This window comes from Ornithorhynchus anatinus, chromosome X1, assembly GCF_004115215.2.
Source record: "Ornithorhynchus anatinus isolate Pmale09 chromosome X1, mOrnAna1.pri.v4, whole genome shotgun sequence".
In the NCBI taxonomy this organism is placed as follows: Eukaryota; Metazoa; Chordata; class Mammalia; order Monotremata; family Ornithorhynchidae; genus Ornithorhynchus; species Ornithorhynchus anatinus.
The window spans coordinates 93,684,045-94,837,477 of NC_041749.1; the positions used below are offsets into that span (position 1 = coordinate 93,684,045).

At 42.1% G+C, this 1,153,433-nt stretch overlaps 1 protein-coding gene, 2 long non-coding RNA genes and 25 other non-coding genes across 29 annotated transcripts; 3 read left to right on the forward strand and 25 right to left on the reverse strand.

Moving 5' to 3' along the window:
• Window positions 1-36,716: 36,716 nt before the first annotated feature.
• GRM7 (glutamate metabotropic receptor 7) lies at window positions 36,717-817,704 on the reverse strand. 2 transcript variants are annotated; one of them, XM_029052142.2, is made up of 11 exons: window positions 816,915-817,704; window positions 579,443-579,659; window positions 444,554-444,695; window positions 443,247-443,401; window positions 365,356-365,496; window positions 332,275-332,475; window positions 312,055-312,194; window positions 234,607-235,542; window positions 116,974-117,220; window positions 107,213-107,304; window positions 36,717-37,846 (listed from the first exon to the last, which is right to left on the reverse strand). In XM_029052142.2, exons 1-10 carry the CDS (start codon window positions 817,422-817,424, stop codon window positions 107,234-107,236), a joined length of 2,760 nt encoding a protein of 919 aa, XP_028907975.1. In that variant the 5' UTR covers window positions 817,425-817,704; the 3' UTR covers window positions 36,717-37,846; window positions 107,213-107,233. The 2 variants fall into 2 exon arrangements, with proteins under 2 accessions (XP_028907975.1, XP_028907974.1); XM_029052141.2 differs by lacking the exon at window positions 107,213-107,304 and having other exon boundaries at window positions 816,915-817,583.
• Window positions 205,310-205,447, reverse strand: LOC114807067. The gene has a single exon (XR_003755120.1). It is a non-coding gene; the product is annotated as a small nucleolar RNA SNORA7 (small nucleolar RNA).
• Window positions 420,052-420,189, forward strand: LOC114806814. Its single transcript, XR_003754872.1, has one exon. It is a non-coding gene; the product is annotated as a small nucleolar RNA SNORA7 (small nucleolar RNA).
• LOC114807204 lies at window positions 722,681-722,818 on the forward strand. Its single transcript, XR_003755257.1, has one exon. It is a non-coding gene; the product is annotated as a small nucleolar RNA SNORA7 (small nucleolar RNA).
• A 144,843-nt stretch (window positions 817,705-962,547) lies between the features above and the next one.
• LOC114806328 lies at window positions 962,548-963,823 on the forward strand. Its single transcript, XR_003754355.2, has 2 exons — window positions 962,548-962,703; window positions 963,691-963,823. It is a non-coding gene; the product is annotated as an uncharacterized LOC114806328 (long non-coding RNA).
• A 15,481-nt stretch (window positions 963,824-979,304) lies between these two features.
• On the reverse strand, window positions 979,305-982,832 carry LOC103168387. Its single transcript, XR_003754354.2, has 2 exons — window positions 982,729-982,832; window positions 979,305-979,708 (listed from the first exon to the last, which is right to left on the reverse strand). It is a non-coding gene; the product is annotated as an uncharacterized LOC103168387 (long non-coding RNA).
• A 62,829-nt stretch (window positions 982,833-1,045,661) lies between these two features.
• Window positions 1,045,662-1,045,798, reverse strand: LOC114807112. Its single transcript, XR_003755165.1, has one exon. It is a non-coding gene; the product is annotated as a small nucleolar RNA SNORA7 (small nucleolar RNA).
• A 1,684-nt stretch (window positions 1,045,799-1,047,482) lies between these two features.
• Window positions 1,047,483-1,047,595, reverse strand: MIR1422D (microRNA mir-1422d). The gene has a single exon (NR_034800.1). It is a non-coding gene; the product is annotated as a microRNA mir-1422d (primary transcript).
• A 1,440-nt stretch (window positions 1,047,596-1,049,035) lies between these two features.
• MIR1422J (microRNA mir-1422j) lies at window positions 1,049,036-1,049,161 on the reverse strand. The gene has a single exon (NR_034799.1). It is a non-coding gene; the product is annotated as a microRNA mir-1422j (primary transcript).
• A 2,591-nt stretch (window positions 1,049,162-1,051,752) lies between these two features.
• MIR1422A (microRNA mir-1422a) lies at window positions 1,051,753-1,051,859 on the reverse strand. Its single transcript, NR_034670.1, has one exon. It is a non-coding gene; the product is annotated as a microRNA mir-1422a (primary transcript).
• Window positions 1,051,860-1,052,759: 900 nt separating this feature from the next.
• Window positions 1,052,760-1,052,843, reverse strand: MIR1422E (microRNA mir-1422e). The gene has a single exon (NR_034671.1). It is a non-coding gene; the product is annotated as a microRNA mir-1422e (primary transcript).
• A 688-nt stretch (window positions 1,052,844-1,053,531) lies between these two features.
• Window positions 1,053,532-1,053,640, reverse strand: MIR1422Q (microRNA mir-1422q). Its single transcript, NR_034942.1, has one exon. It is a non-coding gene; the product is annotated as a microRNA mir-1422q (primary transcript).
• Window positions 1,053,641-1,054,289: 649 nt separating this feature from the next.
• MIR1422H (microRNA mir-1422h) lies at window positions 1,054,290-1,054,382 on the reverse strand. Its single transcript, NR_034672.1, has one exon. It is a non-coding gene; the product is annotated as a microRNA mir-1422h (primary transcript).
• A 578-nt stretch (window positions 1,054,383-1,054,960) lies between these two features.
• On the reverse strand, window positions 1,054,961-1,055,086 carry MIR1422B-1 (microRNA mir-1422b-1). The gene has a single exon (NR_034673.1). It is a non-coding gene; the product is annotated as a microRNA mir-1422b-1 (primary transcript).
• Window positions 1,055,087-1,055,465: 379 nt separating this feature from the next.
• On the reverse strand, window positions 1,055,466-1,055,603 carry LOC114806895. The gene has a single exon (XR_003754949.1). It is a non-coding gene; the product is annotated as a small nucleolar RNA SNORA7 (small nucleolar RNA).
• A 544-nt stretch (window positions 1,055,604-1,056,147) lies between these two features.
• On the reverse strand, window positions 1,056,148-1,056,277 carry MIR1422F (microRNA mir-1422f). Its single transcript, NR_034674.1, has one exon. It is a non-coding gene; the product is annotated as a microRNA mir-1422f (primary transcript).
• A 1,514-nt stretch (window positions 1,056,278-1,057,791) lies between these two features.
• Window positions 1,057,792-1,057,897, reverse strand: MIR1422B-2 (microRNA mir-1422b-2). The gene has a single exon (NR_034929.1). It is a non-coding gene; the product is annotated as a microRNA mir-1422b-2 (primary transcript).
• Window positions 1,057,898-1,058,924: 1,027 nt separating this feature from the next.
• Window positions 1,058,925-1,059,070, reverse strand: MIR1422G (microRNA mir-1422g). Its single transcript, NR_034675.1, has one exon. It is a non-coding gene; the product is annotated as a microRNA mir-1422g (primary transcript).
• A 3,408-nt stretch (window positions 1,059,071-1,062,478) lies between these two features.
• On the reverse strand, window positions 1,062,479-1,062,589 carry MIR1422C (microRNA mir-1422c). Its single transcript, NR_034676.1, has one exon. It is a non-coding gene; the product is annotated as a microRNA mir-1422c (primary transcript).
• A 271-nt stretch (window positions 1,062,590-1,062,860) lies between these two features.
• On the reverse strand, window positions 1,062,861-1,062,998 carry LOC114807200. The gene has a single exon (XR_003755253.1). It is a non-coding gene; the product is annotated as a small nucleolar RNA SNORA7 (small nucleolar RNA).
• A 508-nt stretch (window positions 1,062,999-1,063,506) lies between these two features.
• Window positions 1,063,507-1,063,608, reverse strand: MIR1422I (microRNA mir-1422i). Its single transcript, NR_034677.1, has one exon. It is a non-coding gene; the product is annotated as a microRNA mir-1422i (primary transcript).
• A 663-nt stretch (window positions 1,063,609-1,064,271) lies between these two features.
• On the reverse strand, window positions 1,064,272-1,064,369 carry MIR1422K (microRNA mir-1422k). The gene has a single exon (NR_034678.1). It is a non-coding gene; the product is annotated as a microRNA mir-1422k (primary transcript).
• A 6,007-nt stretch (window positions 1,064,370-1,070,376) lies between these two features.
• MIR1422L (microRNA mir-1422l) lies at window positions 1,070,377-1,070,475 on the reverse strand. The gene has a single exon (NR_034705.1). It is a non-coding gene; the product is annotated as a microRNA mir-1422l (primary transcript).
• Window positions 1,070,476-1,074,782: 4,307 nt separating this feature from the next.
• MIR1422P (microRNA mir-1422p) lies at window positions 1,074,783-1,074,896 on the reverse strand. The gene has a single exon (NR_034941.1). It is a non-coding gene; the product is annotated as a microRNA mir-1422p (primary transcript).
• A 687-nt stretch (window positions 1,074,897-1,075,583) lies between these two features.
• MIR1422M (microRNA mir-1422m) lies at window positions 1,075,584-1,075,687 on the reverse strand. Its single transcript, NR_034803.1, has one exon. It is a non-coding gene; the product is annotated as a microRNA mir-1422m (primary transcript).
• Window positions 1,075,688-1,078,658: 2,971 nt separating this feature from the next.
• MIR1422N (microRNA mir-1422n) lies at window positions 1,078,659-1,078,762 on the reverse strand. Its single transcript, NR_034804.1, has one exon. It is a non-coding gene; the product is annotated as a microRNA mir-1422n (primary transcript).
• An 817-nt stretch (window positions 1,078,763-1,079,579) lies between these two features.
• MIR1422O (microRNA mir-1422o) lies at window positions 1,079,580-1,079,668 on the reverse strand. Its single transcript, NR_034805.1, has one exon. It is a non-coding gene; the product is annotated as a microRNA mir-1422o (primary transcript).
• A 6,833-nt stretch (window positions 1,079,669-1,086,501) lies between these two features.
• MIR1376 (microRNA mir-1376) lies at window positions 1,086,502-1,086,600 on the reverse strand. Its single transcript, NR_034806.1, has one exon. It is a non-coding gene; the product is annotated as a microRNA mir-1376 (primary transcript).
• Window positions 1,086,601-1,153,433: the final 66,833 nt, after the last annotated feature.

A 1,153,433-nucleotide genomic window follows, 5' to 3' on the forward strand; every position in this document is an offset into this window, starting at 1 on the left:
CCTGCCTTGCAAGTCTCTGGATGTGCCAGGGAATCAGTGGCCAATTCTGTTTGGGCAGTGGCACATCCATGCCTGGGGTACCGCTTCTTATATGGAACAGTTGCTCTGGTGATTCATGCTATCGATCTGGTCACTGGTGACAACGACACCAGGGAGGGCAGGCGACGGTAGTGTGGGTCTTTGGAAATGCAGCCCTGAAATTACTTGGAAGTGTAACAGTGGCTGCTCCCTCTAGAAGCCCTGCTATTTTCCCTCGGGCTTCTGCAGTGAACAGCAACCATTCTTTAGTTGCCAATCACTGGTGGAAGCAGATCATTTTTGGCTTAGTTTTGTCTTGAATAATGTAGTCCACCAAGCATTGATAGGGCATTAGTCCCAGCCATAGACTGGCTTCTCATTTTTCTCTTCCAAAAAAATTGTAGATTAAAATGTTTTCTGAAGAGAATTCAAAAACAAATGTCTTGTGATTTTAAAAATGAACATATGCTTTATTGTCATCTTTAAGTTAACTTTACTATAGAGAAGCAACAGGGCCTAGTGGAAAGAGTGTGAGCCTGGGAGTCAGAAAATCTGGTTCTAATCCCAGTCCTGCCACTTATCTGCTGTGAGACCTTGGACAAGTCACTTAACTTCTCTGTGCCTCAGTTTCCTCATCTGTAAAATAGTGCCTAATATTGTGAGCCTAAGTGAGAGAGGACTGTTTCCAACAGTTCCTGGCACATAGTAAGTTCTTAACAAATACCACAAGTATTATTATTATTAATTATTGTTATTAATAACAATTAGCCAGCTGATAATTACCTTTTCATTCCAGTTTGCAAGTGAAATACTCTGCTAATCAATTCATATAGTGATTGAGTGAGTCTATAATTGCGTTTGCTAATTACTAAAAATATTTTCACTCAAGCAGGTTTTTTTCTCTTAGCCATTTCTACCTGGTCCTTTAAGCAAGTGCTTAGGAGAACACATTTTCAAGAGGATTTTGTATCTATTTTTATACACTGAAGCACAAGTTTATGCTTTAACTGGAGAAGGCAAACTAAAGAACATGAAAGAAAAATCCCTTACCTCACTATACGTAAATGGTAATAAGGGAATTGCATAGGTTATTTTGAAGGTATTTTTAATTTTTTTAGTACTTGCTCTCCATCTACATTCCTTCTTTGAGAATGAACTCTACCTCATAATGTTATATTATTTCGAGGCAGCAAAGATGTGGGTTACTTTTCAGAAACTCTTGTGCATATGCCAGTGGGGTTTTATGGTATTTAAGCAATTACTATGTGCCAGATACTGTTCTAAGTGCTGGAGTAGATACAAGACAATCAGGTTAGACACAGTCCATGTCCCACATGGGACTCACAGTCTTAATCCCCATTTTACAGATGAGGTGACTGAGGCACAGAGAAGTGGAGTGACTTGCCCAAGGTCACACAGCAGACAAGTGGCATAGCTGGGATTAGAACCCAGTTCCTTCTGACTCCTGGGCCCAGGTTCTAACAACTAGGATGCAGGATTCTGGCCTCCCAGCAACCAACGTGCCATACCCAGTGAGAAGTGCCAGAGGGCTGAAGGGATGGAGTGAACCCAGGGGAATTTAGGTAAGAGCAGCAGAAAGACTTGGGAGAGACCAACTGAACTGGATTCCCCATTTCCAGATTTCTTGCCTGTGGTGATGATAATAGTAGACTAGGAGTACTAGAAGCAGAATTGATTAAGTGCTGCTTGGGTGCAGTGCATACCTCATAACAAGCCCTTGGGAAGTACAAAACGAAAGCAGTTGGAGAGGTAGGAACAGAGCCAGATGAGGACCTAATTCAGTAAAATCAAGGCCAAACTGAGGTAAAAACCAAAGCGTTAAAGTAGAGCCCATTAGCTCTACTCTACTCTAATCCTCCTTGGTCTCTAAACTGCCTTTGGATTTGGCAATAAGGAGGAAATTGGTGACCTTAGAGAGTGGAGTGAAGGGGTGGAAGGCCTGATTGTTGTTGGTCAAAAAGAATGTTAATGGAAAGACAGTGAAGGCAGCAGATGTAAGTAAATAACCCACTCTAGGAGTTTGGATAAAAATAAGGCAATATATAGAGGAGGCTGTGAGATCTCAAGAGCTTTTTAACTATGAGGGAGACTTGGGCATACTGGAAGACAGAAGAGGAGCCAACCAAGAGTGAGAGATTGAGGATGACAGTGAGAGTGGGGAGGAGACTAGGGACGAGTGCTTTTCATAGGTAAGAAGATGTAGGGTCAGTGATCATTCTAAAAAGTCATTCTGAACATGTCTCCTCACTCCTCAAAAACCACCAATGTTTGCCCATCGATCTAATAATTGTGATATTTGTTAAGTACTTACCATGTGCCAAGCACTGTACTAAGCACTGGGGTAGATTCAAGCAAATTGGGTTGGACACAGTCCTTGTCTTGTGTGGGGCTCACAGTCTTCATCCCCATTTTACAGATGAGATAACTGAGGCCCAGAGAAGTTAAGTGACTTGCCCAAGGTCACACAGCAGACAAGTGGAGGAGTACAAATTAGAACCCAGATCCATCTGCCTTCCAGGCCTGGGTTTTATTCACTAGACCATGCTGACTCCTCTCATAGGCTTTAAGGCACTCAATCAGTTTTTCCTCTTCATCTTAACCTAGATCTTCTCCATTTTACGACCTATTCGGTACACTTCACTTCTCTAACACCAACCTACTCACTGTGCCTCAATTTTGTCTGTTTTGCTGTCGACCATTTGCTTATGTCATCTGACCTGCCAGTGTCCTAGCTCTATCCACGTGCAGCGGGCACTTCAGCCATCCCTGGCCCCTTACTTCAGTACAGTGCCTCAAAACCATTGTGGTCCAACAGCCACCCTCCCTACCTCCATACCTCCATACTTCCCTTCCTCCCTTCTCTCTTTCTACCGCCCACCCCGCACGCTCCGCTCCTCTGCCACCCACCTCCTCACTGTCCCTCGGTCTCGCCTATCCTGCCGTCGACCCCTGGGCCACGTCCTCCCGCGGTCCTGGAATGCCCTCCCTCCTCACCTCCGTCAATCTAATTCTCTCCCCCTCTTCAAATCCCTACTTAAAGCTCACCTCCTCCAAGAGGCCTTCCCAGACTGAGCTCCCCCCTTTTTCCCTCTGCTCCCTCTACCCCCCCTTCACCTCTCCGCAGCTAAACCCTCTTCTCTCCCCTTTCCCTCTCCTCCTCCCCTTCTCCCATCCCACTGTACTCGTCCACTCAACTGTATATATCTTCATCACCCTATTTATTTTGTTTATTTTGTTTAATGAGATGTACATCACCCTGATTCTATTTATTTGCCATTGTTTTTATGAGATGTTCTTCCCCTTGACTCTATTTATTGCCATTGTTCTTGTCTGCCTGTCTCCCCCGATTAGACTGTAAGCCTGTCAAAGGGCAGGGACTGTATCTGTTGCCAATTTGTACATTCCAAGTGCTTAGTACAGTGCTCTGCACAAAGTAAGTGCTCAATAAATACTATTGAATGAATGAATACTTCCTATTCGCAAGCCTTAAGGGTGAGATGCTGCCTTCTGTTGCCCCTGGAAGTTGGATAGGAACAGTCCTCTGCCCTGACCCACGGATCTGCTTTCCTGGTTCTCATGGCAAGACGGGGAGGGATATAGGCCCGTGCGGTCAGGGGATGGACAGCACCGGAAGGCACGGCTTTCAGTGCAGCTCCACCACCATATGGCCCGGAATGGATGCAGGGGAATGGGGTCAGGTGGGCACAGATGGTGAAGGCCAAGGGGTGCTATGTCCCAAGGTGAATCCGGTGTACCCACCATCTCAAGGTCAAATGCTATCTTGTGACCACCAGAGCCAGCAAGGTGGAACTTGGAAGTGCGGGTGGGATACCGTCCCCACAACCGAAACTGCTAGATTGGAATACAGAAGGTGTCCCTCACCCCAGTGCCAGACAAATAAAGTATGGAGGGTGGGGGGGGAGATTGGATAAACTGAAGCCGGAAGCTGGAGTGGCCTAGGAGCACAGGTGATAAATATCTGCGGCCTCTGACCTTCTGTTCGGTGGATCGAGACTTGCAGCAGCCAGTTCTGTGCCAACTCTGCCCAGAGCGTGAATTGCCTGCTCTGATTGCACCAAGTGAGGAGACATGGGATGAGTGAGTGTCCTGCTGGATGCTCGTGGGGTGGAAACTAGGCACTTCGCCACAGGTGGGTAATGCATAAATGGATTCCTCCCAAGTGGGAAGTGCTCATGGGTGGGAGCTAGCCACCTCACCATGGGTTTGTAGTGCATAAGGGGATTTCTTCCAAGTGGGAGTGCTTGCGGGTCTGGAAAGTAGACACTTCACCATGGGTGTGTACAGCATAAATGGATTCCACCCAAGTACGAAGCACTTATGTGTGGGAGTTAGCCACCTCACCATGTGCGACAAACCATAAGTGAATTCTTCCTGGGTGGGACCTGGGTGTTTTGTCATATGCGAGTAACACATAAGTATATTCTTCCTGATAGGGAAGCTCTAATATCATTAAATAATCATATTCCTCCTGAAAGGGAGGTTCAATTCACCACATCCAAAATAATTAAATAATTCAATTCCCTGCATCCAAAATAATGAAATAATTCAATCAGCTGTGCAGAATAAATTTTGTATAAAACTCAGCCTTTCTTTCCCCGGTCTCTCTCTCTCTCTCTCTCCCTCTCTGTCCCTGCACCAGTTCCCAGATCAACCCATCCCCGAAAGACAGTTGACAACATCTCATCCTTGAATTTATTCAAGTTCGTCTTAAATTTTCTCATATATTTCAGCCTGCTCAACTTCCTGTGATAGCAAAGGCGTTATATGTTCTACCCACTAAGAACAGAATTTATTTTCAACCTTAAAACTTCAAACTTCTATGGTTGCTCCCTCATTCTGATGTGAGATTTTGATCAAAGCAGCATGGTATAGTGGATAGAGCATGGGCCTGGGAGTCAGAACTAATCCCAGCTCCTCCTCTTGTCTGCTGTGTGACCTTGGGCAAGTCACTTCTCTTCTCTGTGCTTCAGTTAAAATGGGGATTGAGACTGTGAGCTACACATGGGACAGGGACGATTTGCTTGTATCCACCCCAGACCTTATTAAAGTGCCTGGTGCATAGTAAGCACTTAAATGCCACAATTATTATTAATTCATTCATTCAATAGTATTTATTGAGCGCTTACTATGTGCAGAGCACTGTACTAAGTGCTTGGAATGTACATATCGGTAACAGATAGAAACAGTCTCTGCCCTCTGACGGGCTTACAGTCTAATCAGGGGAGACAGTCAAAAACAATAGCAATAAATAGAATCAAGTGGATGAACATCTCATTAAAACAATAGCAAATAGAATCAAGGTGATGTGCAGCTCATTAACAAAGTAAATAGGGTAATGAAAATATATACAGTTGAGCAGATGAGCACAGTGCTGAAGGGAGGGGAAGGGAGAGGGGGAGGGGCAGAGGGAAAGGGGGGAAAAGAGGGCTTAGCTGAGGGAAAGTGAAGGGGGGGTAGAGAGGGAGCAGAGGGAAAAGGGGAAGCTCAGTCTGGGAGGGTCTCTTGGAGGAGGTGAGCTCTAAGTAGGGTTTTGAAGAGGGGAAGAGAATTAGTTTGGCGGAGGTAAGGAGGGAGGGCATTCCAGATTCATGGGAAGACGTGGCCCAGGGGTCGATGGCAGGATAGGCGAGAATGGGGGACAGTGAGGAGGTGGGCGGCAGAGGAGCGGAGCATGCGGGGTGGGCAATAGAAAGAAGGGAGGAGAGGTAGGAAGGGGCAAGGTGATGGAGAGCTTTGAAGCCTAGAGTGAGAAGTTTTTGTTTCGTGTGGAGGTTGATAGGCAACCACTGGAGATTTTTAAGAAGGAGAGTGACATGCCCAGAGCATTTCTGCAGGAAGATGAGCCGGGCAGCGGAGTGAAGAATAGACTGGAGCAGGGAGAGACAGGAGGAAGGGGGATCGGAGAGAAGGCTGACACAGTAATCCAGCTGGAATATTATGAGAGCTTGTAACAGTAAGATAGCCGTTTGGGTGGAGAGGAAAGGGCAGATATTGGCGGCATTATAAAGGTGAGACCGGCAGGTTTGGGTGACGGATTAGATGTGTGGGGTGAACGAGAGAGCTGGTCAAAGATGACACCGAGGTTGCGGGCCTGAGAGACAGGAAGGATGGTTGTACCATCCACAGTGATAGGGAAGTCAGGAAGAGGACAGGGCTTGAGGGAAGATGAGGAGCTCAGTTTTGGACATGTTGAGTTTTAGGTGGCGGGCAGACATCCAGGTAGAGATGTCTTGGAGGCAGGAGGAGATCCGAGCCTGGAGGGACGGGGAGAGGACAGGGACAGAGATGTAGATCTGTGTGTCATCTGCATAGAGATGATAGTTGAATCAGTGAGAGCGAATGAGTTCACCAAGGGAGTGAGTGTATATGGAGAACAGAAGATGGCCAAGACCTGACCCTTGAGGAACTCCTACAGTTAGGGGATGGGAGGGGGAGGAGGAGCCTGCGAAGGAGACTGAGAATGAACGACCAGAGAGATAAGAGGAGAACCAGGAAAGGATGGAGTCCGTGAAACCAAGTTGAGATAAGGTATGGAGGAGAAGGGGATGGTCTACAGTGTCAAAGGCAGCTGAGAGGTCAAGGAGGATTAGGATATGGTAGGAACCATTGGATTTGGCAAGAAGGAGGTCATGGGTGACCTTAGAGAGAGCAGTCTCTGTAGAGTGGAGGGGAGGGAAGCCAGATTGGAGGGGGTCCAGGAGAGAATTGAAGTTAACGAATTCTAGGCAGCAAGTGTAGACGACTCGTTCTAGGTGTTTGGAAAGGAAGGGTAGTAGGGAAATAGGGCGATAACTGGAAGGGGAAGTGGGGTTAAGAGAGGGTTTTTTTAGGATGGGGGAGACATGGGCATGTTTGAAGGCAGAGGGGAAGAAGCCATTGGAGAGTGAGCGGTTAAAGATAGAAGTTAAGGAGGGGAGGAGGGAAGGGGCAATGGTTTTTATAAGGTAAGCGGGAATGGGGTCCGAGGCACAGGTGGAGGGGGTGGCACTTGCGAGGAGGGAGGAGATCTCCTCTGAGGATACTGCAGGGAAGGATGGGAAAGTACGGGAGAGAGTTGGACGGGGGGTGGGAGGCAGGAGAGGGAGGGGTGACTTTGGGGAGCTCAGACCTGATTGTGTTGATTTTCGTGATGAAGTAGGTGGCCAGATCACTGTGGGTGAGGGATGGGGGAGGACCAGGGGGCCTAAGGAGAGAATTAAAGGTCTGGAACAATTGGCGGGAGTGATGGGCATGGGTGTCAATGAGGGAAGAAAAGAAGTTTTGCCTGGCGTAGGAGAGGGCAGAGTTAAGGCAGGAAAGGATATATTTTAAATGGATAAGGTTGGCTTGGTGCTTGGACCTTCGCCAGCAGCACTCAGCAGCTCGAGCATAGGAGCGTAGGAGGTGGACAGAGGCAGTGACCCAGGGCTGTGGGTTAGTGGAGCGAGAGTGGTGGAGGGAAAGGGGGGCGAGTGAGTTGAGATGAGTAGACAGGGTGGAGTTGAGAGTGGTAACCTCACCATCAAGAGAGGGAAGAGAGGACAGGGGGTCAAGGTGGGGAGAGATGCTTTCGGAGAGATGGATGGGATCAAGAGAGCGGAGGTCTCTGTGGGGGAGTAGTATAGATTTGCAGGTGGAGAGAGTGTGAGAGAGGAGACAGGTGAGAAGGTTATGGTCTGAGAGAGGGATTTCAAAGTTGGTGAGGGAGGAGATAGTGCAGCGGTAGATCGAGGGTGTGACCAAGTCGGTGAGTGGGCGAGGTATGGTGGAGCAGGAGGTCGGCAGAGTAGAGGAGCGATAGCAGGCGGGTGGCAGAGGAGTCACCAGTTACATCCATGTGAATGTTGAAGTCTCTGAGGATCAGAGAGGGCAGAGAGAAGGAGAGAAGGAAGGTGAGAAAGGGGTCTAGGTGGTTGAAGAAGTTGGTGGTGGGACAAGGAGGGTGGTAGATGACGGCTACAAGTATCTGGAGGGGGTGGTAGAGGCGAATGATATGGGCTTCAAAGGAGGGGAAGGAGAGGGAAGGGGGAGGAGGGATAGTGCAGAAGCGGCAACGGAGTGAGAGAAAGAAGCCGACACCTCCTCCCTTTCCGGTGAGTCTGGGGGAGTGGGAGAAGAAGAGGCCTCCGCTGGAGAGAACAGCGGCGGAGACCGTGTCTTCAAGAGTGAGCCAGGTTTCCGTAAGGGAAAGGAGGGAGGAGAGAGCGGGAAAGGAAAAGGTCAAGGATGAAAGGTAGTTTACCTGTAATGGAGCAGGGATTCCAGAGGCCACACTTGAGAGTAGTTGTGGGTGCAAGGGGCGGAGAGGGGGAAGAGAAGGGGGAGGGGAGGGTTTGGATGGGAACGAGGTGGTGGGGCCCTGGACAGGGGGTGGGGGAGGAGGGGTGGCGGTGGGACAGGAGGACTGGAATGGGGCGTCGGTGGGGAAGAGGGAAAGGGGGAGGGTGGGAGGAGGGGGTTGGGTGGAGAGGAGTATAGGAGGAGGGGGAAGGGGGTGGCGCTGGTAAAGTGGGGTTCTAGGGTGGGGGAGGAAGGGGGGGAGGAGGCAGAGGAGAGAGCGGGAAAGAGGTGGGCGAGAGAGGGGAAGGGGAAGGAGAGGATTGGGAGGGGCAGATGGGAGGAGGGGGTGTGGAAGGACATGGTGAGGCCAGAGAGGTAGGTGGCAGCACTGAGAACAATTAACACTAACATGCAAAAGCAGTAATATAGTAACATGATATAATAAAATTTTATTAATAAGCGGGTGATGACCAGGGTCGGGGGTTTACTTGACTAAGGGTCGACCTGATCAAAATCAAAAGGCCAGCGGCAAGGAGAGTCCTGGGGCTCATGTCCAATTATTATTATTATTCCATTGGTGATGGGGGAAGGGATGAAGTCTATAACCTTGGCATTATCACTGATCACTCAGTGGTATGAACTGAGCACTTAATATGTGCAAAGAACTCTACTAACTGCTTGGGAGAGTACACCACAGCAGAGTTGGTAGACCTGTTCACTGCCCACAGTGAATCCTCCCTGTCTTTCAATCTCCATATTCAGTCTGTCTCCAGATCCCACTGATTTTTCATCCACATTTCCAGGATCTGATCCTTTATCTCCATCTAAACAGCCATCACCCTGGACCAGGCATTGGTCATAACTCAACCTATTTCATCAGCATGCTCTCAGACTTTCCTTACCTCCAGTGTCTCCCCTCTCAAATCCATATTTCACTCCATTGTATGATTCATTTTCTAAAAAGGCAAAGACTCCTCCTATAGACTGGAAGCTCCTTGTTGGCACGGACTGTGCTTACCAACTCTATTGTGTTGTACTTTCCCAAGTGCTTAGTACAGTGCTCTGCACACAGTAGGTGCTCAATAAATTCCATTGGTTGTTTGTTTGATTGATGTTTCCCTACTCCTCAAAAACCTCCACTCCATATCTCTCCATATAAAGCAGAAGGTCCTAATCACGGGCTTCAAGGAATTCGATAAGCTCCCTCCCTCTAAAGCCTTCTTGCACTCGTAATTCCTCTCAAGATAACCTACTCACTTGGGTCTTGTTCTTGTTCATGTCCTCCCCCCTACCCTGGAACTCTGTCCCCATTCAAACCAATATGATCATAGCTTACTTCAATCAATTTCAATTGTCGAGATTTTATACCCCACAGCACCACTTCAGCCTTCTATTCCCTCTAGTCTGTAAATTCATTGTGGGCAGGGAATGTGTCGGATTATTGTTATATTGTACTCACCCAAGCACTTAATACAGTGCTCTGCACACAGAAAAGTACTCAATAAATATGATTGATTGACTTTCAGTCTCCCTTGGCACTTATTTTACATTCCCTAGTAATTCAACACTGACTTATGTACATATCTCCTTCTCTTTCTTCCTCCTATCTTTAAATTATTTTAGTGACTGTATCCCTGCAAGATTGTAAACTCCTTGAGGGCAGGGATCATAGCTTCTAATTCTATTGTAGTCTCCCAAGCAGGTAGTCTAGGGCTCTGCCTCCAAGATGTGCTTAATAAAGACCATTGATTGATTGATAAACCTCTTTTAATTCTGATATGGCTCCCCATATCACTCTGGAACACTTTTAGAATATTGATACACTTTCCAGGGCAGCAAAACGTTTTTAGTAGTAGCCGTACCCCAAGTCTTCAAATGTTTTCTAAATTTTTGTCAGGTCTAGGAGAACCTTTGGATAGATGTTGATGCTATTTCCTCTTCTGCTCTGGGACTGCATAATTCATGGGGTTCTTCAGTAGCTGGAAAAAACTGGCTAGGATTTTGCTAGGAATGGAGAACGACGAGATTCCACAGTAGTTTCTCACCTCTTTTGGGGGGTAGATGATGGTGATATTAGCACCTCTGAAATCCTTTGCCGTTTCCTAAAAAATCCAAATTTAGTGATCAGCAGTAAATCATCTCTCCACCTATAGAGTTAACCAGGTAAACCATCAGATCCATGAGTTTTACCTTTCTTCCTGGCTTTAACTGAGGTGGTGACTTCAGGAAATATTCATTCATTCATTCATTCAATAGTATTTATTGAGCGCTTACTATGTGCAGAGCACTGTACTAAGCACTTGGAATGAACAAGTCGGCAACAGATAGAGACAGTCCCTGCCGTTTGACGGGCTTACAGTCTAATCGGGGGAGACGGACAGACGAGAACAATGTCAATAAATATTGCCAATAAATGCCAATAAATATTGGAATAAAGGTTAGAGCTTCACATTTTGGTTGGTTAACCATGCTTTCAAGTGCTTCATTCTCGTAGTTTGAAGGTGTATTCAGAAGATCACTGAATTTCTGTAGCATCTCTGAGATTTATCTCATACCTACATATTCAGGGACACAAAAGAACCATCCTGTAAGCTGTCCAAAAGATTGTAAACTCCTTGTGTGCAGAGATCTTGTCTACCAGTTCTGTTGTATTGCACTCTCCCAAGAGCTTAGTACAGTGCTCTGTACCCAATAAGGGCTCAATAAATACCATTGATTGATTGATTGATGGGCAGCCCTATTTCTGGGGTGAGTTCTTTTGGGGGGGCCATACAAAAAATCTGGTCACATTGTGACCTATGAACTCTCTGTGTTGCAGTGTGTTCTGACTGTCTTTAGGGTACAAATTGTAAGTGAAGAAACATATTTACAAATATAGTCTATTATTGATCAAAAAGATTTTAGGTTTTTATTTGTTCTTCAATCATCGGTAGTTATTAAGCACTTAGTGTGTGCAGAACACTGTCCTGAGTTTTTAGGAAAGTTCAGTATAGCAGAGTTGGTAGAAATGATCCCTGTCTATAAGGAACTTGCATTCTACAGGGGGAGGACAGGCATTAAAGTGATATAGGAATAGGGGAGATAGTAAAGTATAAGGATAAATACATAAGTTCTGTGTGGTTGGAATGAACATGAAAATGTTTAAGGGGATCACAGCCAAGTGCATAAGCAATGCAAGAGAAAGGTCTGTTAGAGGAAATAAAAGATTTAATCTGGGAAGGCCTCTTGGAGAAAATGTGATTTTGGAGGGTTCGAAAGTGGGGAGAACAGTGGCCTGTTACATATGAAGGGGGAAGGAGTTCCAGGCCCAAGGCTATTTTCCTGAATAATAACCACCTCACTCCCCCACCTCCACCCCAAAATTACTGATCTAGGGTTGATGGAGTAACCTGTCACTGTGCATATCTATCAGTCAAGCAGCTGGTTTAGTGGATAGAGCACCGGCCTGAGAGTCAGAAGGTCATGGGCTCTAGTCCCAGAACTGCTACTTGTCTGCCATGTGACCTTGGTCAAGTCACAAGTTCTCTCTGCCTCAGTTACCTCATCTGTAAAATGCGGATTGAGACTGTGAGCCTCACATGGGACAGGGACCGTGTCCAACCCAATTTGCTTGTGTTGATCCCAGTACTTAGTACAGTGCCTGGCACACAGTAAGCGCTTAACAAATAAATTATTATTACAGTAGTATTTATTCGGAGAAGATATCCAGCAACAAAAACATTTGGAGTTCGTAGTACCTGATCAGCTGTTTTGCCTAATCAGTAGCACAGTCTGCTCTTCTGAGAGTGAACAGTTTTAAAAAATAAAGCTCTGATATAAAATTGTACTAAAATTCATTTCAAGTAGATCAGAGCTTTACTGTAAAGTTTCAAAAGAAGATTCTACACATACATGAAAGCATAGTGCAAAACAAGTACTCAGTGATAATCAAACCAGACAATATTGATTCCAAATCCTGAGGAAACATTGTATGCTAAAGGTGAGCTGTTAATATTTGATAGATCTTATTTTGCTGTTCAAAATTCTTCTGAGCAAGCACTGTATAATCATCAAAGTTCTTTGTAGGTTTACTTGTTATAAGTTGACATTGTCCAAAATCCTTAATTATTTATTCCATGTTGAATGGGTTTCTTTTTTCCCTGAAAACCACCTGCAAGAATGAATGTTAAAGTGGAAAGAAATCATTGTAAATACGTTTTCTTATCTAAGCTTTCCCCATGTTAATATCCAGGAAACTTCTTCAGCTTCAGTATAGTAGTTTATCTCGATTTATGAATAATAATGCAGCAGGAGGACACAGCATATTCAACTGAATGTTACCTGTATGGAAGAGCTGCCTTTTTTAAACTACGAACGTGATCACATTCTCAAATATGATTCACTTGTATCCCCAAGATTAAGAGAACTAGATAGGAAATACTTAACAGGCTCCTAGCATTTGAGCATGCAAAATTTTAGAATCTTCATTTTGCTTCATCCTTTTACATTCTGCATATTACACCGACACAGTTTATTTTAAAATAACTAAATGAGCTTGAAGCTTCATTTAGATTCTTCGACTTTTCTTCCTAATTTACTTTTTTGCAATTTTTGCAATTTTTATGGTAGTGTTGCTTGTGAATTCATTTCAGATCTCAATTATAATATTTATTTCATGGCATAATGCATCATTTGTTACCTAGGTAAAATGGTAACATTAAAATCAGGTCACCTCTAAGTGGCACAAACCAAGCCCATATAATACCAATGTTATTATTCTTTGTTCTTGCGTAAAAGCCATTTAGCATGGAAGGAAACATGGACACCAAATAACCCAAATTGGAGGGAAGGAGTAGTGACACTTTCAAGTCATTAGGGTATTATTTAGTGCATCTCTACCTTGCCAACTATGGCTTTGGCAGTGACAGACAATCCATAGTCTTGTGAACTGTCAGCCAATCATGTCATAGCGGATAGAGCCCAAGCCTAGGAATCAGAAGGTCATGGGTTCTAATCCTGGCTCCACCACTTATCTTCTGTGTGACCTTGGGCAAGTCACTTTACTTCTCTGTGCCTCAATTACCTCTTCTGTAAAATGGTAATTGAGACTGTGAGCCCCATGTGGGACAAGGGACTATGTCCAACCCAATTTGCTTGTATCCACCACAGCATGTAGAACAATGCCTGGCACATAGTAAGCGCTTAACAAATATTGTTATTATTGGGAGTAATAATATTAGCATTCTCATTTCAGGAATTCCCAAAGATGGGCCTATGGGTCAAAGGTAACCTGCCAACAGTATTTTGAGTGAATTTTTTGGAAGAAAGGAATTTTGGAAATTCAGACTCAAAGGTGGCCTCCCAAATCCACACACATCAGAAGTTTGGATGTTTCAAGAATCTTAGACAGTTTACTATAACTCCAATAAGAATTTTTCTCCTTTGCATGTACATTGCCCACACCTTTCCAGCCTCACGCTGCTGACATGCAGTCTGAACCACCGTTTCTCTGTAAAGTTTTTTTACAGGAACACACCTTTTTCGTATGAGAACTAGTGCCCATAATTGGGACTGGAAGTGGCTGTGACTTAAAGCAGAAGTATCACTCTGAGGGAACAGGTTGGTGTCTCCATCAGTGACAGCAGCCATAGCCACCAGTGTCAGGAGAGAGTCAGGATTGGGCAAGGAGGGAACTAAGCATGCATGCTCATTGTGGTCTGTGAGATCCTGTGGTGGCCGCTCGGATTCTCTAAATATTTTTTAAAAGTACTGAAATGTTAAGAAGCAAGGCATTATGGATTCTTGCTGTTTTACTAAATTTGGATATCTACTTAACTAGAAAGGAAATGAGCTAAAAGATATTTTGTTGACGCAAATGGATATCTGATGCCATCCAAAATATCAGGCTAAATTTAGTCAAGGCTATCATACAGCAGGCTTAATTCACTGTGGTCTTGAAATTAACACTTTACACATTCTCACTCATATAATTGCAGTGCTGAATGATACAAAAAATGGGGAATAACAGTGGTTTAAAAGCAAAGAAAGAGCAAGAGCCTGTTCATAATAAAATTAATTCTCAGAAGCAATCTCCTGAAAATCAGTCCATCAGTAGTATTCATTAAAAACTTCACCTTTGCAGACCACTGTCCTGAGCACTTGGGAGAGTCCAGTGTAGTTAGTGCACATAATTCATGCCCTCAAGTAGCTTGTTATCTAGTGGGAGAGACGGATACTAAAATAAATTAGGGGTAAGTGGAATCACCCCACCTCAGGATAGCACCTGGAGAGTTTCCACTACTCTACCATTCTTGGCTATGGGAGGGAGAGTCAAGAAGAGGCATACCAATTCCATTCCTAGCTTAGGCAGTGGCTGGCAAGTGGAAGGCAATCGGCTACAAGACAAAACTCAACCATGTTGAGCAGCAGCGGCATGGGAGAGAGTCAAGGGGAGAGACTCAAGTTTATTCAATAGTATTTATTGAGTGCTTACTATGTGCAGAGCAATGTACTAAGTGCTTGGAATGTACAATTCGGCAACAGATAGAGACAATCCTTGCCCATTGATGGGCTTACAGTCTACTGCGCAGAAGGCAATGGTAAACCACTTATATATTTTTACGAAGAAAAGTCTATGGATACACTACCAGAACGATTGCAGATGGAGCTGGGGCATTCTGGGAGAGATGTGACCATGGAGACAGCTCGACAGCATAAGACAAGACAAGGCAAGGAGAATTAAAGGGTTGATGGAGTTGTGAGTAGTAGTAGTAATAATATTTATCAAGCATTTACTATGTACAGCACTGTACTAAGCTTTGGGAAAAAGTATGCGAGTGGGAATTAGACATGGATCCTGTCTCTTGAGGGGCTCACAATCTCCAGGTTCCGGAGACTTTAGGTGAAGTGGAAGTGCTGAAGTGACAATGGGGGGGTGGAAATAGGGTTGGAGACACGAGGTTAATGAGAGAAGGATTCCTGGAGGAGTGGCACTTGGGAAGCAGCATGGCCTAGTGGAAAGGACATGGGCCTGGGAGTCAGAGGACCTGCGTTCTCTTCCCCACTCTGTCATTTGTCTGCTGGGTAATTTGGGGCAAATCACTTAACTTCTCCGTACCTTAATTACCTCGTCTGTAAAATGGGATTCAATTCCCCCTCCCTCTGATTTAGATTGTGAGCCCCATGTGGGACAGGAACTGAGTCCAACGTGACTATTACCTTGTTACCTTCACCAGCACTTAGAACACTGTTTGACACTTAGTAAGCACTCAACAAATGCAATAATAATAATGACAATTATAATGATAATCATAGGAATAATCATAATCATACTTCTCAAGTGTTTACTGTGTGTACTGCACTGTAGTAAGTGCTTAAGAGAGTACAACTGAGAAAGCTTGTCCTATTCTGTGGGTTGTTTATGAATTTGAATATGCCTAATCAGGACAATCAAAGCTCAGCAAGGTTTACTGCAAGCTAGGAAAACATTTGATTGTGGGGATTTCTGCTTCTTTCTTCTTGTTGCCATTCCACAGCATGAGGCTTCCAATATGTAATTCATTGAGTGATATAAGTGTATTTATTTGGCCTATCAGAATCAGGGATATTTCCAAACTTGGTTTTCAATAATCACCCTTTTCATTTATGTTGAAGCAACTGAACATGATCATCGTATTGGGTAATTATCACAAAAAATAAGGAGAAAAAAATTGAATCAATTTTAGAAAAAAGGTAAATATTACAGTCTCCACAGTTATGATGTAGTTTTCCTTGGGAACTTTTGGACCAAGAACCTGAGTGAAGGAATTGATTATAGTGATAGTGGTTTCTAAGGAAGCAGTGTTGTCTAGTGGATAGAGCATGGGCCTGGAAGTCAGAAAGACCTGGGTTCTAATCCTGGCTCCACCACTAGTGTGCTGTGTGACCTTGGGCAAGTCACTTCATTTCTCTGTGTCTCAGTTACCTCATTTGTAAAATGGGGATTGAGACAGTGAGCCCGAGGTGGGACAGGGACCATGTCCAGCCCTATTTGTTTGTATTCACCCCAGTGCTTAGTACAGAGCCTGGCACATTGTAAAAACTTAACAAATACTGCAGTTATTCAGTGTCGCCCCCACTCTATGATCCCTGCCAGTGTTGGGGGCTTAGGGTCCAACTTGTAAGTAGCTGGATTGAAGTCTTTTCCATGCAGGACCCATTTATTTACAAAGTGACCACAGCAAAGTCCCAAAACTGTGCCATAATGTGCTGACCCAGCGGGCAGTGGCTGCGATCTTCCCTGATCAAGTTAGCCAGCTATTTTTCAGAATTTCTGGGGGGTGGTATAGCTTATGGAATGCCCTAGAAGGCTTGATTGCTGATGGCCTAGCCCTCGCTTCCCCTATTTGCAATGCCAGGTTTAGAGCCCAAATCTCAATAGGCCATCCATAAATTTCATTCATTCATTCATTCTTTCAATCATATTTATTGAGTGCTTACTGTGTGCAAAGTACTGTACTAAGCACTTGGGAGAGTACAATATAGCAACAAATAGACATATTCCTGCCCACAATGAGCTTGCAGTCTATAGGTGGAGACAGACATTAATATAAGTGAATAAATAGATAAATGAATAAAGAAATTACAGATATATAGATATGTAATAATTATATTAATAATGATGTTGGTATTTGTTAAGCGCTTACTATGTGCAGAGCACTGTTCTAAGCGCTTTCTAAGCGCTGGGGTAGACACAGGGGAATCAGGTTGTCCCACGTGGGGCTCACAGTCTTAATCTCCATTTTACAGATGAGGTAACTGAGGCCCAGAGAAGTTAAGTGACTTGCCCACAGTCACACAGCTGACAAGTGGCAGAGCCGGGATTCAAACCCATGACCTCTGACTCCAAAGCCCGTGCTCTTTCCACTGAGCCATGCTGCTTCTCCGTGTGCTGTGGGATGGGAGGGAGGATGAATGTTGGAGCAAGTAAGAGCAGCGCAGAAGGGAGTGGGAGAAGAAGAGAGGAGGGCTTAGTCAGGGAAGGCTTCAATTAAGAGGAGATGTGCCTTCAAAAAGGTTTTGAAGTGGGTGAGAGCAATTATCTGTCTGATATGAGGAGGGAGGGTGTTGCAGACCAGAGGTAGGATGTGGGCGAGAGGTCAGTGACGAGACAGACAAGATTCCTTCATATTTATTGAGCACTTACTGTGTGCAGAGCACTGTACTAAGTGATTAGAAGATACAATTCAGCAACGGATAGAGACAATCCCTACCCAAAAACGGGCTCACAGTCTAGAAGGGGGAGACAGACAACAAAACAAAACAAGTAGACAGTCATCAATATCATCAAAATAAATAGAATTATAGATATAGAGACATCATGAATAGAGTAATAAATATGTACAAATATACACAAGTACTGTGGGAAGGGGAAGGGGGTAGAGCAGAGGGAGGGAGTAGGGGTGATGGGGAGGGGAGGAGGAGCAGAGGAAAAAAGTGGGGGCTCAGTCTGGGAAGATCTCCTGGAGGAGGTGAGCTCTCAGTAGAGCTTTGAAGGGGGAAGTTAGCTAGTTTGGCGGATGTGAGGAGGGAGGGCATTCCAGGCCAGAGGTAGGATGTGGGCCAGGGGTCTACCACAGGGTTGATAGGGCAAAGGTTGATAGTAGGCAACCACTGGAGATTTTTGAGGAGGGGATTGACATGCCCAGAGTGTTTCTGTAGAAAGATAATCCAAGCAGCAGAGTGAAGTATAGACTGAATACTGCATCTGCCTCCTTTCTGATCTCCCATCCTCCTGTCTCTCCCCGCTTCAGTCTATACTTCACTCTGCTGCCCGGATTATCTTTCTACAGAAACACTCTGGGCATGACACTCCCCTCCTCAAAAATCTCCAGTGGTTGCCTATCAACCTTCGCATGAAGCAAAAACTCCTCACTACTGGCTTCAAAGCTCTCCATCACCTTGCCCCCTCCTAACTCACTTCCCTTCTCTCCATCTACAGTCCACCCTGCACACTCCATTCCTCTGCCACTAACCTCCTCACTGTGCCTCGTTCTCATCTGTCCTGCCGTTGACCCCTAGCCCACATCCTACCTCTGGCCTGGAATGCCCTCCCTCCTCACATCTGCCAAACTAGCTAACTTCCCCCTTCAAAGCTCTACTGAGAGCTCACCTCCTCCAGGAGATCTTCCCAGACTGAGCCCCCACTTTTTTCCTCTGCTCCTCCTCCCCTCCCCATCACCCCTACTCCCTCCCTCTGCTCTACCCCCTTCCCCTCCCCACAGTACTTGTGTATATTTGTACATATTTATTACTCTATTTGTGATGTCTATATATCTATAATTCTATTTATTTCAATGGTATTGATGCCTGTCTACTTGTTTTGTTTTGTTGTCTGTCTCCCCCTTCTAGACTGTGAGCCCGTTGTTGGGTAGGGATTGTCTCTATCTGTTGCTGAATTGTACCTTCCAATCACTTAGTACAATGCTCTGCACACAGTAAGTGCTCAATAAATACGATTGAATGAATACAATAAAGGTTGAAGATATCCTGTCTTGAAGATATTATCCCATCCTCAAAGTGCTTATAGTATAAACGGGGAGACAGACACAAAATTATGTACAGCCAGGAGGAAAAAGAGAGATAAAAAAGAGAGATTTGAAAGATGGGTAAGTGAATAAATGTTTAAAGGGTGAAGTACACTAATTGATATGTACATAAATGCTCTCGGTCTCTGGAACTCCATCACTGCTGAGTTGGTAGTTGGGAGGATTAGACCTGGGAAGAAGAAAATTAATTGAGGAAGGTATCCTTGAGGAGGCAGTATTTCATGAGGATTTTGAAGATGGGGAGAATTGTAGTCTGACAGATTTGAAGTAGGAGGGAATTCCAGGTGGGAGGGGCAGGGTGCTGGAGTAAGGAGCAGCAGAGGTGCGAGAGAAAGACAGTAAGAAGATTTGTTTGGGAAGAGTGAAGAATATGGGTTGGGGAGTAGCAGGTGGTTATGTAATTTTTATTATTTCTGCTATGGAAACAAAGTGGTGAGATGAAGTGGCTTCAAAAGTACAAGGAAAATCTCACTTTTTTTTTCCTGTTGGCAAAACAGCACTGGGCACACATTTGTTAAAATAATCTTTCAGACCAAAACATTTCACTGGCCCCGTTTCAGAATTAATTCTAGTATTGTGGTTCTTGTTGTCACTTTTTATTAAAATTTTAGGCCTAATATAGATGACCTATGTGTCAGAGCTAATTTTCAAGACTAGTTTAATCTCTATCCTCATTTTCTTTAAAACTGAATTTCATTAAATCTTGATCAAATGTCTGACACATGTCAGGTGTCTTCAGTTTCAGATGACAACAATTCTACATCCTGAAATTTTGGATGGATTTTGAAAAGTGAAATGGCTATTAGGTAATGCAGGCAATTGAAATTTCCCCTTTATGAACAAAAGATATATGTTTTTAGATATGTATGTAATTTTGCTGTTGGCTTTGTTTTTTAAAGGGACAAAATAGAGAGCAGCACCATAGATCATTTTAATTTCTAATTTCCATGAATCTGTGATAAGATAACAAATGACTAAATTCCTGGACTCCTGTGGCTGTGTGGGTAAGGAGAAACACTGTGAAGTGCCTTAGGATTTAGGCGACTGTATATTCTTTGGAAAGAACAATTCCAACTTCTTGAAACTATTTTAAGATAAGAAGTCTCCCATGTAGGGCATCCAGGGTGCTTTTGTAAAACTGCGTTGAATATACTGCCTAGCTTTGGGAAATTCAGGCTTCACAAAGATGGCTTTGACCCTGGGATTCTCCTCGGATACAGCCAAGAGCAATGCCACAGGCAGGCACCACAAGTATAAATGCAAAATGTGTTCTCTGCTACTTCCCAAGAATAAGGGGTCTTTTGAATTATTCTTTACCTTAAAATCAGAAGTCATACATTTTTAGTGGGGTGCCCTCTTGTCCCCCCTAACAATTGTGCAAAGAAGGATGCTAACATGAACCCAGAGGAGTTGATGTAAAACATCAGAAATGAATTAGCCTGCACTCAGTAGAGGACAAGAGAAAGCCATGTAGGTTGTATGTATATGAGTGAGTAACATTGTTGAGTTATAAGTCCACCTTCCTTCCCCATTTTATCATGCCAGACTTCTTAGCTATTTAGCTGCAAAGCCCTACTTTCCTTCTCTCTTTGGCCGCGTAATCATTGAACTGAAAGCTGAGAGACTGCTGAGAAGGAGAGAGGTCAAGGCTGGTAGATTTGGGAATTGTCTGCAAAGAGATGATAGTTGAAGCCGTGGGAGCAAATGAGTTCCCTAAGTGAGTGGGTGTTGATGGGGAATAGAAGGGGACCCAGAACTGAGCCTTAAGAGGTTCCTCCAGTTAAGGAAATTAATTTATTTGATTACTATATTCATCCTGCTCATTTCCTAGGTTTCTCTGTCTTCAAAACAAGAGTCTAAAATCCTCTATGCATCTTTACTATGATACAAAATTATCTAAATGGGAAAAAAGTCAGGGAGGGAAGGGTATTGACAGAGACATGTAAGCATAAAAACTGATCCTAATCTTCTCCCTATTCTCTTCATGGCAAGAGATGAAAATTAGAGTTTTTAAAAGGTTCAGAGTCAATGGAAAGAAAGATCTGCAGGAGCCAAGTTGGTGGGATTTAATAATGGGAGGCAAAAGGGATTTGAGTTGACTGATTGGGTTATAACAGCAAATCATTAGAGTCTCTGGCATAAAATAGGGGTGTCCTCAAAGAAAAGGTTAATTTATTCATTCATTGATGCTTATTAATCACATATTCTGGGTGAAACATCATACTGAGGTCTGGGAAAGAATACAATACAGGATGAACAAGACACAGTTCCTGGCCCTCAGGGGGCTTATGATTTAAAGAGCATCTGGGCAGGTGTCAATGGGCTAATGTGTAAAGATCGAATAGACAAACACACAAATCCATAAGAACACAAGTACAAAAATTAGCACATTAAAAGCATAAGATCATTTTCATTGAAGGACCCTTTAGAGGTTCTGTACTGCCCAAGTAGGACAATCCAGCATGCAATAGTAATGGCAGCACAGCCAGCCAAAGACTTCCCAATATTTTCAAAGTAGTTCTGTAGACTGGAAGTTCCTTGAGGGCAGGGATCACACCTACCAACTCTGTTGTATTATACTCTCCCAGGTGTTTGATGTAGTTCTGGGCACACAGTAAGCACTCCATAAATGCTACTGATTGATTATTTGAAAGATTGTGGAGATGCTAATGCCATGTCTCGAGGCTTTCTCCACCCTGCTTAGGCAGGGCAGGCTGTACAAAAAGCCCTGGGATGACACTGGGGCAGGGTGGCGACAGGTCAGTGTAGGTCCCTGGCATCACGGTTCAGGTGATTTGGTGGCATGGCAGGTCCAGGGAAATATGTTTCTCCTCTAGATGGTAAGCTCTTTGTGTGCAGGAAACATATCTTCCAGTTCTGTTGTATTCTAATAATAATAATAATGATGATGGTATTTATTAAGTGCTTACTATGTTCCATGCACTATTCTAAGCGCTGGGATAGATATAAGGTAATCAGGTTGTCCCACGTGGAGCTCACAGTCTTAATCCCCATTTTACAGATGAGGTAACTGAGGCCCAGAGAAGTTGAGTGACTTGCCCAAAGTGACACAGCTGATAAGTGGAGGACCCGGGATTAGAACCCATGACCTCTGACTCCCAAGCCATTCTCTTTCCACTAAGCCATGCTGCTTCTACAACTCTGTTGTATCGTACTCTCCCAAGCACTTAGTGCAATGTTTTGCACATGGTAAGCACAATAAATATCTATTGATTGATATGCTGCAGCTGCTGCTTCCTTTATGCCCCTGCCGGAATCAATCAATAGATGGTATTTATTGAGTGCTTACTGTGTGTAGAGCACTGAACCAAGTGGTTGGGTGAGTACAGTGCAACAGAGTTGGTGGACATGTTTCCTTCGCACAATGGGCTAACAGTCTAGAGGATGGTTCAGAGGTTTGGTTCATTGGAAGGCTAGGGAGATGAAAAGCTGGGAAAGCTACTCCCCTTCGATCTTTTTCATCAGTGTTTCTGGCTCTGACAGAGGGGCCTGGCCTAAAACCGGATTTCCCAAATGTCCTTGTCAGACACATCCCATCAACAGAGTCAGACATAAGAGGTGCAATAGGCTGCTTAGTGAAGCAGCGTGGCCTAGTGGATAGAGGACGGACCTGGGAGTCAGAAGGCTCTGCCACTTGTCTGCGGTATGACCTTGAGTAAGTCACTTCACTTCTTTGTGCCTCAGTTACCTCATCTGTACAATGGGGGTTAGGACTGTGACCCCAAGTGGGACATGGACTGTGTCCAACGTGATTAGTTTGTATCTACCCTGTTGCTTAGAACAGTGCCTGGCACAAAGTGAGAGCTTAAAAATAAAAGGAGGAGGCCTCAGGGACAGTTTATTTGTGTGGCTGTGGCCAGGGGAGCCAGGTGGTCTTAAAGTACACCCACATAATAAATTATTCTCCATCCTGTGTTAGTGTAGTTTGTTCTTCTTTCTTCAGTGGACTTCCCTGTACTTTCCCTCATTTCATTTTATTCTGCTACTTTCTGTCACAAACAAGAGGTGATGGGGGCGGGGGATGTGTGAATATTGAATAAAATAGAATACAGTAGCATTTTCAGGGTTGAAGGGGTGGAGCGTGATTAAAAAAAACTGGTCTACCAACCCCTTAATGAAGGTGAGGAGAAAAATATATCATGGAGAGCAATTCCCACTGGATGGCACTTAAGGTTCCTGTAATTATAGTGCCTCAAGCCCAACAAAGAACATCCATCTTCAGCCTAAAGGAGCGTGATGGTGTTGAGGGGGTAAGAATCATAAAAGAAAAATAGGAATGGAGGTTGGAGAAAGGAAACTATCATTCTGAAACAATAGTAAATGATTTAGTATCTCTAAGATGCTACTCTTATCTATTTTTCATAGCATGAGTCAAAGTTGGTGGTGCCAGTGGGATTCCAAAGGGAAGCAGCCTTTAGGAAATGTGGGGGTGAATTGATGCAACAAAGTTGCATATGGGAATGGAGAAACCTCCTTTTGGTCCAAAGAAGAATTATGGAATGGTTTCTGATTTCAGAAAGAGTTAATCAGAACTATAGAAACCTGCCAACAGGATTTAACAAGTAGGAATGTATGAAGGATGATAATAAGAAGTCAAAAAGGTATTTGCAATTGAGTGAACTGGGTTTGGAGCAGGAGCCGAAGGACATGGAGGCAGCTGAGATTGTGTCCCAGAGCCCTTGCGTTTTCTGGTTACTATCCTTCCTGGTAAGGAACCTAGCCAGGGGGCTTCTCAAGGACCCCCTTAATCTGTGTCCCAGTTCAAGAAAGGCCTGAAGTAACCCTTAAAATGCCCCGACTTCCTTGCTCATTGTATTTATACCTCCTTGCTACTCAAGCCCCAATTTTTGGACTGTTCCCAGCAACCCTTAGGAACTGAAAGCAACATTTTGTTGCTGCTCTCATATTCACCTAATGTCAAGGAAGGAGGGAATTTAGGGCATAAGTCTTCTATGAGCTCATGAGTAAGTTGTTTTAGCTGGGGTGGAGCATTTAAACCCATGTTTGAGAGGAGTGAAAAGCTAGTGTCATCCCCAAATCCTAGATATAGGAGCTCTTACCCAACATTTGATCAGGCAGAAGTCACATTGAATAATCCCTTAAAAAACATCCTTTGACCAATTTAAGTAATATTTGAAAGCTCACTAAAGGGGGAGAGAGGATGAAGGGAAAGGAGGGAGGGAGAGAGATTTAACAGTTCAACTTAAGCATGTTTGAATGGAAATGGCTGATGAAAATGGAATAGCTCTTTGTGCTTCCTGTTCATAAGTGTCTGTATGTTTTAAAGATCTGTGTTTGAAGGAATGGCCAAAAATGTGTGTCTGTGATTAACAATCTCTTCCACACTGAGGCCATATGAATATTTTCCTCTGCCATGCTAATGTGTTTGCTGCTCACAGTGTCTCTCAGCGGTTTTGAATCTCTCTTGCTATCCCAAACCACCTGAAGGCTCTGCTCAAGGAGAGCAACCTGTTCCCCATAAACTCTTCACCAGGCTGGCAGGACTGCTAGGACTGCTACAAGGATCTTTCAGCAGCCCTCTTTTGTCCTCATTTCAATTCACTATGCAGTAGCTTCTTTGCATATCCTGCTGTCATCCGTTTTCTGACAGGACCCGCCCAGACAAGCTGTGTTTCAAGGAGCTTTTCCTCAGTGTTAGTGAGCTGACTGCATTCCAGCACTTCATTCGGGCCTGTCATTAGATGTTGATTTTGATTTTGATATAATAATGAAATAACTTCTTTGGATGCTTTCTTGATGATTGGTCCAGGTCTTACAGCCATAGAAAAACTATTTGGTGTGAGGTTTGATGCTCCTCTAATGCCAACCTTCTCACTGTATGAACTGCATCTCTATCTTGTCTATCTCGCCGCCAGTCTCTCTCCCACATCCCACCTCTGGCCTGGAACGCCCACCCTCTTCATATCTGACAGTCTATTCTCTCCCCACCTTCAGAGCCTAATTGAAGGCACATCTCCTCCAAGAGGCCTTCCCTGACAATACCTTCATTTCCTCTTCTTCCACTCCTTGTTTTGCTTTGACTTGCTCCCTTTATTCATCCCCTTTCCCAGCCTCACAGCACTTATGCACATATGTGTAATTTATTTATTTATATTAATGTCTGTCTCCCCCTCTAGACTGTAAGCTCATTATGGGCAGGTAATGTATCTGTTATATTGTTATATTGCATTCTTCCAAGCACTTAGTACAGTGCTCTGCACACAGTAAGTGCTCAGTAAATGCATTAGACTGACTGACTGTTGATATGACATTCTCTGTTAATCTTCCAAAGGACATTCAGGCCTTAATGAGTGCCTTAAATAGAAAACAACTTTGGCACATCTACTCCAAGAGATCTTTCCTAAGTCCTCATTTCCTCTTCTCCCATTGCCTTGTGTGTCGCCCTTAAACTTAGATTTGTTCTTTCTATTCACCCCTTCATTATTCATTCAATAGTATTAATTGAGTGCTTACTATGTGCAGAGCACTGTACTAAGCGCTTGGAATGAACAAGTCGGCAACAGATAGAGACAGTCCCTGCCCTTTGACGGGCTTACAGTCTAATTGATCTCTGGAGCACTTAGATACATATCCATATTTGATTTATTTATATTAATGTCTGTCTCCCCTTCTATACTGTAAGATCCCTGTAGGCAGAGAACGTGTCTATCAACTCTGTCATATTGTTATATTGTACTCTCCCAAACAGTACAGTCCTCTGTTCACAGTAAGCACTCTATAAATACGGTTGATTTATCATCTGAGCCCCATGCGAGAGAGGGACTGTGTCCAGTCTTTTTGACCTGTTCCTTCCCTAGCACTCAGAACAGTGTTTGACACATACTAAGCACCTAAAAATATAAAAGCAAACAAACAAAAAAACACCCACACTGCTGGGTGGCATCTTGCCTTCAGATTAGTGTTTTTTTAAAATAAAATCTCTCTCTTTCCTTATGTGTAATATGATTATCTGCATATGACTTTGGCAGAATTCTCTAGCTTTTCCACACCTCTTCCCACATCCATAGAATGGAGTTGATCCAAAATTTCTCTTGCAACTTCTTCCCAAAGATGTGGTAAGGCGTATAAACATAAACATCGAGAAGCAGCGTGGCTTAGTGGAAAGAGCACAAGCTTGGGAGTCAGAGGTCGTGGGTTCTAATCCCCACTCTGCCGCTTGTCAAGCTATGTGACTTTGGTCAAGTCACTTAACTTCTCTGTGCCTCAGTTACCTCATCTGGAAAACCTGATAACTAGATACCCCAGTGCTTAGAACAGTGCTTGGCACATAGCACTTAAATACCATAATTATTATTATTATTATTATTGGATTTGTCAGGGACTCTTGATTGGAAGACACATTGTGAAGATACATATTTACTAGTAGAAAGTACTCTGAAATTTCAAGTATTGTTCTGAGGGTATTTACAACTGCTAAAATACTTTTGGATAGTTGTTTTTGTTGCAAAACAAAAACGTCGTTCTTTCATCTCAGAACCATTCTGTACTTCACACTTTTGTTGGAGAATGCTTGTGCTTTCCAACAATGCTTAATTTATCCTTAAAGATGTAGCTATGCCTTCAAAGTGATTAGAGAAAGTAGATACTTCTATGAGATTTTGGTAAGTTATGGGCTGGATTTGGGCTGTTTTAAGCCATTTGATTTCTTTGTTGCAGCCACTTGGCCTCTCTGTGCTTTCATGTGTTATCAACCCAGAAGTCTCCAGAGCCATTTGAGTGTCCAGAACCTTCCTACCTGAGACATCATATTCAACTTTTTGAGCTGTTTTAAATGATTGAGAAAGTGCAGGACAAGAGAGATACATGTTTCCTGCCCTTAAGCAGCTTCTTTTTTTATGATATTTGTCAAGTGCTTACTTTGGGCCAGGCACTATACTAAGAACTGGGGTAGATAGAAGCTAATCAGGTTGGACACAGTCCATGTTCCACATGGGGCTCACATTCTTCAACCCCATTTTACAGATGAAGTAACTGAGACCCATAGAATTTAAGTGACTTGCACAAGATTACCCAGTAGTCAAGTGGCAGAGTCAGGATAGTAAATAATAATGATGTCTCACAATGTCAAAATCAAAGAATCCTGGACTGCCATCAGTCTACCAACATCCAAGCAATGCTCATCACAACATAGCTCTTTGGGGTAGCACAGGTGAAGAAAATGGATGGCAATAAGTATATCCAAGCATCTGCCAAAGAGTAGTGAGGAGGAGTCATTGGTACAAGGAGGACTTCCCTGACTAAGCCCTCATTTCCTCTTCTCCCACTCCCTTTTCACTCATTCAATAGTATTTATTGAGCACTTACTATGTGCAGAGCACTGTACTAAGCGCTCGGAATGTACAATTCGGCAACAGATAGAGACAATCCCTGCCCAATGACAGGCTCACAGTCTAAACGGGGGAGACAGACAGCAAAGCAAAACAGAACAAAACAAAAACAAGACAACATCATCAAGATAAATAGAAACAAGGGGATATACACCTTATATAGGTGTGTATATATCTATATCTATATATATGGATATACACCTTAAATAGGGTAATAAATAATATATACAAATGAGCACAGTGCTGAGAGGAGGGGAATGGGGGAAGAGCAGAGGGGAGGGGGGAGGGGAGGGGGAGCAGAGGGAAAAGGGGGGGGGCTCAGTCTGGAAGGCCTCCTGGAGGAGGTGAGCTCTCAGTAGGGCTTTGAAGAGGGGAAGAGAGTTAGTTTGGTGGACGTGAGGAGGGAGGGCATTCCAGGACAGCAGTAGGATGTGGGCCAGGGGTCGACGGCGGGATAGGCGTGAACGGGAGACGGTGAGGAGGTGAGCGGCAGAGGAGCGGAGTGTATGGGGTGGGCAGTAGAAAGAGAAAAGGGAGGTGAGGTAGGAGGAGGCAAGGTGATGGAGAGCTTTGAAGCCAAGAGTGAGGAGTTTTTGTTTCATGCGAAGATTGATAGGCAATCACTGGAGGTTCTTGAGGAGAGGAGTGACATGCCCAGTCCGTTTCTGTAGGAAGATGATCCAGGCAGCAGAATGAAGAATAGACTGGAGCGGGGAGAGACAGGAGGAAGGGAGATCCGAGAGGAGGCTGACACAATAATCCAGTCGGGATATTGTGAGAGCTTGTACCAGCACGATAACAGTTTGGTTGGAGAGGAAAGGGCGGATCTTGGTGATATTGTGAAGGTGAGACCGGCAGATGTTGGTGATGGATTGGATGTGTGGGGTGAATGAGAGAGCTGAGTCAAGGACGACACCAAGGTTGCGGGCCTGTAAGATGGGAAGGATGGTAGTGCCGTCCACAGTGACAGGGAAGTCAGGGAGAGGACAGGGTTTGTGTTGCCCTTGCACTTGGATTTTCTCTCTTTATTCACCCCTCCCTCAGCCCCAAACTCTTATGTACAGATCTGTAATTGATTTATTTATGTCAATGTCTTCCTCCCTCACTAGACTGCAAGCTCGTTGTGGGCAGGGAATATGTCTACCAACTCTGTTATATTGTTACATCATACTCTCTCAAGCTCTTAGCAGTGCTCTGCACACAGTAGGCATTCAATAAATATGGTTTATGGATTGATTGAGGACAGAACCATGTTTAACAGATTTAGGGGTATCCCAATCGTTGAGGAGTGCTGGGATGAAACAGAGGTAGGCACACCAGCTGGATGGGTAGGGCCAATTCCAGACATCTGACCTCCTTGACGTGGAGAAAAGTTCGATTCTCTCTCTAGCTCTTTATGCTGACTTCATGTTATGTTGTGTGTTTTTGCTAGGCACATAGCATTGTCACATATTAGGATATCATGTGGGATCCTGCCCATCCTACCAAAACTAGAGTGTTTCTCCAGGGGAACCCCTACCTCCACCTTATTCCAGAGCCATCATATTCATTTCCCAGGTCCCTGTTCACAGAGGTGGAAGGTCGAGTTAGCAAGTGGCAGACTGAAGAAGGTTGCAGACAAGGGCTGTAAATAGGAAATACATCAGCACAATCTGGAAAGCACTGTCTGTCTAACATCACCTTTCCTGCTTCATTGCCTGCATAACATGCATGAGGCTAGCAACCTCGCAGTCAGTAACACCATCTCTGAACACAAAGGGCAGCTCTCTCTCTGCCTTTGAAAGGAGTATAGTAATTCTTTATACTATATAAGTGTGTGTGTAAAACACTCTGAGCTCAGTGTAAGAAAGTCATTATGTAAATAGACAGAACTATTTGAAGGCAGGCATTCAGTGTGACATTCAAAGATCTGCCACTTATATGTTGTGCAACATTAGGAAAACCATTTAAAGTTCCATTATAAAATGTTTGGAATAATGGAGTGCCTATTAGCAAAGCATTCTGAGACCACTGGATGAGAGTATTTTGCTATTTAAATAGTAAGCCCAACCCTCTGATATCTGCTCTATCTACCTCCCAAGGACTGAACACCTAGGCAAAAAGAGATTATGCAAATTCAAGTTAGTTTCATTCTCCCAGAATGTGGGTTACTCCCTTAGAGTGCTAGGCACTTGTGGCAACTGGATTCACTTTTTTCAGGCTATTATGGTAGTTTCCTGAATGGGAGCAGACATTTGCAAAGATGGTATTCTACTCACCTGAAAGAATTAAGGCAGCTTCCAAAGGTTTCCAGCTAGCTTAAGTTTGAGAGTTTAATAAGAATATTCTAAAGTGCATCTTAAAAATTATGATGGGTTAGGTAGGAAAAAGATCAACCCTTAGAATTGCTTTTCAAGAAAATGCATTTTTATAAAAGTAATTTCTGCCTAAATATTCTCCAAGCTTGATTGAATTTAATGTCTAATGGCCAGGTACCTAAGAATGCATCTGGCACCAGTTAAAATTGAAAGTAATTTCTGTGATTACTGAGACTTTAGCTGTGTAAATAAATTTAAAATACTATGGTTTAGGGATTGGTACATCTTCAAATAATTATTTTATAGATACAAAGAGTCTCATTCATTAGGCAAAAGGCTAATGCCCTAACCTCAGATGCCAGACCTCAGCAAGATACACTTTGTAAAAATTGAATATTTAACCTCACCTGTTAGATTCTTATTATAGTGAAGTAGAGTGGCAGTTGACCAAATAGAGCAAGAACAGAAAGAAAGAGAAAATAGGGTAGAGAGAAGGGAATAAAAGGTGTTGTTTGGATTAGGAATTTGTCTGGGCATCCTATCAAATCTACCAATCCTTGGTAGAAGGGGTTGATCTATGATCTAACATGGCATCACCTTCTTCCACAGTCAAGTGATGCAATCTGACATGGTCCCTTCGCCTACCTCCTGCACACATCTGTGTGACCGTAATGGAGTCTGGACAGGAGCTGCTGGCCCCAGGGAATTTATTTTTGGTCAGGTTTTTTTTAAAAGAAAAGGGAAACAACAAGAGCCTTCTCATTTTGTTTCCTTTGCCTGCCCTGGGATCAGGGCCAGAGGAACCAGGTTTTTGAGAGGAGCCACAGGTAGTTTCCTGGTTTTCTTGCTCTGGCCATGGCTCTGGAACTCAGGCTGATAAGTCGGGAGTTGAACTTTGGTGTCCCCCCCACCCCCAGCCTCTCAATCTGCTGGTTCGGTGGTAGAAATCACACATGTATGTGCCTCCACCCCCACCCCCTTAACCCACATTGCTCTGACCCCTGGAGGGGCAGCAGCCCTGAGGCCTGGGGATATGCAGGGAAAGCTAGAATAGAGCTGCTGCAAAATCTGCTTGCACAGATTTTCCCCATTCCACAAACCCTCGGTCAGCCTGGCTCCCTTCCTTCTATGGAGCTTCGTGGCAAGTCCTGCCTCCCACTTCCCTGGGGCCACCCCCAGGTGGGAAATCGGGCAACCTAGTTTCTCCTCCACCCAGTTGCATACTTAGATATGAGAAGAATTGGTGGAATTGGAGTCTAGCTCTCCAGTGACCATTTTCACAATTAAAAAGACATATAACAAGTATTCATTTTACTTACAAAGGGAGAATTAGTTGCAATAACTGGGAGAATACAGTGGCTTTTATACATACATATTTGTTTTGAGCTCTCTATATCTCATCTGCCCAACTTTCTTTAGATGCCGATTACCTTCATCAGAGTACTGTACACATTTGATGGATAGCTAGGAAGACTCCTCCTGTGGAGTCACAACTTAGATAAATTCTCCATCTCTCCCTCCTTCTCCCTCCCCCTCTTTCCCTCTCTTCATTTCCCTCTCTCTCCATCACAATCTCTCTTTCTCCCTCATCCTCCTGCTCATTGCAAAATGTGTTTTGGCAATTCAAGGCTGGATATTACTTACCCCTGGAGTTGATTTTCACATGTCAAACTTGTTGACTCTGAAATCTATTGTCCAGATGAATCCCCAAATATTTTAAATGATATTTCGCAAAGCATAGTCTAGGCATGCCTGGTGACCCTTTGAGGTCAGGACAGATAGCCTGTAGAGATGGTGACATCATTTGATTGTCAGAAGGACCTGGGTTCTAATCCTGATCCATCACTTGTCCGCTGTGTGACCTTGGGCAAGTCACTTCACTTTTGTGGGCCTCATTTCCCTCATCTGTAAAATGGGGATTATGATGGATTGAGCCCAACCTAATTAGTTTGTATCCACCCCAGCACTTAGTAGAGTACCTGGCATGTAGTAAGCACTTGACAAATACCATAAAAAATAAAGGCTGCTTGATGGCAGGAAACATGTGTCTATCTTTTCTTGCACTTTCTCAAGCATTTAAAATGGCAGTGTTTTACACTCTAGAGCCACTCAGTGTATACTACTTACTGATAGATTGATCGATAAATTATGGGAGGAGGGTAATGAACAACTACTCTCCAATTTGGGTCTTCTCCCTCACTCTTGCTCACTCTTTGACTGAAACCTGTAACTCTTTGTGGAGTGGAACAGCAGTAACCCAGTAACCCAGGAACCCACTAATTAGAAATTAGTCATGCTCTTACACAAAGTTGATTTGACTGTTTTATGTAGGTGAATCACCGGAGGCAAGTTAATGGAAAGAGTTTGGGTCTGAGAGTCAGAGGAGCAGGTTTGTAATCAGAGCTCTGTCTGCTATGTGACCTTGGGCAAATCACTTAACCCTTCATCCTTCAGGTTCCCCACCTGCAGAATGGAGATAAAAAATATATTCCCCTACCTCATGGGGATGTTATGAGCACAAAAATGACTCAGATTATATGAAAATACTTTGGAAATTAAATGGCTACACAAAATCAAGGATTTCTTTTTATTCATGCAGAAACTGGAAATATTTTCATATTGAAGAGAAAGCTTGAAAGCAGATCTTCAGGTACTGGACAATAGTAAATATCTCCACATTTCTTTGTGCACACTTTAGAAAGAAACATTTGTCCCTCATCACTTTTTTTAGCCACAATCCACATGTGGATGAATTTAATTGGATTTCATGCTAGAAGAAGATTCCACTGGCAGGAAAGCTGACCTGCAGTTCAAAATATGTCTGAAAAGACTGTTGTGAGACTGACAGGGCCTACAGCACCTTACCCTCACACACACACACACACACACACACATGCACAGATATGTTCCCTTGTTGTACTGATATGTTGTTTTTATCACTTGACATTGTTTTCATTTTGACTCTCTGTCTTAGGACAGTCATCTTCAAATATGAAGGGTGACTACACAGCCATGGATATGGTTCTGTGATTTTTGTCTTGGCTGTGGGGTAAAATCCAGGCCTCTGTTTTGGAGAGTGTGTTGAAATGTTTTGAATTTTTAAAAATCTCCTTCAAGCATCACGATCTTACATACAGTGGTGATTATGATAGCATTCTGATCATTATGATAATATAATTGGAATTATCCTTATTAGAATGTAATTATTAGATATATTCTAATATCCAGCATGTGGAGAACCCAGAGTCCCTTAGTTTTCAGAGGTAAATGAGATTCCAGTTACTTTAACAATAGACTTAGCTAGTTTGCTGCTTGCCTCAATGATGGGGATAATTACTCTGCATGAAGGCTTTATTTTCCTGTATTGTCTTGAGTAGGTTCTGAAGGTGGAGAGCCAGAGTGTTTCTGCAATTAGGACACCAGCTGTGTAGATAATCGGGTATCTGCCCATTGAATCCATTTCAAATGTGTGCCACTTCCCCACTCACAGTGCAGTAGGACATTCAGGGCAAGCAAAAGAAAGGGGAAAGAGAGAGCAAGGTGTTTATGAGCTAAAATTTTCCCTGAAGCAGTGGAAAATGAGAAAAAAGTCTATGTGTTAGGGGTGCCGATATCTCAATACCAACACATCAGTCCCACTTTGGAATGATATGTCCCACTGTCCTACTCACCATCTTACTACCCATTCCTCCATCCAGTGCTACAACATCTGTATTTAACTCTAGTCCTCTTTCCTCTCCTCCCCTTGTCCTTCCACATTCCCTTCCTCCCCTTCCTGGATGCTCTCCTAGAAACCTGTGTGGATGTGATTAAGCAGTTACAGGGCAGGGAGGAACTGAAACAATAGAAAACATTAGTAAGGGCCAGCCTACTCTGCAGCAGAAAGGGAAAGGCAACACAACCCTTCTCCCTTTAATTATGGTTGACTCTCCCCTCCCCGCAACCATTGAGTGAATTTATAAAATCAGACAGCCTGTTTTCTCTGCAGGGTAGTGGCTGGCTTTGAGTTTGGGAAAATCTGATCACTTTGCTTTTAGCACTGTATTCAGAGTGAAGTGGGGAGTTAGTCTCTTTCCCAGAGAATTTGATTGATAGTCATAATTCCATAATTCCATAGCGATGGTTTGCTTTTCTTATGTATCTGGATAGTTTGCTCCATGCTCCATTTAATTTTGTCTCGGTAGAGCTAGCCTCCATTTCCACAGGCTCGAAGAAGCCTTGGCTGACATTATTGGGTGGAGTGGCTTTGTTCCTCATTATGATGTTGCCTACAGTGGCCAGATGTCTACTGTTTCTCATAAATTGCAAAACATGGTAGGGGGGTGTGTGTACGTGTGTGCATGCCCGACACCACACTTGCTCTGAAAATTGTTTTGAGAAATCTTAAATTCAGCATCATGAAGCCTGCACTGAGGGAAGAGGTGGTGGAGAGGTTTGACGAGCATAAATTCACCACTTTTGGCTGCTGCTTGCAAATGGCTTCTTATAGCTTCCTCCAAAGAACTCTGCAGCCGCTGACAGCTCTATTCCACATCTCTTCCCATGTGGCCATGGATGCAGTTCAACTCAACCCACTCAGCATCAGCCCACCAGGATTTTCCCATTCTTGGCTTAGATTCTATTCTAGATCCATCTCATACCTGGCACTCTGCCATCACTATTTCTCATGTCTTTTAAAGAAGGAAATTTCAAGAGACAGAACCAGACTTCAGAATTTTTTTTTAAGTGGAATATATTGCATCCCCATAATTTCAAATCCAGCATGACAACCTGGTGTAATGTTTTTGGGTTGCTGGTCACATAGTCTGATTTGCCAAGGGTAAAATGAGAGAAGTCATCATTGTCGAACTTCCTACAAGGGTTTGGAGTTAGAAATTCAGACAGTTAACTGAAGAAGTGTCTTAATACCTGATTCTCCTTTCTGTTTTTTTTTTCTTTTGGGTTTTTGTGGCCTGAAGGGTTATCAGATTAATATAGAGGGATTGGTGTGGTCAGGAAACGTGTCTACCACTTCTGTTATATTGCCCTCTCCTAAGCATTCACTAATAATAGTAATAATAATGATAATAATAATAATAATAATAATAATGGTATTTGTTAAGCACTTACTATGTGCCAAGCACTGTTCTAAGCGCTGGGGTAGATACAGGTAATCATGTTGTCCCATGTGGGGCTCAGACTTTTAATCCCCACTTTACATATGAGGTAACTGAGGCACAGAGAAGTGAAGTGACTTGCCCAAGGTCACACAGCAGACAAGTGGCAGAGCCGGGATTAGAACCCATGACCTCTGACTCCCAAGCCCATGCTCTTTCCACTAAGCCACCAGTGGCATTGATTGGTTGCAGGTTTCCATTTCCATTCTCTTAGCCTAGGCAAGGTGTACGGCAGATGGGTGAAATGGAGAATTGAAAAAATTATTCATCTACTTGCAACCAAAAATACACTTGCCTCAGTAATCCAGATATTTTAGTTGGAACCAGTTTGTGGCTAAAAGTATCCAGGTAATGACCTCTATTCCTCACCTCTTTTACCTGTGTAGCCCTCCCACACCTCAGGTGGCCTATAGGAGAGGATGGGTAGGAAGGAAGGGTCCCACTGATAGGTTTATGTTGGAGAGGTGGAAATGGGGAGGAAGCAATCATGCTTAATGGGCACGATGTTGAGTAAGGAGATTGGCATGTCAGGTTATTAGAGTCAGAGGCCTGAGAAAATCAGAAGCATCAGTTCATTAGCCCAGGAATTCAGAGCACTATGACTGAGATTCCCAGGACATGATCTAGAGATTGGGTAGAAAGACCAGATGCAGCCATAAAATATCAAGGTCTCTATTAAATACAGGCACTTTTCTCAAATTAAATCAACTTATCATCTCTAGGTGATGAACTCCCATGTGTCATGTAAATCTGGTTCCGATGACTTGCTTAAAGGGACTGGGTGACCCTGACAGAAGCAGCGTGGCTCAGTCGAAAGAGCCCGGGCTTGGGAGTCAGAGGTCATGGGTTCGAATCGTGACTCTGCCACTTGTCAGCTGTGTGACTGTGGGCAAGTCACTTAACTTCTCTGTGCCTCAGTTACCTCATCTGTAAAATGGGGATTAACTGTGAGCCTCACATGGGACAACCTGATTACCCTGTATCTGCCCCAGCACTTAGAACAGTGCTCTGCATATAGCAAGTGCTTAACAAATACCAACTTTATTAACATTATTATTACTAGATGCTCTCTTAGAGATGTCCCCTCCCCTCCACCCCCCGCAGCCCACCTGCCTGATGGGAGAGGAGGAAATGCCCCCAAAGTGTTATCCAGAGCTGGGTTCTTAAGAGAACTGATTAGAAGACAACTGCCAAGCCCAAGACTTGCCTAACAAAGTAAGTAGGTAGTCAGAGATCCTATTTGGAACCAGCGTTACCTTAACTTGGAGGAGAGGGGATGCTTCCCTGGTGGGAGACATCCTGGGTGTAATCCCTCAATCAATGATATTTATTGAGTGCTTACTCTTTGCATAGCACTGTACTAAGTAAGCACTTGGGAGAGTGCAATGCAATAGAGCTGGTAGGCACATTCCCTGTCTCAAAGGAGCTTACAGTCTTAAGAGGGTGACAGACATTAAAATAAATTGTGGATGCATACTTGAGTGATGGGGGGCAGAGGGTGGTGTGAGTATCAAATGCTTAAAGGGTATGAAGCCAAGTACGTAGGTGACACAGAAAGTATAGGGAAGGGAGGATATAAGGGTTTAGTCAGGGAAGGGCTCTTGGAAGAGATGTGATTTTAATAAGACTCTGAAGGTGGGTGGTGGTGGTGATCTGTTGGATATTCAGGGGGAGGGAATTTCAGGCCAGAGGGAGGACCTGTGCAAGGGAGAGGGGTATCTGAAGAGGGCAGGAGGGATTCCCTTGAAGAATCCTGATGTATGATTCCTGGGCAGTTCTGGAAGGGTGGGGATCCCAAGTTTGTGGCCTACTTCAGGTGAGACTGGCAGCCCAGGGGATTATGGGCAGAGGGAGAGTCTAGGTCTAGGCTTCCCAGTGGAGTCTCTAGACCCTTATAGTTTGTCCTGTGCCTCGTGGGAAAATCTGGGACACCATCCTACCCTGGTTTCTGGTTTGGGGAGTGAGGAGCGATAAACTGTAACTAAAAGGGGGAAAGAACAGCTAAAAAGATTTATTGCAGTGAATAAAAAAATTAACCAAAGTCTTTTATTGATACATTCTTGGACAATATCACAGGATCGAAAGAGAATGGAAAGGGGGAGCTTTGCGGCAAGGATTGATTCACTAAATTGGCACATAAGCAGCAAGATTAACGAAATTACTTATTACAAACAGTAAAAAACATACATGCTTTTTTTTAATTCCTTATCACACTGGTCAGTCATAGTGGGGCATCAACAAAACTTCAAGACATGTAAAAGCCATATTCTTTCTTCCAAATATCTTAGTAAGTAGTAAAATTATTGCAAAATATTCATATACCTAACTAAAATAAAATATAACACAAATACAAATATCAAACATAAATTGTTAACATGTACTGTAAAATACATTACTGGCATGCATTCCAAATATCAAGACCTCTATTCAATTCAGCCAATCCCTTTCTTCGTTGTTGTAGCCTATCGTGCTGAGGATAGGTGGGACATACTTTTGCAGCACAGTTTTTGGTCTTTAAATCTCTTTTTCTTAAAAAAAATAACATATATGGTTTGTTGTGATACGATAATAATACTTATACAGTAATATACAGATTCATTTTAGTCCGCCAAGATTTTTTCAAATGTCTGAGAGAATAGGGCTCCTACAGAACTGGGCATTCAAAACAAACAGTGACCTTTGAAACAACATTGGATGGCAATACGCAAAAATCCTCACAAACTGTACAGGAAGTTTTTAAAACCTTGCAGTCTGGAAGTACATAGAATGACAAATCAGCCCCTGTAAAGTCACCATCACTAAATGCAGTTCATTTATAAGGAGCTAGGTACCCATTCGTTGAGACGGTCTGAAGTCACAGCCGAGTGGCAGTGCTGATGCCAGTGACTTAATAAGCCAAGATTAATTAAGGATATTTCAAAAGCAGCTGTTTAGGACACTTAGATCCTCTAACATTGGTCTCCAGTAATTGCCCAGCCGTTAAACTCCTCCAGTGATGGGATGCTGCACGACGGGAAGAGTCCTCTGCCAGGTTGGATGACTGAATAATTGAAGGTCTTCTGCCCTCATATTTCCGTTGGATGGAACGGATTAGATGACTAGGTTGTTATAACTGACGTACTTCTTTTTTGTAGCAGGGCCTGAAAGAGAAAAGTCCAGTGAAAATAATCAATGATTGACGTCTGATTTGGGAAGCGCCTGCTATGTGTCAAGCGCTGGGTTAAGCCCTGAGATGTGCAATCAGATCAGACCCAGTCCCTGTCCCCCGTGGGGCTCATTGATCCATTCGTCTGAACCCGTGGCCCCTTATGAACAGACCGGAGTGCTTCTTGATGAGCCAGTACAAGGCTGAAAGAGATCTCCTTAGATGACAAGGTACACTGTCGTTGATGACTTCTTGAAACACTTCCAGGCCGCTCGTGTTCCTTGGAAAATGTATATTTTTTGCCTTGACGACATTCACTGTCATGGAGCACAGGCAACCTAAGTGGTGTCTCCAGTTCTGACTATCACCCAATTCAATTACCATAGATTTACTTTTACAGTGTTATAGCCTGCGAGTCTGTAACGGTAATTCAAGAAAAATAGATTCCATTAAGATTTTATACCAGTTTAAATACCCTATAAATCTTAATGCTGAGAGCTTCATTTGGGTTCTCCCATAGATTAAAATAAAATCTTTTCCACTTACTGCAGAGCTTCGCAGACTCTAGAGAGCCAGGTGGTTGGAGATCATGATGCCTTACCTACTAAGATGGCCCCGGGTTTATTTCCCACTTTGTTAAAATGTAAAGGGAGAGTGGTATTATTATTGAAGTTCTGCCAAACGATAGTAAATCCAAAGTGGTTGCACAGTAAATGGTGTTCTCAGCCCAAAGAATTGGTAATGCAGGCTAAGGGGTGGGTTTCATTGGGTTGGGGGCAAGGAGACAAAGTTGTCCAAATCTTCCCAGATGCATGAGTAATTCACCAATTAACCTTAGCTTGCCTGTCAAGCACAAGTCACTCAATACCAAGGAACACTCACCAAGGGGACAGAAACATTCTACAGTGATCTTAACAGAATCATTGCAACAGCCACACCGAGGTACAGGAGGATAAGATCTGAAAATCAGAAATGCCGCTGTAGGCTTTACAAAGGTCAGCTTGACTTCTTTTTATGGTATTCGTTAAGCGCTTATTATGTGTCAAATGCTGTTCTAGGCTCTGGGGTAGGTACAGATTAATTAGGTTGGACACAGTCCCTGTCCCACATGGGGCTCACAGTCTAAGTAGGAGGGAGAACAGGGATTGAATCCCCATTTTACAGTTGAGGAAACTAAGGCACAGATAAGTTAAACGACTTGCCCCAGGTCACCAGCAAGCAACTGGCAGAGTCAGGATGAGAACCCAGGACCTCTGACTCCCAGGCCTGTGCTCTTTCTGCTAGGTCTCACTGCTTCTCGACCTCTTGTGGCAGAAATACCTATAATTCACTTGGAGATTGAAAATATCTTTATAAGGGTGGTGAGGTACCAAGGTTAAAAAGAATCTTACCTAGATGCTGGCCAACATCTTATACCTCAAGAAGAACTGTAGTTTGCTAGATGTCACAACCCAGACTGGAACACCACCACTTGAAGATGGGTCTAGGGCTAGATGCATCTTCGTTGAGAAATTCAGTTGTTGTTAACTGAGACGTTCTTTGAGTGATGTGTTCAGTTTGAGAATGATGACAAGGAACTTTGTTATTTTACCTAGTCATTGCTGCAAAATGTCATCTCTGGTAAACCTCAGCTGACAGTCATGAAAAAGTTACAACTGACCTTGCAAAATAGAGTGATTATCTTTTAAGACTTAGAGGACTGACCTTTACAAATCTTATTTTGAAAACTCTGTTGTACTGTTAAATATCCTAAATAAATTAAAATATGCAAATATAATTATATGTTTAGAATTTAGCAACCCAAAATTATGTGAATAATTGCTATGGGGATGGGGGTTAAGGAGGAGCTAAATGTATTTAGGATGAACAGTGTTCATAGATTCTCAAAAATGTCCAGGAGGTCCCACAGTTATGTTATCAGATTCTTGAGTCAGAATGTTTTTATGATTTGAACAACTGGTAGTGTAAGGCTCATCTGAAAAATTAAGAATGAACTCAGTATTATTCCACTAAGTTATTTCATCTGCTGAAAAGTGAATGCCAAAAAAACCCCATTTGCATATAAGTGCTTCTATCTGTTACACCCTTCTCTTTCACACAGTAGTAGTATTAATGGGAAAATCCCACCTCCTCCAACAAGACTTAATTAATTTCCCAGCACCCTGAGTCATTTCATCCCTTAGGCCAACTCTAGCATTTATGGAACTTATTTGCACCTATCCTCAGCACTCATGTATGTATGTGTACTTGATCATTTATTTTGATCACTCAAGTTGTAAGCATAACATAATAATTTAAAGTAATAAAGTACTTATTTTCAAACCATTCTAGATTGTTGAGTGTTTCAAGTATTTGTACATGCATCTCCAGACAGTTCATTAATATTGATATCACTGAATTTTTTTAGCACTACAGGACAAGTTGAATGTTTGGGTTAAAATCATTTCTTCACTTCAAAGAGTGATTTACTCAGTGATTACTGTACTTTCTAATTAAAAATGAATTTTGAATTCTGAAAATTTCCCATTTTTGTACATCAAAGAACAACAAAATTTTTTTTGAGGTAGCTGTTAATTTTAAATCTGATAACTTGCATCATTTAAAATCTTTTTCAAAGCTGGAGACTGTTTCTTTGTCATTCATTCATTCAATAGTATTTATTGAGCGCTTACTATGTGCAGAACACTGAACTAAGCGCTTGGAATGTACAATTCGGCAACAGATAGAGACAGTACCTGCCCAATAATGGGCTCACAGTCTAAACGGGGGAATCAGACAGCAAAGCAAAACAAAACAAAAGAAGACAACATTCCCTTGGTTTAGTGGGTTTTCTACAAAAAAACTAGCTACAAATTTATTTTTTTCTACCCCTTACAGTAACTATGTTCTCCAGTTATAATCATTTAGGTTAGGTGAGTTCAAATAAAAAAAAATTTGGATTGTTTATCCTTACATTTGCAATGGGTCATTATATGCAGAAAGAATTCTTTGGTAGTCCACTGCTATGGACAACGGTGCATTTACTGTGCTGGATATTGTACTGGAAAATTGCATTTGGATAGATAAAAGATGAACAATGAGAGTTGATTAGTATCAGCAGACAGTAATTCCCATGCAGGACTTCCTTTCAGAACCCCTCCAGTAGAAAAAAGTAATGCATTACTAAAGAATTTTTCAGTAAATCTAAATTCCTTAATCTTTGGGTATTTTCCCCACAACAATGGTGAATTATGAGGCAAATGAGATGTGAAAATATGCACAAATTAAATTGCTCAAAGGAAGTGATTTACATAAAGTATTCATTCACCAAATTTAATTCTAATTAATGTGTATAAGATCTGAAGTCTATTTGTCCAAATCATGATTTGGGAAGTAGAGAAATGAACTGTGTTTGGATGACGACACTGTTTTTTCTTAATTCTGATTCCTTACCTTTTGACAACAATAAGGAACAGTAGTGAAAATGGGTGTACTCAGATGAACAACTAAAGATTACAAATAGTTCTCAGTTCAGATTAATTCAAGCTCCAGAATTAAACTAGCTGTCTTTCTAGCACCCTGTAGATTCTTAATGTATTACAAGCATGTCACCAAGGGGGTCGCATTTTCAATTTCATTTTCATTGAATGGAATTCTGTAATTCAAAAGGCTCATTACATACATTATAAAACACAATAAGGCCTATACATAGAAATACCGAGGACTTTTCAGTGCCTCTTAATAGCTAAATGACATATTACCACCATCATTATTATTATTATTATTATATTTAGGGAGACAGTGGACCTCTACACCATAAGAGTGCAGTCAAATTGAGCTCGATCCTGGGGTGTTATATGTGTACTTGAGTCTGATGAGCCACTTGGTTAAATTTGGGATTTCATCATCTGTGTGAGGTCTGCATAGTTTGAGATTGAGGGTTGAAACAGAGCGATGAATAAGATTAATAGTTGGAGTTAAATTATATGAAAATTAGTGTTAGGAATCGGGCTCACATTGATTTAGAGAAGGAAGAACTGAAGGTCTAGGCTTCAAGGCTCTCCATCACCCTGCCCCTTCCTACCTCTCCTCCCTTCTCTCTTTCTACTGCCCACCCTGCATGCTCCACTCCTCCTCACTGTCTCTCAGTCTCGCCTATCCTGCCGTCGACCCCTGGGCCACGTCCTCCCACGGTCCTGGAATGCCCTCCCTCCTCACCTCCGACAATCTAATCTCTTCCCCTCTTCAAATCCCTACTTAGAGCTCACCTCCTCCAAGAGGCCTTCCCAGACTGAGCTCCCCCCTTTTCCCTCTGCTCCCTTTACCCCCCATTCACCTCTCTGCAGCTAAACCCTCTTCTCCCCCCTTTTCCTCTCCCTTCCCACCCCCTCAACACTGTACATGTCCACTCAACTGTATATATCTTCATCACCCTATTTATTTTGTTTCATGAGATGTACATCACCCTGATTCTATTTATTTGCCATTGTTTTTATGAGATGTTCTTCCCCTTGACTCTATTTATTGCCATTGTTCTTGTCTGCCTGTCTCCCCCGATTAGACTGTAAGCCCATCAAAGGGCAGAGACTGTCTCTATCTGTTGCCGATTTGTACATTCCAAGCGCTTAGTACAGTGCTCTGCACATAGTAAGTGCTCAATTAATACTATTGAATGAATGAATGAAGTGTCTCATATGATAGATACAGACTCCTAGTCTCCATCTTCCCTATGGTCAGAAGAAGAACTGGTGTAGATTGCATCCAAAGGGTATGTAAAACACATGTAAAAATTTGTTTTCCCATTCAGGGGTGCTGCTTCAGTTCTTTGGGTTCGACCTGATTTGGAGTCAGGCAAATAATTGGCAAAGGCTTGCTGGAGGAGATAGGATTTTAGAAGGAAATCAAAGATGGAGATGGCTGTGGTTTGATAGATTGTGAGGGACGGTTTTCAGGCTAGGGGATTAGGATAAGCAAGGATTGGAGGCAGGAAAGTTGAGAGCGAGCTATGGTGAGGTGATCTTGAGAAGAACAAAGACTGCCAGTTGGGTAGTAGTAGGTAAAGAGAGCCACTATGTCAGATGGAGAAATCTGGTGGAGAGCCTTGGAGCCAACTGTGAGGAGTTTCTTTTTCATGTGAAAAGAGAGATGGGTAACTGTTGGAAGGTTCCAAGGCATGGTGGGACATATTGTTGAGCAGCATTTCAGGAAAACTCTCCAGGAAGCAGCCATAGACTGTGGAAATGGGGAGAGGCTGGAGGCTGAGAGACCAGTGAGAAGGCTGATTTAGTTGTCAGGTCATGACAAAAACTTGACCCACACGGGTGAATGTAATAATAATAATAATAATGTTGGTATTTGTTAAGCGCTTACTATGTGCAGAGCACTGTTCTAAGCGCTGGGGTAAACACAGGGGAATCAGGTTGTCCCACGTGGGGCTCACAGTCTTCATCCCCATTTTACAGATGAGGGAACTGAGGCACAGAGAAGTTAAGTGACTTGCCCACAGTCACACAGCTGACAAGTGGCAGAGCTGGGATTCGAACTCATGAGCCCTGACTCCAAAGCCCGTGCTCTTTCCACTGCGCCACGCTGCTTCTCCATATAGGTGAGGTATAGGTGGAAAGGAAGGGGAAGATTTGGGAAATGTTGTGAAAGGTGGGAAGGTAAGAATGTTGTGGAAGGTGCTTATGGGAAGCAGCATGGCTTAGTGGAAAGAACATGCTCCTGCTTTGGTTGTGAACCCATGTGGGACAGGGACTGTTCCATCAGATTAACTTGTACCCCAGAGTTTAGAACAGTGCTTGACATAGTAAGTGCTTAACAAATACCAATTTTCTTTAATGCTGTTTGAGCAATAATAATAATAATCCTGGTATTTGTTAAGCACTTGCTATTTGCTAAGGACTGGCTTAAATACAAGATAGCCGGGTCCCACATGGAGCTCACAGTCTAAGCAGGAGGGAGAACAGGTATTGATTCACCATTTTTCAGATTAATGAACCGAAGGGAAATGAAATTAAATGCTTGCCCAGGGTCACACAACAGGTAAGTGGCAGACCCGGGATTAGATTTAGGTCTGCTGACTCCCAGGCCTGTACTCTTTCCAATAGGCCACGCTGCTTCTCTTTGTTTGAATATGTTATTTGAATATGAGAGTGGAATGATAGTGAGGAGTCAAGGATGATCAATCAATGAATCAATCATCATCATCAACAGGTCTTTTTTGAGTGCTTACTGTGTGCAGAGCACTGTATTTAGTGCTTGGGCGAGTACAATATAACAGAGTTGGTAGACACATTCCCTGGCCACAAAAGGGTTCCAGCCTAGAGGATGGCCTAGGCCAAGGTTGTGGCCTTTTGATTGCTAAAAGTTTGATTTCTGGTCCGATTTATATGATGAGAAAGGTAATGTTGGAATAAAGATTTAAGAGTGGCATGGCATCACCTTATGGCTAGCGGTTTCTTTTTTTTTTAATTTAATAGACTCATTACTACATGAATGGTAGTGCTTCTTAGAAAGCTGAATTACAATAGCACAACACCAAGACTCTGGCTAAATCTGGAATTGTGTTGTGTAAAATCGAGACAATAACCAGATAACCAATGAGTGCTAGTACAGTGCTCTGTCCATAGTAAGTGCTCAATAAAAAACAGTGATTGATTGAATTCAGGCCAAATACATAGTATTTTCTGCAGCAGGAAAAAAGCTGAGGCACTGGTGGGGTTTTAAATTTGTTTTTATCTTGGCAATTGACTGAATTATCCATATCACCTTGCAAGTAGTATAGACAATAATAATAATAATAATAATAATGTTGGTATTTGTTAAGCGCTTACTATGTGCAGAGCACTGTTCTAAGTGCTGGGGTAGACACAGGAAATCAGGTTGCCCCACGTGGGGCTCACAGTCTTAATCCCCATTTTACAGATGAGGTAACTGAGGCACAGAGAAGTGAAGTGACTTGCCCATAGTCACACAGCTGACAAGTGGCAGAACTGGGATTCGAACTCATGACCTCTGACTCCACAGCCCATGCTCTTTCCACTGAGCCACACTGCTTTTCATAGACTTAGCCAGAGATGGGTGTGGGGGGGGAAGGGGAAGTGGAAGAGTATACATATGAAGCTGTTTGTTTTGCAATTATTTGCAAGTGCAAGCATGATGCTTTTATACAATGCTAAATCACTGTTATCAACCCATCAGATTTTGATTGTAGCCTTTAACACTCCTCTTACCTTTTGTCACCAAAGGATAGTAGGCCAAAACCAATCTAGCTGAAATTGAGAAATCTGTTTTTATTCCAATAGAGAAAAGAGTAAATGAATACACCAATGTTTCAAAGAAAATCTAATTTGTATTACAAGATATAAGACATCAAACATCGGTTGACATGGCTCTTAAAAGATTCATTTACAACACATCTCAATTGAAGGAAATAGACAGTTTATGTTATGGAACACCATGGCTGACTGCTATTTTCAGTTAAGTTTCTGGGTAATTTGATTGCTGCTGTATTTGTTTATTCAGTTTGTATTCTGATTGAAAAAAAGATGTTACTATATCAAAGCTTTCTACATCTTCTTTTTATCCCTTTTGCTACCACAATAGTAGACTGCCATAGATGAATAAGAATTGAAGTCTCCCATTGGAGGAATGACTTTCATATTCCTTAGACACACTCTGGATAGTTTTGCTTTTTTTATTGGCACACTTTAAGGTTAAAGTCAGTGAAGTGATGTATTTTTTAAAGGTCAAAATAAATCATAGCAATCCTGATGTGCCCTTCTATTAATTGAAGAATAGTTCAACATTAACCCCAATTATTTAGCCCTCTTTCGTTCTGTCTCCACTACTTCTTTATTCACTTCATTTGAATGCTAATATGGGTGTATGGTAGGGGTAGGGTCTTGGAGTCATACACTACCTCATGACAGCTTCAATTTACACAATAGGAATATTATGTAATATTCTACTATTAACAATAACATCTGGCTCCTACTAGATGCCAAGCACTGTGCTAAGAGCTGGGGTTCAGATAAGATTATCAGATTGGACACACTCCTTGTCCCACATGGATCTCACAATCTAAGAGACAGGGAGAGGAGGCATCATCCCTATTTAATCAATCAGTCAGTCAATCCATGGTATTCACTGAACACTTAACTTCGTGTAGAACACTGTACTAAACTCTTGGAAGAGTACGATAAAACAGTTGGTCAAGTACATTCCCTATTTAACAAAGAAAGAAACTGAGACCCAGAGAGATGAAATTATTTATCCTAGGTTACATAGGTCAGTGGCAGAATTGGAATTAGAATCTGGTTCTCCTGACACCGAGACCCATGCTCTATCCACTGGACTATGCTGCCTCTTTTTGGGATGTGCAGGAAGACTCTGGAGCAAATTTAGACTCCTGGTGATGCCCTAGGTTAGAGCAGACTCTTTGAGCCCTCCCGAGTTTGGGCTCAGATACTCATTGCTTGATGTCATTATGGAAGCTCTCAGGATGAGGATGCATGGAACTGGCACCCATTAGCTGGATTAAAAACCACTGGTAGTCAAAACAAAGCAGAGCTTGTTTCCACAAGCCCATGCTCCCATGCGGGCATTCACAATGGGCCTGGCTACCTTTGCACAAAACCACAATATGTAAAACACTACAGGACAAAAGGTAAGAAGAAAGTGACCCAAAAGAAAACTCTGCATTTTGCACTGGGTACAGTACAAGCATAATACTGTAAATTCCTTGAGGGCAGGGATCGGGTCTATCACCTCTATTATCATATACTCTCCTAAGCACTTAGCACAGTAAGAGTTCAATAAATTTCATATGCTTTGTCCATATAGACAGTGTGGAGATGGAAGATTGGGGAGGAGAGAGAAATGTCTGTCGCCACCTGCTAACATCTTGATCTGAATTTCAATGAATTCAGTAGTATATTGCAAGTGGGTAGGTCACGAGAAATCAATCGTATTTATTGAGCATTTACTATGTGCTGAGCACAATACAAAGCACTTGGGAAAGTGCAATACAACAGAATTAGCAGACACGTTCCCTGCCCAAAACGAGGTTTACAATCTAGAGGAAAGCCTTCTGTCCTCAAAGCATTCTCTTTCTACATTCTCATAGGCATCCTCAGTATTCCTCCATTTTCTCAAAAGATGTAAAAAGCAGGAATAGGCCTGAGAACAGATTTTCCTTCATGTTAATTCTAAACCTAGAGTAGAGACATGTAAAATGGAAATATTTCTGCTTCAATTTCAAATGGAAACACCCTTTTTGTAGAAATGAAGCTACATTATCATTATATTTTTAAAGTTGCTCTGAATCTCCCCTTTCTGATGGCTTTCCTGAGCTCAAGCATCCTCAAGGACAGACTATATGGAGCTTTGGTCCTGGACTGCAGATTTCTTTGCAGCATCTCATGATTTAATAGTGAAACAGGAATGTATTAATTTGCTGTTACAAAGATACATGAAGAGTGGGTCTCATCTCCGATCACTTTTATAATCTTCACTTCTAATAAATTATATCATTCCCAGCTGTAATGACTTCCTGTCAGTCTCAGTAAAGTTGAGACAATTAGTAATTCCACAACCTCCCCAGCTATAAATAGCAGTACTCTGTCAGCTGCCAGTGACGTGTATCACCTGGACACAAATTAAAATTCATTCAATAGTATTTATTGAGCGCTTACTATGTGCAGAGCACTGTACTAAGCGCTTGGGATGAACAAGTCGGCAACAGATAGAGACAGTCCCTGCCGTTTGACGGGCTTACAGTCTAATCGGGGGAGACGGACAGACAAGAACAATGGCAATAAACAGCGACAAGGGGAAGAACATCTCGTAAAAACAATGGCAACTAAATAGAATCAAGGCGATGTACAATTCATTAACAAAATAAATAGGGTAACGAAAATATATACAGTTGAGCGGACGAGTACAGTGCTGTGGGGATGGGAAGGGAGAGGTGGAGGAGCAGAGGGAAAAGGGGAAAATGAGGCTTTAGCTGCAGAGAGGTAAAGGGGGGATGGCAGAGGGAGTAGAGGGGGAAGAGGAGCTCAGTCTGGGAACGCCTCTTGGAGGAGGTGATTTTTAAGTAGGGTTTTGAAGAGGGAAAGAGAATCAGTTTGGCGGAGGTGAGGAGGGAGGGCGTTCCAGGACCGCGGGAGGACGTGACCCAGGGGTCGACAGCGGGATAGGCGAGACCGAGGGACGGTGAGGAGGTGGGCGGCAGAGGAGTGGAGCGTGCGGGGTGGGCGGTAGAAAGAGAGAAGGGAGGAGAGGTAGGAAGGGGCAAGGTGATGGAGAGCCTTGAAGCCTAGAGTGAGGAGTTTTTGTTTGGAGCGGAGGTCGATAGGCAACCACTGGAGTTGTTTAAGAAGGGGAGTGACATGCCCAGATCGTTTCTGCAGGAAGATGAGCCGGGCAGCGGAGTGAAGAATAGACCGGAGCGGGGCGAGAGAGGAGGAAGGGAGGTCAGAGAGAAGGCTGACACAGTAGTTTAGCCGGGATATAACGAGAGCCCGTAATAGTAAGGTAGCCGTTTGGGTGGAGAGGAAAGGGCGGATCTTGGCGATATTGTAGAGGTGAAACCGGCAGGTCTTGGTAACGGATAGGATGTGTGGGGTGAACGAGAGGGACGAGTCAAGGATGACACCGAGATTGCGGGCCTGAGAGACGGGAAGGATGGTCGTGCCATCCACGGTGATAGAGAAGTCTGGGAGAGGACCGGGTTTGGGAGGGAAGATGAGGAGCTCAGTCTTGCTCATGTTGAGTTTTAGGTGGCGGGCCGACATCCAGGTGGAGACGTCCCGGAGGCAGGAGGAGATGCGAGCCTGAAGGGAGGGGGAGAGGACAGGGGCGGAGATGTAGATCTGCGTGTCATCTGCGTAGAGATGGTAGTCAAAGCTGTGAGAGCGAATGAGTTCACCGAGGGAGTGAGTGTAAATGGAGAACAGAAGAGGGCCAAGAACTGACCCTTGAGGAACTCCAACTGTTAAAGGATGGGAGGGGGAGGAGGCTCCAGCGAAGGAGACCGAGAATGATTGGCCAGAGAGGTAAGAGGAGAACCAGGAGAGGACAGAGTCCGTGAAGCCAAGGTGAGATAAGGTATGGAGGAGGAGGGGATGGTCGACAGTGTCAAAGGCAGCAGAGAGGTCAAGGAGCATCAGAATGGAGTAGGAGCCATTGGATTTGGCAAGAAGGAGGTCATGGGTGACCTTAGAGAGAGCAGTCTCGGTAGAGTGGAGGGGACGGAAGCCAGATTGGAGGGGGTCTAGGAGAGAATGGGAGTTAAGGAATTCTAGGCATCGATTGTAGACTCGTTCTAGGATCTTGGAAAGGAAGGGTAGTAGGGAGATAGGACGATAACTGGAGGGGGAAGTGGGGTCAAGAGCGGGTTTTTTTAGGATGGGGGAGACATGGGCATGTTTGAAGGCAGAGGGGAAGGAGCCATTGGAGATTGAGTGGTTAAAAATAGAAGTTAAGGAAGGTAGGAGGGCAGGGGCGATGGTTTTAAGAAGGTGAGAGGGAATGGGGTCCGAGGCGCAGGTGGAGGGGGTGGCACTTGCGAGGAGGGAGGAGATCTCCTCTGAGGATACTGCAGGGAAGGATGGGAAAGTAGGGGAGGGGGTTGGTGGGGGGGAGGGGAGAGGCGGAGGGGTGACTTTGGGGAGCTCAGACCTGATCGTGTTGATTTTCGTGAGGAAATAGGTGGCCAGATCATTGGGGGTGAGAGATGGGGGAGGGGGAGGAACAGGGGGCCTAAGGAGAGAGTTAAAGGTCCGGAACAATCGGCGGGGGTGACGGGCATGGGTGTCGATGAGGGAGGAGAAGAAGCTTTGCCTGGCGGAGGAGAGGGCAGAGTTAAGGCAGGAAAGGATAAATTTGAAGTGTGTGAGGTCGGCTTGGTGCTTGGACCTTCGCCAGCAGCGCTCAGCAGCTCGAGCATAGGAGCGTAGGAGGTGGACGGAGGAGGTGATCCAGAGCTGTGGGTTAGTGGAGCGAGAGCGGCGGAGGGAAAGGGGGGCGAGAGAGTCGAGATGAGTAGAGAGGGTGGAGTTGAGAGCGGAGACCTGATCGTCGAGAGTGGGAAGAGAGGACAGGGCGGCAAGGTGAGGAGAGATGCTATTGGAAAGACGGATGGGATCGAGAGAGCGGAGGTCTCTGTGGGGCAGTAGCGAAGATTTGCAGGGGGAGGGAGTGTGAGAGATGAGGCAGGTGAGAAGGTTATGGTCAGAGAGAGGGATTTCAGAGTCGTTGAGGGAGGAGATAGTGCAGCGGTAGGAGATGACGAGATCGAGGGTGTGACCGAGTCGGTGAGTGGGCGCGGTATGGTGGAGGAGGAGGTCGGCAGAGTCGAGGAGGGATAGCAGGCGGGCGGCAGAGGAGTCGTCGGGTACATCCGTATGGATGTTGAAGTCTCCAAGGATCAGAGTGGGCAGAGAGAAGGAGAGAAGGAAGGAGAGAAAGGGGTCAAGGTGGTTGAAGAAGTCGGAAGTGGGACCGGGAGGGCGGTAGATGACGGCGACAAGTAACTGGAGTGGGTGGTAGAGGCGAATGATATGGGCTTCGAAGGAGGGGAAGGAGAGGGGGGGGGAGGAGGGATAGTGCGGAAGCGGCAACGGGGCGAGAGGAGGAAGCCGAAGCCTCCTCCCTTACCGGTGAGTCTGGGGGAGTGGGAGAAGGAGAGGCCTCCGCTGGAGAGAGCGGCGGCGGAGACCGTGTCTTCGGGAGAGAGCCACGTTTCCGAAAGGGCGAGGAGGAGGAGAGAGCGGGAGAGGAAAAGGTCATGGATGAAAGGTAGCTTGCCTGTAATAGAGCGGGGGTTCCAGAGGCCACACTTGAAAGTAGCTGTGGGTGCAAGGGGAGGAGGGGGAAGGGCGGGGGGAGGGGAGGGTTTGGATGGGAAGGAGGTGGCGGGGCCCTGGACGGGGAGAGGGGGATGAGGGGTGGCGGTGGGACAAGAGGACTGGGATGGGGCATGGGTGGGGAAGAGAGAAGGGGGGAGGGGGTGAAGAGGGGGTTTGGTGGGGGGAAGAGTAGGGGGAGGGGGAAGAGGGGTAGCGCTGGTAAAGTGGGGTTCTAGGGCGGGAGAGGGGACAGGGGGAGGAGACAGAGGAGAGAGCGGGAAAGAGCTGAGCGAGAGAGGGGAAGGAGAAGGGGAGGATAGGAAGGGGCGGGAGGGGGAGGGGGGGAGGAGAGGGACATGGCGAGGCCAGAGAGGTGGGTGGCAGCACTGACAACAATAAACAGTAATAAACGAAATCGGTAATATAGCAACATGATACAGTATGATATAATACAGTAGTGCTAATATAGCAACATGATACAGTATGATACAATATAGTCGTGTTAATAAAAGGGGTGATGATCAGGGTCGGGGGTAGACTCGATTAAGGGGCGACCTGATCAAATTCAAAGTCTGACGACAATAAACAATGACAAACGAGATCGCTAATATAAAAATAAGGAATCAGAAGTTACTAAGGAGAGAGAGTTTCTCTTTTTTCCTGGTTACTAATTAATCTTCTGCATAAATAGGCCCAAGATAAAAATGCAGAGGTCTGTAGAGAGAGTTTTTTTCTAACAAAGATTACAGGGCTAACAGAATTGTTCTCTTTCACCCCTGCTGTGGGTTGTAAGGAATGATCATTAAAGTGTCACGTTGTATTCCCAAGACCTCTGCTGCAGTGTTAACTCACTGGATCTCAATGCAGAGACATGGTTAAAAAGAAAAAAAGGGAAACTGAAACTGGCATGCCTCTCTCATCTGTGACTACTAAAAAGGGAGTCAGTCGGCATTTCATTTTTCAGTAGAATATTTGGAAAAAAAAAAAAAGAGCTATTTCATTTAAAGCTTCCTCAGCAACTCCACTCTTGCTCTCTCCCCAAATAATAATAGTCTCAGAGTAAAACTGAGTTACCTGAAAGTGTGGAAGAAATAGAATTCCTGGAGATAATGCAAAATAGGCAGTTGATCAGGTTTTTCACATTTGACTTTGGTTGCTCCTCAGGCCTAATCTTCGGGGTCCATCATTCCTCCTCCCACCTCTTCCACACACACCCCGCCCACCCTCCCACCCCAACACACACACACTTTATCAGGGCTCCTCCAGTTTGGAGAGAACTCAGCCTTTCCAATTGCTCTGAGTTTTATGGGACTTTCCAGATGTGAATTCACACAAGACACAGCATGATGGAAATGAGCTGTTGTAGTGGATAGAGCACAGGCCTGGGAGTCAGAAAGTCATGGGCTCTAATTCTGGCTCTGCCACTTCTCTGTTGTGTTTCCTTGGGCAAGTCACTTCACTTTTCTGAGCCTCAGTTACCTCATCTGTACAATGGGGATTGAGACTGTGAGCCTCACACAGGAATAATCCTATTTTCTTGTATCCACCCCAGTGCTTAGTACAGTGCCTGGCACATAGTCAAAACTTAACAAATCCCATAATTTTTTTCCCATTTGTGACCTGAACTCCAAAGCAATAAGAAGATGTTGCTGAAAAAATTTAACATCCTTTCTTGTCCTTCGTTATTTTCCCTAGCTATAAGGCTTCTCGCAGAGTTAGCTCTACAGAATACTTAATGTATAGGGATTTGAGCATTTTAATCTGCCCCAAACCAGAATAAAGAGATTAATAGTTCTGGTTTGTAATCAACTAATGCGGGTATCACGTTTATTGTTTTAAAGAGGAGGCACAACATGTCTAAGATGTTGAGATGTAAAACTCCAAACTGTAATGCTTATGGGACGTTAAATCTTAATTTTTATTTTTTGCACATACAACAGGTCCCTGCTTTCCAGCATTTCCCCCAAAAGAAACACTGTTGACAGCATTCTTTGAAAAGGTGTGAAAGGTAACATGCCCAAGATCCCATAAGAAGTCAGAGAGGACCCAAATATCTTGACTCCTAGGTCTTCAGTAGCATCTTCCGACATTGTTAATCATCTCTCTTATTCTCTGTGTGTATGTCTCTCTCCCTACTCTTTCTTTCCCTTTCTATCTTTCTGTGTGTGTGTGTGTGTGTGTGTGTGTGTGATTTTGTTACCGATTTTCTGAGAAGTGGAAAGGGCATCATTTAAGGTTGAAAAAAAGTGGGAATGAAATGGGAGGGGAGAGAATAGTCAATATCCTGAAATATTGAATCAATCAATCATTCAATGAATGGCATTTCCTAAGTGCCTTCTATGTGCAGAGCACTGTTGTCAGTGCTTGGGAGAGTATAATATAAGAGAAATCTGCAGACATGTTCCCTCCCCACAGTGAGCTTATAGATATCTAAACTTTAAGCTTGTAGTGGACAGAGAATGTGTCTACCAACTCTGTTGTACTGTATGCTTCTAAGCGCTTAGAACAGTGCTCTACAAATGGTAAGTGCTCAATGAATACCACTGAGTGATTGATACATGCAGCTCTACAAAGGCTCTCAAATTTTCCACCAAGCATGAGATACTTTAGCTTACGAACACATAAGAAAAGGAGAGGAAACCAGAGTAAAGCAGAGACTCCCTGTGGGTACAGATAGAGGGTAACAGGCCTCATTCCATCATCTGTTCTGCTTGATGGGCTCTGCCACTTGCCTCCTGTGTGACCCTGCGCAAGTCATTTCTGTGTCCCACTTTCCTCATCTGTGAAATGGGGATTCAATATCTGCCCTCCCTCCTACTTAGACTGTGAGCCCCATGTGGGACAGAGACTGTGTCCAACCTGATTAATTTGTTTCTGTCCCAGCATTTAGAACATTCAATCATATTTCAATCATATTTATCTAGTGCTTACTGTGTGCAAAGCACTGTACTAACAGTGCTTAGCACATAGTGAACACTTAAATATTATTATTATCACCATCATTATTATTATTACCATTATTATCATTGATTTCACACTGTTGATTTATTTAGCTGCCATTTGAACTTGGAGGTGATGCCTCCTTGTATTGTATTTGAAATTCCCATGAAGCTAAAGAGTTTGAGTGCTTTCCATATCTGCATCTTGCCCTTAAAGGGCAATGCAATGAACTAAGAAAGAGTTTGAGAAACCTTGAAGCATCAACCTCAAATTGATCAAAGTGATCATTTGAAGGTGGCTTTGGCATTGGGCTTTCTCAAAGTAAAAATAAAGCTTCCATGGAAAGAGGTGGGTCAGTGATATGTGGCAAAACTGCTTTTGACCACTAGTAGCAACATCAAAACACTTTCAGGGAATTTGTTGGGTCAGCAAGATATGGTAATGATGTAGTCCATTTTGAATGCGCACAAAAACACTTAAAATCCAATATTATACTATCTTTTACACTTCCCACCCAAAGTGGAACAAAATTTCAGGAACAAGAGGGTGGGCGTGGCATTATGCAAACCACTATCACTAGAATCAATTCTTTCATGCAGCTTTTCAGTCCTCAAGTCTCAGGACTGAGGCTCATCTGGTGGTATCAACAGGCTATTTCACCAAACGATATCTGTTCTGTGACCCAATGCAATGTGCTTATAGTCATAATCCAGGTGCTGGATTTACAAAATCAATCAGCTGCCCCAGTGGAAAAAAGACACTGATATGTGAGCCCAATCTTTGAAAGGGAGTAAACTAGACAGTATGGAATCCTCAATATTATTCACCCAATCTCATTCTAAAGTACGAAGGGACATTGAGGCTGAATTTTTGTTCCAGTCATTCGCACTGGACAACAGTGAATGGCAAAATTAGGATTTTTGTCTCCAGTTCATTTCAAATGCTAGCCATGAAGCTGTTGTACCTGATTATGCATTCTGTTTGGATTTTCTTCTCATCGTAGCAATGATTTCCATTCTTCTTTGCTGCTGCTAGATTATTGTAACTGATTTACTACAAGTTGCCAAGCCTGCACCAAAAATGAAATGTCACGGCTCAAAGGGATAATTGGTACAAATGTTTTAATTGAAATTAGATTTTGCCCTTGACCTTCTCATATTTTGGAGTGAGTGGAATGAACACCCCAAAGAAGGTATATTTATAGGCTGTTTTTCATTTTGAAAAACATTCCTACTGCCTCTAGAATAGCTAATTAAGATTGAGCATGGTTCATGACATCCCCCAAGGTTCAATTTTCAGAGGTAGCCTTCTACATGATTCATTCTGGAAGCAGACAAACTACAGGCTACTCCACCAACACACAACAGCAGCTTGCTTGGATCTCTAGTCAACCATTTCCATTTTTCTGACCTAGTTATGGTAAAAGAAGGGGAGTTTCTCTGGCTGCATTTGCCATAAAAATTGGATCATTTCACAGTATCACTTATGCCACAGGGCAACAGTATCCTAATTCATTCATTCAATCATATTTATTGAGCACTTACTGTGTGCAATAAGCACCCCAAAGAATGTATATTTATAGGCTCTTTTTCACTGTACTCAGGGAAGTACAATACAATAATAAACAGACATATTCCCTCCCCACAACAGGCTTACACTGAACTATTTAATGTGCCTTCAAGTCTTGGAGGTTGAAAAAGCATTCTGTTTCTATCTCTATGCTAACCTCAGGAAAATCAGTTCACATTCACTCATTTATTCTGACTATTTTATTTTTCAATATGTTTATGTCTGTCTCTCCCATTAGAGTATAAGCTTCTTATGGACAGGGAACATGCCACTCTTTTCCGTTATGTCTTTCTAAGTGCATAGAACAGTGTATTGCACTCAATGGACAGCTAAAAAATATTACTACCACTACTATTTCTATTTTCTCCTTTTGTAAATGACAGAATCATAGTATTTTCCATTGGTAGAACATTGAAGACTCATGGAGTATAACTGTGTCCCCGACGCCCAAGCCATTACAAGTCTATAGAGCTGTATTTATGTACCTTTAAGATAACTGGAGATTTTTACGTCATTACACTTTAACCAGGGTTCTGAGATCTTGATGGATAATCATTGGAACTATCTTGAATGGAAAACAAGTGTACTCTGTGGTGTTCAATTTACTATGTTTCCACTCCAGATATTGAAATGTCCTATTTTTCTTGTAGGATTATAGAAATTGAAATGATGGCAACCAATCAATCACTGTCACTTATTCAGTGCTTACTGTGTGCAAAGCACTGTAATAAGTGCTTGGGAGAGTACAATGTAGCAGAGTTGGTAGATGCATTCCCTGCCCACAATGAGCTTACAGTCTAGGGGCAGTAGGTTTATCCCATTCATCATGGAGGTTTTGAATGAGGAGGAGACTAACACTAATATAAAGAAATAAATTTATTTGGTAGAGTAATCTAGTGGAAAGAGCACCGGCCTGGGAGTCAGAGGACCTCAATCATTCAATCAATGGTTTTGATTGAGGGCTTATTATGTGCAACCCTGTACCAAACACCTGGGAGAAAAAGATACACAATTTGTCCCTCAAGAAGCTTCTAGTGTTGTAGGGGAGGCAGGGGAAACAGCAGAGTATAAGGATATGTACATAACGTGCTGTGGGGCTGGGATGGCATGCGTATTAAAGTGTCAAAGTGCTTAAGAGTGATGTGGGCTAGGCTGGGGAAAGAATCCAAGTGCTTAAGAGGTACAGCTGCAAATGTGGAGACACAGAAGGGAGGGTGACTAGTGGGGAAATGAGGGGTTAGTCAGGACTGGCTTCTTGGAGATATGCTTTCAGTAAGGCTTTGAATATGGGGAGAAAGGTGGTCTGTTGGATATGAAGGGGGAAGGAGTTCCACCATACCGGGAGGACATGAATAAGGGGATGTAAACTAGATGGATGAGATCGCGATACAGTAATTGGGTTGGTGTTAGAGGAGCGGAGTGTGCAGGCTGTTGTAATGGGGGATTAGCAAGGTTGAGTAGGAAGGGGAGAGTTGACTGAGTGCTTTGAAACCAATGGTAAAGAGTTTTTATTTTATACAGATGTGGATGGGCAACAATTGGAGATCTGTGACGACTGAGGCAATTTAGACTGAATGTTTTTGTTTGTTTTTTTTTTCAAAAAATAATCTGGTTACCAGAGTGAAGTGTGGACTGGAGTGAGCAGAGTACTGAAAGTCGGAATGCGAGGAAGCTGATAATAATAATTATTATGGTATTTGTTAAGAGCTTACTATGTGCCAGGCACTGTATTCCTTCAGTCATTCAATTCACTCAGTAGTATTTATTAAGGACTTACTGTGTGCGTAGCACTGTACTAAGCAGTTGGGAAAGTACAATACAACAATAAACTGTGACATTTCCTGCCCAAAACAAGCTCACAGTCTAGAGAGGGGGAGACAGACATCAATACAAATAAATAAAACTACAGATATGTGTTGTGGGGCTGGTGGGTGAGAGGGGAGGGCAAAGGGTGAGGCAGAAGGGAGTGGGAGATGAGGAAAAGTGGGGCTTAGTCTGGGTAGGCCTCTTGGAATAGATGTGCCTTCAATAAGGCTTTCAAGGTGGGGGAGAGTAATTGTCCTTCGGATTTGAAAAGGGAGGGCGTTCCAGATCAGAGGCAGGGCGTGTGCCAGGAATTGGTGGCCAGACAGGCGAGACTGGAATACAGTGAGAAGGTTAGCACTAGATGGGCGAAGTATGTGGGCTGGGTTGTAGAAGGAGAGAAGTGAGGTGAGGTAAGAGGATGCAGGTGATGGAGTGCTTTAAAGCCAATGGTGAGGAATTTTTGTTTGATATGGAGGTGGATGGGCAGCCACTGAAGATTTTTGAGGAGCGGGGTGATATGTCCTGAAAGATTTTGTAAAAAGATGATCTAAGCACTGGGGGGACAAGTACAAGCAAATCGGGTTGGACACAATCCCTGTCCCACAGGGGGCTCACAGTCTCAACCCCCATTTTACAGATGAGGTAACTGAGGCAGAGAAAAGTAAAGTGACTTGACCAAGGTCACACAGCAGACAAGTGGCAGAGCCACAGTTAGTAGTCAAGGAAGAGTAGTGTAAGAGCTGTGTCAGCTTAGTAGCAGTTTGGAGAGCAAAGGGTGGATTTTAGCAATGTCGTGAAAGTAGAAGTTATAGGATTTGGTGATGGATTTCATATGTGGGTTGAATGAGAGAGATGAGTCAAGGATAATGCCAAGGTTATGGGCAGGGAGATATGGAAAGGCTGGTAGTGCTGTTTGCAGTGATGGTAAAGTTGGTGGAAGGGCAGGATTTTGGCAGGAAGATGAGCGAAGACAGGAAGAAAACAAAGAATGATAGGGGAGACAGTGGCCAAGTTGACACACGCCTTAGGGATTGCTCAGTATAAATGGACCTGCATCATGGTTGTGTTCCTATAACGTTTAGGCCCAGTTAGCCTAACTGCCGAAGTAAATCAGATAAATCCTCTCAACGAGAATTTTATACCCAAAGGATCAGTATAATGCTGGGTCATAAGTAAAAATTACACCTATCCAATATCATAGGTTCTTTTAAGTGTTACTTCTTTGAAGTTCTCAGAGAAAATTTGAAAGGAAATAAAAATATGACCTTGCTTATTCTCTGAAGTAGCTAGGGGTTTGAAGTTTTTTCTTAAGTATTTTTCCTTTAGTTTACAAAGCCCATTTTAAAGATGTTATCATCTTTTAAAGGAAGTTTTAAAACTTTGCCAGCCATTCGTATTCATCATAATCAAACTGTTTTTGAGAGGCTGAAATTCTAGAAAGAAGAATTGATGAAAATATTTTCATTAAATGACCCCTGGACTTTAGAACTGGTTTTTAGTGGGCTAACACAAAATCTAAGGAATTACTTGTCAGAGCATGGACAGAATAAAGATATGTTAGTAACAGGCAGTAAGACCATTCCAATTTGCCATGCATTAAGTATTTAATATACATTTTCTCCCAGTTGAAGATGCACTAACAAATTCCCCAAATAATTCAGACTTCTTAAACACCCACTCGATATGATAATTCAGACAATAGGTCTGTTTTTGTACTTGTAATCCCAGAAAAAAGAATCCAAAATGGTGTCTTTTGGGCATAAATTATCTAGAAAGTTTGCTGGAGGATCACCTGATCTTTAGCATTGACCATCAGGAGTGCAGAATGACTCTGAATGGTTCAGTTATACAGAATGGAAGCTGTAAGAGGAAAAGTAATTACTATCTCAGACTGCCACTATCTTTGGTGATTATGGTGTTTTCCATATTTTGCTTTGGGTGGAGTAAAAAAAAAACACACAGTTATTTCACTATCCCAAATGTGGGGGATCATAGCGAAAATTAAAGACAATTCTGTGAGTAATCTATCAGTCTGTCAATGGTATGTATTGAGTGCTTATATTGGATGTTGACCTCACAATCAGGAGATTTCTTATTTCAGGTCTTCTGAGTTATGCAGAAGCATTAGTGAACATCTAGCAACTCAAGAATTATCTAGAAAATAAGTGGACCATGCTATGTAGCAGTGACAGCATCTGACAAGTTGATAGGCACTCATTTCGACACAGGTGTAGCAGGAATGCTGACACTTAGAGACAAATCACTGGACCACACATAAGTGGAAAATTGAAATAGTGTGAGTGTATCCAGCATCAGCATCACCTTGCTATTGCCAACATCAAATTTGTTTGAAAGATCTGCCAATCATTCATTCATTCATTCAATAGTATTTATTGAGTGCTTACTATGTGCAGAGCACTGAATCATATGGTGCAGCCTGAAGCAGATTAGAGGAGGGTGGGGTGCTGAAGTTTTATTAAAGTCCCTCCCACTTCTGGAAAATCAAAATCAATATCCTTCCCCATCCCAGCGCATATTGACCTTGCTGTGGGAGAGGTGTGAGTGGGAAGTGCCATGTCTCTGTGCCCTGAGAAGCTGTTGGGGGAGGGATTGGAGCCAGGGCCGCTGAGTTTCCATGCCCTGAGAGGCCACTAGAGAAATAGTGGGAGTGGGGGCCGCTGCATATCCACTCCCGAAGATGTTGCTGCGGGAGGGTTGGGAGCTGGGGGCTGCCATATCTCTGCACCTGCAAGCCGCCCTGTCTCCTTCAGACATAGAGCCACAGAGGGAGAAAGAGAGGAGATAGAAGGTGAGGCCAGGAGATGTAGAAGCTTGACTCCCCAAATGTCCAATCTCTTTCTTTCCCATTTTCATCTCCTTGTCGCTAGGCCAGTGGCGAACAGAGTTTTAAACCACTTAAGGAATGGATGAGGTGGTGAGAAACTGCAGCAGCGTATTCGATCATCTTGAAGGACTTGGCCAAATAATTAGGTCTTAGTTCAAAGTGACGGTTCTCTTTTGTGGAACCCATGGGTATATTTCTTTTGGTATATTTCTTCTGTAGAGACCTCCCAGTAGTCTCCCCATCTAGACTGTAAGCTTGTTATGGGCAGAGAATGTGTCTGCTAATTTTGTTGTATTGTATTCTCCTAAGCACTTAGTACAGTGGTCTGCACAAAGTAAGTGCTCAATAAATACCCTTGATAATTACCACTGATAGTCTTGCATCAGGGCTTCCCCTGGGAGCCCAAATGGCCACATGTTCCCCAATTGGTAGAGGATTTTGAACTTTCCTTGCCCCAGTCCTGACTCCCTCCCCACTACCTGCTGCATTAGAAAGTGGATGGGGAAGGAATATGATATAATAATTAATAGACACATTCCCTGCCCTCAACAAGCTTACAGTCTAGAGACAGTGTGTTACAGAGGCAGTACGGGGCCAGCCTCACTCTAGAATAGCAACAGTCAATCATGTAGCCCTATGAACTCAGAGGGTGCACGTGAGGGCAGCATCTCACTGAAAAAGATTTCTTATCTCTTCCAGTTCAACTCAAGGCTTCTGAGTCCTTCCATGATGATCTGTGACCAAACTATTCCAGTAGGATGGGTGATAGGTGGGATATTACTAAGGCAATGGTGGAGTCTGTAAAATGGTTTCAAGCTGCCGATAGGTTTAACCCTGCAGACTCGGTTGCTGTCTGAGGTGCTTCAGAGAGTGGATTAGTTTTTATTTAGACCTCACTGACAAGTGGGATTACTGCAGAGTGTACAATCATGGAAACATGAAAAGGAAGAAAGAAAATGTGTTTCACCGTTAAATCTGAAAGCTAGAAATACTGTCCTGAGATTGAATTTTCCTTCCACTGTTATATCACAAAAGCTGGCAACAAAGTCAGAGCTCCTTAATACAAAAGAAAGGAGAAATGTCATTTTTGTTGGTCTTCAGGTTTTTCTATCTTTACTTCATTGTTTAGCCATTTCATTCTTTTATTTAATGCATTTGACATTGGAGTATTTTCCAGGAACAAAACAATTTGGGGAGTTGAGTTTGGTAGAAAGGAACTTCTTCTCACTCTAAAAACTCAGAATTGAGAGTACTGTCTGACTTTTTCTGAAATTTACAGTTTTTCTACAGTGGTTAAAGGGAGTTAATTTTTAACCACAACTTCAAGTCCAATGGATTATTGTCAAATATATCAGAACATTTTCATGGTCTTTAATAAATCTGGATAATGATTGAGCCCAAACCTGCTGCCATTAAAGAGGTACCTGTCTGCCTTTCACTTTGCTCCTCTGTGAGAAGTTTGATAATTTTGCCTCCCTCATTTACTATCATTAAAATTTTCCCTCTTTAACAATGTAGACAATCCCTGAAATGGTCATTGGATTTTTTGTCTTAAACTATCTAGGTGATATGACTACATGAATGAGATTAACTGGCCTAGTGAAAAGACTAGGAGTCTTTTCTGGGAGTTAGGAGTCTTAGGTTCTATTCCCAGCTCCACACTTTGCCTGCTCTGTGACCTTGGGCAAGTCACTTTTCTGGGTCTCTGTTAATTCATCTTTTAAAATGTAGATATTATATCTGTTCTCCTTTTCCCCTAGATGTGAGCCCCATGTTAGGACAGGGACTGTGGCCAATCTGCTTGTATATTATCTACCCAAGCACCTGCTTATATCTGAATCTACCCCAGAGTTTAGTACAGTGTTTGGCCTAGTAAGTGCTTAACAAATATCACACAGTTTTAAAAAATATCGCTTTAAGTACTCAATAAATACAAGTGACAGATTGATTGGGCTGTACATGCAAATTATCTGGGCGATTCAGGAACCCCTCTCCCCTCGGAGGCCAGATTATCTAATTTTCTCAGATGAATGAGGTTTTCTGGTTTGAAATATCTAAGTTCAAATGTATTTTTATGTTTTAATTATAGCTAGTTCTGGTTTCACCAATGCATTGATGATATTGCAGGATGTCCCTCTGGCCATAAGAATGGGCAGCAGCCTATGTTGGCAGTCCCTAGATAGATGTGGCACTCTTGCCCTGATGGTCACCCCCAACATGTTATCCATCCTGAGTCCCTCCAGAGAGACAGAACAAGTGCATAGTGGCAGATTCATCTGTTGCCCACCTGGTCCTGGTGGCAAAGCTGCTAAGCCAGATTCAACTGGAACTGACACTACAGGACCTCTGGTGCTAGCTATTTATTTTATCACAAGACAGTGTTCCCTATAAATCTGAGGTTTGATAGATATATATGGTCCCCCAGAATCAAAGGTAAGTGATGGGATGAGATCTCTGGTTGCCTTAGTCTTCACAGCCTTAACAATGTTGCCTGTGCTAGCATTACTAGGATTTGATCTTAGTAGTTTTTGGCACAATTGAGCACAACAGGACTCAAAAACATTAAGATGAGCTACTGCAGAGTTTAGTGAGTTCTGCCATAACATGGGGTTTGAATTTTCATGAACCTCATGTTCTATAAAACTCACACGGTAGTTATCACGGTGCATCTGCCTACATGTACATGTGCACAGCAGTTTTTTTCTGACACCACATCATGCTGTATCCAGACTGTCACATTCTGTTGGAGAAATGCTCCCTAATTCCACAACAACATTCTAGTCCAAGCCCATAATGAAAACATGTTTTGGCAGAAATTATTCTATCTTTTGCTGTGAGGTGGCATTTTGGGGTTCCTGATTAAGCTGAGAGTTTGCCTTATAAGAAGCTGTTTCTGGATTTAGGGGAAGCTCTGTACTCTCCCCCAGCCCCCTTCATCCCCTGCTCCACACATGGCTTGCTACAGAGCTAAAGTTTGGTGACTACCATGAAGAAACCCAGGCAGAAAATAAAGTTGGGGGGATAGAAAAATTCCAAAATGCAGATGGCCAATCAGACTTGCATACTGACTGTTTTTTAATGGTATTGGTTGATCATTTACTGTGTGCCAGATAATGTACTAAGCACTGGGGTAGATTCAAGCTAATCAACTTTGTTGGAGTCCCTGTCCCACATGAAGCTCACAGTCTTTAATCCCCATTTTACAGGTGAGGTAACTGAGAGACAGAGAAGTGAAGTCATTTGCCCAAGATCACACAGTAGACATGTGGCGAGAACCAGGATTAGGACCCAGGTCCTTTTGACTCCCAGACCCATACTTTATCCATTAGGCGACACCAAGGTGGCTCCAAAAATGCTGGTCCTCTGTACAAAGTGCAATCCCCACTAACAGTATCTTGACATCTATTGTTAGGTATGTCCCATGCAGCTTCTGGAAGAAAAGTGGGCATTTTCCTATCAAAATTATGCTTTCCTATACAGACGTGGTCACTGCTTTTCCAATGTTTTTGCTCATGTTGTCGTGTAGGAAAAGGAAAAGTGAGGATCCAATTTTTTTTTTTCCTGAAACATAACTTTTCAGATACAGGGCTGGGTCTTTTTATATTATGAACAGTACCTAACACACTTTATGGGTATTCAGTTAATATTAATGATCATAATAATTGTGATATTTGTTAAATGTTTACTAAGTACCAAACACTATCGTGAATTCTGAGATAGATACAAGATATTCAGGTAAGACACAATCCCTGTACCACATGGGGCTCACAGTCTAAAGGAGAATACATACTGAATCCCCATTTTACAGATGAGGAAACTGAGGTTCAGAGAAGTTCATTGACTCACTCAAAGTCACAGAGCAGGAAAGTGGTGAAACTAAATTACAACCCAGGTCCTCTGACTCAATCAATTAGTCATATTTATTGAGTGCTTACTGTGCGCAGAGCACAAAAACTGAGTTGGTATAAATCATCATCAGAACCACCCCATAGTAAGTGCTTCCCAGTATCTGGGACAGACCAATCTGATATCAGGGGTTTTTTTGTTTTATTTTGTTTTATTTTGTTTGGGTATCTGTTAAGTCCTTACTGTGCGTCAAGCACTGTTCTAAGTGGTGGGGGTAGATACTAATTAATCAGGCCAGATACAGACCTGTCCCACATGCGACTCACAGTCAAGTTGGAGGGACAACAGGTATTGAATCCCCATTTTACACTTGTGGAAATTGAGGCACAGAGAAGTGAAGTGGTTTGTCCAAGGTCTCACTGCAGGCAAGTGGTGAGCTGAGATTAGAACACAGGTCTTCTGACTCCCAGGCCTGTGCTCTATCCACTAGGCCAGTCTCCACCTCCAAGCCTGGCCCAGGAAGTCTAGTATCAGAAAGTTGGTTGACGGGGAATATTTCAGTCTTTCCAAGCACAGCCCTCTTCCCACTTTTCCTTTACAATGCCGGATAACTTCAAATCAGTCAACTGGGGTCAACTCTGAGCATGGGGTTAAGAAGGCAGGGATACCATCATGCCTGGTCTTCTGTACTTAGTCATCCATAGTTCAGGGCCAATTGCAATGTACACCTAATATTAATGATAATAATAATAATGACATGTGTTAAAGTGCTTACTCTGTGCCAAGCACTGTTCTAAGTACTGGGGTAGATACAAGGTAATCAGATTGGACACAGTTCCTGTCCCACATGGAGCTCAAAATCTTAATCCCCATTTTACAGGTGAGGGAACTGAGGCACAGAGAAGTTAAGTGTCTTGCCTAAGGCCACACAACAGACAAGTGTCAGAGCCAGGATTAGAACCCATTACCTTCTGACTCCCAGGCCCATGCTCTATCAACTACACCATGCTGCTTCTCTGGAAATGTAATCTTCTGCCAAACCTGTCTGTCTGCATGGCACAACCTCTCAGTGCTCTGTTGATCTGCTTAAAAAGGCAGGCCATGTAATGGCCAGTAAGAAACTGGTAGAGTCTATGAGCTGTTTTCAGCCAAGCTTCAATTCAATTTTACCTACGCAGGGCCATCTCTCTTACATTCACTCTCAATACATGATTCTAAATCCTAAAAGTCACTTTTCATTCAAATTGCACCAGATAGTCCAGCTAAAAACACCTTAGGACCCAGAACCTGTAAGAGGGAATTGATTATAGCACTACTGGTTTGTGCTATACCAGCACCACTCCACAATCCCACCCTGCAACTCGGGTACCTGCTGGAGGAGTAGGTGCACGAAGTGAATTGGGGAGCAGAGGAGAGGCCCAGTGTATGCAAGGATTTCATGAACAAAAGCCATTCATAGCCAAAGTAATCACAGCATAGTTTCGGTGCTGAGCTGTGCTGCTGTGGACAAATAGGCAGCTTTCATGGTAGCTGCCATTCTTTGGTCAGAAAACTTTACCAATAATAATGATTATGGTACTTGTTGAGAACTTTCATTCATTCAATAGTATTTATTGAGCGCTTCCAATGTGCAGAGCACTGGAATGTACAATTTGGCAATAGATAGAGACAATCCATGCCCAGTGACGGGCTCACAGTCTAAATGGGGAGACAGACAGCAGAGCCAAATAGAACAAAACAAAAACAAGACAACATCAAGATAAATAGAATCAAGGGGATGTACCCCTCATTAACAAAATAAATAGGGTAATATATACAAATGAGCCCAGTGTTGAGGGGATGGGAAGGGGAAGGGGGAGAAGCAGAGGGTGGGGGGGAGGGGAAGGAGAGGGAAAGGGGGGTCTCAGTCTGGGAAGATATCTTGGAGGAGGTGAGCTCTCAGTAGGGCTTTAAAGAGGGGAAGAGAGTTAGTTTGGCGGATGTGAGGAGGGAGGGCATTCCAAGACAGCGGTAGGACATGGGCCAGGGTTCGACGGCAGGATAGGCGTGAATGGGGAACAGTGAGGAGGTGAGCGGCAGAGGAGCAGAGTGTATGGGGTGGGCAGTAGAAAGAGAGAAGGGAGGTGAGGTAGGAGGGGACAAGGTGATGGAGAGCTTTGAAGCCAAGAGTGAGGAGTTTTTGTTTTGTGCAAAGGTTGATAGGCAACCACTGGAGGTTTTTGAGGAGGGGAGTGATCTGCCCAGAGCATTTCTGTAGGAAGATGATCCGGGCAGCAGAATGAAGAATAGACTGGAGCGGGGAGAGACAGGAAGAAGGGAGATCCAAGAGGAGGCTGACACAATAATCCAGTCGGGATATTATGAGAGCTTGTACCAGCACAATAGCCATTTGGATGGAGAGGAAAGGGCGGATCTTGGTGATATTGTAAAGGTGAGACCGGCAGGTGTTGGTGACATATTAGATGTGTGGGTTGAATGAGAGAGCTGAGGCAAGGATGGCACCGAGGTTGCGGGCCTGTGAGATGAGAAGGATGGTCGTGCCATCCACAATGACAGGGAAGTCAGGGAGAGGACAGGGTTTGGGAAGGAAGATAAGGAGCTCAGTTTTAGACATGTTGAGTTTTAAGTGGTGGGCAGACATCCAGGTGGAGACGTCCTGGAGCAGGGAGGAGAGAACAAGGGAGAAGATGTAGATTTGGGTGTCATCTGCGTAGAGATAATAGTTGAAGCTGTGGGAGCGAATGAGTTTACCAAGGGAGTGAGTATAGATGGAGAACAGAAGAGGGACAAGAATTGACCCATGAGGAACCCCTACATTTAGTGGACGGGAGGGGGAGGTGGAGCCCGCAAAGGAGACCGAGAATGAATGGCCAAAAACATAAGAGGAGAACCAGGAGAGGACAGAGTCTGTGAAGCCAAGGTGAGATAAAGTGTGGAGGAGAAGGGGATGGTCGATAGTGTCAAAGGCAGCTGAGAGGTCAAGAAGGATTAGGATAGAGTAGGAGCCATTGGATTTGGCAAGAAGGAGGTCATGGGTGACCTTTGAGAGAGCAGTCTCAGTAGAGTGGAGGAGACGGAAGCCAGATTGGAGGGGGTCCAGGAGAGAGTTGGAGTTGAGGAATTCAAGGTAGCGAGTGTAGACGACTCGTTCTAAGAGTTTGGAAAGGAAGGTTATGAGGGAGATAGGACAATAAATGGAAGGGGATGTGAGGTCTAGAGAGGGTTTTTTTAGGATGGGGGAGACATGGGCATGTTTGAAGGCAGAGGGGAAGAACCCATTGGAGAATGAGTGGTTAAAGAGAGAAGTTAAGGAGGGGAGGAGGGAAGGGGTGATAGTTTTTATAAGGTGAGTGGGAATGTGGTCCGAAGCACAGGTGGAGGGGGTGGCACTCGTGAGGAGGGAGGAGATCTCCCCTGAGGATACTGCAGGGAAAGGTGGGAATGTAGGGGAGAGGGTTGGGAGTGGGGGGATGGAGAAGGGGGAGGAGTGACTTTGGGGAGCTCAGTTCTGATTGTGTTAATTTTCGTGATGAAGCAGGTGGCCAGGTCATTGGAGGTGAGGGATGGGGGAGGGGGAGGAACAGGGGACCTGAGGAGAGAGTTAAAAGTCCGGAACAATTGGCAGGAGTGACGGGCATGGGCGTCTTGCCAGCTGTGTGACTTTGGGCAAGTCAGTTAACTTCTCGGTGCCTCAGTTCCCTCATCTGTAAAATGGGGATTAAGACTGTGAGCCCCACGTGGGACAACCTGATTCCCCTATGTCTACCCCAGCGCTTAGAACAGTGCTCGGCACATAGTAAGCGCTTAACAAATACCAACATTATTAATGGGGGAAAAAAAGTAGTTTGCCTGGCAGAGGAGAGGGCAGAGTTAAGGCAGGAAAGGATAAATTTGAAGTGAATAAGGTTGGCTTGGTGCTTATACCTTTGCCAGCAGCGCTCAGCAGTTCAAGCATAAGAGCGAAGGAGGTAGACAGAGGCAGAGATCCAGAACTTGCTATGTGCCAATCACTATTCTAAGTACTGAGGTAGATAAAAGTTAATCATGTTGGACACAGTCCCTGTCCCACACGGAACTCACACTCTTAATCCCCATTTTACAGATGAGCTAAGTGAGGCCCAGAGAAGTTAAGTGACTTACCCAAGGTCACATAGCAGACATGGACCAGAGCTAGGGTTAGAACCCAGGTCCTTCTGACTCCCAGGCTGGTGCTCTATCCACTAAGCCATGCTGCTTCTCACTCCACTGGGAATCTTACCTCAGCAGGCACTCCTTTGCCTGACAGTTTCTCCTCCCCTCCTGCAGAAATATCTGAAGTCCCAATCAATCAATTGTATTTTTCAAGCACTCACTGTGCACATAGCACTGTACTAAGCACTTGGGAAAGTGCACTAGAACAAAGTTGGTAGGCAGGTTCCCTGTATTGCTGCCTAAAATGGCCTTTCAAGCCGTCAAGGGCAAATGGAAAGTATGGAAACCAGGTTTTGTTTGCAAGATGTTTTGTATGGTGTTCAAATGCTTTGTCACAGAAGGAGAACAGCTTCATCAACCTTGCTGGGAAATGAATCTGTGGCTTGACAGGGTTGATTAGCCCCAAACTGATACCTAGAGCTGTTTCTATCCCTTCTGGCTGAAATATTATTCTCTGGGACTCTACAGTACAGAAAAATGGAGGGTAGGCTGTTGTCTGATAAATGTGGGGCCTATAGATGACCAATTTGAATAATTTAGGTTGAAAACCCCACCATTTCCTCAATCCTTTGGAAAATTCAGGTAAAAAATGGGGTTTGACTGGATTAACCCAGATAAATGCTTCTGGTCAGATCTGGCCATAGATGAATCTCACTGACCTAAGTGGAGGTTCTTTTCTGGACTCACTTATGCAACACTGCTTGGTAAGATCCTGGCAACATGAAGGACAAGGCAAAGCAAGGCAGAGAAAAAATTACATATAATGAAAATGACTAGTAATCTATAGCTATTACCATGTTTGTGAGTGACAGTGTTGCCCTTTGCACAAAACCTTCTCACTGTGGAGGAAATGGTTTTGGTGTTTTTCAGAATGAAAATAACTTCAGATCTTTGGCACCTTGTGTTGTTCAGCCCAGTTAATGAAGACAATTACCTAAATGGCATTTTTAATGTACATCAGAATGCAATATAGCAATAGGACTCCTTTTCTTTTATGCTAAACCACTCTTTAACTTAAAACAAAAGCCGGCTACCAAATTGTATCTCACACAATGGAATAAAAAATGCTCTTTTGCATTCAGAATGGACTATTCCAATATGTGTTTGAGTCTTTAAATGTTTGTCAGGGTCAGAGAAAGAACAAAGGATCCTGGGCTCAGTTTGCTCTAACTAATACACCATGGAGCTCACATAATTAGCAAAGGAAATGTTATTTGCAGCAGGGAGATGAGAGGGGCATGTTTATCTTTTTGACACTCCTCATTGTTCTCCAACAGTATCAGCCCTCTATGGTTGGCAACAGCCTGCTATCAAACCAGTTAGATCAGAGATCCTGAGGCCTGCCCGTTGTCTGTCCAGGCATCCTCAAAGTTCAGGAGAGCAGGATGCATAGTGATTTTCCCCATCTCTGCCTCCACATTTCCAGTCTAACTCATCCAAACATTTGTCACAACTTCAGTTGATTCTCGGTGTTGGTTATGGGCCCAGCCTCCTGAGGAGCTAGAAGTCGGATCCCACTTTGACCTGTCGGCAGGTTGACTCTTGTTCAAGGGCTTTCATCCTCAGTGGTGCAAGGTGTCATCATTATTATTGTTATTGGGTATTTATTAAGTGTTCACTATTTGTCAAGCACTATTCTGAGTGCTGGGGAAAATACAAGTTAATCAGATTGGACACAGCCCCTGTCCCACATGGGGCTCACAGCCTGAGGAGGAGGGAGAACAGGTATTGAATCTCCATTTTACAGTTGAGGAAACTGAGGCTCAGAGAAGTTAAGTGATTTGCCCAGGGTTACACAACAAGCAATTGGCAGAGCCAGGATAGAACCCATGTCCTCCGATTCTCAGGCCTGTGCTCTTTCCACTAGGTCATGTAGCTTTGTACTCATTCAATCATTCACTCCTCTTTATTGAACCCTTACTGAATGCAAAGGAGTATACTAAGCACGTGGGAGAGTACAATATAAAGACAAAGCCCCTGCCCATAGCAAGCTTACAGTCTAGATACAACGAGCTTATAGTCTAGACTCTATGAGATCATGGAAGTTTTTTTCCATCCTTTCTTGTTGCCATTTTTCCTTTTAAGGTAGAAGATGATTAGTAACAAGAAACCTTCATTTCCCTTGACTCCTCTCTCTTACTCAGGCCACATATTCAGCCAACAGAGCAGCCATCCTCTGCCGCAGGATGGGAGAGGACAGGGATACCCAGACCCCAGTCCCAGGCATAGCCACTACTCATTCTCCTCGCCCTCTTACCCCCCGATTTTTTATTGTGCACTTACTGTGTGCAGAGCTCACAACTGAGCACTAGTGGAAGAGACACTAAAATCAATTGCTGCTAGGGGTGGGAGTGTATACACGTGCTTTGGGGGTCCAGACCCAGATGTGGGGGAGATGCAGAAGAGAGGTAGAAGAGGGTTGGGAGTCAGTCTTCCCTGCCTTTGACACCTCAAATTCACCCTCTCTTCTGCCCCCCACCCCCACTCAGCTCACCACAAGCTGACTTGCTCCAGCCCTCCCTTCAGGCTAGAACTCCATATCCCCATCTTCAGAGCCCTCATGACATCATTATCTCCTTAAGGAGACCCTCTTTACCCTTACCTTAACTCCCTGGTCTCCTTTTACACCCAGACCCACACACTTTATTCCTTTAACACCAACCTGCTCACTGTACTTTGATCTCACCACCAACTCCTTGCCCACATCCTCCCTTGGGCCTGGAACTCCCTCCCCATTCATATCCATCAGACCACCACTCTCCCTACTTTCAAAGCCCTCCGAAAACCACATATCCAAAATGTCTTCCCTAATCCCTCATTTCCCCTACTCCCTCCCCGTCCTGTGTTGTCTTTGCACTTGGATTTCTGACTTTGGGGCATTTGATATTTGCCCCACCCCCAGGCCCACAGCCCTTATACACCTATCTTTAAATTGTGTATTATAAATTACTTATTCATTTATATTAATTCCTATCTCCCCATCTAGACTGTAAGCTTGTTATGGGCAGAGAATGTATAATAATATAGATACTAGCTAATCAGGTTGGACACAGTACCTGTTCCGCATAGGACTCACAGTCTTAATATCATTTTACAGATGAGGGAACTGAGGCATGGAGAAATTAAATGACTTGCCCAAGGTCATACAGCAGACAAGTGCTTAGAACAGTGCCTGTTACACAGTAAGCGCTTAACAAATACCACAATTATTCATTCATTCATTCATTCAGTAGTATTTATTGAGCGCTTACTATGTGCAGAGCACTGTACTAAGTGCTTGTAATGTACAATTTGGCAACAGATAGAGACAATGCCTGCCCATTGACAGGCTTACAGTCTAATCGGGGGAGACAGACAGACAAAAACAATAGCAATAAATAGAATCAAGGGGATGTACATCTCATTAACAAAATAAATGGGGTAATAAAAATATATACAAATGAGCAGATGAGCACAGTGCTGAGGGGAGGGGAAGGGAGAGAGGGAGGAGCAGAGGGAAAGAGGGGAAAGGGGGCTTAGCTGAGGGGAGGTGAAGGGGGGGGCAGAGGGAGCAAAGGAAAAAGGGGAAGCTCAGTCTGGGAAGGCCTTTTGGAGGAGGTGAGCTCTCAGTAGGGCTTTGAAGAGGGGAAGAGAGTTAGTTTGGCGGAGGTGAGGAGGGAGGGCATTCCAGGACAGCGGGAGGACATGGGCCAGAGGTCGATGGCGGGATAGGCAAGAACGGGGGACGGTGAGGAGGTGGGAGGCAGAGGAGCGGAGCCTACGGGGTGGGCAGTAGAAAGAGAGAAGGGAAGAGAGGTTGGAGGGGGCAATGTGATGGAGAGCCTTGAAGCCTACAGTGAGAAGTTTTTATTTCATGCGGAGGTTGATAGGCAACCACTGGAAGTTTTTAAGAAGGGGAGTGACATGCCCAGAGCGTTTCTGCAGGAAGATGATCCGGGCAGCGGAATGAAGAATAGACTGGAGCGGGGAGAGACAGGAGGAAGGGAGATCAGAGAGAAGGCTGACAGAGTAATCCAGCCAGGATATTATGAGAGCCTGTAACAGTAAGATAGCCGTTTGGGTGTGGAGAGGAAAGGGAGAGGTCTGTAAATAACTGTAAATAACGGTCTCATTATAAAGGTGAGACCGGCAGGTTTTGGTGACGGATTGGATGTGTGGGGTGAACGAGAGAGCCGAGTCAAAGATGACACTGAGGTTGACGGCCTGAGAGATGGGAGGGATGGTTGTACCATCCACAAAATAGGGAAGTCAGGAAGAGGACAAGGTTTGGGAGGGAAGATAAGCAGCTCAGTTTTGGACATGTTGAGTTTTAGGTGGCGGGCAGACAACCAGGTAGAGACATCCTGGAGACAGGAGGAGATACGAGCCTGAAGGGAAGGGGAGAGGATGGGGCGGAGATGTAGATTTGTGTGTCCTCTGTATAGAGATGATAGTTGAAGCCATGGGAGCGAATGAATTCACCAAGGGAGTGAGTGTAGATGGAGAAGAGAAGATGGCCAAGAACTGACCCTTGAGGAACCCCTACAGTTAGAGGATGGGAGGGGGAGGAGGAGCCTGTGAAGGAGACCGAGAATGAATGGCCAGAAAGGTAAGAGGAGAACCAGGAGAGGATGGAGTCTATGAAGCCACGGTGAGATAAGGTGTGGAGGAAAAGGGGATGGTCTACAGTGTCAAAGGCAGCTGAAAGGTCAAGGAGGATTACGATAGGGTAGGAGCCATTGGATTTGGCAAGAAGGAGGTCATGGCTGACCTTTGAGAGAGCAGTCTCGGTAGAGTGGAGGGGACGGAAGCCAGATTGGAGGGGGTCCAGGAGAGAATTGGAGTTAAGGAATTCTAGGCAGCGAGTGTAGACGACTCATTCTAGGAGCTTGGAAAGGAAGGGTAGGGAGATGGGGTGATTACTGGAAGGGGAAGTGGGGTCGAGAGAGGGTTTTTTTAGGATGGGGGAGACATGGGCATGTTTGAAGGCAGAGGGGAAGAAGCCATTGGAGAGTGAGCGGTTAAAGATAGAAGTTAAGGAGGGGAGAAGGGAAGGGGCAATGGTTTTTATAAGGTGAGCAGGAATGGGGTCCGAAGCACAGGTGGAGGGGGTGGCACTCGTGAGGAGGGAGGAGATCTCCCCTGAGGATACTGCAGGCAAAGGTGGGAAAGTAGGGGAGAGGGTTGGGAGCGGGGGGGATGGAGAAGGGGGAGGGGTGACTTTGGGGAGCTCAGTCCTGATTGTGTTAATTTTCGTGATGAAGCAGGTGGTCAGGTCGTTGGGGGTGAGGGATGGTGGAGGGGGAGAAACAGGAGACCTGAGGAGAGAGTTAAAAGTCTAGAACAATTGGCGGGAGTGACGGGCATGGGCGTCAATGGGCGAAGAAAAGTACTTTTGCCTGCCAGAGGAGAGGGCGGAGTTAAATCAGGAAAGGATAAATTTGAAATGAATAAGGTTGGCTTGGTGCTTAGACCTTCTCCAGCAGCGCTCAGCAGCTCAAGCATAAGAGTGAAGGAGGCGGACAGAGACAGTGACCCAGGGCTGTGGGTCAGTGGAGTGAGAGCGGCGGAGGGAGATTATTATTAAATGACAGATTAGAATCCAGGTCCTTCTGACTCCCTGCCCTGTGATCTATCCACTACCCATGCTGCTCTCCTAAGTGCTTAGTACAGTGCTCTGCACACAGTAAGTGCTTAATAAATACCATTGATTGATTGATATTCAATCCTGTCAGTTCAACCTTCACACAATCACTAAAATCTGCCCTTTCCTCTCCATCCAAACGGCTACCACCACGTTAAATCCAAGCACTTATCATATCTTGCCTTGAATAATGCACCAGCCTCCTTGCTGACCTCCTTGTTTCCTCTCTCTCCCCACTACAATCCATACTTCACTCTGCTGCCTGGATCATTTTTCTAGAAAAACGTTCCTCAAGAACCTTCAGTTGTTGCCCATCAAACAGAAATTCCTTACCATTCGCTTTGAAGCACTTAATCACCTTGCCCTCTTTTACCTTACCTCCTTGATTTCCTTCAACTGCCCACACACTGCTCCTCTAATGCCCAGCTACACACTTCACCTCGATGTTGTGTATCTTGCTGCCAACCCCTAGCCCACATCCTGACTCTGGCCTGGAATGTCCTCCCTCTTCATATCCAATAAATGATCACTCTCACCATCTTCAAAGCCTTATTGAAAGCACAACTCCTTCAAGAGACCTTCCCCGAAAAAACCCCTCAATTCCTCTTCTGCCATTCCCTTTTGCTTTGCCCTTGCATGTGGATTTGCAGCCTTTATTCACCTCAGCCTCACAGCACTTATGCACATTAATTTATTTATTGATATTAATGTCCCTCTCCCACTCTAGATTGTAAACTCATTGTGGATAGGGAACGTGTCTACCAACTCTGTTGTATTTTACTCTCCCAAGCACTTGGTACAGGGCTCTGCACACAGTCGGTGATCAATAAATATGATTGATTGAAAACCATGTATTAAATCCTTAGGGAACATTCTTTTGAAATGGATGTTTACTGTGATAGGGATAACAAAACCTCTAAGGGACTTGTAAAATTAGCAATGGGAATAACAAAAAATATTTTGAAATGGATGTTTACTTTGATAGGGATTAAAAAAACTTTAAGGGACTTGTAAAATTAGCAGTGGGAATAACAAAAAATAAATTAACTTCTGGAAGTGTTTTTTCTAAGCGATTTTGCAACTATCTAATGAGTTTGAACCTTCATAAAATGTCAATTTTGCAATCAGCTTTTCATCCTTCCTAAGAAATCATATTATTCTAATCCTTTAAAAAAGTTTACATGCCTCATCAGTTAACATGCCAACTTAATTTGGGTATCTCTATAACAATAACATAAGCAAACGTACCATGCCAAGTGGCAGTAACCATGGCAACGTCATATTTATTGAGTAGCAGAATATGTATTAGAGTCATATTGAATAGAACATTCACCCAACCCTTCTTTCTTTTATTCATGTATCTCTGACTACTGTGCTTAAGGATTTTTTTTGTAGTGTCCAGGCTTTGACCTGAATATAGGAGAGAGGAGTGATAGAACTGAAAGATGAAGTTAGGGGTTTTGCAACAGAGCTACATTTTACTGTTTTAAATTTGTGATTGAAAGTTTATTTCTCCCTTTTTCCTTTGTCCAGTCACTTGCCTTCATTCTTTCAATGGTATTTATTGAGCACTTACTGTGTGCAGAGCATTGTATTAAGCACTTGGAAAAGTACAATACACAATAAACAGACACAGTCCCTGCCCACAGTGAGCTTAAAGTCTGGGTGGGGGGAGGGAGACAATACAAATGAATAAAATTACAGATATGTACATAAGTGTATTTGGGCTGGAAAGGGGGAAGAGCAAGGGGAGGAAGTCAGGGCAATGCAGAAGGGAGTGGGAGATGAGGAAAGGTGGGGCTTATTCTGGGAAGGCCTCTTGGAGGAGATGTGCCTTCAATAAGGCTATTGGATTTGAGGAGAGGGGGTGTTCCAGGCCAGAAGCAGGAAGTGGGCTAGGGATCAGCTGCAAGATAGGCAAGATTGAGGCTCAGTGAGAAGGTTAGCACTACAGGAATAGAGTGTGCAGGCTGGGTTGTAGAAGGAGAGAAGTGAGTGGAGGTAGGAGGGGACAAGGTGTTGGAGTGCTGTAAAGCCAATTGTGAGGAGTTTTTGTTTGATGAGGAGGTCTGGGGTCTCCCGAGGAACGGGGTGTCATGTCATGAACGTTTCTGTAGAGAAATTATCTGGGCAGCAGAGTGAAGTATGGACTGGAGTGGGGAGAGAAAGGAAGCTGGGAGGTCAGCAAGGAGGCTGATGCAGTAGTCCAGATGGGATCGGACAGCATTTTTTACTTGTTTCTGAGCTCCTCATTTTCCCAAACCTGGCAAAAAGAAGTTTATTATGCTCTTTTAAGAGAGAGATTGAAAGAAATACAAAGGAAAGACAGAAAAATGGCTGTTGGCTGCTATTGACACATATGCATTGTCTACCTATTATCGTTGTTCATCTACTCTGCTTCTCTTTTGGTAAAATGGGGTATACTTTAGATTGCATTCCAGGTATAAACTGAACATTTGTCTCAACTCAGGTTTAGTCACCCTTGTCACTTACAGCCTAAATTTCTAATGTGAAAGGTACATCCACAGCACTTTTAAATCCATGCATAAATGCTGCTAAAATATATATGCACTCTTGGTGAGTGTTCTTTTCAAATGCATCAGTTTTGTGCTTCTGAAAAATTGCCCTCTAATTTGCAGTGCAGATGAAGATAAAGAAGGAAAACAGCAAGGAATATAGATCCAAGAGAATGAACAGATAAACTGATTGACTTGCTTCTCCCTGACTCATCAGGGCCAATTATGAGGTTCTGGACAAGCACTCCACCCTGACAACCCATTGCAACCATTAAAAAGATGTGCTTAAACATTTTATCAAACCATCTGTGACATAGGTGTGCATTTCAGTGCCAACAGAAATTATTTCTTTGTGTCTTTCCCTTCTTCCTAACTGTTTCTTTCCCTCTTCAACTCCAAAAGTTCCATTTGTCAGACTTGGTTATGATTTAGTTCTTCCACCTTCTAACACGTATTTATCTCTGTAAATTAGTCAATTAGGCATATTTATTGAGTGCTTACTGTGTGCAGGGCACTGTACTGAAAGCTTAGGAAAGTACAATATAACAATGAAGAGACACATTCCCTGCTGGGAATATGGGACAGGGCCTGTGTCTGACCTAATAATATTGAATCCATCCCAGTGCTTAGTACAGTGCTTGGCAAATCATAAGCGCTTACCAGATACCACACATCATGATTAGTTTGAATGATGACTTCCAGTTAAACACAGTCAACTCTGTGTTCTTCTTTGTGTTCAGGAGGTGAAGTAGGAAGATGCTTCCTATGGGTATGGAAAGGTTTTGCTCATTGGAAAAGTATCATCTTCTAGTTCATAGGACATTGTCCCAGCCTATGCAGTTACAGAGCAGCATGGCCTAGTGGATAGATCATGGGCCTGGAAGTCAGAAGGACCTGGGTTCTAATCCCATTCTGCCCCTTGTCTGCTGTGTGACCTTGGGCAAGACACTTCACTTCTCTAGACCTCAGGCACCTCTTCTGTAAAATGGAGCTCCATGTGGGACATGGAATGTGTCCAACCTGACGATCTTGTATCTACTCCAGCGCTTAGAACAGTGCTTGACACATAGTAAGCACTTAACCAGTGGCATCATTATTATATATGTTGCCTTCTGAAGATGAACTATTTTGCAGGTGTGATTCCCTTTATAAGTGTCATGACAAGGAAAGGAAGTTCTTCAACACTGTATCTCCCACCACCCTCTTTTTAGCCTCATGCCCATTTAGGGGGAGAATTGCATCTGCTATCAAAAGGCACTCTCTTTCAACAACACAGCACGTTGGAGCTACAGGACTGTAGGGATGGGGGGTGGATAAGGTATATCCTGCTGCCAGCAGGACATGCACTTAACTTGCTGTTCCTGTGGTGCTGATAGATTACAGTGAGCCATCTGTACTCTCTCAATCGGTCCCCATGTGGCCAAAAGCCTATATTGTAAGATGACTGGCAAGGCAGGTCGGGTACAGTCTGTGATCTTAGAACCTAATGTCCTTGTGATACCTCAGCAGCAGCAGACACTATTATGTCCTCACCTTTTTCATAAGCGGTTGTGGCATGCGACACTCAGGTTGGCTATAACAAAGGTTAGGGTTCTTTTAGCTTCTTGCCAAAGAAGCTAAACAGGAAAAAGAAAACTGATCCTTACTAATCTGCCCATCTTTCAGAAAAGTATCTCTTGGATATTGGCTCTACCTCTCTCCTCGACCTGAGGGATGAGGCTCCATTTCCCTTCAAATGTGTTGATGCTTTTCATGCAGCGAAACTTCTCACAGCAGAATTGCTGGCTAGTAGATAGTTGTAACAGCTTGCAATCAGACTAAACTTTCCTCTGCACTGGGCACGTTTCAAGCCCTGGAGGCTCCGCTCTAGGTGCCATCTGTAACTGCAATGGGAAGGGAGGTGATGCAAAATCTTCCTCTGACTTTCAAGGTGCATAAAGCACATCTCCGAACCCACTTCACCAGTCTGACCACTTCCTAATTGGTGGAAGATTAGGATCAATTGTCCTTCCCTTGTCATCCTTTATATCTCAAATCTGAAGGCATACTGTAATTTCAAAGATGTGTTTTCTTGAATTGAATTATTTTGAATTGATTCACATTGCATAAATTGAATTGATGCTCATTGAAGATCTAAAGATTTCAAGTGCAACATTTCTGACAGTGCTGTGATTTTAAAGGAGGTTTCTGGCTTTTTAAAAGCTCCATTCATGTTTTTCAAATGAAACCCCCAAAGTCCGGCTTTCCATATTGACAAAATTGTTTGTGTGTACTGCTAAAACTCATGATAAAATGGTGATATAAGTCCAGCTGAATAGTTTTAAAGGCCCAGCAGAAAATGTTGGTGTTTTTCACAAATAATTCCCCAGGTGTGAAAGAAAATCCCATACCCTCTGAAGTTTTGTCAGAGTATACTTTCTATTACTGGTGTGAAATCTTTAATCGCAATTTTGTAAATGAAGAAGTCATGCAAAGAATCATCCTTCCACCGACTGACTGCCTTTTCCCTATCTACAGTCTTCTACTGTTGAACCCAAGATCATTCTCTTCCCTTCTTCCAGCCAATCTTCCTAACCAATCTGGTTCCACTAAGCTAATCCCAACTGTATGGCCAGAGATCCTTCTGTTGGAGAAACCCCTGAGATGGATGATTTTTTGAGGCGGCTTTACAAAGCAACTATTGTCATTCTGTGGTCTAGTAAGGCTAGATTTCAGCTGCCAGCAAAGAGTGGGGCAGAGTGGGGGATGGAGGCAGGGTGAGACTTCCTCCAATACAGGGTCTCCCTCCCCAGAGACCACCCATTTACACCTAGTTTTCCTGGAACTGGCAGCCTGAAACCTACCTGTTTGCCAACCCTTCACCCATCTCCCCCAGCAAGGAAGGAACTTACAGGTTTTTCATAGGGATCTGTGGGAAAACAGGAGAAATGGGGGCCAGCTCCACTCCTTGAGCAGGTGCTGGAGAATATTTTTCTGCTTTCCCTCCCTCTTGTTTGCAGGTTATTATTGGATTTCAAAAGCTACTGAAAGTCTGGCAGGCTTTTTCCTCTTTCCCCAAGCCAAACTCCAGCTATCACATTCAAACTACTCCCCCTCCTACCTATCCCCACCTCCAGCAGTTTCTGATATCCCTGTTCCCAGATATTTTGTTTTTGCTGTGGAAAGAACAGGGACTGGTAGTCAGTAGATCTGAAAAAAAGAATGCCTGCTGCCGTGAGAAGATCCAATGGGTGCTCTGCACCCACCCTACCCACTGTCCTGCGTTCAAAACCAGAAGGGATTGCATCATTGGTGTGGGGGACTCAAAGGCAGATTTTCTTCCAAATCACGCCTAGGCTCAGAGGGAGTGAACACTCGACAGGCAGATTTGCCCACCAGTCAGTTCCTGCTACTCCTTCTGTTTGCTATGAGGTTAGCTGGCCCAGTCGACATGCCTCCCAGCCACTGTGAGCAAAGCCAGTTCCACCTCCACTCCTCCAGCCCTTAGTACAGTGAGCGCTTAACAAATACCATTATTATTATTTATCATTTCACCCCAATCAATCAATCAGTGGTATTCATGGAGTGCTTACTGTGTGCAGAGCACTGTACTAAATGCTTGGGAAAGTACAGTACAACAAAGTTGATAGACACATTCCCTGCACACAACAAGCTTACAGTCTATGTTAGGAGAAAGACATTAAAATAAATGGTAGATAGGGGAAATCATAAAGTATAAGAATATTTAGATGAGTGCTGTGGGACTGAGGTGAGTATCAACGTGTTTAAGGGGTACACAGCCAAGTGCATAGTCAACCTGGAGGAGAGGGTGGATATGAGAAATGAGGGCTTAGTCAGGGAAGACCTCTTGGAGGAGATGTGATCTGGGGAGGGTTTGGAAAGATGAGGGTTTAGAAAGATGACGGTGGAGAGTGGTGGACTGACGGATGTGAAGAGGGAGGGAGTTCCAGGCCCGAGGGAGAATATAGGCAAGGGGTCAGTGAAAGGATAGACAAGATTGAGGTTCAGAGAGTGGGTTTGCGTTAGAGGCGTGAAGTGTGCACGTTGGATTGTAATAGGAGATCAGCAAGGTAAGGTAGGAGAGAGATCAGATTGAGTATCTCAAAGCCTAATGGTAAGGAATTTCTGTTTGGTGCTGAGATGGATGGGCAACCACTGGAGGTTTATGAGGAGTAGGGAGATAGGAATAGAATACTTTTTCTGAAAAAATGATCTCACCAGCCAAGCTAAATAGGAATTGGAGGCAGGGAGGTCAATGTGGAGGCTGATAAAGTAATCAAGGCAAGAAATCACAAGTACTAAGCGCCTGGGAAGGTACAGTGCAATAGGGTTGACAGAAACTATCCCTACCCTCAAAGAATTGGATCTCTCCTCCATGACTTTATCAAAACCCAACTTGAACCTGTTGATATATTTGGCAAAAGAAAGGGATCAAATTATAGCATTTCATTCAATAGTATTAATTGAGCACTATGTGCAGAGTTCTATACTAAGCACTTGGAATGTACAAGTCGGCAACAGATAGAGACAATCCCTGCCCAGTGATGGCCTCACAGTCTAATCACAGTCTAATCTAATCTAAGCATTTGAAAAGATACAGCAAACAATACTGTAAATGATGTCCAGAATATTTAATAATGTGAAGATGGATGCACCGAGACCCTGAATCAGATGTTGGGGACTTCTTGAGAAACAGAGCCATTCAAGAGTTTTCTGTAAAAAAAACTCCAAATGAGACAAATGGACTTACTAATAATAATTTTTGGCTAGATTCTCACTGCTTGCTCCCCAATGTTTCCAAAAGCTTAATGGGTATCATGAAGCTATGTAAGTGGAGCAGCTTTCTGCCACATCTCTATATTTTACAATGTTTGGGTTTTAATTAACAAATCATTTTGTGCGATTAATAATAGAATCTACATTTCCATATGCTATCACTATGGTTAGTAGGTTACTCTGGCATTGGAAAAAAAAAAATGAAGCATTTTGTACTGTGAAAATATTTCAAAGAAAATAATCCCCAACTCACCCCTATTTATTATTCATACTTAGATTTACCTTCTTGGAAAATAGTAGTAATTTGGTTAGAATTTAAAACTTATAATTAAGATTAGAAAATTTGAAAGTGCCAATTAGCTTGGAAATGTTATCAACTTATTTTTTTTAGGTTCTTTTAAAAGTTACTCATAAGAATCATTTTAAGTGTTGCTCAAATTAGGAGAGGGTCTTTGCAACAGTATCCAATAAGAGCAGTCAATCATAATTGTCGATTGTGCCCAGAGCACTGTACTAAGCACTTTGGAGAGTACAATATAACAGTTGGGAGACACATTCCCTGCCCACAAAGAGCTTACAGTCTAGGAGGGAATACTGACATTAGTATAAATAAATACATTACAGATATCTACAGAAGTGCCATGGGGGTGAGGGAGGGGTGAATAAAGGGTGCAAATTCAAGTGCAAGGGTGACACAGAAGGAAGTGGGAGAAGAGGAAATGAGGGCTAGGTTGGGGAAGGCCTCTTTGAGTAGATGTGCTTTTAATAAGACTTTGAAGATGGGGAGAGTGATAGTCTGTCAGATATGGTGAGAGAAGTGTTTCAGGTCAGAAACAGGATGTGGGTGAGTGGTTGACAGTGAGATAGATGAGATTGAGGTACAGTGAGTTGGTTTGCATTAGATTAGTGGAGTGGGTGGGCTAGGAAGGAAATCAGGGAGTTAAGGTAGGATGAGGCAAGGTGATTGAATGCTTTAAATCCCATAGTAAGGGGTTTCTGTTTGATGTGGAAGGTGGCTGGTCAACCACTGGAGGTTCTTGAGGAGTGGGAAAATGTGGACTGGATGGTTTTCTAGAAAAACGAACCAGGCAGAGTAGTGAAGTATGGACTGGAGTGGGGAGAGACAGGAGGCAGGGAGTTTAACAAGGAGGCTGATGCAGTAATCAAGGTAGGATAGGATAAGTGGTTAGATTAATATGGTAGCAGTTTGGATGGAGAGGAAAGGGCAGATATTAAAGATGTTGTGAGGGTTGAACTGACAGGATTTAGTGACAGATTGAATATGTAGGTTGATTGAATGGGATGAGTAAACGTGGCAGGCTTGTGAGAAAGGGAGGTTAGTGGTGTTTTCTACAGTGAAGGGAAAATCAGGGGAAGGACAGGTTTTGGGTGGGAAAATAAGCAGTTCTGCTTTGGACATGTTCAATTTGAGATGTTGCTGAGACATACAAGTTGAGATGTCCTTAAGGAAGGAGGAAATGCGAGCCTGCACAGAAGGAGAGAGATCAGGGCTGGAGATGGAGATTTGGGAATCCTCCACAAAGACATAGTGGTTGAAGCCCTGGGAGTGACTAAGTTGTTCGAGGGAGTGGGTATAGATGGAGAATAGATGGGCAGCCAGAACTGAGCCTTGAGGGACCCCAAATGTCAGAGGGTGGGAGCCAGAGGAGGACCCTGCAAAAGAGACTCAGAAGGAGCCATAAGAGATATAAGAGGAGAACCAGAAGAGAACAGTGCCAATGAAGGCAATCTTGGATAACGTTTCCAAAAGAAGAGGATGGTTGACAGTGTTGAAGACAGCCAGGAGGTTGAAGAGGATTAAGATGGAGTAGAAGCCATTGGATGTGGCAGTAAGATGTAAGAATGTCAAGGTTTTTTATATTTCCTCTATTGGGGAAAGCATAGAAATAATAATTTACTTCATGTTTAACTTTTGCATCACATTGGCAATGAGAACAAAGCCTTCCATTTCTGGCCTGAACAATCTGGATTGAGTTTCTAGGTCATTTGTACCAGAAGTGGCCTGGTCCTATTGACATTATCCTTGGGTTTCCCAGTGATGCAGAGATGAGTACTTACTACTTTTTAATGAAGACTCAGTGATCAACATCATCATTTTGATTGATTATCCAGAAAGTCCAAATTGCATGATTACCCAAAGGTGCTTTAGTGTTATTCCATATTGCTACTATGTAAAGGAAGTTTTGTTTGCCTATCCTTGGACCTGCCTTTGAGAGGGAAAATGAAAAACCCAGCACTGCGGTCTCCATGATTAAAGGAATTTCTTGCTTGACAGAGTTCTCAAAAGTTAATCAAAATGATCCTTTCATTTCAAAAAATCACCACAGTTTACTAAGCATTTTACATTACATAAGGTAAAAGCTCCTTAAAAAGAAGTTGAAATCTGCCTTCTACTTTCTGTGTTAAGCCTATGATGGCACGGAGGAATACTGCTAAAGAAAATGGTTTGAAAAGTCTATTTATTTTGCCAGAAGATCAACACTATAATACCCAGTCTTCCTCACCTATTGCATAATTCCAGTCACAGGTCAAAATACTGCTAGCTTCTAACACTACCATCGAACAACAGTCCTAAAATAGTCTAAATAATTTCATGTTCCTTTTGCCTGAGAAAAAAGTTCTCTTTTCAGATATGCCCAAGGGATTTTGTTGATTGAACTTTCATACCATATACATTCTGTTCTGTTAACATCTGTGGTGGATATGAAGAAAGCTTTTTCATTTCAGAAGGGAAAAAATAAGTCACCTTTTTGATGCAGGCTTTGCACCTAAACCTATGATCTCTATTTTTTTCCATTACATTCCTAAACTACTTACATTCACACCAGCTGTTATATGTCCTTAAAATTTCTCAGTGTCCTATCTTTCAAACAATATGAGACAGATGCTTTGGTTTTGATGTCTTTAATATGCTTTCATCAGACCAAAGACTGTACTTCTTACTAAATTGTATTTTCATACAATGGATGCTGTATAATGATTTATCATGTTTAATCAGAATTTGCAACTTGCCTCCAAAAACTAGGAACAAATTGCATATTACAAGATATTTGCTACAAAAACTGTTTACTATTTATGAAGATTCAAAAAGCTTAATGTGCTTCTCCAGAGATAAACTGCAAAGTTTGGAAAAAAACAGCTGTTTAAGATATCAAATCATTAGTGGAATGCATGCTTCAGGCTTAAGCATTATATTTGAATATAATTTTAACATAAAACAGTTGAAGATGATTTTTGGTTTTAGAGATTTTTTCCCCCTAAAACTACACAAGTTGAGAGCCTTTTGTTTTCCCTAGTAGAACTGATATCAACATGCTTGCTGTCAGAGAAAGAGACTGATGGAGAAAATGGAGAAGCACACCAAACCCTTGAAGGTTTCATTAAAAACAACATATTTGGGGGCAGAGAATGCACAGGTGGGAGTGGAAGTTGCTTCTTCTATGTCAAACTAGGAACCGGAGTAGATGAAAGATACTTTGTCTCTATCTGTTGCCGAATTGTACATTCCAAGTGCTTAACTTGTCAGCTGTGTGACTGTGGGCAAGTCACTTAACTTCTCTGTGCCTCAGTTCCCTCATCTGTAAAATGAGGATTAACTGTGAGCCTCACATGGGACAACCTGATTACCCTGTATCTACCCCAGCGCTTAGAACAGTGTTCTGCACATAGTAAGCGCTTAACAAATATCAACATTATTATTATTAGTACAGTGCTCTGCACATAGTAAGCACTCAATAAATACTATTGAATGAATACTGCTGGGAAAGAAGGGAGAGTTGAAGAAGTGGAAGGAGGATGGAGGGTCTGGAGAGAAGCAGGGAAGATATTAGGGAGATCATGCCTGTCGTTGGTTTCAATTTTCTCAGTAAAGTATGTGGCCTCGTCATTAGGGTAAGAGATTGGGGAGGCAGGGGATGGGGGTTGGTGAGGGCAACAGGCATAGGAGTCAAGGAAGATGAAGAAATATTGTTGCCGGGCAGAGGAGACTGCATAGTTAAAGCAGCCAAGGATGAATTTTAAAATGGATGAATTTAGCCTCGTATCTGGATTTCTACCAGCAGTGCTCTGCAGCTCATGCACAGGAACCAAGGAAGTTGACTGTGGAGTAAATCAGGGCTGTGGATTAGTGGCGTGAGAGTGGCAGAGGGATCGAGGTGGGGAAGTGAGTTGAGTTCAGTAGAGAGGGTGGTGTTGACGGCATCAATTTGGTCATAAGGGATGGTAGTACTCAAAACTAGTGAATGCTAAAGGTTGATGCTTCTCTCTTGCTTCTAAACATGCCCAGTGACCCATATGAAGGAGGCTAAGAACCATTAGTTTAATCAAGAGAGAAGCAGTGTGGCTCAATGGAAAGAACATGGGCTTGGGAGTCAGAGATCATGGGTTCGAATCCCAGTTCCGCTACTTGTCAGCTGTGTGACTTTGGGCAAGTCACTTAACTTCTCTGTGCCTCAGTTACCTTATCTGTAAAATGGGGATTAAGACTGTGAGCCCCAAGTGGGACAACCTGATTACCTTTTATCCACCCCCACCCCCCAGTGCTTAGAACAGTGCTTGGAACATATTAAGCGCTTAACAAATACTATCATTATTATTCCTCCTCCAGGAGGCCTTCTCAGACTGAGCCCTCTCTTTCCCTCTGCCCCTCCTCCCCAACCCATTCCCGCTACTCCCTCCCTCTGGTCTTCCCCCTTCCCCTCCCCACAACATTTGTGCATATTTGTATATATTATTTCTCTATTTTACTAATGATGTGTATATATCTATGATTCTATTTATCTTGATGGTATTGACGCCTGACTACTTGCTTTGTTTTGTTGTCTGTCTCCTTTGTTTAGACTGTGAGCCCATTTCTGGGCAGGGACTGTCTCTATCTGTTGCCGAATTGTACATTCCAAGCACTTAGTATGGTGCTCTGTACATAGTAAGGGCTCAATAAATACGATTGAATGAATGAATGAATGAATGAATGAATCAATCAATCAATCAATCAACTTTAAGCTGGAGCTGCCCCTGGGTGCTTTGTGGTACCCACAGGGTCTCATTTTTGTTCATTATGGAATTTATTGAACATATCCCTGTAGGATGAGGCAGGTATTATTAGCTCCATTTTACAGATGAAGAAACTGAGGTTAAATGACTGGGCCAAGTTTACCTACCAGGTCTGCTGCAGAGCTGAAATTAGAACTTTCTTTGGCTCTTCCCCCATCCTGAGATGGCTCTGCACTCCACTGTTTTAGAAGGCTGGTGAGCATGTCTCCATCTCGACTGTATTGTACTATCCCAAGAGCTTAGTACAGTGCTCTGCACACAGTAAGCGCTCAATTAATACAGTTGAATGAAAGAATGACTGGAGCCCATCCTGAGCTTGGATGCCTCTCTGACCCTCATGTTGGACCAGAGCTTTGGTCTTTACTGCCCTTTATCTGCATGGCTTACTAGGGAAGGTAAAAGTGCAGCTGAGTGTGAGAGAGGAGAGGGTGTTAATAGATGTGAGAAGTGATGTTGAATGAAATATATCAGCAACTTCTTCAGGCAGGTATGTTAGGGGAAAATCGACCATCCCCTTCTCCTCAACACGTTATCCAACCTTGGCTTCACTGATTCCATCCTCTCCTGGTTCTCCTCTTATTTCTCTGGCTTTTCATTCTCAGTCTCCTTCGTGGGCTCCTCCTCCTCCTCCCATCCCCTAAGTGTAGGGGGTCCTCTTCTGTTCTCTATTTATACTCACTCCCTTGGTGAACTCATTCGCTCCCACGGCTTCAGCAATTCATTCATTCAATAGTATTTATTGAGCGCTTACTATGTGCAGAGCACTGTACTAAGCGCTTGGAATGAACAAGTCGGCAACAGATAGAGACAGTCCCTGCTGTTTGACGGGCTTACAGTCCCATCTCTATGTGGATGATACCCAAATCTCTCCCTCCCTCCAGGCTTGCATCTCCTCCTGCTTTCAGGACATCTCCACCTGAATGTCCAAGCCTGTCCTAGACTGAGTTCCTTAACTTCCCTCACAAACCCTGTCCTCTCCCTGACTTTCCCATCACTGTGGACAGCACTACCATCCTTCCCGTATCACAAGACTGCAACCTTGATGTCATCCTTGACTCCAATCTCTCATTCACCCCACATATCCAATCCGTCACCCAAACCTGCTGGTCTCACCTTCACAACATCCCCAAGGTCTGCCCTGTCCTCTCCATCCAAATTGCTACCACCTTAGTAAAATCACTCATCATATCCCAAATGGATTACTGCATAGGCATCCTTTCTGATTTCCCAACCTTCTCTCTGTCCACTTCAGTCTATACTTCACTCTGTTGCCCAGATTAACTTTCTACAGAAATGTTCTGGGCATGTCACCCCCCTCCTCAAAAATCTCCAGTGGTTGCCTATCTACCTCCATATCAAGCAAAAGCTCCTCACTCTTGGCTTCAAAGCTCTCCATCACCTGCCCCCTCCTACCTCACCTCCCTTCTCTTTGCCTACATCCCAGCCCGCACACTCTGGTGCTAACCTTCTCACTGTGCCTCGTTCTCGCCTGTCCTGCGTTGGTCCCTGGCCCTCATCCTATCTCTGGCCTGGAATGCCCTCCCTCCTCAAATCCACCAAACTAACATACTTCCATCCTTCAAAGCCCTACTGAAAGCTCATCTCCTCCAGAAGGCCTTCCCAGACTAAGCCCCCCTTTTCCTCTACCCCCCCTTCCCTCCCCATAGCCCCAACTCGCTCCCTTTGCTCTACCCCCCTCCCTCCCCCACAGCATTGTGTATATATGTACATATTTACAATTATAATTCTATTTTTTTCATTCATGGTGTGTATATATCCAAATTTCTCTTTAAAATGATACTACTGATGCCTGTTTACTTGTTTTGATGTCTGTCTCCCCTCTTCTAGTCCCCTGCCCTCTTCATTGTGGGCAGGGACTGTCTCTATCGCTGAATTGTGCCTTCCAATCACTTAGTACAGCACTCTGCACACAGTATGCATTGAATAAATATGATTGAATGAATAAAAATAGGAAATGGGGAGGAAAACCATAATGCCCAAAGTCATATCCCCTTACAATCCTATCCTGAGGTCTGGCATCCTGAAAACGTGCCCAACCTGCTCTGAGGAAGTAGTCTCAACATAATGAAGCAATTTGGTGAACATTGTAATAATCATTACAATAATCATTAAGTGCATACTATGTGATAAGTACTATTCTATGTTTTGGGGAGGATAGAAGATAATCAGTTCAGATGCAGTTCCTGCCCCACACAGGGCTCACAATTCAAATGGGTAATAGAACAGGTAACAAATTCCTAATTTACAGATGAGGTAACTGAGAGATGGAGAAGTTGAGTCTTGCCCAAGGTCACACAGCAGATGCATGGCAGAGCCGGAATTAGAACCCAGGTCCTCTGACTCCCAGGCCCATGATCTTTCTACTGGGCCACGCTGCTCCTTACACCACTTAGTGGAAAAATAGTTTATGGTATTTAAAAGAGTGGTACAAAAAGTTCACAGTAAGAATGCTTAGCTATCAGAGAGAAGCTTATTTGCCTTTTGTCTTGTCTTCTTTGAAGACAAAGCCATAAGTAACCCATTACCATATGGTATGAAACATCTGTAAGACAGACTTAAAGCTATGCTGCATGGCATGAATCACGAAATTTAATTTCAGTGATAATGTAGAAAGGATATTTTGAAAATGTGTCCTAATGTGTCTTTAAGATGATTGAGCAACAAAATAAAATAATTTTAGATAATGGAACTGACATCCTATTAATCATGTTTTTAATGCTTTTATGACTAGGACAAGCAGTCTGTGAAACATTATATAGAGAGGAAAAAATATCATGCTTTAATGCAGTTTCTGATGGGACGATAGGTTAAAGACATTTCCATCAAGTCATCATGGCCTCGACATGAGGAGATTAATAAGAAATATGTGGAAGACAAAAATTCCAAGATCCTTCATACTTTAATGGTTTTTATAATTTATGGCTTTTCAAGTTCTCCCAGAGAGAATGTAAGACTCAGATGAATTGTTTGTTACCACGAAAGTTTATTAGGACATGGAACAACAGTAAGATTGGTACAAGAAATCATATGATAAATGTAAATGTTAAATCTCTATCTTCTTTCAAAACTCCTGGAAAAGGAGAAAACAAAAGGAATGATAAAGTTACTTGAGAAAGGAAAGTAGCAGTCTCAGAGAGACTAGTTTACTAATAATGTATTTAGGAACTAACTCAGAACAAAAATGGGACTTCATGGATGTCTGTGATTTAGCTCTTTGTTTCCATATGTGTTATTTTCAGGGAATGCAAATTTTCCTAGGGCACAGAAAGAAGTTGAATAATGGGTTAAATGAGTATTCCATTTCATTGGTTTTAAAAGAATGTACTTGCTTAAGCAAATTTTAATATTCCTATTTGAACTTGCTAATGAAATTGTCTAGAAAAAACTATTTAGAGGGTCATATGAGTGGCAGCTTGGTGGGAAGGTAGGGTTACCTTGTCTTGATAAATTTGGGGAAAGTGAAGAAAATGTTTGGAAGGAGGATTTAAACAGAATGCTCTGAGGGGTATATTAATGCCAGGATGTTTGTCTTCACATCAGGATGTAAGTCTTGATGTCATTGCCAGGGCTCACTGATTGCTTAATAATCCATCCCTGTCTGAAGTGCTGTTCTCTCCAAAAGGAAGAAGAGAAGGAGGGGTGCCCATCTGGGGCACTCATTTTGTGGGGCCCCAAAGTGCCTCATAAAAGTGAGGATTTGGTAAAAGAGTTGCTCGTGCAGTGATGGTCCAGGGCTCAGTGGCAGTTCTGGCTTTGAAATATACACAGACACATTCAACACAGGGGGCTCTGTAAGCTCTAAAACAAAATGGTTCAAATGCCAAGTTGAAGTTTATCTTCACTAATAACAGCCGAAAATGATTACTGTTAGCCTAGAATAAAGGCCCGACACCCTGGGCCAGATTTTCTGAAGGCTTTACTGTAATCTCTCAGTGAACTGCTACTATATCTTCCTCAGATACTTCTTTATTCGATAGTATTTATTGAGCACTTACTGTGTGTAGAGCACTGTACTAAGTGCTTGGGAGGGTACAATATAACAATAAACAGACACATTCCCTGCCCACAATGAGCTGAATCTCGTCCTCATCTTCAGGACCTTTAAGTCCATCCTGAAAGCCCACCATGACCCCACCTCCTCCCTTCCTAATCATTTGCAATCTCATTATTTGTTAGCCAAGTAGGGGATATCAGATGTGACCTTCCCCAAGAGCCATTCTCACCTCCTAAATGCTCTCCTATCCCTCTTCCCCATTCCCTTCTTTCTCAGCTGTCTCTGAAGAAAAAGGCTTCCATCTGTCTTTCCAATCTAACCTGTCTAGCTATTCCACTGCTGTTGCTGATTATGGATATTCTCCCTTTCTCTTTCTTCTTCTCCCCATTGAGCAAAATAGCAAGCACTAAATTCCGCTCTTTGAATGGAAACTCCCTGGAAGCCCAAAATGGTGAAGGCCAACAGATCAATGGTAGGGTGAAATGCCATGTTCCTTCTCCTTGGAGCCTGCCTGCACCTCGACTACCCCTTGGGATATAGGCCAAGACCAGAGTGTGGGCCTGAGGATACATATTTCAGCCTGACCTGGGACATATTGATCCTGAAGGCTTACCGTTAAGCACTCAGTAAATATGATTGAATGAATGAATGGAAGAGGTTAGGTCGACTGCTCAGAACCAGTCCAGGGATCCACAAGATACCAGAGTCTTTCCCATACCTGCCTTTGAGAGAATCCAAATTCTCCTGGGGAAGAATAAGATGGCTTCTAAGGATACTTCTTTCTGGGTTTGGTTCCAAACTGAAAGAGACTTGTACCTACCCCAGTGCTTGGCACCTAATAACTGCTGAATAAATACTGTAATTATTATCAGTCAATCGATGACATTTATTGAGCACTTAGTCTGTGCAGAGCACTATACTAAGCACTTAGGAGGGTACAGTGCAACGGAGTTATTAGACATTTTTCCTGCCCACAGTGAGTTTACAGTCTAAAGTCATGAACTGTCATGGCACCAGGTTTCAGTGTTTGTCTTTAGGATGGCTCTCTGGACAGTACAGGACTCAAATCTTTGTTTCTATTTGGTCATTCCCCAGAAAGCCATCCTGAAGATTGCAGTAAAACCCTGAAAAAGCATCATCCAAAAGAACTCACCTAATAATAATAATAATAATAATGTTGGTATTTGTTAAGTGCTTACTATGTGCAGAGCACTGTTCTAAGCACTGGGGTAGATACAGGGTAATCAGGTTGTCCCACGTGAGGCTCACAGTCTTAATCCCCATTTTACAGATGAGGTAACTGAGGCACAGAGAAGTTAAGGGACTTGCCCACAGTCACACAGCTGCCAAGTGGCAGAGATGGGATTCGAACCCATGACCTCTGACTCCCAAGCCCATGTTCTTTCCACTGAGCTACGCTGCTTATGCTTCTTCTTCAAAGACAAGTGTGTGTGTGTGTGTGTGTGTGTGTGAGTACAAAAGGCTATTCATAGGTCCTCTTCTGTTATGGAACAGTTTAATACCACAGTAGGTGAGTAGAACAATTTGCAAAAGCCTTCCTTTAGTGCTGACAGGTTAAAGACATGAAACTGATGAAATATGAATATAATTGACCTCTCATTTTGAGGTCTCAGCTTCATCAACTAGTTTCTAGATATTAGAGTGTTTCCAAATCCAAAGTCAGTTTTCTCCTATATTTCTCCCCAAAATCAATCTCGTTGTGAATGCTCTATAAAATATAAGGTTTTTCTCCATGATATATATTTTTTAAAGGATTCTTGCACATGATTTATTTTGAGTTTCATCAGCAATAAGTATGGCTTTGAATTGTTCTTCAAAATGATGCAAGGCTATGAAATCTCCTTCTATTTTTATAGGTACTTTTAAACTAAAGTTTTGGCTGTAAAAACTCACATTTTGAGTATGGAATTGCCTGAAGACACCCCATGTATGTGTCAACCAAGACAAACATTAATGACCACCAGCTCTGAGATTTAGTTTACTCTTAAAGGTCACCCTTTTAGTAGTTATTTAAACTTGTTTCTGTTTTGTTTTTTTTCACCCATGCATGAGAAGTTCTTTGGTTAATAGGATAATATGGCTGGCCAGAAACAGCTAGCCATCATTTCCCTCACATATGACAAAGTCCCCAAATTCATACTGAAAACAGAGTTGGTTGTTTCTTGCCATTTAATAACAAGCATTCATTGCTTATTTTTCAATTGGACTGATAAATTGGAGCACTCATAATATGATGACACATGTATTTTGTGAGCTGCACCTTATCTCTTTAGTGAGCAAAATCTAATTCCTGAGTAGGAGTCAGAAATAGGCATCCAAACCCTGCTCAGCTTTTTGCATCTAGGGGTTCCAGAAAAGGATATGATTCTCCCTGAATATATAAGGTTGGGGCTGGATTTGATTTTGCTTAAAATTCCCAAGGGGTGATTCAAAGTGGAGCTCAGGAGTGCAGAACATCTCTGGGCCTTTTGGGGAGCAGAACAAGCCTGTGCCTCCTGTGAGAATTAGGGTCACTATCCAGGGAAACCATGGAGGTTTTGTATCAAACTAGACCCTGAAGCAGACTGAACCTGATGATCCAAAACTGAGGATATGCAAGGCCTAATCTGAATCCCCCAGGATCCACAGGCCATGGAAGCAGATCTTTTGGAGGAGCTGCATGGCCTAGTGGAAAGAGCCCAGGCCTGGGAGTCAGAGGACCTGGGTTCTGATACCGCCTCCACCACCTGTCTGCTCTGTGACCTTGGGTGAGTCATTTTCTTCTCTGGGCCTCAGTTACCTCATCTGTAAAATGGGGATTCAATTCAATATCTGTTCTAATAATAATTATAATAATTATGGTATTTGTTAAATGCTTACTTTTGTGAAATGCCAGGCGCTGTCTCCTATTTAACTTATGATCCCTTTGTGGGAGAGGGACTGTGTCTGACCTGATTATCTTGTATCTTTCCCAGAGTTTAGAACAGTGCCTGACCCATTGTAAGCACAACTACCATTATCATCATCATCATCTCTACTTCTGGTAAGGTCCAACTCTGAGACATCCCACCTATTTTCCCGGACATTGGGAGCCTCCAAAACAGAAAGTGTGAGTCCTCTGGCAAGATCTGCTTTTGTGAAACTATTTGGGTAGTTTAAAATTCTTCTTCTTTAGAGGAAGGGGCATGAAAATTATCCTTCAAAAAAGGAATTGGCACTTGCAGCTGCTCAAACCACATGAAACCAAGCCTATTTTATCAGCGAGAGTTAATCAAAACTCTACACTAACCTGACTCTAACCCACCATTCTGGTCATACCCCATAGGCTTGAAAATGACTTTAAACTTGCCATCAGTCTGTAGTTCTCCCTTTGTGTTCATCAAGAATGAGTCTGATTTCTGACCTGCTGAGTGACTGATACTCCTATCAATTTCAGCAAGAAATGAGGCTAAGGGGTAAATAGAGCTAGGTTGGTGAGGGAAAAGAAGAACATGAAATTGATTCTTAGAAGAAAAACATTAAGGAAATATAGGAAGGGCAAAGCTAATAAAATATCTGGGCAGAGAAGAGCGATAAGGCAGTGGAGAGAGAAACCACAGGATACTACGTGCAATTAAATAGGTACTAAAATTACAGTGGTTTAATCAAACTAATAAAACTAGTGAAGCTCTTAGTTTCAAAATTTTTCTAGACTTAGACAAGGTCCCAGTTTATATATATTCCCAAAACCTCCTTCCTCTGAATGAAATGACCACTTATGATGATGATGGGAAAAACTTGCTACAGCTCAACACAATCAGTCTCATCAAATTATAATGTAGAGCAATTCGTAACACATGCACTGTTTCATGGAGGACACTTGGAACAAACACTTACAAAAACTTGATACTTGATGCCATCTTCTTCAAAAGTGCTGGAGGCTGATCCAGCTAAATTTGTATAGATGAGACCTGTTCACACCTCTTGAGCAAGCTAAGGAAGTTAACAATTACTCTGAAATGGGGCAAAGATATAAAGAGAATTTGAAACTAATCCTGAACACCATAAAAAAAAATGAAAAAAATGCATGCGAATCATAAAGAGAAAAAGATTACCTTTAAATCATAGAGAATAGATCATTAAAAATGCATCCACGTTCCATTGTACAGCATGACCTACCAGCAGAGTTTGTAATGCCCTTAGGCTTTAGAATTTATGGGCAGAAATGAAGCAGTCAACACTGTTTCCACACTGAGAAGATATATTCTAAAGGAAACTGCCGAAAGATGCCACAGAAACATTGGCCCAGTTTGGCGGTTGTGAGCTAAGGGATCACGAACCTTGTGGGTACTTGAGAGCACTGTAAGAGGTACAGGTATTATGGCAGAAAATGTGAACACTGGTGGGTTCAGCAAGGAGCAGTAGCAGAGGAGCAGCAGCTCATAAACTCCAGATGCTGCTTTCTGGAAATCGGAATTCATTCCATTTGTGTCTCACTGAGCTGACCTTCAGTGAGAAGCACAATCAGCACAGTCATCCCTTGACTCAACTTTTCAAAGCTCACTGATACGCAAATGGAAGAAGTAAGGGAAACTTTCAGAGTATTACTAAAATTCAATTGAGGCCAAATATGTGTGAGCAATATAAATAACCATGACACACAACCTGAAGTATTAAAAAATACAAGGGAAATATTCTTCACAGATGATAGAAATCCCTGGATACCATTTCACTGGCTATCAATTATCTGTTTTAGAATTGACAGATGAGACAAAAATGCATTTGTTGGAGGTGTCTATATTAATGTTTGTCTTTGATGAATTAATAATATAGAACAGTCCAGGTGAAAGCAAGGTTGTTTCTGCATACAGTCTTCCTAATTTACAATACTTAACACCCTAGTTTTGAGGTTCTTTTACCTTACAATTAGCGAATTTAAACAATACAACAGTAATCCCGGCTCCACTGCTTATCTGCCTGTGTGACCTTAAGCAAGTCATTTAACTTCTCTGTGCCTCAGTTACCTCATCTGTAAAATGAGGATTGAAATTGTGAGCCCCATGTGGGACATGACCTGTGCCTAACCTGACTAGCTTGTATCTACCTCAGAACTTAGTACAGTGCCTGGCACGCAGTAAGTGCTTAACAAATACCATTGAATAAAAAAATAAAAGTGATTATAGAACCCATAAATATTTTTAAAGAATCATTTGAACAGACTCCTGACATGGAATAAAAAGATGCAGTATTAAACTTCATTTTGCCAATTCTTTAGGTTTGTCCTGCACTGATTCCACTAACCAATTACAGATTTGGGAGACCATCAAACGGTGTGGTGGCAGGACAGTTTGTGGCTCCAGACCAAACCTAAGGTCGACAGAACTCTAGTACTGTCTATCTTTTTCTATTGCTGTGAGACTTGCACAGGTGCCACATCTGGCTCCTTGGGCTGTTCCATCAGTGTCATTTATAGGTCACATTTCAAAGAGCAAGACAAGTGATCAATCGATAAGTGATATTTATTGAGCGCTTTCAGTGTGCAGAGCACTGTACTTAAGTGTTTGGGGTAGGACAATATAACACAGTTGGTAGACATAGTCCCTGCCCTCAAGGAGCTTAGAGAACACAAAACAGTGAAGTTCTGGAAAATAATCAGTCAATAAGCACTCAATAAATAAGATTGATGCTATTGATGCCCGTTTACTTGTTTTACTTGTTTAGATGCCTGTCTCCCTCCTTCTAGACTGTGAGCCCGTTGTGGGCAGGGATTGTTTCTATCTGTTGCTGAATTGTACTTTCCAAGTGCTTAGTACAGTGCTCTGCACATAGTAAGTGCTCAATAAATATGATTGAATGAATGAATGAATAATTAGTCTCCTAGGAGCAAAGCAATGATCACTTCCACACAGCTTTACTGGGTGGGACATATGAGGAGAGTAAGCTGCTGTATGTAAAACTGACTTTGGGAAATCTGAAAACAAAGAGGGCAAGAGGTAAAACTTTAAGGATATAGTCAATCAATCAACCAGTTGTATTTTGGGAGTGATTCTGTGTTCAAGGAACATAGTGGTTGGGAAAATGCAATGCAACAGAGTTGGTAGACCTGATCCCTGTCCACTAGGAGCATATGGTATACAGGTGGAGCCAGACATTAAAATAAAATCAATCAATGACATTTATTGAGTGCTTACTAAAAATGAAAAAAAACCCCAAAATGCTTCAGCAATGCTGTGTCCCAGCTGAAAATTGGGAGGTGATTGCCGAGGACAATAAAGGTCAGCAATAAAGGAGTCGTTCTCCTTGAGCAAAAACTTGGTGTGTATAGATGAAGCAAAAGAGAAATTAGTGCCAAATACTGCAAACATTAAACATACAGTTCAACATGGGATGAGCTTTTTGTATGCCCAGTGTGCTCAGGATGGTGGGTCCCACATTGGCCTTTTCAGCTAAACAGACACTCATTCATAGGTGAACTTCACTGTCAGTGATGTCTCCAAATATAAAGGACAGCTATGTACAAATGTAATGTTTCACTCTGGACAAATATTTATGGAAATACAATATCAGGAATAGCTGTATGAACATTAATTTAATTACCTGAGCAATAGTGTACCAATATCAAAAGGAAATTGAACCACCCTTTTGAGAAGCAGTATTGCCTAATGATATGATTATGGGCCTGGGAGTCAGAGGACCTGGGTTCTCATCCCAGCTCTGCCACTTGTTTCCTATGTGACCTTGGAAAAGTCACTTAACTACTCTGTGCCTCACTTTCCTCATCTGTACAATGGGGATTAAATACTATTCCCTCCTACCTAGACTGTGAGCTCCATGCAGGACAGAGGAATTGTATTCAACCTGACCTCCTTGTATCTACCCCAGCACTTAGAACTGTATTTAACACATAATAAGCACGTAACAAATAGCATAAAAAATTCCCTTCCCACCAAAGCTTACAGTGGAAAGAGGGAGACTGAATATCAAGTGAGGATACACCCAGTACTCCTATAATATGGTGATTGCATTCTGTCATTCATTCAATCATTCATTCAGTCATACTTATTGAGTACTTACTGCGTGCAGATCACTGTACTAAGTGCTTGGGAGACTACAATATAGCAATAAACAAAACACATTCCCTGCCCACAGCAAGTTTACAGTCTAGAGGAGGAGACAGACATATTAAAGATATGTATATAAGTACTGTAGGACTGGGGGGAGGGGATGAGTGGAGTGGGGATGAATAAAGGGAGCAAATCAGGGCAACACAGAAGGGAAAGGGAGAAGAGGAAAGTAGGGCTTTGTCAGGGAAGGTCTCTTGGAAGAGATGTGCTTTCAATAAGGCTTTGAAGGGTGAGAGTGTAATTGTCTGTCAGAGTCAAGGGCATTCCAGGCCAGAGGCAGCATGTGGGTGAGAGTTCAGAAGAGAGATAGACGAGATCGAGGTTCAATGAGAAGGTTAGCATTAAAGGAGTGAAGTGATTGGGTTGGGTTGTAGTAGGAGAGTAGTGACGGCAAGTAGAAGGCGGCAAGGTGAATGAGTGTTTTAAAGCCATTGGTGAGGAGTATTTGATGTGGAGGTAGATGGGCAACCACTGTAGTTTCCAGAGGACTGGGGAAAGAGGTCCTGAACTTTTTTGTAGAAAAATGATCTGGGCAGCAGAGTGAAGTATGGACTGGAATGGAGAGAGACAGGAGACAGAGTGGTCAGCAAGGGGGCCGATACAGTAATCAAGGAGGGCTAGGTTAAGTGATTGGATTAATGTGTTAGCAGTTTGGATGGTCCCCACTTGGGATTGCACCTGAAGAATTTCCGGAACTCTATCTGTCTCGGATATAGGAAGGAGAGTCAAGCAGAGGCACACCCATTACATTCCTAGCTTGGGCTGTGGCTAGTGAATGGAAGGCAATCTGCTACAAGTCAAAACTCGCCTGTGCTGGGCAGCACCTGCATGGGAGAGAGTCAAGGGGGGAGACTCAAGTTTACTGTTTGGAAGAAGGCAATTGTAAACCACTTCTGTATATTTTCCAAGAAAACTCTATGGATACACTACCAGAATGATTGTAGATGGAGGTGGGGCATTCTGGGAGCAATATGTCCATGGAGTCACTATGGGTCAGAGATGTCTGGACAAAGTAGCGTGGCTTAGTGGAAAGAGCATGGGCTTGGGAGTCAGAGGTTGTGGGTTCTAATTCCAGCTCCACTTATCAGCTGTGTGTTTTTGGGCAAGTCACTTCACTTCTCTGTGCCTCAATTACCTTATCTGGAAAATGGGGATTAAGACTGGGAGCCCCACCTGGGACAACCTGATAACCTTTTATCTCCCCCAGCACTTAGAACAGTGCTTGGCACATAGGGCTTAATAAATAGCATCATCATTATTAAGACAAGGTTGGATGGAGAGGAAAGGGTGGACTTTAGCGATGTCATGAGGTGGAATCAACAGGATTTAGTGATAGATTTAATATGTGGGTTGAATGAGATAGAGGAGTCAAGGATAACACCAAGGTTTCATAACCCCTAGTTAGACTCTATTTATAAGGAAGAAAGTTTAGACTTCTGAGAATCTTTGATGAAAACACAAAGTCAATGTGTCAAATGGTGTGTGACTTGCCTCACAGAAGACCTCATAGTCCATGATCTAAAATTTATGTTGGCTTAACTGCGTTTTAAAAATAAACCACCCAGTAGAACAATCTTAGATTGCAAGTTTTTGTTAACAAGGTATGTCTTTGGTATTCAGTAAGCTAGCATGATTTTTGGCAGTCCTTATAAATGATTGAATTGTGTAGTGATTTCTAAAGAAAGCTGTGGGTTTTTTTAGTATAAAGGCATTACTTAGAACTTTACTTTTAAATTTAGGAGCATTTTGCAGTTGTTTAGCTGACTACATAAACAACATAATTTCATTGCAGTTAGTACATGAATACAGTATTTTAAAAATCCTGCTAAATTTCTATTATTCTGCCCTTGCAAAATGATGCCTATTACCATTTTGAAGAAATGTCGCTGCTTACATGGAGAACTACAATTCTAGACTTTTCTTTCAGATGAAATCAGTGATCATTAAAGACTCTTCTTTAAGACCAAGGAATCTAGAAGGCAGGAGTCTTTACAAATCTCTGAAAACTATCAAACAACAGATTTTTTTGCTAAGTAAAAAGGTCCCAAATAATATTGTTTAATTGTAGACTTTAAATATTTTTCTTAAACCCTTCATTAAAGTACAATCAATTTTAGTGGTTAAAGATCACATATAGAATTTTCAGCCAACAAAACTTCGTTCTTATTTATTCTCAAGCAGACGTATGTCAAACCACCACTGTTCAAGTGATAATCTACACGTTTTAACAAGCATTTGTTCTGAAAAAACTTTAAATCCCACTGGACAATAGTTATAGATTCACTAGGTTAAAAAAAGAAGAGTGCTCTACTGAAAAAGTAAGGCATATCATCAATCAATCAATGATATTTACTGAGAACTTACTATGTGCAGAGCGCTACACTAAGCACTTGGGAAAGAACAATTCAACAGAGTTGTAATGCAATCCCTGCCCTAGAGTGTACAGTCTAGGGGGATTACAGGTAATAGATCCACTTCACTGAAGTCTGCTTTCTTCAGAAATGGCTTTTGTCCAGAGAGCAGTTGTCATGCTCTCTGTCATAGTCTACAGAGATAGACATATTGCAATAGATTAGGAACAGGGGAAATAGAGTAGAAAACTATTTACCTATGTATTGTGAGGCTGGGGTGAGTTTCAAAGTGCTTAAGGGATCATCCACTAAATTAACACATAAAGGATGTTGGTAATGAGAAACCTCTCCATGAATAAGACCAGTCTGTTCTGTCACTCCATGAAGGAGCAGCAGAAAGGTTCGGGAGAGACCCAGCTGGTTGGTACTAGTGGTGTGGAGCAGTAAGGAGCCAGGGAAAGACCTAGCTGAGAAAGGCCACCAGAACCAACAATCAATCAATCATTTATTGAACAATTAACTATGTTCAGAGCACTGTATTAAGTGCTTGGAGAGTACAATACAACAAAATCAACAGACATGTTCCTGCCCATAGCATGCTTACAGTCTAGAGGGATAAGAATGTAGTAATAATAATAATTATGGTATTTGTTAAGTGCTTTCAATGTGCCAGGCACTGTTCTTAGTACTGGGGTAGATACAAGGTAATGAGGTTGTCCCACATGGGGCTTACAGTCTTAATCCCCATTTTCCAGATGAGGTAACTGAGGCACAGAGAAGTTAAGTGGCTTGCCCAAGATCACACAACAGAGAAGTGGCAGAGCCAGCATTAGAACCCACGTTCTCTGACTCCCAAGCCCCTGCTCTTGCCACTGAGCCACATTGCTTCTCTTTGTAGGAGGGAAAGGGAAAAAGGGGGGAAGGGTGTGGAGAGTGTAAGGAGCAGAAGCTCTTTGAATTCCTTTCACCATGCTTCTCTAACTAGCTCTGAGTTGTTATTTGCTTGCTTGGAGATGGAGCAAGTAAATAGCTTCTCAGAGCTAGACGCGGCTGATTCAGGCCCCCAGGATTTTCCCAGGATGCTGGTAAACCAGCCTAACTCTAGCCCCAGTGGGGCTTCTGACTGGCCCTCCTGCCTCTTCCTACTCCTCATCACCCAAGCATTTATTGAGCATCTGTTGTGTACAGCGTGCAGCCCTAGGCACTTGGGAACATGCAACAGGAGCAGTAGACACAGGCCCTACTCTCTAGAAGCTTTCAGTCTAACTGGAGAGTTTAGCTGAGACACATTGTCAAATATACAAAAGGTAAGATAGTAAGGGCCTAGATGCCAATAATAAAAATTGAAGCATTGTGGCATAATGGAAAGAGCATCTGTCTGTGTGACCTTGGGCAAGTCACTTAACTTCTCTGTGCCTCAATTCTCTCATCTGCAAAATGGGGATTCAATAGCTGTTCTCCTTCCTTCTCTGACTGTGAGCCCCATGTGGATCCTGATTCCCTTGTATCTACTCTAACGCTTGGTACAGTGCTTGGCACATTGTAAGTGCTTAACAAATACCACAGTTGCTTAATAAAAACAAGAACAAACAAATACAACAATAATTAAATAGACCACAAATAGTCAAATATGCCCCTGAAGCTAAGGAGGCTGATACAGTGACAAATTCTGAGAGGAGGCAATTTTTTATCAAATAATCCTTGCCCAAGTTCCCTCTTCCTCCTCCCCCAATCCCTTGCCACTGCCATATTGCACCTCTATCCCCACACCCTTAAGAGCAAAGAATGAAACCATATCTAAAATTGCATTTTGGCTAAAGATTTATTCCCATAACAGATATACATTTAAAATGAGGAGATAGAGAATGAGTGTTTGCCATTTATATGACCAATGGAAACACATGTTCCTATAAATATATGACTTTTGCAGAAATGGTCATTAATGGCTTCTCCGATGTTCTATTAAGCAGAGGGAGCATATCTGTTGAGAATTCTCAACAATGACAAGGTTGATGTCACCAGCATTTTTAGACTGATAACCTGGGAGTGGATTCCCCTGGAAAACAGCTCCCTTTCAGCACTCGGAAGCCAATTGGGTTGATTTAGACAACTATTAAGGGGGAAAAGAGAGTAGGCCATGATCAATCAATCAATGGTATTTATTGAGCGCTTGCTGTGTGCAGAATACTGAACTAAGCACTTGGGAGAGGACAATCCAACAAAGTTGGTAGCCACATTCCCTGCCTATAGTGCACTTACAGACTAGAGTGTGAGACAGACATTGATATAAATAAATAATTTACAGATATATGCATACATTATGTGGGGCTGAGGGTGGGGTCACTGCCAAATCCTCAAAGGGCACAGATCCAAATGTATAGACAACTCAGAAGGGAGAGGGATTTGGAGAAAAGAGGGCTTATTGAGGGAAGGCCTCTGAGAAGAGATGTGACCTTAATAAGGCTTTGAAGGTGGGATCAATGGTGATCTGGCATATATGGAGGGGGAGGAAGTTCCAGGCCAGAGGGAGGATAAGGGAAGGGGGCTGGCAGTGAGATAGACAAGATCAGTGCATAGCAAGTGAGCTGGAACTAGACAAGTGAAGCTTGTGGGCTGGGCTGGAGTAGGAAATAAGTGAGGTAAGGTAGGAGGGGATGAGTTCACTGAATGCTTTAAATCCAATGGTAAGGAGTTTCTGTTTGATGCAGAGGTGGATGGACAACCTCTGGAGGTTTTTGAGGAGTTGTTGACTGAGTGTTTTTGTAGAAAAATGACCCTGGCAGCAGAGCGTAGTATTGGTTGGAGTGGGAAGAGACAGGAGGTAGGGAGGTCAGTGAGGAGGCTGATTCAGTAGACAAGACAGGTAGAATAAGTGCTTGGATCAGCATAGTAGCAGCTTGGATGGAGAGGAAAGGATGGATTTTAGCAATGTTGTGAAAGTAGAACCAACAAGATTTGGAGACAGCATGGACAAGTGGGTTATATTAGAGAGATGTGTGGAGGTCAGTGCCTAGGTTATGAGTTCGTGAGATAAAAAGGACAGTGGTATTTTTGTGGGAAGATAAGGAATTATATTTTCGACATGTTTAGTTTGAGTAATCAGTGGGACATCCAGGTAGAGAAGGCTTGAAGACAGAAGGAAATGTGAGACTGCAGAGAAGGAGAGAGATCAGGGCCGGAGGTATAGATTTGGGACTCATCCATGTCCATGAAGCCATAGTAGTGAATGAGTTTTCTAAAGGAGTGTTTGTAGATGGAGAATAAAAGGGGACCCAGAACTGAGCCTTGAGGGACCCCCACTGTCAGAAGGTGGGAGGCATGGGAGGAGCCAGCAAAAGAGATTGAGAAGGAGCAGTCAGAGAAATGATAGGAAAACCAGGAGAGGACAGTGTCAGTGAACTCAAAGTTGGATAAAGTTTCCAGAAAAAGGAGGTGGTCCATACTCTCAAAAGCAGCTGACATCTTGAGGAGGATTAGGATTAAGTAGAGGTTTTGTCGGATCTGGCTAAAAAAATGGTCATTGGTTACCTTAGAGTGGGCCTTTTCTGTAGAGTTAAGGGGGGCAGTAACCAGATTGAAGGGGATCAAGGAGAGAATTGGAGAGGAAGTGGAGGTAGCAAGTATAGCAACTGTCCCAAAGAGTTTGGAGAGGAATGGTAGGAGGGAGATGGGCGATAACTGGAGGGAGCCATGGGGTCAAGAAAGTGTTGTTGTTGTTGTTGTTGTTTTTAGGATAGGTGATATGTGAGAACGTGTGAGAACAGTGGAGAATAAACCATGATAAGTTCTACAGATATAGTTAAAAAAATTAAATGGGGTCGTGGTGGTAAATGTGAATATGTAATCAGAATTTCTTCCAGATAATATTTCAGTTTTATTGTGAGATAATCTAGCAACTCCACAGTCATATGAACCAAGCACCCAACTTGGTATGGAGTGTATTTCAGAGCAGAGTACTTCAGGAAGATGTAATTTTATGAGCCATATGTTCTAGAATTAAAACCAATGAGATTTCTTTCATGTCTGCATGAGGGGGGAGTGAGGGCCTCCAGGGAAAAGGGTCAATAGTTCCAACTTGTGCTAGAGATAAGAAATAAAAGTCAAAAAATGGAGACAGACGGAAATAGAGAAGGGAGTTGTATATGGGGATAGGCAGAGGAATTGCTACTATTAATCACTTGGGAATCACCTACCTGCATTCAATCAAACCAGGTGGTGTTGAGCTCAGGAGGCAGGAGAGGGCATAGCTTTTTTGTAGTTGGTTTTTTTTTAAGTGAAAACTAATTCTCAGAGAAAAACCTTGCTGATTTTTCCTGGGGTGGCAGTTCTGCAGGGAAAATCCTTAAGAATAAACTTTCATTATCATTAATGATTCAGAAAGCCATAATCTCCTTTTTTCCCCACAACCTTTGCAGTTTTCACTGGCCTGGGATGACCTAGAACAGGCCACCTGTTACTTTTACACTCTTTCTCTCCCTCTTCCTCTCCTTCTCTCCCCTCCACATCCCCCTCTCTTTCTCCCATCTCCCCCTAAATTTCCCTAATAAATTCCTTCCATCTGTTGTAATTAAGTTTAGTTAAACTTTTATCCTAATTCAGTGCCTAAATTTATTGCTTGGTAGAAAATTGGGAACTTTGAGAACATCATTTACTTCATCAACCACTAGAGGACTGTTAAATGTATTGTAGTTCTTTCCAAAGCGTATTATACTTATTGATAGATATAGACATTGTGAGAACTGGTTTATTATTAGCAGTGCCAAGTTTTGAATTGGGAAATAGCAAATTACAATGAGAATAAATCCCAAAGGAGTTAAGTTCTTCCTCAGCCATTTCAACACTCATCTACTTCTCTGTTTATTTTATTATTAGTTTGTTAAATGTACTCATTCATCTGTGCTTATTATTTCTTTCTCATGCTCTTTTAACTATATTCATATAACACTTAACTATATTGTATTTCGATTATTTATGGCTCCTTTGTCTCAATAGACTGTAAACTCCTTAAAGGTGGGTCTCCTTGTACTGCCCTTGAATGTTCCCCAAGGGCTTAATATAGTTATCTGCACTCTAATGCTGACAATGTTGCTGTTGACAAGGGGTGGGGTGTGTTCTAGCTGTGGAAGTGCAGCTCTGGGCTGTTCCTCAGAAACTAGCAAGTTGCCTGTAACTCTAAAGAGCTGGAGAATTCTCACACCTGCCCATGTCACCTCCCCAATTGAGGAGCTACTGGTCCTGGGTTTCCAGCCCATACTTGAGGTGGAGAGAGACAATGCTGGGTTGCAGTAAATCTGGAGGAGGGAGTTTGGCATGATCAGTGGCTGAAATGTTACAGATCTCTGAAGCTATCAAGGAACTGCTGACCATCATGGGAGTCTGAAGTGGCAGCCTTTGGCATTAGAGTGTGGAGTGCTAGCCTCTGGTGTGTGGGCTTGATACTGAGAACTTTTGCCCTGGATGATTTATCTCCTTCAAGGCCATAGGGGATATCTTGGGGCCCAGCAGAAAGTCATTGGTTACCCCAAATAATGACCACTTTTTGCCATCCATGATAACGTGTCAAGACCCCGCTAATAATTTAGCCAAAATGGCCAGGGTTTTATTTGCTCCCCTAAACTAAGTATAGAGGTCAGTTTGGGAGGGGCATTCAGTCTTCTATGCCATTATGATTTCATTAAGAAAATGATTGCACCAGGACACTAAATGGCTATGTGTTGAGTTGAACGACTTCATACATTGCCAGAAGTTTCTAGCTATAACCAAGGAGTCATTTTTGCACTTTCATCATTTGTTTGCCAATATACTGTTTTTGGTGATTTTTTCCCCTGCAGCCTTCAAAAATGAGGTCTTATTTATCATCCATTATCAAACTTAAAATTTATTTACTTACCTTGTATTTCTATTATTTCTGCTTGGGATGTTTCCAGAATTCATTGTCCTAGTAAATTGATATCAGTGCTATCATTTCTAAGACCCACTTTGTTAATGATTATTAGCCAATCGAATCTATTTCCATCATTGGCAAATTAATTTCTATACTATTACTGTATGTATTTCATGACTAAATTGGATGCCTCCCTTCTCTTGAAAGTCAAAGAACACATACTGAAAAGTGATAAAGCTAGAGGAAAAAAAAAATTACATTTTATAGGGGTAGATGCTCAGGAAAAAATGATCTTTAGTTGAATCCTTGAAAATTAAGCTCTTACTATAACTGGCGACACATGGAATGGAGAGAATTGCTTGCATTATGGTTTAAAACTGCATATGAGATCCGTTATTCATAGCAGCCAATAGCACATGGAGAGACTACAGTTTTTCTAATTTTCAACAGTCATCGTGATTCACAGTTTGTAAAAACTCTATTATTTATATTTATCTGTGAAATAGCAGTGAAAATTGAAATACTTCCTCTTCTGCACCCCCTTCCTTTCCACGTCTCTCCTGTGAAGGGGAGTGACTATCCTGGCCTGGGAATGGGAGAATAAGGGTCTTTGACTTTCTCTAGGTAGAAAAATCCACTTTCTGCTGAATCACCACTGTAAATGCCTCCAGGAAATGCTCCAGACTTGACTGGATGGGTCCTTCGGCGCTTGAAACTTTTATTTCTTTTCCTCCCTTGGCAACATCTCCATCTAAGGTTTGTGTCTGCTTTAAACAAAAAGAGAGCTGGATCTTTTTTTAAAACTTTAAATGGTTCTTGAATGATCTTGTTTTCCAATATTTCTTAAGTTCCACATATCTCTGAATCAGCTAGTTGCTTTTGGACATGGCTGTTCCCCATGTTATCATTTTTCTTTGTCAGAAGCAGAAAGCAAAAGAACACTCTCTCCTTAAGTCTTCTCTGGAGAGATTCCTTAGATGTTTAGGAGCACATATAAGGAGAAATTATTCAGCTTTCTTCTTTATATTGAATATCCAGGATGATGGGACTTTATCCACAGTCTTCTCTGCAGTCCACTGGGGTACATTAAAACCTGTGATCTGTTATTTTGCCATGTTCAGTTAAGCTGTCATTCCTCATATCAGCTCTATTCTTTGAGAGCCAGGATCAGTATGCCCCTGCTCTAGCTAGTCTTTGGAAAACTTCTTTTGACTAGTGCAATAGTCTCATTGATCATTTCCACCTTCTTGGCTGAAAATGATTTAGAGCTTGGTTTATTGCTTTTCTGAACCAGAAATGTCAATCCCAAAGTTAAAGACTTTTCACAGAATGTCATATTGCTCACATTTGTGCCTAATGTGGAAAGCCATGGATGGACTTCTATACTATAAATAAATGGCCACAGCTCTGAAACTTAGGTTTTAGACTCACAAATCATTGATTAATGTATAACTACCAGTTATTTTACCAAAGAAATCAAACCACCATATTTGCCACTGCAACAGGGTCCATCTCAATAGGCTTGGTTTGCTGATAGCACTGATAAACCCACAGAACAATTGTTTGTAGGGATAACCACCTGTTTGACAATTGAATAATTTAAAAGAACCACCATCATATACTTTGTTGAAACTATTTACTTTCAGAGGCGAAAGTTCAGAAAGGCAAATTCTTTAGTGGATATGTACATTTTCCACTAACTGCCAGAATTTGGCCCCTTGCCCCTGTTTTCAGAGGTAAATGCTCAATTGAGATCCCATTTGGTGTATAATTAATTACAAATGCCAATCTGAGCACACAGAAAAGAAGGCCTACAGAGATCATCTTTGGAAATTTGGCCTGAAGGAAAAATACTTTCAGAGGTAATCATGCACAATTTTAAGGTTCATGTTTTTCTTTGCAGTCAAACTATTGGTCCCAATGATTTTGACATAGTCATTTTCTTAAAAATTCACATATAAAGATAAAAACTAGAGTTTTTTCTTACCTTTTGGACATCAGGAAAAAGCTATACTGTAGGTGGAATAGTGTACCAAGTAACAGATTTTTGTACACTCTTTCTTACTGGTGGAATGCAGTCTATAGGGAAAGTAAATATATTGGTATGTACAATATATCTATAGAATGTATAGTCACATAATATTCTTAATTCTTTTAGAGAAGAGGCTGCGATAGAGACAATTCAACTTATTCCAACTTTTTCAGTGAATATAAATTGTCACCTAGAAGGGTGGATATGTGAGTTAGGAATAGACAAACCAGTTCATCAATTCAGGTACCTCTGAACATGGGAACACTTGCTTATCTAAGAATGGGACTGGTATTTGACGTTCTGATTCCTGGTTGTTCATCTGTTGGCTAGACCTGTTGTTTAAACCAAACCTCGATCATTCAAACTGCTATGCCAAACCTTTCCTTTCCTTCTGAGGTCCCTCCTCTTCCAAAACCCTGCTCTGTGTGCAACATGTTGGAATCTCTCAGAAAGATGAGACAGGAAACATCATGTGATGTTAAGAATCAGAACAAATGAAGAAACAAGCCCCCCCAAAAAAAAGAAACAGATTAGCACATCGCAAAAGTGTTTAACACTCTAGAAATTCTGCCTAAACAAGTGTGCATAGATCTCCCACATATACTACTGGCGACTTCCTGATATAATTTTGCAGTATAATTAAAATAAAAATCCATTAAGAGTGACAGTTTTATTGTTTTGATCCCTCTAATTATATCCTATATTTTCTTGCTTCCATTGAGGCCACACCATATGTCCCTTCCCACTAATTCTTCAGAACCTGCAATCAATATCCAGTAGATATTGTCTTAATACCAAATCAAATGAATGTAAAAAGAAATATTAAAACACTTCTTGACCCAGATACTGTCTTAGATACGAATTTCATTCTCATTACATTCATTAAATTGCAACATCAGCTTCTCTCATCCTAAAGAAAAACAAATACGATTTCACTTTTTTTCCATATTGAAAGTTCTACCAAGATAATCTGCTGCAGACAGTTCCCATTCCAATGTGCCAGAAAATTACGCCTTTTCAATACGACCATTAGTTAGAGAAGAAACTTGGCTAATTGTTTATTTCATTAACATACATAAGATTCCATCATGCAACAGGCTCCTGGATGCAAACAGTCTGGGGCCAACTCAACCTCTATTTCAAAGTGATGGCAAAGGAAAAATTGCCACTGTATTTGGAGTCCCTGGGCCCTGCTCAAGAGGTAGAACTAGATTGGAAGAACCCTCAATCTATCTCAACAAAGCTACAAACTCTAGGAAGCTGCTCCAAGAAAGCATCCAACAATCCAGAGCACTAACTGAAAGCAAAAGCTCCAGCTCACTGGGACACTGGGTACTATATGCTTGAAAGATTCTTGTAACAAGTAACAAGTCTCACATTACTTTCTTGTATTGCCAAGCACACCATGAGAAAGGCAGCTATTTCTCTCTCACCTCGACCCACTAGAATCACTTCAATAGTATTTATTTATTCAATAGTATTTATTGAGCGCTTACTATGTGCAGAGCACTGTACTAAGCGCTTGGGATGAACAAGTCGTTCTGCCAGTTTAGTTAATATCTGCCTTCCATTTGCTACTAGCATGTTAGAAATCAGCAGTTATGGCTTGAGAGTTGACTGGTCCTCCTATTTATCATCTAGCTGCACCTCTTGCCATGAAAACTGCCACACCAGCTGTATAACAACAAAAAGCACTAAGAAACAAACAAAGGTTTTCCATCCTGGCCCCATCATTACTGCTCCTCTTTCACCCATGGCTGGGGGCTTTTAAAATCAATTTACCATTAGAAGGTCTACAACTGTCCAGAGTTATGCAGCTCACTTATTTTCTATTGAGCAACTATCTTTCTATTGTGTCTCATAAAGCAGAAAACCAGGTAAGTGGTTAAGTTTGGAAAGAAATGTAATCAAAGGCAGCATTATAACAAAATTAGGGGTTGGAGAACTACATTACCCAGTTCTACCATTTTTATTTCACTATATCTTCACTGAAGCCATGATGGCAATAGTCTTTTCAAAGAACCATGAAATTCAACTGAAGAAACACACGAGAGGTGATGAACTTTTTGAAGGAATAATAATGAGGTGTGACAGTTTCAGCTCTACTTAATCCACTAGTAAATAATTTTATGCAAACACGTGATTGCAATACAAAACTGTTAGATGAGTAGAATCATGCACGTACCAGATGGCAAACTGTAATGACAACCTGAGTTGATAAAAATAAAAACATTTAAGATTGAAATACATTGTGTTTCATAGCAACAGTGAGTATGGTGACTTTTTTATTTCATATTTTCTCTGAAGATCTGAATATAAATACTACTTTCAACTGGATTCCATGCATCCCTTAAATAATATTACATGGGACTTCATTCACCCAATTGGGAAAAAAGGGAAAGTAGAAACATTTCCCTTTATCTCTGCGTGTCCCTCTCTTAGCCATTTTTAACTTCTGTCTCTCCAAATGTATCACAATGGTATTGACTGAGCCTACCCTTTTGAAAAACACCCATCTTGCTTTTACATGTGGATCCACAATTTTGAGAACAAATTACATTTTTGCTTGTATTGTGGTTCAATTCTAGGAGGTCTAGGGATCACAGTGGTTGGGTGACTTTTTTCTTTGCGAGGTACCTTTCAAAAATATCTTAGTGTTCCTCCTGAAGGAATAGTAGCCTGCAGTTGGATTGCTGTGGTACTCGATGCTCTTGTTCCTATTTTTAACTTGAAGTGAAGGGAGAATAGGGGCAATCCAAGGAGTTGAGTTGGGTTTTTGGGTGAGTTATGAACTGGGTCTTAAGACAACAAAATGTTTGGAGGTACATGAATCACCTTACTGGTAGTCAGCATATCTGTACTCTCAACATTTTTGAGAAACATCTTTCCTCCTAAATGTGTTACCCTCAACACATGACAGATTTTCACAAGTATTCGAGTGGCAGATTCACCAGAAAGAAAAAAAAATCTTCTTAGGAGGAAAGGCACAGTAGCAATTCAAGATATGATTACAGTAATCTCTGCATGCATCAAAATATTTGAACTTTTGGATCAGTCAGATTAGCCTCTACCCGGGCAGCCTTCTGGAGTAGCCTGTGAATGAAGATTACCGCTTGATTTAGATGCACATAAGCAGATATTTTATATCATTTGGTTTGAAGATACAGGACCTGGGAGGTGTTCATTTCATTGGAAATGATGGTTGCAGCCCAGAAGTAACCACAATTTCATTCTGTAATAGCTGTCTTGAAAGGAGGAAGCAACAGGAATGCAATTGCTGCACCTAAAATGTTACATCTTCTATGACCCTTTCAATAATAGAAGTGTTTTAATCACAGCCTAAGCACTGAATGTTGCCCAGTGCCATAGAACTATGCATCTAAAGTTGGGATTTACTCTTTAAAAATTCTCAACAGTGTGAGTTACTCTAGAAACTGATGGAACTCCTAAAACCATAGCATGGAGTTTATTTTCTTCTCAGTAGGTATAACTAAGCAGGAAATGCTAAGGTATACCTCTAGATTGTAAACTTGTTGTGGGCAGGGAATGTTAGCCAACTCTATTAAATCATTATATTGTACTCTCCTAAGTGCTTAGTATAGTGTTCTGCACACAGTAAATGCTCAATAAATGCGATTGAAATCAACTAAATGTACTGGTTTTCACAATGGTTTATGTTTGGATATTGTTTTTAGGAACTTCTGGAATTCTGGAATATTTACCATAATGCTCTGAAATCAGGAGTGCTCTTTTGGTTGATACGGTTGCTTTTTCAGGCACTAAAAAGTCAAATCAAAGCCTCACCTTCAAGTCTATCTTGAGTCTTGGACTAGGAAGATGTCTGTTGATCATGGAAGATAGGTAGACAAAAAAGGGAGGTGATGTTGCCTGGAGAAACATGTCAGTCTGGTGATAATTCATAGGATGTACAAAAGGGGGTGCACCATGTCGTACTCCCACTTGTTCTACAGAATGCTCTGGCTACACTGTCATAAAATCCCATATAAGGGAAAAACCCCCCTGTGTCACTGTGTCCAATGCCATGCCCCTGTGCATATGCATATGAGCACAAACTTTTCTTTCAACACCAAGGCACACTGGATCTGTCCAGTGAAAGGTAAATCTAAGGAGCAAAGGAGCCCGAGAAAATGGGCTGATCTCCAAAAAGGCAGTACTTCAGGTTCAGAAACAAACTATACCAGTGCCTGGGCAGGCCAGAAAAAGAGAAATTACAAGATGGCTAGACCATAACTCCTGAGAAATCTGGAATGAAAAATAAAGAAATAGCCCAATTGTGTAGTGACACAATAAGGAAAGAGAAGAGTGAAAAGTTGATGCAACTAACATGAGACGTAAAGGGTAATGAAAAAAAAAATCTGCCAATTATATTGGGAAAAAGAGCAAAGAGGACAAACTGGGGAAATTCCTTCTCTTTAATGCTTCCCCTCCCCTCACCTGCCTCCCACATAAGAAAGGAAGCTGATTATATGACTGAAAAAGTCATTGTTATATGTTCTTTTTCAATTCTGTATTTTCAAAAAAAGATCAAAAGTGAACAGTGAGGATGAACAGTTGAATAGGCAATCTAGACTAGGAAAAGAAGGGGTTAAAATGGGAGAAATTTAAACCAGTGGGGCTTGATGATTAGAGAAGGAAAAAGAATGTAAAAAATATTGACTGGTCATCTTGCAAATCAATGCTTGGAAAACTATTAGAATAAATTATGTAATTAATTATCAATTTTCAATTAGAAGAATTTCAAATACTAAGAAGCAACCAACAATGCTATGTGGAAAGAAAGTAATCTCTTTCAATGAGAGAGTGAGAAGATATGCAGAAGGGAGAAGTATAAAGTATCCAGGCAATATTTGGATTTATGCTCTAGATGATAAGCTCACTGTGGACAGGGAATGTGTCTATCAACTCTGTTATATTGTATTCTCTCATGTTCTTAGTACTGTGCTCTGCACACAGTAAATGCTCAGTAAACACCATTGATTGATTGATTGATTGAAAACATAGTTGATTTCTGAAAACCACATCTAAAGCCACATTGTTGTACATTAGAACCATTTTTTTCAAAGGAACAGTGCTACAAATGGGGGATTGTTTCCTGAAACAAGGGTGGATGCACTATTTATATCAAAATTATCCTGAATTATGTGTTCAATCAATTATACATGAACAATATGGCTATATTAGTGTACTTATATCAATTCATAGAGGTCCTATGATAGGCTAACAGTGTGGCTTAGTGGAAAGAGCACGGGCTTGGGAGTCAGAGGATGTCGGTTCTAATCCTGGCTCCACCACCTGTCTGCTGTGTGACCTTGGGCAAGCTATTTAACTTCTCTGTGCCTCATTTACTTCATTTGTCAAATTGTGAGTCCCATGTGGACAACCTCATTACCTTGTATCCACCCCAGTGCTTATAACAGTGTTTGGCATACAGTAAGCACTTAACAAATGCCATTATTCTTATTCTTCTTCTTATTATTATTTTCATCAGAAGAAGAATGGACTTGTCATCTTCCCTGGTGACACCACCTTGTGATCAGGTAACCCTTCCCTCTTTCATTCCATGTCCTCCCTTTCCCCCACACCTACACACACTTCTGCTCTCTTTAAACTTTTTTCCCCTTTCCCTCCAAGGTCATGGCTTTTAAAATTGTTTCCCCACCTGCTTCCCTGAACCTAGTCCAATAAAAGAGGCTAGTGATGTAAGGTTAAAATGGTTGGAATGAAAGGCTGAAAGACTGTTTAAATTTAGAAATGTAAGTTTTGTTGATCACAAACTCTAAACATTTTAAGGTGAGGACTTCGTGCAGATGCAGTCCAGCTAGTAAAAATTTTGATTCTGTCCCATACAACATCCTCACAGAAAAGCTGAGAAAATATAATTTTAGATGTGACAGGTGGGTACACAGCTAGCTAGAGGGTTGCAATGAAAATCCAGGGATAGTAGGGCAATAGTAGTAGTAGAAATAGTATTTATTGAGCCCTTACTATGTGCAGAGCACTGTGGTAATCCCTGGGAGAGAACACACAGGTAGAAATTAGACACATTCTCTGTACCTTGGCAGGCTCACAATCTAAACATCAAGGGCAATCTAAGGGCAGTTTTTAAAAACATTAGTTAACAGTGCTCAAGCACTTAGTACAGTGCTCTGCACACAGTAAATGCTCATTAAATACCATTGATTAATTGATTTCTTGAACCAGGGGAGACACAATGAGTGTTGATCCATGACTATCGGCCTCTAGGAACAGTTCCCCAAAGGATCCAAGCATCTTATATAATATTCTGCACAGAATAGACACTCAATCAAGGCTATTGATGATGGATGATGAGGAATCTATTCAATATCATTATTGATGTCCTGGCCAAACGAATCTATAACACAGTCATCACAGTCACAAATGATTCTCACAAGAAAGATGGAAGTAGAATTGATACAGGCAAATTGAAAAAAAAAAATCCTAGCAAAGCAAGATTATATTCTCTAGGGGCAAAATCAACAAAATACAAGATGAAGAGAGTTTGGTGAGGGCATGGTCAACTGAAAAAGATCTGGAAGTCATGGTTGACCAGAAGCCATTATTAAAAACTATTATAAGAAAGCAAATATAATACTGGGATGTATCATCAGGGATACATCATGTTAGATTCTGGACATATACCCTCTGTTCCACTCTGTTCAAATAAATCCATTACTAGAGTCCTGGGTCTGGTTTGGGTCATCACTCCTCGAAAAAGACAAAGAATATACAAGAATATAAGAAACCAGAGAGGGTGTAGAGAAGAACAACAAATATTTCAAAAAATTGGAGAATAGATTCTATGAGAAAAACTTAAAGGAAGCCCAAGAAGAGAAGGTGAAGGGGTTACTTGATAACCATTTTCAAGTTTATTAATGTTTTCAGTGGTGCAGATGTTGACCATTTCCTCATGTCCATTTAGGATCAAAAAAAGGAAATGCAATTCAGTTAGAGTAGGGGAGATTTAGGCTGGACCAAAAATAAAACTCCCTGGTGATAGGGATGATAAAACATGAAAGAACTACCAAAGGAGGTTGCAGAGTCCCATTCCCTGGGGTTATTGAATAGAGAACCATCTGCTCTGGATACTTTAGTAGAAACAGGGGCTGGATCAGTCAATCTCTTCAAGTCCTCCAAGCTCCATGGTTCAGTGATTTGAGGAAAACACTCAACTCTGCTCTGGCAACTGTGTTTCTGAAAGCCCTGGTATTTCATTCTCTACTCCCCCCTAGCCCTCCCTCTTTTGACCCACTTTCAGAAGAGTGGTTGAAGCCCAGCACTGAGAGATCACATGTTTAAGGAGCATTTCTATCCCCTTCTACCTCATAGTCATGCTAAAATCAGGGAACAGGACCAAGAATAAGAAAATCTTCAGTGCACAAAAAAAACCCAAAACCCAACAACAACAAAAAACCTAAAGGTTTCTATCTGCTTTTTCCCTGTTTTTTTCTATATGCTTTTGGGTTTGCCACTTTCCCCATCCATGCTTTGTTCTTTCTGTTTCATCACCTTATATTTCTGAATCACAGTCTTTATTTTTCTATCTTTTCCTTGCTCTGTCCCTTTCTCATCTTTCTGAGTCTCTGTGCATATATATCTCCCTGTCTGTGACACTTCATCTCACCCGATGTCTCCTGGGAATGAGTACCTAGAAAACCTACCCTTTTTTGTGAAAGGGAAAAATAGGATGTTCAATGTCAAAGGGCTAAATAGGGTGATGGTATAAGAGAGGGGTGATGAAGAGAAGACTGCATAAAGATAGAAAGATTACTATTACCAGTAGGTGTGAGAAAAGAATGAATGAAGACTGAATTATTTATCCTTTCAGAGGCATCAGATTTTAGGGGTCATCAAATTCAGTGTTGTCTTGGTTGCAGAGCAGTATAGTGAATATTAAGACTCATGATTCATTCATTCATTCATTCAATAGTATTTATTGAGCACTTACTGTGTGCAGAGCACTGTACTAAATGCTTGGAAAGTGCAATTCGGCAACAGATAAAGACAATCCCTACCCAACATTGGGCGATACATTAAGGACAATTGGAAGAAAAAGCAATGAGTTATTCAGCACATATTTGTTATTGAAAAATCCTTACTACATCTGTGCCAAACTTTTAAAGATGTACAGTGAATGTGCACGTCCATAAGATTACTCTGCATTTTCCATTTTTCTTATGGTCCTCGTTGCAATCTCCTAGTCATCTTGGGCTATGGGAGCACCATTGGTGACTATTCATCTATTCATATGTCTGTTGGAATTAGATATTTAAAATACTTCACAATGCTCAACCAATTCAAGACCAGGTAAAATTTGGAGTTGGAAAGGCAAAATAAATAATCTGTAGAGGGTATTGCAATAATTTCACTGGGCAGACAAAAGTACCTGGTTATTTTACTTTTTGAAGATATAGTAGAAAGTTAATCACCTAGATCTGGACTAACACATGACCAGTTTATTTAAATAAAATGTAGCCCAGAAAATCATAAAGTAGTCTAGGCATTGAAATTGGACTTGCAACTGTTGGTGCTCCATTCTATTTGGTTAGTTAAATTTTGTATTATCTACATAAGCCTTGTTTCCAATTAGTTTGGAGATCACCTTTCTATTGATTATCTATACCTAGGATACTCCCCAATTCCAAAGTAGCCATGTTTGGGTGCTGTATTAATTCTTTCAGGAATATATTTAATAATGCTTTTGATCCTTGAAAGAATAAATGCACCAAAGTTGACTACATTACAGCTGGGGAGTAGAGGAGATCCTGGGAGACTCTCACTCATTTAATATGAAATGAATTGTAAAATGCTAGTGAAAAATAATAAAAAGAAGGTAACATTTTTCACTATTTGCATTTTTAACTGTTTTTTGAATCCCAGATTCAGTGAGTTTGTAGTTAGGTACTGCATTCACTTAAACCATAAATATATGAGAAAATTGGTCCATTCAGACTTCCTTCCAGTTTCCATTTGAATTGTTATTTTTTTTTATTTCAAAAGATGATTACTGCAGTATTGAAAGGTCTTCCTGATTCCTATATATGAAGGCTATAACTGTCTTTTATAACTCTTCATGCACTAATACGAGAACATTTATAGCTTTGATGATGACTGGAGGTCAAGATTGGGAGAGAGGGTTGAGCAAAATTAATGAATTAGAAGTTTACTGTGGTTTTTATTTTTAGAGATTTTGGTTAATGAAGAATAGTATAACAGCAGCCCAAATAACTGAACAGAGAAAAAAGACTGAACACCCACTGTTTTGAAAAATTGCAATTGGATTCCTACGGCTCCATTTCAGTTAAATTTGGAAATTCTGACTGCCTAGCCAGGAAGGGGGTGAGGATCTCAAATCCAACAGGTGTGTTTTGTCAATTGGAGGGTTCAGTACTGAGACCTGTTTTGCTCAGAGGAACACAAGGAAGAGGAAAGGGGAAGGAGCTGGCCACTGTGATGATTTTTTTTTTATTTTGTATTTGATTTTTCCCCAGTAGGCAGAGGCCGAAAGGACAGAAAGGAAAGTGGCAATGATCAGAGCAATGGAAAAACCGATTCTTCTAAATAATTTTGGGCCAAGGGATTGTCATGTTATACGATTTCTAAAAAAAAAGTTAAACATATCTTCTAAAGATTACTAATGGGGGAAAATAAAAGAAAATGCATTGAGAGGTACTTACTGTTTGGGTCTACATTTTCACAGAGCTCTGTTTTTGCTTCACCGTTGGGCCTGTCACTAGGTTTGTGTGAAAGCCGTGATGACATGGTGGCTGCCGTGACAACTGCCTTGAAGCTGCGCTTCCTTTTCTGGACATTCAGCTCAGGGTGGAAAATGATGATGTACACTTTCGGCATGTATAGCATCCCCAGCGCCACTGAAGCACTTAAGTTCATGGATATTGTAAGTGTGGTAGTTTGTATGTAGAGCTAGGAGACATAACACATGAGACACTATTACAGATAAAATGACTGCAAGCTGTGTGATAGCACTTAAGAATCTATGTCAAATACAGTGACAAGACTGATGATGGGCTGAACTTGGAGACAACAGATCAACAACTGTTTATGATAATGAGTGAGGAAGAGGTATAACTCTGCTACTCCTCAATGGGTCTTATTCATTTACTGTATACTGAAAATGATTGAGAGTAATTAAATGTCATTGACTTCATGGTAATGTTATGAGGTGGATATTTATTCCTTCTAACACACTGTGAAAATATGTTCTGTCAAATAATTATATCTTGCTCAAGGGTCACTAACGTATTCATTTTCTGGAACCCGAGTTGTTGCATATTTCAAATTTCTTCAATTTATGCAAGAATATTTTACCAGTGTCCAAAGATCACCAACCGATTAGCATACTATTAGCATTTGGGTAGCCTATGCACATGATCACAGAACATCCTACTAATGTGAAATATAAATGAATCTGTGAAAGCTAAACCCTGCTTTAAAAAAATATGTTTTACAAATCTTCACCCACTAGGGACAGTGAACTACAAATGTCATTATTTTTATATCTTTGTATTGCACCCTGACAAATTGCTTTATGTATTTCATACTGGTTTTGACATTCACTTCTGCAGTAGTCTGGACGGAGTCACTTAACCATTGTGCATCTCATTTGCTTTACCTGTCAAATGAGGTTGACAAAACTAATTTGCCTTAAAGGCATTTGCAAGTTTGCAAAAGCTCCATGCATATGGAGTGCACTAAGTATAGTTTCATGGTCATCTACTCTTTGCTATAGATTCCTCAGCAGTTATTATCTGGGGTTTTAATTAATCAAACGTTTTAATTCCCTGTACAAAACCTTGGGGTTCATAAAACCAAATATGTGTTGTTCTAAAATAACTGGAGTATGAAAAGACCCTCATTGTGCCTGAATTTTTTTAATGGTATTTGTTAAGAGTTACTATTTGCTAGACACTGCACTAAGTGCTTGGGTAGTTACAAATTAATCCAGGTTGCACACAGTCCAAGTCCCACATGGGACTCACAGTCTTAATCCCCATTTTAAGGAACTGAGGCACAGAGAAGTGAAGTGACTTGCCCAAGATCACCCAGCAGACAAGTAGCAGAGCTGGGGTTAGGACCCTGGTCCCCTGACTCCCATGCCCATGCTCTATCCACTAGGCAAGACTGCTTCCCAGGAGGCTTAACAATTCATTCATTCAATCGTATTTATTGAGCAGTCGAATGAATGAATGAATTGTAACTTGACAGTGAATCTTTGGGACCTCCAGCAATGTGGTCAGCACCCTGGTCCCCCTGATTTTGCTCCTGAAGAAGCAGGGTTCTGCCTAAAACAGTCTGTTTCTCTGGGAGATGTGCAGCCTTTAAGGCTGTCATGGTACATTCAGCTGGGGTTCCAAGTGCTTCCCACAGTGCAGATTTCTCCAAGATCCTAGAGATGATGCAAAACTCTATCTGGGGGTGGTTCACAGTTGGACACCATTCCAGCTGCTCTGTAGGTGGCTAGGGTAAACCTCCCTAGAGGTAATGCAGAATTCTATTCAGAGCTGGGCCCCAAGGCCCTCAGTAGGACACATAACTGGGATGTACAAAGATGAGCCCAGATTGAGGCAACAGAATCACTTCAACTTTCACCTCCTCCCCCAAGCAGTGCTTTGCACCATCAAAAGTCCTGTGAAAGAATGCTGAGCGCAAAGAGTCAGTCAATCGATGGGATTTAGTGAGTGCTTACTCTGTGCAGAGCACTGTAGTAAGCAGTTGGGAGAGTACAATAGAGTTGGTAGAAATGATCCCTGCCATCAAGGAACTTACAGTCTAGTGGATAAGACAGACATCAAATTATAAAATTGTGTGCTCTACACACAGCAAGTGTTCAATAAATACTATTGAATGAATGAATGAATAAAATACATTTGGAGAGCTAACTGAATGTATGGATATAGGGAGATATGTACACAAGTAACATGTATGTGTGTGTTTGTGTGTGGGGTGGGGGTAACTACCTAAGTGCCTAAAGGATATATACCTAAGTGCATAGGGTGATGCAGAAGGAAGGGAGAATGGGGTAGGGGGATGAGGGGTTAGGCAGGGAAGGCTTCCTGTAGCAGATATGATTTTAATAGGTCTTTGAAGATGGGGACAATGTTGGTCTTTGGGTATGAACCAATCAATCAATTGCATTTGTTGAGTGCTTACTGTGTGCAGAGCACTGTATTAAGAGCTTGAGAGAGTACAATGTAACAATATAACATGCCCATTCCCTGCACACAAGGAGCTTACAGTCTAGAGGATGAGCTTGGGGAAGGAAGTTCCAGGCAGAAGGGTGGAAGGGAGCAAGGGGTTAAAGGCTAGAGAGATGAGATGGAGGCAAAGTGGGGAGGTTGGTATGAGAGGAGCGTAGTGTGTGGGCTGGGCAGTGGTAGGAGAGGAACGAGGATAGGCAGGAGGGAAAGGGTTGACTAAGTGCCTTAAAGCCTATCACAAGGAGTTTCTGCTTGTTGCAGAGATGGATGGGCAACCATTGGAGGTTTTTCAGGAGCTGGAAGATGTGTGCTCTATTATTTTTTTAGAAAAAACATCATGAGCAGCAGAGAGAAGTATGGATTAAGGTCACATTTTCAAGAGGCCTTCCCCAATTAAGACTTCTTTCCCTCGACTCCCTCTCCTTTCTGCAATATCTACACACTTAGATCTGTACCCTTTGGGCATTTGGTATTCACCCCACTCTCAGCCCCACAGCAATTATGTATTTATCTATATTAATGTCTGTCTCCCCATCTAGGCTGTAAGCTCCCTGTGGGCAGGGTACATGTCTACCAACTCTGTTATGTTGTCTTATCCCAAGGACTTAGTACAGGACTATGCACATAGTAAGCTCTCAATAAATACCATTGATTGATTGACTGATTGAGTAGAGTGGGGAGAGGCTGGAGGCAGAGAGGTCAGCTAGGTAGTAGTTTGGATGGAGAGAAAGGGGCTAAATTTAGTGAAGTTGTGAAGGTAGAATTTACAGGATTTAGTGACTGGCTGAATTTACAGGTTTCCTGAGACAGAGGATTCAAATTTAGCATGTCCTAAACAGAACTCCTCATGTTCCAACCCAAAACCTGTCCTCTCTCTGACTTCTCTATTATTGTAGACATCACCACTATTCTCCCGGTTTCACAAACCACATATTCAATCTGTCACCAAATCCTTTCAGTTCTACCTTCGTGGCTTTAGAATCTGTCCTTTCCTATCCATCCAAACTGCTATCTTGCTGATCCAAACACTTACCCTATTAATGGAGAATCACATAAATGGGTGTAAATGGAGAATAAAAGTTTACCCAGCACTGAACTCCCCCCATGCATGGCTTCATGAGATCAGTGATCCTTCCTTAAGACATTAAGCTTATAGGGGGCAAGGGATCCTGTCCACCAACTCTTTTGTATTGTACGCTCCCAAGCATTTAGCATAGTGCTCTGCACACAGTGAGTGCTCAATAAATACCATTGATTGACTCTCCGGATGCAAAATATTTTAAAACCATATATGGCAAGTGTGATGGTTTGAAGAAGCTCCATTCTATCCTTTACACAGGAGGAGAACTGAGCTTAATGTTTGGAAAGCTTTAAAGTGCCTTCTTAAACCCCTTTATCCAAGGCACTGTTGAGAATCTAGTTCAGTAATATTCTGTAGAACATTTCAATTCATAAATCTCTGTTTTGGGAAAATTTTTAATAACTATTTGATACCCAAGACTTTTAAACACCTTCGTTTTACATTTTTAGTAAGCCATCTTTTCTTAAATGAATGGACTTAACTGAAAGGAAGGAATCTGTTGGTAAACTTGGCGGCCTCAGTTCCATTATAGTAACTCTTTTAACATATCTATAAATATTTCATTTTTGTTTAGCTTATAAAATCTGCAAGCATACTAGTAATTGTGGAGTCAAAATTTAGGCAAATGTACACATAATTATGAAACCATAGATTGGTTGACTGCAGGGAAAAAAAGCTGAATCAAAATGGAAATTACTAGCGGTGTGTGAAGAGTTACTCATTTTCATATTTTATTTTCCCTGGAGTACTGTACTGACTTTTTTGAGACCAGAGTTGAAATCTCTCCTTGCAGCTCCAGTGGTCACAAAGCCATGCCCTACAATGTAATAATTAATAATAATTATGGTACTTGTTAAGCATTTACTATATGCCAAGCACCGGTCTATGCACCGGGTAGATACAAGTCCCTGTCCCACACAGGGCTCACAGTTTTAATCCCCATTTTACAGAAAAGGTAACAGAGGCACAAAGAAGGTTTGCAACTTGTCCAAAGTCACACAGCAGACATGTAGCGGAGCTGGGGTTAGAAGCCAGGTCCTATGTGAAGATGGGGGATAAACTTCCAGCTTTTCTGCATCCTTGCTGAAATCTGGTCATGTGTAATTCTGGGAGATAGCCCTAGCATAACCTCTGCCTAAGCCAACTCACAGTGGGAAGTGTAATATGGCAGAGTCACCAAAAGTGTGTATCTGAAGCCCAGACCTCATTTCCAAATGACACACATCTTTGAAAATTAGGTTGGCCTAAAAGACAGCCAAGTAGATGTATGGATAAATAGATGGATCCATAGAAAGATATATTCAGGGTAGATAGATGGATAGATGAGAGAAAGACAGAGTTGGTGGGGGAAAGCATGTGAAAGAGAGAAAGAGAGAAATGTAGAAGCTTCACATTTTGGCATGTGTCTCATGCCATTCATACCATGTTGAGTTACTGTGGTCAACCATTCATCCAGGTTCACCAGACATCTTCAGGATTGACCTCTGAATGCATTTTCTGTTACCGTTTCTCTCTTTCCATCTCAATCACTCTTTCTCTCTCTCTGTCTAGTTTACTAGACTGTAAACTCCTTGAGGAGAGGGATCATGTCTACCAGCTCTATTTAAATGTAGTCTCCCAAGTGCTGCACAGTAATAAGCACACATTAAATACCACTGATTGACTGATTAAGCATTCAATAAATTAAGCACATAGCAAATTAAATACTTAACAAATACTAACATTATTATTGTTAATGAATGTCCATCTATCTCTAAATATATGTCTTGAAAGATAGAGAAGCCTTTAGCATTTCTACTTCTAATTTGTAAGATCTAAACCAATGTTAGTGAGTAAAATGAATTTTGCAACTTCATTAGCAGAATAGCAAATATTAATTTGAATTTCTATATGTAGGAGGAATAGGCAAAATAAACTCTCCAGTCCCGAATATATAAAAAAAAATTGAATGAAAAGGACAAAAACAATAGGCTTTCTCACTGATGAATTCTTTCCCATGTCCTTAGAATATATTTTTAAAGCTCTCTGAATATCTTTCAAGACATCCAATTTAAAACCTTCCCACTGGCCTACAGTGCTCATTAAAAACACATGCACTGACGTGTGGAATTTTTAGGCCACTGCTTCTAAGAAGAATTCTTATATACTCCATTCACATGCACCATCTATTTTAAAGAGGGATTTTCAAATTCAAGGATATCGTTAACATTAAAAACTTTGGGTTTGCTTCCTTTTTTATACTTCTACCTCAGCAATCCTATTTACAGAATTATCACTTTGAACATTTTGCTGAAGGTAGTTTTCTCTTCATCTAATGCACATATATGCAATGTTTCCTATTCTTTTTTTCTGGTACTTGTTTGGCTCTTTTAGCAAGTACCATAAAAAATATAGGCAACACTGAAACACTGGGTGAAACTATTCATTCATTCATTCAATAGTATTTATTGAGCGCTTACTATGTGCAGAGCACTGTACTAAGCGCTTGGAATGAACAAGTCGGCAACAGATAGAGACAGTCCCTGCCGTTTGACAGGCTCACAGTCTAATCGGGGGAGACAGACAGACAAGAACAATGGCAATAAATAGAGTCAAGGAGAAGAACATCTCGTAAAAATAATGGCAACTAAATAGAATCAAGGCGATGTACATTTCATTAGCAAAATAAATAGGGTAATGAAAATATATACAGTTGAGCAGACGAGTACAGTGCTGAGGGGATGGGAAGGGAGAGGGGGAAGAGCAGAGGGAAATGGGGGGAAAAGAGGGTTAAGCTGCGGAGAGGTGAAGGGGGGGTGGTAGAGGGAGTAGAGGGAGAAGGGGAGCTCAGTCTGGGAAGGCCTCTTGGAGGAGGTGAGTTTTAAGTAGGGTTTTGAAGAGGGGAAGAGAATTAGTTTGGCGGAGGTGAGGAGAGAGGGCGTTCCAGGACCGCGGGACCACGTGGCCCAGGGGTCGACGGCGGGATAGGCGAGACCGAGGGATGGTGAGGAGGTGGGCGGCAGAGGAGCGGAGCGAGCGGGGTGGGCAGTAGAAAGAGAGAAGGGAGGAGAGGTAGGAAGCGGCAAGGTGATGGAGAGCCTTGAAGCCTAGAGTGAGGAGTTTTTGTTTGGAGCGGAGGTCGATAGGCAACCACTGGAGGTGTTTAAGAAGGGGAGTGACATGCCCAGATCATTTCTGCAGGAAGATGAGCCGGGCAGCGGAGTGAAGAATAGACTGGAGCGGGGCGAGAGAGGAGGAAGGGATATCAGAGAGAAGGCTGACACAGTAGTCTAGCCGGGATATAACGAGAACCCGTAGCAGTAAGGTAGCCGTTTGGGTGGAGAGGAAAGGGCGGATCTTGGCGATATTGTAAAGGTGAAACCAGCAGGTCTTGGTAACGGATAGGATGTGTGGGGTGAACGAGAGAGACGAGTCAAGGATGACACCGAGATTGCGGGCCTGAGAGACGGGAAGGATGGTCGTGCCATCCACGGTGATAGGGAAGTCTGGGAGAGGACCGGGTTTGGGAGGGAAGATGAGGAGCTCAGTCTTGCTCATGTTGAGTTTTAGGTGGCGGGCCTACATCCAGGTGGAGACATCCTGGAGGCAGGAGGAGATGCGAGCCTGAAGGGAGGGGGAGAGGACAGGGGCGGAGATGTAGATCTGCGTGTCATCTGCGTAGAGATGGTAGTCAAAGCCGTGAGAGCGAATGAGTTCACCAAGGGAGTGAGTGTAAATGGAGAACAGAAGAGGGCCAAGAACTGACCCTTGAGGAACTCCAACAGTTAAAGGATGGGAGGGGGAGGCGGCGCCAGCGAAGGAGACCGAGAATGACCGGCCAGAGAGATAAGAGGAGAACCAGGAGAGGACGGAGTCCGTGAAGCCAAGGTGAGATAGGGTGTGGAGGAGGAGGGGATGGTAGACAGTGTCAAAGGCAGCAGAGAGGTCAAGGAGGATTAGAATGGAGTAGGAGCCATTGGATTTGGCAAGAAGGAGGTCATGGGTGACCTTAGAGAGAGCAGTCTAGGTAGAGTGGAGGGGACGGAAGCCAGATTGGAGGGGGTCCAGGAGAGAATGGGAGTTAAGGAATTCTAAGCAGCAATTGTAGACGACTCGTTCTAGGATTTTGGAAAGGAAGGGTAGTAGGGAGATAGGGCGATAACTGGAGGGGGAAGTGGGGTCAAGAGCGGGTTTTTTTAGGATGGGGGAGACGTGGGCATGTTTGAAGGCAGAGGGGAAGGAGCCATTGGAGATTGAGTGGTTAAAAATAGAAGTTAAGGAAGGGAGGAGGGCAGGGGCGATGGTTTTAATAAGGTGAGAGGGAATGGGGTCCGAGGCGCAGGTGGAGCGGGTGGCACTTGCGAGGAGGGAGGAGATCTCCTCTGAGGATACTGCAGGGAAGGATGGAAAAGTAGGGGAGAGGGTTGGTGGGGGGGAGGGGAGAGGCGGGGGGGGGAGGGGAGAGGCAGAGGGGTGACTTTGGGGAGCTCAGACCTGATTGTGTTGATTTTTGTGATGAAATAGGTGGCCAGATCATTGGGGGTGAGAGATGGGGCAGGGGGAGGAACAGGGGGCCTAAGGAGAGAGTTAAAGGTCCGGAACAATTGGCGGGGGTGACGGGCATGGGTGTCAATGAGGGAGGAGAAGAAGTTTTGCCTGGCGGAGGAGAGGGCAGAGTTAAGGCAGGAAAGGATAAATTTGAAGTGTGTGAGGTCGGCTTGGTGCTTGGACTTTTGCCAGCAGCGCTCAGCAGCTTGAGCATAGGAGCATAGAAGGCGGACAGAGGAGTTGATCCAGGGCTGTGGGTTAGTGGAGTGAGAGTGGCGGAGGGAAAGTGGGGCGAGAGAGTTGAGATGAGTAGAGAGGGTGGAGTTGAGAGCGGAGACCTGATCATCGAGAGTGGGAAGTGAGGACAGGGCGGCAAGGTGAGGAGATGCTTTTGGAAAGACAGATGGGATCAAGAGAGCGGAGGTCTCTGTGGGGCAGAAGCGAAGGTTTGCAGGGGGAGGGAGTGTGAGAGATGAGGCAGGTGAGAAGGTTATGGTCAGAGAGAGGGATTTCAGAGTTGGTGAGGGAGGAGATAGTGCACTGTGATATTTGTTGAGCACTGACAATATGCCAGGTACTATACTAAGGACAGGGATAGATACAAGATGATCAGGATGGACCCAAGCCCTGTACCATATGGGGCTCATATTGAAGGGAGAACAGGTAATGAATCCCCATTTTACAGATGAATGAACTGAGGCACAGAGAAGTTAAATGACTTGCCCCAGGTCTAACAGCAAGCAAGTGGTAGAGGTAGGATTAGAACCCAGGTCCTCTGATTCCCAGCCTAGTGTTCTTCCCCTAGGCCACACTGCTTCTCATATTCATTATATTCATTAGATATAACACCTGCCGTATTGTTCATCATGCCATTGTAAAAACATATGCATCCCAGATTGTCCTATATATAATAGTAGTAGTAAGTATGTTGTGGGCAGGGAATGTATTGGGTTATTGTTATATTTGTACTTTCCCAAGTGCTTAGTACAGTGCTCTGCACACAGTTACCACTCCATAAATATGACTGAATGAATGAAAGAGTAGTAGTATTCATTGAGCTCGGAGTGCAATGTACTATATTAAGCATTTGGAAAAGTATAATAGAAGCATGTGGCATGTCCCCTGACCATGAGCTACATTCTAATGAAAAACTAGACATAAAAATATTTACAAATGTGGTAATCATAATCAAGAAACTGACTCTATGATCAAACATAAATGGTAGGTGGTAGAAGAGCTAGAGGTGGTTAACAGGTTGATGTTACTTGAGGTTTTGGGAGTTAATTGTGGAAGAGTAGGAGGAGGACTTTAAGAGGGCTCTGAAAATGGGGAGAGCTGTGGCCTGTAGGATTGATCAGGGAAGGGAGTTACAGACTGGGGGAAGAGTTTCAAGCAAGGGTTGGAGGTGGGAGAATTGAGCATGAGGTAAGGATAGAAGGTTGGCTTGGGTGAAACAAAGAGAGCAAACTAGGGAGTAAAGAAGACTGATATGTAAGATAGGGATAGTTAGTTTAGAGCCTCAAAACCAAACACGGTGAACTTTGCTGATAAGGAGGGAAAGGGGAAGCCATTAGAGTTGTAGTGTTTCAGGAAATATATCATCCTCCCTCACAGGACTTTCCACTAATTAACAGAGTCATGAACTCATGATATAGTAGGATTGATTCCGGTGACCCTGAACACAGCTTCATTTTACTACTTCAGGATCATAAAGGAGGAGCATGTATTTTTTTAATATCTATTATTTGTTTGAAATCATTCTTCTATGATTCATTCCCAAGTTTGAAATTTCTTCTGAAAATGACATTCAAGAGCTAAATGGTAAGATGACTTGTCCTGGGACCCACTTTTTAAGTCAACCAATTATTAGGGCCAGAGTCAAAGGAAAGCAGCTTGGACTAAAGGAAGGAGCCTATGACTGGGAGGTAGGAGCCCTGGGTTCTAAACCCAAGTCCACCACTTGCCTGCTGTGTGACTTTGGGCGAGTTATTCATTCAATAGTATTTATTGAGTGCTTACTATGTGCAGAGCACTGTACTAAGCGCTTGTGATGAACAAGTCGGCAACAGATAGAGACAGTCCCTGCTGTTTGACGGGCTTACAGTCTAAGTTACTTCACTTCTCTGGGGCTCAGTTATCACAATTGTAAAATGGGGATTCCGAAACTATTCTACCTCCTATTAAGACTGTGAACCCCATGTGGGACCTGATTATCTTGTATTTACTCCAGCATTTAGTCCAATACGTAGTACATAGTAAGCGCTTAACAAATACCATGATTATTTTTAAGAAAGCGGATTATGCGTTATTGTGTGGGAAATTGGTATAGACTAAGCAGCCAAACAGGAAAAAGTAGCACTGGTAGAAGTAGTACCTATTTCTTATATTCTTGTAATTGATTCCAAGAGGGAATTTTCAGGCTAAAGAGGGAAAACATTAGAGATATTTGATGGGACATCCCTAAACAAGATGACTGTCAAGGTGAGCCACCATTACCTGGCTCCTCCAGCACCCTATTGTCACCACTGGGGACAGAACCCTGAGCTGGTTGGACTGTGGGTCTGCTCCGGTAATGACCTAGCTCATAGCCTTCTATTCTAATTTTGTTGAAATATTTAAATTTCACCAGTTAGGTGCACAGTTCTGTTTTGGTTTTGTTAAGTAGGGACTTAAAGAATGAGTCTATACATGAAAAGTCAAGTTTAGGACTGTGCACTCATGTGGTGAATAATTGGTGGCCCAAAAGTAAATACCAGGAATTGGCTTTTTTTTAACCTGAATAGCTTTACATAGGAAGTTCTGCTTCAATCCTGATTCCATTGGTAATAATAATAATAATAATAACTGTGGTATTTCTTAAGTGCTTACTATGTGCCAGAAACTGTACTAAGTATGGGGTGGTACAAGCAAATCAGGTTGGACACAGTCCCCGTCCCACATGGGGCTCACAGTCTCAATCCCCATTAGACAGAGGAGGTAAGTGAGGCTCAGAGAAGTTAAATGACTTGCCCAAGGTCACACAGCAGGCAAGTGGCAGAGTTGGAATCAGAACCCAGGTACTCTGACTCCCAGGTCATGCTCTATCCACTAGGTCGTGCTGCCTTTTAGAGCTTAAATGCTCAGTCCTTAAATAACTCCAACACATGCTCCAGGAACCCTGCTATTAACATGTAGCTCTGACTGATGGGGTACTCTTACAGGGTTTCCCCTTTCAACTCTGTTCTCTAGCCTCCTGCTGCCCTGAGTAACTGGGTGCCAGCAAACCAGTCTCCAGATCCCAAGTAGACTGATTGGAGGGTTGGTGAGATAAGGGCAGGACCATGGCAACTTGTTATATTAACTTTATCAATCAGTAGCATTTATTGACCAGCCACTGTTTACAGAGCACTGTACTAAGTTTCTTGGAAGAGTACAATAGATTTAGGAGACATGATCCGATCCCTGCCCTTAGGGAGTTTATATTCATTATGGGGATTACTGAGCCAGTCAGGAAGTATGCACAAGAAGCAATATCATGGCCTTGTTGATTTGCTTCCACAAATTTCATCTGGATACCTGAAGGCAAACTATGTAGAATTTTGATCAAGGAAATACTGGTTCTCACCCTCCTTTATCACTGAAGACAAAGCTGCAGCTATATTGGCTAAGCTGCAAGAAGTAACAGTATTTTTATTTTCCCAAACTTTTTTTTTTTGCTGATTTTTTGCCCCATATTATCTAGACAATTTCCACAACTCTACTTTTCTTTCTCTAGATAGACCCTGTTTTTGCTGTTTAAACAGGGGCTTGTATGCATAGACTGTAAGCTCCTGCTGGGCTACTAACTCTGTTGTATTGTACTCTCCCAAGAGCTTATTATAGTGCTCTGCACACAGTAAGTTCTTAGTAAAAAACATTTTTTGATAGATTGATAATATTCTCACTAGAATATAATTAGATCAGTGACTTTACACTGCCATCCAGTAAAATAAGTCAACTATTCCATTCAGAGCAGTGGAAAGCCCTTATTTCAGCCAGAAGTCAATTGGACATATATGTCACTCGAGCTAAATCCACCATGGGAAAGCATTTCAAAGGAAATAGTGGGTGTCTGCCACATTTTAGACTAAATTGGACAGAGCTATAGAAAGTGTAGTGTGAAAAGAAATATACAAAAAGACCAAATAGATGACTGAATGCTATATTTGCTCCATAAAGGAAATACTCATTTTAAAAATAGCTCTTGTTGCCTTCATCACTAATTTTTGCGATTATATCATTAAGACAACTAGCCATTTTGCCTGACAAAGTTACTATATTTTTACAATGACTTGTAAATTTGACATCCTCCTTTACCATCATCTGCAAATGAGATATCAGAGACCAGACTATCATATTCAGCTCTTAGGTTCTGGCTGCATAGCATCTACTCAAGAAAGACACTTGCAGGATATAAAGTGAAATTGAATTATGATAAAAATAGCAGATACAGGGTTAAACACGTTAAACAAGTTAAACACGGCCACCTTATTTGTAACCAAACGTGTTATCTGTGTACAAATGGTAAACCACCTCTCTGTAATAGATTGTATAATTTATTTCCTAATAATTTTGAGGTCAGTAATGGTCTGATTTAAGAGTGATATTTAATTGTTCTTACTTTAAACGGATAAAGGCCATTTCATTTTGGGAAGGGAAATTCACACATTTAAACCAACTCGTGCATAGGTGGAGCCATATAGATGACCATAATCTCCTCTAGCATCTTCCCTGATTCTCTGATTAAAGTAGGCCTAAGACATTCACCAGGCAGCTCGACTGTGCTCCCAGACAACATGGTCTATAAAAGAGTTGTATTCTAGGGAGTGCGAAAGCTTGACTCTCCAATTCCAAGAGTGGCTCCCAGGTTTTTAGGGCCGCCTCATAGAGCCTGATCCCAGATGCAGGTGTCTTGAGGAAATCCCAGGATGGCTACCAATTTAGGGGCTCTTGGTGGGGCTGGGATGGTTCTTCATGACTATTAAAGGCCCTGGGAGAATTCTGGAGAAATATCTTAACCTCCCATGGGGATGGTATTTTATCTACGAATCATTCTGCCTGGTTTCCTCCAGGAGAGGCTCCTAGGAGTTGAGAGAAAGAGAGAGAGAGAGAGAATGAATATATAGGACACATATGGTTGTCCTTTTTATTCCAAGAATATGCTACAAGTGTTGAAGTTCACCTACAGTTTTCAGGATCAGGATCACCAAGGCTTGCCTGAACTTCTGGCACAGTACCACAGTACCCCAACCTTTGGGCTGAGAGATTTTGACTGCCATGCTCCCTAGAAACATGGCCTTGACAGTAACATACCCTGAAACTCTTGAGCTAGTGGAAGGACCACCAGTCCAATGCAGTGCCTGACACCAATCCCCATATATTCCTTTACACCTTTGGGAATGAGTGCTATGCACAGAGACTGTGAAGAGTCTATGTTGGAACACAGAAGGATTTTCATCATCATCAGTTTAGATTCAACATATAAACTGAACACTCTAATGTTTATGTAGAACATTCTAATGGATATGAGTAATAATTATTACATGTATAAGCAATTACTATGTGCTAAACAGTGGGCTAGATATACAATGATCAGAGAGGACATAATATCTGTTCTACATAGGGATGGCAGTGTAAGAGGGAGGGACAAAAGGTATTTTATTTCCATTTTACTGATGAGGAAACTGAGGCACAGAGAAGTTAAATGTTGCCCAAGGCCACAAAGCATGCAAGTGGCAGAGCCAGGATTATGACCTGGGTTTCCAGATTCCTAAATCTGTATTCTTTCCACTTGGCCACAAAATGCTTAGGGGATGATGATGTTATTTGTTAAGCGCTTACTATGTGTGAGGCACTGTTCTAAGCACTGGGGGGGATACAAAGTGATCAGGTTGTCCCACGTGGGGCTCACAGTCTTAATCCCCACTTTACAGATGAGGGAACTGAGGCCCAGGTAAGTGAAATGACTTGCCCAGAGTCACACAGCTGACAAGTGGAGGACCCGGGATTAGAACCCATGACCTCTGACTCCCAAGCCCGGGCTCTTTCCACTGAGCCATGCCGGGATGTTCAGCAGAAATATAAAATGCATTCCCTGACCTCAAATAGTTTGTAGTCTAACTAGGGAGACGTGATTGAGGGAATTTTCCCCTCCCTCCCTGCATATGCAAACATCAACCTCCACAGATTTTATATGACCCCAATTTTCTTCTGTATAGGGAGGAGAACAGTATCTTTTTGCAGAAAATCCCTGTTACTCACAGAGCTGGTAAACTACACTTAGAAGATCAAGATCCACACAGCCATAAGGAAGAGGAGCTCTGGGATGAAAAAAGTCTAGAAGACTATTATGGGTAATTCAGGGAAGGCTCATTTGTTTTCTGCCTGAATTAACTGCCCAGGTAGATCTGTCCAAGTGACAAAATGAACTGTATAAACTCAATCTAAAAAAACAGTGGTCTATGGGACTAGAGAGATGGACATAAGTACTATAAGGGTTATGGGTTCTGAGGTATCTAGGTGGATGGAAGTGCTAAAATGCAGTTGGGAGATGTTTATGTCAGGGGCCCGGGGGCATAGAAATTAACCATGGAAGACATCCTGGAGTATATCTGATTTCACAAGAGCCTTGCAGATTGGGAGAGCAGTGGTCTTCCAGATGTGAAGGTGAAGGAAGTCCAGACAAGAGGGAGTGGGTGACCACGAAGTTGGCAGATAGAGGCAAATAAACTCTAGACTGTAAGCTTCTTCTATCCACTAAGCCTTCAGAAACAGCTTGGCTTAGTGGATAGAACACGGGCCTGGGAGTCAGACAGAAATGGGTTCTAATCCCACGTCTGCTGCGTGACCTCAGGCAAGTCACTTAACTTCACTGTGCCTCAGTTACCTCATCTGTAAAAAATGGGGATTAAGAGTGTGACCCCAATTTGGGACAAGTGTGTCCAACCTGATTACCTTGTATCCACCCCAGTGCTTAGAATAGTGCCTGGCACATAGTAAGTGCTTAACAAATACCATAATTAAAAGTATTATTATATCTTTATACTCTGTTTTGTCTCCTATCTGTAATTTGTTCAAATGTCTGTCTCCCCCACAAAATTGAAAGTTCCTTGAGGACAAAGATTGTATTTACCAACTCTTTTGTACTCTCCCAAGACCGTGGTATAGTTCTCTGCACAGAGTAAGTGCTCAATAAATACCATTGATTGATTGATTGATTGAATAGTACTGTGGTTTGAGGAAAGAATGATTTTGACTTAATGTTCTAGATGTCAAATTATTTTATATTTAATGAAAGAAGAATGTCAAGACATTTACCAGTCAGAGGTTTAGGCTTGGTAAACAGGGTTATTTATTTATTTATTGAGAGCAAGACCAAAAGTCAGATTTCTTATGCTCAAGAATCAATATCTTGCAGTATTGATACTTCAACAAGATAGCAATGCTGTCCATAGCTCCCCAGACCTCTCTGCCTAACCTAAACTTTCAATATTTGGGCTTGTGGGTTAGTTCCTGTTTTGGTTTTTGACTTTTCAGATTTCTGTTGCTGCCAACACTTGCTCAACAGGCAGCTAGATGTTAAGATTTGTTTGGTCTGCATTCTTCAACAAAAACGACCTCTTCATAGGCCAAAGTAGCATTGTGGCCTAAGAGAAAGAGCAGGGGTCTGGGGTTCAGGAGACCTGAGTTCTAATTCTAGTTCCACAACTTGCCCGTGGTTGACTGTGGTGAGCCCACAACAAGCTGCCTTATTAGTGACCGTTTGTGATCCCACAAACAGCAAGGAAGAGGCTCGCGAAGGCACTGCTGGGCTCTACTCAAGGGCAGGTGATTGCTGGTCTGTGAGGGCAGAGCATGGAGGGAGGCATGGCTTTCTCTCCCTGTTCTACCCAGTTATGGGCCTGGACCAATCAATGACTGCCACATAGCCACAGCTGTGATGTCTAAGGCAGATAAAAGGTGGTCATTTTGAATAGCACAGAGGCACACTGAGGCACAAATAGAAGCATGCAGACTGAAGTGCAAGGAGCAGCAGAAGGCAGCAGCACTTGGAAGCAGAAAGAAGAAGCATTGGCAGAATGGGCTTCTTTGACCACAGACTGGTATTGGACCCTTGGTGGAGTGGAGTGAGTGAGAGTGTGTGTGTATGAGTCACTCCCTTGCACGTTGGTAAGACTAAGTAAAAAATCTTTCCACAGTAACCTTGGTGATCAAAGGTGGGATTTGAACTCTACTAGGGGTCACCGAGGCTCCCCCGGTCCAGGAAGGTCCTGGTCAGTATGAACCATAGGCAAGTCACTTAATTTCTCTCTGCCTCAGTTTTCTCCTCAGAAAACTTTGATAAACAGATTTGTCTATTTGTAAAAATGGGGATAACTTACCTGTTTCTCCTTCTCCTTTAGCCTATGAACCCTAGGTGGGACAGTGACTGTGTCTGAACTACTTTTATTGTATCTACCCCAGCATTTAATACAGACCTTGGCACATAAGTGTTTATCGAATTATTATTATTATTAGTAGTAGTTTCATTATTGTGGCCATATAAAATTCAAATTAAAATTCTTACAAAATATAAATGATAACATTGAGATGCCTCAGCATTTGAATGCTATCCTTAGGGTCTATATTTCTTTTAATGTGTGAGGAAATGAATTTCCGGTGTCAGTATAATCTATTTAAAAGGGATTCCTAAAATTCTAGTTATAATTGTACCCACTAGTTTCATTATTGAGAATTCAGCGTGAGCCATTCTCTTAAAAAGTGAATAGATCCTGGGTTCTGGTAACTTCTTAGGAAATATGGCTGGCCATAGAAGTTCATCAGGGTCTTCTGACTACTCCACAGGTGTATGGATGGTCAAATTAGAATCGAATGTGCTGAGGCCGACTATTTCCCTATCTCTGAAGTAATACAAAACTATAAGGAATGTCTAACGATGTTTAATTATTCATGAGGGTGCTCGGATATCAGAATATGTATCCAATCCACTAGTAAATTCTTCCAATGCAACAGATTATGAGTACCATCCAAAATCTTTGAGATAGTTATCCAGGGATGAATTAATGTCAATGATTGGGGTGTGGAAGTACATTAGAAGAAGCAGAATGGCTTAGTGGAAAGAGCACGGGCTTGAGAGTCAGAGGATGTGGGTTTGACTCCCAGTTCTGCCACTTGTCGGCTGTGTGACCTTGGGCAGGCCACTTAAATTCTCTGTGCTTAAGTTACCTCATCTGTAAAATGGGGATTAAGGCTGTGAACCCCAAGTGGGACAACCTGACTACCTTATATCTACCCCAGCGCTTAGAACAGTGCTTGGCACATAGTAAGCACGTAACAAATACTATAATTATTGTTACTATTATTATACAACAGATTCTGAGCCACTTGATGGTGCTATTGTCTGACAGTAAGCCTCAAGATAACCAAAGTTCTATACAAGGCTGCACCAAGGAAGTTCTACACCCAACCAAAGACTTTCATCAGCAGGACAGATATTCATGCTGTCACTGAAGTCTACAGAGTACAGGTCTCAATGATGTCCCCAGAGACAACGGAAGAAAACCAAATCAAGAAGGCCAGCTTTCCTCGAGCAGTTTGTCAACAGTGGGGCACCAGGCTTCATACCAAGTTCAAGATCTATAAAGCTGGGGGACTAACCTACCTTCTGCACAACGGTGAGGCCTGAGCCTACCTACCCCGGAAGACATACCTTTATCATGCTGATGTATCTGCCACTCACAGAACTGGTCACTATTTCTGAGCCTGCCTCTTGATTATCTCCTTTTTCTGAAGCCCCTGAAAGTCATTTCCCTGAGCAACCCTTCCACACACAGTAAGCTCTCAATAATATGATTGAAACGGCTTGATGCAGAAGCTTCAGAAAAAGTGTATAATCAAGAGGCAGCCTCAGAAATAGTGACCGGGTTTGTGAGTGGCAGATATATCAGCGTGATAAAAGTCAATTTTTCAGTGCATCCACTGTGGAATGTAGTTGTCAATCAATCATAGTTCTTTTCAGCTTCACTTATACCTAGATGGACTGGAGAAACCTCACAATGCATCCATCCATCAATCAAGCAATGGTATTTCTTGAGCCTTTACTGGGTGCAGAGAGGACTGTACTAAGCGCTTGGTAGGATGCAATAGAATGGAGTTGGTAGACATGTTCCCTGCCCACTAGGAGCTCACAGTCTAGAGTCTAGTGGGGGAGACAGACATTAATATACACAAATAAATTACAGGTATGTACACAAGTACTGTGAGGCTCACCCATGGAGTTTGAAGAGAAGCAGCATGACCTAGTGGGAAGAACACAGGTCTGGGAGTCAGAGGACCTGAGTTCTAATCCCGGTTCTGCCACATGTCTGCTGTGTTACCTTGAGCAAGTCAGTCCACCTCACTGTACTTCAGTTTCCTCATCTTTATAATGGGAATTAATACTATGATCCTTTTAGACTGTGAGCCCATTGTTGGGCAGAGATTGTCTCTTACCGAATTGTACATTCCAAGTGCTTACTACAGTGCTCCGCACATAGTAAATGCTCAATAAATACGATTGAATGAATGAAGTGGCACAGGGACTGTGTCCAACCCGATATCTTGTATCTACCCCAGTGCTTAGTTTAGTGCCTGGCACATAGAAAGTACTTGACAACTACCACCATTATTTTCATTATTATTTTTAAGAGGCCCTTTTTGAGAGCTGAGTAGAAATGAGGAATTGCTGAAGGGGACTGTGTGTTGGCTTTGCTGTGGTTGTCCCTTTCCCTTGGCCATGACCCATTTGGGAATGTCCAGCTCTAATACAGTCAGAGGGCCTGCATGGTGGAGCCCTGGATGATTGTAAACCTATTGCCCACCCTTGGAAGAGATGAGCATTCTGAAGTCAGACAGGCTCACTACGTCTTTGTGGAAACGGGGACAGTTTGTTGGGAAAATAAGCCTCAAAGTACTTGTGAGAATTTTTGAACTTGTGAGCATTTTTGATGAAAATAGATTTGGTGACTTGAATCCTTTTCATATTTTCATTTTAAAATGGATTCACTAAATACCAAGGGATTCAGACTAAAGCAAATGATCTGCTTTGCTGAGTATTAATCTGGAAGACTGGTTTCCAAATTTTTAGGTTATTTAAGGAGAAATTCCTAAGTACTCAATAATGTGTATGGAATTCCTGCTGAGTTTGCCTTACGAACCATCTAGCTGAACTTAAATATAAGTCAAGTATGTTTAGGAAGAACATGTCCCTAACTACACTGAATCCATCCCAATCCATCAATTAGTGAGACGTTCAAATGCACCTGCACAGCCACATGATTCACTTTCAGGCTTGGAAGGTGGAAGGGCTCTCATAACTGGAGGTTTTTTGGGCCACCTAAAACACTTATCAATCAACCAATGAGTGGTATATACTGAAAACTTAGTGTGTGCAGAATACTGTACTGAGTACTTGTACTAACCATGGGTTGAGTCTCCCCAATCCAATTAATCAATCCTTGTTATTTATAGAGTGCTCACTATTTGCAGAGCACTGTACTAGGTGCTTTGAAGAGTACAATACAATAGACTTAGCATACTGCTGCGTGTTTACTTGTTTTGATGTCTATCTCCCCCTTTCTAGACTGTGAGCCTGTTGTCGGCAGGTATTGTCTCTGTTGCTGAACTGTACTTTCCAAGCGCATAATACAGTGCTCTGCCCACAGAAAGCTGTCAATAAATACGATTGAATGAATGAACGAGCTTATAGGCTAGAGGGAGAGACAGACATTAATATATACAATTTATAATGTCCGTGATTGGAGTGGATGTACTGTAAAGTCACCTACACTGCATTCCAATTCTTTTATCCAGAATTGCACCAATTTTGGAGGTCAATCTACACTGTCTCAATACTGACCCTCTAGCCAATAACTGCATCATCTGCACTAGCTATATGTGCTAGATGAAAAACAAGGTACCAACAAGACAAAGGCCAGGGTCATTAGATGGCAATCATATATTACTATTGGATTTTTTGCCAAGAAAAGCCTGAAGTCTACTCCTCTAGTCATAGTACCTTATTGCTTTTGTTTTGTTCTGTTGGTTTTTACTTTGCCAATATTTGTCCTTGTCCTGTGTTGGTTAAGCATTTTTATTGTTCATCTCTCTGTATGGATTTGGCACTAGTTCCTTCTCTCTCCTTTTATACTTAGATAGTGAAACCCTTGAGGGACAAAGACCATGTTTAATTCTCTCCTATGAACTCTTTTTCCAGGGCTTAGTATAGTGCTTTTCAAGCAATAAGAGCTTAATAAATATCAATCAGTGGTATTTATTGAGTGTTTACTCTGTGCAGACCACTGCACTAAGCACTTGGGAGCATAAAATATAACAGACTTGGTAGACACATTTCCTGCTTTCAATGAACTACGATTGGTACTTCCTGTGACTATTTGCCCTAAGAGAAAAGAAGCAGAGCATCTGATATATTATTCCATCCTTACAGGCCTACTTTTCATTTTTCTTCTACTCCAGTACCTACTGCTTTGTTAAAGTCTATTCTCTTTCTCTTTTATCTATTTTATGTTTGGAAATTTGTATCAGACTTCTTTTGCCCATTAGACTGTAAGATCCTGCCGGCTAGGAACTGTGGTTTTACCTTGATTGGGTGGTTCCCAAAATGCCTAGTGCAGGGGTCTTCCCACAGTAGGCATGGATACATGCACTTTTTCTGAAGCTTCTGCATCAAGCCGTTTCAATCATATTATTGAGAGCTTACTGTGTGTGGAAAGGTTGCTCAGGGAGATGAATTGCAGGGGCTTCAGAAAAAGCTGATAATCAAGAGGCAGGCTCAGAAATAGCGAACAGGTTTGCGAGTGGCAGATACATCAGCATGATAAAGGTATGTCTTCCGGGGTAGGTAGGCTCAGGCCTCACCGTTGTGCAGAAGGTAGGTTAGTCCCCCAGCTTTATAGATCTTGAACTTGGTATGAAGCCTGGTGCCCCACTGTTGAAAAACTGGTCGAGGAAAGCTGGCCTTCTTGATTTGGTTTTCTTCCGTTGTCTCTGGGGACATCATTGAGACCTGTACTCTGTAGACTTCAGTGACAGCATGAATATCTGTCCTGCTGATGAAAGTCTTTGGTTGGGTGTAGAATTTCCTTGGTGCAGCCTTGTATAGAACTTTGGTTATCTTGAGGCTTACTGTCAGACAATAGCACCATCAAGTGGCTCAGAATCTGTTGTATAATAATAGTAACAATAATTATAGTATTTGTTACGTGCTTACTATGTGCCAAGCACTGTTCTAAGCGCTGGGGTAGATATAAGGTAGTCAGGTTGTCCCACTTGGGGTTCACAGCCTTAATCCCCATTTTACAGATGAGGTAACTTAAGCACAGAGAATTTAAGTGGCCTGCCCAAGGTCACACAGCAGACAAGTGGCGGAACTGGGATTTGAATCCACGTCCTCTGACTCTCAAGCCTGTGCTCTTTCCACTAAGCCACGGTGCTTCTTATAATGTGCTTCCACATGCTGCTGCTGATGGTGGCGAGGAGGAGGATGTTCTTCCTTGCTGCCCCATGAGTAGGGAAGATATAAAGGTAATGGATTACTAATTCATTTCATCTGCCTCAGTCTCCTCATCTGTCAATAGATAGTCATTACCTGTTCTCCCTCCTACTTAGATTGTGAGCCCCAAGTGGGTCAGGGACTATGTCCTACATGATTAACCTGGATCTATTCCAGCACTTAGAACAGTGCTTGACACATAATAAGCATTTAAAATACAATAATAATAATAATCTGCAAGATGGGTCTTCCCTTAGATTGGATGCTCCTTGAGGGCAAGAATCATCTTTACACAGTCTATTTTATTCTCCCAACCACCTAGTACACAGGGGGTGCTCAGTAAATACTATTGCTTATGAACAGCCCTCTCTGAAGTAACCACTGACCTTCTTCTTGCTAAATCTGATGGCCTCTACTCCATCCTAATCCTCCTAAACCTCTCAGACACCTTTGACACTGTAAACACCCTCGCCCCCTCAATTCCCCTTGAAACTTTATCCAACCTTGGATTCACTGACACTCTCCTCTCTCGGTTCACCTCCTAACTCTCTGACCACCCCTTCTCTGTCTCTATTGCAGGCTACTCCTTTGCCTCCCACCCTCTGACAGTAGGGGTCCCTCGAAGCTCAGTTCTAGGTCCCCTTCTATTCTCCTTCTATACCCTCTCTCGGAGAACTCATTCACTCCCATGACTTCAATTACCATTTCTATGCAGATGATTCCCAAATCTACATCTCCAGCTCTGATCTCTCTCCTTCCCTGCTATCTCACATTTCCTTCTGCCTTCAAGGCATATCTCCTCGAATGTCTTGCCAACAACTCAAATTAAACATACCTAAAACTTATCTTCCCACCTCAAACCCTGTCCTCCCCATCTTTCCCAACACTGTAGAAAACAACACTATCCTCCCTGCCTCACAAGCCGGTAATATTGTTGTTGTCCTCAACTCATCCCTCTCATTCCATCCACATATTCAATTTTTCACCAAATCCAATTGGTTCTACCTTCATAACATTGCTAAAATCAGCCCTTTCCTCTCCATGCAAACTTCTACCATGCTGATTCAAACACTTATCCTATCTTGCCTTGACTACTGCATCTGCCTCCTCTCTGACCTCCCAGCCTCCTATCTCTCCCCACTCCAATCCATACTTCATACTGCTGTACAGATCATCTTATCAACAAAAATGTTCAGTCCATGTCTCCCCACTCCTCAAGAACCTCCAATGGCTGTCCACCCACTTCCATATCAAACAGAAACTCCTTACTATCAAATTGAAGGCACTCAATCAGCTTGCCCGAGCCTACCTCAAGTCACTACAAGAGAAGCAGCATGGCGCTATAAGTAGAGCATGGGCCTGAGAGTCAGAAAGTCATGGGTTCTAGTCCCAGCTCCACTACTTGTCTGCTGTGTGACCTTGGGCAAGTCACTTCATTGCTCTGGGTCTCAGTTACCTCATCTGTAAAATGGGGATTGAAACTGTGAGCCCCACTTGGGACAGGGACTGTGTCCAGCCTATTTTGCTTGTACCCACCCCAGCACTTAGTACAGTGCCTGGCACATAATAAGTGCTTAACAAATACCATAATTATCATTATTATTATTCACCAATTACAGCCAAGCCCATACATTCCACTCCTCTGGCACCAGCTTATTCACTGTGCCCCAATCTTGCCTACACTCTGCTGACCCTTTTCCTACATCCTCCCCCTAGTCTGGAAGTCCCTTGTCCTCCATATGCCAGACCACCACTCTCTCCACCTTCAAAGCACAATTAAGGTCCCATTTTCTCCATAAGGCCTTCCCTGATTAAGCCCTCTTTTTCCCAGCTCGCTCTCCCTTCTGCATTGTCTATACACTTGAATCTGTGACCTTTGAAAATTTGAAATTTGCCCCAACCCCAACCCCACAGCCCTTATGCACATATCTTTAAATTATTCATTATAAATGGCTCATTCATTCAGATTAAAGTCTGTCTCCCCTTCTAGACTGTAAGCTCATTATGAGCAAGGGTCTTATCCACCAATTCTGTTGTACTCTCTCAAGTGCTTAGAACAGTGCCCCACACATAGTAAGTGCTCAATAAATAGCATTGATTGATTATAGGTAAGGAATTTGTACAATGAAAATATATGCATATAATCACATATGAAATAGCCCCGATTTTCAAATCCCCAGGGAGAAAAAAAAGTAGATACTATATGTGCCACACTTCCCCCATGCCACCATCTCCCTCTTTCTTGACCCTTAGAATCTTCCTTTCATCTAGATATTCTAATCTCTATTTCTCATCAGCTTTCCATTGCCCTCACTAATCTCCCTAGGCCTGTTCAATCACTATCTCCAACAGAACCCCACTCCCTTGTCTTTAAAGGCCTTTAATGTAACAGTTCACACACATACACACTCACTCACTCAAGCATATTCATGCATGCAGGCTCACCCGGATGAATATTCTATGCCCTGGCTTCTACTCCACTCTTCCTCAGCGGTCAGAAGATACCCAAATTTTTGGTGGGGAATGACAGACAAGAATGATGTGAGAAACAAAGCCTGCTACTGCTTACTTGCCAGAAGGGCTGACAAGAGATAGGATGGGAATTATGAACTAATACTCTGGAAGAGCACATTTAGCAGTAGACGAACCAAAAATGGCCAAACACCACACCTCTGTTTAAAATTTCAAAGTTTTTCTCCTTAAAAGCTATGGTTGATACTCAGGATAACACCTGTGTGCATAGAATGGAAAATGGGAAGGTTGTCATGACAATCTTTTGATAATTGTGAATGAGAGCCTTTAGTCAAAGCAGCAGTTTTAACCATTTCAAGAACCACCTGAGATACTGTGTACGTGTGTTTTTCAAGTGAAATTCCAATCTGTGTCTTTTAGGATCATTTGCAACCGCTGGAAATACCAATTTTATTGGGAAGTATGCAAATGAGGAAATGTTTTGATAGAGTAGATGAGAGCTGAAAAGAAATATTCGCTCCTGTTCGTTCAATATTTGGTATATTGAAAAGGAACAAAAATAGTCTACATATTGGAGAGACTTCTTTAAGACACAAAAGTCCCATCATATAAAGTATATCACTTTTACTAATTGCTGATATTTTGAAATCAAATAGGGTAGCAAGTGTTTTGCTAAGAAAATCAATCAATCAACAGGATTTATTGAGTGCTTACCCTACGCAGAGCCCTGTACTAAGTGTTTAGGAGAACACAATAAATTTAATAGTCCCAATTCTTGCCCTTGAGGAGCTGACAAGCTAGAGGTTCAAAAATACAGATTTTACAGCAAATGATATTTCAATATTTGCCAAAGAGACTTACTTCCTATATGTTTTTTCTAAGAAAGGAAATAAGTTTTATAAGTAAACTGGGAAAGGTAGCGTGAATGGTAGAAGCAGCATGGCTCAGTGCAAAAAGCCCGGGCTTGGGAGTCAGAGGTCATGGGTTCTAATCCTGACTCTGCCACTTGTCAGCTGTGTGACTTTGGGCAAGTCACTTCACTTCTCTGTGCCTCAGTTACCTCAGCTGTAAAAGGGGGATTAAGACTGTGAGCCCCACGTGGGACAACCTGATCATCTTATCCCCCAGAGCTTAGAACAGGGCTTCGCATATAGTAAGTGCTTAACAAATACCATCATTATTATCATTATTATTATCTCACATTTCTCTCTTGCTGCTTCAGTCCTAAAGAACTAAGAAATCAATGTCAGAAATTATAATCCCATATAAATGATAATCCACCTTCCTATGACCTAAGAGGTATTTGCACATTACTGACTCTTAAATTGGAGGAAGAAGCACATTTTTACTCACCTAAAAACTGGGAATGCATGCTACTTTCCGAGCAATATGGTTTAAGACACTGAGATCTTCCTTTGGTTAAATGGTATTAAATAACACACATTTCTTGTATTTATATGCCCGGACTCAAACAGGGTCAAAGCGAAAGGTTTGTTAAGAGAAACAATGAATGTAATTTACCTTTCATTCCCCACTATAATAACCGATGTTGATTTCAATATCACTAAACTTTTTAAAAAGGACGAGTTCCTGTTTGTCCTTTTCCACAACATTATGTATTTTTTCCACTTCATTCATTCATTCAATCATATTTATTGAGCACTTACTGTTTGTAAAGCACTGTACTAAGAGCTTGGAAAGTACAATTCAGCAATAAAGAGAAAATCACTGCTCACAATGGGCTTACTGTTTACAAGGAGGGGAGACAGACATCAAAACAAGTAAAGAGGCACCATTATAAATAAATAGAATTATAGATATGTGCATAAATACATATATAGATAAGTGCCTTGGGATGGGGAGGGGGGAAGGACAAAGGGAGCGAGTCGAGGTAACGTGGAAAGGAGGAGGAGATGAGGAAAAGGGGGGGCTTAGTCTTGGAAGGCCTCTTGGAGGGAGTGAGCCTTCAGTAGGGCTTTGAAGGGGGGAAGAATGATCATTTGGTGGATTTGAGGAGGGAGGGCATTCCAGGTCAGAGGTAGGATGTGGGCCAAGGGTCAATGGCAGGACAGGAGAGAATGAGGCACAGTGAGAAGGTTAGCACCAGAGGAGCAGAGTGTGCAGGCTGAGATGTAGAAGGAGAGAAGGGTGGTGAAGTAAGTAGGAACAAGGAGATGGAGAGCTTTGAAGCCACTAGTGTGGAGTTTTTCTTTGATACAGTGGTTGATTGGCAACCACTGGAGATTTTTGAGGAGGGGGGTGACATGACCAGAATGTTTCTGTAGAAAGAAAATCCGGGCAACTTCAATATGAACTTAACTGGGGAGAGTCAGGAGGTTGGGAGATCAGAAAGAAGGCTGATGCAGTAATCCTGTCGGGATAGGATGAGTGATTGTAATAATAATAATGATGATGGTATTTGTTAAGTGCTTACTATGTGCCAAGCAGTGTTCTAAGCGCTGGGGTAGATATAAGGTAATCAGGTTGTCCCATGTGGGGCTCACAGTCTTAATCCCCATTTTACAGATGAGCCACAGAGAAGTTAAGTAACAGGTAGCAGTTTGGATGGAGAGGAAAGGGTGGATCTTGGTAATGTTGTGAAGATGAGACTGGAAGGATTTGGTGACGGATTGAAAACGTGGGGTGAATGAGAGAGCAGAGTCAACGATGATACCAAGTCTGTGGGCTTATGAGACGGGAAGGATGGTTGTGCTGCCAACAGTGAGTACCTCACCTTGTTACTCCCCTTCTACAACCCACCCCACACATTGGGCTCCTCTAATGTTAACCTTCTCACTGTTCCTCAAGCTCATCTATCTTGCAACGACCTCTCGCCCATGTCCTTCCTCTGGCCTGATATTCCTTCCATCTTCATATCCAACAGTCAATTATTCTCCCCACCTTCAAAGCCTTAGTGAAGACACATCTTCTTAAAGAGGCCTTGACTAAGCCCTCTTCTTTTTCTTCCACTCCCTTTTGCATCATCCTGACTTGCTCCCTTTATACATCCCACTTTGAGCTCCACAGCACTTGTATACATATCTGTAATTCATTTATTTATATAATGCCTGTCTCCCCCTTTAGACTACAAACTCATTGTGGGCAGGAGATGTGTCTGTTATATTGTTATATTGTACTCTCCCAATATTTTTATACAGTGCTCTGTACACAGTAAGTGCTCAATAAACATATTGGCTAACTCCATTGTATTTTATTGTCCCAAGCACTTCATACAGCTCTGAGCATTGTGCTCAATAAATATCATTGATTGATTGATTGAACTACTGCAAAAACTTTGTGTTTGCCTTTCTAGACATACCTTTCTCCTCATCATCATCATCAACATCAATTGTTCAATGAGTGCTTACTGTGTGCAGAGCACTGTGCTAAGTACTTAGGCGAGTATAATACAAAAGAGTTGGTAGACACGTTCCTTGCACACATCACTAGTGTCTGAGCTACAAGCTCAACCTGAATGGCAAAGCATCAGAAAAAGTTGCACTACTGTATCCTCTTGGGTGAAGTGTTTATAAGTGCAAGGGATTCTCTCCCAGAGACACTCCCACTATGGATGCAGTCTGTCTGTGGGTTTCATCTTTAAACCGAAGGACAGCTCTACATCAGTATTTACTGAGTGCCTACCGTACACAGAGCACCATGCTAGACATGCAATAAAAGTAAAAGACAGGGCCCCTGCCCACAAGATATCCTAAAGGTAGAGATAACCAGTGAACAGTGATGGATGGAACAGTGATAGAAGGGATCAAACCCAATCAGAAAGCCTAGAAATTCTGATACAGGGTGTAAATTACCGAAGAGATGTTTAAGCAAGCAGATAATTTAAGGGATAAGAAGAGATGGTCCATATGGGTATGGTTATGGTTCAATCTGGAAAAAAAATTCTTTAGCTACATTTGCAAATGCCCTGAAGTGAATCAATCAATAGTACTTATTGAGTGGCTACTGTATACAGAGCGCTATATACTACATCCTTGATCAAGTATAATGGAGGCAATGCACAAGCCCCACCCTCAAGGAGCTTGCAACCTCATGGGAAAGTATTCAACTGATGATGGTGGTCTTGGAAAAATATCTAAATTTTGAAGTTAACTGCTGAAAATAAAACAATCAACAACAACAAAAAAAACAAACAAGAAGATAGAAGATAGACTTGCTTGACAAAACAAATGTATTTAACTTTCCACATATGAAAGTGAACAAGTTGCTCCTTTCTTTATGAGGTAGCTTTAGCCAGTGAATATGTGTGTATGTGTGTTTCTTTGTCTTGTTGTAGGCCTGAAAACCAGAAATTCAAATAAGCACAGACCCACAGGCTCAGAACCTGAATACATTAGGTTGGGCATAAAATAAATCAGGCTTTGGGCAAGTTACAATCCCTTCACCGATATGAGTGAACAATCTCCTAACTTAAGCCTCTGGGACTTTCAAGTAATATTTCCTAGAATACTTGGCTTTCCCCCTTCTGTTCTATGAATAGTCACATTTCATCTGAAAATGCATTCTGCTTAAGCAGAATGGAACTTTAACTTGTAAAATCTCTGGTCACTCAGTCAAATAGTTTCCTTTTGCTCTGAATTCCTTCAGCAATCCTAAAGCTCTCCTCCAACAGGGGCATGACTGGATGTCATGGGTGTATATTTGAGAATGGAAAGTAGCTTATTCTGGTTTTGAATAGGGAAAATTGTTCATAATTTGATGTCAGGGTTAATAATTCCTTCACATAGCTTTCATCAGAGCAGGTCTTTCTAAGTGAAGGATAGAAATGGAAGTGAGCCGCATGGCCTAGTGGAAAAAGCCTGGGCCTGGGAGTCAGAGGTCCTGAGATCTAATCCTGATGCTATGCTTTGTCTGCTGTGTGACCTTGGACAAGTCACTTAACTTCTCTGTGCCTCAGTTACCTAATCTGCAAAATGGGAATTAAGACTATGAGCCCTATGTAGGACAGGGGTGGTGGTCCAACCTGATTATCTTGTTTCTATCCCAGCACTTAATACACTGCCTGGCAGATAGTAAGCGCTTGAAAAATACCATAAAAATGTTAGCCAGGAAAGATACCTTTTCTTAAAATGAAGTCATATCTGTGAGCTCCTTGTATGGGGGGGAATGTGTCTGCTTGTTGTTATATTGTACTCCCCAAGCACTTAGTACTGTGTTTGCACACAGTAAACGCTCAATAAATACAATTGAATGAAGTACTTGATGAACTTCAATAGGTAATGAACAATGTTTCTGTTCTTTCCAAATGTTCTTTTGGTTGCCTGATGCCATCTTAAGAAGTTTTAAAATGTTTGTTGTTCTAAACAAGTGTACTGTTCAGAGTATTCTTGTAAAATAAGGACTCAATTTCCTAAGCATTTTATTGGCTGTTTAAAATAATGAGAAACATATTCTAGGAAAGTACCAGTGCCAAATAAAAATTGGGATCATTTGAATCAAAGTGACTCAAAAAATTGTTTGATATACTTAAATGTTTTTCCAGTTTCCAAATTCACCCATTCTGCGTGACCTTTTCACTTTATTCAGTTCTCAGACATTCCCAGACATCTCTTCTCTTGCACTTGGGTTTCCAATTTGGCAGATTTCCTCTTCTCTCTGCTTTTAATAGTTATTTTACAATTTCCATGCCATCTTTGTCACACTGTAGAGCATCATGCTACTTGGTTAATCTGTTTCTATTGAACAAAGATTCTTCTAGACTGTAAACTTGTTGTGGGCAGGGAACGTGTCTACCAACTCTGTTGTATTATACTCTCCCAAGTGCTCAGGACAGTGCTCTGTCCACAGTAAACACTTAATAAAAACCACTGATTGATTTTTACAGTACATCCAATCCAGATTTTCCCATTTTATATTGTTCTAGCTTCTGGGAACTTCTACATATGTTGCAACCTTGAGATCATCATTGACTCCTCTCTGATTTCGCCTCCCCTATTCAGTTGCTTTTTATTTTCTGTTGGTTCTTCCTCAATAGCATTTTGAGATCATCCACAGCACTTTGCTGATTGTGAGAAATCATTCATAAGCAAGTGTAGAGGGGGGAGAGGAATCTGGGATGAGGAAGTCATAGTAATGGCCACACCTCCCAAGTGGGCAGGGGCCACAGCTCCCTCCTTTAGATAACCCCAACCTCCAGGAATACACTCCCACCACACACTTTCCTCTGATTAGGCCATCCACCCCAATGGGGCTGAAGCAGCAGTCCCTTTGGGCAAGGAATGTGTCGATATATAATGTTATATTGAATCAGTGTTACCTAGTGGATAGAGCATAGGCCTGGGAGTCAGATGGACCTGTGTTCTAATCCTGGCTCTGCCACTTGTCTGCTGTGTGACCTTGGGAAAGTCATTTAACTTCTATATGCCTCAGTTGCCTCAACTGTAAAATGGGGATTTTTAAGACTGTAAGCCCCACGTGGGACTGGGGCTATGTCCAATCTGATTAACTTGTATCTACCCCAGTGCTTAGAACACTTCTTGGCATATAGTAAGCACTTAACAAGTATGATCATTATTATTATTCCTCCAAGGACTTAGTACAGTGATCTGCACACAGTAAGTACTCCATAAATGTGATTGACTAAGGGCCATAGCTGTCACCTATCCTGCATGGGTGCTAAACACACTCTCCCTGAGCATCCCAGCATTTTATCAGCTGTAAATACTTAAATTTCCAGCAGACTAGGGTGTAGATGTGAATTAATTTATCAACTCAAATGCTAGGGAATTAGTTATCCTCTAGATAATCTCGCACCTCACCTTGACAGGTAATGTCCTGATATTTTAATGTAACACCCCAAAGTCCCAATTATTTCATTTTTCTAAGACTTCTCTCTACTTGACCTCTTTTTTGGTGCTATAATTCTCAAAAAGCATCCTTGACACAGACAGGAATCTTCACTTTTAAATGGCAGCATCATGTGGCTTAATCAAACATAAATGAATGCTGATGCTTAGCGATACAGGAATTTATGCCTTTCTTGTCACACAGCCCATAAATTCCTAACAGCTTTCCTTCTGATAAAAATACCCACTTGGAGTTTATTATTTTGTAGTTCCTAGCAAAAGCTGTTTAAAGCACATCAGTACAAACTGACTTCACCAAAAAGAAATCAAAAAGTATAGGATAAAAACCTATAGCAAAACACGTGTGTTTTGATTAAAGGGTTAACTTGATTGACCTGATTAATTTGTAGCTACCCCAGCCCTTAGAACAGTGCCTGACACAGAATAAGCATTTTAAAAATTCCATAAATAAATGATATGGGAATGTGAGGTTCCACATAACTTCTGTATGTATCAGGACATTACATTTTCATTCACCTGACTGGTTAAAACCACAGATTGTTATATGGTACTGAAGCCATTCTAATTGGCTTTCAGAATTTACATTGTCCTAATGCACATCTCCTTCAGCTGCTCTACTAAGAAAAGGTCAGCATCTGCTGCAGCGGATGCACTCAGCATTCCCCCACATGGAAATCAAAGAAAAATCAACCAGAAAAAGAGGACGAGTCAAATTTGTTTTTCATTAAAACCTCTTCTCTTTTTCATCAGCAGTACAGTCAGTTTTCCTTTCCGTGAGCTCCTTTTGGGCAGAGAACGTGTCTACCAACTCTTGTTGCACTGGATTCTCCCTAACACTTAGTTCAGTGCTCTGCACACAGTAGGTACTCAATGAATACCATTGATAGATTCATTATAGGGGTTGCACTCTTTAAGAGCACTGCATTGAAAACACATAGTAGTTGGCACGCCACACCCAATGTTATGCCCATGTGCACAGTCATTTCCTCTCACACCATCATCACACTCCCTGGGGGAATTTCATCTGCTCACACTGCTTCAGCTCCCAACCCACTCTATGCAGACGACTCCCAAGTCTACTTCTCTAGCCCTGACTTCTCATCTAGCCTACAATCCCACATCTCCTCTTGACTCCAATCGATGCTACATGCTGTTGTATCAATAAATCAATGGCGTTTATTGAGTGCTTACTGTGTGTAGGAAACAGAGAACTGTTATAAATGCTTGGGACAATACGATACAACAGAGTTGGTAGACACATTCCCCTGCCCATGGAATCATTTTCTTGAAGATTAAAGATTAAGATTAAAACCTTCCACCGGCTTCCTGCAACCCTCTTAACACAGCGTGGCGCAGTGGAAAGAGCATGGGCTTTGGAGTCAGAGCTCATGAGTTCGAATCCCAGCTCTGCCACTTGTCAGCTGTGTGACTGTGGACAAGTCACTTAACTTCTCTGTGCCTCAGTTCCCTCATCTGTAAAAATGGGGATTAAGACTGTGAGCCCCACGTGGGACAACCTGATTCCCCTGTTTACCCCAGCGCTTAGAACAGTGCTCTGCACATAGTAAGCGCTTAACAAATACCAACATTATTATATCAATCAAAAACTCTTTACGATTGGTGTTAAGGTTCTCCACCAACTCATTCCTATGTAGCTGCACTTTTTCACCTGCTATTCCCCAACTTGCTGCATTCATGTTGCATTCATCCCAAGCTAACTTTCTAGTTGTACATGGCTTTCAATTCTCCCACCTTATTCCCCTCACTCACACTGTTCCCCTGGCCTGGAACTCCGTTCCCAGATTTAACAGACAAAATCCTACCTCCTCCAAAAACCTTCCCCGATTACTTTACAGCATCTCATCAGTCACTTCTAGCACTTAGGTACCTATCTATACTCCCATCAGCACTTATGAATATGTTCATTCAAGTGTACATTCATTTGTTTTGATTACTCAATTGGTAAATTTGTTTATGGCTGCCTGTTTTCATCCTTTGTGGGCAACGGAATATGTCACTTCTCTGTTTTGAACTTCCTGAGTACCTAGTATCATTGTGCTGCTTCTACTCCTACTACTCAGTCTCTCCCCATTCCGGTGCATACTTCACTCTGTTGCCTGGATGATTTTTTTTCTACAAAAACATTCAGTCCATGTTTCCCTGCTCCTCAGGAACCTGTAGTAGTTTTCATCCATCTCTGCATCAGGCAGAAACTCCTTACCATCAGATGTGAAGCACTCAATCACTTTGCCCCCATCTACCTTAACTTCTTACTCCCCTACTATAACCCAGCCCACACACTTCTCTCTTCTAATTCTGACCTACTCACTGTATTTGGATTTCATCTATCTCACCACTGACCTCTCACCGACATCCTGCCTCCACACTGCCCTTACACTTGGATTTGTTCCCTTTTTCAGCACTTCCTCAGCCCCACAGCACTTGTGTTCTCATTGGTAATCGATTTATTTATATTCATGTTTGTGTCCCCCTCTAGACTATAAACTCTTTGTGGGTAATAATAATAATAATGTTGGTATTTGTTAAGCGCTTACTATGTGCAGAGCACTATTCTAAGTGCTGGGGTAGATACAAGGAAATCAGATTGTCCCACATGAGGCTCACAGTCTTAATCCCCATTTTACAGATGAGGTAACTGAAGCACAGAGAAGTTGTGACTTGCCCACAGTCACACAGCTGACAAGTGGCAGAGCCGGGTAGAGAACGTGTCTATAATTTCTGTTATATTGTACTCTCCCAAGTGTTTAGTACAGTGCTCTGCACACGGTAAATGCTCAATAATTACAATTGATTGATTGACTGATTGGAAGAACTTTCCCTAATTCTGCCTTCCTGTTTTATGCCAAATGGCAGAACAATTTATTGAGGCTGGACTGTAAAAAACCCCATAAAACGTTCTCGCCTCTTGTCTTGTCTTATGCTGTCGAGTCATCTCCGACCTATAGCGATGTCATGGACACATCTCTCCCAGAACGCCCCATCTCCATCTGCAATCGTTCTGGTAGTGTATCCATAGAGTTTACTTGGTAAAAATACTAAGTACTAAAGTAAAATACTAGAGAAGCAGCGTGGCTCAGTGGAAAGAGCATGGGCTTTGGAGTCAGAGGTCATGAGTTCGAATCCCAGCTCTGCCACTTGTCAGCTGTGTGACTGTGGGCAAGTCACTTAACTTCTCTGGGCCTCAGTTACCTCATCTGTAAAATGGGGATTAAGATTGTGAGCCCCATGTGGGACAACCTGATTCCCCCGTGTCTCCCCCAGCGCTTAGAACAGTGCTCTGCACATAGTAAGCGCTTAACAAATACCAACATTATTAAAGTGGTTTAGCATTGCCTCCTTCAGTTCAGTAAACTTGAGTCTCTGCCCTCAACTCTCTTCCATGCCCCTGCTGCCCAGCACAAGTGAGTTTTGACTTGTAACAGATTGCCTTCCACTCGCTAGGCACTGCCCAAGCTAGGAATGGAATGGATATGCCTCCGCTTGACTCACCCTCCCATAGTTGAGACTGGTAAAAGTACTGAAAACTCTCCAGGTGTGACCCTGAGAGGGATCTGGCCTCTAGGTGTTTACATGCCTGTCTTGTAACAAAAATTGAGCTTGTATATTACCAGATCCTCCTATTACTACCATTCACTTCTTACACCCTGCAGGCCAAGGATGAGTGATGAACCCAGGCAAAGTGATAAATGCAAATTATGATTTTATCAACTTTACTCCTTGTTATCTTCCAGGTGGAACTAGGACTAGTAAACAGCTTTGGTATGCTGGTCAAATGTCCATGCTAATCTGCAAGGCTGCACTGAAGTAAGAAAGATGTGACTAGGCAGTGAATTAGGAAAGAACAGGAAAGAGCAGAGTGACAACAAAATTAGACTAATCAATGATTCATTATTTTGAGTTGAAATATCAATAACACTTCAAAGCAAATTATATATATACAAGGAGCCCAGCCAAGTGTTTGAAGGTAATGAATTACAGTATGTTTTGTAGAGAAAAGAAGATCAAGTCTAGAGCATGTTCAGACTAACTCTTCCCCTCTCCACCTCTGTGTGAGGGCAAGCTGTCTTAAATCCAAGGGATATAATACAGCCCCTCCCTTCATGGAAGCAGCGTGGCTCAGTGGAAAGAGCATGGGCTTGGGAGTCAGAGGTCATGGGTTCAAATTCTGGCTCTGCCACTTGTCTGCTGTGTGACTGTGGGCAAGTCACTTCACTTCTCTGGGCCTCAGTTACCTCATCTGTAAAATGGGGATTAAGACTGTGAGCCTCACGTGGGACAACCTGATTACCCTGTATCTACCCCAGTGCTTAGAACAGTGCTCTGCACATAGTAAGCGCTTAACAAATACCAACATTATTCTTATTATTGCAAGGATGTTGCATTATGTCCTTGAACTGGAAGAGATTGCACAGTGCCATTTAAGGGCCTTCCCTGGGAGAGGATGGATAGATCTGTCATTAGAACAGATCTCACTAGTCAACTCCCTTCCAACATTTTTGGATAGAATGGAGCAGAGGAAGAAGGGATGCACTGAGGCGAAGACCAGTGCCCTCCCAAGCAATCATTCTCCTTTTGGGTAATAAAGACTCGGGGGTTAGAAATACTTGGTGACTCTGAGGGTCCGTTGCTGTATATTTGGGAGCTCCATACAGGATAAATAGGCTTACTAGACAGTTCCTTCCACCAGAGCATTCTGGTTGCTATTCTGAAGCGGTTGTAGTTTTTATAGCCCACAAATAAATATGTAGGGGAAATTCTTACTTTGTAGGCCAAAATATTGAGAGTAGATTGAAAATGCAAATTGTAGTTTGTAATGCTATGCAAATTGCTATGTAGTCAGTCAACTCACTGCATTTTAGCAAGGACAAAAGATGCCACCCAAGGGACATTTGATAAACAAATGATAGTAGTTATGATGATTGCTACAATTATTGTGCTAGACAGGCATGCAAAGTGACCTTACTCAGATTTCTATGGGACTGTCATGGTCTCAGTCATACCATTTGATTATAAATTCTGGGGTTTGTGATTATAGAAGTAGTCTTTTCACTTGTGACCAAAAAGGACAAGACTAAACTATAGTTGGATTTATTGTTTAGCAGTGAAATTGCTTTAAGAAATCAGGCATTATTTTCTTATTAAAATTTTATCTTTGCATTATCCCATTGACAATGCAAACACAGGGACTATTTATTTTACCCAAAATGGAAGTTGAGCGTCATGGTCCAGTGCTTTGATTAATGGTAATTATGTGATAAGCTCAGTAAATGTTGACAGTTAACTACAGCCTCCTAGGCTAGGAAAGCATTTTACAAGAGGGGAGGGCTTTTCAATGATGTCTGCCTCCCCCTCTAAACTGTAAGCCCGTTACAGGCAGGGAACGTGTCTGCTAATTGTGTTGTACTCTCCCAAGCACTCAGTACAGTGCTCTGCACATACTAAGTGCTCAATTAAAGATGATTCATTGATCGATGGCTCTCCCTGAAAGGTTGCCCAGCACACATTTCCCCCTCCTCAAAACTCTCCAATGCTTGCTTGTCTCCTTCCATATCGAGGCTTCCTTAGCACTGGCCTCAAGGCTCTCCACCAGATCCTCCTTACTTCTCGGCTGTCTTCTCCACATATTCCTCTGCTCACACTCATCACTCCTCCTGAGTTCACCTCTTAGCTGTAACTTGCTCTGCTCTTGTCCACCTCTGAACCCTTGCTCATGTTGGGTCTGGGATTCCTATTCCTCCCCTGCCCCAAATCCTCCCCTCTTTCAAGGCCCTCCTAAATTCCCACATCTTCCAACAAATCTTCCCTATCAGCACTCCAAATCTTATCAACCTTTAAGTTGCCTCTTGCTCTTATGTATTTATATATACCCTTCCTCAGCATTTGTGTATAGATGTAGATTCAATTGAATATTCTATTCTATTTATGATTACATTTTTTGTGAATATTTTCATAGGTCTGCCACTCACATTAGATTGTTAAGGTCCTAACAGTTGGGGGACAGAGGGGTGTTACATATCTTTTGTACTTCCCAAGCACTTAGTACAGTGGACTACACTCAGAAAGCACTCAGTAAATACTATCACTATTACCAAAACTTGATGTGGCTAGTATTGGCCCCTTACACAAAGAAAAATGGCCAGAGCAGAGAGAAAGGCACCACAGGGCCAAGAAGGTTTTTCATTAAGCCATTTCAATCCTGCAGTGGGTTAATAAAGTGATCAGCTAACACTACGAAAAAATTGTTCATTGTGGTATCTTCATCACCCACCACCATTCACGGCATATATTGAGCATCTGCTATGTGGAAAGCACTAGGTTAAGTAGTTGGGAGAGTACAGTAGAGGTAAAAGGCATTATTTTGGAGGTTTACCTCTAGCGGGTTGAGGGAGAATTTCCGAGGTACCTGCCTTTGTGTATCCTATGCCTAACCTATTCAAAAAAAATACATTCCCTTAACATCCCTCAGTTCCTTGTTTCAGGGTGTAACAAGATAGATTATTAGAAAGGTCCTCCTTGCCCTAGATGCACAGAATACAAAAATCATAAAAAAGGAAACTCCAGCAACCACCTGCTTGGAGCCTTTCTGCCTTGAGAGAGGCACCATTTAGTCTTTTTTTTTTTCATAAAGATTGAAGAATTTTACAGTGCCAGATTCCAGAACAAAAGGATTTTGAATATCTCCAAAGAGACATTTTGGAATTGATCTAAAGCAGATTCATTCTTTACCTGTCAAGGAATGAAACAGACAATGTTCTATTAACCATCATATTGGAAAAATTTAGTTGGACAGTTTAAATCTGATATACTTTTGTTGCCAAGGTAATTAACTAGCTGTCGTATAGTCCCAAAGAGGACTGAAAGATGATAGAGGCAGACTTCTTTTCTGTTTGAACCAAAATAAAATCTTTTTTATGATTATGGATAATTTTCCGCTTGATAAAATATGTATGTGCTATGCTTCTTCTTTAAATAGACTTCAATACTATCTAACAATAATTTCATACCTTTGTTCAGAATTAAAAAATTCAGTTCGGGTAGTATCCGTTGTTCAACTCCCACCAGAATACAGAGTATCATTCTTCTTACGATTCCTCAGGGAAATTGATTCACTTGTTATCAGTCAATTGATTGTATTTATTGAGCACTATGTGCAGAGCACTGTAATACATGCTTGGGAGAATACACTATAACATTGTTGGTAGGCATGTTCTCTGCTCACAATGACTTTACAGCCTAGAGGGGGACACGCACATTAATATCAACAAATTACAGATATGTACATAAGTGCTGTGGGAATAAATGAGTGAATAAAGGGTACATATCCAAGTGTATGGGTGATGCGAAGGAAGTGGGAGAAGAGGAAATGAGGGCTTAGCCTGGGAAGACCTCTTGGACAAGATGCTTGTTTTATAAGGTTTTGAAGGTGGGTAGAGTGATTGTCAGATGTGATGAGGGAGGGCATTACAGGCCACAGGCAGGATGTGGAAGAGATATGGGCAGTGAGATAGATGAGATCGAGGTATGGTTAGAAGGTTGGCATTAGAGAAGCAAAGCATCTGGGCTGGGTGTAGTAGGAAATCACAGAGGTAAGGAAGGAAAGGGCAAGGTGATTTAGTGTTTTAAAGCCTATGGTGAGGAGTTACTGTTTGATGAGGATGTGGATTGGAAACCACTGGGGGTTCTTGAGGAATGGGAAAATGTGAACTGAATAGTTTTGTAGAAAAATGATCCAAGCAGCAGAGGGAAGTATGGACCGGAGTGGGGAGAGACAAGAGGCAAAGAGGTCAGCAAGAAGGCTGATGCAATAGTCAAGGCAGGACAGGATACCTGCTTGGAGTAACATGGTAGCAGTTGGATAGAGAAGAAGGGGCAGATTGAATATGTGGCTTGAATCAGAGAGATGAGTTGAAGATAACGCCAATGTTATGGCCTTGTGAGACAGGGAGGATGGTGGTGCGATCTACAGTGATGGGCAAGCCATGGGGAGGACAGGGTTAGGATGGGAAGATGAGGAGTTTTATTTAGGTCATGTCAAGTCAGATGATTTATCCAAGTAGAGACATCCTGAAGGCAGGAGGAAATGTGAGATTTCAGAGAAAGTGAGAGATCAGGGGACCCAGAACTGAGCCTTGAGGGACCCCCACAGTTAGACTGTGTGAGACAAAGGAGGATCCCGTGAGAGGCTGAGAAAGAGCAGCTAGCGAGATAGGAGATCCGGGAGACGACAGTGTCAGTGAAGCCAAGTTTAGATAATTTGTTCTGGAGAAGGGGTTGGTCCACAGTGTCTAAAGCAGCTGAGAGGTTGAGGAGGATTAGGATAGAGTGGAGGCCATTTGGCAGGAATTTGGCAAGAAGAAGATCAATGGTGACCTCTGAGAGAGCAATTTTTGTGGAATGGAGCAGGAGCCAGATTGGAAGGGGTCAAAGAAAGAATTGAAGGAGAGGAAGTGAAGACAGCAGGTTTGGACAATGCTTGGGAGAGTACAGTACAAGAATAAACAGATATATTTCCTGCCCACAAGTGGAATGCTAGGAGGGAGATGAAGCGATGACTGGAGGGAGGCATGGATTCAAGGGAGGTTTTTTTTAGGACGAGGTAGTCATGAGTATGTTTGAAAGTAGTAGGGAAGAAGCCACTGGAGAGTGAACAGTTGAAGATGGTAGTCAGGAAGGGCAGAAGGGAAGGCACAAGCACTTTGATAAGGTGCAGTGGGATGGGGTTGGAAGTACAGGTGAAGGGGTGGATTTTGAAAGGAGGCAGGAGATCTTCTATTGACATACTGCTGGGAAAGATGGGGAAGTTGAAGAAGGGGCAGAAGGAAGAAAGGTCTGGAGAGGAGCAGAGGAGAATTTAGAGAAATCATACCTGATAATTTCAATTTTCTCAATAAAGTGCATGAGCAGTTCATTAAGGGCAAGAGATGGGGGACAAAGGGGTTGAGGAGGGAGTTAAAGTTCTGAAACAACTAGTGAGGGCAATAGACATGGGAGTCAGCAAGGATGGAGAAATAATTTTGGCAGGTGGAGAGGGCAGAGCTAAAGCAGGCAAGGATGAAGTTGAAGTAGTTGATGGCAGCCTGGTACCTGGATTTCCACCAGCAGCACTCTGCAGCTCATGCACAGGAGCAAAGGGAGTAGACTTTGGAGGTGTGCCAGGGCTGTGGGTCAGTGGTATGAGATCTATGAAGGGATAGGGGAAGAAGTGAGTTGATTTCAGCAGAGAGGGTGGTGTTGAGGGCATCAGTTTGGTCATCAAGGGAAGATGGTTTGGATATGGAGAATAAATTGGGCATGATGACTTGAGAAAACTGGATGGGGTCAAAAGATTGGAGGTCTCTGTGAGGAAACAGGGACTTGTTAGAATGTGTCATACACAGTACTGATTCCTAATCCAAAGAGCATTGTACATTCCAAGTGCTTAGTACAGTGCTCTGCAAATAGTAAGCGCTCAATAAATACTATTGAATGAATGAATGAATATATTTTTGAGACAGGAAGTTCAGCATCCTAGGCAGCCAAGAAGGCCTTTCCTATAGTATTGATGAAACTACAGACTTTGAGGGTGTCAGAATCTCACCCTTAGATCCAAGGCAACACTTTCTGAGCCTAGATGTGTAAACAAGTCATGGAGGGTTACTGAAGTGGGAGGCAGTATCATTTAGTGTACACTGGAAACTAGGAGACCTGAGTTCTAGTTTCCGTTTTGTCACTGGGTGACCTTGGGTCTCAGTGTCCTTATCTGTAAAATGGAGATAACAAGACCTTGTTTTTGATCATGACCTGTAGGATAGGGATTCAGGTAGGGGTTTCTGTTGGTTCTATTAGTAATATTAATAATAATAATATCTTTGAAATGCTTATTATGGATCGAGCACTATTATAAGTGCTGGAATAGATACAAGATAATCAGGTTGGACAGTCAGCCATCATATTTACTAAGTCCTTACTCTCTGCAGAGCACTGTACTAAGCGCTTCAGAGAGTACAATATAAGAGATACAGCCCCTACCCACAGCGAGTTTATAGTCCAGAAAGTAAAATGGACATTAATATAAATAAAAAATTATAGATATGTATATAAGTGCTGTGGGGCTGGAAGGAAGGATGAATAAAGGAAACATGTTAGGGCAATGCAGAAGGGAGTGGGAGATGAGGAAAAGTGGGGCTTAGTCTGGGAAGGCCTCTTGGAGGAGATGCACCTTCAATAAGGCTTTGAAGGTGGGAAGAGTAATTGTCAGATATAAAGAGGGCCAGAGGCAGTCCCCATCCCACATGGGGCTCACTGTCTGTGTCTTTTTCAGTTGCCATGGAATAATCTGGGCACCTACCATGAAGAGGAATAATGAGCGGCTGGAATTAAGGGGTACTCCCTGGGAAGTTGCATCTGGCTCACCGCTCCAAGGAATTTTAGAGGTGATTGATAATATTTGATTGAAAATCCTCGTACTGCAGATTTCAAGAATAATAAGGAAAGACTGCAGTGAAAAAGATTCTGCCTCACTTAAACTGGCCTAGATATTCTAAATTGCTGCTCCAGGGAGGTGAGAGCCTAATTAACATGAATGTTCTTGGTCGAATGCACCCTCTGTAGAGCAAAACAACAATTCTTGATCCAGGGCATTGACCCATTTGTCTTTAGTGAAGGGCTAATGAGAAGTATGTATGCAGTTCTTCTTTTCCCCTTTTCCCAGGCACCCAACCTGGGAAGAAGAGGAGCCTTGCCAGTTCATAAGCATTTGAGCAACTTGTTACTCTAGCCCAGCAAAAGAGACTGTAAGTGTGCTATAATTGTTCTATGCACACATCTCGGCAGCAACAGAAAGTGTGCAACAGAAAGAAGCAAGTAGACACAGAATATACCATTAAGAGAAGCAGCGTGGCCGGCAGAGCATGGGCCTGGGAGTCAGAGGATCTGGGTTCTAATCCCAACTCTGCCACTTGTCTGTTGGGTGACTTTGGGCAAATCATTTAACTTCTCTTGCCTCAGTTTCCCTATCTGTAAAATGGGGTTAAATTCTATACCCTTCTAGTTAGACTGTGAGCCCATGTGGGACAGGGACTCGTCCAAACTGATTATCTTGTATCTATCCTAGTGCTTAGAACAGTGCTTGGTACATAGTAAATCCTTAACAAATGCCATTAAAAAACAAAACTAAAAGCAATATTGAAATCTGAGGCTTAAATGGTGCTTTTGGAGCAGAAAGCATCTGAATAAAAAAATGCAGTAGAATGAAAAATTAATCTTTGGTCCCCTTTAATTCCTTTGTTAAATGTTCTTCCTTAGATGAGAGGAAAGGGATCATAGTAAAAGGATACTAACAATCACTAGAGAGAAGCCAACCCTGCTAGGTAACACATACATTAAAATATTATTGGATCATTAATCAAGTATCAATGTGTTCCTTGCTGTGACAAATGGATGATTTTTTTTCTTCACTAATAAACTGAATATGTAGGCAGAATGTTCCACTCAAAATTATGTACTAAGGGATCTAAAAACCAATAAATCATTATAATTAACTCCTCAAACAGTCCATTTGGAGTCTGGATAATGATGTGCTATAATTATTATGAAATCAACAATCTATTATAATGACTATGAAATCAACAATTATTATGGGATCAGAATTGTTTTTACATTTTTTTCTCCTTGTCAAACTGGTTTCCCAAGATATGAAAAATGATGATAGAAATACATTTTAAAGTGTTCAAATTGCTTGAGAAGCAGCTGGCCTAGTGGATAGAGAACAGTCCTGGGAGTCAGAAGGACCTGGGTTCCAATCCTGGCTCTGTCACTTGTCTGCTGTGTGACCTTGGGCAAGTCATTTCACTTATCTGTGCCTCAGTTACCTCATTTGTAAAATGGGGATTTAGACTGTAAGCCCTATGTGGGACAGGGACCTTGTCCAACTGATTACCTTGTATCTACCCCAGCACTTAGTACAGTGCCTGGAACATAATAAGCGCTTAACAAATACCACAGTTATTTCATTATTATTATTAGTGATGCAGTGAGGACAGAGAAGGGTAGCAAACCCTATTTCTGTACAATTGAGAAGCAGAGGGGCCTAGTGGAAAGATCATGAGCCTGGGAGTCAGCGGACCTGTGTTCTAAACTTGGCTCTGTCAATTGCCTGCTGAGAGACCTTACGCAAGTCACTTCAATTCTCTGTGCCTCAATTTCCTCAACTTTAAGATGGGAGTTGGCAGGGAATGTGTCTTCTTAGTGTTATGTTGTACTCTCCCAAGTGTGTAGTACAGTGCTTGGCACACGGTTTGTACTCAATAAATATGATTGAATGAATGAATCTGTTCTCCCGTCTACTGAGATTGTGAGCACCTTGAGGGACAGGGGCTCCGTCCGACCTAATCAACTCGTATCTACTCCAGTGTTTAGAGTAGTATTTGACACATAGTAAGCGCTTAATAAATGCCATAAGAAAGAAAAAAAATGTGGTTTGTCAATGTTTAGGGGATGAGTTTAGCTGATTTTCAAACGTGCTTTGAACAGCTGACTCCATGTGCCCACCCAAAAATCACACCCGCTACCTCCCACTCCTGTATTCAGGAGAATAGCCGAGCAGGAAAAGAAGTGGTGGAGCCAAAATGTATGTTTTAAAGGAAGATTAGGAAACCTCCAACTTTTAACCTCGTTTTACTTATTTTGTTGCCCTTTCCCCTTTTCCAGTCACTGTGTTCTTCCAAAACATCCATAGACCAGGTTTAACTGTGGATGACTAAGCCTAGCTATTATTCTCTGAACATCTTTCAGTATGGCGAGATCTTCTCTTCTGTAAGAGCCCTGTGGCTTGCACAGTGGATGTGATTGTCATATTCAATAATATAGGGCACCCAGAGCTATCCTGTCCCATGACCATAAGCTATACCCCTGACTCCCATCAGCCACCTCGTAATGTCTGCTACTGGTCACTTGGAGACTGGCTGAGAGAGTGTGGATGGCTCAGCACAAACCAGCTCCTTTACTGGAAAAAAACCAAAACATTTGAGAACACATCCTGCTAATGTTGGGTTGTCCTCTGCAAGTACACAGCCTGAATATTGGTTGTTCAATCACTGTAAGTTCAACTCTAGACTGTAAATTCATTGTGGGCAGGGAATGTGTCTGTTATTATATTGTACTCTCTACACACAGTAAGACCTCAATAAATAAGATTGACGACTGATGAGCCAGTGGTGGCCTTCAGTAACACCTCTTTAGCAGTTTTTTAGCCAACTCTCACTCTTATGAACTTATTTGCACCCTCCTCCTCATTCATGCATATATGTCCAGTCGATTTACTTATTATGACTACTCGAGTTATATTTTTGTTTATGTTTGCCTCCCCATTTAGAGTGTAAGCTCCTGTGGGCACAGGTGTCACTTTTCTATTCTTTATTTCCCAAACAGTACAGTGCATCGCAACAAGAGCGTTCTCAGTAAATGCTAATATTACCACTACTACTACTATTTAGGAAGATGGCCCTCATCTCGATGTAAACTTTACCCATCTCATCAACCTCAAAACTGGTACACCAAAGAACCATCCCTAGTAAACTCTAACCTTGCCGTGCAATGTCTAACCAACAGATAGGCAGAAAATAACCACTGTATCATGAAACAGAAGGATCCTATTTTATGATCATAATGGAAGTTTTGTGCCCAAAGAAAGATGACTCATGAAATGACTAGTTACAGAGGCAACACTGAGGCACTGGGTGAAACTAATGATAACTGGTATTTTTTAAGTGCCCGAACACTGTACCAAGCCCTGGGGTAAATTCAAGATAATCTGGTTGGACCCAGTCCCTGTCCCCCATGGGGCTCACATTCTAAGTAGCATGGATTAGTGGATATAGCATGGGCCTGGGAGTCAGAGGACATGGATTCTAATCCCAGCTCTGCCACTTGTCTGCTGTGAGACCTTAGGCAAGTCACTTAACTTCTCTGTTCCTCAGTTGCCTCATCTGTAAACTGGGGGTTAAGATGGGGAGTGCCTTGTGGAACAGGAACTGGGTCCAACCTGATTTGTTTCCATCTACCCCAGTGTTTAGTACAGTGCCTGGCACATAGGAAACAAATACTTAACAAATACCAGTTTTCAAAAAAGTAGAACCATTATTTAATCCTCATTTTACAGATGAGGAAACTTAGGCACAGAGTAGTGAAATGTCTGGCCCAATGTCATACAGCAGGCAAGTGACAGAGCTGGGATTAGAACCCAGGTCCTCTGATTCCCAGGCCTGTGCTCAATCCGATAAGCCATGCAGTTTCTAGTCTAACTGTTGAAGGGCATCTCACAGATAGGTGCTGGATACATCTGCTTCTAGAGTGGCCTTGCAACCTCTTCAGAAGGGATGTTTTTTGTGATTAGACATCATGAAATTATCTTTTTATAAAATAATGTATCCGTTAAGCGTTTACTATGTGCCAGGCACTGGACTAAGTGCTGGCATAGATACAAAGTTGATCCATGCCCCACGTGGGGCTCACAAGCTTAATCATTTTACAGATGAGGCACTTGAGTCATGGAAAAATAAAGTGACTTGCCCAAGGTTGCAGATCAAACAAGTGGCAGAGTCAGAATTAGAACCCAGGTCCTCTGACTCCCAAGTTCATGCTCCATCCACTAGACCATGCTGTATCTCTCTCTGGGAGCACACATTACACAAAACACTAGATAGATAGAGCCATCTGACCTTAAATCCTCAACATGTACTTGAACTTTCACTCCCTGAAAGTTACTTGTCTCCACAAGCCCAAACTAACAATTTCTGGCAAATCAGACCAAATTGCAACAAAAAATAACTAGTTCCCAATCTCCTGGCAATGACAGCTAAGCCACAAGAGGTATCTGCTCAGACCCCTTTGTTTTTCAAACTGTCATATCTGGTGAAGCAGGGGGTGACACACTTAAGTATTTTTTAGACCAGTGGTGGGCTACTAAATAATGACAGTGATGGCATTTGATAAGCATTTATCATGTACCAAGCATTCACTATACTAAGCACTGCAGTAAATAGGAGATCATCAGATCAGACACAGTCCCTGTCCCACATGGGGCTCCATTTAAGTGGGAGGGAGCACAGGTATTTAATCCCTATTTTGTAGATGAGGAAACTGAGACAGAGAAGTGACTATCTCAAGGTCCCACAGTAGAAAGTGACAGAGGTGGGATTAGAACCCCGGTCCTCTAACTCCCAGGCCCGTCTTTCCACTAGCCTATACTACTTCCCGCACACTGATGTCTATGTCTTGCGATGGACAGAAGAATTGAGAGCAGGAGGCAAGTTACCCCTACCTCTAAAGTAAACTGATGTGAGTGGGAAATTAGCCACTGTTTAACTTCACGGAGAGTGACACCACCTTTAAATTTAAAGGACAACTATATCATAAGTCTATAAGGTAAATGATCATGTTTAGGGAAGGATATCCCTAACTTTCTCTCATCCAAGAATTTGGCCAAATCCCTCGAGAACCTGCTGTTTTCAACCTGCAAACCTTCCTGGGGTGACACATTCCCCCCATTTACTACCTACTGGGTGAAAAGAGAGAAAGTGGGAGAGAGAAAGGCGGTTCATATTTTCAGTGTGTGCTACCTTGTTAAACTGCTTCGGTTGATACTTTGTCCAGGCTGCACTCAGCATCTTCGAATTAGCTTGCTGTGCAGTGCTGCTTCCCACCTGGCTCTGCTTTTGGTTCAATAGTCTGACTGGGCTGTCATATCCCTGATATTTCCAAACTGTGTGTTCTCTCTGTTCTCACACTGATTATAGTGAGAACCCTGTAACTCAGTGAGTCTGTGGTTTTAAAGTTCACACCTGGGGTGAAGAGTGAAACATGGAGTTCAGCACCAATCAACACCCAAATGCTGAATCTCATCCTCCACCAGCCTAAATTTGCTCAATTACCACCCCGCTCATTACATGATCAATGAGACTGAAGCTGGGAACTAGCAGTTCTAAAAGAACAGTCTAATCTAAAACTGCTTTATTGTGACTCCAGGCACTTCTGGAAGCTGAAATGATCAGTAGGTTCAGGAGGGGTTTGGGTAAATTCTTGGACAAGCGATCCACAAGGGATTACTAGAGGGAAAGTTAAGGATGTCAAAGATTTTAATGAAACCTGGATGAGGTATTAACTGAAACAGTTTAATGAAAGGAAATTTTGTCATTGTCCCTCCCTAACACCTCTCTTACTTCTAAAACCTCACTTACACCTTATCCTTCGACTTCATCAAACTATACCTACTGACTCACCCATTAAATTTTACATTCATTTGAATAGTTTGTCTAGAAAATGTGATTTCTGAGGTGCAAAATACTTGAAAATCTGTTGTTTCTTTGAGGGAGAGTGTACCCTGTCGTTTTCTTTTCTTTTCTCCACCATTTAAAATTTTCCAAATTCTTGTTGGTTTCCATCTCATCAAGATGACAGCTGACTCTCACAAAAGTCAGTCTCTACATTTCTGGTTTTTGTACCTGAATGATTGACTTTTCAAATATGATTAGAGACTTTATTTTGAATTGTTAATCTTGGAGTCTGTTGACTGTGGGGTTGGGGGCAAAGATTGGTATCTGAATCAATGCTCAAACATTCTTCGCAGGGCTCAGTGCCGAACACTGCATATTGTATGTGCTCAATGAATGTTATTTATTTATTGATAATATACCAAATTCACAAATGTGAGGAGGATTCACATGTGAATGTAAGCTCATTATGGGAAGGGAACATGTCTACCAACTCTGTTATATTGAACTCTCCCATGCTCTTAGTACAGTGCTCTGAACACAGTAAGTGCTCCCTTAATATGATTGATTGATTGATTGCATGGCTTAGAAAAAAAATCAAAGGAATGAAAGGGTAAAAAATAGAGAGAGAATTGTGGTACTGTGGCCATTGTATACTTTGCCTGCTTAGAGAAGGACTATTGTATGAGCTAGTGGAAAGAGCACAGGCCTGGGAGTCAGAGGCCCCAGGTTCTAATCCTGACTCTGCCACATGCCTGCTGTGTGAGCTTGCCCAAGGACACACAGCCTTGCCTGCTCGTCACACATGCCTGCTATGTGACCTGAGGCACTTATCTGTGCCTTAGTTACCTCATCTGTGAAATGACTGTGAGGCTATTGTGGGCAGGGATTGTTTCTAGTTATTGTTGTAGTGTACTTTCCAAACGTTTAGTACAGTGCTCTGCACACAGTAAGTGCTCAATAAATACGATTGAATGAATGAATGAATACTTGTTCCCCCTGCCTACTTAGATTGTGAACCTTGGGTTGGACAGGGACTGTGTCTGACTTCATTATCTTGTATCTTCCCCAGCACTTAGAACAGTGCTTGACACATAGTAAGCACATAACAGCTACCATAACTATTATCATTGCCTAGGAAGCAATATTGGTATATGTGGGTGAAAGGTAAACATTTAAAGTTTGGATCATATATAGGAAGGTATTTTGCTTTACCGTTCAGTTCTGAACTTAAGCAGAAGGCATGCTTAAATTTGGGATTATGGCATCACATCAGTGTATTAACTCAATGCACATATGAATTAAATCAGCAATTGTATTTATTGAGAGCTTACTCTGTTCAAAGTACTGTACTAAGTGCTCGTGGGAATACACTATCATTTGTAAACATGACCTCTGTGTCCCCAAGGATCTTATAATCAAGACGAGGAGGCAGACATTAAAATCAATTTGAGGTAGTGGGGAAGTCCCCCCTTGGAGAGTTTCCAATACTCTACCAGTCTCGGCTACAGGAGGGAGATTCAAGCAGAGGCCTATCCATTTGATTCCTAGTTTGGGCAGTGGCTAGCCAGTGGAAGGCAATCTGCTACAAGTCAAAACTCCTCTGTGCTGGGCAGCAGCGGCATGGGAGAGAGTCGAGGGTGGAGACTCAAGTTTACTGCGCAGAAGGAGGCAGTGGTAAATCACTTCTGTATTTTTACCAAAAAAACTCTTTGGATATACTACCAGAATGATTGCAAATGGAGAGCAGGGCATTCTGGGAGAGATGTGTCTGAGGTGTCTCTATCAGTTGGAAATGACTCGACGGCATAAGCAAAGGTAAATGGGGAAGTAACAGAGTTTAAAGAAAAGGACATAAATGCTCCTGGTGCGGGGGTGGGATGGGGGCAAGGGGGTGGAGTACCTCAATGTTAAAGGTGATTCTGTGGGCAGGGAACATGTCTACCAACTCTGTTGCAGTCTCCCAAGCACATTGCTCTACATATGGTAAGTACTCCATAAATGCCACTGATTGATTGATGCAAGGGCATGTAAATATTTTTTGGAGGCAAGAGGAGATGTGAGATTGTAGGCTACATGAGAAGGATATAGGCTGGGAAGGTGAGAGATTAATCAGAAAAGGCACATAGTAAGTACTTAACAAATACCATTTAAAAAAAAAAAGACGAGAAGAGGATTTGGGAAAGAAGATGAGGAGCCCAGTTTTGGACATGTTGAGCTTGAGGTGCTGGCAAAACATAGATGTAGAGATGTACTTGAGGCAGGAGAAGATACTAGATTGCAGACAAGGAGAGGGGTTGGGGCTAATGAGGTAGATTGGGGAGGCAGCTGCATGGAGGTGGTAGTTAAAGCCTATCTATTCATGGGGCACTGAGGAATTTACTGGAGGGTGCTGGAAATATTCCTTTGTTTCCCTTAGAAAGAATAGTTTGTAAATGCTGATTTCTCTCATAATGAGCTTGCTTAAGAAGACACTATCAGCATTACAGAAGGATTAGTGTATTTGTCTGTTTCTAGAGCATGACATACTCTCCTAGTTTAAATGCTCTTTCACTAGTTTGAACAACACATTAAAAAAAGCCCCTAACATTATATATGGCCAATTGTTGAATGGCATACTCAACAGTCAATCAATCGTATTTATTAAGTGCTTACTGTGTGCAGAGCAGTGTACTAAGTGCTTGGGGGAGTACAATCCTACAGATTTGGTAGACCTGCTCCCCGCTTAAGTGAGTTTACAGCAGTAGAGGTAGGTAGGGCAGGAGTCTTGCTGAAATTAGTGGTTTTTTCCCTAAAAGAAATTGTCCACAAGAGCAAACAAAGAGCAATGGGTGAAATATAATCTAGTCCTACTGTGATGAAAAAAAAGGGCGAGAGAATTTGACAACAGACACTGAATTGAAAGTATGTCTTTTGCTGACATGGACTGTGTGACACTAACAGGCACAATCAAGAACTTTGATATTGAATCTGACAGTTCTGGCCACACTGTGATACTTTGAAAATCAACTGCAGCCCACATAAGCAAACACATTTGAGAAGAAAAAGGAACCAAGATGACAGCTGTCAAGTTTGGACTTTATACCTTGACATGAACACTATTTTTACATTAAAAAGTAGATAGAGTTATAACCTGTAAGATTGAAAATGGAAATAGATCCAAATAAAAATACCAAGAGGATGGGAAGGGGTAATGAAGTGATAGCATCCTAAAACATTCTTATTAAAACAGCACAGATCTGGATTTAAAATAATGGCAAGCATTAGGCTGGGATGACAAAATTGTATATCTCATTTATTCAGGGAGCGTGATAAATTCTGCCTCAATATGTTTCTAAACAGCAGGAGGTTTGGGACACCAAATGAAAATTAAGGTCATACTGGAGAAGATTACCACCTGAGTAGGCTAACTACAAAGGCAGATAGCAAAACCATAACCAGGTCTTCAAGGACTAATTTTCAGTGTCTCCTGCCAGCACTGAATGCTGCTGCTTTCCCTTAACATTCCTCTCAAGAAACCAAGTTAAAATTTTATGTCTTACACTTCTGTAGCTTGTATATATTTAGCTTTTTTCAGAGGTTGTGATGCACAACTCTAAGATATAGAAGGCAGAAAAAGTAAAGGAATAGTCATATACATGTTTTCTTTGGGATTTCAGACCAGCAAGGGAGAAAGACTTCTGGAGAAAAATGAATACGAAGGTCAGGTCATCCTCAGAATAAAGTGAAGAATCGAAACAAACGTGAAGATATTTTATCCAAAAAAAAAAAATCCTTCATGTTTCTAGATAATTAAATCTGGGTCTACTATAGCAAATTATCTGGGAAATTAATGGCTGATGGATATACTGTTGTCTCCATTATTTGGATGTCCGGCTGAGAAATAAGTTAGAGCAAAAGCATGTCTTTTGGACCTGAATTAAACAGATAATTTGCTGGTGTGTTTCCAGCCTCAGGTCCCGTTTTTTAGTGTGGTCAATAAATCTCGAAGCTATAACTTTCCATGCTGCAGTAAAACCAAAGAAATAAACAATTGGGATTCTCTAATATCAGCATTTATTAATAATCCAGTATCTGAAGGGAATTCATTTTTTCAGGTAATGGAACTGAGCAAATTTAAAAAAAAAGGGGGGGCACAGAGTCCATGGCTTACCACCTGGGGGCAACAGAGTCTCCTTTTCACTGAAGTCAAGCTGCATTTAAAAAACTTAAAGCATGTGCAGATGAGAAGCAGGGTGGCTCAGTGGAAAGAGGCCGGGCTTGGGAGTCATAGGTCGTGGGTTCCAATCCCGCCTCCACCACTTGTCAACTGTGTGACTTTGGGCAAATCACTTCACTGGGCCTCAGTTACCTCATCTGGAAAATGGGGATTAAGACTGTGAACCCCACTTGGGACCACCTGATTACCTTGTATCTACACCAGAGAAGCAGCGTGGCTCACTGGAAAGAGCACGGGCTTTGGAGTCAGAGGTCATGGGTTCAAAACCTGGCTCTGCCACTTGCCAGCTGTGTGACTTTGGGCAAGTCACTTAACTTCTCGGTGCCTCAATTCCCTCATCTGTAAAATGGGGATTAAGATTGTGAGCCCCACGTGGGACAACCTGATTCCCCTGTGTCTACCCCAGCGCTTAGAACAGTGCTCGGCATATAGTAAGTGCTTAACAAATACCAACATTATTATTATTATTATTATCACTTGGCGCAGAGTAAGCGCTTAACAAATCTCATCATTGCATCATCATGGGACCGGTCTGCAGGCTGATCTAAAAGGGGGACCCAGCTCTGATCACCTGTTCCTCTTTACCTGGCTAGCCTATAGACTGGGGAAACTGGGGCCTAGTCTGTAGTGTCCTCTATCCAGCGCTCAGTAGAGTGCTCTGCACATAATCAGCACTCAATAAATTCCACTGGTTGATTGATCGCTTGATCAGTCATAGTCCCTTTTCCTGGGGAATGGCTAGAACTTCTGGGCTGGAAATGCTGATGGTGCTGGCCAGATGTCCCCTGGGATTTCCAGGGCTCCTGGGGGCTGCCCTACATGGAGTTTCCCAGCCAGAGAGCAGCTCCCAGCAGTAACAGGAGCAGGACCTACAGTCCTAAGTCCCTGGGGAACTGCTAGAGCCAGATGGCAGGCAGGAGTGCGGGGAGACAGGACTGTCTAGACTGTAATTCATTCAATCACCTTTACTGAGCACTTACTGTTTGCAGAGCACTGTACTAAGTGCTTATCCTCTTGTGGGCAGGGAATGTGCCAGTCATATTGTTGTGTTGTACTATCCCAAGCGGTTAGTACAGTGCCCTGCATACAGTAAGCACTTAATAAATACCATTGATGGGTTGATCGTCTGCTCCATCCTGCTTATGCAACCAACAGACCGTCCAAGATCATATCATTCATTCATTTGGTGATATTTATTGAGAGCTTACTGTGTGCACTTGGGAGAGTACAATATAACAGTAAACAGACACATTCTCTGCCCACAACAAGCATATCGTTGAGTGAGTGAGAGTGGATGAGAGTGAGGAAGAAGAGTGTGCCTCTCTCTTCTTTCCATGTCTCACGCTCTTCTTTCTGGGCCCTTAATCTTGGACCTCCATTAATGTCCTCATGGAAGCCCTGCCCAGCAAGATTCAATAATAAGAATCACGATTATAACAATGTTGTATATGTTAAGTGCTTACTATGTGCAGAGCACTGTACTAAGCACTGGGGTAGATTGAGTATATGAGGATTGGACATAGTCCCTGTCTCCTGACAAGTCGTCAGATTCCATAGTCTCCAGCAAACTTCAGCTCTAGGTAAGGAATCCCTGACAAAAGACACTTTTGGCAATCATCACGTTTTCTACCAGAGAGCCTATTAATCTCCAGGCATACAACTTTTTAAATCGCTCCAAAGAAACATCAAGCTTCATCCTTCTTATTGATTTAGAAGGTTAAAACTGCAAAATGTGAGTTCATAAATTGCCCTGTTGATGCCATTTTGGGTTCTGGATGTCATTTCATTTCTAGAAATAGACAAACAAGTTGTTTCAAGAAACACCTCCCCTTTACCACTGATTTTTGGTTTTAAGTGAAGGTTGAGGTATGAGTGTGTAGCGAGGGGGTGGAAAGGGGGAGTGGAAATGGTCTCAGAGTGCTAAGTAATGTCTTAAAAACTCGCTGATGTTTACAAATGCTAAGGTGTCCTAGGCCAAAGGCACGTGACAGCAGGTTAATAATGTTAATAATAATGTTGGTATTTGTTAAGCGCTTACTATGTGCAGAGCACTGTTCTAAGCGCTGGGGGAGACACGGGGAAATCAGGTTGTCCCACATGGGGCTCACAGTCTTAATCCCCATTTTACAGATGAGGTAACTGAGGCCCAGAGAAGTTAAGTGACTTGCCCACAGTCACACAGCTGACAAGTGGCAGAGCTGGGATTCGAACTCATGACCTCTGACTCCAAAGCCCATGCTCTTTCCACTGAGCCACGCTGCTTCTCTAGCCACGCTGCTTCTCTTACTTACAGGTTGGCTGCTGTAAGATGTTCTTACAGTATGTTTTATGAGGAAAATCACTGTGTGCCACTGCTTAGATATTCATAGGTATCATAGAGTCTCAATATGGCATTCATGAGATGATAGAGCATTTAAGTCCGTACCGTCAAACCAGCTGCTTTCTAAATTAAACGTTGGAGAGAGTTGTTCAGTTGGGATTATGTTCAATGCATCATCTCTGCATGTCAGTTTCATCACTATTCTTTCAAGGTTTTGCATTCTGCTGAGCATCGTTTTAAAAAATACATCATTAAGCCATATTGATTCTTCCATTCTAGATTACATGGGTACACACCTACATAGGTAAATTCACTGTATGAGAAATCTACCAAGGACACATCTGTGCTACAAAACAAAGGGGTGAACTAAAGCAGCTATTCACATCAGTCAAGTCAAAAACCCACTTTTTCCTCAATCATGTGGATTTTTGGACAATCGGATAGACATGCTGACATTAACACTCCCAGGATGGGATTAGCAGTGGCACAAGGCCTACATGGCTCTACTGAATGGTAATTTTGTTTCTGACCAATTGAATCACAGATTATATTAGGGAGGAGCTGGTCCTGAGATTTCCCTTCAAAGATTTGGGGCAAAAATAGTTTTTTTCTTCTAAAAAATGATCTTCAAAAATCACATTGGCCTAGGCAGACATAGTCACTGCCCAGTGACTGTAGTCACTGTAAAGAAAAAAGAAGTATGATATTTTATTCAGCAGCTATTTTTTGGATTACGTTTTTAATATACAGTAAGGAAAAAAAAGGTAAATTTAGAAACTCGTATAACATACTGTAGTATTTCACTCCTCCAACTTGATCATCTACATACCCGACAATGAAAAATTGTGGAAGAACAATCATATTGTTCTTGTGTGTACCTGCTTTAATGCTCAAATTGTGGTCTTGGAATTTTACAAGGAAAGTGCTACTAATGGCCAGCTTTAAAATCAAACAGAAGGACTTTATGAGAAAGAAGGCAAACATCAAAGGCAGTGGGGAAACAGAAAGGGGAAATAACTGTGTGCTCTGCACCGAGCTAGTGCTCAAAAATATGACTGATTGATTGATCCAGGTTTCGGAGCCTTAAGGAAGGTTGTATAGTACCTCAACTCTGTAGGTTTTAATTGATATCTCATTACTCAGCATATTCAGTGTTCATTCATTCATTCAATCATATTTATTGAGCGCTTACTATGTGCAGACCACCATACTGTTTGGAGTGTTCCAAAGGATGTGTTGTCCTTATTGATTCTAATTTCTCTACTTCCCTGTTTATCATTTTACAATGACCATTGTGCTGCGTAGATAACAGGATTCCATCACAGGTTTTTGTTCTTTTTGTTGATAGATATTTTTGACTGTGTGTGCGGCTTCCTTGGAGTAGGCTAATACAGTCAGTGTTTCATAGCAAATGGACCTTTTATCTCTGAGTCATTTTCATTAAACGAAATGGGATGTTTTTTTCAGCCCTGCCTGATGTCTTAAGTGCTTAGCATTGCTCTGCACATAGTAAGTGCTCAATAAGTATGATTGAATAAATGAATGAATGACAGCTGCCTGGAACATAGCAGCACGGAAAGATTTCTACTCATTGTATATATTTTTTATGGTATTTTTTAAGCACTTACTATGTGCCAGGCACTGTACTAAGCTCTGGAATAGATACAAGCTAATCAGGTTAGGCATAGTCCATGACTCACAGTCTTCATCCCTATTTTACAGATCAGGTAGCCAGGATGTTGGGGGTTGCAGTTTAATTTTCTTGTTTTGGCAGGGCTGTTGTGCTGCAGAGCTCCTGGGAGAAATCTTCATTCTCCAAGAGCTTATCATTCAGCTGTTTTGGTGATTTGAAGGAAGGGGAACTGTGGTCACAATAAGGAAGGAAAGAGAAGCACACAGGTAAAGGAGAAAGGAGGACAGGCACTGAAGGAGAGAAGGGACACCTGCAGTGTGAGGGCCCTGATCACTGCTGTACTCCTACACAGGCTCCTGGGAGGCTCTCTCCCTTGTGGTCAATCCTCAGAGAACCTTAGAAGAAGCAGGCAAAAGTCTAGAGGCTCACCCATAAGGATTTTTCAGGCAGCCTCCCAGTTTCCAATTTGCTGCTTCTAGGGGTGGCAAATTACAGGAGGGAAGAATGCAGAGTTTAGTGAGCTGCCAGGCACCAAAGTCTGGTGAAGATGGTGAGGTAACTGCTCTCATTTCCAGTGTTTAGTGCAGTGCCTGGCACATAGTAAGTGCTTAACAAATACCATCATTAATTTCCACAGCTCACACACACACACATTCCTAAGCCCGGCTCCTAGTGCTCCAGCCCTGCTCCAACAATGGCCTTTGTTTCATTGGAGAACTTTTTTCTCTTTTTTTTTCCAACAATAAATTTGTAAGTTGCTTCCATCCATATTTGGTGATGACATCATTGCAGAGAGCTGTTCAACCCTAGCATTATTCCTCACATGCAGTCATGGCCCATTAAATTGATTGACACACAATCTTGGCATTTTATGGTGTGGAGTGCCGGGCTGCAGTTATTACTATAAATCTTATTTCTCAAGCCTCTTTGAATCGGATTCACTTTCTACATGACCAGAAATTTCAAACGGAATATATTTCCCTTCCCTTTTTTATGTATATTTGAATAGTGTGCAAAATGTCTATTCTCTAACTTCAATGGATTCAATTATTCAGTGCAAAACAGTATCTTTCTAATGGTTTAGTTTGAGATTAAGACACAGAAGTGCCATGGAATTCAGCGCAGAGCAACCTAAGTCAGTTACTTAGTTTCATTACAATGCAGAATTTCCCTTCCAAAATCATATAATCCCAGAAAAAGGCTCTCGACACCCTCCCTCCCACTGAATACCAAAACTGTTTACTTGATCATCTGCCTACTCTTTTTGTCCCACAGCATATAAACCAATCTTGTAGTTTCTGCTTAGCCTCTGAACTTAATGAAGTTGTTTATATAGTGAAAGAAAATCAGAAGGTGAAGAACAGAGAATATGTGATCTGTTCATGTTCAAAGATGACACCATTGAGGATGAGATTTTAGCCATGTTTGAAAAGAATGAAGAACGACCAACAGACCCTTTAACTCCCCACACAAGATACCACCATTGGATTTGCTATCTGCAAAGGCCGGCACTAGTTTCATATAATAATATCAATCATAATAATGATATTTGTTTACTGCTTACTATGTGCCAAGCACTGGACCAAGCGCTGGGGTAGATACAAGATAATCGGGTTGGGACCAGATTTTGATTCTGTTTCTTGGTATCACAATCTTCCAAAAGATTGTGAAAGAATCTGAATCACCATACATTACTGACTGGTGAATGTAAGGATTACCTGACTGCTGCATGCTAGGCTTGTCTGACTGCTGCATGTTAGACACCCTGAGATTTGAGATTTGGGGATTACCATAAACAATTCATTTAGATAGGACCTGGAATATTAGCATGGCAAGATCTCCTGGGGTAATGCTTCACAATGCTGTGGATTTCATTGTTATATTCCATCTTTACTGTTGTGTGGTTTTAATATGTTGCTGCAGAGTCATACTCTGAAGATTGGGCTCAATTATTTACTGAATGTCCTCTGGAGGCATAGAAATATCCAGTCCAAGAACCCAATTCACTGGTTTTGTGTACCAGCACTGGGACCATCACTGAAATTTGTATACTGGAACATAAAATGGTATATATCACTTTCCTTTCCAAAACCTTAGAGGACATAATTTTCATAATTAAGCATTTTCAGAGTAATGAGCACATCTGATGGATTGCCCATGTCACACAAGTCAACTCGCTCTAGATAATTGTTACTCCTATGGTGCAAATAGCAAACTTGACTAGAGATTGAAATTGTTTTCCATTCAGCACTTAGAGCCTTAAATATGTTGGCACAACTCTGTTCAATGGTAGAGGAAGCTGCTGTTAGGGGAATTGCTAAATGCAAAGGTGGCAGGGATCACATGCCCTCAGTGGACAAATAATGGATTTCATTGTAAGCAGTGCCAACTCTATCAGAAGAGAAACTAATTAAATTTTCCCATTTCATTAAGGTGTTAGGTAGACATGACAGTACTGTGCCTCTGTGATACCTCCCAGTGTTCTGGGCACAATCGACATATTTCTTGATGTCCCCAGTATTGTCTTTGGCTTTTGGCCAGTATTTCTCCACTCATTGAAGAGTGCTAAGCAAGTGGAGGTTTTTATTTCTTTTCAAGCCCCACTTTCCAATGCACCTAACTGTAGTGTCTTTGCCCCACTGATATCTGCCTTTTCTTGGTTAAGATTTGATTCTTGATCGGTGAGCAGGAGAAATGTTACAGTATCACATTAGGGTTTCAGTATTAATTTTTCAATTGTGAAAGTAAGCTATTTCATTATACTCAAGTACTCCTCGATCAGGTAAAATGATATCCTCCACCAACATCCCCTTGGTTGATAGTCTTATAAAGAGGTTAGAAAATTGAATCCTCAATTCCCAAGACAAATACATTTGGTGTAATTAGGAGTCATGCAGCTCCACTCCTACTACAGTAAAATACATCTTCATTTTGCTGGATGCTTTTGTTTTTCAAGTATGAAAAGCGTGGGGGTAATCGCCTCAACTTCAATAATACTTTCTTTTGGGTCCAACATGGTCTATTTCTTCTGTGCTGGTGGCAGTTCCTTTTAGTGTACTGACCCTTCAGGTCAAGGACTGGAACACTGCTAATTAATAAAAGTCCTATTCACTGGAATGCAATTAAGTTAGCTAAAACAAGCTCTAAATAAAGCTACAAATGTGATTCATAGCGAGAGAAGGACAGCCTGCAAACGGCCTGCTTGGAATCATTCTGTTTATGCATCATATTTGCAATACACAAGATGTAAGCATTAACCCACAAAAGACATGTATTAACTTTTAAATTGTAAGCCCATTGTTGGGTAGGGATTGTCTCTATCTGTTGCCGAATTGTACATTCCCAGTGCTTAGTACAGTGCTCTGCACATAGTAGGCACTCAATAAATACGATTGAATGAATGAGTGAACGTGGATGTCCAAGGTGGATGTCCAAGGCAAAGAGGAAAATGCCCTGGTGTGCTTGAAGATAATCCCTGTTAAAAAGGCTATTTCAACTAAGCATACACAATGGGAAATAGTTTGATTATGATTTTGGAGGGAAGTGGAAACAAAGGGTACTCTGGCAGTTGAAACAGTGTTTACCCAATTGGCCATCCATTTTGATTCCAATTCAGTGGATAGGAGCTGTTTAATCTTTCATTTCGTTTTGTCACTGTTTGCCTGACTTGGGCCTGCCATCGGTTCAGTCATTCACCTGACCTGAGGGAGAGGGCCAGTCCAAATGTCATCTTGAGTTCACATTTAACTCTGTGATCTATGATTGAGTAGAAAAGTGAATAGAGAATTAAGGCAATTGTCCAGATAATTTGATAAAACATGTTGCGTCTCAATTACCTGAGTATTTCAGGCAGTAATTTCTTTGCTTTTCCTCAATAAAAATATGCTTCAGTGGCTTGAAAAGGTAATACATTCCCCCAAGACTGAAGCTGCCCACTAAAGGTAACATTTACACTGGAAAAATATGCTAGAATAGAAAGCCCAATTCATAGAGGTCATGAGTCACATGTCACAAGTGTTCATGATAATACCATACACACAGATGTACATACAAACTGAATATACGCCATGAACGATCATTGTTCCTTGAATTTCATCATTTGGCCAGACAGAACGGACATCAGACTTTAAACCCAATAAAAACTGAGCCACAGGATGGCCTACTGAAAAGAGTATGCAAACAGGAGTCAGAAGACCCAGGTTTTAATCCTAGTTGTGCTCCTTGCCTCCTGTGTGAGAGACTGGGCAAGTCACATTTCTTCTCTGGGGTTCAATTTTCTCATCTGAAAAATGGGGATAAGATACCTGTATCTCCTCGTTCTTAGACAGTGAATCCCATATGGGACAGCATTCATTCATTCATTCATTCATTCAATCGTATTTATTGAGCACTTACTGTGTGCAGAGCACTGTACTAAGCACTTAGAATGTACAATTCGGCAAGAGATAGAGACAATCCCTGCCCAACAATGGGCTAAAAGCCTAAAGGATCTGTATTTGATATGATTATCTTGTATCTATCCTTGTGCTTGGCACATAGTAAGCATGTAGGAAGTGTCATCATAAGCACTTAAGTACTTTGATACTCACCCCATCCCCACAGCAGTGGTGTGCACATCATTACACTCTACTCTTCCCCCATCCATAATTTAATTTACTGCCCATTGCCTCCTGTGGACTGTAACCTCCTTGTGGGATCCTATCTACCAACTCTCTTATACTGTACTCTCTCAATCACTCTCACCAACGTCCTGCCTCTGGCCTGGAGCTTCCTCCCCCTTCATATCTGACAATCACTCTCGCCAACTTCCAAGCTAATTAAAAGCACATCTCCTCCAAGAGGCCTTCCCTGACTAAGCCCTCATTTCCCCTACTTCTCCTTCCTCCTGCACTGCCCTTACACTTGGATTTGCACCCTTTATTCACCTTACCCTCTTCCCCACAGGACTTATGTATATAGCCCTAATTTCATTCATTCAATCATATTTATTGAGCGCTTACTGTGTGCAGAGCACTGTACTAACTCTAAACTGTAAGCTTCTTATGTGCTGGGAACATGTCTACCAACTCTAATTGTACCTTCCCAAGAGCTTAGTAGAGTGTTCTACACATGGTAAGTGCTCAAAAAATAACTGATTGATAATGACAGTGATAATCATCATCATCATCATGTTTGTTAAGTGGTTACTGTGTGCCAAGTATTACTGAGTCCTGGAAAGCCCAATTCCACCACTGTTCCCCTGGGCTCCTATGGTTTAAGCCTATCTCCAGTGTTCTGATTCATGAGGGTGCAGCTATTATCATCATCATCAACAGTAAGAGCAACAGCAACAGCATCATCACAGATGATGGCAGCCATCTAAAGACTCGCACTCTTTTTCCCTTCTTTTTTTAGAGGGGGAAAGCCAGTGCCTGAGACAACCTAAAGATAAGACCAAGTGGAATACAGGAAAGGGTCAAGGACAGACAAGGATTGGGAGAGGGTGGGATAATGAGAATGAAAGAGTGTGACTAAATATGTAGGCAAAGCACTATGAAGTTCAGTGAGCTTGAAGAAGACTGATATTTTCTATCAGCCTGCACCTGGCAAAGCTTACACACAGCCAAGGATCAACAATTGTTACCCAGAGGTTAATATTGTAGTTGAATTCAGTTACCTAACTAGCACACTGTCCAATGATACAAGGACAGACAAAGATGCAGAAATCAAATCAAGTGGGCTAATTTGTCCTGTGGGAAGCTGACGGAGTGTGGTTTTGATAAGGCATCTGTTGTCTGGTCCCTGCTTTATGTTCCCATGCATCTAGTTCACTGTTGGATTAATTATATTGAGGAGGAGGAGGAAGATTTGGCTGACAAATATTCCTTCCCACTGTTTTCCAAACTGATACACATATATACATAAAAATGTATGATACATTTTTATTCTGCTAAGGATTTTAGCTGTGGAATCTTTTTTGTAATTGAGACAAAATCAGAAATGGCACAATGAAATGCAAAGAATCAACCTTTCCATTAATGTTCCAAGCAACTTCAAAAGAGACTTGAATACAGATTCCAACAGAGTGCGAAGAATGAATTATTGGAACTGACTGACTCTCATATGTGGTCTCCCTCCCCTTGTTATCTTTCATCAGTATGAACGGGTGGAATAACAACTTCCAGCATGGTATGTGTTATGCAGGTGGTTTTGTCAAGTTGCAGGTCACAACTGACAACTTGCTTGATACTTGACAGCAGTTTATGAATTTGCACAGAGAGAGTCAAGCAATGGGGATGTCTAGGCAGCTCAATGATGCTTACTGCCATTTTTCCCTGAGAGAGCTAGAATAAGGTTTCAGAAAACATTCATAAGCTGCAAAAATAGAGGGAATAAAAACTCTTATTTTTTCCTTGCTGACTATTAAGAAAACTCTATATCAGAGATCAGTTTGCTTTCATTTTTGATTGCACCACATTTCACCTTAATAATTGAAAATCCTTTTTTCTTTGGCATGATTACTTCGGTAGATTTTGGGAAAAAAATTCAACCCCCAGAGATAGACCCAGGCCTTGGCTCTAACACTTTCAGCAGAGTTTACACTGGGTAAAGTGACTCATATTTTGGGGAACTGGATGTCAGGATGGAACCCCCAAATTTGTGACCATTACCACTGATGTAGCACACCTGGTCACATGTGTTCTGGACCCTGGGTCTAGCTCTGACCTTCGCAGGGAGATTTAAACCTCTGCTGGGGCTGGACTGGTACCTTTCTGGGCACACACAGGACCTTGTTTAACTTTTCCTTCTCCCTGATTTCTATAGGAGACCCCATCCATCCCCAGTGGGCTTTCCTGGGGCCTTGTTCCACATCCTACCTTCTGTGACTAGTATACTAGAGACTAGTATGCTTTGGAAGTCAGAAGGATGGCCACTTATCCCTAGTATATAACTTGAACTTAACATCCTACCTTCCTTTGCTTCATTCTAGCTCATCTTTAGCTATAGACCATCAGTGAAACAAAATCACTGCATCCCGGTGGTAGAATGAACAAACCAACATGTTTCAAATTTGCAAAATTCATTTCCCTTCCTAAATAGGGAAGAAGTACAGCTCCCCTGGTGACAGCAATCATTAGACTGACTCGGAACAAAGAGGCTGATCCAATAATCTGGCAGTGATATGAACAGAGCGTGAACCAGAGTTGTAGCTATTTGGGTGGAGGTAAAGAGACAAATTGAGTTAATGCTGTGTAGGAAGAACTGGCAGGATTGAATATGATTTCTGGAAAATAATGTGGAGTGGAGGATGACTCTGAGTTCTGGGCTCTTGGGACAGGGAGGATGGTGATGTTATAAACAGAGATGAAAAAGCTGGAAGAAGGATGGTATTTCCCGAGGGAAGATTGGTAATTTTACTTTTGATACTTTGAGTTTGAGTTACTTGGTGGGGGGGAGGGGGTGGCTCCAAGGGAAAGATGTGCTGGAGTCAAGAGGAGATGCAAAATTAGGTAAAATGAGAGGTCAAGGCTATAGAAGAATACGTAGATGCCTTTGCCTAGAAAGGGTAGTTGACACCAGATCGGCATATGACCTTTGAGACAGAGAGAGAGAGAGACTAAAATGCTGGGAGCCAGGAGCATGGGTATTTTTTTCACCTCTATAGATATGCCTTCAGACTTCAAGAAGCAAACAGGTAGAAGGAAAGATCAGGGTCCAGAGAGCAAGAGTGCATCAGCCTGGGGGTACACATTTGTACAAGGACTTGTCCCAGAACAGAACAGCCATGGACTTGAGGACTTTTACTCTGTTGTCATGCTCAGTGCCTGCAGGTGTTTATGGCCCAGGGCTATCTTTGAGGAATTTTCTTTAGGACACAATAGGTGTCCTATTCCTATTCCCTAATAGAAGGGAATAGGTATTCCATACAAAAGTGAGAATTGATTGAAGAAGAAAATAGGTCACTCTTTTTTTCTGGTGGAACAAGTCCATATTCTACTCAAAATTATATTTATAAACTTAACTAACAAGTGATATCTTCACAGTTAAACTCAAATCTCCCAAGCAGGAAGGTGGGGTGGAGGAAGTTGTTATGGAAAGTAATCATTAGATTGGAAGTTTGAGGGCAGGACAGGGAACAGATGTCCTGCTCCTTTTACACTGTTCCAAGGATTAGGCTAGTGCCTAGCCCCCAGTAGGCACTCAATAAATGCAATTACTTGGCTAAGAAACTTTGATTCATGGTACTGCCACCTTGCTCCTCTAGACTGTAAGCTCCTTGTAGTCAGGGAACAGTGTCTACCAACTCGACTTCATTGTACACTCTCAAGCATTTAGTACAGTGCTCTACAGTAAACACTCAATAAATACCATTGATGGATTACTCCTATTTGCCATTCCACATCCCTATCTTTCTTTAAATGACATCTCCAGGGCCACCTTCTTCAAGAAGCAAGCTCATTGTGGGCAGGGAATGTGTCTGGTTTTTTTGTTATTTTTTGTTAGTCTTGTTATATTGTACTTTCCCAAGAGCTTAGTACAGTGCTCTGCCCACAGTTAGCATCCAATAAATACCACTGAATGAAAAACCTTCACCCATTCTTTAACCCCCTGGCATGATTCTAATCCTTCATTCCTAAAATGGCCATCCACAAGGATACTGCAGGGGTGGCGGATGTGATTAGTGAATTTTCTTGTATTAAATTAACTAATATTTTTACGTTTTTCCTTACACATCTTTCAACTGCTTGTCAGAATTGGGGAGTCAAGTCAGTAAATCATATTTATTGAGTGCTTGTGTGCAGAGCACTGAGAAACAGCATGACATAGTGGAATGAGCACAGGTCCAGGAGTCAGAAGGTCATGGGTTCTAACCCCAGCTCCACCACTTGTCTGCTGTGTGACCTTGGATAAGTCACTTAACTTCTCTGGGCCTCAGTACCTCATTTGTAAAATGGGAATTGAGACCATGAGCCCCCCGAGGGACAGGGTTTGTGTCCAACCTGATTTACTTGTATCCACCCCAACGCTTAGAACAGTGTGTTGCACGTAGTAAGTGCTTAACAAATACCATTATTATTTTATTATTATTACTACTAAATGCTTGGGAGAGTACAATATAAAAACATAACAGATACATTCCCTGCCCGCAATGAGCTTACAGTCTGGAGTGGGAGAAAGCATTAATATAAATACATGAATTACAGATATATACATAAGTGCTTTGGGGCTGTGAAAGGGGATGAATAAAGGAAGCAAGTCAGGGGACACAGAAGGGAGTTCTGGCATTCCAGGCCAGAAGCAGGAGGTGGGAGAGATGTCAGCCACAAGAGATGAGATTGAGGTACAGTGAGTAGGTTGACATTAGAAGAGTGGAGTGTGCTTACTCCTCAAAATCAATCCATAAGTGCTCAATTGCTCAAATTTATTGAACTCTGTCTACATAACACTGTACTAAGTGCTTGGGAGAGTAATCAATCAGTCAATCAATGGTATTTATTGAGTGTTTGTGTGCAGAGCACTGAACGTAGCACTTGTGAGAGTACAAAATACCATTGACTGATGATATCCCATTACTCTATGATTAAGAAGTTACTCATACCTGGTTTTCATTGGTGAATGGCATCTGGGATAGTGCTGTAAAGACATGATGGGCAATTTAGAAAGTTTTGCTGGGTCATATGCTGTTGACAAGGAGGAGCTTTGTAATAACTCACTCTTTCTTTTAAAGAGTTCTCTCTGGAAATGTACAGTATCTGCTAACCTCAAATATTTCTCCTCTCCACCCAGGTACTCTCCCATCTGAAGGGGGCCATTGAAAGGATGAGAGATGGGAAAGAAGGCAACCATCTATGGATTCAAGAAGGTGAACAACAAAAACCCACCTGTATGTGAAGGGGAGTTTATCCTACTATCAGAAATACCAGTGCGATTGATGATTAAATCTATAATTTGCATGACCAGCAGGTCAAAAGTCTTTCTGTGCACATGCATGCTTATGTGATCTATGACTGTCTTCAGCTCAGCAATAAATCATATGAAACATTTCCCAGCATATATAAGCAGCATTTAACAATGGGAAAACACTCCTTTTTTTATCTCAAGTTGAGCTATTGTACTTCTGCTTGTCATTCTTGAAACCTTGGATCTTCTGTGATGTTAACAATGTATCTGTGATGCTACAGTTAAAACTGCATCAGCCCTTTCCATTATAAACCTCTATTTTCAGTTGCTATATGTGCTAGTCAAGGAACTGTGGATTCATCATCTGGTATAATTGCTGTGAGCTGGACTTCCCTCTAGCTGAAATCTAACACATCTTATTGGTTTGAACCAAAAAAACATGTTTCATTGATCAGTGCTGTCATATTTCATCTGAGTGAACCCTATAAAAACAAATTATAAAACATTCCCATAGTGGGACATGTAAGGCTAGATAAAACATGGGGAATACATAAACAATGAATCACTTCCTTTTTTCTAATGCACTTCACATTGTACAGGTGCATTCTGGTGGATGCTAATTTCATCCATAATTCCTTTGGCAGAGTCCAAGTTTGCTTTTAATTAACTAAATGGCTTGAGCCATCCAATTCTTGTTGCTACTAATGTATCATAATTAGAACAAACTGTAGTCACGGAAATGGCTAGATCCATCATATATTATAAAGCAAAGATGTTTGCTTATAGACTTCATAACTTCTAGTGACACACATCTGTTGTCATATTGAATGGAGATTTGTAGATTATGGGATACCACATAATGGAGATGATTATGACAAGAAAATTTCATTGTAAGAAGACTGTCATTTTACTTTTGAGTGCCAAATTCTATTCTCCAAATCCTTCATAAGTATATCCCCTTCATTTAGTTTTGACCCCCCTGACTGTAAAGATTTTTATGTTGGTCTCCCCATTTGAAGTGTAAACTCCTTATGTGTAGGGAACATGTCACTTTGTTATTCTCTACTTTCCAAGCACCTAGTACAGTACGCCAATCAATCAATCAATCATAATTATAAAGTCTTTACTGTGTGCATTAAAGACAATTTTTCTCTCCTGGGATCGATAATCAATAAAAAAATAACTAGTAGCCAAGAAATATATCAAAGATTAATGTTAGGAAGACTTGCTATGAAGAGCCTGGAAAAAGTCATGAAATGTGCTAAAGTAACAATTGCCACAAAAATGCAAATTATCAACTCTATGGTTTTCCAGTGACAATGTACGGATCTGAAAGCTGGACAGTTAAAAAACAGGATAGAAAGAACATCAATTCTTTTGAAATGTAGTGTTGGAGAAGGCTTTTGTGAATATCATGGATGCCCGAAAAACAAACAAATGGATTTCGGAGCAAATAAAACCAAACTGGTCCTTGGAAGGCCAAATCCCTTGATTTAGATTAGCATATTTTGGACACATAATCAGGAGGACTAATTCTCTGGAGAAGACACTAGTGCTAAGAAAAGTCCAGGGAAAACATAGAGGCAGACCAGCAGCAAGATGGATAGAGACCATAACAGTGATAACGAAAGAACCATTAGAAAGGTTGCAGATTATGGCAGAGGACAGGACATTCTGGAGAAAGTATATCCATGGAGTCGTTACAAATCGGAAATGACTCGACAGCGATTAGTAATAATAGCTGTGTGCAGAACACTGTACCAAGCAGTTGGGAGAGTACAATATTCCACGAATAAGTGCTGCTGCTGCTACTACTTAAGAATAAATATTAATTTAAGATGAAGAATAAAACACCATCCACCTGCTTAACTATTATAGGAAGTCAAAATGACATTGAGATATCAAAATAATGATGTCAAAATAAACTCAGTTTAATTTGAGCTAGGAGTTGCTGAGCCATCTCAGAACAAACACCTTTGACCAGAGCTCAGATATTGAGAGGGAAGATTGCAATTCTGGGTCTGCGGCAATGGAAATGAAAGTAGAATCCCCCTCTTCACCCCGCCCGCTTCTTCCCCTCCCACCCCTGAATGTACACTCATTGTGAACAGGGAATGTGCCTGTTCATTGTTGTATTGTTAAAAAAAAATGTTGGTATTTGTTAAGCACTTACTATGTGCTGAGCACTGTTCTCAGTGCTGGGGTAGATACAGGGTAATCAGGTTGTCCCACGTGAGGCTCACAATCTTCATTCCCACTTTAAAGATGAGGTAACTGAGGCACCGAGAAGTCAAGTGACGTGCCCAAAGTCACACAGTTGACAGGTGGCAGAGGCGGGACTAGAACACATGACCTCTGACTTCTAAGCCCGTGCTCTTTCCACTGAGCCACGCTGCTTCTCTACTCTCCCAAGCACTTAGTACAGTACTCTGCACACAGAAAGTTCTCAATAAATAGGATTGAATGAATGAATGAATGAATGAATGAATGAACATCTCTCCCAGTAAAACCTAAGCATTGGATAAACTGCACTGCAGCTTTGGAAATGCTAATCTTCTTTACCCACATTTTAGTAATGTAGCCCAGACAAATAGAATAGAATGCATTGAAGTACCTCCATTGAATCCATATGTTGGTAAATTTGGGGTGCCTATTCATAAGCCTTAATTGTTACCAGAGAGGTGCCGAGGCTCTGAAAATCTGTGCCTTTCCTGATGTCAATCATTCAAAGGTATTTGAGTTCTTACTGTGTGCAGAGCACTGTACTAAGCAAACACTTGGGAAAGCACAATAACATTAATAGACATGATCCCTGTCCTCAAAGAGTTTACAATCTAGAGGGGGAGATGAATATTAGAATAAATAAATTATAAATAAGGGGAAAGTGGTAGAGCTCAAGGATACATTCATAAGCACTATGTGGGTGGAGTGCTTAAGCGGTACAGACTCAAGTGCCAAGGTGATGCAGAGGGAGGGAAAATAGGGTAGGGGGAATGGGAAGTTAGTCAGGGAAGGCTCCCTGGAAGAAATGTTATTTTAGTAGGGCTTTGAAGATGGAAAAAGTAATGGTCTGTTGGATATGAAGAGGGTGAGAGCTCCAGGCAGGAGAAAGTCTCCATCCAGCTCTGTTAAAACTCCTGGTTTCAAGTCTGGAGGGGAGCGGGAGGACCAAGAAGCAGAATATCCTCTGCTTACTGGAGCAAGTGCTGTAGCACAGATCTTTACTGGGGACCACAATGGGGGTGAAATTTGCATAAGAAGCATTTGGTTGGATTACAAATTTGTCTGGCTGTCGTATCAACTCTACTAATCCTTAGTAAAAGGTATTGAACTGTGACACAACGTGAAGCCGGCTCCCCCGACAGTCATTATGACACAATCTGACACTGGCCTGTTACCCACCCTCTACATGCATCCCCTGAGAAAGGTCTGTTCCCTAGCTACACCAGAGACTCTGTCCCGCGACACTCCCCCACCCCCACCCCACCACGAGTTTCCCTGTTCCCTCAAGGGTTGTAAGCCCCAGAGGATACAGAGGGGAATGCCCTGCTGGACATGATCCCTCCTGAGGAGCTAGGACAGATTTGCTTCAGTTTGCTTCTCTGCCCCACCCCAGCAGAGGAAACCATGCATACCCTCTTTCACTCACACAGTCCCTCCGCCTCCTCTCTGTCCTCTGGAAGGATGGAAGCCCTGGGGCCCAAGAGATACAGAGGGAAATGCCCCAAGTGGGCATGGCCCCCCTCCCCTTGTGAGCTGGGGCAGAGTCACTTCAGTTTGTGCCCATCCCTGGTCCAGCTGAGGAAACCGTGTGCATTCCTGGTGGACAGTGCACCCCCCCACAGGCACAGCCCCTCCTGGCTATGGAGCATCCCTTGGTCCATTCTGGAGGAACTGTGCATGTACAACCCTGGTGGGCAGTCTGCTCCCTAGCACACAGCCCCTCCCAGTTACAGCAGGTACAACGACCACTCCTGAAGAAACCTGCACAAGCATCCCCTGTGTACACTTCTCATTTGCACAGCCCCTCGCCCTCCCGGGTATGGAGCACTCCCTGGTCTGCTCTGGAGGAATCCTCATATGTATACCCCTGATGGACAGTCTTCTTCTGTGTGCACAGCCCCTTCTGGATATGAAATGCTCCTCCACCCGTGCGCTCAGCATGGCCAGCCTGAATCTCTTCCTCTGTAGCTTCATGGAGAGTTCCACCTCCCTATTCCCCGGTGCCGCCCCCGATCAGAAGATCTGGCAACTTCATAATTTAAATTATAAAGATAGCCAATCACGATCTCCTATAAACTGCTTGTTTATCAGATCATCTTAAAGAATTTCCCCATATCAGAGACAAGATGCACTAGTCCCTGTCCAACCTTTTATTGTTCTCTCTAACCTGGTGTAATGGTGGGCTTTGTAAAGAAATATAAAATTGTTTTAATGATTGCCAGAAAGCTTAGACTGCAATTGCTTTTTTGCAAGTTTTAATTTGCACCTTAAAAGTCCCTGGGCTCTTCTCAGCAAAAAACACAACACAAATTAAGCCCCGTTACAGGCTACAATCAACTAAGAAGCAGTAAGATGGAGTTTTCTTATGTGAGGACTCAAGAGCTGTTGCTTGATAGCTATGTTTCTTTGCTTTCTAACCACCTTCTGTGGAGTTAGATATTGAAGAGAGATTGTAAACTTCTAGAAGTTAGAGATGATGTTTACTAATTTTCTATTGTAGTCTCCCAGGTACTTAGGGCAGTGCTCTGCACACAATAAGTGCTCAAAAAATATAATTGATTGGCTGATGGATTCAATTCCAAGGAAGCTGTTGATAAATGAATTGGTACCTGTATTTACTAGACAATGAATAAACAGGCTATTTTGAAGGTAAAATAGTGAACAACTTATTCTCTCACGTTTATTCCAGTGGGCATAAGTAACTAAAAAATAAGAGTCCTAATCCACGGAGATTTCTGCCTGTGATAATAAGGGAAAGTGTACCCAGTTTTGAAGGATTCTACTAATTGTCTCATAAGCTAAGATGCTTGTAGCCCCTTCTGCTGTCAGTCCCATAGTAAACTGTTATTGTGACCTTCCAATATGATTCCACCAATAAGTCCTCAGAGTAAAGGATATTTTGCTGCCCCTAAAAAAAATAAATCAACTAAAAATGGCAAACTGTTGCTTAGGGTTGCATTTCTTTAGAATTCCACAGCTCCTTTCAGCCCCCCACATCTTTCGTGCCCTAGACCTGGTTGAGATGGTTAGGGAAAACTTTTAGAGGCTGTTAAGCTGCTTGTGTGGGAGAGAGTTGTTGTTTTATAACTTTTCTACAAGACTGTATTAGTGGAGGAAAGTTATGATAATCATGTATGCATCTTCTTCCACAAGGGTCATTTTATTCTAAATTGTATTCACCTTTATGCCTTGGCTTAGTTGCAACAATACAATACTAGCTCACCCACTCAATCAACTGCATGAAAGAACATCTTGTACCCACCTAACCATTGGATTTATTTTCTACCACAGCCTTGCTTGCCTCCTGTTCAGATTGAAATTACTTAGTGCATTGACACACTTCAACAATTCTACTTGCAGTGGCAGTTTGAGTGTATCCAAACAACATTTCCAATTTGAATCTCTCCATCACTCTGGGGAACACACATTCTCTGGCCACAGGGGAAAAGAACCACCTCCATTTCCTCCCTGATTCTTCCCTTGGGCTGCTGCCAAGAAGATGCTAAGCCAACTATATTAATGGAAGGAAGGTTCCCATTCTACGGGGTCTTGGCATGGAACCTTTCCCATTGGGTACATTAGAGATGAAGGGGAACAAGAAATTACTCTGCAGAATGAGGGCTTGGCTTGTATGTGTTCTGTACATTCCAGCTCTACTTCCACCCTGTTCACCTAGCCGTAGCCTAGGGGGACCCTGCATACATACATGCTATGTTCAAGCATGTGTGTATGTGTATGTGGGTGGGGGTGATTTTCTACTCCGTGAACTGACCAGCCTGCATTTACATGTTCCCAAGATCCACCCTTTCCTCTCCATCCAAACTGCTACCTTGTTGGTACAATCTCTCATCATATCCCAACTGGATTACTGCATCAGCTTCCTTTCTGATCTCCCATCCTCCTGTCTCTTCCCACATCTGTCTATACTTCACTCTGCTGCCCAGATTATCTTTCTACAGAAACGCTCTGGGCATGTCACCCCCCTCCTCAAAAATCTCCAGTGGTTGCCTATCAACTTTTGCATGAAGCAAAAACTCCTCACTATTGGCTTCAAAGCTCTCCATCACCTTGCCCCCTCTTACCTCATGTCCCTTCTCTCCCTCTACAGCCCAACCCGCACACTCCGCTTCTCTGCCACTAACCTCATTCCCACTGTGCCTCATTCCCGCTGTCCTGCTGTCAACCCCTGGCCCACGACCTACCTCTGGCCTGGAATTCCCTCCCTCCTCACATCTGCCAAACTAGCTCTCTTCCCCGCTTCAAAGCCCTAGTAAGAGCTCACCTCCTCCTGGAGGCCTTCCCAGCCTGAGTCCCCCCTTTCCCCTGCTCCTCCTCCCCTCCCTATCTCCCCTACTCCCTCCCTCTACTCTACCCCCTTCCTCGCCCCACAGCACTTGTGTATATTTGTACATATTTATTATTCTATCTATTTTATTAATGATGTGTATAGATCTATAATTCTATTTATCTATTTAAATGCTACTGATGCTTGTCTACTTGTTTTGTTTTGTTGTCTGTCTCCGCCTTCTAGACTGTGAGTCCACCGTTGGGTAGGGATTGTCTCTATCTGTTGCTGAAATGTACTTTCTAAGTGCTCTGCACACAGTAAGCGCTCAATAAATACGATTGAATGGAAATGAATGAATGAATGAATCCCAGTGTTTCTTTTGGGGCCAGTGAGGACGAGGTAGAATCTGTCACAATCATTGCAAATGTAATTTTCCAAGGGCCAGATTTCCAGTGATGATTTGAAGACATCACTAGACTATAGTTGGTGAATTTAAAGGCGCTCCTCAGGACTTTTCCTCCCATATTTTCTCAGTAATAATAGTTCCTCAGGGAAGGTCCTCAAGAAGGAATGTTAAATGCACAAAAATCCCTAAGAAAAATTGGACACTCACCTCTCTCCACTCCCTCCCCTCCAAGTTCAACTTCAGATTGTAAGCTAGTGAGGTGACCACCTTAGGGCACTTTATTCATTCATCTCTTTCTTCAAATTAACAATGTTCATTATAACCAGCTTGTAAATAAGCACACCCTGACCATATCTGCAGCATTGCCCAATTTGTGCTTTTTCTTTCATCGACACTTGGCATTTTGCTGATTTTGTATGGATTTCTCAATTCCTTAATTTTATAAATTAGGAACATTTAGTCTTCATATTAAGTTGATAACCTAAATTGTTAGCCGGATCCCTGCCACCATTTAAGAGGAACAAACTTGTCTTCAAATTATATTTAATTACCTTCATTAAACATTACAGCTTTCTGTGACACACATATGCAAAGTGGTTGACTAAAAAAATCCCCTGACATATTGGGATTCTAACATTTAAATATTCCATCCTCTCCATATCCTTTGACGTAATACTTGTCAACGTTCTCATTGAAAGGGTGAACTAAGCCTTAAGGCTATAGGAAAACTTTTATAGAGCAATTAGTTCAGATTTTACCACCAGAAAATTCCTTTTACTGCAAGTTGGGACAGTTGGCTTTTGTGGCTATTCATGATTTGATATTACTTCAGGCAGAGGGTAATATTCAGATGTTCACCCCTCCAGCTAACCTCAAGAGGCACCTTAGTTGGTACTTCACGTTGCTTTCCAGAATCTCACTGTCCGCAGCATCTTTAAACATAAATTCATTCTTATCCACTTCACTCAGGCCCTCTCCTCTGCCTTACAACTATATTTCTCTTTCCTAATTCACTCCCATGCTCTTTCCACTAAGCCACAGATTATGCATAATATATATTAATGATAAATTATGTATTTATATTAATGTGTGTACCTCCCTCTAGACTGTAAGCTCATTATGGTCAGGGAACATGTCTGCTAACTCTGTTGCATTTATACTCACAAGCACTTAGTACAGTAGAGAAGCAGCATGGCTCAGTGGAAAGAGCACAGCTTGGGAGTCAGAGGTCATGGGTTCTAATCCCAGCTCTTCTAATCCCAGCTCTGCCACTTAGCTGTGTGATTTTGGGCAAATCACTTAACTTCTTTGTGCCTCAGTTACCTCATCTGGAAAATGGGGATTAAGACTGTGAGCCCCACATGGGACAACCTGATAATCCTGTATTTACCCAGTGCTTAGAACAGTGCTTGGCACATAGTAAGCACTTAACAAATACTAAAATTATTATTTTTATTAGTACAGTGCTCTGTACATAATAAGTGTTCAGTAAATACCATTGATGATGATGATGATGATGATGATGATGATATGAATAGTATGTGTGTGTCCTCTCATCTCTTCCCCCACCTCTCCCTTTCTCCCACCTCTCCCTCCACTACCTCCCTCCTACTTCACCTCACCGATCTCCTTACTACTGTCTGCCCCACACGCTTCACTCCTCTAGTGCCAGCTTGCTCACTTGCCCCGAACTTGTCTATTTCACCACTGGCCCCTTCCCACATCATCCTCCAACCCTGTAATCCCTCCCCCTCCAAATATGCCAGACCAGCACTCTCCCCTGTGTCTACCCCAGTGCTTAGAACAGTGCTCGGCACATAGTAAGCACTTAACAAATACCAACATTATTTTTATTACTATTAAGGTCACATCTCCTCTAAGAAGCCTTCCCCGATTATGTCCGCTTTTGTCCTGGCTCACTCTCTCTTCTGCTTCATCTATGCCCTATGATCTGTGACCTTAGGGCATTTGATATTTGCCCCACCCTCAGCACTGCAGCACTTATGAACATATATATTAATTATAAATTATTTATTTATATTAATGTATGCTCCTTAGACTGTAGACTGTAAACTCATTATGGGCAGGGAACATGTCTGCTAACTCTGTTGTATTGTACTCATGAGCACTTAGTACAGTACTCTGCACATAATAAGTGCTCAGTAAATACCATTGATGATGATGATGATAAGAACAGTATGTGAGTGTCTTCTCATCTCTTCCCCCACCTCTCTCTTTCTCCCACCTCTCCCTCCACACAGAAATTATAATTTTGATTATGTAGCATAATGGGGAAATGAGGAGTTCTAGGTAATGAAAAATTCCCACTAAGAGTTAGGGCTCACATGGAGTATATCAGTCAATGAATGGTAATTATCAAGTTTTTACTGTGTGCAGAACACTGTCCTTACTCCTTGGGAAAGTACAATATAACAGAGTTGGTAGAACTGTTCCCTGCCCACAGTGAGTTTACGATCTGCAGTCTAGTTCTACTCCCAGGAGAGGGCTTAGTGATATCAGATTAATAAAGAACCTATTTTCCTGTCCTATGTTATGTAACTCATCCCTGATAGCCTGTCTCAGGGAATGTTCATGCAAAAGTTCCAGAAGAAATACAATTTGAATTTCCCATTACCTCCTTACCACCATTCTGATCATTTTCAACTTCTTGAGAATTGCTTTTTTTTTTTGAAGCAGCATGATCTAGTGGTTAGAGCACTGGCCTGGAAGTCAGAAGGACCTGAGTTCTAATCCCATCTTTGCCACTTGTCAGCTGAGTGACCGTGGGCAAGTCACTTAACTTCTCTGTGCCTCAGTTACCTCATCTGTTAAATGGGGATTAAGACTCTGAGCCCCAAGTGGGACAGGGGCTGTCCCTAACCCGATTTGCTTGTAACCACCCCAGTGCTTACTACAGTGTCTGGCACATTTCAAGTGCTTAACACATACCACAGTTATCATCATCATCATCATTATCATCATCATCATCATTATTTGAGAAGCAGCGTGGCTCACTGGAAAGAGCACGGGCTTTGGAGTCAGAGGTCATGGGTTCGAACCCCGGCTCTACCACTTGTCAGCTGTGTGACTTTGGGCAAGTCACTTAACTTCTCGGTGCCTCAGTTACCTCATCTGTAAAATGGGGATTAAGACTGTGAGCCCCACGTGGGACAACCTGATTCCCCTGTGTCTACCCCAGCGCTTAGAACAGTGCTCGGCACATAGTAAGCGCTTAACAAATACCAACATTATTATTATTTGGGGGTGAGATCAGAAATTCCAGTTATGTGAGTTTGTGGTTGATAAAATGTCACATATCAGAGCTTTTACTGTTTAGTGTGTACTTGCTCTTGGGAGCCAAGCCTGTTCTATTGTTCTATAACTCTACTGAAGAAGCAACTGCCTTATGTTAATTTTCTGTATGTCGGGATGAATAATGCCACATATTCAAATCTCTCGTCAAATGCCCAATCACCATCTGGGTTTCAATCTAGTTGCCTTTACAAATGTTTTGTCAACTCAAATTGAATCTTGTTGACATATGCATGACATATCTTCGCTACTGCCCCACAGAGACCTCCGCTCTCTCGATCCCATCCGTCTTTCCAATAGCATCTCGCCTCACCTTGCCGCCCTGTCCTCTCTTCCCACTCTCGACGATCAGGTCTCCGCTCTCAACTCCACCCTCACTACTCATCTCGACTCTCTCGCCCCCCTTTCCCTCCGCCGCTCTCGCGCCACTAACCCACAGCCCTGGATCACCTCCTCCGTCCGCCTCCTACGCTCCTATGCTCGAGCTGCTGAGCGCCGCTGGCGAAAGTCCAAGCACCAAGCCGACCTCACACACTTCAAATTTATCCTTTCCTGCCTTAACTCTGCCCTCTCCTCCGCCAGGCAAAGCTTCTTCTCCTCCCTCATCGACACCCATGCCCGTCACCCCCGCCGATTGTTCCGGACCTTTAACTCTCTCCTTAGGCCCCCTGTTCCTCCCCCTCCCCCATCTCTCACCCCTAATGATCTGGCCACCTATTTCCTCACGAAAATCAACACGATCAGGTCTGAGCTCCCCAAAGTCACCCCTCCGCCTCTCCCCTTCCCCCCAACAACCCCCTCCCCTACTTTCCCATCCTTCCCTGCAGTATCCTCAGAGGAGATCTCCTCCCTCCTCGCAAGTGCCACCCCCTCCACCTGCGCCTCGGACCCCATTCCCTCTCACCTTCTTAAAACCATCGCCCCTGCCCTCCTCCCTTCCTTAACTTCTATTTTTAACCACTCAATCTCCAAGGGCTCCTTCCCCTCTGCCTTCAAACACGCCCACGTCTCCCCCATCCTAAAAAAACCCGCTCTTGACCCCACTTCCCCCTCCAGTTATCGTCCTATCTCCCTACTACCCTTCCTTTCCAAAATCTTAGAACGAGTCGTCTACAATCGATGCCTAGAATTCCTTAACTCCCATTCTCTCCTAGACCCCCTCCAATCTGGCTTCCGTCCCCTCCACTCTACCGAGACTGCTCTCTCTAAGGTCACCCATGACCTCCTTCTTGCCAAATCCAATGGCTCCTACTCCATTCTGATCCTCCTTGACCTCTCTGCTGCCTTTGACACTGTCGACCATCCCCTCCTCCTCCGTACCTTATCTCACCTTGGCTTCACGGACTCTGTCCTCTCCTGGTTCTCCTTTTACCTCTCTGGCCGATCATTCTCGGTCTCCTACGCTGGAGCCTCCTCCCCCTCCCATCCTTTAACTGTTGGAGTTCCTCAAGGGTCAGTTCTTGGCCCTCTTCTGTTCTCCATTTACACTCACTCCCTCGGTGAACTCATTCGCTCTCACAGCTTTGACTACCATCTCTACGCAGATGACACGCAGATCTACATCTCCGCCCCTGTCCTCTCCCCCTCCCTTCAGGCTCGCATCTCCTCCTGCCTCCGGGACGTCTCCACCTGGATGTCTGCCCGCCACCTAAAACTCAACATGAGCAAGACTGAGCTCCTCATCTTCCCTCCCAAGCCCGGTCCGCTCCCAGACTTCTCCATCACCGTGGATGGCACGACCATCCTTCCCATCCCGCAGGCCCGCAATCTCGGTGTCATCCTTGACTCGTCCCTCTCGTTCACCCCACACATCCTATCCGTTACCAAGACCTGCCGGTTTCACCTCTACAATATCGCCAAGATCCGCCCTTTCCTCTCCACCCAAACGGCTACCTTACTATTACGGGCTCTCGTTATATCCCGGCTAGACTACTGTGTCAGCCTTCTCTCTGACCTCCCTTCCTCCTCTCTCGCCCCGCTCCGGTCTATTCTTCACTCCGCTGCCCGGCTCATCTTCCTGCAGAAACGATCTGGGCATGTCACTCCCCTTCTTAAACAACTCCAGTGGTTGCCTATCGACCTCCGCTCCAAACAAAAACTCCTCACTCTAGGCTTCAAGGCTCTCCATCACCTTGCCCCTTCCTACCTCTCCTCCCTTCTCTCTTTCTACCGCCCACCCCGCACGCTCCGCTCCTCTGCCGCCCACCTCCTCGCCGTCCCTCGGTCTCGCCTATCCCGCTGTCGACCCCTGGGTCACGTCCTCCCGCGGTCCTGGAACGCCCTCCCTCCTCACCTCCGCCAAACTGATTCTCTTTCCCTCTTCAAAACCTTACTTAAAAATCACCTCCTCCAAGAGGCCTTCCCAGACTGAGCTCCTCTTCCCCCTCTACTCCCTCTGCCATCCCCCCTTTACCTCTCCGCAGCTAAAGCCTCATTTTCCCCTTTTCCCTCTGCTCCTCCACCTCTCCCTTCCCATCCCCACAGCACTGTACCCGTCCGCTCAACTGTATATATTTTCGTTACCCTATTTATTTTGTTAATGAATTGTACATCGCCTTGATTCTATTTAGTTGCCATTGTTTTTACGAGATGTTCTTCCCCTTGACGCTGTTTAGTGCCATTGTTCTTGTCTGTCCGTCTCCCCCGATTAGACTGTAAGCCCGTCAAACGGCAGGGACTGTCTCTATCTGTTGCCGACTTGTTCATCCCAAGCGCTTAGTACAGTGCTCTGCACATAGTAAGCGCTCAATAAATACTATTGAATGAATGAATGAATATGTTTGCTAGAGATATTATTGTGAATGCTTATACTGTGTCATGTTTAGCCTTTTGCAGACAGTAGTTTAGATAGATGTTACATTACTTCACATAAAGCCAAGCACTTTTTCTGCAGTTCCGAAAAAATCCTTCCCATGCAGCAAGTATGTTTGGGGGCACAAAACAAATATTGTTTCTTCTAAGAATATCGGTTCTCAAAGTATCGTCTTTAACTCACAAGCACTTCCTAATTGTTTCCAAATCTACCTCTACAGCCCAGACCTCTCTTCTTCTCTATAATCTCACATTTCCCCCTACGTTCAGGATATCTCTACTAGGATATACACACTTCCAACTTAAGATGTCCAAAACAGAACTCCTCATCTTCCCCTCCAAATCATGTCCTCCCCCTACCTTTATCATCACTGTAGGTGACACCACCATCCCCCTTATCTCATGAACCCGTAATCTTGGCATTATGTCTGACTCACTTCTCTAATTCAACCCAAATATTCAAACTGTCACTAAATCCTGTCAGTTTTACCTTCACAACAGCTCTAGAATCCACTCTTTCCTCTCCATCCAAACTGCTACCATGCTGATCCAAGCACTTATCATATCCCGCTTTTACTACTTTATCAACCTCCTCGATGACCTCCTGGCCTCCAGTCTCCCTCCACTCCAGTCGATACTTCACTCTGTTCTCCCAGATCAGTTTTCTAAAAAGCTGTTCAGTCTATGTCTCCCCGCTCCTCAAAAACCTCCAAAGATTTCCCAACCAGTTCTGCATCAAACTTCTTACCATCAGCTCTAAATCACTCAATCAGTTCTCTCTCTCCTGACCCAATCTTTTTCTACAACCCAAACTCTACACTTTGCTCCTCTAACACCAACCTACTCTCTGTACCTCAGTCTCATCTATATTGCCACCAACCCCTTGTCTAATTCCTCCCTCAGACCTGGAACTCTCTCCTCCTTCATATCTGACAGTTCACCACTCTTCCCACCCTCAAGTACTCCTAAAATCACATCTCCTCCAAGAGGCCTTCCCTGATTAAGGCCTCATTTTTCCTACCCACCCTCCCCTCCATGCTGCCTATGCTCTCAGATCTGTACCCTTTAAGCATTTTATATTCACTCCACCCTCAGTCCCACTGCAGTAGCTCATTGAGGGCAGGGAATGTGCCTGTTATATTGTAATATTATACTCTCCCAAGTACTTAGTACAGTGCTCTGTTGACAGCAAGTGCTCGGTATATATGATTGACTCACTGTCTTATGTACATATCCTTATACTCTGCCATTTCCTGTATCTGTATTTTATTTTAATGTCTGGCTGCCCATCTAGAGTGTAAGGTCTTTGTGGGCAAGGAGTGTGTCTATCAACTCTACTCTACTGTACTTTCCCAAGTGCTTAATACAGTGCTCTGTATACAGTAATCACTCTATAAATACCATGGATGGATTGTTCTTTTCTCAATCAGAAAAGAGAGTTTTAGCTGCCTCTATTTTAAAGGCAGTGTACTTTTGGTGATGCAGTACAGTATGTGATAAGTGTGGTAAACCCATACGCTAATTCTACTGTACTTAACTACTGCCAGGATGGCAAGGCACAGGCTACAAAAGGAGATAATGGAGTTTATTAGACATCCATCTTTCCTGAATGGTTCTATTCTCCAACTGCTTGGAGGCAAAGAGCCTGGACTTAATTATCAAGCACATAGGTCAGTCCTCTGCACAGAGTAAATGCTGATTGATTATCTCACTGAGCCCCTTCCAAATCTGGAATTCTAGGGTTTTGTGATTCTATCCTACATTTGGCCCAGACAGCTTTGTAGAAGTGACTTTAAATGGCCTTTAAAATAGGGGAGAACCAAGTTCACTGTGAGGTCCAAATAATTCTTCTCCAAATAATCCAGGAGAAGCCTTCCCAGACAAAGCCCTTTAAGCCCTTTATTTTACTTATTCAGCCTCCCTTCTGTGTCAACCAGGCACTTGGTTGTGTAGTGTGTCCCAAGCAAAGCAGTGTGACTTCAGTGGTAAGAGCACGGGCTTGGGAGTCAGAGGATGTGGGTTCTAATGCTGGCTCTGGCACTTGTCTGCTGTGTGACCTTGGGCATGCCACTTAACTTCTCTGTGCCTCAGTTACCTCATCTGCAAAATGGGGTTAAGACTGTGAGCCCCATGTGGGACAACCTGATTACCTTGTATCTACCCCAGCACTTAGAACAGTGCTTGGCACATAGTAAGTGCTTAACAAATGCCATTATCATTATTATTATCATTTTTATTACCCTTTAAGCACTTTGATCAATCAATGATAAATATTGAACATTCACTGTGTGCAGAGCACTGTACCAAGCATTTGGGAGAGTACAATACAACAGAGTTGTTAGGCACATTCCTTGCTTACAAAGAGCTCACCGACCCCAGACCCAGAGTCCATACCTAAATATTCTTGTACTCCACTATTTCCCCTATCCATAATCTATTTTGATATATATTTTGATAACCATAATCTATGTCTCCCCCTGTAAACTCTAAGCGTAATGTGGACTGTGATCACATCTACCAACTCTGGTGTATTGTATTTTCCCAAGCACTTATTACAGTGCTTGGCACACAGTAAGTGCTCAATAAATACCATTAATTGATTGATAGATGGAAGCCTTAATGAAATAATGAAACAACAACCTCATTAAAGTGAGAGAAAACCAAAATAGAGTCAAATCACTAATGCTACATATAAGGGAAAAACACTCAGATATGTTTTAGTTTATAACTTCTACCTAATGAAATAGTGATGATCAACATTGGGGAATGGCTTCACTGAGGTACTTTTAAGGAATTTCTCTTAGTGGATCAAAACCTCAAAGTGTTCCCTGTAAAGGGAAGAGACACTGCCTTCCCTTTCTCCCATCAAAATACAAGCAGTGGTATGATAACAAAACAAGATTTCCAGGGCCTTCCCTATCTTGATGCAGTAAAAAAAGAGCTTCTGGCTATTTGTATAACCTTTAAAACTCAAGCTTGAGTTGTCCAATCCCAGGTAATGTCTGGAGAAAATTTTAGTTATGCCATTAAATGTGTTTTCATTGTCCATTTCAGTTAGGACGTCGTTAGGGAATCAGGCAATGTTTGTCTCCTTCAGGACATCTCGGTCTGGATGTCCCTCCATCATTTCATACACAACATATTACTTCATTTTACTTCTCTGCACCTCAGTCACCTCATCTGTAAAATGAGGGATTGAAACTATGAGACCCACGTGTGACAAGGACTGTGTCCAACTTGATTTGCTTGTATCCACCCTAGCGCTTAGTACAGTGCTTGGCACATAGTAAGTGCTTAACAAATAACACAATTATTACCATTATTAAGTGCAAGGGTGATATATAAGGGAGTGGGAGAAGAAATTAGGGCTTAGGGAAGGCCTCTTGGAGGAGATGTGCCTGTATATTTTACTTTATACACTCTAAATTAATTCAATTCCAAGTAGAAAAATATTCTACCTTTTGGATGTAGGCTAGTCCATGTATCATGCCAAACCACTTCAACAACAACAATAAAATGTATTTCTATTAATCAGTACACTGATTGTGTCTCTAAACTATGTGTAGACAGACCAAGTGAGTGGGAGACTGGAACAATTATCAAGATAATTTAATCATTGCCAGTATCCAGTTAGGAGGATAATTCCTATGTCAGCTATCTACTCACAGTCCAACTACACCTCTTACAAAAATTATCATGGGGAGACCCTACTGGCAGAAATCCAAAAAGGTGAACACCTGTTTACCAGCAGAGGTCCCTTGTGATTATCATATCTTTAGTATTTATTCACTTGGTATATTGTATCCATATCTTCCCAATCAAACCCTGACGTGGCCCTGTCTTTCCCATCACTGTAAACAACACTACTTTCCTCCCTGTCTCACAAGCCCATAAACTTGACATTGTCTTGTACTCATCTCTCTCATTCAACTCACGTATTCAATCAGTCACCAAATACTGTCGGCTCTACTTTTATATCATTGCTAAAATCCACACTTTCCTCTCCAACCAAATTGTTACTGTGCTGATACAAGCACATATCATCAATCAAGCAATCAATTACATTTATCGAGCCCTTACTGTGTGCATATCACTGTACTAAGTGCTTGGGAGAGTACAATAGAAAAGCAGTGTGGTTCACTGGAAAGAGCATGGGCTGGAGAGTCAGAGGTCATGGGTTCAAATTCCAACTCCGCCACTTGTCAGCTGTGTGACTTTGGGCAAGTCACTTAACTTATCTGTGCCTCAGTTCCCTCAACTGTCAAGTGGGGATTAAGACTGTGAACCTCAAATGGAACAACCTGATCACCTTGTATCCTCCCCAGTGCTTAGTACAGTGCTTTGCACACAGTAAGCACTTAAATGCCATCATTATTATTATTATTATTACAACAATATAACAGAGTTGGTAGACACATTCCCTGCCTACAACAAGCTTGCAGTCTAGAGGGGGCGAGAGACAGATATTAATATGAATAAATAAACTGATATGTACATAAGTGCTGTATCATTCTCCTTGCTGATCTCCCTGCCTCCAGTCACTCTGAACTCCAGTCCATATTTCACTCTGTTGCCCAGATCACTTTGCTCAAAAAATAATTCAGTCCATGTCACCCCACTCCTCAAGAACCAAAGGTTGATCATCCAGCCCTGCATCAAACAGAAACTTCTTACCATGAGCTTTAATGCACTCAAACAGCTTTCTCCTTCCTAGTTTGCCTCGCTGATTTTTACTATAACGCAGCTTGCACACTTTTCCCCTTGAACACCAACCTACTCACTGTACTTTGATCTCGCTTACTAAGCCCTCTTTTCCCCTACTTCCTCTCCCTTCTTTGTTGCATCTGCACTTGGATCTGTACCCTTTAAGTACTTGATATTCACTCCACCCTCAGTCCCACAGCACTTATGCACATATTCATAATTTATTTTAATGTCTGTCTCTTCCTCTAAACAGTAAGCTCCTGAAGGGCAGGGAATGTGCCTACCAACTCTTTCGTACTGTACTCTCCCAAGTGCTTAGTACAGTGCTCTGTATACAATAAGGAGTCTACAAATACCATGCATGCATTGAATGATTGACTGATTTGGCATGGCCCTTCTAACAGAGGGCCATGTTTGCTGCTGGAATACCCTCCAAGTTTAAAAATAGGTTCAATCTGGAGAAAAATGGAACACGGATCACAGGGGCCAATGCCACAGGGATGACATTGTGAAGGTGTCAAGCCATCAGCTTCGTGATCAAAGCTTTTGGGGCAGGGCTGGAACCCTGTTATACCTAGCCAGTCCCACTCCTTGGAGCCAGAAAGGAATCAGAGGTGGAGCCCAGATCCTACCTGTCTGCAGTCAAAGGAAACAGATGTCATTGTTGCTGCTACTTTTCTCCTCTTCCCTGTGCTTCAGTTAAGTCATTGCAGGGAGCCATATTCAATTGTCAGGATGAGATCACTAACAATTGCATCCTTGAATGAGATGCATTCACCAACACTGAGCCAATATGGCTTCTGGGGTGGAGAATGTATGAGAACTGACTAGTCACAAAGTTGTTGCATAGTGAACCGAGAGGGAGCATATACAAGCTGAGAACAAATAATGAACACTGTAGAGAGTGAAACAGTATTGTACAGCATGCTTGGGAAACTACTGGGGCAAACAGACCACTCTGGCTTGTGGCAATCAGAAAATGAGTTTCTGCCCTTGAGCAGAGGCTTTGGGAAGGTTGAGAAACGAGAGATAGATTTAAGAACAGGGCCTGTTTCCACAAGTCATGAAGATATCATCCTCACAAAGAAACTAACTAAAATATATATAGAGATATCTGTGTATACACATACACAAACCCCCTTTTCATTGATTCTAAACAAAAAATACAAAGGTAATTGAAAAACACTTTTTTATAAAAATTATAGCATGAATGGAAGTGTGCTTGACATTACGAAGATTTCTAAAAGCTATCATAAAAGAGTGTTTCATCAACATTATAATTACTCCACTGGACTAAAACCACTGTCAATTGAGCAGCAATGATTTCATGGTAATGGGCTATCAGTTTATGGTGTGGATGGAAATTATTTTGAAATGCAGCTATATGACTGTGTAAATGTAAAAGCCCCTAGTGGTTCCATATTCTCTTAGGAAGTAATACGAAATGATTCCTGTGAACACTATTGATCAAGTATCTGGGCCATTTTAGGTTTAAAATTAATGTTACTTATTTTGCCAATGACAGTAAAACAAACATCAAAGACAAACAAAAACAAATACACAACAGCATTATTAGCCAGCACAGTACATAGAACGATTCAAAAAATACACAGCAACGTAACCTCATATTTACCTTGGAAAGCCTGACCCTCACATGAGAAAGTAATGTAAAATATAAGTCTCACAAGAACTATCTGTTGTGTTTCCTCTGAGGCCCAGTCAACGGAGAACTCAAGAGTTGTAAATTGCTCTCAGGCATTGTAGGCAGCCAAATGGGCTAATCCTGGCCATGGGTTTTTTTTGACAGATTGTTAGCTTTTAGGGTTGTTTTATGCAGAACAGCATGGTCTGTTGGAAAGAGCACAGGCCTGGGAGTCAGAGGACTAGGGTTCTAATCCCTGCTCTGCCGCTTGCCTGCCAACTGGCTTTGGGCAAATCACGGAACTTCTCTGGGCCTCAGTTTCCTCAACTGTAAAATGAGTTTAAATGTCTTTTCTCCCTCCTGCTTAGAGTAGGAGCCCCATACGGGACAGGACTGTGTCCTATGATTCTATTTATCTATTCTGATGGTATTGATGTCTGTCTACTTGTTTTGTTTTGTTGTCTGTCTCCCCCTTCTAGACTGTGAGCCCGTCGCTGGGTAGGGGCCGTCTCTATCTGTTGCCGAATTGTACTTTCCAAGCGATTACTACAGTGCTCTGCACACAGTAAGTGCTCAATAAATACGATTGAATGAATGACCTGATTAACATGTATCTCCCAGTGCATAAAATGGTACTTGGAACATAGTAAGTGCTTAACATATATCATAATAAAAATAATTCTTATCTAAGGCTAGAGTGTACGGAGAGGTCCCCTAAATGGATGACTGATTCACCGGTCCAGCCGTTCAGTCTTGGTAAACCATCAGGTTTTGAAAAAAATAAACTGCAGAGATTCCTGGATTTATCTTTTCTAGACCATCTGCCTAATTCCTACAGTGAAACCTGACCAGAGTTAGCCCTGAGAGCTCAGCTACCCTGGGACCTTGGAGGTTTCCTGAATCTCTGCAGGGTTTTGGGACTGTAACAGGGGCAACAACTGAAAATTGAAGGGAAAGGAGAACCAACCGTAACACTCAACACTAAAGGGGAAGGAAAACTGGAACACTGGAACACTAGACTAGCACTAAAAGCTCAGGCTCTCCCAGAGATTGGATATTACTTCCCCTAAGTTTTGCCCATGGGAGAGTAGATTAGTCTCACTTGGGTAGTGTATGACCCCTAGTGGGTTGCAACTGAGATGCACAACAAACCTGAGCAAGGAGTTAAGTGCACTCTTGTGGACAAATTGTAATATAGCCCTTTTTTGCCTCCTCTCAATTTTCTACTGATACATTATGCTTCCCTCCTAGCCTCACACTCACTCTGCACCTCTGTGTGAGATGCACCTTCTACAGGTAAAGGGAAGCACAAAATATTAAATAGGCTACTTATATACCACAACTGTGCTTCTGCTTTCCCAATCTCTCTTCTGGTGAATGCCTGTGATGATGAACAGTCGGTCAACAAATAAGATATATTTTTGACTATCTGTTAAGTGTGAAATTTTGATTAGCTAAAACAAAGGGTGACAATCTATTTGGCTTAAAAGTCCAAGGACTTCCCCTTCTTTAGTTTGGGGCAGCTTGGAGGCTGTCTCAGAAGTGGATTTTCTGGAAGCTGGACACCTATTTAACTAAAGTGACTTTCAGGTGAAATTGGATTTATAATTCGGCATATGAAGCCTTGGAAGTAGTTTTCTAAAGTCATCAGTCCCATAGAAATGATTTTGGGAAATCAGGTCATGGTAAAAGTCATATCTACCCATGATACCCCTCTCACCCCCAACTTAAAGCTAAAGAAACACAAACATCAACCTGAGGTTTGTCCCCATGAAAAAAGTACAAGAATCATAGGATAAGATTCTGTTGGGGAATTTATGATGATTTTGAATTTCATTTAGAAGTTGGATTCATATCTGCTGCAGGCCTTGGTGCAAATGTAAATTTGATTATTTTCACTATTTTTACTTACCAAAACAACCTAGGTAAAAATATCCTATAAAAATATCTACAGTGAAATTTCATTTTAAAAGGATTGGGACTAGGTACCTCACTGAGAGGTGCCCGGCGATTTATTTTGTGCAACCAGTAATAATTCCTAAATTCATAGATGTCTCACTGATTTAAGAAGTTTTTATAGATTCATATTTTCAATGGGGTAAACAGAACTTGAATCAAAACTTCAGCATCCTGTTTAAGAACGGGTCCTTTGTTTTATTCCCAAGAGTTGTTATTGACAAATAAGAACTATAGAAGAAAATTCTTACTATGGATAAAACAATCAAAATTCAATTTATTTTTCCCTACATCAGGAAATATGGGTCATAGTCTGTGCTCACCTGTTTTTGTAACCTTTGGTGATGAAGAAAAATCAATTTTTTGTCAGATTAAAAGTTCACTTCTTTTTAACAAATGCTGCATATTTCTGATCTCAACAGAATAAAAAGGACTTTATTTTGATTTTTTAAAATATAGTATAGGGAAATAAGATGTCATGGAGGTAATCATGTGATTTTTGGTAAGAATTACAAACACTAGGTAAATGACAAAATTCTTTGATTCTATTTATTGCCTTGATTCTATTTATTGCCATTGTTCTTGTCTGTCTCCCCCAATTAGACTGTAAGCCCATCAAAGGGCAGGGACTGTCTCTATCTGTTACCGATTTGTACATTCCAAGCGCTTAGTACAGTGCTCTGCACATAGTAAGTGCTCAATAAATACTACTGAATGAATGAATGAATGACAAAACATCAATTTTTTAAAATGGTATTTGTTAAGCACTTACTATGTGACAGACAATGTACTATGCATTGGGGTAGACACAAGATTATCTGGTTGGACACAGTCCACGTCCCACATGGGGCTCACAGTCTTAATCCCCATTTTACAGATAAGGTAACTGAGGCACAGAGAAGTAAAATGACTTGTCCAAAGTCACACAGCAGACAAGTGTTGGAGTCAGCATCAGAGCTCAGGTCTTCTGACTCCCAGGCCCATTCTCTTTCCACTAGGCCATGCTGCTTCTCAATGTTTATGAATTAGGAGCAGTCATGTCGAGAAGCATTAGGAGAAGCAGTACGACCTAGTGGAAAGTACATGGGCCTGGGTCTCAGAGGATCTGGGTTCTAATCCTGGCTCCACCACTTACCTATTATGTGGCTTTGGGTAAATAACTTGATTTATCTTTGCCTCAGTTCCCTCATCTGCAAAATGGGGATCCAATACCTGTCTTCCTTCCTACTTAAACTGAGTACTCCATATGGGACCTGATTATCTCGTATCTACCCCAGCGCTTGATATAGTGATTGGCACATAGTAAGTGCTTAACAAATACCACAGTTATCATTCTTCTTATTATTATTTTTATTATCATTATTATTAGTAGTAGTAGGTGCCATAAAGTTCTAGATCTGGAAGTGAATTTCTAAAATTCTCTAGTCTACTGCGTTGTTGTTGTCTTATGCTGTCGAGCTGTGTCTGATTCATAGCGATGCCATGGACACATCTCTCCCAGAATGCCCCACCTCCATCTGCAACCATTCTGGTAGTTTATCCATAGAGTTTTCTTAGTAAAAACACAGAAGCAGTTTACCATTGCATCCTTCTGTGCACTTAACCTGAGTCTCTGCCCTCGACTCTCTCAAGCTGCTCTGCCCAGCACAGGTGAATTTTGACTTGTAGCAGATTGCCTTCCACTCGCTAGCCGCTACACAAGCTAGGAATGGAATGGGTATGCCTCTGCTTGACTCTCCCTCCCATAGTCAAGACTGGTAGAGTACTGGAAACTCTCCAGTTGCGACCCTGAGAGGTGAGTCGGCTATACCACTTTCCTTATCCCTAATCTATTTTAATGTCTGCCTCTCCCTCTAGAAATCTAGGTTCCTTGTAGGCAGGGAACATGTCTACCAACTCTTTTGTATTGTTCTCTCTCAAGCACTCAATACAAGCACTTCTCCCCTAACTACTTAAAAATTCACTCCACGAATACAATGGATTGATTGGTAGCCTCCTTATGGACAGGGAACATGTCTACCAACTTCATTGCATTGTACTTTCCCAAGTGCTTAGTACAGTGCTCTGCACACAGTAAGACCTCAATAAATTGTGGAGACCACTGTACTAGGGCACTTAGCACTGCATACCATTGATTGCAATCAATGCCACTCACTGATAGTCAATTCCCCTGCCTCCAAGCAAAGCACAAGTCTTGCTTACTTCCTTGCTTCTAGTCACTCCCCTCTGCAGTCTTATACTTCAATCTGTTATCTATTTTTCTGTGCATGTCTCCCCATGCCTCTAAAATCCTAATGGTTGCCCAGACCTCTCCCCATCAACCAGAAACTCCTGACCATTGCTTTTAAGGAAATCACCTCTCTCCTCTGACTTATCCTTGTTCTTCTGCCATACAGGCCAGTTCATACATTTCATTCCTCTCAAGCCAAGCTACTCACTATGCCTTGCTTTCGTATCTCCAGCCACCAGCCTCTGTTCATCACAAACTCTTTCTTCCTGGAACTCCCTTCCACGTCACATCCGGCAGACCGCTACTTTCCTCATCTTCATAGCCCTTCTGAAATTGCATCTCCTCCTGGAGGCCTTCTCTGATTAAACTATCTCACCACCCTAATATTTTCCAACAGCGACATGGTTCTCAAAATCCCTTTACAGCTGTTAAACTCTTTATTCATGATACTCTATTTGTTCTTCCTACATCTATGTTTTTTAGTGACTGTCTCCCACACTACATTGTAAAGAACTTGAGGGCAGGAATCAAGTCTACAAATTCCATTCTACTCATCACATCCTATATTGCCTTGATCAATGTAATAATAACAATAATAATAATAATGGTATTTGTTAAGTGCTTACTATGTGCCAAGCACTGTTCTAAACACTGGGGTAGATACAAGATAAGCAGGTTGTCCCACATGAGGCTCACAGTCTTAATCCCCATTTTACAGATGAAGTAACCTGAGGCACAGAGAGGTTAAGTGAATTGCCCAAGGTCACACAGCAGAAAAGTGGCAGAGCGGGCATTAGTACCCACGTCCTCTGACTCCCAAGCCCATGCTCTTTCCACTAAGCCACACTACTTCTCAAGGAGGCTGTATCAGCCTCTTTGCTGACCTCCCTGCCTCCTGCCTCTCCCCACTCCATTCCATGAGAAGCAGCGTGGCTCAGTGGAAAGAGCACGGGCTTTGGAGTCAGAGTTCATGGGTTCATGGGTTCATGGGTTCGAATCTCGGCTCGGCCACTTGTCAGCTGTGTGACCTTGGGCAAGTCACTTAACTTCTCTGTGCCTCAGTTACCTCATCTGTCAAATGGGGATGAAGACTGTGAGCCCCACGTGGGACAACCTGATTCCCCTGTATCTACCCCAGCGCTTAGAACAGTGCTTGGCACATAGTAAGTGCTTAACAAATACCAACATCATCATCATCATTCTTCACTCTGCTACCCAACCACACTGTTCTACCAACCACTTTTAGTCCCTGTTTCCCCACTCCTCAAGAACTCCAGTGGGAGCCCATCCACCTCCACATCAAACAGAAACTCCTTACCATCGGTTTCAAAGCACTTGATCACCTTGCCCCTTCCTACCTCATCTTGCTAATCTACTACCACCTATCCTGCACACTTGGCTCCTCTAATGCCAACCTACTCCCTGTACTTCGATTTCATCTATCTTGCTGCCGACCTCTCACCTACTTAGTGCCTCTGGTCTGGAACGCCCTCCCTCTCCATAACCAAGGGACAGCAGCGTGGCTCAGTGGAAAGAGCACGGGCTTTGGAGTCAGGGCTCATGAGTTCGAATCCCAGCTCTGCCACTTGTCGGCTGTGTGACTGTGGGCAAGTCACTTAACTTCTCTGTGCCTCAGTTCCCTCATCTGTAAAATGGGGATTAAGACTGTGAGCCCCACGTGGGAAAACCTGATTCCCCTATGTCTACCCCAGCGCTTAGAACAGTGCTCGGCACATAGTAAGCGCTTAACAAATACCAACATTAATTAATTAATTAAAATGGGGATTAAGACTGTGAGCCCCATGTGGGACAACCTGATTCCCCTATGTCTACCCCAGCACTTAGAACAGTGCTCGGCACATAGTAAGTGCTTAACAAATACCTATATTATTATCATTATTATTACTCTCCCGACCTTCATAGCCTTATTGAAGGTACACCTCCTCTAAGAGGCCTTCCCTCACTAGTCCCTCATTTTCTCTTCTCCCACTTCCTTCTGCGTCACCCTCATTTGCTCACCCCTCCCTCAGCCCCACAGCACTTATGTCCATAACCATAATTTATTTATGTTAACGTCTATCTCCCCCTCTAGACGGTAAGCTCATTGTGGGTAGGGAAGATGTCTACCAACTCTGGTATATTATCATATTGTAGTCTTCCAGGCACTTAGCACAGTGCTCTGCACACCGTAGGCACTCAATAAATACAATTGATTGATTGATTGTACTCTCCCAAGAGCTTAGTACTGCAGGTCTAGCCTCTAACAGGCTTTGAAACCTGGCTAGAAGGAATTGCCGAAGAAGGATGGGAAATCTCCTTCTGTTAGGATTTTTTTTAAAGACCTGTATGGTGAATTACAGATCGAAATGCAGCTGAATTCTAGAACTTGGATTCTAGCATAATAATATGTTTGTAAAACATCCGCACTGTCAGATGTATCCTATCCCTGAAGATAAAAGTACCTCCTGGGAAAACCATGTATACTGAAAAACCTTTGGCATATTCTTCATTATATTATTGTGACCAGAATGCCCTGAGATAAGCAATCTGAAAATCCAGTATCCCCTGGGGCCTGGCTGCCACAGTTATATGAAATGACTTGATGCTGTTGAAGCTGACATGAGTAGAACTGGATATTTAAAACTATATCGAAAATGGCAACCACATCTTTTACCACTGGGTCCCTATAAAGTTTGGCAACACCTGTGAGTATTCAAGCAGCAAGGTTGATTAAAACAAAACAAAAAAATCAAAACAAAACAAAAAAGAAGCTGACTAGGTTTCTTCCACTTAATTTTGTGAGGACTTGCATTTGAGCGACGATGTTTGCTGAGACTTATGATAAATGTAAGATGGTCAGACACCCCCAGTATAGGGACTTGTCCCTTATTTCCTTGCTTTGATCTGAAGAGATCTATAGCTGAGGGGTGCAAGTCCCACATCTGCAGCTATTCTTAAACTGAAATCTAGCAATCCTAGTAAAAAGCATTAGAAGTGGCCACTGTTCTCAGCTTCATTGAGTGCTGATGTCTGGGGCATAAAGTGGCATGCAATTTTAAATTAGCATTAGTCATTTAATCATGTGTTTAGTACAGTGCTCTGCATACAGTAAATGCTCAATAAATACCATTGATGAACTGATTGATTGGATGTAAGAGATCTTTGGAAGCTGTATTGGTGTATTAAAAAGATTGCCATAGTCTTAAAACATGGACAAGCTCAATTGTCCACTAGCAAATGCTCTTCTAATAATAACAGCAATTATGGTATTTGTTAAGCACTTACTATGTGCCAAGCACCATTCTAGGTACTGGGGTAGATACACGGTAATCAAGTTAGACACAGTCCCTGAGCCCCACATGGGGCCTCAAGTCTTAATCTCCATTTTACAGATGAGGTAACTGAGGCCCAGAGAAGTGAAGTGACTTGGCAAAGGTCCCACAGCAGACAAGTGGTGGAGTCATATTAGAACCCATGACCTTCTGACTCCCAGGCCTGTGCTCTATCCACTAGGCCACACTAGGCCACACTGCTGCTCCTGGATGTGGAATGCAGTATTTTCCCTTCCTGCCAGGTATAAAACAGCACAAGATTCATGTCTGCCAGGAAATAACAGAAACTACTCTCTTCTCAAGATGAGAATCATTTTTCTTCAAGTGTAACTGCCTGGCAGTGAAGATCAAGTGCTTAGCACAGTGCTCTGCACACAGTAAGTGCTCAATAAATATAATTGAATGAATATGGTGGAAACAGGGTAGAAAGTGCATGCTCCTGACATCCCAAGTACATATGGACCACAGCACACAGAGCAGGTATCCCATGAACAAAGAATGGGGCTATCTCCTCTCCTGGTACCATAGAGCCACACCAACTTTATGAACAGAATTCCTCCTGCTTCACAAATGCCTCAAAGAATGACAATTTTTGAGAATGACCAATTTTGAGATGTCTTATCAAAGCATCTTTACCCTTTCTCAAGTATACTAGGTCTTGGTTTTCAGCAATGATAGCAAAGATGGATGGGGGAGGAAGTAGGAAAGGACTCACTTTACAGCCAGATAGCAGTAGGGGTGGGGGGGAGTGGAGGGAGGGCAATTGAGAAGCAGCGTGGCGCAGTGGAAAGAGTACGGGCTTTGGAGTCAGGGCTCATGAGTTCGAATCCCAGCTCTGCCACTTGTCAGCTGTGTGACTGTGGGCAAGTCACTTAACTTCTCTGTGCCTCAGTTCCCTCATCTGTAAAATGGGGATTAAGACTGTAAGCCCCACGTGGGACAACCTGATTCCCCTGTGTTTACCCCAGCGCTTAGATCAGTGCTCTGCACATAGTAAGCGCTTAACAAATACCAACATTATTATTATTAATTGTATCTACAGAGCATCCTAAGGGATTTTAGCTTCTCCTAGGGTTCTGGACTCGTTCCTCTCCCCCTCACCACCCCTGTGGGGCCAGGGACAGAACTCGGCTTTGGAATGGGACAAGCAGCAGTGAATATGACTCAGCTCTGACACCCTTCTAGTCACTCAAATCTGCAATCCCAACTGCAGTTTTCTTAGGACCAAACGTCAACTCCTCCCCTCCTCCTTCTCTGTTTCCCACAGTTCATTCTTTGGATAGAGTAACTGGTAACTTTAGAAAGGGACAGGTAGTCAAGATACTGGGGAACCAGAGTGCCTGATAACCCTCTCAGAATTTCTGCTTTTTTCCATTTTTTTCCCTAATTTTTTATGGAATTTTTACTTTCTATAAGCACTGGTGTAGGTACAGGGGTAGGTACAGATTTATTAGGTCAGACACAGTCCCTGGCCCGCAACAGGGCTCACAGTATAAGTAGGAGGGAGAACAGGTGTTTTACCCCCATTTTACAGTAGCAGAAACTGAGGCACAAAGAAGGTAAGTGACTTGTCCAAGGTCACACAGCAAACAATTGTCAGAGCAGAATTAGAACCCAGGTCTTCTGATTCCCAGGCCTGTGCTGCTTTTTGCTATGGAAAGAGCTCCTATGCACCCTAAAACCTGTGCCACCATAGCACAAGTGGCAGCTAGCGAGACTCAGCTCCAACACCCACCCGATCATTTCTAAGCTGTTCCCACCCATCCGTGTCACTGGCTCAGGGAACTCAAGAGTAAACTTTACTTGTCAATAAGATCCTGTCTAGAGGAACCAATAAGTGAAGGGAAACCTGTAAAGCAAGATTTTAACCAGTGGTATTTGAAGAACAAAGGCTTTTTCGGAATCCTCTCCTTTTTTGTGTGAGTCGAGGATTAGCGACCACTAACCTATCGTATACCCAATTAAAAACTCTGGGAGAAAATTCATACGGTACTTTTCAACAACTGTGTTTGCCCCAGGCACAACCAGATCTCTAGTGAGGGCTGATGATTATGTTTGATGCCTGGAAAAAGTTTGGAACTTGTAAGACTGCATTAGCGGAATCCACTGATTTTTACTGTCATGAGAATGCACAGGGAAATCTAAGATTCTAAAGGTAACCATGACTAAGTTCAGAACTGGTTCTGCAGAGTAGAATGAATGCTTCCTCTTGGATGCAAAGAGGTAACCAAGGCAGATTCCAGAGCACACGTGCAATATGGTCTGTGCAATTCCTACCCTTAAGCAGGTGGTTTGATGCACTCTGCATTATTGGAAGCTGCTGGGATGTTACCAGATGGTGGATAGCAATTTAAACTTCAGTAAGTCAGACAGCATGGCAATTACTGAAATCTGTCTTTCTGACAACAGTGTGTTAGTTTCTTTCCTCTACAAGTAAATTTTATAAAATAACTCTATTAACACATATATGCTGTCCCTGGTACAATCTTACTACAATACAGTTTACAAGCCCCAAACACAGTTTTTGATCTAAAATCCCTAATTTTGGACACTAAAGAGGACACTCAAATCTACCATCCCAACTGGAGTTTTCTTAGGAACAGACATCAAATACTGTTATTCAGATTTGGAACCTGGGCTAAACAGTTAAACTTTAAAGAAGGCTTTGGACTTTAGGATTGTGTTCTGTAAATGTTGCCATTTACCAGATTGCAAAGGTATTAAGAACCACAAGTTAGCACTTACCCTATACTAAATCCATAATTTAACATTTCTACAGTAGAAACAGCAAGATAATAATTCTCACAAGCTTCTGCAAGTTACAAGAGAGGGAAATAATGAATGTAAATGCTTTCTAACCTATTTAGGTGATATGGCTTATGAAAGTATGAATTGGAGCAGTTCTTTTCTTATATATATGTTTGTATATATAAATATGTATACATAAATATGTTATTTGAATATAATAATGTGAATATATTGCTTCCTGTCAATATCATCGTCATTGAATATTAAAGGAAAAACTGTAAGCTCCCTTTTTATGGTATTTGTTCAGTGCTATTTTCCAGGCACCATACTAAGCTCTGGGGTACATAAAAGTTAATCAGATTGGACACAATCCCTGTCCCACATAGGGTTCACAGTCTTAATCCCCATTTTCCAAAGAGATAACTGAGGCACAGAGAAGTTAGGTGACTTGCTCAAGGTCACACAGCAGACAAGTGTCAGATCAGGATTAGAACCCAGGTCCTTCTGACTCCCAGGCCCATGTTCTATCCACTAGACCATGTTGTCTTTGTGGGCAAGGACAAGTCTACCAACTCTATTATACTGTACTCTCCCTCAAGTACTTAATACAGTGCTAAGCAAACAGTAACTGCTTAATACATATCATTGAATGATTGATTGTCCCCTCTAAAATGGAATGGGATTAATGTTTCCCTGCGTCCATTTCTTTGGGGAAATGTGTGCCCTGGAACAGGCTTGTCACAGAAAGAAGCATATTGCCTATGAGAAAAAATGCCTGTGTGGTTGCCACAAGCATGGCATGAAAAACCTGTTGCAAGTGTTTCCACTCATCTGCCACAACCTTCCCCCCCCCCCCAAATCCCTGATTCTGGGCAGCACTAGTTACAAGACCTGGAAGAAGTGGAGCAGCAGTGGTATGATTCGGTGAGAAGGGAAAGCAGAGAAGCAACGTGGCTCAGCGGAAAGAGCCCAGGCTTGGGAGTCAGAGGACATGGGTCTTAAGCCCGGCTCCACCACTTATCAGCTGTGTGACTTTGGGCAAGTCACTTCACTTTCTGTGCCTCAGTTTCCTCATCTGTAAAATGGGGAATAAGACTGTGAGCCCCATGTGGGACAACCTGATTTCCTTGTATCAACCCCAACACTTAGAACAGTGCTTGGCACATAGTAAGTGCTTAACAAATACCATCATCATCAACAGCTGGGCCCACCACTGTCACTGGCAATCATCTGTTCTCTGGAGTTCTTGCCCCAACCACCTCCTATGAAGTTTGCCCCACCTAGTTGTGGTGGAAACTACAGAGGCAGCAGTAACAGCCACAGAAGCTGTAGTTTCCCTGGTCACCTTCTTCTGCTGTTGCTCCACTCAGAACATTTTTAGGGAATATGTGACTCCTTCCGTCTGACTCCTCTTGCTCTCTCCCCTGATTGGGTTGTATCCACCCCAGTGCTTAGAACCTGGAACATGGTAAGTGCTTAACAAATACCAAAATTATTATTATTATTTCTCTGCCTCAGTGTTCTACTTTCTATTTCTTCCTGAACCCTAGGAAAAGCACAGATATGGTCATACAAAAATTGGGCAACTGAAAATAAGTGTGGAACAAGGGAAAAATTTTAAGGTTATAGTAAAACAGAACCTCAGACAATATTTCATCTCAGCTGAGGTCTGGGAGAAACCTTCAGCAGACAGGCCAGCAGGACATACTGCAATCGAGAAGCTAGTGGCTCTTTTTGAGTTGGAAACCTCAAGAGGATTGTTTCAATATCATCAAATAATAACACTCAGCAATCATTGGAAGCAGCATGGTCTAGTGGAAAGAGCCCAGGTTGGGAGTCAGAGGACCTGGGTTCTAATCCTGGTCCTCCCCTTACCTATTGCATGACTTTGGACAGTCACTTAACTTCTCAACGTCTTAGTTCCCTCATCTGCAAAATGGGGACTCAATCCCTGTTCACCCTCCTACTTAGGCTGTGAGCCCCATATGGGGCTTGAATATCTTGTATCTGCCCCAACGCTTAGTACAGTGCTCGGCATACAGTAAGCATTTAGCAAATACCACAATTATAACAAACCTTCTTGGAATCTAATGGAGATAAGTTTAAACATAAGTTATTCCTTCCCCACAGTCAAAATATCAGGAAAGCTGTGACAAATGGCTTACTTATAGAGAAGCAGATCCAGGTGTGCTGGAGAGACATTCTCCCAAACCCCTAGAGTCAGCCTGACCTAATGGAAAGAGCATGTGCCTGGGAGTCTGAGGACCTGGGTTCCAATCCTGGCTCTGCCACTTGCCTGCTTTGTGACCTTAGACAAATGACTTGATTTCTCAGTGCCTCAGTTTCCTCATCTATAAAATGAGGATAACTGTTCTCCCTCCTACTTATTCATTCATTCATTCATTCAATCATATTTTTTGTGCACTTACTGTGTGCAGAACACTGTACTAAGCACTTGAGAGAGTACAATTTAACAAAAAACAGACACATTCCCTGTCCACAATGAGCTTACAGTCTAGATTGTGAGCTCCATTTGGGACAGGGACTGTTTCTGATCTCTCTATCTTGTATCTCAGCACATGGCACATTGTAATTAATTAACAAATACTGTTCTTCTCATTATTATTAGTATTACTACTACTACTACTACTAATAATAATAGATGACAATAACCCCCAAACTGATACTTCTGTTCTGATAGTCCATTCTTCACCTCTACAGAGAGGAGAATGCTCCCCAATCAAAAGAATATTTCCTTCCCCTTTCATTCAGGGGAACTCTTGACTTAAAATTTAGGAATGAATTAGGGACATGTACAAGGAAAGAATACTCCATTCCTCATTCCTAGTCCCTTGATCATTTCTAGTTACTTGATCTATCTTGATAACTTCTGTTCAAACCAACCATCTCTCCTTTGGGAAAGGCAAGTTGGATGAATATCACACTTCAAATTATTACTGGCCAGTTGTAATGCAAATTAAATTATTGATGAATTCTTAATTGATTTTAATATTTTGATCACAAAGAAATCCTGCCAAATATAACTCAGTCTAAGAGTCTTTGAAGCATCTCTAATTACAACCACTTGGTGTACCTCAGGAATCCTGACACTAGCATGAATGCCTGGCTCTCTCATACTCTCCCATGTGCTTAGTAGAGTGCTCTGCACACAGTAAGTGCTTAATAAATACCACTGTGGGATTAATTTATTAGTGGTAATGCCTCCAAGCAAAATCAGTCAAGCACTTTGTACAGTGCTTTGCACACAGTAAACTCTCAATAAATATGATTGAGTAATAATAATAATGATAATAATGCTATTTGTAAAGTACTTATGTGCCAAGCACTGTTGTAAGTGCTGGGGTAGATACGAGGTAATCAGGTTGTCCCACGTGGGGCTCACAGTCTTAATCCCCATTTTACAGATGAGGTAACTGAGGCACAGAGAAGTTAAGTGGCTTGCCCAAGGTCACACAGAAAAAAAGTGGCAGATCTGGGATTAGAACCCACGTCCTCTGACTTCCAAACCTGTGATCTTTCCATTGAGCCACGCTGTTTCTCTAATGAATTGTGGAAGTTTGTATTGTACTTTCCCAAGGACTTAATACAGTGATCTGCATGTAGTAGGGGTTCAATAAATACCTTGACTGACTGATTGATTGATTATATGCCCAGCACCAAACCAGATACAAAATAATCAGATCAGACTATTCAGTAAAACTCTTCCTTTGCAATTGTTAAGAGAATCCCCCATTTGACACTACTGGTTCCTGATGATTAAAGAAGGCTTCCTGCAGAAGCAGAACATAAGAATGAGCAACTTTAAATTTGAAATGCAGGTGATTAAGTATTATGGATGTTGGTTGCCAGAACTTATTGTCATTAGAACAGTGCTTGGCACATAGTAAGTGCTGAACAAATACCATTATTATTATTATTATCATGATCATTATCGTAATTAAATGCTTGCCATGTGCCAAGCACTTCTAAGCTTGCCATGTGCCAAGCCCCCTTCTAGACTGTGACCCCCTTCTAGACTGTGAGCCCGTTGCTGGGTAGGGATTGTCTCTGTTGCCAAACTGTACTTTCCAAGTGCTTAGTACAGTGCTTTGCATACAGTAAGCGCTCAAGAAATATGATTGAATGAATAAAGGATAATTAGGTGGCTACGGTTCCTGTCCCCCAAAGGGATCACAGTCTTTGCAACATATGAGAGTGCAGAATTTTTTAATAAATCTACATTGCAGCTGAAAAGTCAGCTATGGGGAGTGGTAGGGACCTGGGTCTCTCCCTGGCCACCCCTGTCTTTTGTTGAAGAGAGGTAGTTAGTAAGAGACCCTGCCCTCCTACTTCCTTTTTCCCAAGATCCTCCAGGCTATCTCCATTGCCCTCCTCAATAATAATAATAATAATAATGATGGTATTTGTTAAGCACTTACTATGTGAAGCAGCGTGGCTCAGTGGAAAGAACCCGGGCTTGGGAGTCAGAGGTCATGGGTTCTAATCCCGGCTGCATGACTTGTCAGCTGTCACTTAACTTCTCTGTGCCTCAGCTACCTCATCTGTAAAATTGGGATGAACATTGTGAACTCTACATGGGACACCCTGATTATCTTGTATCTACCCCAGTGCTTAGAACAGTGCTTGGCACATAGTAAGTGCTTAACAAATACCAACATCATTATTATTATGTGCCAGGCCATATTATGTGCCATTATTACTAAGGGCTGGGGTGGATACAGGCAAATCAGGTTGGACATAGTCCTTGTGCCAAATGGGGCTCACAATCTTAATCCCCATTTTACAGATGATGTAACTGAGGCATAGAGAAGTTAAGCACAGCAGACAAGTGGTGGGACTGGCTTTAGAACCCATGACCTTCTGACTCCCAGGCCTCTGGTCTTTCCACTACACCATGCTTAAGACTGCTGCTGCAACTTTGACTACTCTTTCTGCCACCAATAATATTGTCAGATCATATAATATTACTGCAATCTTTAGTTATTAATCAGCTCTATTCTCCTCTCTTCATATACAGAACCAGCTAAGTGCCCCATAGCCTCAACTAAATTGTAAGCACCCTGAGGACCAAGAAACACAGCCTAGTGGAAGTAGCAAGGCTCTGTGAATCAGAGGATCTGAGTTCTAATCCTGGCTCCACTACTTTCCTGCTGTGTGACCCTGGACATGTCACTCAACTTCTCTGTGCCTCAGTTTCCTCATTTGTAAAATGGGGATCAAATCTTTGTCCCTCCCAATTAGACTTTGACCCCTAGGTAGGACAGGGACTGTGTCCAACCTGATTATCTTGTATATATCCCAGTGCTTGTCACATACTAAGCACTTAATAAACCTTGCTATTATAATTATTAGAAGCAGTAGTCTTATTATTATTATTATGAAGATGCCTCTCAACAGTCTGGTGCATTGCAGTGAACCCTATGGGGGCTAATAAGTTTGTGAATTGTGGGCAGGGATGAGAAAAAGAGGGAGAAATGACCATCCTCCCAATCACTTCCAATGAACCCTCTTTTTCAGCTCTCACCTTCATCCAGGACTGTGGCTGGCTGAGAGGGAGGTAATAGGGATAGTCACAGTAGCCTGAGTATTCACAACTCAATCAACTATGGCAGTGTGGGGGAAACATACACTCATCACAGTTGTTTCACTCTTCAACTCACAGTCTTGCAGCTGCTTAAGTATCTTGCTGTCATCCATTCTCCACACTTGTCCAACTTAATGGAGCTGAGCTGCAGCAAGTATAACTTTGAATCTGGGTAGTGGAGCTCCTTTGGCGTAAGACTGCAATGCTAGAAGGCTTTTCCTACCAATTCATGTGAAGTAAAGTTGCTGAAACTGCATCTCGAGCGAGCCTTCCAGAGCCCAACCATCTGCACAAAGCACCATCACCATTAGCCATCAATATACTAAGTGGTCATTCTATCCCTGCTGTTGGTCCAGTGGAAAGAGGGCAGCTCTGAAAATCAGGAAACCTGGGTTCTAGGCCTGGCTTAGCAAGTAGGAAAATGCCTCTTAGGGCTATGCCATCAGTGGGGAAGACTTCTGGCCAAAGTATCAGCTAGGGCATTCTGGGAAGTGGACTGCCCAATAGGAGTCCTGAAAAATAGCTGGCTAACATGGGCAGCAAAGACAGCAGAGGCTTCCAAGGCACCCTGCTGCAGTTGCTGAGCTGTAAATGGGCTGTGCATGCACTTCTTATGTGCTGCAATCTGGTGGCACTTACTATGTACCAGGTACTGTACTAAGCACTCTGGCAGATATAAGTTAATCGGATCGGAAACAATTCATGTCCCACATGGGGCTCACAGTCCTAATCCCCATTTTACAGATGAAGTAACTGAGGCACAGAGAAATTAAGTGACTTGCCCAAGGATACAGAGCAGATACGTGGCAGAGTTGGGATTAGAACATGGGTCCTTCTGACTTTCGACCCATGCTTTTATCCACTAGGCCATACTGCTCCACATATTGCTTTTTGAACTCATGCTTCAGCAAGAACATTATTTGCAGGGAAGATAAAGTGAGCAATGTTGTTCAAAACTACTACCACCATAAAAAATTGCTTCACGTAGGTCCTTGGGACTGAAATTTCAGAACTGAGACTTGTCCATTGTTTTTGAAAAGAAACTTCATCATCATCAGTGGTATTTACTGAGAATTTACTATGTTCAGAGCACAGTACAAAGTGCTTGAGAAAGTACAGTGGAGTTGGTAGACACATTCTCTGCCCGCAATGAGCTTACAGTCTAGAATTATTATTGTCATCACATCTACGTGCTTTCTAGAGAGAAGACACTGTATTATAGGATGAGGGAATTCAGAGTATGGACTAGACATGATCCGTGTCCTTGGGAACTTTTTCTCAAGGTCTTTTGATGGAGCTTATGCTTTAATGAGATTGAAGAGTGTCCTAGAATATTAGAAGTCAAGCCTAATATTTATTTCCTGATTTCTTTTTGCATATTCAAGAACAGCTGCAAAGACTGAAACTGGATCTACTCCTGCTTCACTCATTAGATGACGAGATTGGATCGCAGAAAAGAGACATTCCTTCGAAATTATCAGCCCACATCATCAATAGTCTTCTTCAGATATAAGTAAACATCTGTGGACAGCACAATGTGACAATAAAGCAGTATCAGGTTCCACACCAAGCTAAAGGTCTACAGAGCTGTAGTGTTGTCCATCTTTTTCAATGGCTGAGAGACCTAGAACGCACCCAGGGGAGGTAAAGTGAAGTCTGGGCTGATGTAGGGAGAGACAGGAGGCAAAGAGGTCAGTTGGGAGGCTGATGGAGTAGTCAAGGTGGGATAAGTGCTTGGATGAGCATAGCAGCAGTTTGGACGGAGAGGAAATGGTGGATTTTAGCAATGTAGTGATGGTAGAACCAACAGGATATAGTGATAGACTGAATATTTGGGTTGAATAAGAGAGGAGATTCGAGGATAGTGGCAAAGTTATGGGTCTGTGAGACAAGGAAGATATTGGTGTTGTCCAAAGTGATAGGAGAATCCGGTAGATGACAGGGTTTGGGTGAGAAGGTAAAGATTTCTCTTTTAGACAAATTTAGTTTGACATGTTGGTGGGACATGAAAGTAGAGATACCTTAAAGGCAGGAGGAAATTCCAGACTGCAGCAAAGGAAAAAGAGCAGGGCTGGAGATGTAGACATGGACATCATCTTCGCAGAGATGGTAGTTGAAGACATGGGAGTGGATGGAGATGGAGAATAGAAGCGCACCCAGAAATGAGCTTTGAGAGACTCTCATAGTTAGCTGTTAGGACTAGAAGGAACCCGTGCAAGATATTTTTTTTTCTTTGATGATGCTTGTTAAGTGCTTACTATGTGCCAGGCACTTGAGGCTCACAGTCTCAATCCCCACATTACAGATAAGATAACAGGCACAGAGAAGTTAACTGACTAGCCTAAGGTCACACAGCAGACAAGTGGCAGAGGCAGGATTAGAACCCAGGTCCTTCTGACTCCCATGCCCATGATCTTTCCACTAAGCTATGCTGCCTGAGGAGGAACATCCAAAGAGATAGTTGGAGAATCAGGAGAGGACACTGTCAGTGAAGCTGAGGTTAGATAATGTTTCCAGGAGGAGGGCCTGGTCCACAGTGTCGAAAGGTCGAGAATTAAGATGGAGTACAGGCCATTGAATTTTACATAAAGAACATTGGTGTCCTTTAAGCACTTACTACAGTGCTCTGCACATAGTAAGGGCTCAATAAATATGATTGAGTGAATGGGAGGGTAGTTTCAATGGAGTAAAGGGGCGAGAAGTCAGATTGGAGGGGGTCAAGGAGAGAATTGGAGGAGAGGAAGTGAAGGCATTGGGTATAGACAACTCACTCAAGGAATTTGTAGAGGAATGGTAGGAGGGAGATGGGGCAATAAATGGAGGGAGCCGAACATGTTTGAAAGCAGTCAGGAAGAAGCTAGTTGAACAGTTGAAGATGGCAGACAGGGAAGGAAGAAGGGAGGGGTTAAGCGTTTTGATAAGGTGCCAAGGGAGGAGGTCAGAGGTGTAGGTAGAGATGGTGGATTTTGAGAGGACAAAGGAGATTTCCCCTTGGGATACTGCTGGGAAAGACAGGAAAGTTGAAAAGGGGCCAGGAGGAAGAAAGGATGGGAGAGGAGCAGGGGAGATTTTTAGGGCGATCTGTCCTGATGATTTCAGTTTTCTCAATAAAGTACATGGCTGGATCATTAGGGGAAGAGATTGTGGGGGGAGGGGTGCAAGGGGCATGGGGTTTGAGGAGGGACTCTGAAACAACTGGTGAGGGAAATGGGAACGGGAGTCAATAAGCATGGAAAAATAATCTTGCTGGAAGGAGGAGAAAGAGTTAAAGCAGGCAAGGATGATTTTGAAAGAAACAAACTCAGCCTGATATCTGGTTTCCACCTGGAGCGCTCTGCAGCTCACACACAGGAGTGAAAGAAGCAGACTGTGGAGGTGATCCAAGGCTGTGGGTTAGGGTTAGTGGTACGAGGTCAATGAAGGGATAGAGGAGCAAGTGAGTTGAGTTTAGTAGAGAGTTTGATGGTGAGGGTGTCAATTTTGTTGTCAAAGGAAGGTAGTTTTGGTATGGGGACTCAATGTGGCCTGATGACTTGAGAAAATTGGTACGGATTAAAATATCAGAGATCTCTATGGGGGAATGGGACAGATCTGTGAGCAGGCAGTTACACCGCCTCCCACTGAGTTTTCTGTCACTGTAGACAGCCCCACCATCCTTTCTGTCTCTCAAGCCAGTAACCTTGACATTACCCTTGACTCTTCTCTCTCATTCAACCCACATATTCAATCACTAAATCCTGTGGGTTCAACCTTCACAACATCATTAAAATTTGTCCTTTGCTCTCCATCCAAACTGCTACCATGTTAATCCAAGCACTTATCCTCTCCCATGCTGATTATCCTCTCCCATCTTGATTACTGTATGAGCCTTCTTGCCAACCTCCCAGGCTCCTGTCTCTCCTTACCATTGGCTTTAAAGAACTGAATCACCTTGCCCCCTCCTACCTGACCTCACTGCTCTTCTATTGCACCCTCTCCTACCTGACCTCACTGCTCTTCTATTAAACTTTCCTCCTCTAATGCCAACCTACTTCCTGTACCTCAGTCTTATCTATGTTGCCACCAACCTCTCACCCACGTCCTGTCTCTGCCCTGGAAAGCCATCCCTCTTCACATCCAACAGACAATTTCTCTCTCCACCTTCAAAGCAATATTGAAGGCACATCTCCTCAAAGTGGCCTCCCCTGACTTGGCCCTCAATTCATCTTTTCCCACCCACTACTGCAAAACCCTGATTTGCTCCTTTTACTGACCCTTCCCTCAGCCCCACAGCTCTTATGTACATTCTTCTCCTTCAAATGCCATCGAGCCATTTCCAACCCATAGGGACTCCATAGTCAAACCCTCTTCAGAGTGCCCCATCGTCTGTGATAAAGTCATTCTGGTATGTGTAGCCATAGAGTTTTATTGGTAAAGATACAGAAGTGATTTACCATTGTTTTCTTCCTTGCAGTAAAGATTTGAGTCTCTGCCGTTGTCTTTGATCAATGTTTTGATCACTTGATCATCTGCCTTTGACTCTTTCCCGTGCCGCTGCTGCCCAGCACAGGCGAATCGACTTTGTCTGATGCTTCGGCTTAGACCTTTCCATTATGGGCAGGCTTACGTGGCATAGCTCTAAGCTTCGTCAGCATACTCAAACTCTTCATTCATTCATTCAATAGTATTTATTGAGTGCTATGTGCAGAGAACTGTACTAAGCGCTTGGAATGTACAATTTGGCAACTCTTCTGCCATGTGGCCAGGGATTGTCTCTACTTGTTGCTGAATTGTAATTTCCAATCTCTTAGTACAGTGCTCCGCACACAGTAAGCGCTCAATAAATATGAATGAATGAATGAATGAATGAATGATAAGGCATAGATTCATGTGTACATAACTATAATTTATTTATTTATATTGATGTCTGTCTCCCTCTCTTGACAATGAGCTAACTGTGGGAAGGGAATGTGTCTACCAACTCCATTGTATTGGACTCTCCCAAGGGCTTAGTACAATACTCTGCATACAGTAAGAACTCAATAAATATGATTGATTGATAGTGAGCTGAGTAAGCTGTATAACCACCCATAGAAGTTGGAATTTGAACTCTCATATATGATTATAAAATAACATAAATACAAGGCCTATTAAAACACATAGGAAGTATTTAAAATGCAATACTGAAGCTCTGGAATAACAATAATCATTATGCGCCAAAAAATGTGTTATGTTATGAGAGTATTGATTCTGTCATTCCAAATGTGCCATTGCTACAGTAACTGCCACATCATTTATTCCCTCCCTGATTAAAACATGCCTTCCTTAAGAAAAGCCTACATTGTGTGCACTGTGATTTGATTAATCAATAAAGAAGAAAAGGCTAATCCATTATTAACCATGTCAATGGATCACTCACTTGGTAAGTGATAATTGTTTAATTTGTGGATGACTTCAATTTGTATGGACTTGACAGTTCCTGTTTTGGCAAAAGATGTATATCCAAACCAAACTGCATCCCCAGAACCCGTTCATTACAATAACTATTTAAGCCAATACAGGATTGGGTATGATGATGTCACAGTGAAGTTCATTGAAATTTTAAAAATACAAGAATTTTTAAAATGTCTCGGTATTAGGGAAGAGTGCCTCACTATAGTATTTATTCTAACATTTTTTTTTCCAAATCAAGATTCCTTTTAGGTTTTAATCCTAGAATAATATAGCACCCTATTCATTATAAGCTATAGAATCATTTTGAATGTCTTGCTGATTGTAATATTAAAGGAATGCAAGGTTATTTTATATTTCAGGCAAGATAGGAATCCAACTAGATTCTGATGCCTCTGCTATGTGGAGCAGATTGTTATTCAGTATCTGTTAAGGGAATACAGTTTGGGATATTTTATTCTAAACATTCAGAGGACCAAATTCAAATGGCAAACTTCATAATGTAATTTTTCAATTTCCCAAAGCCCTGTTAACCTGTTTATATGCCCAACACTATGCAGAAATTCATATCTCAGCATTAATAATGTTCTGCCATCACACCCATCCTATCTGATTTTAAAGTACACCAAGATTGTTATGAGAAAAATACAATGAACAAAATACAAAGTGATGGGTGTGTGTGCTAAGGGGAGATGGAGACAAGAGACTGAGTTCACCTAGTATCAACTGCATTAGGAATTACAACTAAATGATTACAAAATGATTGTTTAACATACTTCAAAAAGGAATCCAAGACTCCCAGTGTCTGGGTTCCACCTTGCTTCGCTTTAGACTATAAGTTCACTGTGGGCCAGGAACATTTTTACCAAACTCCATAATATTGTACTCCCCAAGCAGTAGGTACAGTGCTCTGCACACAGTAAGTGCACAATAAATATCATTGATTGCTTGATTGGCTATATGAGACATTTTTGGAAGTTGAATTAACTCTTTTAGACGAAGAGGTCCCAAGTAGTAATAATATTCAAGTGCTTACTGTGTGCTGAGCACTGTAATAATAATAATATTGATAATAATAATTGTGGTATTTCATTCAATAGTATTTATTGAGCGCTTACTATGTGCAGAGCACTGTACTAAGCGCTTGGAATGAACAAGTCAGCATCAGACAGATACAGTCCCTGCTGTTTGACGGGCTTACAGTCTAATCGGGGGAGACAGACAGACAAGAACAATGGCAATAAATAGAGTCAAGGGGAAGAACATCTCGTAAAAACAATGGCAACTAAACAGAATCAAGGCGATATACATTTCATTAACAAAATAAATAGGGTAATGAAAATATGTACAGTTGAGCAGACGAGTACAGTGCTGAGGGGATGGGAAGGGAGGGGGGAGGAGCAGAGGGAAATGGGGGGAAAAGAGGGTTAAGCTGCGGAGAGGTGAAGGGGGGGTGGCAGAGGGAGTAGAGGGAGAAGAGGAGCTCAGTCTGGGAAGGCCTCTTGGAGGAGGTGAGTTTTAAGTAGGGTTTTGAAGAGGGGAAGAGAATCAGTTTGGCGGAGGTGAGGAGGGAGGGCGTTCCAGGACCGCGGGAGGACGTGGCCCAGGGGTCGACGGCGGGATAGGCTAGATCGAGGGACGGTGAGGAGGTGGGCGGCAGAGGAGCGGAGCATGTGGGGTGGGTGGTAGAAAGAGAGAAGGGAGGAGAGGTAGGAAGGGGCAAGGTGATGTAGAGCCTTGAAGCCTAGAGGGAGGAGTTTTGGTTTGGAGCGAGGTTGATAGGCAACCACTGGAGTTGTTTAAGAAGGGGAGTGACATGCCCAGATCGCTTCTGCAGGAAGATGAGCCGGGCAGCGGAGTGAAGAATAGACTGGAGCGGGGCAAGAGAGGAGGAAGGGAGATCAAAGAGAAGGCTGACACAGTAGTCTAGCCGGGATATAATGAGAGCCCGTAGCAGTAAGGTAGCCGTTTGGGTGGAGAGGAAAGGGCGGATCTTGGCGATATTGTAAAGGTGAAACCAGCAGGTCTCGGTAACGGATAGGATGTGTGGGGTGAACGAGAGAGACGAGTCAAAGATGACACCGAGATTGCGGGCCTGAGAGACGGGAAGGATGGTCGTGCCATCCACGGTGATAGAGAAGTCTGGGAGAGGACCGGGTTTGGGAGGGAAGATGAGGAGCACAGTCTTGCTCATGTTGAGTTTTAGGTGGCGGGCCGACATCAAGATGGAGACATCCCGGAGGCAGGAGGAGATGCGAGCCTGAAGGGAGGGGGAGAGGACAGGGGCGGAGATGTAGATCTGCGTGTCATCTGCCTAGAGATGGTAGTCAAAGCCGTGAGAGCGAATGAGTTCACCAAGGGAATGAGTGTAAATGGAGAACAGAAGAGGGCCAAGAACTGACCCTTGAGGAACTCCAACAGTTAAAGGATGGGAGGGGGAGGAGGCGCCAGCGAAAGAGACCGAGAATGACCGGCCAGAGAGGTAAGAGGAGAACCAGGAGAGGACGGAGTCCGTGAAGCCAAGGTGAGATAAGGTATGGAGGAGGAGGGGATGGTCGACAGTGTCAAAGGCAGCAGAGAGGTCAAGGAGGATCAGAATGGAGTAGGAGCCATTGGATTTGGCAAGAAGGAGGTCATGGGTGACCTTAGAGAGAGCAGTCTCGGTAGAGTGGAGGGGACGGAAGCCAGATTGGAGAGGGTCCAGGACAGAATGGGACTTAAGGAATTCTAAGCAGCGACTGTAGACGACTCGTTCTAGGATTTTGGAAAGGAAGGGTAGTAGGGAGATAGGGCGATAACTGGAGGGGGAAGTGGGGTCAAGAGCGGGTTTTTTTAGGATGGGGGAGACGTGGGCATGTTTGAAGGCAGAGGGGAAGGAGCCATTGGAGATTGAGTGGTTAAAAATAGAAGTTAAGGAAGGGAGGAGGGCAGGGGCGATGGTTTTAATAAGGTGAGAGGGAATGGGGTCCGAGGCGCAGGTGGAGGGGGTGGCACTTGCGAGGAGGGAGGAGATCTCCTCTGAGGATACTGCAGGGAAGGATGGGAAAGTAGGGGAGAGGGTTGGTGGGGGGGAGGGGAGAGGCGGAGGGGTGACTTTGGGGAGCTCAGACCTGATTGTGTTGATTTTTGTGATGAAATAGGTGGCCAGATCATTGGGCGTGAGAGATGGGGGAGGGGGAGGAACAGGGGGTCTAAGGAGAGAGTTAAAGGTCTGGAACAATTGGCGGGGGTGACGGGCATGGGTGTCACGATGAGGGAGGAGAAGAAGTTTTGCCTGGAGGAGGAGAGGGCAGAGTTAAGGCAGGAAAGGATAAATTTGAAGTGTGTGAGGTCGGCTTGGTGCTTGGACTTTCGCCAGCAGCGCTCAGCAGCTCGAGCATAGGAGCGTAGGAGGCGGACGGAGGAGGTGATCCAGGGCTGTGGGTTAGTGGAGCGAGAGTGGCGGAGGGAAAGGGGGGCGAGAGAGTCGAGATGGGTAGAGAGGGTGGAGTTGAGAGCGGAGACCTGATCATCGAGAGTGGGAAGTGAGGACAGGGCGGCAAGGTGAGGAGAGATGCTTTTGGAAAGACGGATGGGATCAAGAGAGCGGAGGTCTCTGTGGGGCAGTAGCAAAGATTTGCAGGGGGAGGGAGTGTGAGAGATGAGGCAGGTGAGAAGGTTATGGTCAGAGAGAGGGATTTCAGAGTTGGTGAGGGAGGAGATAGGAGCAGCGGTAGGAGATGACGAGATCGAGGGTGTGACCGAGTCGGTGAGTGGGCGCGGTATGGTGGAGGAGGAGGTCGGCAGAGTCGAGGAAGGTATTTGTTAAGCACTTACTGTGTGCCAGGCACTGTTCTGAGCTCTGGGGTGGATACAAGCAAATCAGGTTGGACACCGACCCTCTCCCACATGGGGTTCACAATCTAAATTCCCATTTCACAGCTGAGGTAACTGAGATACAGAAAAGTTAAGTGACTTGCCCAAGGTCACGCAACAGATATGCTGCAGAGCTGGGATTAGAACCCAAGTCCTTTTGACTCCCAGGTCTGAGCTCTATCCACTATGCCATGCTAAAAGAATACACAGGTGAGAAATAGCCACAGGGTGGCATATAAGAAAGGGTGGCTCTCTAGGTCAGGCATCTGACACTTTTGAATCCCTTGAGGCTGGTGGTGGAAAGGGGGAATATGGGAAATGCGTGTGGGCACATGTCACTTCATTTAGCTGTGGGTTCCTGACTCCAAAGCACATTTGCCACTGCTTCTGTCACTCTCCTTCTTCTGGAGCTGTGACCTCCCTCACCCACTCTAATGACCCTGAACTTTGAGTTGACTGGAGGGAGGGGTGATCGGTCCATGACCCTAGTCAGGATCCAGAAGAATTGACATGGGCGGGACTGGAGGCACAGGCAGAGGGACAGGCCTTTTGGGTGAGGCTGAGATGGCCCTGCTCTGTCATATGTCCTTGGGGCTGCAGATGCCTGAACTATTCCCAGAGCTGCATTACCATTTACTAATTTGCTCCTCTGGTGCTCTTAAAAAAGGCTTTTCTGGCCAAAGTTAATGTAGCTTCCAAAACTGGTTAGTTTACAGCCAAGCAGGAATTCATGCATTTGGAGTATGCAGACTGAGCATTTTTACTGAACCACTTTAGTTGCAAAGCTTTCAGTTTGGTTTAATCAACTGGGCTTTCCTCCACCATACCTTGTGCAATGGTATGCCCTGTGTACTATTGACGTTGGGATAAATCAATCCATGGCATTCACTGAGCACTTACTGTGAGCTCTGTACTATGTACTTAGGAGAGGACAATATGAGAGAAGCAGTGTGGCCTAGGGGAAAGAGTACTGGCCAGGGAGTCTAGGACCTGGGTTCTAGAGAAGCAGCATGGCCTAGTGGCAAGAGCACATGCTTGGGAGTCAGAGGACGTGGGTTCTAATCTTGGCTCTGCCACGTGACTACTGTGTGACCTTTGGAAAATCACTTTGCTTTTGTGGACCTCAGTTATCTCATCTGTAAAATAGGGATCAAGACTGTGAGTCCATTTCTAGACTGTGAGCCTGTTGTTGGGTAGGAATTGTCTCCTTCTGTTGCCGAATTGTACTTTCCAGGAGCTTAGTACAGTGCTCCGCACACAGTAAGCGCTCAATAAACATGATTGAATGAATGACAGGGCCTGTGTCCAACTTGATTACCTCATATTTACCCCAGAACTTAGAACAGTGCTTGGCACGTAGTAAGCATTTAACAAATACCATAATTATGAGAAGTAGCATGGTGTAGTGGATAAAGCCCGGGTTTGGGAGTCAGAAGATCATGGGTTCTAATCCCGGGTCAGCCACTTGTCTGCTGTGTGACCTTGGGCAAGTCACTTCACTTCTCTGTGCCTCAGTTACCTCATCTGTAAAATGGGGATGGAGACCGTGAGCCCCATGTGAGACAAGGGACTGCGTCCAACCCAATTTGCTTATATCCACCCCAGCACCTAAAACAATGTCTGGTACATAGTAAGCACTTAATAAGTACCATAATTATTATTGTAATTCCTGCTATGTTACTTGTCTGCTGTGTGACCTTGGGCAAGTCACTTCACTTCCATGGGCCACAGTTCCCTAGCCTGTAAAATAGGGATTCAATACCTGTTCTCCCTCCTACTTAGATAGTGAGCTCCATGTGGGACAGACACTGTATCTGACCTGATTATATCTACACCAGTGCTTAATATAATGATTGGCATATAGTAAGTGCTTAACAAAAGCCATCATCATCATTATTACAGTAGCATTGGTTGGAATGATCCCTGGGGTCAAAGAGCTTACAATCTAGCAGGATCAATGTGGGATCCAGAACACCACCATTTCTTCTGTACTTGGGTAAGCATTTCTTTAAGGAAGATACATTCTGTTCAAAGTACGCACACAACCACTGTGAATTCACAATGGTTTAGTGTCAAAAACAATTATATCGAGAAAAGCCAAACCTGATGTTTTGCAGGTATGGACAGTTACTAAAGGTTCAGGGTTTCAAACAGTACTGTAATAAAGGACCTTAACTGGATAGCAGATGGTGTATGCACATTGTTAGCTACCGTGAACTCTGAAAACCCATACGTGTTTCAACTGCGGACAGCTGTGATCATTAGGAACTGCTTACAATTTGACAGCAAGTGACCCATTATCCTCAGAAGAAACCAGTTCTTGCTGCATCATGTGGCAGTCAACCAAGTGCACTTGAATATTAGAAATAATTATAGCATGTGTAAAGCCTTACTATGTGCCAACCACTGTACTAAGGTCTGGGGTAAACACCAGATAATCAGGTTGGACACAGTCCCTGTACCACTTTGGGAAAAATATGATGTTTAGGCATGAATTGTAACATTACCAGGGACCGGGGCTATATCCTTAAATTACCGTGTGCACTGTGCACGTTCTTACTGATGCTATAGGAATTGGGAGCCCCATGTAGGACATGGACTGTGTCCAACCTGACTACCTTGTATCGACAGGACAATACCCCAGTGCATAGTACAGTGCCTGGCATACAATAAGCACTTTATACATATGATAAAAAAGGGCATGCATTTGGAGAACTCTGACTATTTAAACAGTGTTCCCCAAAATTAACTGTGGAGATGCAAATGTGTTTCCCTGGCTAGGATATTAAAGCTTTGATTGTGAGGCATAATTTCCCATGTCTCCCTTCCCTGTCCATCTCTATATCCCTTCCTTTTTAATTTATGGTACTGGTTCAGAGCTTCCTATTCTAAGCACTGGGGTAGATACAAAATAACTGCTCTCCCCTACCTGGAGCACAGAGCCACCCAATATTCTTATGGTGGATTTGGAGTGAAGGAGACTGATTCATTCAATAGTATTTATTGAGTGCTTACTATATGTGGAGCACTGTACTAAGCCCTTGGAATGTACAATTCGGCAACAGATAGAGACACAGAGACACTCCCTGCCCAATGACAGGCTCACAGTCTAAATGATATTCAACTGATATTTAATATCAGTCTAAACTGATATTTCCCATCAGTTCTCCTGCTCTTTCCTTTTTCTTTTTATGGCATTTATTAAGCCCTTACTATGTATCAAGCACTGTTCTAAGTGCTGAGTAGATGCAAGTTAATCAAGCCAGATACAGTCCTGGGTTCTAATCCTGACTCCACCACTTGTCTGCTGTGTGACCTTGGGCAGATCATTTTACTTCTCTGTGTCTCACTTATCTCACCTGTAAAATGGGGATTCAATCCCTGGTCTCCTTCCTACTTAGACTATGAGCCCTGTGTGGGACAGGGACTGTATTCGGCCTGATCAACTTGCATTTAGAACAGACGCTTTTTTAGGCTTAATAATCATAATTTGTTCATTCAAAGATGAAACTAAGGATCAAAGATGACTCTTAGGTCATATCTTCCAAACTGACTCCAGGGTAAGGATTTCTCATTACACCTGGATAATGAGCCGGGAGGCCATATTTTATGTCCCTCTGGATTTTACTGATCTTCCAGGTGCTTGAGGCAAGGACATACAGTTGGAGAAACTGCTGATTAATCTGCCTAGTCCAATTAATTGGAGCAAGTAGATTTCTGAGATAGCAGCTCTTGTGAACTGAGCAGGTTATTTTGGTGTGGCCTCCAGAATACTCTGTGCTGGGTACAGAATCATGTCAGAAAAATGAGAAATACATTCTGAAATGGGTAATTTCCACTAGCATAAATGATCAGAACTAAAGATGTGGTTTGACTGCAAGTGTCAAGATATCACTGCTGAAAAACCAAATGTTTTGCCCTAAAATATCTGGATAATTTACGGCCCAGTGAAATCTGGGGTCTGAATTACAAAGGATATGTTCTAATAATAATAATAATGGTGGTATTTGTTAAGCGCTTACTATGTGCCGAGCACTGTTCTAAGCGCTGGGGTAGACACAGGGGGATCAGGTTGTCCCACGTGGGGCTCACAGTCTTCATCCCCATTTTACAGATGAGGTAACTGAGACACCGAGAAGTTAAGTGACTTGCCCAAAGTCACACAGCTGACAAGTGGCCGAGCTGGGATTCGAACCCATGACCTCTGACTCCAAAGCCCATGCTCTTTCCACTGAGCCACGCTGCTGCTAGGTCTTCTAGGGTAGACCTGGTTCGATCACAGATTGCACCTTTAGTTTTCGACTGAGTAGAAAGGTGGGGAAAGGAGACTGTATGTTCACTGACCTCTAACATGTTCCCCAATCATCCTTTCTCTGCCCTCTTTGCAAATCCCAAGCTGTGGTGGTGATGTGAATGCACTAGGTGATTGGTAGGTTCAAGACCCAAGTGGGGTATGGTGTCAGACACTTGTCAGGATCCTCCTGAAATTCCCACAAAAAGGACTACCTTCCCTTTGTATCCATAGGAACAAAGGCACCTGATCAGGAAAGGATGCAAATGGACTGGAGGACATGCAGGGAAATTGCTTGATTTTTAAAAATTAGTGGTATGCAGTTTGGCTGGATTTAAAATTCAACTAATAAAACATGTCATATCTTTTGAGCTAATCTCAGGGTTTTTCAAAGGGCTGAACATATCAAATGAACCGCCACACAATATCCCTATGAGATAGGGGGAAAGTATTATTATCCCCTCTCACAGATGGTGACATTGGTCCTTTAATTGAGTGGAAGAAATGCTGAAGTAGAATTTGATGAGAATTATTTTCATTTTTGTGATACATTGTGCATCGATCCTGATTCTCTGTTACTGAATCCTGAAGGGTGTTAGCTTTATGCCCAACCCGGGTATGCAATGAGGTAGGGGAATGATATTCTTCCTCCCTGCAGCCAGTAATGTAGTTGTAAACCTGGGCACCAATCATCCACCCTTTCTCTCTTGTCCTCTCCTTCTCCCTTCATCTCCTCTTTTCACTTACACACAAAGGGGAAGAAACAGCTATTCATCATCAGGTAAATATTTGGAATCCTTTGATAAAAGTCAGTTAGTTTGTTTGGACATTGGCACTATCTACTAAAATAAACTCATTGTCTTGGTCAGTGGCCTCACCAAGTGATCAATTCAAGGGATTGGTTATTACCTAGAGCTACACTGTAATTCCTTGATTTAAATCTAAATAAAACTGAACATAATTCTGAAAATTGAAATTGGGCTAAATGCCTTTGAGCTTACATGGATGTTTGTCGCTGCAAAATTATAACTGTAATTCCAGAGTTCCTTATATATATATATATATATTTATGAAAGAATATTTCTAAGAAATATCTTTTGGTTCTCTCTCCAGCTATGCAATATTAAAGAGTTGCATTTGCAATCCTTCTTATGAAGTTAATTAACCTTTTAAAATGCCACAATCCAGTACAGTTGTCTACCCATAGTAAGTGCTCAGTAAATACTATTGATATTGATAAGCTACAAGCACTCAGTACAGTGCTCTGCACATAGTAAGGGCTCAATAAATACAATTGAATGAATGAATGTGTAATCTTAAATGTAAAATTACAATGCCCCAAATCATTATATCTGATATTCATAGGTATTCCTCTGATCATATACTTCAATTTGGAATGCCTTATAAAACCATCGAAATCATCTAAACTAATACATGAATCCTTGAATTAGTTTGATCTTGCTGTCAGCCATATCATTGGCTATGTGGAAAATCCTCCAGTGTCATGGCTAGGAATATGACAATAAAAACCACAGAGCCCTGCTTCAGCCATTGAACTGCCAAGCCTGAGCATACTCTGTATTCTGTGATAGTGGAGCTCCTGGTTGTCTCCACTGTACAGACCATAGAATGCTTCTGGAACTAAATGACACAAGGTTTGGGCTTTAGGCTTGCCTAGAGTTTCAGGTGACACCCTGGGGTCTGCAGTTGCTTTGAGCCATGCAGTTGCTTTGAGCCAAATGGTTGAGCCATTTAGCTCAACCCAGGCCTGTGTGTTGGAAGGCTGTGGCTTTCCATATGGTCCTTGGAAAATAGGGAATCAGATCCATAATGGGAGAGATTTCCCTTGGAAAACCAAAGGTCACCCTAACTCTTAGGAAAACTCAAAATACCTGATGCCTCCTTTTATGTCATTCATTCAATTGTATTTATTGAGTGCTTACTGTTTGCAAAGCACTGTATTAAGAGCTTGGGAGAGTACCATATAACAATAAACAGACACATTCCCTCCCACATAAGGCTTGTGGAGTCCAAGTGAGAACAGCTGCACCTTTTTTCAGCTTGCCCCCATCCCCAAATGATACTGATGCACAGGGAGCGTGATTAAGCTCCATCCACAGAGCACAGCTTCAGGAGCAAAATATTCACAGAACTTCACACTCTATTTCTCCACCCACATTATGGGAGAATAACATTTGTTACTTTTTAAGATTTCCTTCTTTCCACCACCCAACATTTCTTTGGACTGGGGATGTGATGCAGTGAAATGGAAGGCAAGTTACCTTCGGACCCAATAAACAGATATTTTTTTAAAAAATGGAATGCATTGGTTTAGAAACCTGCTGTGACATCTGAACACACACTATGAAAACCATAACTAAGTTCTTGTAGGATTCTTTGTGAGTACATCCCTTTCTGAAAATAATTCATTGTCCTTGGCATTAAATTCCATAAGTGCTGGCTCAGGCACTATCACTCAGGTTTAGATAGAGGTTAAGTCTATATATCATATTCAAACAGTTTAAAATAAAATACATCTCTTTACCTAGAGACAAAGCCAACTCTCCCTCTTCTATTAAATATAAATGGATGGGGCACAGACACAATGATGAAACTAATGGTTCTACTAATAGCAATTGATTCATTACATCCCACCAGTAAAAGCTTTGTTATCCACCATGGGTAGGGAAATGGGAGTTACAGATGAGTACAATGCTCTGGTCATTTTGAGTCAGGGATGATCAGCAGAGGCCTGTGAACAATCATACAGTGGGCACCCATGCTTATATTTTGAAGTCTATCTTGGTTATCTTAGGAAATAACCTTCCCTACAGCTCCTGTTCCCCTCTCAGGGTCACACGTGGAAAGATTCCAGTACTCTACCAGTCTTGGCTATGGAATGGAAAGTCAAGCCTACCCATTCCAATCCTAGCTTGGTCAGTGGCTAGCAAATGGAAGGCAATCTCCTACAAGTCAAAACTCACCCATGCTGGGCAGCAGCGACATGGAGAGAGTAGAGTGTGGAGACTTGAATTTACTGCATGGAAGGCAGCAATGATAAACCACTTCTATATTTTTACCAAGAAAACTGTACAGATACACTACCAGAATGATTGCAAATGGAAAGTGGGGAATTCTGGGAGAGATGTGTCCATGGTGTCACTGTGGTTAGGAAATGACTCGATGGCATAGACAAGACAAAGCTCCTGTTAACAGTGAGAGCTGTTGGTTTATAAACTCCTTTTCTATGTGAGAATAATCAGTCTAAAATGCCCTTGTTTGGATTTAGGAGAAGTGCCAATTAGTAGCATCAGTAGCCTTACTGATCAGTGGCATTCTCACTAGTATGGGACAGGATACCACAGCTTTTACTGGTCACAGTACACTGTAAATTAAAAAAAATCAAAAGTATGACTTAGAAATGCAATGCACTTAGCCATTTTTGAATGTGTTCATTTTCACTTACCTTTTCAGCAGACTGAGCGGTGCCAAAAAATATTGGGATAAAAGCAAGCCACACTATGCAGGTCGTATACATGGTGAATCCGATGGGTTTGGCTTCATTAAAATTCTCTGGAACGCCTCGAGTCTTGATGGCATACACAGTACATGTAACCATCAGAAGAATGCTGTATCCCAAGGAACAGATGATTTGGAGATCTGTAATGTCACATTTGAGAACTCCTCTGGCTTGGTCGGGGTTCATTGTCTTCTGCTCATCGTAATCTATAATTATGTTAGGTGGGTCAACTCCAAACCAAATGAAAACACCTAGAAGCTGAACAGAAATTAAACTTGAAGTGATAGCTAGCTGTGATGTGGGACTAATGAGCCTGGGAGCGGTCACTGATTTCTTGCCCTGTTCAAAGATGCGGTAAATGCGGTTTGTTTTGGTCAAGAGCGCAGCGTAGCTTATGCACATCCCTAAGCCTAGGAAGATGCGTCGAAAGGAGCAGACGGCCACATCGGGTTTGGCTATCATCAGGAAAGTAATGATATAGCAAAGAAATATTCCTGTCAGTAACACATAGCTGAGTTCCCTTCCTGACGCGCGGACAATGGGAGTGTCATTGTAACGGACAAAGGTGGCCATGACAAAGATGGTGGCAATAATTCCAAGCATAGCCAAGAAGACAGGGATGACAGCCCAAGGGGAATGCCACTCCAATTTCACAATGGGAATGGCTTGGCATCCCGTGTGATTCTCATTTGGCCGCATATCGTAGGGGCAGTGCTGACAGCTCATTTCATCAGCTTGGAACTGATAGCCATCACAGAGTTCACAGTACCAACAGCAGGGGACCCCTTTCACTGTCTTCTTTCTTTCTCCAGGCTTACAGGGTAGGCTGCAGACCGATGATGGGATTTCCCGTACTCCTTTGGCCCACTGCATGTCCTCTATCTATAAAAGGCAAAGATAGAAAAGAGAAAAAAGAAGGGTTATGTTCATCTTCACCGTCAGACAAAGCTGAAGGCCTGAGCTAGGAAACCAAACCAATTTTTTTGTTCAGCCTAATGAAAACAACTGATACTCAGCTGGCTTGCTGACTTTTTGTCTGTGGAAATTATATATGTCAACAGTCATCCATAAAATCCTGCCAGCCAGGTTGTAATTACTGTTGCAATTTGCCATTACAAATCCCAAGCAAAATGAATTAATTCTCATATTCATCATATGAGGAAAATGAAGCTAATTATAGCAGTCCCATCATTAATGATAGGGGATCATTTTCTTGAATTTTCACAAGACTTTTTATTTGGGAATTAATATATGGATTTCAAGGAAGTCAGTCCACCGGCTTATAGAATCATACCTATTCCAAAAATTATAACAGGCATATAGAGCTTGAGGTTTAGTGCCTGAAATAGAATAAAAAATAAATTCTAGAGAAGAATGAATAAATAGCAACGGTTTGAAGGGTAATAACATTGCAAGTTGCCTGACTGATAGAAAAAATTGAATCAGTGAATACCGATCTCCCAGCCCAATCAATAACGTATTCCAACCCCTCAACTCATTGTGGTAATTACTTTATATGAGCCTCTTAATGTTAAGATTTCCTTTCTTCCCTCCCTTGTCGTGGGAAACATGGGCTGGGGGGAAGGAGGGACCTGTCTTGGAGAATGTGGGTAAGAGGAAATCTCCTTGATACTGGATTTAAACCGAGGAAAATTCATTCTAGCCCCAGAAGGATAGTTTTTGTTTCTTGGAGGAGTGGGTGGGGAAAATAGAGGGGAAAGGGAGAGGGAAGAATCCTGGGGGATTTACCTTAAAGAAAAATTACATTTACATTTTTTTAAAGTTGTTTAAATTTGTGTTGGTTTTCTTTTTAAGGGCCCAACTTCCTAGTTGTGGGCAAGGAACATGCCTATCAACTCTATTGTATTGTGCTTAGTACCAGTGCTTAGTACAGTGCTCTGCACATAGCAATCACTCAAATTCCAGTGATTTTGATTGATCAATTAGTAAAGACACCATCAGTGCCAAACTCAATTATGGCTTATGAAATAAGTGAGGGCTGAGTCGATCGCCTCAGAGAGTTCACTGAGAACAAACCTCACCCATGATCCCTGCAAGGCATCTCACAGTGTGTGCTGCTTGGCAGAGGAGAAACTGGATGAGAGAAAGTATGTGCTCAGTGCCCCCCATCACCACCACTGGGAAAAAAAATGAAACAAATATCCCGGTGATGGTAGGATATCTTTTTTCCCCTTTCCTGTCCCTAATCTTAAAGTTTCATATGATTTGGCAGCCTAGCATTGGTCTTTTGGCTGAAAAGAGAGCAGTCTCATTTGGCAGCCTGATGGCATGTAAGCAACAGTAATACAAGCAATAGTAATAGTAATACTATTACTACTAATATTATATGTAAGTAATAGTAATAGTAATAATAATGGGAAAAGTGTATTGGATGAAGTGTAATGTACTGATATAGTTGCCCTGCCCACAAAGGAGCTTACATTCTACATGGACAGAGAAATCGTGTGGCCTAGTGGATAGAGCTCAGGCCTCCACCAGTTGTCTACTGGGTGACTTTGGCCAAGTCACTTCACTTCTTTGTGCATCAGTTACCACATCTGTAACGTGGGGATTAAGACTGTGAGCACCTTTTGGGACAGGTACTGTGTCCAACCTGATTAGCTGGTACCTACCCCAGTGCTTAGTACAGTGCCTGGTGCATAGTAGTGTGGCTCTGTGGAAAGGGCACGGGCTTGGGATTCAGAGGTCACGGGTTCTAATCCCAGCTCCGCCACTTGCCAGCTGTGTGACTTTGGGCAAGTCACTTGACTTCTCGGTACCTCAGTTCCCTCATCTGTAAAATGGGGATTAAGATTGTGAGCCCCATGTGGGACAACCTGATTATCCTGTATCTTCCCCAGGGCTTAAAACAGTGCTGGGCACATAGCACTTAACAAATACCAACATTATTATTAGTAAGTGCTTAAGCAATATTGTAAAAAAATGATGGAATCAGAAGAAATAATTGAATTTACAGTTGAATCTACACATATCCATGGGTATAAGGATAGGTTAGAGGCCCTATGACATTATGTGGGTGCAGTATTAAACAGACTGCCTTTCAAACACACACACACACACACACAATTTCAACAGCAGCAGCACTGTCCTCAAAGAACAAAGAAGCAGCATGGCCTAGTGAGTCACAGTACCTGGGTTCTAATCTTGGCTCCACCACTTGCCTGCTGTGTGACCTCGGGAAAATCACTTAACCTCTCTTTGCCTCAAGTGAGCCGCATGTGGGACATGGACTGTGTCCAATCTTATTAGCTTTTATCTACTCCAGTGCTTTGTACAGTGCCTGGCACATAATAAGTACTTAACCAGCAATAACAAAAAAAAAGATATGCATAAATGTGTGGATATCAGAATCACTGTCAAACAGTATTTACTGCCAAATTCTTCTTGCCAAATTCAACAGTCTCTGTTGCATCCTAATCCTCCTCTACCTCTCAATTGCTTTCTACACTGTGGACCATCTCCTTCTCCTGGAAACATTACCTAACCTTGACTTCACTGACACTGCCCTCTCCTCGTTCTCCTCCTATCTCTGTGGCCACTAACTTTCAGTCGCTTTCACAGGCTCCTCAAACTTAACATGTCCAAACAGAACACCTCATCTTCTCACCAAAACTCTGTCCTCCCCTAGACATTCCCATCACTGTAGACAGCACCACCATCATCCCTGTCCCACAAGCCTGTAACTTTTGCATTATCCTCAACTTATCTCTTTCATTCAATCCACTCATTCAATTGGTAATAATAATAATAATGTTGGTATTTGTTAAGCACTTACTATGTGCCGAGCACTGTTCTAAGCGCTGGGGTAGACACAGGGGAATCAGGTTGTCCCACGTGGGGCTCACAGTCTTAATCCCCATTTTACAGATGAGGGAACTGAGGCACCGAGAAGTTAAGTGACTTGCCCAAAGTCACACAGCTGGCAAATGGCAGAGCCGGGGTTTGAACCCATGACCTCTGACTCCAAAGCCCGTGCTCTTTCCAGTGAGCCACGCTGCTTCTCAGCCACGCTGCTTCTCAATTGTTTCAGTTCTACCTTCACAACACCACTAAAATCCACCTAATCCTCTCCAATCAAACTGCCACCACACTGATCCAGCACTTGTCTTATCCTGCTTTGACTACCACATCTGCCTCTTCGCTGACCACTCTGCCTCCTGTCTCTCCCCACTCCAGTCCAAACTTCAATCTGCCACCTGGACCATTTTTCTAAAAAAAGCTCAGTCTAAGTCTCCCCACTCCTCATGAACCTCCAATGATTGCCCATCCTTCTCCACATGGCTTTAAAGTACTCAATCACCTTGTCCCTGACTATCTTACCGGGCTTTCTTCCTTCTATAGCCCAGAACTCTCACTTCATTCCTCTAACACCAACCTAATCCCTGTACTTCGATTGTGCCTATCTTGCCATTGACCCTTCGCCCACGTCACCCCTCTGGCCTGGAATTCCCTCCTCCTTCATATCTGACATGATCATTCTTCCCACCTTCAAAGCCTTATTAAAATTGGTTCTCCTCCACAAGAACCCTCCCCAAACTAGGCACTCATTTCCCCTACACCCTCTCCCTTCTGCATTCATCCTTGCACTTGGATTTGGATCCTTTATTCATTCCATCCTCAGTCCTGCAGCACTTATGTACATACCCATAATTTATTTTAATGACTGTCTCCCCCTCGAGGCTATCAGCTCCTTGTGGGCAGGAACATGTCTATCAAATCTTTTATATTGTACTCTTCCAAGTGCTGAGTACAATGCTCAGATTGATTGAGTTTCTAATGGGTCCAGGGCTGGGTACTAATAGTTTGTGGGTATATTCAACAAATGGCAAAGACTTAATCTCTGCCCTCAAGAGTTTACAGTTGAATGAGAGAGATAGTAGTTATCATTTGATGAATAGTGGGAGAAAAGATATTGACCTCTTAAGGTGAATAAATGAACAAATAAGTAAATAAACAACACATGAGTCCTAGGCTTACTGATTGAACTCCACCTGTCCAGGAAGGCGGCATGCTTATATTTGATTATCGGGCTTTTCAGAGTAGGGATTATACAATGCAACCCCTCCGATGGGTATTCAATTATCAGTAAATACCCTTGGGATACTCCGCCTTTGCTGACAGATTTACATATTTCTGTGCTAGTGAGCACACAGCCCTTGAAAATCAAAGAGATGTATTTTCTGAATCATAAATATGGATTAGAAAGTTAAAAAGCTGATATTTTGATACATTTCATACTTTCTAGAGTCCCATTACAAAAAAGTATCAAATACTGCCCCAGTGACTCAGCTTTTGTGCCAGAAAAACTAGCCTAAATAACTCAGGTAAGGACTATCAGAAGTATTTGATAAGGGCAGTATGAATTTGTCTGTTTTACATAAAACTGGGGTTAGAGCTTGTAAATCCAATAAAAAACAAATATAATCATTTCTTTTCTCACATCAACTTTTAACAAATTAAAATACAACTGTTGTCCCAAACGTACAAAGTTAAAGAAGTAAAACTGAGAGAGAATAAGGCACATCTCTTCCAAGAGGCCTTTAGTGAGTCATCTTTACACTTGGATTTGCCCCTTTTATTCAGCCCTTCCTCAGCCCCACAAAACATATGTACATATCGGTTGTCTGTCTCCCCTTCTAGACTTTAAGCTTGTTGTGGGCAGGGAACATATCTAACAACTCTTGTTATCATGTACTCACCCAATAATTTAATAAAGTGCTCTGCACACCATAAGTGCTCAATAAATATGATCGATTGACTGACTGGGAGAAGACCACTGCTGCCATCTGCGGACCCAGCCTTGGTCTGGTTCCTTCCCAACCCTTCAGCTTTGAAGGACCTGGGCTGCAAGGCACCGGAGGGCAAGTGTGATTTCAGCAGGACTGAAAGGAAGTAATAATTATGGTATTTGTTAAGCACTTACTATGTGCCAAGCACCGTTCTAAGCACTGGAGTAGATATAAGGCAATCAGTTTGCCCCACGTGGGCTCACAGTTTTAATCCCCATTTTACAGATGCGGTAACTGAGGCATAGAGAAGTTAAGTGACTTGCCCAAAGTCACACAGCTCACAAGTGGCGGAGCTGGGATTAGAACCCATGTCCTCTGACTCCCAAGCCCATGCCCTCTCCCCTAAGCCATGCTTCTTCCCAGCTTCTGACTTCCCAGGAAGTGTTGGGCAGGCATGAGAGGGAGCAATAGAATGGATGAGTTTATTCCTGGTCACTGATTTTTAGCAATTAGAGTGCTTGATTTTTATGAGCATACTATGATAGCAACTAAGTTCATCCCCAGAGATAAAAGCAAAGTGTATCAAATGTTATTTGTTCTCCATTGCTTGAGCCCTTGAATTGGCTTTTTGGGAGACCTTATATCCTTCTCTGTGATTATGCCTTTATTGTATAATTCTTTAATAAAATATGCATTTTCATAATCTCCTTAACATTCCACAACAATATCAATACTCCCCCAAGAGCTCCTAAATGGGGAAAGGGAGTCACCCCAAGTTATGGAAGGAGATTTTACTTTTCTTAGAATACCCTAAAATAACTACAGCATTTTTCTCAGAAAGATTGGCTAAAATACTATAAAGCTACTTGCTAGAAACTTAGTAATAGAAGCCGCTCTTCAGATAAGCTTCCTGGGACAGAGAGTGGGCCTGGCGAGATTAGGGTCAAGTTTCAGCTTCATGATACAAAGAGGCCTAAGTGAAAACAGTGGTATTTGCCACATATAACAAATAAGACAAAATGACAAAAGGCAGTGTCTATGTGTGTGTGTGATGTGGTCAGGACTGTGGGGCCCAAATTCCCCATTTGGACTCCATATGTCACCATGGATGACCTTCACAGTCTGTGGCATCATTTTCTAGCACAAAGATCAAATCTATCTATCTTTCTGTAGATTGATTTATTTGTTTTCTATCTCCAGCCTTATTTATTGAATATAAAGGATAAACTTCATAGCAGCTTGAAAAAATTTTCATAAAATTCCAAGAGAGTATAACTGTCAAAGCAACAAAATGAAAATAACTAAAATCAATTGTCTAAAAAAAAAAATCCTATAACATCCAATAATCAAAATCTAGACCAGCAAGGACCAAACTGGAGAGAGATACTCCTAAACTTGCCTCTTTAAGCAGGTATAGCTGTGCCTTCTTCACTTTAACCAGGAAATTCCTGTTATAATATCTAATATCTAATTTCATTAAAAAAACTACCTCCTCATTTAAACACCATTTGTGCCTTAAAATCTAATCATCTTGGATAATTTATGGACAGGAAGAATTGTTCTCCAAAACAATAGGATAGGGTTTTTTTTTTTCATTTTCAGAAAAAGCATTGTTCATGTTCTGTAAAGTGATGCTGAGGCTGAGGAAGGTTAAGAATCCTAAAGTTGTCATCAGTGCAGTTCCAGTTTTTATAGAGTTGTATAATTAGCAGGATTAGAATATGAACCACAGCTCTAATATTTTAACTGCAATTATATATATAAAAATATAACAAATTATGGTAGTTACATAAGGATTTCAGATTAATTAAAATGATCAATCCATGGTACTCTCCTACTACAACTCAGCCCTCACACTTTGTTCCTCTAATACTAACCTTCTCTGGGCACCTCGATCTCATCTATCTCATGGGTGACCTCTCGCCCACCTTCTGCCTCTGGCCTGGAACACCCTTCTTCCTCATATCAGAGAGATAATTGTTCTCCCCAACTTCAAATCCTTATTGAAGGCACATCTCTTCCAAGAAGCTTCCCCTTACTAAGCTCTCCTCTCCTCTTCTCCTACTCCCTCCTGTGTCACCCTGACTTGCTCCTTTCATTCATCCTCCCTCCAGTCCCCACAGCACACATGTATCTATAATGTATTTATTTATGTATATTAATGTCTACCTTCTGCTCTAAATTATGAGCTCGTTTTGGGCAGGAAAGGTGTCTGTGGTTGTACTGTTCTCTCCCAAGTACAGTGCTTTGCATACAGTAAACGCTCAATAAATACAATTGAATAAATTGAATGAATGAATGAATGCAGAGCATTGTACAAACAATGACAGTGAAGAACAAAAGCAGTGGCCCAGATTGAGGGGACAACTGATTAATACTTAGCCTGGGCCTATGTGAGTGTAAACCGCTTAAAAATGTACATTTAAAGATGAATAAACTGCATCCACTTACAGATAGTATTCAGTGGTCAAACCTAATTGGTCAAAATAACTGCATCATCCAAATGCTTCCTTCAAATGATTATATTCTGCCAGACCATGGAGAGATTTCCCAGCAAAATATTTCTTCCTCTCATGTTGCCAGCTGAAACCGGCTGCCTAGGTTTGCAGGAACTTTTTTCCCCATTCATCTTGGTGTTTTTTGAAAATTGTCACTTTTCTACTTTCTCTGAGTCAGGAATGATTTATTTCCATTAAGTGGCAAAGGATGCTGATTTCATTTATTTTATCACCTGGAGGAGGGGGGTCTCCTGTGGGAGAGGGGGCTGGGGGAAATAATGTCAACTGCTAAGTGTGTTTGTCCTCTTCTTGGCAACTAATGAGAAAAAAGTGTTTTGACAGGAATTGGGTGGGACACTTACCCATCAGTTCTAGAAAAACATGATATATACAGTCTTTTATCTGTGTAGCACGTCTCTTGTTTTCACACTATTCACTGCAAGACAGATCAAATCTGAAACCTCAATGTGGTCCCTTGCATTCTCCTCATCCATAGCAATGATGATGAAGATGAGGGCATTTGTTAAGCATTTACTATGTATCAGGCACTGTTTGAAGCATTGGGGTAGAATCAAGGTTATCAGGTTGAAAGCAGTCCACGTCCTACATGGGCCTCACACTCTTTATCCACATTTTACAGACGAGGTAGCTGAAGCATAGAGAAGTTCAGTGACTCATCCTAAATCACACAGCAGACAAGTGGCAAGCTGGAATAAGAACCCAGGTCCTTCTGACCCCAGGTCTGCGCACTAGGCCATGCTGCTTCCTCGGTGAATAATAGATAATCACAGATGAGTATTGGAAGATATTTGTTAACTGTTCAGTTTTTCAACTATAGGCAAAGTGTGATGACAAGGGATATGGTCCTGATGGGGTCCCACGCCGGCTGAGACCAAGTCCCCGCTAGCTGGGAAATAGGCAGCAGTGGCAAGATTGACTGTAGCTGAGGGAAGGAAATGGAGAATGTAGAAGTTGGAAAGCTCTCAGAAATGCCTACTCTGGGCCTCACCACCTCTGACCAATTTTTAACTCTGGGTATACTTTAATCACACCATGAAGAACATGGAAGATTCAGTAATACCAAAAACTAAATCCTGCTGGGCTATCCTCCCTATGGAGGTATCATCCAACTTCGGAAGTAAAGGTAATTTTTTATTGAGCTCAAATCTCCCCTATCTTGAAGAACATGTAAGTTTGGCTCTGCAGGTCATATTCCTGGCTTGCTCTCTTCTCCCCACCATTACCGAGACCTCACTCTCTCCTGATGTAGTCTCCATTGCTCCTGTCTCTTTATATGCTGCCTATTCCCCTATCTCACAGGGAGAGGGGAGAAGCAGTGAGGCCTAGTGGAAAGAGCATGGGCCTGGGAGTCAGAGGACCTGGGCTCTAATCCCAGCTCTGCCACGTACCTGCTGCACGACCCTTGGCAGGTCACCCAACTTCTCTGTGCCTCCATTCTGTCATACCTGCTCTCTCTCCTACTAAGACTGTGAGACCCATATGGGACCTACTCAACTTGTATCTAATGCAGGGCTTTGTACAGGACTTTATACATAATAAGTGCTTAACAAAACCACAGTTATTATTACTTTTTTCTTTTCAATCATATTTAAGTACTTACTGTTTGCAGAGCACTGTACTAAGCACTTGGGAAAGTACAGTAGTACAATAAACAGTAGCAATCCCTGCCTACACCAAGCTAACAGTCAATTACTATGATCTCACCCCATCCACCTCTCACCTTCTCTTCTTGAGGCTCCTACATCGTCCATCTCTACCATTCTCTGCAGATATCACACCCCTGGTCGCAGCTCTGCATTACTGACTTTGAGGCTTTTCTCTCCTTCCTACTCTTGCTCCCGCTTCTACTTTGATGCCTGGGGACTTCAACCTCCATTGAAGGTATCTTTCATTTCCCAACTATCCACTTCCTTTCACTTCTCAACTCTGCTGAGCTCTTGCTTCATCCTACCTCATCCTGCCATTAACAGGGACACACGCTAGATCTCATCACTTCCAAGCGATGCTCCACCTATAATATCACCAACTCCACCTTATTACTGTTTTATCGTAATCTTCTGCCCTGCAGCTTTACCCACAGTGTGAGTTCAATAACAACACTGACAGTAGAATTTTATCTCTATATGTAGATTTGTTTGCAAGAGCATGACTGACAGCCATTTTGTCCAGTAAAGATCTCTCTCTGTTAGCACTTTATACTGCTTTAGAGGCTGTCCATAATAACACCAATTTTGTCCCAAACATAACTTCTTATACCTTCATAGAAATGAAACCTGGTTTCATCATTTCAAACATTTCATAAGGAAAAGTACAGTGCAGGCCATGCTAAGCTTGTGTTGGTAAAAGATAATCAAAATAAATTATTAGGAAATAAATTGAACTAAAGGGCTGAGACACAAAACCACACCAAATCAGCCAGGGATGAGAAATCACCCCTTAACCTAACCCCGTCCAATTTCTACACCCAATTTCTCAGCTAGCTTCTAAAGAAGAAAACAACATGGGTCTTGGACTGCAGGATAAAAATATCAAAATTTTTGTCATCACAGCAGCATGTTATGTTCATATAATGAAAACTTTCTCTTCATGGAAAACAAAAATTACTGATATCCACTGCTGAGTGTTGGAAACAGCCTCTGATCATACTGGTGACTTAGCGATATAACCTAAAAACCAGCCCTCAACACCCAGAAACCTCAAGACATTTATGGAGGGAGAAAGACATCTTTGGAGAAAACTCCTTTCTTTTTCAGGTTTTCTCCAAGCAATCCTAAAGTACTGTTTACTTGTCAGCTGTATAGAGAGAAAGAAGTAATAAAATCCACCCCACTTAGCCCACAGTGACCTCAAAAAGTGAAGATTTAAATAGAGTTTTCCATTTATTTGGGGACCAGCAACCTCTGGCTTGAGAGCCATGCCTGGCTCTTGGAATCAAATGTGGCTCTCAAGCTGGCATAGAAAACCATTTGATTCACGGTAAAAAGAAGATATGTCTATGCGTGTTTCAATTGTTCAAGGTGGTATTTATTTGACTCCTCTGCACAGTCAAACTTCAAGTTGAAACCCCTGAATGCCAATCTTATGTGAAGATTGTGTGTGTTCACAGTCAGTTAACAATCTGCATTCTCTATGACCAACCACATAATTGCCAATTTTAATGAATAAAGTAATGAATAACATGCATTATTTAAATAAATTTCCCATTTCTGGCCTACCTGCACATTTCTACAATAAGCCATTTGATTTCAGGTCAATTCTTCTTTGTGGTATTTGATTAATACATTAGCACAAAAATAATTCTATTTGGGTTATTTGGCACTCTCCTGCAAGAAAATAGTCACTTTGCTGATGATTTCAATAGGCAGATTTGAAAACAGTTGTTAAAGATGGTTCTGAAGATTCATTACTACCTTACAAATAGCTTTTAAACAACAGTTAGCATGTCAACAGTTATTAATCCCAGAGTAATATTTGCTTGGCTTTACTACTACTTGCCATTCAAGTCTTGTAATTAATTTTTAAATCCTGGATTTAAAAAATGATCTTAGTGTTAAAGCCAAGCCTGTGTCAATAACACATAGTCAATGCAAAGCACTGTAATATATTTGCTCCCAAGACCTCTATTAAATATGTCAAGCAAAGACGAAATTCAAGCACCACAAATTAACCCACGGCAAACCAGATAACCCTGCTGAAAATGGTATTCATTTCTCTATTTCCTCTGGTTGCTTATTCCTGAAGAACAATTAGATGTTAACAGATTTGATGGAAATTGGAACTCTTTTCTTTTCTGATTGGTTAGAAACCCTTTCTTGTTAAGTGCTGCATTCAATACTGTCAGCATTTCAATTTAAAAACTTCCTCTCAAGGGTCAATAACTTAGAAGTTAGTTAACATTGTCTGGCTTCAGCTGCAAAATGACACAAAGGAATTTCATTTCATTTAAGATTAGTACAGTTATTTTATCATCTGTTCAATTTGTGTTGATTATGCAAGTGAAAAATAAATAGAAATAAAAAACAAAGTGTGCATGAATTTATGGTACAGTAACAGTGTTCTCAGTAGCTACTGATAATTTTCAAGGGTTCCTTTTCAGAATTATGTTTCAGGCTTTGTAATAGTGCATTCTAATGATAAAAGGGCTGAACCACTTTGAAATTAATAGTTGAGAAAAGAAAGGGAAGCTTTGCATATCCAACCTCTGCTGTAGAATTATTTTTGACAATACTGATTACACATTATGCCAACTGAATTGGGGAGCCTGAATCTTTTCTGTTGCTGAGCAATTTTAATTAGATTTTTCTCTCCCAGATTCTGATAGGATTCAATACCTAAAAGCAAGTCTGTCTCGATGAAAATTCATATTCTTAGTGCTACTAAATATTTACTTCTACCTGAGCCATAAGACCAGATTTCCTTCTCCAGAAGACTATGGTGTAGAGGAGTAGATGAAATCCTAGCTTTTTGACTCATGCCTAGCTGCAAATATGAGGAAATAAAAGAGAGATCAAGAGAGAAAGTGATTATTGCATGGTCTAGTGGATAGAGCATGGGCCTGGGTGTCAGAAGGACCTGGATTCTAATTCCAGCTCTGCCACTTGTCTGTTTTATGACCTTGGGCAAGTCACTTAACTTCACTATACCTCAGTTACCCCATCTGTCAAATAGGGAATAATACTGTGAGCTCCATGTGGGACAGAAAATGTGTCCAACATGATTAGCCTGTATTTACCCCAGCAGTTAATATAGTGCCTGGCACATAGTAAGCTCTTAACAAATACTATTAAAAAAAATGGTGCACAAACATGAGCACATTCCCTTTTGAGTCTGAAGAGGTTATTGTTGGTGAGATGTATTATCATGTGAACAAATTTGGTTCACAGGAGCAACAGTATCAGCACTTATTAAGCTTCTACTGTGTGCAGAGCACTGTATTAGGTTCTTGAGAGCAGACAACAAAAATAGAAGGCCTGGTCCCAGTCCTCAAGGAGCTTAAAATAGATGTGCTTGACATTTTTTATGCACTCTGGAAATATAGAAACAAAATTATCTAGCTAGCTAGCTATTTCCCTATACACGTATAAGAATAGCTCTAAAAAAACAGTTCAGAGACTTTTCTACACAATGCTGCTGTTCAACCAGCTGGGTGGAGTTCTGCCCCTCATCCATACAATATGTTACCTCCTTTCAGCACATTTTCCTTTGGGAAATTTTCATTATGTCAGTACTGGATGTAGCTTCAAAATAGGAATAATTCCTAAATGCAAATATACCAGAGATTAATGAGTAATTTTAAAATTCACAAATTCCAAACTATGCAATCTCCCACCCCCCAACCCCTGCAATTTCTAATTTATCCCTCAATGAGTTGATGAATTGGCCCGCTGTTTCCCACTCATCCACGCCCTTCCCAAATCTTTCTGCTCCTTCCCGTTTCTCACCCTTTTGATATTGTCTCACCCAAACTTCTCTTTCCCATTTACTTGTGTTCTAACCTTCTTTCTTTGAGGCCTCTTTACTATTTCCTGTTGATTTGCATCTCACTCATTTTTTTTCCCACTGACCTACCTGTCAACTTCCAAATTTAGTTTAGCCCTTGAGACAAGATGTGATTGGGGGCTACAAAGTCATAACTGGTGTTGACAGAGTGAAGAAGGAAATATGGTTCACCAAATCCTACAACACCAGGACCGAGGGGGAGTCCCTGAAGGTTGAAAATGGTACATTCAAAACTAGCAATAGGAAAAATTTCTTCACACATCATGCAGTAAGCAGATGGAATTCAATAGTACTAGAAGTTGTGCTAGCAGAAATTATTACTGGGTTCAAGAGAGCTGTGGATAAATTTACGAATGAGTGACAAATAAAGGGTATTACCTGTAGAGTGAAAGTTAGGGATGTGGAGGTGAAAATATGTGCATGTTAGAAGGTACTTTCCTAAACATTAAGGTGAATGATAGGGAGGACAATCAATACAGTTATCCTCCATGCATTCTGTATCCACTGTCAGACATAGACTAAAAGACTGAATGGACCATTAGGCTGATCCAGGGAGGATACCCCTGAATCTTTTTAGTTGGTGTATTTCTGATTTCCTCTTATATCCTCTGTTCTCCCTCTTTTTCTTCTCCCTACTCTGGTTTGATCATTTCTATTTAGCACCTTATTTTTCTTTTTACTCTGAGGGACTTTGTTCTTCCTCATCATACCAACCACGAAATCACTCTCCACTCTCGACTTGAGTAGAAAGGTGTCACAAATCTGGAAGCTCCAAAGAGAGGGCATTTACTGAGGCCCGATCTTCTCCTTCCTGGACAAGGCCAAACCCTCTCTCTAGGCCAGACAGCAAAGTGAGGAAGGCAGCTCATATGTTGATTTCCTGGAGGTGGAAAAATGAAAGGCCAGTCCTGACACACAAGGCCCACCCTCCAGATGGCCAAATGGCCTGACGTGCCAAATCAAAACATCACAAATGTGACCAAATGGGGTTTTTCAAAGGACACATAGACTCATAAGTGTAATGAACTGTTGATGATGAAGCATTTGGACAATTGTCAACTCCTCCTTAGAAAGAGTTGTTCAAATGAGGATCTCTTTAGGCTCAGTGAAGGAACCTCTGCTCATGGAAATACATCTGGCTGGTAAGTCTTCAAGAAGAAGAGAGCACATCCCAGAGATAGACAAATACACAGAGACTCCTGAAACATATCCCTCCCCTTCTACCTCTCCAGATATGTGTATATGTATACATTTGACTGTCTGAGTTAAAAGTTGAAACTCCTTATGGCAAATGGTATTGATATGACTCAGTGTGGTTGATAGATCCGATGTAACTAAAAATCCTCCCATTTCATGGGCACCGAAAGAACATCCCTTGTTGCACTGTTGCACTTGTGACCCAAAATGCCTTGCATGATTTCCATTTTTGTCTCAGTAGCTGCAGTCTCCTCCAGGTCTCTTGTGCCAAAGAGAATTATTCCATTCTAATTGCAATACCCCAAGCTGCTTTTTCTTCTGAGGCTTCCTTCCAGCTGTCGACAACTACACCACACTGCCTGAAGTTTGGTTTCACTGTATCATCATACAGAAGTTGCTTGGATCACTTGCTCTCATCCATTTTCCTCACATGTTCCTCTCAGTGAAGGATAGACATCATGTCCATTGCATGAAGGCTGGTAGACTTTCTGGGTTCCAGGCTGCAACTATTTGTGATTCTGCCTTTCCACTGGGTATAAAGTGTGGCATGAAAGTGACATTGATGGAACCACTTGAGAATTTGGATGTTTCTGTGAAAACTCCAGGTCTCACCAAAAAATAGAAGGTTGTACATTACAGTTGTTTTACAGACCCTCAGTTTGTTCCAAAACCTGATGCCACAGTGCTATCACACTGTGTCTTGTTATCCCAAACACAGGTTGAGCTTCTTCATTCAATTTTCTGCCTCTATCCTTGCTTGAGTGGACACGAGCTAAGTAACATATTTCAGTGATAGCTTCTGACTTGAGTTGTGAGTAGATCCTGTGAGATTCATATCCATTTGCTTGTCTCCTTGTTTAAGTACTTTGAGGACACAGACATCAGCATAGAGGAGCTCCTGTTTGAAAGATCCCTGGGCTTTTGATGATCCTCTTGGTGATTTGAGCTTCTCAGATGAGCAGTGTGATCCCACTAAGAGCTGCTCATATGCCAAGGTGACACTTGCAGGCTTTTCAAAGACCACGTGAACAACAATTGAGCAGGGTACTTTAATTGGACTTTGGTTTAGATTTTCCTATTCCTAGCAAGTCAAGTGCTTGAATTAGTTTTTTTCTGACAGTGGTTGTGGATTCTGCTGTGTTATCCATACTTTCTCAGCTGGTCTCTCCTGGATATTCTCTGGATTGCTCTGAGGGTCGGGGCACTTAATGCAAAATGCGTGAAGAAAACTGCATTGTATAATGAACCTTCCTAAAGATGTCTGGGAAAATCTGGTTTGACAAATTTTTCCACAGGGAATACAGGCCATGAAAACCAAGGCAAAGTTTGTGTGTGTGTGTGTGTGTGTGTGTGTGTATAAATGGTTAAAACAAATGAAGAGGCAGTGCGATTTAGTGAAAGGAAAGCAGGTCTGGGAGTCAGAAGACCTGGGTTCTTGTCCCAGCTTTGGCATTAGCCTACTGGGTGACCTCAGACAAGTCACTTAACTTCTCAGTGCCTCCATTTCCTCATCTGGGGATAATATGTGCCTCTTCCTATCACACATATGAGGATGAAATAATATAACTGATGTGAACATTATCTGGTTAAAGTTTTTTTTTAAAAAAAAGCACTATAAATTCAAGGCATTATTATAAATTAGCAATCAAACCAGTGGTACTCTGGTTAATAGTTAATAGTTCAAGGGGTGGGCAAGAGTGGGCAAATGGAAAATTGCATTTTTTGGATTGCTAGGAAAAAGTCTGATTTCACTGATTTTATTCTGTGTACCTTCCAGGGAGAAGGATTGATGATATAGAAGCTGCAGAGTTATAAGTTAATGGTACTTAAGGGTACAAAGAGCCAGGGCTAGGCTCTGCTCCCATTTGCCCCCCTGCTCTCTTGGTCAGAAACCACAGCCCCCTGAAATTCTTTTACCAGCAATGGGAAATGACACCTCCAATCTGAATGCTAATTTCCTAGCCCCATTAGGCATGGCTCATGATTGAGCATTCTCAGTGGTGTTGCACAGATGTGTGATGAAGCAACACCATCCTATATTACATTAATGCCATGATATGAAAACAAAATTGATGTTAGAACTCTCACTAGGGTTTGGGTAGAGGCAGGCAGGATACAACTCCAAAGGAAGTGAAATTAGGGTTGTCGTAAAATTCCAGCATCAGAAACTAGCGGTTCTATATGAAAATCTTTGTGAATTAAGATAGAATGACTGCAAGAACACCAATGGGCAGCAACAGAGCTCCAGGCATGACTATTATATTCCAAAGGAGTATTGATTATATCATTAGAAAGCAGATCATGAATTCTGCAGCTGACTGCTGAATTTTCTCCCTCAGCATCTTTTTCTATTTTGAATGAGGTTCTGAGGGAACACTTTATCTCACTTCATTTCCTGAGCAACTTTACTGTTGTGGTCATTTTTTTTTTTCCAGCCTGCCCATGCTGCTGAACCTGGGCCCTGCAACATCCTAGTCCCTCTTATTCATGGCCCAGGTGCTTCCCTGCATTCTTTCCTTGCTCCAGGTGGCAGCTAGTGGCACCCTGAGGCACTCTGAGCTCTAACCCTTTACCTATAGGTTGAGCCTATTGCCTGACTCTATGCCCCTAAAAGATGGCTCCCTTTCCACATTGCTGATTCGGTGCACAGAACTGGAAAACAGGCCTAAGAAAATTTGGCTGAGACGATCACAGGATGGAAGACCCTTGCAGTTTGCTTTGCTTTTCCTTCTTCTTGCATGTGACAGAAACTTCAATCGTCTTTAATCAATCGTGGCTACTGAGTACTTACTGTATGCAGACCACTATACTAAACAAATGAGAACATACACTATAACAGAGATGGATTGTGGGTTCCTGCCCACAATGTGTTTCCAGTCTAGAAGAGCTCTATGAACTCCATTTCACAGGACCTGGGAGTTCAGAGGACCTGGGTTCTAACTGCACCTCAGCCACTTGCCTACTCTGTGACTTGGGGCAAGTCTCTTAACTTCTCCAAGCTTCAGTTTCCTCATCCTTAAAATGGGGATTCAATACCTGTTCTCCTTCCCAATTAAAGTGTGAGCCCTACATGGGATGGGGACTTTGTCCAACCTCATTATCTTGGTTCTATCCCAGTGCCTCACATAGTGCTTGGCACTGAGTAAGCACTTAACAAATACCACAGGAATTAATAATTCTCAATGCAACATCTATTTCAAACAGACTTTTGTAAGTTAAAGGTATATTAGGAGGGAAATACCAGCATTAAGGTGTTGGTTTGGGAAGTGGGACCTTGATGGGACTTTCTCTGCCTAATACAATTGATTTCCTTGTCAGGCACACCACATCATTTCTACTTTGGTACTGGTGTTGAAGGGATCTTACTTTTTGGTTCTAGTGACTTAGTTAAAAAAAGTAGTTTAGCAAAACTATTGTACAAGTTTCCCACTTTTGAATCTCTAATGCCTATTAACTTCTTTAAAACTTAGGTAAGACTGATGACATATGCTGGGCAATAAAAAATGTCGCTTCAACACATATGAGAAGACACTGCACCCACTTGCCGAGTGACAGACTCCTGAGGGTACATGAGAAAGGAAGTCCTAACTATCTACTTATGGGACACTCAAAAGGCTTGGCTGAAGACACTGCTCACATAGTAATGTTTTTGCAGAATGTATAGGTCATCAGTCTTAATGAAGAATAGCAATAAACAAGCACCATGTGGTAGAGCAGATTAAACAGCAGTTATAGATATAAGTATTCCTGAGCTGATCTCTTTTGTGATGGAAGGATCCCCTGTTTGCAGACTCTCTAATCTTATATTCTCATTTTTTCCTTCAGTATCGAGATATCTCCTTTTGGGTATTTCACCTTACTTCACATTCAATACATCAAAAAATTTAACTCATCATCTTTCCTCTCTTTGACTTTCCCATTCCAGGTGACAAAAAACTATCCCTCAGCCTCATGTGCTTAAAGCCTTGAAATTATCTTTGACTTCAATCTCCATTGCACTCCATATGTTAAATTTTTCATCAAAAGCTGATGATTTTATCTCAGTCATAGTTCACAGGTGTGCCCTTTTCTTTCCCCTTTCCCAACCACTACTGTCCAAGCCCTTATCATCTCAACAATGGATTAGTGCAATAGCCTCCTTTTTGGCCTTTTTGACTCCCTATTTCAATTAACCTATCAATGGAATTTATCAAATGGTGACTGTGTTTACTATGGTGACAAACACTGTACTAAGTGCTGGGGTGGATACAAGCAAATTGGGTAAGACACAGTCCCTGTCCCACATGGGGCTCAAAGTCTCAATCCTCGTTTTACAGATGAGGTGAGTCAAAGAGAAGTGAAGTAACTTACCCAAGGTCACACAGTGGACATGTGGCAGAATCAGGTTAGAACCATGACCTTCTGACTCCCAGGCCTGAAGTCCATCCACTACGCCATGCTGCTTCTTTGAACCGTGCTGCTTCTCTTAGAAGAGTAGGATAACATGATCCCTGCTCACAAGAAGCTTACTAAGTAGAGGAGACTCTTACAGACCAGAGGAGGAGCTTACAGACTAGAGACTATATCTCCCTTTCCAAATGATTCTATGTTCAATGGCACAAATCATCCTTCTCAAACACAAAATCACTCCCTTACACACCCCTCCTCCTACACTATTTTACATCTTCTATTCTTCTCTGTCAAACCTCCTTATCTGTGCTTCAATTTCCCACTTCTTTCTGAACCCTGGCCCACATTATCCCTTCTTTCAGCTCCTCCACACCTCATCCTTCAGAACCCTAGGAGCAGCATGGCGTAGTGAATAGCGATGGGCCTGGGAATCAGGAGGTCATGGGTTCTAATTCCAGCTCCGCCGCTTGTCTATGTGACCTTGGGCAAGTCATATCACTTCTCTGGATGGGGATCAAGACTGTGAGCCCCACATAGGACAGGGACTGTGTCTAACCTAATTACCTTGTATCCACCCCAGCACTTAGTACAGTGCCTGCCACACAGTAAGCACTTAACAAAAATCATAATTATCATTGTTATTACTAACCCTACAAAAACTCATCTCTCAGTGGAAGCCTTCCCTTACTGCCATGATCCTAACACCAGCTACATCTTTCCTGGTACCGAATGTACATATCCACAAATTTATGATAGATTGCTGTCTTGCACTGCCCAAGTTTTGTGTTCAGTCTTCTCCCCCCATTACATGTAAGATTCTTGAGAACGGGGCCCCATCTAGGGGTCAGCATGAGCAAATCTCTTGTCTCCAAACCTTGGCAAGCTCTGGGACCCTCCAGGAGCTGCACAATGGCCAGAGTTGCCCCTCCCTTCTCTCCCTCCCTCCCCCAATCAGCCCACTCCAAGTAGAGGAAGCAAAGCCAGCAAAACTCTCACGGGCAAAGAATGTCCACGCCAGTGGGTCTGCCTGACCACCACCACCACCGGGGACCAGCCCATCCCATTCTAAATGGCAGAACTGTTGGAATGATGGTCAGGCTAAGCCACAAATTGTGGTGTGATCCAGTGCCACTTCCCACCACAGAGTCTTTCCCCATCTAATTGCTACATTTATCAATTATGTGTTTTCATTTTGGCTGCGGTTGCTTGTGATGGTGCCTTTTCCACTTCTGTCTACCCCTACTTAGATTGGGAGGCCCCTCAAGGTCAGAGACAGTGTCTGGTCTGTTTTATTTGTATTTTTTCCACCACAACACAGGGATCAGCACACAGCAGCCACTTTCTAAATACCAGAAGCTATCCATTGTAATCCCCATTCATGCTTAATACAGTGCTTTGCACAAAGTAGGCACACAGGAAGTATTATTGATGATTGCTGTTTCTTTTTTAAAACATGTATCTACTTCTATCGGTGGTAGAGGAACTCTTCACGTTTAACGATTCATAAAATTTCTCCCTATGGTAGCACACAAAGAAATTGTGCTTCCATTCTCTTTCTCTGGATCCCAGAAGACCACTTGGCTCCTTTAAATCCACATAGACCTTGAGGTTTAAATCCTCAGTTGGAAGAAAAGCTCTTTGCCCTCTGAGAATCTGCTGTGATTTAACCTCACATGTGACTAGAGAATCTCAGGGATTAGTTAGAATGTCTGTTATTTAAGGCTAAGCCAAATGATTCTCCTTCCCTAGCTCCTTATTTTATACGTGTCTCTGGAGGCAGTTCACTGTGGCTACAGATTTATAAGTTGATTTATTGCCTCTTAAAGTATGTTGAAGGTATTATAATCTCCCATTAAATTCCAGTTAATTCTCCTTTCGCAGCTTCTTTGTAATGTTCTTCAGAGAGTCTATATCAAATTGGCAAATCAGAACTGTTGATCCCTAGGCCTTCTTTCAACACCAACTTCATAGTTATAAGCTTGGAAATAGAGTTTTAATGTGCCCTTTCTCAGTTATTCAACCAAGCATGATAGTTTCAGCACACAAAGTTAGTTTTCTGCCCTGAAAATGATATTTGAGTTTCTCTTTTCTATTACCAGATCTCTAATGGAAATAACATGCTGTCCTACACATGTTCCCTATTGCTGAACAGCCCTCTGGGCAAAAATGTCTGTTAGGTTTGTGAAGCTAAACTTGCCTCTTGCTGGTACAGGCCATAAATAGGCATTTTACATGAAAAATACTCCTCCCAGACAATAAACCTATCGTTTGCCGATTTGGTCATTAAACAAACATCACACTAATACATCAGACAAATTCATATTAGTGCTCTGGGCCCTTTGGATGCTCAATAAAAAACCTGCTGTTGAAATACCTGGTGTTGCTGATTAAATAAAGAATTTGACACATGGCAGAACAATAGGCTAAGTGTTCATTAGGTGTGGTGTGGTAAAGGTGTGGTAAATATTCAGATAGAATTGTTAGGGAAAGAAATAATCTCCTTAGGTGATGGAGTTGGAACTTTAGGAGCTATTTGAATGCATCATTCATTCATTCAATTGTATTTATTGAGTGCTTATTGTGTGCAGAGCACTGTACTAACCACTTGGAAAGTACAATTCACCAACAAAGCGAGACAATCCCTGGATGACTGGCTTGTAGTAGAAATCAGAGCTGTTATTCTTGTCAATACAGACTACTAACTAATTAATAATTATGGTATTTGTTAAGTGATTACTATGTGCCAAGCCCTGTTCTAAGCACTGAAAATTTTGATACTTATCAATAGGGAAGAAAAAAATCAACCTCTGGTCAAATACTGTACTCTTCCAATTATCTGATTTCTTAAAGAGAGGCCCAGGTCAGGTTTGCTCCTCTCCTATTTCAACCCAGCCCACACACTGCATTCCTCGAACACTGACCTACTTACTTCACCACAATCACTTCTCTCTTTCGCCACCAGCCTCTTGCTCACATCCTTTCTCTGGCTTGTAAATCCATCTTCCTTCATACCCGAAAGACATCTACAGAGTTTTCAGGGACTAAAATCATCTTGCTTCCAGGAAGCCTTCCCTGAATAACCTCAGTCCCAAGAATTTAGTCAAGTGCTCTGCACACAGTAAGCACTTAATCAATACAATTGATTGGCTGGCAAATATTGAAACACTGACTTTCACTTGTCCTATTGTTTTTTAATCCCATTCTAAATGTCTTGGTGATTTTTTTATGAGATTTTAGAGTCCTGGTGAGAGGAATGGAGGAAGGGCTAAGACAAAGCTCGTGCAGAAGGGTATGGACAAGAGGGTGGAGTACCAGGGGTAGGGTAATAGGGAATTATGAGCTGAAAGAGGTTACCACCTATCTATGAGTCCAGAAAAAATAAATGTCTCTATCTAGGACTGCAGCACATTTACATCTCTGAACACTGGTTACCAACGTAACTTTAGTGATCAATTATATGAGTTCTTACTCCAGGTATCTCTTCCACTTCTGAATCTCCCATCCCTTCACAGAACTCTCAACAGGGCTCATTTTCATTGTAAAGGGACATTGGTCTATCTGTTTCCCCTTTTGGATTGCAAGCTCCTTGAAGGTAAGAAATCTAGGCTTTGCTTCTGTTGTACTCACCTAATCACTTAGTTTAGTTCTTATTCAGCGCGTGGTCAATAAATATCACTGCTTGATTGGCTGAGTGATTGAGTCTTGTTCACAAAGGACATCTCAAATTGATAGAATTTGGCTCCTTTATCAGAATTGTAACTTCCTGGATTCCTTCACTGGGAATACATTAGTAATTTTCTGCTCTTTCAAGCCAATAGGGGACCACTTAGTGCACTGAAGCAGTAATTTACCATTGGTGATGTCAAAGAATTATTGCAGATTTCAAAACGTCTAAATTTACTCTCCTGGAGTAGTTTATCCTCTGGTAGAATCTGGCTCATTCAGCATCATTCACGTTTTTCTTCTTAGCACCCCTTACAATATTAGGCCAAGCTATTTGTATTGTACCTTCAGTTTCTCTAGAGGTTTGATTCTTCTGTCACTTTTCATCTTTTGGTTATGGGTTTTTTTCCCATTTCCTTCTCCATTTAATCTGTGCTGTCAAAATATCACCACTTTCCATTTCAACATCCCTGACGAACTAAATCCATTAGACTGAATTCCCCTCTGTATAGAGGGTGGGCACACTTACATCACAGTTACCCCAGGAGACTACCATGGGTGTTTGAAATAGATAGAGAAGAATTTGAATGCATCCCAATACTGCTGAATGCCTACTGTGACCATAGCTTTGTTTCCACCCCAACAAAATGGAGTTGGTCACTAGTCATTTTCATCATAATTCAGGAAAATTCGACTAGGTGACACCAGTTTGCTTTCAGAAAGGCATGGTTGCAGGTGTATGGTGGTTGTTTCCTCGTGTCATTTTGTGATGGACCTGGTTGTCTGTATGACTTGAGAGAATCACCTAACTTGCCTTCCGTTTGACACCATGTTGTTATCCTGCCGGGATTCTGGGGATGGTCCTGTCGCCGCCCAGTATGACCGAAGGAAAAGGAAACAGAAAGAGACAACTTCCGAGATGCTCTCTATTAATCAGGGTGATGCAATGGCATCCGGTTTCCTGGGATTCATTCAATCGTATTTATCGAGCGCTTACTATGTGCAGAGCACTGTACTAAGTGCTTGGAATGTACAATTCAGCAACAGATAGAGACAATCCCTGCCCAACAATGGGCTCACAGTTTAAATGATGAGCTGTACAGTTACACAATCCACAGCCCAGTCAGATTTCTTTAGGGTGGTGCTACATATCAGATTTGCTCTTCTTTTTTGGGCAGGGATCACATCTATCAACTCCATTTTATTGTACTTTCCCAAGTGCTTAGTTCAGTGTTCTGCACAGAGTATGTGCTCAGCAAATACTATTGACTGATTAGATACAAAACTAAAATGGTGCAGTGGCTTCCTGGGTTGGGCTCAGAGACTGGGCATCTTCAGAGACTGGGGTTCAGGTTTTCCCTCTAGGGAAGCACATCTAAAATGCACAATTCTACTAGGAAACTCAGTTGTCAATACTATCACTTCCTGGAGAGATATACTGCATTTATTCTCAGGAGTCACTTACAAAAGATCCTCGGCATCTAAGAGTACTCTGCACACAGGAGTCTTCAATCAATAGTATCAGCTGAAGGAATGGGCACATACCCAGCATTCTAGCACTCCTTAAGCCTCAAAGGAAGCTGTGGAAACTACCAACTCCATCACCCAAGTCTCTAACCAGATGTTGCAATTCAGTATTTAATTCTGACACCCTGAGTCTGAGGCAGAGTCAAAAACAGCACAGGCAAATAGTTTTCACCACAAACCCACAAACCAGGCTGTTTTTACCCATGAGGAAATAACTCTATCACTCTTTTCAGGTACGCCCACCCATAAAACTGGGTTCATTATTATCACTGTTATGTTCCACCCCAAAGGCCAATTAAATAGTTGTGTAATAGGGAATTCCCCTCCATTACACTGAAGTTCCTCAGAGGTATTCGCTCAATTCCTTGACCATGAAATCACTGGGGGCTCTGAAGAACCACACCAGAGATAGATATGCTGTTTCCAATATTGCTCGCTATGGCCTCAACCCAATTTTCTGGTTCTTCTCATTTCCCCAGAATACCCCTTGAAGAGCCCATTGTTTATTACCTTCCCCACATTAAGAATAGGTGCTATTTGCTGACACCTTTTTTCCTAGACCATTGCTTTGACTCATCTGAGATAAGCTACCTCAGAATCCTTCTAATTTTCCACTTCTTTGCTGATTTCACTTGTAGTTGCATACAGGATCTTAAGAAATGCAATCCTGCTAAAGACTAATAGTCATTTTAGCCCAATAACCTGTTTCAGACAGTGGAAACAAATGATGATTACCCTACTCGATATTCATCCTCCTTTTTAGGGATGGTAAATGGTAAACAGTCTTACCTTTCCCCTTTAATGTCATCAGGAACCTATCATCTATAAATCTATTTCTCTACTTGAATTTTCTAACATCTCTGACATTTTCCACTAATAGTCTGCTATTGACCTCACATCAATCTATCAGTCAGTAAGATTTGCTGAGTGTACAGAGCAACATACTAAAAACAGAGGAGAATATGATAGAGAATAGAAGACCGTATTACTGCCTCAAGGAGCTCATCCAGAAATTTGTCCACACCCTTCTTGAACCTGTTCATAGTTTCTGTTCACATGACCTCCTGGAGACCACACATTCTATATGTTTACCATCCTCTGTGCAGGGGAAAAGGTTTTCTTATTATGTGCTGTGAACCTATCACCTTAAGGTTTCAACAGGTAATCCTACATTGTGTTGTTGTGGGATGTGGTGTACAGGATGGGTAAGAAATGTATAAGGTACTACTGGAATTCCAGACATAGAGGAAGACATAAGCAAGGGGTTGGTGGCAGGAGAGACTAGAACGAGGCACAGTGAAAAAGTTAGCTTGACAGAAATGAAGGGTGTGAGATCGGGTGAGTAGAAGAAGAGAGTGGATTAGAAGGAAGGGAAAAACTGACTGATTGCCTTAAGAGCACAGAATTCCAGAAAATTAGTGAAGCATGATTTCTCCTTACAGAATTCTCTCATCCTTCAACAGGTTGTGTTTCCCTTTTTACTCACTAATCTTAAAATGTATTATATTAAAGACATTTTCCAGGTTTATAATTCCCAGAGTGACATCTAGAACTCTACTGAGAGTCAGGAGTTACATTTTGATTCAACATTCATTTTTAACAATAGGTTACACATCCTTGCTAGGAGTTTTCCTATGTCCCATCAGAGGCCCTTCAGAATTCATTTTAGGTCATTTGACCCAGCTGCTAGGCACAACGATTTGGATTAGGGCTCCACTTAAAATTTTCTAAGTAAAGAACAAACTAAAGAAACTAAAGTTATCTCCTCTTCATTGTTGAATACACCTTTAATGTCAAAATCATCAAATGCTCCCAGTGATCCCCTTGCGAACTTCCTGTTTTAATACATTTGAAGATGTTACTAGTGGTCCAGGGGGCCACTGGGTACAAGACATGCAGCTGCAGAATAAGTATAGTAAGATATCCACACTGAGCCTGCATCAGTCTAGGGCAGGCAATCTGGTCCTCTCTGGAACAGCTCAAGGAGAAGGTTCATGCATACTGACACCTTTTTATGGGTTTTTTTTGTATTTGTTAAATGCTATGCCTCAGGCACTGCACTAATCTCTGTGGTAGATACAAGATAATCAGGTTAGACACAGACCCTGCCCCACATAAGGCTCATAGTCTTAATTACCAGTTTATAGATGAGGTAACTGAGACACAGAGAAATTGAGTTGCACAGTGAAGTAAAAAATGCTGCAAGATCATACAGCACACAAGTGGCAAATCACGATTAGAACTCAGGTCTTGTGATTCCCAGGCTTGTGCTATTCCTACCAGACCAGGCTGCTTCACAGACATTGAAGCAGCAGCGTGGCTCAGTGGAAAGAGCATGGGCTTTGGAGTCAGGGCTCATGAGTTCGAATCCCAGATCTGCCACTTGTCGGCTGTGTGACTGTGGGCAAGTCACTTAACTTCTCTGTGCCTCAGTTCCCTCATCTGTAAAATGGGGATTAAGACTGTGAGCCCCATGTGGGACAACCTGATTCCCCTCTGTCTACCCCAGCGCTTAGAACAGTGCTCGGCACATAGTAAGCGCTTAACAAATACCAACATTATTATTATTATTATTATTACATTGAAACAAGCATCAAAATAAAGATCTCTCAATGAAAGTGTTCTCACACACTATTAACGAAATGGGAGAAATCAGCACTGTTTACATCATCCGGAGAGAGATTTCCTTTAAGAAATGTTCCCGCATAATATCAGAAGAAAAAAAAAGAGGAACTTGCTTAGAATCCAGCACTCTTTGTTGGACTAGAACTGAGAAGAGAGGTCTAGGAAGCATTTGGGAGTTTGGATTTCTTGGTCTATAAAAGGCACAAGCTTTTGCTGCACAGGTGTGCATCTTCCTGATGATGCTGGGACAGCACACCTTGGCATGTGGGACCACTGGGTCGCTTAAATAAAGGGGTTCTGTCATAAACCACAATCCTGGGGTGTGGTCCCTTCGGTAAGGGTTATCTAGTAGGACAGTCCTGTTAGACCATCCGGTCAGTGCTAACAGAAGACTCTTTCGTTATTAGCACTGATAACCCCTGTGAGGTATTCTTCAAACTCCTTTTTGTCTCATCTGAAGCATTCCACCCGAGGCAGCTATTGGCCTGGAAACTAAACATAAAAGCAGCCAGAAAAGCCCCTGTCCTTTTTTTTTTTTGACATTTGTTAAACCCTTACTATATTCCAGGCACTGTTCTAAGCGCTGGGGAAGATACAAGATAATCAGATGGGACACAGTCCATATCCCACATGGGGCTCACAATTTTAATCCCCATTTCACAGATAAGGTAACTGAGGCACAGAGAAGTGAAGTGATTTGCCCAAGATCACACAGCAGACAAGTGGTGGATCTGGGATTAGAGCCCACAAACCTCTGACTCCCAGGCCCATGCTCTATTCCTACCTGGGGAAAGTCCAGAGAAGACCAGTCTAGAGTTCAGGGATGAGTATAGAAAAGCATGAAAGGAGAGCTGAGAGTCATCAAGAAGCTAATGATCTAATCATCTCTGGAAGTTACTGAAAAAAGGCTGGAACAAATCCCCTCCTGACTCTTTTTCCCATGAAAGGCCCAGAACTATTCTCCCTTAAGGAAGATTCAACAGTGAGAATGCCAGGTTGCTTGTTTCCTCAGAAGGCAGAAGGCAAAACTGAGCATAAAAGGACTTGCTGCCCTTATGAGCATAGGATTGTAATAATCACAATAAGAATAATAATGATAATAATGCTATTCTTTAAGCTCTTGCTATGTGCTAAGCACTGAACTAAGGGCTGGGGTAGATACAAGATCAAGAGGAAGGACAGGTTTCCTAATCCTCATGGGATTCATAGTGTAAATGGGAAGGTGGATGGGTACTGAATAATAATAATAATGTTGGTATTTGTTAAGCGCTTACTATGTGCCGAGCACTGTTCTAAGCGCTGGGTTAGGCATAGGGGAATCAGGCTGTCCCACGTGGGGTTCACAGTCTTAATCCCCATTTTACAGATGAGGGAACTGAGGCACAGAGAAGTTAAGTGACTTGCCCACAGTCACACAGCCGACATGTGGCAGAGCTGGGATTCGAACTCATGAGCCCTGACTCCAAAGCCCGTGCTCTTTCCACTGAGCCACGCTACTTCTCAGCATCCCCATTTTATGAAACTGGGGCCCAGAGAAGTTAAAGATTTTTCTCAAGGTCATACAGCAAGCAAATTGCAGAGGTGGGATTAAAAACCCACCATCTGAATCCTAGGCCTGTGCTCCTTCCACTAGGCCAACCTGCTTCCCGAAATGGAGAGCTTGTGGTCATGGGAGTTTGCTGCGTATTTAGGGACCTGACCATCTGTGAAGCCTGTAGCTCTGTGAAACATGGGTCTGTCAGTCAATCAGTTAGTCAGTCATATTTGTTGAATGCTTACTGTGTGCAGAACACTATACTAAGCACTTGGGAGAGTACAATATAACAATATAACAGATACAGTCTAGAGGGTCCCTACTAGATGTCAAATCAACCTTCCTGAGTCCCATCTAGGCCAACAGCCTGCTGAATCAGAATAATAGGGTCCTGCAGTCTCAGCAGACCCTCAGCCTCCCACCTACTGGACAGCTGGACTGTCTCGTCACTCCCCTGAGCTGGGTTCCTTCACATCATCTTGGAGTCTTGTTCTCATCCTGCCTTGCACCACCCCAGTGGGGAAGACACAAGCAATAGCAGCACATAACCTCCACAAAACACAGAACTTTGAAAAGGTTGTGGCAGCTACTAAATACCATAATTATTATGGTATTTGTTAAGTGCCTACTATGTGCCAAGCACTGTTCTAAGCACTGGGGTAATCAGGTTGTCCCACGTGGGGCTCACATTCTTAATCCCTGATTTACAGATGAGGTCACTGAGGTACAGAGAAGTGAAGTGACTTATCCAAGGTCTCAAAGCAAACAAGTGGAGGAGCCAGGATTAGAATGCATGTCCTCTGACTCCTAGAGGTTACTATGACTGTTGGACTGTGAGATGCAAGGAGCCTGAAACTACTCCTATAAGCCATGGTATCTTACAGCTTTTTTTTTTTATTTCCTGCATCTATCCTTGGCTTTTATGTTGTTGAATGTTTTCATTGTTTTACCTTTCCTCTCATGATACTTAAGATTCTTTTCTTTTAGCTATTTCAGTTTTTTACTTAGATTTGCCTTCTGAGTAGTCCACTTTTTCAGACCACTTGTTTTGAGTTAATTCTGGCTTCCTGTGCAAGAATATTAAATGTACTTATTTTGTGATCACCACTGTTCTCGGACTTAGAATTCCTGCATCAGTTCCTCCCCACCAATCAGAATTAAATCCAGTAAATTATCTTTCCTTGGGGCTTCTAGGAGTAGTTCCAAAAACTACTTTTATCCTATCCAAAAACCTTATCTATACTTCTTGTCATGATGAATTATTTGCCCAATTTATGTGGGGATAATTGAAGTCTTCCACTTTTACCACTGACCTTAGTTTCACAGCTTCCCTAGTATCATCCATTATGTCTTACTCACTTTCTTCACCCTGGTCATGTGGTTTGTAGGCAAGCTTATTACAATATTTTGTTAAGAAAATAATTTCTCTCCAGTGGGATTTCATGTTTTGTTCTGTTTTGCTTTGCTGTCTCTTCCATTTAGACTGTGAGCCCGTTATTGGGCAGGGATTGTCTCTATCTGTTGCCGAATTGTACATTCCAAGCGCTTAGTACAGTGCTCTGCACATAGTAAGCGATCAGTAAATATGATTGAATGAATGAATGAATGACACTCCTCTTGCTTGGTGGCAATGTGATGGGACAGCTTGGACATCATATGTCTCATAATGCCCTTCATGAGATCCAAAGGGCTCATATCCTGACTATTTTTAACAGGACACTGCTGCCAGAAAAAGTGATTTACAGTTTTCTGAAAAATTGCTTATTTCCTTAAAATTTCATTGATGTATAGTGTAAAATAGGGTGTTAATTATTCAAATAACTCTGGGTCTTATTTTTCCATTGGTCAGAAATGGAATGGGGAAAGACATTGCCATTCTCTCAGAGTTATTTTCCCTGATGTCGCTAATGTGAATCTCTTTAGTGCAGTGCAACAAAACTTATTGCAAATTAAACAAAAGCCCTTCGATGTTCTGTCTTATCCCCCATCTGTTACAAACTACTCTGGAATTTGCTTTTGTGATTTTTTTAAGAGTCTATTAGAAAAACTAGAGTGGGAAAACTATGTGCGTGAAAAGACATTCTACAGCATCTGCTCCCCCCACTGCTTTGACCTCTTGAAGCAGCAGGATATGTAAGGAAGCAGCAGGATGGGACACAATAGTTGAGAGCTCATGGCCTCGTTGTCCTTGAAAGAGTTACTGCACCACACTGGACCTCAGTTTCCCCATATGAAAATGAATATTATAGTAACTGCCCCCTGCCCCTGCCCCCAACCCCCCATCCTCCAGTAGTGTTGGGAGAACAAATGAGCTAATTTATCTTAAAGCTCTTTGAAAGATTCTGAAGAAAGAAAAGTGTGTTTTCTGGCACTTTGCCAACTTGAAAAAGTTTATCTCAACTAATGAATCCCTTGGGTGAGAAAAATGCACGGTGTTCAAATCCTTCTCATTGGGTCTGGAGCTCTCCTATAGTTTTTACATACACTCTCAGTTAATCTGATTAGCAAACAGCTTCATCTAATGCCAGTAAATAAACTACCTCTCTTTGGCTTCAGGGCTGTCTAACATTTCAAGGGCTTCGGCATAAACTTCCATAGGAAAGGGCTTGCTGTTCTGTTTACTGTGATTAGCAAGCAGCCCCAATCTCTAACAATAGCTTTAGTTATCTCCTGATCTGATCAGCAAACAGTCCGATCAGACTGTGAGCCCCCTGTGGAACCTGTTTATTTTGAATGTTCTCCAGAACCTAGTACAATGCTTGGCACAGAATAAGTGCTTTACAAATACAATTATTATTATTATTGTTATTATTATTAGGATTGGACAGCAGTGTCTTTCGACCCTTCTCTCTTTCTACCACCCACCCCGCACGCTCCGCTCCTCCGCCGCCCACCTCCTCACCGTCCCTCGGTCTCGCCTATCCAGCCATCGACCCCTGGGCCACGTCCTCCCGCGGTCCTGGAACGCCCTCCCTCCTCACCTCCCCCAAACTGATTCTCTTCCCCTCTTCAAAACCCTACTTAAAACTCACCTCCTCCAAGAGGCCTTCCCAGACTGAGCTCCTCTTCTCCCTCTACTCCCTCTGCCAACCCCCCTTTACCTCTCCGCAGCTAAACCCCCTTTTTCCCCTTTTCCCTCTGCTCCTCCACCTCTCCCTTCCCATCCCCACAGCACTGTACTCGCCCGCTCAACTGTATATATTTTCATTACCCTATTTATTTTGTTAATGAATTGTATATCGCCTTGATTCTATTTAGTTGCCATTGTTTTTACGAGATGTTCTTCCCCTCGACTCTATTTATTGCATTGTTCTTGTCTGTCCATCTCCCCCGATTAGACTGTAAGCCCGTCAAACGGCAGGGACTGTCTCTATCTGTTGCCGACTTGTTCATCCCAAGCGCTTAGTACAGTGCTCTGCACATAGTAAGCGCTCAATAAATACTATTGAATGAATGAATGAACAACAACCCTAAGGTCCAGGCAGTTCCTTAGAGATGCAGTGTTTACCCTTCAATAACAGTAGGCCAGAGAAGGAGCCCTACTGTATTTTCACAAACACAGTGTTCAAGAGCTTGTCTCTTGATCTTTGATCAAGAGCCAATATGTATATGAGATGTTCATGAACATGCACATACTTATGGATTTATCCTTTAACTCTCCTGTTAACAGCATCTGCATTTGTTCTTTCTTTTGCCTCTTCCAATTATTTATAATTGTGTCTGTCAGTCTCCCCTTTAAATTGTAAGCTTCTTGAGGGCAGGGACTGTCACTCAATTCTCTGGTTCTAAACACATAGGTCACTTCTCAGTTCCATGATGGATGGACATATTATGCATTTCAAAATGTTAATAAGGCAAAATCCTTCAAGATGATATTAGAAATGAGCAGTTTATAATGGCTACTGATCGATCGCTCATTGTCTGAATTAGTAGGTCACCCAATCTTCTGAGCAAGTGGTGACGTCAGGAAGACAGATGACGGAGGCAAGACTGTCCGTGCAGCTCAGAAGGAGGAAGAGATTCACATGTGGGAGCTCATCGTAGGCAGGGAAAGCGTCTACCAACTCTGTCATATTGTGTTCTCCCAAGCGCTTAGCACAGTGCTCTGCACACAGCAAGCACTCAATAAATTCCATTGATTGATTGATTGAGTCAACTGTCCCACTGAGGACCCAGGTATGTGGTTTCCTCCAAAACTGAAGCACATGTGGGTGAAGGGGGATGTGACTTCTCGCCAGATCCTGAGAAGCGCTGCCCAGGCCTGCTTCCATTATCAAACGACTGGAAGATTGTACCATAGGGAGGTAGTGGGAGGCAATGCCATGTTTGATTAGAGTGAAACCCCTTCTTCCTGGGATTGATAGAACTGACAGGATGCCCAGACAAATCCCTAAGGCAACCAAATGCCTAGCAAAAACAGGAATTTCTGCTGTAACGCCATAATTACGCTATTGAAGAACCTCCTGCTATGGTAAACTGTGTTGTTAATAGTCATTGATTAAATGGGAATTGATGGGTTAGAGACTAGACGGTTTCTGACAGCTTTAGACACAGATTCCTATATTACTGTAAAGTCCACCACTAGCAGAATGCTTTACACCCTTGCCAATTATTACTACTTTATTGTATTAAAATTCTGTGAAAGCATATGTGTAGAAATTGACATCAGCTACTTATTGTACGGAATGTAACCCTGCACACAACACTCCAAGTCTCTGGACTTCATTTTAGAACCTAGGGGACTCAGGTAAAAGATGAAAACAACAAAAGAACAAAAGGACAATGGCTGATGCAGGAAAGCACTATATCTGTCTCTTGTGGATGATCACCTGGATCACCTGGATGGTTGAGACCTACCTTTCATTCATTCATTCAATAGTATTTAATGAGCGCTTACTATGTGCAGAGCACTGTACTAAGCACTTGGAATGTACAAATCGGTAACAGATAGAGACAATCCCTGCCCTTTGACGGGCTTACAGTCTAATCGGGGAAGACAGGCAGACAAGAACAATGGCAATACATAGAATCAAGGGGAAGAACATCTCATTAAAACAATAGCAAATAAATAGAATCAGGGTGATGTACATCTCATTAACAAAATAAATAGGGTGATGAAGATATATACAGTTGAGCGGATGAGTACAGTGCTGAGGGGATGGGACGGGAGAGGGGGAGGAGCAGAGGGAAAGGGGGGAGAAGAGGGTTTAGCTGAGGAGAGGTGAAGGGGTGGGTAGAGGGAGCAGAGGGAAAAGGGGAGCTCAGTCTGAAAAGGCCTCTTGGAGGAGGTACCTGTACTCCAGACCTACCTGTACTCCACTGTACCAGCTGTAATAGTGAATGTGTAGGAAGCCACAACTCTATGGTAATTCTCAAGTTGTATGCATGGTATTTTCCCCACAGATCATCTATCCTGCAGAAGATACCCATGATGCAACTTTAAATTTGCCCCCAAACTACAGAAAACTACAGGAGTTTACAATCCACTAGAGAGGAAGCTCTAGTTTTCCCTCCTAAGTGAAGGAAAACAGAGTACAGGTTGTTGCTCTTCAGGATACCATTTGACACTGCTCCCTCATCTCAGCATAGAGTCTAACTTTAATCATCTTACTGTGCTCCTAGTTGATCTTTTCCACTGTACTTTCTGTGTTTGAGATCTCGCATGTTTGCCTTACATTCCACATGTTATCAATAGTGATTCTCCACTTCTCAAGACTCATTCATTTTCTTAGGGGCCTCCTGTAACGAAGTAACCCCTCCAATTGGGAGGACTAAAATTGATTTTCCACTATCAGAAAGACTTCCAGGTTTGTGCTCTACCCAGTAGGCTATTTCTTCTCTATAATGACAAAATAGTAATGATAACATAATGATATAATGATAATCATAATGACAATTTCAACTCTGAGAAATTTCCAGGAGTTGCAAACCCTCCGGATAACTGAACTTAAGCATAGCCAAGCTTCGGCAGGACTTTATTCTTAATTACACAGTTCTCACTAGTGTTCCTTAAGATTTCATTCATTCATTCAATAGCATTTATTGAGCACTTACTGTGTGTAGAGCTCTATACTAAGCACTTGAGAGAGTTCAATACAACAATAAACAGACACATTCCTTGCCCACAATGAGTTCACAGTCTTTATGGGGATGATATACAGTAATATAAATGAATGCATTACAGATATATACATAGGTGGATATACTATGGAGCTGGGAGGGGGGATGAATAAAGGGAGCAAGTCAAGGCAGCGCAGAGGGAGTGAGAGATGAGGAAAGGGGGGCTTAGTCAAGGAAGGCCTCTTGGAGGAGATGTGCCTTCAATAAGTATTTGAAAAGGCGGGGAGAGTAATTGTGTTTCCAAAGCCCCCCTCCTGGGAATGTTACCTGTGGACAACCCTTATCTTTTTTAACCCTCACTCTCAACTAACCAGACTTTTGAACTAACCAGCACCTCCCACTGCTCCGATATGCTGCAAAACAAAGCTTTATCTGTACCTTCGTATAGACTAATATTTCTAGGGCAGCATATAACATGACTTTATTGATATCACCCCAACCTAGAGTGGAATCCCAATTTAAAGCCATTTCACAACTCTTTAAATCATTTCTGTTTCGGGGAATAAGGGACATAATAGGAAAAGCTTGTAAGCATATTGGAATGAAAATAAATCTACCCAGCTGATGACAAAAAACATTTTTCTACATTGTAAAAACAACTAAAGGATATATTATCAATGCCCTGATAGTTTCTCATGTTGGCATTTCCAATTTCTTCTAACTCATAGGAATAATCATCTTTAATGCAAAGTACTAAGCTGCGAACATCAAAATGTATTTACTACACTACATCCTTTCCTGAAAAGACTTATATATGTAATTGCATTATCACAGGTGGCATATGAAACATTTGTTTCTATCTAGGGCAGTTCTAATGTTTCACAACACAAAGTGTGCATATATTTAACCCTGGGACCTGCTATTTTAAGAGGAAACAGTACTTACTTATAATGGGATTTACACTGATACACACATACATATCTAGGGATGGAGACAGAGAGATGTATTTCAGGTTACAGAAATTGGATGTGTTTCTCTGCACTCATCAGGGAAAGCAATTAGGATGGAAATTCTACACATTTGCATATATGATTAGATATATCTATCAATCTATCTATAGCTATATATTCTATCTATAGCTATATATCTATCTCTTATATTACTTATCATTACTTATACATACATAATCTAGTCTACCTAGAAAGAGTCAATGGCTCAAATGGATTCATCATCTAAATCCCTAAATCCCTTTATATTAACAGTATTTAACAGTAATGGCATAGGCTATAGTAATTCCAATCCCTTCTAATTCTAATTCACAAGTGCAATCATCTTTAAAACACAGTATTAGGAGTAGAAATGTAAGGATATAGCAGTTATTAACATCCATCGATGGATCAACTGATATACGATTAAAATATAATGTGGCAGCTACTATTAAGTCAAAAAGGGAGCAACAGTAATAGACCTGTGTCAAATGGTACATAAGGAACTGGAACAGCATGACTTTGAAAGAACTCAGCAAGTTAAAAGCTAAGGGAATATACTGATACCGATTTAATTCCCAGATAAAAACTTGAGACAAATCTTGAGTAAACTTCAGTTTTATAGTCTGATAGAAAGAGAACAGTTTCTTTTTACAAATAATTTCTACCTATAATTTATAATAATGGCAAACTGAATATTTAGAAGAAAAGGTTTTTAAAAAAAATCTTTGTGAGCTCTGACTAGATTAATGCACTTATGGAATTCTCTAAAGGGCTTTCCAATTCTCTAGAGAATCTGTGGGTGTTCTTAATACCCAAACAGAGAGCACGGGCCTGGGAGTCAGTGTCCCTGGATTCTAATCCACCACCTGTCTTCTGTGACCTTGGGCAAGTCACTTAACTTCTCTGTGTCTCAGTTACCTCATCTGTAAAATGGGGATTCAGATTGTGAGCCTTATGTGTGATAGGGACTGTACCCACCCTGATTAGGAAAGGGGGTATATCTGTTTATTGTTGTACTCTCCCAAGTGCTTAGTACAGTGCTCTGCACATCATATGCACTCAATAAATATGATTGAATGAATGAGTCTTGTGTATACCCTTAGTAAAGTGCCTGACTGTGCATTTACATTTAAGAGATGCATTATAAAAACCAATGCCAAAACAAACAAAAAAAAACCCCAAAACCCTTTCTTTCAAGAAATTAGAAGAAAGAAATATTTCACTCTAATGGTTTTGCCTTTCCTTCTGACAACAGGCACCTATGCCAGCTGAGTCTTTTTGGAAGCTAAATTTAGAACTTCATCCTAGCTGGCACTCCTACATTCACCAGGTGACATTCCACTCAGCAGTCATCTGTAAAGCTGTGGTGAAAAGGAGGTGGCATGAACCCATTTCCATGCTGTCCTTGTTGCAAGGAATTGCTTCTGGGAAGGAAGCAGGACCACTGAAGCTATCGAGCCTTGCCATGCATCACACAGGGGCATTGTTCTCTTACATACTGGGAATGAAACCTCATGCCATTTTCTATTTAACTATAATTTCAGAGCATGATGGAGGCTGCTGCCCCGGTAGTCCCTATAAATTACCAAGAGAGGCTGACCGTATTGGCAAGCTTCCTTGGTGAATTGGGACTAATGGAAGAAAGTCTCTAACACCAGAGATGCCAATAGAATAGTTCTCCAATAAACAGAATAGAATTAGGTTGTTTCTGTTATATAGCACCAGACTAACAGGAGATTCAGTTTGACAAATTAAATTTAAATCATGCCTTATTTAGGGAATGGCCTTCTATCGAAAATGAAGTTGTTTCTGGCTAAAGCAGCAACAAAGAGCTCAGTAAAATCCCTCTCTTTCTTTCTCTCTCTGTACATATTCTGCTGATGGTGAGATCGCATCCATTTGTGAGTGTCTTGGAGAAACAATTTCACCCTGAGGGTACCCATGCAAATACAGTAAGATATTTCCTATTCAGAATGAGCATGATGTCACCAAGTAGGCCTTCTGAACCACCTACAATTTTGCCTGCCCGTTCCCCCTTTGCACAGCAGCACATGCTGCAAAGTATAGTGGGTGCATTTTGGGGGGCAAGGAACAGAATATATCTTTGTGAGACCACTAGCAGCAGCAGCCTATCACCCATTACATAAGCCATTGTCGAGTACAGTACTTGGGATGGATTAGTAAGGGTTGAGAAGCCTTTTTTTTCTGCTTCCTTTTACCAGAAATCACTGGAAAAAGCAAAATAAAAAAAACAGGAAAGCAAAAAGAAAAGCATGAGTGCATATGCAGAGGATAGCATAACATAATGAACTCAAGGTTGTAGCTAAGGAAGCAAAAACAGAAGGAAAACATACAGTTTCCCAATTGTTGAAATAACTGATTTAAAAAAAATTGGAATAACAAATATTTCCATTACTATCAAAAGTTGTATCATCAAAATACAGCAAGATACTGATATAGTAATCATATTTTTGCAATATGAGCATTCCTAGAATCTGTATGATTTTTATGCTGTCATCAAGCCTCAGGGAAGAAATTCACCTGGTTTTCACTGCTGGTCCATATCCATTCCTTTACAGTACTTTCAAATTCGGGGGCTTCATTTGCTGATTGGATGAACAAAATCCTGAGATTCCGTGCTCACTGCAATCCCTGTGGTGGAGGGCCTGATGGGCTGGAGGGCCTAGAACAGGGGCCAATTTGCAGTTGGGTTAATGGGGCTTAGGAGCTTTTGAATCACAAATATTAAGTTATGAGAATTATAGAAATAATAAATAATAATAATAATGGTATTTGTTAGGCGCTTACTATGTGCCAAACATTGTTCTAAGCACTGGGGTAGATACAAGGTAATCAGGATATCCCACGTGGGGCTGACAGTCTTAATCCCCATTTTAAAGATGAGGTAATTGAGGTACAGAGAAGTTAAGTGATTTGCCCAAAGTCACACAGCTGATAAGTGGCAGAGTAGGGATTAGAACCTACGACCTCTGATTCCCAAGCCTGTGCTCTTTCCATTAAGCCACACTGCTTCTCTAATAACCATGGTACTCATTAAGTTCTTACTATGTGCCAAGCACTGTTCTAAACTGGGGTAGATATAAGTTAATCAGGTTGGACACAGTCCTGTCCCCCATCGGGTTCACACTCTTAATCCTCATTTTACAGATGAGATAAATGAGGTACAGAGAAGTTAAGTGACTTGTCCAAGGTCACACAGTAGACACGTGGCAGAGCCGGAATTAGAACTCAGGTCCTTCTAACTCCCAGGCCCATGCTCTATCCACTCAGCCATGCCACTTAGTGGATAGAACAATATCTATTGTATCAATAATTTATTTTTCACCAATTTGTTTTCCTCCCATGCTTAAATCCAGGAACAAAGCAAGGGAAAGATGGGAGGGGGGCGAGAAGAGATTGGAGAGAGAGAGAGAGAGAGAGCCAACCTGCAAGTCACAAGGCAATATTTTCATTACACATATTTTGGAAACTAGTGATCTTGGTTTTTCTGTCTAACTTGTGGCACTTTCAACATGCATGAGAAAAGATGAGAAGGTGGAAGAAAGATGGGGAAGTGGAAATATTTGAGCCTCAGAACAGAGTGGAAGTGGCTCAGCAACCCCTCCCCCACAACAACCCTGAGTCCCCCAGCCAAATTCTCCATCTGTCCTTGGTTTAGAATAGTAACTGTATGTACTAATATAGGCAAAGGAATTGGTAATTTCCTTGTTGATGGTAGCCAATACTAGAATCCTGTAAGCTTGTTATGGGCAGGAAACATATCTACCAACTCTGATATATTGTACTCTCCCCAATGATTAGTACAGTTCTCTACACAGTGTAAGGACTCAATAAATATGATTGATTGATTGATTGATTGACTTGGATTGATGAAATCCCCTTAACCTGAGTTTTAGATGGAACACACGAACTTAGGCATGACTACTTAGTGCTGAGTTGACCAGTCATTTAAGATTTCATTCATGCTTCCCAAAAGCAACTTACATAATTTCTTTGGAGGGAGGCTGGAATCTTCTTCTCTGATGGCCTTTTAAAATAGCATGAGTGCATGACTCTAGGAGAGTCTACATGTGACTATGTCTAGAGACAGAGGGACTAAGATGACTTTTCCAGCCCTCTGAGTCTGTAAAGAACCCGGGCTTGGGAGCTCGAATCCCGGCTCTGCCACTTGCCAGCTGTGTGACTTTGGGCAAGTCACTTAACTTCTCTGTGCCTCAGTTACCTCATCTGTAAAATGGGGATTAAAACTGCCCGACGTGGGACAACCTGATCTCCTTGTATCCCCCAGAGCTTAGAACAGTGCTTTGCACAGAGTAAGCGCTTAACAAATACCACCATTTATTTTTATTTATTTAAATAAAGGCCATTTCATATACTGAATTTTAATTGTAAAAAAGATAAAGCACAGGAATCCATAAAATAGACTAACTAGAAAGAAGTCTACAATTAAAATCAATTATAAAAATATAGTAATTTATCGTGCACCATAGATCATAAAAATGTTAAGCCCATATGGGTGATATATATTTATAGTTCCTTATAACCCTTAGGACTCCCTCTATTATTTTCACTTAATATTGCTTTTTGCCATAGAGTAAACAGTGATTTGCAGTGCCTGGGCCCTGGAAATTCCTCTCTTTAAATTCACTGGCATGGACATAAACCGTCAATTATCATTTTCTGGCTCAGTTTCATGCCAAATTAAGAGTCTATTATTCAACATTATGCCACATCCATTCCATTTCAAGATAGGCTGCTTCTCTCAGAATTTCACAGTTCAAATGCATATATTTCTTTAGCCCAGTTATGTCCAGGCAACAAGCATTTAGGTTTCATCTGTTTGCCATGATTCTTCGGGTGAAAATTATCAAGCTAAGGATGAGTTGAGGCAAGTGCAATATTTTGCTCTTTCTCTCTAATGAATGATGATGATGTTAAGTACTTATTGTCTAGCACTATTCTAAGCCTTGAATAATGAGGATGGAATGTATCTAGTAGTTATTACGTGCCAAGCACTGCGTGATGCACTGGGGTGGATAATCAGATTTGACCTAGCCCCTGTCGTACCTGTGGGTTCATGTTCTAAGCAGGAGGGATAACAGGTATTTTATCTCCATTTTACATGTGAGGAAACCAAGGCACAAAGGAGAGAAGTGACTTACCCAAATTCACATGGCAGGCAAGTGGCAGAGCCAAAATGTGAGCCCTGGGCTCCTTACTCCTATGTTATGCTCTTTCCACTAGGCCATGTTGAAATGAAGACATGACTGAGGAGCTATGAAACTTGAAAAATGGACTCAGGAAGTGATCCCACTAATGCTTTGATTTAGTCTTCACAGTGTATTCCATGGTGCAGTGGATAGAGCCAGGGCCTGGGAGTCAGGAGGGCATGGGCTCTAATCCCAGCTCCGCCACTTATCTGCTGTGTGGCTTTGGGCAAGCCACTTCACTTCTCTGTGCCTCTGTCACCTCATCTGTAAAACGGGGATGAAGAATGTGAGCCCTACGTGGGACATAGACTATGTCTAACTGGATTTGTTCGCATCCATCCCAGTGCTTAGTACAGTACCTGGCACATAGTAAGTGCTCAACAAATACCATTATTATTATTATTATTATGTTGGGTTATGTAGTTTCAGGCTCGAGGAGCAGGCAAGCATGGTCTTGGCCCTTGCCCCCCACCAGATTCCTGTGCTCCCCTGTCCCTTCATTATCCTAGGGCCTTGCTCCTGACCTGCCTTACCTGAGCAGGCTAAGAGGATTCAAGCAGTAACAGCAGCAGCAGCCCCTCTACAAGTTTGAGAACACTGGAAAGATTTTGGCCATGGCAGTTGGGATTATTGAATTCTGAACAAGACTTGCCTTGGGGACAAGGAACCTAATGAAGTCTCCTTTAACTGCACTGTTCTGCTTTTCGAATTGTGTTAATCATTGTCTTTGTGTTCTTATTTTATTGTGTCCCTATGTATTCAACAAGTGCTTAGTAAAGTGTTCTGCATCCAGTAAGAGCTACCTGGCCTAGAGGATAGAACAGGGACTTGGAGTCAGAAGGACTTGGGTTCTAATGCCTGTTTGCAACTTGTCTTCTGTGTAACCTTGAGCAAGTCACTTCACTTGTCTGTGCCTCAGATACCTCATCTGTAAAATGAAGATTAAGATTTGGGAGCCTCATGTGGGACATGGACTGTGTCCAACATGATTAACTTGTATCTACCTTAGCCCTTAGTACAGTGCCTGGCACATAGTAAGTGCTTAACCAATACCATTAAAAATAAAGAAATATGACTGATCTATTGATTGAAAGACTGATAACCTCAGGTAAACATGTCCAAAACTGAGCTCCTTGTCTTCCCACCCAGAACTCAACTTGCCGCACCTTCAAAGAATTATTACGGTCACATCTCCTCCAAGAGGCCTTCCCTGATTAAGCCCTCTTTTTCCCAGCTCACTCTCCCGTCTACGTCATCTATGCCCTTGGATCTGAGACCTTTGGACACTGACACTCACCCCACCCCCAGCCCACCAAACTTATGTACATATCTTTAAATTATATATTATAAATTATTTATTCATATTAATGTCTGTCTCCTTCTCTAGACTGTTAACTCGTTATGGGCAGGGATTGTATCTGCTAATCTGTTGTATCCTATTCTCCTAAGTGCTTAGTACAGTGCTCTGCACATAGTAAGCACTCAATAAATACATTGATTGGTTGGTAGATTAAAGGGGTAAAAGTTTTACTGTGGGTGTGAATTTCCAGTCACTTGTAGTTCAGTGTCAACCACACTTGAAAGGAAGGTGTGTGGGGAAACGGAAGGCCATCCGGAACTGGGCCCAAACCCTGCTAGGTTTGACTTTGTGCAGGTCTAACCTGGCCCTGAAGACCTAGGGTCTCTGGGACCTAACATTTTTCCAGAGCCTGGGCAGACCTCTAGTGTGATGATCTGTTGACTGTACATTTCTAGCTCTGGCAAAGATACAAATTTTCCTGTTCATTAAGTTCAAATGCAAGTGAGAAAAATTCTGTACAGCAATGACAAGCTTATTCAACAACTGTCCACCCTTAATTAGTTAATTGTGCAAAAGCTACGCTCTTCCCCTTGGGAGCTTAAAATAATGGAAAGGGTCATTAGAAAATGATCTTGACAGTCTCACCATCATCTCTCCCCCTTTTTCCTAAATAACATTCCTTCTGGATGATCCTTATTTTGATTCATTTTAGTGTTTCCTTAAACATATAGCCTGAATGATTTAAATTTCAGGAATTTTTAGCCTGTAATACAGTTCTCTTGGGCCTGATTAAATGTTAAAAAATTAAATTTTTAAAAAGCATTGTGTGGGGAACCCATTTACTTGTTTCAGTAAGGATGAGCAAACTTGTTTTTTCAACATAATGTTTTTTTTTCTAGCTGCCCTTCAAATATCTAACTGAAATTAATTTTCTTTGGAGTTTTACAAAATGAGGATAATGAAGAAATGATCCAAGAACACATTTAGGGTCTTCACAAAGCACCTGGCTAATTTTCTCACCCCCACTGTTAACCTCATGTTATCCTCAGCTGTCCATTCACCAGGATAATCTGGGGGCTGATCTAATATAGATCCCTGATCTTTTCAAAGTGTGACTACATCTGGGTTCAGGGTAGTTGAAGGATTTCTAAGAGAACCCCCTGTAATGCCACAGTGGTTGTGGCAGAATAGACAATGACTGGCCTGGAGAAGATTTATATTACCCTAATGGCTGCTGGTGGATCACTAGAAACACCCCAAACAATCTCTTCTTCAAAGGCTGCTTTTCCTGCTGCCCCTGAAATTTCCTGATCATGCCAGGAGTTTGCAGGAGGCCTCCCCTTTTCATCTCACAGAACATGTGCAAAAATGTCATCAGGATATTAGAGGTAGAACCTCTTTGTCTGATAAACCTGCAAACCATCAAACTATCCACAGCAACCTGTTCTCGAAACATCACATGGAGTTGGAAAAATATTACTTTTTTTTATATGTTTGGGTCAAGTTTACTTTTGCAAAAGTAGTGACATGGCTCCAAGAAGCACAAGGGAATGGAATTCAGTTCATTCAATTTGAAAAAAATTGAAGTCTTTTTAAGCACCAGAATGCCATATGTTCAAATAAATATTATGTACAGGCTTCAAGGTTCAATCCCACACACAAAAAAATTCTACAACAGTTCTATTATTGTACTTATTGTAGGCGATTAAAATTAACCTTCTACAGAGTTGTTATATACAAATATGTATATTCATCATGGTGTTTGAAAGACACTTTCGTTTGGTCCCTTGGGATTTGCTGAGTTGATTATTGGAAACAAAAATATGTCAAGTACTTTTAGTTTTAATCTACACCTTTGCTTGGGTTTATGTGTTGTGCCTATGAATATGAATTCATAATTTGTACCATTAGCTTCCTCTGTAGTGACACAAAAGACTCTGGAGGCACTGTGCAAAGAGGAGCAGTATGTGAAGTCACTTCATAAAAATATCACACCTTTAACATAATCTTTGAACAGGCAAAAATTAAGGCAGTGAAAACTCTGTTTCACTGAAAGCTGTGCTTAATAATTGTAAGTGTGGTTAATTTTTCTTGGTTCATTGCAACTTGCTAGCTTTTCCAAAGAACCCATAATCATTCTTATTGAGTAAATGCTTGTCCTGTTAACACATTCAAATTTAATATGCTTTTTGTTTTAATTTGTCAATACAGATACATTCAGACCATATTGTTTTGGCATATTTTAGCCTATAAAAAATAACTTGAACCTTAAATGCAAATTAGAAAAATCTAGGGAACTGCAAAAATGATCATTTTGTCATGATTGTCCTTTCCAACTGTAAAATTATCATCTTCTTCTCCCCTTTCTGCTCCAAATTCCACTGGATTAGGCAGATAGAAACATATGCTTACTGCTGAACATTGGTGGTCATTGGGCTCTCCACCTATGGAGCTCTTTCAAAATATGATTGATTCTCACCTTCATGGGATTGTTCCTTTTGAGTTTGTTCTCCCTAAAGGAACAGACTTTCAGATTCCGGTATTCCTACTACTGAATCTCTCTTCCCATTGCCTACCAACCGAGCCACAAAACTTTGGCAAGAGGGGATTCAGAGAGGGTACTGACAAGATAGCAGAAGCAGCAACATTAGTTGAACAGGTGGAGACGTTATACCTGTACCTGTACTGACCCTGGGCTCACCCAACTCTGTGATCCAATGGAAACACAAGTGGCAAGGATGAGGGATTGCGAGTAGTGTTGCACAAATAATAATAACAATGATGCCATTTGTTAAGCTCTTACTATGTGCAAAACACTGTTCTAAGCACTGGGGAGGATAAAAGGTGATCAGGTTGGCCCACGTGGGGCTCACAGTTTTAATTCCCATTTTACAGATGAGGTAACTGAGGCACAGAGAAGTTAAGTGACTTGCCCAAAGTCACACAGCTGATAAGTGGTGGATCCAGGATTAGAAGCAGTGACCTCTGACTCCTAAACCCATGCTCTTTCCACTGAGCCATGCTGACTTATCTACTCCTGTTGGGCTACAGTAAACCACCCAAGGCAGACTTTTTTTTATCCTCTTCCAAAATCTTTTCATCGGAACTGAATCATGTAAGGGAGGTACTTTGAAGTGCTTAACAAGCTTCACAATTACTACTACTTTATCAGCAGCAACATTCTTTGAGTAAAGTGTGCAGGGTACTGTACTAGATATTTGGTTGAAAGCATAAGATAGAAGAAAAAGACATGTCTCTGCCCTTGAACCTCATTGGACTTATGTCAATTCATTCAATCATATTTATTGAGTGCTTACTATGTGCAGAACATTGTACTAAGCACTTGGGAGAGAACAATAAAACAATAGACACATTCCCTACCCACAATCTGTTAGCATATGAGTATATTGGATAGATTTTTTTTTCAATCTCTACGATTTCTTGGAAAGCCAGCAGTTACAGAACCTATAGTTTTAAAATAATCACATTTATTCCTTAAAGCAATTAGAACTCCTGATCCTTAATACACCTTTGGACTGTATAGCAAGATACTAAGTGGCTTTTAGGATTTCAGGAGAGGTGACACCTTTGGGGTCCACTGAAGTACCCTTCTTCAATGTCAGATTGATGCTCCATCTGCTCCTACTGGCAGAAAGACTATCACCTATTCTATCAAGACTCAGGTGCTGTACAGGTAATGGGTGTTAAAAGACGTCAGCACTTTTGCAACTGCTCACTGCCATTCTTCAGGGAACTCACTCATCCACATCTACAAGGAATTAGAGTGGCACTGTTGGCAAAAATAAAGTATCTCAGTAAATACTACTGGCTGACACAGACTACTTTTCAAAGGGAATCTGCATTTGTGAGAAAACTCTGGAAAACCTGAGCTTTACTTCCCCACCTCAAGAAAAAAGTGGACTATGACCCACCGAATCTCTGACTGCCTCCAAAGTGGACAGTCCCATTTCAGTGAGGAATGGGCATGTGCAGAATAGTTAGAAGGTGTAGAACAGTCAATAAATCTGGGAAGAGATGCTTTTGGGTTAAGAGCTATACACCATGTAGAGAATTAATCTCAACAGTTGCAGAGAGTTCCTTGTATTCACTTAGCCACCTGAAATAGGGAGCAGTAGAAGGATATTGGGTTGACTAGATGGGCTGACACTCGGAAATGTGGGTGGATTCTTGTAAATTCAGTGTGGTGAGTAGCATATTGAGGGCCTTTTAAACTTGATATTGTAACTCTATTGATGGAGAATGGACTATTTTACATCACGTGTGTGTATGTATATGTGTGTGTGTGTGTGTGAGAGAGAGAGAGAGAGAGAGAGAGAGAGAGAGAGAGAGAGAGAGAGAGAGAGAGAGAGAGAGAAAGACTATACTTGTGTATTTATCTCTGTTTGAATCCTGAAAATAACCGGTTAATGTGGGCAGCAAAGATTGCAGCAGCTACTTATTATGCATGTAAACAGCTCTGCCACTTGCCTGCTGTGTGACCTTATGCAAGTCACTTAACTTCTCTGGGCCTCAGTTTCCTCCTCTTTAAAATGGAGATGAAATACCTGTTTTTCCTCCCTTTTAGACAGTGAGCTCCTGGGTGGTCAGGGATCAACCTGATCCCTGGGATCAACCGCTGGAACCAACCTGATTATCTTGCACCTACCCCAGTGCTTAGCATATATTAAATGCTTAACAAATAGCACCATTATTATTATTATTATTGGGTTCCAAAGTCCTCGTGACTGAACCAAGGTTCATCTGTTTATGATGGAGGACTTCCATCATCTATTGGTTTGTTGTTTTTTTTTGATTGGCCTCCTTATTTTTATCCTTTGCCTTTTTATTCTTATTCTTTGAACTACTGTATATTTCACAATTTAATAATAATAATGTTGGTATTTGTTAAGTGCTTACTATGTGCAGAGCACTGTTCTAAGCGCTGGGGGAGACACGGGGGAATCAGGTTGTCCCACATGGGGCTCACAGTCTTAATCCCCATTTTACAGATGAGGTAACTGAGGCCCAGAGAAGTTAAGTGACTTGCCCACAGTCACACAGCTGACAAGTGGCAGAGCTGGGATTCGAACTCATGATCTCTGACTCCAAAGCCCATGCTCTTTCCACTGAGCCATGCTGCTTCCGATTTGTTTCTGCTTGTCTCCTCCTTTAGATTGTAAGCATCTTGAGGACAGGGACTTCATCTTTTCTTACAGTTGCTTATTTTCAAGTTTATTTCCAGATGTGCAGTAGGCACCAGGCTCTCAACCAAGGATGTGGCAATGATGATGTCACGTATAGACATTAGGAGGCAACCCTATCTGCACAGAATGCAAGGACCCTGTATGGCAATCTTGCATAGGGTAACAGTAGGGACAGTGCATAATGGTGTGGGTGTGGCTGGGAGTACTTGTTCCTTGGGATTCTACTGTCTGCCTCACCATTTCCTTAATCTAACTGAACATAGAGGACAAGGTGTAAAAGCCAGCAGTGCTTATCTAGGAAATGATTCTCCCCTTGAAGAGGAGGGAGGTTACTTTCCAGTCTATTGCTGCATTGCTTGGCTTTTGGGGAACTCTAGATAGGAATATAGGGCTCATTGATTTGGAAAACCAGCATAAAGGAAAATAAGATTATACTACAGTGCCTGCCTATTCATTTCTGCAGATAACTCCAAATTGCCCAGAAAGATTCAGCCCACAAAATTGCATGGGCAAAAATTGCATTGTCAAGTTCCATACTTTCTAGTGCCATAAAGATTTTGTATCTGATGGCAGGAGTCACCCCAGTCAGTCATTCTGACAACAATCTTTAGAGGAGCAGTGTTGCATAGTGGAAAGAGCACGAGCTTGGGAGTCAGAGGTTGTTGGTTCTAATTCCTGCTCTGCCACTTATCAGCTGTGTGATTTTGGGCAAGTCACTTTACTTCTCTGTGCCTCTGTTACTTCATCTGTAAAATGGGGATTAAGACTGTGAGCCCCACATGGGACAACCTGATTACCCCCTATCTACCTCAGCACTTAGAATAGTGCTTGGCACATAGTAAGCACTTAACCAATACCATCATCATCTATCTTTATTGAGTGCCATCTGTCTGTAGACCACTGAGAGAGGTGTCCAGAGGAGTTACAGAGAAAATATAATTACAGTACCTAAACACGGATAAAAATACATGAATAAAAAATGGTCAGAAATATGTAAGGGAATAAAGGACAAATTCAATCGCAAACAACAGAAACATTAGTTTTGGACACAGATTGAAAAGTAATAGGGTGAAGGAAAAGTAAGTTCTTAATTTGAAAGAATCAGAGCATATGTTGTTGAGCAGAAAAGAGAGCAATTCCAATGGTATTTTAAGAGCAGCTAATGTCCTTTTCATCAATGGCACCATCAACAGTATTTACTGAGCTCCAACTGTGTGCAGAGTAGCATACCAGCTTCTTGGAGAAAATACAAATGATTCATAAGAAACAATCCCTGCACTGGAGGAGTTCATTTTCCTTATTACTTCAACTTCCTTTCCAACACCACTATTTTAAAAAATTCTACAAATTTTATATTCTGCTGCAAATTTTGTTCTGTCCATCAAATTTGAACTGAAACATTCACCTTTCTGAATTAAATTTTTAAAAACTAAAGAATCCTAAAAATGACATTTTTTAAGATACTATCAGAATTATTTCATCTGGCAGGCAACTAATCTTTTATCCTTTTGAAATAGGCAATTACTTTTCAATCATCCCTTACACAACTGTGTAGGCTGGAATGAATAAAGACCAAGTGGAGTTAATGTGGGAAGTGTTCATGAAAGAAATTAGGTTTCTGGAGAGTTTTATAGAAAGGAAAGGGTCACTTTCGATGCCTTGTATTTTCAATTTCTATTCAAATTCTTACTTTTGCCTAGTCATTGTCTTTCAGGGCTTTGACTAAGTGCCATCAAATTCCTTAAACATTTCTCTAGAGGCCAACATTCCAATCCTTGAACCAGTATGTGGCTTTTCTCTGGAATTATTTCACTTTCACTATTTCCTTTAAAAACTGTGGTGTCCTAAACTGGGACATAACCAGTGTGGAATAGAGAAGAAAGATTATATTCCTGTTGAAATAGGAGAAGCAGCATGATTTAGTGGATAGCACATAGGCCTGGCTGTCAGGAGGTCATGTGTTCTAATCCTGGCTCCGCCACTTGTCCACTGTGTGAACTTGGGCAAGTCACTTCACTTCTCTGGACCTCAGTGACTTCATCCATAAAACGGGGTTTGAGACTTCAAGCCCCACATGTAACAGGGACTGTGCCCAATCTGATTTGCTTGTATCTACCCCAGTGCTTAGTATAGTGCCTGGCACAATAAGTATTAAGTGCCCCAGTACCATGTTCGCTTTTTCACAAATGATCAAAAATTGCTGACTCAGGTTATTTTTTGCTATGCTTATGTCTAGTTATTTTTTATGGCATTTGTTAAGTGCTCACTATGTGCCAGACACTGTACTAAGCACTGGAGTACACACAAGTTAATCATGTTGGACACAGTCCCTGTCCCACATAGGGCTCACAGTCTTAATCCCCATTTTACAGATGAGGTAACTGAGGCACAGAGAAGTGAAATGTCTTGCCCAAGATCATACAACAGAAAATTGAGGGAGTTGGGATTACAACCCTGATCCTCTAACTCCCAGGCCTGTGTTCTTTCCATTAGGCACACTGCTTCTCCCACATCTGTTCATCTGCCCATTAAATTAGAAGCTCCCACAGAGCACTGTGTGTGTCTTGCTGTCAACCTGATTATCATTATTTATTCCAGTGCTTAGTACAGTGCTTGGCATATCGCAGTGCTTAACATATATCACAATTATTCGTATTATTGTTGTTATTATTATTCTATTGCATTCTTCCACTCACAAAGCACAGTGAACCCCCTCAGTAGTTCCCCAATAAATACCACTGCTGATGATTCACCATCCTTTGTGTTGTGTCTTTATAGCCAGCACCCCACACCTGTCTCCATTTGAATTTCATCCTGTTTTTCTATGACCATATTTCCAATCTGTCCAACTAAATGAATTAGGATTCCTTCTTCCAAAATTAACAGCCCTAACCAATTTAGTATCATCTGCCAATCTGATGAGGTTTTTCAGGCTCTGGGGCTGATGTTAATTTGCACAGTTTTCACAAAGTGTCAAATTACTTTTCTTTAAATCCTAAAAGTGATTAATTCATTTATATGTGGGGAACATGGGTCTAATTATTCAAACTTTGTTTTTATCAACATAAAAGTCAAGTTATGTTTTTCTGCTGTTCCTATAATTTGACATGCATTTAAAATATTGTGAAAATCCTAACAGTTAATAATAATGACGGTAACAATTATAATAGCTGTGGAATTTGTTACATACTTACTATATGCCAAGTACTGTACAAGGCACTGGAGTAGATACAACATAATCAGGTCAGACACAGTCACTGTCCCAGGAGAACATATGAGGAAACTGAAGCACAGTGAAGTTAAGTGACTTCATTTTAATGGCATTTGTTAAGCACCTCCTTTGTGCCAGACACTATACTAAGTGCTGGGATACATATAGGCTAATCAGGTTGGGCACAGTCCATGTACCACATGAGGCTCACCATTTTAATCCCATTTTACAGATGAGGTAACTGAAGCACAAAGAAGTTAAGTGACTTGACCAAGGTCATACAGCAGACAAGTGACAGAGCTGGGATTAGGACTAGGTCCCCTGACTCTCGGACCTGTGCCTTTTTCACTTTTTCTTTTTGACATGTGTTGCCTTTGGAAATTTGGCATAAACAGAGGGCCCTTCCAAAATAGACCAATACAATTCCTAAAAGAACAATGGCCATTTTAGAAGATTTTCCATCATCATTTATTTGATTTGATTTTTTGTTTGTGATGAACAATTAACCAAGTCAGAGTCTAATCCTCAAGACAGCAGATCCCTAATCCCATCTGCAGCCTGTTGCCTATTCATGTAGACTCTGCTGTAAGACTAAAGACTTAAATGAAGCCTATGGTTAATTCAGTCAGTCAATTATGAGAAAAATGTATTTCCCATTGGTTTAGTAGAAATAAAGTCTGCAGGTTAATAGTAACTGATAGTTTCTCTCTATAATCATCTTGGTTCAATCAAGGAAAGGAATTCTGCATCATTTAATGAGGAAATTGTTTTGACATCACCACTACTGGTGACACATTTCAAGATGAGCAATTATCCTTTTTTCAAGTTAATATAGCAACTCATTTTGATATCTTTAGTCGTCATTTTTGGGAACATGAATCAATGGAGATGGGTGATATGGAAAGACAGAAGATGAAGAAAGTAAATGGACAGGAGACATTGAAATACACCTAGAAGTAACTTTTTGCATTTTTTTCTAGCTTGATCCCCGATATGAATCGAGGAACAATGCATATCCTTTATATCCTTTATATCCTTTTACTTTTAATTGGATACTATACCATCTGAGTCAAAGAAATAAATTATCACTTGCATAAGAATTATTTTTACAAAGGAGTGTTTCTTTCAAGTTTAGTTTTTTGCAAGGTACTCTAAATATGGACTGGCTGTAAGTGTCTCTTTGTAGTAGTACAGCAAATTAAAGAAAAGTCCCTAAGGAAGGAGAAATGAAAATTCTAGAAATAAATTTTCAAAGCAGTCTCATAAAGACTAATGAAAACCAAATAAATAGGCCATTTTTACAGATCAACATCTCATTCCATTGCAGTAGCCTTTCAAAAACTGGACTCATAGTACCAAACCAAAGGGGTAATCTGGGATAATGATGACCTTTTTTGTCTTACAGAAGGAAGATGTGTATTTTGCATCTTTTCCTTGGCTTATGCATAATGAATACATTTCTTATATCTGAAGCTGCCTAGGATATGACATCACATTCCTAAGACATGAAAGGGAAAGCAATCCTCCATTGCCCCCTCTCATATTCTCTGTTGGAAATAGAAATACTCCTGCTTCTAGGAGAACATAGCAGCTAGGGTGGGTAGCTACTTGCCCAGTTACCTTACTCTGCTCCCTCCAGTAATGGCCATTTATGTTGCATAGAGAAAATGTCATGGGGGGGGAATAATGCAAGAATCACCGAGAGTGTGTATCTACTGCTCCATCTCCAGCTTGCCCAAATGGTTTTATGCCCCTCTGGGTGGATACAAGGCACCCAGATAACATTTTTCTGTTTGTAAAGGACAGAAACATTGTCTTTTTCTCTTCTCCCTTTTTCCCAATTTAAGGCCCTGTCGGGTTCACTGTTGATACTCTATATCATTCATTCATGTGAGCTCACAGTGGTCAGGGCAAGTGTCTCCCAACTCTGTTATATTGTACTCTTCCAAGCGCTTAGTACATTGCTCTGCACACAATAAGCTCAATAAATATGATTGATTTATGTATTTATTTCACACTCCTGTTCAAAAGTTATCTAGTGTTCTGGACATCTCATATATGCCTGCTTGTCTCAATATTACTCATTTTGAACTCCTAATAAGCAAAAACTGAGTCCGTCTAATGTCTTTTGTACCCTGATATCAGAGTGCTGAACAAACATAAAGTCCAAATAAATGCTTTCTCATGATGAAGGAGCCCTGCAGGTTTTCTGATAGCATTAAAAAGTTCAGTTGTTTTTGCTGACCTCTCAGATCCATAAAGTTTGACTGGAAATCTCACATCAATAGTCTAGAATCCAAAGAATTGAATAAACTTCAAAGAAACAGTACTTTTAAATGAAAAAATGATAGGCTTGGTGAAAGGCAACTTCGACTTCAGATCAAAAGGATGGCTTCTATAAGTTTGCCAATGTAAGGTACTGCTGAGCAGGGATGGGTCTTTTTAACTACACTTATGGATCAAGATAAGAAAGCAGTTATCAGTATCATCTCTGAATATGAAGTCAATAATTTGGGAAAATATAATGGAACTACTCCTTTGGCCAAAGGACAAGAGTCTTTCTGATGAATATTAAACTACAACAAAACAATAACCTTGATTCTTTTCTTTTTCTATAATAATAATGTTGGTATTTGTTAAGCACTTACTATGTGCCAAGCACTGTTCTAGGTGCTGGGGTAGATACAAGGTAATCAGGTTGTCCCACGTAGGGCTCACAGTCTTCATCCCCATTTTACAGATGAGGTAACTGAGGCACAGAGAAGTGAAGTGACTTGCCCAAGGTCACACAGCTGACAAGCGGCAGAGCCAGAATTAGAACCCACAACCTCTGACTACCAAGGCTGTGCTCTTGCCACTGAGCCAAGCTGCTCCAATAGTTTTACAAGATTGATTTAAGTGACAGAAAATTATAAACCAGTCTGTAGGCTTAAAAAAAAAAATCAGTACTGAAAATTTCTGCAAAGACACTATTCATTTAAATGAATTACTTTTTTTGTTACAAATACAGTGAGATATTATTTTCGGTCATGTTTGCCTTCAAAGTTGCAGCCCTTCAGCTATTTTGCAAGTAGGATTTTATTTAAGAAAAGCCACAGTTTGAGTTTCTGAGTCTTGAAATTTCCCATTTAAAAGCACTTACAATGCCAAATTTACCCAATGAAATTCCTGAGTGGAAATGTGCAAAGGGTCATGCAATTTTTCATCTGAGTTATACTACAGAATTGCAATATAATGACTGAAATACAACTCAGTTACATTTCAACTCTCACCCACTTGCATTACAAACTGCAACCAGAATGAAAATGGCACAATACAGACTCATTTGCGCAGCAATCATAGTAGTGAGAAAGGGGAATGCAATGGGTTCTGCCCATTTTTCCTGGAGCTTTGAAATCCTAAAGTCCCTGCTACATCCTATAAACTGCCACGTGGAGCTAAAATGATAAATTGATATTAAAATTTAACCATGCCTGAATATTAAGTAAAACATGCAGCTGGATAGTCACCTGGGCTTCAGAGTCATCCGTGGAATTAAATGGAGGAAAATTCAAAGCAATTTTGAGGGGATGTTTACTCCATCCTATCTATATTCACCAATCTACTCTTTCTAGCTTTGATGAGACACTTTAAAATGTCAGGCATCATACTGCCTGCTATGATAAAGACTCTCATGTTTTGTTTTGTTATCTTAGGGAAGCTTCCCTTGCAATATATCCGTGTTATGAATCATGCATGTTATTTTTGAGAGTTCGGTATTCCTTGATGAATCTCTGGTACATCTACTTTATCAGACACATATTTCCTATTTCATGGTAGGTGAAACAATTAAAAGCTTTAAGGAACAGAAACATGGAGAGGAAAGTAAGACTTTGAAGGGTGACCTAACTCTGCAGACATGAGTTTTGATTGAAAATTAATGACTGCTTGCTTCTCTTCATGCTATTTTCTCAGCAACTGGAAAGCATTGCTAGGTGGACACCCTCGTCAGTCAAAGGTGACTAACTCAGGCATTTCTATTTTTAACCATGGGGAAATTAGCTCATCCACTGTGTTCAGATCATCTGGAGTCCATTTCACAGGATGTACAGTACAGGTCTAAAGGAAGTTCAACTGAGGTTCAGTTTTCCAATGGAGCAGAAGAATCATAGGTTTTCAAAAAGCTATCTGGAAGAAAGATGCTAACACACATCCAATGAATGACGAGTCCAATCCTCCCAGTATGTACTTAGCCTCTCCCTGGTAGTCAATCAGGCATGTTCGATAGTGCTAGCAAAGCTAGAGATCTTGGGAGTCTGTTCCTCATCCGATTGAGAGGATGGCATGTAGGGGTCTCTTTCCCCTTCGATTCGCCTCTTGCTGGGGAGGAGGAGTGGGATGAATCCCCCGTGGATGGGGTCTCCATGCCCGCGTCTCTTGCAGCACGTGGACCCGAAAGACGAGGTGGTCTCCTGTGACTTGGTGCAGCCCTGCCCTGCTTGGTGGGGGCGTGGTGGGATGGGGCCGGTGGAGATGGGGCATCAGGGGTCTGTTGCGGGACCACTGAGTCAACCAGTTCCTTGAGATGGTCTCGCAGGGATTGAACCTGGGCTCGTGCCAAGGTGCCCGCCAGCGTGGGTACCTCTGTTGGCTTGGATGAGTCAGAGGATGTTGGTGGGCCCCGGGGGACCGGAATAGGGTCAGCTGGTGCTGTGGTCGGCGCAGAGCAGCTTACCTCATCTGGGGCTCCCACGGGCATCGGGGGGGTGCATCGGATTCCAGCAGAGGGGTGCGGCAGCATTTGCACTGCTCCATCGGTTGCTTCGAGAGCCTTGATCTGCATAACGCGCACTTTCGGACTGCGAGCTTAGTAGTCGAAGCCATGGCACCTACAAGCAGGAGGAGGGAAGCCGCCAGAGTAGTGAGAAGCCTGTAGCTCCTATTGGGGCAGACAGGCTGCTAGCTGAGAGGAAACAGGAGGAGCATCAGAAGGAGAGTGGAAAGGGTTCATCTCCCTTTACATTCTTATAATTGTTCTGTGGGCAGGCAGGGGGAGCAGGGATCCTCCCTTGGGGGTATGAGGAGCAAGAAGGGGTGTTGGCCTGGGGAAGGAGACTCCCCAGATGGGGGAGTCTGGGGTCCTTCCCCCACCCCACGAGTGGTTGGCAGCAGTGGGGGCAAGAAAGGAAGGGAGAAGAATGGATTCAGGCCTCTGCCTAATTAGAAGATACCATCAAACTGGCAGGAAGTCTGCTTTCCCTTGGGCGGGTGAAGAAGGCCTGATCCCATGTGGGCAACTGCTTTTCTTCCCTGCTCGCTGGGCTCTCTGCTATAAGAAGGGTTCAGGCTGGGCCTGAGTCCCAGCAGAGAGGTCACAGGGAGGAGAGGGTGTGAGAGAACCTTCCCTTAGCAGAGCAGAGAGGACAATAAGAAAGGGTCTTCTAGGGATTGTCTATGGAGGCCGGTAGGATCCCAGACTTGGAAGCCACCGTTCCCCAAACTCCCTTAGCAGAAAGGGGATGAATGGGGGCTGTTAGGTGTACCAGAAGTGGACTTGTGGGGTGAGGGTACCCCATGTGCTAGGTTTGGGGGGGAGGCGGTGATTATGTCCCCTTACCCTGTTCTGGGTGAAAAGTGTAGGCTTACCTTGCAGCAGGGAAGTTTCTTTTGAAGTTCACTGGAGGAGCTTCAGTTTGCAGAATGATTCCAATAGCGGCCAAAGGAAATCTGGAGAGGGAGGGGCTGCCCTGCCCGTATCCTGGAGGGTGGAACCTGGTGGACCCATCGGGGTGGATCCCAAATATCCTCCCTGGCAGGACAGCTCCTGAATTCTTTTCAGCAATTCTGAGACTCCAAAGTAACCAGGAAGGGGCCTACTTTATTGATGAGCTGACGAGATCTAGATCCACCTTTAAGAGAAAGGTGTATCTCTTGACATCTTCTCTAGCCTTCTCATCTGGCATTTGGTCCCTATTTCTATGTATGGGAAATAAGTTAAAGGGTTTGAAGAAATAGAAACATGGAGAGGGCAGAAAGAGTCTGAACGGTCATTTAACTCCCCAGAAATGAGTTTTGATTATGAATGAATCACTGTGTGCTTTTCTTCACACCATTTTCTAGGCCGTTAAAAAAAAAAAAAAACTGTTCGTTGAATAATCCAGTCAAACGTAACTAACGTAGACATTCTTATTTTTAGCAATGGAGAAATTATCTATTCCATTGTGAAACAATTATCCAGAGTCCATTTCAAAGAATACACAACACATTTCTAACAACATTCAACTGAGGTTCAATCTTCTAGTAGAGCTCAAGAATTGGGAATTTTGCATAAAGTTATTTGGAAGAAAGACACTGTACACATCCAACAAATAAGTGATGAGTCCAATTTTCCTACCAGGTATTAAGCTCTCCCCTGGGGATCAGTCAAGCATGATTAATAACTCTGTTAACATTTTTAAGGCCCCAAGAGGACCTTTCAGTGCAAATGGAGCAATTATTTACTGACTGTTCTGCTTTGGGACCTGAAAGAGTTAAAGGAACTTCCTTGGGAAGCTCCTTGAGGGCAGGGAAAATGTCTACCAATTCTACTGTACTGTACTCTCCCAACTGCTCAGTACAGTGCTGTGCACAAAGTAAGCACTCAAAAAATATTACTGATTGGATACTTAGCTTTCTCAGAGAGTAGTTAAAGCCAGAGCTGAAAAACAACTCCATGCAAATCATAGGGGTCAGTCATTCATTTTTAGCAAACACTAGCATAAACATCTAGTCTTCACCAAGATTCTATTGATGATAGACAGCCATTTCTCCTATAATACACATTTCACTCCACGTATTGAATAGAGAACCATTGGAGGGATTAGCAAACATTCTTCTGACGACACGTGTCCAAACAGAACACATTTCAGTGTTGGAAGTAAGGGTTGTGTGCAAGCGTATGACATTTTCCAAAGCATAAATGAGTTTTCCTTAATGTATGATTTATTAGGAATAGAAATAAGAGAATTGGTCATATTTTTCATTTTCCTTTCTCTTCACTCTCCTGATGTTCTTTTTTCTGGTGCCCTCTCTCTTTGGCCTTATTATTTTCTTTCACCCTCTCTCCAACTCCCATCACTGAATGTGTGTATATGTGTGTGTGTGTATGTGTCTAAGCTGTTTGGGAGTGTGCCGTTCGACATGAACTCTTGTCTTGGGGGGCTCTGCCTCCCGGTATCACTAAATCACCACTCTAGGTTACTGAAGCTCCCTGTTTTTGTGTTTATGTGATAATAATAATAATAATAATGTTGATATTTGTTAAGTGCTTACTATGTGCCAAGCACTGTTCTAAGCACTGGGGTAGATACAGGGTAATCAGGTTGTCCCACGTGAGGCTCACAGTCTATATAGTATATGTAGGTCTGTATAGGTTCATCCATGTATGTGCATATATGTAACAAAGGAAATGAGTACATGTTTGTGGATATATACATTAATTAATTCATTCAATTGTATTTATTGAGCACTTACTGTGTGCAGAGAGCTGTTCTAAGCACTTGGGCGAATACAATATAACAATTGACACATTCCTTGCCCATAACGAGCTATATGTATATACCTATCAATCAATCAATTGTATTCATTGAGTGTTCACTATATACAGAGCACTATATTATGTCTTGGGAGAGTCCAATACAAGAGAATTAGCAGACACATTCCCTGCCTATAACGAGCTTACATATGAAAGAGGGAGACACATTAATATAAATACATAAGTAATTTATAATATATAATTAAGTGCTATGGGGTTGGCGGTGGGGCAAATAGCAAATGCTCAAAGTTCACAGATCCAAGTGAATAGATGACACAGAAGGGAGAGTCATCTGGGAAAAAGAAGGTTTAATAGGGGAAGGCCTCTTGGAGATGTGGTTTTATTAACGCTTTGAAGGTGGGATGAGTGGTGGTCTGGCATATAAAGCAAGGGGGGGCGGGGAGGTGTGAGTTCCACACTGGAGGGAGGATATAGGAAAGAGATTAACGGTGAGATAGATGAAATAGGGGCACAGTGAGTAAACTGGCATAAAAGAGCGGAGTGTGCAGGCTGAGCTATAGGAGAAGATTGGTGAGGTGAGGTAGGATGGGGCAAGCTGTTTGAGTGCTTTAAAACTGATGTTAAAGAGTTTTTGTTTGATACATAGGCGGATGGGCAACCATCGGAAGTTGTTGAGAAGTGGGGAGATGTGGACTGAAATTTTTTAAGAAAAATGACCTGTGCAGCAGAGTGAAGTATGAATTGAAGTGAGGAGAGACAGGGGGCAGCAAGGTCACTGAGGAAGCAGATGCAGTAGTCAAGGTGGGATAAGAACTTGGATAAGCATGGTAGCAGTTTGGTGGAGAGGAAAGGGTGGATTTTAGCACTGTTGTGAAAATAGAACCAACAGGATTTAGGAGATAAGTCAAGAACACCATGATTATAGTCTTGTGGTATAGGGAGGATAATGGGATCATGTAGAGTGATAGGAAAGACAGGAAGGGCAAGTTTTGGGTGGTAAGATAAAGAGTTCAGTTTTGGACATGTTTAGTTTGAGGGGTTGGTGGGACATCCAGGTAGAGATGTCCTGAAGGCAGAAGGAAATGTGAAATTGCAGGGAAGAAGAGAGGTCAGGGCTGGCGCTGTAGATTTGGGAATCATCTGTGTATAGATGGTAGCTGAAGCCATGGGAGCAAATGAGTTTTCCAAGGGAGTGGGTATAGGTGGAGAATCGAAGGAAACCCAGAACTGAACTTTGAGGGACCCCCACTATCAGAGGGTGGGAGGACAGAGGAGGAGCCAGCAAAACAAACTGAGAAGGAGTCGTCAGGGAGATGGGAGGAGAGCCAAGAGAGGACAGTGCAAGTGAAGCCAAGGTTGGATAAACTTTCAAGGAGAATGGGTGTATATATACCCACGAGTATATGTATGTGTGGTTGTGTATGTATATATGTCTACATATATATTTTGATGAGCTGAGGGAGTTGTTTGATAAGAGTATGGGCGTACGTGTGCAAAATATATGAAAGTGTATGTTAGCAGAATGACGTATGGAGCATGTGTGTTTTTTTACAATTCAACAGGGACCAGCTCTTACCTAGATTGTGAGCCCCATGAGGGACAGGGACTGTCCAACTTAACTTACATCTACTGCAGTGCTAAGAACAGTGCTTGGCACATATGTAAGCACTAAACAAATACCATTAAAAAACAACAACAACAACCCAGTGTTCTGACCCAGTGGAAAAGCAATATGGTTTAGTAGAAACAGCACAGGCTTGGGAATCAGGAGACCTGAGTTATAATCTTTAGTCCATGATTTACCTTCTGTGTGACCTTGGGTAAGAAGCAATGTAGCTTAATGGAAAGAGCACAGGTTTGGGGGTCAGAGAACATGGGGTCTAATCCTGGCTCTGCAACCTATCTGCTGTGTAACTTTGGGCAAACCACTTAACTTCTCTGTGCCTCAGTTACCTCATCTGTAAAATGGGGATTAAGACTGTCATCCCCATTTGGGACAACCTGATTATCTTGTATCTGTCCAAACCCTTAGAACAGTGCTTGGCACACAGTAAGCACTTAAATACCATTATTATTCTTATTTTATCATTATTATTTCCTTCTATTCTCCACCTACATCCACTCCCTTGGAGAACTCATTTGCTCCCATGGCTTCAGCTACCATCTCTACACAGATGATTCCCAAATATACAGCTCCAGCCCTGATCTCTCCTCTCTGTAAAAAAAATTCTACGATCTATAAAAAAAGTCAACGATCCTGAGTTCCTGAGTTTATAACACTCAATTTCCTAGTACCATCCTCCCACTGACTTTCCCATCACTGTAGATGGCATCACCCCCCCCCACCCCACACACACACAGAGAGTTACCTACAATATATGTAGAAGAGTAGAAGATTCAAAGGCTGCAAGACGCTGGGAAGCAGCATGGCTCAGTGGAAAAGAGCCTGGGCTTTGGAGTCAGAGGTCATGAGTTCGACTCCCGGCTCTGCCACTTGTCAGCTGTGTGACTGTGGGCAAGTCACTTCACTTCTCTGTGCCTCAGTTACCTCATCTGTAAAATGGGGATTAACTGTGAGCCTCACGTGGGGCAACCTGATTACCCTGTATCTCTCCCAGCGCTTAGAACAGTGCTCTGCACATAGTAAGCGCTTAACAAATACCAACATTATTATTATTATTAATAATAACAATAATAATCATGGTTATCTGCTAAGTGCTTACTATGTGTGAGGAACTGTACTAAGCACTGGGGTGGATACAAGCAAATTGGGTAGATGCATTCCCTGTCCTATGTTGGGCTCACATTTTACATTTTACAGATGAGGTAACTGAGGCATAGAGAAAAGAAATGACGACCAAAATGGTACAGCAGGCAAGTGGCGGAGGCAGGATTAGAACCCAGGTCCTTTGGAGTCCCAGGCCTGCTACGCTACACTGTCTTTCAGCGAACCAGCCTGACCACTTGGGTTCCCAGAAACTTGCACCCCAAGATGTGAGGGCCTCTTATGCTGTGGAAATGCATAATCCATTCACCCCTCCCCATAAGGTTGGAGTGGAAGATTTACCTTCACAACTTTTAGAATGCTGGGAAGGTTCCAGTGGTTGAACACCTCACCGCCACAAGGGAAGACCGTGCCTCAGGTTGTCTACCCCACTAGGTCCTAGCCCTACTCCCATCTTCTCCTCCCCATTTCCATTATATTTTCTCCTGCCTCACTAAGGCCCTCAAGCCCCCTAAATACATTCCATCATCTCACCATCATTCCCTCCATGCCCTCCCACCATCAACTTTCCCCACCTTGACCTCAGTCTGCTGTGGTCTGTGGAACACCTGCTCCATCATGGGGCAAGCTTCCTTTCATCCTCAACCTGTTCCTGGATTGCTTACTCTTGCTTCTTGCCATCACCAAGAACTGGCTCTCCCCTGTTGCTTTCTCCCAAGGGGCACTCATCTTTTCCCAATGCCCCAGATTTATGGGGAAAAGGGAATAAGTCGGGCTGCTCCACCCTATCCCATTCCCAGTATTGCTCTCACTCTCTCACCCTGCCTTCAGTCTATTTCTTTTCCACATTGCCCACCTCTACCACCATTTCCAGCTCCTTATAACTGACATATACTGCCCTCCTGGCCTTGCTGACTTTGACACTTTTCTTACCTTCCTATTCTCATTCCCCTCTTTTCTTTAATCCCTGGGGACTTCAACTTACACATTGATGATCCCTCTGAACTTTCAGCCATCCTTTTCCTTTCTCTTCTCAATCCTGTTGACTCTCTGTTCTATTCCACTTCAGCCACACATCAGCTTTGACATCTCAAAGAAATGTCTTCAGTCTAACCGCATTAAGTAAACATGCCACTTTCTGACCATAACCTTCTAACTTTCCAAAACATGCACCTTGTATGTCCCACCAATTAGACCCTCACCTCCGCCCATGAAATCTCTCCTCCAAATCCACTCCATTTATCCCAGGTCATCTCAGCCCTCCTGGACTCTCTGCCAGATCTTCCATCCCTATCTGTAAAAGGACATACTTTAACACTCTCAACTCTGCCTTATCCACCAGTTTTGACTCCCTTCGTCACTCCCACACAAACAACCCCTAGCCCTGGATCATCACCATGGCCTGCTTCCTCCACTCTAAGCCTGTGTTGCTGAATAGAGCAGGCAGAAATCCAGGCTACAGGCTAACCTTTGCCATTACAAAATCACTGTCTTGTAATAACTCTGCTCTGTTTTCCACTGGCACTCTACTATTCCTTCCTCATTAACTCCTTTGCCCACAGCCCCCTCCCAGCTGTTCCTAGCCTTTAACTCTCTCCTGAATCCCCCAGCCCCCCCACCACATCCCTTCATCACTCATGATGACTTTGCCAACTACTCTGTCAGTAAACTGGAAAAAAGCAGGCTCAAGAACTCCCCTAACTCTCCATTACCTGTTCACCACTCCGCTGCCACCTCCTCAGCTTTCTTCTGCTTCCTAATTATTTCTCAAGAGGAGGTCTTCCATCTGGTCTTCAAATCCTCCCCGTCTACTTACATCTCTGACTTTATCCCCTCTCACCTCCTAAAATTGCTTGCTCCCACTCCTCCCCAACCACACTGCTATTTTCAACTCCTCACTCTGTAGGCTCCTTCTCCTCTGCCTTCAAACAGGCTCAAACTGCCCTCCCACCAACACACACACACACACCCAGGCGAAAAAGCCCTCTGTTAATGCCACAGCCCACTCCAACTTGCATCCCATCACCCTGCAGCCATTCCTATCCAAACCTCTGGAACAGGCCATGTATACAATCTATCTTAATTTCCTCTCCACCAACTCTCTCTTTTTGATCCACTGCAGTTAGGCTTTTGACGCCTTCATTCTACTGAGACTACAATCTCTAAGATCAGTAATGACCTCCATGGAGCTATGTCCAAAGGACTGTACTCTATCCTAATCTTTAACTTCTCTGTGTCTTATTTACCTCATCTATAAAATGGGGATTTAGTCCTTTTCCCTCTGACTTAGACTGCGAGCCCCAAGTGGGACAAGAATTATGTCCAACCTAATTACCTTGTATCTACACAGTGCTTAGTACAATGCCTGGCATATAGTAAGCACTTAACAAGTACTACTAACCAAATAAAAAATACCTCTTCAAAACCCTCCACTGGCTTCCTGTGTCCTTCTGAATCAAATAAAAATTCCTCAAACTCAGTTTTAAGATGTTCAATGAACCTGCCCTATGTTACACATCTGCTCTCTTCACCTGCTATTTCCCATCTTGCTCTATTCCCTCCTCTCAAGCTAACCTTCTAATTCACTCTTGCCTCTCCTGCCTTTGTCCCTAGTCTGGAACTCCCTCTCTCCACAAATCCAACTGACCACTGCACTCCCCACGTTCAAGGACTTCCTAAAATCCCACCTCCTACAACAACCCTTCCCTGACTAGTTCCCATAATCCCAAACCTACCAGCATTCCCCTATGCTATTCACAGTGTAAACTCCTTGTGGGCAGAGAACATGTTTCTTCTTTATTCCATACTTCCCAAGCATCTAGTACCGTGCACTGCCCCAGATGCATGCTCAATGAATATTAACTTATCCCAGGCCCTGTCACTGCCATTGGGGAGGTTACAATTCAGGGAGGAGAGAGGATGAATGCAATTCCAAATATCTACACATATAGATATAGATCAGGCACTGCAGCTGTACATGCATAAGATATTCAGGCATGAGCCACTTACTCTCCTATTGGTCTCAAAATGTTATTACACTCTGCAAAGAGTCTAATTTGTTAATAGGGAGTAAACTTAGCTGAGGGTTTATGTAAGTGCTGAGGGGAATGGCTGAAGTAATTGGAATGAAGACAGTCCAAGTTAGGGTCATCAGGAAAATTACCACTATGATTCACCCTGTGTCCCTCTGCTTTTATTTCCCCTATTGGGAAAAGGTGCCACTTTAAAACCAGCAGTTTAAACCTATCTTTACACCTAACTTTTCCAATTCTTTGAAATGTGTTTTCAACCCTTAAAAAATAAACAGATTAGTTCAAGCAGACTAGATACAGTAGGTGTTGAAGTACACAAGATTTGCATAAACATCTTAGCTGATTACAAAGATGTATTAAATTTCTATTTTGGGATATTGGAATTGCAATTTGCAAGTTACATGTTTTCCAGTGTCAATCATTTTGAAGGGAATTCAAATTACATTCCTGAATGATGTTTTCATCATCTAAATAAGTCAATCCTCCTCTTTGCCTTAACCTTTTGAATTTTCAGAGGGAAAAGTTAGTGAGTCAAAGCATAAATTGGGCTTTTTCTTTTTGATTTGTTAGATTTGGAATAGTGACATTCTCTAATACACTCACTCTGCTCACTAAATGATTCCTTCATTTAATTCCTCCATTCCTCTAATTTGTCTAAACCTGAAATGGAGAAAGTAATGCAATTCGACAGTTTCCTCAGAGAATATGAAGTGATTGACTTGAATGGCTACAATGAAAACCAGAATTCATGGGGGTATTAAGCTTATCTAATGTACATGCTTGTGGAACCATATTGATAATTATAAATGTAATTAATCTTACACATTCTTTAGAGGACTCTAGTTATACATTATTTATTGCTGAAAAAGATAATGAAAAATAAATAAAATCTACTGCCCAGCTCAAATCTTAATTTTTAAGTGTTTTCCTTTAGGTCAAACATTTTTTCAGTTTATATATAACGAATGTTTCCAAACCTAAAAAATTCATGGTTTCAAGGCATTCCTTTGCAGTTGACATGATGTATTTTTATGTCTCCATGCACAGAGGATTTCATAGTTTTTAATATAGCAAGCTAAAAAACTAAAATAAATATAAGCATCCATACTTTAACAATATAATTGTGTGTGTGTGTTGATATTTCTGTGAAAATGCTTAGTATTATCAGTAAGCAGCACTGTCAGAAGGTGCTGTAGTCAACGAGAAGCAGTCTCCAAATGGTACATTCTGAAAGAATCATCTTTATACACTCACACTCATGCATACCTATCCTTTGGGGATCAAAGATAATGTCACTGGTGTTGAGATTTTATCAGGAAGAGTAGGGCCAGTATGATTGACATGTAACTGACATTCCCATTGTGCATATTTAAATATTGTAGCTCTTCTCCACTGACTTTCTTCTTCTGCTCTGTTTAGTTTTCCCACTTCAGTTGACCAAAGATCAGCTCTTTTGGTATCCTGCTATTGCTGCTGTCCATTCTCCTTACATGTCCCACCCAGTGGAGGTGTGATGTGATGAGCCTTGCTTTACTACTGGTGGTCTGTGTTCTAGGCTTCAATTACTTCTGATCCTGTCATGCTATATGCTACTAAGTATGGTAAGAGGGTGCAGTTGTTGGAACTCAGATATAAGAATTAATGTATCACTGTATGTGTATCTCCAACTTAAAATATTAACAACATTTTACCAGACATCATAAAAATGATCCTTCTAGTAGAGCATCTCATAAGCCAAACTAAATGATCAAAGTAGAGTGATGATATAACATTCAGTATGTCTTAAGTCCAAAGACACTAACTCTAGTTGTCATGAGAAAATGTGACAAATTTTGAATCCTGTAGGTAGACAGAACCTCATGGAGTCATCTTATCCAGGCTTGTCTCCATGACTGCACTACCATAACTAAAACAAATTATTATTATTATTATTAATAATAAAATAAGTCATATTGGTTGAATGCTTACTATGTGTCAAGCACTAGAATAAATTGATAAAGAGTATAGAGAGAGAGATAATCAGGTCCCATATGGAGCTCATAGTTTAAGTAGAAGATAGAACAGACATTGAATCCCCAATCAGCTGATGAGGGAACTGAGGCACAAAGAACTGAAGTGACTTGCCCAAGGTCACACAGCAGGTAAGTGGCAGAACTGGAATCAGAACCCAGGTTCTCTAACCCCCCAGGCCCATGCTATTTCTGCTGCTTCTCAAATGGCACCCTATTCTCTTCTTTCATTGAAATTACATTTCCTCAAGTTCTGCCTATAGTGAAGGCAGAGGTTCACAGCTCAGCATCATTTTAATAATTGAGGACAACAAACTTTGCCCTCCACCAGCTGTCTACATGTTTTCTTTATGGTTTTTTTGCTAAGTTTTCCCTCTCCTGCTACCCTCTGGGGTCATATTTAGGTTGAGGGTACATTTGCAGTTTGAGGTGTTGCTAAGGTCAAAAGGAAAAAAAAGAGAGATCTTCCATGCTTATAATAAGTGTTCAAGTTAAAGAACCAACTACATTGAGGCTGGAGAGGAGGGCAGATAAAGGCAGGACTGTAATCTGCAGAAACGAGAATTCTGGGGACTTTTCTGTTACTAACCATAGTTCTGCCTCAAGCAGTTTTGCCCAAGCAGCATTTGTTTACATGTTTAAATATGTTAGTTTCCATGCATTACCCCTCCTAGATTGCGAGCTTCATGTGGGTAATAAAATTGTGGTATTTGTTAAGTGCTTACTATATGTCAAGCACGGTTCTAAGCCCTAGGGTAATTACAAGTTGATCAGATTGGAGACAATTAGTCTTTAATATAATTTTTTATGTATATTCATACACTATTGCTCAATGAATGTTAAAAACATTAATAATAAACTGCTCCAATATTTATCTTGCTAAGAGATACATCAGCTATGAAAAACATGATTATTTCACTAGGGCAACACTTCTATAAATGTAACTAACCAGATGTCATGCACAGCAGTGTCATCCATGAACGTGATTAGATTCTAAGAGATTTTTTATCATTTCTACTATGAACCATAATCAAGTGATTAGTAGTTAAATGGTGACGGATAGTTATTTTGAGGATATCTTGATTAAAACAAAATTATGATTCCTGTAATTCTCTAATTGTATTACCAGGAACTGTGAATGGTTATTTTAACAAATTGAGATATGAAAAACAAGATAACCACGCTATCACCTGAGAGAGTTGAAGTCTCTATTTCTCAGGTTGTCTTTCAAAATAAGTTACTGTCAAATAAAAGGTGGGCAATTTCTTTGCAGGAAGAACAGAAATTCGATTTTTTTTAGATTTATAAATAACAAAAAAGGCCTCTTAGAATGTTCTGTCATTTTCTCCACATTATGCCTGTACAGATTTATTTTCTACCTATTTTTTCTCCATCTGGCTTTTGGCTGAAGAGTGACAACATCAAAGGACATAGGAGTAGTGAAGAAGCAACATACTGTAATTTCTGGAACTAAAGGTTAATTCCATCTCTCTCCCTAACTTGCAGTGTGACCCTCACAAATTCACACGGGCTCTTGCTTTCTAATTTGTGCAGTTAGGAATCCCTTGTGGAACTGCTTCTCCGTTAGTTTCAGACAATAATGCAAATCTACTGGAGACTTTACACACATTACAATTATTTGTTTTTCCAACTCTAGATTTTCTGAAAGCATCATACTTGAAAGGAGGCCAAAAGGTCATTTCCTGGGAATATTGGAACCCCAATAAATTCCAAGTATCTATCAACCTCCTCTTTCTTCAACATTCTTTTCTAGTCATTCAGAATAAATGTTGCTTGTCCTAGACAAGGAAAGGAACGGCTCTTTGCAAGGGTGCCTAAAATATTATTGCCTGAAAGAAATGTACTTAGATTCCAGTCAGTATGTGATTATTTCCAGGGTACACAGAGCATATGCACGTTCTATAAATCACATTCATGCTTTTATTGTAATGGTCGTTCTCTCCTGATATTATGGAGGTAGATCAACTTTGACCTTCAGCTCATGCAGAATGTAGTTATCTATTTGAGGATGTCCAATTTTGAATGTTTTACAATACCTCAAAGTCCAAAATTTCATTCAAAATTCTCTACCAGAGCCACAGAATTCCAAGTAAAATTTGATATTCCCCGAAGTGAATTTTTTTCATGCTATATCTGTCCTTTCATTACACTCCTCATCCCCAGTTTTGCAGAAGACTGTTTTTTGCTCCGTGATTGTCCAGCTATGCATTGCCATTGCTGTTTCCTCTACCTCTCCACTAGTGTTTCTAAAACAGTCTTTTTAGAAACACCTAAAGATTTAAAGCTCCTCTCTTCTATCTCCTCTAGACAACCTGCACTGGGGCTCTCACCCTTGGGCATAAGCCTGTGCTTCATGTAAATGAATGAAAGCACCTTAAGATCATTATAAATATCCAAAACCAATTAGAATAAAACCCTTCTTAAGGAAAATATGAATGTACATTAAGATTGACACATACAGATGCATGCACCTGCCCTTTTTGTCCCCCCAACACACAGACATTGTTTTTAGTTTTTGTTTCTGTCAGCTCAAACTTTGCTTAAGTTTCTTCACTGAGGAATAAAAGTTTAGGACTGTATCACCATGTCATATCGTATTGCCATATGACTTCGGCCAGGACAACATCCAGCAATGGATTCATCATTCAATCAATTCATCAATCAACCAAAGTTATTGTGTGCATTCTGCATGCAGGGCACTGTACTAACTACTTGGGAGAGTGCAACCCAGCAATATAACAGACACATTCCCTGCCCACAATGAGATTATAGTCTAGAGGGGGAGACAGACATTAATATAAATAATTGAATTATGGATATGTACATAAGTAATGTGGGTCTGGGGGTGGGTAGTGAATAAAGGGGGAGCAAGTCAGGGTGACACAGAAGGGAGTGAGAAAAGAGGAAATGAGGGCTTAATCAGGGAAAGCCTCTTGGAGATGTGCCTTCAAGAAGGCTTTGAAGATGGGGAGACTAATTGTCTGTCGAATATGAAAAGGGAGAGTGTTCCAGGCCAGACGCAGGATGTGGGTGCGAGGTTGTCAAAATTCTGTTACACAGTTATCTGTAGCTGGAGATTCCAACAAGTAAACCTCTCTGGTTGGTCCCAGTATGGAACGTTCTGTTCACGGATGTGAGCTCTCTAATAGGATCCATCTTTGCCTTCCACTACCTTTCTTATGCCATAATATAATAATAATAACAATTGTAGTATTTCGTAAGTGTTTACTATGTGCCTGGCACTGTACTAAGCACTGGGGTGGACACTAGTAATACAGGGCTCACACTCTCAATCCCCATTTTACAGATGAGGGAACTGAGGCCCAGAGAAGTGAAGTGACTTGCCCAAGGTCACATAGCAGACATGTGGCAGAGCCAGGATTAGGATCCATGACCTTCTGACTCCCAGGCCTGTGCTCTATTCACTATGCCATGCTGCTCCCCTACGTTTGGTCTCAGAAGAAATAAATTGCAGAAACCACTAATGGAATTATATTGTGTGGAAAGCAATAGGGCAGTGGTTATGTTGCAGGGAATCACCCTCTGTAACCCAAACAGAAATATCCACTAGGAAATTGCTCTGCCAATTTGAGCAGCCTACAAGAGGATGAAGACATGTGGTTAACTTCCAAGCATGCTAGCACTGAATCTGTATGTGGGTATGCTGAGAGTTGTTAGCTGACAAAATTCAAGATTAATAAAAAAAAAGCAGCAAAGAACACTTGTCTGCACCTATTCAGTGTTGGAGATCCTGAGCTTCTAGTAACTGGCTTATCAGAGAAAGTGAGATGAAGCTACAAGCTCTTGAAGTTTTCATTTTTATACAAAGCAGAATATGGAAAATCATTCTCCTGGAGTAAACAAAGCAATAGTCGATTTTTTTGAGGTGATCCTTTCTTAAATAGATGTACGTGGCTCTACACAGTTAAAGGTAAATGAATTTCTCCAAACACTGAATCCAGAACTCAAAGGCCTGGAAATGCTTTGAGGGGACTATAGCCCAGTAACAGGTTAACAATTAAATCACATACCAAGATGAAAATTTACTCCTTTCGAGGTCTGCCAAATAGCTTCAAGCTTTCTCTGGTGATCTCTGCCATTTTTCTTTATAATCACCCCCTTGTTTAAGTCTGTTTCCTCTTGTTTCATCTAAAGTGGAGGAAGAATCTGCTAACCAATATTCTCTGGATTAGCGCCCTCCGTGTTCATGAATATCTTTTTTACAACTTCTCTCAGCCATCATCCCAGTTTTGTTCCTTGAATTGTACTTTCCCAAACACTACAGTGCTCTGAATACAGTAAGCAGTACATAGTAAGTGCTCAATAAACACCAGTGGTTGATTGATTTAATCTTTTCTTGGACTTCATATTGTCTAACCCTTTAGTCATCTTTCTGACTCCTGTTACATCCTTCCCACCTACAGAATCTGCTCCTTCCTATTTGCAAGTATCAGATCATTCATACTTACATGAAGTATACATTCATATAAACATTCATGCTTACTGTCTGCAGAGCACTGGACTAACCACTTGGGAAAGTATAATACAACAAGAAACAGACACATTTCCTGTCAAGGGTACACATCCTTGCCTGGTATTGTGCCTCTAGCCGGAGTCCTGCCCACTGTACTGTAATGACTGGTTTCACAGTATAGGACCTGCTGAATTGGGGCCACCTGTGCCCACTGGTCAACTTTTTCTCCAAGGAAAGGGTCAGAAAATGTACCTTCCTAAATTGTACACAGTGTGTACTATGTCACTTGAAAAATACCAAGAACAAACCTAACTCTTTTCAGAACAGCAGTTACTTTTTTTTGTTATTTTTTTCATGTTTCCATACTCTTTATTAGTCTCCTGTTGAGGGGAGTCTAGTATTGAAGAATACGGAGTTAGGTGTTGAATATCAATTGTTACAGCAGTGGCATTAAACATAGTCGGTGGCATGTAATTTTAACTTACCCCCAATTTACACACCTCTTATGTGTACCCTGGCTTGTCTGTGATACTGTGAGGCTGTCAGTGTAAATTTATGGTGATGAATTTGATTGAGAATGTATTATGGATTTTCCTTCCTTCCAACACTGTAATTCTTTCTTCATTACTATCATTACACACAAGTGTCCTCTCAGCAGCAGCAGAGTGAAATGCAAGTTTAGCTATAGGTAGTCTCCATTCCGGGTGGAATTGTTTTATTGTGTAATGGTATGTTATCTCTAATCTAAACAATTTGGCAGCAAGTGAGGGTCAAGGAGATACTGCATCTAGATTTTAGAAATTGGGTTTTTACATTTTATTCCAATAAAGTCTGTTCAGAGGCTGTAGTCTGGGAATGCACTGTACTTTAAGAGTTGAGAGAGAGAGAGAGAGTATTAAGATTGCATATTCTTAAGTAGTAGTAATAGTTTTTGTTAAGCACTTACTGTGTACAGAGCATTGTATTAAGTGCAGGGAGAGAATGCCCAGGTGGGAATTAGACACGGTCCCTGTCCCTCAGGGGTCTCACAGTCTAATAAATAAGGAATATAGGTTTTAATTTCAATTTTGAAGCATGGAAGTATCCCAAATAATTTTTTTTCTTCTTTTGGTAGGAAAGTACCACTTCTTTTGGTAGTTGTGTAGAGAACTGGGCCTAGGGCACTGGCTTAAATGCCTAATAACTAAGAGCCAGGATGGATGATAAGAAGTTTAACTCCTTGAGATGAGTGGTTTTGGAACAATGTTATTACACTCGGGAAGTTCTGATGTTTGCATCCAGCTGAAGTGATGTTGGCCCATAGGGGAAGAAGGCACTTAACCTGCTAGTCACTCTCTGTGAGAGGCATGGTTATGAACTATTAACTTTTTCTGGGATATCATCATCATCATCTTGTTGTATCCGCAACATTTATTATGTGTCTACTGTATGCAGAAAGTGCTGTCCTAGTAAGTTGTATGGACATACACGGCACAGAACCTTGCCTTTGAATAGCTTACAATTTAGTTGTGTATGATTTTGCGATTTAGTAAATCAACATAAAACCCTCTTAGGACCTTGGTAGTTACTTTTCTGACAGAATTCCTTTTTCCTTAGTATTACCCAACTACACCATTTTCCTGTCCTTGAAGTAGCTTCAGTATATCCTTGTTTCTTGCTGTTCTTGAGTGTGCTGATGAACCTCCTCTGCTTTTGACTACAATTTTCTAGTCTTTACGCCCCATTTGTTCTCCATACCTAAACTACCTCCTCTTTGATGAACAAATCCATGCACTGAATATTGCCGTTTCCACTGAACTCAGCTCCTTCACTCCCTTGTCCCTCCGTCAATCTCCTGTCACTGACTCGCACTCCTGGATCACCTCCACAATCCGCTTCTTCCTCTCCTTTGCATGAGCTGCAGAGTGCTGTTGGTGAAAATCTAGACATCAAGCCAGTCTCGTCCATCTCAAATTAATCCTCAACTGCTTTAACTCTGCTCTCTCCTCCACCTGGAAACATTATTTCTCCATCCTTATTAATTCTTATTGCCCAATCCAGCTGTTTTGGACTTTGAACTCCCTCCTCAAACCCGCCGTTCCCTCATCTCCTCCATCTCTAGCCCTTAATGACCTGGGCACATATTTATAGATGAAATTGATCTCCTTCAAATCTCCCCAGCTCCTCCTGCCTCCTTTTCGATTCTCAAATCTTTCCTAGCAGTATTTCAAGAAGAGATTTTCCACTTCCTTTAAAAATCTTCCCCCTCTACCTATGCCTCTAACCATATCACTTTGCACCTTATCAAAACACTTGCCCCCTCCCCTCGCTCCCTGACCACCATCTTCAACTGTTCATTTTCCAATGGCTCCTTCCCCACTGGTTTGCCCATCAACGTGCCCATCAATAAATCCATGATATTTATTGAATGTTTCCTGTGTGCAGAAGACTGTACTATTTGTGTGGGAGAGTACACTACAACAGAGTTAGTAGACAAGTTCCCTGCCCCAAGGAGCTTACAATCTTGAGTCATGGATTCCCCACTCTAAAAAATAAAAAATAAAAAACAAAAAAACTCCCTTAACCCCGCAGCCCTTCTCCCAGTTATTGCCCCATCTACCTCTTACCCTTCACTTTCCAAACTCCTTAGGCAAGTTGTCTACAATTACTTCCTCCACTTCCTGTCCTCCAGCTCTCTACTTGAGCCCCTCCGATCTCCAATCTGGCTTCCTTCCCCTTCACTTCACATAAACTGCCTTCACCAGTGACCTCTTTCTTCCTAAATCCAATGGTCTCTTCTCCATCCTCCTCCTCCTCAACGTCTCAGCTGCCTTCAACACTGTGGACCACCTCCTTCGCCTTGAAACATTTTCTAATATGTCTTCACTGACACTGTCCTCTCCTGGTTCTCCTCCTATCTCTCTTATCTCATCTTGATTACTGAGTCAGCCTTCTTGCTGACATTCCTGCTTCCTGCCTCTCCCCACTCCAGTTCTTACTTCACTCTGCTGCCCAGATCATTTTTCTGAAAAAAAAAAAAATAAATCCACATCTTCCCACTCCTCAACAACCTCCAGTGGTTGCCCATCCACCTTCAAATCAATCAGAAACTGCTTACCATTGGGTTTAAAGCACTCAATCTGCTCACCCACCTCCTACATTACCTCATTGATTTCCTACTACAATCCAGTCTGCACATTTCATGTGGGCAGGGAATATGTCTCATATTGTTGTATTGTACTCTCCCAAGTGCTTAGTACATTGCTTTGCACACAGTAAGTGTTCAATAAATATGATTGCCTGACTAATGCCAATCTACTTATTGTACCTTGATCTCATCTATTTGGCCACTGAGCCTTCACCCATGTCCTCCCTCTGACCTGGAACTCCCTCCCACATCATATTCAACAGACCACCACTCTCCCCACCTTCACAGTCTTATTAAAATCACATCTCCTCCAATATGCCTTCTCCAAGTAATCCCTTATTTCCCCTACTCTCTGTCCCTTCTGCATCATCTACTCTACTATTTAAGCATTTAAAATTCACCCCACACTCAGCAACACAGCACTATTATAAAAATTTGTAATTTATTTTAATGTCTGTCTCCCCCCCTAGACTGTAAGCTCCTTGTGGGCATGGAACATGTCTACCAACTCAGTTTTATTGTATTCTCCCAAGTTCTTAGTACAGTACTCTACCCACAGTAAGTACTTAATAAGTACAATTTATTGATTGAATGAGTGGCATCACCCAACACTGGTGTGCAAGTCATAGAAATATTTATCCAGCCTTCAGCTCCCCTCACTCCAATCCACATTTCCAGAGTCCAGACCAGTCCTACGGCTTCTAAGGACTTTAGGATTATCCCAGGGATGTAAGATCAAACCATGCTTTATGACCCAGAAAGTCCCTTGGAGGGTTAGTGGACTCCACTTTATTAGACTTCAAGAATCCCAGGGACTGCTTTGGAATAAAGTTTGTATTTGTCTCCCTACTCTCCCTCCTCTTCAATCAGCCAAGGACTCTGCTGGTGATCTCTGAATTCACCATTTTCCTAGTGATCCTGTAGATATGGATATAAATTGGATATACTGAATCCTGGTGGAATGGAAGGAATTGGGGAGTGACCCTGAAGTGTGGTGATTCAGTGAGTTATAGATGAGCCAAGATAAGCAACATATTTGGAATTAAATGAATCATGCAAACTTGAAAATTCTTTCAATGTATAATTATTTTCCCCCATAATTATTAAGAATCCTTCATTTTTGACAATTTATTTTGGGTACTGGGTGGAGCATGAGGCAATTAAAAGGTAAGGATTTTTCCATAGAACAATGAAAGAATAAGGGAACTCAGTGCTTTAATAGTCATAAATTCATTATCATGTGAGATGGCTTTTTCAGCAAGTTTGCTTCAGTAAGAATCACAGAATTGTGCAGCTAAACTGTACCTGTAGGTCAATAATAGCATTGCATAGGGAACCAATTTACAACTGATTAAAGTTTGTTCCATTGTTTAATAGAAAGAGTGAACTTCAAGCATTGAGCCCTAAGTGGGACAGGAAATGTGTCTCACCTGATTTCCTTGTAACTACTCCTGAACTTAAAACAGTGCTTGGCACATAGTAAGTACTTGACAAATAGCATATTATCATGATTATTGTACTTTGGTTATATGTAAGGCACTAATGAACTATAAAGTGTCGGGAAAGCATAAGACAATGCAGAAGGCTTGGAATAAGGTGTTTTTGTTGTCAATAATTATCTTGAGTTTCACTTGGTGTGGCAGAAGTCATGTACTATTTCAATCGTTTTCAAATTGTATTCTGCTTAGCTTCTGTTTCCCATTGTAATAATGGTTGACAACAAAACATTTTGATAATGTTGGAGTTTTGAGGAATACAACTTCTGTGTGGTAGGAGGAATGCTTGTACTGAAATTTGTTGTGATGTAGGGGTGAGTGCCAAATGTAATTAATTACTCTGGAGGATGCAAGCACAACCAAAGAGAAAAGGAAAATCACAGCAAATTTGGACATTGCTTTTAAAAAAAATATTGTGCTGAACGTAAGCATTCAGCAAGATTTTATATTAGATGATTGTGAAGTTATTTGGCAGCACTTTTAGACCCAGCTAGACTTCAGTTGAATTGAGTCAGGCAAACTGCGGATACCTCTCTAAGAGGGAGGACAATTACTGATTTTGAGGAGAAGCAGCACATACACGCTTTGGCAGTTTTGTTGGTATATGTGTTTTTCTTTAGCTTAGAAACAAAAAAAGAAGACAAAATACTGATCAGGGTGAGACTTGGGGTAAGGGATCCTAGGCAACATAACCTGAACAAGAGTCAACAACAAAGTGCTGTTATTTAAAAAGTAACAACAGGGTAAGGGGTAGATTGAAAGCATTGTGAAGTAATCCTTCTACAATGCTCTGGACTAGTCAACCTTTATAAGAGTATTTTATCCTGTTTTGGTCCTTGCATTTCTGAAAAGGTAAAGAAAAACTACAAAAGATCCAGAGATGGAATGATGCTCAGACAAACAAAAAAGTAGAAAACCAAATCTAGATGACACTGGTAAATTTAGCAAGTTTGGTGTCAATGGTGAATCAAATTCATACTAAATAGAGGTTCCTCAGAACAATGGTGGTGTCCCCAATCTCTATACTGGGGATATCTGAACATAACCAGAGTTACACCTAGCTCTTTGAAAAGTTTCATCAGCATCACCCACAAGCCATACTCAATGTCAAATGGTAGGACAGAATCACCAAAATGAAGTTCTGGAAAGCTGTTCATTTATCACTAGCATGCGGCAAGGCTCATTGCAACATAGCTTCACTAGGCTAGACACATGAAGAAAATAGGAGCTAGCATGTCACCCGTAAAGTAACTGTGTAGTACTCTGAAATAGGGCATAACCAAGCAAACAATTGAGCAAGTGCTTTAAATACAAAGTGTGGTGCATATCAACAATATGCTATATCAGGCCACTGCTGGTAGGCACCTGCAGCAGACAAACCAGTGTGGCCTGTGATAATCAGGAGGGAAGCTGATCTTCTTGAGCAGAGATATTTAGAAAAGTGGGAGACAATGAGGTAGAAAACAGTGACAGGAGTAAATACATCAATGCAGCACAAAAACTATCTTGACATGCAGAGAGAAATGGAATTTTAGTTACACAATGATCTCTTCAGTCAGTACTATGTTGCAGATCTCCCCATCAACAATATCATTGTTGAAAAGAAAAGACAGCTTCACCACTGCACATATATATCTGTAAAAGTGTGCATTTAATTATATGTTCACATTAATGCAGCAAGCACGTTGGCTTGCTTTTAGAAACTCCTGTGTGGGTATAGGAAGTTCTAACAAACCATCATTCTGCTGCTCCACCATGGGGGATACCTCTCTTTTGTTAACTTCAGGAAGGAGTGCTGGTCTAGTGGGAGAGACACCCCCCCACTCAACATGGATGCAGGGAGGGACCTATTGATCTAGACCAGGCCTACCCTCCCTCCTTCCAACTCTCATGTCTTGCTTTCTCTGATTCCCTTCCCTATATCTTCCAGCCTTCAGTGCTTTCAACCCCCATGGTTCCAGGCACCCTTCAGATGCCACCACCTTTATCATCAAAGCTTCCCAACTATCTCCCCTACTTCCAGCTTTCTTTCACACACCCACCACAACAGCTCTTTCGTTCCTCCTCCCCCCTTTCCTGATGTATCCTTTCCTATCAGCCTATCAATAGATGGGGCCATGTATAGGTACAGTGTATATGTGTGTGTGAGGGTGAGAAAGAGTAAGTGAATGCGTGGGTAAGGGCTTGTGTTGATATGCACGTTCAGAGCATAGGAAAGTAATATCAAATGGTTTGAAAAACTCCAAGCACCGCTTGGCTTACTGTACACTGATGAAAACAAGGAATGAATTGAACTCACATTGAGCTGTAGGTCATCGGTCCACTGGCCAATCAGATGGTAGCCAGGAGCACTGGTGTTTGTTGCCTGGTATTGAAAGATGTCATAACGTCCAGGTGCATCTCCATTTTTATTAAACATTACTGGAGTGCCAGCACTGCCTGAGGAAGTAAAAAACAAAACAAAACCCAAAGCTTGACAATATTCGTTTTAGTTCTCTTCCCTTAGTTGAGAGATGTGAGTCTAGCACCCTCGATGAAGCATAAGCCATCCGTCACCACAGAATTTTAAATGGGCACTTCAGGACACTGTGCCATAATCCTAGCCCTCTGTCTGTGATTAATTATCACGATTTAGCCCCGCTGGCTGAAAAAGAAAAAAAAACTGCAGTAGCCTTGCCTTATTTCAGCCCTTTACCCAGAGCATGAAATATCAGAAGGGTTTGTTTCCTGAGGGAGTTCTTTAGTGGAAATCAGCCCAGTGAATGGAGCCTTTAAATGATTTTTTTCCCAGAAAATGTTCCATCTGCTTCGCAGAGATACTGCCATCAGAAGACAGCCCAGGTCTAGTGAATCTTGACTGGCATCCAGAAATAGCTTCCTCCTCCACAATATGTTCTTTTTCCAGTAATCAGCATGCAAATGGGATAAAAAAGAACAGAGGAAACAATAGGAAAAAGGCCAGTCTTCTTTTCTAATGATCCCTTATTCATTCATACTATCAAGAGTTTTGTCATCATTTTAACGGTTGTTTTATGACCGCCATTAATAATTAAGTAGGTATACTTTCTTACTAAATGATATAGCACTTCTCCCTGAAAGAGCTCATAAATGCTTCTGAGTTTGTATATAATATACATTACTAGACAGGCACCCACACAAAATACACATTTGACTCCAGATATACAAGTAATTACAAATGGACACATTTGTCTGCATATAAAATAATTTCATTAATCACCACTGGGTTCAAAAAAGCATTATAAATATTTTCAGGCTTTTCTCTTGCCGCCATATTTAGTTCATACTATGTATACATTTTTGCTACATTTTTGCCTACAAAAAATCAGGGTACATCTGCTATAAAAGACTAAGTTTTTGATTTGGATGATTGAAGAGAGATGTCTTTGAATCTACTGCATGTCAGAAATGGAAACTGTAGCTCAAGAGCAGGGTCAGCAGGAGACTGGCTAGCTCTGAGGATGAACTCACTGCCCCAGCTTAGAGTAATTTGAGGGCAAATTGGTCATGGTGTGGTTTTCTGGCCAACAATGTAAGTGTATAAGTACAGTGAGTACTTAAGTGCTTAGATGGGAAAAATATGGGGTATAGATGCAAGTCATAACATTCATTCATAACATGCATTCAATTAGACTGTAAGCCCGTCAGTGGGCAGGGACTGTCTCTATCTGTTGCCGATTTGTATATTCCAAGCGCTTAGTACAGTGCTCTGCACATAGTAAGTGCTCAATAAATACTATTGAATGAATGAATGAATGAATGAATAACATTTTAAAAATCCACCTTGCCGCTCCAGCCGAACAGCTGCAAAGCTGATCCAAGCACTCATCATATCCCGCCTTGACTACCACATCAGCATCCTTGCTGACCTCTCTGCCTCATGTCTCTCCCCACTCCAGTCCATACTCCACTTCCTGCTCAGATCACTTTTCTAAAATAATAATGATAATGATGGTATTTGTTAAGTACTTACTATGTGCTAAGCACTGTTCTAAGTGCTGGGGAGATGGAAGGTTATCAGGTTATTCCAGATGGGGCTCACAGTCTTAATCCCCATTTTACAGTTGAGGTAACTGAGGCCCAGAGATGTTAACTGGCTTGCCCAAAGTCAAACAACTGACAAGTGGAGGAGGCGGAATTAGAACCCACGACCTCTAACTCCCAAGCCCGTGCACTGTTCAGTCTATGTGTCCCCACTCCTCAAGAAACTCCAGTGGTTGCCCATCCACCTTCGCATCGAACAGAAACTCCTTACCATGAGGGTGAAAGCACTCAATTAGCTCTCCACCTCCTACTTTAGCTCACTGATGTCTTACTTCAACCCAGACCACACACTTCGCTCCTCTAACATCAACCTATTCACCATATCTTGCCTATCTCATCACCAACTCCTCTCTCTGGCCTGAAACTCCTTCCACTTCCTATTTGACAGACCTTTCCCTACTCACTCTCCCTTCTGCGTCACCTATGCACTTGGATCTGTACCCGTAAACACTTGATATTCACCATACCGTCAGCCCCACGGTATTTAAATATATGTCCTTTATACCCTGTCATTTCCCCATCTTTAATTATTCAATGTGTGTCTCCTCTTCCATAATGTAAGCTCCTTGTGGGAAGGGAATGTGTCTACTAAGTGTATTGTACTCTCCCAAGTCCTTGATCCAGTGCTCTGCAGACAACAAGCACTCAATGAAGGTCATTAATTAATTGATTCAGTAGCCTCTCTCCTCCACCCTCAAAGTGTGTATAGAGTGCCTACCTGATAAATTCAAAGAATAATAATATACAACTAATTCTACTAGGGGATTTTCCATTCATCCACTACTTCTAGGTAATTCATTAACTCTCATTACCATCTAATGGAGTCGGGATGCAATTAATTGGATAAAGCTGTTTTAGGTTCGTAAAGAATTGTTACAGTTTTCCCAACCTATTACCTAGAAGTAGTGGATGAATGGAAAATCCCCTAGTAGAATTAGTTGTATATTATTATTCAGTTTATTCTGAAACTGTGTAAATAAGGCAAATGAGATTTGAATGGCAATATATTTCTGTTGAATATTTGCCTTAATGTTAAAATGGTTCTATGACAGATTGGCACATTTTGCATCAGGCAAAACCCTTCAAGATGGTTCCATAAATAAGGGGTTTTAGGGCCTCCTGATTTGCTGTCTGACCGGTTCACATTATGAAGTCATCCCACCTTCTGATCAGGAGGCGGCATCGGGAAAGAGGGAGGCGGGACTTTCTTCTGGAACTGACCCTCATGGTAAGGGCAGGGGGGCCCCCAGTCTGAGCTGCCGCAGCTGGGCCTCTCGAGGCCAGGTTATCACCACTGCCATGTCCAGAACTGAGGGAGGGATGGAAGCCAGAGCTCTCCCAATGGGGTGTGGAAAGCTGCCTCTGCTGCTGCTGCCATGCCGGGGACTGACGGGAGGGGAGGAGCTGGGAGGTGCACGGGGGAGGGCACTAGGCCGGCATCAGAATGTGTCATATGACTGGGAGGAGGAGGCAGTGCCATGTTAGATCATAGTTCGACTCCTTCGCCTCGGGATTGGTAGAATTGAGAGGATACCTGAGCAAATTTGTAAGCCAGCCAAAAACCTGTTATGGAAATTGTGGACCTGTTAAAAACTCCCTTACGTTTTCACTAAGCTGTTCGCAAAGCAGTATGTAAGGAGTAGGTTTTGTTTCTTCCCAGGGACACTAATGAATAGCTAGAGAAATAATTCTATACCACTTCTGAGAATCATGAAAAGAGGCCTCCCCTGGCCAAAGGGGTCATGTCCGGCAGTTTCCCAAATGCAATTAAGCACAGTCATACGTTCTGATTTCTGCAGTATTCTAATTACTATCTGAAGAGATTTCTTTTAGGAGTTCATTCATTTTGCTTCACTTGAAGCATAACTGGCCATAACAAGAGAGAACTTCTGAGAACGAGCTCTCTGTGTACAGAATCATGATGAATGGGTTAAAGCATAAGGGAAGGAAAAATGATGATTTTATACAAGATGTTTATGGAAGGATAACACGATAGGAGAATGGAGGGCCTCATTTCCTCTGCTCCCTTCTGTGTCACCCTTGCATTTGGATTTGCACCTTTTATTCACCCCTCCCTCAGCTCCACAGCACTTGCGTACATACCCATAATTTATTAATTTATATTAATGTGCCTCCCGTTCTAGACTGTAATCTCATTGTGGGCAGGGAACATGTTTACCAACTCTGTTAAACTGTACTCTCTGCTATATTGTACTGTACACAGTAAGAACTCAGTAAATATGATGGATTGATTTATTATTAACAAACACTGTGGGCAACTGCTGCCTCCATTTCATCTTCTCCAACTCCCTCCTTGGGCCTCAAAAGTCTGGTTCCCCATCTGCCCACCAGCCCCCTTTTATTCTACTGAAACTGCTCTCTCCAAGGCCACCAATGACTTTCAATCAATCAATTGATTAATCATATTTATTGAGCACTTAGTTCATAGAACTACAACAGTGCTTGGCACACAGTAAGCACTTAACAAATACCATAATTATTATTATTAATTATTATGTACTAAGCTCTTGGGAGAGTACAATATAACAGAGTTGGTAGACAATGTTCCCTGCCCACATGACCATGCAGTCTAGAGAGGGGAACTTTCTTGTCAAATGGACTCTATTCCAGCCGGAATTTCTTAACTCTCTGCTGCCTTTGATGTTGCCAGTCACTCAGTCAATCATATTTTTTGAGCACTCACTATGTGCAGGGTATTGTACTAAGCGCTTGGGAAAGCATGGTATAATGATGTAGCAGACACATTCCCTGCCCACAATGAGCTTAGAGTCTAGAGGGGGAGAGAGACATTAATATGAATGAATACAACTACAGATATGTACATAAGTGTTGTGGGGCTGGGATGGTGGGGATGAATAAAGGGAGCAAGTCAAGGCAGTGCAGAAGGGAATGGGAGAAGAGGAAAGGAGGGCTTTCTCCTCTTGGAGGAGATGTGCCATCAATAAGCCTTTGAAGAGGGGGAGAGTAATTGTCTGTTGTATATGAAGAGGGAGGGCGCTCCAGTCCAGAGACAGGATGAGGAAGTGAGTTTGGCGGTGAGATAGACGAGATCAAGGTACAGTGACATTATGGCCCATCCCCTTCTCCTGGATCTAACCTTCATTTCACTGACCCTATCCTCTCCTGGTTCTCCTTTTCCCTGTCTCGCAGCTCCTTCTCAATCTCTTTGACTGATTTATAATCTGCCTCCCACACCCCAACCAGGTATCTCTTGAGGCTCTGGTCTAAGCTTCTCAAATCACACTTTTGGGAGCTCATCTATTTTCAAAGCTACAACTATGTGGATGACTTCCAAATCTGTATCACTAAACCTGACCTCACTCTTTTTGTATGCAATCTCAATTCTCATATTACCTCCAAGACATCTCTACTCAGATGTCCTGCCAGCATCTCAACCTCAACAGGTCCAAAACTGAACTCTTTATATTCAATCAATCAGTCAATCATATTGAGTGCTTATGCTGTGCAGGGCACTGTACTAAGCACTTAGGAGAGTACGGCACAATATAACAATACTCCCACCAATATCCTCTCTTTCACCTAACTTTCCCATCACTATTGACAACACCACTTTTTTTAAATTGTAATTGTTCAGTGCATACCATGTTCCAGGCACTATACTAGAGAAGCAGCATGACTCAGTGGAAAGAGCATGAGCATGGGAGTCAGAGATCATGGGTTCAAATCACGCTTCAGCCGCATGTCAGCTGTGTGACTTTGGGCAAGTCATTTCACTTCTCCATGCCTCAGTTACCTCATCTGTGAAATGGGGATTAAGACTGAGCCCCACGTGGGACAACCTGATCACCTTGTATCCTCCCCATCACCTAGAACAGTAAGCACATAGTAAGAACTTAACAAATACTCAACTGTATATATTTTCATTACCCTATTTATTTTGTTAATGAATTGTACATCGCCTTGATTCTATTTAGTTGCCATTGTTTTTACGAGATGTTCTTCCCCTTGACGCTGTTTAGTGCCATTGTTCTTGTCTGTCCGTCTCCCCCGATTAGACTGTAAGCCCGTCAAACGGCAGGGACTGTCTCTATCTGTTGCCGACTTGTTCATCCCAAGCGCTTAGTACAGTGCTCTGCACATAGTAAGCGCTCAATAAATACTATTGAATGAATGAAATGCCATAATTATTATTATTATTATTAATATAATTATTATAATTATAATTATTATAATTATTATTACTAAGTCCTGGGGTAGATACAAGCTTAATCAGGTTGGATACAGTCCATGAGGGCTCACAGTCTTAATTCCCATTTTACAGATGAGGGAACTGAGGCACAGAGAAGTTAAGTGACTTGCCCAAAGATACCCAGAAGAAAAGTGGTGGAGTCAGGATTAGAATCCAGATCCTTCTGACTCCCTGCCTCATGGTTTATCCATTCAGCCACACTGATTCTCCTCTTCATCTCTTATTATTCTTTATTCCACTTTCAACTTTCATAGTCTCTCTGTCACCAAACCATGTCACTTCTTCCTTCATAACACCTCCAGAATCCATCCTTTCCTCTCCATCCAAACTGCCATCTTTCTGGTCCAATCATTTGCCACATATCCCAACTTGACTACTGCATCAGCCTCCTCACTAGCCTCTCTTCACTCCAGTCCTTACTTCACTTTGCTAATCCAATCATTTTTCTAAAAAAAGGTTTTGTGCATATCTCCCCACTCCTCAAAAACCTCCAATGGTTCCCTGTACATTTTCACATCAAACATAATCAGTGGCATTTGTTGAGCACTTACTGTGTGCAGACCACTGGACTAAGGAAATAATCTTTCTCATTTTCTCACTTCCCTAATCTTTAGTCAGTGTTTTCCAATAAAAAGATCTTGATGGTACAGACTCCCTTGGAATATCATTCACTCCACCGACTTCAACTCCCATCTCTATGCAGGTGATTTACAAATCTACATCTCCAGCCCTGATCTCTGCACCATCCCATTTTCTCCTGCCTTCAGGACAACAATACCTAGTTGTCCCACCAATACATCAAACGTAACATGTTCAAAATTGATCAATCAATCAATCCATGGCATTTGTTGAGCACTTACAATGTTCAGAGCACTGTACTAAGTGCACTAACAAAATTAGCAGAAACATTCCCTGCCCATACTGAGCTTACAATCTAGAGGGGGAGACAGACATTAACATGACCGGATAAATAATTTATAATATATAATTTAATGATGCATACACAAAAGCTGTGGGGTTGGAAGTGGGGAGAATAAGAAATGTCCAATGGTCACAGATCCAAGTGCATAGACGATGCATAAAGGAGAGCGAGCAGGGGGAAAGAGGGCTTAATTGGGGAAAGCCTCTAGGTGGAGATGGGACCTGAATAATGCTTTGAAGGTGGAGAGAGTGGTGGTCTGGCTTATATGGAGGGGGAGGGAGTTCCAGGCTATTTGGGGGATAGGGAAAAGGGGACAACGATGAGATAGATGGGACTGAGGCACAGTGAGTAAGATGGAGCTGGAGGAGCAGAGTGTGTGGGCTGGGCTGTAGTAGGAGACTAGTGAGGTGAGGTAGGATGAGGCTAGCTGACTGAGTGCTTTAAAGCTGATGGTAAGGAGTTTCTGTTTGATGCAGAGGTGGATGGACAGCCATTGGCATTCTTGAGGAGTGGGGAGACATGGACCGAACGTTTTTGCTGGTAAACGATCCGTGTAGCAGAGTCAAGTATAGGTTAGAGTGGGGAGAGACAGGAGGCTGGGAGTTCAGTAAGGAGGCAGATGTAGTAGTCAAGGCAGGATAGCATATGCGCTTGGATCAGCATCGCGTCAATTTGGATGGAGAGGAAAGGATGGATTTTAGCAGTGTTGTGAACTGACAGGATTTGGTGACAGACTGAATATGTGGATGGAATGAGAGAGATGAGTTGAGGACAATGCCAAAGTTATGGACTTGTGACATAGAAAGGAGAATGATGTCTACAGTGATGGGAGAGAGTACGGGAGGATAGGGTTTGGGTAGAAAGATGAGGAGTTCAGTTCTGGATATGTTTAATTTGAGGCGTCAGCAGGACATCCAAATAGATATGTCTTGAAGTTAGGAGGAAAAGTGAGATTGCAGGAAAGGAGAAATGTCAGGGCTGGAGATTTAGATTTGGGAATCATCTGCATAGAGATGTTAATTGAAGCCATGGGAAGAAATGAGCTCTCCAAGGGAGTGAGTGTAAAGGGAGAATAGAAGGGGACCTAGAACTGAGCCTTGAGGGATCTCTATTCTCAGAGGGTGGGAAAACAGAACAAAACAAAACAAACAAAACAAAACAGAACTCCTCATCTACGCACCCTAACCTTGTTTTCCTCATGTCTCTCCCATCATTATAGACAACACTCTGTTCTTCTCCATGTCTCTGAGCCCATAACCTCGGCATTTATCCTTGTCTCATTCAATCATATTTATTGAGCACTTACTGTGTGCAGAGCACTGTACTAAGGGCTTGGAGAGTACAATTTGGCAACAGATAGAGACAATCCCTACCCAACAATGGGCTCACAGTCTAGAAGGGACAAACCCACATATTCAGTCTGTCACCAAATCCTGTCAGTTCAACCTTCACAACATTTCTAACAATTGCCTTTTCTCTTCATCCTATCTGCTATCACACTGTTCCAAGCACTTGTCATATCCACCTTTATTATTGTATCAGCCTCCTCATTGACCTCCCTTTTTTATGGTATTTGCTAAGCGATTCCTATGTGTCAAACACTGTTTTACATGCTGGGGTAGATACAAGTTAGTTAGGTTGGACACAATCTCTGTCCTGTATGGCCCTCACAGTTTAAGTGAGTGTCCCTGCCTCCTGTCTCTTCCCACCCTGTCCAGATGTCACTCTGCTGTTTGGATCATTTTCTAAAAAATGTTTCCCCATTCCACAGAAACCTCCACTGATATCCCATCTATCACTACATTAAACAGAAACTCCTTGCCATTGTCCTTAAGGCAGACAATCAGTCCTCCTCCTCCTACCTGACCTCACTCATTTTGCACTACAACTCAGCCCACACACTTTGCTCCTTTGATCCCAACCTGCTCACCGTACCTAAATCTTATTTGTCTCACCACCAACCCCTTGCCCATGCCCTCTCTCTGGCCAGGAACTCCCTCCCCTCTTCAGATCTGACAGACCAGTACTCTTCCCATCTTCAAGAGCCTACTAAAATCATATCTTCTCCAAGAAGCCTTTCCTGAGAAACTTCTCATTTTCCCATCCTTGTATGTTGCCTATGCTCTTTGATCTGTACCACCTGAGCAATTTGATACTCATCTCAATCCCAGCCCCACAGAACATTGGAAGCAAGGTCACTCGTTTTGCTTTTTTCCTCTCAGGGACAGGAACCTCGTTCCTCCAGAGTCTGACTTTGGATCCCAGACCTCCAGGGTATCCTAACCCACCCCCAAGATCATCTCCAATCTCTCCAGGGTCCATTCAGGGTCACAGGTGAGCTCTCCCAAGTGTCTTGCTCTCCCAGGCACACAGCTCACTACCTCTTCACCTCCAAGATGGCCATGAGACTTCTTCTCTAACTACCTAGTACTTCTACTTCCTCTCCAATCCTGATCTCTGATTAGTGCAGGTAAGTATTTATACTTTCTTCGGGGAGAAGCACCATGCAGTATCTCTCCCTGCTTCCTTCTTCCCTTTCTAAGTGTGTAGGCCAGTGGAACTTCCTGTCACATACTTCCTTATGCATCATTAGGCTAAAATAATAAAGCCATCTGTCAGCAACAGCGTATTCAGCCCCCTACTCCCTGAGTACAAATACCCATGAAAAAAGGCCAAAAACGGACAAGAAAGGAGAAGTTGTGAGACCTTAGACAAGTCAGTTATCTGCAAAATGAGGATTAAATCCTACTCTCTCTTATTTAGACTGCGAGCCCCGGGTGAGACAGTGATGGTGTCAAAGCTGATCTTCTTGCATCTACCCCAGCGCGTAATATAGTGTTTGACATAATAAGTGCTTACAAGTGCCATAAAAAAGCAGGATACCCGAAATGTTATTTTAAGCCTGCAGCCTGATTCTAAAGTCCTTTTTTTTTTTCATTTAAGTTCCTGGTTCACGGTCTAATCTTTTCATGACTGAGATATAGAATTTTTGGCTTGTCTATAAGGAGACAACCTTTGTGACAGTGGAATGATTGAACACTAAAATAGGCTATCAAGGAAGGCTGTGACATCTGCCTTGAAGACCATCATAAATAGGACTGATAGCTACTTTGGAATGGCTTAGGTGCATTCCTGAGTAAAGGTAGGGAGCTTTTCCAACTCTGTGATTCTATCATTTAATCCCTCAATATTTTATGTTTAATCATCTCAGTTGAAGGAAATGTTAATAGTTTATGTGAAAAATAAGTAGGATGAGATATTTACTTTTATATTAGTCAACTCCTTAACCAAGAGGAATATATCATCATCCTACCAAAAGATTACATAATAACTGACATGCTTTCATAGAATTCTCATCAGGTATTTTGGCAATTTTAGGAACATCATCTTCTGTAATCTGGTTGGATATTAAAAATTGGTTCCTAGAGGCAAATGTAGTCAATGTGAACACAATCAAGCACCCCTTCGCAATATGAAGTCATTTAAAAGAGTGCCAAAATGGTATAATTGTAGCATTTCTTTTACACAGTCCCAAGAGACTCCTCAAGATAGACACTTTGTGAAGACTGTAAGGTTGTTTTGGGCAGGGAATGTGTCTACCAATTCTGTAATATTGTTATATTGTGCTTTCCCAAGCACTTAGTACAGTGCTCTGTAAACAGTATGGCATAGTGGATAGAGCACAGGCCTGGGAGTCAGAAGGTCATAGATACTAGTCCTGGCTCTGCCATGTGTCTGCTGTGTGACTTTAGGCAAGTCACTTCACTTCTCTGGGCCTCAGTGACCTCAACTGTAAAATGGGGATTGAGACTGTGAGCCTAACATGGGACAGGGACTGTGTTCATCTTGATTTGCTTGTATCCTCTCCAGCACATATACAGTGCCTGGCATATACCATTATTATTATTATTGTTGTTATTAATAAGTATGATAGATTGATAACATGAGGGAGGTATGTGGTCCTAATCTCAAACCTAAATAAGTGATTTTTTTGTATCTATGCTCCTGACAGGAATCTGCCAGGTCTACAAAACAAAAAACAAAACAAAACAAAAACACCATTCTTTACTTTTCAGATCATTAGCAAGAAAATAAAAGGCCTGTCACTTTAGAGGAGGCATTCATATTCTGAAGCACATCTCTCTTTTGTCTCAACAATTTGATATGGTACTGGAATTTATACTGAGTCTTCCTACAAATCTATGGCCTCAGATCACTGAAATAAAAAGACTTGAGTGCTTCATAGTCTTGGAAGGAGAAAGAGTATCTGAAGCAAGTGAAAGAAAGATTATTTCATTTGTTTAGTGAGAAAACATCCAGTTACGTAGCTTTCTCCAAAGTTGGAACACAAATAAACAGCATTAAGGTTCATGGGAATGGGGCTCATTGAATAATTTCTCTCTCCTCTTAAAGTATTTGCAAGGGGAAACGATTCTTGTCATTCTACTTTCTATCCTTATTAAAATCCTTGTTTAAAAATGAACATTAAGCAGTTGAATAGTTCATTTAAATGATGCCTTGCGATAGTGTATTGTATGTCTTTGACCTTATGATATGCACCACGATGCAACTGGACTTAGCATTTTAACCATACTTAGCTGCACTTGTGATTCACATAAAAATGGAAGAAATAATTTATTAAAAATGAACCACTGACATACACGAAGGAAAGTCAGAAAAGGACAAATAAAACCTCTTAGAGGGTATGTGATTAGCATGCCTATAATAAGGAAACAGCATGGCTTAATGGATAGACCACTGGCCCGGGAGTCAGAAGGATCTGGATTCTAATCCTGGGCTCTACCACATGTCTGCTGTGTGACCTTGATCAGTCTTTTCACTTCTCTTTGTCTCGTTACCTCATCTGTAAAATGGGGATTAAGAGCGTGAGCCCCATAAGGGACTGTGCATAACCTGATTAACGTGTATCTATCCCAGCGCTTAAAACAGTGCTTGACACATAGTTAGCGCTTAACAAGTAGCATTATTATAATAATAATAAAGATTAAAGTACATACCAAATTTTATGCATATGCATGCATGGGTTGGGAAAATGTGTCAAGCCCTCACGGAATCACGGAAACACTAATATCTAACTTGCAACAGGAAAAGGCTGACGACCTGGGAGAAACACACTGTTCAAATTTAGTAGGTCATATAATCCAGTATTTTTCACTGGAGGGATTAGTACCACCACTTCTAATTCACACCATAGCAGATTATCTCCTTAAGGAAATCACTGCATTGCTTGCTTTGCAATGAAGCAGCAGGAGAAGCAGCATGGTATAGTGGATAGAGCATGAACCTGGGAATCAGAAGGTCATGGGTTCTAATTCCAGGTCCACCACTTGTCTGCTATGTGACCTTGGGTGAGTGACTTCACTTCTCTGGGCCTCAGTTCTCTCATCTGTAAAGTGGGGATTGAGACTGTGAGCCCCACATGGGACAGGGACTGTGTTCAACCTGATTTGCTCATATCCACCCCAGCATTTAGTACACTGCCTGGCATATAGTAAGTGTTTAACAAGTACCATTATTATTATTATTGCTTTTATAATGGAGAATGAGCACAGTTATTATCTAACATTTGTTTCAGATAATAGCAAGGTATCTTTATCTTTAAGGTAATGTGAATTCCCTAAAAATCTCCCCTGTGTCTCAACATTCCCACCTTCCTCCTTCTCCCTCTTTTACTCTCATTCTTTTCAAGAGGTCTTCTGCCTCCTTTCAAAATCTTCCCCACATCTTTGCCTTTGACCCCATCCCTTCACATCTTATTAAAACACTTGACCTTTCCCTTTTTCACTCCATGACCACCTTCTTGAATCACTCACTCTCCAGTGGCTCCTTCCCCTCTGTTTTCAAACATGCCCATGTATGCCCTTATCTAAAAAAAACCAAAAAAACTCTCCCTTAACTCCTCCAGGTACTGATTCAACTCCCTCCTTTCCAAACTCCTTGAACAAGTCATTTAGATCCATGCCTCTACTTCCTCTCTTCTAACCATTTCTTCAATCCCTTGCACTCAAATAGAAACTGCCCTCTCTAAGGTCACAAATGATCTCCTTGCTAAATCCAACAGCCTCTACTCTATCCTAATCCCCCTTGACCTCTCATCTGCTTTTGATACTGTGGACAAACCCATTCTCCTGGAAACAGTATCTAACCTTGATTTTACTGGCCCTGCCCTCTCCTGGTTCTACTCCTATCTCTCTGGCTGCTTCTGCTCTGTCTCAATCCTCCTCTTTCTCCTGCCCCTTAATTGCGAGGGTCCCTCAAGATTCAGTTCTGGATCCCCTTCTATTCTCCATCTACACCTGCTCCCACGGAGCCCTCATTCACTCCCACACCTTCCACTACTATTTCTATGTGATGGTTCCCAAATCTACCTCTCCATCCCTGACCTTCTCCTTCTCTACAGTCTCAAATTTCCTTTTTGCCTTCAGGACATCTCTACTTCGATATCCTGGTGACATCTCAAACCTAACATACTCGAAACAGAACTCTTCATTTTCCCACCAAGAACCTCTTCTCCTGAATTTTCCTTCATTTAGAGACCACCACCTTCCTCCCTCTCTCACAAGTACACAATCTTGGTATTTTCCTTGACTCTCTCCTCTCTAATTCAGACCACATATTCAATCTGTAAGTAAAGCCTTCCAGTTCTACCTTCACAACATCTCCAAAATTTGCTCTTTCCTCTCCATTCAAACTGTCACCTTGCTGGTTCAAGCACTTGTAATATTCTGCCTTGACTACTCCCTCAGTCTTCTCACTGGTCTCCCTGCCTCCAGCCTCCCTTCTCCAGAGCATACTTCATTTTGCTGCTGGATCATTTTTCTAAAAGATTGTTCTGCACAAATTTCCCCACTCCTCAAAAACTGCCAATGGCTGCCAAACCATCTCTGCATCAAACAGAAACTCCTCACCATTGGTTTTAAGGTGGCTCAATCAATTCTTCCCCTCCTATCTAAAGTCACTTCTCCTTCCACTACAAGCCATTTTGCACACTTCGCTCTTCTAATACCAACCAATTCACTGTGTCTCGACCTCATCTCTGTCACTAATGACCCCTTTCTCATGCCACCCCACCTGCCCAGAACTCCCTCCCCCTTCATAGCCAACAGACCACCACTCTCCCTACTTTCAAAGCCCACTAAAAACATACCTCTAACTAAACCTCTCATTTCCCCACCCAATTCTCCCTCACTTGTGTGCTGCCCGTACACTTAAGTCTGAATGTTCTAAACCTTGTGATTTACTCCCCACCAATTCAGACCTTATGTACATATTCTTATGCTCTATTGTTTCCCCTTCTAGTAATTAATTTTAATGTCTGTCTCCCCGAGTAGGTTTTAAGCTCCTTTAAGGCAGGAATCATGTCTACTAACTCTATTGTACTCTCCCATGCACTTAGTACAATACTCTGCCCACAGTAAGTGCTCAATAAATACCATGAATTAATTGACTGACTAATTATATTTGGGGAAAGGTTGTAATGTCATTGTAAGGATCATGTTTTCTATTTTGGAGCTATCAGCTGTTTCCTCTTCCTCCTCCCCTACCTCCAATGGAACAATCAGTGACCAAAGTTTACCTGATGGGTATTTTCTACAAAATGTTGAACATCTCTAATGTAGTCTATCTCCAGTACAACATAGGGTTCTACAATGAAGAACACCTTAAAAATATTTCTATTGGACCTTTCCCTATCTCTTAGTCCATATTATTTTAGAGAAGTCAAATGTTACAGTTAAGTTTGTCACTGGAGGAGTACAATTTCTGATGATTGCACATTATAACCAAGTCATTATGTTTTCCAACAAAAAAAAATTTAACTTTGGAAGAGAAAAAACAGTATGTGTAAAACTTGTGAAAGGTGTTTCTGTTGAGATTTTCAAAGAACAGTACAGTAGAAAGGCAATTATATGAAATAATTGATGTTACTGGGGTTCTGGCTAGGACCAGATGGCTGGTTCCAAATTTGGCCCAAGGAGCAAGGAGTCGATTGCTTACTGGCTGACCTTTGATCTTCTCCCCCTCCTGCATACACTTCCCTCCCTCATTTCCCTCCTCATTCCTATGGCTCCCAACTAGTCTTCTGTGATCTGGGTAGTGGCTTACAGGAAGTTGGTGCACACTAGCCCTTTGAGGTCCAAAGGTGGCTCCCAGAGGTGTTCCCATGATGGTTGGGATACTTGGAGGGTGTAACCGTGTAGAACTTCTGCCCCTTTTTATGGTATTCATTAAGTATTTACTATGTACCAGGCACTGTTCTAAGCACTGGGGTAAATACAAAAAAATCAGGTTGGACACAGTCCATGTCCCACATGAGGCTTAATCTTCTTTTTATAGATGCGGTAACTGAGGCACAGAGAAATTAAGTGACTTGCCCAAGGACACACAGCAGGCAAGTTGCTGAGCTGGGATTAAAACCCAGGTCCTCTGACTATCAGATCTGTGCTCTTTCCACTATGCCATGTTGCTTTCTGCCTTTGTCTGGGGCAGGAAACTCATATTATCCAATTGCACCTACCTTGAATGGTAGGGCCAGCTTCATCTGGCAAAGATGGACTCAAGTAGGATTTATCGCATCAATTACCATCCTGTCTCTTTATGCCAACCACATACTCAAAAAAAATGCATCCACCTCTACCACTTTTGTATATACCCTATTACTTAAGCACTCATCTAAATAGCTACTTCTTCCTATCATTTTAGTGTCTGCTTCCCCCATTAGATTGTAAACTCTTTGAAGGCAGGAATCATATTTGCTAACTTTATTGTACTTTTTCAAGCTCTTAGGATTGTGTTTGGCAGACTGTAGGTAATAAATACTACTGATTAATTGAATGATAGGATAAAGGCAGTCAGCAAAAGATTCTTTACTAGACAACAAGCTGAAGGAGTGAAAAAGAGAACTAGATTGGCCTGGTGAAAAGAACACAAGACCAGGGGTCAGAAGACCTAGGTTCTAACACTGGCTATGCCACCTGCTTGTTATGTGACCTTGGGCAAATCACTTGACTTCTCTGTGCCTCCATTCCTTCATCTATAAAATGGCAATTAAATACCTGTTTTCTCTCCCCCTGAAACTGCAAAACTAAAGTCTAGGTCTTCCCTGACTAAACTCTCCTTTCTTCTTCTCCCATTCCCTTCTCCATCGCCCTGACTTGCTCCCTTTATTCATCCCCCATCCCAGCCCCACAGCAATTATGTACAAAGCTACAGTTCATTTATTTATATTAATGTCTGTCTCTCCATCTAGGCTGTAAACTCGTTGTGGGAATGTGTCTGTTTAATGTTATATTGTACTCTCCCAAGTGCTTAATACAGTGTTCTGCACAAAGTAAGTGCTCAATAAATATGATTGACTGACTGATTGATTCTAATTTGGAACACACTGTGTCTGATCTGATTGTGTTGTATAGACCCCAGCACTTAACTAATTGCTTGGCACATAATAATTGTGGTCTTTGTCAAACAATTACTAATAAAATTTCTACCTATAGGAAAATGAATCTGGGGGAGGGAATGAGGGCTTTAAACTGGAGGTTAGAGAGGGTGAAGCAAACGTCTGTACATGTCAAGGGCTGGAAAGGACTCTCCCAGGATGGGAGCGAAGATTAGTAAATAAATGCTCCTGCCATTCTTGAACTAGTGATCACTTTTCATTCAATCTGAACTAGCCATTTAACTACCGAATAAACTGACTCAATGATCAAGACTGAGATCTGCCCAAAATTGCTTGGTTATCTGTTATTTTTTAGTTATCTCAATCGGCAGCAGTTCAGATAATCAGTTTGGATAGGATAACAGGCCTTTGGAAAATTGTGTTTCTAATGTATTGGCACCTCCACAGAGGGTCATGGGTTCTAAATCCAGCTCTGCCACTTGACTGCTGCATGATCTTGGGAAAGTCACTTCACTTCTCTGTTCCTCAATTCCCTCATATGTAAAATGGGGATTGAGACTGTGTCTGACCTGACTTGCTTGCATCCACGCCAGTGCTTAGTATAGTGCCTGGCACATAGTAAGTGCTTAACAAATACTATTATTATTATTACTATCATTATTTTTATTATATTATCCTTTCAGAAAAATATTTCATTGCAGATCTTTATTCCAATAAATCTTGTTTTTAGCTTCAAGACAAAATAAACATTATTTGGAAACCTGCTCCCTTGACATTTCCTTACCATTTGCCCACAGGGGCCCATGCCTATAAGGTGGTAGAATCACAGAGTGTGTAGAGAGTTCTCAAGTATTAGGGTTAAGGTATTAATTATTATTAGTAATAATAATGATGATTTGTTTAGATACAAGATAATTAGATCATATGGAGTCCCTGTCCCAGTTGAGGGTCACAGTCTGAGGCAGAGGGGAACAGGTATTTTATTCCCATTTTACAGATGACAAAACTGAGGCACAGAAAAGTTAGGTGCCTCATCTAAGTTCCTACTGAAGACAAGTAGCAGAGCCAGGACTAGAAGCTGGATCTCCTGAATCCCAGTCCTGGGTTCTTTCCACCACACCATGCTGCTTCCCTACAAAGTTCACCCTCTGAAGGGACCCTACCACCAGAAAAAGCCCCATCTGTGGAGGTCCTGGTGAGTTAGGGAACATGAAGCTGTTGGTCTAGTTTCGTGGCTCTGTGCCTGAATGTGGGATGACAAGTGGAATCCAATAAGAGTTTCAAAATGTTGGAAGGGATCTTGGGAGCTCAACTGACTCAGTTTCCTAATTCTGGGCAGGTAAATCAGGAAAATAACCAGGAGTGACTATTATCTATTTTGTTCTTAAAGATTTTTGTGGGTGGAGACTCCACAATCTTTCTCAATAGACGGTTTCCCTGTTGTATCAACCTGACAGGCCAGCTGCCTTTCCTTTTAGGATGAACTCAATGGACTTGTAGAATAATTGGTTCACGTCCTCCTCAAAGTCCTTCTTATGTTCACCTTAGTTTTCTCTTCTCAGTACCAAAGAAACTCTTTTCCTTAAACCTTTCCTCATAGTCCCTGATTCCAATCCCTTTATTCATGTTTGCCACTCTTCTCTGGACCCTCTCCAGTTTCTCTACACCCTGTTAAAGAGTTGGAACTACAGTTGGATGCAATCCTCTAAAAGGCTGAGTAATGCAAAGTAGGGCAATAGGATCACTTCTCTACTGGGGGCCCATGTTATTGCAATCCACTAGATAATATTAGATTTTATAATATTAGGTTTCATTCACTACCATGCTGAAATTTTAAAAAAACAGCACTACATTACTGACCTACATGATCTTGTGGATCACTAGAACTCCACAATGCTTGTGCTCATTCCATAATGTGAACTGGAGTTTATCCTTTGCCTCTATGTGGGCTACTTTGGGTTCCGACTGAATGTCATGCTATTTTTGTAGGACCTATTTTCTCATTTCTCTGGGTGACTTTAAATTTTATTCCTATCCTCCAAGTTGTGAGTCATCAGACCCAACCTCAGAGACCTGTATTCCCCAGGGGAATTCATCCTAAGGGAGAGAGGTAGCATGTGTCTTTTCAAGCTGTTGGAACTCTGCCTCTAACATCCACACTGCTTTTGAAAACTCTGCCTTGAAAAATTCTCAGGCTTTAATGGAGGCAATTTAGAAATGAGATGTTTCCTCTCTTTGAAGCTGCATTTGTGAAATATGCATTAAAAGAATCCCAGAATGATTTCCTACACTAAGTCGGTCAATGTAATGAAATTTGCCAACATGACATGAAATGGTTACAGGCAAATTAGACCTTAGTGACAAAGGAATTGTCTTATAGAATTGGGGCATAGTTCTCCCAAGAATGCCTACAGATGTTACTAGGATTGATGAGCCAGATTCTCCTAATGTTTAAAATATTCTCAAAGTATTACAGACATCTTTGGAAGCTCTATTAACTCTTTCAAACCACTAATTTATCATTTACCATTCCAATTCCTAGTAGTGTTCGGTATATTAATGGATATGAGCTGAAAGAGTTAATTGAACTTTCAGACATACCTCATTTATTCCCTTGGAGTAGTTCATACATTGGGGAACTTGGCTTATTGGATCAAAAAAAAAAACTGAACCCCTCCCACAATGCACTTCAAAAATTATACAAATAAATGAAACGCTCTCAGTCTCTGTAGCCATTAGCTTGTATTATTTAGAATCTAATTTAAACAGCTTTACTGAAAGTACTATTTTTTTTATAAAAATAATTGAGTCCTTTTAGTCTAAATTCCATGAAATCCTGGAATAGTAAATTGCCCTAGTGGATTGTGTGAAGATTTCTTTTTATCTGATCTACATGGGAGGAAAGCACCCAGATCACAGAATTTGACTAGAATGAAAGAAAGCCAAGACAATTTATCCATTCTGTTCATATTGTCACTTGAATTATAAAATATTTCTTAACTAAAACAAGTAATGCAGTGTGCCCTGTTCTATATTTATTTCACTTGTAGAGACCTGAGTTCAAGATTTGAAATTAGAATGAGAATGGGTTCATTTAAACACTTTTTTTCATTGGTTCCAGTGTTTCATTTTTTACTATTTTGAAATGTGAAAGAGGAGGAGAGACTTCTGCAGTCATTCAAAACCCTCTTCTGTAGGGGCAAAAGACCCTGGGTTCTACCATCTTTGATAGCATTGGTCATGCAGAGAACCTAACATCCAAGATACTTGAAAATACAAAGCAATATTTTGAAACTTCCCTCTTCACCCTACTGTGTCACATAAAAAAGTGGAAAAGGTGCAGGGCTGGGAGTCAATACTGCTGGAATCTTAGCTCATTTCTGCGACTGTCCTGTTGTGTGATCTCGAGTGAATCACTTAAACTTCTCTGTGCCACAGCTTTCTCATCTATTAAATGGGGATAATTTTCTACAAAATTTACATTGGTGAGAAAGAGGGCTTCAAAATGAAATAAGCATTAACCTTTTCCCCAAAGTGAACAGCACTGTATGTCAGGGAATGGAAAAAGTGGCAGAAATCATTGATTTTGTTCCCAGTTCACTCCAGCCAGGAGAGTGAGGTGGGAAAACATTTTTGTGCATTGTTTAACATTTGATAATCGTATGCAATGTTTATATTAAAATTCTTGATAGACTAGGAATATGTTGGGTAACTGCAGGGACCGGCATTAACTCTTTAAGGATCTACATGATATCTTAGCAGCCCAAAGTGTTGGTGAATCATTTGTGAAATGACAATAATTTAATGACATCCAAGATAAAAGTGTTTGGTCAAATGTATATATACTGAATAAATACTGAAAAAGATATAAATACTTAAAGATACTCACCGTTGAAATTTACACCACGGATATACTTCAACAGCTTCTTGCCCCCTGCGTGCTCCATCTCTGGGCAGACACCAGGGTAATCAGCACATAGATCCTTGTTCATATGATGGAGGGCATGAGCCATGGCATAAACAGCATCAATCACAAATTGAACTTTACCCTCTTGCTCGTAATAGGAATCTTTTCCAATTCTCTCCTGTCCTGCACATATAAACAACCAACACAAAAAGAGGTTCATGGTGAGAATTTTTTTTCTGCTTTGAATTTCATTTTGAAGTGAATACCTGCATTTAGAGTGAGCAAAGTGCAACATCTGATGTCATTATTCCCGTAGTTATTTAAACAATTAACTATATTCAACAATTTCAATTCTGGTAAACCTTTGAATTACAGGAAACAAACATCATCAAGAACACTAATCAAAATCACAATGAATTTATACACAAGAGGAAAATATGGGTCTCAAAATGCAGCCAGTTCCCTAGAATAAAGAATACATTTTAAAACAAAGTACAGCGGGTATTTTAACCTGTGAAAACATGTTCTGCTTTTCAAATCCCTGTACCTAATTGAAGGGTATTGTTAAGGAGTTTTTCCTCTTTCCTTCATTTCCTGGCTTGCTGAATCCATGTTTTGTTGCTCAGTATTTTAATGCTGACATTTTGGATTGCTGAGCTGGAAATTGCTCTAATTGCTGTTAGCAAAGGTATTCTTATTTTTCTATACATCTGTCTGTCTTCCCTGACTTAGATTTTGAGCATTTCTGTGGGACACAGACTATACCCAACCCCCAACCCACAGCATTTATGTACATATCTTTAAATTATGTATTATAAATTACTTATTTATTCATATTAATGTCTGTCTCCCTTCTATTCATTCATTCATTCAATAGTATTTATTGAGCACTTACTATGTGCAGAGCACTGTACTAAGCGCTTGGAATGAACAAGTCGGCAACAGATAGAGACTGTCCCTGCCATTTGATGGGCTTACAGTCTAATCGGGGGAGACAGGCAGACAAGAACAATGGCAATAAATAGAGTCAAGGGGAAGAACATCTCGTAAAAACAATGGCAACTAAATAGAATCAAGGCGATGTACATTTCATTAACAAAATAAATAGGGTAATGAAAATATATACAGTTGAGCAGACGAGTACAGTGCTGTGGGGATGGGAAGGGAGAGGGGGAGGAGCAGAGGGAAATGGGGGGAAAAGAGGGTTAAGCTGTGGAGAGGTGAAGGGGGGGTGGTAGAGGGAGTAGAGGGAGAAGGGGAGCTCAGTCTGGGAAGGCCTCTTGGAGGAGGTGAGTTTTAAGTAGGGTTTTGAAGAGGGGAAGAGAATTAGTTTGGCGGAGGTGAGGAGGGAGGGCGTTCCAGGACCGCGGGAGGACGTGGCCCAGGGGTCGACGGTGGCATAGGCGAGACCGAAGGACGGTGAGGAGGTGGGCAGCAGAGGAGCAGACCGTGCGGGGTGGGCAGTAGAAAGAGAGAAGGGAGGAGAGGTAGGAAGGGGCAAGGTGATGTAGAGCCTTGAAGCCTAGAGTGAGGAGTTTTTGTTTGGAGCGGAGGTTGATAGGCAACCACTGGAGGTGTTTAAGAAGGGGAGTGACATGCCCAGATCGTTTCTGCAGGAAGATGAGCCGGGCAGCGGAGTGAAGAATAGACTGGAGCGGGGTGAGAGAGGAGGAAGGGAGATCAGAGAGAAGGCTGACACAGTAATCTAGCCGGAATATAACGAGAGCCCGTAACAGTAAGGTAGCCGTCTGGGTGGAGAGGAAAGGGCGGATCTTGGCAATATTGTAAAGGTGAAACCAGCAGGTCTTGGTAACGGATAGGATGTGTGGGGTGAACGAGAGAGACGAGTCAAGGATGACACCGCGATTGAGGGCCTGAGAGACGGGAAGGATGGTCGTGCCATCCATGGTGAAAGGGAAGTCTGGGAGAGGACCGGGTTTGGGAGGGAAGATGAGGAGCTCAGTCTTGCTCATGGTGAGTTTTAGGTGGCGGGCAGACATCCAGGTGGAGACATCCTGGAGGCAGGAGGAGATGCGAGCCTGAAGGGAGGGGGAGAAGACAGGGGCAGAGATGTACATCTGCGTGTCATCTGCGTAGAGATGGTAGTCAAAGCCGTGAGAGCGAATGAGTTCACCCAGGGAGTGAGTGTAAATGGAGAACAGAAGAGGGCCAAGAACTGACCCTTGAGGAACTCCAACAGTTAAAGGATGGGAGGGGGAGGAGGTGCCAGCTAAGGAAACTGAGAATGACCGGCCAGAGAGGTAAGAGGAGAACCAGGAGAGGACGGAGTCCGTGAAGCCAAGGTGAGATAAGGTATGGAGGAGGAGGGGATGGTCGACAGTGTCAAAGGCAGCAGAGAGGTCAAGGAGGATTAGAATGGAGTAGGAGCCATTGGATTTGGCAAGAAGGAGGTCATGGGTGACCTTAGAGAGAGCAGTCTCGGTAGAGTGGAGGGGATGGAAGCCAGATTGGAGGGGGTCCAGGACAGAATGGGACTTAAGGAATTCTAAGCAGCGATTGTAGACGACTCGTTCTAGGATTTTGGAAAGGAAGGGTAGTAGGGAGATAGGGCGATAACTGGAGGGGCAAGTGGGGTCAAGAGCGGGTTTTTTTAGGATGGGGGAGACGTGGGCATGTTTAAAGGCAGAGGGGAAGGAGCCATTGGAGATTGAGTGGTTAAAAATAGAAGTTAAGGAAGGGAGGAGGGCAGGAGCGATGGTTTTAATAAGGTGAGAGGGAATGGGGTCCGAGGCGCAGGTGGAGGGGGTGGCACTTGCGAGGAGGGAGGAGATCTCCTCTGAGGATACTGCAGGTAAGGATGGAAAAGTAGGGGAGAAGGTTGGTGGGGGGGAGGGGAGAGGCGGAGGGATGACTTTGGGGAGCTCAGACCTGATTGTGTCTAGACTATAAGCTTATTATGGGCAGAGAACATGTCTGCTAATTCTGGTGTACTGTACTCTCCCTAGTGCTTAGTACAGTGCTCTGTATATAGTAAGGGCTAAATTAATTCAAGTGATTGACTGATACATGAACTGTATATATCCCAGTGCTTAATACAGTAATTGCCACAGAGTAAGGACTTAATAAATGTCAGTAGTAATAATAAAAAGAATCATCAAATAACTGGCAGTAGGCCCATTCATGGACAAGGCTACTGGTGCTTCCTACTCTTAGCAGAATGCTGCAATCATCACATGTCATCAAAATCCTCAAGAGAAGCAGGTTGGTGCTTTTTAAAGGATAATGATGCTTTGGGCTGATGATGAAGGAAAGGAGTGGCTCAACAAGGTGAAATGGAAAGGCAAAGAGAGAGTTTTAGTCCCATATTAAACAGAGGAGAATTCTTCCCAAAGCCACAGTTTTTATATAGGCAGGTATTCAGATACAATGGTGACGGTTTCCTCTTTGGAATATATCTCTTTGGCCCTAAGACACATCCACTCAGCCTTGTGGGAGAAGAGATCTCATTTTCTTTTTTTTAAAGACCTTTTTATATATTCATTTGTGAAACTTCATTTCTCAGATCTCTAACTGTGAGTATTCTCACTCTATGCCACAACAGTGAATGAATTAAGTTTAGCTTTTCAGCATAATCTGATGAAGCTAGATCTTCCCTTCATGTTTATTTGCAATAAAGAATCAAGAGTTATGTTAACATTTTCCCACTTCTTAGCTAAACTACTAAATCAGGCTTCTCAAATAAAATTTGACCATTACCACACCTTTGTTAAAATTAGACTTGCCCGCTTGCACCTTGTCCCTCATTACCACCCACACTCACAATTAGGCATCACCCACTGCATGGTCATAGCACATGCACATTTTGGTGGGGGTAGGAAGAGAAAAAGGCAAAAAAGGAAACAAAGCTACACATGAGGGAGGAAGCAAAGAAGATATAGGATCTAAACCTGGGGGGAAGATAATAATAATTTGTAAGCACTTACTATGTGTCAAGCATATAAGCCCTGATGTAGTACAACCCAGTCCCTGTTCCATATGAGGCTCACAGGTCTAAGGGAGAGGGAGAACAGGGGTCTCATTCCCACTTTACAGGTGAGGAAAGTGAGGTATAATGAAGTTAAGTGATTTGCCCAAAGTCACACAGCAATTTGTGGCAAAGCTGGAATCAGGACTCAGGTCCTCTGATTCCCAGGTCCGTGTTCTTTCCACTAGGCCATGCTCCTTGAAGAAGGGAAAAAAGACATAGATAAAAAGAAAGAAAAAAGATGGGGGTGGGGGAAGAATGAAAGAGAGAGAGGGGAAAAGAAAGTGAGATAGGAATAGAAAGATTGAGATGCACAAACCCAAATGCAAATCCTACAGAGTTAGGGGGAGTTAGCAGTTGGGCAAGGCAGACAACGGCAACACGGCAACATCCTTCCCTGTCTAATCCCTCGTTTCCCCTATTTGTCCTGTCTTATGCATCAGCTATGTATTTGGACCTGTACCTCTTAAGCACTTGATATTCACCCACTCCCAGTCCCACAGCACTTATGTACCTATGCTTAAACTCTGCCATTTCCCCTATCTCTAATTTATTTTAATGTCTGTCTCCCTCCACTAGATTATAAATTCCTGGAAGGCAGAGATCCTGTCTACCAACTCTATTGTACTCTCCCAAACACTTAGTATGTAAGCACTCAATAAATACAAATGATTGATATTATTTCTTCTGCTCCTTTTTCTCTTCCTTCTCCACATATTCTTTCTCTTCTTTTCTTCCTCTTCCTTAGTGCAATTAGTACCAGTAGCATCCTCTCAATATCAGGGAGCCACTTTGTTTTATGAGCAATAGTCGTGATTACATGGTCACTGCGCATAAAGTAATGCAATACCCTCACAAAAGTGAAAGAGGTAGCAGCAGCAGTAGAGGTAGACATTTTGGCTTCACAGAAATCCCAATGCCTGAATTCTAGCATTGTCACACTGGCCAATCATATAATTATTCTGAAATCCTTGAGTTTATCTCTAAAACAGGGATGAAAAATACTTTCTGCTCTCTTTTGGGAGACATATGAAAATTAATGAGAAAAAGTATGAGATAGCTCTCTGAGTTTTAGCAAGAAAGAGACTATATGAATTACTGTTATTAGACACTCATAACAAAAATGGTAACCTTCACATATTTCATCTTAACTACAAGTTTTCTTCATGAAATATATTCACCCTCTTTGCGATTTTCTCCTCGGAATATGTGGCCTTTCTTCTTTAAGGTTAAAATATTGACATTTTTGAAGCTACAGTGTCTACAGCAAGAACTTACTTTGAACATTCTTATGCTCTCCTTTAATAGTCAAAATTTTTATTTTGACACAGATTCAGTACCCCTATGCACAAAATGGACCTTCTCCAACCTATCATTTCAACCTTCTAATTAAGGAATTATCAGCTGCAAAAAAAACCATTTATAATTCATAAGCATGATGGCATTATCAGAATGCTTAATGAGTCATTCTTCAGGTGAGGGAACATATTTAGAAGATCTGTCCATTGTCCTATTTCCTCACATCACTCTCCTGTATTGATTACAAACCATTTATTTTCTAGAGGTCAGACTCAGAAAATGCTCCTGAGCACCTTAGCTGAAATGCATAACCAAATTAGCTGAGCTAAAGAGAAGCACGCCAGGGGAGGGGAGCTCGAAACTGAAACTCTGAACCAAATAATACTGATTGATTGTGAGAAGCCGGAAAGAGTGTGGAGAAAGAAAATAAATAAAGGTAACAAAGATTTTGTGTAACATGATGTAAAGAGCAATCACACCAGATCCATTACCAAGGAGGGAAAAACAGTTGTGAAAATGTTTAAACTGTTCGGGGTCATCATTGAAAAGCAAATTTGTCAGGTTTTAGGAAATAACTAACCTATTCATTTGGAGAATGGAACTATTTCCAACTAGGGTGGCCAGTTATCGTTTTATACAGGACAGTCCAGATTTCTGTTGGCCTGTCCCTGAACCAGACCCTTGTCTGTCCAATTTGAAATCTTTGGCACCAAGCTTCCCTCACTGTGGCTCCTGAGGCTGAATTCTGTGGCTTGGAAGCTGAACCAGACATCACCCTGACCTGAGAGGGGAACATATAGGCTCTGGAGCAATTTGGGGCTTTAAAGCCCCCCCCACCTCAGAAACAAGGAAAGGCACATAATGTCATGAGCATCACCTTGGCCACAATATGAAAGGGCTGTCAGTGGCTACAGTAATAATGGAGATGAGCAAGAATGACTCCATCTTGTAACCAGAAGCCATTTTCTAAGAGACTATTCTTTGACCTTGTGGGCAACAAGGTCAAAGGAAGAATTAGAGGAGAAACCACACTGTCTTGCTGCAAAGTTTTGAGGAGGACTCAAATGGCTGAGGGGAAATGGAATTACTTCTGCAGGGGGGCTTGAGAAAGAGCTAAATTGCTCTGCTGGGCAGGAGAAAGGCTGTTGGATGGGGTTATGCCAGCGGGTGTAAGCACGGGGGGAGGGGTCGCCATCCCTCCGGCTTACCCAGTGACGAAGAAGACAACAGGCAATCGCCAGTAACCCCACCTGCACCCCTCCCTGAAACAACAGATAAAAGGGGGAAAGACCTGGTCCCGGGCCCCTCACGGCAAAATCACCTAAGCCACGATACGTCTGGCATGGCCATGGCGATGCCACCTAAGCCATGCACTGAGACACTTACTGGGGCCCTGGACAAACTACCTAAGACTTGAAACAGGATGATGTGCTGTGGGTGGCAGAACTCCTTGAACTCCTCTAGCATGGGATCATCCTCATAAAAACTTGTGGAAAAACATTTGGATTGATAAGTATAGGTCTTGTAATTTGTATTTGTGTGTGTGTGTCTGTGTGTGTGTGCGCGCGTATGTATGTATGTGTCTACCCTTTGCTTTTAATAAGTTAAGTATGAAATCAAGCTTTCTGCTGTACACAGTGGTGGTTTGGTTTCACTTTGAACTTGTCACTGAGCGCCTGATATTAGGAGGAGATAGAGTCCCCAGTGAAAGGCTTATAGGACAAGCCCCTAAGATCAGCGGGTGACAAAAATCCCCATCTCACAGATGGAGTATCTGATATTATGGGAGGCTGGAGAGACTCCCCCATTGCCTAGTATTAGGGGAGGACAAATTCCCTGACGAAGGGCTCGAGGTCCAGCGCCTAACATTAGTAGGAGACAAATGCACCGGCTCATAGATTGAGCAACTAATATTAGGGGGAGCAATCCCCATGGGATGGGCTCATGACAATAATAACTGAACATGTTTTGTGGTTACTTTTGTCCTCTATTCTTTTCTATTGCTCCTGATATGCCATTGCCTATGTCCCACTAGAATATTCCCTCTTAAATAAGGTTGCTGTATTGAAATTGTGAGTTCTGTCACTCTTTTTACTTTTGGTGCTTCAGGACACATTTAGGTCCTCAAGAAAAGAAGGAGAGGGGAACTGAGCTTACCATCCACCATTGTTCCCCTTTCCAGAATGTCAAGTCTCATATGGGAGCTCCCTCTCCCATCACCTGAACTGTGGCCTGGATAATCAAATCAGTTGTATTTATTGAGCACTTCCTGTGGGCAGAACACTGTACTAAGTGCTCGGGAGAGTACAATACAACAGAATCGGTAGACATGTTCCCTGCCCACAAGGAGCTTACACACTAGAGGGGGAGAGAGACATTAATATAAATTGCATATCTGTACAGAAGTGCTGTGGTGCTGAGGGTGGGGTGAATATCTTCAAGTGCTTCAAGTGTACAAATCCAAGTACTAGGGTGACACAGAAGGGAGAAGAAGTAGGAGAAAATAAGGGCTTAGTTTGGGGCAGAAGTGGGGGAGGACTTCTACCATAGTGTGGCAGGCCCTACACTTTTTCAGTATTCTGGATGGCAGGGGATGGCAGTTAGTAATAAGGATCAATCAGTGGTATTTATTGAGCTTTTACTGTGTGCAGAGCACTGAACTAAACACTTGGGAAAGTACAATATAATAGAGTTAGTAGACATTACCCTACCCACTAGAAGCTCTATCACCCTCCTACTTCCCTCTTTTCTCCTTTCCTTTCTTTTTTTTTCTCCACCTTCCTACCCTTTTCCTCTCTCTGCTATTTTGGGAGGGGGATTTCTGGTCACTTGACTTATAGATGTCCAACAAGCATTCAATGATATTCACGGTTTCCTCATTTTGAAAAATGCCTGTTTCATAATTTTAGTGCATCTCCATCCAGATTTCTAGCTCGCTGATCGAACGCTTGTCATGGTCTGCCTTGATTACTTACCAGTCTCCTCTCTGACCTCCCTGCTTCCCATTTCTTCCTTCTCCAGTCTATTCCTCACTCTGCTGCCCAGATCATTTTTCTAAAAAAAGTTCAGTCCATATCTCCTCACTCTTCAAAATCCTCCAATGTTTGCCCACTCATCTTCATATTCAACAAAAACTCTTTATACCAGCTTTAAGGCACTCAATCAGCTTTTCCCCTCACAATTCATCTTACTGATCTCTTACAACAACCCAGCCAGCACACTTTGCTCCTCTAATACCAACCTATTATTGTATCCCAATCTTGTCTGTCTTGCTGCCGACCCTTTGTCCATGTCTTCCCTCTGGCCTGTTTGTCCCTCCTCCTTTAATCTGACAGACCACCACTCTCTCCACCTTCAAAGCCTTGCTAAAATCATATTCCTTCCAAGAGGCCTTCTTGGACTATGCCTTTATTTCCCCTATTTGCCCTCCGTTCTGCATCACCTGTGCATTCAGATCTGTACCCCTTAATCAATTGATATTCACCCCACCTCCAGTTCCACCGCACTTTTCTACACATCCATTTCCACTATTGGTAATTTATACGAATGTCTGTCTCCCTTTCTAGACTGTAAACTCCTGGAGGGCAGAGATCACTTCTACCAACTCTATTGTATTGTACTCTTCCAAATGCTTAGCACACTGTTTTGCACACAGTATTCACTAAATAAACACCACTGATTGAGTGGTTGGGTGTCAAGGAGAGCAACCAATGCTCTGTGTGTAGGGCACTGTACTAAGCGCTTGGGAGAATAAAATACAACAGAGTAGGTAGACATGTTCCCTGCCAAAAGGAGCTTACAGTTGAGAAGGGAAGTCAAATATTAAAATAAATTATGGCTTTGTACATACATACTGTGGGACTGAACGTAGGGTGAATATAAAGTGCTTAATCTGCATGCCCTAGTGGAAAGAGCCTGGGCCCAGGAGTCAGAAGGACCTAGGTTCTAATCCTGGCTCCTCCACTTGACTGGTGTGATCTTGGGCAATTCACTTCACTTTTCTGGTCTTCAGTTCCCTCATCAATAAAATGGGGACTAAGACTGTGAGTGCAATGTGGAACAACCTGAATAGCTTGTATAATAATAATAATAATGATGATTGTATTTGTTAAGCACTTAACTATGTGCCAACCACTGTTCTTAGCACTGGTGTAGCTACAAGGTAATCAGCTTGTCCCACATGGGGCTTACAGTCTTAATCCCCATTTTACAGATGAGGGAGCTGAGGCACAGAGAAATTAAGTGACTTGCCCAAGGCCACACAGCAGACAAATGGTGGAGCCAGGAGTAGAAACCATGACCAGGTCCTTTCCACTGTGCCACACTGAGTGCCTGGCACATAGTAAGCACTTAACTGTTACCATTAAATGAAAAAAATAAAGATCCAAGTACATCCACATAATTCCACTGTGTATCCTGTTGCTACTCTCTGAAAGAGAATATTTGACTGGATGGGCTTTTGTTTTGCCTCAGAAAGGGCACTGTTCAAGGGCCTATGTTCTAAAATAGAATTCCAAGTTAAGAGATAAATAAAACAAGGCAGAAAAAGTTGAAATGACTTGCCCAAGGTCACATAGTAAGTTAGTGGAGGGTTTGAAATACTGCATTCCTGAAACCAGGGATGCTGTTCCATACATCCTGTTCAAGGCTGGCTGGAGTTCTAAATAATGTTTAATACCAAAGCAACAAGTATGATGCTATAGACTTGGGGAGGCTCCATCAATATTAATAAGTGATAACACTGTAGTGATGATGAGGATTCTTCAATAGCCATTTAATTTTATCATAGTGCTAAGCCTTTGTTATTTCTGTTAATGAAGAATAGGGACACTGGATAATTGAAATCCACAGATAAACACCACAAATCTCATTCATCTGAGCCATTAATTTTAAATACATTCTCCCCCAAAGCTTTTACTGTGGCTAAATAGTGGTAAAATTCTTGATTTTCATTTCACCTCCTTCTCCTCTGCAGCCCAAACTCTGGTATAGGTCTTAATGAATGGAGAAAAGGACGAGAATCAGGAAACAAAGAGATAATGTTGAGAAGCAACATGGCCTAGTGGATAGAGTATGGGCTGGAAAGTCAGAAGGACCTGGGTTTTAATTCTGACTCTGACACTTGTCTGCTGTGTGACCTTGGGCAACTCAATTAACTCTCTGTGCCTCCGTTACCTCATCTGTAAAATGGGGATTTAAGACTGTGAATCCCATGTGGGACATGGACTGTGTCCAACCTAAGTTCGTATCTAGTCCAGCATGCAATACAGTGTCTGGCACATAGTAAGTGCTTAACAAATACCATTATAATAAAAAAGGGGGAAGAAAGAAAGGTGCTGATTAATCTCCAGTGTGGACAATTAATCTTTGGGCAATCAAGAATTGAATTAATAGCAAGTATCACTTCAGAAAAATAAATGCTATGGAGAAATAAAAAAGGGAAAAACTATTTTTAACTGGGGGTTGGGGCACTCCTGGAGAGCCATTGAATTTTCACATATGGCTGCTTCTCTTCTATGATTTCGTTTTCAATTTCAAAGTAATTGCAAGTAAAGATGAATGCAATGAAGCAAACACTATGTGGACCAATTGTTCAGAGACTGATTTAGAAGATAAAAGTGAGGAAAGTTACTTCCACTATTTTCACATGCAAAGACTCATTTAGAGTCTCTGGGAATTTCAATTGGTTCATCAGGTATGTTTGTTGAGAGTTCTCTGTGGGTCGAGCACTGGACTAGTCTTTGTGGGAAGAGGTAGGGCCTTGTCAAGCTTATCACTGACATTTTAGGCAAATGCTTTTTCAAGACTGTGTCATTTCTGAGGCTATGGTGGAAAGGTACAGTTATACGCTAGCTTTCCAACAAAACATTGCTGATCATTGTGACAGTGTCACAGGGGCTGCTCATTGCCGAAGTAATTTTAGATCAGTGGCTGTTCAATAAACAAACAACAAAAAAACCCTTTGTGTGTATGTATGTGTGTGTTTGTGTGTATACATCAAATGAAAATAAAAATTCATATCCTCTCCCCCGCCATTCCCTGCCATCTATTTTTCCTCTCCTTCTTGACTGAATCGTACTTGTGTTTTTATTCAAGCGATAAAACCACTAAAGCATCTGAAATGGAATTGCTTCCACTGTCATTCACATTCCCCAGCGTCTCTGATACTCTCTGTTAGAAAGACTAGTGCACCATCTCCATCACCAACCAGGATATCCAAAGACAATGGAAGGCTTCTGGAAGTCATCCACATAGTAAGCATTTCATTATTATTATTATAATCATTATTATTATTACTTAGTCCATGCATCACCTCAGGTCAGTACAACACCTTATGCCATCCCAGAAAAGTAAACCCCCCACCCTTTCTTAAATCTGTGCCTGATGATCCCTGTATAGGAGGACAAGAATGAGTTGCTTCATCTAATTTGAGGGGGAGCTATTCCTACAAAGCTGTGTCACATATTCAAGAAATAAAACCCCTGGCTACCTTTGTGAGATACATAAACAAATCACCTGATTACTATTTTTTAGCATCCTAAATAAAGAATGTTTATGTTTAAAATGTGAGGTGAAGCTTATGATACTGGCTGGGGGATATTTTATAAAGCAATCCCTGTCTACTTTTATGGGATAGTTGAACAAACTAGATACTGGGGGGGAGAGGGGAAATCACATGCTACCACTGCAAAATAACTACATAATCTTCCTTGCAGAAGACCAACACCTCACAGTCATCCTACTATTGTCTAACTTAAATCACTCTTATTTCAATTTAAAGACATAATTTATTTTAATATTCATTCAATTCATTTAATTCATTCAATCATATTTATTGAGTGCTTATTGTACCCATTTCTCCCTCTAGACTATAAGTCCTTGTTGACAAGGATCGTGTCTACCAACTCTATTGAACTGTAGTCTCCCACACACTTAGTAGAGTACTCTGCGTACAGTAAAAGTACTCAATAAATACCATTGATTGATTTACTCTGTAATAATAATGATGCTATTTATTGAGCACTTACAATGTTCTAAGCAGTGTAAGCACCGGCTTAGATAAAAGACAATCAGGCTGGACACAGTCTCTGTCCCACATGATGTTCAGTCTAAGGGGGAGGGAGAACAGGTATGTCATCCTCTTTTTACAGAAGAGGAAAGTGAGGCACAGAGAGTTAAATGACTTCACCAAGGTCACACGACAGTTAAGTGGTGGAGCCTAGATTAGAACCTAGGTTCTCTGACTGCCAAACCTGTGCTCTTTCCACTATGCTATGCTACCTCCCCTGTAGTCAGAGGACACATGTGGCTGAGAGGGGAGTACATTTTCCTACCACAAGATTCTTCCTGAGAAATTAATGTAAACCTAGAAGGCCTCTGAATTTTGGGCTTACTAACTATGACAACCTAAAGTTATTCATCAGAAATCTAAGATGCAGTAAAAATATCTCTACTTCTTCTTGCGTACTACTTCTCATCTGACATTCCAGACAATTAAGAGTGATCCTACTGCAACATTAAGGTAGGGAAAGTGAACCTAGTGGGTGGGATGGTGATTACCAATAATAAGACAGGGAAGCACAGCAGTTTCTTGAAAATCGGCTTACCTATGGCAGGAAAATTAGGCAGGCACCTTGGAGCTACCCAGAGAAGACAAAAGCTTCATTCTAATGGCACACTACTGGCTTTTGCCAACCAGTGTATCTTACTGAAAGTCAGTCACACATTGGTCTTTTCAACACAATCATGCACACTGGTAAAATATCCCCATAATAATTGTGGTATTTGTTAAATGTTTACTATATGCCAAGCACTGGACTAAGCACTGGGATAGATTCTAGATAATCAACTCCCACATGGGGCTCACAGTTTAAGTAGGAAGGAGAACAGGTATTGAATCTCCATTTTACAGAAGAGGCAACTGAAGCACAGAGAAGTTAAGTTACTTGCCCAAAGTCACACAGCAGACAAGTGGCAAAGTAGGGATTAGAACCCAGGTTCTCTGACTCCCAGGGTCATGCTCTTTCCACTAGGCCAGGCTGCTTTCCCATCAGTGGTGTAATATTTAATCCCAATGGGCAAGGAGTTTTTTCTCTTTCTCCTGCTCTGCCTCTGTCTGTCTGTCTGTCTCTCTCTCTATCTCTCTCTATATATGTATACACACTTGTATATATATTGATTAGAGAAACCACACTTCAACACTCAATAGAGCAGCTATTTGTGCATCCTTTTGTGATTTATGCTCCTCACAGGTCCCACTCTGCAAAGGTGTGAGGGGACAAGCATTGTTTTGAGAGTTTCAACTGTATTCCAAGACTTTAGTGTTTGTCATCCTATCTTGTTACTTGAGGTTAAGTGTTGTGTGTAGGCACGCAACATAATGTGGACTTTGGGCTAGGTGCTAGGTCTCATAACTATAAAGGAGACTGGTTACTACAAATGTCCAGTATACTTTCAGTTCAGTCTGAATCTTGATGACGTGAAGATGTCACACTTCATCTTTGAGTCTCCCAGAAGGATATATTAGCCTGTTTAATTCAGCTCTTTACCTCTCTAAGGCCTGCTTTTGGTTCAAAGCAAAGAGTACAATGCTGGAATTAAAGAAAACTGTGCTCTAGTCCTGGTTCTACCTGCTTTTTCTATGCCATCGTAGCAGAGCCACCTAGGGCATGCCACAAAGGTGGACAGGTCCAGTAAAAATCCTGAAAAGGAGCTGGATAACATGACCAGAAAAGACCATGGTGGCTACCAAGCAACTCTATTTTGGGTCATGGTGCCCTGATTTGGGATCGGCATAAAGCATCCTGGTTTGTCTTACTGAGAAACTGAAGGCTGAAGGTGGATGGGATTTGTATTAATTTTAAGGCTTTGAGGGGATCAATGGCCATTCTCATTTGCTCCCTCCAAAGGGCAGCAGGGCTATTTTCCAGATTATGCATGGAATGCCTGTCACTCATACTTTGAGAGGGGCTGGGATCAACAAAGAAAAAGTCCCCTAGATGGTTACTTGGGAAATCATAGTTCAATCATGTACTGGAGCGACACTAACAATCTCATCAAGGCTTAGGGGACTGGTGGGGGAAGGGGAAAGACAAATTCTCCCAGTTGGTTGCAGTCTATTTTTTTTACAACATTTAAAGGGTCTATCAACTATTTACTACTCAACATCAAGAAAACCAGCATCATCTAGTGGAAAGACCCCGGGCCTGTGAAGGAGAGAACCTGGGTTCTAATCTTGGATTCACCACTTGTCTGCTTTGTTATCTTAGGCAAGCCACAACGTCTCAGTGACTCAGTTATCTCATCTGTAAAATGGGGAATAAGACTCAACACCACATGGAACATCGGCTGTGTCGAACCTGATTAGTTTATATCTACCTAGTGCTTAATACAGTGCCTGGCTCATAGTAAACACTTAACAAACACCATTACAACAAAACAAAAGAACCCCAAACCCCCCAATTCTAACTAGATGCAGTACACCTAAAGAGCTTCATCAGTAAAAAGAAGTTAGTATCCATAAGACATCCTTTGAAGTTTGACCTTGTGTTGCCATGGTGCTACCCCTAAGCTAGAGAAAATTTCAAAATTGAAAAACATCTCAAACACTGGCAGAACATGCATGTGGCCAGAAAGACTTCAAACAAATTCAGTGTCAGCTGAAAAGTAATATGAGAATTAAAGTTGCTGGGTCTAGCAAACACTTGGAAAGCTAGCAAGACGTATGTACCTAGTGGTTTTCTTAAATATGTATTGATAAAATTTGAATCACTGTTTGGCATTAAAGTAAAAGGCTCAGAGTTGGACCAATTGAGATTCACTCATTCAATCGTATTTACTGAACGCTTACTGTGTGTAGAGCACTGTACTAAATGCTTGGGAGAATACAATATAACAAGAAACAGACCATTCCCTGCCCACAACGAGCTTACAGTTTTGAATCTTTGAAATATATGCTTGCTTGACTGTTGCTTGCTTGAGACAGTTGCATTTTTCTACAAGGTAAAAGGGACAGCATTTTATAATTTGACATTTTCCCTCAGTGGGAATTTACACTTTCTGATAGTGTTTCAAACCACTTTGGTATCTCAATTTTAAATGGATACAGTCCTCCAATATCTACAGGCTTTTCCTTCAAGGTGCTACTTTACACATCTTAGATTTCTCATTATTTCTGCCTCTACACCTATTTCAAAAAGTGCCACATTTCACTGGTCCCACCCTCAAAGGCGAAAAGCCTCAAGGGATGAGGTGCACATTGAGAGAGTGCAATAACCACAGCTCGCTCAATTTACCTAGCTACCTAATCATTCTTCTCAGCCTAGCAGTTTGATTTCTTTCCCCACTATATACTATTAGGCTACAAGAGGCATAGCAAAATTGATACCTAACTTTGAAAATACTTAGAGACATTTGTATCACAAAGAAGGAAGAAATGGCAATGCACAAGAACAAGCAGGAACAAAATGCTGAAGTTTGTGAGTGGGAATGAGCTTCAATCAGCATCTTCCTCCTCCTTTTTAGCATCATTGTCATCATCATCATCATCATCATCATCATCATCATCAACAAATACCATCCACTATGTGTGTGATATTGGCCTAATCATTATTCAGATATAATTTACATTAAAAGTACCAAAAGAGATACAATTTTATTTCTGCATGGAGCTCACAATATGAAAAAAGGTATAAACAGGATGTTTATATATAAGGATGTTTCAAACAACTTAGAGGCCACAAGACCTGTGGGTGATGGCTTGCTTCAAGAAGTATTTTCTCAAAATCTACAGAGACATCTTTTTTGAAGTTATATATTTTCATATTATCTCCTCATTTACTTTTGTAAAGTTACGAGGTGGTCAGTGATAGAAGAGAATTTGGGAAGGGAACCAAGGGTAAAATACAGAGGGATGTAGTAGAAAGTCAGGAGGAAAGAGGGGAAGCAGTTGATATTCATTCCACCTTGGGTCCCACAGCATTAGTGTACGTATCTTTAGCAGCGTGGCTCAGTGGAAAGAGCATGGGCTTAGCAGTCAGGGGTCATGGGTTTTAATATCGGATCCGCTACCTGTCAGCTGTGTGACTTTGGGAAAGTCACTTAACTTCTTGATGCTTCAGTTACCTCATCTGTAAAATGGGGATTAAGACTATGAACCTCACCTGGGACAACCTGATTACCATGTATCTACCCCAGAGCTTAGAACAGTGCTCGGCACATAGTGCTTAACCAATACCAACATTATTATTATTATTTATTCTCTGCCATTTCCTCTTTCTCTAATTCATTTCAATGTTTCTCTCTCCCCCTCTAGACTGTAAACTCCTTGTGGGCAGGGATCTTGTCTACCTATTCGATCGTACTGTATTCTCCCAATAATAATAATAATGGTATTTGTTAAGCACTTACTATGTGCCAAGCACTGTTCTAAGCACTGGGATAAAAACAAGGTAATCAGATTGTTCCACGTGGGGCTCACAGTCTCAATCCCCATTTTACAGATGAGGTAACTGAGGCACAGAGAAGTTAAGTGACTTGCCCAAGGTCACACAACAGAAGAGTGGAAGAACCAGGACTAGAGCCCACTACCTCTGACTGCCAAGTCCGTGCTCTTGCCACTGGACTATCCTGCTCCTCTGCACTTAAGGGAGTGCTCTGCACAGTATAAGTGCCCCCTCTTCCCTTGCAGAGGTGAAATCTAGCCTTAGTAGACTACAGAAGGACAATAGTCACTTTGCAAAGCCATCTCAAAAACCATCTATTTTTGGCAATTCTCCAAAAAGGAAGCAGCATGGCCTTGGGAAAAGAGCACGAGCCCTGGAGTCTGAAGACCTTGATTCTAATTCTGGCTCTTCTACTTGTCTGCTGTGTGACCTTGGATGAGGATTGCCTAATTTAAACCTGAAGAATCAAGGTCTAGAAGATAGTCAATGAGTGAAGTTAACCCTAACACTGATCATACTAGGACACGCTTGAGTCCCCAGGTTTTTTTTCCAGAAACTTTACCACATGAAATACATGATGTCTTTTGACAAAGCCTGGCTACATGCTGAATCTCCATCTGCCGTTTGGAGGTGGGGAGGAAAGAAAATGGCCATAGTAGAGTGTGTGTGTGTGTGTGTGTGTGTGTGTGTGTGTGTGTGTGTGTGTGTATGGTGGAGTTGTGGCTAGGACCTCCACAGAAGTCAGTTGCCTCAGGGTCAAATCTGCCTTGGGAGTCATCTCCCCATGCTGGTGGGCCCTAGGAACTCTTTCACACCAACCACCAGCTGCCAAGGACTGCCGGGGGGCCGTCCCACTGAACGACAGCCACCTCGTGGTCCTCACCAGGAAACACCACCCTGCATTCCACTGTAGGGCCTGTGCTGAAGCTTAGGCTCAGCTCCCTCTGGCCACACCCCGGGGGACTTTATCTCTGGATTTAAGGGCTGACTGAAAGGCCTAGAAAGTGGAAAGCGTTGGGTGGGTGGGGGTAAGAAAGTGGGCCAGATAAAAGCAGAGTTTGATCTGTGGGTGTGTGTCTGTGTGCGGTGGGGGGGAAAGGGAAGGGAGGGGCATAGCGATATTGTCAATTACAGCTTACATTGGCTGAAGCTTTAAAACATCCACATAATTTAAATTAAAGGAGCCTCTAATCTCCCGCCCAGCTCCCCTTCCCCCAGCTAACTCCAGAAACCACAGGCCACTGTCTCCACTCCACCCCAGAGTGATTCCATATACCATAAATTGGGGAGGGTCATCCAGAGCTCAGAGCTCTCCACACTGGAGAGAAAGGGCTGCTTTGTTGGATGATGTCAGCAGAAGACCAACTCTACTTCTGCTCACCTCCTCCCCCACCCCCCATCCTGGGGGGTCAAACCCAATCATAAGCACTTTGGAGAAGAGTTGGACGACATGGTAATGTGGCAGGAAATCAGATTATCTAGAAGAGGTCCCCAAATAGCAGGATCTCCCTTCTTTAAGGCAGTCTTCCACCGTGGAACCATCTCAATGACCTGGGAGGGAAACACAAAGGCTCTAGACAAGTGGGTGTTTAGAACTTGCCCCAGAGAAATGCTCTAAGATCATGTGAAGTCTGTGTTCTTCTAAAAAATAGCACTCATATGACAATCGTATTCAACTCTATACCTAGCTTTATATGGGTAATGTCAGTTGCACCTCAATTAATCAATCATCAGCATCTATTGAGCAGTGTGTGCAGATTACTCTACTAAACACTTGGGAGAGTACACTAGAGTTGGAAAACATGATCTCTGCCCACAAGAAGCTTATAATCTTTTTGTCTGGAATCAGAAGGACTATCAGTGAACCATATATGTCAAGGATAGTTGCCACTGGGTGAACAATGACTTCACACCCCCACAACAATATGCCTCTTCACTTCCACTAGTCAATATAGGCAGTGCATGTTTTATTTAACCTCAAATAACTCTTTTAGTTATCAAATTAACTATGCCATGTGACACCCTCCTGCTACTTCTGTTGGCTCTCAGAATTCCCAGGAACTAGACCTTTCCCTCTTAAAGGAATACTATTCTTCACATCCCAGAAAGACACCCATGACAACCCCTTTTGAAAGCCACTTAGTCCCCCTCTCCATGCCAGGCCACACTAAGTGCGTTGCCTCAGGTTTGCCCCGGGCCCAGGTCAACGACCCTGAACTAGATGGCCCATGGGGACCTAGGGACTCTGGGAAAGTCTAAGGGGCTCCAAAAGCTCCCAGCCCCAGTGGCCTGTATGTCACACAGTGCAGCTTAACCAACACAGGACAGGGCCAAGTCTAATTCCCTGTTTTCTGATTAAAATGATGATGAGGATAATTATTTATTGATTGTCTTCTGGCTGCTTTACAGACTGAGGGAAATGTGTCATCATAAGATTTGGATTTGGATTGTTGGGTCAAGCAAACTAGGCTCTTCCTACACTATGCTAAGTAAGGCCTTGACCCAACAATCCAAGCTTGTGATGTTACACTGTTCTTAGCCTGTCAGACAGCAAAGTCTGCTCCCATTTGCTGCCTCAACCACTGAAAAACCACAAGAAAACTCAGCTCTGCTGAACGAAGATACCAGTGCAATAATAAGCTCTTGGGATAATGTAGAAAACTAAGTTCATAATGTGGGCTCTAGCTCTGAGTGACTGCTCTGCCAACCAATTGCCTGAAACTCATCATAAAAGTTTTAGAAACCAAGGGATGGAAGCCTAAATTTGGTTTGTCTGCGAAGCTTTGGAGAAGATTTAGGTGGGTAGATATAGGATTAAAGAGCGAGTAAGGAAGGCCATTAGCCCCATGGGATCAGCCCAGAGGGAGTGAAGCCATTAGTTTTTTGGGGGTGGGGGCCCAATTTCCTGAATATCCGTTTGAATTTTAGGCCTCTTTTGGCAGGCTACAGGCTGCATTTCTCTGTCAACTGGATGAGAAATGCTAAGTCACAGTAGGCTCTCTATGGGGCAATATCAAGACTGCCCTAGGGCTGAATGCAGTTATTGCTATGGCGGTAATAACAACAAGAACCGGAAGAACAACAAGAAAATTGAAATATTGGTTAAGCATTTAGTATTCACCAAAGACTGTGCTAAGAACTGAAGTAGATATCAGATAGGACATAGTTTCTGTCCCAACTGGGGCTCACAGCCCAAGTAGGAGAGAGAACAGGTATTTTACCCCAATTTCACAGAAGAGGAAACTGAGACACAGAAAAGTTAGGTGACTTGACCAAGGCCATCCAACAGGAATGTGTCAGAGCTGAGTGTCAAACCCAAGACTCCTGATTCCCAGGCCTGTGCCCTTTTTCCTCTACCTCTCTAAATCTCCCTCTAGTTACTCAAAGGTTTGTACTGCAGTAACATTCCTAGAAATTGATGGATTGATTGATTGGAGAGAGCCCATCCTAAGCTCCCAGTCCCCTAAGCCTCAACTGTTCTCAACATTCAGGGTAAAATCTTAGGTCTGAAAGAGAATTGAGAGATTGACTCCAGAGCTTGGAAAGTACAAATCATCATCCAAGTCAGGGCCGTTTGCAGCCCCTTTCTAAGCACTGAGTGGGAAAGCAAAAGTTCCCCAAAAGTCAGCTGAGATTTTTCCTGTTCATAGACTTTGCCCAGGTTGTTTTCAATCAATCAATCATATTTATCGAGTTCTTAGTGTGTGCAGCACACGGTACAAATTGCTTGGTAGAGTTCAATACAACAGAGTTGGTAGATATGTTTCCTGGCCACAAGGAGCATTTTCTTAGAACTAAAGGAGTGCAAGATTGTATCCAGGCACACTGGGTTATAAAACAACCTGCTCCTAGAAAGTACAATGTTTTTCCTAGTGCTTAGTATAGTGCTGTGTAAAGAGTCAGCGCTCAAAAAATACCATTGATTGATTGACTGATTTTCTTGGAGTGAGTTCAAACCTTCAGCAAGAAAAGGAAACGTAGTTTAGATACTATGGAACATTAAGAACCTAAAATAAGAGGGGAAATCCTTGAGGAAGTTTCAATTACTAAGCTAATCATTACTATTCCATTCATAGCAATGCTGTATGGTTGAATATACATGGTTTAAAGGCAGTTAAGCAAAAAAAAAAAAGTTTTTCTTCTAAGAAGCAATTGATGGAGGAGAGCCTTATGCCCCATTCTTATGTTGGGTCTCATTTTTTTCCAGGACACAAATAAAAACATGCCTCTGAACAGATCATTCCGGAAAATAGACTGGACAATGTGAGTGCTGAACTTAGGCTCAGGGGTAGGGAAAGCAGAAAAGGGCCCTAGGCACTGAGAAAGAGTATCCAGGTGGTAATTATAAATGGAACCTGTCCATTGAAAGGCTCCCAAGCTGTGAATATAGGTATGGGGTGGGGGAAGACTGGAGACAGAAACATTGCGACCCAGTGAAACACTAAAATGTTGAAACGGCATAAGGGATGAGGATAAAGATTCAATACACAAAATAAAATCAAAAGTGAGTAGGGAGCTATGGGTAGAGGAGCAGAATTTCTCCTCCTGATTCAGAGTCCACAGCAATGGCTACGCAGCCACTAGCTTTCCTGACGGTCTTTGCGACCTCCTGCTGCAGGCGCTGTGCTCATTCCCACTGGGTGGTGGACTGGGGTGGGGGTGAGGTAGAAAGCAGGAAGGGATGGGGTCTCCTTGGTGGTGCAGAGGGGAGCCAGTGTCAGCCCTGGGTGGTGAGGAAGGAAGACAATTCATTAGGCTGTGGTGAGGGGAGTTGAGAGAAGGCAGGGAAGCGAGGCTGCAAATGCCCCATGTTTCGTTTGGCTCTGAAAATGAAGAGAGCTCCACTGTATTGTACTCTCCAGAGCTTTAAGTGTGAGAGTACTCGCTAAGATACTCAATAAGTACTACTTACTGATGGACTGGTTGATTGAGAGGGGCACCAGAGCAGACATAGTGGATAGAGCACAGGCCTGGGAGTCAGAAGGTTAGGAGTTCTAATTCCGACTCTTCCACTTGTCTACTGTGTGACCTTTGACAAGTCATTTCACTTCTCTGTGTCTCAGTTCCCTCAACTGTAAAATGGGGATTGAGAGAGTGAGCCCTACGTGGGATGGAGACTGTGTCCAAATCGATTTGCTTATATCCACCCCAGAATTTATTACAGGGTCTGGAACACAGTAAGGGCTTAACAAATGCCATTATTATTATTAGTATTATTATTATTAAATAAGGGGTGTCCTAGGGCTGACTTAGAACTCTCAGACCCCCTGCCCATTCCACCATCCCAAACCTTTTACAAAGTGCTAGAGATGTTAGATTTTCCATCCTAACCATTAGAATGGATGTCGACAATCACAATTTGTCTAAGTAATGGTATTTAGTAATGGCATTTATTAAGCGCTTACTAGGTGCCAAGCACTGTTCTAGGCACTAGGGTAGATTCAAGGTAATGAGGTTGGACACAATCCCTGTCCCATGTGGGGCTCACAGTCTCATTCCCCATTTTCCAGATGAGGTAACTGAGGTACAGAGAAATGAAGTGATTTGCCCAAAATCACACAGCAGACAAGTGGCGGAGCCAGGATTAGAACCCATGATCTTCTAACTCCTAGGCCTATGCTCCATCCATTAGGCCATGCTGCTTCTTGTCAAGATATAAAATATTCTTTAAGGGGAACTCAACGTGAGCAAAAACTCCAAATATTTCTCCATGGGGGACACCATTTTTTCAAGGCATGCTGTAGTCCTGAAACCTAGTGCAGTTATTTCTCTACCTTCTCATTCAATGATTTTGAGCAACTACCCTTTAAGACCTCTTTAAATCACTACAGCATTCCTAAATCATCCTCTGGAGGGTGGTCTAGGGTTAAATAATAATAATACCTGTGTTGTTTACTGAGCACTTGCTCTGTGTTAGGCACTGTACAAGCACTGGGGTGGATACAAGCAAATCGGGTTGGACACAGTCTCTGTCCCATGTGGGCCTCACAGTCTCAAATCCTATTTTACAGATGAGGTAACTGAGGCACAGAGAAGTGAAGTGACTTGCCCAAGGTCACACAGCAGACAATTGGTGGAGTTGGGATTAGAACTCATGACCTCTGACTCCCAACCCCATGCTCTTGCCCTTAGGCCATGCTGCTTCTCTAAAGGATCAGCTACACTAATGTTGGAAAAGGAAACGGCCAGTTTACTTTATGAGGATGGGAAGCAGCATGACCTAGTGTATAGAAACTATTTCACACCAAATGGAACTAATTTAGGCTAAATTAAAGAAGGTTTGGGGTACCTTCCCGAGGACAGATGAACGATGATGTCTCAGTGGGGTTGCTCAGACACGTCTAATTGTGCTTTTTGTTAAGCACTCAACCTGTGCCAAGCACTGTACTAAGCGCTGGGATAAGTATAAGAAAATGAAGCTGGGCACAGACCCTGTCCCTTATGGAGCTCTCAGTCTAAGGGGGAGGGAGAACAAGTATTGAATCTCCATTTTATGGGAAGCAGTGTTGCCTAGTGGATAGAGCACAGGCCTGGAAGTCAGAAGGACCTGAGTTCTAATACCAGCTCCACCACTTATCTGGTGTGTGATCTTGGGCAAGTCACTTCACTTCTCTGTGCCTCAGTTAACTTATCTGTAAAATGAGGATGAAAACTGTGAGCCCCACGTGGGACAGCCTCATTACCTTGTGTCTACCTCAGTGCTTAGAACAGTGCTTGGCACACAGTAAGTGCTTAACAAATACCATCATCATCATCATCATCACCATCATGGGGATGAAAACTGTGAGCCCCATGTGGGACAGGGACTGTGTCCAACCCGTTTAGCAGCGTGGCGCAGTGGAAAGAGCACGGGCTTTGGAGTCAGGGCTCATGAGTTCGAATCCCAGCTCTGCCACTTGTCAGCTGTGTGACTGTGGGCAAGTCACTTAACTTCTCTGTGCCTCAGTTCCCTCATCTGTAAAATGGGGATTAAGACTGTGAGCCCCATGTGGGACAACCTGATTCCCCTGTGTCTACCCCAGCGCTTAGAACAGTGCTCTGCACATAGTAAGCGCTTAACAAATACCAACATTATTATCTATCCCAGGGCTTAGTACAGTGCTTTACAAATAGCACTTAATGGATACCATCCTTTTTATTATTATTACTTTACAGATGAGGAAGCAGGCAAATGGCAGAGCCATGATAAAAATCCCAATTCTCTGGCTCCCTGGTCTGTGCTCTTACCACAGGCCATGCTGGTTCTGAACTGTAGTGTGCTTGAAGCGATAAGAACATGATAAGTGATAAGTGATAGGAGCAAAAGTAATGCTATTATTAGGTCAGACCAAGGGTCCATTCATTCATTCATTCAATCATATTTATTAAGTGCTCACTGTGTGCAAAGCACTGTTCTAAGCACTTGGGAGAGTACAATATAATAGACACTTTCTTGCCCAAAATGAGCTCACATTCTAGAGGGGAAGATAGACATTCATATACATAAATAAATAGATAAGTAAATACATTACAAAAGCACACATATGTGTCATGGGGATGGGAAGGAGAATGAATGAAGGAGTAAGAGTGGCACAGAGGGAGTGGGAAAAGAGGAGAGAAGGGCCTAGACAAGGAAGGCTTCTTGGAGATGTGTCTTCAATAAGGCTTTAAAGTGGGGTAGAGCAATTATCTGTCCATGAGGAGCGAGGGTGTTCCAGGTCAGAGGTAGGATGTGGGCGAGAGGTCAGCGGTGAGATAGACGGGATCGAGGTACAGTGAGAAGGTTAGCATTAGAGGAGTGAAGTGTGCGGGCTGGGTTGTAATAGGAGAGTAGCGAGCTGAGGTAGGAGGGGGCAAGGTAATTAAGTGCCTTAAAGCCAATGATGAGGAATTTTTGTTTGATGCGAAGGTGGATCGGCAACCAGTAGAGCTTCTTGAAGAGTGGGGAAACAGTGCTGAAAAATATTCAGCACAGAATGCTGGATATGACTATGGCAGCAGGATGCTTGAAGGAACAGTGGTGACGGCTACCTTCGTTGACATCCATCCATTGCTTCCACTGCCCTATTTGACAATCCTAACTCTTTTCCTCCTACCACTCTATGTTACCCTCTTGTCACCCTTCATGGACCATCCCTTCATTAATTTATTTGTTTTTGTCCTTTTCTCCTTTAAGATCACAGACACTTCTGGAAAGGATCAAACAATTTACTTTGTCTGTAACATCGCACCTATTATTCACCATGCCTATTATAGTACTCTCCACACAGTGGGTATACAGTTAATGTTGCCAGCTTCCAGTGGCAAAGGCTCTGGGCTTGCTAGGAATGTGCAGCCCAAGTAAATAAATTCAAAAATGCCTTTGGTACAGTTTCTTCAATTACGGGTTATTAAATTGCATCACCATTCCAAAAGTGTTCGTGTTTGCCAACAGACGGTGCTGTGGGCTGCTCTGTGAGCAGGTTCTGGAGCTGAAGCAGCACAGGAGGATCAACCCCAGCTGTATGCATGTGTGTCAAGACCACTTAAGCTGCATTTGATTACATTCCTGGGTTTGGTGATTTAGTTAGAGCACTGGTGTCAATTGAAACACGCTTTCTCTGCCATTCTGTCATATTTATGTGCATAGAACTTTTTTTCTTTGTACTGTTCATTATGTTCAAACTCAATTTTTGATGTTTAGCACCCTGTAAACTGCTCTGCACACAGTAGGCTCTCAATTTTCTTCTGCAATTTACTGAGGGAGGGAAGTTGAGGTGAGGTAAGAGTAGGGCGGGGATCCCCCATGTGGATGGGATAGAAAGAGACTAGGAGAAGCTGAACATGGCACTATTGCTAATATGACAGACCGTGTTCACGGGGAGCTGGGAGCCATGGTAGCTGAGTGCCAGGCAGGGTATCATTATACCTTCCCTTATGAAAATAATTTTAAAACAAATAGTTTCTAGGGGATGAAATACAAGACAAAGGAGTGACTGATCTGGTCCCAAAACTGGCTCTTTGACATCATCTGTAATCCAAAGCAAAGTCCAAAAAGAGAGATCTGTCATTTAATATCAATCACAGAAGGACAGATAACCCTTTTAAGTCTGGCAGTACCGGTTGCTGTTGGTACAGGAGAAAAATCAGTAAGAACTAAAATCTGGAAATATTTTGACATCCAACCAGAGAATCTTAGAAATGATATCAATCTATCAATCAATGGTTTTTATTGAGTGGTAATTGTGTTTACCTCAATGTACTTAAGCACTTGGGAGAATACAACAGAAGAGAGAAGCAGCATGGCCTAGTGGAAAGGGCATGGGCCTGGGAGTCGGAAAGACCTGGGTTCTAATCCCAGCTCTGCCACCTGTCTGCTGTGGGACCTAGGACAAGTCACTTCACTTCTCTGTCCTTTGGTTACATCATCTGTAAAATGGGGATTCAGACTGTGAGCCCTGTGTGGGACAGTAAGCGCTCAATAAATACAACTGACTGAGTGAATGAATAAATGACAGGGGCCATGTCCAACCTGATTAACTTGTATCTACTGCAGTGCTTAGTACAGTGCCTGGCACATAGCATTTAACAAGTAACATAAGGATAAAAAAAATGGAGTTGGGAGGCACAATCCCCCCCTTTGAGAAGGGGTTTACAATCTAGAGGGGGAGAAAGACATTAAAATGGATCATGGGTGGGGAAGAAACTGAGTATATCAATATGTATGTAAGTGTTGTGGGGGTGGGGAGTTGCATTCGGCTAAGTGCTTCGGGAGTACAGACTCAAGTGCATGGGTGATGTAGTAGAGAGGGAAAATAGGAATGTGAAATAAGAGATTAGTGAGAGAAGGCTTCCCAGAGGAGAATTTTAATGAGGCTTTGAGAAAATTCCCAAGCACAAGTTTGTCCTCTGAAATAGTCTACAAAATTTCAATAGAGATTTAACATAATTAGAAGGGGTGATGAAAGCACAGTTCAAATAATTGATCAAGGACTTAAAGTACTATGGTATTATGATTTACTAAGAAATACCATAATAAAACCATCATATCTCAGTGGATCAACAAAAGGAGAACAATGTACATTTGTTCATACCACTCTTTGAAGAACAACGTAGCCTTGAGAAATTCCATCTCTATTCTCAGTTTAAATTGTTCTGTTTTTGCTTAGCAACATGCTTCCAGTGAATTTTCGAAACAGATCCCCAGTGTGAACTGACTTATTTATGCCAAAGATAGAGCCAAGTGTTACAGGTGGTTGCCTTCCAGAGTGAGCTAAGCGATCCCTCCAAATACAACCTGAAAATTGTAATGAAATCTTCTTGCCTGACAGATTCAAATGTAAGACATAAATGGTTCCTAATTTTCTAAAGAGTTTTACTTATTGCATGAATAACTCTGCTTTCAGGTTATTTTTTTACATTGAATTGTCAAAATGACCTTAATTTGGGGTCTGCCTATACAAATGTGTATCACACTTTTAAGGACCCTTGACAGCCCAAAATTCACCAACTTATGTAAGGAGCTCAGGTAAAGGTAATGCTTTCCACTATGGTAGACACAAATGTGGACATGATGTTAGTACTCAGAGGGAAATCACGATGGCACTCAACCTCCTATAGGGTACTTTATAGCAAAATAATGAGGGCAATGAAAAATGGAGAATCAGCATTGCTTAGTGGAAAGAGCATGGGCTTGGGAGTCTAAGGTCGTGGGTTCTAATCCTGCCTCTGCTACTTGTCAGCTGTGTGACTCTGGGCAACTCACTTAACTTCTCTGTGCTTCAGTTACCTCATCTGTTAAAATGGGGATGAAGACTGTGAGTCCCACATGGGACAACCTGATTACCTTGTATCTACCCCAGCACTCAGAACAGTGCTTGGCACATAGTAAGCATTTAACTTATACCATCATTCTTCTTCTTATTATTATTATTAAAATAGTGCCCAGAATCCCCAAAGTCGTACAGTAGACAAATGACAGAGGTGGGATTAGAAAACAGGTCCTTGTGACTCCCAAGACTGTACTCTATCCACTAAGTCACGTTGTGTCCTGGCGTAAGTCACTTTATTTCTCTAGGCTTCAGTTACCTCATAAAATGGGGATTAAGAGTGTGAGCCCCATATGAAACCGGGACTGTGTCCAACCTGCTTAATTTATATCTGCTCCAGTGCTTAGAACAGTGCTTGGCATACAGTAAGCACTCAATAAATATGATTTAATGAATATCATTATGTATTATTATATTCATAATTTCCCTGGGAAGTAGAGTGAGGCATGTAATATGCTCCCCATTTATACAGATAGAGAAACTGAGGCACGGCAAGGCTAAGTGATCTGTCAGAGGTCACAACAGTTGGTCTGTAGTAAAGCTGGGACTAGAACCCAAATCTTCCATTCCTAGATCTGTGCTTTTTCAAGTAGGCCCCATTGTCTTCCTATGGCCATTATGAAAATATTCGACATGATTGTACTAAGGACTAGTGGACAGAGTACGGGCCTGGGAGTCAGAAGGACCTGATTTCTAATCCCTGCTCTGCCCTTGCCTGCTGAGTGACCGAGGGGAAGTCAGTTAATTTCTCTGTGCCTCACTTATCTGTAAAATGGGGATTAAAGCTGTGAGCCACATGTGGGACAGGGGCTGCGTCCAACCTGATTAGCTTGTATCTACCCCAGCGCTTAGTAAAGTGCCTGGCATATAGTAAGTGCTTAACAAATACCATTAAAAAAAGAATGTGCTTGTTTCAAAGCCAAGTGTTCAATCAGAGTATTGCAAGGACAAAAGTGCAAATAACTTGTAAGAAAATCTGCATTTGGACTTCATTCTGTCTGACAATCAGTCTTTTTTCATGCTCATCATGTTCTTGGAATTGAGAGTATTTGTCTTGGAAACAGAAACATGAAAGACAAAATGCAACTAAATTCTGCCACTGGCACTTGAAATATTTCATTTTCATTGCTTTTGGTCCTGGAAATTGCATTGAACACCTATAAAAGTGGAATCAATTCATAATGGCTAACATAGGAAGTGTAGAGAGTACACTAGAAATTAACAACCAGCATTTAACATCCCCTAAATTGAGGTCTATATCTCCTTTAGTCGGTCATAATTTTTATTGGGCACCTACTTTGTGCACTGCTCTAAACCCTTGGAAAAGTACAGTAAATAGGTATGATCCCTGTAAGAATAATAATAACAATGGCAATGTGGTATTGATTAATCACTTAATATGTGTCAACCACTGTACTAAGTGTTGGTGTAAATAGAAGATAATCAGGTTGGATGTAGTCCCTATACCACATGGGGCTCACAGTCCAAGTATAATCCAGCAGAAGAGACAGACATTTAAATAAATCACAGACAGGAGGAAGAAGTCCTATGAGCAATTGTAAATACAAGGCTATGGCTTCTGAGCCACCAGAAGAGGTTGTTGGGAGATCATAAGAGTTGAAGTGGCAAGTGGGAGATATAGCCTGGGGAGAGTAAAGATTAATCATGGAGGGCCTCTTGGAGGAGATATGCTTTCGGAAGGGCTTTGAAGATGGAGAGAGTAATGATCTGCTGAATGTGAACAGGAAGGATGGTCCAGACAGGAAGGGGAGTGTGAGCAGGAGAAAGTAGAATGAAGACCAGGTTAAGTTGACAGAACCGAAGAAAGTGAGCTGGGGTGTAGTGGGCTAAGAGCAGGAAAAAGTAGGAGAAAGCTGAGTGAGTGCTTTAAAGCCAATGGTCAGGAAGGGACAACCATTAAAGGTATTTTTGGTGTGGGGAGTGTGGAGTCATATGTACATGGTGCTTTAGAAAAGTGATCTGTCAGCAGAGTGAAGTATGGACTAGAGCAGAAAGAGACTAGAAGCAGTGAGGAGGAAGAAGCCATAATAATCAATTAATCATGAGAAGCACCATAGCCTACTGGATAGGTCATGGGCCTGGGAGTCAGAAGGTCCTGGGTTCTAATCCCAGCTCCTTCATTTGTCTGCTGTGTGACCTTGAGCAAGCCACTTCAATTATCTGTGCCTGAATTTCCTCAACTGTAAAATGATGATTCAATACCTGTTCCTTCTACTTAGATTATGAGCCCTATGTGGACCAGGGACCGTATCCAACCTGATTAACTTGTATCAGAGAGACTGGGGTTCAATTTCCCAATGTGGAGAAAAATGAATTTTCATTTTCCCTCTAATCAGTAAGCTCCTTAAGGCCAGGGAACATGTCTATCAAATCTGTTATATTATACTCTCCCAGGTGCTTACTACAGTGCTCTGCACACAGTAAGCACTTAATAAATATGACTGTTAGATTGGCAGAGTGATGGTCTGTTGGCTATGAAGGGACAGGGAGTTGCAGGAAAGAGGAAGGACTTGGGCAAGGGGTCAGCAGTGATACAGACAAGAATAAGGTATGTTGAGTAGGTTGGCATTAGAGGAGCAAAGTGAGAATGCTGGATTATAGTGAAATCAGCAAGGTGAGGTAGGAAGGGGCAAGGTGAGTCAGTGCTTTAAAGCTGATGTTTAGAGTTTCCATTTGATGTGGAAGTGGTGGGCAACCACTGGAGGATGATGAGAAGTGGGGAGGCATGAACTGAACTTTACTTTTTTTTTTTTTACAAAAATGTTCTGGGAAGCAGAGTCAAGTTGGCCTGGAGTGGGGAGGGACAAGAGGCAAGGAGGTCAGTCAAGCCAGGGTAAGACAAGTGCCGTGAAAGTGCAGATCCAGGAAATGTTGTAGATGAAGCAGCAAATGAAAAGGAAACAGTCAAAATGATAAAATGGTGCTGGTTCACCAATGGTCAAAAGATGCCCTTTTGAATTTTCAGGTTCATTAGATGCTTATCTTTAGTAATGGTCAAAAATTGGAAAAAATAAACAAATATATATGTGAAGAAGCATCAGAACAGTCACCAAAATGGAAGCCTTGTGTAGAAAATACACTATCTTAACAACACTGGTTAAAAATGACCAATTAGCTTCCTCAGCTATCCAATGTTAATCAATCAATAGTATTTATTGAGCACATTCTGAATGTAGAGCATTGTACTAAGCGCTTGGGAGAGTACAAAACAATAGAGTTGTTAGAAACATTCCCTGCCCACAACAGGCTTGCAATCTAGAGCAAGGGCAACACAGAGAGGAGTGGGAGAAGAGGAAATGAGGGCTTAGTTGGGAAATGCCTCTTTGAAGAGATATGCTTTTAACAAGACTTTGAATGTGGGAAGAGCAATTGTTGTCAGATATGAAGAGGGAGGGAATTCCAAGCCAGAGGCAGGATCTAGGCTAGAGGTTGGTGGTGAGATAGATGAGAATGAAGTATAGTAAGTATGTTGGTATTAGAAGAGCGAATGGGTGGGCTGGGTTTTAGTAAGGAGGTAAGGTAGGAGGGGAAAGGTGATGGAGTGCTTTAAAGCCTATGGTTAGGAATTTCTGTGTGATGCAGAGGTGGATGGGCAACCACAAGAGGATATTGAGGAGTGGAGAGATATGAACTGAACGTTTTTGCAGAAAAATGATCCGGGCAGTAGAGTGAAGTAAGGATTGAAGTGAGAAGAGACAGAGTCAGCAAGGAGGCTGATGCAGTAATCCAGGAGGGATAGGATAAGTGCTTGGATTTATCTGGTAGCAGTTTGGATGGAGAGGAAAGGGTAGATTTTAGTGATGTTGCGAAGGTTGAACTGACAGGATTTGGTGACGGATTGTATACATGGGTTTAATGGGAGAGATGAGTTCAGGATAATGCCAAGCTTACAGGGTTGTGAGACAGGGAGGATTGTGGAGACTCGTAATATCCCGGCTAGACTACTGTGTCAGCCTTCTCTCTGATCTCCCTTCCTCCTCTCTTACCCCACTCCAGTCTATTCTTCACTCTGCTGCCTGGCTCATCTTCCTGCAGAAACGCTCTGGGCATGTCACTCCCCTTCTTGAAAACCTCCAGTGGTTACCTATCAACCTCCGCAAAAAACAAAAACTTCTCTAGGCTTCAAGGCTCTCCATCACCTTACCCCTTCCTACCTCTCCTCCCTTCTCTCTTTCTACTGCCCACCCCACATGCTCCGCTCCTCTGCCGCCCACCTCGTCACCATCCCTGGGTCTCGCCTATCCCGCCATCGACCCCTGGGCCACGTCCTCCCGCGATCCTGGAATGACCTCCCTCCTCACCTCCGACAATCTAATTCTCTTCCCCTCTTCAAATCCCTACTTAAAGCTCACCTCCTCCAAGAGGTCTTCCCAGACTGAGCTCCCCTTTTCCCTCTGCTCCCTCTAACCGCCCCCCCACTTCTCCGCAGTTAAGTCCTCTTCTCCCCCCTTTCCCTCTGCTCCTCCCCCTCTCCCGTCCCATCCCCTCAGCACTGTACTCGTCCGCTCAACTGTATATATCTTCAACACCCTATTTATTTTGTTTAATGAGATGTACATCATCCTGATTCTATTTATTTGCCATTGTTTTAATGAGATGTTCTTCCCCTTGACTCTATTTATTGCCATTGTTCTTGTCTGCCTGTCTCCCCCGATTAGACTGTAAGCCCGACAAAGGGCAGGGACTGTCTTTATCTGTTGCCGATTTGTACATTCCAAGCACTTAGTACAGTGCTCTGCACATAGAAAGTGCTCAATAAATACTATTGAATGAATGAATGAATGAATGAATGAATGGTCTTTTCTACAGTAACAGGAAAGGGGACAAGACAAGGTTTGGGTGGGAAAATGAGGAGTTCTGTTCTGGACATTTTAAGTATGGGATGTCGGGCCATCCAAATAGAGATATCCTGAAGGCAGAAGGAAATGTGAGAGTGCAGAGGAGAGAATACCTTGCACAGAATGTCATTCACAGGTTATTTTGAAATATTTAAGCAAAATTACATGTAAAACCAAATGTGTTCTTGGAAATACATTTTAAATTCAGGATGGTTCACTTCATTCAGGGTCTATTTAGTCATATGGAATTATGGGTACAGTGAATCACAATGCTTTGCCATAACACTAAAACTTTGGCTAGAATAGTAAATCAGTTTCTAATGTGGTGTTGCCAGATATTTGAGCCGAGGTGCAAAAGACTCCATCTTCTTGGCTAGAACGGGAGCTAATGTTTATCAGGATTTTCTCTTAAAAAAACTTTCAAAGCTAGATGACCTCTTCTGAATTCATGGATTCAATGGAAGATTTAAATTACTGTTCGATGGACAGACAGAAAAGAATATATCTTTGTCTTTCTATTTCTCTTGGCATGCAAGACTTATGTTCCTGTCCCATTTTCTGAACAATCTAGTAAAATTCAATTTATTATTTCAATTTACCTCCAACCAAGCTTCCTTCTGTCAGCTATTCATACATTTCAATGCAGGCCACGTAGAGTAGCATGAGAAGGACAAAGAGAATCCAATTACCTGTGCATTTGCGATCCGTATCTTCTTTTTTTGACCCGCTAATCGTCAACTTGCAATTGAAGTTTTCCTCCCAATATTCTGCAAACCACACATTTCTTCTGTTATTCTCAAGGGTCCGGGATGTAAAGTATGTATCAAACCCTAAATAGAATGGAATTGAAAGGTCAACTCATGTAGGGCTTTAGGGGAACATCTGAAAATAGAGATATCATTTGTAGTTTTATTTTAAGATCACAATGTGTTTTTTCATGACAATCAAAAAAAAAAATGGAACAAATAAAAAGAGCATATCTTCCTCAATCTAAAGGTTTTATAGCTAAATCACTAATGCAATGTCAACCATGAAAAATTGGTGTAGTCTACTAGCGTCAATTTCAAAATGAAATCTGAGGCATTGACTTCATGGTCACAACTAACAAAAATGATTATAATGCACCTTGAAAATGGAAAATACTATGTTAGTGATAAATAGTCAAAGTAACCTTGGCCACCCTCTAATACATTAATGTGGCCATGACAAATTCCTGATCAATGGCTATATTGAAACCTCTCATTTTACAGAATACGTGTACGTCAATAACTTGAAACATTTCTATTAGCAGTGCTACGCAGGTTTGTCTCTCATTCAGGGGTGGATGATTCATTTTGCTCCAGGACAGCTTGGTGTGGAGGGAAGCAGTCATGAGCTGTTATCCTGCTGACATCAATTCTAGTTTCACATCCCCTCCATCTCATCATTGGCTGTTTGAGCCACCTGCAGACACTGGAGGCTGAATATAGTTATGCTTGAAGGGGGCTGGAAAAATTTCCCAAAGCCTGAGCACAGGTCAGGGAATCATTTCCAGGCAACTACCCCTTCTTCTTCCCAGATAAGTGTGAACCTGTGCCTTGATGATTAGCTTTTGGGTTAGAGATTGCCATCCCAGATAGAGCAAATGGGACTTTCACACCAAAAGCTACAATCTGAGCTGCTTGTCAATTCCAAAGTCAGACTCCAACTGTGGAATGGATTCACCAGATAATAATAATTGTGAGATTTGGAAGTTCTCACTAAGTGCCGAACACTGAGGTTGTTTCAATAGAACTGTACCTATTAAGGTCTGTCTGCACTAGATTGTAAGCTCCTTGAAGGAAGCAATCCTGACTACCATCGTATTGTACTCTTCCAAGTGCTCTGCCCAGAGTAAGGACTCAATAAAGTCCATTAATTGATTACTGATGAAGACAAAAAGCAGAATACTGTGAGCCTTTAATGCCAACAATGGAAGAAAACTCCACCCTGCATATCCAATTTGAGAAACTGCTTCAGGGGCTGGCAGGGAGTGGGGATTTGAGTTTTGTGGAAAGCAAAGAAAAGCGATGGAATTAGCAGCTGGTCAGAGGCAGGATTTGGTGACAGAGGCCTTGGGAAAGCCTTTAAGGGAGAGGTCAGAGACTCTCTACCCTCTCAGGATTGCACTGGAGAGTTTCCAGTACTCTACCAGTCTCGGGATATGGGAGGGAGAGTCAAACTAAGGTATACCCATTCCATTCCTAGCTTGGGCAGTGGAAAGTGAGTGGAAGGCATTCTGCTACAAGTCAAAGCTCAACTGTTCTGGGCAGTAGCAGTCTGGGACAGAGTCAAGGGCAGAGATTCAAGTTTACTGCATGGAAGAAGGCAATGGTAAACAACTTCCATATTTTTACCTAGAAAACTAGAATCCATGGACACATCTCTCCCAGAATGCCCCACCTCCATCTGTAATCGCTCTGGTAGTGTATCCATAGATTCGCTATGGGTGGGAGACAACTTGGCAGCATAAGACAAGAAAAATGTTCTCCCACTGGCAGAAATCTGGCTATGTTGCTAGAATGAAAATTTCCTGAGGTGAGGGATCATCATTTAACTCTAGTGTACTCTCCGAAGTGCTCGATAAATACCACTGATTGACTGATTGTTACCCAGAATGAGAGAAATCCAAAAGGTGAGGTGAGAGTATGTCAGGGAAGAACAGCCATCTTCAACTGTTCGGTCTGCAATGGTTTCTTCTCACTGCCTTCAAACTTACCCATCCTAAAAAAACCCTCCCTCGACCCCACAACTCCCTCCAGTTATCACCCCATCTCCCTCCTACCCTTCCTCTCCAAACTCCTCGAGGAGTCATCTACACCTGCTGTCTCAAATTCCTCTCCTCCAAGCCTCTCTGGACCCCCTCCAAACTGGCTTCTGTTCCCTTCACTCCACTGAAACCGCCCTCTCAAACGTCACCAACGATCTCCCTCCTGACAAATCCAACAGTTTCTACTCCATCCTAATCTTCCTTGACCTCTCAGCTGCCTTTGACACTATGGACCACCCCTGGAAAGTTATTCCAACCTTGGTTTTACTGACTCTGTCCTCTCCTGGTTCTCCTCTTATCCTTGGCCATTCATTCTAAGTCTCCTTCATGGGCTCCTCCTCTGCCTTCCACGCCTAACTGTGGGGGTCCTCAAGGTTCAGTGCTCAGTCCCCTTCTGTTCTCCATCTTCACTCATTCCCTTGGAGAACGCATTCACTCCCACAGCTTCAACTACCATCTCTATGTAGATGATACCCAAATCTACATCTCCCCTGATCTCTCTGACTCTCACCAGGCTCAAATCTTCTCCTGCCTACAAGACATCTATACTTGGATGTCCTTCTGTCACCTCAAACTTAACACGTCCAAAACAGAGCTCCTTATCTTCCCACCCAAACCCTCTCCTCTCACAGACTTTCCTGTTACTGTAGATGGCACAACCATCCTTCCCGTCTCACAAGCCCATAACCGTGGTGTTATCCTTGACTCCTCTGTCTCATTCAACCCACATATTCAATCCATCACCAAATCCTGTCAATCCTACCTTCACAACATCGCTAAAATCCACCCTTTTCTCTCCATCCAAACTGCTACCACGTTAATGTACTCACTCAACCTATCCCACCTGGATTACTGCATCAGCCTCTTTGCTCACCTCCCAAACTGCTGCCTCTCCCCACTCCAGTCCAAACTTCACTCCACTGCCCAGATCACCTTTCTACAGGAACGTTCAGGACATGTCACTACCCTCCTCAAAAATCTCCACTGGCTGCCTGTCCACCTCTGTATCAAACAAAAACTGCTCATTGGTTTCTAAGCACTCTATCACCTTGCCCCCTCCTTTCTCACCTCAGTTCTCTCCTTCTACAACCTAGTCTGCATATTTCATGCTTCTGGTGCTAAACTTCCTACTATGCCTCGATCCTGCCCATCTCACTTCTGACCCCTGGTCCACATTCTACTTCTGGCCTGTAACATCCTCTCTCCTCAAATCTGCCAGACAATTACTCTTCTCCCCTTCAAAGCCTTATGGAAGACACATCTCCTCCAAGAGGCCTTCCCAGAATAAGCCCTACTTTTCCTCTTCTCCCACTCCCTTCTACATCGCCCTGACTTGCTCCCTTTGCTCTTCTCCTCTCTCCCAGCCCCACAGCACTTATGTATATATCTGTAATTTTATTTATTTGTATTGATGTCTATTTGCACTGATGTCTTTCTCCCCCTCTCTATACAGTGAGCTCATTATGGGAGGGGCTTTTCACTTTTTATTGTTGCATTGTACTTTTCCAAGTGCTCAGTACAGTGCTCTGCACACAGTAAACTCTTAATAAATATGACTGAATGGATGAATAGCAAATGAATCGATAAGGTACATGTGAAATAGCACAGAGAGGGCTAGGACAGGACCTGTAGAAATGGATGCTGCATATCAAATTTTATTCAACCACAGTCACAATTAAAAGTAACTAGCTAATTGATTTATAGTGGCTGCATGATTACCCAAGCAGTTGGCAAATCATTGTGGAGTACTGTATGTAGATGAAAGGTGCAGCAAGAAAGTTTGCTTTGGAAATCCTATACTCCCACTACTTCCTACAACAAAAGTACAGCCATAAACAGTGAGAGTGTAATACAGAGTTCTTGACTGGGTTTTTTGCAGCCACACAGTAACCAAACAGGGACAACATCAAGTGGCTGCAGAAATGCCCTGTATTCCATTAACAATAATAATAATAATAATATTGGTATTTGTTAAGCGCTATGTGCCGAGCACTGTTCTAAGTGCTGGGGTAGATACAGGGTAATCAGGTTGTCCCAGGTGGGGCTCACAGTCTTAATCCCCATTTTACAGATGAGGTAACTGAAGCACCGAGAAGTGAAGTGACTTGCCCAAAGTCACACAGCTGACAGGTGGCATAGCCGGTATTAGAACCCATGACCCCTGACTCCTAGACCCGTGCTCTTTCCACTGAGCCATGCTGCTTCTAACATCCACACCAGCACTAGGACTCCAAAAATTCCATTATTCTGCCTGCTCTTACCATGGCCCCTTTTCACCCTCTCAGTCATCCCTACCTCCTCCTGGTCCTCCCTATAGCACTAGGCTATGCATCAGTGCCTCATCTAGTGCTCCAAGCACAGTCAAATCTCAATACATTCTCCCCATTGTGCCGATAATTCAGTTAAAATTTCCATGAAAATGAACCCAAAGATAAATGGAAAGGAGCAACAAATGCATTCATTGTTTTCTAGGCCCTGGTGAGCCTACTAAGGTCAGGGTATGGTCTTGTTCTCATGGCAAGTCAGTTTCCAAAAATCAAACTGTAGTCCTTGTTGTTTTTGTTGTTGTTTTGGGGTTTTTTTTTTGGAGAAGCAGCAAGTATTGGAAGTCATTGACAGTCCAGTGTAATTTCTGATGAAAGACAGGTAGGATCCACAAATTTAAAGTGTTTTTGAAATGCCATGAAGTTGAGTTGGTAGTCCTCCTAGCCAGCCACACATCATAGAGAGCTTTGATTCATAGCAGCCCCTGGGATGATGAGGCACAAAGCTTTACCTTTCCTAGGTCTAAATGAATCGTTCCCCCTGGCCCTTATCCAATCTTTTCCTCTCAAAATTGAGGTGACGTCCTTAAAATCCACTGGAATCTTTGGCAAAGAAAAGTTTGTGCAGATCAATAGAGCTATAACTTAACACAAGCTTGATGTTAGAAGACTGACCTTTCCTTCAGAAAGAAATCAAGCTCAGACAAAAGTATGGTATGAAAACTAAAAGAATCAAAATGTCAAGGTGGGTCAAAGACCTTGGCAGCTTGCCCAGCTTGGCTGGTAGACTCTACAGACATACACTAATGGGACCTTCATGAAGCATGACAGAGCAATGACTAGCCACGATCACCATACTCCCCAAAACTATGCATTATGGGATTAGAAATCTCCTGCCAAGCTCAATGGTACAGTCAGCCTCATGCATCAACTTGACTGGCCTCTATTATCCCCTTCTGCCACAGGCTGCTTTCAATCAAAGAAGCTGATGAGAAGTAAGTAAGTCCAAATACTAAATTTTCCAGCCCTTTCCTGTTTAGAAATAATCTACTTGGAGAAAAATGTAAGAGCTGGGGTAATAGCATAGCCACGCATCCCATAATCTTGTTTCCTATATCTCCTAAAGTCATCTAAAGAGCTGTAAGTCAAATACCTGAGAGGCACTGGCATTCTCATGCTTTCTAGATGCTACACCTCTGTATGTGCACAATATTCATTCATTCATTCAATTGTATTTATTGAGCAGTTACTGTGTGCTCACTGTACTAAGCGCTTGGAAAGTACAATTCAGCAACAAATAGAGACAATCCCTACCCAACAACGGGCTCACAGTCTATACCTTGCTGGTCTCTGGTAATACTATGCTCGAAAGTACCAGTTCCATGAAAACTAGCGAAATAAGATCATGGGGTCTTAATAGTTTTCAAGCAGGCTAGCAACAGCTTTTCAGAAGCCATGATGTTCCAAACATTTTATTTCAGCCACAGAATTTTCATTGACCCTGTCTGCATGTATCTGAAGATATTATCTCACCATCTTTTACTGCTCCTCGTATCATTAAGTTATGAAAAAGAAGACATAGTTAACCACAAACACCTCAGTCCTCCCCTTCCACAGATTGCCAGGAAATCCAAGTAAAAGGGGATTTAAAAGGAGAGCCACTATGTGCTATTATTTTTAGGCTAGTTTCATGACTTTATTTGGGCTCAGGGCAGGTGAGCATGTTTCATTTTCTAACTGGAGAAGCAACATGGCCTAGTGGATCTGGGAGTGAGAAGGACCTGGGTTCTAATCCCAGCTGTGCCACTTGTCTGCTGTGTAACCTTGGGCAAGTCACTTAACTTCTCCATGCCTCAGTTATTTTACCTGTAAAATGCAGATTAAGACTGTGAGTCCCATGTGGTCATGGGTTCAAATCCTGACTCCACTGCTAGTCAGTTGTCTGACTTTGGGCAAGTCACTTAACTGTGCCTCAGTTACCTCAACTGTAAAACGAGCATTAAGACTGTGAGCCCCACGTGGGACAACTGATCACCTTGTATCCTCCCCAGCCCTTAGAACAGTGCTTTGCACATAGTAAGCACTTAAAAAAAGCCATCATTATTATTATTATTATCATTATATGGGACATGGAATGTGTCCAGCCTAATTACCTTGCATTTCTCCCAGTGCTTAGAACAGTGCCTGGTACATAGCGCTTAAAAAATACCAAAAAAATTTTAAAAACTAGATTTTGATCCCCAACTGCACTAGTTGCGGTTTCACTTACTCAGGTTGCACTCATCATGTATATATCTATAATTCTATTTATTTATATTGATGCCTGCTTACTTGTTTTGATGTCTGTCTCCCCCTGCTCCTCCCAGACTGTAAGCCAGTTGCAGGCAGGGAGTGTCTCTCTTTATAACTGAACTGTACTTTCCAAGCACTTAGTACAGTGATCTGCATGTAGTAAGCACTCAATAAATACGATTGAATGATTGAATTGAATGAATGAATCTTGAAGGCTGGAGACCTTTACCTGGTGTTAACCTGTCTTGGAGTTTCCTTCCTCGGGCAATGCTCTTTGGAACATACTGTAACTTGGATGTATAAGTGACAGGATGTTCATTCAACAATAATAACTGTCTTATTTGCTAAACTCTTACTATATGCTAAGCACTGGGTGTAGATACAATGCAATCACATCAGAAAGTCCCTGTCCCACATGGGGCTCAAAGCCTAAGGGGGAAAAAAAACCAGACATTTAATCCTTATCATACAGATGAGGAAATTGAGACACAGAGAGGTTAAGTGACTTTCCCAAAGTCACACAAGTCTCTTGACTCCCAGTCCTGTTTTCTTTAGGTGTTCAGAAGTTCCTAGCTTTTAACTCCCAACCTCCTGTCTCTCCCCACTTCAGTCTATGCTTCACTCTGCTGCTCAGATTATCCTTATACAGAAACGCTCTGGGCGTGTCATCCCCCGTCCTCAAAAATCTCCAGTGGTTGCCTGTCAACCTCTGTAACAAGCAAAAACTCCTCTCTATTGGCTTCAAAGCTCTCCATCACCTTGCCCCCTCCTATCTCACCTCCCTTCTCTCCTTCTATATCCCAGCCCACACACTCCACTCCTCTGGTGCTAACCTTCTCACTGTGCCTCGTTGTCGCCTGACCTGCCGTCAACCCCTGGCCCACGTCCTACCTCTGCCCTGGAATGCCCTCCCTCCTCAAATCCACTGAACTAGCACACTTCCCCCTTCAAAGCCCTACTGAAAGCTTACCTCCTCTAGGAGGCCTTCCCAGACTGAGCCATTTTCCTCTGATCCTCCTCCCCTCTCCATTGCCCCGACTCCCTCCCTCTGCTCTACCCCCTCCCCATCCCACAGCACTTGATGATGATGATGATGATGGTCTTTGTTAAGAGCTTACTATGTGCCAGGCACTGTTCTAAGCACTGGGGTAGATACAAGGTAATCAGGTTGTCCCACATGGGGCTCACAGTCTTAATCTCCATTTTACAAATGAGGCAACTGAGGCACGGAGAAGTTAAGTGATTTGCCCAAAGTCACACAGCTAAGTGGCGGAGGTTGTGCAAATATGTACATAGTTATTATTCTATTTATTTTATTAATGTGTATATATCTATAAGTCTATTTATAGTGATGCTATTGATACCTGTCTACTTGTTTTGTCTGTCTCCCTCCTTCTAGACTGCAAGCCTGTTGTTGGGTAGGGATTGTCTCTGTTGCCAAATTGTACTTTCTAAGTGCTTAGTACAGTGCTCTGCACACAGTAAGCACTCAATAAATACGATTGAATGAATGAATGAACTCCAATCAGCACGGGTAGAAAACTAATTCTGGGTTCTTTGGATTAGTTTTAAAGAAATAGCATTGGAGTAGTACAGAATAGTGATCCTTTGGGTTTGAAGATGATGCTACTGACTGTAAGATTTTCTTTGTTGTATTGTGCCACTAAGACCACAAATCGAATTGTATCATCGGTTACATGTGTACATGTAAGGATTGTTCCTTGATGACTGTTTCTTTGACCACCAGAACTTTATGGGGCCATTTACTTCCCCTTTGTGTCACGATCTGTCACCTCCGCTCCAAGTAAGTCAACTCATTTTTTATTTCTGTATGTCAGGCTGGTTTGTGTGTTGCTGCTCCCTCTAGCTATCCATGGTTGTGCCACAATTGTCTGAAGTTTTGCTTCACTGTGTCTATGATATTCAGGAGTAGGCATATGTGTCAATTTTGGTAGCTGGGGAGAGGGAAAGGGACAATAGTCTTCATGGATGACTGCTTACGGAGGAAGTGTACAAGGATATTGTTTTCATCCCCTTAATCTATCAGTCATTTAATTGATGGTAATTATTAAGCACTTACTGTGTGCAAGGCACTGTATTGAGAGCTTGGGAGAATACAATACAACAGAATTGGTAGACCTTATTCCTTTCCCACAAGGAGCTTAGAGTCTAAAGGGGATAGAGGTATTAAAACAGATAACAGAGAGTAATAATAATAATAATGATGGTATTTCTTAAATGCTTACTATGTGCCAAGCACTCTTCTAAATTCTGGGGTAGATGCAAGGTAATCAGGTTGGACACAGTCCCTGTCCCACATGGGGTTCACAGTCTCGATCCCCATTTTCCAGATGAGGTTACTGAGGCATAGAGAAGTGCAGTGACTTGCCCAAGGTTCACACAGCAGACAAGTGGTGGAGCCGGGATTAGAACCCATGACCTCTGACTCCCAACCCCGTGTTCTCCCTTAGGCCATGCTGCTTCACTAGGAGAAAGGAGGGGACTGCCGATCTGCTCCTTGTCCCTCTCTTCAATAAAACATGAGTGGTTGTGAAGGTTGTTCGGAGTCAGGATGCCCTCCTGCAGCATCCTGGCTGTTGCTCCCCTTCAGCAATGGCCTGACTCATCTCCGACATCTGACAACGGACTCAGGGAGGATGGGTGTGGAGTGGAGTGGGAGGGAAGTGCGGGAGAGGGTGAGATCCCATTTACCACCTCTGCTGTATTATACTTTCCCAAGTGCTTAGTAGAGTGTTGTGCACACAATAATCACTCAATAAACACCACTGATTGATTGGACACAAATGTGAAGGGGGTGAAACTCTCAAGATCTGTTTATGTCCATGTCCTTTTTGCCCTTTGTATTTCTGTTTATGCGCCACTGATGCCTCTCTTTTTTTTTTCTTTCCTCTCTTGGATTAATTCCTCGCTCACCTCTCTTTGCTTTCTGGGTCTCTCTGCTTCCTTTCCTTTATTTTCCATTCTCCTTCCTCTCCATCAGTCATATTTACTGACTGCCCACCGTGTGCAGAGCACTGCACTAAACACTTGGGAGAGTACAATACAACAGAACTGATAGATATGTTCCCTGCCTCCAAGGAGCTTACAGTCTAAAGGAAGAGTTTCTTCCCTCTGAGCCCTGTGTGAACATCAATCAAGCCCTCAGTGGTACTTATTGAGCACTTACTTTATGCAGAGCACTGTACCAAGTGCCTGGGACATACAATTGAGTAAGTAGAAATATCCCTACCCTCAAAAACCTTACACTATCCATCTACTCCTTTCTCTTTGGGTATTCTCTTCCTCCATCCTTCAGCAGACTATTGCTTTCGCCCCACTATACAAGTCCCATCCTGTTCCTGAACCCTCAGCTTACACTGTATTTTTTCACATTTGTGTCTTTTATTACATTATCAACCCATGGCTAATGTATTCCTATTCTATAAACAAATCTTCCACCAATTGGCTGGAAGTCATTTGGGGGAAAAAACCCTGCAGCTATGTAGACTTAAAGGTAGATAAATCAATTTGGAATGTAGGACATTGCTATCTAACTGGGACCACTCATCTCTTTTGGCTACAAGATTTGAAGACTCAAACTTGAGGCCTGTGCAGCATGACGACATGAAAGGAAACCAGTCATCATCAAAAGAGAATTTGTAATAGGCACTCTGCCTCTTGGAGTCCCTTCCAGGCCCATGATTCTACTAAGATTTTAAATAGCCCATAGTACAGAGCACATCTCAGTCGATAAAACACACCAAATTTTCCTTGAGCTATTATTGCCTGCTGCATAATGGTTGTGATGTGTGTCATATTCTCATTCTTGTAAACTGTCTGGAGAATGAAAAGAATCATTAAAAACAAGTTCTTTTATTTAGAAACCTAGGCACTTGGGTAGTTAAAAGTATTCACTGAGTTGAAAGGATTAGGTTGGGAATATTTTGGTAACATGCTCTTGTGAAACTCCAAGCATTTCTAGTCCCAACCTTGACATATTATGAAAACATCCTTTCTTATGGCATTTCATTCAATGACAAGAGATCTGTACTGCCTAGAGTTTTCATCACTTTGAATCAGTCCATACTACACCAAAATAAATTGAGTTGAAAAGAAAAAATATCCTCTCCTTCCCCCCTCCCACCTTCCCCGCAGTGGCTGCCTTGAAAGTCAAGCCAGCAAGCACTCTTGGGAGCTAGTGTAGTGGGGAGATGGAACGTAATGTACAGGAGAGAAGAGAAGGATGAGTAAATTGCAGTAAGGAAGAGAAGGACGAACATGCCTGAGGGAAAGATCTCCTTATCTCTTCGACTTCTCCTTATCAGAGTCTCCCTAGCAGTGATGTCAAAGGTTGCCAGGGGCTGCTGAAGAACCAACAGAGAACTCCCCTTTTCTGATAAACTGGGATTTTATCAGTAGGCTGGTCTCATTTCTGGGCACTGATGCAGACCTGATTCCTCATAAAAAAACATTTTATACAAACAAGGCCAAGGGAATCATCCATTTAAAATTTGGAAAAATCAGTCTAAATTATAATGCATTGATCCTTTCACACTAAAGTACTTCAGAAAATGTCTTGCTTTAACTAACTGCATGGGCAAGTTATATATGCCAAGCTATCTGTCCAATTAGTTGACTGGAGATGATATTATGAAATTAAAAATAATCATCTACAGTTGCCAGCTAATTTCCCTAGTGAATATTTCCTCTCAGAGTTTACAATGTTTACAGTGAGACCCATCAATTCTTCCATGCGATTGTATCACAGCAGGCAACTAAATTACTTGAAGAACAGCTTGTTGTACAAAAACACCCCTCTTCTTTGATAGTTTTGGTTAGAAACAGACTTTAAATAGGCCTAAAAATTGTATTTTCTTTCTGAGGGATGTTGAGGGAAAAAAAAATAAGCAGGACAACACAAGGATGCAGATTCTTACACTGGTCAAAACATCATTCAGCCAACCAAGTACTAAGTGCTTGGAAGCGCACAAGAGAGGTAGGGGACATGACCCCTACCCTTGAGGAGGTTACAATTTAATGGAGAAGACAGACAATGTACTTTAAAGAGAGGAGGAAGAATATGTGAGTCAATATGTGCCAAAGTGCTCTAGGTGGAAGGGACAAAGTGTTGAGGTGGTGCAGGGGTGCTGAAGTGGTCCAAATGCTTAGGACAGTACTCTGCACACAGTAAGCACTCAATAAATACAATTGAATGAATGAATAATACCTGGAGAAAATAAAATAAATCAGGGAAGACCTCATGGAGGAGGTGGGGGTTTTGATGGACTTTGAAGATGGGGAGGGCTTTAATCTAGTGGACTTGAAGAGGGAGGGAGTTCCAAGCACAAAAGAGGTTATGAACAAAGGGTCACACATGGGAAAGATGAGAATGAGGCACAGTGAAGAATGCAAGCTGTGGTGTGGTGAGAGAAGAGTAAGAAGAAGATGGCAAACTGAGTGCCTTAAATTGTCAGGAGATTCTGCTTGATGTCAAAGATGTGTGCACAGTGATGTCTAAGACAAAATGATCCAGGCAACAGAGTGATGTATGGCCTGGAGAGGGGAGAGTCACAGGTAAGGGGACTAGGAAAGGAGGAAGCAACCAGCACAGACTGAGGAAATTTAATGAGTAACAATAGGGCTTTTGGGAAATCTTTTTGTGTGAATTCACTACGTCGCAAAATCGTTTCAAGCGACATGAAAATAAATGAAAAAATAAATATGTGAATCATAAACTGAGTGATTAAATGTCTAGTGGCAAAAGTGAGTCGCTAAACATTTCAAAGAGGCAGTGCTTTTCACATAAAATTAAATATTGGTATTCTAATGACCTATGTAGTCACTTACAGGATTTCAGATTACTGAACATGTACAAGGAATAGCTTTTCAGAGGTTTCCTAATAGATGCTTCAAATTAGTTTGATAAAATCATAAGTATGCACAGTAGAGTGTGGACACATTCCATAAAATTTACTATGTGCAGAACTTTATAGGTGTGATATGCTACAGAGCATATTAAAACAGGTAATGACTTTTCATTCATCGCATGTGAGTAAATTATTCAGTAGATATAGTAAGATAAAATTTCATATGTTAGGGCTTTCCAAAAAGTTAAGAGTCTCTCCCCGCAACCCAATGAATTTGTGGATGTACCTGATCAAATATGACATACACATTCAGCTTGTTACAGAGAAATCAAAGAGTGTTTTGGGTGTTATTCCTCTACCCTAAAGTGATCTCAAATTTGAGCCTGAAAAACATATTCAGTGAAAATATATACCCAATAGAAGATCTGTACCAAAATCTATTAAGAACAGGATTTACAGGAGTTTAGTAAGAGCACAATCTGTGTGTCGTGATTACAAAACAAAACTGGAAAAAACTCCAAACCTTGAATGGACAAAGTTCCCTAGGATATAGAAGGATTTGAGCAATTATAGCAAGTGGAACATATGCCTTAGCTCTTACCAATAAAAGAATAAGAAAAAAAAAAACTTAAAGAGAAGTAATGAATCTAGTGAAAGCTTCATTTTTTTATTTTTAATAAGCATCCAAGAATCAGGTTGCCTAGTTACCACCTTCATTTTCAAGTGTCATCTAAAAATCTCTCTGCAACCAGTTTTCCTTGAGCAGAACACCTAAATTTATGTAAGCAAACTATTAGAATGCTCCAGAATAAAATTGAGAAAAGTGATATTTTTTGTCTTTTTCTGATTACAGAAAAACACAAATGCTGCACTTTGAAAATTTTAGGATGAGGTTTTCACCTACAGATCTCAAGATAGACTCATGATAGGTTAAGGCTAGTCTGGAAAAAATGGCACCGAGTTCCGCATTTCAATTCCCAGGGAATCACATGTTATTCCACTAATTTTGAGGGTCCACAATTGCTATTTCAATTCATTTTCAGAGCATGGGCTTGGGAATCAGAAGGACATGGGTTTGAGTACTGGTTATGCCACTTGTCTGCTGTGTGACATCGGGCAAGTCACTAACTTCTCCATGCCTCAGTTACCTCATCTGTAAAATGGAGATTAAAACTGTGAGCCCCATGTGGGACATAGATTAGCCCATATCTAGCCCAGTACTTAGCACAGTGCCAAAGGAGATTTCTGGGTTACTAAACTGGAAATTCACAAGAAAAACTCCCAAGCCATTCCCAATTCTACAAATTCAAGAGCTTAAGGTTCTTCAAGTAAGTCAGTAGAAATATTATCCATTGTAATTTCTCTCACAAAAAGCAGGAACTATTGAAATTTATTCCTTGCTTATATCATTATTGATTGAAAAAAATGTTTTTTCCACCAGCAGTTGAAATCAATTTGCTGCCCCATTGTTCAAAATTGAAATATTTTTTCTTATGGAAAGCAGCTTATCAATATATTAGGAATTCCTCAGGGACAGAGATTATGTCTTCTATTTAGTCGTACATTTCTAAGCACTCAGTTCAGTGCTGTGCATAAGGTAGGGGTTTGGCTCAATGAATGATGCTTATGATGCTGATGATGACAATGATAATGAAGTAAAATAGAGGAGCTCAATGTTCAAAAGACACGAGGCTGAAAAAAGATATATTTGTTTTCCCCACATGATTTGTCTGTCCATAAAGACTGTGGGAGAGGCTGGAGTTGTCACGGCAGCAGGAGAGCAAAGAGTTGGCTTAGGAGCCCTATACCAATCAATCAATCAATCAATGGTATTTATTGAGTGCTTACTGGCTTCAGAGCACCATCCTAAGCCCTTGGGAGAATAAAACAGAGTTGGCAGACATATCTCCTGCCCACAAGGAGTTTACTAGCTAAAAGGGGAGACAAACATTCATATAAATTATGGATATGTTCACAGGAGCTGTGGGACTGAGGATATAGTGACTATCAAGTAATAATAATAATAATGTTGGTATTTGTTAAGCGCTTACTATGTGCAGAGCACTGTTCTAAGCGCTGGGGTAGACACAGGGGAATCAGGTTGTCCCACGTGGGGCTCACAGTCTTAATTCCCATTTTACAGATGAGGTAACTGAGGCACAGAGAAGTTAAGTGACTTGCCCACAGTCACACAGCTGACAAGTGGCAGATCCGGGATTCGACCTCTGACTCCAAAGCTCGTGCTCTTTCCACTGACCCATGCTGCTTTTCTGCTTAGAAGGTACAGATCCAAGTGCTTAGGTGACGCAGAGAGAGAGGGAGCAAGGACAAAGAGGGTTTAGTCAGGAAAAGCCTCTTAAAGGAGATGTGATTTCAATAAGGTTTTGAAGGTGGGAAGAGTGAAGGTCTGTCAGATATGAAGAGGGAGGGAGTTCCAGGCCAGAGGCAGGATGTGGGCAAGGGGTTGGTGGGAAGGTAGATGAGAGAGAGGTAGAGTGACTATGTTGATGTTAGAGGAGCGAAGTGTGCTGGCTGAGTCATAGTAGGAAATCAGAGAGGTAAGTTAGGAAGGGGAGACTTGATTGTTTTAAAACCAATGATAAGGTTTGATTGATCTGTTTGATGCAGAGGTAGATGGCAACCACTGGAGGTTCTTAAAGAGTAGGGAGACATGAGTTGAACTATTTTTTAGGAAAATGATCCAGGTAACAGAATGAAGTATGTACTGGAATGAAGAGAAACAGGCAGCAGGAAGATCAGCAAGGAGGTTGATGCAGTAGTCAAGGAGGGATAATATAAGTGCTTGGATCAGTGTAGTAGCAGTTTGGATGGAGAGGTAAGGACAGATTTTAGTGATGTGAAAGCAGAATCAACAGGATTTGGAGGGAATCAAGGAGATGACCGGAGGAGGAGAACTGGAGACAGCAGTTGATGACGACTTCCCCAAGGAATTGGAGAACAGAGAAAAGGTGATAACTGGAAGGGAGTGGGGTCAAAGGAGGGGATTTTTAGGACAGGGCAGTCATGAGCATGTTTGAAATCAGGGGGGAAGAAGCCACTGGAAAGTAAATAGTTGAAGATGGTGGTCAGGGAGGGGCGAAGCAGCGTGGCTCAGTGGGAAGAGCCTGGGCTTCGGAATCAGAGGTCATGGGTTCGACTCCCAGCTCTGCCACTTGTCAGCTGTGTGACTGTGGGCAAGTCACTTAACTTCTCTGTGCCTCAGTTACCTCATCTGTAAAATGGGGATTAACTGTGAGCCTCATGCGGGGCAACCTGATTACCCTGTATCTACCCCAATGCTTAGAATAGTGCTCTGCACATAGTAAGCGCTTAACAAATACCAACATTAAGAAGAAAAGGGGCATGGGTTTTGATATAATGCAAAGGGATGTAGACTGTAAGCTCACTGTGGACACTCATTCATTCATTCAATTGTATTTACTGAGCACTTACTGTGTGCAGAGCACTTTACTAAGCTCCTGGGAAAGTACAGTACAACAATAAACAGTGATATTCCCTGCCTACAATGAGCTCACAGTCTAGAGTGAGGGAGACTGACATCAATACAAATAAATACAATTACAGATATGTACATAAGTGCTTCAGGGATGGCAAAGGGGTAGAGGAAAGGGATAAATAAAATAAATATGTATATAAGTTATTTGGGGCTGGGAGGGGGGAACACCAAAGGGAGAAAGTCAGGGCAATAGAGAAGGGAGTGGGAGATGAGGAAAGGGGAGCTCAGTCTGGGAAGGCCTCTTGGAGGAGATGTGCCTTCAATAAGGCTTTGAAGCAGGGGAGAGTGGTTGTCCGTTGGATTAGAGGAGGGAGGGCATTCCAGGCCAGAGGCAGGAAGTGGACTAGGGGTTGGTGGCAAAACAGGAGAGACTGAGGCACAGTGAAAAGGTTAACGCTAGAGGAGTGAAGTGTGCGGGCTGGGTTGTAAAATGAGAGAAGCGAGGTGAGGTAGGAGGGGGCAAGGTGATGCAATGTTTTAAAGCCAATAGAGAGGAGTTTCTGTTCGATATGGGCAACCACTGGAGTTTTTTGAGGAGCGGGGTGACGTGTTCAGAATGTTTTTGAGGAAAAATGGTCCTGGCAGCAGAGCGAAGTTTGGATTGGAATAGGGAAAGATAGGAGACTGGGAGGTCAGCAAGGAGGTTGATGCAGTGATCCAAGTGGGATAGGATGAGTGATTGTATTAACGTGGTAGCAATATGGATGCAGAGGAAAGGGAGGATTTTAGCGATCTTGTGAAGGTGGGACTGACAGGATTTTGTGAAGGATTGAATATATGGGTTGGATGAGAGAGAGGAGTCGAGGATAATACCAAGATTATGGGCTTGTGATATAGGAAGGATGGTGGTGTCATCTATAGTGATGAGAAAGTCAGGGAGAGAACAGGGTTTAAGTGGGAAGGTAAGGGGCTCTGTTTTAGACATGTTAAATTTGAAGTGTTTGCTAAATCTATTGCATTTTACTCTCCCAAGTTCTTAGTAAAGAGCTCTGCACATAGTAAGTGCTTAATAAATACCACTGATGACAATGACGATGATGGGTTCGTAGGCACAGACTGTGGAGGTAGATTTCGAGAAGAGATGGGAGATACTGTTGGCAAAGATGGGAGAGTAGAAGAAGGGACAGGAAGAGGGAGGGGCTGGAGAAGTGCAGGGGAGATCTTCATGCTCTTCTCTACACCAGTCAAATGGAAAGGCCTGAGATGAAAGAGATGAGCAGAAGGGAGACCAATTCTTCCAGAGTACAGTAAGCAATAAATCATGTAGTTATGAAGACAGAGAAAAGTCAAAGGTGCTAACACACTGTTAAGAAAGACTTATGATAGCTTGGAATGCTGCATAGTAGATTAATGGATTGAAGTTCCTTAATTCTGCAAGTGTACACATAAGCATCCATAAAATGCATTCCTACACGCTATTCAGAGGTGCCTGAAGCCAGCATGATTTCATTTTTTTAGGAATACTTTGTTATTTTTCTGATGGAAATTTTTTTTTTCTGTCACTGCATTTTATTTGTTTAGGCATGAAAAACTGCCCTCGTTGGAAATTGCCTGAAGGGTACACAGGTGAAATATTTTCCATTTAAAGAGAACTTTAAAAAAAGGTGAAATGTTTACCTAACATTCTATTCAAAGGTTCTTTCTATTTTCTGTTTTTCTAGAACTCATTTCTACAGTATTTTCCCTATGTTTATTTATTTTACTGTGAAACTGAAAGGGCCAAACACAGTAAGATTTTCAAAGTTTCTTATGTCCATAAGGGCTTTGTGATTCTCGGTAGGGCAATTTGATTTTAGCTCCGTGATACATTACCGTACCAATCATATTCTCCATATATCACACTTAGGAAAACTAATGATTCTAATAAGTCCTATTATTTTTCAGAAGATCTAAATAGTTATTGCATGGCATTTCACAAATGAATATAAATGTATTATTTATTCTGTATTCCTCTGATTTCATGAAAAGATTATTTTTATACTCAGATAAAGAGTAAGGTCTGGTAGGCTCATTTATTCCCAGATAATGTTATTAATACACTTAAATACTGAACAAAAGGAAGAAAGACTTGGAGTACTATAGTTCCATTAAGTAAGGTAAACATCCGGGTTAATTAAAATAAATTTCAAAGTATGGTTCATTACTATTCATGAGTATATAATTGTAAATGTATATTCTGGTGAGCAAATATTTGGAAGGCTTAAATATAATCGTTTCACTATGCACCAATATTGTAAAAGAGGTAAAAGGATTTGTTTAAGAGACTGCTAAATGACTCAAGGATTTATCATATTTTATATCAGCGTACCCATTTGATTAAACAAGGTAATAGCTCATGGCCTTGCAACCATTCACTCAGAGGTATTTATTGAATATTCACAGTGTGCGGAACACTGCACTAAGCGCTTGGGAGAATAACATACAACAGAGTTGGTGAGAGAGATCTCCACCTTCTTGGAACAGTCTAAAACTATACAACCAAAATTCATTCTAAACATTTCTATGTGATTGACAATCACGGAGAAAACCAGGTTGGAGTCAGATGCATATATAATTTGCAAAAATATCTTGTCCCATAAGATTTGCATTTATTTGAATATGCATTTCATTATTATTTGCATAGTACTTCATTTTTATTCTCAAGTGAATTTGAGAAGCAGCATGGCCTAGTGGAAAGAGCAAGGGCCTGGGAGTCCTAATCCCAGCTCCGCCATTTGTCTGCTATGTGACTTCGGGCAAGTCACTTAACTTATCTGTGCCACAGTTACCTCATCTGTAAAACGGGGATTACGATTGTGGATCCCATGTGGGACATGGACTGTATCCAACCTGATTAGGTTGTATCTACCCCAGAGCCTGGCACATAGTATGTGCTTAACAAATACCATTAAAAAAAAATCTCAAATGTGTCATAACATTTCGTTTATGGAAGATACTATCTGATGTCATTTGGCCTATTTCCCAGCCTCCAAGCAAGATTGTGCCCAGAGCACCCAAGAAGATAGGGGTATAATATATTTTTACTATCAATCAGTGGTATTTATTGAGCACATATTGTGTGCAGAGCACTCACTAAGAGCTTGGGAGAGAACAGTACAGCAGCATTGGCAGACACCCTCACTGCCCACAGTGAGCTTACAATCTACAGGGAAGAAGTACACTCCAATGTTCACTGTCTGGAAATTCTCCCTCCAATTTAATTTAAATCTCTCCTGCAATGCAATCTCATTTCCTTTCGTCCTGTCCTCAATTGAGACAGAAACATCAGGTGGTCATTTTTCTTCACATAATACTTCAAGCACTTGAAGATTGTTCTCTTCTCCACACTCAGCAGACTTGGAGCATCATCCACAGTCCTAGAGACAGTCATTCAAGAATTACTCCGTGCAAGTAACTGCAACCCTAGAGGTCCACACCTCAGAAGACATGCAAATGATCTTCAACCACTTCTCTGAATCAATCGGGCATTATGTGATGGTGATGAATCTAAAGAAAACTGAGGTGATGTATCAGACTGCACCAGGGAACTCATACACACGTCCAAAAACTCACATTGGCAACACAGAATTCTCTTTCATTCAATAGCATTTATTGAGCACTTACTATGTGCAGAGCACTGTACTAAGCGCTTGGAATGAACAAGTCGGCAACAGATAGAGACAGTCCCTGCCGTTTGACGGGCTTACAGTCTAATTGGGGGAGACGGACAGACAAGAACAATGGCAATAAGTAGAGTCAAGGGGAAGAACATCTCGTAAAAACAATGGCAACTAAATAGAATCAAGGCGATGTACATTTCATTAACAAAATAAGTAGGGTAATGAAAATATATACAGTTGAGCGGACGAGTACAGTGCTGAGGGGATGGGAAGGGAGAGGGGGAGGAGCAGAGGGAAAGGGGGGAAAAGAGGGTTTAGCTGCGGAGAGGTGAAGGGGGGGTGGTAGAGGGAGTAGAGGGAGAAGAGGAGCACAGTCTGGGAAGGCCTCTTGGAGGAGGTGAGTTTTAAGTAGGGTTTTGAAGAGGGAAAGAGAATCAGTTTGGCGGAGGTGAGGAGGGAGGGCGTTCCAGGACCGCGGGAGGACGTGGCCCAGGGGTTGACGGCGGGATAGGCGAGACCGAGGGATGGTGAGGAGGTGGGCAGCAGAGGAGCGGAGCGTGCGGGGTGGGAGGTAGAAAGAGAGAAGGGAGGAGAGGTAGGAAGAGCAAGGTGATGTAGAGCCTTGAAGCCTAGAGGGAGGAGTTTTGGTTTGGAGCGGAGGTTGATAGGCAACCACTGGAGGTGTTTAAGAAGGGGAGTGACATGCCCAGATCGTTTCTGGAGAAAGATGAGCCGGGCAGCGGAGTGAAGAATAGACTGGAGTGGGGCGAGAGAGGAGGAAGGGAGGTCAGAGAGAAGGCTGACACAGTAGTCTAGCCGGGATATAACGAGAGCCCGTAGCAGTAAGGTAGCCGTTTGGGTGGAGAGGAAAGGGCGGATCTTGGCGATATTGTAAAGGTGAAACCGGCAGGTCTTGGTAACGGATAGGATGTGTGGGGTGAATGAGAGAGACGAGTCAAGGATGACACCGAGATTGCGGGCCTGAGAGACGGGAAGGATGGTCGTGCCATCCACAGTGATAGAGAAGTCTGGGAGAGGACAGGGTTTGGGAGGGAAGATGAGGAGCTCAGTCTTGCTCATGTTGAGTTTTAGGTGGCGGGCAGACATCCAGGTGGAGACATCCCGGAGGCAGGAGGAGATGCGAGCCTGAAGGGAGGGGGAGAGGACAGGGGCAGAGATGTAGATCTGCGTGTCATCTGCGTAGAGATGGTAGTCAAAGCCGTGAGAGCGAATGAGTTCACCGAGGGAGTGAGTGTAAATGGAGAACAGAAGAGGACCAAGAACTGACCCTTGAGGAACTCCAACAGTTAAAGGATGGGAGGGGGAGGAGGCACCAGTGAAGGAGACCGAGAATGACCGGCCAGAGAGGTAAGAGGAGAACCAGGAGAGGACGGAGTCCGTGAAGCCAAGGTGAGATTAGGTATGGAGGAGGAGGGGATGGTCGACAGTGTCAAAGGCAGCAGAGAGGTCAAGGAGGATTAGAATGGAGTAGGAGCCATTGGATTTGGCAATAAGGAGGTCATGGGTGACCTTAGAGAGAGCAGTCTCATTAGAGTGGAGGGGACGGAAGCCAGATTGGAGGGGCTCTAGGAGAGAATGGGAGTTAAGGAATTCTAAGCATCGATTGTAGACGACTCGTTCTAGGATTCTCTCTTTCTGAGAGAAAGAATTCTCTTTCTGAGGCAGCACACTGACCAACCTCGCAGTGATGGATAAGGAAGTAGAAAAACAAATCACGAAGTCCAGCACATCCTTTGTGAGTCTGTCAGAGTGGGGTGGCTGTTTGGTATCAGGCTCCAGATCAATTTAAAAGTCTACAGAGCTGTAGAGTTGTTCCATCTTCTCTGCATCTGAGAGACCTGGATCCCATACAGTCATCACATCCAGCTCCTTATCCAATTCCACTGGCATCACTTATAGACTCTATTCAATACCCAATAGCATGAAAAGATCATGAACTATGAAGTTCTGAAATGTAGTCAGTCGTCTAGCATTGAAGCTAAGCTGCCTTAACACAGTTACACTGGATGAGACACTTGAGTGTGAACAATAGTAAAATAAAATAAAATTTTAAAAAATTAATATTCAGAGAGCTAAAATTTGGAAAACAGAAAGCAGGAACTCATTGAAACAAATCCTCCAACAATACTAATTCCCAGCTAAAAACTGGATGTCAGTTGTCGAGAACAGACCAGCATGGCACAGTACTATAATAAAAGATGCAACACTTTTTGAGCAAAAAATTCATAAAGAACAAAAGACAAGGAGGAAAAAGAGAAAATAGCACCACTAAGCATGAAAACATAATGACATAGAGAAATAGCATGATCTAGTGAATAGAATATGGGCCTGAGAGTCAGAAGAACCAGGGTACAGCACTGCTTAGTGGAAAGAGCACAGGCTTGGGATTCAGAGGTCATGGGTTCTAATCCCGGCTCTGCCACATATCAGCTGTGTGACTTTGGGCAAGTCACTTCACTTTTCTGTGCCTCAGTTACCTCGTCTGTAAAATGGGGATGAAGACTGTGAACTCCATGTGGGACATGGGCAGTGTCCAACCTGATTACCTGATTAGCTTGTATCTACCCCATCGCTTAATATAGTTCCTGGTACATAGTAAGAGCTTGAAAAATACCATTAAAAATAAAAAAAAAGAATAAAGGACAGCCTTTTTGGCCCACAAGTCAATTTCACCATCAGTGATGTTTTCTTCAAACATGAAGGACAACTATATATTCTCCACATTAAATAGACCCAATGATTACTGTTTCCTTTATCATGTTTGTTGCTCTCCATCTAACGTTCTCAAGTGGTCCTTTTACCAAGTAAGAATCCCAAAGTATGATGATTTTCTCCTGTTTCCTCCATGATACATACCTATTTATCATACTAGCTTTTAAAGGAATGATGGTATATTGTTGACAATGAAAAGCAGCATGCCTAGTGGAAACAGCAAGGGCCTGAAAGCCAGAATATCTGAGTTCTACTCTTTGTTCCTCCACTTGTCTGCTGTGTGACCTTGGGCAACCTTAACCTCTCTGTGCCTGGGTTCCTTTACCTGCAAAATGGGGATTCATTACCTATTCTCCCTCCTACTTATACTGTGATCTCCATGTGGGACCTGATGATCTTGTGTCTAGCCCACTGCTTAGCATATATTAAGCACTTAACAAATACCACAATCATTACAATTATCATTGATCAGCTTGTAACATGCTACAGTGACATCAACTGCTTTCTCTTCCCTCTGACTCACCTGTTTTTAAGAAATGGTATTTATTGAGCACTTACTATGTTCAGAACACTGTACTAAGCACTTGGGCGAGTACAATATACTCAAAGAGTCTATCATCCATTTATAAAAGACTTAAACTGCCCTCGCCTCCATCACCATAACTCCACTTTATTTAGTAAACATCAGAACAAAAATCCATCCTTTAATCAGGACTAGTTTCAGACATTTGGCCGCCATGAGGCGAGGAGACTGTGAGCCTGTCTTCTAGACTGTAAACCCATTATTGGGTAAGGATTGTCATTATCTGTTGCCAAACTGTACTTTCCAAGAGCTTAGTACAGTGCTCTGCACACAGTAAGCGTTCCATAAATACGATTGAATGAATGAATGAATGAAAACTTTTAGGCCCTCTTCTATATGACATCTATATGTTACCCTGTTAGTGCATGCAAAGTAACATAAATAAGGTCATGCACAACCAACCAATCAAATTTATTGAGCATTTACTGTGTGCAGAGCACTGCACTAAGTGACTGGGAGAGTATGATACAACAGAGGTGGTAGGTGCATTCCCTATCTACAGGGAACATCCACCATTTTGTTGAAGGTCCACCTGAACCAAGAGCGATTCTCTGACAGGACTTCTGATCTTCCATCCACCTGGTCCAAGAGCCACTTTGTCCCCCTCCTAGTTCTCTGTTAACATGTGGCACATCCAATGCATGGAGGGAGGTTGAGCTCTTTCCCACCCATAGCACCACTTCCTGACCACCCCAGGGCTGTCCTCTCTGATGGTGCATCGTGAAGCATAAGCCTCGATTCTTTCTTTTCTGAAATTGGTCCTGCACTAAGTAGAATCCTCTTCTGCCAGGTAATTTGATTAAACTTTGACACGGGAATGCCAATGGCACTTACATTCGTAAATAGTGCAGGATAAGAACAAGCAAAATCATCATCAATGGTACCCAGTGAGTGCTTACTATCTGCAGAGCACTGAAATCAGCAACTGAGTGATAAACAGACGATGCATTTTCTACCCTTGAGGGATTTACAGTCTCACAGGGAATATGAGCCTACATAAATTGATAAAACAGTAACAGAGGGTGAGAGTATTTATAAATAAAAAAGTGGATAAAAAGATAACTAGCGAGCTGAGGATGTTGTGGGGATTAGACAAATGGAAAGGAGGGGGGACTGGCTACTACTTAAGGCTATTTCATTATCCTCAATCGTGCAGAATGATATTGGAAACTGACCAAGTTTTGGGGTTTTTTTTAATAGGATTTGCTAAGTGCCTACTACTTGTAAAGCCCTGCTGTAAGCCCTGGAACAGATACAAGATAATCAGGTTGCATAGTCCCTCTCCCACATGGGACTCACAGTCTAAATCAGAGGGATGAGGATTCAATTCCTATTTTACAGATAAGGTAACTGAGGCACAGAGAAGTTAAGTGACTTGCCCAAGGTCACACAGAAGACAAGTGGGGGAGCTGGGATTAGAACCCAGGTCCTCCGAGTTCCATCCTCTTTCCATTAGGCCACATGGCTTTTCTTTCAGTTTAAGAGGAGAAATAGGATAATCATAATTTGATGCATTTATGCACAAAAACAGAAACATATAATAATAATAGTTATGGCATTTGTTAAGTGCTTACTATGTGCCAAGCACTGTTCCAAGCGCTGGGGTAGATACAAGGTTGTGCCTTGTGGGGCTCACAGTCTTAATCCCCATTTTACAGATGAGGTAACTGAGGCAAAGAGAAGTTAAATGGTTTGCCCAAGGTCACACAGCAGACAAGTATATAAGCACATACATGCTGTACAGCCTTATCCAGGAATGTAAGGGGTCCCCAAAATACTTGGAGCCCCTGGAGCCAGCTGGCAAACTATCATGGCAGAAGAGGTGACTCTCTAGCTGAGTTTAGCAGGATGAAAAGAACATGGAGTTATATCTTGCACTTGGATTTACAGCCTTTAAGCAGTTGATATTCAGCCCACCTTCAGAGCCATAGCACTTATGTAAATATCTGTAATTTATTTTAATGTCTCTCTCCCCCTCTAGACAGTAAGCTCCTTGTGGGCAGGGAATGTGTCTACCCACCCTGTTTTATTTTACTTTCCCAAGCATATAGTACAGTGCTCTGCACACAGTGAGCGCTCAATAAATGCCACTGATTAACTGATATGCAAAACAATAGAGCTCAACAACAGCTCACTCTCCGCCAACTGCCAAGACCCAACATAGGAACACCATATCATATTGTGTGGGTGGATGTCGAGTGTGATTTAAAAAAAAAAAAAACATTTACTGCAGAAAGAAAAATTAGAGAATTAGAAGTAAAATGACATGTTCTCTCCTTTTTCTAGTTGGTAATAATATGAATTACTGGTTTATAGGTAAAACAGATCTTTGCCGTGAGAAAAGAAAAATAAATTATTCTCTCCAGTGGAACTGCATTTGCAAAGTATAACTAGTACCACCTGTGATGAGGGCCATTTGTAGCAATTCTTGTGGTGCAGCCTAGGGATAATAGTTCAAAAGAGAAAAATGAAATAGGAAAAGTGGCAATTTAAACTCTTTCTTTAGTACTCTGCTGGTGTCTGCCTAGGATTGTATGAGTGAGGCTACATAGGAGTGTATTAAAATATTTGCTACAGGGATATAAAGAAAATCCATCACATCACCCTCACAAGCACACATGCACATTCTGAGACAAATATTGATCTTAAATAGCCACCTGTATAGATCAACAGGGCTGATGGCAAACAGTAAGATTCTCCTTCCCCTCTCTTGTTGCCTGAGTATTCTATTTAACAAAAAAAATCTGTCTTTTTTAGTAGCAATATGAAAAGACACTGAGTACAGCTAAACATAATTGTTCTTGGAAATTTTTCTATTGCAAGTATATTTTCTGCATGGATTTTATTGATTACACACCCCAAAAGACTGAAGACATTAGTATTACAGGGACTAAATCTGCTTTCCCCAGTCTACAGACTAAACCAATCGAGGATATGCTGTAGTTAAAGCATAAGGGGTTTAAAATACAGCAACCTGAAAGACCTCGGTGCAAAATATACAATTAATACAGTGCCTGAGGCTCTCATTAGCACTCTCTTGCCTGCAAGGGTCCAATATCTCAAGGGTGCCAATCTCTTCTTTCTAGAGTTGTGAAGCAATCATTTTTTTTCCTCCCATCTCAAAACGGGTCCAGAAAAGAGAGTGATAAAGAGTTAGCTTCATGGTTAAACTAACAGTTACCATCAAGTCAATTTTTCAGCTTTAAACAAATACCTGACTGGCACCGAATATGCACCTCCCAGGTTTTCTAAGTGGGGAACCTGAACAGCTGAGAATGGGAACAGAAAATTATTTTCCCAAATTACTGTCCTTTCCATAATTATGGGATTATTCCTAAGTAAATTATCACTGAATTTTAGAGCTGGAAGGGTTATTGAGAAGTCACCTCATTTATCCTCAATGCTCTGAGGCCAGATTGCACTCAATTTTTTTTTTAAACAGTACCATTTAAATGCATACTGTGTAAAGAGCACTGTACTAGGTACCAGGAAACATGCAAGTAAAATGTGTGATAGCTGTCCTCTAATTGCTTACACTTGAATTGATGAATTTAGCATAGATCGTTCCATAGAAACCTAATAACAATCTATTCATTTTTAAGAGGCGAGGGTAAAATTGTTACATGAGGGAGTGTTGGACCATTCCTGCAATTGAAGCTCACTGTGGACAGGGAATGTGCCTACCTACTCTGTTGTACCCTCCCAAGTGTGTAGTACAGGGCTCTACACACAATAAATGCTCAATAGACACCACTGATGATCAATTGATTGTGCTGTCCACTAGAAAAACACTAAGGGAAGATCTGGGGACACAGGTTATGAAAAAAGATGCTTGCAAGTAGACAAGGCAGATATTTGACTTCAGGGAACTGACATGCGGGAGATTTGGTGAGTGGGAAGGAAATGGTCACAGGTACACTATGTCCTGATTTGGGTGGGACAGTCATATTTTTCATAGTTAATAATGATCACAATGATATTTATTGATATCTTATCATGTGCCATTCACTTGGTTAAGCACTAGGGTATCTTCAAGACTGTCAGATCGGACCTGGTCCCTGTCCCACAAGGTCTACTGGTAAGGCCTAAGAGCTAGTCTTATTCAGAGTCTGGAGGCAGATGGGAGAGATTAGCAGCACACTGAGGAGGGCAGACATGGAGGAGGAGAGGGAGGAAGTACTAAGCCTATCCCTTTCTCTCTCTCCCTCTTGATTTTTCTTCTGCGCCCTTTTTCCTCACTTCTCTCCCCACTTTCCCTTCTACGTCTCACCTTCTGTCCCATCCCCAATCTACATTATTCTTGTCCACTTCATTCTCCGCCCCATTCTCCCTTTTCTCCTTGCCTTCTAATAATAATTATTATTATGGTATTTGTTAAGTGCTTATTATGTGCAGAGCACTGTTCTAAGCTCTGGGGTGGATACAGGGTAATCAGATTGTCCCACATGGGGCTCACATTTTTTAATCCCCATTTTTACAGATGAGGTAACTGAGGCACAGAGAAGTTAAGTGACTTGCCCAAGGTCACACAGCAGACAAGTGGCGGAGTCAGGATTAGAACCCATGACCTCTGACTCCTAAGCCCGTGCTCCTTCCACTAAGTCATACTGCTTTTCTTTCCCCACCACCTGTTTCCTTTCCCCCTTCCTGTCTTTCCTTCTCTCTCTGTCCCCCTTCTTCTCTGTCTGGCTAGCCCCATTTCCTTATTCTGGCCCACCACCTTTAAGTCCTAACCTCTTCCTAAGGATGCCTAGATATTTAGTCGAATTAGATCCCTCCTCCATAAAAACTCTTTTCCTTGTGGGCATAAGTGGAAATGAGGGCCCCAGGGCCCCAAGAGAGCAGGTTAATCATGGATTTGCTGCCCATAGCCTCAAGCCAGTAGAAATGTGTGCAACCATTCCTAGGTTGGCCAATGGTGCACCAAATACAGCATTTCATCTCTAATAGTGGCAACATGATGATTGGAGAAATGGTGTTCTGGTTGTCCCTTTGACATAATAATGTATTTGTTAAGCGCTTACTATGTGCAGAGCACTGTTCTAAGCGCTGGGGTAGATACAGGGTAATCAGGTTGTCCCACGTGAGGTTCACAGTTAATCCCCATTTTACAGATGAGGTAACTGAGGCACAGAGAAGTTAAGTGACTTGCCCACAGTCACACAGCTGACAAGTGGCAGAGCCAGGAGTCGAACTCCTGACCTCTGACTCCGAAGCCCAGGCTCTTTTCCACTGAGCCACGCTGCTTCCTGTGACATCCAACCCCATGGTTCAGAATGAGCCCTCAAACATCCCTAACTTTCTCCTGGTCCCTCCCAATTTTTCTTCTAATATCCCATTTTGGACTATTCTTCTCTGAAGTCAGTCTACTCCATTTTTAAACCATCTAATATTTTCACCCTGCACACCTTCCTGTGGTAGCAAATTTCAGCTGCTTACAATCAATCAATGGTATTAACTGAGTGTTTATTGTGTTCAGAGCACTTTACTAAGGGTTGGGAGAGTAGAGTAGCTAGACACAACCCCTGCCCTCAAGGAGCTTACAAACCCCACCACATAAAGGCCAGCAAGAATTTTAAACGACAAGCCAAAACTAGTTGCTATGCCAAATTTTGGATAGACCAAGAAGTGGGCGTATTGAATGCCCAACTCACACAGGGAGCTGTGCCACAATTCAGCTGCTGTTGCTGTTATTTTTTGTGGCCAGGAGGTTGCTGGGAGAAGAGGCTGGTGAGTGGTGGGGGTTTCTGGAACATCTGCTCCAAACCAGAATTGACACTGTGGATTACATAGTGGGGCTGTCTCTATAAAAGTGGGCATTGAGGTCCCTTTATTAACGTGACAGTCAGAATGATGGCATTCTGCCCTCTGACACCAGCCAAAGATTGTCAATTTCCACCTTTAATGAATGACCTGAAGGTGCTGTGAGCCTTGCAAGAAGAGTGAACGTAATGATTCTGGAATTTTTTGTGAGAAAAGAAATCTTCAAACATGAATGGAAAAGGTCACATACCTTTACACACATGAAAAAGAAATTCTTCACCCTGACTTTTATTAAGGGGGGAGTGGGTGCATAATAGCAACGAGTCAGGACTATCAAAATAAAACACAAGAGAAAGAGTTCTTGTTCTCTCATACTCAACTGAAAATACTTTTACCAAGGCAATGTGAGCTTTCCAATCCATGGAAGATTTACTACAGTACATATTTTAAAGAATCCTGCCTTAAGAAAAGTGTTGCAAGAATGTCTGGAGACCTCAACGATAAAAGAAACCTAAGACAAATCTGAAAGACATTAAAGATGAAATGCAGTTCAGCTTAACCAGACTTTATGGATAAGGTAGGGCTATAACAATCTGCTGGGAGAGAGAGAAAAATGTACTCGCCGTTCACAGGTTCTGAACAGTGACTTTACTGAGCAGAGCCTCTGGAACGTAAGCCCTAACATAAGCCTCTGGATGAGTTCTAATTAAAGAGAAACGAAGAAAGGAAGGTGCACATGATTTTAAATTAATGGAGTATGAGTAGGAATGTCTATGCTTGGTAACACTGTGACTCTACAGCAGATTGACGTAGCTAAGCTCTGAAAGACGGGTGGACTAGATTTTGACAAATCAGGGATATTTCAAATTTCCAACTGTGAGCAAGATTCAGGAATGCCCCAGAAAGAGATTTTTGGGAAGAATGTAGATCTATGCAATCAGAATAGTTGGCTTACCAAATTGCGAAGCCAAAACGTACTAAAAATTACTTAACAACTGCTTTGCTGTCAGTTGATATCAAAGTATGAACTAAGCACACCTGGTTTAGTTGCTACTAGTCCAGTGTATGACATAAAGCTTCCATAATGACTTATATGTTGAGCAGCTCATCCTCTCATTCCTGGTATGTTCAGAATAAGAACTGAACTATCAATTTCTAACACCTGCATGACAGAGACGACCTGCATACAGTGTGGAGATGACCTTCCGCTTTGGTTGTCTTTCGCTATGGTGTACTTCTTAATGCTGTAAAATTAATTTCACTGCCAAATGTTCCCATTTCAAAAAGGAGAAGAGTGAATAAAAATGGCTCAAGACTCCTGAGATGAGGGAGCTGCCCTCTCACTGTTTTATTCAATAATGCATTTTAATGGACATTGAAGTTTTCCTGAAGAATGCTGATAAAGAGGAAATATCTAGCAGTCCTCTGTAAGAAGGATTAAAGGTACCATTGAGGTAATGTAATTTGGTTTCTTTCCCCACTTAAAAAAAGGATTAGAAGAAAAAAGGAAAAAGCTTAGGTGGGGGAAATGACACTTTGGAATCTAGTGCAAGAAAATTGGAATTAAAAGAACATGACAACTATTAAAAATGAATAATAAAATTGGCCAAGTAAGGAACTTAGCATGTTGGGACCTTCAGAGAAAATCATAGTGAATAGGATAAGAAAGTCGGGGGTGCGGGAGTAGCGGTTGCCAAGATAAAACCCCAGAAACAATTGAAATAGGAAAGCTACAGTTGAAACTCTCACTTTGAACTATCAAACTTTATTCAAAATATCCTTGAAAGAATTAGACACTGATATGCTACTCAAGATTTCTTAAGTAGCTGGACAGAGTAATTCAAAATGAAATGAAACAGCAATTCAAATGAGATATATTTCATGGAGAGATCTTTAAAAGAGAACACAGAGTGGAAGTCCTTCTTGGAAGATATATTATAAAATAAAACCAAAATGATGAATTCCTGGAAAATTGCTACTGTTCCCAAAGAAATGAAATGAAAAGACAATTCTCTATTGAGAATATTTCGAGACCTGACTGCTTAGTCCACTGGGTGCTGACTTACTTTGTTCACCCAAACAATTTCAATATAAACAAATAAAGCAAAATAACTAAAACAAAATAGATTGAAGTAACCCATCACAGCATACTATTCCTCTGCTAAGCGTTTCTGCACCTTGGGAATGTTGATGAAACTGCCGAGCTCATGTAGCTTATCATACTAATTATTTATTGATCTGGGCTCCATATAGAAAACACTCAATATGACATAGGTCCTACCACCAGGAGCTTGCCTCAGTTACCTCATCTGTAAAATGGGGATTAATACTGTGAGCCTCATGTGGGACAGGGACTGTGTACAACCTGATTAGCTTGTATCTACCCAACTCTTAGAATAGGGCTTGACGCATAGTAAGCACTTACCACATACCATTATCATCATCACAGTCTTAATCCCCATTTTACAGATGAGGTAACTTAGGTACAGAAAAGTTAAGTGATTTACTCAAGGCCATAGAGCACACAAGTGGTTGAGCTGGAATTAGAACCCGTGAGCTTCTGACTCCCAGTCCTGGGCTCTATCCACTGCGCCATGCTGCTTCAATCATCATCATCATCAATTGTGAGCATTTTGTTCAATAATAATAATTGTAGCATTTATTAAGCGCTTACTAGGCGCCAAGTACTGTTGTAAGCGCTGTGGTGGATAAAGAGTAATCAGGTTGTCCGATGTTGGGCTCACACTTTTAATCCCCATTTTACAGATGAGGTAACTTGGGCCCAGAGAAGAGAAGTGACTTGCCCAAGGTCACACAGCAGACAAGTGGCAGAGCCGGGATTAGAACCCACATCCTCTGACTCCCAAGCCTGTGCTCTTTCCAGTACGCCACACAGCTCCAACTCATACTCATCCTGGGGAAGGTGAAACAGTTATAAGCTAAATTCCCAGAGGTCTGAGTCAGTTTAGGATCCCTTAAAACTTTATCCCCTAAAACTGGAGACTACCCTGACATAGATCTAAATCCTCAGATTGAACCCCACCATATGGCCTTGCCTTGTAGGGAGTTATTCATCCTAGGGATGACTGAGACCCAGAGAAGAACCCCCCTCCCCAACCATCCACACACCGAATTCACAGCTGACACCCTTGTCTCACTCCAGTCTGGACCTAATGAATGCCGGGACTGACCTGGAATGTTAAAGAGGTATACAGGTTCCTTTTCCTCATATAATGGCACTTTGCCATAACCTGAGAGTAGAAATGAGCCGAAAAATCTTATAAGATGTTTTTCAAAGACTTTTTTCAATATGTCAAAAATCCTACTACAGACTGTTCAGATTCTGGCTTTAGATTCTGGAAAAGATTTTCAGCTCTTTGACAGAGTTAATTGGAAACTTTTATTTTTAACACTGGAAAGTGTGGACTTTGTACAGAATATTCATTTCCAGCATTATACAATCATACCAAAACCTGAGTTAGGAATAATGGTTATAATTCAAACTTGGGATATTTGTTACAAAGAAGCACCTGTGAAGGTTACTCACACTCTCCACAATTATTTGCTTTATCAATAGAACACTTGGCAGGAAAGATAAGAAAACATGGAAAGGGAAAGAACGAAAGCAGGAGGCATAATCTAGGTAATATTATCCAACACAGATGAGGTTTTATTCTATTTCCATACCAACACAATCCATTCCAAGCCTATTTGGTATATTGAAACAATATAACTCAGAATTAACAAATGGAAAATAAAAGCTTTTTTGCTTTGGGGATATGAAACCAAATAATCTAAAAGCAACCAGATTATTTAGAGGAGTCAGATAGTTTTAAACCTTTGTGATTTCAATGGCCACCCAAGATATCAGACCTAGAGATAAATACATTAAAAATGCATGTCTAGACCAAATGGTCAATCTAGTTGCAGTGTTGTTCCTTTATTTAGATTGAGGGGGATTGACAGCAAGTTAGGAAATGCTTCTCAGCCTTAACAAGTACAATGCAAGATTGGATTGGATAAATGAAATGAGAGACCCTTAGCAAAGAAGTGCAGAGAAATAGCACAGCTATCAGCAATAACCCAAGAGCACAAGGTCAAAACCACCAAGAGGGATTAGAAATTGAAATGAACTTTATTCTGATGTCAACATGGGCCAACTGGGGTTCCCGAGTAGTGAAGAGGTACCCAGGAGTAGCTAGATGCAGCTTCTCTTTCCCTATTCTCCGACTTTGGGGGGCTCTAGGCCCTGGTGAACCAGGGTAGGATCAGCTTCAGATGCAGTGGGAAACCAGACTCCTTCCCTATTTGGCAAATCTTTGAGACATCTGCTGGGCAGGGAGAAATGAGAGATCCTGAATCAGTACTAATCTCCCTGGGATCCTTTCAGCTGGGTGTGACTAGAGGCCAGAGAGGAATGTCTGGGCTAGATTTAACACCTAAGCCTGTCCTAGTTTGGATCTGCAGTTTCACCTCCAGTCTAGAAATAAACTGGTCTTTTGGAGTTAAAAGGAATTGAATACCTATTTGACAGATGAGGAAACTGAGGACCAGAAAAGTGAGGCAACTTGCCCAAGGTCACAAAGCGGGCAATTGGCAGATCTGTGATTAGAACCTAGGACCTCTGATTCCCAGGGCCCAGGCTCTTTCCATTGGCCGCATTGTTTGTCAATCAAAAGGCAATTCACTTTTCTGAATTCCATTCCCTGTTAGCCCATTGATGATGGATCTTCCAGGCTCTCAACAAACAACCTTTGCCCATTCACAGAGAGATAGAAAAAATCATACATCTAATGCATTCCAAATGACTAATCATGAATGGGTCTATGAACTTAGAATTTAAAAATACATATATTCAGCTGTGAACCAGAAGCTCTCCCTCTCTATCTTTTTTTTCTCTTTCTCTCTCATACACACACATATACACACAGAGACTAAAAAAATGTCTGTGATAGGAAAACCTAGTTTAAAAAGAATAAATCTTCTAAGGTGGGTATAGTGAGTAAAGAATTCCAATAAAATGTATGTTGATGATGATGGTGTTGACAATGATAATTACATGGATTCCTAAAGATATTAAGCTCCTTCCGGGAAGGGAATGTGTCATCAGCTTAGTTCATTCATTCATTCAATAGTATTTATTGAGCACTTACTATGTGCAGAGCACTGTACTAAGCACTTGGAATGTACAAATCGGTAACAGATAGAGACAGTCCCTGCCCTTTGATGGGCTTACAGTCTAATCAGGGGAGATAGACAGACAAGAACAATAGCAATAAATTGAATCAAGGCGATGAACACCTCATTTAAACAATAGCAAATAAATAGAATCAAGGTGATGTACATCTCATTAACAAAATAAGTAGGGTAATGAAAATATATACAGTTGAGTGGACGAGTACAGTGCTGAGGGGAGGGGAAGGGAGAGGGGGAGGAGCAGAGGGAAAGGGGGGAAAAGAGGGCTTAGCTGAGGAGAGGTGAAGGGGGGTAGAGGGGGAGCAGAGGGAGCAGAAAGAAAAGGGGAGCTCAATCTGGGAAGGCCTCTTGGAGCAAGTGAGTTTTAAGTAGAGAAGCAGCGTGGCGCAGTGGAAAGAGCATGGGCTTTGGAGTCAGGGCTCATGAGTTCGAATCCCAGCTCTGCCACATGTCAGCTGTGTGACTGTGGGCAAGTCACTTAACTTCTCTGTGCCTCAGTTCCCTCATCTGTAAAATGGGGATTAAGACTGTGAGCCCCACGTGGGACAACCTGATTCCCCTGTGTCTACCCCAGCGCTTAGAACAGTGCTCTGCACATAGTAAGCGCTTAACAAATACCAACATTATTATTAAGTAGGGTTTTGAAGAGGGGAAGAGAATTAGTTTGGCGGAGGTGAGGAGGGATGGCATTCCAGGACCACGGGACAACGTGGCCCAGGGGTCAATGGTGGGATAGGTGAGAATGGGGGATGGTGAGGAGGTGGGCGGCAGAGGAGCGGAGCATGCGGGGTGGGCAGTAGAAAGAGAGAAGGGAGGAGAGGTAGGAGGGAGCAAGGTGATGGAGAGCCTTGAAGCCTAGAGTGAGTCATATTGTACTCTTTCAAGCCCTTAGTAAAATGCTCTGCACACAGTAATCTATCAATATATGACTGATTGATTGATTCCTATCCCACTGGGTAGGTTAAATCTAATCTCTGTTTGGTTATTATTTGGCCACCCAACTCACTTTTTATAAACCTCTAGTAGTAGGAAGAGTAAAAATAGTAGAAAAAGTAGAAAAGTGAAACTGAGGAACGCACCAGTTTTATAGTGATATTTTTATTATTAATGAAGGAAAAATTACAGTTACTAAAGTCATGCCATTTATTGTAAATGTGGAAATGTATACACTGATTTTAAAATACTAGAACAATTATGGATGCTTTGTAGACTTTGGTCTAGTGGAAAGAGTATAGGCCTGGGAATCGAGAGACTTGGGTTCCCATCCTGGCTTCATCATTTTCTTAATGTGTGACCTTGGGAAAGTCATAATTTTTCTGGGCCTCAGTTTCCACATCTCAAAATGAAGATTAACTACCTGGTCTTCCTTCCCCTTAGAATGCAGCTCCTTGTGGGCCAGGGGCTGTGTCTGATCGGCTTATATCATATCTTCCCCAGTGCTTGGCACATGACAAGGCACTTAACAAATACCACATAGTAAGCACTCACCAAATCCAGTTAAACAAAGTTTCCTGTCCTCTCAAAGTTCTGGCAGCCTATAAAATTACAATTTATCCTTTCCTCCCCCATATCAAAACAAAACTGTAATTGCTTTAGGGTATTTTAGGGGATGGAAAAGTTAAATATTTTTCACGTACATTTGATAAATACACACTTGTAGATTTGTGAACAAGTGCTTTCAATTAAAATCCAAATACAGTGCCCAGCACTTAATACAGTGCCTGGCACACAGTAAACACTTAACAAATACCACTGAAGAAGAAGTTTATCCTTAGTTAGGCTGGTGAAAGGCAACAAGTAGAGCTATAAATTCTGTGTAAACAACGACTGGATTGAGTTAGTTATTTATAGTATTCCCCATTAAGAAATGTAGAGATGCAAATCCTTCTCCTTCCACAAATCTACTCATCTATCGACTAATCTTCCATGATCCCTATTCTAGCTCCCTTCTTGTTAATTCTTGCTATACTGTATCCGTAGGGTTTTTTTTCCCACCTTCTGAACCTGCTATTACTATTTAGTGGTGATCCTTACTTTCTGATCCTTACTTTCTAAAGAAGAACCTTCCTTTTACATCCGCATTTGGCCTGGGGGATTATTTGAAACAATAACAGCAAACAGAGCATGAACACCTAAACCAGTGGTCTCTGGAGGGCCGTATAGCAGTGTATGACATAGTTAAGAGGGCCATGAGGGGATTTTCATGTACTCTGCACCTGCCTAAACAGAAGGTACAGTGTAATTTTAAGCAATTTTTAAGTTATGCTTTATCACTTCTATCTAGAAGGTTATAATCTCTTAATTATTCTTCTCCCTAGACCTTCTCATGCCCCCCCACTTCAGGGATGTTGTTCACCATCCCAGATATATATATTAGAGGAGATGGACAATGCTAAAGCCAGCTCAAATCATTGTCAAATTACAAGTATTCCCCAAAGCTATGGGCCTAGATTTAGGTCTCTAAACCGTGTGTCCTGCAGTTTATTAGAGAGTCTGGGATCCATGACCCTATGTCCCACAACAGTCTTCCATTCATAAATAGAGCCCATAGTTTGCATTTCAAGAGCGATGTTTCTGGGCTTCTCAGCCTGATATCCCTACCAAAACAGGCTCTGGAATCACTTGAGTAGTGTCTGGACCTTTGTTAGCCTCTGCTGGGCCCTAGTCTATCAATCAAGCATTCAACTGTGGTTTGGGTGAGTGTTTGTGCATTGGGTGGGGGTGGGGGGGAGCAAGGGGGCCATTGAGGCTTGAAGGTATTTGGTTCAAAACTAGAAAAAAATCTACTTCCTTCATAAACTGGATGGTAGCAGAGAGTCAGTCAATCAATCATTGGTATTTATTGAGCACTTAAATATTGAACAGACCGCTGTACTAAGTGCTTAGAATAATACAGCTCAAGAAGGTTTGTATAAATTAATAATAATAATGTTGGCATTTGTTAAGCGCTATGTGCTGAGCACTGTTCTAAGTGCTGGGGTAGATACAGGGTAATCAGGTTGTCCCACGTGGGGCTCAGAGTCTTAATCCCCATATTACAGATGAGGGAACTGAGGCACAGAAAAGTTAAGTGACTTGCCCATAGTCACACAGCTGACAAGTGACAGAGCCGGAATTCGAACCCATGACCTCTGACTCCCAAGCCCGTGCTCTTTCCACCGAGCCACGCTGCTTCTCTTACTGGAGGAGAGGTCCAGGATGAGTTATTGGAGGGAAAGTTAAGACCATAGGGAGAAAAGTTAGGGATGTTAGGAAGCCCATCTTTAAATCTTAGTACAGATGTCAAGGAGATCAACCATTACACTGTCACTCCAAACACTTTTGCTAAAACTGTTGGAGACAAAACACAGGCCTAAAGAGTTGCCATTAGATTGTAGGTTCCTTGTGGGCAGGGATCATGTCTACTGCCTCTGTTGCTCTCTCCCAAGTTCTTAGGACAGTGTTCTGCACACAGCAGAAGCTTAATAAATACTATTACTTAGTGAACTGATTGACAGGTCTGTTCCAGTAATGACATTTCTAAAGTTCTTACATTTTTACAATCTTTAATACTCTAGTGCTGAGACACTGGCCTTTCCCTTAACTGTGATATTTAAGTGCTTATATGTGCCAGGTACTGTAGTAAGCACTGGGCTGGATGCAAGCAAATTTGGTTGGGCACAGTCCCTGTCCCTCATGGGGCTCACAGTCTTAATCCTCATTTTACAGTTGAGGGAATGGATACAGAGACGTGGAGTGACTTGCCCAAGGTGACACAGCAGACAAATGACGGATCCAGTATTAGAACCCAGATCCTTCTGACTCCCAGGTGTGTGTGCTATCCACTAGGCCCCATGCTGCTTCATTCCCTTGGACTTACGTTTCCCTGAGAACTGACTTTCTTTTTCTTACTCTCCTCCCACTAATCTCCGGTTTTGTTCTTCTCAAGCTAGCCTACTTGTTCTCATTTGATGTTTCCATGGGATTTGGGTCCTAAATACAGGTTGAAAGAACATCTAGAGTCACTTTAGGAGTGCTCATGCCCATCACCCGGTCAGTCAAGCTGGGTCCTAAAGTTCTCCAGTGTCTCCTTCACCTAGACTTCAGCCTCAGAGGGCAGTGGTAGAGGTGCTGGGAATTGAGGAGCAGTGAGTAGGACACCCTCAAACCTGTGTTAGAAGAACTCCATAACACATCTGTGCATAGCTTACATACTTTAGTTTTAAGCACAAAATTCGTATGCATATCTACTTCTACTAATTCTACTTCTAATGAATTATTTTAGACATAATCTATCATCTTTTCCTTAGACTCTCAAGAATGAATAATCCAAATATCATTCATAAGATAATATTCCTAGAGAATTCCTTAACCTTTTAAAGAATTTGATATACAAGCCATCAATTGTCCTCTAAAATAAGGTTAATTAGAGCATTTTTTAAGCGTTTGGGTATTGAACCCAATTTTCCCAGTGCCTAAGGTACTCACTTCCTTGATGATCCTTTGGGAGGAGGAGTAACCCTTACAGAACTGTTAGGAAATGGTTTAGAGTATTGCTGCATTCATCATGCCAGCACTGCAGCAAATGGTTAACGTCCTCCTTATACCAGGGAGTAACTTGAGTCCAGTTCTCCAAAGTCTAATTAGCTATAACAATTCTCTTAATTAAATTAATAGCTCATTTTCAATACAGTATAAACACAATGGTCAAAATGCATGCATCCATGCATGATCACACAGACCTCTCCCCTGCATCTCCCTACGGCCAGGGAAGTCTACAATCATTGTCTTCAAATATCAGGGGAGTTCCTGGGAGCATGGATTTACTTCTATCTTAAAATGACTAAAGAAAAAGTCTTATAAGATTTCATGTCCTTTAACTGTATATTCCAACAGGGTTTTGTAAGGCTACATCATCTTTCCAGTCTATGGAGAAAAACAGTCTTCGGAGACCCTCCCTGTCATAACAGAGAGCTTCCTCCAGGGAATTGAATAACTTTGTTACTTAGTTTTCCTTTTGAGTGAATATCCTAGAGACCCCGACCATGTAAAGGAACTGAAAAAAAAAACAACAACCCATGAACGATAATGAGATACTCAACTCTCAGAGGCAACAAGCAAGAGTGGCCAGATTGAAAGTTGTGGATTAAGTAATTTTTTTTCATATGTCCTAAATACATATTTTCCTGCAGCTCTAAGTAACAGCAACATATACACACATACATATGCACACACTTTAATGGAGGAGGCTGAAGATAATTAGTTAACATGTATATAGATGACTTGTTGAGTGAGAGAATAGATATCTATTTTATATCTACTCCAGAGTTTAGCATATAGTAAACACTTAACAAATAGTATTATTATCATTATTATCACTATGATTATTATTACTGGAGGTAGCATGACCTTGGGAAAAAAAGGGAGTAGGTTCAAAAGATGGGGGAACTATGGGTGCTGGGTTTTGCATGATCCCATTAGGGCTATAGGATGTGAGGCAGAAGACCAGGTTCATTCATTCATTTAATCATATTTATTGAGCACTTACTGTGTTCAGAGCACTGTACTAAATGCTTGGGAAAGTACAAGAAGGGCCAAATGAAAAGCAAGGAATGTAAAAGTTGGGTGTAAGATAGAAGGCCAGGCATGCAAAAGAGGTGGAAGTCCAACTCTTGCAGCACAGCTATTGATCCCTCTGAAGAAAAGTTGCCATGTTAGATGGTGTGCTCCACAAGCCTCTATTTGAAACTGGTTGTGACCAGGCACTGGTGGAGGTCTCCCAGGGAAGATGAATGACAATGAGGGGAAGCTAAAAATCAGCCCTCTTTTCCTTTTCTTCAACTCCCTTCTGAGTCACCCTGACTTTATCTCCCCCCACCACCCACCAACCCACCCAAGCCCCACAGCAATTATGTGCATATCTGTAACTTATTATTTATATTAATGCCTGTCTCCCCCTCTAGGCTGTAATCTCACTGTGGGCAGGGAATGAGTCTGTTATATTGTACTCTCTCAAGCACTTAGTACAGTGCTTTGAACACAGTGAGTGCTCAATAAGTGCAAGTGACTGACTACACATAACGTGATCATTCAATCTGTATTCAGTCTCTTCTGTTGGGGCAAATTGAGCCCAATCAATCCATGTAATATGTATGTGAGTCTATAATTTTCATATTTTCTCATACATAAAATAAAGATTCAATACCAGTTCCTCCTCCCGTTTACACTTTGAGCCCCATGTGGGATAGGGACTCTGTCCAACCTATCTTGGATTTATTCCAGTGATTAAAACAAGGCATGTCACATAGTTAACACTTAATAAATACCCAATCATTATTATTACTATTGTTATTGTTTTATGGGAAAACACACCTATCATTCATTCTCAGCCTCATGAACATGCTAATAATTTAGCAATATGAAAGTAACTGAATCAGTTTTTCCAGGGTAAATGAACTCAAATACTGTGTGCCTGTATAGATATACACTAAATATAACGAAATGCTAATTTTGATGCTTCATTAAATAATAGCTAGAAAGAAAATGTGTCATAAGCAATAAATGTCCTCTTTGAGTTGAAACAAATTAAAAACCAGTCATTGTAGATCGGTGATAGCAGATAGTGCTCCATTCAATCAGATGGTACAATTATATAAGTAGGCACAATAGTGGCAATCCATGCAGCAACTCTATTGAATTTAATATAATTCATTGTAGATACAAAGAAAAATCATTTTTCTCTATTTCTGAGACTACTATATCCGACACCAATTTTATTTTCAAATCCCACTCTGATAATGACCTAGGAATAATTACCTCTAAGCTTGGTCATTTTGTTTGCCCTAATTTTGGGAAATAGCCTTTTTTTTTAGTGTTTTTCTTTTTTCTAAAACATCTTTGACTTCTGACAATAGATTTTTGAAACCATAAAAAAGTATTTAATGATGAGAACCAGCTATACTGTGTTTAAAGATTGTTCTAAATAATTATCATTGCTTTCTTCCTTGCCTCCTACAACTCCTACTATAGAGCTGAGAATATAAAGTTTCAACTTTCACTCATTCATGTACTATGCACATTAATCATGCTGTGTTACAAATGACTATAAAAATGACTGACTACTTCAAAAAGCGTGCTTCTAATATAATGCCATGAGGTAAATCTAAATTTCAAATCTCAATCTTCCATCTTCCCAAGCCAGCAGGACATCCAGAAGTCTAGCAATAACAGCTCTTTCAGCCACATAGGGTTTCAAGATCTGAACAACAATGAGCAAAACCTGCATAGGAGGCCCTGCTAATAAACAGTGATAAAAGGTTCATTGGAAATTTTAATTTGTTCTTTTTCCACCAAAAAACAACTTTGCACACTAATCGGGGGCAAGTAATATTAGGTAAATAGGTAACACATCTCAATTTATTATTGGCTGTGTACCACCTGGACTGGTAAACATGGCTTGTGGAGTGCTATCTCTATTGTGATTATTTACAATGGTGTGCAGGATATACAGTGACTAAGAGTTTTGGAGCTTCACTCACAACAGGCCTTCGACACCTTTGAAATTGAAATTGTTACAGATGAAGTACTTCTCCACATGATATTCTTTTACTGGGTCAAACCAATGGTCCTCTCAGCCTAGTATTTTGTCACTGACAGTAAGAGCGAGATATTTGAAGCAATAGGAATAGGGTGATTGCTCCCTTCCTTGACACCTAAGTAGCTTTCAGAATATAACCCAATTCAATTTATTTTTTCTTTACCATCTCTTTCACCCTATAATTTCAAAAATGAGAACTTATTTTCCCAAATTCCAAGTGGCATAAACCATCAGAAATAATGCACTGGGTCACTCAAATAGTCCAACATCCTACTCAGAAAGTGGTAATAGGATGCCTGGAAGATCTCCATTGTGACTGCTCTCTTTATACTGATGCTGATAGTTATTAAGTATCTAATAGTAATAATAGCAGTATTAATGGTAATAGCAGTAGCAGCCAGCAGCAGCAGCAGTACTAGTGTGTACCATTTATTGAGCACGGGCTCGGAAGTCAGAGGTCACCGGTTTGAATCCCAGCTCTGCCACTTGTCAGCTCTGTGAGCGTGGGCAAGCCACTTTACTTCTCTGTACCTCAGTGACCTCATCTGGAAAATGGGGATGAAGACTGTGAGCCTCATGTGGGACAACCTGATTACCCTGTATCTCCCCCAGCGCTTAGAACAGTGCTCTGCACATAGTAAGCGCTTAACAAATACCAACATTATTATTATTATTATTGAGCATCCATTTTGTATATTCTACTAACAGCAGTGTGATAGTCCAACCTGACTACTTTGTATCAACCCCAGCACTTAGTACAGTGCTTGGGAAAAGTACTTCACAAATATCATAATAATAATGACAATAATTGCTAATATAAGGAAAACTAATTTTAAGGCTAAGCACTTGAGAAGTATAGAATAATGAAGTGACACGTTGCTTGGTCAAAGAGGAGCTCACATCTAATGGGGGAAATAAATGAAAATATTTATAAACAGAGTGATGAAAAGAAACTGAACAGACATATCTACATGAGTGCAAAGGAGGGGGTGAATAAGTTCATAAGTGTTAGGGTTGGCTGAAAGGATGATATGATTCTGGGAGCTGGGAAATTATTTAGAGAAAGTTTGTTGGAGATGGGATTTTAGGAGGGCTTCGAATGTGGGGGTAGCTGTTATTGTCTGAGTTGGGGAAGGAAGGAATGGAGGTTGGGGAGAGTTGAGAATAAAGTACAGCTAGGGATGTAAGCATCTCTTAACTGATCCTTTCAATAAACCAGATAGATATATTTACCACAAATCCTTCTAAACCCTTCTTCAGCCTTCTAATTTATCTACTTCTTCAAATAATCTACAATGAATCGCTCAGGCATTATTCTTTCCTAAACTTTTTGGAACACTTCTTGAGCCTACCACTATTTTTGCTGAAGTAAATTAATTCTATATGCAAAGCTCTGGTTAAAGAAGTATGCCCTGCTATTTGTTTTGCAGTCAACTTCAAAGAGTACCTTCTGATCTTTCATTCATTCAATTATTTATTAAGCACTTACTGTGTGCAGAGCACTTTACAAACACCCTTGGGAAAGAACAATACAACAATACAGAGTGACAATCCCTACCCACAATGAGCTCACCGCTCACTGTCTTGGTGCTATGGGATTTAGACCTGACTGTAAATTTAGCCTCAAGACTGTAATCTCCCCCTGTAGATTCCTTCGGAGCAGAGAGCTTGTCTACCAACTCTGTTATATTTTACTCTCCCGAGCACTTAGTACAGTGCTCTACACACAGTAAGTGCTCAGACTGAACAACAATTCTGGGTATACTCTGTCTACCATCTTAATGATTTTGTAAATTTAAATCATTCCCCCTCTATCCTTCATCTTCTCACAACGAAGAGTCTAAATCTACTCAGAACCTCCCCTTATAAAGCTGCTTCATCCCCTTGATCATCTTTGGAGTTCTTCTATATACTTTCTCCATATCTATATATACAGTTGACCTTGTCCAGACCTATATATAATTGTCCTTCATAGTTGGGCCTGGGAGTCAGAAGGACCTGGGTTCTAATCCCAGCTCTACCGCTTGTCTGCTATGTGACTTTGGGCAAATTACTTAACTTTTCTGTGCCTCATCTGTAAAACAGGGATTAAGACTGTGAGCCCCATGTGGGACATGTACTGTGTCCAATCTGAATACCTTGTATCTACCCCAGTGCTTAAAGCGATGCTTGGTGCAATAGTAAGCACTTAAATACCATTTAAAAAGAGAAAAAAAAGCACTGGGGTAGATACACTATTCAAGTCTTCTATATACTTTCTCCATATCCATATATATATATATTCATATAGTTGACCTTCTCCAGATCTATATATAATTGTCCTGGCCACATCATGCACACAAAAAGGCTGTGCTTCATTGTGTTCTCATATTCAACGTTTGCAGTACTGGCATTCTTTTCTCTTTTGCCTCCTCGTCTCACAGACACTCCTTTATTAATACCAGTCCACCATACTGTCAGCAATTAACTCCCGGTTTACAGCTGGGAAGCAGCATTCTGTGGCTTTGTTTTACCACATCCTTAAAATGTTTCCTTATGTTCAGTTTCACAATTTCAGCTCCCCATACAGCATTCCTCTAGGCTGTAACCTCACTATGGGCAGGAAATGTGACTGTCTATTGTTATATGGACTCTCCCAGGCACTTAGTACAATACTCTACACACAGTAAGTGCTCAAAAAACCTGACTGAATTAACTGAATGAATTATTTGGTAATCTTGTTGTGGCTCATTCTGATCACGTGTCCCACCCAGTGTAGCTGTGTTAAAGTGAGCATACGTTGATTGCTAGGGGACTGACTACATTCTAGAACTTCATTGTTTGTGATTTTGTCTTGTCATAGGCCTGTAAATGATGCTGATGGAATGGCTTTGGGAGCTCCATGTGGTGCCAGTGTTAGGTTCAGGTCTCCCAAGTGTAGTGATGTTTTGCTAGAACTACCACTCTGTAGATCTTCAGTTTGGCCAGTAGTTTGATACCATGCTGCCATCACACTCTGAGGGTCTCTTAAAGGATGTGCTGGTCTTCTTGATTCAGTTTTCTACTTCCTTGTCTATCACTGAATCACTGATCACTGTGCTATCTAGGTAACATAATTCTGTGACAACAGTTAGTTCAATGTCAATATAGATTTTTCATTGTGGTTATGGCTTCACAGGTGCATCACCTTGTTTTTCTTTAAATTTAACATCAACCAGTAATGGTCCATATTTGGAGCCAAGCATCAATGAAAACCCAAGGAGAAGATACATAGCCTAGAAGAGAAATTACTAAGTGGAAAGGTTTTCACTGATTTTAAGAAGATATCTTCCATTATTCATCAGGTTTTACATAGTTCCTGTTCCACTTGTGTAGCTGTCCTACCTTCCTCCCTGTCTCCTGTCTTTCCCCACTTCAGTCCATACTTCACTCTGTTTCCCCGATTATTTTTCTACAAAACCAATCAGTCCATGTTTCCCCATACCTCAAGAATCTCCAGGGGTTGCCCATTTACCTCCACATCAAACAGAAACTCCTTTACCACTGGCTTAAGAGCACTCAATCACTTTGCCTCCTCCCATCTTACCTCACTTATTTCTACCGCCCACCCCACCCATTTTGCCTCTCAGAGCCAGCATGCTCACCGTGCCTCAATCTTGTCTATTTAATCAATCCATCAAATTTACTGAATGCTTACTGTGTACAGAGCACTGTACTAAGCACATGGGAGAGTACAATACAAAAGAATTGGTACACACATTACCTGTCTACAGTGAGCTTACCATCCAGAGTGGGAGACAGACATTAATCTAAATAAATAAATTACAGGTATGTACATAAGTGCTGTTGCATTGAGGGAGGGGTGAATAAAGGGAGCAAATCCAAGTTCAAGGGTGATGCTTAATGGAGTGGAAGAAGAGGAAGGCCTCTTGGTGGAGATGCGCTTTTCATAAGGTTTTGAAGGTAGGGAAAGTAACTGTCTGTCAGATATGAAGAAGGAGGGTGTTCCAGGCCAGAGGAAGGACTTGGACAAGAGGTTGGTGGTGAAATAGACTTGGTGGTGAAATAGAATAGAAATAGAATAGGCAATGCGCTAGATAGGCAAGATAGATAGGTCTATCTTGCTGCTGTCCTCTTACCCATGTCCTCCCTCTGAGATGGAACTCCATCCCCCTCCATGTACATCAGACCACCACTATCCCCATAATCAAAGACTTATTAAAATCACAACTCCTCTTCCTCTATTAAGCCTTCTTTTCCCCTACTCCCTCTTATTTCTGTGTCACCCATGCACTTGGATCTGTACCCTGTAAGCACTTGATATTCACTCCACCTTCAGCCCCACAGCCCTATGTACAAATCTACCATTCATTTATTTATATTGATGCCTGTCTCTCCCTCTAGACTGTAAGCTCATTGTGGGCAAGGAACATGTCTACCAACTCTCCTGCACTGTACTCTTCCCTGAGCTTAGTATGGTGCTCTGTACACAGTAAGCACTCAATAAATACCACTGACTGCTTTATAATAGACATACAAAAAAATCAAAGTATGCTAATGTGACCAGAAAATGAAGGCTTAAAGTATCACATCTATAAATGAATGCAGAAGAACATTTATGCTATTTTGTAACTGAGCATAGTGAAAAAAAAATCAAATTATAGTGAAGAGACAAATATGATAAATAAAAAAGTTTGCTTTGAGGAGTTAAAATACCCCAAATACTTGGATAGGGATTAAGAGTCTGATCAGACTGGATTTCAAAAGAATTTACTTCAAAAAAATATAAATATATACTGAGCTGGCTCTTCTGATAAATCTGGCTGAGTAAAATACTCCTTGGGAGAACAGTACACATTCACGCACATCTAAGCATCATTTACATAAGTGCCCAAATGGTGCATAGTCATTCAGGGTCATGGTCTGCTGAGGTAGTGAAATTAAAAAGTGTTTTGATTAATAAAGATGCATCAGTGATGAAGGTAGTTGAGGTTAAGAAATATTACTGAGGAAAATATGGTTGGGAAAACAAATGCCTTGATAATTTTTTTTCCACATGACCCTAATGTGCAGTCCCACAAAATTAGGAATTGAGAAAAAAGGCAATAGTCTAAATATTGAAATAGAGATATTTTTTATTTTTTCAGAAGTCCAGTACTGTCTACAAATGAGATGCATAGTATATACTACTGTTGTTGATGATGGAGACAATAACAATGATTTCCAAAAGCTATACCTTACTAAGCCTGAAGCCTTAAGAAGAGAAACTATGAAGCAAAGCCATCTTGAGAACACACAAACACAAAACTAGTATAAAGCTATGATAGTCATGGGAACCAAAAACTGTAAGAAGTTCCTCAATATCTGAAAGTAGTGTTGGGAACATATGTGTTGTTTCACATTTTCCAATTAAGTTGACTATTGTGTGTCCCAGAGGTTTTCCAGTTTTATTCACTGTATTAACTCAAAGTGAAAGTAGTCTGATATATCTATCAAAGGGGAAGTAAAAGGAACACATAACGAATGGCCTAATGTATGTGCATAGCAGTAAAGCAAACACTGTGCTAGGAAAAAAATATAAAGGTGGAGCTGACTTGAGGATGTGGGGTCCTGAAATAGATGTTATTGAATGGTCACCTCAATGTAATAATAATAAGTATTAATAATGGTTAAATGCATACTGTGTGCCAAGCATGAGAAGCAGAGTGGTCTGGTGGTTAAAGCATGGGACTGGAAGTTAGAAGGACCTGGGTTCTAATACCAACTCCACCACTTGTCTGCTGTGTGACCTTGGGAAAATCACTTAACTTCAGTTACCTCATCTGTAAAATGGGGATTAAGACTGTGAGCCCCATGTGGGACATGTACCGTGTCCGACCTGACTACCTTGTATCTCTCTGTGCCTCAGTTACCTCATCTGTAAAATGGGGATTAAAACTGTGAGCCCCATGTGGGACAACCTGATCACCTTGTATCCCCCAGTGCTTAGAACAGTGCTTTGCACCTAGTAAGCGTTTAACAAATACCAACATTATTATTATTATTCTTTGCTTGCAAACAACAATCCAAAAAATATTTTCTTGGTACCCTATCCAAGTCTTCTCTTAGAGAAATTGGCCTTTATCAGGACACTTGTCTGGATTCTATTGTTTGAGTCTATTACACACTTGGATTTATGGTTTGACAAATATCTGTCAAGAACTACAACCCACCAAATAGAGTGTCACTTCAATGGGACTCTGTGATTCAGTTAGTAACATTTCTGGTTGTTTAAATGAACATTTTTGCAATCACTATGCAGTAGGTATAGCAGGGTAAAAATCAGCTAAAAAAAAGATTCTCAGTGATAAAAGAGGCATGAGAGTAATAGCTATTTCAGCATTGTATCCCATGCCATCATATCTTGGGGCTGTATGAACAAAAACAGTTTGTCATGAAGAAATTGGCATCCATTTTGATTTGTTCACCTACTAGGCTGTAAGCTCTTTGCGGGCAGGGATTGTATTCATCAACTCTAATGTACTATCCCAAGCACCTAGTGTAGCACTCTGCACACAGTAAGCATTCAAAAAGATTGCCTGTTTGATTACTTTAAATACAATGTAGTTTCCAAATGCTTTAACCCAAAAATCTATTTTCATATTAAAAGGTAAGAAACTGTATTAATAAAATAAAAAATACAGTTCCCCTTCCATGGCTGACCTATGCAAGTGGCTCAACTAACAATTCTTACCCCCTTGAGTCCATACAAAAATTGCCTGTTCACATTTGATAACTGTGGTAAGCCTGTCATTTCAATTCCGCCCCTGGGAGTCAAGGAATTTTGAAAGCCTCCACTCTGAGAAAATCATTCCACTTTCAATGGCCAAATAGAAGCTTGTCTCTCTGTTAGTGTTATCTTCCACCTTTCCAAAGCTAATTGAATCAGCCCAGTCCTTAAAAATTTCCAATGACAATCTATTTCTCTGCATTAACCAAAAACTCCAAAACAATATCCTTACTAAAGCAAGATCTCTTCAACATGGTTATGTATGCAACAAATGGTTATCATCCCAAGCATATATTTAGCTATTAACTTCATGTGTAAATGCAGAAGAGTGATATTACCAAAGAAATATTAGCTATACTATATATATGCTATGTATATCTATATATATGCTATGGAGATGCTACCTGTGAATAATGATAATTAAGGCAAAAATAAATCCCCAAATATTTGAAGCAACCCAGTTTTTACCCTAATTTAAAAAGTAACAAAACCGTGTAATTACTCCTTGAATATATATATTCATTTAATCCCCCCAAATATATATTGTAAATGAAATAAGGCATGTAGCCTAGTGGAAAGAGCATGGGCCTGCGAGTCAGAGGACCTAAGTTCTAATCCTGGCTTCACCACATGCCTGCTGGGTGAACTGAGAAAGTCACTTCGATTCTCTCTACCTCAGTTTCCTCAACTATGAAATGATGATTCGATTCCTGTTCTCCCTTCCACTTAGACTGTGAATCCCATATAGGACAGAGACTGTGTCAACCTTCATTATCATCTTGTATCTACCCCAAAACTTAGTACAGCACTTGGCACAGAGTAAGTGCTTAACAAATACCTTTTTTATTATTGTTATTATTATTATCATCACCAAACAGTTGATCTACATTTGAAGGTGAATAATTAAAGAGACATAAGTCATCCAACAACAAAATAACATGAGAAATTGGATTTTTAATATGACTGTTCCTAGAGTTAATAAGATGATTGTTCATGCTTGAATGTCGTTAGGATACTGACGTGGACTAATTATTATATTACGTAACTAACCATAATTCTGGATTTGAAAGGGACATTACAGAGTGAGAGTTTTACTTGCATGTACATGGTCAGTGAGGTGTATGACTGACAGAAAATTCCTTCCACGCTGTGTGTATATAAAGATGAAATCTGGCTGCATGACTACATGCACTACCTTTAGCATCTGGCACTTTCTATATTTCTGCCTTTTGGTTTGGCAATTTTATAGAAGCCTCTACTCTTAGAGAGTCTTTCCAGTTCTAATTATGGCACACTAGGCTGGCTTATCTATTGTTGCTGTCTCCCAGTTGAACACAGCCCTGCCATATTGACTGAAATTTGGCTTCATTGACTTTAAAACGTTTCTTCTTCCAGCTTCTGGTTTCCCCACTTCAACTCAACATGCAATATTCTTTAGGGAATCTTTCTGTGATTCATCCTCCATTTATACCTTACTCAGTGAATTTGTGCTGCAACAAGCAGTGTTTCAATGTTTAACGGATAGACTGGCTTCAGGTTCTCATTATCTGGGATCATTTCTTTCATTTAAAAAAAAAATGTAATCATTAAGAGCTTACTACATGCCAAGCACTGTACTAAGTAGTGGGGTAGAGAGAAGATAAGCATGTTAGACACAGTCTCTGTCACCTACAAGGGAGTCACAGTCTAAGTAGGAGGGAGAAGGATTTATCGCCCAATTTACAGATGAGAAAAACTGAGGCACAGAGAAGTTAAGTAACTTACTCAAGGTCATACAGCAGACAAATGGAGGCAGAATTAAAACCCAGGTCCTATGACTCCCAGGCCTCGGCTCTTTCCACTAGACCATAGTGCTTCCCAACCTTGCTATTTGAGATTAAGGGTGGCACCTATATAACCTTGATGGAATGAATCAAGGTGAATCATTTGTTCTCTCTGTCCAGATCTTACGTTCACAAAGAAGGCTGAGCAATAATAATAACAGGGTCCCCATGCATACTGCTGCTCAATTAGTCAGTGGTGCTTCTTTAATGGGTTACATTATCTCTAGTTTTTTGGGGGAGAACAATCCCGGAGGCAGGAATTGCTTTAATTGATACTATACTGCTGGTTCAGGTAAGGTATATAATAATTTCATTATTTCAGGTTTTCCCTTGTACATTGCATCATACATTGCGAACATACGACTTCTCTAAAAAGGTGCAATTTGGAATGCAAGTTTTACAAAAAGGGTACACATGGAATGACTTAATTTATGTATGTAATTATTATTTATTTTCATTTTTTTCATCTGTGCCTTTCTCACCTACTGCAAATTTGACAATCTATTTCTGCCTGTCTTTCCAATTAGATTGTCAACAACTTGAGAGCAGGAAACTCATCTTTTATTTCTTTTGTGGTGTTCCCAAGCACTTATCACGGTGGTCGGCACCCACTAGGTGCTCAGTAAATATATATATTTTTAAAATGGCATTTGTTAAGCGCTTTCTACGTGCTAGACACTGTACTAAGTGCTGGGGTGGATACGGGCAAATCAGGTTGGACATAGTTCCTGTTCCACATGGGGCTCACAGTCTTAATTCCCATTTTACAGATGAGGTAACTGAGGCACAGAGAAGTGAAGTGACTTGCCCAATGTCACACAACAGACAGGTGATGGAGCTCAGATTAGAACCCAGGTCCTTTTGACTCCCAGGCCCATGTTCTATCCATTAGGCCATGCTACTTCTCTGTATCCCCCTCTAGACTATAACGTCACTGTGGGCATGGAATGTGTCTGTTATATTGTTGTGCTGTACTCTCTCAAACACTTAGTACAGTGCTCTGCACCAAGTGCTCAATAAATATGACTGATTGATTGATCCATATGAATAAGGAAATGGAGGAGTTTGCTGTTCTTGCTTTGGCAATTTTAACAATACCTTAAATACTGTAGTGGCCTGTTGGTATTTTTATGCATATACTGATATCATTGTAGCTATCAAACTCCCTTACGTTTCAGATTCATTTTCCTCTAACACACTTGAAGCGTTCTCTCAGACTGTGATGACACTTTATTGATTTCACTAAGTGACCTAGATTGATTGAAAAACTGGGGAAATTTAAAATAAAACACAAAACATTTCTCAAGAGTATTTTTCTCTGGCAGTTCTTCTTCTGTCTTTTAATACCTGCATTTTTCCTGCTTTGCCTTTTTTATTTAATTACTCTTGAAGAGTTCTGATATTAGGATATTGAGATCAGGGTAAATACTCCACTTTTATAGCAAAAGGTACAGACTTGAAAAAGTTGCAAATAGCACAAGTTATAGAGGTTCCAAATTAAATTTGAAAACAAACTGTCAAAATGGATGTGTCGTACAGCACAAGCTTACAGTGAGAGTTCAAAAAACAGAGATGATCCTGTATGATTAACAAATGGGAATTAACCACTATTTCCTGAAATGAATGGTGATGCATCTTGGAATGGATTTTTTAATTTTATCTTTATTGCACAGAAAAGGAGACAGTAAAGAAAACTAAGGTTACATCTACTTAACTCAAAATGGGGAGATTACTGTTGAATTGTTAATGGGCCTGGAGATGAGACTATTTTGAAGTTTTTTGTTAGTAACCTCTAGCTTGGAAAACCCTCTTCATTTGGTATGTGAGTTGACTTTTAGCTTGCTTTCCTTTGGCATGAAGTGGCATGACATGTTGGATAGTTTAAGCAGCTTTGATGTAAAGGGGAGTCATCAGTCCAGTTCAGTCCTTGATTTGTTTCATGAAATAGCTGGGTGGGTTGATCAGCGTTCTATTATGTTACAGGAAGGTAACACACACAGCCATAAATAACCAGTTATTAATACCTGGATAGAGTTAGGTTGAACTTTTTAGTCACAACTCATCTGGACCAAGTTCAAACTGCACAGTTAGAGAGTACTGGCACCAAAATCTTGAATATTTCCTTTACCACAAATGCTACTTTGTAGAGGCTACTTATTTGCAAACAGCAGCAAACATAGAGCAAAGAGCCTGATGGAAATATACAGAGGACAAACTAGCAGCTACAGTCATTTCAATGATGTGTGCTTGTCATAAGACTACGTAGTAGTATGGTAATGACAATCATTTCAAAGGGTTTTGCATTATTATGACTGTTTCACTTTTTAAAATATGCAATGTCAAGAAGTTTCAATAGTTTAGTCTTTGTCACCCACAACAAATTTTTATTTTCTTTAACTTTTAGAATGCATCACAACAACTAAAACCAGCTCTGCCTTGATATATATTCATGGCTTTCCCAAAGAGCAAAAACGACTGGCAAAATCATATTAATTAGCATATTAATTCAATAAAAGGGATTCACACATGATCTAAACGAGCTGGATTCTTTTCAAGATCTGTGTTCCCTGCTGTTTTCTTTCCTGGCTGGAAAATTCAAACTAAGATGAGGAAATATTCCCCAGCATCAGGAAGTTTCCATTGTTGAAAGATTTAAGGCCAACCCTTCATTTGACTCTTGCTTGGTGTTTCATTTGTGTTTCCTCTATTGCCTTGCTTGCAATGAGCCATGGCCACATAGATATGCCCACCACAAGGTCAGCCAATAATTATACCCATGCCTCAGTGGGGAATGCAACTGACGATGTGGCTACCAACATTCAGGGCTCAAGAGGAATGGGACCATTAGCTCAGATGGAAAAGGAATTAATCTACATTATACAAAAGGTCTGAAATTCTATTTGATAATGAGATGTAAATAAGATATCCCCTTTGTGAAAACAAAGTCTTTTTGCTTAAATTCAGTCCAGATCACTTGGCTACAGAAGTGAAATTCAAATCAGCACTAAGCTATGTGTCTGTAATGAGACCTAGCTTCATATTCACAACTAGAAAATTTTCTAGTTGACAAGGGGACCAATATATGAAAGGATGACTCAAAGTAACAAATCAAAAAGTGTTACAATCTGAATAATCTTCCCCCACCCATTGACGTACCTTTAAAGCATAAAGGCACATTCATATATGCATATAAAAGTATTTGGAGGTATCACTGTCCTTAAGTGATCTGTTTGTCTTGGAGACAGACCCAGGTGGTGAGTAACTGGGTGGATTAGAGCAGTGAGAAGTGGTTCATATAAGAGATTCACCTATTGCATGCCTCCTAGGCTACAGCATAATTCCAATCTCCACCCAATCTTCCCCATCAATCGACCAATGGTATTTATTGAATGATTATGGTGAATGGATTTTGCATTATTATTACTACTGTGTTTCACTTTTTAAAATATGCATTGTCAAGAAGTTTCAATAGTTTAGTCATTGTCACTCACAACAAATTTTTCTTTTCTTTAACTTTCAGAATATATCACGGCAACTAAAACCAGCTCTGCATTGATATATAATCATCGATTTCCCAAAGAGCTTAAACGAGTGACAAAATCATATTAATTAGCATATTAAGAGCACTGTAATCAATCAATTTTATTTATTGAGCTCTTACTCTTTGCAGAGCACTGTACTCAGCACTTGGGAGGGTAAAATACAACAAAGCTGGTAGACACATTCCATTCCCAGAAGGAGAAAGGGGAAAGGCACTGATGGGTTCTCTTGCCTAGGTTTTAAGCAACTCTTTAATGTACATCAAGCCTAGGAACGGAGCAGCAGCAGCTATTGAGAGAGAGGAGAAAAGTGATTGAGGATCCTTTAGGGCCATGTGGCTACATTACTACAGACTATCAACTCTTCATGGGCAGGGAACATGGCTACCACTTCTACCATGCCTACTAACACTTATACTCTCCCAACTGCTTTGTACAGTGCTCTACAGACGTAAGCATTCACTAAATATGATTGATTCAGGAAATGTTTGATTGATGGTTACCACTAGTTTCTGCTGTTAGATAGCTACCCCCACCCCCATGCACTAGTTCATCCCCCATCCAGCTGTCCACCATGACATAACCACCATCACACCCAAACACATTCATTTAGATTCCTACAATCACATACCCACACCCATGCACTTTCAGAGACTGACATACTCATTGTGGGCATGGCACATCTCTACCAACTCTCTTGCACTGTATTCTCTCAAGCACTTAGTACAGTGGTCTGCACACTTGTAAGCATTCAATAAATATGATTGATACTTACAGAGAGAATCTTCACATGAAGTAATGACAAATGAAGGCGAATGAAGTTATAGCGGCAGCTGTCATTTTGGTTGCTTCCAGTACCATTACTGCTGATGGGAAATCCCAACGCAGAACCCAAAGGAGTCAGCATGGGAAATGGACCAGCTGGTGGAAGAATTTACTTCAGTTTCACTTACCTTCCTCTGCTGCTGCTCTGTGGTAGAGTCCCAGCCCTGCTTTTAGGTGTGAGATTTCCTGTGCTGGAATTTCTGGACAGTCAGCTGCAATGCTGTCACTGGTTGGGAATGTAACCACTATTTCATTGAGTTACTATCATGGCTACCCTCTCAGGGTCACACCTGGAGAGTTTCCAGTACTCTAACAGTCTCGGCTATGGGAGGGAGAGTCAAGCAGAGGCCTATCCATTCCATTCCTAGCTTGGGCAGTGGCTAGTGAGTGGAAGGCAATCTGCTACAAGTCAAAACTCACCCATGCTGGGCAGCAGCAGCATGGGAGAGAGTCGAGGGCAGAGACTCGAGTGTACTGCATGGTTAGTGGCAATGATAAACCACTTCCATATTTTTACCAAGAAAACTCTATGGATCCACTACCAGAATGATTGCAGATGGAGAGTGGGGCATTCTGGGAGAGATGTGTCCATGGTGTCACTATGGATCGGACACCACTTGACAGCATAAGACAAGGCAAGACTATCATGGCTACTGCTTCAGTCCACTCTACAACTAGGACTTCTCATTAGATAAGTCTCTATCAGATTGTGGGTGAATGTTTACATATCTTTCTCTACCTCTACAGTCCCCTCTGACTTCTCTGTTTCTTCTGGGTCACCCCGTCATTTCTCCCTTTATTTTCTATGTCCTTCTGTTTTTCACTCCCTGTTTTCCCCTTCAAAGTACAGTAGTCCCTCCATATTCGTGGGGGATGGGTTAGAAAAATCCCCCCCAAAAAGATGAAATCATGAATACCATCTGCACTGGATGGCAAAAGTCTATTCAACAGGTCTCGACCATCTGGGCGTTACCGTGATAGGATGGAGGGTAGGGGTTGTCACTAAATAGGCAGGACTGCAGAAATAGAGGGCAGAGGATGTGGCAGTCTCCTCCTCTAGACTGCTGTGGGCAGGGAATGTGCCTATTTATTGTTATATTATACTCTCCCAAGTGCTTAGTACTGTGCTCTGCATACAGTAAGTGCTCAATAAATATGATTGACTGATAGCCACCGCTCAGCTTGAAGTTTGGGTCCAGCCAACTGCAGATAGGCACAACTGTGAATAAAAAAAAAGCTCCTAATGCCAAAGGACTACACCTCTTGATTTCTCTCACATTCCTTTCTCTTATTGTATCTTCAAGTGAACTCTGCATTTTGATTCATCAGAATTTTAATTCAGAAGCAAGTGGGATCCTGGAAATTGCAGCTAGATCTGAAAGGTCCTGCAGAGAGAGAAGGCCAGTAGGGAAAGGAAACGGGTTTAGTGTATGTGAAGGCTACTTCTTACGATCCTTCTTCTGGCTATCTGCTTTCCTATTTTTTCTTCATCTCCTAACCCTGGCACTCTGGTCCCCTTCCTCCTGGTCTCTATAGGCTGTGACTCTGCCAATGTGATAGCATGTCAAGATTTGTGTGACGAAATTATGAGGCTCCAGTGTTAGATTGCCAGAAGGGAAAAATGCATGGAAAATAAGCATATTGATTAGTGTGAACTTCTTAACTACTGACTGGTTTTCAATTTTACACATCCTTCATCCTAATGCCAAATGGAAAGGCTGGGAGTGATGGAAAAATCTACCTTATGATTTTCTTCTCTGAATTTTGGAGTTGGTTTCATAGATAACCATATATCTTTTTTAACTTGGCTATGCTTATGTAAAAGACCATGGACCCTTTTCATATCCTAACAATCATTACAAACACAAACTCTATTAATCAATTAGGAATGAAACTAAATTGCAGCATATTTGCCAATTTATGTGTGCTTGTCTTCACCATTAGATTATGAGCTTCTTAGGTACAGGGATCATATTTTTCACTTTGGAATATCTTCCAAGTGCTTAAAATTAATGATGATATTGATGATGCTGATGATTAGATTAGAAAGCTGATTATTCAAATCTCAGGTATCCAACAATGAGTTAGGAATACCTAGACTAACTTGGATAATCAAAATAAAAGTTAAGCAAAATTGGGTGCATGCTTATCTTAGTTAGCCAAACCCAATTATGTTCACTTGTCCACATGTTTTTGATTATGTAGACTAGTCTCACTCTCAAATCATCAGGTTAATCAGATTTCTCCTGACTTTGAATAGAAATCTGAGTGGGAAATAAACTAGCATGGTTCCAAGATGGCTCAACATTCTCCATCTTGATAAAAATAATCATCTGCTGATCTTGAATCAGATTTAGTATAGCATAAATACATTCCATCATGTAGTTGAACTGCATTAGTTTAGAGATTTGGCTAATTTTATTTCTGAGATTCCATTAGTAGATAGAAAGTTCCATTATAATCTTCCAATATACAAATAAAGCCTTTTTTTCCAGAGTGGGATGAAGCAGATGGCAGAAATTGTAACTACTCCCACGAGGAAATCAAATATGACACCTGTTATAATTATTCATAATGTTTTTTCTCCAAATATTTTCCTAGACATGGATATTCTCATATCAGTTTTCTCCAAGTTCCAGCCTTCTTGCTTATGCTCCAAATGTGTTCTCAGAAAGCACTGTCAACAAACTAAGGAAACAGTCTTTTGAGTAGTTCTGTGACCTCAGTGGGAGTTGGATGGGAGCTCTGGCCTGTTCTCAGATATTCACTTATTTTTAGAAAATAACAACATGAAGTTTTTTATTCTCAAGTTGACTTTCCTAAAATGGCAATTGTGCCAAAATTAACAATGGAAAAGAACAAAAGAAGGCATTCATCACTGTGATCTTGCTTCATTTCCTGCCTTTGGAATTATTTTATTATGATTAATCTTTTCTCATTGCTTTGTATCTACTGTAGCTCAGCTTAGAGGCTCCAATTCAAGCACATGCAGATGAAGGGATTAAATGGAAGCCAAGTTGGTAGCAGCACTGAGCTCTATTCAGGAGAACAACACTCATAGCGAGGCCTGTCAGGGCTTGGAAGGGATGGGATATGAGAATTCTTAGCTTTGTACAGTAAGGGATTGAGTGATTGTTTCTTTCAATCCTAGCTGGTTAAGGAGAGACATTTACTAACTCTCAAGTGAGCTGTCACTCTGTAAGAATCAAAATATAAGTGGTTCTGATTCAAAGGAAAGGTAAAAGTGGGGAATAAGTCAAGAATGCACTCTGACTCTCCAGAGGCAAATCCACTCTATAGATTTCCACATAGAGAACTGTAGCACAAGTCAGTTTGGCCAACTTTCTGCTTCCAGGAGGATGCACCTAAATCAACCCAACTAAAAGAATTGCCATCATTTTCTCAAATATCTTTTGGGCAGGAAATTTTAAAATCTTCACCTGTCAATCATTCCAGAGGCAGTTACCTTTACACTCAAAAAATTCTAACATTTATCTTACCTATGACCCATATTTTTAATCACTTTTTGAGCTTTCCTTTTGTTTTGGTCTCGGTAAAGATGGCAACCATTCAGATATCATGGCGGTACCTCAGTGGATGAGAAGCAGCGTGGCTCAGTGGAAAGAGCACGGGCTTTGGAGTCAGAGGTCATGGGTTCGAATCCCGACTCGGCCACTGGTCAGCTGTGTGACTTTGAGCAAGTCACTTAACTTCTTGGTTACCTCATCTGTAAAATGGGGATTAAGACTGTGAGCCCCACTGGGGCAACCTGATTCCCCTGTGTCTACCCTAGCGCTTAGAACAGTGCTCGGCACATAGTAAGCGCTTAACAAATACCAACATTATTATTATTAGCCTGATCAGCCTGACTTGTCCAGTATCTGGAGGAGTTTGTCCATGGAAATTGCTGACATACAGATATGTGGGAATAGCATTGATGTTTAAGAACTCTGATACTCACCACAGCCCCACAGCACTTATGTAAATATCCTTTTACTCTACTATTGCCCCTATCTGTAATTTATTTTAATAGTTTATTTTAATACTTGTAGACTGTAAGCTCTTTGTGGACAGGGAGCATGCCTACCAACTCTTTTGTATTATACTTTCCCAAGCGCTTAGTATGGGACTCTGCACACTGTAAGTGCTCAATAATGCCACTGACTGATTGATTGTGGAATAGGTTCAGAGTCTTTACTTAATCCTCCCCCTCCTGTCTTTCCTTCCACAGCAGCATGACCTCGTGTAAAGAGCATGGGTCTGGGAGTCAGAGAACCTCGGTTTTAATCTCACTTCTGCTTCTGACCTGTTGCATGACCTTGGTCAACTCACTTAATTTCTCTGTGTCTCAGTTTCTTCATTTGCAAAATGGGGATTCAATATCTGTTCTCCCTTCTATTTAGACTGTGAGCCCCAAGAGGGACCTGATTATCTTTTATCTACCCCAGCACTTAGTACAGTGCTTGACACACAGTAACCACTTAAATACCACAGTTGTTTTTATTATCGTTATTATTAGGAGTGTTGGCCTCAAGTCAAACTTCATGCTACCACCAATTTAATGATTGAGCATGAAATCTTTCACTTCCTTGCTGGAAAACCATTAAAAAAAAGAAAATATATCCTTGTGCTTGGGATAGTTCCTTTGGACAAGTGTGACTGTACTCTGGATGTTCCAGTAACTCGTGAAGCAGGGTGGCTTAGTGGAAAGAGCATGGGCTTGGGAGTCAGAGGTTGAGGGTTCTAATCCCGGATCTGCCATTTGTCAGCTGTGTGACCTTGGGTAAGCCACTTAACGTCTCTGTGCCTTGGTTTCCTCATCTGTAAAATGGGGATTAAGACTGTGAGCCCCACATGGGACAACCTGATTACCTTGTATCTACCCCAGCACTTAGAAAAGTGTTTGGCACATAGTAAGCACTTAACAAATACCATTATTATTACTATTATTATCATTATGTGGATGCCCAGTATATCTGGAATTTCTCACTGTGTACTGGTACATGAGAACAGGCATCTAATGGATTTTTCTTTCTTAAATGCAAGTGTAAAGGATTTTTTTATGTGTGTGTGTGTGTGTGCGTTTACTGATATTTCTGAGTGGATTCAGATATTTGAAAGAAATATGTACTTGGACCCATGCAGATAGAGACAATATGTTATAATAATAATAATAATAAAGTGTTTACTATGTGTCAAGCACTGTTTTAAGCACTGGGATCAATACAAGACAATTAAGTCAGATACAGTCTCTGTCCCACATGGGGCTCACAGTCTAATGGGGAGAGAGAACAAGTCTTGAATCCTCACTTTACACATGAGGGAACTGGGGCACAAAGAAATGAAGTGATTTGTCCAAGGTCACACAACAGGTAAACGCAGAGCTGGGATTAGAGCCCAGATCCTCCAACTTCTAGGTCTGTTCTCTTTCCACTAGACCTCACTATCAAATATGCTGTATTTCACTCTGCCTGAGTAAAAACTAACAGATTCTCAGCAGGTTTTTTTTTCCATTTATCAGTGTAGAAGTTCACCTTCTGTTTTGTCATGAGTTAGAAGGCAGAAGTAGATTTAATCGATAGGACGGTTCCTTCAGGTTTTTATTGCTTTTGCCTGCCTCAAAGGACTCAATAGTCTTTTTAAACACACCCATGAACCTGGTTAACCTCACTAACAACTCTGTGGTCTTTGGTATGTTAAAAGAAAATTAGACAGACTCAGGAAGAGATAATCCCAAACAATCTGAGTGACATGCTGACATCAGCAGTCATGGTATTTTGCAACTCTAGCACCTACCTCCTCTTCTTCAGCTCCCACTCCACTACCCTCTCTATTACTATTATAATATTGGCTCAGAGGTTTCACTTTTGTTTGGTTCTTTGCCAGAAAAAGATTCCCTAAAATACCAGCTCTAGGTTGGTGGCTCATTGTGTGTTTGTGTGTACATTAAGCTATGATTAATGCTAAATACTGGGAAGAATCAGACCTGGTTTTGTTTTTGTTTTCAAAGTTTTGTTTTTGTTTTCAAAGTTTAGAGGGCCCTAAGCTATTTTTATAAGGATGAAGACTTGAAAGGTGTCTAAAAGGCCCCAAAATATTAACATACTGGAGGAAGACATATTTAAATAGAATTGAAAGCATTCATAAGAACAGTGATCCTCTAAGCACTTGGGTGAGTACAATGCAATGGAATTAGTAGACCCGTTCCCTGTACATAGCAAACTTACAGTCTAAAGGGAGAGAAAGATGATAATATGAATAAATAATTTATATCATATCATTTAAAGATAGGTACATAAGTGCTGTGAGTTTCAGGGTGGGGAGAATATCAAGTAACCAAAGATCACAGATTGAGGTGTACAGACATCACAGAAGGGAGATCGAGCTGGGGGAATGATGGCTTAATCAGGGAAGGCCTCTTCAAAGGATCTTAGTGATGCTTTGAAAGAGGAGAGAGTGATGGTCTTGCGTATATGGATGGGGAGACAGTTCCAGGCTTGGGAGATGATGTAGGAAAGGGGACAGTGGCAAGACAGATGAGATCGGGGTACAGTGAGTAAACTGGCTCTAGAGGAGCACAGTGTGCGGGCTGGGCTGTAGTAGGAAATTAGTGAAGTGAGGTAGGGTGGGGTAAGCTGATTGAGTGCTTTAAAGCCAATGGTAAGAAGTGTCTGTTTAATCAACTTTTATATGACACTGTTGTAATTCCATTTCCAGTAGCAAATGTTTATAGCTAATGTGCACAATTTAACATTCTTATATAGAGGTACAGCTCAAAGTTAATAATTTATTTTCCATTAAAAAGTTCAAAAACATTATTCTTCTAGAAAAGCTTTCCATTGCAAATATGAGGCTATGTCTAATTAATCACATACAGACTATGGAGTTGCAGGAGTATTTTTGATTCACAATCATTTTTAAGTTTCTGTTCATTTATCATTGAGATTCAGTTCCTTACTGACTCCTATGCCCACTGACAGTGACAGCAGTTTCAGACTTTTTACTCCTTCCTCAAACTCCCTGTCCCCTTACCTCCCCCATCCCTTGTCCCTAATGACCTTGCCATTTCTTTCATAGATAAAATTGAAACCATGAGGAGTGAATTGTCACTCTATTGCTGTAAGGTACTTTCCCAAGCGTTCAGTACAGTGCTCTGCACGCAGTAAGCACTTAATAAATACGAATGAATGAATGAATGCATGATATTCCTAAAATCTCCCCATACCTCTCCAGTCCTATTCTCCTTCTGCCCCCTCTTTGCCTCTCCATTCCTTCCCAGCTATATCTCAAGAGGAGATCTCCTGCCTCCTCTTAAAATGTACCTCCTCCACCAGTGCCTCTGTCCCCCACTTTTGGCACCTTATTAGAACACTTGTCCCTGCCCTTCTTCCCTCCATGACCACCATTTACAACAGCTCACTAAGCAATAGCTCCTTCCCAATTGCTTTCAAACATGCCATGTGTCCCCATCCTAAAAAACAAACAAAAAAAACCCTCCTTTGACCCCATGTTTCCCTCCAATTATTGCCCCATTGCCTTCCTATGATTCCTCTACAAACTCTTCAAGTGAGTTGTTTATAGAGAAGCAGCATGGCTCAGTGGAAAGAGCATGGGCTTTGGAGTCAGAGGTCATGGGTTCGAATCCTGGCTCTGCCACTTGTCAGCTGTGTGACTGTGAGCAAGTCACTTAACTTCTCTGTGCCTCAGTTACCTCATCTGTAAAATGGGGATTAAGACTGTGAGCCCCACGTGGGACAACCTGATTCCCCTGTGTCTACCCCAGCGCTTAGAACAGTGCTCTGCACATAGTAAGCGCTTAACGAATACCAACATTATTATTATTATTATTATACCCACTGCCTCCACCTCCTCTCCTCCAATTCTCTCCTTAACTCCCTGCAATATTGCTTCCATCCACTCCTCTCCTTGGAAATTTTCATCTCCAAGACCATCAATGATCTCCTTAACAAATCCAGTGGCCTCTACTCCATCCTAATCCTCCTCAATCTCTAAATTGTTACCCTTTTCCTGGAAACAGTATTGAACCTTGGCTTCACTGATACTGTCCTTTCCTGGTCGCCCACATATCTCTAGCTACTCCTTTTCAATGTATTTTAGCTCCTCCTCTGCCTGCTCCCCTGAGGGAGCCCCTCACGGTTCAGTTCTGAGTCCCTGGCTATTCTCCATCTACACCCACAACCTTGGTGAACTCATCTGTTTCCAATGCTTCAACAACCATCGCTATGTAGACTGTTCCAAAATCTACATCTACATCCCTGACCTCTCTCTTTCTTTGCAGTTTCACATATTCTCTTCCCTTTGGGATGTCTCTTCTTGGATGTCCCACCAACACTTCAAACTTAACATATCCAAAACAGAACTTCTCCTTGTGGTGAGCCCACAATAAGCTGCCTTGTTAGAGACCATTTGTGATCCCGCGAACAACAAGGGAGAGACGTTGCGAAGGCACTGATGGGCTCTACTTGAGGCAAGTGATTGCGGGCCTGTGGGGGGTAGAGCATGGTGGGAGGCAGGGCTTTCTCTCCCTGTTCTACCCAGTAACCGGACTGGACCAATCATTGACTGCCAAGTAGGGCCACAGCTGTGACGCCTAAGGCAGATAAAAGGTGGCCCCCTTGAATCGCAGGGGGCACGCGGGGGGTGGGGGAGGCGTGGTACCTGGAGATGGCATGGAGGTATGCAGAAGGAGCAGGGGCACACGGGGGGCACCTAGAGGCACACACAGAGGAGCAGAAGCATGCATTAAAGCAGCAGAAGGCAGCAGCACTTGGAAGCAGAAAGAAGCAGCATTGGCAGAACAGGCTCCTTTGACCACAAACTGATATTGGGCCCTTGGTGGAGTGGAGTAAGCAAAATCTTTCCACAGTAACCTTGGTGATCAGTGGTGTGGTACGACATCTACTACGTGTCAACAAGGCTCCTCTTCGTTGGTACGAACTGGGGACGGCTTATGACACTCATCTTCCCACCCTAGCCCTGTCCTTCCTCAAACTTTCCCATAAATGTAGACAACTCCACAATTCACAATTGGAGAAGCAGCGTGGCTCAGTGGAAAGAGCAAGGGCTTTGGAGTCAGAGGTCATGGGTTCGAATCCCGGCTCTGCCACGTGTCAGCTGTGTGACTGTGGGCAAGTCACTTCACTTCTCTGGGCCTCAGTTACCTCATATGTAAAATGGGGATTAAGACTGTGAGCCCCACGTGGGACAACCCGATTCCCCTGTGTCTACCCCAGCGCTTAGAACAGTGCTCTGCACATAGTAAGCGCTTAACAAATACCAACATTATTATTTGATGCTTACTATGTGCAGAGAACTGTACTAAGCCCTTGGGAGAGTACGGTACAACAGAATTAGTAGACAAGTTCCCTGCCCATAATGTGTTTACTGTCTCCAGGGAGAGACAGACATTATGAATGAATAAATAATTTATAATATGTAATTTAAAAATATGTACATATTCCATATTTCACCCTATCCCATCAGTTCTTCCTCCACAAGTTCACTAGAATCTGCCCATTTTGTGTCCTTCCAAACTGCTACCACACTGATCCAAGTGCCTATCATATCCCACCTTGACTACAGCACCAGTCCCCTAGCACCAGTCCCCTAGCTGACCTCTATGCTTCCTATCTCTCTCCTCTTCAGTTCATACTTCATGCTGCCAACCAGATCATTTTTTACTCTAACACCATTCATCCCTTGTAACCCTAGTTTTCAAAAACCTCCAATGGTTGTTCATCCATTTCCACAGCAAATATCAATTCCTTACCATTGACTTTAAGGCACTCAATCAGTTCTCCCCCTCCTACCTTACTTCACTGATCTACTATAAACTAGCCCTCACATTTAGCTCCTCTATTGCCAATGTACTCACTGTACCCTGAATTCATGTTTCTTGCCACAATCCCCTGCCCATGTCCTCCCTTATGCACTTGTGTACATATTCACCTGTAGTTTATTTTAAATGTCCATCTCCCCTTATAGTCCTTAAGCTTCTGGCAGGCAGGGAACATGCTGACCAACTCTTTTGTACTGTACTCTCCCAAGAACATAGTAGAATGCCTTGCTCAGAGTGAGTGCTCAATAAGCCAGCTGCATGGCTTAGTGGCAAGAGCCCGGGCTTGGGAGTCAGAGGATGTGGGTTTGAATCCCATCTCCACCGTTTGCTGTGTGACCTTGGGCCTCAGTTACCTTATCTGGAAAATGGGGATTGAGTCTGTGCACCCCACCTGGGACAACCTGATTACCCTGCATCTACCCTTGGCATACAGTAAGCATTTAACAAATGTTATTATTAGAGAAGCAGTGTGGCTTAGTGGAAAAAGCACTGGATTGGGAGTCAGAGGTCACAGGTTCTAATCCCAGCTCTGCCACTTGTCAGCTGTGTGACTTTGGGCAAGTCACTTAACTTCTCTGTGTCTCGGTTACCTCACCTGTAAAATGGTGATTAAGACTGTGAGCCCCACTTGGAACAATGTGATTACCTTGTATCTACTCCAGCGCTTAGAATGGTGCTTGGCACATAGTAAGCACTTAACAAATACCAGCATTATTATTATTATTGATAAATACTGTTGATTAATAGCAAATCAGTCATAGACTACTATGTAATATTCAAAACCAAAAATGAAACCCTAATTTTGGAAGTTCTGATTTTAAAACACTATTTTGGATTGGGAAAGATGAATGCATTTGAAAGCATTTCTTCACATAACTTATTTATAACATTGATTAAAATTAGGAAAACACTTGAAATTGAGAAATATTAAATGTATCAATGCAAAATGAGTAAGCCTAAGTATACAAATCAAAAAAGTGCAAATTCCACTATTTTCCACTGGGCTCATTATCATCTAAGGACTGAGTTTGTTTTCGGAACAACACAGGAAGAATGTCCACCAGGATAAATAAACTTTGGCCTCAAAGACTACTCCTGCTGAGTTTTAACTGTGGGAACATTGGCTGTATTATTTTCACCATATTTCTGCATAAGAAAAATCAAGCATTAACCAATTTTAAGCCAATTTTGTGTCCTGAACTGAATTTCTTTTAAAGATGCAAACTAGAGTTTCCTGAAAATGGAATTGCATTATATTGATAATATGCTTCATAACTTCTCAATATACAAATGCTGAATAATAAAATTTATCTCCAATTATTGCATCCCAAAACCTGATCACATTCTCATCAAGGCCTTCATTCAAGCCTTTTAAAGTGGAACACTGCATTGCTTCAAAATGCAATACCATCTGAGAATACCATCTGTAAATGCAATTTGGAGACAGGTCTGTCTGCCTGACAAATATGGTATTTGGCTGAGAAGCCATTTCAGGAGGATTCTTGTAGCACTGAAAGGTAATACTTAAGCCAATGTGCAAATGTCAAGTGACCTTCAAGCTGAGGCTATAAACTAGCCAGCTATATATACGTGAAGGGAATTCCCAAAGTCATTATTCTAGGCCCCAAAATGATTGTTCATGCTAAACAATGAAATGCTTTTTCAGCATTTGAAAAATGAAACAAGAGTAACCAACCTGCATTTATATTTTGATTTAGCTAATAAGAATTCAAAAGAAAATTAGCCCATCATTGAAACAAATAAGATACTTATTCAATTACTAGCTTTAATTGAAGCTTTCAAATAAAACTTTGTCTGCTAAACTTGATTAACCTAGTTTTGTTTTGTTTTTCAAAAAAGTATGTCTTTGGATACTATTGTTCAACAGATGCTAATTTCTAAGGCTCTCATTCATCTAATTTAAGGATGATTTAACTTAACCATGAGGCAATTGTTGTGCATTTGAGTGGCAGAAGGGGTAGTGGGTTTTTTTTTTCTTTAGAAAAGTTGGGTTTCTTTTTCTCTCACTATTCCCTTGAGTAACCATTGATTAGAATATACCATGTGCCTGGTTCTGTTCATCAAATTCTGTTATTCATGATTTGATTTAAGCAAGTGTTTCTTTAAAGCCAAGAACAAACTCAGTAGCTAATGGAGAAAAAAGGAGCAACCCTCAAAGCTTGTGTTCATCCGTAGTTTGGAAAACTCTAAATAGCCAGAAAAATTCAATTCAGCAACTCATTGTTTAATTACTGCTCATAGGAAGCCAGTTTAGGGTTCAGGGTCAGCAACCATATTTGAACCCAAATAATCATTACATCCAGATCCATGTAATATTGAACTTCCCGGTGTAAGCAAACCTCTCCTTGTGCTGAACAAATCAATCCTTGTTTCTTCAGCAAGCAAACTGCAGGGAGCTTGGAAAACTAAAAAGATGGGAGCAAAGCCACCAGTCGCTTAAACATAATAATTGCCCCCAGTTTTACTTTCAATCCAATACAAGGGGAATTGATAACTCATGTGTGTGCATAAATCAGCACTCTTCCCTTTGAAAATGCTCAGTTGTATTTGTGGGAGCACAAATGAGTGCTCCTGATTGGTTCAGCAATGCAGCCACTCAACAGCTCATGTCTGTAAGTGCTCTGTCAGTCCTGTTCACCTCTTGCCCACCATCTTGCACACCACCAGCAGTGGGGTGACAGGATCTGAAAGGGACTGTGGGAGAGCCTGAGCTACTCTCTACCATCTAGGTGAGATTATCCCTATTATTAAGTCAGCATATTATTACCAGGAGCACTGTGCAGAGAGAGGTGACTACTGGCATGTGCCTTCATTAACACTAAGCTACAGATTGGGCCCCAAACCCAGTTTTTGATAAGATGGAAAAATGAAGTGAAAAAAAAAAAGAGTAACTGCCTGATGGAGGCACAAAAAGATGAAATTTTCTGCCCTCATGATTGATATAATCATTTCCAATCAAGTAAAACTGAAGATAAAAATTTGGAAAATTTAGAAAGTATGGCATACACTACAGAGGAAAAAGACTTCGGCTATCTGGCTTGGTGGGCTTCAGTACCCAAATACCAGATAAGTGCCAAATTTTCACTTCGCTTTGTATTATGAAATTCTGACTCCCAGGATGTAAATAAAACAATTCTATAAAAATGCTTTATACAGCAGAGAAAATTTGCAAAGGGATTCAATCAATTTCTTATAAGACTTCCCAGTGATTAGAATGACCAATTTCAATTGGCTTTTGACAAGAAAGTTTTAACCACAAGACCAAATGGCCAGTGCAACGTACTATCTAGCAATAAATCAAGTGACACTGGAGAGTCAAAGCAATAACAATGCCATCCCAGACAAAACATAAACTAGTTTGGAAAAAAAAATCATTCTGGGGCGTGGTGAGAGAATGACCCAGAACTGTTGTCGAATACTTTGCATAAGCGTAATTGGTGTAGGAAATTTACCTGAGGCAGTTCTAGAACATGGACCATTCAGGCATAATTTAGAAGGTTGCTATTACAGATAAGCATATACCTCAAAATTGGGAGATCTGTGATTGTAAGTGATATGGAGCATGCATTTCCAATCTAGGATGGGCTCCAGGAGATCCCAAATGGCCCACCAATTTGATTGGCTCTCATTCTGAAGTGATTCCTGGAAAAGAAAGCCTCCAGTTCTCTAGGAAATGTAGGTCCAAGCCAGACCTCATACTTCCCCTTAACCTCTTAATCTCGGCTCTGCCACTGATGGAAACGTATTATTTTTTATCACAACTAGATGTTGCCAACATGGAGTGAGGATAAAATAGTGGGAGAGGCAGGGCATCCCTAAATCCTGACATCCTGCTCAGACTCTGGAGTAGGCATGACTTGACCATCCAGAGTCAAACCTCAGATGGAACTCTGGGCGCAGGATTGTCCCATCTCTCCTGAAACCACCACACTTAGCAAGAGATCACATCCAGTGAAGCAGCATGGCTCAGTGGAAAGAGCACGGGCTTTGGAGTCAGAGGTCATGGGTTCGAATCCCGGCTCAGCCACTGGTTAGCTGTGTGACTTTGGGCAAGTCACTTCACTTCGCGGTGTCTCAGTTACCTCATCTGTAAAATGGGGATTAAAACTGTGAGGCCCACGTGGGATAACCTGACTCCCCTGTGTCTACCCCAGCGCTTAGAACAGTGCTCGGCACACAGTAAGCGCTTAACAAATACCAACATTATTATTATTATTATGTGTCTCTCTAGACCTCAAATTTTTAATCAAGCCATGGTATTTATGAAGTGCTTACTAAGTGGAGCCTATTTTCATAGCCTTTAGAACCTTAAAAAAAAAAAACCACCATAGCACTTTTGTACATCTCTTTAAGTCCCATTGCTCCTGCTACTTGTAATTTATTGTAATGTCTATCTCCCTCTCTAGACTATTAGCTCCTTGAGAGCAGCAATGTATTGTACTCTTTTTACAGTGTTCTCTGAACAGAATAAGTGCCCAATAAATACAAATTAATCACTGTATTGATATATAAATATATATACATATATATAAAATATTTGAAGTAACTATCTTTATTGCAACTTTTGGAAAAATAAGAGAGCTTTTTGAAATGATAATGGAAGGTAACGGTCCAATCAATTCTTCAATAATTTATTCATTCATTCGATTCATTCAATAGTATTTATTGAGTGCTTACTATGTGCAGAGCACTGTACTAAGCACTTGGAATGTACAATATGGCAACAGATAGAGACAATCCCTTCACTCAATCATATTTATTGAGTGTTTACTAGGTGCCGAGCACTGTTCTAAGCGCTGGGGTAGATACAAGGTAATCAGGTTGTCCCACATGAGGCTCACAGACCTAATCCCCATTTTACAGATGAGGTAACTGAAGCACAGAGAAGTTAAGTGACTTGCCCAAAGTCATACAGTTGATAAGAAGCAGAGCCGGGATTAGTCATTCCCTACCTACAACATAATAAACAGCTTTACTATGCCTCCTCGAGAGAATGTTGTTTAGGAGTTAAGGAACACTCTTCCAACATCAGAAATCTACATGGATAAATCATGGCATGATCTTGAAAGAAACAACTGTGCACATGCACTTTGCCACTTGTCTGCTGTGTGACCTTGGGCTAGTCACTTCACTTCTCTGTGCCTCAATTACCTCATCTATAAAATGGGGATTAAGACTGTGAGCTCTACATGGGACAGGGACTGAGTCCAACCTAATTAACTTGCATCTCTCCCAGCGCTTAGGAGAGTGTCTGCCATGTAGTAAGTGCTTAACAAATACTATAAAAAAATGGTGTTGGTCAAGGTGTATGCAGTATAATCAAATTTTCCTTAATTCAGGGTTTAAGAAAACAACTCCTGCATTAGAGAACTTAGTGTATTACCATCAGAAGTCATTTAACTTATCTCTGTCAAATGATAGTTTCAGAACAATGAATTCCTAAATGTTGATATCAGATGAAAACTGTTTCCTTGTCTTAGTGATAAGAAAATAGCTACTGCACTGGAAAGTAGATTTGTACCCGTTTGTTACTGGTAGTATTTCGTACAGTAAATTTCAGGTGGCAAGATGTCTGAACCCTTTTTTGTCTTTCACTTACTGAATTATTTCACTTTTTTGACTCATGTCGCAAACTTTTTTTTTCCACTCCAGTACTGTCCCTTTTTTGCTCATTCAACTAGTCAACCATCCATGCAATTCTTTTCTCTACTCCTTTATATACATAATGTTGGAATGAAATCCTTAACCTCTGCTGCTCTTATCTTCTCTAGCAACCTGCCTGGTACTCTCCAAGTCCTTGATTTCTCATCTCCTTTCAAATTTCAGATGAATACCTTTTCTTCTTTGTGATTACCTCTAAAAGTCTTACTCTTTGCATTTTCTAAAAAACTCTGACCTCACTGGTCCTCTTGCCTCCACAAAAATCTACAGGCAGATAACTAGTGGAAAGAAAGAAGCACATAATTTAAGCTATGTTTCATTGAATACCCTCCCAAGGAAGAGAAACCAAATAAAATAATTTTTTCTTGCATATTGTTAGAGTCCCTGTCCTGCACACATTTACCATTTTGGAGCCTGAATTTGAATTAAGACTATGGAGACTTCTAACCAAAGGCACCGCATTCCACTGCACCACATATAGCCATTTCAGATTTATGTTTGTCCTTTATCTGAACTGGACTTGAAAATTCCTTACAGGCAAAGGGTATATTCTATAAAACCACTCGTTCATCCAATACCATGAGTTGTGGGAGGATTTAGTAATCATTTATAGAATCATTACTAATAGAGATATAAAAAAATCCTGAGAGATGATCAGGTCAAGCCCCCTGATTTGAAATGGGAGAATGACCAAACTACCCAAGCCAGGTATGAGTCTCTTCTCCTTGAATGGAAACTCTAACACCATCCTGAATAGTCTTGCTCCTGTATTTGATCACCCTGAGAGTCAAAAAGTTATTTCTTAATACTTTGCTGTTTTAACATAAACCCATTTGCTCTTGTTCATATCTCAGTGGACATGGAAAACATGTGATCAGTATCATCTCAACAACTGTCTTCAGAAATATGAAGAGTTTTTTAAAGTCATCCCTAGACTAAGTAAAAAATACTAGGAGTTAAGAAACTTTAGGTTATAATTTGTAAAACTATTTTTAAAAATCAGGAATCTTGAAATTCTATGAGTTGCTGTTTAGGAGGCAGACAAAGAATGGGCTGAGGGCATTGAAGAGGGAAATGGGGGAATGGTGAAAAAACTTCTGGAATAAGAAAAAGAGGTGTGTTGTGTGTTGCCTTATTAAAATCACATGTCCTCCAAGAGACCTTCCCTGATTAAACCATCATCTCCCCTATTCCCTCTCCTCTCTGCTTCACTCTTGCACTTGATATTCCTCCTATCTTCAGCTCTACAGCATTTATGTACATATCTGTAATTCATTTTAATATCTACCTCTCCCTTTAAACCGTGAGCTCCTTGTGGGCAGGAAAGATGTCTACCAACTCTTATATACTGCACCCTCTTAAGTGCTTAGTACAGTGCTCTGCATACAGTAATCAATAAATATGATTGACTGATTAAAAGCTATCTAACATTATTTCCATGAATGGATTCTACAAGATGACTTTTTTAATACTAAAATGAAGAAAAGCTTCTCTTCTCTAAGTTACAGTTCCTAGTCCACTACCCTTTCCTCAAGGTACTCATTGAGGCTATCAATGAACAGTGAAAGTAACACACCCTGATGAAGAGCATCTGATATCGGAGGAGCAGTTTGAGATTTAGAAATAAGTATTTGTTTATTTGTGGATCCAGACAAATGCACATAAGTACATGCACATGATAATATTTGAAGATGGGCTGTCAGTTTATTTTTCTGATCTAGATCCTTATTGCAAGCCATTGAATGCCCTGCACATACTAAGTGCTCAATAAATACCTTTCATTGATTAATTAATTGCAACCCAGTGAAGAATAAAGTCAGAGACAGAGAAAATAGCCAATGCACAAGGAGTATTTATTGACTATGGACAAGGACCACTTTAAAATGTGGTGGAGATTAATCTAAGGATATAATGCTAGAGTGAAGAGGATGTTTCCAGAAAATGACCCTGCTCGGTCTAGAGAATTGACCAAAATAATCGAAAGTGAAAAAAGATATGTAAGGAGTAGGAGTCGTAGTAACAGTATTTATTGAACATCCACTGTCTGTAATGCACCATATTAAGCACTCAGGAAAGTACAACAACAAAAAAAACTCTAATGGAAGGAGATTGACAGAAAAATATTTAGAAGTAGAAATCTGACACCAAAAATGGAATTGGAAAATATTATTAAGCCTTTTTGCCATTTCTATGTTGTCTTGTTTGGGCCAAATGAGGGAACTGAAGTGTTTTCTTTTTTAAAAGAAAACATAGTTGTAGTTTAAAATGCATTAATATTTTCTTGATAACTCATTTACCAATTTCAAAAACCTTGACAAAAGGTTCATGGTGCTATAATCATTTAACACAGCTCCCCTCTCCCAATTTCATTCAGATATAAATTTCCACAAATTGCAGCTGAATTCCTTTTCTCTCTAACTCCTCTCCTGTCCAAATATAATCTCAGCAATGCTGATTACCACTAATTATTAATATATTTGCCCTTGAAATAGAAATTTTAAATAACTATTTAGGTGGTCCATATTTAGTACCCTAAAGAACGAGGTGATGTAACTGCTTGACCAAAGATATCCTGCTGAATTCTATCAACGAATTATGTTACCTAGATTGTACATTGTCCAATGATGAAAATACACAGATGTGAAAAATTGAATCAAGAAATTCAGCATGTTTGATGAGACTGTGCAATAGAATGAGATGTCAATCAAGCTTCACAAAAAACTGAAGGTCAATAAAATAAGTGCAGTGTCCAATTTTTTTTAAGGCTTTGAAACCTAGATTAATCACAGTTTCCACTATCAATGCCACTCTCATACCTTAGCTAATGTTAAATGGCAATATAGAATGATAATAATAATAATAATAGAGACAGTTGTAATGGCATACCATGGCGGCTAAGCAAAAGGAGTAGATGTAATAAACATAATAATAATACTGATGGTATTTGTTAAGCGCTTACTATGTGCCGAGCACTATTCTAAGTGCCGGGCTAGATACAAGGTAATCAGGTTGTCCCACATGGGGCTCACAGTCTTAATCCCCATTTTACAGATTTAGGGAACTGAGGCACAGAGAAGTTAAGCAACTTGCCCAAAGTCACACAGCTGATAAATGGTGGAGCCGGGATTAGAACCCACAACCTCTGACTCCCAAGCCTGTGCTCTTGCCACTAAGCCATGCTGTTTAATTCAATCAGATCAGCCATAGTCCCTGTCCCTTGTGGAGCTCACAATCTAATGGGGAAGATACTTGTTATGAGGAAACTGAGGCCCAAAAAAGTTAAGTGATTTGCCCAAGGTCATACAGCAGTCAAGTGTAGCAGCTATGACTAGAACTTGGGTCTCCTCACTGCCAGTCTTGTGCTTTTTCCACTAACAGTGAGGATCACCAACAGTGAGGTCGTGGAATGAAGGTCAATCCATCAGACTCAAAGCAGTGAACAATGAGGCAATTGAGCACTGCCTTACTTCTGATGTCTTTGTTCCAGGACCTCATTTTTGGTGACCAGTCTTTCCATAATAATGATAACATCTTTGGCATTTGTTAAGCACTTACTATGTGCCAAGCATTGTACCGAGAGGTGGAGTAGATACAAGAGAATCAGATCCCAAATGGGGATCACAGTCTAATTAGATGGGAGAACAGGTACTGAATCTCCATTTTGCAGATGAGGGAGCTGAAACACAGAGAAGTGAAGTGAATTGCCCAAGGTCACACAGCAGACAAGTGGCAGAGCTGGGATTAGAACCCAGGTCCTCTGAATCCAAGCCCTTGCTCTTTCCACTAGGCAACGCAGCTTCTGCGTGGCTCAGTGGAAAGAGCACGGGCTTTGGAGTCAGAGGTCATGAGTTCGAATCCCGGCTCCGCCACTTGTCAGCTGTGTGGCTGTGGGCAAGTCACTTAACTTCTCTGTGCCTCAGTTACCTCATCTGTAAAATGGGGATTAAGACTGTGAGCCCTACGTGGGACATCCTGATTCCCCTGTGTCTACCCCAGCGCTTAGAACAGTGCTCGGCACATAGTAAGCGCTTAACAAATACCAACATTATTATTATTATTATTCTCATTTAATGGTGCAGTGGCTTAGAGATCACACAGATTAAACTGCTCTATAAATCAGACGTTCCACTATCTTCACGTCTCTAAAATTTGCTCATTCCTCTCCGACCAAACTTCTCCCCTGCTCATCCAAGCATTATTCATTCATTCATTCATTCATTCAATAGTATTTATTGAGCGCTTACTATGTGCAGAGCACTGTACTAAGTGCTTGGGATGAACAAGTCGGCAACAGATAGAGACAGTCCCTGCCGTTTGACGGGCTTACAGTCTAATCGGGGGAGATGGACAGATGGATTATCCTCGACCCATCTGTCTTATTCAACCCATATAGTTAATCGCTTATGAAATCCTGTCAGTTCAACCTTCACAACTTCACTAAAAATCTGTCCTCCCCTCTCCATCCAAACTGCTACCATGTTAACCCAAGCACTTAACTCATATCACCTTGACTCTGCATCAGTCATCGTGCGGACCTCCCTGCATCTTGTCTTTCCCCACTCCAGCCCTTACTTCACTCTGCTGATCAGATCTTTTTTCTGAAGAAACATCCAGTCCACATCTCCGCACTCCTCCAGAACCTCCAGCAGTTGCTCATTCACTCCCACATTAAACAGAAACTCTTCACCATTGGCTTTAAGGCACTCAATCAGCTCTCTCCTGCCTATAATACCTTGTTGATCCCCTATTCCAAGCCAATCCACATACTTTGCTTCTGTAACACCAACCTAATCTTTATACCTAAATCTCATTTTTCCCACCACTGACCCATTGCCCACGTCCTCCCTCTCGCCTAGAACTTCTTCTCCCTTCATATTCTGTCACACCACTTCTCTCCCCAAGTTCAAAGGTCACCTAAAATCACATCTCTTCCAAGAGGCTTTCTTTAAGCCTTACTTTTGGGTAGCATAATGCCTAGGAAACACAACTCCTAGTTATATACTATAACTGTTTTGTTTTGTCTTGTTATGTTGTCTGTCTCCCCCGTTTAGACTGTGAGCCCGTTGTTGGGCAGAGATTGTCTTCATGTGTTGCCAAATTGTACATTCCAAGTGCTTAGTACAGTGCTCTGTACATAGTAAGCGCTCAATAAATACGATAGAATGAATGACCTAATAGCATTACATTCTATGGTGTTGATGAAAATCTTTGGTTGAGGGTAGGCTATCCTTGGTAAAGGTTAGTTCATAGCAGTTTTCTTCATTTTCATTGTCACATCTTGGGTTTGTACTGACTATTGCAACCAAGATAAGATTTATGTTGAAAGAGATTCATCAAGCCTAGTGGGTGGGGTATCAATTTGATCATTTTATCAATACATATCTGTTTTGCTCCATTAAATCACACACCACTGGGGATACAATGTTTCCAATTTAACTGTTTCTACAAGAAGAATCATTATCTCTGAAATTTTATAGTTTTGCTTCTGTGCACTTTTGAATATCCCCTTTCTCAGGAAGACCATCACAATATATGCAATTACAGCTTAGTGCAAGGACAATGTTTTTGATTTTTTTTTCCACCATCAATGAACACATTTAATAAAATATATAAAAGTCTAAGAGTGTCCTTGTTCCAGAAAGTAGGCAAAGAAAAGTGATAAAAGGGCTGCATTCCTGAAGTAGTTTGAGTCACTTAAAATGAGTAAATACGAAAATCTCCAGGGAAAATCTGATATCCTGCTTTGACAGGAGCAATTTTCTAAATATTTCAAATTTACGTCAAAACTAAACTGCTCTTCAGAACTATCTGAAAGTTGCCACCATTGCTGTGCCTTCTGAAAAACCATTCTTCGTTATGTCGGCTCTATTTACCATTATGAAATATGCTACAAGATGCCAACCATTGAGCCTAACCAGTTCCCAGCAGAACAAGGATATATCAAAGCACAATTCTTGGAAAGAAGCTCTTTAATGAAGTCTTGATCTCTTTCTACTTATGAAAGACTACAAAGCTGAAGATCACTGAATGCCTTGGTTAATGGGGCAACACCGAGCCAAAGATGAGGCCTATGATTTCCTGGCTCATCAAGCAGTGGGGAAGTAAAAATGACAAAAAAGGCCTGGGCTCATGAGATGAAACCAGTCAGTAGCCCCAAGATGCTGGGACCATAGACTTTTTGTGGCTCCTATCCTAAGAACAAAAAATATATAGGAAACATCATATGACATTAAAGTTATTCATAAACGAGTAATGAAAAGATTCTAAGGAAGAAAAATAAAGCTCTTCCTATTTAACACTTGGCTGTTGAGGTGACAGGTTCAAAGGAGTAGTTAAATTGAAAGGGGCCTGTTCAACACAGTGCCTGTTTAATGGCAGAGACATTTTCAAGGTATCAGCACTGTAGAATGAATTCAACAGTTGTAACACAACCTTCCATTTTAACCTTCACGTGTGTGGAAAATCCCTGCACTTAATTTACACTGCTGCTGCCATTTCCAATTGTCTTCAGAGAAAAAAGACCTGGAGAGGTAAATCAGTGCATAATCAATCTGATTTTGAGATAAAATTTTGAAGGACTGTAGTTCACCTGATCACTGTATTATTCCTTGACTAGACATCACTCTAAGAGAAAAAGCAAACAAACAAACAAAATTCAGCCTCCTTCTACCTGAACAGAAGTTATCAGCTGTGGCTTTGTTCACTGAGGGTTTCATGATAGAAGTACAGAAATGCTCTATGAGTCTATATTTTCATACTTCACTAGCTAATTACTCAAGGGTTCTAAAATGTTTACTGCAGGAAAGGGATGGAGGAGGAATGAGTCCACATTGAAAAGAACTAGCTTTCAATTGCTGGGTGACTACTAATTTATTTGTCCTGACTTTATGAAATACACTCTGCTTTTGGAAAATGTCTTGGGAGAGAGGACTTTGTGAATTCAAATTCAGTACCAACCATGTAACATGTAAATAATTCAAGCATCCTGTTTCTCCTGGAGAATGTAGGAATAGAACTTGGAAATACAAGCCACCTGGGCTTTCAACAAATCTCACACAGACCTTTCAGTTCCTGGTGGCCTTCTGAGTAGAATAAATAATTAGATTATAGTGGAGGCAGAGTAGAAAGGAATGCAAATATTTGATCTCTCTTTGAGTCAAATGATAGAGCTCATTTTAACGTGTGAAACATGTTCCAAGGAATCTTTGGAGAGCTGGCCTGACAAAAAGGAATACAAATCCAAGTACCAAAAGGAGGATTCTTTTTTTTTTTTCCTTTACACAGTGTCTACTTCATAAAGAACTTTTCTTTTTAAAGTAAATGAGAACATAAATTGGAATCAGCAAGTTTTGTTAACCCAGAAGGATATCAATTAGGCAGGATTTTTTTCAAAGCCCACTTAAAGGCAGGGCAGACACATAACTGCTTATTAGAAGCATTACAGGAAGTCAAAAGAGCCGGTATACTCTGGAAGGGATCTTGAAAGGGATTGTTAGGACACATTTCATGTCATTATCCTGCTACGAAAGCAATAGACAAATTAGAAGGAGGATTTATTTTCCTAGGTCATATATTATACTGTGGTGGGTTTTTTTTTATTTCTTATTAAGTGTAATGGTGTCCTATCTGAAAACTCCTGTGGCACAAATGTAAAAATACATGATAGTAACTTTGCTATTGTGAAAATAATGCATGACCTTTGAAATGGCAACAACAACTTTTAGGAACACAACAGGGTTTTTAGACTTATTTAGGTTTCATGGGAACTATGCTCTGTGCTAACTGAATATATAACAGATAAGCAGTGAGCCTGCAAATGTGTTTTGGTCCATATGAGAGTCATACAGTTACCTACTATCAATCATTCATGGCCCCAAATTGCAGACAAATTCCAAGAAAGAGAAACAATCAAAATCAGGGTCTTACCATCTATCGTTGCTCTCTTCGGCACAATGGTGATTGCTCCTTCAGCAATGTCTTCTTGCTGATTTAACAGATTTATTTTCGAGCCCCAACTGTCTGATCCCACCCACAGAAAATGACCCACTTGATCAGCTCTTTTTGCTGCTGCAAGGATCTGCCTGTGGAAAGGAGCATTAAATTCCACATGTTAATGCCAAATGACAGGGAACAACATTTAAGTATTTGCACTTTGCAAATCAAACAGTAAAAAACAAACAACAGAAGGCTGCTGAATAACCTGAAAGAAGACACTCATTAAAGTAAACAAATCCAGAGCTATTAAAATCCAAATGACAAATGATCATAACAACTTCTGAATAGGATCTCCCTCTTGGCTTTAAAAATCCAAAAGTTAATGTCATCTCCCTGATACTCTTGCACAAAATTAATGTTCCAAGAATGCACACGATGTGCTGCCCAGAACTCAAAGATTCTAAAAAGAAACATTAGGGTAAGGGTTATGAGCAAATTGAAATGCCAGTGTCCCAAATCATACTTTGGAAGACATGTAATTTGCCTGAGACAGCATAATTATAAATACTATGACATAGAATATGGAACAACAATAATAAAAATGGATGCAACTGCATGCTTATAATCTTTTATGCTGAGTACTTGGAACATTTTACAACCCTAGCCATTTCACTATATGATCACAAAGAAAGATTGTATACTGCTCTCCTTCTTAAACATTCTTATTATTGTACCCACTTTACAATTGAGTAAAATGAGGTACAAAGGGGTTAAATGACTTGGTTAGCCAAACATCACGCCCCAAAACAACACCCTCTTCTCTGCCCTGAGAATTAGGAAATGGCATTTCATAGAAGTGATACTAAATCAGTGGAATAACAATTGCAAAATAGATATTTTTCTTATGATTCCTTTTCTGTTACAAGCAACTATATGCATTTTGTCTGCCACAGACACTACTTTGCTGAAACATCTGCCTCCAATTTTGTTAGAATTGTAAAGCAATCATAAAACTTCAATGCATCTACTTGTCTTTTCACTCTAAAAATGATGCAATGCAGTTTGCTAAATGGGGAAAAATAAAAGAAAAAAGAAAAATGCATGCCAGTGACATGCTTTTTACATCATTCCCTATGATTTCATATATTGCAGTTGATATTAGATTTTGTGTATCATCTCTATGCATCAGTAGAGTAATATCTTTCATTCAGTGCTGTTTTCTTTTCCACTCCTCTTTATTACATAGTGCTTCAATTATTGTCAAGTGCAAATTAGCTCATTTCATCTGTCATTCTTACTTTATATCCTCATCGTTGGCAAAAATCACAATGACTCTGGAGTTGGGTGTCTCCAGGAGCTGTTTGATAATTCTGTCAAAATCAACGGACTTGTCTTTCCGATCCTGAGGGATTTTCAATGACTGTGCAATGCAGAGGCCACCTGTTTGAATATGAAAAGAAAAGAGGGGGGGGAAAGCCATCAATAAAATGCTGAAAGAAGTGTAAAAGGAAAGAAGAGCTTGATGAGGAAAAAGACCAATTCTTATTCTATAACACTTATGATTACCACCCTGATCAATCAATCAATGGTCATTATTGAGCTTCTACCGAGTGCAAAGCACTGTATTGAGTGCTTAGTAGTTGGAGGATGTAATGAGAGATCTGAGTGAGACTTCTGAATGATTCACCCCTCCTATATCGAGACATGCATAGCTGGAGAAAGTCTCCAGGTCTATTGACTCTAGAGGGAAAAAATCCAGAAACCCTGATTAGCAGTTAGTGGACTATTGTATACTTGATTTACTCTGAATCTTTGCTTCCATTTTTCCCTTCGCACCATGTCTTCATACCAATCAGGTAATTTTAAGACAGTAACCCTGCCTCAAAAGAGACTTTTCTTGAATATTCAAAGTAGAACTACACCATTCAGTTCTCCCATATAGTGGGTGTGCTATTTTTATAAAAGCATTAAGGAAAATTCACACTGCAGTAATCACTGAGCCTGGTGCTACACTTTCTTCTGATGCTGTATCCAAACAGGTACTTGTTGTCAGGCAAACATTCCTTAATGCCCTAACAACTTTCAAGCCAAAACATGCAGTGATAACATGCATTTTGGCAGAATGGAGTATGCTCTGTCTCCAGATCTCTAGGTCACTCAAGGCAGCTAACTGAATTGTCTATCAGAGACCATTACCCAAATAAATCTATTATTTACTAATAGTCTCCTAATTTGATTAGTCAAGGGAGTGACCATCAGGGCAGCCATTGTTCTGGGCCTGTTTGTTGTGAAATCCTTTCTCCATGCAACCAAGTAAATATCTCCCACCTTACCATTCCTTAGAGCCCAATTTCACTACTGTCTATGAAAAACTAAGATTTTAAGAAGTTTGACATGAATCTGTCCAGAGTAGAAAGGGCCATTTGGCATCTTCTCATGCACCGAAGGGAATAGTACTTAATCTAAACCCTGAATCCTATCATGATCCAATTACAGCTAAGTGATTAAGTAAATTGCAGTTAATTCCATTTTGTAGAAGGATTAGTAGAGGGGTGTTTTTTCACACATATATTTAATGCTCTCAATTTGCACAAGGAAGTGGTGCACGATGGAAAAAATAATAAAATGAATCTCCCCATTTCCTCTGCTTTACAATTTTTTTCACGTTTCATTCTCCATCAACGTCTTCACTACGATTATTCTCTCTCCTTGACAATTCTTTTTTTCTTTAACAACACTTGATGTGGCCCATCTGTAAGCAGATCTAAACCAGCTGCTCTTCTGGTTTATATCTGACTACAGGTGGGCCACATCAAATGTTGTTAAAGAAAAAGGAATTGTCCAGGAAACAGTTAATGGTACTGAACAAGTTCATAAAGAGTGAAATACGGAAAAAAGGTGGTTAAATAGGAGAAATGGAGAGATTGTCATGTTATTTTTCCATCACGCTTTTATAATACTTCAATTCCACATAACAGAAAAACAACTCCATGATCTAGAAATTTTCACATTACATAAATAAAGGAGCATCTGGCATCTTTAGAAATTAATTTGTGTTGCCTGTAGATAATATATGAAGACATTCACTTTAGATAATGCACTTAGTGCCTGACGAATGTCAGAGAAAACAATATGGTCTAACATTTACCAATGTCAAATAAAATTTCCTATGTTTGCCCTGGATATATATGGTTTTAAGGCAGGTTAGCCTGTTTCTAGACACAATGTTCAACATGAGGCTCATTAATCCTTTCAACTTAGGGGAGTTTTTTGTAATTTTTTATAGTATTTGCTAAGTGTTTACTTTGTGCCAGGCACTGTACTAAGTAGGTACAAGCTAATCAGGTTGGACAGAGTCCATGTCCCACTTGGGCTCCCAGTCTTAGTCCCATTTTACAGATGAGGTAAATGAGGCACAGATAAATTTAGTGACTTGCCCAAGGTCACACAGAAGACAAGTGGCCAAATCAGGATTAGATCCCAGGGCCTCTGACTCCCAGGCTTGTGCTCTTTCCACAAAGCCACACTGCTTCCCAAATCAGGACACTACCAAATCATCACCATCATCGTCATTATCATCTCATTATTATTATTATCTCCCTAATTATTCATAGAGGACACCAGGTGCCGAACACTCTGCAAAGCAAAGATAACAGTTTTATGAAAAGCAGCAAACACTGTCCCTGATATCAAGTTCAAAATCTAAAATCCGGGGAGGGAGAGAGGGTGGAGATATACATTCACTGGAAAAAATCCAACTCTCAAAAATGGACAGAGTTCATAAGAAAGAATGAGGAATTTCAAAAAAAAAAAAAGGCTTCAAACACAATTGTCTGTCAAGGGTCAGCTGTCTGTCTAGGACTTCAAGGTGTCCAATTTTCCAATGTTTTTTTCATGGATGGAAAGGGCTGGCTCTTGCGCTCTTATTCCTACTGAGAGAGAGTCAATGGAGTCTTGGCCCTCTGCTGAAATTGCTCCCTGCCAAGACAGTCAAAACATACAATACAGTGATGTCAATACCTCTGGTATAACCTTAGAGGCTCTTTTAATGTCGAGTTCCCTCCAAAACACAATCTGAACTTGAGGAACACCAATTATGTACTCTGCAACAGGTTTGACCCCATGATGAAATGTGGCCAGGTAGCAACTTTCTGGTGAAAAATGAAATCTGGGAAAGGCATCAATCTATCAGTGGTATTTATTGAGCACTTGCTGTGTGCACAACACTGTACTAAGCACTTGGGAGAGTAAAATATAGCAGATTTTATAGACATGTTCCCTGCCCACAAGGAGCTTACAGTCTGACAAAGTCTGAGGGGCAAAAGTGGAATTAAGAGGATATCCAGGGCTCTTCCCACTACCCCTATGCTCCTTCCAAGCATAATGCCACTGAAAAGTTTCTAGAAACTGCAGTAACTGGTCTGTAAAAAGGCTTCCATCATAACTTGGAGATCATATGCTGTATTTCCCCAACTCTGGATTGTAAGCTCTCCATCCAAACCGCTACCATGTTAATTCAAGCCTTTATCCTACTCCACTTAGATTGCTGCATTCAGCCCCCTTGCTGACCTCCCTGCCTCCTGTCTCTCTCTTCTTCAGTCCATACTTCACTCTGCTGCCTGGATCACTTTTCTACAAAACTGTTCAGTCCATGTTTCCCCACTCCTCAAGAACTTCCAGTGGTTCATTCATTTATTCAATCATATTTAGTGAGTGCTTATTGTGTGTAGAGCACTGTACTAAGTGCTCAGAAAGTACAATTCAACAATAAAGAGATACAATTCCTGCCCATACTGGGCTTACAGTCTATAAGTGGGGGAGACAGACCTCAAAACAGGTAAACAGGCTTCAATATAAATAAATAGAATTATAGATATATACACATCATTGCCCATCAACCTCCTCATCAAAGAGAAACTCCATGCCATAGGGTTTAAAACACTCAATCACCTTCCCCCCTCCTTCCTTACCTTTCTGCTTTCCTACTATAACCCAGCCCACACACTTCACTTCTCTAATGCCAACCTACTCACTGTACTTTGATCTTGTCTATCTCGCTGCTGACCTCTCGACTACATCCTGCCGCTGGCCTGGAAACTCATCCCTCTTCATAACTGACAGATGATCACTCTCCCCACCTTCAAAAGCTTACTAAAAGCACATCTCCTCTGTAATTTATTTACATATATCAATGTCTGTCTTTCTCTCTAGACTGTAAGCTCATTGTGAGCAGGGAATGTGTCTGCCAGCTCTGTTATATTGTATTCTCCTAAGTGCATGTACTGTGCTCTGCACACAGCAAGTGCTCAATAAATCCATTTGATTAATTGCCTTCATGTATTACAACAGACTCAAACAGCAGGCAAACACACAAGGAAGAGCCAAAACAAGTAGGTGTATGAAGAGAAGCAGGGACAAAGGGAAGTAACAGCTAACTCAAAAGGAGCAGCCAGTTTCTGTTTTAGCCTCCCCAAGGAGGTGTGAACCATGATTCAATACTTTCTCGTGTCCTACCGTCTAACTTGGAGGGAAGGCTGACATGTTGTGAGCTGGGAATTAAAATGTCTTGAGGCACCTTTCCTTTAGCCTTCTATTTTTAAAATCCATGATCTCAGTCTTCTCTGCTTCTTCCTGGCCTCAATGCTTGTCTTACTTTAAATGGGAAAGCAAAAGCTCATTGCTCCTGTGCATAGAGAAATATGTCCAAGGGAGCCCGTGGTCCCTGTTCTTCCCATTCTTGGGGAAATTTATGTAAAGGATGAAGCCAGTTACTGTTACTTATGTATGACAAAAGTGGATAGAAGGCAAGTTTACTTATCTTTGGTAGACCTTGCTGATATTTCTCTGTTTAAAGCCTTCAACTGTATTTGACACTGGAATGATTCCTCTCTTATGTCACACCCTTGGTCATCTTTTTTCCCTTATTTATTGACTTGAGCCCCCTTTTGCACCTCCCTCTCTTTTCTCATAGTTCTGAAGACCTAGCAGTCTTCTTCAAAGGGAAAATTGTGTCAATAGGGAGTCAGCATCCCCCTCTCTCAGTTCAGTTTTCTCCTTCTGCCTGCCACATTTCTTCTATTCTTTCTTCCTTCACCCCTGTATTATTATTTCATCATCTTTATTATTATTACTATATTTGTTAAGTGCTTATCGTGTGTCAAGCACTGTAATAACATCTGGGGTAGACACAAGTGTATCAGGTCAAACACAATCCCTGTTGCACAGGGGACTCAGTCTAAGTCGGAGGGAGAACAGATATTGAATATGCATTTTTCAGATGAGAAAACTGAGGCACAGGCAAGTGAAGTGATTGGCCTAAGGTAATACAGCAAGTGAGTGGCAGAAATGGGATTGGAACCCAGGTCCTCTGACTCCTAAACCCATGCTCCTTCCACTAGGCCATGCTGCTCCTCCATTAATTTGTTTGACAAAGAATCACATTAAATAATGTTATGAAGGAGTGGCCAATCTGTGGTTCTTCATCAATTGTTATGTCTCACATACATATGCTCTATTATTTATGATTTTGCTGCTGGCCACATGGGCCAGGGAAGGGTACATGATCCCCCTACCCCTCCACCGCTCGCTGCCAATCCCTCCCTCTTGCACAAAACCAGAGAGCTTGCTCACCATTCCAGTTAATAATAATAATAATAATGTTGGTATTTGTTAAGCGCTTACTATGTGCCGAGCACTGTTCTAAGCGCTGGGGTAGACATAGGGGAATCAGGTTGTCCCACGTGGGACTCACAGTCTTAATCCCCATTTTACAGATGAGGGAACTGAGGCACAGAGAAGTTAAGTGACTCGCCCACAGTCACACAGCCGACAAGTGGCAGAGCTGGGATTCGAACTCATGAGCCCTGACTCCAAAGCCCATGCTCTTTCCACTGAGCCACGCTGCTTCTCCAGCTACTGGGGCGTTACTGGGGTTACTGTTACTCCAGTCACTGGGGCGCTCTCATCCAGTTTGAGTTTGGGATTTGCAGCACTTTAGTTCATGAGGTCTGGCCACCCCTGTCGTAGAGCTTCATCGTATGTCCATTTGCCCAAGGTGAGATCAAGGATCTGGGGAAGGCAGGACTGGATTTTGGTCTATTTCCCTGGTCCATCGTCTAGGGCAGAACTACATTGATTTCTTTATCCACCTGTGTGTGCTATTTACATCTCTACTCACACACTTTTCATAAGATTAAGGGTCTTTGCCTTCCCCCCATTAATTTGAAAATTCTCAAGGCAGGGATTGTGCCACATTTTACCAGGATGTCCCTCAAATTCCTGTGCAATGAACAATGTTAATGATGAATAAAAGGGAATGAGGGAAGGAAATAGGGTTAGAGAACTTGGAGGGAATATAGACAAGGGAGATGCAGGAGTGACAACATGATATGGAAAGGCAAAGGGATAATTCAATTCAGTTGTATTTATTAGGCATTTACTGTGTGCAGAACACTGTACTAAGTGCTTGGGAAAGTACAATATAACAATAAAGAGTGACAATCCCTGCCCACAAGAAGAAGAAAAAAATAGGGTGCAAGTTAGGGAGTGGGGGAGTTATAAAATATCTGTGATTTTCAAGGGTAACTTTAGAATCAGTATTAATATTATACTGTTTTAGAATATTCAGATTGAAGTGACGATGTAATAAGCAGACTCTTAAACAGTAACCTCCACATGCTAAAAAATGTTCTTTCTCTGGAGCAGGGACAAATTAAATATAGCTCTTTATGAATTATGTCTTTCTCTAAGTATTTCACAGAACCCTCTCTATTTCCCTGGAGTTTTCCCTACTGACACATATCAGTTATAGTAAACTATTGTATCCAATTAAAATTGAAAAGGGCAAAGACATTTATAGGAGCCATTTTTAAAAATCTGAAAATTTTATCAGTATTACAGTGCATTATTACTCTGTGTGTGTGTGTGTGATCTAAGTGTAGAAGAATTTTTAATGCATAGATTGGGTACTGAATAATTTTAAATGCTTCTCATTATCAAAAATCAATATTTCTTGAGACTTTGCAAATGAGGGGACATTCTACAGCAAAAGAGAATATATAGAAAGAAGTCCTAACCTCAGCAGTACTCCCGTCCTCTAGATTAGGCCACAAATTAAAAGCAAGCTAAAGGTATCATGATACTGATTGATATAATCATATGTGATATTTTCAGAGCACCAATCTCTGGCTTCAATATCCTTTATAGATATCATTGCACAAATTTTCCCTACACACTTGTGAAGGGCAGGACTGTCATTATGATCCCTTATTTACAAAAGAGGAAAGTGATGCAATGAGTTTATTGATTTTTCCCTAGCATCCCTAGTGAATTAAGGCATCAAAAACCTCTTTCTCAGTGATTTGGTGCCCCGCCCACTCAGCCACATCAGGGCTTTTGGTCATTGTTCTTTATATGTAATACCTGAAGGAAATGTTCTCTACCAACCACCCAGTACAGTGCTTGGCTCCCAGTCAGCAGTCAATAAATAGCACGGATTGATCGACTGAGGGCTACGTAGGCTCAAGTGCTTGGCTCACAGTCAGCAGTCAATAAATAGCACGGACTGATCGACTGAGGGCTACGTAGGCTCAAAGGCCCACCCTCACTGGCTGTCTTCAGGTTCATTTATGGACAACCCCACTGTGTGATTCATCAATCAGTCAATCATATTTATTGAGTGCTTACAGTTCTATATTAAGCACTTGGGATTCTCAGTCTCCTTCACAGGCTCCTTCTCCCCGCTCCTCCTCCCCCTCCCATCCCCTAACTGTAGGGGTTCCTCAAGGGACAGTTCTTGGTCCCCTTCAATTCTCCATCTATACTCACTCCCTTGGTGAACTCATTTGCTCCCAACGGCTTCAACTATCATCTCTATGCGGCTATGCGGATGATACCCAAATCTATATCTCCTCCCCGTTCTCTCGCTGCCCCCTCCAGGCTCGCATCTCCTCCTGCCTTCAGGACATCTCCACTTGGATGTCCTCCGGCCACCTAAAACTCAACATGTCCAAGACTGAGCTCCTTATCTTCCATTCCAAACCCTGTCCTCTCCCTGACTTTCCCATCACTGTGGACGGCTCTACCATCCTTCCCATCTCACAAGCCTGCAACCTTGGTGTCATCCTTAACTCCGATCTCTCATTCACCCCACATATCCAATCTGTCACCAAAACCTGCTGGTCACAACATCGCCAAGATCCGCCTTTTTCTCTCCATCCAAACCACTAATATGATAGTACAGTCACTCATCTTGTCCCGAATGGATTACTGCATCAGCATTCTTTCTGATCTCCCAACCTCCTGTCTCTCCCCACTTCAGTCTATACTTCACTTTCCTGTCTGGATTATCTTTCTACAGAAACGTTCTGGACATGTCACCCCCCCTCCTCAAAAATCTCCAGTGGGTGCCTATCAACCTCCGTATCAAGCAAAAAACCACTTACTATTGGCTTCAAAGCTCTCCGTCACCTTGCCCCCTCCTACCTCACCTCCCTTCTCTCCTTCTACATTAAGGTCGCAAACTCTGCTCCTATGGTCCTAACCTTCTTACTGTGCCTTGTTCTCGGCTGTCCCGCTGTCGACCCCTGGCCCACGTCCTACTTCTGGCTTGGAATGCCCTCCCTCCTCAAATCCACCAATCACACTTCCCCCCCTTCAAAGCCCTACTGAAGGCTCGCCTCCTCCTGTAGACCTTCCCAGACTAAGCCCCCATTTTCCTCAGCTCTCCTCCCCATCGCCCCAGCTCGCTCCCTTTGCTCTACTCCCACTCCTGCCCCACAGCACTTGTGTACATGTGTACATGTACATATCTATAATTCAATTTATATTAATGCCTGTTTACTTGCTTTGATGTGTATATATCTATAATTCTATTCATTTATATGGATGCTTTTGATGCTTCTTTACTTGTTTTTATGCCTGTCTCCCCCCTTCTAGACTGTGAGCCCGCTGTGGGCAGGGATTGTCTCTTTGTTGCTGAATTGCACTTCCCAAGTGCTTAGAACAGTGCTCTGCACACAGTAAGCGCTCAATAAATAAAATTGAATGAATGAATTTATACAATTTATACTCACAAACACCTAGATTGTAAACAGTAAATCAATAGACTAAATATCTGTCATCTGACACTCAGTATCTGAATATCAGAACAATCAGCAAAATTAGCTCTGTGAGTCCACACAGCATTCAATGTGACAATATTCAACCGGTCACACGAATAAGAAGGTAACACCCTGAGTCTATTTAGCCAGAGGCAGAGTCAGGAAGATTCCTACCATGATCATAGAGTCATCAGTCAATCAATCAGTCATATTTATTGGACACTGAGAGTGTGCCAAGCACTATACTAAGCACTAAGATGAGTACAATATAATTAGTAGAAATGAACCCAGCCATCTAGAAACTTGCAATCTAGTGGGGAAAACAGAAACTAAAATAAATTACAGTTAGGAGGGAGCAATAGAGTGTAAAGATGGAGGTCATGAGTTCTAATCCCTCCTCTGCCCCTTGTCAGCTGTGTGACTCTGGGAAAGTCACTTAACTTCTCTGTGCTTCAATTACCTCATCTGTAAAATGGGGATTAAGACTGTGAGCCCCACATGGGACAACCTGATTATCTTGCTCTACCCCAGTGCTTAGAACAGTGCTTGGCACATAGTAAGCACTTAACAAATAGTATCATTATTAATAGTATTATTATTATAACAGGGGTGTGGAATATCCAAATGCTTAGGTATGCAGAAGTGCTGAAGTGGCAGTTGGTGTGGGATAGTGTTAAAATAATGATAATAATGGTACTTATTAAGCACTTACTATGTGAAGAGAACTGCATTAAGCTCTGGGGTAGATTATAAGGTGGTTACAGTCCCTGTTGCATTTGGGGCTCGAAAAGACTAGGATTTAACTCCCATTTTACAGATGAGGAAACTGAGGCACAGAACAGTTACGTGATTTTCCCAAGGTCACAGAGCAGATAAGTGGTGAAGGATTCTGATTCCCAGGTCCGTGTTCTTTCCTCTAGGCTATAATGCTTCTTAAATGATGCGAGATTAATCAAAAAAAGCCTCCCAAAGAAGATGAGATTTCAGAAAGGTTTTGAAGATGGAGAGAACAGTGGTCTAATGGATGGGAAAGTGGAGGGAGTTTCAGGCAGAAAGAAGTGGGTGAGCAAAAGATCAACCGCAAGAGAGGTGAGAATGAGGCACAGTGAATAGTTGGCTTATGAGGAATGAAGCATATGAGCTGGGGTGTGGTGGAAGAGAGTTATTTTAAAGCAGAAAATCAGGAGGTTCTGCTTGGTATATAGAGGCATGGGCATAGTAATATGATAATAATAATTGTGGTACTTGTTTAGTGCTTACTATGGCATTGTTCTAAGCGCTGGGGTAGACATAAGGTAATCAGGTTGTCCCACATGGGGCTCTTAATCCCCATTTTATAGATGAGGAAACTGAGGCACACAGAAGTTAAGTGACTTGCCCCAAAGTCACACAGTTGATAAGTGGCAGAGCCGGGATCAGAACCCACAACTTCTGACTCCTAAGCCCGTGCTCTTTCCACTAAGCCACACTGCTTCTCTATGTGTCAAGCACTGTTCTAAGCACTGGGGTAGATACAAATTAATCAGGTTGGACATAGTCTCTGTGCCACATGGGGCTCACATTCTTATCCCCATTTTACAGATGAAGTAACTGAGGCCCAGAGAAGTTGAGTGACTTGCCCAAGGTCATACAACAGACATGTGGCAGCGTCAGGATCAGAACTCAGGTCCTTATGACTCCCGGGCCCATGCTCTACCAATTAAGCCATGCTGGTTCTATACCTGCCATGGACAGCTATTGGAACACTTTAAGGAGTGGGGATACCTGGACTAAACTTTTTTTGGCTAAATGATCTGGGCAGTGGAATAAAGTATGGACTGGAGAGGGGAGTCATAATTCCCATTTTACAGATGAGGTAACTGAGGCACAGAAAAGTTGAGAGATTTGCCCAAGGTCACACAGCAGACAAGTGGCAGACTTGGAATTAGAACCCATGTACTCTGAATCCCAAGCCCATGCTCTTGCCACTAGGCGATGCTGCTTCTCCTGCTTCTTCAAGCAGGGTGAATGACTTAGTCACCCAGAACAGATAATTGCTTTTTCTTTTCTTACCTCCATTACCTCCCTTGGGGATCTGTTACACTAATTTATCACCCTGATAGTAAAGAAATTCCAACCAAATCTCTCCTACTTTCATTTAAGCCCATTTCAATTTGTTTGGTCCTCTGAGAATGTAGACAAACAAATGGTCAGTATCCTCCCTATCAAAGCCTTTAACATGGTTTCACAAGACCCATTTGTTAACTCTAATTCCCATTGTTTGAAGAGAATACTAATTCTGGTTAAAGGGTGATCCTTGTTTTTTGTTGTTATAGTATTTGGTAAGCCCTTACTATGTGCCAGGCAACCTATTAAACATTCATTCATTCATTCAATAGTATTTATTGAGCGATTACTATGTGCAGAGCACTGCACTAAGCGCTTGGAATGTACAATTACTAGGGCAGATGCAAGCTAATCAGGTTGGACACATTTCATGCCCCATGTGGGGCTCACAGTCTTAATTCCCATTTTATATATGAGGTAACTGAGGCACAGAGAAGTGAAGTGACTTTCCCAAGGTCACACAGAAGACAAGTGGTCGAGCTGGGATTTGAACCCAGGTCCTGCTGACACCCAGACCAGTGCTCTATCCACTAGGCAAGACTGTTTCTTTGGCACAGATATGGTGGTTGAGACTGATGGATGACCAGTTGTGTATCTGTAAACATTCTCCTTTGCTGTGTGCTGTTGCAGTTGCTTTTTGTACAGATTTCAATTTTCTCTTGGTTTCATGATCTCCCAAAGCCTTTCAGAAGCACTTAATAATGATCAATCAACCTGGACTGTCTGAGGTGCTATAAAAGTTTGACTTCCCTGAGAAGTTAATCAAGAGCCTACGATTACTCTTTGCTGATATAATCAATCATATCAGAATTAAAGATAACCTGATATCCTCTTCAGTTTAAATTTGAGAATTTAAAGGATTTAATCCATTCACAGAATTAACCTTATAAGAATGCAGAGGTTGGGGAATATGCCTCGGTATAATATTTGAAACTGTAATGTACTTCACATTGTTGAATCACTAAATTAAGGTAACATTCCCACCAGAAGAACTGGGTAATGTTACAGATTTGTACATATATTGAATTCGTATCAGTGGGAGATGGATTTAGGTTGAGAAGCTGTCATTGAATCCTGAAAGGGATATCACTCTCCCTGCCCTCTCCTCCCCAGTTTCTAGTGTGGATTTCCTGCCTTTCCTTGCTGCACCTGAACCTACCCACTCCTCCAAATCTCTCCTGTCTTCCTGCACTAATCCATCAATATTCTTCTCCTCAATTACTTTTCCCTTTCTAATTTTGAATAAAATATGTTCCTCAGCCACTGCTCATGCGCCCCACCCCCACAAGGGTCGATCCCCCTGCCCCTGCAACCAGGATTTTTCCCAGCCCGCACACTCCACTCCTCTAGCGCCAGCTTACTCACTGTGCCCCAGTTTCATCTATCTTGTCGCCGACCCCTTTACCACACCATCCCCCCCTAGCCGGGAACTCCTTACCCCTCCATATAATAATAAATAATTAGGGTGTTTGTTAAGCACTTACTATGTGCCAGACACTGTACTAAGCATTAAGGTAGATACAAGATAATAGGGTCAGACACAGTCCCTGTCCTATATAGGGCTCATAGTCTTTGTCCCCATTTTACAGATGAGATAACTGAAGCAATGAGAAGTGAAGTGACTTGACCAAGGTCACACAGCAGACACGTGTCAGAGATGGGATTAGAACCCAGGTCCTCTGACTCCCTACCCGTGTTCCTTCCACTAGGCCCCACTGCTTCTCAAACCACCATTCTCTCCACTTTCAAAGCATTATTAAGGTCACAATTCCTCCAAGAGGCCTTCCCCGATTAAATGCTCTTTTCCCCATCATCTATGCACTTGGATTTGTGACCTTTGGACATTTTATATTCCCCCCACTCCTAGCCCCACAGCACTTATTTACATACTTTTTAATTATGTATTATGAATTATTTATTCATATTTAATGTCTGTCTTCCCCTCTAGACTGTATGCTCATTATGGGCAGAGAACAAGTCTACTAATTCTGTTGTATTGTACTCTCCCAAGTGCTTAGTACAGTGCTCTGCACATGGTAAGCATTCAGTAAATACCACTGATTGATCAATTTTCTTTATAACCTATTCTTTTTAACTTAGTGGCTTGGTCACCACCAAATTTCCCTCTTTGTCATGGAGCTCTCCCCATCCAAAACCAGGGGAGGGAGACAGAGAGTAGCAGAGGGGGAGGAATAGCGGAGAGGACCACCGTTCCTTTCCCCAACCCCATCCCAGTTCATTCAATCCATCAGTGTCAAAGCCATACTGCATACATCAGGCTTTCACCACATGACACATGTGAGAAGAATGCACCACAGCAGGGAAGTCAAACGGCTGCTCTATAGTGACTTGAAATGGGACAATGATAAATGGAAGTAACGGCTTGAAGACACAGAGAAGCCAAACTTCAGACAGTGTGACAGTCAGAGGTTAGCCTCAGAAAGGTCAGTCTGGCCAACAACAAAGAGAAATGGAGTGAGTGTCTTTTAGCTTTGGAAGATTGTGAAACAAAGAAGGGAGCAAGAACAGCAAAGGACAATCTTCACATGCACACAGTGTACAAGTGATTATCACTCCCACACTGATCTTGTCAACCACAATCACAGTACATGGATGTTTGGCTGCTTGCTAACATACAACCCCCTAAAATAAATGATAGCTTCCAGATGACCTTGGTTTGCCAGATTCCACCAATTAAAACATTATTTTGTTTGCTACCTTCCTCAGATTGCTTCCCTGAGACAGCATCTGATAGGTGGGCAAACTTGCCTGTTGAATAATAATAATATATTGGTATTTGTTAATCACTTACTATGTGCCAAGCACTGTTCTAAGCGCTGGGGTAGATACAAGGTAATCAGGTTGTCCCATGTAGGGCTCACAGTCTTCATCCCCATTTTACAGATGAGGTAAATGAGGCACAGAGTAGTTAGGTGACTTGCCCAAGGTCACACAGCTGACAAGTGGCAGAGTCGGGATTAGAACCCATGACCTCTAACTCCCAAGCCCAGGTTCCCTCCACTGAGCCATGCTGCTTCTGAATGGTGGAGAAATCTGCCTATTGAGCCTCCTGTGACAGTTTGTTGGGGGCGGGGGGGAGCAGTTGGGAAACAACAGCTTTTGGGAAACCTAGGAGCTCTTTCTATAGCAAAAGCAGAAATTCTGGAGAAAAGGGCTATCAGTACTTTGTTTCCCAGAATTCCCGAGTACCAGTCCTGTGCCCTTTCCATAGCAAAAGCAGAACTGTGGGAGATAGTCCGAGGATGAGTTCAGATGAGACTGGGAAGAGGTCTGAGCAGAGTCATGCTCGCTGTCCAGTATTGCAGTGCCTGTTGGGGCTCTAGCCCCATGGGGGACTGGGGAGAAGAACAGGTCTGGAAGCTGGAAGCGTGGGGAAAGGGAGCCCTGTGGAGGAAAGGAGAAGCAAATCCTCTGGATAATGCAGGACAGTCATTCCTGAAACCCCTACCACCCACCTCTTCCTGCTTATCTTCCGCAGTCGAGGCTGAGCCCTGTCTCTGTACCCAACACTGCAAGTGGGGGGGATGAGGGGAATGGATATGGAGCCTGGGGGGCCCATGGAGGAGAGGAGAAGCAAATCCCCTGGAAAACATGGGACAGCCAGTCTGAACCCCTGACACCCTGCAGAGGGAGTACCACCCTGCCTTTTTGGACCACCTCACCCCCTCTTCATCAGCAGTGTGGAAAACGAGCCTTAGAACATTTGAGAAAGGATAAGCCAACTTGAAAGCAGCCAATCTTTGACAATTTGCCTAATGTGAGGATCGCTGTTATATAGTCTGACAGGCTTCATATAGTCTGACATACTTCCATGAGAATCTTGCTATATCAGTAGCACCCATCTTCAAACTCAAACACCACCTTCATATATTTACATTTGTCTACATGTGTACATATAAAAGCATGAATCCATATAAAACCACTGTGCACACTCATAACCACAAGGCAAGCCTGTGAAAGAAATCATAGTTTCAGGTTTTAGATCATTTAGGCACATGCGAGTGTAAAAAAAAAAACAAACCCCAGCCACTGACTCACGATACAATCACTTGGCATAACAAATAGCAAATTACATTTCAAAACATGATTATAGAAAACACAACATAATTAACCGGACATTAAATTTTCAAGCATAATTAACAAAAACACATAATCTTGTAACAATAAATATGTTTTAATTTAGGTTGAACTAAGCAGGCACCTCTATGATTATGTAAAATTTAACATAGAACTTTGATCTAAAGCAGATTTCTCCCCCCAAGAGAGGAAAATATAAATTCCTTCCCATTTGAGTCTATAAATTAGAACATAGGACCAACAATCTGGCTGTGTTAAGTACATCTGAAGCATCCAAGGTATTTTCACCATGACAACACATTTAAGATGGGTCATGTGACTGAATCATGTTTCTTGTTATTTGCTAAGGATGCTAATGGGATCAGAGTATTGGATACTGCATTTAGATGGAAATGATCCCCTTGGCACATATTCCTCAAGGTGGAAAGAAGAAGAGAGAAGATGTGTAGAGATGTGTAGACGCTGTGAAGGAGAAGCAGCATGGCCTGGTGGATAGAGCATGGGCTTGGGAGTCAGAAGGGCCTAGGCTCTAATCCCAGCTCTACTACTTGTCGGCTGTTTGACCTCAGACAAGTCACTTAACTTCTCTGTGCCTCAGTTACCTCATCTGTAAAGTAGAGATTTAGACTTTGAAACCCATGTGAGACAGGGACTGTGTCCAACCCAATTTGCTAGTATCTGTCCCAGAGCTTAATATGGTTCCTGGAACATAATAAGTGTTTAACAAATACCACAATTATTATTAAATGGTGTTCACTCCCCTCTCGCCAACTGACACAACAATCAATGCTCCCTTGCTCACAGGGCAAGAGTTACAATGTTTCTTAGTAGTCATTTACTGATTTGCTTGTTTCTACCCCAGTGCTTAGTCCAATGCCTTGCACCTAGTAACCACTAAACAAATACCATAAAAAAAGTGTCCAAGGTCCCAAAGCAGGCAAGTGTAAGCTCATCTTCTAAACTGTCAGCTCACTATGGGCAGAGAATGTGTCTATCATTACATTGTACTCTCCCAAGGGCTTAGTACAGTGCTCTGCACACAGTAAGCGCTCAGTAAATATGGTTGACTGGCTGGCTGAGCAAAGATTTGACCCCAGATCCCCAGACCTGTGATCTTTTCTCTACGCTATGCTGATTTCCCCCAGGCAGCTTTTTAAAACACCCCCACCCCTAGCCCCAGACCTACCTTAGGGGAACTAACATCTTCAAGGCTTGGTTTGGGGAGGTGACAGTTTGAGGAGCAAAACCTCTGGAGCAGCAAGCAAGTAGCTCCTCTCTTTATGCCTCTCCTTCTCTGCCAGGCTGCTAAACACAGGTCCCCCAGGGTCACCAAGCTGCTTGTGTTGGCCCTGCATATAGATGACTCCGATGGAACAATTCAAGAAGTCAAATAGTATGTGATGTAGAGAAATGGTCAGGGGGTAGGGAAACTAAGATCACTCTCCCCAGCTTCAATATCTTATTAAGATTACATCTCTTCCAAGAAGCCTTTTCCAACTAAACCCTCTCTTCCCCTGTTCCCTCTCTCTTCTGGGTTATACTTGCACTTGGATTTATACACTTTATCCACCCTAATGTCAACCCTGCAGCACTTAGGGACTTATTTGTAATTGATTTTAATGTCTCTCCCTCAAACTGTAGACTTCTTGTGGGAAGGACATGTCTACCAACTCTCTTATATTGCACTATCCCACGCACTTAGTACAGTTCTCTGCACACACTAAGTGTTCCATAAATACCACCTATTGATTGATGAAACTCCGTGGGGGCAGGGAGAGTGTCTATGAACTCTATTGTACTGCAATATCCCAAGTGTACAGTGCTCTACACACAGTAAGTGCTCACTGATTATTTGATTGGAGAAGGGAGGGGGAACTGCTCATTTATTCCTGTATCAGCATTTAAGTGTTTACTGTATAACACAGCATGATATTAGGCAATCGGAGCAAAAAAAAATGTAGAAGACATGGTTCCTGCCTTTGAAGATCTGTGATGAAAACAAGGTGCATGAGTTGGAAAGAGGTAGGAAGGGCCTGACACTAGTAGGGGCTGGTGGGGAGAAAACCAGGGAAATGCTAATACTTGGAAATATCTAGTGGAGGGGTCTTAGGGGTGAGACTGACTTGGTCAAGACTGGGGTTGGCATGGTCAATGCTCAGTCACTGAAAGTTGGGGTGGATGATGATGGGATTACTTCATTCCTTTCAAGCCTTTCTTCCATTTCTGAAAATAACACTCTTAAATTGATTTGCTAAGTGGCTGAGGTGGCTTTGGCCACCTCATATTCTGTGAGGCATATTCTGTGAGGCATATTCTGTGAGGCATATTCTGTGAGGCATATTCTGTGAGGTTAAAGTAGTGGTGAAGCTCCAGGTATACATGAGTGGCTCCGGAGATACATGGGCTTCGGGGGGCCCTGCCTCACTCGGGCAGATCCCCCCAAGGTGGACGTGATCCGTCACCCCGGCCCCGACGGGGAGGACGTCAGCCTGCGGTGCCGGGCCTTCGGCTTCTACCCGGCGGACATCAAGTTCAAGTGGGAGCGGGAAGGGAAAGACATGAGCCTGCAAATGGAGCTGGTGGACACGCGGCCCAGCGGAGATGGCAACTTCCAGAAATGGGCGTCGGTCAGCGTGCCCCGGGGAGAGGAGCTGAAATACGTCTGCGTCGTGGAGCATGAGGGCCTGGCCCAGCCCCTCGCCGTAAAGTGGGTTCCAGATACATCCCTGTCCAATAAGGCCACTGTGGGGGTTGTGATCGTCATCCTGCTCATCCTCGTGGCCGTGGTTGGGTTTGTCATCTGGAAGAGGTCCCAGAGGAGGGAACTAAACCCCTGCAAGCTCTGACTCTTCCATTCCCATGAAAGCCTCAGCCTGAGGGAGTGGCCTGCGTGGGACGGAGGAGCCGACCTCCCCCACCCTTCCTGCTGACCACGTTCTCCACCTGCCAACCTAAAAGTTCTGAACACTCCATCAACTCTCCTCGACCATGTCCAAGCACCCCCAGCTGCTCCTCCCCAAACCGTAGTGTCCCTTGATGAAGGTTTCAGCAAGAGCCCGTCCATATCCAATCTAGCTTGCGTCCCCTCCACTCTACCTTTTTTATTACCCTATTTATTTTGTTAATGAGGTGTACATCCCCTTGATTCTGTTTATTGCTATTGTTTCTGTCTGTCTGACTCCCCCGATTAGACTGTAGGCCCGTCAATGGGCAGGGATTGTCTCTGTTGCCGAATTGTACATACCAAGCGCTTAGTACAGTGCTGTGCACATAGTAAGCGCTCAATAAATACTATTGAATGAATGAATGAAAGGTATTTTCAGCTAGGCTAAACTGACAGCTTTGTCTCACGAGCCTACATCCACATGATTTGTCAATGATGGAGCTGAGCTACTGGGTTGATTTTCTATATTGTTGATGATTCAATCAATCAATTGTATTGATTGAGCACTTACTGTGTGAAGAGAATTGTAATATGCACTTGGGAGAGCACACCGTAACAGACTTGGTAGGTTCCCTGCCCATAAGGAGCTTACAATTTAGAAGGGGAGACAGATACAAAAAAAACCTAAATTATGGGTGTGCATATAAGTGCTGCGGGACTCAGGGAGGGGTGAATAAAGGGTGCAAATCAAGTGCAAGGACAACGCAGAAGAGAGTGAGAGATGAGGAAATGAGGGCTTAGTCAGGGTCTTGGAGGATATGTACCTTCAATAAGATTTTGAAGGTAGGAAGAGTCATTGTGGGATACGAAGTAGCAGCAAGGGAAGCAACATGGCATAGTTTTTCAGAGCACAGGTCTGGGAGTCAGAAGGTCATGTGTTCTTATCCTGGCTCTGCCACTTGTCTCTGTGTAGCCTTGGGCAAGTCACTCACTTCTCTGTGCCTCAATTACCTCATCTTAAAATGGGAATTAAAGCTGTGAGCCCCACGTGGGACAGGGGCTGTGTCCAAATTTATTTGCCTGACTACACCCCAGCACTTAGTACAGTACCTGGCACATAGTAAGCACTTAACAAGTACCATTATAATTACTATTATCATTATTATTATTTGAAGAGGAAGGGATTTCCAGGCCAGAGGAAAGTGCATGGCATAGTGGATAGAGCATGGGGCTGGGATTCAGAAGGTCATGGGTCTAATCCTAGCTCTGCCACATGCCTATTGTGTGACCTTGGGCAAGTCATTTCACTTTGCTGTGCCTCAGTTACCTCATCTGTAAAATGGAAATTAAAGCTGTGAGCCCCACGTGGGTCAGGGTCTGTGTCCAACTTTATTTGCTTGAATACACCCCAGCGCTTAGTACAGTACCTGGCACGTAGTAAGCACTTAACAAATACCACAGTTAGTGTTATTATGATTATGTGGGCGAGAGGTCAGCAGAAAGATAGATGAGATCCAGATACAATGAGCAGGTTGGGATTAGAGGAGCAAAGTGTGCGGGCTGGGTTGTAGTAGGAAAACAACAGGGTAAATTAGGTGGGGGAAGGTGATTGAGTTCTTTAAATCCTATGGCATGGAGTTTCTGTTTGATGCAGAGGTGAATGGACAAACTTGGAGGTTCTTGAGGAGTGAGGAAACATGGACTGAATGGTTTTGTAGAAAAATGATCTGGGCAGCATAGTGAAGTATGGACTCAAGTGGAAAGAGACAGGAGGCAGGGAGGTCATCATGGAGGTTGATTCAGTAATCAACACAGGAGAAGATAAGTGACTGGATTAATATGGTAGCAGTTTGGGTGGAGAGGAAATGGTGGATTTTAGCAATGCCATAAAGGTTGACCCAACAGGATTTGGTGATATTGAATATGTGGGTTGAATGAGAGAGATTAGTCGAGAATAATGCCAAGGTTATGGGCTTGTAAGGTGGGGAGGATGGTGGTGCTGTCTACAGTGATGGAAAGTCATGAGGAGCACAGGGTTTGGGTGGGAAGATAAGGAGTTATGCTTTGGACATGATACACATAATGATTGGCTTTGTCACTGGTTAATTAATCTGCAGGTGATTTGTGGCTCCCCCTCTCCACCCAGGCAAACATATCCTGTGGAGAATTTGTGGAGCATTAAGACCTTTAGAAAGCCAGAGCACAGCAAAGGCAGGGCTGTTCATGAACATGGACCAAAAGCAGAACAGTGTGAAGCCCTTTAGCACTCAATCACCTTGCTCCTTCCTACCTCGCCTCACTGCTGTCCTACAACAAACCAACCGGCACACTTCGCTCCTCTATTGCCAACCTATTCCCTTTACCTCAATCTCATCTATCTTGCCACGGATCTCTCGCCACAATCTGCCTCTGGCCTGGAATGGCCTTCCCCTCTTCATATCTACAACAATGTTTCACACATAGTAAACACTTAACAAATGCCATCATCATTATTTTTATTATCTGATCGACAATTACTCTCTCCAACTTCAAAGCCTTAGTGAAGGCACATCTCCTCCAAGAGCCCTTCCCTGATTAAGCCCTCATTTCCTCTTTCACACTCCTTTCTGCGTCACCCTGATTTCCTCCCTTTATTCATGCCACCCTCAGCCCCACAGCAATTATGTGCATATCTATTTTTTTTTATATTAATGTCTGTCTCCCTCTCTGAACTGTAAGCTCCTTGTGGGCAGGGAATATGCCTACCAACTCTATTCTATTGTAGTCTCCCAAGTGCTTAGTAGTATGCTCTGCACACTGTTAAGCGTTCAATAAATATGATTGATTTATTGACCATATCTGAGAGGTTGTGCGGGGGTTGAAGTTTGCTGAAAGCAGAGGAAAATTATGTAATTAGCGGCTGCTCAGAGTTGAGATATGGTAACAGAGTCCAGTGGTGGCAAAGCCTTTGAGGGAGTGGTCACTCACTCCCTTGCTGAAATCTGGTGTGCTGTTAGGCTGAAACTCCTTGAGGGCAGGGACTGTGTCTTCTAACTCTAGTGTATTCTCCCGAGCACTTAGTACATTGCTTGACACAGAGTAAAAGCTCAGTAAATACCATTGATTGACTGATGCCCAGAATGAGAGGAATCCAAAAGGTTAGGTAATAGTGTCCCAGGGCAGAATAGGGAGAGGAGTGATCCCTGTACAGGGGACATAAAATAAAAGCTGGTAGTGACTCACTTAAAACAGTCCTGTTTGGTGTTGCATGTAGCTAGGGAATATATTGGTTAAAATATTTTGTCCCATGTAAAAATAATAGACTGGGTAGTTGAGAAAGTTTTGAATTCAATACCCCCAAAACAGTAGTTATAATTATGGCATTGTTAGTGCTTATTATGTACCAAGCACTGTATTAAGCATTGGGGAAGATACAAGATAATCAGGTCCTGCCTGGGGTTCATAGTAGGAAGAGAACAGAGATTGAATCCCCATTTTGCAGATGAGGGAACTGAGGCACAGAGAAGTTAAGTAACTTGCCCAAGGTAACATAGCAAGCAAGTGGTGGCTCTGGGATTAGAAGCCAGGTATTCTGATTCCCAGGCCTATGATTTTTCCACTAGGCCACAGAGCTTCCCAAGTAAGACACCCCCACTTTCACCTACCTCTGTAAAGTTAAAAAAAAAATCTCCTGTGTATGTAAATTCCTATTTCAAAGCTAATTGCGCTGGCATTTTAGTAATCAGTGCATCATTTTGTGTCAACGTGAACCAGTGATTGTGAATATTATGATTCTCATCCTTGTGCTAATTTAACCTGGGTAAATTAGTATGTTTCTTTCAATTTTCTTTAAACTTCAATTCATATCACAACTTAATTGGATTATTTGGCTGCGATAGTGACAAATTAATTTTTTCAATTATTTTTCTATAAAGATATTGACTGCAGTTGTATTTGAATTATTACTTCAGAAAGGTATATAGTTTTAATTATTATAATTCATACTCTGAATTGATTTGATTAATGTGCTGTTCTGAATCAACATTCATGGAATATTGTTTCATGGTTGGATTTATCAGAACTTTTGAAGAGAGCATAAGCAAGAGACTCGATCGTCTCTTTTTTAAAATGAAGCAGCTTAAATGTATTAAAGACTTTAAGTGCTTTTGGTACCCATCACTTTAAAGAACATTGCAGCCATTAAAGTAATTCTATTTATTTGGAAAAGGGAAATTTCATCCAACTTGGAACAGTTGGCCCTACATGGGGCAAGTGCAAATCTTTGAAGATAATTTTCCTTAAAAAAAATTCCATATATGCATCGGGCACATCTAACATTAAGGGTCACTCATATTAAGGAGTATTGAGCTAGGCAGATGAGAACATCATTTCTATAGTTGGAGTAGTACTACTGAGTACCCATTTGGGAAATAGGATGTCCTAGAAGAAAGAGCATGGGCCTGGGAGTCAGAGGCCCAGGATTCTAATTCTGACACCACCTACTTGTCTGCTGTGTGACCTTGGCCAAGTCACTTAAACTGTGATGAAGCTGGGCTTCAACTCCTTCATCTGCCAAATGGGGATTCAGTACCTGTTCTCCCTCCCATTTAGACTGTGAGCCTCAAGTAGGAACTGATTATCTTGTATCTACCCCAGTGCTTAGTACATAGTGAGCACTTAACAGATACCATCATTCATTCACTGTATTAAGTACTTGGGAAATACAAAACCAAGATGTGACAACCTCACTCTGGTCTCCTTTTTTTTTGTTTTGGTAATGGTATTTGTTAAATGTTTACTATGAGCCAGGGAGTGTACTAAGGGCTGGGGTAGATACAAGCTATTCAGGTTGAACACAGTCCATGTCCCACATGGAACTCACAGTCTTAATCCCCAATTTACAGATGAGGTAACTGAGGCACACAGAAGTTAAGTAACTTGACCAAAGTCACACAGCAGATACGTGGCAGAGCCAGGATTAGAACCTACGTCCTTCTGACTCCCAGGCCTGTGCTCGATCCACTAGGTCATGCTACTGCTCCTGTTTAGCCCTTGCTCCAAACTTTCCCCTGTGTAGAAGTCCCTTCCACTTAAAGTTCAACAGACCACTATGCCCCCCATCTTCAGAACCTTATTTAAACTTCATTTCCCCCAGGAGGCCTTCCCTGACTAATCTCTCATCTCCCTACCCTAATTCCCCTCCATACTGTGTCATCCATGCCCTGGAGTTCTCAATTACTTGGGGGCTCACTCCACTCCCTCCTTCCACAGCGGGTAGATAAGCATCTTTAAAATTGATTGCTTTCCCCTACTTGTAATTCATTTTAGTGTCTGTCTCCCCTGCCGCACTGTAAATTTCTCGAAGGTAAGGATCATGTATACTAACTTGGTTGCGCTCTCCCAAGTGCTTAGGGTATTGTTAACCTTAGAATAAGCTTCCACTAAATACTATTGATTGAAATAAACTGATCCTTACCCACAAGCATCTTACATATTAACCCTCCTTGATGTCTCATCAGCTTTCGACACTGTGGACCATCCCCTTCTCCTAAAAATACTATCTACTCTTGGCTTCACTGACACTCTCCCCTCCTGGTGTACCTCCTATCTCTCCGGCCGCTCCACCTCAGTGTCTTTTGCCAGCTCCTCCTCTGCTTCCCACGCCTTAACTGTGGGAGTCCCTCAAGGTTCAGTTTTGAGCCCCCTTCTATTCTCTATCTAAACCCATTCCCCTGGAGAACTCATTTGCTCCCACGGCTTCAACTACCATCTCTATGCAGATGATTCTCAAATCTACATCTCCAGCACTGATCTTTCTCCTTCTCTGCAGTCTCTTATTTCCTCCTGCCTTCAGGACACCTCCACCTGGTTATCCTGCCAACACCTGAAACTTAGTATGTCCAAAACAGAGCTCTTTATCTTCCCACCCATACCCTGGCCTCCCCATGACTATCCCATCACGGCAGATGACACTACCCTCCCTATCTCACATGTCTCTAACTTTAACATTATTCTTGACTCATCTCTCTCATTTAACCCTCATATTCAGTCTGTCACCAAATCCTGTGTAGTCTACTTTCACAAATCCTCTAGAATCCACCCTTTTCTCTCCACTAATACTGCCACCTCACTGATCCAAGCACTACATATCCTATTCTGCCTCAACTATTGCATAAGCCTCCTCATTTACCTCGACTACTGCATCAGCCTCCTGCATCAGTCTCCTAGTGCTTTGCCCAAGGTCACACCACAAGCAAGTGGCAGATTCAGGATTAGAACACAGGGCCTTTTGAGTTCCAGGTCCATACTCTTTCCACTACACCACACTGCTTCTAAAAAAACACTCAGTACACATCTCCCCCTCCTCCAAAATTTCCAAAGATTACTCATCAGTCTCTGCCTTAAATAGAATCGCCATAACATTGGCTTAAGGCAGTCAGCCAGCTCCCCCCTTCTTACTTTTACTTCTTACTTCTTACTTACTACTTACTAGAGAAGCAGCGTGGCTCAGTGGAAACAGCACGGGCTTTGGAGTCAGAGGTCATGAGTTCGAATCCCAGCTCTGCCACTTAGCTGTGTGACTGTGGGCAAGTCACTTAACTTCTCTGTGCCTCAGTTCCCTCATCTGTAAAATGGGGATTAAGACTGTGAGCCCTACGTGGGACAACCTGCTTCCCCTGTGTCTACCCCAGTGCTTAGAACAGTGCTCTGCACATAGTAAGCGCTTAACAAATACCAACATTATTATTATTATTATTATTACTTTACCTCCCTGATCTCTACTACAAACCACCCCCCACACTTCACTCCTCTAATGCCAACCTGTGAGAAGGAGCATGGCCTAGTGGATAGACCATGGGCCTATGAGTCAGAGGGCCTGGGTTCTAATCCCAGCTCTGTCACATGTCTGCTGCATGACCTGAGGCAAGTCACTTCACTTCTCTATGCCTCAGTTACCTCATCTATAAAATGTGGATTAAGACTGGGAGCTCTCTGTGGGACAGGGAATGTGTCCACCCCAATTATCGTATAGCTACCCCATCACATAGTACATCGAGTAAGTGCTTAGCAAATTCCACATTTACTATTATTAATCTACTCACTATACTTCAAACTTGTCTTTCTCAACACCAACCCTACCTAATCCCATGTCCTCCTTCTGGCTTGAACTCCCTCTCCGCACATATATGTCAGACCACCGTTTTCCCCATCTAAAAAGCCCAAACCAAATCATATATCCTCCAAGAGGCCTTTCCTGACTAAGCTCTCACTTCTGTATTACCTCTGATCTTTGATCTTTAATCTTTACCCTTTAGGGTCTTTATTATTAACCTCTCCCACCCCTAGGGACATAGAATTTACATACATATGCATTTCTAATTTATTTCAATGCCTTCCTCTCCTTCTAGTCTGTAAGCTCCAAGTGGGCAGGAATTATGTCTACCCATTCTCTGGTTTTGTATTCTCCCAAATATTCAATGCAGTTCCTCTGCACACAGTAAGTGTTCATAAATACCATTGATTGATTGACAAACTTGCAAACATTTATCAATGGTTAGTCAAGATAAATAATTTGAATGAACAATTGAAGCAATCAAGAAATCAATCAATGCTTTTTATGGAGTGTTTAGTGTATGTAGAGCACAGCACTAAGCGCTTGGGTGAGTACATTACAATAGAGTTTGCAGTCTAGAGGGGGATTCAGGCATTAAAATAAATTGCACATAGGGGAAATAGCAAAGTGTGAGGATATGTAAATATACTGCAGATAGGGAAAATGGCATAGTGTAAAGATATGTACGACTGAGGTCAATATCAAGTGCTTAAAGGGTATACACCTGAGTTTTAGGTGACACAGAAGGGAGGGCTAGTAGAGGAAATGAGCACTAAATCAGGAGAGGCCTCTTGTAGGGGATGTGATTTTAGCAGGGCTTTGAAGCTGGGGAAATTGGTGGTCTGTCAGTTATAAAAGGGGAGGGAGTTTCAGGTCAGAGGGAGAATGTGTACAAGAGGTGGGTGGAGATATAGATAAGATCGATTTTGAAGCAGCTGACCTACTGGAAAGAGCATGGGCCTGCCAGTCAGAGGACCCGGATTCCAATCCTAGTTCCCCTATGTGACCTTGGGCAAGTCACTTAACTACTCTGTGTCTCAGAAACCTCATCTGTAAAATGGGGATTAAGACTGTCAGCTCTAAGTGGGACAGGGACTGTGTCCAACCTGATTAACTTGTATCTAAACCAGCACTTAGTATAGTGCCTGGCACACTGTAAGCACTTAACACAAATACAACTTAAAAAAAAACTGAGGTACAGCAAGTTGGGTGGCATTAGAGGAACGATGTGTGGGCTGGGTTGTAGTAAGAAATTGGTGAGGAAAGTAAGGAAAGAGGGGAAGAAGTGAATGAGTGCCTTAAAGCCAATGGTCAGCAGTATCTGTTTGATGTGGTGGTAGAGTGGCAACCATTGGAGATTTCTGAGTGGTTTTCTCGAGGTGCACCTATGTAAAGGGGAGGAGATTAAGGTGTTCTCTTCTCCCCTGACAACCCCTTTCCTTCAGAAACAATTCTCAGTCAAGCAGATTTCCAGTGCAATGGAAGTCACACATGCTATCAACACAACCTCTACCTACTGTTTTTCAATAAATCAATCAATAGTATTTATTGAACATTTGCTGTGCACAGAGGTCTATGACACTAACTGAGACAACAACTCCCTCACTTTCTCTATCCTAAAAATTGAAACCATATCCAGATCCCAGTGGACAATCCAACTATCATCCCATTCCCTTCTCATTCCTGTCCAAATTTTTCAAACGGGTCGCATAACCACTAACTTCACATCTTCTCCCCAGATTCTCTTCTTGACTCTATGTATTTCAGTTTCTGCCCCCTTTGCTACACTGAGACTGTTCTCTCCAAGTTCACCAATGATCTCCTCCTTGCCAATTTTTGTGAACTATTACTGTGTCCTCATCCACTTAGATGTCTCAGGGTGTCTGACACTGTGAACCACTCTTTTCTCCTGTAAACATCATCTAACCTTGTTTTTTACTGAAACAGTACTCTCCTGTATCTTCTCTTACTTCTGTGGCCGATCCTTCTCAGTACTTTTCCGGCTCTTTTTCTGTCTCCCAACACCTAACTGTGAGTGTTTCTCAAGGCTCTGTTCTTACTCTCCTTTTCCCAGTGCTTCAACTATCATTTCTATCTTCTATGTGGCTGACTCTCGAAGCTACTTCACTCTGTCTCCTGCCATTGACCTTGTGCATATACCCTGAAACTTCCTCCCCCAAAACTGATGAGTCCATTTTCCTGTTTGAGCATGTGTGTGAGTGGCTGAGAGCAGAGAGAGGGAGAAAGGCACACAGGTGCTAAAAGCTTATAAAGGCAGGAACAGGGAGAGAGGACCCAGAGGGAGGGACCTCTGTGCCCCCTTCACATCTGACATACCACAGCTCACCTCATTTTCAAAGCCTACTGAAATCTCAGCTTCCCTAGCAAGACTCTCCCTTTACAATTCTAATCTCCCCAGTCTATCTCCTCCCAACCATCACCTCAGCATTTCTGTACTCACAATCTACCATAGCACTTATTCCACATTTTACATACTCCATTACTTCCTCCTCTGATTTGTAATTGAGTTTAGGGTTTCTCTCCCCACACTAGACTGTAAACTCACTGAGAGCAGTCTATAAATTCTATTGCATTCCCCCAAGTGCTTTGTAGAGTTCTCTGCACACAATAGTGTTCAATGAATAACTGTTGATTACTAGTAGCAAATACTCTGTGCCTTCTCTTGGGTCCCTCCTCTGCTGTAATTGCCTTGCAGCGTTTCCTACCATTATCGTCCTTGTCCTCATCTGACTCATCTTCCCCTCTAACTGCCTTTATAAGCTTTTAGCACCTCTGAGTTTTCATCTCTCTTTCTCCCTCTTCCCCTCTCTGTTCTGCTCTCAGTCACACACACACACCCACATATCCTGAAATAGGAAAATGAACTCATCAGGTTGCAGGGAGCAGGGTTTTTGCCAGAGGGGTGACAGGAGTGAGGTATTGGTGTCCACTCCCTTCCCCGCCTCAGGTTTCATGTCTACTCTTTTGGAACAGGCTTTTGTCATGGGGAGAGGCTAGGCACCGCCATCAGGTTTCCCTCCAGTGTTTTGCCTTCCTTCCAAGCCTGCTTCTGAGGCATATCTAGGCCAGTGTACAGTATGTTCTCATGGGGCTACAAGGAGACTGTAACCTGGTGGAATTAGAGGTCATCTAGACCACGAGACTACACCTAAATCACCTTAGACACAATTATTTCTTAATTTTAAAATGTTCCAAGGCAACCTTTCACAGCCTCTTTCAGTAACCCATGTTGCTCATTGTTGATGCCAAGTTCTAAAGGGTTTCAATACTTACATCTGGATAAATTAATGAGAATAGAAATCAAATTTTTTTCTAGGCTTCAGTATCTAAGATGAGACAGAACCACAGAGGAAATGAAAAATGAACCTATAAAGATTAGTTGAAATCTTCCAGTTCTAAGACAGTACAGTTTAAAAGCATCAAGCTACTAAAGCAGAAATCTAGATATAATGCAGAAAAGTATGTCCTAGAGAATATTCTCTAAACAGTCATCGAAAAGTCAACATAGCATTCACATTCCTATGTTTGAAGAAGAATAGAACTGAAAATGCAGTAAACTGAACATGAAAGGGGGATTTGGGGATTTTCTTATTACCTTCTTTCATTAAAACTTTGCATTTCAAAAGAATGAAAATCCCTAATTGGATTTCCAGTGTTTCAAACCTGCTTAACTTGCATAGGGCTATGAGGTCCCATCAATAAACTTATTCTTTACCTGTCAGAAGGAAAATACAAAGTCTCAGATTAAATGGAAAATGCCAGCCAGAGGCCTTTGCTACACATTTCTCTGAGCACAAAAGGATTTTGCTTATTTTGTAACTGACTGAATTTAGCACTGGTGAATGGTGCCAGACTGAAAGCACTAGAGACTAACAGCCTCCTTGACTCCAAAGACATGCAGCTGTGATTACATTTTTCTCACACCACCCACTCATCCCTATATATAGGTGAAGGGAACATTAGACCTGTTCCATCCTTAATTGGACTTTCTGCTGTGCTAAACAAGGCACACCATGTCTACACAGCCATAGTGAAATGGAGAGTTGTATGACTTTCTGTTGTGTGGACATGGTCTGTCTTAGAGAATCGGGATCACATCCTTCGTTTAGACAATCAATCGATAGCATTTATTGAGCACCTATTGTGTGCAAAGCACTGCACTAAAAGCTCTTGGGAGAGGACAATATAAAAGAATTGTTAGACACAATCCCTGCCTCCAAGGATCTGGCAATTTAAGGTGGGGGAGGGGAAAGAGAGTTACTGGGAAGCAGCCAGGGCTAGTGGGAAAAGCATGGGCCTGGGGCCAGAGGATTTAAGGTCTAATCCTGGCTCTAACACTTGCCTGCCACATAACCCTGGGCCTGTCACTTCAATTCTCTGTGCCTCAGTTTCCTCAACTGTAAAATGGGGATTCAATGCCTGTTTTCCCTCCTACTGCAACCTAGCTGGCACACTTCACTCCTCTAATGCTAACCTTCTCACTGCACCTTGATCTTATTTTTCTCAGCCCTGACCTCTCACCCACACCCTGCCTCTGCCCTCCCTTTTCATATCCAACAGATAATTACTCTCTCCTGCTTACAGGTCTTACCGAAGGCACGTCTCCTCCAAGATGCTTTCACTGACTAAGCCCTCCTGTCCTCTTCTTCCACTCCCTTTGGCCTTTCCCTGACTCCCTCTCTTTATCCATCCCTCCTCCCAGCCCTATATCATTTATGTACATATTTGTAATTTAGTTATGTATATTGATGTCTGTCTCCCCCTCTAGACTGTAAGCTTATGTGGGCAAGGAACGTGTCCATTAGTGTACTCTCCCAAGTGCTTAGTACAGTGCTCAGCACACAGTAAGTGCTCAATAAATACGATTAACTGATTGACTGTGAGCCCCATGTCTTTGTCCAGGGACTTTGTCCAGCCTGATTACTTATATCTATTCCAAGGCATAGAAGAGTGCTTCTCTCTCTCTCTCTCTCTCTCTCTCTCACACACACACACACACACACACACACACACAAACAAAGTGCTTAACAAATACCTTTAACACTATCACTATTATTATCATTATAATTAAAATACATTATAGCTAGGGCAAGCAGACTAGTAAAAGGATATTTACATAAGTGCTGTGGGTTGGGGATAGCTACAGAAATGCTTAGGGGATTCAGACCCAGGTGCATAGGTAATACAGAAGGGAGGGAAAATAGGGTGAGGAGAAAGATAATTCAGCTAGAGAAGGCTTCTTGGAGGAGGTATTATTTCAGTAGGACCTTGAAGATAGGAATAGAGTGGCAAAAGTAGATTGAGGCTTATTAAGTTCAATCACACAGTCACACAGCTGACAAGTGGCAGAGCCAGGATTCGAACCCACGACCTCTGATTCCCAAGCCCGTGCTCTTTCCACTGAGCCACACTGCTTCTCTGAGCAATGCTCCTTCTCTCAGGGCTTTATTGAGGGCTAACTTTGTCCTGAACACTGTACTAAGTACTTGGCAGAGTACAATATCACAGAATTGGTACACATGTTCCTTGCCCATAATGAGTTTACAGTCTAGAAGGGGAAACAAACATCAACATAAATAATTTAGAGATATGTTCATAAGTGCCTTGGGCCTGAGGGTGGGGTGAATGCCAAATATCACAGAGGATACAGATCCAAGCACACAGACGATGCAGAAGGGAGAGGGAGTCAGGGAAAAGAAAGCTTAATCGGGGAAGGCCTTTAATCTACCTTTGATTAAATTAGATCTAAGACAAAATCTCTGGGTATAGTTAGTTGTCCTCAACTTGTTTAAGCTGTAGAGTCAAAGGAGTACCTCTGTGATTAGGGAAGAATGAACAACTTCAGAACAAATCAGAACCTTTGTGCATATCTTCAAATGAAATGGAAATCTTTCCAGGATCAAACTGTTTTAATCACCTATGTCTCTCAAAACTTCAACTGTCTTTTCTATTTTCTAACAGGAATGAAGGAGTAGTGATAATTATGTGAAATATTGGAAGAAATGATCAAGTTTCTTCATTCTTCAGTCGATATTTATTGAACACCTGTGTGCAAAGCATGACAGTAGGCACTTGAGAAAGTACAATATAACAGAGTTGATAGACATGAACTCCTAGAAAGAGCTTAGCGTCTAGAGGGGGAGACAGACATTAAAATAAATCGCAGAGAGAGGAAATGACAGTGGGTAAGGACATGGCCCTATTTGCTGGGGGGCAGAGGTTGGGGTGAATATCAAGTGCTTACAGGGTACAAAAGGGAAGGTGAGTAGGGGAAATAAGGGTTTGGGGAAAGCCTCTTGCAGTAGGTTGGATTTTAGGAGGGCTTTGAAGATGAGGGGTGTTGTGGCCTGTTTGCTTTGAAGAAGAGAGTTCCAAGTCAGGAGGAAGACATGGGCCAGAGGTTGGCAGCGAGACAGAACGAGTTAAATAGGTTGTCATTAGAGGATCAAAGGGTGCTGATTGGTTTATTAGATCAGTGAGGTAAGGTACGTCGGGGAGAGCTGATTGAGTGACTTAAAGCTAATGGTCAAGAGATTCCGTTTGAAGTGAAGGTGAATGAACAATCACTGAAGATTTTTGAAGGGTGGGGCGATATGGACTGAACAGTTTTTAAGAAAATTAGCTGGATAGCAGCTGAAAGTATGGACTGGATAGAAGATCCACCTACTCTATTGCCTCAGAAATCTCTTTTGACTTGAGGCCACGAAGTGTCATTGAAGGTTCCAAAAGGTGCCAGTTCCTGTATTGTGAGAATACAGACTATACCATACCATTCCAAAGCATATGCATTTAGGGAGAAGGCAGGTGCCAACTCTAGTTATTGAAATCCAATGGTGCCCCTTTAAATCTGTGCCTCTGTTTCTAGACTCAAAGGGGCCTTGATAAGTCATTAAATTCAACCCCTTTTATTCATTCAGGCACTTTATCCCTCCAAATTGCCACTTCAACAGTTCCACATCACCAAAGTATTTGGATTACTCACATTCCCTTCTACCTTGAGGCACTTGTGTACGAATTCTTAAATTCTGTTGCTTCCCCCTAACTGTAGTTTCTTTTCAAGTCTATCTTCCCTACCAGATTGTTAGCTTCTAGAGTGCAAGGATCATATCTACTAATTCTACTGTACTCTTCTAGGTATCTAATGCAGTACCCTGCATATAATAGGTGTTAGATATTGATTGATTCTTCTACTCATGCTAAATCTGATGCTAATACCCGTCCTTGTTCTCACCATGTTACCTTACCTTAGCCCCGGCCTACGGCCACGACCCACCCCGGACAACCTCAGGGCCCCCCCGCCGCCACAGGGTTATTTGGTCATGAGCTCTGGGACTCTCTCGGCCGCTGGCCGCTTGACTTTGAGTCTGATCGGGTAGGGTCGGCTCGTCCCCCGACCCTGGTCATTGCCTGCTTATTAACACTATTGTAGTGTGCCTTACTGTAGCATGTTGCTATATTAGCGATCTTGCTTGTTATTGTTTATTGTCGTCAGACTTTGAATTTGATCAGGTCGCCCCTTAATCGAGTCTACCCCCGACCCTGATCATCGCCCCTTTTATTAACACGACTATATTGTATCATACTGTATCATGTTGCTATATTAGCACTACTGTATTGTATCATACTGTATCATGTTGCTATATTACCGATTTCATTTATTACTTGTTTATTGTTGTCAGTGCTGCCACCCACCTCTCTGGCCTCGCCATGTCCCTCCTCCCCCCCTCCCCCCTCCCGCCCCTTCGTATCCTCCCCTTCCCCTTCCCCTCTCTCGCTCAGCTCTTTCCTGCTCTCTCCTCTGTCTCCTCCCCCCCTCCCCTCTCCCGCCCTAGAACCCCACTTTACCAGCGCTACCCCTCTTCCCCCTCCCCCTACTCTTCCCTCCACCAAACCCCCTCTTCACCCCCTCCCCCCTTCTCTCTTCCCCACCCATGCCCCATCCCAGTCCTCTTGTCCCACCGCTACCCCTCATCCCCCTCTACCTGTCCAGGGCCCCGCCACCTCCTTCCCATCCAAACCCTCCCCTCCCCCCGCCCTTCCCCCCCTCCCCCCCTTGCACCCACAGCTACTTTCAAGTGTGGCCTCTGGAACCCCTGCTCTATTACAGGTAAGCTACCTTTCATCCATGACCTTTTCCTCTCTCGCTCTCTCCTCCTCCTCGCCCTTTTGGAAACGTGGCTCTCTCCCGAAGACATGGTCTCCGCCGCTGCTCTCTCCAGCGGAGGCCTCTCCTTCTCCCACTCCCCCAGACTCACCGGTAAGGGAGGAGGCGTCGGCTTCCTCCTCTCGCCCCGTTGCCGCTTCCGCACTATCCCTCCTCCCCCCTCCCTCTCCTTCCCCTCCTTCGAAGCCCATATCATTCGCCTCTACCACCCACTCCAGTTACTTGTCGCTGTCATCTACCGCCCTCCCGGTCCCACCTCCGACTTCTTCAACCACCTTGACCCCTTTCTCACCTTCCTTCTCTCCTTCTCTCTGCCCACTCTGATCCTTGGAGACTTCAACATCCATACGGATGTACCCGACGACTCCTCTGCCGCCCGCCTGCTATCCCTCCTCGACTCTGCCGACCTCCTCCTCCACCATACCGCGTCCACTCACCGACTCGGTCACACCCTCGATCTCGTCATCTCCTACCGCTGCACTATCTCCTCCCTCACCAACTCTGAAATCCCTCTCTCTGACCATAACCTTCTCACCTGCCTCATCTCTCACACTCCCTCCCCCTGCAAATCTTCTCTACTGCCCCACAGAGACCTCCGCTCTCTCGATCCCATCCGTCTTTCCAATAGCATCTCTCCTCATCTTGCCGCCCTGTCCTCACTTCCCACTCTCGACGATCAGGTCTCGGCTCTCAACTCCACCCTCTCTACTCATCTTGACTCTCTCGCTCCCCTTTCCCTCCGCCGCTCTCGCTCCACTAACCCACAGCCCTGGATCACCTCCTCCATCCGCCTTCTACGCTCCTATGCTCGAGCTGCCGAGCGCTGCTGGCGAAAGTCCAAGCACCAAGCCGACCTCACACACTTCAAATTTATCCTTTCCTGCCTTAACTCTGCCCTCTCCTCCGCCAGGCAAAGCTTCTTCTCCTCCCTCATCGACACCCATGCCCGTCACCCCCGCCGACTGTTCCGGACCTTTAACTCTCTCCTTAGGCCCCCTGTTCCTCCCCCTCCCCCATCTCTCACCCCCAATGATCTGGCCACCTATTTCCTCACGAAAATCAACACGATCAGGTCTGAGCTCCCCAAAGTCACCCCTCCGCCTCTCCCCTCCCCCCCACCAACCCCCTCCCCTACTTTCCCATCCTTCCCTGCAGTATCCTCAGAGGAGATCTCCTCCCTCCTCGCAAGTGCCACCCCCTCCACCTGCGCCTCGGACCCCATTCCCTCTCACCTTCTTAAAACCATCGCCCCTGCCCTCCTACCTTCCTTAACTTCTATTTTTAACCACTCAATCTCCAAGGGCTCCTTCCCCTCTGCCTTCAAACATGCCCACGTCTCCCGCATCCTACAAAAACCCGCTCTTGACCCCACTTCCCCCTCCAGTTATCGCCCTATCTGCCTACTACCCTTCCTTTCCAAAATCCTAGAACGAGTTGTCTACAATCGATGCTTAGAATTCCTTAACTCCCATTCTCTCCTAGACCCCCCCCAATCTGGCTTCCGTCCCCTCCACTCTACTGAGACTGCTCTCTCTAAGGTCACCCATGACCTCCTTCTTGCCAAATCCAATGGCTCCTACTCCATTCTAATCCTCCTTGACCTCTCTGCTGCCTTTGACACTGTCGACCATCCCCTCCTCCTCCATACCTTATCTCACCTTGGCTTCATGGACTCTGTCCTCTCCTGGTTCTCCTCTTACCTCTCTGGCCGGTCATTCTCGGTATCCTTCGCTGGAGCCTCCTCCCCCTCCCATCCTTTAACTGTTGGAGTTCCTCAAGGGTCAGTTCTTGGCCCTCTTCTGTTCTCCATTTACACTCACTCCCTCGGTGAACTCATTCGCTCTCACGGCTTTGACTACCATCTCTACGCAGATGACACTCAGATCTACATCTCCGCCCCTGTCCTCTCCCCCTCCCTTCAGGCTTGCATCTCCTCCTGCCTCCAGGACGTCTCCACCTGGATGTCGGCCTGCCACCTAAAACTCAACATGAGCAAGACTGAGCTCCTCATCTTCCCTCCCAAACCCGGTCCTCTCCCAGACTTCTCTATCACCGTGGATGGCACGACCATCCTTCCCGTCTCTCAGGCCCGCAATCTCGGTGTCATCCTTGACTCGTCTCTCTCGTTCACCCCACACATCCTATCCGTTACCAAGACCTGCCGGTTTCACCTCTACAATATCGCCAAGATCCGCCCTTTCCTCTCCACCCAAACGGCTACCTTACTGTTACGGGCTCTCGTTATATCCCGGCTAGACTACTGTGTCAGCCTTCTCTCTGACCTCCCTTCCTCCTCTCTCGCCCCGCTCCAGTCTATTCTTCACTCCGCTGCCCAGCTCATCTTCCTGCAGAAACGATCTGGGCATGTCACTCCCCTTCTTAAACAACTCCAGTGGTGGCCTATCAACCTCCGCTCCAAACAAAAACTCCTCACTCTAGGCTTCAAGGCTCTATATCACCTTGCCCCTTCCTACCTCTCCTCCCTTCTCTCTTTCTACCGCCCACCCCGCACGCTCCGCTCCTCTGCTGCCCACCTCCTCACCATCCCTCGGTCTCGCCTATCCCGCCGTCGACCCCTGGGTCACGTCCTCCCACGGTCCTGGAACGCCCTCCCTCCTCACCTCCGCCAAACTGATTCTCTTTCCCTCTCCAAAACCCTACTTAAAACTCACCTCCTCCAAGAGGCGTTCCCAGACTGAGCTCCTCTTCCCCCTCTACTCCCTCTGCCATCCCCCCTTTACCTCTCCGCAGCTAAACCCTCATTTTCCCCTTTTCCCTCTGCTCCTCCACCTCTCCCTTCCCATCCCCACAGCACTGTACTCGTCCGCTCAACTGTATATATTTTCGTTACCCTATTTATTTTGTTAATGAATTGTACATCGCCTCGATTCTATTTAGTTGCCATTGTTTTTACGAGATGTTCTTCCCCTTGACTCTGTTTATTGCCATTGTTCTTGTCTGTCCATCTCCCCCGATTAGACTGTAAGCCCGTCAAACGGCAGGGACTGTATCTGTTGCCGACTTGTTCATCCCAAGCGCTTAGTACAGTGCTCTGCACATAGTAAGCACTCAATAAATACTATTGAATGAATGATTCTTATACCCCTGCTAATGCTGTAGTTTAAGCCTGTTTAGTTTTATTTTATTCTTTGTGGTGATTAAAAAAACAAAAAACTGTGGGATCTTTCTTCGCAAGTTGCAATGTTCTAAGCATAGTGGAAACCTTCTCATCAACACTATGTTTATTAAAAGTTCTGTAAATTCTGTAATAAAAGTACTGTAAGAGATATTCACTTAAGCTGCTTTTAGTCAGGCATCATGTCTACCAAATCTATGGTATTGTATTTTCCCAAGTGCTTAGTACATTGGGGTACATGACAGTGGTTCTAAATGTGTAAAGTTAGCTTTATTGGATTCCGGGCATAACTGGGCATGCCCGTCTGAGCCTCCTCCACCATAATGACTAAACTAGACATTCTCATCTATCTCATTCTCATCCACTGTATTAAGTGCTTAATAAATATCACGGATTTATCATTCAATATATGATATATAATTTGCATAAACTGACTACAAATTGGCATATTTTACTGTAGAAATTAGAAAAGTATAGATGTTTGAAAGTTTGTTAATTTTCCAACTAGGAATGTTCATTTCTTTCCAGAAAAAAAACAAGTCTTGCTTAAAGGCTGCCCACCCCAAACATGCTGTATCACTCTGCCCATAATTTTCCCCTATCATTCATCTCTCTTTTTTTCATGACAAAATTAATCAAGGATAAAATGAAACAGAGTCTTGGTAAACAAACTGGAAGAGAAATGAAGATTTCAAGGGCAGATTGATTAATTAAACTTTATTCTATTAAAGATGTCATTATAATGTTAGGTGCATTTTTAAAAGCTCTTTTATGCATTTTATCACCTCAAAGAATCTCTTTTATTGTGACAGTTAAATCAAGTCTCTCCAATGTAAAAAAGCAAGAGTACCACTGTCAGAATAAATTGAGTACTGTACTAGGAATCATACAAAATGATCATTGTGTAAAAGAAAGAAAAGACAACGTAGCTAAATTTGAAGGGCTGATATTCATACAGGATCATTTGGGTCTAAATTTCTCTTAATCTTGTAAAATCATCAAATATATATACTCATGAAAGTCCAGGAAGATATTTTCAAAATCATGTTGCAAAATAAATATGTAGAAAGTTGAAATCACAGCTCCTTAGTTGTAATGGGTTACAAATAGGAATGAAGAAACCTGTCCATGTGAGAAATAAATATAAATCATGCTAATAGGACCTCTGGCCAGGTCTAAGTGTACTATAAAGTTTCCAATCAATCAATTCATAGTACTTATTTTGCACTTACTCTGTGCAGAGCACCTTTCAACTGTGAGTGTAATAGAGTTAGTATACACAATCCCTTCTCTCGAGAAACTATCTGGGGAGACAGACAATAAAATCCCAGGGACTGTTGACTCTAAATTATATATAGTCATAAAATGCATGGATCCTCCAGTAGCTGCAGTCAAAGAAACATACCGTGGGGCAAACAGTCATAAGCTGTGGAATTGGAGACTCCTAAGCTCCTCAGGGCTTTTGGTGCTTCTATTCATTCATTCAATAATATTTATTCTGCACTTACTATGTGCAGAGCACTGTACTAAGCGCTTGGAATGAACAAGTCGGCAACAGATAGAGACAGTCCCTGCCGTTTGATGGGCTTACAGTCTAATCGGGGGAGACAGACAGACAAGAACAATGGCAATAAATAGAGTCAAGGGGAAGAACATCTCGTAAAAGCAATGGCAACTAAATAGAATCAAGGCGATGTACATTTCATTAACAAAATAAATAGGGTAATGAAAATATATACAGTTGAGCAGACAAGTACAGTGCTGAGGGGATGGGAAGGGAGAGGGGGAGGAGTAGAGGGAAATGGGGGGAAAAGAGGGTTAAGCTGCGGAGAGGGGAAGGGGGGGTAGTAGGGGGAGTAGAGGGAGAGGAGGAGCTCAGTCTGGGAAGGACTCTTGGAGGAGGTGAGTTTTAAGTAGGGTTTTGAAGAGGGGAAGAGAATTAGTTTGGCGGAGGTGAGGAGGGAGGGCATTCCAGGACCGTGGGAGGACGTGGCCCAGGGGTCGACGGTGGGATAGGCGAGACCGAGGGACAGTGAGGAGGTGGGCGGCAGAGGAGCGGAGCGCGCGGCGTGGGCAGTAGAAAGAGAGAAGGGAGGAGAGGTAGGAAGGGGCAAGGTGATGGAGAGCCTTGAAGCCTAGAGTGAGGAGTTTTTGTTTGGAGCGGAGGTTGATAGGCCACCACTGGAGGTGTTTAAGAAGGGGAGTGACATGCCCAGATCGTTTCTGCAGGAAGATGAGCCGGGCAGCGGAGTGAGGAATAGACTGGAGCAGGGTGAGAGAGGAGGAAGGGCGATCAGAGAGAAGGCTGATACAGTGGTCTAGCCGGGATATAACAAGAGCCTGTAGCAGTAAGGTAGCCGTTTGGGTGGAGAGGAAAGGGCGGATCTTGGCAATATTGTAAAGGTGAAACCGGCAGGTCTTGGTAACGGATAGGATGTGTGGGGTGAACGAGAGAGACGAGTCAAGGATGACACCGAGATTGCGGGCCTGAGAGACGGGAAGGATGGTCGTGCCATCCATGGGGATAGGGAAGTCTGGGAGAGGACCGGGCTTGGGAGGGAAGATGAGGAGCTCAGTCTTGCTCATGTTGAGTTTTAGGTGGTGGGCAGACATCCAGGTGGAGAGATCCTGGAGTCAGGAGGAGATGCGAGCCTGAAGGGAGGGGGAGAGGACAGGGGCAGAGATGTACATCTGCGTGTCATCTGCGTAGAGATGGTACTCAAAGCCGTGAGAGGGAATGAGTTTACCAAGGGAGTGAGTGTAAATGGAGAACAGAAGAGGGCCAAGAACTGACCCTTGAGGAACTCCAACAGTTAAAGGATGGGAGGGGGAGGAGGCGCCTGCGAAGGAGACCGAGAATGACCGGCCAGAGAGATAAAAGGAGAACCAGGAGAGGACGGAGTCCGTGAAGCCAAGGTGAGATAAGGTATGGAGGAGGAGGGGATGGTCGACAGTGTCAAAGGCAGCAGAGAGGTCAAGGAGGATTAGAATGGAGTAGGAGCCATTGGATTTGGCAAGAAGGAGGTCATGGGTGACCTTAGAGAGAGCAGTCTCTGTAGAGTGGAGGGGACGGAAGCCAGATTGGAGGGGGTCTAGGAGAGAATGGGAGTTAAGGGATTCTAAGCAGCGATTGTAGATGACTCGTTCTAGGATTTTGGAAAGGAAGGGTAGTAGGGAGATAGGGCGATAACTGGAAGGGGAAGTGGGGTCGAGAGAGGGTTTTTTTAGGATGGGGGAGACGTGGGCATGTTTGAAGGCAGAGGGGAAGGAGCCATTGGAGATTGAGTGGTTAAAAATAGAAGTTAAGAAAGGGAGGAGGGCAGGGGCGATGGTTTTAATAAGGTGAGAGGGAATGGGGTCCAAGGGGCAGGTGGAGGGGGTGGCACTTGCGAGGAGGGAGGAGATCTCCTCTGAGGATACTGCAGGGAAGGATGGAAAAGTAGGGGAGGGGGTTGGTGGGGGGGAGGGGAGAGGCGGAGGGGTGACTTTGGGGAGCTCAGACCTGATTGTGCTGATTTTTGTGATGAAGTAGGTGGCCAGATCATTGGGGGTGAGAGATGGGGGAGGGGGAGGAACAGGGGGCCTAAGGAGAGAGTTAAAGGTCCGGAACAATTTGCGGGGGTGACGGGCATGGGTGTCGATGAGGGAGGAGAAGAAGTTTTGCCTGGCGGAGGAGAGGGCAGAATTAAGGCAGGAAAGGATAAATTTGAAGTGTGTGAGGTTGGCTTGGTGCTTGGACTTTCGCCAGCAGCGCTCAGCAGCTCGAGCATAGCAGCGTAGGAGGCGGACAGAGGACGTGATCCAGGGCTGTGGGTTAGTGGAGCGAGAGTGGCAGAGGGAAAGAGTTGAGATGAGTAGAGAGGGTGGAGTTGAGAGCAGAGACCTGATCGTCGAGAGTGGGAAGTGAGGACAGGGCGGCAAGGTGAGGAGAGATGCTTTTGGAAAGACGGATGGGATCAAGAGAGCGGAGGTCTCTGTGGGGCAGTAGCAAAGATTTGCAGGGGAAGGGAGTGTGAGAGATGAGGCAGGTGAGAAGGTTATGGTCAAAGAGAGGGATTTCAGAGTTGGTGAGGGAGGAGATAGTGCAGCGGTAGGAGATGACGAGATCGAGGGTGTGACCGCGTCGGTGAGTGGGCGCGGTATGGTGGAGCAGGAGGTCGGCAGAGTCGAGGAAGGATAGCAGGCGGGCGGCAGAGGAGTCATCGAGTACATCCATATGGATGTTGAAGTCTCCGAGGATCAGAGAGGGCAGACAGAAGGAGAGAAGTAAGGTGAGAAAGGGGTCTAGGTGGTTGAAGAAAGTCGGAGGTGGGACCAGGAGGGCGGTAGATGACAGCGACAAGTATCTGGAGGGGGTGGTAGAGGTGAATGATATGGGCTTCGAAGGAAGGGAAGGAGAGGGAGAGGGAGAGGGAGCAGTGGCTAGCAAGTGGAAGGCAATCTCTTACAAGTCAAAACTCACCTGTTCTGGGCAGCAGCGGCATGGGAGAGAGTCGAGGGCATAGACTCAAGTTTACTGTGCAGAAGACAATGGTAAACTGCTTCCATATTTTTACCAAGAAAACACTATGTATACACTACCAGAACGATTGCAGATGGGGATTGCGGTGTTCTGGGAGAGATGTGACCATGGAGTCGCTATGGGTCGGGGATGACGTGACAGCGCAACACAAGACAAGACTATTATCATTACTGTTCCTGTCATTGTGATTATTAGAGAGAGGTAAAGATGCCTAAGAAGGGGAGAGAGGGCAGTGGCAAATTTGGATGGAAATAGTGCAAATCTTGTTAACCAAATAAAATGATCACTTCTTAACTTATGCTCTTCCCTCCTCCCAAGCAACCTTCCTAACTGTCCCTCTTTCCTCTCTCACTTTCAAACCAGGGATTTTACTGGTCCCTGGCCTGGAAGCTCTTTACGCTCAGATTGGCAAACCATATCCATCTGCTACTTCAATACCCTCCTGTGAAGTCATCTGAGTGGGGTGCATTTCCCTGAATAGTATCCCCATTTTCCAAGTATATATTTATCTGTACATTTGTTATTTCGCCGCTGACCCCTGACCCACGTCCTACCTCTAGCCTGGAATGCCCTCCCTCCTCAAATCTGCCAATCACTCTCCCCCCGCATCAAATCCTTACTGAAGACACATCTCCTCCAAGAGGCCTTCGCAGATTAAGTCCCACTTTTCCTCATCTTCCACTCCCTGCTACGTCACACTGACTTGCTCCCTTTGTTCTTTCCCCCCTCTCCCCACCCCACAGCACGTATGTATACATTTGTAATTTTATTCATATTGATGTATGTGTATTTGCATTGATGTCTGTCTCCTCCCCTCTAGACTGTGAGCTCATTGTGGGCAGGGATTGTCACACTATTACTGTACATTCCCAAGCATTTAGTACAGTGCTCTGCACATAGTAAGCACTTAGTAATTATGATTGAATGAATGAATCAGTTTATCCCCCTTGTCTATTATTTATGTTATTTTTTTACTCTTCATTATCTTAGCTTCATCAGTGTATGTCTGGCCAACTTTCACATTAGACAGCAAATTCCGTGAGAACAGGAATCAGGCCTTTTATCTTTTACATACAATCCCCATGAGGATGCTCAAGAAATGCTGTTGATATTAATGGTAATCTCTTGATTTTCAAAATGCTTTGCAAGACTGATCATTTGTACACATGATACATGATATGTAGTCTAGGTAGCTCATTCCATGCTAACACAACTGGCAAAAGCTCTATTTACTGGGCCAAATGGAACAGCGTCAGTCAACAGTGTAAATGATCCATTTGCTGTTGAACCATCTCCTACCTTTGTTCAGAAACTCTTTCATCCGTAGCATCTGGCCAGCAAAACAAGAAAGTTCAACTGATATTCTTGAGACTAAGTTTTGCTATTTGATAAATTTTGCATTTTTTAGGAATGTACTTTAATTTATAAAATAGTTTTGAAACAGTCAAACCATACAAAGGCATTCCATGCATTACAATGAAGACTTTCTTTCAAAAGCATTCCTTATTTTATAAAAGCTCACTGAGAGGCTATTAGCCAAGATTTGTGAAGGAGAGAATGCAGTGGAAGCAGATAGCCTAGTTGAATACATGATTCCTTCTCTTCAGGATCTGATTTGAGTTCAGGGCAAAGTTCTGAATGGTTTCACTGCTATAGATGGCTGTAGAGAAAGTTGGGAGATGAGTCAATCTGTTTTAAAGGGTACTTGCAAAACAAGGATAGTTTTCTGTTTGGGGAAAAATGATGAAGGTGACTTGTATGTGCTAACACATGCATATACATACATATTAACTTGTTTTCAAAGTTGATATTGTAAATGTGGAAATCTTATCCACAAGTGTGATTGAATAGCCACTTCTTTCTGCATTGTTTGCACATGAAACAGATCCCTGCCACACAAATTGCTTTAACAAGGCCTGTTCTTGTTGTCAAGTCTTCCTCTTGTTAGGCTGATCCTCATATGGTCTCAATTTAAAGAAAGTATATCCTAGTCCAACTGCTGCACAGCAAACTGGCTATCTCCAGACATGTTTTATAAGCGGAAGAGGAGTTTAAATTGTTTCTTGCTTCATGGGATTGGGAAAATCATTTTTGTTCTGTCTTTCCTGCTGCCCCAAGCTTTTGCTCTGTTGCCACTGGTATCTCTATTAGTTTTTATTGTTGTTATGGTTATCATTTTTGACTAGGCTATTGTATTAACATGCACAGATATTTGATGGAATGATGCTGCATTTTTAATAAATTGAGAGGCAAGCATAGCTTTACATATTAAAATCATCAAAGCAATGCCTGAAGTATCAAAACTAGAATGAGAGGGCATTTGAGAATTATTTACCAAGAAGCAAGATTTTTCCCATTAATTATAGTTTCATACAATCACAGAGCGGAAAGGGATTTGGAAATGCCCCGTTTCTTAGCCTCTAGGAAGGACATCACTAAAACCATCCCAGAAATTAGACAACTATTTCCTAAGCAAAGAAAGGGAATTCCACCACCTCTCAGTAAATTCATAATTCTCACATTAAGAAAGGTCTCCTTACATCTACAGTGAAGCAGCGTGGCTCAATGGAAAGAGCCCGGGCTTGGGAGTCAGAGGTCATGGGTTCTAATCCCGGCTCCACCACTTGTCAGCTGTGTGACTTTGGGCAAGTTGCTTAACTTCTCTGTGCCTCAGTTACCTCATCTGTAAAATGGGGATGAAGACTGTGAGCCCCATGAGGGACAACGTGATCACCTTGTATCCCCCCAGCACTTAGAACAGTGCTTTGCACATAGTAGGCACTTAACAAATACCAACATTATTATTATTATCTAATTAGGGGATAGAATTTCTGAAAGTAGGCGCATCCTTAGACACATATGAAAAGGGCAACTCTTACTTCCTATGGGCATGCATTGGGTATAATTCTATGTTGCAACACCTCCTGCCACCCAGGTAAACATTTTTATTTATTTATTTTTCTTATTCATGTGTTGGGCTGGAAGGAAGTTAAGGTATTCTGGTATTCTAAGGTAATAGATTGATAGCAAAACCCAAATGTGACTCAGGATTAATGCAGATCCAAGGAATAGTCCTGTGAAAATCAAGGGGCTCTTCTCTGACTTTCAACCCTATTTGGTGAAACGTTGGGATCTCAGATGTTGGAGAGAGAAAGAAAGAGAGAGACAGAGACAGAAAAGGGGGCCAAGCTGAGTCAGAGGCAGCCTGACTTGAATTTTGTTTCCTTTCCAAATCATTCTCTGCAAATGTGAACCCTTGAGCCAAAACAAGGTACTGGCTAGTGCTGACCCTTATAGACCCAGAGTATTTACGCCAGGGTGACTATGTTTTATGTATTGAAAAGTAATAAACCAAAAACATAAGATGGTCAAGAACTGCAGTTTATTTAACTGGGATAGTGAGCAGATGTTTTGAAGAGGCAATAGAGTGGAGGTGACCAGACTTTTCAGGGTGGAGATGGGGTTATCAATAAGTAGCAGAGAGCTGATCTTACCCAGGAATGCTGGGGGTTAGTGAGCAAGAGACAGGCAGAAGAGGAGGCGGGGCAGGTGCCATTCCACTCCCTGGACCCAGTTCCAGATGGTGGTGAAATGTGAGCCTCAAAGCATGTTACCTAGTTTGTGATGGTGAGGCACACAGCAAGCTAAGAAGAGCTGCAGGTCACTCATGAGCTGCATTTCGATCACTCATTAATCATATTTATTAAGCACTTACTGTGTGCAGAGCACTCTACTAAGTGCTTGGGAAAGTACAATACCACAGTGTCTACCAAGTCTTATTGTATTGTCCTCTCCCAAGTGCTTAGCATAGTGCTCTACACTGGGGCCTGGAATGCCCTCCTTCTTCATTTCCGACAGATGATCACTCTCTCCACCTTCAAAGCCTTTATTGAAGGCACATCTCTTCCAAGAGGGCTTCCCCAACTAGGGCTTCATTTCCTCTTCTCCCACTCCCTTCTGAGTAACCCTTGTACTGGGATTTGCACCCTTTATTCACCCCTCCCTCAGCCCCACGGCCTCATAGGTACTTATGTACCTATCCGGAATTTATTTGAATTAGTGTCTGTCTCCCCCTTTAAGACTGAAATCTCATTGTATGCTGGGAATGTGTCTACCAACTGTTATAGCATACTCTCCTGAGTGTTTAGTACAGGGCTCTGCACACAGTAAGCATGCAATAAATACAATTGATTACACTCAGTAACCACTCAATAAATACCACTAATTGACTGATTGATTGACTTTATCCACTCCTGCACTATGTGTTTATGTTTGGGGATGAAGTAGAGAAGCAGAGGGAATACATTACAGAGAGACAGAGACCAGAGGTGAGAAAGAGGGAAAGTGGAGAATGAGGAGGAGGGAGAGAGTGGCACAAGAAAAGAATATTTTTTGCCCCCCTTCTCTGGTTTGAAAATGAACATCATTTCACTGAGTCAAATTTATGGTTCATCCAGCCCAGTATTCTACTTCCGACAAAGGTAAAAAAGATTTTGAAGGAACTCTCTGTAGTTGTTCCATTCTTAGCATTCAGCACTCCTAATGTTTCCTCTTATAAACTCTTAAGGAATGACCATCTTCAAACTAATCAGATAAGCACTCTATTAAGTGCTTGCTTGGGAGTGTATAATATGGTTTTTAGTAGACATGATCCATATCTTCAGGGAGCTTACAATCTAGTGGTAGAGAAGGACAAATAAATTACAGATAGAGGAGGCTACAGAGTATAAGAATATGTACATAAGTGTACAATATAAACAGTCTCTAGAGGGTAAGTTTCTTGTGGTCAGGGAACATAACTCTATTATATGGTATGTACTCTCCCAAGCACTTAGTACAGCCCTCTGCTCTGTTAAACTCATAGATGGCCAGTCCATAATAGTTTATGAGAAGAAATGTTAGGGGTATGAGCTCAACAAAAACAATGGATTGAATGATAAGTGCTTTGGGGGTGAAGGTGGAACGAGTACCTGGTAGGAATATTAAGCACTTAGTACAGTGCTCTGTACACAATAAGCGCTCAATAAATACCATTGAATGAATGAGTACCAACATGCTAGCGAGTATGAAGAATGCTAGTGTATAGGTGATGTTCTTTCCTTCTGTTTCTTTTAATGACAAAACACCTTAAGGTGTGAAAGGGCACTTTGGGAACAGTCTTTCATCAGTTCCCATAAACATCTTGCAAGGTCAGGTCCCATAGTGAGTTTTGTTAACCCTGGTTAAGAATTTGCCATCTGAGGTTCAAAAACAATAGACTGGCTCAAGACTTCATAGCAAGATAATGATGGGGCTAAAAGTAAGGTAAGTCATCTTCCTGGCTGGGATGATTTTACATATTTTCTCTAATGCTGCTTCATCATATCACTGATGTGTAAAGTTGACAAAAGCAATGAATGTACTTGTAGCAGAAAAAAATTAGAAATAATGTATAATCCTAGAGAAAGAAGAAGAAATAAGATGCACTGATGCAAAGAGAACCAATAACACAGGACCCAACTGAAAATTAGAACTAATAAAAACTCAGGTTTCCTAGTGAGAAATAGTTCCAAAAAGACAAATAACAAAGATACAATATACATATAGCTATGCATATCTATATCTATCTATCTCTATATGTGTGTGTGTGTGTGTGTGTGTGTGTACATGTGTGTATCAATATCTAGAATTGGCTCTGTCTCCTAAATTACCGCATGAAATTACAAGAGCCAGCCTGGAAAAATAAAACCATGTCATGGAACACAGGATTCTTCAGTGTAGGTGGAGGTTCCTGGAAATTGCTTTTTTCAAGGCAGGCCAAACAGCATCAAACAGGATTTTTTGTGATCAGAATTGCACCAAGAAATTGTAGGCAGCAAACAAATAACTGTGAATTAGAAATGCTTGAGGAGCATTATCTACTGCCCTCAAATAGTGTGTGGGGAAAACAAAGCTCCCAAGTAGAAACTTTTATGGGACAGGAGGTCATTTATTTTTTCCAATTACATTACACCTCTTCACGGCTCAAATGAAACATGCAATCCAGAATTGGGAGCAAAAGCTTCAAATAACATAAAGCATCTAATTATAACTCATTTGACATGGATTGTTTTGGCTATGGGACGTTTTAGAGGCCCTGCAATAATATTGCTGGTTTTTATGTGTGTCATTTATTTTGATTCCTTAACAGTGCTAATAAATTGAGTTAAAGGAATTTATTGTTTTCTGACTTCCTGGCTACTTGTTATCTGTTTTTCCTTCTAAGAAGGACTTTCTGCTATTGCTATTGTTATCTGCTATTTGTTTGAATGGTGGAGTGGACAAGGTACTTATTCACTAAGTTCTCCTAGAATACGGGGAGTACATTCTTGCAAAACCCCACGTTAAGGAAGATTCATGTGTTGGTACTCACTGGGTCCAATGTCATGTGCATGCTCACATATGTAGAAGCCAATTCTCCTGACATTGTGCATCCTGAATGCAAACAGACTCACCATATCGGATGAACATTCCCTAATTCACTAACGACATTATAGCTGATATGCCTACAGAAAAAACACGTATTCAAGGCCAAACTGAATGTATCTAGTCACCTGAGTCCAAACCCAGAAAATATGGGTCACTAACATTTGTATACCAATCAATCAATGACAATTGAATGCAGAACACTGTATTAAGAGTTTGGGAGAGTACAGTCCAATAGATGTGATCCTTGCCCATAAATAGTTTATAGTCTAGAGGGGGAGACTTTGGGAAATACTTAAGTGTGCCAACAGATGTCTATAGCATTAAATGAATATTTTTCTTGGGAGGATGCTGCAACTTTTCAGATCTCTATAAAGAGGCTAAGGGATTGAAATGAGAAGAGAAAACTGAGGAAATACTGACTAGAAGCCTTCAAATTAAAGCATTTCTCAGCAGTAAATGATGATTAGTTGTACTCTAAAGAGAAGAAAATAACAAACAAGCTCTAACTGCCACATAAGTGTTTACACTTATATACACAGAGGTTCCTGGTGGTGGGGAAGGATTATTGAGGAAAAGGGCTGAGTTATTTTCACTGGAGGCCTTTAATAATGAGATAGTTTATCGTGTGTTCTGGAGGGTTAAAGGTTAGCCCTGACAGAAGTCAGGGAGTTGAACTAGTTATTTTGTTGTACTGTACTCTCCCAAGTGTTTAGTGCAGTGTTCTGCACCCAGTAAGCGCTCAGTAAATACTATTCATTCAATCATATTTATTGAGCACTCACTGTGTACAGAGCAGTGTACTAAATGCTTGGGAGAGTACGATATAACAATAAGCAGACACATTTCCTGCCCATAATGAGTTTACAATCTAGATGGGGAGACAGACATTAAGATAAATAAATAAGTTATTGATATGTACATAAGTGCTGAGGAGCTGGTAGGGAGGATGAATAGAAGGAGCAAGTCAGGGTAATGCAGAAGGGAGTGAGAGAAGGGGAAAGAAGGGATTAGTCAGGGAAGCCTTCTTGGAGGAGATGTGCCTTCAATAAGGCTTTGAAGGTCGGGCAGAGTGTCTGTTGAATTTGAGAAGGGAGGGTGTTCCAAATCAGGGGCAGGATGTGGGCAAGGGGTCAGCAGTGAGATAGATGAGATCGAGATACAGTGAGAAGGCTAGCATTAAAAGAGTGCAGTGTGTGGACTGTGTTGTAGCAGGAGAGTAGTGAGGTGAGGTTGCAGTAGGAATGGTGATTGAATGTTTTAAAGCCAATGGTGAGGAGGTTTTGATTGATGCAGAGGTAGATGGGTAACCACTGGAGTTTCATGAGGAGTGGGGAAAATGTCCTGAACATTTTTATAGAAAAATGATCCAGGCAGCAGAATGAAGTATGGACTAGAGTAGGGAGAGACAGGAGGCTGGGAGGTCAGCAAGGAGGCTGATGCAGTAATCAAGGCAGGATAGGATGAGTGACTGTATCAACATGGTAGCAGTTTGGATGGAGAGGAAAGGGTGTATTTCAGCGATGCTGTAAAGGTGGAACCAACAGGATTTAGTGATGGATTGAATATGTGGGTTGAATGAGAGAATGACACCAAGGTTAAGGGCTTGTGAGACAGGAAGGATGGTGGTTGTCTTCTACAATCTACAATTATTGGTATTAATTAATGGATCTCAGCTAGATTTAGAGGCCAGTTCACCTACTTATTTTTACAGATTCTCTAATCCATTGTTTCTGAGGGTCCAATACCAGAGAAGCAGCATGATTTAGTGGCAAGAGCACAGGCCTGGGAGTCAGAGGATGTGGGTTCTAATCCTGGATCTGCCACTGGTCTGCTTTTGTGACCTCAGGCAAGTCACTTCACTTAGCTGGGCCTCAGTTACCTTATCTGCAAAATGGGAATTAAGACTGTGAGCCCCACGTGGGACAGGGACTGTATCCAACCTGATCACCTTATATCTACCCCAGTGCTTAGAAAGGTGCTTGGCACATAGTAAGCACTTAAATACCCTTATTTTTCTTCTTCTTATTATTATTATCATTATTATTACCACATCCTTAACAGCAGAGAGAAACAGAACCTCTTTCATTCTCTCCATTACTGTGTCTGTTTCAAGCAGATAACTGATAGGTAAGTAGCTGTGGACACTGCAAACATGTTTTGGGGACCACAGGATCATTTGTTCTTCCTTCTAAGTGGTGATTTTCTAGGCATTCTGAAGAGCACTGGGCCTGGAATGGGAGGAGATTGAAGTTGGCATTTCCCACTATTTTTTGTGGGAATTGTCTTTACAGATTTTCTCTAGGAAAGAAATTCTAAGTGAAAACTTCCTAAGGGATTTTCACTTTCCCAAATACATTGGAAAGCTGCATTCCCTTCTACTCCTTAGTTCATCCTTACTCAGTGACAATGGAGGACAGGTCTCAGCTTCATGAGATATGAACTTCTAAAAATTGTGGAATTTGTTAAGTACTTACTATGTGCCAAGCACTGTACTAAGTGCTGGGTGTAGATTCAAGATGTAAGTTCAGACACAGTCCCTGTTCCATACTGGGCTCACAGTTTTAGGTAGGAGGGAGAAAATGGTTATTGAATTCCCATTTTACAAATGAGAAAACTGAGGCTCAGAGAAGTTTAGTGACTTGCCCAAGGTCACACAGCAGGTAAAGAAATGGTAGAGCTGGGATTAGAACCCAGGCCCTCTGACTGCCTGGCCTGTGCTCTTCCTAATAAACCATGCTGCTTTCCCCCTACAGCCAGCTGGGAAACAATCACAGCAGATGGAATAAGCACATAGAATAATACTCTGTACAGAATAAGCATTCCCTAAATAATATTATTACTATTATTATTTTTATTCCCTGAATCACTTAATGAATTAGATTACCTTCCTATTATGAGTGAAATAAATTATACCTTCAAAATAACATACAACATGCAGTACTAGTGGTAAACTGTGCAAATCACCAATTTCTCTGCAGTACCAACTCATTTACGATGACCATTTCCAAATGATACTTGCGCAGCTGTCATCATTTCTCACTGATTATGCCAACTATGAAGTATTTCAATTTTGATGTACTGATTTAATTAATCATCATACAATGGGATAATGAAATGACAATCATTATTCGCCATATATATCCTTTTCATAATGAACTTTAAGTGAACATTTTGAAAGCATTCTCTAAGTGGCCCATCACCCTCAGAGATAGATGGCTCTCTACTGAGATGTGTGGCTTAGTGGAAAGAGCATGGGCCCAGGAGTCAGAGCGACCTGGGTTCTAATCTTGGCTCCACCACTTCCCTACTGCTTAGCCTTGAGCAAGTCATTTAACTTCTGTGTCCCTCAGTTCCCTCATCTGCACAATAGGGATTCAATACCTGTAATCTCACCTACTTGCCTGTGAGCCTCATGTGGGACAGGGACTGTATCCAGCTCAATTATCTTATATCTACCGAGCACTTAAAATGGTGCTTGACACATAGTAATCACTTAACAAATACCATGAAAAAACAATCAAATAAAAAGTACTTTCCCACATCATTATCTCCCCTTCCACTAAAGGTCCTCACCCCTTCTTCTGGTTCCCTTTGCTTGGAGCTTCTGTCTTCTAAAAGGTTTATGTCCTATATCATCAAATCACCAATATTTTGAATTTTGAACATAGTAAAAAACACAGTGTGCAGGAAAGAAGAGAGGAAACAAATAAATGATTTACAATTAACTCTGTTCTAATGGTAATAGTGGTTAAAACTTAAATGAAAAATTTAGTAAAACGAGTGAAAAAGAACAACCACCATCCAGAAGAGCAACGAGGAAAACCATGGGTCTTCATTAAGGGGATTGCTTCTTGTTCCAGACTTTTTGGAAAGATTTTCTTCTTAAGAGTATAAGCAGTTTTAAAATTGAGCAAGTACCTGTTTATCTCCACAGGTGCAGTACTGTAAAATCCTGCAAATAACCACTTCCTACAAGAACGTTATCTACATCAACAACTTGGATTTCTGCAATTAAGCAATTTGCTTCTACATCCAATTTCATTTCCCTTAGTGTCAGTTCTCAATCTGTTAATCCATATTTAATTTTTAAATCACACTGCAGCATGGCTTAAAAGATAAACTTTCAAGATGCTTCCTACACATTCTTTCTGACTTTCTCTAGGGATTCTGCTGATGGCTCCTACTCTACTCTGTGGCACCTACTCTATTATAATCCTCCTTGACCTCTCAGCTGCCTTTGACACTGTCGACCATCCCCTTCTCCTCCACACCTTATCTCACCTTGGCTTCACTCTCCTGGTTCTCCTCTTATCTCTCTCGCTGGTCATTCTCGGTCTCCTTCGCAGGTTCCTCCTCCCCCTTCCCTTCTCTAACTGTTGGGGTTCCCCAAGGGTCAGTTCTTGACCCTCCTGTTCTCCATCTACACTCACTCCCTCGGTGCACTCATTCGCTCTCATGGCTTCAACTCTCATCTCTATGCAGATGACACAAAGATCTACATCTCTACCCCTGTCCTCTCCACCTCCCTTCAGGCTCGTATCTCCTCCTGCCTCCAAGACGTCTCTACCTGGATGTCTGCCCGCCAACTAAAACTCAACACGAGCAAAACTGAGCTCCTCATCTTCACTCCCAAGCCCTGTCCTCTCCCTGACTTCCCTATCACTGTGGACGGTACGACCATCCTTCCCGCCTCTCAAGCCCGCAACCTCAGTGTCATCTTTGACTCAGCTCTCTTGTTCACCCCACACATCCAATCTGTCACCAAAACCTGCCGGTCTCACCTTTATAATATAGCCAAGATCCACCCTTTCCTCTCCACCCAAACGGCTATCTTACTGTTACGGGCTCTCATAATATACCGGCCAGATTACTGTGTCAGCCTGCTCTCTGATCTCCCTTCCTGCTCTCTCTCCCCGCTCCAGTCTATTCTTCACTCCGCTGCCCAGCTCATCTTCCTGCAGAAACACTCTGGGCATGTCAATCCCCTTCTTAAAAATCTCCAGTGGCTGCCTATCAACCTCCGCACAAAACAAAAACTTCTCACTCTAGGCTTCAAGGCTCTTGATCACCTTGCTCCCTCCTACCTCTCCTCCCTTATCTCTTTCGACTGCCCACCCCTCACGCTCCGCCCCTCTGCCGCCCACCCCCTCACCGTCCCCCGTTCTTGCCTATCCCGCCATCAACTCCTGGGCCATGCCCTCCTGCGGTCCTGGAATGCCCTCCCTCCTCACCTCCGTCAAACTAATTCTCTTCCCCTCTTCAAAACCCTACTTACAGCTCACCTCCTCCAAGAGGCCTTCCCAGACTGAGCTCCCCTTCTCCCTCTACTCCCTCTACCTCCCCCCTTCATCTCTCCATAGCTAAACCCTCTTTTCCGCCCACTTCCCTCTGCTCCTCCCCCTCTCCCTTCCCATCCCCTCAGCACTGTACTCATCCACTCAACTGTATATATTTTCATTACCCTATTTATTTTGTTAATGAAATGAACATCGCCTTGATTCTATTTATTTGCTATGTTTTAATGAGATGTTCATCCCGTTGATTCTATTTATTGTTATTGTTGTCTGAACATCTCCCCTGATTAGACTGTAAGCTCGTCAAAGGGCAGGGACTGTCTCTATCTGTTACCAATTTGTACATTCCAAACGCTTAGTACAGTGCTCTGGACATAGTAAGCGCTCAATAAATACTATTGAATGAATGAATAATACAAAGAAGTCATCTGTTCTAAATAACAATAAGATATTTATTTGAAAACCTATCCCACCTCCATGCCTAGGAGATGCAAGATTAGGGGTACCAGTGATTGAATGATTGATGCTTCAGCTTCACCCTTACGAAGGCAACTCAGAATCAAACCTCTATCCTACATTAAGGCTTGTGGATCATCTTCTTAAAACGCCTCTTTGGAACACATCTTCAAAAACCTCCACTCTTCAAAAACACCCCATAACTACCTATTTCTCCTAACTGGAAACCATAATCATTGACCTTTGGTCTCTTCACCAATCTTTTCTTTCTTTCTTTCTTTCTTTCTTTCTTTCTTTCTTTCTTTCTTTCTTTCTTTCTTTCTTTCTTTCTTTCTTTCTTTCTTTCTTTCTTTCTTTCTTTCTTTCTTTCCTTTCTCTCTCTCTCTCTCTCTCTCTCTCTTTCTTTCTTTCTTTCTCTCTCTCTTTCTCTCTTTCTCTTTTTTTCTTCCTCTCTCTCCTTTTTTTTAACCTTTCTGCTCTCTTCTCTCACATACTCTAGCTCACACGCTCCCCACCCCTTTCAGCTATTTATCTCCTGCGACTCTCCTGTCTCTATGCCTTTCTCCCTGCAAAAAACACCCACCCACATCAAATCCACTAAATTCATTCCTAAGCTCCCAATAAATAAGATAGATTGATGATTGAGGAACCTCAGAGGTGTCTATCTCCAGTTTCCTGGTCATGTCACCTCACCAGCCATTTAAAGCTCACTCTTGACTTGTTAGCTATTGATTAGCTTACTTGAGTTACTTGTGTTTTTTAATCAATCAATCTCATTGTTGTACCCAGAGTGTATTTGGCAGTTTGTGTCTTCCTGCCTCCTCCATTCAACTGGAAACAACTCACTCCTTGAGGAGAGGAATTGTCTTTTACCTCTGCTATATGTTCACAAGGGCCTCAAATGAGGAACAGGTCAATGTCTCCTTTTTTGCTACTGATTACCCTAAAGGGGCAGAAATGGGACCCCGAGTGACCCAGGGCCAGCTGCAGTCCTGATATCTAACAAACAGTTGTGATAAATTTATATGGAGTCAGGAGCAGACATTGGGAGGGAATGGTGAATATTTTTTGGCACTTTGGGTGGGGGAGGAGGTTTACACCGTCTTGTCTTCCCTTTTACAGATTGGCCATGGCATGAATCCTCATTGGGACTCTTAATTAGGTGCCCGTCTGTTATTCTTAAGCAGTGTTAATTCCAGGTCAGTTGACACCACAAGGCTGTAAATTGCTCATGATGCCCTTGAATGCATTTTGATCTTGCCTTGGGAATAACCAGTGAGGGCATTGAGCCCAGCCTCAGATCTATGACACAAACAATGGCCTGACATGATTAGGAAATAAGAAAGTGACTTTATCGTGATCCTTTTATATGCAGGCTAGATAAGGCAACTTCTAGGACATTTCACCAATGCTCCATTCTTACAGTACTGGTAAAAAAAAATTGCATGTATGGGTGAAGCTCCCACCCACATAATGTTCTACAGAATGTGACTGGACATAAATCTTTAAAAAAAAGCCCTCAAAATCAAATTCAAGAATTTTCAACATGAAAGAAAAAAACATTCAAGCACTGGCAATCACCAATCAATAAAGAGTAGACTGCTGGCAGTCTGAGGTCTGTTCAGCAGCAGTCTGTTCTGCTTCCCTCAGGTGTGGCCAGAAGAAACTGTCATGCCCATAGTACACACCTGGGGCAATTTCAACTAGGCCACTAAGGCCTAAGATAGAAGTTGGAATCCAACTCAGAATCCTCAAACAGAGTAATGAAAGGGCAATGTCTCGATGACAGAATCTACATGAAATTTGGCCATAATAATAATAAAAGCAGCAGAAGTGGGCTGTTGGATCCAGGTTATGGTAAAGCCAGACTGTTAAAATAGAATTTTATCTTAAACTACTTTAGGCCCTAGCAACTGTGGCATTCCCCAGGCCAGGCACTTCCCAAGTGGAGGCTGCCAAAGTAAGATGGCCACAACAGCTGTAAGAGACCCCATCCTATACAACCATATATTGGACAAAGTATCAATGTGAAACAGGTGCATTTTGCTTTGAAATTTGAGACTGTAATAATAATAATAATGTTGGTATTTGTTAAGCTCTTACTATGTGCCGAGCACTGTTCTAAGCGCTGGGATAGACATAGGGGAATCAGGTTGTCCCACGTGGGGCTCACAGTCTTAATCCCCATTTTACAGATGAGGGAACTGAGGCACGGAGAAGTTAAGTGACTTGCCCACGGTCACACAGCCGACAAGTGGCAGAGCTGGGATTCGAACTCATGAGCCCTGACTCCAAAGCCCATGCTCTTTCCACTGAGCCACGCTGCTTCTCCAATGCAGAGACTGTGCATTCTCTTCTCCATGCCACTTCTCCCCAGCACTTAACATCAATCCTAGGTGAACTACGACAGTAAGAATCGTGGAATCCCAGTGACCAAAGAACTATCAAGTTGGTATATGATCTACCAACACACTCTGGGTACAACAATGAGATTGATTGACAGTTGAATGTCCAAATCATCAAGGTGATGTGGTTACCTCCCTTTTCATTCTGAAAGTCCTAATTTTTCTAGTCTTAATGTTTTAAGAGTTGACTTTCAGATAGTTGACAGATGTATGCTCTAGCCTAGGTAAGATGGATATGTAATTCCCACATATCCACTTATGCCATGACTGGGTATATCCTCATCTGCTTTGTCTGGGGACCAAAAGTAGATGCAATCAATCATACATTTTTTAATGGCATTCGATAAGTGCTTACTATGTGCCAGGCACTGGACTAAACACTGGAGTAGATATAAGATAATCATGTTGGACACGGTCCCTGTTCCACATAGAGCTCATAAGATAAATCCCCATTGTACAGATGGGGTAACTGAGGCACAGAGAAGTTAAGTAATTTGTCCAAGGTCACAAAGCAAACAAGTGGTGGAGCTGGAATTAGAACCTAGGTCCTCTGACTCCCAGGCCTGTGCTCTTTCCACTAGGCCATGCTGCTTGACTGCAATGTACATTTAAAGTGTAAAAGAGGAAGAGATGGTAAAATATACAAGGGTAATTACAGTTCCCAGAAAAAATGAATTACAAGTTGTAAGTCTTTTCTAAGATATGTGGAAAGAATATATCCTCTAAACTGTAAGGTCACTCTGGCCAGGGAACATGTCTACCAACTTTGTTATATTGTAGTCTCCCAAGCACTTAGTACAGTGCTCTGCTCACAATAAGCACTCAATACATATGGCTAATCGATCCTCTTCATCACCACATTCCTGAAATGCTGTTCTGAACAAATAACTCTGCTTCTCAAAATGTTGCAAAAGCTACCCATTTTTCTTCACATCAAACTCAAACTCTTGGGCATTCAAGCCTCCCCACCACTTCTCCTCTTATCTTTCTGCCCTCTTCTTCTATTATACCGGTTTGCATGCTTCCCTCCTCCCAAACTGAACTTGAAACTGTATCTCACTCTTAATTCTTTCATGTCTAACAAACTGTTCACATATTTTCTCCCCACTTTCCAAGCTCTCGTAAAAGTTACCTCTCTGGTCATCTTTTCCCATCAGCTATCTTTGCACTAATGTGTAGCTCTGTTCATTTGTTTTGTTTATTTATTAATTTTGAATTACTTTTTTATCAATTTCATCTATGCTTTTACTCTTGTTCCCATTGTATACATAAAATTTATGTCTGTCTTCTCTCATTAGATCATATTTGACAAACTTTGGTTTGAGAGATTGAGAATGGGGCTGCTTAGACTGAACTTAGACTAAAACTTTTAAAAATAAACACGGGAACCGTTAGCTATTCAGCGCAATCCAGAGAAAAATGGGATGTGGATATTGGTCAAGATCCATTTGCTATATCTGCATATCAACCAATCAAAGGTATTTATTGAGCTCTTATTGTGTGCAGAGCACTGTCGTAATCACTTGGGAGAGTATAATACAATAGAGTTGGAAGACATGATTCCTGTCCTTAAGGAGCATAAAGGTTCCACCTACCAAGGCAGAATGAGATTCCCAAACAGAATTATGTTCAGAGTCAAGATGTAATCAATATTAGAAACTGGAAAGGATTACAAGAGATCCAAAGATTGAGGGATACAGAATTATACATAAAGCCACTGAGATTAGAAATTGGTAGTTCACAGCTTGATTGCTTGATCATAAAGTTGCTCTTCTATGTGTTTGGTTCATATGGATGCCCTAGGGTTTGGCTTGCTGAAAGAGATAGGGGAAAGAATAAATGGTTTCAACTGAAATAACCCAACATTACATCACCTGTGACTTCCTTTACCCCAGGTGTAGCTTGAAGAGCGAAATAGCTCATCACATGCGGCACTTCATCTATTCATTATCCAGGCATGAGGAACAACAGAACAGTCAGGGCAGGAGCCTAAGCTGCATACCACTGAGGTTTTTTGAACGAATTTCCTCTGAGGAAAACCATGTCCCACCAAGAGGGGAGTGGAGTTCTTCCCCAGTTGACATCTTGAAGGAAGGAGGTGTGAGGGAAGTTATTAAAGTCTTTTTCTAGGGGAAATCCCTTTTTCTTCCTGTGTCCATTATAGAAAAGGTTCTTCATTGCAGTTCAGGACTGCATCAGGAGAACAGATGGTCTATGTTTCCCACAAAAAAAACAATGAATGAAGAGAGAGAGAAAAGTTGCTCCAATCTCTCTTCCCAAAAGTGGAGTGGGGATGGGGGAGGGCCTATTTGAATAGGCACAGGAAAAACTCACTGTGGATCAGAGGTAATGAATGCTATCTGACTTAAAGGCTTAGATAGTGAACTGTTTTTGGAGAAGAATTAACTAGGGTGGGGAAGAGAAGAGTGAATCACAAGGTCTAACATATATGTGATATGTGATAAATGTCTCTCTCTATAGAGAGAGAAGCAGCATTACTTGGAAAGAGCACCGGCTTGGGAGTCAGAGGTCGTGGGTTCTAATTCCAGCTCCGCCACTTATCAGCTGTGTGACTTTCGGCAAGTATTTAACTTCTCTGTGCCTGAGTTACCTCATCTGTAAAATCGGGATTAAGACTGTGAGCCCCATGTGGGACAACCCATTACCCTGTATTTATCTCAGTGCTTAGAACAGTGCTTGACCCATAGTAAGTGCTTATCAAATACCATTATTATTATGTGAGAAATTCATCAGTACTGCACTCCACCTATAGAGAGCTGTAACATGTATACACAGACACGTATCAATTTAAAATATAAATAATTATGCTAAATGAATTTAGTTATCTTCCAAGCCGATTTTGGAGCAATGGGATAATGAGAACATTGTCCAATCTTGGCGTCACTGATACTCTCCCCTCCTGGTTCTCCTATCTTCTGGTCTTTCATTCTGTCTCTTTCATAGGGTCCTCCTCTGCCTCTCACCTAACTGTGGGAGTCCCTCAAGACTCAGTTCTGGGTCTCCCTCTATTCTCTATCTAAAACCAATCCCATGGAGAATTAATTCCCTCTCATCGACTCAACAACACCTCTATGCAGATGATTCCCAAATCTACATCTCCATCCCTGACCTCTCTCTTTCTCTACAGTCTCACATTTCCTCCTGCCTTCAGGACATCTCTACTTGGATGTCCCACTGACACCTCAAACTTAACATGCCCAAAACAGAATGCCTTATATTCCCACCCATACCCTGTCCTCCCTCTGACTTTCCCATCACTGTAGATGGCACCATCCTCCCACACACTTCACTGTTCTAATGCCAACCTACTCACTGTACTCCAATCTCATCTATGTTGCTGCTGACCTCTTGCCCAAATCCTACCTCTGGCCTTGAATACCTTCTCTCTTCATATCCTACAGATGATCACTCTACCCGCCTTCTAAACCTTATTCAAAGCACAACTCTTACAAGAGGCCTTCCCTGACAAAGCCCTTATTTCCTCTTCTCCCACTCCCTTCTGCATCACCCTTGCACTTTGATTTGCACCTTTTATTCACCCTTCCCTCAGACCCACAGTACTTATGCACATAGCTGTAGTTTATATAAATGTCTGTAACACCTCTAGACTGTAAGCTCACTGTGCTCAGGGAATGTGTCTATCAACTCTGGTACAGTGTACTCTCCCAAGCACTTTCTACAGTGCTCTGCAGACAGTACTCAATAAATGTGATTATGTTGTACAGAAAGTAACTTGGAAATGAAATAAAAACAGCATTTGTCAATTTATATTATAAATTATGTGATCAGTATCACTTTCTAATAATAACTCTTACCTGTAGTGCATTATGTAGTCAGTCAATCAACAATATTTGCCTGTCTATTGTGCAAGCAATAATTGCTTTGACCTGGACAATTTGTAGGTGATGAAATATATCTTCAAAGTTTATTTAAATAGAACTTGATTTGCTTCACGTTGATTTAACTCAAGTTGAAAAACGTTCTTTTATAGAACAAACACTTACTATATGCAGCCTAGGGGAAAGAGCATGGGTCTGGGTGTCAGAGGACCTGGGTTTGAATTCCAGCTCTACCACTTCTTGGCTGTGTGACCTTGGGCAAAAACCTTCACCTCTCTGTGCCTCAGTTAGTTCATCTGTAAAATGGGGATTGAGACTGTGAGCCCCAGGTAGGACATGGACTGTGTCCAACCTGATTAGCTTGTTTCTACCCCAGTGCTTAGTACAGTGCCTGTCTTCTAGTAAGCACTTAAATACCATTAAAAAAATAGTTCATTTCCTTCATTTCTGTCATTTTGGTTTTCTTTGCACAACACCAATACTTGAACTTTATTTTTTCTCCACGATTAGTTATTCTAGGACAGTAATTTTGGAAAGCAGCATGACCTAGTGAAAAGAACTTGGGTCTGAGAATCAGAAAACCTATGCTCTAACACCAGCTTCACTGTTTGTCTACTGTGTGACCTCATGCAAGTTACTTCATCTTTCTGTACCTCAGTTACTCATCTGCAAAATGGAGAATAAGACTGTGAGCTCCAAGGGGGACATGGACTGCATCCAACCTGCTTAGCTTGTATCTACCCCAGTTCAGTGCCTGGCACTTAGCAAGCACTCAACAAATACCATTAAAAATTATTTTAAGCAGTATTCATATTCTATATTACAATTTTAAAAAGGATTTACATGTGATACATGGCATTTTATATATGATATATGATACTTTATTCAGGGAGAATGAGGACAAATTGTCCATTTATTTGTTTCTTTTAGGTAACTGGTAGGTCTCTTTAAAGTAAAGGGATTATTTAAGTTTGCTATTTCCCTGCAAATGTTGGCAGGCTTCTATGGTACATGACAAAGACTAAGTACCTTCAACGGTTCATTCTAGGGAAAAGAAATAGAAAAACATCACAGAGACAAGCCATTCTTCAAATATCATTCCCATTGGTCAGCATTTAGATATTTTGTGGAAACACGTTACAGAAATGGTGATCACTATTGCTGGGTGTAATCTCTAATAGGCTGAATGAACAAATAATTGATAAAGTGATAATGGAGCCATTCATCTCCTGGTCACCAGCTAAAATCTTATGAGTTGCTTGAGGCTTAACATAATAGGAAATATGATCAAGTACACAGCCATGACACTCTATATAGTCTGAAAAACTCAGATTTTTGTTTTCAAAGGAGAAAGAGCTCGTGGTTTGAAACCCTGCAAGTAAAATCCAGACACTGCTAAAAGCCTGGCTGGGGGTTACCTCCCTCTTTCATTGTTGATCATACCATATTGATTAAGCATTTACTGTGTTCAGGGCACTGTACTAAGCATTTGGGAAAGTACAACACAACAAAATAACAGATGTATTCCCTGCCCACAGCAAGCTAGTGGAGGAGTGTTTAGAGTGCTCTGTTACAGGATAGATTGATTCTTGGTGCAAAGAGACTCTCGAGAGAAAAACTCAATTTTTTAGACCACGTTCAAAGCGACCAATTATCATCTACCCCCATACATTTAATTTTCTTTCTCATTTGCATAATATTTTCATGTCCATTTCCAAACTGGTGAATATTATTTCTGAGTGCCGCTGAAAGAGATGATACAGTGGGCATTGGCCATATCTCACCTAATTGGGAATGCATCATGGCATGATGCAAATAAAAGAATAGAGACTTCCTGCCATCATGGAAGAGAAGCCTATTTGGTGACCTATATAAAATACTCTGGGGGATAAGGGTAATTCTGAGTGGTTTCTTTCTCTGTTGGTCTTGTTCCCAGGCCTGCTGATGAGTTGCAAGACTTAATGAGGCAGTTAGAATATCACTACTGTGTCAATTTTGCTCAAAGGGCAAAAAAACCCCACCCAACCCAAGTCCTTCTCCCTTGTTATGGTAGAAGGAGGAAGCTGAGGCGATTGAGAAAAAGAGAACAATGGCTTTAATACAGTAATTTCAGGAAGCATTTTAGCCAATGGAAAGAGAACGGGCCTGGGAGTCAGAGGACCTGGGTTCTAATTCCGGTTCTGCCAATTGCTTGCTGTGTGACCTTGGGCAAGTGATTTAACCTCTCTGTGCCGCAGTTCTGCTGTTGTCCTTCATATTTAGACTATGATCCCCATGAGGGACAGGGACTGTGTCGAATCTAATTAACTTGTATCCACCCCAGCACTTAGAAGAGTGTTTGACCCGTAGTAAGTGCTTAACAAATACCATTTAAAAAAAATAGAAAAGCCTCATACAAATCTTAGGAGAAATGTACATCCTAGAGAGTCAGACAATTAAGAGACAGTGCCTGAGGCAATACATAAATGGAGTCCCGAAGGTCTCTCTATGGACACAAACTGATTAAACACTTAAGGAAATCACTCTATAGTTAGAAAGGTAAAATATGTGGGTTTGTGGTGTACAGTGCTTAAATCCAGGATATTCATCCCTGGGCCTGCATTCACCTCCTTTGGTTACAGGAGGGAATATTAAAAATAAGCAACTTGAAATTATTGCTTGGAATAGCTTGAGAAACCACACTGTGCTGCCACTGTATTACACAGACACTTCTTCATCTTCTCTCAAGATCACAATGTTAGCCAGGGAAATGGAGATATGTGCACTGCTCCGTCTCTTTTTTACTGTTATTCAGGGTTTAAATAAAAATGTTTGGTTTTCAAATTTCAGAAAGTGATACCATTTAAGAATACTTTAATGGCCCATAAAGGTTGTTCTGATGTCAAAATTGCATGGATCATGTCATAAACTCTTATTGATTGCAGAATTAGAGATTCCCTTTGAATTGCAGGTATTCACACTGAAGCAATGAATATTCCCTTAGGCCTGTAAAGACAACTGCTTTTTGTGATGCATGCAGAATATTCATCTAAGATTTGAAACCAGTTTTGCTGAGGAATTTTAATTACTCAGTGCTTTCACAAAGGCTTGGAATAATTTGATGGATAAGGTAAAGTTAATACTAAAAGGACAAATATAAATTCTGAAATATGCTAATAAATCTTAGAAAAAAGGGAGAATTTAGGTTTTAATTTCCTATTGTTAATTGCATTTTAGCCTTTTATTAAAATAGTATGGACTGGGAAAGAAAGAGGAAAGAAGGAACATGGATTCTTTTTTAGCTCTGGCAATAACCAAGCTTACATTGCTTCTGCTTGGCTTCATATTTCTCTACACCTGCAAAGGGATTCTGAATGTTAGAGGAAAGGGATAATAAGGTAATTTTCCTTATTCACTGAAGGTGTTGTGATCCATTTTGCAAGACTCAGGTTCTAGTCGCAGCCCATATCAAATAACTGTTTTACCTAGTCAGTACCTTCCTTCTCGAATTTCAATTAGCTTGAGGACAATTTGATGGGGGGATTGTAACATGGCTGTTAGGAAGTGAAAACTGAAAGATGACAATGATCTCTGTTTAAAAACCAATGTTTGTTATGAATTAAGTTTGAACAGTCTATATAGTCTTATATCACCACAACTAGGATTTCTAATGATTCAAAATGGTCTCTCTGTTCATACCGGTAGGGTTGCCTGGAATTTGTTTCGAAACAGAAACGTGAGTGAGGAGCTCAGAGCTGAGTTGAACCCTGGACTATGTCTCAGAAGGGAAGAAAAATGCTGGCACAATGTGGGTGCCAATGTTTGCCCCTTTCATTGGGAAACTGTGGGGGTGGACAAGCAGGATTTGAAGAACAAATGCATCAGAAAGAGCCAAAGGGGATATTTTTTTACCTCCCTCCCCCAACTCAATCAGAAGTACTCTGCACTTTTTAGCCCTGCTCAGAAATGAATGTCTACTTATCAGAGATCCGGCATGGATGGGGGGGTGGGGAGTGCTAGACAGACCAAAAGTCTGTGGGAGAAAGGCAGTTGGCTTCACCTTCACAGGTGGAAAACATGGGGACAAAGGCCCCAAACAGCCCATAGAGATGCTCCTCCCGAAAGCTACTGAGCTCAGAAATGGGTTGGCACTAGAAATAAGGGAGGGAATGAGATTCTTGGAGAGAAATGATGGCATCCCCTCCCCTTTTTCCCCAACCCCATTCCTCCCAATTTTAGCAGGTAAGCCCAGGGCCAAGCCATAAAGTAGCATAGGTGCTGACTCCACAGGGGTGATGGGGCCAATCACCCCAAGGGGTTAGCGTTCTATTGGACATTAACTTCCTCTACAGCCTTAGGGCAACACAGGCAGCCATAGCTATCCTGCTCCACCCCTTTGGAGCCAGAGAGGGGCATGAGGTAGAGCGAAGATGGTAGCTTCCCATCTTGCCCCCTACCAGGAGGAGGCAGTGGAGATCATAAGCTAGTTGAGAGCAAGGAAGGTGTCTACCAATCCGTTATATTGTACTCTCCCAAGCACTTTGTACAGTGCTCTGCACACAGTAAGCGTTCAATAAATATGATTAATTGATTAATGAGGATGCCACTGCAATTTCTGCTTCTCCCAGGATACTAGGAGCTGGGCACAAGCTGTTTCTCTGGCTCCCGCCCTGTGAGAAGGGGCCGTCTGCCTACCGTGACTCAGCCCATTATATCCAGGCATTGCTAGGGTGGTGGTGCACACCCCATGAGTCTGCACAAGCACTGCTCTGGTTGGGTCAGCAGCTGCAGAAACGAAGCTGCGCTATTTCTGCGGCTGCAGTTGGTGAATCCTGACCCAAGAGCAGCAGCATCTGTCCATTCCCTTGAGGTGCTTGCTGCCAGCACAGTAGACCCGGAGCTCTGACTCCATCCCATCCTTGGTCAATTCCTCATGCTACCTGGGTGGATTGAAAGGAATGAGGTAGACAGGCTCTTTTTTCACAGGGCTACAGGGAGCGGTGAGAAGCAGCACTCATGCATAATCACTGCTGGCCCCCACTCCTGCTTCTCTCTTTTTCTCTTCTTCCCTTTCTCCTCATCAAAAAGCTCCACCCCCATAACACCACCCTCAAGTTAACCCCCATGCTTCAAATGACAAGTTGGTGCTCCTGTAAATCAGGTTGACTGTTTTTGCTCTTGTTGAGGCCATATGTTTGGTTTTTCTTTGGACCTCCAGCCTGTGTTTAAACAAGATCCCACAGTATGATACATTTCACTGTTTTCAATTCCTCATTTCCAATTTGCATCTATAATGCATTAAAATTGGTCCAAATGTAGGCTTATAAAAACTTTTCAGTGATGGGGAGGCTTTTTAATCAATGAATGTATGAATGGCATTTATTGAGTGTTTACTGTGTGCCAAGCACTTAACTAAGCCTTGGGAGAGTACAACAGAGTTGGTAGACATGTGCCCTACCTACAGGGAGCTTACAACCTAGCTTTTTGACTGATCTTGTCACATAAACCTGAAATAAACAGAGTGAATAGACACTCAAATGTCTTTGGTACTTTTGTCCTGATGGAATTTGCAAAGATTCCAAACTAAATCTGTCTTTTAAATTTGATATAAAAATCTGCCAATATTTCAGGGGCAAATATTTTTCCTCAAACTGGAATACAAACCCAGAGCTACAATTTAAGATGAACAGATAGCCAAGTACCTACTTGTAATTTCACTCTCTACCCTAGGTTTTGCCACCTTCGGGTCTGAGAGATTCAATCAATCATATTTGAGTGCTCACTGTGTATAGAGCACTATACTAAGCACTTGGGAGAGTACAAGGTAACTGAGTCGGTAGACATGTTCCCTGCTCACAAGGAGCTTACAAACTAGATGGGGATAAAGACATTAATATAAAGGATTAACAGATATGCACGTAACTGTTGGGCTGAGAGTGGGATGAATGAAGGGTGCAAATCCAAGTACAAAGGCAGTGCAGAAGCAAGTGAAAGAAGAAATGAGGGCTTAGGTTGGCATTAGAGGAGAAAAGTGTGTGAGCTGAGTTGTAGTAGAAAATCAGTGAGGTGAGGCAAGTGGGCAAGGAGACAGTGTTTTAAAGCTGATGGTAAGGAGTTTCTGTTTGAAGCAGAGGTGGATAAGCAACCACTGGAGGCTCTTGAGGAGTGGGGAAATATGGACTGAACAGTTGGTAGAAAAATGATCTGGGCAGCAGAGCAAAATAAGGACTGGAGTTGGGGGAGACAGTGGCGACAGAGATCAGCAAGGAGGCTGATGCAGATTCCCAGAAATCAGCATGGATTAGTGGAAAGAGCACAGGCCTGGGAGTCAGAGGACCTGGGTTCTATTGCCGACTCTACCACTTGTCTGCTGTGTGACCTTGGAAAAGTCACTTAACTTCTTTGTGCCTCAGTTTCCTCATCTATAAAATTCATTCAATCATATTTACTGAGTGCTTAGTGTGTGCAGAGCACTGTACTAAGCACTTGGAAAGTACAGTGGGGAGTCAATGTTTGTTCTTCCTTATACTTTAGACCGTAAAACCTATGTGGGATAGGGGCTGTCCAACCTGAATAATTTATATCTACCACAGATCTTAGAACAATGCCACACATAAATGCTTAGCAAGTATAAGGATCATAATAGGGATTATGATTATTATCATCAATACAGATGGTAACCCAAGAAAATCAAAAGCAGCATATTTAGATGGGGCAGCTGCTACACCCAAGACTTTTACTGAGGATTTCTCACCCTGGAGAGAAAGTCCAGTGAGTTATTCTCTTCAGCTACTTCCCTGATCCAGGGGCCAGACTGTTGGCTCTCAGGAAAGAGGCCTTTCTGACACAGTGATCTCCTGAGATATCCTGGCTTGGTTCCTGACACACACTAAGTATTTAACATGAACAAAGAAAATTAGATAAGGACTGCCAGAAGCTCCTCCCACCACAGCAGTTTAGACAACTCCATCTGATAAACCTTTTCTACTTGGAATTATGAAATAGATGGCTTGAATTTGAGGGAGGGGTGTGTGTGTGTATGTGTACTGTGTATCTGCATACTTTGTTCATGTGTTATTTAAAACCTCACTGTATAGTTTAAAATTATTATCAAGCATTTAGAAAGAGTCTCCTTCAAACGCAAACCAAAGCTTCCTCGAATCTTTAAAATGCTGACATAATCTAATCCCCCCTCACACCTATGTACCTCTTTCCTTGCATATCATTAATGATATCAACAGGATCTCTGTAATAGTTTGAATGTGGAAATAACTAAAGGCTTCATGGAAAGCCTATCCATTGGTATATTTTCAAACTGCATCTGAAACAGCATACCTTACAGGCATCGTATATTGAAATCACTTCATATTTGGAGTTTAAATCTATGCTCTTACAACAATAGATGACCCCATATCAATTGCCCTAGAGCTGATTTACTTTAAAACCCAGCTAATGCTTTTTTAAGAGATGTTTTTTTTTTCAAAGCAAGAGCTGTAAATTCCACAAAAATGAAAAAAACACTTCTTTTCTTTCTTTTTTTTTCCTGATGCATTGGAACAATTTCTGTTATTATGGCATACTTCCTATTTTCACCAAAAAAACCAAAAACTAAAAACCAACCCAAAAGTGCTTTTTGAGGCAACTCATCCCTTTAGTCTTTGCTATTACATTTTAATTGAACACAACCAAAAGAAAGCATTTCCAGACAAGATTTTATTACTTTTAAAAAAATAAATTTCTGAAACTTGTGCTTTAAAATACCAGTAATGAATGTCAGGGAGGATGGTTGCTAATCTGCCCATTCTGACACAACCACGTCAGTCTGAAATGGTGAGCTCTCTGAAATTTCCAGTCTTCCCACCCAAAATATGGTCTATTCCAGCACTCTGAGCCATATCAGCCCTTCTACCATCTTCTGCCATTTACAATTGCTTAGTATAGTGCTCTGCACACAGTAAGTGCTCAATAAATACAACTGATTGATTGATCAAACACTAATGAACTCATTTGTATCTTCTTGCACAATCATGAATATATGCCTGCTCCAATTCATTTACTCTGACAGTGTTGCAAATATTTTTATGGTTGGCTCTCCAGCTGGAATGTAAGCTGCTGGTGGGTTGGAACCTAAAACTCAGCATGCTCAAAACTGAGCTCCTTATCTTCTCTCCCAAACCCTGTCCTCTTCCTGACTTCCCTGTCACTGTGGACGGTACGACCAACCTTCCTGTCTTTCAAGCCCGCAACCTTGATGTCATCCTTGACTCCACTTTCTCATTCACCCCACACATCCAATCTGTCACCAAGACCTGCAGGTCTCACCTTTATAATATCACCAAGATCCGCCCTTTCCTCTCCATCCAAACGGCTATCGTACTGGTACAAGCTCTCATAATATCCCCGCTGGATTATTGTGTCAGCCTTCTCTCTGACCTCCCTTCCTCCTGTCTCTCCCCACTCCAGTCTATTCTTCATTCTGCTGCCCGGATCATCTTCCTGCAGAAACGCTCTGGCCATGTCACTCCCCTTCTAAAAAACCTCCAGTGGTTACCCATCAACCTCCGCACAAAACAAAAACTTCTCACTCTGGGCTTCAAGGGTCTCCATCACCTTGCCCCCTACTACCTCACCTCCCTTCTCTCTTTCTACTGCCCACGCCACATGCTCCGCTCCTCTGCTGTTCACCTCCTCACTGTCCCCCGTTCACGCCTATCCTGCCGTCGACCTCTGGCCTACGTCCTATCGCTGTCCTGGAATGCCCTCCCTCCTCACCTCCGCCAAACTCTCTTCCCCACTTCAAAGCCCTACTGAGAGCTCACCTCCTCCAAGAGGCCTTCCCAGACTGAGCTTCCCCTTTTCTCTCTGCTCCCTCTTCTCTCTCTCTCTTCTCCCCCTCCACCCTCTGCTCCCTCCCCTTTCCCCCTTCACCTCCCCTCAGCTAAGCCCCCTTTTCCTCTGCTCCTCCCCCTCTCCCTTCCCCTCCCCTCAGCACTGTGCTCATTTGTATATATTTTTATTACACTATTTATTTTGTTAATGAGGTGTACATCCCCTTGATTCCATTTATCTTGTTTATGTTGTCTTGTTTTTGTCTGTCTCCCCTGATTAGACTGTAAGCCCGTCATTGGGCAGGGATTGTCTCTATCTGTTGCCGAACTGTATATTCCAAATGCTTAGTACAGTGCTCTGTACATAGTAAGCGCTCAATAAATACTATTGAATGAATGAATGAATGAATGAACATGTCACTTCTTTATTCTGCACTTCCCCAGCACCAAGGACTGTCTACCGCATCAACTACATAACGTTGCTACAACCACTAGTTCTATGAGCGGGAACATTGATCACAACAGTGATGAGGGCAGAAAGTTGCTCCAGTGCTCCAATGAAATACATGCTCCAATGAAAGGAATTTCCAGCTGTGCCCACCAACTTGTTCATTAAATTCAATGGAGGACTCTCTGTGAGTTTTCAGTCATTTCGCTATTGTGTTCAATGAAATGGGAAAGAAACCTTAGAGGGCCTGGCTATGCCAATGGATTTCTGGAAAATACAAATCCCTAAGTTTCAAAATCATATCTACTCCTGGCTTTCCCCAAATTATGAGTGCCCTTGAAATAATTTATTTTCTTATTCATGTGTGAGAATCGTTTTGGGGGCAAAATTCCACCCTCATGCCTTTCTACGGTCTTAGTTTGAAGCAAATATTTATGATTAACCATAAAACTCTAGATATAGAACTTTATTGTAATGTAAATTCTACTGAAGCAGATTCCAAGAAGCTGACATGAAGAACTTCAGCAATACTAAAGCAGATGAACGAGAAGGGCAATTGAGCTTGCAAAGGAAAGGTGTTAAAATAAAATATGAAGTGTGTTATTCCACTGTCATATTTGAAAATGAAGGATGAATGTATATGCACTTAAAAGACAGCTAACACCATTGTGAGGGTTTTTTTCTGCAGATCAAAAGCTGTAAATTCCACAGAATCCATATATAGTTGGGCACACACACACACACACACACGCACACTGTTCTGTGATAACATGTGTTCTCATTACACCAGTTAGATATAACATGAAGATTTAGTAAACATTTTCCCACAACATGAGTCTATTTGGCTGTAGCACAATCCATAAGTTGGTGCAAGAAGATAAGGTGTAGGAAGAAAGGGTTGTGCACATTAATCAATCAATGGTATTTATTAAGCACTGCACTAAGAGTTTGGGAAAATAGAATTGGTAGACACCATCCCTGCCCACAAAGAGTTTATAGTGTAAAGGAAAGTGCTGAAGCAGCAGAGGTGAGGGAAATAGGGAATGGAGATAAGAGACATATCAGGGAAGGACTCTGGCAGAAGATACAATTTCAGACGGACCTTGAAGTTGGGGAGAGCAGTGGTCTGCCAGTGAAGGGGAAAGTCATTGCCAGCAGAAAGGGAGGGCGTGAGCAAGAGGAAGGTATCAAGAGACACAAGAACAATGCACGACGAGTAGGTTATCTTTATTCAAAAACATCCACTCTTATGTTACAGGAGAACAAAGTGCATATTTAGATTGAAATCGCCTATCAAAAACGATGCACGACCCTTTGTCCTGAGACTTTGGGACTCTTGATTGATTATAATGATGATTATAATGAGAGTGGCTTGATCAGTCCCACTCACACTCTCTTATCCCTGCCAAGTGTGTTCCTGCTGCTGGAAGCAGCACATTGCAAAATATACAGGAGAGGGGTTTTTTGTGCTTTTTTCCACATGCAGCCCATTTATGGCCAAAGTGACTGCAGCACAGTGTTGATGTCACACAGCACTACAATCCAGCAGGAAACTGTCTTGGTAGCCATTGTTGTCTGCGGCCTATTGGAAAGAATGTAGGCCTGGAAGTCAGGATTCCTGGGTTCTATCCTAGCTTGCTACTGACCTGCTGCGTGACATTGTGCATGTCATTTCACTTCTCTGCATTTCAGTCATTTCATCTGTAAAATAGGGATGAAATACCTTATCTTCCTGTTTCATAGGGAGAGACCTTGTGCCTGATCTATCTAATTCAGTGCTTTGCATAGTGCTAGACACAGAGTATTTAAAATATACCATCATTATTATTATATCAGGCAGTTATTTTTCAGGATTTCTGTCTGGGCACTCCACCTTGGAGAACACCCTAATTTTTTTTTCGTTGGGAATCTTCACCACTGATGGAATACCCCAGCCAACTTTCCTCTTTGGAAAAAGAGTCTGAACTAGAACCCATATCTCCTGATTCCCAGAACTGTGCTTTTCCAAACATGGGACTGTATGATAATTCATCATAGATCCATTGGTAGGCCTTAGAGTCACAGATTAAATTTTACTTTAAACAAGTTGGCCAGCTTCCTAGGGATATAGTTTGGCATTTACCTTTGATGAAAGAGAGAAGTGGAAATGTGTCCCTCTTGTAAGCTCATATGGGACTCATATGCACCCAGAAGAGAGCAATAATGATCAAAATGTTGAAAAACAAGATCTTGTAAAAAGGTTAAATAAATTGGTGCTCTTTGGCCTAGAGAAGTGTGACCTAATAATTGTCTTCAGAAATTTGATTTTTTTTTTTCTGGGATAAAGCTGTCCACTGCTCAGCTTCTACCAAGAGCTGAACAAGAAGTGATTTTAAACTCTAGCAAGAGAGATTTTCTTGGGGCATAAGGAAATACATGCAATTGCCCTATAACATGTTTTTGCAGAATCCCACATTAAAGAAAAGTCACTCTGTAGTACTCATATCTGTCCAATGCCATCTATTCCAACCCTGCATCGCACTGTATTCAGAGAGACGCACATCACTGAAAGAATGTCCCCTAATTCTGCCATCATATTCTAGCTAAACCATGGAGTAAAAAATTAATGTTCTAACTGAACTGACTGTATTTGACAATCACGCTGCTAAAACATTGGATCAGACTACCGAGAGTAGGGTGCTTCTGTTCCTGGAGAACTTTAAGGAAAGAATACACAACCATTCATTCATTCAATAGTATTTATTGAGCACTTACTATGTGCAGAGCACTGTACTAAGCGCTTGGAATGTACAGTTCGGCAACAGAGAAAATCCCTGCCCAATGACAGCAGACTCACATATGTCCTGGATGGCAAGTGGTTCGGTTATTCATTTGCCTAGAAGCAGGTGGCTAGGTGAGTATTTCTCATGGCCCAAGGCCAGCCTTAAACACTCATGATTCTGGTAATATTTTGCAAGAAAACATTTTGAGTCCACTTTTCAGTCTTGAGTTTACTCTGACTGAGTCCCATTGCAAGTTATTTGGGCTTGGTTTACCTGGCCTTGTGAACGTGAGTGATCAATTAAAACGAGTTAAGACAAAAATGCATCTTAAAACAAAATGAAGTTTAGTCCTGATTTCCTCTGACCATCTTAACTAAATACAGACTAGGTAGTAGTATGCATAATCTCAGAGTCTTCAACATAGCAAATATACACATTTCTTAAGTGCAGACATTGTGTTAAGGTATGTCACTCTCACTATGATGTTTTCAGCTGCACTTGCACACACAGATAATCCTTTCTTGCCTTAACTCTGCCCTCTCCTCTTTCATTCAATAGTATTTATTGAGCACTCACTATGTGCAGAGCACTGTACTAAGAGTTTGGAATATACAATTCAGCAACAGATAGTGACAATCCCAATAACGGGCTCACAGTCTAAACAGGGGAGACAGACAGCAAAGCAATACAGAACAAAAAAACACACATCAAGATAAATAGAATCATGGAGATCTACACTTCATTAACAAAATAAAGTAATAAATAATATATACAAATATGCACAGTGCTGAGGGGAGGGGAAGGGGGAAGAGCAGAGGGTGGGAGAGGGGGAAATGGGGAGGGGAGGAGGAGCAGAGGGCAAGTGGGGCTCAGTCTGGGAAGGCCTCCTGGAGGAGGTGAGCTCTCAGTAGGCTCTGCCAGGCAGAACTATTTCTCTTCCCTTATTGACACCCATGCCCATTTAAACTCCCTCCTCAGGACCCCTGTTCCTCCCCCTCCCCCCATCACTCACCTCCAGTGAGCTGGCCACCTACTTCATTAGGAAAATTAATACCATCAGGTCTGAACTCCCCAAAGTCACCTCTCCCCCTTCTCCATCCCCCCAGCTCTCGACCCCCTCCTCTACTTTCCCATCTTTCCTAGAAGTATCTTCAGAGGAGATCTCCTCCCTTCTCTCAAGTGCTACCTCCTCCACTTGTGCTTCTGACCCCATTCACTCTCACTTTATAAAAACTCTCACCGCTTCCCTCCTCTTTTCCTTAACTTCCATCTTTAACAGCTCACTCTCCAACAGCTTCTTCCCCTCTGCCTTCAAAAATGCCGATGTCTCCCCCATTCTAAAAAAACTCCTCCCTTGACCCCACTGCCCCCTCCAGTTATCACCCCATCTCCCTCCTACCCTTCCTTTCCGAACTCATAGAGCGAGTCATCTACACTCTCTGCCTCAAATTCCTCTCCCCCAACTCTCTCCTGGACCCCCTCCATTCTGGTTTCTGGACCCTCCACTCCACCGAAACTGCCCTCTCAAAGGTCACCCATGACCACCTTCTTGCCAAATCCAATGACTCCTACTCTATCCTAATCCTCCTCGAACTCTCAGCTGCTTTTGACACAGTCGATAGTCCCAGCTTTGCCACTTGTCAGCTGTGTGACTTTGGGTAATTCACTTAATTTCTCTGTGCCTCAGTTACCTCATTTTTAAAATGGGGATAAAGACTGTGAGCCTCATGAGGGACAACCTGCTTACCTTGTATCTACCTCAGCACATAGAACAGTGCTTGGCACATAGTAAGCACTTAACAAATACTATCATTTTTATTATTATATCTACTCCAGTGCTTAGTACAGTGACTGGAGCACAGTAAGCAACTAACAAATGTCATTAAAAGAAGGAAAACCAAAGAAACCTCCGGCTCCAGTCAGTGAGCAGATGATGTAGGCACCTGATTCTCAAATGCTTAGTACAGTGCTCTGCACATAGTAAGCACTCAGTAAATACAATTGAATGAATGAACATTATCTTTGATAGGTAGAGAGCAGCATCTCATAAGCGTTTAGTACAGTGCTTTGCACACAGTGAGAGCTCAATAAATATGATTGAATGAAGGAATGAATGAATTTTCAAAGATGATGTTACTAATGGTGAGTTCCTGGCAGTATGAGTAAGTGTGGCAGAATGATGGTTAACTAATAGGGCCTTCCACAGTGTTTCCCATAAAGAGAGATTCTGCCATTTGCCTGTCATATTACCTTGGACAAGTTATTTCACTTTTCTGTGTCTCAGATTCCTCATCAGCAAAATGGGGATTAAATACCTGTTCTCACTCCCATTTGTACTGTGAGCCCCATGTGGGAGAGAGACTGTGTCCAATCTGATTATCTTGTATCTACCCCAGGACTTAGTATATAGTAAGTGCTTAGCAAATACTATTAGTAGTAGTAATGGTCTGGTCTCTCTGCTCTAGTGATCGCCCAACATTACCCTACTACACTGTAGTGTCTGAAAATGTGGGGTCAGATTAACACACCCTCTATGTCTCACTGTTCTTAAACTTTTAGTACAAGGTTCTTCATATAAAACAACCAGGGTTATCAAGCCTCACTCTTTGATATGTAAACTGCTTATCAGCTGAATTTAGTCATTTTTTGACATGCTGAGACAAGTTTAGTTTTCAGCACTTCAGTATTCCCCCTGTAACGGTTAATGAGGCATCACTAACTCCTACAAGGAATCAGAGGTACACTTCATATTAATTGTTCAAAGAAAGGAAGGAGAAATCAAATCGATATTTGCATGCTTAATCTATGAGGCATATATCTCAAATCCCTCATATACTGAAAAACAATGGCCATCTTGGTAATTTTTTTCAGGCCCTATGTTGCATTATCATTTCCATTTAAATAGAAAACATTAAGATACTGAACCAGAACAGAAAATCAATTATAAATATTAAAGCAGAAAGAAAGAGCCAACAAACCACCACCAACAAGGAGGAATAGAGTCAGTTAGTTCACATGCAAATCGATAGGAAAATCCAAAGAAAGTTATGTTGTGGGAGGATCCCATTTGAAGGGACACTACTGACCCATTTGCCATCTTATTTTCTCCCTTACTTCAATCTTAATACTTCAGACCTCTTCAAAAGGAGCTTCCTTTGGGTAATGCTGAAGTGTTTCCCTTACATTTCAACAACCACCACAAAATGATAATGGCATTTGTTAAGTGCTAACTATGCACAAATTACTGTACTAATCTCTTGGGTAGATACAAGATAATCAGGTCTCACATAGGGTTTACAGTATCCATAGGAGGGAGACTAGGAATTGATTCCCCATTTAGCAGATGAGGGAACTGAGGCACAGAGAAGTGAAGTGAGTTGTCCAAGGTCACACAGCAGGCAAGTGGGTTTAGAACCCAGGTCCTCTGACTCCCAGATCCATGATCTTTTTCAAATGGTGTTACCTATAAACTTAAAATGAAATTAGGCTTCAACTCTCATTTACGCTAAGGGACACCAACGCTGGCAGATTAATTGTATATTTTAGGTCTTTAAATCTATGAGCCTGCTTGCCTTGGCTATTTCTAGTGGCAGTATTTCTTTTGAATCCAATTTATAAGATTTCATTAGATCTTTGGACAATCAATCATATTTCTTGAGCATCTGGAAGAGTACAGTACAACAGAGTTGATAGACACATCCAGCACTTAGAACAGTGCTAGGCACATAGTAAGCACTTAACAAATTAAGATCATTATTATTATTCCCTGCTTACACTGAATTTACAGTTTAGGGAGCAATAGAGGGCAAAATACATTTTGAGAATTGAAATTATCCAGGTAATTTGCTAGTGTAGGCCCAACTTTAGTATGAAAGCACAAACCGTTATGATCCTTAAAGAAACTAGATAAGATTTTCCAGTTTCAGCCATGTCTTGGTTACACAGATACCTGTGTTACATGTCCTGACATTTAAATAGGCATCTTAACCCATAAACTGCTTGAGGGCAGGGATCATTTCTTCAAACTCTTTTGTACTTTCCCAAGTGTTTAATACAGGGTTCTGTATATCGTAGGTGCTTAATAAATGCTACTGATTGATTACTGAAAGGATGTCTACCTGTAGCACCAAATGCACAGATTTCAAGAATTTTGTGCAAAGTTAAATTGGCATCTCAATTACCCTGAGACAGGATTCATCATTCCATTCTGTGAAGCACCATCATCAGCACTGTTCTGAAGATCAAAGCATCTACAAAGGCTCTTGGTAATGCTGCATCGTTCTAAACTAAGTGGCATTGAGTTAAGTCAAGTAATGTACAGAAAACTCTGGCCAAACAACATCTAAAGCAAACTAAGCAGTTGATTTTCACTTAGTCAATTAAACATGAAAAAAAGCCTCTGAAAGAAAGTTATACATTAGTGGCCAATTTTGAATGACTTCCAAAAGCAATCCCCCAAACTTTCAATGATATATATCCAACAAAAGAACCTTCTAATCTCTGCAAATTACGGTAAGGACCACATTACAACATTCTGTCATCAATTCTGCTTTTCCAGATTAACTCATAGATGTATTACCTATCAGCACTTAGGAGAAACAAAAGAATATATTACAATATGTTATGAATGTCACTTGCTCACTAAAGCATCCACATAAAATCCATAATGTCTATTAAAATTGTACAATACAGTTGTCTTATTTTAAAAAGTTTAGGTCCCTCCATCATTTACAGTATTTATTGAGAGCCTACTGTACTAGGTGCTTGGAAACATACAGCAGAAATAAAAGACATGGTCCCTACCCTATCCTAAAAGAGCTTAGAATCTAAATGGGGGGGAATGATTAGTAGGCAATCTATCACCGATGCCTATTATACTACAGACTTACTCCAGGTTAAAGCCACTCCATGATACATACAACCATTATTATTTGATAACTTTCCTCTAGCAACAGCCACCTCATAATACAATCCCCCCATGAAAATCTATATTCCTTATGATATACAAATACCTAAGTGCTCTGATGTTCTTGCTGCGCACTATAGGCAAGGAAACTCCTCCCCAAGTCCTTCCCATAATGGCTAAGATTAAGCATTCGACAATGAATGGATTTTGGAGGAAGCTTTGGCCACTGTATGTCAGACTTCCAAAGCACAGAAAAGACCCCTGAGTAGATAAAGAAATTACTGAATCCCAGTTCAGGGGTATTTAGTGAACACATTCCATGCTGACCATTTTACCAAGCACTTCATCAGGCAGCATCATCAATGGTATTTACAGAGTGACTATTATGCTTGGGAGTCAGAGGTCATGGGTTCTAATCCTAGCTCCTCTGCTTGTCAGCTGTGTGACCTTGGACAAGTCACTTAACTTCTCTGTGCCTCAGTTACCTCATCTGTAAAATGGGGATGAAGACTGTGAGCCCTAAGTGGAACAACCTGATTATCTTGTATCTACCCTAGCACTTAGAATAGTGCTTGGCACATAGTAAGTGCTTAACAAATACTAACATTATTATTATGTGTAGAGCACTGTATTAAGCACTTGGAATAGTACACTATAACCGAGTTAGCAGACACATTCCCTGCCCACAATGAGCTTACAGTCTAATGGGAGAGACAAACATAATAAATTGAAGATATATACGTAAGCGCTGTGGGGCTGTGGGTAAAATGAATATTAAGTGTTTAAAGGTATAGATCCAAGTATATAATCACTGCAAAAGGGAAAGCAAGCAGGAGAAATAAGGCATTAGTTGGGGAAGGCCTCCTGAAGGAGATTAATTATTGGTACTTTTTGAGTGCTTACGGTGTGCAGAACACTGTACTAAGCACTTGGGAAAGTATAATGCAACATAGTATACATGTTCCTAATCAGGTTGGACATAGTCCCTGTCCCACAGGGGGATTGAGGAAACTGAAGCACAGAGAACTTTAGTGACTTCCCCAAAGTCACAAAGCAGACAAGTGGCAGAACTGGAATTAGAACCCAGGTCCTCCTGATTCCCAAGCCTATGCTCTATCCACTAGGCCATGCTGCTTCTCTGAGTATTTCATGGTAAATGACAACCTGTCAAAAAGCTTGCTGTCTCAGAAGTAAAAGTGTCTTCACGTAACCCTTTCTTGTTTGAAAGCTCCCAAAGATCACGAATCACCTTTTATCCTTATTCTGTATGTTCCTTAAGCGCCAAATTCAATGTTCTATGCAAAAATAGGTTTTAAATAAGCATCATTGATGATGATGATACTATAATAACCCATCATTCAATATTATTTTCTGAATAAAACTGAGAGAAAAGTATTGTTCTACTTCTATAGTGAATGGACTTGATTATTTAAAATATGATTTCCATTTCTAATATCTGAGATTCCCCTTTTCAATGAATCATTCTTGTTAATTCTCTCCTCCTTAGTAGCATCAATGGAAAACAAGACAACACAAAACATTTGTCATTCCTCTTCCTCAAAAAGTCAAAATGTAAAAAGTATATAATTGCCTACATTGTTAAATCTTTTTTTTTTGTCACATCACAGAGATGCATATGTGATTTGAATCACTTTGTAATAGAGGTCTTTTGTGGGTAGTATTGTCCTTAGTTAATTTTGATGTTTAGCTATTCAGAGTTGCTATATTTTATTTTAAGCAACTCAATTTTGTTCCTCCCTTTTATTTTTAGAGAGGATCTCAAATTAGAAAAACATCCCATCTGTGATTCTTCCTGCATTTCTGTATCCTAAAAGTGAATATACTATATTTTCTCCTCATAATTTATCAACTATATGAGAAAAAATGCTTAAAATATCATTTTTATGAATGAATCATCTCCAAAAAACCTCCCTAACCATTAAAATGTTGTACGATATTTTATAATTTTCAGAGAAAATGGCAACAGGGCAATTTCTAATGCGTGAAGTCACTGAGATTAATAGATGAGAAATCACCTGGATCTCCATTTGACAAAATGACAAACCATGAAGTCATAGTTTCAGATCAAGTTTTGTAAATCCCAATTCTTGACTTAGCATTCTGTGAAAGAGGACTTCTTTTCTGTCATTATTTCCAAGAATGTTCAATATTTGGTTGTGATGGAAATTTTCTCTACCCGCAAATGACAATGATAGATATACCTAAATCAGGGATAATGAAGAGTAAGCATTTTAATTGTAATGCATGAAGTATTTTTATGAACATTAATGGATTGGCACACACTAAGTGGCTATCACGTTTAGAAGATCCACAGTCCAACCCTTTCAATGCTTCATATGAAACCAATCCGTTCATTGGTAAGGAGATTTCTGAAAACAGTTTAGCTCCCTTGGCCTCACCCTAAATACTTAATTGCTGTTTAAATGTACAGACCAGAGACAGATTTCAATGATCTCATAAATCTTCAAGCTATGATCAATAAGGAAAGGTGCTATCAGCTGGGGCTACTATTGCTGTTCAAATATGAAACAAAGGCATTTGAAAGAATTACCTTAGCCTTGAGTGTTAAACTTATTTTCTTGAAACATGAATACAAACATCTAAAAGTGGCTCTATTGGCATAGGGTAGAAAACTGCACTATCATTTGTCACAACGTGATGTGGTCATAGAGTTGGAAGAAAGGAAAAGAAGATAACAGATATAGAGTTTAAATATAGATTTGGGAGGGAAAACAGAACTGGGATTAGAACTCCCAGTGTTTGGAGTGGGGAAGAGAGGAAAGGGTCAGGAAATAAGGGATGTGGGCAGCTGTTCTCCTGGAGGAAAGACTTGACAAAGATAAGGATACTGAGTCAGGCTAAGATAGAGACAAAGTAGACTGATTCTGTCAGGGACATACATACAATTGTACTTTTCAAGTGCTTAATACAGTGCTCTGCACACAGTAAGTGCTCGATAAATATGATTGAATTAATAGAAGGATCTATCTTTATGTGCACGCCAAGCAGAAGGGAGGGTTGGGAAATACAAGTTTTGCCATGTTCATTTGCTCACATGGGTAGGATCTCGCTATCATTAATATCATCTTTGAAAATGAAGGTACACACACACACACAAAACACACATACACAGATCAGTACAAACTTGACATTTTCAAAATTAAGCAGCTTCATCATTGTATCAATAAGAATTTTGGAGTCATTTATTAGGAGCTTAATTTTTCAGGCTACAAATCATCATCTTGCAATGAGTGGATACAACAGATGATTGTTTTTATGAAAAGACTATTATTGGTTCATAAAATATTCGAGTAGTTTAGCAATTTCCCAAAGTTAATTGTTTACACAGAAAGCATTATAAACTCATTTTAATCTTATTTAGTTACCTGCTTCTCCAACATTTTCCTCAAATAAGTCATTTATACTTTGAACCAACACAGAAGGTGTACTATGTCAGTGAATTAAAGTCACTAAGCTTCATTATTAATGAAATATGTCTGGGATGATTACATTCTCCTTTTTCCCTAAATTTGCCTGTATCTATGGGAGCCAGCAAACTTATAATGTCTGAGGCTCATTTTATTTTCTTGTGCAAAAGGTAAGAAAAAAGGAGTCTTGAGAGGATATTGAAGGAAAAGAGAAAAAGCCCATAGATATTGGGTGGTGGGTTTAAAAATAGTTTCAGAAAGAACAGCTCCATTTTCTTTTCGCTCATACCTATTATGCACTCATTTGTGCTAGGTTGACACTAAATAGGACAGAAGCATGACAAAATCTCCACTTTTAAAGAGCTCATAGTCACATATTGTATACCCAAAGACATAGTATGTATACAGGTACCACAAATACTCCCATTAATCACATTTTAGAGCTCAGTTTTTGCTCAAGATGGCTGACAAAGTGCATCCCACGAGGAAAAAAAATTGCTATGTAGAGTTGGGGAGAGGTGGGCATCCTTTCCTAGTTAATTTGATCTGAGGAGACTTCCTGTTAATATTGCCTTATGAATAATATTCTGCTTGATTTCTCTGTGATAGAGTAAAGCTATGTGATCTAAAATGAAGTAGGCAGGTGGCTATTGTGGCCAGATCACCTACTGTCAATTCAGCCCAAGCAGAAAAGATTGCATTTAATTATATATTTCTGTATTTAAATCTAACAAAACACTCCTGCATGGCAGCACAGATACACACAAGGCCAGGGGGAGGGTGGCTCAAATGGGAAGCAGAGAACAGAAGAGACAGGAAAGGGAAGGGGAGACAACATGGAGGAAGAGACTCGGGGTGGGGGGCGGGGCCATAGATCTTGACCTCTGCTGATCCATTGGCTTGCTGGTTCATTCACTCATTCAGCCATATATATTGAGTGCTTACTGTGTGCAGAGCACTGTACTAAGGACTTGGGAGAGTACATTACAACAATAAGCAGACACATTCCCTGCCCACAATGAGCTTACAGTCTAGAGGGGGAGAGACAGACATGAATATAAATAAATAAAATTACAGATATGGACATATGTCCTGTGGGGCTAGGAGGGGAAAGAGCAAAGGGAATAAGTCAGGGTGACAGAAAGGAATGGGCAATGAGGAGAAGTGGGGCTTAATTTGGGAAGCCCTCTTGGAGATAATAATAATAATAATGTTGGTATTTGTTAAGTGCTTACTATGTGCAGAGCACTGTTCTAAGCGCTGGGGTAGATACAGGGTAATCAGGTTGTCCCGCGTGAGGCTCACAGTTAATCCCCATTTTACAGATGAGGTAACTGAGGCATAGAGAAGTTAAGTGATTTGCCCACAGTCACACAGCTGACAAGTGGCAGAGCCGGGAGTCGAACTCATGACCTCTGACCCCGAAGCCCAGGCTCTTTCCACTGAGCCACACTGCAGCAAGGCTTTGAAGGGGGGAGAGAGTAATTGTCTGTCAAATTTGAGGAGGGAGGGAAGTCCAGGCCAGAGGCAGGAAGTGGCCAAGGGGTCAACCATGAGATAGATGAGATTGAGATACAGTGAGAAGGCTATCATTAGAAGAGTGCAGTGTGAGGACTGGGTTTTAGCAGGAGAGTAGCAAGGTGAGGTAGAAGTAGGAAAGGTGATTGAGTGTTTTAAAGCCAGTGGTGAGGAGTTTTTGTTTGATGCAGAGGTAGATGGGTAACCACTGGAGTTTCACGAGTAGTGGGAAAACATGATCTGAACATTTTTATACAAAAATGATGCAGGCAGCAGAATGGAGTATGGACTGGAGAGGGGAGAGACAGGAGGCTGGGAGGTCAGCAAGGAAGCTGATGCAGTAATCCAGGCAGGATAAGATGAGTGACTGTATTAACATGATAGCAGTTTGGATGGAGAGGAAAGGGTCGATTTTAGCTATGTTGTGAAGGTGAGACTGACAGGATTTAGTAATGGATTGACTATGTGGGTTGAATGACAGAGAAGAATCAAGGATAATGTCAAGTTTGCAGATTGGTGAGACATGTTTGGCTAACCTAGTTTTGCTCCTGAGGGAGGTGAGGCTGAGGCTGTGGTAGAGGCTTCCAGAAGAGGGTGACAGAGAGGGGAAAGGTAATTGCTTAGGGACATTTTCCCCATAACTCCATTACTCCATGACACAGTGATGCAGCGAGCCTGCGAAGGGCCTCTGGGGAGCAGGAGGCGGGTGCCGCCTTCCTAACCATCTTAGACAATCACTGATGATGATAAGAATGTTAGCAGTATTTGTTAATCACTTACAATGTGCCAAGCACTTTGCTGGACACTGATGCAGATACAATAAAATCAGTCCCGTATGGAGTGACAGTCTAAGGAGGAGGGAGAAGAGGCCTTTAAATTCCCTTTTACAGATGAGGAAAGTGCGGTCCAAAAATGTTAAGGTCCCAGTGTCACATAACAGCCCTGCCCTATTCTTCTTCCCCAAGGCCAAGTCGTTTCACTGCCAGGAAACTATCTGCAAATCAGGTTGATTGAAACGGATGGACCCGAGTGGGTCTAGGCAGAGTCAAGTCTTCCTTCCTTCTCCAAGAGCCAGTCTATTAGAAACTGTTCCAAATTCAATTTCAGAGAAAAATCAATGATCCCAAGTACATGGCTCTGAAGCCAGTTCAGATATGTGAATATACCTGAGTTTTTTCTAGTTTATGAAAATATGTCTCAATGGATTTTGTGATCTGAAAATAAGACAATCAGGTCTGAGCAATCCAAAGTCACCCCTTCCCCTTCTGCCTCCCTCTCCCCGACCAACCCTCTCCCCTACTTTCCCATCATTCCCTGCAGTATTCTCAGAAGAGATCTCCTCCCTCCTCGCAAGTGCCACCCCCTAAACCTGTGCTTTGGACCCCATTCCTGCTCACCTTATAAAAACCATCGCCCCTTCCCTCCTCCCCTCCTCAACTTCTATCTTTAACCGCTCACTCTCCAATGGCTTCTTCCCCTCTGCCTTCAAACATGCCCATGTCTCCCCCATCCTAAAAAAACCCTCTCTCGACCCCACCTCCCCTTCCAGTTATCGCCCTTTCTCCCTCCTACCCTTCCTTTCCAAGCTCCTAGAATGAGTCATCTACACTCGCTGCCTAGAATTCCTTAACTCCAATTCTCTCCTGGACCCCCTCCAATTTGGCTTCTGACCCCTCCACTCTACTGAGACTGCTCTCTCAAAGGTCACCCATGACCTTCTTCTTGCCAAATCCAATGGCTCCTACTCTATCCTAATCCTCCTTGACCTCTCAGCTGCCTTTGACACTGTAGACCATCCACTTGTCCTCCACACCTTATCGCACCTTGGCTTCACAGACTCCGTCCTCTCCTGGTTCTCCACTTATCTTTCTGGCCATTCATTCTTGGTCTCCTTCGCAGGCTCCTCCTCCCCCTCCCATCCTCTAACTGTAGGAGTTCCTCAAGGGTCAGTTCTTGGCCCTCTTCTGTTCTCCATCTACACTCACTCCCTTGGTGAACTCATTGGCTCCCACGGCTTCAACTATCATCTCTGTGCAGATGACACACAAATCCACATCTCCGCCCCTGTCCTCTCCCCCTCCCTTCAGGCTCGTATCTCCTCCTGCCTCCAGGATGTCTCCACCTGGATGTCTGCCCGCCACCTAAAACTCAACATGTCCAAAACTGAGCTCCTTATCTTCCCTCCCAAGCTGTGTCCTCTTCCTGACTTCCCTATCACTGTGGATGGTACGACCATCCTTCCCGCCTCTCAAGCCTGCAACCTTGGCGTCATCCTTGACTCAGCTCTCTCATTCACCCCACACATCCAATCCGTCACCAAGACCTGCTGGTCTCACCTTTATAATATCGCCAAGATCCTCCCTTTCCTCTCCACCCAAATGGCTATCTTACTGATACAGGCTCTCATAATATCCCGGCTGGATTATTGTGTCAGCCTTCTCTCTGATCTCCCTTCCTCCTGTCTCTCCCCGCTCCAGTCTATTCTTCATTCTGCTGCCTGGCTCATCTTCCTGCAGAAACGCTCTGGGCATGTCACTCCCCTTCTTAAAACCTCCAGTGATTGCCTATCAACCTCTGCACGAAACAAAAATTTCTCACTCTAGGCTTCAAGACTCTCCATCAAGTTGCCCCCTCCTACCTCTCCTCCCTTCTCTCTTTCTACTCCCCACCCCGTAGGCTCGGCTCCTCTGCCGGCCACCTCCTCACCGTCCCCCATGCTCGCCTATCCCACCATCGACCCCTGGCCCACATCCTCCCGCTGTCCTAGAACACCCTCCCTCCTCACCTCCACCAAACTCTCTTCCCCTCTTCAAAACCCTACTGAGAGCTCACCTCCTCCAAGAGGCCTTCCCAGACTGAGCTTCCCCCTTTCCCTCTGCTGCCTCTCTGCCTCCCCCTCACCTCCCCTCAGCTAAGCCCCCTTTCTCCCCCTTTCCCTCTGTTCCTCCCCCTCTCCCTTCCCCTCCCCTCAGCACTGTGCTCATCTTGCTCATTTGTACATATTTTTATTACCCTATTTATTTTGTTAATGAGATGTACATCCCCTTGATTCTATTTATTGCTATTGTTTTTGTCTGTCTCCCCCACTTAGACGTAAGCCCATCAATGGGCAAGGATTGTCTCTATCTGTTGCTGAATTGTACATTCCAAGCGCTTAGTACAGTACTCTGCACATAGTAAGCACTCAATAAATACCATTGAATGAATGAATGAATACTATTGAATGAATGAATGAATGAGAGGGCCCAAGTTTTACTATTAACCAATCAATCGATGGTATTATTGGACACTTATTGTGTTCAGAACACTGAACCATGCACTAGAGTGCTGTCGATCACCTCTCATGTAGTCTCATTTTGACTACAAGGTTACTCATCACAGATATTCTACTATTTTTATGCTTCACCTCTGTAACAGCAACCTTAGTGAAGCACCATGGACTGATGGAAAGAGCACAGGCCTGGGAGGCAAAGTTGGCAACCACCACTTAGTAATTATGGTATTTGTTAAGTGCTTACTATGTGCTGAGCACTGTTCTAAAGTGCTGGGGTAGATACAGGGTAATCAGATTGTCCCACGTGGGGCCCACATTATTAAATCCCCATTTTTACAGATGAGGTAACTGAGGCACAGAGAAGTTAAGTGACTTGACCAAGGTCACACAGCAGACAAGTAGTGAAGTCAGGATTGGAACCCATGACCTCTGACTCCCAAGCCCGTGCTCTTTCCACTAAGCCACGCTGCTTCTAATCATGACTTCCCATCATGACAAAATTAGCTCTTCTGGGCCATGAATAAGAGTTTCTGGAGAGGTCACGTTGGATGCTGTTCTTCTGGCTACATTGAAAGCACAAATTCAGTTTAGCTCTGATGGTTGTGGTGGAGTATTCCACCCTTTCTTCAGCAGTGGACCAGCAACCGCAGCTGAAGTGTTCTGTGCTGCCAACCTGCCTGAGAGGGTGACCCTAATGGGGACTGGAGGCTCATTTTTCTGGCTCTGTTGCTATATGTTGGAGGCTTGATTCCCCCCAGAACAGGTTCCTTCCTTAGTAGAGCTGCTACTTCAGGGTAAGGAAAGGTACATGGCCTTGACCTGCCTTACTACACTTTGGAGCCAGAATCTACTACTGTATGATTTTTTAAGGGTATTTGTCAAGTGATTATTCATTCATTCAATCGTATTTATTGAGAGCTTACTGTGTGCAGAGCACTGTACTAAGCACTTGGAATGTACAATTTGGCAACAGATAGAGACAATCCCTGCCCAACAATGGGCTCACAGTCTAAAAGATTACTTATGCTCCAGGCACTGTACTAAGAATTCGGGTAGATATAAGATAGTCAGGGTGGACACTGTCCCTGTCTCACATGGGGCTTATGATCTTCATCCCTATTTTACAGGTGAGGTGACTGAGGCTCAGAGAAGTTAAGTGACTTGCCCAGGGCCACACACCAGATAAGTGGTAGAACCCAGGTCTTTATGACTCCATGGTCTTGCTCTTTCCACTAGGCAACACAGCTTCTCTAGTTGCCATAATTGCTATGCTCAAAAACAAAGTGACAGAGATCATAGTAGAAATTACTACTTTCCATTGCCAGTAAGATCCTAGTCAGAGTCCTGGAACAGTTTGCGAAGAACATCATTAATCATGTACTCCCTGAATGACAAGGTGGCTTATGAACTCAATGGTCCTTGGTAGATATGATCTTTGCAGTATGACAAATGCAAACAAAATGCAGGAAGCAACTTCAAGACCTCTATACTGTATTTTTAGACCTTAAAAACAAATTTCACACCATCAGTAGACCTGGGCTCTGGCAGCCATTAAGCAAATTTGTCTGCCCTGAGAAGTTTATCAGTGTCCTAAGGCTACTCCATGACAGTATGACAAGTTAGAGTTTGAGGTACCTATCCAGACTCAAGAGATGCCTTGCAAATGAGTATGAATCACCTCACAGAGTCAGTACAGCAAAATGGGACTGACAGTAAGAGTGAAAAAAAATAAAGACATATCAGTATGAACCAGGTAAACCCAACAGGGAAGCAGCATGACCTAGAGGATAAAGCATGGGCCTGGGAGTCAGAAGGACCTGGGTTCTAATCCCAGATCTGCCACTTGTCTGCTGTTTGACTTGGGGTAAGCCTTAACATCTTAACATCTCTGTGCCTCAGTTACCCTCATCTGTAAAATGGGTATTAAGATGGGGGGCCCCATGTAGGACATGGCCAGTGTCCAACCTGATTACTTTGTTTCTACACCAGTGCTCAAAACAGTGCCTGACACATAGTAAGGACTTAACAAATGTCATTTAAAAAAAAAGACAACCTAAGGTTCCAACCAGTATCACAGGACTAGGTATTATTAAAGGTAACTACTAATTATAATAAGAAGAATGATAATGACATTTGTTAAGGATTTTTTATGTGCCAAACACTGTACTAAGTACTGAACACTATACAATATTATCAGGGTGGACACAGTCACTGCCTTACATGGGGCTCACAGTCTAGATAAGAGAGAACTGGTGATGCATTCCCATTTTACAATGAGTAAACCTAGGCCCAGAGAAGTTAAGTGATTTGCCCAAGATCACACAGCAGGCAAGTTTCAGAGTTGGGATTAAAAGCCAGGTCCTCTGACTCCCAGGTCTATGCTTATTTCACTAGACCCTGCTGCCAGCAGTCCAGGAGGGTGAGGACAGAGTACAGTCTGCTAGATTTGGCTAAATGGCAGTTATTGAATATCTTGAAAAGAGAAGAGTGAAGGCAGAGGAAAGTGGGTTATAAAGGGTCAAGAAGAAAGTTGGAATAGAGTCAGTGAGTATTTATAACCCATTTGCGGGATCTGGACAGAAATGGGAAGAGGGAAATTGTGAGACTGTTGGATGGTGTAGTGGGATTCAGAGAAAGTCATTTTAGGAAAGAGAAGACTTGGCATTTTTAAGGGCAAAGGGCAGGAAATTGTCAATCAGTGAATGGTTGACTTTGGCAGTCAGGGAAGTAAGAAAAGTGGGCAAAAGTGGGTTTAGAACATGAGAAGTGATGGGATGTAAACTAATCCTCATCCCACATTTATTTCTATATAGATATATAGGTAAATACATATCGATCTGCATAAATACATATATTTGGTGTTTAGCTTCAGTTGTCCATGTACTAAAATTGGAAAGAAAATATTTTAACCAACTTCTCTGCAGGGGATTGCCAGTGTCACACAACAGTGTGTGAAGTTATTATCTCCCGACTAGACTGTAAGCCCCTTAGGGCCAGCATTATTTCTCCTCATTTTATTGTACTCTCCCAAGCACTTAGAATAATGTTCCATACACAGTTGGTGTTCAATAAATACTGTTGATTCATGTACATTATATGTTGAGATATCTAATCAGCTATCGAATAATAACAATGGAGTCATGTTGTTAACAAATTATTTGCTGAGTGTTGAGGTAGATGCTAAATAATCAGATTGCTAGTCTCTATCCCACATGGACCTCATAGTTGAAGAGGGAAGGAGAATGGGTATTTTATCTCCAGTCTACAAATGAGTTAACTGAGGCACAGAGAAGTTAAGTGACTTACCCTAGACCATATAGGAGGCAAGCGGCACAACTGAGATTACTTCCCAGGTTTCCTGATTCTCAGTCCTGTGTTCTTTCCACTAAGCTACTCTGCCTCTCTGTCCTGAAAAACTCATACCTGTTGTATGCTTGTTCTTCCTCATTCTCCCTCTATTTGTAAAGAATTTATGTCTGTCTTTCCCATTAAATTACTAACCCTCCTGTTGGTAGGGATCCTGCCTTTTGCTTCTGTTGTACCCTCCCAAGAGCTCTTTACAGTATGGTCTGCACATACTAGACACTCAATAAATGCCATAGATTGAGGAGTGAATCTGGTCCCACAAAGATACAATCAATTAGATCATTTTTACAGTGACAGTCTACAATCAGCTACGTAATAATAATAATAGCGGTATTTGTTAAGCACTTACTATTTGACAGGCACTGTTCTAAACACTGGGGTAGATACAAGATAATCTGTTTTAGACACAGTCCCTATTTTACATATGAGGGAACTGAGGACCAAAGAAGTTAAGTGATTTGCCAAGGTCACACTGAAGACAAGCTGATCCATGATTAAAATCCAGGTCCCTCTGACTCCCAAGCCCGTGTTCTATCCACTAGACTACCCCGCTCCTATACAGGGATAGTGGGCAGTGAAATAGTCAAGGTAAAATTGTGGCTGATATGATAAGCGATTAGATGTGAGATGAAGGGAGGGAAGAACTGGAAACAAGCAATCAATGCTATTGATTGAGCACTTACTGTGTGCAGAGTACTGTAATTAATGCTTGGGAAAGAACAATACAACTGAGTTGGTAGACATGATCCCTGCCCACCTGGGAATAACATGATACTTTGGTAAATGTTGTTTCCTTTTCCTCTGTGCCCTTGCTCAGGTAAACTTTGTTGTTTAGAGATTTGGGGAAGAGATGGACATCCCTTTTAATTGTGAATACTAATTAGAATCAATCTTCCAACAGTAACACTGTCTCATTCCAGGTTCTTTGTCTTATTCTTACCACACTTGATTTCTAAGTAACAGTCACTAACCACAACAGGCTTGAATGGTTCTGGATGACCTATTTAATAACATTTTCCTTTGCTCTTCACACATTCCTGTTTTTTAGGGAATGTGAATATAAATATATTCAGTTCTCATGGTTATGATTGCAGATGCCTCTGACAAGCTATAAATGTGCCATTTTAATCAAGCACTTCAACAGATGTAGCAAAACCAGTCCAATTTCAAAAGCGAACAATAAATTCTGAATTTCATTTTCCTGTCCTCCTAAAAAACCTCACATAAAATGCACATTATAATTCAGCTTTTCAGTACTACAAGGTTTACTACTGCATTATCCCAAATGTAAAAGGGATTGGTTGTTCAAACTTGCCCAATTGAAAAAGCCTCTTCAAGTTAAGTTGTTGACTTAACGATGATGAACTAGTTCCCTTTGGAAACCAAGAAGGGGTCTGATTGAAGGTGCTAGGAAGTACTCTTCATCAAGGAGAAGCAGCTCTGTTCTCTTCTTCTCTCCCATTTGAGAGGTCAGAATACCAGCAATAATTCAGATTTTCTTGTTAACTACAGAAGAAAAGTGAGAGGATAGAGAGTCGAATGGGACCTTGAGTTGAATTTGACTATCAAAGTTGAAAGTGGAAGGAAATGCGAAGAAAGAGGAGCAAGAAATAGTCAGGTGCACTGGGAAGGCATTCTAATCCTGGCTCCGCCACGTATCTGCTGTGTGGGCTTGGGCAAGTTACTTACCTTCTCTGGGCCTCAGTTACCTCATCTGTAAAATGGGGATTAAAAGTGTGAGCCCCATGTGGCCAACCTGATTAACTTGCATCTACCTCAGCACTTAGTGTTTGGCACATAGTAAGCACTTAACAAGTACCATAATTATTATTATTAATATCCCTAAAACTAACAATGACCTCTATCAAGTGCTCACTCTATATCTAGGCTAGAGGAAGAGCTAGACATGCTCCCTCTAAAATTGCCTCCCTCTGACCTCGTTCACATGAAAGTGTTTGGCATGGACCACTACTGAATTTGACAACCCTAAAAGGTAGCCTGACAGGCATTATCAGCTAATATATGCATTGGGTAGTCAGTCAGTCAATTGTATTCATTGAGAGCATACAGTGTGCAGAGCACTGTATTAAGCGCTTGGGAGAATACAATATAACAATAAACGGACACATTTCCTGCCCACAACAAGCAATGGAAGGTAGGGTCACAGTGAAGTCTTGAGCCTGGAGATGTTGAGGCCAGAAATGAAGCAGGGACAGGACCAGGAGAAATCAGACTTGTGTCATATGGCTCACGCTTTACATGCCTATACCAACATTCTTTAGCTTCTCTTCTCCCCCTGCCTCCCATCAGTATCATGGAGCTTGATTTCAATCAATGAATCATATTTATTGAGCACCTTACTGTGTGCAGAACACTGTATTAAGCTCTTGGGAGTACAACATACCAATATACCAACACATTCCCTGCCCACAGTGAGGTTACAGTCTAGAGAAAGAGGCAGGCATTAACATAAATAAATAAATTATGGTTATATACATTAGCATTGTGGGGCTGGTGGGGGTGATGAGTAAAGGGGGCAAGTCAGGGCGACTCAGATGCAAGTGGAAGAAAAGGAAATAAGGGCTTAGTCAGGGAAGGCCTTTTGGAGGGAAGGGACTTCAATAAGGCTTTGAAGGTGGGGAGAGTAATTATCTGTCAGATATGAAAAGGGAGGGTGTTCCAGGCCAGAGACAGGGAGTGGGCAAGAGATGGGCAGTGAGAGAAACGAGACTGAGATACAGTGAATAGATCTGCATTAGAGGAACAAAATGTTCAGGCTGGGTTGTAGTAAGAGTAGCTAGGTGAGTTAGGAGGGGGCAAGGTGATGGAGGGCTTTAAAGTCTATGGTAAGGAATTCTGCTTGATGCAGTGGTGGATGGGTAACCACTGTTCCAGAGCAGGGAGGGAAGATAACCATTTGGAAGACAGATAGTAAAGCACTGTTTCTGGCACATGATTGTTGGGAAACAACAGAGCAGTTTGACATGTAGCAGTCAGGAGAGGCATTGCCCTCCTGAAGCCAAGATTTCAGGAACATCAGCAGACTAAGCAGATCAAAAAGCTTCAGTAATCAGAAGGCAACCTTCTCTTTGCAACAGCAATTCAGTTTAGTTGCCCTTTTCCTGAAAGGTTAATCCCCCAAACATTTGGGTAGCTCACCAGTTAGCTCTCCTTTAGGTGTCAATTATTCGAAATTGCTCCAGCTGCCTTCATAGTCAATGATGATGTCACTGATAGTAAAAGCAATGTGACTGCAGCTGAACAGTTCAATGCATGGCCAGTAGTCCCTAACACAATATTTACATGTGGATGTACTTTGTTGGGATATTATGAAATATGCAATTTTTAGGAAACTTTTTTTGGGGGGCCCTTCCTCATTTAAGGAAGCAACATGATAGAGGCCAAAACAGAGTCAAGAGACCTGGGCTCTATCCCAGCTTTGCCAATTGACTGCTGTGTGACCTGGGACAAGTCACTTTATTTCTCTGTGTGACCTTGGATGTCACTTTATTTCTCTGTGTCTCAGTTTCCTCATCTATAAAGTGAGGAGTCAATACCTGTTCTTCCCCCCCGAAACTGTGAGTTTCTGATCAGATAGGGACTGTAACCAATCTGATTCTCCTCTATCTATCCCAATGCTTAGCACATAATAAGTACTTAAATACCACAATTATCATTATCATTATTAATATTATTAGTCAGCCAGTCAATCACATTTATTGAGCATTTACTGTGTGCAGAGCACTGTACTAAGTGCTTGGGAGAGTACAGAATAACAATATAACAGGCACATATGATAATGATAATTGTATTTGTTAAGTGCTTACCATGTGCCAGGCATTGTATTAAACACTGGGGTAGATATAAGTTAATCAGGTTGGGCACAGTCCCTATCCTATGTGGGGTTCACAGTCTAAATCCCCATTTAACAAATGAGGAAACTGATGCACAGAGAAGTGAAGTGACTTGCCCAAGCTCACACAGCAGAAAAGTGGCTGAACCTGGATTAGAAGCCAGGTCCTTCTGACTCCCAGGCCCATGCTCTATCCACTAGGCCATGCTATATTAATACATTCCTAAATAAGGCTGCTCAGTCATTCAGAGGTTGACCAAATGGAGTCACTGTCTCTTCAGCAAGTAAGGGACTAATAGCCTGGACTGCCTACTTGAACTGCACCGGCTCTCCTCCATGTCACTGAGGAAACTACATTCCAACCTGCCCCGCATCACCCCGGAGAGACAGAGAGAAGCAGATGAGGTCTAGTGCCGCCTCCAGAGAACCTCGGGAAGACTGAGGCAGCTGCTGCTGGACCGCTCACTTTGGCCGTGGATGGGGCTGTGGATTTTGACCTGGGAGGAGCGTGAAATTCTGCTCTTCCTGCCACAGCACCTTATATTCATCTTCGTTTTTGTCTCTATGTGGTCTTACATTTCAGTTTCACCTCTCATTATTTGCCTTCCACCAGTCCCCTCTAACCCATCTGATTTTCAGATTGTGAGCCCCTTGAAGTTAGGGACCATGTCTACTTCCCATCTGCCTATTCTTTCCAAGTACTTAATGTGCTGCTCTGCACATGACAAGTGCTTAATACAATTACTATTGAGTTCGAATCCCAGCTCTGCCACTTAGCTGTGTGACTGTGGGCAAGTCACTTAACTTCTCTGTGCCTCAGTTACCTCATCTGTAAAATGGGGATTAAGAGTGTGAGCCCCACGTGGGACATCGTGATTCCCCTGTGTCTACCCCAGCGCTTAGAACAGTGCTCGGCACATAGTAAGCGCTTAACAAATACCAACATTATTATTACTACTAGGGATTGTGTCTACTAACTCTCGTTTACTCTCCCAAGCACTTATTACAGTGCTCTGCACAGAATAAGCATCCTCTAAGTGCTATTTATTGACTGATTGGTGCTTTTTTGTTGATTTCTTTTTAGTAGTGGTGATGGCATGCCCTGAGCAACCCATCCTCTCTTACCCATGTGCCAAACAGTACAAATTGTGATATGTCTGTCCAGGGATGGAAATGTGGTCGCAGAGTAAAATATCTCTGTATGACCTTCTTAAGAGCAGACACAGCAATCTAGTACAGGTCTCAGTGCAAATGTACATTCAATTATTTAGACTCCTTTAAATATTTTTATATTTGACTCCCACATTAGAACAGAAGTTCCTTGTGGACAGGAAATGGGTTATTTCTTTTTTTCTAAACTTCCCAAGGACCAAATGCATTGTACCAAATAGGCACACAATATATAGGATTGCTGCTACTGCATACACATGGCCTCTAGACTGTAAGCTGGTTGTGGGCAGGGAATATCCCTGTTTACTGTTGTATTGTACTTTCCCAAGTACTTAGTACAGTGATCTGCACACAGTAAGAACCCAATAAATATGATTGAATCAATAATAATAATAATGATGATGGCATTTGTTAAGCACTTACTATGTGCAAAGCACTGTTCTAAGCACTCGGGAGGATACAAGGTGATCAGGTTGTCCCACGTGGGGCTCACAGTCTTAATCCCCAATTTACAGATGAGGTAACTGAGGCACAGAGAAGCTGAGTGACTTGCCCAAAGTCACAAAGCTGACAAGCAGCTGAGCTGGGATTTGAACCCATGACCTCTGGCTCCCAAGCCCATGTTCTTTCCACTGATCCCCGCTGAATGAACTCCACCCCAGAAAAAGTAGGCACCAAAATGCCTGACCTCTGCTTGCCACTGGGATCATAAAATCCCCTGTTAAGAGCTTGTGCTCTCCACCTGATGAAGGGGGGAGATTTTTCTGTATCCATGCAAGCCTAATATATTAGCAACCTTTTTTCTATTTCCTTTTCTAACTCGGAGAGTTGCATCTCAATTCTTATTTGGCTTTCTGAATACTGCCACCTTTTTTTGCCCTCAAAGAAGTGTTAGTGCTAATTATCACTTTATGTAAAATCCTGTTTTATTCTATTCCTCATGTATTCAACAAACCTGATTATTTTATCTGATATGGTCTCATATCATCACTTTTCCAGATGTTAGGGATATTTGGGAATGAAGCATCTACAATGAACCAAATAATATGAAAGAATAGAATATTGTTAAATTTCTATTTATCATTTCCTTCCTTATGCTAATTCTATTGTCAACTCCACAAACCAGCCTCAGAGAACTACCAACACCTTCTACTCCTGTCAGATGTCTTCCATCCTTTACGTTCTCTATTTTTCTCCAAGGGTTCAATACATATAGTGCTAATCTCTTTGGCTTACCCTTCCGAGACCACATGGATTTATTTTCCTGGCTGCGATTTTAGAATTTAGCACATTGGGATTTTGTATAAATGTTAATCCTTAGTCATAGCATATATTCTCTGAGTTATAAAGAAGTATAAATTTGTCTTTCATAGCTCTTCTATGATTACAAGGTAAGAGGTAAATACGGAGAAGGAGCTTGGCCCAATGGAAAGAACATGGGCTTGCTTGGGAGAGAGAGGACCTGGATTCTAATCCCAGCTCTGCCATTTCCCTGTTGCGTGGGACCTTGGCCAAGTCACTTAAGTTCTCTAGGCCTCAGTTACCTCATCTGTAAAACGGGGATTAAATTCCTGTTCTCCCTTCTACTTAGACTGTGGGATGGAGGTTGTTTCTGACACAATTATCTTGTATCTCCTGAAACGTTTAGTGCAGTCACTGTAACATATTCATTCAATAGTATTTATTGAGCGCTTACTATGTGCAGAGCACTGTACTAAGCGCTTGGAATGAACAAGTCGGCAACAGATAGAGACAGTCCCTGCCATTTGACGGGCTTACAGTCTAATCGGGGGAGACATGCAGACAAGAACAATGGCAATAAATAGTCAAGGGGAAGAATACCTCGTAAAAACAATGGCAACTAAATAGAATCAAGGCGATGTACATTTCATTAACAAAATAAATAGGGTAATGAAAATATATACAGTTGAGCAGACGAGTACAGTGCTGAGGGGATGGGATGGGAGAGGGGAAGGAGCAGAGGGAAATGGGGGGGGAAAGAGGGTTTAGCTGCGGAGAGGTGAAGGGGGGGGTGGTTGAGGGAGTAGAGGGAGAAGAGGAGCTCAGTCTGGGAAGGCTTCTTGGAGGAGGTGAGTTTTAAGTAGGGTTTTGAAGAGGGGAAGAGAATTAGTTTGGTGGAGGTGAGGAGGGAGGGCATTCCAGGACCGGGGGAGGACGTGGCCCAGGGGTCGACGGCGGGATAGGCGAGACCGAGGGACGGTGAGGAGGTGGGTGGCAGAGGAGCGGAGCATGCGGGGTGGGCGGTAGAAAGAGAGAAGGGAGGAGAGGTAGGAAGGGGCAAGGTGATGTAGATCCTTGAAGCCTAGAGTGAGGAGTTTTTGTTTGGAGCGGAGGTTGATAGGCACCACTGGAGGTGTTTAAGAAGGGGAGTGACATGCCCAGATCATTTCTGCAGGAAGATGAGCCGGGCAGTGGAGTGAAGAATAGACTGGAGCGGGGCGAGAGAGGAGGAAGGGAGATCAGAGAGAAGGCTGACACAGTAGTCTAGCCGGGATATAACAAGAGCCCGTAGCAGTAAGGTAGCCGTTTGGGTGGAGAGGAAAGGGCAGATCTTGGCGATATTGTAAAGGTGAAACCGGCAGGTCTTGGTAACAGATAGGATGGTGTGGGGTGAACGAGAGAGATGAGTCAAAGATGACACCGAGATTGCGGGCCTGAGAGATGGGAAAGATGGTTGTGCCATCCACGGTGATAGGGAAGTCTGGGAGAGGACTGGGCTTGGGAGGGAAGATGAGGAGCTCAGTCTTGCTCATGTTAAGTTTTAGGTAGCGGGCCGACATCCAGGTGGAGACATCCTGGAGGCAGGAGGAGATGCGAGCCTGAAGGGAGGGGGAGAGGACAGGGGCAGAGATGTAGATCTGCATGTCATCTGCATAGAGATGGCAGTCAAAGCCGTGAGAGCGAATGAGTTCACCAAGGGAGTGAGTGTAAATGGAGAACAGAAGAGGGCCAAGAACTGACCCCTGAGGAACTCCAACAGCTAAAGGATGGGAGGGGGAGGAGGCGCCTGTGAAGGAGACCGAGAATGACCGGCCAGAGAGACAAGAGGAGAACCAGGAGAGGACGGAGTCCGTGAAGCAAAGGTGAGATAAGGCATGGAGGAGGAGGGGATGGTCGACAGTGTCAAAGGCAGCAGAGAGGTCAAGGAGGACCAGAATGGAGTAGGAGCCACTGGATTTGGCAAGAAGGAGGCCATGTGTGACCCCAGAGAGAGCAGTCTCGGTAGAGTGGAGGGGACGGAAGCCAGATTGGAGAGGGTCCAGGAGAGAATGGGAGTTAAGGAATTCCAAGCAGCGACTGTAGACGACTCGTTCTAGGATCTTGGAAAGGAAGGGCAGTAGGGAGATAGGGCGATAACTGGAAGGGTTAGTGGGGTCGAGAGCGGGCCCCTTTAGGATGGGGGAGACGTGGGCATGCTCGAAGGCAGAGGGGAAGGAGCCATTGGAGATTGAGTGGTCAAAAATAGAAGTTAAGGACGGGAGGAGGGCAGGGGTGATGTTTTCCATAAGGTGAGCAGGAATGGGGTCCGAGGCATTTAAGTGTTTTACAAATACCATTATTATTATATGAATGCCCACATTTGCTCAATTGTTTCTATGTATTGGGAGAGAAAATTACTGGGAGAAAATATCAACAGTTAATACTAAATGGGGGATAAGGCTTGAGCCCCAGCTGGGTAGGGGGCTGAAGAAGCCACAGGACATCTCTAGGTGATGGGAAGAAGGGCCACTGGCTCAGCAGAATTTGGAGGGAGCCACCATTATGGATCAGAGTATTAAAGAGTAGAAAAACACTAGAAGGCAGGCAGATTCTGAGCTGGTGAAACTTTGAAGAAGTCAATTTTGAATACACAATCCACTTGTTCAATTTCAACAATTTTAAGAATTGTTTAATTTCTATTCCCGATAATGCCACTTGCCTGCTGTGCGACCTACAGCTAGTCACTTAACTTCTCGGTGCTTTGATTTCCTCATCTGTAAAATGGGGATGAAATACCTGCTCTCTTGCTACTTTGGACTGTGAGCTCCATGTGGCATGGGAAGTGAGCCTGACCTGATTAACTTGTATCTACCCCAGTGTTTAGTACAGTACTTGACACATAGTAAGCACTTAACAAATAGCACAATTATACAAAGGAGTCAGGAAATCTGAATTTCAATCCTGGCTACCCTGCTTGCTTACTGAGTAATCTTGGGCAAGTAATTTAGCTTCTCTGGGCTTCAGTTTCCTCAAATGTCAGATCAGGATACAATACCTGTTCTTCCTTGCCTTAGACTGTAAGACCTAGGTGGGACAGGGCTTGTGTCTGATCTGATTGAATTGCATCTACCCCAGTGCCCAGCACAGAGTAAATTCTCAACAAATACCACAATTACTGTTGATAATATCATCCAGTCAATTCAGAGTTTTCAATAACTGAAGTCATACATGGGTTAATTCCAATCAAATGTATTTATTGAGCACTTACTGGGTGCAGAGCACTCTACTAAGTGCTTGAGAGAGTACAATATAACAGACACATTCCCTGCCTACAACAAACTTTTTAGAGAGCATCAATTGTTATTTGTGGATGGTTCACTTTAGATGGATCATTTTGGACAGTCATTGCTCTCCTGTTACAGGCTAAACCAATCACTCTTAATTTTCCACTATTCATGAAAATGGGGTCTTAGGTTGGTGACTTAAGAGATAATTCCCAAGCATTATGTTAGCCAGTGGTCACAACTTCCACTCTCACTGACCTTTTTAGCAGAATTGCTTGGACAGAGTAAGCTCAGTAAATTTGGGCTTCTCCCCCTTTAATTTCCTCATCCTACTCTTAAATGCAAGTATTGACAATCAGTAAGCAGCATGAAAGAAGTATGGCTTAGTGAATAGAGCATGAGCCTGGGAGTCATAAGGACCTGGGTTCTAATCCTGCCTCTGCCACTTGTCTGCTGTGTGACCTTGGGCAAGTCACTTTGCTTCACTGTGCCTCAGTTACCTCCTCTGTAAAATGGAGCTTAAGACTGCAAGCCCCATGCAAGACAGGGACTGTGTCCAACCTGATTTTCTTGTATCTACCCCAGCAGTTGGTGAAGTGGCTCGTGCATAGTAAGTTCTTAACAAATACCACAATTAGTAATTGTAACAATTAGTAGTAGCAATAGTAGTTTTAAAATGGTAGAGTCAGGCATCAGAAAGAAGAGAAACAAGTGCCTCTGGGAAATACAGAGCTGACTGTAACATTCCCATTAACACATATTTCTCAAAGCTTGAGGAAGCATAGTTGCCCACTCCATGGGACAAGGAGGACAGAGGGCCTCACAGTTTTTGAACTGGATCCACAGGCCTCTGATAAGACCTTATGGCTAGAAAGACCCAACTTGGAGATTTATGGACTGTTAACTCTTAAAAATGTGCCACCTCCAAGTCCTCATCCTCTTTGAATTCCTGCCCCCTTTTCACCTCTGCATTCCAAATGAAAACTTAGCCCCTATTTCTAGAGTTCCTCTCCATTTCAAGAATTAATAGAGATTTCATTGAACAGACAAAATGAGAGTCTATCAGTCAATCAATGATATTTATTGAATGCTTACTGTGTGCACAGAATTGTAATAAGTGCTCAGGAAAGTATAGTACCAGAGTTGTTAGAGATGTTACCTGCCCACAAGGAGTTTTCAGTCTAGAGTGGGAGACAGATGTTCAAATGAATTACAGATAGGTAACTAAGTTCTGTGGGGCTAAGGGTGGGGTGAATAAAGGGTACAAATACAAGAGCAAGGGCAATACAGAGAAGGGGAGGGACTATGAGAAATAGGAGCTTAGTAGGGGAAGGCCTCTTGGAGGAGATGTGATTATAATAAGGCAGCGAAGAGTAATTGTTTATTGGACATGCAAGGGGAGGGAGTTCAAAGCCCTAATGAAGGCTCACCTCCTCCAGGAGGCCATCCCAGACTAAGCCCTCCTTTTTCTCTGCTCCCCCTCCCCTCCCCATCACCCCAACTCGGTCCCTTTGCTCTGCCCCCTCCCCCTTTGCCCCCTGGCACAGCACTTGTGTATATATGCACATATTTATAATTCTATTTATTTCTATTAATGATGTGCATATATCTATAATTCTATTTATTTATATCGATGCAATTGATGCCTGTTTACTTGTTTTGATGCCTGTCTCCCCTCTTCTAGACTTAGAGCCTGTTGTGGGCAGGGATTGTCTCTATCTGTTGCTGAATTATACTTTCCAAGTGCTTAGTACAGTACTCTGCACACAGTAAGTGCTCAATGAATACGATTGAATGAATAGCAGGACATGGGAGAGGGGTCGGTGGTGAGATATATGAGGTCGAGGTACAATGAGTAGATTGGTGTTAGAGGAGTGAGGTGAGCATGCTGGGCTGTAGAAGGAAATCAGCAAAGTAAGGTAGGAGGAATAAGAAATGCTTTCAGAAATAATGTTCTGATTTAATGACTTTACCTTCACTAAGGCCATCAGATGTGAGTGAATGGATATCATCACCAGAGAATACAAGTATTCCTTTTTGGAGATAATGCCCAAGATAAGCAGTATGGCCTAGTGGAAAGAGCATGGTTCTGGAAGTGAAAGGCCCTGGGTTTTAATCCTGGATATGCCACTTGTCTACAGTATGACCTTAGGCAAGTCACTTCCTTTCTCAGTGCCACAGTTTTCTCTTCTTTATAATGGGGAGTAAGATGGTGAGCCCCATATGGAACAGGGACCATGTCCAACTTGATTATCTTATATCCTCCCCAGCACTTAGTATAGAGCCTGGAACATAGTAACCACTTAACACATACCGTTGTTATCAACATTATTACTAAGTGCCTCCTGGTGACAATATTGAAGTGATTGAAATGAGCAAGGGCACTAATTCAGAAATGATGCTAATTGCAGAAATGAAGCTAATTGCAGAAATGAAAAATTAGCAAGTTGAGCCCAAAAAAGTATTTTGTTTTTAGGGCCCAGTCTTCTCACAAACTTTAGATTGACAGAATGACCTTCTTCGGGACCCATAAATGATGCAGGAATAAATTCACACTGATGGAATTTTTTATGATATTTGTTAAGAGCTTATTATCTGTCAAGCACTGTTCTAAGTATGGGGATAAATACAAATCAATCAGGTTAGACATAGTCCCTGTCCCACATGGGGCTCACAAAGAAGAAGGGAGAACAGTTATTCAATCCCCATTTTTCAATTAAAGAAACTGAGCCACAGAGAAGTAGAGTGACTTGCCCAAGGTCATGCAGCAGGCAATTGTCAGAGCCAGGAGTAGAATCTAGGTCCTCTGCCTCCTAGGCTTGTGCTTCTTCCACTAGGCCAGGCTGCTTCCCTATCTTATGTGAGTTCAGATATTTCAGACATTATGTCCAAGCCTTCCCCTCAAGTTAGTTCCCAACTACATTTGCACACTGAGCATATATTTAAATGGAACTTTTTTTAAAAAATGACCCCTAAAGATAAGATCATGAGTATTTCTCCCCAACCTGAGCCTAATTTTCACTTCTCTGTGGCGATTATCAATGCACTCTTCATTTGTAGTTCAAGACACTCTATTACATTGACCTAGAACAAAAATTTCATATCTACTAATGTCAAAATGCTATTTTTAACTTCAGTAATAAGGGATATACAGCAGCTTCTAAAGGAAAGTTGTTTTATGTTACAATCAAATTAATGTGGCATGGGTCCACTTATTTTTCTATTACTGTTTAAAAACAAGGAGATGTCTAAGGAAGGTCCTGATGTAAAACTATGATCAAAATAAAATCGGACAATATTTTCTGTTCTTCTTCCCTCTTCCCATGACCACATTTCCCACTTACGATCAAACCTCGGACAATCTGTCCCAATCTCCCCACTATTCTCTGTCCCTCCCGTTATTTATTATTCGTCTCAAAGCCCATCTTATCAACTTCATCAATTTTTATTGAAAAGCTACTCTGTGCTAGTGCTATACTAAGAACTTGGAAACACACAACAGAAGTCGAAGACTTTCTTCTCTTTCAATCTCTTCTCTTCTTCCCCTCTACTTCTTCCCAGTCTCTTCAAAGTCCTGCCCTCAAAGATCAACAGTCCCCCAAGTTCATTTCCACGCTCAAAATGAGAAGTTGGGGAGTAGGGCTTTCTTTTTTCTGCTTTCCCCAGAGGACGGTTTTGAATTGTTGAGCAGCTTCATCATCACTGTCTAGCACAAGACTTCCAGCAGTTGCATTTGAGGATGTCAAGGCTAAAGTGTCTATATTCCTTGAAGCGCAAACATGGAAATGGGAAGTGTTTTCATGACCGGATTTCCTTGGTAACCACACCAGTAGTCCAATAATAGGAGGGAAGGAAAAAGACACACAAAATAAAGGCAACAGAGACAGATAAGGATAAAGAGAATGACCAAGTGCCAGAGGTGACAGACTGTAAAGCTCCTCGTGGACAGGGAATGTGTCTGCCAACTCTGTCATATCTTACTCTCCCAAGCACTTAGTACAGTGTTCTGCACACAGCAATGGCTCAATCAACACCATCGATTGATAAATACACAATTTTTCTCTCTCTCTCTCTCTCTCACACACACACACACACACACACACACAGAAACGCTCACCCAGATGGTGGCTTAGGCACAGTATAGCCTGAAGTTTCAGCATCAAGTGTAGTAAAGCGACAGTCGCTGGCCATCTTCCACCTCCAGGTCCCTCCAATTCAATTCCATAGCTTTTCCAGAGTCCTGAAGTGGGATTTTTGTTAGAGAAGCAGTGTGGCTAAATGGAAAGAGCACAGGCTTGGGAGTCAGAGGTCTTGGGTTCTAATCCTGGCTCTGCCACTTATCAGCTGTTTGACTTTGGGCAAGTCACTTTTCTCTGTGCCTCAGTTACCTCATCTGTAAAATGGGGATTAAGACTGTGAGCCCCACATGGGACAACCTGATTACTTTATATCTACCCCAGAGCTTAGAACAGTGCTTGGCACATAGTAAGCGCTTAACAAATACCATCATTATCATTATTATTATTATTGAGGCTTCTCTTAGCTGTATTTTAGGTGGGACCAGAGGTGATGAAAACTCAGGACTCTCCCTCTTGGTTCGGGTCCCTCATCTTCTTAGTCACAGTTATTTATGAGCTTTGCTCTATGTTGGCAGCAGACATCGGCATCCTCTTCCTCAAGCTCCAACTGGCCAGGACTTGTTCTCTTGTTTTCAGAAAAGGTGCTCTCCTAGTGGGGATGTCACTGGTCAATGAACACAGCAGGGGCATTTTCCCACTGCAAGTATTAGATGGCTTTAGGGGCCTCCAGTTCAGGGCAGAGTGACCCTTGCTCTACCCACAAACTCTCTGGAAATGTGTCAGGTTCCTTATTAGCCAATCAATAATATTTATTTAGCACGTACTGTGTGCCAGGTACTGTACTAAACACTTGGGAGAATTACAGTAGAGTCAGGAAGCATGATTCCTAAACTCAAGGAGCTCACAATATGAAAACTGCATCCACTCTAGCAAATCACAAGACTGCCTTGCAATGCACTGCCAAAGTGATTACTTGTGTTGTTTGGAAGGATTTCACTGCATGGTGCTAAAAATTCAGTCGGTGTTCTGATGTTACTCTAAGCACCAGTTTCTCCCTCCCTTCACTTTCTGGCAAATGAGTCCATGAGCTCCTTTTGAATTTGGGGAAAGCAGAGGTTTTTCACACAATTTATTTTCATTGCTCACATCCAAGGTAAAGCCTCTAAACTAAATCAAGCAAGAGAAAAGCAGCTTGTTGTTTGGCTCAGTGAAGCAAGAAGACGAGTTAGGCTTCTTTTCAAGGAATTCACAGAAGTCAGAAGGTAATTCCAGTTTTCAATATTTCTCACCACGAAACACCTACCAGCCTTTTTATTCAGGACCCCAAAGCAATATCCAGTAACTTAATGCCAGTGTGTCAGGAAAAGATTGAGAGAGTCCGACCACGTAAATGTAGATTAGAGGCAAAACAGATTTGTGGGTCATTTGGAAATGGCAAACTGAGCAGATCAAAAAGTAAACAAAGCAAAATAGGCCAGAGAGTACATTTTACTCTGGTTAGCTGGTGCAATAAGAAATACTCGGGCTCTTGGGGAATAACCTGTTTGTAAGGAATGAACTTTAGATCTAAGCCAAGGTGTTTTAACCTAGATTCTCTAAAACATTCATGGAACTGGTTGAGAGCAGCAGTTAGCTGAGATATCTGTGGAGATGTTTGCTTTTAGTAAATTCAGGGTCTTCCCCGATGGCATCCCCCAGAATGCTCTGGGGCAAGGGATGACATCCCATGCACTTTTAAAGGTGATGTCCCCCATTCTTCACTCAGACATGAATGGCCTCCCAGTATGGGAGAGACTGTGGCACGGGAGAATTCTGGTACTGACAAATGAGCAAAGGTGCCAATTTAATAGGGCATAATCATCTCCAGAGGGGCTGTGAGGCTGAAACCACTGCTTTGACCTCCCACCATTCAGGAAACCTGCTCTTAATGAAACTGAATGGAAACCCAAGAGTAGGGAGAAGCTGCATGACCTAGTGAAAAGACCACAGGACTGGGAGTCAAGAGACCTGGGTCTTGATCCTAGCTCTGCCACTTGCCTGATGTGTGACCTTGGGCAAGTCACTTATTTTCTTTGGGCCTCAGTTTCCTCACTTGTAAAATGGAGACTCAATACCTGTTCTCCCTCTCACATAGATCATGAAACCCATGTGGGCCTTTGACAGGCTTGATTATGTGGTTATCTTGTATCTAACCCAGTGCTTAGAGATTCAAAGCCCCAAATCCCTTCTAAAAACACATCTTCCCTTTACACCTTTTATTTACTCCTTAGTTCCATAGCATTTATGTACATATCTGTAATTTATTTACTGATATTAACGTCTGTATCCCCTTTAGACTGTAAGCTCATTGTGTTCAGGGAACATCTCCACCAGCTCTTTATCTTGTACTCTCCCAAGCACTTAGTAAAATGCTCTACACACAGTAAGTGCTCAATAAATACAACTGATTGATATCCCCTAGGAGGCATCTCCCAACTAACCCCCAACTCTCCCAGGGGGCACCCCACAACTCAAGCTCTAATTTTACTTTCAGTATTATTTCAGGGAATTCCACCTCCTAGAAACTTCTCTCTCCTCCACCAGAAGCCCTGCCTCCCGCCCCCTTGCCCTTTCACCCTCTCTCAAATTGTAAAGTTAGATCTGGGTATCATTACCTGGTAAGGTATATCTGGAACTACAGGCAGACCTAATTGGCTTTTTAATCAGCTGTTTATGAGACACCCCACCTCAGTTTACCTCTACAGCCACATGTAGAGACAATGTGCTTCAAGTGTAAATGCTTAAATATTTTCTGGAGAAGCAAGTGAGATGAGAACAGAAGTCAACCATACCAGGATGGGGGAAAAGAAGAAAGGAGAAGAAAGAAAGGAAGACCGAAAGAAAATGACAGTAAGATAGAAAGGAAGCAACAGAAACAACAGAGGGGGTGGGAGGAAGAAGACGGGAAGGAACAAAAGAAACAGGAAAACAGAAGAGATAGAAAGCAAGAGAAAAGCACCTAGGCAAGGTAAACAGAAAATGCCCACTCACTGAGACAGAGACATACACACGCACACATTCAGAGAAACATGTACTCACCGTGACAGATGTCCTCGGCAGGAAATAGAGCAGCGGCAGCAGGAGCAGTTAAGAAGAGAAATAGAAGCCAATGCATTTGCTGCCAATGCTGGCTGCTCTGAGTTGCTGCTGGGGCTGCCCCGCCAGGAATCTGAAGAATTCAGTAGAGGAAGAAACTCTAGCAGCAGCAGTGGTGGCATTAACAGCAGGACCAGCATCAATAGAGGCCACTTGTTTATCTCCTACCTGCTCTTACCAGGATTCCTCTGCTCTGAACTGGACTCCTGCTGTCACCTCTGCTTTGACCTTAAGCAGGATATTTTCAATTCTCACCACCTGCCTTTCAGATGGCAGGAACTGAAGACAAAATTTGCAAGTCCATCTAATGTAGGACTCAAACCGGGGACATTGAGCCAATTTTGTCTCTAAAGTCTTTTTTTTTCCAGGGGATTAGTTAAGTGCTTACAATATGCTAGGCAGTGTACTAAGTGCTGGGGTAGATACAAGCTAATAAAGTTGGACACAGTCCCTGCCCCACATGAGGCTCACAGTCTTAATCCCTATTTGCAGATGAGGTAACTAAGGCACAGAGTAGTTAAATAACTTGCCCAAGGTCACCCAGCAGAACTGTGTGGCAGAACTGGGATAAGAGTCCAGGTTCTTCTTAGGCCCAGGCCCATACTCTGTCCACACACTGCTTCTCTGCTTCTAAGCTTACCTTAGCATAGAATGTGTTTACACAATTTCTTTAATGTTGTCTTATTCCTTAGAGAAGGGACTGTATCTAGCACATAGGGATTAGTAACAGTGGCTCACCAATTTGTTTTTAGAACCACAACATTCAGTAATGCATTATAGAGGAGAAATTTGCATATCACAAATCCTCTCTTGTTATAGGTCAAAGTAAGATTCAAATAATGGAGGTAACTCTAAAATTATTTTCGAAGGGCCTATCACAGATACAATAATGAGTTTTGAAAAGATTGGTTGATGAAGCCAAGAATCAAGAGTTGGGAATCTGAGATGTAGAGAAGAACTAAAATCCACACTTGTCCCAGTGCCATATTCTCAGCTCACCAGAATGAAGCTTAGTTTTCTGAAGTAAATCCAGAAGGCCCACATGTTCCTTAATGAAAACACACAGCTGGTCTGAAATCAATTCACATGCCCTTGTTTTATAACGATAACATCTGCTTGGGTATATTACCAGAAGGCTCATTGCAGATACAATTAAATGGGTAGTCTATAGGTCTATCAAGGCATTTCTATATTGATAGCTCTGACCTACAAAAAGATAGTCTTTCTGTTAGCAATACCCTTCCTTCATAACTGTATTAACGTTGGTATTTGTTAAGCGCTTACTATGTGCAGAGCACTGTTCTAAGCACTAGGGTATTCATTCATTCATTCAATAGCATTTATTGAGCGCTTACTATGTGCAGAGGACTATACTAAGCGCTTGGAAAGAACAAGTCGGCAACAGATAGAGACAGTCCCTGCCCTTTAACGGGCTTACAGTCTAATCGGGGGAGACAGACAGACAAGAACAATGGCAATAGAGTCTAGGGGAAGAACATCTCGTAAAAACAATGGCAGCTAAATAGAATCAAGGCGATGTACATTTCATTAACAAAATAAATAGGGTAATGAAAATATATACAGTTGAGCAGACGAGTACAGTGCTGAGGGGATGGGAAGGGAGAGGGGGAGGAGCAGAGGGAAATGGGGGGAAAAGAGGGTTAAGCTGTGGAGAGGTGAAGGGGGGGCGGTAGAGGGAGTAGAGGGAGAAGGGGAGCTCAGTCTGGGAAGGCCTCTTGGAGGAGGTGAGTTTTAAGTAGGGTTTTGAAGAGGGGAAGAGAATCAGTTTGGCAGAGGTGAGGAGGGAGGGCATTCCAGGACCGGGGGAGGACGTGGCCCAGGGGTCGACGGCGGGAGAGGCGAGACCGAGGGATGGTGAGGAGGTGGGCGGCAGAGGAGTGGAGCATGCGGGGTGAGCGGTACAAAGAGAGAAGGGAAGAGAGGTAGGAAGGGGCAAGGTGATGTAGAGCCTTGAAGCCTAGAGTGAGAAGTTTTTGTTTGGAGCGAAGGTTGACAGGCAACCACTGGAGGTGTTTAAGAAGGGGAGTGATGTGCCCAGATCGTTTCTGCAGGAAGATGAGCCGGGCAGCGGAGTGAAGAATAGACTGGAGCGGGGCAAGAGAGGAGGAAGGGAGATCAGAGAGAGGACTGACACAGTAGTCTAGCCGGGATATAACGAGAGCCTGTAGCAGTAAGGTAGCCGTTTGGGTGGAGAGGAAAGGGCGGATCTTGGCGATATTGTAAAGGTGAAACCGGCAGGTCTTGGTAACGGATAGGATGTGTGGGGTGAACGAGAGAGACGAGTCAAGGATGACACCGAGATTGTGGGCCTGAGAGATGGGAAGGATGGTCGTGCCATCCACGGTGATAGGGAAGTCTGGGAGAGGACCGGGCTTGGGAGAGAAGATGAGGAGCACAGTCTTGCTCATGTTGAGTTTTAGGTGGCGACCCGACATCCAGGTGGAGACATCCTGGAGGCAGGAGAGATGTGAGCCTGAAGGGACGGGGAGAGGACATAGGGTAATCAAGTTGTCCCACGTGAGTCTCACAGTTAATCCCCATTTTACAGATGAGATCACTGAGGTACAGAGAAGTTAAGTGACTTGCCCACAGTCACACAGCTGACAACTGGCAGAGCCGGGATTCGAACCTATGACCTCTGACTCCCAAGCTCGGGCTCTTTCCACTGAGCCATGCTGCTTCTCTGGAAACCAAGAGATTAAGGTAGTGCCCGTTTGGGGGGGGGGGGTGGCAATTTCCAGTTGAGATGTCACACTGGACAGGTATATTTTAGGAACTTTATGATATGCCTTTAGAATTTCAGCCCACTGTCGATATTGGTTTCATTGTACAATTAAGGTTATATACCCACTCTTGGGAACTGCTGAGTCAAATCTCAGCCATGATCATGCTCAGTCATACTGAACTGGGGGGCATGAGGATAGGTTTATGGTCACAGCCAATCCACCTTCCATCCCATTTACTCCCCTACTCCTCCCAAGTTATTTGAGCTTCAGATCCAACAATCTACCACTTTCCTCAACTTCAAAGCCCTCTTAAAATCACTACTTCTCCAAGAGGCCTTTCCTGACTCAGCCCTCATTCCCCCTAATTCCGCTTCCTTCAGCATCCACCATGAGTTTGGGTCTGTACACCTTAAGCACATTAATACTCACTCCACCTTCATTCCTACAGTACTTAGGTACATACATTTATACTCTGTCATTTCCCCTTTCTGTAATCTATTTTAACATCTGTCTCCCCCTCTAGACTTTACAATCCTTGTGGCCAGGGATTATATCTGCTGACTCTATTGTACTGTACTTTCCCAAGTGCTCTGCACACAGTAAGAGCTCAATAAATACCACTGATTGATTGATTAAATCAGGGGTTAGGAAGCAGGGTACCCACAGATGGCTAATGTGCATTGGATTGTCTTCCACCACACACATACACAAAAAAACAACAAAAAAAAATGATCAGGAAGCACTGGTCTAGGGTTAGATTGTTTGAAATATGGAAAGAGGATAAATGAGGTTGTCATCACATCTCCAAAGCAGCTTGCACAAATTGAGTAAATGCCCAGTAACATGGCCCCACTCATTACCCTCCAAAATTATGTTACTCTTTGAGGGAGTCAGAGCAGACAAGCCTGGGAGAAGATGTTCTAATTCTGTCCTAAGATCTGGCACAAAGAACAGGGTGCTTTCTCATCTAAAACATTCTAAAAACCCAGGAATGATATGTTGAAGCACCAGAGAGAACAACCCTTTAGTAAAGGGGGCAATCACCTACACATCAGGAACCCTGCTCATGCTCTTTGGTCCTCCCAGTCCAATCTCCTAATTGTCCCCACTCTTGCCTCATCTGCTTCTGACCCATTCCTTCCCCCACATAGGACATGGACTGCTTGCAACTTGATTATTTTGTATTTATCCCAGAACTTAGTACCGAGCAAAGTAAGTGCTTAACACATAACCCCATTATTATTACCCCTCAGTTCCACCAAACTTTATCTTTTCCCTCCATCACAGTCCTCCTGAACTGTCAACCACTTCATGGAGAAGCAGAATGATCTGGGAGTCAGAAGGTCCTGGGTTCTAATTCCACCTCTGCCAATTGCTGGCTCTATTACCTTGGGCAAGTTAATTCACTTCTCTCTGCCTCAGTTTCCTCAACTATAAAATGGGGGTACTTGTTCTCCCTCCTACTTAAGATTGTGAGCCCCATGAGGGACAGGGACTGTGTCCAACCTGATTAACTTGTACCTCCTCCAGCACTTAAAATGGTGTTTGATACATAGTAAATGCTTAACAAATACCATTAAAAAAAGAGGCCTTCCCTGATTAATTCCCCCAGATTCCAATTCATGCAATCCCAAAAGTCACTTGAGAAATATTAGAATGGAAAGTTGAGGGGAGTGGGGCAGAGGAGAGAGGGAAGAAAATAGGGGAAAATAATGGGAAAGGGAAAGAGAGATGGGGGCAAATGGGGAGAAGGGAAGGCAGGGAAAATGGAAGACAGTGAAGAGTTGGAGAAAGGAGGGAAAGAGGGAAGGAGAGGCAGAAGGGAAAAGGTTACTTATTCTCCAGTGTCACAGTCATAATGGGAAAATAGGGCTATTCAGTTCTTACCATTTATAGTCCACCCAGGTAATATAGATCCTTACTCTCTTTTGAGATTTGAGATGATTTAATATTTGGCTTCTCGACTAAGGAATTCATTTGACTCAAGTGAATCAATTATTGCCTATCATTATCCACAACTTTCACAATTTTTTGGGCAGTTTTGCACAATAATATATACTGCACTTCTCTAAGTAAGTTTTCCTAACCATTGTTCAAATGTGCCTACCACTTAAAAAAAAAACACTTAGGGATAAACTTTGCAAGCAGTACCTCACAAATAAATCTAAAAATGTATCCTGATTTCATTGATTTTCCACATGTATACAACTTGCAGTACAAGCAAGCTGGCAAAAAACAAAATAAAACAACAACAAAAAATTGCTTAAACTGGTTCATCCTTTGTTTCTAAAGATAACTCATGTTAGGAAATAAGTGAAAAGGCCAAAGGGGCATAAAATAAGAATTATTGGACAAAGCCAGAATGCACATTACTGGAATTCCCAAAAAGAGACAGCCTTAGTGGTTAGAGCTGTGTAAGTTGGACCAAGGATTAAATTGACCTAGAAAAGACCCTGAAGTATAATGCACATCTCTAGAATGAGACATTTGGTGCCCAAGTATGAGAAGTTCTCATCACTTGAAAGTGCACATGTGTGATTGCAGAATATGCAGTAATGTGTGCTGTTATGTAAGAGATGCCTAGAGGAGTAGGATTGAAAGGGGAAATATACATAGATGCCAACTGTAATAGCATTAAGCGGGTGATGGCTATTGTATGGTTTGAGGTTGCTTTACTGCTTTGTGGAATTGCTCAAGAAACCATCTGTGGGTAATCTCTCCCTAAAGGGCCTGTTCTGTTGCCCAAGTTAGGTAGTTGATCTGCAGCAGCAAACATTGGATTTCTGGGAATATTTTTTAAACTGAGTTTGTCCAGGTGTTTCCCAACAGCATGACATATTTATGTCCTTTGGGTGCTTGACCATTCTGCACTGCAGGAGTTTGAGAGGTTTCCAAAGTGAATTCCTGGTGCAGATCAACTCCATGTTTCATTATGATCAATTAATGCTTTTTATTGAACGCTTACTGTGTGCAGAGCATTGTACGGAGCGCATGGGAGAGTACAATACAATAGCATTGGTAGAAATGATCGCTGCTTGCAAGGAGCTTGTAGTCTAGATATGAGAAATTAAAATGAGTCTCTTTCCTCACCTTCACAGCCCAGGCCAGTTTCAGACTGAGCCGCCTTTTACATATGAATCAAGCTATTTCGAATATCCTTCCTCAAGAGGCCCTCCTGGACCTCACCCTGGGTTGGGATCTGTGACACAGATGGATTCAGGGCAATCAGTTGACAGTATCTGTTGAGAGTCTATAGTGGATGATCACTGTTTTAGGCACTGTGGGGGAGAGTGACTCTAAAATAATTTATAGATATCGAGTAATAAAGTGGATATTATAATGTACAATAAAAATAGTATTAAGTGCTTACTATGTGACAAGTACTCTACTAAGCCTTGGTGGTAGATATAATATAATCACATTGGACACAGTCCCAATCCTGCATGGGGCTCATTCATTCATTCAATAGTATTTATTGAATGCTACTATGTGCAAAGCACTGTACGAAGGCTCACAGGTAAGGTATACAAATGCTCAATGGGTCACCAAATCCTATCAATTCTACCTTCCCAGCATCACTAAAATCCACCCTTCCTTTCCTCTCTAACCAAACTGCTACTATGCCCACCCGAGCACTTATATCTCCTGCCTCCTGTCTCTCCCTAGTCCAGTCCATACTTCACTCTGCTCTCAGGATCTTTTTTCTAAAGAAGTGTTTTGTCCACGTCTCCCCACTCCTCAAGAACTTACAGGGGTTGCCTATCCACCTCCACATCAAACAGAAACTCTTTACCATTGGCTTTAAAGTGCTCAATCAGCTTACTTCCTCCAACCTCACCTTGCTGATTTCCTACTAAAACCCAGCCCACACACTACACTATGCTCCCCTAACACCAACTTCCTCACTGTACTTCGAGGTCATCTATCTCACCGCCGACACCATGCTCTTGTCCTCCCTTTGGCCTGGAATTCCCTTGTTCTTCACATTCGACATACCCCCCCACCCCCCAACTCCTTAAAAGCTTTATCAAAGTCATATCTCTCCCAAGAGGCCTTACTGATTAAGCCCTCTTTTCCCTTACTCCTTCTCCTTTCTGTGTCACTGCTGTGCTTGGATCTATTCCCTTTAAACACTTAATATTCACCCCTCTCTCAGCCCAACAACACTTATGTACACATTTGTAATGTATTTATTTTTTATTAATGTTTGTCTCCCCATCTAGACAGTAAGCTCTTGTGGAGTTCCTCAAGGGTCAGTTCTTGGCCCTCTTCTGTTCTCCATTTACACTCACTCCCTCGGTGAACTCATTCGCTCTCACGGCTTTGACTACCATCTCTACGCAGATGACACGCAGATCTACATCTCCGCCCCTGTCCTCTCCCCCTCCCTTCAGGCTCGCATCTCCTCCTGACTCCAGGACGTCTCCACCTGGATGTCGGCCCGCCACCTAAAACTCAACATGAGCAAGACTGAGCTCCTCATCTTCCCTCCCAAACCCGGTCCTCTCCCAGACTTCTCTATCACCGTGGATGGCACGACCATCCTTCCCGTCTCTCAGGCCCGCAATCTCGGTGTCATCCTTGACTCGTCCCTCTCGTTCACCCCACACATCCTATCCGTTACCGAGACCTGCCGGTTTCACCTCTACAATATCGCCAAGATCCGCCCTTTCCTCTCCACCCAAACGGCTACCTCACTATTACGGGATCTCGTTATATCCCGGCTAGACTACTGTGTCAGCCTTCTCTCTGACCTCCCTTCCTCCTCTCTCGCCCCGCTCCGGTCTATTCTTCACTCCGCTGCCCGGCTCATCTTCCTGCAGAAACGATCTGGGCATGTCACTCCCCTCCTTAAACAACTCCAGTGGTTGCCTATCGACCTCCGCTCCAAACAAAAACTCCTCACTCTAGGCTTCAAGGCTCTCCATCACCTTGCCCCTTCCAACCTCTCCTCCCTTCTCTCTTTCTACCGCCCACCCCGCACGCTCCGCTCCTCTGCCGCCCACCTCCTCACCGTCCCTCGGTCTCGCCTATCCCGCCGTCGACCCCTGGGTCACGTCCTCCCGCGGTCCTGGAACGCCCTCCCTCCTCACCTCCGCCAAACTGATTCTCTTTCCCTCTTCAAAACCCTACTTAAAAATCACCTCCTCCAAGAGGCGTTCCCAGACTGAGCTCCTCTTCCCCCTCTACTCCCTCTGCCATCCCCCCTTTACCTCTCCGCAGCTAAAGCCTCATTTTCCCCTTTTCCCTCTGCTCCTCCACCTCTCCCTTCCCATCCCCACAGCACTGTACTTGTCCGCTCAACTGTATATATTTTCGTTACCCTATTTATTTTGTTAATGAATTGTACATCGCCTTGATTCTATTTAGTTGCCATTGTTTTTACGAGATGTTCTACCCCTTGACGCTGTTTATTGCCATTGTTCTTGTCTGTCCGTCTCCCCCGATTAGACTGTAAGCCCGTCAAACGGCAGGGACTGTCTTTATCTGTTGCTGACTTGTTCATCCCAAGCGCTTAGTACAGTGCTCTGCACATAGTAAGCGCTCAATAAATACTATTGAATGAATGAATGGGTAAGGAACATGTCTACCACCACTGCTGTACTGCACTCTCCCAAGTGCTTTACACCCAGTAAGTGTTCAATAAATACCATTGATTGATTGACAGTGAAGTGCAGGTTGCTCTTTTTCACATCATTATATGCCATGGAGGGGTTTGTTTCCTGTTGACCTACACAATGGAAAATATGCTTTGGCTGTCCAGGCTATAGGCGAGAACTAGTTATCTCTCTAAAATTTCATTTCTAATTTAATGTCATTAGTAAGGTAAAGAGATGGGAAACTACACCAAACTCATCCAATTTCAAGGCCAATTTGAGGCTAAAGAACCAGGTCACTTCGAGGACATTGTGTAGGAGTCTACATAGAACAAAACTGCTAAGAGCAGATGCTTGCTTTGATAGGATGATGTCACCAGTTAAATGCAGGAAAGTAATTATTTACATTCATGTGACCAAGAGTTTAAATGCATGATCCAACGGCAAAATGAAAACATCAATTTCAAATCAAGTTAAATTCATATTTATCCTAGTTAGTGTATGCAGCTCTCTAAATGACAAAACTCTGAAGCTTTGTGATAGTGTTAATTGCACTGTTGTAAAGAAAATTGAATTTTCTAGTAGAATTCCAAATACTACATGGATGCTAAAATATCTTCAGAATGGTGTTTTTGCTAGTTCTTCCAAAAAGATGGAAAGGAAAATGAGATTTATAGTAATCAATGATAACAAAGAGAAGCAGCATGACCCATTGGATAGTGCACAGGCTCGGGGGTCAGAAGGACCTGGGTTCTAGTCCTAGCTCAGTCACTTGTCAGCTGTGTGACCTTGTGCAAGTCACTTAACTTTTCTATACCTCAATTACCTCATCTGTAAAATGGGGATTAAGACCGTGAACCCCATGTGGGACATGGATTATCTAACCTGATCAGCTTGTATCTACTGCAGTGATTACTACAGTGCCTGGTACACAGTAAGCACTTAAAAACCATTAAAAAAGATCAGATGAAGTCATTTTTGCATAACTGTGGTATTTGGAGCATTTGGTATCAGGAGCACTGTGGTAGATGCAAGATAATTAGTTCCCACAGGAGGCTCATAGTCTAAGTAGGAGGGAGAATGGTATTAAATCTCCATTTTGCAGATGAGACCTGAGACACAGAGAAGTTAGTGACTTGCCCAAAGTCACACAGCAGGCAACTGGTGGAGCAGGGATTAGAACTCAGGGCCTTTGACTCCCAAGCCCGTGCTCTTTCCCCTAGGCTGTTCTGCTGCATGTAGAAAACATGCAAAGTTACATTATGGCCTATGCACTCAGAACACAATGTAGGGCTATTGGGTTTCCTCAATATCCAGGGGATTGAGAGCAGCCAAACATGTTCATTGCTTTGTAATTTTACAACTAGAAATGTTTGATTGGTTTGTCTTTAATGAAATGGCAATGCTAAAATTTCTCATACTGAGAGGGTAGACATAAGCCTTTGGAGTTTCCAGACTCAAGCACAACCATCCTCAGACTGAGGAGAATCTGGCATAAGTGCTTAGTACATTGCTTTGTACATAGCACTTCCAGGGCCTAGCAACCAAGGCTTAAATTGATAGAATGGAGAACATCAATTCAGCAACTAAACGTTACAACATTTTGTTGTAGGCTATGAGCATCCTACATTCAATTACTTCAAAATCTGAACTGACATACTTTGGATTCAATTCCATCTTTTGTTAAAAATGCACATATGGTGTACCCAATATCGATGCAGGGAAAACCTATTCTGGGTCTTATTTCCTCCACAATCAAAGTCTTGTAATGGACAACTTCAGGCTCAGAGTCTGGATGTGAGGGTGCACCAATGTGAGGTGATGGAAGTATGGAGAGGAATGGAGGGAGAGATGGGTTATGTGTCTTTGTAAATTTGGGTAGCGGGAGCTGTTTTTTTTAAGACAACTTCGACTCCTCCATCCCCTTATCTTTAGCCAGCCTTGGGCTTTGTTCTTCTCTTGTACCCATTGACATTTATTGAGCATCTACTGTTTGGCTTTGTCACTTCTGCTTTTTTGTGACTATGTATTTTTGGTACCATCATTCCTGGAGTCAGATTGTATTCTAACCCTGCTCCTGAAGCATGGGAATAAATACACTGGGAGCTGTGCATGCTATTTTCACTTCATTGCTGATGTATGACTCTCCTAAGGGAAGCTGTGGAGAGGAAGATTTAAACTGTGAAGCCTTCCTGGCAGCACATAAAATGTAACACTGATTTGGAGAATGACACTTAACACCTGTTCTGGGCTATTATTTCCATTGGAGGTGCTAATCCCATTTTACAGATAATAAAAATAGAAGTCTAATGAGGTCAGGTGATCACACCTCTAATTTCAGCAGCATCTCATGAGGTCATTGTTCAAAACCACAAAGTCCAAGTGCACACTGAGGGACTGAGAACAATTTATGGAGGGTCCCTCCGATAGTCTCTGTATCACTCTCTCCTTCAACTTACCTCCAGAAAAATTCTGAAGCCCCCAAGTTCACTTTCCCACTCCAGAAGGTAATATTATTTATGTTCAAGCCACCAACTGCAAATCTGATTTAAAAAATCTAAAATTTGGACATTAATTAATTCTCCACAGACGACTACTGAGATCAAGGGACAGAAAGTAATATTACAATTGCACTGCCATTGTTGAGCTGAGAAGAACATGGCAATGCCACTGCTGGATCAGATCAATACACAACCAGTACTCAGTCTGTAACACTGGCTTCAGGATGCCTGGGGGACCTGTGTGATGATGACAATGATAATAATAGTAACTGTGGCAATCATTTTTTAAGTGCTTACTATGTGCTGGGCACTCTATTAAGAGCTGGAGTAGATACAAGAAAATTCATTACATCGTATTTATTGAATGCTTACTGTGTGCAGAGCACTGTGAGTTGGACACAGTCCCCATCTCACATGGGACTCCCATCTTAATCCCCATTTTACAGTTGAAGAAACTGAGGAACAGAGAAGTGAAGTGACTTGCAAGGTTGCAGCAAACAAATGGCAGAGCCGGGATTAGAACCCAGGTGTGATGATGGTTGCTTTCTTGGTGCATCCTTCACCAACAGAATGGATACCATCTACTATCCCTAACTTTTCACTCTACTTTCCTCTAGTCACTCATCATGAATCTCTTGTCCATGAACTTATCCAAGGCCCTTCTTGGTCTGAACAACTTCCCATGGTCATAAATTCCCCACCAAGTACGTGAAGAAGTGTTTCCTTTTATTTGCTACGCAGCAATCAATCATTCAGTGGAATTTCTTGAGAACTTACTGTGTGCAAAGCACTGTACTAAGCGCTTGGGAGAGTACAAAACAACATAACAGACACATTCCCTGCCCACAGCGAGCTTACAGTTTAGAGGATTTAACAACTTGAAGATTCGGAAGGTGCCCTCTCAACCTTGTGGTGTAAGATTTGGTGAACAACAATTTCACGTTTGCTCTGCCCCCACTAGTCATGGTTTTGTAGATTTTAATCAGATCCCCCTCAGCCTCCCTCATTTCAGATCATTTCAGATTGAAAACTCCTAACCTTTTAAAGCTATCCTCACAAATTGGTTTATCTATCTCCCTTAATCTCTCTGCATATTCTCCAGCTTTATTATACCCTTCAGATAAGGGCACACAAATTAATCAGTAATATTTATTGAGCACCTACTCTGTATAGGGCACTGTACTAAGCTCTCTGGAGAGGACAAGAGAGGTAAAGCATATGATCTAGGTACTCAAAGAGTTTACAATATAATGGGGAAGGCAATCACAAAATTAATTTACAGCTAGGAAGTGAAAGAGAAATGCAGTGGTTAAAACAATAGAATGTAAATTTGGGTAAAACAATTAATGAATGCTTAAATTCCTTGTGGGAAGAGAATGTGCCTACCAAATCTTTTATAATGTATTTTTCCAAGCACTTAGCACAGAGTTCTGCACACAGTAAGTGCTCTATAAAAATATAACTGATTGATCAAATAGTGTTGTAATCTAATTCGTATGTACATAAGTGCTGTAGGTAGCTGTGAGTACAAAAGTGGTGGAGCAGTAGTTGGGAGGACAGGAGTAGGGGGGGAGTGGGGAAATGATTCCAAGAATGCTTCTTGGGCATCACATCAAGTGGTTGTTCAATAAATAATATTGCTGCTACTACTATTTCTATTCCTGGAGGAGGTATGATTTCAGGCAGGCTTGAAGATGGGAAGAGCTGTGGTCTGGCAAATTTTAAGGGGAGGAATTACAGAAAGTGGACAGGGCACAGGCAAGGGCTGGAAGTAGGAGAGATGAGATTCAAAGGACAATAATAAGGTTCACTTGGGAGAAGCACATACTGCAGGCTGGGGAATGTTAGGTGAAGATGACAGATAAGTGAGAAAGAGAGAACAAGTGGAGAACGCTGCAGCCAAAGGTCAGGAATTTTTTGCTTGATGTGGAGGGAAATGGAAGTCAGAAGGATCTGAGTACTAATCCCACCTCTGCCATTTGTCTGCTGTGTGACCTTGAACTAATCACTTCACTGTGCCTCAGTTACCTCATCTGTAAAATGGGGATTATGACTGTGAGCCCCATGTGGGACATGAACTGTGTCCAACTGATTAGCTTGTATCTACTCCAGTGCTTAGTACACTGCCTGCTACATAGTAAGTGCTTAGCTAATGCCATTAAAACAAAAATGGGTAGCCATTAGAGGCTTTTTTAGGAAAATGATCCAGGCTGCCAAATCAGGTGGCAGTAAAGAAAGGAGAACTGAGTGGGAGAGAGCCCATTGAGGAGGCTTATTCATTAGTCTAATGAGGAAACTGTCAATGGTATTTATTGAGTTTGACTATGTGCCGAGCACTGGACTAAATGCTTGGAAGCATACAATACAGCAGAGTTGGTAGACATGTTCTCTGTCCACAAGACGCTTACGGTCTAGAGGAGTGATGAGGAGCTCACCCAGAGTAGTGGCTGTTTGGGTGAAAAAGAAATGGTGGATCCAAGAAATATTGCGGAGAAATAACTAGCAGGATTTATGAGAAGTGTGGCCCAGTGGAAAGAGCCTGGGCTTGGGAGTCAGAGGTCATGTGTTCTAATTCCGACACCACCACTTCTCAGCTGTGTGACTTGAGGCAAGTCACTAAACTTCTCTGGGCCTCAGTTACCTCATCTGCAAAATGGGGATCAAGACTGTGAGCCCCACGTGGGACAACTTGATTACTTTGTATCCCTGCCCCTTCAGTGCTTAGAACAGTGCTTGGCACATAATTTGTATCCCTGCCCTCACTATTATTAGTAGTAGTAAGAGGCTGAAGATGAGTATAAAAATTTAGTAAGGAATAAAGATGACACCAAGCCACAATCAATAGATCACAGCTGTTTAGTTTCCATCAGTCCCTGTCTAAGCTCAAATATTTTCTTATTGTAAGCTTGGAATGTATGTGTTGCTTTTTATATTCAATAGCTTTTTAAAAATATAGTTATCCTGATAATTTCCAATTTAGTTCTGTAGTCATGAAGTCTAATCTACTGATTAATTCCTGCCTTATTTCCAGCAATGCAGTTTGCCCTTACTACCACTGAAGCTCATCCACCAATTTTTGTATCTGTTCACTCGGCTTTGAGATCTGCCTACAGTTCCTTCCTATCTGCATGACATTGCACTACTCAGAAGAGCAGAATTCCAGCTACAAACATGGAAATTTCACTGGACTCTCCAACTTGCAGATCATTTATGAAGATATTGAGGCTAACTAGTACTACTGCTTCCTGTTTTTTTATTAGATATTTCGATGTTGCTCACAGACATTTAATACAGATCATTTTCCCAGACAAATTAAAATTCAAGAATTATTGATGGCTATGTATCATTTTTAGGTTAAATACAATTCCACAGCTCATCACTAGATTAAACAGTGAGTACTTTTTACTTACAGCTGGGCAACAGATGCCAAATTTTGCATGAATTGAAGTATTTACTATCATAAAATGCAAAGACAACCACCATGTGTTATTTATTTTCTTTCAAATAATTTTGCACACCCTCTTCATTTCCTGAAGCTAGATAAATGCCATGATGATGTGTACATTTATTGTTAAAAGAGGAAACAGGAATCCTATGGCAACAATTTACAGAAACTTATTTTCTACTACCCAGTGCCTGATTCTGGCATAATAATTATCTTTGATGGATGTCAGTACTATAGAGTGACATCTGTTCATTAATAATCAGCTTCACTGGAACTGGCTTCAAAAACAACCAATTGCGTACATGGTCTAGTGGTTAGAGCAACAGAGTCGACACTTCTGGGCTCTGCTCCCAGGTCTGTCATTGACATACCACATGGCCTTGGAAAAAATCACTTAATCTTAGGGTCCCTCTGTGGCTTTTTGGTGGGGAAGGTCTGCTGAACTCATAGGCTGTGTCTACATGGGCTGAATTTTGGGCAAAATTTTCAACCTGGGACAATGTGACAAAACTGAAAACCATGCCAGAATTCAAGAGCAAAAAAGTCAGCTCTGGCAGCCATTTTAACCATCTGGCTGATTCTAAAGTACAACAGAAAATAGTTCGCTTTAGAAATCAGATGGAGAGACAGAGGGGATGTGCTCCTTAAGGATAGGAAAGGATCTCCTGAATGTTTTGTACAGTGCTCTGAACAGAAAATGTGCACAAAAAAGCCCACTGATTATTTGATTGAGATAATATTCACCTCATTCTTATTGTTCGTCGTACTTTCAGGATCATTTGGAGACTGTCTTTAAAGTGCTTTGAGTTTCCTGGAGAAAACTGTTCTGAATTATACTCATTCAATTCTAAAAGTATTAAAGCACAAAATACTAGATTTCCCCATTTTGTGTTTGAGTTATTTGCATACATTTATTTTGGGAAAGAAAAAAATCAATATTTTTACCCAGCTCTTATTTCAACAGGCACAACTGACATCAAATAATTAAGACAATACTAAATCAGTAGTTTTTTAAATCTGAATTAAATATTTCACTGCAGCTGATTTTCACCTGCCTGATGTGAGCACCCATTTTTTTTTAAACACATACACACCCACATGCACTTAGACACATAACCCATCCCCACCTTAGATGCAACCTCTCACCCTAACTGGCTTATTTAACTCTTGCTCCAAGGAAATGAAGAGAGTCAAATGTAGGATCAGTGAGAGTAATTCTATCCCACACTTTTAGCACCGGTGGGGGAACTACAAAAAGCAACACTCGATCCTACTGCAAATGACTGCAAATTAGAGAAGCAGCATGACCTAGTGAATAGAGCACAGGCTTGGGAACCTGGATTCTAATGCTAGCTCCACCACTTGTCTTCTGTGTGACCTTGGGCAAGTCACTTAACTTCTCTGTGCCTCAGTTACCTCATCTGTAAAATGGAGATAAAAGTGTGGCCCCTCTGGGGGACAGGGACTGTGTCCAACCTGACTACTTTGTATCTACCCCAGAGCTTAGAACAGTGCCTGGCACTTAGTAAGGGCTTAACAAATACTATAAACAACAAAAACAAATCACAGGGACAAATTTTGAACACCCCTCTCCTTGTAATAATAGTGATATGTGGGAAGTGCCTACTATGTGCCAAGCAGTATATTATGCACTGGGTTAGATACAAGGTAATGAGGTCAGACACAATCTCTCACTCCCATGGGCTCACAGTAGGAGGGAAAAGAGGTACTGAATCCCCATTTTGCAAATGAGAAACTGAGGCACAAAGAACTTAAGTGAATTGTCCAAGGTTATTCATCAGGCAAGTGGTAGAGCTGAGATTAAAACCCATGTCCTCTGACACCCAGGCCTGTGTTCTTTCCACTGAGCCATGGTGCTTCATTCCTTTGTTTTAGGTTAACAGACCTAATGGTAAAACGGAATAGGTTCATTGCTATGGGACTCTTCTGGTTTCACTAAAATCCTTTTATTTGCCTGTTTTGTCCTCTCCTTCTATTAGTGAACTATTTTAGTCTTTGCAGGCAATTTGCTTTGACCAATACAATGACACTAAAGGAGCACATATCCTAAAGGCTTTTAATCATGAACAATGCACCCTAGTTCAGATTCTGTCCCTGTGTTAGAGTGAACATATCATTTCATCTCTCTGGACCTAGCTGCAAGATGAGAGGATAATAATCTCCACCCCATCATTCAAGATGATCCGATAAATAAGGGGTTTATGCCAGTTTCTTATCAATTCAATTGATCAATCTATCATATTTATTTAATGCAAAGCACTATACTGAGAGCTTGTGAGAATACAATAGAGTTAGTAGAAATGTTCCCTGTCCACAACAAACTTACAGTTTAGAGGGGGAAATAGGCTTTACAATAAATTATTGATATGGAGATAATCTAAATGGGAAGACAAACAAAAATTATTTATAGCAAGAGCAGGCCTGCATCAACCCCTACTGGGGCTCAGAGCTAATCATTTTTCCTTGATCCCCACCTGGTGCATTATATCATCATGTGAAGCAGTGTATAATTTCACTGGGCAATGGCAGCAGAGAAAAAGAGAAAAGGAGAGAGAGATTTGGAGAGCAAGAAAGAAAGCTCTGTGAAGCAGCATGGTCTAGTGGATAGAACATATGCCTGGAAGTCAGAGGACATGAGTTCTAATCCTTACTCCACCAGCAGTTAGCTGTGTGACCTTGGGCAAGTCACAACTTCTTTGTGCCTCAGCTACTTCATCTGTAAAATGGTAATTAAGACCATGAGCTCCATGAGGGGCAGGAACTGTGTCCTACCTGATTAGCTTGTATCTACCCCAGCACTTAGTACAGTGGCTGACACATAGTAACTGCTTAACAAATACCATTAAAAACAAAGCTCCCCTGAAATGAAACAATTACATTTACTGAGTGCTTCCTGCACATAAAGCACTGCACACTAAGCGCTGGGAGCATACAGCATAACCGAGTTGGTAGACACATTCATTCAATCGCATTTGAGTGCTTAGTGTGTGTACCAAGCACTTGGGAAAGTACAATACAACAATAATCAGACATATTCCTTGACTCCAAAAAGTTTACAGTCTAGAGGGGGAGACAAATATTCATATGAATAAATGATGGATATGTACAGAAGTGCTGTGGGGTCAAGGGAGGGTTGAATAAAGGGTGCAAATCCAAGTACAAGGGTGACACAGAAGGGAGTGAGAGAAGAGGAAATGAGGGCCTAATCAGGGAAGGTCTCTTGGATGAGGAGATATTCCTTCAATAAAGCTTGGAAGGGGGAGAGTGATCATCTGTTGGCTATGAAGAGGGAGTTTGTTCCAGGCTAGAGGCAGGATGTGGGCGAAAGGTCGGCAGCAAGATAGACAAGATCGAAATGCAGTTTGGATGAAGAGGAAAGGGCAAATTCTGGCGATGTGGAGGTTCAACTGACAGGGATTGATGACAGATTGACTATGTGGGTTGAATTAGCTCCCTTTCTTAACCCTTCCCTCAGCCATGCAGCACATATGGACACATCCATAATTTATTTATATTGTCTTCCTCCCCCTCTAAACTGTAAGTTTATAGTGGGCAGGGAATGTTTGTACCACCTCTGTTACATTTAACTTTCCCAAGCGCTAAGTAGAGTGCTCTTCACACCGACCTCAATACATAACAAATTAGAGAGATGAGTCAAAGTTTACTCAATAGAGGTTACAGGCTCGAGAGACAAGGAAGGATGGTGATGCTGTCTACAGTGAAAGGAAAGTCAGGGAGAGGGTGGGGCTTGGATGGGAAGGCTGTAAGCTCACTGTGGGCAGGGAATGTGACCTTTCATTGTTTTATTGCATTCTCCCAAGTGCTTAGGACAGTACTCTGCACACAGTAAGTGCTCAATAAATACGAACAAATGAATAAGCAGTTCTGTTTTGAATATGATGTTTGAAGTGTCAGTGGGACACCCAAGTAGAGATGTCCTGAAGGCAGGAGGAAATGTGAAACGGCATAAATGGAGAGAGATCGGAGCTGGAGATCTAGATTTGGGAATCATCCTCATATTTATGGTAGTTGAAGCCAAGCATGAATTAATTCTCCAAGGGAGTGGGTATAGATAGAGAAGGAAAGGGGACCCAGTAATGAGCCTTGAGGGACTCCCACATTTAGGGGGTGGAAGGCAGAGAAGGAGCACATGCAAGAGACAGAATGAGATGCTAATGAGATAGGAGAACCAGGAGAGTACTGTGTCAGTGAAGCCAAGGCTGGATAATGTTTCCAGGAGAAGGGGGTGGTCTACAGTTTCGAAGGCAGCCAAGAGGTTGAGAAGGATTAGGATGGAGTGGAGACCATTTGGCAAGAAGGAGATCAATGACAACCGTCAAGAGAGCAGTTTCCTTGGAATGAAGGAGGAGGAAGCCAGATTGGAGGGGGTCAAGGAGAGAATTGGAGGAGAGAAACTGGAGACAGCAGGTGTAGACAACTTGCCAAAGCAGTTTGGAGAGGAATGGCAGGAGGGATATGGAGTAATAACTGGAGGGAACCATGGGGTCAAGGGAAGGTTTTTTTTTGGATGATAGGGGAGACACGAGCATTTAATAATAATAATAATAATGTTGGTATTTGTTAAGCGCTTACTATGTGCCGAGCACTGTTCTAAGTGCTGGGGTAAACACAGGGGAATCAGGTTGTCCCACGTGGGGCTCACAGTCTTAATCCCCATTTTACAGATGAGGGAACTGAGGCACAGAGAAGTTAAGTGACTTGCCCACAGTCACACAGCTGACAAGTGGCAGAGCTGGGATTTGAACTCATGAGCCCTGACTCCAAAGCCCATGCTCTTTCCACTGCGCCACGCATTTAAATCTCCTCCTCTACCCAACCCGATCTGTAATAGAGACCAATTTTTCTAAAACATTGTTCTGCACATCTCTCCATATCTCAAAAACTTCCAACCATGGTCCATTCCTCTCTGCATTAAGCTTTAAGAGAATCAATTATTTCCACACCACTTCACTTTCATTTTACCCCAGCTTGCACACTTTGTTTCTCTCAAGCCAAACTACTCATTTTTCTTTGGTCTCATCTCTCCCACTGCCCATCTCTTCAACATCTGTCAGACCACTTCTCTCACCATCTTCAAGGACCTTCTGAAGTCACATACCCCCAAGGAGGCCTTCCCAGGTTTATTTCTCATCACTCCACTCTATTTTCCTTCCTACTGCCATTTTGGCATTTCTATGTCACCTAAGCATTGGTTATTCACCACCCCCTACTCCCTGTAGTTACTTATGTACATATCTTTAAACCCTATTTCTTCCTTCTCTTGGGTATTTTTTTTTTAGTGTGTCACTCCTGCTACACTATAAGGTTCTTGAGGGCAGGGATCATATCTTCTAATGCTACTGTACTCTCCCAATAGGTCAATATGGTTTTCTGCAGACAGTAGGTAGCTAAATATTACTGATTGATCACTCAATAGTATTTATTGAGCACTTACTGCCTGTATTCATTCATTCAATCATATTTATTGAGTGCTTACTGTGTGCAGAGCCCTGTACTAAGTGCTTGGGAGAGTACAGCAGAGAAGCAGCGTGGCTCAGTGGAAAGAGCACGGGCTTGGGAGTCAAAGGTCATGGGTTTGAATCCAGACTCTGCCACTTGTCAGCTGTGTGACTGTGGGCAAGTCACAGCTTCTCTGTGCCTCAGTTACCTCATCTGTAAAAGGGGGATTAAGACTGTGAGCCTCACGTGGGACAATCTGATTATCCTGTATCTACCCCAGCGCTTAGAATAGTGCTCTGCACATAGTAAGCGCATAACAAATACCAACATTATTATTATTATTATTAGGTAGACAAGATCCCAGCCTAAAAGAGCTGAAAGACAGGTACACCCACCACGTTGCCTCTGCTGGTAACTCCCAGTTTCCAGACACTGCTGAAGATTGGAGTACTCAGGGCCAAAGCTGCTTCACCCTCATCTCCCAGCTCTCTCTGACTCAGAGTACTCTGTGTTACTGCCTCTTTCTTGCTTTTGTAAACTCAACCTTGGTCATGGTGGAGGGTGAGGAAATAATCGGAGGACAGTGCATGGGGGTGAAATGGTAGATCAAAAGGTTGCAGTCTGAGGGTAGGCTGGAGTTGCTGAGGTTAGAGATTGAACCTTGTCTGGAGACAATGAGACCTCACATGTATCCATGCTGATGTGTGGCTAAGGTGGAAGAATATAAGAGGTCAGTAGAGTCAAGAAGAGAAATGAATGCTATGGCTGGAAGGGTGGGGGTGGGGGTCCATAGGGATCCTCAACTTGGAGGATAAAGTTCTCGAGGACCAGTGTGGGAGAAGGGAATGAGAGTAGAAGGAAAAACATCAGTGGTCTAGTGGAAAGAGCATGGGCCTGGGAGTCAGAGGACTTGGGTTCTATCCTGGCTCTGCCACTTGCCCAAGGTCACACAGCAGATAAGTCACTTTATTCTCTGGATCTCAGTTCTTCAGTTCCCTCAACTGCAAAATGGTGATCCAATACTTGTTCTCCCTCCTACTCAGACCTGATTTTCTTGTATCTGCCCCAGTGCTTGGCACATAGTATGAACTTAAATAGCATTAGTAGTGTTATCATCAAAATTAATCAGAAATGCAGCTGTGAGACCAGAGGGTGGTAGATAACAGGAACTACTAGCTGTAGTGTGTAGTACAGACAGGTGATATGGGTAGGATTCAAAGGAAAAGAAGGTGGAAGAAGGTGGGTATGTGAGGCAGTGAAAGCCATACCAGTCGGCTAGGAGCAGGCCAATTCTTTCCCCTTTCTCTGTGCGTTGAGGGGAGTGACAGAGCTGAGGCCCTCAAAAGAGAGATTGGTGAGGAAAACTGTCATCCTGTGAGAGTCAATGGGTGAGGCAAATAGGAGGCTGCTGTGTGACCTTGGCAAATCATTTAAATTCTCTCACCTTCTGTTTCCTCTACACTGTAAATTATTTATGGGCAGAGAACATGTATACCAACTTTGTTACATCGTACTATCCCAAGTGCTTAGTACAGTGTTCTGTACATAGTAAGCACTCAATAAATACCACTGATTGATTTCCTCAACTGGAAAATGGGGTTTCAATACCTGTTCTTCATAATCTCACTGTGGACTCACATTGTTTCGGGACATGACCCCCAAAGCCCAACTCAACAGTGCTGGTGGAGACTGTATCATTTACTTCTGTTTAATCTTCTGAGGCACCTAATACAGAGTGTTCTGCACATGGTTGGTGTTTGGTAGAATCAAAGATATTAATGATGATATTCAGTATTGCCAAATTTTGCTTAGGTTTTCCCTAACCCAACTTCCATAGGCGTAAGCCTTAGTCTGAATTTATCTATGCTTTTCTCATTACTCGACCTCTCCAGACTGCTCCAAAGCTGGCTTTCAGAGCTGAAATTTTAAGCACTCAACCATGGCTTAGAGGAGCAAGGCTATTAATGGAAGTTGAAGAGTGTCAGGTTAAAGTATATTTTACTATTATATACTGCAGTTTCATAAAAATATATGCATTTAGAATCTTATAAAATATTCTTCAACTTCAATGTAATTTTGCTTCATGCTGAAGAATTTGGTGAAGTATTTTAATGTGTTATTTTAATTGAGCATATTCTGATAGAAAATCACATGAAAATAACTGCCTATTTCATATGAAATATCTTTCTTCAACTATCAACACTACCTGTTTATTATCATGGAAAATAAAACTACATGAATTTCAATCTACTAGAGATAGCACATACAGGAGAAAAAGGGAAAAAAATGACTTTTTTAATGAAATCTGTTGATCATCAAAATCAGGGCATTATTGAAACATGTAATTACAGTATAGGAACAGAGTTGAAAAGTTGTTTGGTCCATCTCCCTGCCTTTAGGCAAATTCATGCCTGTAAAATCTCCAGAGGATATTCTATAATTATCTTAGTAACCTATTCAATTTTTTTTATAACTAGTTTAAGATTCTTACAGTACTTCCATTTTGCATTTTTACTGGGATCTTCATTTCATTTTTCACATGTTTCAAGAAGTTATGAATTTAGATATTTCTAACTGAAAGCCATTCATCATTACTGTGCTTATTTTTGAAAAGGTGCAGTCAGAGCAAATTATATTTTTCCAGAACCATTGATCTAGAAAGACCTTCCTTTTCATTCTCCAATGTTAAATGTATGCCATCTGTTCCTTTGCTTTAATCCTAATCCCACAAGAGACAGTCAAAATAAATTGGATAAATATTAAAAAAGCACTATCTTCAGTAGTCAAAGTGATTTCATTCCTGTGTGAAAATATATTACACCCTCCATTTAGGGAAGTAATATGATAGCAGTATCATATTGAGAAATCACTTGCACCACCAATTTTGGACATTCTTAGTATTGATACAAGAATTCCATTTTAATGTGCTTAGAATGTGCTGGTAATGTATATTCAGCAATTAGGGCATAACATGGAATTGTTTGCCCAAGTGTGTGAAAATGAAGTTGATAATAAATACTATATTGCGAGCAGTTCCCACTTGCATCAGAATGTTTTGAATTGCTTGAAGGGGACTGTGTGGATCAAGTATTGACAGTACCCAATCCCCATACTGCCTGGCGTGTTTAATCTTCAACCATGGCTCAGCTGTTTTCACCCACATTGGGGTTCAGGGGTTGTTGCATGTGTTTTCCTTCAGTGCTCAACCCTCAACAATTTCCTTCCAGTCTCACAACCCACTAAACTACAGAGGGTACAGAAAATGATACAATTAGCAGTCAGTGGAGGGATTATCACCACTACTCTCCATTCCTTTTATGCAGAGTGTGACAGTGTGAAAACCTGGTCTCTGATGCAACACAGTGCTTTAAGGTGTAACGAAGACCTGCTTTCAAAGGAGAAAGTTCCCATCTTTATTTTTCCAGATTTCAAGTTGTCATCATTTCTTGACTTACTTTACATATATGCATACTATATATCTACATAAATATAGATAAAAATAGATATAGATAAAAAAAATCAGGTGAAAACACAAACATGTCATGTATGCTCCCCAAACTAATTTTTATGTTTGAGCAATGAAGGAATCTTGAATGAGTATTAAGAGAAAGTCAAACTATGTGGATGGTGGTGATTGCCAAAAATAATTAGGAAATTCTATTGTATTTATGAATATTCACAAAGCATAGATTTACTTGTGAATTTCAAGGGTGTGAATTGAATTTGTGATAAAATGGTCTGAACTCATAACTGCCTGACTGTGAATTATTTCATTCATTTTCCACTCAGGAGGCTCTCTCCCAGCCCTCCTAAGGTCATTGGAATAGTTCTTTGTGCTTCTCACTGAATTGTGAACAGGTTTTCAAGTCTCCTCATGATAGATAAGAGGCATGGGCAGGTGGGGGGGCGGGGGGGGGGGGGGCGGAAAGCATCCCTGAGTAAAGACAGGACTAATGCCAAGAGCTAAAGAGTAATTATCAGTGAAAAACTGGTCATCTCAAAAATTGTACAGCTCTATGGAAGTGTTTTATGCTATTGATTCAGGTTATCACCTAAGGCTAAGAATGTACCTTGAGAGCAATAATCTAAGGCTGAGTGAATTTGTTAAGGAAAAATACATAATAGGCCCAAACCCTGCCCACATTTCCAATGGAAGTGTCTTTTTTCTCTATTTTGCTTATGTTTTTGTTTTGTTTCTAGCTTTAATTTTCTGTCACTCTCTTTGTACCAGATTGCAAAACTCAGTGCAATCCTAAGAAGTAGTTTTACCCCACAGGCTTTTAAGTGACCGTGTACTCATCTGGAATCCTATGGGCTCAGACTTGAGAGTTTTGAGGCTCTGTCCAGTGGGAGACTCGGGGCCGGGGGGGGGGGGGCGCGGGGGGGAAGGCATCTCTACTGTCCCCAAACCACATCGAGCTGGCCACAGGAACATAACTCCCTCCTTTGGAAAGTAAATCCCTGAAGACTTCTTAGGATTAATGGGGCTGCCTGGGATTCCTTGGAAGTAAAATGGATGGGGGCTCTCTACACTGAGTGTTGGCCAACCCCTAAAAGCAGGAAACAGTTCCCATTCTGGCTCTGCACTTTCAGGAATCTGCAGGGGCTGTAATGGGGGCAGGGGAGCCAGAACTCCCTAGGCTATCCTGCCATTGCTTAGGGTGGTAGGAGTCCCATTCCTAAAGACCTCCTCCCCATCCCACTACCCCCAGATTGAAACTTTCCTGTCCAGCCACCAGGGGCCTCACTAGGAAAGAGAGTAAATTGGGAATAATGCCAGAGAAGCCACATCAGTTCTAGCACAGTCTGTAATTCTGTTACTACGGCCTCCTGATGATTTACTCTGCGGCTAGATTTCACCACTTGATCACTCCATCTGTTAGAACTGAACATCAAGTAAGGGTAATAGGGAAAAGCTATGGCAGTGATTACCCCACACTATTGATAACTGACACAATATGCCAATTAGGCACCAATTCAAAGCATGAATTCAAATTTCCATTTTAACTGCCAGTTAAATTACATAACATTTCCAAATGCAGAAATCTACACTAGCATCAATTATTTGCAAAATGGCATAGTTCATATTGTAGAATTATTACTGACATACTGCAGGGAACTATTCTTGTTGCAATAAATCACTCAGAATTACTTAGGTTACACTGTTCAGTGTGGTTGTTTGACTAGAAGAAAACTCAGGAATCCTAGAGAATTAACACAACTGAATTTCTTCTCTTTCCTCTGCCCTCTTTTTGGAGGAGCTGCTAAAGAGGACAGTATTATGCCCAAAGGTTGGTCAAAGTAGGAGAGAATAGGAAATGTCATGGGGCTTGGATCATTCCAAACTAGATATCATTCACCCCCACAAAGAAACAAGTTTCCCAAATTAGTTCTTAAAATTCTAGTTTCTCTTGAAGTCAATCATGGTTCCAGCCACAGTATATACCCTTACTACTCTCTAAATAGAAAGTCTGGCTTGATCAAGTGCTAACTTTCCAAATATTAATCGGGGTGGGCATGGCCTAGTAGAAAGAACATAACCCTGGGAGTCATAGGATCTGGGTTCTAAACCTGCTCTGTGCCTTGTCTGTGACCTTGGGCCAGTCATGACTTCTCTGGGCCTCGGTTTACTCATCTTTAAAATGGGGATCCAATATCTGTTCTCCCTCCTGCTACACCTGTGAGACCCCAGTTGGACAAGCACTGCATCCAACCTGATTAATATGCACCTACCTGAGCACTAAGAATAGTTCTTGACCCATAGTAAATGTTTAACAAATAGCATTATCATTATAATGATGATGATGATTTGCCTTTAAAAGTACAAATAAGTCTGAGTTTACAACAGCCTCCAAAGCACCATTTTGGGAAATAGAATGTATAATACAACAGGGTCTAATTTGGCATGCCATTTAGCCATTAGCACATTTCGATAAAAGTACACCCAAACCAAGTGGGTTTAAGTGGTTTGCAAGCCACAGGAACAAAAAACAAGGGCCATGTATTAAAAAGCACTGTCATTATCATCATTTCTAAAAGCCACTTTGATGGTTTGCAAACATCCTTTAGCCATCATGATGGGAGAAACAGGAAGCAGATTCTGCTTCTGTAGGGTAAACATCAAAATTTAGATGCACATCCACTTTCTATGCCGAAAACAGGGCCTCTTCTTTTTCCATAACTCTGTACTACTACTAACTAGTGCAGGCAAGCATTTTACATAATCCAGAAAAACTATTTCCTGCACTCATCTCAATATTCCTTCACAGTAAAAGGGTCTCCTCATACTTATTTGGAAATCTCATTTAAAAATTAACATTTGGTTTAGCTCATCAGGCTAGATTAAACAAATAATATATATAAATATGTAAATGTATTAAACTTGACTGTTCAAATTGCTCTGGTCCAGTTCTAAGATAATTATAGTGTGAACTTTTAATTTTATAAACTTTTCCATTCAAAAGGAACTCCACCTTTCTGATTTAGACTTGGTTGTACCCCTATTTTCCAGGTCTCAGATTTTCTATAAATACAGCAGGAGTCTAATTGATGCATTAGGCCGAGCCATAAGATCCATTAATCTAATGTAAGCCATTTGAATTTTTATTCCATATCCTCACCATTCACTGGTAACTGACTGCAGATGGAACAAAGCATACTTAAAAATGAATTGAAATGAATTTTTACATTAGTCATTCCATTTTCCCAAATGATTCTAATGTACACTATGCATAGAAGTAAGTCTAACCTCATGAAAGGTTTTATCTGGAAAATACCCCCACAACTCTGGTCTAGTTCCTGGAATGTTTTCATATCCTAATGAATAATGAATTGAACGTGGTGCCATCTCTTCTGCTGTCTTCATGTTCACTTCCGATGGCTGCTGCTTCCACTGATTCCATCATTTTCTCCAAAGCCATGTCGGAAATTTCAAGGAGTAGCAATGAAAGAGGGGTACATGGCAGTGGAGGCAGTGGGAAGAGGCAGATCATCTGCACCACACTGATGATGGCCTTCTCCTCACTATGCAGCAAGTTGCCCATGAGACAATAAGTGTCTGACTGTGTGTGTGTCTGGCCCCTCTATTTTCTAAAGACAAAATTCAAATTGATTCACTGACTTTTAAGAGTTTGGAAACCAGTACTTGTAAAGGTATTGACTGGTGTACAAAGGACTACCTAAGTATCCCAGGAAAAAAATAGTTAAAAGAGTAGCTATGTGGTAAAACTATATTTAGAAAGGTTGTCAGCATTACAGTGCAGCTTGGAGTAGTGGAAAGAGCATGGGCCTGGGAGTCTGAGGACCTGAGACCTAATCCTGACTCGGCCACTTACCTGCTGTGAGACTTTGGGTAAGTCACAACTTTTCAGAGCCTCAGTTTCTCCACCTTGTAAATGGGAATTTAATACCTGTTCTCTCTCCTTCTTAGGCTGTGAGCCCATGTGGGACAGGGACTGTGTTCAATCTGAATCTCTTGTGTCTACCCAAAATGGGTAGGTAGTACAGTGCTTGGCACATAGTAAGCATATAACAAATACCACTATAATTACTCTAACAGCCTACAATTATAATCATTATAATTGTTACTATTTATATACCACTTTCAATAGGTTATCCTGGAACTTTTGTAGAATACCATCTGATAGTCTAGGATAAGGATGCAAATAATTCACCTGTAAATAATTCATGATGTCGGATTAGGTACACAGGATTTGACATTTACTGCTACAATCTGATAACATTTAGTTTCCTTTCACACCAAAAAAGAGCTTGTTGCATAATTTAGTAATTTGTAATTATGGGCATTATGATTGATTCGAATTTTAACACATAAAAGATATTGGCATTGTGTTACCTTCTGTGGTAATTAATGCCAAATACTTTGCTTTGATACTACATATGCATTGGTCATATGAACAGAGAGCTATTTTAAAAAATCCAAATTTTTTTTGAAATATCACCCAGAAGCTATTTGAGGTCTCTCAATGTATGTCTTCAAAGAGAAAGTACATTTATTCCTATATACATTTGTAAAGAGAAACTATATTACAATCACTCTTACCTGGATTATTCAGGATAGTGATATGTATGTGCATATGTGTGTGTGTGTGTGTGTGTATATATATATATTTACATTTAAATGTATTCATATATAGTTATATATATCTTGAATTTTTCTGGCCCTTTAGAAAATATGCAAACTGTCATCTACTTGCCAAACTTAATTATGCATGCTTTGATAAAAAAAAATTTGATAAAAACATCCTTCAGGTGTTGTGAGTTGAAATGAAGCCGAGGTAATGGGTGGTTTGGGGACAAGGCAAGAAGAGCAGAAGAATGATTTTCAAGATAGAGGGAAACACAACCTAAGTCTCTTTGGCCAGGTATTTCTGTTGAGAGATGACAGTAGCACACAGAGCAGTTTGGTGTGCAGCCATCAGGAATGAGGTGGCTATCTTCGAGCAGATGCTTTGGGAAGGTTGTGAAACCAATAAATTGACTGGGAAACAGCAGCAGATACTGCAGATAGCAAATGCAATAGCACAGCAAAGTGTGATTTTCACATGTGCACCATGTGGAAAGGATTGGCAGTTACAGTTTAATCATTTTTGGCCATACCCATCCTTACAGATAAAATTTTGTTTTGCCCCTTGAGTTTAACTGTGTATTTTTTATATATCTAGAGAATAGCAATCCTAAAAGGATTCTGTGTGTGTGTGTGTTTTCATTCTTTTGAAGATGACTCTAGTGATATGAATATCCTTTCCATGCTTGGGTTTGGCTGAAAAGATTGGCTTCCTTAATGCCACTCCTCATTGCTTGCAGATAAAGACAGTTCCTTGATGATTATTAAGAAGAGTAATCAGTGTTTAAATGTACATAAACAGTTCATAAAGATCAGGCATGGGTGTTAGGGATGCAACTTCACTTTGTCACAAGTCCTAAAAGAAGAGTACATCAATCCCCCTGTAAGCTTGCCTTGGAACCTGTCTGCTAATTCTGTTGCATTTTACTGTCCCAAGTGTTTGGTAGTGCATTCTGCATATAGGAAGTGCTCAATAAATACTATCAAAAGATGAAAAGAATAATCAAAGGCAGTTCAAGTCTGTGGTTCCAACCTCTGCCAACATGGTTTGGAAGCAATCTTCCTCCTTCATGTAACATTGTACCTGCTTCTAACATTCATGAATTAAAAGAAGCAAAAAACACTCAGGGCTCCTAGAATGTGACAGTTGTATTATTACCAAAACTTTTGTTAAGGAAAATTCATGCCACCTAACTCATCTGCTCCAAAGCCTCATCCCTGTGCACAAGTGGCTCATGTTGTCATAAAACTGTTCCCTAATTCCCTAGCAGCATTCAAGCCAAAATGTGTAAAGAAAACATGTGTAACATCTGAACTGAGTTTATCTGTACTACTTGCCTCATGACTATCCATAAACAGTGGTGGGGTCTATCCAGCCAGTTCAAGCAACATGGCATAGTGGATAGAGCAGAGGCCTGAGAATGAGAAAGGTCATGGGTTCCAATCCCAGCTCTGCCACTTGACTGCTGTGTGGCCTTGGGGCTTGAAATCACTTCACTTCTCTGTGCCTCAGTAACCTCATCTGAAAAAATGGGGATTGAGACTGTGAGCCCGATATGGAACAAGGACTGTATTCAACCCAGTTTGCTGGTATCCACAAGGTATAGTGCCTGGCACATAGTAAGTGTTTAACAAATACCACAATTATTATTATCATTATTATTCTATCCCACAAGACATATCAGAAAAGCCAATCAATTTATGGAAGCAGCATGCCCATGGGCTTGCTAACTATATATAGTTACATATACTTATAGCTTGTGTGTGTGTGTATATATATATATATATATATATATATATATATATATATGTCAACCTTGAATCCATGAAGGAGCAGCCAGAGGCAGAAAAGCAGCCACTTCCACCATTTTATATCACCTCCTCTGCCCCCTTGATTGCACCTTATTGCCCTTAATATCCACAAATAGTCTGTGTGAAGTCTATGATGTCTCAAATTTTGTAAGTAGCCTTTTTAGTAAAATTACCCACCTCTTCCCTGGACACTAAGAGAATTTGGGATAAACCAATTAAAATATTTTAAAGTATTGTTATTAAACACTTTGCAATAGCAGTTTATAGAAAGCCAGTCCTACGAATTTACACAACATGAAGCTTCCATCTGTGAATGCAGAAGAAAACTGTATTTTGCATCGCATATAATAGTAGAATAGTACATAATAATAGAGTGTGTACTATTAAACCAAAGTGACCAGGTTTAGTGGGGGGTTTTTGTGTTATTGTTGGCTTTATTTTTCCCACGAGCACTTTGCCACTTTAAATGTCACACCCATAAAAGACATATTTCTGAAACCCCAAAACTACTACAAATAACTAAATCCCAGATCTCTTCTTTATGTCTTGTGAAAATTATGAACTGCTGCCATGGTGGGTTAACACACACAGAAAGAAAAAACATCAAAAGCATAGACACTTTCAGGCTCTAGTGCCTTGATAATCCCATTTTCTTCCTACCTGCTTCTCTGGAAATCTGCATGAAAGATTCTACGCCTTTTTCGCCATAGCTTCCTTCAGATGCAATAGTGGACACAAAATTCCATCCCAGTGCCTTCACAATATCCACCATTGCCTGGGCTTGGAAAGAATCTGGTGGGACCACACGCGAGAAGAAATCATACCGTCTGTCATCGCTTAACTCGGGGGCAGTTGATGCATAACTGATCTGGGGTATCTGGAAAGAAAAACAAAATAATTGGTATATTTGAAAATGCACAGTTGTTTCACTAGCAGTTAGCTTCAGCAGATAGTTATGCAGTCTAACCAAGATGCTTCCATTCCTTCACTTAACTGGAAAAGTTAATTCATTTGGATATGACAAGGGGGAAGATCTTAACAAGGAATCTTTTAGTGACAATACTTGGAAACTGTTTTCAAGAGGTCTAGAACAATTCCCTGCACCAAATTTGAGAGGGAGATTTAAAGAAGGAAAGGGGTCGGGGTCAGTCTCAGGGGCCTGCAGTAGGGGCACAGTATTAGGGCAGAATTGAGGTAAAACAAGGAATGGGGGACTACAGTTGAGGAATTCAGAGTGGAAGTGCATACAATTCTAACAACACATTTTTGCCTTATTGGTTTTTGATGAGCAGAGACTGTGTTGATGATTAAGTCATCCCATTTGTCAGAACCTCCTCAAAGGACATGAAGCAATTCTTGCCTCATTTGATTCTGATAGTCAATCACCAAGATCAGTGATATGAAACTATCTTAAACTGCAGCTGGCATTGTTCAGCATCATTGGTTCCAGCTAGTCATCTTGGTTCTAAAAGATGATGTTTAAATGAATAGTTTAGCAAGATCCAGTTTCTCAAATAATGCCACTTGCTGGTTTTTTATGTGTTATTAATAGAAATAACCAGTCTTTGCCTGGGTTATAGAAATGATATACTTCTGTTTCACTCTCCTTTTTTTGGTTTCCTCTCCTGTCTCCAGTTTACTTGTGTTTTATATTGGCTGCTATCCTCCTCTGGCCTTGAACTCCTCTGTCATTCTCTCTGTCATGTGTGTATGAGTGAGTGTGTGTGTGTGTGTGTGTGTGTGTGTGTGTGTGTATGTGTGTGTGTTGGGGGGAGAGGGAAAAAAATGGTTATGTTTATGTCGGTGTTACAGCGTCTGTTTATAGGTCTCTACTTGAGATTTTTGTCTGTGTATAAGTAAATTTCTAAGGGTTCCCGAATTTGTATGCTGCTTTCCATATATGGGGGTGAGTGGTTAAAAGTTTGGAAGAGGAGGGGTGGGATCAGTACATATTTGTGACTGGTGAGTGTGGGTCTAAGGTGGCATGTTTAGGTGTGGGTGTGTGGAAGATTGTAGTGAGTGTGGAGGGATGTCTGTCAGTATTATGTATAGTGAGTGTGTGCTCAAGATATGGGCATATTTCAGGGGTGATCAATCCTCAGAAATCAAATAGATGCAAACCAAAGACCGAAAAAATGACCAACAGTCACGTAGCAAATGGAGGGTGGCTGTGACCAAGCAGTCATTCCCAGGGGTGGGAGGTGGCAAGCAGCAGAAGCAGCAGCAAGATATTCATTCATCTATTCCAATGTATTTATTAGATGTTTACTGTGTGCAGAGCACTGTACTAAGTGCTTGGGAAAGTACAATATAGCAATAAAGAGTGACAATCCCTGCTCATAAGCAGCTCATAATCTGGGGATGGTGGTGGGGAAACAGTTGTAAATACAAATAGACATCAATATAAATAAATAAAATTACACACAAATGCTGTGGGGCAGGGAGGGGGGAAGAGCAAAAGGAGCAAGTCAGGGTGATGCAGAAGGGAGTGGGAGATGAGGAAAAGTGGGGGCTAATCTGGGAAGGCCTCTTGGAGATGTGCCTTCAGTAAGTTTTTGAAGCGAGGGAGAGCAATTGTCTGGTGGAGTTGAGGAGGGAGGGCATTCCAGGCCAGAAGTAGCACATAGGACAGGGGACAGTGGTGAGACAGGCAAGAATGAGGCAGAGTGAGAAGGTTAGCACCAGAGGAGCGAATCATGCAAACTGGGTTGTAGAAGGAGAGAAGTGAGGTGAGGTAGGAGGGGGCAAGGTGATGGAGTGCTTTAAAGCCAATGGTGAGGAGTTTTTGTTTGATACGGAGGTGGATAGACAACCACTGGAGATTTTTGAGAAGGAGAGTGGAATGTCCTGAATATTGCTGTAGAAAGATGATATGGGCAGTGGAGTGAAGTATGGACTGGAGGAGGTTGGAAGGTCAGCAAGGAGGCTAATGCAGTAATCCAGGCGGGATAGGATGAGTGACTATATTACTTATATGGTTGGGAATGAGACTGGAGCTGGGAGTGAGTCAGGGAGTCAAGTCCCCTTCTGGCCCAGGCCCCCATGGACAGGGGAACCTCAGAGTACAAGGGCTGGAGCAGCCATGAATTTTTATACTTCTTGACACACAAATCCACACCATCCTCTCCACTGAAATCAACCCCTGAATTCCCTTGTCCCTCTGTTGATTGTGTATCACCAAACCACAGCCCTGTATCACCTCTACAATCTGCTTCCTCTGCTGCTGTGCATTCATTCAATCATATGTATTGAATGCTTACTGTGTGCAGAGCACTGCACTAAGCGCTTGGACAGTACAATTCGGCAACAGAGAGAGACAATCTCTACCCAACAACGGGCTCACAGTCTAGAAGGGGGAGACAGACAACAAAATAAAACAAGTAGACAGGTATCACTAACCTCAAAATGGATAAATAGAACCACAGATAAATGCATATCATTAATATATGCATGGGCTGGCAGGGCACTGATGGTGGAAATCCAGACACCAGACCAACCTTATCCATAGCAAACCCATCCATACCTGTTTTATCTATGCCCTCACCTCTGACTGGCAACATTATTTCTCCAACTTTATTGACTCATGCCCATTGCCCATGCCAGTTATTTCAGAAGTTTAACTCCCTCCTCAAATCCCCTACCCACTCTGTTCCCTCTAACTTTTGCCATTAATGCTCTGACCACATATTTTATTGATAAAATTGAAACCATCAGACGTGATCTCCCTGCAATCTCCCTTGATCCCTCTTTGAATAGCCTATCTTTCCTAGCAGTATCTCAAGAGATCTCTTGCCTAGTCTCCAAATCTACCCAGTCAACTGTATTTATTGAGTGCTTACTGTGTGTAGAGCACTATATAAGTACTTGGGAGAGTACAATTCAACAGATTTGGTACACATATTTCCTAACCACAAGGAGATTGCAGCCTAGAGGAGGAGATCAACATTGAAATAAATTATGGATATGTACATAAATGCTGTGAAGCCGAAGACTGGGTGAATGAAGGGTACATATCCACATGCAAGAGCAACGCAGAAAGGAGAGGGTTGTAGGGGAAATGAGAGCTCAATTGAGGAAGTCCTCTCAGAGGAGATGTGATTTTAATAGGGTGTGGAGAATGGTCTTCTGTCAGTTAAGAAGGAGGAGGGAGTTCCAGGCTAGAGTCAGGATGTGGGTGACAGGTCAGTGGTGAGATACACAAGATGGAAGTACACTGAGTAGGTCAGCATTAGAGAAGCTAAGTGAGTGTGCTGATTGTACCTCCATTTCATGTTTTCACCCTCACTAACCTTGCTTGATCTTTAAATATTCACTTTCCAATTGCTTCTGTTGCTTCTTCCTCACTGCTTCCGAACATGCCTAGCGTAAAAAAAAAATCTTCCCTTGACCCTCCAGTTCCCTCCAATTATCATCCCTTCTCCCGCCAACCATTCCACTCCAAACTCCTTGAGAGAGTTGTCTTCACCCACTTTTCCACATCCTCTCCTCCAATTCTCTTCCTGACATCCTCCAATCTGATTTCTATCCTCTTCATGCCACAGAAACTACTCTAAGGTCTCCAATGACTTCCTTCTTGCCAAATCCAATAGCTTCTATTACATCCTAATCCTCTTCAACCTCTCAGCCATCTTTGACACTTCTCTTTGAAACAATATCTAACCTAGGCCTCACTAGCATTGTCCTCATCTGGTTTTTCTCCTATCTTTCTGGCTGCTCCTCAGGTCTTTATCATAAGTTCCTCCTCTGTTTCCTATCCTAAGTGGGAGTCCCACAAGTCTCAATTCTGGATCCCTTTCTATCCTCCATCTACTCCAACTCCTTTGGAGAACTAACTTGCTCCCACAGCTTCATGTATCATTTCTATGTGGATGATTTCCAAATCTAAGTTTCCAGCCCTCCTGAACTCTCTCCTTCTCTGCAGTCTCCTATTTCCTTCTGCCTTCAGGACATCTCTACTTGGATGTCCCTCCGACACCTCAAACTTAACATTTCCAAAATGGAACTCATCTTCCGAGCCAAACCTCCTCCTCACATCTTTCCCATCACTGTAGAAAACAGCAAACGTCCATGTCTCACAAGCCTGTAAACTAGACATTATCAATTCATCTCTCTCATTCAACCCACCTATTCAATCTACAAATTCTGTCAGCAACCATGCTGATCCATGCATTTATATCCCATCTTGACTATTGTATCAGACTCCTTGCTGATCTCCCTGCCTCCTGTCTTTACCTTCTCTAGTCCTTCCAAGACTTTGCTGCCTAGATTAGATCATTTTTCTAAAAGCACTTTTCAGTAAACATCTCCTCATTCTTAAAGAACCTCCAGTGGTTACCCATCCACCTCCACATCAAACAGAAACTCCTTACCATCAGCTTAAAATACTCCATCACCTCTGGCCCTTCTACCTTACATGGCTGATTTCCTACTACAACCCAGCCCAAACACTGTGCTCTTCTAATGCCAACCTACTCAATGTACCATAATCTCATTTTTCTCACCACCAACTCCTTGCCCACATCCACCCTCTCGCCTGGAACACCCTCTCCCTTCATATCCAACAGATGACCATTCTCCCCACCTTCAGAGTTTTCTTAAAATCCTATCTCCTCCAAGAGGCCTTCCCCAACTAAGCCCTCATTTCCCCTATACCCTTTACCTTCTGTGTCTCTCTTCCACTTCTACCTTTAAGCACTCAATATTCACCCTACCTTCAGCCTCACAGCACTTACGCACATAACTGCAATGTATTTTAACATCTATCTCCCCCTCTAGCTGGTAAGCCTTGCAGGCAGGAAACATGTTTACCTCTATGTTGCATGTCCTCTTCTAAGCACTTAGTACAGTGCTCTGCACACAGTAAGTGCTCAATAAATACCATTGATTTATACCCAAAATCATTCTAAAAATTTTTGTTTCAGCCCATTCCAATTTCCTTTCACTCCTGATCGAGCTACAAAGCTTTTCACCACAAAATGCACAAGTGAAGAAGAGCCACATGTAACTTGGGAGTGACAGCTTGACAGCTTGGAGAAGCAGCGTGGCTCAGTGGAAAGAGCATGGGCATGAGTTCGAATCCCAGCTCTGCCACTTGTCGGCTGTGTGACTGTGGGCGAGTCACTTAACTTCTCTGTGCCTCAGTTCCCTCATCTGTAAAATAGGGATTAAGACTGTGAGCCCCACGTGGGACAACCTGATTCCCCTATGTCTACCCCAGCGCTTAGAACAGTGCTCGGCACATAGTAAGCGCTTAACAAATACTAACATTATTATTATTATTAATCCTGACATCTATGATGGGTCTATGGTCATGGGGTGGGGACAGTGAATTAGGTAGTTGGATGTATGTGAATGTTTGGGGAAAGGAATTTATATGTCCTTGGAAGAAGGAAAAAAAATGTGTGCATAAATGCTTAAGTGGACATCTGTATTTGAATTTGGGGGGTGAGGTGTCTGTGAGAGATACAGCAAGAGAGAAGGGGAAAGTAAATGGAGAGAGAATGAATGGAAGTGTTCAGGGGGGTGTATTAGAAGAGGAGAAGAATGGCTACACATGTGGTCGGATGTGACTTCCATTCTTCCTCAGGAAGACTGGCTGTTGGGGGCAGAGAATTCCTCTTCCCTGGGCAAATCTTTGAAAATCATGGCCACCTTTTTGGTAGCACTGAGATACAGCTATGTCTGTGAGGATAGGTCTCTGAGAAGTGTCACAGAAACCCGATAAACTCTCCAGAGAAAGGAGAAACATCTTTGGAGATGCTCAACAAATAGAATTGAAATTATTTGTGAACAGGAACCACTTATCTATTTTTATGGTATTTTGTAAGCCATCATTATTTGCCAAGTACTGTACTAAGCTCTGGGGTAGATAAAAGATAATCTAATTGAACATAGTCCCTGTCCCACATGGGGCTCACATTCAAATGGGAGGGAGAACATCATCAAAACCCTTTTACAGATGAGGAAACAGAGAAAAGTTAAATGACTTGCCTAAAATCACACAGCAGGCCAGTGCTGGAGCTGGGATTAGATCCCAGAACCTCTGACTCCCAAACCTGTGTTCTTTCCATTACACCCTGCTGCTGCTTCTCTAGTAAAATGGCAAAGCTTGCCCTATGTCTGTGGCAGGGGGTTGGAATAGTAGCGTGGCAACCTTAGCAACTACTTGCCAGGGAAACTGCAGGTGGTACCAGGCAAAATGCTCCCACAAATGCTCTACCTAAAGGTAGAGCTCAATAAATATTATTGATGATGATGTGGAAGATGATGATACACAGCACTGTACTAGATACTTCAGAGAGTACCAAAAAGAAAAAAGTAGCCAATCTTGGGCTCCAAGACTTTACAATCTAATGACGGAAAACTGGCAGACATATGTTGGGGGCAGTAAGAAGACATACAGATACATTTGGTAATGTCATGAGTATGGAAAAATGAAGTAAATGAATGGACTACGTAACAATCTCCGCAAAAGGTCATAAGATTTATAATGTAAACAGCAGATGGGCCCTTCCCTGTTGACCTATCCAGGAAAGACAGGTGCACCCAAACCTTTTGGCAGAATTTGTAGTACATGGCATCAGTCAGGGAGGCAGTGGAGCCTAGTGGAAAGAGCACTGAACTGGGAATCAGGTAGAACCTGGTTTTTGTTCCAGTGCTGCCACTGCCTTGCCAGGTGGCTTTTGGGGATGGCACAATCTCTCTATGCCTCATTTTCCTCATCTGCTCTTCCTCCCTCTCAGATTGATGGGGACTGTTTCTAGTGGAAAGAGCACGGGCTCGGGAGTCAGAGGTCATGGGTTCGAATCCCGACTCTGCCACTTGTCAGCTGTGTGACTGTGGGCAAGTCACTTAACTTCTCTGTGCTTCAGTTACTTCATCTGTAAAATGGGGATTAAGACTGTGAGCCTCACATGGGACAACCTGATTACCCTGTATCTACCCCAGTGCTTAGAACAGTGCTCAGCACATAGTAAATGCTTAACAAATACCAACATTATTATTATTAGAGATGATCTTCTATCCCAGTGTTTGGCACACAGGGTTTAATAAATATAATTATTCATTCTTACTATTATGCTGCTTGGGTGACACAGAGGGAAAGAGAGAACAAGAACATAAGGGGGAAAAAAAAAGACACACCCTATAGCTATCAGTTTTCTCTACAAAATATCAATTGAATAAAGACCACTGGGTAAAAAGATGGTGTTATCCTTCTTGCATAAGAGGTATGAAGAAAAGAAGCCAAGCAAAGCCATACTCACATGTCCATTTCCACTTGTGGAAATTTAAAAGTTTTTCATACTACAGCATAGAGGCTAAATTCATTTTCTACTACAGAAAGCCTCAGCCATCTCTCTAACAGAAAGCAGTGCTCTGTTGTGAATATACACTCCTGTCACTATTCTAAAATATAAGAATTGTGAAAGAGTCCAACACATTCATTTTCTGAACTGCACGCAAAATTTCTGTGATGAAATCCTCATGAAAGATGCTCTCTTCCTTTATGGAAATTCACTTTCAGGAAATGATGCACAGATATAGGCTGAGCATAATAATGAGCCACAATAACTCTTTCCTTTAAGACCCAAATGAACCTCCATCTCATATAAATCTAGTGTAATCTCACTGGTCATCTTTCCATTCATTTCTCTAAACCACCAACATAATGATGCTGCATCTAGACACTGGGATTTACAAAAACCTTCATGATACATATGTATGTGACTAGTGGCAGCTGTTGTAGAGTGATTGGAAATGGGGTACACACAGGTAAGGAGGGTGGAGTAAATGATTTAAAAAGAAAGTAAAGTACCGTCCCAAATGATGTGATAGAGTGGTGTAGGACTGGGAGTTAGCAGAAGCAATCAGACCAGCCTGGCAAAGTGCTGATCAGAAGAAGGGGTGCTCTCCTTAAACAGAGACTCTGGGAAGATCGGGAAGCCAAGAACAGATTTGAAAACAGTGACAGCCATTGCAAGTGATAAATGCAACAGCATGGCAAATGCCAGTTTTAACATGCACACAGGATGGAATAGAGGGTCAGTCACACATAGGTCTTTTCAACCATCCATTTGTAAGGATCTGCTCTCCCAGGCACAATGCCCACTTCAAATATTGCAGGACAGTTAAATAGTTGTACACATTTGAACATCCTTTTTTTTTTTTTTTGAAAGCTTATCCTCCCGGTAGTTAAAATGTACGCAGCAGAAACATTGCCCTTTCTTGCTAAGCTTTTCATTTGGGATGATTCATCATCTTACACCGCATGCTTATTCTATTTTGAAATTGTTTAGAGTAGAAAAAAGCTCACAGCCTACAAGAGTTTATCAATATCTGGGCTAACATTAATTATATATTTTTCAATGGAAGCTGGGTTTCTTTTTGTTTAAGGCATTTGATTTTATATTCTTTTCTAGACTTCAAATGTTTATCAAATCCACATTCTTCACTTGCATTCTTAACTCATTTCTGTGACTACAAATTTCTACATCATAATGAGATGTACGTCCCCTTGATTCTATTTACTGCGATTGTTTTTGTCTTTCTCCCCCGATTAGACTGTAAGCCTGTCAATGGGCAGGGATTGTCTCTTGCCGAATTGTACATTCCAAATGCTTAGTACAGTGCTCTGCACATAGTAAGCACTCAATAAATACTATTAAATGAATAAATGAATTCTTAAGATCAGAGTTGGATACATTTGCTTAAAACTGTGTAACCCAGCTTTGTCACAGGATGATGCATATTCCTGAGGGCTGTGCCATTTTCCTTTCTCATCGTCTTGCTGTACCAGATGAATAAACTGAACAATCTGCTCAACTAGTTAATTGAAACCTACTGGTTTTTTTTTCCCCTGTTGATTTTAGAAAGTGAAAACCATCACAAGTAGGAGCAGTGAAGCAAAGGTCCTTAGAAACGAACTAATGCAAAATAAGAAAAAGAAGGAACTCCTGAGTCACTTAGAGACATTCAGGACTTTACTGCTATTTAGCTTTCTATCTGTTGCCTGTATTTATGCACTAGATTTTTTTTTTGCTTTTGGCTTGAGAGTAAGACAAGTCAGAATGAGAAAAAAATTGGTGGAGGGAGGAGGAGAAGAAAAACTTAAAGAAGTAGAACATCAGAGTGGATATTTTTCCTTCTTTACAGATTTGAGTTAAAATGAGCTCAAATTTTGTAATTGCAGAAATAATTTAAATTCAATGACAAATATGTTCACATGTTGCTCCCCCGGTTGAACGTTAAAAAAAGATGATAAAAAATGAGTATCTTTAAAATTTATGTTAAAAAAAGCTACTCAAACCAAACTGACCTATTTTCAATTTTTATCAGAAACTGCAATCATCTTGCATTTGATACCTTATATTCTACTGACCTAGAATTACCTGGGTTTCCACAAGTCCAGAATTCAATTCAATGAGAAATATGTTCACATGGTGCTCCCCCAGTTGAACAGAAAAAAAAACATGATTATAAAAAATGAGTATTTATATAATTCATGTTAAAAAAAGTTATTCAAACAAAACTGACCTACTTTCAATTTCTATCAGAAATTGCAATCATCTTGCATTTGATACCTTATATTCTGAACCTAGAATTACCTGGGTTGTCACAAATCCAGAATTAAGATAGTCTCCTATTAAGTTGAATATCAGAGAAGAAACAAATTGGACTTTAGGTGCATTGTTCCACTGCAAAAAGTCTTTCATAATTCATTATAAAAGGGCTATAAAATGTTTTGACTGCAAAGACTACCTATTAATGTATTTTCAGAGTGCTATTAATTCCAGCTTGGCTTCCCCACTTTTCTGGGTTTGACACCCCATTGACCACTTCTGCACCCATCTATTTTTTGAAGCAGGGAAGAGGAAAGATTGTTATTGATTTTCCTCTTCACTTGTGCCTATCATTTATATATTCCCTATGTAACATATGTCAATTTATATCTAATGATTCTCCCTTTGGGTGATAAGATCCCCAATACTGAAAATACTGGGAACTCAATCAGTTCTCATGGACAGGTGGAGACATTTATACATTCATTAAAAAAGTAAAATAATAATGTTGTTGTGATTTGTTTGCATCTAGTTTATAGATTTCACTTAAGTACTCTGTGTTTACCACAAATTGATACAGGTCCTCTGATTTTCTACTATGAAAATCTATTTGGGTTTTGGAAATTTCCTAATTGTTAAAGATTAAAGCATAGAATTCATGGAGCTTTCCAGCTAACCTTTCATACGTGAATGCAACTTTTATTCCATAATCAGCAAGTGGCTCCACTGATTCTCTAACTACCTTCTATCTTTGCACATATTTGAATGATCTTTTATCATTAGCTAGGCAATTCTACAAACTACTTTTTGGCAAGCATCATGTCCGGCCTGTATCTCATGTGCCACTTTTTTTCTATTTTTCCATTCTCTTTAGGATCAGAGTTTTCATATTTAAAAAGTGACTTTATTTATATTGTGATAGCTTATTTTGCCAGTTAGCCATTCAAGGTTAAACTTTTTTAGCTTTACTTTCTGTTGCAAACATAATAGACTAGAGGGAGGCAAGACTGAAGGCTAAGCATATCATTGATGGTGGGCATCTTTATGGACAAGCAATCCAGTCACTGAAAGTTTATTAAAAAAATTCATTACAGCATTAAATTATTTAAAAGTAAGCTATCAAGCTCTATTCCGCTCTCTCGATATTTTCTGTATCCTTAAGATGACCTGATATCACATATTGAGATAGTTTTTCTACAAAAACGTTCAAGTCCATGTTTTCCCACTCAAGAACCTCCACTGGTTGCCCATCCATTTCTGCATCAAACAGAAACTCCTTACCATCAGCTTTAAAGCAATCGCCTGGCCTTCCTCCTCCCACCCCTCCACCTCAACTTGCTATTCTCCTATTACAACTCAGTCTGCACACTTTGCTCCTCTAATGCCAAACTATTCACTGTACCACAATCTTGTCTATCCCGTTGCCATCCTCCCTCCCATATCCTGTCTCTGGGCTGGAATGCCCTCCCTCTTCATATCCAACAGGCAATTACTCTCTCCACCTTCAAAGCCTTTTTGAAGGCATATCTCCTCCAAAAAGCCTTCCTTGACTAATCCCTAGTTTCCTCTTTTCTCACTCCCTTCTTTGTTCTGATTTGCTTCCTTTATTCACTCCTCCTCAGCCTCACAGCACTTATCTATATAAATATCTATAATTTATTTATATTGTCTGTCTCCCCTTCTAAATGATGATGATGTTCGGCCCGCCACCTAAAACTCAACATGAGCAAGACTGAGCTCCTCATCTTCCCTCCCAAACCCGGTCCGCTCCCAGACTTCTCTATCACCGTGGATGGCACGACCATCCTTCCCGTCCCGCAGGCCCGCAATCTCGGTGTCATCCTTGACTCGTCCCTCTCGTTCACCCCACACATCCTATCCGTTACCAAGACCTGCCGGTTTCACCTCTACAATATCGCCAAGATCCGCCCTTTCCTCTCCACCCAAACGGCTACCTTACTATTACGGGCTCTCGTTATATCCCGGCTAGACTACTGTGTCAGCCTTCTCTCTGACCTCCCTTCCTCCTCTCTCGCCCCGCTCTCCCCCTCCCCCATCTCTCACCCCCAATGATCTGGCCACCTATTTCCTCACGAAAATCAGCACGATCAGGTCTGAGCTCCCCAAAGTCACCCCTCCGCCTCTCCCCTCCCCCCCAACAACCCCTTCCCCTACTTTCCCATCCTTCCCTGCAGTATCCTCAGAGGAGATCTCCTCCCTCCTCGCAAGTGCCACCCCCTCCACCTGCGCCTCGGACCCCATTCCCTCTCACCTTCTTAAAACCATCGCCCCTGCCCTCCTCCCTTCCTTAACTTCTATTTTTAACCACTCAATCTCCAAGGGCTCCTTCCCCTCTGCCTTCAAACATGCCCACGTCTCCCCCATCCTAAAAAAACCCACTCTTGACCCCACTTCCCCCTCCAGTTATCGTCCTATCTCCCTACTACCCTTCCTTTCCAAAATCTTAGAACGAGTCGTCTACAATCGATGCCTAGAATTCCTTAACTCCCATTCTCTCCTAGACCCCCTCCAATCTGGCTTCCGTCCCCTCCACTCTACCGAGACTGCTCTCTCTAAGGTCACCCATGACCTCCTTCTTGCCAAATCCAATGGCTCCTACTCCATTCTGATCCTCCTATCTGCTGCCTTTGACACTGTCGACCATCCCCTCCTCCTCCATACCTTATCTCACCTTGGCTTCACGGACTCTGTCCTCTCCTGGTTCTCCTCTTACCTCTCTGGCCGGTCATTCTTGGTCTCCTACGCTGGAGCCTCCTCCCCCTCCCATCCTTTAACTGTTGGAGTTCCTCAAGGGTCAGTTCTTGGCCCTCTTCTGTTCTCCATTTACACTCACTCCCTCGGTGAACTCATCCGCTCTCACGGCTTTGACTACCATCTCTACGCAGATGACACGCAGATCTACATCTCCGCCCCTGTCCTCTCCCCCTCCCTTCAGGCTCGCATCTCCTCCTGCCTCCGGGACGTCTTCACCTGGATGTCGGCCCGCCACCTAAAACTCAACATGAGCAAGACTGAGCTCCTCATCTTCCCTCCCAAACCCGGTCCTCTCCCAGACTTCTCTATCACCGTGGATGGCACAACCATCCTTCCCGTCTCTCAGGCTCACAATCTCGGTGTCATCCTTGACTCGTCCCTCTCGTTCACCCCACACATCCTATCCGTTACCAAGACCTGCCGGTTTCACCTCTACAATATCGCCAAGATCCGCCCTTTCCTCTCCACCCAAACGGCTACCTTACTATTACGGGCTCTCGTTATATCCCGGCTAGACTACTGTGTCAGCCTTCTCTCTGACCTCCCTTCCTCCTCTCTCGCCCCGCTCCGGTCTATTCTTCACTCCGCTGCCTGGCTCATCTTCCCGCAGAAACGATCTGGGCATGTCACTCCCCTTCTTAAACAACTCCAGTGGTTGCCTATCGACCTCCGCTCCAAACAAAAACTCCTCACTCTAGGCTTCGAGGCTCTACATCACCTTGCCCCTTCCTACCTCTCCTCCCTTCTCTCTTTCTACTGCCCACCCCGCACGCTCCGCTCCTCTGCCGCCCACCTCCTCACCGTCCCTCGGTCTCGCCTATCCCGCCGTCGACCCCTGGGCCACGTCCTCCCGCGGTCCTGGAACGCCCTCCCTCCTCACCTCTGCCAAACTGATTCTCTTCCCCTCTTCAAAACCCTACTTAAAACTCACCTCCTCCAAGAAGCCTTCCCAGACTGAGCTCCTCTTCTCCCTCTACTCCCTCAACCACCCCCCCCTTCACCTCTCCGCAGCTAAGCCCTCTTTTCCCCCTTTCCCTCTGCTCCTCCCCCTCTCCCTCTGCTCCTCCCCCTCTCCCTTCCCATCCCCTCAGCACTGTACTCGTCCGCTCAACTGTATATATTTCTGTTACCCTATTTATTTTGTTAATGAAATGTACATCGCCTTGATTCTATTTAGTTGCCATTGTTTTTACGAGATGTTCTTCCCCTCGACTCTGTTTATCGCCATTGTTCTCATCTGTCCGTCTCCCCTGATTAGACCGTAAGCCCGTCAAACGGCAGGGACTGTCTCTATCTGTTGCCGACTTGTTCATTCCAAGCGCTTAGTACAGTGCTCTGCACATAGTAAGCGCTCAATAAATACTATTGAATGAATGAATGAATGAATGAAAGTTGAGAGGCTGAGCGAGAGGTGAATAAAGGGAGCAGGTCAGGGCAATGCAGAAGGGAGTGGGAGAAGAGGAAAGGAGGGCTTAGTCAGGGAAGGCCTCTTGGAGGAGATGTCTCGGGGGTTGGAGGTCCAGAGGTTAAGTGACTTGCACAAGATTTCACTAAGCCATGCTACTGGGAAAGTGTGATAGAAAAGGCACTATTATCATTATCAACTGCATTCATAGAGTGCTTTCTTTGTGCAAAGCGGAAGCCGCATGGCTTAGAGGACAGAGTACAGATCAAGGAATCTGAAGGATCTGGGTTCTAATTCCAGCTCCGCCACATGTCTGCTATGTGACCTTGGGCAAGTCGCTTAATTTCTTTGGTCCTCAGTTGCCTCATCTGTAAAATCGGGATAAAGAGGGTGAGCCTCATGTGGTACCTGGATTATGTCAAACCTAATTAACTTATATCTCCCCCATTTAGGTATATTTCCATTACCCTATTTATTTTGTTAATGAATTGTACATTGCCTTGATTCTATTTAGTTGCCATTGTTTTTACGAGATGTTTTCCCCTTGACTCTATTTATTGCCATTGTTCTTGTCTGTCCGTCTCCCCCGATTAGACTGTAAGCCCGTCAAACGGCAAGGACTGTCTCTATCTGTTGCCGACTTGTTCATTCCAAGCGCTTAGTACAGTGCTCTGCACATAGTAAGCGCTCAATAAATACTATTGAATGAATGAATGAATATGTACCAATCACTATACTAAGCACTGGGGTGAACATAAGCAAATCAGGTTGGTAACAGTCCCTGTCCCATGAGGGGCCCATAATCTCAATCTGCATTTTACAGATGAGGTAACAGGCACAGAAAATTGAAGTGACTTGCCCAAAGTTACACAACAAACAAGCTGTGGAGTCAAGCTTAGAGCCCATGAAATTTACCTGAAATTTGGAATTGGGCTAATCCAGGAATAGCCTACTCTCAATTATCCAGGCTGAAGTATTTTGAAATCCTTCAAAAATTTCATATACTCCCAATAGTTTTAACATACTTCTCTTACCCAAATTCTCTCCCTCAATACCTCCAGGACTTTTGTCCTAGCTCCTTACAAGTATTCATCTCTTTATTTCGATATTATGGTGCTTACAGAGGCAATCCAAATGTGCAGTGGAACAATCTATCCCTCCCTCTAGAACTGTAAGCTCATTGAGGGCAGGGAATGTGTTTGTTTACTGTGCTATTGTACTTCCCCAAGTGCTTAGTACAGTACTCTGCACACAGTAAACACTCAATAAATATGATTGAATGCATGAATTAATCCAAGGACCGGAAGCCAGAGGAAGAAGAAACAAAATGCACAGAAAATCCACAAAATGGACAAGTCCTTAAACAATCAAGACTTGACAGCCATTTTTATGTACACTGTTCCCACACTTCAACCTTGCCATTAGGAAACACTGGCAATCAATCTTTCTGAATCTTTTCAGATACAGAAAAGAGAATGGGCAGTAAACAGTATCACTGAAATAAATAATCTTGCAAGAGGCCAAATAGATCATTTTTAAGGTATTTACATTTTACAAGTGAAAAGGAAATGGTCCTCCTTTAGCTCTTAAAACAGCAATACCAATTTCGAGGCCTGAAAGAAATTTTCCCATGTCTAAAATAAAATCACACTCTGGGTAAATAAAAATGTTAATGGAAAATGAAAATATGATGTCTAGAACTGAGACTTTCACTCCTTAGGCTAATCCCGTTCAGTGCCATCTGAGGCCCAACAATACAAAAACTGATAAAGGTGGAAAGGACAGGCAAAACTTTTTGAAGGGATGAAGACTAACTATGCAAGACTTCCTGAAAAAAAGATTACTTTGCTTTATGAGGGAAATACATGATTTTACAGATGAATAAAATCTCTAAACTGGAAGCTCGTTATGAGCAGGGAAAATGTCTACCAACTCTGTTATACTGTTATTCCCCCAAACACTTTGTTCAGTGTTCTGAACACAGTAAATATGATTGATTGATAGGCATTGTAAGTCTCTAACTAAATTTGATATTTCATTTTGGACAGGATCGATCCTTCAAACCACAGCTTTAACCCATAATCATCATATGATCACACATTACCAGGCTAAAGATTTGTTGAACAGATGGACCTATCAGGTACCCCCAAAGATCAAGTGGGTTTTAACATCTGTTAAACAAACAGGAGTAAATGACAGATGTGGGATAGACTGTATTAGCAGCCATTATTCTAAAATACCACCACCACATGCTCATGATTCTGCTAAAAATCAGTAATAATCTATTACTAGATATTTGTCTAACAATAATGTTCCTTCCATTTGTTTTTAAAGACATCTTTGTATCTCTTTAACATGAAAGAAATGGAATGTGTAACATACTATGAATGCTCTACCATTTAAAATCAGGAATCTACACAAAGTATTCGGGCAGAATTGATTGTGTTTCTTCTAGCACAGATTGTCTGGGTCTCAATCATAAAATGAATAAGGATCAGACTGGCACAATTGCAGAAGCTTGGAACTTACGCAGATATATAATTAGAAGTTATGTTATTTGGAAAGTGACTTACAGGTGTGTCTTCATATATCCACTCTGTGACTTTGGGCAAGTTACTTTACCTCCCTATGCCTCAGTTTCCTCATCTGCAAAATGGAGATTAAATCCTACACCTTCCTATTTAGACTCTGAGCCCCATGCAGGACAGGTACTGTGCCCAACCCAATTATCTTGGATCTACCCCAGTACTTAGTACAGTGCTTGGCATATAGTAAGAATATTATCATTATTATTATACAGACACATACCTACACACACATATACACACACACACGGCTGTATTCATAGCAGTCTGTCATAATCAAAGATAATGCTACTAGTGGAGAGAATAGTATCCATGAACGCAAATGTGACTGAAAACACTGGTGCATATTCAACATACCTTCCCATATTCTTTACAAGTATGGGAAGAATGGTTCATTATATTCTTCAGTAATCTGTTCAAAGAGTTTTTCACTAGAATCTTTTTTGTGATATTTGTTAACCACTTACTATATTGTGAAGCACTATTCTAAGCACTGGAGTAGATACAAGTCAATCAGGAAGGACACAGTCCTTATCCTACATGGGATTCGCAGTTCAATTAGGAAGAAGGACACGTTTTTATGGATGAGGCAACTGAGGTACTGACAGGTGCACTGCCCAAGGTCACACAGCAGGCAATTGATAAAGTCAGGATTAGAACCCAGGTCCTCTGACTCCCAGGCCCGGGCTCTTTCCATTAGGCCATACCGCTTTTCAGTAATGGAAAGCAGGGATGTTCCCCTGTTGTTTCCACAGGTAGTTCTCCTGCTTTCTCTCTCCTTTTCTCTTTAAGATTATTATTTTTGAATTCCTATGGCATTTCTTCAGGAATCATATGTGCCATCAATAGTATTGGGTGCTTAAGCTTTGCAAAGCACTGCACCAGTCACTTGAGAGAGTACAGTACAATAGAATAAATAGACATGATCCCTGCCCTCAAAGAATTTACAATCTAGCAAGAAAGACAGACACTAAAATCAATTACAGGTCCGGGGAAGCAGCCCCATGTGGGACAGACTGATTACCCTGTGTCTACCCCAGCGCTTAGAACAGTGCTCGGCACATAGTAAGCACTTAAATACCATCATTATCATTCGTAGGCTCAAGGCAAAATGTCATCCCAGGATTCTGTTGATATAAAGGGTTGCCTGATTCCTCCATCATGTTATGCCTTTTCTGGTTTCATGGAAGCTCCATGATTTTCTCTTAGTCATGACCTCTAAGTGAAATTGTAAAAAAAGGCAAAGAAAGCTATTTCCCTGGAAAAAAGAGTTGAGTAGTTGTATAAGCACACTGAGAAGTTACATTTGTCAGGAGATATTTTTCTGTAGACTATACTGTGAGCATCACTGCTACTGGATCCAGAGTCCTTGATCGCATTGGTCTTTTAAGTCTCTGCTTTTAACTATTTTACTTTTACATGGAGCATGGAGAGTTTTAGGAAACTAAGTACAGCACTTGGCAAGGAAAAGCTGTGTGGGTATGTATATGCACGTGTACATATATACGCATGCAGACACACACACACATATACATAGGATATCACATATATCCATCAGTAGGGCATCTTTTAACTTAAAAGGCAGATATCTATTTTTCACGTTATTTTGCTTGTTGTGCATTTTCATTTATTTATTGGGACTAGACTGAGTTTCCTCCAGCTTGCCAAAACCCACTATTGCAGCACTCCAATGTAAGAGTAGATCAGAACAGTCTTTCCAAAGGACAGTTTCCATAAAACTTCAAAAAGACAATTTTTAGGACTATCATGTGCAATTAAGATAATGCTTGGGTGTACCTGTTGAGATATTAATGAGATCCCACGGGGTACTATTAAGTTAACAGTTTGCTGTAATTTCACTTCTGGTTTCCTATTAAGCTTTATTGATATGGCTCCTAACAAGAGAAAAATGCTTGAGTAACCCTTTTGAACCATTCTATCAGGCATCATTCTACTTGACTGACACATTCTTTCTTCTCCAAAAACATTCCATTTCCTATTGAGGTGGTTGTGAAAACATTTCCATGTTTGCCAGATTTTTTTATTTTTTTTTTTTGCTCAGAACCAAGGATTACTAACATTCCTGAAACAGTTTAAGTCTTGGATTTTACTCAAGTCATAATTACTCATGTCAGGGCTTAATCATCAATTAGTAGAACTATTCTTTGTTCTCATTTTGCTTCTCTAATTGCAGAATACAAACACCTTCAACATTCTGTGAACTGTATACAATCATTTTCTTCAGCTTCAATTAAAGTTATTTAGGGTAACGACTCTCTACATTATGGATTTGTAAAGGAATTGGAGAATTATTTTAGTATTATTTACACAGTATTTTAATCAGTAAGCTAACAAATGGCAGCTGTGATCAATTCATTTTATATCCATTGAGGGGGAAAATTCCTTAATTAGGGGATCCAAACTTTCATTTTAAGAACAGGGGAGCAACCAGGGCTCAGCCAAAAAATGAGCGATGTGGTCACACCTGGAGACCAGAGAGATGGACACGCAGATGCTCATACCCAGGTTTGGGAAGGTAGACATGCAGAAACATACAGATCGGTCAGAGAAGTTGACACCTTGCCCAAGCAACTAGACATGAAGACACAGACTCAAAACAGGGAGGGAGAAACAAGTCCACAGGACTAGCATGACACAGAGAAACAAAACCAGTCAGGGTTTGGCAGGAAGTCCCTACCCTAGTAAGTCTGGGGCCAGGCTAGACTGAGATACCTGCTCCCAACTCAATGGGGAACCAGGTAGTGCTGGCTGAATGTGCTCATTCTCCGCTAGGCAGAAGGCAGGGTTGGAAAAGAGCTACGGGCAAGACTGTAAAATCCTTTTTTATGGTATTTAAGCACTTACTATGTGCCATACTGTACTAAGTGCTGGTGAATATGAAAGGTAACTGGGTTGGACACAGTCCCTGTCCCACATAGGGTTCACAGTTTTAATCCTCATTTTGCAGATGAAGTAGCTGAGGCACAAAGATGTGAAGTGACTAGCCCAATGTCACACAGCAGAGAAGTGGTAGAGCTGAGATTAGAACCCAGGTCCTTCTGACTCGCAGGCTCATGCTCTATCCTCACACTGCTTCTCCTGGAGGGGAGGAATCATGTCTCTTCATCCATATTGTATTGAAGTCTTCTACAGACTTAATACAGTTCTCTGCGCACAGTAAATGATCAATAAATACAATTAAATAATTGATTGAAGAGCCCATTTTTATGGTATTTTGTTAAGTGCTTACTGTGTGCCAGGAACTGTACTAAGCACTGGGGTAGAAACAAGATAATTAGATGGACATGGTCCCTGATCCACATAGGGGTCACAATCTTAATCCCCATTTTACAGATGAAATAACAGGCTCAGAGACATTAAGTGACTTGCCCAAGGTCACACAGCAGATTAACAGAGAGCAGGATTAGAATCCAGGCCTTCCAACTCCCAGGCTAGTATTTTTTCCACTAGGCCACTCTGCTTCTCTAAGTCCTGTTATGGCTCCTTTTCTTGCTGGTTCACTGCTTACTGGGAAGGGAGCCCAATAAACTGTGGTGTGTGTGTGTGTGTTTGTGGGGGGGGTGGGTGCGGGGAAGCTAGTAAGGGCTCTGAGTCATTTAGGAGGCAAGCCACTAGAAGTGCCAAATTGACCTGAACAAGTTGACTAAGATTTCCTCTTTACCCAGGCCTGGCATGGATTTCATGGTTTCGTTCCTCCACCCACCCTTGTGGCCAGTGAGAGCTCAGAAAGTCTTACGTTTAACCAGGGCAAGAGAGGAGAATTCAGCATCATACATGATACATATGTGAACCTGCGTGAGTGATGGTACTGGTCTCCCCAGCCAACATGGTGCTCCCTCACTCTTGCTGACTCCCTTTACTGCCTTCTCTTTAACCACTGGCCATGTCCCCATAGAAGCCCAACTAGAAAACATAACCTCTCTACACAAATCAAAGAGAAAAAGGGCTTGGACCTTAATGTCTTCCCAAGTCTCAAGTAAAGTTGATTATCCAGAAAATTTAGGAAAGACGACAAGAAAGTATTTCTCTTCTTTTTCCTTGAAATTATCCATATTGGGGATTTATATTGATCAAATTCATTGAATTATTCCTTAGCTTTCCTTTCACTATGATTATGTGGAACCACAGTATGTCAACACACAGAAGTTATCTAGATAATTCAGGCTCAAAGAATACACATTGACCTGAATTATTTAAACATTTTAGATGGATGAAGCGTTTTGGCCTGCAATGGCTAGATAGGTGAGAACAAAACATATTTTTAGGTCTCAGTGATCCAGATAATTTGCATGAATAGACCTGTGCAGTGTTTACATGGTTCAATTATGATGCTATGCACACAGCATAACATGACCAGACATCCTACATTAGGCCAGACAGTTACAAAGTTTAGGGCTCCAGCTCAAGGAAGCAACAGGGCACTAGGGGAACCCATTAAGATTCCTCTTTCAGCTAGGCGGCAGGAAAGGACCTGACAACCATGACAATAGTGATGTTGACACAGAAGAGAAGCAGCATGGTCTAGTGAAAGATCATGGACCTGGGAAACAGAGTTCCTGGGTTCTAACCTCAGTTCTTCCACTTGTCTGCTGCGGCACTTTGAGCAAGCCACTCAACTTTCTTATCTGTGAACTGGGGATTCAATACCTGTTTTTCCCTCCTACTCAGAGTCCCAAGTGGGACAGGGATTGTGTCTCACCTGATTATGCTTTATCTATCCCAGAGCTTAGTACAGTGTTTAGCACATAGTAAGTCCTTAAAAAAATCACAATTATTATCAATTCCCAGGGAGCTATCAGCTACAGCCCGGGGCCAAGCCGTGAGACAGTGACTGGATACATTTAGGTCTCTCCTTCCCTTCCTCCTCTCCCCTCTGCCACTTCTTTCTTTTCTGGCTCTCTCTCCTTTCCTTTTCTTTCTTTCTCTCTCTAATGTTATTTCTCTCTACCCCCAGAGTGCCTTCCCCACTCTCACACTGTCCTTTCCCTTCTGTGTCCCACTAATCAATATTGTTTGTTGAATTCCTACTGTATGCAGAGCACTATACTAAGCACATGAGAGAGTACAATATAACAGGGTTAGTACACACGTTCCATGCCCACAATGAGCTTACACTCTGGTCTCCATTACTCTGTCCTTCCTCTCTTGCTTTTTTCCTGCCTTTTCAGCCTCACTCCCTGGAGACCCAACTTTGGCTATTTGAACTTAGCCCCCTACATATATTGTTTACATGTAATTTTTCTAAACTATTAATCTTTTATGAGACCGATGTGTTCCATATCACATATGAGCTTTGCTGAACTATAATAATACTTGTAATTATGGTGCTTATTAAGTGCTTACTATGTGCCAAGCACTGTTCTCTGTGCTAGGACAGATACAAGATAGTCAGGTCCCACATGGGACCTAAGTCTAAGTATGAGGGAGAATCCCCATTTTAAGGATGAGGGAACAGGCACAGACAAGTGACTTTCCTAAGGTGACATAGTGGACAAGTAGCACTTAGTACTGTGCTCATAGTAAGTACTCAATAAATATGATTGAATGAATGAATGAAATAGAGCCAGGATTAGAGCCCATGTCATTCTGACTCCTGGGCCCATGTTATATCTATTAGGCAACTCTGGAAGGACCAGCAATTTACTAGTTCTGGCCCCTCCAGTAGAAATCATCATTTCTGCCAACCTTTCCTAATTGTCATTAGGATGAGGACCTTTGTGTAAGAAAGCACTGTAGTCAAGCAGGGCAAAGACCCCAGACTTTAGACCCCTTATCTGATCAGAGTGAAGCAATAGGAAAAGGGATGGAGGGGAGGAAAAGATCACTCTCCTTCTCCCTATTCTGACATAGAGCAGCTCAAATACTTGGGTAAAGATGGCACACAAATTATTTTTGGTGGGACCAAAAGAAAATTCACATTGGATCATCAACTAATATTTCAGTAGAAGTCTATTGGGTATGTGTCATTGCCTGAGGCAATAGCATTTATATCATCCAATGGAGACAAGGTTCTTGACCTTGATGAATTGACAGCTATAGAGTTGGAAAGCATAATGTGGTAGTAGAGAGGGAGGACATTTTTTCATGATCAGAAATGAAAAGTTATGAAATTCTCTAACCCCAGAGCTCTGGATGGAGATTAACAGCCAAACAATCAGGATGATCAACATTTTTGCCCTGTACTGAGAGTCTTTTTTTGTTTAAGTCACCCTAGCAGATTCAATCCCACCCAGAAGAAAATGATTTCTGATTTTAGTACTCTCACAAATACACTTGATTTTTTTTGGTAAAATTCAGATATTACCATATTAGGTTATTCGGGAAATGATAGCTTGTTGGAGTTGCTCTATCTGCAATGTTGTTCTTTGTTTTTATAAAGTTGCTTTCTAAATGTTATCTGCTTCAGGGAGATCCAGTTGTAAACAACTTTAAGTTGACAGGTAAGCTTCTGCTGCTTATAGCTACCCATTTGCATTAGAAAGTCATCAGTCATTTCTACTTTGGCTACCTGTCCAATTTATTACCTGATTTGCCAGTGTAGAGAGGCTTACTGATGGGAGTTCATTTCACTAATGAAATCTGTTGAAGGCATTAATAGCAGCTCCTGACTCGCTGTTAGATTTTACTAATGGGGGTAGCCTTACAGCAAGCATAGATCTCTATATCCCAACAACTCCATAAGAAAGTTCACACGTGAGAAGAATCTTTAGATTTCCTCCCCAATAAGTCCCTCCAATAGGTACAATGTGACTGCCACCTGGATCAAATATGCCTCAGGGACACCCCTGGATAGGGAGCTGTTGCCTTCCTGTCAAGGCCCAGCATTGCTTCACCAGGTAATTACAGAAACATTTATCATCTTTCCAAGAATCATGTCAAAAAAGCAGACTGCACACTGCTGCTGTTTGGGAATTGGAGTTGTTGTGATTCATTCACATTGCCTAATGAGGATGTCTCTTGCATGCGGAACAAGGATGTTGATGAGTAAGGTCCAATGACTGCACTTTTGAATCTCTCTCCTGGTTGCCTCAGAAATGTTCATGCCATGACAAGATGTATCTTAACTCACCTGTTATCTTTCATTCCTAGGTGCTCTTCAAAGTCCAAAATGGAATCCCACTGATGTCTATATTGGCTATTAGCACTTTTCTAAAATCATTTTGGAGGCCAAACACAATATACGAAACCACAACTGGTGGGCCCTACCTTCCAGGGCTGCAAAGTCAGAGGGCAAAGGTCGGGGGCTGAAGTGGGTGATGACAGAGGATGGGGGCTGGGGGGGAAGGCACAGGTTCTCCCCCACCACCTTTCTTTTCCTCCTCTTCCTCCTCACTCCAAATACCTCAGTCCCCAAGTTTGACAGCCCCAGAAGACAGAGACTGCCAATCACCGAAGTGGCCAGGGTGGCAGAAGCAGTTGGGTTCATTCAATCATTCACTTGTATTTATTGAGGGCTTACTGTGTGCAAAGCACTGTACTAAGTGCTTAGGCACTGTATTAAGGGGCCCCAGTGGGACTCAGCAATATCGAAACTGTAGAAAAGAGAAATCAGTTAAAAGAGTAGATACAGGATAGAATGGGGAATATGCAGGGGCCTAATGTGAGGTGTGTAGAGTGAAGAGAGGAAAGCCAAAAGGGGCAGGACAGTGGAGGCTTAGCTGGGTTTATGTATCTGGATGGGGCCGTGGCTAGCTTTATGTATCTCAACAGGAAAGAAGTAGTGAAGGAAATTGCTGAGTTTCTTAACAAAGCAAAAAACACTTCATTGGTGGCTAACTATAATGCTTTTTAAGCATGCAAAGGACTAGCTGTCTTTCCAAGGATAGTGACCTACTGCTCTTTCTCTTACTGATATCAGAACAAGAGGAAATGGTCTTAGTCTCCAGAATGACAGAATTCTGTCTCTCTACCCAAGACATTCCTAACAAGGGTCATTGTTAAACCCTGGAATGAGTAATGGAGGAAGCTATGGAATCTCCTTCCCTGGAATCTTCCATAGCAGGATCGATGTTCTTCTGGCCGAGACATTTTAAGCATGAGCAGGAAAATGAACTCGATAATGTCTCAAAGTCCCATCCAACCCAATGGTTCTATGAAGCCTTTTTTTTATTGAAAAGAATGTCCAACCCAGTAATCCAGCTAATACTGTGCTTCTGTAACTAGCACCTGGGTGGAATGGCTGCTTCCACGTGCTAGGACCTTAAAGGGATTTTGATACAAATCCTAGATAGGCGTGTGCTAACTCAATATTTACCACAGTCCTTAGTACAAAGTAAATACCATAATTACTTTTAATTAATTTTAATACCATACTGACTTTAATAGGAATTTGTTACATCATGTATGCTGGAGCAAAATACTAGCACTTCACTAAGGTCTCATCAAGTGAGTGTAGAAACTTTATAACATTCTAATCAGGAAAACAAGGCGCCTACCATAGTACTGATGATTTCATGATATGTTCCAAGTAGGATAGCTGGCCGAACATACTAAAGGCCCTTCATGAAAACCAACTCTTGCCATGGGGCCTGACATTTAGACTACTTTCACCAGACTACTTGTCTTGTTTTGTTTTGTTCTGTTTTGCTTTGCTGTCTGTCTCCCCCGTTTAGACTGTGAGCCCATTATTGGGAAGGGATTGTCTATCTGTTGCCAAATTATACATTCCAAGCACTTAGTACAGTGCTCTGCTCATAGTAAATGCTCAATAAATACTACTGAATGAATTAATTTACAAATTCACAGCTCTAATGAGGAGATTGTGTCTACTTTGACCATCATTGGAGGAAGATGGCTATCCCTATTCTAAACTTTGCTCTTGAGAAGGGGAAATCTTGGTTTCTGAACTCTCCTAGAGAGGTGAAAATAGATTATTGGAGTTCAGCGAGGGATCTCTCCATCCCAAGGATCCCCCTAATCTGAAGAGTAGAATTCTCTGCACATAGTGAGCATCAAATAAGTACCACTGACTGAGTGACAAAGGATCAGAATGGAGTTTCTTCAACGCCTAATGATTCCCTTTTTCTCCTGCTTTATAAAACAAAGCCTTTTTTAAATTTAAGTGCTTACTATGTGTCAGGCATTATACTATGTGGTGGGGTAGATATGAGTTAATCGTTTTGGGCACAGTCCCTGTCCCACATAGGGCTCAAAGTCATAATCCCCATTTTACAGATGAGGTAACTGAGGTACAGAGAAGTTAAGTGACTTGCCCAAGGTCACACAGCAGACAAATAGCAAAGCCAGGATTAGAACCTAGGTCCTTCTAACACCCAGACCTGTGCTCTGTCCATTAGTCCACGTTGCTCCTCTTGCATACTTTCATGTTTCAGGGTTCTCTCACACTTGGACCTGTTAATAAGGGTATGATATCCTATTTTGCTCCTCTGTACCCTGTTCCAACAAATACATCCCAGGGCTATTGCAGACATCTGTACTGCCTTGGCCTCCCCAAGCACATGCAGCCAGTTGGTTGAGCCTTTTGAATCCCCTGTCCTATGGCTGTGATTTCATTCCAATTGAACTTTGGAAAAATAGCCAAGGCCCTACAAGCCTATGGCAACTGGATGCTCCTATGTGAATCTCTTGGAGAACTCAAACCCATAAGCATGGTTTTGCCAAGACATCACAGCATGCTTATTTGACAACTGAAATGTAAACTGCCATTGGGAGAAACTTGGCAAACTTTTTACCAGGCAACCCTGAGCCTAGTGGGCATAGCAGAGATACACCATTGGGACTAGTTTTGTGTTACAAATTTTACAACTCACAGCAAAATACAAAACTCATTGCCAGAACTGTAAACCCTTTTCAATGACTCATTCCAGAATCTTACAATTTTCAGTTAGAAAGTCCTTCCTACTGTGTAACCTGAGTCCCTGCTATAGCAATTTAAGCCTATTTCCTATGATACTGCCCTCAGTGGAGATGGAAACAACTGGTTGTCATCTTCCATGTAATATCCTCACCCAGTATTTAAAGGTGCTTAATTAAAATCCATCCCCCATTCAGCCTTATCAAACTTGCACTTTAAAATGTTATTCTTAAAGGGGAGGCATCATATTACAACAGTATGTTCAAACCCTTATAGAAAATGCAATTTGATCTATTAAAATAGATAATGGAAGCTATAGTTTTCATTATTGGCCATCATCTAATAGCCCATAAAGCTGATTTGCACCAGTAGGTGAATCAGCTTGCCATTGAATTCACTATTCTTCCACATACGTAAGCCTAGAAGTGAGAGGAAATTCGAAAGAAATTTCACTTGTCCTTACCTTTGGGAATTGGAAAGTTGGCATCAGTTGGTTTGAAGCAGTCAGACACTCCCTGTCCTATAAGGGATTTGATTCAGTAGGAAGCCACACAAAAACTTGATCAGAGAATTTCTCTAATGGACAATGAGGCCCTATGGAATTGGACAGATCAAGAAGTTGTTTTTCACACCAAGCTATGGATGGAAGACATTCTTTCCAGTTACATGGGATTGAAACGTTATTAAGGTTAAAACTTCTCCACTGAAGTTGGTCTTGTAAATCATGAAAGCAAGTATTTTTCTTAAATTGTGTCTCCAAAGGCAGAGGGAAGTACAATGTTGAGCAATTACCTAATGAATATAATCAATGTAGACAGTCAATATGAATAATGTGGGCCTCCAATTTGTCATTTTCCTCACTGATTTTAGTGTGAATTTTCTGAATAACTGTCTTAAATCCGTGCAAACCAAGAAACAATTTGGAAATCTACCACTAAATATTGAAAGCAGAAAAAAAGGCTAGTTGTTCCTTTGCTGTGACAAAGCAATTGAATTGTACAGATTTCCTACAAAACCTTTTCAAAATGTTCTCATTAATATGTTTAAGGTGCACATTCCCAAAGTTACATTTCTCCACTTCCAGCATTAAATAAAACCTTGCTATAGTTCTAGTTCCCTTTGTAGAAATACTGCTCCATATATTGTGATGACAGTTTCAATGACCTATTCCCCTTTGACCAATTAACAAGCTATGGTTCCTGAATGCTGTCATAAAACACTGTAAACATACCTGAGGCTATAAAATATTACTCTAAGTGGAGAAACTGTGAGTGACACAAGACACCGTCTATTAGTTGGATAATAGAGTAAAAAGCTATGGGAATTAGATGTCTGAGCTCAGACACACAATCAAGTCATGCTCACATTTATGAATGTAAAACAAAAGAAAGCGAATATGGGAAAATTACACAGTTTAAAGTAAAAAAATAAAGCAAAATACAGGAATTAAGGAAATAGAGATAATTATGGTCCTTCATTGGTCACCTTTGAGCTTTCTTTATTTACCTTCCTTTCAGGTGGCCTCTACAATGGCCACCATTCTATTATCAGCCTGGGTACATGTTTGCAAATAATTTCACACAGTTTCAGCTTAACAGCCACTAGGTTTGGCAACAAATTCAGACAGGCAAACACAGGTCACCCTAACAGCCAAATCATGTATTCTGATTGTTTTCCCAAATAAAATGTTTGACTCTCTTTTATCTGTGGTAACATGGAAAAGGGAAAGCCCAGATAACATAAAACCACACATGTAGAGAAGCACTATGGCTTAGTGGAAAGAGCATGGGCCCGGGAATCAGAGGGTCTGCATTCTAAGAGAATTGGATACTTCTGTAAATATCTTCATTATTGTTTGCTGCTTCCAAAACAGTAGCTAAAATGAAATTGAGTCTTATATTTTCCTATGGGAAATTATTTTCTAAAATGTAAAACAAATTCAGCTTGCTCTATGAATGTGGAGAACAATTATTTAAAATTTCCAAAATGCAGTTCATCATTATGAATTGACTAATTTACACCCCCAACAGACTTGATTATTATAACTCCTCTCAAAGACCATAATATACAGACTCATTATCTGATCCTAATCCAAATCCCCTGGGAAATACAGAAGGAGCTATGGTGAATTCTTCACTCTGCAATAATAAAATTATCCTTTGATAGTGCAAAAGTATTTCCAAATCTTACTCATTAAATAGCAATGAGAAGGAGTCCAATTATCTGGTTTAGGGGTTGTTGGTTTTTTTTTGTGGGGTGAGGGGTGGGGCGGGGCACATATTCACTCCCAACTTTACACCAAAACTTCCTTTTCTTAAGATGCTAAGAAATGGTAATCTGTGTAAGGACACTGGCTCAAATTTATAGAGACAAAAAATAGCCATCAATAGAGTAAGTCAATAAGCTCAATATCACATAGCAAGTCAGTGGCATAGTCTACTGAGAAACTCCAGTCTCCTGACTCGGTGCTGTTTTCCCGCACACTAAAATAATTCACCATTACACTATCTCATATCCTAACCTACAGTATGTCTGCAGTCCTCTATAGTAGAAACCAGACCAAGAAAGGAGAGATGAATTCTAATCACCACTGTGCCCCATTCATTTTTAAACATCTCTAAAACTACTTGGTAAAGAGATTAGAAAATTAATTTCTGACTGATGGTAGATTGTTCAGGCAACATCACAACAATTAAAGCATTACCATGGAGGAGCAGTGTGGCTTAGTGGATGGAGCATGGGCCTGGGAGTCAGAAGGATCTGGGTTCAAATCCCAGTTCTGCCACATCTGCTGTGTGACCTTGGGCAAGTCACTTAACTTCTCTGGGCCTCAGTTACTTCATCTGTAAAATGAGTATTAAGAGTGTGAACCCCATGTGGGACAGGGACTGTGTCCAACCTGATTAAATTGTAACTACTCCAGCACTTAGAACAATGCTTGGCACATAGTGCTTAACAAGTACCTTAATTATTAATTATTAAGGAATGTCCTTCATGTAAAAGCAGTTGTTTTTTCCTCAAGCCATGATTTTCACAACCATGACAACCTTCTTCCTCCCCTCCCTGCCAATAGAAACAATGATTAGCTCCATTTTCATCCATGGAGAAATAAAGATATAGAAAGGTTAAGCGCTACACACAGTAAAAACCTGACAGTACAAGACTCCTGCTGAATTTCTAGGGTCCTAATCATCCTTGTAATGCATGACCACACTCTCCTTTGGAGTAAACAAACCGTGAGAGGTCTGTATAGCCATATTGGTATCACACAGTTATTTAAATATGGACTTTTATTCTAGTACATTATAATTAAAATATTACTGATGATTTACTATTGACTGCACGGTGTGCATGAGCTTTGCATATTTTAGCTTCCATAAATATTTATAAATGAGAAGTTGAGTGCAGTTTTACAGTAATAGATGATGCTTTCATAAAGGTAATTTGAAATCTTCCCAAAGCATCAGGAGCACTTGCCTACTTTGGGCTGAATCTCCAAACTCGTCATAATTTCACCTAACTGCCTTAGCCACAGCATCACAGTAAGATGCTGCAACAAAGACTGCCCTCCTTCTATCCTGTCTTTCTCTCGACTGAGGTCAGTTTGCAGCAGTAACAGAAATGGAATACTTCTATTCTTGCATTCCCCGTTATTCTACCATACAAATCATAATTAGGAAAGGCCCCAAGGGGAAGGTGACAATTCTGTTGTCAATCCATGTGTCTAAATACCATTTATCCTCACAGAAGCAAAGCAAACTTATCATCTCTATTCTAGACACCTAAGGGACGCTGTAGTTAGCTGGTTCACTGCCTTTAGAAGTGAAGAAAGCAATAACAACAAACAGTGGAATAGGCAAGAAAACCAAGACCTCCCACTGCAGTTTCACTCACAACAAACCCTAATACGGTATGGGATAATGCAAAATACAACTATCTCGCAAAGCACTGTAATTAGACTAACTCCAAGCTGTCAAGTCAGCGAATTGAATGCATCTCAACAGTGTCTTCATAGTTGAATGAGTGACCATGTTCAAGTGGTGGAAAATAAGCAAATGTGCAGGTTGTGATTTGAATGCTTATTCAGACACACTCAATGTGTGGCCTTCGATTCAAATGAATTAAGGTTCTGTTATAGCCTTCTTATAATTATGGATTTAAAATCTGTCAGCCAAAAAAGCAAATTTTTTTTATGTTTCTAACCAATTTTCTATATAACGAATACACTTTGTTCTCTGAAAGTGGAAGTGTGCAGGACTTTCACTTTATTATTTTCTAAATCCAGGAAACAAAGGGGATAGCAACATGGACTAGCGGAGAGAGCACGCGCCTGGGAGTCACAAGTTCATGGGTTCTAATCCCAGCTCTGCCACTTGTCTGCTGTGTGACCTTGGGCAAGTCACTTCACTTCTCTGGGCCCCAGTTACCTCATTCGCAAAATGGGGATTAAGACTGTGAGCCCCTCTTCAAACAGGGACTGTATTCAACCTTATTTGCTTATATTTACCCCAGTGCTTAGTACACTGCTTCATACATAGTAAATGCTTAACAAATAGGAGGCTGATAGAGTAGTCTAGCCAAGATACAAGTGCCAGGACCAGGAAGAGTCCTGTTTGGATAGAGAGGAAAGCGTCGATCTGGGAAATGCTTTGGAGGAAAAATCGACAGGATTTAGCAACAGACTGTATGTGAGAGTTGAAGGAAAGTGATGAATTAAGGATAATGCCAAGATTGCAAGCTTCAGAAACAGAGTGGATGGTGGTGTTTTTAACTGTGATAGGGTTGCTCAAAATAGCATTCCTGGCATCTACATCATGTTACAACCAATTCACATCATTGTGGTAACTATGTTCGCCTATTCCCCCATTGCATTCCATCCAAATTGTGCTCTAAAACAAGCCACTCTAAAAAGGCTGCCCAGAACAACATTGGCACATATAATAGAAAGGAATCACATATAATCATGAAGCTAATGATTAGAGTACTGATTGCAAAATGTTAACACATTAATATAAGAAGATTTTCTTTCCACTTTTCTTTGGAAATTCATTCCATTCCCTTTCTCCTTAAACTCCCACTTCTTTCTTCTCTCTCTCATCAATAGCTCCAAGTATCCTGCTGCCAATATCAGTGGAAGAATACTGAGATAGCTGGACCATTGGTCTGATGCCACTAGTGGCATTTCTTATGATCTTGTACTCTCCCCCTCCCTTTTCCTGCAATTTTCTCTTCCTCTCTAGTCCCTCTTATCTCCTTCCTTTTTCTTGTGCTTTATTCTGTTTTTAAAAGTCTTTGTGTGTGTCCTGTTTCAGCTCATCATGTAGAAGCTACCTCGGTAACCAACTGGCTTCCATTTACTTCACATGCTCCAATATAGACAGAACACACACACAATATACATAAAATCCACACTGATTTCTTTTTAAGGCTAGGTTTTTCTTTTTTTTTTAGGATATCTGTTTTCATGTTTTTGTTTTCTTATAAAATAAGCTTGGTAGAGGTGTCATGAGAAATACAAAATGCTAAATACAGAAAATTGTGGAAGAAGAAAATCTTAACCCAAATGCCCTTGTCGGTTTCATTTTAAATGAATACAATTATTTGCGAAGTTAAAGTCACTTCATTTTCATGCAATTAAAATAAATCGCTCTTAAAAAAATTTGACCGGTCAGGCTAACCTTATTTGTAAGTGCACTGAGTGACTAAATACGTAGTTGAAATAACTCTTTAAAATGAATCATACTATGCCATCAGGATTTGCTAAATTTTGACATTTGTTCAAACTTAGCAAGAAAAGATCATTGAAATATTAAAATCTGAATTGCTGAATCACTGAAATTGACTGGTTTGATATTTTTCTTCTTAGGCACAAATATTTGAGTAATCAATAAAGATGTATATTTTATACATGCATATTATATATTTAGTGATATATATTATGAGAAAGAGAGAGAAGAGGGAAGGGAGATGAAGATGAAAGAGATAATTATCCTTTGTACTAAAATAAAGGTGCTACTGTTGGTGAGATTTACGCATAGGTGCATGTGTGAATGAAAAGGTCAATGCAGAACCCACAATTCCAAGTACATCATGCCCACACAAGAAGATTGTCCCTTATTGTGCTGTCATACTTGCTACTTGCAGTGTCTGGAAGTCCTTCCATTTTTACCTCCTTGTTTCACAATTCTTAGGGAGCTTCTGCTTTAAGAGAGCCACTGCTTTCCTGACTGCAGGTCACCATGCTGGTCTCACTGCAGTAACTGACTCCCAGTTTTCAACTGGGATGCAGCCTTGTATGAACCTTTGTTCTCCTATATTCTTTTTTTTTAATTTATTCTTCCCAATTTCAGTTTCTAATACAAAAGCTGCTTGTGTATCCTACTGTTATCCATTCTCCTCATGTTTCTCACCCAGAGCAGATGTTGTGCAGTGAGCATAACTTCAATGCTAGGAGACTGATTTTGTCCTAAGTCTTTGTTGTAAATGATCCTGATCTGCCATTTTATATTGAGGATACTGATATTGAGTCAGATGGGAAGTCTGTGCAGAGTCCACAGACTCATAGCCATAGAGGAAGTTAAAAAACACTATAGCCTACAGTTTTGTAGAACTTGAACCTGAATCACACTGCTGCCATACTCAATCTCCAAAAGGGTGAGTGGGTCTTCTTGATTCAGTGTCTACTTGTCTCTTGTTTTGTCATTGGCCAATGCTGTCTAGGTGTCAGAATTCCATCACAGCATTGAGCTCTATGTTGTCAAATAGATTTTTGGTTGGATGTACACTTCCCAGATATAGCCCGATACATTACCTCAATTTTTTTGTTGTTGTTCGTTTATCAACCCATGGCACCTGGGAGATCTGATAGAGTGGTTTAAAATCCTTTGAATGTCTGGGCACCATAGTGCTTTTTCTCCTGGCCTCAGGGTAATTGAGGCCCAGCTTTAAACCCAATATCCCAGTACAGGGAAGGAGGAAAGCGGGGTGGGGTTTAGGGGGAGCAGATGAGCTCTAAAGAACCAAAAGATGCTGAGCCAGGCAAGAAAAATACAATTTCAAGTGTTTTCCACCCTGCTCACAAGTATAGCCTTTTTGGCCATGCGCAAAGCCTTATGGAAACAGGGAACATGTCTATCATCTCTATTCCATTGTACTTGCCCAAGTGTTTAGCACAGGGCTCTGCACACGGTGTCAAATACCATTGGTTGACTGAAGACTGTGGCACATTCTGTACATTTAGGGGCACACAGGTGTGATGGCTTCATGACTCCTAAAGAGTTGAATGTTATATTAGTTTTCCACAATCATTCAAAAATTATATTTTTCCACATATATTCCTCCAGAAGCTATTCAAATCACCAAATGGCTTCATTCTCTTCAGATATTAGCTAAAGACTTTCTAATGTTATTTCAAAATTCAACAGATTTATTTACAGATCTCTTTTGCAAAAAGTCATAATTTCCTACCTTAATGAAAATTCAGAGAACCTCACAAAGGAAAAAGTATTAAAGACAAACGTCATGTACACACTTTTTTTTTTGCAAGAAAAGGAAATGAGCTATGCAAATCGCACTCACAAAGAATATTGAAATGTGAACTGTAAACATTCTCTTGAGATATGGTTCTGCTTTGGCTCTTCTTAGAAATGAGTTCACATTAAATGTATTCAATCATAATATAAACTGCTGTGACCATTTTGACAGTGGAACAAGTCTACTTAGAATGACAATTAGATCAATCCCTTAATAAAATGTATATAGGTACTTGGCTTAGTTTTAGCTAGATTCCAGATTATAAGTAGACCCTGCTCCTAATAAACTATTCAAATCCAAGTTAAGACCCTAAAGTCAGAGCCTGTTATGGGCAGCCATTGTCTCTATTGATATACTTTCTGAGCGCTTAGTACAGTGCTCTGAACACAGTAAGTGCTCAATAAATATTATTGAATTGAATGAATAAATGAATATCATAGTTGCAAAATCTGGGTTGGGTGTCAACTTCATTTGGTAACTTGCTAAAACAGGTCATCATATCCAAGGCTATGAGAGTTATTTTGAGAGCATAATTGCTGTTCTTTCTGCTACATAATCATGACACATCCAGTATCCAATTTGACTCTATAAAGTGCTTTTAGATTTCCAAGGCACTATGGAGCATTTGTCAACTCAGTTGTATTAACTCTGGGAAAAAAATCACTTGTAAAGTAAGCTCTCTTACATGGCAGCTACACAAAACTTCACTAGGAAAGGAGAATAAATCCCAAAATATTTTTCAAGGAATCAATATGTAAGACCTTTTTCAATAAAACAGCAGTATTTATTGAGTGCTTACTTTATGTAGAGCACTGTGTTAAGTTCGTGGGAGGTTACGGTACAATAGAATAGGTAGCCATGATTCCTGATATGAAAGCGGGGCCTCGGAATTCAAATGTGCTACATAAAAATATTAAGAAATTTTCTACTGGGACATCCAAATGGCTTATCAAGTACAGTAGTCTTTCTTTAACAATAACAAGGTGCACAGAGAAGATAGGTAATGATTGCTCTCTTGGACTTCATGACAATAACAGTGCTCTACACACAGTAAGCACTTAACTACCTTTGATTGACTGATAGATATACCATCTAATATTGCTCCTTTTTCTCAATTATCAACCCAGACATATCAACCCTCCTTGAACTTCTAACAGCCCTACTTTCCTCTCTACTAAGACAACATGGACCATTACTTTATCAGTTTCTCCAACTCTTTCTTGAAACTATTTATACCTTCTTCTTGCACATCTTCCTATAATAACAAATCCCCTATTTACCACCTCCTGTGGAAAAAAAAAAGTTATGTTATTTTTAGTTTGTCTGAACCTAATTCTCTTTGACTTCACTACATGCTACCTTACTCAGATATTGTGGGATTTGATAATGAGCAATTCCATGTCCCTCCTACAGATACTGATCATGATTTTATACATTTCAATCAATGTTTCATTCTTAATAGAGAGTATTTCCCTCTTCTCCTTGATGGCCTTAGTTGCCTTTCTTTGGCTCTGTTATACTGGCTTGGAACTCCTTCTCCAATAATTTTGTCAGACCACAGCCTTCCCCATCTTTCATCTCTAGCCCTCCTGAAAGCCCAAATCCTCCTATATATTCCCAGAATTCTGTCATATAAGCCCATCAGCTATCTCTAATGTACCTACTCCTATTTATCCTCAGCACTTTTGTCTATTCATTCAATCATATTTATTAAGTGCTTACTATGTGCAGATCACTGTACTAAGTGCTTGGAAAGTTCAATTCAGCAACAGAGAGAGACAATCCCTACCCACCAACAACAGGCTCACAGTCTTTATGCAACTGTACAACTAATTATTTTTATTACTAGATATTTTGTACTTATCTCCTCCATTAGCATGTAAGCTCCCTGTGGGCAGGGGATGTGTCCCGTGCTTGTTTTGAACTTCCCATTTGCTTAGTACAGTGCCTTGTGTACAGTAGGTGCTCAGTCAATATGCTACAGTACCACTACTACTATTTATTAAGTGGTGATGAGCACATCAGAGTATTTCTATCGTGGTGCCTTTTGCTTCATTTTATATCCCCTTCCTGATAGATTTTGGGGGCCATTCACATGACTGCCATTACTTACTAGACTTGTGATTTGAAAAAAAAAAAATATTCGACAATGACTCCAAGATCTCCTTCTTGAGTCATGACTAAGTTCAGAGCCCATCATTATGTAGCTATAATTTGTATTATTTTTCCCCTTGATGAATTAACACATGCTCACACTGAAGTTCATCCGTCATTTTTCTGCTATCCATTGTTTTAAAAGATCTCCTTAGATTACATCCCCCTGAGTCTGGCATTTCACCATCCAATCAATCATATTTAATGAGTGCTTACTTTCTGTAGAGCATTATACTAGGTGCTTGGGAGAGTACAGTACAGTAGAGTTGGTAGACATGCTCACTGCCCACAGTGTGCTTATATTATAGAGAGGAAAAAGCATAGTGATTTCTACAAACAAATTTCCCTGCACACTACCCCTTTTAGACAATTTAGGAAAAATTACAAAAATGGCCCTAGGCCAATCTTTGACAAATACTATTTACACTTCTCCATCAAGGAAATGGCTATGTTTCCCAACCATTTTCCTGTTTTTAGCCTCTTTTTTTCTCCATGACATTTCATTATTTCCACTCTCATAATTGCTAAGCCTATTAATGAGACATGATTTTCCCATATAGAAAGTTGTTTCTTTTCTCCAACAGGCTGGTTTTCTAAGTGCTCACTGGTCCTAAACCTGATTAAAGAGTCTACCAGCTTGTCAGGTGTAGAAATGAGACTCACCAGGTTATACGTCCAGAATCACTTCTGGAATACTAAGCTCATTGTGGGCCATGAATGTGTCTGTTTATTGTTATATCATACTTTCCCAAGCGCTTAGCGCTTAGTACAGTACACACAGTATGTGCTCAAATGATTGAATGAATGCTCATAAATAGGAATTACAATTATAATTTTCCAGACCTCTTCCAGTCCACTCAGTTGTTACACATTCTTCCTAATGACTCCATACCTATTTTCCCTATAATTCCTACTTGATGCTTTAGTGGCAGTCATTTATTCCCTGGGATTTGTTTATATCTAGCTTATCATTGGTTGAACACATTCCATGAGCTTTCCAAAGTGGGATCCAGTTGCTCTGACTGGTCTGCTAATAATGAAAGGTGATTTGGGTACGGTGACCTCCTCAGTAAAGACTGAACATTTCTGCTATCTCCTCTTGGCCTTTTCATCCTACTAGTTACTCAGCTACCTTACTGCTATTGATATATCTACAAATATTTTTATTACAATTATTTTGATACCAATATTACTATTATGAATTTATTATTTCACTAAAGTTCACAAGCAGGAGTTTCTAGTCAGTGGGGGCTGGGAATGGGTCTGTGAACTCTGATCCATTGTACTCTCCCCAGCCCAGTGCTATTTTTCTACAAACAACTGATACAGAACTGACAATTCTCTGATCTGAGCCAGATTGGGAGTGATTTGAGGGTGGAGTTATGTGTTCTGCACAAAGTGAGTGCTCAAATACTGATGAAGTAAGACTCCTTAATTATGCTGATCACAGAAAGCTAAGTTGGGAGATTGTGAACACCACTTGTGTTCTTACAAGACAAGGCAGCTCTCTGAGAATCTTGCTCTTTCCAGTTGTCTCTATCTAGTTGAAAGAGCTTGCTCTGCTGCTAGGACTTTTTATTGGACACCTTTTGGATGGTTTTCTCCTCCCCCCATTAACCAAGGTCAGGAACTCCATTATAGCATTTTCTCCAAAGTCCTTGATACTGCCACCACACCTGCCAATTTACCAGCAGTTTTCACTCATCCTGCCGCTTGCACACTTCTGTATCACCTAAATATTTAGGCATTCACACACCACCATAGCACTTAGAAACGCAACTTTCTATTCTACTGCTTCCCCCTGCCTGCAATTCATTTTAATCTAACTTATTAACGTTCCCCCACTGGATTGTAAATTCTTTGCAGTCAAGAATCATGTACACTAACTGTACTGTACACTCTCTGGTGCTTAATACAGTGCTCTCCACAGAGAAAGCACTCAATACACACTATTGATTTAGAGGAAAGAGCTCTAAGTGCAAATACTTTCAAGATGAGAGTACATGGGTTCTAATCCTGGCTCCACCACTTGTCTGCTGTGTGACCTTGGGGAAGTCACTTCACTTCTCTGCACCTCAGTTACCACATCTGTAAAATGGGGATTAAGACTGTGAGCCCCATGTGGGACTTCGAATGGGTTCAATTTGATTTTTTTGTATCTACCTCGGTGTTTAGTACAGTGCCTGGCACATAGTAAATGCTTAACAAATACCAAAGGAAAAAAAAGTCTAACTTTCCTCAGATGAGATTTTGCCATGCTATCCCTAATTGATGTGATGAATTGAAAGTTTTAAAAGGTTTTGTGTAAGGTCTCATTATTCTGAATGGTAGGGCAGGAAGGGTTATCTAGTCCATTTATCTCTTGCTCCCAGTAGGGTGACACTTAAATCAAGCTAGGCAATAGGTGATGAGTCCTATTCTGATTGAACACTAGACTCCACAACTTCTTTGCAACTCAGTTCTAGTATCTTACAAACAGCTCTTTGGATTTTGCAGATTGTCCTATATACAGATCCTACTTGTTTCTTTGTAGGAGTTTAGATGTTATTTTCAGCAAAGCTGTCTTTGTGGGAACATAACTGAGAATAGTTACTTAAAAAAAAAAATGCCCTGTAGGTGGCAATAGACGAATCAGCAAACTATGTCATTCCTTCCCTCAAAGTGGTCTTGCACAGAACTATGTCTCCCTTGGGATGTTATTACAGGGAAATCTGTTTGAGAACTATTTTTTTCCCATTCTGCTAGAAAGTAGGAAGTTTTATTTTATCATCTCTTTTGGAATTATTGAAAAAGGGTGAAATAGGAGTAGACAGTGTGATGCCAAGTTTGTTCTCAGATATTTTACACAAACCATTTAATCCAATTTTTTTGTTTGCAAACCATATTTTGCTGAATATGGGAATTGTTCCCATAGTGGAGAGACAATAGTTCCAATATGCAATTAAATGTGTGGGTCAAGGATTATTTCCTCTCAAAGTTTGTGGGGACTGAGAATGATAGGAAGAAGCTGCGGTCTCATGCCTCCTTTTGCTTCATTCTTCTCCCCCTTTCTCCATCTCACAATTTAGTCCTAACCTCCTCCTGATCATCAGCAACGATAGTATTTATCGAGGCCCTATTATGCACAGAACATTGTATTCAGTGCTTGGAAGAGAGTGAAGTAGAATTGGTAGAAAGGATCCCTGCCCTCAAGAAAACAATCTAGTGAGGGAGACAGACACTAAATTAAATTACAAGTAGGCAGGAATAAGAGTATGCAGGAATGTATATCCCCATATTTACACTCTCCTTTACTTTCCCCATGAGATTCCCCACAAATTGCTCTGGCCCCAAGGCAGTACTATTCTGGGGATGAGGAAGGGTAGAAGTGGCCATGCTAGCCATGAAGCAGCATGGCTTAGTGGATGGAGCTTGGGCCTGGGAGTCAGAAGGTCATGGGTTCTAATTCCAGCTCTGCCCCACATGTCTGCCATATGACCTTGAGCAAGTGATTTCACTTCTCTGAGCCTCAGGTATCTCGTGTGCATAATGGGGATTAAGAGTGTGAACCCTACGTGGGAGAGGGAATGTGTCCAACCTGACTACCTTGTATCTATCCCAAGGCTTAGAACTGTGCTTGGCACCTAATATGTGCTTAACAAGTACCATAATAATAGCAGCAGTGGGGTCCACTCCAGGACAGTTCTGCTTCCTAGCAGAAACTCCAGTCCATGTCAAACTCTAAACTGGACTCTCCCCACTGTGGAGCAGGGGCATACATATCATGCCATCACTGCATCATCTCAGGCCCTGCAACAAGTCCTTCCAGTTCTGCCCATATTTATCAAAAAGACTTCGGTTACATTGAACTCAACTTCCATAGTTTATTCAAGTCATTTAACCTTCCACCTTGAGTGTCATACAATGTTGAGTAGGGAGAGTGTATGCTAACTCTTATACATGCTTTTGTCTTTGAAATATTATAGTCCCATTTTGATATTTTCAGACAATAGAGATTAAAAGAAAAAAAATACCTGTTAAATGCATCATTTTGTTTGTCCAGTGGTGTACCACAGGAGGGCAAAAACGTACACTAACCAACACAAGGCAGTAAGAATTCTTACTCCTATGATTCTTTTTGAGGGTCAATAGTTTTGGATGAAATGACTTCACTTTAAAATGGTCTCTAACACTCTAGGACTATCTACTTGCTACTTTCACAGAAATATTCATTACCTATGAAATGATTTTGAACAATTACCATGTATACCTATGATCATTCCTGATTAGAACCCAGAAGCAAGTTCTGATTCTTGGAGAAAGTCTGACCCACGGCATTTATGTCAAAACTACCCAGCAACTGGGAAATTACCTAGTAAGTAGGAGAACATATGCCACATGATAATCACCTGATCATTGCCTTTCATTGCCCCTACTTTTATCATTCCATTCACTTCAGCTCTTCCCCTCCAACTTACTGATTTATTCTTCTGAAAATAGGTGTACCAACTGAAAGTATATGGGTTGAATCTCCAAATAGATGGATGGAAAAACAGCCCCTTCATATCCACCAGTTTATCCAGATGCACATACAATTCTCTCTACCATGCCACCTGAATTTAATCAAAAACATCATCACATTTATTTTCACCTACCCCTGCATTTACACCTTATAGATTCCCAGAAATCACTGGATTTTTCTCCTTATGCTTTTCTGATGGCTATTCTCTTTATTCTTTACCTTACTCTGGCTTCTCTGTCTTTCGTATCTTGTTCTTTGGTGTTTTTCCTATTGCCCTGGATATTTTTTTCCAATTCAATCAATTGCATTTATGGAGTGCTTACTATCTGCAGAGCATTGGACTAAGTGTTTGGGTAAGTACAATATAAACAGAATCTCTTACCCTTTTCTTCCTTCTTGATTAAAAAGGATTTAATCAAGAGTTTAAACAATGACATTGTCACAAGCCCAACGCCCAGGCTCTTACCAACCAGGACTTTCCTGGACCGGGGGAGGCTTTGTGACACACAGTAGGGTCAAACCATACCACCAACTGCCTAGGTCGCTGTGGAAAGTTTACTTTTACCAACATGTAAGAGAGTGACACATACACACTCTCACTCCACCAAAGGTCCAATACCAATCCGCTAGTCAAAGGAGCCCATTCTGCCAATGCTTCTTCTTTCTGCTTCCAAGTGCTGCTGTCTTCGACTGTTGCTGTCCTGCTTCTTTTTCTCTGCCTTCCTTCTCTCCACATGCCTCTTTCCTGAATGTTTACTTCTCCTGGGTGCTTCTGTTCCAGGTGCTTTCTGCTCTGCATGCAGACCACCTTTTATCTGCCATAGGCCTTGCAGCTGGGGCTCTATGTGGCAGTCATTGATTGGCTCAGGCCTTTTACTGGGTAGAACAGAGAGAGAAAGTGACGCCTCCCTCCATGCTCCAACCCAACAGGCCAGCAACAACCTCTCATCAAGTAGAGCCCATCAGTGCCTTCATGCGTCTCTTCCTTGTTGTTGTTTGCAGGATCACAAGCAGTCACTAATAACGCAGCTTGTTGTGGGCTCGCTACAGATATGACTGATCTTGGCTTTTATTTTTAATGTATGTCAATGCAATGTTCTAAGCACTGGGGTAGATACAGGTTAATCAGTCCATATACAGTTTCTGTCCCACATGGGACTTATAGGCTAAGTAGGAAGAAGAAGAGGTATTGAATCCCCATTTTGCAGTTGAGGAAACTGAAGCACTAAGAGATTAAGTGGTGTTCTCAAAGTCACACAGCAGGCAAGTGGTGAAGCTGGGATTAGAACCAGGTTCTCTGGGTCCCAGGCTCCTGCTTTATTCACTAGGCCTTGCTGTGTCCCATTGGTTCATTAATTAAACAGCACAAAGTAAGTGCTGAGTAAACATTATTGACTTACCTGCCTAACAAGGCCCAAGCAGACTCTCTTTGAAACCTCTTTTCCCTCCTAGGTCTACATGTATCATCTGGTTTGTCTAGACAAGGTGGCCTATTCATTAGTCTTTCAAAGTTGCACTATGATGATCTACTTATCTAAGATTCTTCAGGCAAGAAACAATGGTATGACTGACCTTGGCTTTTATTTTTAATGCATGTCAAATTATAAGTGAGGTAATGACCTCTTCTCTTGCTACAGAGGTGTTGGCTCTTCTTAATGCTCAATCAATAGTATTTATTGAGTGCTTACTATGTGCACAGCATTGTACTGAGTTTTTGGGAGGGCACAATACAACAGAAGTAGCAGACATTTCCTGCCCCAAACAAGCTTCCTTTCTAGAGAGGAAGGCAAAAATCTGAACACTTTCAAACAGAGCAAGAAACATTCATCAATAGGAGCTTTGCTACACAGAAGAGAACAACTGTCTCATTCTTCTTCTTTTCCTGTCTTTAAATGATTCTATGAATTAAAGCAACATGGCCTGGTGGATAGATCACAGGCCTGGAAGTCAGAAAGCTGGGTTTTAATCCTAGTTTCCTCACTTGCCTGCTGTGTCATTTCTCTGTGCTTCAGTTTCCTCATCTGTAAAATGGGGATTCAATGCCTTTTCTCCTTCCCCTTTTAGAATGTGAGCCCCATGTGGGACAGGGACTGTGTCTGATTGATCAAGCTGTAATCTACCCCATTGGTTAGAATAGTGTTCAACTCATAGTAAGCAGTTAAATAGCTTCCTAATAATAAGAAGTGGTAAAAGTAGGCCAGTATAACCCAACATGCAGTACCAGCAAGATGTTCCAGTATGAATTACTTGGGAATCTGGATTTTTTTTAAAAATTATAATCACATCCATCATTCATGCTACGTGCCTTTACGTAAGGCATGTGATGTCATGGGCATCTTCTTGTCTTTAAAAATGTTCAAAGAAATGGCAGTTTGGGAGTTTGTATGAAGAGGCTCAATTATGAAGGAAAAGGATTAGAGAGTGTTGTTGATTGGGAGTACAAATGGAATCTATGGAATCATGGTAATAGGGTAAAGATAAAGAAATACTGACTTTGGCATATGATAAGAGGACAGATAGAACTTTGACTTGTAGCAGCAGTAAAACTGTTTAGTGCCAAATGGGATTCTTGGACAACCACAAATACTGAGCATTTAACTCCTGCTCCCAGTGTAGAGAAATTAGAGTCTGATGTTCAGAGTCTGATTAGATCTTGTTGACTTCATCCCACATCTTTCTTACAATATCCATTTTGGATGTTGACTTGGAAAGCCATATATCTTTCATTTGAGTAAGACATCTTTTTGTTACAAGGGTCTCAGAGGACAGTGACTGAATATTCAGGAGCTTTATCAGTGTAAAATGGCCAGGCCCTAGAGAAAAGTGACCAATTAGAGGGCTGTTCTAGTAAATGCAATATATCTGTTCACACCATGGGAATAAAATTTTACTCAAGAAATGATATTTGGCTGCCTTTCCACAATCTGTTTGCACAGTCTCTGAGTGTCCCTATCAAATCTAACAAGCTATGTACCCTTGGAACATGCTGACATGAGCTGGGGAACAGGCTCTCAAAATTGATAACTTCTTAAAAACACCATACATTTGAAGTCTGCATTTGGTTACTGATGTCCCTAGCTCCCCACTTAATGGGTGATTTGTCTATGTCCTCAGGATGGGGGAAAAGAAACATTAGTTGCTTAGTTTTCTTCAATTTTCCTTTCTTTTATGGCCCTTTCCAAAGTAGGTAATATGCTGCGCTGCATTTTGTTGTAGTGTGAATTTGCAAGAGACCAAATGACTTCTTAAGTCCCTTTTGTCCCTGTTTTTGAAAAGTGAAAAATAAATCAAGGATCTTTATTCCAGTTGGTCTTGAACAAGAATGGGTCTAAATAGAGCTGGGTATCATTTACTTTGACTGCTGTTGGACTTTGTCGTGTGTAAATAGCTGCCCACCCATGTCTTCAGCAGAGGAGGAAAGTGGCTTATGTTAAGACAGATTGGGCTGTCATTAAGAATGTACTCCCCCTCCTGCATAAAAAGAAAGCATGAAAAAAAAGAAGGGAAGGAAGAGATATCATTTCCCTCAGTCCAGAACACTGAGAACATCATGGCCAAATAAGGTGCCCTCTGACAGCACTTGGGAATACTAGCCATGGCAACTGACCTATATTATTTTGGACCTACAGAGGGAGACACAGAAAAGAGAGGAGTGTGAATAGAAGTGGAGGAGGGCCAGGAAAGGCCAAAAACTATATAGCACCAGGAAGGGGGTGGGACCAGCTTGATGATAGGGAAGGAATTGATTGTATTTACTGAGTTCTTCTGTGTGCAGAACACTTGGGAAAGTACAAGATAACAATAAGCAGACATATTCCCTGCCCACAACAAGTTTACGGTCTAGAGAATGAGCTTACAGTCCTGATGCTCGTAAAGGAGCAAAATTCACCTCTCCGATAGTAATTGCCAGAGCTACTTTGTTCAGAGGCACAGAACTGAGGGAGTGACTTAAATTAAGTTTCATTCAATCAATCCACGGTCTGAGTGCTCACTGTACTGGCACTTGGGAAAATACAATATAACAGAATTGGTAGATTTAATTTCTGCCCACAAGGATCTTACCTCCTGGAGAAGAAAAGGAATATTAAAATAGATTAGAATTAGGAGAAAAAGCATGGCCTAGAGGATAGAGCCCAGGAGTCAGAAGGACCTGGATTCTAATACCAGATCTGCCATTTATCTTCTGTGTTAACTCAGGCAAGTCACTTCACTTCTCTGTCCCTCAATTACCTCATCTATAAAATCGGGATTAAGGATGTGAGCCCCATTTGGGATATAATAATAATAATAATGTTGGTATTTGTTAAGCACTTACTACGCACAGACCACTGTTCTAAGCGCTGGGGTAGATACAGGGTAATCAGGATGTCCCACGTGAGGCTCACAGTCTTTATCCCCATTTTACAGATGAGGTCACTGAGGCACAGAGAAGTTAAGTGGCTTGCCTACAGTCACACAGCTGACGAGTGGAAGAGTCGGAATCCAACCTTGTATCTACCGCCGTGCTTAGTACCATGCCTGGCACATAGTAAGTGCTTAACAAATACCATAAAAATAGGGGAATAGTAAAGTAGAATATGAACAGAGTAGAATAGAGGGGGATATGAAAGAGAACCACTTGAGTTCTGTTGCTTGTAGCCTCAGTGAGTTAGACAAATCCTAGGTGACCCCAATTGATATGAATTAGGACTAACACCTTACACTGTCCCAGTCACTGTATAATTAACTGATCGTCCATTTCTCTTTCACTATGGGAGTATGCCTTTATACAGCAGGGTATTAACATCTTAAATAAATATCTCCTTCATTCTGCCTTCTTCAATTCCTCCTGCAGTCACCTTCCTAAAATACCTTTGAACACCTTGATAGTTTTTGTTCTCCACTCTAGAGATAGCTGCATTTTAGGGCCCTGATAGAACACAGTTAAGTGAACGTTAAGGGGCTCTGAACCTTTCAGATGGAGAAGGCTAGGGGAAGAAGCGAGATGGTTAGAGGGGCAAGTCGCTTTCCTTTGAGGAGAAATTGACAAAATGAAGGGAATGGAGCAGACTGATCATGGAATCGTTCACCAAATCCTACAACAGTAGGATAATGGGGCACCCGCTGAAATATGAAGGTGGTAGGTTTAAATTAAAGAAAAGGAAACACTTTTTCAAGTGATGGGTGATAAACAGATGGAATTTGCCACCATGAGAAGTTATGCAGGCTAAAATTACCAGTATATTCAAAAAGTGTTGAAATAAATTTGTGGATATGAGATCCATGATAGGTTTCCAAAGAGAAAATTAGGTTTGCACAGGGGAAAGTTAGGGATGTTATATGGTTCAACCCATCCATTACCACCACGTGGTCCCACCGAGCATTCTGTTGCTTTAGTCGGACACGGTATGCTGAGTTGAAGAGATGGTTGGTTTGATTCAGTAAAGCACTTCTTAAGAGGTAAAGATGGCTTTTGGGTAACTATACCTTTAAGACATGTAGACATCATGATACATCTGATAAAGAGTAACAGTAGCTATTGATTCAATGAGGTTTGATTGTAAACTCCTCGGGGGGATGATCTCTTTCAGTGATCTTGTACAACAGCTAGAATACTCAATTATTCTATGAAGAACATGGATTGTAACTTCTGTGTTTTTTTTTTAAAGATTAACCTGTAATCCAAACCTATTGGAAGCAGATTATTTTGATGTACTACCAATACCTGATTTTCCAAACTCAATAACTTAATAATAATAACTCAAAAATAGTTTTAATGGTTAAAAAGAAAAAGAGAGAAAGGATAATCACTACTGTGGACATTGCATTTTGTGTTTTAATCCTATATAGTAAAAAGAGCACAAGCAAAGCTCTGGATTTAATTTTTATTTCTCTAATTTAAGGCCAACTAAACAGATTTAATTTAAAGAGCTAAGCAATAACAGGAAGAAGCAAAAGCAAATTGGGGATGAGAAGATAGTCTTCATAATGGGGAGAAAGGTGACACTGTAATGACTGTTGGTAATAGCTGCTTCCTCCCTCCCCCAAATAAATGTTGCCTGTGTTAATGTTGTAAGGAGGACCAAGGATTCAAACAGATGGTAGTGCATTTCCTAGCAAACTAATTAATGAATGCCTTCCCTTTATTGAAAGCAAGATCAAACAGGACAGATTTCAGTGCAAACACTGGGTTTGCACTGGGTGGAGCCATGAGGGGGTGGGAGTGTGATACCTAAAGAGGAGGGGTAAGTGCAAAAATCCTTGAGCTAGTTCTGGAGCCAGCTGTCTTTGGAGAGAAAAGTGTTAGACCCATTCTTGGAGACCAGTGGGGAATAGAATGCTCATGGCCTGGGACAGAGTCCAGTGGGGGTAAAAACTGTCCCATGTGGGCCTCAGGTTCCACCAAAGTCAACAGGAGAAGCAGTGTGACAGTGCAAAGAGCATGGGCTTGGGAGTCAGAGGTTGTGGGTTCTAATCCCAGATCTGCCACATCAGCTGTGTGGCTTTGGGCAAGTCACTTAACTTCTCTGTGCCTCAGTTACCTCATCTGTAAAATGGGGATTAAGACTGTGAGCCTCACATGGGACAACGTGATTACCTTGTATCTACCCCAGTGCTTAGAACAGCACATAGTAAGCACTTAAATACCAACATTATTATTATTATTAGGAGTCCCTTAAGTCCCCTCCAGTCTGCTTCACCTAATCAGTAGTAAGGCCAGTTCAACATGTTTCCGGGGTTTGTTCTATGATATGTTAATGAAGCGTGATCCTTCAAGATGATCCCATTAAGAATCGGTTTATAGAGTTGCCCCGCCAAATTTCAGCAAAATTTGAATTCTGAGGTCATCAAACTTTCAGAGCAGGAGGGTGGTGCCGGGTAAGAGGGAGGCCAGCCTTTGAGCCCGAAAGTCATATGATGCATTTCAGATCATCCCTGGTCCAGAGACCAGGAAGGTCTCTTTATTCTGCCTGTAATAGCAGTCCTGCATCCCAGGCAGAGCAACGTGGAAGTTGCTATTTGTAAGACAGCCTGAGACCCCAGAGGAAGAGTTTTACTATGGAGATAAGCTGGAGGTTAAGAACCAGGGAGTGTGCATGGAGGCAGGCAGGCGGAGAAGAGAGATGAAGTAGTAATTCTCTTCTCCATCTGCCTGCCCCCACCCTCCATGGCTGCTCCAAGACAACCAGGGATGCCAGAGGTGGGCACCATAGAGACACATCTGGACCTTGTTATGACAGGGAGAAGGGGAGGGGAGGAGGTGGCAGAACCATTTAGGAGAGTAATTTAACCCCTTTGCCTTGAGGTTGGTAGGTTTGATAGGGCAGCCCAATAATCTCAGAGATCCATCACGCAATTGTCATGCAAACTGCACCTCTGTCTCCAGTGCAGCAGAGAGAGAGTGAAGTAGCAACACAGGCATGGAGACTTTCTGACCTTTAGAGTGTTGGGGTGCCAGTGACTGTGCCTCCAGCCACTCCTTTTCTCCCCCTCACCCTCTCCAGCTCTGTAGGACACCGTGTCCTGATGTCCCTTTCCCTGCCCGGGCAGGCGGGTTAGTCACCGGTGGCTCAAGGCCCATTTAAGACTAGGGTTCCAGGATCTGCCACTGCTAGCCAGAGCAACCACCCCCAGGGCTACAGGACACCAAAATATGCTGAGACAGAAAGCTTGTTGTGGACAGGGAAAGTGTTTACCAACTCTGTTACACTGTACTCTCCCAAGCAGTGCTCTGCACATGGTAAGTATTCAATATGATTAATTGATTGACAGCCTAACTTTAAAATCTTTGGAAGTTGGGGAGGCTGTGATGGCTCACACTGAGCCGTGAGGAATCTGAGGATGCACACCTCAAAAATCCATTCTTTTACTTGCCTTACATTGTCATGATGTTGCTATTTAAGTGCTTATTCTCTTGGCTTGCTGACTCTGTTGCAATAATAACAATTATGATATTAATAACCCTAACAGTAATGTACCAAGCAATGGGGTAGATAGAAGATAATGAGGTCAGTCACAGACCCTGTCACACATGAGGAGGCTCACAGTTTAAATAAGAGAAAGAGCAGGTAGTGAATCCCCATTTTACAGATGAGGTAACTGAGGCACAGAGAAGTCAAGTGACTTGCCCGAGGTTAGACATGCAGCAGACAAGTGGCATAGTTGAGATTAGAACCAGGTCCTGTGACTCCCAGACTCGTGATCTTTCCACTAGGCCATGCTACTTCTAGCATAAATGCAAGCCATTCACTGTTAACATGCTCTGTCTCACCCCATCTAAATTGGGAGACCCATATAGGGCAGAGAACGTATTTGATCCATTTTACATAACCCAGGGTTTAACACATAGTAAGCATTTCATAAATATCAAAGTCTTGCCCTTAAGGCAACTTATCCAGGCTGGAGGTGAAAGGAAGTTTCCAGTCCAGTCCTGGAGCAAGGTGTGGTGAGAGAAACCTTTGTTTACTCCTAGAATTGCCAATGGGCTTCTTGGCTGGGTCAGACATGAAACAATCCTCTAGTTTAGCCTCAGAGCCATCTGGAAAGAGAACCTCAGCTAGTTGTAGGGCTAGGACAGAAAATTTCAGCCTGATAGGAGGCAGCCAATTAATAATGGTATTTAGTAAATATGTCTATATGAGACATTTACATATTTAGTAAATTCATTCAATTGTATTTATTGAGTGCTTACTATGTGTAGAGCACTGTACTAAGCTCTTGATATGTCTACAGTGCTATGTCTCAAGCACTGTACTAAGTGTTGGGGTACATGACAATCAGATTGGACACAGTCCCCTGTCCTACACAGGACTCATAGGCTAGGAGAGAGAATAGGTACTTTAATCCCCCCCCCTTTTTTTTTTTAAACAGATGAGGAATCTGAGGAACAGTGAGGTTAAGTGACTTACCCAAGGTCACACACACAGGTGACAGAGCCAATAATACAACCCAGGTCTACCGATTCCCAGTCCCATGCTCCTTCCATTAAACCTCACTGCCCTCCACAACAGGAGCCACTTCCTAATTGCACTTTCAATCCCAATCCATTTAAAGAGATGGGACAGGCCAGTTATTGCTATCTGACCTGCCCATAAAATCAGAGAGGCAAAACTATGATCTGTTCTCCCTCCTACTTAGAATGTGAGCAATACATTCATCAGACTTTAAAAATTAAAGTGACTACAAATTCTCCAGATACATGCCTATGTTGTGTCTGAGGCACTGAAAATTTCACAGTCAGAACTAATTTCCCCCAGAACAACTGAGGACCCCCACCCCCACCTAGGTCGGAAGTGCTCAGAGAGCACAGGCTGGGAAAAATTCCTCGTTTGAAGATTCTTGCTACAGGTCTGAGGCAGCTCTGAAGGGCCTTTAATGGGCTCCACAGAATCTTCTTGAAGCTTAGTGATCTCCTAATGTGTCCTGTCAAAGGATAACGAGGACAGAGGAAAGCTCTGTCCTATTTAGAATGTCCTGAGCTAGTTGTCATCCAGAACAGCTCCTCCAGGCCCACCACTGGCCAGTCAAACTAACGCAAAAACTACCACACAGTTAGGGAAGGCCTTCCTTAGATGTCATCTGTCGTGAGCTCACAACCAGCTGCCTTATTGACTGTTTGTGAGCCTGTGAACAACAACAGAAAACAGACTGGCAAAGGTACTGATGGGCTTTACTTGAGGGTGGGTGATTACTGCCCTGTGGGGACGGAGCATGGAGGGACGCTAGGCTCCCAGTAACAGGCCTGGACCAATCAACGATTGCTACATAGAGCCACTGCTGCAACACCTAAGGCAGGTAAAAGGCACTCATTTTTGAATCCTGGGGGGTACCTGGAGCTAAGCATACATGGAGGCACACACAGAGAAGGCAGCATTGAGGCAGAAAGCATACAGAGAAGCAAGAACGAAGCATTCTGAGAGCAACAGAAGCAACAGGAAAGCAGCATTTGAAGCAGAAAGCAGCAGCAATGGCAGACCAGGCTCCTTTTCACCACAGGCTGGAATTGGACCCTTAGTGGAGTGGAGTATGTGTCACTCCCTTGCATGCTGGTAAAACTAGCTTAAAAACTTTCCACATTAACCTTGGTGATCAGAGGTGTGGTTTGAACTCTACTACGTGTCACTGAAGCTCCCCCAGTCCAGTAAGGTCCTAGTTGGTACAAACAAGGGGCTCCTGACATTATCTAGTACATCTAGTTTTGAGAGCTGAGCTACATACAGGGTGCCGTAAACTGAAGGGTATAGGAAATACAATTGGGAATTTGTGTCATCGGATATCAGATTCCACTATCAATGTAGCCAAAGTGTTCCTGATGACACTGTGGGTTTTTTCCATTTGCATAGATTTTAAGATGCATATTGGGTGTTGAATTCCATTACAAAGTTTTGTGTTACATAGATCATTCATTTTAGCATGTCCTGAAAGTGACCCATAAAGAATATAAGAATATCATCCTCAAACTATTTATGAAGAATGGCATTTTATACCATGTCATCCTCCTCCATATACTACATACTACCTTATACATATACCACTCTTAGATGTGTTACTGATAGTGACATACCATGAGGCTGGCTTCCCACTTTGACTCTGCAAGATTTTCTCCAGCTTTTTCCCCCCCAAGAAACTGCAAAGTTACAACTCAAAGGACTGCTGTCCCTTGTACATTTTTAATCAAGATCTGCAATGCTCCTACTAATTGGTGCCATCATCATTACAAACTTGACAGAGCAGTTCAAAGGCTCTGAGTATTGGCCTTTCTAAGCCTGGTGTGCACACTAACCCAGGGGTTTACAAAACTACCCTGCAAGCCACATTTTCAAAAGTTGTGAAGCACAACTAGGTTTCAGAAATGTGATATTCTCATATCACAAGCAACCAACAGGAAAATTAGCATTGTAAAATGGCAACCTAATTTAGATAAGCACTATGTGAATCCATCTAATTTGTATATAGAGCCATTATATGGTCACAACCGAGCAGCTCTTGTCAATTTTTTTTTTCATAATGCAGCCCTGGGAACATCTTTAGCTACTGCTGCATTGCTGGGAGAAGCTGAGTGATGGCAGTTCACTGGCAGGCATAAATGGCAGAGACAATATTATTAATTACTGTAGATAGCTGTCGCGCGCGCATGTGTGTGTGTGTGTGTGTGTGTGTGTGTAGGCTTGGGGGAGATCATGGTGGATGAGTTGTATAGGTCTCATCAACTACCAGATAACTGAAGAAACTCCAAGCAAGTGTCAGTGCCATTATGTGCATATCTGCTTTGAACCCTTGTCAAGACATACTATATTTCCTGCCACACATAATTTATTCCTCACATAATATCTGACTCCCCCTCTAGACTGTAAGCTTGTTGTGGGCAGGGAATGTATCTGTTTATTGTTGCATTGTACTCTCCCAAGTGCTTAATATAGTACTCTGCACATAGTAAGGGCTCAATAAATGCAACTGACTCGCTCATTTGACCCTCTAAGCAATGCTCCAACTCAGATGATACAATGTTAGCAGTAATAAAATTTATTAAGCACTTACTGTGTGCAAATTACTGTACCAAGTGCTGGGTGAGAATGCACAGGTGGAAATTAGACATGGCCCCTGTCCCTTGTGGCGGGTTCACAATCTAAGAGTATAAATGAGGAAATGGGGCTGAGACAGACACATGAGGAGTCATGAAATGTAACACATACACAAAATAACACCCCAAATCTGTAGGATGTTGTAGCTAGAGGAACAGAATTTCAGACTCCCCAGGACTTTAGAGTTAAGGATATTTTCATAGCTACAGCAACCAGTACAGCAGCCACCAGTATTCTGACTGGAATGTTCATGTGAAGGTAAAAGCTTGGTAATATAGTATGCTGGGAGTAATTCTGTTCATTGGATGGTACTGGTTAAAATTCTGGTAAACTGAGTCTAGCTCCCTGGAACAAGCCTCTCCCAAATGAAGACTTTGCTTAAGTCACACAGAGGGCTAAACTGGCTGTGGGCAGTAATGTGTCTACCAACTCTGTTATACTCTCTCAAGTGCTTAGTGTGGTCTTCTACACACAATAAGAGTTCAATAAATCCCACTGATTGAGGACTAGTGGAAACTCCATAATTGGAGGTAAAATCCCTTCAGTAACCTGCTGAATCTGGAAAACCTGCTGAATCTGGACCCTGCTTAAATTCAGGTATCTGATGGGAATGTATTCCCTGGACATCCCTCCCCAGAACTGAAACATTGCTACCTGCTGCCAGTTACCCAGCAGTTTGCCAATATTGGTTGCACTTTCAGAAAAAAACATGCTGTTCATGACACTCTTTGTGTTGAGGTAAATTCTTCCCTATCCCTTCCCAAAATGCTTTCCAGTGAGGCTTTCCTAACCATTTCATCCCACATTCTATATTTGCCACTTTCCCTCCTTCCTCATATCCCTGGTTCTCCATGGTTCACTTTCTATCCGATGAGGTGGGGGGACAGCAATGGTTACTGTAAAAATAAAATGCTGGGGAAAAAAAACAAAATCACACTGGTTGGTTATGGAACTTGGGCAGAGGGCCAGTGGTGGAAGCCACACAAAAGATGAAAAAAGAAAAAGAAACCAATGTTGTGGGAGAGAGAAAGGAGCAGGAAAACCATATCTGGGGAACTTCCCCCAGTTGGTGACAGCCTCTGCCTCGGGGCTAAAACATTCTATTCATTGGGTGGAGTTTCCTCCATAAGAGATCAATGGCAATGGCAGTTGCTAGGGTTCTCTGATTGGTAAAATGCTCAATAATGTAGGCCTCACTGTACATAGAAGATTATTGCCAACTCAGTGTTTCAGGAGCTTTATTTCCCTTGAAGAATATCCAGTTAAAGATTTCAATTCTTCTGAAACTGTTAAATCCAGAGACGCCAAGAAGTGTTAAAATCTCAAAGCAAGGATTGTGAGCCTCCATTTTTGAAATAAACCATGAAAATAAGCACTGGTCCATTAGGGGAGGCCTAATAAAAATCAAAGTGAACAAAAGGGACAAACGAGTGACTCCACTGGACTCATAACGATGTTTTCATTTTGATGTGACTGTGCTTCATCTGTCCTGATTACCAACTCCCTTTCCCCACTCATCAGTTGGTTAGTAGGAAGAGTTTATGTAAATTGTGTTGTAGAAAGGAGTCACTGATTCTTGACTGTTTTTCAGAAGCCAGAAGGAAAACAGAGGTAGTACTGATTAATGCAAATTTGAGAGCCAAATGGAGTTTGGAGGAGGCTAATGATTTACCAAGCTGGCCTTTACTTCATTTTGAGGATAAAGAAGAATGTATAAGTCTAACTATTTAAGTAAAATAATGGTAATTATTAAACACATTGCTTAATTGCTTAAGGAGAAAGAAATATGTTGTGATTTTTTGTTTTGACCAATTAGTGATGAGAACAGCCATTTTAGAGACAGAGTGAAGCATTTAGAGACAGAGTGAGGCAACCTTAAATAATATGGTGTAGCAAGGGACTAGCAGGAGCTACCAATGACAGAATGACAACCTGTGGGCTGGTCCCTTCCCTTCATCAGAGAGTTAAGGAAGACTGAGTCACCAAGAGCCAGATTCAAGAGCATGAGAGGTGCTCTAATTGTAAGTGTCCAACACATCAAGATTATCTTTGCAGGTACCTAATGTAGAATGGAGTATCTATTGCACAAGTCTTTTCAACTATATAGAAGCAACTTGGCCTAGTGGCAAGAGCACAGGTCTGGGAGTCAGAAAGACCTGGGTTCTAATCCTGGCTTCACCACATGTCTGCTGTTTGACCTTGAGGGAGCAAGTCACTTCACTTCTCGATGCCTCAGTTACCTCATCTGTAAAGTGGAAATTAAGACTCTGAGCCCCATGTAGGACACTATGTCTATCCTGCTTAGGTTGGATCTAGCCCGGCCCTTTGTATGGTGACAGGCACATAAGCATTAACAAATAGCACTGGATCAAATGTCTAGAATCATACACAACTAGCACTGGAAGCAGGGTCTGGAAAATGCACTTTTTGATAGTTAAGAAAAATGAGAGAAGATCTAGCATTTGAATCTGATGTTTTTGTATACTATATGGCACCTATAATCTTGTCTCCATATTTTTTGAAAAAGATTACATACACAAACACAAAACCTCATTAGTTTATAAACACAGACTTCATTAGTGTTCATTTGCTGGTGTTCCTTAGCTAGTTCCCTTACTTAGAGATGATGCAGTATTTATCTTGCTTAAAAAATTTCCTTCCTCTATGCCACAACCTTTGAATTATTTTGACTGAATGATTCAAGCCCATAATGGATCTCTAATAGGCTAGCACACAAGGTAGCTTTTTGTTTAACGTATTAAACCACACTTTAAAGGTTAAGTATCTACAAAATATACACAAAAAACCCAAAATATTTTATTGGTATATTGCTATTTGATCATTTAATAATAGTCAATGTGTATATTGTATTTTAAAATCTTATTTTGATCACTTTTTAAATCTTGGGGCAGCATGGATGCTCTTCCTCTGAGAAACCATACTTTAGCACTTTTTCCACTTAACACTATTTTCACGCAGCCAATGAAAAGTGCTCTCCATGCTACAGCAGGAACTCATTTTGGTTCAAATCATTCCTGCTGAAGTTAGATTTTTACCTCCATGTTTGAGTGTGTCCAAAAAAACCAACATGTGAGTGACATCCCTTCAACATCATACACACACTAAGTGTGCCTCTTGCTCTACTGAAATTTATTATCCACAGTGTCTGGTGCTGATTTCCCTTTCCCCTCTTGGTGCCACAACTTTCCTGAAGCCTCTACCTCAGTCACCCCATTTCTGTGACACACCAAAGTAATAATTGCTGGAGAGAGTAATCCTGACTAAACAGACCTGGCAGATCCAGGTAACATTTAATTACTGCAATAGAGGCATAAACATTCAAGAATTCCTTTGTAAATAATGAGTTGTCACTGCACACTGTGTGTCCTTGGGTGAGCTGCCTTATTTCATTGCCACATAATCTGAAGTGATTTATTCTTCTGGGTAAAAATTAAATTTAAAAAGGTCAAACAATTTTCTTCCCAAATATTGAGTTAAGACAATATAAAATCTCTCTCATCCAGAGATATTAGGAAAAAGGAGGCTAAATCCACATTTGACTTGTTCACTTCACTCCTCTCCAAAAGCAGAATTTTCCTTTGCAAGAGGTCAACTCTGCTTTCAGTTATACATGGGCAGCTTCTACTGAAAGGAAATACAAGTTGTGCATATGGAACTTCCCATGGAAACTATTCAAAAGTAAAATGGATGTCGAGACCCTCGTTATTGGTTTTGTGACATCAGCCCTGTAGAAAGTGTATGCTATTCTATGATATGGTCTCAGAACTTTTCTGAACTGGTTTTTCTAATGCAGATCAATTCAATCACTGAAAATCCAATGGATTTCCAGCAACCCAAGGAAAAAACATCAGAAAGTTGATAGACATCACCTGCATCTGAAAAATGTCTTCTGCCATCCCTTGTCTGTTGCCATAGGCTCCAAGAGGAGAGAGATGAAGAAGGTGGATGAAATGGCAAAAGTATGTTGTCAGAACCTCAATTCCTACGGATGTCCCTGCTGTCACACTATCATTCCAAACACATGCACACTGGTGGATTAATGACTCAGATTATCTCTACCTTCCAGTTTTTCACCACTGGGATTGTGTCTACCAATCCTATTGTACCATACTACCCCAAGCACTTAGGACAATGCTCTGCAAACAGTAAGCACTCAATAAATGTTATTGATAATAATGATGGTATTTGTTACACGCTTACTATGTTCCAGGCACTATACTCAGCAGCGGGGTGGATACAAGCAAATTGGGTTGGACACAGTCTCTGTCTCTTATGGGGCTCACAGTCTCAATCCCCATTTTACAGATGAGGTAACAGCCACAGAGAAGTTAAGTGACTTGTTCAAGGTCACACAGCAGACAAGTGGCAGAGCTGGGATTAGAACCCATGACCTTCTGACTCCCAGGCCTGTGCTCTACCTACTACGCCATATTGCTGCTCTGTTTTCAGAACTTCATACAAAGATTTCATGAAACATTTGAATGAAGCCATGTCTTTCACTGCTTACTCTGAGTCAATTCTTGGAGTGTGGTCTCTGAACTAAGGGAGTGCCTCCTTTTCAAAATGTAAAGTTGAACAGGTTAATGGGCTCTTCGGACATGCTGAATGAAGTCAGAGTTGGTAATGACATATGTCGCTGTCCACCTGCATCACTTCAGGATCTTGAGCTACCTAGTAGTGCAGCAAGGACTCCTTTTGGGCTATTAAGTTGGACACCATCATGAAGAGCAAAGCTGTCTTGAAATAATTTTCCCATGAGGCTGGGGGAATTCAGAGGGGAAGGGGGACCTCCAAAATCATTGAAGGCCTAGTTTTAAATCTGAAATCAAACATCATGGTAGAGGCCTTTATTTACAGCCTAGAGAGACTCATCTCTTGTAATCATTACGTTGTCATATTAAATGCATATTTGTTTAAAATTTGACTTTTCATTTGAGGTGTTTATCATTGCATTTGGTAGAAATGTAAATCTGTTCCACTGGCATATATAAAAAGAATTGAGATCCTGTGTAATAAATTCATACACTCACAAATTAAAGCTTGGGAAGACATGCCAAGTTCACCCTCTGCTAAAGCAATTGGTTTCTGACACTGAATGCAGTCTATTTTCCAATAACAGAAAAAGCAATTAGGAGAGTAGCACTTTTAGATTCCCAGCCTAGTAGTGCTGAGGGGCCCTCAAATGAAAGCTGCCTGAACAGAGACCTAGATTAGACACAAACCTCATCCAGCGAGGATTGTACTCACTCTACCATTACCTCTTGATAAAGGTGTTTTAAGTAACTGTGAGAGCTCATACAAATGTTCAATTACTGTAATAAAGCTTTGAAATAGATTGAAAGGAATTTGACAAAGTAAAATATTTTCTAAATTTACTGGTATTACTGAATGACTGGTCTACACAGCCATAACTATCTGATAATTAATGAGAGTCTACTTTCCTAAATAAGTCAGACAAAAGCAAAATTTACAGACTAGATTTATCTGGGTAATTAGAATCTAATTATGTTTTTTTTTAAATGAACGGTTCAGATTCTCCAACGATATAAGCTCCTTCCTGGGTTAATTATTTTAGGACACAAAGTTTACAACATCAGGAATTTACTGAATAATGCCTTGCCTGAAATTCATTTAGCTTCCCAAAGTATTCATTTTATGCCCAGAGAGGAACCATGCACGGGGAGAGATTTGATTAACAGTCCAAAAACTACTTCGGTGGAATTTTCAATCCTAGAGCATTAATAGTAGGGAGAAGAAAATAATCTAAGTGAAAATATCCTTTTTTTTTCTTTTTTTATAAAACCATATTGTCCAGAAAAAGTCCCCCCCAAAGTATGCATGTTACTAAGTCTGCATGTAAATGGGGTTGAGGACCATCAACTCCTTTCATTGATTTCATATTCTGGGTTTAGCATACACATCTAGAGTTTGTGACCTATCATTTTAATGTTGCCTGGTGGCAGAGTGCCATCGGTCTCTGCAAAACATCTCGCATTTAGTATTGTCTCATGATAACAGAAATGATGCTCACTCCAAACATTATTTGGAAGGAGCATTTGTTCTGTTTACAAATGCATATGAAGTGATCATTCTTCACTGGCCTCTAGCATTTATATATTTATTCCCATCCTCAGTATTTGTGTAAATGTATTTCCAAGTGAACATTCCATTTTATATTTTTTGAGTAAACTGTTTTTGAATACTTCTAGGTCTCTCTCCCCCCATTACAGTGCAAGCTCCTTGCGGGAAGGGAATGTATCTCGTGCTTCGGTTATTCTCGAGCACAGTACTCTACTGCAGTAAATGTAGTTGGCACTCAATAACTACCATTTTAAAGTTAATTCAGATAAACTGTCATTTCTCTTTCTAACTTTCAGATCTCTGGTTGGGAGAGCATTATGCAGTCAATCGCCATTTTATAGATGAGGTAACTGAGGCACGGAGAAGTTAAAGGACTTGCCCAAGATCACACGGAATACAAGTACAGTGTTCAAAACAGAACTCCTTATCTTCCCACCCAAACCCTGTCCTCCCTCTGACTTTCCCATCAATGTAGATGGCACCACCATTGTCCCTGTCTCTTAAGCCCATAACCTCGGCCTTATCATTGATTCCTCTCTCTCATTCAATCCATCACTAAATCCTTTCAGTTCCACCTTCGCAACATCACTAAAATCCACCCTTTCCTCTCCATCCAAAATACCATGTTAATACAATCACTTGCACATAATAATAATGTTAGTATTTGTTAAGCACTTACTATGTGCAAAGCACTGTTCTAAGCACTGGGGTAGATACAGGGTCATCAGGTTGTCCCACATGAGGCTCACAGTTAATCCCCATTTTACAGATGAGGTAACTGAGGCACCGAGAAGTGAAGTGACTTGCCCACACACAGCTGACAAGTGGCAGAGCCTGGATTCGAACCCATGACCTCTGACTCCAAAGCCCGGGCTCTTTCCACTAAGTCACACTGCTTCTCACACATCTTATCCCTCCTGAATTACCGCATCAGCCTCCCTGCTGACCTCCCAGCTTCCTATCTCTCCTCACTCCAATCCATACTACACTCTGCTGCCCGGATCATTTTTCTACAAAAACGTTCAGGAGATGTCACCCCACTCCTCAAAAAACTGCAGTGGTTGCCCATCCTCCTCCACATCAAACAAAAACTATTAGCTTTAAAGCACTCCACCTTGCCCCTCCTACCTCACCTCACTACTCTCCACACACTTTGCTCCTCTAATGCTAACCTTCTCACGGTGCCTTGATCTCACTTATCTCACCACTGACCCCTCACACCCACGTTCTGCTTCGGGCTTGGAATGCTCTCCCTCTTCAAATCCAACAGTTACTCTTCCCCCCCTTCAAAGCCTTATTAAAGGTACATATCCTCCAGGAAGCCTTCCCTGACTAAGCTCCCCTCACCTTTCTTTTTTCCCCACTCCCTTCTGTCTTGCCCTGACTTGCTCCCTTTGTTCTTCCCCTCCCCCAACCCCACAGCACTTATGTGCATATCTGTAATTTTTTATATTAATGTCTGTCTCCTTCCCTCTAGACCATAAGCTCATTGTGGGCAGGGAATGTGTCCATTTATTGTTGTATTGTACTCTTCCAAGCACTTAGTACAATGCTCTACAGACAGTAAGAGCTCAATAAATATGATTAAATGAACAAATAAAGTGGTGGACCCAAGATTAGAACCCAGATCCTTATGACTCTCAGGCCCATGCTCTATACATGCTCTAGGAGAAGCAGCGTAGCTAAGTGGAAAAAGCCTGGGCTTGGGAATCAGAGGTCATGGGTTCTAATCCGGGCTTTGCCACTTATCAGCTGTGTGACTTTGGGCAAGTCACAACTTCTCTGTGCCTCAGTTACCTCATATGCAAAATGGGGATTAAAACTGTGAGCCCCTCGTGCGACAACCTGATTACCTTGTATCTACCCCAGTGCTTAGAACAGGGCTTGGCACATAGTGCTTAACAAATATCATAATTATTATTATACACTAAACCACCCTGCATCCCAATTGCTTCTGCAATCCTGATTGTCTGATTCTAAAATACATTCACTAAATGCTAGACCAAATGAGTGTTTTAGGGCCTTTGCTTGGGAAGAAAGGTTTTAGACTGAAATAACCCCAAATTAGCTTACCCTAGCCTCCCTTTTATCTCAGGTATAACAAGCAGAGTCACCTAACTACCCACACAAAAAAAACTTTAGGACTCAATCTTGACCAGGCTATGGAATAGGGAAGCAGCCACAAGCAAGAGTCAGAGCTTTACACAAGCCTGGCTTCAGGGAGGTGTAGATGAAACTAACTTTCTTTCCTTTCCTTCTCTCACTACTCTTACCTATCTTTTAGCCAAGTTTGTCTGAAAGTTTTCAAAGCACACCTTGTTGGCTATGATCTTGCCATCTAACAATGTGAACTCTCTTTGGATAAATGAAAACTGCTACACATGTTTGAGGTGCTAATAAATGCTTTGTATAAAACTTATCTCCCTTTTTATTCTTCTCTATCTCTGATTTCTAAAACAGTTCATTACCAGGAAATTTAAAAATTTCTCAATAATGGTAGAGGCAAAGGATGCAGGTTAGTGACAGCAGAAGCATACAAATTACCCAAGTCAGAAGTGTCAGACTGTCAACAATGCTACTAAATCTCCACCTGCCCATTCAGAATAAACAAATCACAAGAAATGAAAATTTCAGAAAAATCATTTTCAGAATGATTCAGTACATGAACATTGTAGAACACTTCAACTACCGGTAAACTGATTGTACTATAGCAAAATGTGGTTTACCCTACTGCATATAACTAGTGTGATTTTTCTTGTACACAGCCATTTGCTGGGAACCTACTCTTGGTTTCTTTCACTTATTGATGATTTTCAACTGCAGAAACACTAGTTTATTTTTTCAATGGTTTTCAACAGTATCAGATTTCAAGGTTGGCTCCAGTCAATCACAAATTCAATCAATCATATTTATGGAGTGTTTCTTGTGTGCAGAGCACTGTACTAAGCACTTGGGAGACTACAAGAGAGTTGGTAGACATGTTCCCTGCCCACAAAGAACAGCCTAGAGAGGAAAATAGACATTAAAATAAATTATGGATATGTACCCAAGTGCCTTGGGGCTGAGGGTGGCATGAATATCAATATTGTTAATGGTACAACTCTAAGTGCAAGGCCTATGCAGACAGAAGAGGGATTAGGGGAAATGAAGGTTTAGTTAGGGAAGGTGTCTTGGTGGAGATGTGATTTTAATAAGGCTTTGAAGGTGGGGAGAGTGTTGGTCAGATGTAAAGTGGGAGGGAGTTCCAGGCCCCAGAGAGGACAAGGGCAAGATGTTGGTGGAAAAATAGAGGACCAATATGTAGGTTGGTGTAAGAGGAGTGAAGGGTGCATGCTGAGTTATAGTTGGAAGAAATCAGTGAGGTAAGGTGGGGGGGGGGGGGGCGGCGAGTAATTGAGTGCTTTAAAGCCGATGGTAAGGAGTTTCTGCTTGATGCAGGGGTGGATGGGCACTCACTGGAGTTCTTGAGGAGTGGGGAAAGCATGGACCAACCTTTTTTTGTTGTTGTTAGAAAAAAGTTATTGGCCAGCAGAGTGAAGCATGGATGAGAGTAGGTAGAGACAGGAAGCAGAAAGGTCAACAAGGAGACTGATGCAGTACTTAAGGTGGGATAAGGAGAACTCTTGGATCAGCATAACAGCGGTTTGGATCAAGAGGAAATAAAGTCATTCAAAACACTATTTGTTCTGCTAAAAAGCTGTTCCTCTCTACGCACATTTTTCCAAATACAGTGTTATCAGAAGATGCATGTGGGAACCAAATTTACCTCTCTCATTGACTTTTATGATTTGTCTTTCAACAGTCGAATGCTATCACCATTTTCCTGAGAAGGTGACACATGAATGTGAGGGCTGTCTACATGTATTTTCCAGAATACAAATAATCCATACATATACCCATATTAAAGTGTTCTTTGCAGACACGAAACTTCACTCCTATAACTTGTTCATGAAAATCTCAACCTTTCAATGGAAGGACATGATAAGCATTCATCTAGCACTGTAGAAATGCAGAACAGATTGTGAAATCTTTTGGCTATTCTTAGGGAGGAAAGCCCTATTTCAGTTTACTCTTTCTTGGATTAAATACATGACACCTAACCATATTTCCAAACAGCCTTCCACTAGCACTGTAATTGCAATTCTATTGCAGAAGAAAATTATGTTATATATTTCATTTTGATATTTATATTAAGATATTGTTCCAGCTGTTTCAGAAGATAAACCCACCCACAAAGATATATTTCCTAACTGAAACCTACTTCATTCATTACTCTTACCCTGATAACTAATGGAGTACTATGAGACACAGGAAATGTACTTAAATGCCAATGAGTGGTGGTATAGTTACATGAAAGAGAAAAAGTTTGACTTAGCAGATAAGCTTAATTTCATTATTGATAAAATATAGAATTTACTCTTTTAAAGTTACCAGAGATGGATAATTCACTTCAACATTGCCAAGCAAATGTCAAGGTAATTTTTGTATACGTTCTTTCACTCAAAATATACTTTTAGTAATACCAATATTATTTTTATTTTTTAAGCACTTAATATCTGTCAACACTGTACTTAGCACTGGAGTAGGTACAGTACAAGCAGATCAGACATGGTCCCTGCCCCACATGGAGCTCAATTTAAGTGAAATCATTTGAGGAGAGATGAAGCTGCTTTGGAGGAAATCAGTAAATCCCATTGTAAAAATAGGAAATTCATATTTTGTAATTTCAGACTTCCCTTTTTGGTTTCCCTTTGCTTCTGTTCATCTTCTGAAGGAGTGGTGTGTGTCTGTATCAACTCTTTGCCAGCTTCTGTCAGGCTAACTCAGTTCTGTTTGAAGCACATATCTTTTTAAAACTATGGCCTTGATTCAAGAGCAATTAGTAAGAAGCCAAACCCTTTGGCTTTTCTAAAAGACCCACTGTTTTGACAAAGGGTGTGAAGTCAATGTCAATGATTTGTTAGCTTAGTAAGAGATGCCCAGATCTCAGAAATAAAACCAAGTGGGCATATTCATAACATGGTCAATCAATCAGTGGTATTTATTGAGCGTTTAAGCGTGTGCAGAGCATGGTATTAAGTGCTTGGGAGAGTACAGAGTTGGTAAACATATTCCCCACCCATAAGGAGATTTAAGATTAGTTTGCTAAGGTACTTTACCCCCAGTCATTCAAAAGTAGAATAGACTGATAAAGTAGGAGACGTATTAATGAGTTTAGAGAGGAAGGAAAGCAGGCTAGTGCTGTGAGCACAAGAGTAGAGTCTGGGGACTCATTCCTTCAGTTTCTCTCTGTCAGATAATGAAAGTTATTTACTTAGTTCTTTAGGGTTTGAGGGGGAATGAGAATTAGTTAATTTCAGTAAAGTACTTTGAAGGCAAAAAATACATTAAAGCAGGGTGGCTAGTGGAAAGCCTGGAAATCAGAGGTCCTGGGTTGTAATTCAGCTCTGCCACTGGCCTGCTGTGTAATCTTGGGCAAATCACAACTTCTCTGTGCCTTAGTTTTCTTGTCCATAAAATTATTATTATGCTACTTAAGTGTTTACTGTGTGTCAATTGCTGTTCTAAGAACTGAGGTAGATACAAGTTAATCAAGTTGGACACAGTTTCTGTCCTACATGGGGCTCAAAGTCTAAGTAGGAGGGAGAACAGGTACTTCATCTCCCTTTTACAGCATAGAAAACTGACCGAGAGAAGGTAAGTGACTTTCCTAAAATTACACAGCAAGCAACTGCAAGAGGCATGATTAGAATCCAGGTCTTCTGACTCCCAGGCCCATGTGCTTTCCACTAGGCCTTGCTGCTTCAATACCTATTCTCCCTCTCACTTAGACTGTAAGCCCCACGTGGGCCAGGAGCTGTGTCCGACCTGATAATCTTGTATCTACCACAATACCTAGTACAGTGCTTGGCACATACTAAGTTCATTTAAAAAAATACCACAAATACCACAATTCAGTGTTATCACCATTTTGGAACTCAATCATATTTGAGTGTTTATGGTTTGCAGAGGACTATACTAAGCTCTTGGGAGAGTACAGTAGAATAGAGTTGGTAAATGTGTTCCCTGACCACAATGAATTTACAACCTAGAGGGGAACTACATATTTTCTTATGGTCTATTGCTATTTATGAAAGGTGAGCCCCTTACCCTTGAAGGACTGTAAGATGAAATAGAGGGTAAGGAATAATCACACAGTAAGACCAGTTTCACAACAAACATTTGCTCTTCACAAGATACTAGTAATGGCTTGGAAAAAGCAGCAAGATTTGCTGTCCTGCAAACAGTGATGATGTATGTATCAAAATATGTGGTGTGGGACAAATGGGATGCATTGACTTCTAAGTAACGTGAGGTTTTGCCAAATGATTCCCATGGACACTAAAAAGTTAAGCCTCAACCATCAAGACTTAGGGTTTTTTACTCCACTGAAATTATATTTTATTGTTATCTGACCAGCTTTCAATGAATCATGTGGCATAGGGTAAATGACGTGTTAATCCTGAAAATTATCCGGGGAAATAATTTCCAAAAAATCATTTAGAACACAGATATGCAGAGTTCTACTCAACCCATGAGATTGCATTGATTTGTCCATATTTCCCAAATGCATCACTCTGTGGTGGATAAAGCACAGGCCTGGAAGTTAGACCTGGGTTCTAATCCCACTCTGCCACTTGTCTGCTGGGAGACGTTGGGCAAGTCATTTAATTTCTGTGTTTCAGTTACCTCATTTGTAAAATGGTGATTAAAGCTGCCCTGTGGGGGACAGGAAATGTGTCCTACCTGATTAGCCTGTATCTAGTCCAGATAGTAGAAAAGTGCCTGTCTCATAGTGCTTAATGAGTACTATCAAAAAAAAAAGTCTCAGAGCCAAGGTTAGAACCCTGCTCCTCTTACTCCCAGGCCCATGCTCTTCCCACTAGGCCATGCTGCTTCCCACTTCACTATTACACTCCTTTTCACCCTGTAGCCTCATTTCCTTTAGGTTCACCTAAAATCCTCTAGAGTCTTATACATGCAAGTCAATGTTCATTCAATGAATGGTATTCACTGAGTGCTTCCTATGTGCAGAGCACTGTGCTAAGCACTTGGGAGACTACAATGAAATAGAATATGTAAACAAGCAGACACTTCCTGCTCTCAAAGAGCTTCCTGTCTACTCGAGGGGTCTGGGGTGAGACAGACATCAAAAGCAACGTAATAAAATGATATATAATTCATTCGATCATATTTGAGCATTTACTGTGTGTGGAGCACCGCACTAAGCTCTTAGCAAAGTACAAAATAAAAATGAATAGAAATTTCCTGCCCACAGTGAGCTTACAGTCCAGAGGAGGAGACAGACAATGCATAAATTACACATATGTTCATAAGTGTTAAGGGTCAGGAAGAGGGGGATGAATAGAGGGAGCAAGTCAGGGTGACGCAGAAGGGAGTGGGAGAAGAGGAAAGGAGAGCTTAGTCAGGAAAGGCCTGTTGGAGGAGAAATGCCTTCAGTAAGGCTTTGAAAGGGGGGTGGGGGGAGAGTGTCTGTCAGATATGAGGAGGGAGGGAGTTTCAGGCCAGAAGCAGGACATGGGCAAGAGGTCCAATTGTTCCGCCAATTGTTCCAGACCTTTAATTCTCTCCTCAGGCTCCCTGTTCCTCCCCCTCCCTCATACCTCACCCCCAACGATCTGGCCACCTACTTCATCACGAAAATTAACACAATCAGGTCTGAGCTCCCCAAAGTCATCCCTCCCCCTCTTGCCTCCACCCCCCGCAACCCTCTCCCCTACTTTCCCATCTTTCCCTGCAGTATCCTCAGAGGAGATCTCCTCCCTCCTCGCAAGTGCCACACCCTCCACCTGTGCTTCGGACCCCATTCCCGCTCACCTTATAAAAACCATCACCCCTTCCCTCCTCCCCTCCTTAACTTCTATTTTTAACCACTCACTCTCCAATGGCTTATTCCCCTCTGCCTTCAAACATGCCCATGTCTTCCCCATCCTAAAAAAACCCTCTCTCGACCCCACTTCCCCTTCCAGTTATTGCCCTATCTCCCTACTACCCTTCCTTTCCAAGTTCCTAGAACGAGTCGTCTACACTCACTGCCTGGAATTCCTTAACTCCCATTCTCTCCTGGACCCCCTCCAATCTGGCTTCCGTCCCCTCCACTCTACTGAGACTGCTCTCTCAGAGGTCACCCATGACCTTCTTGCCAAATCCAATGGCTCCTACTCTATCCTAATCCTCCTTGATGCCTCAGTTGCCTTTGACACTGTTGACCATCCCCTTCTCCTCCACATCTTATCTCACCTTGGCTTCATGGACTCTGTCCTCTCCTGGTTCTCCTCATATCTTTCTGGGCATTCATTCTCAGTCTCCTTCGCAGGCTCCTCCTCCCCCTTTCATCCTCTAACTGTTGGGGTTCCTCAAGGGTCAGTTCTTGGCCCTCTTCTGTTCTCCATCTACACTCACTCCCTTGGTGAACTCATTCGGTCTCAAGGCTTCAACTATCATCTCTATGCAGATGACACACAAATCTACATCTCTGCCCCTGTCCTCTCCCCCTCCCTTCAGGCTCGTATCTCCTCCTGCCTCCAGGACGTCTCCACCTGGATGTCTGCCCGCCACCTAAAACTCAACATGTCCAAAACTGAGCTCATTATCTTCCCTCCCAAGCCCTGTCCTCTTCCTGACTTCCCTATCACTGTGGATGGTACGACCATCCTTCCCATCTCTCAAGCCTGAAACCTCGGTGTCATCTTTGACTCGGCTCTCTCATTCACCCCACACATTCAATCTGTCATCAAGGCCTGCCAGTCTCATCTTTTTAATATCACCAAGATCCACCCTTTCCTCTCCACCCAAATGGCTATTTTACTGGTACAGGCTCTCATAATATCCCGGCTGGATTATTGTGTCAACCTTCTCTCTGATCTCCCTTCCTCCTGTCTCTCCCCACTCCAGTCTATTCTTCATTCTGCTGCCCGGCTCATCTTCCTGCAGAAACGCTCTGGGCATGTCACTCCCCTTCTTAAAAACCTCCAGTGGTTGCCTATCAACCTCCGCACGAAACAAAAACTTCTCACTCTAGGCTACAAGGCTCTCCATCCCCTTGCCTCCTCCTACCTCTCCTCCCTTCTCTCTTTCTACTGCCCACCGCCCACGCTCCGCTCCTCTGCCGCCCACCTCCTCACCATCCCCCATTCTCGCCTATCCCGCCGTTGACCCCTGGGCCACGTCCTCCCGCTGTCCTGGAATGCCCTCCCTCCTCACTTCCGCCAAACTAACTCTCTTCCCCTCTTCAAAGCCCTACTGAGAGCTCACCTCCTCCAAGAGGACTTCCCAGACTGACCTTCCCCTTTTCCCTCTGCTACCTCTCTACGCCCCCTTCACCTCCCCTCAATTAAGCCCCCTTCCCCCCCACTCCTCCCCCCCTCCCTTCTCCTCCCCTCAGCACTGTGCTCATCTGCTTATTTGTATATATTTTTATTACCGTATTTATTTTGTTAATGAAATATACATCCTCTTGATTCTATTTATTGCTATTGTTTTTGTCTCTCTGTCTCCCCCGATTTGACTGTAAGTCCATCAATGAGCAGAGACTGTCTCTATCTGTTGCCGATTTGTACATTCCAAGGGCTTAGTACAGTGATCTGCACATAGTAAGCGCTCAATAAATACTATTGAATGAATGACTGAAAGGTCAGTGGCCAGATAGATCGAGGTACACTGAGAAGGTTATCATTAGAGGAGCAAAGTGTGTAGGCTGGGTTGTAGTAGGAGAGTAGTGTGGTGAGGTAGGAGGGATCAAAGTGATAGGTACTCACCCCAGCCACAAAGCACTTAAGAGCTTAGTTGCACAGTTGTTCCCAAGCAGATGACCTAAAAACCTCTCATAAATCAAGAGTACTGAATAATTGTGTTACTTGTTAAGCACTTACTATGTGCCAAGCACTATTCTAAGCACTGAGATAGATACAAATTAATCAGGTTGGACACAGTCCCTGTCCCACATTGGGCTCACACTCTTAATCCCCATTTTTTTACGGATGAGATAATTGAGGCACAGAGATGTTAAGTGGCTTGCCCAAGGTCACACAGCAGACAAGTGGTGGAGCCAGGATTACAACTCATGACCTTTTGACTCCCAGGCCCGTGCTCCACTACACCATGCTGCTTCTCAAGCACTTACTGTGTTCTTAACACTGTACTAAGCACCCAGGAGAGATGCAAGGCCTAGTGGAAAGAGCATGGGTTTGAGAGTCAGAGGATTGGGTTCTTATCCCAGTTAAGCCACTTGTCTGCTGTGTGACCTTGAGCAAGTCATTGTTGGGTAGGGATTGTCTCTCTATTGCCGAACTGTACTTTCCAAGCGCTTAGTACAGTGCTCTACACACAGTAAGTGCTCAATAAATATTATTGAAAGTCATTTCACTTCTCTGGGCCTCAGTTTCCTCATCTGCAAAATGGGGATTCAACACTTGCTCTCCCTCCAACTCAGACTGTGAGCCCCATGTGGAACCTGATTATCTTGTATCTACCCCACACTTAGTACAGTCCTTGGCACATAGTAAGCACTTAAACACTACAAAACCACAATTATCACAAAAAAGTAAGTGGTCGCAATCCCTGCCCTAAAGGAGTTTATAATTTACCGGTGGCAGGGTTGGGATCTCAAATAATGACATACAGGAGGAAGGAGGAAAAGGAAATAGGTACACAAATTAGTACCAGGGAGATTGAGAGAACTGAAGTGCTTAGGTGATGGAGAAACAATGAGAAACAGCAAGTGGGAAGATTAGAAATTAATCAGGGAATGTTTCTTGGAGGATATGTGATATCAGAAGGGTTTTGAAGCAGGGAGAGCTATGGTTGATAATATGAAGGCCAGATTTCTCAGAAAATGTGAGAGCTTGAGCAAGAACAAATCACAAATGCTAACAAATCAGTTCTTCTGCCTCCATAATAGAGTTAAACAAGAGAATTCAGACTAGCATAGCTGGTTCCCAAAGGAGAACATGTGGAGGGTTTTTTTTTTTTCTCTCCCATGATTCTGTACCCAAAGCAGGCACAGAATAATTACAGGCAAAAAATAGACTCTATGTCAAACCTAAAATAAAATACTGAAACACAAATCTCTTCCTGCATTAGTATAACAGTTTTTGTCCAAAAAAATCACTGCATAATGTATAACATGTCAAGGATCATCATTACGGAGTAAAGTTCAAATAGCCAAAATAACCAAGAAGATTGAGGCCAAATGCCCTGATAATTTAATTTATTTTTTTTTTGGCCAGAGAATCTGTTTATGTATCTCTGTGTATTTACCCTGTGGGATTTTTATAAATCTATTTCTAGAAACATAATATAATTCACATGTAAGGAGAAAGAATATTCCCTCCTTCTTAAAGACAGGCAAAAATGCTTGGCTAGGGCAGACAATTTAAACTAAATCCTAACCTGGTTAATTACAGAAGTGGGCACGGTCAAGATTTACCTTTTGGGTGTCTAAATCAGGATCTTAAGACTTTAGTGTTGACTAAAATGGCTCTGTCCCTCCAAAATTATTTTCAGTTTGTAACTCATTGGGATGTCAAAAAAAACAACAAACCCTCATTCTTGATATTAAGTGCATGATTTAATTAGGAGTTATTTATATAGGTTTTCTGCCAACTGTGTTGGTCTAAGAGGTTGGAAGACATCAAGAACAAATAAACTGTGATTTTACTATTCACAACAGCCTCTCTCCATGGTACAGAAATGATTTAATGAGATAATGGCACTCTAGAGGGGTGAGCAAATCAAAATGGGAGCAGGTACTGCCAAAAAGGTCATTTCTTGATGCCTATAGAAGAGAAATTTTCAAAAATGACTGGAGAAAACACACCAAGAGGCATTTCATAATTTGTTTTCTAACCATTTACAAGTTATTTCAGGTGGAGTATTTGATGAAGAATAAAAAAAGCCTCCCATAGCCCTTGGTAGGAAAGAGGTCTTAAAATTTCACTTTCCTGTGGAGATATTTTTCTGCTCCATACTAGGAGCTCAGAGTTCATTCACATAATATATAAGGCAAGCTCCTCCATCAACACCATTTCACAAACACACTATATGGTTGGATAGATGTCATCTCACTGGTTGCCCATGGCAAAAAATCCCAAATAAATTCTTCCAATGCTTATTAGCCATTAGCCCTTTCTTTGCATACTACTTCTAAAATAATTAATCATGGACTTATGCAGATCACTTCATAACAGTAAAAGGATAAAAGTAATCAAATTTGAAGTTATCCACAATAGATACGTTTATCTTCATAGGCTCAAAATTGAAACAAAAATCTATTTTTTCCACCCTTCCAGTTGTCAACACACCTATGTTATTCAGTCTTTAAAGTTTATCCAAAACAATGCTTGGACAGTATTAAATATTTGCAGTGTTTGGATGGTATTCAATATCACAAAAATTCTGAGAATATAAGACCAAATTTTATTGCAGGAATCCTGAATCATTTGGTTAACTGCTCCAATGTTCAAACGGCAACAGTTCAAAGTTTCAGTTTCGACAAATCTAAAATGAGGATAATAGTGAGTTCAGCACTCTAATTGAATAATTTTGAGGATTAAAGTATTTTAAGGTAAAGTGAACAGTTATATAGGAATGTCATATGTACTACAGAAAACAGCTCTTATACAAGACAATGGGAAAACAACATTGTTGATCTACATTTTTATACTTCCCTCATTAATTTTGTGACCAAATGCTTTCATCACAAAATTTTCCTTCACATGATTTTCTTGCTTTTTTTTTTGCAATACAGTTTACTATTTAATTCTTCGAAGCATTGGAGGACTAGTTGGAAAGGAAAGAATACCATAAAAAATGGAAATTTCCCAGGAGGCAATACTTTCCCCAGAAATATCAGGAATCTAGAGAATAAAAACAGGGAATAAATGGAAATGTGTAAAGAAGTCTCAGAATGATAGCTTTCAATGTGATCATTGTCAAAATGGGTCCTTTTAGAATAGTGTGCATATTTATCAAGCTGGAGTCTCCCAGTGAATAATATACTCTTTGGAAGAAAGTTGGTCATTTTTGCAGGCTACATTAGTTCTTTTGTGCAAGTAAAAGGCTGTTTAGTAAATTGTTGCTTCATTGCATTATATGCAGAATGACCAAGCATCCTAATTTGGCAGGACTGTCCTATGTTTTAGGGCTTGTACTGAAAACGAAGATATTTCTCCAAATATCCCAGATTTGTAAGGTATTTAAGGGAGCTTGCTCTCCATCCTTCATAGGAGACAAATGACATAAAGGAGATGGTAAGTAAAGTCAGACAACAGAGGCAATAAAACTGACCGGTCAGTTGAAGCAGAGAAGCTAGATTCCTAAACTCTATTTCCACCCCTGAATAAGAGGATTGAGTGGGAACAAGTTCAACAGGACATGTAAAGACACCCAGAAGATATAAGCAATTGGTTAAGACAGACACGGCCAGTGGAGAAACAGGAAAACACTGGCCACGGAGAACAAACTTTTTTTTTTTAAAAGCTGTCCTCAGGGAAAAGCTGAGGTAAATTAAAGAGCTGGCAGGAGAAGAAAAATGGAGTAACCAAGTGGAGACAAATACTATGTAAATATGATGAAGCTAGAGAGGCAGAATCCCAAAATCGGTTTTAAAAGAGGGACTGTCTTAACCAGTATGTTTCTCCTGCTTCCCTCCCCACTTATTTCAGTGATCTCATACTACAGCCCAGCCCGCACACTTTGCTCCTCTAATCCCAACCAATTTACTGTACCTTGATCTCATCTGTATCTCCACTGACCCCTTGCCCACATCTTCCCTCTGGCCTGGAATTCCTCCCTCCTTCATAACCAATAGATCACCTCTTCAAAGCCCTCCTCAACTCATATCTCCTCCATGAAGCCTTCCCTGATGATCCTCTCATTTCCTTTATCCACCTGTCCTTCTTGTTTACCTATGCACGTGGATCTGTACCCTTTATGCACTTGTTATTCACTCCACCCTCAGCCCCACAACACTATGTAAATATCCTTTCACTCTGCCATTTCCCCTGTCTGTAACTGATTTTAATAGGACTCCCTCTCCAGGCTGTAAGATCCCTGTGGGCAGGGAATCAATCAGTGGTATTTATTGAGTGCTTACTTTGTGCAGAACACTATACTAAACACAGTACAACAGAGCTGGTAGACCCATTCCCTGCCCACAGTGAGCTTACATGTATCTACCGATTGCTTATTGTCAAGTGTTTATTACAGTGCTTTGCACACAGCATATGCTCAATAAATACCATTTATTGATTGAATAAAGGCTTTTGGATTTATCTCTAATCCGAGTTTGTGTCAAAAATTAGAGCTAACAATTTACATGTATAAAAGACAACAGGGGTCATTTTGTTATAGTAGGGACAACCTCTCAGCTATGGACACTTCCCCCGTTTCTGTTGGGGCTTAGTCCACAACAGCCTCTTACGTGACTGTAAAAACTGATGCTGAAAATGTCATCAACCCTATGTGTTGTTTTTTTTCCATGACTACTTTTCAAATGCTTCATTGACCGTCTGATGCTGATTGTTGTTGTCCAGGGTTAATATTTTCAGCCTTCTTTTTAATTAAAAAAAAAATCCCAGCCACATTTCTAACCCACTCAGTACTTCTGTGCTTGAAAAAAAATTAATGAAGCTTCAGAAGGTTCCTTAATTATGTCTAGGGAGTATCAAACATTGCGGGAAAGTGTCTAGTTATTGATTTCTAGGTTTCCAACCTGTTTCTTTAAAGTTGACTCATTGCTATCAGCTTTTTGAAATTATCTACACAAATACATTTCAATTATAATTCAAGACAAAGATCTGCAACCAACCTTGTTCACAATCATGTTCACAAGCAGAGTAATTTTTATCCCTTCCATTTTGAAATAGGTATAAATAAAAATGATTCCTTTCTAAACATACGCATATTATTAGTCTTAAAAGAACATTCTAACTCTCCAAATAAAAGTAGAAAAACATTTCTGACTGAAAAAACAAAAATAAAACGATCCATATTTGGGGTGTTTTTGTTTTTTTTTTTTAAAAAAAGGAAATTATACATTGTTAAAAATGTCACTAGGAGAATGGCCAATTCTGTATTGAATTGATTGGTACCAATTTAGACTTTTAGATTATGAAAAGGTATGATGTGTGAATCAAATTTCACAGACAATTAGAATCCTCTGGTCATATCTCCATAAAAATAGCACTCTATGGATTTCTAAGAGACCAAGCCCCACAGCAAGCTATTAAACCAGATATACTGTAATATTTGAGGATATAAATGCTCAGGACACCCTTGTCTTTCAACATAATAATAGAATGACTTTAATTCCATGCTCATTAAAATACAAGCACTTTTTTAAGACATTATATTAAATGATCTAAAGTATATGACAAGTAGAAGAAATTAGTCTAGGGGAAAATTTAAGTATTCACTTTTCTTCTTAGACTAATTTTAAATATGCTGTTCTAGATAATTCTCTAATCTCTTCAGGTACTTTTCAATTTTCATTCTCTGCATTAGGAAAACCAGAGCAGTCATAGATCAATTCCCATAAACTCCAAGTGGATTTGGTAGGGAAGGAGAAGTTGTAGGATAGGATGTTTCAACTTCTTAATTTATGCTATACAGTATCTTTTCAAAGTATGAAAACATATGCTATACAGTAAGGTCTCTGGAGTTTTGAAAGTAAAATTTTTGGTGATACTTTAATAAAGCATTAAGCTGAGTGTCAGACAGCCTAACCTTCCATCATTGGCTAAACCAAAGGAACACTCTACATAGCAATCTTTTAAGTTCAAAGAGGATGCTACTGACAGTGAAATCTTAAGTGGTGATATAAATGGAATCAATAAGGCCAATGCATTGCCTGAGTTGAATTGCTTCCACACTGCATGCATGTAGAGAATGCCCCTTGTGCACACCTGCATTTGGTTCCAAGATGCCTGGTGTGGTTAATGATTTTCCCCACTTAAGGCAATAGCTTTAAGATCATAACACAGACTACCATCCCACTTCTACTGCTGGATACCAGACTTGTTTGCCCACTCCTGTCTTCCAATTATTTGTAGTCATGTCATTTTCAAAGTTTTGCTTCATTGAGTCTTTAGATCATTTTTTTCTATTCTCCTATTTGTGAAGTACAAATTTTAGCTCACCATAGAGTTTTACTATCCTGATGTTGTATAACGTTTTCTAAATTTCTATTCAGTGAAGTGTGATGTGATGAGCAGTGATTCATTATGCTCCTGGACCTCATTACCGACAATGTAAACCAGCCATTTGATGTTCTACCAGGCTGGTAGATAATACTGGTAAAACGGCTTAAGAGATTGGATACACTCTTTTTCAGTGGTTCAAGTTTGACACTCACTGCAATCTTGTTGTGGGTAGGGAATATGTTTATCAACTCTGTTGTATTATAATGATAATGATATTAATAATGATGGTATTTAAGAGCTTACTATGTGCCAAGTATTGCGGTAAATACAAGGTAATAAGGTTGTCCCACGTGGGGCTCAGTTTTAATCCCCATTTTACAGATGAGGTAACTGAGGCACAATGACTTGACCAAAGTCACACAGCTGACAAGTGGTGCATCTGGGATTAGAACCCACAACTTCTGACTCCCAAGCCCATGCTCTTTCCCAAGCCACACTGCTTCTCTGTACTTTCCCAAGCGCTTAGTACTATGCTCTGAACACAGTAAGCACTCTCTAAATCCCATCATTGATATATAGAGGAGGGTTGGCCATAATTAGAGATATATAATCCTTCAATTTGGTTTGAATCCTAGGGTCCTATTGTCATCAGACTTGGCCTTCGGGTCCCCAAAGGCCATGTTAGCCTACTTGATTCAGTTATCTACTTCATTTCTTATCCTTGCATCATTAGACAATGTGGTACCTAGGCAGCAGATCTTAATGACAGCATTTAGCTATGGGGAAAGGAGATGTTAGACTTTGAAACTACTTCATGTAATAAGTGATAATAATACTAATAATAACTTGTGGTATTTAAGTGTTTACTCTGGGCCAGGCACTGTACTAAGCACTGGGGAGGATACAAGCAAATTGGGTTGGACACGGTCCCTGTTCCATGTGGTGCTCACAGTCTCAATCCCCATTTTACAGATAAGGTAACCGAGGCACAGAGAAGTGACTTGTCCAAGGCCACACAGCAGACAAGTGGCGGAGCCAGGATTACTAGTCATGACCTTCTGACTCTCAGGCCCATGTTCTATCCACTATGCCATGCTGTTTCTCATATCTAGCCAAGTGGCCCCAAATCTTTCTTCAAGGAAGATGCAGAATTATGAACTCCAACCAGAACACAGTGGATAGCTCTGTGAAGAACATAGTAAACATAGCTGAATCAGATTCCCAAACAAGTTTATGACTGAAGTCAAAATTTACTCATTATTACATGTTGGAAAGAGTGCCAACAGAAATTGAAAAACTGCAAATGTTAAACTTGGTTGGGAAAAGTTTACCTATTCCATGCCCCACCCCTGAAAATATCTCTTTTGTCCAAGGCCACACAGCAGAGAAACTAGAAACTAATTTTAACCAATGTAAATTGTGAGGTACTAATGGACATATAGTATCAGAGAAATAAATCCAACAATCTCAGCTATTAAGGTCAAAACTTGAAGTGAGAGAAGAATTATAAGACTTTTTCATTTCTTCCGCACACTTCATGAATTTCACCCAGTGTGAAAGAAGCCCTATACTATTTCAGTTATTTTCAAACTACCTTCTCCTTCCTTGTTTATATCCCACTGAAACAAGCGTTGCCAGTACAATTTTGGGATAACGGGGTGGTTTACAGGAAAGTAACTACCATGAACCTTAGGTGGGACAGAGAATGTATCTGACCTGATTATCTTGTACCTACCCCAGCACTTAGTACAGTGGTTGGCACCTTTAAGTAACTTAATACTACTATCATCATTATTATTTTGTTGTAGAAGAAATGCTTAAATCTAATTTCCTCTGTTGTAACAGAATGGGGAAGGTATTCTTTCTTCACTTTCATAGATTGAGAAAAAAAAAATCAACCATATTGTCATATTATCTGAACCTGTGAATCCCTGCTCCTTCAGGGATTTTGTTTGAGAATGGCAAAATCAGTTATAAAACTCCAGGAGTAAGTAAATATGGACCCACAGTCTTTGGAATGGAATCAAATTAGACATTAGGTTGAGGTCCTGGTGATAGAATCATGGATTAGAAAAATTTGTGGAAGGTCTTTCCATCTCTCCAATTTTGTCATTTTATTCTTTTCCAATCTGTCATTTAAGTAATAAACATTTATTTTGAAAGGGCAACAGGTGTTTTCTATAAACGAACTGCCTTGAGAAGAAAAAGGTAAAGTATTTAAATCACCTACCTTTTAACAATTAACAACAACATCTTACTTTGACAAAAGGTATTCTCTTCAGGATGTCATTAGTGTTTTTCTAGAATGTAGTGTTAGTTGAGGCTGGTTAAAACACTAGGGATACATAAAAAGTCTAGGATTTTTTCCCCCCTTCATAACACCTGGTTCTCTCTCTTCAATTGGTTCCCCCACCCTCTATTAACATACATTTTTCCAGGCTTGAAATTCCCTCTCTCTCCAGTCAGTCCACGGCTTTCCTCACTCATTCAAAGCCCTCTTAACATTCCACTTCCTCAAACCAGCTTTCCATGATTAAATTTCCCAGAATCCTGAGCCATCTCTCTTCAGGCAAGTCTAGCATTTATTAACTTATTTACACCCCCTTAGTCAATGGTATTTGAGTTCTTACTGTGCACAGAGGACTGTACTAAGCACAGTAATTACAATAAACGGACACATTCTCTGGCCACAATAATCTTATAGTCTAGAGGGGGAGACAGATATTAATATAAATGAATAAAATTACAGATGTACGCATAAGAACTGGTGGGGATGAATAAAGGGAGCAAGACAGGGCAATGCAGAAGGGAGTAGGAGAAGAGAAAAGGAGGGTTTAGTCAGAGAAGGTCTCTTTGACGATCTGTGCCTTCACCAAGGCTGTGAAAATGGGGCACAGTAATTATCTTTCCCTCTTCAAAACCTTACTTAAAAATCACCTCCTCCAAGAGGCGTTCCCAGACTGAGCTCCTCTTCCCCCTCTACTCCCTCTGCCATCCCCCCTTTACCTCTCCGCAGCTAAAGCCTCATTTTCCCCTTTTCCCTCTGCTCCTCCACCTCTCCCTTCCCATCCCCACAGCACTGTACTCGTCCGCTCAACTGTATATATTTTCGTTACCCTATTTATTTTGTTAATGAATTGTACATCGCCTTGATTCTATTTAGTTGCCATTGTTTTTACGAGATGTTCTTCCCCTTGACGCTGTTTAGTGCCATTGTTCTTGTCTGTCCGTCTCCCCCGATTAGACTGTAAGCCCGTCAAATGGCAGGGACTGTCTCTATCTGTTGCCGACTTGTTCATCCCAAGCGCTTAGTACAGTGCTCTGCACATAGTAAGCGCTCAATAAATACTAATGAATGAATGAATCTTCGGGATATGGTGAGGGAAGGCTTTCCAGGCCAAAAGCAGAACATGGTCTAGAGGTTGACAGCAATACAGACGAGATCAAGGTATGGCGTGAAGGTTAGCATTAGAGGAGTGAAGTGTGTGAGCTGGGTTGAAGTAGGAAGTAGCGAGGACAGGTAGGATGGAGCAAGGTAATTGAGTGTTTTAAAGTCAGTGGTGAGGGATTTCTGTTTGATGAGGTGGTGGTTAAGCAATCACTGAAGATTCTTGAGGAGTGAGGAAACATGGCGTTATGACTGCTAAGGAAAGTGTAAACATATAATTGTTATATATTATATATAGTCAATCCAATTCATGTATTTTGTTCATTCTAGTTGTAAATATTTTAAAGCCTGTTTCCCCCATTAGAAGGTAGCTCCTTGTGGGCAGGCAATATAACTCTGCTTTATTCTGCACTTCCCAAGTGCCTAGGGCACACCACACCATGTTTAATCACTAAATGCTACTACTGGATTTCTCCCTCTCATTATCTCCCACTCAATTCTCTCCCCTTCTTCAGATTTATTAAATTGGAAACAAAGCAAGATTAAAGCTTGAAAGCTCAGACCATCTAAGAATACCTTTTCACCTCTAAGAGATCCATCCCCCAAATCTTAACATGATTTATGGAAAATTCCTATCATCCTCTCTTCAAAATAAACTAATAGGAAGAATTATTGAAATTGTTCAAGAATGTTGATATTCCCCATCAACATTAGCCTTAATTTATAGTTCAAGTTCGTTGTGGGCAGGGAATGTTCATTCATTCATTCAATAGCATTTATTGAGTGCTTACTATGTGCAGAGCACTGTACTAAGCACTTGGAATGTACGATTCGGCAACAGATAGGGACAATCCCTGCCCATTGATGGGTTTACAGTCTAATCGGGGGAGACAGACAGACAAAAATAATAGCAATAAATAAAATCAAGGGGATGTACATCTCATTAACAAAATAAATAGGGTAATAAAAATATATACAAATGAGCAGACGAGCACAGTGCTGAGGGGAGGGGAAGGGAGAAGGGGAGGAGCAGAGGGAAAGGGGAAGGTCAGTCTGGGAAGGCCTCTTGGAGGAGGTGAGCTCTCAGTAGGGCTTTGAAGAGGGGAAGAGAATTAGTTTGGCGGAAGTGAGGAGGGAGGGCACTCCAGGACAGCAGGAGGACGTGGCCCAGGGGTCGACGGCAGGATAGGCGAGAATGGGGGATGGTGAGGAAGTGGGCAGCAGAGGAGCGGAGCGTGGGGGGGGGAGGTAGAAAGAGAGAAGGGAGGAGAGGTAGGAGGGGGCAAGGGGATGGAGAGCCTTGTAGCCTAGAGTGAGAAGTTTTTGTTTCGTGCAGAGGTTGATAGGCAACCACTGGAGGTTTTTAAGAAAGGGAGTGACATTCCCAGAGCGTTTCTGCAGGAAGATGAGCTGGGCAGCGAAATGAAGAATAGACTGGAGCGGGGAGAGACAGGAGGAAGGGAGATCAGAGAGAAGGCTGACACAATAATCCAGCAGGGATATTATGAGAGCCTGTATCAGTAAAATAGCCGTTTGGGTGGAGAGGAAAGGGCGGATCTTGGTGATATTATAGAAGTGACACCGGCAGGCCTTGGTGACGGATTGGATATGTGGGGTGAATGAGAAAGCTGAAGCTCTTTCATTTGTGTTTGAAGCAGCATTGTCCAGATACAACTACTGTCATTCCCCATTATAACCCTTTATAGTATAGCTCTATTTGGTTTTAAGATCAGTATTACTTATGTATCTGCCTGAATCATCATCTTAAAGTTTTGCACTGAAAATCTCTCTCCATTCCTCCAAAACCTTTAATGGTTTTCCATATTATCCCATATCAAACAGAAACTCCTTACCACTGACTCCAAAGCACTACAAATCGCATTTCACTACATTTTAAGCTCCTTGAGGTCAATAGTACTTGTACTGTGCTGTCTATCCCCCCAACTAGACTGTACGTTCCTTGTGAGCAGAGAGTATGCCTACCAACTCTATTGTATTGTACTCTGAAGCACTTAATACAGGGCTCTGCACATACTATGTACTAAATACCATTAATTGATTCAAAACCCTAGAACTACACCTCCTCCAGGGAGTCTTCCCTGGTTAATTCACAACATCTCACTCTTTGTCAATCCAAAATCCAGATTTAAGATATATGTATTTTATTTCTGTTTTCAGCATTTGTATATACTTATATCTCTATAGTCATTCGGTCATATTTACATAGAGTGTCATATTTATATCTACATCTCTCTCTGAAGTCATGGTATTTGAGTGCTTACTGTGTGTGCAGAGAACTATACTAAGCTCTTGGGAGCGTGTGCGCGTGCGGATATTCATTCACAGAATTATTGAGTTATTTCATCTCGATACAAACGATTTACTGCTACATTCTCATTCCTGCTCATTATTTGTAAATAAGGGTCTTCCCTGTGTCCCCCATTTGGTTCTAAACTCCTTGAGGTCTTGTTTCTATTGTACACTCCCAAGTGGTTAGTGGAATGTTTAGCACTCGAAAGACACTCAAATACTACTGAGCAATTGATTTACTGAGTTCTAACATTTTAAGTTAATACTGCAAGGCTTACTTTGCCTTAAATATCTCCCTTTCCTTCAACATTTGCTGTATTTTGACTGACTTGAATTAGATTGATTAGAATCCATTCAATTAGCATGATTAATGAAAATCTATTTAGTATAGATAATACCTCTAGTCATCATCTGTAAGTATGAGTCTCCTAGCCTCTAGTCTCTAATCTGTTAGCATAAGGTTCCTTTTAGCTCAATAGGATGTGAAAGACTACACTTTGAAAATCAAATTATTTATAGACACACACAAAAAACATTCAAAATGTTTCATTGACACACATTTACATTGCTATTGGAGCATATTTATTGGGTTTATCACTTGAAATATATTCATATTGTTTTGGAAAACTGTGGATATCAAGAATGCGTTCATGAACTTACAATTGTCCTATGGGAAATTAAATATACTTTGTTGAATGTGCTTTTGCTTAACACTATTGTACCAGAATAAATGGCACAGTGGTAGTTTGAGCCCCTCAGGACTAAATATTTTGTTAAGAGGACCCACTTTCTATCCTTACAATGATAAAAAAAATTCCACCTCTTTCCTCAAATTCAGAAGCCTCATTAAGTTTAGACTCATGTATGCTCATCTCTAGACTGTAAGGTCACTGTGGACAGGGAATATGTCCAGCAATTCTGTTATACTGTACTCTAAGTGTTTAGAACAGTGCTCTGCATACAGTAAGTGCTCAATCAAAATGATTGATTGGTTATTGTTCTAGATAACATTATTTTTAGTTTGACAATTCTCTTCAGAACACACTAAATCATATCTCCTCCAAGAGGCCTTCCTTGACTAAGCCCTCATCTCCCCTATCTGCCCTTCCTTCTATACTACCTATGCACTTGGGTGTAGCCCTGAGCACTTGATATACACCCAAACCACAGAACTTATATACATAGCCTTAAACTCTCCCCATTTCCCTGATCTGTATTTCATTTTATTTTTATTTTCCTTATCTCCAATACATCTGCCCCTAACTCATAAGCTCCTTATGGGCAGGGAGTGTGTCTACCAACATTATTCTATTGCTTTCTCCCAAGTCCTTAGTATATTACTCTGTACACAATGAGCTCTCAGTACATAACATTGATTGACTGCTTAATAGGACTATAATTCCCTCAACAGTTTGGGGCAGAATCCACTGGAAAAATAAAAGTCAAATGATTCCCATGGACCACACCATTGACCTCCAGAATCTCTGCAGTAAAAGTGGGGCTTCAGAGTGGGATAAGAAGTAGGACTAAAATGGCAGGGAAGACAGAATGATAGAAAGCATCCATATATCAGCATGGCTCAGTGGAAAAGAGCATGGGCTTTGGAGTCAGGGCTCATGAGTTCGAATCCCAGCTCTGCCACTTGTCAGCTGTGTGACTGTGGGCGAGTCACTTAACTTCTCTGTGCCTCAGTTCCCTCATCTGTAAAATGGGGATTAAGACTGTGAGCCCCACGTGGGACAACCTGATTCCCCTATGTCTACCCCAGCGCTTAGAACAGTGCTCGGCACATAGTAAGCGCTTAACAAATATTAACATTATATATATATGGATGGAGAGAAGGAGACAGAAAAAGAGGGTTCTGTTCTTTGTCCCCTACATATTTCCATTTCAATTTGGTAAAGTTAGAGCTGTGTCCAAAACTTGGTAAAAATCGATCAATGCTATCTACTGAGAACTTCCTATGTACAAAGCACTGTACTAAATACTTGGAAGAGTACAATAGAGCAGAATTAGTAGAAACATTCCCTGACAATAATAGTAACGCAAAATACTACCCCCTCACCCCAATCTTCTTACTGCACTACTCATTCCTAGACGAGATGAAGATATTTATGTTTTATTCATAGTTCATACATATTTTGGAAAGTCATCCTCAAAATTAATCAGATCCACTAAACACCTCTTCAGACCATTCACTGTCTCTGACCATATTAATACCAACCCCGTCTTGCAAGCCAATTGCTACTGCTGGGATATCACTAGCATACAGGATCATAAACACTGCCTGCAAATATGCTTGGAGCCATTTCCCAGTTACCAAAGGCAATTAATAACCTAGCAACCTGTTTTCCCTTATGTAAATTACTCCAAAGAAATAATATATTTTAGTTCATTGAGATGCAACTGAATGCCTCACAGCTATAATCAACAGTGATCTGATGACCCTTTAGACTGTAAACTCGTTGTGGGTAAGGAATGTGTCTGTTTATTGTTATATTGTACTCTCCAAAGAGATCAAAGTGCTCTGCACGTAGTAAGCGCTCAGTAAATATGATGGACTGACTGATCTGGTGGCACTGGTACAGTACATACTTGGTTCAGCAAAAGGAATATAAGGGTCAACTAGTTAAACATTATTTCCAGAACCATAGATGGCTTCAATACCACCGTACTAGAAATATAACTGGCTACTCTAGATAGAGCCTGCCATATTCAGACTCCACTTTCAGAAAGAGTTTAAATTGTCATTACTAGCCCTGAGTCAAGCTCCTGCCTGATGTTAGTAGTAAAGTTCACTTTAGAATTTCAACTTTTAGGTTCTAACTCTTGCTGGTGATTACTTATTGAAGTTTAATATTAAAAATTTCAAATCTACTGCATACATAGAGCATTTTAAAGGAGTCAGGTATCAATCCTATTTTTGCTGATTAAAATTTAAAGCTCAGAGATTAAGTGATCTATTAATTTATTTTTGCAATGTAAATTATTCAAATTAGCTTTCAGGATTGCCCCTGTTCATTGTAATTCATTGATTCATTCAATCATATTTATTGAGCGCAGAACACTGTACTAAGTCCTTGGAATGTACAATTCGGGCAACAGATAGAGATAATCCCTGCCCAACAACGGGCTCACAGTCTAAACCAGTTAAACCAGTTAACCAGTTAACCCAGGTGTTCATGCACACACACACACACAACTTGCTTCTTTGAAGCATGCAAGGGAATTTCCCCCCGCCCCAGCATGCACAGAAAATAATCTTCTAACTTTCATACATAAACTCCAAAGTCATTGCTGAAAAACTTTTCCACTGGCCTTAAACACTAAGCCATTATAATAAGGGACAGTTTTGCTAAAGGAAATCTTAACTTTTCTATGAAAACAAATAAAATAGGATTCATACTGGCAGAATGGTGGTTTTCAAACAAAGCTTTAAAGGGCATTATATTGCTTTCACAGGGGTAGCTGCCAAGTATATTGATCCGACAGCAATGTTTTCTATAGATTGGTAACCCAATATGACAGTAAGAACTGTGTAAAGCGATAATAAATCTCATATAAGAAAGGAAAATTCCATTAGAGAGAAGGAATGATATGCTTTATTAATATCAACATACATTTTCAAGAGGATGCTTCTTCCAGAAACCTATATTTACTTGTGCTAAGACTTTTGGTTTAACTTGTCTTCTCAACTATCACAGTAAAGTTATGGCTATGTTACATTAAGCAGCCATTGCCTGCTTTAATTTACATGTACAATCACCTATCCTCTAAAGGGTGAAAACACAGTGCTGTTTCTCTTGCAGGACAAACAAAGCAAAAGTTACAATACAAAGGAACCATCCCTTCATCCCCTGCACACACAACCCAGATTAATAGCATGAGGGCATGGATCAGTTAACTGATTAAAGAGAGGAAAATTCCTGTTGCAGCAACTTGCTTCCTTTTGGTACTGGCTATCTGAGCTGAAAGGTTGAAACGATGAGGAATCAGAAGATATACAGTAAGGCAAGAATGAAGAAAGAGGGGAAAAAAAGAGAAGAAAGTCTAAGAGAAAAGACAGCATTATTTTCCTCCAATTCATATCAAATCAAAACCCCTTGAAAGAGTTCACAAACTATTTTTTTCAACACTCCAATGTGATTTCTCAGCTCTCTTATTAAGACTTTGTTATATGTCATTAAAATGTCCTTTGGGGTACAGATATTAGTTGGTGCCACACTATTGAATTTGACCAAGATGAAGATTAATAGAGCAATTATTGTCTAACCTTTCTATGCCTGTGAGATTTGAATTTCACACCATATCAGACTTCTAGAACAAGTCTACCAACATCACTAGTGTTTTGTTTTGTGTGTGTTTTTTTTTTTTTTTACAACAAATGATAAGACAAGATCACAAACAAAGAATTCCTTGAATGTAATCACTCTATAAGAATTGAAGTGATGTTTGCCTCATTACATCTTTGCTGGGTGGGACAACAAGGAGAATGGATGGCAGCAGGATATCCAAACAGTCCTTGTACAGTGAACAGAAACAGGGAAAATATAAGTAGGATAGACTGAAGAATCAATCATTGGCATTTACTGAGTGCTTACTATGTGCAGAGCACTGTACTTGGGAGAGTACAATACAACAGAATTAGCATACACGTTCCCTGCCCATAACGAGTTTACAGTCTAGAAGAAATGCTTTAAAAGACACAAGAAGCAGTATTTGAGAGAAATGTAATCATGGATGCCTGGAGATGGCAGAGAAGAGTGCAGCACATCCAGTCACTCACTAAAGATCTTTCCTACTACTACAAGCCTGATGTGCAGTGATTAGAAATGGGGTGAATTAGAACAGATGCTTTGAGAAGAGACATAATGAGGGCCAAAAAGAAACCGCATCAGTGCCTGTGTGTAAAAATACCACCATGAATCAAGGGGTGATCTTTATTTGCACATGATGAGGAAGGGTTGAGGAGCACCATGGTGTAGCGGATAGAACACAGGCCTGAGAGTCAGAAGGTCGTGGGTTTTAATCCCAGCTCCACTACTTGTCTGCTGTGTGACTTTGGGCAGGTCACTTCACTTCTCTGTGCCTCAGTTACCTCACCTGTAAAATGGGGATTGAGACTGTGAGCCCCATGTGAGAGAAGGACTGTGTTCAACGTGATTTGCTTATATTCACCCCAGTACTTACTTCAGTGCCTGGTGCACATAGTAAGTACTCCATACCACAATTATTATTATTATTGATTGGTCACCCACATTTGGACACACTGGCAAGCATCTCACTGTCACTAGTGCCACCTTCTGACTTGGACTTCTCTACTGGGGCTAGAGTGGTTACCTTGCCACCAGTTGCCCTTGTAGTTCCACATTCAGTCATTCATTCATTCACTCACTCATATTTGAGCACTTACTGTGAGAGCACTATACTAAATGCTGGGGAGAGTACAATACAACAATAAACAGATATTCCCTGCCCACAACATCCAAGCCATTAGAATGTTGGGAAGGTTGTGACCATTAAGTCCAAGGATGACCCCACCTGGAATGGTGAGAAGCCTGAGGACAGTTCTCTTTCAGCAGTAGTGAACTATTCTTACTGTTTTTGTTAAATTCACCCTTTATTCTAGCTATCTTTTCATTTTATCTCCATGTCCATCCTCCTGACAAGTTGGTGAAACCCTGTGGGCCAGAGGCCATCCTTGAATCAATGTACTTCTATTTCTCCCCAGTGGTTTGCATAGTGCTTAAGTGCTCAATTGATGTCACATGCTAAGTCAAAATGAAGACTGGCTTGAGGATCAATATTTTTGCATTCATTTGGAACTTTAGTGGAGGCTCTTAGAAGGATTAAGTTCTTTTCTGCCTAGATCCAGTCAGAAACCAGAGTCATTTGTGTTGGGCTTGGAAAGTAAAGACTCCAATTGTGTGATGTCCTAAAATTGCTAAGATATAAATAGTAACTTCCTAGTAGATATTTCTTGAGCGCTTACTGGGTGCAGAACAGTAAGCGTTGGAAAACAAATTCCCTGACCACAAGGAGCTTAGAGTCTGGAGGGAGAGACAGATATTACTATAAATAAATTATAGTTATATACATAAGTGCTATGGGGCTAAAGGTTGCTGAATAAAGTGTAATACTAATAATTGTGGTATTTGTTAAGTACTTACTATGTGCCAGGCACTGTACTAAGTGCTGGGGTGGATACAAGCAAATCAGGTTGGACATAGTTCCTGTCCCAAGTGGGACTCATAATCTCAATCCCCATTTTACAGATGAGGTAACTCAGGGCCAGAGAAGTAAAGTGACTTGCCCAAGTTCACATAGCAGACAAGTGGCAGAGTTGGAATTACAACCCATGACCTTCTGACTCTCAGGCTCATCTCTATCCACCATGCCATGGTATAAATTCAAGAGCAAGGGCAATATAGAAGGTAGAGGGAGAAGAGGAAATAATGGCTTAGTACATGAAGTCTTCTTGGAGATGTGCTTTTAATAAGGATCTGAAGATGGGGAGATTGATTGTCTGTTGGATATGAAGAGGGAGAGAGTTCCAGGCCAGAGACAGGATGTGGGCAAAAGACCAGTGGTGAGAGAGATGAGATCGAGGTACAGTGAGTAGGTTGGCATTAGAGGAATGAAGTATGTGGGTTGTGTTGTAGTAGGAAATCACAGAGGTAAAATAGGAGGGGTCCAGGTGATTGAGTGCTTTAAAGCCAATGGTAAGGAGTTTCTCTTGCTGCAGAGATGGATGTGCAACCAGTGGAGGTTCTTGAGATATGGGTAAACAGACTGAAAGGTTTTGTAGAAAACCAAACTGGGCTGCACTGTGAAGAATTGCTTGAAGTGAAGAGACACAGGAAGCAGGGTGGTCAGCAAGAAGACTGATAAGTAATCAAGGCAGGATAGGACAGGTGCTTGGATCAATGTGACAGCATTCTGGATGAAGAGGAAAGGACAGATTTTAGCGATATTGTGAAGGTTGAACTGAGAAGGATTTTGTGACATTGAATATGTGGGTTGAATGGGAGAGAGGAGTCAAGGATAATGCCAAGATTATGGGCTTGTGAGACAGGGAGAATGGTGATGCTCTCTACAGTGATGGAAAAAAAAACAGGGGGAGGGCAAGGTTTGGGTGGGAAGATGTATTATGTTTTGGACATGTTAAGTTTAAGATGTCAGCAGGACATCCAAGTCTTGAAAGCAGGAGGAAATGTGAAACTGCAGAAGAGGAGAGAGATCAGGGATGCAGATGTAGATTTGGGAATCATGTGCAGAGATATTGTAGTTGAAACCATAGAAGCAAATGAGTTCTTTAAGGGAGTGAGTGTAGATGGATAATAGAAGGGGATCCAGGACTGAGCCTTGAAGAACTCCTATGATTAGGGGGTGGGAGCCAGAGGAGGAGCCCATGAAAGAGATGGAGAAGAAGCTTCCAGAGAGGTAGGAGTACCACCAGAAGACAGTGTCAGTGAAGCCAAGGTTGGATAATTTTTTCCAGGAAAAAAATTGGTCAGTCATTCAATCATATTTATTGAGTGCTTACTGTGCAGAGCACTGTACTAAGCACTGAAGAGTACAATATAACAACAGACATATTCCCTGCACATACGGAGCTTAAAGTCTAGAGGGGGGACAAACATTAATGTAAATAAAATTACAGCTATGTATATAAGTGCTGTGGGGTTGGGAGAGAGGAATGAATAAAGGGAGCATGTCAGGGTGATGCATAAAGGAGAGAGAGAGAAGAGGAAAGGAGGGCTTAGTCAGGGAAGTCCTCTTGAAGGAGATGTGCATTCAAAAAGGCTTTGGTAGGGGCGTGAGGAGGAAGAGTAATTGTCTGTGGGATTTGAGGAGGGAGAGTGTTCCAGGCCAGAGGGAGGATGTGGGTGAGGGGTTGGTGGCAAGATGGGTGAGAACGAGGAACAGTAAGAAAGTTAGCATTAGAGGAGTGAAGTGGGCAGGCTGGGTTGTACTAGGAGAAGCAGCGTGGTTCAGTGGAAAGAGCACAGGCTTGGGAGTCAAAGGTCATAGGTTCGAATCCCAGCTCTGCCACCTGTCAGCTGTGTGACCGTGGGCAAGTCACTTAACCTCTCTGTGCCTTAGTTCCCTCATCTGTAAAATGTGAGCCTCATGTGGGACAACCTGATTACCCTGCATCTACCCCAGCACTTAAAACAGTGCTCTGCACATACTAAGCGCTTAACAAATACCAACATTATTATTATTATTCTTAGGAGGGTAGTGAGTTGAAGAGGATTAGGATGGAGTAGAAACCATTGGATTGGGCAAGAATGTCTACATCTCTTAGTTGTCAAGAAAACAACCATAAAAATGATTTAGCAAGAAACTTTGGCTATGTTTGTAAATGAAATTATATTTGATGTTCCAAAGTGAGTTTGACTGAACTCCAGTTGAAATGTGGGAAAGAGAGCCCATTACTAACCCTATCACCATGACAAGAAACCTTTATTTTTTTTGGACAATATGACAACTCAAATTCTGAGGGGTAAATGTTGAAAATGTTTGTGCACATAATGGAGCTGAGGTTTGGTTCCCCACATATTCATTCAAAATGATCCTAGCCAAATATCCATCATACTCTAAGTTATGTCAGAGTGGGGAATTGATTCCCATTACTTGAATGCATAGGCACATAAAGGAACAAAAATAGCTTGCTCTGCCTAGATATTTGACAACACCTTGGTAGCTCTAGGGAACATGCCTTCATTTTGTGACTATTAAATCGACTGGCTTGGATAATGCTACTAAATCTCAAAAGACTAGATCTCAAGCAAGTTTCTTGAGTCTACACATTTGGCTTAAAAATCTCATTAGAGTAGCCCTTTTTATTAATAATAATAATAATGATAATAATGGCATTTGTTAAGTGCTTACTATGTGCCAAGCACTGTTCTAATGGCTGGGGTAGATACAAGGTAATCACATTATCCCACATGGGGCCCACAGTCTTAATTCCCATTTTACAGATGAGATAGGCACAGAGAAGTTAAGTGACTTGCCCAAGGTCACACAGCAGACAAGTTGCAGAGCCAGAATTAAAACCCATAACCTCTGACTCCCAAGTCCAGGCTCTTTCTACTGAGCCACGTTCCATACTGATACTACTCTTTGATGTCATCAGTCATATTCAGAAAATAAAGAAGCTTGAAAACTAAAAAAAAAAAAAAAAATGAAACCAACAAATTTAAACCTCAAATCATTTGAAATTTCAGGTTTTTGGTTTTTTTTTTTTAATAAGGAAAAGTCTTTGGCAATAATCATAGTTAATACTGCAAAAATGGGAGAAAAACAAAGTTAAATGAGATGTTACAGACTGCCTATGAAACTACATAGAAAAATAGCATCCAGTTAGTCACATAAATACTGAGGATGATGATAATGACTTCCACCCCATCCAGCTTGGCTCCTCTGCAACTTCAGTTGGTGAAGACAGTCAGGTTACCTGAATCAGAAAGCTGTTCATCATAATACAACCATCTCCTCTCTATAAGAGAAGTAGCATGGCTTAGTGGAAAGAGCACGGGCTTGGGAGTCGGAGGTCATGGGTTCTAATCCCCACTCCACCTCTTGTCTGCTGTGTGACTTTGGGCAAGTCACTTGATTTCTCCATGCCTCAGTTACCTCATCTGTAAAATAGGGATTAAGACTGTTATCCCCATGTGGGACAAGCTGACTACCTTGTATCTCCCCCAAAAGCTTAGAACAGTGCTTGGTACATAGTAAGTGCTTAAACAAATGCCATCATCATTATTATTATTATTGTAAAAGTAGCTTCTATCTCTAGGACTTTGCTCAGTTCAATTTTACTCAGGCCCAAACATCCACTCGGACTCTAAGTAATCAAGGCCATCAAGTTAACCTGACACCTATTAATACTGAATGGAAAAAGGTGCAGAGAGAAGGCTTCACACCACTGTAAAGGGACTAGCTAAAATGAAGTGGCTTGTGTGCAATAAATAGATTTTCCCCATTCACCAGAATACTTGAGATTCATCATGGGTGGACTTGTAGAGTTTGCTCCCAAATCAAAACATCCCATCATCTACAATGCATGTGAAAGATTGCTCCGTTATCTCCAGTACTGTTGTTTGGTACTTCTTTCCTGTACTAAGACTGAAGTTATGCTAGTGAAACATCCCAACCAACTATTTGTGCTTCTTTACATGGGCAGAGTATGGTACAACTCTAGTATTAGGTTCATACCAACTGGAAATATCATCTGGCAGCTGATCTGCCATACAGCTTAACCTCTATTAAGTTCCATACACCATACTATGCACTAGGATAAATACAAGACAATCAGATCTGACATAGTCCCTGTCCCATAGTCACAGTCTAAGGGGTAAGACTGCTATTTTATACCCATTTTAAAGATGGGAGAAATGAGGCTCAGAGAAGTTAAGTGACTTGCTTGAGTTCACACAGCAGGCAAGTGGAGGAGCTTGGACTAGAACTCGGGTCTGCCAACTCCCAATCCTGTGCTTTTCTAGGTCACACTGACTGTGGATGGCTGGAAGCCTACCACAGTCAACTTCTTGAGTTATTTGGTTAATTCCTTCTACATACTCAACATCAGTAAGCTCCTCTATGAGACTGTAAATTTCTTGAAAGCAGGAACCATATCTTTTGCTTCTTCTGTAACTCTCCCAAGTGCTTAGTACCTTGAACTCTGCACCTAGTAGGCATTTAATACCATGATTGCGAGAAGTTAAGACAATAACTCAACGAGGTCTTAGAATGCAGTCAAACATACATACACACACTTAAATTTAACAGTTAAATCATTTCCATGTAAAAAGATTCATGCATAACTGATACTATAGTGGATCATGTCATGTAAGATATGTAATGTCATATATGGTTCATGTAAGATAGTTTGTTTCTTCCTTCATTGATGTCTTTGCCACAGAAATGACTAGTTGATTTCCTTTAGACTGGAGGAATTTCTTACCTGCCTTTTTCTGTTGGAAAGCCACTTTGTGGGATGTGAAGAGTCAGCTTTTTTAGGGGTTGATGTTGTTTGGGTTTTTTTCTTGTTGGGGGGGAGGGGTATGGTAAGGTTACTCCTCCCTTTCTATTTTAATTTTGTTATTGCTGGTTATTTTAAATATCTTAATTCAGGGCCTGTTTTATGGGCTTGTTCCCTGAGGCTTTTCTAGCTAAGTTTTCAAAGTTATCTAAATGAATCAGCAAAATAATAAACACATACTAGACCTGTCTAAGCCAAGAGTTTTCAATTAGTTTCAAGGTCCTTTAGATATTCTGAAGATGAGCTATTGTGGCAGAGAGCAGGAGGATGTTATTGGTGCCTGCCTCTCCTGAAACCCATTATGTATCTAGAGATCCACCATTGCTTCTATGTGAAAATTTAGAGAGCAAAGAGGAAAGAACAACCTCTCGTGTGTGCAGATCTCTCTCTCACATAAACACATAAGCACTCTTTGACATTTTGATCATCATACTGAAGCAGCAAAGTAAATTAAATCCAAGAGTGAGTCCAATATAAATACTACTTACATCAAGTTAGTGGGCTTGAAGAATCAAGGTTTTTCCATAAATCCAGAATGCTAATCTGAATTTTTAAATGGAACAGGATCGGTATCCAAATACACTCATATGATACCTAATGTAAAGAGTTCTCCTAGTCTCTGGGCTTTTCCCAGGAAATAAATTAGGTACCTTTAGATGCTGCATTAATTTCAGTTACTTAGTATAATCCCATCTCTAGTATACATGAATACATTTATACCCATCCTCAGTACTTCCATATATGTTGATTCAGTTGAGTGTCCAATTTTTTCATTACTCCATACATATTTTTATATCTCCTCAGAATAGAAGTTCCTTGTGGGCAAGGAATGTGCCACCACTTTGGTACTTTAAGGACTTAGTATCATACGTGTTATTTTTAACATGTTATTTCACAGTGAATTATGCTAGAATGTTGTGGCTTTATTATTTAATGCAACTTCCTAAAAAGCTGAATTTACACCAGAAAGTAGATGAAGCATTCAGAGACTGGCTCTAAAACGCATGAAATTGCAAATGTAATCATTGCCCCCCATATGTTGAGTTTCTATTTATAAAAATACTCAGGAACTTCAAATTATAAACCTAAAGCAAAATATAAGCAGGAAAGTTAACTTTTTTCAAGCCTACAGAAGGGTAATGACTTTTTCCACATGATTTATTATTTTGTTAGGGCAAAGATGTGATCTCTACTTTGGAGGGAGGAGGCTTTATCTTGCCTTCTGGCACAAAGAATTAAAAATTAATTCACATAAATATCCTTTACAGCTAAGAAAGTTAATTAGATTAAATCCATTTAGCTTCTAAACCATTAAATAAAGTTGCCCATTGATTTAGAGATTATAGGTTGATCTAGCAGGTCAGCTTCCTTTCATGTTTTCATTACCCCTGCCAGGTCCTTTAAAAAATACCATTCTGCTGAAATCAATAGAAACTGTTGCCAAAAGTAAGAAATTAATGTTCATGATTCTTAACCTAGACTTTAAATCATCAAGTTCATCTGAACCATATATAAAAAAATAAAACAAGTTAAAAAAAAACCATTTCAACACTCACCAGCCTATGATCCTGGATCACCTTTGAGCTGAGACATTCCTTTACATTACTGCCAGAGAAGACTGCAGAAGCCACTGTACAAAAAGCCCTCAACAGCAAGGAGCCATTTTAATGCCCTCCCCACAGCTGAGAAGAAACTTTTCCCAGTTATTCTGCCATATAAGAATCCATCCTAACAGTAGTAAGCACAAAGGAGCTGAGCAAGAAGTGGAGTTAGTTGTCATTTTAGCCCCCACCCGTAATTTCCTCAGTTCAGAGCTTCTGTCTCTCATCATGTATTGCATTCTCCTGAGATCTAGAAGAGTCACATGACTACCAACACCAAACAAAGTTAGAAAGGCTCTAATTTAGGGTTAGAGCTTTCTGCTGGCACCTGAGGGCTAATGATCAGAATGATAGGGCAGGCATCAATTGCTCTAGCTAATTGTAGTATTGATTGCTGTTTAGCTGTGATTTTTGACCTCCTGATTGGAGGGTTTGATTGCAAGAAGCTAATTAGAGTTGGCTCATTAAGCTCCTGGGACAACGATTAGATGAGAAATACTTTCACTTAGAAAAAACTGCAATTACATCCAAATGCTGGTGGTCTAACCATAGCAGAGAAGATTATATATAACTCAGTAACAGCCTCCCCCTCTAGATTGTAAGCTCAGTATGGGTAGGGAATGTCTATGCTAATTCTGTTGTATTGTACTCTCCCAAGCACTTAGTACAGAAGTGCTTTGAACAGAGTAAGTGCTCAATAAATCCACTGATTGATCAATCAGATGAATTTATAATAATAATAATGTTGGTATTTGTTAAGTGCTTACTATGTGCAGAGCACTGTTCTAAGCGCTGGGGTAAATACAGGGGAATCAGGTTGTCCCACGTGGGGCTCACAGTCTTAATCCCCATTTTACAGATGAGGGAACTGACACACAGAGAAGTTAAGTGACTTGCCCAGTCACACAGCTGACAAGTGGCAGAGCAGGGATTCGAACTCATGAGCCCTGACTCCAAAGCCTGTGCTCTTTCCACTGCGCCACGCTGCTTCTTCAAAAGTTCTTGAAGTTCTTGAAGCTGCTTCTTATAGTTCTTCAAAAACTAGAAAACAGTGGGGAAAATCCAGTATTCCAAATGGAATGCTGAAGGGGACGAGTCTTCCTTTCTAGATATAGGTGTGTCCATTTAGGCCTTATGACTAATTTATCAAGTACTTCATTAACAGAAGTCAGAGTAGTAAATCAAATGCATCTGAATGTTCTAAGAAGCCTAACAGCTACACTGACTTATGGAAACCAGACCAGATAGAGAAAAAGATGCAAATATATTGTTCCCTTTTGTTCTAATTTAATGGGATATAGTCTTTCATTTTGTATAGCTATTTATGGTGTTGATATATCTGTATATTCTCATGCTTGATGATCTTACTACTGAGTGAATATATCCAGATATCAGAGCAGTTGAAAAGACTGAGACATCATCCAGTCCCTTCCACACTAAGTCTATTTGAAGATGGCCTTTTGCTACTTTCTTACATTTGCTGTCAGCCACACCTGTTACCATTTTCTCTTTTGCCTCTTAGTATCAGGATTTTTCACAAGTTGGTTCCAAAAGAACTTGATTCCTGACTGCCTCTTACAAAGGTGTCCTGTTTTCTCCAAGCAGTTCACCCCTGTGAATCATTGAATTTGTGCTCGACTGCACAGTATATTTAAATCTGTAAGATATTTTAACTCGCTACCGTGAAAGAAAAAGCTTAGCTTAGTCCAAAATGCAATATAAATATTTTAATTTTGAATTTATTCATTATTAGAAATTGTATTATACTGAACACCCTCCACATGAAGCAAACAAGACTGGAAAGATTTGAGTACAAAATCCTACAGTGTTAGTTTTTAACCAAACCTGTAGTTTTATTGTTCTAAGATACCAACAGGATAACTACAGTTCCATTCTACTGGGAACGGAAGGGAAAAACCTGGCAAATAAAGCATCATTTCGCTTATCACTGGTGCCTTATGATGTAGGTCAGAGATAATTGAAAATATAGGAAATCAAACTTTAGTGGAGTGTTTTGATATTACAGAAACTGGATTCATATCAGCTGTGCTCCATTTCAGGGTGATGTGGAACTCAGCATAAGGATCATTAGTTACTTACATGTCATAGGAAGCTAATATCAAAATCTCCATATTGCCCATATAGATCAACTTGACAATATAAATGAAATGAAATATAATTAATTGTTAAAGGTCTGAATTATATTGGAAAAGAAGAAAATTGGAGGAGCCCTTGCTGTTTTTACCAAGACCTGCCGGTTTCACCTCTACAATATCGTCAAGATCCGCCCTTTCCTCTCCACCCAAACGGCTACCTTACTATTACGGGCTCTCGTTATATCCCGGCTAGACTACTGTGTCAGCCTTCTCTCTGACCTCCCTTCCTCCTCTCTCGCCCCGCTCCGGTCTATTCTTCACTCCGCTGCCCGGCTCATCTTCCTGCAGAAACGATCTGGGCATGTCACTCCCCTTCTTAAACAACTCCAGTGGTTGCCTATCGACCTCCGCTCCAAACATAAACTCCTCACTCTAGGCTTCAAGGCTCTCCATCACCTTGCCCCTTCCTACCTCTCCTCCTTTCTCTCTTTCTACCGCCCACCCCGCACGCTCCGCTCCTCTGCCGCCCACCTGCTCGCCGTCCCTCGGTCTCGCCTATCCCGCCGTCGACCCCTGGGTCACGTCCTCCCGCGGTCCTGGAACGCCCTCCCTCCTCACCTCCGCCAAACTGATTCTCTTTCCCTCTTCAAAACCTTACTTAAAAATCACCTCCTCCAAGAGGCCTTCCCAGACTGAGCTCCTCTTCCCCCTCTACTCCCTCTGCCATCCCCCCTTTACCTCTCCGCAGCTAAAGCCTCATTTTCCCCTTTTCCCTCTGCTCCTCCACCTCTCCCTTCCCATCCCCACAGCACTGTACCCGTCCGCTCAACTGTATATATTTTCATTACCCTATTTATTTTGTTAATGAATTGTACATCGCCTTGATTCTATTTAGTTGCCATTGTTTTTACGAGATGTTCTTCCCCTTGACGCTGTTTAGTGCCATCGTTCTTGTCTGTCCGTCTCCCCCGATTAGACTGTAAGCCCGTCAAACGGCAGGGACTGTCTCTATCTGTTGCCGACTTGTTCATCCCAAGCGCTTAGTACAGTGCTCTGCACATAGTAAGCGCTCAATAAATACTATTGAATGAATGAATGAATGAATGTTTTCAAAGTAAAAATAGACATGTGCAGAGACAATATTGTGGGTGAAATCAACTTTATGAAATCAATGGAAAGTGGCTCTTTGAATGTACTTCACACATCCAATACTATATTCCTCTTAAGTGATTGATATTTGGTACACTCTCTTACCTACACAATGTCTCTGCCACTTCCCCTCGATTCTCCTAAGTGCTTTAAGTGATAGAAAACCATGGGTACTATAAGGTGAAGGTTGTGGAGGGGACCAAGCTGACCTGATGTGTTTTAACTATCTAAGCTCTTAAGTAAAGAGGAGAGATGCCTGTCAGCATTTATACCAGGCAGACTGGTATTTTCCATCTGCACAGCTGCTGAAGATATTCACATTGGACATTTATAAAAATTGTTATTTGAAACCATTTTGGTAGATCCCTTATTACAGGTAAATGATACAGATGTAAACTGCCTAAACTACATTTGGTTGGATTAAGGCCATCCCTGGGCACCCTTATCTGATCTTCCTTCACCCATTGGTCATGGGAGAAGCAGCGTGGCCTAGTGGAAACAGCAAGGGTTTGGGAGTCAGAGGACGTGGGTTCTAATCCTACTCGGCCACTTATCAGCTGTGTGACTTTGGGCAAGTCGATTAACTTCTCTGTGCCTCAGTTACCTCCTCTGTAAAATGGGGACTAAGACTGAGAGCCCCACATGGAACGACCCATTACCTTGTATCTACCTCAGCACTTAGAACAGTGCTTGGCACATAGTAAGCCCTTAACAAATACCATCATTATTATTATTACGATGTGGTTATGAGCTACATTCTCTGATTGGCTTCTACATATGGGAGCTGCAAATGGGGGCATTGAACCTTTATAAAATACCACCCCCCCCATGCATTTTTATTTCTACAAAATCAAAATCAGTGTCAGGATCCCCAACCTTATTGACCCTACTGTCTCTGTGCTCCTAGAGGCTGCTACAGGAGGGGTGGGAGTGGGAGCCACCACATCTCGACACCCACAGCCATGCTGGCTCTTTGGGGTGCAGAGCCACAGAGGCGGGAATGGAGAAGAGGTGGAGGAAGGGCCCAGGATGGGTAGATGCCAGGTTCACCAAATATCTCCCTGGAGCTGGGGCTATCTTCAGCTGCCCTGGCTGGTTGGGGCAAAAGCCATGGAGGGGGACCTAGAAGAAGTGGAGGGGGGCACCAGGAGGGGTAGAAATAGGGTTCACCAAAGTCCAATTTTCCTCTTTCCCCTCTCCATCCCCCTTGTTTGAACCACTTAAAAAATGAATGAGGTGGCGAAAAACGGCAGCAGCTTGTCCGATTGTTTTAGGAGATTTGGCCATATATAAGGGTCATAGTTCAAAATGACGATGATGCTTTGTGGAATTCTCAGTACTAGTGTCCCAAGACATAGTATAAAATGATTCTATCCTTAGGTTTTCTCCACAGATTAAGATTTAATTGATCCTCAGAGCATTAATCTGTGACCTAGCTAATAATTAGATTAATTTCAGGTCTCCTATTTTCAGCTATAATGTATCAACATTATCCTCCCTATATTTTTTGTTTCTAGAATATATTTGCTTTTTTCAATTATCGAGTGCCTAGTCCCAGATGCAGCCTGCAGGTCAAGGCAGCGGTTGCAGCCGTACAAAGAGATGCCAAAGTCAAAATAGCCCCCTCCCCACTGCTCCTCCATCACCACCACATTCCTGGTGGTTGACCTTAAAGAGCAACATAATTCAGGGGAAAGAGCACAGGCTTGGGAGTCGTAGGACATGGGTTCTAATCCTGCTCCACCACCTCTCTTCTGTGTGACCTGGGGCAAGTCCTTAACTTCTCTGGGCCTCAGTTACCTCATCTGTAAAATGGGGATTAAGACTGTGAGCCCCATGTGGGACATGGACTGCATCAAACCTGTTTATCTTGTATTACCCCAGTGCTTAGTATAGTGCCTGGCACATAGTAAGTGCTTAGTAAATACCACAAAAAAAAGAGCAGCAGATGAGTGATAGGGCTATCTTGCTTGAAGTTAAGTCTTCCCTTTTGAGTACTAGTTTTAGTGCTGTGTCTGATTTTTGTTCATGAGGGGGATTTGAAGGGAAGAATGAGTTTCTCTCTAGCCTTCCACCTACTTACAGCCTTCAATTCTCCAAATTCTTAACCTTTCATTTTGTGTTCTTCTTTGTGTTATTACCATAATAATAATATTGTTGGTATTTGTTAAGCACTTACTATGTGCCGAGCACTGTTCTAAGCGCTGGGGTAGATACAGGGTAATCAGGTCCCATGCAGGGCTCACAGTCTTAATCTCCATTTTCCAGATGAGGTAACTGAGGCACCAAGAATTTAAGTGACTTGCCCAAAGTCACACAGCTGACAAGTGGCGGAGCCGGGATTAGAAGCCACGACCTCTGACTCCTAAGCCCGTGCTCTTTCCACTGAGCCACGCCGGCTTCTCATTCTCTAAGCTACCATATTCTTCAATTTGTGAGGTCTAAACTAATTGCAGTATTCTTTAATTAGACTTTAATTAGAATTAGAATTTAATTTAGAGAAGCAGCATGGCTTAGTGGAAAGAGCACGGGCCTGGAAGTCAGAGGTCATGGATTCTAATCCTGATCTTCCACTTGTCTGCTGTGTGAACTTGGTCAAGTCTTTTAACTTCTCTATGCCTCAGTTCCTTCATCTGTAAAAGGGGGATGAAGACTGTGAGCCCCACGTGGGACAACCTTATTACCTTGTATCTACCCCAGTGCTTAGAACAGTGCTTGGCACATAGTAAGTGCTTAACAAATACCATCATTATTATTATTATTTAATTATGCCAAGCACTGTGCTAAACGCTGGCAAAGGTATGAAATCAGGCACAATTTCTGTCCCATACAATGATCACAGTTCAAGGGGAGGGGAGAACAGAATTTAGTACTTTATTACCTAGTAAGAGAGAAGGATTTCCCACTATGATCTACGATCTCCTACTAATTCTTAATAAAAATACTGATAATGATGATGATGGTATCTGTTAAGCACTTACTATGTAGCAGAAGCAGCGTGGCTTAGTGGAAAGAGCCCGGACTTGAGAGTCAGAGGCTATGGGTTCTAATCCTGACTCTGCCACTTATCTGCTGTGTAACTTTGGGCAAGTCACATAACTTCTCTGTGCCTCAGTTATCTCATCTGGAAAATGGGGATTAAGACTGTAAGCCCCATGTGGGACAACCTGATTACCTTTCATCTACCTCAGCATTTAGAACAGTGTTTGGCACATAGTACGCGCTTAACAAACACCATAATTATCATCATTATTACTACTCACCAGAGAAGGAGAATCAACAGGTCCATTTTACCTCTGATGAAATATTAAAGGTGGTAAGTGGAGTTGGATCCATGAAGGAGGCTCACTTAGTGAAGCCAGAATTGATGCATTGTAAAGGGTTGAAGTTTAGAAGTGTGGAAAATATCATTCATTGTAACTGAAAATGTTGTAAATTGGAGACTGCCTGAATTAGCCTACTGTCCTTGTGCACTCCTTCAAGTGAATCATTCACATTAATTCTGTAGACCTTGATATAACAAATGTGGAATTTTGTGATAGGAACAATATTATAAATAGGGGATATTTTTAACAGTATTTTCAGCCATTTTCACACATAGGTTTCATCATCAATAGTGCCATTTTGGAAGGGATTGTGTCTACTAACTCTATTAGGTGTACTCTCCCAAGCACTTAGTACCGTGTTCTGCACACAGTAAGTGCTCAATAGATACCATTGATTGATTTGGAAAAATGAGGTAAACTCATGCTGTGTATAAAATCTAACAAATGTAGACAAGTAATGACAAATCCAATTTAGAAACTGAACAATTTCCAATTTATCAAATATACTTGACCTTCTGGATTGTAAACTTCTTGAGGGTAATGATTGGGTCTACCTACTCTATTGTACTGTCCCAAGCACTGAGTACAGTGCTCTGCACACTGCACTTCACCAATTTAGAAAAGTGATATTTTCTCTCACTAACAATAATAATTAAGATATTTCTTAAGTGTTTTCTATGTGCCAAGCACTATACTTAGCACTGAGGTAGATACAAGATCATCAGGGTAGGTACAGTCTCTGTTCCCTATGGGGCTCGCATTCTAAGTAAATGTTACATTTGTAGCGACTGATACATTTTTGCACTTTACAAAATGTGCTCAAATGTCAATTACTTGGTGGTGGCAGGATCATCTTTTGTTATATATGGAACATACCCTCAATGTATTGTCATTTTCCAGATGGAAATTAGCATACACATTATTCTAATCTCTTTAAAGTTGAATAGGGTCTCACCTTCACTAGTGTTTGGGTAATATACCTTTAGGAAAGGAATACTTTAGGGGGAAACAGAATGCTGCATGTTTACTTTTATAAAAAAATTTCAATTCACATCTCCCCACTACTCAAGAACTTCCACTGGTTGTCCATCCAGCTCCACAACAGACACACCTTACCATTAGTTTCAAAGCACTCGATGAGCTTGTCTATTTCGACCTTACCTTCACTTCACTCCTTGAACACCAACCTACTCACTATCTTGATGTCCTCTATCTCACTGACAACCTCTTGTCCACATCCTCCCTCTGGCCTGCAACTCCTCCCCCTCCATATCCAATAGACCAACATTCTCCCCACACTCAAAAGATTCATTCAAATCGCATCGCCTCCAAGAGGCCTTTCCTGACTAAACCCTCATTTCCCCTATTCCCTGTCCCTTCTGGTCATTTCTGCATTTGGATCTATACTTAAGCACTTGATATTCACCCCATCACAGCCCCACAGCACTTACGTACATATCTGTAGTTTATTTTAAAGTCTGTCTCTACCCGTAGACTATAAGCTCCTTGTGGGTAGGAAACATGTCTCCCAACTCTGTTGGATTGTACTCTCCCAAGCACTTAATACAGAGTCCTGCACATAGTAAGTGCTCAATAAATACCACTGATTGATTGATTGTAAGAGTGAGAACAAAGCACAGTCCACACCCAGCAGCAGAAATAGGCTTGCCATGGAATCACATGTGAATAGTAAATTGTTCTTATTGTTGCTATGAGTCATTCTTATTATTTAATATGTCTGTCTTCCTTAGATTGTGAGCCCCTTATTACTGTGCTTGGATCAGGTTAAGAATTGAACAAATACCATAATAAAGCAATCAATCCATGGTATTGATTGAATGCTTACCATGGGCAGAGCACTGTACTAAACACAAGGAAAGTACAATAGCATAAGTAGACATTTGTTTTATACAGCCTTTAGTGACTGGTTTGCTCTATTGTTAAGAAACAAAGCAATAAGCCATTTTTTTAAAAACAAATTGCTTCATTGAATAAGAGCATAGTATAAAAACATATGAACTTCTATACCTCTTACACATGAGACAGACATCCATGGGACCTTTAATAAACAAAGTCACTACTTGTTCTATACTTCTGAGTGAGTGTACTGGAATTAGTGGTTGAATGATGATGTGGCCTAGTGGAGGGAGTTTGGGAATCTGGGAGTCAGTGAACCTGGGTTCTAATCCTGGCTCTGCCATTTGCCTGCTGTTTGAACTTGGGCAAATCAGTTAACTTCTCTGTGCCTAAGTTTCCTCATCTGTAAAATGGAGATGAAATACTTGTTATTCTTCTCCCTTAGACTGTGAGCCCCATTTGGGACAGGGACTGTGTCCAACCTGATCATCTTATGTCTACCCCAGCTCTTAGTACAGTGCTTGGCACACAGTAAGCACTCAACTATTATTATTCTTATTATCATCACCATTATTATCATCATTATTCTGCACTCCTCACTAAAAGACAGTCTCTCTTTGGTTAGCGGCATGGAGTGAAAAGATGAGGGCAAGATCAATAGTGAATTAACCCCATAAATTATTTATGGTATATATGCTGCATTTTAATTGCCAACTAAGTATAAAGCACTGTTCTACGTGCTGGGGTAAATTCAAGTTTATCATGTTGGACACAGTCCCTGTCCCACTTGGGGCTAATAGTCTTAGTTGGAGGGAGAAGGAAATAATCCCCATTTTACAGATGAAGTAACCAGGGCACAGAGATGATCATTGACTTGCCCAAGGTCCTACAGCAAGCAACTGGTGGAGCAGGGATTAGAACACAGGTCCTCTGACTCCCAGGCCCATGCCCTTTCCACTAGGCCCTGCTACTTCTTAAAATTCCTTAAAATTTCTTTCATAAGAATTTTCGAAATCCCAGAGATAGTTTTTATAGCTATCTGTAAGGATGCCTCAATATATAAAATTTTACTACAGAATTGTTCATCCCTAGAATTCTTAAAAAGTGAAGAGAAAACGGGGATTAATTTGAATTTTTTTTTTTACCTAGTGATTCCATTCTATTATAATAAGCAAATAGAGATTATACAATGCTGGATACCCCTGTACAATAAGACTTTCTTTCAAATTAGTATGGAAAAGCTCTAGTACTTTATGCTCAGAATTTATTTCCATGTTTATGAGTTCTCTGTTTATTATTTAATAACTGGAGACTTGAAAATCTGCTTAATGTATAATTTCCCTTTGAGGTTTCTATGACTACTCTTTCTTTCATCCTTTTATTTTGATGAATAATTGTAGTCAGACTTGATGCAATTACTGTACAAAGTTTTATTTTTTGCAAGGAATTTCAAAATATTCTACCATGTAGATTTTGCATATTCCTATAGGCATTTAAAATACACATTTGTAGAAAGCCTATTAATTTCTCCTCTCATTCACAGTTGATATACTTTGAAGGATCGTTCAAATTTGTTCAAGTGCAGTAGGTATTGTGAATCTGCCCAGATGAGCCTCCCAGTCCCCAATTAAAATGATAAACAGAATCAAGGACATCAAACACAGATAGGCATGAAGTCCCAAGTCTAAGATTTTTCTAACAAGACACAAATGAACAATTTTATTAGGATTTCTAGAAAAATAAATTGGGATGCAAAAGTTTCTACTACCCATAAACTTGTTCTCAGCAAATTATAGATCCCTTCTGTTGAGAAGCTTGTACACTTCATGTAAATATTGACAAGTTTCTCCTAACCTCTAAGGAGGAATCATGAACCACTATAATCTCCTCTAGGGGATGACTTAACTCCTTTGGCAATGGGGTACTGCTACAGTGGAAAAAATCTGGCTCAATATTGATGTTAAATAGGTTTAGTGATTAGTGTAATTGTGTCCATTTTACATATAGGAGAAATTGAGTACAGATGGATTATATGACCTGGCTAGGGCTCACAGAAAATTCTAGCTGTTCACACTCTTAATGCCCTTTTCACTGTGCAATGTAATAAGCAATATTTTCTCTCAAGTTTGTGGAAAAGAATTTTGAGATACTGCACAAAACCAATATTTGGATGTGGGTCCTGATGGAGGGCTTGGGAATCTAAATTGCTCTTTAGAGACTGTAGAAATATTTCAGAAAAAAAAATTTTGAAAGCAAGTTTTCAAAAAGTTTCATCTTCATTCAGTGAAATTCAAATATAAAAGATTTGAGAGTAGAAATGTCATCCAATTAAAATAGTTGTATTAAAGTGCAATCAACTATCTAATAATTTATAATCTCTGATTTTTTTTATAGAGAACATCATTTCTGGTTGAAATAAATATTAAGATAATGAATATGGATAAAATCCCAATACCATGGTAGTCATTTCCTTCATGAAGCCATTTCTCTTTCCTGCATTTTCTATATTTCCCTTAGAAAAAAGTATTATTGAAGAAATTCAAATATGTCATTCGGCGTTTTGTATGTCAATGTCCTCTTTCAATGAGCAGAAACTCTATCTTCGCATCAAATTATTTCCTAGTACAAGCCAGCACTCTCACTTCACTCTTCTAATGCCAACTTACTCACTGTACCTTGGTCTAATCTCTCTCACCACTGAACCCTTGCCCAAGTCGTCCCTCTGTCCTGGAACTCCCTCCCCTTCAACAGACCACCATTCTCCCACCTTCAAAGCCTTACTAAAAATCACATCTCCTCCACATATCCTTCTCCAACTAAGCCCTCAGTTCCCCTACTCCCTCAGCCTTCTTCATTGCCCTTGCAATTCAATCTGTACCTCTTAAGCATTTGATAGTCAGCACCATAACACTTACATAAACATCTGTAATTTATTTTAAATGTCTGTTTTCCCATCTATTCTGTAAGCCCGTTGTGGGCAGGGAGCATATCTATCAACTCTATTACATTATAGTCTCCCAAGTGCTTAGTACAGTGCTCTGCACACAGTAAGCACTTAATGCATATGATTGATTGATTGATGTAGTTTTTATATTTGCATCACATCACAAGACTGATTTTGAGTCTCTTATTCGAGAAATCTCTCTTCTCCTCAAAACTCCCCACAGACTGCCCGTGTCCTTCCTCAGAAAACAAAGGCTCTTCGAAATCAGCTTCAAGGCTAGCCAATTCACCCCATCTTATCTATTAACTTTTCTCACCCATTCTTCCCCAACTCACTCTCTTCATTCCTCCCACACTAACTTAATGGTACTTTGCTCTCAGCCCTCCCAGCTCCATCTTTTCATTCACATGTTCCCCTGGCTTGGAACTTCCTCCCCAAATCCAAAAGATCACAGCTCTTCCCACATTCAAAGACCTCCTAAAAATCCCACCTCTTCCAACAAGCCTTCCCTGATAAATTGCTAGCACCCTAAGTCATATAAAATCATTGGCCATCTCAAGCACTTTTTTAAAAATCATACCCATCCTCAGCATGTTCTTAGGCATTTTTATTCAATTATGCATTGTAACAACTCTGTTGCGCATCTGTCTGTTTCCCCCCATCAGAGTGTAAGCTCCTTGCGGGCAGAGATCATGACGCTTCCTTGGTTTGTACTCTCCAAGTATTTATTACAGTGCATTACACCCAGTGTTTGCTCAATAAATAGCACTACTACTTAGTATTACTACTACAGCCACCAATTCATCAATCAATCAATGGCATTTATCAAGTGCTTACTGTGTACAGAGCACTGTAGTAAGCATTTGGAAGAGCATTTGGAAGGCAAAATTGGGACAGTTGCCTCTTGCCTCTCCCACTCCTTGGATCTTCTTCCTCAATGTCATTTGGAGATGTTGCACAGGAATTACTATTAGGAATTTCACCCCCTAGGAAGACAAGATCTCTGTTTCCCCAGAGAATTATTTGCAAGATCAGGAGCCCATTTTGAAAACGGTGGCAGTGCAGCAAAGGATCAACCTTTTCATCAACCCAGTTGGACTTTGATCTTTTGAGCCACATCAATTTATATAAGTGGCATCTCATTTTCAGTAGCATCATCTTTTGAATGCTAAGGACATCACTATTATCAAACCAGAAGTCAGTGATCAAACTCTCAGTTTGATGGGGATCTATGCATCTGCACCAAATAATAGATGTCAAACAAGTCCAAGATTGGCTGGCCGTTAATAAGAATTTTTTCTTGTGACGTTCACTTTCAGAATATTCCTTTCTATTAAACCTCAATGAGACTGAAAGGAGTTCATTAAAAACAAAATCAGTATCATTAATTTCCTTTACATCGTATGTTAGCAAATATATTGCACTTCTCTTGCAGTCAGTGATTTCTATTATCCATATTCATTAATGTCCAAGCAGCAGCATGGTATAGTGGCTAGAGCAGAGGCCTGGGAGTCAGAAGGTCATGGATTCCAATCCAAGTTCTGCCACTCATCTGCTGTGTGACCTTGGACAAGTCACTTCACTTCTCTGGGCCTCAGTTCCCTCATCTATAAAATGGGGATTGAAACTGTGAGCCCCATGTGGGACAGGGACTGTGTCCAACCCGATTTGCTTGCATCCACCCCAGCGCTTAGTACAATGCCTAGTACAATGTAAGCACTTAACAAATACCACAATTATTATTATTATTGTTTGAAGTGATCCTCTCCTCACTGATATAACTAGATAGCTTATCATTGCCTGAGTAAATGATACCTAGAGCTACCTCTGCAATTCATTTGAAGGTCCTGTTGAGTTAACCAGCTATTGAAGCATTTTGGGAATTGCTCTTATCCATAAATAAATTTGGCAATGGTTTATTTTGAAATTGATCTCCAAAATCCCACATTTTTTTTTCTGATGACTTGGGTTAGAAATTCCATAGTAAATGTTGGTCCAAGGTTCATATTTAATGTTCCATGATTCCTGACACATTTAGGGAGTTTGGTATGATTAGACAGGTGATGAATGTGAGTCATTTGCAGATACAGTATTAATAGTTCTTTTATTCGCTGTGACTACCAAAAATTGAGGGAGAGTCTTCACCAGGAGAATCCTATCCTTTTAAGGGTGGTTGGCAATAGTAGGGAGAGGTAAGGATTCTTACTCACCAGCCAGGGAAGGTTCAGTGGGGAGGAAGGGAGTTTAAAAAGAAAGGTCAGGCTTATACATTGTTGTAAACTTGCATCTTACCAATTATGTATTACATGCAATTTCTCCCTAAAACAGATTTCCTTAAATTAATCAACTCTAAATAATACCTTTCTAGATTGCCATCTTTCCTTTACCTCAAACTCTCTCTAAGTCAGGAGGATATTTTACTTTTATGCATACCTCATAGGGATAAATATATGAAAGTATCAAAAGTGAATTACGAGTTCTTTTTTGCTAGGATATATTATTGGAAGACTCCTGGAGTGACAGAAATCTTTGAACCTTTAACACTGAGACTTTTTTTTTCTTTCATTTGTAGCTCCTATAAAGAATGTGATTGGAACATAGCACAAGAATTTTTATTCAAGTTGTTAAAGTTATCCTCCAACTTTGAATGTGAAGACTAATGAGAATCATTTGATGGCATTTCTTCAAAACACCAGAGGAATGTTGAACGATTAGCCATTAATCCTAGTTCCACTGACCACAGGGAGCCTGCCAACTTTCAGACAGCACTGATATTGAACTTGTTTCAACGCTGTGCCCGACGCATTCAGTTTTTCCTTTAAACATTTGATGCTGCATGACTCATGCTACCAAAATTAACTGGTAGTGTCAGTCTCCCTCACACCATATTAGATGATTGACTATGCTGACAGAACCATTTTTTTTCTTTTCTGAGTAGAGACAGGTGATCAGGGAAAAGTAGATACTTAGTCATCATCTGTGGGAAGATAAACAGGTAACAAGTATTCACCCTGTCAAATTTAAATGATCTCGTATATTCTTGTATGGGTATATATGTCACAGGACATTAAATATAAGTGTAATAAATATAGCTTTCTTTGAGGTTCAAAAATGATAGGCCTGACAGTGAGATTTTTGTCAGTGTATGACAGTGTGGAGGATAAAACTGAAGCCTGGACAAACAGCTCCTTGTGGGAAGGGCTCGTGTATACCAAATATGTTGCACAATCCCAACTGCCTAGTACAGTGCTCTGCGCCCAGTAAGTGCTCAATAAGTACCAATGAATGGTTACCCCTCACTGCAGTGTCACATTTATGAACCACAGTGCCTGGAGGGGCATTTGTTTTCTCCCTCATTGTATACTGATCTGCTCAAAGCTTCTGTTCTAAATTATGATCTCCAGCCCACAGGAGGCTTCACAATCTAAAAGGGGGAGTGGGGAGGGCAATAAGAATAGAACGGTAAATGTATCTTATCGCAATAACCCTTTTTTTGGTGCTTTGTCAGAGGCCGATAAGGTTTCTTACTCTGATAGGAAAGCTTTGATGCAACCAATGTATAATGCAGCATTAATTCTTAAGCTGAAACGTCGATGATAGACAGCCAATAAATGTATTTTTCATGCAGCAAGATATTTATCCTTTCATTGCATATTCTGTAAATGCCACTTTGTCATGGTTACTTGATATTCTCCTCTGTCTTTGGACATGAGCCCTCGGGGAGTTTTCAGGAAAGGGTCATTGGAATAAGATTAATCAGAGTATGTAAAAGAAAGATGTAAAAAGAAAGAAACATTCAGAAGAGAAGCTGGAGAAGCAGAAGCAGCAATGTAGCATGGTCTCAGCTGTTCTCCCTCCATTGTAGTGCTGGGTCCTGCCAAGGCCTGTGACAGAAATGTGGGAGAGAAGTTGTGCCTTGCCATTTCTCCTTTCAGAAGGTCATAATTATTTAACTCTGTTGGCCCTGCTGGAGCAGTGAGGAGTCTGAAAACTGTTCCTCTAGCTATAATGTACTCTTTGCCCTAATGGTTTTTATTAATGTCTTTGCTTTCCTATGTGTTTCTGTTATTTTCTTTGGGTTTCCTTTGCCAACCCTTTCCTCTCCTATTCTTAGATTGCGAGCCCCTTGTGGGTGAGAGACCATGCCTAAATTATCAATTTGGAACTCTTTCCCAGCACTTAGTACAGTATTTTGCACATCATAGGGACTCAATAAATAGCACTGAAAGAGTATAGAAATCACTAATCCAAGCTGGTACCCATTAAATCTATCAGACTGGCAACACTGGAGGTTGTGGTCGAACTTTTGATGGGCCCTCTGCTCAAGGATCAGCAAAAAGTCAGGAAGAGGGGGCTCTTCTCCCTGGTTTTGTGCCAGTGAACCCTTAAGGTAAACTTTTGCCAATTCTACTCAAGCTACCTTAGGCACAACACCCTCTTGGCTTCAACCAAACATTACGTCTCCTTCCACTGGGTCAATACAGAACACAGAAGGCATCAAGTTGCACTATTTCACTTTCCTTCCCACTCACTATGGTGAGTCCACATAAAGTGTGGGAGGGATCTAACTGCTCTGAGACCCCCAGGTTATAGGTGACTTGAGTGACTCTACATTTACTTATTTACCTTTTGACAATGTATCCAGAACATAGCTCACTGTGGGCAGGGAATGTGTCTATTTATTGTTGTATTTGACTGTCCCAAGCACTTAGTACAGTGCTCTGCCCATGGTAAGCACTCAATAAATAGGACTGAATGAATGAATGAAAAAAATATAAATATGCAAATGTGTCATAGCTCTCACAATATGTCCTTTTCTAGTAGTGCACTATGTTTTCTCCAGAAAAATAAGAATTGTCAAAAGACGGTTCCCTAATTCCCTGACTGCAAGAAAAGCACACATTATGGAAGAATTGAGTAAGGAATATTTCTGGACTAGTTCATATGCAGTAATGCTGGGAGGCAGGAGAATGATCGAGATGGCTGCTCACCAATTCCCTCAGCCTTATGTTCTGATGATTCAGGTTCCATAATAAAAGTATAAGAATGGAGTAAAATGAAATTTAAACTCAGTCCCTCCATAAAAGATTGCACTCCAAAGGTGCCTCGCTATTTTCTGAAAATTGTATTATTCCTCATGCAAGTAATTTTGTTTCCTTTTTGTTTTCAGACACCTGAAGCACACCCTGCTTCCAAGGCTTCCATCCAACACCTCATATGCCTTCTACCTCTAGAGTGTGAGCACTTTACAGGCTGGCAATTATTGAAGCGAAGTTCATTCAGCAAAAAGAGGGTTTCCTTTGATGCATTAAGTAAACAATCAGGATCAGCATTCACCTTTTCCCAAGCAAACACAGTGGGAGATAAATTGATCAGGGCAAATTGGAGGCTTCATCTCTTAGGATGCTTTTGTTCATCCAGTTTTCAGTTATGCTTGTGTCCTTTTAATTCTTAAAGTTCTGAAATATTCCATCTCTAAAATATATTATTTTACAGGTTTTAATAAATAATTTCTTCCCAGGCAAATGGCAGTTTACTTTTCAAGTCTCTCCATTTTTTGTGTGTTTGCATTTATAAATATGCACATCTATATAGTGCACTTCTAAGCATATGACAGACAAATGCATACTGTATGTGTATTAAAATAAACTGAAGGTTGTACATCTATCACATTTTATATAAGTACAAATATTTGAATAAAATGGGACAAATGTGAATATGAACATATATTCATGTCATGCAAATATATGCAAATCGTGTGTGTGTGTGTGTGTGTGTGCGCGCGCGCGCGCACATTTCATTTGCAAATATGACACTAACTGTGAAATCCCAAATAATAATAAATACTGGCCAAGTTGATGTATTGTCACCACATAGGACTTGTACCTGCTTTCAAGACTGCATCTTGGAATCCAAATCATTGTAAAGTCTCCACTCAAGGAGGATCAATCCCTCTCACTGTTGCTATCCCCCAGGGTTTTTTGTCTGCTGCAGTGGTGTCCCAGCTGTCAAGTGCTCAATCACATTGTTTGTGACTGTGCTTCACTGTCTCCAAGACTTTTCATGAAGCTGATAACTTGAGTGGGAAAACCATCCTGAATGATCAAAAGCATATTCTGACTCCACCAGGTGGAGGAGAACTGGATCTTCGATCCAGTCCTCCTTTAATCTGATGGTGATGGAAAAAGGATTAGACCGGGCACCTTGAACTCTGTCATCACTGGCCCTATCATCAAGAAGTCTAAGGATCTTCATTCACAACTCAGGGCTGTGAAATTGCTTTGCAGATGCAAAAACCCAGGTGGCTATATGGTAAGATTAGAAATCAGTCAGGGAAGGCCTCCTAGAGGAGATGTGATCTGAGAAGGGCTATGAAATGGGAGAGAGCCACTATCAGATATGAAAGGGGAGGGAGTTCCAGGCAGTTGGGACTACATAACAATAATAATAATAATAATAATGGTATTTGTTAATTGCTTACTATGTGCCAAGTACTGTTCTAAGCACTGGAGAAGATACAAGATAATCAGGTAGTTCCATGAGGGGCTCACAGTCTTAATCTCCATTTTACAGATGAGGTAACTGAGGCACAGAGAAGTTAAGTGGTTTGCCCAAGGTCACACAGCATGAGCAAGGGGTCAGTTTTCAAGAGAGATGAAAATAAGACACAGTGAACAGACTAGCTTGAGAGTAGTAAGGAGTGTGAGCTGGGTTTTGATAGAAAAAGAAAATGGATAATTAAGAGGGAGAAAGCAAATTGAATGCCATCAAGCCAATGGTCAGGAGTTTCTGCTTGATGGGGAATGGAATGGGAAATGATTTGAGGTTTTTGAGGCATGTAGAGATAATTGCAGCATGATCTTTTCAGTTGAGAAGCAGTGTTGCCTAGTGGAAACAGCCTGGGCCTAAGAGTCAGAGGACCTGTTTCTAATCCCAGCTCTTCCACTTGCCTGCTGTGTGACTTTGAATAAGTTACTTTGCTTCTCTGTGCCTCAATTCCCTCATCTGCAAAATGGGGATTCAATACCTGTCCCCTCCCCTACCTAGACTGTGAGCCCCATGTGGGACCTGATTATCTTGTATCTACCCCAGTGCTTAATACAGTGTTTTGCACATAATAAGTGCTTAACAAATACCACCATTAATATGTTACATAATTTTTTTTCAATGTCTGCTGCTGGCCACAGTATGACCACATGACAGAGTAAAGGTGGCTCAGGGGAAATTATCAACATTACTAGAAAAACAGCTCAAATACAAGTCCTAATAACAGTGGAGCATTCATTCATTCATTCATTCAATCATATTCATTGAGCACTTTCTGTGTGCAGAGCACTGTACTAAGCCCTTGGAAAGTACAGTTCAGCAATAAAGAGAGACAATCCCTGCCCACACCAGGCTTACAGTCTAGAAGGGGGAAGACAGACATAAAAACAAGTAAACAGGCATCAATATAAATAAATAGAATTATAGATATATACATATATGAATAGTGCTTTGGGGTGGGGAGTGGGAGTAGGGAGAGCAAAGGGAGTGAGTAGAGGTGATGTAGAAGGGAGGGGGAGCTGAGGAAAAGAGAGACTTAGTCTAGGAAGGCCTCTTGGAGGAGGTGAGCCTTCAATAGGTCTCTGAAGGGAGGAAGAGTGATTGGTGGATTTGAGGAGGGAGTGCATTCCAGGCCAAAGGTAGGATGTGGGCCAGGGGTTGATGGCAGGACAGGTGAGACTGAGGCACAGTGAGAAGGTTAGCACCAGAGGAGTGGAGTGTGTGGGCTGGGATGTAAAAGGAGAGAAGGGAGGTGAGGTAAGAAGGGGCAAGGTAAGGAGAGCTTTGAAGCCAATAGTGAGAAGATTTTGTTAGATACAGAGATTTAGGGGCAACCACTGGAGATTTTTGAGGGGGTGGGTGACATGCCCTGAACGTATCTGTAGAAAGATAATCCGGGCAGCAGAGTGAATTATCCCTTCTGAACATTAAATAAAAGTCTTTATCTGAGTGGACAAGGCAGAATTTGGTGTCTGGATCAAGAAAGTGGCAGCCAGCAATGGCACTGATGACATCCTGCAGGTCTGAACAGCACCAATGCACTGCTCAAAATGCACTGGAAAGGGGCTAGAAAAGATCCCCTAAATTTCTCTGCCTCACCACCTCCAAACTGGCTTACCAGAAGACTGTGCCTGGTGAACTTTAATCATGCAGTGTAGTAATTGAAAGAAAATAACCAACATGAGGATTCTACTTCCAAAAAAAAGGCATTTCTCATTATAGAATAAGCAGACTATGCAAGTTTGTATTTAATATAAAACCACTTGTGAAAAATTCTGTTACCTAAATATAGTAATGCTAAAAATAGCCCAGAATCTCAGCTGACATTAGCCTTTTGACTGTCTAGCCAAGAGACTTTATCAAAATCAGATGGGAAAAATAGACTAAAAATGACAATTTGTGGGAGAAGCATTATGCTCATTATAATTGTCTCTGGTCACCAGAAAAACACTATAAATAAGGCAATAAATAACCTAAGCTCATATTGAGGAGTATAATATCTGAAATAACTGAATGCATATAAATTACGAAATACAAATTCAAGCTCTACAAACTTGGAGGGATCACTCTAAATAAACACTTGCACATATTCTTCCTCAACATTAGGACCTCTGAGGATATTCTCTGAGATCTCAGAGTTGCCACCATTATCACCATCTTCAAAGAGAAATGCAAAAGATTGGATTGCTGAGATTATCAGGGTTTCTCGCTATTCTCCCTTGCTGGCAAGATCCTAGTTACTAAAGAATATCATCGACCAAATGTTCTCGGAATTACAATGGGGCTTCAAACCATAATGTTCTTTGCTGCACCGTCGGATTCAGGAAAAGTGCAGGGAATAGCACCAAGACCTCTATTCAGTTTTCATAGGCTGTCCAACCTGATTATTTTGTATCTACCTACCGTGCCTGGCAGAAAGTAAGCACTTAATAAATACTATAATAATAATAATAATAATACCCCTTCCAAATTATAACCTGAATGTAGTCCCTGGAAAAATCAGACTCCAGGGCTTAGAAAGCAATGTGAGTCATGTGGAACATAGAGAGAGGCTGAAATAGGTCAAAATCTCACTTAATTCAGCATCCCAAATCATGTCTACTCCTGCTCATCCACACAGGACAAACCAACCTTCATGAAACTTCTGAAATGGAGAAAAGGACTGGTTTCCCACTTAGAAAAGGAGAATAGATCTATTTATGTTGAGCAATACTTCAGGATAGGCTTAATATCACTGGTGGTAGCTTAACCTGGGAACAAGGGAGATACGGCAAATGGAGGTAGGAAAACCCTCTCTGACTCCCCTCTCCTACCAAACAGATCCAGGTCACTGTTGGTAATAGAAGCAGTTCTCAATGATGCAATGTCAAAACCGCCTTTGCTGGTGCCTCTTCAGTTGGAAATTCTGGGGATGCGATCATCACTACAGCAGCATCCACCATTGCTTTCCCAGGCTTTCACAAAATACTTCCAGACTGTAACCAGACCTCAATTTCCAGAATGTCCAAATCCAGAACAGCCCTGCTTCAGATGGCGCCTTAAGTTCTATTTCAGCCCTGACTGTGAATCCCTGTTGCCTTCTTAGGACTTCTGGCCCTTGGGGGAGCAAAGAGATGATGCTGAAATTCTGTTTACAGAAAAGGAAAGTCACTGCAGAGGGGAATAGTCAACTGAGGACATTATCCACTATTATCCACTCAGTTACTCTCTCTAATTTCCTTTCTGCGATATCAATGAAAGTTCCTTGAGCAGTTCCACCAGTGTCACTTATGTACCCATACTCAACATCAAGTGGCAAAAAAACAGGCTAAGAAACAATGACATCCTGGAACAGAGTCTTCTGGCATCAAAGCTATGCACACCTTAATACTGCTTTGCTGGGTGGGACCTGTGAGAGAATGGATGAGAAGACTGGTTGAGCTGAAATGGGACAATCAAAAATAAGGAGAGAGAGGAATTGTTTTAAGACTGACAGTAAAGCACAGCTTCATACAAGGCTGCACCTCAGCTGAAAGTGGAAAGACAGCTGCGGCAGACATACCAGATTTTTGCACTGTTATCGACAAAGGAACAGTTCTCTTGGAGCAGAACTTTGTCAGGATCATTGGAGAGAGACAAAAGTGAAAACAGCTTGGGGTACTGCAGACAGCAAACACTTCAGCTGGACAAGGAACAATCAGCAGTATCAAGTTTGTAAAGAAGGACAGTATTTATACATCAGTGAAAATAAGGTGCTGTGACATCTTAAAAATCTCTTAAAAACAACCTTGACTGAGCCTTACTTCAAATTGAACACACATGTGATATATTCTACTACTAACTGAGCAGTAATTAAGCCTGTTGGTCACCAAGTTGATTTGCTATCAACTTAGGTGCTGACTAGCAGAATAAAATGAATGTATATTACAAAAACCTTTCCTTCCCCTTAGCCATGATGAAAATATATGGCAATCTTTGGAACCTCAATTCCAGGAACTCTCCTTCCACCTCAGGCCCCTTCTTGTCTCACTCTGGTCAACACCAGGTCGGGGAGTGCTGAGTTGGGACAGAGAAAGGCCTAACTCTACCTTAACCTCTAATGGGCTAAATTAGTTCCTCACAGTAGACTGGGCAAATGTTCATGGGTCAGGCCTGTGAGAAGCTAGGCTGTGAGCTCCTTGTAGGCAGCAAGGTGTTTGTTGTTACACTGTACTCTCCCAAGTGCTTAGTACAGTGCTTTGCACACAGTAAGTGTTCAAAAAATACAACTGAATGAATTAATTAATGAATGGTGCTTCTGGATAAAGAGGAGGGATTTCCCATCAATAAATCAGAGGCAGCATGCCCTAGTGGAAAGAGAAAGGGCCTGGAAGTCAGAGAATATGGGTTCTAATCTTGGCTTTTCCAATTGCTTGCTGTGTGACCTTGGGCAAGTCACTTAACTTCTCTGTGCCTCAGATACCTCAACTGTTACATGGGAATTAAATTCCTATTCTCCCTCTGTCACCCGTCACCGGGGACTGTTCTTTCGGAATCGGCGCGGCGAGAGAGAGAGAGGCTGGGGATGGAAAAACCCGAGTTTTGTATAGAATTTATTCCGCGGGGCGAGTTGAATTAATTAATTATTTAGACACGACAATCGGCCTTCCCTTTTGGGGGAAACATGGTGTTAAAGCTTCCCCTTTGGGAGGAATATGGTGTTAGAGCTTCCCTAATGGGAGGAATACACTGATATGCTACTCGCGTGTGGGCGGACACCCGAGCCCACTTATGATTTACTCACAACGTGGTGAGGCAGCTGGCTCCCACCATGTGCTCACTCCACCCAGGAGGAATCCACCTTTGCATTAAATACACTTATGCGTTAAACACTAATGAGTTACATACACATATGAGCTACACACAGTTATGTGTTAAACCCAGTTATGCATTACCCACTTATGGTTACTGGCACTCGGTGAGGTGGCTAGCTCCCACCCTGTTCACGTCCCACTCGGGAGGCACCCACTTAGACATCAAATCCACCTATGTGCTAATCACACTCGGTAAGCCGGCTAGCTCTCACCCTGTTCACGTCCCACTCAGGAGGCACCCACTTAGACATCAAATCCATTTATGTGCTACTCGCACTTGGTGAGGTGGCTAGCTCCCACCCTGTTCACGTCCCCTTGGGGAGGCACCCACTTAGACATCAAATTCATTTTAAACATTACATACCCATGGTGAAGCGACTGGCTTCCAACCCCACGAGCTCTCAGCAGGACAGGACACTCACCCATCCCATGGCTCCTCACTTGGTGCAGGCAGAGCGGCCTTCTTATGCTCTGGAAAGAGGCGACCTGCAGCCAGCTGCTGCAAGTCCAGTTCCTCTGCCCAGAAGGTTAGAGGCGGCAGGTATTTATCAGCTGTGCCCTTAGGCCATTCCAGCTTCCCACCTCAGTTTATCCAAACTCTGCCCTCCCCCCCACTCCATTCCTAATTTGATTGGCATGGGGGCGAGGGGCACCTTCTGTATTCCCATCTTGGGCTGTCAATCTGGCAGTTTTGGTTGTGGGGGTGGTATCCCACCCACACTTCCAAATTCCGCCTGCTGGCTCAGGAGGTCACAAGGTAGCATTTGACCTTGAGATGGTTGGTACCCCAGGGTCACCTGGGACACCCTCCTATACAAACGGTGAGCCCTATGTGGGACATTCATTCATTCAATCATATTTATTGAACTCCTACTGTGTGCAAAGCACTGTACTAAGCACTTGGGAGAGCACAATATAACAACAAACAACAATATAACAACAGGGAAAGGGACTGTGTACCTACCCCAGTGCTTAGAACTGTCTTTGACACACAGTAAGCACTTACAAAATACAAAAAAATCGATCTATCAGTCTAGCAGAAGCATTTATTAAGTATAATTGAGTTAGAAGACTGCCCTGGTTCAGAGATTAGAGACATTCCATGAAATGATATAAGGATGGTAGAGTTAGTTAGAGGTAGGGTAGAGGCTAAGATACAATGTAAACTGCTTGAGGGAATATTTACCAGTGCTACTGTACTCTCCCAGATGTTTAACACAGTGCTTTCCACTAGGCCACAAGAAGCAGTATGGCCTAGTGGGAAGAGCATGGGCCCGGGAGCCAGAGGACCTGGGCTTTAATCCCAGTTCTGCCACTTACCTGCTGTGTGATTTTGGTCAAGTTGCTTAACTTCTTTGGGCCTCAGTTCTCTCATCTGCAAAATGGGGATTCAATAACAGTTCTCCTTCCTACTATAAGCCCCATATAGGATCTCATTATCTTGTAACTACCAGAGTACTTAGAACAGTGCCAAACACATACATAGTAAAGACTTCATACCACAGTTATTAATAAGCACTCAAGGAATATTATAGACTGATTTAATAAGAAAACCAGTCACTACTTGTTCTCCCTACTCTGAAAAAGGTTAGCGTAAAATATTATACATAAACCCATTTTAATGCTGGATTTCCTTTTGAGGACACTCATTCCAGGCATAGAGCAGGCAGATAATCCTGAATACTTCATAGCCAGTCTTGAGTCAGAACTGACAGCTATGTACTACTAAGCAACTATCATCAGCATGAAAAATCACAAGAATAGTTTGGTGGAATTGACTGTAATAAGTGTCATTCTAGTAGAACAATGGGAGTTATAAGTGCTTGACTCTTTGCAAGCTATTGAATCATTTATCCACAAAGTTATGACACGTTTTCTTGTCCCAGGTTGGAATGAAGAAGAACTGAAGTAACTTGCATGACACTGAATGACTTGCATGATATCCACAGTTATTCCAACAGGAAAGCCGGTACAAAAGCATTATTGTGACCATCAAATGAGCACCCCAGAAAGTGCCCCAGACTGGCTGATGCTTTTGTTGTTGTTGTCTTATGCTGTTGAGTTGTGTCCAACCTATAGCGACGCCATGGACACATAATAATAATAATAATAATGTTGGTATTTGTTAAGCGCTTACTATGTGCAGAGCACTGTTCTAAGCACTGGGGTAGATACAGGGTAATCAAGTTGTCCCACGGGAGGCTCACAGTCTTCATCCCCATTTTACAGATGAGGGAACGGAGGCACAGAGAAGTAAAGTGACTTGTCCATAGTCACACCGCTGACAGGTGGCAGAGCTGGGATTCAAACCCATGACCTCTGGCTCCCATGCTCTTTCCACTGAGCCACACTGAGCCACATCTCTCCCAGAACTCCCCACCTCCATCTGCAATCATTCTGGTAGTATATTCATAGAATTTTCTTGGTAAAAATACAGAAACGGTTTGCCATCGCCTCCTTTCGTGCAGTAAACCTGAGTCTCCACCCTCGACTCTCTCCCATGTTTAGACTGTGAGCCCGTTATTGGGCAGGTATTGTTTTTATCTGTTGTCGAATTGCACATTCCAAGCCCTTAGTACAGTGCTCTGCACATAGTAAGTGCTCAATAAATATGATTGAATGAATTAATGCCACTACTGCCCAGCATAGATGAGTTTTAATAATAATGCTGGTATTTGTTAAGCACTTACTATGTGCAGAGCACTGTTCTAAGTGCTGGGGTAGCTACAGGGGAATCAGGTTGTCCCATTAGAGGCTCACAGTCTTCATCCCCATTTTACAGATGAGGTAACTGAGGCACAGAGAAATTAAGTGACTTGCCCACAGTGACACAGCTGACAAGTGGCAGAGCCGGAATTCAAACCCATGACCTCTGACTCATAAGCCCGTGCTCTTTCCAATGAGCCATGCTGCTTCTCTAACAAGTTTTTGCTTGTAGCAGATTGTCTTCCACTCGCTAGCCACTGCCCAAGCTAGGAATGGAATGGATATACCTCTGCTTGACTCTCCCTCCCATAGTTGAGTACTGGAAACTCTTCAGGATTGATGCCCTACTCATCACCTTTCTCGCTTCCCTCCTCCTCAGGTATCTCAATGATACTTTGGGATATAATGCACTTCCCGGAATAACAGTTTCCAAAACCTAACTCATGAAAAAAAAAATCAACTTCTCCAAAGCAAAGAGAAAGATTAAACAGAAGAGAAAATGTTTTCTTAACAATCATCCGTCATCTCTTCTAACTGTGATATCACCCTGGCACTGTCTCTCCATTGCTAAAGGCCATGACATCTTGATGAGATATTTTCCTTTAAATGAATGTGAAGGACACTGAGTACTCCACAGGCTATTTTCTGTATCTGTCAAAGGCAGTAATCTGTTTAAAGTCTCAAATCAAAAACACAGCTTTGCAAGAAAACTCCTGTTTTCCAGGAAAATTAATTTTCAAGGCAAAATATTGAATAAAATGAACACATACATCCAAATGACTGATCGATTTAGTGTTGCTTTGTTGAAGCTCCCCTATAAAAGTCAACTTTTCAAATGCATTGCTATCCTATATTCCATTTCCATATTCAGGGAATGCATTAGATTTCTTTTTAATCCTTACACACAGGACAAAAAGACTCCAATCATTCACACTGTATGGTATTTTATGGTTTTTTGGTATGATTGACTATACCTTTCACTACCTAGATTTCCTTTCAATTTTGACTATTGAAGAACTACTTTGTGGTGTTATTAAATGGTTTCCATTCTGGAGATAGCAGATTTTGCAATGCTAAAACTTAATTGGCATTAAGTGATATCTATGTAAATGAAAAAAAGAGATAATTGCTATGGCTATGCACTTTGTATTATGTTGGGAGGTTAGATTCAAGGAAAATTACATGCAAAGATTTAAAAAAAGGCAAAAACAAAGTGTCTTTAGTTATACCAGTGGAATAATAAAGAAAGAAAACCAGAAAATATTAATGAAATACCCAGTTAGTCATTAACTTGCTCAAAAAAATCATCATCAAATTGTCAAATGATTGGTTCTAATAAGAGAGTTGGCCACCAAGCAACCAAATGATAAGAAAAAAAGTGACCTTAGTTTTGTTTAAACAAATCTTTTGTGTTTTCTCAGTAGCAGAATTATGAAAGTAAAAGATTTGACCATGTCCACTTCTAGGGAGAGCCAAATTGAAAGGAGATTGAAAAATATTAATATAATCTGCCTAGATTTTAACAGTCCCAGTAATATCTGTTCCTCAGATTTGGGAATAAAACTAATGACAGTGAGATTTTAACTTCAGGGGTGTGTGTGAGCGACAATCCCTTTCATACACTATATATCTCAGTGCTGTGCTATTACATTTAGGAGAAGCAGCATGGCTCAGTGGCAAGAGCACGGGCTTGGGAGTCAGAGGATGTGGGTTCTAATTCTAGCTCTGCCATTTGACTGCTGTGTGGCCTTGTGCAAGTTACTTAAGTTCTCTGGGCCTCAGTTACCTCATCTGTAAAATGGGGATTAAGACTGTGAGCCCCATGTGGGACAACCTCATTACCTTGTAACTATCCCAATGCTTAGAACAGTGCTTGGCACATAGTAAGCATTTAACAAATACCATTATTATTATTATTATTATTAGCACCATCATCCATTCACCTGTTAATATGTTCTTCTTGGAGCCTTGGAGATAAGGGTCACCACATGCCAGGCTGGCCTTTCTCAATGGAGCATTGCTTCATTGTGTTTTAAAATATCTCTTCTTTCAGTCTTCCTTATGATTCTCCCTCTTCAGCTGAGCATAGAGCAGCTGTTTGGATATCTTGTTGTCATCTGTTTCCTTCATATGCCTCCCCCATAGAAAATGTAAGGTGGCAGACATTATGTCAATTTCGGGTATTGATGGATAGTAATTGTGGAATTTGTTAAGTATTTACTATGTTTCAAGTATTACATTCATTCATTCATTCAATAGTATTTATTGAGCGCTTACTATGTGCAGAGCACTGTACTAAGTGCTTGGAATGAACAAGTCGGCAACAGATAGAGATAGTCCCTGCCGTTTGATGGGCTTACAGTCTAATCGGGGGAGACGGACAGACGAGAACAATGGCAATAAATAGAGTCAAGGGGAAGAACATCTCATAAAAACAATGGCAACTAAATAGAATCAAGGCGATGTACATTTCATTAACAAAATAAATAGTGTAATGAAAATATATACAGTTGAGCAGACGAGTACAGTGCTGAGGGGATGGGAAGGGAGGGGGGAGGAGCAGAGGGATATAGGGGGAAAAAAGGGTTTAGCTGCGGAGAGGTGAAGGGGGGTGGTAGAGGGAGTAGAGGGAGAAGGGGAGCTCAGGCTGGGAAGGCCTCTTGGAGGAGGTGAGTTTTAAGTAGGGTTTTGAAGAAGGGAGGAGAGGTTGGAAGGGACAAGATGATGGAGGGCCTTGAAGCCTAGAGTGAGGAGTTTTTGTTTGGAGCGGAGGTTGATAGGCAACCACTGAAGGTGTTTAAGAAGGGGAGTGACATGCCCAGATCGTGTCTGCATTAAGTCCTGGGGTAGATACAAGATAATCAGGTCAGACACAGTCCCTGTGTCACATGGGGCTCACAGTCTGAGGGGGAGGGAGAGCAATCCCAATTTTAGAAATGAGGAAAATGAAGCACAGAGAAGTTAACTGACGTGCCTTAGGTCACCCAGCCGGCAAATGGTGGAGTCAGGATTTGAAGCCAGGTTTTTTCAGGGAAGTCAAACTTTTTTATGTAGTTGCTAGAGGCTAGTTCGCCGGATGGTGTCCAATGTTTATGTAAGTCTACTGACCACATAGAAATCTATAAGATATTGTTTCCTGAATCTTCTTATTCTACCATCCACACCTCCACTTCGGTATAAAACTAGTGTGTTTTTGAGGTTAAATGTCTTCAATCACAGTGCCAGGAGGGTGTTGTGGAAAATCTTTTTAATTTTTCTTTTTATGGTATTCGTTAAGCAACTTACTTTGTGTCAGGCACTGTACTAGGCACTGGGTAGATTCAAGCTTACCAGGTTGGACAAAGTCCCTGCCCCACATAGGGCTTACAATCTTAGTCCCCATTTTACAGAGGGTGTAACTGAGGTCCAGAGAAGTTAAGTGACTTGCCTAAGGTAACAGCACACAAGTGGCTGAGCCGGCAATAGAACCCAGGTCCCTCTGACTCTGAAGACCACGCTCTATCCCGTAGAAATCTTGTCAGAAGTAGGAAGGAATGAAGACTCCACCAAAGTTTTTGCAGTCAGCTTTCTAGAAACAGTGCGTGCTTGATTAGTATTTCACTATCTGTTAGTACTGTACTGAGAAGTTGTATGTCCTAATGGGAAAAGCATAGGCCTGGGAGAAAGAAGACACAATTCTAATCCTGGTTCTCCCACTTGCTTGATGTGTGTCCTTAAGGAAATCACCTGACTTTCTCTAGGCCTCAGTTTCCTCATTTGTTAAAAAGGGGATTTAAATGCCTGTTCTCCCTCCCCCAAGACAGTGAGCCCCACGTGGGACAGGGTATCATATTTACCCTAATGCTTAGCACAGTGCTTGACTCATAGTAAGCACTTAACAAATACCACAATAATCATTATTAGGTCATTTGCAGTCTTCCCTAAAATGATAAAAGTTTTGGAAATGAACCTACAAGGAGAGGTTTTAGGAACTGACATTATTTTAAATCATTTTCAAGTCACTGAAGAACTATCACACAAAGATGATAACCCACAGTTCCCCTTCTCCACTAAACAGAAAAAAAAAGAAGACAAAATGGGATTTAGCTGCAACATGAGTGTTTCAGGCTATATAGACAGAAGAATTTCAAGAGAGGAGAGTGAAGGCTGAGAGTAGTTAAATTGCAGTGGGTTACTGTGGGAACTTTTGAATCTTAAGACAATTTTACAAACAAAATTCCCGCAGTATGGGAAGGAGAAGGGCTAGTTAACTTTGCAAGATTCTTTATCACATTATGATTCTATATTGTAATGGCTTAGGTGTCTAAAATCATGCTATTTACTTTATTTCCCAGCTTCTATGGTTTTAAGATACTGGTTTGTCAGTTCAAATCTTTTACTAGGAAAGTTTCATTTTGTTTGTACATTGGAGTCCACACTGATTTTCAAGTAGGAGTTTTAGAGGAAGTACTTCTGGTTCAGGATAATTTTCTTAATTAAATGTAAACACTAGGCAAATGAGTGTAGTGAATATCTAAGGCTCCCCAGGGATCATTTTATTTATCAAAGTTTTCCATCCATGTTGAGTACTTAGTTTGGATATACAATTATTCTCTTAAGGACTACCTTGTAAACAAAAAGTAAACCCTTCACGGGGGTTCTCAGCAGGGCATTTTCCAGTGTCATAAGTGAAGAACAATTACAGGGAAATATTCAACATGGGTGCTATATGCACTCATTCCAATAGAGGGACGAATAAAGCAAGGGTGGTCATGTCTACATGCCTAGCCAAGAATGGACAGGCCAAGGATATGTATGGTATTGTCACAGGCTAAGTGCTCAGAAACCTGGATAGCCCAAGGTATTGTGTCTTTTAATATGTGTGTTCAACAGAAAGATGGGTGGTTGTTAAGTACTGAAGACTGGGTGAGGGGAGACTGGGGAAGGAGAAGGAAAAGGGAGGAGCTAAATACTAATAGCATTGGAAAAGTGCATACCTGGAAGCTCAGAAATAAAGTAAGACTCAGAAGAACCTATGCATGGCTCTGAAGCCTAGAGCAATATCAGCTACCAAAGGGGAGACTTCTTCTTATGAGAATCAAAAGCTAAAGAAGACTTTTTCCCCCTTACAGAATGCTTTCCCCTGGCATATCAAGGCTAATCCAGGAATGAAATTAAGTCCTTCAGGGATAAACCTCCTTTTTTTCTACATGCTCATCTTTTTAATTTTGTAACGGCATCCACATACCAATTCATTCACAACGGCTCATTTTGACTGCTAGTTTAGCTTCAAAGTCACTGAAACCAGCAAGATTTCCTTCCCATTGACAGAAATACACAACAGATTCAAATTCCCACACTGGAGGATTTCACCTGTGGCATTTCTTCAATGGAACTAATAAACTCACATTGTTTTGAGAAATTTTCCAGCAGATCTGTATAGTCATGACTTTAAGACACTATCATGATATGGGCAGCTTGTTAATATTATACACCATTTTTGAAAAAAAAAGTTTATCTGCAACACATCAGAAGATAATGATCCAGGTTCTTCCAGAGCATAAATTACTCTTGGGAAGAGGCATTAATTATTTCAGATCAGTAAGGTACTGTTCAGTATGCTGAAACAGAAACATGGTATTTAGGCAAAAGAGAGAGTTATATTTTATAGTTACAGTTACATATTTCACATATTTTCTATAATTGAATGTACTGACCTCTAAGGTTTAGATGAACAGTAATGCATTGCAATGTAACCAGGGTCAAATATCTCAATTCCAAGTAAATCAGAGATTCATGGGAGTGAAGGGCATACCGTAGCTTTATAACAGATCATCACAGATGGGGTAGTCACAGATGTTGGGGTAGCCACAGATGTTGGGGGTAGTATACTTTAAGAGACAGAATGTTGCAGAAGCACAAAAGAAGACTGTGAGAGCCAGTGGAATCAACAGAACAGAGTACAAAATAGGTTCACTTGTCATGAGGTTTTTTTTAATTAAAAAAAAATTCAGGGACTTGTTTGCATTTCAGTGAAGACACACAGTAAAGGCCACATCATTAGATTTCTACTCTAGTGTACTTTTTTTCTAAACTCTATTTTCTCTCCAACGAGATCATCCAAATCAATGATGCAATTTACTACAATCTGTTACTACATTTTGAGTGTGCATTTAATTATACATTTATTAAATTAACTGAGAGCCACGATAGTCACAAAATTTATACTTCATACTATATCTCTCTCTGCCCATCCTCTGTTCTTCACTCCTTATCTGTTTCTGTTTGCTCATTTGTTCCCTGTTTCTGCCACAATCAAGCATCTCCTTATCTCCTATATCACCCCACTAACACCTGTTCTCCTCTATTTCTCTCTGCCTCCTTGTTCCTAATTGGCCCACTTACTCTCATTTTCCTCTCTACTCCTTCCCTGCTTCCCTTCAGCACTCCTTTCCAGTAAGATCCCTGGGAAACATTCACAAGAGTTTTTTCTCCATCCACTTATGCCTATTTTCTACGCCCTCCTATCTCCTCCCTGTTCTTGTTTCCCTATGTTTTCTCTTTCTCCCACTGTAATCAGGTATCTCTCTTGCCTGTCCCTTCTTTTTCCCTACTTTTTCTTTTACTGACCCCAATCACTTTATGATGGTATTTATTAAGTGTTTACTATGTGTCAAACCCTCTTATAAGTGCTAGGGTAGATACAAGTTAATCCAATTAATCATTGTCTCTGTCCCACATGGGACTCGTAGTCTAAGTAGGAGGGAAAACAGGCACTCAAATCTCATTTTAGAGATGAGGAAACTGAGGCCCAGAGAAGTTAGATGATTTGCCCAAGGCAGTTGTCGCGAGCCCCCCAAGCAAATGGAAGAGATGAGCCAAGGTGAGGAACATTCTACAAAAAAGATAGCAGAGGAATCCTATGTAGATTAGAAAGAGTTCCAAATGCTTATATCTGAACTTCTTTTGAGCAGTTCCATCAGCATTTCTTAAGGGCTATTCTCAACATCAAATTGTAAGATAGAATCTCAAACAGTGATGTTCTAGAAAGAAGTCAATATTTTAGCTTTAAAACTATGCTCAGTGCAAAACAGATGTGCTGGGTGGTTTATGGGAAGGGAGTGGATGACAGCAGGATTTCTCAACAACTGCTCTATGATGAGCTGAAATTGGGAAATCAAAAGCAAAGAGCACAGAAGAAAGTTTTCAGAATACAGTACAACATTTATTTCATTCTCACAACATCCCTATGAAGTAAGAAAAGGGAGGTATAATCATTCTTGTTTTGTAGGTGAGAAAATCAAATAATTCTGAAAAACCCTTCAGTCCATATCTCCTTACTCCTCAAAAACCTCCAATAGATGCCCATCCATCACCACGTCAAACAAAAACTCCTTACCATTGGCTTTAAGGCACTCAGATACCTCTCTCTCTCCACGTTACACTGCTGATTGCTTACTACAACCCAGCCCATGCACTCCACTCCTCTCATGCCTACCTACTCTCTGTACCTTGATTTCATATATCTCACTGCCAATTTCTTGGCCACATTCTTCCCTCAGGCCTGGAATTCTCTCCCCTTTCATATCCTACAGTCCACCACTCACTCTTCCCACCTTCAAAACCTTCCTAAAATCACATCTCTTCCAAGAAGCCTTCCCTGACTAAGCTCTCATTTCCCCTAGGCACCCATGTCTCTGCATTGACTCTTTACTTGGCTGTGTATCCCTTACACTCTTTGATCATACACTCAGCTCCACAGCACTTTTTTTTTCATGATATTTGTTAAGCACTTATGTGTCAGACACTGTATGAAGTGCTGGGATAGATTCAAGCTAATCAGGTTGGACACAGTCCCTGACCCACATGGGGCTCACAGTCTGAATCTCCATTTTATTCATTCAATCATATTTATTGAGTGCTTACTGTGTGCAGAGCACTGTACTAAGCACTTGGAAAGTACAATTCAGCAATAGGGACAATCCCTGCCCACACCAGGATTTCAGTCTAGAAGGGGCAAGACAGACATCAAAACAACTAAACAGGCATCAATATAAATAAATAGAATTATAGTTATATACACATCAAAACAAGTAAACAGGAATTAATATAAATTCATTCAATAGTACTTATTGAGTGCTTACAATGTGTAGAGCACTGTACTAAGCACTTGGAATGGACAATTCAGCAACAGAGAGAGACAATCCCTGCCCAATAATGGGCTCACAGTCTAAAAATTTTACAGATGAGATAACAAGTACAGAGAAATTAAGTGAGTTGCCCAAGGTCACACAGCAGGCAAGTGGCAGAGCTGAAATTAGAACCCAGGTTCTTCTGACTCCCAGGACCATGCTCTATCCACTAGGCCATTTGTACTCTATTATTTCCCCTATCTGTAATTTATTTTACTGTTTCCCCCTGAAGACTGTAACCTCCTTGTGGGCAGGCATCATATCTACCAACTCTTTTGCACTGTACTTTCCCAAGAACTCCAGACAGTGCTCTGTGTACAGTAAGTGCTCAATAAATAGCATTGACTGATTGATTGATTAAGTGACCTGCCCAAGGTTACACTGAAGGATATTGGCAGAGCTGAGAGTAGCACCAGGGTCTCCTGACTGAGTTATGTGCTCTTTTGACTAGACCATCTCTTTCTTCCCTCATGTAACTTTCACTAAACTTTGTATGGAATGTTTGGGTGGTAATTTAATAACAGGGTATTTCTACCTGTCATATAAATAATCTAAATTGTTAGTTCAGGTTAGGAGTAAATCCTTCAATTACAGTCTAGGTCATTCATTTAGAAATGATGGACTTTTTTTGCCAGGTCATATAGGAATAGTGTTCTCAACCCTGTTGACTATATATCTATCTCAGCAGGTTGGCACCTATCAGTGAATTGGTACTTTTTATGATAAGGTTGCAAACAAAACAACTTTCCCTATAATCCTGTAGTCCTGCTAATGCTGCAGTAGAGGAAATTTAATTAAATTCATCCGTGTCTTTGATTTCTTTGAACTTCTAAGGTCAAGAAGGGTATGTGTAAAATCCTGAAATGCAATCTTTGAGTAGATAGCTATGCTGACTTCAGGGTTTCCTAGTCAGCATTGAAGACAGAAATGGTAATATATGCCTCTCAAACATTAGATTTATCTAACCATGATATTATCTGCCAACAATATGTTTGTTCCAAGCAGATTAGTTTTAAAAAAAGATTTTCTTGATTAAATATTTTTCTATTTTAAAATTCCTCTATTCAGTTGGCATGCCAATTAGTGGAACATTTTAACCAAAATAATTATAAGGAAAGCATACATGTTAGGTAACCAATTTAATATAGGAGAATGCTACCTCCATATGGGTGGTATGTTAAGTATGTATAGGGCAAAAACAAGTATGAATGTTAGGGTCCAAATCTAAAGACCAGAAAAGTTAAAAAGTGAAATGGAATATTGACAATTATCTGTCTCACAGATAAATCAATGGTACTTATTGAGCACTTATTGTGTACAGAGCACTGAACTATGTGCTTGGGAGAGTACAATATAACTGAGTTGGTAGAAATGTTCCTTGCCCACAAGGAGCTTACAGATACCACCCAGTGGGTATTGCTTTGTTTCTAGTATAACATAATGATCTGGTAGATACTCTAAAAACTAATTTTATAACATCCTTTGGTTCAATGGAAATTGTTTTTCAGTAATCTTTGTTGTTCAGGATTAGACACTGATATTTCAGAATATGAAGATATTCTCTACGTAGTCACACATCTAAACATTTTCTCTTTTCCTTATTCTCTTTTTTGTCTGTACAACAGTGTTGGCAAAAGCCTCTAAGATCATTTTGAGTGCATTGGCATGTACCATAAAAGATCCCAAATGGAATGTTTGGGCTGTAATTTAATCTCAGGGTATTCCTACCCCTCATATAAAATGGTCTAATTTGTTAGTGCAGGTTAGGAGTAAATCCCTTAATTAAAATCCAGCTCATTAATTTAGAAAACACTGGGGCTTTTTCTGCCAGATTGCATCGGAACAGTGTTCCGACCCCTTTTCACCCCATTCGAGCTTTTTGTGAGCTGGAGAGGCTAAGCTGCCAAGCCAGCTGTTTAACTAGAAAGGATCCCAGGGACTTGATAGGAAAGTCTCCACACTCTTTGAAACTCATGCCTGTGCAAGATACCGACATATGAGAACTGCTCCATTGGGCTGAAATTCCCAGAAGTCATCCTCAGAGTAGTGTTTCCATATATGTCGGAGTGCTTCTGATTTCATTACCTTGCCCCCATTTCCTGCAAAGGACTGTTTGGAGGCTACGTTAATTGTCCCCTATTAAAGTAACCCATCCCATAACTCTCCAGGTGAATCTACATTGCAGCTGGGGACCCATATTCTGCAAAATGAAGTTCAGAGACCCTAAATCCAGAGGCATCCTTTATGCTGGCTGCAATGGCCCTTAAACTCTTCTCCTCTCCCTCTCTGTCAGGGCTAGCTTCATACCAATTGGCCACTGTGAGGAATTCCCCCGCATGCCATTCCATATAACATCAACCGGAAGCTTGTTCAAACTTCTGAATCTTAAGCATTTTTCAGGGTGACCCTTAACCCCTCTGCCTCCAGAGGTGTCGTGCTCCCCTCCCAGATCCCTGTTCATACAGGATGGGACTTTACCATCATCAACGTCATCTTCACTATAACTATATATCACATATAATAAATATAATATACCATATTATCAATGGTTGTTACCATGTGAAAATTCCTGTGATACTTGTTTTCATTCCACACTCTATCTTCCCCCAATTTTCATCCTCTCCTACTTCCCCCCATCTTATTCCTTCTTCCCCCACCCTCTCCAAACCTTCATGCAACCTCCAGGGCAGGGCAAGGAAACTAGCCACAAATAAATGCAGCCTGTCAGTCACGTAGGCCTGCTAATTTTAGGGATCCCTGGGTAAGCTTGGAAGTGGGCCTTGTGGACCATGGTAATAATAATAATAATATTAACCAAGCTAATAATAGCTTGGTGTTGAAGATGGCACTAAAATCAAGTTCTGTAAAAGTGACTTCCATTTGCAGATTTGTCAAGTAAGAAACTTCTCCCCTTCCCTGTCCCACCAAGGACTTTCATGAACTCCTTCCCACCAAGGACTTTCATGACCTCCTTCCCAACCTCTGAACTCATCCTCTTCCCCTGTGTCCCCCGGCCTTTCATGCATCCCCCGCCAACCCCTGTAGTTAATCTATGTTATTAAACCATATATTTTTAAACAGCCACTAAAACTGTTAAAAGAATAGAAAAGCCCAGGGGAAGCATTGGTGGGTTACTGGAGACAGGGTGGGGAGGTGATGAGTTTGGGAAGTGCTGCTTGGGACAGAAAATTCATTGGCTGGGAACCCGAGAGGTCCAGGTAAGGAGAGAAGGGGCTGTGGCAGCTCTTAATGCAGTGTTCTGCAATCAATCAATGGTATTTATTCAGTGCTTACTATGTGCAGAGGATTGTACTAAACACTTGGGAGAGTACAATACAACAGAATTAGCAGACCCATTCCCCACTCATAATAATAATAATAATAATAATAATAATGTTGGTATTTGTTAAGCACTTACTATGTGCCGAGCACTGTTCTAAGCACTGGGGTAGACACAGGGGAATCAGGGTGTCCCACGTGGGGCTCACAGTCTTAATCCCCATTTTACAGATGAGGTAACTGAGGCACAGAGAAGTTAAGTGACTTGCCCACAGTCACACAGCTGACAAGTGGCAGAGCTGGGATTCAAACTCATGACCTCTGACTCCAAAGCCCGTGCTCTTTCCACTGTGCTCATAAAGAGCTTAAGAGCGCAATACATACGACTGATTGATTGATTGCCAGGTGAAGGGCTGGATTGAGAAGCAGTAAGGCATAGTGGATAGGGCCCAGTCCTGGGAGTCAGAAAGTCATGGGTTCTAGTCCCAGCTCTGCCACTTGGCTACTGTGTGACCTTCGGTAAGTCACTTAACTTCTCTGTGCCTCAGGTTCCTATCTCTAAAATGGGGATTAAGATTGTGAGCCCACGTGGGACAGGGAATGTGTCCAACCCAATTTCCTTGTATCCACCTCAGAGTTTAGTTTGGTGCCTGGCTCATAGTGAGCGCTTAACAAATACCATCAGTAATTAATTTACACACCTCAACGAGAAAGAGGTCATGTCCTTTGTGCTTTGTCTGATGATGCAGCAAAAGTCACTGAGCTGACAGGGAAATCTGATGATTAAGTTAGCCCTGTTCAGATTCAGTTTAAAAAGTGTTTCCGTTGGAAATAGTCCTGTCCTTTATGATCCCTGCCACTGGGGGGAAGATTAAAGGAATGGAAAGGATTCTCTATGTAAATTGAGAATATTAGTAGAGTATCTCAAACAGAAACACAACTTCTCTCCTTTTAACAGGAGGTATACATGAAGATTTCCCTCTGAAAGACTCACTCTGAATGCATCATTTATAATTCAGGGGTAGATGGAGAGGTTGCATATCACATTTCCTTCTGTGCTTTCCTTCTCTCTGATTTTTCATTCAGCTTGCAGGGAGTTGTTTGCCAGGGATTCAAATCCTGCTGAACATGACCCTCTCAGCCCCTCTCAGCTCTCATAAGAATCCTTGGCTCAGGTCTTTGTTTTTCAGACACAGAGATACAAAAAAAAACACATGAATGACAGACTGGAGATAAGAGGCAAAGCCTGTGAGGAGAGATATGTGTTGATTTTGTAAGGGAAATATAAGGGACATGATAAATACAACCAAGACGGCAAGTTCTCACTGCTGCCGAAAGACAGAAATGAATATTTTGTAACTATGGAGACATCAAGGTCTGTGATTTGATAGCCTTAAAATAAGGCTTTCTAAATAAAAAAGTGAAAATTCAAAGGAGACATAGACAGTGCCAATCTGACACAACCTACAGAATCCCTCAACTCTTATGTAGCTAGTTTAATACTACTGACCCTAGAATTCCCCTCTTAATACTATTCTTAAAACTAAGTTGGGCATTTAATATCAACTATTCAGAAAATATTGCAATGTTCTTTACCAGAAATTAAACCTCATTCTCTTCCATACGTGATCAAGGGAGAACACTGTGTTTTTTTTGGGGGTGTGTGTGTGTGTGTGTGTGGTGGTCTGTAAGCACTTTCTATGTGTCAGGGACTGTACTAAGCGCTGGGGTAGAAACAAGCTAATCAGGTTGACCACAGTCTTAATCCCCATTTTACAGATGAGGTAACTGAGGCACAGAGAAGTTAAATGACTTGCCCAAGGTCACACAGCAGACATGTGGCAGACCTCAGATTAGAACACAGTTGCGTGGCTCAGTGGAAAGAGCACGGGCTTTGGAGTCAGAGGTCATGGGTTCAAATCCCGGCTCGGCCACTTGTCAGCTGTGTGACTTTGGGCAAGTCACTTAACTTCTCAGTGCCTCAGTTACCTCATCTGTAAAATGGGGATTAAGACTGTGAGCCCCACGTGGGACAACCTGATTCCCCTGTGTCTACCCCAGCGCTTAGAACAGTGCTCGGCACATAGTAAGTGCTTAACAAATACCAACATTATTATTAACACAGTTCTTTCTGACTCCCAGGCCCTATCCAATAGGGCATGCTGCTTCTCTGTGCCTGTATCCAGAACAGTCTCTCTTCTGAGTGCATTGGGACACTTTGCTCACACTTTCACCTGCAATGAGCTTCTGCTCCTGATTAATTCCCCCCACCTTCATGGTCATGCCATTTCCTCAGCCACTTCTTTTGCACTTACTTTTTATTGATTTATTTTTCCACTGTGTCTATTATTTAGATCCACTCTCAGCCTCTTTCTAGCTAATGCAAATTCATCAATTTATGCATGTGTATCTTCCCCACTGCCAGGGATCACACCTTATACCCTTTTATATATTCCCCAAGTACTGTGCTTGTACACAGTAGGTGCTCAATGACTAAGGATAATGACTGTGATGATGGTGACGATAATGATGATGATAATAGGGAAAAGAGAATCTACTTTTCTAGGGCTACTCTTTGCCCTCCCACACCTATTTCTACTCAGCATCAAGCCTGTTCAGTTCTTTGACATGTCATCTCCTTTCCTCCCTCCCATGATCTACCTTAACGACTTTGCTAAGTGATAACAATGATAATTAATCTTTGTGGTATTTGTTAAGTGCTTACTATGTGCCAAGCACTGTACTAAGTGCTGGGGTAGATACAAGGTAGTCTGTCTCCACATGGGGCTCACAGTCTAAGCAGGAGGGAGAACAGGTATTGAATCCCCATTTTGCAGATGTGGGAACTGAGGCACAGAGAATTCAAATGACTTATCAAAGTCACACAGCAGACCAGTGGCAGAGTCAGGATTAGGAACTAGATCCTCTGGCTCCTAGGACCATGCTCCTTTTCACTAGGCCACACTGTTTTTTTGATAAAATCCACCGTTTCCTCTCCATCCAAACTGCTACTATGATGATCCAAGCACTTATCCTATCCTGTCTTGATTACTACATCAGCCTCCTTACCGGCTTCCCACGTCAGTCCATACTTGGCTCTGATGCCCAGATCATTTTTCTTAAAAAAAATTCAATCCATGTTTCCCTACTCCTCAAGGACTTCCAGTGGTTGCCCATCTACTTCTGAATCGGACACAAACTCCCTACCACTGGTTTTACAGCACTCAATTGTCTTGCCCTCTCCTATTTTATCTTGCTGATTTCCTACTAGAACTCAGCTGTTTCATTTTGCTCCTCTAATGACAACTTACTCACTATACCTCAATCTCATTTATCTTGCCTCCTACCCTTTACCCACATCCTACCTCTGTCCCAGAACCCCCTCCCCCTTCATATCTGATGGTCCATCATTCTCCCCAACTTAAAGTCTTATTAATATCATATATCCTCCAAGAGATCTTTCCAGATTAAACCCTCATTTCCCCTACTTCCTCTCCCTTCTGTCAGCCTTGCACTTGGATTTGTAATAATAATAATAATTGTGGTATTTGTTAAGTGCTTACTATGTGCCAAGCACTGCTCTAAGCACTGGGGTAGATACAAGTTAATCAGGTTGGACACAGTCCCTGTCCCACATGGGGCTGACAGTCTTAATCCCCATTTTGCAGATGAGGTAACTGAGGCACAGAGAAGTTAAATGATTTGGCCAAAATCACACAGCAGACATGTGGCAGACCTTGGATTAGAACCCATGTCCTCTGACTTCCAGGCCCAAGCTCTTTCCACTAGACCACTCTGCTACGTTTTATTCACCCCACCCTTAGCCCCCAGCACTTATGTTCACATGGCATAGTGGATAGAGAACGAGCTTGGGAGTCCACAGGTCATGGGTTCCAATCCCAGCTCTGCCACCTGTCTGCTCTGTGGCCTTAGGCAGGCCACTTCACTTCTCTGTGCCTCAGTTACCTCTTCTGTAAAATGGGTATTAAGACTGTGAGCCCTGTGTGGTACAGGGACGGTGCCCAACCAGATTTGCTTGTATCTGCCCCAGTGCTTAGTATGGTGCCTGGCACATAGTAAGTCTTTAACAAATACCATAATTATTATTATTATTATTAGCCTTACAATTTGCCATTTCCCCTATCTGTAATTTATTTCAGTGTCTGTCTCCACCTCTAGACAGTAAACTCCTTGGAGGCAGGGGTCATGTCTATCAATTCGGTTATATTGTACTCTCCCAAGTACTTAGTACAGTGCTCTGCACAGAGCTAAACACTCAATAAACAGGATGGATTTATTGATCGAGGCAAAAGGGAGGGTGGATAGGGGAAACGAGGACATAGGAAAGGCTCTGTAAAAAGTGAACAAGAGCACAGTAGTGTCTGCTGCTCCAAAGGCCACACAGAGATATTCTGTTCTAGGGCCACAGACTGCATCCTTAATCCCATTCAACTAACTCTTCATAAAGGGAAGAAGTGGACAAAGTATACTGTTCTGGGGGCTGCAAATCGGAAGCAGGTATTATAAATTATTAAGGGCTGATCTTCCACTGGAGATTTTTAGAGGAGAATGCGAGTGAAAATAACGTTAAGCTCTTTTTCTGGAATGTCAGTAAAGGAAATGCAAATTAAATAGATATAGTAAGATAGTGTAATTCTAATTTGAAATGCAAAAAATGATAAGTCTCGGGTTCCCTGAATAATATACATTGGACAAAAGTCAATAAAAGCTGATTTTCCAAGCATTATGCATTAATCATTCTAGGACTAATGTTACTCTACTGACATACTGCAATCGATGTTGGTGGAGGAAATAATTGCTTATAGAGTGAGAATAAACCATTTTTTTTGGAAAAGCAATTGAGGATCAGCTAGGCCAAGTGAGAAGAGCATGGGTATGGGAGTCAAAAGGACCTGGATTCTAATCTCAGCTCCACCACATGTCTGCTGGGTGACCTCGAGCAAGTCACTTCACTTCTCTGAACCTCGGTTACCTCAAGTGTAAAATGGGGAGTAAGACTGTGAGCCCTATGTGGGACATGAACTGTGTCCAACCTGATTAGCTTGTATCTACACCAGTGCCTAGAACAGTGCCTGGCACATAGTAGGTGCTTAACAAACACCATTACAAAAAAAGTTGGGCACTTTTCAAAGGTGAGAAAATGCCTTCAAGTCTCCAGGGAATCATGGTTTTCGGTAACTTTACATAAGTAACTAAAGTGTCTGGGACCAGATACCTGATTATGGATGGAAATTCCATACCTTGGGGAGAAATAACCTTAATAAATTATTGCATCAGTGGCATAAGTTCTTGTAGCTTCCAGAAAGACTAAATTTATTTTCAGGAGGCACTTTGTTCACTGGGAAAATCTGACTTGATAGGCTTCATTCTTCCCTTCAATCCCTGAGAATGCTAATATGAATCTACCTGGCCACTGAGAAGAGAAGACCTTTTCCCTGGCTCACCTCCACATAATTTTTTTCTCTGGTTAAACAGGGTGGAGCAGAGAAATGCCCTCTGTACACAGGGGAGGCAGCTCAGAGTGAGCAGCCCACTGGAGAGATTGCCTTATGACCACATGTTGAAAACATGTTCCTCTTCTTCCTGCCTTGCCCCAAGCCCCATTCTCCCCTCCTTCTGCCCCACCCACCCAGTTAAAGGCCCAGCAGACTTCTCTGATAGTCTACCTGCACACTTCACTACTCTAATGCTAACCTTCTTACTATACCTACAACTTGCCTATCTCGCCACCGACCTCTCACCCACGTCCTGCCTTCGGCCTAGAATGCCCTTCCTCCTCATATCCAGCAAACAGTGACTCTCCCCACCCTTCAAAGCCTTAATGAAAGCACAACCCATCCAAGAGGCCTTCCCTAACTAAGCCCTCCCTTCCTAACCTCCCACTCACTTCTGTGTCGCCCTGACTTGTTTCCACTGTTCATCCCCCCTGCCAGCCCCACAGCCTTATGTACTTATCTGTAAGAGTAGCAGCATGGCTTATGAGAAGCAGCATGGTGTAATGGATAGAGCTAGGGCCTGGTAATCAGAAGGTCATGTGTTCTATTCCCGGCTCCACCACTTGTCTGCTGTGTGACCTTGGGCAAGTAACTTCACTTCTCTGGGCCTCAGTTATCTCATCTGTAAAATGTGAATAGACTGTGAACTCCACATGGGACAGGGACTGTGTCCAACTCAATTTGCCTGTATCCACCCCGGTGCTTGGTACAGTGCCTGGCATGTAGTAAGTGCTTAACAAATATTATTATTATTAATAACTTATCCATATTATTGTCTGTCTCCCCCCAGACTGTAAACTTACTGTGGGCAGGAAATGTGTCTGTTTATTATTATACTGTACTCTACAAAGTGCTTAGAACAGTGCTGTGCACACAGTAAGCGCTTAATAAATACGATTGTCTAACTACCCCCCTCATCATAAAACAGGAAAAATTAGACCATGAATGGTTTCACATGTTTCGGGAAGGCATTAGTATGGGTGATACTTTTTTTAATAGGCTATCCAGTTATATTAATATGATTTAAATGGCTTCTCTACAATATATACTACAGAGAAGTGTATGAAGCAAAGGCATACTATTAATCAAAATAGCAAGGATAATATATCTATTGCTACTACTTCCGTGAACAATGTGATATTAAAACATTAAGTCAAAGAGAAAAACATTATTAATTATCCTTTTAATAACGGATGGCATGAAAGTAAGGTGACTATTAATAAAGAGTTGCATTGAAGTTTAAAGAACATGTCTGCTAATTCTGTTGTATTGTACTCTCCGAAGCATATAGTACAGTGCTCTGCATATATTAAGCACTCAATAAATACAGTTGATTGATTGATTTGGAATGAGATTGAGAATATATATTAGGTGGATAGATTGCTAGTTATTAAGATGTGCAGTTTTGATTGAATACCTTTCCCCAAATTTTCTTGACATTCTGAGATAAGTAGTGCTTAGAGAACATTTAAGAAAATAATATTACCTATCACTGTTTATTAAAATATAAATGGAGATATCAAACTGGAAAATGATAAAATCTTAACTTTAAGCTCTGTAAATTTTTAGGGTAATACATGTTTCAAGAATATTCTGTTCTAGAAGTTAGAAGAATTTTCCCCTCCATCTGTAAATGGCACTAGAAATTTGCATTACCAAAAGGTACAGATGTAAAAAGTTCTGAAATTGTAGAAAACTATTCTGCTTGTCATGAATCTATGGCATCCAAAAATAATACTAAGAGATGACATTAAGGCTGTCTCTGCAAAGGCAGTGAAGTGGAAAATTGAGGCAATTTTCCATTTAATTCAGATTTTTTTTTTAAAGCTTGCTGTGGAGGAAAAACAGTTTTGCGGTCTGAGTTATCCAGACACACCGTCTTCATTGTTCACTGGATGGTTGCTCAATTCCCCACTTTACTCACTTGGCATGGAATTTCTCCATTGCAGTTCTAAGCTATTTAAATGACTTCTCTGAGTGTGTCCTTGTGTTCCCTTTACAAATAATTATCTGTATCTGGCAACTGATGTTTGCCCAGATTCTTCTACCTTGTTTGTTAAAATTGCTTTGAGGAATAATTATTTTGGTCATACTGTTTCACTTTGGCAGAAGGAAAATCCCTCTCTTATAGATGCATAGCACCTTAATCACCTTAGAACACTTATAGCATCCTATTGACAGTTTCCTATCAGAAAAGAAAGCCTGATTTTTATTTTAATATCTTTATGATTTTTCAATATGGATGGTGAAGCAAATAAAATATAGGAGTGAACTTTTCAATAATGATGTCAATCACCACTGCATTCTAGTTTATGGTATCTTTGTCTCCCTGGACCCACAAACCTTCAGAATATGGAAGAATTAAATGGCAATTCCTAGGAAATTAACCCATCATTAGTGCAGATGAACAAGGCTCCACATAACTCTTTTAGGAGGAAATGCTAGTGGTGGCCAACAACATTAGATGAGTGGGCCCTATCCCATGTACTTTGCTCCCAATATCTACAGCATAATAAACCTTAAAAGTGAAGCATGGTAATATCTCATGGTAAGTCAATTGGAGTAGCTTGACTATGTCTAGAGAAACTGTGAAAAAGATACGTTTATCACCTATCCTTACATCCATTATCAATGAATCTCAAACTTGGAAGAGGTATAACTTTTATGTGGAAATCTATTTTCCAGTGTTCTGTGGCTTTTTTGTTTTGTTTTAAAGTCCCAGGGATCATTCACATTCTGAATAACATTTGGGCCATTGTTGTTCAGTCCTACATGCAGAGCTAAACTCAGCTGGACCATAACAGATTGTTGACTCAGAAAGAAGGAATGGAGAAAACTACTCAACTCTGAGGAATATCTTTTTAGCTAAAGTGGACATATAATGAACATAGCAGTTGGACTTGAATCTACGAGGGGTGTCTATATCTGCAACCAGAAAATTTTGTGGGATCTCCTGGATCACTGCTTGAGTGGTCATCTTGGTTACTCAAGAAGAGGCTCCATGAATATCTAGGAAGATAATTTACCACAGGTGATTACAACTGTTCAGTTAGCACAATGGTCTTGTCTTATGCTATCAAGTCATTTCTGACCTATAACGACTCCATGGACACATCTTTTCCAGAATGCCCCACTCTCCATCTGCAATCGTTCTGGTAATGTATCCATAGAGTTTTCCTGGTAAAAATATGGAAGTAGTTTACCATTGTCTTCTTTCACGTAGTAAACTTGAGTCTCCTCCCTCGACTCTTTCTCATGCCGCTGTTGCACAGCACAGGTGACTTCCGACTTGTAGCAGAATGCCTTCCAATCGCTAGCCACTAGCCAAGCTAGGAATGGAATGGATATGCCTCTGCTTGACTCTCCCTCCCACAGCCAAGACTGATAGAGTATTGGAAACGCTCCATGTGCAATCTTGAGAAGGGAGCACAGTGGTCCCTCCTCTTAAATGATCCAGGCACTTCAGATGCCCTGAGACCCAAAGGTCTTTAAACTAGGTTGGCCTGAACCATGGAGACAGTCACTGAATCAATCGATGATTCTTATTGAGCACATTCCAAGTGCTACACATTTGAGAGAGTAGCAGAAGCAAAACACACATTCCTCAAGGAGTTTATGAACCGACTTTAACCCAGAAACTCTCTCACAAAATGCACCCTGAAATGAAACAAAGCCATGGAAACACACACTGTCTTCTAGGAAGTTTTTATTATTATTATTCGGTGGCCACTTTTGGTCTGGATAAGGAGACGTCACACGTTACACCAGGCAACTAACATGATGCAATGACTTCATTTTGCAGAATAATAATAATAATAATACTAATAATCATGGTATTTGTTAAGCACTTACTATATACTGGGCACAGTTCTAAGCACTGGGGTAGATACCAGATAATCAGGTTGGATACAGTCCCTGTCCCACACAGGGCTCACAGTCTTAATCCCCATTTTACAGATGAGGAAACTGAGGCACAGAGAAGTCAAATGACTTGCCCAAGGTCACACAGCAGACAAGTGGCAGAGCTGGGATTAGAACCCATGACCTCCTGGCTCCCAGGCTCTTGCTCTATCCACTAGGTCATACTGCTTCCCTGAAGTAACTCCAAAAGTAACCCCAGAAGTAAGCCTGGGGTTATCTAGTTATCCTAGTCCCCCCTGGCCCCACCAACTTGTTCCAGAGCCTTTGTGTTCTACTCCCAGCTCTCTCTGAATATGGAAACCATTTCCAAGCCACAGAATCTGGCTGCAGGAGTCAGTGCAGAAAGAGGCTGGACCTAAAAATAAAAATACTGGACATAAAGGTGGCCAGTGCTCTTTTTTCACCAGGCAGGAGTCAGACCAGATGAAAACCAAGTGGATGTGCACCCTATTAAATTTCTGAACAGGTTAAAAAAATATCACTAGCCCAACCTTAAATCCCTACCCACTGTCTCTAAAATCAAAGGAATATTTTTTTAGAAGTTTATCCAAAATGCCTTCAGCGTCTCAGAAAAAAAAATGGAATTTTATAAATGGCTAATTAACATGGACAAATTAACCCTAACTAAGCAACACATTGCCTGCTGCTCGAGTTGGACTCATAAACATAAACCAGTGCTTTCAATAATAAAATGCTGTAGGAGGATTTTTCTTTCCCTGCCATGTTACTCCTATTTTCCTGCAGCACAGATAAAATGGATGGTCTTCCTCTCTCAGGGGAAACAGCAGGATAGGAAAGACTCTTTCTGTTATACAATTTTAACAAAAGAAACATTAATCTGTGCAACATACTTACCTACATTTGCAGACAATTATTCATTAAGGGAGTTGAGATCAGTGCCCACCAGCAATTTAATTGTTTGAATCAAGGAAGACAAAACTTAATACACTTATCCCTGGTGTTTACCTGGGGCCTGCACAATGAGACACAAAAGTGTTTATTAAAACTGGAATGTAGCTAGATTTTTTCCTGTTTCTTTATAGGAGAGATTTTTGTCTCCATAGAATCACAAATCTCTTTTAGAGTCTCATCTGGAGAGTTTCCAATACTCTACCAGTCTTGACAATGGGAGGGAAAGTCAAGCTGAGTCCTACCCATTCCTAGCTTGGACAGTGGCTAGCGAGTGGAAAGGAATCTGCTACAAGTCAAAACTCACCCATGCTGGGCAGCAGTAGCATGGGAGGGAATCGATGGCAGAGACTCAAGTTTACTGCACAGGAGGCAGTGGTAAACCACTTTTGTATTTTTACCAAGAAAGCTCTATGGATCCACTATCAGAACGACTGCAGATGGAGATGGGGCGTTCTGGGAGAGATGTGTCCATGGTGTCACTATGGATCGGAGATGACTCAACGGCATAAGAGAAGACAAGAATCACAAATCTGCATATGCCCGCAGAAGGAACTTGGGCCCTTCATCCCCCATCCTACCTGCCTAGGCTTAAATACTAGAGTGGCTGTGGATCTGTACCCTTTAGTCTGCCAACTCTGTTGTATTGGACTCCTCCAAGTTCTTAATACAGTGCTCTGCCCAAGATGAGCACTCAATAAATATGACTGATTTATAATGAATAAACCAGTGTTTATATGAAACCAGGTGCTTTTATGTCTTTAAAAAAAAAATTAAGCACTGAAGTCTTCCCCCACACCCCAGGTTGCATGGCTCCAGTGCAATAGTTGAATTCATTTGAACCTGGAAGGTGACTCAAGTTGAAGACAGTATGTAGGACCTGGATCTCACTGATACCAGGGGCAGACCCCACTGGCAACCTAAAAGCCTCAAACCATGCTGGCAGCAAGAAGCAGCATGGGCCAGTGGAAAGAGCATGGGCCTGGGAGTCAGAAGACCTAGGTTCTAGTCCTGTTTCTGTCACTTGCCTGCTCGGTGACCTGGAGCAAGTCACTTAACTGCTTCGTACCTCAGTTTACTCATCTGTAAACTAGGGATTAAATACCTGTTCTCCCTTCCCCTTAGACTGTGAGACAGGGATTGGGTCTGATCTGATAGCACTGAATCTACCCCATTGCTTAGTAGAGTACTGGGCATATAGTAAGTGCTTAACAAATATCACAGCTATTATTATTAAGCAATGCTTTCAGTTGTCTTTGGAGTGTTGAATTAAGGTTCATATAACTTTGAAAGATAATGTACAGGATTCCCAGGGTCACCATTAGAGACCATGGCAGCACTTCTAATCTTGTTGTGGGCAACAATCTAAATGTATCATTCAAAAACTACTTCTGTCCTATTTATTTGTTTCTCCCTTATATTATAAAAGACTAGAAAGTAGGGATCTTTCTGATTTGTTCCATGTAATTCCCAAATGTGTGGTTACATTAAAGGGGAACTCACTAAATAAATGGATGGCGGAAAGAATCCCGAGGTCATCTAGTCCAGCTTCCTTCCTATATATAAACAGGTTTTCCAAATCCTTTGCAAACAATCATAAGCCCAACAAAAATGCTATTTGCCTCACATAATTTGCATTTGCTCCACCCATATTTTCTAGATCCTCTTCCTCATAGTTTTGCACACCCTTACTCTTCCCCAGAAAACCCAAATACTTACTGACAGCAAATGCAATATCTTTACTAGGGTGAAATTTCCTTCTTGGCTCAAACCAGGCAAATTTTAATAGAGTATGGGGACACACTAACACTTGAAGGTGGTAGATCCAAGAAAGCGAAAAGGAAACATCTCTCTTTTGAGAGAGGAGGAGATGGGTAGGAAATGGGAGGGGAAGCAACGACTCATAAAAATGATAATTGTGGTATTTTTTAAGAGCTTATCTAGTGCCAAGCACTGTGCTGAACACTGGGGTAGATAGAATACAATCAGATCAGACACAGTCCGTGTTCCATATGGGGCTCACAGTCTAAAGAGGAGGACATGAATTGAATCACCAATTTACAGATGAGGACATTGAGGCCAAGATACTTTAAATTATTTGCCCAAGGTCATAACTCAGATAAGTAGTAGAGCAAGGATTAGAATCAGGTCTCCTGAATCCCAGTCCTGTGCTCTTTCCACAAGGCCGAGGCTCCCAGACAAAGCCTTGAAACTTTAGAAAAAAACATTTTTATATTCTCATAACACAACATGGAACATAAGGCAAATCGCCATGTTCCTTATTCCTTAATATATGATGAGAGAGAGCTCATTAAAGACTGAACTGCATTCTCTATTCTTTATCATGCTACCACATAAACGTGCCACTTTTCTAACATCTTCTCCCTTCCCTACACCTGCTCCCGTACCAATGTTTGACATCAAGCATTTGTGGTCTGAAGAAGATCACTAAGATATCTCTGGATTTATTACCCGCATCTTGATTTATTTTAGTCCAGTCTAATTTCCAGTTGCCTAGGAGCTATAGAACAATATCTCAGGAATAGCTAATTCCTCATCTCCCCACCCTCAGCACATGATAGGTTTACACTTTATCAGTAATGAAAGGCTGCTAGGAAATCATTTTTTGTTCAAATTCCTGCAATTAAAATATTGGTTTACAATCCACCTCTTTTGCATCCCCCTCTGATTGGTTCTTCCAGGCAGGATCTGATTGAGGGCTTGCCATGCCTAGGTAAGATCTGATGGTTGGGAAAATCTGCCTGTTGAGTTCCATGTTAGAGAGGCAATCCCCACTGGTTTTGAATATGGGAGGGCTGGTAGAATGGGCTTTCAGCACCCACCGTATCTTGATTCTCATGTCAGCAGATATTCTGCTTCCCAGGTTTTCTGACTACTAGCCCCATGCTTAGCAAAATTAAAAACTCTTAGAAAGAAGATATCAGAAACTGCAGGAGGTAGAGGTGTGGGCAATCTGGATGCTATTGCTGGAGTTTTGAGTGGAAGGGAGAGAAGTGTTTTCCTTCCCTTACAAGTCTAGAGGAATTTCAATACTTTTTGTAGTCTGTTAATAAACTGCAGTCCTCTCCCAGGATCACACTTGGAGTGTTTCCAGTGCTCTTCCAGTCTCGGCTACAGGAGGGAGTGTCAAGCAGAGGCATACCCATTCCATTCCTAGCTTGGGCAATGGCTAGCAAGTGGAAGGCAATCTGCTACAAGTCAAAGCTCACTTGTGGTGGGCAGTAGCGGCATGGGAGAGAGTCAAGGGGAGAGACTCAAGTGTACTGTGTGGAAGGAGGCAGTGGTAAACCACTTCCATATTTTTACTGGGAAAACTCTATGAATACACTACCAGAACGACTGCAGATAGAGGTGGGGTGTTCTGGGAGAGATGTGTCCATGGAGTCGCTATTGTTCGGAAATGACTCGACAGCATAAAACAAGGCAGGAAAAACTGCAAACATGTGGGAGGGAAAGCAGAACATTTTCTCGAGCCCTTGCCCAAGGACTAGTATCTTTTGTTAGGCAAGGGAGACTGCTGGAGGGGAGTCTGATTCAAGGCACACTAGCTCAGGACCCAGGATTCCAGCTCCAGGAAAATTTGGACTAAATGGATGGCCTCTGAGGAGATGGGGGTGAAGGGAGGCCCCAATGCTGAGAGGGCAGGACCCTGATCTACTCTGCTTCCAGCAAGGAAGAAACCTGCAAAATGGAGTTTTAATAGACTTAAGAAAGGGAATAATCACTTAGTAAAGCTGCCTCCAAAGCAATCAAATTGTACAATTCACCAAACCTGAGGATCTCTGTCCATAAAGTCAGATTAGGTTCAAGGTATCCCCCAAATTGTTTTCTCTTCCTACTGCATCACTTATACACTTATTTCTACACACTAAGCACTTTGATACTAACTCTACCCTCAGCCCCACAGCATTTATGTACATGTCCTTGTAGTCTGCCAATTCCCCTACCTGTAATTCATTTCAGTATCTTTCTTCCCTACTAGACTGTAAATTCCTTGAGGGCAGAAAGCATGCAAATTTTGAGAGGCAGCGTGGTGTAATGGATAGATCATGGACCTGGGAGTCAGAAGGTCATGGGTTCTATTCCGGCTTTGCCATTTATGATGATGGTATTTGTTGAGCGCTTACTACGTGCCAAGCACTGTTCTAAGCACTGGGATAGATACAAGGTAATCAGATTGTACCACGTGGGGCTCACAGTCTTAATCCCCATTTTGCAGATGAGGTAACTGAGGCACAGAGAAGTTAAATGACTTGCCCAAAGTCACACAGCTGAGAAGCAGCAGAGCCGGGATTAGAACCCACAACCTCTAACTCCCAAGCCCGGGTTTTTTCCACTGAGCCATACTGCTTATCTGCTGTGTGACCATGGGCAAGTCATTCATTCATTCATTCATTCAATAGTATTTATTGAGCGCTTACTATGTGCAGAGCACTGTACTAAGCGCTTGGGATGAACAAGTCGGCAACAGATAGAGACAGTCCCTGACGTTTGACGGGCTTACAGTCTAATCGGGGGAGACGGACAGACAAGAACAATGGCACTAAACAGCGTCAAGGGGAAGAACATCTCGTAAAAACAATGGCAACTAAATAGAATCAAGGCGATGTACAATTCATTAACAAAATAAATAGGGTAATGAAAATATATACAGTTGAGCGGACGGGTACAGTGCTGTGGGGATGGGAAGGGAGAGGTGGAGGAGCAGAGGGAAAAGGGGAAAATGAGGCTTTAGCTGCGGAGAGGTAAAGGGGGGATGGCAGAGGGAGTAGAGGGGGAAGAGGAGCTCAGTCTGGGAACGCCTCTTGGAGGAGGTGATTTTTAAGTAAGGTTTTGAAGAGGGAAAGAGAATCAGTTTGGCGGAGGTGAGGAGGGAGGGCGTTCCAGGACCGCGGGAGGACGTGACCCAGGGGTCGACGGCGGGATAGGCGAGACCGAGGGACGGCGAGGAGGTGGGCGGCAGAGGAGCGGAGCGTGCGGGGTGGGCGGTAGAAAGAGAGAAGGGAGGAGAGGTAGGAAGGGGCAAGGTGATGGAGAGCCTTGAAGCCTAGAGTGAGGAGTTTTTGTTTGGAGCGGAGGTCGATAGGCAACCACTGGAGTTGTTTAAGAAGGGGAGTGACATGCCCAGATCGTTTCTGCAGGAAGATGAGCCGGGCAGCGGAGTGAAGAATAGACCGGAGCGGGGCGAGAGAGGAGGAAGGGAGGTCAGAGAGAAGGCTGACACAGTAGTCTAGCCGGGATATAACGAGAGCCCGTAATAGTAAGGTAGCCGTTTGGGTGGAGAGGAAAGGGCGGATCTTGGCGATATTGTAGAGGTGAAACCGGCAGGTCTTGGTAACGGATAGGATGTGTGGGGTGAACGAGAGGGACGAGTCAAGGATGACACCGAGATTGCGGGCCTGCGGGACGGGAAGGATGGTCATGCCATCCACGGTGATGGAGAAGTCTGGGAGCGGACCGGGCTTGGGAGGGAAGATGAGGAGCTCAGTCTTGCTCATGTTGAGTTTTAGGTGGTGGGCAGACATCCAGGTGGAGACGTCCCGGAGGCAGGAGGAGATGCGAGCCTGAAGGGAGGGGGAGAGGACAGGGGCGGAGATGTAGATCTGCGTGTCATCTGCGTAGAGATGGTAGTCAAAGCCGTGAGAGCGAATGAGTTCACCGAGGGAGTGAGTGTAAATGGAGAACAGAAGAGGGCCAAGAACTGACCCTTGAGGAACTCCAACAGTTAAAGGATGGGAGGGGGAGGAGGCTCCAGCGTAGGAGACCGAGAATGATCGGCCAGAGAGGTAAGAGGAGAACCAGGAGAGGACAGAGTCCGTGAAGCCAAGGTGAGATAAGGTACGGAGGAGGAGGGGATGGTCGACAGTGTCAAAGGCAGCAGAGAGGTCAAGGAGGATCAGAATGGAGTAGGAGCCATTGGATTTGGCAAGAAGGAGGTCATGGGTGACCTTAGAGAGAGCAGTCTCGGTAGAGTGGAGGGGACGGAAGCCAGATTGGAGGGGGTCTAGGAGAGAATGGGAGTTAAGGAATTCTAGGCATCGATTGTAGGCGACTCGTTCTAAGATTTTGGAAAGGAAGGGTAGTAGGGAGATAGGACGATAACTGGAGGGGGAAGTGGGGTCAAGAGCGGGTTTTTTTAGGATGGGGGAGACGTGGGCGTGTTTGAAGGCAGAGGGGAAGGAGCCCTTGGAGATTGAGTGGTTAAAAATAGAAGTTAAGGAAGGGAGGAGGGCAGGGGCGATGGTTTTAAGAAGGTGAGAGGGAATGGGGTCCGAGGCGCAGGTGGAGGGGGTGGCACTTGCGAGGAGGGAGGAGATCTCCTCTGAGGATACTGCAGGGAAGGATGGGAAAGTAGGGGAGGGGGTTGTTGGGGGGGAGGGGAGAGGCGGAGGGGTGACTTTGGGGAGCTCAGACCTGATCGTGTTGATTTTCGTGAGGAAATAGGTGGCCAGATCATTAGGGGTGAGAGATGGGGGAGGGGGAGGAACAGGGGGCCTAAGGAGAGAGTTAAAGGTCCGGAACAATCGGCGGGGGTGACGGGCATGGGTGTCGATGAGGGAGGAGAAGAAGCTTTGCCTGGCGGAGGAGAGGGCAGAGTTAAGGCAGGAAAGGATAAATTTGAAGTGTGTGAGGTCACTTTCCTTCTCTGTGCCTGTTATCTCATCTGTAAAATGGGGACTTGAGACTGTGAACCCCATTCGGGACAGGAACTGTGTCCAACCTGATTTGCTTGTATCCACCCCAGTGCCTAGGTACTATGTGCCTGGCACATTGTAAGAGCTTATCAAATACCACAATTATTATTATTATTCTATTTTACTCTCCCAAGCAGGACAGTGTTCAAAAAATACCAGAAACTGATTGATTGATGCATGCTACTCATAACTTTTTTTCCTAATCATGTCCAGATTATTCACTGCTCTTGTTCAAAGCTCCAGAAAACTCTTAACATCATTTCCTGCCTACCCCATTTCTCCACCTTTCCCATTTCGCTTAACCCATCCCATACCTACCCCACACCAAGACACCCAATGGACTAGACCTACACAATAACTAGAGTAACCATAGTTTTTGAATTTACAAGTGGTGTGAATACCTAAAATGTTGGAGAAAATAAAGTTAAAGAAGTTGATCTGAGGAATGAATCTGTGAACAATTTTGGGGGTTGCCAAATTTTAGACTATAATTTTACTCTCAAAGCATATGCTTGAATTGCAAGACATTCACAGTGTTTTGAAAAGGCTGCTTTAGCAGTTGGAGCCCCCAAAATACCACACAGCTAGAAAATGTATTACTACACTACACTTTTGATCTATCAAAAAAGATCAAGTGATTATGAAAAGAAATTAGTTTTTATTCCCACTGTCTGCTTATTTTAAAGTGGTCCGATTGAAAGTGAGAATAAGGAAGAATGCCATAAATCAGGCACACACAAGTAGGCTTTTTATTTCTGGCTAGTCCATGGATTCAAAGTCAAATGAAGAATAGAGCATTTACCTCATCATTAAATACAGCAGAGACATTGTATACAGGCTTCAGAGTTTTCTTTTTTACTTCACTTATCAGGATTGACTTTGTACCCTTCCTGAATTCACCAATAAATGGTCAACTCCTCACTTGCTTCTTTCACTAGAATCACTCTCACCCCCAAATGCCCTCTTCAGTTTTTTAATAACCATTTTGAAGAGGGTAATCCAAGGCTAGATTATGTATGCAATTAATGAAAGTGTATAAGATGGAATCAAAGCATTATGATTTCAAGTGTATTTGCCTGACCAGTGGAATACATAAAAGGCTATGGCTGGTCATCTTTCACTAATTGGAAATGCAGCTACAAAGTTAAATTGCCACAGTGATGTTTTTATGTTTTACACAGATATGTTTCTCCAGAACAGTCATAAATTGGCAGTTACTTCCTGGTCCTATTTCTTCACTCTATACTTCGCTTGATTTCAAACATCAAATTTATGCCATGAGAGAAAAGCTTTCAATTATTTGCCAAGATGATATGAAGAGAGTTCTCTTAGAATTGTCTTTACGAATGTACATCAAAATGCTATTTCCGACCCAAAGTTGGTAGAAAAAATAATGAAATGGATTCCATTTTTATGACATGTAAATGTAATGGAGAACTTTGGTTGAGATTTATAAAGAATTGTGGGGAAAGCAAGTACCAGATTCATATATAAAGGAAATAGGCATAGTGGAAAAGTTCAATAACAGATCTCAATCTACTTTTGATGATCAGCACATATGACTTTCAATTATCTGTGGTAAGCGTGATAAAGATAGCAGTGAAAGTTGAAATCCCTAGAAAATACAAAACTCCAATTTAATCAAAAATTTCAATTCACCTTCCTTTCCATGTGCTCTGTAAACTTTACTTCCCTTTTTATCAAAGTTACTAAAAATTAGCAAATTGGTTCAAATTCCCCCATTTCATTTTCCTTGCCTCTTCACATAAGAACCTGGTTTTACCTTGAATTTGCATGTGATAAAACCAGCTGTTCATGCCAAGTTAACATGCAGACAAGGGGAGTGCTTCTAGCTCTCCATCACCTTGCCCTCTCCTACCTCACCTCCCTTCTCTCCTTCTACATCCCAGCCTGCACACTCCTCTCTTCTGCTGCTAAGCTTCTCACTGTGCCTCGTTCTTGCCTGTCCCACTGTCGACCCCTGGCCCATATCCTACCCCTGGCCTGGAATGCCCTCCCTCCTCAAATCTGCCAATCACACTTCCCCGCTTCAAAGCCCGACAATGCTCACCTCCTCCAGGCTTCCCAGACTAAGTCCCCCTTTTCCTCAACTCCCCCTCCCCCCTTTGCTCTACCCCTCCCACCCCTTGCCCCACAGCACTTGTGTACATATGTACATATTTATAAAGAAGCAGCCTGGCTTAATGGCAAGAGCCCAGGCTTGGGAGTCAGAGGATGTGGGTTCTAATCCAGCCTCTGCCACTTTTTGCTGTGTGACCTTGGGCAAGCCACTTCACTTCTCTGGGCCTCAGTTACCTCATCTGCAAAATGGGGATTAAAAGTGTGAGCCCCACGTGGGCAACCTGATTACCCTGATTCCACCCTGGTGCTTAGAACAGTGCTTGGCACATAGTAAGTGCTTAACAAATGCCATCATTATTATTATATTTATAATTCTATTTATTTATACTAATGTCTGTTTTAGTTGTTCTGATGGGTACATATATATATCTATATATATATATCTATATATATATCTTTAATTCTATTTATTCATATTGGTGCCTGTTTACTTGTTCTGATGTCTGTCTTCCCCTTTCTAGACCGTAAACCCAGTGTGGGCAGGGATTGTCTCTGTTGCTGAATTGTACTTTCCAAGTGCTTAGTACAGTGCACTGCACGTAGTAAGCACTCAATAAATATGATTGAATGAATGAATGAACCATGCACCAATAGACCTACCCCAGATTCCTTTGGGAACCCTAGCTCCAGTACACCCAGCTACCTGAGAGCTAGGTTTCCCAGTCTCCAGCCCTGTTTCCTCACCTTGCTCCTGCCCTTCCAGCAATGCAGGGAAAGGGATGACTAGCATTTGTGGATATAAGTTATCAGTGAGCAGTCTCACAACCCGATTAGGAGCTCCTTGTGGCTGGGGACCAGGTCTACGAACTCTATTGTAATGTACTCTCCCAAGCACTTACTAAAGTGCTCTGCACACAGTAAGTGCTCAATGAACACCATTGGTTGATGAAAAAGAACCTCATCTGCAAAGGCAAAATATTTCACACAGTTGAGACCTCTAGACTCTAAGCTCCCTCGGGGCAGGTAACAAGTCTACTAACTCTGTTTTACTATACTTTCCCAAGTGCTCAGTACAGTGCTCCACACACAGTAAACACTCAGTAAATACCACTGATTGATTGACTCTACTTATCTCCAAGTTTTATTCAAAATCACTTCTCTGCTGCATTGAGAATGAAGATGAATTTCCAGAATGGGAATCTGAATTCTGCTAATACCGGTGCCCAGATGTTGCTCTTAGCTAGCTGTATAGAACATACTCAAGATGATGGGGTAAGGAAAGCTCAAGAATAAGTACTGAAAGTCCTTAAAAACTCCAACTTTCACAGATTTCAATAGGCCCACAGTTGGGAATATAATTACAGCTCAACTAGCAAAATTGCAGAGGATTTATTTTGCACCAAGACAGCAAAAATGCCCAATTTATGAAACACTGGCCACCTGAAAGATACTCCAAATGAAATAAGGGATCCCATAAGCTATCAAAACTCCTTTTAATCTTATTTATCGAGGCTACAATTACATCCTGAAGAAGGACTATCTTAACATGGGCCCTTTGGAAGGCTGCCAGAAACAGACAGCTTTTTTTTTCCCCCCCTACATTTAACCTTGAGATGTACTTCCTACAATTACATCATGATTGATAATAGGAAATGACAAGAAAACAGTTTAAACTCGGAGAGTAAAATCATTACAGTTTGAAAAAAGAGAAAAAAACCACCACCAAGTTGTTATGGCAGCAGGATCGCAGATTGTTTACAGGGAAGTCTGAAGGCATTTTCATTCTAACCCGACATTCTGGGGTCTTCGGTTCAGCTATGCAAATCCGCTGCAGGCAAAAGCTTTGCATAAAAGGTCTTAGTCTGAGGAGGTGTAAATCCGTTCTGGGAAGAAGTCTTCCTTGAATTGCAAAGATGAAAAAGCTAGCCTTATTTATCTGGAAAAATAACCCGTTTTATATACACTTCATAGTTTGCTTGAAACTTTGAACATCTTCTTTTAAAAAATTCCTATTGAAGTCGTGACAGGGTTTAGTAGCTGTAGGAAATATTTATTAGCAAAACACTCTCAGTGGAGGAATTCAAGCATGGATTACTTCAGACAGTTGAAAAACAGGCAGAAATGTCTTGTACAACCCAAAAGACTATCCAGTGCTGCAAAATGTAATGCTCTGATTAGTTTTTCCCATGATTATGACTACATGTGTTTTATTTTTGTCCTTCCTTGCTGGTAGTTTCAGAAAAATCTTCAGGCCTACAAATCATTTTTTTTGTGCACATAATTTTCACTAGTTCTCATTATTATCAAAATTACTATTAATGCTACTCTTGATAATAATAATAATAATAATAGTATTTATTAAGCACTTACTCTGTACAGAGACCTGTATTAAGCTCTGTGAAAAAGTACACAGGTGAAAGTTAGACACAGTAATTAGTAGTTAAGTAGCCCATCCATGCTTCACAATCTAATTAATAGGGTGGGGACAGGCTTTGCGGCACAGTAGGCAAGATGCAATAATATAAATACAAAACAACATAAAAGTGTAGAGTCCAACCATTCTGCTGGTAAAGGGGAAGTGTAAAGATTGCATTCTGCCACTCCTGAATTCCCTTATACTCCAACTGGGTAACTGGGTGGTGGAGTATCCTGCTCTTACCAGAGTCACATGAAAGAGGCAACTCCTCTTAACAAATGTCAAAAGATTAAAGACATAGGGCAATAGGTTGGACTTTCTATTTGGCTTACATTTTACTTGCAAGTAGTGTTTTTACTTGCAAGCAATCCACTAGACTATAAACTCCTTGAGGACAAGGAACATGTTTGCTGACTCTATTGTATTATACTTTCCCAAGCACTTAGTACAGGGCTCTTCACACAGTAAGCACTCATTAATGATCATTGATTGATTTTTGACTTTCATATCTGGTTTTATGTCTTTTCGATCCAGGACTAGTGGAAATTTGCATGAAGCTTTATGTACTCCTTACATGAAGGGCAACTCTATTTAGCGAAGACTATCTAGATTAATTCAGGTTCTCCAACCTGCATTCTTTTCAATTATTCAAATTGAGTGGTGCTGAATCATCCAGACTTTGTCTGCAACATCGTAATTCAACAAATAATTACCAATCCTATGTTTTACTCTGTAGTGAGTAGACCTAGAGCCGAATTTCCTATCACTGTCAAATCCTGTCCTAAACTTGATATTATTTTGGATGTCTCCCTGTCATTTATTTCCCACTTTTGGTTGGTCTCTAAATTCATTCATTCATTCAATAGTATTTATTGAGCGCTTACTATGTGCAGAGCAATGTACTAAGCGCTTGGAATGAACAAGTCGGCAACAGATAGAGACAGTCCCTGTCGTTTGACGGGCTTACAGTCTAATCGGGGGAGACGGACAGACAAGAACAATGGCAATAAATAGAGTCAAGGGGAAGAACATCTCGTAAAAACAATGGCAACTAAATAGAATCAAGGCGATGTACATTTCATTAACAAAATAAATAGGGTAATGAAAATATATACAGTTGAGCAGATGAGTACAGTGCTGAGGGGATGGGAAGGGAGAGGGGGAGGAGCAGAGGGAAATGGGGGGAAAAGAGGGTTAAGCTGCGGAGAGGTGAAGGGGGGGTGGTAGAGGGAGTAGAGGGAGAAGAAGAGCTCAGTCTGGGAAAGCCTCTTGGAGGAGGTGAGTTTTAATAGGATCCTGGCCATTCTTCTAAATTTCATGGACCTACCCCTTCCTCCCCATCCTTAAAGACCTCCTGCTTCTTTTAACATTCTCATCACTGATTTTACTCTTTAACATTGTTTATTTGGTCATTCATGCCAATTTGCCTCTCCCATTCTATGTTTTGCTCCTTGAGAGGAGAGACTCCTGTCTTTTACTTCTTCTATGTGTTTCCAAGAGCCTCGTAAAAAGTCTGCTCACTGTAGGTCCTCAATAAATGCTTTGCTTCTGCTGTTGATGGTGAAAATGTTTTCTACAAAAATCTCTTTTTCTTCTACTAGCAGAATGTGTCTAGCCCCCAAGACTTCATCATTTAATGACTGGCTAACAATGCATGGGACCACCTCGTTAACTGTCTTGAAACTTACAAATTAGAACCATCCTGTAAATAAAATGATTGCCCTTTCCAGACTACAGAAATTTTATCCAGAGTGACAAGTAAGTATTCACTTTTACGGTTTGCAATTTGTTGGTTCTTTAAAAACGTCATGATGCCGGAGCTTGATACCACTGAAGTCAGCTATAATTTAGAGTATGGCCTGAATTTAATTAGCCTATAAAATACGTACTCAGGCAAGTAACACTTGCATGCACTCACGAAATAGGGGGCCTGATAGTTTAGACATTTTTCACCAGGATAAGGAATAAGAGAACTGATGGAGTTATCTATTTATGATGTGATGATCTATAACACGTATAGTCATAAAGACAGATGGATGCAGAACATATTGGATGACAGATTTCTGTTATACTTCTGGTTCTTTCCATGAAAATGAAGGGGAAGATTGCAACAAAATCCTTACTTAGCTAATATAGTTTATTATATTTTAGAGGGTTATATATAATATATATGTATTTCATAGCACTTTATGCTGATCCAAGCACTTATCAAAACTGTAAACTTGGCATTATTCTTGACTCATCTCTCTCATTCAACTCACATATTCACTCTGTCACCAAATCCTCTCGGTTCATACTTCAGATCACTAAAATCTACCCTTTCCTCTCAATCCAAACCACCAGGATGCTGATCCAAGCACTTATATCTCACCTTGACTACGGCATCAGCTCCTTCCCTGACCTTCCCACATATTGTCTGTCCCCTCTCCAGTCCATACGTCACTCTGCTGCCCTTTCTCTAAAAAAAGGTCAGTCCATGTTTCCCCATTTCTCAAAAACCTCCAGTGGTTGCCCACCCACATCTTCATCAAAGAAAACTGGCTTACCATAGGCTTTAAAGCACTCAATCAGCTATCCCTCTCTTACCTTACTTCGCTGATCTCCTCTTACAATTCAGTCATCACTCTTCACTCCTCTAACTCCAACATTCTCACTGTAACTTGATTTTGTCTATCTTTTCACCAGCCCCTCGACCATATCCTCCCTCTGGCCTGGAACTCCCTCCCCCTTCATATCTGACAGACCACCACTCTCCCCACTTTCAAAGCCTTATTTTTTCATGGCATTTGTTAAGCACTTACTATGTGCAGGCACTGTACTAAGCACTGAGTTAGAAACAACAGATAGGGTTGGACACAGTCCATGTCCCAGATGGGCTCACATTCTTAATCCCCATTTTTCAGATGAAGTTACTGAAGCACAAAGAAGTGAAGTAACTTGCCCAAGGTCACACAACAGACAAGTGGTAGAGATGGTATTAGAACCCAGGTCCTCTGACTCCCAGGACTGTGCTCTTGACACTAGGCCACTATTAAAATCACAAGAGGCTCCAAGAGGCTTTCCCCATCTAAGCCCTCATTTCCCCTGCTCACTTCTCCCTTTCTAATCATCTCTACACTTGGATCTATAACACTCAAGCACTTGATACTCACCCTACCCTCAGCCCAACAACATTTACATACACATCTGTAATTTGTGTTAATATCTGTCTCTTCCTCAAGGTGGTAAGCTGGTTGTGGGCAGGGAATGTGTCTACCAACTCTGTTTTATTGTACTCTCCCAACCACTTAGTTCACTGTTCTGCCCAAAGTCAGTGCCCAATAAATACCGTTGATTGACTGATTGATCGGATTAGCACTGAGTTGCTAGCACATTTTGGAAGTACTGCTTGTGAAATCTTTCTCCCAAAAGCCCAATAATTTTGCAGGTAATTTTGTAATGTCTACAAAACAAAAATGAGCAGATTGGACAATCCAGCCTCCCTATGTTATTTCTGTGTGGAGCCTGATTTGCCCTTCTTTACATTGGCAGTGGCCAAATGCATTTTATCTGCTGTCTACCAGTGTTTAGCACAGTGCTCCTTGTGGGCAGGGACCATGTCTACCAACTCTGCTATATTCTACTCACCCAAGTACTTAGAATAGTGTTCTCCAAGCTGTTTAAGTGCACACTAAATACCACTGATTGTCACCTAGTTTTATAAATTCGACAAAATATTTAAGATTATAAATATTATTATCATAATAATAATGATGGTATTTGTTAAGTGCTTACTATGTGCCAAGCACTGTACTAAGTGCTGGGGTAGATACAAGGTTATCCGGTTGTCCCACGTAGAGGTCACAGTCTTAATCCCCATTTTACATATGAGGGAACTGAGGCACAGAGAAGTTGTGACTTGCCCAAAGTAGTTGCGCAGTTGACAAATGGTGGAGCCCGGATTAGAACCCATGACCTCTGATTCCCAAGCCCATGCTCTTTCCACTAAACCACGCTGCTTCTTCTATCATTATGAGGGTGCCTCTGGACATACTCTTATATGCTCATCCAATATCTCTTCTCTATGCATTGTGAATGAAGCAGCTAAGCAGTCTGACATAGCTTCAGGTAGAAACATGGTCAGGGTGTGCTAGGTACAGGGTTCGGGTGAGGTTGGGCATGGCCGTGTTCTTTCCCTGGGCCTGTAATATTCAGAAAGAGAGTAAGAGATGCCCCTGTTCCTGGCAGCTGATGCACAGGTGGATGCTTGTTTCCAGTAATTCTCTTCTCTGGTGGGCAGGGAACGTGTCTACCAACTCTGCTATACTGTAGCTCCCAAGTGCTTAGTATTCATTCATTCATTCAATAGTATTTATTGAGCGCTTACTATGTGCAGAGCACTATACTAAGTGCTTGGAATGAACAAGTCAGCAACAGATAGAGACAGTCCCTGCCATTTGACAGGCTTACAGTCTAATCGTACAGAGCTCCGCACACAGTGAGTGCTCAAAAATGTAATTGATTTGTTGACTCATTGACTGCCTAGTTGGAAGAGAGGATCACAGTGAAAGTGTGATGCAACTCCTTTGTTTCAAGCACTGTTCTAAGCACAGGGGTAGATACAAGTTAATCATGTTGGACACAGATCATGTCCCACATGCGGCTCAAAGCGTTAGTCCCCATTTTACAGTTGAAGTAACTGGGGCAAAGAGAAGTCAAGTGATTTGTCCAAGGTCCCACAGTAGACAAGTGCTGGAGTTGGGATTAGAACCCAGGTCCTGCTGACTCTCAGGCCTGTGCTCAATCAACTAGGCCACACTGCTTCTCGTCATGATCTCATTTCTCCAACCAGTATACCTGTGTGGGAGGATAAAGGATTAATATCCTGATTTTTCAGAAGAGTAAACAGCAGCACAGAGAAGATCAGTGACTTTTTTTTTAAGACTTGGCTGAACATCAGTGTCAGAAGAGGAACTATAAAACATATTTCAGAATGAAGCCTGGTTTTACCAGAAGTGAGCATTCAGGAAGAGCCATGATCTAGTATGCCTAATTCTGGTAAAACCAGGCTTCATTCTAAAATATGTTTTATGAATCATACAAGTCTTCAAAGACACTCAATACCATTTGTAACTATAATCCAAGTAGGAGATGATACTGCTGGGATTCCAAAGAACAAAGCCAGCATTCGCAGATCAGGGATAGAGATGTAAGATACAAAGAGATTCTTCTGTGCATATGTTAGAAGAGGACTCTAGGGACCATGTATTCAGGAATGAAGCAATGTCACAGATCAAGCTTGTTTTACACACACTGATATTGAGCTGAGCATCGAATCTACGTTCCTCAGGGACTGTAGCAGGGTAGACACCTTAATATAGAATGAGAAGCTCTGGGTCCTAAGAGAAATGTCTGCAGTCAAGAGATTAATTTCTACTAAATGGAAACAGTGCGTGGAAGAAAACTTAGTGTGATATTTGAATGAAATTCCAGAATGAGTTGGTGGCAGTATCAAGCTTTAATTAATTGATTAATTATGGTATTTATTAAGTGCTTACTATGTGCTGAGCACTCTTCTAAGCACCGGGGTGGATACAAGGTAATCAGGTTGTCCCACGTAGCTTTAGCAAACTGGGTTCTGGAGGAAGTATTTGATGTGTAGCCATAGTTTAGAGAGGGAGATTGAATAATGGCACAAACAGTTTGGAAATGACAGGATGCAATGTCTTCCTCCTCATATAACAATAATAATAATTATGGTATTTGTTAAGTGCTTACTATGTGCCAAACACTGTTCTAAGTGCTGGGGTAGATATAAGGTAATCAGGTTGTCCCACATAGGGCTCACAATCTTAATCCCCATTTTACAGATGAGGTCACTGAGGCACAGAGAAGTTAAGTGGCTTGCCCAAGGTCATACAACAGACAAGTGGTGGGGCTGGGAATAGAACCCATGACCTCTGACTCCCAAGCCTGGGCTCTTTCCACTAAGCCACACTGCTTCTCTTTATAACGTACACATGTTATACTGTATCATTTTCCTTTTTTCCCCTTCCCTTGGGAGCCCTGGAGTAAACCTGTGTGGGTTATGTTTTAATCATTTATTCTAAATGAACATTTTATGGCCTACTAAATGTAAGAGTGATAGGCTTCCTTCCATATATAATACATGTCAAAAGCAAAATTGAGTTTTGATCTCTAACATTTCCATTGTCATTACTCTTCATAGTCTGTTCAAACTGCTGATCAGTATTAACCAGCTGCAAATCAAGGATGACGAAGTGTATGCCATTCAGTATGTATACCCACCTTTCCCTTCCATTAGGCTCAGAGCAACCTTTTTCCTTTCTTTTTCTCAGAAATCCTGGGTGCCAAAACAAAGAGAAGTTTCCTCCAAGATAGCCATATTTCACTAGGTCCCACTTCTTTGGTGAATTTGTCAGAGTAATTTTAATTTACCCAAAAGTTGTGGTGGTGTGCAGGCCTGAGGCACCTAGGGCAGACTTTATGCCCGTTTCAGCGTGTGTAATCTACCAGTTGTAAGCATGAGAGCTGGGGGAGTGAAGAAAGAGGAGGAAGATAGACTCCATAGAGTCTGAGCCCCCTGCTGGAATACAACTCAGTTCAGCCATAACATATGCTTTCACAATTCGTTTGAACTAGAATGTTAGGGCATTAGGGAATGCTCATCCAACAACAGGAACCAGTTTAGGTATGCCAGTGTTGGAAGAAATGGCTTTGGGCACATGCACCTGTGAACATGTGTACACACTCCAACATTGGAGCTATAGCATGAGGTTTCCTTGAGAGAATGTAATGCCCATATTAAAAGAGAACTGAATTTATGACATTGCCTTGAAATTTGTGTTATATAGAGAAATATGTATAAGTTATTTGGGGGATTCAAAGGAGACACCACTGATGGTTAAATTCACCCATGAATATGTTTGTGTGTGTGTGTGTGTGTGTGTGTGTGTGTCTAAAGCCAACACAGGACCACAGTCCTGGGAAAAAATTTGCACACAAAAAGATGTCCTTTCTGTCATCATGTTTAATGTTTGCAGTACCTGACACTTTTCTCTTTTGCCTTCTTCTCTCTCCTTCCTTATGTAGCCCTTGCTCAAAAAGAGCCACTTCTTTCTTGATAGCAGTATACCATGCTGGTCTATCCTCAGCAATTGACTCCAATTGCTGGGATACAGCATTGTCTAAGGCTTTTTTATTGCATCTTTAAAACATGTCCAGCCGTGCCATCATAAAATACTCTCAGAACCTTAATGAACTTCTAAGGACATTCAGATTTGCTTAGTAATTTTCAAAGCCCAGATCTACTGAGAGTTTTGAATGCTTTGGTTAAATCTATGGAAACCGTCCTGAACTTCACCTGAATCTTATGTGCAGCAAAGACCATGTCCACTTTGTACATTGTGGTCTGAAGTCACATGGTGATTCCTGGATTATCTGGTTACTGATATTCTTTAGCAGCTGATCCAGGACTCTAGATGAGATCTTGCTGGCAATAGACGGTAATGAAGTGTCTTAGTGAATGTCATGATCTGATCCTTCACCTTTCACTCAACGATGGTGATGATAGTTGCATCTTTGAGATCCTGTGGCATTTCCTCAATAGTTAAATAATAAGGAAGATCTATGCAGGTGTTTAAGTAGGTTGTCTCCTTCATGTTGGTAGCTGTCAGCAGGTAGACCTTGGCGTCCAAGTGCTTTGGAAACCCTCCTGTGAGGGCTCCTCGCTGACCTCCTCACTGACCTCCCTTCCTCAAGCCTCTCCAGTCCATACTTCACTCTCCTGCAAGGATCACATTTCTAAAACATCATTCTAATAATAACAATAATAATGATACTGGGGTTTTTTTTGTTAAGCGCTTACTATGGACCAAGGATAGCACTAAGTGCTGGGGTAAACACAAGATAATTGGTCCCACATGGAGATCACAGTCTAAGTAAGAGGGAGAACAGGTATTGAATACCCTTTTTAGAGATGAGGAAAATGAAGCCCAGAGAAGTTAAGTGACTTGCCCAAGGCCACGCAGCAGGGACATGGTAGAGCTGGTATTAGAACGCAAGTCTTCTGATTGCTAGTCCCATGCTCCTTCCACTCAGCCATGCTGCTCCTCACAGCATGTACACATCTCCCCATTCCTCAAAAACCTCCAAGGGTTGTCCATCCATCTCTGCATCAAACAGAAATCCGACCATCGGTTTCAAAGCACTCAATCAGTTCTCTCTCCCTCATATTCTCATTCTTCTACTACAACCAAGCTCACATTCTTTGTTCTTCTAACACCAACTTATTCACTGTGTTTCACTCATTTCCCTACCTATCAATCCCTTGCTCACTCTCTCACTCCTTCCTAGATCACCACGACACATCTAACAGAATACTACTCTCCCCATCTTCAAAGCCCTTCTGAAATTACATCTCCTCCAGGAAGCTTTCTCTATTATCTAATAATAATAATAATAATAATAATAATAATAATGGTATTTGTTAAGCATGTACTACTTGTCAAGCACTAAGTGCCAAGGTTGATTTAAGATAATCAGGTTGGACTCATTCCCTGTCCCACACGGGGCTCACAGTTTTAATCCCCATTTTACAGTTGAGGTAACTGAGGCCCAGAAAACTGAACTGATTTGGCCAAGGTCACACAACAGACAAGTTGCAACCAGGGATAGAACGTAGGCCCTTCTGACTCTCAGGCCTGTGCTCTACCCACTGGCCACGCTGCTCTTACATCTCCATCTTATTTTTTTCCTCTACTGTGCACCCATGGACTTGAATCTGTACCTATGAAGAACCCTAACCAGTGCACCCAACAGTACTTATGTACATATGTTTATATACATTTCTTCTTTTACCTGTAATTGATTTTTATGTCTGTCTCCCCTGTTAGACTGTAGGCCTCTTAAGGGAAAGGATCATGTATATATACACTAAGTACCCAATGGATACTATTGATTGGGAAGGATTCTGATCAACAAACTTCCATGAACTGTGAGACTACTTTTTCAGATTGCACAATTTGTGTGCTTCTGGTCTAAAGGAGGAACCAAGGAATCAATGATTGTGTACAGAGCCCTGTACTAAGTGCTTGAGAGAGTTCAATACAATAGAGCTGAGCAAGCGCTTTGTACAGTGGTCTGCAAACAGTAAGTGCTCAATAAATAAGATTGAATGAATGAATGTCCTCAAGGAATTAACAATTTAGTGGAGGAACCTAGCCCATTTGTCTGGAGGAAACCTTGATCCCAATCCCTTTCTTCAGAGCCTTTTCATTCCCTTTCCAAACCTCTGTGAATATAAATACCTCTTATAAGCTATGGAATGGGAACTCCGTAACAGGACCTACAGAGGAGTGAAGCTTAGCATTTAAAATAAAATAAAAATATGGGAAATAAAGTGTTTTTCAGTACAGTACCCATTCTGGGAAGGGATAAACCAGCTGGAAACTGACCTGTCAAGTATACAACTGGACAACTGATCACCATAGATCAAGATGAGACTTTGAAATTGTAAACGATTAACATGCACCACGGTGTCCATTTGGGTGAGGTTGGGATTTTCATTCAGGATTTTCTGGATTGGCAGTGCACACTGCCCAAACTCACCAGATATTGCTCATTATGGACAGGGAAAGTGCTGATTCTGTTGTAGCGTACTCTCCCAAGCGCTTAGTACAGTTCTCTGCACATAGTAAGCGCTCAATAAATACCACTGATTGGTTTTTTTCCCGTTGCTTTGATTAGGTAAACCCAGCTTCAGGCCCTTTGCGACTGAGATGACTTTCATTTTTAACTTTAACAGTGAGTTCTCTTTGCTGACATCTACTGGCGAGGCAGGTGAAAAACAAGTGAGAGTTGAGGGTTATGCCTAATGCTACCCAAGACGCATAGATGGACAAAGTAGAAACCAATCAATCAATCAATCAATCGTATTTATCGAGCGCTTACTATGTGCAGGGTACTGGACTAAGCTCTTTGGAGAGCACAACACAACAATATAACTGACACATTCCCTGTGCACAATGATCTAACAATCTGGAGGGGGAGGCAGACAATAGAAATTAAATCATGGATGCGTACATAATGTAGGTGGGGGTGGTTGGTGGTGAATAAAGGGATCAGGACAGGGCAAGTCAGGGCAAGGCAGAAGGGAATAGGAAAAGAGGAAATGAGGGTTTAGTCAGGGAAGACCTGTTGGAGGAAATGTGCCTTCATAAGGCTTTGAAGGAGAAGAGAGTAATTGTCTATCAGATCTGAAAAGAGAGGGCTTTCCAGGAAGGAGGCAGGATGTGGGTGAGAGGTCAGTGGTGAGATAGACGAGAATGAGATACAGTGAGTAGGTTGGCATTAGAAGAGTGAAGTGTGCAGGCTGGATTGTAGTAAGAGAGTAGAGAGGTGAGGTAGGAGGGAACGAGGTGATTGAATGCTTTAAAGCCAGTGGTAAGGTGTTTCTGTTTGATTCAAAGGTTAATGGGCAACCACTAGAGGTTCTTGAGGAGTGGGGAAACATGGACAGAACATTTCTGTAGAGAAATGATTCAGATAGCCAAGAGAAGTATGGACCCGAAATGGGGAGAGAGAGGAGGTAAGGAGGTCGGCAACGAGGCTAATTCTGTAATCAAGGTGGGATAGGATAAGTGCTTGGATTAACATGGTAGCAGTTTGGATTCAGAGGTAAAGACAGATTTTAGCGATGTTGTGAAGGATGAATGGATGGGATTTAGTGATAGACTGAGTATGTAGGTTGAATGAATGTCCCTGCCCTAAGGAAAACATTTCTTCACCCAGCATATGGAATTTGGTACTATAGGAATATGTGCAAAATAAAAATATCAGTAGATTCAAGAGGAGTTTAGAATATATTCATGGTAAAGAGGTTCAGATTGGATTACTAGAGCGAGGTTAGGGTATGCTAAAGATGTTAGTTGGTCTGTCATTAGCCATTAGAATGCTTGTCAAGACATGGTTCATCCAGATCAATCAATGATATTTATTGAATTCTGACTGTGCAAAGTACTGTACTAAGCACGTGAGACAGTATAATATAACAGAGTTGGCAGCTATATTCCCTGCCCACAAGGAGTTTACAGTCTAGAGGAGGAGACAGACATTGATATAAATTAATAACTTATATAATTTTAAAATATGTACATAAATGCTGTGGGACTGAGGGTGGGGTGAATATCTAATACCCAAAGGTCACAGATCCAAGTACATAGATAACACAGAAGGGAGAGGGAGTCAAAGAAAAGAGGGCTTGATCAGGTAAGGCCTTTTGGAGGAAATGTGACCTTAATAAAGGTTTGAAGGTGGGGGAGAGTGGTGGTCTGGCATATAGGGAGGGCAAGAGAGAGAGTATAAGAGAAGGATGAGGAAATGGTGTCGGTGGTGAGATAGACGAGATCGGGGCACAGTGAGTAAGCTGGCGTCTAGAGGAGCGGAGTACATGGGCTGGGCTATAGTGGAGAAGCAGCGTCGCTCAGTGGAAAGAGCACGGGCTTTGGAGTCAGAGGTCATGGGTTCGAATCCCAGCTCTGCCACTTGTCAGCTGTGTGACTGTGGGCAAGTCACTTAACTTCTCTGTGCCTCAGTTACCTCATCTGTAAAATGGGGATTAAGACTGTGAGCCCCACGTGGGACAACCTGATTCCCCTGTGTCTACCCCAGCGCTTAGAACAGTGCTCTGCACATAGTAAGCGCTTAACAAATACCAACATTATTAGGAGATCAGTGAGGTGAGGTAGGCGGGAGTGAGCTAATTGAGGGCTCTAAAGACAATGAATAAACCAAATTTCTTGCTGCCACTTCTGGTTACAGAAAACTGGGCAGGATGGACCATTTGACCCAGGAATGTTATTCAGTCAATCAATTGGTCAATTGATTGAGTGCCTTTGAAAGGAAAAGCACTATACTAAGTGCTTGGGGTAGCACTTCAGAAGCAAGACACACACATTCCCTGCCCTCCAGAATCTCACAATCTAAGGGCATTGTTCTCTTATGTTTGTATGCTAATAGCAACAGTAGGTAATGGGGCTTTAATCCTGATGAAGCTAATTCTCTGGGCAAAAATGGCTAGACCTGGAACACTTTATTTACCCCTCCCTCAGCCCCCCAGCATTTATGTACATATCCATAATTTATTTATTCGATAAATGTCCGTCTCCACTTCTAGAATGCAAGCTCACTGTGGGAAGGCAATATGTCTACCTAGTCGGTTATATTGTACTCTCCCAAGCTGTTAGTATAGTTCTCTGCACACATTAAATGTTCAATAAACACGATTGATTGATAGACCTTTGGATCCTGACAGGCTGAGTGCTGGAAATACAGGAGATAATTATACATTTTTTGTTTGTTTTGCATTCTTCTACACCAATCATTTATGCTTCATAGTTGTCCAAAGGGAAGTGTCTCCCCAGTTAAGGACATCCTCCTTAAATTGGAGTTTCAAATTTCTGGGTGGGCTGAGGTCATTTGGGAAGACATACAGCAGTAAAGCAGGGCTATCATGCTCAGACTGTGAATCAATCACTTTGTCTCTTTAGATGTCTATGAGAAATCAGTTTTAAAAAACAACCAAGAGTCTTCGAAAGAAGAGGAGAAGAAACATTAATGAAGTGTTTAGCTATCAAAATAATCAGGAGTGGAATGAGCATGGACCTGGGATTCAGAGGACCTGGCTTCTAATACCGGCTCTGTCAATTGCTTGCTGTGTGACCTTGGGCAAGTCACTTCACTTCTCTGTACCTCAGTGCTCTTGTTATCCCTCCTACTCAGACCATGAGCCCAAAGTGGGCCAGGGACTGTGGCCAACCTAGTTAACTTGCATAATAATAATAATGTTGGTATTTGTTAAGCGCTTACTATGTGCAGAACACTGTTCTAAGTGCTGGGGGAGACACGGGGGAATCAGGTTGTCCCACATGGGGCTCACAGTCTTAATCCCCATTTTACAGATGAGGGAACTGAGGCCCAGAGAAGTGAAGTGACTTGCCCACAGTCACACAGCTGACAAGTGGCAGAGCTGGGATTCGAACTCATGACCTCTGACTCCAAAGCCCATGCTCTTTCCACTGAGCACTTACAACAGTGCTTGACATACAGTAAGTGCTTAAAGAAGACCAAAAAAAAATCTGATGTCACACTTAATTATTTTGGGGTCTAAAAACAAAGAAAAATTTTAATAGGGACTTAGAGGAAAAATGCAAATGATTGCACCTTCCATGAGGAGCAGTTTCATTTTGGAGCAGTCTTGACAAGCTGAGGCTATGTAACCTAGGGAGAGTGCAGTAAACAAAAGCCACAGAAATTCCTAAAACCTAATGTTATCCAGGAGTTCCAACCTCTTCCCCTGCCAATCTTCTTACCAGAACTGCTATCAAGTAGCCAAATTGGCTGGTTTGAGTTTCATTTCCTCTTGTTTGTCGTTCCCAAGCTCCTGCTTAAGGACTAATGAACAGTGAAGTGGCTATGATCAACCATAACCTGACTAATCAGCTTCTGGACTCATTTAGAGTTGATTCTATGATGAAATACGTTTGGGATGTGGGGACGGAGCTGTATCCAAGCAATTTAACTCCTGCCTACTCTATAGAAATTAAGGTCAGAATGTGAGGCAAGACTGAGAGCTATTCAAAGGGCTAGGTAATTAGGACTGCTAGTGATCTCCTTCCTTTCATAGCACTCTCCAAGGACTGGTCTAAGGACCTCATCAAAAGATAGGGGGTGAGGATGCGACCGAAGTGGCGTGTGAGCAGCAGTTCAGGCACTGGGAGAAGCAACCAGAGAGAGTTTGGAGAGGAGGAGCAGGAGGGAATCTTATAATAATAATGATAATGATTATGGCACTTGTTAAGCACTTACTATGTGCCAAGCACTGTTCTAAGCATTGGGGTACATACAAGTTATCAGGTTGGACACAGTCCCTGTCCTGCATGAGGCTCACACTCTTGATCCCCATTTTACAGATGAGATAACTGAGGCCCAGAGAAGTTAAGTGACTTACCCAAGGCCACCCAGTAGATATGTGGTGGAACCAGGACTAGACCCCAGGTCCTTCTGACTCCCAGGCCTGTGCTCTATCCTCTTAGCCATGCCTAGGCTCTCTGCCGCTTCCATTATCTGGGTTGTTTCCCATCGCTCCAGCCACTCTTACCCAAAGACTGCAAGCTCCCTGTGGGCAGGGAACTTGTGTATCATTTTTGTTGTACCTTCCCAAGTATTTAAGTCTGTGCACTGCACTGCAGAGGATCTCAGTAAATGCCATCGATCGCCTCTAGTAATGATAATAATGATGGTATTTGGTAAGCGCTTACTATGTGCCTAGTACTGTTCTAAGCACTGGGGTAGATACAAGATGATTAGATTGGACACAGTCCCTGTCCCACACAGGACTCACAGTCTCAATCCCTATTGTACGGATGAGGGAACTGAGGCACAGAGAAGTGAAATAACTTTCCCAAGGTCATAGAGCAGATTAGAGGCATAGCGAGAATTAGTACCTATGACCTCCTGACTTCCAGATGTCACTACACCATATGGCTTCTGACTATTCCGACATACTTCTGACCTGTGCTATTACATCCTTTATGTCAGCTCTCTTCCCACTCTTTCTGCCATTCTTCCAGGGAAGTGGCAAGACAGATGTTGATTGGTCAGAAACTTCTGACACATGTTCAGGAGTTTCTAAGAACCAAATTCCTTTCTGCATTTATATGGCACAGGAGGTTAAAAACAAAATGCCAATCCCTCAAGTCTGTTGACAGGACAGCTTGGAAGAGAGGAAGCACCATAAAACCCCAAAAAGAGGACACCGGAAGGGAGAAGCCTAAAATAGATTGAAGTTGTTTACAGCACAGTCAGAAGGCCATCTTCTAAAAGTCAACCCTGCTGAGGTGGGGAATTCTGCCAAACCTCCACTCTGTAGGAGATCAATGCTTTGGGCTGATAGCAGCCAATGACAATCTACTGGACTTTCCTACCTCTTGAGCTTTAGTTTGTCCAGGTGTGTGAGCAGGGACAGTAGGGTGCAAATTCATTTGGAGAAATTCACTGGGAGGGTATTTAATGCAAGGCAGGTAATATTTGGAAAATCAAAGCATTGCCTAGAATTGCAGTTCAGAAGAGAGTGAGTTTGGGCATGATGGTCAAAACACCCAGGTTTAAGATCCACCCTTGACTAACTGTACAACTGATCTAGACATTTGAAGCCTTAAAGGGGGTCCCAAACTGCCTAAATGAAACTAATCCACCTGAACTATCCAGATAATTGAGAGCTGATTTGTTTTTGAATATCGTATACAATTGTCATGTGTAGACGCACCCTATGTGACAACTGCCCTGTCCCTCCTTCTATTTCCCTCTCTGTAAAATGTAGATGATAATATCTTTCCTCTGCTATCCACAAGGATGCTGTTATAATAAAATTGGATAATAGATGTGAAAGCACTTTGGAAATAAAGCCATTATATAAATACACTACATTTCAGGCAGCAAAACAGCATGAGAAGGAAACTGTAATGTTGTGGTAAAATAAGATTTACCTATAATGTAGATACCAGCCAGTACTCTTGCTAAAATGTAGGCTTTTAAAAATTGGCCTGTTTTTCTCTCTCATCCTCCCTAGAACTGATGCTTTGACCCATCTTTTCCATTAATTTCACTGTACTTTCCTCTCTCTGTAAGGCTTCAAGAATTAGAATCCCCCAGTGCACTAAGGGATATAATGCAGAGTCCAAAAGAATTTGGTTCCACATGACTTTGGGGAGACCAGATCGGAAGACAAAAACAACGGGATCACGTACAGTAAGTGGACTCTTTTGGTAAGATGATTTTACAAATATTTACAAATATTAAAAATATTTCATAATTTTGTTTTTCCCTGTGCAGAGAGGAAACACAGTCTCATGGATCTCTACTACTAATGGCTGAGAAAGACCGAAATATGAATTAATAATAATAATTATGGTATTGGTTAAGTGCTTACTATGTGCCAAACAGTGTACTAAGCACTGGAGTAGATACAAGATAATCAGGTTGGACACAGTCCCTGTCCTTCGAGGGACTCACAGTTTAAATAGGAGGAAGTAGGACTTAATTCCCATTTAACAGATAAGGAAACTGAGGCCCAGATAAGTTAAGTGACTTCTGCAAGGTTACTCAGCAGACAAGTGGCAGATCTGGGATTAGAAGTTGGGTCCTCTGACTTCCAGGCCCGTGCTCTTTCCACTAGGCCACCCTGCTTCTCCATATCTAAATATCTACTTCTGGGGGAGATCTGGAAAATGATTGAAATCAAATCTTTTCACAGTCATCCATTTCTTGATTCCCTAAATAAAGGATATTTTGTTTAAGATGAGGGGGTGCAAATGCACCCACATGCTTTGTGGCACAGTTTTTTGGATGCTGTAGAAAGAAACCAGTAAGGACTGGCTACTTTGACTTGATATCTAGGTATGTGGGTACAGCCTCACTTCAAAATAAATGATATCCTGAGTGTCTCACACACCGTGTGTACATCAACCAGTCTTGAATGGATTTCTTTTGTCGGTTCTAGAGGTGACAATTAATTCTAAGGGTGGGTCAACCTAAGGCAGCTACAATTCTTAGAAAGGTATTTTCCACTAGAAAGTTTTGCTTTTTGCTCAAATCTGCACAGTGATTGCTCTAGGCAGACAGAACTAATGTCACTGGGGCCATACCATGATGTCAGGTGGGCCACCTCATCAACAGATAACATTTTTGGCTTTGTCACCTCCCTGTTCCCCCGACTCTATTGCCCTGAAGAACCTACAGGGTAGTCCTTGGAATGCAGGAAAGCTAGTGATGGGATGAACAAGATCATGAGGCATCTTCAAAAATGTGATCTCACAATCAGTGATACCTATCTGCAAAGCTCAACCTGGCCCTTTGGGTCCTACAATGCCAAAACTGCAAGAGGTTATCCTACATTAGCTGGCAAACATGAATGATAAGGCCAGTGAGACTCACAAACTCTGCAAAATTTAGGCTAACTCCCTTTGCATTTGCCCAACACAGATAAGGCCAGAGTAGCAGTAGTAATGGATGTATTAAGTGCTTACTATGTGATAAGCACTGGGGAAAACACAAGACAATCATATCAGAAAAACTCTCTGTCCTACATAAGATTCATAATTGAACATGTCTGAGCCCACAACTCTTAAGTGATGAAAAGTTGTTGCAGCAAGGAAATGAAGGGACTGTCAATGCCACTGAAGCCTCAGATTCACTTTCCCATTCAATAAATCTGTGAGAGGGTTTGGCATCATTCCATTCATCTTCAGATGTTTGTCAGATTGTTGTTTTGCCTGAGAGGAGGTGGGTTTTTCATGGATCGCACTTCATACACATATGCATTTATATTGGGAAAGGTAACAAGGATGTCCTAGGTTAGTCATTTTATTTTTATGTTCAGTAAGCATTATGGAGCCTTCAGTAGGATTTTTTAATGCTCCCCCCCCCCCCGCTATATATATATATATATATATATATATATATATATATATATTACTCAAACATGCTGTTGCCAACCCCCAGGATTGAACATAAGAAATATTTTCTGTTTATATCATTTGCAACAACTTGATATCTACCTGTTTTTTTGTGAACACTCACTAAGATAGATGCTATCTTAGCAAGAGAAAGACACAGTATAAAAGGAAAAAATAAAAGGTTTGGTGTCAATGGAAAAACATATTTCAAATTATGTCTCTGAATCTTGGAAATAAATGAAAGAGTGAGTTATGAGTGGAAATATGACAAGAGTGAGTTATTATTTCAGTGAAAACCACATAGCCAGATGCTAGAGGGAGGAGTAAGTTTCTAAGATTATGAAGCAAACTGGTTATATTTGCATTAGGCAAAAAAATGCAGGATGATTTGCTCCCCACTAGAGCAATGCATACGTTTTCAACTGCACGTTGCTGTGGTCAATGTGTATTGAAAAAGAAGGTGTTTGTCTCAGGTTCCTTTGAACTTGGATTACTCATCTGATGTGCTGTAGAGGTGATAACACTTTATAGTTAGTATCATTGTGCTATATGTATTTGCTAAATACAAAATTGTTACCATAGGAGAGGGAGGGAGTGGCATTTGGCAAGATGGACCTACACTACGTATTTCATTAGCCACCTGGATTTTATTTTTCTCCCTATGAGCTGCCCCCATTGACTGTGCCAGTTTCCCTGGAGATCTTTAAGGAAAAAAAAGAGATGACCATCTGTCTTGGATAGTTTGGTCATTCACCCACCCAAGGGTGAGTGGGCGGGACCAGATGATCTCTAGAAGGCCCTTCCAGCTCTGATCATTTCATCTTTAAAATCAACCACCTGCTCCTCCTCTCGTTTTTCTCCCACCAAGTATCCCACCCATCTCTTTTGGTGGCTCTTCCATCCATAGAAAAGGGGAAGGGGAAGGCAGAGTCCTATGCAGGCCTAAAGTCAGTATTCTAGCCCATCTAGAGCCAGGCCCAGCTAGGGCTGAATCCTAAAACCAATGTGTTCTCTTGAGTCCAGAATGGGACCAGGGCCTCCCTTTCAAGGGTATTGCCAGACCTATATTATGAATTCATGCATCCATAGTTTCCTCCATGGTCTGCTAGACCTGTAGTCCCATAGACCACTGGAACAACCAAGCATGCACGATGCACCATGAACACGCAACAGTGTCTTAGCCCTTACATGGCCCTTACACAGCCCTAAAAGAGGGAGCGGGATTCTAGCCTGAACCAAAAAGAGTTGGGGTTTCATGGGAGATGCAATTATGACCCTTGGGTATGGAACCTATGGGCTGATTCAATCCCATGAAGGGCTCCAAGGGGAGGGGAATAGATTGGGTAAAGCATTTTCCAGCTCAATGGTAGTCTTTTTGACAAGAGGGAAGGGTGCAAGAGGATCCTGTGAAATCAGGAAAAGTTGCCTGATCCACCCCTCCTCCCAGAAAGAAGCTTCAAGACTTTTCCTAAAGCACATACCCAGGGATAGTCCCTTTTGACTTCATCCCTCCAGTTACAAGGATCATTCAAGAGAATTTTATCCAAGTCATTAACATTTGGGTAAAACTTTAATACACGATAAAGACTTTGTGCCCTGAATAAATAAATAAATTGTGGTATTTGTTAAGCACTTACTATGTGCATAGCACTGTTCTAAGCACTGGGGGATACAAGGTGATCAGGTTGTCCCATGTGGGGCTCACAGTTTTAATCCCCATTCGGCAGATGAGGTAACTGAGGCACAGAAAAGCTAAGCGACTTGCCCAGGTCACACAGCTGACTAGTGGCATAGCTGGGATGAGAACCCGTGACCTCTGACTCCCAAGCATGCGCTCTTTCCACTGAGCCACGCTGCTTCTCTAACAAAATGAGCTTTCAACTAGCTAATAAGAAAAATTCAACATCTGATTACCACACTTCCCCAATCATCATACACAGAAAAGGAATTCAGGTAAATGAAAGCATTCAAAATATATCATTTTTTGGTGGGAATATAGGTCCTCAGGGCAGTAATCATTGTGCTTTTGTGCATCAGTGTCTTACTATGAAGTCTTGCATACATTCTGGAAATTAATATCAAGTACAATTAGCTCTTCCTGCATGCATTTTTCACTGTGCATTTTCGATAGAACGTGACAAGATAATTCTGGGATGTTTTCCAAAAACAAACAGGTCAGTATTGAACAGTGTGGGAGTCATGGGTAGGGAACTGCCATGCCACCGTGAGCTCTGGAGGCCACTGCTACTCACAGCAGCCTCCTCTTTCTCAGCTGTCACTGCTGGACCCTGACCCCGACTACACACACACACACACACACACACACACACACACTAGGAGTTAGTGGTCAGAAACTGCTCCCAGCTAGACCCGTGTTTGTGAGTCACCAAATTACTACAAGCTCCACTCAAACCAGTCTCCCCAGTCTCCTGCCCAGTTCTCCATCCTCATCCCATCAGGAGCCAAAAACAATCAGCCTTCCAAACAGTTAAAATGCTGAGAAGCTGATGCCCTTTGAAAGGCTGAAGAGCATCAGTACTCCTCCTCCCAGAACTGTTCATCCACTTTGCCCTTTCTTTCTTGTATCTTTTAATTCTCTCATTGTCTGCAATTCATTTTTTTGTTCTATTGATTATGAGCCAGGTGTGGAACAAGGATCCACATCTGAACTGTTTATTGTGAATTCATCCTAAAATTTAGCATAGTGCCTGGCACATACTAAGTGCTTAATAATACCCACATGAACCAATTCACGGTTGTGTGCATGGGTGTGATGTCAAGCATGAGTGGCTACAAGAACATGAGTTTTCTTTAACGTGGGGTTCGGTAAAAAAGCAATTCATGTTTAAAAGAGACATCTGACTGTCTAGGATGATGGTAAACCTCACATACATTTTTCAGTAACCCATAACATATCTAATGATTTGTAGATGTGGGCTGCTTAGATTTGAAGGGATATTTTAAGCACAGCTAATTCAGAATGAGTGAAGTTTGGTCTTTCTTGGATTGCCCATATCTAAAGATGATTTATAGTTAACTCTCAAGGATCCACATTAATGAAGGGGAGAAGGGGAGGTTACTTTTTGGTAGAGAACAGGAAGTGGGTTTGGGTCAGAGGAATGTGAAAAAAATCACCAACCCATACTGCAGATGCTGCAGTGTAGGAGGGATTCACTGAGAAGGTAGGTTCACGCTGGCCAGAATGTAGAAATATTTCCTGGATAATCCACAAAGTCTATTCAGACTCTCATGAGTAGCCAAAACTTGACCAAAAGGGTCAATGTTACATTCCCCATTCCACTCCCCCATTACAATTATAGAGAGGTATGGTATAGTTGAAAGTACCAGTTCTCCCACTCATCTGCTGTGTAACCTCCTTGTTCCTCACTTTTGTCAACTATAAATAGAAATAATATCTGCCTCTCCTTACCTCAAAGAGATTTTGTGAGGATAAAATGAAATCACTGAAGAGAAGATACTTTGAAAGAATTTATGTTAGACAAATTCAGGATATCATTATTTGTCTTTCCTTTAGTAAAATATTTTCTTTCCCATTTCTTTCAAATGATTCTATATCCAAGGAGAATATGGACCTGTCCATACATTTAAATATTCTAGTGCATTGTTAAGATAGAAGATTAAAAGAGATGCATCCACTTTCAACAATGGGAAAACCCTGCCATTAACCACTAACCATTACTGTTCATATAGGCATAGCTAACTAACTAGGGAGCCTTAAGATTATGTATGATTAGAGCTATTCTTCTGACAGTCCAACTTGGTACACACCTTTGAATGACAGCCAAGTGCAATTCTGGTAAAGTTCTCTGACAGAAAGGCCGCCTTGCAAATATGTTTCAAAATGTCATCTGGCCTGGAAATCTGCACTAGTTCTGTTAAATTTCTCAATATCATCTCTTTCCGATCCTAGCTTCCATTTTAAAAAAATGGCATTTAAGTACTTACTATGTACCAGGCACTGCCCCAAGCTCTGGGTTAGGTACAAGATAATCAGGTTGGACATAGTCCCTGTACCACAGAGGGTTCACAGTCTTAATCCCTAATGTATAGAGGTGGTAACTGAGGCATTGAGAAGTTAAGACACTTGTCCAGTTTCACATGGCAAAAAATACAGGAGGTGGGATTAGAACCCAAGTCCTCTGCCTCCCAGTCCTGTGCTTCTCTTAGTAGTAGGCCACACTGATTCTTCTCATACCACTAGCTACAAGAATGCATGATCACACATTTACCTGTAGCATACATATAGTATATACTACCACAAAGATTGCAAATGAAGGTGGGGCATTGTGGGAGAGATGTGTCCACGGCATCACTATGGGTCGGAGACACCTTGACAGCATAAGACAAGACAAATACATGTAGTACATGTTTCTAGTAGTCTAACAAGAAGATGAATTGAGGCAACCAACCACATCATTCAAACAAAAAATAACTTTTTCCATTACAGTACAGCATCTGGCTGCTTCAGTGTTTTTGATTTTTTCATGTATTTGCTGGATAAATATTTAATTCTCCAATACACTTTCTTAGTGTAGGTCCTAACAATTCCACCACCATCAGATCACTCTGGAAATACATGAAAAGAAGCTTGTGTAGATAGAACTCAGTTGTCTAGTATAGACAGTCTCATTCCTCCTTCTTCCCCTTTTGCTATGAATGGAAGCCACACAAAAATACTGGTGCAGAGATCTCACAGTTTTCCCATGGATTAATGTTGAGTTTATGTATCTTCCTGACTGCATCAGTGAATTCAAACATTCACTTAGATGCATAGTTCTGAATGGAAAGTCTGGTCAAATATCTCCTCTAATTGTGACAATGTATGAATATACTTTGGTATACCCATGAACTCATTTAGACAACATGAATGTACAGTTTTTTTCTGATATATTCCCTAGCAACCTTTCACACAGGAGAAACTTATATGTTCAAACTGTAATAATTACCCTCAAGTCTACTTCAGTCCTGAAGCAGGTCAGGGTCCCAAAAGGGGTTATGTCCACATAAGGTCCAGCAGGAAGTAATTGCAGATGGAGGCCAATCAGATTCATTCTCCTGGTAGCACAAATAAACCTGCAAGAATCTCCCAGGTGCAACAACCCATTGAAAATCAGAAACTGCTTCTTCCCGAAACACAGCAACTGCTGAGAGTTGCACAGCATCATTGTAGAATAGCTCTGGACATTAGTTGAACACTAATTTATCCAACTGAAATTGTAGGTAGACGGAATGAAATCAGCCCAATTTGAATTTGCCTAAAACATTTGGATCGGCACTCCTCCTTTCTTTCTTTTTGTTTTCTAAATCCAACAACAAAACCTAGGATCATTTAATCTTTTTTTTTCTTTTACTAGTTCTTCGACAGAATAGATTCCCCAAAAGTAAAACACTGCAGGAGAACATTTCATCAGAACTGCATCTAGCAATGATTTATGATAATTGATATTTAATGGAATAATCTCAGCCTTGTTTCAGTTCATTGTGGAACGTGAGAGATTTTCAAACTCCTGCCTTGGATGCTCTCTGTATGAGAATAAGTTTTGAAGTTTGTTTTATGGGAGAATATAAATAGCACTGCTATTGTCTCTACTCGAATGTTCATCTGGTGCTTTATTATACCGCTGAATAAACAAACTGTGTCAGGAATCCTACTGTAAAAGATGAAAGTAGTGTCCAAATTGATTGCCTATACTTTAACTAAAATTTCCATTTTCTTAAAATAAAATGACCACATCTTTTGGAGCTCAATGCTTTGCAAGGCCAGTAAGAGAGGGAGCAGAAAAGACACACACACATACATATACACTCTCTCACACACACACACACTCACACAGACACACACCAGTGACAGACCTGCGCATAATACCTAGCTTAGTGGAAATAGTATGGGCTTGGGAGTCAGAGGTCATGGGTTCCAATCCCGGCTCCACCGCTTGTCAGCTGTGTGACCTTGGGCAAAGTCACTTAACTTCTCTGTGCCTCAGTTACCTCATCTGTAAAATGGGGATGAAGACTGTGAACCCTAAGTGGGACAACCTGATTACCTTGTCTCTACCCCAGTGCTTAGAATAGTGCTTGGCACATAGTAAGCGCTTAACAAATACCAAAATTATTATTATTATACCTAATTCGCTGAGATGGTATCTTCAGCATGGAGCAACCAGCAATGGCCTCCGCTCCTGAGTACAGAGAAAAGACATCAGATGTGGTGTCTTCCTCTCCATCCCAGCTGTTTCTGTGGTTTGTTTCCCCAGGGTTTCCCCAGCCACTTCTCTGTGGGCCCCAGCTCTCAGTTCCTATTGGCTATGCACAGGCTGACCATCGTGGAACTCTCCTTGTAACAACTCACCAAAGCAGTTATGGCAGCAGCAATCACCAGGAGATTGGAGAGGGAATGGGGTCAGTGGGTCCCCAAATTGGGGCGGGGGGGGCTTTGCATAAGAGATATTATGTTGGCTTGTGAATTTGTCTGAGTGTCCTATCGATTCTACTAATCCTGAGGAGAAGCTGTTGAACTATGATCTAACATGGCCCCGTCTCCCCTGAAAGTCATATAATGCAATCTGACACCGGCCTGGTGCCCATCCCCACAAGTGGCCCCACGACCACTGCAGGACTCGCCAGTCTGGGGGCTACCTCTGCTTCAGACTGCTGCTGTCCCTGGCGGATTTATTTTTTGTCTTTTTTTTTTTAAAATAAAAAGGAAATGAACACGAGGTTTCTTGATTCATCTCCACCGACTGCCCAGTGGGGAGACAGATCTTGGGCAGCACAAACCCTCCCAAGGAACTGGGACAGAGTTGCTTCTGCTTGCTTCACTTTCCTGCTTTGAGGGGAAGGAAAGGGCTTACCTGCTCCAGAGCCCAGGTTGTTGAGTGGGGAGATGGGCCCAGCCCTGCCCTTGCTGGAGCTGCTTCTCTATCCCCTGGTCCAGTGGTGGAATCCACAATCCTGCATTTCCCTCCAACCACAGTTCTGAGGATGGGAGTGGAGGTGGTGATAGTAGCAGCAGCTGTCCTCCACAACCGGTCGAGAGAGTCCCAGCTGAGGCGGCTCAGACTGGGGTCCTCCCTGCTCCTGCCATGGGGCTCAGATCCAGGCTCCTCCCTACACACTTTGGTTTTGGAGAAAACTGTGCTCACATCCACAGTGGACAGCCCACGCGCCCCACCTTCAACCCAGGTTTCTTCCTCCTCTGGAGCTTCATGGAAAGTCCCACCTCACTCTACCTCAGGGCCGCCTCCTGCTTTGAAGATCAGGCAGCCAAGTAATTCCAATTTTGAGACAGATCTTTCAGTAGCCATTAAAAAGTGCACATTAGTCATATCATCTTGAAGGATTTCACCTGAATAACATTTCATAGAGTAAAATGTGCTAACCCATTGTGGAACCATGTCAGCACGTGCTGTCTTACGTCCATCCTTTTTTGGAAGTATTTCCACTGATATGGCCTTCTTCACTTTACCTATTGCCAAAAGAGGCATTTTGAAGGGCTTCCCAGATGTCTTTTGGGTAACAGGACAGGTGCCAAATTCCAGGAGTGTTCCACCCAATACAGGGCTCCTGTTCACCTGTTCACACTACCTCAAAATGATCTTGGGCTAAACTGCCATCTGCTCTTTTATCAGCTAAAATTTATCTAGTTTTTCCATTTATATCAATTAATTGAGCTGCCTACTTGCTCAATTAATCATATTTTGTTTGGAGTGAATCATAAACACAGGAATAATGTGACAACTAGCCACATCAAAGCATAATTAGTAATACTATACTCCCCGAAAGCTCGTAATATTTAAAGAAGGTAGTTTAGGGGTTATCCTCCTGTCTGAGGGTGGAGAGACAGACTAAATGAACTTCCCAGAATCCTTAGAGCCCTAAGATTCCTTAAGTATTCACCATGTCCCTAGTTGGCCCTATCGCTTAACTGCAAGCAATCCTAATGAGTCAATGTGCTATATAACCAGCTATCTTGGTCGAGTGTATTACTCCCCTGTTACTCAGATTTGAACTGCATGAATGAAAATTTGGAAAGTTTTCATTTCTTCATGTTTGGCTAGAAGTTGGTATGCAATTCCGAGAATTACTGAAAAATTATTATTTAGGTAATATTTCCTACCTTCCCTTAATATAGCTACATTTAGGGGCTTCATTAAAAAGGTCTTTTGAAAAAAAAATGGAAAGGGACATTAGTGAGATCCTTCAGTATTTTTTACTTACTAGAATCTCTCCCTACCCATTCCCGCTGCCTTCGCCTTCCACCTCCCTTCGTTATTAGGCAGTCCAAGTATAATTATTCAAATCTGCATTTCACATTAGAGCCATACCATTCTCCAGCTAGAGTAGAACCAAAGATGCTACTGTCTTTGCATAAACCTTTGCACTTTAATTTCAAACTCGTTAAGAAGCTTTCATCTTTAAGCAACCAGCATGCATTTGATTTAATCTCTCCCCCTCCCCCTCCCTTTCCCTCCCTGTCTTCAAATGACTCCAAAGTTCATAGGCAACAGCTATTGGGATAGGCATTCAATTAGAATACTAGATACATTGTCCTCCAGAACATCTCCTAAATTACTAATTGTCCTGACAATTTATATTGAATTTTGAATAGGATCCTATATTTAAACCCCTTTCCCATACAAGATCTGGTCTCAAAGGATTTATCTTTGCAAAACACTGTCCTCCAGAACATCTCCTAAATTACTAATTATCCTGACAACTCATATTGAATTTTGAATATGATCCTATATTTAACCCCCTTCCCCATACAAGATCTAGTCTCAAAGGATTTATCTTTGCACAATGTTGATTCAGTCTGTAAATAGTTTGGAAAACACAATCTAACATAATCCCATCCAACTCGACCCAGTTATGACATAAGGATGTTTTCTTTTAGCTATTTCCTTTGATGAATACAGCACTTCACCTGCTGCATAGTGAAATAAAGTTTTAATTCATAATTCATCATTTCTGTCCTACAAATGTAAGAAGTAGAACTTCAAATACATTTTATTTTAAGAATTCCTTGCTAAGTGCTATTCTTTCATCATTCCCAAAAGCTGATTTGAACATTTGAAAAGGCATGTCTTTTTTTCTCCCTTTCACCATCTTCTTGTATTTATCAACCAACATATAGCATCTACAGTGTCCATAGTTCTTTGTTATCAGTAATAATGAGTAAGTATTTAGCTCTTGCTTTGTGCAATATACTGAGAGAGACTATTGGAAAAGTGGAAGCCATGGTTCTTGAGCCATTAGGAAATTTCCAGGCTGTAATCAATCAATCAATTGTATTTATTGAGTGCTTACTATGTACAGAGCACTGTACTAAGCACTTGGGGAGTGCAGTACAAAAGAATTAGCAGACACACTCCCTGCCCATAGCGAGCTTACAGTCTAGAGGGGGAGACAGACATTTATATGTAATAGAAGATACCGCAACACTTTACTGGAGGAAGGTAAGGAATTTTTTCACTGAAGATTTGAGAGTATGTTGTAGACTGCACAGGGATAAGAGGTAATTTTGACAGGAAGTAGGTGGAGGGATTTATATGACCAGTCCAGCTTTATGGTACAACAGGTCTGCAAAAAATACCCATTTATTTTGGTATAGGATTAGCAAATGCCCATTAAAGATAATAGGTTTTTCAAACAACATTTTCTAACAGAGTACACTTATTTTAGTTAACATTCGTGAAAAGCCAAGCAGTCTATTACTGAATGTAAAAATCAACAGCTTTAAAAGTAGTGCATGCAATCACCCAATCAATCAGTGGTATTTATTGAGCACTTACTGTGTACAGTGCTGTACTAAATGCTGACCTGAGAGATCAACTTAAATTGGTCAATAAAGATGAATGTAATCATGAGGAAAAGCATACAGGAATCTCTAAAGAGGGTTCTTAAGGAGAGTGGTGACTCCACTAAATATAACTAAATAAAATAATTTAGCCACCCCTTTTATAAATGTAAAGGCATTTTCCTTTATCCAGGTTGTTGGCTTAAGTCCTAGGAATTTAGCCCAAAGATAAATTGCTTCCCTTCTATAAGCTTCCCCCAGGAGGGATCTTTAAGGTATACACAGACCAGAGGGGTTCTCTCACTTTCATCTAAAATAACCTCACAGTAAACGGTTACTCATTTGATTTTATTTAGCATGATAAAGGACTGATTCATCCCCATGGGGACTGGATCCTGGGCTTCGATGCCATCTACAGTAGGTGTTCCAAAGCTGATACTTAGATGAGCAGCTGGTAAAATGGGGGAGGAGGACAAAAAAACAGTAAAGATCAAGGAGGAATAATCATGGGAACAGGAATAAAAATTGGATGAAAAGAAAGCTCTGGGAATTACTAAAGATAAATGTGGCCATTTTTTCAAACTAGATGTCACATCTCTATAGGATGGAAATGAGCCTCTTTTCCACACCTTTTTCAACTATGTGAAATGTTTTGGCTCAGATTTCTGTTTACAACATAGCATGAGCTGCTAAACTAATATAACACCAAATGAAACAGATTGATATCCCTCCAGATCTCACTCTTCCAGTACAATTTATACTCTGGTTCCCAAGATTGCCATGGATTGGCTACATTTTATTTATTTATTATTTATTTACCGTTAGAGGCCAAATGGTATAAAGGTTCTAACTGTTACTACCTAATCAACTCTTTTGGACAGAAATGCACCAAAAAGCTAGAAAATCACTTTAAATACCATAGCTGGCATTTTAAGCCTGTAAAGTTGCCAGTTCAAATAAGGGGGAACCCTATTCAAAGAGACTGACAAACAAGTCCTCACAAACCCAGTACTTATTAGCACAGCATGCTCCATTTAAAAGCAAATTTTCTAACAGTAAATACAGCAGAAAGCTACAATTACAAGCTTTCAATAACTGCAATGCACAGAAAAGCCATTTAGTAATAAATTGGAGGGTCGGAGGTGGAGGAGGGGTAGGGAGATTATCACCTGTTTAACTAAACCCCCATCAATGCTTTCAAGTTGTTTTCCTAGCATTATCTGGGCTTTTCCACAAGGTATGTGTTACTTGAATTGGCAGAAAATGATCTGCTTGGTGACTGCTAATTACACTAGTTGATAAATAATATTTATTATTTACATAATTATTCTCATCCTCAAATCACTTGGCAATTTTCATATGCTCACATCCCGGTGATGTTCATAAATGGAAAACCAGTGCAAACTAATAGGATAGCTAGCAATATAGAGTACTGGCAAAATAAGACTGAAAAGCAAGCTTTCATGCTTGAAAGTATGCAGCAAGAGATGAAATAGTTGTATTAAACATGTATCTTCTTAGGCCCTAGCTAACAGATTTTCCAAGACTAGATGGGTCAGTCATTCATTTGTCTGGTATCTGGGAGCTGAACTAAATGATGATAGTAATGGTAATTGTTTAGCGCTTGCTAAGCACTTAACATATAGAGAAGCTGCGTGGCCTAGTGGAAAAAGCATGGGCCTGGGAGTCAGAGGACCTGGGTTCTAATCTTGGCTCTGCCACTTGCTTGTTGTGTGGCCTTGGGCAAATCACTTAACTTCTCTGTGGTTCAATTAGCTCATCCATAAAATGGGGATTTAATACCAATACCTGTTCTCCTTCCTACTTAAACTGTGAGCCCCATGTGGGACCTGATTATCTTGTATGTTCCCCAGTGCTTAGAACAGTGCTTGGCACATGGTAAGCACTTAACAAAACCCCCTATTATTATTAACATTATTATTATTATGCACCAAACACTGTACTAAGCACTGGGGTAGATACAAGATGATCAGGTGAGGCATAGTCTCTGGCCTGCATGGGGCTCTTGAGATCTTTGCAGCTGTAGATTGTAAGTGAAATAAAGTTTTAATTCATAATTCATCATTTCTGCCCTACAAATGTAAGAAGTAGAACTTCAAATACATTTTATTTTAAGAATTTTATTTAGATGGTGAGCCCCCTTTTAGATGGTAAGTCTCTTATAGGAGAGAGATCATATCTGCTCTCATCTGCTCTAGATGGTAAGGGCTTAACAAATACCATAACTCGATATAATTCGACAATTTGATAAGACACCATTTTAAAAGTCTGGAAAAGGTGTCCTACATGGGATGTACCTAGTTCATGGTGGGTGTCTCAGCAGTGGGCTGTATGACTACACTCAGGTTGAAAATGTGCCATTGGTGAGTGTCAAGGTACCTGGATTATAGAGAAGCAGCATAGCTCAGTGGAAAGAGCCCGGGCTTGGGAGTCAGAGGTCATGGGTTCTAATCAGCTGCTGGCGCTGTGGAAAGAGCACGGGCTTTGGAGTCAGGGCTCATGAGTTCGAATCCCAGCTCTGCCACTTGTCAGCTGTGTGACTGTGGGCAAGTCACTTAACCTCTCTGTGCCTCAGTTCCCTCATCTGTAAAATGGGGATTAAGACTGTGAGCCCCACGTGGGACAACCTGATTCCCCTGTGTTTACCTCAGTGCTTAGAACAGTGCTCTGCACATAGTAAGCGCTTAACAAATACCAACATTATTATTATTATTATTATTATTATTAATCCCAGCTCCACCACTTGTCAGGTGTGTGACTTTGGGCAAGTCATTTCACTTCTCTGGGCCTCAGTTACCTCATCTATAAAATGGGAATTAAGACTGTGAGGCCCATGTGGGACAATCTGATCACCTTGTATTCCTCCCCCAGCACTTAGAACAGTGCTTCGCACATAGTAAGCACTTAACAAGTACCATCATCATTATTATTATTATTATTAGGACATGTAGGACCAAGCAGTGACTCAAGATGAGTAGTGTTCTACTGGAATCTACCCCCATTCCCCCAACCTTGGTATTTATTTTATGCTCCTTTTTCCTTCCTTCACTGTCTCTTTTTACTTCTTACACAACCCCAAAGCTAACCAGCCTCCCTTCCCCACCGCCCTGCCAAATTTCGAACTTTATAAGCATGATGAGTAGGGAGCTATTAGTTATGACAAAAGAATGTGATCTTGGAGTTCTTGTGGAATGTACATTAAAATAAATTGGAACTATATTTATAGGCAGCCATATAAGCCAGCAAAATGCTGGGCATCATTAAGTCAGCCATGGACAGCAAAATAGAAAGCTTGGTACTACCATTATGCAAAATATGGTAAATCTGCATCAGAAATACTATATGCAGTTCTGTTTACAACATCACTGACAGGACATAAGAGAACTAGAAGGGTAACTAAAATGATCAGAGATAGAGCAGATTAGTATTCCCAGAGGCAGCAAGGTGTAGTGGGTAGAGCACAGGCCTGGGAGTCAGAAAGTCCCGGCTCTGCCACTTGTTTCCTGTGTGACCTTGGACAAGTCACTTTACTTCTCTGGGCCTCAGATGCTTCATCAGTAAAATGGGGATTGAGACTGTGAGCCCCAGGTGGGACAGGAACTGTATCCAACTTGATTTACTTGTATCCATCCCAGCTCTTAGTACAATTCTGGCACATAGTAAGCACTTAACAAATACCACAATTGTTATTACTACTATTAAGAAGTCAAAGGCTAAGAGAGGACATGGTCGAAGTCTATAAAATCAAGGTTAGGAACAGGGTGATCCCCTTGCCTCCCTGTCCTCTCTTCCCACTCTCGACGAGCGGGTCTCCGCTCTCAACTCCACCCTCTCTACTCATCTCGACTCTCTCGCCCCCCTTTCCCTCCGCCGCTCTCGCTCCACTAACCCACAGCCCTGGATCACCTCCTCCGTCCGCCTCCTACGCTCCTATGCTCGAGCTGCTGAGCGCTGCTGGCGAAAGTCCAAGCACCGAGCCGACCTCACACACTTCAAATTTATCCTTTCCTGCCTTAACTCTGCCCTCTCCTCCGCCAGGCAAAGCTTGTTCTCCTCCCTCATCGACCCCCATGCCCGTCACCCCCGCCGATTGTTCCGGACCTTTAACTCTCTCCTTAGGCCCCCTGTTCCTCCCCCTCCCCCATCTCTCACCCCCAATGATCTGGCCACCTATTTCCTCACGAAAATCAACACGATCAGGTCTGAGCTCACCAAAGTCACCCCTCCGCCTCTCCCCTCCCCCCCAACAGCCCCCTCCCCTACTTTCCCATCCTTCCCTGCAGTATCCTCAGAGGAGATCTCCTCCCTCCTCGCAAGTGCCACCCCCTCCACCTGCGCCTCGGACCCCATTCCCTCTCACCTTCTTAAAACCATCGCCCCTGCCCTCCTCCCTTCCTTAACTTCTATTTTTAACCACTCAATCTCCAAGGGCTCCTTCCCCTCTGCCTTCAAACATGCCCACGTCTCCCCCATCCTAAAAAAACCCGCTCTTGACCCCACTTCCCCCTCCAGTTATCGTCCTATCTCCCTACTACCCTTCCTTTCCAAAATCCTAGAACGAGTCGTCTACTATCGATGCCTAGAATTCCTTAACTCCCATTCTCTCCTAGACCCCCTCCAATCTGGCTTCCGTCCCCTCCACTCTACCGAGACTGCTCTCTCTAAGGTCACCCATGACCTCCTTCTTGCCAAATCCAATGGCTCCTACTCCATTCTGATCCTCCTTGACCTCTCTGCTGCCTTTGACACTGTCGACCATCCCCTCCTCCTCCATACCTTATCTCACCTTGGCTTCACGGACTCTGTCCTCTCCTGGTTCTCCTCTTACCTCTCTGGCCGATCATTCTCGGTCTCCTACGCTGGAGCCTCCTCCCCCTCCCATCCTTTAACTGTTGGAGTTCCTCAAGGGTCAGTTCTTGGCCCTCTTCTGTTCTCCATTTACACTCACTCCCTCGGTGAACTCATCCACTCTCACGGCTTTGACTACCATCTCTATGCAGATGACACGCAGATCTACATCTCCGCCCCTGTCCTCTCCCCCTCCCTTCAGGCTCGCATCTCCTCCTGCCTCCGGGACGTCTCCACCTGGATGTCGGCCCGCCACCTAAAATTCAACATGAGCAAGACTGAGCTCCTCATCTTCCCTCCCAAACCCGGTCCGCTCCCAGACTTCTCTATCACCGTGGATGGCACGACCATCCTTCCCGTCCCGCAGGCCCGCAATCTCGGTGTCATCCTTGACTCGTCCCTCTCGTTCACCCCACACATCCTATCCGTTACCAAGACCTGCCGGTTTCACCTCTACAATATCGCCAAGATCCGCCCTTTCCTCTCCACCCAAACGGCTACCTTACTATTACGGGCTCTCGTTATATCCCGGCTAGACTACTGTGTCAGCCTTCTCTCTGACCTCCCTTCCTCCTCTCTCGCCCCGCTCCGGTCTATTCTTCACTCCGCTGCCCGGCTCATCTTCCTGCAGAAACGATCTGGGCATGTCACTCCCCTTCTTAAACAACTCCAGTGGTTGCCTATCAACCTCCGCTCCAAACAAAAACTCCTCACTCTAGGCTTCAAGGCTCTCCATCACCTTGCCCCTTCCTACCTCTCCTCCCTTCTCTCTTTCTACCGCCCACCCCGCACGCTCCGCTCCTCTGCCGCCCACCTCCTCACCGTCCCTCGGTCTCGCCTATCCCGCCGTCGACCCCTGGGTCACGTCCTCCCGCGGTCCTGGAACGCCCTCCCTCCTCACCTCCGCCAAACTGATTCTCTTTCCCTCTTCAAAACCTTACTTAAAAATCACCTCCTCCAAGAGGCGTTCCCAGACTGAGCTCCTCTTCCCCCTCTACTCCCTCTGCCATCCCCCCTTTACCTCTCCGCAGCTAAAGCCTCATTTTCCCCTTTTCCCTCTGCTCCTCCACCTCTCCCTTCCCATCCCCACAGCACTGTACTCGTCCACTCAACTGTATATATTTTCGTTACCCTATTTATTTTGTTAATGAATTGTACATCGCCTTGATTCTATTTAGTTGCCATTGTTTTTACGAGATGTTCTTCCCCTTGACGCTGTTTAGTGCCATTGTTCTTGTCTGTCCGTCTCCCCCGATTAGACTGTAAGCCCGTCAAACGGCAGGGACTGTCTCTATCTGTTGCCGACTTGTTCATCCCAAGCGCTTAGTACAGTGCTCTGCACATAGTAAGCGCTCAATAAATACTATTGAATGAATGAAAAACACCAATATATCAAATGTATAAGGTGGTGGCCTTAAGATAAACAAACAAAAAGACCCACTTCTTCAGAGTGGAAAATCAGTGTGAGTTATTCATCATCACAGGAATTTGTGAGGGCAGGAAATAGTAATAGTTTCAAGGAGGGTGTAAGGTAAGGATGGACAATATTTTCACACATGGGGGACATCCTCAGGGTCCAAATGTGAAAGGGAAAGAGAAGAGAATTTAGAATGTGGAAGTATGACTATCTCTGCACATGATAGCTCCTTCCCAACTTTGAGTTGGCTAGGGTATGGTTTGTATCTTTTATAAAATTCCAGCCTCTGCTCCTATCATTGTGAAAAGTCATCACTAACATTAGCAGGTAGAATAAAACAGCCTGAATCTGAAATATGGACCAATTTGCCCACCTCTGGTTTAGATAAACCCATAAAGAATAAAAGCATGGATTATTCAAGGAAAAAGTCAGGGAAGTTGAAGGGCACGATGCTTGACTTGTAGATGTATCACAAGGAAGGAAAGCATCACGTTTACACCCAAACCAAACACTGAGCAGAACACTCTTGCATTCTGATATCCCAACAGTCCCACATCCCAATAGCTGTTCTGAATCACAGGCTGGCCTTGACCACAACAGCGTCTCATCACCTTACTGGTAAAACCATCTTAAGTGGGATGATGTGGTAGGAGAGATCAAGAGATTTTTTCTTAGTATAGGAGGCACTTTGGCTTGTTTGAAGGCAGAAGGGCAAGACAGTAGTAATATCAGTAATCATAGTAGTATTTATATTTATTAAGCATTCACTTGGTGTGGAGCAGTCAGTCAATCATATTTACTGAGCACTTACTGTGTGCAGAGCACTGTACTAAGTGCTTGGGAGAGTACAGCCTAACAATAAGCAGACCCATTCCCTGCCCAAAATGAGCTTACAGTCTACAGGATGAGCTTACAGTTTAGAGGGTTTACAGTCTACAGCATTGTTTTAGGTGCTTGGGAAGTACCAAATAATGAAGTGACTTGCCTTCCCAGAAGGACCTTAGAGTGAGTGACAAGCAAGTCATTTCAGACTCGTTACCCAGGAATGGACTTTCCTTGATCAACAGGCCCAGGTCATTGCACAGAACCTTCAGGGGACAGGACATTGAGGGATTCAGGAGTAGAAGGAAAGAGATAGTGAAGGGTAGGGGTACAGCTCAAATGCTGGAAGCCAGCAATTTTACTCTTCCAGTGCAAGCAGCATGGCTCAGTGGAAAGAGCCCGGGCTTGGGAGCCAGAGGTCATGGGTTCAAATTCCAGCTCTGCCACCTGTCAGCTGTGTGACTTGGGCAAGTCACTTACTTCTCCATGACTCAGTTACCTCATCTGTAAAATGGGGATGAAGACTGTGAGCCTCTTGTGGGACAACCTGATTACCCTGTATCTACCCCAGCGCTTACAACCGTGCTCTGCACCTAGTAAGCACTTAACAAATACCAACATCATTATTATTATTATTATATTGGCATTTCCATGCCATTCCAATGCCAGTAGATTCAGGAGTACAGAAGAGAGTTCAGCATCCCTCATGCAGTTTTTCTGTGATACCTCTGAACATGCATCTAGGATTCGCTGTGCATAGAGGTCCAGGTTGAATATATTGATATACCAGGAACCCATCAAATGCTGTAAACAGAATGCCAAATACCCTGAGGTTTTCTCAATGGAGAAGAAAATTAAATGCCGTTGCTATGCTCTGCTCAGGAAGATTGGAGTAAGCATTTCTTTTGCTAGATTTAAAATACATTTCTTGGAGCAGTATTAAAATAAATGACTATAAAATTAGTAACTTCATTTTTCCATATGTCACATAATGTATCTTTTTTTTGCTTTATCACTGGAAATTAGATAATTTTATGTTCATTTAAGCTTAAATATTGACTGTCGGCCTACAGTTTTAATCACTTTTGAAAATACAGAACAACCCACCACTGTCTGAAGGGGTTTAAAAGACAAGCAATGAATTATTTGGGTTCCAACACAATTATTTGTTAAACTCTATTTAGATATGAGGTGATAAATAACTCCTTCCAGAGACACATCAATCCAAACTTTCCCTCAAATATTTGGGGTTTTTTATTGGTTTTAGTGACAAACTGTCCAAGATTCAGTTCTGGGTCTCCTTCCATTCTCCATCTTCAACCACTCCCTTGGAGAACTCATTCACTCCTATAGCTTTAACTACCACCTCTATGTGGATGATACCCAAATCTACATCTCCAGCTCTGATCTCTTTCTCTCTCTCCAGTCTTGCATCTCCTCTTGCCTTCAAGACATCTCTACTTGGATGTCCTCCCATCACCTCAAACTTAACATGTCCAAAACAGAGCTCCTTATCTTCCCACCCAAATCCTGTCCTCCCCTTGACTTTCCTATCACTGTAGATGGCACGACCATCCTTCCTGTCTCACAAACCCATAATCTTGGAGTTATCCTTGACTCCTCTCTCTCATTCAACCCACATATTCAATCTGTCACTAAATCCTGTCGGTCTCATCTTCACAACATCACTAAAATCCACCCTTTCCTCTCCATCCAAACTGCTATCACATTAACACAATCACTCATTATATCCCTCCTGGATTACTGCATCTGCCTCCTTGCTGACCTCCCAGCCTCCTGTCACTCCCCACTCCAGTCCTTACTTCACTCTGTGGCCCAGATCATTTTTCTACAAAAACATTCAGGACATACCACTCCACTCCTCAAAAACCTCCAGTGGTTGTCCATCCATCTCCACATCACACAAAACCTCCTCACCACTGGCTTTAATGCACTCCATCACCTTACCCCATCCTACCTCACCTCATTTCTTCCTTTCTACAACACAGCCTGCACGCTTTGCTCCTCTAATGCTAACCTTCTCACTGTGTCTTGATCTCACCTATCTCACCACCGATCCCTAGCCCACATCCTGCCTCTGGCCTGGAGAACCCTCCCTCTTCAAATCCAACAATTACTCCCCCTGCCCTTCAAAGCCTTATTGAAGGCACATCTTCTCCAAGAGGCCTTCCCAGACTAAGCTCCACTTTTCCTTATCTCTCAATCCCTTCTGCATCGCCTTGACTTGCTCCCATTGCTCTTCCCCCCACCCAGCCCCACAGCACTTATGTACATATCTGTAATTTTATTTATTTAATTATATTGATGTCTGTCTTCCCACCTCTACACTGTAACCTCATTGTGGGCAGAGACTGTGCCTGCTTATTGTTCTATTGTTCTCTCCCAAGGGCTTAGTACAATGCTCTACACACAATAAGAACTCAATAAATGATACTAATAATGACATGTGTTAAGCGCTTACTATGTACCAGGCGCTGCACTAAGCACTGGGGTGGGTACAAGCAAGTGGGGTTGGACACAGTCCCTGTCCCACGTGGAGCTCACAGTCTCAATCCCCATCTAACAGATGAGGGAACTGAGGCAGGCCCAGAGAAGAGAAGTGACTTGCCCAAGGTCACACAGAAGACAAGTGGCAGAGCCAGCATTAGAACATACGACCTTCTGACTCCCAGGCCCGTGCTCTATCCACTATGCTAATATGCTTCCCAATATGATTGAATGAATGAATTAATTAATTACACCTGTATATGCTTTTCTCTATGCCATCACACTTTAAATTGTGGCAATCTGGCAGAAAAAGAACGAAACTCTATGCTCCCCTAACTTATGCAAATCTGTATGACCTGGAACCTTGTTCAAATTTCAAACTACCTGGATGGGAATTCTCTGGGACATATGGGGTATTCCTGCAATAGGACTTGATGATGGAGCCTGAATGACTGTGGAGTGTAAAATATAATAACTATAATGATGATGATGGTATTTGTTAACTGCTTACTATGTGCCAAGCACTGTTCTAAGTGCTGAGCACTTGTTCTGTCAAGTATGAAGTAGGAGAATTTCATGTGTGCTGCTGCCTAAATCACTAGGATATCATACACTCCTTCTTTTACCTGCAGCTGTGTTGCAATTTGCCATGAAATCTTTTCACACTGGGTAGTCGAGGTACCCAAACAAGTAGCCTTTAGGCAGGCTTTGTTCCTGCTAGTGGCTATAGCTGTATTGTGCAGATAAGCCCATATAAGGGAACAACATGTTCTGATAGTTTAGTTGAAGGAATAGTTTCCTCCAAGCTACTGTTATTCCTGATTCACCTAAGACTTTTCTCAGCTTCTCTTAAATGATGCACTGCATTTCTATCACTCCATCTTCTATCCTGCCCAGCACTGTAGCACCTAGCTACTTGGATAAATATAGCATGAAGCAGTCTAAAGAAGGAAAACTATAACTTTTACCTTTCACCCATATAATCATGTTCCACCCAGTTACAAAAATGCCAACAGGTCTTTTTTTTTCTGACTTCTCCAAGGCTGTGTCAAAATAGACAAAATGCAGTGGAGAGCAGAAGCAAATAGGCAAATACTGAGCTAAAACAAGATAGAAAACTGTTATTGGAGGGAAAGGCCTAGGGGAGCCTCAGTGATCAAAATGGACTTGCTCTGTGACTCAAATTCACAGAAATAGTAAATAATTTTCCACTTTCCCAATGTGGACACACTTTAAGACAAATGATGGATCAGTAATGCAATAACGAATACGGTAATGACTCTTGTGACACTTCTCTGGGGCCTGTGGGCCCTGGTTCAAGGTCCCTGACACTCAGCCCAACTCAGCCCAACTGCTTTATGCTATCTGGCCCAAACTCCTGTCATATCATGGTTATCTTATCATTGGTCTTCCTGGCCTGCAGTCTCACCTCCCTCTAATCCATACTCCACTCTGATGCCATCAGCATGGCCTTGTGGAAAGAGAACGGGCCTGGGAGTCAGATGACCTGGGTTCTAATCCTATCTCTACCCCTTGTCGACTGTGTGACCTTGGGCAAGTCACTTTGCTTCTCTGTGCTTCAGTTTCCTCATCTGTAAAATGGGGATTAAGACTGTGAGCCCCATGTGAGACAGGGATTGAGTCCAACCCAATTATCTTGTATCTACCCCAGTGCTTAGTAGAGTGCCTGGCACAAAGTAAGCACTTAACAAATATCAAAATTATTATTATTATTATCTTGAAACGTTATTCAGCACACATCTCTTCACTTCTCAAAAACCTCCAATGGCTTCCCTTCTCTCTCTGTATCAAGTAAGAACCTCACAATTGCCTTTAAGGGTTCTTAACCAGCTCTCCCCATGTTATATAGCAGATTTCTTCTTCCACTACTTCCCAGCTCACACTCTTTGCTTCCCTTCTCCCTTAGCATCATGTAAAAATCCACTCATAGTTGACTTCACGTGTTCTTAACTAGCTCTCCCCATCTTATCTAACAGCTTTCTTCACTTGATACTTCCTAGCTCACACTCTTTGCTTCTTCCACGCCCAATTTTTAACTGCCCATCGCTCTTGACTCTCCTGCCTCTGAACCCTCACTCATGCTGTCCCCCTGGCCTGGACCTCCTTCTCTCCCACCCATCCCTTGCCAAACCACAGTCCTCTTCATCTTCATAGCCCTCCTAACCATCACACCAATGCCAAGAAGACTTCTATGATTGTCACAACACTCTAGTTGCATCAACCCAACCGCCACCCTCAGCACTTATGTATTTAATTCCTATCAACATTTAGAATAACAATAATTATGGTATTTGTTAAGCACCTACTATATGCCAAGCACTGTACTAAGCACTGGGCTGGATACAAGCAAATCGGGTTGGACACAGTCCCTGTCTCATATGGGGTTTACAGCATTAATCCCCATTATACAGAGGGAACTGAGGCACAGAGAAGTGAAGTGACTTGCCCAAGGCCACACAGCAGACAAGTGGTGGAGGTGGAATTGGAACTCATGACCTTCTGACTCCCAGGCCTGTGATCTATCCACTACGCCATGCTGCCCCTCTAACATGTATACATTTACATTCTTTTGCATACTCAATTATATTTCAGATATTTCATCCTGATGTTTGTACTACTTTTTGTGATATTTTTCCTCGTCAATCAATGAAATTTATTGAGCACTTAATGTGTGGAGAACAGAGTGCTTGGAAGAATTCAATAGAGTTAGTTGAAATAATCCCTTCTCTCAAGGAGTTTACAGATGCTTTTTCTCTGTCGTCCCCATTAGTTTATAAACTCCTTGAGGGCAGAGAACATGTGAGCTCATTGTGGGCAGGGAATGGGTCTGTTTATTGTTATATTGTACTCTCCCAAGTGTTTAGTATAGAGCTTTGCACACAGTGCTCACTAAATATGATTGAATGAATGTGTGCTGCTTTTGCTGCATTATTCAAAGTTCCTAATACAGTGATGGGCACTCAGTAGGTGCTCAATAAGTAATAAGTAAAAAAAAAGTGATAAGTAATAATAAAAAGTAGTATATTAAAAAAGTAATAATTGATTGACTGATGGTTCCCACTGCTCTATGCAACCGTAGTTTCCTTAGCCTTGCTTACTGTGTACAGAGCACTCTACTAAGAGCTTGGGAGAATACACGGCAACATTCCTTGCCCACAAGGAGTTTACAGTCTAGAACTGACATCCCTCCCTTGACCCTCTTTGTCTTACAGGGCTGAAGAATTAATTTTGTCACTGGTGGATTCCTACCCTATCAAAATCTTGGTCTGAAGCACAGGGATAGAGAAAAAAAAGACCTTCTTTTTATTCATTATCAGATTCTTTCTTTCCCCAAAATTATCTGGCTAATGACCCTCTCTCTCCAGTTAATTTAGCGTATGCCTAATAGCTTTGTTCAAGTAAACTGCTCCCAGATGTTAGAGATTTATGATATTGGACAATAGCAGTTGCTTAGTTGTGCTCATCTAGATTCAAGCAAAGTTTAAGGAAGGAAATGCTTATGGTTTCAGAAGAAACCATTTTGTACAGTACTTCTGTATAGCCTAATAAAATTCCAGAGTGGCATACTTTCATTTTCTAATCTGAAAGAACATCACTATAGAAATAAGTGAAGTTTATACACTAAGATTTCTCAGACATTTTATTTTAAGGGGACATTTTTCTGAAAATCTTCTGTTACCTTTCAGATCAGTTGAGCTTACATAATAATACTTGACCGTATTTCATTTCTAGTCTGGCAACTGATTTACTCAAAGGAGAAAATGCTTTCTTAAAGAAAACATCATCTTTGGGAACTTCAGGACTTTTAAGGAATATCACATCACACTATAAAACTATAAATTTGTGTTTGAATTCTTGCAGAATTTTGAAAAACACTCTTCCTTTCAGTTCCTGGTTAATATTTTTCATCTTCTCTTAGCAACAACAATTAACAAAATTTCCCTGATTTTCAACCTTCCTGGCTTCCTAGGGATTATTTTATAATAAATATTCTTAATCAGTTTTTGCCTTCATTTTATTTTTCTATTTTCTTGGCTATTACACTGCCATTGTATCTCATCATCAATTTCCTATTCACTTCCTCTGTGTTTTCTCTCCTGATAAACCTCATCTCTTCATTTTGTGTTTTTATTATGTTCTCTCCTCTTATGAAGTTCTACTTTTGATCCAGGAAACAATGGGGGCAAAATCCTTACATTATTATCCTCCACAAAAACTTTTCAAATGTTCAGGTAATGTGAACTTCCTTTGGGCTCTCCTCAGTAATGCTTCCTGAAGGAAAACTAAAACTGGTTTGAGGTAACTGATAAATTATGTGAGTTGTTTTAATTGATTTTACATCTATAATCCACATGTTATGTTGCCTTTGCAGGTAGGAAAAAACAAACATAACTATCCTGCTTGGCACACAGCTTCAACTTGTTATGGCTTGGGACTTTACTCAAGTTAAAAAACAGAACAAAAAAATACTACCAGGTAAGTGGTGATGAATTGACCAGCCAAGGGACTATACCAATTGCCAATATTGAGGCTATGTCTATATCCAGGATAAACATTTTACAAAGGAATCAAAGCTCATGCGGTCAAAGGGTATTGGGCTCTCAGGAAAGGAGCCAGTTCTTCCCTTTTTTTTTCACCCAAGTGTATGTCTTACAGAAGATGCTATTTTGAGGTGCTATTTTATTTTTAGGTGAAAAGCCTCCTGATTGGTTGTGCCTGCATAAAGCAGATCAAAAATAAATCATAATTTCAATGGTTCTTATGTTATTCTTCATATTAGTCAACTAATATTGGAGTGTTTGATAATCCATGGGATTTATTAAGTATTTACTGAGTGCAGAGCTCTGTAGTAAGCACTTAGGAAACTACAATAGATCTAGCCAGAAGAAGTCTACAATTCCCCTCTCTCCATCCATCCTGTTTTGACTCAAAAGCCTTAGGCTGACTTTGGGCAGACGGGTTATTTTTGCTGTAAGATTGTTTCATCATGTATGCCTTCTTATGGGGTTTGGAGTCCACCCAATTAACAGTTGGGGCCTGAGGACACTGGGACTTCTGCTTGAACACCTTCATTTATTATCGGCCTGCCGCGAATCTGGGAACAGTGATTTTGTTTTTGTTTTTGTTGTTTTGGTGGAGGGCAGGGGGAAGGGAGGAAGAGGGTAGGAGCTAGAAAAAAGGAGAACACTGTCAGCTAACATACTGATGTCAAGGTTCCCAGGAGTGGTGAGAGGGGAGGAGGCAGGACTAAGCCTATACAGTTCCAATGGTGTTAGGTCTGAAGGCGTGACATGATCACCACTATTGCTAGGACTTGCCTAATGCAAGTTCAAACCAAAAAAGTAATAATAATAATAATGATGATGGCATTTGTTAAGTGCTTACTATGTGCCAAGCACTGTTCTAAGCATTGGGATAGATACAAGGTTATCAGGTTGTCCCATTTGGAGCTCACAGTCTTGATCCCCATTTTACAGATGAGGTAACTGAGGCACAGAGAAGTTAAGTGAGTTGCCCAAAATCACACAGCTGACAAGTGGCAGAGTCGGCATTAGAACCCGTGACCTCTGACTCCCAAGCCCGGGCTCTTTCCACTAAGCCACGCTACTTCTCGTTCTGAAGGAAGTATTCTAAAGGAAAAGTAAATCCCTCAAAATTAAACTCTATAGAGATTTGGCCAGGGAGCCTTTCCCTGTCAGAGTCAGGAGACAGCGTGGTCTAGAGGACAGAGCACAAGAACTCACTGAGAGCAAGGACTGTATCTCCATTCTCTATTGTACTCTCTAAGGTGTTTAGTATACTGCTCTGCACACAGTAAGTACTCAATGAAGACCATTGATTGATTGACTGGGAGTCAGTATGCCTGCTGTTTAGTCCCAAGTCAACCACTGGCTTGCTGTGTGACCTTGGGCAAGTCATTGAACCTCTCTGGACCTCATTTTTCTCATCTTTAAAATGGGCATAAGGTCAGTTGTGAAGCCTGTATGGGACAGGGACTGTGCCCCATCTGATAACCTTGTATCTACCAGAATGCTTAGCATATAGGAAGCACTTAAAACCATAATTATTATCATAGTCTAAAATCTCCTGATTACTTTTCTGTGAATTAGGACCTCACCCTTCTTTATTTTTTATTCTAACTCAAAATATGTGTAAACCAGCAATTAGGGAGGTGTGGGGAAGAGCATTCAAAATCAAACAAAAAGTATAGTATTGTTGGAAAATGTCTGACTCATGTAAGCCTAACCTTTAACACACTCTTTGAGTAGGCAATCAAAATAGAAGGAGGAAAGTAATGTTTTAGGAAGTGTTTGTCTTGTATAGAGTCAGAAAAATAGCTAAAGTGTATACAAACATTTACACTTACTTTGTAAGTGCTCAGAATCTAATTTTAATATGCAGTACTCTTGGGGAAACTTCAATGCAGCTCTAATGCAAGGTATCATTCCTGAAAGCCATTTTAATAGTCCTAATTTTTCATTCATTTCATATTGGTTTGTGCTCCTTAGACCAAAACCATTCAAGTATTTATACCTCACTAATGAATTGCATATACAATGTATAGACAGAAAGAAATCCCCAAGTTTTGTAAAGGCTATACTAACATCAATTTATAAAATGCAACCTTCAAGTTCATTGATGTGCAGAATTGAGATACCTTTGTTAAACTAGGAAATTTGACAATGTTTGAAAAGATGCACATTGAAAAGGGGCTTTCTATTTTAATATCAAGAAATTAGAAATACTTTCATGAGTTCTGCTTCTTCACATCTACCATACAAAAGGGTGAATATTTAAACTTGGCATTTTAAAATATTTCCTACCTACTGCAAGAATCTAAGGATATAAGCAGAATGACTGAAGGTCCTAGCTCAGCATAAAGAATTAGGAACTAAAATGTGGTGAGATAGCCTAGAGTGACATCGGTTGTTCAAGAAAGAAAATAGGGGAAAAAAGAGAGGTGATTTTGTCTTATATATAGAGAATTATCTGCCCATGTTCAGAGGCCCAGGGGAGAGACTAAGACCAACTGTTAAAGATTGTCTGGGTTAAGGTAAAATAGGAAAAGAATGTAGGAAACATCAGAGCTACACCTGGAGGATAAAGTGGATATGGTCTTCCTTGGGTAACTTTGCCAAAACCAGCTGAGAGTCAGATCCTGATAATGATGGTGATGGGGAATTTGAAGTACCCAGATAACCTCTGGGAGAACAATTCAGGCAACCATAGACTGTCACACTGGAAAATTTGCATGTATGGGAGCAATTTCCCAATACAAAAAAGAAATGATTGAGAAGAGCTTGGCCTAGTGAGAAGTAATGTGGCTTGGTGAAAAGAATGTGGGCCTGGGAGTCAGAGGAATTGCTTTCTATTTATGGCTCTGTCACTTGCCTGCTGTGTGACTGTGGTCAAGTCACTTAACTTGTCTGTGCCTCAGCTTCATTATGAGCCCCAGGTGGGACAGGGACTGTGTCTGCCTGATTATCTTGTACCTACCAGGCACTTATTACAGTGTTTGGCATATAATGCCCCACAAAGGGGAAAGAACCCGGGCTTGGGAGTCAGAGGTCATGGGTTCAAATCCCGGCTCTGCCACTTGTCAGCTGTGTGACTGTGGGCAAGTCACTTAACTTCTCTGTGCCTCAGTGAGCTCATCTGTAAACTGGGAATTAAGACTGTGAGCCCCACGTGGGACAACCTGATTACCCTGTATCTACCCCAGCACTTAGAACAGTGCTCTGCACATAGTAAGCACTTAACAAATACCAACATTATTATTATTATCATTATCATTATTATTATGCTCTTCTTGATTTGATTTTTATAACGGGGAAAAATTAGTTGAGAAGTTGAAAATGGATGATGACCTCAATAGAAGTAGATGATCATATTCAAAATCCCAAGGAAAGGGCAGAAGGAAGAAGAAAAGAGGCAGAAGAGTATAAAACAGCAGGCTTTACTTCCAACACAGCTCTGCAGGCACTAGAAAAAAACACACCAGTTCTAATCTCCAAACTATACAGAAAACTGAAGCATAAATTAAAGAGCTTTTGGAAATTTGGCCAAACTGCAAAAGAAAAACGTGAATAGTCTGGCTGTGTTGAGTTAATAGTGGAAAAACTTAAAGCTGGAAAAAAAGAGAAAGTTAGCTCAAAATATATGTTAACAAAAAATTATACTAAAATGGAGGAACAGAAAAAGGTTCACTTCCCCTCTAGATAGGAAGAGGTAGTTTACAAGCACAAGTGCAAAGGTAAAAAGTGTTTTTGTTTTCCTTTTTTCACTTTTGCCTTCACAAAAAGAAGCACCTGTGGCCAGGTGACCAGAACTGTGTGGTCTAAGTGGAAAGAGCACATGCCTCAGAGAGAGGACAACTGGGTTCTACTTCCACCTCTGTCACTGGCGTGCTGTGTGACCTTGTGACCTTTAACCTCTCAGGGCTTCATCCTCATCTATAAAATGAGGAGACTGATATCTACCTGTCTATCTCAAAAGGGTGATGTGAGGACAAGAAAGTGCTTTGGTAAAAGAAAAGAGCTATTCAAAGTAAATATAAAATGAATAATGAGTGAGTGTCACATGAAGGCAGGTGGGAAAAGCAAACAGAATAGGGAAAGAATAGTTAAAAGGTACCTAGAAAACCCTGGGGTATTCCTATCAGGATATCCTGATGGCATGTACCATGGGGTATTTAAGGAATTAGAGTTGTAGCAGAGTTGTTAGAGAAGTAGCATGGCCTAGTTTAAAGAACATAGGCCTGGGAATCAGGAGACCTGGGTTCTAATCCTGGCTCTGCCACTAGCCTGGTGTGTCATCTTGGACAAATGACTGCTCTATGCCTCAGTTTCTTCACCTATAAAATGGGGATTAAATACTTGTTATCCTTACTCCTTAGACTGTGAACCTCATGTGGGACAGAGACTGTGTCTGATATTACTGTAATGTAGCTATCCCATCACTTACCATAGTGCTCTGCACATAAGTACTTAAAAAATACCACAATTATTGTTAGCAATTGTTTTTGAGAGCTCTTGGAGAACAGAAAAAGTAACTGAGAATTTAAAATGGGAAAATGTTGAATCCATCCTTACGAGAGAAAAATAAAAGATAATCCAGGAAATATAGATTAGTCATCTCAACAGCAACACATGGCAAGACACTAGAGGAGTTTATTTTGATACTAAAGACCAAGGTAAATAGTCTCCATTCTCCATTCTTGTGATATTCAAAGCTGCTTTTTTGTATGGTCCACTATCTTGCAAAAGAGGCAACAAGAGTTATATGGGAGATCCAAAAGAGAAGTGTACATCCAGCCTCCAAATCTCATTTCTCCTCACTCCCTTACATTTACCAATTTACCCTAGTTTTCCATCCCTCTCTGATACCGTTGGACTGCTTTTGAGTTTCCTCTTTTCCATTCTCTCTCTTCCTTTCTCTTGTTCTCCCCCCTCCCCACCTTTTCTGGGGGGCTTAGGAAACAGAAGTTGATGCATGTGGAAGAATATGGAAGAGAAATCCATAAATCCCTGCAGGCAGAAAAATGAAGTGCCCCAGCTTGAAGAGATCCAATGAAACAGGGACAAAAGGTCAGCCAAAGCAGCTCAACAGGAGCAACCCATATGCAGCATAAATTACAATGAAGAAGTCTCTATGTGTAGGAGTGCGTGTGTATGTGCCCACCAATATACACATGCATAGTCAAAGTTTACAGCCTGGTAAATATCTAATATAGCTCTTTAGGGCTGATTGTCCTATTCTGGACAGAGGAATACTTATGACCTTTGAATTTTTGTGTTTCTCCCTATTTTGAAGTTAGGGAGACCTGGTAACTCTAGAACTTGCACAGATTTCCTCAAACAAAAAATGGTTGGAAGACTGTGATGTGCATTTGTATAGTAAGCCTTCCTCTTGGCAAATTTAGTAAGCTCATTCAGGATAAAATGGGCAGCTCAAGAGAGTGAGCTGATTTCTCATATACCAAAGATTTTCTTCCACCTAGTAAAATGTCCAGGGCAACCCGAAAAACATTGTATTCCTGCTGCCTAGGGTATGTTCACCAAATCTCTCCAAAGATTTCCCCTGCAGTTTATTGTTGTCAATCTTGTATCGTTCCTGAGAATTCATTTTGTGACAGTGAATATAGAATTTGTCATTTAACATGTTAAGCAACCAGCCAAAAAGCAACCATGCCAATTCTCACTGACTTACTACCCCATGGTCTGCAAGAGATTATGATGAAAAGTTAAACATTGAAAAGCATTTTGAAATGTAAACTGGCTCACCATTAGCAAATTGGTCAGAAATGTATTTCTCAAAATATATTTTAGAGTTGATTCTTGATATTATAGACAAAAATGACCCTCTGGCCTGAAATATCCTGAAACCTGAAGCTAAAACTTATCTGGACCTGAATTATCTAGATAACTTGCTAAGAATGTAGACTCAGCCAGAAATATAGATTAACTAGAATGTGTAGGTCCTACCCAACTTGTAGTGAGAAAATGAAGTGTGTCATTAAAGGAATCTATGGAGATTCCTTTTACAGAGATTTTTATAAACTAGGTAGCTAGATTTCTGTCTAGGATGGTTGAGATTAAATCTAGTTTACCATAAAAGGTTTTGACCCTCTAGACTGTAGGTTCGTTGTGCACAGGGAATGTGCCTGTTATACTGGTGTGTTGTACTCTGCTTAGGTACAGTGCTCTGCACACAATAAGTGCTCAATAAATATGATCAATTGACTGACTGAGGACCTACTCTGTGCCAGGAATAGCATTAATCTTTTGGAGGTAATATGCCTTATGATCTCCCATATTTTAAAGGCAAAGTGAATTCAGCTCTTTGGGCCTACATGGAACAAAGATGCTACAAAGAGATCATCAGTATATTCAAGTTGGGATATTTTTGACTTAAGTCCTTGAATTGACATGTCCTTCGGGAATCAAACTCAATAGGAAGATGGGGTTCCTGCTCTCCGGGACTTGAATGGATAACCCCTTGAGAGGCATTTCAGCTCCATATTTCATAGGGAGCTTCAGTAATATTCCCAGCTCACTACAGGGCAAATTAGTTAATTACTGTTAAAGTACACCTGCAAATTCCTAACTTCTACCAAGGTGTTACTTAAGCACTGGGAGAGAAAGCCCTATTTGTCATTTAACATTAAGAGGATAATTATAGTAGAATTTGGAGCAGCCTCCAAATAAAGGCAGGTATACCAGACTAGACAAACTACAGGCAATTAAAAGTCAACAAGCACCAAAAGTACTGAAAAGGTCCCACTAGCCTTTTAGTTCCATTTTAATTTCATTCATAGACAGGTATGTCAGCCTGAAGTGATTTTCTTTGACTCCTATAATGCAAATGATTTAATATTACTAAGAGCTACTTGTTTTGCTGTCATCTGCTCATATAGGTTGTTTTTTTTAAATAATAGTAGAACTTCATAACTTTCACAACTCCTTTTTGAAAATACTTTTTTGAGCTCTGATGGATGAATCATTAGGATTATCTGCAGTGCCAATCATGAATTTACATTCACACAGTTAGAGGATAGAAACAATTAACAAAGACTAAAATAGAATCACCTGTATAGCAGCAAATCTCAGATTCCCTCAGCACTCATTACAGCAGTCAAGCACAAGACACATCTCTTTTACTGTGAGATACAGTTCTATGACTAAGATGAGAAAGACAACAGTAAGAAAATCATAACTGATGACTCAAATGTATTATCAATGTCAGAGAAATGGAGAACTACAGTAGTAAAACTGCCTCTTCATACACATCTTCTTGTATCTGATCCCTTTGTGGTGTCATTTTAGTTTCTGGGCCCAAAATATATTTCTATTAAAACTGCAAGACCCTAAACTTCTTTGTGAGGCAAAGAGGGCTAGTGGATAGAGCACCTGATGTGGGATCAGGAGACACAGACGCTATTTTTGGCTCTGTAACTGACTCACTGAGTGACCTTGGACAAGTCATTTAACCTCACTGTACCTCAGTTTTCTCATCTGTGAAGTGAAGAAAATAATGCCTTCTTCTTTCTTCTCTCCCGGGAATGCTTGGAAGATTAACTAGATCATGACACTTAAAGCATAGTGCTTTGAGTTCATGAGAAAAAGGCATTGTGTAAATTCAAGCTCTTCTTTTCATCATTCTTAATTTCTAAAGGTGAAGATAACCTTGCATAAGAACCCTGCAAGCTAATTGGAGTTAATTTTGAAACTAGAACAAAATGCTCATTGGTATCCTTTGATACAGCTAGAAAGAAATTACTAACTTAAAATTTTCCAGTACTCTTCTGAATACGCAAGTACAGCAAAACCTTTGTTATCCAGAAGGCTGGAGGGGTGCTGTGGGAAGGAAATTGCCAGGTGGTCCAAAATTCCAGTTACCTAAGAGTCAAGGTCTCCCAGGAGGAGATTTGGAATAGTTAGATAAAGGGCTAGTGAAAATTACATATTTAGGAATGAGATCCCTTCAAAAACCTGTTAGTCCACAAGGAGTAGAAATCAGTGGGGAGGGGAAGCTCTCTGATTAGGTGAATCTTGGCTGGGTTTAATTTCCGATATTTACTGGAGGTATAGTCCTTTAAAACCAGATACCCCCCTGCCCCGCTAGCCATTGAATCTGGTAAAGGGAGGACTATTTGCTAGTCAGACGACAATCATGCTGGGATTCCCCTGAAATAAATTATATAGAATATGCAGAGGAGTGCTTGCACTTTGACTTTACCAGACTCTTCCCTATTGTCAGGAGGCAAACCACTGTACTCCCCTCTGGCCAGGTAGAGGCATTCCCACAGAGGATCAGTTGGCCAATATTGCTCTGGTATTGTGGGTTACTCGTACTTCATGGTTGGTAAAATGCCCAAAATACAGCTTTTATCTTTATTGCCATCTTCATCATAACTGTGGTATTGGTTAAGCCCTTATTGTGTGCCCCAAAATGGTTCTATGCTTTGTTCTTGAGCACCTGCCTTACCATGGGCAGAGCATGATCTTAGATAATAATAATAATAATAATAATAATGTTGGTATTTGTTAAGCGCTTACTATGTGCCAAGCACTGTTCTAAGCGCTGGGGTAGACATAGGGGAATCAGGTTGTCCCACGTGGGGCTCACAGTCTTAATCCCCATTTTACAGATGAGGGAACTGAGGCACAGAGAAGTTAAGTGACTTGCCCACAGTCACACAGCCAACAAGTGGCAGAGCTGGGATTCGAACTCATGAGCCCTGACTCCAAAGCCCGTGTTAGGGAGCATACAATAAAAGCAGAAAACACCACTCCTACCATCAAAGAACTTATTCTAAAAAGACCCTCCATTATGTCAGGCTATATAAGTCACTTATAGCCTCCCTAAAAATCTGGAATACATTTCCCCAGTAACTGGACTTAAAAAAAAAAGTATGGAGTGAGTTAGAATAGGGGAGGTGTAGATGGCACTTCTTACTTTCACAGTACATAAAATACAACCCACTGCCAGTTTAATTGGAAATGACACTTATTACACCATTTGAAATGTAAGGATTTTTGGTCCCCCACTGATAAAGGGCACAGACTAAAGAGGAGAGTAGCAAGCCCCAATTTTGGCTAACTTCCTGTTAAACTTCTCCTCTTCTTCCTTTGTCTGCTTTCCCCCCGCCAACTTCCTCTCCCCACCCCTCTCTGCCAGCAGTCCCCATTCTCCTTCTCACCTCCTTACTATTGCCAAGCACGTTGAACTATTCAGTTTTTCCCCTGCCCTTATGAGCTACTGAGAGAGGACTTAGCTGGATCACGGCTACCCATGAATCCCAATTTATGGAAAAAGACCCCAAGGATGAAGAAATTTTCCTCTCTTTCCCCAAGTCTCTCATCATTTAGGGTCACCTCCAGTAGTTGTAAAGAAGCAGAGATAATCAGGAAACAGCTAGGAGAGCTGCACCTCCTCGAAATGTGTATCTCTGGTCAAAGCATATAAATAGTGATTATCATTCAATATAGCACTTGCTATATTTAAAGCAGAGTAATCGGAGACCGCTCTTATTGGTGGCAGCGACTGCATCAGTTTTTGGTTTTTGGTTTTGTTTTTTCCATATATTCTGAGTGGGATATTCAACTACTTCCTATACATTTGATTAATCAAATATCTACAAAAATTTAATAGTGGTGAATGAAGAGTGTTTGTAAGTGTTAAGGCTAGAGAAGCAGCATAGCTCAGTGGAAAGAGCACGAGCTTGGGAGTCAGAGGTCATGGGTTCTAATCCCCACTCTGCCACTTGTCAGCTGTGTGACTTTGGGCAAGTCACTTCACTTCTCTGTGCCTCAGTTAACTCATATGGAAAATGGGGATTAAGACTGTGGGACAACCTGATCACCTTGTAAACCCCCCCCCCCGCAGCGTTTAGCACACATAGTAAGTGCTTAACAAATGTCACCATTATTATTATACCCCAGCTCTTAGAACAGTGCTTGGAACATAGTAAGTGCTTAACAAGTACCATAATAATTGTTATTGTTATTATCTTTACTGTCAGGTTTTGCATGACCAAAATGTATTCACCTGTTAATGGTTCCTGTTTGATTCGAGTAAACCCCAAAATGACCTTAGCTTTTGACAGAATATCCTCACTGCTCCACCTGCCATCTTTACTGGCACTAATGCAAGCGGAAAAAAGGCTCTAACTTTACTCTCGCTTGAAATTTTTCACATTTAAAAGAAAAATCTTTTTAGAACTAAAAGCAGAGTGGAGCTGATACAAAAGCCTTTGTGAAAGGATAAATATGGAACCCCTCTGCATTACTTTTATAGCCACTTTTCTATAACAGCAATTTGCGATAATAGCATTTAGAACTTTTCAATATCTTTAACTAGTTTACCAGTGGGTAGTAATTCCAACTCACTTCAATATCTTTGGCAGTGTTCCCCTTCAAGTTTCTTTGCAGTAGGAGCATTAAAAAAATTAGGATAAAGAATACATACTGTGACCACCACAGAAGAATAATTCAAGAGCAAGCTAAATTGGAAGACTATGATAAACAGGTGGATGAAGTCTCTTAGTTGTCTTCTAGAAACTGTTATGAAATCTCGGAATCTGTTTTAGGAAGTCATTAATTCTCACTTTTCTCACTTTCTAGAAAGAAGGCTATTTTTTTCTTTACATATACAATTGCAGGTTTTTACTGTCATCAGAGTGGGAATGTACAGTGAGAGTTAGAAAAGGAAAGTCCCTTCCTGGAGCTTCTACTAAAACCTCAGTTAAATTTGTTTTTAATGGAACTTGGATTAGAAATATATTTAGTAATGCACTACACTGAGGCCCAGAAAGCCAGAAATAGAACAAAAACATGCCTTTTATTTTTAGACAAAGCACTGAACAATGAAATTAATAATGTCCTACATAATGGACATCAGGTGTTTAAAGCCTGCACAGAAAGGTAGAGCCCTGCATGGAGTGGGACCTGTGGCCCTCCTCCCTTTACAGCTGTTTCACGTTGGGCAGAAAGGGAGGAGGACAGTAATGTCCAAGCTTGGGGCTCTACTGTGACTGAGTGCCTTTTTGCTTCTGCATGCTTTGCTGATATGTTGCTAGAAATTCATTGCCTAGCAGTTCACTGGGAAAAATGTGCTTAGGTCCAAACGCTCCAGATATGCAGCAGTGAGACTTTGGGGATGAGAGTTAGTGCTCTCTCAGCCAACTTGGGACTCAGCCTGGCACATCAAGCTTGGATGCCATTGTTCTACAACTGTCACTGGCAGTCCAGGTAGGGCCAAGACCATGGGACTGGTGGGTTTGGTTTGTAATGTTTCTCCCTGTGCACTGTGACTCCTCCTTTGCCTCAGACTGTGAGCCCCTTGTGAGCCAGCTCATGTAGAGTTCATGGGTTCTAATCCTGGCTCTGCCGCTTTTCAGCTGTGTGACTTTGGGCAAGTCACTTAACTTCTCTGGGCCTCAGTTACCTCATCTGTAAAATGGGGATTAAGACTGTGAGACCCACGTGGGACAACCTGATCACCTTCTATCCCCCCAGCGCTTAGAACAGTGCTTTGCACATAGTAAGTGCTTAACAAATACCACCATTAACATTATTATTATTATTTATGTAACTTCACTTCCTCTGTACCTAAAACAGTGTGATGCACAAACTAGGGTGCTTCATATATGTGTGGGTGTGTTTGTGTGTGTAGCTGTCCTTTGTCTTCAAAGATGATGCTACTGATGATAAAATACTATTGATAGGTACGACTACAGCTAAAAAGACTGGTGTGTGACAAATACACTCTGCCATATTGTTTGCACTGAAGGATGACCTTCTAGACTCTAGAAGCCTCTATAGTGGAAGCTCTTTATGGGCAGGGAACATGTCTACCTAATCTCTTATACTATATTCTCCCAAATACTTAGTAGAGTGCTCTGCATACAGTTAGTGTTCAATATAGATGATTGATTGATTGACCTTTGAGTCTGTCTCTACTTTTCAAGTGTACCTCTTGGAATCCTGTTCTTTGTGAAGTTTTTACTTAAGAAGAGCATCCCCTCTCTAGTTGCTTCCCATCAGGCCTGTCTGTTCACTGCAGTGGGCTCTTAATGGTCCAGGACTATGATGGAATATTTAATGATAATAATAATGAAAATAATAATATGTAAGTGCTTACAATGTGCCAGACACTGTTTTAAACTCTGGGGTGGACACAGTCAAATCGGGTTGGACACAGTCCCTCTCCCACAGGGGGCTCACGTTCTGAATCCCTATTTGACAGATGAGGTAACGGAGGCACAAAGAAGTTAAGTGACTTCTTCAAGGTCACACAGCAGGCACATGGCAAAGCCAGGATTAGAATCCAGATCCTTCTGACTCCCAGCTCATGCTCTAGCTACTAGACCATGCTGACCAGGCTTCACTGTTTTTGTTTTTTTTTTAAAGCATATTTATTCTGCCCTTCTGGCAGGTGATCCCCTTTCAGGCGATCATACAACAACTGCTTGGGCGTACTAGTCTCTCTCATCTCTCACACTCCCTCCCCCTGCAAATCTTCGCTACTGCCCCACAGAGACCTCCGCTCTCTCGATCCCATCCGTCTTTCCAAAAGCATCTCTCCTCACCTTGCCGCCCTGTCCTCACTTCCCACTCTCGATGATCAGGTCTCCGCTCTCAGCCCCACGCTCTCTACTCATCTCGACTCTCTCGCCCCCCTTTCCCTCCGCCGCTCTCGCTCCACTAACCCACAGCCCTGGATCATCTCCTCTGTCCGCCTCCTACGCTCCTATGCTCGAGCTGCTGAGCGCTGCTGGCGAAAGCCCAAGCACCAAGCCGACCTCACACACTTCAAATTTATCCTTTCCTGCCTTAACTCTGCCCTCTCCTCCGCCAGGCAAAACTTCTTCTCCTCCCTCATCGACACCCATGCCTGTCACCCCCGCCGATTGTTCCGGACCTTTAACTCTCTCCTTAGGCCCCCTGTTCCTCCCCCTCCCCCATCTCTCACCCCCAATGATCTGACCACCTATTTCCTCACGAAAATCAACACAATCAGGTCTGAGCTCCCCAAAGTCACCCCTCCGCCTCTCCCCTCCCCCCCACCAACCCTCTCCCCTACTTTCCCATCCTTCCCTGCAGTATCCTCAGAGGAGATCTCCTCCCTCCTCGCAAGTGCCACCCCCTCCACCTGCGCCTCGGACCCCATTCCCTCTCACCTTCTTAAAACCATCGCCCCTGCCCTCCTCCCTTCCTTAACTTCTATTTTTAACCACTCAATCTCCAATGGCTCCTTCCCCGATGCCTTCAAACATGCCCACGTCTCCCCCATCCTAAAAAAACCCGCTCTTGATCCCACTTCCCCCTCCAGTTATCGCCCTATCTCCCTACTACCCTTCCTTTCCAAAATCCTAGAACGAGTCGTCTACAATCGATGCTTAGAATTCCCTAACTCCCATTCTCTCCTAGACCCCCCTCCAATCTGGCTTCTGTCCCCTCCACTCTACCGAGACTGCTCTCTCTAAGGTAACCCATGACCTCCTTCTTGCCAAATCCAATGTCTCCTACTCCATTCTAATCCTCCTTGACCTCTCTGCTGCCTTTGACACTGTCGACCATCCCCTCCTCCTCCATACCTTATCTCACCTTGGCTTCACGGACTCCGTCCTCTCCTGGTTCCCCTCTTACCTCTCTGGCCGGTCATTCTCGGTCTCCTTCTCTGGCGCCTCCTCCCCCTCCCATCCTTTAACTGTTGGAGTTCCTCAAGGGTCAGTTCTTGGCCCTCTTCTGTTCTCCATTTACACTCACTCCCACGGTGAACTCATTCGCTCTCACGGCTTTGACTACCATCTCTACGCAGATGACATGCAGATCTACATCTCCGCCCCTGTCCTCTCCCCCTCCCTTCAGGCTCGCATCTCCTCCTGCCTCCAGGACGTCTCCAGCTGGATGTCGGCCCACCACCTAAAACTCAACATGAGCAAGACTGAGCTCCTCATCTTCCCTCCAAAACCCGGTCCTCTCCCAGACTTCCCTATCACCGTGGATGGCACGACCATCCTTCCCGTCTCTCAGGCCCGCAATCTCGGTGTCATCCTTGACTCGTCTCTCTCGTTCACCCCACACATCCTATCCATTACCAAGACCTGCCGGTTTCACCTTTACAATATCGCCAAGATCCGCCCTTTCCTCTCCACCCAAATGGCTACCTTATTGCTACAGGCTCTCGTTATATCCCGGCTAGACTACTGTGTCAGCCTTCTCTCTGACCTCCCTTCCTCCTCTCTCGCCCCGCTCCGGTCTATTCTTCACTCCGCTGCCCGGCTCATCTTCCTGCAGAAACGATCTGGGCATGTCACTCCCCTTCTTAAACAACTCCAGTGGTTGCCTATCAACCTCCGCTCCAAACAAAAACTCCTCACTCTAGGCTTCAAGGCTCTCCATCACCTTGCCCCTTCCTACCTCTCCTCCCTTCTCTCTTTCTACCGCCCACCCCGCACGCTCCACTCCTCTGCCGCCCACCTCCTCACCGTCCCTCGGTCTCGCCTATCCCGCCGTCGACCCCTGGGCCACGTCCTCCCGCGGTCCTGGAACGCCCTCCCTCCTCACCTCCGCCAAACTGATTCTTTTCCCCTCTTCAAAACCTTACTTAAAACTCACCTCCTCCAAGAGGCCTTCCCAGACTGAGCTCCTCTTCTCCCTCTACTCCCTCTACCACCCCCCCTTCACCTCTCCGCAGCTAAACCCTCTTTTCCCCCTTTCCCTCTGCTCCTCCCCCTCTCCCTTCCCATCCCCTCGGCACTGTACTCGTCCGCTCAACTGTATATATTTCCATTACCCTATTTATTTTGTTAATGAATTGTACATTGCCTTGATTCTATTTAGTTGCCATTGTTTTTATGAGATGTTCTTCCCCTTGACTCTATTTATTGCCATTGTTCTTGTCTGTCCGTCTCCCCCGATTAGACTGTAAGCTCGTCAAATGGCAGGGACTGTCTCTATCTGTTGCCGACTTGTTCATTCCAAGCGCTTAGTACAGTGCTCTGCACATAGTAAGCGCTCAATAAATACTATTGAATGAATGGTCATCCATTCTTCTCACGTGTCCTGCCTAGGGGAGCTGTATCATTGTGAGTATTGTTTCAGTGTTGATGGCACAGCTGTGTTCATTGACCTCATTGTTGGTGATCTTGTCCTAACATTAGATATTAGATACATAGTTCATCAATGACGATGGTGAAATTGCCTCAGGAGCTAGACGTGTCTTCTGTAGTAGCGCCAGAACTCACAGCTGTATAGGACTTTAGATCTATAGATCTTCAATTTGGTATATAATGTGTGGCCCTATTGTCATAAAACTCTGTTTTATGGTCAGCTGAAAGGCATGTTAGTCTTTTTTTTTTTTATTTTACATGATGCTGACACTGATGATGATGGGTTAATAGACTTTAAAATATACAAATTCCTTGTTTTTGAAAATTCTCTCATGATGGTATTTGACAAGATCTTCTTTGGGACATGTCATATGAAGAACTTTCTGAAATGTTTTACATGCAGGGAAATCTTTTGTTTGGATAATATTTGAATCAAGGTCATAAAAATTTTTTAAAAATCAGAAGTGCCTAGTCCTCCTAATAGGACAGCATAAATTTGGAGACAAGTATAGGTTTGTGAGGTACTAGTATTTTCTATGGGGATTAGGAACGATGAATAGCTTCTATTTAGATATGAATGGAAAATGAGCATCAACATGAATTTAGGTTAAATTAATAACATTCCTCTTGAAAGACGACTTTGTGAAGCACAAAGAAAAGTCTCAAATTTTCCAATTTTTAGATGAAGCAGCACAGAACCTTTCAATAACAGAATCTGGACAACATTCCATGCACTATCAATCTGCTGTATATGGAGCTACAGTAAAACTCTGTTCTAAGGTACAGTAGAAATAAGATACCTAGGTTTAAGCTTATAAAACTCTGCATAGATATTGTCTCCAACATTAGCACAAAGATCTAAGCATTACATTTCTGTTGAAAAAGTCCTGCAAAATACCATTCACATTTTTGTCCAGGGTGAATATCAATTTACATAGAGAAAATTGAATCAGTCCTTTTCACTATCTGCGTGTCACCTGGAGGGAGGGTGGGCGGATAAAACCTTGTGAGCTGGTATATGTTTCATGTTTGTTTTAAACTTTATAAATGTATGCAATCAAATCAAGGAACTGTGTAGTAAACCATTTGTAGGAAAGCCCTTTCGAGGTTATCATCTATTAAATACTTTTGAACAGGGAAAACTTCTCAAAAGTGAAAAGAGAAGTTCTGATGTCATATCCTTAAACTCAGTTGCTTCCCCTACCTGTAATTTATTTTCCTGTCTGTCTCCCCCTCTAATCTGCAAACTCCTTGTGGGCAGAGATCATCTATACCTATTCTATGGTATTTTATGCTTAGTACAGTGCTCTCCACTAAATAAATGTCACTATCACACAGCTGGCAAATATTTTCTCCCATCTTATATTTAAATTTTGATGAGTCCTAAATTGAAATGCATAATCAAGTGCAGCATAAACAAAGAATATATTATTAGGTTTTCAGCCTCTTCCATCTAGGTTTCCAAATATCACTAGACCCCCCCAAATTCAAAATCTTCATAATATACACACCATTATTCCAACTGGGACATTCTCTGCTCCCCCTTCTCTCTGAGGCAGCTCCAGCTGACCTGTGCCTAATACTCTCGCTCCAGATCTTCCAGGTCTTCTGGGTCTCTGGGTATTTTGACCCCAAACAACAACAAACAATTCCCATTGCCTCTGATTCTCTGAGGATTTTACCTATGAAAATGTGGAAATTGTGATAATTATGAATAATATGAACAACTGGGCTATGCTCATCTCACAGGAACAAATGTTGTGATAGCACATGAATCACTGTATTTGATCATGGACATTCATTTTCTAGCAAACAGCGAGAGCTGCACCATGAGACATTGCAGTAAAATGTTTCAACCTGTGGGTTCTGCTGTAGCGAGAGGAAGTTTCCATCCCCAGTGTGTTCTATTATGGAGATCAAAGGTTTCCAGACACAATGCCTTCCGATTAGCTGTCATTGCACTACATATAAATCATGAATTGAGTGACAGAATGTAGAGGGTGCTAAAGATATGGCACACCTGACCAGGTATATTCTCTCCAGATCCAGTAAGAAAAATAATAGGGAAGGAGCAATGGGGAAAATCTTGCTTAATGAACAGTCTTAAGCATTCATTCAATCGTATTTATTGAGCACTTACTGTGTGCAGAGCACTGTATTAAGCGTTTAATAATGATGGTGTTTGTTAAGTGCTTACTGTGTGCCAAGCACTATTCTAAGCGCTGGGGGAGATACAAGGAAATCAGGTTGTCCCATGTGAGGCTCACAGTCTTAATTCCTATTTTATAAATGAGGCAACTGAGGCCCAGAGAAGTTAAGTGACTTGCCCAAAGTCAGACAGCTGACAAGTGGTGGAGCCAGGATTAGAACTCACTTTCTCTGACCCTCAAGCTCATGCTCTTTCCACTGAGCCACGCTAGGAACAGCAGAATTTCAAAGTTGGAATGCATTACATGGGAAAACTCTACAAGTGGGAGCATCTTTAGAGGATTTTACTGTTTTTTTAATCCTGAAAATTAAATGATTTCTCAATGAAAGGACAAATAATTTGAATGGAAGTGATGTTAGTGTGTAAAGAGTAAGAGTAAAATTATGAGTCAAAAAGGCAACAGGACATCTAATTTGGTTTATTGCCAGGAAACACAGCATAAAAAGCTTCTCACAGTTTAGGCATTCAAGAGAACTCTTCAAGTTGTTGTCCTTCCCCATTGCCTGATAGTGAAATTGATAGGAATGCCAGACAGTTCAGGTATAGCGGTTAATATTGCAGATCTCTGATGGATCTGGTTAAATAAAATGTATGCCTTTAAATGAAAGGAGGACATTTATTTTTTTTGCATCTGTTACCAAATTCAGCTTTAATAGGATAAAGCACTCTTAGCCAACTGTTAAGGAAAACAGAATGCAAATGCAGCATGCTTCACTTCATTTATTTCAGAGCTCTGAGTGTTAGGGAAGGCACCACCTGGAGAGCAAACTTGGATTTTTTTTTTCAATGTAAAGAAAAACAGCCCTCCCAGCTTCTAAGGCTAGGAATAATTTAGTGCAAATTGACGAAGAAATCACGAAGAAACAAACAGAATATTCCTTGCCAAGTTCTAATCCCAGAAATAAAGTAACTATTGCATTGGATTCTGTAAAAATAGTTTCTCTTCTAGAACTCACATGCATAGATCTTGATAGGAAAAAAAATAATAAACTGTGGATTTATATAGCTCCTTTGTTCTCTTTAACTCCAAGTACTTCCACACAATTTGGGCCTGGTTTTCCACTGATGAGAGGGAGCTAGAGTCACTCTCAAGGGGGAAAGAAGAGGATAAGCCTCTTCCCCTCTTTACCTCTTATCTCTAATTCTCAGTACAAATCATAATGTAGATGACACATGACTGATTGACACATAGCAATGACCAGAACCTCCTTACATAATTATTTTATCAGTCCATGGCTTCACTAGCTTACATCTCCCCAGAATGTGGAGAAATGAACTTACTGCATTTGTCAGAGAGCCTGGGTAAGATTGTTTTTCTGGGAATGTGTATACTGTAAAAAATGTTGTAAAGAATAACTGCCAATGTTGTTATAACTTCCCATCTAGTTCAATTTCTGAAATTCCTACTTTTCTTCCCTCTTTGTTTGCTAAGGGCAATTATTTCTTTCCAAGTGATTTTACATTTTGTATTTTCTAAAAATGATTTTACTGTTTGTAAAACATTCACTGCTGCACTTGTCCTCATTTTTTTCAATTGACAAGTACACCTAACTCTTTTTCACCTTTTAAAGTACCCCTTACAAGATTCTTTATCCTTCAGTCTTTTGACCCTTACAAATCGCTCCTTCTTATGATTGAGAGATTTTTTTCTCTTCTGTTCTTCTACCATTTTATTGCCTGGGACTTCAAAGGATTCAGCAAGTACCTCAGAAATACACTCCTCCCCATCTTCCTTTTTGCCCCTTCCAATCGATGCACTTTTCTCAATAATTTAATTCTTCCACCTCCATACCCATTTATTCCCATCCCTTTTCCTCCTTCCTTTCCAGGTTGTGTGTGACTTCCTAGTATAACCCAGCCCACCCCTTTCACTCCTCCAACACCAACCTACTCACTGTAACTCGATCTTTTATTTAACCACTGATCCCTTGCCCACCTCTTCCCTCTGGCCTGTACCTCCCTCCCCCTTCTTATACTACAGACCACCACTCTCCCCACCTTCAAAACCTTACTAAAATCACATCTCCCCCAAGATGCAAGCCCCGACTAACTCCTCATCATCCCTATTCTCTCTCCCCTCTGTGTCACATATGCACTTGGATCTGTACCTTTTAAGGACTTTAGACTCACTCCACAGTATTTATGTACATATTCATAATGTATTTTATTGTCTGACTCCCCTTCTAGACAGTAAGAGTTTTGTGAACAGAAGATGTGTCTACTCTATTGTACTCTCCCAACTACAAAGTACAATAATCTGGACACAGTAAGTGTTCAATAAATACCACTGACTGATTGTGGACAGGGACAGAGACAGGGTAAGCATCTAGTCCGAGTTATACAGCAGTTAGTGAGAGAGTCAGGATTATAACCTGGATCACTTTACTTCTAATGTATTGCTCTGACTCATTGCACGATGATGCCTTCAAAATCTATTCCATTTTAGTCTGTGTTAGGGGATGGAGAAGGAGTAAGTCAAGGTTCACATCACACCCCATCATAGAATAAATTACTATTAGTATGGTAATCAATCAATCAAATTTATTGAGCGCTTACTGTGTGCAAAGCTTGAAGAGCATACAATATGAGTAGCTGGACATGTTCCCTGCCCACAAATAGCTTACAGTCAAGTAGAGCATTTAAACTCTGGGATTGAGGACTGTGGGCAGATACACTACTGAGCCGCATGCATTTTTATTTAGAAAATGAAGACAAGAACTCTTAAACATGAAGAGACAAAAATGAATTATGGTGATTATGTGACAAAACTCTCCTATGAATCAATCATTATCGTGGTAGGAGGGTTTGCATAGGCTGATGGTTAGAGCTATGCTGTATAGAGCTGCCCATAATGGAAAGGTCAAAGCTGAAATGTCAGACAAAGTCAATTCAGCTGTGCTGGGCAATGGCAGCATGGGAAAAAGTCAAAAGTGGCTGATCAAGTGATTGAAACATTGATCAAAGACAAAGACAGAGACTCAAGTTTTTTACTGCGAGGAAGAAGGCTCATAAACCACTCCTGTATCTTCACCAAGAAAACTCTACGGATACACGTACCAGAATTACCTTATGACATAAGATGGGACATTATGACGAGGGCATGTCTATGGAGTGGCTAAGGGTCGGAAACAATTCGATGGCATTTGAAGAAGAAGATGTGACAAAAGGGTGTTTTTTCATTTACTTTTCCAGCTAAAACAAAAAGGATGATAGAAGCAAGATCATCTACCTGTTTCCTTATAAGAAAGAAATCTCTAAATCTAATGCCTATCTTTACAGCTGTATTAGCCATATAATCTCCTTTATTCCTCATTTTCAAAAGCCATAAACAAAGCCTTACAAATAAGCACGGAAACATTTACCAACCCTTGCCTTCCCTCTAAAGATATGCAAGTACAAAAATGAAAGAAATCTACTCACATTTGATTGATTAAATCATTGACATCAATGTTCTACTTGCTGAAACCTAATAGATGTTGACAATTTGACCAGCTCCCATAACACCCCGTCATAGCCCTGGTAGTGCTCGTCACTAATCCAATTGTAAATCCGGATCATCCCTTTGGATTGTAAGCTTCTTGTGGGAAGGGGACATTTCCACCAACTCTATCGTACTTTACTCTCCAAGCACTGAGTACAGTGTTCTGCACACAGTAAGCATTCAATAAATACCATTGATTGATTGACTGATCCAAGACACCCAGGAAATGAATGAGGAAATGAAACTGGCAAGGAGCCAGGATTCTGTAGCCAGGCGTTCCAACTGTTATAATTGATGGCCTAAAATACACATAAAATTATATATCATGCACCCCTAAATAGCCTACAGAAACAGGTAAATCATACATATCACAAACCCTGAAAATACATACTTTCTACATGTGCTTAATGTTCACCTCCAGTCTTGGTTTCAAACAAAACAAATTCATAGCTGTAAAAAATGCACCTGGCATCAAAGGAAAAGTACCTTGATTTTCTTTCCCAGTTACACAGGTCAAATTATAGTAGATGCTGATGATATGAATTTTTCCTGAGAGCCAGGCTCTCTCATGCTTGGTTATTTAGACTTGAATCACCCAACAGAAAGAGTGTAAACATTAGCAGGTTTGAAACCTGGGTTCTCATATTAAAGTTTTCCCAAGAAACTAAAAAGAAGAAGGGGGGTGTAGGAATTCTTCTAATCGAATATGCAACCTTATATGAGCAGCTCATTTTGAGCCTTTTCCAAAACTCACTGTTAAACATAGTATTGAAGACAAAATGGCCCATTAACCCTATAACACATAATGATTTTACCTGCAGATTCATTTTAAGAAAAATATTCAAATTGATGAGAAATATAATTTGCAACTTTATTTATGATCTACTTAGACTATTTTACGATCTTGTTCTATGGTGATGTGATCAATTATATAAGCAGCAATGTAAACTAATGCCATATTGTTGTGATGTAACTCTCATCCAATTAACATGGGATGAAAATTGAATCCAAAATGTCAACATATTCAACTCTTGGACTTATCTCAAAACATTTTTTACTGTTACTTCAACATAAAAAAAAAGCACATCTCTATGGAAACAGGTCAATAAATCCTCAAAAGTGTAAAAGTATTTCTTCATAGGTCAAGAATTAAATGGATTTTCAGGTCAACTTGGACTTTTTTATTCTTTATTGTCCAGATAATTATCTCAATTCTTGATTTCACTTCGTCTGTGGAGACTTGGTCATAGTTTAGCCTGTTAGGAATAATGGGACTTCAGGTATTTCTTTCTTAAATCAAAAATATACCATTGCAAAGAATAGAGCAACAGGATCAGTCCCTTATGAGTTTGCGATTCTACTTATTTTATATTTGAACCTACCAGTAAGAAGGAAATACATACTTTATCCCTTAGAAGTTGCATTAAATTATTAGGGCCACTAGGGACCTATTTAGTGAATTATTGTTTTGGTTCAATAGAAGGAGCCCAGGTGGTTTAAAATTGTCCATGTACCTCCCAAAGGAGAAACATTCATCTCCTCATCATTGACGAGGTCAGACTCTATATTCATATTCTATGGAAACCCAAGAAGTAATGGGATGTAAGTGTAGGGAGGGAAAGATGAAAAGATAAGTCCATACACAATCATCCATTTGGGTGTCCATATAACCGTACATGATGAGAAAGTAAAAAAACAAAACAAAAACAAGTGCATATTCAAACTTGCCAACCTAAATTTTTCATTACATTTACTCAATAGCATTTTGAATGTTGCACAGTAAAACATTTATTGTGTTTCATAGTGCTTTCTAAAGAAAGATGAGTTTTTAAAAAAACAACACAATGGGCAAACAAAAATAATCAATTAAAGCTGCAGTTCATTTTTTTCCCCATCATTTCTAGGGCTGATATACCATGATACAAATAGAAGGTCCTCTATCAGTACAAAATCATCATCATTTAGGGGAATTACTCTATTTTTTTTAACCTAGAAACAAAATTGGTTGTGATGAAAGAGGGTTTTTTAGCTCAGTTATTTTAGTAGCCTTTGTCATAAAAAAATGTTGGAGCTATTTCTTTTCACAATGAATTGCAGAGTTTCTCTCGAAGTACCAAGAGAGAAAAACAAAAAAAATTAGAGTGCAACTAGCATCGCTGTGTACTAATGCAACTTCCCAGGATCTTAGTGAACACTTGTAGCTGCTAATGGAATTTTCACTGTGGAAATTAGAGTAGCTTTTTTTCATGGTCTGAAGAATGATTTTTTCTTTAGCTACTCCACTTATTATTTTCTTGATTTACCCATATTACTACCATTAGCCTTCACAGGAGCAGCTTGTAGGAATTAAAGGTGAAATGAAAAGCTTAAGTAGGAAATGCTACAGATCTGTATAATTAAAGGCAATCCAACAAAAATTCAACCATGTAGTTTGACTCTTCCATAAAATGTGTCACATAATATTAATATTTTTCATGGAATCTATCTAGGTATAAGGATGATTAATTGCAGCATATATAGTCAGTATGTAGAATAACAACATTTCAAAGTGAAAAAAGTAAGGTTTACCATTTCATATGAAGACAAATTTATCCAAGAAGTGACGTAAAAACAACTCTACAGCACTTCTATATTTCCAATTGTGGCATTTTCTATTGAGATCAATTGCAACGCTGAGTAACTTTAAAAAAATCCCTACATCTCTTTCCCATGATGCATAAAATTTATTTTTGAGCCATTTTTGGACCACCTACATTTCATGAGAACACAATCTTCATTCCAAAAGATGAACAAAGAAAATCTAAAGGTTTGAGAACTGTTGACTTCTAGCTGTAAACCTAGTTTCGAGACAGAGTTTATATGTGCTCTTCATTGAGCACATATGGTGTGCAGAGAACTATATTAAGTGTTTGGGAGAGGACAATACAACAAGATTGAGAGACGCCTTCCCTGCCCACAGAGAGCTTACAGCCTATAGGGGAAGACAGGCATTAATATAAATGAATTATGGATATGCATATAAGTGCTGCAGGCCTTAGGGTGGGGTGAATATCAAGTGCTCAAAGGGTACAGATCCCAGTGCATAGGTGACACGGAAAGGAGAGGGGGCAAATAAAATTGGGAAAGCCTCCTGGAAGAGGTGTGATTTTATTAAGGTTTTGAAGGTGGGGAGAGTGATAATCTGTGGTCTATGGAGTGGGAGGGAGATTCAAGGCAGCGGGAGGATGTGGAAAAGGGTTCTTGTTGAAACAGACCAGGCACAATGAGTAAATTGGATTAGAGGAGCAAAGTGTGCGGGCTGGGTTGTAGTAGGAAATCAGCAAGGTAAGGTAGGATGGGGGCGAGGTGATTGGGTGTTTTAAAACCAATAAGGAGTTTCTGTTTGACACAGATGTGGATGGGCAACCTTGGAGATTTTTTAAAAGTGGGGAGACGGACTCAATTTTTTCAGAAAAACGAACCAGGAAGCAGAGTGCAGTAAGGACCGATGTAGGGAGAGACAGGAGGCAGGGAGGTCAGTGAGGAGTCTGATGCAGCAGTCAAGGCAGGATTGGATAAGTGCTTGCATCAACTTAATAGTAGTTTGGATGGAGAGGAAAGGACAGATTTAAGCAATATTACGAAGGTAGAACCAACAGGATTTGGTGACACTGAATTTTATGGGTTGAATGAGAAAGCTAAATCGAGGATAATGCCAAGGTTATGAGCTTGTGAGGTAGGGAGGATAATCGTGTTGCCTATGGTGATGGGAAAGACAGAAGGAGGACAGGGTTTGAGTGGGAACATGAGGAGGTCTGTTTTGGACATGATTAGTTTGAGGTACACGTGAGACATCCAGACAGAGATGTTCTGAGGGCAGCAGGAATCATGAGACTGCAGCGAAGGGGAGAGGTCAGGGCTGGAGAAGTAGGTTTGGGAATCATCCACATAGAGATGGTAGTTGAAGCTGTGAGAATGAATGAGTTATCCAACGGAACCCAGAACTAAGCCTTGTGTTAGAGGGTGGGAGGCAGAGGAGGAGCCTACTAAAGGATCTCAGAACAAGCGGCCAGAGAGGTAGGAAGAGAATGAGGAGAAGACGGTGTTGGTGAAACCAAGGTTGGATAATGTTTCAACAAGGGAAAATACTGAATATAGACTAGAGAAAATATAGATGAGAAAATCCATCCATAATCCTATTTCCAGACCAGTGGTGGAGGGCCTCTGAATAGCTGTTAGTCGGTGGCGAGATGTGGGTGGTTCTTAGGATAGAAACAAATTGGCTTCCACTTGACTTTTCCTAGGCTAGGTGTTCACCCTCCCTGCTGTGGTTATCAATGTTATTAGTGCCTTCTGTGTTTGTACCTCTCCAATTAATTTTTCATTCTATTGCATTGCACTTGTTGCTCAACAGTGTATAGGTATGCTATATTAAGTAAAATTTCCCAAGTTTACATTTAAGGTTTAAATATAAATGTGACCCATCCTATCCATGCTTGATGATTTGAAGGATTAAGAATAATGAAAAATGACAAGAAATAGAGTAAGACCTCATGAATTTGGACCACATTCACATGGAATTCATAATAATTCCGACTATATACTTACCCCCTGCGTCTTTCCTTTACCCTGTCTACTGCAGCAAAAGGAAGTTAGTTTAAAGTATGAAGGTTTTTGATTTATATTGGGGTTACAAAGCCTCAGGTGGTAGAATACGCAAAGGAGATGGGCAACGCAGCAGGGGAGAAGCCCAGCTTTCTACAGACAGTCAATGAAATAATCAGAGAAAAAGATAGTACAGTAGAGACACCACAAAGGTATTAAGGCATGCATGCACACACAAATCTAAAAACACATAGTCACAGTGGTATGTAAGAGATTGTAAGCTCCCCGAGGGCCAAGATCATATCTATTAATTATATGGGGATACTACTATACCATCATATATTATTCTACTGTGATGCTATCATTATCATCATCATTAATAATATGGATAATAATAGCATTTACCGAGCTTTTTGTTTTAAGCTTTAGCATTTGCCAAACACTGTTCTAAGTGCTGGGGTAGATACAAGTAATCAGGTTGGACAGAGTCCCTGTCCCAAATGAGGCTCACAGTTGAAGTAGGAGGGAGAACAAGTATTTAATACCCATTTTACAGATAAGGAATTTGTGGCACAGAGAAGTTAAGCAACTGGCCCGAGGTCACACAGTAAGCAGTTGGCAGAGCTGAGATTAGAACCCAGGTCCTCTCTCAGGCCTGTGCTCTTTCTCCTAGACCATGCTGCTGTTATTGTACTACTATTGGAATACTCTCCCAAGAACGTAGTACAGTTCTCTTCGTGCAGTAGGTGATTAATAATAATGCTATTTCTTAAGTGTTTACTACGATTTAATTTTTAGTGACCAGATTTTTGATCATCCATGGTGAACAAGGGATGGAGCCTAAAAGAGCAAGAGGGAAGAGAGAAAGGTTGGGGGCAGTAGAAAGGGACAGAGGATGAGGAAATAGGAGAACAGAAAAAGTGAACAAGAGAAAGAGGGAGGAAGGGAGAGAGAAAGAGGAAAGGAAAAAAGAGGCAGAGGAGAATAGCTCACCAAGTTTCTGACAACCTGTCCTCTGGTGCCATTAGTAGCCATAGTTGACAACTGCCATTACTCCCTCATAGTGGAAGAAGCAGCATTGGCCGAAATAGTCACCACCAGGTGAACTGAACCTCTCTGGGGCCTTTTTTGGTGGGTTTTTTTGTCTCATTTTATTTCTTTTTATGATATTTCTTAAGTACTTACTATGTGTCAAGCACTGTCCTAAGCACTAGAGAAGATTCAAGATAATCAGGTGGAATGCAATCCCTGTCCCACGTAGGGCTCACTGTCTAAGTAGGAGGGAGTAGGATTTAATCCCCATTTTACAGATGAGGAAACTGAGGCACAGAGAAGATATGTGACTTGCCCCAAATCACACAGCAGATAAGTGGAGAATCCAGGATTAGAACCCAGGTCCTCTGACTCCCAGGCCCGGGTTCTTACCACTGGGCCATGCTGCACAACTGAAAACATATCATTCCAGTCACCCTGGACATTCCCAGTAATAGCTTGAGAAAAACCAGTTGATCCCACCACTACTTCCACCACGACTTTTGCCCGAGTTGAGGTGGCAGTGGCTGCCCAGAGCTGGTTCTTTCCAGGCTGATACTGGGAGGCTGCAGCATAGCCTACTCCTACTGCAGCCTCCTCTACTAGATCACGAGCTCCTTGAGGGCAGGGGTTGTGTCAACCAATTCTGTGATACTCTCCCAAATGTTTAGGACAGTCCTCTGCACGCAGTAAGCATTCAATACTACTGCTTGATCGATTGATTGTGGTGTAGTCACATTATTAAAATTGCTCCAGAAACTCCCAGGAGAGGTCCAGGAAGTTTCATGTTGACATCAGCAGTGGAGTTGGCAGCAATTGTCACTGTCATTGTTGAAAAAGAGAAGTAAGAAGAGGAGGAAAATAAGGAGGACGATGTGGCAATAAATGAGGAGGAAGAAGAGATGAAAAGGAAGAGGAGGAAGAGAAGAACAAGAAAGAGAACGGAGGCGAAACAAGAGGAAAAAGGTGGACATTCTTTTCCCTATTCTCTCTCTTCCCTGTTGCCATGGGGTTGTCACTAAGACCACTGTTGTGGGGAGCCTACACACATATACACCCACACGTACACACACACAAACTCAACAAACCTATGGTTTCTAAAGTCCTTGGAATTAGTAAGAATTTACTGAAGTTAAAAAGAATATTATTAGAGTTGCTTTAGATTAAACAGTATTCTTCTTTAATTTGGCAAAATGCTGAAAGAAATACTTGGGGCTTTTACTTAAGAAGAACTAGAAATAACCCAATATGTAGCTAATGAAATTAATTAATGATGATTCTTTTCATAATTGGCCACACTTAAGACAAACTCTGCTGAAGCTACATTATTTATTATGATTTCCCTTACCTAGGGTTGCTTAGAACTTGAAAAAATCAGTTATCTTTGCTTTGAGGCCAAGACCAAGAAAGGATAACCAAAAATTCACCTTTCTTTAATATTTAAATGTGTTCCTGAATCTTCCAACCTTTGGTACTGAAGCAGGTGAATGAAAATGTTGAAACCACTGGGAGTAATTTGTTTCCTGACTTTTAGCTTTCCCTTTAGAAGATACAGGCAATAGAATTATTCGCAGAATGAGTCATAATATTTTCACTGCTTTCTTTCTTTTCTCTCTCTACCCCAACAAGACAAAAAAAAAAGGAAAATAATTTGTGGTGTTATTTTGAGCATAAATCTTCATATGCAGGGTGCCTAAGGAAGAGCAGGGAAGTCCAGAAAATCAAAGTCTTCTACACTCACAAGGTGAAGTGGCCTAAGTGATAGTGAAGTTACATTGAGGAGGAGGAGGAGGAGGAAAAGGTGGTGGATGGAAATTATCCAGTTCATCAGTGTAGAAAGCTGAACTACACTTTAGTCCCACCTCCCCCTCCAAATCTCCCCTGAGGCCCACCTTAGATATGTTGTTGGCAGTATATACTGGTTAGATTAACTGCCTATTTGACAATTTCCATTTCACATTGTACTGCACAGAAGCTGTATAGGGACTGTGGAGTGTGGATGGAAAAGAAAGAGTTTTCTGCATCACCCTCACCTCTCCACCCTATTCTTACTCCAGAAAAAGAATCAGAAAGAGCAGGGTACCTAGAAAGGCTTCCCTGCTAATGTTGGTGCCATTTTTCCCATGCTCTGTCTGAGGTTGTCCTTCACTCCTCTCCAGCCATCTCCACCTTACAATCCTCTGCACTTATATCCCAATGGGATATGGGGAGTGCCACCCCTGCACCATCAGGAGCTCAAGCTGCAGGCTATTGGCCCAGTAGGCTAAGATAGGAGGAGAGAGAGAAATTTTGCCACTGTGTCTCTAGGACACTGTGTCTATACCTACACAGGCCAGAAAATTTGGCACTTCTTTTGGCAATTTGATTTTTATCGACATTTGGTGTCAATGATCTTGTTGGCTCTCTACAAGGATCAGCTCAACTAGATCAGTGTCAAATGTGCTTTTATTGCTGCCTGCTATTTTTGGAGAATATCATCATGATGAAATAAATCTGTAGGTAAGGAAAGGGAGCCATTTCTCCAGCCATTAAACTGTCAGCTCCTCATGGGCAAGGACTATGTCTTTTATTTCGACTATTCCCCTCACACCTCATGTAATTCTCTGCACACAGTAGGTGCTCAATTCATGCTATTCATTCATTCATTCAATAGTATTTATTGAGAGCTTACTATGTGCAGAGCACTGTACTAAGTGCTTGGAATGTAAAATTCGGCAACAGATAGAGACAATCCATGCCCAATAATGGGCTTATAGTCTAAACAGGGGGAAAAGACAGCAAAGCAAAACAGAACAAAACAAAACAAGACAACATCATCAAGATAAACAGAATCATGGAGATATACTTCTCATTAACAAAATAAATAGGGTAATGAATGATATATACGAATATGCACGGTGCTGAGGGGGGGAAGGGGGAAGAGCAGAGGGTGGGAAGGGGGGAGGGAGGAGGAGTAGAGGGAAAGGGGGGCTCAGTCTGGGAAGGCCTCCTGGAGGAAGTGAGCTATTGGGAGTGATGAGAATGATGATGATGATGTTGATGATGATGATGACGATAATGATGACAAAGGGCACCATCCTGGAGAATATTATTTACCTGGCACTGGGACTTAGATACTCCGGCCATGGCTGGGACTGTGAGCCTAAAAGCCATCAGTGAGTTAACACCCCATCCCCCTGTTTCCAACTTGTTCTGCTGAAACTGGAAGCTTCCCCAGACCAACTCCTCTGGAGGTCCTCCTTACCCAGTCCCCCCATAAAAGAAGGATGATTCTCGGTCTAGTCACAAACACTTTGTGACTCAGTGGAAAGAGCCGGGGCTTGGGAGTCAGAGGTCATGGGTTCTAATCCTTCCTCTGCCACTTGTCAGCTGTGTGACCTTGGGCAAGTCACTTCACTTCTCTGTGCCTCAGTTACCTCATCTGTAAAATGGGGATGAAGACTGTGAGCCCTGTTTGGGACAACCTGATTACCTTGTATCTACCCCAGCGCTTAGAACAGTGGTTGGCACAAAGTAAGTGCTTAACAAATACCAACATTATCATTATTATTATTACATTATTGTTATTATTAGGACCTGTGTGAAGGAACTGATCACGAGGTTAGTGGCTGTGTCTGTGAGCTCGTGGGAAGAGAATGTGTCTGTTTATTGTTGTATTGTAGTCCCCCAAGTGTTTAGTACAGTGCTTTGCATGCAGTAAATGCTCAATAATAAAAATGATGATGATGGTATTTGTCAAGCACTTACTTTGTGCCGGTCACTGAACTAAGCGCTGGGGTGGATACAAGCAAATCGAGCTGGCCATGGTCCTTGTGCCATATGAGGCTCACAGTCTCAATCCCCATTTTACAGATGAGGCACCTGAGGCCCAGAGAAGTGAAGCAACTTGCCCTCCGTGAAAGCAGCAAGCGGCAGAGCTGGGATTGGAACCATTTACCTTCTGACTCCCAGACCCATACTCTATCCACTGTGCCATGTATGCTCAATAAATATGACTGAATAAATGAATGGCTTGCACGGTGTCATTTGCACTCTTCTTGTCCCTGCGGGTTGTCATATTTTGAGCATAAATGGGGCTATGAGAGCAACAAGTGAAGTGACAGTCATAAACCCCACCCTACCACCGGGTAATGGTGATTGGGTATGGAGTAGGACCAGCTGCAGGCATCACAGGAGGAGTGAGCTATCCTCACAGTGAGAGCACCGTGAAAGGCCAAAGAAGGGCCATAATTCAAGTCTGTTTCTTGTCGATGTCACTGTCTTTTTCTCACAAGTACCCAAAAGAGCCACCCCACTCCCTAGTTATGCCATATCATCTACCATTATCAATCAGTCACTCATATTTACTGAGTGCTTCATATGCCATTTCTCAATTTCTTTATTTTCAATTTTCAATTCCTTAATTTCTCTATTTCTTTATTTTCTCAATAGAGTACAGAGTACTCTATTGAAAATTGAAAACATCAGGCTTGAGCTCCTTAAAATCTTCTTCAACTCTTCCATCTTTCCCAGCATCTCAAGAGATCTCCCACCTCCTCTCTAAATCCACCCCTTCCACCTGCACTTCCAATCCCATCCCTTCGCACCTTATCAAAGTGCTTGTCCCCTCCCTACTTTCCTCCCTAACCACCATCTTTAACTGTTCACTCTCCAATGGCTTCATCCCCACTACTTTCAAACAAGCTCATGTCTTCCCTGTCCTAAAAAAAACCTTCTATTGAACCCCATGCCTCCGTGCTGGTATTGCTCCATCTCCCTCCTACTATTCCTCTCCAAACTACTCCACTTCCTCTCCTCTAACTCTCCTTGACCCACTCCAATCTGACTTCCTCCCCCTTCACTCCCCCTAACCTGCCCTCTCAAAAGTCACCAATGAGCTCCTTCTTGCTAAATCCAATAGCCTCTACTCTATTCTAATCCTTCTCGATCTCTTAGTTGCCTTTGACACTGTTGACCACCCTCTTCACCTGGAAACATTATCCAATCTTGGCTTCACTGACACTGTCCTCTCCTGGTTCTCCTCTTATTTCTCTGGCCACTCATTCTCAGTCTCTTAGGCTCCTCCTCTGCTTCCTACCCTCAAACTGTAGGAGTGCCTCAGGGCTCAGTTCTGGGTCCCCTTCTATTATCCTTTTAAACCCACTCCCTTGGAGAATTCAATTGCTCCCTTGGTTTCAACTACAATATCTATGAAGATGATTCCCCAATCTACATCTCTAGCCCTGATGTCCCTCCTTCTCTGAGATTTCATATTTCCTCCTGCCTTCAGGACATCTCTAACCTCAAACTTAACATGTTCAAAACAGAACTCACTCCTTATCTTCCCACCCAAACCTGTCATCCCCCTAACTTTCCCATCACTATAGACAGCACCATCATCCTCCCTTTCTCAGACACCCATAGCCTTGGCGTTATCCTTGTCTCATCTCTCTCTCATTCCACCCACAGTCAATCTACCACCAAATCATGTCGGTTCAACCTTCACAGCATCTCTAAAATCTACCCTTTCCTCTCCATCTGAACTGCTACCACATTAATCCAAGCACTTATCCTATCCCTGCATCTGGATGACCTCCCTGCTGCCTGTCTCTCCCCACTTCGGTCCATACTACACTCGGCTGCCCGGATCATTTTTCTACAGAACCATCAGTCCATGTTTCCCCACCATTCCAGAATCTCCAGTGGTTGTCCATCCACTTCCACCCGAAACAGAAGCTCCTACCATAGGCCTTAAAACACTAAATCACCTTGCTCCTCTAGACTTTAAGCTCGTTGTGGGCAGAAACTCTGTTGTATTTTACTCTCCCAAGTGCTCGATACAGTGCTCTGCGCACAGGAAGTGCTCAATAAACATGACTGATTTATTGATAGATTATGCAGAGCACTCTACTAACAGAGTTAACAAACACATTCCCCTCCCACAGTGAGTTTACGTTCTAGAGCTGGAGGCACACATTAATATAAATGAACAAATAAATAGTTCCAACTCTGAGCTCTCTGGCAACCCTGATGCTGTTACAGTTGTCTGTCTGACAGGAAGTATCTCAGCATATGCCTTATGGTAGCAGTTGTCAATGGTGCAAGGCCTCAGACCAAACAGGATGTATACAGTAGCAGTTTTAGAGCAAACCCAATTGCTTCCAATAAATACAGGCTAGCATTTTTCAGCCCTACAGAGCTGAAACACAACAAAAATTACTACTTGTCAAATTTCCTTTCGTTAACTGGCTAATAAGTCTGGTTATTAGTGCCAGGCAGAATCTCTGAAAGTTTTTCAGCCTGCTGTCAAGTTATCTTGGGGGCAGACACTTGCACAGCTGACAATTCCAAATTTCTAGATAGGTGTCCGCACCTGCACATTTTTTAAACTTCCAGAACTTCCAGAAACCTTCTTTTCTGCTTGAAGAATTTCTTACATAGAATTTCATTACTGCTATATAGAAGTAGTCTTAAACAGTGTTAAGGAAGTGATTTCTCTCTAATCGACCTTTCATTTGCAATTTTACACACTAAAGGGCTATAAAATTCATATAAAAGAAAAATATGCCCTCTTTACCTACCCATTTCAAGTTTATTTTAATTCATTCATTCTTGGAAACTGTGGGAAGTTATCCACTGGCTTGAAAAGCCTTAGAAACTGGAGGAAGTGAATTGATTAGATTTTAACTTTGGGCTACTTTAGGGTTGGAAGGGGTGCCCTATGGGTGGGCAACCTCTCTTAGATTGTGAGAATTATGAGGGACAGAGACCGCCTCTGATCTGCCCGAACCATGCTTACCCCAGAGCTTAACAACAAAAACAACAACTATGGCATTTGTTAAGCACTTACTATGTGCAGAGCACTGTTCTAAGCGCTGGGGGGGATACAAGGTGATCAGGTCGTCCACATGGGGCTCACAGTCTTAATCCCCATTTTCCGGATGAGGTAACTGGGGCACCGAGAAGTGAAGTGACTTGCCTAAAGTCACACAGCTGACTAGTGGCGGGGCCAGGATTAGAACCCATGACCTCTGACTCCCAAGCCCGAGCTCTTTCGACTGAGCTACTCTACACAGTGCGTGGCACATAGTAAAGCTCAACAATTATTATCATTTTCACCATCATTATTATTAATTGGTATTTCTTCTACTCTCCCTCATCCTAAGAAAGACAGCTAGGTTTTAATTCAGGACTAATATAGCACAGTCCTGCTGTAACCCTGCAAAAACATCTAGGGCAACCTATTCACTTTGTCTTCCATGTGTCCACCTATAGGTAATCTTCACCATCAGTGGCTTCTTCTTCAAGTATAAAGAATATCTCTCTAGGTCTCAATCTCTCTCTCACACACACACACACACACAATTACTCAGAAATTATCTCATTCTGTCTTTGTTGTGGTGAGCTATCAGAAAGAACAGAAAAGGAGACCAAATATGGAGGAGATAGGAGGGGAAAAGTAGGAGTAGCAATAATGCTAATAATATTTATTAAGTGCTTACTGTGTTCAGATCACTATCTTAACACTGGGAACTAAATCACAGTTGGGAACTAGACATAGTCTCTGTCCCTCTAGGGGCTCACAGTTTATATAAGAAGCAGTATGGCCTAGTGGAAAGACCACAGGCTTGGAAGTCACAATATGTGCGTTCTAATCCTGGCTCTGTCACTTGTCTGCTGTGTGACCTTGGACAAGTCATTTCACTTATCTGTGCCTCAGTTACCTCATCTGTAAAATGTGAATTAAGACTGTGAACCCCACATGGGACAACCTGATTACCTTGTAACTACCTCAGTGCTTAGAATAGAGAAGCAGCGTGGCTCAGTGGAAAGAGCCCGGGCTTGGGAGTCAAAGATCATGGGTTCGAATCCCAGCTCTGCTACTTGTTAGCTGTGTGACTGTGGGCAAGTCACTTAACTTCTCTGTGCCTCAGTTACCTCATCTGTAAAATGGGAATTAAGACTGTGAGCCTCACGTGGGACAACCTGATTACCCTGTATCTACCCCAGCGCTTAGAACAGTGCTCTGTACATAGTAAGTGCTTAACAAATACCAACATTATTATTATTACTATTATTATTATTAATAGTGTTTGGCACATAGTAAGCACTTAAATTGCATAATCATTATTATTATTATTAAAAAAATTAAAGGGATTTTTTTTAGAAAAAAGAGAGTTGGGTGCTTAGGTAGAAATGTGAAGACTAAAATAAATCAATCAATGGTATTTATTGAGCACTTACTGTGTGCAGGGCACTCTGCTAATCTTGCCTATTTGCAGGATTAGTATATATCTGTAATTTACTTATATTAATGTCTGTCTCCCCATCTAGACTGCAAATTCACTGTGGGCAAGGAATGTACCTGTTATATTGTTATATTGTACTCTCCCAAGCACTATGCCTGTGCACTGTAAGCACAGTAAGCGCTCAATAAATACGATTGGCTGACTATTAGCAGCTAACGACTTAACACTATTCCTTTCACTCTTGTCAGCTGCCTATGACTTGTGAACATTCACCCATTCACTCTGGGGATCCCTCTAGCTAGAAGTTTCTGGTCCCAATCAACTAGAAGAACCTTTGTTGATTGCTGGGTGCTAAAGATCAGCTGCTGCAGCTCTCTTCTTTCTTGAATGCCCTAGCCTTCCCCCACCCCAACACCACCATATCCTCTCAGTCCCCTCCCTCTGGTCACCCACCCCAACCTTACCCCTCTCACTCACTCCTCCCTACATGACAGCCCTCCCTCAATTTGCTCCATTCCAACCCTTTTCTACCGCTTGTGCCATCCCCTCCCCCCAGCATCACCCCACAGCCTCAGCCATGTGCTGCTTGTGGAACCTCCACTCCATCATGGAAAAGCTTCCCATCATCTTTGACCAATTCCTGACCCAGACACTGCTCCTCCTCACCACCACTGAAACCTGACTCACCCCAGATGACACTGTCTCCTCTGCCGCTCCAGTCAGGGAGACCTCATCTTCTCCCACTCCCCAAAACTCACTGAAGAAAGGAGAAGAGTTGGGTTCCTTCTTGCTCTCCAGTACCACTTACACACCATCCCACCTCCCCCATCCCTCTCTTCACCTTACTCTGAAGCTCATATCATCCCCTCTACCACCCATTCTAGTTACTAGTCCCTTCTGCTGCCTCGTCTTCCCTCTCCCACCTTTCCCAGCAATATTTCAAGGGGAGATGTTAAGATGTCATTTAAGAAAATTGACACCATCAGGTGTGAGCTTCCCCATATCGCCCCTGCCCCTCCTCAGTCCCTCCCCCTTCTGGCTCCCTCAACTCTCCCATCCTTCCCAGCAGTATGTCTAGAGCAGATCTCCTGCCTCCTCTCAAAAGCCTCAAGTGCTTTGTACAGTGCTCTGCACATAGTAAGTGCTCAATAAATACTATTGAATGAATGAATGAATGAATGAATGAAAAGCCACTCCCTCCACATGCATATCCGACCCCATTCCTTGGCATCTTATCAAAACTCTTGCCCCTTCCCATCTTTCCTCCTTAACAGGCATCTTCAACCATTTGCTCTCCATGGCTTCTTCCCCACTGCTTTCCGATATGCCCAGGTCTCCCCATCCTAAAAAAGACCCTCCCTTGACCCCTCAGCTCCTTCCAGTTATCGCCCCATGTCCCTCTTACCATTCCTCTCCAAACTCCTTGAGTGAGTTGTCTGAACACACTGTTTCAAATTCTTCTCCAATTCTCTCCTTGACCCCTCCAATCTGGCTTCCATCCCCTCCACTCCACATAAACTGCCCTCTCAAAGGTGACCAGTGATCTCCTTCTTGCGAAATCCAACGGCCTCTACTCCATCCTAATCCTCCTCGACATCCCTAAAATCCACCCTTTCCTCTCCATCCAGAATACTACCATGCTGATCTAAGCACTTGATTACTACATCAGCCTCCTCCCTGACCTTCCTGCCTCCTGTCACTCCCCAATTCACTCCATACTTCACTCTGTTTTCTGGATCATTTTTCTAAAAAATCCTTCAGTCGACATCTCCCCACTCCTCAAGAACCTCCAGTGGTTGCTCATCCACTTCTGCATCAGACAGAAACTCCTTACCATCAGCTTTAAGGCACTCAATCATCTCATCCCCTCCTACCTTGCCTCCCTGCTTTCCTACTACAGCCCAGTCCATACACGTAGCTCCTCTAATGCCAATTTATTCACTGTACTTCTATCTCATCTATCTTGCTACTTACCCCTTACTCCCTCTGTCCTGGAACTCACTCCCCATTCTTATATGGCAGACTACCACTCTCTCTTTCTGCAAAGCCTTGTTAAATTCACAGCTCCTCCAAGAGGCCTTACCCATCTAAGCTCTCATTTCCTCTACTCCCACTTCCTTCAGCATCACCTATGCCTTGGATCTGGACCTTTTAAGCACCTGCTATTCACCCACCCACATAGAGGTACTTTGTTCATGTATACTGATGCCTTTGTCCTCCTCTAGCCTGTAAGATCCCCATAGGCAGTCAATTGTATTTATTTAGCGCTTACTGTGTGCCGAGCACTGTACTAAGCGCTCAGGAGAGTACAACATAACCGATACATTCCCTGCCCTCAATGAGCTTATGGTCTAGAAGGGGCCGACAGACATTACTATAAATAAAGAAATTTAGTTAAGTGTAGTTAAAAGCAGCATGGCCTAGTGGAGAGAGCATGGACCTGGGAGTTAGAGAACCTGAGTTCTAATCATGGCTCTGCCATTCTCCTGCTATGTGACCTTGGACAAGTCACTTCACTGTGTCTCATGTTCATCATCTTTATAATGGGGATTAAATACCTCTTCTTCCTCCTCCTAAGATTGTGAGCCTCATGCGGAACAGACTGTGCCCAATTTGATTATCCTCTATCTACCCCTGCATTTGACACATAGAAAATGTTGAAAATATGTCATTGCTATTAACTGATATTGCAGTTAAAATGCATTGGCTTCATATATGCATGACCTATTTTTTAAAAATCTGCATCCTCAAAATTTGCATCCTTCATGATATAATTTTGGTACTGTGGGATTTTGAATGAGGAGACTTTGACAAAAAGCTTCTATCTTAAAGATTGACCTTACTCATTTTAATCAAGAAAAGCTGACTGATTTTTTTTCATTTCAAGTAGTACCCTATCAATCATGTAGTATTTTCTGCTAGAAATTTGCATCGCATCTGTTTCCACACATGCAAAGACATTGCAAATATGTTGCAAGTTTAAACAATAAAAATGTTGAACTACTACATTCACAACTGGAAATATTTTAGTCAAAACACCGATAAAAAGAGAATCACTGAATACTCTCAAGAAGGTAATTTTGCCACCTTACATCAAGAACAGCATAAGGAAGTATTTGCAAGAAGAAGGAAGTACATCAGGGAGAAGTGCAGCATTCTGTAAATGACCAATTATAAAACTATTAAGCAGCTACACTTTTATAGCAAGAAGCAAAATAATCCATTAAATTGTAAATTTGCCTCTGCTTCTTTACCCCTCACTCTGCCACCCACACAAACATTAAAACATTTATTAGAATGTATTTCTTCTGCTATATTAAATTTACTTTCAGCAATTATATTAATATATTCTTCACGTGCATCTGAATTATAGATTTCATCACTTAAGACGGCTGGAACAGAAGAGCGAGTGAAATAAAGTTTCAAAATAGGCATCATAATTTATAAGAACTGACACTGATCAGGACCTGAATGTTTATTGTCCTGATGAACAAATCCACCTGATGAAGAACGAATAAAAGAAGGCATTCCTTTGAACATTACTTTTGGTATGTTCAAGCTTTGCAATAATTCAATTCACCTTATTATATCTGTGAAACAAGGTGTTGATGACTTCCTCACAAAATGCACGTTGTTTTGCTTATTGAAAATAAAAAATTGATTTTATTTCATTCATTTTGGATATGACGTTCAATTATTGGGATTTGGCTATTACAGAACATCTGCACTACATAAATTACCAAAAATTACAATATATGATTGGCAACCTTATATATATTAATTATCAAGTATACCATATTAATATATTATATATCAACTACATATATTCAAATTATATATTGTAATCATATATATGTACATATATATTTCCAGCTATTTGAAGGTTATATTTTATAAAGTGGGTCATATGTTTTAAAGTGTGTTCATGTCAGTACTGAAACTAGGTAGAAGTAAACATACATTTCTGATAGTAATGCTATTTGCACACTGATTCTGAACTTAGATGCAAGTGACTAATATTAATCAATAAATTTGTACAATGTTATTATCAGGCAAATATTTACCTTGAATAATTTTTTTTGTTTTTTTAATCTAAAAACATATCCCAAGAAGCCAGTGCATATTACTCTCCATGCAAAGACAATCTTAAATCTTTACCAAGCACTTAGTATAGTGCTCGGAACATAGTAAGCACTCAATAAACATAACAATGAGATCCATAAATGTCCTTAAATATCACTACCACTGTACTATCGAAAATGTCGCTGATCCCCCGGAAGTTTTCACTGCGAATTTTAAATTGACATGGAAAATGTACAGGAAGATTCAGTGTTTGCACTAGAGGCATTGGGATCTCTTTGCATTTATACATTCTGTGTAGCACTCTTATACAAATTGGCTTCCCCCTCCCATATGTAGATTGAAAATTGTTTTAATTAATGGAAAAGGAACAAGGAGAATAGCCTCATAAAAGCCAACAAACATTCATTTGCTTTCTCCAAAGCTCCAGAGTCCCCAATTCTGAAGTCAGGAAATAGCAGTTTTTCATGTGACAAGAACATGCACTAAATATTAACATATTAGAATGGAAATAACTAGTGACAATGTGCTCCTACTTCGAAGCCACTGCAGTGGCACAAGAGAAAAGAAAAATATTTTAAAAGCTTTAAGTTTTGAATGCATCATTCTAAGGGCCATATAGATCATACAAGTATATGAAAAATGATTGTCCATTTTGAACTGTATCCTGAGAAAAATCTACAAGTAAACCTAAATGTCTAAGAATAAAATACTTAGATTTATCAAAAAGCAAACAGGTTGAAAGAAAAACGAAGTCTGACCGTGGAGGCAGAAGCTTGATTGTTATTTATCCATCCAAGAGCATGTTCACTAACCAGCCAGCCCTGTGGTACGATACTCCTTCTTGTTTAAAAAGATTTCTGAAACCCATTGTGAACTATAAAATGGGTGCTGGTTGGTGATGATGCATGCAAACCTCCAGCATCATCTCTAGTTTGGATATATCCAAATTTTCCAACTTGAGGGACGCATGAGGTGCAGGAGGTCTTTGTGAGGAAGACACTTTAAAAAATACAGTATTTTAATTTGATGGTGTTTACTATGGTTGTTTCAACAAGAGCCTTTAGTTCGGTACTTGCAGTTTTTTAATGGTATTTGTTAAACCCTTACTATGCGCCAGGTACTGTACTAAGCACTGGTGCAGATACTAGCTAACAGTTTGGACACAGTCCATGTCCCACATGGGGCTCACAGTCTTAATCCCCATTTTACCGATGAGGTAGCTGAGACACAGAGAAGTGAAGTGACTTGCCTAAGGTCACACAGCAGACATGTGAGAAAGCCAGGTTTAGAACCCAGGTCCTTCTGATTCCCAGGCCCAGGATCTATCGCCATGGGTTTGAATCCCGGCTCTGCCACTTGTCAGCTGTGTGACTGTGGGCAAGTCACTTAACTTCTCTGTGCCTCAGTTACCTCATCTGTAAAATGGGGATTAACTGTGAGCCTCACGTGGGACAACCTGATTACCCTGTATCTGCCCCAGCGCTTAGAACAGTGCTCTGCACATAGTAAGCCCTTAACAAATACCAACATTATTATCCATAGGCCATGCTGCTTCTCTAATCTTCTCCACATCTTGAGATGTAAGAATCCCAAAGGGGACAATTTTGTATATGGGATAAATATACATGTAACCTATCTGGGTGGTTCCTTCTCTTTTTGTCCTTTAACAAATACCCACTCACCATCTGCTTGTTATATTTCCTAAAACACAAAAAATGTACAGATGGGGTGGGCTATGATGAGTATCTCAGATAATACCTTCATTTACCAAACTTAAGAGTACAAGGAAGCTTTGTGTGCTCTCATTTTCCTACTCCTGCAAAACAGAAAAGGTGCAGGTATCTGCCTTTATTAAGTCTGGAGCCTAATGAGATTCAACAATAATAATAATAACTATGTATATAGAGAGAGAAAGAGAGAGAGAGAATTTAAAGAAGGGAAAGCAAAGAAAGATGGTTTTCTTTTTTAAAAAAAATCCAAAGCAATACTTTCATTTGAACTACAGTAGATAATTTATAAAGGTTTCTGACTGTACTTATATACCTTTCTTTCATTTATGGAACATATCGCATGTGCTTTGATTTTTAATGATGCATTACTAATGTGGGTTGGTTGACCACTGTTTCCATCCAATTGCTTTTGAAAAACTGAAGCACCTGCCTGCAATGCTAGGACCGCAACTTAAAATGTGCCTCACTACATGAAATATCGTACATTAGGAGTCAGGATGTAGCAAGGATAATTTACACTCTTGGAGTGTTTGTATTCAATTTAATAACTGAGAAACCTGGAATAAAAATGCTCCCATTACTTTCCGCAATAATATATCTTACTTATTGCAAATAATTCAGTGGTCAGGAGTTATCTTTCTCTACCTTATTACGTATCCTCTCAATGTTCAAGATATTCCCAAGCAATAAATTTTCAAAGTAATGCTCCTAATAGTTAATGCACGTTGACTTTTTCATGCCTTTAGTTAGGGTAAAGTGCTATTTTTGCAAGAGCTGTAGCGGGTTGACTTTTGCTTTTTCAATAAATCTCCCCCCAATCCTCCCTGATGCTGGTTAACGTTGCAGTGTGTTGCTATTCACTCTGTGAGGTTGCAGTGACTTTATTCCAGTTGCCATAACCTCACCCTCATACTAATTTCAAATTCTTGAGATTAAAAGGCTCACTGGATGTAATTCCTTTCCTTAGACATGCCATTTACAAGCTAACTCTCAATCTGTGCAGGGGAGAGAGGGGAAGATAGAAAGATTACTTAGTTCATATCTTGTGCCTGATACTGGCAGCCAAATGATAATAAGGAGCAAAAGTAATTATCTAGATCAGAACTGTGCGCTTGCCAGAGTGGTCTCTACAGGTTCCCTAAATCGCAAGGTAAAGGGATGGACCTCATACCAAGCCCTGCTTTGTTAAAGAAACAGAACAGACTCTGATTTTATTTCTTTTTCAGTACAATCTCACCACCCCTTGTAATTGGGTTAGCACTCAACAATTCTAGGCATTTCTTTTTATTTCAGCCTGGAAGCATATTTCATCATAAATTCATATCTCGAGAAGTAGTTGTGATGGCAGAGATCATAATGAACCCACAGCCAGAGCTGAAGTGAACCAAGCACCCGGAAATCCAAGACTACTGTTTTACCTTTCCTTCCCTGGGGAGTTTCTTTGACATAGGGCAATCCTAAACCGAGCTAAACCCCAAAGTCCCCAACCGCCACACTTTCCCTCTCCTCCTAACTGATTGTGCCTTTCCACCACAAGTGTGTTTACTATCATCTTTCTGTCATATACCTCTCTTCTGCCCATTTTACAGATAGGTGGCAAACAACTTGGGAAATGGAATTGTAATAATGACTCTGTTGGCTCAACTAGCGAGGTTGCAGCCTGAATCAGAAACATCAGAAGACACTGAGCCAATTAAAAAAAAAAAAGCCCAAACAAAATACAAAATCAACCTGATCAGTGGCTACCAATCAAGATATCACGAATAAAGGGCTGAATTCTGCCTGCATCTTAAGTTATAAATTGCCACAGTCCTCCCGCCTTCAGTCTCTTGTCTATGAACCCAGGTAAATGCCGGCAACTCTTTCTCCCGCAGAAGCATCAGCTGTTCAATCCAGTGTGAATAGCAGTAATTTGCAAATTAGAGAAAAATTACAGTGTTTACTACTATATCTTTTTGGTACCCGCCCAAATCGTTACCACTGGTATTTGTTTCCATTTCTCCTGCGACTGGGGGAACACGTTCTCGAACAGGTTATTTCTCCACCAGCCTTTTCAAGTTCACAGACCAGGAGAGCCATCGGGCCCCCTCGAGCAGGCTGGTTTGGGCAACATATTCCTTCCCACCTATTTCTGGTCGCAGCCCCTCGCTTACATTTGCTTTTACATTCTATTCACATAGATCCTTCCTGCAGCACCTACCACCGTGGGTAAGAGGGAAAGCAAAAGGAGAAGAAAAAAATACCAGCAGAGCCCATGGAAAGTCAGGCGGGTGCGGGGAAGAGACGAGACGGGACGGGACGAACGGATGGATAAAATTTCCTACTTTCCTTCTTCCCCCTTTCTTTTGCCAGTACTGCCCCCAGCCTTTCAGTTTCAATCTCAGCTCTGAGCCAGATAATCTGTCGGTTTGGCTCCCTCCCCGCCCGCCGCGCGCGCGCGCGCGCGCGCGCGCACACACACACACACACACACACACACACACGCACGCACGCACCCCCACGCACTTAAAAGTCGGAGCCAAGCGTAGTCGAATCCACATTCCCAATAACCAGAGGTGTCAGGGAATAAGAAGCTTATACTTGAACCTTAAGAAGGGAGCAGGAATGAAAAAGAGAAGGGAACTCGATCTGTGGGTACGATTATGGAATGGCATCCCCTTTCCTTGTCAACACAAACTTAATTCTCGCAGTATTGTCCCGACAGACAGAATTTCGGATTCGACGGACCCTCTAAGACAGCACTGAGGGAACGAGATATTTCACAGATATTCCCTTTAGGAATTGTTAAACGAAGGGTGAAGAAATGTATGCTTTGGCATAACGAAGGCACGACTTTTGGCTTTCCCTATAGATAAAGCGAATATGATGCTGAAAAAAAAAGTTGAAGGTAGAAGGAGGAATAAATCGGCTCCTGCCCAATCTTAACCGAGAGAGAGAGAGAGTCGCCTTTTTTTTTTTTTACACCGAAAGCCAACGGCTTAACCCAATGCAGTACGGTGGTGGGTTTAACACGGATACGAAGTCAAAAAGGAACAGAGGAGGGTAAAAGCAAAGAAACAGAGAAAAGCACTGCAGTATAACCAACCAACCAACCCACCCACCCCTACCCTCTTCTTTCCACCCCCCACCCCCAGAAAAAAAAATTGCTTTAATCTCATTTTCTCGATCCTGCCCCATTACTCGCAGAAGAAAAGACCCGTCTTCGCTCTTCTCGCTACGTGCCTGAGTCCCTCGCTCGGGGCTATTGGCTGTTAGGGATTTAGGTTGGGAAGGGATTTTTTTTTTTCCCCGAGGGGAAGGTTTATTATTTGTTGCTTTATTCACGACAAGTATGAGATGATTTCTGGAGGAGAGTAATAGGATAGAAACAAGCCTGGTGAGTCCTTTAAAGTGGCTCGATCTGGGAACATAATGTCGATGAAGTTGTTCCAACCAAAGCTCCGACAGTAATGTCTTGGAGCACTCCACTGTCGTCGTCCCCCCACCTCTCACCCCGCTCCATACCCTCCAGGATAGCGGCTACAGGTCTGGGCACGAAATCCTCAGGAAACATGATATTAAACCCCATTTACAACACCTCACACCTCCGCGCCCCCCCCCATCCTGCAGCCCCCCTCCCCGGCTGTCCTCCTCAGAGCCACAGCCCAAGGACTTTAGACCAGTATCCCTCTTATGAAACACGTTCTCCGAATTATCTTAAAATAGCCCCGAGGAGCTAACACTTCCAGAAACCGTCGGGTGGAAGCTGCGGTAGGGCGGAATTTTGGGTTCGCATCTCAGCTTTAATATTTCATGTGAGGAACTAGATCTGGTTCGGTGCCCTCGTACCTTTCAAGCCTGTTTGCAAGCCGTATTTCACTCTAACGCAAACCCATCATTGCCTTGTTTTTCAGCTCACTTCTTGCAAATGGGACAATAAATCCGGAAAGTGTCATGCATGGGAAAGTAGAGTGAAAGGGGGGAGAGACGGTAAACCGGGGAGTGAAATGGAAGAGACAAGAAAGATTACTCGGGAAGCACCCACATGAAAATGAACGTAGTTGAAATCGCATTGCAATCATGTAAGTCCCTGCAACCGATTGGGTCTGGAGAGCAAATTCTCCCCCACGCGCTCATTTTCAGACTCCATCCACCCACCGCTTCCAAACCCCTGATTGACGGGAGCCCTACCTGGAAGAGCCTTAAGATGTTGGCTACCATTATGGACACTGAACTTCCAGATGCCCCAATCACTCCAACTACTTTCTCGGGTTTTACAAAAACGGGCGGCTCTCCATTGGTGCACCTCACATCGGAGGTGTCCTTCTGAATCAGCGCCTGAACAAAAGTGAGCGACTGCTCCAACGCATAGGTGTCCCTGGAACAAGTGTCCAGGATCCGAGCCCCTAGCGTGATGTTAGGAAGTAGGTCCGGATCGCTGTTAATCTGATCCAGGGCATACAACATCGCCTCCAGCCTGTGGATCCCGTTCTCCTTTTTGATGTCCCCGCAAGGCACTCCGGTGGGTCCCTTGGCATGGACGGGGAAAAGCCCCCCCAGGGTGATGTCCCCCTCAAGTCTGATGGAGTGAGGGGCATACATTTCCTGCCCGTGAGCCACTGCAGAGCTGAACACCTCCAGCAAACAACAGGGCAACTTCATCAAAGTCAGAAGATGAAACAGTCTCCCCAAATGGAGCATGGTGCTGCCGATGCCGCCGCCGCCGCCGCCGCCGCTCCGGCTGCCGCCGCCGCTCCCGCCGCTGTGGCTGCGAACGCTGCGATGTCCAGTTGCCCCGCTCTGGCCACCGGACTCTCCTTCATGCAATGAACGGAGCGGTGTCCTTGGGGGGGGGGGGGGAGAGGGGGGATGCTCCGCGTTGCCGCCTAGAGCAGGGCGCACTGCGCTCCCGTCCGTTTGCCGGAGTCTCTTTCTCTGTCGCTCTCTTCCCCGTTCTCCTCGCCGCGCTCTCCAGCAGCTCAGCACTGGGGAGAGGTAAGGGATTGCTATCGCTTTAAATGGTCGTTCCCCTCCTCTCCTCCACCCGCCCCCTTCCCCCCCCCCCTCCGGCTTTCCAGGCTCGTCCTCTCCTCTCCCCCCTCGGGTTTGCATCATCACGCAGGGAGGGGATGCGTGCTGAGGTAATGGGGGGCTGGGAGAGAGGGTGCCGGGGAGCGGCGGAGCGCAGGTCGGGGGGCTCGAGGGAAAGATTGAGCCCCCGGGGCCCCCCACCTTAGAGGTGGGGCCAGGTAGAAGAGGGCGCGCCCCGTCCCAGCCCCGCTTTTGGTCGACGGCCGTCCCACTGCCCGCACTTACGGACGGCCCGGCCGGTACTTCCCCTCGTCCCGCCGCTTCTTTGAAAACCGACGAGGCGGAGGGAAGGGTATGGAGGAGAAGAGCGCCGATGCTTCGCCCCGTCGGCACTGCTCCTGCTCTTGTCTTCGGCGCCTTCGGCCCCACAGCTCCCAACCCTAGAGCCCCCTAGTCTGTGGACGGAGGCGACTCTCGGGACCAGACGTCGTGTTGGGGTCCGTCGTCCAAACGTCCAGGAGCCGATCGGGGAAGCTGCAGGAGGAGCAGCCGGCAGGCTGCGAAGCTCTCGCCCGGTCCTGCCTCGGCCGGCTAACGGGGCTGCCGTCTTTCCTCTAGCGTTTTCAGCTTCCTTTCCGCACCCCAAACCCGCTCCGCCTCCTGAGCCTGCCCAACTCCAAGGTGCCTTGTCTGGTTAGTGGGGGAAAGGTACAAGGGAGATGGCTAGAGCAACAGGACAATCTCAGGCTTGAAAGGGGAAAAGGCAAAGTAGGAATAGAACTGCCAGTGCAGTACAGTATTCCCAATACAGTATTGCCCCTAGGGCTCTCACCTCAGACCCCAAATCTACTCAAATAGGCTTTGGGCATGGGCGGGAGGGAGGCAGAGTATCCCCTCGCACCCAAAATGCACAACAGGCAGGCTTCGTTTGCGGGACACTTTGGGAGATTTTGGTGTCTTGTGGAAGAGGGCACTGATATATAAGTGAGAAGGGCTCTGTCACCCATCAGCCTTAGGTGGCACCGTACCTTTTCTGTCCATAGGAAGGCACTTGGCAGAGTACAGCTGTTAATGGAGGTGAAAAATCCACCCAGCAAGTGCTCAGTAAATGTCATCCGTAAACACCAGGAGTGCAAAGAGTCTATTAGGTATAGTGAAAAGAGATGATGTATTAAAGAGCCACCCTACTCTGGATCACTATGTAGTCAGTTATCCTATAATGTGGAGGCTGCATTCTTACAAAACCCAGTGTTGAGGAGAATTTGCCTTGTAGTCCAATGTCATGTGCATAACTGTTTCTTCTGACACTGTGACACGCTATATCCAGTCAGGCTTGCATTGTCAGGAAAACATTCCCTAATTCTGGCAGAACTAAGTATCTGTTTGCCGGGGGGAAAAAATGGCTTGCTTGGCTTGGGGAATCAGGTGGGATCATATGGCTTGGAGAACAAGGTGGAATTAAAAGGGAGAAGCCCCACCTTCACCTCCCTCACCCTCTTCTTTATCTGTAAATACTCTGCCATGGAAAACAGACCATCACTAGAAGTCAGGCTGGGACTGGGGCTAGAACTAGATACCTGGGTCAGGGAAGAAGGAAGAAGGAACTGGAAGAGCCCCTAAGGTCTAGCTGTAGGACCCCAGGTGATCTTAGGCCTTCAGCTATTTGCAAGGAAATAGCTATCTTTGAGGGGTTTAGGATCATCCTGTAAATTAATCCTGCTTTGCTTTGTGCTTAAATTACATAGTTGTGCTTTGGTTCAAAGGCAATGTGACTAATGGTGAGATGTTGTTCATCAGTGTGAATGTCACTGAGTGAGAATCTCTTGAGCCCTTGCAAACTGCTATCTGTGTTGAGTACTGCTCAGACACCATTCATTAAGAAATGAAAGACATGTCCTAATACACATAAATGATGTCATGAACACAACCTTTACTGATAATAATAATAATGATAATAAAATAATTGTGGTCATTGTTAAACATTTGCTATGTGCCAGGCACTGTATTAAACACTGGGGTGGATACAAGCAAATCTGGTTAGACACAGACCCTGTCCCTTGTGGGGGTCACGGTCTTAAGTCCCTATTTTACAGAGGAGGTAACTGAGACACAGAGAAGTTAAGGACTTGCCCTAGGTCATACAGCAGACAAATGGCAGAGCCGGGATTAGAACCCAGGTCCTTCTGCCTCCCAGGCCCGTGATCTATCCACTAGGCCATACGGTTTCTGTAACAGGAGGTCTTGCAAGAGTTTTTTTGCTGCCATCTAGGCTGTTTTTGCATGGTGGACAGGCTCAGCAGAAATCCTAGACAATATCTGGTTTAAATGGGTGTCAGGGACTGCAGCAGTTACCAAGGTGGCTACCCTGACAACCATCTGACGGTCTATGGTACTGTGGCACAGCATATGCACCAAGTTACGATCACTTTCACCATTATTTCAAGTATTGTGCAGGACACATCCGCTTTACCACCTACCCACTTGTTCTACAATGTGTCTCAACAGAAAAACAGATAGCAGGGAAGAAAGTGTGTGAGTAGTGTTGTGCAAACTGCTAGCACTTGATTCAGTGCCTTCGTGCAGGGTCTTGGTCCGAAAGCCTTTGTGACTGGACCAAGACTCATCTTTCTCTAAAAAAGAGAGATTCCCTCAGTGGTGGAACTGAGAGCCTTTATCTGACTGTACGTTTGATCTAGCTTTCACCCACTGATGAATCAACCAATCAATCGTATTGATTGAGCTCTTACTGTGTGCAGAGCACTGTACTAAGTATTTGGGAGAGTACAATGCCACAGAGTTAGTGAACATGGTCCCCCTGCCCTCTAGGAGGATTTGTATAGCATGCTCTTGCTAGGATCCCTGGATAAAAGACAGAGCCAACAAACTACCTTATGGAGGCAAACAAGGCGAGTAGGTACCCAGAGGGTGGTGTGACCTGGTTAAAGATTAACTGAGTGAGGAAAACGAGGTCCCCCATGAGGGAACTGGGATTGGTAGAAAGGACCAACTGGCTATAAATAGGCACTCATGAGCATTGACCAACCTCAATCCAGCCAGTCACTCTTGTTTGTAAAGAGGATAACTGATCCTCAAAGGTTGGCTGGGCCACCTAGGTCCCTCACCACGTGGAAAGTTTCTGTATCTGCAGAACAGAGCTAATACCACTCGAGGAGAGTTCTTGTTATCAGTGTCCATAACCCAGTGACATCGGAGGGATATCCACTGCCTCTACACAGATGAGGACAGAATCTGTACCACCTGACTGAGACCAGCAGCTAGCATGCCAAGCCCATGTGCAAGGTTAATTAGGATTCTGATGTGCTGTGAAGAACTGGGGTGGGTGCCAGAGTGGTCCGATGAAGACTCGATAATCTGTCCTTATCTCATGTTTGTGAGTGGGCATGTCCATAAAGGACTCCCAGCTCTAATCAATGTCCTAGGGTTCGAGTTTGGGGCATGGCTATATATTAGAAAGATGTCTTAGGATGATAAAGCCATCCATTACTGCCAAAGAGAGTGATGCCACAATGGTTCCATTTTTCTTTGGGTAACACACATAACATTTGATCCATGTTGTCAGTATTTTCCTTAGCATCCCTCTCATTGTCCTTCCTGATCCCTCGCTACAATACCCCTCTCGTTTTAAGTTTTGGACTCTGCTTGATGCCTCCTCTGCCCCGACATGTGCCTCTCCAGGTCTTTATTTTGCCCTAACAATAAAAAATCAGCACCCTCATTAATGCTAACGCAACAAGAATACCTGACTCCATGCATGATAGAAACATTTATTTTCCAGGAGTGAAAATAAAATCCATTTTGGAAGTGGAAAACACTGTTTCTCCTGCAGATCCTCTTTTATTAGATACATTGAAGTATACAACTACATTTGGATTTCCTCCATCACACACTTGCTTTTTAGAAAAATGAGATCTTGTGATTGTATTATAAATAGTTTGCACCAAAATAATTTTGACAAAACCAAGTCATGCTCCCTCACCTTTGTCACACACCCAGCAATTCTGAGAGAAGTTGTTGAGATGTGTGATTTTATTTCCCTTCTTTCTTTTTGGTAGACTGAAAATATTGCTCATCCTCATGTTGACACAATCAGGACAAGGTTTCAAGGTTTTAAAAACAAAAGAGCTTGAGATGGTGCGTTGAAAGCAGCTATACTGATCTGTTTGGAAGTGGGGAAGCTAGAAATTCCATTCCTTGGTTGATTCAGCTGCCACTCAACTCATAGCCATTGGCAGTTCTGACACTCACCCTACCAAAACAGTCGACTCAAATGATGCCCAGTTCATTTCCATACATTTTGCGTAGACTCCCCACCCTCTCCCCACCCTCTCCTCACCTCACAGTGATTTTCCTTGGAATTAAATGTTTCATTGCACTCACTGTTCAAGCCTTCAGAATTCATGTCTATGGAACATGTATTTGTCTACCCAGTAACACATGATTATCTGCAGTCAGTCTCTCAGGTATCACCATGCTATTTTGAGAAGATTAGCCAGATGATTCTGATATAGATGTCATTTGTAAATTCTTTATGGTTTAATTAAAGAAGCACATCAGTCTTTTTTTTTTCTTTCCTGAAGGCAGTGATGCTGAGCTTCTGGAACCCTTCTAATAATTATTTCATTATGGGCACTTTACAGATTTTGAGGCCAGAGTTTGAGGCCTTTGAATTGTTCTGTCACCAGGCTTACCCGGTGTTGTTCTTGGTACAGAAAATTGTGTCTGATGAGCAAATCCATATCTATTCTTTAAAGTGAATCTCCAGTGCTTAGTCAATTATTGAGTGTTTGCTGAGTGAAGAGCACTGTACTAAGTGCTTGGGAGAGCAGTCCAGATGATGTACATTCAGCTCTCAATGCTGCCTGTTTTCAACATGCATTCTGACTAGAATGCTGTTAGGGAATGTGGCCTAGTGGAAAGAGCATGGGCCTGGGAGTCAGAGGACCTGGGTTCTAATCCAGATCTGCCACTTGCCTGCTGTGCGACCTTGGACAAGGCACTTAAATTCTCTGCCCCTGTTCCCCCATTAAATGCCTCATCCCATTTAGATTGTGAGCCCCATGTGTGAAAGGGATTGCTATCTGATTATCTTGTATCTGCTCCAGCACTTAGTAAAGTCCTTGGCACATAATAAACACTTAAATAATACACTATTATTATTACTATTATTATTATTATTAACAACATGAGTCAGTCTATTTGGATTCAGCATGTATCAGAATAATTGTTTGTGTACCTATGTAGCATTAGAACATGAGCTTTCCTTAGCATCAGGTTTTGGAAGAATATAGCAGAGCAGGGTGTACTTGATCATGACTATTCTGATGAGTAAAACTTGAGGCCATTTTTGGAGAAAACCTAGGAGCTGGAAATTGTTTACAGAATTGAAGCGATGAATGACAGTGGCTGGAGAGATTAAATGAAGTGATGAAGTTGTGTGGGACTTCCCCTGCTCCCCCCCCACCCTCCAAAGTGACCTTGCTGAGAGGGAAGGGGAAGTCACACATGCTTGGGTAGGGTGTCTTGGGTTTGGAATTTTAAAAATATTGTCAGCCTATGTTAAGAGTGGCTGCATACGACCGATCATTCTGTAACATTCCTACTCACTGGATTTTCTTGACAATTCATCCATCCTTTAATAATCCCAGTCATCTGAACAGCTGCTCATCCTATTCAAGAACTTTTCTGTAACAGAATTGTTTTTTGTAATTTTCTTAGGTTTATAGCCTGTTTACCTATTCTTCATGAAGGCCATTTTGATACTGCAATACTGTGCTGGAATAGTTTTCAACTCTCCAGGGAACTCACTACTTTCTCTGTGCATCTGCCAGGATTGTGACATCCCAGCTATTTCCCAGGATTGACTGGCCTGGCAAGGTTAGGTGGAATTGATGCCAAAGAGTTTAAAGCCACTAGTAGTTCAACAAGTGTGAAGGTTTACAGCGAAGGCTTCCACTCCTAGGCCAAAAAACTCTGCCTCCCCCATGGGATGAATTCTACCTGGGGATGTTGGGAGACTTCCTACCTGATTATTGCTTTAGAATCCAATCTAGCCCTTCAGTACCAAAGGAACCCTTAAAACATTTAAAGGAATGTTAGGAGCCACTGCAACTGTGTTTTCCCTATGATAGTGAGACCCATTGCTGTACTTTCCTCTCTCTTCAATCAGATAACGTGAAGCTAATGGATCAATCAATCAATGGCATTTATTGAGCGCTTACAGAGTGGCCTAATGGATAGAGCATAGGCCTGGGAGTCAGAAGAACATGGGTTCTAATCCTGCCTCCTCCACCTGCCTGTTGTGTAACCTAGGGAAAGTCACTTCACTTCTCTATGCCTCAGTTACCTCATCTGTAAAATGGGGATTAAGACTGTGAGCCCCAAGTGGGACATGGACTGTGTCCAACCTGATTACCTTTCATCTACCCCAGTGCTTAGAACAGTGCCTGGCACATAGTAAGGGCTTAACAAGTACCATAAAACAAACAAACAGTGTACAGAGCACTGTATTAAGCGCTTGGGAAAGTATAACAGAATTAGCAGACATGTTCCCTGCCCATAACAGGCTTGCAGTCTAGGGGATGTAGTTGGAATTACATTTACCTAAAGGCAAACAGACAAAAGCAGAACCACCCTTCTCAGAACCTCAGTAGTGATAGAAGAGGTAGATAAAATGATAAGGTAAGTAAAATTTTCCAGCAGGATGTGGTGTTTTAGGAATAAACTTGCCAGTATGCTCTACTATTTGCTAGTTTAGTATTGGCCAGTCCTGGAGAAACTCTTAAATATTAGCAAAGAGTTTTACTTTAAAGTCTTTCCTTTTTACTTTTTGAGTTGATGCAGGCTTTCAACACCTCCCTCTAAACAAATCTTGGGGTCTCTACTGGGTCGTAATCTCCTTGACCTCTCAGCTGCCTTTAACACAGTGGGCCATCCCCTTTTGGAAGCACTATCGCCCCATGATTTCTCTGAGATAATCTTCTTCTTGTTCTCCTCCCACCTCTCTGTCTGCTGCTTCTCAGTCTTTTGCTGGCTCTTCCTTTGCCACTCACTCCTTTGGGGAGCAAAGCTGCTCTCATGGCTTCAGTATCACCTCTATGGTGATGACTCCCAAATCTACCTCACCAGCCCCAATCTTCCTTCTTCTCTGCAGGACATCTTGACATGGATATCAAACTCAACATATCTGAATTGGGACGACTCATCTTCCTCCCAAATCCTCTCCTCCCCCTACCTTTCCCATCACCCTTGACACCACTTTCTTCCCTGTTTTACAAGTGCACAACCTTGGCATTATCCTGAACTCGTCTTTGTCTCTCAACGCCACTAATTCAGTCAGTCACCAAATTTGTCAGGTTTCTCTTCAAAAACATCTCAAAAAATAACCCAAAAACATCTCAAAAAACACCTCCAGAGTCCATCCCTTCTTCTCCATCCCAATTGCCACCCTGCTGGCCCAAGTACTAGTCATATTCCCGATCCTACTACTACATCAACGTTCTTGCTGACCTCTCTGCCTCCAGCCTCTTCCTGTTCCAGTTCAAACTTGACTCTGCTACCTGGCTAATCTTTCAAAAACAATTCTCTGCACATGTCTCGCCACTCCTCAACACCCTCCAATATTTATCCATTCCTCTTCTGAAAAAAAACAAAGCTACTGACCACTGGCTCTCTCCCCTTTACTTATCCTCTCACCACTCCCACTACAACCCAGCCCACATGTTTCACTCTTTCAAGCCAACATATTCACTATCTCAGAGAAGCAGCGTGGCTCAGTGGAAAGAGCACGGGCCCTGGAGTCAGGGTTCATGAGTTCGAATCCCAGCTCTGCCACTTGTTGGCTGTGTGACTGTGGGCAAGTCACTTAACCTCTCTGTGCCTCAGTTCCCTCATCTGTAAAATGGGGATTAAGACTGTGAGCCCCACGTGGGACAACCTGATTCCCCTATGTCTACCCCAGCGCTTAGAACAGTGTTCGGCACATAGTAAGCGCTTAACAAATACCAACATTATTATTATTATTATCATTCTTTTCCCTCTTGATGTCGATCTTTTGCTCAGGCTCTCCCTCCTGCCTGGAACTACCTCCCACTTCACACCTGGTAGGAAACTGCTCCTCCTATCTTCAAAGCCCATCTAAAATTGCATCCCCTCTATGCACTCTTCCCCGATTAACTCTCCTTTCCTCACCCCTATTGCCACTTTATCACTTTATGTCACTTTTGCACTCGAGTACTCCCCCCCACAGCACTTATGTACATACCATGAAACTCTGTTGCTTCTCCCTACCTGCGATTTAGTATAGTGTGTGTCTCTCCTGCTGGATTTTAAGATCCTCACAGACAAGGATCGAGTCTAATACTGGTATTTTACCCTTTCAAGTGCTTAGTACAGTTCTTGACACAAAGTGCTCAATAAATACTATCAGTTCATTCAATCATCAAAATGTAACATCTTTAATGTGATTAGCTTATTTTATTTAGAAAGCATTGGAGGGTTTATTAAATTAGTCCAAGAAGAAAATGTATTTCCTCTTTTCAGGTTAGGTTTTTTTTGTATAAGGATTCTCCAGAGCATGAAAAAAAAAGAGTTTGTCATTTTTTTCAAGGAAGCAAATTAGAATTCCTATCACTGAAAGGCAGGAGAGAGTGGTTTCATAAAGGCTAATTCAGGAGAACGGGAAATACCAGTAGAACCTGGAGTTGAATATAATCTAAAATTTGAATGGGTGATTTACAAGCAATGCAATGTGAATTCAATTCAGTCCAGGCACTACGAGGTAGAGGATAAAAAGATTCATCCTCAGTTCATCGCCACCAAAGTCAGAAATTAATGCTGGTCTTATTTAGGGCATGGACTCCAGATGCCACAACTGAGACTTTCTGAGTATATTAAAGTGAATATAATGATGATATTTGTTAAGCGCTTACTATGTGCAAAGCACTGTTCTAAGCGCTGGGTGGATACAAGGTGATCAAGTTGTCCCATGTGGGGCTCACAGTCTTAATCCCCATTTTACAGATGAGGTAACTGAGGCACAGAGAAGTTAAGTGACTTGCTCAAAGTCACACAGCTGACAAGCAGCGAATCTGGGTTTAGAACCCGTGATCTCTGACTCCCAAGCCTGTGCTCTTTCCACTGAGCCATGCTGCTTCTCTAATCAAAGGGATCAATTGAGGATCTCTATTATAAGCACAGCAAGAATAATACAGATTAGCAGATCAATTAAACAAATCTTCAGGCCTACAGGAAGTTTTGCGGGACCACAACATTTTCACCAGGTCTCCTTTAATACTGAAATTCTTTGGCAGGGCCATCATTGTTTTAAGGTCCACTTTGATCTCCTTTAGGTTGTGGGTCTCTGGACCAGTATTAGACTGCAGAACAGGATTAATGCAATGTGTTTCTTCTCTATCTTTTATTAGGAAAAATTGTTGTTAAAAAATTACATAACACTGGCCTAATGGATTTCATAGGTGTACCAGCATAGGGCAAACCTAATGGCAGGTTGAGCAAATTTCAAGAATCTGCCTGGGCTTTAATGGTGCTAATGATATCTGACTTGTTAGCCAGCTAATGATAAGGGGGGATTTGCTACTTGCATTTTTTTCACACAATTCAGCATGGTAGTCCTAAAAATGATAGATTGAGTTCTTGCAGACAGAGGGGCTTGGAACAGGATTGCATCCTTGAGTGTACTACCTATTTAGCTTGGTAATTTGCTCAATCAATCAAGCATATTTATTGAGTGGTTATTATCTGCAGAGCACTGTACTAAGACCTTGGGAGAGTGCGCTAAGAACAGTGCTTGGCACATAGTAAGCACTTAACAAATACCATTATTATTATTATTATTATATGACAGAATTAGCAGAGATGCTCCCTGACCATAATGAGCTTACAGTTTAGAGGGGGAGACAGTCATTAATACAAATAAATATTTTTAAATGTATAATTTAAAGATATGTACACAGTGCCATGAGTTTGGTGGTGGGGAAAATGACAAGTGTCCAAAGGTCACAGATTGAGGTGCATAGACGACGCAGAAGGGTGAGGGAGCTGGGGAATAGAGGGCTTAATGGGGGAAGTCCTCTCGGAGAAGATGTGACCTTAATGATGCTTTGAAGGTGGAAAGATGGTGGTCTGGAGTATATGGACGGGGAGGGAGTTCCAGGCTAAGGGGAGGATGTGGGAAAGGGGTTGGCGGCAAGATAGATGAGATCGGAGTACAGGGAGTAAGCTGGCGCTGGAGGAGCAGAGTGTGTGGGCTGGGCTATAATAGAAGATTTGTGAGGTGAGGTAGAAAGGGGGGAGCTGATTGAATGCTTTATAGCCAACAATAAGGAGTTTCTGTTTCATGCAGAGGAAGCCACTGGAGGTTCTCAAGGAGTGGGGAGGCATAGATTGAACGTTTTTGTTGATAAATGATCTGTGCAGCAGAGTGAAGTGTGGATTGGAGTGGGGAGAGACAGGAGTCTGGGAGGTCAGCAAGGAGGCAGATGCAATAGTCAAGGAGGGATAGGATAAGTGCTTGGATCAGCTTGGTAGCAGTTTGGATGGAGAGGAGAGGGCAGATTTTAGCAGTGCTGTGAAAGTAGAACTGACAGGATTTTGTGACAGATTGAATATGTGGGTGGAATGAGGGAGATGAGTCAAGGATAACACCAAGATTTCAGGCTTCTTAGATAGGGAGGATAGTGGTGCTGTCTACAGTGATGGGAAAGACAGGAGGAGGACAGGGTTTGGGTAGGAAGATAAGGAGTTCAATTTTGGACATGTTTAATTTAAGGTGTCAGTGGGTAACCAAGTAGATATGTGTTGAAGGCAGGAAGAAATGCGAGATTGCAGGAAAGGAGAGATGTCAGGACTGGAGATGTAGATTTGGGAATCATCTATATAAAAATGGTAACTGAAGCCATGGGAGCGAGTGAGTTCTCCAAGGGAGTGGGCATTGACTTCTCTCTGCCACCTCTCTCACCCTGACACTAACCATCTTGGACTCCGAACACCGTCCTGAAGCCATCCAGAATGTCCATGGGAATGTAAAAGTGAAAAATGTTCTTTTCTAGGGACACATACACACACACAGACACACAGACACGTATCTTTACGGTGAGTGGTTTCTTTACAAAATATTTGGCAGATGACCTCTGCCCAGGTTGCAAGAAGCGTGAACCATGTTGCACTGCAAGTTAAATTTACCTGGTGGAATTTGAAAAATACCCCTGGCCTTGTGCAAAGTTGGCTAGCTGATTGTCCTTGTTGAGTTTTAATCTTCTTGTATTTTATAAAAGCTATAAAGCACAACCAGTTCCCTCCCTGAACCCACTCATGGAAATCTGTGTAGATATTACTTCTGGTATTTATTGAGGGCTTACTGTGTGTGGAGCATTATAATAAGCACCTGGGAGAATACAGTACAACAGAGTTGATAGACATGTTCCCTGCCCACAAGGAGCTTATATTCTAGAGCTATTTTGCTATTTGCTATTATAGCAAAAAAAAAGAAAATTAAACATTTACCGTTCTTACTTGGGGAACTCCCGCTATTCAACATTTTGCCTCTTGCCCATTTAATTCCACTCTTCTGCCTTCTCCCACTTATTTTTCACCCACCCATAAGTCATGTCTCCAAAATCAATGAATATCTCCCTTTCTCAGAGATCTGTAGCCTTGGAGTCATCCTGTGCTCCTCAGTGTCTCTCAGCCCTCTTTCAACTGCTTAAACCTGTCTCTTCTTCCTCCACAACATTTCTCAGATCTTCCCCTGCCTTCCCACTCAAAAAGCTACCTCCCCGGTCCAAGCTCTGGTTGCACTGTGTCTAGACTACAGTCTACCTGCCTTCAGCCTCTCCCTGTCTCCAGTCTAAATTACACTCTGCTTGCAGGGATCATCATCTTGAAGCATCACTTGTCACACATCTCTAAACTTCCCATAAGCCTCCTTTGCCTTCCCATATCCCTCCACATCAAGCAAAATTTCCTCACCATCGGATCCAAGGTTCTCCATCTACGTACCTGTGCTTTACCTGCTACTTCTCAGTTTGCTCTCTTTATTCCTCCCAAGTTTATCTTCTAACTCTACCTCTCTCTGGACTCTCCCATTGTCTTCCCTTTGCTTGCACTGTTTCCCTGGTTTCAAGTTATTTCCTCCCCAAATCCAAAAGACAACTCTCTCCACATCTAAAATCCTTCCTAAAATCTCATCTCCTTCAACAAGCTTTCCCCAATCAATTCCCCACATCCCAAGACATATCATCTCACTATCCATCTCTCTCATTGAATTTACCTATTCCCAGCCTCAGCAATTGTATTTATCTGTTTATTCAATTATGTGTTCTGCTTAATACGCCTTAATATTCACTAGGTATTCATATATAGATTGTATACTATAAATTGTTCAATGCACTGTCCTTTGAAAGTCCTTCATATACATTAGATACATTTAAGTAACATCTAAGGCTAAATTACTATTTTTGCAGATGTCATGTGATTATTTGTACTTTGATTCTTGCACAGGCAAATGGAGGATATGATTAAGGAGAGTAAGATTCTTAGAGCCAAGCAAAACACCAAATAGTGATGAAGTAGTGAATAAAGATGCTTTATAGTTCAAAATTTTCAAGAATTATCTCCCAGTGTAGTCCACATCTAGAGGTTATTTTAAAAAAATGACTAGCCTCAATAGAAGCAATTAAATCTCCTGGGTGCTGTTAGTGATAGGAGTAGAGGTATCACAGTTATCTGGCAGTGACAAAATAGGGACATTTTCTGGCTAAATCTAACAAATTATCTGTGAGTTCAGATTTATGGACATTTCTTGTGTAAAAAGATGCAAAAGAGAAACATTATAATAATTTAGAGACCCAGGAAATCAATGATTTCCCTTTAAAATCCTGGCGAGAGTATCTATAAATAATTTGGTGACCTTTATTCACCACATGCTCCATTAAGACTTAAGAACATGTGAGTGAATGTTTCTGAGTTTTCTTTTGAGGGCTCCCCCTATCCCTATGGCAGACAAGTTAGACTATGCCCACACCTAGAGAAGGGGGGAAAGTCCAAAATTTCTAGAGGAGGGTATAACTCACTCTTAATATTCCTCTCTCAAATGTAAAGCTAATTTCCATAGGTGGCAATCATTTACCTGGTGCCTTAAGCTGGAACACAACCAATTGCTGGAGAGGATTTGGGAAAAGGGGGGCTAGTTAGGTGGGGAAGAACGCCACAGCCATTTTAGAATCACTCGGGGCCAAGCAACTGGGGGCAATAATAATAATAGTAAGAATAATGATAACGATATTTGTTAAGTACTTACTATGTACCAAGCATTCTGCTAAGCACCGGGATAGATACAAGGTGAACTATTTGGAGACAGACTCGCAGTCTAAGTAGTGGAGAAAGGTACCTAGCCCCCATTTTACAGATCAAGAAACTGAGGCATCGAGAAGTTAAATGAGTTGCCCGAGGTCACACAGCAGGGAATCATGTGCGGAACTTGTTGTCCATCTGGGAGACCTGAGGGAAGGACCCAGGAATCAGGCTTGAGAAGCTGGCATTCTTTGAGAAAACAAAAGCCAGCAGAGAAGACAGTTCAGAGAGGCCTGTGGATATGACAGACCACATAAGACCTACTTGCAGTGAATTGCAGGGGGGAAGGCTAACCTATGAGGAAAAGTCTCCATTTCAGAGGAAGATGATTAAATCCCAGCTTTAGGTAAAGATATATTGCACATCTAACACAAATGTTGTTGATAAATCTTTTAAATGAGTAAAAGCTGGGTATTAGTTGATAACACGAAGTGCTGTGACTTCTGAGAATGTGTGTAACTCACAAGACTAGGAAATGTGGCTACTGCAGCAGCAGAATGGGGAGGAAGAGGAAGACTTCCCCAAACTCCTGAAACCAGCTCTTAGGGAAAAGGACAGGCTAGCTGCACCCTGGATGCAATCACTTGCTGTCTGAGCAGGAGAGCAGATCTTCAAAGTCATGGGGGTCATGGCAGCTAATTAAGGGGAACAATCTCAGGGGTACACAAGCGAGAGTCCCTAAAATCATTTAATTCTGCAGGTGAGAATTGGAGAGTTCTAGGACCCTGGAGATACCCCAGGAGATCTGCTACTAAAAATGGTTTTAGTGGGAAATTTGGAACAGGAGAGCAGCTATAGTCAACTCCACAAAGTCCATGTCTGCATTATTGATTGGAGAAATCACAATTCAAATATATCTATTCTCTGTTTTGGATTTTAAAATATCCTCACAAAATCCTGTACTGTGATAGAGCCTTAGCAAGCTGAAAAAAAAATCCTTGAAGTTTACCATTAAGAATTTCACAGATTGAAGTAAAAGAGTCTATAGTATTTTATTATTTTTTTAATGTGTCTGTTTGTTTTCTTGTTTATTTAAGCCAAACATACAGGCAAGCTTTTGAAAGCAAGTAATGATTTTTTTTCAGTTTAATAAAAGCATGATTGTACTTTAATGTGCAGCTAGTATAGCTTCAGTAAGACACACACTGAGGCACTTGTGAAAAATGAAAATTACAGTAGTTTAAAAACCTTTTTTAATAGGAAAAGTTTCCCATTCAATCGAAAACAACAGCACATTCCTTTCTATTCAATTTTTAGCACTTACTTCAAGATTCAACTAGCAAAAATGTGCTTTTTATGTAAAAGTAAGACTGACAGCTCGTGTTTTGTAAAATACCTATCTATAACCAGGTAGGACACAGCAAGCATATGTTTCCGTGGAAAATACATTTCTACATCAATATATACCTTGCTGTTCCTCACATACTCTGCTAACATCCATGAAAGCAGTTATTGCATTTCCATGATGGGAACATTATCTCACTGAAATCTCAGCTATGTATTTGCATTGCAAAGGTCATGGGTAGCTTCCAATCTTGGCTAGGTTAACCTGAAAACAAATATAATATCTCTTAATCTTTTAATTGGTGCAGAGGCCTTCCTTTGTAGTTTACTAACAATTGGGCATTTGATTTCAAATGAGATCTTCCCTAGTATTAAGCGAAAGAATGAACCATTTCATTTAAACTACTGCAATTTTTTACTACTGTAGATAAATAATTCTATACATTACTAAGGGGACCTGTGTCAGCCTGAAGAAAAAAAACAACTAATTGTGACAACCCATTTCAAACTAGGAAAATGGGGGTTTACTCTCAGTGTTGGACTTCCTACTAGTCTGGTTTTGAATGCTTCAAGGGGCTGGGAGGAGGAGGAAAGGAAATGGGATGTCAGAGTCACACCTCTGCATTCAGGTGATAGCTGAAGCCATGAGAGTGGATGAGCTCATCGGGGGAGTGAGTATAAACCCGGGACCTTAGTTCTAATCCCACTCTGTCTCTTGCCTGCTCTGTGACCTTGGACAGGTCATGTAATGTTTATGTGCCTTAGTTCCCTCCTCTGTAAAATGGGGATTCAATCCCTGTCCTCCCTCCTACTTAGACTGTGACCCCCATGTGGGACAGGGCCTGAGTCCAACCTGATTAACTTGTATTTACCACAGTGCTTAATACAATTCGTGGCACATAGCAAGCGCTTAATAAATACTGTTTAAAAAAAAGTGAAGAGAGATGTGGGACCAGAACTGATCCTTGAGATACTCCCATAGCTAGGGAATGAGAGGCAGAGGACTCCAGGATGGGAGGCAGAGGAGGAACAAGTGAAGGAGACTGAGATGGATCATCTAGAGGAATAAGAGGAGAACCAGGAGAGAACAGTTTCAGTAAAACCAAGATTAGATAGTGTTGTGGGGAGAAGGGAATGATCCATAGTGTTGAAGGTAGCCCAGCAGTTGAGGATAATTGGGATAGAGCCCATTACATATGTAGGAGGTCACTGATGATCTTGGAGAGAGTGGTTTAAATGGAGTAAAGAGGGTAGAAACCAGATTTGTAGAGGGCCAGGAAGGGTGTTAGAGGAGAGCAAGTGGTAGTCATAGCTTATAAAATCCATAAGAGGAGAAGCAGCATGGCCTTGGGGTTAGGCCTAGGGGCTTGGGACCTGGGGGCTAAACCTGACTTTCACACTTGTCTGCTGTGTGACTTTGGGCAAGTCACTTAATTTCTCTGCGCCTCAGTTACCTCTGTAAAAGGGGGATTAAGACTGTGAACCCTATGGGTGACATGGACTATATCCAACCTGATTACTTTGTATCTACTCCAGTGCTTAGAACAGTGCCTAGTGTACAGTAAGTGCTTAACAAATACCATTATAGAGGAGTTTGGCCAGGAATAGGAGGAGAGAAATGGAGTGACACCTGGAGTGTGCAGGAGGATTCAAGGATTCAAAGAGGCTTTGTTAGGAGAGATTTGGGTGTGTTTGAAGGCAATAAGGAAAGAAACCATCAGAAAATGGGCTGGGGAAGCACAGGTGAAGGGGGTAGATTTTGAAAGCAGGTGGGAAATCTCTCAACTGACATCTTAGAAAAATGAGACTGTGGATGTGAGGATGACAAGGAATTGGGGAAATGAGGAGAAGATTCTGTGGAGCTCATGTCTGAGGGTTTCAATTTGATCAATAAAGTAGTTGGCAAGATCATCAAAGACAAGATGGGGGCCCTCATTGTCTGAGGAAAATCGATTAACTGGTGGGGGCAATGGGTATGGAAGTCAGCGAGGGAGGAGAAGTAATGCTGTTAGAAGAGAGGTCAAAGTTATAACAAGTAAGGATTAATTTGAGTGACTGATGTGGGCCCAGTGCCTGGATTTTTGCCAACAACATTCTGTAACATGAACACAGGAGTGGAGGAAGCATACCTTGGAGGTGATCTAGAGCTTGGGGTTGGTGGTGCGAGATCAACATTGGCAGAGGGGTCAAGTGGGTTGAGTTCATCAGAGTATCAGTATTGAAAGTGTGAATGGGGTAAAATGGCCTGGGATAGGTGAAGGTGGTCTAGCAATCAGAGGCCACTGTGGGGGGAGAGAACAGTTTTGCAAGGCTGGGGACTGAGGGAGGGAAGGCAAGTTAGGGGTAGTGGTCAGACACTTGCAATTCAGAATTGGTGAGATTAGAAATGGCACAATGACCTAGTGATGATGAAATCCATCTTGTGCCCAAGTTGGTGAATGGTTGAGGTGGGGTGCAGCAGGAGGTCAGCAGAGTTGAGTGAGAGGAAGTGGGTGAGTGGGAGGGGCATTAGGAGCACCGCAGTAAAGTTGAAATTTTTGAGGAACAGTGGAGCGGAGGAGAAGGAGAAAAGGAAGGTAAGAAAAGCATCAGAATCACTCAGAAAAGCAGTGATGGGACCAGGGGTGTGGTAGATGATTGAAACTAGTACTTTTAGTGGATGTTAGAGATGGATGATGTGGGCTTCACAGAAAGCGAAGGTGAGGGATGGAGCTAGTGGGATGGGGAGAAAGTGGCATTGAGGGGACAAGGAGAAGACCTAATCCTCCCCTTGCCTCAGGGTGCCTTCTGCGTAGAGAGTAGCAAGGGAGACAGTATCATTTAGAGTGATGATGATTAGGACTCTTTAGTTAATGTTGTGATATTAAGCTGTGAATTTCTTCAACAGAGATTAGTAATGTTTACCATTACATTTATATGGCAGGTAAAGGAATTTCATATTACCTTTCCAAAGCTTCTGAAATGGATTCTAATTTATAGCATGTATGTCTTTGGGAAAGCATACCCTACGATACCTTCCATTGACCATACAACCACATTTTCAAAGCATATAAGCCAATTGATTGGCAAATGTTCCTTTAGCAGTTTAGGTGCACACTTTAGGCAAGAGATTGAGGGTTTTTTTGTTGTTGTTTTCTTTGCTTGTTTGTTTTTTATGGTATTTGTTAAGTGCTTACTAGGTACCAAGTACTGTACTCAGCGCTTAGGTAGATACAAGCTAATCAGGTTGGACACAGTCCATGACCCACATGGGACTTACAGATTTAACCCCCAATTTACAGATGAAGTAATTGAGGCCCAGAGAAGTTAAGTAATTTACCCAAGGTGACGCAGACGATGAACAGTAGAGCTGGGATTAGAACTCAGGTCCTTCTTACTCCTAGGCCCGGGCTGTACCCATTAGGCCATGCTGCTTCTCTGAGGTTCTGATACAATTGATACTAAAGTGACATGAAGTACCTGCTCAGATTATCTTTACTTTTTCCAAATTGCCATGCGGTTTAACTGATGTGGACACTACCTAAGTGTCAAGGACTGTTTTTATCCATAGTTCATTTTATTTTCTAGTATTGTGATTTTAAAGTTAAGGGTTATGATAGTTTTTTAAGTATTTATCTTTAACTCAGAATGTTATGTTTAAAATACTTTATTTATGGATAAAGATTAATATTTAGATGTACAGAATCACTCAGAGTGAAGTTTATCCGTATGTTGACCTCAATCTATATTCACTCTATGGGTTAATGAATCTTGACGACAAGTAGAATAGATGTTAGCATTTGGATCATTTTACACCATATTTAATCAGCAATGCCTTTGGCCTTTTCCAACTTATGTAAATAATAAATTATATCATTTAAATTCAGTGAAATTACATCATTGCATTTCACATTTTCCTACATTTCACTTTAATCTTTGAATGTCCCAGCCAGAGGCCAATAAACAGCATTACCTTCATAAGACATTTTTTTTTTATGAGCAACATGAAATACCCCAAGCTTTTGGAACATGCAGTAAGGTTTAATACCGGTTCGAATATTTTTCACTATATTAAGAAATTATAAAAATGATTATCATTTCTAGTTAGAGATTAAACAAGATCTTCCACCAGGTTAAAAGAGCTCAAGTACTATTCCAAATTCAGCAAACCAGGTCTACACTGCCAGAAGTTGTGGGCCAGAAAAAATCCTCCCTAGTGACATTAATCCCTTGAAAGTAACTATTCAATGTTCTAAGGGAAATTCATTCTCTGGTAAGATAAAATGGGACAATCAATTTTCTATGATCTAGATATTGTCAGAACACAAATTTGCTTCATCTGTTAAGACATTTTACTTTCTAATAAAGTCATACAAGGTAGGAGTCAGACCTACTTCCACATAACCTCTAATTTAGAATCTGGCATTACATATATGAAATTTGAAGCTAGAAAGTTATATATTTATGCATATAAAATGTATATTCCCCATAACAGTTACGTATATCTTATATACTTCGTTATTCCCCCATCAGCAATTTATTGAGGTGTCTGTCTTCCCCACTAATCTATAAACCCCTGGAAGGGGAAGATCGTGTCTGCTCACTCTGTGGTACTCTCCCGAGCACTTAGTACAGTGCTCCGATACAATCGGCGCTCAAAAAATGCTGGAGAAGCTGCTACCACCAGCTCTGGCCCCAACTAGCAGCCTGCAATGGGAAGGGCCATCAATGGTGGAAGTTTAACTTCTGCCCCTGCCCCTCTCCCTGGCTTACAGTTCCCACCCCTGGGACTTCTAGATTAGGACCAGGGCATTCATTCAATCGTATTTATTGAGCACTTACTGTGTGCAGAGCAATGTACTAAATGCTTAGGGCAGTGGTGGTCCCTCCCAAGTCATCCTCCTCCTCCTCCTCCTCCTCCTCCACTTGGTCTGGTCCTATTCTGGCAGGCCCAGGGGTAGGAGCTGCAAGCCAGGGAGGGGGGCGTTGGCAGCAGGGGCAGTTGAAAATGCAAGTAGCTGAATCAGCAAAGGGAGAGAGGATTTGCAAGACTGTGAAGATGGGGATGGGGTGAGATGGGAAGCTATAGTAATTGCATAACCAAGCATCTAAGATGTACATCCACTCACTAATATTCTCTCTGGCTTACAATTATCAGTAACACAACAGTGTCAGCTTCTGGTCTCCAGTTTCATCTTTCTTTTCCCTCTCCCCTGCAGTCCAACTTCATTTCCTCTCCATACCCTCCCAACCAATGGACAGCTGCCATGCTGGTCCAAGGTTGAAGCTTGGGCTGAAAATTGGGCGGCCACTATGACAAGACAAAAGCAGCAGGGCCTACTGGATAGAGCCAGGCCCTGGGGGTCATTAGGACCTAGGTTCTAATTCTGGCTCTGCCACTTGGCTGTGAGAAAAGAGAACTAGATGTAGTAATCCCACTCAGGGATATTGTATCATTTCCCACTAAGAAATGTAACAAGGTCCCTGGTGAGGGGTAATTTCTGGGTTAGAGAGTGATAAAGAGAGAATCCAAGCATTTGCTAGACTGAAAGACAATATCAAATACACAAGAACATAAGGTGCTCTGAGGTACAGTACTTTACCACTACTGAATAGACTGGCTGCTGAAATAGCATGCTAAGGGAGAGGAAGTACTGGTAAATCTTCCATCTTCCTCATCTCTCTCCTTCTCTGCAATCTCACATTTCCTCCTGCCTTCATGACATCTCTACTTGGAAGTCCCACTGACACCTCAAACTTGGCATGTCCAAACTGCCTCCTGTCTCTCCCCACTCCAGTCCATACTTCACTCTGTTTCTCAGATCATTTTTCTACAAAAATGTTCGGTCCATGTTTCCACACTCCTGAAGAACCTCCAGTAGTTGTCCATCCACCTCTGCATCAAACAGAAACTCCTTATCATCAGCTTTAAAACACTCAATCACCTTACCCCCTCTTACCTTACCTCCCTGATTTCTTGCTACAACCCAGCCCAAATACTTTGCTCCTCTAATACCAACCCGCTTACTGTCTTACTGTCCCTCAATCTCATCTATCTCACCACCTACCTCTCACCCACATCCTGCCTCTAGGCTGGAACACCCTGCCTCTTCACATTTGACAGACGATCACTCTCCCCACTTTCAAAGCCTTAATGAAGGTACATCTCCAAGAGGTTTTCCCCAACTAGGCCGTCACTTCCTCTTCTCCCACTTCCTTCTGCATCACCTTTGCACTCGGATTTTGCACACTTTATTCACCCCTCCCTCAGTCCCACAATACTGATGTATATATCCATAATTCAATTGTTTATGGTAATGTCTGTCTCCCTCTCTAGACTGTAAGCTTGTTGTGGGCAGGGAACATGTCTACCAACTCTGTTATATCGTGCTTTCCCAAGCACTTAGTACAGTGCTCTGCACATAATAGGAGCTCAGTAAACACATTCAATTGATCTTCCATTAATGAGAAATGTAAAATATCCTAATTTCCCAAGATATCCTGATTTTATGGCATGCAATAAATAACTGTAGCTGTATGTGTTAAATGTCCTATCTTTTTCAATTAGAATGTAATAATACACGGTTTAATTTTTTGTCAATTGTTTAAATTGTTATCTGATGTCAGGTCTAAATAACTAAAGTATTGCAAAGGATAAAACTGGTATATATCATCAAATTGAATGATAGACCTATGGCCCTTCTTTCCCCTCAATCATCAGGATAATTTAAGCCTAAATAGGATTTAGAGGGTGCATGAACTATTGAGATAATTGTGGTATAGACTCAAGCTGAAATAAATGATAAAGAAGGGAGATGTACCTTACTGAGTTGTAAGATGCAGTTGGATCTGTACCCTTTGGGAATTTGGTATTCACCCCAGCTTCACAGCACTTAAGTTCACATATGTAATTTATTTATTTGTCTTATTGTCTGTTTTCCCCCTCTAGACTGTAAGCTCCTTGTGAGCAGGGAACAAGTCTACCAACACTCTTGTATTATACTCCCCCCATCCATGCCCGTATCCATCCCAGTGCTTAGTATAGTGCCTGGCACATAGTAAGTGGTTAACAAATACCACTATTATTTTTTATTATTATTAAGTGCTTAGTACAATGTTCTGTACTCAATGATCCTCTCCATTTAAACTCATGCCCTTGGTGAACTCATTAGCTCCCACGGCTTCAACTATCATAAGCAGCGTGGCTCAGTGGAAAGAGCATGGCCTTGGGAGTCAGAGGTCATGGGTTTGAATCCCGGCTCTGCCTACTGTCAGCTGTGTGACTATGGGCAAGTCACTTCACTTCTCTATGCCTCAGTTCCCTCATCTGTAAAATGGGGATTAAGGCTGTGAGCCCCATGTGGGATGACCTGATGACCCTGTATCTACCCCAGCGCTTAGAACAGTGCTCTGCACATAGTAAGCACTTAACAAATACCAACATTATTATTATTATTATCTCTATGCGGATGACACCCAAATCTATATATCCACCCTTGTTCTCTCTCCCTCCCTCCAGGCTCGCATCTCCAACTGCCTTCAGGACATCTCTACTTGGATGTCCTCCCGCCACCTAAAATTCAGCATGTCCAAGACAGGGCTCCTTATCTTTCCTCCCAAGCCCTGTCCTCTCCCTGACGTTTCCATCACTGTAGATGGCACAACCATCCTTCCCGTCTCACAAGCCCCCATCCTTTGTGTTATCCTTGACGCTGCTCTCTTCTTCACCCCACCTATCCAATCCATCATCAAAGCCTACTGGTCTCATCTTCACAACATTGCCAAGATCCACCCTTTCCTCTCCATCCAAACTACTACCACATTAGTACAATCACTCATCCTATCCTGACTGGTTTACTGCATCAGCCTCCTTTCTGGCCTCCCAACCTCCTTTCTCTCCCCCCTTTAGTCCACACTTCCCTCTGCTGCCCGGATTACCTTTCTACAGAAATGTTCTGGGCATGTCACCACCCTCCTCAAAAATCTCCAATGGTTGCCTATCAACCTCCGTATCAAACAAAAACTCCTCACAGTTGTCTTCACAGCTCTCCATCACCCTGCCCCTTCTTAGCTCACCTCCCTTCTCTCCTTCTACATCCCAGCCCGCACACTCCATTCCTCTGGTGTCGCTAACCTTCTCGCTGTGCCTCGTTCTCACCTGTCCCACCATTGACCTCTGGTCCACAGCCTACCTCTGGCCTGGAACGCCCTCCCTCCTCAAATCCACCAGACAATCACACTTCCACCCTTTGAAGCCCTACTGAAGGCTTACTTCCTCCAAGAGGCCTTCCCAGACTAAGCCCCCCTTTTCTTCAGCTCCCCCTCCCCTCTTTGTCGCCTTGACTTGTTCCCTTTGCTTTACCCCCCACCCCCCGCCCCACAGCACTTGTGTATATATGTACACATCTATAATTCTATTTATTTATATTAATGCGTGTTTACTTGTTTTAGTGTGTATATATCTACAGTTCTATTCATTTATATTGATGCCTGTTTACTTGTTTTGATGTCTGTCTCCCCACGTCTAGACTGTAAACCCGGTATGGGCAGGGATTGTCTCTCTTTTTTGCTAAATTGTACTTTCCAAGGGCTTAGTACAGTAAGCGGTCAATAAATACGATCGAATGAATGAATGAATACCATTGATTGAATGATTAATAAGAAAATGAAATATCTGTGCATGTAGGGGAAACCCAGAGTGAAAAGCAATACAGTGGAAATCTATAAGGGGAAAACATAGCCCAGATAATTTTAACCATGGGGTGTTTTCAAATAATTATTGGAGTAATGGCAAATATGTCAGCAGGAGCAACAGTAACTCCACCTGTTGCTGACTTGCTGTTTATTGGGCTTCCTAATGAGGCAAGAAATTCTGAGAGCTGCTCTTGTGAATGTTCATCTGGGTGTGAGAGAGGAGAGGCTAGATGGGAGAAGGGCTGGGTAGATGACGGCATGTGGTGGAAGGCTACCTCAAGTGATACCGTTTTTAGAAAAGATTGAAAACCCCTGTCAACCAAACGCACTGACCCCAAACATAGAGGAATTTCCTTTAGTTGGGTATCCTTTTCATACCCTTAGACTCTGATAAGAAACATATTAATTATGATAATAAGACTTATGGCATTTGTTAAATGTTAAATGGTTACTACATGCCAAGTACTATACTAAGTTCTGGAAGACATCACCACTGTCAGGTCTATACTACAGAAATCCACTGGAACCTCTTCTAAGTCTTCAGAGGACATAGTTGTATTCTAAATACCTGAAAAAAAGGTATTTAGATTCCTTTAGAAAATGCAGTGTGTTAGACTCCTTTGAGTTCCTTAACAGTAATTGATGATGATGATGATGATGATACAAATTATGTTATTTATTAAGTACTTACTATGTGCCAAACCCTGTAAAATGTCTATGGCATTTGTTGAGCACTTACTATGTACCAGGAACTGTACTAAGCACTGGGGTAGATACAAGATCAACAGTCTCTGTCCTACGTGGGGCTCACAGTCTAAGGAACTGGGTTGGATACAATACAGTCAGATCAGACACAGTCCCTATCTCACATGGGGTCACAGTCTTTGGAGGAAGAGAGATGACAGATGAGGGAACTGAGTTGCAGAGGACTTAAGTGACTTGCCCAAGGTCACATCGATGGAGTTGGGATTAGACCCCAGGCCTCCTGACTCCCAGCCCCATAATATATTCACTAGGCCAGACTGCTTCTCGGTCATCTTTGAAGTGTCCTGATCCAGGTTTCATACTCAGGATTGCCATTGATATCCATGTGGCATTATGGAAAATCTGGTTTACAAGGGTTAGTAGTGGGGGAACCAAGGAGGAATTCACGGTTGTCCCTATCACTAAATTACCACAGAAATCATAGGCACTGAGGTTTAGTTTGAACACACAGGAAGAGAAAAAAGAGGAAAGATCCAGTGCTTACACTTCACTAATTTTATAAGCTTCCATAAATACACAAACTTCCATAAAAGCCCAAGAAAGCATCCATAAAAAGATAAAGTTCTATAAAGATACAAGCTTTCATGTTCAATTACAGCACACCATGTGGACAGAGAAGCTGTAGGTAGGAGAAACTGCAGGCTTAGCTGCTAAGTGAGTCAGGGAAGGAGTACAGCTGCTGCCTCTCCTTTCTGGAATTTTAAAGCCCTGCATGGCTTATTGATTGGCCTGTCATTATCTTTTCAGCAGGTTCTTATCTCTCAGAGGATTCTGGGAAATATAGCACTTCTGCCCCCTGGGAAATGTAGGTCCCAGGAGAAGGAAAGTAACAACTAGTGGTAGACAGAGGCTTCACTGAAGAGAAAAAGGACACACCCCTGCTTTCCACAACAGGAAAACTACAGCCTCAGGTGTAGCTAGTTGGTAGACCCTGTTCCATGGAAGTCCTGTGCCAAATATGTATGCGATAGAGTCCAAATTTCTGGATGAAAACTTTTTTGGCCCATATGAATAGCAGTAGGGGAGAAGATATAATTGCTAAGCTTCAGGTTGAAGGTCTCACAGAATAATCCTGCCCTACGTATTGAAACAGAATGTGGGCAAGAAACCAAGAACAGAAAACAAATATGGACAAACACTTAACATCTAACAGCATGTGTAAATAAATGTTGAAGTCATATCAAGTCCTCATATGTGAGACCCTATGTAAGTGGATCCATCCTATCAATAAATTGAGCACTGCTGCCAAGGGAAAGCTTCCGCCTCATTATTTATCAATGATGACTTGTTAAATGGAAATCTTTGCCAAACATTCCTTTTATCCTCATAACCTTAGTTGGTAACTATCGGAGGAGGGAGTTGGGGTCCTTGGCTGGAGAGGGACCCTCAGCCAGGCAGGGTCCCCACTTTGTGGGGAACTGGAAACCTTGGCAAAGAGACTTCAGGAAGCAGAAAACTCTTCAGATGATCTGGGGAGCAGGAGGGTGTCTGATCAGGGAATACATCTGCCGGGCCAAGGTAAAGTTACACTGGGGTGAAAAATCCCCTTTATCTCTGTCTCCATAGACTCATAATTGGGAAGCAGAGAGTTGGAATGCAACATCCTATTAAAAGGCAAAAAGACAATCAGATAGAAAGCAAAGTTCATTGCTGGCTGTAAAGTAGGCAACTGACACTTAAAGGATAATATGTCTTTCAAAAGGGAGGCAACGAAAAGAAATTTGTAGAGGATCTTACAGGCGTATTCAGAAGACCCCAAAGCCACCATCAACCCAGCATCCACCCTTAGAATTTATGGATTTATACAATGTGTACTTATTTATTCTGATTAATTATGTTATTTCATCCCACCATAATCAAGAACCTATCTGATCCTTTATTGTAGTAGTGGTAATGACATTTATTAAGTACTTACTGTGTGCAGAGCACCATACTATGTGCTGGGAAGGAGTACACAGCTGAGAATATTGTCCTTCCTACGGCTCCCCTTATAAGTACAAGGTTTTGTATATCTGCATCCCTCAGAGTGCAAGCTCCTTGTGAGAAAGAGATGCGTGTTTTGCTTCTATTGTACTGTCTGAAGAGCTTAGTTCCATATTCACGTCTGTCTCCCTTTCTAGACTGTAAGCTTGTAATGGGCAGGGAATATGTCTGCTAATTCTGTTGTACTCTCCCAAGTGCATAGTATAGTGCTCTGGACATAGTAAGTGCTCAATAAATACAACTGATTGATTTGTTCAATATATTATTACTAACAACTCCACCACCACCAGATCTGGGAGTCAGAAATGCCCAAGGCTGGGACCCTCATGCATAGTGTTCTACCCCCATGCATAGTTCTACAAAAACATTCAGGCCATGTTTCCCCACTCCTCAAGAAACTTCAGTGGTTGCCCATCCACCTCCACATCCAAGAGAAATTCCTCACCATTGGCTTTAAAGCTCTCAATCACCTTGCCCCGTCCTACCTGACCTGGCTACTCTCATACTACAACCCAGCCCACACACTTCGCTCCTCTGATGCTAACCTTCTAACTGTATCTCGATTTCATCTATCTTGCTACCCATCTCCCACATCCTGCCTCTGGTCTGGAATGTCCTCCCTCCTCATATCTGACAGACAATTACTCTCCCCACCTGCAAAGCCTTACTGAAGGCGCATCTCCTCCACGAGCCCTTCCCTGACTAAGCCCTCCTTTCCTCTTCTCCCAGTCCCTTCTGCATCACCCTTTCTCCCTTTATTCCTCTCCCTTCCCAGCCCCACAGCACCTATGGACATATCTGTGATTTATTAGTTTATATTAATGTCTATCTCTCTCTCTACACTGTAAGCTTGTTGTGGGCAGGGAATGTGTCTGCTTATTGTTATATTGTTCTCTCCCAAGTGCTTAGTACAGTGCTCTGCACACAGTAAGAGCTCAATAAATACAATTGTCTGACTCACCGACTACTGCTGTCATGCTACTGTTGGGAGCAGCCTCCTCACTCCCGTCTGTTACCACAGGAGTCCAGTTCCTGCCCCATCCCCAGAGCCAAGAGCCAGGAACAGCCAGCCTTCCCAACTGTTTGAGTGTTGGAAAGCTGCAGAGGATTGGAAGCCAAGATTGAGGAAACTCAGTACTGCACCCTCCTCTATTTTTATCCATTTCAGATTCTTGAATTTTAAAGTGTTCTCATTGTCTTGTCATTTATTTATCTTTTCTATTTGTCTGTCTTCCCCCACCTAGACTGAAAGCCCCTGAAAAAGGGGCCTTATCGATCAATCTATCAATCAGTTATATTTAAGAGCACCTGCTCTGTTCATCTTATATTCGTACCAGCACTAGCACAGTGCCTGGCACATGGTGAGGGCTTAATAAATAGCATCTCTAGGTAGGCACTCAATAAATTTGATTCAATCAATGTACTGTACTAAGTGCTTGATCAATTGATTTAGAGGATAATGATAATAATAATGATTGTGATATTTGTTAAGCACTTACTATATGCCAGGCACTGCACTAACCACTGGGATGGATACAAACAAATTAGATTAGACACAGTCCCTGTCCCACATAGGGCTCATAGTCTTAATCCTCATTTTAGAGGTGAGGTAACTGAGGCACAGGGAAGTGAAGTGACTTGCCCAAGGCCACATAGCGGAGTGGGGATTAGAACCTTCTGACTCCCAGGCTTGTGCTTTATCCACTATGCCATTCTGAATACCACAGTTATTATTATTAGGATCAAATACACTGTCCAGGCAGACACTGGGTACTTGTTTCTTGGATTAGGGGTGAGTGTGGGGGAAGGCAGGGTTCAGACCTCCTTAGCAAGCCTACCTGAAAATCTGAAAGGTGGTCTAGACCTCTGGGGAACGACCCAGGAGTGGTCCAACAATTAAGGAAGGATTATCTCCGGTTCTTCAAGATAGTTTGCTTGAGACAAGAGAGAGGAAAGATTATGGGGATTTAAATAGGATTAGTGCCTGTCATCTGGATCCTGAGGCAGGAAGCTGCAGATTACAGGGGAGCTAAGGAGACTTCAGGTTTCCCTAGGGCATCCTGTATCAAGTAGTATCATAGCACTATCATGATCACCCACCCCTAGAAAATGCCTAAAACAGACAAGAGTTAGAGAGGCCAATTAGGAGTAATTGATTAATCAGGATATTCCCGAGTTTAGGGTTGTGTAGAAAATACGTTTATACATCCTGGATACCTTCTGTTGTATATATGGGTAGAGTATTAGGATTGCTCTAACTGCTGTTGCAGAGTGTGTGGGAATTTCTGTAACATCTGTGTTTAGTCATTCAGTGCAAACAGAGGGCATGCTAAGGATAAGTTTCCTATTCCCTGTTCAGTCTCCTTTGACTTCAGTTCCACCTGTCCACAGGGATCTGAACATTTCTACAGTCAGGCTCTACCAAGACAGTGAGAAAAATTACTGGGAGATTTCAGGAGGAAGAGCATCTAAAGGGAAATTCTCCAGAGTTTAAAGCCCAAATAGGGACTGTCCCAAAGGGTATTTAGCTGGCCTACAGACCGTAATAAATTTATCAGATTCAGAGAACTACTTGTTTTCCATTTGGCTAAGGAGTCTCACTGGGGACAGACCTGAGAAGTGTGGGAAATGCAGAATTGCAGAGTATCCATAAGAGCCTTTCTTAAAAAAAAAAAAATGACCAGCAGCTATAAAATTTCAGCCCCAGCACCACAGAAGGTTACAGACCTTTTTACACAGGTGAATCGGTCAGTGTCAACTTAGATGCTGCTACTGAATTTAATGCTTGATGGTTCTCTGGGGTCACAGTTTATGGGAAACAATATCCTGCTATTTTCTCCTCCACAATATTTCCTGGATTCACCCTTTGTTCTCCACAATTATGGCCACTACCTTGGCTCAAGTTCTTGTCATCTCCTGAGTCTATGTTTTCCACCTCCTCATTGGTTTCCCTGTCTCAAGCCTAACTCCTCTTTATCTAATCCTCTATTTCTCAGATTGTCTTCCTACAACAGCATTCAAAATGCAACCTTCCACTCCTCAAAAACCTCCAGTGGCCATCCATATCCTTCCATAACAAACAGATGCTCCTGTCTGGCTTCATCAGCTTCAAACTTCTCCACTCCAGATGGTTCCCAACTATATAGTCCTTTCCTTCACCTGCTACACCTCAGATTGATTCTTCACTCCTCCCAAGATCACCTTATTACTCTACCTTGTTCTCAAGTCTGTCATCTCCCACTCTCTCAACTCCCACTCCTTGCATAAACTCATCCCTCTCCCTGGAGCTCCCTCCCTGTTTAAATCCTCCAAGTCACAGCCTCTCCACCTTCAAATCTATCCTGAAAACCCACCTTCTCTAGGAGGCATTCCCAAATGCATTTCCATCATCTCTTATGTTAACCCTCACAACACTTATGTATAGATCTTTAATTTATTCATTTAATTATTTATTCATATTAATGTCTGTCTCTCCCTCTAGACTGTAATCTCATTGTGGACAGGGAATGTGTCTGTTTATTGCTATATTGTACTCTCTTAAGTGCTTAGTACAGTGCTTTGCACACAGTAAGTGCTCAATAAATATGTTTGAATGAATTGAATGAACCCCAAAGCCACCCTTAGCACTTATGTATAGAATGGTGAAAATATTCCATTTATTTATTTTGTCATACTCTTGTTATTACCAGTCATAGCTCTATTTTTTCTTCCTGCTTCTGTTCCGTGCATAAAATTTATATGTCTCAGTTTCTCCTATTAGATTGTAAACTCTCCAAGGGCATGGACAGTAGCTTTAAGTTTTATTCAACTCTTCCAAGCACCTAGCCCACTGACAATGCACACAGAAGGTGCTCAATGCACACTGTTGAATGAATGAGTGAATCAGACACATCAGCTATAGCAGCAAAGGAAACACTGTGTTTGATGTAATTTCTTCCTGATTAATCATAGACTGCTTATCCAGGCCTTTCTACATCTCAATAACCTGCCCACTACCCTCTTATGATTGGGTATATGTGTGTGTAAACACGATAGTGATGATCCTGATAATGAACTCTTTCATCCAGACAACTTCACTCTGTTGTCCAGATCATTTTTCTAAAATAAAGGCCACATGTATATCTAAAATGGAAAATCTCAATTAAAAAAAAGGTATGCCTCAATTCATAAGTATTGCTTACATCTTTGGAAAGAAGAAAACACATTTTTATGAGGCTATACTAAAGAGAGATTTGCCTCTATTTCACAAGTAAAAAAAAATAATTTTTTAAAATAAATTAGTTTTTTAATCCCCAAAGAAAACAACATCCTTCTAAAACCTACATCAAAGTATTTTGGAGCTCTATTTTCCATCACTATACATAAACATAAGATCCTTCACATTTCTGAATTTTAAACACTTTCATGCTTTTCATTCAGATCCACATATCTTAAGTAAGACACCCATTAATCAAGTGTATAAGCTTGGCACACTCTTTGAGCAGTACTAGAACCTAAATGACATCAAGTTTAGTTTTCAAACTAGGAAGAAGTTTTTTCTCTGTAGTCTCAGAGAACTAAACCAACTTTGGCAGGCACTCGCCTAATGTTTGCTTATAGATTTGCGTTTGGTGGCACTTTAGAAATGTGGGGATGTATTGAAAATTTACTGACTGCTGAAGAACTGTCCTAATCACTGGGGGAAATAGAGGATAATTAGATCAGATGCTGATCCCATACCACCTGTGTCTCACAAACTAGTCATTGTATTTATTGAGTGCCTATTTTGTGCAGAGCACTGTATTATGCACTTGGGAGAGTACAATGTAAACAGACACATTCCCAGCTCTCAATGAGCTTACACAGTCTAGAGGCAGGGAAAGAAGATATAGCTCCATTTTAGAGATGGGGAAAGTGAGGCACAGAGTGATTAAGTGTCTATGAATCTCCTTGCTCCAATCAGGCTGCCAGAGGGTCTTTTGCAGGGGTCATCATTCTTGACATTGAGCTGTCCTGATATGTTAGATGTTATTTTGTTATACATTGGTTGTATTGCTATTGTGTGTTTGGAATATGGCATTCAATTAACTGAAAGTATTCATAGAACACCTGTATGCAGAGAGCTTAGGAGAGTATTTATGGTATTTGCTAAGTGCTTACTAGATGCCAGGCACTGTTCTAAGTGCAAATCTAGCAGGGGAAACAGACAGTAAAATGCATTTAGAGTAAATCAGACCCCATGATAAAGCAACAATGTATTCCTTGAAATCCCGGCCAGATTGTGAATGGCTGTGATGTGATATTCACCCACCACTCAGCCCCACAGCACTTAAGTTCAGACTCATAATTTATTTATATTAGGATCTGTCTCCCCCTCTAGACTGTAAGCTCCTTATAGGGAGGGAGTGCGCCTACCAACTCTGTTGTATTGAACTTTCCCATGTGCTTAGTACAGTGCTCTGCACACAGTAAGTGCTTAACAAATACCATTGGTGATGACTGGAGATGGGGTACATTTTCCCAAAGACTTATATTTTATAAATTGGGATTCTTTCCAAAACATCTCAAAACTATGAAACAGCACAGTGCTCTGCACTGTTACATTAAGCATCACTAAACTATTGTTTAGTCTTTGTTAAAGTAATTCAAAGCAGTAACATCACAAAAATTTCTAAGTGAGGAGTTGAAATCTAATTATGAATCTTTGTAGCAGGTTGCAAAAGGAGAAGCTGGTTCTACTATGGCAGTGATTTTTCAGCGTGACTAAAGATTTTGTCAATTTAGATTGAACACCAGTCTTTATCTTGTCTTTCTAAAGTACCTTGAAGCAGGCCACCTCCTTTTAGTCAATCAATTGTATTTATTGAGCACTTACTGTGTGCAGAGCACTGTAAGCACCTCTTCATACCGTTGAACTCCTCTCTCCATCAAGGTCTTCAATCATTTTTATAAATTCATTTGCTTATTTTAAAATTTATACGAGACTTCTTAATCAAAAAATCTTGGCTGGTGATGAATAGACCCTAACTTCTTCATCTTTGCATCCAGTGCGTCTTGCAATGATGCACTGGATTGTCAAAATATCAAATAATAAAGATCGTATCTTACAGTCATACTTATCACAGATGGGGTGATTCTAACCTTCAATATGCCAATAGAAAAGACATCATGCCCAAATGTGCTACTGGGGTTTGTGAGTATTTAAGTGTGTAGGTAGCATGGAAGGAGTGAAATGGCAGTTAATAATAATAATTTTGGTTTTTGTTAAGCACTTACTATGTGCCAAGCACTGTACTAAGCGGCTGGGGTAGGTACAAGAGAATCAGGTCCCACATGAGGCTCACGGCCTAAGAAAGAGGGAGCACAGGTATTGAATCCCCTTTTTGCAGGTGAGAGAACTGGGGCACAGAGAAGTTAAGTGCTTTGCCCAAAGACCCACAGCAGACAAGTGGTGGAGGAGGAATTAAAACCCCAGTCCTTTGACTTCCAGGCCTGTGCCTTTTCCACTAGCCCACACTGCAGGTGGGGAGATGAGAAATCAATCAGGAAAAGCCTCCACAGTAGTTGTGTACATGAAAATCCCATGCCAATCAAAACATTGCTTTATGTCAACAACTGTTACAATGGGAAATAAGGAGTTAGGGGGAAGATAGTTTAAGAACAGATAAAATAGAATATAGCTTACATCACACTAGGTGAAATTCAAGATGATTGTGGAAGAGGAAAAACTTGCAGTGAACTATTATACTTCAATTTTTTTTTTGACATCTATTAGTGCTCTTTAGCACTTCATTTCAGAACCTATTTGCAGTACTCAAATGAGCATTCCTGGCAGAGCCCATGTCCTCTTGTAACCACTTTACAGCTATATTATTGTAATTATGTTCCATCATGTTATATCCAAATCTCATAATGAAAACATGTCTTCTAAGCAGAAATGACTATTGCAGATGATGGCATCTTGCTTGGATACAGTGATCCACAAGTCCCATTACTGGAGCATGATATGATTGCCATTGTTCAGATTTTGGGTATGATCTTAAAATTACAGTACAATTAGAGGGTGGGGGAGAAGAGGCAGTACAGCTGTAGCTCTGGGCTACTCAAGATCCTTTCCCTACAGAATGGGGATACCTCAGGCCAAAGCGGGAGGAGATGCATGTCAAGACTGCTTGACCAGTCTTAGAGACAAATGAAGGAGTTGATGCAGTCCCTGTCCCACGTGGGGATCACTGTCTTAATCCCCAGGTTACAGATGAGGAAACTGAGGCAGAGAGAAGTGAAGTGACTTGTCCAAGGTCACACAGCAGACAAGTGGCAGAGCCGGATTAGAACCCACTGATTCCCAAGACCGTGTTCTTGCCACTAGGCCATGCTGCTTCTTTAAAAGAGAAAGCAAAAGTAATAATAGCAGCTGTAGAACTTGACAGGGATCGTATCTGCTTATTGTAGTGTACTCTCCTAAGTGCTTAGTACGATGCCCTGTACAGAATAAACATGCAATAAAAACTAACCAAGAAGCAGCTGGGCCTAGTGGAAAGAGGTCAGGCCTAGGAGTCAGGGGACATGGGTTCTAATCCTGACTCTGCCACTTGTCTGCTGTGTGACCTTGGGGAAGTCACTTAATTTCTCTGTGCCTTAGTTTTCTCATCTGCCAGTTCTCCCTCCCCCTTTCACTGTGAGCCCTGTCTGGGACAGAGACTATAACTGAGCTAATTATACCACATCTACTCCAGTGCTTTGTAAAGTGCTGGGCACATAGTAAGTGCTTCATGAATACCACAATTATGATTATCAAGCACTTACTAAGGACCAAGCACAGGTAAATATGAGATTATTAGGTCAGACCTGGTCCCTTTCCCACATTGGGCTCACCATTTAAGTAGGTGATTACAGATATAGAGAAAAATGAAAGTGAAGTTAATGACAAAAAAACAGTTACACATTTAATGGATCAAGATAACAATGGATGGTAAGCTCTTTAAGGGCAGGGGTTGTGTGTACCAACTCAACCGTATTGTACTCTTTCAAGTCTTTAGAACAGTGCTCTGTACAGAGTAAGCACTCAATAAATACCATGAATTGACTGATTAAGCAAATTAACAATTCTAGAATTTCAATGGCTGCAGCTCCCCCTATCTGAAACTAGGCTGCTGTTGTTGTGATGGAGATCTGTGGTAGCATTAGGGTGGTTGGTCTTCCTGAGCTCTGAAGTGCCTGGAAGATTGAATTTCAGTAGCCTGGTATTGAGTGGGTCTCCATGAGTTAAATCCAGGGTGAATGTCTGATGTGAAGATTGCAGATTTGTAAATTTTGGGTGGTCAGCATCATTGTGAGTTGGCTCGCATGATGACCTGGCATGGATGGGGTTAGCATCCAAGTGGAGAAGTCAGCCATTGTGTACGGAGGACCTTACAGCTCTAGGTGGAACCTGAGCATTTTCTTTGGCGCAAAATAGGGTTGAATGTCTGTGGTTTAATTAATTTGTTTCAAATGTTCTGGAATATTTTTTTCACTCCTCAGGAGTCCAGTGAATTAGAATAATGTGATTCTGAAAATCATTTATTTCTCTGTCACCAAAGGGAATAAAGCAGTTGAAGAATGCATATCATTTGGTGTGTGTTCTACATGGGATCGAAAGAACGGTTTAGTTGCTTCTGTGCATGCCAAAGTAATATTGGCACATAACTCTATTCTTCTTTAGTGAAATTGTCAGGCAAGACCTGTTTCTTTATTCTGAAAAATGGTTCATAAAGATCTTCATATCTTCTTGAATGTGGGCATCTACAGTGCACCCATCAGCCTTCTTAAAAACTCCTTTATTAATGAATCAAGGACTTTCGAAAGTTGCTCTTGGCCCGAGAGCAACACCAGATTCCTTACTGCACCTTCAGGCACTACATGGAGTAGGGTGAACAAGACTGGACTTTATCAATTAATGGTACCGAGTGCTTACTATCTGCAGAGCACTGGAATAAGCACCCGAAAGAGTATGCTACAACAGAGTTGTTAGGCGTGTTCCCTGCCCACAAGGAGCTTACAGCCTAGAGGGGGAGACAGAAGTTAAAATAAATTACAGAGGGACATGTATATAAATGCTGTGGGGCTGAGAGTGGAGTGAATATCAAGTGCTTATAGACTAGACACACAGCCTTGCTTTATCCCATTGGTGATGGGAAAAGCCCCAGACAACGCCCCTTCAATTCTGATGCAACATAACCAAATATATCATCATGGGGTCATTTTAGGCTCTTGATACATTTCTCAGAGGATCTAAACATTTTTAGAATTTGTCCAACCCAGGCCTACTGGTCATCTCAAATGCTTTTGTAAGGCCTATTAACATCTCTACATATATCAGAGCAATGGAATAAGCACTTATAAGAGTGTGAAGAATTAGAAGACACAATCCTGCCCTCACAGAGCTTCAAGTCTGGTCATAATGTTGTTTCATGCTTTTCTTCAGAACTTGATTTACAGCAAAGATCATGCCCATATGCCATCTGCCCTGCTATAGTATGAAGCTGCATTATGAGTCTGGGATTAATGATATTTTCAGTTGCGAGTTCAGAAAAACACTGCTAGACTCTTATCAGCAATGGTGAGTTAGTAGATTCTATGACAATTTGAAGAATCAGCTTTCTCACCTTTCTACTCAGTGATGGGGGTAGTTGTGTCATCTTTGCAATCCTGTGGCATCTCCTCAATAATCAATAGACTGATTAAATAGTATGCAGGTATGGGAACCATAAATCTCTCTTCTGCTTGCAGCTATTTGAAAGTATACCATCAGGTACGGACACTTTCAAATCCGTTTTGGCTTTGACTGCATTGGTAACTTCATTCACAGCTGGAATGAATGCCACAACTCCCCATGCTGGAAATTTAACTGCCCTTTGAAGGGTCTCATGTATTCAATAAGATGGCATTGCTAAGACCTTGAGTGGATATTAAATATGCATGGTACTTAACACAAAGTCCAGCACTATTTGTCTTTCCAAAACCCCGGCGTGCTTTGAATTTTTCTCCATGCTTCTGCATCACTACATACCCATGCACTGAAATATTCCATGCTAATCAGCTGATCAAATATTGAGCACTGTAAGGAGGGAATCTGTCTAAATCCTTCATGTAATTTGTCTTTTTTGCTGGTGTTAATCATGGAGGCAGGCACATAGTAAGCAGATACAGAATTGACATCTCAACACTGCATGAAACAAGGTTTCCTCAAAGAAGGACAACTCAAGCAAAAAGAAGCCAGATCCAACTCTTCCGAGAGATCTCCCCTCCTCTGAACACAAAGTTCACACAAGCTTAGGCTTTCTGCAATCAGACAGTCCTTTGCCCGAAGCATTCCAAATTGGTCTAGAGGTATGAGTGAATGTCCAATGAACCTAGGCCTTTCTCAAAAATAAATGTGCTAGCAGATTCTATAGAATTAACTGTGTTTTAGTAACTGCTAAAAGTGCTTATATTATACTCATATATTATAGTAAAAGTCAATTTTTTTGTTGCCTCTAAGCTGATTTAAGAAGCATATATATTGCTTTTCCTGCAGATTAAAAAGAAAGTCCATCTGAGTAGAGTCTTTACCAACTTTCATTTGTTTCTCATGGACAGCAGATGTGCCAATTTTCTCCATACGATTGACTTCAAAAATTTTTTCCTGACCCATCCCCCTCCCTGAAAAATGCCATGGCAATTTCAACATGGGAACCTCTGCTCCCTCTCATCAAAAATTGTTTTAAAAGCTTCACAGTGATAATATTGTGACTGTAATGCAAAATGTTCAAATGCTGACCATAGTAGTATGAAAAGATTGTATTTCACGACTCTTTGTAGCCCATTCTAAAGCCTGGAAATTTATAACAGAACAGTCATGAATTGCTGGTATCTAATATTTCCGACCAATTTTCACAGTGTTCAGACCCAAGAAACAATTCATGAACCTGTAGTGACAGAAATAATTATCCCATTCATCAGCACTCAGTAATAATTCATGAAGTTTGAACTATGTTACTGATCATGTGTCTTTTATGCCAGCTTTATTTCTGCTGGTAAATAACAATCCATTTAATTACAAAAATAAATCTGGGACGGCATCAGCATTCAGTTGAAAGTGATGAAAAAGTTTAATAAAATGAGTACCAGAAATAGGGAACACAATTAGATGGCACACTTTGGCCTTGGTTCTATTTTATTTTATTCCTTCGACAGTCCCATGGACCCAAAGAGCTCTTCCAAATGGGAATAAGGATGAATCATGGTCATTAGCAGTTATGGCTATTGTCTTTGCTTTATTATATCTATTTGGGTATTTTATTATTATTTTTATTATTGGTAACTCTATGTAGCCAGCACTCTTACACCAGAGGTTCCTTTCTTCTCTCCTCTATTTTTCCTAGGCATGGTCCTCCGATCCTAGGAAAGAGAATGTCGCACCTACTTAATGCCAACTGTTTCAGTCCATAGGAACATTAGAAAAAATGACCAAGTGGGGAACAGGTCAGGGAAAAGGGAACATCAGAGAAGGGCTAATACAGGAGTGAAACTACAAAGTTCAACCCAAGTCCCTACCTGGAAAGACGTGTGTATTTCTGGTGGACTAGGACCCTCAATAGTTTTAGGTAATTATAGGCTTTATTAAGAGTTTACTACAAAAACTCCTCACTCTTGGCTTCAAAGCTCTCCATCACCTTGCCTCCTCCCACCTCACCTCCCTTCCTCCTTCTACAGCCCACCCCGTACAATCTGCTCCTCTGATGCTAACCTCCTCAGGATCCCTCGTTCACGCCTGTCCCACCATCGACACCTGGCCCACGTCCTACCACTGACCTGGAATGTCCTCCCTCCCCACATCCACCAAACTAACTCTCTTCCCCTCCTCAAAGCCCTACTAGGAGCTCACCTCCTCCAGGAGGCCTTCCCAGAAGACTGAGCCCTCCCTTTCCCTCTGCTCCTCCTCCCCTCCCCATTCCCCATTCCCCCTTCTCCCACACTCTGCTCTTCCCCCTTCCCCTCCCCACAGCACTTGTGCATATTTGTATATATTATTTATTACTCTGTTTATTTTGTTAATGATATGTATATATCTATGATTCTTCTTATCTTGATGATATTGACACCAGACTACTTGTTTTGTTTTGCTCTGTTTTGTTTTGTTGTCTATCTCCCCTGTTTAGACTGTGAGCCCGTTGTTGGGCAGGGATTGTCTCTATCTGTTGCCAATTTGTATGTTCCAAGTGCTTAGTACAGTGCTTAATACAGTGCTTTGCACATAGTAAGTGCTCAGTAAATACGACTGAATGAATGAATGAATGAATGAATGAATGCATATGTGCCAAACACTGTAATAATAATGTTGGTATTTGTTAAGCGCTTACTATGTGCCGAGCACTGTTCTAAGCGCTGGGGTAGACAAAGGGGAATCAGGTTGTCCCACGTGGGGCTCACAGTCTTAATCCCCATTTTACAGATGAGGGAACTGAGGCACAGAGAAGTTAAGTGACTCGCCCAAAGTCACACAGCCGACAAGTGGCAGAGCTGGGATTCGAACTCATGAGCCCTGACTCCAAAGCCCGTGCTCTTTCCACTGAGCCACGCTGCTTCTCCAAATGTACATTTAGCTGTACTAAATGCTAGGGTAGATACACATATAACACATAAGATACAGTCTCTGTCCTACCAGGTTATTCTAGGTAGGGGTGCACAGATAAAAAATAACAGTAACAATAGACTGCAAACAGCAATGAGCAACAGAGTCAACAACCAAGACAAGTAAATGAATAGTTTTTGGAAGGGAGAGTCCTCAGATTCTCCCACTGCTCCAGGCAAACCAGTCTCTAGTTTTCCACCTTCCCTTGTTGGGATGGCTCTATCTCATGTCAGAATCAGGATGGCCTATCTCCCAAACTTTGGAAATCCCGAGAAGCTTCTTTCCACATTCTACATGAGCAAATCCCAAAGCCATACAGTCTGGAAGAGTGGTGGGAAACAGGTCTCTCTCTCAACCCCGCTGTGGGATGAGGCAGCTCATGAATCAAGGTCCTTGTGACATGACCAGCAAGACACTCTCACAATCAATCATTGCTTACCTGTCCCTTGCACTTCTTTCATCATCATAATCCATCATCCATTTATCCATCCTTATATTTAATGTATACAGCGCACTGTACTGAGCACTTGGGGAATGAACAGAAATAAAAAAAAAGACATTTGAGTCATTCCTTTGAGGAGTTCACAATCTCCTCCAGATAAAGGAATCTGTAAATAAACTCTTTTGCAGCCTGAGAGTTTTTGTTGAAAAAATCAATGCAGGAAGGGGTTGTCTTCCCACAGCAAGTTGTCATTTTATATTGGAAGTACTATTAGTCAGTCAATCGTTCATTCATTCAATCATATTTATTGAGCGCTTACTATATGCAGAGCCCTGTACGAAGCACTTAGAATGTACAATTTGGCAACAGATAGAGAAAATCTCTGCCCAATAACAGGCTCACAATCTAAACAGGGGAGACAGACAACAAAACAAAACACGTAATCAGGCATAAATATCATCAAGATGAATAGAATCATAGATATATACACATCATTAATAAAATAGAGTAATAAATAATATATACATATATGCACAAGTGTTGTGGGGAGGGCAAAGGGAAGAACAGAGGGAGGGAGGAGGGGGAATGGGGAGAGGAGGAGGGGCAGAAGGAAAGGGAGGGCTCATTCTGGGAAGGCCTCCTGGAGGAAGTGAGCTCTCAGTAGGGCTTTGAAGAGGGCAAGAGAGCTAGTTTGGCAGATGCGAGGAGTGTGCTTACTGTGTTCAGAGCAGTGTACTAAGCATTTGGGAGAGTACAATATAACAGTAAATAGATATATTCCCTGTCCGCAATGAGCTTACAGTCTAGATGACTGGTTGAGAGTAAAGGTTAACGTTACATCATGCCTACACCTTGACTGTGTTTGCACAGCTCAAGGAAAAGGGAAGATGGAGCAATTTCCTGGTTGATTTTCTGCACATAAGCAGCCCTCCTGGATAATTCCAATAGGTCCAAAGTGGCTTGAATGATATAGTTGATTAGTCAACTGAACTAATCACTCACCCTCCACTACGCTTGGCTTGTGCAGACCTAGACACCAGGTTATAGAAACACAGTTTGCTTCTTACTTCATAAAGGTAATGCTTATTCATTCATTCAATTGTATTTATTGGGCGCTTACTGTGTGCAGGGCCAAGTACAGATCAGCAATAAAGAGAGACAATCCCAGCCCACACTGGGCTTACAGTCTTGAAGATCTGCATTTTGGGGAATATCTTTCCTCCATCCTCCAGAATTAGTATAGAATCAAAATTCGTTGTGTTACAAGTTCCAGAAAAGGGCAGTGGAATCTTCTAACTTCAAGATCTCTTGTTCAGTATTCTTGTTGATTGTAATCATCATATATACGGAAGTACTTCAGTCATCCAATTGATACTAAGAATCACATCCTTGATGGCTCTTCCTAATCTTTTCAGAGAACCTTCTTCCTCTTCTGAAGATTAATTATTCTCTTCTATTACTCCTTGCTCTAAAATCTTATCAGTCACATTCGTTTTTTAGCCCATTTATATTTGCCCATCTTTGGTTTCAAGGGACATATTCCAAAAGAAATAGAGAAAAATAAGCAAATGTAAATATATTCTTGCAATTTCCACTCTCCCTTGCTTTTCCAGAATTATTGCTCTTTTAGACACTTGCCTTCCTGCTTTACTTTTTCTTTGCATGATTCTCAGTAGAGTTTAAAGATTCAATAGCAACTGTTTCTTTTCAGCAGGAAGTCTAGGTAGAAATAGACCTGATGGTTCATTTGGGACCTCCAGGAAACTAGAATTTTAGAAATTTCATATTATGTATAGAGAGAAGATAATGCTTATTTATTTAACAATTCTATAGGTACTTGCATGGTAGTAGCAGCAGTAATAATAGTAAACAAAGTAACAGAATTTATCAAGTGCCTACTTGGTTCAGGACACTGTACTAGGCGCTCGGGAAGACAGAATAAAGAAATGACATATTCCCTACCCACAGGGAGCTTATACTCTATTGGAGGAGATAAACATAAAAATATTTACAACTAGAGTGGTCAAAATAAAAAAAAATGAGTACACATATACATGAGAAGGAAAGAGCATGGGCCTGGGAGTCAGAGGTCATGGGTTCCAATCCCAGCTCCGCCACTTGTCAGTGTGTGACTTTGGGCAAGTTGCTTAACTTCTCTGTGCCTCAGTTCCCTCATCTCAAAAATGGGGATTAAGACTGTGAGCCCCATGTGGGACAACCTGATTTCCTTGTATCCCCCCAGTGCTTAGAACAGTGCTTGACACATAGTAAGCACTTAACAAATACCATCATTATTATTATTATGTGCATTGATGAGGGGTCATTATTAGGCTAAAGTTCTAGGGATCCCTATAGTCAATAAGCCACAGTATTGGTGGCAGTAGGTAAATTTTCAGAGTATTTGTCTTCTAAATTCAATAAATCAATGGTATTTGTTGAGTGCTTACTGTATGTGGAGCACTGTGCAAAATGCTTGGGACACTGAAATACAATAGAGTGGGTAGGCACATTCCCTGCCTATTGAGAGCTTACAGTCTAGAGGTCAATGCTCAAATGTTCAGAGATCCAGGCCAGCCCATCTTAATGGTCTGTGCATACTCAAATGAAGAAAGAAACTCTGTTGCAATCCAAGCAGAGTGGGGGGTGGTAAATTTCCCCATGACAGTTACCTGTCAGAGGAGTAAATTTTGTTGCTCTAGGAATCTTGGGATTTTCATATTCAACCTATTTCCTGTGGAGCAATGTCAAGCTCGCTCCATCCCCTCTGTGGTATGGATCCCCATTCATATCCTTTAGGGTGGCAGGGCATTTGGGCATTCCTGGAGCCTGTCTCTGTGTGCCCTGAATTCATCATTCATTCAATAGTATTTATTGAGCGCTTACTATGTGCAGAGCACTGTACTAAGCGCTTGGAATGAACAAGTCGGCAACAGATAGAGACAGTCCCTGCCGTTTGACGGGCTTACAGTCTAATCAGGGGAGACGGACAGACAAAAACGATGGCAATAAATAGAGTCAAGGGGAAGAACATCTCGTAAAAACAATGGCAACTAAATAGAATCAAGGCAATGTACAATTCATTAACAAAATAAATAGGGTAATGGAAATATATACAGTTGAGTGGACGAGTACATTGCTGTGGGGATGGGAAGGGAGAGGGGGAGGAGCAGAGGGAAAGGGGGAAAAGAGGGTTTAGCTGCGGAGAGGTGAAGGGGGGTGGTAGGGGGAGTAGAGGGAGAAGAGGAGCTCAGTCTGGGAAGGCCTCTTGGAGGAGGTGAGTTTTAAGTAGGGTTTTGAAGAGGGGAAGAGAATCAGTTTGGCGGAGGTGAGGAGGGAGGGCGTTCCAGGACCGCGGGAGGACGTGGCCCAGGGGTCGACGGCGGGATAGGTGAGACCGAGGGACGGTGAGGAGGTGGGCGGCAGAGGAGTGGAGCGTGCGGGGTGGGCGGTAGAAAGAGAGAAGGGAGGAGAGGTAGGAAGGGGCAAGGTGATGGAGAGCCTTGAAGCCTAGAGTGAGGAGTTTTTGTTTGGAGCGGAGGTTGATAGGCAACCACTAGAGTTGTTTAAGAAGGGGAGTGACATGCCCAGATCGTTTCTGCAGGAAGATGAGCCGGGCAGCGGAGTGAAGAATAGACTGGAGCGGGGCGAGAGAGGAGGAAGGGAGGTCAGAGAGAAGGCTGACACAGTAGTCTAGCCGGGATATAACGAGAGCCTGTAGCAGTAAGGTAGCCATTTGGGTGGAGAGGAAAGGGCGGATCTTGGCGATATTGTAAAGGTGAAACCGGCAGGTCTTGGTAACGGATAGGATGTGTGGGGTGAACGAGAGAGACATCCTCTTGTCTCTCTGATCTCCCACATATCCCTCTATTCACAGATCCAAAGTGATACCTCCTCCTCTGCCTGCTCTTCTCCCCATGATCCCCAGGATGGGCACTACTCCCTGACTTTGCAACCATAGAAGGCAGGGACTGAGAACCGGGGAAGGGGTTAGAGCATGGGAAGTGGCGGCAGTAGCACTGAGGTTTATAACCTTGGAGTTATTGAAAAAAACAACAAAGTTAAAAAAAAAATAGATGTGGAATGGAGGGGGTTGGGAGGGACCAAGAAGCTGGTGAGGCAAATTAAGGGTGCAAAGAGAAAGGCCATTCCCCTGGGAAAGTGGAGATCTAATCAAATATCACTCTGAGACGAGTAAGTACCTCCTGGCTGATGTGGAACACTCCAGAGGAGCAGAAAGTAGCCCATTCTATCAATGGGGGAATTCCACTCTGTTACAGGCGCTGTCTGGCTGCTCTAACAATAATACTAATAGTAGTGTTTGTTAAGTACTTACAGTGTGCCAGGCACTGGGATTGATCCAAGATAATCAGGTCAGACTCATTGCCTCTTTAAGTGGTACAAAGCCAAGAAAATGCATAACACCCCACGGGTTTGAGTACTCAGTATCCATCCCTAAACTCTTCTTACATCCTTCTGTATCAAGCAAAAAATTCTCACATTCCACCAACTCTCCCCATCTTACATATCTATGCTCTTCACTTGCTATATGACCTTGGATAAATCACTAAACTACTCTGTGCCTCAGTTACCTCATCTGTAAAATGAGGATGAAGACTGTGTCTAATCTGACAACCTTGTATCTACCCCAGCTCTTAATATGGTACCTGCCACATAGTAAGTGCTCAGAAAATACCATTTTTTTAGAAGTGTTTTAAAGCTAACGATAAGGAGTTTCTGTTCGATGTGGAGCTGGATGGCAACCCCTGGAGGTTCTTGAGGAGTGGGGAAACATGGACCGAATGTTTTTTTAGAAAAATAATCAAAGCAGCAGAGTGAAATATAGACTGTAGTGGGGAGAGTCAGAAGGCAAAGAGGTCAGCAAGGAGATGGATGCAGTAGTCGAGGCGAGATGGCATAAGTGCTCTGTTGGCATAGTAACAGTTTGGATGGAGACAGTAGGTGCTCAATAAATACGATTCAATGAATGAATGAATCAATGGAGAGGAAATGGTAGATTTTCACTATGCTATGAGGGTTATACTGAAAGGATTTGGCGCCAGATGGCAATGTGGATTGAGTGAGAGAGATGAGTTGAGGATATTGCCAAGGTTGGGGGCTTGTAAGATGGGAGGATGATGGTGGTGCTGTCTACAGTAATGGAAAAGTCAGGAGAGGAAAGCATTTGAGTGGGAAGATAAGTTCTGTTTTGGATATGATAGAGGTGTCAGTGAGACATCCAAACAGAGAGTCATGAGGAAAAGCTTGAGAAGCCACTACAGTTTGTCATAGCCTGAAATTTTAGGGCCTAACCTGAGCTTAGTTTAAGGAGGATTTGGTTCATATAAAGGGGAAGTGGTAGGCAGGAACAGCCTCATCTGACCCCAGAATAGTGTTGCTTACTCACTCCGAGGCTGCTGCCTCTCCAGTTGATTGGAGTCTGGACCGGAGGTCCTGCCACTATTGCCTATTTCAACACCACTGGACTCATTCTTCTCTTATGTTGTCAAGAATAGCTCTGCTCCTCCTAAATGAAGTGTTTGGAGTCAGAGAACCTGGGTTCTAACCTTGGTCTGCTGTGTGAGCTTGAGCAAGTCATTTAACTTTCTATAACTCATCTATGAAATGGGGAATCAGTACCTGGTCTCCTTCCCCCTTGGACTCTGAGCCCCATGAGGGACAGGAACTGTGTCAGGCCTGATTATCTTGTATCTACCCCAATGCTTAGTACTTAGAAACCACAATTACTGTTATTATGATTATCGTAAGGAAAAGGAGGAAAGAGGGGAGATGGAAGGGACAGGTAAGTGGGCACTGGAGATTGCATTTCCTACTTTTATTTCACTCTCCAAATACTGCATGTCCTAAGTGCTCAGTGAATTAGGGGAATTCTCCCTTCCCCTCTTATACTCTAGAGCAGCATGCATTAAAGAAGAAACTCCCAAACATGAACCTGTCTCTTCAGCATTACCAAGTTCTAACCCTGTCTCTCTTCCCATTTGGGAGTGTGCCATTATTACAGCTTACAATTATCAGCATGTGGTTCAAAAAATATTGTATTTCCTTCTTAAAAAATGGTGCTGGGGTGGGTTATGTGGTGGAGACAATTATGTAAGTACAGTATTATGTGTTTCATTTCAACCTTTGTTATAATCAAAATCCTTTTAGAAAAGGACCATTATGCTATGCTGCTATAACTTCTTTGAGAAATAATCCAAAACACAATGAAATTTCTTTACAATTCTAATTACGTTGGTCTTATCCACTTGCTATTAAATAATAATAATGATAATGATGGCATTTATTAAGTACTTACTATGTGCAAAGTCCTGGGCTAAACACCAGGGAAGGAACAAGGTCATGAGATTGGACACATTCCTCTTCCATGCTAAGGAGAGGCTAACAAAGTCTACTATACACACTTCAAATTTTGGACTAATTGGCCATTAGTCCAATACATTTCCCCATCATAATGAATAACCAAGCTTTGACTATGGGATTATTCATTTGCCGATATCAAATCTCCATTTACTTCACTCCTGACTCCTTTGTCAACTCTTCCATTTTGCATCCCTGTTTTGATCTATATTGCTCTGTTTCCCTCTTAGAATCTTCTGCTGGTTCTCATCTTATTCTACATCTTTATGGCTGCTTGAAACTATGGACATTGGCTGTGTGGCTGTAACAGTGACAGAGATACTTTGCACTTTCTAGCAACCAGTGCTGCCCGACTGTCTTTCTGGCATTAAACTTTGGATGGTATCCAACTCTTTTTTTTCCAAATGAATGTGGGAGAAAGCTGAGCTGTTGCTCACCAACTGTCTTCAACTTTTGTTCTTTCTTTCCTCTTTGACAACTGCTTTTAATGACCACAACATCTTTCTTCTGTTTCCATGGCCCGTCACCTTGAGGTCATTTTTGACAGAGAACTTTTTTTTTCCTCTGAGACACATTAGACTGTTTAGAATTTATGTATGGGCATATATAGTAGTTTCTATACTCAGACCTGAAGTAAATTGGGTAGCTTTTGTTACTTTCCATCCGTGTCATTGTTTATATATTTAAGTCTTCCTTCCTCTTCTCTGAACCTTTGCAGTCTTATACAATTTGCTCAGTAAGAGTCTCCTAACAAGAACTAACAACAGCAATCTCTTCTTTTCACATCTATTTCATAGGATCACAGTTCTCATATGATGACTTCTATTCTCTTCAGGTGGCAGCTACTAACCTCTTGGAGAGGCAGAGAGGAGAGCTAGGCTGATGCCTGCTTCAGTCACAAAACGATCAGTCCAGGAAGTGTGCTGAATTCACTGTACCTCAAACTCATCAATTTCACCACTGACCCACTGCCCAAATCTTCTCTCTGACCTGGAACTCCTTCCCCCTCCATGTATTACATATCACCACTCTCCCCACCATCAAAGCCTTTTTAAAACCATATCTCCTCCAAGAGACCTTTTATTTTATTTTTTTCTTATGGTACTTGTTAAGCGCTTACTATGTGTCAGACACTGCTCTATGCACTGGAGTAGATACAAAGTAATCAGGTTGGACAAAGCCCTATCCCACAAGATGATGATGATCATGATGGTATTTGTTAAGCCCTTACTATATGCCAGGCACTTTACTAAGTGCCGGGGTGGATACAAGCAAATTGGGTTGGACACAGTCCCTGTCCCACAGGGGCTCACAGCCTCAATCCCCATTTGACAGATGAAGTAACTGAGGCCCAGAGAAGTGAAGTAACTTGCCCGAGGTCACACAGCAGACAAGTGGCGAAGCGGGAATTAGAACCCATGAACTTCTGACTCCCAGGCCCATGCCTTATCCACTATGCCATGCTGCTTCACAATCTTAGTCCCCTTTTTACAGATGAGGTAACTGAGGCACAGAGAAGTAAAGTGACTTGTCCAAGGTCACACGGCAGACAAGTGGCAGAGCCGGGATTAGAACTCAGATCCTTCAGACTCAGCCCGTGCTCTATCCATTAGGCCATGCTGCTCCTTCCCTATTAAGCCCTCTTTTCCCCTACTCTATCTCCTTTCTGTTGTCATCTATGAACTTGACCTTTTACCCTTTTAGCACTTGATAGTCAACCCACTCTCAGCCCCACAACACTTATGTACATATCCACAATTTATTTATATTAATGTCTACCTACCATTCTAGATTGTAAGTTGCTTATGGTCAGGGAATGTGTCTACCAAATCTGTCGTACTATACTCTCCCAAGCTATGAGCACAGTAAGGGCTCAATAAATACTATCGATTGATTATTCTGCTCAGCTCATTCCCAGATCAGCTCCAAATGGTCCAGAATGCAATGTGCTAACTAGTCATTGAGTCTAGGTTCTGAGGCTGCCCTGCCTGGAATTTGGGAGATCTTGGTGGGTTTGGGGGTGCTACCGGCTAGCATCCAACCTGGTGCAGGTCCATTCTACTGTTCTTGGGAGCTAGCAAGGGTCCCAGGCTCCCCCAAGTTTATGAATGAAGACAGAATTAAAACAGGTGAGGAGGAGCTAGAGGTGAGATGAGGCAGGCCTGGAATCCGTATTTCTGCCAGCAGCATTCTGCAGTTTGTGCACAAGAGTGGAGAAAGCAGAGAGTGAAGGTGGTCTGGGACTGCGGGTCATTATCCAGAGGAAGAAACTGAAGCACCCAGAAGTCAAATGAGTTGCCTGAGGTCACAGAGTAGGTAAGTGGCAGAGCTGAGAATACAACCCAGGTCCTCCGATTCCCAGGTCCATGCTCGTTCCATTAGGCCATGCTGCTTTCCTCATCTGTAAAATGGGGATTAAATACCTGTTCTCTCCCTCTTTCGATTGTGAGTTCCTTGTGGGTAGGAACCATCTCTGAGCTGCTTATAATGTATTTACCCAGGTGTTTAGTATAATACTTGATACATAGTAAATGCTAAACAAATACCATGACTATAATTCTTGCTACATGTTCCCAAGTGCCTCTTATTATACCCTTCACTGTAAATAAATGTTGTTAATGATGGTGATGATGATGATGATGATGCTGACAGTGAGATTCTATTCATGAGTGAGTTTATGGCTTAAAAGGCTTATAAGTGATCCTCAGTCCCTTTAACATTGTGCATATCAAGATTGTCCTTCAGGTGCTGTCATTTCTTTCTAATTACAATTTTCCCATAGCTTCATAGAGTCTGCCACCAGTTTGCAGGACCCTTATTGCATCCACAAGCACGGTGCCACTTATGTATTTGTACCCATCCTGAGCATTTATTGTTTTATGTATATTCAATTAGTTATTCATAGATTCCATCCTTAGATGTTTTGCTGCTACCAGTCATAACCGTGTTCTTCCTCCTGTTGTGTGGCTTTGGGCAAGTAAATTCACTTCTCTGTGTCTCGCTTTCCTAATCTGTAAAATAGGGAGAAAATATCCATCCTCCCTCCCGACTAGGCCAAGAGCCTGATGCGGTACAGATTACCTGATTACCGTGCAGCTACCCCAGCACTTGACATATAGTAAGCTTTTAAGAAACACCACCATTATTATAAGATCTCCAAATCGATAAAGAGAATTTGGTGTTGCTCCATGCACTTTTCCTTTTCTCTTGCTGCAAAGATCATTTTTGCTATGCCGTATATTGGTCTGAAGCCACTTGGGTGTTCATCGTTAATGAGATGCAGTAAGAAGGGAAACACTATCACCTCTTTGGGACTTCGATTCAGAAATCCATTGCTGCATACCTTCCCTAGTGGTTTTTGCATTAGAGTGCATAATGTATTCTGATCCTAAGGTATTCACTAATGCACCTTCTATCCTCATACGCAATATCAAAATAAAGTCTTGATTTTAGACTCCTTCCTAAAAGATATATATTTTCAAGATAATCTAGAGCTTTACCTTAGAAAGTAATGCTTTAATAATGCCTACAATAATTTTATACATTCCAGAAGAAGGGAGAAAGATCTTATTTTTGAAACTGAAAAATCACATAGCTATAAATGAACTACCTGCTTTAGATTGAAGGATAGGTTACATCAAATAGGCAGGTAGGGAGATACCTAGAAAAATAGGAGACTGTAACGTAAAGTTAGTAAAATTAACTACAACAGGTACTGAGCTATAAGGACTGAACTAGACATCAGGGAAAGGGGATGGGGTTGTCCCATGTGAGGCTCACAGTCTTCATCCCCATTTTGCAGAGGAGGGAACTGAGGCACGGAGAGGTGGAGTGACTTGCCCACAGTCACCCAGCTGACAAGGGGCAGAGTCGGGAGTCGAACCCATGGCCACTGAGCCATGGATGAAGACTGGGAGCCGCACATGGGACAACCTCAATACCCTGTATCTACCCCAGTACTTAGAACAGTGCTCTGCACATAGTAAGCACTTAACAAATACCAATATTACTATTACTATTAACCGATGAAAGGGTTCGATGATTCAGTCTATGAGTGACTTGGCTAATATGCCATAGAATTCTGAACAGCTCACAGGCTTGAAATACCATTTAATGTAATTCAGTGCTTATTGGTTGCCTAGAAACTAACTTGGACAAAAAAAAAGGGAAATCACAAAACATAATGGGTTCAGAGGGTTTAATAAGGGAATTATTAACACTGAACTGTTCAACAATGTGATATGTACTTTAGAATGAAGTTGCCCCCAGAATGCTTTCTTAACAGTCTGAAGAGCAAGGTTACAGACTAGGGAATAGGGAACATTACATAATGATAGAGCAGTACTCAATGCTTCTGGAGGAGCTTTTAATAGCAAAAGCCATTATACCAGACATTTGCCATCATTGCTACCATAGATCATCTCAACTTCCTTGTCAAGTGATATTTGTAAGTAAAGCTTTTTTTCCAGATGGATATAACTTTAGACACAGCTCTTACCAAAACATCACCTCATTTCATTACAGTCACTAAGGATGTTAAAAGCATATTTGTGGGACTGGGGTGAAATCAAAGGACAGTTTAATAAGGTCTGCATTAGGCAAATGGATTGAGCTAAGAGACCAGACATAGAGCTCTTTTGATGCCAGTGGAGGACTGAGTTTCAGTCAATCAATAGTAGTTATTGACCACCCACTATGTGCCGACCACTGTACAGTACTGTGTATTTGAAAGAGAATAGAGGTCCATTGATAATATTTAATGAGCATGTACTGTATGTAAAGCTGTGTACTGAGCACTTAGTAGAGTAAAATGAAGCTGGTAGACATGATCTTTGCCCTAGATGAGTTGACAATACAGTGGGGGCATTCATCCTAATCCTAATGACATTTGGTGGATGAAAATCTCCAGGGCATACAGTGACAACCAGAAGAATTTCATGAGGTAGATTGAATTTTCATTTTTGCACAACGATTTTGTAAGAGGGCCTATTTATGCAGCAAACTATGCATATGTTAGGTGTTAGGGACATTCCACATCAGTCAATCGGGTATTTATTGAGCACTGTGTGCAGAACACTGTATTCAGTGCTTTGGAGAGTACAATATAACAGAGTTGGCAGACATGTTCCTACACACAAAGAGCTTACAGTTTTGAATTCTTATGTTGGAATATTTTTTGTTAGTTTAGCTATATGTGTTTATGCTTGTCCTTTACAGATGGAGAAAGTGGAGGGAAATCCTAGGTAGGAATTCATAAGGCAGAGTTTTCTCTATAGATGTAAAAGAAATAGACCCAATAATTGCATGTATTATTATATATACATTAGAAAGAGTATGTTCAAAGTCCTAGTTTGAAAGAGTTGATTAGGGAGTACATATTTTATCCTAATTATTTTTGACAGGAATTAGGTCCGATTAATTAGTTTAAAATTTAGCTGAACAACAATGTCTCTGCTAATTACTCTGGGGTGTATACATAATTCATTTACAATAGTAAAAAGAAAATTGAGAAAAAACACTGACAATGCTTTGATAATCAATTCACGAATATAAGTATTATGAATGCAAGTGGAAAAAGTGGCTTAGGTTAATTTGAGAACATACCATTTACTTTTAAAGGGCCTTTTAAAAACAGAAGAAAACATTATTTAGAAAAAAATATGTAACATACCCCTTTATCATTGTTCAACAAGTTGCTGAGCATAGGAAATAAAAATTAACATTTTCAACACACACTAGCAATCATTTTTTTAAGGAAAATAGGGTTGCTTTTAAAAATACCATTTACCAAGAAAATGCTCATTTGGGGAAATATGTATTCTAGAAAGAAAGCACATTAAAGTTATAAATTTATTATGTAGCCATAATATCAACTATGTGGATGTCTATATCAGTAAATCATTGGCATTCACTGATTGGGAGAGTGAACTACAATACACTCGGCAGACTTGTTCCCTGCCCATGAGGAGTTAGTCTAGAGGGAGCTTTCAGTCTACAGTGTTGGCCCAAACAAATATGCCATTTATATGGTTACCATATTTTCTGAAATTACAACTCTATAGAGAAAACTCTATACCTCTATAGGGTTAAAAAAAACTATATAGAGCAAAACAACATGTTCTAGTGGGAAGAGCACAGGCCTGGGAGTCAGAATCTACTCCTGGCTCTGCCACTTGCCTGGACACATTATCCAACTTTGGCTTCACTGACAATGTCCCCTCTTGCTTCTTCTTCTGTCTCTCAGGCCACTCAATCTGGAGTGAGTCTCTTTTGCGGACTTAATAATAATAATAATGTTGGTATTTGTTAAGCACTTACTATGTGCAGAGCACTGTTCTAAGTGCTGGGGTAGATACAGGGTAGTCAGGTTGTCCCACGTGAGGCTCACAGTTAATCCCCATTTTACAGATGAGGTAACTGAGGCATAGAGAAATTAAGTGACTTGCCCACAGTCACACAGCTGACAAGTGGCAGAGCCGGGATTCAAACCCATGACCTCTGACTCCCAAGCCTGGGCTTTTTCCACTGAGCCATGCTGCTTCCCAAAATAATGTTGGCATTTGTTAAGTGCTTACTATGTGCCAAGCACTGTTCTAAGCGCTGGGGTAGACACAAGGTAATCAGGTGGTCCCACGTGGAGCTCACAGTTTTCATTCCCATTTTACAGATGAGCGAACTGAGGCACAGAGAAGTGAAGTGACTAGCCCAAAGTCACCCAGCTTACAAGTGGCAGAGCCAGGATTAGAACCCGCGACCTCTGACTCCCAAGCCTGGGCTTTTTCCACTAAGCCACGCTGCTTCTCTAAGCAGAGACTTTTCCTCTGCCTCCTACCCCCTAACAGTTGGAGCACCTCAAGACTCAGTTCTGGATCCCCTTCTATTCTCCATCTACACCCACGCCCTTGGAGAACTCATTTGCTCCTGTGGCTTCAACTACTATTTCTATGCAGATGATTCCCAAATCTACATCTCCAGACCTGAACTCTCTCCTTCTCTTCAGTCTCTCATCTCCTCCTGCCTTCCAGACATGTCTACTTGGATGTACCACCGACACCTCAAACTTCACATGTCCAAAACAGAACTCCTCATCTTCCCACCCAAACCCTGAACTCCCCCAACTTTCCCATTGCTGTAGACAGCACCACCATCCTCCCTGTCTCACAAGCCTAGAACCTTGGCATTATCCTTGACTCAGCTCTCTCATTCAACCCACATATTCAATCTGTCACCAAATCCTGTTGGTTCAACCTTAACAACATTGCTAAAATCTGCTCTTTCCTCTTCATCTAAACTGCTACCATGTTAGTCCAAGCACTTATCCGATCCTGCCTTGATTATTGCATCAGCCTCCTTGCTGACCTCCCTGCCTGCTGTCTCACCCCACTCCAGTTCACACTTCACTCTGCACATTGGATCATTTTTCTACAAAATCATTCTGCCCGTGTTTCCCCGCTCCTCAAGAACCTCCCCCTCTGCATCAAATAGAAACACCTTACCACTGGCTTTAAAATATTCAATCACTTTGTCCCCTCCTACCTTACCTCACTAATCTCCTACTAGAATCCAGCCTGCACAATTTGCACCTCTAATGCCAACCTACTCACTGAACCTCCATCTCATCTATCTCTCAGTCAATCTCTTGCCCACGTCCTGCCTCTCGATTGAAATACTCTCCCTCTTCCTCTCCGACAGATGATCACTCTCCCCACCTTCAAAACCTTATTGAAAGCAATAAGGTTATCTCCTCCAACAGGTCTTCCCTAAGCCCTCACTTCCTTTTCTCCCACTCCCTTCTGCATCATCCTTGCACTTGGATTTACACCCTTTATTCACCACTGCCCCAGCACAAAAGCATTTATGTATATATCCATAATTCATTTATGTTAATGTCTGTCTCCCCCTGTGGACTGTAAGTTCGCTGTGAGCAGGGAATGTGTCTACCAACTCTATTATATTGTTCTCTCCCAAGTGTTTATTACAGTGCTCTGCATAGAGTAAGTGCTCGATAAATTTGATTGATTGCCTGCTGTGTGACCTTGGGCAAATCATTTCACTTCTCTGTGCTTCAGTTACCTCATCTGCAAAATGGGGATGATACCTATTTTTCTTTTCCAACTGTGAGCCAATATTTGACCAGGGACTGTGTCTGATCTTGTATTGTATCAATCCCCATGCTTAGCACATAGAAGGCACTCAAATACCTATCAACCCACAATTATTATTAAAACCAAACATTTCTCTAGTTTTAATTTGAATTTTGCAATGAAAAGAATTGTAATATTATCAATAATATGGAAAGGAGAGCTATGATTTTTGATTGAAAGTGCTCAAACTCCAAGTATAAGGCATCAACTAACCCTCATTGTTACCTGATCATGAACAGGATTGTTGAGTAGGACAGGGGCTTGTAGGCTAGAGAACTCCTTGAATTTGCAGTAAAAATAATGCCTTGTGTAAAAAAATTGAACTTCACTAAAATGCTGTGAAATTTTCCTCACGTACCCCCAAATCGTATGGCCCATTGATAAGCAGAAAATTGTCAGTAGATGAAAACTTTAGTGGCCAGCCAATCATTCTCAAGTGCCATCACTCCATAGATAAAATTCTGCTGAACTAGGCTATTATTCATTCATTCATTCATTCAATAGTATTTATTGAGCGCTTGCTATGTGCAGAGCACTGTACTAAGCGCTTGGGATGAACAAGTCGGCAACAGATAGAGACAGTCCCTGCCGTTTGACGGGCTTACAGTCTAATCGGGGGAGACGGACAGACAAGAACAATGGCAATAAATAGAGTCAAGGGGAAGAACATCTCATAAAAACAATGGCAACTAAATAGAATCAAGGCAATGTACATTTCATTAACAAAATGAATAGGGTAATAAATATATACAGTTGAGCGGACGAGTACAGTGCTGTGGGGATGGGAAGGGAGAGGTGGAGGAGCAGAGGGAAAAGGGGAAAATGAGGCTTTAGCTGCGGAGAGGTAAAGGGGGGATGGTAGAGGGAGTAGAGGGGGAAGAGGAGCTCAGTCTGGGAACGCCTCTTGGAGGAGGTGATTTTTAATTAGGGTTTTGAAGAGGGAAAGAGAATCAGTTTGGCGGAGGTGAGGAGGGAGGGCGTTCCAGGACTGCGGGAGGACGTGACCCAGGGGTCGACGGCGGGATAGGCGAGACCGAGGGACGGTGAGGAGGTGGGTGGCAGAGGAGCGGAGCGTGCGGGGTGGGCGGTAGAAAGAGAGAAGGGAGGAGAGGTAGGAAGGGGCAAGGTGATGGAGAGCCTTGAAGCCTAGAGTGAGGAGTTTTTGTTTGGAGCAGAGGTTGATAGGCAACCACTGGAGTTGTTTAAGAAAGGGAGTGACATGCCCGGATCGTTTCTGCAGGAAGATGAGCCGGGCAGCGGAGTGAAGAATAGACTGGAGCGGGGCGAGAGAGGAGGAAGGGAGATCAGAGAGAAGGCCGACACAGTAGTCTAGCCGGGATATAACGAGAGCCCGTAATAGTAAGGTAGCCGTTTGGGTGGAGAGGAAAGGGCGGATCTTGGCGATATTGTAGAGGTGAAACCGGCAGGTCTTGGTAACGGATAGGATGTGTGGGGTGAACGAGAGGGACGAGTCAAGGATGACACCGAGATTGCGGGCCTGCGGGACGGGAAGGATGGTCGTGCCATCCACGGTGATATAGAAGTCTGGGAGAGGACCGGGTTTGGGAGGGAAGATGAGGAGCTCAGTCTTGTTCATGTTGAGTTTTAGGTGGCGGGCCGACATCCAGGTGGAGACGTCCCGGAGGCGGGAGGAGATGGGAGCCTGAAGGGAGGGGGAGAGGACAGGGGCGGAGATGTAGATCTGCGTGTCATCTGCGTAGAGATGGTAGTCAAAGCCGTGAGAGCGAATGAGTTCACCGAGGGAGTGAGTGTAAATGGAGAACAGAAGAGGGCCAAGAACTGACCCTTGAGGAACTCCAACAGTTAAAGGATGGGAGGGGGAGGAGGCTCCAGCGAAGGAGACCGAGAATGATCGGCCAGAGAGGTAAGAGGAGAACCAGGAGAGGACAGAGTCCGTGAAGCCAAGGTGAGATAAGGTATGGAGGAGGAGGGGATGGTCGACAGTGTCAAAGGCAGCAGAGAGGTCAAGGAGGATCAGAATGGATCCTTATTATATTATAATTATAATTAACCTTATTATATTATAATAATAATATTATATATAATTATAATTATATAATATATATTTATAATTATAAATATATAATATAATTATAATTATATTATATATATAATTATTATATTATAATTAGGAAGTATTATATTACTTCCTGCTCTTATTTTCATAAAAAATAAGGTGCAATGTGTACTTATTCTCTTCCTTTTCTCTCCCCTTTCCCTTCCTGTGTTCTCTTTACATTCTCTTCCTATGCCCCCTACTCTGTTGCCAATCTGTCCTCTGTCTCTCACATGTATTTATGTGTAAATGTCGAACTTGATTGTTCAGTCTATTCATTCAGTTCAATCGTATTTATTGAGCACTTACTGTGTGGAGAGCACTGTACTAAGCACTTGGAAAGTACAATACAGCAAGAAAGAGAGATAATCCCTGCCCACAATGGGCTTACAGGGAGGTGTGTGTGTGTGGGGAGGGTGAAACAGACATCAACAGCAGCGTGGCTCACTGGAAAGAGCATGGGCTTTGGAGTCAGAGGTCATGGGTTCGAACCCCGGCTCTGCCACTTGTCAGCTGGGTGACTTTGGGCAAGTCACTTAACTTCTCGGTGCCTCAGTTCCCTCATCCATAAAATGGGGATTAAGACTGTGAGGCCCACGTGGGACAACCTGATTCCCCTGTGTCTACCCCAGCGCTTAGAACAGTGCTCGGCACATAGTAAGCACTTAACAAATACCAACATCAACACAAATATTCTTATTCTTGTATTTGTAAAAAATGTTTATTTGTCTCTTTCATTAGAGTGTAAGCTGCACGTGGACAGGAGATGTATCTCATGCTCCTTTTATGCTTTTCCAGTATGCACTTGATAAATGCCTTTCCTACTACTTCAGTGTATATATGTATTCCTGTGTATAGTGTCAGGCTACTGCAGAAGACATTCAGAAATTTGCCAGGGGGTCAGGAGGCTAGACCTTAGATTTGGCATTTTTCCAGAGGGACCAACATGTATATAATCATAACTCTCTGTATCACCATGCAGGACACCATCAGTTCTCAAAGGCTATGGCCCTGTAAGGTGGTTGTGGGCAGGGAATTTGTCAGTTTATTGTTGTATTGTACTCTCCTAAGTGCTTTGCACAAAATAAGTGCTCAATAAATACAAATGAATGGATGAATGAATGCTACCCAAAGAAATCTACTTGGCCTCCTCTTTGGAGGTTGTTTAACCCTACCCTTCTGTGTTTGTGCTCCTGTATCTGTGTATTCCTATGTTTTGTCCCAGGGTGTTTCCTGTGTCTCCCTATGAATGTCTGCTTGAATTATCCAATAAAGGTGGGGGGTGGGGCTAGTAATCGAAATTTTCAGACATCCCTCTTGTCGCTCACTCTCTGATTCAGAAGAGTAGCTTACAAAGTCACTTTGTGGGCAAAGAGAAGAAGGGGTCCTGGATTTCAAGCACCAAATGCTCCCCTACTTATCTCAGTGCTGATATTAGATCTTCTGATTGCCCCTTCTCCTTTCTAACCTTGCAATGGAGGCCAGGGAAGCCAGACCTAAGGAAGCCAGTCTGAGGTCAGAACTAGGGTCATGTGATGAGGTGGAGGGGTCTCCATGAAGGATTATCATCATTTTGAACTACAGCATCTCACCATCTCACCCATGGTTTAATTGGTTTAAACTATGTTGGTAGCCAGCCTAATGACCAGCTCCACTGGGGTAGAAACAGTATCACCTAGTGGATAGATCACAATCCTGGGTCTCAGAAGGACCTGGGTTCTGATCCTGGCTCTGCCACTTGTCTGCTGGGTGACCTAGGGCAAGTCACTTCACTTCTCTGTGCTACAGTTACCTCATCTGTAAAATGGGGATTGAGAGTGTGAGCCCCATTTGCGATAGCGACTGTGTCCAACCTGATTTGCTTGTATCCATCCCAGCACTTAGTACAGTGTCTGGCATATAGAAAATATGTAACAAATACCACAATTAGCTCCTTATCTTCCTTCCTAAATCACTTCCTCTCCTGACCTTTCCTGTCACTGTAGACGGCACAATCATCCTTCCCATCTCACAAGCACACCCTTGGTATCATCCTCGACTCTGCTCTCTGCATTCAACCCATATATCCAATCCCTCACCAAATCCTGTCGTTCTCACCTTCACAACATCGCCAACTTCTGCCCTTTCCTCTCCATACAAACCGCTACTATATTAGTACAATCACTCATCTTAACCCTCCTGTATTAGTGCATCAGCCTCCTTGCTGACCTCCCAACCTCCTGCCTCTCCCCACTTCAGGCCATACTTTGCTGCCTGGATTATCTTTCTACAGAAACTTTCCGGGCATGTCACCCCCCTCCTCAAAAATCTCCAGTGGTTGCCTATCCACCTCCAAATCAAACAAGAACTCCTCACTATTGGCTTTACAGCTCTCCATCTCCTTGCCCCCTCCTACCTCACCTTCCTTCTCTTCTTCTACATCCAGGCCTGCACACTCCGCTTCTCTGGTGCTAACCTTCTCACTGTGCCTCAATATCGCCTGTCTCGCTGCCGTTCCCTGGCCCACGTCCTACCTGTGGCCTGGAACATTCTCCCTCTTCAAATCCACCAATCACTCTTCCCCACTTCAAAGCCATACTGAAGGCACACCTCCTCCAAGAAGTCTTCCCAGACTAAGCCGCACTTTTCTTCAGCTCCCACTCCTTACCGTGTCACCACGACACGCTCCTTTTGCTCTTCACCTTTCCCTGCCCCACAGCACTTATGTATAAATGTGTATATCTATAATTCTATTTATTTATATCGATGCCTGTTTACTTGTATTGATGTCTTTCTCACCCCTCTAGACTGTGAGCCCGTCGTGGTTAGGGAATAGCTCTCTTTATTTGCTGTATTGTACTTTCCAAGCACTTAATACAGTGCTCTGCATACAGTAAGCGCTCAATAAATACGGTTGAATGAATGAATGACATTCCAGTAAGCCCAGGTTCTGGAGAAGCAGCATGGCTCAGTGGAAAGAACACGGGCTTTGGAGTCAGAGGTCATGGGTTCGAATCCCGGGTCTGCCACTTGTCAGGTGTGTGACCGGGGGCAAGTCACTTAACTTCTCTGTGCCTCAGTTACCTCATCTGTAAAATGGGGATTAAGACTGTGAGCCCCACGTGGGACAACCTGATTCCCCTGTGTCTACCCCAGCACTTAGAACAGTGCTCTGCACATAGTAAGCGCTTAACAAATACCAACATCATCATCTATCCCTCCTGCAGAGGTCTCTCTGTCTCCCACCAACACCACCCTTCCCCAAGCCCCCTCCACCTCCTTTCTGTTCCCTCCACTGACCCCATTCATTCATTCATTCATTCATTCATTCATTCATATTTATTGAGTGCTTACTCTGTGCACAGCACTGTATTAAGCACTGGGGAAAGTACAATACAACAAAAAGCAGGCACATTCCCTGCCCACAACAAGCTTACAGCCTGGGGGGGAGACAGACAACAATACAAATAAATAAATTGCAGATATGTACATAAGTGCCCTGTCCTCACTTCCCACTTCGATGATCAGGTCTCCGCTCTCAACTCCACCCTCTCTACTCATCTCGACTCTCTCGCCCCCCCTTTCCCTCCGCCGCTCTCGCTCCACTAACCCACAGCCCTGGATCACATCCTCTGTCCGCCTCCTACGCTCCTATGCTCGAGCTGCTGAGCGCTGCTGGCGAAAGTCCAAGCACCAAGCCGACCTCACACACTTCAAATTTATCCTTTCCTGCCTTAACTCTGCCCTCTCCTCCGCCAGGCAAAACTTCTTCTCCTCCCTCATCGACACCCACGCCCGTCACCCCCGCCGGTTGTTCCGGACCTATAACTCTCTCCTTAGGCCCCCTGTTCCTCCCCCTCCCCCATCTCTCACCCCCAATGATCTGGCCACCTATTTCCTCACGAAAATCAACACAATCAGGTCTGAGCTCCCCAAAGTCACCCCTCCGCCTCTCCCCTCCCCCCCACCAACCCTCTCCCCTACTTTCCCATCCTTCCCTGCAGTATCCTCAGAGGAGATCTCCTCCCTCCTCGCCAGTGCCACCCCCTCCACCTGCGCCTTGGACCCCATTCCCTCTCACCTTATTAAAACCATCGCCCCTGCCCTCCTACCTTCCTTAACTTCTATTTTTAACCACTCAATCTCCAATGGCTCCTTTCCCTCTGCCTTCATACATGCCCACGTCTCCCCCATCTTAAAAAAACCCGCTCTTGACCCCACTTCCCCCTCCAGTTATCACCCTATCTGCCTACTACCCTTCCTTTCCAAAATCCTAGAACGAGTCGTCTACAATTGATACTTAGAATTCCTTAACTCCCATTCTCTCCTAGACCCCCTCCAATCTGGCTTCCGTCCCCTCCACTCTACCGAGACTGCTCTCTCTAAGGTCACCCATGACCTCCTTCTTGCCAAATCCAATGGCTCCTATTCCATTCTAATCCTCCTTGACCTCTCTGCTGCCTTTGACACTGTCGACCATCCCCTCCTCCTCCATACCTTATCTCACCTTGGCTTCACGGACTCCGTCCTCTCCTGGTTCTCCTCTTACCTCTCTGGCCGGTCATTCTCGGTCTCCTCTGGCGCCTCCTCCCCCTCCCATCCCTTAACTGTTGGAGTTCCTCAAGGGTCAGTTCTTGGCCCTCTTCTGTTCTCCATTTACACTCACTCCCTCGGTGAACTCATTCACTCTCACGGCTTTGACTACCATCTCTACACAGATGACACGCAGATCTACATCTCCGCCCCTGTCCTCTCCCCCTCCCATCAGGCTCGCATCTCCTTCTGCCTCCAGGACGTCTCCACCTGGATGTCGGCCTGCCACCTAAAACTCAACATGAGCAAGACTGAGCTCCTCATCTTCCCTCCCAAACCCGGTCCCCTCCCAGACTTCTCTATCACCGTGGATGGCACGACCATCCTTCCCGTCTCTCAGGCCCACAATCTCGGTGTCATCCTTGACTCGTCTCTCTCGTTCATCCCACACATCCTATCCGTTACCAAGACCTGCCGGTTTCACCTTTACAGTATCGCCAAGATCCGCCCTTTCCTCTCCACCCAAATGGCTACCTTACTGCTACAGGCTCTCGTTATATCCCGGCTAGACTACTGTGTCAGCCTTCTCTCTGATCTCCCTTCCTCCTCTCTCGCCCCGCTCCAGTCTATTCTTCACTCCGCTGCCCGGCTCATCTTCCTGCAGAAACAATCTGGGCATGTCACTCCCCTTCTTAAACAACTCCAGTGGTTGCCTATCAACCTCCACTCCAAACAAAAACTCCTCACTCTAGGCTTCAAAGCTCTCCATCACCTTGCCCCTTCCTACCTCTCCTCCCTTCTCTCTTTCTACCGCCCACCCCGCATGCTCCGCTCCTCCGCCGCCCACCTCCTCACCGTCCCTCGGTCTCGCCTATCCCGCCGTCGACCCCTGGGCCGTGTCCTCCCGCGGTCCTGGAACGCCCTTCCTCCTCACCTCCACCAAACTGATTCTCTTCCCCTCTTCAAAACCCTACTTAAAACTCACCTCCTCCAAGAGGCCTTCCCAGACTGAGCTCCTCTTCTCCCTCTACTCCCTCTACCCCCCCCCCCCCCACCTCTCCGCAGCTTAATCCTCTTTTCCCCGCATTTCCCGCTGCTCCTCCTCCTCGCCCTTCCCATCCCCTCAGCACTGTACTTGTCTGCTCAACTGTATATATTTATTACCCTATTCATTTTGTTAATGAAATGTACATTGCCTTGATTCTATTTAGTTGCCATTGTTTTTATGAGATGTTCTTCCCCTTGACTCTATTTATTGCCATTGTTCTTGTCTGTCCGTCTCCCCCGATTAGACTGTAAGCCCGTCAAACGGCAGGGACTGTCTCTATCTGTTGCTGACTTGTTCATTCCAAGCGCTTAGTACAGTGCTCTGCACATAGTAAGCGCTCAATAAATACTATTGAATGAATGAATGAATGAATGAATACCACAGAATTAGAGACATGTTCCTGGAACTCTGTCCAACCTGATTAGGTTGTATCTATCCCATTGCTTAGTAGAGTGCCTGGCACATATTAAGCACTTAATACCATAAAAAATACTCTGCACACAATTAGCGCTTAATAAATCCCAGTGATTGATTGCCTCATGGTGGGACCTAGCTCCCTTGGGGCTGCATTCCTTGACTGAATAAAGATGAAAAGGCAGGAAATGACAATAATAATAATACTCTCTCACCACACTGGCAAGGGATCAAATAGAACCTTGATTCTATTTACTGCTATTGTTTTTGTCTGTCTGTCTCCCCCGATTAGACTGTAAACCCGTCAGTGGGCAGGGACTGTCTCTGTTGCCGATTTGTACATTCCAAGTGCTTAGTACAATGCTCTGCACATAGTAAGTGCTCAATAAATACTATTGAATGAAGTGCTGTAGGGTTGGGAGGTGTAAAGAACAAAGGGAGCAAATCAGGGCAACACAGAAAGGAGTGGAAGAAGAAAGGTGGGGCTTAGTCTGGGAAGGTCTCTTCGTGGAGATCTGACTTCAGTAAGCCTTCTTAGGGGAGAGTAATTGTCTGTCAGATTTGAGGCAGGAGAGCGTTCCAGGCCAGAGGCAGGAAGTAGGCTAGGGGTGGGTAGTGAGATATGTGAAAACAAGGCACAGTGAGAAGGTTAGCACTAGAAGAGTGAAGTGTGTGGACTGGAGTGCAGAAGAAAAGTAGTGAGGTGAGGTAAGAGGGAGTAAGGTGGTGGAGTGCTTTAAAGCCAATGGTGAGGAGTTTTTGTTTGATGCAGAGGTGGATGGGCAACCATTGGAGTTTTTGAGGAGCTGGGTGACATGTCTTAAACAGTTTTGTAGAAAAGTGTTCCAAGCAACCAAGTGAACTATGGCCTGGATTGGGGAGAGACAGGGGGCTGGGAGGTCAGCAAGGAGGCTGATGCAGTAATCCAGGAGGGATAGGATGAGTGATTGTATGAACTTGGATGGAGAGGAAAGGGTGGATTTTAGCAGTTGTGAAGGTGGGATTTAGTGATGGATTGAATATGTGGGTTGAATGAGAGAAGGAGCCAAGGATAACGCCAAGGTTATGGGCTTGTGAGATAGGAAAGATGGTGGTTAGTACAGTGCTTAAGTGCTTAGTACAGTGCTTTGCACATAGAAAGCGCTCAATAAATATGATTGAATGAATGAATTAATGAATGGTGCCATCTACAGTGATGGGAAAGTCAGGGTCAGGGGAAGAATGGGTCTTGGGTGGGCAGATAAGGAGTTCAGTTTTGGACATGTTAAGCTTGAGGTGACGGGAGGACACTTTCACCAGGGGACTCTTACGTCATTATGGAGTGTAGTTTTTCAATGGTAAAAAAAATGGATGCAAAAGTTACAACTGATTGTTACAACAATGTTACAACATTGTTCAGTGACAATGTTCACTGGCAGAGAAGAGGACATGAGATTTCAACATAGCTCACATGATTGAGGGGATGCATTGCCTCTGCTAAAATTTTTAAGTTCTAGGAATTCTAATCCTCTTGGGCATTTTTTAAAAATGGTATTTGTTGAGCACTTACTATGTGCCAGGCACTGTATTAAGCCCTGGGGCAGTCACAAGGATACAAGATAATCAGGTTGGGCACAGTCCCACATGGAGCTCACAGTCTTAATCCCCATTTTACTGTTGAGGTAACTGAAGCACAGAGAAGTGAAGTGACTTGCCCAAGGTCACATAGCAGGCAAGTGACATAGCCAGGATTAGAAGAACCCAGGTCCTCTGACTTCCAGGTCCATGATATTTCTACTAGGCTACGCTGCTTCTCTGGATTGATAAAGTACCTGTCACATTTCCTGGTGAATTGATGAATCAGTCAATTGTATTTATTGAGCACTTACTCTGTGTAGAGCACTGTACTAAGCACTTGGGAGAGTACAAGATAACAGAGTGGGTAGACATGTTCCCTCCTACAAGGAGTTAACAGCCTACACGGGGAGAATCAGTGGGCAAACTATTGGTGTGGATGGAGCTTTACTCCTCGTGGGGAGTAGTGTGTTCCTGTCATAGCGGACTACATTTGTTATGAAATCACTGAATGGAAAAATCAAACATTAAAATCTGATGATGCTGGGGGAAACGTAGAAATGCTCCAGAGAGCATCCCCATGTTGAAATCACAACTAGTAGCAATGTTCAGGTCAGTACAATCTATGTTGATCAGCTTTTCAAGTTAAAATTATTTGTCAGCTACTTTAATTTGCACAACCATTTTTCAAAATAATTAAATACAGAAGAGGATACATGACTTGCTTATGTAGGCAAGATAGAGCTCAGTATCTGTCAGACAATCTCTCATAAAAAGGAAAGTTCACTGTTTTCCATAAGAGAGTAGTGGGACTGCAAAAGCTGGAGGGGACTGTCAAAAGTGTTTTATTAGTTTGTTGTTCTTTTTCAAAGGCCGATTTCCGTATTAGTGGCATTTTCTCTGTTCTGGGTAGGGTTTGTCAGTTTCTTTAAAGGTAAAAACACCCTTTGAGAATGAGAAATTCAGTGAATACCCAAACCAAATCCTCTCGGGGTCGCACCTGGAGAGTTTCCAGCACTCTACCAGTCTCGACTATGGGAAGGAGAGTCACATAGAGGCTTATCCATTCTATTGCTAGCTTGGGCAATGGCTAGCAAGTGGAAGGCAATCTGCTAGAAGTCAAAACTCACCTGTGCTGAGCAGCAGCGGCATGGGAGAGAGTTGAGGGCGGAGACTCAAGTTTAGGGGGCGGAAGGAGGCAATAGTAAACCACTACCATATTTTGACCAAGAAAACTCTATGGACACACTACCAGATGATAGCAGATGGAGGTGGGGTGTTCTGGGAGAGATGTGTCCGTGGTGTCGCTATGTGTCGGAGATGACTTGACAGCATATGACAAGACCCAAACCAAACAGATTAAAAATAAAAACAATCACTCATTTAGCTATTATAACTGTGCCCGTGTGCAAATCCAGATTCAGAGGCCCTAAAAGTAGGGTCAGATTAAAACATAGAGATCAATCAATCATAATTATTGAGAGCTGTGTGCACCGCACGCTACTAAACACTTGGAAGAGCACACTATAACAGAGTTGATAGACATGTTCCTTGCCCACATGAGCTTACAGTCTAGAGAGGGTGACGGATATCAATATACATAAATCAATTATGGATATCAATCATATTTACTGAGCTCTTACTGTGTGCACATCACTGTACTTGGGAGAGTACAATGCAACCATATAACAGACACATTCCCTGCCCACAATGAGCTTACAGCCTAGGGGGTACATATGTTCTGTGAGGCTGTGGGAGTGTTGAATAAAGGGTATAAATCCAACTGCAAGCTTGATGCAGAAGGGACTGGGAGAAGAGGAAATGAGGGCTTAGTCAGGGAGGCCTCTTGGAGGAGATGTGATTTTAAGAAGGCTTTGAATGTGGGGAGAGTCATCATCAGTCAGATATGAAGAGGGAGTGATCCCGAGCCAGAGGCAGGATGTAGGCAAGAGGTTAGCGACGAGATAGATGAGACAGAGGTACAGAGGCTGGCATTAGAAGAGCCAAGTATGCAGGCTGGGTTGTAAGTAGAAAAGCTTGAGATAAGGTAGGAGGGAGCAAGGTGATTAAGTACTTTAAAACTGATGGTAAGGCATTTCTGTTTAATGTGAGGTGGGGTGGGCAACCACTGGTGGTTCTGGAAGAATGGGTAAACATGGACTGTACGTTTTTGCAGAAAAATGATCTGGGCGGCAGAGTGAAGTATGGACTGGAGTGGGGAGAGATGGCAGGCAGGGAGGTCAGCAAGGAGGTGGATACAGTAATCAAGGTGGGATGGGATAAGTGGTTGGATTAATGTGGTAGCAGACCTGTGGCAAAGAAGGCTAGAAAGGAACCGACCCTGGGGGGAGGTAAGTCAGTCGCAATACAGACAGCACTTCTCTCAAGCTCTCCCTTCTGCAATATCCTTGTGCTTGGATTTGTACTGCCTGAAGCACTTGATAGTCAACACTCTCAGCCCCACAGCACTTACATACACAACTGTATCTTATTTTAACATCTGTCTCCCCTTCTAGGCTGTAAACTCCATGTGGACAGGGATCATGTTTACCAACTCTGTTGCATAATAATAATAATAGTAGTATGTGTTAAGTGCTTCCATTGTGTGAGGCACTGTACTAAACACTGGGGTGGATACAGCCAAATCGGGTTAGACATAGTCCTGTTTCCAGATGGGCCTCATAGTTTTAATTCCCCTTTTATAGATGAAGTAACTGAGGCACAAAGAAGTTAAGTGAGTTGCCCAAGTGGTGGAATTGGCATTAGAACCTAGGTCCTTCTGATTCTCAGGTCCCTGCTCTGCCCACTAGGCAACACTGCTTCTCTTGATACTCTCCCAAACAGTACAGTGCTCTGGACACAATAAGTGTTCAATTAATACCATTACAATGATACCATTGATTGACTGATAGTTGTTGCTAATGGGAGTGATATTGAAGCATGTACATGAGCAATCAGTGCCTTCATTAGCCAGGAATTTTTCAGGATTACTATCCCACCAAGACTACTGCATCAGCTTCCCCTCTGACCTCCCTGCCTCTTGTATCTCTCCACTCCAGGCCATTACTCTGCTGCCCAGATCATTTTTCTTAAAAAATAAAAATAAAATTCCATCCATATCTCCCTACTCCTCAAGAACCTCCACTGATCATCCATCCACCTCTGCATCAAAGAGAAACTCCTTACCATTGGCTTCAAGGCACTTAATCGTCTTGTCCCCTCCTATAATACCTCACTGATTTCCTACTACAAACCAGCAGGTTCGCTTTGCTCCTCTAACACCAACCTAGTCACTCACTGTACCTCGATCTCATCTATCTTGCCACCTACCCCTCACCCACATCCTACTTCTGGCATGAGTCTCCCTCCCCCTTCACATCTGACAGACCATCACTCTCCCCACCTTCAAAACCTTATTAAAATTACAATTCCTCCAAGAGACCTTCCCTCACTAGGCCCTCATTTCCCCTACTCCCCCTCTCTTCTGCATCTTCTTTGCTCTTGGATTTGCATCCTTTATTCACCCCACCTTCAGCACACTCGACAATGTCCATAATTTATTTCAATGTCTGTCTCTCCCTCTAGACTGTAAGCTCCTTGTGGGCAGAGAATGCATCTACCAACATATTGTATTCTCCCAAGCATTAGGTATAGTGTTCTGCACACAGCAGCGTGGCTTAGTGGAAAGTGCATGGGCTTGAGAGTCAGAGGTCATGGGTTCTAATCCTGGCCCCGCCACTTGTCAGCTGTGTGACTTTGGACAAGTCACTTAACTTCTCTGTGCCTCAGTTACCTCATCTGGAAAATGGGGATTAAGACTGTGAGCCCCATCTGGGACAACCTGATAATCTTGTATCTCCCCCAGTGCTTAGAACAGTGCTTGGCACATAGTAAGTGCTTAAGAAATACCATAATCATTATTATTATTACTAATAAATACCATCGATTGATTGATCTTGGAACACTTTAAGTAGTTCTCTCAGAAACCTTCATCACTGATGGCATAGCCTCATCAAGCATTCTCCTACTTTCTCAGATCTCCCGATTCATGGAGCCACAGCCTTTCCACTGGACCAATAGCATAGAATACACAGTCGGTTTGTCGTTGTTGTTGATGATGACGATCCGGTATGTTTGAGGGTGGCTTGGAGGTGATAGACTAGTCTCAGTGGCTAAAACTCACTTAGAGTTTGGGTTTTGAGTTCAGGAAGGGAGAAGGGAGTAGGACATAATCATGGGGCAGTTTAAAGTTGTTTCGTGCCCAAAGTGCCCATTCCTCTAGATATAAATATTTTCATTTAGATTCAGAGCTTCCCAGTAGTTTTTATCTACTGAGGTTTTTAGGCTGGACGAATACCAAATACTGCACATCAGAATTATAAGGGAATAGAAGAGAGTCAGTTTTTATTTATATACTCACAGTCTACCCAATTCAATAATAATAAATGGTGTGAGAAATGGATTCATACCTTCTAAATGTAAGGAATTCCATATTCAATTTGAAACTGTATTTTAAAGACTCTGCAGATGAACTCAAATTCTGACCCCATGCAATTCATGAGGTAAAGAAGGAACGGAGTCATATACAGCCTCTGATTCTCCACTTTTGGCCAAGTGGCATATAAAACACTGTATTCATTCAATAGTATTTATTGAGCGCTTACTATGTGCAGAGCACTGTACTAAGCGCTTGGGATGAACAAGTCGGCAACAGAGACAGTCCCTGCCGTTTGACGGGCTTACAGTCAATGCAGTTTCCCTCATTTGGAAAACAGTTTGGCTTTCCCAGTGGTCTGATTGTATATTATTTGGGTTTATTTTGGGGGTGACCTTTGAAATTGCAAGCTAATTTGTTTCTCTTTAGCAGGGGCACACGATACACTTATCAGGTTCCTTTAGGCATTTTTTTACTTGGAGCCCCCAAAACACATTTCCCATAGTGGCACAACCCAAGCCTGTAAATTGGGAGCTCAGAGTAAACTGTGCAGGTTTAATATATAATCTGTGGAGGCTGTTTTAGAATACCCGGCTACATTTTTATAATGAGATCCCTGAGACAATTTCTACCTTTGTCAGTATAAAGGGACATCGGACAATACATTAGGGAATTTATCATGCTACATACAGCCGGTCTGAAACATTCCCAAATTCCAACTTTCTAAAGAACCCCCAAAGTAAACTTTAAGAGAGTGATCCAGGGCTGCATTCACTCACATGTGCCCACCCACAGTTTAAAAATAATAGTATTTATTAAGCTCTTACTATGCATGTTGCTAAGTGGGGTAGATATGAGACAATCAGACCTGACACAGTCCCTGTCCAACTTGGAGCATACAGTCTAAGGGGGAGGAGAACAGGTATCCAATCTCATTTTACAGATGAAGAAACTGAGGCACAGTAATGAGCCCTGGGATCCAGTCCCAGCTCTGCCACTTGTCTGTCATTGACCTTCAGCAAGGCACTTAACTTCTAATTTTAGAATGTTTTTGGTTTAAAGGTCGGACACTAGCAAAGGGAGATCATTAGCCATGAACTCTAATTGGGCTTTATAGACTCGGGGAAAAAAAATAATCTCTTTCTTTGAAAGGCTTAGAACACAGTTGCATCCAAGAGTCTTCTCTATCAGGCTAAAGAACTGCCCTTTCTGCCAGTAATATTAAATAATTCATATTACCAATAAACTTCATAATTAAAGTCTGGCCTACACTTGAAACCCTATTCTATTTAGTATTGGCAGCAAAGAAAGTCACACATCATACAATGAATCTTACGTCTCTAAGTGGTTTGCCATAAAAGTTAAATTAGGAAATGTGATGAATGGATTGATTTGCTGAAAAGTTTACTCAGTATTGCTCACTTCTCTATTCTTATTAGTTTCAATGCTTTTCCGGTAACTTGGGATTAAGACTGCCTAGAAAACAGGCAATAATTCAAAATTGTGTAATAGATTTCCTCAGAGTAACACTGAGCATTTTATTAAGGAAAAAGGAAAAGAAAGGATAATAGGAAACAGTAGCTGTTTTCTTGGACAATAGCAGTGTAAGATTGTTGCCCTCAGGGTAAAAAAGTTACTTCAATTGTGAAATCACACCCTGAGATATAGGTTTGGGACATTAGATCACAAACCCATTAACTTTTCTATAGCCCCACATTAAACATCACAAGTAGTTTATTCCCTGCCCATCCAGGGCAGAAGGCTACATTTTATGCTGACTTTCATAGAAAAGTTAACTATTTTACATATAATAAATGAATTGTTGTTTGTGACTTTTATCTGTCACCTTCATGATAGTTCAATGAGGGGTGAAGAAGCAATAGAGAGGAGAGTTCACCCAAATGAGCTTATATTTCTCAGATCCTGCAAGACTAAACTAATTGGTCCTTCATGGTAAATATTCAATCTAATATTAATTCACATAGTCTCCTGGAAGCAGATAAAGCCTTTATCTAATATTTCTCTCTGAGATGATTCCATTTTATCACTGAACATTCAACCCTATATTTGAGGGAGAGCAGACTCTGAGAAAGCTGCAGAGGGTGCCTCTGGAGTCATGGCACCGCTCTGAAGGCAGGGGGAGAAGGGGCTTGGTGAACATTCCTATAAGGCAGAGTCATCAGTGACGTACAAGCAGAATCTCTGTTTCTCATGCAGTAGCATAAGTTGCTGGTCCCGGGGCAAATCAGCCTGTATGAACTATCAGAAAGCCTCCTTAGGGTCTTCCAAAGCCATTTAACAATGTTTCTCTTTCTGTGGGATTTGCACTTCAACCAGTCTTAAGGCTGGCCAAAGAAGGGAGTGCTAGAGCACTGTGGAGGGAAAGTTTTCTCTCTTACATGTAGAGAGGGGCTCATCAATAAAAGAGTGAAAGCATTCTAAAAGGCATTAGGATTTAAATACAACAGCTTTCAGGACTATTTTAGGACTACATTAATTTCTTTAGAGAAACTCCTAAGCAAAATAATAATAATGGTATTTGTTCAGGGCTTACTATGTGCCAGGTACTGTACTGGGTTCTGGGGTAAATACAAGAAAATCAGGTTGGACAAAGTTCCTGTCCTTCATTGGGTGCACAGTCTTAATCCCAATTTTACAAATGAGGAAATTGAGACACAGAGAAGGCAGAGAGACCTGCCCAAGGTCACTCAGTGGACAAGTGACACAGCCAGGATTAGAATCCAGGTCCTTCTGACTCCCAGGTCTGTGCTCTTTCCACTAGGCCACACTGCTGCTCAATGTAGTGCCAGGAGATCAGGATTTCCTCAGTACAAAACTACAGGCTCTGCCCCAGGCCTTCCTTCAAAGGCCCCTTTCTCATTCCCAGTCTACTTTTGGCACTGTCTAACTTGTTTGCTCACCTCATCTTCCCATTAGACTGATAGCTCAACTAAAGCAGAGGACCAAAACTTACCAGATGCAATAACACTCTCCATACCACCTCAGACAGTGCAGGTCTACTGAAGAAATGGATTATAGATCAGAAGGAGAAGTTTTATTCCCCTTTAAGTACCTTGATGGGGTACAGATACATGCCTCCTGCCTGTCCCCAAAAGATTCCCTTCAGTTTTTGTAGTTGCTCAGAATAAGGATAGTAACAATAATAATTGTGGTATTTGTCAGGCCCTTATTATATACCAAGCACTGTACTAAACTCTGGGTAGATAAAAGATAGTCAGATCAGACCCAATCTCTGTCCCACATGGGGCTTATGGTTTAAGTAGGAAGGAGAATAGGTATTGAATCCCCATTTCATGGCTGAGGAAACTGAGGAACAGAAAAGCAAAGTAACTTGCCCAAGTTCAACAGCAGTCAAGTGGCGGAGGTAGGATTGGAACCCTGGTCCTTCTGATTCCCAGGCCTGTGCTCTTTTCATTGAGCCACAGGGTGTGTGCATATATGTGTATATATATATATATATTTATGCCTGGAGGAAGCTGATTTCCCTTTTCTTTGACAACCGTGAAAAGATAGATACCAATGGGATTAATCTCAACCTCAGCACAAGGTACCCAGTCATCCTGAAACATAGATGATAAATGCCCAGAGCCTTGGGAAGTAGGATCACTAAGGAGCTTGGGGTCATCAGAAAGCCTGTAGCTCAGCCATTTCCTGGAGATGCAGCCTAAAGGCCAAGAGTAATTCCCATATGCAGCATTTATGTCCTCAATCCTTTTCCTGAGTCCCTACTTATAGCTAACCAACTCTTGTTTCCTGCCACCCTCCCCTATCCTCTGAGACCACACCACTGCTGTGACCAGAGATTCATTCAATTCAATAGTATTTATTGAGCGCTTACTATGTGCAGAGCACTGTACTAAGCGCTTGGGATGAACAAGTCGGCAACAGATAGAGACAGTCCCTGCCGTTTGACGGGTTTACAGTCTAATCGGGGGAGATGGACAGACAAGAACAATGGCAATAAATAGAGTCAAGGGGAAGAACATCTCGTAAAAACAATGGCAACTAAATAGAATCAAGGCGATGTACAATTCATTAACAAAATAAATAGTGTAATGAAAATATATACAGTTGAGCGGACGAGTACAGTGCTGTGGGGATGGGAAGGGAGAGGTGGAGGAGCAGAGGGAAAAGGGGAAAAAGAGGGTTTAGCTGCAGAGAGGTAAAGGGGGGGTGGCAGAGGGAGTAGAGGGAGAAGAGGAGCTCAGTCTGGGATCAGGCTGTAGAGGAAATAATAATAATAATTGTGGTATTCATAAAGCACTTACTATGTGCCAAGCATTGTTCTAGGCACGTGGGTAGGTTCAAGATAATCAGGTTGGACACAGTCCCTGTCCCATGTGGGGCTCACATGCTTAATCCCCACTTTACAGATGAGGTAACTGAGGCACAGAGAGGTAAAACGACTTGCCCAAGGTCACACAGCAGACAAATGGCAGAGATGAGATGGGATGTCAGGGGTTTGATGACAGGGAGCGTATACACCTCTGCTTCTGCAGTCCTCTTCCCCTCTCCACCACTGCCACTAGTCTGCAAAAACATGAAGGGTTAGTCTAGGAAGGATGGGGCAGAGCTACTTTAATGAATTTGCTGAAGTGGAGATAAGAACTTCATTCCTTTCTAGAAGCAGGTCCCCTCAGGACCCAGACCTCAAGGGAAAAAATCCCAAGACTACTTATTTGTACTGTATGTAGACAATAGGATCTGAATACCTGGGTGCCTTTTTTGTGGAGCTCAGACACTATTTAGGCAGCAGGAACCCTATATGGGATGTTGAGTCAAAGCTGTGTGAGAGAGAGCACTGGGACTTGCTGTTGCTTGGGGGCCTCTTATGGCAGTTCATCTGCAGCTCCCTGAAATACAGAGCCCTCCTAGATAGCAAATAAACCTCACTGAATTGCCAGAACATGACAACAGACTGCTGAATTTCAATATCGCTGGATGGGGAAACTTTGACACACTCTTGCATTTTTTATCTCCAGTCACAAGCATTAGATTGTGAGCCCCACCAAGGGATAGGAGCCATGTCTAATTCTCACCTGTGTATTCTCTCCCAGGGCTTAGTACAGTCTTCCACACACAGTAAGCGCTTAATACATACCACTGCTACTTCAGCTTGAATGGAGCATGCACTGGGGTGTGCAACCTCCAAGGCATCTGTCCTAGGTTTGATTTGCTGATATTTATGGATGAAGTCTTTCCAAGGGCAGCAGCAGCATGATCTTTTCAGAATCACCATGAACACACTGCTCATCAACAATAGCTTTCACAGGGTTCCAGTTGCATGCAGAGCACTGTATGCAGCACTTGGGAGAGTAAAAGTGGGTACAAAGATACAATCCCTGTCCTCAAGGAGCTTACAATCTAGTGGGGTGGGAGATAGATGACGAACACAGATAGGGAGAGATGAAAGAGGCAGGAGAGAATTGTGCCAGAAAAACCAAGGTTACATAGTGTTTCTGGAGGAAAGGGGTTGTCCACTGTGTCAAAAACAGCCTAGAGGTCAAGGAGGATTAGGACAAAGTAGTCCATAAGATTTGGCAAGAAGGAAGTCAATGGTGACCTAAAAGAGGAGTTCTTAGTGGGGTAAAGGCAGTGGAAACCAGCTTCTAAAGGTTCAAGAAAGGAGTTGAGGGAGAAGTGAGGGCAGTGGGTTTATATAACGTGCTCAAGGAGTTTGTCAGGAAAGGGAAAATGATGATGGGGTGATAGTTGGATGGTGCAGTGAGGTCATGAGAAGACTTTTCATAAGATAGCAGAGACAAATGTTTGAAGACAGCAGGGAAAGGGAAGAGAAAATAAGTAATTGAAGATGGTGGTCAGTAAATGAAGAAGATCGGATAAAGGTGTTTTAAGAAGGTGAGAAGGAGTAAGGTCAGAGGTACAGGTAGAGGGGTTCAATTTTGAAAGCACCCAGAGCTCTGCCCTAGTTCAAACCTCAATTATTTGGGAGCCAGTTTAATGAGGATATGCAACATCCTTATTTTGTGCTCATAGGAGGAAAAGCAAATTATGATCTCTGTCCCCCTCCTTCACCCCATTCACAACCATATGTAAATCCGTGCAGGCATCCCTGTGTGTATCTATGGAAATCTGTTTCTAATTCCCCACTGCAGGAAACAGAATGAGGATCAATAACTTTATATTTTGGAGTAAAATGTATATTGGTGATGCATAAACAAGTTAGATGATACTGCACTTGATTTGTCTCTGTGGAAAAATATGAAACCAATTATTTCACTGAGTGCCCACTTTGAATTGGGATCTTGGTAAATTCTATAGGAACAAATTAGACACAGTACCTGCCTTGGAAAAACTTTCATTCTTTGAGTTGACAACCATATGGAAAATACAGCATTTCAAATTTTTAATCTTTAATGATCATCAGTCCAATAAACCAAGAGGTTTGCCTGGCTCTCTCATGGCTATCTGTGAGCCCCTCAAAATCCCCTAGTATTTTCCATTTTCTCAAAATGTTCTTTTAAATTCCATGATTTGAAGCTTTTAGGCAAAGTCTGTTTCCTGACCTTCAGTGCCATCTTTCCACTGCCTGGATTCAGTTCAAGATTTGCTAGTCTTCTGGTGAATCCAAGTTTCTCCAGAGAGTTACAGCAGAACCTCATGTAGCTGCCATGAAGTAGAGAAGCAGCATGGCTTTAGTGGAAAGAGCACGGGCTTGGGAGTCAGAGGTCGTGGGTTCTAATCCTGACTCTGCCACTTATTATTATTATGGTATTTGTTAAGCATTTACTATGTGCCAAGCACTGTTCTAAGTGCTGGGGTAGATACAAGGTCATCAGGTTGTCCCATGTGGGGCTCACAGTCTCAATCCCCATTTTACAGATGAAGTAACTGAGGCAGAGAGAAGTTAAGTGACTTGCCCAAGATCACACAGCAGACAAGTGACGGAGCCAGGATTAGAACCCATGACCTCTGACTCCCAAGCCCATGCTCTTGCCACTAGGCCATGCTGCTTCTTGATCACACTTGTTATCTGTGTGACTTTGGGTAAGCCACTTAACATCTCTGTGCCTCAGTTACCTCATCTGTAAAATGGGAATCAAGACTGTGAGCCCCAAGTAGGACAACCTGATAACCTTGTATCTATCCCAGCGCTTAGAACAGTGCTTGGCACATGGGAAGTGCTTAACAAATGCCACAGTAAGCTCTCAATAAATACAATTGAATGAATGAATGAATAATAAAAAACTCAGTCCATTGCATTTATTGAACATTAAACAGTGCGCTGCTTGCACTATACTAAGCGTTTGAGTGAGTACAATAAAATAGGTCCTTTACGATCACTGTCCTCTGTAAGCTCACACTCTAACAGAATGATAACTCAGGGTGGAAACATGCGTTATTAGAAGAAAGAATCAGGAATATTAGAAAACACATCCCTTAACAATCAATCATATTTATTGAGCACTTCCTAAGTGCAGAGAACTCTATTAAGTGCTTGGGAGAGTCCAATTCAGTAGTATTACAGATAAAGGTCAAGGAGGGCAACCACACTGCTCCTCAAACTATATTGGAGATAGAAGGCTGGGTTGGTTGGACCATTGGTCTGACCTCAAATGTCCTTCCTTAGAGAGCCTTTTTGTTTGTGAAATTTCCCTAGGTTGTAGGGCTCCCTGACAAATCATTGTTCAGTGTGAGTGGAGAACTGCTTAACTGACCTCCACCACACCTCATGGCAGCAAATTCAGGGTTTGGGGGAGAGGAAGAGGAAGGAGAGGGAAAACTGTGCCTTTGAAAGAAAAAAGAAATCCATCACAATGTATGTTTTTTACTAAAGTTTCTTCTCAGTGATTTTCCACAGGGGGGCAGTGGTTCTGTGGGGAAAAAAAAACCTGAAAAGAAACTTGAAACATAGGGAAAAAAACAACAACAAAAAGCCATGATTATCTCTAAACCCTTTCCCTATGGTCCTGCCACCCAGAAAACAATGTAATATAAGTCGCCATTTCCTGGGAAACAATTTGATTTGAAGGAAATTCCGTTCAGTATTGGGCATAGCTGGGTTCGATGGTGAGGTGGCCACCTCAAGGTGCAACTTTAGAGAGCAGTGGTAGTGTGGCCAGGGAGGTCGTGGCAGGGCAGCAGGGTCTTTGGCAGTATGGCCCCTCACAAAGGTGGCAGAAGCATGGGTCACGGGAGAAGCAGCGTGGTTTAGTGGAAAGAGCATGGGATTGGGAGCCAGAGGAGGTTGGTTCTAATCCCGGCTCTGCCACTTGTCTGCTGTGACCTTGGGTAAGACACTTAACTTCTCTGTGCCTCAGTTCCCTCATCTGTAAAATGGGGGTTAAGACTGTGAGCCCCACATGGGAAAACCTGATTAACTTGTAACTCACCCAGCTCTTAGAACAGTGCTTGGCACATAGTAAGTGCTTAACAAATACCATAATAATAGTAAGAATTATTATTAGTTAGCCCTTTGCCTAGGATGGGGCAGCAGAAGTGATCAGTGTTGTCTAGTGGATAGACCATGGGAATCTGAAGGAACTAGGTTCTAATCTCAGCTCTGCCACTTGTTTGCTGTGTGTCCTTGAGCAAGTCACTTCACTTCTCTGGACCTCAGTTACCTCATCTGTAAAATGGGGATTAAGACTGTGAGCTCCATATGGGACATGGACTCTCTCCAAGCTGATTACCTTGTATCTACCTTAGCACTTAGCACAGTGCCTGGCACATAATAAGCACTTAACAATTACCATACACACACACACACACACAGTGACACACCAGGGGGAGCAAATGCTAGGGTCCTCGAGATGAGTTGCCCAATATCATTTCATTGAATGGTGGCAGTGAAAAACTCTATGGGCAGATTTCTGCTAAATTTTCTTATGACATCATAGGGAACAGGAAGAGTAGGGAATGGAGGGGTAGGGGGGCACAAATTGTTCCCAGCTTCAGGGTGGCTAAATTCCCGAATCGCACCCTGGTACTGGGCATAGTCTCTCAGGCTGCCTAGCATCACCATGGAAGAAACTGGGAAGAATTATTTAATGTCTACATGGCTGAAGGGAGGAGTATTCTAAACCAAGTAACTGGGCTTTCCTACTTCCTCTAAGCCAACATAAACATAGCCTGAGGGAGAATTTTCCTTGGATCCCCAAAGTCCTTATTATATTTCAAGGACTTCTTTGCATAAATTAGGGACAACTCACAAGCTTTTCACTTAAACTTCTGTCAAAGACTTGGAGAGGAACACAGCTTAAAGTTCATTTTCTTCTACCAAAAGAAAAGAAAGCTGCATCGTCAATGTGAATATGCCATTGCCTCCTTAAGAACATTTTCTTGGATCAGCAATAATTCTTCAGAATTGTTCTGGGCTTTTAAAATAGTTTATTTGACTTATTAAAATAGCTTATATTTAATAAGTTAAGTATGCAAATGTTAAAGGCTTTGATACTAGTCTCTGAATCCATGGTAATGAGAAATGTTTGTCATCTACCAAAAGATTATGTATAAATCCATACACTTGCAGATCTGATGCATTTGCTAGGAAAAGCACAAGTATGCCCCCTTCTGAAGAAACTGAAAATGTCACCAGTGGTGCTTGTATTTGAAAAAGCAATTCCCTTTCCTAAATGACTTTGGTAAAAAAAAAAAATCTTGCATATTATTTTCAACAAAAATTTTCCTGCTAGAAATATTTTTGTTTGAAGCATTTTTCCTGATATATTTTTCTGGTAATTTGAAAATGCCACCTCATCATTGGAATCTTATCAAATAAAGTTTGCATTTTTTAAAAAAATAAAAGCTAATGAAGTCCAGTCTTGTTCATAGGAATAGATGAAATTGGTTATTGTCCAGGGAGTCCTGTCGGTCCCTCCCAAACAGATTTTCCCTTAATCACTAAGGTTATTCATTCTATAGTTAGGATCATTAGGGGTTTGGACATGGTCATAGCGTGGGATTTATAGTGGGCTGCTAGAAGTTAGAATTGTAGAGGGAAAAGTTGGGGTTGTAGAGGGAAAAGTTAGGGATGTTAAAATGATCAAATTCTAAACATGAGGATGGGTGTCAAGGACATTGTTTAAGCAACCTGTTATCACCATCAGAAAACATTAGGATGGAGCTCTTCGAAGGCCACTATCTAGTCTGTCAACTCTACTGTAATCTCCCCAGGTTTGGTATAATGCTCTACCCAAAATAAATGCTCAGTAAAACATCACTGACTGATTGGCTAGTGCATTGGTTTGATTCATTCATTAAGTATATACGGAGTACCTATTGTTTGCAGAACACTACACCAAATGTTTGGGAGGGACCCATGAAAGACAGACTCCCTGTTCAGGAAGAATTTACAATTTAGTCTTTCAGCAACAGCTTTGACTGTGCATATGAAAATGTAAGCAATCTGAAGCAGAGACAATTAGGTGGATTTGTGCAGCACTGACAGTTGATCTATTAATTCAGGCCCCTAAAAGGTTTTTTTTTTCTTCACTACGAATATTCAGATTACCTGCTTTGCAATCAGAAGCATTTTATGAAAGTTGACACTTGCTCCCCCTTCCAATCAATCATATTTATTGAGCACTCACTGTGTGTAGAGCATTGTACTAAGCATTTGGGAGAGTACAATATAACAAAGTTGACAGACAGCTTGATGTCTGTCTCCCCCCTTCTAGATTGTGAGCCCGTTGTGGGTAGGGATTGTCTCTATTTGTTGCTAAACTGTACTTCCAAAGCGCTTAGTACAGTGCTCTGCACACAGTAAGTGCTCAATAAATATGATTGAATGAATGAGTGATAGTTGAAATAGGTGATAGTTCCCTGCCCACAACGAGTTTACAATCCCCTTTTCTAGGTTATGAAAATATTAATCTGAGGATTTGCTTGCTTAGCCTATTCCACTTAGACCAAGTCCACTAAGTCAAAGTGAAGCAGAGAATTGAGTGAATCCCGTGAATTCTCATATCAAGAACACACAGTCCTGATTAGAAGCAAAAAAAAAAAAGGTGAAGTAGTGGCTTAAAATGAACTTAATATGCTCTCTCTCTCCTTTCTACCTACTTTTGATCGGTAATTTGGGTTTATGAAGGAACTGAGCTGAAAAAGAATGTTTCAAGTTTCAAATCTTTTGGGGAGAAGGAAGAAGAAAGTAAGGATGGTTAATTTAGGCATAGATTACTGGAGAGTAAAATGGGTGCAAATATTGGTAGCGAATAAAATTTTTATAAGCTTAATGATTTTTGAAAATAATTTGCAAGACTAGATTATATGGAAACTGGAGAAACGAAATAGGCAGTTCCTCCACAGTTAAAATTGGAAATGGATTTTAAAACATGGCCAGAGTGTTAACTTCTAACACCTTTTTTCACACAATCCTTCTCAAGTGGAAGGCTGTTGGAAAATGTGTTTAGAGCCAAAGTGCTTTCTACAAATATGTATTTGTAAAAATAGGGTCTTTCCATTCATACTCTATCATTTACTTCCAATCTATTTTCTCAGTTTATAAAAAATTAACTATCATTCCCAGTTAATTACCTAAGAGTTAAACATCACACTGTCCTTTCAGTACCTGGGGAAGAACTGTGGCATAGTGGAAGGAGCATGGGGTTGGGAATCAGAGGACCTGGTTTCTAATTTCGGCTCTGCCACATACCTGCTATGTGACTTTGGGCAAGTCACTTAACTTGACTGTGCCTCAGTTTCCTTATCTGCAAAAAGGGATACAATACCTGTTTTCCCTCCCCCTTAATCTGTATACCCCATGTGGGATCTGATTATTTTGTATCTGCCCCAGTACTTAGTACAGTGCTTGGGACACAGAGAGTGCTTAATGCCACGATTTGTATTATAATACTAATTGTTATTATTACTATAATCCACAATCCAAATTTCAGTTGAAATCAGTCAGTTGGTATTTATTGATCTATGTACAGAGCACTGTACTAAGCCTTTGGGAGAGTACAATAAAATAGAGTTGGTAGATGTGATCCCTGTCCACAGTGAGCTTATAGAGGGGCAGACAAACAGTAAAGTACAGGTACTGAAAATGGCACAGAATAAGGATATATTCATACATGCTATAGAGCTGAGGGCAGGGTGAGTATCCAAGTGTTAAAGGGGTACACACCTAAGCCATAGGCAGTGCAGATGGGGGGGGTCATATGGTGACAAAATGATGGCTTAGTCAGGGAAGGCCTCTTGGAGGAGATGTGATTTCAATAAGGTTCTGAAGGTGAGAAGAGCGATGGTCGGATAAGAAGGGGGAAGGGATGTGAAATGGGAAGCTTGATGAATAAGATGTGCCGACAATTCATCTTGCCATTGTAAAATTATAGTGACCTGTAGGTCCAAAAAAAATTCTAATACTGTATATTACTCATACAATGTTATTTTCTGAGTTCCTTACTACATACAATATTTCATTTTCACATTGTGATGAGCTACGTTTTTCAGAGATCACAAAAGACAAAGCACACGTTTAATGTGTGGTTCATGCCACAAGTTTGAAATGGCAGGTTTCTTCGGTACCCTGAAATGCCCAAGAAGGACAGTATCCACTAGAAATTGACCGCAGCCTGAAGAGGACTTTACAAACTGCATTTCCTCTGCATTTTAATCATTGTTTCCTGTTTCCCAAGGGATTTTCTATCTGTGCAATTGTAATGCTGCCATCAGAATTTTGCTAGTAGCTGTTTCAGAGTGCAGTCAGTTCTGCCGGTGAAAAACATCAGTGGAATGGAGGAGACTGGGCTACTTTGCTTCTCACTCTCATTCACATCTCTCACTCCCCTTGTATATAACCCCAGAACTTAGAACAGTGCTTGTCACATAATAAGTGCTTAAGAGAATACATAAATACAATCTACTACCTCATTCTCCAGAGATGAAAAGCATCACAGAACCAATTATACTTTCCCACCCTGGATCTGAAAGAGCAATACCTATTACTCATAATCCTAGAGGCAAAAATTCTGCTCTGATTTACACATACACTCACATTTAAAGATACTATTCTGCCCCTTACTTAGACTGTGAGCTCCATGTGGGACAGGAATTATGTCCAACCTGATTAACTAGTATCTACCCTAGTGCTTAGACCAATGCTTGACACACACTACATGCTTAATATAATAAAAATTATGATTACTACTACTAATAATAACAAAAGTGATAGAGGAATTGCTGAATTTTGCTCTTCATTGGATAGTTCCCTGATTAAGCCCTCTTTTCCCCAGCTCCCTTTCCCTTCTTCATCATGTATCCACTTGGACCTATGATCTTGGGGCATTTGCCTCACCCTTAGCCCCACAGCATTTATGTACATGCCTGTAAATTATGCATTATAATTTTTTTTCATATTAATGTCTGTCTCCACCTCTAGACTGTAGGCAGAGAACGTGTCTACACACTCTGTTGTATTGTACTTTTCCAAGTGCTTAGTACAGTGCTTGTCACACAATAAGCACTCAGTAAATACCATTGATTACTTAATGGTTCCCATTCCACCCAGCAGGCTGCGTATTTGAAATGGTTTGGTTTTTTTATGCCTCCACATTATGTTATCCATATAGAGTAGCAGCAATGTCTAATGGCTACAACATTGGCAATCCAAGGACCTTCTCCTAGTTTCTATAGAAAATGAGAATGACTCACCTCCCCCCTCACACTTCTCCAATGCACCTACTAGTATAGAGAACCCTCAAATTTAGAGGGCTTAGAGAAATGGGTGCAGGTGAAATTGGACAGTCAATATAATTTTCCAATTCTAAAACAACCAAATATCTAAGTATCCTCAATGAGATGCTCAGTCATTTCTCCAGGAATCCTCAATTATTTACTGAGCATTTACTGTGTGCAGAGCAGTGTGCTAAGTGCTTGGGAGAACAGAATATAACAACTGATAGACTTGTTCCCTGCCCACAAAGAGCATCTTTCCCCTCAACTGACAACTCTTTCTCACTTTCCCCAATCTCATTTGATAACTCTACCACCATCTTTGCCCAAGAAGCCCACAACTTCAGTGTCATCCTTGACTCCTCACGGTCAACTTTCATATTCAGTCTACTTAGACTGTAAAAATGCATTGTAAGCAGGGGATGTGTCTGTTATATTTTACTCTCCCAAGCGCTTAGTACAGTGCTCTGCAACACAGTAAGCACTCAATACATATGATTGGCTGACTGACTGCTGGTTCTTTCTACACAGCATCATAATAATTGTGGCATTTGTTAAGCGCTTACTATGTTCCAGGCACTGTACTAAGCACTGTACAAGCAAGTCAGGTTGGACACAGTCCCTGACCCATGTGGGGCTCACAGTCTCAATGCCCAATTTACAGATGAGGTAACTGAAGCACAGAGAAGTGAAGTAACTTGCCCAAGGCCATACAGCAGACAAGTGGTGGAGCCAGGATTAGAACCTATGACTTTCTCCTTCCTCTCTATCCACACAGCTACCACCCTGGTACAAGTTCTGGCCATATTGTGGCTGGACTATCGCATCAACTTCCTGATGGACACCCTGCTTCCGGCCTCTCACGCCCTCCAATCACTTCTCCATATTGCTGCAAGGATCATTTTCTTCATCCTACATTTCTTCTTCTCAAAACCCTTCATGGTCTTCCTGTGTCTCTCCATAATAATAATTATGATATTTGTTAAGTGCTTACTGTGTTCTAGGCACTGTACTAAGCGCTGGGGTGGATACAAGCAAATCGGTTGGACACAGTCCCTGTCCCACATGGGGCTCAAGTCTCAATCCCCATTTGACAGATGAGGTAACTGAGGACCAGAGAAGTGAAGTGATTTGCCCAAGGTCACTCAGCAGACAAGTGTCAGAGCTGGGATTAGAACTCATGACCTTCTGACTCCCAGGCCCATGCTCTATCCACTGCACCATGCTGCTTCTCAGCATCAAGTTCTCCCTATTTTCCATATCAGCCCATTTCATCCACTATTTCCAAACCACTCCTGCCTCAACTGCCTCCATCCCCTTGTTTATGCCATTCCTTAGAACTCCCTTCCTTGACAAAACTCATCAACTACTGCTCTCCCCTCATTCAAAGCCCTCCTAAAATTCTAACCATCAACAAGTTTTCCCCAATTAATTTTCCAGTAACCTAATATGTGTAAACCCATTGGGCCAATTCTAGTGCTTATAAATGTATGTATACACATCCTTGGCACTTTTGTATATATGTTTTTTCCATATACATTTAATCATTTATTTTGACCACTCTAGTTGTAAAAAAGTGTTTAACAAATGCCAGCAAGGGTACAGAGGTCCATTTACCAATAAATCTGCAAATAAATATGCCTGCAACAATCCAGGCATAATGAGGAAAGCACCAAAGATGAACATAATAACAATAACAGTAGTATTTGTTAAGTGCTTACTAGACGGCAAACCCCTTGAAGACAGGGATCATGTACTACTACTACTACTACTACTAATAATAATTGTAGTATTTGTTAAGCCCTTACTATGTGCCAAGCCCCCTCTCAGGGTTGCACCTGGAGAGTTCCCAGTACTCTACCAATCTCGACTATGGGAGGAAGAGTCAAGCAGAGGCCTGTCCATTCCATTCCTAACTTGGGCAGTGGCTAGAGAGTGGCAGGCAATCGGCTACAAGTCAAAACTCAACTGTGCTGGGCAGCAGCGGCATGGGAGATAGTCGAGGGTGGAGACTGAAGTTTACGGCACAGAAGGAGGCAATGGTAAACCACTTCCATATTTTTACCAAGAAAACTCTAAGGATAAACTACCAGAATGATTGCAGATGGAGGCGGGGCATTCTGGGAGAGATCTGTCCATGCCATCGCTGTGGGGCTTAGACGATGTAACAGCATAAGATGACAGGATGTGCTAAGCACTCTACTAAGCACTGGGGTAGACACAAGATAATCAGGTCCCACATGGGCTCACAGTCTAAGTAGGAGGGAGAACAGGGATTGAATCCTCAGTTTGTAAATGAGGGAACAGAGGCACAGAGGAGTTAAGTGACTTCCCCTAGATCACACGGCAGGCATGTGGTGGAGCTGGGTTTAGAACCCAGAACCTCTGACTCCCAGGCTCTTTCCACAAGGCCATGCTGCTTCATGTTTTCCAACTCTATTGTACTGTTTCCTCCACAAAGTAAACACTGCTTATCCACCTCCATATCAAACACAAACTCCTCACTATTGGCTTTAAAGTACTCCATCATCTTGCTCCCTTCTACCTCAACTTCTCTTCTACAACCCAGCCCACATACTTCACTCCTCTATTGCTAACCTTCTCACTGTGCCCCAATTCTGCCTGTCTCGCCACTGACCCCTAGCCCACATTCTGCCTTTGGCCTGGAACATCTTCCCTCCTCAAATCCGACAGACAATTACTCTCCCCACCTTCAAAGTCTTCTTGAAGGCACATCTCCTCTAAGAGGCCTTCCCAGACTAAGCCCCACTTTTCCTCGTCTCCCATTCCTTTTTGCATCACCCTGACTTGCTCCTTTTGCCCATCTCGCCACTCCCAGCTCCACAGCACTTATGTATATAGCTGTAATTTTATTTACTTATATTGATGTCTCTCTCCCCACCTCTTGACTGTGAGCTCGTTGTGGGCAGGGAATGTCACTGTTTATTGTTGTATTGTACTTTCCCAAGTGCTTAGTACAGTGCTTAAGAGAAGCAGCATGGCTCCGTGGAAAGAGCCCGGGCTTGGGAGTCAGAGGTAATGGGTTCTAATCCCAGCTCCCCCACTTGTCAGCTCTGTAACTTTGGGCAAGTCACTTAACTTCTCTGTGCCTCAGTTACCTCATCTGGAAAATGTGGATTAAGACTGTGAGCCCCATGTGGGACAACCTGATTACCCTGTATCTACCCCAGTGCTTAGAACAGTGCTTGGCACATAGTAAGCGCTTAACAAATGCCATCATTATAATTATTACAGTGGTCTGCACAGAGTAAATGCTTAATAAAAACGATTGAATGAATGAATACATATCATTGTTTGATTGCCAAGCTCAACTCTGGGGAATAATAATTATGATAATAAATAATTATGGTATTTGTTAAGTGCTTACTACATGCCAAGCACTGTTCTAATGATAATAATAATAATAATGATGGTATTTATTAAGTGCTTACTATGTGCCAAGCACTGTTCTAAGTGCTGGGGTAGATAAAAGGTAATCAAGTTGTCCCACGTGGGGCTCACAGTCTTAATTTCCATTTTACAGATGAGGTAACCAAGGCACAGAGAGGTTAAGTGACTTGCCCGAGGTCATACAGCAGACAAGTGGCAGAGCCGGAATTAGAACCCACATCCTCTGACTCCCAAGTCCGTGCTCTTGCCATTAGACCATGCTGCTTCTCTCATGTACCTTGTAATATCCACAAGGTAATCAACTCAGACAGTTCTTGTCCCATACGAGGCTCACAGTCTTAGTAGGAGGGAGAATAGGTATTTAAATCCCCATTTTACAGATGGGGAAACTGAGGCACCAAGAAATGAAGTGGCTTGCCCAAGATGACACAGCAAGCAACTGGCAGAGCCAGGATTAGAAGCCAGGTCTTCTGACGCCAAGGCCTTCGCTCTTTCCACTAGGCCATGCTGCGAGCACACTGGAGTGAAAATTGTTTTTTTGGTTCCAGATCCCAACAGTGTAATAGGAGAGGAATCTCTTGTGGGTAAGGGCATCCCCTAGTGGGTCTGCCACTAGGATGCCTAAGTCTTACTATCCTGGTATGGTGACCTACTGTACTAATGACTGCGTAACGCACCATTGGATAGTTTTTCAGTGGATAAAGCTGTATGTTTTTAAGTGTCAGTCATCATGTCATACTCTTTCTCTAATTCCAACATTAAATAAAATTACTGGAAGCATGCGAGAACAGAAATATTAATCTAAGGGGATGTTGCCATGATGTGCAGAATGAAAGGGAAGCTATTCTGGCAGAAGCTGGGGCAGGAACAGCAGCATATTCATTCATTCATTCATTCAATAGTATTTATTGAGCGCTTACTATGTGCAGAGCACTGTACTAAGCGCTTGGAATGAACAAGTCGGCAACAGATAGAGACAGTCCCTGCCGTTTGACGGGCTTACAGTCTAATCGGGGGAGACGGACAGACAAGAACAATGGCAATAAATAGAGTCAAGGGGAAGAACATCTCGTAAAAACAATGGCAACTAAATAGAATCAAGGCAATGTATAATTCATTAACAAAATAAATAGGGTAATGGAAATATATACAGTTGAGCGGATGAGTACAGTGCTGAGGGGATGGGAAGGGAGGGGGGAGGAGCAGAGGGAAAGGGAGAAAAGAGGGTTTAGCTGCGGAGAGGTGAAGGGGGGGTGGTAGAGGGAGTAGAGGGAGAAGGGGAGCTCAGTCTGGGAAGGCCTCTTGGAGGAGGTGAGTTTTAAGTAGGGTTTTGAAGAGGGGAAGAGAATCAGTTTGGCGGAGGTGAGGAGGGAGGGCATTCCAGGACCGCGGGAGGACGTGGCCCAGGGGTCGACGGCGGGATACGCGAGACTGAGGGACGGTGAGGAGGTGGGCGGCAGAGGAGCGGAGCGTGCGGGGTGGGCGGTAGAAAGAGAGAAGGGAGGAGAGGTAGGAAGGGGCAAGGTGATGGAGAGCCTTGAAGCCTAGAGTGAGGAGTTTTTGTTTGGAGCGGAGGTTGATAGGCAACCACTGGAGTTGTTTAAGAAGGGGAGTGACATGCCCAGATCGTTTCTGCAGGAAGATGAGCCGGGCAGCGGAGTGAAGAATAGACTGGAGCGGGGCAAGAGAGGAGGAAGGGAGATCAGAGAGAAGGCTGACACAGTAGTCTAGCCGGGATATAACGAGAGCCTGTAGCAGTAAGGTAGCCGTTTGGGTGGAGAGGAAAGGGCGGATCTTGGCGATATTGTAAAGGTGAAACCAGCAGGTCTTGGTAACGGATAGGATGTGTGGGGTGAACGAGAGAGGCTAGTCAAGGATACCACCGAGATTGCGGGCCTGAGAGACGGGAAGGATGGTCGTGCCATCCACGGTGATAGAGAAATCTGGGAGAGGACCGGGTTTGGGAGGGAAGATGAGGAGCTCAGTCTTGCTCATGTTGAGTTTTAGGTGGTGGGCCGACATCCAGGTGGAGATGTCCTGGAGGCAGGAGGAGATGCGAGCCTGAAGGGAGGGGGAGAGGACAGGGGCGGAGATGTAGATCTGCGTGTCATCTGCGTAGAGATGGTAGTCAAAGCCGTGAGAGCGAATGAGTTCACCGAGGGAGTGAGTGTAAATGGAGAACAGAAGAGGGCCAAGAACTGACCCTTGAGGAACTCCAACAGTTAAGGGATGGGAGGGGGAGGAGGCGCCAGAGAAGGAGACCGAGAATGACCGGCCAGAGAGGTAAGAGGAGAACCAGGAGAGGACGGAGTCCGTGAAGCCAAGGTGAGATAAGGTATGGAGGAGGAGGGGATGGTCGACAGTGTCAAAGGCAGCAGATAGGAGGATCAGAATGGAGTAGGAGCCATTGGATTTGGCAAGAAGGAGGTCATGGGTTACCTTAGAGAGAGCAGTCTCGGTAGAGTGGAGGGGACGGAAGCCAGATTGGAGGGGGTCTAGGAGAGAATTGGAGTTAAGGAATTCTAAGCATATGTGGCAGGGGTGATGAAAAGTGGCCACAGATAGCCACCTCAGGTAGCTCAGGGGAGGAGAGGCAAGACCATCAGTGAGAGACCCTGCTTTGGAAGCCTGGCTTTGCCATCCTCTCCACAATCCCCATGTTACTTTTCCCTTCAGCTTCTCCTGGCTGGCTGGCTTGATCTCTTCCCAGTTCTCGGTCACAGCTTGGGCCAGTGGAGGGGAAGAAAGGAAAGATGGATGTTAGTGGAGCAGAAGTTTCTTCCTTCCCCTCCACTGGCCCACAGCACTTATGTACATATCTGTAATTGATTTATTTATTCACATTAATGTCTGCCTCCCCCTCTAGACTGTAAACTCATTGTGGACAAGGAATATGTCTATTTATTGCTATATTGTACTCTCTTAAGTGTTTAGTACAGTGCTTTGCACACAGTAAGCACTCAATAAATACAATTGAATGAAGTTGAGATTCAATCGTATTTATTGAGTGCTTACTGTGTGCAGAGCACTGTATAATATTAAAGATCAAATGCTGATACAACACTGAGTCATAATCTACAATATTGGTGTTGTTTGAACGTTTGCATGATACTGCTAGCAATGGTCTCATCAATTACTATTAAACTGACACATTGCTACTTTGCCAACATTGTATTTTCTTAAGCAAATTTGTCCAATTAACATAGGTAATATTCTTTGCCAATATTAAACTGAATTGCTAGGAAATACAAATCTCAGATTATATCCATTGCCACAAATATATCTTAAATATATGCACTATGATCATCAGCTCACATACATAATAGCTGCTGATTATTCATAATGCGCATTGAACCATCTTTTAGTATTAAACAACCGCAGTGTTCATTTAGATAAACGTAAAAAAATCTGCTCTGAACAGTAATTAGGTAGAAGGACCATATAATTTGGATCATAAAGGACCTCTAGTGGTTTATTTCATTTCCACAATGTGGCATATTTCACATTACAATATTACTAGACAACATATTTATGCTTACTTGAGAATCAAGGTATACACAGATGATGGTTAAAGTCTTTGATTGTATTTGCATTGTATTTATTTTAAAAATGTGATTTTAGGGCTGATAGAGAGCTTTAGAGATGATCTAGAATGGCCACTGGTCTATCTGAATAACCGTAAACCTAAACCATGGCAGACAGGTTGCCATTTATCCAGAGAGGAGGATTCCACAATATCCCTTTAACACCCATTACAACATTCAACAACTCAAACTCTAAGGAAAGGGGAATGGAATCAAGTTGGAGCAGGACACGTTGAAGTTCACTGTTGAACCTGTTTGAAGTTCCATTCCCTCTTATCCCTTCCATAACTAGCCAGTACCCTCTTCTTATGAAAAACAGTTTCATCAAATACCCTCTCTCCCAATTCTTTTAATTCCCCAAATAATCCCAAGAATTGCTTTCAATAACACAGTCAGAGCTTTCCATCAAGGAAATATGGAAATACTCATTTGCAGCTTTGGTCCACCATGACCTCCATCATGACCTCCAGATTTCTACCTTCTGATCAGCCTCGAACTCGGGATAGTCCTCATGTTCTATTTCCTTTGGGCAGGAAACATCTATTAACTCCATTGTGTTCCACTTTCCCAAGCCTTTAGTACAGCTCTCTGCACCCAGTAAGCATTCAATAAATACCATGAATTGTTTTAAAAATATACTCTTTGTATTCTTGAAATTTCAATTGAAGTTCCCTCCCTTACCAACTGACTCTGCCCTCCTTGCTTACTCCTACATCTAACTTTCTTATGACCTACTCCTGTTTATATCCCCTCCCACCCACTTTTCCCAGCTTCATCCCTCACACATACACAGATTAACTCACAGAAACCAAGGGAGAGGAGCAGCTGTAGCCCGAATAGGTGAGAAGAGAAATGCTACCACTGTAAAACACTTTCTTGCTATGCTCCCAGAAAAGGCATGCATTTCAGGGCTCAAAGTTGTTGCTTCTGCAGGGAACTAACAAAAATATAGTTGAGCAGAAGATATTACTGCCACAGTAGCCATCTTTCAAAATACTCCATCACCATCCTCCACCATCCTCCATATCTCACAAGCCCATAACCTTGGCATTGTTCTCAATTCATCTCTCTCATTCAACCCACATATTCAATCTGCACCCAATCCTGTCGGTTCAATTATGTCAAAAATCACTACAAAGCCATGTTTTCTGCTCCATCCAAACTGCTACCACGTTAATAACCCAAGTACTTATATCCCACCTCCATTACTCCATCAGCCTCTTTGCTGACCTCCCTCCCTGTCTCTCCCAACTTCAGTACATACCTAACTCTGTTTCCGGCTCATTTTTCTTCACTCTTCAACAACCTCCAGTGGTTGCCCATCTTTCCTCCAGCCTCCCGCATCAAACAGAAACTGCTTTCCATCAGCTTTAAAGCACTCAATCACCTCGCCCCCTCATATCTTACCTCCCTGATTTCCTACTACAACCCAACCTGTACACTTCATTCCTCTAATGCCAACCTACTCTCTGTACCACAAGCTCATCTATCTTGCTGCCAACCCCTCTCCCATATCCCACCTGCCCTGGAACACCCTCTCTCTTCATATCTGTCAGATGTTCACTCTACCCACCTTCAAAGCACAACCCCAAGAGGTCTTCCCTGACTAAGCCCTCATTTCCTCTTCTCCCATTCCTTTCTTACCACCCTTGCACTCGGATTTACACCTTTTATTCACCTCTCCCTCAACCCCACAGCACTTATGTACAAATCCATAATTTATATTAATGTCTGTCTCCCCCTCTAGACTGCAAGCTTATTGTAAGAAGGGAATATGTCTACTAAGTCAGTTATATCATACTTCCCAAGCACTTAGTACAGTGCTCTGCACAAAGCAAGTGCTCAATAAATATTTTGGATTGATTAGACCATGTTAGAAAACCTGGCACCTAGGCCTACAATCAACATTCCTTCCCAATTACTCATTCCAGATTCTTATCCTTACTGGAAGAGCTATTTTACTCTTGGATTATACACACATGTGTAAGTGTATAAATGTACAAGGGCATTTAAGAAATGAAAAAATGTTAAACAGAATCATTGCCAGTCCTCCCAAATAAGACCATCCCCCAAATAACTACATGCCATATCCATGCATTCTGTAGGACTGTATCCAACCTGATTTGCTTGTATCCACCCCAGCACTTAGTACAGTGCCTGGCACATAGTAAGCACTCAACAAATACCATAATAATATCCTTTATAACTATGTGGACATTCATAGACCAATTGGTTACTAAAATAGTAGTTTGTAAACCACATAGACTATACTGCCACACAAAATTAATTAATAAGGTCTGTTTCATTTACTTTATATTTTAAAAAATTGTTTTATCTAGAGCATGAGAAGCAGATGATGTCATTGAGGGGGTGGAGTTAAAAATTTTCAGCTCTTTCTTACACTTCACGGCAAAGGGAAATGTTTCAAGAAGGACTTAAAGTTAGAAATGAATCACTTTATGTACTCAGAATTCCCTTAGAAACTAGCCAAAAACCACGAGCGTAAATAAAACGATTGCATAGACCTCAGTTTGTAGCCAGAGTTGGAGAGGGTGGATTCTTCTAGCTGTTGAAAGATGGTTCTTAGGTATAAGCTCTGTGCAAAATAATTACACTGAACATCCTGAAAGGCAAATCTCTTGTATTTACTCATTGTTCTTCATAAAGTTTCTTCCTCTTCCTCCTTTTATGCTTAGGATGGCACACAGCTATAACACTCATTTGGACACAAGTCTTAACCACAACACTCATGTGTACCTAATGCAAATATTCCATTCCTCCCTTTCAATACTTATTTTTGGTTAGTGTTCTTTCAACAATACTATAGTTGTTTTTATATATACACACACAAACACATATCTCTCCTCATTGCTTAACAATTTCAGATCATCAGCCCCTAGGGTGTCAGGGTCAGTTCAGCTCCAATTGAATGAAGGCTCCTTATCTTCCCACCCAAACCCTATCCTTCCCCTGACTTTCCAATCATGGAAGATGGCACCACCATCCTTCCTGTGTCACAAGGTTACTTGTAACCTGTACCTGTAACCTTGGTGTTACCTTTACTCCTCTCTGTCATTCAACCCAAATATTCAATCCATCATTACATCCTGTCAGTCCCAGCTTCACAACATCGCTAAAATCCACCCTTTCCTCTCCATCCAAATGGCTAGCATGTTAATACAATCACTCATTTTATCCCTCCTGGATTACTGCATCAGCCTCCTTGCTTACCTTCCAGCCCCATCTCTCCCCACTCCAGTCCATACTTCACTCTGCTTTCCAGATGATTTTTCTATGAAAACATTCAGGACATGTCACCCTGTTCCTTCAATAAACTCCAGTGGTTGCCCATCCACGTCTGCATCAGACAAAAACTCCTCACCACTGGCTTTAAAACACTCCACCATCTTGCCCCCGCCTACCTCACCTCAGGGCTCTCCTTCTACAGTCCAAACCAGGTACTTCATTTCTCTAGTGCTAACCTTCTTACTGTGCCTCCATCTCACCATCTCACCTGTCTCACTGCTGAACCCTAGCCCACATCCTGCCTCTGGCATGGAATGCCCTCTCTCCTGTAATCTGACAGACAACCAGTCTCCCTCCCATCCTTATTGAAGGCACATCTTCTCCAAGAGGCCTTCCCAGACTAAGCCCCACTTTTCCTCATCTCCCACTCCCTTCTGCATTGCCCTGACTTGCTCCCTTTGCTCTTCCTCCCACCCAGCACCAAAGCACTTATGTGCATATCTGTATTTGTATTTATTTGCACTGATGTCTGTCACCCCACCTGTCTAGATTATAAGAACATTGTGGTCCAGGAATTTGTTTATTGCTATATTGGACTCTTCCAAGCACTTAGTACAGTGCTCTGCACACTGTAAGTACTCAATAAATATGATGGAATGAATGGGCCTGATTCTCCCCATTCAAGGGTAATAATAATTGCAATATTTGTTAAGCTCTTACTATGTGCCAAGCATTTACTTAGCACTGGGGTAAAACATGATAACCAATTTGTACTCAGTCCTTATCCCACATGGAGCTCACGGTCTCAAAGGGAGGGAAAACAAGTATTTAATCCTCATTTTACAGATGACAAAATTGAGGCATAGAGGAGTTAAATGGTCCCACAGTCCCTCAACAGACAAATGGCAGAGCTGGAATTAGAACCCAGATTATCTGACCCACAGGACTGAACTCTTTCCACAAGTTGTCAAAAGTTCAGAAGACTCTTGAAAGTATGCTTATGCTTTGATTTTCTAGGCAGAAGGCAGGGGGTGGAAGTAGGGGCTAAGGGATGAGAGTCAGACCACTCTATAGGCCTCCCCTTGAACCAAGTGTGGGGTTGTTGTCTGTAGTGGAGGGATTAAAGGGGCAGATATCGGTTGGGAGCATGATCCTCTCTGAAAACGGGAAAAAAATCCTTCCTTTGGCTTCCAGCAACTGTGCTGCCAGTGTTCTTTTATGGAAAGGAGAATTGGTCTCATTAAAAACTATATGTTGCCTGATGGTGATGATGATCATGAACTAAGGCATCTCTTCTCTGATGCATATTTCTCATAACATCTTGGAAAGCATACCTAATATATTAAAATTTCCTCATTTCCACCTGGAGATATTTCACTGCAGGCCAGAATCGATCATAATTTCCAGCTGACAGTCTTCATTATCACGGGGCCATTGCATTTGTTAGAACTGGTCTGAAACTCTCTGGGGAAATGAAATCACAATGGATTTTTTAAAGAGGGAGGCTAAGGAGTTATTTTTTAAGAAATGTGCACAAGCATTTAAAGCAAAACTCTAATAGTCATGCATTAATGGTATTTATTGAGCTCCTGCCATGTGCAGAGCAATTGTATTTATTGAGCACTTACTGTGTGCTGAGCACTGTACTAAATGCTTGGGAGAATACAACAGAGTTGGTGGACTTGGTCCCTGCCCAAAATGAGCTTGTAGTCTACAAGGGGAGACAGACATGAATATAAATAAATTACAGATATGTACATAAGTGCTGTGGGGCTGAGAGAGGGGTGAATAAAGGAAGCAAATCCAAGTGCAAGGGTGATGCAAAAAGGAGTGGGAGAAGATAAAATGAGGATTTAGTCAGGGAAAGCCTCTCTGAGAAAATGGGATTAAGGATTAGGGAGGTAAGGTAGGAGTGGGTGAGAAAATGGTAAAGAGTTTCTGTTTGATGCAGGAGTGAGGGGCACTACTGGAGGTTTTTGAGAAGAGAGGGACATGGACTGAGTGATTTTTAAGAAAAATAATTATTGCAGTCAGTTAATTGTGTTTATGGAGTTCTTACTTTGTGCAGAGCACTGTACTAAGTGCTTGGGAGAGTACAACAATGTAACAGACATTCCCTGCCCACAAAAGCTTACAGTCTAGCATAGTGAAGTATACACTGGAGTGGGGAGAGACAGGAGTCAGGGAAGCCAGCGAGGAGGCTGATACAGTAGTCAAGGTGGGAGAGGATAAATGCTTGGATTAGCATGTAGTAATAATAATGTTGGTATTTGTTAAGCGCTTACTATGTGCCGAGCACTGTTCTAAGCGCTGGGGTAGACATAGGGGAATCAGGTTGTCCCACATGGGGCTCACAGTCTTAATCCCCATTTTACAGATGAGGGAACTGAGGCACAGAGAAGTTAAGTGACTTGCCCACAGTCACACAGCCGACAAGTGGCAGAGCTGGGATTCGAACTCACGAGCTCTGACTCCAAAGCCCGTGCTCTTTCCACTGAGCCACGCTGATTAGTGGAGAGGAATGAGTGGATTTGTGAAGGTAGAAATGACATAATTTCTTGACAGATTGAATATATAAATTCAAAGAGAGATGAGTTGAGGAGATTGGTAAGGTTACAGGCTTATGAGACAGAGGGAATGGTGGTGCTTTCTACAGTGATAGAAAGTCAAGAGGAGGACAGGTTTTGGTTAGGAAGATGAGAGGTCAGTTTTTGACATGTTAAGTTTGAGCTGTCGGTGGGTCATCCAAGTAGAGATGTCCTGAAGGCAGGAAGAAATGCAAGATTGCAAAGAAGAGAAGTCAGGGTTGGAGGGGTAGATCTGAGAATCATCCATATATTGTAAACTCCCAAGCATTTAGTACAGATCTCTGCACACAGTAAGTGCTCAATAAATACCACTGATTGATTGATCAAGATGATAGTTGAAGCTGGGGTTGTAGATGGAGAATAGAAGGGGACCCAGAACTAAAACTTTAGGGACTCCCACAGTTTGGGAATGAGAGGCAGAGGAGAAGCCCACCAAAGACTAAGAATGAGTAGCCTGAGAGACGGGAGAAGAACCAGGAGAGGACAGTATCAGTGAAGACAGGGTTAGATAATGTTTCCAGGAGAAGGGATGGTTAAGAGTGTTGAAGGCAGTTGAGAGGTCAAGGAGGATTAGGATGAAGTAGAAGCTATTGGATTTAACCAGAAGGAGGTCATTAGTGACTTTAGAGAGAGCAGTTTCCATAGAGTGGAAGGGTCAGAAGCCAGATTGGAAGGGGTTATGGACAGAATTAGAGGAAAGGCAGTGAAGGCAGCAGGTGTAGACAACTCACTTGAGAAGTTTGGAAAGGAATGGGAGGAGGGAAAGAGGTCAATATAGGGGAGCCATAAGGTCAAGGGAGGGTTTTGTCATAGGATATGAGACTCACAAGCATTCTGCAACAGTGGGGAAAGAGCCATTGGAAAGTGAATGATCGAAAACAGCATTCAAGGTGTGAAGAAAGGAAGGGGTGAGTGTCTTAATAATGTGCAAAGGGATGGGGTTGGAACTGCAGATAGAGGGCATAGGTTTTTAAGAGGAGCTGGGAGACCTCTTGTGATACTCTTGGGAAGGCTGGAAGACTTGAAGAAGGGGTAGGAGGAGGGTGGGATTTGCGAGGTGTCTGGGAGATCACTCCTGATGGCTTCAGTTTTTTTTTTTATGATGAAAGAGGTGGCCGGGTCATTAGGGGCAAGAGATGGGGAGGTAAGAGGTTTGGGGAAGGAGTTAAAAGGCTGAAACAGCTGGAGTGGGCAATGAGGATGGGAATCAACAAGTATGGAGAAATATGGTTGTTGGGTGGAGGAGAAAGCAGAGTTAAAGCACCCCACAGCCTGTGCACAGGAGAGGAGGAAATGCAAGGTGGAGGTAATCCAGGGTTGCACATTAGTGAGTGGTAGGAGATCAACAGAGGGACAAGGGAGTTGAGTTCAGTGGAGAGGGCAGAGTTGAAGGCATGGATTTGCCCATCAAGAATAGGTAAGTTGGCTATGAAGAACAAATGAGCCATGATGACTTTGGAAAATTGGAGCCGGGCAGGAGGGGAGAGGGGGAGTTGAAAGACTGGAGGTCTCTATGGGAGAATGGGACAGTTTTGTGGGGAAGAAGCAGGTGAGGAGGTTGTGGCAGGAGAGAGGAAGTGCAGAGTTTGTGAACTGAGAGATTGATTGTACAGTGATTGGAGATGATGAGTTGGTGAAATAAAATGTTCCAGCTTATGAAAAAACAAAGGCATGTGTCCATAAAGAGATGGATAAATTAAAACAATTCCTACCTTGTGTTTATGCTTATTTTATTAAGTCCCTTGGAGAGTCCTTTCTCAACTGTGCAGTAACTACCATAAACTGCTAAATTTTGTATAAATAATTATAGAAAAAATGGTACAGATTTGGTTTATTGCTCAGCAAAGGACAGTTTCAGAAAAACCCTGGGGAGATTCATTTCTGTAGAACGAGATGGCTTAATAAAATCTCTTAAGCATGGTTTAAATCAATAAAATGCATATCTGAACAAAAACAAAGGAATAAACTGAAAGTGGAGTTAACGAATTGGATATTTGCAAATGGAATACACAATAAACAAGAAATAATTGAAAATCTCTATGCATCAGGTTTGCCCAGGAACACTTATAAGCTTATGAAGGTGAATTTAATAAGGATAATTTTCCTAAAATTTCTGCTCAATTTCTTAAATTCCTCTTTCACTTCTAGTATTATTTTATCCAGCGCCATATCTATTACTCACCAACTCTGTTCTGAAATGTAATCTAAAAATCAAGCACAAGTACTATGGACTAATAAAAAAAAATGAAGAAAGCAATGGTGACAGAATAATTGCAAAGTAACAGTACTTATTCATTCATTCATTCATTCATTCAATAGTATTTATTGAGCGCTTACTATGTGCAGAGCACTGTACTAAGCGCTTGGGATGAACAAGTCGGCAACAGATACAGTCCCTGCCGTCTGACGGGCTTACAGTCTAATCGGGGGAGACGGACAGACAAGAACAATGGCAATAAACAGCGTCAAGGGGTAGAACATCTCGTAAAAACAATGGCAACTAAATAGAATCAAGGCGATGTACAATTCATTAACAAAATAAATAGGGTAACGAAAATATATACAGTTGAGCGGACGAGTACAGTGCTGTGGGGATGGGAAGGGAGAGGTGGAGGAGCAGAGGGAAAAGGGGAAAATGAGGCTTTAGCTGCGGAGAGGTAAAGGGGGGATGGCAGAGGGAGTAGAGGGGGAAGAGGAGCTCAGTCTGGGAACGCCTCTTGGAGGAGGTGATTTTTAAGTAAGGTTTTGAAGAGGGAAAGAGAATCAGTTTGGCGGAGGTGAGGAGGGAGGGCGTTCCAGGACCGCGGGAGGACGTGACCCGGGGTCGACGGCGGGATAGGCGAGACCGAGGGACGGTGAGGAGGTGGGCGGCAGAGGAGCGGAGCGTGCGGGGTGGGCGGTAGAAAGAGAGAAGGGAGGAGAGGTAGGAAGGGGCAAGGTGATGGAGAGCCTTGAAGCCTAGAGTGAGGAGTTTTTGTTTGGAGCGGAGGTCGATAGGCAACCACTGGAGTTGTTTAAGAAGGGGAGTGACATGCCCAGATCGTTTCTGCAGGAAGATGAGCCGGGCAGCGGAGTGAAGAATAGACCGGAGCGGGGCGAGAGAGGAGGAAGGGAGGTCAGAGAGAAGGCTGACACAGTAGTCTAGCCGGGATATAACGAGAGCCTGTAACAGTAAGGTAGCCGTTTGGTTACACAGCACTTGGGAGAGATACAGAAGAATAAAACAATCTAATCCTTGAGGTGCTCATTCTCTAGTGAGGAAGACAAGCAGATAATAGTTATAGAGCATGTGACTAGATGTAAGTAAGCTCACACGGATAAAAACCTAATATAAATGAACATACAGATAGTGCCTAAGAGGGGACTAAAGTGGTAGATTTGTCAGGTTGTGTCTTGGGAAGGTAACATTTTAGAAGGCTTTGAAGGAGGACAGGGATGTGGTTTGGCCAAGTTGTGTTAGGAAGGAGTTACAGACAGGCAAAAAAGTTGGGAGGTTTGCTTGGGAGGAGTGAAGTGCACAAGGTGGTGTGAATCCATTCATTCATTCAATCGTATTTATTGACCATTTACTGTGTGCAGGGCAATAGCAAAATATCAATGAACAGACTGTGCCCACTTACATTCTAGAGGGGGACACATACATTAATATAAATAAAAATCAGATATAATGGATAATAAATAAATTACAGATATAATAAATTACAGATATTTATCTGTAATAAATAATAATCTGAAGCAGGAGAAGAGAGTGACTAGGTAAGAGGAATTCAATTGATGGAGGGGTCTGGAAGTTGATGGTGTTTAAAACCTTAAAGAGAAGGTAAATATGAAAAAGTGTAGAAGAAGTAGAAGAATCACCTGAATTTGTTAAACAGGAAGAGAGATCTAGTGCTGCAGTAACAAAGAAATGAAAATATTTGGTTGAGCAGTCAGTCAAGAGGGAATATACTTTTCACTCAGGATTACCTGTGAGCCTAACAGCCAACAACAAGGTTAGACAACGACCATAGATGCCACTGACAGGCACAAGGAAACATGAAAGGAAGAGAAAAAGGGGAGGGAAAAAGAATGTTGGATATAACGAAGGGAGGAATCAAAGTTTAGACATATTTTTTGTGGTATATTTGGTGAGTTTCATTTTGAATCAGAACTATTTTATACACACAGCAAATAGCAGGTGGAAAAAGTTTACAACCTATGCCTGTGCCATGGAGTTTCTATCATCTGACTTGTTGACCAACTACTGATGCTTCTTACCACTAATGTTTGGTGTTAGACAGAAAAATAATTCATTTAAGGTCACGCAGATGGGGAAGTTTTGATTTAATATTGGGCCAAAGGAAGGCCTCCTATTCAACCTGGGATTCCACCTGATTGAATGTTACTGCTCTGAGGATTTTGCAGCTCTGCACTTGCCCATTGCCTCCTTGAAATCTGAGTACTGGGCTGCTCAAGGCAATAGGAGCAGAATCAATCATATTTATTGAGAGTTTACTGTGTGCTGAGTACTGTACTAAGAGCTTTGGAGAGTACAATGTAACACTGCCCACAGTGAACTTAACAGTCTAGAGGGGGAGACAGACATTAATATAAATAAATTACAGATATGTACATAAGTGCTGTGGGGCTAGGAGGGTAGAGGAATAGAAGGAGCAAGTCAGAGTGACACAGAAATGAGTGGTAGAAAAGGAAAAGAGGGCTTAGTCAGGAAAGGTATTTTGGTGACGTGCCTTCAATATGGCTTGACGGTGGGGAGAGTAGTTGTCTGTGGGTTATGAAGAGGGAGGATACTTGAGGCCAGAGGCAGGATGTGGGTGAAAGGTCAGCAGTGGGATAGATGAGACTGAGGTAGAGTGAGTAGTTTGGCATTAGAGGAGTGAAGTGTGGAGACTGGGTTGTAGGCAGAGAGTAGTGAGGTGAGGTAGGAGGGGGCAGGTGATTGAGTTCTTTAAAGCCAATGGTAAGGAGTTTCTGTTTGATGCAGAGGGGGAGGGGCAACCACTGGAGATTCTTGAAGAGTAGGGAAATACTGGAAGGAGCAGGAGAATGGGGTGAGGCAGTAACACAAAATGTCAGCTATCAGGAGTCACACAATATCAGGAGTCACACAATAGTACATAGCATACAAAAGGAGGATGAGATGAGAGGACAGTTAACAGCACAACAAAGAAGGGACAGTAGGGCTAAAACAAAGAATAGATCATCAACACCATCAACATCAGGAAAACTGTTGAATTGAATTGAAGGATGCTATTTGTTAAGCGCTTACTATGTTCCAAGCACTGTTCTAAGCACTGGGGTAGATATAAGGTAATCAGGTTGTACCACATGGGTCTCACAGTCTTAATCCCCATTTTACAGATGAGGTAACTGAGGCACAGAGAAGAGAAGTGACTTGTCCAAAGTCACACAGCTGACAAGCAGCAGATCTGGATTAGAACCCACGACCTCTGACTCCCAAACCCGGGCAATACTGAAGGGGCAGGGAAACATTCACCTGGACAGTCAAACCAAGAAGGTCATTCTAGCGGATCCAACCAAGACCCAAAGCACTTATGTACCTGGTCATAATGTATTTATATTAATGTCTGTCTCCCCCTCTAAAGTGTAATCTTGTTGTGGCCAGGGAATGTGTCTGCCGACTCTGTTATATTGTACTCTACCAAGCACTTAGTATAGTGCTCTGCCCAAAGTAAGCACTCAATAAATACAATTGATTGATGACCATTTTGAAAGAACTGTGCAGCCTCCCAACCAGGGGACACCCCAAATACACCTCAGGAATGCCCCAGACCACTCTGATTGACATCAGAGACGAGGATGCCCAAGAGCAGAACAGGGGAAGGACAAGGAGTGTTGGAAGGGTATCACAGGAATTTGAGGGACAGTGGTCTTGGCTCTGTGGGCCAGAGTCCAGTTGTTCCTGCACCTGTGTACAGGTGAGCCAGTAAGCTGCTTTGTTGTTGATCTCTAGTCAGGTCATTTCATTCTTGGATTGGTAATTACACCCGGGAGACAGGTAGGATCTTTCCCATTTTTCAGGGTGTTCTTAGAGAAACCCCTGTGCTTTGCTGTAGGGAGGCAGTTGTCAGCAACATTAGGCAGTGGGGTAGATATAGAGAAATAGTGTGCCTTAGTGGAAAGAGCCAGGGCTTGGGAGTCCTGTGGGACTGAGCCACAGAGAAGTTAAGTGACTGACCTAAGGTCACACAGCAGACAAGTGGAGGAGCTGGGATTGGAACACAGGTCTTCTGACACCCAGGCCCATGTTTCTTCCACTAGGCTTCACACTCTACTCAAATCAGGGCCACCCTTTGGTGGTGTGGAGCTGGGAGGGACAGTGTCATGTGATCTCCAGCTTCTCAATAGCAGGGCAGTTTGTGGTAAATGCTACAGCTATGATTCTCTTCTCACTGCCACTGGGTTAATAAGGGGCCGCTTCAAGGCTCATGTGGGATGAGAACAAATTGGGCGAGGCTAGGGCCTAAAACTGGGTATGATATTCAGAGAAGCAGCGTGGCTCAGTGGAAAGAGCCCGGGCTTGGAAGCCAGAGGTCATGGGTTCGAATCCCGGCTCTGCCACCTGTCAGCTGTGTGACTGTGGGCAAGTCACTTTACTTCTCTGTGCCTCAGTTCCCTCATCTGTAAAATGGGGATGAAGAGTGTGAACCTCATGTGGGACAACCTGATTACCCTGTATCTACCCCAGCGCTTAGAACAGTGCTCTGCACATAGTAAGCGCTTAACAAATACCAACATTAATTAATTAATTATTCAGTCATCAGGCAACTCATTTGTGAATCAGGCAGTATAATCAGTGCTTTACTTGATCTTCACCCGACGAAAAGAACTCAATTCCCATGCCCATGCCTCTGCTAAGTGAAAGGAGATGATGAGGTTGCCTGCTGTAAAGAGGTGCTAGAGAGGTCAGGCCAGGGGTGGAACTCCTCACAAGGGCAGTTCCAACCCAGAAGATTTGGAAAAGGGAATCTGAATGCATTGAGGAACAGGATAGCAAAGATAGGAAGTGCTATGTTCAGAATCTAAGGGGTAATAGGTACAGGGAATTTGGGGGCAACTGAAGAAAGAGCTCAGAGGTAAAATTCAGATGTCAACTTAAAAAAAAACAACACAAAGATAAATGTCAGTTGAGCGATTGGGAAGGGCAGAACTCAGGGCAATTCTGACTCACGACCTTCAGGCCATCTCTTGGCCTTAATGCTCTATAGATGAGGAACAAGGATTACTCTGAAACCCTTAGGGGCATCAGGATTATATGCCACAGAGTTTAGGAAGAGCAGGAACCCAACTAGCCTAGCCAGCAAGCAGCAGGATATTGTCAATCAGTACTCTCCAATGAAAGAAACATCCTGATGTCCACTGATGAAAAGTAGCCAGAATTTGGGGAGTTCAAAACAAGGTAGGTGTGGGACCAAAGAGGGTGTAGGAAAGCAAGAAAATGGAACTGGAGATGAGAGAGTGAGAGAAAGAAAACACAAGGAGGGCTACTTCCTCCTCCTGAGTGCAGATAGGTTAGGGGCTTACTAAGTTACAACTCCAGGAAAGTTTTGTAATTCAGATTCTTCCAATTAAAACATTAGTTTATAATCTGCCCCTCCTATGGTTCTCCCAGGCATGATCTGATTAATGAGTAAATCTGCCTGTGGAGTTCACCATGCTCTGAACCCCTGATCTGCATATCCTCTCCAGACCAGATGGAGCCCTGCCACACTGGGACAGCAAGACAGGGTAAGAGGGGAGTGATGAAGGTATAGAGTGGCTCCTCCAGAGAGAAGTGAATCTCCCAGGAAATGTGAAGTAGTGACTCTAAAGCTCCCTCTCTCTCCTCCCCCTTTCCACTAGAAGTACCAAAATAGAATTTTAGAACACTTGAGAAAGAGTAGTCATTTCGATAAGCTGACTCAAAAACAGTCTTTGAGGAAACAAGAGGATGCCTGTCCATAAAGTTCGATTGACTTCATACTACTCTCTGCCTCTACTGCTTGCCATCTGCCACTGCTGCTCCAGTATAATGGCTGTCTGACCAGGCCAGCAGTGTTTGCAGTGGCGGCAGGTTGTAAAAAATGCCACTGATTAAGACTGTAGTTTAGACGTATCAAAATTGGTCCTTCCAGGCTGAACTTGGGCATTTCTAAGGTGGACAAATGATGTATTTTTGTCCATGCCAGAAACTCCCAAGCCTTGTTCTGTCCTAGCGAGAAGGATGGAAATAGAAGAGGCAATAACAGCTGCAGCCACTATGGCTCCTTTTTCTAGTTCCTGCAATCTCCACTCTGGATGAGGAGTTCTCCGTAGGCCTGTCAATTGGTGAGACAGGCCCAAAAAAGGTGTCACTCTCCCGCATAAAGCAGGAATTCTTACTGTCTTACACTGATAGCTATGGGGAGTCTCTGAAGTTCATTCATTCATTCAATAGCATTTATTGAGCGCTTACTATGTGCAGAGCACTGTACTAATTGCTTGGAATGTACAAATCGGCAACAGATAGAGACAGTCCCTGCCCTTTGACGGGCTTACAGTCTAAACAGGGGAGACAGGCAGACAAGAACAATGGCAGTGAAGTCCTTTCTACATTATTAGAAAAAAGCTTAAGAGATGAGCAGTTGCCTATACAGATAGAGCTTTGGGTTTGAAGATTGACAGTATTGATGGAGAAATTATTTTCAGCATGTGCTAATGTGACTAATTAGACCAATTCATGACTGGCAATCCCTTGCACATTGTGTGTATATAAACATGCCTGGATTATTGCACCTGATCTATATTCATGTTGCTATCTTCCTGAAACCTTTGTTACAAAGCAGTCTAACTGCAAAGCAGCAGAGTGATCTTAGTCCACCACTGTCTCCCACCTACAGCTACGCCAAATATTTAAAGATGGATTGATAATGTCTTTAAACACTTCTGTCTGCTTTATCAACTTTATTGAGCACTTACTCTGTGCAGAACATTGCACTACATGCTTGGGAAAGTACATAATAGAGTTGGTAATACATTCCCTGCCCACACTGGGATTACAGACCAGAGGGGAGACAGACTAATATAAATTATAGAAAGATTTATAATGTTGGTATTTATTAAGTGCTTACTATGTGCAGAGCATTGTTCTAAGCGCTGGGGTAAATACAGGGTCATCGGGTTGTCCCACGTGGGGCTCACAGGCTTAATCCCCATTTTACAGATGAGGTAACTGAGGCCCAGAGAAGTAAAGTGACTTGCCCACAGTCACACAGCTGACAAGTGGCAGAGCTGGGATTCGAACCCATGACCTCTGACTCCCAATCCCATGCTCTTTCCACTGAGCCACGCTGCTTCTCATCAAGTAATGATTATATGATTAAATGCTTAAATGCTTATGATTAATGATTAAATGCTTCTCATTTATAAGTAATGTGCAGCTGAGGGAGGGGTGAAGAAAGGGTGCAAATCCAAGTGCAAGGGTGACAAAGAAGAAAATGGGAGAAGAGGAAGTGAGGACTTAGTTGGAGCCCGGTGTGGGCAGGGATTGTCTCTATTGCTGAATTGTACTTTCCAAGCTCTTAGTACAGTGCTCTGCACACAGTAAGCGCTCAATAAATATGATTGAATGAATGAGGCAGTGAGTGATCATCTGTCAGCTATGAAGAGGGAGGGAGTTCCAGGCCAGAAGCAGGATGTGGGTGAGGGATCCATGGCAAGACAGACAAGATCAAGATATTGTGAGTACAGTTTCCCTTTTAGAACTCACCACTGAGCAGCCATTTGGATATCCTGGATATCCTGGAAAAGTGTGTTGAGATAAACAAGCATTGTTTTGCTAGTGAACTGAACACATTCCAGTATCTCTATGCTTGTGATCCTCCCATGCTATTTAATGTTCAGTATGGGGCATTGATGGAGCTGCTCTAGAAGGTGGATATGGCATCTATGTGTGGGTTTAGTCTGAGATAAACTAAAGACTGGACATTCCAGTTGCTTTCTAAAGTATCAGTTTGGTCTGAATCTTGATAGCATATTGGTGCCCCACTAAATTCATTCATTCATTCAATCATATTTATTGAGCACTTACTGTGTGCAAAGCACTGTACTAAGCACTTAGAATGTACAATTCAGCAACAGATAGATACAATTCCTGACCAACAATGGGCACACAGTCTAAAAGGGGGAGACAGACAGCAAAACAAGTAGACAGGCATCAATACCATCAAAACAGAATACTTAGTTGCCAGCACCTGATACTGTACATTTTGAACTCTAGGTAGCAAGAATTGGAAATCTCCATCCAGGTGACATGCCCTTTAATAATAATCACGACACTGGTTAAGCACTTACTATGTGTCAAGCACTGGAGCAGATAGAAAATAATCAAGGTGGACACAGTCTCTGTTCCACATGGGGCTCACAGTTTAAGGGTGAGGAAGAAAAAGAATTTAACCCCCATTTTACAGTTATGGAAACTGAAGCCCAGGGAATGACATGTCCAAGGTCATACAGCAGGTAAATGGCAGAGCCAGAATATTCAAACCTAGATCTCCAGACTCCCAACCTATGCTCTTTTCACTTCTGAAGAGTATGTGGCGTGTTGCTCTAAGTGGAAATAGTGCATGTGTTTCTGTTTCATCATTACAGAGCTCAGGAAATGTATCTACAAATAATTGATACAAATTTTGCTTCTTTGGACCAGAGCAAAGCGCTTAGTACAGTGCTCTGCACATAGTATGTACTCAATAAATACCATTTATTCATCTTACCTCCTCCAGGAGGCATTCCTTGATTAATTTCTCCCAAAGTTGGGCCAGCCACTCGCAGCACTTGTGGATGTATTGATCTACATACTAGCCCCACTCGATGTGCATTTATTAATATATCCATCTTTCCTGTCTCTTGTTATCAGCACTTGTACTTTGGGTTTTCCTCCTAGTGGTAAATAATCTAGGTCTCTCCCATTTCATTGAAACCTCTTGGAGGACAAGGATCCTGCATTTTACCCTCACTGCACTCTCTCAAGTGATTGAAAAATCTAGACAAAGTATGTTCTTAATAAATACTACTGAACTACACCACTACCCTTCAAGATACCATCCTTTACTATTTATACAGACTATAACACCTCAGATTCTTTTTAAGAGGATGAATATGCCTACCTTTGCAGGAAATATGCCCAGGTTAAGGAATTAGTTGTGAGAGACAGTGCTTGAAGAACTCTGAGTGTATTTGTCCACAATGCTAGGCGAGATGGTCCTATGTAATTGTAAACATACAAGAAATGGGACCAGGGGATTCTCAAGTTCTCTAAGCATTAGTGCGATGGATCGAGGTACCTCTCAGAGGGTATGCCGTGGCATTCCATCTCATCCAGCCCCACAACAGGAATTGTGAATAGTGATATTTTCCTATAGTTTTGACACCTTTGTACTTTTTCTTCCTTTATCTCCCTCAGAATCATTGATTTTAAAAAGAATAGGGAATAGATTAAATGGTGCAGATTCTTTTAGTCCATTAATGTGCATGGTGGTAAGAGAGTATATAATGTAATTCGAATCTGTTGATTTGAGTTATGAGAAGATAGTTGCCTTTATCTGAAATGTCAATAACATAGTCTAAAGGAGCCAGTGTGAGTAATAAAACAGTAATATCCTTAGCAGACAAGCTTCCCATATTCAGGAAAGCTAACTATTCAAACCACTCCCAGTTATCAGTTGAAAATCAGTGAAGATGGAAATTAGGAAAGAGAGGATGAAGAAATGATTTTCATTCATTTTGTTGAACGTGAGAAGCAGCGTGGCTCAGTGGAAAGAGCATGGGCTTTGGAGTCAGGGCTCATGAGTTCGAATCCCAGCTCTGCCACTTGTCGGCTGTGTGACTGTGGGCAAGTCACTTCACTTCTCTGTGCCTCAGTTCCCTCATCTGTAAAATGGGGATTAAGACTGTGAGCCCCACGTGGGACAACCTGATTCCCCTATGTCTACCCCAGCGCTTAGAACAGTGCTCGGCACATAGTAAGCGCTTAACAAATACCAACATTATTATTATTATTATTGTTTTAATCTTAAAAATATGATTCAACATTCCTCACCTGATGGAAAAGGGCAAAATAAACTGAAAGAATAAATTTAAACATCTCAATCCAAATTGTGTCACTTGACAATAGTAGAGCCCCATCTAAGGTCAATATGAGGTCCTTTAAACTTGGGCTACACGAACACTAAAGGAATCTGAGTTTTACACAATGTTCTAAGTCCAGGTTTTTAAAGGGGGGAGGGGGGAGTGCACATGTATTTTGTTTCGAAACTCCATTTCTTTTAGGCTCTCTCCAGATTCTTGCCTGACTTTCCATAGCTTCCAGCTTTGTGTCACAAAATAGTCAAAGAGGAAAAGGAAATGTACAGAGTGTTTAGGTTATTTAGATAAATCCTGATGGCATTTTCAGGCAGTAGAAACATGTCCCCCAAAGTACACAGTTGAGAATAACAAAGCTTTTCCATTTAAATCAAAAGGATCATGATTCAGTCCCAGTGATGCAGATTCAGCATTCGAGAGCTTGAAAGAACCTATATTGAATTCAAATGGGTAAAAGCACAGATGGAAAAGTCTTCCATTGTTTCAGAATGTCATAGCAAACAAAATAAAGAGAAAAGTATTAGGCCTTTAGAATTTGGGGTTCATTTAATGGACAGAGAGCCTGAACTGTGCACTGGGAACTTGAAGAGAACTACATAGAAATTCACAAAACAGTGGAATCAAATGCTTTGAAGAAATGAAGTGAGAAGTTTGGAATATTCCCCCCCTCCTAAGAATGAACATAGAATTTATTTCACCATACATTACTAGTATGTGTATAGAGAGAGCATGTAAGCAATTAATAAAAGGACAAAATTTCAGACTGCTTTGCCAGTTCCAACATAGCAAATAGGATATTCCTTGGCGGAAAGCTAGACACTGTATGAGGGAAATTTATTCAGATATACAAATTAGCACAGGTTCACAAGTTCAGGGCATAGAAGAAATGAGTTTAGATCCAAATCAGGGTTGCCAGGTTGTCCTCAGTCCATCAAAAAGCTAAAGTTAGTTGTGCCTGTAAATCTCAGGTGTCACTGTTCCTTTCCTTAGCACCTCAGAAGGCAAAAAATAAGTAAATTTATAGCCAGTTGGTAACCCTGGTCCAGAGTCATGAGTTAATAGGAGCAGGACACAACCATCAGTATTACTTTAGTCAATCATATTTTTTGAGCACCTACTGTGTGCAGAGCACTGGACTGAGCACTTGAGAGAGTCCAACATAACAGATACACTCCCTACTTCAGTGACCTGGATGAGATTAAGCAATCTCTCTACGACCCTCACTTACCACAGTATCAGAGAGAAGCATAGGTACCTAAGAGAATCTGACTGTATAATTTCTACTTGGATATGATTTAGATGCCTGATAGTTCTCAGTGTAACCTATCAGCAGCAGTCAACACAGCTGCTGAAACTATACACCATTTCCCACAACTATTATTATTTGAGGCTTACAGTCAACAAAATGCACTATTTTAGGTCACTCAGACAAATTCAAATCTACCTTAGTAGGTTAAAAGTATTTATCCTATTAGTCACTTCTCATGTCTTTTCTGCATCCCCTTTTGTACAAAAAAAAAAAGGTTAACTCCCTTCTATTGAAGAGTTGTTACAATAAATCCATCAGTCAATAGGATTTTAGTGCCTACTCTGTGCAGGGCACTGTACCTTAGTACAGTAGAGAGCGCTTCTACTGTACTTGGGAGAGTACAATAGAATTAGTGGACACGAACTGGCCTCAAGGAGCTTTCAGTCTAGCAGGATGATTTCCCGGGTTGAGAATAGTTCACTACCCTGAATATGAAATGTTCTGAAATATATAAATCACATTCTGTATATATACATCCATACTATATTTGAAACCAAAGGAGATTGTACATGCACACACAAGTCATCTTTAAACCTGAGGGATAGCTGAAACTATGCACAGTGAGATTCTAATCAGTGTGTATAAGGGTGACTAGTAAAACCAATGTGACTGATAATCCCTCTTGGAAATGTAACTACAGTAAAATATAGGGTTACATGCCACAGAGCATATCCTAACCTTCAAAGATTCGGTGTATTTTGAGAAATGTTTGCATCATTTTGTTCCCCATTTCTTTTGATATGGAAAGAACTACTTGAAGCACTGGATGCTAATTACTAGTAACATTTTCAGGGAGGAAACAAAAATGCCAAATGCTTTTGAAAGGTTAAAAATATTTATACTTTAAACAGGCAATCCTCTAACCAAATAATAATTACTGTATTTGCTTAACAACTACAGTGAATCATAGTTACATTTTCCCGTTAGACTGTGTCATTTTTTTTCCCCTCTCCTCAATAGGCTGGTCTGAATTCAAATTGTCTCTCAAACTAACATATGCATCTCTACAAATTACATTCAGGAATCTGTTCTAAACGTTATGTTTCTGAACTCACTAAGGACTTAGGGTTGCCTAGGTCATCTGGGGCTGAATGTAAATGACATAGATAGTTCACTCTTGATGACATTCATCTTTTGTTTGGCTCTAACAAAAATATGCTTCTGAATTAAAAAAATAATTAGAGGTAGAGCAGTTCGTATTACAAATTACTGAAAACTGCTCATTAGTCCACAGCCCTATTCTTTCCTCTCTCCCTTTGGGAATGGGCGATATTAAAAACCTCTAGGGATATCCTGGGAACACTTACTCATTTTAACACAGGAGAAGGATTGATCTCTCCCTTTAAGAAATGGGCCACTTAGTGTCCACACTTCATCCTAGCTTGGAATAGGTGAATGGGTGGGGCAGGTGCAGAACAGAATACTTGCAGCATTATGAGTTGTTTGGGTTTTTTTAATCTCTAACTATTCTGCAGGGCAGAACTATATTTACCTTAAGGGAGCTGGGAGAATCCTGGCAGTTGTCTCTGTGGCATTCTCCCTTGCTGCTAGTTAGGATGGCACAGAAGGTTTAAGTTGTACTGCCATCCTCCAAGAGGATACGTAGGCAATGGCTTTCTGAGCACACAGTATGCAAGTATACCCCAATGAGAAAATAAGCAATGCCATACTGTGGCAGACCACTGGCCTATGCAGCCCATTATTCTGTTTGACAGTGCACCAAAAGATTTTGAGAGGAACACTGTGATAGCTGCCCTGCTGAACATCCTCACAATTATAGTTATAGCATCTAACATCTCTAACAACTCAATATAGAACTATTCTCCAAGCACCTTTCTTTAGACTTTTAACTTCCTTACCTTGTCTCTTTAGGTTGCTATCCTTGTTCTAATGACCAAGTATAAGCTGCTCCTGCATGAATTTATCCTTATTGCTTGTGAACTGATATTTTGGGGCCACACAACTTTCTTTAATAGTAGCAGCAGCATTTGAGTACCCATCTAGCACTGTGTACTATACTGGACCTTTGGGAAATACAGACTATCAGTGACATGTCCCCTGCCCTCAGAGAACTTACTCTTTAACAGGGCAAACAAAATACTTATAATTAAAAGGGTTAAAATAAAATATATGTGTGCATATTGTTGGAGGCAGAGTTCGAACTGCTACAAAAGGACTGTTTTCAGGTTTTCCTGGTTTGCAGACCTCACTTGACCCACAGAGGGGCTTGTAGTCTGGGTCTTCTTGTTAAGCAGTACTTCAAGCTGAAAAGAAGAGAGCCAAACCGAAGAGAACCACCCAACTCAAGCTACCCACAAATCAATGTTGAGACTTAAGTGACAGGAGGGCTCACATGCAGAAAAAAATCTAATGATATGCTAAAAGCACCACTCAACAGATCATACGATTCCACAATCATACATGAGCCATGTAGAGAGAGGAATGGGGGACATAAAAAGGTAGGAACTAAGGGAATGATGTCACAGCAGAGAGGAGAGGTACGCTGGGGATAAGGGGCAGAAATGGTATAAAAAGCAGAATACGGTACTAATTAACGTCAATCTGTTAGTTGTGACAGATTGTCCCATCACTTATGCACAGTGCTGTGGAACTTCAATAAACAATATCTGTGCTTAAACCTAGAGGCACAGTGTTCTTTGACTCAACATCGTCAGCATCACAACATATATGTACCAACATATAAGCATACACAAGTGCTAAGAAGGGTGTACACTTACCACCCACTAAGTGAAGAACTCTTTCCTTTATTTTGAACCTACCACCCTCAAGCGTCATCTTTAAGTGCATGATTTACTGAACAATTCCATATTTATCCTGGCCACATCTTTCATGGTTTCACATCCCCTCTCCAAACGGAAATGTCCTAATCTTTTCAATTTATCCTCATACAAGAGCTACTGATCATTTTGGGTGTCCCCTCTTGCCAACTCTATTATGTCATTCCTAAAGGTGTGATGACTAGAATTTTGCATTGTATGTGTCTTTGGCTACTGGTACATACTGGGTATGGTAACAAAGGAATGACAGACAGTTGACTCCAAGATATCTTTCATGAATTTGAACTGATGGCTCAGAGCCCATCTGTGAGTTAGCTCCTATCCACAGTGTCAAATGAAATCAGGCTGGTAAGTAGCAACCAATATGTGTTGTGCAGAATAGTGGAATAAACCACCAAGACCTTTAGATCTGGGGGAATGTGCCCTTAATAGGACTGAACATGGAAGAGTGATGTGATGGGGGCTGATATTAAATGACCTTTGAATCTGTACAATTAGGCCAAATATTTGAGTGTGTGTGTGTGTGTGTGTGTGTGTGTGTGTGTGTGCGTGCGCACATGTGTGTGTCGTGGGGAGGGGGAAGTCAGCCCAATGGTGCCTCCAGATTCAATATCTACAAGGTGACAGAAGGTCTTTTAGGTTGGTCATTCCTCATAGTTCAGCTGGGTGACATGAGATCAGGCCATTAACAAAACTTGGCTTGAGCTGTGATGGGTGGAGCTATCAAATAAATGGTTATGAGAAAAAGCATGGATAGAGCATAGCCAGGGGAGTCAGAAGGTCATCGGTTCTAATCCTGGCTCTGACCCTTTTCTGCTGTGTGACTCTGACAGGTAATAATAATAATAATAGTATTAATAATGTTGGTATTTGTTAAGCGCTTACTATGTGCCAAGCACTCTTCTTAGCGCTGGGGTAGATACAGGGTAATCAGGTTGTCCCACGTGAGGCCCACAGTCTTAATCCCCATTTTACAGATGCGGTAACTGAGGCACCAAGAAGTTAAGTGACTTGCCCATTGTCACATAGCTGACAGGTGACTGAGCCGGGATTAGAACCCGTGACCTCTAACTCCTAAGCCCATGTTCTTTCCACTGAGCCACGCTAAGTCTCTTCACTTCACTGTGCCCCTGTTACCTCATCTATAAAATGGGGATTAAGACTATGAGACCTTTGTGGGACAGGGACTGTGTCCAACCCGGTTTTCTTGTAGTCCTCCCAGTGCTTAGTTCAGTGTCTAGCACATAGTAAATGCTTAGCAAATACCATAATAATAATCAATAATAATAATGATATTTAAAATATAAATATATAAAACTATAATAATTAATGATAATTTAATGATGAGTAAAGCTAGCCCCCTCCCCATCCCCAAATGGATAGCTAGCTGCAATGGGATACAATGATTTCACAGAATTCCTTTCTAGGAAATGGTTTCTTCAAGAAACTCATTTTTACCTTTAGAATAAAAATGTATACCCTATTTGAACCTTGAATAACCATATCTTTGGCATCATGTAGATCTGGTCTTCTACTCAAAAGGAAATTAATGATAGGAGTGGCAATTGGAATCTAGTCTCCAATGTAAGTATATTATGAAACATTTCAGAATGACATGCTAAATTAAAATAAAGTAGCCTCTAAACATTGAGAACCTTTAGGCACAGTAAATCTCAGTTGGACGAGAAAATGAAACATCTTACGATAAGATCTGGTGTGATAAGATGTAATAAAAACATGAAGCATGATACAGAAGGTCAGAAAGATCAATATGAAATGTGAAAGGATCATACAAATTGCAGCATACAAGCAATATAAAGTAGTGGGAATTGACAGACGATTTAAATTGTAATCAAGGTTGAAAATTGTGAAGGTGAAAAACCAATATGTAATTCAAAAATCTATTTAGATAGTCTTAAGACGTGTTTGTCTTTTGTTGGGAGGGGGAAAGATATGCATTTTATTTGCTTATATCAAATGCAGCGCTAGTAAAGTGCTTGGCATATAGTAAACCATAAATACCACAATTATTATTGTATTATCAGAATCAAACTACGGATTTGACTGAAGACATTATAAGTTGTACATCAACAACAAAGACCATTATACGGTTGAGTATCATGAAAGATGTTTTCCCAAGGTGCTAACCTAAGAATTAATCTAAGTGTGGTCTGGGATGAACAGGGAATACTGGGAAGAATTTTAAGGGCAGCCTGAAAATAGAGGCTGATATTGCCTGCTGTCCTAGACAGTCAGGGCTCTGAATGACTCTGCTAATAAGTCATTATGAAAATTTGTGCCTACCATCAAAGGCTTGTTTCACCTTCAGGAAGAATGGTGTGATAACCGAATGACTCACTGCTCACACTTTTCAATTCTTTAGAACAGGGAGATTAAGAAAAATCACACTTGTCCATTTTGGAGTGAAATTCTGAAACTGGGCAACCGAGAAAAATTGAAAGTGCTGGTCATTTCAATTTTGAGGAAGCTATGAGAATTCCTAGGACAGCACACTTTAGCTTCTTCCAATTCAGTGGACATTCAAGGGTCTGTAGATTTCTGTGTCCAGGAGTATGAATTCTGAAATACAGTGGGGAATCAATTACTTGACCTGTTTTGCCTTTCTGCATCTTTCAGTCTTAACAGTGAACATTCTGACATCCTAAGAAATCTAACAGTGTGACAGGATAATATCATAATGAACATTTAGAAATACTTGGGATTTACATAATATCTGCATTACAAGGGATTCAAAGCATTTCGCATGGATAATCTCATTTGTTCTTTCAATGTTTGTAAGGAGTATTTGCACCAACTTCCAAATGACTTTTAAAAATCCTGAGGCTGCTGAAATACTCTTTAGCTCCCTTGCCCTCCTTTCCCCGACCCATCTGCACTTCTTTCCATTCCTTGCCATAGCAGGACATTAAGAGAACTCAAGTATCTGCCCACAGCACACACACTCAGGATCCTTCCATAAAGACAACTGTGATAAAAATGAGCTATGCTTAAGTGTTTAATAGTTTGTGGAGCTTTTGTCACCTAGAGGAAAGAGTTTGGGACTGGGAGTCTCAAGAACTGGGTTTTAAACCCAGCTCTGACACTTGCCTGCTGTGTGACCTTGAGCAAGTCACTTCACTTCTATGTTTCCTCATCTGTAAATTTAATAGTATTTCCTGTGTGCAGACTAAGCATCCCTGCCCTCAAGGAGCTTAGCACCTAACAAGGAGACAGACACAAAATCGCTTAGAGATAAATGGAAAAAAGGATACTAGATGAGTAAGTGCTAAAGGAGTGTGTCAATACCTAAGTGCGCAATTGGACAGAAGTGTTGATCTCCTTTATCTCTCAGCCAACCTCTCACCCACATCCTACCTGTGGCCTGGAATGCCCTTTCTCTTCATATCAGACAGATAATTGCTCTCCCCCACTTCAAAGACTTATTGAAGGCATATCTCCTCCAAGAAGCCTTCCCTGACTAAGCCTTCCTCTCCTCTCACTCCCTTCTGCATCACCCTGACTTGCTCCTGCATTCATTCTCCCTCCCATGCCCGTAGCAATATGTATATATCTGTAATGTATGTATATTAACATCTGTCTCCACACCTGCCCCCCGAGACTGTCAGCTAGTCAGCAAACACACACACACTGAACAAAAAGAATATATATATATTTTCTGCAGACTCCTTTTCTCAAGAACCCTGGTGGGTTCTGTGAAAATGTTTTAGCCTGCCTCCAGGTTTGTAATCATACAGACATGGCTGGTGTAAAGGATACAAGTGAATCATGAGAAGCATCATACATTAATGCTGTCCTTCCACCTCTTCAACAAATCACCCATAAGCCTGGCTTATTTGTACCAGATAAATAACACCCGGAACACATCTGCTTTCAGTGAACATTTTATTTGTACTTGCTGACTGTCCATTTTCAGGTTCGAAAGCCAATAATTCACCAAATGACATTTGGACTAGCTCTATATCACTCTGAATTGTAGGTGAAGCTCACATTTTGTCAGTTTAAAATGTCACAGGAGGATGCAATGCTCTGATGTGGTTTGGCAACATTTTGTGGCCCCCTCTGAACATCCACAACAATACTGAATCATTAAATGCAGTATTACTTAGAGATGGGAATCCTGGGGTCATGGGGGCTGATAAACATTTGTAGAATATTGTGGGAAGGAGATGTGAAAAGACATCAACTTAGGTCTGGGTTGACCGGCAATGAAAAATAGATATTGCCAAGAAATAGGCACTGAATGTCAGAGGATTCACTTTGTTGAAACAGATCTCAAATTTTGCTCAACAGAAGTTATGCCTACACTGATAAAATATGTATTTGTGAAAATAGATTATAATAAAGTCTATTTACACCGCATGGTGTTCCTATTTGTATCATGCGTTACTTCCCAATATTGCTATTGTGAAAGGAAATTAGTAACTTTAGGAGGATCCCAGCTAAAATGCTCTTGCAGAAGATGTTAGAATGAAAAGTTAGAGACGTAAGTTTTTGAAACTTGTATGAGATATTTTGTCATTTCATTCTATTATTTCATATGTGTAACCCAGAAGGAAATAGCAGTCAGTATATCAAGAAACCAAATGTTTTGTTCCATGATACTCATCATGTTCAAAGAGATCGATTTTATAGTATTGAAGAGGTTATTTAGTCCAACCACAGCCCCGCAAACAGGACCTAAGATGCTCCAGAAGGGTTAAAAACCTCTCTTATTTGTAGGCTCGCCCCATAACGAATGTTCCATAACCTATCTTAAGAGTATATTCCAATATTTGACATCTCATCAGGAATTCTTCATTTTCTCTATCCAAAAAAATATTTATGCTTATAAATGTAAGTCCATTTCCTCTTGGATACAGAGAAGAATTGGTCATCTTGTGCCAGAGCCCTTTATCTACATAAAGACCATTATTATATTACCCTCCAGTCATCTCTTGTGCTGGACCTTCCTATTTGATCTTATTTTCTGTGTTTTAATATCTTTGCCATCTGTCATCTTATTAAAGAGTAACAAACAGATCATATGGCTTTTATTTTATTGCATATAATGAAAATATCTTAGCAGTAGCAGGGGTTGCACATCGATATAATGAAACAATGACAAAGTTTCTTGAAAAGAGAAATAAGGTAAGATTTTTTTTTTTCCAAAATCAGATTCCCACATGAAATTTCAATAGAAGACAAAGCTCCCTGCACTTTGACTTGTGGTCATGACTAGTCTTTAAGTTGATCCTAGTATTTTGTTCCATCATTCTCACCAACAAAACCTTCCTGAGATCCTAGGAGGTCTGTGATCCCAAATAAGGGACTTTAAGAGATCTCTCTCTTCATGCAGAAAACCTGTTTAAGAATCTCACCTGTGAGTTGTCTCCCCTGCATCTTCATAGTGCTACTCCCATAACATCCCCCCTCCCCAAAACCCATTCGCTTTCTCATGCCTCACAGTTGACTCTCAAGATGAAACACTCCTCCACCCCATATGTGCTAAGCCTCACGTTAATGAAACAGATACAGAGAAGAGTGCACCTTCTTGGATTGAACTTCACCGGTTGAAAGGATTGCTTTATGACACTCACAAGCTGTGTCCTCTGACCTGCTGACAGGCTCTGGTAAATTGGAACATCTGCAAATTTTCTGACAGATAAGGGGGGCCTGGACCTCACATAGATGGCACAGATAGGAAGAGACAGGCCTGCCTCCCAGCACAACCCCCGCCTGGACTGAACCAAGGTGTTTGTCAGTTGAAATGTTTTGCTTCTACTCTCCTCGAGTTTTTAGGGGTGCCTATTGTACCAGAGGAAACATTCCTCTGAAACTATGCTCAGATAAAAATAAGGACCTTTATAAATACATTTAAATCTGCAGAGAGCCACCATCCTGGTGCTGTTCTTGGTTGTTCTAGCCACAATTTCCCACTGTAAGCGCTAGATGCTACGTTGGAAAGAGGAGGGAAAACTGACTCCTTGGGAGGGATGGAAGCGGGGCTCACCGGAAGGTCAGACCCTGCCTCTTGCTCCGCGCCCTCCTGGCTAGACCGGCGACTGACAAAGTTTAAATGAAGTTTTTTCTAAAGACACAATTTGTGCATAACTCCCCATATCCAGCACTTTAAAGAAGTTTCAAGGATTAAGTATAGACCACGGTTGAGTTGGCAAGCTTCTGCTTGGAGAAGCAGCGTGGCTCAGTGGAAAGAGCACGGGCTTTGGAGTCAGGGCTCATGAGTTCGAATCCCAGCTCTGCCACTTGTCAGCTGTGTGACTGTGGGCAAGTCACTTAACTTCTCCGTGCCTCAGTTCCCTCATCTGTAAAATGGGGATTAAGACTGTGAGCCCCACGTGGGACAACCTGATTCCCCTATGTCTACCCCAGCGCTTAGAACAGTGCTCGGCACATAGTAAGCGCTTAACAAATACCAACATTATTATTATTATTCATTTTGTCAGAGTATTTTGGAGAACTTTGCCAAATTGCAGAGTCACTGTTCATAAAGGTGTTTTCCTTTGGTGGAACCACTGAATCACTTAAAAGCAGCATGACCTAATGGAAAGAGCACAGACTTGGGTGTCAGAGGAACTGGGCTCCAATCCTGGTTCTACTGCTTGTCTTCTCTGTGACCTTGGGCAAGTCATTTAACATCACTCTATGCCTCAGTTTCCTCATCTGTAAAATGGGAATTAAATCCTACTCCTCCTCTAGACTGTGAGCCCCATGTGGGACAGGGACTGTGTCCAAACTGATAACTTTGGATCTACCCCACTGCTTAGAACAGTGTTGGGAACATAGTAAGTGCTTAACAAATGCCATAATTATAATTCTTCCCTCCCTGACTACCAGTTTTACCTACTCAATCTACAATAGCTCCTTCCCCTCTGATTTCAAAGGTGTGCACACACACACATCTCCTATCCTTAAAAAAACACAAAAACCCTCCTTCACTCTAACTGCACCTTTCAGCTATCACTCCATCTTCCACCAATCATTTTGGTCCAAATTCCCATGAATGAGAGGTTTATTCTTGTGACTTTCACTTGTTTATTCTTATGACTTTCACTTGCTCTCCTCAAACTCCTTTCTCAATCCCCTGAAAATGGGCTTCTGCCCACTTTTTATGGAGTTTGTAAAATGCTTACTGTGTGCCAAGCACTGGGGTAGATAACAAGATAATCAGGTTAGAAGCAGTCCATGACCCACTTGGGGCTCATAGTCTTAATCTCCATTTTACAGATAAGGAAACTGAGGCACAGAGAAGTGAAGTGATTTGCCTAAGGGCACATAGCAGACAAGTGGCAAAGCAGGAATAGAATCCAGATCCTTCTGACTCCCAGGTCAGGGCTCTGTCCACTACGTCCTGCTGCTTTGAAATTGTTCTTTCCAAGATCAACAATGACCATCAGCTTTCAAACCGCTCAATCAATTGAATTTCTCTTACCTAGCCACTCTCCTCTCCTGCTTCAGATTATTATTACAGCTAAATATCTGTAATTTATTATATCTGCAATTTGTTATATCTTTTTTATTTATTTATATTAATGTCTGTCTCCTCTAGACTGTAAGCTCATGTGGGCAGGGAATGTGTCCCTTTATTGTTATATTGTACTCTCCCAAGTGCTGAGCACAGCACTCTGCACACATAAGCGCTCAATAAATCTGACTGAATGAATGACCTCCTCTTTCCTGAATATAATGGAGTCTACTTTATCCTAATAAATAAATTGTGATATTTGTTAAGCACTTAATATGTGCAAAGCACTGTTCTAAGTGCTGGGGGATACAAGATGATCAGGTTGTCCCATGTGGGGCTCACAGTTTTAATCCCCATTTGACAGAGGAGGGAACTGAGGCACAGAGAAGTTAAGCAACTTGCCCAAGGTCACACAGCTGACTAGCAGCGGAGCCGGGATTAGAACCCATGGCCTCTGATTCCCAAGCCCGCGCTCCTTCCACTGAGCCAGCTGCTTCTCTAATAATGTTGGTATTTGTTAAGCGCTTACTATGTGCAGAGCACTGTTCTAAGGGCTGGGGTAGATACCGGGTAATCAGGTTGTCCTACGTGAGGCTCACAGTTAATCCCCATTTTACAGATGAGGTAACTGAGGCACAGAGAAGTGAAGTGACTTGTCCACAGTCACGCAGCTGACAAGTGGCAGAGCCGGGAGTCGAACCCATGATCTCTGACTCCCAAGCCCAGGCTCCTTCCACTGAGCCACGCTGCTTCTCCGATGATAACGATGGCATTTGTTAAGTGCTTACTATGTGCAAAGCACTGTTCTAAGCACTGGAGAGGGTACAAGGTGATCAGGTTGTCCCCCATGGAGCTCACAGGCTTAATCCCCATTTTACAGATGAGGTAACTGAGGCACAGAGAATTCACTCATTCAGTAGCATTTATTGAGAGCTTACTATGTGCAGAGCACAGTACTAAGCGCTTGGAATGAACAAGTCGGCAACAGATAGAGACAGTCCCTGCCGTTTGATGGGCTTACAGTCTAATCGGGGGAGACGGACAGACAAGAACAATGGCAATAAATAGAGTAAAGGGGAAGAACATCTCGTAAAAACAACGGCAACTAAATAGAATCAAGGCAATGTACATTTCATTAACAAAATAAATAGGGTAATGAAAATATATACAGTTGAGCGGACGAGTACAGTGCTGAGGGGTTGGGAAGGGAGAGGGGGAGGAGCAGAGGGAAATGGGGGGAAAAGAGGGTTAAGCTGTGGAGAGGTGAAGGGGGGGTGGTAGAGGGAGTAGAGGGAGAAGGGGAGCTCAGTCTGGGAAGGCCTCTTGGAGGAGGTGAGTTTTAAGTAGGGTTTTGAAGAGGGGAAGGGAATTAGTCTGGTGGAGGTGAGGAGAGAGGGCGTTCCAGGACCGCGGGAGGACATGGCCCAGGGGTCGACGGCGGGAGAGGCGAGACGGAGGGATGGTGAGCAGGTGGGCGGCAGAGGAGCGGAGCGTGCGGGGTGGGCGGTAGAAAGAGAGAAGGGAGAAGAGGTAGGAAGGGGCAAGGTGACGTAGAGCCTTGAATCCTAGAGTGAGAAGTTTTTGTTTGGAGCAGAGGTTGATAGGCAACCACTGGAGGTGTTTAAGAAGGGGAGTGACATGCCCAGATCGTTTCTGCAGGAAGATGAGCCGGGCAGCGGAGTGAAGAATAGACTGGAGCGGGGTGAGAGAGGAGGAAGGGAGATCAGAGAGAAGGCTGACACAGTAGTCTAGCCGGGATATAACGAGAGCCCGTAACAGTAAGGTAGCCGTTTGGGTGGAGAGGAAAGGGCGGATCTTGGCGATACTGTAGAGGTGAAACCGGCAGATCTTGGTAACGGATAGGATGTGTGGGGTGAACGAGAGAGACGAGTCAAGGATGACACCGAGATTGCAGGCCTGAGAGACGGGAAGGATGGTCGTGCCATCCACGGTGATAGAGAAGTCTGGGAGAGGACCGGGTTTGGGAGGGAAGATGAGGAGCTCAGTCTTGCTCATGTTGAGTTTTAGGTGGCGGGCCGACATCCAGGTGGAGACGTCCCGGAGGCAGGAGGAGATGCGAGTCTGAAGGGAGGGGGAGAGGACAGGGGCGGAGATGTAGATCTGCGTGTCATCTGCGTAGAGATGGTAGTCAAAGCCGTGAGAGCGAATGAGTTCACCAAGGGAGTGAGTGTAAATGCAGAACAGAAGAGGGCCAAGAACTGACCCTTGAGGAACTCCAACAGTTAAGGGATGGGAGGGGGAGGAGGCGCCTGCGAAGGAGACCGAGAATGACTGGCCAGAGGGATAAGAGGAGAACCAGGAGATAACGGAGTCCGTGAAGCCAAGGTGAGATAAGGTATGGAGGAGGAGGGGATGGTCGACTGTGTCAAAGGCAGCAGAGAGGTCAAGGAGGATTAGAATGGAGTAGGAGCCATTGGATTTGGCAAGAAGGAGGTCATGGGTGACCTTAGAGAGAGCAGTCTCGGTAGAGTGGAGGGGACGGAAGCCAGATTGGAGGGGGTCCAGGAGAGAATGGGAGTTAAGGAATTCTAAGCAGCGATTGTAGACGACTCGTTCTAGGAATTTGGAAAGGAACGGTAGTACGGAGATAGGGCGATAACTGGAGGGCGAAGTGGGGTCAAGAGCGGGTTTTTTTAGGATGGGGGAGACGTGGGCATATTTGAAGGCAGAGGGAAAGGAGCCATTGGAGATTGAGTGGTTAAAAATAGAAGTTAAGGAAGGGAGGAGGGCAGGGGCGATGGTTTTAAGAAGGTGAGAGGGAATGGGGTCCGAGGCGCAGGTGGAGGGGGTAGCACTTGCGAGGAGGGAGGAGATCTCCTCTGAGGATACTGCAGGGAAGGATGGGAAAGTAGGGGAGAGGGTTGGTGGGGGGAGGGGAGAGGCGGAGGGGTGACTTTGGGGAGCTCAGACCTGATTGTGTTGATTTTTGTGATGAAATAGGTGGCCAGATCATTGGGCGTGAGAGATGGGGGAGGGGGGGGAACAGGGGGTCTAAGGAGAGAGTTAAAGGTCTGGAACAATTGGCGGGGGTGATGGGCATGGGTGTCACGATGAGGGAGGAGAAGAAGTTTTGCCTGGAGGAGGAGAGGGCAGAGTTAAGGCAGGAAAGGATAAATTTGAAGTGTGTGAGGTCGGCTCGGTGCTTGGACTTTCGCCAGCAGCGCTCAGCAGCTCAAGCATAGGAGCGTAGGAGGCGGATGGAGGAGGTGATCCAGGGCTGTGGGTTAGTGGAGCGAGAGCGGCAGAGGGAAAGGGGGGCAAGAGAGTCGAGATGAGTAGAGAAGGTGGAGTTGAGAGTGGAGACCTGATCGTCGAGAGTGGGAAGTGAGGACAGGGCGGCAGGGTGAGGAGAGATGCTTTTGGAAAGATGGATGGGATCAAGAGAGCGGAGGTCTCTGTGGGGCAGTAGCGAAGATTTGCAGGGGGAGGGAGTGTGAGAGATGAGGCAGGTGAGAAGGTTATGGTCAGAGAGAGGGATTTCAGAGTTGGTGAGGGAGGAGATAGTGCAGCGGTAGGAGATGACGAGATCGAGAGTGTGACCGAGTCGGTGAGTGGGCGCGGTATGGTGGAGGAGGAGGTCAGCAGAGTCGAGGAGGGATAGCAGGCGGGCAGCAGAGGAGTCATCGGGTACATCCATATGGATGTTGAAGTCTCCGAGGATCAGAGTTGGCAGAGAGAAGTAGAGAAGGAAGGTGAGAAAGGGGTCTAGGTGGTTGAAGAAGTCGGAGGTGGGACCAGGAGGGCGGTAGATGACAGTGACAAGTATCTAGAGGGGGTGGTAGAGGCGAATGATATGGGCTTCGAAGGAGGGGAAGGAGAGGGAGGGGGAGGAGGGATAGTGCGGAAGCGGCAACGGGGTGAGAGGAGGAAGCCGACGCTTCCTCCCTTACCGGTGAGTCTGGGGGAGTGGCAGAAGGAGAGGCCTCCGCTGGAGAGAGCAGCGGCGGAGACCGTGTCTTCGGGAGTGAGCCACGTTTCTGAAAGGGCGAGGAGGAGGAGAGAGCGGGAGAGGAAAAGGTCATGGGCGAAAGGTAGCTTACCTGTAATAGAGCGGGGGTTCCAGAGGCCACACTTGAAAGTAGCTGTGGGTGCAAGGGGGGGAGGGGGAAAGGGCGGGGGGAGGGGAGTGTTTGGATGGGAAGGAGGTGGCGGGGCCCTGGACGGGGAGAGGGGGATGAGGGGTGGCGGTGGGACAGAAGGACTGGGATGGGGCGTGGGTGGGGAAGAGAGAAGGGGGGAGGGGGTGAGGAGGGGGTTTGGTGGAGGGGAGAGTAGGGGGAGGGGGAAGAGGGGTAGTGCTGGTAAAGTGGGGTTCTAGGGCGGGGGAGGGGAGGGGGGGAGGAGGCAGAGGAGAGAGCGGGAAAGAGCTGAGCGAGAGAGGGGAAGGGGAAGGGGAGGATAGGAAGGGGCGGGAGGGAGGACGGGGGGAGGAGGGACATGGTGAGGCCAGAGAGGTGGGTGGCAGCACTGACAACAATAAACAGTAACAAACGAAATCGGTAATATAGCAACATGATACAGTATAATACAATACAGTAGTGTTAATAAGCGGGCGATGACCAGGGTCGGAGGTAGGCTCAATTAAAGGCAGACCTGATCAAACTCAAAGTCAGGTGGCTGGTGAGGCCAGAGAGGTGGGTGGCAGCACTGATGACAATAAACAATAACAACAGAGAAGTGAACAATAATAACAGAGAAGTGAAGTGACTTGCCCAAAGTCATAGAGTTGACAAGTGCAGGATCCGGGATTTGAACCCATGACCTGACTCCCAAGCCCAGGCTCTTTCCACTGAGCCACACCGCTTCTCTAATCTTCCTGCACCTTTCAGCAGCCTTTGACAATATGGACCACACCCTTCTGCAAACACACTCAAACCTTGGTTTCTCTGACACTGACTTTTCCCGATTCTCCTCTTTTCCTTTTGGCCACTCTCTCGGTCTCTTTCACCAGCCTCTCCTCTGACTCCTACTCCCTGACTATGGAGAGTTTCTCAAGCCTTAGTTCTGGGTCCCCTTCTATTTTCCATTTACCCCCATGACTTCAACTACAATTTCTACATGGATGACTTAAAAATCAACTTCTCCAGCTCTGAACTCTTCATTTCCTTCTGCCTTCAGGACATCTTTATATGGGATGTACCAATGACACCTCAAGCTTATGTCCAAAACAGAACTCCTCCTCATCTTCCTACCCAACCATCTCCTCCCCAATCACTGTTGACAACACTCCTCTGCCGCCCGCCTGCTATCCCTCCTCGACTCTGCCGACCTCCTCCTCCACCATACTGCGCCCACTCACCGACACGGTCACACCCTCGATCTCGTCATCTCCTACCGCTGCACTATCTCCTCCCTCACCAACTCTGAAATCCCTCTCTCTGACCATAACCTTCTCACCTGCCTCATCTCTCACACTCCCTCCCCCTGCAAATCTTCACTACTGCCCCACAGAGACCTCCGCTCTCTCGATCCCATCCGTCTTTCCAATAGCATCTCTCCTCACCTCGCCGCCCTGTCCTCTCTTCCCACTCTCGACGATCAGGTCTCCGCTCTCAACTCCACCCTCTCTACTCATCTCGACTCTCTCGCCCCCCTTTCCCTCCGCCGCTCTCGCTCCACTAACCCACAGCCCTGGATCACCTCCTCCGTCCGCCTCCTACGCTCCTACGCTCGAGCTGCTGAGCGCTGCTGGCGAAAGTCCAAGCACCAAGCCGACGTCACGCACTTCAAATTTATCCTTTCCTGCCTTAACTCTGCCCTCTCCTCCGCCAGGCAAAGCTTCTTCTCCTCCCTCATCGACACCCATGCCCGTCACCCCCGCCGATTGTTCCGGACCTTTAACTCTCTCCTTAGGCCCCCTGTTCCTCCGCCTCCCCCATCTCTCACCCCCATGATCTGGCCACCTATTTCCTCACGAAAATCAACACGATCAGCTCTGAGCTCCCCAAAGTCACCCCTCCGCCTCTCCCCTCCCCCCACCAACCCCCTCCCCTACTTTCCCATCCTTCCCTGCAGTATCCTCAGAGGAGATCTCCTCCCTCCTCGCAAGTGCCACCCCCTCCACCTGCGCCTCGGACCCCATTCCCTCTCACCTTCTTAAAACCATCGCCCCTGCCCTCCTACCTTGCTTAACTTCTATTTTTAACCACTCAATCTCCAAGGGCTCCTTCCCCTCTGCCTTCAAACATGCCCACGTCTCCCCCATCCTAAAAAAACCCGCTCTTGACCCCACTTCCCCCTCCAGTTATCGTCCTATCTCCCTACTACCCTTCCTTTCCAAAATCCTAGAACGAGTCGTCTACAATCGATGCCTAGAATTCCTTAACTCCCATTCTCTCCTAGACCCCCTCCAATCTGGCTTCCGTCCCCTCCACTCTACCAAGACTGCTCTCTCTAAGGTCACCCGTGACCTCCTTCTTGCCAAATCCAATGGCTCCTACTCCATTCTAATCCTCCTTGACCTCTCTGCTGCCTTTGACACTGTCGACCATCCCCTCCTCCTCCATACCTTATCTCACCTTGGCTTCACGGACTCTGTCCTCTCCTCGTTCTCCTCTTACCTCTCTGGCCGATCATTCTCGGTCTCCTTCGCCGGAGCCTCCTCCCCCTCCCATCCTTTAACTGTTGGAGTTCCTCAAGGGTCAGTTCTTGGCCCTATTCTGTTCTCCATTTACACTCACTCCCTCGGTGAACTCATTCGCTCTCACGGCTTTGACTACCATCTCTACGCAGATGACACGCAGATCTACATCTCCGCCCCTGTCCTCTCCCCCTCCCTTCAGGCTCGCATCTCCTCCTGCCTCCGGGACGTCTCCACCTGGATGTCGGCCCGCCACCTAAAACTCAACATGAGCAAGACTGAGCTCCTCATCTTCCCTCCCAAACCCGGTCCTCTCCCAGACTTCTCTATCACCGTGGATGGCACGACCATCCTTCCCGTCTCTCAGGCCCGCAATCTCGGTGTCATCCTTGACTCGTCCCTCTCGTTCACCCCACACATCCTATCCGTTACCAAGACCTGCCGGTTTCACCTCTACAATATCGCCAAGATCCGCCCTTTCCTCTCCACCCAAACGGCTACCTTACTGTTACGGGCTCTCGTTATATCCCGGCTAGACTACTGTGTCAGCCTTCTCTCTGACCTCCCTTCCTCCTCTCTCGCCCCGTTCCGGTCTATTCTTCACTCCGCTGCCCGGCTCATCTTCCTGCAGAAACGATCTGGGCATGTCACTCCCCTTCTTAAACAACTCCAGTGGTTGCCTATCGACCTCCGCTCCAAACAAAAACTCCTCACTCTAGGCTTCAAGGCTCTCCATCACCTTGCCCCTTCCTACCTCTCCTCCCTTCTCTCTTTCTACCGCCCACCCCGCACGCTCCGCTCCTCTGCCGCCCACCTCCTCACCGTCCCTCGGTCTCGCCTATCCCGCCGTCGACCCCTGGGTCACGTCCTCCCGCGGTCCTGGAACGCCCTCCCTCCTCACCTCCGCCAAACTGATTCTCTTTCCCTCCTCAAAACCCTACTTAAAAATCACCTCCTCCAAGAGGCGTTCCCAGACTGAGCTCCTCTTCCCCCTCTACTCCCTCTGCCATCCCCCCTTTACCTCTCCGCAGCTAAAGCCTCATTTTCCCCTTTTCCCTCTGCTCCTCCACCTCTCCCTTCCCATCCCCACAGCACTGTACTCGTCCGCTCAACTGTATATATTTTCGTTACCCTATTTATTTTGTTAATGAATTGTACATCGCCTTGATTCTATTTAGTTGCCATTGTTTTTACGAGATGTTCTTCCCCTTGACGCTGTTTATTGCCATTGTTCTTGTCTGTCCGTCTCCCCCGATTAGACTGTAAGCCCGTCAAACGGCAGGGACTGTCTCTATCTGTTGCCGACTTGTTCATCCCAAGCGCTTAGTACAGTGCTCTGCACATAGTAAGCGCTCAATAAATACTATTGAATGAATGAATGAATATTATGAATACTCTGTTGTTTAGCTGCCTGATAGGAGCACTCCCAACTAATGTTTACTCCTGCTGTTCTCTCCTTCCTCTCTCTCCCTCCCAAAGGCTCACTCCTTGTTCTTTTGAATTTATATCAGAAGGTAATTTTCCCTTGCTTTGCCTCTGCTTTGGGTTCATTTACATAATGGAACTCTGCTCTTCTAACAGTGCCAGAGGGCTATAGAAATGTGGAATAGAGGAACAGAGTGAAACCTGACTGAAGCTCTACTTTATGCAATACACTGTTCCCTGGATTTCATCCCTTCAAGAGATGTTTCCAACTGGAGCAGCTAGCTGGAGTGTTTTTGTTCACCTCTATGGAGTGGGTTTGTGTCATGTTCTGTTTTAGGGTAGAAGTCCATCTTGAGAAATTCAGGGCAAAAATCATATTAGGTAAATTGTGGGTCCAGTTAAATTAAAGTTTCTGCAACTACTGACCAAATCAATGAGTCAGCTCTTTATCAGATGCTCCCTTGGAAGCTGCCTTTAAAACAACTACCAACAGGGAGATTTGAGCATTTGGCTGTTTTGAGTGTACTTCCAATAGCCTTACTGCCTTGAAAGACCCTCTTTGTGCAAGCAAACCTGGACATTTTCTTTCATTAACAGTTTCTGAATATGGTAAAATAAAGCAAACTTACTATCTTTTCTATTTAAAATTCTGTAATAGAATATATCCGGCAGATACAATCAGGCCCCGAGGTAACTTAACAATAACTGTTTTAAAAGTTCTTGAGACTAAATTATCCCTAATATTTGACTCAGCATTTCACAAGCTAATACCGGAACATCTACTTAGGTATTATTAAAAACCTTTGAGAACACTATAATCTGATTTATGTGAACTTCAAAAGAACTGAAAATGTCTGGAGAAAGAAATTCTGAGTACAAGTCTATTTTCTCATTTAATTGTATACTCAACACAAAGGTCACAGAGGCTAAAATTAGTAAATAAAGCCTCATAAAAACAAAGCACTAGCCTGTATGGTTACTTTACAAGAGAAAATAACCCAAGCCTTCATCTTCTGACCTGTTAAGAACATTGCATTGTTCTGGTAACCACAGGTTTCTTTGTGTTACCCTACCTCCATTTCTCTGAAAACCTCTCTAAGAGCAATTTAGACCTAAGGGATTAAGGGGCACAGAGAATTTTGCAAAAAAAAAAGCCTCCTGGGGCCTAAACAGTTTTTACCAACGAAGTGTTCAGTGCCGTGTATAAACCCAGGAGTCTGAGATGTTCTTTTCTCAGTGAATTTGTCTGCCTGAAATTTGAAGGATCAAAGTAGGTGGGGGATGGGAATACATTTAGAGGAGGGTTGGTGACATTTATTATCTTCAGAATGTCTAGTTGTAGATGCTCTGATAGAATTATGCAATTATACACCTATGTAATCAGTCAAAATAGTATTATAGAAATTTCCTCTGAAATTTACAAGCACCAAATGAAAAAAAAAGTGTCTAGGATTCATGAGTGTGACGTTTTGTTTACACTCTCATCTTAGGAATGTCTGTAAGATTTTATCACAGACAAAAAAGAATCCTTCTGCCTTTCCTAGGATTGTGATGGTCCCTTGCAGAATATGGAATTTACTTAATCATGGTCAAGTTCATAAGAGTTGGAGAGACTTAAATCACAGCCTAAAAGTGAAAACTATGCTAAATTCCAAGAGTATCATCATTGTTTTCAAATTTCCTTTTTCTATCATCTGGGTTTATTGAGAGCTACCTAAAATTAATGTTTTTAACCAATACTGTCAAATCCATTATTTTAAAGGCATTTTTCTTAAGGTTTGAATTCTAAAGTCCCAGTTTTGGTGACTGATGCTTTAACCGGATCAGAGTGTGCATGGATTACGGATATGAATTCCTTCATTGTCAGGCTAGTGGTTCTCTAGACCATAAATTATAGATAAGTACTTACATCATTGAGACTTCTTCCACTGACTTTTAAATCCAGCTGAACAACTACTCTCTAGGTTATTCTTGATAAATCTATTAAGAAGGCACATTTCAAGTCACAAATTTCTGGTAAAGTGAGTCCATGATGAAAATATAATTAGATCTGAGCTGTTCATCGTCTCACACCAACCATAAATATCAAATAGCTGCTTTTCCCAGCTCTCTTTAGTCTGCACCTCCATATTTGAGCTGACAGCTGCTCTACTGTCTGCAAATGAAATACCCAATTTGAGAGACAATTTATTCTGTTGGGCTTCAACCATAGAGAATCCATTAGCATTATCCTTGGTGTGATGCCCATGAAGGCTAATTGAATTCTTCCTCTCAAGTTCTTCAGTATTGTTTCATCTTGACTCTGAGGCTGGGTATTGGTAATTTGACTTTTTGAAGTAAGCCAATGATAAATTCCTTTTCATATAGCTTTATATAAAAATGGTTGACACTGAACATATCAATGCAGCCAACAACTCTTGAATATTCGAATGACTGAATTATCCAGGCTTTGGGGCCTCCTGCTTCCCAACTTCCAGCAGTCTTGCCCCAACACAGGGAAGGTAGATCAAATCTATGAATAACTTCAGCTTTCTTAGTAGGCCTTCCAAAGTCTTAATAAGATATGATGAGGATAATAAATGGTTCAAAGGGTGTTCACCTGTGAATTGGCATTCACCAAATCTCATAACAATATGTTAGGAGGCACTCACTGTAGCTTGAAGGTAGTAAATTGGGAAAAACCAAAAAGGAAATCTTCCCTCAACATAAAATTTACCACTGGAAGTGATACAGGCCAAAGGTTCAGGAGGGGTTTGGATGAATTTATCACTGAGTGAGGATGGAGTCTCTCGCCCACGACATTTGAGTCTGTGCTATCTCTTCTATGGTCTAGGGTATTCTGCGGCCTACAAAGAGGACAAGACCTGAGCCACACAGCCAACAAGAGACTACATCCTCAGGGTGCAGCTCTGGTTGTTTTGCAGCATGGCTTAGTGCACAGGGCATGGACCCGGGAGACAGAAGGAGATGGGATCTAATCCCGAGTCCACCACATGTCTTCTGTGTGACCTTGCGCAAGTCACTTAACTTCTCTGTGCCTGTTTCCTCATCTGTAAAATGGGGATTAAGAGTGTGAGCCCCATGTGGGCCAGGGACTGTGTCTAACCTGATTAGCTTGTATCCAGCACTTAGAAGAGTGCTTGGCACATAGTAAGTACTTAACAAGTACCATTATTATTATTATTGTTACTACTTAGAGTTGCCTTTCTTTCCCCTAGTGTTAAATGTAATCGCACTTGTATGAACTATCCTTAATGGAAGGATTTTATACTACAGAATAAGGAAAATTTTCTTTTGGAGCAGCGACAAAGGGACTGTTAGGGATGTTAGAGGTAGGACTGTGGTCATCTAGACTGTAAGAGCTTTGTGGGTAGGGAACATGTCTATCAACTCTGTTTTATATTATACTCTCCCAAGCACTTAATATGGTGCTCTATACCCAGTAAACACTCAATAAATATGGTTCAGTGATTGTCCAGATGGCTGGCAGGGCAACCATAAAACTGTTCCTCTAAGCATCCTGTTGCCATTTTCAGAGACTGACTACACCTGAGGGGCCATTAGGCTGAGGCAGTACTAGTGTTTCTATGTTTTAATCAATCAGTTTTATTGAGCACTTACTGTGTGTACACCACTGCACTAAGTACTTGGAAGAGTACAGTATAATAGAGTTGCTATATATGACTACTGCCCACAAGGAGTTTACAGTTTAGAGGGAGTTTGGGCTCCACCCTGAACTTCATGTCACTAACACAGCAGCCAAACTCACTACTTGAGTCCTGCTAAATATCATCTCACCATTGGGGCTGGCATGTCTGGCTTTGAAAGGGGATCCTACCTTTTCAAAGAGGAGGAAGGGGGCAGCCTGAGTTCCTTTTAAAATCCCCTGCCTCCCCTAGAGGATAATCACTACATCTGCAAGTAGTGATTAACACAAATAGGTGCTAATCAATACCCTCCCCCAGAGCTCTTCCTCATTAGAAGGTACCTTGTTAATTCTTCTTTTGGGAGAAGCCACTGAACTGAGAGTGTCAATAGAAAGGGGGAAAGTATGTTTGTTGTTAGAGGTGATGCATGTGTGTTTACTAATCGGGGTGCTTCCCCCTGAAGGAAAGAGGACCAGCTAACCCACCCTTTTTGCTCCCCATCTCAGCCCTTGGCGGCCTTGGCTTTCCCAAGTATAACTTGTAACGACTCTCGTACATGGTACTGTATTACAATTATTAGTCCTCTAGACTGTAAACTCCTTGTGGGCAGTGACTGAGTCTACCAATTCGATTATATCGTAATCTCCCAAATGCTTAGTAGTGCTCTGCACACAGAAAGGGCTCAGTAAATACCAATGCTTGAAGAACAAGCCACAGGGTGAAGAGGGATGGGGGGTGGGGGGGAGAGTTGTGACAGGAAGCACCTGTCTTCCTGATTCCTGCTCTCTCCTTCCTCCCTCCTCACCCCGCCTCCACCCCCCAACCTGCCTCCCAGACAAATAACATCTAGCCTTTAGGTCTTAGCTGCTGAGGCTGCCCACAGTTCCCATACATTTCTGCTGCTTTTCTGGCTGGTGGTGTTGTAATAACATCACTGAGGTTCACGAGATGGGGTGAGTACTGAAGAGCTTAGAGGGGATGGGTTCAAGTGCATGGGTGATGAGGAAAGCTTCCTCTAGACTGTAAACTCATTGTGAGCAGGGAATGTGTCTGTTTATTGTTATATTGTTATATTGTACTTTCTCAAGTGCTTAGTACAGAGCTGTATACATAGTGCTCAATAAATACTGACTGAGGAAAAATAGGGTGGGGATATGAGAAATTTGTCAAGGAGGGCTTCCTGGAGGAGGTGTTATTTTAATAAGGATTTGAAGATGAGGAAAATAGTGACCTGGTGGATATGAAGCGGGAGGGGAGCTAAGTCCATAAGGAGGACACAAGCAAGGAATTGTTGGTGACGTTAAAGTCAATGGTGAGGAGTTTTTGTTTGATCCAGAAGTGGATGGGCAACCACTAGATTTTTTCTGAGGCGTGGGGAGACGTGTCCTGAACATTTTTGAAGAAAAATGATCTGGGCAGCAGAGTGAAATATGGACTGGAGTGGGGAGAGACAGGAGGCTGGGCGGTCAGCAAGGAGGCTGATGTAGTAATCCAGGTGGGATAGGATGATGCCTGTTTACTTATTTTGATGTGTATATATCTATCATTTCATTTATTTATATTGATGCCTGTTTAATTGTTTTGATGTCTGTCTCCCCCCTTCTAGACTGTAAGCCTGGTGTGGGCAGGGATTGTCTATTGCTGAATTGTACTTTCCAAGTGTTTAATACAGTGCTGTGCACACAGTAAGTGCACAGTAAATATGATTGAATGAATGTATGAATGAGAGGTATTAACATGGTAGTAGTTTGGATGGAGAGAAGAGGGCAGATTTTACCGATGTTGTGAAGGTGGGACCAACAGGATTTAGTGATGAATTGAATATCTGGGTTGAATGAGAGAGAGGAGTCAAGGGTAATATCAAGGTTATGGTCTTGTGAGATAGGAAGGATGGTGGTGCCGTCTACAATGATGGGAAAGTCGGGGAGGACAGGGTTTGGATGGGAAGATAAAGAGTTTCGTTTTGGACAGGTTAAGCCTTGAGATGACGGGAGGATACCATGCTACTCTCCTATTACAACCCCGCCTGCACACTTTACTCCTCTAATGCCAAATTTCTCACTGTGCTTCGATCTTGTCTATCTCACCACCAACCCCTCACCCATGTCCTGCCTCTTGCCTGGAGCCCCCTCCCTCTTCAAATCCAACAGACAGTTACTCTCCCCATCCCCCGGCCCCCAAAGCCTTATTGAAGGTACTTATCCTCCAAGAGACCTTCCCTGACTAAGGCCCCCTTTCCTCTTCTCCCACTCATTACTGTGTCACCCAACTTGCTCCCTTTGTTCTTCTCCCATCCCAGCCCCACAGAACTGATGCACATATCTTAATTTATTTATATTAATATAACTCTCCCTGCCCCTCTAGATTGTAAACTCACTGTGGGCAGGGAATTTATCAGTTTATTGTTATAATGTACTCTCCCAAGTGCTTAGTACAATGCTCTACACACAGTAAGTGCTCAATTAAGAGTGAAGCACAGTGTGTAAACTAGTATTAAAGGAGCCTGGTGAGTAGACTGGGTTGTAGGGAGGGTGAGCAGATTGAGTTTTTCATAGACAATGGTGAGAAGTCTCTGGTTAATGTGGGGAGTTATTTATAGAATTTGTTTTAGAAGAATGATCTGGGGAGCAGAGTGAAGTATGGAGAGGGAAGAGGCTGGAGTCAAGAGGTTAGCAAGGAGACTGATGGAATAGTTAAGATTGGCTCAAGTGCTTGAACCAGTAGGGTGACAGTTTGGAGATGGAGTGGGGTCTGGAGGATTTATGAAGATATGCTCTGCAGGATTTAATAACTGAGTGAATATCTGGGTTGAAGGAGAAAAAATTCAAGGAAAATACCAAGGTTGTGGACTTGTGAGTCAAGGAAGATGGTGGTGTTGTTCATTCATTCATTCAATAGTATTTATTGAGCGCTTACTATGTGCAGAGCACTGTACTAAGCGCTTGGGATGAACAAGTCGGCAACAGATAGAGACAGTCCCTGCCGTTTGACGGGCTTACAGTCTAATCGGGGGAGACGGACAGACAAGAACAATGGCAATAAACAGTATCAAGGGGAAGAACATCTCGTAAAAACAATGGCAACTAAATAGAATCGAGGCGATGTACAATTCATTAACAAAATAAATAGGGTAACGAAAATATATACAGTTGAGCGGACGAGTACAGTGCTGTGGGGATGGGAAGGGAGAGGTGGAGGAGCAGAGGGAAAAGGGGAAAATGAGGCTTTAGCTGCGGAGAGGTAAAGGGGGGAATGGCAGAGGGAGTAGAGGGGGAAGAGGAGCTCAGTCTGGGCACGCCTCTTGGAGGAGGTGATTTTTAAGTAGGGTTTTGAAGAGGGAAAGAGAATCAGTTTGGTGGAGGTGAGGAGGGAGGGCGTTCTAGGACCGCGGGAGGACGTGACCCAGGGGTCGACGGCGGGATAGGCGAGACCGAGGGACGGTGAGGAGGTGGGCGGCAGAGGAGCGGAGCGTGCGGGGTGGGCGGTAGAAAGAGAGAAGGGAGGAGAGGTAGGAAGGGGCAAGGTGATGGAGAGCCTTGAAGCCTAGAGTGAGGAGTTTTTGTTTGGAGCGGAGGTCGATAGGCAACCACTGGAGTTGTTTAAGAAGGGGAGTGACATGCCCAGATCGTTTCTGCAGGAAGATGAGCCGGGCAGCGGAGTGAAGAATAGACCGGAGCGGGGCGAGAGAGGAGGAAGGGAGGTCAGAGAGAAGGCTGACACAGTAGTCTAGCCGGGATATAACAAGAGCCCGTAACAGTAAGGTAGCCGTTTGGGTGGAGAGGAAAGGGCAGATCTTGGCGATATTGTAGAGGTGAAACCGGCAGGTCTTGGTAACGGATAGGATGTGTGGGGTGAACGAGAGGGACGAGTCAAGGATGACACCGAGATTGCGGGCCTGAGAGACGGGAAGGATGGTCGTGCCATCCACGGTGATAGAGAAGTCTGGGAGAGGACCGGGTTTGGGAGGGAAGATGAGGAGCTCAGTCTTGCTCATGTTGAGTTTTAGGTGGTGGGCCGACATCCAGGTGGAGACGTCCCGGAGGCAGGAGGAGATGCGAGCCTGAAGGGAGGGGGAGAGGACAGGGGCGGAGATGTAGATCTGCGTGTCATCTGCGTAGAGATGGTAGTCAAAGCCGTGAGAGCGAATGAGTTCACCGAGGGAGTGAGTGTAAATGGAGAACAGAAGAGGGCCAAGAACTGACCCTTGAGGAACTCCAACAGTTAAAGGATGGGAGGGGGAGGAGGCTCCGGCGTAGGAGACCGAGAATGATCGGCCAGAGAGGTAAGAGGAGAACCAGGAGAGGACAGAGTCCATGAAGCCAAGGTGAGATAAGGTATGGAGGAGGAGGGGATGGTCGACAGTGTCAAAGGCAGCAGAGAGGTCAAGGAGGATCAGAATGGAGTAGGAGCCATTGGATTTGGCAAGAAGGAGGTCACGAGTGACCTTAGAGAGAGCAGTCTCGGTAGAGTGGAGGGGACGGAAGCCAGATTGGAGGGGGTATAGGAGAGAATGGGAGTTAAGGAATTCTAGGCATCGATTGTAGACGACTCGTTCTAGGATTTTGGAAAGGAAGGGTAGTAGGGAGATAGGACGATAACTGGAGGGGGAAGTGGGGTCAAGAGCGGGTTTTTTTAGGATGGGGGAGACGTGGGCATGTTTGAAGGCAGAGGGGAAGGAGCCCTTGGAGATTGAGTGGTTAAAAATAGAAGTTAAGCAAGGTAGGAGGGCAGGGGCGATGGTTTTAAGAAGGTGAGAGGGAATGGGGTCCGAGGCGCAGGTGGAGGGGGTGGCACTTGCGAGGAGGGAGGAGATCTCCTCTGAGGATACTGCAGGGAAGGATGGGAAAGTAGGGGAGGGGGTTGGTGGGGGGGAGGGGAGAGGCGGAGGGGTGACTTTGGGGAGCTCAGAGCTGATCGTGTTGATTTTCGTGAGGAAATAGGTGGCCAGATCATTGGGGGTGAGAGATGGGGGAGGCGGAGGAACAGGGGGCCTAAGGAGAGAGTTAAAGGTCCGGAACAATCGGCGGGGGTGACGGGCATGGGTGTCGATGAGGGAGGAGAAGAAGCTTTGCCTTGCGGAGGAGAGGGCAGAGTTAAGGCAGGAAAGGATAAATTTGAAGTGCGTGACGTCGGCTTGGTGCTTGGACTTTCGCCAGCAGCGCTCAGCAGCTCGAGCGTAGGAGCGTAGGAGGCGGACGGAGGAGGTGATCCAGGGCTGTGGGTTAGTGGAGCGAGAGCGGCGGAGGGAAAGGGGGGCGAGAGAGTCGAGATGAGTAGAGAGGGTGGAGTTGAGAGCGGAGACCTGATCGTCGAGAGTGGGAAGAGAGGACAGGGCGGCGAGGTGAGGAGAGATGCTATTGGAAAGACGGATGGGATCGAGAGAGCGGAGGTCTCTGTGGGGCAGTAGTGAAGATTTGCAGGGGGAGGGAGTGTGAGAGATGAGGCAGGTGAGAAGGTTATGGTCAGAGAGAGGGATTTCAGAGTTGGTGAGGGAGGAGATAGTGCAGCGGTAGGAGATGACGAGATCGAGGGTGTGACCGAGTCGGTGAGTGGACGCGGTATGGTGGAGGAGGAGGTCGGCAGAGTCGAGGAGGGATAGCAGGCGGGCGGCAGAGGAGTCGTCGGGTACATCCGTATGGATGTTGAAGTCTCCAAGGATCAGAGTGGGCAGAGAGAAGGAGAGGAGGAAGGTGAGAAAGGGGTCAAGGTGGTTGAAGAAGTCGGAGGTGGGACCGGGAGGGCGGTAGATGACGGCGACAAGTAGCTGGAGTGGGTTGTAGGAGGAGTGGGTGGTAGGGCTTCGAAGGAGGGGAAGGAGAGGGAGGGGGGAGGAGGGATAGTGCGGAAGCCACAACGGGGCGAGGGGAGGAAGCCGACGCCTCCTCCCTTACCGGTGAGTCTGGGGGAGTGGGAGAAGGAGAGGCCTCCGCTGGAGAGAGCGGCGGCGGAGACCGTGTCTTCGGGAGAGAGCCACGTTTCCGAAAGGGCGAGGAGGAGGAGAGAGCGGGAGAGGAAAAGGTCATGGATGAAAGGTAGCTTGCCTGTAATAGAGCGGGGGTTCCAGAGGCCACACTTGAAAGTAGCTGTGGGTGCAAGGGGGGGAGGGGGGGAAGGGCGGGGGGAGGGGAGGGTTTGGATGGGAAGGAGGTGGCGGGGCCCTGGACGGGGAGAGGGGGATGAGGGGTGGCGGTGGGACAAGAGGACTGGGATGGGGCATGGGTGGGGAAGAGAGAAGGGGGGAGGGGGTGAAGAGGGGGTTTGGTGGGGGGAAGAGTAGGGGGAGGGGGAAGAGGGGTAGCGCTGGTAAAGTGGGGTTCTAGGGCGGGAGAGAGGAGGGGGGGAGGAGACAGAGGAGAGAGCGGGAAAGAGCTGAGCGAGAGAGGGGAAGGGGAAGGGGAGGATAGGAAGGGGCTGGAGGGGGGAGGGGGGGAGGAGGGACATGGCGAGGCCAGAGAGGTGGGTGGCAGCACTGACAACAATAAACAGTAATAAACGAAATCGGTAATATAGCAACATGATACAATATGATACAATACAGTAGTGCTAATATAGCAACATGATACAGTATGATACAATATAGTCGTGTTAATAAAAGGGGTGATGATCAGGGTCCGGGGTAGACTCGATTAAGGGGCGACCTGATCAAATTCAAAGTCTGACAACAATAAACAATAACAAGCGAGATCGCTAATATAGCAACATGCTACAGTAAGGCACACTCCAATAGTGTTAATAAGCAGGCGATGACCAGGGTCGGGGGACGAGCCGACCCTACCCGATCAGACTCAAAGTCAAGCGGCCAGCGGCCGAGAGAGTCCCAGAGCTCATGACCAAATAACCCTGTGGCGGCGGGGGGGCCCTGAGGTTGTCCGGGGTGGGTGGCGGCCGTAGGTGGCGGCTAAAGTAAGGTAACATGGTGAGAACCAGGACGTCGTCGCCCGGGGCGGGGGCGGGAGAGATGAATCACCTCAAGAGGGAAGAGGGAAGAGGGAGTGAGGCCTTCCCAAAATGGCCGCCTCAGGCAGAGTGGGGGCTTCCCAAAATGGCCGCCTCGGGCGGAGTGGGGGAGCGGTTGGGGAGCACAATAGGGTTTGCGGTGGATTCTTAACTCTCACACTTTCAGTAGACAGACAACAACCTACTACCCTTATCCAGAGCCCAGGATCAAGATCAACTTTGGGTTCTTTCTGGTAAAACATCTCTCGAGTTCTGGAGCTTCATGTTTCCCCCAACAGATCTGGAGTAGTAGCCATAGTTTTTATCAACTGCTTACTATGGGAAGAGCACTGTATTAGGTGCTGGGAGAGAATATACGGGTAGAAATTACATAGAGTCCCTGTCCTTAGAGGGTGGGCCATAATCTAGGACAGTAGAATCTAAAAAGATCACTCTAGCCACATTTCAGGTGGCAGATTGGCATCCACCCCAAAAAGGCATTCCAGGCAGTGAAGCCCACTGACAAAGCCCTGGGGCCATGAAGATTCCACTTTTCCTGTCGAGGAGAAGCTCTTGAACATTTTGAGTGCACCATGACTGTATGTATTTCTTCCCCCTTGCCAGTTACCCACCACACTAGTAGAGGAGTAGAGTTACCTGTGACAGCACAACAGAGAGATAAATTAATTCAGCGTGTACTTCCTGTGTACAGAACATTGGCATATGCATTTGAGAGAAGAGACACAGTCTCAATTGTGGCATTTCAGGCTTCCCACCTCCTCCACTCTTCAGCCTGTAGGCTGGAAAACCCCTCCTTCACGTCATCTCCTCATCTAGCTGAGCTAGGGAGACCACTCAGAGACTTCAACTATACAGATTGCAACATTTTAGGTTTGAATCACGTTTGAGTCACAGGGAAACCCTTTACAGTAATTCTGCGTAATTGGGACTGGTTAACTATTTGTTTCCAAGTGCAAATCACAAAATGTTCTTTCAATCATATTTATTGAGCACTTACTGTGTGCAGAGCACTGTACTAAGAGCTTGGGAGAGTATAATACAACAAAATTGGTAGATATGTTCCCTGCCCAAAATGAGCCTACAGGCTATAGTTTAAGGTGCCTTATAAGTTCTGAACACTAACTGCTTTAGGTGTAGCTCCATTTCCTAATGCACCTTCAAAATCTGGTATGCTGGGAAAACATGTGTGTGGAGGTGTATAATGTAAATGACCAGTTAATCGATTTTGGTCAGGATGGTCAATAAATTCTACATGCCGATCTGCCACCTGAAATGTGGCTAGAGTGATCTTTTCAGAGTCTACTATCCTACTGCCCCACCCTCTAAGGACAGGGACTGTATGTAATTTCTACCTGTGTATGCTCTCCCAGCACCTAATACAGGGCTCTGCCCACAGTAAGCAGTTAATGAATACTCTTACTACTATTCCAGATCTGTTGAGGGGAAACAGCAGAGGAAGCCACTACCACCCAGTGGAGAGGTCTGTTCAACAAACACATTGCGTTTCCCAATGGACACTATCATTGGCCTCCCACCTCCACCAAAGCAAGGACTGGGGGCAAGGGCAGCTTCTAGTCTGGCCCCACAGCCCAGTGAAGACAACCACAATGGTGGAAGTAGTAGAGGAGTAGAGTGACCTGTGACAGCACAACAGAGAGATAAATTAATTCAGCGTGTACTTCCTGTGTACAGAACATTGGCATAGGCATTTGAGAGAAGAGACACAGTCTCAAGGTCCCTCTTCCTCCTCGCCTCCCTCCATTCTTCTTCCTATCCCTCCTTTTCGGTACTTCCTCATTCTGAGATCAGGAAAAGGATTTGTATAGCAGATTGAGGTCAGGAATATGCAAGGTTTGGCAGGACCTAAAATGGATACTGAACTAGCATGCCAGCTCAAATGTCTGCCAATGTATTCATTTGAGAATGGGCTCCCCGGCACTATTCTCCATCCTATCGCCTTTCTTAGGCAAAGCGTGATTTCTCACTTGTAAATTCTTGAGAATTTTCTCTGTCCCACATCCTAATAAACTTCATTCCACACCATCCTTGCCTCAAGCCTTCTGGTGAGATTTTGTACTTTTCCAAGACTGACCTGAAGCTTCTAATTCTGTAGTGTGGAATTACTGTCAGTCTCTAGTCTTTGTTTATTGTGCATTTTTATATTTATCTGCTAAGGGACATCCATATTTCCACACCAGACCAACCACTGTACCTTCAGATTGGCAACGCTACAACAATTGCCCTGCAGTTTGGATTCACTTGTTCTAATATGATTTTTAGTTACTTCCCAATTTGATTTTCCTTCTCCCTTAGCATATTTTTGGCTGCTCTGGTACTTGGCCCCATTCTCTCTCCCAGAATCCTTAAGAGTGAGCCATTTTTAACAATGCCTACTTTTGGTCAATGTTTCTTCCATACTCATTTTTAGAAATGGAAAGTCTCTTCCTGCTACACCTTTCTACCTGCCCCCACCTCATTGACAAATGAAAAATTAATTTTATCCTTGTTTCATCTCTCCCCCCCCACCCCTCTGCCACCCCAGGGGCTTTATACAGTTAAAAGTGTTTTAGTAATCATTGTCTGTAACTTGGGGCAATCAGCCAATCAATCGTATTTATTGAGAATTTACTGTGTGCAGAGCACTGTACTAAGGACTTGGGAGAGTACAATACAATAGAGTTGGTAGACATGTTCCCTGCCCATAAGCAGCTTACATTCTAGAGGAGGAGACAGACACTAAAATAAATTACAGACAGGTACGTAAGTGCTGTGGGACTGAGGGTGGGGTGAATATCAAGTGCTTTAAGGGTTACAGAGAAGCAGCATGGCATAGTGGATAGAGAACCAGCTTGGGAGTCAGAAGGTCATGGGTTTTATCCCCAGCTCTGCCACTTGTCTGCTGTGTGTTCTTGGGCAAGTCATTTAACTTCTCTGTGCCTCAGTCACCTCATCTGTAAAATGGGGATTGAGACTGTGAGTCCCATGCCGGAAAGGGACTGTGTCCAACCCTATTTACTTGTATCCACCCCAGCATTTAGTACAGTACTTAACAAATACCATAATTATTACAGATCCAAATGCAAAGGAGATGCAGAAGGGAGAGGGAGTTTGAGAAATGAGGACTTAGTTGGGAGGTGTAATTTTAATGAGGTTTCTTGAGCCGCTTTGGGAAGCCCTCCCAAATCTAGAGAGACACAAGTCTCAATTCCTGAATGTGAAAGGCTTAAAACACATTTCATACCAAGGCCAGTTTAACACAATCAATAAATCCATCAATACAAACTAATTAACTACCAAAAACTGAAAAAAAAAACCCCAGTCCATTTGTAACATCAAAGATTCAACTCTTCAATGTTTTAGTTGCAGGTTTACTGCAGAGGATTTATGCTCTGCTTACTGCAACAGCCTCTGGTCTACCCATATCCAATTTCTGCCCGCTCCACCTGTGCCCAACTTTCTGAAATAATGATAATCCCATCAGTCTGCCGTAACCCTGGTCCCATTCTAAACCTCTAGCAAACTCCTGTTATATTCCAGATCCTTCCTTCCAGTCTGTCCAAGCTCAAAACAGCGTGGCTCAGTGGAAAGTGCCTGGGCTTTGGAGTCAGAGGTCATGAGGTCATGAGTTCGAATCCCAGCTCTGCCACTTGTCAGCTGTGTGACTGTGGGCAAGTCACTTCACTTCTCTGTGCCTCAGTTACCTCATCTGTAAAATGGGGATTAAGACTGTGAGCCCCACATGGGACAACCTGATTCCCCTGTGTCTACCCCAGTGCTTAGAACAGTGCTCTGCACATAGTAAGCACTTAACAAATACCAACATTATTATTATTAACTGTTCCTGGAAATCAGATCACACTGGAATGACCTCCCCAGACCTTCCTAAGCTTCACCAAACCATTTTCCTTTCTTCTTTCAAAATCCACTCAAACCCATGGTCTGCCCGAAGACTTCCTTGACTGTCCCTCCATTACACTGATCACAACAGCCTTGTGGAGGACAGGTTCTTATAGTACTTGTGGACATATCTGTAATTTAGTGTATATAATTGGTGTTTCGTATTTGTCTCAGTAGTAAGGCCTCCAGAGCAGTAATTTTGTTTTATACATTTCTTTTTGATTGTATTGGTTAAGTGCTTACTAGAGAAGGAGCATGGCTCAGTGGAAAAAGCACGGGCTTTGGAGTCAGAGGTCATGGGTTTGAATCCCAGCTCCACCACTTGTCAGCTGTGTGACTGTGGGCAAGTCACTTAACTTCTCTGTGCCTCAGTTACCTCATCTGTAAAATGGGGATTAAGACTGTGAGCCCCACGTGGGACAACCTGATTCCCTTGTGTCTACCCCAGCGCTTAGAACAGTGCTCTGCACATAGTAAGCGCTTAACAAATACCAACATTATTATTATTATGTGTCAGGCACTGTACTAAGCGCTGGGGTAGAAACTAGCAAATTAGGTCGGACACAGTTCCTGTCCTACCTGGGGCTCACAGTTTACAGATGAGGTAACTGAGGCATAGAGAAGTTAAATGACTTGCCCAAGGTCATAGAGCAGACAAATAGAGAAGCCAGGATTAAAACCAACATCTTTCTAACTCCCAGGACTGTGCTCTTTCCACTAGGCCATACTGTTTCTCAAGTGTTATGTTACACCCTATTGCTACCAAGTTCAGTTTTAAACATCATTAGTTCAAGATGCCAGCAGGGCATCCATGTAGAGTTGTCTTGCAGGCAGGAGGATATGTCAAATTGTGTAGCAGGAGAGAGGTAGGGTCTGATGAGGTAGATTTGGGAGCCATCCACTTAGAGATGGTAGCTCAAGCCAACAGAGTAAAATAATAGATCTAGAGTAGAGCCCCGTGGGACATACATAATTAAAGGATGAGAAGCAAAAGAAGAGACTTAGAAAGAGTTGTCAGAGAACCAAGGGTAGAACAATTTAAATCATTATCTGTCTCCCCCTATAGAATCTGAGCTCGTTGTGGGCAGGAATGCGTCTGTTTATTGTTATATTGTACTCTCCCACACGCTTAGTACAGTGCTCTGCACACAGTAAGCACTCAGTAAATACAATTGCCTGGCTGACTGGCAGGGGTATTCCATGTCAATGAAACCATACTGATAGCATTTCTAGGAGTAGGGAGATATCAAGTGTCAACAGAGCCAAGAGGTCAACATGGATTCCCACTGCTCTGAGAATCATGAGACCTGGATTGAGTCCCAGATTCACTTGTATACAGCTAAGACAGAGGAAAGACAGTCCATACACATTGCAATATGCTGCACCCTTGCCTGTCTACTTGCTTGTTGTACTGTATGTCTCAGTGGTGACATGACTGGTAGGGAAGAGAGAATGTGTGGGATGCTGCACAAAACAATGGCACAATTATCAATTCCTCTCTGCAGATTCTCAGTCCTGAAGTCTCAGGATAGAAGCTCATTTGTTCTTTTACATCTGGATTTAGTGCACTGTACTATGTGCTTGAGAGTAAACAACAGGAATGAAAAATACAGTCCCTGTCCTTGAGGAGCTTATAGTTTTTAGAAGACAAAATCTAGGTGATGGGTGACTCTTCCCGACCCACGTTTGTCCCATGTCTCAATTTTCACACCAATTTCTAAGGTGAATGATAACCACCTATCCCAGGGTAGAGGGGAGGATTCCCCAAATAATGATCAGGGTGTGAAAGGCAAGTATATGCCTACTTGTGATGGTCTTTCCCTTCCCCATCCCAGTTTCCAGAGTAAAATATAGAGGATCAAAGTGGTTATTTCAAATATTTATTATTAAAGGCAAATAGTATATCTGGTCCTTCATGAGTATGGGGGATTTGGATTTTAGCCAATTTATCTCAATCTGTCACCTCTGTAATTCAAATGATGATGATGATGTTATTTGTTAAGCGCTTACTATGTGCCAAGCACTGTTCTAAGCACTGGGATAGATACAAGGTAAAGAGGTTGTCCCACGTGGGACTCACAGTCATTACCCATTTTACAAATGAGGTAACTGAGGCACAGAGAAGTTAAGTGACTTGCCCAAAGTCACACAGCAGACAAGTGGTGGAGTCAGGATTAGAACCCACGACCTCTGACTCCCAAGCCCATGTTCTTTCCACTCTGCCACACTGCTTCTTGTAAGCAACAGATTAATTATGTTTGTCTAGTGGAAAGAGCACAGGACTGGGAGTCAGGAAACGGGGTTCTGACCCAGCTCTGCCATGTGACCTCAGGCAAGTCACTTCATTTCTCTCTGCCTCGATTTCCTCATCTGTAAAATGGGGATTAAATTCCTGTTCTCCCTCCCCTTAGACTATGAGCCCTGTGTGGGACAAAGACTGTATCTGATCTGATTGTACTGTACCTACCCTAGTGCTTGACACATCAGACAATGGTATTTACTGAGTGCTTACTATGTGCAGAGCCTTTTACTAGTAAGAATTTAAATACCAATTAATCAATCAATCATATTTATTGAGGATTTACTGTGTGCAGATCACTGTACTACTAAGTGCTTGGGAGAGTACAATACAAAACAGTAGGTATAGACAATCCCTGCCCACAAGGACCTTACAGATACAGGGGGCGACAGACATGAAAATACATTATAGATGGATATGTACACAAGTGCTCTGAGAGGGGTGAAGATTAAAGTGTTTGAGGGGAGCAATTCAAGTGCTTAGGTGATGCAGAAGTGAGGGCTTAGTTAGGGAAAGCCTATTGGAGATGTGATTAGTAGTAGTAGAAAGAGCATGAGCCTAGGAGTCCGTGGCTCACTGGAAAGAGCATGGGCTTTGGAGTCAGAGGTCATGGGTTCAAACCCCAGCTCTGCCACTTGCCAGCTGTGTGACTTTGGGCAAGTCACTTAACTTCTCAGTGCCTCAGTTCCCTCATCTGTAAAATGGGGATTAAGACTGTGAGCCCCACGTGGGACAACCTGATTCCCCTGTGTCTACCCCAGCGCTTAACAGTGCTCGGCACATAGTAAGCGCTTAACAAATACCAACATTATTATTAGGAGTCAGAGGATCTGGATTTTAATCCCAGCTCTACCATTTACCTGTTGTGTGACCTTGGGCAAGTTGCTCAACTCTTCTGTGCCTCAGTTTCCTCACCTGCAAAGTGGGGATTCAGTACTTATTCTCCCTCAGTGGTATTTATTGAGTGCTTACTGTGTGTAGAGCATTGTACTAGTGGGCAGAACATATTCCCTGCCTACAACAAGCTTACAGTCAAGAAGGGAGACAGACATTAATATGAATAAATAATTCACAGATATGTGCTGCAGGACTGAGGATGGGGTGAGTACCGAATTCATTCATTGATTCAATAGTATTTATTGAGTGCTTACTATGTGCAGAGCACTGTACTAAGCACTTGGAATGTACAAATGCCCAAAGGGTATGGATTGAAGTGCTGTTATAGATACCTCCTAGTTAATCTGTGAGCCCCATGTGGCACCTGATTATCTTGTACCTATCCCAACACTCAGTACAGGAATTGACACATAGTGAGCACTTTAACAAACATCATTGTCACTATTATTATTCTTATTATTGCTTTGAAGGGGAGGAGAGTGGTGGTCTGATATGAAGGGGGAAGAAGTTCTAGACCAAAGGGACGATGGGGGCAAGGGGTTGGTGGAGAGAAAGACAAGATGGAGTTACAGTAGTAAGGTTGGTGTTAGAGGTGTGACATGTATGGACTACTATTTTTATTACTGTCACAAGCCCCCGGTTCATACCAACCAGGACCTTCCTGGACTGGGGGGCCTCAGTGACACGTAGTAGAAGTCAAACCACACCTTTGATCACCAAGGTTAATGTGTAAAGTTATTTACTTAATTTTAGCAACATGCAAGGAAGTGACACATACACCCACACACACTCACTCACTCTTCCAAGAGTCCAACATCAATCTGTCGTCAAAGGAACCCGTTCTGCTGATGCTTCTTCTTTCTGCTTCCAAGTGCTGCTCTCCTGCTGCTTCTCCTGCTCCAATGCTTGCTTGTCTCTGCATCTCAGTGTGCCTCCATGCTGCTTGTCTGCATGTCCTCTGTCTGCCTCCAAGTAACCCTTTGCAATTCAAAGCCACAGCCTTTTGTCTGCCTTAGGCGTCATAGCAGCTGTGGCCCTGCGTAGCAGTCACTGATTGGCCCAGGCCCATTACCGGATACAACAGGGAGAGAAGGCCCCGCCTCCCTCCATGCTCCGCCCCCTCCATGCTCCACCCCCACAGGCCATTAATCACCGGACCTCAAGTAAAGTCCATCAGTACCTTGGCAAAGTCTCTTCATTGTTGTTTGTGGCATCAGAAACAGTCATTAACAAACCAGCTTATTGTGGGCTCACCACAATTGCTATTGAAGAATATGGAAAAGAGTCAAGTGGAGAGAGGTATTAACTCAATAGTTAGAATGAACATTTTGTGAAAAATGAGGATGGTGTGTGTATTATGAAAGTTCCATTGTGGCTAGCAGGAAGAAGTGACAGAAACATTTCAGTAAGTTGATTAGATGAATGGGTACTTTTCAGGGTCAAGAAATGGTGCAGAAGTGGAAAAAAGAGGAAAGATGAAACATCTACTTTTCCTAAAACTTCATGGACTAGAAATGCAAATTTACCATCTCAATCAAAAGGCCAAGTTGATCTTTAAGAAGAAAGACATCTTAATTTCAGTTGTTTTCCAATAGTGACCTAACATCGAGGAGTAATTTTTCAGAATGAGATGAAGGAAAACAGTTCAGAAGGGTTTAGAAAGCAGAATTTTAATGATGGAGCCTGGTCATTCCATTCTTCCAGACAGATATAAGCATGTAGAGCAAGATCCATTCATCTGAACTGGATGGTTTTATGTTTAGTTTAAGGAGTCAGGATTTTAAAACTTTTATACCTACGGAATAAGAAGAAATGGATGATGTCAATTTCTTCCTCATAATGTGAATGGAAATAATACAGTGCTGGGTCAGCTTGACTGGTTAGACAAAGATTAAACTTTTTTTTTCTCAGCATTATACTGCAGATAAAGATTGCATCTTTTCTTTGCACCATAAATCCATCATCATCAACAACAGCAACATTTACTGAGTGATTACTGTGTGTAGAACACTTTTAGGGGCCTGGAAAACATATATACAACATATGGGCTGCAATTCCATGGAGTTTATGACTGAAGGCAAGCAGACATAAATCCATGCATATATACTGGTTAAAAGTATGTGAGAATAAGCATAAATAATAAATAGAAGTGAATAAGTAAGTCAATAACCAATAAATAGTTAAATATATGAGTACTGAAGTTGCTGAGGGGATAGTTTGAGGTGGTGGTGGATTATTATTATTAATGTTAATATAATAATAATAATAATATAATTGTTATTGTAGTGAATGCACAAGTTTCCTGAAATGCCACTTGAGTCCAGGAGACACGGACAGTTAAAGTACTGCCAACGGACTGTTACTGCTCCACTTAGCAACCCATGCATTCTTTGGTAAAACCTGTGGAAAATAATGTAAACTCATGTTTGAAATGGTCTCTTTCGGCATATGTATTTTCCCTATTTATGTTAGTGCAAAGCAGATTTCTCTAAGGTGTTCTAATTGTCCCCTAAGATATTTCTATGTTTTGCCCTCAAAATAGGGGATTCTCCAATCTAAATCTCCAAAGAACATCTATCATTTCTACATAATGGAAGAAAAGAATATAGGTTCCCATACTATTTTTTAATTTAAATGATGCCCAAATAAGCAATATAGACTGTCCATGGGAAGTTGATTTCAGTGAATAATGGATCATGGTGAAAAGCAAAACAAAATATATTAACAGCCCCTAAAAACAGATTTAATCTGATCAGATAGAAAAGGTTGATATATAATTCCAAAACTAGGTGAGTTTTTTACAGAGCTATAAAACCTGTCAAGGAGACCAAAAGTTTATTATCTAGGAAAATTCATGTAACAAATTTGAAAAGACTTGATTTAGATGGCAAATCTGTTTAAACAGTCATTTATAATACTTGGAAATCTGCAAACATTGAAGTTATTCAGCAAGTGAAATATGTATTTATTTTAAATAGTTCTTTTCCCTACTAAATTAAGTGGAGAGCCCATTACCCCTTAGTGGAAAGCAATGAGCTTTTCCATTGTTGTTAGATGCTAAAAAAATTCTGCAAAGGATCCTAAAAAATAAAGATGATGGAAATTTTATTCTGAGGAATTGCTCATGTGAAATAATATACATTTTACTCAAAATTACAAGTACAGTAGAAATTCAAGGTGTAAACAATATCATCCAAAATATACTTTATTTTGCATTTCCTAGCCATATATTTACCTTTGTATGTCCCTTGAAAATCATAACATCTAAGAAGCACTTGCAATATGTGAAGCACTATGCTAAATGGAGAGTATACATGCTTATTAATTAAGACATGGTATCTGGACTTCAAAGGACTAATAATAATAATGATGATAATTATAATTGTGGTATTTAAGCTTTTATTTTTCCTTCAATCGTACTATGTGCCAAGCACTGTAGTAAGAGCTAAGATAGATACAAGACAACCAGGTCCCATATGGAGCTAACAGAACAAGTAGGAGGGAGAACAGGTATTGAATCCCCCTTTTACAGATGAGGAAACTGAGGCACACGGAAGGTAAATGACTTGATCAATGTCACTGCAGACAAGTGGCAGAGCTGGGATTAGAACCCAGGTCCTCTTATTCCTAGGCCTGTGCTCTTTCCACTAGGCCATGCTGCTTCTCAATCAAAATGGGGGAGGACAGACATAGGGTAATAGGCCATTTTTAATCATTCAAGAGTAAACAATAAGGGAAAAAAAAAGAAAATGACTTCTGGTCCTTTGACTCTACACCGCGCCAGGTAAGGGTCAGCTAGTAAAGTCCAGATTACCATAACCACCATCTCATCCCTCTGAAAGTTGAGGAGAGTGTAGGGTTTGGCTCACATCATCCACTGGGAGGGAGAAAACAACTTTGGGCCACTACCCCTTGTGGACTTTTTGAGAACTATAATTGTTTAAAAGCAGGATGGGGGGGAGAAGGAGGGCTGGAAGGGGTTGGGGGGAAGATGGAGGGGATCTGTAATCTTTTTGTTCAGAAGACTCAAATAAAATGAATCCTTTGATTAGTTAATAATGATAATTTTGGTATTTGTTAAGTACTGACTATGTGTCTAGGACTTTTCTAAGCACTGGGGTAGAAACAAGCTAATTAAGTCAGATACAGTCCATGTCCCACATGGGAGTCACAGTTAAAGTAAGGAGAGCAGATGTTGAATCCTAATTTTACAGATGAAGAAACTCAGGCACAGAGAAGGTAAGCAACTTGTCCAAGATCTCAAAGCAGGCAATGGCAGATCTGGGATTAGAACCCGGATCCTCTGACTCCAAGAGTCCTTCCCTGATTAAGTCTTCTTTTCTTCTTCTCCTACTCCCTTCCGTGTTGTTCTTACACTTGGATTTTCACCCTTTATTCAGCCCTCCCTCAGCCCTACAGCACTTATGTACATTGATTTATTAATAATAATAATAATACTTATGGTACTTGTTAAGTGCTTACTATGTGCCAAGCACTGTTCTAAGCACTGGGGTACACACAAGGTATTCAGGTTGTCCCACGTGGGGCTCACAGTCTTAATCCCCATTTTACAGATGAGGGAACTGAGGCACAGAGAAGTTAAGTGGCCTGCCCAAGGCCACACAGCAGACAATTGGCGGAGCTGGGATTAGAACCCATGTCCTTATATTGTTGTCTGTTTCACCCTCTAGATTATAAACTCATTGTGATCAGGGACTATGTCTACCAACTCGGTTACTACCAATCTCCCAAGTGATTAGTACCGTGCTCCGCACATAGTAAGCATTCAATGAATGCTTAAGAAGGATTAAGGTCTTCCCCATCCCTGTCCACCTTGGTTAGCCCACTTTGACACCCCTGCTCCTTGCACAGTTGGTGGCGGGGAGGGCAAGAGCACAGCTCCAGCTGGCTCTGCCATCCAATAAAGTCGGCTGAGACCCCAGATTTCCCCGTGTGGGGCCACTTCATCCTGCTGGCAGAAGCCAATACGTGGAGCCACCATCCTGACTCCCACTCATAATGCTGAGTTTACCTACAAAGTGGATGCCTCTGCTTGAGAGCCCCATCTGGTGTCAGAGCTATATTTGTTAAGTGCTTACTATGTGCAGAGCACTGTTCTAAGCGCTGGGGTAGATACAGGCTAATCAGGTTGTCCCACGTGAGGCTCACAGTTAATACCCATTTTACAGATGAGGGAGGTAACTGAGGCACAGAGAAGTTAAGTAACTTGCCCACAGTCACACAGCTGACAAGTGGCAGAGCCGGGATTCAAACCCATGACCTCTGACTCCCAAGCCCGGGCTCTTTCCACTGAGCCACGCTGAAGTTTTCTGAATTAAATTATCCAAATCATTTATTTATATGGACATCAATCAATCAGTTATATTTATTAAGCACCTACAAACCACTTAAGCGCTTGGCAGGGTAAAAATAGTATTAGTAAACATGATACCGGCCTTCTAGGAGCTTATACTATAGAGGGTGAGATAGACATAAAAATAACTTACAGCTAGGAAAAAGAAATATAGTATAAAGACATGAAAATAAATGCTAAGAGGAAGTTGGTAATGCTTAACAGCTTAGGTGATGTGAAATTGCTGAAATATCAATTGGGTACTTAAGGTGGCAAACTAGAAATCAATCAGGGAAGGCCTCCTGGATGAGATGTGATTTCTTGGTGGTGTTTGTTAAGCACTTATTATATGCTAAGCACTGTACTAATCACTGGAGTAGATACAAGATGAACAATCAGGTCAGACACAGTCCCTGCCTAACATGGGGCTCAAAGTCTACGTAGAAGAGTGAAAAGGTACTGCATTCCCATTTTACAGCTGAGGAAACTAAGGTATAGAGAAGTTAAGTGGCTTGCCCAAGATCCCACAGCAGGCAAGTGGCAGAGTCAGGATTAGAACCCAGATCCCCTGACTCCCAGGCCTGGGCTTTTTCCACTAGGCCACACTGCTTCCCATCTAGAGAATACTCTTTATGAAATGTTTTGTCTTCCTAATTCACTGGCCAAGTCTTGCATTCTCTCTCTTTATCATCACTGGAATGGTAAGCTTCTTATGGGGAGGTTATGTGTCTACCAACTCTGTTATATTGTACTCTCCCAAGAACTTTGGATAGCGCTCTGCATACAATAAGTGCTCAATAACTGAGATCAACTGATTGATTGGTTGAGGTGGGCTTGGAATTTAGAGGTGGTCCGGAAGTGAGTCATCACTGGGTAAGGAAACTCATTTTATAATAATTTTGGTATGTATTATTTGGTCTGAATGACTGACTCTTATTGCTTTGTAATACAGATCAGTGAGAGCTTAATGGATTCTCCATTTGATGTATAATTACATCATTAATGTGAATATAATGATAATAGTAATAGAAAATTAGGTGAGCCAAGTAGACCAACATTTCAAAAAATTTCAATTATCTTGTATTTACATCTGTTTCATTCTCATTAATTTATTTTATATCAATAAAATGCCTGAAGTAAATTGTAAGATTCGCTAAGTTTTATAATGCCTTTAATGCAATTGTGTTTTTATATAGTAAAGTGTCTTTTTCACAAGAATCTGAAACATTAAACGCTATTCTCCCAGTGTCTAAACTACTCCCTTGAAGTAAGTTCTGCACTTTTGGAAGCTGCATTAATTTTTTTAATCCTCCAGCGAACTAGTGACAAAATTACAAGAAGTTCTCTTTTATCTGTGGTTTAGAAGCAGGTTGGTTCCACAGTTTTTTGTTCAAATTATATTAAAACATGCATTCAACAGTGGAGGACAAACACTATACATAGACTAAGAATCATGGCGTTTTGATCAAAGACTCCAATGTAATTATTCATAGAGAATGAACAGTAATTATGCACATCAAATACTTTTTATAATTACTTTGTTTTGCTGTCTACACAGTGGAAATGCAATGCGAAGTTGAGGAATTTGCTGGTGATCTGACCCAAGCTGAATACAGATAAATCCTTCTTTACTAGTCTCATTCCCTACTTGCTGCAGATAATTCTCTTCAAGGTTAAAAAAAAAACAAACCCAAAAACCCAACAAACCTCAAAATCATTCCACTTGGAAACAACTCCGAAACGAATGGACGATCAGATACTTATCCTTTAACCAGTTCTCTATTCTGAAACAATGCACCTTACTCATGAGAAACAGTGTGACCTAGAGGAAAGGGCATGGGCCTGAAAATCAGAAAATCTGGGTTCTAATGCCACCTCAGTCATGGACCTGTTGTGTGACCTAACCCAGCCTAGTGGAAAGAGTACAGACCTGGGTTCTAATGCTGGCTCTACCACTTGTTTGTTTTGTGACCTTGGGCAAGTCACTTCACTTTTCTGTGCCTCAGTTCCCTCATCTGCAAAATGGGGATTCAATACCTATTCTCCCTCCTACTTAGACTGTGAGCCCCATGTGGGGAACCGAGGAGAGAGGTAAATATAAGCTTTAAAAAGAGTCTAAATATTTCACACAACCCCATTACATTACAAAGAATAATGATCAGAAATGTAGCTATTTTCACTGCCTACATAGGCTAAAGATAGTCATTCATATTGAGCGCTCACTGTGTGCAGACCACTGTACTAAGCACTTGGGAGAGTACAGTATAACAATACAACAGACCCATTCCCTGCCCACAATGAACTTATATTCTAGAGGGACTATAGGTCTAGAGAGAAGTACAGTCTAGAGAGAAGATAGAACTACTAACCTAACCAAAACAGAGTTTTAATTGTTTTTGAACTAAAATTATCGAATTTGGTCAACTCTAAAATAAATTGTAATAAGTTCCTCTTTAATGCTAACTAATCTTTCCAAAAACTCTCCTCTATGTGAAAAACGTCTATCTGGTTGTGGAATAGTGGGCATATATCCTTTCACATGTGGTTCTAAAGTTGAGAAGAGGTTGATTTTTTACCAATAATTAGGATGCACTCTAATCATATACGTTAAGTCCACCAAGAAACTAAGGCTTAGATCTTCAGCACACAATTCCCGAACTCCCTACCTAACATTCACCCAGCCTGTGCTCTTCTCTGATTCTGATAGGGTGCCTAACCTGCCTGCCACTATTCAACCCGACAGGGGTCGATAAAGCATTGTAGAGAACAAAGAGAATGGAAGAATAAAAATGCCAATGAAGAAACTTTCCAAGTTCTGAATCCTGCCTCAATCCACTGAACACAGAAAAGAGTTTTCTTTACACAATTACATCTAGAATGATACAATATCAAGGTCTGATATTCCACCATATGCATTTATTTCAAGTGTGTTGTATTGTTACGTACATAAAGATTTGAATTGGGACAAATAACTTTAAACTGTACTCAATGCAAGTGATCCAGTGACCCCTAGAACAGGGTCAGGAAATAAAATAGGTGATTTAGAAATGAGTCATTCTTAGATTTTGTAGTGATTTTTCTCTTGCCCTTTTAAAAATAGAAATTCTCTATCTAAGGCCCATTTTTATCCATTCTAATCACTGAAAACTCAGCTATGTGCTATGCAGTGAGGACATGAAGAAGACTGCTGAAGTCCTAACTAAATTCACTTCAGAAAATCCAAGTTGAGCTCTTCTACGAAATTTTTGTTTGTAAATGTGCTCTGCCACTAACGGATGTTTTAAAAAGTTATTAGAAGAAGATTTCTGTCAGAAAAATACAGACTTTATAAATTGTTAGTTTTAGAATCACCATTAGAATTAATTATGTAAAGAAGAATACATCTATATTTCATCTCAGGTATCCAAAGAATTTATAGGAAGCAATATCTTTTCTCCCTCCTACTAAGACTGTGATCCTTGTATGGGACAGGGACTGTGTCTGACCTGATTTTCTTGTATCTACCCCTGTGCTTAGTACAGTGTTTGGCATTAGTAAGCAGTTAACGAAAATACCACAGTTACTATTATCATCATCGAGTTAGATTCTCCCCTTCTCAACCTCCTCCTCCTCTTCATCATCATCATCAGTATTAACTGAGTACCTCCTGTATTCAGCACTGTACTAGGAACTCGGGAACATACAGAAGAAGATTTGATTGCTGTCCTCAAAGAGTTTTCAATTTAATGGGTGGGACAAGCAGGCATAAGTGTCTCTCAGGAGTTAATGAAGCTTCAAGTGATAATGAAACTGCAGGGTTTGACAGTAGAAGCAGGTTCCTACATAATGGAGCCTCCTGGGGAGAACTGAATTGCTCTTTTCCCCACGCCATCCCGGCAGAACAAAACAATTAGGCTGGGAGCCCTGGAAATAGTTCAACTTCCTGAGGATAAATCAATCAATTGGATTTATTGAGAGCTTAATGTATGCAGAATACTGTGCTAAGTGCTTGGGAGAGTACACTATAACGGAGTTGGTAGACTCATTCCCTGCCCACAATGAGCTTAAAGTCTAGAGGTAGTACTCTCCAATTTGGCAGGACCAGTCTGTTGGGCAGTCTATCCAGTGGGAAGCAACATCAGTTAGTGGAGAGAACACAGACCTGGGAGTCAGGAAGTGTTGACTGGTCTCCCAAGAAGGGATTTTTTGAAGGCAAGAGGAAATGCGAGACAGCAAAGTAGGAGAGAGGTCAGAGCTGGAGGGGTAGATTTGAGAATCATCCTCGTAGAAAAGATAGTTGAAGTCATGGGAGTGAATGAGTTCTCCAAGGGAGTAGGTGTAGATGGAGAATAGAAGAGGACCCAGAACTGAACCTAGAGGGACACACATAGTTAGGAGGTGAGAGGCCAGTGAGAGAGATTGAGAAAGAGCAGCCAGAAAGATAGGAGGAGAACCAGGAAAGGACAGTATAAGTTAAGTAATGATGGAATTTAGATAAAGTTTAGATAATTTTTTAGAAGCTGGGGTTGGTTTAAGGAGTTGAAGGCAGCTGAGAAGGCATTCAATCAATCAATCAACTGAACTAAGTGCTTGGGAGAGTACAATACAATGAAGTTGGTAAACATGTTCCCTGCCCACAAGGAGCTTAGAGTGTAAAGGAGGAGAAAGACATTAAAACAAATTTTGGATATGCATGGAAGTGCTGTGGGGTTGAGGGTGGTGGTGAATACCATCAACTGCTCAAAGGATATAATAATAATGATGGTATTTGTTAGGCTCTTACTATGTGCCAAGCACTGTTCTTAACGCTGGAGTAGATACAAGGTAATCAGGTTGTCTCATGTGGGGCTCACAGACGATCCCCATTTTACAGATGAGGTAACCGAGGCACAGAGAAGTTAAGTGACTTGCCCAAAGTCACCCAGCTGATAAAGTGGTGGAGCTGGGATTAGAACCCATGACCTCTGACTGCCAAGTCTGGGCTCTTTCCACTAAGAGCCAAGTGCAAGGGTGATGTAGAAAGAAGAGGGAGTAGGGGAAACAAGAGCTTAGTCGGGAAAGTCCTCTTGGAGGAGATGTGATCTTAATAGGTTTTGAAGGTGGGGAGAGGATTAGAATTGAGTAAAGATCAGTGGATTTGGTGAGCAGAGGTCATTGGTGACTTTTAAGAGGGCATTTTCAGTTGAATGGAGGGGGGAAGCCAGATTGCAGGGAGTTGAGGAAAGAGTTGGAAGAGAGGAAGAGGAAATGGGTGCAAACAATTTGTTTGAAGAGTATGGAAAGAGATGATTGGAGGGACATGGATCTACTAATTAAATTGTACTCTCCAAATGCATAATACAGTGCTCCGCACACACAGTAAAATTGGCCTGGATTTTAATCCCAATTCTGTCACTTCGATCAGTCATATTTATTGAGTGCTTACTGTGTGCAGAGCACTGTACTAAGTGCTTAGGGAACTACAATATAACAATATAACAGACACATTCCCTACCCACGATGAGCTTACAGTCTGTAGTCTCTAATTTCCAGTCTACAATCTTGACTGCTATGTGCCCTTGGACAAGTCACTTTACTCTTTACCACAGTTTCCTCATCTGTAAAATGGGTATTAAATACATGTTCTCCTTCCCCCTTAGACCTTGATCCCAGTATGGGACAGGAGCTCTGTCCAATCTGTTTATATTGTATCTTCCCCAGTGCTTAGTACTGGGCACATAAGTACTTAAATTCAATTATTACTATTAATATGGTTATTATATTCTAGGCTACAATTCTTCAATTGATCAATCTATATTCTTCAACTGATCAATCTATATTGACTCCTTCCCCTCTGCCTTCAAACACATCGCCCCTGTTCTCCTCCCATTCTTGTACAAACTCCTTAAACAAATTGAGTATATCTGATGCCTCCAATTTCTCTCCAATTCCCTTCCTGGATCTTTACAGTCCAGTTTTTGCCCCCTTTGCTCCACTGAGACACCTCCCCCAACACCACCATCCAAGGTCACCAATGACCTTCTTTTTGCCAATTCCAATGCACTCTAATTTATTCCAGTCTTCCTCAACCATTTTGGCTGTCTTCAATCAGCCCAGTGAACCACTCCTTTGCCCTCAAAGCACTGTTTAGCCTTGGTTTTTTCTAACACAGCTTTCTCTCCTGGTTCTCCTCTTACCTTTCTGGCTGATGTTCTCAGTCTCATTTTCCAGCACTGCTTCTGCCTGCCACTCTCTATAGGTATCTCTAAAAGCTCTGTTCAGGGTCCTCTTCCCTTCCCAATCTATACTCATTCCCTTGAGCATCTCATCAGCTATCAGGGAGTCAACTGCTACTTCTGTGTGAATACCTCCCAAATTTACCACCCCTGTCCTAATCTCTCTCTCCTTTTCTGCAATCTTGCATTTCCTCCTGCCATCAGAGTATCTCCACCTGTATTTCCTGCCAGCACGCACTTCAAATTCAATAGGTTCCAAATGGAACTCCTCATCTTCCCTCTGAAATTCTCTCCTCCACCCCTTTTACTCAACAGAGTTGAACACAACATCACCTTCTCTGCCTCTAGAGCCCTCAATTTCGCCATTTTCTTGGACTTCTCTCTTTCATCCTGCATAGTCAGTCAGAACCTCCTTTCCTCACCATCCTAACTGCCATCATGCTGATTTGGGCACTTATTAATCTTAATTATGGTATTTATTAAGTGCTTACTATGTTTCAGGCAATGTACTAAGTTCTGGGGCAGATACAAGATAATCAGGTTGACACAGTCCCTGCTCCACATGGGCTCAGAGTCTAAGTAAGAAGACGTAGGATTTTAAATCTCCATTTTACAGCACTTGTAATATCCCAACTACAGCATCAACCTCCCCGCATCTTGTCTGTCCCTCCATAAAGCAGTTCTTTACTTAACTTTACTTAAGTATTCAAAACACCTTTTATTTATGTACATACCTTTATGCTCTATTACTTATTCCTTTATGTGTAGGCCAGACTACTTTACATTATCTTAGTGTCTGTTTCCCTAACTAGATTATGAGCTCCTTTAGGACAGGGATCATGTATATCATTTCTATGGTATTCTCCCATATATTTAGTAGCATGCTCTGCAAATGGTAGGTGCTTAATAAATAAGGTACTATTAAGGTCACATCTTCTCCAAGAGGCCTTCCTTGACTAAACACTGATTTCCTCTTTTCCCATTCCCTTCTGCACCACCCTGACCTGTTCCCTTTACTCCCTCCCTCCCCAACCCCTCAAAACATGTATATATCTTTAATTTGTTTATTTAGATTAATATCTGTCTCCCCCTCTAGACTGTAAGCTTGTTGTGGGCAGGGAATATGTCTGTTATTCTGTTCTCTCCCAAGTGCTTAGAACAGTGCTCTGCACACAGTAATCATCAATCATGCACACAGTAATCATCAATCAATATCATTGATTGATTGATGGACAGGGTAAATTTCTGTTAATTCTCTTGTATTGCACACTCTCAAGTGATTAGTACAGTGCTCTGCACATACTAAGCATTTAATAAATACCATTGATTGATTGACTGATTTGGACTCATAGCCTTAGATAACTGTGGGAGCTCTGCAATTGGCTCAGGTTTGTGGGGTTTCAGGGTGAGGGGCCTGAAATTCTGGGATTCACCACAGTGGTGCCAGTTTGGCATATACAGAAACACCTGGCCTCCCACTTCCCCAGTGCTCTGGCAGAACTAAAAAGGAGTTATTGGGAACAACTCATTTTGCTTCAGCACGGTGCTCTGCACACAGTAAGTGCTCAGTAAATAAGATTGATTGATTCAGTTTTTATATTTTTTTTTCTTCCACATTGCTCCCTCCCTTCCCAGGAAAAGTTAATTACAAACTTTCCCAGGCTCCCTGGTAACAACCCCTTCTCTCCCCCAATCCTTGAACACATAGACTTTTTAACAGAACATAATAAAATGTTCATTATTGAACAAGGGCAGCTGAATAGTTAGAGCCTTGCTTTCTTCACTAACCTCTGCCTCAAGCTCCTCAATTATAAAGTAGGGGATGATTCATCGTTGTGGAGACCTTTGTAAGCCTTAGATGCAAGCCAAGAGGGAAGTCTAAAGCATAATTCAATCAATCAATGTTATATTCATGCCCAGGAAGAGAAGTACCATCTCTTTCCACACACCCTCTCTTATCTAGAGCTAAAATCTAAAATTAGCAGCATGATCCACTTCCATGCCATGCATTACCAAATACTCTATTCCCAAAGGTTTAGCTGAGTTCCAGCTCTGAAATCATTCATTCTGGAACTTCAATTCTGCTCATCCAGAAGTGAGTCATAGACTCCACCATGCATATCTTGACATAGGTTGCATTAATTGGAGAGAAAATGTCTTGCCTGAGGGTATCAACCTATGAGTTTTGAAATTGTCTTCAAAATCAGAAGTCCTATTATGATGGTTGGTCTTTATTTCAAAGCACTGAGGGGAGCTGTTCTGGAAGAGGTCTTCAGGAGCTGTTTTTTAGCTCATCAACAAGTTAGTGGTAGGACTTTATTTTTTCTATAGGAATGCACGGGTCTGGAATGCTAAGTGAAGTGGTAGTACAGTGCTAAGTGCTTAGTACAGTGCTCTGCACACAGTAAGCACTCAATAAATAGAATTGAATGATTGAATGCTCAAACCTAGTTAATGGAGAGGAGGAAAACACACAAGACAGCTTAAGTGAAGAAGAACTGAAAGCAGGATAACAAATAAGAGCCATCCTGTTCCAAGAGCTGTCCCTGTCTGTGTGAAGTAGATATTCGTGGCTCAGTGGAAAGAGCCTGGGCTTGGGAGTTAGAGGTCATGGATTCGAATTCCAGCTCTGCCACTTGTCAGCTGTGTGACTGTGGGCAAGTCACTTCATTTCTCTAGGCCTCAGTTACCTCATCTGTAAAATGGGGATTAAGACTGTGAGCCTCATGTGGGACAACCTGATTACCCTGTATCTATCTACCCCAGCGCTTAGAACAGTGCTCTGCACATAGTAAGTGCTTAACACATACCAACACTATATTCAGAGCCCTGAACCTCTGAAGGCTGTAAGCTCCTTGAGGCCAGGGATTCTGTCAACTCTATTGTACTACACTCTCCTAAGTGCTTAGCACAGTGCTCTGAACACAGTAAGCATGTGATATTTACTGTGAATGTGAGCAAGGATTGTCTCTCTTTATTGTTGTATTGTACTTTCCCAAGCTCTTAGTACAGTGCTTTACTCAAGTAAGTGCTCAATAAATACAATTGAATGAATGTATTATTGTATGTGGTAAGTGCTTACTATGTGACAAACACTGTTCTAAGGGCTGGAGTAGGTACAAGTTAACCAGGTTGGAAACAGTCCCTGTCCCACATGGGGCTCACAGCTTAAAAAGGAGACAGGTATTAAATCCCCATTTTTCAATCAATCAATCATATTTATTGAGCACTTACTATGTGCAGAGCACTGTACTAAGCACTTGGGAGAGTACAATCCAACAGAATTAGCACACACATTCCCTACCTATAAGGAGCTTAAAGCCTACAGTTGAGGAAACTGAGGCATAGAGAAGTGAAGTGATTTGCTCATGGTCTTATAGAGGGCAAGTGGCAGAGCTGGGATTAGAATGCAGGTCCTCTGACTCCCAGGCCTGTGTTCTTTTCACTAGGCATCACTGCTTTCCCTATTTATTTTGACTATTCTAGTTGGAAATATTTTTACATTTGTCTTCCCCTTCAGAGTATAAGTTCCTTGTGGGAAGGGAATGTGTCACTTCCTTTTTTTGTGCTGCCCAAGCACCTCACCAAGTGAGTACTCAATTAATGCTGCTGCTGTTGCTACTAATCTCCCATCACAACAGATCCACATTAGAGAAGCATGTGGCTCAGGGGAAAGAGCACAGGCTTTGGAGTCAGAGGTCATGAGTTTGAATCCCAGCTCTGCCCCTTGTCAGCTGTGTGACTGTGGGCACGTCACTTCACTTCTCTGTGCCTCAGTTCCCTCGACCTGATTCCCCTGTGTCTGCCCCAGCGCTTAGAACAGTGCTCTGCACATAGTAAGCACTTAACAAATACCAACATTATTATTATTATTATAAACACACACATAGACCCATCCCTGGTTCTAAAAGCCAGAAAAGCTGGTTGCTCCAATACCTACTGGGGGGGCGGCTGGGGCGGAGGGACAAGAGGAGACATAATTTCCAGAGGAAAAAAAAAAAAAAACAAGTGCTCTTGGGAAGTTAGAGTGTTAAAAAGACTTGTGGTCTGGGTCGATAAAAAAAAAAGTGCTCATTGCTTGCAGCTCAATCTCCCTCTTTTTGATCACCAATTTAAGTGCTACTAGTGGCAGAGAATGAGATGGAGTCCCTTAATTTTAGGCTTCTAAACCTGGCAAGATTCCTGAGACCACTCTTTTCTGGGACAATCAGTTTGATGAATAGTTATAACTTAAAGGTTAATTGTAACTTAATCAAAACTTAATTATAATAGGATTCTTCCATTCCCCCTTAGCCAGATGTTCCCTTTGCCATTCCATAGGGATATCCACACTCTGTTTTATGGTTTCTCAGAGAAACCCACTCTCCTTTTCCTTCCTCTCTTCATTCTGAAAGCAGGAAGGAGAAAGGTCTTCATCATCTTTGGCCTTCGAATATGAAATATTACCCTCATTGTTGTCCTTCTGATAGGTCCCCTATGGTTAAGTGCATTTTAATTGATTGACTCCTTTTCAAATGAAAAGGATTTGGTCCTCTTTCAAAACTCAGCAGGCTTACTGCTTCGTTTTCAAAGCCCAGAGTCCTGGGGGCAGCAGAAACCCTGCCTATCCCCATTGCCCTGGAGGAAATGGAAAATCCATGGCTACTATGGAGGCAGAAGGGGGGAGGGGGCAGGAGGGGCAGGACACTACTTCTTCTTGCTCCCCTTTGAAGGGAGCTCATCAGCTGGAGGCAGCTGCTGTTCCGATGTTCTGGTGTGCCAGAGGAAGGGGGGAGGGTATTGGAACATTTCTTTCCCTTGCCCCACTCTTACATACCATGGTCAAAAATAAAGTGGACATATATATGAGTGCTAAGAAGGGTTTTAAATAGGTTCATAAGTACTAGACTTGACTGGGGAGATGATATAATAATAATAATAATAATTGTGGTATTTGTTAAGTGCTTAGTATGTGCCAGGCACTTTTTTTTTTGTTTTTTCCTCTGGAAATTATGTCTCCTCTTGTCCCCCCCCCCCCACCTTCACCCCCAGTAGGTATTGGAGCAACCAGCTTTTCTGGCTTTTAGAACCAGGGATGGGTCTATGTGTGTGTTTATGTGGATCTGTTGTGATGGGAGATTAGTAGCAACAGCAGCAGCATTAATTGAGTACTCATTTGGTGAGGTGCACTGTACTAGGTGCTTGGGGTGGATACAAGCAAATCAGGTTGGACACAGTCCCTGTCCTACATGGGGCTCACAAGCTCAATTCCATTTTACAGATGAGATAACTAAAGCACAGAGAACTGAAGTGACTTGCCCAAGGCCACACAGCAGACAAGCTACTCAGGGTAGTGGGAAATTATTTGGGGAAAACTTGTTGGAAGAGGTGGGCTTTTAGGAGTCAGTCAATTGTAGCTATTGAGTGCTTACTGCATGCAGAGCACTGTATTTAGCACTTGAGAGAGTACACTACAATAATAGACACAGTCACTGCCCACAACAAGTATACCATCTAGAGGGGGAGAACAGGTTGGAGGAGGAGGGATTTGAATATGGGGAGATATGTGGTCTGCCTGATGTGGGGAGGAAAGGTGCTTGAAGTCAGGGGAATAGCATAAGCAAAAAGACAAAGGCATGAGAATGACACCCAAATCTATATCTCCTCCCATGTTCTCTCTCCCTCCCTCCGGGCTCGTATCTCCTCCTGCATTCAGGACATCTCCTCTGGTGCTAAACTTCTCACTGTGCCTCAATCACGCCTGTCTCCTCACCGACCCCTGGGCCACATCCTGCCTCTGACCTGGAAAGCCCTCCCTCTTCACATCCGCCAAACAATCATTCTTCCCTCCTTCAAAGCCCTAATGAAGGCACACCTACTCCAAGAGACCTTCCCAGACTGACCCCTTTTCCTCAGCTCCTCCTCCCTTTCACGTCATCCTGACTCACTCCCTTTCTTTGCTCTTCCCCTCTCTCCCAGCCCCACAGCACTTACATATATATATATATATATATATATATATATATATAATTATATATAATTCTATTTATTTATATTGATGCCTGTTTACTTGTTTTGATGTCTGTCTTCTTCCCTCTAGACTATAAGCCTGTTATAGGCAGGGATTGTCTCTCTTTATTGCTGAATTGTACTTTCCAAGCACGTAGTACAGTGCTCTGCAAACAGTAAGCACTCAATAAATATGATTGAATGAATGAATGAATGAATGAATGAATGAATGATGGAAGGGAAAGATTCTCAGCTAGACAGTCAGAACTCTTGTTGAGTGGCCAGGTAACAATGATGATACCCTTTCACTCATAGAAGCTAAAAAATTGTTTTTATCACAGGAAAAAAACAAACTACACTAGGCCTTTACTGTTGTTCTAAAAGCAAGGCTTGAACATGCCTACTTTAATGAAGTAGGCCAAGTCAAGCTATCAGCCACAGAAGGCTGCCGGGCAACCATCTTCTTTCTTGCTGCACTTCTGACAGGGTCTTCAATGAATGCTTCGTTGGATAAGAAGTGAATATCCTTACTTTCATCTGCTTTGACTTCAGACTCCTTATTGTCACTTAGTTGAGTGTATTTAAAATGGTCACAAAAACGTGGTCGGTAGGTTGTTGGTGGAGTAGATTTCAGCTCTCATTCGGTCTGTTGTAAACGCTGGTTCTGTAGGACCAAACGTTGTGTAATTTGGCCTTTGAGAAAATCCTTTTGATATGTTGAAACCAAGTGTTGACTAGTAACCTGCTTTTCCTCCGCTTGTTTTAAAGCCTGCAACAGGGACACATGAATTAGCAACTTTCCTTTCTCTATTTTACCCAACCAATCCTAAGTAGGCCAATTTAGATGAGAAAAAGGAAGGTCATCAATTGATCAAATAATCAGTGGTCTTTATTACTGTGTGCAGAGCACTGTATTAAGTGCTTGGAAGAATGAAACAGGATTGGTAGACATCTTTCCCCAGATGTAGAAGATAACCCTAAGAGGGCCCATTTCAGCCTTCCCCATCACCCAAGCTTGTTTAGGCCCAGCACTAACATTTTCAAATTTGTTATCCAAGTCAGTCTGTTCAAAATATTTGGTTATATCTTTGGGGAAAAAAAAATTGAGACTGAATGTAAGAATGAGGCGTAATGTTCTCCTCCATTAATTACTTCTTATAAGTAATAATATTAATAATGAGATTTTTTGCCTATCTAACTCCTTTCAAACCATGTAAATTCAACCATACAGCATTGCTACTAATGAAATTGTAATGACTTTCCTAGTATTAAAAACTTACTTGGGATTTAACCATCTTGTTTCAGGTTCTTAATGTTCCATAGAATCTACACGAAGTTTCCTTTTCTTGCTGAAAGCTGAATTCACTCTTGGAGAAACAATCAATTCTTCAATGGCATTTACTGAGTGATTACTGTGTGCAGAGGCTGTACTAAGCATTTGGAAAAACATGGTATTGCTTGGGAGCAGGTTCCTTTACAACCCAGTGTGCCCTGCACAAAATCTTGGGGTAGAATAAGCTGTGCTTCTTAGTGCTAAGAACCCTGAGGAAGTTCTGGGAACAGAAAAAAACCTCAGCTGGCTGCCAGGGAACTTTTGCTTTGCCACTCAGAGCTTAGGAAGGGGCTGTAAACTGGCCCTGATTTGGCTGATGATTTCTACTTTCCAAGCTCTGTAGCTAATCCCTCAATTTGCTTTTAGACATGAGTTTTTCACTGAATGTTGAGAGCAGCTGAGGCCCATGGGAGTGTGGTTTAAGGATAGGCTCTCTCTAATCAACCAATGAATGAATTAATCTCTAGGAATAAAAGCACAGTACAAATCTTTCTGCAGGGAAGTATGAACATAAGACCATGGGCAGTGCCCTAACTAGGCCAGACCAATGGTCCTTAAAGGGTAACTAGAGGGAGGTTTAGGGAGGTAGAAGGGAAAGGGCACAGACCTAAGAGTCAAAAGACCTGTGTTCTAATCCTTGCTCTTCCACTTACCTGCTGTGAGACCTTGGACAAATCACTTAACTTTTCTGTGTCTCAGTTTCCTCATCTATGAAACTGAGGTAAGATACCTATTACCTCTCCCATTTAGACTATGAACCTCATGTGGAAGAGGAGCTACAGAGAAGCAGCGTAGCTCAGTGGAAAGAGCATGGGCTTGGGAGTCAGAGGTCATGGGTTCGAATCCCAGCTCTGCCACTTGTCAGCTGTGTGTGTGACTGTGGGCAAGTCACTTAACTTCTCTGTGCCTAAGTTACCTCATCTGTAAAATGGGGATTAAGACTGTAAGCCTCACGTGGGACAACCTGATTACCCTGTATCTACCCCAGTGCTTAGAACTGTGCTCTGTACATAGTAAGCACTTAACAAATACCAATATTATTATTATCTGCTTATCTTGTATCTACCCCAGTGCAAAATACAGGCCTTGGCACATAGTAAGTACCACAATTCTCCCTGTTCTTTTCTTCTTGTTTTTCTTCTTGTTCTTCCTTCTTCTTTTCTGTGACAGTCCTGATATTTCCCCGATGACAGCCTATTGTGCCTGGGTTAGCATTTCTCATCTAGATAACAGAGAAGTTCTGCCTGTAGTCTGCTGGTAGGAGCCAAAAATTGAAACTGACAACCTACCTCCACTTCCAGATTCAAATAAGTAGGGGTCCTCCTGAAAATAATAGCATCACTCCCTCTGTGTGAATTCCATGGGGACCATGGCCTTGCTTAATCTCTTATCTACCCACATAAATCTTTATTAAAGTCCACTGCATTCTGCAAAAACTAAATGTAAGTGGAAATAATTTTTGTCTGTGGCACATCTCAGAACAGAAGTGCTGCCGATATGGCTGGAGTTGAAGGAATTCCTACCCAAACACCTACGGTGATCCTTGATGAGACCCAAAAGGCTGCCGATCAAAGTGTAAAGAGCAGCCCCGAGCAACTCGCTATTACAATTGGAGTCACAGTGTCAACTGGCTTCAAAGTGACAGCTGCAGATAAAGTGAGAGACACTGCCTTCTCCAGCCAAAATCGGCAGAGAACTGGACAAGATCTAGTTTGATATTTAAGTAGAGTACCTGGCCCAGGTTTGTAGATATTGCTTTTCTATCTTTTGGAGCTGAATGATACCCTCTACTGGCTCTCCACTCCTTCCCTGGCCCTTATCTCTCTGGACCTTGACATGTTCAAAATCAGGTGTTTTTGACTATTTTGACTATCATTTACCATCACCACATAATGGACCCTCCTTTCTCTGCCAGACTCCTGGGTTTGCCTCATCAGTCTCCCTGAAAAGAGTCAGTACCCATTTTTTTTCAAAAAAAAAGAGATCTGAAATGTAGGAATCTTTAGCAGAATCCTTTGCTTTGCTAAATGCTTAGCAGTGTACGATAGATTTAGTATGTACGATCAAGCAGCAGCATGGCCTAGTGGAAAGAACAGGGGCCTGGGAGTCAGAGGATCTGGGTTCTAATCCTGATTCCATCACATGCCCACTGTGTGACCTTGGGCAAGTCACTTAGCTTCTCTGTGCCTCAGTTCCCTCATCTGCAAAATACCTGTTTTCCCTCCTACTTAGACTGTGAGCCCCATGCACCACCTGACTATCTTGTATCTAGCCCAGCACTTAGTACAGTGCTTGGCACTTAGTAAGTGCTTAACAAAAACTATTATTACTATTATTAGCTTCTAAAGCTTTTATTACAAGTTTCAGGTAATTGGTTACTAGAGCAGTCACCCTTAGCTAGTATCCACATTAATTTATGAACTTAGTTTACTATATTATCCAAACTAAGAGCCTACCATTGTACTTGTATCTCGGTGCAGCAGAGCTGAGTTTTCGTGTGGTTCTTTCTTGACTGAGGCAGCAGATGGGAGCAGCCTTTGCTGTCTGATAGGGTGAGAACAGTGTGACATCACAAACTTGGATTGTTGGGTCAAGCCCTTACCTAGCATAGGATAATACAATAAGCCCCTCATTGGCTTGAACCAAGGATCGAAGGCATAAGGCCACATTCCTCTCAGTCTGTAAGCACCAGAAGGCAATTCATAAATCATTATCACCATCATCATGAGTGACATTTATCAAATTACTTCGAAAAACACCCCACCACCAGCACTTATGTACATATACATTTATAATTCATTTTACTGTCTGTCTCCCCCATTAGTCTGTAAGGGCCTCGTGGGCAGGGATAATGCCTACTTACTCTATTAAATTATACTCTCTCAAGTGTTTAATGCAGTGGTCTGCACACAGCAAGTGCTCAATAAATACTATTTATTGATTGAACACTTTCAGAACCCTGTACTAGGCCCCTGGGAGGGTACAATAGAGTAGGTTGACATGACCCCTGCCTTCAGTGACCTTACAATCTAGTGGGGGGCACAGACATTAAAGTAAATTATGGAAAACTGAGGCCCAGAGTAATTAAGGAGCCACTTGCCCAAGGTCACACAGCAGGCAAGTAGCACAAGCAGAAATAGAACCCAAGTCTCCTGACTCCCAGTCCTGTGCCCTATCCACTAAACTGTCCTGCTGCTTGTTGCTATAGTACCATTTAAAATATCCTCAATCTTCAGAATTTCCTTTTTAAACAAAATTAATTCACTCTTTAAGCAAAATTATTTAATTCATGTATTCAATCAAAAAGCACTTTCTGTGTGCAGAGCACTGAACTAAGCACTTAGGAAAGTACAATGTAACAATAAAGAGTGAAAATCCCTGCCCACAACGAGCTGACAGTCTAGAGGGGAGGAGACAGATATCAGTACAAATAAACGGACATCAATACAAATAAATAAAATTACATGTGGGGTGGGGAAAAGGGGGAAGAGCAAGGGGAGAAAGTCAGGGTGATGCAGAAGGATGTGGGAGATGAGGAAAAATGGGGCTTAGTCTGGGAAGGCCTCTTGGAAGAGATGTGCCTTCAGTAAGGCTTTGAAGGGGAGGAGAGTAATTGTCTGGGAGATTTGAGGAGGGAGAGCTTTCCAGACCAGAGGCAGGATGTAGGCCAGGGGTCAGCAGGGAGACAGGTGAGATCGATGCACAGTGGAGCAACAGTGGAGCAAAGCATGTGAGCTGAGTTATAGAAGAGATATGAGGTGAGGTAGGAGCGGGCGAGGTGATGGAGTGTTTTAAAGCCAATGGCGAGGAGTTTTTGTTTGATATGGAGGTGGATAGGCAACCACTGGAGATTTTTGAGGAGGGGGGTGACACATCCTGAATACTTCCTTAGAAAGATGATCCGGGCAGGAGAGTGAAGCATGGACTGGAGTGGAAAGAGGCAGAAGGCTGGGAGGTCAGCAGGAGGCTGATGCAGTAATCTTAAGTGGGATAGGGTGAGTATGGTAGCAGTTTGGATGGAGAGGAAAGGGCGCATCAGTGTTACCAGCATTTGGTTTTCAAATAGACCAAGAACCATGTGTGGTGGCAAACTTGGATTGCTGGGTCAAGTGTGGACATTCTTATTCTTAATATTTTTATTATTCTTATTATTACTTGAATCTACTCCAGCAGTGAGAACAGTGTCTGGCACATAGTTAAGTGCTAAACAAATACCATTCAAAATTATTATTATGACTGATTAAAATAAGAGTGGTATTTGTTAAGTACTTACTCTATGTCAATCAGATTGGACACCACCTTTGCTCTACATGGGACTCACTGTCTAAAACAGCAGCATGGCTCAGTGGAAAGAGCATGGGAGTCAGAGATGCTGGGTTCTAAACCCAGCTCTGACAATAATAATTATAATGATGGTATTTGTTAAGCACTCACTATGTGCCAAGGCCTGTTCTAAACACTGGGGCAGATACTGTGGTGAGCCCACAACAAGCTGCCTTATCGGTGACTGTGATCCTGTGAACAACAAGGAAGAGACTGGTGAAAGCACCGATGGGCTCTACCTGAAACTGATGATTGTGGGCCTGTGGGGGTGGGGCATGGAGGGAGGCAGGGCTTTCTCTCCCTGTTCTACCCAGTTACAGTCCTGGACCAATCAATGACTGCCACATAGGGCCACAGCAATGCCTAAGGCAGATAAAAGTACAGTGCTCTGCACACAGTAAGCGCTCAATAAATACGATTGAATGAGTGAATAAAAGGTGCTCGTTTTGAATCTCGAGGAGGCACACAAAGGGCACACAGAGAAGCAGCAAGCGAGACATGCACGAGGCACACAACCCTGAAGGACCTGGAGCAGAAGCATGCAGAGGAGAAGCAAGAAGGAAGCATGCTGAGAGCAGTAGAAGCAGCAGGAAAGCAGCACTTCGAAGCAGAAAGAAGAAGCATTGGCACAATGGGCTCCTTTGACCACAGACTGGTATTAGATCCTTGGTGGAGTGGAGTGAGTGAGAGTGGGTACGTGTCACTCCCTTGCACGTTGGTAACACTAAGTAAAAAACTTGCCACAGTAACCTTGGTGATCGAAGGTATGGTTTGAGTGTACTATGTGTCACTGAGGCTCCCCTGGTCCAGGAAGGTCCTGGTTGGTATAAGGCAGGAGGGTGCTCATGACAGATTCAAGGTGATCAGGTTGTCCCACATGGGGCTCACAGTCTTAATCCCCATTATAGAGATGAGGGAACTGAGGCACAGTGAAGTGACTTGCCCAAAGGCACACAGCTGACAAGTGGCAGAGCCGGGATTAGAAGCCACGACCTCTGACTCCCAAGCCCGTGCTCTTGCCACTAAGCCATGCTGCTTACCCAGCACATATTGTACGACCTTGGGCAAGTCACTTAACTTCTCTGTGCCTCTGTTACCTCCTCTGTAGAACAGGAAAATCAATACCTGTTCTCCCTCCTACTTAGACTGTGAGCCACAAATTGTGGCTGAGCTGATTATCTTGTGTCTTCCTTGGTGCTGGGAACATAGTAAGTGCTTAACAAATACCTTAATTATACAGAAGGTGAGAAAACAGGTATCTTACCCCATTTCACAGGTGAGGAATTCATGCATAGTGAGCACTTAAAATACAACAGTTCTTATTGTTATAATTTTTATTTAGTTTTCATTTTCAGAAACCTGGTGTACTACTGGGTGTATGTCTAGCATCTGTTAATGATAATGACAGCTGTGGTATTTGTTAAGTGTGGCCTGGTGGAAGAAGTATGGGCCTGGAGTCAGTGCAGCTGTGTTCTACTCCCAGGTCTGCTATGTACCTGTCAGTCAGCCAACTGTTAATTGTATACCCACTACCCGCCCCTCGCCCCCCCCCCCCCCCAAGGTCATTGTGGTGAGGGAATGAATCTGTTTATTGTTGTATTGTACTCTCCCAAGGGCTTAGTACAGTGCTCTGCATACAGTAAGTGTTCAATGAATACAATTGACCAATTGACCAGAATGACTTGGAGTACCTGGCACATAGCAAGCCCTTAATAAATATTAAAAAAAGGCCTGAGACAGACATGATTATGTTATATCTTCCTTATTCATTCAGTTGTGCGCATTGAGTGCTTACTGTGTGCAGAGCACTGTACTAAGCATTCGGAAAGTACAATTCAGCAACAGAGACAATCCCTGCCCACAGTGGGCTCACATATGTGTGTATATATATATCTGTGAAAGTGCTTAACAAATACCACAATTATTATTAGGGATAACAAGTGGCTTTTTCCCTGCAAATGCCTTGGCATTTATCCTTTTGGGGAGCAGACAGGAGGTGACAGGGAGCATCTGGATCCAGGCTTCCAGCTCCAGGAAAATTAGGGGTAAGTGGATGGGCTTTGGGAAGGTGGCCCTGTGTTGGAGGGAGTCACACCCTGCCTTCTCGACTAGTAGTGCGTTAGTAGACTACAGAAGACAATAGTTGATTATTAAAGCCACTCTTAAAACCACCTATCTTGGGGAATTATCCAAACAATAGTAATGTCAGTATTTGTTTGCCAAGCACTGTTCTAAGCTCTGGGGGAGATACAAGGTAATAATGTTGTCCCATGTGGGGCTTACAGTTTTGATCCCCATTTTACAGATGAAGGAACTGAGGCACAGAGAAGTTAAGTGACTTGCCCAAAGTCACACAGCTGGCAAGTGATGGAGTCGGGATTAGAACCCATGATCTCTGACTCCCAAGCCTGTGCTCTTTCCACTGAGCCACGGTGCTTCTCTACTAAGCGCTGGGGTGGATACGAGCAAATTGGGTTGGATACAGTCAGTATCCCACATGGGGCTCACAGTCTCAATCTCCATTTTACCAATGCGGTAACTGAGGGCCCAGAGAAGTGAAATGCTTTGCCCAAGGTCACACAGCAGACAAGTGGCAGAATCAGGATTAGAACCCAGGCCAGTGCTCTATCCTCTACGCCACGAAATATCTGAAACTCTCCTGCATTTGATTTCTGCTAACTTGGTGAAAGATGTATGAGCAAGTATATAAACATGATGGTTCAAACAAGGAAACTTGCCTTATGTGTAATGGAAAAAAAAGGGAAAAAGGAATGTACAGAAAATATGTTCCTTACATAATTTTGGATAAATGGGTATTTGGAAATATATAAAATGTTGTCTGGAAAAAAAGAGGTAGTACTAAGAATGGAAAAGAAAATTTGAAAGTATAATTGAATTTGGACTCTTTCATGAATGGGAATTAAAGGAGAACCTAAGGAATTTAAGACATGGGGAGGAGTACTGGGTTCCACAAATTTCTTGAGGGAATGGGCCCAGCAATGGGACATCTCCTTATATGACAAAGGGTCTCTAAGTCCACCTTAAGCCCCAGCTCTCAAAAAACAGCTCATAATAATTAACTAAAGCAGAATTAAGCTGAGATACCATTATTAGTCATGAACCTTGAGTCTGATAAGCAGACAGCTGTACATAGGAGAGACTTAATTGCTGAGTATTGCAAATTAAATGTATTAAATGGTTATTTTTTCATCTTTGCTTGTTACATTGACCTTTGTGTCAAATGGTCTATAATATAAAATTTACATTATGTTAAGGGTAAAACAATGCAAGCCTGCATGTTGTCTCTACTATAGCCTGGCTAAGGGGGCTAGAAGCAGATGAATGTTCTTTGTCACTCTGTCATACTTATGCAAAAAAAAAGACCTGGGTGTTTATTTTGGTTTTGCAATTGTGTTGTCCTTTAAGAGACTGAGAGAGGTTTAGGCATCATCCCAAGGATATGGAGAGCAACAAAAGGATAATAATTGCAAATGACATATTAATAAAATTTAAAAGAATAATTAATTTTTAATTAACTGTTGAATAAGAATAAATGTTAAATATAATTGGGAAAGAGGTGTTATTTAAAACTTTATCAATTGTATCTGGCTATATGATGCTGCTTATCTCACTCTTCCTAAGATCTGTGACCTGGAGGAGATCGAGTCAGAACTTCCTCTTTAAGGACTGTTCACCGTTTATCTCCCAGAGCCATTAGTTATTGATTCTGATATATTTGAATGCTTCTATAGCCTAGGATTTGTTGCTTATGCTTTATTTTCTTTCCTGTATGACTAAATAAATTGTTCAGCACATGGCAAGTACTCAAATACCAGGATGATTTTTGTTATTATTTGCTGTTAGATTATTGTAGATCACTAAGTGCATTCAGATCTAGGTCCTAGAGACCCTCGCAGAGGAACTCAACTCACCCTGCCAGTCTCCACAACCAAGAGACTGAGGATAAGTCAAGGTCCACAAATAAAATGGCACCCTGGCACCTCAGTGGACATGACCACTTCAGATCCTACTGACTACTAACACTGCCGTCAAGTGCCAGAGCTCATAAATCTATGCCTCTCACTGCCAGAAGACTGCTGCCCTTCCTGAAACTAAAACCAAAAGAAACCCTCCCAGTTGATAGCTATAGCTGAAATGACAACAGCATGTGGAAAGATCTGAACACCTAATGGAACCTGAAGGGACTCCTGAAATAATTTGTCTAATCTGTATTTTCTTATTTTAGCTAGAAAATAGCTGGCCTTGACTAGCAGGGGGACTCTCTGCTGCTCAACACCTCTCCTTACTAGTGCTGGATGAAGCGCTAGTAGTAATAGAACTTGGCTCTGACATACCCTTTTCTAAACACAATGCAGAATCTGTAAAGTTTTTCTTCCACAGCACATAGTAAGAGCTTAACAAATACCATTATTATTATTATTATTATTAAGCACTTGGGAGAGTGCAATATAACAACAAACACACACACTCCCTGTCCATCAAAACTTACAGTATATATTAAGCAGTATTTTGTGTCAAATGCTGTTTTAAGCACTGGGGTAGGTACAAGATAATCAGATCAGACACAGACCCTGTCCCACATGGTGTTTACAGTCCAAGTAGAAGGGAGAACAGGTATTGAATCCCCATTTTACAGATGAGGAAACAGGCACAGAGAAGTTGTGACTTGCCCTTTCTCTCCATTTCTCCCCTCCTTGCCCTTATACCTCCCCTCCACTCCCACCTTTCCTCCCCTCCTCTGCCACTACTACTTCCATTGCCCATTTTATTCACTGTTCTATCTTCCCTTTTGATCCTTGTCAGATGGTGTCTCTCTGGCATCCTGGCCATTCTATTTATAGCAGCAATACCCACCTGTTGGAAGACACCTGAAGCAGGTCCCCACGATTAACAGAATCCAGATGAAGCATTCCAGATGATGCCCAAAGATCTCTGATCATACTTCTTTTATGGTATCTGTTAAGTGCTTACTATGTGCCAGGCACTGTACTAAGCACTGGAATAGATGCAAGTTAATCAGGTTGGACACAATCCATGCCCCACGAGGGGTCACAATCTTAATCTTGTGGATTAATTTTACAGTCTTAAATTTTATAGATGAGGCACAGAGAAGTTTAGTGACTTGCCCAAGTTCACACAGTAGACTAGTGGAGGGGCTGGAATTAGAACCCAGGTCCTTGGACTCCCAGGTCTGTGCTTTTTCCACTAGACCATGCTGCTTCCCTGTTGAGTCGCTAAGCCTGGAGCAGGAGGCTCACAAAATCCACGAGGGTGAAATCAATGGCGTTGCCTCCACAGTCTAAATCTTGTGAGGGCCCTTGCCCCCATTGCCCCCATAGACTGACAGCCTACAGACACACCAACTTGGTCTGTCTGCTGTTTTTGCTTCCCAGAAGTAATTGTCAATATTATATAGCTTGTACTTTTCTTCACCGGTCTGTATTGCTTCTTCTGCCTGCCCTTCATGGTAAATCTCTCAGTTCTACCAGGAATAGCTGCTTGCATATCTTGTTGTTATTTATCAATCATCTCAGAGGAGTGGAATTGGTCTGGGCAAAGTTTTGATTTGGGTAAATGGGCTCTAGGATTTCATCACAATGGGAGGATCTTGACTTCCCATTTCTCATCAAGTATGGCATACAACCGACAATAATGGAACTGCTTGAGAAGCAATTTGAAGTATGTGTGGCAGGTCCAAATGTCATCAAAGGGTCTTTACCAAAGTAGTTTGGACCTTTTGGCTTGAAGTCTCGTTGATTCAACACTGTCAGCCAAACTCCAGGGGGGGCATAGTGGCTTTCTTCATCTTATTTTCTGTCTTATCTGCTCATTCATTATCTGTCAGTGTATTACTGAAGGAGCAAAAGTTGTGAAAAACTCTCATCTTTGTAGTTCTAGAGAAGGATCATGGGTTTTTCTGAAAGTTTGAACTGATGCACCGGGAAGTCATAGGAAGGTAGAGGTCATATTCCAGGGTGCATCATTTTCTCTAGGCATTCTAACATATTTTGTATTGGCCTGGTAATGTCAATTCCAATCTTAGTAACAATAATGATGACATTTCTTAGGTGCCTGTTCTCCCTCCTACTTGGTCTGTGAGCTCCCTATGGGACATGATTATCTTGTATTTGCCCCAGTACTTAGTATAGTGCTTGGTACAGGATAAGCACTTAACAAATACCAGAATACTATATGTCAAGCACTGGGGTAGATACAAGGGGCTCACAGTTTAAGTGGGAGGGAGAACAGGTATTTAATCCCCATTTTACAGATCAGGTAAATGAGGGCCAGAGAAGTGACGTGATATATGCTTATTGCGGGCAGGGAATGTGTAAGTTTATTGTTATATTGTACTCTTCCAAGCACTTAGTACAGTGCTCTGCACATAGTAAGCACTCAATAAATACAAATGAATGAATGACTTGCCCACCGTCACAGAGCAGACATGTGGTGGAGCTAGGATTAGAACCCAGGTCCTCTGACTCCTAGGCCCATGCTCTTTACACTAGGCCACACTGCTTCTCTTCATGCTCTCAACATCTTGTGAGGATGGAAGTAGTGTTCCCCTTATTTCTTTCAACTTGTTTTACCACAAGGCACATGTCTATTATATCTCCCCACAAGCTAAAGCCACATTGAAAATCTAGGAGTAGAGAGCACATAGTATGGATGGTAGCTGATAGGAAAGAATCTGGACCAAAATCTTACTTTAGTTTCCTAATCTGTAAAATGGGGGTTCAATATTGTTCTCCCTCCCCCTTGGGCTGTGAGTCTCATGAGGGATAGGGAATGTGTCTGATACAATTTTATTATATCTACCCTAGTGCTTAGTGTGTAGTAAGCACTTAATATCCATTATAATGGTTATAATTTTGCCTCTGACAGAGAGCAGTATGTTACACTAGAGTTGCCCCAAGTTAGTTTTCTCACATTTTCTCATGAAGATGCCAGGGAGTGACATCTTTGAAATTCTGAGGCATCTCTATATGCCAAGGAGTGCTCCAGTGAATGTCTGACCAGCCTCTCCTCCTTCTGCTTGGATATCTTGAGATTTGTGTTATCACCATCATCAAAATGATTTATTGAGTGTTTGCATTGCAACTAACGCTACACTAGTCATGGGAGGCTGACACTCCTAATCCTCAAGGTGATCCCAATACAGGGGGAGAAGACAGACACCAAGAGAAGGAGCAGTTCAACATTCTAGAGTCACAGTTCAACAAACAATAGCCCTCAGAATGAAACGGTGAAGCTGTTTTCTCTCCCCATCCCACACCCAAAATCGAATATGCAGTAACTTGACTCCAATGTTCTAAAAGTGGTAATGGCTGCAGGCTCCAGGACACAGCTGGCAGTGAAATCCAAGTGGATGGATATAACTGAAAGGCCAATGCATAACCAACATTCTACTGCACATCATCTCCATGTTAGGCTAATTCCTTGCTGTGCCATTCTGAAAGAGCCTGTGTCTGTTTTGGAGATCCATGCTGACTGCAATTTAATGTTATTTTCCCTCTTTTCAAAGAGAGTGTCACTCAGTTTCCCATGGAGCTTCTGGCCCAAAGATGATCAGAGATTTCCTGGGGCTGTTCTGGGCTTGGAAAAATGTTTCAGATTCCCTCAGTTTAGGGAGCAGCTCTGAATCAAAATGGCACTGATTAGTGGGGGTAGAATGATACTCAATGCAATTTGCTCCTCCATTCATGTCCTCTTGTGTAGTTCAATGGGGGCTCCCCTCCCCTCCAGCTCCGAGCAGGCTTTGAATTACAAATACAAGATGGTAGGGGCGTTCTTTCAGGTAGGTAGGATTAATTGATTGATTAAGTCTTAGTCCTATCAATGTAGGTTTTCACTTGATTCATATTTATAAAATGCTTTTAACACTACCTCACCTGAAAGATTTCTAAAAGTCAGACAAAATTATATCCATTTTGGTCTTTTAGAAATAATGATTTTATATTTGTCCAATCTGGAGGGTATCACTTCTGGCTAATTTTTCTAGATTCACCTATGTTTGTTGTTCATTTGTTTTATGGTACTTGTTAAATGCTTACTATGTGTCCAACACTGTTCTAAGCACTGGGGTAGGTACAAGTTAATTAGGTGGGACACAGTCCCTGTCCTGCACGGGGGCTCACAGTCTTAAGTAGGAGGGAGAACAGGTGTATTGACTCCCCATTTTACAGTTGAGGAAACTGAGGAACAGATAAGTTAAGTGACTTGCCCAATGTGTCGCAGCAAGCAATTGGCAGAATAATTGGCAGATCTGGGATTAGAACCCAGGTCTTCTGAGTCTCAAGCCCATGCTTTTTCCACTAGGCCACACTGCTTCACTTCATAATGAAGAGATTAAAAAATGAAGGTCAAGAAAATTACCTGAACAAATTGGTGGCTTCAATGAATAATTTTTTGAATTCAAGAAAAAAAAATTATAGTTAGGCAACAAAGCTAAAGTGCAGGCTTGAATTAAAAATTTCATCTTGCTCAGTCTCAATATTTAGTGGTTTGTGATGAGAAAATGTTGCAAAATGAATCATTCTGTTGAGAGCTTGGTAATTCTTCTGATTTGGATACTTGAAATTTGACATCAAAGAGTCTGGACATTGAGCTGAAGATTGCCATCATTCATCATGCACCAGGTTACATCACATTTTCCAACCTCTTAAGTACAACCTTAGAATTATTGATTCAATGAATTATACTGACTTGGAAGTCCTGGCTGCTGCTAAGATACTGCTGGGTATTCTCCACTGCTAGATAGGAATGAGACAAATAGATTTGTTTTCTGTGTACTCCTAAGGGGAAGGCAGAACCTAGAAATTGGTGAATGTTAAGTATTTTTCTAAGTGGTTGTCAGGTTGCTTCCAATGGGCAGTTAGAAAGCTTGTTGTTCCCAATAGCTGTCCTTATCTGACCTGTGTCTGAAAGCCCTCAAGTCGGGAGATGTTTTCAAAGCTCTGCAATAATTTTTTTAAATATATATTTCAGTTCATTATTTACTGGGCTACTTCATGAAATATAGGCATGCCCAAGTTAAGTGATATGAGAGGCCATGGCAAGCTTCCCAAATTTACATTGTGAATGGCAGCTATCTGAATCGTTTAAGTAAGAAACCACATTTATGCAGCTTTTGCTTTCAAGTTGCAGGAGATAAGAATTGTGATAGTAGTAATAGAGTTCCAGTTCAAGGATGTTTCCAGTTTCACAATGGAGAGTAAGGATCACAGCCAAAAGAATTGAACATGTATAAAGAAGTACCTTAGAGCAACCTCAGAAATAGCCAATTGCCTACTCATGAATAGACTTTTGTTCATTTTACCTTCAGTTTTGCCACCAAGAGAAAACCTTGACTAGGTAGTAAGTACTACGCGTACTAAGATGGCTACATTATAGTCAGTCAGTCAACTGCATTTACCGAGCACGTACTGAGTGTATGCAGAGCACTATACAAAATGCTTGGAAGAATATAATAGAGTTGGTAGACATGATTCCTCCCCTGAAGAAGCTACAGTCTAGTTGAGAAGACAGATGGGGGAAATAATAATGATGGTATTTGTTCATTCATTCATTCAATTGTATTTATTGAGCGCTTACTGTGTACAGAGCACTGTACTAAGTGCTTGAAGTGTAAATTCGGCAACAGATAGAGACAATCCCTCCCCAACAATGGGCTCACAGTCTAAAAGGGGGAGACAGACAACAAAACGAAACAAGTACTCAAGCATCAAGCACTTACTACGTGCCAAGCACTGTTCTAAACGCTGGGGTAGATACAAGGTAATCAGGTTGTCCCATGTGGGACTCACAGTCTTAATCCCCATTTTACAGATGAGGGAACTGAGGCACAGAGAAGTCAAGTGACCTGCCCAAAGTCACACAGCTGACAAGTGGCAGAGCCGGGATTAGAACCCCTGACCTCTGACTCCCAGGCCCGTGCTCTTTCCATCGAGCCACACTGCTTCTCTATTAATAATAATAATTATGGTACTAGTTAAGCACTTACTATGTGCCAAGCACTTGTCCAGCTAAGTTAATCGGGAAAGCCGCATGGCCTAGTGGATAGAGCATGGACCTAGGAGTCAGAAGGACCTGGGTTCCGATCCTGGCTCTGCCACCTGTCTGCTGTGTGACCTTGGGCAAGTCACTTCACTTCTTGGTGCCTCAGTTATTTCATCTGTAAAATCGTGATTAAGACTTTGAGAGCCCCACGTGGGATAGGGACTGTGTCCAAGCTGATTAGTTCGTATCTACCCCAGTGCTTAGAACAGTGCTTGGCACATAGTAAGCACTTAACAAATACTGTCATCATCATTCGGGAGAGTACAATAGAGTTGGTGACAGGTTCCCTTCCCACAATGAGCTTACAGTCTACTACAGACCTGACCAACTGATCAAAGAGTGCCCAGAATCACTATAGAAAACTGAAGTCAGGCTCCAGTATAAAGGCAGTAATGGATGGGTAGCTGAGAGCTCATGGAGCATGATGGCACCTGAGGGGAGACAGTTTAGATTCTGACCCCAGAAAATGGGTAACAATAGTGGATTGGAATATATCTGGGAAAAGGAGGCATATTGACTGCAAACTCACTGGGCAGGAAACGTGTCTACCCAAATATGTTATATTTTACTCTCCCTAGCCTTTAGTTGACTGCTCTGCACACAGTAAGCTCTCAATAAATATGATTGATAGATGTTAAAGATGTATGTGCTTATATGAAAACTCTAGATGGAAACTTGAAACCAAGATTAATGGCAAAGCATGGCATACATCATTTGATTAATAACATATGCACAATAAGGACATTTGACTAATTAATAAGTTTTAGCTTAACTAAAACTTCAATTATTTAGTTTCCTCCCTAGCCCCAATTATTCCTTTATGAACTGATAGAGTAATCTGAGCAGTGCTATTTAAGGAGCCTTGGTATATAGTTTTTAGGTAGAAATTTTGATTTTAAAAATATACTTGAAAATAATCTTAAATCGTGATGATTAGCCAACAGCCCCATGCTGAATCCACCAATAAAAAACCAATGGGTTAATGAAAAGATTCTATAATAGTTGCTTCAGAATGCAAACGTTCCCCATGCCACGGAGATTCCACTGTTAAGTTAGGTCTAATCTGAAAGCATAAAGCAGATGGCTATCAAATTTGCAACACAATTCATATTGGCAGTGAAGTTAGATAGACAGTGTATTTTGACAGCTCTTACAAATTTGTACCCTGAGGAATTTACAAAGAATAGGCTTTCTGATTCTTTTCAACAGAAACATTTTATCTTGGTGAGAAGATTTTACTTGATGAAACCCCATTTGGTAGGGAAACATTTCATTTGGGTGGTGGAATTAAGATCTACTTTTCAGTTAATCTGTACCTTTAATTATATGTTCTTTTTTGTTATCCAGTGAAGTGGAATTAGCCTTTTTCCCACATGACAGGTAGTAAATATTTTGGGAAGGAGCATAGATAGTAGATTTTTCATACCAAATTGCTCCTATCAATATTTCCAGCCAATATGGCTAATTAGCAATGGGTCATTCTTTTCCATGCCTCCACGGTTCCCTGGTTGGGGTAAGTATTCATGACAGACAATGTCAAAACTTTTGACCACTAGACTGTAATGTTAAAGATAATAACAGGGTGCTCACCTCCATAATGGTCCTGATTCTAGTCAGTCGGACTCTATAACAAACACTTTAATGCTTTGGTCGAAATAATATACTTTGTGTGGAGGAAACCCTTGCCTTAATAATTATGGCATTTGTTAAGCGCTTACTATGTGGCAAGCACTGTTCTAAGTGCTGGAGTAGATACAAGGTAATCAGGTTGGACACAGTCCCTGTCCCACATGGGGCTCACAGTCTTAATCCCCATTCTACAGATGAGGTAACTGAGGCACAGAGAAGTGAATGGACTTGCACAAGGTCATACATCAGATAAGTGGCGGAGCAGGGATTAAATCCCAGGTCCTTCTGACTTCCAGGCCCATGCTGACTTCCACTAAGCCATGCTGCCTTGTTTAGACAATGTGAAGCAGTACAAGGGAAATATTAGTGCAGGAATGTCAGTGCTTTGTGGGGAAATTAGGTTGTGTCTGCTACGACAAATTAGCTAATTGAGGCAATTATATAAATGTTAGACCAGAAAACTTGCAATATAGGAAAAAAATAAGTTTCACCTAGATTATTTCATCCAATTTATTGCCTCCATCATCTGGAAATTGCTCAGCTTTCTATTTGATCTTGTGTAGACAGTCTGCAAAACAGCATTGTTTATAATTTGGAGGTAGATTCCAAACATAACAGAAAAAGTTACTGTCCTTTCAGGATTCTCTTGGAATGATACTCTTTAAAAGTTATATTGTTCAGATAAGAAGGTTAACTTTCTGGGAACATTACTTTTTAATCTAGAATCCCTGAAGTCATGTCATTTGGACAGGATGCAAAATAGTATTAATGCTTTCATTGTTCAATTTATTTCAGCTATACAAATAAAGGACAAAAAGACTATCTGCGGGAGTGGAATTTTTTCAATTAGTTTTAATGGTCAATGCAGATACTTCAAAATGAGAATTAATGAAAATCTTGTTTCCCTACACCTTAATCTTGGTTTGAAATAACATTAAAAATAATAACTGTGGTATTTGCTAAGCACTTACTATATGCCAGGCACTGTACTAAGTGCTGAGGTAGATACAAGGTAATTCAGTTGGGCACAGTCCCCTGTCCCACAAAGAGCTCACAGTCTTAAACCCCATTTTTCAGATGAGGTAAGTGAGGTACAGAGCAGTGAAGTGATTTTCCCTAGGTCACAAAGCAGAGAAGTGGCAGAGCTAGAATTAGAACCCAGGTCTTTCTGACTCCCAGGCCTATGCTTGATCCACTAAGCCATGCTGCTTCTCAATGTTTCCATTCCCTAACTACTATTACTATTCCGTTCACTATAAAAACATCACCCAAATCAGGAAGTCTTAGAAGGTATGCCGAGTGTGCCCAAGGAAGTTTTAGCAAATTTTACCTTAAAGAAATTTGGGAATAGGTTAGGCAGGGAACTGAGTTAGGCCAGTTTGGGAGGTGGCAGATGGCACTTGATGAGGGCTGCTCATCTCTACTGGGTCTCTAATCCCTGAAGCTCTTGATAGCCCTGCTTTTTCTATGGCCGAGGGGTCTAAAGCATTGTGTTCAGATCACAGTCTCCCTGAGAGGCATGGGTTCATATCCCACTTGTAACAGATGTTGTTTTTGAGAAGGAGCATGGCTTAGTGGATAGAGCATGTGCCTGGGAGACAGAAAGGCCTGGGTTCTAATCCTGGCTCCGCCACTTGTCTACTGTGTGACTTTGAGCTAGTCACTTCAATTTTCTGTGCCTCAGTTACCTGATCTGTAAAATGGGGGTTAGGACTGTGAGCTCCATGTGGGACAGGGACTATGTCCAACCTAATTAGCTTGTACCTACCCCAGCATTTAGTCCAGTGCCTGGCACACAGTAAGTGCTCAACAAATTTCTTAATTAAAAAAAGGAAAAAAAAAGAAAATTGGTAGAAGAGAAGTTCAGAGAATAAGTCATTGTTCTTTGAAACAGGAGGAATCACCATGAGACATTGATGATTCCAAGATGGATTGATGTATTTGGAGCTACGGTATGATAATCAAGCAAAATCCTTCAAGATGATCCAATTTCTAGCAGCTTCTGATGGATATTCTTCATAGTTTAAATGATTAAGTTACTCAATCTTCTGACCGGGAGGCGGGGGATGGTACTGGGTGCTAAGGAGGAGGGAGGCAAGATTTTCCCTGAAGTGACCCACGCTAACCAGGCAGAGAAGATTGCCCATTAGATTGTAAGCTTCTAGAGTTAGGGATCTATTGTACTCTCTCAAATACTTAACAAAGTGCTTTGCACACAGTATGCATTCAAATATACCACTGATTAATCAGATGAACCTTGGACTGAGTATGGTATGTAATGTGCTTTTCAATGATAATAATAATAATAATATTGGTATTTAAGTGCTTACTATGTGCCGAGCACTGTTCTGAGCACTGGGGTAGATACAGGGTAATCAGGTTGTCCCCTGTGGGGCTCACAGTCTTCACCCCCATTTTACAGATGAGGGAACTGAGGCCCAGAGAAGTGAAGTGACTTGCCCACAGTCACACAGCTGACAGGTGGTGGAGTCGGGATTAGAATCCACGACCTCTGACTCCCAAGCCCGGGTTCTTTCCACTGAGCCACGCTGCTTCTCATGTCTGTGAGTGAATTCCAGCCTCAACAATGAGCAGCAAGTAGGGTTTTCCTGCTTTACCAGGCTATGACAAGGTCAGAAAAATGAACTTCATTTGTTTTATGGGAAGAAAAAAGTGCACTATGGGCCTGGAGACCCAACTTCTTAGCACCTTAGATGGGAGATATTACCTACTTAATAACTTCAGGAAAGACTAGTCTTGTATCATAATTATTTTCAATTGCTTTATTGTTGATCATTTGTTCACTTACAACATAACTTGTCTTTTTTTTTTTTGTAAATTCAACCTAATGACTTTCCCTTGCAGCTAAACCACGAGAATGATTAACTCAGGCCTTCACAAAATGCTAGAGGCTGATGGGTAATTCTGGCAATCTCAGTGAGAATTTTTCATTCTAAGACTATGGAGAATTGTTGTGACAGCTAACCTTTGGATTTTTTTTCCCTCTGTTATCATTTGTCGTTTACTCTAGGACTATATGAGTGTGTGCATGTGTGTATATGTGATGGTCAACACTGCTATTTATTAGTGTGATATTTATTGCACTGTGCATAAGAATAAGCCAAATATTTTTAAACACAATAGCCACATGATACTATGTTTTCTACATTATGAGTGTGGATTCATTAAAGTGAACTACTACACCAAAAGGGCTTAGCAAATCTAATTTGGAAAAAAATTGCAAATCTGAAAAAATGCCTTCTCAGGTAACTAAAGTTAAAAGGCCTGTCACATAAGCTTACCTGAAAGCATGGCTGTGGCTGTAGTGATGACTGAGAACTTTTGAGAGAATCAGGGAATGGAAGGAAGAGAGGATTTTCTCACCTCAGTTTCCCAAGGGATATGTCATTGCTTGTGCTCTCCTGACCTTGAAGAAGAGATGTGGTCTCAGTATTTACTCCCTCCCTTCCTCCATAAATCTGACAGACCACAGCTCTCCCCATAGTCAAAGCCCTCCTAAAATCCCACTTCTTCCAACAAGCTGTACCTGATTAATTTCCCAGCACCCTAAGACATATAAACAAGTCAGCCAACTATAACACTTATGAACTCATTTCTACTTATCCTCAGCACTCAGGTTTATGTATTTATTCTATTATTTATTTTGACCACTCTAATTGCAAATATTTTATGTATGTGCCCCCTTTAGAGTGTAAGCTCCTTATAGGCAGGAAATATGCCACTTTTTAGTTCTGAATTTCCCAAATGACTAAAGCAGTTCACCATGCCTTAAAGGTGCTCAATAAATATTATTACCTTTACTTCTACTACTAGTTGAGGATTGCCTCAGTTTCATCTCTTACTTTTTTTTTTAATCAATTCTATACTTCTACAGAAATGGTCTGGGCATTCATTCATTCAATAGTATTTATTGAGTGCTTACTATGTGCAGAGCACTGTACTAAGCGCTTGGAATGTAGAAGTTGGCAACAGATAGAGACAGTCCCTGCCCTTTGACGGGCTTACAGTCTAATCGGGGGAGACAGGGCATGCATGTTACCTCCCTCCTCAAAAATCTCCAGCAGTTGCCTATCAACCTTCATATCAAGCAAAAACTCCTCACTAGTGGCTTCAAAGCTCTCATCACCTTGCCCCCTCCTACCTCACCTCCCTTGTCTCCTTTTACAACCCATTCAGTCCATCTTTCCCACTCATCAAGAACCTCCAGTGATTGCCTATCCACCTCTGCATCAAACAGAAACTCCTCACTATGGTCATTAAAGTAATCGATTGCCTTTCCCACACTTTCGTTACCCCATTGCTCTTCTACTACAACCCAGCCTGTACATTTCACCCCTCTAATGCCAACCTACTCAGTGTACCTCAATCTCATCTATCTTGCCATCGATCTCTCACCCAGGGGTCCTGCCTCTTGCCTGGAACATTCTCCCTCTTCATGTACGACAGATTATCACTCTCCCCACCTTCAAAATGTTAGTAAAAGCACATTGCTTGGCCTCATTTCCTCTTCTCCCACCCCCTTCTGCTTCACCCTTTCACTTGGATTTGCACCCTTTATTGAGCCCTTCTTCAGCTCCACAGCCTGTAGCATAAGCCTGAGAGTCAGAAGGACCAGGATTCTAATCCCTGCTCTACCACTTATATGCTCTGTGACCTTGGGCAAATCACTTAACTTCTCTGTACCTCAGTTCCCTCATCTGTAAAATGGGGATGAAGACTGTGAGCCCCATCTGGGACAGGGAGTGTGTCCAACATGATTAACTTGTACCAGAGCTTAAAACAGCATGTGATGCATAGTAAGCATTTAACAAATATCATCATCACCATCATGTACATATCCATAATCTATTTATTCATATGTCTCCCCCTCTAAACTGTAAGCTCATTTTGGGCAGGGAAAGGGTCTACCAACTCAGTTAACTTGTACTTTCCCAAGCTCTTGGTATGGTGCTCTGCACACAGTGAGGAATCAATAAATATGATTGATTCATTAAGTGACTTGCTCCTTGCTCTCTCTCACTGCACCCCAGCTAGCAATCCCACTTCCACCCCACCCCCACTCATGTTTTCCCAAGCATTTAATGGAGTGCTCTGCACTCAGTAATTGCTCATTAAATACCAGAGTCATTGATTGATCTGAGTGGCCCTAAAACTTTCAGCAGGTGGCTGGAGAGAATTGAAAGTGGGGTGGGTTGGGGAAGAGTATGGAAGTGTTAGTTCAGGGACCCTCCTCCACAATGTAGCTGTGTCAGATTCCTCCACCCCAGTGGGCAATGCAATTTCCATGATTATGTCCCTTCCCTACCTCTCCCAGAATCAAAGAATCATATTTGTTGGGCACTTAATGTGTGCAAAGCACCGTAGTAAGAGATTGGGAAGGTTCAGTGTAACAGAATAATAATACTAATTATGGTATTTGCTAAGCGGTTACTATGTGCCAAGCACTGTTCTAAGCACTGGGGTAGCTACAAGGTCATCAGGTGGTCCCACTTGGGGTTCACAGTCTTAATCCCCATTTTACAGATGATGTAACAGAGGCACACAGAAGTTAAGTGGCTTGCCCAAAGTCACACTGCAGACAAGTGGCAGGGGCAGCATTAGAACCCACATCCTCTGACTCCCAAGACTTTCCACTAAGCCTTTGCACTCTTTCCACTAAGCCACAGGGATACTTTTATTTACATCCCAGAAATTCTCAAGAAAAAATATAATTTCCAAAGAGTTTGAGAGAATTAATTAATGCATACAGTGTTCCTTCTCAATGGTAAACCAAATTACCAAGTGACCTACCGTAGCCGTATCTCTCTGTATAGCCGGGGGTGTTTGATGCGTAAAACCTTGCAACTGGTAGGAGGAAACTTTCATCAGTGAAACATTACCACCCAACACCTCCAGGTATGTAGAGGGAAATTGATCTGATATATTCATTGGGGGAGGGGGATTGCTAGCTGAGAATGTGGTGAGAGAGAAGGAAGGAGCAAGTCATTTCACTTCTTTGTGCCTCAGTTTCCTCATGATAACAAACCAATTGATAATTTGTAGAGGTAAGAGTTTAATTCATTCCGAAATATGTGAAAATTTCATTAGAGATGATTAAGTGACATCTTGCCACCAGAGCAAAGGAGACCGTAAATTCTCCAGGGAAGAGGGGGAGAAGGGAGGGGAGATTGTATCATGTGACTGGGGGAAGGGGAGGGGGAGGCAGAGTCTTTTGGGAGAGGAATTCAAGCTCTTTAACTAGAAGTTGATAGGGATGCTACAGCCATGGAAGGCAACAACTGAATTGTCATGAAAATTGCACCCCTATTAATAATAATAATGATGATATTTGTTAAGGACTTACTATGTGCGAAGCACTGTTGCTATTGCACCTCGTGTTTTTCAACTATCATCTCGACGCAGATTATTCCAAAATCTACATCTCCAGCCTTAACCTCTGTCCTCTGCCTTCTGACATTTCCTCTTGCCTTCAGGACATCTCTACTTGGATATCCTGCCAACAATGAATCTCAAACTTAACATGTCTAAAACAGAACTCCTCTTCTTCCCAACCAAACCCAGTTCTTCCCCTGACTATCCCATCACCGTAGACAACACCACTATCCTCACTATGTCACATTATCCTCGACTCATCTCTTACTTAACCCACATATTCAATGTCACCAAATCCTGTCGGCTCTACCTTCACAACATCCGTGAGCTTCTCGTGGGCACGGAATGTGTCTACCAATTCTGTTCCACTCTCTCAAGCACTCAGTATAGTGCTCTGCACACACTAAGCACTTAATGAATATGATTGGTTCATCGTTAAAATCTGCTCTTTCCTCCCCATCCAAACTGCTACCACACTGATCCAAGCACTTATCCTATTCCACAATAACTACTCCATCAGCCTCCTCATTGACCTCCCTTTTTCCCGTCTCTCCTCACTCCAAGTCCATACTTCACTCTGCTGCCTGGATCATTTTTCTAAAAACACATTCAGTCCACAGCTCCCCACTCTCCAAGAACGTCCAGTGTTTGTCCATACACTTCCACATCAAACAGAAACTTCTTACCATTGGCTTAAATCACTCAGTCAGTTTGCGCCCTCCTGCCTTACCTCCCTGATTTCCTACTACAATCCAGCCTGTACATTTCACCTCTCTAATGCCAATCTACTCAGTGTACTTCGATCTCATCTCTCTCTCTCCACTGACCTCTCACCCACATCCTGCTTCTTGCCTGGAAAGTAACTCCCTCTTCATGTAGGAAAGATTATCACTCTCCCCACCTTCAAAACCTTATTAAAGGACAGAGAAGCAGCATGGCTTAGTGGATAGAACACAGGCCTGGGAGTCAGAAGGGGCTCGGTTCTAATCCTGGCTCCACCATTTGTCTGTTGGGTGACCTTGGGCAAGTCACTTAACTTCTCTGGGCCTTAGTTACCTCATCTGTAAAATGAGGGTTAAGAATGTGAGCCTTATGTGGGACAGAGACTTGCATCCAACCTGATTAATTTGTATCCACCCCAGCGCCTAGAACAGTGTTTGGCACATAGTAAATGCCTAACAAATACCATAATCATTATTATTATCATTACCTTATCTCACTGATTTCTGACTACAACCTGGTCTACACATTTGGCACTCTCCATCATCTTGCCCCCTCCTACCTCTCCTCCCTTCTCTCTTTCTACTGCCCACCCCATGCACTCCACCTCTGCCACTCACCTCCTCACAGTCCCCCGTTCGCGTCTGTCCCGCCGTCGACCCCTGGCCCATGTCCTACCACTGTCCTGGAATGACCTCCCTCCTCACATCCGCCAAACTAGCTCTCTTCCCCTCTTCAAAGCCCTACTGAGAGCTCACCTGCTCCAGGAGGCCTTCCCAGACTGAGCCCCCACCTTTCCCTTTGCTCCTCCTCCCCTCCTGCCCTCTGCTCTTCCCCGTTCCCCTCCCCTCAGCACTGTGCTTATTTGCATATATTATTTATTACCCTATTTATTCTGTTAATGAGGTGTATAACTCCATGATTCTATTTATCTTGATTATGTTGTCTTGTTTTGTTTTGTTCTGTTTTGCTTTGCCATCTGTCTCCCCCATTTAGACTGTGAGCCCATCACTGGACAGGGATTGTCTCTATCTGTTGCTGAATTGTCCATTCCAAGCGCTTAGTATGGTGCTCTGCACATAGTAAGCACTCAGTAAATACTACTGAATGAACTTGGCTCCTCTCTTGACAATTTACTCACTGTAACTCAGTCTCACCTATCCTGACAATGACCCATTACCCAAGTCCTTCCCCTAGTCTGGAACTCCTTCCCTCTCCATATATGGCAGACCACCACTCCCCTCCTTCAAAGCCTGATTAACATCACATCTCTGAGAGGCCTTCCCCGATTATGCCATTTTCCCCTGTACTCCCTCTCTTCTGCATCACCTGTGCACTTTGATCTGTACCCTTGAAGCACTGATGTTCACCCCACTCTCAGCCCCATAGCCCTTATGTACATATCCATAATTTGTTTATTTATTTTAGTGTCTGTCTCCCCCTCTAGACTGTGAGCTCCTTGTGGTCAGAGAACGTGTCTACCAGCTCTTTTCTATTGTAGGCTCTCTAGTGCTCAGGACAGTGTTTTGTACATAGTAAGTATTCAAATACTTACTGATTGTTAGTATTTGATTGTTTGTTTGATAAACACTACTACTATTACAACTATTATTACTACTAGAACTACGATTAATACTAATATCATGATTAATACTACTCTCTTCATTGTCCCCACCAGTAACAAAACTAAATATGTAATAGCAGGTATTAGCATTCCACATTTTCCTCTCAGCTTCCTCTCCACCACTAGAAGGAGAAGGGCAGAGAATTTATAAGATGATAACATCCTCAAGTGCAGTATGGCCTAGTGGAAAAAGCCTGGGCCTAGGCAGTCAGAAGACCTGGATTCTAATCCTGCTACCTCACTTGCCTGCTGTGTGACCTTGGGCAAGTCACTTAACTTCTCTCTGCCTCAGTTTCCTCATCTGTAAAATTGAGAAGCTAACTGCTCTCCACAAATACTCCAACCTCTCACCAAATAACCAATATGAGATAACAATCTATGTTTAATTTTTTACCAACAATCTGCATATATTCTTGTAATAATTATGTTACTTTCCATTTTAATATCCATCTTATGTCTTTCCCTCACATCTTCAGCCTGTGACTTGTGATAATTGGCATAGCTGCCTAAATGCTAGTTTATTCACTTCTAGAATTCATGTTCAGGTTTTGGAAAATTGTCCTACCAGTCTAGCACTTCTAGAGTGCATTTTCCTCAAAATTCAATCTGCAATTATTTGATTTTTTTTTTAATGCCTGGGTTAGTCTCAGTAGGAATGCTACCTTATGACTAATATGTTACCAACATGGCTAGGGCTAAGTCATACTTACCAATAGCTGAGTCATTGAAAATGCATTATGCTTTTAGTACACATAGGCTTCATTTATCACACAAAATAGTTCATGGTTGGGCTTGAGTTCAGGCTTGTTAAAAAGATTATCAGTGGGTTGTAAGGTCCCTGGGGGCAGGGAGCATGACTACTAAATCTGTTTTATTGTACTCTCCCAAGCACTTAGTATAGAACTCTGCACACAATAGGCACTCAGTAAATACCACTGATTAACTGATGAAATGTCAAGTTTTGGCAATTAAGAAAATAAGGAACCAAAACTCTCCTCTTCATCCTCTCCATGGTCCACTTAAGAGCACCCTCTCTATCCATCCACCTTCAAAATATTGAAAATCCTGTGGATTTGTGTTGTTTGAAACCCTAGTAAAAGACTTCAAAGATGAGGATTTTATTATAGTAATCCTCCCTTTCTCAATGCTTGTGAAAAAAAATAGGAAAAATAAGACTCTTAAAATGGCATATACCACATCCCTCGAACATCACCTGGAAAATGCCCAGTGGTGAAAAGTGAAAGGAACACAGTGGTGTGAAGACCAAGGAATCACTGAACCTCCAGGTAGATAGATGAGGATGGGTGGTGGTACAGAACATTACATTTGTGTTTGTCTTTAGATTGCAAGCTTGTTGTGGGCAATACACACAGTAGGTGCTCAGTAAATACCATTTCTACTACTGTGAGCCCTGGGGTCTAGTCCCAGTTCCTTCCATGGGATTGCTGCATGACCTCAAGCATGTGGCTCATCTCTCTGGGCCTCTATGTCCCCATCTGTAAAATGGGGATAATAAATGATAAATGGGGCCATTGTAAGGACAAAATAAAATAAATATTTTGAAAGTGTTTTGCAAAAATAAAAACGCTTTACAAATTCAAGGTACTATTGCAAGCTCTCCCTCAAGACTGTAAATTCATTATGGGCAAGGAATATGACTACCAACTCTGTTATATTGTACTCTCCCAAGTATTTAGTACAGTGTTCTGCACATAAGTGCTCAATAAATATCACTAATTGATTGATTATTGTTACTGAAGATTACTCTTAAGCTTACCTCAGCATTCTCTTCTTCAGGCTAAATAAATCAAATTTGTTCCTCTTTTCTTGAGAGGCCCTATTCACCTGATTCATAATCAATTATATTGTCTTTTTTTTTTTAGGTTTTCCACATTGTAGGATTTAAAATTTTCCAATTCTGACTTTATAGGGAGGGGAGGAGTCCCTCCTGAATCCTACCTGTGAAACTCATATTGTACTTCAGGAAATATCCTTTTAACACCTCTATATGAATAATGCCTTGGTGGAAATTTTGAAAAGGTTTGACTTTTCAAAAAGTCAAACCTTTCCAGATTAAAAGTGTCAGATCATTTTAGGATTTGAGTAGTGTAATTCAATATTCGAACTATTTGCCATACTGAATAATAGAAAAGACATTTCTAACGTATGCAGACTGCTGACATTTTCCAATATCTTGGCAAAATGCCATTATAGCCTGAGGAAATTTGTCTACGTATGTTACAGAATCATTTCAACTCATGAATTCCTTCTCTCCACCACCAACAAAATAATGTAATTTTCTAGTTTTAGAAAATCAAGGTCTGATAGATCATGATCAACCAATATTTCCTCTAACTGTTTCTGTGTTAAACTCTCTTTGGTTTTTCAAAATCCCCTCAATAGATGTCCAACAGTGTGTTCCTCAAGATACAGAGGAGTCATGCAAAATTGCAAAGCTTTATTCTTGGTATTTGTTTTAGCTTTAGCTTGAGCCTTTTTCCCATTACCTTGCACATAATCTTAATCATAAAATGTCTTTTCATTCTACCTTTTGGAAAAAAAAAATCATTTTATCATCCTAAATGCAAAACCCTTTGGAATGAAACCTATATTCAAATATTGATTATTCACAGACTCTGGCCACACTCTAGTAAGAAACCAAATTGAACATCTAGGAAGGTTTGTAGAACAAATATTTTAAGAACACAGTGAAGCACAAATTCAACCAGTGTGAACGCAAAGAAAGAGCCCACACTTGGGAGTCAGGTGACCCAGGTTCTCATCCCAGCTCAGCCCCTGGCCTGTTGTGTGGCTTGGGTAAGTCCCTTAACCTCTCTGGGCCTCAATTTCCTTATCTGTAAAATGGGGTTGGGGGAAATCCTGACTCCCATTTGTGACAAGCACTTTGCTGGATCTGATAATCCAGCACTTAGCTTAAAGCCAGTCCTTAATGAATGTCATAAATATTAATATGAAATAGTGGAACGTTGGGATAGCAATCAATCATATTTATTGAGAACTTACTGTGTGCAGAGCACTTAGGTGCTTGGGAGATTACAGTATAACAGAGTTGGTGACAGGTTCCCTGCCCACAAGGAGCTTGCTGTCTAAAGGGGTAGGCAGACATTAATATAAATGAATTATGGCTATGTACATAAGTGCTATGGGGCTGAGGGAGGGTGAATAAAGGGTGCAGATCCAAGTGCAAAGGAGACATAAAAGAATGTAGGAGAAGAGGAAATGAGGGCTTAGTCAGGGAAGGTCTATTGGAGGAGATGTGCTTTTAAATTAAGCACTTAGTACAGTGCTCTGCACACAGTAACCACTCAGTAAATACGATTGAATGAATAAAGCTTTGAAGATGGAGTGGAATGATGCCTGTCCAATATGAAGGGGGAGGGAGTTCCTTAAAGGCAGAATGTGGACAGGGATCAAGCTAGAGATAGATAGATAAGATCGAGGTAAAGTGAGTAGGTTAGCATTAGAGGAGTGAAGTGTGCGCGCTGAGTTGGAGTAGGAAATCAGCAGATTAAGTATGAAGGGGCAAGGTGATTGTTTTAAAGCTAATATTATGGAGCAACAGCAGGAAGGTAACCAGGGTGTGGCGATCAGATATTTCTCCTTGAGGGGAGACATCTAGATGATCAGAATGTCAAGAGGTGGGCTTGGCCAGTGTGGAATGGATTGTGGTTACCCAATAGTCTTTTCAGCCACACCAGCACTCATGGATAGAATTCACCATTTGTAAAATCATCTTCTATAAAGAACCTGTAAATGCAGGAGTTCTCCAGGCCATGATCATTTGGGGGATAAAACCTGTATATTTTAATGACTTACCCCAGCATATATTAGCCCATATCTAACATGATGTCTGATTTTTGTCCCCTTCTTTCCTGCCTTCTTCTCTCCTCTACTTGCCTCCTTGCCTCTTTCCCACCCTATGCGAGTCCTGGTAGCTGGTCTAGTCTCCCTTGTGCTTCCTTTATACTCAATGGTGTTTCATAGTTTAAGCCCAAGGTCACACAATAGGCAAGTGCCTTAGTTTCCTCATCTGTAAAACGGGGATTAAAGTTGTATTCCATCTTACTTAGACTGTAAGCCCCATGGGGAAAAAGAAATACGGCACCATTGATTGATTTCTTGGTCTCTTTCTATTGCTTTTAAGTGAGATTTCCCACAGCATCGCACGCACTAATCAACACCCTAATCAATATCATTCATTAAGCCATGATTTCTAAGGTCTAGTCCCAAAAGACTGGCCTAAAAGAAAAATGGTAAATATAATGTTCTGCAGAACAGAAAAGAAATATGCTGATGTGGGTGAGAAATATAGACAGATTTAAATTAATATGCACTGGATTTAGTAGAATGTTTTATAGTTTGTTTAAAATTGAGACTTGCTGAGTTTAACTGTATGACAAAGACATATAGGCATAGTCTCCCTACTGCCTAACACTCCCTGGTAATAATTTAGCCTATATTTGCTTGTGTTCTCTCTCTCTTCCTATCTCCCTCTCATATCCAACAAAGTGGGGGAGGAAGGGAAAGGTTGTCTGATTTATTGTACCTGCCTTGCAAAGTTCAGCAAGATCTTCAGATTACCATGATTATATAGCTGTCCACATTGGCACTGAAGGGGCCTTGTCTGATCTTTTCCATGCTAAAATAATGTATCAGGTCCACTTTTTTTCAACTTACTCTACAATGCTTGAATGTACAACAAGGATTCTAGAAGCAACATGGCGTAGTGGATAGAGCACGGGCTTGGGAGTCAGAAGGTCATGGGTTCTAATCCCTGCTCTGCCACTTCATTCATTTATTCAATTCTATTTATTAAGCACTACTGTATGCAGAGCACTGTACTAGGCATTTGGGAAAATACAGTACCACAATAAAGAGTGACAATCCATGCCCACAATGAACTCACAGTCTAGAGGGTAGAGACAGACAATATAAATAGACATCAGTGCAAATAAATAAAATTACATATATATACCTAAGTGCTGTGGGGTGGGGAGAGAGGAGAAGAGGAAAGGGAGCAAGTCAGGGAAAAGCAGAAGGGAGTGGGAGATGAGGAAAAGTGGGGCTTAGTCTGGGAAGGCCTCTTGGAAGAGATGTGCCTCCAGTAAGGCTTTGAAGGTGAGGAGAGTAATTGTCTGGCCAATTTAAAGAGGGAGGGCGTTCCAGGCCAGAGGTACGATGTGGACCAGGGTTTGGCAGTGAGACAGGCAAGATCGAGACACAGTGAGTAGGTTAGCAGCAGAGGAGTGAAGTGTGCGGCCTGGGTTGTAGAAGGAGAGAAGCGTGGTGTAGTGGATAGACCATGGTATTGGGAGTCATGGGTTCTATTCCAGGCTCCACCACTTGTCTGCTGTGTGACTTTGGGCAAGTCACTTCACTTCTCCGGGCCTCAGTTCCCTCACCTGTAAAATGGGGAATGAGACTGTGAACCCCGTGTGGGACAGGGACCGTGTCCAACCCAACTTGTTTGTATCCACCCCAGGGCTTAGTAAAGTGACTGGCACACATTAAGTGCTTAACAAATACCACAATTATTATTATTATAGGATGGGGAGAGGTGATGGAGTGCATTAAAGCCAATAGTGAGGAGTTTTTGTTTGATACAGAGGTAGATAGGCAACCACTGGAGATTTTTGAGGAGGGGGGTGAAAAGTCCTGAACATTTCTGTAGAAAGATGATCTGGGCTCTGTCTACTTGTGACCTTGTCTGCTGTGTGATCTTGGGCAAGTCACTTCACTTCTCTGTGCCTCAGTTCCTTCATTTGTAAAATGTGAGCACCACATGAGAAAGGGACTGTTAACCCAATTTGCTTGTATCCACCCCAGTGCTTAGTGTAGTGCTTGGCACGGAATAAGCACTTAAATACCACAGTTATTATTACTATTAGAAGCTAGTTTCATCACACAACTGGGGTGTAAATTGCTGACAGTGTGTTTTGTTGGATTATGGAGGAGCTTAGGTGCCCCTATCTAATTATCCACCTTCCAGTTTGGTTGATTTACGATACACCATCCACCAATGAGTCATGTCCTTTGATTGGTTCCTGCAGATGGGTTCTAATTCATCTGGAACATATACCAATGGTGTGATGCAATTTGATGCAGGTTGGCTAGCCTCAGACACCTCTTTGAGCCCCACAATACTGTTCATCTTCTCAGAGGGGGGTTGGGGTTACCCCCATGAGTCTCCCATTGCTGTGTCCTGGCTCCTTGAGAGACGTGGTCATGTATGCTGCCATAAACCATAACCCCATGACCCCTGACCTTCCAGAGGACAGAAAAGTAGTTCCAGGGGACTCTTGGGGTGTCATACCACTACTGTCACCACTGTACCTCTGGAGACCAGAGAGGAAGCTGGGGATGGGGTGGAGGGGACAGAACACTGAGCCATTCATTCATTCATTCAATAGTATTTATTGAGCGCTTACTATGTGCAGAGCACTGTACTAAGCGCTTGGGATGAACAAGTCGGCAACAGATAGAGACAGTCCCTGCCGTTTGACGGGCTTACAGTCTAATCGGGGGAGACGGACAGACAAGAACAATGGCAATAAACAGAGTCAAAGGGAAGAACATCTCGTAAAAACAATGGCAACTAAATAGAATCGAGGCGATGTACAATTCATTAACAAAATAAATAGGGTAACGAAAATATATACAGTTGAGCGGACGAGTACAGTGCTGTGGGGATGGGAAGGGAGAGGTGGAGGAGCAGAGGGAAAAGGGGAAAATGAGGCTTTAGCTGCGGAGAGGTAAAGGGGGGATGGCAGAGGGAGTAGAGGGGGAAGAGGAGCTCAGTCTGGGAACGCCTCTTGGAGGAGGTGATTTTTAAGTAGGGTTTTGAAGAGGGAAAGAGAATCAGTTTGGCGGAGGTGAGGAGGGAGGGCGTTCCAGGACCGCGGGAGGACATGACCCAGGGGTCGACGGCGGGATAGGCGAGACCGAGGGTCGGTGAGGAGGTGGGCGGCAGAGGAGCGGAGCATGCGGGGTGGGCGGTAGAAAGAGAGGAGGGAGGAGAGGTAGGAAGGGGCAAGGTGATGGAGAGCCTTGAAGCCTAGAGTGAGGAGTTTTTGTTTGGAGCGGAGGTTGATAGGCAACCACTGGAGTTGTTTAAGAAGGGGAGTGACATGCCTAGATCGTTTCTGCAGGAAGATGAGCCGGGCAGCGGAGTGAAGAATAGACCGGAGCGGGGCGAGAGAGGAGGAAGGGAGGTCAGAGAGAAGGCTGACACAGTAGTCTAGCCGGCATATAACGAGAGCCCGTAACAGTAAGGTAGACGTTTGGGTGGAGAGGAAAGGGCAGATCTTGACGATATTGTAGAGGTGAAACCGGCAGGTCTTGGTAACGGATAGGATGTGTGGGGTGAACGAGAGGGACAAGTCAAGGATGACACCGAGATTGCGGGCCTGCGGGACGGGAAGGATGGTCGTGCCATCCACGGTGATAGAGAAGTCTGGGAGAGGACCGGGTTTGGGAGGGAAGATGAGGAGCTCAGTCTTGCTCATGTTGAGTTTTAGGTGGCGGGCCGACATCCAGGTGGAGACGTCCTGGAGGCAGGAGGAGATGCGAGCTTGAAGGGAGGGGGAGAGGACAGGGGCGGAGATGTAGATCTGCGTGTCATCTGCGTAGAGATGGTAGTCAAAGCCGTGAGAGCGAATGAGTTCACCGAGGGAGTGAGTGTAAATGGAGAACAGAAGAGGGCCAAGAACTGACCCTTGAGGAACTCCAACAGTTAAAGGATGGGAGGGGGAGGAGGCTCCAGCGAAGGAGACCGAGAATGACCGGCCAGAGAGGTAAGAGGAGAACCAGGAGAGGATAGAGTCCGTGAAGCCAAGGTGAGATAAGGTATGGAGGAGGAGGGGATGGTCGACAGTGTCAAAGGCAGCAGAGAGGTCAAGGAGGATCAGAATGGAGTAGGAGCCATTGGATTTGGCAAGAAGGAGGTCATGGGTGACCTTAGAGAGAGCAGTCTCGGTAGAGTGGAGGGGACGGAAGCCAGATTGGAGGGGGTCTAGGAGAGAATGGGAGTTAAGGAATTCTAGGCATCGATTGTAGATGACTCGTTCTAGGATTTTGGAAAGGAAGGGTAGTAGGGAGATAGGACGATAACTGGAGGGGGAAGTGGGGTCAAGAGTGGGTTTTTTTAGGATGGGGGAGACGTGGGCATGTTTGAAGGCAGAGGGGAAGGAGCCCTTGGAGATTGAGTGGTTAAAAATAGAAGTTAAGGAAGGGAGGAGGGCAGGGGCGATGGTTTTAAGAAGGTGAGAGGGAATGGGGTCCGAGGCGCAGGTGGAGGGGGTGGCACTTGCGAGGAGGGAGGATATCTCCTCTGACTCCCAAGCCCGTGCTCTATCCACTACGCCATGTTGCTTCTAGAATCCTTGTTGTACATTCAAGCATTGTAGAGTAAGTTGAAAAAAAGTGGACCTGATACATTATTTTAGCATGGAAAAGATCAGACAAGGCCCCTTCAGTGCCAATGTGGACAGCTATATAATCATGGTAATCTGAAGATCTTGCTGAACTTTGCAAGGCAGGTACAATAAATCAGACAACCTTTCCCTTCCTCCCCCACTTTGTTGGATATGAGAGGGAGATAGGAAGAGAGAGAGAACACAAGCAAATATAGGCTAAATTATTACCAGGGAGTGTTAGGCAGTAGGGAGACTATGCCTATATGTCTTTGTCATACAGTTAAACTCAGCAAGTCTCAATTTTAAACAAACTATAAAACTATAAATGGTGGAGGAGGAGGTCGGCAGAGTCGAGGAGGGATAGCAGGCGGGCGGCAGAGAAGTCGTCGGGTACATCCGTATGGATGTTGAAGTCTCCAAGGATCAGAGTGGGCAGAGAGAAGGAGAGAAGGAAGGTGAGAAAGGGGTCAAGGTGGTTGAAGAAGTCGGAGGTGGGACCGGGAGGGCGGTAGATGACGGCGACAAGTAACTGGAGTGGGTGGTAGAGGCGAATGATATGATATGGTATGCCACTGTGGGAGTGGTAAGAGGGGGAATAACAGAATGTCCCATCTCCTTCTTCCCTGGCTCCACCTCTTTGGCACTATGGGGGTAGCTAATGCAATTTAAACCACTTAGAGGAGGCGCCAAGATAAGGAGGCTATTTATCTGGTCACCTGATAAAAGGGTCATAACTCAAAATGACACTTCATGGAACCAACATGGGTAATCTGGCTAATAGCATCACTGAAAGTCCTTGAATCACTTATACAGAGAAATCAAATCAAGTACAAGGTATCAGAATGACTAACAATTACCTTGTTCAACTTTTTTTTAATTTAATGGTACTTTTTAAGCGCTTACTATGTGCCAAGCACTGTTCTAAGCTCTGGGGTAGATACAAGTTGATCAGGTTGGACACAGTCAAACCTTTTCCATGGTTTCTCCCCTCAATGAGTTCTTCTCCTTCTACCTAACCCCCCTAATCTTCTACTACAACTCACCCAATACACTTTGCTATTCTAATGCAAAATGACTCACTGTACCTCAGTTTTGTCTGTCTCACCACTGATCCCTTGCTGATGTCCTCCCTCTTGCCTGGAAATCCTTCCCCTTCATATCTGGCAGATTACCACCTTCCCCATATTCAAAGCCTTCTTAAAATCCCAGCCCCTCTAAGAGGTCTTCCCTAACATCTCATCTCTGCACCCAATTCACCCTCCCTTCTGTGTCACTTAGGCACCTGGGTCTGTACCCCTTAAGTACTCTGATACTTACCCCAACCCCAGCCTCACAGCACTTATGTACATAACCGTATAATATTGTCACTTTCATTTCATTCATTCATTCATTCATTCATTCATTCATTCAATAGTATTTATTGAGTGCTTACTATGTGCAGAGCACTGTACTAAGCACTTGCAATGTACAATTCGGCAACAGATAGAGACAATCCATGCCCATTGACAGGCTTACAGTCTAATCGGGGAGACAGACAAAAACAATAGCAATAAATAGAATCAAGGGGATGTACATCTCATTAACAAAATAAATAGGGTAATAAAAATATATACAAATGAGCGGATGAGCACAGTGCTGAGGGGAGGGGAAGGGAGAGGGGGAGGGAAAGGGGGGGAAGGGGGCTTAGTTGAGGGGAAGTAAATGGGGGGGCAGAGAGGCAGCAGAGGGAGCAGAGGGAAAAGGGGAAGCTCAGTCTGTGAAGGCCTCTTGAAGGAGGTGAGTTCTCAGTAGGGCTTTGAAGAGGAGAAGAGAATTAGTTTGGCAGAGGTGAGGAGGGAGGGCATTCCAGGACAGCGGGAGAACGTGGGTCAGGGGTCGACGGCGGGATAGGTGAGAATGGGGGACGGTGAGGAGGTGGGCGGCAGAGGAGTGGAACCTATGGGTTGCGCAGTAGAAAGAGAGAAGGGAGGAGAGGTAGGAGGGGGCAAGGTGATGGAGAGCCTTGAAGCCTAGAGTGAGAAGTTTTTGTTTCATACGGAGGTTGATAGGCAACCACTGGAGGTTTTTAAGAAGGGGAGTGACATGCCCAGAGAGTTTCTGCAGGAAGATGAGCTGGGCAGTGGAATGAAGAATAGACTGGAGCGGGGAGAGAGAGGAGGAAGGGAGATAAGAGAGAAGGCTGACACAAAAATCCAGCCGGGATATTACGAGAGCCTGTACCAGTAAGATAACCGTTTGCGTGGAGAGGAAAGGGCCGATCTTGGCAATATTATAAAGGTGAGACCGGCAGGTCTTGGTGACGGATTGGATGTGTGGGGTGAATGAGAGAGCTGAGTCAAGGATGACACCAAGGTTGCGGGCCTGAGAGACGGGAAGGATGGTCATACCATCCACAGTGATAGGGAAGTCAGGAAGAGGACAGGGATTGGGAGGGAAAATAAGGAGCTCAGTTTTGGACATGTTGAGTTTTAGGTGGCGGGCAGACATCCAGGTAGAGACGTCCTGGAGGCAGGAGGAGATACGAGCCTGAAGGGAGGGGGAGAGGACAGGGGCAGAGATGTAGATTTGTGTGTCATCTGCATAGAGATGATAGTTGAGGTTGTGAGAGCAAATGAGTTCACCAAGGGAGTGAGTGTAGATGGAGAACAGAAGAGGGCCAAGAACTGACCCTTGAGGAACTCTTACAGTTAGAGGATGGGAGGGGGAGGAGGAGCCTGCGAAGGAGACTGAGAATGAATGGCCAGAAAGATAAGAGGAGAACTGGGAGAGGACGGAGTCCATGAAGCCAAGGTGAGATAAGGTGTGGAGGAGAAGGGGATGGTCTACAGTGTCAAATGCAGCTGAGAGGTCAAGGAGGATTAGGATAGAGTGGGAGCCATTGGATTTGGCAAGAAGAAGGTCATGGGTGACCTTTGAGAGAGCAGTCTCAGTAGAGTGGAGGGGGCGGAAGCCAGATTGGAGGGGGTCCAGGAGAGAATTGGAGTTAAGGAATTCTAGGCAGCAAGTGTAGACGACTCATTCTAGGAGCTTGGAAAGGTAGTAGGGAGATAGGGTGATAACTGGAAGGGGAAGTGGGGTCAAGAGAGGGTTTTTTTAGGATGGGGGAGACATGGGCATGTTTGAAGGCAGAGGGGAAGAAGCCATTGGAGAGTGAGCAGTTAAAGATAGAAGTTAAGGAGGGGAGGAGGGCAGGGGCGATGGTTTTTATAAGGTGAGCGGGAATGGGGTCCGAGGCACAGGTGGAGGGGGTGGCACTTGCGAGGAGGGAGGAGATCTCCTCTGAGGATACTGCAGGGAAGGATGGGAAAGTAGGGGAGAGGGTTGGTGGGGGGCAGGAGGGGGAGGGGTGACTTTGGGGAGCTCAGACCTGATTGTGTTAATTTTTGTGATGAAGTAGGTGGCCAGATCGTTGGGGGTGAGGGATGGAGGAGGGGGAGGAAAAGGGGGCCTAAGCAGAGAGTTAAAGGTATGGAACAATTGGTGGGGGTGACGGGCATGGGTGTCAATGAAGGAAGAAAAGAAGTTTTGCCTGGTGGAGGAGAGGGCAGAGTTAAGGCAGGAAAGGATATATTTGAAATGGATAAGGTTGGCTTGGTGATTGGACCTTCGCCAGCAGCGCTCAGCAGCTCGAGCATAAGAGCGTAGGAGGCAGACAGAGGCAGTGACCCAGGACTGTGGGTTCCCTCTCTGTAATTTATTTTAATGTATGTTGCCCATAGATCGTAAGTTCCTTGTGAGTAGGGAAGGTGTCTACCAACTCTACTGTACTGTCCTCTTCCAAGTGCTTAGTACAGTGCTCTGCACACAGTAAGCTCTCAATAAATACCATTGATTGATGTATTGATTGATCTCTGTGTATGAGAATTTAAGACCATCTGACTTTTAGAGAAATTCCACCAATGCCACTGATTTTAATGGCTGAGTACATGAATTATGTTGTATTAAAATGTCAATTTAAAAATAATTCCCTTTTTTAATGATATTTATTAAGTGCTTACTATGTCCCAGGACTGTACTAAGTGTTTGGGTAGATACAAGCTAATCAGGCTGGACACATGGGGCTGTCCCTGTCCCTCATGGGACTCACTGACAGTCTTACTCCCCATTTTACAGATGAAGTAACTGAGGCACAGGGAAGTTAAGTGACTTGCCCAAGGTCACAGCAGACAAGTGGTGGAACTGGGACTAGAACTCAGGTACTTCTGACTCCCAGACCTGTGTTCTGTCCACTAGTTTACACTGAACAGTCCAACCTCTCTGCAAATAATTAATAGAATACAAAATCTATGTTACTCTTTAATTTTTTTTACCAATGTCTTGCAGAATGTCAAAAATACACATATATTCTTGTAGTAATTATATTTCTTTAGGAGTAATTCTAAAAATCAGGATCAATTTTCTCCAAACTGATCTCAAGCAAAGAGAGGTAATGACTGTTGGTTTATTGATTTTAAAAGAACAGCTTTCTTAATGTTCCAATTGTGTCCCTTATAACTTTTTGTTATTTACTGTAACTACAAAAAAGTTTTTATACAAACTGAAAAAAATGAGCTAAGTGCTCTTTGCTTATTTAGCCATTCCACAGAATACATTTCCTTTTCTGCAATAAATCATTTTCACTGCCTAATATGTGGCTAGACAATTATATTCCAAGCAATTTTGATCAATAGAAAAGTCACTGAACTTAGCTGTGTGGCTATTGAATTGTTGACAGAGGTTAATTCCCATGGAAAAATAAGCCACCTTTTTCCTCACAGGAGATAAATTAAATATGAAGTAATTTACTGTATTTCAACTCCAAATTTCAAGGAAGATCCCAAATTGATATGCCTCCTTGAGAAGAAGAATGTATTTTTCATCGGTTCAAATAAGGATACCACTGTATTTTTTCACCTGGAATAAGGGTCCCCTACTCCTCTCCTTCAAAAGGGGGCATCAGTCAAAATGATTCCCCTCTATTCTCCATCTACACCCACTCCCTGGAGAACTTATTGACTTTCGTGGCTTTAATTACCATTTCTATGTGGATGATTTCCAAATCTACATCTCCAGCCCCAGTCACTCCTTCTTTGGAATCTCACATGTACTTCTGCCTTCAGGATGTCTTTACTTGGATGTCATTCATTCATTCATTCAATAGTATTTATTGAGCGCTTACTATGTGCAGAGCACTGTACTAAGCGCTTGGGATGAACAAGTCGGCAACAGATAGAGACAGTCCCTGCCGTTTGACGGGCTTACAGTCTAATCGGGGGAGACGGACAGACAAGAACAATGGCACTAAACAGCGTCAAGGGGAAGAACATCTCGTAAAAACAATGGCAACTAAATAGAATCAAGGCGATGTACAATTCATTAACAAAATAAATAGGGTAACGAAAATATATACAGTTGAGCGGACAAGTACAGTGCTGTGGGGATGGGAAGGGAGAGGTGGAGGAGCAGAGGGAAAAGGGGAAAATGAGGCTTTAGCTGCGGAGAGGTAAAGGGGGGATGGCAGAGGGAGTAGAGGGGGAAGAGGAGCTCAGTCTGGGAACGCCTCTTGGAGGAGGTGATTTTTAAGTAGGGTTTTGAAGAGGGAAAGAGAATCAGTTTGGCGGAGGTGAGGAGGGAGGGCGTTCCAGGACCGCGGGAGGACGTGACCCAGGGGTCGACGGCGGGATAGGCGAGACCGAGGGACGGTGAGGAGGTGGGTGGCAGAGGAGCGGAGCGTGCGGGGTGGGCGGTAGAAAGAGAGAAGGGAGGAGAGGTAGGAAGGGGCAAGGTGATGGAGAGCCTTGAAGCCTAGAGTGAGGAGTTTTTGTTTGGAGCGGAGGTCGATAGGCAACCACTGGAGTTGTTTAAGAAGGGGAGTGACATGCCCGGATCGTTTCTGCAGGAAGATGAGCCGGGCAGCGGAGTGAAGAATAGACCGGAGCGGGGTGAGAGAGGAGGAAGGGAGGTCAGAGAGAAGGCTGACACAGTAGTCTAGCCGGGATATAATGAGAGCCCGTAATAGTAAGGTAGCCGTTTGGGTGGAGAGGAAAGGGCGGATCTTGGCGATATTGTAGAGGTGAAACCGGCAGGTCTTGGTAACGGATAGGATGTGTGGGGTGAACAAGAGGGACGAGTCAATGATGACACCGAGATTGCGGGCCTGAGAGACGGGAAGGATGGTCGTGCCATCCACGGTGATAGAGAAGTCTGGGAGAGGATCGGGTTTGGGAGGGAAGATGAGGATGGGATGGGAAACTGTCCCACTGACAGCTCAAAATTAACAATAATGATGATAATAATAAGAATAACAATAATAATAATGGCATTTGTTAAGTGCTTACTATGTGCTAAGCACTGTATTAAGCACTGGGGGTAGATAGAAGATTATAAGTCAGACACAATCCCTATCCCATCTAGGGCTCACAGTATAAGGAGGAGGGAGAACAAATATTTAATGCCCATTTTACAGCTGAGAAAACTGAAGCACAGAGAAGCTGAGTAATAATGATAATAATAATTATAATGGTATCTGTTAAGTGCTTACTATGTGCCAAGCACTGTTCTAAGCACTGGGGTAGATACAAAGTAATCAGGTTGTCCCACGTGGGGCTCACAGACTTAATCCCCATTTTACAGATGAGGGAACTGAGGCACAGAGAATTAAGTGGCTTGTCCAAAGTCACACAGCAGACAAGTGGCGGAAGCGGGATTAGAACCCAAGTCCTCTGATTTACAATCACTTGCAAGTGGCAAGTGCAATTAGTGGCAAGTGACTTCTTGCCACTAAGCCACGCTGCTTCTCCTAAGTGACGACTTCAGTGACTTGCTCAGGGTCACACAGCAGGCATGTGGTGGATCCAGGATTAGGACCCAGGTCATTTGACTCCCAGGCCCATGCTCTTTCCACTACGACACACTACTTCATATGTCCAAAACAGAACTTCTCATCTTGCTACCCAAACCCTCTCCTCCCCCATCTCTTTTGAAAACACCACCACCCTCCCTGTCACATACCCATAGCCTTGGCATTATCCTTGGCTCATCTCTCTCATTCAACCCACATAGTCAGTCAATCAGTAAATCCTCTCAGTTCTACCTTGACAACATCTCTAGAAGCTGCCATTTCTTCTCCCTCCAAATTGTTATCATGTTGGTCTAAGCTTTTGTCATATTGTATCTTGACTACTCACTATTAGGTCAACCTTCTCACTAGCCTCCCTGTTTCAATCAAACAATGGCATTTATCGATTGCTTACTGTGTGCAGGACACTTGACTAAGCACTTGGGAGAGTGTAGTACAATGGAGTTGGTAGACTTGTTCCCTGCTCACAATGAGCTTACAGTTTAGAGGGGGAGAAAGACATTAATAAAAATAAATAATTCACATATATGTCCCTAAGTGCTGTGGGGAGGAGGGTAGGGTCAGTACCAAATGCCCAAGTTCATAGATGACACAGAAGGAAGATAGAGACAGGAAAAGAGGCTGAATCAAGAAAGGCCTCTTGCCTTTCCCCTCTCCAGTCCATAATTCACTCTGCTGCCCAGGTCATTTTTCTAAAAATATATTTTTCTGTGTCCATTTCCCCACTCCTCCAATAGTTGCCCATCCATTTTCACATCAAACAGAAACTCCTCAGCATTGGCTTTAAGGCAATCAATTGGCTCTCCCCCTCCTACTTTACCTCGCTCTTCTCCCCCTACAACAGCCGGCACACTTAACTCCTCTAACAACCTATTTATTAATTAATTCATTCAACTGTATTTACTGAGTGCTTATTATGTGCAGAGCACTGTACAAGGCTCTTGGAAAATATAATACAGCAATAGAGACAATCCCTGCCCACAAGTGGCTCACAGTCTAGAGGAGGGGGAGACAGACATCAATACAAGTAAACAAACAGGCAGCAATATGTAAACAGGCAACAGGATCTCATCTCTTTTACCATGGACCCCATGCTCCCTCCCTCCCTCCTCCCTGGAACTCCCTCAACTCCATTCAAACCCAATAGGCCACTACTGTTCCCATTCCCCATCAGTGTGGCCTAGGGAAAAGAGAACAAGCATAGGAGTCAGAGGGTCTGAGTTGTAATCCCAGATCCACCATTTACCTGCTGTGTGATCTTGGGAAATTCACATAACTTTTCTGTGCCTTAGTTTCTTCATCTGTAAAATGCAGATCAAATAACTGTTCTGTCTCCATACTACACTGTGAATCCCAAGTGGGACAGGGATTGTTTCCATCCAGATTATCTTTTATCTACCTGACCACTTAGTACAGTGCTTGGCACATAGTAAATGCTTAACAAATACCTAATCAATGATATTTATTTTATGTTGAACACTGTTCAAAATGCTTGGGAGAGTACAATAGAGTTGGTAGATGTGATCCCTGCCTAAAAGGAGCTTACAGTTTAGAGAAACAGTGGGACTTAGTGGGAAACATGGGCCTGGGAGTCAGAAGAGCTGGGTTCTAATCCCACTCTGCCATGTACCTGCTGTGTGTCCTTGGGCAAGTCACTTAACTTCTCTGTGCCTGAGTTCCCTCATCTGCAAAATTGGGATTCAATACCTGTTCTCTCTCCTACTTAGACTGAGAGTCCCAATTGGGAGCTGAATATCCTGTATCTACCACAGTGCTTAGTATGGTGCTTGGCAGGTAGGAGATGCTTAACAAATGCCACAATTATTATTAGAGGGGGAGACAGATATTAAAATAAATTATGAATATAATTATGGATATAAGTGCTGTGTGTCTGAGGGTGAAGTGAATATCAAGTGTTTAAAATATACAGATCCAAGTGATTAGGTGACACAGAAGGGAAATGAGGGTTTAGTCAGGGAAGCCTTCTCCAAGGAGATGTGATTTTAACAAGGTTTTGACGATGGAGAGTGGGGTAGTCTGTCAAATATAAAGGGGGAGAGAGGTTGAAATCCTACTAAAATGATATCTCCTTCAGGAAGCCTTTCCTGACTAACCTCTCATCTTCTCACCATAGTATCTGTAATTTATTTTCGAGCTGACTTCCATAATGGATTGTCAGCTTTTTGTGAGCAAAGATCCTATCACCAACTCTACCAGCATTTAGTCCAGTGCTCTGCACACAGTAAGTGCTCAATAGCTCCATTGATTGATGGACCGATTGACTGAGAAGAGGGGATTCAGAATCTTAGAACAATACATTCCCTATCTCAACCCTGCTCTCCCTCACCCTGATCCGGGGCTACACCCACTATGGGGTTTCTTTGTCCTGCTGAATGAATGGATAAGTGACATGCTCACACATTCTGTCACGCCTGGGCTGGAATAATCAATTTATCTTCCTTTTATTGTATTCCAGCACAAGGCAACTGGTAGCCCTTCTATGACAGGGAAAAGGAGAAGGAAATAATGAAAAGAAAATCCATCATCTCTCTATGACTGGGAGTTAAATAATGGTAATAATAATCATTATAGTATTTGTTAAGCACTTACTATGTGCCAAGCACTGGGGTAAATACAAGGTAATCAGATTGTCCCATGTGGGGCTCACAGTCTCAATCCCCATTTTACAGATGAGATAACTGAGGCACAGAGAAGTTAAGTGACTTGCCCAAGGTCACACAGCAGACAAGTGGCAAAACCAGAATTAGAACCCAAGACCTCTGACTACCAAGCCCATGCTCTTGCCACTAGGCCATGCTGCTCCTCTAAGAGTAGGTGTAAGTGTTGGATGCCTAAAAGAGTCAGATAAATCAGATACATGAAATAACTTCTCCAAAGCAAATTCCCCCTGAGTGGAGTGAGAGTAAGGTACCTTAGAAGATCTGGGATTTGTAGTCATCTTCTTTGAGGGCAGATCACAATTGAGTGAAGTCCAAAAGAGGATATGCAAGAGGCCTCCAGGTCTTGACTCCTCCAACTCCATTTCCTTGAAGGAAAAAAGTCATGAGCTGATGAATTTAAGATGATAATTTCATGTATTTTAATAAGCCTCAGTAACATGTCAATTGCCCTCAGGTTCTTCACTTCTGGGTTAGGCTTGTTAGGGGGAAAGATGATAAATGGTTGGGGTGAAGGAGAGTGGTCAGTGAACTCAACCTTTTAAGCTAAGTGTGAAAAACATTAAATTAGGGGGAGAGAGGTCAATTAACTTTTGAATTCAAACAACAAATTAACCAAAGTGTATCACTGAGCTCAAAGAATCCTCAGTGGCCCCAGCAGTAGTAGCTCTTTCATGCATCATTTTTTTCTTCCATCCTTTTCCACAAAAATGGTACTAATCTTAAATATTCCAAATAGGCCAATGTTATGCACTTCATTTTGAAGAAAAAAATTGTCAGAATCACCAGGCATATGAGCTCTGAGGCATCTGTGGCAATAAGCAGTGGAAAAAATGTGGGTGATGCAATCGTTGAAACATATTGAGCACTTATTGTGTGCAGAGCACTGTACTAAGCGTTTGGGAGAGTACAATATTACAATAAACAGATACACTCCCTGCCCACAATGAACTTATCCTTTGTGACCACAGATCTTGGGCAACCATTCCCTTGGAAGGAAGAAAAAAACATTTCTAATGGGAATTGAAACTTTCTAAAAGGATGTGAGTCTGGTGAATAGGGGTCCCCCTACACAAGTATTACAATCCCCATCTACAGCCGGCATCTGCAGACCATCCACCCGTAACCACCTGAAACTGACTTCATCGTTTGTGATGCTGTCTTGCCACATGCTGTTGAGGGTGGTGCATAAGAAATGTTGGTGTCTGTGGTGGGTCCAGATTCCACAGCTATTTCGAAAGCTGCAATACCCAGGAAGTTTTCAAAATAAAAATGATTCTCATCTGACTGGGATGATCCTTGTCAGACCCCAGGGTATAGACTAGGTGGCCTCTCAAAGTTCCTTCCAGGCTGCTAAGTCTATGATTTAGTGCACTGAAGCAGTGATTTGTTAAATGGTCCCCTAAGGGCCTGAAAGAACTAATACAACTTCCATAAGTGGCACTGACTCTCAGGGAGTAATTTATGTCTTGGAGAATGGGGCCCAATATGTAGAATGTAGGGAAAATGACATCTATCCACTGTGACACTACAGTTTGACAAGTTATTTAGCATTTTACTTGGCACCCTGTGAAGAATGTCATCTGAATAATGTAGTCAAAATGAATAAGACATCCAGTGTGCAGACAAACATGATCACATACCAATTTATACACCAGTGTGAACTTGTCTACTGCATATGAATGTCACAGATCAACTTCTGAAAAAATGTATTATTTCAGAAAGCATCTATCACTGCCATTCACATAATCAAAAACACATATGATTTCTTCGGAGAGATCACAAATGGCACCCAAGATGACATACCTTCAAAGCATTAAGGAAAAAAAAATCAATATATGGCAGAAATCCCAAAGTCTTCTGCTTACCTTTATATCTCTGAGCACAAACTAAAGGGGCATGTTTGTGGGTACGGGTAAAACTGGTGGCTTTCTACATCATTTGGATGGAGTGGCCCATGAATGACTGGATAACAAGGGGGGAAAGACATATTTCAAAAAAAAAAAAAGCACAGGAGGAAATAATGTAAGGGAGAAAGAGGAGAGGTGCAGGACAGAAGGCCTGAGGCTCTCCTTCACTGCCCCAACCTGTCTCTCCTCCAATCCCGACCTGGTCCAGCTCATCTTTTCAATTTTGCAGCCCTAAAAGCCCTAACTACTAGATGTCAAAGGGCAACCAGAGCGGCAGAAGCACTATCAGGGCGGAAGTTCATCATGTTGGAGCTGTGGGGAAAAAATGTTAAATAAATATGGAATTGTGGGAAGCACAGGAGGCCCAGGGAGAAAGGGGGCGGGGGGGGGGGGTAGGTTTGTGGTGCAGGTAAAGGGGATACCAGGAAATCTACAGGAAGAGAGACTGTTGGGCTAGGGAAGATGGGACAGAGTTATTTTCTTGGTGAATTTCCTCAAGTGTGAATTTCATCTGCCATCACTTTGAGACGAAGTGATGTTTGACTTGCTGATGTGGAACCCGCTGCACTGAACCCTGAAGAGAAGTGAAAGGGTATTGATTCAGATATGGCTTTGCCCAGAAGTAGACCGTAATATGGGGGGGGTGGAGAAAGACCCTTCTCGGGAAAAAAAAAAATATTGCAATAAGGTACTAAGAGAAGCTATGGGGTTCCTATCTCTGGAGATGAGATCACTGAGAATAAACCCCACCTATCCTAGGTGGTTTAGTCACCACACCAGCCTCTGCAGTGTGTTTGTTATATTGTTATATTGTACTCTCCCAAGCGCTTAGAACAGTGCTCTGCACACAGTAAGGGTTCAATTAATATGACTGACTGATTAGACAGTGGGTAATGTACTCAAGACCGGTTGAAGAGCTGCTGTTTTTCACACCACTATGGGAGACTTCCCATTTGGTGATGTGTCATTCATTCATTCATTCATTCAGTAGTATTTATTGAGCGCTTACTATGTGCAGAGCACTGTACTAAGTGCTTGGAATGTACAATTTGGCAACAGATAGAGACAATCCCTGCCCAGTGATGGGCACACAGTCTAATCACACCTGGGTCTATGGTCACAGAGATAAGAGGAAATTTGGTTTGCAAGTTTTCCACGATTAAGAGAGAAATGACAGAAGTAGGGCTATAAACTGATCTTTCTGGTCCAAAAATGTATCAGAACAAAAGATGGAGGAGTGTTACCTGAGCAGACAGCTACTGCCTAGGTGACACCCTGCTCTGTGGCAAGGCTGGCAGTAGCCATTCACCTGAGCTGTGTTGTTGGCACTTGCAAGTGGAGCCTAGGAATCCAGTTGGTTGCGTGTCCCTGGTGACTGGGAGGAAGGGCAGGAGCAGGAAATTCCATCTTTCCCAGGAAACAGATGGGTGGCCTCCACAGCAGGAAGGGGAGAGACAAGGGTTGGGCTCCTCTGCCATCCGGGTCATGGGTGAGTAACATGTGTGTTGGTGAAAAGGAGGTTATGATGCAAATGTGTGCAAGAATGGGAGTGCTCACCAAGAAAACAATAAAAGGCCAGATTTACAGGTGAATCGGCTCAATGACTGGACTTATGGACATGTGGGGCAATGTCTTGGAAGGGAGTGATAATATAGGCTCTTGGACAGTTTCAAGCTGTTCTTTTTATAGGTGTTTTCTAGGCCACACTCTTCCGGGCAGTGGTAGTATCACTGACAGAGTCAAACCCGAGCAGGGGATCTTTTCTTCTCTGGACACACAAGGATGGAGCCTTTGAAACTGGTGAGCACCAGGGTGAGTTAATCTGGAAGGCCCTTAAAAAATGGAGAGGGCCTTATCTGGTGCCTCAAATGCCAGGGGTGGGCAGAGCGGGTCTGTGACCCAAAGGGGGAGGTTAAAAGGATTGGGTCCTTTAGTTGAGCAGCAGAAAGTACTGGTTCAGTCCTCTTGGATGAAAGTCTTAACTGGCACCGAAGAGGCAAACTAGTACAGGAGGATGGTGGAGGATAAATGGGAATTAGAATTGGTGGTTCAGACACTTAAGGAAAAGGAGGGATTTATATAGAAATGCAAAATGTTCTGCATCACATCTCTGTCCCACCAGAGGATTCATGCCCACCTTATGAGGCCTCTAGGAACCCAGAACCTCTCCCAATTACTCAATGGCTTTTCATTGAGTACTTACTGTGTACAGAACACTGTACTAAGCATTTAGGAAAGTACAATAAAACAAAGTTGGGAGATGTGATCCCTGCCTAAAAGGAGCATAAAGTCGACCGGGGAGACAGGCATTAAAATAGATTAGGGATAGGGGAAATAGAAAGGTGAAAGAATATTTGCAGAAATGCTGTGGGCCTGGGCTGAGTATTAAAGTGTTTTAAAGGTACACAGCCAAGTGTATAGTTGACACAGAGGAGGGGTCAGATAACAGAAATAAAAGGCTTAGTCTGGGAAGGCCTCTTCAATCAATCATATTTATTGAGTGCTTACTGCATGCACTGTACTGTACTAAGCACTTCAGAGAGTACAATATAGCAATTGGTAGATATGTTCCCTGCCCACAATGAGCTTAGTCTTAAGGGGGATACAGATATTAATATAAATAAATAAATTATGGATAAGCACATAAGTGCTGTGGGACTGAGGAAGGAGTGAATAAAGAGTGCAAAAGGTGACACAGAGGGATTGGGAGAAGAAAAAAATGAGGGCTTAGTTGGAGAAGGAAATGAGGCCTTAGGAAAGGCCTCTTGAAAGAGATTCTATTTTAGGAGGGTTTTGAAGATAGGGAGAGTGATAAACTATCAGATATGAAGTGGGAGGGAATTCCAGATCCAAGGAAGAATGTGGGCCAGGGGTTGGTAGCAGGATAGAAAAGATCAAGATACAGAGAGTAGGTTGGTGTTAGAGGAGTGGAGTGTGTGGATTGGGTTGTAGTAGGATCAGTGCAGTTAGATTGGAAGGAGAGAGCTGATTAAGTGCTTTAAAGCTGATGGTAAGGAGTATCTGTTTAATGTGAAGGTGGATGGGCAGCCATTGGAGGTTTCGTAGGAGTGGAGAGATATGGACTGTTGCCCGGATCAGAAAAATGAACTGAGCAACAGAATGAATTGTGGATACCCTCCCTCCTCAAACCCAACAGACAATTACTCTCTTCCTCCTTCAAAGCCTTCTGGAAGGCCCATCTCCTCCAAGAGGACTAAGCCCCCCTTTCCTCTTCTCCCACTCCCTTCTGCAGTGCACTGACTTGTTCCCTTTCTTCTCCCCCCTCCCAGTCCCACAACACTTGTGTACAAATCTGTAATTTATTTATTTATATTAATGTCTGCCTCTCCCACCTGCTAGATTTTAAGATCGCTGTGGGCAGGAATGTGCCTATTTATTGTTGTATTGTATTCTCCCAAGTGCTTATTACAGTGCTCTGCAAACAGTAAGCCCTCAATAAATACGATTGAATAAATGAATGAATGAATGACTAGAGGGGGAGAGATGCAATGCAAGGAGGTCAGGGAGGAGGCTGATGCAATAAGCAAGGTGGGAAATGATGAGTGCTCAGACCAGCAATTTGAATGGAGAGGAAACAGTGGGTTTTTGTGATGCTATGAAGGATTTGGTGACATATTGAATGTGTGGGTTGAATGAGAGATGAGTTGAGGAAAATGTCAAGGTTATGGGCTTGTGAGACAGAGGATGGTGGTGCTGTCTTTGGTGATAGGAATGTCAGTGGGAGGACAAGGTTTAGGCGGGGAGATGAGGAGTTCTCTGTTGGACATGTTAAGTTTGAAGTGTTGGCGGGACACCCAAGTTGAGATGTCCTGAAGGCAAAAAGAAATGTGAGACTGCAGAGGAGGAGAAAGATCAGGGCTAGAGAGGTAGATATAGGAATCATTCACCTAAAGATGGTATTTGAGGCCATGGGAGTGAATGACATTTTCAAGGGAGCATGTGTAGATAGAGATTAGATAAGGACCCAGAACTAAACTTTGAGAGACTCCCACTCTTAAGGAATGAGAGGTAGAGGAGAAACCTGTGGAAGAGACTGAGAATAATAATAATAATAATAATAATAATGGTATTTGTTAAATGCCTACTATGTGCCAAGCACTGTTCTAAGCACTGGGGTAGGTACAAGGTAATCAGGCTGTGTCACATGGGGCTCACAGTCTTCATCCCCATTTTACAGATGAGGGAACTGAGGCATTGAGAAGTTAAGTGATTGGCCCAAGGTCACACAGCAGACAAGTGGCGGAGCCGGGAATAGAACCCACATCCTCTGGAAAGAGAGATTGGAGAAGAACCAAGAGAGACTAGAGTTAGGGAAGCCAAGTTTATATAATGTTTCTAGGAGAAGGAGGTGGTTGGCTATTTCGAAGGCAACAGAAAGGTCGAGGAGGATTAGAATAGAACCTGTTGTGGGCAGGTATTGTCTCTCTTTGTTGCTGAATTGTACTTTCAATGCATTTAGTACAGTGTTCTGCACACAGTAAGCGCACAATAAATACAACTGAATGAATGAATGAATGAGTAGATTCCATTGAATTTGGTAAAAAGGCGACCCTAATGAGGGCCATTTCTGTGGTGTAAAGTGGGGGAAGCTAGATTGCAGGGAGGTGAGGAGAGAGTTGGAGGAAAGGAAGTGGAGACAGTGAGTGTAGACAACTTGGTCGGAGTTTGGAGAGTAATGGTAGGAGGGAGATGGGGAGATGGGGAGATAACTGAAGGGTGTCATAGGGTCAAGAAAGGGTTTGTTTTAGGATGGGGGATACCGAGGCATGCTTGAAAGCAGTGGGGAAGGAGTCATTGGAAAGTGAACCCACCAGATCATCTAAAAGATGCAGAGCAAGGTGAATAAATTACAGAGTGCATCAATCAACCTTCCCAAGCAACAATCACAGGTGGCTGAGTGACCCTAGGAGGTCAACAGATGGGTCCATGAGAGCTGATGCAAAGGAGTCATCACGTCCCATCTGGTCTCCATACCCAACCTACCATCTCTCAACACACATCCCCACCTTCAACACTGCCTTCTCATCTGAACACGATTCCCTTGTGCCCCTGTACCTCTGCCAATCTCATACCTCTAACCTACAGAACATGCATAACTTCTACCTCCACTCCTGTGCACGAGCTGCGGCGCACTGATGGCAGAAATCCAGACACCAGGCTGACCTCGTCAATCTTTAATTCATCCTCAACTCCTTCAGAAAAGCACCATGGCCTAGTGGAAAGAGCCCAGGCCTGGGAGTCAGAGGACCTGGATTCTAATCCTGGCTCTACCACTTGTCTACTGTGTAACCTTGAGCAAGTCGCTTCACTTCTCTGTGCCTCAGTTTCCTCATCTGTAAAATGGGGATTAAATTATATTCCCTCCTAGTTAGACTGTGAGCTCTTTGTGGGACAGGGACTGTGTCCAACCTGTTTATCTTGCATCTGCCCCCATGTTTAGTACAGTGCTTGGCAAATAGTAAGTGCTTAACAAATGCCACTATTATCATTATTAGCATCATCATTATTACTATTATAAAAAGTGCCTGCCTTTCATTCACAAAAAAACAGAGCCAAACCTAACATTTTGACAGTCCTGAGCAAGCAGGCAGTATGTATTCTATTAGACGGAACCCCAAACAGCTCCTCCACTGTTCCCCATTAGCAGGAGACCCCTGTGATTTTGGTTTGAACACAGTGCAGATCTTGTTTTTGGTTCACGTCTCCAGCAAATCCTCCCCAAGTTATCTGACAGCAAATGACACTGGTTGCAGGATGACACTGGTTGCAGGAACAGAGCTGAATTTATGGCTAGGGTCCCTTGGTAGATTGCCATTCCCTAACCAGGCTCATATTTTCTAGCCTGTGATTAACATGAGTACTGATCAGAGAGAGGGGTGATTTCAGTTACTTCCCTTTCGGCCCACACAATCTATTATGCAGGCTCAGGGTGTCCTTATATGTTACATACGCTTGACGTGACCATTCAAATCACTCTCTTGTGATATAAAGATTATCTTTGCCACTGTGCATGTTCAGGTGCCATGGTGAGGTCCCAAGTCAGCTCTTAGGTGGTCAGTTAGATCTACATCTCAGCTGAGTTTCTCATCAGTTTCCGAATGGTTCCAGCTAGTTGTTTCTAGCATTGTCTCATGGCAACCATAGCACTCTTCACGAAATCTGCTTTACTGTGTTTATCTTGAGGCAAACATCCCCACCCAGGGCACCTCAAACCCTTTCATCCCCCCAAATCCCTCCTCTAAATATATGTATATGTATATATATATATATATATGGAGAGAGAGAGAGATTTTATATCTATATATGTATACAGAGAGAGAGAGAGAGAGAGAGAGAAAGAGAGATACAGAAACACAGAGAGAGGACTCAGGATACACCTGCTCTGTCTTTACACCTAACCTTTGGTCACCCTCCACCACTGAGCCCACATTTTTCAACTGATCTGTCAGAGACCTGTATCTGTCAGTGCCTGGTCTTGGGATCAAGACTTTAAGTGAATTGTGCATGACTTTCCCCCAGGCTCAACTCTTGAAAGTTCAAGCTCAACACCAATCTTGGGTCCACTACTACCGCTTTTGTAATCAATGACATCACCTAGGATCCTCCCAAATCCTCCCCATCCCCAACTGGCCTCTCAGGTCTGAGGGTGTGAGACTACAACAGCGACCATCAGAGAGATATGGACAGGGGAAGGCTTTTCTGGTAGCGGACTTGTACTTCATGAGCTGCACTCAGGATGCTGGGACTGGGTTAATCCCCCAAATTGGGCTCAAATTGCTAGAGCCAAATTGCACCCTGGTTATGTTCAAATTGTTAAACTAAATCACTTCTCTTCCCTCCGACCACCCTGCCAAGACTCTATCCTGTGGCCAGTTTCACCCGAATAATCCCATAAGCAAATCCTAGGCAGGGGTCTCTGTTCCTTCCCAAACATTCCTATTTGCATAACCTTCATTGTAACAGTTAGAGAAAACAAAGTGTCCTTATGTTCCTGAAGTCTTCAGCTCTATCCAAATGATGTTGATGTCCATCCTTTGGGACCAGTTCATCTACCGGCAACATGTCCCTTTTCCTGATGTTTTCTCATCACAGCTCAGGCCAAAGGCAGCCTCCATGAGAGAGAGTCGAGCAGTGATAATTTTGCTGGGTCTGTCTGATAAACCAGGGTTCTGTTGCCATCACAAGGCCTATGCAAAATCTAGGAACAATCTTCACCATACAATTGTTAGTCATATTAAATCAATCAATAGTATTTATTGAGCACTTACTATGTGCAGACCTCCATTCTAAGTGCTTGGAAGAGTATAATACAACAGAATTAGCAGACACCTTTCCAACCTAGGGGGAAACAGACATTAATATGAATCAATAATTCATACAATTTAAAGATAAGTACATAAGTGTTGTGTGGTTGGGGTGAATATCAAATGTCCAAAGGTCACAGAACCACGTGTATAGATGATGCAAAAGGGAGAACGAGCCAGGGAAAAGAAGGCTTAATCAGGGAAGGCCTCTTAATGAATGCCCATAACCAACTAGATAGGGGCCCCCAGTCCTTGGCTGTTGACCAATTGGAATATCTCCAACATCATTGCCACATCCACACCTCCCAGACACCAGTCTACCCATCATCAAGCTAAAGATGAGGCTAAGAGAGAGGATGGTTAGAAGGATGAACCCAGTCACTATACTTCATAATATCTAGTCCCTATCATTGAACACTGGTCTCCCCTCTGCCCCTGCCCCAGCAAGGAACACTGGCAGCCTCAAGATATATTCCATATTTTCCCTCTTCCGACTCTGGCACATGCCATTCTCATTGTTTACAATGACCAGTATGTGGTACACAAAAATCCTCTATTTCATCCTCAAAAATCAAGGTGAGGGTAAATCATATGGTTGAGGTTAGTATACAAGTAAATACAGTACCACAGATTGATTAATAGAAGAACTGATTGAGTCACTGAGGCAACATGGCTGCCATTTGGTCTTATACTCACCCTAGTCTAGTCGAGCAGGATAAGGTCAACCAGGTATGTGGCGGGAGGGATCAGGTATGTGAAGAGATGTCATGTCTCTCTCTTCCTTTGGTTTTGGCTTCCAGAGTGTAGGAGACACCACCAAGGCAGACTGGTTACTTCTCAATAAATACATTTTATAAAGTAATTTTAATATTGAGCCTTCTATTAGGCTAGGAGATCTGGACTAAGAACAAAAAATGCATCTAATATTCAGAGTAGTTCCATTGTCACCACATATATGCCATACTTAATGTGGAATGATGAGACAGACTCTTAAACATTGAATTCATAAACACGAACAGTTCAGTGGTTTCAAAACCAATCTCATCCCATTACACCATTTCTGGGGTGGCAAATGAGGAAAATGAAAGATGCCAAGACCTAAATAGTTGCTTTATGCTGAGCTGACTTAGGGGGACTGCAAACAAAGGAAGTAGAATAAATATTTTAAATATAACATGAAACCAAGTCCCAGAAAACATAGCATAGCTAGGAACACCTATGAAACTGGAGCAACAGAGACTAACTTGGCACGCAGAAATTAGCAATATTAGAATTTTCAAAGAACTTCAAAAGATTGCAACATAAAGACAGAGAAACACAAATGCCAAAGACTGTGGGGGGCAAATGCAAAAGAATATCTTTCCATGCACAAGTGTGGAAGCACTTGTTGGTTATATGTTGGTCATATCAGTCATTCTCAAAGTCACCAATAAAATTGCTTCAACAAGAGCGTGGTAATTACAATGATTGTGCTATTTGTTAAGCTCTTACAATGTGTCAAGCACTGTACTAAGAACTGGGGTAGATACAAGATAATCAGGTTGGACACAGATCGGGTCTCACATGGAACTCAAAGTCAGAGTATTTGATGCCCATAAGGCCCAGAGAAATGAAGTGACTTATCCAAAGTTATCCAACAAGTAAGTTGCAGAGCTGGGATCAAAACCCAGGTCCCCGGCTCACAGGCCCATGGTCTTTCTACTAAGCCATGCTGTTTCCTTAATAAATGAAAACCAAGAATAACACTTGAAGGTCTGATTGAAAGTTTGGCAAGAAAGAGAGGAAGATTAAAAAAAGAAGTAATGAAAAAGAGTCCAAAGACCAATATAAATTGCAAAGATAAATAGCATCAACTCAAATCTTATAGAGTCTCAGCCGGAGAAGGGGAAGGAGAAGTGGGAAGGTTGGATAGATGCTATATATGGATAAGTCTGCGAATTTGTAGTTTCGGAGAATTTGGCAACTTAACCCTTCATGCAAAGAGAAAAAGATAGTTTGATAGATGAGATGACTGGCTGTTGGTTGTAGGAGTTAAGATTCTGTTGTCACACTGTGGTCAAAGAAATGGCCTAGAGGAAGCAAGCAGGCTGAAACTAATTTCATGCGTTCATGTGTTATGTTTTAATAAAGTTATGCTTAATGCATTTTTTTAAACCCACTAAGAAATCTCCAGAGTCCTTATTGCCTGAAGGGCCTTGGCTTCAGCAACATGACCTGCATCACTAATCATTTGCTCACAAGGAAAGGAAAATTGACATTGAGTTCAATAACAACAATAGTAAGCTTTACTTTAAAATGGAACAATAACCTTCTAGTTAAAGGGGCTCAAAGTACCTATAGATTTCCTGTCATGAAAGTTTATGTTTATCTAGCATCTCCTTTTTATGTGATCAAACTCCTCAGCCAACAGTTTATTTAATTTTCTCTTAAAATGTGTGATAGCTAATCAGGTAGGTATGTAGCTTCTCTAGAAACAGAGTAAATAATATTGAGGTGACAGGTAAAGCCCTTTTTCTTTTGTTGTTATTCTGCTGAAGGCATTGTACCAATATGCCCCTATTGATATCACCCATCATCCCTCTGTCTGATCATGACAACCTTAACTGGATTCAGGCCTGTTGCTGAAGATAACTTTCAGATAACTGAAGATGACTTTTAAGGTGAGTCAGCAAGAGTGTAATGATATCATTTTTTAAATGAAAAGGTAAAAGATAAAAGCCTCATTTTATTTCTGCTCATTTAGAAGTTATGGGTAGGATATTTAAAACAATTTTTTCCCTCCTTCCAAATTTTTCAATATAAAAATGATATACATGGTTTTGTCCTGTGTAGACCTGTACGGTAAATGCCCATTGAACAGTCAACAACACAAGGAGAGGAGGAAAACAAAATTTAAGCTGATAAGAGATTTGTGGAAGGGGAAGATTTGGCTTTGTCCTGTTTCATCCTCTCCCACTACAGAGCTATTCAGAGACCACCATATTCAGTATTTGGAACCAATGATGCTAGTGGATTTTAACCTTATTACCTGTCCTTCTGATCTCGTTTAGACCTAAAGGTAAATTATTCTGACACTCTTTCTGGTAGCAAAAAGTACAAGTTTTGCCACTCATACAGATTTCAGCCTTCAAAAATTGTTCCTGGTGAACTCTGGGAAAATGGGTAGAATGAATGCCATACTTCCAGGGCACCCCCAACTATGATACAATTACAGTGCCGCAGAACCACACCATTATATCATCCCTCTCTCTTCGAGCATTTCAGCTAGGAGATGGTCCTTTGGGGGAACAGACTTAGTACAGTGCTCTGCAAATAGTGAGCATTCAATAAATATGAATGAACATGCGAGAGGGGCAACAGATATTCAGTACCCGAACATTCTTTCAGCCAATGTGAGCACTAGTAATAATAACTATGGTATTTGCTAAGCGCTTACTATGTGCCAGGCACCATATTAAGCACTGGGGTAGATACAAGCAAATAGGATTGAACACAGTCCCTGTCCCACATAGGGCTCTCAATCCCCATTATACAGATGATGTAACTGAGGCACAGAGAAGTGAAGTCACTTGCCCAGGATCACACAGCAAACAAGTGACGGAACCAGGATTTAGAACCCATGACCTTCTGACTCCCAGGTCTGTACTCTATCCACTAGGCCATGCTGTTTCTCATACCCACTTCAGCACTCATGCATGAATTTATACTTAATTATTTAATATGATCACTCTATAAATCTTTTGTGGTAGGAAACATGTCTACCAACTCTGTTATACTGTACTCTCCCAAGCTTTTAGTACAGTGCTTTGCACACTGTATTTGCTCAATAAATATGATTGATGTGTCTTCCCCATTAGAGTGTAGGCTTCTCATGGAAAGGCTGTCATTTCTTAATTTTGTTCTTCCCAAACACCACACCAAGTAGACACTCAATGAATACTACTACTAACAATAACAAATCCTGCCCCATAACAAAAGAAGCACTCTGCCAAACCTTAGTACCCACCTAATAACCATACACATGGACACACAGAGAACATCTGTGCTCTGCACACAGTAAGCACTCAATAAATACCATTGTTTGATTGGTAAGTAGCCCATACTTGAAATTTACTAGTGATAAGCAAGTCATTATTTTATAAAATTTTCTTCAGCTGAAAACTGAATATCAGAATGTCATCTCCAAGATATTTTTGGAAATAATATCAAATATTATGAAAAATAATGTCAGATGTTTACTCACAGAACTAGCCATTTTCTAAAGGACATCTTAGTGCCCTATAGTTGAGCAATTGCCTGGTAAATTTCATCAACATTGATCATAAACTTGCATAATTCATTGTCTATTTAAATATTTTATTTAAAAGCAGTTTATTTTAATCTATCACCTCTATACTTTGCTTGACCTGTGTACACATGGATGAAATATTTTTGCAGGGAAGTTTGATAACACAGCACCACACAATGTATTTTGGGGTCCAGCAATGAACAGGGCTATTCTTTGAAGTAAAGAAATTCATCCTGAGCCAAAATCAATATTTTTTTTAAAAAAATCTTAGATGGCTAAAGTGCTTGATGTAACATACCATATTTCTTTTTGAAGAATTTTGTCCAATTTGACAAGTACAAAAATGTTTAATGCTTCTCCTTTTTATTTCCAGAGAAAAAAGAAAAAAATGAAAAATAACTGCATCATGTTATATATATAATACATAACTTTTTCACATATAACTTTTCTTTCCACGAAGCATACAAAAATATGGAATAGAATAGGTTGGGATTGGCTCGTTTGTCACCATATTCTCACTCATCCTTTATTGCTTCATTTATTGCTTAGCTTGGTATCACCAGAAGTTTTTGCATCCTTGGAGATAAAAGAGCAAAGACTCATAGCAACCTTGACTCTGGGCCAGAAGCTCTCCTTATCCAGTACATTGGAGAGCTTAAAGCAGCCACCTTATTAACCTCTTCCGCATGGCCTAGTGGATGGAGCACAGGCCTAGGAGTCAGAAGGTCATGGATTCTAATCCTAGCTTGCCACCTGTCTGCTGTGTGAACTCGGGCAAGTCGCTTCACTTCTCTGTGCCTCAGTTACCTCATCTGTAAAATGGAGATTGAGACTGTGAGCCCCTCATGGGGCAGGATCTGTGTCTAACCTGATTTGCTTGTATTCACCCCAGCACTTAGCACAGTGCCTGGCACATAGTAAGCACAAATGCCCCAGTAATTATTATTAAGATTTAATGATTTATACCTATTTCAGTCATCCAGCAAAAGCTAATAGTCACTAGTTTCCTCTGTACTGGAAAATTCCCTAATGATTTTCTCTTAGGGTGTTCATCTCTTTTCCCTATTTCCTCGATTTATTCTAGTTCATTTTTACTAGGGTAAGTAGGTACTTAATTTTGAAAACGTACACCACATATTGTCCCTGATGGAGTATAATTTCCATTATTACCATGATATTCAGGAGAGAGGCAATGACCTAGATTATCTTCAGAGCCCTTCTAATCTTATCTTTTGGATCCAGTTGACCAAATTTACAATGTCAATTATCTGCATAACAATTTTATCTAGTAAAAGAGAAGAAATAACATATAGAACTTCTTAAGGGAAGTCGCCTACATCTGACCTCTTGCTCCACCCCTGGCCTGGAGGTGTAGAAGAAAGAGCGGGGTGAACTGAACTCGCTGTGGGCAGGGAACGTGTCTACCACCTCTGTTGCACTCTCCCAAGGACTTAATATAGTGCTCTGTGTACAGTAAGTGCTCAATAAATACCATTGATTGATTGATTGATGGATAATACCAATAGACATTCTACCCTCAACAGCACTCTCTGTCTACAATCCTCCTAAAGGACCTAGTTAAGATAAACTGTAAAATTAGGCTCATCCAATTGCCAGTTTTTTTGCTCGTGTCTGAGAGCACATTCTCCCTTCCACTCAAGTATAAACTTCAAATTAGCAGAATACAAGGATATGGTAGGTGGGAAGAACACAGAACTGGGAGTCGGGAGACCTGGGTTCTAATCCCCACTGTCATGTGCCTCATTTTCCTTATCTCTAAAATGAAGATTCAATATCTGTTATCCCTTCCACTTAGACTGTGAGCCCCTTGTAAAAGGGGCTGTGATTGAACTGATTATGCTGTATCTACCCTAGCACTTATCCTGGTGCTTAACACATAATAACCACTTAACAAATATAATTGTCATCATTATTGTTATTATTGTTAGAGCATTTCATACTCCTTCCATAGTTGTACACACAATAGATCGGTTGGTGATAGAAGAGTAAAAATAGGACCCCAGGATTTCAGGACTAAAAATAACCATGAAAAGAAATGGTTTGTTTCCACGGTATGAAACTATCACTTGCTTCTTTTTAGAATGTACTGCATCTTGATTTAGTCCATTTTTACACCAGGAAGTTTCATTTTATTCCTGCTCTTGTAAACAATGGATTAGACTATCTGTGAAAGAGTTAAGAAATTAAATTATCTCCCCAAATTAAGATGGTAAATTCTGTAGTGAAAAAAACCCCTAATTTATACCTCTCTTTGCATCTTACTTCACATAGCTTGCCTCCATTTGCAATATAGTTCCAGATAATATTTTAATGACCAAACAGAATTAGAAATCTGCTGGAAATACATATTTTTAATTAAAACACATTACTACAGGAACTAGGAAATTTTTGAATTGATTAGATTTTCAAAAAAACATATAAATAAGCACTTTAAATCTAATGCACTTTGTAACTATTGAATTTCTATTAAAATCATGTGTGAAAGTCTTCATTAATCCCTCTTATTATAAGACTGCTTATGTGACTAGTTCTCTAATGTACCAAAATGATATTAGCTGCTCCTTCATTATTAAACTACTATTCTGTGCTTACAGCTTCCTCCCCTTTGAAATAATAATTCTATTTTCAATTCAAATTCCTCTAACTCGACCAGCATCAATATTACAATCAGTGGTATTTACAATAAAACAGAGCTGACAGGCACTTTCCCTACCCACAATGAGCATACAGTCTAAAAGAATCAGTAGTGGAATCCTAGTCTTTTGACATATCTCTTGAAATCTCAGACCGTGATAGACCACATCAGATTTCTATAAATATTGTAGATGTTTACTTAATCCAATTCTCTATCCACTCTCAGTGGAGCAAGATACACCCCAGTATTAGCATAAACTGTCTTTCCAAAATCTGGATCATATCGATCCAGATAAGGGTGTCTGTTACTTTCTCATGGACCCAATGCTGTCCTTTAGGGATGCTTTAAGATTTTCAATGTCTTTGATGAGCTCTGTATTCCCCTCTAGGGAGTGACAGAATACAATTACATATCTAAGCACTTAGTTGAGTGCTACATGCTTAGTACAGAGCTCTGCACACAGTAGAAATTCAATAAATACCATTGATTGATATACTCTAGCCTAGTTGCATACTTTGCAGTTGTCATTTTATTCTGGTGTCCTTCCTCTGGTACAATAAATAAGTCTGATAATATGCCTGCAAATCTCCTCAATTCAATGACCCTTCCTGTAACATCAATTATGGACAAATGAATAATCCAAATCTGTCTTCCACCAGGTGGTTGTCTCTTGGTTGTCACCTTTTGTTCAACAATTAACAACTTCCCCTCTCCCTCCCCGACTCTGCAATGCTGACCCAAGCACTACTCTGATCAGGGAGCAAAGATAAAGAGCAAGGTGGAGGAAAGAATGAGGAAGGAAAGTGGAGGAATTAACTGGCAAGGGAGGTGAGAATGGAAACAAGAGGTTGTAGTAGATGAAACAGAAAAGTGGTCTTTGTTATTGGAGAGCCCCTCTCCATCCTATTCAGCTGAGAGGTGAAAGTCTTTGGGATCCGAAGTGAGAATCTATCCCACAGATGGCATGGCTTAAGTGCTTGCCCGTTACCACTTCCAGCCTGTCCTCCCTCCCAATTCAGCACTCTATGTCTTTGATAGATTGCTTTCTGCACATTATGACCATGATTGCTTAGTAGATGTGTTTGTAGACAGTGGACATATAGAGCTCATTTATCCTTTTCTGGCAAGCACAGTCCACCCCCCTCTGGCTAGAATCAATGTTTTCCTATTATATTTAAAACCTAGAGGCTGAATATAAGATCTTCATTATGAAAATCCATTACTTTGCAGGCAGTATGGTATAGCAGACTTTCTCTGTTTGGTAATACCACATGAGAAGCTGATTCCACTAAGGAATTTCCCTGCACACAAGTAGAACCAAAGAGAAGGATGTTTTCATGCAGTCCATCATACATTTTACTTGCCATATTCTCAGGGGGAAATTTTCATCAGGTCATGTGGAAGTAAAATGGACCAATTCCATTGAGAACTACTAGGTTTGGTGGATGAAATTCCCTCACAAATCCCAAAATATGTCACCCCATAAATGTTCACTGACTTCTAAACAGCTTGCTATATCTCTGCTATGATCCAGGCTTGTGGACTGCTTGATTGGAATTAATCGGTCAATAGTGTTAAGCCCTACTGTATGCAGAACACTATGCAAAACACTTTGGGGATTACACTAGAGGTGTATACACTTGTGCATATAGATTGATATGTAAAGAGTGTGAAAGACTGGAAAAATCAGAAGGAATTGTGGGAATTTAGACTATGATAGATTATGATGATGTGATTCTAGGATTAGATTTTTTTTCCCCTCCTAGTTAGTTACATTTCTATTCTATTCTCCTTCTATCCTCTATCTAAACCCACTCCCTGGGAGAACTCATTTGCTCCCATGGCTTCAACTACCATGTCTATGTGGATGATTCCCAAATCTAAATCTTCAGCCCTGATCTATCTCCTTTTCTGCAGTTCTGCATTTCCTCCTGCCTTTAAGACATGTCTACTTGGATGTTTTACCAAATCCTCAAACTTAACATGTCCAAAACAGAATTCCTTATCTTCCCACCCAAACCCTGTCCTCCCCCAGATTTTCCCATCACTGTAGGCATTGTATCACAAACCCATAACCTTGGCATTACCCTCGACTCATCTCTCATTCAACCCACATATTAAATCTGTCACCAAATCCTGTCAGCTCAAATTTCACATGGCTAAAATCTGCCCTTTCCTCTCCATCCAAATAGCTACCACACTACCCCAAGCATTTACCCTATCCCGCCTTGATTACTCTATCAACCTCCTTGCTGACCTCCCAGATTCCTGTCTTTCCCCAATCTAGTCCTTACTTCACTCTGCTGACTGAATCATTTTTCTACAAAAACATTCAGTCCATGTTTCTCCACCCCACAAGTACCTCCAGTGGTTGCTCATCACCACTGCATCACACAGAAACTCCTTATCATGATCTTTACAGGACTTAACTACCTTTCCCACCCCTACATTACCCTGCTGCTCTACTACTACAACCCAGCCTTCACACTTCACACCTCTAATGCCAACCTACTCACTTTACCTCAGTCTTGTCTATCTTGCCACCGACCTCTCACCCATGTCCTGCCTCTGGCCTGGAACACCCTCCTTCATATCCAACAGAAAATTGCTTTCATCAACAACGTTCAGGCATTCCTGTAAGAGAACCTACCCCCGACCCCAACCCCCGGCAAAATGCAATGCAGCGGACCTTTTGACGTATTGTCTCGTTTTTAGATTGGTAATCATACTGGGCAGCAGGTGGCTACTTTCCTTTTTGCCTCTGGTTTGGTGGTGGTTGGGGGCGGGGGCGTTATCTTAAAGGAACTCTTATTGAGAGGCAGTTGTCAGCAACAAGGGCACTTTCCCAAGAGTCTAATCCAGTGCTCAACCTACTGCAGGCCACAATAAATGCTGTAGGTTATGGGGATGGTTCTTGAAGTTTGGATGAGTCACAGTTTACTACTGTTGCCTGCCACTGTACAGTTTGGTCTGGCTGCTGAGGTTCATTCCAATAATAATGACTGCCCACCCAAGATACTCGTGGAAGTGAAATGTGTAGTTCCTGAAGCTATCGTGTTGCACAACATTTCGAAACCCAATTCATAAGCCAAAATGCCACACCTTCAAGAGTGATTGTAAGAGTGTATAAATGATCATCACCTCAGCTAAGGCTAACACTATTGGTAAGTGTTGATTAAACAGCTCCATCCTGCCTATTTCCATTTACAGATAACATTTTTTAAAAATGTTCAACTCGGTAGCAGGGCTAGGTTTTATGCTACATTAGAAAGGACATGGTGACTGGTTGATGTTAGATCTTCTGTTAAAGCTTCCTGTCCCTGCAGTTGGCATTTCCCATTTCATGCTAAATGTGATTTACTTCTTTAAACAAGTCATGGTTTACTATTTGGTGTTTACTTTTCCATTTATTATCCTAGGGAATAGCAGTGAAGTTAGTAGAGTTTCCATTTCCAAAACTTTGGGAAACTGATTTGTGAGTTGAGTTGGCTAAAATCTATTAAAATATGGATTTGATTCCAAATAATGCTAAGGGGAATACAGAATAGGTCTTAGAGCCTAGGTTGGGAATGTGGAACTTTCTCTCATCCACAAGATAATGGGAGGACTACTTTGAAAATATCAAGACTATCCATTTGCTAAATAAGTCTTTGACACCCTATGGCCCAGGCAACATATGGGACTCTTATTGTGGTAATCACTTCAATGCATCTGACTCCAGTTTTTAGTTTATTCTTTACAAAATCTGATGAAAACCTAGACAGGGTGACAAATCTAATTATGGGAGTGTAGTCACCTTAATACCACAGTTTGGACTATATCCAAGAGCAAAAAAGCTCAGATAGCCTAATGAAAATCAATTAACAGGAGGATTTTCTCAGGGCAAGAAATGGCAAAAGCAGGAGGAGGAATGAGAAAGACAGAAACAGCTGGTAGACCACAGAGATCCAGGACAAGACATTCATGTAGGTGAACATTTTCACTACACTCCTTTGCCTATCATTGTGTCCCTTTTCTCAGTAAATTACTTTTTAAGAGCAAAGGGCAAAATAATATCCATAGGTGAAGTAAAATAATTTTTTTCCAAGTCTTTGAAATCCTCCATTACCTGCTATACACTTGAATCACTTAGAGGACAAGTTAGGGAACATGGATCATTTCACAGTTAGAAGACATCTTTGGATTAACAACCACTCTGAAGACAACTGTGGTCATATACCAGCCTTCACCAAGGAAACCACAGAGCCCAGCAAATATTTCCAGCTGCAATTCAGAAGTAAAAGTTGTCACATACTCTAATGTCAGAAAAAGACAGAAAGCCAATCATGGAGACAACCAAATCCAGAAGAATGGATTGTCCTTTGGGAGACTGTGAAGCAGAATGACCGAGTAGCAAGAGCATGAGATTTCTTCAGTACCGACAATCTGGAAAACCTTGTCTTGACTGATACCATGGTCAAGTTATATACTCAGTTGTATATATCCTCCCTGTTCATTTGTCTCTGTACACATGGACCGATTGGAGTGGCTTCAGTAGCCATAATCATCCCCCCATTGAATTGTCAAAGAAATGAGGTTGAAGGAACAGCAGGGGACTTGGGTTATAATCCTAGCTCTGCCACTTGGCTGCATGTGACCTTAGGCAAGTCTCAGTTTATATGTGCCTCAATTTCCTCAACTGTGAAATGGGGATTCAATACCTGTTTTCCCTTCTACTTAGACTCTGAGCCCCAAGTTGGACAGGGACCTTGCCTAACCTCATTATTTTGCATCTACCCTTGCATCTGACACATAGTACGCACTTAACATCAAAATTATTATTATTGTTGAAATGAGGTGGCTACAATATGACCAAACTAAAAATATACAATGTTACGTTTATAATAATAGTATTTATTAGGCACTTTCTGTGTCCCAGCACTGTGCTAAGTGCTCAGGTAGATATTTTAATTTAAAGCTCTATTTTCAAGTTGGGCCAAGCATCATTGAAATTAGGGGCAAGAGCTGCTGTGCTACAGATTCCGATTTTGGAATCTTATTATCGTAACCAAAACTTGCATTTGTGCACGCACGCGCACATGCACATACACACACATATTTGCACTAAAAAAGTGGCAGAATAGGATCCCAAAGAATGAAGTCTGAGAATGCAGTTGACCTACCATCAATGAAGCAGTACGAGCAGCTCCTTCAGTGGGTGGAACATGTGAGGACACTGGAGGGCAGCCTAATACCCATATAGCCTCTTTATTTTGAGCTGAACCAGAGCAATCAGTCAGATAGTCAATCATATTTATTGAGCATGTACTGTGTGCAGAGCACTGTACTAAGCACTTGGGACAGTACAATTTAACAATGAACAGACCAGTTCCCTGCCTACAACAAATTTATAGTCAAGAAGGGGAGACAGACAATATAAACAAATAAAATACAGTTATGTATGTAGGTTCTGTGGGGCTGGGAGGGGGAATGAATAAAGGGAGCAGGTCAGGGTGATGCAGAAGGCAGTGGGAGAAGAGGAAAAGGTGGGCTTAGTCAGGGAAGGCCTCTTGGAGAAGATGTGCCTTTAATAAGGCTTTGAAGGCAGGGAGAGTAATTTTCTGTCAGATATGAGAAGACAGGGTGTTCCAGGCCAGAGGCAGGATGTGGGTGAGAGGTCAAAAGAAGGATAGACAAGATTGAGGTACAGTGAGAAAGTTAGCACTATAGGAGTGAAGTGTGCAGGTTGGGTTGTAGTAGGAGAGTAGCGAGATGAAGTAGGAGAGGGCAAGGTGACAGTGCTTTAAAGTCAATGGTGAGGAGTTTCTGTTTGATGTGGAGGTGGGTGGACAGAGCAAATGTTTTAAAGATGCTATGGAGCAAAACCTTCAATATGTGCTGTAGCAGGAGACAGTTGGGAGGCAGCAGCAAAAAGGTGGAGAGCTTGCCATTCAGCAATCACAACAGGGTATGACTCCTGGAAAAAAAATTTGGATGGTAATAAATGCAACAATACAGAAAGGCACAATTTTACAGGTATAGGATGTGGAAGGGGTTGTCAGATATGCATTTGTATTATTGGCTACACACTAAGCGTCAATCATTTTATATTGTGTCCTTTGGTCACTATATATGTGTGTGTATACACACACATGCACACGTATATATGCCATTTCCTACATACAAATATATCAATATGTATCTATATAAAAATATCTGCTTAATATGAAATGGAACTACCTGAGAGAGTATTTGGAACTTCATCTGGATTACATATACCATTTTTTTTTGTCTTAAGCCATTGAATCATCTTTGACACATAGTGACACCATGGACATATCTCTCCCAGAACACCTCACCTCCACCTGCAATTGTTCTGGTAGTGTATCCATAGAGTTTTCTTGGTAAAAATATGGAAGTCATTTACCATTACCCCCTTCCGCGCAGTAAACTTGAGTCTTCGCCCTTGATTCTCTCCCAAGCCGCTGCTGCCCAGCACAGGTGAGTTTTGACTGGTAGCAGATTGCCTTCCACTCGCTAGTCACTGCCCAAGCTAGAATGGAATGGATATGCCTCTGCCTGACTCTCCCTCCTGTAGCCAAGACTGGTAGAGTATTGGGAACTCTCCAGGTATGACCCTGAGAGGGGATACATTTATTGCAATTCCTTATAAGGATACAATCAGAATAAACTTTTCCAAGGGTAGAATATCAGTCTAATATAGCACTGGTCTTAGATGGATTAGTAATTTTAGAGACCGGGGAATGGACCAGATGGACTCGTGATATGTTTTTGAATGCTGAGATTTGATGATTGATTGGGGAAATGATTGAGGTTATAGAAGCCAGTCCAACTGGGCAAATATGAACAGAGACAAATACAAAGAGATGATGGGCTCTGAGTACATAATCTGACCTTGGTGTCAATCCAGATGCAATTTTTGAGACTATCTGTATGTAAAGAAAATACTTGCCTTGACATTAACCAGAATTCATGATGGTCACTCCAACCTGGCCTATGTGTACAGGAGACAAGAGGAAAGAGATGAAGGTCTCAGAAAAGGTATTCTAATCCTACTGTAAAACAAATCAGAATTGCAAAGATTATCATTATATCACAATTACATGGCACAGAATTTCAAGATTTTTCATTTCTAGTATTTAGTTATTGGCATTGTAGCCTTGTTCTACACCTTCACCAAGAAGTTCTTAGTTTTCTAGACTCGTTTGACTTTTGCAACATCAGAATCACTTTATATGGTTCCAAACAGCTTTATGCACTTCAGAAACAGCAAATATCTAAGCCTAAATCTACCCTCAAAAAATACTCAGTGATCTATAGAGGAACTAGATCAGAAGTTAGGTCAGTTGTCACAAGAATTTGAAGTTACAATGTAATAAGATAGAAAAAACAATATAACACTCTGTGAGTGGTAAAGCATCAATCATTTTCTCTTAAGAACCTAGAGGTCACAATATATGATCAGGAGCTAGATCAGTGATAACAATTATAATAATGATGATGGCATATGTTAAGTGCTTACTATGTGCCAAGCACTGTTCTAAGATCTGGAGAGGATACAAGATAATCAGGTTGTCCCACGTGGGGCTCACAGTCTTAATCTCCATTTTACAGATGAGGTAATTGAGGCACAGAGAAGTGATATGATTGGCCCAAAGTCACATAACAGACAAGGGCAGAGCCGGGATTAGAACCCACGTCCTCTGACTCCCAAATCCGTGCTCTTGCAACTAGGCCATGCTGCTTCTCATCATTATTAACAAGAATGTGAGGTAATGATATGAAATAAAAACAACAGTGAAACTGTGGTAGAGAGCATTTGGATTGCACATGAATTTATTATAATTCCATAAAAGGTTATAATCATTTGCAGTTTACCTACTGTGTGACCTTGGGCAGCTCAATTAACTTTGCTGTGCCTCAATTTGTGCCTCAAATGAAGATTATATTCCTGTTCTTCCTACCCTATGAACTGTGAGCTCCTTATACTACAGGAACTGTGTATGGCCTGCTTATATTGTGTCACATCCTGGAGCTTATTAGACTGTTAGGCACATAAGCAGCACAGAACAAAGACTGAGATGACTTGGTTATTATCAGAATAAGCTCTTCCAGGAGTGGAATACTAGTCTAATGTACAGCCTAATCTGGATGTATTATTAATTCTGGATACAGGGAGAGGGATCTCACTGATTTGTGACAGTCCTTTCCTATCTGTGATACAATGATTCAATTTCCAAATGTTTAGGTTAAGGTTTATGGAGGACACAACTGGCCCAAAGAGGATGGAAACACATGGAAAGAGGTGATCGGCTCTGAGAATATAATTGCATACTGATGCCAATCCAAACAAGGTTTTCAATATTATCTATACATATAGAAAACACTTGCATGGAATGAAATCAGAATCACGATGGTCAGTCCATCCTGGTCAGTAATACAGGAAAAAAGGAGATGATGTAGCTATTCCAACCCTGGTGCAAATCACAGAAGAGCTGGCCAGATTGTCTTTATATCACAATTACATGATGCAAAATTAAAATGCTTTTCATTTTCATTTCACTAGTCATTTTCATTTCCAATATTTGCAACCTTATTCAGTAACTTCAACAAGAAATTTTTGTTTTCTACACTTGCCTAAATTTTCCATGATCGCATGGTGTCGTATATGGTTCAAGATGACTGAGTGCATTTTATAGACCCCAAATATTGCACCCTAAATTTACACTCCCACAATAATTCGTGCATCTTGTTAGGAATTAGATCAGGAGCTACTGGATTAGTCATGAAAAATAAAAGGTAGAAAATTTAATAAATACAACACTGTAACTGTGATAGAGACTATTTGTCATCTCCTCTAGATTGGTTATGAATTTATTACAATTTCATAATAGGTCATAGTCAGAATTAGCTTTTCCAAGGGTAGAACATTAGTTCAATGTAGCATCTGTTCTGGATGAATTATTGAGTTTGAAGGTGGGGATGGATTCAATGAATCTGTGCTGTTCCTTCACACCTCTTCACTTCCATAATTCAATGGGAGAATGATTATGGTTATTAAGGCTATTCCAATTGGGCCAATGTGCACAGAGACAAATTAAAAGAGATGATGGAGTATATAATAGGATCATGACATCAGTCATGACAAGGTCTTCAATACTGTTCATATTGAAAAAAAAATTATTTCATGGCTAAACTCAAAATAACAATTCTCCCTCCAAACTAGCCAGTGTATATAGGAAACAAGAGGAAAGAATTGCTAGGTTCTGAGTAGGTATTTGAACCCTGGTTCAAATCAAAGCAGAGTACATCACAATTACATGGGACAAAATTTTAATGCATTTCATTTTGAGTACTTGGTCTTTGATAAAGCAGTCTCAGTCAGCATCTGCACCAAGTAACCCTTAATTTTCTAGACTTGCTGCCATTCTCCATAATCATATGATGTTGCAAGGGTTACAGAGGCACACTGACTTTGGAAAACACCAAATTTCATATCCCAAATCTACACTTCAACAATCCCACATTGATCATGTTAGGAACTAGACAAGGTGATTGGTCAGTGGTTGCAAGAATAAGAAGGAAAAACAATATAACTATTGTACAGTGTACGGGATCTCATCTATACTTGAATTTAACACAAGTCCATACAAGGTTATAATCAAATAATCAAAATAAGCTTATACAAGGATAGAATATGAGTACAATGTATCACTTGTCCAGGATGGATTAATCATTACAGAAATAGGACTGTGGCTCCAATGGACAAGAGAGGGTCTTTCACATATAAATTAGGTATTTCCACAGTGAAATGATTAGGGTATTATGTGTGCTCCACTTAGGTCAAGATGGAAAGAGGTGACGAGCTCTGAGTGTATATTCTGACCATGATGTCAATCCAGATGCAGTTTTCTAGATTTTCTACATGTAAAGAAAATTCTGCTCTGGATTGAAACCAGAATCATAACGGTCATTCTATCTGGCCAAGCTATAGAGGAGACAAGAAGAGAGAGATGATGTTATTACGATCCTGGTGCAAATCAAGAAGGATTGGGCAGATTATACTAATATCACTGTTACATGACACAAAATTTTAATGCTTTTCACATTCACTGTTTAGTCACCACTGCTGCAAATATATTCAGTACCTTCAACAAGAAACACTTTCTTTTCTGCTCTTGCCTGAATTTCCAGGATCATATATTATCTTATATTGTACCAGATGGCTGAATGCATTTTAAAGCCAAGTATCACACACTAAATTTGTACTCCCCCAGTAATTCATCAATCTTATTAGCAACTAGAACCTCCAGGGGTTGCCCATCCACCTCCACATCAAACAAAAATCACCTTGCCCCCTCCTACCTCACTTCGCTACTCTTCTACAATGCAGACCACACACTTCACTCCTCTAATGCTTTCTCACTGTACCTCAATTTCATCCATTCATTCGATATTTATTGAGCACTTACTGTGTGCAGAACACTATACTAAGTGTTTGGGAAAGTATAATATAGCAACAAAGAGTGAAAATCCCTGCCCACAGGCAGCTCACAGTCTAGAGGGGGAGAGATAGACATTAATAAAAATAGACATCAATATAAATAAAATTACAGATATATGCATAAGTGCTGTAAGGTAGGGAGAGGGGGGAAGAGCAAAGGGAGCAAGTCAGGAGCAATGCAGAAGGGAGTGGGAGATGAGGAAAACTGGGGTTTAGTCTGGGAAGCCCTCTTGGAAGAGATGTGCCTTCAGTAAGGCTTTGGCGGGGTAGGAGTTGGGGTGGGGGTGGGGAGACTAATTGTCTGGTGGATTTGAGGAGGGAAGGTGTTCCAGGCCAGAGGTAGTATGTGGACCAGGGGTTGGTGGCAAGACAGGTGAGATCGAGGCACAGTGAGAAGGATAGGAAGAGAGGAGTGAAGTGTGCCGACTGGGTTGTAGAAGGAGGTAGGAGAGGGCGAGGTGATGGAGTGTTTTAAAGCCAATGGAGAGGAGTTTTTGTTGGATATGGAGGTGGATAGGCAACCTGCTGACCTCTCACCCACATATTGTTGCTAGTCTGGAACACCTTCCTACTTCATCACCAACAGATCACCATCACCATCCTCCCCTTCAAAGCATTGCTGAAGGTACACCTCCCTTCCCAGACTAAGCTCTCCTTTCCTCTTCTCCCACTCCCTTCCGTCTCACCCTGACTTTTCCCTTTATTCATACCCACTCCCAGCCCCACAGTACTGATGTACACATCTGTAATTGATTTATATTAATGTCTGTCTCCCCCTCTAGATTGTAAGCTTGTTGTGTGCAGGCAATATATCTGTTTGTTATATTGTACTCTCCCAAACACTCAGTACAGTGCTCACCACACAGTAAGTGGTCAAAAAATACTATTGAATGAATAAACAAAGACCTAATTGATTGTTCACAAGAATTTGAAGGTACAAAATGCAATAGAAACAACACTGTAATTGTAATAGAGAAAATTTGGCATCTCCTGGATTAGTCATAAATTTCTTACAATTCCATAAGAGGCTACAATTAATAATCAGCTTTTTCTTGGGTAGAACAGTAGTCTATTGCAGTTCCTGTTCTAGATAAATTATTTTGAACGCAGATTATTGGATCTAATGAACTTGTGCTGTTCCTTCAATCTTGATGCTTTGATAATTCAGTGGCAGAATGATTATGGTTATTAAAACCACTCCAATTGAGCTGATGTGTCTGGAGACAAACGAATAGAGATTATGGACTTTGAATATGCAAATGATCATGATTTAAGGTGTGACAAGGTTCTCTAGACTATTCATACTGAAACAAACCCTTTCATGATTTAAACCAGAATTATGATGCTCCCTCCAAACTGATTCATATGTACAGAAGACAAGAGGAAAAGGCTGATGGGCTCTGAGTGGATATTCTGACTCTGGTGCAAATCAAAACAGAGTTGTCCAAATTATCTTTACTTCAAATTGACATGGGACAGTAATTTAATGAATTTCATTTTCAGTACTTTGTCATTGATATGGTAGCCTCATTTGCATCTCCAAGCAAACCTCAGTTTCCTAGACTTGCTTCCATTCTCCATAATGGTATAATGCCGATATGGTTACAGAAGACTGATTATCTTTTTAAAATACCAAATATCATACCCTAAATCTACACTCCCTAAATCCTTCATTGATCTTGTTAGAAACTAGAGAAAGAGCTTGATCAGTGGATGCAAGAATATCATGGAATAATGAGAGAGAAACAATATAACTTGTCATATATTAAGAACCTTAGTTGTTAATACAGAGTTATATAAAACAATGTACCTATCAGAGTATTCTGGATCTCATTTACACATGAACTTAAAATTTTGTATGTGATGACAATCAAAATAATATTTCAAGGATAGAATATTAGTGCATTGTAGTACCTGTGATGGATGGATTAGTCATTCTGGAAACAGAAGGATTGATCCAATGGACTCACAATGTCCTTCCACATCTACAATTAGATGTTTCAGTGTAAAATGACCAGGGTTATAGAGGCCACTCCAACTGGGCAAAGGAGGATGGAGACAATGGAAAGAGGTGATGGACTCTGTGTATATAATATGACCCTGGTTCCAATCCACACAAGATTTTCTACATTATCTGTACATATAGAAACACTTGCCTGGATTGAAACCAGAATCATGATGGTCAGGGGTACAGGAAACAAGGAAATGATGTAATTATTCTGACCCCGGTGTGTGCAAATCACAGAATGGTTGGCCAGATTATCTCTACGTCACTGTAACATGACACAACATTTTCATGCTTTTCATTTTCAGTATTTAGTCACCAATATCATAACCTTTTTGATTTGCTTTCCATGCTTGATTTGCTTGAATTTCCCATGATCATATGATGTCATGCACTACTACTAATAATGATAATAGTATTTAAGCGCTTACTATGTGCCAAGCACTGTTCTAAGCACTAGTTCCAGGTGGCTGAATGCATTTAAAAATCTCCAAATATCATACCCTAAATCTACACTCCCACAATAATTCATTGATCTCATTAGGAACTAGATCAGGATCTACTAGATTGGTTGTAAGAATTTGAAGGAGTAAAATGCAATACAAACAACACCTTAACTGTGATAGAGACTGTTTGTCTCTGTTTCCTTTGGATTAATCATGAATTTCTTGGAATTGTGTAATGTTATAATCAGTATCACTTTGTCCAAGTGCTGAATATCCATCTAACATAGCACCTGTTCTGGATGAATTAGTCATTTTGAAGATAGGAGACTAGATCGGATGACTTGGTGCTGTTCCCTTGTGCAGACTAATTGGTGGATTTGAGGAGGGAGGGTGTTCCAGGCCAGAGGTAGTATGTGGACTAGGGGTTGGCGGCAAGACAGGTGAGATCGAGGCACAGTGAGAAGGATAGGAAGAGAGGAGTGAAGTGTGCTGGCTGGGTTGTAGAAGGAGAGAAGCGAGGTTATTTTATTTTGAGAAGTCAGTGGGAGAATGAATACAGTTACTGAGGCGACTCAAATTGGGAGGATGTTTGCAGAGACAAATGAAAAGAAATGATAGACTCAGAGGATATACCATGGTCATGGTATTAGCCATGATAAGGTTTTCCAGATTATGCACACTGAAAAAAACCTTTTCATGACTTAAACTAGAATCATGAGGCTCTCTCCAAACTGACCAACATGGATAGGAGACAAAAGGAAAGAGTTAATGGGCTCTGAGTAGGTATTCTCCCCATGTGCAAATCAAAACAGGGCTATCCGGATTATCTCTACATCACAATGATGTGGGATAAAATTTTAATGCATTTCATTTTATTTTGAATTTTTAGTTATTGATATGGCAGCCTCAGGCAGTACCTTCACCCAGTAAGCCTTAATTTTCTAGACTTGCTGCATTTCTCCATAATTGTATAATGCCAAAATGATTAGAAATGGTGGATTATATTTTTAAAACACCAAATAACAGACTCCAAATCTACACTCCAACTAGCTCAGATTGATCAGGTTAGGATGTAGATCCGGGTCAGTATTTACAAAGATATTATGGAAATAATATGAAAGAGAAATAGCAGTCTAATTAGTCATAGAACACAGGGGAATCTCATCTACACATGAACAAAAGTCCATATGAAGTTAAAATCAAAATAAGCTTATACAAGGATAGACCAGTGTAGCAACTGTCCAGGATGGATTTGTCATTCTAGAAACAAGGATGGTGGATCCTGTAGACCAGAGAGGTTCTTCCACATTTTAAATGAGGTGATTCCATGTTGAAATTATTAGGGTAATGGAGGGCACTCCACTTGGGTCAAGGTGGATAGAGACAATGGAAAGAGGTGATTAGCTCTGACTAAATATTCTGACTATAGCATCAATCCAGATACAGTTTTCTAGGTTATTTAACATAAAGAAAAACTGGTCTGGATTGAAACCAGAATCACAATGGTCAATCCTTTCTGGCTGATGTAAACAGGAGACAAGGGGAGAGAGATGATGTAAGTTATAATGACCTTGGTGCAAACCATAGGGGGTTAGCCAGATTATCTTGACATCATGATTACATGACATTTTAGTGCAATTCATTTTCAGTGACTAGTCATCAATATTACAACTTTAGTACCTTCAATAAGAAAATCCTTGCTTTCTATTCTTGCTTGAACTTCCATACACTGTCCTATATTGTTACAGGTGACTGAATGCCTTTAAAGAAATTTACACTCCCACAATGAGTCATTAATCTTGTTAGGAATTAGATCACGATCTACTAGATTAGTCATGAGAATTTAAAGGTATAAAATATAATGAACAACACTAACTGTGATAGAGACTATTGGACATCTCCTCTACATCAGTCATGGATTTATTACAATTCCATATTGGATTATAATCAGAATTAGCTTTTCCAAGGGTAGAACATTGGTAGAATGTGTCACCTGGTCTAGATAAATTATTGATTTTGAAGAAAGAAGATTTGTATCCAATGAACCCGTGCTGTTCCTTCAACCTCGACACTGATGATTCAGTGGCAGAATGATTACGGTTATTGAGGCTACTCCAATTGGGCTGATGTGTCCAGACACAAATGAAAGGATGGATGCTGCATACATAATATGATCATGGGCTCAGTCATGACAACGATTTCCCAATTATTAATACTGAAAAAACGCTTTCATGACTAAAACCAGAATCATGATGTTCCCTCCAAACTGAGAGATGATGATGTTGGTATTTGTTAAGTGCTTACTATGTGCTGAGCACTGTTCTAAACACCAGGGTAGATACAGGGTAATCAGGTTGTTCCACGTGGAGCTCACAGTCTTCATTACCATTTTAAGGATGAGTTCACTGAGGCACAGAGAAGTGAAGTGACTTGACCAAGGTCACACAGCTGACAAGTGGCAGAGTGGGGATTAGAAACCATGATGTCTGACTCCCAAGACCGGGCTCTTTCCACTAAGCCAGACTGCAGCAGACAAGTGGTGGAGCTGGGTTTAGAAACCATGACATTCTGTTAATTGTGTTGGACACAGTCTTTATCCCATATAGGGCTCACAGTCTTAATTTTCATTTTACAGATGAGGTAACAGACACATAGTAGTTAAGTGACTTGCCCAAGGTCACCTAGCAGACAAATGGCAGAGATGGGATTAGAATCCACACCCTCTGATTCCCAGGCCCATGCTTTATCCACTAAGCCATGCTGCTTCTATATGAAAGGCTATGAAGGCCACTCCAAATGGGCCAAGGAGAATGAAGATAATGGAAAGAGTTGATGACCTCTGAGTATATATGACCCTGGTATCAATCCACACAAGATTTTCTACATCATCTGTACATATAGAAAATACTTGTATGGATTGAAACAAGAATCACGATGCTCACTCCAATCTGGGCGAGGTCTACAGGAGATAAGGAAAGAAAAATGTTGTAATTATTCTGACCCTGATTCAAATCAAAGAAGAGTTAGCCAGATTATCTTTATGTCACTGTTGTCTTGTTTTATGATGTCGAGTCATCTTTGATCCATAGCATAACCAGAGTCACATCTCTCCCATAACGACCCACCTCCATCTGCAGTCATTCTGATAGTATATCGATAGAGTTTTCTTGTTAAAAATACGGAAGTGGTTACCTGATTACTTTGTATCTACCCCAGCACTTAGAACAGTGCTTGACACATAGTGCTTAACAAATACCATTATTATTATTATTATTTCTGCACAGTAAACTTGACTCGACTCTCTCCCATGACACTGCTGCCCAGCACAGGTGAGTCTTGACTTGCAGCAGATTGCCTTCCACTCGCTAGCCACTGCCCAAGCTAGGAAAGGAATGGTTAGGCCTCTGCTTGACTCTCCCTCCCATAGTCAACACTGGTAGAGTATAGGAAACTCTCCAGATGTGATGCTGAGAGGGTGGTGTCACTGTTAGATGGAACGAAATTTTAATATTTTTCACTTCTAGTGTTTAGTCACAGATACAGCATACTATTCAGTACCCTCATCAAGTAAATCATTGATTTCTAGTCTTGCTTGAATTTTCCAAGATCATATAATGTCTTATATGGTTCCAAGTGGCTAAATGCATTTTCAAAACATCAAGTATCACACCCCAAATCTACATTTCCTTGAATCATTCATTGATTTTTTTAGGAACTAGATCAGGACCTACAGGAGCACCCCCAATTATTTGAAGGCATGAAATGAAAGGGTAACAACGGTGTAACTCTAATTATTTGGCAACTCCTGTGGATTAATCATAAATGTATGACATTTTCACAATAGATTATAACCAAAATTGGCTTTTCCAAAGGTAGAACATTAGATGAATCATTCTGGAGACAAGAGGGTGTAGATGATGAATTTGCGCTGTTCCTTACATCTCTTCACTTCCATAACTGAATGAGGAAATGACTATGGTTATTGAGGCCACTGCAATCCGGAAGGAGTGTACAAAGACAACTGAAAAGAGATGATGGACTCTGGGTACGTAATATGATCTTGGTATCAGTCATGACCATTTTTTCCAGATTATCTCTACTGCAAGAAAAACTTGTCATGACTTAAACCAGAACCATCATGATCCCTCCAAACTGGCTAATGTGACAAGGAGCAAGAGGAAAGAGTCGAGGGGCTCTGAGTAGGTATTCCGACTCCAGTGCTAATCAAAAAACATTTGTCCAGATTATCTTTATATCACCATTCCAATCCAGATGTGTGTTTTTTAATTTCCAATACATATAGAAAACACTGGCATGTATTGAAACCAAAACCATGATTATCACTCCATCCTGGCTGACATGTAAAGGAGACAGTGGGAAAGTGTTATCCTGACCCTGGTGGAAATCACAGTCTTGGCCAAATCATCTTTTATCACAATTACATAGCAAGCATTTTTAAAATTTTTCATTGTCAATACTCAGTCACTGATATAGCAGCTTTACCCAATACCTTCACCAAGCAATTCTTGTCTTCCAGACCTGTTTGAATTTTCAAGGATCATATAATGTCTTACATGGTTCCAAATGGCTAAATGCATTTTAAAAGCATTCAACATCACACCCCAAATCTACACTACAATTATTCATTCATCTTGTCAATAACTATTATGGATTAATTGATTGTTAGGAACTAGATCAGGATCAACTAGCTTGGTCCTGAGAGTTTGAAGGTATAAAATATAATAGAAACAACACTGTAATGTGATAGAGGCCATTAAGTATCTCTTCTGGATTAATCACAAATGACAATTCCATAATAGGTTATAATCAGAATTAGGTTTTCCAAGGGTAGAACAGTCTAATGCAGCACCTATTCTGGATGAATTAGTCATTCTGGAGCCAGGATCTGATGAACGCATGCTCTTCCTTCAACATTTACACTTTTAGTAACTCAATGGGGGAATGATTATGGTTACTGAAGCCACTCTCAATTGGGCTGACATGTAAAGAGAAAAATTTAAAGTAATGAAGGAAATTGAATATGTGATATGATCATGGTATTAGCCATGACAAGGTTTTCCAGATTATATGTACTGGGGAAAAAAAAAACCTGTCATGACAAACCAGAATCATTGCAATTACAGGGTACAAAATCTTTATGCATTCCATTTTTAATGTTTAGTTATTGCTATTTCAGCCTTATTCCATCCCTTCCCCTAGCAAATCTTAGTTTCCTAAGACTTGCTGCCATTCTCCAAAACCATATAATGCCAAAATAGTTGCAACAGGCTGATTGCATTTTTAAAACACCAAATATCAGACCCCAAATCTACACTCCATAATGGTTGCAAGGATACAGAGTAATGATAGGAAAGAGAAGCAACAATATAACTATTGTAGAGTAATGGGGGATTTTATCCACACATGAACATAACACAATTCCATACCACGTTGTAAGCTTTTATGAGAATAGAATATTAGTGTTATATAGTACCTGCACTGGATGGATTAATCATTCTGGAAACAGGAGAATTGATCCAATGGATTTAGGATGTCCTTCCACATCTATGATTAGAGGTTTCAATGGTGAAATGATTAGGGTTTATGGAGGCCACTCCAATTATGCCAAGGAGGATGAAGACAATGGAAAGAGCTGATGATCTCTGAGTATATAATCTGACCCTGGTATCAATCCACACAAGATTTTCTAGATTATTTGTACACATAGAAAATCTTGGTATGGATTGAAACCAGAACCACAGTGGCTACTCCATCCTGGCCGATGTGTAGAGAAGACAAAAAGAGAGATGATGTAGTTATTCTGACCATATCACAAATTACTGGGAGCCCCATGTGGGACATTGACAGTGTCCAACCTGATTAGCTTGTACCTACCCCAGTGCTTAGTACTGTGTGAGGCACATAGTAAGCACTTAAATGCCATTAAATAAAAATTACAGAAGGATTAGCCAGATTATCTTTTGGTACAAATGTGTGTCACAAAATTCTAAAACTTTTCACTTTAAAATATTTAGTCACCAATGCTGCAGCATTATTCAGCACCTTCAGAAAAGCATTGTTTTCTATGCATGTATGATTGTTCCATTATCATATGATATTTCATATAGAGAAGCAGCATGGCTTAGTGGAAACAGCATGGGCTTGGGAGTCAGAGGATGTGGGTTCTACTCCTGGCTCTGCCATTTGTCTGCTGTGTGACCTTGGGCAAGTCACTTAACTTCTCTGTGCCTCAATTACCTCATCTGTAAAATGGGGATTAAGAGTGTCCGTCCCACATGGGACAATCTGATTTCCTTGTAAGTACCCTGGTGCTTAGAACAGTGCTTGGCACATAGTAAGCGCTTAACAAGTACCATAATAATAATTATTATTATATGGTCCCAAACGGCTGAATGTATTTTCAAACCGCTCGATATAACACTCCACATCTACAGCACCACAATCATTGATTTTTGTTAGGAACTAGGTCAGCTCCTATTGGAATGGTCATGAAAATTTTAAGGTATAAAATGAAATAGTAACAACAGTGTGATGATTGTGATAGAGATTATTTGGCATCTCTTCTGAATTAATTATGAATTTATTGCAATTACATAATAATCAGAATGAACTTTCCCAGGGTAGAACATTAGTTTAATGTAACACCTGTTCTAGATAAAGTAGTCACTCTTGCGGCAGGAAGGTGGATCTGATGAATTGTGCTGTTTCTTCAACCTAGATACTTTGATAATTCAATGGAGGAATGATTATGGTTACCTAGGCCACTCCAATTAGGCTGATGTTTGGAGGGAAATGTAAAAACGTAAAGGATTTGAGTATGCAATAGGATCATGGTATCAGTCATGACGAGTTTTTCCAGATTATCTGTACTGATAGAAAAACTCATCACGACTTAAACCAGAATCATGATGCTCCCTCTAATCTGGTCATTGTGTACAGGAGACAAGAGGCAAGAATTGATGATCTCTGAGTGGGTATTCTGATACCGTTGCTAACAAAAACATAGTTCTTCATATTGTCATTACATCACATTAACATGGGATAAAATTTTAATGCATTTAATATTTAGTGTTTAGTCACTGATATTATAGCCTTTTCTCTACCTTCAAACAAATCATAGTGTTCTAGATTTATTGCCATTCTCCATAATCATATGGTTCTAAAGATCTTAATGCCTTTTTAAAACACCAAATGGCATACCCCAAATCTACACTCCAACAATCCCATAGTGATCTTGTTAGGAACTAGATCAGTGCTAGGCCAGTGGTCACAAGGATACGAAGGAATGATATGAAAGATAAACACTAGTAAAATTATCATTGAAAGGTTATGGGATCTCATTTACACATTAATTTATGACAATTACACAATAAAGTGCTTTGCACACAGAAATCACTTAAATACAATTGAATGAATGAATTATAATCAGGAAAACTTTACAAGGATAGAGTATCAGGGTAATGTAGCATCTCTTTTGGATGGATTAGTCATGCTGGAAAATGATGTTAGATCCAGTGGATTTGTCATTTCCTTCCACATCATCAATTCAATATTTCAATCGTACAATGATTAGTCATGAAGTCCACTGCAATTGGGTAGAGGTGGATGGTGACAAATGGAAAGAGATGGTAGTTTCTAAGTCTATAGGTATCAATTAAGGCAGTGTTTTCTAGGTTATATGTATGTAAAGAAATCACTTTTCCATCATGAATCACGATGCTCCCTTCAACCTGTTCAATGTGTACTGCCAATAAGAAGGAAGTGAGGAAGGTTTTTGAGTATGAATTCTGACTTTCAAATCCAAGTAGTGTTGTCACAGTTAATTTTATATCACAGTTATATGACACAAAATATAAAGCTTTTCATTTCTTGTGTTTAGCCACCTGCACTGCAGCTTTATTCTGTATCTTCACCAAGCAATTCTTAGGTGAATTTTGCATAATCATAGAATTTTTTGTGTGGTTTCAAGCAACCAATCAATTGTATTTACTGAATGCTTACTGTGCACACAGCACTAAAATAAGCACTTAGGAGAGTACAGTTTAGCAGAGTTGGTAGACATGTATCCCTCCCACAGTGAGTGTACAGTCTAGAGGGAGGGAGAAAATTTAATATTACTAATTTACAAATATGCGCATAGGTGCTGTGGTGCTCAGAGAGGAGTGAATAAAGGGTGCAAATCCAAGTGCAAGGGTGACACAAAGGGGAGAGGGAAAAGAGGAAAGGAGGACCTAGGCAGAGAAGACCTCCTGGAGATGTGTCAGCTATGAAAAGGGAGGGTGTTCCAGGAAACCCATGGAAAGGAACAGGGCTTCCAAGGACATCCTCTGCCAATACAACAAACACCTGACCCCACAGAACAAACTATCCCCTCAGCTGGAGACTACACCTCCACCAAAGGATGCACATCCTCTTGGCCACCATCCAGCCCGTGGTACGAGGTACCACCGGGATATGCAGAGAGCCAAAAGTAAAAAGAAAAAAAAAGGCTATAAGACATATATTAGTTGAGGGAAGTTGGGAGTCCAACTGGACTAACTACAGAGGTGACAGGCTGTCAAGAATTAAACCAGTCTCTGCCTACATTCCTGGGGTCCCCATAGATAGAAGAGACATCATGTGGGTAATTATCCCTAAATACATCTGCTCGTGATATCGATTCTGCATGTCTGTGTCTCTATCACACCAGATCCTCTAACCAGCCCAAAGAAAAGCTTTAATAAGGGTAGAAGATTAATCTAATGTAGCACCTGTTCTGGATGAATTAGTCATTCTGGAGACAGGAGCGTCGATCTGATGAACTCATGCTGTTTCATCGACCTAGAAACTTTTATAAATCAAGGGGAAATGATTATAGTTATTGAGGCCATTCCAATTTGCTAATTTGCACGGAGACAAATGAAGTGAGATGAACTCTGGGTGTATAATATGATCATGATATTAGTCACAACAAGATTTTCTGGATTTTTCTGTGCTAAAAGATAAGGATAAACAAGATAAACCAGAACTGTCATACTTCCAACAGAGATGTCTAGAAGGATGAGGATGGAATAGAGGTCATAAAACCTGGCAAGAAGGTCATTGACTACCTTAGAGAGGGCTGTTTCTGTGGAGTGAAGGGGGCAGAAGCCAGACTGGAGGAGGTCAAGGAGAGAATTGGAGGAGAGGTACTTGAGACAGTGGGTGTAGACAACTCAAAGAATTTGGAGAGGAATGGTAGGAGAGAGATGGAGGGATTGATTATTGGAAGGAGCCAAAGGAAGAATTTTTTTTAGGGCGGGGGTACATAAGCATGTTTGAAAGCTGTAGGCAAGAAGCTATTGGAAAGTGAACAGTTGAAGATGGCAGTCAAGGAGGCAAAAAGTGGGGGATGTTTTAAAAAGGTATGAAGGAATGGGTGTCTGAAGCACAGGTGGAAGGGTTGGATTTATAAAGGAGGCAAGATATTTCATCTTGAATTATTGCAGGGAATATAGGGAGAGTCAAAGAGACTGGAGGAGGATGGGGGAATTGAAGAGGAGCAAGAGAGATTTTAGGAAACAACGAAACTATCATTCAGAGAATATGGGAAGCAGTGTGGCCTAGTGGAAAAAGTATGGTCTTGGAAGCCAGAGGACCTGGGTTCCAATCCATCTCTGCCACTTGCCTACTGTGTGACTTTGGACAAGTCACTTAACTGCTCTGTGCTTCAGTTACCTTATCTACAAAATGGGAGTTAAATTGTCCCCTTTCCTTCTTAGATCGTAAGCACCACGTGGGACAGGGACTGTGTCTAACCTGATTATCTTTTATCTACCCCAGTTCCAGGCACATAATAATAATAATTTTGGTATTCGCTAAGCGTTTACTATGTGCCAAGCACTGTTCTAAGCGCTGGGTAGATACAAGGTAATCAGGTTGTCCCACGTGGGGCTCACAGTCTTCATCCCCATTTTCCAGATGAGGTACGTGAGGCACAGAGAAGTTAAGTGACTTGCCCAAAGTCACACGGCTGAAAGTCATGGAGCCGGGATTAGAACCCACAACCTCTGACTCCCAAGCCCATGCTCTTTTCACTGAGCCACGCTGTTCCTCTGTGCATACTAAGCACTTAAAAGGACCATGACAAAAAAGAATCTCGCTTACACATGAATTTAACACAATTCCATAAGAGTTCATAATTAGTCTGATTTAGCACCTGTTCTGGATCGATTAGTCATTCTGGAAAGAGGACGATCAATACAAATCCATCTTCAGTATGATGTGTCAGTGGTGAAATGATTAGGTTTATGGAAGCCACTCCAATTGGGTTAAAGGTGGACAAAGGCAAATGGAAAGAGGTTCTGGGCTCTAAGTATATAATCTGAACCTGGTAACAATCCATACCAGGTTTTCTACATTATCTGTACATATAGAAAGACTAGTATGGATTGAAACCAGAATCAGGATGGTCATCTCCACCTGGCCAATGTGTATAGGAAACAAGAGCAGAGATTATGTAGTTATCCTGACTTGTCTTATGCCTTTGAGTCATTTCTGAGTCATAACGACACCAAGGACACATCTCTCCTGGAATGCCCCGCTCTCCACCTGCAATCGTTCTGGTAGTGTATCCATAGAGTTTTCTTGGTAAAAATACAGAAGTGGCTTACCATTGCCAGCGTCCACCCAGAACTTGATTCTCCGCCCTTGACTCTCTCCCTTGCCACTGCTGCCCAGAATGGATGAGTTTTGACTTGTAGCAGATTGCCTTCCACTCGCTAGCCACTGCCCAAGCTAGGAATGGAATCAGTAGGCCTCTGCTTGACTCTGCCTCCCGTAGCCGAGACTGGTAGAGTACTGGAAACTCTCCAGGTGCGACCCTGAGAGGGGAGTTATCCTGACCCTGGTGCAAATCCAGTAAGGTTGTCCAAATTGTCTTTTTGTCACAATTACATAGCACAGAATGTTAATGCATTTCATTTTTAGCATTTAGCCAATGGAATTGCAACCTCCTTCTGTACCTTCACTAAGCATCTGTCAAGCATTGATCTTGTTAGGAACTAGATCAGGAGCTAGATCAGCTGTTGCAAGAATATGAAGGAATAATATGAAAGAGAAGCATGTAGCTTTCTTAAAGAGTATATGGGTCTCATCTACCCATGAATTTACCAGGTTATGATCAGCAAAACCTTTTACAAGGGTAGAATACTGGTACAATGTACTACCTGTGCTGGATGGATTAGTCACTCTGGAGACAGGAGGGTCAATCTGATGGACTTGCAATGTCCTTTCACATCTACAATTCAATGTTTCAGTGAAAAAATGATTAGTGTTATGGAGGCCACTACAAATGAGCCAATGCATAAGGAGACATATGAAAATGGTGGATGGACTCTTTGTGTATAAAATGACCCTGGGATCAATCCAGATGCAGTTTTCTAGATTATCTGTATGTAAAGAAAACACTGCTCTGGATTGAAACCAGAATCATGATGGTCACTCTATCCTGGTCAGCATATATAGGAGAGAGAGATGATTTAATTATTCTGACCTGGGTGCAAATCACAGAAGGGTTGGTCATATTATCTTTGTTTCATAATTACATGGTATAAAATTGTAATTATTTTCATTTTCAATGTTTAGCCAACAATAATTCAGTACCTCCACTAAGCAAATCTTTGTTTCCTATATTTGAATTTTCCATAATGACATTTCTTAAATGTCTCCAAAGAGCTGAATGCATTTTAAAACCACCAAATATCATACCCCACATCTACACTTCAAGAAACCCTCATTTATCTTGCTAGAAACTAGTACAAAAGCTAGCTCAGTGGTTGCATAAATAGGAAGGAGTAAAACAACAATATTATTCTAGTAAAAAGTATATTGGAATCTCACTTTCTACACATGAATTTATCACAATACCATAAGAAGTTATAATTGAGATAAATTTTTACAGGGATAAAATTATTAGTGCAATGTATCACCTGTTCTGAATGAATTAGTAAATCTGGAAAAAAGAGGGTTAATCCAATGGACTTGTGATGTTCTTCCACATCTACAATTCAATATTTCAGTGGCAAAATGATGGAGGTTATGGAGGCTATTCCAACTGGGCCAAAGCGATTGGAGACAAAAGAAAGAGTTGAGGTGCCCTTAGTATATAATCTGATGCTGGTACAAATCCAGATAAGGTTTTCTACATTATCTAAATATACAGAAAACACTTGTCTGGACTTAAACCAGCATCACAATGATCACTCTGATGCATAGAAGACACAAGAGGAATGAGATGATGTGGTTCCTGGTGGAAAACACAGAAGGGTTGGCTATATTAATTTTATATCACAATTACATGGCACAAAATTGCATTCCTTTTCCTTTTTTTTCTGTTTATTCACTGATATTACAGCTTTATTCAGTACCTTCACCAAGCAATTTTTTTGGTTTAGATTTGCTTGAGTTATATGGTTATATAATGTCTTTTATGGTTCCATAGACCTGAATGAATTTTAAAACACTAAATTAACATACCTTAAATCTACATTTCCCCAGTCATTCACTGATCAGGAGCTACTTCAGTGGTAGCAAAAATTTGAACGTGTTACATGAAATCTAACTATGCTAGAAATTATTTCACATTTTTATCAGGATTAATTCTTAATTTATTGCAATTCCAAAACAATTCAATAGCAATTTTTTTCCCAAGGGTAGAACATTAACCTAATGTAGGACCTGTTCTGGATAAATTGGTGAGAAGCAGCAAGGCCCAGTGTAAAGAGCATGGGCTTGGGAGTCAGAGGACCTGGGTTCTAATCCCAGCTCCATCACTCACCTGCTGAGTGACTTTGGGCAAGTCAATTAACTTTTCTGTGCTTCAATTCCCTCCTCTGCAAAATGGGGATTCAATACTTGCTCTCCCTCATACTTAGATTGTGAGCCCCATGTGAGACTTGATTATCATCATCATCAATGGTATTTATTGAGCATTTACTATGTGGAGATACTGTACTAAGCTCACGGGAGAGTACAATACAACTGAGTTAGTAGACACATTCCTTGTCCACAATGAGCTTGGATTCTAGAGGGATAATTTCGTATCCACCCCAGTGCTTAGTATAGTGCTTGACCCATTTATGCACTCAACAACTACCACAGTCATTATTAGTCATTCTGGAGAATGGAAGGTGGATTCGATGAATTTGTGCTGTTCCATTGACTGCTATCCTTAGATAATTCTAAGGGGAAGTGATTACTTTTATTAAGACTTCTACAATTGGTCCTGTGTACAGAGGAAAATGCAAAGAGATGATGGCTTTAAGTATATAATATGATCACAGTATTTTTCATGGCCAGTTTTTCCAGATGATCTGCACTGAAATCTACATTGTCATAATGTAAACCAGCTCCCAGTCAAAGCAGAAGGAAGAACAGGTATTGAATCCCCATTTGGCAATTGAAGAAACTGAGTCAGAGAGAAGTTAAATGACTTGCCCAAGATTACACAGCATGCAACTAGCAGAGCAGGAATTAGAACACAGTTCCTCCGACCCCCAGGTCCATGCTCTTTTCACTATGTCTTGCTACTTCTCTACACCGTCTTGTATAATAATAATTATTACTGTCATTTTTATTATTTGTATCATCACAGTATTTATTAAGTGCTTATTATGTGTCAAGCACTGATCTAAGCACTGGAAAAGATGTAAGGTAATCCAGTCAGATACAGTCCCTGTCCCACATGGAGGTCACATTTTAAGTATGAGGGAGGTTCTGAATGCTTGAAAGCCTTTCAAAAAATATTAAATACCACCACCCAAATCTACACTCCATCAAGCACTCACTGAGCTGGTCAGAAAGTAGAGCTGAAGCTATATCAATGATTGCAAGAATTTGAGCAACTAATAAAATAGAAATAACAATAAAACTATCAGAGTATTTGGCATCCCATTTCTATTAAACACAATTTTATTACAATTCCATTTAAGGTTATAATGGAAAAAAATTCCAAGCCTAAAATATCAATCTAATGTAGCACCTGCTATGAATGAATTAGTCATTCCAGACACTCAGTAATGGATCAAATAGACTCACCATGTTACTTCCACATCTGTGATTCCATGATGCAGTGGGAAAATGATGAGGGTTATGGAGACCACTCCAATTGCACCCATGTGGATGGAGGCAAATGGAAGGAGATTACAGGTTCTGAGGATATAATCTGGCCCTGACATCAGTGAAGACACAGTTTTCCAGATTGCCTGTATGTAAAGAAAACAAACTGAAATGAAGGCAGAATCAGAATGGTCATTCTAACCTGGGCCACATGTACATGAGACAAGAGGAAAGAGATTATGATTTATGAATAAGTATTCACACCATAGTATACATTTATGCAAGATTTTCCAGATTTTGTTTATAAACAATTACATGGCATGGTATTGTAATGCTTTTCATTTTTAGTTTTTACTCATCCATAATACATAATTCTCTATATTCACCAAACAAATCCTTGTTTTCTAGACTTTTTTGTATTTTACATAATTATTGAATGTTTCATATGAGACCAGGCAGCTGAGTGCAGTTTAAAAACAACAACTGTGATACCTCAAATCTACACTCCAACAATCACTCTGATCTTATTAGGACCCAGATCAGGAGGTAGACCAGGTGTTAAAAGAATATTATGGTCTAATATGAACCAAAACCTAATTTATAACTATGAGAGAGAGTGTTTGGCCAATTATATGGATTACACATGAATTTACTGCAATTCTGTATAAGGTTATAATCACTTGACATTTACCAGCTGTGTGACTCTGGGCAACTCAGAGACATTTTCAGTGCCTCTGATTCCTGATCTGTACAATAGAGAATATATCACTGCTGTCTCTCCCCCTTGGACTGTAGACTCCATGTGGGATAGGTATTGTATGTGACATGTTTATCTTGCATCAACCTCAGAATTTCATAAAGTGCTAGGCAAATAATATGTGAATAATATCACAATTATTTTTATCAGAATAATATTTTTGGGAGTAAATATTAGTATAATGCTCCACATGATCTAATGTATTAGTCATTCTAGAGAAAGGAGGATGGATCTGATTGATTGGTGATCTACCTTCCAACCTTGTGATATGATGTTTCAGTGGCCAAATGATTAGGGTAATTTGAAGGCTACTCCAAGACAAATGGAAAGATGATGAACTCCAAATATACAAACTGACTACGGTATCAATTAAGACAGTGTTTTCCAGATTATTAGTATGCACAGAAAACACTGGCCTTAAATGAAAACAAAATTAGAATGGTCACACCAGTCTGCCCAGTGTGTACAGGAGACAAGATGAAAGGGATGATGAGATCTGAGTCAGTATTCTGACCCTGGTTCAAATAAAGCCAGACAGTTCAGATTACCTTTTTATCACATGGCTAAAAATGTTCACGCTTTCCCATTTTTACTGTTGTCACCAATACTGCAAATTTATTCTGTACCTTCTCCAAGCAAATCGTAGTTTCCTAGACTTTCTTAAATTCTCCATAATCATAGAATACATATATGGTTCCAAAAGCCTGAATGCATATTAACAACATTTTGATTCCTTTCTCACATTCCTTCTCTATTTCTCCATCCCTACAGTGATCCTTGCAAACTTCAATATCCACATAGATGTTCCTGAAGACCTTCTGTTCCCCACCTTCTATCACTCCTCAAATCTACTGACCTCCTGCTCCACCTGAGCTTGCCCACTCACCAACTTGGACACATGAAAGATCTCATCATCCATAGTCACTACACAATCTCTACCCTCACCAACTCTGAAATCCTCCTTGACCCATCAGCTGCCTTCAAGATTGTGGACCACCCCCTTCTCCTGGAAACATTATCAAACCTTGGCTTCCAGGATACTATCCTCTCCTGGTTCTCCTCATATCTCTGGCCACTCATTCTCAGTCTCTTTTCTGAGCTCTTCTTAATAATAATAATAATAATGTTGGTATTTGTTAAGCGCTTACTATGTGCCGAGCACTGTTCTAAGCGCTGGGGTAGACATAGGGGAATCAGGTTGTCCCACGTGGGGCTCACAGTTTAATCCCCATTTTACAGATGAGGGAACTGAGGCACAGAGAAGTTAAGTGACTTGCCCACAGTCACACAGCTGACAAGTGGCAGAGCTGGGATTCGAACTCATGAGCCCTGACTCCAAAGCCCGTGCTCTTTCCACTGAGCCATGCTGCTTCTTCTGCCTCCCACTCCTTAATTGTGGGAGTCCCTCAAAATTCAGTTCTAGATCCCCTTCTATTCTCCATCTACATCCACTCCCTTTGAGAACTAATTTGCTCTCATGGCTTCAACTATCACCACTACGTGGATAATTCCCAAATCTACATCTCCATCCCCAATCTCTCTTTCTGTCTATGCAATCTCACATTCCCTCCTGCCTTCAAGACATCAGTACCTGGATTCCTGCCAACACCTCGAACTTAAAATGCTCAGAACACCTCATCTTCCCACCCAAACTCTTTCCTCCCCTCTGATTTTCCTGTTACTGTGAACAGCACCACTATCCTTTCTGCCACACAAGCCTGTATCCTTGGTGTTCTTCTTGACTCATCACTCTCATTCAACCCACATATTCTATCTGATATTAGATATTAGATAGGTATTCTATCACTAAATCCTGTAGGTTCCACCCTCACAACATTGCTAAAAATCTGCCCTTTCCTCTCCATCCAAACTGCTACCACACTAAGTACTTATCCCGCCCCACCTTGATTACCATTTCAGCCTCTGTTGACCTGCCTCCTGTCACTCCATATTCCAGTTCATACCTCACTCTGCTTCTCTGATCATTTTTCTACAAAAGCATTCAGTCCATGCTTTCCCATTCCTCAAGAACCTCCAGTGTTGCCCATCCACATCGGAATTAAACAAAAGCTCCTTACCACTGACTTTAAAGCACTCAATCACCTTGCCTCGCTGCTCTTCTACTACAACCCAGCCAATGAACTTCACTCCTCTAATGCCAAGCTACTCACTGTATCTAACTCTTGCCTATCTCGCCACCGCCCTCTCACCCATGTCCTGCCTCTGGGCTGGAATGTTCTCCCTCTTCACATCTGACAACAATTACTCTTCCCACCTGCAATGCCTTATTGAAGGCATATCTCCAGCAAGAAGCCTTCCCTGACAAAATCCCCACTTTCTCTTCTACCACACCCTTCTGATTCACCCTTGCACTTGGATTTGCTCCCTTTCTTCACCCCTCCTTCTGCCCCACAGCATTTACGTACATAGCCGTAATTTATTTCTTTAGTGTCTGTCTCCCCCTCTAGACTGTAGGCTTGTTGTGGGCAGGGAACGTCTACCAACTCTGTTATATTGTACTCTCCAACAAGCACTTAGTACAGTGCTCTGCACACATTAAGAACTCAATAAATACAATTGACTGATTCATTGATTAACTTCAAATATCACAACCCAAATCTCCACTTCAAAAATTAATCACTGGTCTTGTTAAGAACTCATTCAGTTGCTGTAAGAATTCAAAGGAAAGTGAATTAGACACAACAATGTAACTATACTGTAGGGTGTTGCACATCTCATCAGGATTACACATGGATTTTTTACAATTTTATATAAGGTTATGATGACTTGTTACTTATCTGCTGTATGACCTTAGGCAAGACATTTAATATATCTTTGCCTCAATTTCCTATCGGTTAAATGGCGATACAGTAAACGTCTTAAGGTCACCCAGCAGATAAGTGGAACAGATGGAACAGAGACCATGACAAATTATCTTACAGTGCATATGGAGAGCACTTAAATATCACAATCATTATCAAAATGATCTTTGACAAGGTTAGATTATCACTCTGATTTTCACCTGTTTCTGGATGAATTTAGTCATTCTGAAGACGGGAGGGTGGATCTGATGGAATCATGATTCCTTCATTCCATCATATTCATTAAGCATTTACTGTGTGCAGAACACTGTACTAAGAGCTTGGAAAAGTATAATACAGTAATAAAGAGTGACAATCCCTGCCCAGAACGAGCTCACAGTCTAGAGTGGGGGAGACAGACATCAATACAGATAAACATCAATATAAATAAAGATATATACATAAGTGCTGTGGTTCTGGATGATGGGGTGAGAGTCTGCAATTTGATGATTCATTGGAAAAACTATTAGGTTATGAAGGCCATTCCATTTCAGTCGACGTGTATGGAGACGAATGGAAAGAGATGATCTGTTCTGTGTATATCATCTGACTCGGGAATCAATCAAGTCAGAATTTTCTTATTACCAATAGGAAGAAAAGACGGCTTGAATGAAACCCGAGCCTCGATGTTCACTCCATCGCTCCACTGGCTGCTGGAAACAGGTCACTCCACTGGATTCTGGGTACAGGAGGCAAGAGGAGAGCAAGGAAGGTCTGCAAGTATGTACTCTGAGTCTTGTGCAAATCAAAGTATATTGGTCATGATTACCTTTATATCACAATTATATGGCACAAACTATTAATGCTGTCCATTTCTACTGATTACTCACTGGTATTGCAGCCTCATTCTCCATCTTCACCAAGTAATTATATCTTTCCTAGACTTGTTTGAATTTTGTATAATCATTGAATGCTTTGTATAGTTCCCAACTTCTGGAGATCTTTAAAAAACAGCAATTATCTTAATCCAACAATTTTTCAGTGATCTTGAAAGGAACCAGCTCAGAAGCTAGATCAGTTTTCACAAGCATTCAAAGGAATGATAAAATATAAATGAAATATAACTATGAAAGAGTGTAGAAAGTAAGGTTTTGGGCAAGGACTGTGTCTATCAACTCTATTTCATTGTACTTTCACCGGCACTTAGTACTGTACTCTGCACACAGTAAGCATTCTATAGGTCCAATTGATTGATTGAGCATTTGTCATAATATACAGCAGAGATCTGGCCCCACAGAGGAAATGGTCTCCTCAGAGACTACACCCCCACATGGGAGGATGCACCATTCCTGGAATGAATTCCTATCAAAGAATGCACATCCTCTAGGCCACCATCCAGGCTGTGGTATGGGGGGGACCACCTGGATAAGCAGAGAGCCAAAAGTTAAAAAAGGCTGTAAAACACCTGTTAGCTGAGGAAAATCAGGGCTCCAACTGGACCTCAGCAGAGGTGTCAGACTGTCAAGAATAAAACCAGTCTCCGTCTATGTTTCTGGGGCCCCCATAGTCAAAAGAGACACCATTCGGGAAATTATCCCTAAATATTTCTGCTTGCTATATCGTCTCAGAGTGTTTGTGTCTTTAATGTACCTGGTTCTTTGAACCAGCCCACAGAAAAGCTTTAAAAAGGGTAGAACATTAATCTAATGTGGTACCTGTTCTGATTGAATTAGTTGTTCTGGAGACAGGAGGGTGGATCAGATGGATTCATGATGTTCCTTCCACATCTGGGATTTGATTCATTCATTCAATCAATCATATTATTGCATGCTGACTTGATAATACACTGTTAAAATGATTAGGACTATGAGGGCCACTACTATTGTGCCAATTTGAATGAAGACACACGGAAACAGGTGACAGGTTCTGAACATAAAATGTAAACCATGGAATCAATCAGGACAGCATTTTCCAGATTATCTGAACATAAAGGAATTACTTACCTTTACTGAAACCAGAATCATGATGATGGTCACTCCGACCTGGCAGATGTGTACAGGACACCAGAGGTAAAAGAGGAAGGGCTCTGAGTAGGTATTCTGACCCTGGTTCAAAACAAAGCAGAGTTTTCCAGGTTGTCTTTATATCACAATCACTTGCTACACATTTTTTAATGCTTTTCATTTTTAGTGCTTTGTCATTGGTATTGCAGTATTATTCTATGCCTTGAACAAGCCAATATTCATTTTCTAGACTTGTTTTAATTTTCCAAAATCATAGATTTGGCATCTTAATGGATTACATGTGAATTGATAGCAATTCCATATAAGGTTATAATCAGAATAAACTTTTACAAGGGTAAATGTTAGCATAATGTAGCACCTGTTCCAGATGAAGTAGCCAATCTGGATACTGGAAGGTGAATCAGATGGACTTGTGATGTTCTTTCCATTCAGGATTTTGATAATTTAGTGGGAAAATGATGAAGATTACCAAGATCCTTCCAATTGGTCTGATGCGTAGAGAGACAAAAAGAAATGACACATTCTGAATATATAATCTGACCATAATATCAGTCAAGATAAGATTTTCCAGATTAGCTATATGTAAAGAAAACTCTCATCGTGACTGAAAGCGGAATCATGTTGGTGACTACAATAAAGCCGATGTGTACTGAAGGCAAGAGGAAAGAGCGTGTAGGTTCTGAATAAGTACTCTGACCCTGGTGCAAGCCAAAGCAAGGTTGCCCAGTATATCTGTATTCCACAATTACATGGCACAATATTTTGGTGCTTTTCATTTTTAGTGATTAGTTATCAATAGTGTAACCTTATTTTATACCTTCATCAAGCAAAAACTGAGTTTTCTAAAATGGTTTGGATTTTGGATAATCACAGGATGCCTTGTATGGTTCCAACTGCTGAATGCATTTTAAAAAGATATCATAGCTTCAATCTACATTCCAACAATTGTGTATTTATCGTTGGAGACAGATTGTGATCACAGGAATTTCAAAGAATAGTTTGTAATAGAAACAACAATATAACTATGCTAGAAAGATAGAAAGCATTTGGCACCTCAATGACCCTCAAGACTCGGTCATATTTATTGAGCATTTACTGGCTGCAGAGGACTGTACTAAGCGCTTGGTAGAGTGAAATATAATGGAGTTGGTAGACATGTTAAGTTCCTATGAGTGGGAAACATGCCTATCAACTCTCATGTGTTGTTCTCTCCCAAATGCCCAGTATGGCGCTCAGCACACGGTAAACACTCGAGAAATACCACTGATTTCATCTAGATTGCACATGAATGATTACAAATTTATATAAGGGTACATAATAACTTACCACATACCTGCTGTGTGACCTTAGGCATTTCATTTAATATCTCTGTGCCTCCATTTTCTCATCTGCAAAATGATGATTACATCCCTTTCCCCCCCTTCCCTGTAGACTGTAAACTCGATGCTGGACAGGAACTGTGACTGAACTGATTGCCTTGTATACATATCACAGATTAGCATTATTCCTGACACATCCCTCTCAGAGAAGCAACGGGCTTTGGAGTCAGAGGTCATGGGTTCGAATCCCCCCTGCCACTTGTCAGCTGTGTGACTGTGGGCAACTCACTTAACTTCTCTGTGCCTCAGTTACCTCATCTGTAAAATGGGGATTAAGACTGTGAGCCCCATGTGGGACAACCTGATTCCCCTGTGTCTACCCCAGCGCTTAGAACAGTGCTCTGCACATAGTAAGTGCTTAACAAATACCAACATTATTATTCAACCCACATATTCAGGCTTTCACCAAATCCTATCAGTTCTACCTGCACAAAAATCTCTAGAATGCATCCCTCCCTCTCCATCCAAACTGATCCCACATTGATCAAAGCACTTATTATATTCTGCTTTGACTATTGCATCAGCCACCTTGCTGACTTTCCTGCCTCCTGTCTCTACACTCTCCAGTTTTTACTTCACTCTGCTGCCTGGATTATTTTACTGAAGAAATATCTAGTCTACATATCCCTGCACCTCAAAAACCTCCAGTGGTTGCCCACCCATCTGCACATCAGAAACTCCTTCCCATTGATTTTAAAGTACTCAGTCAGCTCACCCCCTCCTACCTTACCTCAATTATTTCCTATTACAGCCCAGCCCTCACATTTTGCTCCTCTAGTGCCAGCTTTCTTGTTGTGCCTCAATCTTGACTATTTGGCTGCCAAACCCTTTCCCCCCACTCTCCTTCAGGCCTGGAACTCTCTCCCCCCTTTATGTTCCAGACCACCACTCTCCCCATCTTCAAAGCCTTATTAAACGCTCTTTTCCCTGACTCCTTCTCCCTTCTGCACAGCCTATGCACTTGGATATGTAATAATAATAATAATGTTGGTATTTGTTAAGCGCTTACTATGTGCCGAGCACTGTTCTAAGCACTGGGGTAGACACAGGGGAATCAGGTTGTCCCACGTGGGGCTCACAGTCTTAATCCCCATTTTACAGATGAGGGAATTGAGGCACCGAGAAGTTAAGTGACTTGCCCAAAGTCACACAGCTGACAAGTGGCCGAGCTGGGATTCTAACCCATGACCTCTGACTCCAAAGCCCGGGCTCTTTCCACTGAGCCACGCTGCTTCTCAATGTATCCTTTGAGTACGTGCTATTCATCCTACCCTCAGTATCACAGCACTTATGGACATATCAGTAATTTATTTATATTAATGTTTATCTCCCTCTATAGACTGTAAGCTCCTTGTTGACAGGGAACATGTCTACCAACTCTGTTGCATTATACTTTCCCAAGTGCTTAGTATAGTGCTCTGCATATAGCTAGCGCTCAATTAATACCACTGATTGCTTGAGACAGGAGAGTAGTTCTAATAGACTCATGATGACATTTCTACCTCCGTGATTTGATGATTCAATGATAAAATGATTAGACTTATGAAGGCATCTTCAATTAGGCCGCTGTGTATGGCAACAAATGGAGAGAGGTGATGAGTGCTGAGTATATGCTCTGACCCTGGAATCAATCAAGACACCATTTTCCAGATTAACTGTATGTAAAGAAAATACTTTCTTGACTGAATCCAGAATCAGGATGGTCACTCCAACCTAGTCTATATGTACAGGAAACAAGAGGAAAGAGATTTTTTTACTCAGTCTATTCTGACTAGTTCAATTGAAAGCAAATTTGTCCAGATTATCTTTACATTACAATTACAGAGCACAACATTTTAATGCTTACCACTTTGACTTTTTACTCATACATATTCCAGCCTTATTCTGAAACTTCACCAAGCAAATTTTAGTTATCCAAACTTGCTTGAATTTTCTTTGATAATAAATGTCTTAGATCCAAACAGCCATATACATTTCAAAAATACTAAACATCACACTTCAAATATACACTCTGACAATCACTCGCTAATCTTGTTAGGGGCTATATCAAGAGCTTGATTATTAGATGTGAAAAAACAAAGAAATAATAGGAAAAAGAAGCAACAGAACTATCATAGAGTGTATTTGGCATATCATCTGGATTGCATACGAATTTACTGCAATTCCATTTAAGGATTACAATCAGAATAACATTTTCTAAAGGAGGAATACTAGTCTCTAGGCACAAATTTTCTGGATGTATTATGTATTCTGGAGACAGGAGAATGGAGTCATTGGTTTTGTGATATTCCTTACGCCTCTGCAGCTTGATGGTTCAATGCATTAGTAATGAGGGATTTGGAGACCACACCACTTGGGTTGATGTATACAGTGAAGACAAATAGATATGATGGGATCTCAGTATATAATCTGACCCAAGTATCATTCAAGACAGTATTTTCCTGATTATTTGTATGTCAAGAAAAAACTTGCCTTGAATGAAACTAGAATCATAGCAGTCACTCCAATTCCGTCCATGTGCACAGGAGGAAAGAGAAAAGTGAAGAAGAGTCCTGAAAGTTCTACTGACCTGGTTCAAATCAAAGCAAGGTCATCCAGATTACCTTTTATCAAAATTACATGGTAGAAAAATTAAGTGTTAAATAAATGTCTATTAACATTTTAAGTGTTTAGTCATTGGTGTCAGCCGTATTTTATAATTTAACCAAGAATTTCTTAATTTTCTAATCTTGTTCAATTTTGCATAATCACACATCTTGCATTTTTCCATAAACCTGAAGTCATTTTGACACCACCAAATATTATCACCCAAAATCTCCACCCTGATAATCACTCATTGATCTTGGTAAGAGCTAGATCAAGAGCTACATCAGTGATCTCAGGAATTGGAGGAAAACTATGAAGTAGAAACAGTATAGCTATGATAATCTTAGCTTCCCATCTGTATTGAACATGAATTTATTACAACTCAACATAAGGTTATAATTACTTGTTGCTTACCTGCTGCATGACCTTTGGCAAATCACTTAACATCAGTGTGCCTCGGTTTCTTTGTCTGTAAAATTGCAATTATATACATGTTCCTCCCACACGTAGTGCAGAAGCCATAATGAACTTGCTTATCTTGTATATACCTTATTGCTAAGTACAGAGCTTGGAACATAGTGAGCACTTAAATACCACAATCATTTTCAGAATAAGCTTTTACAATGTTAGAGTATTAGTTTAATTTTGTACCTGTTCTCAATGGAATTCTGGAGACAGGAGGGTGGAGCAGATGGACTCAACATATTTCCTCCACCTCTGTGATTCAGTAGTAAAAATGAGTAGGGTTATGGAGGTCACTGCAATTGGGTTGATGTCTATATGAACACAAATGGAAAGAGAGGATGAACACTTGATTATAATCAGACCCTGGTATCTATATCAAGATTGGTATCTATCAAGATAGTTTTGTCTAGATCATCTCTATGTCAAGAAAACCTTGGTCTTAATTAAAATCTGAATTGGGAGAGTCATTCCAATTGAGCCAATGTGTACAGGAGACAAGAAGAAACCAACTGATTATTCCATCAATGGTATTTATTGAGTGCTTACTTTGTACAGAACATTGTACTGAACACTTGGGAAAGTACAATGCAATATTGTTGAAAGACATGATCCCTCCCCACAAGGAAAATACAGTCAAAACAGAGAGGGGACTATGCCTAGTCCTTACCTGTGTATTCTTTCCCAACACTTAGTACAGTGGTCTGTAGAAAATAAGTGCTTAATAAATATTACTACTGCATTAAAATAAATTACAGATAGGGGAAATAGTAGAGTACAAAGACAGCTCCATAAATGTGGGCTGGGTTGCATATCAACATATTTGCAAACAGTAAGTGCTCAATAAATACGATTGAATGAATTTAAAGAGTACACAGAAAAGTGTATATTTGACATAGAGGGTGAGGACAGATAGGGATGATGAGGACTGAGTCAGGAAAGGCCTCTTGGAAAAGATGTGATTTTAGGAGGGCTTTGGAGATGGGAAGAGTGGTGGGCTGTTGGCTATGAAGAGGGAAGGAGTTCCAGGCCAGAGGGAGGACTTGGGCAAGGGATCAGTGGCACAATAGGTGAGATTGAGGAACAAAGAATAGATTGGCATTTGAGAAGCAGAGTGTGCAGATTGGGTTGTAGTAGATCAGCAAGGTAAAGTAGGGTGAAGAGAACTGAGAGAGTGCCTTAAAGCCGATGGGAAGGATGTCCTGTTTGATGTGGAGGTGGATGGGCAACCACTGGGGATTTATGAGGAGTGGGGTGATGTGCATTGAATATTTTTTCAGAAAAATGATCCAGGCGGCAGAGTGAAGTATGGACTAGGGAGGAGAGACACAGAAAGAAGGGAGGTCAGCCAGGAGGCTGATGCAGTGATCAAGGTGGGAAATGATAAGTGCTTGGCTCAGCATGATAGAAGTTTGGATGGAGAGAAAAAAGATGAATTATGTAGATGTTGAGAAGGCAGAACTGACAAGATTTCATGATAGAGTGAAGGTGTGAGTTTAATGAGATAGATGAGTTGAGGAAATACCACGATTCTGGGTTTGTGAGACAGGGAGGATGATGGTGGTGTCTACAATGATAGGAAAATCAAGAGGAGGACAGGGTTTGGGCAGAAGATGAGAAATTCTGTTTTGGATATGTTAAATTTGAAGCTTCAGTGAACCATCTAAATAGAGATGTCTTGAAGGCAGGATGAAATGTGAGACTGAAGAGAAAGAGATTGGGAGTGGAAAGATAGGTTTAGGAATCATCTGCATAGAAATGGTAGCTAAAGCTGGGGGAAGAAATGAGTTCTCCAAGTGAGTGGCTGTACGTGGGGAATGGAAGGGAGCCCTGAAGCCCTGAAGCCCTTCCCTTCTAAGTTAGAGGGTGGGAGGCAAAAGAGGAGCAGGTTAAAGAGATTGAGAAGGAGCAGCCAGAGAGCTAGAAGGAGAACCAGGACAGGGGAGTGTCAGTGAATCCAAGGTTAGATACTGTTTCCACCAAATGCTGGGGGTGTCCCTTGCCACTTACCTGTTGCGTGAGTTTAGGCAATCACATACTATCTCTGGGCCTCAGTTCAATTGTGATTTCACACGTGTTCTCCCTTAGATTGCAAACCCCATGTGGAGCACTGGACCACTGTGGGCAACCAGATTACCTTGTAATAAGCACCATCCTATTGGATGACATAAAACATAGTAAGCCCTTAAATAATAATACTGCAATGATTATCATCAGAATAAGCTTCTCCAAGGGTAGAATATTAGTCTAATTTTGCACCTGTTCTCAATGGAATAGTCATTCTGGAGAAAGGAGAGCAGATCCGATGGATTCTTCACGTTTTTTCCACCTCTACAATCCAGTGATTCAGTGGTAAAATGATTGGGGTTATAAAGCCTACTCCAGTTGGGTTGATGTGTACGATGACAAATGGAAAGACACGAGGACCTCTTAGTTATAATCTGACCCTGGTATCAATCAAGACAGGGTTGTCTAGATCATCATTATCTCAAGAAAACCTTTGCCTTGAAGGAAACCAGAATCAGGATGGTCTTCCCAACTGAACCAATGTGTACAGGAGACAAGGAGAAAGGGATGAGAATATATTCTGATCCTGGTGCAGTGCAAAGCAAGGTTGTCCATATCCTTATATCAGAATTATATGGCACCAAAATTTAATTCTTTTTTATTTTTAATGCTTACTTATCAATACTGCAACCTTATTTTGTACCTTCACCAAGCAAACCTTAGTTTTCTGGATTTGCTTGAATTTTCCATAAACACAGAATGTTTTGTCTCTAAAAAGCTGGATGCATTTTGGAAAAAAAAATCATACTCCAAATCTACACTCAAAAATTACTCATCAATCTTGTTAAGAACTAGGATGGATGCTAAATCAGTAGTCATAAAGATTTGGAGGAATGAATCATAAAATAAACAATGGAATGATAGAAAGAATCTGGTATCTCATCAGAATTACATGTGAATTGATTATGGTTCTCTATAAGGTTACAATCTGAATCAGATTTTCCAAAGGTAGAAATATTAGTCCAATGCAGCACTTGTTCCAGATTAGTCAGGCTAGAGACAGGACAGTGGATTCAATGGACTTGTGATTTGTGGATTCACTGGTAAAATGATTAGGGTTATGGAGGTTACTCCAATTGGGCCAATATATATACAGACAAATGGAAAGAGGTGGTGGGCTCTGAGGATATAATCTAAGCATGGTATAAAAATATATCAATCAGTACAGGGCTGTCCAGATTAAAAAACATAGTGTTGAATGAAACCGGAATCAAAACTGTCACCCTAAGTTGGCCAATGTGTTCAGGGACAAATACAAAAGGATGATGGGCTCCGAATATATATTGACTCGTATCACACAAAACATAGTTTTCCAGATTATGTGAATATCAAGAAAACATATGTCTTGTATGACACCAGAATCATGATTGTCATGCCACCTGGTTTAGTGGGGACATGGAGCAGACAGTGGAAAACCAATGGTTGGCTCAAAGTAAATTTTCATACCTGAAACAACTAAAGTACAATTGTCCAGATTTTATTTACCACAATTTCACAGCACAAAACTTTAACAACTTCCAATTTTTTAGGTTTTAGTCATTGATATTGCAGCCTTATTCTGAATCTTCAACGAGCAAATCTTTTTTTCTAAACTCGTTTGAATTTTCTATGCTCACACAATATCTTGTATGGTTCCAAAAGGAAGAATGCATTAAAAAAGAAACTATCGTGGTGCAAATTTACAAACCAACAATCATTTACTAATCTTATTAGGAACTCAATCAAGAATTCGGTCAAATTACTGTTATTCGGTCAAATCAGTATTCACGAGAATTTGAAGGCATAATATGCAAGATAAATTTCAATGTTACTCTGAAAGACAATATTTGACAGATCATCTAGATTATGAATAAATTTGTTACAACTGCATATAAATTTCAAATCACAATTTCTTTCAAGGGTAGAATATTAATCCATTGTAACACCCACCGTGGATGGATTAATCATTTTCCAGACAAGAGAATGGATCTGATGGACTCATTATGTTCCTTCCATCTTTATGATTCAAAGATAGAATGGAAAAAGGATTAGGGTTATGGAGGTCACTCCATTTGGGCCCATGTGGAAGGACACAGATGGAAAGAGAGGACAGGTTCTGAGTGTATATTCTGATTCTGGTATCAATCAAGATGGGGTTATCCAGATTATCTTTACCTCAAAAAAATCTTGTCTTGACTGAAACCAGAATCGGAATGGTCATCCTAATCAGGACAATGAGTACAGGAGATAAGAGGAAAGAGATGATCTTGATGCAAATCAAAGCAAGCTTATCCAGATTATCTTTGTCTCAAAATTCTACAGCACTAAATTTTAATGCTTTTCATGTTTGTTGTTTAGTCAATACTGTAACCTTATTCTATAAACTAGGCAAATCTTAGTTTTCTAGACTTGCTTGGATTTTCCATGATTATAGAGTGTTATATAAGGTTCCCATAAACTGAATGCATTTTTAAAAACTCCAAATATTATACCACAAATCTACACTCCAACAATCATTCATTGATCTTGTTAGGCGCTCGGATCAGTAGCCACAAGAATTTGAAAGAGTAATATGAAATTGAAACAACAGATTACATGGATTTTCTTCTCATAGCTGTGGGGGATCCACAATTTTGAATTTTCCAACCACCATTTGGCCGAATGCAAGCAGTCAATTTGATGAATGCTTCAAATTTATATCGAAGCCCTGAGTCAATTGTTGTAATCAAACAATAGTGTTTCTTGAGCACTTAGTGCATGCAGAGCACTGTACTAAGCACTTTGGAAGACTACAACAGTTGGTAGACACATTCCCTGCCCACAACAAGTTTACTGTCTAGAGGGGGAGACAGACATTTAATATGAATAAAAAAAAATATGGACCTACACCAGTTTCATAGAGATGAATTGGCTATGGGGGTAGAAGTTCAGGCCTGTGAGCATTTAGATGACATACAGATTTAATAAAATAGAGAAAAAAATGTATTCATATTACTGGCCCCAGTGTACTGATATTATAAGACTGAATTGTTAGAAATAAACTATCACACATTCAGTCATTTTAATTCATTGTAATTGCTTGTTCCTAATTGCACATTTGTTTGACACATTTGTCAAAGTGCTGCTCCTTTTAGCAATGTTTCCCTTACCAGAAAGATTCAGTATAGAAATATATTAAATGTTTTTCTACCATATCCCATCTTTTAGCCCATAAAACCTTCAGGGGTGCCTCTTAGCCCAGAAGTTTACTTAGAATCAACATGTCTTATCAAATCCAATTACTTTCTCATGCCACAAACCCCCAGCACGGTCATGGAAGGAAGTGTGAAGCAATTATGTCGCAGAGTCTTGACGGAGAACATTTTTCTCAATAATAAAGTTGTACTTTCAAAGCTACCAGCTAATCATTCAATGAGTACAGATGTTACACTACAAGCTTCCTCCACAAGCAGGGGCACTCGAGTTCAATGTTTTCTCTTTCCTATGCAAATACATGAAATCACATCATATTTTCAAAGAGTAAGAATAATATCAATCAATCATATTTATTGAGCACTTACTGTTTGCAGAGCACTGGGAGAGTATGATATGACAGAGCTAGTAGACACATTCCTTGGGCACAATGAGCTCACGATCTAGAGGGGGAGACAGACATTAATATAAATCAATAAATTATGAATATGTACATAAGTGCTGTGGGGCTGAGGGAGTGGTGAATATAGGGAACAAATCAGGGGGATGCAGAAGGGAGTGGGAAGAGAGGAAATGAGAGTTTAGTCAGGGAAAGCCTCTATTAACCCCACTTTATAATTCTGTTCTATTTCCCTTGTAGTTGAGTAACATTTTTCACAGTCATGTATAACTTACCCAGTCCTTTGTAATGTTATATCTGTATTATTAAGTAGGAATGCATTTGATACGTACTTACCATATGAGAAAAATAATATAGATTTAGTTTAAAAATCAATGCAATATTCCTTTAAAATTATTACCTACAGGCATCGCACAAAACCTTGATTCTTGGAAAATGTCAAATTGCTTTTAGAAACATTAATGTCATTAATTATACTTGGCCAAAAAAAGCCAAAACACTCGAGTGCCCATACTTGTGGAGCTAATAGTTCAGCCTACCCCTGTTTCTATTATTCTAGTCTAGAGAGAGCAAGTGACCCACTGTTGTTCAGGATGGAAAAGAGGACCTTAGATACCTAGATGTGGTGGGCAACACTTGTTTTTCTCAACCTTTGCAATGCACTAATTTGGAGAGGGATCTGATGTAAGATAGACTGCGATTCCTGAATTTAAATCTGTAATTTATCTTAGTATCTACTGCTCCCACTAGATTGTTACCACCTTGAAGACAGAGATCACATCTGCTAACTAGCGTATGCTCCAAAATGTTTAGTACACTGTTCTCTGCAGACAATAAACACTACTATTTGATTAATTATACAATGAGGTTTAAATCAATCAATCAATGGTATTTAGGGACACTACAGTACAACAGAGATGGTCAGCAAGATTCCTGCCCATTATCTTTTATGGTATTTGTTAAGTACTTACTATGTACTAGGCACTGTACTAAGTGCTGGGGTAGAGAGAAGGTTCCCAGATTGGACGCAGTCCCAGTGTCACATAGGGCTCACAGTCTTAATCCCATTTTACAGATGAGGTAATTGAGGGACAAAAAAACTAAGTGACTTGCCCAAGGTCATACAGCAGATGAGTGGTGGAGCCAGGATTACAATCCAGGTCCTTCTGCTTCCCAGGCCTATGCTCTATCCATTAGGCCACAAATTATTATCTTTGTATACTCAGTTCTGCAAGAATTCATTTTTACTATGATTGATATAGAGCCAAATAGTGTCAGAATAATACTACTAATAATAATTGTGGTATTTGTTAAGTGCTTCCTATGTGCCTAGGACTGGGGTAAATGGAAGATACCTGATCAAGCTCAGACTCTATCTTGTATGGGGCTCACAGACTAGGAGAACAGGTATTTTATCCCCATTTTACAATGTATTACAATGTATTACAATGTATTTGATATTCAGTAGGAAGCTTGACACCATGCTTTTTCACTTCTCAATCTCTTGACCTAATGAGCAGTAACTACTAATTACCTTATAGGTCTAAGATAAAGTCAAACCAGTGAACAGTGAACTTATCTTTCTGCTTGAAAATAATTTCCACATCCAGATTTATGCTTTGTCAGCTACCTTTATTTCACCCATTCCAACTTTGTGACTGACACAAAGCCTGTAGAAGTTGTGAGATATGTGACTGTGCAAATGATGCATCATTGTAAAGAGATTATGGAGATATTAGAATTTGAAATCTTAAAATATGTATAAGGATTGTAGTAAGAGTCATTTCATTCAATCTGGAATAGCTCATTTGACTTGGAATAGAAGATTTGGAGCTTTAGTTCTAGCTCTGCTCCTGACACATTCTAAGATTGTAAACAAAGCCATTCCAATCTTCATAGCTCAGGAATAAGGTAGTATAACAGGAACCTGCCTCAGGGGAAAGTGGTGAGGATAACTAGGTTGGAGCACAATCCTCACCTGTCTATGATGGTTTTGAGCTGCTTAGGCCTATAAACACACCTCAGCCATCTGTGTGCTGTACAAAGGAGAGAACACAATTTCCACTATGTATGTTCAGCTCTCTTTGGTGTTCAGAGATGATACTATCGACAGTGAGGTTTATATTGTTTGAGAGTGTGGCTACTGGAGCCCATGAATGAATGAATGGCAGGCAACCCTTCCACGTTGGGTGCAAATATCATAATTTTTAGTATCTATTATCATTATTATGATTATGTAAAGATTGGCCCTTGTCACACCATTACATTTGTTGCCCATATTAGGGCCAGGTTCATTCTCCTGTGGATTCAGGACTCCTAGGTTATGTGGGACCCACATTTACATTTTCTAAATGTAAACAAAATGATCACAATTCTGGCATCAAGGCTATTAGCACTAAATTTGCTTTTTAAATTAACCTAAAGCCATTTTGTGGCTACATTTCAACCTTAAAACCAGGTAAAGTTTGGATTTCAAATAGGTTATTTCTTGCCTTTAAAAAGCTTTTTTCGAAACTCCAAATCCTGGGTCATATCTATCGATAGATCAGTAGGTATATCCTGGTATTGAGTTCTGTTGAATTCTCCCAAGGATAATCAGTTTCCAACTGAGTAGTCAAAATGCAACCCAAGTCGCTGGAAATTTCTGTATTGCACATCTGGCTGTACTGCCTGCAGTGTATATATAAGGCAATATCTGGAAAGAGAAAAATGTCATGGGTAGTTTTATAGGATTTATGAAAATGAAAATATTTTAAATCAATTGGACATCCTGCAGTTGTTTTTGTTTTTGTTTTTTAATACAAATCCTCTAAAGCCCCTCAGGTGAATACCAACTCAATTATTTGGTTATTCATGATTTTTTTTCATGGTGTATTTACTATTGATCTCAGGTCTTGGTTTTAACTCATGTAGGTCACCTAAGTCCCAAACTCCTTTTTAAATACTTCTTAAAATTGCCTATTTCCATCAAAATGATATTCAGCAAGACTTAAGGGTGTAAGCTCTAAACTGTAAACTTCTTATGTTATCTACGAACTCTATTGTATTGTCCTTTCTCACATGCTTAGTAAAGTGCTCTGCAAATAATAAGAGCTCAATAAATACCACGGTTTGAATGATTCAAACAAAAGGCTGGTCATTTCCTCTCCAGATTAATATTAGGCTTGATCATTTAGTTGTTAAAGATGAAGAGGGTAACAGTGGGCAGATAATGTATTACAAACATCTTAAGTCATCTTCAGTACTCTGTATACATTTAAATCACTGAGCCTCCTAATGTATTCATTCTAACTTTAAACTAACCCTAACCCTAAAAGGAAGATATATGACTCTATGCAGCTATTTACTATTGCTCTGGAGTATCTATAAATATGAAAGAGGACTCATATTTATATCTTCATGGGGATAAAGCCAGTGTTTGCTTGGAAAAAAACAAAAAACAAAACCTTTAACATTCTTGTTTGACAACAAAAACAGAAGCAGTCTGGTTTTCAATCACATGAAAAAAAATCCACAAATACAGAGACTCTCACTTCAGTGTGCTCTTTTATAGTGAGGGATTCATTATTGTGTGGGTCTGCTATGGAACTTGGATTTTCCCTAGGCAGTTATTGGTGTTTTGTGGAAAAAGCAGATTGTCACAGGACACTGGGAAAATACCCTTTGGCCAGTATCCACTCATTCACTAGTATTCAGAGTACCTACTCCATGAGAAGCAGTGTACAATCAGTTGCCCTGTAAAACTGGGTTGCTTTCTTTCAGAACCTCACATTAAGGACAACTTGTGTGATAGTACTCACCCACAGTCCAACACCAAGCCAAGTCGCACAACTGTTTCTTCCATGGCCTAGTGGAAAGTGCACAGGACTGGGAGCCAAGAGACCCAGGTTCAAATGCTGACTCGGCCATTTGCTTGCTGAGTGATCTTGGGCGAGTCACTTAGACACTTGGTGCCTCAGTTTTTTCATCTGTAAAATGGGGATAAAATACCTGTTCTCCTAGTCTGTGAGCCCCATAGAAGACAGAGTCTGAGTTTGATTAGTTATCTTCCATTTACCCCAGTCCTAGGCACATAGGAAGCACTTAAATACCACAATTATTAGTAGTAGTAGTATTCTGACACTATTTGGCTCTATATCAATCATAGTAAAAATGAATTCTTGCAGAATTGAGTATACAAAGATAATAATTTGTGGTCTAATGGATAGAGCATAGACCTGGGAGGCAGAAGGACCTGGATTGTAATCCTGGCTCCACCACTCATCTGCTGTATGACCTTGGGCAAGTCACTTTGTTTCTCTGTGCCTCAGTTACCTCATCTGTAAAATGGGATTAAGACTGTGAGCCCTATGAGACACTGGGACAGCGTCCAATCTGGGAACCTTCTCTCTACCCCAGCACTTAGTACAGTGCCTAGTACATAGTAAGTACTTAACAAATACCATAAAAGAATCATACTTGGCCTATGACACAGAGGAAGCTCACACTCTAATAATTAGGGGTAGGGAAAGGGCACAAAAGACTGCAATATTAAAAACAACATAAGGAAACAAGGACAACCATAAAAACCAGTAAGAACAACAATGTAATTGGTTTTATGAGCAGTTTCCAGGCTTCTCATGGCTCCAGGAGATCAGTCAATGTCCAACGGTCTCAACAGCCCAACTTTCTAAATAGTTAAAAAATTGAGAAAGAGTGCTGCTGAGCCTGCAGGGCACTGTTAAGGAGTCTTGTCACCGAGAGGCTTTGAAGGCGACATCTTTCCAGGATCTCTTCTGGTCTCTGACAGAGGAGAAATCAAGGCCGATAGACTTTTGTTGACACTACTGACCATGTGGGCTACCTCTACCTCTATGTGTGATCTGGGGCAAATCTTTTCCTTCTTTCCATTGTGCCACTCTGCTACCTGGCTCTAAATGACACCGCAGACAGGAACATAGGAAATTACACTCTGTAAACATTTTACTGCCTCTAATCATTCTGAACTTCCTGCTAAAATATTTTGAACCAGCTTGATTCTGCTTGTGGGGAGGGGAAGCTGGGACTCCTTCATTTCCCAGTGGAAAGAGCATGGGCCTGGGAGTCAGAGGACCTGGGTTCTAATCCCCCTGCCACCTTCTGCTGTGTGACCTTGGATGAGTCACTTTATTTCTCTGTTCTTGTTGCCTCAACTGTAAAATGGGGATGGAATACCCGTTACCCCTCCTACTAAGACTGTGAGCCCATCTGGGAAAGGGACTGTGTCCAACCTGATTAATATGTATCTACCCCAGCTCTTAGAATAGTGCTTTTAAGTGCTTAACAAGTATAATGATAATAATAATAATTTTCATCACAGTGTGGGATATGAGTGAAAGGAACCTCTGACGTGGGACTAAGGGAGATTTCCTGTTCTCCATCTCCACTCAGCATCAAATCAGTGGTATTTACTGAGCACTTACTGTGTGCAAAGCACTGTACTAAGCACTTAGGAGAGTACAATATAACAGAGTTGGTAGCTTCATGCCCTGCCCACAAGGAGCTTGCAGTCTATGGACATTGGATATTCCTCTTGTCCTACTGCCTCGTGGAGCTGAAGAATGGGACTTCACTATAACATTGCTCCTAAGATGCAGTCCAAGCATGTGTCCAGCACTTAGTACAGTATCTGTTACATAGTAAGCATTTAACAAATATAATTATTAATCATTATGTTTACTCTATGTACTGAATTAGGGTAGGATCACACAGCCACAGACTGTCTCTCTTTAGTCTCAAAGCTCCAAGTGTGCTAGAGAGATGCCAGTGCTTGGAAGCATTCCTCAGCACAAGATATTTGTCAATTCCTAATCTTGGTTTCTTTCCCCATCAGTAGCTCCTGGTCACAGGCAGAACTTCGGATCTCTAAGGCTGTGTTGACATCTCTCTAACTAGCAGGATCCTTACAACTTCAGATATTGCTTTACTTATGAATTGTAATTTTTTTTAGTTTACATTTTAGGTGATTACAGCACTGAGCTGTTCTTTTCTCCCATAGATCCAATACATGCAAAATTCAGCCCTTATTTGAAAATATCTCATGACAAATATCTCATGGTAAATTTAGAATAAGGTAGTCTTGCCTAATGTTACTGGAAAATAATAGATGCAGTTGGAGGCTGTCCCCTCTCAACATCCAGCATATCATAGGAATCAACAGCCATCAAGTACTCTTGCCTTTTCCCTTTCTTTTATTTTTTTCAGCCACTTAAAAGGTATTTACATCAATGTTTTAATGGTATTTGTTAAGTACTTACTATATGCAAGGCACTGTACTAAGCACTGGGGTAGATACAAGGTTGTCAGGTTGGACACAGTCCCTGCCCCACATGGGGCTCACAGTCTTAATCCCCATTTTATGGATGAAGTAACTGAGGCACAGAGAAGTTAAGTGACTTGCCTATGGTCACATAGCAGACAAGTGGAGAACCCAGGTTTAGAACTGACCTCTTTTCAGTGTAGCATGTCAGTGGGACAGGGACTGTGCCCATTCTGATTAACTTCTATTTACCTCAGCTACAAGTACTACAAATAACAGTTGTAGTAATAACAGAGAAGCAGGATGGTGTAGTGGATAGAACAAAGGCCTGGGAATTAGAAGGTCCAGGGTTCTAGTTCCGGCTCCACTACTTGTCTATGTGACCTTGGGCAAGTCACTTCACTTCTCTGGGCCTCAGTTATCTCATCCGTAAAATGAGGATTGAGACTGAGCTCCATGTGGGACAGGGACTGTGTCCAACCCTATTTGTTTGTATCCACCCCAGTGCTTAGCACACTGCCTGGCACATAGTAAGCGCTTAACAAATACCATTATTATTATCTGTTGCTACGTGGAGACCATGGAAATATGTATGTGAATATTTATATAGGTTTAGACTCATACACTAAGCTAAACTTGAAGGAATAGCAGAGGCCAGGTAAATGTTTGAAAAATATATGGGCCTTTCACATAAATAAATAAAATTGAAAATAAATCCTTAAAATTTGATGAACCAGACTACTTCAGCAGTGTCAAGAAATATTGGCTGGAATTTCACTGAAAGAATATTTACCTAAACACTTTACTACTGCCAATTTGAGAAACTCATGCTTAATATGAACATTCCTAAGGCAATATTACTGTTCATTTTTATTATTGATTATTTTGTTATTTGTTCTGTATATTCCTAAGTAAGAATCATCAAGTGTAGAGCTGCTCAAAGTTTATCTAAAGCTGTTTTTTCATGGAAAATAATTTATAAATGTAAACACTGATAGTTGCAAAGAGAGGGAAGTGAGATAATTGCTCTACTGAAAGCACATATGATGATTTATTATTATATCTTTGTCTGTGATGGAACTTCCTTTAGATGTTAATTAATCCCACTTAGTGTCTAAGTGTCCTATATATCTGCCAACATGAGTTTAATTCCTAGTTGGTGTTTATTACCAAGATAATTGTGTTTATTACTTAAGCATAGTGCCTATCTGGCACTCTGCCCAGATGGGACTTTTATCTATATTGTATCTGGAGAAGAGTTGGATTCACTTCAACAAAAACAGATGTTTAATCAATTAGGAAGAACTTTGAAAATTTCAAACAATAATAAGAGCTCAGGCAACTAAACTTTTGAGAGGAATCAACTAGGACCAAAACACACAAACCTTGCACCCTCCTACTGTTGAACCGATTTTGGCTTTTGTCAGGAGTAATTTTTTGTTTGGATTTTAAATTCATTTGAATTTATTGCTTTTAGACCACTTACCATATTCTTAAGGTCCCTGAGACAGTTGATCAACAGCCCTTATATGCTGGGCTTTTGTGGTGAGCTGCTTTTGTTTAGTTGAAATTTTTATATTTCTCAAAAAATTGTTTTCAAATTGAACAGACTTCAGAATTTAAATCAATCTCTTATGGAATGAACTAAAATTATTACTATCATTATTGTTATATTTATCCAGCCCTTCCTATGTGTCAAGCACTGTTCTAAGCGCTGAAGTAGATACAAGTTAATCAGAATGGACACAGTCCCTATCCAACATGGGGCTCACAGTCTAAGTAAAATGCCCCAGAAGCCTAGAAAATACTTGGAAGAAGGAAAGACATAAGACATTTTAAGCCTCATAATGGCAAGAAAAAGAACCCAATGAACAGAAGAATAGAAGCAAACAGCAGGCCATCACCTCCTACCTTCCTTCCTTCGGAGAGTGGTCTAACCCATCCAGGTGACTGCAGCTCCAGACAGGGGTGGACAAAATGGGGAGAGATGTTTGTTCCTGGAGAAATAAGGGAGTAGGAGGGAAAGGGGAAGAAGAAAGAGGGAGCAGCATGTTTTGAAGTTAGATAAAGGTTTTTAGCTTTGAATTGGAAGAAAACAACATAAACAGGTGTGTTGAGCTACCCATAAGCCTCCCATTTTATGAGAAGTTGACATCTTTCAGCTTGTCTATAAATCTCCAAGTCAAATAGGATACTTTATTGGAAGAGGAAATCTACCATTTGAAATGAAAAGAATTGGTCTACTGATCCCTGGTTTGAAATGAATTCATTTGTTATATGGTTTCACACTTGAAAAACCCATTTCTTAATAACTTTACTGGAGATTAATCTTCCCCAAGATACAGTGATGAATCAGAGTTAAAGCCCCTGTATAAGCTATTTAGTCCCAAAGCAATGGCTGGGGGTGGAGGGTGGGAGGCGGGTAGGGGTAGAATAGTAACAGTCAAGATTCAGAAGAAAAAAAAAAGATATTTGGCATGCTAGATTGAGAAGTCGCCTTCTTTTTTTCCAGTTGGGACCATGGCCTTTTACAGCTGTTCCATGGATTTGTTGTGATACATAAAGATAAACATATTCAGTAATGCTTGCTGCCTGTGGTATTGGACCTCAAAATGACTTATGGATACTATAACGCAAGTGTATAGCTGAAGTAAAGCCGCCAACTGGAGTATGGGGAGTTTACTTCACCTCACTGAAATGTTTACATGTATTTTTGCAACCTATTTTTGGAAATGTGATACATTGCAATAATAAAATTAAAAGACATCTGTAGTAACTTGTATTTTTATCTCAGATGCGATTCATTCCCAATCCCTTATAAAATTGTTATGATGTCACTATTTATAGCTCCTAATAAGTTTAGTCTCAGGGATAACAGCTAAATAAGGTCAAAGCCATATTGCTCCCCCCGACACACACCCACCTCCTCAGAGTGTGGATAGCCTATAGCCTATAGCCTAAATCTATAATCCATATAAAGGATATGTGTGCACTGGACATCAGATTAGGGTTATGATGATTGCACAAAGGTTCTCCTATGGAGCCATATCAATTCATGGAGAGGACCTAGTGGCCCCAAGCCCAGTGTTAGGTAGGAGGACTGCTGATCAGAGGCTTGGAATGGCCTTGTAGCAATGGGTATGACCACCATGTGCCCCAGCTCATTAGAAAAACGGGATTCCTCAGTTAGTAACCCCCCCCACAACCTCAAGGAGGGGCATATATGGATCTTCTGAGTGCCTTAGTGGAAAGAGCACAGGCTTGGGAGTCAAAAGATGTGGGTTCTAATCCCGGCTCTGCCACTTGTCTGCTGTGTGACCTTGGGCAAGCCACTTAATTTCTCTGTGCCTCAGTTACCTCATTTGTAAAATGGGGATTAAGACTGTGAGCCCCACGTGGGACAACCTGATTACCTTGTAAGTAACCAGTGCTTAGAACAGTGCTTGGCATTCATTCATTCATTCAATAGTATTTATTGAGCACTTACTATGTGCAGAGCACTGTACTAAGTGCTTGGAATGAACAAGTCGGCAACAGATAGAGACAGTCCCTGCCATTTGACGGGCTTACGGTCTAATCGGGGGAGACAGACAGACGAGAACAATGGCAATAAATAGAGTCAAGGGGAAGAACATCTTGTAAAAACAATGGCAACTAAATAGAATCGAGGCGATGTACAATTCATTAACAAAATAAATAGGGTAATGAAAATATATACAGTTGAGCAGACGAGTGCAGTGCTGAGGGGATGGGAAGGGAGAGGGGGAGGAGCAGAGGGAAATGGGGGGAAAAGAGGGTTAAGCCGCGGAGAGGTGAAGGGGGGGTGGTAAAGGGAGTAGAGGGAGAAGGGGAGCTCAGTCTGGGAAGGCCTCTTGGAGGAGGTGAGTTTTAAGTAGGGTTCTGAAGAGGGGAAGAGAATTAGTTTGGCAGAGGTGAGGAGGGAGGGCGTTCCAGGACCGCGGGAGGACATGGCCCAGGGGTCGACGGAGGGATAGGTGAGACCGAGGGACGGTGAGGAGGTGGGCGGCAGAGGAGCGGAGCGTGTGGGGTGGGCAGTAGAAAGAGAGAAGGGAGGAGAGGTAGGAAGGGGCAAGGTGATGGAGAGCCTTGAAGACTAGAGTGAGGAGTTTTTGTTTGGAGCGGAGGTTGATAGGCAACCACTGGAGGTGTTTAAGAAGGGGAGTGACAAGCCCAGATCGCTTCTGCAGGAAGATGAGCCAGGCAGTGGAGTGAAGAATAGACTGGAGTGGGGCGAGAGAGGAGGAAGGGAGATCAGAGAGAAGGCTGACACAGTAGTCTAGCCGGGAAATAACGAGAGCCCGTAGCAGTAAGGTAGCCGTTTGGGTGGAGAGGAAAGGGCGGATCTTGGCAATATTGTAAAGGTGAAACCGGCAGGTCTTAGTAACGGATAGGATGTGTGGGGTGAACGAGAGGGACGAGTCAAGGATGACACCGAGATTGTGGGCCTGAGAGACGGGAAGGATGGTCGTGCCATCCACGGTGATAGGGAAGTCTGGGAGAGGACCGGGTTTGGGAGGGAAGATGAGGAGCTCAGTCTTGCTCATGTTGAGTTTTAGGTGGCGGGCCGACATCCAGGTGGAGACATCCTGGAGGCAGGAGGAGATGCGAGCCTGAAGGGAGGGGGAGAGGACAGGGGCGGAGATGTAGATCTGCGTGTCATCTGCGTAGAGATGGTAGTCAAAGCCGTGAGAGTGAATGAGTTCACCAAGGGAGTGAGTGTAAATGGACACATAGTAAGCGCTTAACAAATACCATTATTATTATTATTTTGCCACAAAGTCTAGGGCAACAGTAATACAGCTAACTGTGCTTCCTAGCAATGCCTCTCCCGGTGGCTGGGATGCAACAGAATGCAGAGTGGTCCTGAGGAGAAGTGGGAGGGAAATGCAACCGGGCTGCCCTAGGCACCCTCAGAAGCCCGTAAAGAAGGTCAGGGGTCATTCCCTTCAGTGAAAACAAAATGCTCAGTGCTGGACTTGGGAAGCTGATGCCAATTTAGAAATTGGAATTCAAAATGACTGGGAAGTTATTATATAAAAACTAGACTGCAAGACACAGCCTGATCGAGGCTAAGCCACTGTTGTCAGAAAGACACCAAGCTAAGCCACTGCCTAGAGCATCTCTATTTAGAACCATCCAGGGAACTGAACTGATTTTGGCTCAGGAACATAGAAGAAATGGGAATATGAAATATTATGCGATGTGGACAGGCTCAGGACTAAGCATATCCACCACCTTTTTGCAATAAAACTTTGGAGCTTTACTGCAAACCCAGACAGGTGCTTTTCCTATTTCTCAGTCAAAAGGGACCTACTGTGTCAGAAAATGTGTTAGAAGGGAGTTTCTGGAAATTAGCTCTAATTTTAGTTAGCTTGTCTGGCTGAAGGGAAAAGCATTTAGCAGGCAGAAAAACTGTCCCATGCAGATCTCCAAAGTGGTTAGATCTATGCACCAGCTGAGTTTCTAAATATAACAGAAGAAACTCATCTTCCCACTAGGGTTCACCTTTACCAGAAGCCACGTTTAGCTGGAAAAGGAGAAGCAAAAAGAGCCCTTCCTGGTCAGTCAAATTCTGGGTACCCTGAGAATCTCCAACAAGGGGGAGCAGGTTCACCTGTCCCAAAAGAAAGCCTAGGTCATTGCGGGGACGAATTAAGAGCCTGCTTCTGCCCTTGGTAAACTGACAGGTGAGGCAGGGGTGGAGCAGAGCTCTTTAGAAGTAGTGATGTAATGGTCTGAAAGGGCAAGAGAGGGTTACCCTTAGATTATTGCCTAAAACTGCACTTCGATTCTGCAAACTGACTTTGGCAAGGAGCTGAACCTGACTGTCTTCGACTACGGTGTGTGAAGCTGGGTCCAAACTCAATTACAGCAGACAAGGAGGCAAGCTTAATCAAATCTTGTCCTAGACTTGAAAGCTATTATCTGTCTGCCTGGCCCTTTCACTTAGAGATGTGTTTGCCCCACAAAGACCTCACCTTTACCAAGTGTTACCATTTGGAGTGTGCAAATCCAGGCTTCTGCACCCCAAGGATAGATGAATCCCTTGATTGGAGACTGCTGCTTCAGTAGATGTGGTCAAATTCGGCTGTGGAATCCACGGCTAATAATCAGAGAAAAAATAAACTATTAGTTTTGTAGCACTATACATTTAAAGAAGATCTCAAACAATGCAATCCAGTCCCCAAAGAGCTTATACTATAGAAAATCTTACTTATTCTGAATTTTAATTCCATCATTAAACCCAATTTCATTTGTTGAATGAGTAAATCAGAACTATTGCCTTGCATTTAATACAAAGATGCACAAACAATTATAATGGCAAAGTCAAAGAGAGGCTGTCTTTATCAGGAACTCAAATGATTGGCAAAATAATTTTCCAATAGGAATTTTCATTTGAGCCGGGACTCCACACAGAACAAGCCTGGTGGTTCAGGTAGATGTGACTCTTCGTAAAGAGTACTGTCTGTGAGCTTACACCATCTACCTCCATGTTGTTTTCATTTTCATCCCTCTGTCTCTGTCCTCCCTCCCTGTACTTTACCTGGATCAAGTAAGAGTAAGCCAGAGAGGCCTTAGAAATTTTCAGATGTTTTCAGGGGACTGGGCAGGATGGGGCAGAAACTGCCCCTATGCACGGCTATCTATATTTCCATCCCTTGGCCAATTAAGAGAGAAACTCAACATAACACTCACCATTGACTGGTTTCCATTTTTTATTCCCCCACTCATCCAAACTGCCATTATCAATAGAACGTTTTTGAATTACTACCAAAAATGCCAGTGAATCACCAATCTCCTTTTTGATGGCTTGTAAACAAGGCTGAAGTCACAGTGTTCATGAAGTAGGAGGTAGAATTTTCTCAGAGACCATATTATTCTTTTTTAAATTGCAAGATTGTTTGACTTATGTGCAAATGGTAGGGCTGTTTGCCTGTTGTAGAGGGACCTAAAGGGTTGAGACAAACATCCTTAAAGAATCATATTGAAGAAATGGCATGCTTGACCTAAATTGTCCAGACTACCTAGATACAATGAATGCATCAGAGACAAAGCCCAGAAGCAAGCTAGATAGAAAAAGGACTTTTCCCCCCTCTTCAGTTTCCTGGACCAACCACCAGACTTCCATCAGCACATGTATGTTGAATCAATTTATTTAGAACATAGTTTATGTGCATGACATATTACAACTTAGTTGTTTGATCATCAGCTGTCAGTACCTAGGCAAACTCTAAGATGGTAATATAGAACGGTTCTTCATTTTTGAAGATCACATTACTATAAGCTTCAATTTGAAAGTCATACCTGCCTGCCTGGGCCCCTCACTAGAGATCAGACTTTACCAATATCCAGTGTTACCATGTGAAATGTGCAAACCCAAGTTTCCATTCCTCTGAGTCCTTAGAAAACCATTTATTTTTGGTGCTGTGCCCCATGGCAGTTTAAATTTCAATGACATCTGAAAAATTGCTCCAAGAAGAAAAATACTCAGATGAAAAAGCATTAGTATTTTTTTCTTGTCCTGACATTTGATTTATTTTAGTCACTGGATGCTCAAGATAGGTAATAATTTGATTGCCCACCCACATCATGTAAATGTAAAATGTGCTGCTTCAGCATCTCTAGAAACTGGGCTAAAGATATGAAATGTAAACCCTGAGTGAAACTGAAGCCACAGAAAGGAGACGGTAGACTCTACAACCCTTTGGAAACTTTAGGATACAAGCAGGAAGGTAAAAATCCTAGAAATGAACCAGTGACATGATGGCCCAAATCCCAGTAAGAAGGTTCCAGTTCAATACAGTTGACCTAGTTCAGCGGTATTTATTGAGTCCTTATTGCAAGCAGGGCACTGTACTAAATGCTTGAGATGGAAACTACAATAGAGTTGGTAGCCACAATCCCTACCCTCAAGGAGCTTAGAGAGGCTGGATGGCACTGCGAGATCCCATAATCTGGTCCCACTGCTCAACCTTGATATACAGGAGATTTTCAGGTTTTCTCTCTAGAGAGAAGGAAATAAAAACCAAAGCAGCACCAGAAGCAGCAAATATCAAACATGGCAGTCTTTGGGTGCACAATGTGGCTGAGAATGTGAATCTTGCGTTGGCCTTCTCAGTCACACATGCATTTCTAAGTGACTTTTACTGTCAGTAGTGTCTTCTTTGAAATACATTGAAATATATGACCTCTAGCTTCCTCTCTATCCCAAGTCTGTATCTACGTTGGCAAAATAGAGTTGGGAAATTATTTGACTCACTTATCATTGTAATCAACCAATCCAAATGATGTGGGTCAAAACAACATTGGGTCAGTTCTTGGCCCTCTTCTGTTCTCCATTTACACTCACTTCCTCAGTGAACTCATTCGCTCTCACGGCTTTGACTACCATCTCTACACAGATGACATGCAGATCTACATCTCCGCCTCTGTCCTCTCCCCCTCCCTTCAGGCTCGCATCTCCTCCTGCCTCCAGGACGTCTCCACCTGGATGTCGGCCCGCCACCTAAAACTCAACATGAGCAAGACTGAGCTCCTCATCTTCCCTCCCAAACCCGGTCCTCTCCCAGACTTCTCTATCACCGTGGATGGCACGACCATCCTTCCCGTCTCTCAGGCCCGCAATCTCGGTGTCATCCTTGACTCGTCTCTCTCGTTCACCCCACACATCCTATCCGTTACCAAGACCTGACGGTTTCACCTTTACAATATTGCCAAGATCCGCCCTTTCCTCTCCACCCAAACGGCTACCTTACTGCTACAGGCTCTCGTTATATCCCGGCTAGACTACTGTGTCAGCCTTCTCTCTGACCTCCCTTCCTCCTCTCTCGCCCCGCTCCAGTCTATTCTTCACTCCACTGCCTGGCTCATCTTCCTGCAGAAACGATCTGGGCATGTCACTCCCCTTCTTAAACACCTCCAGGGGTTGCCTATCAACCTCCGCTCCAAACAAAAACTCCTCACTCTAGGCTTCAAGGCTCTACATCACCTTGCCCCTTCCTACCTCTCCTCCCTTCTCTCTTTCTACCACCCACCCCGCACGCTCCGCTCCTCTGCCACCCACCTCCTCACTGTCCCTCGGTCTTGCCTATCCCGCCGTCGACCCCTGGGCCACGTCCTCCCGCGGTCCTGGAACGCCCTCTCTCCTCACCTCCGCCAAACTGATTCTCTTCCCCTCTTCAAAACCCTACTTAAAACTCACCTCCTCCAAGAGGCCTTCCCAGACTGAGCTCCTCTTCTCCCTCTACTCCCCCTACCACCCCCCCTTTACCTCTCCACAGCTAAACCCTCTTTTTCCCCTTTTCCCTCTGCTCCTCCACCTCTCCCTTCCCATCTCCACAGCACTGTACTCATCCGCTCAACTGTATATATTTCCATTACCCTATTTATTTTGTTAATAAATTGTACATCGCCTTGATTCTATTTAGTTGCCATTGTTTTTACGAGATGTTCTTCCCCTTGACTCTATTTATTGCCATTGTTCTTGTCTGTCCATCTCCCCCGATTAGACTGTAAGCCCGTCAAATGGCAGGGACTGTCTCTATCTGTTGCCGACTTGTTCATCCCAAGAGCTTAGTACAGTGCTCTGCACATAGTAAGCGCTCAATAAATACTATTGAATGAATGAATGAACATTGCTTTGCCAATCCATAGCAGGTTTTTGACCCGACAGATCTAGAAAATTGCCAGAACCCTCCGTTCCATTTTGCCTTTGCAGATTCAGTCTGGGAAAAACTTAAGAGAGCAACAAAGGGGTCTGAAATGAAAAAGTCTGCTTTTTCATAAATCCAAAAGTGGGATCTCCATGAGCTTTGTAGGATTCAATATCACAGAATAATTATCAATAAGAAATATCCATCCTTCTCCCATGATAGGGCATAGTTGCTAAAATGCCAAAGCACAGATTGATCACCTCATTCAGATTACTGAATGAAGATGACATAAATGGCCATGTATTTTTTTTTTCCTTCACACTCCATTAGGATGTAACAAGGAATACATTTTCATTTTTCTGACCATTAAAGAAGGGATGAATGCATCAGACAATGAAATTCAACTCATTTGTTTGAGTTCCTTTTAATCAGTCTGACCTTTCCAGTTCATTTTGATCTATTTAGTAGTTCCATTTTTCTGTTCTAAACACACACACACACACACACACACACACACACACACACACAAATTTTATCTTTGAGATCTCAATCATACTTCCTTTAATAAATGTCAGATTTTAACTTCCCAAATTGCAGCACCTCCAGCTTCCATCTTTTCCACTGACTCACTTCACCACATGTGCAACCACGCAAACTTCCGGCTGGTCTTTAAGGAGAGAACAGAACGTTTAATTCCTGTTTATAAAAAACAGTTGCTGACAGTTGACAATTCACCCCAAATTATTCACAGATAAAATAATAGACATCAAAAAATATCTGTTCTCTCTAAAAATATCCTTGGCCCCTCTGATAAAGATTGAGATTATAGAAGATAGTCTGGTATCTCCTCTTTGTGTTGGTTTAGTATGCAGGTGGCAAAGGATAATTCCCAACAGCCATTAGTCTTTTCTGCATGAAACAAGCACATTACGGGTAGTGGATGTGTCTAGCCTATTATTAAGAACAACATCCCTATCTGCAGTGTGCAGAATTCACACTGGGTGCCAACCCAACTCTTGCAGAAAGCTCCCTTTTCTAAATCAAATGACCAGGTCTGAAGCCAGTGATCATACACCCCAGACCTACCCAGATGAGCATGGTCTCAATATACCCTCCCAAATGCCTGAGAGCAGATTAAGGCTGAAAATGCCTCAACTCTCCATCTGTGCTGTCCACCACCCAACCTCTGTGTTCAATAGTCAGAGAATGAGCATACAAAAGTGGTGTGACAGGTGGATGACATGTGGTGCTGCGGAGCAGCTTATGGAGAAGTGTCACAGGCTACCAGAGACTGTAAGCCCATCAGTGGGCAGGGTTTGTCTCTATCTGTTGCCAAATTGTACATTCCAAGCGCTTAGTACAGTGCTCTGCACATAGTAAGCGCTCAATAAATACTATTGAATGAATGAATTTGCTCAGTGGCCCTTACCTGCATTTTACAACACAACCTATGTAATGCCCAAGTAGAGGTGTACAGGAGTGCTTAGGGCCTCCCATGCCATTGCCCAGGGACCAAGATGGCACAGATAACTGGCAACAGGTGTAAGAGGGAAAGGTTCAAATGGCTGTTAAACACCCCCTGGCGGTCTGCATCCAATCAAAGGTATTTCATTCATTCAGTCGTATTTATTGAGCACTTACTATGTGCAGAGCACTGTACTAAGCGCTTGGAATGTACAGTTGAGCAACAGATAGAGACAGTCCCTGTCCAACAACGGCCTCAGTCTAAATTAAGTGTTTACTGTGTGCAGATCACTGTAATAAGTGCTTGGCAGAGTACAATACAACAGAATTGGTGGATCCAATCCCCACCCACAGAGAAGGAGATTTGATCAAACTGGATATGATGGCCAGCAGCATGCACATGAGATGTGGGCATCCTTTTATTTCACTATACATTTACCTCATGAGAAGAAGTTGGGATGGCAGAGGGCTTGGTGCAACTTGGCTCATTTTCAGAATCCTTTTTTTTGCATCTTATATAACCTCTTCATTGAAGCCCATGAAGGAGCTGCAGTAAAATCAAAAGGGTAGGTAAGGCACTGAATCAATTGATGTTTTAAAATTATTATTAAAAGAATAATAGTTTACCTTTGATTCCCCATAGAAAATATTGATCTGGGTCTGGCTTTTTTATGCCAATCGTAGAATAGCAAATGAATGAAAAGAACTTCCACTTTAAACTAGAGATAAATTTCCATGGTGTAAAATTCATTACTGGCAAAGGACACGCTAAAATTGACCTTGCTAAGGAATTAAAGGGGCTTCGTCCAGTTGTGTTAATGGAAGATTATGCAAGAAAATCAAAGAATGCTTCCTCCCGGTTCATGAATTGTTAAAGCTTTAAGAATGTTCTAGAACAGTCAAGCTGCACAATAAAAATAGCATAATCTAGGACAGCTTAAACAATTTAATATACCAATAGAACCTTGGATCTAATGACACATCAGTCACAGGAAACATTTCTCATTCAAACTCAGGATATGAATGAGTCCCTGCTAGTAGCAATCCTTGGGACTGAGTTATAAGTAGCTGCCACAAAATGGCAAGCTACTTAGAAAATGCTGATCACCCACACCGCCATTGCCATAATACTGGAGTGGGTGACCTAAGTTAGAACAGTTCCTCAAATAAAATGTCTGCACTAACATGCTGCACTCTCTATCTTACACACCCACTCCAGTTTAAAGTGGAAGTTTTTTTCATTCATTTGATATTTTCTATGATTGGCATAAAAAAGGGTCTTGCAAACCCAGACCTATATCAATATTTTTATGGGGAAACAAAGATAGACCATTATTTTTGAGGAAAGGAGAGATGAGTTAATTATGGTATTATTTAAGCACTAAGTATCAAACACTGTACTAAGCACTGGGATAGATACAAAATAATAACTGATCAAATTTTCCAAATAATTGTCCAATATAGCCAATCCTGCCAGAACTCGTGTTTTAAGTATGTGTTTTAGGGAGAACGCTATTTGGATATAGGATACTTGCTTCAGAAAAAATGGCATTTGTACTTGCAAGTGGGGCTTGACACCTTCACTACTACTATGCATGTGAATTTTCCTTACTGTAAGCCCCCTTTTTTAGGACATACACAGCCTCTACTCTCTTTCACATCCCAATCTATGAAAGCACTCAGTCAGAACCACTACCTGGTGCAAAGAATGAGCAAAATGCTTGGAAATTCTTAGACTCACACAAAATAACTTCTGGCACAGACAAGACCTATACAGATGTCATGGGGTTTTGAAGATGACAGTTGCTGCTGTGGCTGAAAAGATCAAGGGTAACAAATAATCTACTCCACTTTAGAGTAGAGAATGGCAACTTGCTATCCTTACCCTTTCACCACACACAGGGACCACCGCTACTTTCAAAAAAGACTTTTGATATCCTGATCGTTGTGAAGTCTTTGCTCAAGGAGAGCAACTCTGCCCCAAATTGCTGAGTGCCAGGGTAAAATAAGCAGACACTCCTGTTTCAGAGGAAGAATATGGGAAGTGGGAGCAGAGGGTGGTTCCTTTCCCTTCCAGAGTATCTGGCAGAACACAGGAAGAGGAGCTTAAATAATAGGGTATGTAAATCAATATGTACAAAAATTATGGTAGGTGGTGAGTGTCTAACTACTGTCGTGAAAGGTCCCCAAGTCACATCCTGGGGAAAAGAAAAGGTAACTGGAAAAATCTACCTGAAAGAGGTGGGATTTCAGAAGGGGAGAGCTGTGGGGTCTGGTGGATTTGAAGGGCGGGGGCAAAGGGGGAGAGCACCAGGCAAAGGAGAGAAGGGGTGTAAGAGCTGGAGTTCAGAGGTGGGAGAGGTGAGAATGAGGCTCATGGAGAAGGTGAGCTTGGGAGAAATAGTGCAAACTGGGGTGTAATAGGAAAAGAGAACGGTTAAGTAAGAGGGTGAGATATGACGGAGTGAGAAAAAGGAGTCCTCAGGGAATAAGAGATTAAAGATGATGGTTAGGGAAGGAAGAAGAGCGGGAGCAAGTGTTTTTAGATGGTAAGAGGGGATGGCATTGATGATAATGATAATTCCTGGCTTCTATTAATCATCCAGAAAATACCTAGGTTTCAGAAAAAAAAAATCAATTCCAATCCATTCTTCCACACAGTCACAGTGTCATAGAACAATTCAGTTTTAAAATGATAAACAACTGCATGCAAGTTTGAACACATCTGATCAGCGAAGGTATTTTCAAAACAGCATCTTCATGTTTTAAATATACTTACATATTCTGTCCTTGAAGATTATTTAGTCTAAAGGAAAATAGTTGTATTACAACCAAGACAACTTTGTTTTAATGCTATAGTCCATATATACATTGGGGAGTCATTTTCCAATAGTCAGCATTACTTGATTTGTGTGTGTGCTTGTTTAAAAGTTCAGTTTTGTCTTTCCACAAATGTATTTATTCAAGAACAAAGTGCTCAATTTAAGACAAGCACAGAATAGATATTTTACTTCCAAATTAGAATCCTAACAGAAGGGCAAAATTGCAGTAATAGTAATAATGACTAATGACTCAATGAACAATTGATTTAAGATGAATTAGCACAGATGAAAGTCATATTTACAATAATTTAGACTGATTAGGATGGAAAAATCTTGAAAGCACTGAAATTGCAGAAGGAATGTGTGAATTCAATTCATACTATCTAGATTGAAATCAATTATTTCAAATGATAATGTTAAAACTTAGAGAAATTATAGGTCACTTGATTGCCTGGGCATGAGCCAGGCCTTTCATTTAGACTTTTATCAAGATTCACTTTGTCTCAGTCAAGAGCAATCGTATTTATTGAGTGCTTACTGTTTGCAGATAAGCAGATTGGACACATTCCTTCTCTTGTATTAGGCTCAAAGTCTCAGGGAACAGGTAGGGCAAGCTATGACCTGGAGAGAAGAAAAGTTAATCAGGGAAAGCCTCCTGGAAGGTCTAGGGTTTCAGATGGGTTTCCAGGATAGGGTGAATTGTGGTCTGATGGATTTGAAGGAGGAGGACGTTTCAGACAGGGTGTGAGCAAGGGGTAGGCTGCAGGAAAGGCAAGAATAAGGTACAAGTGAGAAGGTGAGATTGGGAGGAAAAGGAAGTTGAGCTCTCCACAGCCTCCTCCCACTTCCCATCCTGGCTCTCCTCAACTATACTGTCAGTTACTTAGAAACTCTATTTCCTGCATTATTCACATCCCTCTCTTAGCCTCACTCCCTCCTTTCCTCTTAGTTCTATGCTCAAAGGGTTCTTTAGCACCTTCTCAGGTCTGGGTACTGCCTCCAAATCCACACTTGTGCTGGTCTGGGTTTGACCATTTGAATAACACTAGGTATAGTTTTGGCAAATAGTGATCATTCATTCCTTTGAAAGGAGGTTCACTGATATGACAAGTTGAACTCAAACCAAATATGTATAACTTTCTTCTGGATTTGAGAATCAAGGGACTAAAGGCTATGACTATTTTCTTTTAAGAATCAATAACCAATTCCAGTACAAAGAACAACAACCCTCCGTTTAAAAGTACTAATAAATATTTAAAATGCTATTTAGCTATAATCCTGCAGTGTTTTAGAGGTAGAACTTCCTTTGATTTTGGGGGGCACATGCTACACAAGAGTGAAAACATTGGAAATAACATTATAGAAAAGTAATCACGCATTCATATTTATAGTTCCTTTGAATGAAATGGTAGATTGTAATTTGAGTAGTCATATATTCTTGCTATTGTGCCAATAAACACTAATCTGGAAAAAGCAGCTTTTTAATAAAAAACATGTACATTTTGATATGGTCAACATTTATATACCTATATCTCCAGTCTATATATGTAGACTGGACATGTGGATTTACACACACACACACACACACACATATGTGAGAGAGAGAGAGAAAGAGAAAATTTAATCAATGCTGAACATATCCTATTGAGTCTTTCAGCCTCTCAAGCAGGCCAATTGTTGCTCTGAATGAATCACCTCTGTGTGGATTAACACACTGGATTCCACTCTAAGGTGCCCAATAATTCAATTAATCTCCATGGATGCAAAGTTGGATTTTACCTCAGTGATGCAGCAGTTGCCACAACAATATTTTCTTTGCTGAAAAGTACCTTCTGTAAAATATCAGCAGAAGCTATAAAAGAGAAAGAAAGAGACCCAGAAAAGCACACATTGATTTGATTCTTGATAAGGCTATAACATTTTATGATCAAAGCAACCACATCAATTCCAGCAAATCTGTTATGATGCTTCAGGCTAGAACATGACACCTTAGCTGAGTTTATGCTGACTCTGTGGAGCTATCATTTGGCAATGTCTACCAATGCACCCACATTGTCATGGTTTAGGCAGCTATTTTGGTTTAGTTATGGAAAATTGATTATTTAGTCATTGGAAAAAGAATTCAAAGGGAAGATGGATGTTCACCAAAGACAAACAGAGATGCTATAACCACTCTAGCCTATTATTCTCCACCTCCTTTTCCATCTAATGAAAACCTTCCTTAGGCTAGTACAGTCCTAGGTGCTTAGTACAGAGCTTGGCACACAGGAAGCACTTAGTAAATAACACTCATTGATTATTGGGCATACAACCTTCAAATTTCACAGTTCTGATTCCTTCATTCATTTGTCTAGGGCTCATTTGGAATATCTTAATATTTAATGTCCTGAAGGTTTTTTTATGGTATTTTTTAAGCACTTACTATGTGTCAAGCACTGTTCAAAGTGCTGGAGTAAATACAAGTTAATCATGTTGGACAGTGTGGCCCCACATGGGGCTCACAGTCTCAGTAGGAAGGAGTAGGATTTATCTCCATTTTACAGATGAGGAAACTGAGGCACAGAGAAGTTAAGTAACTTGCCCAAGGTCCTCTGACTCCCAGACCCATGCTCTTTCCTCTAGGCCATGCTGCTTCTCAGTTCTTCAAGTTCCAAATTCTTTGATTCTGATTATATCTAGAAATCAAAATTAGAGTAGACAACAGCATCAGACAATAGACTGAAAATACTAATGCAACAATTTATAATTGAGCACCATCCAGGTCAGACTTCTTCAATCCATCAGACTGAGATAATGTCCAGGATGCTAGATACAGCATCCAGGGACAAGACTCCTGGAGAATGGTGACATCATGTCACTTGAGGACAGAGACAAAACTTGACCTGAGGTTCAAAAAGTACACTTTATCCCACATACCACCTCACAAAAGACTCAATATCTCTGGGGTAACCCATCCTTAATCACAGGGTGAAGGGAATTGTTGTTCATGCCTTGGTTTTTCAAAATCATAAAGACAGATAAAATCTCAACATCAGTAGCATTTTTTTGAACCTGAAAAACAGCTGTCTAAATAGTGGCCCAATGATGGAGTAACTGTAACTACAGATAGCAAGCTAAAAATGAGTTAACTATCTGCTTAGGTATTATAGTATCTTTTTTTTGTATTTGTTTCTCTGTTAGCATGACAGTACTCTTCTACTCCCTCTACTGCCCCCCCCTTCACCTCTCTGCAGCTTAACCCTCTTTTCCCCCCATCTCCCTCTGCTCCTCCCCCTCTCCCTTCCCATCCCCTCAGCACTGTATTCGTCTGCTCAACTGTATGTATTTACATTACCCTATTTATTTTGTTAATGAAATGTACATTGCCTTGATTCTATTTAATTGCCATTGTTTTTACGAGATGTTCTTCCCCTTGACTATATTTATTGCCATTGTTCTTGTCTGTCTCAACCGATTAGACTGTAAGCCCATCAAACGGCAGGGACTGGCTCTATCTATGGCCGATTTGTTCATTCCAAGCGCTTAGTACAGTGCTCTGCACATAGTAAGCACTCAATAAATACTACTGAATGAATGAATACTCTATTTGAAAACACATACAATTTAAGACAGTGTTAAACATACCTACCAGTGAATCCTCCAGGGATAAACCTCTAACACAGAAGCTGTCAAAACACTAGCTGAAAATTCTGGTCACAAAAAATTCTACGACATAGCACAACAAATGAATAAATTGGTAGTAGAATACAAGGCATTTACACACCACCCAAAGACTTCAGCAGGACCAGTGATATACAATTAAACATATTCCCTCTCCATATACCTAAAGGTATCGCCTTTAAGAGCTCATTCCTTACATTATTTTACTTAAGAGAGGTTAAAGGAGAAAGTCTCAATGTTGTGAAATTTTACTGAATTACTCTATTTCTCTCAATATCATTTTGAGCATGTGAAACACTGAAGTAAAAAGTTATTGATATTCTAATCCTCTATTCTTCAAGGAATCTGAAGAATAAATATCTTGCATGACACAGCATTCAGAGTCCAAAATAAAATCAATGCTCTTCCTTCAAGTTTTTCTGATCACTTCTTTTTAGCAGTTAAGAAATAACTGTCATGTTATTGCTCATATATACATTTTATGTGTGCATTTTTTTAAGAATTTGGGGAGTTATGGAATATCTCATCCTGTTGGTCAAATGGTCTTTATGCTATAAACTGAAAAAGCATTATTTTAGAGTTCATCGACCCAAGTGCATTCCAAGGGCATTTAATCTGTGTTTTTCATTCATTTACACTGCTTTCTTCAAAAAAAAAAATGGTGTGCATTTTGTGCCTCAAAAGGTTTTTGTCCTGGTTTCCCCCCAACACCAGTAAAGGAATATGTGTTGCTTAGACAAGAGATAACCACAATGTACTACAGAAATACCACACTATGATATTAAAATATAACTGTGGCCAAAAAAAAAACTTAGAGTAAAGAAAAAATAAGCCCAGCTCTCCCCGATGATGGTCCTGAGAAAGTAATAATAATGGATTCTCAGGAAACCCAGGTAGGAAAATGGGGTCACAAGTGGGCAATTTCTCAGGAAAAGGATTCTGTACATGGACTAAAGATAGCCTGCTGACTTCCAAAAGAGATAGGAAAAAATAGGACAATTCTACTGATGGGTGTTTGTTATTGTAGTCATTCAGCAAGTTATAATAAAATATCAAAATAACATTTGCAAGACTATGATCCTTATAAGTAGCACTAGTTTTAATATTCAAAGATGAAATGGGATCATTTTCTCCAGGAATCTACCCCAGTACTCAAAAGACATGTGAAGGAGTGGACTCAGTATATGGCTGATGGTGTTAGTGGCAGCAGTTCCTGTTTTTATTTGCTTCTGTCCCTGATGCTTGGTGTTTTGCCAGATTCAGTGGAGGTAGAATTCTGAAGAGTTCGACAACGGGGTGGTGGATTTTTTGCTAAGCGACATTATTCTGGTGAAATCTTTCAGGGTGATATATCAAACTGACATTCTCAAATATCTACAGAGCAAACTGCCTCACAGTTTATATTACTAGGTCAGCCGAGCTGGTAAGCAGAAGGCAGAGATGGGAAGGTAGGAGGCATAATTTTCCCCTGGAACTGACCCACCTGCAGAGGCAGTGGGGATGGAGTCAGTCTGGAGACAAGTGTGAATTACTGGGGGGGAGGGGACAGTGGACCGGGGAGTGTGCTCCCTGCTAGGAGACTTCTATCCCTGAGCTGACCCCTACGGCAGGGGAGGGGAAATGGAGTCAGTTTGGGGACAGCGTCTATCTGGGGATGACTGTAGGGATGAGGAAGAGCATGCAATGGGCTACAAGACCTCTTCCCCAAAACTGGCCCCTGCAAGCCACAGAGGTCCATGCCCTGCAAGCCTGGACAGCTGCTTTGAACTACTATGGGCAACGATTCTGCACCCTGTGAGCCAGAACATCCCCTTGGGACTTGGGGGGAGGGAGGGAGAGCGCATAGCAGGGGAGAGGCAGTGCCATGTCAGAGCTTGGTTCAACCCCTTTGTCTTGGGATTGGCAGAATTGATAGACACCCAGACAACTTCATAAACATTTATGCAAATCACACCCCCGTGACACCTCTACTGTCATAGCTACTACATGTGAAAGGTGAAGAAGGGAACCAGGCCTCCCCCATGTCTTAGTCACACCCCAATGCTTTTGGCTGAGATGGCTTCCTAAGCAGCTGTTGAATGAACTCATATTTGCTTCCTGCTGCTCCTGCTCTGCTCCACACAAAGAATACTGGCTTTTGTAAAATTGTGGTTAAGGGTATGACTTAAAAAACTATTCTTAGATATAAAGAACAAGGCTTTTTAAGTTTCTTATTACTAAATATATTGCCTTATTGGTCCAAGGAAGTTTTAGATGAATATTGAAATGGAAATCTGCTTTAAATAGCAGAAATAAAGATAGAAAAAGTTTGCCCAGAATACATATATCTAGCAAAATTCTGCAAATTAACAAAACTATTGCACGATATTAACTTCAAAAATGCTTCAAGTTTTGAGGCATGGATGAAGCATCAATTCTTAAAATGTGGTATCAAAACAGATTGGTTTTTCTTAAAATTTCAAAAATTTAACCTTACTATCAGTGGGTTAATATGCACGATTTTCTTCATCATTAAAATCAAAAGTGTTTCACAAGAGATTGTTAGTGAAGAAACGATTCCTATCAAAATTATTATAAATGCATAATATATATCTGACATAATTTTGCAGCTCTGGCTTTTGAGTATCAAAACATTTTACGAAGTATATATTTTACACTCTTGAAACATTAAACTCACCTTAAAGCACATGGTTATATTAAAACAAAACAGACACGTTGATTATCACATTTTCAAATTCACTATTTGCATTCATTCAATAGTATTTATTGAGTGCTTACTATGTGCAGAGCACTGTACTAAGCGCTTGGAATATACACACCTTGCACAGTTCCTTTCACAAATTAAGAACTCCAGTGAGTAGATAGATACATTATGAGAGTTGTTCATCTTTTAACAATCCTTGATTTAGTTGGGTGGCATTTTAGGGTGCAAGCATTCAAATACTCCATTCCAGGCATAATGACGGTACCCCACAACTCTCATAGAGGATAAAACTAATTGCACCGATTCACTGAGTTTTAATATATTCCCAATGAACTCCCATAATGCCTATCACATTGCATATCTGAGTTTCTGATCAAATCATATTTCAAAACAATCATAGGAACTTATGCAAATTAAAAAAAATTAAATTTTAAATGATGAAAACCATATACATTTTCAATGTCCCCAAACCAGAAGACAATTAGTATAATTGCTCCTTCCTTAAAACCATATCTTGTGATTTTCACTTTAATTTTATTTTGAAGATTTCACAATTCTCTTTAATCCTTCTACCATGCGTCCAGTCTTGTATATTCCATCCATTTTGAACATATCGTATCCCAACATTGCAGAGTCATCAAGTGAGAAGACGTCCTTAAAAATGCCAACCCCCCCACTCTGCCCCTAAAAAATGTAGGATTTTCATATTTTCCATTATTTCTACCTCCAAAATGAATTCCACCTTCAATATGCCAAAATGTAATTAAGAGCCCTCTTAAATTTAACTCTCTGCATCCTGCTTTCTAATCTCTGGAATTTAAGCAACAAACTTCAAACCATGTTTGTGAAAACACATTAAAAAAGATAAACAGCCATTTGGATTTCACACGTGTAACCATGCTCATCCTTATAACTCAAACAACAGTACTCAAATGCAAAACCTTGGTCAATTTGGCTAAATTTAACAGCAAGGACATTTAGGTTTATACTGATTAGTAATGATATTCTTCATTTGCAGATTATATGTATTCCCTGCCAAACTAAACTAGTTTCAACACAACCAAATATGTATCCTATAATTTATATTGATTAGCAATTCTGTACTCACCAACTGAAATAATAACTAAGTTGAGCCTCAATTTAGGCATAATACTTATGCTAAGCAATTAAATATCTTCCTTGTATGCAGCTGTTTCCTTATCACTGACACCCAAGGCCATTGGCTACACAAAGCTTTCCAGCCAACTCACAATTTATTTTTTCAGATTAACCCTCAATATTCTGCCTTTACAACCACAGATATCTTAAAACACTAAAGACACTTATTAAGGAATGCTTGAACCAAATGATCACACTGACTTCTTAACTAACAAAACTCCTTCTATCAAAAAGGGATAGGTAGTCATTTGGTGGGAGAGTGTTTCATTTTCCATCAAAATACCACCTGGAAATGCAACATATCTGCTTCTATTTCATTCATTTACAATATGAACCAGCATTACCAGGATACGCTCACTTTTATTCCCTCAATGATCAATGCAAAATTGAAAAAAAAATCAAGATAACAAAACTTGAAAATATAAATGAAAAAACCTAATAAATAACATAAACAAGCCCACTGTGTCTCTGGCTATACTGTTGACTGGTCAAAATCTGGAGATGGTGGGAAACTGATTACTTTGGATCTACTCCAGTCCTTAGTATAGCCAGGCTTAACAAATGCCTTTTTTTTTTTTAAAGATTAGGTGGCATTTCTTGGTATTCAACTTTTGGATTAAACCTCTATTTATCTTACAGCCAAATATGAAAATACTATTTTACTGTTCACAGTATCTCCTGGGCTCTGATTGCATAGATTAGAAATCACTACATCTTTTTCAGTGGGATGTTTCTTTGTGCTAGAAGTGAAGTCAGTGTACTTTGGTACAAACCAAAGTACCAACTTTTCGCTAAATAGATTTGGTTTCAATTGCTTTCATGGCTTAAAACTATATTGCCCATATTCTCCACCAAATCTTATACAAAACACAATCAGTAGGGAAATAAATCATTTCAGGAAACATTCTCAATAATTGCTACTAATGTAAATTTCAATATTTTGGAGAGCACATCAGAATGATGGACCAGGGTAATAGAAGAATGAGAAGTGTCAGAAGAATTTCTAAACAAATTTACTAAAAGATCATAACTCTCATACTCCAGAGTAAAGTAATAAAGCACACAAATTTTGGTATGCTTTTGATAGATAAAAATCTCACCTCAACAGGAAGACTGAAGATACTAGAAGACTGGCCAGGTCACTCAGCTCTGGTTCAGAAGCGGGAATGAGTCCATTATTCTTTCCTCCTTGCTACTTTGGGACTTAATTCCAAATGGATGGGGAACAGGTGCAGACTGCTTTTATACTGGAAAAATTGCTGAGATTTTTTTTTCGGTGACAATTACTTCTTCCCATTGCCAATTATTGCTACATTCATATAGAGTGTGGCCTTGGTTAAAAGAATGGTGTTTGCTTTCACAAGTTATCTCCAGAATATTCCTCCGTGCCAGAATATCTTTTTTTGTTCTTAGTCGGTCCAGAGAGTCTCTGTTCGTTCTCTCTCATATCAAAATATTCTGGCAACTTTTTATATCCTATGACCTTCTTCATTCTTGTGAATTTAGTGAGCTGCTGTTTTCTCACGGCTTGCAGATCTTTCTAGTTTTCAGGCCTTTGGTCCTCTTAGCCTCACTTGTGCTAAGTATTCTCGCCCTGTTTTATGTCAGGTAAGGACTGTGTCACCACAGAGGGACAGAGAAAAGGAGATAATAAGAGACAATCCTTGCAGTGAAGGAGTTTACAATCTAGGGCACCCAGTTAATGCTCCATAAATACCATTGACTGACTGGTAGTGCTGAAGTCAAGAATATAGAAACTGCCCATAATAGTTAAAAAAAAGGAGACAGTGTAAAACAAGTAAAAATAAGTAGATGAATGAATCCATAACAAAGAAATAGGAAAGTCAATCAGAATGCTGAGGGGGAAGATATTATTTTGAATCCAATGGGTACCCCGTTTCTTCCCCTCGGGTCCCTTCCTCTGTCCCACTTTGATCAGATTAACTCCTGGGTTCTAATTCTGCCTCTGCCACATGCCTGCTTGTATGACCTTGGCAAGTCATTTAACTTCTCTGTGACTCAATTATCTCATCTTTAAAATGGGGATTAAATCTCACTCACTCCTACTTAGAATGTGATCCCCATGTGGGACAGGGACTATGTACAACCTGATTAACTTGTATCTACCCCAGAGCTTAAAACAGTGGTTGGCACATAGTAAGTGCTTAACATGCACCATAATTCATTTCTTTTTATTTTTTTCAACATACCTCTTCAGTTCTGGACATACGCCCTACCCTATGGTGGAAATGAAAGAGAGCAATGATAGAAGCTGTTGAATTATATTGAAGTGCCCCTTTACCTTATGAAAATACTAAGCTGTGACATTTCAGTAGAAGCACAGCTGTTATCCATTATTAGCAAACATTTACAAGCAGAAATATAGCCTTTAATTTGTGTTGACACATCTCTGAACATTTCTTCAATTTTTCTCATGACAGTATTCAGACAAAGTGGAATTTCAACTCCCATTCATCTCTTTTTGGGATCACTAGCACGTGCAGCAAAAAGAACACTTCAAAAAAAAAATGGCTGGTTTTCTTGTTAGGTGGCATAAACTTGCACAGCAACTGAGAAATCTCATATGATGATTTCACCATGGGCTCCAATTCGTCTCTATTTCTAATAAAGTCGCACAGTTGCATTGTGAAAGAGGTCTTTTTCCTGGAAATGAAATCTGCACATAGAGTCAGCCCCAGCTACACATTTTAAGACTTTCCTTTGTGCCTCTAACTAAATGCCTTTCCAAAATTCATTTTTTAAGGGATGACAACAGCAGCACTACAAATCAGATCAAATATCAAATTCTTGCTGGAATAAATGAGACCAGAAATAGTTCTTCCCAAACTGGATTAAACTCTTTTAGAAAAGAAAGTATTGCAAAGATAGAGCTGTATGTGCTCAGGTGACTCAAAGACCTCGCTTAGATGGAAATAAAGCAAATGGCTATTCGCAGATGGTGAGAACAGCACAAACCAAATTCACATTGCACTGATTTTCCAGAATGTTACCAGCTTTCTCGTGACTACTGTTATTAAGACCAAGGGACTGTACTGTTTTAGTTAGGCCCATTATGTAGAGCAGGTTAAAGGAAATAGAGAGTAAACAAAGGTGAACACTTCATGGGATTTGGGAGGGATGAGAAGGAGAGGGAGATGGAGGGAAGAAATACAGTGGTCCCACAGACAGCTCTGGACTCAGACAAATCGGCAGAGTTAGCAACAGACAATATAAGAATTGAAAGATAGTGCAGAATCAAGGACAATGCCCAGGATAAGGGCTCTCCGAATGGGAAAGATGGTGGTGTCATTGCGATGGGAATATTTAAGAGAATGGGTTTGGGAGGGTAGAACGTGTACTATATGTTCTTGTGCTTCTGCCTGCCCCCACGCTAGTGGAGGATGAGTCTTCTCCTTGGTGACGTGCGGGTGGTGGGGGAGGAGGGGAAGTCACAAAAAAAAAACCAAGAACAATAAGCACACAAGAAAAGTATGAGCCCACAAGCCTTCTTGAGCCTCAACAAATTAGTCATTATTTATCATGGGGTCAGAGGAAGCTGGACATCAGAAAGGCCCCACCTCGGAGAAGCTAAGATAAGCAACAAAATACCGGGAAAGGAGAAAGCTGCAATCTTCATTTCATGAGTTTAAGAGTCCTGTGGGGCTTGCTAATTGGAATCTTCTGGAAGGATAATGAGACTAGACAATCTCCCAGAGGATTGTGGAAAAAGTTGTCTCTCTCAACCCGGGGAATGTAGTTCCCTGAAAAGGGGGCTGCCTGAATAAATTTCCTATTCTCCCTTTAGCCTTGTCTGATTTCAGATCTTTTGCCAATATAAGAGCCTGAATGAACACTTGCACAATCAGATACTGTCAACAGCTGTACCATCAGTTAAATATGTGAGAGCATGAATGCTCATCCATTCATATTTCTGACATGGGATCAATCTGAAGATAATAGAAAACAAATAAGAAATCTGTTCTATTGGAGAAAAGATGACTATCCCCACCTTCAAAGCCTTATTAAAATTACATCTCCTCCAAGAGACCTTCCCCGAGCAACCCCTGGTTTCCTCTTCTCCCACTCACTACTGCATCGCCCTTGCACTTGGATTTGCTCTCTTTATCCACCCCACCCACACAGAGCACTTGTGTACATATCCATAATTTATTTATATTACTATCTACCTCCCACACTAGACAGTAAACTCCTTGTGGGCAGGGAACGTGTCTACCAACTCTGTTGTACTGTACTCTCCCAAATGCTTCATATAGTGTTCTGCACACAGTAAGTGCTCAATAAATACAATTGATTGAGAGCTTTTTAAGAATTCTGTAGTGCATCACTAATCAAAGGTTTTTCTGGCACGTGGAGATAATAGAATATGTCATATAGGATGTCAATGATACAGCTTGGTTCTGTCGATAAAAATCAGGGAACATTGTCTTGCTACTGAACTGAGGAGATGGGGAATCCCACAAAGGGGTTAAACCTGAAGAGCCAGCCAAAGCAGATAGAGAAGGGCAAGGAGGAAGATAGAGCTCATGGATAAGTCTTAAACCCACCACTTTTTGTTCTACTTCTGGGTACCCCCACCCCATTTATTGCCTACCTAGTCAGTCCCATTTAGGCCCCTCTGCTGTGTTGTTCTGAGTTCCCCAGGCCCTCCATCACAAAAATATGCTCACTGTATCCTGGGAGCACAGGGTCATGTTGTAGGGTCCTGTGGAAAGGTGGAGAGAAGAGAGAGAACCCACAGAATGGTGTTCCCACAAGTCTTAGGCAGCCCTTCCTCTACCTCTGCAGGGGGAAGGAGTGAGTTTAGCATATTTGGTTAATTAGGACAATGTGAACCACCACTGGAGGTAGGGATTTGAAGTATTTTTGCAGCCATCTTGAGGTATAAGCCACTCAGTGCTATAAGAGTATTTTTTTTTCCATTCAGCGTAAGAGTTTAAATGCTTTAGTGAGGAAAAAAGCAAACCAAAAGAGCAGGCTTTAGAAAATTTAAATTGAGTCTAAAATGTTGCTCACTGAATAGCAATCTACCTTTTTGACAGAAGATCAAAATGGAGTTCTTGAGATTGAGAATTTGTTAGATATTTTGCCCAAGTTTGTATACCACTTTTCCTCTAAATCTCAATGAAGCAAGATTCAGAGAATAAAAATTAAATAATGTTCTTCTTTGTAGCAGAGAAGGCTTGTTAATTGATCTTCCCCTAGTTTAGGGAGTTTGGAATCTCTCTGGTTCTCAGACATTGGTATGGAAATTAGAAGTTGTTTGTAATTCCATTTATTGTTTTATTTTAGACCAAGGAGGGGAAAAATTCACAGCGTCAGCAAATCCAGCAAATAATTTTTTTTAATCAACAAAGCCCATTCCCATAGAGGGAAAAAATTTGGCTATTCAGTCATAAATCAACTCTTTCCCTGAAAAAATGACAAAGTTCTATGAATATGCAACCAAATTTCAGGGTAAAGCTAATGATATTGAAGAAATTTCTCCTTAAGGAAATTAACTCTTTTCACGTGGCCCTGCAAACTGACTTGTTTTGCCAGGAATATGAGCCCATGAGCAACTGTCCTGGAAGAGCTCTAATCCCAAGGCATTAAAATGCATCCCATGACATCTAGAATGAGTGGCTAAGGGCCTGTCTTTCAAACTGTTCAGTAGATCATAATATGTATGACTTGGAGCCTCTGAGGGCATTAAGGATTTGGAACTCATAGTATCTGAGTAAAATGTTTTATTCCTTGGTGTCAGAGAGTCTGCCAATAGTTTCTTCCTAGACTGGGTGTTAGCAGACCAGGGTTTCAATCCCAGCTTTGCCACTGGCCACCTAGGTGACTTTGGGCAAATCACTTAATCTCTCTATCCCTCACTTTCCACATCTATAAAATGGGGCAATATACTTGCTCCCTCTTCTCCAGTCCACATATCACTCCGCTTCCTGGATCATGTTTCCAAAAAAAATGATATACATATCTCCTCACTTCTAAGAAATTTCCAGGGTTTGCCCATCCTCCTCTGCATCAAACAAAAACTCCTTACCTTTGACTTTAGGGCACTCAATTAGCTCAACCACTCCTACCTTACCTTGCTCCTCTCCCACTACAACTCAGGCTGGCTATGGGTGGCTATGCAGAGTAAGCAGAAGAGCTGGCTTCAGAGAGTAAGGGAGTGAACAGCCACCTAATGATAAAAATGATAGTAGTGATGGCAGGTGATTGTGTGGCTCAGGGAGGGAAGGTGCAACCAAAGATGCCCCTGGGATTTAGTGTGGGCCATGTACCCCCTTCACCATCTGGGTTTTGACATTGTTTTGTACATATGCTTTCTGAATGGAGTATTGGTTACAGCTAAAAACCTCTGCACTCATACTGGCTCTGACTCCTTTCCTGCAGGCCTCCACTGCTGCCTCCTCCAGGCCCGGGATTTTAGGCTCGCTCTGGAATGGGGAGAGGTGGAGGAGCTCATGCTGATGGGAACAGCAAGGGTGGGCAGCCCGGGCTGCTAGGGAGAGGGAGCAGGGGACCGGCAGCCATCCCTCAGTCTGTTGGCATAGAGGTCAACCTCACAGAGGGGCGTTTGGTGTCTGTCTCCCCCTCTATGGGCAAGGAACGTGTCTGCCAATTCTGTTGTACTAGACTTTCTCAACCCACTTAAGTACAGTGCTCTGCAAATAGTAAGTGCTCAATAAATACCACTGATCGATTGATAGTTAAGTGTTCATTGTGTCAAGCACTGTGCTAAGCAGATCAAACACAGTCCCTGTCCCAACCAGAGATCAATCAACTGGTGGTATTGAGTGTTTACTGTGTGCCCAGCACCATGCTGTCAGTGTACTAAGTCTTTTACATCTCTGTGACTCAGTTACCTCATCTGTAAAATGGGGATTAAGACTGTGAGCCCCATGTGGGACATTGTCTGGGTCCAACCTGATTATCTCATATCTACCCCTACACTTTGTACAGTGTCTGGCACACAGTAAGTGCTTAACGAATACCATTTTTAAAAAGTGTTTGGGAGAGTACAATGTAAGAGAGTTGGTAGATATTATTCCTGCAACCAGGGAACTTACAAAACAGAAATCCTCACCTTCAATCATATTTATTGAGCACTTAATTGTGTTCAAGGCACTGTAGTAAGAGCTTGGGAGAATGCAACACAACAATATAACACATTCCCTGCTCACCTTCCCACCTAAACCTTGCCCTTCCCCTAACTTTCCCATCACTGCAGGTGTCTCCATGTCTCACAAGCCCATAACCTTGGCATTATCCTCGACTCATCTCTCATTCAACCCCTGTATTCAATGTCACCAATCCTGTTGGTTCTACTATCACTCATTCTATCCTGCCTTGATTATTGCATCAGGCTCCTTGCTGATCTCCCTGCCTCCTATCTTTCGCCACAGTCCATACTTTACTCTGTTCCCTGGATCATTTTTCTACAAAAACAATCCATCCATGTTTCCCCACTCCTCAAGAACCTTCAGTGGTTGTAAGCCCTATTAAAATCACATCTCCATCAAGAGGACTTTTCCAACTAAACCCTCATTTCCCCTACTCACTGTCCCTTCTGTGTTGCCTGTGCACTTGGATCTGTACCCTGTAAGCACTTATATTCACTCCACATTCAAGTCCCAACACTTATGTATCTGTAATTTATTTTAATGTCTGTCTCCCCTTCTATACTGTAAGTTTCTTTGTGGGCAGTCTAACAACTCTTTATATTGTAATAATAATAATAATGGCATTTGTTAAGTGCTTACTATGTGCCAAGCACTGTTCTAAGTGCTGGGGTAGATACAAGGTTGTCAGGTTGTCCCATGTGGGGCTCACAGTCTTTATCCCCATTTTACAGATGAGGTAACTGAGGCACAGAGAAGTTAAGTGACTTGCCTAAAGTCGCATAGCTGACAAGTGGTGGAGCCGGGATTAGAACCCATGATCTCTGACTCCTAAACCTCTGCTCTTTCCACTAAGCCATGTTGCTTCTCATATTCTCCCTAGTGCTTAGTACAGTGCTCCACACACAGAGCTCGATAAATATGATTGATTGATTGGGAGGTTCTTGAGGTGTGGGGAAACATGGACCAAACGTTTTTGTAGAAAAATGATCCAAGCAGCTGAGTGAAGTATGGACTGGAGCAGGGAAGAGAGAGAAGACAGAGAGGTCAGCAAGGAGGTTGATATAGTAATCAAGGCAGGGTACCATAAATGTTTGGATTAACATTGTAGCAGTTTGGATGGAGAGGAAAAGGTGGGTTTTAGCGATGTTGTGAAGGTGGAACTGACAAGGTTTAGTGATAGGTTGAATATGTGGATTGAATGAGAGAGAGGAGTCAAGGATAATGCCCAAGTTATGGGCTTGTGAGTCAGGAAGGACGGTGGTGCTGTCTACAGTGACGGGTAAGTCAGGGGAAGGACAGGGCTTGGGTGGGAAGATGAAGAGTTCTGTTTTTGACATGTTAGGTTTGAGGTGACTGCAGGACATCCTGGATCTGCCACTTGTCTGCTGTGTGACCTTGGGCAAGTGACTTAACTTATCTGTGCCTCAGTTACCTCATCTGCAAAATGGAGAGTAAGACTGTGAGCCCCATGTGTGTCCAACCTCATTAGTTTGTAACTAACCCAGTGCTTAGAACAATGCTTGACACATAGTAAGCGCTTAAAAATACCATAATAATTATTATTATTCAAGTAGAGAAATCTGTACAACCAAGTACAGTGCTCTGCATATAGTAAGCATTCAATAAATACTATTGAATGAATATCTCAAAGGCAGAAGGAAAAGCGAGACTGCAGAGAGGGAGAGAGATCAGGGCTGGATTTGGGAAACATCTGCCTAGAAGTGACAGTTAAAGCCACCTGAGCTAATGAGTTCTCCAAGGGAGTGAGTGTAGATGGAAACTAGACAGGGACCCTGCACTGAACCTTGAGGGACACCCACAGTTAGGAGGTGGGAGGCAGAGGAGGAGCCCACAAAAGAACCTGAAAATAAGTGGCTAGAGATTAATTCATTAATTCATTCATCAATCATATTTATTGAGTGCTTACTGTATGCAGAGCACTGTACTAAGCACTTGGAAAGTACAGTTCAGCATTAAGGAGAGACAATCCCTGCCACCAATGGACTTAGTCTAGAAGAGGGGGAGACAGACATCAAAACAAATAAACAGGCATCAATAGCATCAATATAAAGAGAATTATAGATATATATGCATCAAAACAAGTAAACAGGCAATAATATAACTAAATAGAATTATAGATATGTAAATAGGAGGAGAACCAAGAGAGGACAGTCAGTGAAGCAAAGGTGGGTAATGTTTCCAGGAGAAGGAGGTGGCCTTCAGTGTCAAAGGCAGTTGACAGGTTGAGGAAGATTAGGATGGAGTAGAGGCTATTGGATTTGGGGGGGGAGATTGTTTGTGACCTTTGAGAGAGTGGGTTTTGTGGAGTGAAGGGGTCAGAATCCAGATTGGAGGGGTCTAGGAGAGAATTGCAGGTTAGGAACATGAGACAGTGGTTGTAAACAACAACTCATTCAAGGGATTTGGAGAGGAATGGTGGGAGGGAGGTGGGGCGATAACTGAAGGGAGCTCTGGGGTCAAGGGAGGGTTGTTGTTTTTAGGATGGGGAGACATAGGCATGTTTGAAAGCAGTGGGAAAGAAGCCATTGGAGAGCAAACAGTTAAAGATGGCAGTTAGGGAGGGAAGAAGGGAGGAGGCAAGTGTTTTGCTAAGATGGGAAAGGATGGGGTCAGGTGCACAGGTGAAGGAAGTGGATTTTGAGAGAAGGAAGGAGATCTCCTCTTAATATACTGCTGGGAAAGACGCAAGAGTTGATGAAGGGGCAGGAGGAGGGAGGGACTGGAGAGGGGCAGGGGAAATTTTATTCATTCAATAGTATTTATTGAGCGCTTACTATGTGCAGAGCACTGTACTAAGCGCTTGGGATGAACAAGTCGGCAACAGATAGAGACAGTCCCTGTCGTTTGACGGGCTTACAGTCTAATCGGGGGAGACGGACAGACAAGAACAATGGCACTAAACAGCGTCAAGGGGAAGAACATCTCGTAAAAACAATGGCAACTAAATAGAATCAAGGCGATGTACAATTCATTAACAAAATAAATAGGGTAACGAAAATATATACAGTTGAGCGGACGAGTACAGTGCTGTGGGGATGGGAAGGGAGAGGTGGAGGAGCAGAGGGAAAAGGGGAAAATGAGGCTTTAGCTGCGGAGAGGTAAAGGGGGGATGGCAGAGGGAGTAGGGGGGAAGAGGAGCTCAGTCTGGGAAGGCCTCTTGGAGGAGGTGATTTTTAAGTAAGGTTTTGAAGAGGGAAAGAGAATCAGTTTGGCAGAGGTGAGGAGGGAGGGCGTTCCAGGACCGCGGGAGGACGTGACCCAGGGGTCGACGGCGGGATAGGCGAGACCGAGGGACGGCGAGGAGGTGGGCGGCAGAGGAGCGGAGCGTGCGGGGTGGGCGGTAGAAAGAGAGAAGGGAGGAGAGGTAGGAAGGGGCAAGGTGATGGAGAGCCTTGAAGCCTAGAGTGAGGAGTTTTTGTTTGGAGCGGAGGTCGATAGGCAACCACTGGAGTTGTTTAAGAAGGGGAGTGACATGCCCAGATCGTTTCTGCAGGAAGATGAGCCGGGCAGCGGAGTGAAGAATAGACCGGAGCGGGGCGAGAGAGGAGGAAGGGAGGTCAGAGAGAAGGTTGACACAGTAGTCTAGCCGGGATATAACGAGAGCCCGTAATAGTAAGGTAGCCGTTTGGGTGGAGAGGAAAGGGCGGATCTTGGCGATATTGTAGAGGTGAAACCGGCAGGTCTTGGTAACGGATAGGATGTGTGGGGTGAACGAGAGGGACGAGTCAAGGATGACACCGAGATTGCGGGCCTGCGGGACGGGAAGGATGGTCGTGCCATCCACGGTGATGGAGAAGTCTGGGAGCGGACCGGGCTTGGGAGGGAAGATGAGGAGCTCAGTCTTGCTCATGTTGAGTTTTAGGTGGCGGGCCAACATCCAGGTGGAGACGTCCCGGAGGCAGGAGGAGATGCGAGCCTGAAGGGAGGGGGAGAGGACAGGGGCGGAGATGTAGATCTGCGTGTCATCTGCGTAGAGATGGTAGTCAAAGCCGTGAGAGCGGATGAGTTCACCAAGGGAGTGAGTGTAAATGGAGAACAGAAGAGGGCCAAGAACTGACCCTTGAGGAACTCCAACAGTTAAAGGATGGGAGGGGGAGGAGGCTCCAGCGTAGGAGACCGAGAATGATCGGCCAGAGAGGTAAGAGGAGAACCAGGAGAGGACAGAGTCCGTGAAGCCAAGGTGAGATAAGGTATGGAGGAGGAGGGGATGGTCGACAGTGTCAAAGGCAGCAGAGAGGTCAAGGAGGATCAGAATGGAGTAGAAGCCATTGGATTTGGCAAGAAGGAGGTCATGGGTGACCTTAGAGAGAGCAGTCTCGGTAGAGTGGAGGGGACGGAAGCCAGATTGGAGGGGGTCTAGGAGAGAATGGGAGTTAAGGAATTCTAGGCATCGATTGTAGACGACTCGTTCTAGGATTTTGGAAAGGAAGGGTAGTAGGGAGATAGGACGATAACTGGAGGGTGAAGTGGGGTCAAGAGCGGGTTTTTTTAGGATGGGGGAGACGTGGGCATGTTTGAAGGCAGAGGGGAAGGAGCCCTTGGAGATTGAGTGGTTAAAAATAGAAGTTAAGGAAGGGAGGAGGGCAGGGGCGATGGTTTTAAGAAGGTGAGAGGGAATGGGGTCTGAGGCGCAGGTGGAGGGGGTGGCACTTGCGAGGAGGGAGGAGATCTCCTCTGAGGATACTGCAGGGAAGGATGGGAAAGTAGGGGAGGGGGTTGTTGGGGGGGGAGGGGAGAGGCGGAGGGGTGACTTTGGGGAGCTCAGACCTGATCGTGTTGATTTTTGTGATGAAATAGGTGGCCAGATCATTAGGGGTGAGAGATGGGGGAGGGGGAGGAACAGGGGGCCTAAGGAGAGAGTTAAAGGTCCGGAACAATCGGCGGGGGTGACGGGCATGGGTGTCGATGAGGGAGGAGAAGAAGCTTTGCCTGGCGGAGGAGAGGGCAGAGTTAAGGCAGGAAAGGATAAATTTGAAGTGTGTGAGGTCGGCTTGGTGCTTGGACTTTCGCCAGCAGCGCTCAGCAGCTCGAGCATAGGAGCGTAGGAGGCGGACGGAGGAGGTGATCCAGGGCTGTGGGTTAGTGGAGCGAGAGCGGCGGAGGGAAAGGGGGGCGAGAGAGTCGAGATGAGTAGAGAGGGTGGAGTTGAGAGCGGAGACCCGCTGGTCGAGAGTGGGAAGAGAGGACAGGGCGGCAAGGTGAGGCGAGATGCTATTGGAAAGACGGATGGGATCGAGAGAGCGGAGGTCTCTGTGGGGCAGTAGCGAAGATTTGCAGGGGGAGGGAGTGTGAGAGATGAGGCAGGTGAGAAGGTTATGGTCAGAGAGAGGGATTTCAGAGTTGGTGAGGGAGGAGACAGTGCAGCGGTAGGAGATGACGAGATCGAGGGTGTGACCGAGTCGGTGAGTGGGCGCGGTATGGTGGAGGAGGAGGTCGGCAGAGTCGAGGAGGGATAGCAGGCGGGTGGCAGAGGAGTCGTCGGGTACATCCGTATGGATGTTGAAGTCTCCAAGGATCAGAGTGGGCAGAGAGAAGGAGAGGAGGAAGGTGAGAAAGGGGTCAAGGTGGTTGAAGAAGTCGGAGGTGGGACCGGGAGGGCGGTAGATGACGGCGACAAGTAACTGGAGTGGGTGGTAGAGGCGAATGATATGGGCTTCGAAGGAGGGGAAGGAGAGGGAGGGGGGAGGAGGGATAGTGCGGAAGAGGCATCGGGGCGAGAGGAGGAAGCCGACGCCTCCTCCCTTACCGGTGAGTCTGGGGGAGTGGGAGAAGGAGAGGCCTCCGCTGGAGAGAGCGGTGGCGGAGACCGTGTCTTCGGGAGAGAGCCACGTTTCCGAAAGGGCGAGGAGGAGGAGAGAGCGGGAGAGGAAAAGGTCATGGATGAAAGGTAGCTTGCCTGTAATAGAGCGGGGGTTCCAGAGGCCACACTTGAAAGTAGCTGTGGGTGCAAGGGGAGGAGGGGGGGAAGGGCGGGGGAGGGGAGGGTTTGGATGGGAAGGAGGTGGCGGGGCCCTGGACGCGGAGAGGGGGATGAGGGGTGGCGGTGGGACAAGAGGACTGGGATGGGGCATGGGTGGGGAAGAGAGAAGGGGGGAGGGGGTGAAGAGGGGGTTTGGTGGGGGGAAGAGTAGGGGGAGGGGGAAGAGGGGTAGCGCTGGTAAAGTGGGGTTCTAGGGCGGGAGAGAGGAGGGGGGGAGGAGATAGAGGAGAGAGCGGGAAAGAGCTGAGCGAGAGAGGGGAAGGGGAAGGGGAGGATAGGAAGGGGCGGGAGGGGGGGGGGAGGAGGGACATGGCGAGGCCAGAGAGGTGGGTGGCAGCACTGACAACAATAAACAGTAATAAACGAAATCGGTAATATAGCAACATGATACAATATGATACAATACAGTGCTAATATAGCAACATGATACAGTATGATACAATATAGTCGTGTTAATAAAAGGGGTGATGACCAGGGTCGGGGGTAGACTCGATTAAGGGGTGACCTGATCAAATTCAAAATCTGACGACAATAAACAATAAAAAGCGAGATCGCAAATATAGCAACATGCTACAATAAGGCACACTACAATAGTGTTAATAAGCAGGCGATGACCAGGGTCGGGGGACGAGCCGACCCTACCCGATCAGACTCAAAGTCAAGCGGCCAGCGGCCGAGAGAGTCCGGAAGATCACAACCGATAGTTTCAATTTTCTGAGAAAAATAGGTGGCCAGGTCATTAGGGACAAGAGATGAGGGAGGGAGTTAACAGTCCTGGGAATCAGAGGACCTGGATTTTAATCCCAGCTCCCCATTGCTTGTTCTGTGACTGTGGGTAAGTTACTTAACTTCTCTGAGCCTCAGTTCTCTCATCTGCAAAATGGATGTTCAATACCTGCTATGCCTCCTACTGATAATCTGAACCCCCTATGGGAATTGATTATTTTGTATCTACTCCATTACTAAGTACAGTGCTTGCTTGGCACATAGTAAGCCGTTAACACATACCAAAATTATTAGTGTTATTATTAAGTGCCATGAAGCAACCTAACCCTATCCCGGAACACAGCCCCACAGTATACCTCTAGGCCCTTCCTCATCGTCTTTGAGAGACCAACTCTGATGCCCTGTGCTCCTCCAACAACTTGTTATTGGGGGCTGTACCCGCAACCAACCTCCGTGCCACATGGTTCTCAGATGGCAGATCCAGCCATGAGGTGCAGACCAGGAAGCCAGCTTTGAGGTCACCAAGAAGGTTTTGCCGAGGGCCATGGAGAATTCATTCATATTTATTGAGCACTTAATGTGTGCAGCGCACTGTACTAAGTGCTTGGGAGACTACAATAAACAACACATTCCCTACCCACAATGAGGAACTGACTGCAAAAGCCAAAGTGGTATTATGTAAAAATGGATGAATATCTTGAAGCTCTACACAAGAAGCAGCATGGTGTAGTGGATACAGCATGGGCCTGGGAATCAGAAGATAATGCTGCGTGGCTTAGTGGAAAAAGCCTGGGCTTGGGAGTCAGAGGTCACGGGTTCTAATCCCCACTCTGCCACTTGTCAGCTGTGTGACCTTGGACAAGTCACTTAACTTCTCTGGGCCTCAGTGACCTCATCTGGAAAACGGAGATGTAGACTGTGAGCCCCATGTGGGACAACTTGATTACCTTGTATCTACCCCAGCACTTAGTGCTTGGCACAGAGTAAGCGCTTAACAAATACCAACATTATTATTATTATAAGAGAAGCAGCGTGGCTCAGGGGAAAGAGCCCAGACGTGGGAGTCAGAGGTCATGGGTTCTAATCCTGACCCTGCCACTTGTCAAGTGTGTGACTTTGGGCACGTCACTTCAGTTCTCTTGCTTCAGTTACCTCATCTGTAAAATGGGGATTAAGACTGAGCCCCACGTGGGACAACCTGATCATCTTGTATCCCCCCCAGCGCTTAGAATAGTGCTTTGCATATAGTAAGCACTTAACAAATGTCATCATTCTTATTATTAATCCCAGCTCCGCCACTTGTCTGCTGTGACCTTGGGCAAGTCACCTCACTTCTCTGGGCCTCAATTACCTCATCTATTAAATGGGGTTTGAGTCTGTGAGCCCCATGTGGGACAAGGAACTGTATCCAACCTGATTTTGACGTGCTCTTGACCCCACTTCCCCCTCCAGTTATCGCCCTATCTCCCTACTACCCTTCCTTTCCAAAATCCTAGAATGAGTCATCTACAATCGATGCTTAGAATTCCTTAACTCCCATTCTCTCCTAGACCCCCTCCAATCTGGCTTCCGTCTCCTCCACTCTACTGAGACTGCTCTCTCTAAGGTCACCCATGACCTCCTTCTTGCCAAATCCAATGGCTCCTACTCCATTCTAATCCTCCTTGACCTCTCTGCTGCCTTTGACACTGTCGACCATCCCCTCCTCCTCCATACCTTATCTCACCTTGGCTTCACGGACTCCATCCTCTCCTGGTTCTCCTCTTATCTCTCTGGGCGGTCATTCTCGGTCTCCTTCGCAGGCTCCTCCTCCCCCTCCCATCCTTTAACTGTTGGAGTTCCTCAAGGGTCAGTTCTTGGCCCTCTTCTGTTCTCCATTTACACTCACTCCCTCGGTGAACTCATTCGCTCTCACAGCTTTGACTACCATCTCTACGCAGATGACACACAGATCTACATCTCCGCCCCTGTACTTTCCCCCTCCCTTCAGGCTCGCATCTCCTCCTGCCTCCAGGAGGAGATATATATTTTCATTACCCTATTTATTTTGTTAATGAAATGTACATCGCCTTGATTCTATTTAGTCGCCATTGTTTTTACGAGATGTTCTTCCCCTTGACTCTATTTATTGCCATTGTTCTTGTCTGTCCGACTCCCCCGATTAGACTGTAAGCCCGTCAAACGGCAGGGACTGTCTCTATCTGTTGCCGACTTGTTCATTCCAAGCGCTTAGTACAGTGCTCTGCACATAGTAAGCGCTCAACAAATACTATTGAATGAATGAATGATTTGCTTGTATCTACCCCAGCGCTTAGTACAGTGCCTGGAACATAGTAATTGCTTAAAAATGCCATAAATATTATTATTAAGTTGATTGGCCTACACTCACGTTTGGACCAGGAGACTTATGTTGAGCTCTTCTGAGAAGGAGTGGGAATAAAGGTTCCCACCTTGGAACAAACTGTTGTCCTCATCTCTACTGAACTACATCTCTCTGGGAGAGGGAGCGCATGCTACTGAGAAAATAAGTATATCAAAAGCCAGAGTTAAGAATCAATGGGGCACTTGAGCAGCATGGAGCAAAAAAAATAAACTCACAGAGATGAAAGATACATATCTGAGAGAGTCCAGGAATAATTTAATTTGGTCTTTACTGGGGAAGATGTTTGAGATTAGCATGTACAATTTGTTTTATGAAACAGACTCCTCAGTGGAACTGGATCCAATAATAGAGACTACATGGAATGTTTCAGACCAAACCAATCAGTTGTATTTATTAAGCACCTACTGCTTGCAAAGCATTCTAAGTGCTTGGGAGTGTACAATAAAAGTACAAACTAGGTATAAATAATTCACTGGGGCTAGATAGCATCCATTTGAGAGGTCTTAAAGAACTTGGAGAGCAAGTGCCAAACTGCTAGCAAGAGAGCATAAACTATAGTTATAGACATCCACTGTACTGGAAGGCTGGCAGATTGCCAGTGTAACTCCCATCTGGAAAAAAGGTTCCAGAGGTGATCCTGAAAATTATAAACCAGTAAATCTCACTTCTACACCCAACAAATGAGTAGAATCTATAATTACCCTTAGGATCACTGAGCATTTAGACAACATTGTTGCTGTGCCTCACTAATCTGCTGGAGTCCTTTGAAGGGGTGAGCGAGCATGTGGGTAGTGGGAAACCAGTGGCAAGATTCCACTCCAAAGACCTTTAAAGCAAACTCTGTTATCACAGGACTGGAGGCAATGTTCAGTCATGGATAGAAAACTGGCTAAAAAATAGGAAACGAAGGGTAAGGGATAAACAGCCACTTTTCAGGATGGAGCAGGAGGTGCTTCAGGGTTCAGTGCAATGATCACTTTTGGGTAACATTTTCATAAATGACCTGAAAGAGAGACTGTGTGGGGAGATCAAGTCTGCAGCTGACCCTAAGATCTTCTGGGTCTGGAACTAGTCACAATTCAGAAAAGAATTTGGAGTCACTGTTGACTGTTCCTCTGAATTATCACTACTGTTGTGACAGCAGCCAAAAAAAACCCCTAAAAACAAAAAACCCAAAAAATAAACAAAAAAAAACCCAAATGCAGAGCATCAACAGGACTGGGATAGAAACAAAACCAAAGGCATCATGTGGCCAGCGTACATAAGCACAGGATGCCCACATCTGGAATACCATGTGCTCTTCTTGTCCCTGCATTTTAGGAAGAAAATGAAACTGGAGAGAGTAAAAGATACAGTGTCATTTACTAGGAGAAAAGTTGTGATGTCAGAATGCCTTATGATGTCCTTAATTATTAGGATTAAGGACATTAAAATGTCCTTAATCAATCAATTAAATAATGGTATTTATTGAGCTCTTACTATGTTCCTCCAAGCACTCTGTGGGGTCATTGCCAAGGTGAAAATACCTGGCTACTTGTTTCTCTGTTTCTCTAGGTGGTAAGCTTGATATGGGCAGGGAACTTGTCTACCAACTCTGTTATATTGTACACTCCTAGGTGTTCAGTACACTGTTCTGCTCCCAGTAAGCACTCAATAAATATGATTGATTGATTAAAGGGTAAACAAGAGAAGGAGAAGGGGAAGAAAAGCAAGTCCTCTAGACTGTAAGCTCCTTATGGAAAGGGAATGTATCTTTCAATTCTGCTATACTGTACTCTTCCAAGTGCTTAGTACAGTCCTCTGTACATAGTGAGAACTCAGTGAATACAATTGATTGGTTGAAGTAAGGATAGAGAAGCCATGAGGATAAAGTGAAGGTGGGGACCTCTTAGTCTGGAAAGAGGTAAGTTAAGAAGAGGCCTGGTTTAAGCCTATGCAATCATGAAGAGTGTGACCTGGATGAAAACGGAATTGTTTTTCATCGGATCATTCATTCGTTCAGTTGTATTTATTGAGCACTTATTACGTGCAGAGCACTGTACTAAGCACTTGGAAAGTACAATATAGCAATAAAGAGAGACAATCCCTGACCACAGTGGGCTCACAGTCTAGACGGGGAGAGAGAGACATCAGTATAACAGGCATCAATAGAAATTAATAGAATTACAGATATGTACATATATATGTAAGTGCTGTGGGGCAGGTAGAGGGGGAAAAGCAAAGGGAGTAAGCCGTGTCTAGACTGTGAGCCTGTTGTTGGGCAGGGATTGGCTCTATCTGTTGTCGAATTGTACATTCCAAGAGCTCAGTACAGTGCTCTGCACGTAGTAAGCGCTCAATAAATATGATTGAATGAATGAATGAATGACACGGATGGGAAGGGGAGCTGAGGAAGAGTGGGGCTCATTCTGGGAAGGCCTCCTGGAGGAGGTGTGTCTTAAGCAGGACTTTGAAGAGGGGGAAGAGCGATTGTTTGGTGGATTTGAGGAGGGAGGGCGTTCCAGGCCAGAGGCAGGACGTGGGCCATGTGTTAGTGGTGAGACAGACGTGATCAAGGCACAGTAAGAAGGTTAGCACGAGAGGAGCGAAGTGTGTGGGCTGGGTTGTAGAAGAAGAGAAGAGTGGAGAAGTAGGAGGGGACAAGGTGATGGATCCCACTGCATCAGAAAGATGGGGCATCCTTTGAAATGTGAAAGTTGTAAGTTCAAACCAAAAGGAAACACTTCTTCACAAAGCAGATAGTAAGCATGTGGGAGTTATACTCACTAAGTGCTTACTATGCAGTGAGCACTGATCAACAATAATCAGTTCCGACTCCATCTCTGTTCCTCATGAGTCTCAGAGTCTACAAGGTAGAGATGACAAATATCACATCTCCACTTTACAGAAGAAGAAATTGAAGCCCGGAGAGGTTAAGTGACTTGTCCAAGGTCACATAGTAGACCATTGGCAGAGCCGGGATTAGAACCTGGGTCTCGACTTCCAGTTCCAATAGGCCACACTATTTTACAGAAAATATCAGTTGGTTCAAGAGGGGTTTGGATTAATTCACAGCAGAGGGGACCAAAAGAGGTGACTAGAGGGAAAGTTAGGGATACAGCAGGGAAAAACGTTTAGTGGTATTAGATGACACATCCCTAAACATTAGACTGGATGTCAAGGAGGACAACCATCACACATTTCCTCTTAGCATCTTGTTGCCATTCTGGATAGACCCTTGGATGTCTAAATAATGGACCTGCTTCTGTTCTGATGCCACGGTTCTGTTCCCCCTTGATACCTTTTTCACCTTGTTCTAAGAGTTCTGGTAGGGTGGTGTCAAGCAGGGAGGTACGTGGAAGACTGCCTCTTGAAACAGGAGCACTTAAAGCAAACAAAGTCAGAGCACGAGAAGAAGTAGCATGCTCACTCAACTACTGACGCTCAGAAATCACAGTCTGAAGTGACTTAGGCTAAAGTTGGGAGGGGGACCACACTCCCACTCTTCCTGTAAAAGGCACAGTGCTAACTGCTCAGTTGTTCTGACCTGTTGGCAATTTCTCTCTGTGTGCCTTTGATGTCCCCAGGAAAGCTATAAGTGTTAGTGCCCGTGGTGTCCAAGAAGTGATTCTCCCTTGGAATCTTGGCACAAACTGGGTTCTAAGGGAACTATGGAAAGGAGATGGGTGAACAGCGCTCTGCACAGCAAAGTCCTGTAGGAATTGGTTTTGCTTGGCAAAGCTGGACAAGGAAGGTTGAAGTCATTATTAAATAGTTTGATTCCAACCTACTTAAACATCAAATGCGTAGGGGTAGTTAACATTTCCCTCTGGCATTTACAATCTGTGATAACCTGACATGTGCTCAAAGCAGTAAATATGCTTCCTCTGGGACAAATCGGAAGAGAAGCTATAGCTGATTCAAACGCCATGAAGAAAATCAATACCAGCCCCTCTAAGCCAGGGAAGGTTACCGATATCATGAACATTAGTGGATGCCAGAAATGTCTTTAAAAAATTATGGGTAGTGTTTTCTGGACTTAAGTTCCTACTGCAAATATTTTGTTTTGATTTATTCTGCAAAGCTAGGATTTTCATTGAAAATTAGATAAAGTTTCTACTTTTAGCCCTGCCGGTCATGAAGATAGCCTACCAATTCAACCTTATCTGGTTTCTTTGGCACCTAGTCAGACAAAGGCAACACTAGAATATGAATCAGAGTCTAATAACTTTGCCTATTTGTATTAATTTGGCATCCTTTTAAACTAATTTACCCAAAGCAGAGCAAAGCTGTGATATTAATCAAGCATCAGAGGACTATGAACAACAGCCTAATGGCAACGGTCTAAAAATGAGAACCAATCTCATCCCCTACTACAACTTCCAAAGTTCAAAGGATTTCTTAGTGATACAGTATTTATCCACTCTCTTTGGAACACTGCAGATTTGGCCCCATCCAATAAAGTCCACTGTAGATGCAGAAGGTTTCTCCTTTCTCATTTCTATTAGGACTAGACCATTGGTTTTCCAAGACAATAATGGAATAGTATTTGCAGATGCAACAGTAGATACAGATCAACTCATTTCAGCAACAATAATGTCTAAATCTGGTAACACTGCTGTCTTAGGAATTGCCCAGCTGAAATGCCTTCTGGTTTTTGCTTTATCAGAGAAGCAACAGAATCCTGAAATGACCAAAATCTAATAAAAATGGTGATTTAGTCTGAGTGCTACTTAGAAATAGGGGCTATTTAAGCAAAGGAAGAGCAGCCCCTGAATATTTAACAGTCCCAAAAGATAAAATACATAAAATCCTGGGGTGAGAGCCGACAAGTCTAGTACTTCACCTCATCGTCATGTATTTTTCCTTCATTGAAGGTCTCTCATAATAATAATGGCATTTATTGATCATAATGACCTAATGCCCTAAGGAATATATAGAGAGAAAAATTAAAGACTGTCCCTGATTACAAAAGGGTATGGCCTCTGGAAGACAAACCCAAAAACAACACCTCAGCATCAGAGATTAGCATTTCAACAATGAAACGTGCTGGGGTACATATCCTGCATATTTCAGTGTAACATAAGTCAGTGTAACATGTTCTAAATAGTACCAAGGACAAAAGCCTCAAAAGTAGCTAACAGAAGTCTCTGGGAAGGACATGTACTGACAAATCAATCTTCCCTGGATTTAGAAGACAACTAAATTTTCCAAAACACCAATAAACTGGAGGGAGCTTGATTGCTAAATGAAACAACATGGTTACATTAGCGTAGGCTTTGAAAGTCAGAGATAGATCTATGCCCTTCAGAAAATGTTCCAAAAAGTATAAGGCACTGGCAGAGTACCAACTGGAATCAAGGTTTAATTCATCCTTTGGAAACTTCCATGTGTGAACCAGCATTCAGCACCCAGTTTTGTGGGATTTCAGAGCTGCATTCATGAATAAACAAGGCTGTAATGTTTGTGGACAACGAGCACCATTAGATAGGATATTGTCAACATATAACTCTTGACAGGCCTAAGCAATAGGTTATGGAGATAAGTGGACCTGGAATAAAATATGATTAAACCAGTCCCTTCCATTCTGTTTTATTTAAAAGCACATGGTGCAAGTGATTCATCTTCTGTCTAGAAGCAGTAAATCAACTGATTTAAAAAAAATAAAAACAAAATCTTAAAGGGATTCCAGGAGGAAAGTAAAAAAAAAAAATCAATGAAGGGGGCATTTATATGCAATTGAAATAATAATCTGAAAAATAGCTCTTTCCTAGTGACCAGAATTTATGCAGGTTTACCATACATATGAGCAAATACTACATGAAACCAAGCAGTTAATTTGTATTGCTTATTCATTCTGACACCCAAAAGCCAGCTGAGGGATGAAATTTGTCATAACACAGCAGAAGGGGATAAAGCAAGATTAAGTTGATGCTCATATTTGAAAGGACAGAGAGAAATAAGAAATATATAATTAAATGTCAATATGGATTTTAATATTAAATATGGGCATACCCCAGGATGCATATCAATATGTTCTTTGAAAATGTGAGTGTATTGTGAGATACATTTTCCCATGGACTTCAGTGCAATTCTCTGCAGATCACTGAAAAGTGCTCCGTATCACTCCTCCATTATTCCTAGGGACCTTTCTCACCTCACACCCCCTAATCTCACCCCCCTCCACCCCTTTCTCCCCAGCTTCTCTCCCCTTGCTATGGGATCCCCGTCCCAGTGATCAGACCCCTGAGCTTCAGCTGGGAGCTTCATTTGGCCTTGCTGCCTCTCTGTTCTCTATCTGGCCCTGATCTCTACCCCTCCCCCTCCCCTTCTCCATCCTCAGCCCCTGGGTCCACTGGCTCTGCAACCACTGTCCTGAGCCCAAGGATCCCCCCAAGGAGTTCCAATGCCCCCACTACAGCCACAGACATCCCTGTTACTCCTTCTCTCCTCTTGGGAGGAGGGGATAGGAAAGAAATGGAACTTTTTGCTCTGACTGAATCCTGGGCAGTGTCAGCAGCAGTTATTGCGGGGCACATATCCAGATTTTATGTACTGTGGTCTTTAGGAAGCAGGGATATGCCCTGTATTTGTTTTTCTTCTAGGCTTAGCAATTTTGGCAGGCAAGGAATTCACGTGTTCAAGAGGTGAAGCCTACTGAAAACGGAATAGGGTAAAAACAAAAAAGTGCTGACTCAGATTCAAGATTTCCATCTAGAGATTTTTAATAATTGTTTTTGATTTAGAAAAAAATGAACCGAACTTCCATGGGGGGTGGGGCGGTGAGGAGATGGAGCCATTTATTTTACCCATGTATTGCTGCATCTACATTGAGCAGCTGTTCTGCGAAATTACAGTGGAATGGAATAGATTTGTTGTGTCTCCAATTAAGTATTTGTATCTTCAACTAATTGTCAGTATGAATATTGTACCCCCAAAATGAGTGGCCTAGTTTTGCAAATGTTACCCTAACTGCTATATTGACTTATACAGGGAATAGTATGTTGTTACCTCCAATTCTTATGTACTAGGCAGCTGCCAGACCAATGTGTTTTTGACTCATTCTTTAATGTTTACATTTGCATTATGGTTTGTTTATTGCTTGGCATAGAGCACCATTAGCATAATATTAAAAAAAAGTGCTGTACACTTCTATAGTCTTCCCCTTGCAGCATTCCCTAATTGATATTGAAGACCAAAGTCAATTATGTATTAGTCATTTAACTCAGCAACTATAATAAAAAGATGAAATAGGTAACAGAAAAAAAATTGCTATCAAGGAAAGGTTTAAGTGTGACAATAGTCAGGGAATATAATGGTAAGAACTGCACTTGTTCGATTGGAGGCATGGTGAACAAGATTTATACCAAAAGTTTATGAATGTCTTAAGTACAGCCTTGAAATTATTCCTTTTAAAAAGGAGTCAGTGAGTATTTCAACTTGGGCAATAACAAGAGGAAATGTCACCAGGAAAATGGTACCCTGAGAAAGATTACAGGTGGACATGGTGTCAGGTGTTGAAGGGGAAAATGTTACTGGCAGACCTTGACTTATGACATTTTGAGTTCAGATGAACACAATGTTTCTAAATCTACACAGTTCATATCCTGTTTCAGCTTTACAATATCCATCAGCTCTAAAACACTAGGCTCCTTTGGGGCACTAACTCCAGGGGTACCCAGGAGCCATGGGGAAGTGAGGAAGCAATTAAAATAACATTAGCTGGGACAAGAAGGGAGGGGCATTTAAAGAGTGTGGGAAATGGAGTGGGACACTCAGGGGAGAGGATTATCTGATTACTGGTTGGAGTCACAAGGGAGACCACTCTATATTATAAATTCCTCCACTAGATGCTATGTTCCTTGAGGACAGGGATTGAATCTACCGTCTCTGTTGTAATTCAACTCCCTCAAGTGCTTATTACAGTGCTCTGCACACAGTATGCATTCAAGAATTTCAAACAGTTGTACTTATTGAGCACTTACTGTATGCATCCCAAGCGCTTAGTACAGTGCTCTGCACATAGTAAGCGCTCAATAAATACTATTGAATGAATGAATGAATGAATGAAAAGTGCTTGGAAATGACAATTCAGCAGTAAAGACAATCCCTACCTACAGAGGGCTTACAGTCTAGAAGGGGGGAGATAGATATCAAAACAAGTAAACAAGCATCAATATAAACAGAATTATACATATGTACACACACCAAGCAAGTAAACAGGCATCAATATAGAGTTATAGATATGTACATATATACACAAGTGCTGAGGGGCAAGGATGGGGGTAGATCAAAGGGAGTGAGTCAGGGTGATGGGGAGGGGAAGGGGAGCTGAGGAAAAAAGATGGGCTTAGTGCGGGAGGGGGCTTAGTAAAGCCTATTTTGGGGTCCTTATCTCTTGCTCGCCTAGGTGTCCGAAGCCTTAGGATATGGGAAAATGACCAAGTCCCTCCCAGCCACACATTGCTGCACCATGTACACACAGGCATGCTGTAAAGGGAGTGTGACCAGGGTGAGATGTGTGTGTGGGGGTGGGGTGAACCAGTGCACACGCATGAGTGCACGCATGTGCACACACACACACACACACACACACACACACACACACACAATATAGCTGAAGGAATTCTGCCATCCTGCAGCTTGGAATCCAGATAGCAGAGCAGAGTCGAAAGGTGATGTTTCCCAACTCAGGAGCCATGTTGGAAAAGGAAGAACGCCAGGCAGAGTTTGGGGTATAAGACACAGAAATGTAGGTGTATGCATCAACAAAGGAGAAGGGATAGAGGTTCATGCATTAACAGAATTTGTAAAAGGCAAGGAATACCAACAGATGTAAGATTGAAAGGCAGCTTGATTTATAGACCTAAGGCAGGATGCTGGGATTGCAGATTAGGAGGTTAGGCAGATGATGAAAAGTTAAGGTTGTGAATGATCAACACCGGAAGAAAAGTCACCACCAGGGGCATGAAAGAAAGAAGCCACTGCAAGGCCTAGCTGAAACCAATTGATATCAGGAGATTGGGGGCAGGGAGGGGTACGGAATGGGGCAGACACTGACACACCTGACCAATCACAGAAGGATACAAATGGAGAAGAGGATCAATAGCAAATGACACTGGCAATCAGTGGACCTCAGGGAGGGTGTACATAAGCAGGTAGACTGTCATGGTCAGTGCAACTTCCTTCAGTTGAAACTGTTCCCATCATTCATTCAATTGTATTTATTAAGCACTTACTGTGTGCAGAGCACTGTACTAAGCACTTGGAAAGTACAATTCGGCAACAAAAAGAGACAATCCCTACCCAACAACAGGCTCACAGTCTAAAAGTGGGGAGGCAGACAAAACAAAACAAGTAGACAGGTTCCCAGTAGAGATCACCAATCGGATCGCTATCAATGTGACACTTCCTCGATAGGTTGCTAATCAAGCTGCAATTACTACTTCTGAATACCTCCTTGTTGTAGCCTTGAGCACCCCACCCCACCACCAGGATAGGAAGCTCCTTCTTGCCACTTCTGAGAACCTTCTTGGTGGGGCTTTGCAGTATCGGCCCTCTTGGGATTAACATCTCCTGGGGCTAACAAGAACCTTCCCTATCCCATGCCTAGAGTAGTAGTGCAAAGCCCAGTGCATTCTTGATGCTGGTGATGATTATTTCCTTTCATTGTCCTCTCCCCCATCACCCAAGTTGGCACCCTCCTAGACACCAAACAGTCCATAGAGTCCAAATTTTTAACTCACTCATTGGAGCACGTTTTCCCAGTAACAGTTCATACTTTTAGCAAACCATCTGGCCTGCACAATGCCAAGAATGTTTAAAATCCAGTGGATGATTCCAACTGCATGCAGAACAAGAGCAATTTGAATCAGATTTCTCTAACTTGTGGGAAGCTAAAAATAGTCAAGGCTCCATTTCAACACCTCCGGGACCAAGACATTTTCTTCTTTTTATTGAACCCTATTCTTCAAGTCGGGCAGGGAGAGAACAGAGTATAAGCAGCATAGCCTAGTGGAAAAAAAACATGGGCCTGGAAGTCAGAGGACCTGGGTTTCAACCCCAGCTCTGCCACTTCCCTGCTGTGTGACCTCAGACAAGGCACTTAACTTCTCTGTGCCTCAGTTTCCTCATCTGTTCAGTGTAAGTTCAAAACCTGTTCAACTTCCTACTTTAGAAAATGTAGAAGCCCTGAGGTAGCTAAGGTCTCTTAAGACACCCTAGAGCTTGAGGACTCTGTCACTGTGACCCCTGAGAGGCAAATCACTAGGGAGGCATGGGAGTTGGCCTGGGGAGCTGTAGTATAGATGGCTTAAGGTAATAATAATAATGAGATTTGTTAAGTACTTGCTATGTGCCAGGCACTGTTCTAAGCACTGGGGTAAATACAAAGTAATCATGTTGGACACAGTCCATGCCCCACATGGGCTCACAGCCTTGATCCCCACTTTACAAATGAGGCAATTGAGGCACAGAGAAGTTAAGTGATGTGCCCAGGGTCACACAGCACATAAGAGGCAGAGGCAGGATTAGACTCCAGGTACTTCTGACTCTCAGGCCTCCCCTCTATTCACTAGGCCATGCAGAGGTTGATAGAGCTCAATAGTGTATGGTAGCAGCTGGTGGGAAAAGGCAGAGGACTCATCAACGTGGACATTTGAGTCTCCAAGGATCAGCATACAAGAAAGGAGTGAGAGAAGGAAGGAGGGATCAGTATCAAAAATCAGTAAGAAATACAGAGGTGAGACCAGGCAGGCTGTTAACAGCATCTAGTAGCTGCAATAACAATAATCATGATATTTATTAAGCACTTACTATGTGCTAAACACTGGGGTAAGATGATCAAATTGGACACCGTCTAATTCTCATTCAATAGATGAGGAAACTGAGGTACAGAGGACTTAAGGATCAGAGAGCAGGCAAGAGGCAGAGGCCGGGATTACAACCTAGGTCCTCTGACTCCCAGGCCCATGGTCTTTCCTGCTGCACAACCTTGGGCAACTCACTTAACTTCTCTGTCTCAGTTTTTTCATGAGTCAAATCAGTCCGACCCGATTATATCTACCCTAGTGCTTAGTACAGTGATTGGTACATAGTAAGTGTTTAACAAATTCCACAATTATTATTTAAATCCCAAATTCCATAAAACTAGCTACTCCTTTGCCTCTGTGCTTCTTGATAGGGCTTGCTTGATGAAAATTTCGGGAAAATTACAAAGAAAATTTAAATCAATTAATCAAATGAATCCTGAAATACAAAGAGGGACTTCTTGGCAATCAAATTCTTAAGTGCCAGAATGACAGAGTGCTGGCTTTTCAAAAGGCATCAGCACTTTAAGATTTCATACAGCAACTCCTTTGCATCAAGGACACAAGAAGATCTACTTTCCTTAAAAGGTGATAAAAAAAAAAAGAACTGAGGAAGAGTTGATTTGTGTCCAGCCATACATTAGAACTGGAGAAAACACACAAATTCCATGAGTCTGTAAATTGACTTCATTATCAGTGTGGGATTCCCAGTAATGTCTATGTCAATTTTGTGAATTTAATTTTTTTTCATTACTTAGATAAAACCTGGCAGGGCCAATTTCAGACTGCGCTAATGTGGTGTGGGCAGATGGTGGTGGAAAATTTTAGAGGTCCCAGCCAGCGTGAATAAGGAATTGGGAGGGGAACATGATAAGTCAGAAGCAAATGAGCGGTCCCATATGAGAGGAATGTTCTAGACTTGGGGGTTAAAACGAACTTCTGCACAACATAATTACATTATACTGTGTGCATATACAACGTAGTGTAATGACACCATAGGGAACCGAGGGTAGGGGTGGTGGGGTTGATGAAGTTTGCCCCGCCTTAGTATGGTCAAAGATCTGAAACTGGCCCTTGCAGTCAGGCTTTCATCTCACCTTTACATAATAATAATAATAATAATAATAATGTTGGTATTTGTTAAGCGCTTACTATGTGCCGTGCACTGTTCTAAGCGCTGGGGTAGACACAGGGGAATCAGGTTGTCCCACGTGGGGCTCACAGTCTTCATCCCCATTTTACAGATGAGGGAACTGAGGCACAGAGAAGTTAAGTGACTCGCCCACAGTCACACAGCTGACAAGTGGCAGAGCTGGGATTCGAACTCATGACCTCTGACTCCAAAGCCCACGCTCTTTCCACTGAGCCACGCTGCTTCTCTGATGGTATTTGTTAGGTACTTACTACATGCCAAACACTGTACAAAGTGCTGAAGTAGTCACAAGATAGGCTAAACACTCTCCCACATGGGGCTCACACTAAGTAGGAGAGATTACAGGTATTAAATCCCCATTTTACAGATGAGGAAACAGGTACAGAGAAGTCAAACAATTTGCCAAGAGTCACACAGCAGGTAAGTGGAAGAGACAAGATTAGGGAAATAAGGCCTAGGGGAAATAGTTTACCTGGGAGTCAGAGGACCTGGGTGCTAAATCTGGCTCTGCCACTTGCCTGCTGAGATTTAATATTGGAGATTTAATACCTGTTTTTTTTAATGGTATTTGTTTAGTACTGAATATATGCCAGGCACTGTACTAAGAGCTGGGGTAGATACAAGTTAATCTGGTTGGACAGATTCCATGTCCAATATGGGGCTCACAGTCTTAATCCCCATTTTACAGATGAGGTAACTGAGGCACAGAGAAGCTAAGTGACTTGGCCAAGATCACACAGCAGACAAATTGTGAAGCTGGGATTAGAAACTAGGTTCTCTGACTCCCAGGCCCTATGCTTTATCCACTAGGCCGCACTGCTTCTCTACCTGTTCTGGCTCCTAGTCTGTGAGCCCAATGAGGGATGGGGACTGTGCCCAACTTAATAATCTTGTATCTACCCCAGTGCTTAGTTCAGCACTTAGCATACAGTGAGCAATTAACAAATGTCATTAAAAAACAAACAAAAAAACAGTTCCTCTGGCTCCCAGGCACATGTTCTTTCCATTAGGTCACAATGTTTTCCTAACTAGAGTTCTGAAGCCAGAGGAAAGATAAGTTTTTCTACATGCCCTTCGCACCCCAGATTCTCACCCAACCAGTATTTTCCCCATTAACTAGGTCAATGTCTTCTTGCTGGGAAGAATGGAAGGCACTCAATTTATCTGGGCCTCACGTACCTCATCTGTAAAATGGGGATTAAACTATGAGCTCCATGTGGGGCAGGAATTGTGTCCAATTTGATTATCTTGTATCTACCCCAGCGCTTAGTACAGTGCATGTTACATAATAAGCACTTCATCGATTAGACTGTAAGCCTGTCAATGGGCAGGGACTGTCTCTATCTGTTACCGATTTGTACATTCCAAGCACTTAGTACCGTGCTCTGCACATAGTAAGCACTCAATAAATACTACTGAATGAATAAATACCAAAAAAAACCCCCACCAAATAGGAAATTGTGTATGTTCCACCAACCAATTAATTGTATGTATTATTTTGTTTGTGCAGAGCACTGTTCTATAAGTTTGAGTACAACAGAGTTGCTGGATGATTGTGCATCAAATGAACTCAAAACTGTAATATGAGGCATACATATTTGAACCTGAATAAAAATCGGACCTTTAGTCAACCACTTTCTGAAAATTCACAGTCCTCTGAGCTGAGCCACCCCTGTTAGGGCTTTTAATCTCATTGTCATTGGCCCATTAACAACATCAATCAAACCAGTGGCCACTTCAGAAACTCATCTTCAAGTATACTCTGATCTCATCCCAGTCTAAAGCAGTCAGTTCCAGTCAATACACAGGAGTATCAAGCTGCTTTAAAGCAATAACTTGAGATGCAGTTCCTTCCATCTTTAAACAGAGCCCTGAAAGCATGAACATGCAGGTAGTATTGCTAGTGTCTTGAAATGTTCTATATTATTAGTTTTAAATTACTTTGCAGCTTGTTTCTTTGGTTCTGCTGGAATACCTACTGCAGGAGTAGAAAAAGTAAACATATTTGTGAAAGGGAGAGACCTAACAGCTTTTAGCAAATTCCAAGAAATTTTCAGAGAGAATTAGATTAGAAAATCCAGAGTAAGAAATGTAAACTCTGCATAAACTCCAGAGTAAATGGCCTTTCTGTTTTATACAGTTAGTTGGGAACACTACCAATACCATTTTCCCAGTTTTAGACACCTACTGATAAAATGGATGTCTCTAAACCTACAGTACCAGTAAGTAATTGCTCTGTCTACTGAACCATTCATGAAAATAGGAAAATAAATATAGACTCTAAAACATATTATGAGAAGCAAAGTATTAGTATTCAGAATCTGATTACAACCCTTATAAGTGGGATATTCTATTCATTCATTCATTCCATAGTATTTATTGAGCTCTTACTATGTGCAGAGCACTGTACTAAATGCTTGGAATGAACAAGTCGGCAACAGATAGAGACAGTCCCTGTCGTTTGACGGGCTTACAGTCTAATCGGGGGAGACAGACAGACAAGAACAATGGCAATAAATAGAGTCAAGGGGAAGAACATCTCGTAAAAACAATGGCAACTAAATAGAATCAAGGCGATGTACATTTCATTAACAAAATAAATAGGGTAATGAAAATATATACAGTTGAGCAGGTGAGTACAGTGTTGAGGGGATGGGAAGGGAGAGGGGGAGGAGCAGAGGGAAATGGGGGGAAAAGAGGGTTAAGCTGCGGAGAGGTGAAGGGGGGGTGGTAGAGGGAGTAGAGGGAGAAGAGGAGCTCAGTCTGGGAAGGCCTCTTGGAGGAGGTGAGTTTTAAGTAGGGTTTTGAAGAGGGGAAGAGAATCAGTTTGGCGGAGGTGAGGAGGGAGGGCGTTCCAGGACTGCGGGAGGACATGGCCCAGGGGTCGACGGAGGGAGAGGCGAGACCAAGGGACGGTGAGGAGGTGGGCGGCAGAGGAGCGGAGCGGGCGGGGTGGGCAGTAGAAAGAGAGAAGGGAGGAGAGGTAGGAAGGGGCAAGGTGATGTAGACCCTTGAAGCCTAGAGTGAGGAGTTTTTGTTTGGAGCGGAGGTTGATAAGCAACCACTGGAGTTGTTTAAGAAAGGGAGTGACTTTCCCAGATCGCTTCTGCAGGAAGATGAGCTGGGCAGCGGAGTGAAGAATAGATTGGAGCGGGGCGAGAGAGGAGGAAGGGAGATCAGAGAGAAGGCTGACACAGTAGTCTAGCTGGGATATAACGAGAGCCCATAGCAGTAAGGTAGCCGTTTGGGTGGAGAGGAAAGGGCGGATCTTGGCGATATTGTAGAGGTGAAACCGGCAGGTCTTGGTAACGGATAGGATGTGTGGGGTGAAGGAGAGAGATGAGTCAAGGATGACACCGAGATTGCGGGCCCAAGAGACGGGAAGGATGGTCGTGCCATCCACGGTGATAGGGAAGTCTGGGAGAGGACCGTGTTTGGGAGGGAAGATGAGGAGCTCAGTCTTGCTCATTGTTGAGTTTTAGGTGGCAGGCCGACATCCAGGTGGAGACATCCTGGAGGCAGGAGGAGATGCGAGCCTGAAGAGAGGGGGAGAGGACAGGGGCGGAGATGTAGATCTGCGTGTCATCTGTGTAGAGATGGTAGTCAAAGCCGTGAGAGCGAATGAGTTCACCGAGGGAGTGAGTGTAAATGGAGAACAGAAGAGGGCCAAGAACTGACCCTTGAGGAACTCCAACAGTTAAAGGATGGGAGGGGGAGGAGGCGCTAGCGAAGGAGACCGAGAATGACCAGCCAGAGAGGTAAGAGGAGAACCAGGAGAGGACGGAGTCCGTGAAGCCAAGGTGAGATAAGGTATGGAGGAGGAGGGGATGGTCGACAGTGTCAAAGGCAGCAGAGAGGTCAAGGAGGATTAGAATGGAGTAGGAGCCATTGGATTTGGCAAGAAGGAGGTCATGGGTGACCTTAGAGAGAGCAGTCTCGGTAGAGTGGAGGGGACGGAAGCCAGATTGGAGGGGGTCCAGGAGAGAATGGGAATTAAGGAATTCTAAGCAGCGACTGTAGACGACTCGTCTACAGTCTACAAGATCTACAATCTACAATCTACGTCTACAATCTACAAGATTCTATCCTTCTGGATTTTAAAATCTTAACAAACAAGAGGAATATTCTATCATTTTCGATTTTTTGTTTTTACTCAAACTACATATTGGCCACAAATGTCCAATGACAAGTCCTGGGAGGATATATTTCATATTAGAGAGTTTAATAATAATTATGGTATTTGTTAAGTGCTTACTATGTGCCAAGTACTGTTCTAAGTGCTGGGGTAGATACAAGTTAATCAGGTTGTCCCACGTGGGGCTCACAGTCTTATTCCCCAGTTTACAGATGAGGTAACTGAGGCACAGAGAAGTTAAGTGGCTTGTCCAAGGGAACACAGCAGACAAGTGGCAGAGGCAGGATTAGAACTCACGTCCTCTGACTCCCAAGCCCGTGCTCTTGCCACTAAGCCATGCTGCTTAACGACAGAAGAGATTCCATCAAAACAAACTGCAGCACTTTGGGTCACTGATGACAGTGACGTAATAAAAAGACAGGTCTCCACAGTCAAAAGGAAATGTAGCCTAAACAAATTATTTGGAAAATTCAGAAGGAAAACCTCACTTTTGGTTGGTTTACTCCTAAAACATAGCATTGTTCTTGGTCTTAAGCTTTGATCTAAATTATCTAGGTAATTGCCTCGATTCTAGTATGAGCCAAATAGGATGTGTTTATGTTCTGTTCCCATACTAGAAACAAATAATCCTTTTTAATTTCATCTGCAGATCAAAACAACCTCTGGATGATAAATTATGCCATAAACACAGTGAAAATCATTGGCATTCATTCTACCACCCATCTTTTATAGTAAATGTAGTGCCATTTGAGGCAGGGGGATGGAGAAGATGACCTCTCAAAGTACCTTCAAGTCCAAGGGTCCTGTGACTCACATATCCCCCCATTCAGCTACTGAAAGGAACACAATTTTGATACCCAATGAAATGAATAGATAAGCAGTGCATATTTCCCCACTAAGACTAACATCACTAAGAAGACTCTACAAGGATCTAGATAGATTCATCACATCATTTAAAAAATCTGACAAGTTGATTGTGATAGAATATTTCGGTGTACATTTCCCCAGGATGTTTAAATGTGGAGAAAAACCATTGGACCACAAGGAATTGGACAGCTAAATTACATTGGCTTACTCCTGCTCAGTGAGGAGCCAAACATTAGCTGGTGATTACCAGCACAATATTCCACATTCCAAATAGAAGAGAGTATCTTGCATGCACTCGATATATAAGTAATCTTGCAGTTGGGAATGATGTAGTGAACAGTGTACCAGCAGCATGGAGTAGTGGATAGAGCCCGGGCCTGGGAGTCAGAAGGTCATGGGTTCTAATCCCAACTCTGCCACTTGTCTGCTGTGTGACCTTGTGCAAGTCACTTCACTTCTCTGTGCCTCAAGTTACCTCATCTGTAAAATGGGGATTTGAGACTGTGAGCCCCAAGTGGGACAGGGACTGTGTCCAACCTGATTTGCTTCTATCCACCCCAATGCTTAGGACAGTGCCTAGCACATAGTAAACTCTTAACAAATACCATTATTATTCTTATTCTTATATGTGGCCCAAGTGACACATTGACTGCTGCTTGCTTATTAAGTGCTTGCTGTTTGCTAAGCACTGGGGTACATACAAGATCATTAGATTGGCCACAATCCCTGTCCCACATGAGACTCACAGTCTAAGAGGAAGGGAGAGCTCATAGAGAAGCAGCATGGCTTTAGCGGATAGAGCCCGGAACTGGGAGTCAGAAGGACTTGGGTTCTAATTACTTCACCACCTGTATGCTCTGTGACCTTTGGAAAGTCATTCGACTTCTCTATTACCTCATCTGTAAAATGGGGATAATGACTGTGAACCCCACGTGGGACAGGGACTGTGGCCAACCTGATTAAATTCAATCTACCCCAACAGTTAGTACAATGCTTGGCATGCAGTAAGTGCTTAATATACACCAACATTATTACTACTATATAAATCTCCATTAACAACATCGAGCTGAAGACTTTCCCTAAATTATACCTCAGCAACCCACTGTTCAGTGATACAAAGATAGAAAAAGAGGTAGTAAATTAAATCAACCAATATATCCTTGCAGAGATTGATAATGTGGTAGTAGCATTTGAAAAACAGGATGCCCTTAGAGAAGCTACAGTGTCCATCCTTTCCAACACACCCTACTGAACATTAAATTCTAAAATAAGATCATAAAGAGCAAGGCCCTAGAACATTCTGTTGTCTGTTCTCTCCCAAATGTCCTGCTACTATGTTACAGTGTTTGTGGTTTTTAGTCCTTCTATTTTTAATAGTGTTTCTTCTGTCCACCCTGCTTATGGACAGCTAAGTATAGAGTAGTAGCTTGATTATACCTCTTTTCCATCAATCAGTGGTATTTTCTGAGCACTTAACTGTGTGCAGAGAGCATTGCACTAAGCATTTGGGAGAGCACAATACAATGGAGTTGGTAGACCCAATCCCTGCCTTCAAGGAGTTTCCATTCTACTGTGTGCAGAGCACTCTATAGAGTGCTGGGGAGAATATCATACAACAGAGTTGGTAAACACAATCCCCTCCTTCTGACGTGTCCTGCACAATGAAGGTGTGGCATGATGAGTATTGTTTTGATTCTAGGTTTGAAGTGAGGACTGTAATGTAGCAAGAAGGAGATTTGGAAAGTGCACATGATTTCAACGTATGAGCATGGATGGTGAAGATTTGGGGCAATATTAAGTGCATTTTTCTTTGTATTTCAGGCTCAATATTGTGAAGACTTTTCTCATGCAGTTATTGAAAAACACTGCAAGGTCATGTCTCTGAGGCAGTGGCAGGATTATTGTGGATTTTCTGTCTGGGCTGGGTAATGACCTGGAGTATTAAGATGGCCAATGTGCTGATCTGGGAAAAGGCCTCATTGGTTTCAACTCTGGCACTGGTGAATCTGTTGCTTGACTATTTATTTTCATTGTTGTTGAATGGTCATGAACATGCAGCCAAAATAATGGCCATGTTTCTATAATGAAAAGTGAAGTAGGGGGCTGTCCATTTTCTCTTGAATTTAAGTCAAACCCCAATGTCATTTGAGCTCTATATGGTTACAATCCCATTGTGACCCAATTTATGTTTTCTAGCTATACTAGTCTCAATTCACTGGATAATAAAAGTCAATCAACAGTATTTATTATTGAGGCTTACTCTATGCAGAGCATTGTATTAAGAGCTTGACAGAGTAAAATAGAGTTAGAAACATGATTCCTGTCCTTCAAGGAATTTACAGTATAGTGGGAGAGACAGAAATTAAAATAAAATTACAGGTAGGAGAAAGCAATAAAGGATAAAATATGTACAAGAGTGCAAGAATAATTGGCAAAGCTCCATTTCTGTTAGGGTAATAATAAATTGTGGCATTTGTTAAAAATGTATTATATGCCAAGCCCTGTAGTAAGCACTGGGATAGATAGCAAGATAATCACATGGGGCTCAAGGCTAAGTAGGAGGGAGAGCAGATATTTAATCCTATTTTACAGATAAGGAAGCTGAGGCACAGAGCACCTGTGACTTGTCCAAGGTCACACATCAGGCATGTGTGGAGCCAGGTTTAGAACCCAGGACCTCTGACTCCCAGGCCTCACTGTGGTAGGGAGACATGGTCTTTGAGCTTATGCAGATGTCCCCTAAGTGCTTCCTTTTAACCTTTTAACCTTCCATTTAAGATTTAATACAACTCTACAAATTTAGTGGCGGGGTAAATATTTTTCAAAATATTTACCTGGATCACATTAGATTGTGAGCTCCATGTGGGACAGGAATTGTGGCCAACCTGAGTATCTGGTATCTACCCTAGTGCTAAGTACAGTACCTGGCACATCGTAAAATCTAAATACCAAATTATGAATAAAGCAGTAACATTTATTGAGTACCTACTGTATGCAAAGCACTGTATTAAGTTATCAGAAGGGTACACTCAAGGGAAAAAATGCAATCTCTACCCTTAAGGAGATTCAATCTATAGGTAAATGTAGCTCAAAACATAGTTTCTTACATTTTCTGTGTTTGTTCTGGCAGTCATGAACTCTTTTTCCATACCTCTAGACTGTAAGGTCCTTGTGGTCAGAGTACATGTCTATATGCTCTTTTGAATTGTACTCTCCCAGGCACTTAGTACAGTGTTCTGCACACAATAAGTGTTCAGTAAATACCACTGATTGATTCTAATTCCAACAGCTTGTTAATACAGAGACATTTATACCAGGGAGCCATGCATGCTGGCCGTTTTCAAGTGAACATACTATCTCAGCAGTATATTTTCTTTTAATTTCACCTTTTTCTCTTCATTCACACATCACTGACATAATCCCCTATACCAAAAAGTCTCTTTTTCCATATGTACACTCATTCATTCATTTACTCAATGGTATTTATTGAGTGCTTACTGTGTGCAGAGCAACATACTAAGCGCTTGGGAGCATACAATATAACAATAAACAGACACATCCCCTGCCCACAGTGAGCTTACAGTTTTGAGAAGCAGCTAGGGTAGTGACAAGATACCGGCCGGGGAGTCAGAAAGTCATGGGTTCTAATCCCGGCTCTGTCACTTGTCTGTTGTGTGACCTTTGGCAAGTCACTTCACTTCTCTGGGCCTCAGTTACCTCATCTGTAAAATGGGTATTGAGCCCCACATGGGACAGGGACTGTGTCCAACAAGATTTGTTTGTATCCACCTGGATCATTTTTCTACAAAAATGTTCAGTCCATGTTTCATTCATTCAATTGTATTTTCTAAAAAAAAAAAAAGTTTAGTCCAAATCTCCCCACTCCTCAAAAACCTCCAGTGGTTACCCATCCATCTCTGAATCCATTAGTAACTCCTTACCAGTCTTTAAAGCACTCAATCACCTTGATGCCTCCCCACCTCACCCACTGCTTTCCTACTTCAACCCAGCCCGCACACTTGACTTCTCTAATGTCAACCTACTCCAGATACCTTTATCTCATCTATGTTGCCAGCAACCTCTCACCCACATCCTACCTCTCAACTGCAATGTCCTCAATCTTCATATCCTGAGAAGCAGCGTGGCGCAGTGGAAAGAGCACGGGCTTTGGAGTCAGGGCTCGTGAGTTCGAATCCCAGCTCTGCCACTTGTCAGCTGTGTGACTGTGGGCAAGTCACTTCACTTCTCTGTGCCTCAGTTCCCTCATCTGTAAAATGGGGATTAAAACTGTGAGCCCCACGTGGGACAACCTGCTTCCCCTGTGTCTACCCCAGCGCTTAGAACAGTGCTCGGCACATAGTAAGCGCTTAACAAATACCAACATTATTATATCCAACAGGCACTCTCCTCACCTTCAAAGCCACCTTATTGAAGGCGTCTCTCCTCCAAGAGACCTTCCTTGACTTAGCCTTCATTTCTTATTCTCCCACTCCCTTCTATGTCATACTTGCACTTGGATTTGCTCCCTTTATTCAACCCTTCCTCAGCCCCATAGCACTTATGTACATATCCGTAATTTCTTTTTATTTATATTAATGCCTGTCTCCCCCTCCAGACTGTAAGCTAGTTGTAAGCAGGGAATGTGTCTACCAAATCTCTCATATTGTTATATTGTATTCTCCCAAGCATGTAGTACAGTGCTCTGCACACAGTAAGTACTTAATAAATTTGATTGTTTGATTGATTGATTGGGTGGGATTTTCAGGCTGGTGGAACAGCCTGTATATTTGGATAGGTATGAATGCACAATTCATTTTCAGTGTGGATGAATTTAGGCTACTCAGTATGGCTGTCCTTCTGATTTAAAAGGTATTTTGTCATTTTTCACAAATTTTTCTTGATTTGGGAGTATGACTAATTAGACTAATGAATGACTAACTGACAATGTCTCTCTCATCACTAGTGCATGCATAAACTGCTTCAGTGTTGTCAGACAGTCTCAGGATCACATTGTTTGGGATCCTGTTTTGCCAGTCGATGCAGGGTCTGGCTTGCAGGGGACACTGGTGGAACTGTTCTGTAAATTGGACGTGGGGGTCTGTGCAGGTCCAAATGCAGAAAAGGAATAATGTTGCCAAATACTCTTGCCATGGAAATATTATAGACAAATCATTAAAGTAAAAGTTTCACTGAAAGAAAGAGGAATAATAATAATGATGGTATTTGTTAAGCGCTTAATATGTGCAAAGCACAGTTCTAAACGCTGGGGTAGATACAAGGTAATTAGGTTGTCCCACATGGGGTTTACAGTCTTAATCCCCATTTTACAGATGAGGAAACTGAGGCCCAGAGAAGTGAAGTGACTGGCCCAAAGTCACATAGCTGACAAGCGGCAGAGCCAGGATTAGAACCCATGACCTCTGACTCCCAAGCCCGGGCTCTTTCCACTGAGCCATGCTGCTTCTCAAGGAAGTGTGAGATTGGATAGATGGAGGAAGGTAGGGACTAGGATAGATCAAGAGGTGGATAGGAGTCAGCAAATGAAATTTAGAAGCAGCCATCTGAGAGGTAGGAGTAGAACCAGTTGAGGACTCTGTCAGTGAAACCATAGGAGGGAATGGTCAACAGATGATACTGTGTCACAGAGGTCAAAGAGAATTAAGACACAGCAAAGCATATTGGATTTGACTATGTGTAAACTGCCTGTGACCAGGGAAGATGTCTACCAACTCTGCCATATTTTATTGCACTTAGAACAGTGTTCAGCACAGAGTAAACACTCAAATACAATTGACTGATTGACTGATTGAGGAGGGGAGGTCATTAGTGACCTTGTGAAGTGCAGTCTCAATAGACCAAAGGGGGTGAAAACCCGACTGCAGTAAGTCAAGAAGTGGTGGAAGGAAAATGAAAGCAGTGATGTTTGCAAACTGTTCAAATAACTTGAACAGGAATAGGAGCAAGGAGATGGAGTGATAGAGAGAGCTGTGAAATTCAAAGAAGATTGTTTTAGTACAGAAGAGCAGCATGGCCTAGTGGAAAGATCATAGATCTGGACCTCAGATGACCTGGACTCTAATCCCAGTTTAGCCACTTGTCTGCTGTGTGACCTCGGGCAAGTCATTTCACTTCTCTGGGTCTCAGTTATCTGTAAAATGGGGATTAAGATTGTGAGCCCCATGTGGGACCTGGACCTTGTCCAACATGATCATCTTGTATCCCAAGTGCTCTGCACACAGTAAGCACTCAAATACAACAGATTAATCTACCTCAGCACTTAGTACAGCATATAGTAAGTGATTAAATACCATTAAAAAGGAAAAAAGAGGTGAGTGTGCTTAAAGAGTAAAAGGAGGGCACATTCAAAGAGTGAGAGGTTGAGAATAGTGATAAGGGAGAAAGGGGGAGGGTGGGGGGACTAGAGAGAGAGTACAAGTGTCTTTAAAATATGAGAGGGGTTAGAGTCAGAGACACTGGTAAAGGAGGTAGATATGGAGAGCAAGCAGGAAACCTCTTCTTAAGAGACAGCTCAAAAAGAGGACAAAGAAAAAAGAATATAGCAGAGTATTGAAGAGGCAGTGGAGGGGCTTTGGGAAGTTCATTTCTGATTTGCCTACCATTATTTTACAAGCAAAGTAGTTAGAAATCGCTTCTAAAATGATCTGAGATATATTTATATAGACTATGTTAAAAATAAATATTAAGATGGGGAAAAATGAATGTACATGAAGAGAATGTCTCAAAAAAAAATCACACAACCTCAGATGTTTAAAAACTTTTTGTTTTTAAAGTAGTTGGAGGCTGTGTCTCTTTGTAAAGTGAAGGGGAAAATTGAACAGTCACTTAACGAATTTAATATATGCCAAAGGAAACTTCTTATTCATCAATATCTTGACTGAAAACTCCTTGTGGGTAAGGAATATGTCTACCAACTCTGGTGTCCTGAACTCTCCCAAATGCATAGTACAGTGCTCTGCACACAGTAAATTCTCAATAAATAACTCTTATAATAGCTGTATTTATCAAATGCATACTATGTGCCAACTACTGTGCTAAATGCTGAGATAGATACAGTGTAATCAGGTAAGATCTTTCTGATGGTCTTTAGTACTTGGCAAAGCTAAATAATAAATTTTGTTACAAGGAGTTAATCCTTAGTAAGCATTGATATAAGAAGTGCCTATATAATGAACATAAACCTATGAATTTATAAGGTGTTGGCTACAGGAAAATGCATAGCTCTCAGAATGGAAAGTACACAAACCTGAAACCCCAAATTGTTAGCTTTATGACCAAACACAAGCAACAAATGACCAGTTATCAAGCAGTGTTAGAAGCTTTAGAGTCACCCTCTGGGCCAAGAGTTCCAGCTACAGAACACTTGATTACAAAATAGCTAAACTGCCCATTTTTCTGGGTAATTTTAGGATTTAAAAACTTTGGAAGATAACTGTGGAGCCCAGGTCTAGGTCTTGATCACTTTAAAAGCCCTCTTTCCCCTCCACCACAGTTTAGCCTGTACGTGACCACATAGCAGGGGCCTGACAGAGGCTCCTTCTGACTTTTGCAAAACTGGCAGTAAAGAGGGTTAGGCTGTGTCTGTGACAGGGGAGATTAAGAGACCTGCGTGGCTCAGTCAAAAGACCCTGGGCTTGGGAGGCAGAGGTCGTGGGTTCTAATCCCGGTTCTGCCACTTATCAGCTGAATGACTTTGGGCAAGTCACTTCACTTCTCTGGGCCTCAGTTCCCTCATCTGTAAAATGGGGATTAAGACTTTGAGCCCCATGGGGGACAGCCTGATGACCTTGTACCCCCCCCCAGCGCTTAGAACAGTGCTTGGCACATAGTAAGTGCTTAACAAATACCAACATTTGAGAAGCAGCGTGGCTCACTGGAAAGAGCACGGGCTTTGGAGTCAGAGGTCATGGGTTCAAACCCCGGCTCTGCCACTTGCCAGCTGTGTGACTTTGGGCAAGTCACTTAACTTCTCGGTGCCTCAGTTCCCTCATCTGTAAAATGGGGATTAAGACTGTGAGCCCCACGTGGGACAACCTTTTTTTTTTTGTTGGTATTTGTTAAGCGCTTACTATGTGCCGAGCACTGTTCTAAGCGCTGGGATAGACATAGGGGAATCAGGTTGTCCCACGTGGGGCTCACAGTCTTAATCCCCATTTTACAGATGAGGGAACTGAGGCACCGAGAAGTTAAGTGACTTGCCCACGGCCACACAGCCGACAAGTGGCAGAGCTGGGATTCGAACTCATGAGCCCTGACTCCAAAGCCCGTGCTCTTTCCACTGAGCCACGACAACCTGATTCCCCTGTGTCTACCCCAGCGCTTAGAACAGTGCTCGGCACATCGTAAGCGCTTAACAAATACCAACATTAACAAATGCCATCATTATTATTATTATTACCTGGAACCTTGAAGGAGATAGCTTAATTTGTTGATTTTATGGCTACTTCCTGGGGATTGACCTAGGTGCAGATCAGCAAGCCGGTGCTTCAGGCCAGGGGGCAGGTGCTAATTCAGGCACCAGTTCTGGTGGGAGTGAAGAGAAGGGGAAAGAAAGGGTGATGGGATGAAGCCTAATTGATCAATCATGTCTACTGCATGGGCAGGAATGTCTAATAACAAGTGACCAAAATAGACATGAGTTCTCTAGCTTCTCCAGCTGTCTTTAACTGAGTTTTTCCCCTTTACCCATGTTACCAGACAACTGTCTAGATTCTCTCCTTAACACTGCTAATTCACATAAAGCCATGATAGCTTTAACTTTTATAGGCACATAAAGGAAAATTCAAGAAACTAGAATGTAGATTAGCTCCAGATTTGAGATTTTAATTTCTTTGTTTTGAATCATAAAAGCCAGTTCCTGTTTGCATTTAAGTCATATATGAGTTTCACTTCCTCCCCTTCCTATTTAAAATGAAGCTGGTTTCTAATTCTTTGAAGTCATCTCTTTGAGAGTTCTTTCACCTTTCCATTCTTGCATGCAAAACAGCTTTGTTTCTATATTTGAACATACTTGGAAGGATTCAATCACTAAATGGAGAATAATATATCAGGAGAAAAAAAGTAACAAAGCAGTTAGGAGATAGCCTGGCCAATTTACTTGTTCCTTTTTTGTTATGGTGTTCGTTAAGCACTTACTATGTGCCAGGCACTGCTCTAAACACTGGTATAGAGACAAGGACATCAGGTTGGACACAGTCCATGTCCCACATGGAATTTGGAGTCTTAATCCCCATTCCTTTCCAATATAGGTGAGACAGACCTGGGTTCTAATCCTGACCCCGCCACTTGTTTGCTGTGTGATCTTGGGGAATTCACTTAACTTCTCTACACTTCAGTTACCTCATCTGTATAAAGGAGGTTAAGATTGCTCTTTGGGGGACATGGACTGTGTCAACCAGATTAGCTTGTTATCTACCTCAGTGCTTAGTACAGTGCCTGGCACATAGCAAGTGCTTAACAAATACCTTTAAAAAAATGTAACTTCACTGTTTCTATAAAAAGAGACCACCACACTATAGGATTTGGTAAGATACCTGTCCCTTAGGCAGGGAATACCCTGCCTTGAAAACAGTGTAATTGTGCTTTTCAAGTCATTACAGCTGAAACTATTTTCATTACCATATCTATGTGATTTTGGTATAGGCAACATAGGGCAATAATGTCCAAATGTGTGTCCTTTTTCTCCCCCTCATCCCAGGGTAAAACCCAGGATGAAAGCAGTAAGAAAAAAACCCATCTTGGGATAATATTTGCATTTGCTAAAGAAAATTGGCCTTAATAAAATTGCTATGTATTATTTCCCTGTTGGGTAAAAATATGGCAGTAGACACCATTTTTACCTACAAATTGCTAAAATTTGACAATTCAATACTGATATCTTTTTCAAAAGTTGTGGGAGTCCACAATCCACAGTGGGCTTTATCCATAAATAATTGAATGCAGGGAAAAGGTAATCCATTAACAAAAAAGCTGGAGACAAAAAATTTAGACAAGGCATGATATTTTGGCATTTTTAAAGTACAGAACAAGACAACCAGACCAATTGGCTTGAGTCAAAGTTTTTGATGCAATCATTTCACAGAACTGAATGGATTTCCATGTTAAATGATCAATGTCACACTGGGATGTGCCAGCTAATTTATGCCAAACACATTAGTTTGCCAGAATGAAAATACTTCCTGCAGGTTACATTTTCTGTAACAAATCCCTAGGAACTTCTCAAATTGTCATATCACTTCCTTCTTATAATTAAGATCTAATTTAACAATATTTTCCAGAGATCAATAGAAACCTACCTGGGGTGTGTCCTGCTTTTACTCTCATTACTGTTTCACTTACAGGGCCTTGGATTTTTTAAAATAGGATTTGGATCTAATGGATAAACAGGAATGACTCAAAATGTTAATTTAGCCCCATAAAATATGAGTGAAATGGTTCTAATTCTTAACATAGAAAGACAAGTATAAAACAAGTTGCCTTTTTTCTTTATCTTTCAAAGGACCCAGGTTAAATAGAAATTCTTCTAAGTAGATAAAAAGATTATCTGTACTTACCCCCAAGGAATCTAATATTAGATATTAAAATAAACTGAACGCCTT

Bases quoted from the DNA above. Each gene is read 5' to 3' on its own strand.
- GRM7 (XM_029052142.2), bottom strand. From the start codon at position 817,424: ATGCTCCATTTGGGGAGACTGTTTCATCTTCTGACTTTGATGAAGTTG. The intron at 579,660-816,914 runs GTAGGGCTCCCG...TTTTCTTTCCAG, and splicing joins ACATCTTAAGGCTCTTCCAG to ATACCCCAGATCAGTTATGC. The intron at 117,221-234,606 runs GTAAGTGAAAAT...TATGTCTCCTAG, and splicing joins CCGCTCAGTCTGCTGAAAAG to CTCTACATACAAACTACCAC.